Raw genomic sequence first — 1,153,433 nt, forward strand, 5'->3', positions numbered from 1 at the left:
CAGGTTCATAAGCACGTGCCCATGTTTCATCGACTGCAATAATGCAATTCAACATGGCTTGTCGTTCTTGCTGAAACCTCTCCAGATTGATGCGACATGTTTCGTAAGGAGTCCACTTCTGTACCTCAGTCAAGTGATGTGGCACCCACTTTGCACAAAGTGTACGCATCTGTAGGTCCTTGTGTAAAAAGTGCCGTATTGTTGCTGCTGGTATTGCTCTATGTTCTTGCAATTCCGCTAGAGTCCAGCGCCTGTCCTCATGTAAACACTGATCGATCACCATTATCCGTACATCTTTGTCCATGGACACTGGACGGCCTGGGTGAGGCAAATCGGCAGTTGATACTCTACCCCGTTTGAACGTCTCTACCCATTTCGCCACAGATCATGCACATCTAGTGTTTCCCGCAGCTCTGCATGGCATTGACAAGCATTTCTGCTGCAGAGAACTGCTATTTTAATATACGATCGTTGCTCCTGCTTGTTGACTTCCATTATGTGATGCTCTCACTCACACACTGATCTTGGGGGCATGCTTAGACCCACACTGTTATTTACAAACACCATCTAGTGGCATCATACGCAAGTACATACTGTACGTTTCCAAATGCATATCTTAGATTTTCTGTGTTGTCTCCTGTTTGCGAGAAAAAAATAGTTACTATGACTTATGACTTGACCTAGAAATCTGGTAATACATTTCAGCAAAAAAAATGAATCTGATTGTTATTGGATGATTTAAGAAGGAAGCCATCCTTTCCAGAGTCGACTCAGTTAAATGTAACTTGAAAGCTTTTCAGTCTGTTGAACATACAAGTTCAATATAAATATTACACTATAACATACTGTACCTGTAATAAAGCACACTATTAAACATGTCATTCTTTGTTTAATAGTGTGTTTTTTACAGGTATGTTATAGTGTAATATTTATACTGAACGTGTGTGTTCGACAAAGTGAAAATCTTTTAAGTTACATGTTATTGGATGAATGGGCAACAAGGAAAAAAAAGTGTTGGCAAATATCATTTTAGGTACAGTGGTTGTAGGGAAAAAGGGTCTGGGGGCAAAGATTATTCTGGGAGTATGTGTCCAGGAAAGAATTTTCTAGAGGAAAAATGACCATGAATCTGTCTCTCTTGACATTCATGGGAAAATCACTTTTGAGGATAAAACTTAGAGACCAATACTAATGCCACACATTTCCGATTTTTCTTCTGACTTCTTTGTCTTTTCTGTTATGGAATGATACTCTCCGATCTTTAATAGTCTTCTATATGACCGAGCTCGATAGCTGCAGTCGCTTAAGTGCGGCCAGTATCCAGCATTCGGGAGATAGTAGGTTCGAACCCCACTGTCGGCAGCCCTGAAAATGGTTTTCCGTAGTTTCCCATTTTCACACCAGGCAAATGCTGGGACTGTACCTTAATTAAGGCCACGGCCGCTTCCTTCCCACTCCTAGCCCTTCCCTGTCCCACCGTCGCCATAAGACCTATCTGAGTCGGTGCGACGTAAAGCAAAAAAAAAATCTTCTATATGTTCTATACAATTACCAGTGATCTTAATTTCTTTCTCAAAGCTGTTGGTCATGAGCTTAGTTTTTGTTTCATCAATCATGGGTAGTCCAACGTGCTTGCTGTACTGATTTAGATCTCCATCTTCTCAAGATATAGGGAACTTTTCGAGAAAAGGATGAACCTTAAACTGTGGGAACAATTTGGATGAAGACTGCATCTGACAGAGGAATTTGGAAGAAGCTGGAGGAGGTCTTTGCTCCAGGATGGGAATGAATGGGCTAGAATAGAACAAAACACAACAGTGTTTATTATTACAACAGCATAAGGAATGAATAGTAAGGCATCTGCAGCAAAAAGTACTTTTCATAAAAACAAGATTTTATTGCAACATGATCGTGCGTTTTCTTTTCAAGAATATGAAATTTTTCAATAAATACATCACCTTGATTTAAAAAATGTTATTTATATTTGTAAGAGCACAATATTTGTGTCCCAATAAAATCAAGTTCTGCCACAACACTGTTAACCCGACATGAATTCTTGCCCTTCTTGCACAAGATCCTCTGTCAGTCCAACGGACAATAGTCATAGCGGTAGGATGGATGACCATCATATGGTCGGAATTCCCATCGGATGAGGCACTGTTTGACCCATGAAGTTGATACCATGGGGATGTTCCACTCACGAGCACGGTCCTGGACCTCAGGCGGACAACAGATATCTGTTACTATGACTTTAACAGATTTCAATTCTTTATCTGTAAGAGAGAAAAGCAACATGAAGTTTGTAGTAACACTGGGTACTAAATATGTAATTTTTTTTGCTATTGGTCTGATGTCGCACAGATTCAGATAGGTTTTCTGGTGATGATGGGATAGGACAGGGGTAGGGTCGGGAAGGAAGCAACCATAGCCTTAATTAAGGTTTTGGCCTGGTGTTGAAATGGGAAACCATGGAAAACCATCCTCAGGGCTGCTGAAAGTGTGATTTGAACCCATTATGTAGATATCATATTTTTTTAAATATCTGTAAGTAAGGTTGATACTTCTGACACAAATAAAGAAAGAATGAATCTCCCAAATGAAAATTAACAGGTACACATTTCAAACCACATAGTCAACTCGCTTGGCATCACAATATTACTTTGGTTTCAGTTTCAATGCATGCTTACGAGGCCAGGCGGTGTCTTTGTGCTTATATTACCTATTCTTCCTGTAGAGTCTATTCTGTTTGGCAGTGGTAAGTGGCACCTTTTTGGAAACTCCACAAACTGCTCCTCCTGAAATTCTGCTTGTATAAATTTGCCATGTGCTTCAACAATGTCAAACTTTTGGCATTAATTTTTTTGAAACTTGGTCTCCTTATTATTATAGTGGTAACAGTATTATAATTCTTTAAACAGGTTATAATATATAGTACATTACATTCAGCAAAACTAACTTTTATTTCACTTAAATTGCTAATGCGTATGTTTGCTACACACTCTCGAACCAACACTCGGGAAGTGGATCGATTCCTTGTCGAGACCTTGAATATTTTTGAAAACCATTCTTATTGATGGAAGCTTAAAACTCTTGTCCTATGTATGTATATATGCAACTCAACTGTATTTATGTGGTTGAAAATGCTTAAATCTTCCCTTTTCATCATGTTCAACTTTTCAAATTAACATCCTGATTTATAAGGTGTATTTGGTGTGTCAAAAATGTTCAGTCAAAAAAAGAAAGCAACAGAAGATACAAAAAAAAAAAAAATTCCTTTATTGCACTTAAAAATAATAGCCATCTGCTACAACTCTTGTTTGGTAACGTTCTTGGGTAGTTGCCTCGTCTGCAAAAGAAGGCTATTAATAGAGATGGGAGGTACATATCGTAACATGATAATGTATCCTATTCCACCAGAGTAAGCTGTTCCAGAAATATTATGTTCCACCAGAGACCCTAATACAAAAGTAACTGCCTGAATGAAACAAAAGGAAGGGTAGGGAGTTTCTGATTGGCTAACAGATCGCTTTAAGTGCGCCTCCTGTGCTGATGCGAACAACAGTTTTGTAACAGTTTAGAGGCAGTACTGATATTCCTATCCTGTTACTTGCTGGCCAGTTACAGATATTCTTTAGTTATTCGAAACAGAAACTGTTATGCGCGGTCTTTCCACTTTGAATCTTGTGTTTCACGCTGTGTTGTGAAAAGACCCGATATAACTTATGTGGACAAAACCTCAATTACAGGGAAACAGTTTCTTACAAACGCATTGTAAGAAGGTACCAAAAAAAAAAAAAAAAACCCCAACCTGGTTCATGTAGTTCTCATTAATATACATGGTACTCACTGAAACTTCGTCATCGACTGCAACCTGCTGCAAATATAATTTTAACAGTACAAAGGAAAAGGAGTGATATAGAGAAAAAAGACGCTAGACAAGCCACTTACACAGTTGTTTACCACATGTTCCCAATTTTCTTCCTATGGCGGAAGACGAAGATTTTGGAGATTTTTACACTGGATTTCCAGAGCGAGTTGGCTACACAGTTTGGGTCATGGGAGATGGTGGGTTCCTGTCCTATCCCATCGTCATCATAATATCAAACTGTCAGTGTTACGTAAAAAAATTAAAAAATAGAGTACTTGATTAAGCTCTGCTTATGTCTTGCCTGACAGGACTGTTTCCTCATCTCATTCCCGCAGCATCTGAAGTGTATATGACGGCCCCGTTCATCAACATATTTTATAACGTCGGGACCGAGTGTGTGTTTAACTACAGATACTTGGACACCTCGGAATACACAGAACTACCTAGCAGTTATGGTGCTTTTTATAAATGAAGGTTTCGAAGTATTTGTTCTCGTAATGTATACGGGTCATTGCAAACATTTTCTAGGAATAGTCAAGAATGTGATTGATGAGCTGGCGAAAGGGACAGTGAGAGAGAAGAAAGCGAGATGAAGATATAGTATTGCTACTTATAAGTACTTAGTAAGGTGCGGTTAGGGGCTGCAAGAGACAGCAGTTATAGTGAATGTTCTTCCCAAAAGTTGACCTGCAACTTGTATTATGTTACTTTTTATATCCTAATACTCAAACCTAATACTTCAGTGTAACGGATACACAGGAACATGATACTGGAAAATAACCATTTGTCCCATTCCTAGCTATTAACAGACCAGGCAAGTTGGCCGTGCAGTTAGAGGCGTGCGGCTGTGAGCTTGCATCCGGGAGATATCCCACTGTCGGCAGCCCTAAAGATGGTTTTCTGTGGTTTCCCATTTTCACACCAAACAAATGCTGGGGCTGTACCTTAATTAAGGCCACGGCCGCTCCCTTCCAACTCCTAGGATTTTCCTATCCCATCATCGCCATAAGACCTACCTGTGTTGGTGCGACGTAAAGCCACTAGCAAAAAAAAATCTATGAAGAGTGTTTTGACCTTAGGCTATTGCCGGCTACTCTTTCTTGGTCACAGGAAAATTGGTGAAAACCATTCCATCGATTCTACACCTGTTAGGTTCTTTAGACTTTAGACTGTTGAAAGTAATTTCTAGAGGACCAGTGCTGTTCCGCAGCATTTGTTATAACATAACTCGTCTTGATATGCCTGTCGTAGTCATACTGTTTTGCCTGCCCTTTAACGTATCCACAAAGACGCACACGAGATATTGTCAGTTGGTACAGTTATTTTATTTACAAGTATTTACAAATTAACCACACACATGACCTTAATCGCTGTTGGCACAGACAAAACACTCCCATCACCAAGCCACCATTTTAAAACAACTGAATAACACATCACATAGAAGTTACAACCTTGGAACTCAGTTGGAACAGATGACTACCGACTGCCTACATCGGCATGTCAGTCTAACCACAGCATGTGTACTACTAAACAATAATTCTCTTAACAGTAACTCTCAATAACTGATTCAACAACTAACTTCACCGTCAAGATCGGCTCCTTATATATGTGCCTGGCCAGGCTTCTAGAAAGCTACATTACAAAAAACTACCTTCGTGAAAATTCTAGAGTCTAATACATAGAATATAATGTGCAGAATATTCTTAATCGTTCTTGTGCCTATACCACTCTAGAAGTTACAGTTTGTTTCACAATTATGGATTACAATTTATATGTACAGGTAAGAAGACATTATAATATTAATTTACAGGTATTTACATTAATGGAACTGATATAAATGTCTATGTACAACACGTTTCATGACATAACCTCACAAACAATACGATCATTCGACTATGTAAATAATAATAATAATACCAATACTTTCATGACATAACCTCACACACAATACGATCATTCAACTACGTACATAATAATAATACTAATACTAAATGGATGTACATTACTTCACAGCCATACACAAAAGTAATAATAATAATAATAATAATAATAATAATAATAATAATAATAATAATAACAACAACAATAATAATAATTCAAGCTCTATATCTGCATTAGCTACCCATGGGCGAGAGAATATTGTTTTCAAGTTATAACCGTTTATAGCACTTGCGTCAATATTCTCCCTATAACTTGAAACAATTTCCCCACTTTGTCACACTCTCTTGGTCCACACCGTTTAACCACACACAGACTACCTCAGTCACACAGCCCACCTGTTGGCACTGTTGAAGTCCACAGTTCGCAGCTCGGCGGTTCAATCGGGGACCACCACCTTCGCACGGTGGGTCCGCTGGGTGCGGTTGATGGTGTCTTCGTTTCTGGTGATGGTGATCCACAAGTCCTCCCGTGGCATTCGACGCTCCGCTGGCTTTCCCCTCGTTCATACCTCGGTGTTCTGTTAGGTGGCACCCTTGTTTGGTGGTTGTCGGTTCGGACCCCTTTCGTTCTCTGTCTTGTAGAGGGGGTCCCACTGGCTGTGTCATTGCCGTCTCTGCCCCCATCTCCTGGGACATCATCTGAGCCTCCCCATAGTTCTGCTCCACGCTGAACATCCTCCCTGGACAGTTCACGGTGCCGTGGAGCTTACTGTAGCTGTCAAGCGTCTTGCTCTTGGTGTCATGCCGGTACGACCCATTCACCGTCGAACACCCACGGTGTTTCATCGGCGCGCTGCGCCCCCTCCGGCAGCCACACCGCCGCGTCCGCCGAATTCTCCCACAGCTTCCTCGCAGATCGAAGAATTCAGAGATACTTCCATCTCCTGCCCATGAAGTCCAGTGATCTGGTATTCGGCTCCCTCTTCTGATGTCAATTCAGTCTTGAACTGGGCCCACCCGATTTTCTCCTCGAGTTTTCCTAATGTTCTCTTTGAGTTTTCCCAACTGTGCCCCGATGTTTTCCTCGAGCTTTCCAAACTGGACCTGGATAAAGGAGGTTAACTGTTTAAGCATCACCATGGTCCTCTGGCCGTTCTTCATTTTCAAGTCCAATAGACTGAATAGTCCTGTCACGGTCGCCAGTTAACGCACCCACAAAGATGCACACGAGATGCTGTCAGTTGTTACAATTATTTTATTTACACGTATTTACAAATTAACCACACACATAACCTTAATCGCTGTTGGCACAGACAGAATACTCCCATCACCAAGCCGCCATTTTAAAACCTGAATAACACAGCACATAGAGGTTACAACCCTGGAACACAGTTCAAGAATCAAGAATCTTTATTTGCCATTGACCATATACAATGAAATAGGCTTTGTCAACTGATAATAATTTAGTACTTAATATTACTAAGGCCAAATAAACATACACCTTTTATTAAAAGTTAATACTAACATTATGCATTTCTAAGAATTCAGAGGTATTATAAAATGGATTTTCTATTAACCAATAATACATTTTTCTTTTAAAATTACTTAAAGGAGTGGACCGTGTAGAATGTGGTAATTGATTAAATAATCTTAACCTTCTGTCGGTCGCAATATATAAAGTTTCAAGGAAGGTCGCAATGAGCCTGACAGATCTCCCCACGTATAAGTTTCGGGAAGTTCATGGGGGCAGTTATGAAGTACTCCTTATGTTATATAGGTGTGTTTGAGCCAGTTAAATGTGGTTTAGCGAAAATCTGATCCCAAAATAAGCCGCATTTTGTAATCAGCTATTTTCTTCAAACTTTTAGGTATCTTTGCAGTATTTACAATTTTAATCACAGAGAAAATCTTATGTTGGCGGAAACTATGTTCATACGTCTCAGCAATAACAACAAACATGGAAAATATCATAAACAGGGCTAAACAGGTCATATATTCTTCAGGAAGGGTTCTACAAGAACACTAAATATTTTCGACACAAAAGAAAATCCGTGTCGTTTAAGTGGGCAGTAATCAGAGAGCACTAGCATTTATGTGATACTACATATGGTCACAACACGTGAAATAAAAATGTTTTCTTCCAACTTTTCATCTAAAGTTTCATCCAAACTGTATGATTTCATGCAGTTCTCGACAAACCGCGTAAAAATATTTTGCACAGGCGCTAGTCGATCATGTTCCTTTCTTTCTTCAAGGGTTTGGCCATTGTCAAATCTTAAACAATGAATCAAGAACGTAAATCTCCTGAGGCTCATTACCAGTGCAAACTTTTCTATATCATCTCCATCAGTTCCCCAGAGATTTTCAAGGCTCTGCCTATTCCCTCTGTAAGATCCTGCCAAGTACAATAGGCCAAAGAATGCTTTTATCTCTATCTGGTCTGTAAGCTCAGCGTCCCTTTAACGAATAAAATTTTGCTTCATGTAGTCCACGTATTGATTTGTGTAAGTTACAATAGTGTCTATTATTTCCTCCGTAAATAAACACTGCCAGGAGTCAAGCGGTGATTTAGCTTGCCTTGCTAGTCCTCTAAATCCAGGTAGATATTGTACGAGAATGTGCTTCCTGGCGCGGACCCGTTGGGATGGTGGTACCGTACACCATTTTGTCTTGTCTTTCCCTTTGTAATAATTAGCACTGGCCTCTAATGCTCCTTGTTCATCAGCATAACCGTTGTCATCTTCTTGTTCTGTTTCCTGATTCGAGAAGATCATCACTGTTTGTGTCACTTTCGTCTTCAAAATTCTAATGTAACGCATCATCATCTTCATCCAGCAACAGTCGTTGGACATCCTCCACATCTTCTGCTCTGTCTAAGTTAAAACGTTCCTTCCTACTGGCCATAATGCATGGTAAATCTAAAATAAAGAGAAATTGGGACGTAACTAGTCGCAATGTGCCTGTGAGGCATTGGGCTTATCTTCATGGTTACATGGGAAATTACACCCAATTTAGGGTAAACAAATAATTTAACTACTTACAGAACACCAATTGTTTGCATCTCTTTGAAACACCAATCGCAACGGGAACAGTCGTAATGATCTACCAGAAAAGTTGGAACACTTCTGGCTTATGGAGCGAGCGAACACAGACTGCCTGTCACATGACTAACGAATGTGGCAAGGAGCGAGGCTAGTCAGAGGATGAGAATTGTAGGTCCTTGCATTGGACCGGTAGCGACCGATGACTTCAGCCTGTGCCTGTCAGACCAGTTGTGGCTGAAGGAAGGTTAAACAACTGATTTTATGTGAGTGAGCAAATTTTGACAGCCTGTGAATTGGGATGTCAATGTCTGCTTTGCCCTGAGTATCATGAAGGTGAATGTTTTCCCTAGTACTGCATTCATTTATATTGTTTTTAACATATGTCAAAGATATATAAATATACAAATTTATAATTGTCAGTATTTTAAGCTTAGTGAAGAGAGGTCGACAATGGTTAATTGCACCAGCCCTACACATTGTTCGGACAACCTTTTTCTGTGTTAGAAGAATATTATATACATAAGAAGAATGCCCCCATAATAACAATCCGTAAGTAATGTGTGACTGGAAGGGACCAAAATATGCCATCCTTAGGTAGTCACTGCTAACTAAATCCCTCAATTTCCATATCAAATAGGCCACTGGTGATAATTTTTTTACAAACATGATAATGTGTGTTTCCCAGTTCAATTTGGCATCAATATGAAATCCCAAAAGTTTGACTGACTGACTTTCAATATCTTTGGATAATCCTAGGGTAAGAAATTGAGTTTTATCCTGATTGCACAACAGCCTATTGGATGAAAACCAACGCATTGCAGTTCCAAGAGTTCCCTGTGATATCTGATTCAAACCTGAGATGCTCTGGTGTTTTGTAATTAACGTTGTATCGTCTGCATACGATATAAGAACATGACATTTGACATTTTGCGGTAAATCATCGACTGCAAGAATGAATAAAAATGGACTGAGGACAGAACCCTGTAGCACACCAGTTGTAACTTTCTTCAAAGTGGAATACCTATTTTTAATTGAGACAAACTGATATCTGTTATTTAAGTATGACTGAATTATGTTCAGTGGGGGATACTCGACACCATACATCTCAAGCTTTGCAAGTAAAATTTCATGATTAATACAATCAAAAGCTTTACTTAGATCACATAACACCAAAGAGATCGCCTGCTTGTTTTCAAAGGCTGTTAATATCTGATTAACAATTTCAAGGACAGCAGTAATAGTACATTTACCTTGTCGAAACCCAAACTGACAGTCGGATAGCAGATTGTAAGTTTCAAAACAGTTGCTAAGTTGATTGTACAAAAGCGATTCTAATATTTTAGAAACTATTGGAACAATAGAGACTGCTGCACGATAGTTCTGAAGAAATTCTTTGTCCCCACCTTTAAATACTGGAATAACTTTAGAAATTTTAAGTAGATCAGGAAAAACTCCAAACTCTACACACTTATTAAAAATAAAAGCTAGAGGTTTAAAAATCAAATGTATTATTCTTTTGATGATGTAATTAGATAACCAATAACAATCCATACTCTTAAGAGTTTGATAATTTTAAGCTAACTTTAATTAGTTCAACAGATGCGATTTCAACCCAATGGAAAGTGTTTCGGCAGGAGGGTTGATTGTGAAGAAAGTCACTCGCAGCTGTTACTGTTGCCTTAATTTGATCTCTGATTTCTTTTACACAGTTTAAGAAATAATTATTCAGTTCTTCCGGATCGTGAAATGTGTCCTGAGTTTGAGTAGGGATGTTTTCTTGTACTATAACATCCCATGCCGCCTTGCATTTGTTGGGTGCATTCTCAATATATTTTTCATAAGCTAAAGTTTTGGCATGGAAAAGTTTTCTTTTATATAACTTTTTACAATTAAGATAAGCTTTATACATGCCATTTTGCTTGGTTCCTCCTCAACAAGGGTTTTTATAAATTCTATACAGCATTCTTTCTCTATACTGAGTCAATTCATCAGTATACCAGTTCAACTTCTTGCTTTTAAGTTTAGCATTATGACTAATTATTTTTACCAGCAGTAAACATAAATGCCACAATTCAACCAATTTATTTAAAAAGTTTCCAAATACAGTTTCAATATCATTTGCTCCCATTTGAAATTCAAATACAAAGCCCCAGTTAATTTGTTATAGATTTTCAATAAATATGTTAATATAATCATCAACCTGACTTTTTACCCACATCAGAACAGGTTTGTCATTGTAAATTATGTCAGGCTGGTTAAGATATAATGATATAAGCAAGGGGTCGTGATCTGCAAAATCCCCACCAACAAGTCTAAGTTTATACAAATCTCTCGAAAAATTTACAATAATATTATCCAAGCATGCATCATTATGTATAGGTAGCTTGTTTGTGAAAGTTAAATTTAGAGTTCTTAGTAAATTCAGAAAATTTCTAGAAATCTGCCGATCTGAATATGCCATCTCCATGTTAAAATCCCCATAAACAGCAACTTTGACCTTAAAATTCAAAATTATTTCCATTACTAATTCAAAATTCTTAAGAAATACACAAGCGTTGGCATTTGGAGATCCATACAAACTAACAATTATCAAATTCTGATCAACCAGCTTCACACAACTAAATTCTCCCTTTAATTCCACACAATATTGACTTAAGAGGCGGCCGGAGTCAGGTCTAGATCCACCTTTTATTTCAAAATATTGCCACTAGTCTCGTTGCTGTTGACAGTTAACTCCACTGATAATTACATCGCGGGTGCATAGATGTCAGCAAGAAAGGCCAAGGCCGAGCGAGCGATTCCTCTCTCATCCTCCAGCATCACAGTCGTGTCGCCAGGAAGTTGTGATACAGTACTTGCACGGAGCTGATGGTGTTAACATTTGTACGGGATGCGAAACATTCCAGGAAATTACTGAGCATGGGTTAGTGCTGAGCAAAACAGTCAAAATAACGTTCCGTTTCCGACAAAAATAAATGAAATGACGTATGACTTTTAGTGCCCAGTGTGTCCGAAGGCAAGTTCGGCTTGCCAGATGCAGGTCTTTTGATTTGACGCCCGTAGGCGACCTGCGCGTCGTGATGAGGATGAAATTATGATGGAGACGACACATACACCCAGCCCCCATGCCAGAGAAATTATGGTTAAATTTTCCGACCCTGCTGGGAATTGACCCCAGGACCCCTGTAACCAAAGGCCAGCAAGCCAGACACTGTTTCCCACGTTGAAATGAAGTAGTGCATCAACCCCGTCCCCGCCTCACGTCTTTCCCTGTACCGGCCAGTCAGTGATACATAATATAATTCTATCCAATGAAAATACAAACTGATATAAAAGAAGTGAATTCATTTACGCGTTTTTAGTCACACAGTAATACTTTGGACATGCGATAAAGATTGTAACACGACCAAGAACGGAATTTTCCAACAACCCTGAGTAAAAAAATGTCTTACAAATCTATAACAGTCTTTCCCTTGGAAACAAACAGTTCTGAAATATATAAACAATGTATATTGTGTTAATATTTGGATTAGATCAAAAAAGCGTGTTTTCGGAGACGCAGGGGTGCTGGAATGTTGTCCCGCAAGAGTTCTTTAACGTCTCAACACGAGGCTGACATATTTGAGCACTTTCCAATACCGCCGCACTGAGCCAGGATCGAACCTGCCAAGGGGCAGGGGAGAAGGAGTGTAATTAGAGTAACTACTAAGCTCAAAAAATACCACTTCATTCTCGCTCTCGGTGACGTCAGGCGCTTTAGCCAATAGCAGCGTTGCTCTCCGGAATGACCTATCTGACCTGTGAGTTATTCTAGTTACGTTGGAAAATCCCATTTCCAAGACATACAAGGACGGTTTTGTATACCTACCCGTTATGAAACTCTGAAACGGTGCTGGTGAAGAACGCAACAGCTGAGGGGCACTGCAACTTCCCTCTGTAGGAGGGGGTAGTAGAATAACACTCACAGTATCTCCTCCCTGTCGTAAGAGGCAACTAAAGGGGGCCCCATAGGCTCTGAACTTGGGAATCTGGGTTGGTGATCACGGAGCTCTTAGCTGAGCCCTACCTTTATTTCCACTTACTTGTGCCGGGCTCCTCACTTTCATGTATCCTTCCTCTTCTTCAAGTGTCATCTCCTTTCTTTGCTGGTTGCTTTACGTCGCACCGACACAGATAGGTCTTATGGCGACGATGGTACACGAAAGGGCTAGATGTGGGAAGGAAGCGGCCGTGGCCTTAATTAAGGTACAGCCCCAGCATTTGCCTGGTGTGAAAATGGGAAACCACAGAAAACCATTTTCAGGGCTACCGACGGTGGGGTTCGACCCTACTATCTCCCGAATACTGGATACTGGCTGCACTTAAGCGACTGCAGCTATCGAGCTTGGTTCATCTCCTTTCAGAAGATCGGCTACCATCATAGAGATTCTTGCTTTGGATGTTGCTCAGTAGTGGAACAGTTGAACCATGTTTTCAAATTATCAATCCAAGGAATGCGCCTTCTTCCTGGTCTTCTTTTGCCTTGTATCTTCCCTTGAATAACCAACTGCAGTAGACGATATTATCTTCTCTCATCTATCCTATCCGACCACATTTGGTCAACTCTTGTTCTTTTCCGACCCCGATGGTATTACGTAAGGAGGCCTATGCAGTCTTTCATTTTCACGCCCTTCGAGGCCCTTGTCTTTCTTTGGCCGATACCATTTTTCGAAGTGTCGGATCCCTTCCATTTTTTCTCTCTGATTAGAGTTATATAGAGGATGGTTGCCTAGTTGTACTTCCTCTCAAAACAATAATCACCACCACCACCATCACTGCCCTGCAACTGAAAAACGGTTATATTCTTGTAACTGTTCCCGAAACAGTTGCGTTCTATCTGTCCCAGCTGTAATGGGTATTACAAACAGTGACACATGCACGGAGCCTCAAGGAGGGTTGTAATGCAGAAACAGGGTAGGTCCGCCTGCAAGCCTCGTATCGAGAGCAAGGGAAGCAGAGCAGCGGTGTTACCGTGAAAACTAGTAACAAACGTAGATTTAAACCCATATCCAGAGGTGATTCTAGCCCTGGCGGGGTGGGAGGGGGGCTCAGTTTTAGTGAAATAATTATTTTAAAATTCCTTGATTAATAAAGAAATTGATAATTTACAGATATAATGTATTTGAAATAAACATGTTAATGGTTGTGCTAATGTTGCCCATTGTATTTTCATAAACATGGTTACTTTTCTTTTGAATTCTGTTACCAAGACTTTCAATTCCTTACTGACCCCCCCCCCCCCCAGTTTTAAGTATCTCCCCATATTGTAATAGGGTACAACTCAAAGAGGAACAACATATATTTATAGCAATTAACTCCATTTTTATTCTTATTCTACTAAACCTTAAAATAGTTTTATAAATATATACACACAGAGAGAATACAGAAACATTAGTAGCAACTACTATTCAGTATGCGGATTCTCAACCATTACAGCATCTCTTTCTGTAATGTTACGCCATTTAGCCATTCTTTTAGTGGGATATGTTGTAGCTTATTCAAACTGACGATTCACCTCCGACCTACAATTTACCAATAAAAATAAGTTAATTGTCTTAGTATGAATAGTAAGCATCATTGCGTCACTAATATAACAAAGATAATTCAATAAAGTCGGATAACACCTACTTGAGATAAGGCAGCTGTTTTAAGTTCATTCGCAATTTCATGATGCTCTTCACCAACATATTTGTTATATTCTTCGGCGTGTTTTAAAGAATAATGTTGATGAATGTTAATTTCTTTTGCTAGTGTTTTTACGTCGCACCGACACAGATAGGTCTTATGGCAACGATGGGATAGGAAAGGCCTAGGAGTTGGAAGGAAGCAGCCGCGGCCTTAATTAAGGTACAGCCCCAGCATTTGCCTGGTATGAAAATGGGAAAACCGAGCTCGATAGCTGCATTCGCTTAAGTGCGGCCAGTAACCGGTATTCGGGAGATAGTGGGTTTGAACCCCACTATCGGCAGCCCTGAAGATGGTTTTCCGTGGTTTCTTTTTACTCCTACAAAACATATCTGCAACAGTATATCCACGGGGCACAAAACATTCTACATGATTTTCAGAAAGCCAATACTCCGATACGCAAATCACATCAACTTTCTCGGTTTGGCAAAAGTGTTCTAATTATTACAACTTAATACTAATGCATTGGATGTTCACTTACAATAAATTGAGAGATTTACTCTTGCTATCCTTCTTTTGGATGCCATTTACCTCTCAGCAACTACTTTTTGTATCACTCATTATTGGTGGACATTTCTGACCCGATGTTTCATGTACTTGTATTTTATGAATAGCAGAATAACATACCTGAGTTTGGCTACTTACTAAACTATCTTTGATAATGGTTTGATTTGGTGAACGATCTGATTCAGTCACAGATGCTAGTTTTGGTTTACATGACCTCTTAAAATTCATAACATTTTCTAGTTGACTGAGCCAGCTTGAAGAACAGCTGGCTCTTTCAACTAGTTTTCCTGGTGGGTATTATAACCTAAGGGAGTTGCATTTTTCAAAGTACATACCTTATGATTAATAAAATCGTGAACAATATTTGCAATCTTTCGTTTACCTGAATTGCTTAGATGGAGGCCATGTTTTGTATAACAGTGTCTCTCGAAACTGCTGCTTTCAATAACCTGAGTATTCCGAAAATGTTTACAAATTTTAACAATATCTGTATTGACCTTGTCCACTTCAATGTTCACACACGAGTCTCTACTCCAATCATGCCTGTAGGGCACATTCACTACAAAGACGTTAGTGTGAGTCAGCTTCCCAAGTTGTGACCTTACATTCATAGCGTCGTCATGAGCTACGTTGTTCGTCCCACCGATGATAAGCACAGCATTGCCGCTCCTGAAGTTCTTAGTTGCTTCTTCTACGTTTTCCAGGACAATGCTGACAGAAGCTCCTGGATATATTTTTCCGGTTGCTGCTATATTCTCGTCGTTTATCACTCCCGCAATTTCCCTTCCTTGGCTATCACCAAACACAGTTACAGCTATCTTTGCTGATTTAGGCCTAGCTAGGTCTTGATTCTGAAATCTAGGCCTAATGTGTAACCTCAGCACGGCAGCGGCAGCGGTTCGCGATGATTTGGTTTCCGCTATCACTTTCTTCCAGAATTAAATTATTTAGGGCAGAATACCTATTTCTGATGTTTATTTCTGGAAATTCAGTTGTAGATTTCTTCTTAGCCGGCCATCCATGAACTATATGACACCATGTGCTCTAGTTTGTTACTGTTACCGGTATATTACTCGAAGAAGGGTCAGTCCCGTATTCCAGCGATCGCAGTCTTTCTTTTAATTCTTGATTTTCTACTGTAAGAGCCGCATTGTCCTTTTGTAGAATGTTTATAATTTCTAATGCACTTTTGTAATCCTGATCGTTTATTTTCGGTGCTTCATCGTCAACGCTGTCACCAACTACAACATTCCGAACACACTGTTCACAAATACAGTCAACATTTTCATTAGTTTTTACGTCTCTAGGGCACACTTATAATGCCACAATTGATCACATGTATCACACAACATTCCATTTTTCACTAATCTTCGACATTTTCTGCACTTTTCATCAAGTTTTACGATTAATTTACTCGGAGGATAAAACACTATGTCGTCAATACCAGGCGCTATTTTGGAAAAAAAAAAAACAGATGACTAACGACTGCCTACATCGGCATGTCAGTCTAATCACAGCACGTGTTCTACTAAACAATAACTCTCTTAAAGTAACTCTCAACAACTGATTCAACAACTTTCACCGTCAAGATTGGCTCCTTATATATGTGCCTAGCCAGGCTTCTAGACAGCTACATTACAAAAAAACTACCTTCGTGAAAATTCTAGAGCGTCTAATACATAGAATATAATGTGCAGAATATTCTCAATTGTTCTCGTGCCTATACCATTCTAGAAGTTACAGTGTGTTTCACAATTATGAAATGCAATTTATATGTACAGGTAAGAAGACATTATAATATTAATTTACAGGTATTTACATTAATGGAACTGATATAAATGTCTATGTTCAACACACATTTCATGACATAACCTCACAAACAATACAATCATTTGACTACGTAAATAATAATAATAATACCAATACTTTCATGACATAACCTTACACACACAATACGATCATTCGACTACGTAAATAATAATAATAATACAAATACTTTCATGACATAACCTTACACACACAATACGATCATTCGACTACGTAAATAATAATAATAATACAAATACTTTCATGACATATCCTCACACACAATACGATCATTCAACTACGTAAATAATAATAATAATAATAATAATAATAATAATAATAATAATAATAATAATAATAATAATAATAATAATAATAATTCGAGCTTGATATCTGCATTAGTTACCCATGGGCGAGAGAATATTGTTTTCAAGTTATAAATGTTTATCGCACTTGCGTCACCTTTTCAATGGATTTATGAACATTTAATACAAAGTGCGTTATGGCATGCTGCAGTTCGTAGTCAGAATTAATCCATTCTAACTTCATCATGTCATCTGTTTGGTAAAAATCTATCCATATATTCTCTTTTTTATCCTACAGTTCTTGATGTAAAGCTTGGTAGTGTGTCGTAGAAGGCAATGGTACTTTTAATTGCAGTTCTTCTATACAGAACGGCTGTCTTGTGAGCTCATAGGTTAGTCTTGAAGGAGCGTTTTCTGCCAGGCAGAGAACTTTTTAAAGATACATTGTCTTCAGTCTTTCTAGTGTAGCTAGGTTATCCTTCGATAGGTGTTCCCAGGTAATGTCTAAGACGTATGTCTTGATGGGTTCTGTTTGTACATAGAGGTTTTTCTCTTAGCAGCATGTAAGTTATTAGGAACACTCTGATATCTACTAAATATATTAGGAAGCTGGGAAAGGTTAGAGAATCAGAGTATCTAGCAGGAATAGTATTCTTCCGTGATCAGAGGAAGTGCATACTCTCCGGCTTGACAGGTAGTAATCAAACATGGCTGCATGCAATGACATTCCTAAGAATGAAAACCACATACTGTATATTAGAATATTAATAAAAGTGTTAGTCGCTTAGCAACCTGCTAAGTACAGAATGTATTGCAAGTTAGGGTAAGCCTTAGCCTACAATTATTGGAGTGATCATTTAATGATTTGATTTTGTGATAACTCAAAGTTGGCTGAACTTTGAGACCTATTAATGTCTCATGATGCAACAGCAGGAAATTCCAGAGAGAATAAAACAAAAATGAAGCAAATTGGTCCAGTAGAACACACAAACAGATTTGTCAAAGCTGTTTTTAGTAAACTCTTTTAATACATAAAATTCAGAAAATGCCTGAAAGATAAAATATTTAACAATAGATTATTCCTGGAAAAGAAAATGTTTCAACAGACTGAAACAATAACCTAACCGTTATAGATCAATTAATTCAAAACTGAAAAGAAATGCATGCATGCGCACACACGCACACACACTCATCGATTGCCATTTGGATTCCAAATCAAACTAGTAGCACCAGGTCCCAATCTCTTGTCATAATGTTTTGCAGAAAGGATGGATCCTGGTCACACATGGTAATGAAATCTTCAGAAGTTTCCATCCCTTTTGCTTTCTGTTCGTCTGTCAGCTTGTGCAGCACTGGGCTGAGTCACTCACATGGTTAAAGCGCTGGCCTTCTGACCCCGACTTGGCAGGTTCAATTCTGGTTCAGCCCGGTGTTATTTTAAAGTGCTCAAATACATAGATTTGAGTCAGTAGATTTATTGGGACGTAAATTAACTCTTGTGGGACAAAATTCCAGCACCTAGGTGTCTCCGAAAACCATAAAAGTAGTTAGTGGGACGTAAAGCCATTAACATTAGCTTGTGCAGCATAAACCGAGAACAGATCTGCTTACCCAAAACATCATGGATGATAGTGCACACCGTGTCCTTGCTGATGCCAAATTCCTCAACCAGTATTCGTAGATTTAGATGCTTATCTCAAGCCGGCATTTGTTGCACTCGCTTGATCGAGTATGGAGTCCTGCTTGTCCATGGCCGGCTCAAGCGTGGCTCATCCTCAGTTGTTCCCTTTCCTTTGCAAAAATTTTTGAACCACCCGTAAACTTGTTTTCTGTTCACAGCTTCCCTCACATAATCTTGCACCAACATTTATAGCAGAACTTGATTTTCAAGTGTTGCGCCATTGTGCTGTGACAGTACTACCCACATTGACTATGTTTTGCTGACTGCAGTGGGTTTAACCCTGCCAGTCACTTGTACTTCATGCCAGAGAATGTCCAACGCAGCCGAAACTCACGCTTGCCAGTATCTGGGGAAACATTTGCAACGGTCGGGAGTCGCACTCCTGAATGCTCGTCAGGAGTGAGCCACCCATCCGAAGGTCAATGTAAAGGTAGTCTATTGAGAGAGAAGCTCACTTTAGACAGCAAGAATTGGAACACAAGCATGATAGACAATTTTGTTGAATGGAAATATTCTCGTGAACTCCACAAGCACAATTCGACTCCCTCTTCTTCAAAAAGAAAATTACATATAAGCCCATAAAGGATAAATAGCATATTATTCATCACAACTGTATGCACAAACATCTAAAATAACTGTGTGCATATGTAAACTAAAAAAAAAAAGTATATATCTTAGCCCTGTAAATTGCTGCTAAATAGGGGAGACTGAATTATTTTCATTCTGAGAAATAAACACTCCACTTAATATGTTATGTTGCCAATGGCCGTAGCCATGTTGAAACACCGGATCCCGTGAGATCTCCGAAGTTAAGCAACATCGGGCGTGGTCAGGAGTTGGATGGGTGCCACGCGCTATTGGTGGGGGATAAGGGAATGGAGGAGCGGAAACGAACTGGCCACCCTACCGCACATAAACTCCGGCTCAGGAACGCCCCTGCGGAGGTTCGGACCTGCCTTCGGGCAGAACAACCCTTACCTTACCTTAATATGTTGCAACCATCATTAGCAATTCAAAGAGCTATGAGAAATAAAAAATTAAATAACAAAGGAAGAGCATACAGACTCACTTGGAGCAGATATAATACAAAAAAAATCTATATTCCAAAATGCAAAATTAAGACATTATAACACTGAATCAAGCCTGAAGCACTACATGGATCTGAAACACTGATCACTGGGGGGCAGATCATTGATTAAAGATGTAGAAAAGCAAGAAAGAAAAATCTTAAGGAAATTTTTTGGACCAGTCTGTACAGCAGGAATTTGGATTTTAAGGAAATCTCATGAACTGTACCAACACTCAGAGAAAATCTCAGACAAATTTAGGAAAAGACGTTTGAAATTTTTTGGACATACTCTCAGAATGAGTAATCAGAGATTGACCGAAAAAATTCTGAATCTAGCCCTATCAATGAAAGAAAAAAAATTGGCTGTTGGAAGTTAGAAAAGAACTTCAGGAAATAGGCATCACAGATGACATTTTGTTGGACAGATCTAAAACGAGAGAATTAGTCGACAATCACCACTTTAAACATCATCCAAGCACTACCACCAACAAAACTTGGTCAAAAGATTGCAAGAAATGCCACAGTGAGAAGATGAAGAGATTTTGGGAAAGAAAAAGGCAACGACATCAGCTAAATAAGTTCAATCACATTTCTTAGTTGGGCATAATGAAGAAATAATAATAATAATAATACAATTACCTGTATAATAGGCAGACCATTAAGTACTCTTTAAGAACCCTAGCATAGTTTTTTAAAGACTAAATACGAGAAACAATGGTTCCATGGTTCAAATCCTGTTCACTCCATGCAAGATTTGTGCTGGACAAAGCAGAGGCGGGACAGATTTTTCTCCAAGTACTCCTGTTTTCCCTGTCATCTTACATTAAAGCAACACTCTCCAATTATCATTTCATTTCATCTGTCAGTCACTAATCATTGTCCCAGAGGAGTGCGACAGGCTTCGGCAGCCGGCACAATTTCTATCCTCGCCACTAGATGGGGGCTTCATTCACCCTATTCCTAACCCGGTCGAATGACTGGAAACAGGCTGTGGATTTTCAAATACAAGCAACAATAATAACAATGATAATACTAAGGAGATACTAATGATAAAACACCTGAAAAGGAAGTGCAGCATGTCAATGACCTGACCAGACTGTGGTGGTGGGGCGACTTAATGGAGGGACAGTGGACTGGCAGCCGTTAGAATTTGAGCCAATGAAAAATTAATGGTTTTTCAAATGCCTTGCATGTTTGCTGAAGCGGTAACAAAGCAGAGCTTCATTAAGATAAGTTCCAAATTTCAGATTCATAGATGTTTGGACAGAAATAAACATAAGTATTTCCAAATGTGACCTGACAGAATTTGATGATGTTCTTTTAAGAATGAAATACGTCATTCTTTGTTTAATAGTGTGTATTGTTATTCCTTCCTTCTTTCTTTATTTATTTATTATTTATTTACATAGTTTACGCCCACATTGGAGCACTTAAATCAAACCCAAATACATTTATGTTAACAAAGAATTAACTGAAGATTTAGCTTGCATCATCTTCTTCCTTTCCCAAAACCACTTCTTTCTGGCTGACCTGGCTGCCCTTTCTTCATCAGATATGACATATTGTTTGTGTTGTACTGTTTTTAATGACAATCTTATTTGTTTGTTCTTGAGAATCCTTTTTTCTTCTCTATTTTCAATTTGCTTCATTGTAATATTCAACTCTTCTAAATCATTCTGAACTTGTTAAAATCAATTATTTTTTGTTTTACTTTTCCAAAAGTAATTAAATAGTTGTTTTATTATCCTATTATCATTTAATCTAGAAAGATGACATAAAAAGGCAATTCTTCTTTTTCTCATCGTATCTATTATAGATTCACTTTCCCTATAAACCACTGCATTAGGAAATAATCTCCATTGTCCATCCACCTGATGTTTTTTATTAATGATAGTTCTGAGTATCCTTCTGTCAACCTTTTGCAGTGTATCAGTTGTTGCTTTGGTGTTCAATTTAAATAATGTTTCACAAGCATAAGTCGGTTCAGGTTTAATGACGGAACAGTAATGTTGAAGTTTAGTATTTATTGAAAGAGATTTTTTCTTGTACGTTGGCCGTAATTCCTTGTGCTTTTTTTAAGCTTAAATGTTCTGCTTTCTATTGATGATTTTTCATTGGAGTTCCAAGTTATAATTTCACCAAGATATTTAAACTTATTCACAATTTTAATTTGTTTGGTATTGGCTAAGGTAATGGTTGGTGCTGTAATAGGGAAGGTTGGCATTATTTCTGTTTTTTTCATATGAAATTTGCAATCCAACTTTTCTTGCTGTTATCAAGTTCTTCTATTTGCAATTTAGCTTCTTCCATATCATTAGCAAGTAATGCAAGATCATCAGCGAATGCTAAACAACTGAGTCTTATTTTTCTGCCAATTTTGATGTTAGGTTTGACACATCTTATTCCATTCCCGCATCATTTTTTCCAACACACAATTAAACAATAATGGTGAGAGTCCATCTCCCTGCAGAAGTCCAGTATTAATGTCAAATGGCTTTGAGAGTTCGTTTCTAAATCTGACTTCAGATTTAGTGTTCTTAAGGGTAATTCCAATAAGGCGAATAATGTGTTTTTTAACAAGTGTGTTGTAGTGTAATACTCTCATGTTCATGTGCATTAGTATGTTCTAAAGACATGATTAGCAATGGAACCATGTCGGCCCTCACATTCAAGGTCTACATCGATATTTCGGCGCACCATCACTGACTGGTAAAATGTGCCTGCAGCTCTCGGTGTCGCTATAAACAGAAGGGAATGGATCAGTGTGACTTGAGGACACGTGCAGGATGCCTCAGAGACGCACGGGAGAACCGTACCGTCAAATGAGTGAATTTGAATTTATTGGCATGAGAGAACTTGATATATCCATCCAGGAAATTGCTGCTCATGTGGGACGAAGTGTGTCGGCAGTCCAACAGGTATGTACAGAAAGGTTCACAGAAGGCTGTAGGCTGTAGAACACGATGAGATGGGACTGGTCGCACCATCCAGACACCCCCCATCCCCCGAGAAGATTGACACCTCATCCAAATGGCATTGCAGGACAGATCTGCGTCCTCCTCGGCTCTGGCGCAGCAGTGGAACAGTGTAACACATCGTACACCAGGAGTGACAGTCCATCACCGTTTATTATGGTCTGCGTTACCGGTGCATAGTCCATTTCTCCGCCTAACTTTGACTAATGTGCATAAACATGATAAACTGCAATGGTGTATGGAACGACATCACTGGGGACAGGAATGTGTGCCATCCTACTTTGTGTGCTATACATATTGACTTTACAGTTTTGGGAAACTTACCTCTTCATCTCTACTCTGCATATGTTTTCATGCTTAATCCTCCACTCCCTCCCGCCGATATTCGTCTGGTCGCCATATATGATGCTCATCTGTTTCCTGCGCTGATGACATATGTCACCAGCTCAGCTGTTTTGTCACAATACACTTTCTAGAATCATCTCTCCGCCTATATATTTTTGCCACGCTGTCTACTTCGGCAGGTGGAATCGAGAACTGGAAAGAGCACAAGACCTCATCGAGGCATGAGATTTTCTCTGCCCATCACTTCGCTGCTGCTACCTTGAGGTGAGAGATAAGGAGACCTTCCTATTTACATTTTAAAGCTAACCATTCTTTTCCTCGGGCATCTTGGCGGGAGTTGGGGGAACGGTCTACACTTTGTGGACAATCAAGATACTTATGCTAAGAACTTACCTTTATTCATGTCAAATTGCAATTATGGAATTGTATGGCCATCTACCATAAGCTCTATATATCTGACGTACACTTTGCGTTGTGTTCTTTCAGTATCCTATTTCTCCCATCCTGACCCTTTATACCATAGGTTGTACTAGCTCTGTATCTTGTATAAGATATCCTGTCATATTTCACATATTTATACATACTTGTATTATTATGGAACGTGTTACGATCACTACAGATCCTAAGCATATAATATGATCCCTGTCTGGCTTCATGGCTAAATGGTTAGCGTGCTGGCCTTTGGTCACAGGGGTCCTGGGTTCGATTCCCAGCAGGGTCGAGATTTTAAACCATAATTGGTTGATTTCGCTAGCACGGGGGCTGGATGTGTCGTCTTCATCATCATTTCATCCTCATAACGATGCGCAGGTCGCCTACGGGAGTCAAATCATAAGATCTGCATCTGGCGAATCGAACTTGTCCTCGGACACTCCCTGCACTAAAAGCTATACGCCATTTCATTTTCACTATGATCCCTTGGAACTAGTTTTCTATTAGTTTTTTCACATTTTAAGGCATACTCATGTTATTTATGGAACTTGTTACAATCATTATAAATTCTAAGTATCTGCTATGATCCCTTGGATCAAGTTCTTTTCCCTCACATATTTATGTTAAAGAATGTTCTTATAACCTATTTCTTCTAAATATGTAGCCTACATGGAATTGCTTGTAATGCTTTTTGTGTGTATCACATATTTATCCATCAGTGCACTTATCTAGCACATGTTTACCTTCAAAATCGCTGTAAGGTTTAATTATTATATTTGAAAAATCTATTATTCATCTACAAGCTCTGAATATAATAACTTTCTTCAAGTTAGTTAGTTATCTGTTAGTTAACAGCCATGTTTTGAGAACTCATGTATATCCTAAATTTACTGATGTCTATTTGTATATTCCATTCTCACTGTACAGCCTTTTAATTTACAGTCTAATCATCTTTAATTGTTATGATCTAAATTAATTTATATTTATTTGTACATTCCATTTTCTTAATCTTACCAAATATTAATTGATGTCTATTTCTATGCTCCTTTTTTATACTGTACAGTCCTTCTATTTATAAAAATAAAATAAAAATCCTGCCAAATTGTTCTTGCTAGAGTATATATTGTTATCTTTCCGCGGGTTAGAAAAAAATAAAAATACACGTTATTTATAATCCCATTGTCTTGATTTGCCCTTATTATCATCGGGCCTATTGGCCCTCTTTTTCTGACCCCCTATTATTTTCATTCCACTGCGCACTAAAATATATTTATACTGGGACTTTATTTGATAATTAGTCTCTGTTTGCATTAGCGTTACCTCTTAGGTAATTTGTAGCACAGGGTCACAAAACTTACGTAACAAATGACAGCTGAGTGTTTTTGGACGAATCCACATTCTGTTTGTTTGAAAATGATGGCCGCATTTGGGTCCGTCGCAGACAGGGTGAGAGGCATCACATTGACTGCATTCACACAAAACATATAGCACCGACTCAAGGCCGTATAGTGTGGGGTGCTATTGGGTACAACCACAAACCACAATTTGTGCATGTCCAGGGCACTGTGATCAGTCTGACTTACGTGAATGACATCCTGCGACCCGTAGCCATACCCATTCTGCATGACACCTCAGACGGCATATTTCAGCAGGACAATAAGCGATGGCAAGTTGCTGCACGAACACATGCCTTCTTGTTGTCACAGGCTGTCAGACTGTTGCTCTGGCCCGCACGTTCACCGGACTTGTCGCCAATTGAAAATGTGTGTGATATTGTAAAACGATCCAATGCCAACCACCAAAGATGAACTGTGGAACCAGCATGGATGGCTATACCCCAGGACGCCATATGCGCCCTATACGTGCCGATACCACCATGCAGGGAACAAGTTATCACTGCCAATGGAGGACCCAGTGCCTACTAGGCAACAGGACACATGCTGAACCTAGGTGACTGAAATGTTAATTGTTTCTGCAGAACATACTAATGAATATGTCTTGTGAATATGAACTTCCTATCTCTAGTCTTTCAAGGTGTTCTGTTTTTTATGAACATGTAACTGTCAACACTGAAAAGTATGGCTTCCTTCTTTAAAAAATAAATGAATAAATTTGTGCTAAGAACCCACACAAAAAGAAGTAATTTCTTTTTGAAAACATTGCTGATCAAAGCAGAAAAAATTCAGTGATTTCCTTAAAACTGGCATTTTGTGAATTAATTGTAATTTTACTGATTACTTGTTGAAAAAGTAATTTATAATTGTAATGAGTAAAATATTTCTCAAGTAACTGGAATCAAGTCGAAATACAGTATATTTTTCTTGTAATTTTCCCATTGCTGATCATTACATCATTTTGCTATTGCCAAAACAATTCTGCTACTTCTTATCAGTTCACTGAAAATTAGGTAATTAACAACTGACCAAGACTGCAATACTCTAGAGATCAGAGAAGATGTAGAAGCAGGCTCATGTGAAGAAATGAAGAGGTTAACGGATTACAGAAAAGAGTGGAGGTGAAGAACTGCTGCCAACCAATCTTCGGACTGAGAATGAAGAAGTTTAAACATAATGAATTCAATTATCATTTTTACGTTTTTGACTGCCTTTAAAAGCTAGCATACTAGTCTATGGTCCAAGAGGTCCTGGGTTTGATTCCTGGCTGGGTCAGGGATTTTAACTTTCATTGGACTAAAGAAAAAAAGAAACAAAAAAAAAATGAAAACTGAACAAACTATACAGTGAGTGCTGTTATATAACAAGCAATAAAGAAAGGTATGGTATAGGCCCTTCTCTCTCCTTTACAATAGAAATGTTAAGAAAGGGTTACTCTCATGAATGGAAGGAAAAGAAGAGAGATTGAACAAATGTTTTTTGACAATTGTATCTTAGATATGAAATTCTTCTATGTTATAGTAGCCTACTTTGATCTGTTCTCCAAAACCTCAATTAATGCTGTGCAGGGCAGAAATCTGCCACAGCTGGTAACACTGGACTCCACCACTCCCATCTATCCACCCTCAGCTCGGTAACTTTCTGTGAAGTAGAGTATTATGCTACTTGCGCATAGTTGAAGTGAGAATTTCTCCTCCTACGGTTCAGGGACCATAGGTGGACTGCATAGTCCTAGCTGCCCGAGTACAAGGAAGGCCAGAACTGAGATGCCCACTCCTATTTCATAGAAACTTGTATCCCGTTTTTCAGAAACGTGGCCACACAGCCATTGCCTATGGTTCACGATCTAGGACATGACTACAATAACCCATAGTGCAAATATTCAGCTTTGAAAAAAGACTATTTCAAATCAGTAATGAGGTATGGTCAAAGTACTGTATAAGATCAGCAATAACTACCATATTTACTCGAGTATTAGATCCCCCTTGGCTTTTTGAGACGAAGAAAATGAAGAAATCAATCTTGCATACACGACCCCCAACGTAATTCATCAGTGTGATGCGCTGCAACTCGCAGTTTACTGCTACCAGACCAGTGCTGTGCTGCTACTGTGACAGTTGCTGTACCGGTCCACTGCTACTGTGACAGTGCAGCAATGCGACTCGCAGTTTGCTATATTGGGAAGTGTTGTTACCGCTACCCGTAAACGGTCCAGTGATACAGCTGTTCGTCGTCCTGTACTGTTAGGGAGGTTGTGACAAGAACAGGAGGAAGACATACTGGCACAGTGTTCATTATTTCATGTGAGGGAAAGAAAGCTACTCAAATATATCAGCCTCAAGTCAGTAGATTTACTGGCAAGTTAAAGAACTGCAGAATAAAATTCTGGCACCTCGGGGCCTCCAAAAACCGCAAAAGTAGTTATTATAACGTAAAACAAGTGACATTATTATGTATTTATTTACTGAAGCCAATAAACGTATCTTCGAGTCTTTAAACTTCAACCTACCACCAGTGTGCCATTATCGAATCAGATAAGACGGGTGTGATCATACCATCAAAGAAGAGAGCAAATCGAGCATCCCCGGGATATGTAGGCTTACTATGCTGTTCCTCAGCTCCACCTGTGCCTTTACTAGTTTGTCATTGGACCGGCAGTCTGTCACCGCGGCCTGCGTGCTATGCTGGGCTCCATCTGTGTTTGTACCAGTTTGTCAATGGACCGGCAGCCTTGACGCAAATGTAATAGATTGATATAACTTGAAAACAATATTCTCTAACCCATGGGTAAATACTGCTAATATCAAGCTTGAATGATTATTATAACTTGTGAAGTGTGGCTGTAAAATTCAACATATCCACAAAGACACACACGAAATGCTGCCAGTTGGTACAGTTATTTATTCACATCTATTTACAAATTAAACACACACATAACATGATAGTAAAAGATCTTAGAGGTCGACACTAATTAGGAACTAATTTTTAGAGGCCCCATGAAGAAGAAGAAGAATAAGACGAAGAAGAAGAAGAAGATGACTCAATGCTGAGTCGAAACATGTCTATTTATGTGTAAAGATTCATCTTAATTAGACGTAACATATATATTTTATTGACTAGGAGGATTAAAATTAGTTTTGTACAATTTTGTGAGAAGTATGTGGTATGTTTCTGAAAGAATGATTTATTGAAGGTCCACTTCTCACTACCCAATATGCTTTTTAAAAATTTATTAATTTACATAAATCATGTTACATCATTAATATGTCTTAAGCGAGTCGTGTTTCACATATTTTTTAGGCACCTTCGGCCGCTGCTCCTAATATCTAATATCAAAGAAGCTAGGATCCTAGGCTCTGTTTATGAAAAAACTGCTTAAAATAGTTACTAGTCTTACAGTCTCATTAATGTAGTCATTCTTGTTCATGATTACTGCGGTGTAGCCTTTGTCAGCTTTTGTTACGATTACGTCATTCTGTTTTATTTTATCTTGTAACTCTTTATTTTGATTGAGATTGATGTGTGATGAATTTGAGTTTACTTCGTTCACCAAACCGGCGAGTTTCTTCTTGATTTCGAGTCATTTTGCTGTTCAGTGGGGAGCTTGGCAATATTCAACATGACTACGATGATTGTTGTTATGATGTCTTTTTCTTTGTTAGCATTGGGCCAATTAAAATTAAAGCCTTTGTTTAGTAAGTCTAATTCAGCTTCTGAAAAATGCACGTTGGAAAAGTTTACAGTATGAGGCATGTTGTTTAATGGTGGGCTGGTGTTTTTTGATTTCTGAGGTTTGGTCTTTTTCTTTTGGCAAATACAATGAGAAGAAGGCTTCCAACTAATCAATACTTATTTTATTAAATTAAAACTACAGGACCGGTTTCGAACTTTCTAGGTCATCTTCAGCTGTTCACACAATCACATATAACATACCATGCAATCATAAAACATTACTAGATCTAACAAAGAATGTCATAGGACGATAACATGTCAAATTATTCTCATGACTGGGGACAATCGTTGAATTGGAAACTTAGTATACACTGTCTTTTCATGAATAACATACAGTAAAACACATTTATAAAAGTCCAGATTGTTCACAGGCATGAGTTTTTCTGAAATAGGTGCTAGCTTTGTAAAACATGTATGGTAACACAGAAAGAGCATGTGCATTGATCACAATTTGTTAGTCTTACGGAATGTTACGCTTCTGGGTTGCACTTCCTTGCTTCCTAAACCTTCAGTTGTACACTGTGATAGAATCTTGTAGCCCAATATTGATTTGGCTCAATTTTTAAAAACTAATTAGCTTTGTCCTTGAAGCCTTGATAAATAGACATTATTATGAACACTTAATGTTAACTGTAGAGATAAAACCTGTGTTAAAATTCAATGACCTGCATTGTAGGTATAAATTACACTTTAAAACGTCAGGTTCTCAAGTATGAGTTTTGTGTCACCATATATATATATATATGTATATATAATACGAAACATAAAAAGACATGTCAATTCTGAGAAGCAATATATGGGATTGTGTAAACTCAGTTGAGACTTGAGCGGAAAATTTAGATTTCTAAAGCATGCACACATACAATCTGTGCTGTTTGTGTTGGAAGGTAAGTCGTAATGTCCTGTGTTGAATTATGCTATGTGACATTTGACTGGAGTAGAGGCTCCTTCCCTTCGCAGTTGTGCATGGATGTAATAATTATCTGTGAAAGATAAAAGTGAAAGGTGAGTAATTCTATTTTAGTAATTGGGAATGTCTATTAGTCGTGTGGAATGAATGTGTACATATGTACTTACTGCTGTTATTGATTTGATGTTGTGTGTAGCTTGAGAGCATGTTGTGCACTGCTCTGTGTTCGTCTTGGGCTAATGTTAGTTCTGTGAGGGAGAGGGGTGGAGCTGGGCATGTCTTTAAGTGGTTCTTCGATGAGTGTCAGGTTCTGTTTGTTGATTCTTTTGAAATAAGCATTTTTTTTTTAAAGAAATGATGTCTGTGTTAAAGATGATGTTTATTTTATCTGTAATTTCATTTAGATTAGAATTAGGGTTGGCATATTGATCTAAAGTAATGTAATATTCCTCTGTTATATTGAGCAAGGGGCACTTGGAGTTTATACTTAGGATCGGCATGTCATTTTCAATGTTTGTGAATTTATGTTGTTGTCTTTGATGTGTTGACCTATGGAAGAAAAGTGATTATTTATGGCATTGAAGTACTCGTTGTAGCAGGTTAAAAAATTTCTACCAGTAGTCCGATGTAGCTGGCTTCGCAGTTATTGCATTTCATATGGTACACTCCTGAATGGTTATATTTATTATTATTGTTGATCGATTTGGCATTATGTAGAATGTTGGTATTATTATGTGGAGTTTTATATGCTATTTTCAGGTTGTTTTTTCTAAAAATGTTGGTTATAGGGTACATATGTGTATTATTGAAGGTAAAGAGTAGATAGTCTTTCTTGAATTTATCTGTTCTGGTTAACTTTGATTTATGCTGATGTTTAATTTTGTGGATAATTTTGTTAATCATTTCTTTCTTATATCCATTATGTTTTGGCTATTTCATAAATTAGGTGTAGTTGTTTGTTAAATTCTTCTTTTGTTAGCAGTATGTTAAATGTTCTGTATATCATGCTGTAATATGGTGCTTTTTTGTATGCATTGGGGTGGATAGAATCTATTTTGATTGTGTTAGAGGTCTGTGTAGGCTTTCTGTATATTTTATTAGTTAGGTGACTTTCATGTCTAAGTAGTTTAAGGTACTATTGTTTTCTGTTTCTATAGTGAACATTATGTGTGGATCTATTGTATTTAGCTGGTATAGTATGTTGGTTTCATTGGTAAATTTATTGTCAATAATAACGAAAAAGTCATCCCCAAATCTGCATCAGAGAAATATATTGTCTATTTTACTGATAAATTGGTGCTCTAGAGGGTCTATGTAGATCTCAGCTAGTATGCCTGCTGCAGAGGATCCCATTGGTAAGCCTTGCTGTCGGTAAATGGTATCATAAAATTTAAAATAGTTGTTGTTGATGGCGAATCCGAGTAGTTTTATAAATTCTTCTATTTCTAAGGTGCTTAAATTACTGTGATTTTTTAAGTTGGATTCAATTATTTTTATGGTTTTCTGTGTGGGTATATTAGGATACATGTTTGTTATGTCGTATGATGCAAGGATGTGGTATTGTTCGATCTTTAACTCTTTCGTGATGTTGCAGAAATCTATTGAATGTTACCATACATGTTTTACAAAGCTAGCACCTAAATTCAGAAAAACTCACGCCTATGAACAATCCAAACTTTTATAAATGCTTTTTTATGCATGTTATTTTGAAAAGACAGTGTATACTAAGTTTCCAATTCGATGACTGCTCCCGAGAATAATTTGACATGTAATTGTCGTATGACCTTCTTTGTTAGATCTAGTAATGTTTTATGATTGCATGATATGTTATATGTGATTGAGTGACCAGCTGAAGATGACCTAGAAAGGTCGAAACCGATCCAGTAGTTTTAATTTAATAAAATAAGTACTGAATAGGTGGAAGTCATCTTCTCATTGCATTTGTGTATAATATCGATACGGAAATAAAGCTTATAGATTATGATACCGTAGCCTACAAATACCAAAACCTGAAGACCAAATTAAGGAACGTAATTAAGAGCATTACATTTCTAAGAGAATGTCTGACAAACAACTTAACACCCAAATTCCTCAGGAAATACAATAATAAACATAGAAATACTACTCAGACACTAAATACACAAAAAACAAAAAAAACAAATAAGATTTGGCTAAAAGAAATGAAATTCCTATACCAGAAAAGAGAACACCTCAATAAATAATAATATGAAGCACATTTAAAGGCATCCCATGAGCTACCATACAGCTACTGAGACTACTTTCAACAGATCTCTAAAGAAAAATGAACAAACCTAGCGATACAAAAACAAAAATACACTGAATAGGAAACTAGAAGCACTTAAACAATCACCCAAACAAAACTCTCAAATCAAAACCCTGAACATTAACGCCCCTACCCAAGCTAATGATGCAAATAAACACGTACCTCACCCACCCATGAAAAATTTAACGGATACGAATTTTGAAGAAATGGAGACTGCTAGATTGAGCAAGGGACCCAAACATAATTGGGGAAATACATCAACGTTCCAGAAAATTACAACCATTATCACGGAAACTGATAACGTCTTACAGAAAATCCCATGCGATCTACATGATGAAGTTAGATATGTAAAAAAAAAACCCAAGACATCCACAATACATTAACATCACTCACAACAATAGTCAAAACAAAAACACCATCAATGATATGCACATAAAAATACTAAAAGATAAAATTAAACAGAATAACCTACTAATAACTAAAGCTGACAAAGGTAACACTACCGTTATCATTGACAAGAATGAATATATAACAAAAACCAAACAATGCTTTCAAGATAATACCATCCATATTAAACAAAAGTGGGGTAGCAGCCTTTCGGAAGTTGCAAGGGCGGCAGTCTAGATGATTGACTGATATGGCCTTGTAATAATACTCAACATGGCTTAGCTGTGTTGATACTGCTGCACGGCTGAAAGCAATGGGAAATTACAGTCGTAACTAACTCCCGAGGACATGCAGCTCTCTCTGTATGAATGGTGTACTGATGATGGCTTCCTCCCGGGTAAAATATTCCGGAGGTAAACTAGTCCCCCATTCGGATCTCCGGGTGGGGACTACACGAGAGGGAGAGATCATCAGGAAGATGGATACTGACATTCCGTGAGTCGGAGCGTGGAATGTTAGAAGTTTGAATCGTTGTGGTAGGTTAGAAAATCTGAAAAGGGAGATGGATAGACTAAAGTTAGATGTAGTTGGTATAAGCAAAGTACGTTGGCAGGAAGAACAGGATTTTTGGTCAGTCGACTACCGAATTATCAACACAAAATCAAACAGGGGAAATGCAGGAGTTGGTTTAATAATGAATAAGAAAATAGGGCAGCAGGTAAGCTACTACGACCAGCATAGTGAAAGAATTATTGTCGTCAAGATAGACACCAAACCAATGCCCACCACAATAGTGCAGGTCTATATGCCAACTAGTTCAGCAGATGATGAAGAAATTGAAAGAATATATGAAGAGATGGAAGATTTAATACAATATGTAAAAGGTGACGAGAATCTAATTGTGATGGGAGACTGGAATGCAGTGGTAGACCAAGGAAGAGAAGGTAATACAGTAGGAGAATTCGGATTGGGACAAAGGGACGAAAGAGGAAGTTGGTTGGTTGAATTCTACACTGATCATAATTTAGTCCTTGCCAATACCTGGTTCAAAACACCACAAACGATGGCTGTATACGTGGATGAGACCTGGAGACTCTGGAAGGTATCAAAAAGACTTCATTACGATTAGACAGAGATTCAGAAACTAGGTGTTGGATTGCAAAACTTTCCCAAGAGCAGACGTGGACTCTGACCACAACCTGCTGGTCATGAATACCATCTGAAGTTGAAGAAATTGAAAAAAGGAAATAATGCAAAAAGATGGGATCTAGACAAGTTGAAAGAAAAAGAGTGTGAGAGATTGTTTCAAGGAACATGCTGCACAAGGGCTAAATGAAAAGGCTGAAGGAAACACTATAGAGGAAGAGTGGAGAGTCATGAAAAATGAAGTCAGTAGGGCTGCTGAAAAAATGTTAGGAAGGAAGAAAAGATCAACTAAGAATCAGTGGATAACTCAGGAGATACTAAACCTGATTGATGAACGACGAAAATACAAGAATGCTAGAAATGAAGAGGGCAGAAAAGAATACAGACGATTAAAAAATCAAGTGGATAGAAAGTGCAAGGTAGCTAAGGAAGAATGGCTGAAGGAGAAGTGCAAGGATGTGGAAGGCTGTATGGTCCTGGGTAAGGTAGATGCTGCATACAGGAAAATCAAGGAAACCTTTGCAGAAAGGAAATTTAGATGTATGAATATTAAGAGCTCGGATGGAAAGCCACTTCTAGGGAAAGAAGACAAAGCAGAAAGATGGCAGGAGCATATCCAACAGTTGTATCAAGGTAAATATGTAGATAATTTGGTTCTGGAACATGAAGAGACTGTTGATGCTGATGAAATGGGAGACCCAATTTTGAGGTCAGCGTTTGACAGAGCTGTGAGTGACCTCAACAGGAACAAGGCACCTGGAATTGATGACATTCCCTCTGAATTACTGACTGCCTTAGGAGAAACCAGCATGGCAAGGTTATTCCATTTCGTATGTAAGATGTATGAGACAGGAGAAGTCCCATCCGATTTTCGGCAGAATGTTGTTATACCTATTCCCAAGAAAGCCGGTGCTGACAGGTGTGAAAACTACCACACCATTAGTTTAGTATCTCATGCCTGCAAAATTTGAACACTTATTATTTACAGAAGAATGGAAAAACAAGTTGAAGCTGAGTTGGGAGAAGATCAATTTGGCTTCAGAAGATATGTAGGAACACGTGAAGCAATTCTGACTTTACATCTGATCTTAGAGGATCGAATGAAGGACAAGCCCACATACATGGCATTCGTAGATCTAGAAAAGGCATTCGATAATGTTGATTGGACCAAGCTATTTAAGATTCTGAAGGTGACTGGGATCAGATACCGAGAACGAAGAATTATCTACAATCTGTATAAAAATCAGTCTGCAGTGATAAGAATTGAAGGCTTTGAAAAAGAAGCAGCAATCCAGAAAGGAGTGAGACAAGGCTGCAGTTTGTCCCCCCTCCTTTTTAATGTTTACATAGAACAGGCAGTAAAGGAAGTCAAAGATGAATTTGGAAAGGGAATCACAATCCAAGGAGAGGAAATCAAAACCTTGAGATTTGCCGATGATATTGTTATTTTATCTGAGACTGCAGAAGATCTCGAGAAGATGCTGAATGGTATGGATGAAGTCTTGGGTAAGGAGTACAAGATGAAAATAAGTAAGACCAAAACAAAAGTAATGGAGTGCAGTCGAACGAAGGCAGGTGATGCAGGAAATATTAGATTAGGAAATGAAGTCTTAAAGGAAGTAGATGAATATTGTTACTTGGGTAGTAAAATAACTAACGATGGCAGAAGTAAGGAGGACATAAAATGCAGACTAGCACAAGCAAGGAAGAGCTTTCTTAAGAAAAGAAATTTGTTCACTTCAAACATTAATATCGGAATTAGAAAGATGTTTTTGAAGACTTTCGTGTGGAGCGTGGCATTGTATGGAAGTGAAACATGGATGATAACTAGCTCAGAAAGAAAGAGAATAGAAGCTTTTGAAATGTAGTGTTACAGAAGAATGCTGAAGGTGAGATGGATAGATTGAATCATGAATGAAGAGATACTGAATCAAATTCGTGAGAGGAGATCATTTGGCTAAATTTGATGAGAAGAAGAGATAGAATGATAGGACACATCTTAAGACACCCAGGACTTGTTCAGTTGGTTTTTGAAGGAAATGTAGGTGGTAAAAACGGTAGGGGTTACCAAGGTATGAATATGACAAGCAGATTAGATTAGATGTAGGATGCAATAGTTACTGTCACCGGTGTGTGGGACGGAGAATTGGAACTACAGTGTGTTTAAAATTTATATTTGTAAAGTTTTTGTGTACCGGTAACTGAAATATGTTTGTAAAATTTTTTTTTAAATATGGAAACATCAAGGAACATTGAACTGTATGAACATTGCAACATGCAGAAGTGTTTTGAAGTGATTTTTTTTAAAATGTAGTTTATATGTAATCTGATGTAAAATTTGTAAGGTGATTTATTTTGGAGCATCCTGTACCTGTACCACACGTGTGGTTTCCTATGATGAAATTTTGGGTGTTGTAATCATAATGTTCCAGAACTGTGCAATTGCAAACGATGTTAAAATTACCATATATGGTAACGAGATTTCCTATTGGCAAAAAGGTCCAGGAATCTAGGGTAAGTTTGATCTTATTGGTTGATTGTAATCGGGCCATTTCCGGCCTTGTGGCCGGCTTCGGAAAATGATGCGTGAGCTCGGCGTCTTTTCAATCCGACCGCCGAAGCGAGCGTTCGCGCTCGAGGGCTGCTACCCTCGGGAGCTCCTGCCTTTCCGAGGTATGTGTTATTTCAGTGTTTTTGCAATGTTTTCTGGTTTCGTTTCATTTAGTTTAATTCCTTTTGTGTTTCATTATTTCTTCGCTTAATGTCATTTTAAAGTTTAATTTGATGTGTCCGAGTTTACCCTAGGTTCCAATTGCCGTACTTTCAATTATTTCATCCATTAAATTCTTTCGCTTTAAACTGTACCTTTAATGTAGCATCACCTTCATTGTTAAATCATGTTTTATTTAAAGTTACTTAAGTATGTCTTGTTTCCGTGTCATGGAATTGTATTTGTAAAATTTTGTCATTTTTAATATAGTTGAGCTAGAGGGTGTTTCATGCAAGTCTTTTCTCCCCCATAACGTCATACGTTCCCATGGACCTCTATAAGGGCTTCCCGCAGCTTCCACATCCTGTCTTAGTTGTCATTTTTTGGCCTGTAAGTGTTCCCTGTATTTGGTTTATATGAATTTTCCACCACTGCGTCATATTTCTACCTCATTATCCATATTATTATGTATTATATTATTTCTATATTATTGTTATTTACTATTTCTATGATTATTTTTATTTATGTACGCGCTCCAAGTCGCGCGGTTACAGTTACGTAGAACTGAAAAGGTTGGCATGGAGAACTGCATAATACCAGTCTATGGACTGATGACTCCAACCACCAACATACAAAGAAATTTCAAAACATTACTAAAAACACACACTTTCTCTTAAATGAAGACGAAAACCACATAACTTATCATAACGAACCCCAAATTACCAACCGTAAAAGCTTACCAGAAAATACACGAAGAAAATGTACCAATGAGACCCATTAAAAACTACAGATAAAGCCGAACCTATAAACTTTCAAATTCTTCAAAAAGCATTACATATTTTTAGCTAAAAAAACAAAACAAAAAAACAACAGTACGAATTTCAATAGATTTCTGCAACACCATGAAAGAGTTAAAGATTGAACAATACCATATCCTTGCATCATACGACATAACAAACATGTATCCTTATATACCCACACAGAAAACCATAAAAATAATTGAATCCAACTTAAAAAATCACAGTAATTTAAGCACTTTAGAAATAGAAGAATTTATAAAACTACTCAAATTCGCCATTAAATTTTATGATACCATTTACCAACAGCAAGGCTTTCCAATGGGATCCCTTGCAACAGACATATTAGCCGAGATCTACATAGACCATCTAGAGCACCAATTTATCAGTAAAATTGACAATATATTTTTCTGGTGCAGATTTGTGGATGATGTTTTCGTTATTATTGACAATATAATTACCAATGAAACCAACATACTATACCAGCTAAATACAATAGATCCACACATGAAGTTCACTATAGAAACAGAAAACAATAGTACCTTAAACTACTTAGACATGAAAGTCACCTAACTAATAAAATATACAGAAAGCCTACACAGACCTCTAACACAATCAAAATAGATTCTATCCACCCCAATGCACACAAAAAGCACCATAGTACAGCATGATATACAGAACATTTAACGTACTGCTAACAAAAGAAGAATTAAACAAAGAACTACACCTAATTTATGAAATAGCCAAACATAATGGATATAAGAAAGAAATGATTAACAAAATTATCCACAAAATTAAACATCAGCATAAATCAAAGTTAACCAGAACAGATAAATCCAAGAAAGACTATCTACTCTTTACCTTGAATAATACACATATATACCCTTTAACCAACATTTTTAAAAAACATATCCTGAAAATAGCATATATAACTACACGTAATAATGCCAACATTCTACACAACACCAAATCTATCAACAAAAATAATAAATATATCCATTCAGGAGTGTACCGTATGAAATGCAATAACTGCAAAGCCAGCTACATCGGACATACGGGTAGAAATTTTTTAACCTGCTACAACGAGTACTTCAATGCCATAAATAATCACTTTTCTTCCATAGGTCAACACATCAAAGACAACAACATAAATTCAAAAACATTGAAAATGACATGCAGATCCTAAGTATAAACCCCAAGGGCCCCTTGCTCAATATAACAAGAGGAATTTTACATTACTTTAGATCAATATGCCAACCCTTATTCTAATCTAAATGAAATGACAGATAAAATAAACATCATTTTTAACACAGCCATCCCTTCTTTAAGAAAATGCTTATCTCAAAAGAATCAACAAACAAAACCTGACATGCGTCAAAGAACCAGTTAAAGACATGCTCAGCTTCACCCCTCCCCCCTTAACAGCTACTCCCCCTGCCCCTCCGCCCCTCCCCCTCACAGAACTAACATTAGCCCAAGACGAACACGGAGCAGTGCACAACACACTCTCAAGCTACACACAACGTCAAATCAATAACAGCAGTAAGTACTGTACCATTTCATTGCCCTGATTACTGAATACGGAAGTTTAAAGTCGTCATTCGCCGTGAATAACGCTAAAATTCTCATAGATCGAACGGCAGAAAATACAAGTTAAATGGTACGAGCAAGTGGAATCAAAGAGGCCGTGACCGAAATAAATATACTATTTTCAAATTGTTAAAAAATCAACAGGGAGAACAATCGAATACTGAAAAAAAAATAAGCCACGGCGAACTTCAAGAGAATAGTTTTGTGAAGGAAATCATCGTATTTGAAAGAAGAATATCCATATTTAATTGCTAAACTGAAAGTAATATGGAATCTGATTGCTGTATATCTCAAATATTTGGAATTTAAAGCAAGATAAATAGGAGGAAATAAAGTACAGTTGAATTAATACTGAAGTTCTACTGAAGAAGAGAGTTTCTCAGGAAACACATCTTAAGGAAACAATAATATTTAAAGTGAACAACCAAGAAATTAGACCTTCTTAAGTTACCATTATATAATAGAAACCTCTGTAGCGGTTAAACTGACGTCATATTCTACCACACAAAAATGTAGAAATAGTACAAGAAGGCTTTGTAACCAAGAAGATGATATTAACATTGTCTTTGGATATGACTTTCATGCATGTTCTTGAGATCGACATGATGGCTTGCTAAATCTAAGATGGGATTGGCGACTGGCGGACTTCAACCGATTCTACCTATGAATACGAGCCCGACTGCAGAGTCTTGTAGATGACGGAACCGAGGTCCAGAGAAGGGCGTACCCATGGAGTGATGTAGAAGAATAACGATCCCGGCTACAAACACACGCAGAACAAGATAAGTTTCATTATTTATTTTAAATTCATTTATGTTTTGCCAACTTGTAGTAAGTTGTTGGTTGATATTGTTTGTAAGGAATAGGTCATTATATCTTTGTGAAATGCCTAAAATATGTAGTTTCAACGCGAGTGAATTAGTAATGTTGCATTAAGGAAGGTTATAGATAGTCTTCTGAAAAATATATAATCATATCCAAATGTAGGAAAAGGTGCGTATGTTAATGAAGTGTTATGTTAGTAATATTTCAGTTTATTCTCAAGAAGTAAGTTTTAATGAACATGAAGTGTGATATGTGTTATAACAAATCTTACAGTAAGTTACCGAGGTCATAAATACCGACAACTTATTGCCAATTTCAAATCAATATAGGTTAAATATGGTAATGTTTTGATAAGTGAAGTGCATATTTCTAGGAATATATTAGTTGTTGATCCATGAAATATCAGTTTTAAAGAGTTGAGAAGTTAATAGAGTTATGCGTTACAATGAATTGAAAAAATAAGATTTGCATATGTGGCGATATAAATATATGGAGATATATGAGGAAAGGGAAGTGTGATTAAGAAATAATGTTGTTTTGGATAATGTAGTTGATGAACTGTGATAAATATGAAGAGGTATACAAAGAGATTTTTATGTAAAGTTAATTTATGAGAGATCAGGTGACGCAAGTATGGATCGAGGTTGTAACAGATGCTAGTAATGACACGAAATATGGAATAACCTATAATACGAGTTAATGGCAATTCGATATTGAACTTACGTGTTAATAGTAGATTATGGTCATCAAAAATAATCTCAAGTAACCTATAATTAGCTTAGATGGCAACTTCAAAGAGACTTTCACATAATATTTAAGGTTTGAAGCTAATACGAACTGAAATAGCAAACCATTGATTGGAAATAACGTTCTTGGAGTCATTATTATGTTAGCCTATAACAGTTAAAGAGTTAGGATTTTATCCATGGTATTCCTTGTCGAGATGCAATCATATGATTGATTCTTGAAAATGAAAACCTACAACCTGTTTTCCAGTCAGTGACCGGGTCAGAGATATAATGAATGAATCATATATAGGCTGTTATTACGATGGGGTCGCCACTCCCAAAGTGATATATTAATGAATGATAGAAGCTACGAAATGAGAATGGGGAGTGTTGCTGGAATTAAAGATGACAGGGAAAACCGGAGTACCCGGAGAAAAACCTGTCCCGCCTCAGCTTTGTCCAGCACAAATCTCACATGGAATGACCGGGATTTGAACCACGGTATCCAGCGGTGAGAGGCCGACATGCTGCCGTCTGAGCCACGGAGGCTCCCGTGATTGATTCTTATGAAGTGATATTACATTAATGCAACCTGTAAACAATATTACTGAAACTATTTAGGACAACCCTATCTATTTCTTGAGAAAGTATGTTGAATATGATTCTTCATGATATAAATTTTAAAAAATTATTTTGATAGCTAGCCAGTGGAAGCTACAAAAATGAAACTAGGTCTTATTCTGCGTATGTTTAAACAAGTAAATAATCGTGAACATCGGAGATGTATGAAAATTTCCACAAATCATTCTTAGTTGACCTGAAAACTTTATTTTCATATTATTGTGAGATTTCAAAACATTAAGACCGTGTTAATCGAGATATTTATTTTTCTCAACATTATGAATTCTTGATTTTTTTTTGTGCTTTAATAAGAAAACTACGACGTATGAGAAGAAGTTGAAGGTAGGTCAAGATGGTTTTCATTTAACTAATTCAAATCCATACAGACTGATTGGAGACAAATCAAGTTTTGTTTAAGAAATAAAGACCTTGGAAGAGCTGATGGTACAATATTTTTTTTTATATTAAAGGAATAAAATTAGCAAAAGCGAAAGAATGAATTCAAACCGAGACTGAAAAAGATTCAAAATAATGAAAAATATTTTAATTTTTGATTTAACTTAACCATCATATTCTTTATTATTTGAATAAATTATAGTTAGTAAGATTTTAATCCATTATTTTTATTTTCATAGATTATAACATTATTATAAGATGATCTCATGATAGATAGTAAGTTATTGAATCTGCGATTGATATTTAAGCTTGAAGGTCCGTAAAACATATGTATCGCAAATGAAAGAAAGAAAAAGGATAATTCTTAGTTGAAGCCACGTAAAATTTTTTTCTTCTTTGGTTTAACAAATTCCCCGAGATGTTCTCTGACTTTAGCTGAGGATTTTCTTGAACGTCATGAATTACGGACTTGAAAGAAACATGGGATTTAAACAGAAGAAAGAGAGGAGGCATAACGACCATGAAGGGCTCAGTACATATATACACATTCATTCCACATGACTAATAGGCATTCCCAATTACTAAAATAGAATTATTCACCTTTCACTTTTATCTTTCACAGATAATTGTTACATCCACACACAACTGCGAAGGGAACGAGTCTCTACTCCAGTCAAATGCCGCATAGCGTAATTCAACACAGGACGTTATGACTTACCTTCCAACACAAAACAGCACGGATTTTATGTGCGCACGCTTTAGAAATCTACATTTTCGGCTCAAGTCTCAACTGAGTTTACACAATCCCATATATTGCTTCTCAGAATTGACATGTCTTTTTATGTTTCGTATTATATATATATATGGTGACACAAAACTCATACTTGAGAACCTGACGTTTTAAAGTGTAATTTATACCTACAATGCAGGTCATTGAATTTTAACACAGGTTTTATCTCTACAGTTAACATTAAGTGTTCATAATAATGTCTATTTATCAAGGCTTCAAGGACAAAGCTATTTAGTTTTTAAAAATTGAGCCAAATCAATATTGGGCTACAAAATTCTATCACAGTGTATAACTGACGGTTTAGGAAACAAGGAAGTGCAACCCACAAGCCTAACATTCCATAAGACTAACAAATTGTGATCAATGCACATGCTCTTTCTGTGTTACCATACAAGTTTTACAAAGCTAGCACTTATTTCAGAAAAAACTCATGCCTATGAACAATCCAGACTTTTATAAATGTGTTTTTACGTATGTTATTCATGAAAAGACAGTGTATACTAAGTTTCCAATTCGACGATTGCCCCCAATCATGAGAATAATTTGACATGTTATCATCATCTGACATTCTTTTTTAGATCTAGTAATGTTTTATGATTACATGATATGTTATATGTGATTGTGTGACCAGCTGAAGTTGACCTAGAAAGGTCAAAACTGGTCCTGTAGTTTTAAATTAATAAAATAAGTACTGATTAGGTGGAAGTCTTCTTCTCATTGTATTTGGGTATAATATCAATACGGAAATGAAGCTTATAGATTACGATACTTTTTCTTTTGGGTTTAAGTCATTGAGGCGTGCTAGTTTACTGTCTAGAGTTTTCTGTTTGTTGCTTAAAATGGTTTCCAACTTGTTTGAGACATCCACTTGGAATGGGACTCATTGTATGGGAGCCAGCTGCTGGGAAGCATTTAAATGGGTTCTCTAAAGTTGAATGCGAAGTGCTCTTTTGTACAAAAGTTTTATTTCATTTTTTATCCAAATTTTGTCTATTCTGTTTTGGATTTTACTGTGGTTTGATGATGAGTTAAATTTCCTTTGGGTGGACTTTATGAAGTTGGGAAATAAACTGTGATTCAAGCATTCATTTAAAAAGCCTACGTCCTTTGTTATTTTCCCTATTTTGATCTTGAGATTGGGAACTTTATTAACCCAGTTAGCTGTAGTATTACAAGTTATAAATCTCATCGTTAGGTCTGTATATACCTTTCTGAAATAATTTTTTCTTGAGGGTCCACCTTTTCAATGCATTATGGTTTTTTTAAATTTACATAAATAATGTTGCATCTTTAGTATGTCTTAAGTGGGACAGGTTTTGCCTATTTTTTAGGCATCTTCAGCCGCTGTTCCTAATATCGAAGATCAAAACTGCTAGGATGCTAGGCCTTGTTGATGAAAAAAATATTTAAATTGTTGGGCTAACATGAATTGCTCTGTCTAAACAGTTTATACATGCTATATATCCTACAGAAACATCCGGCTGACATGAATTTCTCTAATAAATTATGGTTACACATACTATACATAAAACATCCGACTAACATGAATTGCTCTGTCTAAAAAGCTGTGCTTACAAATTACTATATTTATAAAAATATCCCTGACATGAGTGTTACATCTTGAAACTCAATTATGTATCAGTTCATTCCAATGTTACTTATAATGATGTTGAGCTGGCGTGGGTTGTTCACTCTATAAAGTCCAATGTGTGTGCACGCAATGGAAACTTCACTGACTTAATTGTCACTTTTTGCAATGTTTGTTTTTGAGATAAAAATTCAATTGTGGTTTAGTGGGATGTTGATGAGGTCAGTTGTGTGACTGTTTTTCTTCTTCGATGCCTTATGATGATTAAAATTAGCTGCCTGCTGTTGTGTGGGTCAGAAGAGGGGACTTCGCAAGATTGTTCTTTCAGGTGTTGTGGACCTTATTGCTCATTAAAGGGCTGAGAGTGGTGGATTGAGAGTCTGTAATGAGAAAAGTGTCTTAGTTGTGAAGTTTAAGTGAATAAAGTATAAAATGGGCATGTTAAGCGGAATCTTACTCACCCCCTCGCTTCTCTTCCAGCTGGCTTGCTCCTGTCACACTTTCTGTCCAACTGGCAGTGGCTAATGCTGTGCACCTCTTGTTGTATGTGTGTATATTGCACGGAGGGTGGTGGGTTGGGAAGGGGTGGACGGAAGGGGCATTGGTTGTTGTCGGAGAAGGGGAATTGTCTATGGGCGGAACTTTTACGTGTGGAGATTTGTTAATGTTTTGGAACATGTTTTCTTTTACTTTTGATATTTTAAATTAACATGGAACCTGGTCGTAAAGAGGATTTTTAGCCTCTGTAATGTCATGTAAATTATGGTTTCTGTTGAAAAACTGGTCTATGAAAATGTAAATGTTCTTTAAAATTCTCTTTAGTATAGTTAAATCTTGTTTTATGGTTGTGTAGGCATGTCTTGTTTCTTTCATATGGACACTCATTGCCGAGAATTTATGGTGTTCGTTTGCATTAAAGTTTGCATTTAAGTGTTTTATCATAAACAAAGCATATGATCCTAGCAATTTTGATCTTATATATTAGGAACAGCAGCTGAAGATGCATATAAAATAGGCAAAACATGTTCCGCTTAAGATATATTAATGATGTAACATTATTTATGTAAATTAATGAAAATAACCATAATGTATTGAAAAGGTAGACCCTCAAGAAACATTCTTTCAGAAAAGTATATATTGCTCAAAATGGACCCAACAATATTTATAACTTATAATATTACAGCCAACCAGGCTAATAAAGTTCTCAACAAGTTCTTCAATGTCGAGAACAAAATAGGGAAAATGACACAGGACATAGGCTTTTTAAAGGAATGCTTGAATCACAATTCAGTTTCCAACTTCATGAAGTCCACCCAAAGGAAATTTAACTCATCATCAAACCACAGTAAAACACAGAACAGAATAAACAAAATTTGGATAAAAAATGAAATAAAACTTTTGTATAAAAGGAAAGCGCACCTCAACACTCAATTTTTACAGAACTCACTTAAAATGCTTCCCAGCATTCCAAGTTCATGTCTCAAACAAGTTGGAAACCATTCTAAGCAACAAACAGAAAACTCTAGACAGCAAAATAACATCCCTCAAAGACCTAAACCCAAAAGAAAAAGACCAAACCTCAATAATCAAAAACACCAGTCCACCATTAAACAACATACCTCTTACTGTAAACTTATCCAACGTACATTTTTCAGAAGCTGAATTAAACTTACTTAACAAAGGCCTTAAATTTAATTGGCCCAATTCTCACAAAGAAAAAGACATCATAACAACAATCGCTGAAGTCGAGTCGAACATTGCCAAGCTCCCCACTACAAGATATAAGTCATTCCGTATTGACAGTTTTCACTTTTCACTTTGTAAAGCCCACTGAACAACAACATGACACGAGACACGAAATCAAGAAGGAACTCGCCAGTGGCGAACAAAATAAACACAAATTCATCACACATCAATCACAAACAAAATAAAGAGTTACAAAACAAAATCAAACAGAATGATGTAATCGTAACAAAAGCCGACAAAGGCTGTACCACAGCAATCATGAACAAGAACGACTACTGTGGAGAACGTAAGTTATACCTTCTGATAGTAACGGAAGAAAGACAGTCTTTTGTCTGTTGTTATGTAGTTTCCTTGCTTGGTAATTTTGAAGATGGTGTTGAATTGTATGAATAAAATTGTGTTAAAGTAAATTATTTGTTATTGCATAGAACATTTGGCGACCGTGACAGGACAACAGGCAATTTCAACATCAATATAAATTAGAAGAACGATGACCGAGCGACGAGTATTACGCGGGGTGTTTACTCGCGAAGTGAATAAGCTTGAAGAACTACTGAATCTTGTCGATTGTGACCACATAGAAATTCGTAGCAGGTATGCTTCACTTGTGGAAAGATACGAGAAGTTAAAACGTATTGATGATGAAGTCTACAATGAACTGCTGCAAAGAGAAAATCTAGAAGACATCGTGCTTGCAGTGAGTACGAACTGAAATTTTTTAAGGTTAGAGAGAAGGTGCAGGCCTTACAAGTTGCAGATCAAGATGTTTCGGAAGTCAATAGTAACTGTTCACGTTCTTCCAATCAGAGATTATTAAGACTGCCGAAACTAGAGCTCAAAAGGTTTGATGGGAATGTGAAAGGTTGGATTGGGTTTTGGGCGCAATTTACTAAAATACATGAAGATGGCAGTCATAAAGATGAAGACAAATTTGTTTATTTGATTCAATGTATGGAACCTGGTTCACCTGCTCAGAAACTGGTAGAAAATTTTCCTCCTTCCAAGGAAAACTATAAAAAGGTTATAGATTTGTTGAAGTCTAGGTATGGGAAGGATGAGTTACTTATTGAATACTATGTTAGGGAACTTTTATCCTTGGTGTTAAAGAAAGACAGCTTAAGATCCATAGCACAACTGTATGACAGTCTGGAAGGACAGTTGAGGGCGCTTGACTGATTAGGAGTGTCAAAGGAGAAATACGCAGCAATATTATTTCCCCTTGTGGAGAGTGCCTTACCAGAGGTTATGTTTAAAACCTGGGACAGGTACCGTGTATAGAAAGAAACGTCTACCACGGAACCTGACTGTTGCTTGACAGAACTGTTAGCCTTCTTAAAGACTGAGGTTGAAGGGGATGAACGACTTAAGCTAAGGCAAGGTTCTTTTGAAGCTAATAAGAGGGTAGATCGTGTTAAGCAAGATGATAAAATCAAGATTAAGAAGAAGGAAATGCCTTCAGCAGCTGATTTAGTTTCAGTAGAGGATGTTTCCGTTAGTAAGGGAAGTAAGAACAACAAAGAACTAGCATGCGTGTTTTGTAGCAGAACCACACATCCCTCCTAAGACTGTGCTGTAGCTATCGATTGTTCTCTAGAAGAACGTCAAGGGACGTTAAAGAAAAAGGGAGCTTGTTTTAGGTGTCTACGACAGGGACATGTCAGTGCTAAATGTAAGATGTTCGTGAAGTGTCCGTTTTGCAGAGGGAAACATTACGCTTTGATGTGTGCGAAGACAGCCTCAGATGAACCTAAAGATGATACAGTTTCAAATACAGTTAGCATGATAGCAGGTAGTAACGAAAGACAAGTGACCTATCTGCAGACTTTAGTTGCTAAGGTAGTTGTTGGTGGGTCCACTCACAGAGTGAGAGTTCTTTGCGACAGTGGATCGCAGAAAAGCTACATCAAGAAGTCTTGTGCTAAGAAATTAGAGTTGAAACAAACCAGAAAGGTAACCCTAAGTCAAGAATTATTTGGAGGTAGGAAAACAGCACCTGTTAGCTTCGAGTCCTATCAGATAACCCTGTTGGGTATGAACGAGGAAAGGAGATGTGAGGCTACTGTGTTAGGTTCTGATTGTATTTGTGGTAGTGCTCCCCTAGTTGACGCTGACTTGTTTAATTTACTGAAGGATAAGGGAGTTGAACTTACTGATGTTAGACAGTGTGATGATAACAATGCTAGTGAAATACAGGTATTGTTAGGAGCTGATGTCTGGGCTCAGATAATCACGCCAGACTTTGTGCACGTATACAAGAATCGGGTGGCTGTGAGAACTTGTTTGGGGTGGACACTTATGGGCCCTTCTGAGACCACCTCACCAACTGCCTCGTCTTACACTTTACTTACACTGACTCAATCAACAAGACTAGCGGATTTGTGGGAAATTGAAGCTATGGGTATAAAAGATCCTGGCGAGCAAATCAAAAAGGAAGAGAGGGAACAACAGGTCAAGATGTTCTTCGATAAGACTGTGAAGAGAGAAGAAGCATCTGGACGCAACATTGTTAAACTGCCTTGGATTGACGGTTGTGCTTCTCTGGAATCAAATCGTGAAGTTACTGAGAAACGATTGTTGAACACTTCAAGAAAGTTACGAGGAATGCAGAAATTTCAGGATTATGATGAAGTGCTTCAAGAATGGGAAAGTAAGGGGATCATTGAAGGCGTTGCAAACGAGGTTTCGGATGGACCTAAGCATTATCTGCCTCACCGAGCTGTGCTGAAAGACAGTGGTACTACAAAGATTAGGCCAGTGTTTGATGCTTCCAACAAGGACAGAAATGGTAATTCTTTAAATAAGTGCCTCGAACCTGGACCAAACCTCATTGACCTTGTTCCATCCGTACTCACCAATTTCCGATCCTACCCTATAGGTCTAATTGCTGATATAGAGAAGGCCTTCCTGCAGATTATAATTGATCCTGAAGATAGAGATATGCTTCGTTTTCTTTGGTGGGATAAGGGAAAGGTCGCCACTTTTAGACATTGTAGGGTGGTTTTTGGGGTCTGTTCCAGTCCCTTTTTATTGGTTTCAGTACTGAACCACCTTCTGGATGGTGTCGCAACTCATTTGAAGGAAGTAGCTAATAAATTGAAACATGCATTTTATGTGGACAACTGTCTTACTGCAGTTGTTTCAAAAGAAGAGATTGGGCCATTTATTTTAAAGGCACAAGAGTTGATGTCCTCTGCAGGTTTCAGTTTGAGGGGATGGGTGAATTCCTCAGATTGTAATGTTGGCACAACTGAAAATGTCTTATGACTTCGATGGTATTGTGACGTAGATGAACTTGGATGCAACTTCAACCCAACTACAGGTTTGGTAACCCGAAGGGTGGTACTCTCCAGTGTGCAGAAAATTTTTTATCCGGTTGGATTTTCGGCCCCAGTAACCCTTATTCCCAAACTCATTCTACAGAAGACGATGCAAAAGAAGATAGGATGGGATGAGGTTTTACCAGAAGATATTTGTGAAGAATTCCATCAGTGGAACCAGCAGCTACAATACCTGCATGACTGCCGGATACCTAGAAGGATTTTCCTGAATGACAACAGCTCATTGCATGTATTTGTTGACGCCAGCAAACGGGCGTTTGGTTGTTGTATATTTCTGAGGACAGAAGATGAAAATGAAATCAAACTGAGCCTTCTGATGGCTAAATCGAGAGTGGCACCTCTCAAGGAACTAACACTACCTTGTCTCGAACTGATGGGTGCGCTCCTTGGAGTTAGGATGTCTCGGTTGAGCCTGCGATGCCTACATAGAGATAGTATACACACAGTGTTTTGGACCGATTCAACAGTAGTCTTATCCTGGATAGAAAACAAAGGACATTGGTCTGTGTTTGTAGAGAATCGGGTAAAGGAGATTCACAAGTACAGTAAGGCTGATTCATGGAGGCACGTTCCGGGCGGTCTCAACCCAGCAGACCTGGTGTCTAGAGGATGTTCACCTGCACAACTTTGGAGATCCCGATGGTGGGAGGGCCCCTCTTGGCTTAAAAGTAAAGAGGAAGAATTGGTCTCTAATCGTCCTGAACCAGTATGGGAGGAAGTCAACAGGGAAAGAAGAAAAACAGTTGTAACTGCCAAGATCACTGTTGTGAGAATGATCTTACTGCAACTAAGCTCACGATTCTCGATACAGTAAAATCGTTAGAACTATTGCTTGGATTTTGAGATTCAGGCAGTGTAATCATAGGGATCATGTATCTAAGGAAATTGGTAGTGAAGAATTTCTCTATACTGAGAAGAAGCTGTTCTTCCTTATCCAGAGTGAGACTCTTTATGAAGAAGAAAGAAAGGAGCAATTGAAGACTCTGCAGGTGTTCACAGATAATGAAGGAATTCTTCGCATGAAATCAAGAGTTGTTGATTCTGACGACACTCTGTAACTGAAAACAGGAGTGAATTTAAGACTCGCTGTGGTAGAGCCGTTCGACCACTCAAGAAACTAGACTTATAGTGGCTCACATCTGAGTGCAGTGTAATGGTATAATTTTCAGTTGTCGATGTGTTGCAAAACTGCTTTTGCAAGGTGGGAGAATGTGGAGAACGTAAGTTATACCTTCTGATAGTAACGGAAGAAAGACAGTCTTTTGTCAGTTGTTATGTAGTTTCCTTGCTTATAGTTTTGAAGATGGTGTTGAATTGTATGAATAAAATTGTGTTAAAGTAAATTATTTGTTATTGCATAGAACAACTACATTAATCAGATAGAAGCCTTTTTCACAGACAATTCTTTTTCTTTAATCAACAAGGATCCCACAGCCTGAATCCAACAAAATCTCAAGACTTTGCTCAAAAATTCATCCTTTTTACTAAACGAACAGGAATCACAAAAATTAGTAAACATGAACCCCAGTATACCAATTGCTATAGCACTACCAAAAGTGCACAAAACGGAAATTCCCATCAGACCAATCATCAACAGTAGAAATAGTCCAACATATAAGACTTCACAGTTCACACATAGTTCTCTCAAAAAATATCATAGATTTCATAATAGTTCTGCACTGAATAATTCCATTGATTTTTGTGAGAAGTTACAAAAATTTATAGTACTACCAAACTATGTCATGCGTTCCTTTGACGTCTCTAGTACGTACTCGAACATTCCATCAAGAGAAACAGTCAACACCATCAAAGAAAACTTAAATAAACATGGCCGCCTCAGCGTAATGGAAATCGATGAATTCATCAACATAGTAAGTTTTGTCCTCGACAACAAGAAAATATATTGTCATGAAGGTTTTATCAATGGGAGATCCAGTGTCAGGAGTTTCAGCAGACATTTACCTTGACCACTTAGAACACACAAAAATCATAACAAAAATACAAGGTTTAAGTCTATGGATGCACTATGTAGATAACATGTTTGAACAATAGTAGGAACATTTTGAAATACCTCAACTCGTTATATCAAAATATAAAATTCACAGGCAACAAGAAGAAACTCTATAAATTCTATAAATAATTCTATAAATTTTTTCTATAATATAATTCTATAAATTTTTTAGATATCACTAACACACGAAACGACGACAGCTTTGAATACCATATTTATAGGAAGCCAACGTTTTCACCAAACACAACCAAGAACAACTCATTACATCCCAAAATTCAAAAATAGGCAGCCTACTACAGTCTAATACATCAAGCATTTAAAATACCCCTCAAAGCCAAACACTTCAACGAAGAATTACAGTATATACAGAACATGGCCAAGTTCAACAGGTTTAACATCCAAATGGTCAGTCAAATAATAAGAAAAATTAGAAATAGACAAATTTCAAAATTAATTCCAAAAAACCCAAAAAAGTCCAAATTCGCCACTTTTACTCACAGCAGTCCCAAAATATGTCAAATTTCCAATCTGTTTAAAAAACACAACTTCAAAATTCCTTTTAAAACACAAAATACCTACCGAGGCATGTTCCTAAATCACAACAGCATCAACTCCAACAAAGACCAATACTCAGGATCCGGGATCTATAAACTCAGCTGTGCCCAATATTTTCATTCATACATTGAGCAAACAGGAAGAAGTTTTTCAACTAGATACTTAGAACACTTTAATGCAAACAAAATACCATTCATTCTCGGCAATGAGCATCCATATGAAAGAAACAGTACATGCCTGCACAACCAATGAACAAGATTTAACCATACTGAATAGAATGAAAAAAAGTAAATTGATGAACAAGTTCAAAAACACGTTTTTAAAGACAAGTTTTTCAACAGAAACCATAATTTAAATGCCATTACAGAGGCTAAAAATCCTCTTTATGACCATATCCCATGTTAATTTAAAATATTAAGAGTAAAAGGAAACATGTTCCAAAACATTAACTAATCTCCACACGTAAAAGTTCCGCCGACAGACAGACCCGCTTCTCCAACAACAGTCAATGCCCCTTCTGCCCATCCATCCCCAACCCACACCCCACCGTGCAACACATACAGATACAACAAGAGGCACCCAGAATTAATCACTGCCAGTTGGACAGAAAGTGTCACAGGAGCAAGCCAGCCGCATGAGAAGCGAGGGGGTGAGTAAGATTCCGCTTAACATGCCCATTTTATACTTTATTCACTTAAACTTCACAACTAAGACACTTTTCTCATTACAGACTCTCAATCCACCACTCTCAGCTCTTTAATGAGCAATAAGGTCCACAACAACTGAAAGAACAATCTTGAGAAGTCCCCTCTTCTGACCCACACAACAGCAGGCAGCTAATTTTAATCATCATAAGGCATCCAAGAAGAAAAACAGTCACACAACTGACCTCATCAACATCCCACTAAACCACAATTGAATTTTTATCTCAAAAACAAACATCACAAAAAGTGACAATTCAGTGAAGTTTCCATTGGGTGCACGCACGTTGGACATTATAGAGTGAACAACCCACGCCAGCCCAATGTCATTATAAGCAACAATGGAATGAACTAATATATAATAGAGTTTTAAAGTGTAAAAATCATATCAAGGATGTTTTTATAATATGCATACTAATCTGTAAGCATAACTTTTTTGACAGAGCAATTCACGTCAGCCAGATGCTTTTATGTATAGTATGTGTAACCATAATTTATTACACAGAGCAATTCGTGTCAACAGGATGTATCTATAAGACTTATAGCATGTATTGTCCAGCTCCATGGCTAAATGGTTAGCGTGCTGGCCTTTGGTCACAGGGGTCCCGGGTTCGACTTCCGGCAGGGTCGGGAATTTTAACCATACATACATACACACATTACATACATTATCATTATAGACTGTTATGCATTTCAGAGTTCAGTCTGCAAGCCTCTGTGAATTTACTAAATGTCGCCACAATCCTCGATTTGCAACTAGTGTTGTGGCCTCATTTAGTTCTATACCTCTTATCTTTAAAACGTTAGAAACCGAGTCTAACCATCATCGTCTTGGTCTCCATCTACTTCTCTTACCCTCCATAGCAGAGTCCATTATTCTCCTAGGTAACCTATCCTCCTCCATTCGCCTCACATGACCCCACCACCGAAGCCGGTTTATGCATACAGCTTCATCCATCGAGTTCATTCCTAAATTAGCCTTTATCTCCTCATTCCAAGTACCCTCCTGCCATTGTTCCCACCTGGTTGTACCAGCAATCATTCTTGCTACTTTCATGTCTGTTACTTCTAACTTATGAATAAGATATCCTGAGTCCACCCAGCTTTCGCTCCCGTAAAGCAAAGTTGGTCTGAAAACAGACCGATGTAAAGATAGTTTCGTCTGGGAGCTGACTTCCTTCTTCCAGAATACTGCTGATCGCAACTGCGAGCTCACTGCATTAGCTTTACTACACCTTGATTCAATCTCACTTACTATATTACCATCCTGGGAGAACACACAACCTAAATACTTGAAATTATCGACCTGTTCTAGCTTTGTATCACCAATCTGACATTCAATTTTGTTGAATTTCTTACCTACGGACATCTATTTAGTCTTCGAGAGGCTAATTTTCATACCATACTCATTGCACCTATTTTCAAGTTCCAAGATATAGACTGCAGGCTTTCGGCACAGTCTGCCATTAAGACCAAGTCGTCAGCATAGGCCAAACTGCTTACTACACTTCCACCTAACTGAATCCCTCCCTGCCATTTTATACCTTTCAGCAGGTGAGCCATGTAAACTACGAACAGCAAAGGTGAAAGATTACAGCCTTGTCTAACTCCTGTAAGTACCCTGAACCAAGAACTCATTCTACCATCAATTCTCACTAAAGCCCAATTGTCAACATAAATGCCTTTGATTGATTTTTATAATCTACCTTTAATTCCATAGTCCCCCAGTATAGCGAACATCTTTTCCCTTGGTACCCTGTCATATGCTTTCTCTAGATCTACGAAACATAAAAACAACTGCCTATTCCTCTCGTAGCATTTTTCAATTACCTGGCGCATACTGAAAATCTGATCTTGACAGCCTCTCTGTGGTCTGAAACCACACTGGTTTTCATCCAACTTCCTCTCAACGACTGATCGCACCCTCCCTTCTAAGATGCCAGTGAATACTTTGCCTGGTATACTAATCAATGAGATACCTCGATAGTTGTTGCAATCCTTCCTGTTCCCTTGCTTATAGATAGGTGCAAATTACTGCTTTTGTCCAAACTGAAGGTACCTTACCAACACTCCAAGCTAATTTTACTACTCTATGAAGCCATTTAATTACTGCCTTCCCACTATACTTCACCATTTCAGGTCTAATTTCATCTATTCCTGCTGCCTTATGACAATGGAGTTTATTTACCGTACCATCCTTTCCACTTCCTCAAGCATAATTTCACCAACATCTTTTTCCTCTTCCCCATGAGCTTGGCTGTTTGTAACACCACCAGGATGATTTCCTTTTACATCGAGAAGATGTTCAAAATATTCCTCCACCTCTCCAGTGATTCCCTGGGATCTATTATGAGTTCACCTGAAGTACTCAAAACACTGTTCATTTCCTTTTTCCCTCCCTTCCTATGATTCTTTATTACTGTCCAGAAAGGTTTCCTTGCTGCTTGACCTAGCCTTTCCAGGTTATTACCAAAATTTTCCCATGACTTCTTTTTTGATTCAACAACTATTTGTTTTGCTCTATTTCTTTCATCTACGTACAAATCGCTGTCTGCCTCGACCCTTATTTGGAGCCATTTCTGATAAGCCTCCTTTTTATGTTTACAGGCTGCTCTCACTTCATCATTCCACCAAGATGTTCGCCTTTTCCCATCTTTACACACAGCTGTTCCTAGGCATTCCCTTGCTGTTTCTGCTACAGCATCCCTGTATGCCACCCATTCACTTTCTATATCCTGAACCTGCTTACTGTCCACTGTTCGAAACTTCTCACTAATCATATCCATGTACTTCTGTCTTAGCTGAATTTCCTGAATTCAAAGTCTGTTAAGATATAGTCTATTATGGATGTGGTATACCTAGCCTCCCATGTGTAGTGGTGAATAGCCTTATGCTTGAAGAATGTATTCGTAACAGCTAAACCCATACTAGCACAGAAGTCCAGCAAACGCTTCCCATTCCCATTAGCTGTCTTAGCTTCTGGAGATTTTCTGCCCTTATTCGTTTGCAGACAGATTTCACTTTCTCTACCCTAGTCCTAGAGATACTTAGTTCACTACAGATCAGATAGTGGTCTGTATCATCGAAAAATCAGCGAAAAACTCGTACATTCCTAACAGATTTCCTGAATTCAAAGTCTGTTAAGATATAGTCTATTATGGATGTGGTACACCTAGCCTCCCATGTGTAGCGGTGAATAGCCTTATGCTTGAAGAATGTATTCGTAACAGCTGAAACCATACTAGCACAGAAGTCCAGCAAACGCTTCCCATTCCCATTAGCTTCCATATCTTCCCCACATTTACCAATCACCCTTTTGTATCCTTCAGTTCTATTCCCAACTCTCGCATTGAAATCGCCCATTAGCACTATTCTATCCTTGCTGTTGACCCTGACCACGATGTCACTCAATGCTTCATAAAACTTGTCAACATCATCCTCATCTGCACCCTCACATGGTGAATACACGGACACAATTCTTGTCCTAATTCCTCCAACTGACAAATCTACCCACATCATTCGCTCATTTACGTGCCTAACAGAAACTATGTTGCGTGCAATGTTATTCCTGATAAAGAGCCCTACCCCAGACTCTGCCCTTCCCTTTCTAACACCCGTCAAGTACACTTTATAATCTCCTATCTCTTTCTCGTTATCTCCCCTTACCCGAATATCACTTACTCCTAGCACATCCAGATGCATCCTCTTAGCTGACTCAGCCAGTTCTACCTTCTTTCTTCCATAAGCCCCATTAATATTGATAGCTCCCCATTGAATTCCATTTCATTCGCCAAGTTGTTTCCAAGGAGTCCCTCGCCTGTCAAATGGGAGTGGGTCTCACTTACTCCCATAGGTCCGAGGCTTGCTTAAAATGTTCTGAGCTCGGTAAATTCATGAAGCAGGATGCTGCCCTACTTGCACATAGTCCAAGTGAGGATCTATCCTCTAACGGGTTATAGACCACCAGTGAATTGTATAGTCCTAGCCGCCTGAGCACAAGGAGGGCCATGACTCAGAATATGTCCGAGATGCCCACTCCCATTCCATAGCAACTGGTATCCCGACTCTCAGGACCACTTACTAGGCCACTCAGCCGTTGCCCATGGTTCATGAACTAGGACGTGACTACAGTAACCCACAAACATGAACCCTGGCCTGGGGGCTGGGTGTATGTGTTGTCTTCATCATCGTTTCATCCTCATCACAACACGCAGGTCGCCTACGGGCGTCAGATCAAAAGACCTGCACCGGGCGTGCCAAACCCGTCCAGGGATATCGCGGCACTAAAAGCCATATGCCATTTCATTTCATAGCATGTATAAACTTTTAGACAGAGCAATTCATGTTAGCCCAACTATTTTAAGCATTTTATCCTAAACAAAGCCTAGGATCCTAGCAATTTTGATCACGGATATTAGGAATAACGACTGAAGAAACCTAAAAAGTAGGCGAAATATGTCCCGCTTAAGACATATTTGTAACATTATTTATGTAAATTAATAAAAGGCATAACAGTCTATAATGATAATGTATGTATGTAATAAAAATAAAATCATAATGTATTGAAAAGTGGACCCTCAGGAAACCTTCTTTCAGAAAGGTATATTTTGCTCAATATGGACCTATTGATGAGATTTATAACTTGTAATATGCAGTATGTTTCAAGCCGTCATTGGAGAGATGGCGTGAAATGACATTAGTAGACGAATAAGCTTGAGCGGAGCTTTTAAAAGTAGGCAAGACCATAATATGAAGTTAAGTCGGAATTCATGATGACGATTGGAGCAAATATTCATTTATGGTATGAGGAGTAAGGCATTGGAATAAATTATCAAGGAAAATGCTCGATAAATTTTTAAGTTCTTTGATAACGTTTAAGAAAAACAACTGATAGGGAATCTGCTACCTGCGCGACAGCTCTAAATGCAGATCACTGGATCACTGATGATGGATTGATTCATTGATTGATTAATAAACAACAATACTCTCGAACATGAGGCTATTTACATGCAAAGTAGATTTGACTACAGTACACTATGACTATGAGACAACATAAGGATGGTTGTCCATGGTTGGTCAATGGTTATTCATACACTATGCTCAGTTAATTCATTTAGAAAGAGTAATACATAGACCAATAAAAATGAAGGTAATTGTAAGCAATTGCATAAATGAGAACAATTAATCTGTGTAAGATATCATATTAACCATATCTCTCCCACCAATATTTGCACAAATAGATTGTACTAAAATAATACATTACCTCTATCAGAAGAAATCTTCAAAACTTTAGCTCCAATTGCTACTAGCACTCGATCCCAAAATTCAAGGAACTGTTTGGAATCATTTACTAAACCAACTTTTATTCCATTCAGTGGTTTCTTTTTCCTAGTTTTTAAGTCAAATTCAACAAATTTCTTATCCTCTACTGACCATCCTGTAGGTAACATACTTTCATCATATCTAACCCCAATTTTTCCCTGTAATGAAAACAAATGAAAAAATTAATTCATGCCATTTAGAGGCTCTTGGTAACACAGAACTGCAAAGAATACATTGCAAAACATAGGACTAGCTGGCACTGGAAGTCCTCCAGATAAATGAAAATGCGGAAAATCCAGAAAATCAAGTAGAATGTAGTACACACACCAAAAACAACATTAATACAATCTTTTTCACAAACAGTACAAACACCTAAACTCGGTTATGCTAATTCTCTTGTATGACAACACAAACGTAAATGAATCATTATACTATTACCACTAAAATAATGGGTAAGTTTAATTTGTGTATGATTTAGGTGCAGCACAATTGCACAGATGTTTCACTAACATCAATTCTGCCGATGTTGTTTCCATATGGTGTTCTAAGTTAACCATCACTTCATCCAGTTTCATTATTTGCAGATGCAGGTCATGATAATTTTCTCAACATACCACAGCACCGCCATTAACGGTCTGCAACCAGGGATTTATACTGTGTAATTCCAATGTAGTTTTATGAAACCCTAAATATTAATTCCATCCTGAAAACATTTGCCCTGCCGGTATGCTCAGACAACACAACCAGATATATTGGTATTCACCACCTCACCATGATAGTTACATGATATTAGAATCATTCCGTATTGACGGGTTTCACTTTACAAAGGAAAATTTAAAGCATTAGATGGAGCAATAATGATTGAATTATGTTTTGTATTGCATTAGGAGGATACGTTTAATTTTTCCGTATGTGATGACCGTTTCGGTTTATGCTCATTCAGGCCCGGTGTCCAATAGATTGTCTTGCGTGCTAAAGCATTCCAGGTGTAATTGCTCAGCAGGTGTCTGTGATGAGTTTTCTGGTGCTTGAGTGTAAATGACGTCCTTCAAATGCCCCTACAAGAAGATGGCTAACGGCATCCAGTGATCTGGTGGGCTAAGAAACAGGGCCTCCTTGTCCTATCCATTTCCCTGGCAGTTCCTCGTTTAGATTGTTTCGAACAGTAAAGTCAAATGTAGTGTAGTGGGGCTCCATCCTGTCGCAACCACATCGTCAAACGATCGTGCAAGGCGCACATTCTTCAGCAGCAGTAGTTCTTGACACAGAAAGTGCAGGTAGCTTGGGCCCGTCCAATGGTCTTCAAAGAAATAAGGTCCAATCAAGCGATCCCCCAAGATTCCACACCACACATTCACTCCCCATCGTATTTGATGGACTCCTGTCGCACCCAGTGAGGATTGTCCAGACTCCAATAGTGCATGTTATTCCCATTATTGTAGATTTAAAGTTAAAAACTTCATGATTGTTCCGTATTGAATAGAGAAATAAGAAGATGTACAATATTATAGGGAAGGATCCACCTTTCAATACTCCGTAGTAAGTTGAACTAAAAAGTAGTTACAACTACTACTTTTTAGTTCAACTTACTACGGAGTAGTTACAACTACTACTTTTTAGTTCAACTTACTACGGAGTATTGAAAGGTGGATCCTTCCCTATAATATTGTACATCTTCTCATTATTGTAGAAAGAAGCGTGATTCGTCTGAGAGTAAGATGAGCAATATGAATGCTGCATCATTGTCCAGCCTGCTTCATAGCCACCAACAGAACTCCATTTGAGCTTTGAAATCCTGCCCATGGAGCTTCTGGTGTAACTCCAGATGATATGGGTGAAATTTATGTTTGTGCAGTATTCGCCAGAAGGATGGCTGGCTGGTGTTCACCTGTTGTGCAATCGACCTTGTACTGCTGTGTGGATTATTACTGTCACGACCGTGTGTCATGATGCGCCCCTTGCATATCTCAGCGCCGAGCGAACGGACTCGAGCGAGTCTCGAATGCGCGACCTCCGAGAATGAAGAGATTGGGAGTATTGGTCTAGAACTGAAGTGAATGGGGTGGCAAGAAGTTATATGGCTTTGAATACTTAAGTTCAAGTTCCTGTTCGCAGTTTAGAACCAATGCACTAAACAAGCACTGTGTCAAACAGGTCTTACATGGCACACACATGATGCTCAACTGAACAACGTTAGGAGCAGGTGGTCAAAACCTGTTGCTAAGCAGAGGCAGCATTGTGTGTCGCCAGTGTTGCCGGATCAACCGTTCTGACTTCATTCACCGAACTTTATTGTCACAGGTTGTATGATACAATATGGCTCCAAGATAATGAGAGATGCCATTTTCATCTTTGTAATACTGGTTAATTTCTGACACTGTTGGTTGTTAAGGTAATTTATAGGCTGTTTTATTTTTGTATGGCTAGCCAAGACTTGAGTGACTACTTGTTCTGTCTCTAAATGCTGCTCCTGAAGATGGTTGATAAATTGCCAAACATGATATGTGACCACAAGCCTCTGAAACTGAGAGTGAAATTCTTCAACCACATTGTTGTTGTGTTGCCTTTCATTTAGTACTAAATAATAAGACATTCCATGTCTCAGGAGGGAATCTCGGAGGAAATTCTCACCTTTGTCCTTATGTTGGACGATCAGTAACATATGTCACTTCAACATAAGATGCAAGTTGTAAGACCTTCAAGAAATCTATCATTTAACACAATCGCAGCTGATGATGACACGTGCCACAATCTGCACCAAATAATAAAGTTCATATTTCTGTCAATACCTATGTAAATAAGCAGACCGCTTATCTGTGCATTAGATTACAGGTAAATGTAAGTTATTATCTCTATAGCTGCTACCATTCGGCATACATTTCTGATGTCAAAAGAGAATAGCAAGGTTACAGAGCCCTCTCGTAGGCTCCCAAAAGCTATCACACTGCACATAGGAACACATTTTCTGGTAAATGTGTGGCTAAGGAGAATGGGCATACACTACAGAAGCGGTGCAGATAGTGTTAAGAAGGGCAGTGTAGGGCAGCATGTTTAACTGCAACGGTGTCCAGGACAGCCAGGCTTGTGTCTTGAGCAATACTTTGTGGAATTCCACAAAAGACAGAATGTAATCGACTCCAAACAGAGCCATATCTATAATTATAATTGTGTTTGTTAAAGTGCACTATTAGAGGCCACTATACTGACTAGATACGTTCTATAGAGATTGTTCACACAGCAATAACACAGATTTTACTATACAACATTTTTGTGCAAAATGTTCAAAAATGTATTTACCTGCTGTAGCAAAGTTATACTGAATATCTACAACTGAACAAAATATTCTTTCCCTCATTCCATTTCATTACCTGTCATGATGTATATGCTGCTCAAGAGAAGTATCTATATGTCCACAATTCAACACTTACATAATTTAATAATCTCTTTAGATTATTTCACATAATTGTTGGTACATGTTTCAGCTCCTTTGAGCCATCAACAGCCATTAAAACTTCATTACTGACTAAGATATAATATGGAATGAAGAATTCATACATCATCTATATTGTACATGTTAAACGCGTTAAAACTATTTTGTTCTAACTTAAAAAATTAATATCTTAAACAATTAAAATATATGAATAAGCCGAGACTAAATACAATTAAAAGCAGGTTGTACAGGCTGATGTTGCCAAATAAATTACTATTACATTTTTTGTTAAAATCCGTTGACTTCACCAACAGTTGAAATTTACAGTGCTGTGCTATATATATAAAGTTTATATGTGCTCTGTCTTTCGGTGGATGATGTGACGTAAAATAATGAACTTGAAAGTTGAATGATTATGTTTGTGCGGTAGTTTGGTACGGTATGTAAGAGAATGTTGTGGATCGGTCAAGTGGAACGTTTTATTAAATGTTGACTAGGTATGTTCTATAGCGATTGTTCACACAGCAATAATAAGGATTTTACTACACAGTATTTTTGCGAGAAATGTCGAAAAACGTATTTATCTGCTGCAGCGAAGTTACTGAATATCCAAAATTGAACAAAACATTCTCTGCCTCATTTCACTTTATTACCTGTCATATGCATTCAAACTGGCGAACGCTGTGTCAAATGGCACCAGAGGTAAAAAGCGAATTGCTAATGCTGCTGATGCACCGTGTGCCTCATGACTCCCAGGCATAGAAACATCATTGAAACATTCAAATAATCTAAAATGCATAAGAACACAGAAATAAACTCTGTTAAGCAAAAAAAGTATAATAGTGCCACAGTAATGGTTAATGGTTACTGATATCTGAGCAGCCACAAACATATTAATAAATCCCAAACTATGTGCAAATCATTTAGTGGAATGAACAGCAGTCCCATAATTTCCTGTATTCGGTTTCTTATTTCAGGGTGGTCAGTGCCCAAATAATAAGCCCTCAAACCTTTATTGACTACATTTCTCCATACAGCTTGACTGAAGTGGAAGAGGAACACTGCCTATTGCCTGAGAGGATGCCACTCAAAAATCGTTCATATTGGTGAGCTCAAAATTGTACCTTGCATAAGTAGGATTACAAGTGACATTTAGATGTACCACATAATTTTCAATCTCATTATATGTCATCCTATAAGTTTGTTCATTCTTCCAAGCTGTCAGACAAACCAACAAAGGAAATGCAAACCCATGAACATTTCCATGAACAGTAAAAAGCTGAATTGATATGAAACTATTTTGAACGTTCCATTACCGAATATTGTCACTTGCAACCAAAAGTTCTATGTTTCTATCGGTCAAAAATATCAGCACTTGTGAATTGCCATTTAAACCTGAATCAAACCACAGAAAATTTTCTCCTGTCAATGCCCTGTTATATGGTTCAACAATCACACTTTCCCTTATTGATTGTGGAAGTGGAGGGTGATATTGATTCTGCTGGTAAGAAACCAGTCTGATTACTGTATAACTTTGTGGAAGACTTACTAAAATGTTTTCATTACCAACTCTTGGTGAATAACTTTACATTCTCTTTTCAGTTTTCAACACACTAACTTCAAGTAACAAGCTTTTGTTTTGAATTGGCAATGTATTTTAGCCAGCATCTTTCTACAGTAGAACTTTGATTATCCATTCTAATGCCTGGGAAGGGGGGAACGGTTAATTAAAAAAAATCAGATAATCCATATTACTAATATTAATGCACTTTAAAGTACACAAAATACATACCATATAACCTTAAATTGCAGGGCATGAAACCCTCTTTAAAACCAAAATGTAGTCAATGCAACAACAATACATACTAAATATTCACATAAATTACCCGCAAAACATGAATTAGGGAGCAGTGATAAGGGTACAGGGATTTGGAACTCAAGAAGGGATGATGTATAATTGTTAGTGTTGAACTGTAGATGTATTGAAAAGAAAGGAATAGAATTAAGTAATTTAATAGATATATTCTTACCAGATATTCTAATAGGAATTGAATCATGACTGAGAAATGTTGTAATCGATGCAGAAATTTTCTCATGGAACTGGAGTGTGTATCGTAGAGATAGGATGGGAATGGTAAGAGGGGGTATTTATTCTGGTGAAAGAAGAATTTGTAAGCTACGAAAAAGTTAAAGATGAAAAGCTCACCTCTAAAGATAATAGGCAAGTTGATGTCTTTGGAGTGTACAGACCGGGAAAGGGTAGCACTGACGCTGATTCGGAATTATTTGATAAGATAAATCAGCTATGTGGGAAACGATATGGAAAGGAGCGTGATTATAGCGGGTGACCTTATTTTACCAAATGTCAATTGGGAGCGTAATGCTAACGACAGGAAGCATGGCCAACAAATGGGGTAAATAAGTTAATCTGGAAAGCTGATACCTTTCTATAATAATAATAATAATAATAATAATAATAATAATAATAATAATAATAATAATAATAATAATAATAATAATAATAATAATAAATTTTTGAGTCCACCTTTTCAATACATTATGTTTTTTTATTGATTTAGGTAGTAGGAACAGCAGCTGAAGATGCCTAAAATATAGGCAAAACATGTCCTGCATATGACACAACAATAACGTAAAAATATTGATGTAAATCAATAAAAAATAACGTATTGAAAAGGTAGACTCAAAAAATAAACAAACATTCTTTTAAAAGGTATACATTGCTCAATACAGACCCAACGATGAGATTTATTACTTGTAAAGGATAGCTGAATCAGAAAGTGATGGAACCACCTAGAGGAAAGAATATTCTGGTCATGGTGCTAGTAAAACCAGATGAGCACTATAGAGAAACCGAAGTAACAGATGGTATTAGTGATCATGAATCTGTTTTTGTTGTAGTTAAAAATAAATGTGATAGAAAGGAAGGTCGTAAAAGTAGGAATATTAGACAGTACCGTATGACTAATAAAACAGGCATGAGGGAGGTTTAAAAAAGTAGCTATGATTGGTGGAAAACTGTAAATAAAATGTAAACAGACTGTGGGATGGATTTAATGCAATTGTTAAGGAATGTGAAAACAGGTATGTACCTTTCAAGGTGGTAAGGAATGGTAAAGACACACTATATTATAACAGAGAAGTAAAGAGACTAAAAAGGAGGTTCAGGTTGGAAAGAAATAAGTTACAAATGGCTGTGGAAGTAAGGAGAAATTGAATCTTGCAAAAAAAAAGCAAAAAAGTCAGCTAAGGATAACATGATGGCAAGCATAATTGGCTGTCGTACAAATTTTAGTGAAAAATGGAAGGGTACGTATAGGTACTTTAAGGCAGAAACAGGTTCCAAGGACATTCCAGGAATAGTTAATGAACAAGTTGAGTGTGTATGCGAGGATCTTCAGAAGTATGTAAAGATTGTTACACCGAGCGAGTTGGTCGTGCAGTTAGGAGTGCGTGGCTGTGGCTTGCATCCAAGAGGTAGTGGGTTTGAATCCCACCGTCAGCAGCCCTGAAGATGGTTCTCCGTGGTTACACATTTTCACACCAGGCAAATGCTGGGGCTGTACCTTAATTAAGGCCAAGGCCGCTTCCATCCAACTCCTAGGACTTTCCTACCCCATCGTCGCCATAAGACCTATCTGTGTCAGTGCGACGTAAAACCACTAGCAAAAAAAAAAAAAAGATTGTTGGTTACGAAGATAATGTCCATATAGAGGAGGTGACTAATAGTGAAGGCATATTAAAATTTACCTATAATAACAACAGCATTTTCAATAAGATACAAAAGTTGAAAACTACAAAAGCAGCTGGAATTGATAAGACTTCTGGGGATATGCTAAAGACAATGGTTTGGGATACAGTGCCATACCTGTAGTACTTATTTGATTGTTGTTTGCATGTGTAATTGTACAAAATTCCAACCTCACATTAAGTCAATTTTTGTATTTAAGGCAATATTTACGCCAAGTTAGAGGTTGTGTATTTATTTTGTATTGTCAGTATCATTTATTTCATTGTAGGAATACTGTAGGTATTTATTAATGTATCATGAACATTATTTAGTCATTGTAAGAACTGTGTGTTAAACTGGTGGCATTGTGTGGCACAAAAAGTTGGGAATCTTGGTTAAGCAAGAAAACTAAATCTAGAGAAAGTTGTGTAAGAAGTTGGTTTGCTAACATGACGTGTGTCTCTCAACAGTTTTCAAGGCGTCAGTACCCCAATGTTGAGCGTCAAAACTTTGAAAACGGTGTGCCACATGTGACAGAAATGGAAGATGGTGATTATCTAGGACAGAGATAACCATGTGACTTGAAGAGTTTAATTTATGGGTGGTTTGCCGGAGGGTTGGTCTTATTGGTCTTAAGTCGTGGAAATGTTGTGATTGGCTGTTTGTCCTATTTGAAGTGTGAGATGTTTAGTTCTACTGAATGCTGCTTGTGCCTGTGTCTTTGAGATTTGTCTCGTCGATGGATGTGCGGTTGGGACATCCAAAGGCTTAGATATCATTATATGTTATACAGAAGTCTGCTATGAAGTGCTAAGCCATTATATTTAGCTGAATATAATGTGAGTATGGTTTCAATGTAAAACAGAACATGAACTTGTCAGGAAAGTTATCGACGAGTTTGGCGAGATAGTGTGGTATTTAACCTCAACTCCGAGAAGGTGTAGTAGGTTATGCGGCAGAGGTTCATGATCCTGTTATTCAGACTAGTAGGATTATATATGGTATATAAATTCTAGCTAAGAAGAAAATATTGTGTAAATATGTACAGGGGAATTCAGTGTGTGTCACGGAACCGAGAAAGTCCTAATGTTGTATTTAATTCATATCAAGGTCGTTGTACTAGCTAATTTAATTCAGTAATTATATTGTGTAAATTCAGTCCTGATCATGAGTCATAAGAGAAAACAGTATATTTCTTCATAAGAGAAAACAGTATATTTCTTACATTGTAATAAGTGTTTTCATGCATTATGGAGGTGGTATGTTATGGGTATAATGATTTGTTTCATTTTAAGTATATATTTCTTGCACTGTCGTTTTGTTGTCATATGTTGTGAAGGTATTGGTATGCTACAACAACATTGAGGTGGTTAATTTTGCAAGTATATTTATTTATAGTGGTTCATGTTGTGGGTTACTGTAGTCGTGTCCAAGTTCGTGAACCATGGACAACGGCTGAGTGGCCTAGTAAGTGGTCCTGAGAGTCGGGATACCAGTTGCATCTCGGATATATATTCTTAAGTCGTGGCCTTCCTTGTGTTCAGGCAGCTAGGACTATCAATCCACCTGTGGTCCCTAACCCGTTAGAGGAGAGATCCTCGTTTGGACTATGTGTAAGTAGGGTAGCATCCTGCTTCATGAATTTACTGAGCTCAGAATATTTTAAGCAAGCCTCGGACCTATGGGAGTAACGGAGTCCCACTCCCATTTGACAGGCGAGGCATTTCTTGGAAACAACTTTGCAAACGAAATGGATTTGATGGGAGAGCTATCAATATTAATGGGGCTTATGGAAGAAAGAAAGTAGAACTGGCTGAGTCAGCAAATAGGATGCATCTGGATGTGCTAGGAGTAAGTGATATTTGGGTAAGGGGAGATAATGAGGAAGAGATGGGAGATTATAAAGTGTACTTGACGGATGTTTAAAAAGGGAGGGGTGGGGTATGGGGTAGGACTGTTTATAAGGAATACTATTGCACGCAACATAGTTTCTGTTAGGCACGTATATGAGTGAATGATGTGGGTAGATTTGGCAGTTGGAGGAATTAGGACGAGAATTGTCTCAGTGTATTCACCATGTGAGGGTGCAGATGAGGATGAAGTTGACAAGTTTTATGAAGCATTAAGTGACATCGTAGTCAGGGTCAACAGCAAGGATAGGATAGTGCTAATGGGTGATTTCAATGCAAGAGTTGGACATACAACTGAAGGATACAACAGGGTGATTGGTAAAAGTGGAGAAGATATGAAAGCTAATGGGAATGGGAAGCGTTTGCTGGACTTCTGTGCTAGTATGGGTTTAGCTGTTACGAATACATGCTACAAGCATAAGGGTATTCACCACTACACATTGGAGGCTAGGGGTACCAGATCCATAATAGATTATATCTTAATCGACTTCGAATTCAGGAAGTCTGTTAGGAATGTACAGGTTTTTCGGGGATTTTTCGATGATACAGACCATTATTTGATCTGTAGTGAACTAAGTATCTCTAGCCCTAGGGTAGAGAAAGTGAAATCTGTCTGCAAACGAATAAGGGTAGAAAATCTCCAGGACGAGGAAATTAGACAGAAGTACATGGATATGATTAGTGAGAAGTTTCAAACAATGGACAGTAAGCAGGTTCAGGATATAGAAAGCGAATGAGTGGCATACAGGGATGCTGTAGTAGAAACAGCAAGGGAATGCCTAGGAACGACTTTGTGTAAAGACGGGAAAAAGCAAACATCTTGGTGGAATGATGAAGTGAGAGCAGCTTGTAAACGTAAAAAGAAGGCTTATCAGAAATGGCTCCAAACAAGTGCCAATGCAGACAGGGAATTGTACATAGATGAAAGAAACAGAGCGAAACGAATAGTTGTTGAATCCAAAAAGAAGTCTTGGGAAGATTTTGGTAATAACTGGAAAGGCTAGGTCAAGCAGCAGGGAAACTTCTCTGGACAGTAATAAAGAATCATAAAAGGGAAAGAAAAAGGAAATGAACAGTGTTTTGGGTAATTCAGGTGAACTCATAATAGAACCCAGGGATTAATATTTTGAAAATATTCTTAATGTAAAAGGAAATCTTCCTGTTGGAGTCGCGAACAACCAAGCTCATGGGGAGGAAGAAAATGATGTTGGTGAAATTACGCTTGAGGAAGTGGAAAGGATGGTAAATAAACTCCACTGTCATAAAGCAGCAGGAATGGATGAAATTAGACCTGAAAGGGTGAAGTACCATATAATCTCGAATACCTCCCAGCACTGAATAAGACCCACACCCTTATTTTGAAAGAACAAAATTTAAAAACAAAACCAAAAGTGCAGGCAAAATTATTTACAATCATTACTAACACACATAAAATGATTAGAAAATACAAATAAAAGTAAACAAACATTTTCAGAACGATAACCAACAAGTTCATTCATCATCATCATCAGTACCAACTTTGGAACTTTCATCACCATCACCTTCTCACAAAATGTCGTCATCGCTGCCATCCGTAGCATTAGAAATGCTACATTTCCTGAAGCTCTTCCGTATGAGGTCTCCAGGGATACGATTCCATGCCGTCAAAATCCACGAACACAGCAGCTGAACTTCCGGGCGCTGAATGCGACCAGTTGGCGCCAGTGTGTGATTATCAGCCACAACCCATTCTGTGTAGAGCTGTTTCAAGGCTGCTTTAAATAGACGGTTCACGCAGACATCCAGCGGCTGTAGCATAGATGTCATCACGCCCGGAATGACTGTTAGGTTGGTTTTCCCATCCTCGATAAGTTTCTTCACAGGATCTGTTGTGTGGCCGCGGTAACTGTCGATAACAAGCAAGCTCTTTTTTTCCAATAATGCACCAGGGTGATGTTGCCAGACACACTTTACCCAGTCTTCCACAAGTAAACTGTCCACCCAGCCGGAGTTCTGAGATTTGATCAAAAATGAAATGTATGGCTTTTCAGGCGTTTGCTCTATTAACCAGCGTTTTGTCTTAGTTCTGACACTAGACTCCTCAGAGTGGGATGTGTCAGACCCTACCCACTGACGCTGGGGTGTGTGCAGGTGAACTTATCAGAAGCCTATTTAAGAGGCACAGTCTGATAACTGCATACGGGAGATAAAACTCCACAATGGAATTCAGAATTGCTAGGCGGGCATTAATTCCATTGTGGAGTTTTATCTCCCGTATGCAGTTATCAGACTGTGCCTCTTAAATAGGCATCTGATAAGTTCACCTGCACACACCCCAGCGTCAGTGGGTAGGGTCTGACACATCCCACTCTGAGGAGTCTAGTGTCAGACCTAAGACGAAACGCTGGTTAATAGAGCAAACGCCTGAAAAGCCATACATCTCATTTTTGATCAGATTTTTGATATGCTCTATTGGTGGAAAAATATCTAATTCCGTCCATGGGAACTTAGAATTTCCATTCAGAATTGCTAGGCGGGCATTAATTCCATTGTGGAGTTTTATCTCCCGTATGCAGTTATCAGACTGTGCCTCTTAAATAGGCTTCTGATAAGTTCACCTGCACACACCCCAGCATCAGTGGGTAGGGTCTGACACATCCCACTCTGAGGAGTCTAGTGTCAGACCTAAGACGAAACGCTGGTTAATAGAGCAAACGCCTGAAAAGCCATACATCTCATTTTTGATCAGATTTTTGATATGCTCTATTGGTGGAAAAATATCTAATTCCCTCCATGGGAACTTAGAATTTCCATTCGTTCTGAGATTTGACGATAACACCAGCGGGTAGGTTTTTAGGAAGCATCTTTCGCTTGAGAACAATGTACGGTGGCAATTTGGTTCCGTCGGCGAGAATACACAGCATTACCGTTAACTGTTGTTTTTCATTATCACCTGTTCTAATGATAACATTTTTCGCACCCTTACTATTCACAGCCCTGTCCACTGGCATTTCAAAGTCAGTGTTCTCCCCAGGACCTTTTTAATGGTTGGCCCGCCCTGCCCTTTTTACAGACCGCCTGGCTAACATAACCTACATATCGACGGCTTACTTCTAAAACCTTGTATCTCACAATGCTCTTTCTACCCATTATTTCCCTTAAGACTGGTCACGCCTCCCAGCCACATATTGACATGCAGCCTGTCAGAACAATTTTCGTTGTGTTCATGTTCCTATGCTGCTGTGTAAAGGAAATTGAATCTTAAATGCATTATACTGTAGGAATGCATTAAAATACATGATGCAAACAACATCCCTACTATATGGTATGGTAAGGTTCATTTTCCTTTACACATAAGCATAGGAAATTGAACACAATGAAAATTGTTCTGATGAACTGCATATCCATACATGGCCGGGAGGCATGGCCAGCCTTAAGGAAAATAATGAGTAGGAAGAGCATCAGGACATACAAGGTTTTGGAAGTAAGCCGTCGATATATGCTAGTTACTTAGTATTAATACATATCTGAGTCATTGGGTGCTCCAAATTAAAACGCAATTACTGTAGAACTGTTTATTTAAATGATAAATCACGTAGTGTCATGCGCGAGCGATGTCTGGATTAACGTGAAATCGCGTCCGAGCACTCTATTCCACATAACGTCGCAAACCCGAATGGTAGAGATGTGCCACTCGATCGCCTGCTCGAGCAGTCTCGAGTGCTGACGTTACGAACTGGTGTGTCGAGCAAGATCGAGCACCACAGAATTCCCTCGTAACGTAGGCTTGCATGCGCTCTAAGCCGGACGTGTGTGTTGTGACTCGAGTCTCACTTCAGTCTTCACTCATTCTCTTTGATCTTCACATTCCGGCATTATGTTGTAGAGTAATTAGCGAAGATTCTACAGAAGTAAGGACGTACCACAAGTCGTAGTGGATGTAATCAGTTTATTAAACACATATATGCCCAGAATAATTTTTTGTTATGAAATCTAATTGACTGCTCGACATGGAAGATGAGTTCTGCATAGTGATAATATTTTCGTGGTTTTCCTGTCGTTATTTGATCGCTACTTCCATTTCTGGTTCTTCAGGATGTATCATTTTAATAATATATTATTTTCATTTTTATTATAGTGCTATGATACTATTTCTCCTACACAAAGACATGTTATATACAATACACCATTGGTATGACGGGACCTTCGATATTTAATTTGTATCCATTCAATTTATAATTAATTTCCTGCCGTATATGCTAATTAGGAAAAGGGAAAGGAGGGAGAATAGTAATAATAATAATAATAATAATAAGAAAATTTGAATAGAACTGAAGTCCTGAATCCGAAAGGATATAACTGAACTAACACGATTTTAAAAGTTACATCTCGCAATCCGTAGATATTGCATGTTATGAAAATTCATCACTGGACACATAGGGTTGGTATTATGTTCTTGTAATTCTAGTGAATAAGTCATCAATAGAATAATTCATTATATTTCAATATAAACTTATTTTAATACCACGAACATGCGGTATTTGACATCAAAGAGCATTGCCACGCAACTGATTTAGTACAAGGAAATCACTCATAGATGGCGGGCCATACTCCTGCTCGAGTACTGCTCGACTTACATCGAGCTGTGACGTCACCAGGAAAACTCTGTGAAACTGAGGAACGTCTTCGTACACCTAACCCATTTCTTTAAAAAAAATTACAAACCCATCCTCAGCTTGCCTTAAACCCTTCCGCTGAAAGTTTCTTTGCGATCTCTAATGCCTTTAGTGGACACATTTTGGTTGACACACCATATCCCAATTCCCACCTTCCTGTCACATATTCATAAAGTTTTTTTCAATTTCTGGAAAGTGTACACTCAGTCCACGAAAAGCTCTACTACTACCACTACATGTTAATAGCACATTTTTCTTCTTTCTCCAATCGCGAATACAAGACACGTCAATATCGTATTTGCTACTGGCGGCACGATTTTCAATAATTTTAGCTTCTCAAACTACTGTAAGTTTCTCATGCGCAGTAAAAGATCACAAACGCTTTGTGGAATTCATGTTGATACTCCGAGAACGTGCGTGAGACTGATGCCAAAGCGGAGAGAGCATTGTTACCAAGCCGCGCTGGCGGTGATGCCTGATTTACGCGCATTCGGAAAGATTAATTTCCCACAATTTTAAATAAGACCCGCACACAATTTTCGAAGCAATATTTAAAAAAAGATATAGTGTGGGTGGTACTCGAGATTATACCATATAGCGGGAAGGCAGGGATGAAATGGCTTCATAGAGTAGTAAGATTAGCACGAAGTGTTGGTAAGGTACCTTCAGATTGGACAAAAGCAGTAATTGCACATATCTATAAGCAAGGGAACAGGAAGGATTGCAACAACTATTGAGATATCTCACTGGTTAGTATACCAGGCAAAGTATTCACTGGCATCTTGGAAGGGAGCGTGCAATCAGTGGTAGAGAGGAAGTTGGATGAAAACCAGTGTGGTTTCAGTCCACAGAAGGACTGTCAGGATCAGATTTTCGGTTATTATTGTTATTATTAGCACATGGCAAGGAAATTATATACATAATGTACAATATATGAGGTGCCTAGTATCAAACATGGACAAAAGTCATTTCGTTTAACTTTTCAGTAGAGACACATTTTTGTAACTCATGTTAACCAGCCGTTACGAGAGTGAATATTTTTGTGGGCCATAAAGACAACCCTATGAACAAGAAAATCATGGTCGACACTTAAGAATTTCACTCTAAGTCAATGTAAAACACGTTCAAATATGACGATGTCCATTTCTGAAATTATGATTGTCTTTTGTCCATTTTTGATACAAACATCCACGTAATTGTCCACTTTTGAAACAAACTATCCCAATATTTGGAAAATAAGTTGCAGGATGACACGAAAGTAAAGTTCCGTTTTAAAAGAAATATAATTAAAACATGAAGGAAATAAGGTTATTCTTATACTTTAACATTTTTAACATTCATTTCAGTTCTTGCTTCAATGTATTTCTGGGCAAATAACCTCTGGTTCATCACACGGGTCTTTAAAACAATCACATTCATAATCATTAACAGCTTGTTCATTTTCACTAAAAATGTTCTTATTGATGACTTCGACATACCACTTAAGAGAGGCATTTAATTTCCAATCTTTTCCAAAGTGCTTTTCTAGTAATTTGTCAACATCTTTAAGTTTCAGAGGGTTTACGTTCACGCCAATATCAGTAGGTAAAGGATTCATTGACATTAGACTTACCTGTCCTACCTTTGTGATCTTGGGCTCAATACCTGTGTCCAAATAGTAGCCTACCTCAGCTTTAACTACAACCTTACCTCTTTTCGTGCTCCTGAGTACAATTCTTTTACACTGTGAAATCTTGAAATGAAGTTGACTAACAGATTTCAGATAAATCTGTGCTTGTTCTTTCCAATTCAGTGGTTCCAAGGTTTGTCTAATCACTTTCATTGTGCCGTACGTTTTGAAGACCTCATGATATTCAGACAAATGTTACGAATACACATAAATCAAGGAGTTTCTCCCTTACTAGTAAATTTCTATCAACACCTCTAATAAATACTGCCAACTTGGCCGTGTCCGATAAGTCGGTACTCTCACCTAATACATACTATAGGAAAAGCAGATAACTTGGTGATGACCTAGTGAGAAAAACGGCTTAAGAGAAGGAAAAATGATATCATAGTAGCAGCATGGAATATGACATTAAAGAGACCTGGCAACTTGCAGAATGGTGGGTGATGACTATGATGTTGAGGACAACCTTAGAAAGATGGAAAAAAGTCTTTATAGGAAAACCGTAAGGAAGGAGGAGGAGGAGGAGGAGGAGGAGGAGAGGAAGGCCCAGGAAGAAATGGATTGATGTTGGAAAAGGAAAGCCGAGGACTGGGACGAATGGAGGCAGGTGATTAAGGAGGCCAAGGACCAACATGGACTGTAGCACCGACCAGTAAGTAAGTAAGACCAAACCTGATAAATACATCTTCCACACATTGCAGTACATCATCACCTGTCGTGGAGTCTTTGAGAGGACATAAATCAAGGAGTTTCTCCCTTACTACTAAATTTCTATCAACACCTCTAATAAATATTGCCAACTTGGCTGTGTCCGATAAGTCGGTACTCTCACCTAATGCAATAGAAAACATTGTGAAGTTCAAAATAAGATCCATTAATTGTTCCACAATATCACCTGACAAACGTTCAATACGGCGCCAAACAGTGCGCAGCGAAAGACTCAAACTTGCGAAGAATGTGACAATTGTGGACACATCATCTGCTACGACTTACAAATTCTACTTCACAAATTCGCCATCACAAAATGGTCAGGAAGAGGCATCACATTCCAGTGTAAGAAATAATCGGATTTGTAATTTCAAAGTAAAATTTTGTTTATTAGGCTCTGTAATTAAGTTGTATCATATGTAGGTACAGCATTATACACCTCTACCTTAGTTCCTTCCTCATACAGATTACTGAGAAGAGTAAGTCGCATTTCACCCTCTACAGTTCCATACTGGTTGAAGTGATGGGTTCTCTAGTGACATTCTAAATTGTACTTTTTTATGCTTAATATTTTACCAAATACCAAACATTGTGCTTCTCCTTTGTTTTAGGTGAACAAGTAATCACACTCCCAACTGGAGTTGAACTGTAAAATAGAAAGCCACTTTACCGCATTACTTTGACTAGCCATTTTACCTACACAACACACTGTACCATACTGTGCTATTTTATTGCATACACATAATACTGTATACTCAATTCGGTACAATGCGGTAGCTATGCTTGTGCCTTGACTGTTCATGTCGCCATCTAGTCTTTACAGCACAAACTATTAGATGGAACTCAGCTGCTCCCAGCTCCTTGGCACTGCCTGCCCTCATGCAGTAGGCTTAAGGAGCCCGGTTCTCTGATTTGCCCATCTGTGGTGGAAGTGAAGAACTTTAGAATTTTCTATGTGACAATAATAGGAAACAGGAGAATATTGATGGAGAAATTAAACAATTTCAAGAGTTCATGGATAAACATGAATCTATTATGTTATTGGTTTTACGTCTCACTAACTACGTTTACGGTTTTGGGAGACTCCGAGCTGCCGGAATTTAGTCCCACACGAGTTGTTTTACGAGCCAGTAAATCTACCGTCACGAGGCTGATGTATTAGTGCACCTTCAATACCACCGGACTGAGCCAGGAACGATCCGCCAAGTTGAGGTCAGAAAGCCAGCCCTCAACCGTCTGAGCCACACAGCCTGGCAAAACATGAATCTCTTGTAGTTCAAGTTAAAAGGTAGGATAAGCAAGTAGCAGAAAATCTTCTAAGTATTAGGAGTGAAATAGTAGACAAAATTAAAGACTGAAGAGGAAATGACACATGTCTTGGAAGAAAAATATATGTAAACCAATTCAGGAAAAATCAATGAAAATACAATCACTTGAATATTCTGAAGGAATCAGAATTTCCAAAATTTAACGGTAAACAGTTTAATCCTGTGGAATTTTTGAAAACTGTATTACAGAGATTTGGCAAAAGTTTAGACAAAGGGTTCATTGAGTAGTATGTCATAATACCAATATAATGGTCCATTATTGGACATTATAAATTTTCCGGCTAACTCATTCGTTGGTTGCCTGCGTTTCGCCCTCGTGTGCTACTATTGGTATTATATTGGTATTATAAATTTACTCATTCAGGACAAATATTTTAAGTTCCCTATGAGAATCAACATCTGTATCATAGTATGTCATAGACGAAAATCTGGATGCAGCTTTTGTGGGAGAAGCTAAACAACAGATAAAGGGTTTCATCAGGAGAGTATGAGTAATTTGATGAATTTAAAGAGAAATTACCAGTAAATATTGGAGCAAACAAGTGCAAGGGAGGGAAAGAGATAATATTATGTTTGCAAAATATATCTGTGAGAAAGTGTGAGGATGACATGAGTATTTTTTAGTAGATGTTCTGGTATGCCAGAATCTTGATGGCTGTGTATCTGAGGACGATACTGTAAGATGCTTGATATGACACTTTACCAAGGAAATTAAATTAACTGTCTGTATGCAGAAAGTAATTGGTATCAAGGGTATGGAGACATTATTGGAAGGATTCAATTCTTTGTACGGGCACAGGTGAATAAGACAACAGCAGAGTAATAGTAATCACTGGGAAGGAGGTATTAGGAAGGATAATCATGCAGGCAGAAATAATGGTCAGAGACAGGGTAATCAGGAAGGGGATTTAAGAAGGAATCAAGGGAATTGCCAAAATAAGACAGGAACAACAAAAATGGAAGGCATGAAGAAGAAGAAGAAGAAGAAGAAGAAGAAGAAGAAGAAGAAGAAGAAGAAGAAGAAGAAGAAGAAGAAGAAGAGAGGCAGGAACACTGGGAATAGACATGTCAAGGAATTTAAATGGGAATCGGGCTGCCTAAAATAGAGGTCATAAAGGGAGTCCAAGTTTGAACCTCCAATTCTTGCTATCAAAGATGTTGGATATATTAATGTAAGAGAAGATTTGCTCATCATCATTATTAAGGTTCAGATGTTTTGGACCTAAAAATCGGCCCAATACGCACAGAAATATGCTCATAAAAGGAGCTAAATATGACCAAGCACATGTACTTCCAACGGATGATTTTCGCCACTTGTTCTTTTAATAAAAAGGTAAAATTCTTCTTCTTCTTCGTCTGCATTTCCCATTTCCAATCTTTTGGGTTGGGTTGTGAAACAAGGATCTCCACAGTTTTCTATCTCCCCACCACTCGCTTCCTCCAATATTTCTGCTACTTTTACTCCCCCCTCCTGTGTGCTCTTCTTCACCGTATTCATCCACCTCTTCCTGGGCCTTCCCTGTTGTCTTTCTCCTATTATATTCACCATAAATACTTGCGTTGGAATGTATAAATCAGAGATTTGGACTTTGACAGCAAGAGATGAAAGTAAAATTCAGGCTAGCAAGATGAAGGTCTTGAGGAGTATGGCACAGAAGACAAGGAGAGACAGAGTAAGAAATGTTGAGGTCAGAAAAGAAATATGGGTAGAAAACTGAGTGATAGGATGGAGAAAAATAAACTGAGATGGTCTGGATATGTTATGAGGATGTAGGAGGGAAGGATACCAAAACAAGTGTTGGAGGCTAAGATAGAGGGAAAGAATGAGGCCCAGAGCAAGAAGGTTAGACTCTGTCAAGAACAATATAAGAAAAAGAAGACTGGAATGGAATACAGTAACTGAAGAGGAGTGGCGGAAGGATCGGCAACGGTGGAGAAGTACCATCAACACCTCGACCTGGCAGGAGCTGGATAAGGGGAAATGAAAATGATTATGAAGACCAAGGATGGCTATGTCCTTCTCTTTCATGAATTCTGTCAGTTCTTCGATCTTGTCTGTCAGGGTTAGGATGTTGACTGTCCCAATTTGGATATATTGTGGTACCGGTACACTTCTCACAGCTCCTCTAGTACCTGAGGAACTGTGCATCGCCTGCAGGGAGCGCCCTAGCATTTTCCGAGGCCCCATAATATTTGCACTCATATAGGCATTTTAGAGTTGCTGCCAGCAGGTGATGAGGCCGATCCTAACATGGAGTACAGAAGCCTTCTGCAACTGCCCCTAACCTGGGGACAGACTGTGCTTGATTGGTTCCAGTATCATTTCCTATACTAAGGGGACGATCAGAGAACACATCTGCTGAAGCCGTTGATTCTCTTAGGGGGTTGAGTTATTTCTTGCCACCTGACTTTCAGTGCAGAGTCGCTGGCTGTACGTGGACGTTGCCCATTAATTTCATAGCAGTGGGCGAAACTGGCAACTGTTCTAGGTGCAGCAAGCAGGATGTGACCATATCATTTGAGATACTCTGTAGCTTTGTCAGCTGGTCGACATTCAACAGCGTATAAAACCAACAGGACGAACTACCATGAGGTACATTTTAGACTTCAGATAGTGGCATCCTTCTGTTGCAGAGTATGCCTGTGATTTTCCCTCCATTTGATCTATGCTGCTTTTAACCTACTTTTCATTTTATCACATATCCCACCATCAGTCTGCAGGCGAGATACCTGAAAGCTTACGGTTTTCGTTAAGGTCTCTCTATCAGCTTGGATGGAGGCGTTGCTTGGGATGGTTTCAAGGTATTCGGTCATCATTTGGTCAGTCGAAGACAGGTATTTCATTAATCTGAACTTGCAAGAGGCTCAATTCCCTGTAGAGCAGAAGATTCACTGTCTCTTGCATCATTAGAATCCTCTCCTAAATTACTTATAAATATGTCACACTCCAATTCTAAAACACTTCTCACAAGCGGTCTCTTTTTACTCGGACAGTAACACGACCAGTGGTGGATAATTCTTTCTGTGCAATGTAAAAACTTAAAACACACACACACCACCACCACCGGCAAACTCGGATGTTAATTTTTGCAATATCATCAATTATACGGTTGGAATATGTTTCTATAAACTTATTTAATACATTTAATGCAACAGTCTTCCTCTCCTTTTCAAAGGATTCCCTCTCTTTATGCTTTACATGTGCAGCAACCATTGCAGCAAACAGAATCAAGGTCGTGCGTTCGTGATCTCCACAGCTGCTACAGCTAGCAAATAAATAGGGGATTTTTGCAAGCAGATATTGGATGTTTATGATATTTGCTACAAGCTTAGAACAGTAGGCCTAATATATATTATTTTCACACTCGATACTTCATACTTCAAACTGTCATAAACAACTCATTACAATTGTACAAAATTTAGAAACAGACTACTTACTGGGTGTTCAAAGGAAGCACGAAGTGGCCCAAATCACGTGGTTTTGTTTACACCTACTTTATTCTCTGATTGGAGAGTGTGGTTTCTTAACTTACTTTATTGGAATAAGTTCTAAAGGCTTAAATACAAATATAAAAAGTATATAAATTAGCAAATAAAAATTATAAATAATACATGAATCAGCAAATAAAAATTATAAACAGTACATGAATTAGTGAACTGCAGGAGTCATATACAAAAAAAAAAAAAGTAAACACGTATTCTGTAATAGAAAGATGGTGCATCTTAGAATTGCGCGAAATACACAGTATAAAAATACCAGGCAAATGCCGGGGGTGTACCTTAATTAAGGCCATGGCCACTTCCTTCCACTTCCTAGGCCTTCCTATCCCATCGTCCCAAAGACCTATCTGTGTTGGTGCAAAAAGATATACTGTGAATTGATACCCCCTTACCTGTAATCTTCTTAGCGTTCATCATCACTGGCAGAATTGCAGTCCTCCTTGTCGTCACCATAATCGTTCTCCCACAACACATCATCTTCGGTTCTGTCCAGCGAATTAGAGATCTCGCATTTCTTGAAACTCTTCTCGACCAGTTGCAGAGGAATGGAATTCCAAGCATGTTTTATCCATTTGCAAATTTGCCTCATTTCTGGGCGCTTGATTTTACCAGTAGGTGTAAATTCGTGTCTTTCGTCTGCCATCCAACGTGTGTACAGTTGTTTTACTGCCACCTTAAAAAGCTGGTTAATGCACACATCAAGTAGTTGGAGAAGGGATTTTAGAACTCTTGGAATTATTAACAACTCCATTCTACCCCTTGTCAAAACGTCATGAACTTCTTGAGTAGTGTACCCGCGAGCAGTTTGGGTAGTTTGCTGCCTCTTTGTGAAAGTATATGAGATTTTCTTGTGTAAATTGATCACATATTTGTGGAATTCCAATTTTATCTTCGTAATCTGTAGGAAGACGCTATGTGATGGTAGTTTTTATTCGAAAACTATAGCCATAATGAACATAAAATTGCGAAAGCCATTAATTTATGTCTTGCAAAGCCATCCACAACTAGCTCTGAATCCTGTAAACACCTAGTTCTTCTGCAATCGTTAGGGTTTTAATTCGGCATGTTTTTCTCGCAATGACATATCTGAATTGTCTCTTTTCTTCGATAAGTGCACATAATCCTGCTTCATTCACAGGAAACTTTGCTTTCTGTCCAAGAAATGCCCAGCGATTACTACTAGTTTGCTAAAGCCATAATTTATCTTTTTGCCAGTCACGAATACAGCTCTCGTCCATGTCATATTTTCTTCCTGCTGCAAGATTTCCAATTTCTTCTGCATCTTCTATAATCTCCAGCTTTTCTCTGCCCATGAAAGACCTATAGCATGTACCTTTGGTCGCCATCTCGAACATGTGATTCACTTCAACTGACACACATAGAAGAATGACACCACGGCCCACGCCAGAGTTGCCAACTGTGTTTGGCAAAGTCCCGTTAGATGAATCTTATAAATTCGCAGAATTTCTCCAAATCCCACTAGAATTTCAAACAACTATATTTATTGGAAAAGGGGTGTGGCTGAACATACACGAACAGGTATTGGATGATATGACGACCTATATATCACAGTTTGCATTAATTTCCAAATCATACAACGTGCAGAATAGGCACATTCCACGCTGTGACATTCTAAACGATGCGGCCTGGAGGGTAAGGGCCGGCTGGCGGCATATCATACGGGAAGTGCTATCATCACCTGCTGACAGGTCACTGAGACCAGGATCATATAGTATGCTTCCGACTGAAAACCGCTGAATTGGCAACAGTAGGCCCTCACACAACTACACACATTTCCCATCATAGCAACCCCATTCAGTAAATGTACGAATATATACAAATCTATGTTACAAAAAATTTTTTTTACACTGTACAGGTTAGGTAGCTGAATGGAATACGAATAAAATATTCTATAAGTGATAGCTATTACTACGATTCTCCTCGCTAGCGGCAAACTAATGCCGTCGAAAACTAGGTGAGCCAGGAGCATGTTGCCAACTTTGATGCAAATAAAACCCGCACCCCAATTTCTTACCTTAATTCTTTTTAAAAATATGCAGGGATTATTCACGTAAATATAATATTACAATTATCACCCAACTGTGGGGCAGGTACGTTTATTATATTACAGTTGGCATTGTGTGGATCAGATGGACTTAACTGCTTCCCTCTGTGTGTGACGTCATCTTAGCTATGGTACAGCATGTATATCACAACGGCAGTAGTGTCTTAAATTCAACAACCTCACGTCAATAAAATAGGCATATAGAAGAAGAAATATTTGTTTTCAGATGCAAAGGACTAGCTGAAAATATTTGTTACTGACCTCACATTTAGTTATAACCCACTGATAATCCACAATTTTTATACCACTAGCAAGACAAAGGATGTACTTTGCAGTCTCAGTAGGTCGATCAGCAATTAGGTAACAGGATGAATAAACATCATCTGGAACATCTTTGAAGTGTTCATAAACCTTGCCTCCACCAGCTTCCAACTGAGACTTCAAGCGAGACTTAACAAATCTTCTGCTATCGCCAGCATCTGTAACAATAGAAAGTATTTAAAAATAATGAGCATACATACACCGACAATTTACTTAGGCATAAAACTCTGAACATTTCAGGGATACACGTTTAAATTTTCCAGCTAATATGTGATGGAAATGTAGAAGCATCTTCTTAATTATGCATACATATTCTGACATATGTACTGTGCCTTGCTGTCAATTAGCAGATGAAAATAATATTCCAAGAATTAGGAGGCAAGTGTAATGGTAAACAATGAACAGCTCCATGCAACAGTGATTATAAGGCAAAATGTCTAGTGGCTGACTGCCTGTGGTCGTGACCAGAAATTTATCATCATTCAAAAACATTGCAGTGTTTCAATTCATGTTTTAGAAATTGTACACTGTATTTATCTTACGAAATTGATGCCACATGAGCCATGGCAGCATAAAATTGCAAACGACTGAATGAGAAGGTCAGTAACTAAGCACCCTACTACAGAGGGATGTTTGTTGCTTGCAACTGGTTGTTTGCCAATTGACGGCACTTATGCCAGCGCGAGGTTGTTCCGTATAACTAGTTGTCGTCAATGGCGAACTAAAGTCAAATCAATCAATCAATCAATCAATCAATCAATCAATCAATCAATCAATCAATCAATCAATCAATCAATCAATCAATCAATCAATTGCTACTGATCTGCATTTAGGGCAGTCACCCAGGTGACAGATTCCCTATCTGTTGTCAAGTCAAGAAAATGGCCCCGAGGAATAAGGAATGGCAAATGAACTGTTTATCAAAGAGAGGAGTTGAACCTCACAGGTACCAGTTTTCTATTGAATATGTTTGTTGTATTTTAGCAGTGTGTTATAAATAAAATGTGCATACTGACATCCTGTGTTATACAGCTGGATAGATATCTGACTTAGTGCACTTGTTTCTGTCATGGGCATCCCATGAAAGTCAGGAAGAAATTGTTCCATTATACAGTACCCATGCACTTAATTTTGCACTCCTGTTTGAATATTCCTCCGTTCTGCTGCCTCACAATGTTCACATATCAAGTCTTCTGTATTCACTTTCGCATCAAGTAACTTTGTTAGGTCTTTCATCATCTCATCCTTTTTGTTACTTTTAACATTGTTATCCTCTTCCTTCTGCCTATTCTCATCTGATTTCATTACATCCTCCATCTCACTGTTGAAAAACATATACTAACACAGTTTGCTTTCACAAGTGATTGAGACTTTGTTCTGATGGAACTCGAGCCATCTAGACTGCAAGTGTACTGCAACTGGTTGCACAGTGTAACAGGTTACATTTAAAACAATGCCTCAGCTTAAGTGCGAGCAACAAAAGGTTCAGTGTGCAGTTTCATGGTGTTGCAACTAACTGCCGACCAAGAAATCGTAGTAATAGCTATCACTTATAGAATATTTTATTCGTATTCAATTCAGCTACCTAACCTGTACAGTGTAAAAAAATATTTTTCTAACATATGTTGGTTGTAAGTAGTAGATTACATTTCTATATAAACTGGAACAGTCCAGAAAGTTTGTGACGCAGACTTTTAGGACAGGGTGTGTTGGCCTTTGTTAGTTATACATTCTAGAAATATGTTCTGACTATTCTGGAAATGGAAGGATTGCAATCGTATGTGTTTGAGAAAGTGGTTTAAACATCACGACCGAAGAAAGAGTTGTGATTGGTGAATCTGGGCAAGCTCCTGCTTTCTGATTGGCTACTCCAAGGCCAGATTTCCCCTTTTAAAGGGAGCTAGGCAGCATTTCATGGTCTGTCTTAAGCCTGTCTGTCTTTGGTCTGCCGTCTGCCGGAGCTTTGACGTCATCCTCGCTTTCAGGATGGGCGGCCTTAGGGTAAGCACGATTGTTTTCAGTCCTGTTTTAATTTGCATTTAATTTTCGTTAAAGTATCACACAGGAGATTGCCCTAATCGCCACTCTGTCAAGCAGATGTTTTGGAAAGGTACGTTTAACTTCATTCTAAATTGTAATAGCATATTGTGTTTCCTCTTACCTTCAAGACTATATTGTACAACTTGTTTTGTTATTAGATGTACGGTATTTGCTCGACTCTTTGAACTTATAGGAAGCTCTTGTCAAGGAACATCTAATTTGAATGTCTCAAAGAACATGTAATTTGTATTTTACAAACTGTGTATCGGTATTTTCTGCATTGCTGAATTTGTTCGTAATTTACCTTGTAAAGTCCATTTTCTAAATAATATTTTTGAAATTTTTTCCGTAAACCGCAACCTAAGCATCTCCATGCCCTTGGTAGGTTCCCAGCACCGTTCCACGTTCCTTGTTTGTTATCGTCAAGTTGCCCTCACTGATATTTACTTGTGCTGTTTTCGCCGCAGTTCATTACATGGTTATGGTGTGTATAGTGTTTAAGGTACCTTGTAATTTGATTTACTTTCCTCCCTTTAACTGTGTTTGTGTAACCGCTGAAGTAACGGTTACAACTTAAACTGATACTTCTCAAAATATTTGTCAACTAGTTACAAACAACAAGTTCCCTGTGTAATATGGTAGTCTACATAAAAGAAAATTTTTCTTTATTTTAAACACAGATAAACAGATTGCTAGGCTAAAAAGTAGACATTTAGTGTACTCCCGATTATTTGGGCCAACGAAGGGGAGAGCATGCAGAAAAAAGTAAACAAACATGGATAATACAATTTCATAAAAAAATTATTGACATCAGAAAAGGGTACATACAGTATTTCAAAACTCTGCATGAAAGAGTTTATTTTGAAAAATACTGTGTAATAATCATTTGTTTGCTAGAGGAGTTCAAATTTTCCTTATGTTCCTTACAACACTATGTATTTCTCTTGCCACCAAAATGTCACTGTAATTGAAGTATTTTTATCTTTATATTCAAGCAAAGTGTCACAACATTGTTACACAGTGCTATTGCTCACAGCGTAGTCACTATTGTCTTCTTCCTCCACTCCTCCTCTTCTTCACTGACTAGGCTGGTTTTTAGCAGCCCACGCATAATTTCTTCTTTGTAATATCTGAAGCCATCTCTTTTCAGTTTCGACTCTGTTAATCTATAACTGTTGGGTTTTTCAGTCTGCTGAAACTAATTTGGAGTAATAAATCTATAAACTATCTGAAAAAGTAAACATATGATAACAGTATTACACTTGAAAGAGAAATTAAGTTTAGTAAAGTTGTTTCTTTTTCAAGTGTAATACTGTTACCATATCCTCCCTCGTCCCTGGAAAGGCAAAGTATTATAAGCGACAAAATATGAGTTTTACAGGAGATGATAAAAACTATTAGCGAGCTAAATACTTACAGTTGAAGTAGGTTTGGTTTTTTTTTTTCGATTCCAGAAATGAATTTTTCACCTTATTGTCATGTTAGGCTACGCATTTATTCAATCATAATGAAAAAGGACTTTTTAAAAGTTATGAACATTGCTTACGATTGTTTGCTGGTCGTTGTCGAGTGCATTGTTTAACAAAGTGGTCCTCTTACGATAGCTTTTGTAGCTCTTATGATATTTCGGAGGGATTGGCTTGAAGGAATGTAAGGCATGAAAATAATAAGAGATTTGCTTAAATGGTTGCATTAAGAAACTCTGATAAAAACAATAGTAAAATTGATTTACTACACTACAATAAGAGAATTAAAGTGGAAATTATCTGATTTATTTAGTCAGCACTCTGTCTTGTGTCGCCAGCTAATCTCCTTGTTGGTTATCACCCATCAGTCATCAGAAGTTTCTGCAGCAATACACTAAAAAATTTATTCACAGGATAACTACCGTCATGTCATGTGGCCTCCTTAGAGGCCTGGTGCAGGTCTTTCGAGTTGATGCCATACACTGTTAATAAACTTAACCATGATAGGTTAATATTGTGTTTGGTCCGTATTGACTGGTCTAAATGTACAATATAACTATTTATAATAGTTTATTTAAATCCGCCTTGATCAATACACTCATTAAATGAAAGAAACATTATTTATTAAATTATACATGTTTCGGGAAATCTCAACCATTCCCTTCATCAGTGATCTAACCACTGATGAAGGGAATGGTTGAGATTTCCCGAAACATGTATGGTTTAATAAATAATGTTTCTTTCATTTAATGAGTGTATTGATCAAGGCGGATTTAAATAAACTATTATAAATAGTTATATTGTACATTGATGCCATACAGGCGACGTTGATTAAAAGCCCTTCTACTATTTCTAATTTTCTTCCAGTTGAAGCCTAATTCTTTTACAATACTTCTCAAACTGATACAACCTCCTTGGAAACCAATACTCTCTCCTGACACAGGTCGTAATTTAGATACTGATGGAGTTGTTTTCTAAAGAATGTAAAATTCAAAGATAGTGCGTCGAAATCTTTAAAAATCCGTTACACGCTTTTTCCCTTTCTATGTTTTTCCTGGTGTACCAAATGACGTTTCTTCAGTCTCGTGCTGTCTCTGTTCAACTAATATTTTTTTTGCTACTAGTTGAACATCGCACTAACACATTGGTTTTTGACAACAGAGGTATGGGAAAGGGCTAGGATTGGGAAGGTAGTGGCTGTGCCTTCAATTAAGGTACAGTCCAAGCATTTGCCTGGCGTGAAAATGTGAAACAATGGAAAACTATCTTCAGGGTTACCGACGGTGGGATTCAAACCCACCACCTCCCGAATGCAAGCTCACAGCTGTGCGACTATAACCGCACAGCCAACTTGCTCGGTTAAAATTCTCTCGATTGCCTCCTGCAATACTTCTGTTGCATCTGCTATTTTTTGCTGTACTTTCAACAACTCCCTTCTATACTGTTCACGTGTTTTATTCTTTCTGTTCTCAGCTTCCATCTTCATAAAACTATGAACAGTGAACAATCCTTCACGTTTGACTTCTTGTTGTCACAAATTACAGTTTAGAATTTTCAGCGGTATAATTCACTTTGTGCACGAATGGTAGGAATATGTACTGACAATGAACCGATTTGTTTGCCTACTGACCGTACTTGCTCATTCAAGTCTGTCACAAGAAGCAGCCCCTTCCCTTCTCTTCGCGCCCCTCTTCAGCATTCCAGAACTGTCAATCAACATGCGATAGGTCTGCCAGTAGGCTTTGCCTTATATTTTAAGTGCCAAATTGATATGAGGCAGTTGAAATGTCGTGTGGCTTTTAGTGCCGGGATATCCCAGGACGGGTTTGGCTCGCCAGGTGCAGGTCTTTCTATTTGACTCCCGTAGGCGACCTGCGCGTCGTGATGAGGATGAAATGATGATGAAGACAACACCTACACCCAGCCCCCGTGTCATTGGAATTAACCAATTAAGGTTAAAATCCCCGACCCGGCCGGGAATCGAACCCGGGACCCTCTGAACCGAAGGCCAGTACGCTGACCGTTCAGCCAACGAGTCGGACATGAGGCAGTTATAAAATGTGTAATACAGCAATGACCGACAACAGTCACGAACGATGAAACTGAAGCATCTCACATTCCCTTCACAATTAAAACTTGTCGCTTACCTGTCATAGTTACAAGTAACAACTCTCATTATTGTTCTGTATTGAAGATGACTTTAGGCACATGATTTCAAGGATAATTTAATAAAAACCACCTATTCAATACTTTCCACGTTTAATGTGGTTTGAATCTACATGAATTTATGTAGACTTATTACGTCAGGTACATGTTTCACCAGTGGTGGCTCGTGCTGAATAATGTTGGTGGTTCTGCTCTGTGATGCCCAGTCCATTGCAGTAAGTGTAATAGACAAATCTAAATTCGTATTGTAAACAGGAAGTGTCAGCTGAACTCGTGTGAATACGTCCTCCAATCCCACGGAAACGCTTTTCTCCATGTCCTATCAGTGTGAAGTTCTCGAAAATATACCGAATATAAATATAAATAACTGACTTGTACAAAAAACAACAATTAAAATTTACAAAAAATAAAGCCCCCCTTCCGCTTATCGAAAAAAAAAGTTATCGACACATTCATATTTGCAAAGGTTCCAAGACCTGCATACATCTTTGGCAGCCAGCTTTCTCAATGGAGGGGGAACATCATCTGACAGTACTAGCGTTTCTGTTTTCATTTTCATGACTACCTAACTCGGAAGAATTCACTACCATTACGGAGAAACATAGTCACGATTACTTGTAAGCCTAAGAACTCTCTCATTCGCTTTGTACGAGAGAGAATGTTTTCGGTCGTTGGATAGAATTTTGCTGAAGTCCTGGTCATTTACACAAAAGATAGAAAAATATGCATACCCCAATCGTAAGGTACATTGTTTGAAGACTTAACATGGACTTAACATGATTTTGTGTTACTTAATCACAACCATCCTCTTTTATCATGCATTTATCCTGTATTTAAACTTTTTGGGCTTTCTTTCTACTGAACAGAAGCATCACAACTCTACTGTAGTATGTGAGAATGTTGACATGTAAGAATTTTAAACCATATCAATATCCACACAGTTTTAAAAGTTCAAAAGTTCTCTATTTACACTGGTGAGTACAATGGAGGGAGCTTTTCCCAAACAGCTGAGATTTCAACAGGCTCACTCGCTGCAGCGATTCTCTTACCGATGGTGGCGCTGTCACTCTATGGTCACGGGAATAGGCCAGACGTACTGCAAGGCGTGCAGTTCATACAGAAGCTTATGGGCGACTCTTAGCCACCTACCAGAAGAAAGCTGTAGTTAAGTGTGCTCTCCTAATATTCTGTCATTCACAGATCTAACCAGGGTTGCCAGATCACCAGCAGCTGTGTGGGTATCGATCTTTGGCTCGATATACACACTCAATATGAATGGTGGGATCGCTAATCGCTATATATTACATTACTGTATATCTTTCATTGTGGTGGTTCTGCAGCTCTGCATATCGTATTATGGAGCCGCGCCTGTGTTTCACCCATTATTTTGGGCATCTTCAGCCTGTAGACAACCTTTAGGTCAAGGTTTGGGACCTTTTTTTAACCAATATATACAATATATACAAACATTAATGATCTCTTAAGATAACATGCCAGGATAATAATTTAAAAAATGTGAACTAAACATACTAAACATAACTGTGGGTAACATAAGTTAATGGTGTTTTAACACATTAACATTTTTTTGTTGGTCCTATTCTATCTAATTTGAAAATATGTCCAAAACTAAAATAGATCTTCTTTCTCTATCATAAGTCTTGGGTAAAGTGGATATTACATATCAGAGTTCATTTGACCCCTATATCATATCATGTTCTTGATGTCAGGATGTGTTGTCAACAAGTGCAGATTTTTGAAATGATTGTTAATTGTAGGCTGGTTAAGATTGAAAACACAAATATTTAAATTAACTGTGTTTTAACTTGGCAGTTCTATTCTATTTAACTTAAAAATATGTTCAAAACTAAAATGGATCTTCTTCTTTACCATAAGTCTTGAGAAAGGAGGATATTGATACTGGGGCTTATTTGACCCACATATTTCATTTTCATGTTCTTGACGTTACTAATATTGAAATGTGTTGTCAAACACTAGTGGAGATTTAAAACCGATTGTTGTAAACAGACTGGTCAAAAATGTTGTTGTGAATGAAACTGTAAGAGTCTTGACTTCGGATCACATGTAACGTCAAGGAATTGTCAAGAGTACAACATTAAGCTGTTTCTTAGTTTTAGGCTGCTGCTTAATTGAGAAGGAACATCCTAGACACTTGATACAGTCTTGTATGAATATCATTCCCGTTGATGTGTTGCTTGGTCTTTGGGAAGGATTGTAAGATTATCTGTAATGAAGTAAAAAAGAAATTTTAAATTAAGAATTAAGAGCATGCATTGTGACAAAATGTATTAAACTAACACTTCATAACTGTAAAATGACTTACTTGTTCAGTTCATACTAGATGGACCTGTCTGTTCCGGCAGCGCCTGTCTTATCAACATTTCTACTCCTGGAGTTGTATTGGTGCAGTAATGGAGGGGCGGGGCATGGAGGGAGAGTGGGGTTAGGCTGGTCTATGGGCGTATGTGCTATTGCTGGAGGGGAGTTTCTAGAAGTGATATGGGGCGGGCTTAACTTTTGGCATGGTGGATGAAGCATGTGAGTGTGGAGATTTAAAAAATTGAGGGATTTTGCTTTGATTTGAATTCACGATATTACTAAGGTTAAGTTAAGAGTAAGTTCCCACCTTCCAATACTTAACAATTTCTATATAATAGACTTATTAATTACATAATATAATCCATATAACCTCTAGTACATGTTTCGTTCCGATATGGAACATCTTCAGCTAAAATTGGTAAAATGGCAAGACAATTAAAATACATTGATGTTAAGATGATACATAAGCTAAAAGATATGATAAAATGGCTCGAAAATTAAAACATATGATAAAGATGATGAGATAAAGTTCATTCCCCGATAAATCACATATAAGAAAATCCTGTATTCTTCAATTTATTTTCAAGATCGACAAAATGTACACGCCTCCAACATGAAGAACCTTATCGCTGTTTTTAATTCGCCACTTGAAAACTGACTTGTTGTGTTTTTAACCAACATGAATGAACTTTATCTCATCATCTTTATCATATGTTTTAATTTTCGAGCCATTTTATCATATCTTTTAGCTTATGTATCATCTTAACATCAATGTATTTTAATTGTCTTGCCATTTTACCAATTTTAGCTGAAGATGTTCCATATCGGAACGAAACATGTACTAGAGGTTATATGGATTATATTATGTAATTAATAAGTCTATTATATAGAAATTGTTAAGTATTGGAAGGTGGGAACTTACTCTTAACTTAACCTTAGTTGTGTTGAGCCAATACGGAATAAACATGAGATTTATAAGCTGTAATTTAGCCAACCAGGCAAAAAAACAATCAAATACCTATTTGAACTTAAAGATTAAATTGTCAAAAATTGGCAAAGACATAAATTTCCTAAAACAATGTTTACATCAAAAACTCGTTCCTAAATTTCTAAATTCAGTACAGAGAAAACCTTGTACAACAAAATGGCACAAAGCTACTCAGGAAAAAACTAACGACTTATGGCTCAAAAATGAAATTAAATTTCTATACAGAAAAAAGTCTTTTTTAAACTCTAAGTTATATAACGCTCATCTAGAAGCTTCCTCCCTTATGGCCCCTATTGAATGGGATTCCTTTTTGAAATATGGTGATACAAAAATTCAAAATATCTTGGATAAGAAACAAGAAATCTTGAACAAAAAACTTCACGGTCTTACTCTAAATCAAAAAAACATAAATCAGTCAAAAGAATCCTCCACTAACATTGAACCCAATTCAACCTTTCACCCTCCGACTAAGAATCTAACTGACGTTGTTTTCGAGGACAAAGAATTGCAGATTATCAACAAAGGACCCAAACATAATTGGTCTAATCCATACAACCAAAAGCAATACATAACAACCATTGCTGAAGTAGAACAGGTCATAGCTCAACTTCCAGTAGATCAACAACTCGAAACTAAATTCGAAGTCAAAAAGAAACTTGTAGAATTATTTAAAGATCAGAAAGTTAACACACCCCATTTACCTTCTACAGATATAAAAGGCCTAAAACAAAAAATAAAAGATAATGACCTTATAATCACAAAGGCGGATAAAGGCAATGTGTCAGTTATTATGCATAAAAAAGAATATATAGAAAAAACCGAAGCATTTTTTTCAGATAATACTTTCACAAAAATTAAAAAAGATCCGACTAACTCTGTCCAAAGAAAATTAAAACAAATACTTAAAAACATTAATTTCATCCTTAATGAGAACGAAATATCAAACCTAATTAATATGAATCCAAGACTACCAACAGCAAGGGCTTTGCCTAAGATACATAAACCTGACACACCCATTAGACCAATTATTAACTTTAGAAATAGCCCCACCTACAAAACCTCTAAATTTATCAATAGCTTCCTAAAGAAGTACTATACTTTCCAAAGCAGAACCACAATCAATAACTCAATAGAATTTTGTAAAATTATCAAGAACACAAAATTAAAATCATCTTTCACCTTGAACTCTTTCGACGTCACTAATATGTATTCTACGATCCCCACGAAAGAAACTTTAAATATAATTAAGAACAACTTAAAGACACACAGAAAACTTAGTAACCATGAAATAGAAGAATTTATGTTACTCCTAGAATTCACACTTAACAATAATTATTTTTCCTTTAATAACACAGTATACCAACAAAGTGGTCTTCCTATGGGATCTCCAGCGTCAGGTATCCTTGCTGAAATATACATGGATCACTTAGAAAAACATAAAATTTTAAATGATGAAAAAGGCATCATTATCTGGCTAAGGTTTGTCGACGACATCTTCGCAATTATAGATGAACAAATCAATAGTAGCACTAATTTATTAGACCAAATCAACAGTTTGGACCCTTTCATAAAATTTACATTAGAAACTGAGAACAATAAAAAACTAAATTTCCTTGATTTAACAATCGAAAGGAAAGAAGAAAAGTTGGCCTTTACAATCTTTAGAAAACCGACTCAAACTATAAATACCATACGAAAAGATTCATACCATCCTGAGGCACATAAAAAGAGTTCCTTTTTAAGCATGTTAAACAGAGCCTTCAACATTCCCTTATCTAAAAACGACCTCCAAAAAGAAATTAATCTCATTTATAAAATAGCGATAAGCAACGGATACACAAAACACTACATAGATAGATTAGTGAATAAAATGAAGAATAAACCTCAAACGCAGCTAGTAAAAGAACATAAAAAGAAGAACTACGCCACCTTTACTTATAATAACGGGAATATTTACCAGATTACTAACATTTTTAAGAAATTTAATTTCAATATTGCTTTCCGCACCAATAACAACAATCAACGGCTAATTTTCAATCACCAAAGCATTGCAAGTAATAACAAATATTTAAATTCCGGGATATATAGGCTTAAATGCTCAAATTGTGCCACTTCTTATATCGGACAAACAGGCCGCAATTTCTCAGTAAGATACCAAGAACATATTAATGCCGAAAAACACAGGAAGTACTCGGCCATGAGTCTTCACATGACCGAATATAAACACAATTTTACATCGATAGAAAGGGACTTAACCATTCTACAAACGCTAAACAAAGGTAAATTAATGAATATCCTTGAAAATATCTATATTGAAATTGATCAGAAGCGAAATCCCAACCAGAATGTTAACGAAATTACGGAAAACATAAATATATTATTAGAAGAGGCTACTAATTTAGACTCATCCAGAAAAACCATCAAAAAGAATCCCAACAAACAACCAACACACCTCCTTCCGAACAGCTCCACCTTACATAATTGTCCCCCTACCTTTCCGTCCGTTTCCCCTAGCCTATCACAACACCACTCCTCAGTAAGCTCCACCCTACGCAACACTTCACCCACTCTCCTCACGTCACTTACCTCTCCCTCCAATACTCCCCGCCCACCGCAAGCACCTCACACACGTACACAGGACTCAGTCAGTTAACAACACGGCGGAAGGGAGGACGTTAAATACGACAAGATTGTCTTTAAGGTAATCAACTCTATTATCCTTCTTTCTCGCGAACATACATTTTTAACAAGGTTTTCTCCTCAAAATATTTTCTATTTCACTTCTCCTTTTCTCGTTTCAGACACATTTTAATAATCCTACCAAACTCAACTTCAACTACGGTTATTTTATCAAGATTTCCCCGATAAATCACATATAAGAAAATCCTGTATTCTTCAATTTATTTTCAAGATCGACAAAATGTACACGCCTCCAACATGAAGAACCTTATCGCTGTTTTTAATTCGCCACTTGAAAACTGACTTGTTGTGTTCTTAACCAACATGAATGAACTTTATCTCATCATCTTTATCATATGTTTTAATTTTCGAGCCATTTTATCATATCTTTTAGCTTATGTATCATCTTAACATCAATGTATTTTAATTGTCTTGCCATTTTACCAATTTTAGCTGAAGATGTTCCATATCGGAACGAAACATGTACTAGAGGTTATATGGATTATATTATGTAATTAATAAGTCTATTATATAGAAATTGTTAAGTATTGGAAGGTGGGAACTTACTCTTAACTTAACCTTAGTTGTGTTGAGCCAATACGGAATAAACATGAGATTTATTCACGATATTAATAAATCTAGGTGTTAATTCGTACAAAGGATTTTAATTTTTATTGTAGGTTTGGTCCAAAAAGGTGTGTAGATTTTCCAGTTCGTTCATTAATTTGCCTTTACCTATGCTTCTAACGATGGTAAGATCTTTCTCTACGGTTGTAAAGTGATGGCCCGTTTCTCCCATGTGCTGGCTCATCGCTGAGTATTTGTTGTGTTTTTGAGCGTTATAATTTTCCAAATATCTCGTGTGAAAGCTCCATCCAGTTTGACTGATATAAGAAAAATCACATTGTGTACATGTTAGTTTATATACGCCGACCTTGAGTAATGGTTGCTATTGTAATTGACCTTGTTGTGGTCAAAAAATATGTTTTGATTGGTGTTAACTGTCCTGAAGGCTATATTAATATTGTGTTTCAGTAAAGTATTTGCGATCTGATGGACGGCTGGGTTATTGTATGTTAATGTGTCAAAACTAGAGTTTTAGGTTTTTCCGGGACGAGATTAGTAGACAATTTAATTTTGATTTTATTAATTAAACGGTTAACCAAATCTATTTTAAACCTGTTGAGTTGAGCAAGATTCCTTATGTACTTCAGTTCAATTTTTAAATTGTTGGGAGAAAGAGGAATTTTAAAGGCTCTATAAATTAAAATATAGAAAGAGGCTTTTTTTTTGGGACTTAGGGTGTAGGGATGAATTCATAATAGTTAAGGGAGAGTGTGTAGGTTTCCTGTAGATTCGAAAATCGAAGGTATTATGTCCGCGTGTAACTGTTAAATCCAAAATGTTTAATGAATTCTTGGCCTCATCCTCTTTAGTAAACTTAATATTGGGATCAATTTTGTTTAGGCACTCCAAAATCTCGTCACTATTAGTGACATTTTTGTTGAAAATTATGAAAGTATCGTCTACAAATGTGAGCCATAAACATCCGCCTTTTATTTGTGTTATAATTTTTGTGTGCACTATTGTATCCATATAAATGTCTGCTAAGATGCCAGAAAGAGGGTCGCCCATCGCTAAGCCTTTTTGCTGGTAAAACTTTCCATTGAAAGAGAAATAGTTATTGTTTAAGACAAAATTTAATATCTTCATGAATTCTTCAATTTCCATCTTACTAAGGCCGCTGTGTTTATTGATATTATCATTGATGATTCTTACAGTTTCTTTGGTAGGGATGTTTGGGTACATATTTACGACATCGCAGAAGCACATTGAGTGATTGGGTCGCAGTTTAAACTTGTTTAGAATTTTGCAAAAAGTAACTGAATTTTTCAAGGGATGTTTATTATTGAATACGTAATGTTTTTTAGGAAGCACACAAATAAACACAAATAAAAGGCATATGTTTATGGCTCACATTTGTAAACGATACTTTCGTAATTTTCAACAAAAATGTCACTAATAGTGACGAGATTTTGGAGTCCCTAAACAAAATTGATCCCAATGTTCAGTTTACTAAAGAGGATGAGGTCAAGAATTCATTAAACATTTTGGATTTAACAGTTACACGCGGACATAATACCTTCGATTTTCGAATATTCAGAAAACCTACACACTCTCCCTTAACTATTATAAATTCATCTCTGTACCCCAAGTTCCAAAAACAAGCCTCTTTTTATAATTTAATTTACAGAGCTTTTAAAATTCCTCTTTCTCCCAACAATTTAAAAATTGAACTGAAGTACATAAGGAATCTTGCTCAACTCAACGGATTTAAAATAGGTTAACCGTTTAATTAATAAAATCAAAATTAAATTGTCCACTATCTCGTCCCAGAAAAACCTTTTAAAACAAAAACTAGTTACGCCACATTTACATATAATAACCCAGCCGTCCGTCAGATCACAAATACTTTAAAGAAGAACAATATTAATTTAGCCTTCAGGACAGTTAACACCAATCAAAACATATTTTTTAACCACAACAAGGTCAATTACAATAGCAACCATTATTCAAGGTCCGGCGTATATAAACTAACATGTACACAATGTGATTTTTCTTATATCAGTCAAACTGGACGGAGCTTTCACACAAGATATTTGGAACATTATAATGCTCAAAAACGCAACAAGTACTCAGCGATGAGCCAACATACGAGAGAAACGGACCATCACTTTACATCCATAGAGAAAGATCTTACCATCATTAGAAGCACAGGTAAAGGGAAATTAATGAACGAACTGGAAAATCTACACATCTTTTTGGACCAAGCCTACAATAAAAATTAAAATCTTAATGATGTCAATGAAATTAAAATCCTTTGTACGAATTAACACCTAGATTAATTAATATCATGAATTCAAATCAAAGCAAAATCCCTCAATTTTTTAAATCTCCACACTCACATGCTTAATCCACCATGCCAAAAGTTAAGCCCGCCAATATCGTTTCTAGAAACTCCCCTCCAGCAATAGCACATATGCCCATAGACCAGCCTAACCCCATTCTTCCTCCATGCCCTGCCCCTCCATTACCGCACCAATACAACACCAGGAGTAGATATGTTGATAAGACAGGCGCTGCCGGAACAGACAAGTCATCTAGTATGAATTGAACAAGTAAGCCATTTTACAGTTATGAGGTGTTAGTTTAACCCTTTCGCACTCAGCGCGCCGATCTATCGGCGCGAGAGATTATGTTGAAAACGCTCACGGCGCCAATACATCGGCTCTGTCTTATTTACCGATTTTGGTCATTTGCGTAGCTGTTAAATCGTAACAGTTGATCGTGACGGTACATTAAAGCATTGAATTTGCGTTTAACTCAACAGATATATCCACCAGCCCTACAAGATATTTTTATTATCGACAAATGAAATCTGTTGACCGTGAATGTTTATGTTGTGGTTATTTGAAGTTGTTATTGAGTGGATCTGTTTTGATTGGCTTATGAATACAACAAGTTGATCTTGCTATGAGTTTTGTTTATAGTTTATTTCGTTTCTTTGGTATATCGTGTGTTCGATGTACTTCGTAAACTACAATTTTACTCCTGTTCATAACTCCGTTGTTGCACGTGCTTGCGTCATCTTTTTATAGTAATGGCTAGGCCATATTCAAGGCCGAATGAGGCCGATATTCTTGAATTTTCAGATGATTTAGACAGTAATAATGACCTTCTCTTACCGAAAGTGATTCCCGTTATGTGGGAAGTGACACGGTCGTAACTACTCACCGTGCATCGGACCGCGAGGCCCTGACGTCGATGACCGTTACATGTACACTGAATAACTTTGTGCAATGCTTCATAAGTGAATTGCAGCACACACATCATATTGATATCAAATTATTCAGAATTAAATGTTCTTTAATTCACATCTAAGAGTAAAGAAGGAAGACGCAACAATGTCTAATTTTTCTGTCATTGAAAACAATAATTTGTTTTTTAAATTTATTTTGGAAATTTAATAATTGTTTTGGGCTTAACCAATAACAATACGTCCAAGGTATATTCATTTCTAAAATACTCATAGTTTCCTGTATTAGTGTGATTAATTTTATTTTAATGTGTGTTCGAGCAAACACCTGCATATAGGCTGAGTGCCAAAGGGTTAATATAATTTTTCACAACGCGTGCTCTTAATTCTTAATTTAAAATTTCTTTTTTACTTCATTACAGATAATCTTAAGATCACTCCCAAAGTTCAAGCAACACATCAACGGGAATGATATTCATACAAGACTGTATCAAGTGTCTAGGATGTTCCTTCTCAATTAAGCAGCAGCCTAAAACTAAGAAACAGCTTAATGTTGTACTCTTGACAATTCCTTGACGTTACATGAGACCCGAAGTCAAGACGCTTACAGTTTCATTCACAACAACGTTCTTGACCAGTCTATTTACAACAATCGGTTTTAAATCTTCACTAGTGTTTGACAACACATTTCAATATTAGTTACGTCAAGAACATGAAAATGAAATATGTGGGTCAAATAAGCCCCAGTATCAATATCCTCCTTTCTCAAGACTTATGACAGAGAAGAAGATCCACTTTAGTTTTGAACATATTTTCAAGTTAGATAGAATAGGACCGACAAAAACTTTTTAATGTGTAAAAACACCATTAACTTATGTTACCCACAGTTATGTTTAGTTAACATTTTAAAAATTATTATCCTGTCACGTTATCTTATGAGATCATTAATGTTTGTATATATTGTATATATTGGTTAAAAAAGGTCTCAAACCTTGACCTAAAGGTTGTCTACAGGCTGAGGATGCCCAAAATAATGGGTGAAACATGTACCTGACCTAATAAGTCTACATAAATTCATGTAGATTCAAACCACATTAAACGTGGAAAGTATTGAATAGGTGGTTTTTATTAAATTATCCTTAAAATTCTATGTCATAGGAAAATGAATTTTATATTAATCCGTATTGAAGAGCAATGTACTGTAGTGTAAAACAAAAGCTAAAGGCTCACCTATTCAAGACTATTTGTTGTAACCCTAAAAGAAGTTACATATGTATGTTGAAACTAGTTTCACTCTTACTACAGACCATCATCAGTCAAGACATGAACATAGATAAAATTTATAAAGGAAGCATGAAATTCAATGCAAGAAAAATAAAGATTTGAAAAACACTCATAACCATCACATGTCCAACGCAAGCTCTCAGCCTTCCTCCAATTTGAAGAATGCACCCTACAGAAGACCAGGTGAAACACTTCAGATACCAGCACTTGAGGAATCTTCTAGAACTCAGCTGAAACAAGTGTGAACAGAATTATGTTGATGGGAAAGTTGTTCATTTGTTTCCAACATGAGAAAAAAAAGTTTTTTGCCTAAGATGGGGCTGATGAATGTCGAATGGTGGGTGATTGATGGAAGGAATAAAGGGAGTTTATATAATTCATTTAAAAAAATTGAAAATAGGAATTAATAGCTGAAATAAAGGGTCTGTTTTTTCAAATATTTATTTAAGGTTGAAATGAGGATTAAAGAAATGATCCAGGTGGATGAAACAATTCTCAAAGATATTAAGCAGAGAGCTCTTATAAATCGTTTTAAAGATTTTTAGATTGTGATCAATATTCTTGAATTTATGGTTTGAGTCCATCATGTGTTTTCCCATAGCTGAAAATGTACTTATTTACACGAACTTACATGTTCTAAGTACCTTGTGTCAAAGTTTCTACCTGTTTTGCTAATATAGGTGGACAGAGAGCTACTACATTTAAGCATATAAACACCTGATCTATATTATTATTATTATTATTAATTGAGTTTGTGTTGTAAAGAATTGATTAATTATTATAGTCCAAAAGATATTTTTATATCATGTTCAAAAACTGGTGTATCTGTGGATTATTAAAAGTGAAAGTGGAAAATAAGATTTTGTTAGTTTTTTTTCTTTAGTGAGAGTAGTGGAAAGTCAATGTCTGACTTTATTTATTATTCCTTTAATGAAATGGTTCATGGTGTGGGTTACTGTAGTAACGTCCTAAATCGTGAACCATGGGTAGCAGCTGAGTGGCCTATTAAGTGGTCCTGAGAGACGGGATACCAGTTGCTACGGAATGGGAGTGGGCTTCTCGGACATATTCTGAGACATGGCCCTCCTTGTGCTCAGGCGGCTAGGATTATACAATCCACCGGTGGTCCCTAACCCGTTGGAGGAGAGATCCTCACTTGGACTATGTGTAAGTAGGGTAGCATCTTGCTTCATGAATTTACCGAGCTCAGTACATTTTAAGAAAGCCTTGGAGTTATGGGAGTAACGGAGTCCCACTACCATTTGATAGGCGAGGGACTTCATGGAAACAACTTGGTGAACAAAATGGAATTTGATGGGGAGCTATCAGTATTAATGGGACTTATGGAAGAAAGAAAGTAGAACTGGCTGAATCAGCTACGGGGATGCATCTGGATGTGCTAGGAGTAAATGCTACTGGGGTAAGGGGAGATAACGAGGAAGAGATAGGAGATTATAAAGTGTACTTAACGGGCGTTGAAAAGGGAAGGGCAGAGTGTGGGGTAGGGCAGTTCATCAGGAACACTTGCACGTAACATAGTTTCTGTTAGGCACATAAATGAGCGAATGATGTGGGTAGATTTGTCATTTGGAGGAATTAGGACTAGAATTTGTCCGTGTATTCACCATGTGAGGGTGCAGATGAGGATGAAGTTGACAAGATTTATGAAGCATTGAGTGACATCGTAGTCAGGGTCAACAGCAAGGATAGGATAGTGCTAATGGGCAATTTCAATGCAAGTGTTGGAAATAGAACTGAAGGATATGAAAGGGTGATTGTAAATGTGGGGAAGATATGGAAGCTAATAGGAATGGGAAGCGTTTTCTGGACTTCTGTGCTAGTATGGGTTTAGCAGTTAAGAATATATTCTTCAAGCATAAGGCTATTCACCGCTACACATGGGAGGCTACGGGTACCAGATCCATAATAGACAATATCTTAACAGACTTCAAATTCAGGAAGTCTGTGGGGAATGTACGGGTTTACCGTGGATTTTTCGATTATATAGACCACTATCCAATCTGTAGTGAACTATCTATCTCTAGGCCTTGGATAGAGAAAGTGAAATCTGTCTGCAAATGAATAAGGATAGAAAATATCCAGCATGAGGAAATTAGACAGAAGTACATGGATATGATTAGTGAGAAGTTCTGAACAGTGACAATGAGAAGGTTCAGGATATAGAAAGAGATTGGGTGGCATACAGGGATGCTGTAGTAGAAACAACTGTAATAGGAACAACAGTGTGTAAAAATAGGAAAAAGTGAATATCTTGGTGGAATGATGAAGTGAGAGCAGCTTATAAACGTAAAAAGAAGGCTTATCAGAAATGGCTCCAAACCAGGGCTGATGCAGACAGGGAATTGTATGTAAATGAAAGAAACAGAGCATACCAAATAGTTGTTGAATCCAGAAGGAAGTCGTGGGAAGATTTTGGTAATAACCTGGAAAGGCTAGGTCAAGCAGCAGGGAAACCTTTCTGGACAGTAATAAAGAATCTTAGGGAAGGAAAAAGGAAGTGAACAGTGTTTTGGGTAATTCAGGTGAACTCATAATAGATCCCAGGGAATCACTGGACAGGTGGAGGGAATATTTTGAAAATCTTCTTAACATAAAAGGAAATCATTATGGTGGTGATGCGAACAACCGAGCTCATGGGGAGGAGGAAAATAATGATGGTAAAATTACGCTTGAGGAAGTGGAAAGGATAGTAAATAAACTCCATTGTCATGAAGCAGCAGAAATAGATGAAATTAGACCTGAAATGGTGTAGTATAGTGGAAAGGCAGGGATGAAATGGCTTCATAGAATACAGTGGAAGCTTGGATTGCGAGCATAATTCGTTCCGGTAACATGCTTTTAATGCAAAGCTTTCGTATATCAAAGCAAGTTTCCCCATAAGAAACAACTGAAACGCGGATGATTTGTCCACAACACAAAAATATTTATTCGCATTTCCCTAAGGACACAATTTCATCGACAATCGGCGGCTCACTGTCACCAATATTCCCCTCAAAGTCACGTCGAAGAACACAGTCAGACCACAGCTTTCCCCAAGCGGAAGTGAGAGTTCTCTTGGTGACTCCATCCCAGGCTTTATTGATGATCTTCAGGCAGTTCTTGATGGGGAAATGATTTCTCCCAAACTCTCGGAAGGTAAGGTTGGTTTCTTCAGTCACTTCGAAGCATAGCTGAAATAGTGCTTTGGTGTATAGCTTCTTGAAGTTCGAAATGACTTGCTGATCCATAGGCTGGAGTAGTGTTGGGAGGAAGGAACTTAACCTTAACGAACTTGAATTCCTCCAGTAAGTCATCCTCAAGGCCTCAAGGCCTGGAGTATGAGCAGGAGCATTGTTCATAACCAGCAAGACTTTGAGTGGCAGATTATTTTCTGAAAGTTATTTCTTCACTTCAGGACCAATGATCTCATTCATCCATTCAACAAACGAACAGGGGAGGGGAAAACGTAGGCACACGTGACGCTCGTATTACGGAACTTCACTCGTTTATCACGTTACAATTTATTTGAAATGTTTGCTCGTCTTGCAAAACACTCGTAGACCAAGTTACTCGCATTCTGAGGTTTCACTGAATATTAAAATGGAGTTTTGGTAAAGTACCTACAGATTTGACAAAAACATTATTTGCACCTATCTGTAAGCAAGGGAACAGGAAGGATTGCAACAACTATCAAAGTACCTAATTGATTAGTATACCAGGCAAAGTATTCACTGGCATCTTGGAAGGGAGGGTGCGATCAGTGGCTGAGAGGAAGTTGGATGAAAACCAGTGTGGTTTCAGACCACAGAGAGGCTGTCAGTATCAGATTTTCAGTATGCACCAAGTAACTGAAAAATGCTACGAGAGGATTAGATAGTTGTGTTTATGTTTCGTAGATCTAGATAAAGTATATGACAGGGTACCGAGGGAAAAGATATTCGCCATACTGGGGAACTATGGGATTAAGGGTAGATTATTAATATCAATCAAATGCATTTATGCTGACAATTGGGCTGCAGTGAAAATTGATGGTAGAACAAGTTCTTGGTTCAAGGTACTTACAGGGGTTAGACAAGGCTGTAATCTTTCACCTTTGTTGTTCGTAGTTTACATGAATCATCTGCTCAAAGGTATAAAGTGGCAGGGAGGGATCCAGTTAGGTGGAAATGTAGTAAGCAGTCTGGCCTATGCTGACGACTTGGTCTTAATGGCAGATTGTGCCGAAAGCCTGCAGTCTAATATCATGGAACTTGAAAATAGGTGCAATGAGTATGGTACAAAAATTAGCCTATCGAAAACTAAACTGATGTCAGTAGGTAAGAATTTCAAGAGAAATGAATGTCAGATTGGTTATATGAAGCTGGAACAAGTAGATAATTTCAAGTATTTAAGATGTGTGTATAGTGAGTGGGATTGATTTAAGGTGCAGTAAGGTTAATACGGTGAGCTCGTAGTTGTGATCAACAGTATTCTGTGAGAAGGAAGTCAGCTCACAGACAAAACTATTTTTACATCGGTCTGTTTTCAGATCAAAGTTGCTTTACGGGAGTGAAGCTGCGTGGACTCAGGATATCTTATTCAAATAACAGACAGAATGATTGCTGGTACAAACATGTGGGAAAAATGGAAGGGTATCTGGAATGAGGAGATAAAAGCTGCGTTAGGAATGAACTCGATGGATGAAGGTGTACGCATAAACCTGCTACGGTGGCAGGGGAATGGAGGAGGACAGGTTAACTAGGTGAACAATGGACTCTGTAATGGAGGGTAAGAGAAGTAGAGGAAGACGAAGACAACGATGGTTAGACTCAGTTTCTAATGATTGAAAGATAAAAGGCATAGAACTAAATGAGGCCACAGAACTAGTTGTAAAAAGAGGATTGCGGCGACGTTCAGTAAATTCACAGAGGCTTGCAGACTGAAAGCTGAAAGGCACAACCGTCTATAATGATGTATGTATGAGATGTTTATTATATCGGTTGGCCTTGGCTATGTTTCTGATGGTGTTTAATTCATGTATAAGATCTTTTTTCTGACATTGGGATATTGAATGCATGATGAACCATGCTGTAGTATGCAGCACGTTTGTGGATTTGTGGATGTAAAGGGTTTTGATGAATGGTGTTTATGGGTTGAGTAGGTTTCCTGTAAATTTTGTAGCTAAGGGAACTGTGATACAAAACTGATTTTATGTTCAGTTTTTGATTCTAGAGTGAATTTGATATATGGATCAAGTGTGTTTAAGTTTGAAAGGGTGGTGGTAGCATCGACTAAATCCTCATCCATTTATCATCTACATATGTAGCCCAAAATTTTAATATGAAACCTAACTACTCTCCATCCATTCATTTGATATCATTAACATGTAATCCCAGCATTCCCATATCTGAAGTTTGTTCCATTATACAACAGAATTTGAAAAAAAAACCAGTAAATTAAGTAAACCTCAAATTCTTGAATTTACTTCTATTTTAAAATTTGTTTTAAATAACAATTATTTTTACTTTTAACAACACTATATACCAAAAAAATGGTCTAGCGATGGGGTCACCGGCCTCAGGAACCTTAGGTGAAATCGACCTTGATAATTTAGAACATACCAGAAATTTTAACAATATTATTTTTGACAGCATTCAATTTTGGGCCTGATACATAGATAAGACTATAGTTATAAAGGATGAGAAATTAGTCGCCGCTACAACCACCCTTTCAAACTTACGCACACTTAATCCATGTATCAAATTCACTCCAGAATCAGAAACTGAATATAATATCAATTTTTTAGACTTTATCTCAGGACACCACAATTCTCTTAGCTACAAAATTTACAGAAAACCTACACAACCCATAAAAACCATTCATCAAGACTCTTTACATCCACAAGTCCACAAACGTGCTGGATATTACAGCATGGTTCATTGTGCATTCAATATCCCAATGTAAAAAAAAAAAAAAAGATATTATACATGAATTAAACACCATCAGAAATATAGCAAAGCCAACAGATATAATAAACATTTCACTGAAGGAACAATAAAAGTCAGCCATTGACTTTCCACTACTCTCACTAAATAAGAAAAAAAATATTTTCTACTTTCATTTTTAATAATCCACAGATACATCAGATTTCAAACATGATATAAAAATATATTTTAAAACAGACCATAATAATGCAACAATTCTACACAACAAAACTCAATTAATAATAATAAAATAAAATATAATAATAATAATAATAATAATAATAATAATAATAATAATAATAATAATAAATTATATAGATCAGGTGTTTATATGCTTAAATGTAGTAGCTGTCCATCTACTTATATCAGCCAAACAGGTAGAAACTTAAACACAACATACTTAGAACATGTAAATTCATGCAAATATAGTAGATTTTCAGTTATGGGAAAACATATGATGAAATCAAACCACAAATTCATGAATATTGATCTAAAAATCTTAAAAATGGTTATTAAGGGCTCTCTGCTGAATATCTTTGAGAATTTTTTCATACACCTGGATCAATTCTTGATCAATTTTTTAAATCCCTAATTCAGCCTTAATGAAATATCTGATATATTTGATCTATTAATTATTCCTATTTTCAATAAAAAGAAATTAAGTACTCTAAACCCCCTTCTTTCTCTCCAGCAATCATCCACCATTCCACCTCCCTCAGCCCCACCTTAGGAAAAAAAAAATCATGTTGGAAACAAATGAACAGTTTTCCCATCATCATTCTGTTCACGCTCATTCCAGCTGAGTTCTAGAAGATTCCTCAAGTGATGGTATTTAAAGTGCTTCTTCAATGATCCATACTGGAAACAAATGAACATCTCAACACTTTCCCATCAACATCATTCTGTTCACACTTGTTTCAGCTGAGGTGAGTTCTAGAAGATTCCTCAAGCGCTGGTATTTTAAGAGTTTCACCTGGTATTCTGTGAGTTGCATTTTTCAAATTGGAGGAAAGCTGAGAGCTTGCACAGGACATGCGACTGTGATGAGTGTTTTTCAAATCTTTTACTTTTCTTGCATTGTATTTCATGCTTGCTTCATAAATTTTATCTACACTCATGTCTTGACTGATGATGGTCTGTAGTAAGACTGAAACTAGTTTCAACATATATATGTAACTTTTTAAAGGTTACAACAAATAGTATTAAATAGGTGGAAACCTTTAGCTTTTGTTTTACACCATGATAATCTGTATGCAATTTACAAGATTCTAACAAACGCTTAAGATGTAATGACTGGTGTTTACGATAACCTGGTGTTCTGTATATTACTGATAGTTGTTGCGATAATTTCTTCTTCTTTTTTTTAACGTTGTTTTTATCCTCTAGATTCATTTGACACTTACGTTACTTTGCCAGCATGTGCAGTAGAGTCCAATTGACATATGAACATCGTAACCTCAATTTAGACAAAAATGTCGCTTATGATACTTTGCCTTTCCATGGACAATATGTTCTCTTTATCAGGTAGTTCCTAGATTTATTACTCAAAATTAGTTTTGGCAGAATGAAGAATCCAACATTTATTTATTTACAAAATAAATCACAATTTCTTCATCAGTCATGTGTTGGAAGCCAGGCTCACAACAGTATACATCCAGCCACTCCTCGATATTGTCCTAATCTATGTCTTTGAATCGTTTCATATTGGAGATTATGTCGGATATGTCTGAATTCCTCAAATCATCTTCTGTGAAGCCAAAGAAGTCATTCTCTTCTACATCCGGCAGTATTTTGCACCATGAACTCACCAATGTTTGTGATTTAACCTACTGCCAAGCATTAGATATTCCATAAATGGTATTCAACATGGTTAGTTTCTTCCAGAATACTACCACATTGTTATCCTCTTCCATTCATTTTCTCAAGAGACTTGTTCAATAACATCTTTTAAGGGACACTATTACACCCTCTCCATGGGTTGGATTACCGGCATCACATTAAGGCGGAAAAATTTGTTAAAAATAAGGCTGCCATTGGACACCAATAGTTGCTCTCATCTGGATGTAAAGGGGCATTATCAAGGACTTGTGTCTTGGAGGTGACGGACTTCAGGCACAAATTTCTTGTGAAACCAGTCCATTAAAATTTCTTGGTCCATCCATGTTTCTTTTTGCTCATAATAGTGCGCTGGAATAAACCAAGCAATTTCCATGATGGAATGGTAAAATTCACGACTGGAGATTTTATTAGCCTCAGTACTAAATGATGATTATGATGAAAATTGGGAAGCCATAATCCAATTACCCAGCTTACCCTTATCTACGACAACAAGAGAAGAAAATGGACATGTGAGAACAACCCTCAACCTCCTGTTTGTTGGTGAAAAGGTAGCTGAACAATATGTTCAATTCGTGGTGGTACAATTGAGACAGAACTGGTGTGAAAAACAGTCAATAGAACAGGGTGATGGAACTTTGCCGTGAGATGCAGGAGAAATCGGGAAGAACTCAAGACCTACTTCGACAAGTTGCTGAACAGAGATACAGAAACTGTAACACTTGACAAAGAAGAGTGAAGTTGAGACATTGAACCAGCAATGACATGGCCGGAAATTGAGATGGTGCTCAAGAGCATGAGAAAAGGAAAGGCAGTAGGTGTAAACGAACCGAGTGTGGATATGGTGCAAGCATCAGAAATTCCGACAACCCAGTCATTCTACAGACTGCTCGACACAATATGGCAAGAAAACACAATCCCAGAAGATTGGAAGGAGGGCATAATTGTACCTCTGTTCAAGAAAGGAAGCAGCTCCACCAACAACTGCAGTACGATGCTGCAGTCTTATGTTCTGAAAATATTTTAAAATATCATAGCGACAAAATCAGAAATATTGTCAAACTATTTCTAGAAGAAGAACAGTACAGTTTTAGGCCAACAAGGGCAACTACAAACCTCATCTTTGCAGTTAGCATGCTGATGGACAGATACTAGGAGAAGAATTTGGTGATCCATGAAAGAACTGCAGGTGTAAAAGAGCCTCATACAAAATGTGAAGATATTATACAGTGGGAACAGAAACTGTGTTCAAATAGGTGGTGGTTTTACCGACTGGTCTGAAACAAAGAGAGGAGTGCAATGGGGCAATTTGTTGCCATCTCTTCTATTCATCAACATGAAGGATGTCCTAATGCACTTAAAAGAAAAGGTCTTGATGACCTACAAGCCTTCATATTTGCAGATGATGTTGCCATCTGGAGTGAATCAGAAGAGAAATTACATGAGGGACTGAAAAATTGGAGCAATGAGTTTAAAAACTGTAGAATAAACATCAGCAACACAAAGACATTGGTGGTAGCCATGGAAAAGGAAGGGGACGAACTAGTTGTCATGCTCAAAGAAGCAAAGCTGGACAGTGTCTCAGATTTTAAATACTTGGGCAGCATTGTTGCATAAGAAAACCTTGCAAAACATGAGGTGAACATAGTTGGACAATATTTCTTAAAAATAAATCACAAAACTCATCCATCTATTCAATACAGTATATATGACGTTCATAATCAGTACATGTAGCGACCCTAATTTGGCCTTCCTTTGTTGAATAATTTAGACAAAGTTAAAAGCTAAAATAAACATGTTAAACATAAACAGAATTAAATATTAGTCAAGTCCAAACAGATTAGGATCCTAAAATTACATCATTTAACTATATTATTGATGATGCTTGTTGTTTTAAGGGGCCTAACATCGAAGGTCATCGGCCCAAATGGGATATTAACTTTAAATCCAGTATACAACCTTGATTATGAAACTTCAAAATGTATCAACCTTATAAAATTTTTATTAAAATACTGGATACAGCACAAAAAAATGTAACTTGATTAAAAACAGTAGTCCACAGATAATAACGTCCTTTAACATCTAACATCATTAGGGTTGAAACATGTACTGATTATAAATGTCATATATACTGTATTGAATAGGTGGATGAATTTTAGTGATTTCCGTTTAAGAAATGTTACCTACTATACTGCAAGTCAATACAGATCAAACCTTAAAGTTAATCATATGAGATGAACCACCGAATCAACAAGGCGACACAATTCCACCATCAAGTAAGATGGCTGCTGTGGGATAAACAGGTAATTCTGAAAACGATGATGATGATCTACAAGTCTTATTACTGTATACACTAATTCTTACATACAGCCTTGAAATTACCACTATGGCAAATACGGATAAGTCTAAACTCCAGGCAAGTGAAATGAAATTGCTTCACACTATGACACAGATGACCAGGAAGGACAAGATTAAGAATGAGAAGATCAGCGAAGAAGTGGAAATAGGAAATTATTTCCACAGCAAGATTCAGGAACTGAGTAGTTTGGACACATGAACAGGATGCACGCAAACAGAACTACAAGGAGGAAATTTTAAAGAGGGGTGGAAGGTAGTCTATCTGTTAGAAGACTGAGAAGAAAGCGGATTGATTTAGTGAAGAAAGATGTACTGCAGACATGACATGATTCAGTCAAGTCAGCAGAAGAAGAGTGTTAATGTAAAGTGAACTCGTGTCCTTATATTGAGGCGTTGTAGCTCATTTTAGGCACACCACCAATTAAGGTGAGCTGCATGTACCATTTTAACCACTTGCCAGCCCTCCTGCCATTCTTAAATCTCTCGCAGTATCGGGAATTGATGATGATGCTTGTTGATAGCATAACGACCTGCTGCGTCTTAACCAGAGCCCCTTTTGCCACCACTTTTCAGAGTTCCTGAAGGGCCTTCACAGCTACCGTAGCGGTCCCAGGGCCCTCGAAGTCCCCACTGTACTTCACCCCTAAAGGCAGTCCCCTACTTTGGCTGTCCAAAGTCCTTAGACCAGGGGATGGAATTAATTTATTCACACACATTTTTTTTGTTTACAATAACCTGCACTGGTCGAATGCCCTCTAACACTTCATTTATTTTCTCTGTTGCTGTTTATTCTCTTCTTGAATATCTGTACAGATTTTGGAAAAGGATCGAACACTACCCCTGGTAAACTGTTCCACCCTTCACACCCTTCCCAATGAATGAAAATTTACCCCAATCGCTTCTGCTAAAATTCCTTCTAATTTTATATTTATGGTCAGTCCTGCCGATATAATTATTTTCCAACTGATGCCTCTCACAGATATCTCCCCATTTGTATAGGCTCTATATAATCCTGTAAGTCTAGTTTTCTCCCTTCTCTTACTTAAAGTTTCCCACCCAAGTTCCTTTAACATTTCTGATACACTACTCTTTCTCCTGAAACCCCCTGTTACAAATCTTGCTGCTTTCCTCTGCTACTATCTATTTCATTAATTATGTATTCTTGGTGAGGATCCCAAACACTGTTTGCATATTCCAATAATGGACGAACCATACTTAAGTAACTTTTTTCTTTTAATTCTTTATTGCATCCTTTAAGTAGCCTCATTATGACATGTAACGATCTGTATGCTTTCCCAACAATATCATCAACATGAGCCTTCCAGTGCAAATTACTTTCAAATTACTTAGTAACAAAAATCCAAATTCATGAATATCTCTGATTATATGCGGTATGGGAACAATGTATAAGACATAAGTGATCGGAAAATTAATAACTTCTTACATAACTACTACTAAAATACGACATAACTAAAGTTATGTTAGTTATGTAGTATTTATCGATACGATCACTAATAACATAAGTAACTTATTTGAGAATTACATTTTAGGCCTTCCCCCAAACTACCATTTCATTCAGCGTGAATAAAATAATTTGTAGCCTAGATTGCAGTGGTTCATCACCCGACATTACATACCGATTTTCATTAAATTTTCTTCAGCTGTTTTATCGTGATGCGTGTACATACATACATACATACATACATACATACATACATACATACATACATACATACATACATACATACATACATACATACATACAGAAATTACGGAAAAGTAAAAAATGCATTTCCTTGTTACTGTGGACATGATAAATACAGAAATACCATTCATTTCAAATTCTGAGCAATGTACAGGCAAAAAACTTATTTTATATATAGATTACATTTCAGGCCTTCCCCTAAACTACCATTTCACTCAGTGTGAATAACATTATTGATAGCCTAGATTATAGTGACCTATTCCCTGACTTTACACACCAATTTTTGTGAAGATACGACCACTAATAAAATAAATATTTTACAATAAAATTTTAGGCCTTCCCCTAAACTACCATTTTTCTCAGCGTGTATAGCCTATATTGTAGTGACATATTTCCCATCTTTGTCTAGCGATTTTCATTAAGACATGACCACTAATAACATAAATATTTGAGAATTAAATTTCAGGCCTTCCCCTAAACAACCATTTCACTCGGCGTGATTAAAATAATTTATAGCCTAGATTGTAGTGGTTCATCACCCGACTTTACATTCCGATTTTCATTAAATTCTCTTCAGCCGTTTTCTCGTGATGCGTATACATACATGCATACATACAGACAGACAGAAATTACGGAAAAGTAAAAAATGCATTTTCTTGTTACGGTGGACATGACCGATACAGAAATACCATTCTTTTCAAATTCTGAGCAATGTACAGACAAAACTCTTATTTTATATAGGCCTATATAGATTAAATTTCAGGCCTTCCCCTAAACTACCATTTCACTCAGTGTGAATTACATTGTTGATAGCCTAGGTCAGGGATGGCGAACCTTTTCCAACAAGTGTGCCATTTTAAGTCTGGTTTATTATTCTCAACTGTTGACTGTGCCACTTGCTATTTTCCTAAGAATGGCTACAACCTACAATCCTCCGCCCCCCCCCCTCCCCCCGACCCCGACTTCCTTCCCAAATTCCCAATTAAGTTTCATAATATGTTATTTATGTAATTTATTTTCTGATTTATTTATTTATTTATTTATTAGATATATATCTTGTAAATTCATTTGGTTGCATATTCCGTGGTTGTATTTTGTAAATACTGCAAAAAATACATTTTTAAATATGTAATTTTGAGAATACATATTCTATTTGTAAATAAATAAATAATAAGCTCCCATTGTAACACACTTCGTCATTAAATATTATTACCGGGTGAGTTGGCTACGCGGTCAGGGGCGCGCTACTGAGAGCTTGCATCCGGGAGATAGTGGGTTCGAGCCCCACAATCGGCAGCCCCGAAGATGGTTTTCCGTGGTTTCCCATTATCACACCAGGTAAATGCTTGGATTGTATCTCAATTAAGACCACGGCGGTTTCCTTCCCACTCGTAAGCCTTTCCTCTCACATCGTCGTCATGGGACCTATACCTGTGTCGGTGCGACGTAAAACAAATTGTAAAATTATAAATATTATTAGATATAAATATCAAGAGTACTAATATTGCCAATGGACTTCCTTCCTCCATTACCTTCATTATCTTCACATGTTGTCGTAGTTCGCATGCTCAACAATTTAACTAATTTCTACCTCATCACATTTCCGTAAGGAAATTAAAAAATACAGCTATCCTTGTTTGTAAGGTCACATCCATGCTTTCATTAAAACATACTGCATACATCTGGGAGTTATCCAAATTAGTTTTCAGTTGCTCCGAAACTTCTTCACTCATTCTTATTATTCTATCCTTGACAGCATTCCTTTCATTCTTTTAATTATTTGCTGTTTGTTAGGGAAGTTTTCAAACAAAGTGTCGGGCATCAATAAAGGAAATTTATTTCAAGAACTCGCCGTCAGAAAGCGGTTTCAGATGCATGCTGTACTATGCAGTGAGGCAGATGGAAACAGCCGCACTGATATTATTCCTTGGCCGGAAAGATGATACAAAAGAAATACTGTAGGATGTTTTGTGTAATGTTCGATATTTTGTATCACCAACTCCCTTCTTTCTTCATTGGCCTGATATGGAACAAACATTTGAATGATCAGTCTCGAACTGGCGCTTTACATTAAATGTGAGGGATACAATTGTTTTCGAACACACGCAACACATCTTTCTATCAGTCCGAATTCCCTTGTCCACTGTTCTTGAAAAATCCTGTCACTACCTTTGTTAAGTTTCTGTTTCTATGTCCGTATACAAAACTTCCAGAAAACGACACTGTTATCTCAGTTGACGTTCCGATCTATCAGTGTACCAGTGTTGTCATATTGCACGTCCGGATGGACCTAGTATTTAGATTTTCTATATTTATTACTTAAACGTGAAACACTATAAGATGTGTATTGTTTGTGGTACAAGACATACATTAAAGTATTATTATGTTCATGTGGCGTGCCACCGAAATCGTGTTTGCGTGTCACCTAGTGACGCGTGGCATAGGTTCGCCATCCCTTTATAGTGACTTATTCCCCGACTTAGCATACCAATTTTCGTGAAGATACAACCACTAATACAATAAATATTTGAAAATTAAATTTTAGGCCTTCCCCTAAACTACCATTTTTCTCAGCGTGTATAGCCTATATTGTAGTGACTTATTTCCCATCTTTGTCTACCAATTTTCATTAAGACACGACCACTTATAACATAAATATTTGAGAATTAAATTTCAGGCCCTCCCCTAAACTACCATTTCACTCAGCATGTTTAAAATAATTTATAGCCTAGATTGTAGCGGTTCATCACCTGACTTTACATTCCGATTTTCATTAAATTCTCTTCAGCCGTTTTCTCGTGATGCGTGTACATACATACATACATACATACATACATACATACATACATACAAACAGACTGACAGAAAATACGGAAAAGTAAAAAAAAAAAAAAAGCATTTTCTTGATACGGTGGACATGACCGATACAGAAATACCATTCTTTTCAAATTCTGAGCAATGTACAGACAAAATTCTTATTTTATATATATATATATATAGATTTAAAAATCCATAATCCTCCAACAACAATCAGTGGATCCGACCCGCAATGCCCCACATTCCCAGAAACTAGCGTTGAACAATAGTATTACTAACCAAGGGGACTGCTTCTAAAGCACAATACTGAATCGATCAGGTTTGTAGTCAAAACGGTTCCAAAATCCAGGTCATCGGCCCCTCATAATGGTACTTGTCGCTAGGAAAGTAGAACCATGCTATTTGTCATGTTGCGGTACTAATCAAAAGTAGCGTAGACTCGCACATTATGGTACTATTCACAGGTAATTAAATTCGCATATGTAACACAGACCTATTATACCAGGAATGCCTACAGCCTGGCACATTGCATTTTTAATTCATAATTTATTTACGAGTTGATAGCTCTAACATTTGGAGTCAGCGTGCCGAGTGAACATTCGAGACTCAGCTGTTCACTATGGGAGTAAGAGATACAGCGCTACGTCACAGGCAGAGAACCGGCTGGGTGACTTAATTGCCACATGCTGCAGACTCACCCGTCTTGAATGTACTCGAACATTTTTTAATATCTACTAAACACTATTAACTATGAAAATATGAAGTACACCAGCGTGAAGCTCATATTTGAAAAGTAAAGTAGCCAAAATTTGAAGGAAATCCACCTACTAGTTTTTGAGATATTAAGGTGGAAAAGAAACACATTTTTTTCACTTGAAGCAGAGAGCCAGCCAGCTTTCAGTATATAAGAGCAACGGCTCGAGGAGTACAGGCAGTTGCAAACCACAACTCGACCATGTCAGATGGTACTGTCGCCGTGTCGCGTTGCGCGAAGTTGTTAGTCGAAGTTATGAGATTTCTGTCGTACTAAAAGACTTAGAAAAATTTGGCGTGTACTAAGATGATACTTATAAATTTTCTGCTGTGTTGCGGACTTGTAAAAATTCGGTGTGCATTAAGTTGAACTCTGTTATTCTTAAATACAGTGTTGTGGACTTGGAAAAAGACTGCGTGTGATGATTTGAACTCTCTTATTATCGGTGCATCTCCGAACTTGATAACATTTCTGCGTGCTTAACGTTGAACTGTGACTTCTCCTAACTTACAGTATTTTGATAATCTCATAACTTACAGTATTTTGATAATCAGGAACTCAGTAATTATTATAGCTGAATGTGAACAATTTTCTCAGATATGACTAGTGTTTGAACAGTGATAGCAAACAATTAAGTAAACCTTAAGGACATTTTATGCCATTTTTAGGAAATACTGACTTAAGTGAAGCTAAATAACATTGAAAACTTCCTTAAGATTTGTGTTGGTGTTAGCTAGAGACAGTTGAACTCATCGTGTGTGTATAGGACATGGACTGGACTTACGCTCACTATTTCCATAAACTTTGAGCTGTAAGTTTCGCTTCAAACTTGATACAACGAGTTCTGAACGTCAAGAACATTGTGTTTTAGTGTAAATATCTTGCATTATATGAACTGTGTCTTTAAAAACTCATGTTATTTAAGAAGTGTGAATATTTAAAAACTGAGGATACTTCAAGCTGTGACATGTGTTTCAAACGCTTCAGACTGTGCTTTAATTCATTTTAAAAGCCATAACTATTTCTAATAGTGAGCATTACTTTGAAGTTACATAACGGACTGTGTTTCAATGTGCACATTACAAACTGTGATTCAAAATTCATGTGATTCTAAGCGCAATTTTGAATACTATTTATTCCTGACTTGCGAAAATTCAATTAAACAGACAGTGCTATATTTTACCACTCACGACTCAGTATCAATTGAACTCTCATGTGTCCACAACATTTTACAACACCAGAAATCTTGTCTGAGTGTTAAGCCTCATATCAACTCAACACCTGACTCGACGAGGGACATAGTACGACGTTGGAGATGGTACTTGGTTCGACATGGTGCTGACAACGTTGGAGTTCCGGTTGCTGCTCGTGGAGCTGCATTGTAATGCACTAAGTGAACTAGACAATCATTGACTTACTGAAGAGGCACTTTTTCAAATCATTCTTTTAAAGTGCTACATTAACCACAAATTACAAGTGCCAACTGATGAAAATTCATTTTCGTGTGATATTAATTTAATAATTTAAACAGACTTTAGGCATGGATTTAAAAAGACTGTAGGTTTCATATGAGAGTGATTTATGAAAACAAGTGTTTATTTTTGAACATTCTAAAGACTTTTGAAACCACATTCAACTAATGAATTTCATGAAGAAATAAGTCTATTTTCAACCTTATTTATAGCAGAGAGTTTTCTGAATTTCAATTTTGGGTTGACCATTCATGAAGGAATATATTTTCAAGTCATTTCTCAGTTTTAAATGCGAGATAAGAAGGTTATTTTTGCGCCTAGATTTTTTAATAAAATTTCATTAGCAAAACATCTATTATTTCACCCTGCGAATTCCTTTCTCTGTACCGGCTCCTAAGAATCGTTCACTATCTGAGACCTTACCCATGCTCAATACAACTTTTTCTGGCACACTATGGTGTTTCGCACACTGCGGCGCTACTAATAATAATAATATTTGTTTTACGTCCCACTAACTAATCTTTTTACGGTTTTCGGAGACGCCGAGGTGCCGGAATTTAGTCCCGCAGGAGTTCTTTTACGTGCCAGTAAATCTACCGAGGCTGATGTATTTGAGCACCTTCAAATACCACCAGACTGAGCCAGGATCGAACCTGCCAAGTTGGGGTCAGAAGGCCAGCGCCTTAACCGTCCGAGCCACTCAGCCCGGCGAGGCGCTATTTACAGGTAACGCAAACCTATGGCGTACCTCACATAAGTGGACTAACCACAGGGACCCGCACTATTCCGTGGTGTTCCTACTAATCATAGGCAAGGCAGAACCATGGTGTCGCTCATCCCATGGTGTTGCTCATATAGGGGTACAAATCACAGGTACTGTAAAAGCTGACAATGCACTTTTTTGCTACTATTCACAAACCTATTTTGTACCTATCATAGTGGTACTACGCGCAAGTAAAAGCGACCCATGGTGTTCCCAGCATGATGGTACTAATTGCAAGTAGTACCAGCATGATGGTACTGATTGCAAGTAGTCTCATGGTTCTAATTTGATCATCCCTTCGTTGTCCCCTTTAGTCGCCTCTTATGACAGGCATGGGATACCGTGGGTGTATTCTTCGTCTGCGCCCCCACCCACATGGGGTTGTGTGTTTGGTCCGCAAGAGGTATTTTATTTCCCTCAAGTCCGCCGGTTAGGACCCACTTATCTGCCACCTGGGACATGCCACGTGGGAGTATCACCTCTCTCCCTGCTACGCCAGCATAGTAGGTTCGTGGCCGGGAATTGAACCCAGGCCTCCAAGGACAGTAGCTAACAGATATTAAAGTAACAAGAATGATTGATGGTACAAACAATGGCAGAAAGGTATTCAAAATGAGGAGATAAAGGTTGAGAAATATACTGGATGGATGAATCAAGTTCAGTGGTGGGGTCATGCAAGATGAATGGAGGAGGACAAGTTATGTAGAGGAAAAATGGACACGGCCATGGAGGATGTGAGAAACAGAAGGAGCTGAGAGTGTTATCAGAGGGATACTGATTAAAGGATGATAGGGGATTTAAACAAGATTATGGACTGAGTATGTGGGGAACTGGGAGTGAGATTTGTAGATCTTAATGGGTGGATAGCAGAATGAGATCTTTGCTCAAATGGCCTTTACTTGAGTAGCAATGACATTGCAAGTTAGGGGGTTTGTTCAAAAAAGTTATAAGGGAGGTACAATCAGCAATTACAGGCCAGCCGGCTCAATGCTGTAACCGAACAAAAGTACGATCCCTGATTTTAGGTTAGGAAATTTTTGTGAAATACAGTCTAATCTGTCCTAATGGACGCCTTATTCAGCGGACACCTCCCTATACGGACAATTTTCCTTGGAACCGATTTTATTTTATAAAAGACAAGTGTTAAATTGGCCCCATTTAAGTGGACACCTCAAACTCCGGACAGCGGACATCGCCATTTTTCCCGTCCACTTGACTTAAGCGGACACATTACATGTTGCAGGACAATTTATTACGCCGGACCACAAGTCATCCTTTCTTTTAAAACCATTCTTCAGACATAAGGAAATCCCTTTTGAATGTTTGTACTATTTCGAGTGCAAGGGGAGAGAAGGTACATCGGAATGCAGTTCTATCTAGTGGTGTATAGGCCTATACCGAGAATTCTAATTACCCAGAACCGAGCTCGATAGCTGCAGTCGCTTAAGTGCGGCCAGTATCCAGTATTCGGGAGATAGTAGGTTCGAATCCCACTGTCGGCAGCCCTGAAAATGGTTTTCCGTGGTTTCCCATTTTCACACCAGGCAAATGCTGGGGCTGTACCTTAATTAAGGCCACGGCCGCTTCCTTCCCACTCCTAGCCCTTTCCTGTCCCATCGTCGCCATAAGACCTATCTGTGTCGGTGCGACGTAAAAAAAAAAAAAAAAAAAAAAAAAAAAATATATATATATACCCAGAAATGCTGCCAGAGACTGTTGACTCACAAGTTACCTGGGGATTTTCTTCCCTTCCTGCAACATTCTATACATAACTAGGATTGTCACTGATATGGTCGAGCTCAGGTAGTCAACTTGAGAAGGAAAAGACAGTACAGGCGCTAATTAGTAAGACAGAAATACCGTAGCAGTTCAGTTGTCTGTTAAACATGAGTAACAAGAGATTAGTTCACAAAGCTGTAATGTTTGTAAATGATGTAAAATCACTTTATAATAACTCTCTATGAAATACTAACACAGAAATTACATAGAATAATAAAAATCAAGATAAGCATGGTTATATTTAAGGTGGATGTTCTTTGCTGTTAAAATGTTCGATTATTTTTACAAACTTGTTTTAGCGGACACCTCTCGTAACGGACATTTTTCCTCGGAACCGACGGTGTCCGCAGAAGGGAGGTTTGACTGTAATTTGTTAACCCTTGAACTGGTAGTTGCAATAGCTCTAACCGGTGGGTGTGCACCATGCATTTGCAGTAGGCCTACATGATGTATTTAACTCTGACAGATGCATTATTCACAGAATAGGCACATATAATACACCAAAACATTCAGCATGAACTGGAGTGTTTGAAACGTGGTTTGCATTTACCCTCAATGTAATATTTTTAAAGTTTTTCTGTCCCTTTAAATACCCCCTCAAAAAATCAGAAAAACTTTTTATTTACACATGAGATATAAATGACTAATCAGTTTTCTGAAATTTTTAAAAATATACATTTTGTAGAGAAATTCATTCTGATGATAAGCATGCAGATTTTAAGTGAATAGTGTTAATTCTTTAGGCATTATTCAATAAAAGGTATGGTAGTTGACAGAGCTCTAACCAGTGGATGTTCATAACCTGTCTCAGGTGGCACAACACTTATCCATTCTGCTGCAGTAGGCCTTGAATTTACAGATGCATTTAATTCCATTACAATACCTTCTTCATTTAAATCCAAAAATGTAGTCATCATGTGTGCATAACACACAGTAAACAATGAAAGCAAGTCACAAGAATATCAACACGTGTTTTAAAGCTGTACGAATTGCGACCTTCGTTTGTTTCAAAGATATCGCACGTAAATGGATCTATTTAACACCGAAACATTCCACATTCCAAGGAGAAAATATGTCTGATGAATGCTGCCATCTAACGGAAATATTCACAACTTCTTCTACCTGTATTTACTGGTAAAGTAGACCTGACGATCTATCGTCAGCTACCGGTTAGATGGTTAAATTACGATGTAAGAACATAGTATTATAAGAAGTATTTGTAGTTAGGGAATACTGAACATGTATATCATCATATTCGTATAACTAGCAGTGAAGATTATGCAACATGGGAAACAGTGACTATATCAGTAAAGATGGTTGAAGTCAATTGAAGTGTTGCAATACGTAGGTTGGAATCCCAGGGTACAGCCAGGAAGTATAGGCTGAAGATTGTTATTCATCAATATGGATGAACGCGAGAGATCGCTAATTTTTGGATCAGCTACTCGGTTACCAATCCTAAAGTTACAATTTTGAACGAGTTTGCAATGACTGAGAGACGCTTGAAGATTTTCAGTTGTAGCATTGCTACCAAGAGACTTCTGGCAGACACTACGCCACATGGAGCATGCCTACATATAGGCGATTGCGCGGGCGATGAGTTGTCTATTGTTAATTGCGTGAAGCCATTACGGAGACAGTACCATTATTCTATTATTCATTACGAAGTGAGGTAGTGTTGAAGAACCTTGATTATGGTGTCATCACTGCACCATTACGGAGCAGACTACAAAGGCATTACGGAGTCTATACAAGTGTATTACGAGGTTATTCATTTATTTATTTATTTATTTATTTATTTATTTGTGTCAGTAGCACAATATAGATTATAGATGTATATTACAAAATTAAATAAAATACATGATATTACAATATTTACATAAAATTATACAGTTACTAGCTGATGTACCCGTGCTTCGCTACGGGATTCTCAGGAAGACTGGCTTGGTGGTTTTCCTAACTGAATTCAACATGGGTCATTACAAAAACGTCAGTAGGAATGTAGCGATTGAAAGCAATGTTATCATATAAAATACTCGATCAAATGAAAAACTGCACACTTTCTCACTTTCAACGAACAGTACTACGGTGCCGATCTAAGAGTCCAAAGTTCCAGAGCTGGAATAACCAGGTCGCAGACTGCCGTGAACACTCCTCTGTCATTATTCCGTTAAATATGCACACTACTCATTCCAACATTCCAGTGTATTACGTACCAGTAATATAAGAAAATGTATGAACCAGAGGAATGGCACGCTAAAGAAGAAAGTTATCTAACTCCCCAGCTACTTCCCGCCAATATACAGGCAGGCTGTTACACTCGGTACGACCAGGCGAGTTGGCCGAGTGGTTAGAGGCGCGCAGCTGTGAGCTTGCATCCGGGAGTTAGTGGATTCAAACCGCACTGCCGACATCCCTGAAGATGGTATTCCGTGGTTTCCCATTTCACACCAGTCACACCAGACTGTACCTTAATTAAAGCCTAGGCCGCTTCCTTCACACCCCTATTCCTTTCCTATCCCATCATCGCCATAAGACCTACCTGTGTCGGTGCGACGTAAATCAAATTTAAAAAACCTCGGTACGCTGCAGTAATCCTATCTATCGGGGATGAGTGGAAACAGAAGACAAAAATCACATCACAACAAACAATGGTCAATGTAATGTTATTGTTGATAAAGTTTATGAGCTTTCTATATTGCAGGCTGTACCCGATGCATTTACTGGACGTATTACAAAATGGCGCCTACGGAAGATAGAGGCCAGCCAAGGCAAAGAAATGTGTAGTAGGATATCGATACTTATATATGTCAGAAGGCCATGACTAACTTAAAACTACCACTATAAAGGCGGTGTACAATGGTGTAGAATCGATAGAATTGTTTTAAAAAAATTAGAAGGGTCAATCGGATTATTATAAAAACTGACTTAAAAAAATTGACCTCGTAAGGATAAGACTTCCAGAACATCGCCCTAAGAAAATAAGCAAGATTTGCAGTATCTAACGTGAATTTTAAGCTCAGAGGTCGGTAATATTGAAGAAAACGAAGAGATAAACGTTGAAATACAGTAAAGAAGAAATAAAATCCAGAAATTTCGAAAAGGTCGTCAAAATACTTAGACGTAAAATCGTTCGGAAACAAGAAGTTGATTGAGACGTGAGAGCTTGGAATTGAGCTATATTAAGTGGAAATAATAGCAACGATAGCCTAAATAAAGAGGCAATCATTATAAAAATATATATATACTTCGTAGAACCATGATGAATTCACATTTTCCAGTATCGATGGATATTGTCTAATGTGTTCCTGAACAGATAATGGCTTGCTAAATCGGCATAGACCAACCTGGAGGGAGATGTCATCCTGGCAGTTGAAACCATCCGACCCGTGTGGAGGAGGTCACTCTACCCGAGATACCAGTGATGGAGAACCTGCCCAGTTCTCAATCCAAGGCCTGTGACCAGACCGAAGAGCAACTAAGGCCCGAGATATTGAATGGCGAGCTAAGTAATAGTATTAAGTAGTATAATTTCTTATGTAGAGTATTACCAGTATATGCAATAGATCTGAATAGCCTAAACGTGAGATAATTAAGTGTGCAGTGAAAACAAGAAAGTGCAGTGTGAAATATTTAAGACGATGTCTCGTGACAGATTGGTAACGTATTTACTATATCATCTTATCCAAGGAAGTAAGAATACGATTTAAAAGTGCGACATAGTGTAACATATGTTTCATAGAATCCCGGTTAGTTAGAAAGATCCATGAATGATGTAATACCAGTCAAACCCAGTTTACGTCACAGAGGGACGCATGTTAGAATTGGTTAAGTTAAATTACCATACTCTTTGCTGTGTTATTATATTGAAAAAAAAAAAATAGATACTGAATTTGGGGTTATATGTTAAATTATATGACAAAATGCGTTTTGAGGAACGAATTCTGCGCTATTGGAGTGATACGTATCGTTGTGCTTAATTAATATTGGAGGTTAAACGCGATAATTATAGATGTTAAATGAATTAAATATGGGTTGAAACGAAGGTTAGTAATGAAATAATGAAGTATATATGATACTTTAAATGTATTATTGCGCAGATTAACAGGAAGTAAAACGTGTATATATATATATCTATAATGTGCGATATAGGAGCACAAGTAAAGCGACTACGGATTATAAGTATGCCCCAGGGAGGAACCATAGCAAGGTATGGACAATAAAATTACGCATATTTTAATGAAGTGTGAAAGTGGTTTGACTATTATAACAACCGGTGATGGGTATATGAATGCATGACTGTGTCGTATTCTGAATGAATGTTAATGGCGTGGAAGATCAAACTAGGATGTAACTAGTATGGTAACGTAGTGTTGAAATATCTTAATGTAGGCACTTGCACATCCATATATATATATATTAAAAAAATGCTTATTGGCTACGTGCATATTGAACTGGAATACGTTACATAAGAAATTATATAGCTAGAGTAGGGAAATTATTTGAGATTTACGTAGGTTATCATCGATGCTTTGTTAATCTGAAATATTATTAGAGCGAATATTTAGCTAGAAGCCATACTTAAGTGGCAATTGGACCGAGAAGCTTAGTGCGTCATTCAATATTTCATTTTCTTCACTGTAGTCTGCACCAACGAACTCAGATAATTTTCAATGTAACTTAGGTCACTGATATTAGTATTCAGAACACTTTTATTCATATTCAGTTCATTTCCACGATAATTTGAACAATGTAATGATTGTATTTTTGATGAAGGTGTATAATTATCACCGTGAGTGATGGAATAATTTACTGATATACCGAATTTTGACCGTGATCAGAAGACTATGATATACTGTATACTTAAATGACTAGATGTAAATTTTAATAGGAAGATGAAACAAAGCAACAATTCATTTCAGGAATACGCGACCCAGAATGTTAAGATATGAAAACTTAGTTTAGGAATAAGTCAGCGCTGACTTAGAATATTTGATTTAGGAATTAGAATATTTATTTATTAGGTTGACAATTGGAAGATCATGAGCAATATTTGACATTAACCATTTCTTTCGCAAGTCTTGATAATTTAATAAATATGTTTCTTGATTGATTTTTTTTATAGAATGGAATGAGTTTTCATTTGTAATGGTAGTCTGTAGTTATACTTAGTGAGTAAGGTTCTCGTTAAGCAGATGTGTTTGTCGAAAGGTTGACTGAAGTTTGCGTACGCAAATCCACTACTGAGCGTTGAATTACGTAATGCTGGACCGCATATGGTGTCATTGTTTTCTCTTTGAACGCACGTTAAACCAAAACATAGAAAAATTAACCATTTTTCTGGAGGCATGAATACCCTGAGATATGTAACTGACTAGTTGGGAAAAATACTGTGGTCACCCTGACCCGTAGGGTGCAAGGCCTTCACATTACTTTTCTTTCGACTCTGTGATATTAGGGCGTCTAACAAAATTATTTATATCGTAGACTGTAGTTACTTATTCTCAGACTTTACATACCTATTTTCATTACATTCTGTTTACCCATTTTCTCGTGACTCGGCGCTGATATGACTTAGTAACAAAAATCCAAATTCATTAAATATCTCTGTGATTATATGCGGTACGGTAACAATGTATAAGACATAAGTGATCGGAAATTTAATAACTTCTTACATAACTACTACTAAATTCCTACATAACTAAAATTATGTTAGTTATGTAGTATTTATCGATACCTTCCTACCAGGTATCCCTTGGTAACCTTATTTGAGAAAAAAACAAATAACTTATTTGAGAATTACATTCCAGGCCTTCCCCTAAACTACCATTTCACTCAGCGTGAATGAAATAATTTATAGCCTAGATTGTAGTGGTTCATCGCCCGACTTTACATATAGATTTTCACTAAATTCGCTTTAGCCGTTTTCTCGTGATGCGTGTACATACACACATACACACAGACAGACAGACAGACAGACAGACAGACAGACAGACAGACAGACAGACAGACATTACGGAAAAGTAAAAATGCATTTCATTGTTACTGTGGACATGACAGATACAGAAATACCATTCTTTTCAAATTCTGAGCAATGTACAGACAAAACTCTTATTTTATACATAGATTACATTTCAGGCCTTCCCCTAAACTACCATTTCAATCAGAGTGAATAAAATTATTGATGGCCTAGATTATAGCGACTTATTCCCCGACTTTGCATACCAATTTTCGAGAAGATACGACCACTAATATAATAAATATTTGAGAATTAAATTTTAGGCCTTCCCCTAAACTACCAGTTTTCTCAGCGTGAATACAATTATTTATGGCCTAGATTATATCGACTTATTACCCTGACCTTGCATACCAATTTTCATTAAGACACGGCCACTAATAACATAAATATTTGAGAATTAAACTTCAGGCCTTCCCCTAAACTACCATTTCACTCGGCGTAAATAAAATAAAATAGATTATAGCGACTTATTCCCCGACTTTGCATACCAATTTTCGAGAAGATACGACCACTAATATAATAAATATTATATTACCCATTTTCTCGTGACTCGGCGCTGATATGACTTAGTAACAAAAATCCAAATTCATTAAATATCTCTGTGATTATATGCGGTACGGTAACAATGTATAAGACATAAGTGATCGAAAATTTCACGTGAAATTTCTCAGCGTGAATACAATTATTTATGGCCTAGATTATATCGACTTATTACCCTGACCTTGCATACCAATTTTCATTAAGACACGGCCACTAATAACATAAATATTTGAGAATTAAACTTCAGGCCTTCCCCTAAACTACCATTTCACTCGGCGTAAATAAAATAAAATAGATTATAGCGACTTATTCCCCGGCTTTGCATACCAATTTTCGAGAAGCAGTTCATCACCCGACTTTACATTCCGATTTTCATTAAATTCTCTTCAGCCGTTTTCTCGTGATGCGTGTACATACATACATACATACATACATACATCCATACATACATACATACAGACAGACAGACAGACAGACAGACAGACAGAAATTACGGAAAAGAAAAAAATGCATTTCCTTGTTACTGTGGACATGGCCGATACAGAAATACTATTCTTTTTAAATTCTGAGCAATGTACAGACAAAACTCTTATTTTATATATATAGATTTACAAAATATCGGCCCAGAATTTGGCCACTTTAAAAGCACTGATACTGGCCTGTGCTATATCAAGTTCTGTGCATTGAACAGGGCATAGAAGGCAATTAATAAGGTGCCTTGTCGTTTGTTCCATGCCGCATTCACGTAAGGTCTGATCCCCCTTCAGGAGGCCCCATTTCTTCATACTGTCCTTCAATCTTCCAACGCCTGCTCTTAGTCTGTTCAGTGCCTTCCATGTAGTCCAGGTTTCTTCATGACCAGACGGACATGAGAAAAACCTCCCAGAAGGGTTTATTTACATGAGATATTGTCATACATCTAGGTTTCCTCTTGGCAATGGACTACGAGTTTTCCTGGACGGCTGATTCTCTTACTCCAGTAGCACTATTGCAACCTCAGTATGGTATTACGAGGTTATGACAAGTCATTCCTGGTGTGCATTCTGTGGAAAATGCTAGTGTTCCTTTTTTCAGTCATACTTGGGTTTATTCCTCTCCTAGATAAAACACAGTGTGTGAGGTGGTTTAGATGTATAATCTGGAGGTAATGTGGTGTTGTGCACAGAACTGATTGTGACTAGATGAAACCATAGGCCAAGTGTTTATTACTTGTTCATTCTTTGACTAATACGACATGGTTGTCGCTATTTATTAATTCCACAGTAGCCACTTTTCATTGTGAAGGTGTATGGCTTAATTAACAGAGTATAGTGAGGTGACTAGGATTGGTTTTTTGTACAGTTACATTACGTGGTAAATTGATTCCATGGTGATGGTGCTATTTTGTTCATGTAAATAAGGTTAAGAATGGACAGTCGTCTTACCCGTATGTAAACATCAATCTGAAGTGTGGCCTTCAGAACTATGTATATTTGTACATTGTACACGTTTGTGGATGTTTATTTTTGTACAGCAAAACGAGTTGGTCTCATCACATAATGATTATCGTTGGTGTTCGTTTTGTTGTATTTTGTTTAGGGAATAAATTTTAGAAGTGAAACATATGAGGTGCCTAATATCAAACATGGACATGCGTCACCTATATCAAAATTGAGTTAAGGATTGATCCTTATAGCATTTTTAATGCTCTCTCCGAATTAGTGGTCCGTGTCTTTCATAAACAAATAATTGTACGTAATTTTTAACATAGAAATATGCAGTTTCTTTCATAATCGGACACCTCCAAACGTAGTTTATATCAAAAACGGATATGATCGTTTCAGCCAATCATATAACTACAAGTGACATCAAGCTGTCATAGCGACCAGAGAATTTTTATCGACATCTTAAGGAAAAAAGAGGAGGACTGTTTTTTAACGTCCTATGATTGCCAAAAGAACCTTGTTTTGCCAAAATTAAGTGATCAGTCGACTTATTATTCCAAACAACTCTACTGTTACAATCTGTCTGTAGTAATAGGCACATCTCAAAGCAAACTGCGCCCTGATAATATGTCTGTTTATACGTGGCTGGAGAATGAAGGAAAGAAATCCTCAAACGAAATAGCATCAGCAGTTGTCAATGAGTTACGATCTAATGATTTACAAGGCTTCACTTCAGTCAAGTTGATTGCTGATGGCTGCGCCGGCCAAAATAAAAACAGTAATATATTGGCGATGTGTGGAAAGTGGCTTACAACGTAAGCACCATCCTCTGTTGACAAATTAAAACTGGTATTTCCAGTCACTGGACACTCATATTTGCCTCCAGATAGGATTTTTGGACTCATTGAGAAAGACCTTAAGAAGATAACGACCATAGTAAGTCCTAATGATATCTTGAGGTGTTCAAAATGTACGGCACAGTGAAAGTGACTGGACAAACTTTGGAACCATTGAATTGGAAAGAACAAGCACAGATTTATCTGAAATCTGCTAGTCAACTTCATTTCAAGATTTCACACTGTAAAAGAATTGTACTCAGGAGCACGAAAAGAGGCAATGTTGTAGTTAAAGGTGAGGCAGGCTACTATTTGGAAACAGGTATTAAACGTAAGATCACGAAAGCATGACAGGTAAGTCTAATGTTAATGAATCCTTTACTTCTGATATTGGCATGAATGTAAACCCACAGAAACTTAAAGATGTTGACACATTTACTAGCAAAGTACTTCGGAAAAGATTGGACATTAATGCCTCTCTTAAGTGGTATGTCGAAGTCATCAATAAGAACATTTGTAGTGAAAATGAACAAGCAGTTAATGATTATTTATGTATGTGATTGTTTTGAAGACCCTTGTGATGAACCAGAGGTTATTTGCCCAGAAATACAGTAAAACAAGAACTGAAATGAATGTTAAAAATGTTAACAAAGTATAAGAATAGCCTTATTTCTTTCATATTTTAATTATATTTTTTTAACCTCCTCTGCGAACCATGTGACCTTGCCACGGTGGGGAGGCTTGCATGTTGCAATGATGCACATAGCCAAATCGCAGGTGCAACCATATCGGATGGGTATCTGTTGAGAAACCAGACTAACGAATGGTTCATCGAAAGGGGGGTAGCAGCCTTTCGGTAGTTACAAGGGCGGCAGTCTAGATGATTGACTGATACGGCCTTGTAATAATACTCAACATGGCTTAGCTGTGTTGATACTGCTACACGGCTGAAAGCAACGGGAAACTACAGCCGTAACTACCTCCTGAGGACATGCAGCTCTCTCTGTATGAATGATGTACTGATGATGGCTTCCTCCCAGGTAAAATATTCCGGAGGTAAACTAGTCCCCCATTCGGATCTCCGGGTGGGGACTACACGAGAGGGGGCGATCATCAGGAAGATGAATACTGACATTCTGCGAATCGGAGCGTGGAATGTTGGAAGTTTGAATCGTTGTGGTAGGTTAGAGAATCTTAAAAGGGAGATGGATAGGCTAAAGTTAGATGTAGTTGGTATAAGTGAAGTACGTTGGCAGAAAAAAGATTTTTGGTCAGGCGACTACCGAATTATCAACACAAAATCAAACAGGGGAAATGCAGGAGTTGGTTTAATAATGAATATGAAAATAGGGCAGCGGGTAAGCTACTACGACCAGCATAGCTAAAGAATTATTGTCGTCAAGATAGACACTAAACCAATGCCCGCCAAAATAGTGCAGGTCTATATGCCTACTAGTTCAGCGGATGATGAAGAAATCGATAGAACATGTGAAGAGATAGAAGATTTAATACAATATGTAACAGGTGACGAGAATCTAATTGTGATGGGAGACTGGAATGCAGTGGTAGGCCAAGGAAGAGAAGGTAGTACAGTAGGAGAATTTGGATTGGGACAAAGGAACGAAAGAGGAAGTCGGCTGGTTAAATTCTGCACTGATCATAATTTAGTCCTTGCTAATACTTGGTTCAAACACCACAAATGACGGCTGTATACGTGGACGAGACCTGGAGACACTGGAAGCTATCAAATAGACTTCATTATGATTAGGCAGAGATTCAGAAACCAGGTGTTGGATTGCAAAACTTTCCCAGGAGCAGACGTGGACTCTGACCACAACTTGTTGGTCATGAAATGCCATCTGAAGTTGAAGTAATTGAAGAAAGGAAAGAATGCAAAAAGATGGGATCTAGACAAGTTGAAAGAAAAGAGTGTGAGGGATTGTTTCAAGGAACATGTTGCACAAGGACTAAATGAAAAGGCTGAAGGAAACACTATAGAGGAAGAGTGGAGAGTCATGAAAAATGAAGTCAGTAGGGCTGCTGAAGAAATGTTAGGAAGGAAGAAAAGATCAACTAAGAATCAGCGGATAACTCAGGAGATACTAGACCTGATTGATGAACGACGAAAATACAAGAATGCTAGAAATGAAGAGGGCAGAAAAGAATACAGGCGATTAAAGAATCAAGTGGATAGAAAGTGCAAGGTAGCTAAGGAAGAATGGCTGAAGGAGAAGTGCAAGGATGTCGAAGGCTGTATGGTCCTGGGAAAGGTAGATGCTGCATACAGGAAAATCAAGGAAACCTTTCGAGAAAGGAAATGTAGGTGTATGAATATTATGAGCCCAGATGGAAAGCCACTTCTAGGGAACGAAGACAAAACAGAAAGATGGCAGGAGCATATCAAACAGTTGTATCAAGGTAAAGATGTAGATAATTTGGTTCTGGAACATGAAGAGGCTGTTGATGCTGATGAAATGGGAGACCCAATTTTGAGGTCAGAGTTTGACAGAGCTGTGAGTGACCTAAATAGGAACAAGGCACCTGGAATTGATGACATTCCCTCTGAATTACAGACTGCCTTAGGAGAAACCAGCATGGCAAGGTTATTTCATTTAGTGTGCAAGATGTATGAGACAGGAGAAGTCCCATCCGATTTTCAGAAGAATGTTGTTATACCAATTCCCAAGAAAGCCGGTGCTGACAGGTGTGAAAATTACTGCACCATTAGTTTAGTATCTCATGCCTGCAAAATTTTGACACGTATTATTTACAGAAGAATGGAAAAACAAGTTGAAGCTGAGTTGGGAGAAGATCAATTTGGCTTCAGAAGAAATGTAGGATCACGTGAAGCAATCCTGACTTTACGCCTGATCTTAGAGGATCGAATCAAGAAGGACAAGCCCACGTACATAGCATTCGTAGATCTAGAAAAGGCATTCGATAATGTTGATTGGACCAAGCTATTTATGATTCTGAAGATGATAGGGATCAGATACTGAGAACGAAGAATTATCTACAATCTGTATAAAAAAATTTATTTTTATTTGACTTCACATACCACTTAGTCGAGCAGCTCGTCTTCTTTCTCCCAATTCTTCCCAGCCCAAACTTTGCAACATTTTTGTAACGCTACTCTTTTGTCGGAAATCACCCAGAACAAATCGGGCTGCTTTTCTTTGGATTTTTTCCAGTTCTTTAATCAGGTAATCCTGGTGAGGGTACCATACACTGGAACCATACTCTAGTTGGGGTCTTCCCAGAGACTTATATGCCCTCTCCTTTACATCCTTACTACAACCCCTAAACACCCTCATAACCATGTGCAGAGATCTGAACCCTTTATTTATAATCCCATTTATGTGATTATCCCAATGAAGATCTTTCCTCATATTAACACCCAGATACTTACAATGATCCCCAACAGGAACTTTCACCCCATCAACGCAGTAATTAAAACTGACAGGACTTATCCTATTTGTGAAATTCACAACGTGACTTTTAACCCCGTTTATCAACATAGCATTGCCTGCTGTCCATCTCACAACATTACCAAGGTCACGTTGCAGTTGCTCACAATCTTGTAACTTATTTATTATTCTAATCAGAATAACATCATCTGCAAAAAGCCTTACCTGTGATTCCACTCCTTTACTCATATCATTTATATATATATAAGAAAACATAAAGTTCCAATAATACTGCCTTAAGGAATTCCCCTTTTAATTATTACAGGGTCAGATAAAGCTTCGCCTTCTCTAATTCTCTGAGATCTAGATATATAACAACCCATTCAGTCACTCTTTTGTTCAGTCCAACTGCACTCGTTTTAGCCAGTAGTCTCCCATGATCCACCCTATCAAATGCTTTAGACAGGTCAATCGCGATACAGTCCATTTGACCTCCAGAATCCAAGATATCTGCTATATCTTGCTGGAATCCTACAAGTTGAGCTTCAGTGGAATAACCTTTCCTAAAACCGAACTGCCTTCTATCGAACCAGTTATTAATTTTGCAAACATGTCTAATATAATCAGAAAGAATGCCTTCCCAAAGCTAACATACAATGCACATCAAACTTATTGGCCTGTAATTTTCAGCTTTATGTCTATCACCCTTTCCTTTATACACAGGGGCCACTATAGCAACTCTCCATTCAACTGGTATAGCTCCTTCAACCAAACAATAATCAAATAAGTACTTCAGATATAGTACTATATTCCAACCCATTGTTTTTAGTATATTCCCAGAAATCTTATCAATTCCAGCTGCTTTTCCAGTTTTCAACTTTTGTATCTTATTGTAAATGTCATTGTTATCATATGTAAATTTTAATACTTCTTCAGCATTAGTCTCCTCCTCTATCTGGACATTATCCTTGTAACCAACAATCTTTACATACTGCTGACTGAATACTTCTGCCTTTTGAAGATCCTCACATACACACTCCTCTTGTTCATTAATTATTTCTGGATTGTCCTTCTTGGAACCTGTTTCTGCCTTAAAATACCTATACATACCCTTCCATTTTTCACTAAAATTTGTATGACTGCCAATTATGCTTGCCATCATGTTATCCTTAGCTGCCTTCTTTGCTAGATTCAATTTTCTAGTAAGTTCCTTCAATTTCTCCTTACTTCCACAGCCATTTCTAACTCTATTTCTTTCCAGTCGGCACCTCCTTCTTAGTCTCTTTCTCTATTATAATAAGGTGGGTCTTTACCATTCCTTACCACCCTTAAAGGTACAAACATGTTTTCACATTCCTCAACAATTGCTTTAAACCATCCCAGAGTCTGTTTACATTTTTATTTACCATTTTCGACCTATCATAGTTACTTTTTAGAAACTGCCTCATGCCTGCTTTATCAGCCATATGGTACTGCCTAATAGTCCTACTTGACATCTGGTAAATTTAGATCTCCTGCTACAATCACATTCCTTTCCATGTCGTTACCCACATAGCTGATTATCTTATCAAATAATTCTGAATCCGGGTCAGCGGTGCCCTTTCCCAGTCTGTACACTCCAAATATATCAAGTTGCCTATTATCTTTAGCTGTTTACCCATTTTCTCGTGACTGATATGGACTTAGTAACAAAAATCCAAATTCATGAATATCTCTGTGATCATAGCCGGTACAGTAAAATTGTTGAAGACACATATGATCAGAAATTTAATTTTATTGACAGGGTCACTAATAACAAAAATATTTGAGAAATACATTTTAGGCATTTCCCTAAACTTTCATTTCATTCAGAGTAAATAAAATTATTTTTGGCCTAGATTGTAGCGACTTATTCCGCCACTTTGCACACCTATTTTCAGCAAGATAGGACCACTAATAACATAAATATGTGAGAATTAAATTTTAGGCCTTCCCCTAAACTACCACTTTTCTCAGCGTGAATCAAATTATTTATAGCCTAGATTGTAGAGACTTATTAGCCGACTTTGCAAACCGATTTTCATTAAATTCCCTTCTGCCATTTTCTTGTGATGCGTGTACATACATTCATATATACATGCAGATAGATAGACAGAAATTACGGAAAATTAAAAAAGTGTGTTTCCTTGTTACTGTGGACATGACTGATACAGAAATACCATCCTTTTTAAATTCTAAGTAATGTACAGACAAAACTCTTTTTATATATACAGATGTAAAGGAGAGGGCTGTATAAGTTTTTGGTAAGATTCCAATTAGAGCGTATGGGATCGACACTGGGATTACTTGATAATAAGGACTAGAAGATATCCAAAGGAAGAGAGCATGAGTTGTTCTGGGAGACCAGTAACAAAAGAGTAATGTTACAAAAATGTTGTAAAGTTTGGGCTGGGAAGACTTGTGAATAAGGAGATGAGATGAGATGCTCAGCGAAGTGGGATGTTCCAAGCTGTCAGTGGAGAGATGGCATGGAATGATATTAACACAAATAAGCTTGGGTGGAGAGCTTTTATAACATTAATATAAAGTTGGAATTCAAGATGACAAATTGGAGCATATGTATTTTTATATGAAAAAGAATTAAGAATTGGAGTAATTTATCAACGGAAATGTTCGTTAAATTTCCAAGTTTTGGAATCATTTAAGAAATGACTAGGTAAATGACAGGGAATCTACCACCTGGGTAACACCCCTAAAAGCAGATCAATGATGACTGATTGATTGATTGATTGATTGATTGATTGATTCCAAGGCAGTGATGGTTAGACTCAGATTTTTAATGATTTAATGGTAAGAGGTATGGAACTGAATGATGCCACAGAGCTATTTGCAAACAGGACTGTGGAGGTGCTTAGTTAATTCACAGAGGCTTGCAGACTGAATATCAATAGACATATCAGTTTATAAGAAAGATTTACAGAGTCAAATCACATTATTATGACCTCCTGCTTGTTTCCAGAGTAACCAACCTTCATAGCACGGACTGTAGCAAGATGTGCTGGCAGTGTCTCGTCAGGTGCTGATATGTCTCCACGGGTATCTGAAGCTATGCTTTCTGTGGTGCGTCCCACAAATGTTGAAGGGTGCTTGGCGGAGGAGATGGATGGCAAACGTGATGAGTGAGGTGGTTCCACAGAGGTTCAGTTGGACTGAGATCAGGGCTGTTTGGGGGCCAGTGAAAAAATTTGAAGTCTGTAGCATCCACGTGTGGACATGCCTAAGCCATGTTGCAAGGTGCATTACCATGCTGGAAGATACCATCCTCCTGAGGAAAGACAATCACATGGTGTACAGGTGGGCGTGATCGCTGAGGATCAATTCATAACCACATCTATCAAAAGTGCCTTCCACAGGGATGATGATGATGGGACCTACACAATACAACAAGAACACTCCCCAGACTGCTACACTGCCCCCACCGTCTGGTGTTTGTGCAGCAATGGTTGCAGGATTTTAGTTCACCGATGTTTCTCACTAGATACGTTGGAGTCGATCCGTTTTATGCAGCTGAAAACGTGATTCATTGGAGAAGGACACCTGTCCCAAATCCGCAGCATTCCAATCATCATACTGTCAAGCAAATTCCAGTCCACGTTCACCTCTGACATCAATGCTTACCTGCCAACTTTTGAAAAGGGCTATCAGTAAAACGCACACGCAGCAACAACAGGATACTGCACATCTTTCTTATAAACTGTTATGCCTATTGGTATTCAGTCTGCAAGCCTCTGTGAATTAACTAAGCACCTCCACAGTCCTCTGTCTGCAAATAGCTCTGTGCTTTAACATACCATCCTTGAGTGAAAACTTGTTGATGATGTAGTCACAGGCAGTACAAAATTAGTATCTCACTGATGAAAATAAAAGGGATTTATCTGTATCCTGGAGATCATTCACAATGTTCAAAGTCTGAATACCAATAACTAAGTCATCATCACTTCTTTCACTTTGAATCAAGCTGTACTCAACTTCAAGCAGTGAGGAGCTTTTGACAATTTTGGGCTTAACAAACTTGGTGAAAAACTGCTTTACGAAATCCATTAGAAGTTCTAATAAAAAGTGAACTTGTTGGGAAGAAGTCTGAAGGTCAACATTGAATTTGTCAAATACAGGAATAGTCACATGAAGGAAAGTACAAAAGGCCTTGTTCAAGTTTGAGGACAGGAACATAAACAATTTTTCCTCACGTGTTGTAGCAGAAGTCTTACTTTATAGGATGGCTTTGTCACATTTCGAAGAATATGCTATTCTTTTAGGGGCATGTGTAGCAGCAGAATCAAGACTTCTCTTCTTCTGATATTTTTCGGATCCACTTTGCTCAATTCTAGGTATTCTGAAAGATGTCAAGCTTATGGAAATATTTTGGGTACATAATATTACTTCCTCCTTGAAGAATGAAGCTGACCCCACTGGTCCAGTAGTCTATCCAAACATCTGTCTAACGATAACCACCGCCAGGCTGAGTGGCTCAGACGGTTGAAGTGCTGGCTTTCTGACCCCAACTTGGCAGGTTCGATCCTGGCTCAGTCCGGTGGTATTTGAAGGTGCTCAAATACGTCAGCCTCGTGTCGGTAGGTTTACTGGCATGTAAAAGAACTCCTGCGGGACTAAATTCCGGCACCTCGGCGTCTCAAAAAACCATAAAAGTAGTTAGCGGAACGTAAAGCAAATAACATTATTATTAAGATAACCACCTAGTACATACATGCATCAGAATTTTCTTTGCCTCTTTATTGTGCAAGTTCTGAACTTTCTGAAGGCATTCTTTTCTTTTGACACTCTTCTCTAAGAAATAGAATAAATCAACAAGGATCTCATCCACTCCAGCACCTTTTTCAGCTGCTAGATTAATCAGGTGGCAAATGCAACCTACGATGGCAATACCTGGTTGAACTTCCTTCAGAACTGCTGAAACCCCATTTTTGTGTCCTATCATAACAGGAGCATTATCGGAGCAGAAAGCCACACAGTTTTCAATTGGTATGTTATGAGAATTCAGCTGTGATAACATCAGGTTACCTATGTTTCGCCCTCTTGAGTCTCCATCTAACGCTGGTATGGATAGGACAGTGCTCACTACTTTTACATGCGGAATATCACAGAATGTAACAAAAATAGGTTACAACTTGGCATTCGTATCATTGCTTCCATCTGTTGCTAAAGAAAATGGTCCATTCTGAAGGCACTTAACAACTTCGGATGATGCATTTTTTGCAATTTTATTTGCAATGAATGTCATTTTCATGCGACCATAGCTATATTTCTTTGCAACTTCTGATGTGGGAAACGCCTTCTCAAATAAAGCACCAGCATGATCAGCCGCACTTAAGGGCGCATTGTGTTCCACCAAAAAAGGAAGTAAACAGACACTTGGCCCTAATTACATCACTGTCAATGTTTCCAGATTTGGCAAAAAAGGTGTTATTATCTTGTTATCTTCCTTTGATTTAACATAACTTATGTGTTTACCACACTTCACATGATTACCTAAATCATTTCTTCCACCATGTGCAATATTAATATCACACCCACATACCATGCAAAAGGCAAATTTTTATCCCTTTCTTGATTTATAATGCACGGAAAATCAACAGAATAGGATTCTTTAAATATCTGGAAGTAGTTTCTTGTTGGATTTATTCATGAATCCTACAATAGGAATATAGCATATGAAAATGTCTAAGAACAAATGTCTCGATATCTACTGAAACATCGAAAGGAACCTGGATCACTGAATGCCACATAAAATTATAATATAAACACTCAAGGCAGTCAAACACTTCATTAAAACACGTCGAAGCACACAAAGTCATAAACCATTGAACGAACACGACGCCAACCTCGTGAACAGAGAATATGCACATGATAAAAAGTATACACACACATGTGGAAACAAATGTAATTAGTCCAAGGAATATAGGAAACTGCGAAGCATGAAGTTATAACACAAAAACTCAAACACTTCATTAAAATATGTCATAACCTTAAAAGGCCAAAACATTCAAGGAACGCCAACTTCGTGAACAAAGAACACCACTCACGTGGTCAAAGAATATGGGTTAAATAACAACAAGCGAATGGAGTGGAACAAAGAATTTTCGGAGTAGAGCCTGTCGACACCTAAAATTCACATGGAAGAACTGTTATCCCGGCTTTAAATTCAATTCCAATGATGACACACACATCACACAATTAAAAGTACCAATATATCAAAGAATGAGTTATCGAATATCGTGGACTTGCCTTTGACCCACGGAAGTGAGGTGATTACAAGAGACTATTCTCATTTTAGATCCCGTATTGAAAATCAACTGAAAGGAGAATAATAAAATGTTGTTTTAAACCTATTCAATACTTAACTATCATAAAAAATTAGGGTTTCATCCTTATTTTATTGCCAAATTATTAAAAAAGTGGTACCTTTCGCTCATTTTCTGAGCATCTTCAGCCATATTGTCACCACACAGTTAATTAGGAACATTGATCCTAAATTTGTATACATGATTTGTCATTAGCAAATTTAAATAATACAATTTTTAAGAAACCTGATAAAATATAATTAACTTATATATTACGTCGTATGGCTGTGATACATACATACATTCATATCCCACGTCATTCCATCTTAAGAGATGGGTCGGCAAACGAGGCTTCTCCACCAGTTGCGGTCCCTGAACTTCTCTCCTTCTTCAATGCTTTCCAAAGTATGTCCTCTCTGTTGAATGTCAATCTTCACCATGTCCTTGTACCTGAGTCTTGGTCGCCCTCTTGGTCTTTTGTCTTCAAGTTTTAGATCGTACATTTTTTTTGGTAATCTGTTATCACCCATGCGTCGCATATGTCCATACCATCTCAGTCGCTGCACTGTTATTTTGTCCTGCAGTCTTACAACTTGAGCCTGCTTGCGGATTTCCTCATTACGGACTCTGTCCCTCCGTGTTTTGCCGATCATGCTATGGACAAATTTCATTTCGGCTGCCTGGATTCTACTAACATCTTTGTTTCTCATGGTCCATGTTTCGCAACCATAGGTCAGGATTGGTACGTAATAAGTTTCATATATGACTCTCTTACATTTTGTTGGTATTTTCTTGTTCCATATTATGTCTTTAACTATTTTGTAAAAGTTGCTACCTGCCTGAATTCTGTGGGAAATTTCCTTATCTATAGAACCAGTATCATAGATAACACTTCCAAGATATTTGAATTGATGGTTCATCTGTAGCTGTTTCCCCTCCATTTCAATGTGTCCCATTGGTTGCCCGTATCTCTTCATGACCATAACCTCACTTTTCTCTTGGCTGAAGATGAGTCCATATTCTTTAGCAGATTCTGCCCAGGAGTTTATTTGTCCTTAAAGATCTTCTTTAGAGTTTCCCCACAAGCATATATCATCCGCGAACAATATAACTTTCATTTTCTTACCTCCAATGGTTTGGTGAACTTTTCTCTGAATCTCGTTCATCACAGTGATGAAAAGAAGAGGAGACAGAACACCACCCTGTCTTAACCCAGATTTTATATCAAAGGTTTCAGTCATTCCTACAGGTGTTTTGACTTTACTTCGGGTATCTTCATACAAATTCTTGATCCGGTGTATCATGTCATCCTGTATTCCAATTTTCTTCAGTGCTTCCCACACCTTCTCTCTATTCACTGCATCAAATGCTTTCTTGATATCCAGAAAGGCTAACCACAAATCTTGGTTGTGTTCATAGTATTTTTCCATTAACTGACGGACTGTAAAGATTAAATCAGTTATTGATCTCCCCTTCCTGAATCCATACTGTTCTTCGAAGAGGTTCTCTTCAATAAGGGGTCTGATTTTACGCTCTACAATTCTTTCATAAAGTTTACCAACTTGAGATGTTAAAGTGATGCCTCTATAGTTGGAACATTTCTTTCTGTCTCCTTTCTTGAAGATTGGAATTATGATGCCTGTTTTCCAACCAACTGGTATGTCCCCTTCTTTCCAGATCTTACGAAAGAATCTGTAGATCCAATGTTTTCCAGAAATGCCCATTGCCTTGATCATTTCTCCATTAATTTCATCAACCCCTGCTGATTTTCCAGTTTTGATATATTTCCAGGCATATTCTACATCATTCCATGTTAATTCTAACCTGTTGTCAGAGGCAGACTTGCAGGAGGTAGTACCGGTACTGTCTTTTTGTGTAGGCTGTATGCCATATACATTTAGTAATTTATCAAAGTAAGTCCTCCAAGTCTCTTTGATCTTCTCATCTTCAGTGATCAGATTTTCATTATCATCTCTTAGGTATTTGGAGTGTTCTTTATCTCTTTTTCTATTTTTCATCATCCCATATAACATTTTCTTATTACCATTAACATCCTCTTTCAATTCGTCACTCCACTTGTTCAACCACTTCTCTCGTTCTTCTGTTGGTTGTGGCACCATACACAAGCATTAACTCGGCTCAAAGGAGATAGGGTCACCTTCCCTATTCCTCCACTTGAGTAATTCCTGTCTGGCGGGTCCACGTCGCGGGGGTGGGCACCCTACACTTCAGTAGGCCGGAGTGATAGGACGGTAGAGTTCAGTCGGGGACCCAGTCCTGTGGGGTATAACACAGAACCCATGCCCAGGGATACGGGTGAAGACCTCAACGGCAGTGAAGGCGGAAGTGAAAATCACTGGTATGGCGGATCTGGCGGAAGAGGCAATATCTGATCCCGGAGATCTGACTCAGGGCCTTCTGCCTTGCAGGTTGATAGGGGACTATTAAAGGCTAAGGGAGATAACCCCGACAGAAAAATCTTCGGAAGTGATAGGCCCAGCAAGTCAGCTTCTGAATAATTTGGAATTGCTTTCAAAACTAAACGAGGCCCCGGATGGAAATATTGTAATGGCTGTGATACAGGATATAAAAATTATGAACACTGAAATTAAAACTATTACAATATTCCCATATGTGATGTCAATTAGTTGGTCTAATTGTAACAATTTTTTTCACATTCCATTAAAACTATTAATTTTCTTAAAAGTTTGTTGTTTGAACTTAAAATGTTTTATTAAAATCTTGAAGAAACACTGTCACTTCATATAATCTTGAGAAATGAACTATATTACATTCTCAAGACAAATTATGAGATCAGATGCAATTATTATTGTGCTCATCATCCAAATATCTGAAACTGTAATGTGCTGTGGTTTATTATAGGTGACGATGTTGCACACTGTGAAATTAAAATTTGTTGGAACTTGTTAAAATCAACATTTACCGTTGTCTATTCAAGATTTGAATATCTTGTGTGAATGAGCAGGCCCTCGGTCTGATGGGGACTCTGAAGCTTTATGTTTATAGTTGAATTGTGATTTCTCACAACTATGCAATGAGCTTGTTGACATATCCCTTCGACTCATACCTACGTATCTGCGAGCGTTCTGAGCTGTCTGACGACTGCCTGTCGTACCACTGCGTAGACGTTTCATGAAACGGGTCAAAATTTCAATGTACATGCAGCATTCAACGTCGTTCCCTCAGGTAGAAATTCCTTGTGTATAATGCCTTGACTATCGAAAAAGGTGATGAGCATCGTTATGATGCACGACTTTTCGGCCCTGACCGTTTTCCGATGAGGGGATCCCGGAGAACGCCATTCCATGCTTTGCCGTTTCGTTTCAGGGTCGTACCTGAGAAACCAGGTTTCATCCTCAGTGACGATACAGTTCAAGAAATTTGGTGTCTCATCCGCCGTTTCGACAAAATCCTGTGAAGCCTCTAAACGTGCCTGCTTCTGATTGTCACTCAAGTGATGTGGCACAAGACGAGAACATATTTTCCTCTTCCCTAACTTCTGGGTAACGATTTGTCGCACAGATTCACGGTTAATCTGCAGTTCATCCGCTATCATGCGCACAGTTAATTGCCGATCGTTCGTGATTAATGTCCTCACCTTCTCAATGTTTTTGTCACTGACGGCGGTCACCGGTCTTCCGCTACGGGGGTTGGCAGAAACACTTTCCCGGCCTCCTCGAAAACGGGTGAACCACTCGTACACACACACTTCAAGGACAGTGCTTGATCTTCATAAACACGTACCAGCATCGCATGCGTTTCTTTTGGTGTCTTGCAAAGCTTAAAACAAAACTGTACATTGATCTTTTGGTCGTTCATGTTCCTGTTCGCAGTTCAGAACCAACACACTAAACACGCACTGTGTCAAACAGGTCTTACACGGCACACACACAATGCTCAACTGAACAACGTTGGTAGCAGGTGGTCAAAACCTGCTGCTACGCAGGTGCAGCGTTGCGTGTCGCTAGTGTTGCCGGATCGACCGTTCTGACTTCATTCACCGAACTTTATTGTCAGAGGTTGTATAAATGTTATACTGATTGTGACAGGCTATAACCTACATAAAAAGCTATACTAGGGTCATATTATCAAGAGATAAACCCATAAGAAGAAGTATGCATGCACTTGAACATCATAATATAGAATTATTCTGAGAGTTACATTACTTGAGATTGTTATTGGCATAGGTAAACAGAGATGACAATCAATTGCTACTCTGTAGATAACAAAGTACACGAGGTCAGACTGCACAGCATCTTCCAGGATGAGATTTCCTTGTATATATTAAATAATGTTACGTGAGATTGTATAAATACTAGTTGATTGAGTCATGTAAAACTTAACATACCTTGTTATGCAAGATGATTATTGTGATGTACATATTAAGATTAATTAAGACATCCTTTTAAATGCTAGGATAGGTTAGTTGATTTGAAGGCAAACTTGTGCCACTTATTACGAGAAACTTATCCTTTTTTCAATCAATCAATCAATCAATACTGATCTGCATTTAGGGCAGTCGCCCAGGTGGCAGATTCCCTATTTGTTGTTTTTCTAGCCTTTTCCTAAATGATTTCAAAGAAATTGGAAATTTATTGAACACCTCTCTTGGTAAGTTATTCCAATCCCTAACTCCCCTTCCTATAAATGAATATTTGCCTCAGTTTGTCCTCTTGAATTCCAACTTTATCTTCATATTGTGATCTTTCCTACTTTTATAAACGCCATTCAAACTTATTCGTCTACTAATGTCATTCCACGCCATCTCTCCGCTGACAGCCCGGAACATACCACTTATAATACCAATATAATGGTCCGTTATTGGACATTATAAATTTTCCAGCTAACTCATTCCTGGTTGCCTGCGTTTCGCCCTCGTGTGCTAAGTTAGGCTTGTCAGTTGGGACTTAGCACACCACCCAAGACGCAAGGCTAGTGCATACCGTGGAGGCCACTGCATAGGCTACTTGAAGCCACCAGCAGTGCCAATGCACTATGAGAGCTATGTCTCATTTTCAAAAATTGATGCCTGCCTGGCCATCAAATGATGTAGATGTTGATTCCCATAGGGAACCTAAAATATTTGTCCCGAATGAGTAAATTTATAATACCAATATAATGGTCCGTTATTGGACATTATAAATTTTCCAGCTAACTCATTCCTGGTTGCCTGCGTTTCGCCCTCGTGTGCTAAGTTAGGCTCGTCAGTTGGGACTTAGCACACCACCCAAGACTCAGGCAACCAGGAATGAGTTAGCTGGAAAATTTATAATGTCCAATAACGGACCATTATATTGGTATTATAAATTTACTCATTCGGGACAAATATTTTAGGTTCCCTATGGGAATCAACATCTACATCATTTGATGGCCAGGCAGGCATCAATTTTTGAAAATGAGACATAGCTCTCATAGTGCATTGGCACTGCTGGTGGCTTCAAGTAGCCTATGCAGTGGCCTCCACGGTATGCACTAGCCTTGCGTCTTGGGTGGTGTGCTAAGTCCCAACTGACGAGCCTAACTTAGCACACGAGGGCGAAACGCAGGCAACCAGGAATGAGTTAGCTGGAAAATTTATAATGTCCAATAACGGACCATTATATTGGTATTATAAATTTACTCATTCGGGACAAATATTTTAGGTTCCCTATGGGAATCAACATCTACATCAACATACCACTTAGTCGAGCAGCTCTTCTTCTTTCTCTCAATTCTTCCCAACCCAAACATTGCAACATTTTTGTAACGCTACTCTTTTGTCGGAAATCGCCCAGAACAAATCGAGCTGCTTTTCTTTGGATTTTTTCCAGTTCTTGAATCAGGTAATCCTGGTGACGGTCCCATACACTGGAACCATACTCTAGTTGGGGTCTTACCAGAGACTTATATGCCCTCTCCTTTACATCCTTACTACAACCCCTAAACACCCTCATAACCATGTGCAGAGATCTGTACCCTTTATTTACAATCCCATTTATGTGATTACCTCAATGAAGATCTTTCCTTATATTAACACCTAGATACTTACAATGATCCCCAAAAGGAACTTTCACCCCATCAACGCAGTAATTAAAACTGAGAGGACTTTTCCTACTTGTAAAACTCACAACCTGACTGTCGTGACACAGGCTTTGCCACGACGAGAAATGATGAATAATCAGATTGACTTCCTCCGAGCGGTAATGAGGGGTTGTTCAATGGGCCTGGGAGATTTGCTACGTGTGAAGAGACGAAGTCCTCTGTTTCCCAAAACCTTCCTTTAATAGTAGACTGATGAGTATGTATAATTATATACAGTATTTACAATCTCTCTTCCAACTTCAAATATCGCTAACATAGAAGACTTGGCGTGGTCGAAGTATTGAAGTGAATACTCTAAGTCCACACTTGGACCTTATTGTTATTATTATTATTATTATTATTATTATTATTATTATTATTATTATTATTATTATTATTATTATTATTATTATCATCGGAGACCTGACTGACAAGGCTTCCGCCCGCACTCCTAGTCGACTTGTTCCAAAAAAGCCTCGATCAGGGTGTGTATCCCTGTTTTATACCTTCACTAACTTTCGCCTCCCTTCGAGAAGGCCATCGAAGTTCTCATCCTATGGAGACTGTCCACAGACACACAAAAACGGAATTGCCTCCTTCCGTTCACTCTCTACCCACCTTTTCTGAAGGGTGCAGCATGTGATTCACCTACTTCGACCAAGCCTTACTTCTAATTACACAACTTGTTGCTTACAGCTTTTGGTGTGCCTTCAAACTCTTAAATCTTATATGATTCTTAATTTACTTATATCCTTCTCCCAGCATTATAATTATGATTCCTTGGCTTTACTGCCATTACATTAGCTTATAATTTCCCCATAATATTAATGTATGTCTCAGCGACACCATTCCTCCTACGTTCCCGGTCAAGGGTTCGATCCTCGGAAGAATGAGTCCTGAGCTCCAACTGGGGTTGACACGACACCTCCCCCCTTTGGGGAAAAAGGAATGCAATACCTCTGCATTCATTTTTACTCTTACATCCTGTTAGAGTCTCCATGCTCTTGTTCGTGGGTGCGCTGTGCCAAGTTATCTCTGATAATTGCTCTACCCGTAGTAGGGCGTTCATGTAACTCTAATCCCGGCAGCGATCCTGAGTGGCTGAGGGCCCTTTCAGCCAGTCGAGGATGCTGAAAATGGACAGTAATGTCCTCATCAGAGACCTTAGCTCTGTGGTCATTAGCGATCACATTTTGGAAAATACATAAGTTGGGACAGCGCTCTCTACTGTCTTCTATGCATTTACTTAAAGATCTATACCTTCTACAGCAACCACAGCAGTAACAACAACAGACTATTATAAGTACTGCAAACAAAATAATACCAGTTACAATTTGATATACACTTGTATACTGTTGGGTCATTTGCATTTTAAATTCCTTTTCTTTCTGCATTACCAGTGCTTCTACATCCTCAGTCTTATGACTGGCTAACCTTAGGTCGCTTATATGATTCAGTAAGCTTCCTACTGTAACCCTATTTAATTCTGGTACATCTTCTAATTTGATCTCACTGTCTAATTGTTCACAACAATCATATATTAACATTACTTCTGGCACTAAGTCCTTCTTTGTTGTAGTATTCACTGAACCTGCACTCTGAATTTTACTTGTGGGACTGTAAACTGTACACAAGTCTGTGAATTGTATTATTCCCACACCATTTAAACTTATATCACTGGTAATATCCTGACAAACACTGGTGACCTTTGTTTCATGAGGCGATACAAAAATATACATATTATCATCAATAGGTATCCATATGAGTTCATAAATCGACATCACACTTTTCTTGCAGTCTTCTGGAATAAAACTAACACCAGTTAACAACTTGACAATACAACTACCTTTTGACATTACATTATTAATAGGAAAATTTGCCTTGCATAATCTCTGTCCATTGTCAGTCCACTTGCATTGTTTCACTTGTTCATCACTTAATTCTACATATGTCTGTCTTTCTTGATCAATTAATACATACTGTTTTTTCATTAGATATATACACAAAATGGTTTGGATTACTCTTCATGGGAGAGGGGAAAGGTATACAATGGTACAAATTGTACTTTATTTTGTTAGTAAGAGGGGTGCGTAAAATATACACCAAAGTATCTCGAGTTATATATACACTCACTGATGATATTTTCAGAATCAAGTACCCATAAGTGACTTGCAAATCATATGGCAGATCATAACCCTTAGGGAAATCTCTTTGGGCCTTCTTATATGCCCTTACTAGATCATTGGGGCTTAACACTTGGACACTCACCGTGCCTGTCTGAGAACTTACAATACTATCTAATAAGATTTGATAATGTTCATGCAATTGCATCAGAAATCCTTGCAATTCAATTAAGTGTTTGTTGAATGATATTTGCATTTCTGATTGTCTAAAAGCCTCATTTATACCCGTTGTTTCATTCTGAATGAAACCCTTAAGTTGCTCAAAATTTTCACTTAGTTTGAGTTCGTTTGCTGTGATGTCATACAGAGTATTATTGACAGATTGCAAAGTTGACTTTACAACTAACATTTGACTATTTGCTACTTGTATCATGGACAATTGTTCCTGTTCTAGTTCCTTAATTTTGCCCTCGTAATACATTGCATCACTGTCATCGAGCGTACCAAATAACGTCTTTGCGATGGTACCAATTGCATTTATTAACCCGCGCTTGCTTCGTTTCCCGTTGCCTTCCGGTGTTTCGATCCTAGTAATTTTCCTAATTAAGTCTTTAATCTCTTGAATCCTTTGAAATTGTTGTTCTACTAACATTATCTCATGTTTGCACTTAATATGTACTTCCTTTTCTATCTGAATACAGAGGGTTTTAGTCTTCTGTAAATATCTACGGTCTATCACAAATAGATCTGCCAAACGTGTAAGGTTAATATAAGTAACCAGTTTCCATTCTACAGTGTATAATTGTACTTCTCCTTGATAATCAAAATAGATTCCAGCTGTATTCTCATACTGTTTCATCTTGAAATCCAATTGACTGGTGGGTATGGACAGCCCTAGCAACATAACTGTGACGACCAGTATTCTCCAGGTCGTGCGGTCTGTCATCCCTTCCATCTGCCTGGTTCGTTCACCTCCCTGCAAGGTAAACACGACTTTCACTTTCTTTGTCACTGTACCTTACACACTATACTGTTAGGTGTTGTGGAACCTACCCTTAACTGTTTATCTGTACCTGAATACACACTTAATGTGACTGACTGTCTTACTGTAACGTTTGTCTTCTCGTAATTATGCTCTGTATTAGTCTATTAGCATACTCGTGAGTAATATAAATAAAATTTACGAATTCCCTTTCGTAACTGATATCCCTGTGAAACTTCACCCTTGGGCAGCTCTAACAAAATTTTAGAGCCATCATTAGCCCATTCAAAAATTCTCTCCCTGTTTGACGTACCTGCGTCACTTCTCCTTATTCTTACGGACAGATGATAGACATCATTGGCAATTAAGAATTTGAATAGCGTCTGTTAAAGACTGCAGAGGATTTACCTCGAGGAATGGTTACAGAAGTTAAAGTTAAATACAGGTATGAATCTACCGAAGTGATCTTTATGGGATTGTACTCCGTACCCTTGGAGTCACATCTCACGGGACGGTTCTCAACGTGGTGAGAAAATTCCCTTCAGTGGATTCTGTTCCCACGAGAATCACACTGTTGTGGAAAATCACCGGCCTAATGGTGATATTTCCCAGGCAGAACCCGCCTCACTGAGTTCCATGCCTCACTCAGGGCGCCCGTATTCGTGCATAAAGGACTAAATACAAGGCCATTCCCTAAGTGGAACCTTTAGTCGCCTCCTACGACAGACAGGTTCGAATCGTGGTGTTATTCTGGCTGTGTAACTGTATGGGAAGAAGAGTACCAAAGTGTAGAGTGTTGTTTGCGTAAATCCCCGACACCACACGGGGTTATCTTCATGATAACGACCCTCATTTAGATATCCTATGGATTACGTAAAACATTTATCTGTGGAATTTTTCTGTACCCTGAATGAATTTCGTTTCAGTGGAATTAGGCTTGGCATCACGCTCCTTCTGATTTTAATAATTACAAGCAGATCTCATTTATTTTTACATACAACGCTACCTAATTTTACTCATTTAATTTCTAGTGACAGTAAGTGAAGGCTTTTCAGAACGTGTACATAGCAAGTGTAGATAATTTTAATCCTCATTATGAACTCGAATTCTCTCCATACTCAGTTCGAACCCTGCGGTTCCCTTTTGACGAGTCGATATCTGGACATACAGTCTCGTCACCTGTAGTCTTTCTGACGGGTACTTAGGACGTACTCACAATGGTACTCCCGTACCAAAATTCCTAGGTTCCTCTCTTACTTAGGTTGAAATTTCTAGTACTTTCCTGATTTCGACGCGACCTGACAGAGTATTTCAACTAACTCTATCAGCGGTACACGATAATCCACAATGCCGTTGGAGTGAGCGAAGTGTAACTCACTGCGACCTAAATAGGAACCATTACCTTACATTCTTCTCTAATTAATGTACATTTTTAGTCTATTCTGGTGAACTATAATTTGTTTACCACGCTTGTTTACCTGTAACGTGCAATTCACTCCCGATACCTTAGTAATCTTATAAGGACCTTGATATGGTGGAGAAAGTTTCCTTGAACGTCCCCTTCGTAGGGTATCGTTATGTAACAACACAAGATCTCCTACTTTGAATGAAACTTCATTCTTAGCCTTATCATAGTATTCCTTATCTCGTTCTTTGTTTTTAATTAACGTCTTTCTAGCTATCTCATGGCTCTCTTGCAGTTGTCTGGTTAACTGCTCCAAGACATTCTGGCATTCATTATAATTTGGTTCTGGTTTCCTTTGGAGAACACCAGGAATATTTGCCTTTCGCCCAAATATTAACTCGAACGGTGTATAACCTGTGCTAGTGTGCTTGGTCGTGTTATACACAAACATTGCCATAGGAAGGTAACTATCCCAGTCATCTTGTGAACTGCATACATAATGTCTTAAATATTCTGCCAGCACCCTATGAGAGCGTTCCAAACTACCGTTAGATTGCGATCGAAATGCCGCTGTATGGACCTTCTTGATTCGCAATATTCTACATAACTTCTTAAAAACATCTGACATAAAATTTGCACCCTGATCTGTCAGTATAATATTTGGTATACCGAATATACTAATTACTCTATTAATCAGAGTTCGTGCTATGGTTTCTGCACTTTGGTCCGGCATAGCACTCGCAATTAAATACTTAGACAGCTGGTCTTGACAGGTGAGTATGTACCTGTTTCCTGCTTCCGTTACATTTAAAGGTCCTACCACATCTAGTGCTATTTTCTCAAAGACTGCTTTCGGAGTATCTGTGATCTCCATCTTTGCCCTTACTTCAGGCCCGGTAATCTTATTCTTTTGACACGATGGGCATGAGCGTATATACCTTTCTACATCCTTTTGCATCCCTTCCCATTGATAGTGGTCTTTTATCCGGGCATACGTTCTGGATATGCCCTGATGGCCCGATACTAATGACTCATGACATTCCTTGATAATCTCTAATTTCTCTTGTTCTGTTAGCTCCGGGCTAGTATTTCTAGCCTCTCCGGTTACATCCTCCCTATCACTACCTTCTTCGCTTCCACTCTCACTCTCAGGCTCTGTCACCTCTGCCGTGGCGTCCTCGGATTCAGAGCTGAGTCTCCGTGGTTGTGCATTATTATCTGAGCTAACAGGTGCTTCTAAGTTGTCATTAGCCTTACACACTCTTCATTACTAGTCTCTTGGTTATTATTACTAGATTTAACTACTCGCACTTTTTGATCAGGCTCTTCGTTCCTAACTGGAATTCTACTTAAGGCATCTGCGTTGCAGTTACGTTTGCTTTCCTTGTACACTATCTCAAAGTCGTACTCTGCTAATTTTAATCGGAATTTAATTAATCTAGAGGATGGGTCTTGGACATTAAATACCCATTTCAAAGGCTTATGATCTGTTACTACCGTAAAATGCCTACCGAATAAATACGGCCTAAAATACTTCACACTCCAAACAATTGCTAGTAATTCTTTCTCTGTCACAGAATAATTCTTCTCAGCCTTATTTAAAGTCCTGCTAGCGTAAGCTATTGGCAAATCCTTACCTATCTGTCCTTGTGACAGCACTGCTCCTAAGGCCTCATTACTAGCGTCTGTGGTCAATATGAAAGGTTTCTCAAAGTCTGGGTACTGCAGTATTGGTTTCTCTGTTAACTTTTTCTTTAAGATCTGGAATGCCTGCTCTTGCTTATCCGTCCACTCGTACGGTACTTCCTTCTTAAGCAGCTCGTACAGTGGTTTCGCTATCTTACTATAGTTCGGAATAAACCTACGATAATAGCCTGACAAGCCTAGAAATCCTTTCAGCTGTTTCGTAGTGGTGGGCTGCGGATATTCTCTTACTGCTTGAACCTTCCGATCATCAGGTTGAACACCGTCCTTAGTAATCACGTGTCCTAAGAAAGCTACCTCCGTTCTTAAAAATTCACATTTATCTGGACCTAATTTGAGATTTACCTCTCTCAGTCTCTGAAAAACATCACGTAATCTCTGATTGTGGTCCTCTACAGAGCTAGCATACACAATCAAATCATCCATATACGCCAAACATTTAATGCCTTCTAAGCCTGCTAGTGCCGTTTTCATCAAACGCGTAAAAGTTGCTGGCGCGTCTCGAAGTCCCATGGCTAATCTCTTGTATTCATAGTGCTTTCCTAAGGCAGAAAATGCTGTCTTTTCTCTGTCCTCAGGTTTCAGCAATACCTGATGGTATCCACTGGCCAGATCCATAGTGGAAAAATACTTCGCTTTTCCTAGGGCATCTAATATTTCAGAAATTAATGGAATAGGATACGTAGTTCCTATGGTGACGTCGTTCAAAAGTCTGTAGTCCACTACGACCCTCCACTTCTGCTTACCAGAAGCATCTAATTTCTTTGGGACTAAAAGAATGGCACTAGACCATGGAGAAGTCGAAGGAGTAATAATATCATCCTGTAACATCTGATTTATCTGGCGACCTATCTCTTCCTTCTGAGCCTCAGGTAACCTATATTGCCTCACATGAATTGGAGGTTGATCTACGCGTGTGGGGATAGCATGTTGAAGTATATTCGTATGCGTTAATTTATCCCCTTCTAGGTGAAAAATATCCTGATAAGACGTGCAGATAGCGTAAATTTTCTCCCTGTCTTGGGGAGCTTAGTGATCTACTCTAAGCAGCTCCCGTATTCGCTGCGTTCGGGATTTACCTTCCTGATTATGATTATTATTATCATCCCTCTGCGCAATCGGCCTCTTGGCCTGACTATCGCCCTTTACAGCTATGGCTTCTTCAACCTTGTGTACCGCCGCTGTATTTTCGCTTTCTATATCCAATTACTTAACTACTGGGCTTTTTAATCGCCACTCCCTGTCAGTAGTGTTCAACATACTAACGAGTGTGACATAATCCTTGGCTCTCGTTAAACACTCAGCTAGGTATACACCTGGCTTTACTTCCTGCCGCTCTATCAAGCCTTCGGCTGACTGTTTGTCTACTTCTATAGCTACGATTTTCTCCACTCTTGGTTCGAGCACCACCCACATATCCTCTTTCGCCCCTAGTGGGTATCTTTTTCCTGCTATCACAGCATAGCCTTCCTTATAATTTAAGACGCTGTCTCTTAACACGTCCTTTCCAATTATACCGTCTTGTTTCAAATTAAAGTCGTTGTCCACTACATGGAAGTCTGGGCATCTACCACCAACGGGAATTCGAACTTTTCCTTTGGTTTGCTTCGAACCTTTCGTTAGGCCTCTTAACTTCAGAATTTCCTTGCGGTTAACCCAAGCACCGTAAGGAACACTACCTTCCTTAATAAGAGAGACATCATTTCCTGTGTCGATTAAAAATCTTAAGGCATGCTTACGCCCGGTTACCGTTATTAATACGGTACCCTCCTCATGCTGTCCGACCTTACTGGGACTGATGGTCTTATGGGGGATCCCAAGCGTCCCTGACTTGTCTCCCTTATCTAGTTTAAAGCCTCTCTCTCATTTTTAAACCAGCAATCTTTAGCTGAATGCGACCATCGCCTAGAAATTCTACATCGCGCCCTTTCGCGTGTTCTATCACGGGAATTATTATTATTATTACTGTTACCACTCTGAATATTCCTAGTTTGTCTTCTAGGCAAGAGCTCTGTCCTATCTTTGGGCTCGCTATCGCATCTGGTGCGACACTGCCACTGTAGGTGGCCAACCTTGCCGCAAGCATAACAACGCCTGAATTCTGGCTTCGAATTTCTACGTGGGCATTCTGCCTTTTTGTGCCCTCTTTCATTGCACTTAAAGCATTTCGGTCCCACCTTATTCGCGCTCTGTTGGTAACCAGAGGTGCGCACTATGTTCACCTCATTACCGGTCTTACCGGTCTCTTTATTTCTGTTTTGGTTAGCTAATTTCTTTCTACACTGCCGTGCCCAATGGCCTGGCTTTCCGCAATAATTACATTTTATCTCTCCTGTGGAGTTTCTTCGAGGAGTAAGGGATTCCTTTGCCTTTGAACTCTGATTCTTCTGCTTACAATCTCTAGCTATATGTCCCTCCTTATTACAATTAAAGCATATTAGCAGTACCTTGTTATAATGGGGAGATTTACTAGGTTTTTGCGCCCCTTGCGTGGCCTTGCCTTGCCACCGACCCTTCGTGTAGCTTACCGGCTGGGTGTGCGCGCCTTCTCTTCTAGAAGCCGTACTATTCCTGAGGAGTGCCTCTCTCTCCTTCTGGGAATTAATCATGGCTTCTTCTTGTCTAGCAATAGCTACAGCCACCTCAAAAGTTTGAGGGCTACGATCCTGTAGCTTACCTTGTATTCGCGCTGTATGAATCCCCTGAGTGAAAGCCGCTATCGCGATTTTCACTAGCATTCTGCGCTGCCCTGTACGATATTCTATCGGTTCATTTTCTAGGATAGCGTTTCGAAACCTCAACGCCATTTCTTCAATCCGATGGGCCCACTCGGCCACGGTCTCTTTCGGTCCCTGGCTTTTTTGGAACAATTGACACAAATACAAGTCAAAAGTGCCCTGTTTTCCATAATATTCCCAAAGAGCTTCCTTAGCTCTTTCCCAGTTGATTATGTCATCTCTAGATAAGAACTTTTCGCGAGCAGAACCCGTAATCTTTGTCAAAATATATTTAAAGAATAACGGTTGGTCCCTATCCTTAATCATACTCTGTGCGGCATCCACATTAGCAATAAACTCACGCAATTGCTCTGGTTTGGCACCACTAAATTCATGACCTATTAACCGGTATCCCTCAGTAACCGACACGTATAAATGTCCATCCTGTGCATCCCCCGCACTATCATAGTCAGAAACATTATCTGACACATCATCGGGTACATTGGAATCTGCCATATTTACAACACTTGTGGGTACTTACCACTGCCTGAATATCTGCTGTCTTCTCTCGGTGTCTCGGCGTTGAGCTCCTCCAGGTGCCTCCTGCTGCTCTCCTGTCCTGATGTCCGCTTCCTTCTGCGTCGGCTGGAACGGTAGGTCTCTCGTCTGCTGCTCTGGACCGGATCTGCGAATCTTCTTGCTTGAGCTAGCCTCTTCTGCGTGGCTCTTAAAATATCTGTCTCTTCACTGAGGCGGAATCGAACCCAGTACCCCACAGCTGCACACCAGTTTAGTTTTTCTGTCGTGACACAGGCTTTGCCACGACGAGAAATAATGAATAATCAGATTGACTTCCCCCGAGCGGTAATGAGGGGTTGTTCAATGGGCCTGGGAGATTTGCTACGTGCGAAGAGACGAAGTCCTCTGTTTCCCAAAACCTTCCTTTAATAGTAGACTGATGAGTATGTATAATTATATACAGTATTTACAATCTCTCTTCCAACTTCAAATATCGCTAACATAGAAGACTTGGCGTGGTCGAAGTATTGAAGTGAATACTCTAAGTCCACATTTGGACCTTATTATTATTATTATTATTATTATTATTATTATTATTATTATCATCATCATCGGAGACCTGACTGACAAGGCTTCCGCCCGCACTCCTAGTCGACTTGTTCCAAAAAAGCCTCGATCAGGGTGTGTATCCCTGTTTTATACCTTCACTAACTTTCGCCTCCCTTCGAGAAGGCCATCGAAGTTCTCATCCTATGGAGACTGTCCACAGACACACAAAAACGGAATTGCCTCCTTCCGTTCACTCTCTACCCACCTTTTCTGAAGACATACTACGCGCCTTTAGCAGGGTGCAGCATGTGATTCACCTACTTCGACCAAGCCTTACTTCTAATTACACAACTTGTTGCTTACAGCTTTTGGTGTGCCTTCAAACTCTTAAATCTTATATGATTCTTAATTTACTTATATCCTTCTCCCAGCATTATAATTATGATTCCTTGGCTTTACTGCCATTACATTAGCTTATAATTTCCCCATAATATTAATGTATGTCTCAGCGACACCATTCCTCCTACGTTCCCGGTCAAGGGTTCGATCCTCGGAAGAATGAGTCCTGAGCTCCAACTGGGGTTGACACGACATGACTTTTAACCCCGTTTATCAACATACCATTGCCTGCTGTCCATCTCACAACATTTTCGAGGTCACGTTGCAGTTGCTCACAATCTTGTAACTTATTTATCACTCTATAGAGAATAACATCATCCGCAAAAAGCCTTACCTCCGATTCCACTCCTTTACTCATATCATTTATATATATAAGAAAACATAAAGGTCCGATAATACTGCCTTGAGGAATTCCCCTCTTAATTATTACAGGGTCAGATAAAGCTTCACCTACTCTAATTCTCTGAGATCTATTTTCTAGAAATGTAACAACCCATTCAGTCACTCTTTTGTCTAGTCCAATTGCACTCATTTTTGCCAGTAGTCTCCCATGATCCACCCTATCAAATGCTTTCGACAGGTCAATCGCGATACAGTCCATTTGACCTCCTGAATCCAAGATATCTGCTATATCTTGCTGGAATCCTACAAGTTGAGCTTCAGTGGAATAACCTTTCCTAAAACCGAATTGCCTTCTATCGAACCAGTTATTAGTTTCACAAACATGTCTAATATAATCAGAAAGAATGCCTTCCCAAAGCTAACATACAATGCACATCAAACTTACTGGCCTGTAATTTTCAGCTTTATGTCTATCACCCTTTCCTTTATACACAGGGGCAACTTTAGCAACTCTCCATTCATCTGGTATAGCTCCTCTGACCAAACAATAATCAAATAAGTACTTCAGATATGGTACTATATCCCAACCCATTGTCTTTAGTATATCCCCAGAAATCTGATCAATTCCAGCCGCTTTTCTAGTTTTTAACTTTTGTATCTTATTGTAAATGTCATTGTTACCATATGTAAATTTTATTACTTCTTTGGCCTTAGTCTCCTCCCCTATCTCGACATTATCCTTGTAACCAACAATCTTTACATACTGCTGACTGAATACTTCTGCCTTTTGAAGATCCTCACATACACACTCCCCTTGTTCATTAATTATTCCTGGAATGTCCTTCTTGGAACCTGTTTCTGCCTTAAAATACCTATACATACCCTTCCATTTTTCACTAAAATTCGTATGACTGCCAATTATGCTTGCCATCATATTATCCTTAGCTGCCTTCTTTGCTAGATTCAATTTTCTAGTAAGTTCCTTCAATTTCTCCTTACTTCCACAGCCATTTCTAACTCTATTTCTTTCCAGTCTGCACCTCCTTCTTAGTCTCTTTATTTCTCTATTATAATAAGGTGGGTCTTTACGATTCCTTACCACCCTTAATGGTACAAACCTGTTTTCGCATTCCTCAACAATTTCTTTAAACCCATCCCAGAGTCTGTTTACATTTATAAGAACCAATAAAAATCCCAAGAAAATCAAATTCATACTAATTAATGAATAGTAAATTAACTAAGTAATAAGGAAGAATATGAATTTTGCTTCAAATAAATGATGTTACCCATGAAATAACTGAAATAACTTAGGTAATGAAGCTTGAAGCTTATATTCCCAGACTCAGATTGTAAATTCCAGTTTCAGGTACAAATGTTGTAAAAATGACAAAAGTTAGCACAATGATCAGCAAGATGAACTTTACAGACGTTACCAAGTCAATTATTTTGAACCTTAATGAAATAATTTCTCTTCTCTTCCAAGATTTTCTCCCTATGTTAATAAAAAGTAGTGGTTAAGATTAACTTGAGTCTTATTTATGACTTGATAATATAGTAGTAAGATGGACTAGATTTAAGATAAGGAATTAAGAGGTAATCAGCATTAATGTGTCGGATAGAGATGTCCATCGGGTTGACGGGCAAGTAATATTACTCCACAAATCTATGTCTTCTTTGGATTACACGTTAAAAAAAAACTAAAAACAAAGACCTTAAATGACAACCCTGAGAAGCTGGACAGGATTTCCTTCTTATGTTCACCATCCTCAATGCGGGAAGGGCGTTACAGTAAACCATCTTTCAGCCGATACTTGGTTTTGCAGAGCTTACAATACAGTATGCTTCCATCAGTAAAAAATACAATATCACCAAACTTGGCTACTATTTGTTTTAAATGAAATGACACGTGTGGTTTAATTTTAACCATTTTCAAAGTTGTACTTGAATGCTTTCAAGTACTGCACGCGAACTGTGTGAAACTGAGGCAATACTGTTCATGGAAAATCCACAATTTCCCCTTCCACCCTAAGCTTTCCAGGCCTAATGTACTCTTGTGAAATAGGGCTCCATGCTGTACTGGATTTTCACCTAATAATAATAATAATAATAATAATAATAATAATAATAATAATAATAATAATAATAATAATAATAATAACCTTTACAGCTGTAGGTGTCAGAGAAGTCTTGGCGACTCCAGGTACAATTCCAGACATTTGAGTCCCCAAATAACCTGTTCCCTGGAAAAGCGAGTGTATAAAGTCTGTATCATAAAGGAAGAATGGTGACAGCTGTCATCCATTAGTAGGTGTGAAACAATTGCTTGGCTCACCTCATTGTCGCACCGCAGACATTGTATTTCAATACAATTCTTCAAAATAATAAAAATGCTCTTAAAATTTAAAAAATGCAAAAAGTGCAAATAATACAAAATAAAAAGGATATATCTGTAATCAAGGTGCCATGAACAGAGTTTGTATATATCAGAGCATTGCACCTGACCGCTCAATAAAAAGATGATATATCATAAATATCCAGACCCTACTCATCTTTGAAAGGCCATCATGACAGATCTCCAGTGTTAAAGTGGGAAGTGTAGGACAAGAAAACAAAAGGACAAAGACAATCTCCACATACTGCTGTTTTAAATAGGGACTTCACTTCATCAATCCCAGCTTTTCTTTTTTTTTTTTGCTATGGGCTTTACGTCGCACCGACACAGATAGGTCTCATGGCGACGATGGGATAGGAAAGGCCTAGGAGTTGGAAGGAAGCGGCCGTGGCCTTAATTAAGGTACAGCCCCAGCATTTGCCTGGTGTGAAAATGGGAAACCACGGAAAACCATCTTCAAGGCTGCCGATAGTGGGATTCGAACCTACTATCTCCCGGATGCAAGCTCACAGCCGTGCGCCTCTACGCGCACGGCCAACTCGCCCGGTCCCAGCTTTTCTCAGTCCCCGACAAGCCTGCATCTGTCTCCCAGCCTCATGATATGGGCATGCTTCAACTTTTATTGAGGGGCCATACTGACAGCTCCAGCACTGATGTAGGAAGTGGAGGACAAGAAGAAAGCTCGATAACACAGGAGAAAAAGAAAACGAAAGAAGCATATTTATAGTTATTTAATTTGATTTCTACAGGAATAATTTAATTAATCATCATCTTACCTTTAATAATATTTTAAGCATCCTGAAAATTATGCAAATAAATTTGAATAAAATAATTTCCATAATATAGAGCTGCTTCCAAATAGGAATATTTCCTAATAGCAGCAAAGTGGATAAAGAATATAACAGTCACTTTCTCTCTCTTTTTCCCCTCCTCAAATTTGAAAATGAGTTACACATACCTGCAGTCTCCCAACCAGATTCCTCTGAACCCCCTGAAGGATATGGGATAGAGCCAGTACCAGCGTACGTTAACAAGAAATGCATTCCACTGAATATTTTACTGCCTTCAGGAGGAATAGGTCCCAAAGATTCAATCAAATCTGGATTTTCTGAAAGAATTTACAAATACAAACAATGTTTTAATAAAATTATATATTTTACCAAGAAAATAATAATGCTATGACTACATGACAACCTGAAATGGAAGGTGGCAAATAGCATTAAACTTGGAAAGTTATATGCGGATAGGAATATATTCTGAGGTACATAAAGACAGGTCAGAGAGAGAAGTGGGAGAAAACAGAAAGGGAAGAAAAGATGAACACAAAAATGCAAAAGGATGGGGCAATTAATCAAATGACCTATAATAAATTCCTACCTTCTGCAAAAGTTTCATTCCATACACAAGTAGATAATGTACAACACCTTCACCTTCATATACTTTTGTTCTCATTACAAAATTAGAGTAAGCAAAATGTTATACAGTTTTGAAACTCCACTCTGACCTGACACCACATAGGTGCAATGATGCTGAACTGGCAATTCATTCATCATTCATTCCGAAGTGCAATTTAGAAATGTAGTGTAGTTATTTTATTAGATAGCATATTTAGGCATTTAAGTTAAAAGCAGTTTTCAATTCTATCAGAGTACAGTAGATTGTAATGATGATGATGATGACGATAATAATAATAATAATAATAATAATAATAATAATAATAATAATAATAATAATAATAATAATAATAATAATAATAATAATAATATGTCTACATATTTAGTTTTGTACCTGGGTAGTGTAATCCTCGCGTAGTCCTGATATTTCAACATTTAACAAATGTTTTAATTTCTGTTTGCACACAGCAATAATAACAAAAACAATAATAATCTGTCTACGTATTTACATATTTAGTGTACGATAAAATAATAATAATAATAATAATAATAATAATAATAATAATAATAATAATAATAATAATAATAATAATAATAATAATAATCGTATGGCCTCAGCTACCGTGTGCAGACATTTCGATTTGACGCCATCTGGCTGTCTGCTCGTCAATTTCGACGTTCCGTTTTACTCTAGGCCCACTAGATGGCAGACCGAGTAAACCGGATCTCTCTTGGGCGTCTATGGCTGAGATTTAATGAATTTTGTCGGGTAAATACCAAATGTATCACCAGAGATCTTTTACATGCCGACATCGTACGACATGGAGTATCGAATGGACTTTTTTCCGCCCTTCAAAAATCCGACTACCTCTGCCGGGTTTGAACCCGCTATCTTGGGATCCGGAGGCCGACACTCTACCACGGAACCACAGAGGTAACTGTAGTCTCAGTTAGACTGTAATTATTATTATTATTATTATTATTATTATTATTATTATTATTATTATTATTATTATTATTATTTTAAAATGAGTACATGCCTAATTAGAATTGTGGTGTAGTTACTTTGGTGGTTAAAATATTGTTTTATTGTCATGAAATCCTTGCAGTATTCAGAATTTCTCTCCTCTGATACATATATTTCTTTAACAGCTTATGCTGTTTTATTTCTGTTGATACTTTGATATTATTTCACATTCCTGTAAAGAATATAAAAGAATCGCTGAGCGAGGTAGGTGTAGGGATTGTTGAGTGAGAGTAGGCAAGGAGAATAAGGGAAGAGATAGCGAGTTTGAGGGAGATAATTAGACTTCTAAAGGACAGGAATGAAGGCAGGTTTCCCTCAATTAACATACGGATAACATAGGTAAGCTAGAGGATGGGAAAGAAATCGGAGAAGTTCTGAAAGACAGACGAGTTAATGTTTTAAGGGGAAGAAAAATTAGGCCTAAAGCTTCTCATGAGTTCAGAAGAAATGGTATGACCCATATGACATTATAATCAAAAGGGGCATTACTATTGTTATCTTCGGACATGTTCGTTAAGCTTCGCTTCAAATTCCACTTAAATTTGGCAGATGATTGTTGTCTGAACTCCTAATTAATGATTGGGTTTACATTTTAATATAACTGTGGGCAATCACTTCGCCATTGGACTGTTAATTGTACACTATTGTCTACCAACTTGCAACTGGTTAAATTTGTTGCTCGATCTTCAACTGTTCTGCACGGCACTCCATAGTGGCCATAATTCATAAACCTGACTTCTGTTCCAGCACTCAACAAGAGCAGGTGTGATGTTGTGTCTCTTCCTGCCATTCGCTATGGCAGGCAAATTTCCAATTTCTTTGCAATCATTTAAGAAAAGGCTAGAAAAACAACAGATAGGGAATCTGCCTCCTGGGTGACTGTTCTAAATGCAGATCAGTAGTGATGGATTGATTGATTTGAAATCACCATAAGGTGATAGTGAAAAGAAGGCATAAAGGCATATAAATTGTTTTATATTTAAATTTGTTTCTTTCGTAGTGTTTTAATTTGAACTTGAGTGTAGATTTTAAATGCAACTTCATGTGTGACTCCGAGTGCCTGCTGTTGACTAAAATAGCCTTGGAAATATTTTGAGTAAAATTGTATAAGGAAGTACTTTGGAATTGTTCATCACCACTCTGGTAAGTGATAGTCTGGCTTGATATTAACTCCAACAGATATTACATACGTAAACTACGGTGTATGTTTCTGCAGCGAGTATAACGTCAACATGTCTACTGTCGTCGATGTTAATGAATATTTTTGAGAGACGTCTTGTGAACCGCAACCTGAACTGACTTCATAATGGAAAGCAATGTTGATTCACAAAATAATGTTCAGAAATAATTTTCGTGTGAATTTCTTTGAAAGGCTGATATTTAAATTAGTCACAATTAATAATAATAATAATAATAATAATAATAATAATAATAATAATAATGAAAAACAGTTTTCTCTGGGCACTCCAGCTTTCCCTGTCATCTTTCATTCCAGCAATACACTCCAATCTCATTTCATTTCATTAATCATTCATTAATCATTGCCCCAGAGGAGTGCGACAGGCCTCGGCAGCTGGCACAATTCACATCCTCGCCGCTAGAAGGGGGCTTCATTCATTCCATTCCTGACCCGGTCAAATGACTGGAAACAGGCTGTGAATTTTCATTTTCAATAAAAAACAATGTTCTGTCGAAAACTCATAAAACCTAGATGAGGTTCATGTACTTGTTCTGCAAACATTATTATGGTTGTCACCTCCCAAAACTTGCAAGGGATAAAATTAAAATCGTACTGAATCATGGTGATATAATAATGATGGTATGCCAAGCATTATAAATATTGAATTGTTTCGAGCCTACAGCATAAGTGTATTAGCTACTAAGGACACTCACACAGACTTATTTGTTGTAAAGATGAAATTTTAGGTAGATTCATTATATTTTCCTGCTCCTAAGGGCCACTGAAGTTGCTCATTTTCTTAATATTATTTGCCTTGTATTTTTATGTATCTGGCATCTTGGCCTCATATGCATTGTTACATCACTCTTGAGACCGTTGTATTGTATTATCTTGATCTTATCTATGATATTTCGTTGCATCCTTCATTATTATCTGTTGTTCTGGTAGCATCAATTGTTGATGTGGGCTTGTTATTGTTATGTAAATGTGTTTATTTGGCAAGATCAAAGGGGTAACAGATTTTTATTAGTTCTGGGTTTAAATTTGGGCACTTCAGAGTTCTTGAGGTATTGTATACTTTCTCAATTTTTTAAAATCCTTAACCAATTATTTTTTCCTTTGAATTTCCTTGCTATTAAATATCTTGGACAGTTTAAACCATTTATGGTGTTTATGTTATTTCAGGTAATTGTTCTATTTCATGTATTGCATAAGATCCACTCCTCTGTTGAGGTTCTTTGTCCTTGATTTGCCTAAATTCACATCGCTTCCCAGTCCTGTTCCTTGTGTTTTGTCAAGACCTACCCTAAGTAGCTGGTGTGAGTTCGCGTCTCTTGGCTATCTTGTGATTGGGCTGGCAATCGACACCATGTGTTTGTGGTGTGGAACCATCAATTATTTGTTGTCCTACTGTTCAACTGTTGGTACGCCTCAGTCACTGCAGGCAGAACAGTAGAGGAAATGTGAAGAACAGGGAAATGTTACAGAGAAGAGCCAAGGCAAGAGAAAAAGGAACAGTAGGAAAGGGAAACAGAGAGCAGAAGATAGGAAGGAGGAGGGGGAACAGAACTGTGAGAGGGCAGACGAAGTACGTTATGACATCAGCAAAGTTAAGGAAGACCATGAAATAAGATCTAATAAGATAGGCGAGGTTGAAGCTCTGGTCAGGGGTGTGACTATTGTGAGACATGTAGGCAAAGTGTGTGGATGAAACGGAACCACGGTAGAGTGTTATCCAGGAATTAGGTTAAGGCAGATACTGAATAAAATAGGAGGGAGGAGGGTAAGGGAAAGGTAGTAATCATAATACGTAGACTTTCACGACCACTAAATAACATTATAATATTTATTTGGGGATATTAGGTCGTGTAACATTAATTATCAGCTGACGCGTCTCGATCCTGTGACCAGGATTGTCTTCAGAGCAGTAACAAAGCATAATGACAATTGTCACTCTATAGTAACCAAACTCAAGATAGAGACACCCTGTTAGAAATATAGTTCATTCCAGGGCCTCCAGAGTCACAAAGAAAAGATGTTGATGAGTTAACTATGGAGGGTAGCCATGATCTACTCAGTATATAGCCATCAGATATGTTAAAATTATTTAGGCGTTAAGCAATTTCTATCGCCTCACGAATAATTCTAGAAATAAAATGTTTCTCTTTATAAATGACAGAAGGTGCATCAAAAATGATCTTTCAAATTTCAATCACTACTGATCTGCATTCAGGGCAGTCGTCCAGGTGGATGATTCCTAGCCTTTTCTTAAATGATTGCACCGAAATTGGAAATTCATTGAACATCTCCCTTGGTAAGTTATTCCAATCCCTAACTCCTCTTCCTATAAATGAATATTTGCCCAATTTGTACCCTGGAATTTCAACTTTATCTTCATATTGCGATCTTTCCTATGTTTGAAGACACCACTCAAACTTTTTTGTCTACTAATGTCATTCTACGCCATCTCTCCACTGACAGCTCGGAACATACCACCTAGTACAATTTACGAACTTCATCGTATAGATCCGTACTGATACAGCTAAAACTAAGAAACAATGTTAGGTTTTGGTCCACCCAATCAATACACATCACTTTACAAGTGAACTATTTAATTGAAAAACATATTAAATTATTTCAGGACATGTTTTTTGTCTCTATATGAGACTTCATCAGCCTTAAAATAATGTGGTACATTACGAAACTCAAAATCAGAAACTGAAAAAAATGTAAGGACCCAAATGCCTTTTTAAGGATTATTTGAGAAAAGCAAAAGATATAAATATACTGGGTATATACATTATTTATATAAAATGACCTCATTTCTTGCAGAAAATTATTTTGTTGTCTTTAATGTTAAGAAATGAAATATAACTTGAAATATGACAACCCTGCCATAACATCTAGTACATGCCACTTAGTCGAGCAGCTAATCTCCTTTCTCACAAGTCTTCCCAGCCCAAACTTTGCAACATTTTTGTAACGCTACTCTTTTGTCGGAAATCACCCAGAATAAATCGGGCTGCTTTTCTTTGGATTTTTTCCAGTTCTTGAATCAAGTATTCCTGGTGAGGGTCCCCACACTGGAACCATACTCTAGTTGAGGTCTTACCAGAGACTTACATGCCCTCTCCTTTACATTCTTACTACAATCCCTAAATACCCTCATAACCTTATGCAGAGATCCCTTTGTTTAAAATTATATTTATGCGATTACCCCAATGAAGATCTTTCCTTATATTAACATCTAGGTACTTATAGTCCTCTCCGTGTAAGGACGTACCCTAAGGGTGCAACCTTACCCTTTCTCCCCTGTAATATTAAGATATTGATTTATGGTTACTTTTCTTGCTGTTGGGTCTTTTTCAGTGTCGGTAACCATACAGTTTAGGGACCCTACTTGCCGATACGACGTTTTACATTTACCGTTAATCTGGCACGTTGGCAACGTTCAATCACTGCTCTAGCGTGAATTGCGTGTTGCCACCGCATCGCCGTTAAAGTCACTAGTAATACATTTGCGAGAATATTTAAAGCATATTTTCTTTTTCTGTGGGATTGTAAATCTATTTGCCTAATACCAGGTAAGTAGGATTGTGGCATGTTCGGATAATGCATTTAATAACATAGTTTGTGTGAAATGATGAAAGTGCTCAAATACGTCAGTCTCATGTCTAGATCTACCGGTACATGAAATAACTCTTGCGGGACGAAATTTTGGCAGTAGAACTTATAACATTATTATTTTCAAATCCGCAGTGAACTTGAAAGCTGACCTAAATTCCGTTCACGGAGCTTGGCACATTAGTATTCCTATATGTTTCCTGATAAGCTTGAAGATATAACCAGCCTGCAGGCTGAAAATATGCCCAATAATCTCTCTCCTTACTGGTTACCGGTGTTGAAGAAAGAAGGAAATATTCGCGCAAAAGAAAGGGAAGTCATTGGATGTCTGGAACTTTCGAATATCACACTGCAAAGACTTATTAAATAAATTGCATCGTTTAACACGCCCCTCTTTTCAAGAATATGGTTATAGTACGCCTACTGTATATCAAAATAAAGACAGATAATTTAAGTGAGAAAGTGTGTTTATTTCCTTAATTCCTCATTGAGGAGATATTCATAATTATCTTGATTTATTTCATCTTATCTTTTATCATTTACTAGGGTAGGGAAACATTCATTATCGGTGTTTACATTGAGGTTAGTTTGTTATGGTTATGTCTGATGATTTTAATATGTAACCAGGCAGGTTGGCAGCAGTGATCAGCCATTACAAAAAAGAGAAAAGAAGAGCATCGGGCGGCGATATTTACTTTCTGGGGTATTTCCTTACGTGGCAATTACTATACAACGATCCCCAAAAGGAACTTTGCCAGGCTGAGTGGCTCAGAAGGTTGAGGTGCTGGCCTTCTGACCCCAACTTGGCAGGTTTGATCCTGGCTCAGTCTGGTGGTATTTGAAGGTGCTCGAATATGTCAGCCTTGTGTCGGTAGATTTACTGGCACGCAAAAAGAACTCCTGAGGGACTAAATTCAGGCACCTCGGCATCTCCAAAAACCGTAAAGGGTAGTTAGTGGGATGTAAACCAAATGACATTATTATTATTATTATTATTATTATTAAAAGGAACTTTCACCCCATCAATGCAGTAATTAAAACTGAGAGGACTTTTCCTACTTGTGAAACTCACAACCTGAATTTTAACCCTGTTTATCATACCATTGCCTAGTGTCCATCTCACAACATTATCAAGGTCATTTTGCAGTTGCTCACAATCTTGTAACTTATTTATTACTCTGTACAGAATGACATCATCTGCAAAAAGCCTTATCTCTGATTCCACTTCTTTACACATATCATTGATATAAAGAAAACATGAAGGTAAAATAATACTGCTTTGAGGAATTCTCTTCCTATATTACAGGGACAGATAAAGCTTCACCTACTCTAATTTACCGAGTTCTATTTTCTAGTACCATAGCCACCCACCATTCAGTCACTCTTTTGTCCAGTCCAATTGCACTCATTTCTGCCAGTAGTCTCCCATGATCTACCCTAAAAAATGCCTTAGATACATCAATCGCGATACAGTCCATTTAACCTCCTGAATGCCGGATATCTGCCATATCTTGCTGGAATCCTACAAGTTGAGCATCAGTGGAATAACCTTTCCTAAACCCAAACTGCCTTCTATAACACCAGTTAACTTTGTTAGTATTAGCCACCTCCTCTACCTGGACATTATCCTTGTAACCAACAATCTTTACACACTGCTGACTTAACATTCTGCCTTTTGAAGATCCTTGCATACACACTCCCGTTGTTCATTAATGATTCCTGGAACGTATTTCTTGGAACCTGTTTCTGTCTTAAAGAACCTGTTCATACTCTTCCATTTTTCACTAAAATTTGTATGACCACCAATTATGCTTGCCATCATGTTATCCTTAACTGACTTCTTTGTTAGATTCAATTTCCTAGTAAGTTCCTTGAATTTCTCCCTACTTCCACAGCCATTTCAAACTTTCTCTCTTTCTCAGCCATGATTCAACTCCTATTATAATATCTTGTGGGTAAATTACTTAATTCGATTCCTATATTTACAATACTCCTACAGTTGAGCACTAACATTTTTATGTCATCCCTACTTGACTTCCAGTTCCCTGCTCCCTTATCAGCGCTCCCTAGGCCAGCCTGTTTCCCTGAATGTACTTCCCTATAGTCCTCCTAACAAATTTCTGAACTTATATGTACCACTGCAGTTTAAGTGAATGACATCTGAGCACAGATTCCTATCTCCTACCCACCCATTAGGATCTAGAAATCTCACTCCCAGTTTCTCATTTAAATCCTGTATCACCTTCCAGTCAGTATCCCTCCTACACAGTATTCCATTGATAATCTCTGCTTCCTTAAACTTACCTGTGCTGCATTTACCAGAACCCACACATCCCCAACTATGTTGGTACTTATACCTTGTCTTACGTTGTCAGTACCAACGTGAAACACTACCACCTACTCCTTCTCCTTCTTCTTCTCTTCTACTTTCCTCAACATCTGCCTTAACCTAATTCCTGGATAACACTCTACTTTGGTTCCCTTTCCTCCACACACTTTCGCCACATGTTTAACAATGGAATCCCCAATGACCAGACCCTCAACCCTACCCACCTTATTTGATCTCTTCCCTTCCTGGTTAGTCCTATCTTTCCTGACAGCTGCAGAAACTACTTTTTCCTCCATTTTCTCCATCCCATAACCCTGTTCCACCTGTCCTTTCCTATCCACTACTCCACATTTCCCTTTCCTACCTTTTCCCTGCCATCTTCTTCCACACTTCTCAGCACTAGTTCCCTGTTCCTCATCTTCCCTCGGTTGCTCTACCTGCAGTGACTCATAGCGATTTCTCACAGACACATGTCCTGAATTCTGATCCGGAATGGAGCCCTTAGCCTGCAATCGCCTTCTCCTTAAAACATTAAACCACCTGTCTTCTACAATTCCCCCCTTTCCTTCCCATCCCTCATTTACACCTACTTTATCCTGTACTTTGTTTGAGAGAGACTTACTTTCCTTCCTGTCCTCTGTGAGAATCCTAATTATCTCCCTCAAACTCTCCAACTCCTCCCTCATACTCCTTAATGCCTCACCACACCCACAGTTCCTACACTTGCACTCCATTGCCATTCTTTACTAAATAATAAAAAGAAAAGGAAAATAAGACATCTTATTCTCTTCAAAATAAAAATGGAAAGAAAGAAATATTGTCTAGGATAGTTCACAAAGATCACATGAAAATAAGGTAATTAATATAGGCTACTACTACACTACAATAGTACTTAGTTATAAGATTTTTTTCCTCCAACATCCTAAAAGGATGAAAATTGCTGTTAATTAATGAAAACAGAAAATAATATACAAGAATTACACAATTCTAAACTGCAGTTAAGTCTACTCTAATTCCTACAACAGAATTCTAGTAAGAGAGTCACTACAGATACCACAGATACTATACTACACAAATATTTCACAGTAATAGAATAAACACACTAATTTCTAATAAGAGACTATAATACACTACAATAATTTTTAACTATGTTCAAACTACGTTCAGATACTACAATAATTTTAAACTATGTTCAGACGCATCCTAATTAAAATAGGTTATTACTAAGCACAAATAGAAATGAAAATTCAAATTAGGCCTAACGTTAGAAATTCGCAAGAACTACTCAAGGATTACCAACACAGTTAAACGCACAGACAGATTAATATTAGTACTACTTTATCCTACTATGCTGTAACAGAAATAGGCTACTACTACACTACAATAGTACTTAGTTATAAGATTTTTTTCCTCCAACATCCTAAAAGGATGAAAATTGCTGTTAATTAATGAAAACAGAAAATAATATACAAGAATTACACAATTCTAAACTGCAGTTAAATGCTAGCGTAGCGAAAGGGTTACCATACACAAAGATGCACACAAATGTAACAGGTAAGAGAAGCATTTGAAGAATGTAATTTACAATCAAGCACCAGAAAACTCATCACAGACGCCTGCCAAGCAATTACACCTGGAATGCTTTAGCATGCAAGACAATCTATTGGACACCGGGCCTGAATGTGTATAAACCGAAACGGTCATCACACTGAGCATTTGCTGCGATAAAACATTGTCAGGGCAGTTGTGTTTCTATTATTTCCGGTCCGTATGTGTCCGGCCTGCTAACTAACTGGCCCTTCTTAGGGTCACAAACATATTCATTCACACACAATTTGCATGAAAGCAGGTACTGAACTTACAATACATGCAGTATGCATTAAACAAATATTTCAAAAATATGGAATATTCGCCCTGGACTCGAACTTCCTACATCACACGTAAGCCCTCTTGCCTTTACCAACTACACTACGGTTCCATACGGCACGCTGTGCAGCTTACAGCATGTATTAGGTTTACTGTGGTCACAATATCAATTTCGTGTTTCGGCGGTGTGTCGGGTTCATATAGAAGGCACATGCCTGCCTTCCAGTGTTTAATACGAGTATAATATAACAGTGTCATATCATGGTGACTTTACCAAGCAAAAATTAAATGTATCCTCCTAATTCAATACAAAACATAATTCCATCATTATTGTTCCATCTAATGATTTAATTTTTCCTTTGTAACGTGAAAACCGTCAATACAGAATGATTCTAATACCTTGCAACTATCATGGTGAGGTGGTAAATACCAAGATATCTGGTTGTGTTGTCTGAGCATACCGGCAGGGCAGATGTTTTCAGGATGGAATTAATATTGAGGGTTGCATAAAACTACATTGGAAGGGGCGGCTGAATTACACGGTATAAATGCCTGGTTGCAGACCGTTAATGGCGGTGCTGTGGTATGAGAAAATTATCACAACATGCATCTGCAAATAATGAAACTGGAAGTGATGGTTAACTTAGAGAACATCATATGAGACAACATCGGCAGAATTGATGTTAGTGAAACATCTGTGCAATTGTGCTGCACCTAAATGATATACTAAATAAACTTACCCATTATTTTAGTGGTATATTATAATGATTCATTTACGTTTGTGTTGTCATACAAGAGAATCAGCATAACAGAGTTTAAGTGTTTGTACTGTTTGTAAAAATGATTGTATTAACGTGTTTTTGGTGTGTGTACTATATTCTACTTGATTTTCTGGATTTTCCACATTTTCATTCATCTGGAGGACTTCCAATCCCAGCTAGTCCTATGTTTTGCAACGTATTCTTTGCAGTTCTGTGTTACCAAGAGCCTCTAAATGACAAGCCACATCAGGACATCAAGGAGAAGCAAGCTTTGGCTGAGAAGAGATCCCTTACCCGGGACAAGGTCCAAGATGTCGAAGAAACCTAGATGTTCCTACCTCGCCAACAAGTACTGCGATGTAACCACCCAGTCAGTAATACTTGTGCTTGTTGTTTTAACATCGACGGTCATCAGCCCCAGTCAGTAATAAGATTGGAGGGTTTCACGCAGGTCTCGCACCTGAGTGTGTTGGTCCCATCGAGGTGGATGAGCAGCTGGGCCATGGGGTCTATTTACTAAAGACCAACCCTCCTGTCAAGGTCCACGGAACAGAGTTGCGGCGGGTCATCCAACTGCTGCGTATACAGAGTAAGCCTGGTACTCCCACGGGTCCACCTGGAGGAGAGGCTACTAATGACACAGCACAATCTGGTCATCATGAAGAGAACGCATCGTCTATTAGAGGAAGAGGTTGGCAGTGAGGCAACAGCGACCCCCAACACGGCACGATCCGGTCAAGAGGAGGATAGCACATCCAGCAACATCCAGGAAGAGAGAAGATACAATCTACGACCAAGGCAAAGTCGATGAGTGTGATAGACTGTTGAAATTGTTTCAAGTTATAAGGGGGATATTAACGCAAGTGTAATAGATTAATATAACTTGGAAACAATATTTGTTAACACACGGGTATATAATGTAAATACCGATTATTATTATTATTATTATTATTATTATTATTATTATTATTATTATTATGACTTGTGAGGTATGGCTATGAAGTGTTTACATCCATTTCTTCTTCTACCGATTTTGGCCAGCTGTGGACCACGTAAATAACTCCTCATGATTTAAATTGTCTTTGGCGCCAGTACTCCTTCATCCTCCTGCTTGCTGTTTCTTTCCTTTCAGCCATCCATTGTTGTTTCTTCTTGGTCGCTGTTTCTGGCCCTAGGAAACCCTTAAATGTGTGTAACTTTTTTCTGAAGGTGGTTCTATTGTGGATGTCTTGATATGTGATGTTTATTTCTTGCAAATCCTTCTTCATGTTAAACCATTATTCATAAGAGCTGCCTTTCCTATTGGGCTTATTGAAGTGGTTAAAGATTTTCTTAGCAAGTCTGTCATCAGGCATTCTTGAAATATGTCCAAAAAATTTAACTCTTTGCTTTTGAATGGCATCTGAAATCCTACTGCATGTTTTATATATTTCTTTGTTACTGCGTAATCAATGTGTGTCAGTACATTTCTTTGGACTGAGGATTTTTCTTAAAATCTTTCTTTCCTTCTTCTCAATTTCTTCAGTGTCTTTCCTGGTTGTTAATCCCAGGCATTCTGAAGCATACAAGCACTCTGGTTGGATTACTGCCTGATAATGGCGTAGTTTTGTCCTAATAGAGATCGCTTTCTTGTTGTATGTGTTTTCTATATGGTGGAATGCAAGCTCCATTTTTCTGGCTCTCTCGCGGTTTGCTTCTTTATCAAGCCCATTAGGTTGTATTATCTTACCAAGGTATTTGAATTTAACAACTTTATTTATCTTATCATTGTTTGTTGCTACTATGTATCTTGGGGCTTCTTTTATGTTGGTCATGAAATGTGTCTTTTCAAATGATATCTGCAGACTGGTTTCCATTGCTACTTCTTTTAAAGTGTTAAGTTGTATTATCGTCGATTCAATATTTTCTGATAACAGTACAAGATCGTCAGCAAATGCTAAGCAGTTGATAGTGATGTTCTCTTTCTTGTATCCTATCCTTACTTGGTCTTTAATGCCTTTTTCTGTGAGTTCTTTTTCCCATTCTTTGATGACCTTATCCAGGACACAATTGAACAGCAGTGGGGACAGGCAATCTCCTTGCCTTAAGCCTCTCTTGATTTCAAAGGGTTCAGATCTCTCTCCCATAAATTTAACCTTTGAGTATTTGTTAAGGTCTCCTTTATTAGCTGTAACGTCTTGTTATCTGTACCCATTTCTCTAAGGATGTTAAACGATGTGCTCCTATACTGAATCATATGCTTTTCGAAACTCAACAAAAACTGCTACATACTTCTTGCTCCTGGCAACTCTGTCCTTCAGTATTGTTTTGAGGTTCCATATTTGTTCTACACATGATCGTCCCTTCTGAAAGCCTCCCTGGTATTCGCCGATTTTGTGTTCAACTTGTTGTTCTAATCTTGATAGCAGTGCCATAGATAGTATCTTGTATGTCTCTTGAAGGAGTGAGATGCCTCTGTAATTGGTGACATCTGTTCTGTCCTCTTTCTTATGTTGTGGGTGTATTAAGGCTAATTTCCAATCATCGGGAATCTTACAAGTGTTCCAGTTTTCTTGCATTAAGTGGCATACGTTCTTGATCATTTGGAGGCTATGTTTCCATAGTTCACTCGTTATTGAGTCTTCACCAGCTGTTTTGTTGTTCTTAAGCTTCTTGATTAGATTTCTGATTTCTGTTTCATCAGGTGGCGTTGAGTCTGGGTTCTGTTGCGTATGTTGTGGCGATCTTCTCTTCTGGCACTGGGCAGTTAAGTAGCTGTTTAAAGTATTCTGCTAACAGTTGGCAATTTTCTTCATTGTTTGTTGTGGTAGTGCCATCCTCTTTCTTGAGACACAAGCTCGGTGGTTGGTAATTAGAAAGGCTCCTCTTAAATGTCTTGTAAGTCCCTCATGTTATTGTTTTGGAAGTTTTGTTCTATTGCAGCCAGTTGTTCTTTCTCGAATTTTCTTTTTTCTCCTCTTATGATTTTTGCAGTTGATTTTCTTTGTTCTTTGAAGCTGTTGTAATCTTCCTCTTTCTTTGATGAGTACCATTTCTTCCATCTTTTGTAGTCTGAGTGATATTGCCTGTTCACATCCATCATTCCACCATAGCTGTTTTTGTGATGTCTTGAGTAATGCTGTTTCTTTGGCTGCTTCTATCATGGTCTGCTGCATTTGCTTCCATTCAGTTGTTTGAATGTTCGTCAGTTCTTGGTACTTGTTGCTGTTCTGTTTCAGCTTTAGAGTGTCGAATCTTAGTACTCTGTTGTTTGTGTGTTTCTTCTTGCTGCTGGGAATAAACTTTATCTTGATGATTTGTTAAATAGTGATCTGTTTCTATGTTGGCTCCTTTCTTAACTTTATCATTCATGATTGTTTTTTTGACTTCTATGGGAGATTGCAACGTGATCAATTTGATATTCTCCTAATAGCTTGTTTGGTGAAGCCCACGTCGTTTGTCTCCTAGGAAGCTTCCTGAAATGAGTGCACATCAGTTTCAAATTAAAGTTCCTTCAGAACTCTATAAGTCTTTGCCCATTTCTGTTGGTTCTTCTATGAGCTGGGAAATCCCCCACTATTCACTTGTAGATTTTTTCTCGTCCTACCTGCGCGGAGAAATCCCCAAGTAATATTTTCACATGATTATCAGTAATTTTTGATGTCACCAATTCTAATTCTTCCCAAAAGTCATCAACCTTTTCTGGGTTAGTTCGATTGCCGTCATTAATTGCCGCGTGAGCATTAATGTGGGTGTATATTTTCTTTGCACACTTAATGGTTAGTAGTGAGAGTCTTCCATTTGGAGACTGGAAGTCTATAATCAAATTTAGAATCTTTTTATTGATTACAAATGCTGTTCCTAAGTGTGGCATGTTCTTCATGATCCTTATGCCAACAATGCCTTTCAGGATTCTATAGTTGTTTGATTCCATTGCGATGTCATCCGTGAATCTTGTTTCTTGAAGTGCCATGATCAGAATATTTTGCTGATCCATCTGTAAGTTGTTCAAGTTTCCTGTTTTTAGGAGTGAATTTATGTTCAGCGTGTCATAAAAGTGTTGCCGTTTAGGTCTTAATTTTGGTGTATTCAGTTTGGATGCATGTGATGGCAATGGGTTTTCCTAGATGCTCCGACTCATCTATGCATGGTGGTTTGGGCTCTCCAGAATCCGATGGCCCAAGTGTACTGCTTGTAGCAGTGGTGGATTTCCTCTTGAGGCTGCCACCTGGAGTAGTTTCCGTAAGAAATGTTTCCATCATGCGAGTTAATGGGAGTTGTTGGGGGAGCCAACCGGGGTCAGCTCAAGGTACCACTAAAGTTGTAAGCCTTAGGGTTGCTCCTTTCCAGTAGATGTGTCTGGATTGTCGAGGATAGATTATTCTTCACCTTCAACACCACTGAGGTTATGTATTCTATATCTGTGAAAGCTGTTGGTCGCCTTCTTCATCTGTAACCCAGACAGGGTCCCTTACAGGGTGCTATTATCCGGAGCCAGATGAACCCTGGTTTTTATACGTGTTACTCCTCCTCCTCCTTCCTCATCACTTGCAAGATGCGTTTACATCCATTTATTAATATTATTATTATTATTCATGTATGGACGATCATATTATTTCTGAGGTTATGTCATGAAACGTGCTGTATACTCTATATATTAATATGAGTTTATTTAATATAAGAACACGTAACTAATAGTATATAATTTATTATTACCTGTGTATATGATGTATAATCCAATGTAACATTGTGCAACACACTGTGATATCCGGAATAACGTATCTTTGGCACTAGATAGTTGTAGAAACTTCTTTACATAGTAGCTAGGCTATTAGAGATCTCGAATTTACGAGAAAAACACATTATGTATATCCTTCTAAAAGTCTGGCCAGGCAATATATATATAAAGAGGCGGTCTTGTGAGTGAGAATGGAGTAGTTTTGATGAGACTTGTGTGGAAGTCGTGTTAGCGAGTGTTAGAAGTCAAGTACAGTATGTATGTTGAGTTTGTTGGGTTGGTAGTTGACATGCAATGTTGCAGTCTCTTCTTACTCTTTTGTAGTAGTGTTTTGTTTCATGATGGCAGTTCATTAGTGCGTGTGTGTAGAGGATGTAAATAGAATTTGTGTAATAATTTGTAAATAAACTAGTGTACGCAACTGACAGCATTTTGTGTGTGTCTTTGTGAAAACATCACCATGCACAAACACCAGTGGTCTGCAGTGGATATTTGTGGCTCCAAGATGAAATATATGCACACACGCATCTATTTTTATATATAGTCGGCCACTTTCAACCCTCACGTCTCCCACACCACTATAGCTATATACACACAACCACTATAGTGCATGATGGGAGACCCGAGGCTACTACCACGCACAAACACCAGTGGTCTGCAGTGGGTATTTGTGACTCCGTGGTGAAATATTCGGACACACGCGTCTATTTTTATATATACTGTAGTCGGCCACTTTCAACCCCCACGTCTCCCACACCACCTCAGCTACATACACACAACCACTATAGTGTATGATGGGAAACTAGAAGCTACTACTGCATGCAAACACCAGTGATCTGTGGTGGATAGTTGTGGGTTCAAGTTGAAATATACCAACACACACGTCTATTTTTATATATAGTCGGTCACTTTCAACCCCCATAGCTACATACACACAACCACTATAGTGCATGATGGGAGACCTGAGGCTACTACCAAGCACAAACACCAGTGGTCTGCAGTGGGTATTTGTGGCTCTGAGGCGAAATATATGGACACACACATCTATTTTTATATATAGTCGGCCACTTTCAACCCCCACATCTCCCACACCACCACACCTACATACACACAACCACTATAGTGTATGATGGGAAACTAGAAGCTACTACCGCACACAAACACCACTGGTCTATGGTGGATAGTTGTGGGTTCAAGTTGAAATATACCGACACACATGTCTATTTTTATATACAGTCGGCCAATTTCAACCCCCATATCTACCACACCACCACAGCTACTGATAAGCTATCACCACAGTGCAAGATAGGAAACTCGAGGCTACTATCGCACATAATGCCAGTGGCCTGCGGTGGATAGTTGGGGCTGCAAGGTGAAATATACGAACACACACGTCTATTTTTATGTGTAATTGGCCACTTTCAACCCCCATATCTACCACACCACCACAGCTACCTACACGCAATCACCATAATGCAAGATGGGAGACTCAAGGCTACTACCACAGATGAACACCAGTGGTCTGTGATGGGTAGTTTTTGCTGAAAGGTGAAATATACAGACACAGACGTTTATTTTTATTTATATATCTTTTCTCGCCAATTATTAGACGGAACTGTTCCATTAATTGCATTAATTTTTACATTAAGGCAGTTTCTAATGTGTATTCTACAGTATTGGAGAAGAATATGATGTTTAGAGATCATAAATAAACTTAAAGAGCCACTTTCTACCCCTAAGTGATACACAGGTATTCAATGCAATAACACCTTTTAAGTTTTATGATACTGGAGCGGAAGCTATTGATGAATTATCAGTGTGTGACACAATGCTTGTCACAAAGGAACATTTTCCTTCACTTTCTCTTTCACATTTTACAAGTTAAGACTCAGCCCAGAAGCCGTTGTAAGAGCAGAGGCGTTGGTGGATATGGACGCAGCATTCGTTATGCTGCTATGACCATCGGTGCATCATATGGAAGCATTCAGTGTGCTCTAAGGTGATTTCATGAACTCAGTACCTACCACAGATGACCTGGATAAGGCCGTCGGAGGTCTACATCTGCTAGGGACGATAGTTTTCTGGTTGTCTAAGTCTTGGGTGAATGTCAAACTACAGCCATCCAAGCCAGAAATTGACTTGAGGCAGTAAGAAATGTCACTGTGATTGCAAGAGCTGTCAGACGAAGACTCCAAGAAGCCAATCTGACCTCAAGAAGACCTGCAACTGGTCCATAGCTTATCCCCCAAGCACAGAGCATGTTAAATACAGTTTGCGCGCCAACATCGGAATTGGACAGTGAAGCAGTGGTCAGTGGTTCACAGATGAGTCATGATTATGTCTCCAGTCACCGAATGGTAGACAGTAAGTGTGGAGAAGGCATGGAGAGCGATATTCACCTTGCAACATCTCCAAGGTCACAATTTGGTGGTGGCTCCATCATGGTATGGGCCGGTATCGGCTTTGAGGGCCAGACGGAAATTCTTCTCATCGATGGAGGTGCTCTGAATACATACCGGGACATCACAGATGTGTTAACGGAGCACATAATCCCCTATGCATCCTTAGCAGGGGAAAATTTGATTCTGATGCATAATAATGCACGCTCACATGCTGCTCACTGCCTGATGGAATATCTACGCGGCCTGCATTCTACTACGTCACGATGTTCTTGCATATTCTCGGCTCCGCTTCTCTTGGGCTATAGAAGTCGCTGCTGCCCTGTTTCCAGCAGTCAGGCATTCTGTGTTTACTCGAGCGGTGGGAGCAGAAACTGTTACGCATGGCTGGTCCGTTGTGATTTTAAAATTTTTCCATCTTCTACGTGACTATGTGTTATCATCACTATGCTGGGTGAGCAGAGTTTTATTATGCTATTTTAGACACTTTGGACTATTCTTCTCTAACTTTGCCCCTCAGGCCTTAATATACAGTATATTTCAAACTACGGCCCATTCAGGGCACTTCTTACTATTTATTTGGTGAACTTCAAATCATCAAGACTTAGTTATAAATCTTGCACAAAGGACTCATAGCTTGGGCGAACGTTTCCAAATTAAATCAAGTGAAAGACTGACTGATATGGAAATTTTATAAATGACCTGTGTGCGCGTGTTAGAATATCTTTGAATTATAGCAGCCTGACTTTTACCATCTCTCACCCTTGCCATTCCTATCTTTCTTTCCTTTCTTGTCACTGTTAACATTGCTTTTCTCATTCCCTGTGTTTTCCTTTCCTGTCTCTCTAATCTTTCTTCTTTTTCATAATTTTGGTGATCCTAAATTTGTAATAGTGGCCTTCGCGTTTTATTAACTATGAATTTTGGTGTGTAACTACTGTACTTATTCTTCTAAGGTGTAAAAAATAACTATTTTGATCCCTCGTTACTGGTCGATAAATATATTCTATCTTCAAAGGAGTCTAGTCAGGATCACATAAGCATTTACTTATATGGACATGTATTTACGTAATTGTACCTAGGTCTAGTCATGGTCTAACGATCATTTTCTTTTTTAAAATTCTTCTTAGTACTGCCAAAGCAATATTGTGAAACTCTAGTCACGATCTTAATCAAAGGTTTTCCTTTAATGAGCTCCATAAAACTTTTCGAATTCTATTTTATAGTTGAAAGTAAAGCTGTCACAATAATTTAGTCTTGGTATTTGTGGAAATCTCTGATTGTAAAATACTTTCTTCTGTTGGTGTTATCAATACATTTTGTAATTTGAACTTTGTTGTTTGAGCTACCTTAGCTATCCCTACTTCCCCTCTTTCCCCGCTTGTTATGTGCTTACCACGTCATACCTTCTGGAAAATAGCCCAGCAAACCCTGCGCTAATTCTGCTGATATCTTGAGGTTTTGATTTCTGATTTATGCTTCGCTCTATTTCCCTGTATGGTTTGGCACTGGAACTTGACAATACTTTATGTTTGCCACGTAATGACTTGGCTGGTGGCCTCTATTGCACGCGTCTTTTGGCCCAGTGTTTTATTTTTTGGCTTTACGCACAGACAGATTTATACTGCAGTTAGCATTCGTACACCATTACTCATATTATTTTTCATCACCGACTATTTACTGAGTTTGTACTGTTTAACACACCTAATCTGGATCTACTAAATGTATCCCCCGTGTTAGATGACAGGCTGTGTTTATTCTGTGAACCTGGGAACTCTATTATAAGACATTTTTTATTATCCAAACCCCTGTTCTGTCGTTTGAATAAGAGAAATCAAGATGACATGTGAAATAAGTGTCAATAAATACCTAGTGGAAGAATAAAACGGGTAGTTTTGTTTCTGTCCTAACATTAGTGGTGACCCCGACGTGATCATCAGCCGATATCGGGAAGTCTAAATATCCTTGCATTATTATAATAACAAAGTGAAAGCTGCAAGATGTTAACAGCCGTGAAAAGACGCAAGGCAGTAAGAGCAATTTTTACTAAAATTTACGACAAGTTTATTGAAGAAATAGACAGCGAAAATCCCGATAGAGAAGTTGTGAAAACGAAGTTTACGACTGTTGAGAGGTTAGCAGCTGACCTACAAAACCTAGATGATAACGTCACTTCGTTGATGCTAGAGGATGAAAATGCCAACTTTGAGGCCGAGTATTTAACTGTTGAAGAATATAGGGAAAAGATGGACCATGTAAGAGTGAAGATGGAGAATTTTACTGCGGCTGATCAGGTATAATTTGTACGTGTGGTGCAATCAAATGCTTCATCACTGGCTGCAGATAGGAGAAAATTAAGACTCCCGAAAATAGAATTAAAGACATTTAGCGGCGAGATTAAGGACTTTCTAAGCTTTTGGAGCCAGTTTAAGAGAATACACGAGGACGATGAGATGGAAAACGAAGACAAGTTCCAGTATCTGATTCAAGTGACTGTCGAGGGCTCAAGAACACGAGAGATTGTGGATAGTTTCCCTGCCACAGCGGAAAACTACGAGAAAGCTATTGAAAGCCTGCGAAATAAATTTGGTAGAGAGGAACTTTTAACGGAATATTATATAAGGGAGCTGCTGTCATTAGTAATAAAGAAGGCTGCTGGTGCAGAAAACAAGAACACTCGCAACCTATCTCGGCTCTATGACAATTTAGAAGCTCACCTGCGTTTGCTGGAATCTATCTGCATTTCATTGGACAAGTATACAGCCATGCTATTTCCACTTGTACAATCCTCCATACCAGAAGATATTCTGAAGATCTGGTTACGAAATCAGCCAACAATTCGTGAGGACGATGGAAGTCAAGTCTAAGGAGATCGGTTAAAACATTTGATGTTATTTCTGAGGAAGGAAGTAGAAAATGGAGAAAGAATCTTGCTGGCAAGTGCTGGATTTAAATTAAGTGAAGCCAAGGTCCAAAGAAACAGAAGAAAAGAGAAGCCCCTTGACCAAGCCCCAGCAACTGCAATTGATCTACTCTCCTATGAACACAAGATCACTAGAGTTGTCTGTATATTTTGTGACAAGTCTCATGAAAGTAAGGAGTGCTTCAAGGCACAGAGATTATCGCCGGAGAAAAAGCGAGATATCTTGAGAAAGAAGAAAGGATGTTTCGTCTGCTTGAAGTCAGGGCATCAAGCAAGGGACTGTAAATACAAAGTAAGTTGCATTGTTTGTTGCAAGACAAATCATACAACTGTGTGCCCTCAACAGGAGACCAAGCAGAAGTGAGCACCAGAAGAGACAGCAGAGAAAGTGCTAAATGTTTCGCTCTCAAATCAGTCGAGTTCAAAAGTAGTTCTTCAGACCCTTCTATTGAACCTTGAGATCGACGGAAAATTGTGCACTGTAAGAGCATTTATTGACACTGGTTCTCAAAGATCCTATATTCTGAAGAGAACTGCGGAGGAAATGGGATGTGTAGCTGTTGACTCTGAAACAGCACTGTTTGGGGGAGGTTCGACGAAAGATATAAGACAAAAGCGCTACATTAGATTGAAGAGTTTGACAGGAGACTTTTCATGTGAGGTCCAGACGTTGGATCATCCCCTAATATGTGGTGGCATCACCCGCCCTAAAGGTGGTTCCTGGCTTAACGAACTAAAGGCAAAGGGGGTTCATCTTACTGACCTGGGAGTTGGACAGCCACCTGTTGAAATACTGTTAGGAGCGGATGCTTTAGGAAAACTGTACATTGGCACCATAAAGGAACTGCAGTGTGGTCTTACTGCCGTGGAAACGAGACTGGGATGGGTTGTGATGGGCAAGTTTATTACCAAACTGAGTCTATGACCCATGCCACTATGTTAACTACACTTCTAACCCACACCTATCGGTTAGCGGATCTTTGGAATTTGGATGTCTTGGGTATCACAGACCCCCGTGAAAGTAGAACAAAGGAAGAAGTAGAAATTGCCGTGCGAAACCATTTCAAGGAAATTGTGAAAAGAGATCCTGGGGGAAGATATGAAGTGAAGTTCCCTTGGATAAATAGCGCTGGAAGAGTTACCGGATAATCGAGGGATAGCAGAGAAGAGATTGATCTCAACGACATCAAAACAATGTGCTATTGGGAAACTTGAGCGCTATGATGAGGTTTTACAAACGAGGCAAATGGAAGGAGTAACACAAATCGTTCCAGAAGATGAAGTACAAGGACCTGGACATTATCTACCTCATCACAGGGTGTTCAAAGAGAACTCGACAACAAGTATAAGACCAGTGTTTGATGCTTCTTGTAAGGTGAAGGGAAGTCCTTCATTAAATGACTGTCTGGCTAAAGGACCGAATCTATTAGATCTAATCCTCTCAGCCCTCCTAAAGTTCCGTCGAGGGAGGATCGGCGTGATCTCTGATATTAAGAAGGCTTTTCTTCAGATATCTGTTCACAATCAGGATAGAGATTTTCTGAGGTTCCTTTGGTGGGAGAATCTTGAGAAGAAGATGAGGGTTACGAGACACTGTAGAGTGGCTTTTGGGGTCAACTGCAGCCCATTTATTCTGGGGGCTGTCATACAGCACCATTTGGATCAATGTAAACCATCTCAGAGAAAGGTGGCAGAGAAACTGAGTAATTCATTTTATGTAGACAACTGCGTCATGCCAGTTGATTCAGTAGAGGAACTAAAGACATTTGTGGAGAAAGCTACTGGGATCATGGCTGAAGGTAGATTTGAGCTTAAAAGTTGGGAGAACTCTTCCTCACTACCAAGCAAAGACGACTCAAGACCGGCACAAGTCCTCGGACTCTCGTGGGACAAGAATGAAGTTAAACTGATTTGCAATATTGACGGACTGAGTATTCGATCTAACCGGATTCAGTTCTCCCGTCACTCTCTTCCCTAAACTACTCCTGCAAAAAAGCTGGACGGCCAAGTTGAGTTTGGGGCTCCGAGCTACCAGAAGAACTGAAGTCAGAATTTCTGAAATGGGTTGAAGAACTATCTATTTTGAATGATGTACGGATACCTAGATGGACTTCACTGACAAATGCTGACTCCTGTTCCTTGCACATCTTTTGCGATGCATCAAAATTATTCTATGCAACGGCTGTATTTCTGAGATGCGAAAATACACAGCAAGTAACTGTAAGTTTGCAACAAGCAAAATCGAGGGTTGCTCCATTCAAAAGTACAACTATTCCTAGGTTGGAATTGTTGGCTTGCTTAATAGGAGTACGTCTAGCCATGCAAGTGAAAAAAGGGTTAAATATAAGTGACATGAGGGAGTATTAATGGACAGATTCGACCACTGAGTTGCATTGGATCACTAGAGAAGGTCACTGGGGAACATTTGTTGGGAACAGGGTGAAAAAAATCTGCACCAACTTCAATCCCAGGGACTGGAAACACATCCCCGGACAAGAAAACCCTGCCGATCTACCTTCAAGAGACTGTAATACAAGAAAGTTCCTAGAGTCGCGATGGTGAGAGGGTCCAAGCTGGCTCAAATTGTCTGAAGAAGAATGGCCAAAGTCCCAGTCTGTCGTAAATCAAGAGAGAAAAAGGGAAGATGTTTTATTGCTGGTTACCTCCTGTTGAAAAGAGGCATGGTACTTGAGTTATTTCTCTACATACAACAAGATCCTTTGAATGGTAGCATGGATGCAGTGATTCATTAACAACGCAAGGAAGAAGACTATTACTGGAGAGTTGTCTGCCAGAGAATTGGATGCTGCAGAAAGGAATTTAGTGAAGATCGTCCAACAAGGAAGTTTCAGATATACGAAGGAATCGCCTTTGAATAAATTTCACGTTCTAGAAGATGCAGAGGGTGTTCTCCGTTTGAAGATGCAGGTGATAAGGCGTCAAGATGAAGGTAACTTCGGATTTCCAATGCTTCTTCCAAATTATCACAAGCTGGTCGAACATATAATCGACTAATCATGCTGGATTAAATGTGTATGTTTTGATTCTCTAAGTTGTTAGAATCAAAAGGTGGGAGGATGTTAGATGACAGACTGTGTTTATTCTGTGAACCTGGGAACTCTTAAGACTTTTTAAAATCCAAACCCCTGTTCTGTTGTTTGACTAAGAGAAATCAAGATGACATGTGAAATAAGTGTCAATAAATACCTAGTGGAAGAATAAAACAGGTAGTTTTGTTTCTGTCCTAACAGCCTGTCTCACCACCACAAACCGATACGTAACACCGCTCATCCCCCAGAAAATGATCCAGGACCTTCTAGCTAGCATGCCGCAAAGGATGGAGGAAGTAGTCATTGCCAGAGGTGGTAACACCCAATAATCAGGCAAGATAAGTGTAGAGCATCATCAAGAAAACTTGCAGTGGTATGTTCATAATGTTCATAGTACCGAATCCACTATGTTTTGAGACTTTTTTTTTTTTACAATTTCTATGGACTATTTCATACATTGTGCAACTCGTGCTTTTGGCTGATGATGACCCTGATAATGGGTCGAAACTAGTACGTAATAAATGTTTCTTCTGTTAAGTAACCCACTTTACTTGAATTTGTATTGAAGAGGTGGAACTATTATAGTCTTAATTTCAATTGTAATCACAGTTCAAATAAAAAAAAAAAATCAAAATATCTTTATTTGCAAATGAGGTGTTTACCTCGGTGGCAAATGGTACACTAAAATACATTATTGTCAAGCACTAAATATTTAATTAACAAGAGAAGAAAATTTTCCTACAATAAAATATTATACAATTTACGCTAACAATTTTTTCTATTAAACACACAGCTCATCTTTAATAAATTTATATTGTTTACACAATTCTACTTATAATATCTTTTTTTTTTTTGCTAGGGGCTTTACGTCGCGCCGACACAGATAGGTCTTATGGCGGCGATGGGATAGGAAAGGCCTAGGAGTTTGAAGGAAGCTGCCGTGGCCTTAATTAAGGTACAGCCCCAGCATTTGCCTGGTGTGAAAATGGGAAACCACGGAAAACCATTTTCAGATAGTGGGATTCGAACCTACTATCTCCCGGATGCAAGCTCACAGCCGCGCGCCTCTACGCGCATGCCCAACTCATCCAGTACTTATAATATCTCCTGTACTACTTACAAATATAGTCAACTGATATACAGTATGTGGAATTACTTCAAATGATACTATACAACTGGTATAAGATTAAACCTTACATTGCTTTTTTTTTCTTTTTTTTTTTTTTTCTTTTACCCATTCTGGAATCTAAGTAGCATAACGACCTGCTGCGTCTCAACCAGAGCCCCTTTTGCCACCACTTTTCAGAGTTCCTGAAGGGCCTTCACAGCTACCGTAGCGGTCCCAGGGCCCTTGAAGTCCCCACTGTACTTCACCCCTACAGGCAGTCCCCTACTTCGGCTGTCCAAACTCCTTAGACCAGGGAATGGAATTAATTTATTCACACACATTTTTTTATTTACAATAACCTGCACTGGTCGAATGCCCTCTATCACTTCATTTATTTTCTCTGTTGCTGTTTATTCAAATTCAGTTCAACACGGACCATTCACAATGAAATTTATATCTGTTAATGTTCAGAAGTTTGGTCAATGTAATACAAGAGTAATTTAAGGTAATGACATTTTTATAAATTACAGTATCTAGGAATTTGCTAGATAAACTTCAAAAAAAGAACCTTGATAATAAGTATGAAGAGCACTAGTTCACTTCATTTTATAATAATATGTTGTATGAATGGAGAAAAAGCAAGGCCTAAGATAAAATGAAACCGAACTCGATAGCTGCAGTTGCTTAAGTGCGGCCAGTATCCGGTAATCGGGAGATAGTAGGTTCGAACCCCACTGTCCGCAGCCCTGAAGATGGTATTCCGTGGTTTCCCATTTTCACACCATGAAAATACTGGGGCTGTACCTTAATTAAGGCCATGCCCACTTCTTTCCCATTCATAGGCCTTCCGCATCCCATCTTTGTCCGCCAGAGTAGTTACAGATGCCATGTGCAAATGTTATTGTGAACTTTTTCTGATCGCCTTACAGAATAAAATGTAAATATTTTTCAGACATTTTTTTTAACTATTACTTTATATGGGAAATCACAATGAGGTTGGAAATAAAGGGTACAGATCTCTTCATATGATTATGAGGGTATTTAAGGGTTCCAGGCAAGAATGTTTTATGAAAGGGTGTAAAAGTCTCTGGTAAGACCCCAATATTATAGTATACTGCTTTTTTACCACTCCTCTCTGAATACTCTTGGCTCATGAACAACACTTCCCTCCACTCCTTTTCTCATTCGAATCGTTTGTTTTTAAAAGGGCACTTTTCCACAATTTTGTAAAATAAAGTTAATACTTTCAGTATGCATGTTGTGAAGAAAAGACAGTTCTACCTGCAACTCTTACGCGTTTGTGGATACCAGAAAAACAGCATTTATTTTTAAAAGGGCACTTCTTACACATTTGCGCCATTTTAAAAACAAACGAATGATTTCATCCACCATTGATTCGAATTAGAGGACACACATTCCTCCCATGTGATCAATATTTTGGAGTTATAAAAAGATCTTTGTGAAAAATCGACCGAGTCTACACACCAGAAGAACATGCTCGAATGATTGCAGAATCAAGTAAATCTGGTAAATTTACTGTGAAACAGATGAAGACTAAAGACATCAATGATTACAAACAATGGAGGACAAAATATTATACGAAAGATGTACTTTCTGTAGAGTCTTTGGGGAAGATAGTTTCTAAAGAACAAAAACAATCTTTTGCAATAAGCCATTTTCACACTTTGTGTACAGCCAAAAAGTAGCAGGAACCGCAATGTCGTACACGTAAATCGATGGACTTCTAAGGAACATCTTCAGACTGCTGAAAATCTGTGAAGGGGATATTGCCAGCTTCAAAAGCTTACATTCAGAGAACATCTATTAATTCAAAGAAACTGCAAGACATCATCAACGTGATGTAGTATATCACTCACGAGCATGAAGAATTTTACTGGGACATTCTGACATGCCCAACAACTGATTATGAACATGATGGACTTTGATCCTATTACGTTGCAGCTCTTAATTATTTCTGTATAGCAAAATAATTTTGTTTATTTATAAAAGGACACATGTCCACTGACTTTAACATTCCATGTTTATGTTTGTACGAATAATATTCTAACAGCACTATGTACCATACTCTTTATGGGAAAAGTAAAATATAATACAAAAAGTTATTATATGTGAAGTGCACTCAGTTTTTTTGTTTCTCCTGAAAAACTGACTCATATGGACAGGTGCCCTTTTAAAAACAAACGATTCAATTTCTGTATCCAACTTCTCTTCGGTCTACCTCATGGTCTCATTTCATCCATTGTTGATTCAAGCATTGTCTTGTAATTCTTGTTTCTTCCATTGTCTGATGTGGCACACTATTTCAGCCTGTGTTTCTCTATTCTGCAGGCGGTCCCACCATTCCAGGCCATTCCAGGGCCGTATGGTTATTAATACGAATGGTGCCTGAAGGGCAAAACAGGAATGAAAAAGTTCCAGTATGTATTTCAGAGGAAAGTTAATTTTTGCACACCCAGTCCACATGTTGACAATTTTAGATTCCAGTTAGACAGAAATATCACAGTGCGTGCGGACCAGCTGCACAAGGTCAGCGCACCCTGCACACAATTTTACAGTAGATACCAGACTGGTGAGCCAGGGCAATGCTTAATCCATTTATTGGAGAATAGAAGGGCAGACGAGGCACATCAAGAATGTTCTGTGACGTAGCGGATGATGTAGAATGGAAGAAACTGGAAGCCAGTGAGTGCACAGTATGCAATGAACTCATACACCGGATGGAGTAGATGCAGACAGCTGAGCAACAGGACGGCGTATATAGTGAAATATTTGTAACAGCAGGCACCAGATATGTTGGCAGACGAAGCAGATGAACAGGTGGAAAAGTTGATGCTAGTATTATGTTGGGAGTATGTTACACTGGTCATGCATCTAACAGAGATGGTGGAGTATTCGAAAACCCATCCTTAGGTAAAACTATGGGAGATGGATCACTTAGTGATCCACATGATAAATCATTGCCAGAATATTAAAGTTGGAAAAAAAGTATTTCAGATGAAGGCTTATTTGCTATGATGTTACGTGTGGACATGGCTGATGCAAAATAAACAGAAACAAATTTTTAATTACTGCTATAGCAAAGCTTGTAGGGTATCAGAAAACGGCTTGGTTTAGTAACACAAAACGTAGGCACCAGCCTTTTGATAAAGTAGTTTTGGTTCCATACATTTTACTGAACTTCTTGAGAGATGTTGCCATCTTATTCCTGGAAGAAAACAATTACAGCAATTCTCCAGGCATTACCACATGTCAAGCTATGAACACTGTTCGCTCTTCCAAATTAGAAGTAGAGAAATTCAGGAAAGAATTAAGAATTTAAGTTCCATCACTACTGATCTGCATTTAGGGCAGTTGCCCAGGTGGCAGATTCCTTATCTGTTGTTTTACTAGTCTTTTCTTAAAAGATTGCAAAGAAATTGGAAATTTATTGAACATCTCCCTAGGTAAGTTATTCCAATCCCTATCTCTCCTTCATATAAATTAATATTTGCCCCAATTTGTACTTTTGAATTCCAGCTTTATCTTCATATTCTGATCTTTCCTACTTTTAAAGATGCTACAAAAACTTATTTGTCTACTGATGTCCTTCCACGCCATCTCTCCACTGACAGCTCGAAACATACCACTTATGATATAGATGTTGATTCCCAAAGGGAACCTGAAATATTTGTTAACCCGGCAATGCCGTGCGGTACCATAGGGTACCAGTGCGCCTTACTTCAGATTTTCTCATGCTGATCATTACTCGCGACGTAAATATGACAACTCCGCTTTTGAATGTCAAGGTGATACTCCCTACAATGTCTGAAATCAATATAGGGTTTTATTTTGAGCGTTTGTTTGCGAGAACAACTGCTTGGAATTTGAGATCGTGTTGAGAGGAATAAAAATGACTGCCCGTCTACGGTAAGTTGCTTTATTTTATTTATAAATTTTCACAATACAATTTTTATCGCGTGGTTTATTATCTTGAAATATCAGTGCATGATTTGAAATAACAAGCAATTGGTCAGCATTTCTGTGTTAGCTGTTATGACACTATTTAATCTGTTGGTACCGTATGGTACCGTAGGCGCTTACCGTACCTCTCTGTTCCTTTTCTCCTCCATGGTTCTAAGGGCGATTTTAAAGAAACAATTCATACTGTAGTTGCCAATAATGATTTATATGTGTCATTAAATTGTATAATTGTGGATTTTACTAGAAAATGTCCACGTTATAACACACGTGGCGAGCGCGATGTATCGCATCCAATGATACGTGAACTTCATTCGAGTGGTTTAACGCTTGAAGAGGTACTACATGGTATTGAAGAAGAGGATACTGATGCTGAAGCAATATACATTGAACCGCCGGAATGTAATGTATTATCTGATGAAGATCCGGCTGAGGAAAAGGAAGGGAGTCTCGCAGATAACCTTACTGAAGGTGAACTCCGAGCACCAGCTGAAGTAGTGCTGAGCGAGTAAATTCCGCACAGGAGTAGAGACTCCATGTCCGATAATGATTAATAGCCCGCGAAAAGAGAAAATCATCACCTCGTACACCATCTGTCCGGATGGCGGATAACCTAGTTCCCACAACAATCCATTACCCTAGTGCTTAGTGCTAAATGTTCCACTTTTCGAAATATGATGCTGCCCGAAATATTTTGAGTTTAATTTTAACGATGAAATTATGAATTTCTTGTGCTCTGAAGCAAGCAAGAATGCGCTTTTTAAATACGAAGATCCTAAAGTAACCCCCGAAGAAATGAAAGTATTCATCATGACTTTACTTGTCAGTGGCTATCTGCAAGTGCCACCATCAGGACTAGGAAGGTGAAAGATATGTAACACTATATATATGGGTGGTATTTTGAAGAGAAATAAATACAGTTGTTCACGCTTCTTTTCTTTTTAGAGTATCTGACACTTTGAGATTCAATGACCTACATCACTATATCGTTCCAACAAACCAACGCCGGCGCTGCGCGGCCGCAGGATTCGAATCCCGCGGCCGCAAAGAACGCATCCACTGTAGTGTGGGCGTCTGTATAAACTACTTTTTGCCAGTCTGAACTAGTGAAAAGTGGGAATAGGTTAATAAAACCTGAAGTCTATAATAGTATCATTCCAATTTCCTAAAGATATGTCTCGTCTGAGCTAATATTATTTTTTGGAATTCCCAAAGGGATGTCACAAATGAACCTATAAACACCGTTTTTTCTTTAATTTCTTACTAAGTAATTTGTAAGCGATATTCTGTGACAATATTAAGCATAAAATTTTATGGTATTCGAAGGAGGTAACAATTTCTACGTTTCACCCAAAAGGTATGTCAAGCGCCGTGCGGTACCATAAGGTACCAGGCCCTCATTTAGAAACCAATCATCCAATTTTTAGAAAAATGACTTTTAAGTGATCTATAGGATGTGAATGCTGGGAATATTTAAAAAAAAAAAAAAAAAAAAATTGAGAACTCCGGCGTTCCCGGGTTAAGAAAGAGTAAATTTATTAGACCAATATAAATGGTCCATTATTGGACATTATACATTTTCCAGCTAACTCATTCCTGGTTGCCAGCGTTTCACCCCAGTGTACTAAGTTGGGCTCGTGCGTCTTGGTGGGTGTGCTATTTACCAACTGATGAGACCAACTTAGCTCACTGTGGCAAAACGCTGGCAACCAGGAATGAGTTAGCTGAAAAATTTATAATGCCCAATAACAGACCATTTATACTGGTATTACATACCACTTAGTTGAGCAGCTCCTCTCCTTTCTCTCAAGTCTTCCCCGCCCAAATTTTTCAACATTTTTGTAACACTACTTTTTTGATGGAAATCACCCAGAACAAATTGAGCTGCTTTACTTTGGATTTATTTCCAGTTCTTGAATCAAGTAATCCTGGTGAGGGTCCCATACGCTGGAACCATACTCTAGTTGGGGTCTTACCAGAGACTTATATGCCCTCTCCTTTACATCCTTACTACAACCCCTAAATACCCTCATAACCATGTGCAGAGATCTGTGCCCTTTATTTACAATCATACTTACGTGCTTAACCCAATAAAGATCTTTCCTAATATTAACACCTAGATACTTACAATGATCCCCAAAACTAACTTTCACCCCATCAACACAGTAATTAAAACTGAGAGGACTTTTCCTATTTGTGAAATTTACAACATGATTTTTAACCCCATTTATCATCATACCATTGCCTACTGTCCATCACACAACATTATCAATGCCATTTTGCTTACAATCTTGTAACTTATTTATTACTCTGTACAGAAATAACATCACCTGCAAAAAGCCTTATCTCTGATTCAATTTCTTTACACATATCATTGATATATATAAGAAAACATAAAGGTCCAATAATACTGCCTTGAGAAATTCCCCTCTTAATTATAACAGGGACACATAAAGCTTCACCAACTCTAAATCTCTGAGCTCTCTTTTCTAGAAATATAGCCACCCATTCAGTCATTCTTTTTTCTAATCCAACTGCATTCATTTTTCCCAGTAGTCTCCCATGATCTACCCTATCAAACACCTCAGATAGGTCAATTGCAATACAGTTAATTTGTCCTCTTGAATCCAGCATATATCTGCCATATCTTGCTGGAATCCTACAAGTTATGAAGCTGAACTCAATCAAACCAGTTATTAAATTTGCAAACATGTCTAATATAATCAAAAAGAATTCTTTCCCAAAGCTTACATGCAACGCATATCAAACTGACTGGCCTGTAATTTTCAGCTTTATGGCTATCACCCTTTCCTTTATACACAGGGGCTACTATAGCAACTCCATTAATTTGGTATAGCTCCTTCATGCAAACAATAATCAAGTAAGTACTTCAGATATGGTTCTATATTCTAACCCATTGTCTTTAGTATATCCCCAGAAATCTTATCAATTCCAGCCACTTTTCTAGTTTTCAATCTTTGTATCATACTGTAAATGTCATTGTTATCATACGTAAATTTTAATACTTCTTTGGTATTAGTCAACTTCTCTATCTGGACATTATCTTTGTAACCAACAATCTTTACATACTGCTGACTGAATACTTCTGCCTTTTGAAGATCCTCACATACACACTCCTCTTGTTCATTAATGATTCCTGGAATATCCTTCTTGGAACCTTTTCTGCCTTAAAGTACCTATACATACTCTTCCATTTTTCACTAAAATTTGTATGACCGCCAATTATGCTTGCCATCATTTTATCCTTAGCTGACTTCTTTCCTAGATCCAATTTCCTAGTAAGTTGCTTCAATTTCTCCTTACTTCCACAGCCATTTCTAACTATTTCTTTCCAAGCTGCACCTCCTCCTTAGTCTCTTTACATCTCTGTTATAATATAGTGGATCTTTACCATTCCTTACCACTTTTAAAAGTACAAAACTATTTTTTCATTTGTCAACAATTGCTTTAAACCCATCCCAGAGTATGTTTACATTTTTATTTACCAATTTTACTGATCACAGTTACTTTTTAAAAATTACCTCAAGTCTGTTTTATCAGCCATATGGTACTGTCTAATAATTCTAATTTTAATACCTTCCTTTCTCTCATGTTTATTTTAAACTACGACAAAAACAGCTTCGTGATCACTAATACCATCTATTAGGCCTACTTCGGTTTCTCTATAGAGCTCATCTGGTTTTACCAGCACCACATCCAGAATATTCTTCCCTCTACTTGGTTCCAACACTTTCTGAATCAGATGCCTTTCCCATATTAACTTATTTGCCATTTGTTTGTCATTTTTCCTGTCATTCACATTACCTTCCCAATTGACATTTGGTAAGTTGAGATCACCCGCTACAATCACGTTCTTTTCCTCATTGTTTCCTACATAGCTGATTACCTTATCAAATAATTCTGAATCAGCGTCAGCACTACCCTTTCTTGGTCTGTACATTCTAAAGGCATGAAATTGCCCATTATCTTTAGAGATGAGCCTTATACCTAGAATTTCATGTTTGTCATCTTTAACTTTTTCGTAGCTTACAAATTCTTCTTTCACCAGAATGAATACTTCCCTTCCTAACATTGCTATCCTATCTCTATAATATACACTCCAGTTGGAATAATAAGTTATTTTTTAAATAAACCACCTAATCAATTCAAAGTCTAGTCTATGGATGATTTACATAGGAAGTGGTAAAAATCATTGTTGTCCGTATTGAAGATACTGGATGTAGGATGCTAAATGGTTTATTTTGTCACCTATTCAATACATATAAATTTTACATTTAGGAATTTATTATTAATTCCGCTTGAGACATGTTTCGCCCTTCATTGAGGGCATCATCAGTCAAATTACCTCCTCAAGGCAAAAATCAGGTACCTGATTAGGTTATGATTATGATTAATTTCGGATCTCTCGACCAACCTTCGACTTTTATTCTCTCTTCTTTATTTTGAATATATACAATTTTTCGCCATCGTCTAATTGTAACCGCCGGACAGTCAACTTTATTTTTATAGCAATCTTACTACTTGTTGTATAACAGTCTGTTGTTTTATCCATTGTACTTATTATAGCAGCCTTCTAATATTAATTTTGTTAATACTTCCAGCATTGTAACTCATCACATTGTATATTTTTAAACCATCGTTGTTATTTTTAATGTTATTTTACTTCAAATCTCTTCAAGATTTTTAAAATTCATTTCATTATTACATGTTAATTAGATGATTATTTTCAATCTAAGGTTAAGACAATGGCTGATGATGCCTTCATACAAGGCGAAACATGTACCACTATTAGTTAACAGATCCATGCAAATCATCCATAGACTAGACTTTGTATTGATTAGGTGGTCTATTTAACAAATAACTTACTGTTATTATTCCAATCAAATATCATCAATACGGACCAAAAATGATATTTATTATATGTAAAACACTCCAGTTCCATGAGAAAATTTCTTTATAGTATATATCTATTAAATTACTTAATTCCATTCCTTTCTTTACAATACTTCTACAATTCCATGTCATCCCTACTTGTCTTCCAGTTCCCTGTACCCTTATCACCGCTCCCTAGACCACCCCGTTTCCCTGAATTTATCTCCCTATAACCCTTCTAAACAAATTTACTAACTTATATGGACCACTGCAGTTCAAGTGAAGGCCACCTGAGTACAGATCCCTATCTCCTACCCACCCATTAGGATCTAGAAATCTCAGTCCCAGTTTCCCACATACCCTCTTCATAATCTCATTTAAATCCCCAATCACCTTCCAGTCAGTATCCTTCCTACACAGGAATAATAAGTCGACAGGGCATGATGATATTGCTGGGGAGGTTTTTGTCTGGGAGGCAGAGCTAATCTATGCTATTTGGAAATACTATTTACTGTGTCTCTCAACAATATGCAAAATCCAGATGACTGGAAAAAAGCAGCTGTAGTCCTAATTTTTAAAGGGGGCAACAGGTTGCTAATGGACAACTATAGATACATTAATCTTACTTCCATTGTATGCAAACAAATGGAACACCTAATTTCAGAATATCTAAGGGAACATTTGGAGAAAATATTGTGGATTAATGGCTGTCAACATGGTCTTAGAAAAGGTTCCTCCTGCAAGAGCCAGATGTTGTTGCTCTTTCAAGATAGCGAGTCATTAGACAACGGCGTGCAAGTTGAGGCTACTGTAATTGATTTTGCTAACGCAAATGATGTAGTACCATAAGACATTCTGCTCTGAAAATTGATGGAAATAAACATTGATAAAAGGGTAGTGCTGTGAATCTGGAAATTTTCGACAGATCACATGCAGAGGGTAAGAGTGAGAAGTAAATACTTCGACGAAGTTACTATAATGTTTGGAGTAGTACAGGGTAGTGTTATAGGGCCGATTTACAGCGTTATCAACGATCTGCCGAACAAAATCTGAAGTGAATGCAGATTGTTTGAGGATGACTGCATAATATAGAGAAAAATACAGAATGCTGGCGATAATAGGTTATCACAAGCCGATCTAAATATACTCCATAAGTGGGTACTCGATAACAAAATGAAAATAAATTCTCGAAAATGCAGTCTCATAAGAATGTGAAAGAAACACAGGCAAGGGGACTTTCAATACTGTCTTGGATCGGACGCTCTGGTTGAGAGTGACTCAGGCAAGTACTTCAATACTGTCTTGGATCGGACGCTCTTGTAGAGAGTGACTCAGGCAAGTACTTAGGAATCCATGTAAAGAGAGATCTAAAATGGGACATCCACGTAGGAAGTGTAATTTCAAAAGCGTACAAGTCCTTACACTTCGTGATGAGGGTGCTGAAGGACAGCAGTTCCCAGGTGAAGGCGCAGGGCTATATATCACTCATTAGGCCAGTCCTGTAATATGCAGCAGCCGTATGGGATCCGTACCAAACAGGACTCATTAAGGAACTCGAGATGGTACAGCAAAAGGCTGCAAGATTTGTGCTGAACTATTTCAATCCTATAAGTAGTGTGACAAGTATGATGGAAAAACTTGGATGGGAGACACTGGGGACTAAAAAGAAATGAACACAGTTATGTGCCATGTATAATACCGACATGAATAAGCCAACTTGGGAAGTTGAACAGTTGACTAGAAAGCCCTGGTACATAAGTAGGGCAGATCATCCGCATAAAGTAAAAGATAGATTGCAGGAAAACAACTAGGGTAAATATTTGTTCGTAAATCAGGCAATTGATGATTGAAGTATGTTACCTATGGCTGTCTTAGGAGCCTTTTCAGAAAAATGTAAGATGCTTCAAGAATAGACTCTGGCATTCTGTAAGTTTCCATGTAATAAGTGTCATATATTAATCAAGGTTCAACCCAATGTAAATTGTAGTATTAAGGTATCTGAAATATTTTAACGTATGTATGAATTTGAACATGAACGTACTGTATTTACAGAGCTAAGATAATGGTTAGTAATTGGACCACTCAATCTACTGGATGCTGGATTTGGAATGTTAAACTAGTAGTATTTATTGTAATATTTTCTTTCCATGGAATTGCTTGTTGTACTCTTGTTGTTGTTGTAATTATATTTGTATTGAAGAGGTGGAAGAGAAATGAATTTCTTATATCATAACATTCCAACATATTCTTCAACATTTTAACTGACGCATTCGGTATTCCAAATAATTTTTAATATATTTTTGTCCTTGTCCTTTGTTCTTAATCTTAAAACTTTTCGGCTGATGATGTCTACAAGATAGATGACACATGTTCCGTTATTTTTAAATGTTATTTAAATAATTAAATTTAAAAAATTATATTGTAAAGGTGGAACATTTAACCATACCTTTTAAGCATCTAACAAACTGTATGTTTTAATGTACACTTGATCGCTGTTTATTAAGTAGTACATATGTTAGCTCCCTAAGAAAAATTTAAAACTCAACCATATTATTATTATTATTATTATTATTATTTCAGTACCAGGCATGTTAGTGAGTGCAATTCCAAACCTGGCTTCTTACTCAGTTTATTGTATTAACAAAACAAATCATCTAAAATGTCTTATAATATGTACCAGAAACTGTAAAGTTCTGACATCCAAATTCCAAAGAAGTTAACACCATAACGAAAATATATCTTGATTTGAACCTTGTATAATTTCATATCAACTATGTGGTGCATTGTATCTGCAGTCTCTGTCGAATATTAGTCTACTAATCCACCAATCCTGCTGGTGAAACAAAATAATCTGATAATGATCCCTTATTATTAACAAATACATCGCAATTGGGAAATATCCCAGTGGCAATGATCACTTACAGTAGTGCGATATTAAAGAAAAGTTAAAATATAATGATATGGTAATAATTGGGGAAGATCTAAATTTGCCTGAAGTTGAATGGAATGGAGCTGCAAGTGAAGCCCATGAACAGAAACTGGCAAATAAGTTAATTTGGGAGGGAGGATTTACACAAGTAGTACAAGAACTGACTAGTCTCAATAACTTACTAGATGTATTCTTGGTTAAACCATGGGAAATTGTTGATAAAACTGAGGTAATTGAAGGAATAGGAGACCATAAGGCTGTAATAATGGATGTAGGACTCGTACCAAAAAGGCTTAATAAGAGGGTTTCACAAGACAAGAAATTGTACAGAAAAACTAAAGTTGCTGAATTTGGGACTTACCTTAAATCACACTTCAGTTGTTGGGTAAGTGAAGGGAGTAATGTGGATACACTTTGGGCTAAATTTAAAGGAATCATTTGGGAAGGAGAGAAGAAGGGTAAAATGACCTCAGACCCTGTTTATTATACAAGGGAAGTAAGAAAATTAAAAAGAAAATGTAGAATAGTAAACAGGAAAATCAAAGAGGGTAGGGAGAGTAGAGAAACTAGAAAACAGCTAATGAGGAAACTGAATAGAGTGAAAAAGGAAGCAAAAGAGAATTATATGAATGGCATACTTCAAGAGGGTAATGACCACAAAGGGAAATGGAAAAAGCTGTATTCATATATCAGGAATCAAAAAGGAAAAGGAATCCAAATTCCTACAATGGTGGGAGAAGGGGGTGAACACTATTAACTGATACTGAAAAAGCAAACCTATTTAGTAGGGAATTCAGAGATTCAGTAGATGATTGTCAGGAGTTGGAAACCAAAACAGAAGATAGAGAGGGAGAGACACAGAGGGAAACAAGAAGCTTCTCATTCATAAATGAAGATATTTTCAGAGAAATCCAACTGCTTCAGCAAGGAAAAGCAGCAGGAAGTGATCAAATTACTGGGGAGGTATTAAAGACAATGGGGTGGTACATAGTGCCTTAGTTAAAATTTCTCTTTGACTATGTCATAAATAATAGTGTAAAACCAAAGGAATGGAAGGAATCTATAATAATACCAATTTATAAAGGAAAGAGTGATAAAAGGAAACCAGATAACTACAGACCAATCAGCCTGACCAGTATAGTTTGTAAAATACTGGAGAGTTTAATATCGAAGTACATCAGAGGGATATGTGATGATAAAAATTGGTTCATGAAGAGCCAGTATGGATTTAGAAAGAAATTTTCTTGTGAGGCACAACTGGTGGGATTTCAGCAGGATATATCAGTCAATTGGATTCAGGAGGTCAGTTAGATTGCATAGCCATAGATCTTTCCGAAGCCTTTGATAGAGTGGAACATGGAATATTATTAAATAAATCTAGAGTAAACGAACTGCAGCAGAAATACAGAGATCAGAAGCCACGAGTAAAGAAAATTGTGGCCGAAGAAAAACAGAAAGCTTGGACTGATTTCACAGATAAACTAAAGCAAGACAGCAAAGCTAATTCTAAACTACTTTACCGAACAATACGAAATATAAGAAGAGACAATGAATACATAACAGCAATAGGGGAACCAGATGGTAACATAGTCAGGGAAGAGACAAAAATAAGGAAGATCATGAAATCCTATTTTGATAATTTATACAACTGTACTGGGAAAGACTCCAATGATGTAATCATGCAGGTCAGTTTAAGCTGCAATGATGAGCCTGACCAAGAGAGTCCGCCAACATGGAAGGAAGTAGAGACTGCCCTTAATAGTATGCCCAAAGAAAGATCAACAGGATTTGATGAAGTCAGTGCAGATATGATCAAAGCAACTGGTGCAGTAGGAATACAGTGGCTTCATAGAGTAATGAATGCAATATGGAAGGATAGGAAAGTCCCAGATGATTGGAAAAAGGGAATAATAATACCTCTCTTCTAAAAAGGAAGCCAGAAGAAATGTAGCAATTATAGAGGGATCACTTTAGTCTCATGGTTTGAAAATATTTGAGAAAATACTTGAAAAAAGGCTAAGGAAAATAATAGAACCACAACCACAGGAAGAACAATATGGATTCAGAGAACACCGATCAACTACCGATCTCATATTTGCACTTAGAATACTGTTAGAAAAGCATTCGGAGAAAGGCAAAGACTTAACACTAGTGTTTTTGGATCTCGAAAAAGCATTTGATAGTGTTCCAAGGAAGACTATATGGGAATGCTTAAGAAAGAAAAATGTACTCATAGGTCTTATCCAGAAAGTTAAAATGCTTTATGAAGACTGCTGCAGTTGCGTACAGATAGGAAACGGTAATTCTGATTGGTTCCAAACCACTAAAGGAGTGCAACAAGGCAGTACCCTTTCACCCTTACTTTTTATCACTGTCATGGATGAAGTCATGAAAGAAATTAAGCAGAAGAACAATATGGACATCAATGCATTTGCATTTGCATATGATGTAGTAATTTGGGGAAATACAGAGAAGGAAGTCCAAGGGAGGCTGAACACCTGGAATGAACATTTGAAAGCACACGGATTAACAATAAATACATCAAAAACTGTTACTATGTCTGTCAACAGGCAGAGGAAGAAAGGAAAAATAATGCTGGAAGGTACACAACTGGACACAGTAGACCAATATAAATATCTTGGGTGCATCATTTCAAGTGATAACAGAATACAGCATGAGATTAACAACCGCATTCAAAAATCAGCTCAGTTTTACCATCAAGTTCGGAACCTCCTCTGGAACGAACAAGTTCCCTTAAGATCAAAGCAGATTCTATTCCAATCATACTTCACCCCCATACTAACATATGGCCTAGAAACCTGCACAACAACCCAACAAGTGGATAGCAAAACTACAAGCCGCAGAAATGAAGTTCCTACGTACTATGGTACAGAAGACAAAAAGGGACAGGAGATATTATAAGTAGAATTTTGTAAACAATATAAATTTATTAGGGATATGAGCTGTGTGTTTAATAGAAAAAATTGTTAGCGTAAATTGTATAATATTGTATTATAGGAAAATTTTCTTCTCTTGTTAATTTAATATTTAGTGCTTGACAATAATGTATTTTAGTGTACCATTTGCCACCGAGGTAGACACTTCATTTGCAAATAAAGAGATTTTGATTTGATTTGATATGAATATTGTATGTGCCCTGTTTGACTCCGTTCCACCTGCATCAGTGAGAAGTAGGACTACATTTCCTCTAAGTCCAATTTTTTTCAGCCTTTCATTTTACCTTGCTGTAAACACTTGGAAAGGTATCCTATAACCACTGGCAGAAAAGATGTCCAGCAGAATTTCACAATTTTGCACATCATCTTCCGGGGGAGGGGGAGGAACAGACAGGAAAACAGTCAATCACCAAATGAGATGTAGATTGTGATCTTGTCCACCATGGGGTTGCTTCTTTTGTGTTACATTTTGACCTACTAATGCTTTTGAATTTCCTATCAGGGGTATTGGAAACATGGGTACTGGCCCAATGTTATGTATGACTCTTTACTTTCGTATGACAACTTCTTCTTGCATGGTTTTCTGGATTTTCAATTCTATCTGTAAAGTTTCAGTAACATTTTGACTACCACTGGACCTAGCTTCCACTTTTTCATATTTTGTTGAAGCAATTTGCCCTTCATACTCAGAAGGAGGTTTCTACCAAGGTAATTTAGATTACCCTCATACTGATCTGTCATTATCATCAACCGTTTCACACCCGTCATCAGGTTTGATGTGCTGCTCCTCTCCAAATGTCAGTTCTTCCTCCAAAACTTCAGGTATTTCACTCAACATCAAACTAGTAAGGGAATAGAAATGTCTGAGACAGTAGGACCCCCTATGCATAGCATCCGATTTTGAGGACAGCTATATTTACAAGTCTCTGTCACGTCAATAATAAGACATAATTGACATCTTTGTGTCTCGGTAGATTCACAGGAGTGTCAACAATATGGTCCATACCAAAGTTTACAATTATTGGAAATATTTGTTAATTCATAAATAAAAATCTCTAATGTTGCAGAGAAATCTGTACTATCTTGCCGCCATGCTCGTAATAAGTGAGATTCAACAATGAATGATAAGGATAAAGAATGATTTCTTCTTGTTTCTTGTTAGCTACAGCCTTTCTAAAGCATAAGAAAGTATCACGGACTTAAAACCATGCATAAATATCGCACAATTTTATTTTTAACGATGTCTGATTTTTGGACACTATGCACTAATGGGTTAACCTAGTTAAAACAACCTAAACAACCTTTTAAGTAAACTTGAAATATAATTTTTACATGTTTTGAAGTTTGTTCTTAATAATAATAATTTTACATTTAAGAACACAATTTTCTGCAGAAAGGACGCCTATGGGATCCCCTATTTCTGGAATTTTGGCAGAAATTTATATAGACAATCTGGAAAAACCAAGATACACAATAATTTACGAGGTATATTCCATTGGTCAAGATATGTAGATATTTTCACCATTATTTATCAACGTATCGCTGACAGTACAACTCTCCTCAATAAGCTAAATACTTGTGACCCCTACATGAAATTCACAGTTGAATGTGTAACAGATAGATACTTAAGTTTTCTAGATCTTAAAAAATTAGGAGAAGCGACAACCATCTGAAATTTGAAATTTTCAGGAAATCCACCCAGACAGCCAACATGTTCAGACAAGATTCACTGCACCCTGGCTCCCACAAAAAGGCCTCTTTTTATAGCATGATATATAGAGCCTTGAACATCCCCATGTCCAGGAAAGCTTATAACAAAGAAATTAACACCATCCACACTTTGGCACACCTTAATGGGTTCATCAGTAATTTTGTTGACAGAATTCTCAATAAGATAAGAAATAAACCCACCACCACACTTAAAAAACAAAAGAAAGAGAATACTGATTTTGTCACCTTTACTTTCAACAGCAATAACTTATACCAAATCTCAAACGTTAAAAAAAAAAAAAAAAAAAAAAAAAAAAAAAAAAAAAAAAAAAAAAAAAAATCTCAATGTTGCCTTTAGAAACAACAACAACACTACTTCTAAACTTTTCTATAACACAAACACACTTAACAAATCCGACAAACATTTGCAATCGGGGGTCTACAAATTAACGTGTAAACAGTGCAACACCAGCTACATTGGACAAAATGAGAGAAACATTCATATCCGCTACAAAGAACATGTTAATCCAGCTAAATACAAAAGATTTTCCTCTATGAGTGAACACATAATGATCACAATCATTCATTCTCCACCATAGATAAAGATAGAAATATCCTACAAATAACCAAAAAGGGAACTTTATTAAACATTTTAGAGAACATTTATATAAACTTTGATCAGAAATCAAATCCCATCTATAATCTTAATGAAATCCAAGAAAAAAATGAACATCCTGGTTGACACAATAATCTAGAAAGATTTTATGCAAAGCTCAATTAAATCTGTCACAACACACATTACTGGTCTGTCCTCCCATACTTCCACTCATTCTCCCTCCCCTCACCCGCCGTCTCTCCTGCCCTACGCAACATCGGAACGGTTGCCAGTCAGTATGGATATCAACAATGACCCAACCTGATCTACACAAGCAAAGGGCTGGAGGAAAGAGGATGTGAGTAATATTTTGCGACTCCTCGTATTATCTTTAACCTCTACTTCATTTTTTGTTCTCATACTCAGCTTTTTATTTCCACTTTCAGATCCTGGCTATACTTGTGTTCTCGGTGATACAATACAATGGATGTTTTTAAAAACTTCATTCCATTTTCTGGAAATACGACAGATTAGAACAACATCTAACTGTCTTCACTATTCATTAAGTATTTCCTCCAGCCAACTAATATTGTACTAAATAGGCTGGACCCACACTCACAACTTATTTTATCCCACGTTTGAATCCAGTTACATTTTTAACAGTTTCCATTGTACTTGTTGAATATATTAATATTGAAGCTATGTACATTTTAACATAAACTCTCATTGCATTTGTTGGACTGTATTTTATCTTGGGTTTTTATGTATCACTGTTTTTGTTGTATGTCTTTCTTCATTGTTATTTTGCTGATGATGACCTCTAAGCCAGGTCGAAACATGTCCAAGTTATTTTAATCAACTATGTAACCTTTAAAACAGACCATTTAATAAATGGCAGAAGTGTATTGAATAGGTTGACCCAATATAATCGAATTCTTTTAGAATTTCATCTTAGACTTTGGAAGATATTGTGAGATGAACAGTCAGAGAAGTGAAAAACTTACTGCACTACGGAAAAGGGAGCACCACATTTCTTCTCCTGGCTGAAATTAAATTCCTGAATTTCCATAAGGTAAGTCCTTTCCTCATCATGATGGACAAATGCTATAAAGATGAACTGTAATATCATCTCAGTATGCAGTATCCCTGGCTGAGTCAAGACGTCTGTTGCTATCATTACAACAAAAATTCACATTCTTGGCTTCTGTCGTAAAGGGGAATTTCTTAGGAATCATAGGCTTCAAAGGGTGAGAAGTACTATTGCTGTGTTTCTGAAGAAATGTGGATTTGAAGTGTATGAAGAAGTAGTCCATTTATCGTATGAATGCTCAACTACACATGTTAATACAATACATACTGACAGAAAGTGGAACAATAGTGCAATAATCGACACAACAATACAATTTCATAGAGACAGCTTGCAAGATAAAGAGGATGACAATGAAAAGGAAAGACGCTATGAACCTTGCTTCAAATATCTTGAAGAGAAATACAAAGTGAAGAGATGGAAAGTCAAAGGACGGTTGTTTTGGTGCTAGCAGAATCTCATAGTAACCCTTGACTGAGGCCAGCTATACTTTGAGGACTTTCTCTCTATTTTATTTTTAATACTCTTCTTTTCCATTTTTTAAAATTATAGTGACAGATATCTTTATTCTGCTATAAATACATTGTTTCCTTAATTGAGGACAGTTTCTCCCCTTCTTAGATACTACTTACAAAAACACAAACAGCATTTAAAGGAATTTATACACTATAATATTCATTATAACACAGACCAATATAGTTTTTATTTCAACCTGTTAATTACAGATGTATAACACTTAAGTAAAATGGAATGATACACTGAATGTGACAAAACATTCACCGAAAGTGAAAGTAATACACAAACTTATTAGAATAGTTTAATAAAAACAAGCGAGTTAACATACAAAAATTCTAGTGCCACAACAAATATACTGTATCAGACTTTACAAAACCAGAAGTTACATGCAATGAAGTGGTTCATGGCAGGATAATACAGTATGTAGCATCCATGAAAAGAAACAGAAATGGAAGATCAGAATTTCTAATTACATAATAAGTTAAACCTACAAATCTCAGAAGAAGTAAAGGTAAAGAAAAGTAAATGTATTGTAATGTAGTTAGAACTAGACACATCTGCAGTGAACTAAAAAGGGGAGAAATAGGACAGTGGAATGTACCTGAAGTTGTTGGAATTAATTATTTCAGCAATGCTGAATGAGGGTAAAATACATAGTACAGTAGTGTGCAAATTAATCCAGACACAGTCATTTGTAAGACTATTTATAGCTAATGTTGGCAGAATTGTGCATTTCCACTAAATATTGTTCCTGCCTTCATGCCATTTGCATTGTAAGTGTATGGCAGCATTGTTGTAACATTACTGAACATTTATGATGTTCTTCATAATGCAGCAATTAGTTGAATGTCCCTGGGTAAGGTCATTTATACAGTTCCGAAGTGTGTTGTGTTACTGTACTGCAAATAGATAATGGATACCAACCTATGGAAACATTAAAAAATTGTGACATTAGCTGAGCATACCTCTATGACACAAAAACAAATTGTGTCACAATGTAGTATTGGTGTGGCTATGGTAAATTCAATTTTGGAATGATACCAATAAATCAGATACTTTTTATTGTTGAAGGAAGGAAACTGTGATCGGAGACACAAGACTACACCAAAAGAAGACTGCTTACTCATTAGGAAGTGAAAAATAAACCCTAGGTTCTCAGCTGTTGACCTAAACCAAGACTGAAGACAGAGTGCACAAACCAGTAAAGAAGCAGTTTCTGATGGACGCTATGTGCAAATAGCGTTTGATATGGGTTAAACTACATAAAAGATTGGAATGTCAAAGATTGGAAGAAAGTCATATTTTCAGATGAAAGCCATTTCAAAGTTTGTGGTCAGCGTATTCATTACATGCGTAAAGGAACATCAGAAAAAATTTTACTCACCCACATTCAGTAAGCACATAAATGTTCTCCAAAAGTGATGTTCTGGGGATATTTTACCTGCTGTACAATAGGCAGAACCTTTAGTCTCTACTGAGGGTATGATGAATAGTGACAAGTACATAGAAATACTCTGAAGGAGGGTAGTGCCTGAGTTACAAAAACTCTCTCCAGCCGGTAGAAGTGTTCTTCAACAAGATCTTGCATCATGCCATACATCCAAAATCATCAACAAATTTTTTGAAGACAAAAACAAACTGCTTCCCTGACCAGCAACTCATCCGATATCAATCCATCAAAAATTTATGGGCCATTTGTAAGAAGAGAATCGCAAAACTGGATGGATCAGTGAAAATGAGCATGATATGTTTGCTTATTAAGGTCTGGTTTCATCATGAAGAGATCAAGACTAAGCACAAAAATTGGTGTAATCCATGCCAACATGTGTCAGCATCATTTTGAAGAACAATGGAGGGCACATAAAGTATTAAGGTATGACTTCTGTAATTGCAGAATTTATTTTCAGTATCTTTTACACTCTTGTTATGAGAATAGATTTTCTGTAACTTGGTTGCATTAATTTGCATGGTACTGTATATGTAGAGTAATTGCAATAATGAAATGAAATGGCGTATGGCTTTTAGTGCCGGGAGTGTCCGAGGACATGTTTGGCTTGCCAGGAGCAGATCTTTTGATTTGACGCTCGTAGGCGACCTGCGCGCCATGATGAGGATGAAATGATGATGAAGACGACACATACACCCAGCCTCTGTGCCAGCGAAATTAACCGATGATGGTTAAAATTCCCGACCCCGCCGGGAATCAAACCCGGGGCCTCTGTGAACAAAGGCCAGCATGCTAACCATTGAGCCATGGAGCCGAAAATGTATGAAAACAGGTAGAATGCACTAAATAAAAAAACCCTGAAGATCTATGTAACAGTAGAATCTAAATGCCAAAATTGAAACCTGAAACTACAAATTAAGATATCTGAAAATTATTTAACTTCTAAACAGGCTGTTGACTAGACAGTGAGATATAATGCAATTTCTGCCACATTAAACTCTGCAGCATATCTTTATATACAAACATGTATGACAATCTGACCTAGTTAATCCACTAACATTGACAAATTTCCAGGATTACTCAACAACATATCCTTCCAATTTAATATTTGGACTAATAATCTTTTTATTTTGCTCCTTAGAGCAAGTCATCACCATCACCATCACCATCAACTCAATTTATTTAATATTTTTAGTCTGCACTGACATTCCAATAGATAATATTTTAAACATATCACTTTACAACAGCATTTTAAATAATACAAATACCTGTCCTTTTAATGATGGGATCATTTTCAGGTACAGTTACAGTTTGTGCAGAAGTGAATACCTTATGATAGTCACAAATATGATAAAATACTGCCTCATGAGAATAAGCATTAAAAGAAGTTCATGAAATGATCACATTAGAGCAAATCAAAAATACAATGCAAGTAGCAGTATCATCCCACATTTCATTCCACTGATCATTATGATCTGCAATGAGCTAGTTTAAAATATTTTATGTTGAAGTATGTATGTTTCCTAGCACCGTCTTCCAAATGTTTGATTATTTTACACTCGGCACTTCTGCTGCCAGTTATCTACATAGTTCTAATTGTACCTTTTTTAAGAACTGTCTACCTCACCTGTCAGAAATTTGCAAATTCTCTCAAGTAAAGTTTAAAAATGCCAGTATGTTTTAACTGTCTTACCTGTAGCACATTTTCCCCACACCATCTATTAAGTATTAACAAATACAACAATAATAATGAAATTGTATCTCTAGGCTCTCTGTATAATACCAGGCTACTTTGGAATTACCATTTTCTTGTAACTACAAGCACAAACTGGCATGAGACAAAGCTGTATTCCTTCCCGGATCCTTTTCAACATATATACCAAGCAAATATTGAGAAAAGACTCTGAGAATTGAGAGAGTAAATTCAGTGGTGGGAATCAGCAATTTGAGATACATTGATGATACACTCATCCTAGGAGTTAGTTCACAGGAACTGCAGACCATAATGAAGTTGCTGACTCTGGTAAGCAGAGAATACAGGGTCAGAATTAATAGAGCAGAAACAAAGGTAATGATCATTGAAAGACAGACAATCAGCCGAACATGGAGAAGGCAACAGGCTTTCAGGCAGTCAATAAATTCATTTACAATAAAACCTTGTTAGTGCGTTCCTCATTAACACGTTTTCCCACTTGGCACATTGTAAATTCGAAGTTTCGATTCTCATCGTATTAAACGTATATAAAAATAACTCGCTTATTTATCACTAATTTTTGCTATTATTGCTTAGTATGATCACATCTTTCCTAGCCCCAAAAATGTTGTCATCCCTTGTGAAAGGAACATGGTTTCCAACTCAGGTAAGAGCCCTCGCCACAGTTGCGTGATAACGTGAAAAGGCATTGAATTCTTGAACTTCACAGGATAAGTTGCATCTTAAGGGAGCTAGGCAACAGCATCAGGAATGTTCAGTTTTGCTTGTGGGTTAGCAGCGAGATTGCTGAAGAACACAGCGAGTCTGTTTGGGCTTGTATTTTTCATTCCGTTCAGAAGTTAGAAATTTATTTTGTGTTGAGGGTTATACTAGAGGTAGCGAATATTTGTCGCATGATAGCCTACTTCTGGATTAGGAACATAATCGTGTGAAGCTGACTAGCGTGTTGCAAATTTGTTTTATTATAGCCTAGAAATTCGTTACTAATGAAGACAAAATTAAAATCTGTCAGAAAGTGGACTGGCATCTGTATCCTTAAGCGTGCAGAGGTGGCACGAATGTTGAAACTCACACCTTCAAGTTTCGACTCAAGCACTCGAGTATGTTGAAGTTTTGTACGGTTTAAAATGGCAGCACACATTCTCTTTGGTTGCACACGGTCGAGTGTAACCTCCAATTCATTGTGTAGGAGTGTGGTGAAAAAAGGATGTTTAAAAAACCACTGGTCTGAAATAAAAGGCTTCTTCTAACATTTATTTTAAGAAAGAGTTAGATCTGCAAATGTTTTCATATTTATAGTCTGGTGTTTTTCACACCTTTTCATACTCTTCATATCTTTAGAAATGATACAGTTTTCACTGTACCCGCTGATAGACAACATAAAATTCCCTCATGTCGGAAAAAAATTGTATCTAGTGTTTCCTTATCCCTGTTGGATAGTTTTTATTCATGTATTCACTAGCATGTTTTCTCGCTTAACACGTTCTTTTCCCTCATCCCCTGCAGGAATATCTTAGCAAGGTTTTACTGTACTTAGACTCCTTACCATTCAGCTCAGGGGAATACTCTAATGAAATCAGGACAACCATGGCTCATTTAGCCACCATGAAGCTCAGCCTTATCTGGAAGGATAGAACCAGCACAAAGAACGCCAAGCTCCGCCTGACCAATAAAGCTTTGAAATGAGGGTATAATGGCTCGTTCTGAAGACCTCCTGGAACTGAAAACTGCACCAATATCTCCATGCTGGATGAACTTGACATAAGAATGAGACTTCTGAAGTGGATACATCAGGCATACCTCAGATACTTTGGCCACATCACCAAAAGAACAGGCAGCATGGAGAAGCTAACTGTAGAGGGAAAAGTAAATGACATGGCACCCACAGGAAGATTTCCCAACCAGGTGGATGGACCAACTGCGGTCCCGCTGGGGCAATCTCTCCATGAGGCACAAGCACAAACAGGCTCACTGTGTTATTCAGCAATCGCTGCTGACCTGCAAGCAAAACTGAACTTTCCTGATGCTAATGCCTAACTCCCTTAAGATGCAACTTATCCTGTGAAGTTCAAGAATTCAATGCCTTTTACCGTTAACACGCAACTGTGGCAAGGGATCTTACTAATGAGTAATAATGACAGATGTTTCATTACAGGCTTGTGTCAATGTCATACACTTGTCAATGTCATATGTTAGGTACACATATTATGCGACCCTCTTAGACTGATTCTAATGGTTCAGTCAGCTTCCACTTCGATTGCTAACACTGTGCCGCGCCCGAGGAGCCATCTGGTGACGAATGAACTACCATTTCTACTTCTATTATAATGTTTAAATTTCAAAAGCTCATTGTTTAAGAAGCCTTTCTCGTGGACAGTCAAGATTTTCTTCTGATGCGCAGAGCACAGTTTTCTGCAAAATGTAAAGAATTTCACCTTATTTTCTTGACACGGCATAAGCTCAAAAGCCCATACAGTTTTCTGTCTTTCAAAGCAGCCCTCAATGTTAATACTACTCTGTGCCCAATGTTCCTTTAATTTTGAAATGTTTCCTGGCATGCATCTTCTGAGATAGCACAGCGACCACATGCTGTATTTTCCTTAATTTTCTCTACAGTTTGAAAACTTCATCCATTCATGATCAGTTTCAACTTGACAGATAGTGGTAAGTTAAAAGGGTAAGACAAGTAGAGTATGATGAATGTTATATAATTTTGCTAGGTAACTTCAGACAGGGTGTACAAGGTGGTATGTTGTTATATTGCAACATCTGTTATGGTTTCTTAAAACTCAGTTACCTCCCACTGCACAGCATCTTTCAAACACCTAAGAACTTGTAAGCAGACCCCTTTGTTTATTCTCCTGGTTTGGGGACTGGGTGTCAGTGACCTCCCCATCCCTGCAACTCGTAAAATACGCAAAACTCAATCCCCACCACAATAATGCACAGTTTCCCACATACGACAGATGCTACCCATCCTCACTGCAGGGTTTGCCCAAGGGCAAGAAGTAACTAACACTTTACCAAAGATGGTGCACACAAATAAATATAGCAAACCACTGATCATCATGGCCAACGGACTTGTATCCGAGTGCCCAAACATTAGAACACACACATATTTTCTTTTCAGTTAAAATTAGGAATATTCCTTCCTACAGCAAGTGACAATGGACTGAAACATTTCCAGAATTTCAATAATAATAATAATAATAATAATAATAATAATAATAATAATAATAATAATTTGCTTTACGTCCCACTAACTACTTTTTAAGGTCTTCGGAGACGCCGAGGTGCCGGAATTTAGTCCCACAGTTCTTTTACGTGCCAGTAAATCTACCGACACTGGGCTGTTGTATGTGAGCACCTTAGAATACCACTGGACTGAGCCAGGATCGAATCTGCCAAGTTTGGCTTAGAAGGCCAGCGCCTTAACCGTCTGAGCCACTCAGCCCCCCAGAATTTCACAGATTCCTGAGTCTTGGCAGTGCCCAGTCTGACTGCCCTATAATTGTCCAGCTAGTAATTCAAGATCTTTTGAACAAAGGTGTTTTTGTACTTTGGAAGAAAATAAACAATTGTTTAACAAGGTATATAACTTCTTTCACTTTAGTGTGGAGTTGATCAGAGAAATCAAGGTTATTCAAGAATACAGTAAAAAGGCTGGCTGTGTGGAACTGAACTGATAGCTCTCCAGTCTTCATTAGCATTAAATTATTTTTTCAAAACAGAGAAATCCATAGCCTTTTGGCTAGCAGAATATACCATCAGGTTCTAAATACTGGGGGAATATATCTCTTAATAGTTTGGCTAGGTTCGGGACAATCTAGTTGTGTGGAAAAGCTTTTTCACCAATGAAATACCACAAGAACAAACAACAATCTTGACTGATACACATTTCCAGGACTGTTTACATGTATTCACAAGTAACTTCTTCCTGGACATCTGATACTTTGAGTAACATTCAGTCTCATTAACCTGGTGTTATAAAAATTTATTAATGAAATATTTCCTTAACTTTGTATAGTTAGTATTGGCTGTAGATGGTGCTACCTACCCTACGTAAAAAAATAAAAAAAGTTGAGAACCCCTTATCTAAACATTTTTTTTCTTTCTCTATTTGCTTTACGTCAGGGGCTGCCTGGCTGAGGCGGTAAAGGCGTGATCGGTTCGCCTGGAAGGACGTGGGTTCCTACATCCCCGTCAGGAAGAAGTAAAATTTAAGAAACGAGATTTCCACTTCCAGAGGTGCATATGGCCCTGAGGTTCACTCAGCCTACACCAAAAATGAGCACTAGGTTAATTCCTGGGGGCAAAGGCAGTCGGGCGTAGAGCTAACCAGTCTACCCCATCACGTGCCGAGTTCAACAATGGTGGAAGCCTTTACCTTCCACTCCTCCAAGGGCCTTCATGGCCTGGACGGAGGTGGCTTTGCTTTGCTATTTGCTTTACGTCGCACCGACACAGATATGTCTTATGGCGACGATGAGATGGGAAAGGCCTAGGAACGGGAAGGAAGCGCCCGTGGCCTTAATTAAGGTACAGCCCCAGCCAGCACTTGCCTGGTGTGAAAATGGGAAACCACAGAAAATAATCTTCAGGGCTGCCGACAGTGGGGTTCCAATCCACTACCTCCCGATTACTGGATACTGGCACTTAAGCGACTGCAGCTATCGAGCTCGGTCTAAACAATATTATGATGCAAGTTTATGTGTATATAAATTCAAAACAATTTTTCATATGGATTATAGGTTACCGGGTAGGTTAAACTTATAACTTGATTCTTTTTTTCATGTGTTCCAAGTTGTTCAGAAAACTTCTAGTTATGCTTGGGCTGACTAAAGAGAACTTTGGAGCAATGATGTACCAATATTATCTGTGTAGTAATTCTAGGTCTTTTTGGATATCTTGTGGAAATACACCATAATGATAAAACTTCTAGGTATGTTGATGTCGATTCAAAAGAATGCTAGAATATGGACTTACAAAGACAACTGGATATCAATTGTAGAACTCTCCAGGTATCCTGTGCTAATACGGTGTTGTAAGAAACCAGAATTATCTGGAAAAGTATATAAAGAATGGTGATCACTTCAAGGAATTAAGTTTTGAGGTTGCTATGTTTCTTGTGAGTTAAAGAGTTGGAGGATGGATATCCAATTGTATTTCCTCTTAAGGCAATAATCACCACCTGTTACAGAGTTGAATTGCATTGGGCGCGGAAAGTTTAGTATCAATACCGTTCAGCAGATCAGTTGTGAATTACTGTGTTCATGGGGTGTACCAATAAGGTACTGCCCAACTAACAGGACACATTCCTCACATGTAGACGAAGAATATTTTGTATGGTCATAGGTATGGAAACACTTTATTTCCATGTTAAAACTCATTTACTACAACTCTACATAGTACATTAATCAAGTGAAACACACAGGAACAGCATGCATCAGCATATCATATGAAACTCTTTCTGAAATGAAATGTTCAAAATGCCTTCCGTTAGTATTGATACATGCATCAACCCACTGTCGCACTGAAACCCGGATGTGTTGATGAAAGGTATTACTCATACGACTGGTCATGCTGCAATAGCACTTTCTGCCCCTGTGTGGAAAGCAATGGTAAACTGCCTCACTCCTCATGCTGCCCAGTACACCTTATTTTGGCATCGCCATTGGTTTTTGTGGTTTCCCTGTAACAGCATAACCTTTGGTGATGCTATTCGAGGATCCAATCAGCCTTCAGGCTGATGACCTAACAGGCGGAAGTATAGCTTAAATGATATTCGCCAGGTCAATACATATCCATCAGACTGCCACAACATGTAACATGATTTGTCAATCCACACGATGCTCTTCCCTTATTTTACGAGTCCAGAGGCAACGTGTTTTGCACTACTATAATCGGCAGCGAGCGTTCAGTTAAGTGATCCTTGGTTAATATCTCAGAGCTTGGATACAGAATCCAAAGGCAAATACCTCCTAATGAAAGGTATAAGTACTGGCATAACTTCCAAATATCAATCGAAATCTGTGGCCATGGTTTCTAATGAAGGTTGCTAGTCTGAATTCACCATAAGTCAAAGGCATTGAAGGTCTCTATCTTAACTGTTTTGTTTTCACTGGTAAGATGATTTTTATAACTCAATGGCATTTCCATTTCACCATTCACTGTTGAACATGGTATTCAAAGTTGTCAGAAATCTCTTGGGTGGAATGACTGAATCAGTGGGAAATTATAATAATGCTCCTTTCAGCCTCACCGAATTCTCATCATACGTCTATTTTGACTATTGTAACTAATGAACATTTCTACTGAGTGCTTCTGGCCCTATGTACTGTAGGTTCCTGAGATGCTTGAATGATGTATTATAACCGTTCAATGGCATATGGATCAGTTGTAGAGCCATTGAAGGTTATGTTAAAGAAGAGATCAAAGGAAATTACTCGGAAAAATACGTCCAGCAGCTACAGGTCCGGTTATCATATGTCTAATTGTGTCTGATAGCCAGAATAACTCGCTCATTTAAATAAGAAATTGGATGATTGCAAAATGAGGACAGAGATTCATAAGCTCAGAACCCCGTGGTCATTGGATACTTACAGTCAAGAAATGTCATTTAATGTATAGGCAAAGCCAGTAAGTGAAGTTCACATTTCTGGTGGCAGGAAAAAGCAAGTCTAGCATGTGACATTTAGGTCCAGCAATAACATATGCGGCGGAGGCCATAATTTAATGTTGCAAGTTCAATGATCAAGAAGGTGTTGAGGAGATAATCGATTGTATACATCATGAAGATACAAGTAAATGGTGAAGTGTTCCTTTGCATAACTCCCTAATTAGAAGAGCTGAAATTATCACAGAGTTTATTCCTCAAATGTCAAAAACATATGGAAAGGAAATTATAAACTAACGAACTTGGCAGAAAATATGAAATGCGAACCAATATTGTTAATGTAATAATTTTAATGGAATTTTGTTTCATGAACAATATATATTGTAAGAAATTGAGATTGAAGGTTGATGTAAGAGCTAACTAACACGCATTAAGAAGGAGCTATATGGAAGTACAGAGTTTGAAAATACATTGAAAGACATATTAGGAGGATCTAATATTGTATAAAATAACAAGGTTAAATATTTGTTGTTTGAACAAGGCGAGTGCTTTGGGTTAATACTGAAATATTGTATGACACACACATATCATTGTACTAATTCTGCCCATACAAGTTTCAGGTCCAATTGCTCACAATGATTGAAGATTGTCTGTGCAATGTAATGATGAGAGCCAACATGCGGGCGTGAATGGGATTAGTGTCCTGACAGGCCCGGAATGATGCTAAAGTGAATGCCAGATTGAGATTGATGAAATGGAGAGATGAGAGCAGTGTTACGTAACCATCAACGATAAGTACCCAAGATATTATCTTTCCTTATTCTATCATTAGAGCGCATAGTAGTAGAGTAGATTTATTTCATTTTGTCATGAGGTGACATTAATTGAGCTTGAGTGACCTAATATGATCGTCGCAAGCGCTCAGTGATATTCGTAATTGCAGCTAAGTTTAATGTGGAGATCATCATCATCATCATCCTACACCATCTCCAGTTTCCCGGGTGTGGTATAATGTGGAGATATTGAAGTCATTTGTCCCGTGCAATGTTTAATTTGTAGAACACGCACTTCGTTGTAAATTACCCCCGGATTTCTCTATAACTATCGTGAATATAAAGAGGTGTTTTCAAGCCTGTGAAATGAAATTTCTTACAACTGCCCTTCAAAAGACCCAACTTGATCATGTGAAAAATGATGAGATCTGATCTAACCTAGGTCTAAATGAATCGATGGAGGAAAGACTTAGGTCATCTAGACTTAAATGGTTTGGGCATGTTAAACGAATGAATAGCACAAGGTTACCATGTGCTTATTTGGAAAAGAGAATAACAGGTAGAAGACCAGCTGGAAGACCAAGAAGAAGAAGATGGATGGATCAACTGAGGGAAGATGTGGAGAGAAGAGGATTGAAGTGGGAATCTGTCTTGGATAACAAAATGTTTTTGAATAGGCAACTTTGGAAGACGCTCGTTTTCAAACACCCTACCCGGCTCGTTGGAAGGGCAAACCGCAAACCGATGATGATGATGATTAGTACTGCGTAGTTAATTTTTTAAAATTTACAGTAGAAGTCCGCTGTAGCGAGTACGGTATACAACGAGAACTCCGTTATAGCGACGACTTTTTCTGTCGCGCATTCGTTATTACGAGCGATTAAGCGCGCGCGATTTTTCCGTTACCGATATTTATTCACCCCAGCGATGATATAGCATGCGATCGATTACCTTCGGAATCGTTTCCTCGCTATGTGCACTAGCGATTTCTCTCGTCGACATTCGAAGGCGATGTCGGAGTCGATTAGTAATATCCGTCGACAGCTGTTCCGTAAAGAAAATTCGAAATGAAAGAGAACATATTTTCGTAATAAATGCGCAAATAACGTGTCCGATAACGGTTGTTAACTCGTTAAAAATGAAGGCTGACTAAACGACCGTTTAATTTTGATGCTAAATACTGCAATTAAGTAAGAATGGGATACACCTCGAGATATGGCAGAGTGCTTAATTAATTTCATAGGTTAGTTTGTATTTTGTCGCGTCTGGTTAAATTACGGAAAGGCTATTATGAAAATATATAACGAGACAGGTATAATTTCTCTACCGGCGCTTGAAGTGTGTTTTCATCATACGTATAGTACGGTAAAGTGAGGATACGTGACGCTGTTTGAATAAGAAAACTGAAACGTTAGCAAAAAAATGCGATCGATCATCTTCGGTACGGTATAGTTTTCTCACTTTGTGCATTTGCGAGCTCTCTCGTTGACATTCAAAGGCGACGGAGTTGATTAGTAATACCCATCGACTGCTGTTCTCTAAAGAAAATTCGAAATGAAAGAGTATAACACGTTTTCATAGTAAATGCGTAAATTACGTGGCCGATAGCAGTTGTTAACTCGTAAAAATAAAGACTGAAGTAAACGATATCTTAATTTTAGTGTTATATACGGAAATTACGTGAGAATGTCATACATCTCAAGATATGGCAGAGTACATCACTGATTTCAGAGGATATTTCATATCTTCTCGCGTCTAGTTACGGCTATTTACATGTAAATTTTACGCGAGGAGGTTATTTCTCTACATGCGTTTCAAATATGTTTTCATGATAGGCTACATATACGGTTAGGTTAGGTGACGCTGTTTGAAGAAGAAAGCTGAGGTGTTTGCCACAGAAATCTCTGGAGTGATACCGTATTTCTCCGAATCCAAGACTTTTTCTTCCTCAGAATCTCATGCGAAAACTCAAGGGTTGTTGCATTCGCGGCCTAACAGTAAGTTAATGGATACCTCTGGCAACTACCGCGGTAACCACGCTGCTTCTTTTCACAAAGAACTCATTGTCAATAAACGACCGCCTCTTTACTACACATCGCTACCGGTTGTACAGTGTACAGTGCCTGTTTTTCTCAAACCTGCAGAATGGCATCAAAACATGCTACCCTTCGAATTCTTAGAAAAACCATGTCTACTCAGTGGCAGTCATAACGCGTCTATTGTACTTGACGGTTAGTAAAATTAAGGTTTATAGACAGCAGGAATATTTTCGTGATGGATAGTCGTATTGTAAAGATACGTGGAAAAGGTATTGCCGGCAAATTTTCAACGGGTTCTAGTCGATATTATGATGCCAAATTTAAGTTAATGTTTATTAAACACTCGGAAATGAAGAAAAATTGTGCAGCCGCAAGAAAATACGGCATAGGCCTAACTAAAGCCAATATTTGGAGTTAGCGTGAAGACAAAGAGCTAAAAAAATGCGTACTGTACAAAAATGCAATCAGTAGTCCGCAACAAGGACGCTTTAAAGAAGTCGATGACGAAATTGTGAGGTATGTGCACGAAAAACGCAAGGGCGGTTGGCCATACCGTGGTGCAATAAACTCGTTCGTTGACTTTCAACGTTCGCGATTAGGCCTATACATCGCTAGCCGTTGAATGTGGCCGCACCCGACAAGCGAGACGTGCGTGTAGCGGTAGCCGGTTATATCTGACGCTGCGTAAAAGTAAGTTTTATAGACAGCAAGAATAATTTCCCGATGGGTCGTTGTATTGTAGAGACGCATGGAATAGGTATTGCCGGAAAATTTTCAACGAGTTCTCTTCGATATTATGATGCCAATGTTAAGTTAATGGTCTTTTAACCCGCGGAAATAAAGAATAATTGTGCAGCCGCAATAAAAAAAAAAAAAAAAATACGGCGTGACGCAAGTCAATGTTCGCCGTCTAAAAATGCATAGGCCTGTATGATTTTACTAACTTCTTTCTGAGCCTGATTTAATTTTTTTAAGGAAAAAGTGGGGTTCATCTTGGATTCGGAGAAATACGGAACTATATTTTTTTCAGAATGAAATTAAACATACACTTTCACGCAGTAGCGAATTACGAAAAATAACAAACAAGTAAGCCGTATTGTGGATATCATCTGCGGAAACGCAATTTTGAACAAACGGATTGCCGTTTCATACTGATTTTGAAGTGCATGAAGGGTTTTCCAACTTTTATACAAAAATCGGATATAACGACAATCCGCTATAGCGAGTAAATTTTTCGCTGTCGTGAATTCTCGCTATAGCGGACTTCTACTGTATTTATTTATTTATTTCTTTATTTATTTATTTATTTCTTTGGGAAACCAAAACAGCGAGAAGCCGAATTAAAGATCTTCTTATGTGATAATCTTCGTATACGCGTATGTTGTGCAGTTGCAAGTGTTTCACAAGGTTCTGACATGTTTTGTGATGATGAAAATGGTTCTTTGGATAAGAAGCTTGTGAATTTCTTTGGGATAGGTAATTATGAATAAGCATAGTGCGCTTGAAGGTATTGTGAAGTATAAATGATAGGATCGTCGATAAGATGTTCGTATCATAAAATGAAGTGTTATGGTGAATGATTTGTTGAGAATAGGTATTACGAAAGAGTACTAAATAGTCTTCGAGATTTTCAAAGAATCTTGGATTGATTAATTGATTTAAGTGTTCATCATGCAAAGTTAAGAGAATCCAAAGATAGACAAGCAATAAGGTTGACATTAATGTTTTCATGTAGCATTTCCGAAGGTTATAAGTGTCTTGTGATCGTCAAGATATTAATTTGTGACGTGACACAATGCGGATACTGAATATTTGAACAGATAATCACTGATAGGAGGTCTTCGACGTTAAATAACACTGACATTGATGTAGTGGAACATCATATTTAAGCAAGTTGCTATCACCTGGCGTAGTGCATTAGTTGGATTCATTTGAGTAGCTGCTTTGTAGTATGGATCTTTGTAGCAATGGCAGACCTTCAATTTTCAGGAGGATAGTTCCAGCGAGACCAGATGCTGTTAAATCATTTCCAGATCTCTTTGTTTATTATGATGGTATTAGCTAGATATTGTGCATTTCAGGTGGCGGATATGAGTTTCTGGGAGATGCTGTTCCTATTCGACTGAATTATTGTTAAATCCAGTTGCAATGTTTTTGAATGATATATGATCACTTATTTAAGGACGGCTACGTTGGTTACAGGTTATTATTGGGGAACTCAAGTTGATAGGTAATTAGGTAATTTATGAGAAAAACGATAAGAATGATAGAATGTAGAAAGATGAAATCTTGAATCAGTGAGCGATAAAAATAAGTGAGATATTTAAAAATTTTCATTTATTCTATAACTGGCAGACAATTAATGATAATGGAATAATTTTAACTGTGACACTAAGCCTTCAGCAAGTTCCATGTTTGATTTTATCATGATATTGAATTTAAATTAATTTTTACTGGTGTGATTAGTTGTAAATGTATCAGCCAACAAAGAATTTAATCTCGATTTATTTTCCATATATTTTCAATCACGTTATGATGTAATATTGTCGTCATTAATTCTATTTACTATGATTTAATTAAATTGGGAAAATCCTTCCAAAAACTAACATTCTTGATTTCTTCTTATATTTCATTAGGAAATATTTTTAGCCTTACATAATTAATTGAACAATTCCGTGCTATGACAATAAGAGCCTAGCATTAAATAGAATCTAACCGATGAGCGTTGAATGTCCATGCCATGAGTAGAGACTCATGTATCTCCGTTGACTCCAGCCGAGGCGTATTCACAAGATCTAAGAACCCTCAACAGAAACGAACCACGGACGGTTAGAGTGTGGGAATAGTCTCCTTTCCTTTCAAGGGATCATTATTGGCAATGCAGTGTATTTTGGGTCTTCTAAGATAATGGTTATATTTCTGCTTATATCTGTACGTAGCCTAATTAATTAGTCATATTCTACGATTCTTAAATGTTTTATGTTAAACTAATAATATAATTTTTATAAGAATTTAAAAATGAATTCTTATGGCTATAGCTGTGCAAAGGTCTTCTGTGGTATGCATATTTACTTATTCACTCACTCATTCTTCATTCATTCGTTCATTCATTAGCCAGTAGCATCAGGTAGCAGTAATTATTTGCTGAATGTAGATGTCTTGGATTTCCAAATGAGCATAAACTTGCCGCGAGTAGTAAGTCTCTACATAAGGATAGTTTGAAATGTCTTTACACTACTACAAAGTAAACAATAATAAATTCCTAAGGCTATTAATAATGTTATTGGCTTTATGTCCCAATAACTACTATTTTGGTTTCGGAGACGCCGAGGTGCCAGAATTTTATTCTACAGGAGTTCTTTTACGTGCCAGTAAATCTACCAACACGAGATTGATGTATTTGAGCACCTTCAAGTACCACTGGACTGAGCCAGGATCGAACCTCCCAAGTTGGGGTCAGAAGCAGTATTGCCAACTCAGCGGATTTTCCCCTAAATTTCGTGGATATTTCCATTTAACGGACAGCGGATTTTTGACTGATTTTCAAACTTATATTAACGATTTTCAGCGGTAACAATATCACCTTTCATCGCCAGGAGAAAACAATATAGAACTTACTGGGTACGTTATAATAGTCTACTTAATCCCATTGTATTGAACTTAGGGAGCATACTACACCACTTGTTTTCTAGTCCAGCTCTGGCCTACTGTTCTGTGGGCCTACAGCCTCAAGTCAGAATTTGTTGCAATCGTTAACTGTACTCTCGATGAACCGGGTAGTGTCATGTTTGATATTGTGTTTCTTTTGACATCAGGTTCTTTTTGGTATATCAATATGTTGAAAGAAAAGGTTTAAAAGTACAGTCAGATATTTTGTAAAGAGTGGTCAAATAATTAAACTTTAAAAGACTAGTTGGTTGAGCTTCCCAGTGATCCCAAACACGGATGGTGCATCTATTGTCAGTGCAATATAAATGCGAAATTGTTAAGACATTATTCCTTTCCGCACTTATCAAAAACTATGAAAACACCGAGCTTGATAGCTGCAGTCGCTTAAGTGCGGCCAGTATCCAGTAATCGGGAGATAGTGGGTTCGAGCCCCACTGTCGGCAGCCCTGAAGATGGTTTTCTGTGGTTTCCCATTTTCATACCAGGCAAATGCTGGGGCTGTACCTTAATTAAGGCCACGGCCGCTTCCTTCCAATTATTAGGCCTTTCCCATCCCATCATCGCCGTAAGACATATCTGTCGGTGCGACGTAAAGCGCAAAAGACAAAAAAACAAAAAAAACCCCAATGAAAACAGTAATAAAAGTGAAAATAACTATCAAAATAGATTTGATCATTTCCGTATGCGCTTTGCTACTGTGAACTGCCAATATATTTTGAAAAAGAACAGTACCACGTGCCTTCATATGAAACCACAGGATCTCAACCCAGCACATCTGCTTCTGAGCATATAATGCGGGGAGGAGAATTTGTGGTCTCCTCTTTTGAAACTGGTGAGTGTTGAGTTAATCTCCTCTATTAAAACAGCTGGTATATGCCCCCTTGCTTCAGTTCAAAATTTAGCAGAGAAAAGATTTATGGATTGACAACACTGGTCAGAAGGCCTCAACCGCCTGAGCAGCTCAACCCGGCATAAGGCTATTACTGGATTGCCAAGTGCAACCCGCTTATGAGAATGAGGTGGGATGAAAACTGTATGTTAGTGCAGAGAAAAGAAGTGTAGTGTGTGTGGTGCGAGAGTTACAACAATATTAGGGACAAGAACAAGTACCTGTAGGCATTAACCATGTATGGTTAAAATTCCATGACATGGATGAGAAATGAATAACAAACCTCACAGTTTGATGATTAGAGGTCTGACTACTCAGCCGATAAATCAGTGAAACAGTATACTGTAGTGTCATCATAGAACGGCAAAAGGCTCGGTTATAATTTATTTTAGACTGCAGATCTAGTGAGATCTCAATGTGCACAAGGCAGATTGTGTAAAATTAAGGAATTAAATCAAGTATTTACGGAATGGATTTATAATAGTGATGGAATTATACTGTAAATTGTGAGGAGGTACAAGCTCAAAAGCAGCTTAAAATTGCAACAACATGCTAAGTATTAAAGAAATAGAATTACAGTAGAGTCTCGATTATCCTACCTAAACGGGACCTGGAGTACATCGATCACCGAAAATGTCAGATAATACAGAATAACTTTGAAAATGAACTGAAACAAACAGCAAGGCTATATTCTAGTACTAAAACAATGACATGTTTTACAGTACTCTATTTATTGAAATATCAATTCAATTTTACAGTACATGCAGTATTGAACGAAAACATTCCAAATGTCTTACGAAAAGAAACTTGTCAACAATGTCTGCATGCCTGCTGATCCACGTTTTCTTGGTACGAGATCGCGCCATCGACGAAAGATCAACACCTCCGTTGCACTTGCTTCCGGCTGTTGCTCAACGTAGGTTAATGCCATTTCCAATGCACTTAATCCGTCACTGGAAGTCATTGTTTTCTCCTTTTGTTCTGCAATTCCTCCTTCTTCTTTATCATCCTCATTTTCATTAGCATTCACAAAATCAATAATATCAGAGTCAGTTAGTTCAAACAGCTGATCTTGTGCACACCACTTACATCTTCAGTTGTAGCATCCTCACAGCCAGGAATGCAATTCAGTTAGGGCACAATATTTTCCATGTCTTCTTGTACCACCTCCTCTCAATGCTCAACATCATTCAACAATATGTTCCAAGACTTTCTATTGTCGTTGTTTCAACTTCTTCCCAAGACTGCGCTACCCAGTCTGCCACGTCTTTCATGTTGATTCGTTTTAACTTTTCTATCATGTCATTGCCATTGTCCATTTCCTCTATCAGGGATGAAAGGAGTGTCCGCCAGTGGCGAAACTACTTGGAGTCATTTGAGGCAATGCCTACCCTAAGAAATACGATTAAACATAAATATCGTAACAAATTTATCTGCTGTTGTTATTGTGTTAAATCAACAATAATCTCCCTTTGATATGTGCTACATGATGTTAACAGATGATGTGCTTCGCTGATCGCACCGCTAGATGGCGACAGCAGACTACTTGTTCTTACAGGGAGGCAGTCTCTAACTTGTCTCACGCACGACTTTTTGTTTTTTCCCCCTTCAGTCAGCTTGTAGACTGGCGCGGGGTGGTGGAGGAAGGATAGGTTTACCGCCCGCACCCCTATCTCCGCAAGGTCAAGACCCCAGAGAGGCAAGCCTTCTGTGCTATTTGAGAGCGTAGTAACTCCCAGCGCGAAGGTTACAATGAAGTACCGGTACCCTATTGTTAAGTGTGGGAATAATGTGTGAAGTAGGCCCCTTCGAGAACTTAACGAGTCTTTTGAACTCTTGAAAACATAAGCCGCTCTCATCTTGGACTTACGAAGAGAAGTGTGAAGCCAAAAACAAAAGATGTGTGCCTAATTTGGATATTAAGCATTCTGAAGGTAAAGTAGCGAGAAAATTTCAATTTTCTTGGTATACACGATATTCGTGGTAAACAGCCTGTTCCGAAAGCAAGAAGCTTTTTTGTTATGCGTGTGTTTTGTTCGGTGGTGAAAAGAAATGGACTTCAAATGGGGTAATTGTTACAAAGAACTTTCTTAGAAAAGCAGAGAAGCATCAAAATTCAAATAAACATATTCAGAATGAAGAGAGATTCCGTTTACTGGGGCGCGGGAGGATAGAACATTCTTTATCTGAAGGTGCAAGATTTCAAGCCATTAAACATAACGAAGCCGTGAAACAAAATAGGCTTGATGTTGAGAGACTTGTTGACATTGTGTGTTTTCTTGGGAAACAGGAGCTTGGATTTCGACGTCATTTTGAAGGGGAAGACTCGACCAACAGGGGCAATTACCTAGAGTTGTTAGATCTTCTTTCAAAACAGGAACAGTACATTCAAGATCATCTCCAGTCCACATCGGGCTTTAAAGGCACATCAAGGGAAATTCAGAAAGAATTGAGACTGTAACTGCCATAATTTAGGAGACAATCAAAGCACAGTTAGATTCTTGTGATTTCATTGGTATTCAGGGAGATGAGACCTTAGATGTATCAAACTGATCTCAAATTAGTGTAATATTCCGGTTCTGCTCAAAACAGGGTCCCACAGAAAGATTTATTGGCTTTTACGATGTTTTCATTGATAAGACTGCATCAGGCTTATCAGAATTGTCGATATTCTGAGAAAGTGGGGAGTGATTGATAAAGTCGTGTGTCAAACATATGACGGGTGCTCCACAATGGCAGGAAGGCATTGTGGTGATCAGCATTACGTTAAGCAAGTTTGCCCAAGGGCAATATTTCTACACTGTTATGCCCACAAGTTAAACCTCGTTTTTCTCCATTGCTCCAAAACAATAAAATCAGTCAGGCTCTTCATTCATAATCTGACAGCGTTTCATTCATTTTTTAGTAGATCCTCAAAAAGAGCTCATCTTCCGGAATCCAAAGGATTCAGACTTCCACAAGCATGCGCTACCCGTTGGAGCTTTCATTCGAGAGCAGTACACACAATATTTTCACACTATGATGATCTAAGGCAGGTTTTTGAAGACATTGCAGAGAATGACGAGGGTTGGGACAGTGAGTCGTACAATTCAGCTGTTGGGTTGCTTGCCATACTCAAGAAGGCCCAATTCATTTATTTGCTCTGTCTCTACAGATAAATTTTTATTGATACAGACCATCTCTTTGCTCTACTGCAACATAAAAGCACTTCTGATGTAATTCTGTGCAATACTGAAATTAGAAAAACCACTGGTATCCTCAAGGACATGCGATCAGAAAATACAGTATCCTCTTGCGTTGTAACATGTCGCAAAATAAATAACGAGATAAACGTAGATGACAGGACATTCCAAATGCTCAAAATGTTAACATATGAAGTTCTTGACACATTAATTACGCAAATGGAAATATGGTTTGGCGATTTTGAAAGCATCCATTTTGTTGAGTTGTTTGATCCAACTTAGCTGCCTCTGTGGATCCGTGGTAGAGTGTCGGCCTCCGAATCCCAAGATAGCGGGTTCAAACCCGGCAGAGGTAGTCGGATTTTTGAAGGATGGAAAAAAGTCCATTCGACACTCCATGTCGTATGATGTCGGCATGTAAATACATTTGGTATTTACCCGAAAAAATTAATTAAATCTTAGCCATAGACGCCCAAGAGAGATCCGGTTTACTCTGTCTGCCATCTAGCGGACCTAGAGTAAAATGGAACGTTGAAATTGACGAGCAGACAGCCAGATGGCATCAAATTGAAATGTCTGCACACGGTAGCTGAGGCCATACGATTATTATTATTATTATTATTATTATTATTATTATTATCATTATTATTATTATTATTATTATTATCCAACTCAGTTCATAGTTTACAAAGACAGCTTCCCTGCTATTAAACTGAACAGTCTTATGAACATTTACCCCTTTTTTAATAGGGAAAGATTGGGAAATGAATGAATTAACATTTATTCTGATATAGAAAAACATTTGTCCCCTCAAAAACTTTTACATTATATTGTCCTCAATGACCTCGAACAAGTGTATGAGGAAGTGTCAAAATTGATTTGTTTAATATTAACATTTCCTGTGACCACGGCTTCCTCTGAAAGGAGTATGAGCACTCTAAAGAGGTTAAAAACATGCTTGCATAATTCAATGAACAGTGAAAGACTCAGCAGTCTTAGTACCATTTCTACCGAGAAAATGCTTGTGAAGGAATTGATGAGTGATCAAGTACTGAAGGACCGTGTGATTGACCATTTTGCAACCAAGAAAACTCAACGTTTGGAAGTACTCTACAAAAAACTTTCAGGTAAGTTTTCCTGCCTACCCATTAATTAAGTAATAGCTTTGCCACTGGTTTCCGCCGATATTTCCTCTTCAATGCTTCCAGCACACCTTGGTCCATTGGCTGGCATAATGACGTCACGTTAGGAGGGAGGAACATGACTTTGATGTCACCACTTCTAAGTTGCTCTTCATTTGGGTGTGATGGAGCGTTGTCTAGTAGAAGAAGAGCTTTACTAGGGAGTTTGTTTGAAGCTAGAAATGTTTCTACATCTGGAACAAACTGTGTGAAAAACCAGTCTTTAAAGACGTCAGCAGGCATCCAGGCAGCCTTCTGATTCGTTTAATGGACTGGAAGAACATTAACAAATGTTTTTAAATTCCCTAGGCTTCTTTGCTTTACTGATCATAAGCCATTTTGCTTGTAAGTTCCCAGACACATTACTACAGGCAAGAACAGCAACTCATTCCTTATTATGCTCATAGCCAGGTGCAGACGTCTCAGCTTGGGCTGCAAGAGTTTTTGATGGCAGCATCTTGAAATTTAGCCCAGTCTCATCACAATTGAAGATCTGATCACTGGTTAATCCTTCAGCAAGAATTATTTCCTGAAATTCCTTTTTAAATTTCACAATCTCATCAGATTTAGCTGACGGTTTTTCTCCACAGATATTAAGCTGCCTAATGCTATACCGTTTTTTTCATCGATCACGCCACCCAGCACTGGCAGTAAAATTAGGGTCCCCTTCATTAAACTACTCCTGGAAATACACAGCATTTTCTTGCAGCATGGGGCAGATATTGGCAGGCCCTTTTCCCAGTGTTGAGTTAACCAAAGAAATAGTGCTTCACTTACTTTTTCATACTCACATTTTTTCATTGTTTTTCTAGTTTTCAGTGCATCACTTGTTGCTCTGGTAGAGGACCACTTTTCAATTTCTTCCCTCTTTTCTTCCAGCCTCCCACTCTAACACGTCCAACACCATAATCTAAAGTCACTTTTTGAAGAGGATCCCCTTTGTCCAGTCTCTTTAATGCACTCAACTTGTCTTCCATAGAAACAATCACTTTCTTCTGTTTACTCGCCATACTCACAAAGGATTTGAAAACTATAACATCCGCACCCAAACCAATACTACAATGAATAATGACTGAAGACTCACTGCTCCTGTCCTTGAGAAAAAAAAAACGGTCCTACCACCAGCGGTCAGGCCAGTGCTTGTCCCACGGTCGCACCCTCCACACTGGGTGTCCCTGTCTCCACCAAAAGTTCAAATTAAGTCTACCAGTGTCGGATAACACGGAATGTCGGATGAGCGAGACTCTACTGTATCAGTATCAGTTTTTGAGTGAGCCTCTTCAACTAGAGGTTCATCTGAAACTACTTTTGAACTTTTTTGTGGAATGTTGTGTGTGAGGAAAGGAAGATTAAGGACGTCACAAACACCCAGTCCCCAGGCCAGAGATATTAATCATTACAATTAAAAAACCCTGACCCGGCTGGGAATCAAACCCGGGGCTGCCGGGTGACAGGCGGACACGATGCCACCTACATCGCGGGGCCAGACTACAAAGATGGTTACTTCAAATACTGCCTTAACCGGGCAAGTTGACCGTGCAGTTCAAGTTGCGCAGCTGTGAGCTTGCATCCGGGAGATAGTGGGTTCAAACCCCAACTAAAGTCGTTAATAATAAATTTGGCTTACAAAAGATGAGAACACCGATGTAGGCGAAACATACGTAGCTGACATACTTGGCATTCTAAAAAAGACCAGCCTCGTGAAACGTTTGTTGCAATATGTGTAGGTAAAAAGCTTTTCTAGCCATATCATGTTCTGAGGAGAACCATTCTATTTCTTGTAACTGCCCCCACTCTGTATGTGACTAACATACCCAAAGGATTTTCATTACTTTACAAAATGAAGCATATTATGTACTGTATCTTGTGCATATTTTGCACAGAATGGCTGAAGAGAATCAGAATATTACCATGACACAAACATGTTAACTTTTAATGGGAAGAAAATGTTCCTGAAATTTCCACTTTGAAGGCAAACTGAATGAAAATGATTCCACTCTAGCGCCTTTATCACAACCTATCTCTCTATGCTGCTCTATATTGCTGCAGCAATTATAATTCCCTGGAGAAGACAATCCAAGAATCTGATCCTTCTGATTCAATCATCTACCAGAACTATTCAACTGCTTATGTTACCATGAAAACCTGAAATCAGTGAAAAGCTTATTTGAAAAGTTGAAACTAGTTTTAATGAAGTCTACTTGTGAATAGTAGTATTAACTAATCAATGAATATCTGGTCAGGAAAAATCCTGTTACAGTAATGGAGTACACTGTACACACAATGATTCAACATCGACTGTCAGGTAGCATGAACTATCCTGATACCCTGGAGGAAGAATTGACTCTGAAATCCACAATTGATAGCCAACAGCTTGAAGATGGAAAAAGTTGAAGACTCAATACAAGAGAGATGAAGGAGCTCCAAAGGAGTAGCTACCAAGAGCGTTTGTTCTCATGTTAGAATAATAATGTTATTGTCTTAATGCCCCACTAACTTTTTTTTTACGGTTATCGGAGGCACCAAGGTGCTGCAATCTTGTCCTGCAGGAGTTCTTTTACGTGCCAGTAAATCTATTGACACGAGGCTGTCGTATTTGAGCACCTTCAAATACCACCTGACTGAGCCAGGATCGAACCTGCCAAATTGAGGTCAGAAGGCCAGCGCCTCAACCGTTGGAACCATTCAGCCCGGCTCTCATGTTAGAGATGGCTGAGTTATTGGCTAGGGTTTCTCTGCCTGGTGAAGGATATACAATTATTTATGGGGCTGATGACCTTAGATGTTAGGCCCCTTCAATAACAAGCATCATCATCATCATCATCATCATCATCATCATCATCAAAATTAGTTATACAGGCCAAAGTGATGGAGAAAACAGAGTGGCCATAGCTATTCAACAAGAGCATCTTATAAACATTGTGGAAGTAAAACAAATATATGACATCCTCATATACATCAAGGTCTTGATACATAGGGTGCTACGTAACAACCTGTTGCCATAAGCTCCACCAACAAGTTGTTGCGAGGCAGAGAGATATTTTCTGGACAATTCTTGAAGTAATATTGCAAGAAATACCCACAAAAGAAACTAAAAATCCTTATTTGTTATTTTTTTTTCGGTAGTGGTTTAACGTTGCACTAACACATCAAAGGTTTCTGGCAATCTAAGGATTGGAAAGTGATAGGATTTGGATGGTAGAGGCTGTGGCATTTGCCTGGTGTGAAAATGGGAAATCACAGAAAACTATATTCAGGGCTGCCGATGGTGAGATTCAAACCCACCTTGACGATTACCTACACAGCCACAGTGAACAACAAATATCCTATATAACACAGTTCACAGAGGAAATATTAAATACAGTAGTTCCCACGGCAATGGCTTTCAGTCTTGCCACTGTAAATTCATTCTTTAAGCCTCTGATAACACAAGGAACACGGAACTGCGCCTCACTGTGCCAGGGCAGAGGTAGACCCAAAATCAGGTGGATGAATGTAGTTGCCACCATGTGGCAATGCAAACTCTCCGAGGATGATGTCGACAGGGCAAAGGTGAGGAGGAGGATCAGTAAAGTTGATCCCACCACCGTGTGGGATAAAAGCTAGGAAGAGAGACAGGTAACTATTCCATTTACAAGAAATCACTGACTGAATTATTACAGATTCAATTACTTAAATATTTTACTAGTCTATATCTGAACTTTTTTGGAAGAACAATTTGCTCAGTTAACAATGCAACTGGCATGCGCTGTTGCTTGAACTCTTTATTTCTAATTATTCCATCAGAAATAAAAGTTGCAAAAGTTTTACTGTCGGTAAGTGTGTACACATTCCAAAAATAGAAACTGATGCAGAGGAATGAACCTGCTGAGAAATTTTTTGATGTCAATGAAGCAGCCTGGGCAGTAAAGCATGGAGATTGAGATTGACAAAAAAAGGAAATATGGCAGTTAAAAAGGAAATGGAAAATATTTTGTTTCCAAACCCATTCTTACCATAGGAATGTCTACACTATAAATTGAGGATAATTATGTCCACCTTTTCAATACAAAAACAATGTGACGTCATTAACACATCACATATTTATTACCTTTCAAACATTGGGACCGGTTTCGGCATTATTTGTATGCCATCATCAGCCATAGGAAACTTTGTGACAAGGCCTAAGTACAATATTAACATAACTTGCAACATACATTTATATATATAAAAATTGAACATATTCTTACATGACTATTAAAATTTGGTGTACACCATAAAACCTTAGATTAAAATGGGTAGCATATTTTATGCGACATATTATGACTTTATACAATTATTTGACTAAAGTTAAAGCTTTTTGTCAGTTTTTATAAATATTACAAAATGTTAATTGAGCATCCAGATAACAATTTTCAATCTTTAAAAACTTTTATAACTACTAGGCGTTAAAGATAATAGTGCATTTGTTTGGTCAATAATACTAAATTGACATGCATTAAAATGAAATCGCCTACTGTCAGATTGGAAAACAGTGACCTATTTGTACTAGGTATGGGGATAAGTTACATTATAAGTCTTTAGTAATTCTATATCTTGCGTTAATATAGTTTGGTTATTTAATAACAAGTCGAATAAAATGATAAATTTGGCTGATATTTTAAACTTTAAAACATTAATTGTCCATTATAGAGGTCCCTTTTTCAGTGAAGATGTATAGTGAGCAAAACAGTTCCTCTTAGAATTGATTACAGGTTCACTCTGTTTCAGGTGGATTTTGGATTGAATAAATTTCTTATTTCGTATTATAATATCGTTGAGCAATGTTCGTATATGTAATATTCCGTCTTTTATGCTAATATTCTTAAAATGTAGATCGACTTGATAGAAGTGGACTGGTGAACTGAAATTTCTTGGACCATTACATTCAAGGTCTTTGAGGTTCTAGAAATATCTCGATCCAAGACGGACCTAAGAAGAGAGATATATATACTATGTATTAGCGTAAGAATAACTAAGTTTAATAGGCATTATTTTCGTTTAAGTAGAAACTCACCCTAAGCACTATGTTGTCGAGAATGAAGCTGGTGAGGAACTGTCAGAAAGGCAGAAAGCAGACTACGAGTATTAGAAGAGGGGAGGAGCATGTTATGTAGGGGAAGGGGGATCGCGGTAATGCGAGGTTATTGGTCGGGAGGGCGTGGATTACGGAGGGGATGGTAGATGAGCATATTGCGCACCATTTTGTATACTGGTTGATTTATTGGTCTTTTTAGATTGTTGATCACTGAAATGAGCGTAGCAAACAATATCGTGGGTTTTTCGGATACCTCATTCAGATTATAATTCGGGTTAAAATACTGATCTAATGATATGAAACATTGTTCCGTTATGTCAAGTACGGGCCCTTTTGCCATTATTTCTACGACGTCAATATCATGGTTGATGTCATGAAAACTATGTTTATAGTCATTTATGTGTTGTCCTATAGCTGAAAATCTCCTGTATTTAATGGCGTTGACGTGCTCATTGTACCTAACCTTAAAGGATCTCCCTGTTTGTCCAATGTATGTACTATTACAGCTGTTACAGTGAAATCTGTATACGCCCGATTTATCATATGGGTTTGGTGCGTTGACTAGTTTAGCGTTATGAAATATGTCAAGATTTCTGTTGTTGGTTTTAAAAGAGATGTTGATCTTTTTCTTCAAAGTTTTTGTGGTTCTATAGACATTAGGATTAAATGTGAATGTTGAGTAGACTTTTGGTCTAGTTATTTCTTTTTGTAGGTTTGATTTCGGTCTGTGCTTGAACTTATAAATTATTCGTTCTATGAAACTACGATTATAGCTGTTATGGGCTGCAATGCTACGTATTGTTTTTAGTTCTCTATTTAAGTCTGATTTTGACATGGGAATGCTAAAAGTCCGCTGTATCATACTATTATAGGTTGCTCGCTTTTGGCTGGGTGGGTGTATGGGGTCCTTATGAATGGTTGTAGCGGTGTGTGTTTCTTTTCTATAGATCTTATATTTAAAGGAATGCGGGAGCCGAGTGATTGTTAAATCTAAGAAGTTAAGGGCTCTGTTGTCCTCGGATTCTATTGTAAACTTAATATCTGGATCAATATTATTAAGGTGTGCCAGGGTGGTAGGTGCGTCTGAAATGTGCTGGTCCATAACTATAAACGTATCATCAACAAATCTGGCCCACAAGAGAATGTTATTAAATTTCTAATCATCTTCTATTCTAGTATGTTCAAGGAAATCTAGATATATATCAGCCAAAATGCCAGACGCTGGTGACCCCATGGCCAGTCCATCTTGTTTGTATATCACTTTGTCGAATGTAAAGTAATTGCTATTAACCAACAGTTTAAGGATGGTCATAAAATCTGCTATTGGAATGTCTATCACCATAATGCAACAGTTAGTGCTATTCACTGCCTTCCTCGGATGCCTGGGTTCCATTCCTGGTACTGCCAAAAATTTATTTTGCTAGTGGCTTTACGTCACACCGAAACAAACAGGTTTTATGGTGACGATGGGATAGGAAAGGGCTAGGATTGGGAAAGAAGCGGCCGTGGCCTTAATGAAGGTACAGCTCCAGGTACAGCCTGGTGTGAAAATGGGAAACCACCGAAAACCATCTTCAGGGCTGCCGACAGTGGGATTTGAACCAACTATCTCCCGGATGCAAGCTCACAGTTGCGCGCCTCTAACCGCACAGTCAACTCGCCTAGTCACTAGAAATTTAAGAACTGCACGAGGGCTGGTAGGCCTACACGATTAAAATCTGTTCATATAGCTCGCCTCTTCAGTATGAACAAGTGATGTCAGGTAAAACTAAACAGACACAAACTGGCTGTGGGTTTAAATTCATAATGGTGTGTTGGTATCATGATCACCTAATCAAGTTCGTCCCAGTAAGCGCACTGTACACCAAAAAGCTGAGGGAAAAGGTCACCAAACGCGGACATATTTTAAACATTTAAAGCCCCTTGTATCTCTGATAAAGGCACTGTGTTTGTCAGCAAAAGGAGCTATGTACGATCTGGCCTAGGTTCAAGCTAATCAATGGAAAACCAAGGCACAATCAGATCAGATCCGCTAAGTGAGTCAATCAAGATATCGAAAACATGCCCATTTCATTGGGGCATGATAGTGATGCAATGAACAGGTCAGACAGCTTCAGATTTGTTCGCTTGATGAAAATCAAGCTCTTCATTCAGGAATACACCAGTTGTCAATCCAAACCATGTTCACTACTGAGCCAAGAGCAGGGCTCTTGGAATTCAGCATTATGATCACAGTCTTGAAAACACAGCAGATAAGGATGAACTCCAGAGAATCATTGAGGAGGTGAGTACAAAATGGAATGAAGCTGAGACTGGTGAAGAGGACAATAATGCTGGTCCCAATGAGATTCACATAACATCAGCCAGGAAAGAAGTTCACAAAAATTTGTCCAAATTGACCCGAGAAAATGCAATGAATCTTAGATGCTATGAATTCCCCTGCTGAAGTGGGAGATGTCATAATTCCAATCCTAGATATGGACAAAGCTATAGCAACAGCAAAGCAATTTTCATAATGAAACTGGAGCATTACTGAACAAAGATGAAAACCTGCACAAGCTTGAAACTTAGTTTGCAAGAGTTGATAAATTACTGCAGGTAAGTTTTGTATCTTTTAACCACTCAAGCTGGTTCAACGTGTACGCGTATGGACCTACAAAACATAAGCCAGGAGCAGTTTGACGTATACCTGTACGGACTAGGCTAGCAATGTTTTAGATGTACATCTGGGTGCCATCTGTTGGTTGTCAACATGAACTTTTAGCATGGTTCGCAGCACAGGATATCATTCTATACAGAGGAGTATCTTCTACCATAATGCGGCATTGTCTATATTTATCTAATGCAGTTCTCGAACGCATATTACATGAAAGTAGTGATGAGAATAATGAAAGTGTTAGAGATGATTATGCACATCAGGAAATTACGTGTGATGTACATTATGATAGTTATATAAGTGAATGCTCACCCGAGTGGTTATGGACACCAGTTGATTCAAATTTTTTTCCAACAAGAAGGTTGCAAGTGATAAAAATCATTGCTATCCGTATTGAAGATACTGAATGTAGGAATTTATTATTGATTCCTAATTTATAATATTTATAGGTATTGAATAGGTGGAAAAAACTAACCTTTTAGCATCCTACAAACAAGAAGGTTATTAAGCATTTCTTTTAACTTTGCATGCCACCTTTTTGTATGCATTTACAACATCTGCAAGATTGAACTGCGCATCCACTTACTTCGAACAAAATCAGACAAGTCGTTTAGAGGTTATAGCAATGTTTGTGACAACATGTAAAACTGTGATATTTTTCTCAAATTTATTACTGCTGTAGGATAAAACTTGGCCAACTTTTAATACTGGCTTGAAGGGTAAGAGTCTGTACCTGTTACTATCTAGAGTGTGCAAACAAATAGAAGAATTATTTTGTAGATAGGAATTAAGAGATTTATCAGCAGAAGTTCCTATCATGAGAAGAAGCATGTGTGGACATTTCTTTGAGGATGGCAGCTAGGCAAGTGGCAAGGATTCATACCTTATATCTGCAAGAAAGCATGCACTTTTAAAAATTGTTTATGCAAAATGGAAGGAGTTCTCAGCAACTCTAAATGCCATGCCAGTTTGTTTTGTAGTAACATGTAACAAGAAGTATGTGTTAACAATTTTGCACATTTCTGTAACTGTGTTTTACTTTTACCCTTACATTTATTTGACATCACAATTAAGAAGATACTTCAGTGATTAAGTATTTTAAAGTTATCAGAATTTCAATGATATTTTAGTTAATACAAGTTTCAATTAATCGTACTAAGTTTTAAATTCAGAACTTTCAGTGAAAATAAGAACTATCCACCAAACATGGTGAATTTCAGTATTAACTACTTCATACAAGTATTGATGGATGGGTTTTGTTAAAACGAGTTTTAACTATGAAAATAATGATTTTACCAATTTTGAGTTTTCATTGCAATATACAATATACTGTATTGATCCGTATATAAGATGGACTTCCATATAAGATGAAATATCAGCAATGTGGAGATGTGGTATCAAGAAAAAACTTATGAGAGAGTGCCAAGCCAAGAAGTGTGGAAAAGCCTTTGAGAAAGAGGAGTAGCAGAGAAGTATGTCCGGGTAATTCAGAAACTGTGCAGAGGTGTGAAAGCGAACATTAGAAATAGCTTGGGAGAAACAAAGAATTTTGAAGTGATAGTGGGCTGCCATTGGTCGTGGCATCATGCACAACCATTCACCCCGCTCAAGGGAGATAAGGGATCACCTTCCCTATCCTTCACTTGAGTAATTCTTATCTGGCGCATCCACGTTGCCGGGGTAGGTATCCTCCACATCAGTAGGCCGGTGTGATGGAGAGCTAAGTTCAGGCAGGGACCCAGTCTTACGGAGTATGATGTGGAACCAATGCCGAGGGTTACGGGTGAAGACCTTAACAGCATCTTAGGCAGAGAAGGAGGTCTTCGGAATGGTGAAGATGGTGGATGAGGCAACCCATCCTCTCTGGGGAAAATTAGAAGAGGAAATTACTGCCTTGTGGAGAAGAGGGATCTTGAAAGGCTAAGGGAGTAAACCCCGAAAGAGAATCTTCAGATGCGTTAGGCTTAGCAGGTCAGCAGATGAGTACATTTGTACTTGCTTTCAACTAGAATACAAGCCTCGGATGGAAGTTTAAAAATGGAAGTGGAATTGACAAGTCTCTGGCTACAGTTGCACAGTATGATGGTAATTATAATGTTCGTGCAAGTATTAGATCAGAGAACGAAACTCGATTTGGAACTATAAATATTTTAACAATGAATGGGAAGGAAAATGAATTGATTGACCTAATGGAGAGACAAAAACTCAACATCCTGGGATTAAGTAAAGAAAAAATGGAAAGAGAAAGGAATGAAGACACTAAGAAAGCGGCACACCTTGTACTGGATGGGTAACAGTAAAGAGAAAAGAAATGGAGTGGGATTTATAGTGAATATGAATGTTGAACCAATACCTGAAGTTGAGTATGTAAATGAAATAATTATAATAATGCATATACATGTAAACAAGGAAGTACTGAACATAGCACATGTTTATGCTCCACAGACGGGATGCAGCATGGAAGAAAAAGAAGATTTCCTCAATGAATTGGAAACACGTACTGTTGGAGATGGGATCATGATAATGGGAGATCTGAATGCCCATGTGGGAACTGATAGAATGGGATATGAGAATATTCTGGGTCCACATGGGTATAGCGATAGAAATGAAGATGGAGAGAAACTGTTGGACTATTGTATCAGAAATAACCTGATAATAAAAAACACATGGTTAATGAAGAGAAATAGGCATAAGATCAGCTGATATAGTTGGGATGGACAGTATGGAACACTCATCAATTTTATAATAACAGACCGAGAATGCGGAAGATACGTCAGGAATACGAAGATAATCCTCAGTGAAAGTATGGAAGGTGATCATAGATTATTAACTGTGGAATTAAAACAAGTAAAAATCCATAAAATTGTATTGAAGAAGAAACCAAAGATCAGGATTTGGGAATTGGAGGAAGAGGATAAAAGAATGGCATTCCAAGATTAGATAAAAAGGAAGTTGCCTAACACAAAAATACGAAGTGGAGAAGAAGAGTAGAACAATTTAAGAGACACATTTGTGGGAGCAGCAACTCAGGTATGCGAGAAAACAAACGCATAGGTTAAGGGAAAGGAGAAATGGTAGTGGACAGACAAAATTAAAAAACAAATAAAAGAAAGGAACGAGGTGAAAAAAGAAATGGATAAGGAAAAGCAAAAAACATATCAAAGGTATGAGAATAAGATGGAAAGGTTATATGTGGAATATAAAAGATTGAGACGAAGAAAAGGAGAATTGTAGGGGAGAGTTTATGAACAAAATTGAGCAAGATAGTCGAGGAAAGCAGAAACTATTATACAGAGTAATAAAATCGAAAATAATAAATAATGAAAAAATCAAGGCATTAGAGAGAGAAGATGGATCCATAGTACATGACGAAAAGGGTCTTCAGAAGTTGATGGCAAAATATTTCGAAAAACTTTATAATGAGGATGACTGCTCGGAGGAAGGAGATAAGAAAATGGAAATAATAGATGGAGAAAAAGAAGAGAACCCGATAACATAGTTTGAACCTGCAGAGCAGTGAAAGCATTTACCAAAGGTAAAGCAAATGGAAAAGACGAATTTAATGCTGATATGATTAAGGCAGCAGGAAGCAGTGGACTACAGTTGGCTATACTGAGCCCTCAATGCCGTATGTAAAGATGAAAGGATACCTGAAGATTGGCAACAAGGAAGCAAGAAGAGGAAATAGGAAGAAATGTGAAAATGATGGAGGTAGAACCCTATTATCATATGGGCTAAAAATAATGGAGAAAGTCACAGACAAAAGACTGGGGGATATAATAGAAACACAGAGGAAGAACAATATGGCTTTACACCAAATAGATCAATAATAGACTTGATATTTACAGTGCGAAGGATACTGGAAAAACATCTGGAAAGGAACAAGGAAATCATCTTCGTATTTTTGGATTTGGAAAAAGCTTATGATACAGATCAGAGGAAACATGTACGAGAATGCTTACGGAAAAGAAATGTACCAAAATCACTGATTAACAAGATAAACATGTTGTATCATGAGAGTAAAAGCAGTGTACAAGTGGGGAGTGGTGACTCTGAAACATTTTATAAAAAGAAAAGGTCTCAAGCAAGGAAGTGCACTGTCGTCATTATTATTTATTATACTGATGGATGAAATTATAAAACGTGTAAAACAGAGTATCAGTAGTGATGAAGTGAATGCTTTGGTATTTGCAGATGATGTGGAGATTTGGGGAAAGGGAGAAAAGGAAATACAAAGGAGACTGGACATTTGGAATGATAATTAGTCAAAAGATAACTGTAGTCATGCAATGTGGAAAAAAAAAGAAAGAGAGAAGCCAAGTGAATTAGATGGAGAATGGTTAGAGAATGTAGAAAAGTCTACATATCTCGGTAGCATTATTAATGGAAGTAATGAAATCAACCCTGAAATTAATAACAGACTAAGTAAAGGTACCACATTTTATCAAGTCAGAGAGCTTTTATGGGATGACAAAGTACCCAAGAGAACAAACTTAACATCATATAAACAGTATTTCATACCAACTGTAACATACGGATTAGAAACGCTGGTAACTAATAAGAGACAAGATAGTAAGATCCAAACAGTAGAAATGAAATTTTTAAGAACATCGGTTCAAAAGGCAAGAAGAGATAGAATCCAAAATATTAAAATCAGAGAAGAGCTAAATGTAGAACCGTTAGTAAAGAATATACGGAAAGCAAGACTGAGATGGTTCGGACATGTAAAAAGAATGGGAAAGGAACAGGTAGCAAGAAGGGAATTGGAAGGAGAAGTTAAGGGAAAGAGACCAGTTGGAAGACCAAGAAGGTGGATGAATCAGATTTGGAAGGATATTAGAGAAGCTGGATTGGATGTGGCGGAAGTAATGGAGCAGGAAAAGTGGAAGGACAGAAAGGAGTGGAGGAAGCTTGTTAACCACACCCGAGCAACTGGAGTGGGACACTAATGATGATGATGATGATGATGATGATGATGAGTGAGTCTGTTTGTCTGGCTGGTCCAGTTGGCTATGTTAACAGAGTAAACTGTACATCCAGCGATTCTGCGCCGAGTGTTGGGCGGCGAGAAATAACTTGACCCCCTAAGAGGATCAACAGCTTCGGCGAATGAATTCTCTTAAGGTGCGTTTTCCAAGGTGCGACTGTAGCCGCCACGGCGGCCAGAGCCGCAATGACTGGGGTCACCATATACAGTACGTTGGTGACAGCAGCCACAAGCAACGGGCACGTGGGGCGTTTTCTTAGACATGATTCCAGCCGCCAGGCATTCCGTCAAAAATGGACGAGAGCACGGGCGATTTTGTTAATGGCAGGGCTTTCCTTGCCATTTTAATGGAAGTAGGAGAAGAAGAAATATTGTTAATATGGTATCTCGGCCCGAAAAGAAGGAAAGTCAACAGTATATTTGCATCGCACTATGAGGAAGGATGCTATAACATTTTAATTAACAGGCATCTCTTAAGTGATGAGACAAAGTTCAGGAAGTATTTCAGACTGAGTATTAGTTAATTATATTCTCAAACTTATAAAAAGTGAAATTTTGAAACCCCGTGCAATTGGTACAAGAAGCCCATCAGCCCAGCTGATAAACTTGCAGTCACTCTCAGGTAAGGACATTTTAATCTTATTTTAACAGTGTTTAGCTCAGCTGAATAAATGTTTTTACAGTAAGACATAACTATCAGTAAATCTATGGTCATAATAGACTTCAAGTTTTTTTAATTTTTTTTATTGCTAGTGGCTTTATGTCGCACCGACACAGATAGGTCTTATGGCGACGATGGCATAAGAAAGACCAAGGAGTTAGAAGTAAGCGGTTGTGGCCTCATCAAAGTACAGCCCAGCATTTGCCTGGTGTAAAAATGGAAAACCACGGAAAACTATCTTCAGGACTGCCGATAGTGGGATTCGATCCCACTATCTCGCGGATGCAAGCTCACAGCTGCGCACCTCTAGCAGCACAGTCAACTTGCCCGGTAAACTTCAAGTTTAACAAACCCGCAACTTAATTGAGTGACACAACATTTATTGCACCAATATATTAATTATTTACATACTTAGACATGCAATTCCATCGGTGTAATTTCGTGGAAGCGGATATAATTTAATTTATGTAGTTGCAAAACTGTCTAGCATACTACTACTCAATCTATGGAATGAAGGAATCAATAAAAACACATAAAAATGATAACGCAGAGTGGGATTTACATTTTATTTAAAAGTACATATTACACTTTATATTTATTCCTATAAATTATGACCCAGTAATCTTGACAAGATATCATGACTGTTTACATCTGTGCACGGCTCGGCTTTTATCGGCCCTTGATTGACAGAGGAGAATGCTTGCGGAGGAGATGTTGAGCAATAGTCACTTGCTTCTATCGCAGCGACTGCGGCCACCAGCACTGCTCACTGCACCAGTGTGGCGGCTCAAGCCGCAATCGCCACAAGTCGCAGACAAAATTCAAACTGCGCATGCGCGGAGATGGAGACTGCTGTCCCCGTGCGGCTACAATCGCACCTTGGAAAACGCACCTTTAGGTGGGGTGATGGTCCCCGAAGTGTAGGAAATGACACTGGAACCCATCAAGCAGCGTCTGTCACCAGGTTAGGGGTGATGCAGAAGGTGTCTGTACTCCATATTAGTAGCAGCCTCATTACATGCTGGCAGCAGCTCTAAAATGGCTTTGGGAGTGGCGAACCCATCGTAATAACAGCTCAAAAATGAGTGCAAATATGGTGCATCATCAGAAAATGCTAGGGTGCCTGTCTTCTGCAAGCGACGTGCAGTTCTTCAGGTACTCATCTCATTATATCCGAATTGGGACAGTCAACATCCTAACCCTGACAGACAAGACCAAAGAGCTGATAAGAGTTCATGAAAGAGAAAGACATAGCCATCCTTGGTCCTAGTGAAACAAAATGGACAGGAAGGGGAGAAGGAAAACTGAAGGAAGGGCATAGGCTGTCTTACTATGGAGGACAGGATGCAGTAAACAGAGTAGGAATAATCATTAAAAAGGATGTCATGGAATGTGTGGATGAGGGGAAGAAGATCAATGACAGAATGATCTTAGCAAGGATACAGTTTAAGACAGGAACACAAGATCTGTTCTAAGTATATGCTCCAAAAACTGGAAATAATGAAGAGAATACAAAACAATTCCTTGAAGAAGTGGATAAATGCACAGAAAACAAGGAAGTAATTATAATGGGAGATCTGAATGCACAAGAGGGAAGAGAAGAGATTCTGGGGACATATGGATATGGCAACAAGAATCAAGAAGGGGATATGTTAATGGACTTCTGCCAGAGGAACCAACTAATAATAGGAAACATACGGTTGAGGAAGAAAGATAGCCAGGACGCAGAAGAAAGAAAACGTTGCTTGATTACATATTAGTGCAAAAAGGACACTGGAAAGAACTTATGGATGTTACAGCTATGCTCGAGTACGGTACCAAGGAGCCCATAATCGGACTTGCAGTACTTTTTCATGGCATCTATATATGCTGAGACAATGGTATTAAAATAGTTATTTTAAATGGAACTACACTGTTTTCTACATATAACCTTAAACATAAAAATATAGCAAAATTCAGCACTGTGATTATTTTGGAAATCAGACAACTACAGTACTTCTCGAGAAAAAGAATTGTATTCAAACATGCTTCATTTGTCAGCTGCAGACTGCCCTGTTCGATTCGTGCTTCATATGAAACCTGAGCTACCTGCTGATATACAGAGTTGCTTCTCCTCCTCCTGACAGGTAGGTATTCTCTCTACCATGTTCATAAATACACTGTGATAAAATGTATGATTTAACGCCTTTAATATCGCCGTGGGTAACAGGAAAAGGAAAAGCAGATATGTAACGGGTTTCCTATCGGACTTTCCGTAGTCAACCCTTGTTCTTTTCTACCCCGACAGTATTAGGTTTGCGAAGCCTAGGAAGTCTTTCATTTCCACAGCCTTCATGGCCGTTCTCTTTCTTTCATTCATTCTTCGAAGAATCAAACCACTTCTTTTACCCTCTTCTTGTTAGTGTTAAGAAGGGGTGATTGCTAAGTTACACTAGTTGTACTCAAATAATACTCACTTCCACTACCTCCATTACTTTAAAACATTCAAACTAGCCCTTCTTTTCTTTTTTCTCCCCCTTCCTTCCTTCCTTCCTTCTTGTTTATTTATGTTTCTCCTTCTTTCTCTGCCACTTTCCCCACAACATGGTGGAGATGTGTTCTGATCCATCTCATGCATGCCGATTTGGCCTAGTTTTATGGGGAGATATTCTTCCTGACATATATCATGTATGGTTTTCTTTTTTCCTACTGTTAGCATGAACTCAGGTGGGTTTTCGGTGATGATGGGCCGGGAAAGGACTAGGACAGAAAGGCAGCGGTCATGGCCTTAATTCAAGTGAAAATGGTCGACGATGGAGAACCATCTTTAGGACTGCTGATAGTGGGGTTCAAACCTACCATTTCCCGAACACAGGCTAACAGCTAAGCAGCCCACAACGTGCAGTTAGCTTGTTCGGTCCTGTGCGGTTTAATACCACATCAGGATAATAATGTAGTCTCACAGAATCCGACGCATATCCGTTTTCCATTTACCTGTTACCTAAAGTGATATTAAAGGTGTTAAATCACACATTTTAGCATAGTGTATTTACGAGTACAGTGGAGAGAATACCTATCTGTCAGAAGAAGGTGAAGCAACTCTCTATGTCAGCTCATGTTTCATACATAGCGTAAATCAAACAGGGCAGTCAGTCCTGAGCTATCGAACGAAGCACATTTGAATACATTGCATTTTCTTGAAAAGTACCTGTCCGATTTTCAAAATAATCATAGTGCTGAATTTGCAATGTTTGTAGTTTTAAGGCTATGTGTAGAAAACAGTGTAGTTCCAATTAATAAAATAAAGTACCATCACTGAAATTGAAAATAGAATGTCAATATCTTTAACTGTTCATGAGTTATTTGTGGTGGACAACTTAGCTGAATAACCCTGTATATTCTATCAAACATTTCTTCTCTCTCCTCCTTCTCTTTCATGTTTTCTGATCCCTTTGATAGTTAAGACTAAACTGTGAATGAGACTGTCATACAGAACATAAGTATTGCTCTAGTTACTAAGAAAATGTTATTCCTAAAATAGTTATAAATGAAAATCTTTCTCTAGCTGCAAGTGGATTAGTTTTGTATTGATTCACAGGAACACCACAGTTACTAGAGACTGAACACTTGTTGGGACCACAGTAATCTTAAGAAGTCCATCCATATAAGAGGCTTAAAACACTGGGATATAATAGCATATACTTTTCAGTCAAATTAAAGTGTCATACTTTCTACACAGCTTTCTACACAGCCAAAGTTCAACACTGTCAAAAAGTAATTTATATTTCCAACCCTACAAGAACGGATCACATGACTTCCCAGATAACCAAGCTGTATCACACTAAATGAAGTAATAGGCATACAATGGTAAATGAAATTAAATTCATGCTGCACTGTTACTCTCAGCACAATCTCCATCAAGATAATATGCATGTTCCTTGTAGTGTTGTTCTCAATACTCGGGGGAAGATCGATCGTGTTCGCTTTCTTCTCCTGAAATGTTCAAGGAATACAGTTTTAGGAACACGCCAAACCTCATTATGAGAACAGATAGTATGATAAGGATAATATTTAAACAAGTGTCTATAACTGAAATCAGCTATCTGAATGTCACAATGCCAATGATCCTGGAAGATGGCAAGAGCCATCTGGCCATCATATTCTAGCCAATCAAGAGTACAGTTTAATACGGAATTCTCATTCTGAGAAGAAACACGCATATTACTCGATACTGAGATTCCACTAGTAGACTATTCCAGCATCATAGGCTTAACAAGTTCTAAACTTAAAGTTCCTTTGTGATGCCTAGGATTTGTTATAAGCTTAAGTCATTATTCGACATTTAATAACCATATAAATATTATGAATATATGAGGAAATGCACTTTTGAATGAAATTGCAGCATTTCTAACACATACGAGTTCAATAGTACCTTTGTGGGCAGCTTTATTCAGATTTAAATTTAATAAAATTCCTTTTGTATAGATACAGTTTCACTGAAATGCTTAACATTTTCAAATATAAATTTTTAACCTGAGAAAGTTCTCCTTGCTGTTCACCTGGGTCATTTGTAAATACTCAAATTTTTCAGGATTGAGCACATCACAGTTATTCAATATTCTCCTCAGAGTACCCCATACCGAGTCCAATGAAAAGTCTGTGCGATCACTGTCAGCTGAGAATCAGACCAGCAAATTCTAATGTCCAAATTTATAGTGTAAAGACAACAGGTTTTATTGTTCCTAATATGCACTAGGTCATACATATTATTTCTACACATATTTTCCCCCTGAATTTTCTACATTGCTGTGATAAGAAGTACTATAAATCAGTACTCTCTTCTTGATACTGAATAGTTGTGTGAACTGACAAAGAAAGAGAAACAACAAAAAGACACAAAATATTTTCGAAGTTTCCAATTCTAGAATTACTCGGCATACTTCTTGACCAAATGGTTCATAAGACAAGGATGAAGGAGTTTTTAAGTAGTAACTGTGATTATTGGAAAGTGGTAAATAAAGATATAAAAGGTCTGTGAGGAAGGTTTAAGGCAATTGTTGAAGAGTATCAAAGCAGATATGTACTTTTAAAGGTGGTATGAAATGGCTAAGATTGCTGTATTATAAGAGAGAAATAAGAAGATTAAGGAGAAGTACAGGTTAGAAAGAGGTGCAGTAATGATTATGAAAGCAAGGAGAGATTGAAGGAACACACTAGGAAATTAAATTTAGGAAGGGAAAAAAAAAGTCAACTATTGATAACATGATGACCGACATAATTGGCAGTCATTCTAATTTAGTGAAAAATAAAAGTTATGTATAGATTCTTTAAGGCAGAAACAAGTTTCATGAGGGACATTCCAAGGATCATTAATAAACAGGAGGAGCGTATATGTGAGGCAGAAGTATTCCTTACTTAGAAGTATTCAGTCAGCAGTATGTATGTAAAGATAGTTGGATAAAGGGTAATGTCCAGACAGAGGAGGTTACAAATACTGACAAAGTATTGAAATTTGCCCATGATAATGAAGATATTTACAAAAAGATACAAACGTTGAAAACTAGAAAATGAGCTGTGATTTGATGAGATTTCTGGGGATATACTAAAGGCAATGGGTTGGGATATAGTGCTGTATCTGAAATATTTATCTGATTACTATTTGCATGAAGGAGCTATACCAAATGAAAGAAGAGTTATAATAGAAGCCCTATGTACAAAGGAAAGGGTGATAAACATAACCCCTAAATGCAGACCAATGATGATTGATTGGTTCAGAACTGATATGGAAATCTGCCACCAGGCTGACAGCCCTAAATGCACATCATGGTGAGTGATTGAGTAATACACAACTGATCAATGAGAAACATGGATGAGCTATGGATTGCTTCCACTTCATTATTTATTAACGTGGAAACTTGAAGGAGGAGAAGGAGATCTTGCTCACATACAGACAGTGATCAAAGTGGCCAAGTAAAATGGAAGTCCATCTAAACATTAGTATTTTCTAGTCTTATGCGGTGGAATAAGTGTGGTATTCAATAAAATAAATTTTTGTCTATACACAGGGTCTTAGCGTAACCAATTATTTTCTTGTAAATATTAAGTTTTCATGATCATACTATACTTAAAAATAAACTTTCAGCTTATTAGATAACTGAAGTAGGGCTAGTTGCTAAATCATCGCTCTGAGTAAGACGCACAGCACAGAGTGCTCCTGAATGTGCGCTATTTAGTCAGAAATACTGTGAATCTGTATGATGTTTTGTGATGATTAGGTGAAGTAAATGCCAACTTTCCATGATATGATACACAACTTACTGATTACGGCTGGTGTAATGTGGCAGTGTTTGAAACCTAAGCCAGTGCTGGAGTAGTGGCACCACGAAAGGTAAACAAGACAATGATTCTGCATAGCAGAACAAGAGTTAACGGCTTGGTGAATATATTTATTTAAATATTTTCTGATAATTTCATGTGGCAGCATTTCATTTAGTGGTTATCTTCTATTATGAAATGGACAGGATTTTCAGTGTCTCAAACACTATGGAGTTTCTAACCTCGTCTGAAGAACAAGTTGCAAATCAACCATCTAAACAGCAAAACCCATGTGGACTAGAGGTCCAGTAATTCGATGTAAGCATTGCTGCATGTCATTCAAACACGAGATGCTGAAATGCAATTTCTTAACCCATGATGGAATAGGGCCATACAGATATACAGGTAAACATACTGGTTGTTTAAGAGTCCGAAGCACTAAGGAGTTTCTTACCTGACCAAGAACGAATCACAAACCAACTAGTCGAACGGCAAAACCTAGAAAGACCAAAGGTCCGGCGCATTCAGGTGATGGTTGCTGCAAGACACTCAAACAAGAAGTAAGCCAAAATGCTGCTGCTAACTCATACTCGAGAATGCCTGCACCGTTATACAGTACAGAATTGGCTCTGCTTGGCTCTTGGCGAAGGGATCCGGCATACACCATGATCGTATTCTGTACAACTGAACGATTGAACATGGTTACTAGAACTTCACACGACCTAGAAGATATTGGTAGTATTCTTTCATACCTGTTGCCAAAAATCAGTGGAAGTAATTCAATAATCCAGTTCAAGCAAATACTTCAGTCACTATGTGGAATGGACCAGATAATAGAGATCAAGGAGGAACTGGCCCAGGTTGAAGGAACAGCAAGCATATCATTTGAAACTTATGAATTTGTATCAGAAAGGACATATTTGAAAGAAGAAATCAAATTAAGAGTTGGCGGAGCCAGGGTAAACATAGCATTCTGCAGATGTTCAGGATGAAATAATCATACAAGAATATACAGTCAATCAATTGGTCCATATTTCTAAGATGAAAACAACTCCTTGCAGGATCATATCGAGATGAGGCCCAGTAGCATCAATGGGACAGGCTTTGTTGGAGCAGCGAACACACCAAGGGATCTTTATCGTTCGGTGTAGTCTCAGAAACGCAGGTCAGCCATTCAGGACTTTGTGTTGAAGTGGGACAACATACCAGCTCCCACGTAGCGGATACCAGGAGTCATTGCGGCGGAGCATTCTGCGTCTGACAGTCCTGTATGTGCATCCAAGGAATAAGGTAGGAAGAATGTTGCAGTACTGACTAAACGTTAACTGCTTTTGAATGGTTGTTGATGTAAAGAATTAATTGGTAGAAGTCATCTTGAGCACCATTTGCTGACCCAAGAAGTTTTAAGGCTGTCCTGCTTGCTATACAAGATCCTCTTGAAATAATAATCTTAAATCACATATGTTAGCTCTCTCTAAAGAGAGGGAACACAAGTGTAATAAGATGTTTAATTATGAGTCTGAACTCGAAAGACCTGTTAACCCACACTGGTGAAATACCATACTACTGCAATCATTGCAATCTCAATAAACCATGTGACCCAAGAATTTATCACAATTCATTAGCTTACATATTAACATAATAAAGAATGTCTGATGATAAATAGAATGTTATGATACGTCAGTTTATAGTGTTGATTACTATTATCACCTTACAGAATTGTGCCAATTTTGATTATTCTGACGTCATTGCTTTGTGATGTATATCCAACCCTTATGTGAATTCACTTCGTTTCCTCTTGCTTGCAATTGTTTTATCACTATTTGAAGAGGTTAGTATTTGTGTTACACTGACAAACTTAATTGTATTCTATGGTGATATGTGCAAATTGCCCCACTAGTGATCATAACAGCAAAAATTAATGTACTGTGTATGAACTTACAACGAATACCACAGTGAAATCTTCTCTGAAGTTGTGTCTTACAGCACACCAGTTTACTCACTCTGATAAAACCTTGCACCGTGAAGATTTATGCAACAAGACATTTTCAGCAAAGGAAAAACATGTGTCAACTGACAGTGCTAATATTTAATACCCTCAACCATGCTCTCAAGGTATAACAATGAATGACAACACTGACTGCACAAGGCAATCTCCTTTAACCAAGTCCAGCAAGGTCCCATGTCCGTATTGTGACAGATCCTTTGTCAGTATTCGTAGGATATCCATTCATATTAGTAGATCCTACCCTGATATTCACCAAAACATCCTCGCAAATTTTGTGCAGACCATGAATCACGAACGAGGTGAATACTAATGCTACTGACTTGACAGTCGACGTACAAAGTTCCATAGCATCCAAATGCGATGATCTCTCAAAATATAAAGGTGATCTTCTCAAGTTGAAGATTAAATTTGCCACTGATCTCGATACCACTTAATTCGATCAAGGTGTAAACGATGTTCTGATAATTTAATTAACCCACGCATTAAATGGTCTTCACGGTCCTAAGTATCCAGCTATTGAATCCTACAAATCAAGGCGAAATGGAAGAAATGTAAATGTTCAGCATAAATATGCAACCAGTTCTAACCAAGAAAGAGCAATAAAGAGAGACCGAGGAAAATACAAATACTAACTTACACAATATCAATATTACGATCAATGGCGCAAAGTAATCAAGTCAGTAACTGTGGCAGATAAACCAACACGTAAAATAAGTGAAAACCTAGTGTACAACACTTACTCTTCGTGTTTCTCAAACGTAATTAGCAGCTTACGACAGGAATATACCTGCAATTTGATGGCAGCAGAAAGGCTTGAATTAGATGAGTTGTTCCAAACGAAGGTTACTAAACATGAGGTCACATCAGTAGCAGCTGCATAGCTACACCGCCTCAGGCCCCGATCATGTCTTGATGAGGACCATTCAAGATGAGACTGTATTAGAGGTAATTGCTCTCGTTGCATCAAAAACACTTGAAACAGGGAATATACCCCAGAGTTTCCAAACAGCCAGAGCTGTGCTTATTCACAAAAAAGGAGTTACTGATGATATTGGAAACTGGCGCAGGGATCACTATCGGCTCTATTGTGCTGAGAATTATCAAGCGACTGCTGGACAGGTGCCTCAGGGATACGTGTCATTCAATGAATATCACGTGGTTTTACCAGTTCAACAGGAAACCTTATCAACATGTCCATTCTCCATTCGATTCTAGCTGTTACAAAAGAGAAGGAGACTAATGCTACGACTGTGTTCTTGGATATAAGAAAAGCATTCCACATCATAGGGCATGCACATCTTCGAAAGACACTACAAATCCTGCCCATTCCAAGCAAGTTAGCTGATTTAATATCAAACCTTCAGGAACATAACAACATAACTTCACTAAGACTGAGGTGAATCACAAAACAATCAAACAAATTGAACTGAAATGAGGTGTGATGCAAGGTTCTCCGCTTTCACCTATATTTTACAATCCTGCTACTTATCATACACTAAACGAACTGCGAATATACTAAAAACAATGGGTTGGGATATAGTACCATATTTGAAGTACTTATTTGATTATTGCCTGCATGAAGGAGCTATAACAAATGAATGGAGAGTTGTTATAGTAGCGCCAGTGTATAAAGGAAACGGTGATAGACATAAAGCTGAAAATTGCAAGAGAGTCAGTTTGACATGCATTGCATGTAAGCTTTGGGAAGGCATTCTTTCTTATTATATCAGACATGTTTGTGAAATTAATAACTGGTTAAATAGAAGGCAGTTTGGCTTTAGGAAAGGTTATTCCACTGAAGCTCAACTTGTAGGATTCCAGCAAGATATAGCAGATATCCTGGATTCAGGAGGTCAAATGGACTGTATTACGATTATCCCATCTAAGGCATTTGATAGGGTAGATCATGGGAAACTACTGGCAAAAATGAGTGCAATTGGACTTGACAAAAGAGTGACGGTGGCTATGTGTCTAGAAAACAGAACTCAGAGAATTAGAGTAGGCAAAACTTATCCGTCCCTGTAATAATTAAGAGGGGAATTCCTCAAGGCAGTATTATTGGACATTATATGTTTTCTTATATATATATATATATATATATATATATATCTTTTTTTTTTGCTATTTGTTTTACGTTGCACCAACACAGATAGGTCTTATGGCGACGAAGGGATAGGAAAGGCCTAGGAGTGGGAAGGAAGCAGCCATGGCCTTAATTAAGGTATAGCCCCAGCATTTGCCTGGTAAAATGAAAAGGTGTATGGCTTTTAGCGCTGGGAATGTCCGAAGACAAGTTCAGCTCGCCAGATGCAAGTCCTTTGACATGACGTCCGCAGGCGACATGCGCATCGTGATGAGGATGAAATGACGATGAAGACGACACATACACCCAGGCCCCGTGTCACCAAAATTAACAAATTATGGTTTAATTACCCGACCCCGCCGGGAATCACACCCGGGACTCCTGTGGCCAAAGGAGAGCACGCTAACCATTTAGCCATGGAGGAAAATGGGAAACCATGGAAAACCATTTTCAGGGCTGCCGACATTGGGGCTTGATCAAAGATATGTGAAAAGAAGTGGAATCAGAGATAAGGCTTCTTGCAGATGATGTTATTCTGTACAGAGTAATAAATAAGTTACAAGATTGTGAGCAACTGCAAAATGACCTCGATAATGTTGTTAGATGGACAATAGGCAATGGTATGATGATAAACGGGGTTAAAAGTCAGTTTGTGAGTTTCTCAAATAGGAAAAGTCCTCTCAGTTTCATATAAGGAAATATCTTCACTGGGGTAATCGCAGTAAAATAAAGGGTACATATCTCTGCACATGGTTATGAGGGTATTTTAGGGTTGTAGTGGGGATGTAAAGGAGAGGGCACGTAAGTCTCTGGTAAGACCCCAACCAGAGTATAGTTCCAGTGTATGGGACCTTCACCAGGATTACTTGATTCAAGAACTGGAAAAAATCCCAAGAAAAGCAGCTCGATTTTTTCTGGGTGATTTCCAACAAAAGAGTATCATTACAAAAAAGTTGCATAGTTTGAATGTCCTTGTCTAAAAATGTATATAAATTAGGACTGTTTGTAAGGCTTTATTATAAGAATATTTTAACTACTGTGATCCCTCTCGCTCATTTTATCTTTCAGGTTTGAGATTATGTCTGAAGATGCCCTGAAAAAAAAGAGAAAAACATGTCCCTATAATTTACTCCATAAGTTTTAATTAATTAAAATTACTCTTTGTGTATTGAATAGGTAGAATTTAATAAACATTAATATTTCTTTGACTTTAAGTGGTATATTCCACGCTGTCAGTGGAGAGATGGCGTGGAATGACATCAGTAGATGAATAAGTTTGAGTGGCATCTTTAAAAGTAGGAAAGATCAGAATATGAAAATAAAGTTGGAATTCAAGAGGACAAATTGGGGAAAATATTTGTTTATAGGAAGGGGAGTTAGGGATTGGAATAACTTACCAAGGGAGGTGTTCAATAAACTTCCAATTTCTTTGCAATCATTTAAGAAAAGGCTAGGAAAACAACATATAGGGAATCTGCCACCTGGGCAACTGCCCTAAATGCAGATCCGTAGTTATTGAAAGAACAATATTTTCATATCTCCAACATATCCTGCCTTTGTTACCTTTAGAATTTCATCCATAATTATTATTAACATAAGTGGAGACAATACACTTCCCAGTCTTAGTCCAATTTAATTTCTAAACCAATCTGCCACTGGAGTCTGGAAACAACTGAAACAATTCTTATACATTGCTTTCATTAGTCCTCTTGATTGCCTTCCATATCCTTTTCTTTACAGGGTTTCTCACACCTTTTCTCTATTAACACTATCATATGCCTTCACTAGATCAAGAAATGCCATTACCAGGTCTTCTCCATATTCCTACTCTTTTTCCATCAGTAATCTCATGGTTACGGCCTATCGCTGACCTGCCCTGTCAGAATCCATACTGCACTACTTCTAAATTTCTACTGTACTTGTGGCTACTTGTGACAACAGTGTAGTTCCTCGATAACTGTCACATACCATCCAGTCACCTTTCTTAAATAATGTACCTTACACCTTTACACCAATCATCAGGTACTTGCTTTTTTTCCAGTGGCCTATATAACCAATGTAGACCAGTATGTCCTGCTGCCTTTATCATTTCCATACATATTTCATCCATCCCTGCTGCTTTTCCTGTTTTCGTTTGTTTAACAGCCATTTCCACTTTTGCCATTGCAATATTACTCTCTATTTTTGGATCATCCTCATTTACCACTGCATTCTCTTCTGCATCATTTCTCACATTCAGGGGTTAATCTAAATAATCTTCCCACCTAATCTTTATCTCTTCTGGGTCTGTTATTACATTTCCACTCTCATCCTTTGCTTGTTTTTATCAATCCATAAAAGATCCTTTTCCCACCATTTACATCCTTTTCCAACTAGTGTGCAAATCTCACCTAACATTTTTCTTCTTTTCCTCATTTACCACTTTCTTACACTTACTTTTGATATCCTACTTCTTACGTTCCTATCTCTATTCAACTCTTGCCATGCTTTCTTCTTTTGTTTAACAATCTACTTCACCTTTTCATTCCACCGAGGTGTCTCCTTTCCCTTCACTCTTGCCAAAGTTCTGCCACAGCTTACAGATGTGTTTTTAAATTTGGTCCATTCTTCTTCTACACTTTCTATTTCTGATATAGGGATGTGCTGTTTTAATTCCTGGTGAAATTTCTCCTGAGTTCTTTTGTCTTTTAATTTCAATATTTTTATTTTCATTTGTCTTATTTCTTTTACTCGCACAATTTTATCTATTTTCAATTTTGCCACCACTACTCTGTGATCTTCATTACACCTCACCTAGTAGCGCTGTTACATCCATAACAGATCGAGATCTATTTTCTCCACCAAAAATAACCAATAACTTGTTTTGTCCTTTCACCCCAGCCATATCTGGTGATCTTCCTACTATTCTTCTTTCTAAACCAAGTAATACCCCACAATCATTCCATTTCTCTCACAAAAATCAATCAACTTATCTCCCTCACTATTTCTTTCTCCATATCCAAATGGACCTATCACTTCTTCTTTACCAATTCTGTCATTTCCAACCTGACTATCACTTCCACATCGGTGATTACTTCCTTGAGTGTCTCCAACAATTCTTCTATATTTTCCCCACTGTTTCCAGTTTGGGGTACATAAACTTGGATGAAATCCTTCACTCCTTCCGTCCTCAGTCATACTCTGATTATTCTATCACTAACGTATTCTACCCTATCCACATTTTCATCCAGGATTTTGTCAACAATCACTCCTACTTTATTATTTGCCTCACCTCCTCCACTCCAGTATGGCGTGTACCCTCTACTCATCCTCTTCACTTCCTTTCCCCTCCACTCGACCTCACTCAGTCCCATCATTGGAAGATTCTCCCTCTCCATAAAATCAATGAACTCTTCTGAATTTCCTGTCAGGGTAATAATATTTATTATTCCCACCATCATAATATTAAATGCCGGTTGCCCCTTATCAGAGCTCCCCCAGCACAAGAACTACGTCTCTCTTTTTGCAGGGTATGCCCTAACCTTTTCCGAGGCTGATAATTACCACCACTCATTTTAGGTCATTGTTACGATGGGGTCGCAACTCCCAAAGGCATTTTAAAGCTTCTGCCAGCAATTACTCAGGCCGCACCTTATATGGGGAACAGACATCCTAGCAGCCGCCCCTAACATGGGAAACAAACGCTGCTGATTAATAGTATTCCCCGAGTACTGGGCTGCCTCTTCTGCAATCTCCACCATTCCAAAGTCCATCTTCTCCGCTGTAGATTTTGTTGAGTTCTTTGTTAGTAACCCTGAGCTGGGATCCTGACCAGATGCTACACATCAGGTCAGTGTGTTCTGGGGCTCACATAGCCAGGGCTGCCTCCGAAGAGGGTCCCTACCTGAAGTATCATTTCAAAAGATAACACAATAAACCAAGAAATAATAGGACTCAGAAATCTTCTCAATTTTGTTTTCAAGTGAGAAATCTGCTGTGGGATGATAAAATACCCCAGAAAGCAAAACTGATCATGATTCGTAACAACGTCATTCCAATTCTTTCCTATGGACTCGAAATATGCACCCTATATAACAAGGCTAAAAGTAAAATTCACTCAACAGAAATGAAATCCATCAGAACAATGAGCCAAAAGGCCAGGAAAGAAAATTAAGCAAACAGGAAGGAGGCTGGTATCAAAGTACCTGTTACTAAGCATTTAGGAAAATGCAGGCTACAATAGTTTGGACATGTTATGAGGATGGACAGAATGAGAACAGCAAGGAATTACTTTGACAGAGAAGTGAAAGAGAAGAGGCCAGTAGGGAGGCCACGGAATCAATGGATTGACACAGTGAAATGGGAGGTCAGCAAGAGGAATTTCAAGTGGGAAGGTATAGAGGAACAGAAACTATACTTCGACAGGATGAAGTGGCGAGTGCTTATACACCATTGGGGCAAATATTAATTTATAGGAAGGGGAGTTAGGGATTGGAATAACTTACCAAGGGAGATGTTCAATAAATTTCCAATTACTTTTAAATCATTTAAGAAAAGGCTAGGAAAACAACACAAAGGGAATCTCCTACCTGGGCGACTGCCTTAAATGCAGATCAGTATTGATTGATTGATTGATTGATTGACTGACACCTGGGAAACTGGAGCTGGAAAATGATGATGATTATTATCATTATTATTATTATTATTATTATTATTATTATTCTCTGAATCATTTAAACTTAAAACTACTGGGAAATACCATGCACAGTTTATAACTGTAACATTTTAGACTTCATGAGAAAATCATCCTCTCTCTGTCAGAGGTTCTGTATCCTGCATCTCTTTCATGGAGTTGATTTATAATGATTCAGAGCCCTGCCTTCCCAATCTCCAGGATATTTTGACTTGCCACTGAGTACCTTCAAATGTGAATAGTCCAAATGGGATTAAGACCAGGGAAATTCACCATAATTACATCATCCTCATGTCTTTGGAACCATCAAAGAGCAAAAAGGTTGATCTTTAGTCAATGAAGTCTACTAACCCCAGTGTGGGAACTGCCCAAACTTCTATACCCCTGTCCTCATAGACGAGTAACATTGTGGAGCTCATCCAAATAACACAAAGACTGCTTCAACATTACCATGCACACCAACAAAAGTTTGCTATGACAAGAATTTCATGTAACCTGTCTCACAAAGATTATTTTTCTGCACTGCTAGATTCACAGATATAGTAACAATTGTTTCTGAAGTTCACGGCAGCCCCATTTCTGAATATTTAATAGCTATTTTGCTATTTGTTTTAAATCGCACCGGTAAAGACTGGTCTTGTGATGCTGGTAGGATGAGATAAGGTCAGGATTAGGAAGGAAGCGACTGTGGATTTAAGTAAGGGTTAGCCCCAGCATTTTCCTGGTGTTAAAATTGGAAACTATGAAAAAATATCTTCTAGGCAGCTGATGGTGCGATATGAACAGTCTATCTCTCAAACGCAAACTAACAGCTACATGATCCAAATCGCATAGTCAACTTGCTCAGTACACATTTAATAGTTTCATCTTGGCCATATTCCCTTCTACCTTTCCTTCTGCTGGTAGCTTCCCTCTTCACAATGCCAGTCAATCTACTATTTTACCTTGAAGAAGACCCTATTTCACCCCGGACTGGTGACTATGACATTTTTATTAAAACAAATCTTATTCCTGAAATGTATAATGTTTAACAGAACATAACTCAACCTATCCTCAAGTTCTAAGTTTTTAAATTTCTTTTTATAGAATTGAGTAAGATAAGAATTCATGCTAAGATTTCCCCTTACCTTCAAAACTCTTCAATTATATAATTGATCAATATTCAACAGTCCCTTAATTGAACAGTCCATTACAGCTTTGGACTGCTAGATGTTTGCTGCCCAGCTAGAAGGCCTGCAGATAATGGAGTGCCATGTGGTCAGCATGATGACATCCTAAGCCATATTCACTGGCTTTCTTGACCGGGTTCACAGACTCTCATATCGTTCAGCTCCTCAGTTCTCATAAGGCTGAGTGACCTTGTTCCAGCCCTCAGTCCAGAATTAAAATACCTGGACTGACTGGGAATCGATGATGATGATGATGATAATGATGATGCTTGTTGTGATCCGCCCCGAGTGGGAATCAAGCCTGGGGCCTTGAGGTAAGAGACAGGCATGCTATTTCTACACCACTGGGCTAACTTGAATAGACATAATATGTGATAGAATAAATTTTTTAACAATGCTCCATCATTAAATTTAACCTCAATTGCTGTTTTGTGTAAAAAAAGTTAATTAATTAAATGAACCTTGCCCATGAAAGTATCTTTGGCATTAATGGCTTTCAATTATTATAATTTCCTGAAACATTCTTAATCTAATGCAGAGAACTTATTCCCTTGGTTTATTAGACTCTTCAAAGTAAATTGAATCACCATCAAACCACCATTAATGATGTATATAAAATCTTAAAATCCTTACTACTAGCTCTCTTATCTTGCCCTGAGAAATTCTGAAACTGAATATCAGTTTATACAATGATCAGGGAGGCGGCTTTCTCTTAATATATTTCCCCTTTATGAGGATAATTTTTCTTCCTCTCACCTCATAAAGGTGCCAATGTATTTGTCATGAGTATATCTTTTTTAGGTCTTCCATCAGCAATAGATAAAGTTCTTTTTAGTTCTAATATTTCAGTACTACTGTAAGTCATAGCTCTACCCTGATCTCCTTAGGCTGCATCCTACCTCAAGCACTCAACATAGTACATTATTTCCAATTTAAAAATGCATTATTACGAGGGTTGCGGCACAAGTGATGGCAACTATTTTATTCCTCACACTTGCATAGTGCTACCATACAATGGCCACATGTCCTGGAAAGCTTGACACTCATAGTTAATGGACACAGCATGAGATGGCAATGCATTGGAGAGGTACCACACATGGGGCAATGAAACTGCAGTAGTGAATCAGGTTCTGTGCAGAATGGATGAAAAACATCAAACTGGCCGTTTGCTAGGGTTGGAATGCCTAAGATTGTCATAGAGAGCTTGAACCAAACTGTTGTGAGATGGGCAGCAGCATTTCAGCACGGATGTGAAACAAGCAGCGATGTGCAACGGTCCAGAAGATCTGTTAGTGTTCGGACTGATGAGTCACATGCATAGACATGGACAGAAGGTGAAGAACATTACCTGAGTTACAAGCTGAAACATGCACTGAAAAACGAACCATCCCCAGAAATTTATGGGAAGATCTTTAACTGCGTAAATTGCACCACAGGCAATTGATATTAACGGTTTTCAATTATTATAATTTCCTGAAACATTCTTAATCTGATGCAGAGAACGTATTCCCTTGGTTTATTACACTCTTCAGAGTAAATCGTATCACCATCATACCACCATTAATGTTGTATACAAAGTCTTAAAATCATCAATGATGTGCAATAGTGGATATGGTATGCCATATGATCTGAATACATGGTAGGCTACTGGCAAGAAAGGCAAGCAAATGCTGGAGAGCATAGTGACTGTGAATTAATTTCGAGCCAGAGTGTATGAAACAGGGATCAAATATCAGTTTGCAGAATGGCGGCATGCATGATCATCATGAAGACAGAAGTTCCGGCAAAACGCTTAGCCCATGATGATCATTGTGGCTTACGACTTCAGAGGCATGACTGTGTGTCATTTCGTTCCACATGGTGCAACAGTGACAGTAATGTACTACAGAACCTTCGTAAAGTGACAGTTACACTGTGCTGTTTGGGACAAATAACAGGATTTTCTGAATAATGGCATCCTTCTCCGTGACAACACCAGACTACATGCAGCGGAGGCTGAATGGAGGCAACTTCAGCACTGGGGGTGGGAAGTACTGTAACACCTGCCAGACTAACTGGACCTGCCTCCATGCGATTTTGACCTTGTTCCCAAAGTGAAAGAACCATTGCATGGGAGATGATTTGGGAAAGAGATAACATTGCCAGTGCTGTGAAACATGAGACTGCAAAATTCACACATGGTGAGGCGACTGGTATCCGATGTCTCCCACATCAATAGCAATGTGCTGTGGACAATCTGGGGAACTACTTTCTGGGTTTACCAAATAGGTTACTTTACTGTACTCTCTGAGAAAAAAATATTATGCAGCACAAGAATTTCATGGTTGAAAGTTTCCTTACTTTATATCCTACACTTGGTAAATCTACTCTGCATTATTCATACATTCCACAGCACCTTATGTTTCACACTCCCATCTATGTATTTCCCTTTGCCTGGTAGAAAAGAAGAAGTTGCTATGACTTATGCCCCAACCCTTGTAAATGTGTATAAACCTATTTCAGTACCAGCGAAGGTTATAGTTTAACACTCAAACCGCGGCTGGGTCATTTGTGACCCAGTTGTTAATTCTTTCTTTTCTATCTTCTGCAAAATATATTTGTAGCAGGTGTGCAGCCAAGGAATATTATGTATTCTCAACGTGTGTTGTGTGAAGTGTCATTCCTACAAAGAAACTATATGCAGTATAACATACATCGTCTGTACTGATGTCAGATGTTTGGTCTCTAAAAATTGAAGAGATGGAAACCTTCCTTGCTATACTGTACATTCACGACGTCACTGGAGCAACAGATTAGAACTGGACTCGTGGGCAGCGAAGTGGGGCAATCCTATTGTCTACATGTTCCTTATTTGGATGCTTAACATTCTATATCAAAATACACTTTGTGTATTAAATTTCAAATGAAATATCCAGCACAGATACCAGTATATTCCTTGGTTGTACACTTGCTACAAATATTTTTTTTGCAGAAGATATGGGAGAAAGAATAAACAGCTGGGTCTCAAATGACCCAGCTGTGGTTCTAGTGTTAAGGGTAATGACTGGAAGGCTCAATGGTACAAGTAATACTGTAATGTATCATCCACCATGTGGCTTTCAGGCTAGTAGGATGATATACCATACATACTCTATTATATAATTCAACAATATTCTACATAGTAAAACCTCATTCATGGATTTGTAGTACCAACTTATTCCTGGCCGTTAACCAAATGTTTTGGCTCAGCCCTTGTTGTGGATTTAGCCATATTTTATGGCCAGATGATTTGTAGAACCATCGTAATTTTCATATTTGACTACAGAACCTTAATATCCTCAATCATCAACATCCAACAAAATTTCTACAAATGAAAATGAAATGAATCTCACCTGTTTTATTGTTAGACTGGTTAGACGAAGCAAATCTCTTAGTTGTACTTCTTCCTTTGCCTTTAACCCTGCCAGGACCCTTACCACGGTTATTCAGTAAATATGTACAATCAGGTGAGGAATATACTTCTGGCTCCACTCCCCCAACTTCCTCAAAGGCAGATGCAGATTCTTTATCTGTGATATCACTTACTGAAGAAGATCTGGAAAAAATCATGTATGCAGGACAGTTTATTAGATCATTTACTAAAAAAGACATGTGAACAGAATTGATCAAAACAGAATAACTACAGAATGGCTTCAGGAAAGATCTGAAAGGCACGAGACCTAGAGATGACCAAAAAATAGATAAATCACTCAAAATAAAACAGGACCTGGAAGGAACAGAAGTCAAATGGTGCAAAATCCAAGGGAAATAAATGTACGAGAATTTGAATTTTAATAGTGGCAACTATTTAATTACAACGGATACAAAAGAGATACATGTTACCAAGTTTTCGTGTGCTTCAAAGTACTATTCTACCCTTCCTACCCTTTGATAGTGATCAACTGTCAATACGAACCATAATGAAATTCACATCTTATGATCCTTCAAAGTAGTTACAAGCAGTAATGTGATGTGGAAGTCGTAGGATGCCTTTAACAGCGCCTGTTGTGTTGATAGTTTGAATGGAGCTTCATGGAGACCCATAATGATGCCATTCATTTGATTGGCGTTTCAGTTGTGGCTCGTACGATTTGGCTCGCGTCTCATGAAGTGTAATGATAGAGCATAAGAAAGCCTCTCCTTCGTGCTCATACTGCACCAAGTGGTTACGAGCAGCATTGTATCGTAACCATTTCTGCATTTCTGTCAAATAATGCGGAACCCACTGTGAAGCAATTTTTCTCATGCCCAGGCGTTGCGTCAAAACGTGAACTTTTTTTTTTTTTTTGCTATTTGCTTTATGTCGCACCGACACAGACATGTCTTATGGCATGCATGGGATAGGGAAGGCCTAGGAATGGGAAGGAAGTGGCCGTGGCCTTAATTAAGGCACAGCCCCAGCATTTGCCTGGTGTGAAAATGGGAAACCACGGAAAACCATCTTCAGGGCTGCCGACAGTGGGATTCGAACTCACTATCTCCCGATTACTGGATACTGGCCCCACTTAAGCGACTGCAGCTATCGAGCTCGGTAGAACGTGAAGCACATTCATATGCACTAATCCGGAGTCCAGGACCAGCTCATGAACTGTATGGCGTCGATCAGCGTCAAATAACGTGGCAAGAACATGCACTTCTTCAATGACACTAGGACAACCTGGTCAACGCATGTCTTATTACAAGTTATAAATCTCATCATTGGGTCCGTATTGAGCAGCGTGTATCTTTCTAACAAAAAAAAAAAAAAGTTTTTTTGTGAGTCCACCTTTTCAATACATTATGTTTTTTTATTGGTTTACATGATTTTTTTACATTATTGTTATGTCTTAAGCGGGACATGTTTCGCTTAGTTTTTAGGCATCTTCAGTCGCTGTTCCTACTACTTAAGGTCAAAATAGCTCCGATCCTGAGTTTTTGTTTAATAATAAAATACTTAAAATGGTAAAGCTGACATGAACCGTTTTGACTAAAATATATTTTTATGTGTATTATATATTCTGTAGGAACATCCAGCTGATGTGTCTGTAAAATCCAATATGCATGTTCTCACTGGAATCTTCATGGACTTGCGTGTCACCTCACAAATAAAATTGGGTTACGTTTTTGTAAGATATTGTATGATCCGTTGTCACAGTGTTGCTTTATGGTGATTAAAATTATGAAAAATCTTGCTGCCTGTTGCTGTGTGGGTTTGAAGAGGGGTCTTCTCAAAGTCGTTGGGACATTGTTATGTTTGGTGCTTTTTTTTTTATTTTTTTAAGGGTTGATATTAGTAGATTGAGAGTCCTCTTGCCTCTCTTGCGGCTGGCTTGCACTTGTGACACCTTCTGTCCGACCGGCTATGGCTAATTCCGTGCGCCTCGTGTTGTATCTGTGTGTGTTACGTGGAGGGGTATGTGTTGGGGAAGGGTGGGTGGATGAGGTGTTGGCTTTTCTTGGAGGAGGGGGTTTATCTGTGGGCGGAGCTTTTACATACAGAAATTTATTGATGTTTTTAAACATGTTTTCTTTTATTTTTAATATTTTAAATATTTGTGGGATTTGATCGTATAAAGGATTTTTATTTTCTATAATGTCATTTAAATTAAGGTTTCTGTCGAAAAACTGGTCTATGAAATTGTAGATATTTTTGTATTCGTTCATTAATTTGCCTTTTTTATTCTCATTAGTATAGATAAATCTTGTTCTATGGTCGTGTAGCCATGTCCAGTTTCTTTCATATGTATGCTCATTGCTGAGAATTTATGATGTTTGTTTGTATTACAGTGTTCTATGTATCTCATTGATAAACTTCGTCCTGTTTGCCTTATGTATGAGACGAAACATGGGTACAGGAGAGTTTGTAAATCCCGGATCCTGAATATTGGTCTTTGTTGGAGTTGACGCTATTGTAATTTAGGAACATGCTTTGGTTGGTGTTTTGTGTTCTGAACAATATTTTGAAGTCATGTTTCTTGAATGGGTTAGAAATTTGATATATGATCGGATTACTGGAAGTAAATGTGACAAATTTAGACTTATTTTGTTTTTCCGCAATTTTGAAATTTGTCTATTTCTAATTTTTCTTATTATTTGATTTACCATTTCTATGTTAAGCCCATTCAACTTGGCTATGTTCCTTATATAAATATTTTTTTACATTGTTTTTCATCATACTGGAGGACTATGGAATTAAAGGTAGATTATTAAAATCAATCAAAGGCATTTATGTTGACAATTGGGCTTCAGTGATAATTGATGGTAGAATTAGTTCTTGGTTCAGGGTACTTACAGGGGTTAGACAAGGCTGTAATCTTTCACCTTTGCTGTTCGTAGTTTACATGGATCATCTGCTGAAAGGTATAAAATGGCAGGGAGGGATTCAGTTAGGTGGAAATGTAGTAAGCAGTCTGGCCTATGCTGACGACTTGATCTTAATGGCAGATTGTGCCGAAAGCCTGCAGTCTAATATCATGGAACTTGAAAATAGGTGCAATGAGTATGGTATGAAAATTAGCCTCTCGAAGACTAAATTGATGTCAGTAGGTAAGAAATTTAACAGAAATGAATGTCAGCTTGGTGATACAAAGCTAGAACAGGTGGATAATTTCAAGTATTTAGATTGTGTGTTCTCCCAGGATGGTAATATAGTAAGTGAGATTGAATCAAGGTGTCGTAAAGCTAATGCAGTGAGTTTGCAGTTGCGATCAACAGTATTCTGTAAGAAGGAAGTCAGCTCCCAGATGAAACTATCTTTACATCGGTCTGTTTTCAGACCAACTTTGCTTTACGGGAGCGAAAGCTGGGTGGACTCAGGATATCTTATTCATAAGTTAGAAGTAACAGACATGAACGTAGCAAGAATGATTGCTGGTACAAAAGGGTGGGAACAATGGCAGGAGAGTACCCGGAATGAGGAGATAAAGGCTAATTTAGGAATGAACTCGATGGATGAAGCTGTACGCATAAACCGGCTTTGGTGGTGGGGTCATGTGAGGTGAATGGAGGAGGATAGGTTACCTAAGGAGAATAATGGACTCTGTTATGGAGGGTAAGAGAAGTAGAGGTACACCAAGGCGACGATGGTTAGACTCAGTTTTTAACAATTTAAAGATAAGAGGTATAGAACTAAATGAGGCCACAGCGCTAGTAGCAAATCGAGGATTGTGGCGACGTTTAGTAAATTCACAGAGGCTTGCAGACTGAACGCTGAAAGGCATAACAGTCTATAATGATAATGTGTGTGTGTATGTATGTATGTATGTATGTATGTATGTATGTATGTATGTATTATGTATGTATGTATGTATGTATGTTTCATCATATCATTATTTCCCCTTATCCAGCTCCTGCCGGGTTGAGTTATTTATGGCATCTCTCTATCTTCCTCTTTCCTTCCAACATTCCTCTTCCACAATCTTGTCCCAGTCTAAATTTTGTCTTCTTATGCCGCTCTTCACTGATTCAATCCACCTTGTTCTAGGTTTTCCGCTTGCTCTCCTGCCCTTCCACTTTGCCTCCAGCATCTGTCTTGGAATTCTATTCTCCCCCATCCTCTTGACATGTCCAAACCACCTTAGTTTATTCTTTTCAACTCTCTCATTTAGCTCTCCTATCCCAACTTCCTTCCTAACATCTTCATTTTTCACTCTGTCTTTCCCTGTCTTTCCTATCATACTTCTTAGGAATTTCATCTCACTGGCTTGAATTCTACTCTCTTGCCTGCTAGTCAAAGTCCAAGTCTCAGCTGCGTAAGTCAGTATGGATACATAGTGCATTTTGTACATTATCTCTTTACTTTTCCTTGGTACTTCTTTGCTCCAAACAAATTCTCTTACACTTTGGTAGAACGCATTACTCTGCTAATTTCCATGTCGAGCCTAGCATTTTGCATTAATTCACTTCCTACGCATTTAAAGCTGTCAACAATTTCCAGACTCTGACTTCCAATTTTCACAGAGCCCTTTCCTTGCCTTTCCCTCTTGACATAGTCTTGCTTTTCTCTGTACTGATATTCATGCCATACTTCTCAATTTTTTCGTTCAGTACATCTGGTTGCTGTTGCACTTCTTTGCAGTCTTTTTCCCAGATCACATCATCTGCAAATAGCAGTATCTTCATCTCTTTATCGTCATAGGCTTGCTTTGTTTCCTTTACAATTTCGTCCATGACCATAATGAATGAAAGAGGCGACAGCACACTCCCCTGTTTTAGTTCAGTCTTATTCCTAAACCATTCTGTCTTTCCAACTGGGGTCAGTGCTCTGCTAACACAGTTGTTGTTGTACACTGCTTGCACCATTTCTAACATTTCTCTTTTTTAACCATGGTTTCCCAAACCTTCTCTCTGGGGACACTGTCATATGCCTTTTCTATACCTATGAAAGTCATGACCAGATCCTTTCCATATTCCCAGTTCTTTCCCATCAGCTGTCTCATGCTAAAGATTGGGTCCACTGTAGATCTTCCACTCCTAAAGCCATATTGTTCCTATTGTAACCAATCTTTCTTCTCATTCTTCTTTCTAAAGTCCTTTCCAGTATTTTAGCTACCTGCGATGTGTAATTACTCTATAGTTACCACAAACTTTCTTGTCCCCTTTCTTTGGTATTATTATATTATTATCCCTTTTTTTCCAGTCTTCTGGTACACATTTGTGTTTCAACATACACTTTAGTAGTCGGTACAGCCATTGCATAATAATAGGTCCAGCAGCCTTCTTCATTTCCAGACTGATTAATCCATCCCATCTTCATCTTTTGTACTGCTAACTCCACCTCCCACATTGTTATATGCTCTTCTGTTGTCGAGTCCTCACACTGCATTGCTTCTATCTCCCCTGTACAGTTGTTCACATTCAACAGCTTATCAAAATACTCCTTCTATCTTTTTATCTCTTCTGGGTGTGTTAACAGTTCCCCATCTTCCTTTTTCACTAGCTTTGCGGTAACTCTATCTGTCCTCTTACTTCTTATAAGTCCATGCAGCATCCTTTTACTGCCACTTACATCCGCTTCCTTTTTTGTGTAAATTCTTCCCAACTCTTCTTCTTTTCTACTCCTACCACAGTCTTACATCTCCATTTGTTGTTGAGATACTTCCTTTTGCTTTCTTCTGTTTGATCTTGGTTCCATTCTTGCCAGGCTGTCTTCTTTTCTTTCACCACTTTCCTCAGTTCCTCATTCCACCATGGTGTCTCCTTTTCTTTCACTCTTGTAGATGTCCTGCCAGAAGCACACTCCGCTGCACTAAAATTGGCCCACTCCTCTTCTATGTTTTCCACTTCAGTAACTGGAATTCGTTGCTTCAATCTCTCCTGAAAATCTTCCTGTACATTTTTGTCTTTCAATTTCCATACTTTTATTTTGCTTTCTCTTATCTTTTAGTTTTTCCATTCTTCCCAACCATAATTTTGCCACCACAACTCTAAGGTAACCATCAAATGCTTCTCCTGGTAAAGCTCTCACATCCATCAACTTCCTGTGATTTGTCCTTTCCACCAAAAACTAGTCAATTACTGATTTTGTTCTTCTGTCACCCCACCCATATTTCATAATTTTCCTGCTGTTTTTCTTTCGAAACAATGTATTCCCCAATATACGTAAATCCATAAGTCCACTAGTCCCTCTCCTTCCCGATTCTTTTTTCCCATATTCATATGGTCCAATGACTTCTTTTTTCCTTGTCTCTTGTTTCCGACCTACACATTCAGATCTCCCATAACAACCACTTCCACACTTGAAATTTTTCTTTCTACTTTCCCCAAGAATCCTTCAATATCTTCTTTTCTGTTTTCCATCTGTGGTGCATACACTTGTATGAAATCCATCACTTCATGCTTCATCTTTAGTATAATCTTCATTATTCTGTCATTCGCACATTCTACCACTTCAACATACTCCTCCATTTGCTTCGAAATGATTAGTCCCACTCCGTTTATTGTCTCTTGGCCACCACTCCAGTATAATGTGTATCCTTTCCTCAATTTCTTCCTTCCGTTACCTATCCATTTCACTTCACTCAGCCCCATCATTTCCACCTTCTCCTTCTCCACAAAATCTACTACTACCTCCGCCTTTCTTGTCTGGGTCATAAGATTTACTCAAGGTAACTAGGCTACTAGGTGGGCTACTCTGGCGGTTGAAGCTTCCATTGGCTGGAGGGCTATGACGCGAGTAAGATACACAGTCGCAGCAAGCCTGTCAGTTCTTGCACCTGTGAAACTCGTACCCAATCTTTCATAAAATAATAGTCTGGTTTAATCAGATTCGATAAGTAACCGTACTTTCAATAGATTTAAAAACGTGAAAATGCGTTAAGTTCCGTCACATGCTGAACAGGTAGAACATCAACTATGAAATGCATGACATATAATACGGTAAGAAACAAAATATTGCCATGCAACTCAAAATAATTAATTTATTTCCTGATGAAGTAAATATTTAGATCAAATGGCATAGGAAAATATACATCATATTGACATCTTTATGGAATTATATTAAAGTATTAATACGTACGTGTAAGGAGACTTAATTAGCTGATGAACCAGCCCGAAGCTTAGCCTTCTTATTAGCATATTTTCTCAGTGCTAGCTCCTTACTCTTTGCATTTAAATGCCGTATCTTAATAAATGTCTTGGTCCTTACGTAGAGTCAAATTATTTTGTCATGGAATACTGGAAATTTTGACTTAATAATAGAAATAAGAGCTTTCATTACATTTTTGCATCTGGATGCAGTCTTACCGTGAAACACACCAAATGTAATTTCGAACTGGGCTATGTTTTTTAACCACTTATGACTGGGATGGGTGAGGCACCCTTTTGAAATAACCGAGATCCAGTAACAGGTCTCTTTTCACATGACATTTTTGTCTCTTCGTATTTACTGTATATTGGATTTTATAGTGGTTCACTACGTGAACAGTGTTCGTGTTGTCAGTATCTGAAGCAGAACCACTGTACTGATTAAAATGCAGTCAACATATTATGGAAACGTGTGTGGTGCTATAAATTGTCGGCATGTAAAAGAACTTCTGTGGGACAAAATTACGGCACCTCAAGTCTCAGAAAACCATAAATGTTGTTAGTGAGACGTAACACAAATAACATTATTGTTATTTTGCATATAAAAAGACAATAACGACAACCACCATAGCCCGTTAGTTTGCTACTGTGATGGCATAACAATACTTCCTCGTCAGCAATGCTTGATTGTTGATACACTTTGTAATAAACTCTTGAATATCTCCATTATTGCAGCTCGTATGGTAAAAAGGTGTCAAATATAAATGACTGAATGAAAATATTATTTTCTATAATTGAGTCGTATGCGCGAACAAACGTCTATGTTACATTCCCTATATATTGAGAAAAACGGCAGTAAAGATAATTGTTGATCGTGGGACATGGCTACGCGAGAGAATGTAACATAGACTTTTGTTCCATAAACCAACAGGTTAGAAGTGCACGCGCTCACTCATTCGTACATAATATATGCATGCAGAGGAGAATAGTGTTATTTTAAAGTTTTAGTCTAATTATAATGATTTGGTGCATACGTCTTTCCACTCACTAGGGTCACGTTTCCTTTTCCTGCATCTGTTTTTCGTCAACTTGTGTATACTGCTTGGCTACAACAGTACATTACGACCACTACTATCGTCTGATTGCATGATTATGGTTTTGACGAGTAACTAAATAAACTCAGTAATATAAGAATTAACAAACCAGAACAATCTCCGGACTAGAATATGTTCATTATATAGCATTCAATTCGTGACATTGTCGAGCGCTCGCGCGGGGAAACGATGTAACATAGACTTTTGTTCCATTATTTTTCAACTGCATTTCTCTTCACAATTTCTGGAATACTATAGCCATCTGTTGAGATATGCTCAAACTACCTACAAATACATATCCAGGACACATCATAGATGTTTGTTCCGTGAATATCTCAAATGCCACAAAAATGTAACATAAGACGTTTGTTCGCGCATACGACTCAATTATTGTTATGTGCTAATAGCTGGGATGAGTAGCAGTTCAGATGGTAGAGTGCTGGCCTTTTTAGCCCAACTTGGCAGGTTCGATCCTGTCTCAGTCCTGTGGTGAAGGTGCTCAAATTCATGGTTAGTGGAATGTAAATCCAATAACATTAACATTATCATGTGCTAATAACTTATATTTCAGAATATATTTCAAGGTTCATGAAATAATACAGTATCTGTAATCCGACATACAGTAAATACTTAGAAAGAGACAAAAATGTCGGCCGGTCGGTCACTTGCTTTCTTGGCTTACGCTGCGTGAAACATCAACGATAGACCCCAAGTGTACGCGTACGAATTGTAGAGCATAGAAACCTCTACAAAAAAAAGTCTGCGATGGAATATACCTATTTCCAACCGGTTGCCCTCTAGAAGTGATTTTATGCTATAGTCAGCAGTAAAAAAATATAACTCCTTAACTTTAAATATTTTGATATTATCCTTGAATTCCTCATCAAAATAAATTGTTTGACATCCTCCAGTATTGTATAAGGATTACAATAACCTTATCAGGACATTATTTGCATAAATGGTTCAGACGTTATGACCATTTTAGACTGTAGTGGTAATACGTGTCAGCGGGACGGGCGAGTGCTGTCCTCATATCACATGACATCACGCAGAAGGCAGCCAGGGAGAGAAACAAGTGAGCGTGATGCGGGAAGACACCCTCCTGAGATTTACTATTGCTATCTTAATGTTGGTTACTGATCACTCATTTCTCACAGTTCCCCCAGTACCTCGAGAACTGCATGTCGCTTTAACAGGAGGATGCCCTAACCTTTTCCAAGGTTGATTTCGTATTACCATACCATATATAGGCTATTATTATGATGGAGTCACCATTCCCAAAGGCATTTTATACCTACTGCCAGGTGTTATTCCAGGCCGCTCCACTGGAGTACAGACGCCTTCTGCAGCACTCCTCTGGAGTACAGACGCTACAAGTTTCCCTCTTCAGGCACTGATGCTGTACCGAAGTCCACCTTCTCCGCCACTAATGCTGTTGGGGTCTTCACCCATACCCTGGGCTAGGGCCTTCCATATTTATGACCTCTCGAGAGAGGGTGTCCCAGTATTTTAAAGCCCCCCGGGAACTGGGCTGCCTGTTGGTCCGTGGGTTGTATTGGGTATTTCAACCAGCCCTACTGATTGTACGATCCCCATATCCGCCACCTGGGGACGCGCCCTCTAGGGGTTAACAAACTCCCCTGAGGGTTTACGCCCCCATTAGAGCACTTTAATCAGTCATATACATTAAAGTCTAATAGTATTAAACAGTCAGCTGTTCAGCTTCTTATATGTATATACATGTATATTGTAATTCTTTGTTGAGGTCTTTAGGTGTGAGGGGTATTTTAAATGCTCAATGTATTAAACAATGGTATGCTGCCTGTTTTTGAGTGTTGGGATATAATGAGTTGTTCTTGATTGTGTTTGGTGAAAAGGTTGGCTTACTGTAAATGTGGTATTCGAAGCTATTGTCTTTTTGTGTGATGGTAATGTCTAAAAAAGTTATAGACTTATTGATTTCATCTTCTGCTGTGAATTTTATGTTTTGATCTAATGAGCTGAGGTATTGCAAAGTATTTTTACTGTTACTGAAATGTTGGTCTATGATGATGAACGTGTGGTCGACATAGCGCATCCATAGAACTTTTTAGTGTAGAATTATAAAGGAATCTATAGTGTTTTTAAGAAAACTATGTATGAACTGTGAAGTTTTATATCCTGGACTATTTTTACTGTTGATGATTGGTCTAATGGGAATTTATGTTTTGTGTATTTTTAGGTAGTGCTCTGGCTGTTGAGGCGCTGCTTGGTTGAGGCGGTAAAGGCGTGCTCGGTTCGCCCGGAAGGATGTGGGTTCGAATCCCCGTCAGGAAGTCGTAAAATTTAAGAAATTAGATTTCCACTTCCGAAGGTGCATATGGCCCTGAGGTTCACTCAGCCTACACCATAAATGAGTACCAGGTTAATCCCTGGGGCAAAGGTGGCCGGGCGTAGAGCTAACCACTCTACCCCATCAAGTGCCGAGGTTACGGATAGTGGAAGCCTTTACCTTCCACCCCTCCAAGGGCCTTCGTGACCTGTATGGAGATGACTTTGCTTTTTGCTTTTGCTCTGGCTGTTGGTATATTGGGGTTCATGTTTATTAATTTTTGTAATTCCTGTTCATTTAGTAAAAAGGATGAATTTTTGAGCAAAGTTTCGAGATTGTGTTGGTTTTGGGCTGTGGGATTCTTGTTTATTAAAGAAAAAGAATTATCTGTGAAAAAGGCTTCAGTCTTATTAATGTATCATTCTTGTTCATTATTACTGTGGTGCAGCCTTTATCTGCCTTAGTGACGATTACATATTCTGTTTTGTTTTGTTTTATTTTGTTTGTGATTGATGTGTGTTGAACTTATGTTTATTTCATTCGCTCATTCGCCAAACTGGTGAGTTTCTTCTTGATTTTGTATCTTGTGTCACTTTGTTGTTCAATGGGAGACTTGGCAATATTAGACTCGACTTTGGTGATTGTCGTTATGATGTCTTTTTCTTTGTGGGCATTAGGCCAATTGAATTTGAGGCCTTTGTTAAGTAACTTTGCTTCATTTTCTGAAAAATGTACGTTGGACAGGTTTACGGTAAGAGGAGTGTTGTTTAATGTTGGGTTAATGTTTTTGATTTCTGCAGTTTAGTCTTTTTCTTTTGGGTTTGAGCCATTAAGGCATGTGAGTTTGCTGTCTAGAGTTTTTTGTTTGTTGCTTAGAATAGTTTTCAATTTGTTTGAGACATGCATCTGAAATTTATTTATATCGTGTCAGAAGCATACATAAGTTTAAAATTAAATATAAAGAAAAAACATAAAACAATATAAATACTTCAATGACGAAGAGCCACGTTAAACTATGTGAGCCCAAAATCTTGCAACATCAAGTGCATTTGGCTTTGCTTTAACCAGGTCTTCTCTTGTGCAGCTAAATGGGCATGAACTACATTGCAGCAAATGGGCTGTGGTCTGCTCTTCTCCACATACACACAAGGTACTGTCCATTTTGAAACCCTATTTCTTCTGGTTGGCCCTACACCGCGTAACACCAGAGCACAGTCTATTCAGTGCTCTCCACCCAATCTGTGACATGGCCAGGAGGGAGTTTCTCTTTTGGGGTCATCCATTGACTGATACTCGTATGTTGACTCCTGATGCGCCATTCTTGAATTCTTGCTTGCTAGAGGGCTGATTCTCTCACACCAGAAGCAGAACTAATCAATCTTAAAATGCATCTGAAATGAGCCCCATCCTATTGGAGCCAGCTGCTGGGAAAAGTTTAAATGCGTTCTGTAAAGTTGCATGTAGGGTGTGTTTTCTTTTTGTATAAAAGTTTTAATTCAATTTTTATCTGTGTTTTGTTTATTCTGTTCTGGGTTTTACTTTGGTTTGATGATGAATTAAATTTCCTTTGGGTGGATTTTTAGAAGGTGGGAACTAAATTGTGATTCAAGCATTCCTTTATTATTTTTCCTATTTTGATCTTGAGATTAAGGACATTTAAACACAATTCACTAGCCATAACAATTCACATCAGCGGGATGTTTCTACAGAATATATAATACACATGAATTTTTTTTTTTAAGTCAAAACAATTCATGTCAATTTAACCATTTTAGGTATTTTATTATTAAACAAAAACCCACGATCCTGGCTAATTTGATCTTAGGAAGTAGGAACAGCGGCTGAAGATGCCTAGAAATAGGTGGAACATGTTCCGCTTGAGACATAACAATAATGTGAAAATATTTATTTAAATCAATAAAAAAACATAATGTATTAAAAAGGTGGACTCAAAAAATAAATAAATTAGAAAGACAAGGCATGCCTGTCACATTTTGGCATCCCTTGCTGAAGGCTTTTACCACTGTGCTGCTGTTCTGTAAAGCAATGCAGACTCCCCACAAGCCTCTTGAAGACCATGATGACACTGTCATGCAGTATGATCTCTGGCAGATTCAATCTTTATCCAAATCCATTATTTCTGTTTCAAAAATTTTGTGATAACACTACCTTAGACTGCCAGTTAACACGAGGCTCTGTTCCTCCCACCAGTTTTCATGCGTGTAATATGGGAAGGGAGAGACTAAGTGCTCTGAGGTAAGGTAGGTGTGTAAAACTAACGTGTACAATCAGCGACATTATTAGGTACTATTGCATGGCGTCTCTACAGCAGTATTGCCACTATTAAAGTTTCAACCATCATACCTAGAACAACAGAAATGGAAAGTATCTTCTATGTCTGAATACTGACCCATATCAGTATGTAAAAACATTTGTGTTTCTCTACACTAAATGCTTTACTCTTTAAAGGAATTGTTCACACTGGATTTCAATTGTGCATAATAGGAAGAAATACTCAACTGAACCCTGAGGGATGCATCTGGCAGGTATGTTGTCAACTACCAACAAAGATTGAATCAAAACTTGGAGATTCTAGACAATTCCCTGTCACCTTCTTGAGAAGAGACTGCAAGCGAATGAGAACTTGCACAAAGACTACATCAACTTCTTGCATAAATACCAAGCACTAGGACACGTGAAAGTTCAGGATGAAGTTAAAAATGATAAAACAAGATATCATATGCCTCACCACCCAACCCAGTCTTTAAGATAACAGCTCCACCACGTAAACAAAAGTTGTACATGATACTTTGCCACGGACTAAATGACATAATAATGGTAGGCCCCATTATAAGGATCTCTGCCCTGGAGACCTTGTATTCATCAAAGACGATAATCTATCGCTGTTGCATTGGAGAAGAGTATTATTTATTAATTTGTATCAGGGGGCCGATGACCTAGATGTTAAGCCCCTTTAAACAACAAGCATCAATCAATCAATTAATTCGAGTCAGTAGCACAATATAGATTACAGATGCATTTGGAAAAGAGTCGTTAATACGGTGTATCCTGGTGATGGTGGTCTTGTCCGAGAGTGAGTGAGTGAGTGAGTGAGTGAGTAAATAAGTAGTAGGTAAGTAATAAATAAATAAATAAATAAATAAATAAATAAATAAATAAATAAATAAATAAATAAATAAATAAATAAATAAATAAATAAATAAATAAATAAATGTCGTTACTATTTTCTTGGATTGCTGGTCAGTTTACTCCAATACTTCACACTTTCTGTTCACGCAATTCTGGTGTTGTAGGCAATATATTAGGCCCACATGATGATCCTCCGAAAATAGATTTCTTTCTGTGTTGGTTCAATTCTGCACTAGTATAGGTTATTGTGGAGGCCAGAGGTGCCAACTTTGAAGTGGATTATCAGTAATTGCCCTCCGCCCCCAAGAAAAATTTCGAGTCAAGTCCAAAGCATACGCCTTCCTTCTTGATAATGACACACCCCTTTTGCCCTTCCCTCTAGCAATCTATCGAAAAGTATATCATATTACACAATAACATTTGCACACAACCTGTTGGTTCTGTGATAAAACATTCCTCGTAGCTTGTTTCTCACGCAGCAGCTGCTTTTCAGTGTAGTTTTTCTTGAAGCATTCTTCCAACTGTGATGACATTTTCGTTTTCTGAACCATAAGCGATACAGTGCAGTGCAGATCTTTCTGTTAACTATCAGGTACACTTAATACAGCAAATACAACATTACTGAAGGATTTGTAGTGGAGAAGAGCATCTCCTGAGCTCCTTCATTCACAATTAATTTTACCACGCTTATGGGTAGCAAAAGGAAGTCACGATCGAATAAGTATTGTTGCCAACTCACAAGCATTGAAATAAAGTCGATTTAGGAGAAAGGCTCGAAAGGACTCAACATTTTTCCTTTTCTTTTGTTTCGGTCAAAAAATTTTTTTCGTGATAATGTCAGCTTTTCCGTAATTATTTCCCCTTTGACCGTAACTCCGTAATCGTGAGGTGAAATCCGTAATAATTACGGACGATCCGTAATAGTTGGCACCTCTGGGAGGCTAACAATGAATATTACAAGGTGGTGTTAAAAATGTTACCCAATTTCTACAAATAGTAGATTTCAGAAGTAGAGTGATATGAATGTGAACAGAAATGTGTGTGTTTTCTTCATTTACAATGCTCACTAGAAGCTGAGAAAACATGTGTGTTGACCATTTTTTCCTTTGTAAAGCATGTAGGGTTGTGTGTTATACCCTTTTTTTTAAACAATACCACAATAACATCCATTTTTAGACTCTGAACTTCATCATTGTAAATTTATGCTTAATTTCAATTTATCTTAAAATGTCAATTAACTAACTAGTAAAGCTATTTTTCAATAACCACATAATCTTTGAAGTAAATCCCGCACAGAGGGAGTAGGGTTCATTTGTCTCTTGCTGAAGATTGGGTCCACTGTAGATCTTCTACTTCTAAAGCCATACTGTTCCTCCTGTAATTTTCCCTGAACCTTTCTTCTCATTCTCCTCTCGAATATCCTTTCCCGTATCTTCGCCAGTTTTGATAAGAATGTGATTCATCTATAGTTACCACACACTTTTTTGTCAGGTTCTTAAAGGCTCATATTATTATTCCCTTTCCCCTGTCTTCTGGCACATGTTTCTACTCCCATATGCATTTTACCAATCTGTACACCCATTGTAGTCCAACAGGCCCAGCAGCCTTTATCATTTACACACTAATTTCATCCATATTTGGGTGCCTTACCCATTTGCATTTTATGGACTGCTAATTCTGCCTCTAACATAGTTACGTCATCATGTACTGGTGAGTCATCACACTATTACTACTGCCTCCTCTGCACAATTTCTCACATTCAACAGTTTATCCTTCCACCTTCTCTCTATTTCTTCTGGATGTGTTATTAACTCTTCACCTTCCTCTTTCATTAGATATGTAATGTCCCCTTCAAATTTGGCCTACAATAAGTATTTAATGTGTCTGCGAGTGTAAGATTATTATTCCATTAGCACGGGCGATATTCTTCAGCCCTCTGTTACAGAGATGGTCTCACTTGTACAGAACCGGTCTTGTTGGTGAGGGGAGCGATGTATTGATTTTTTTATTGAGCTGTCAGCTGTCCCCACGTGACCTACTGAGAAGAACCAAGGTCGCCTCGATATGAATCACGCATGTCAAGTCTCAGACGTAAGTACTTTCGAGAATTGAAACGCTAGATATCGGCCAATTATGGACAATTATAGTGACACACCCCTCGTGCTGCATATGCTTAAATACCCCAGTTTCCAGAAGAAATGCTCTCTTCTGTTGTGTACTTCGATGTGCTCTTTTGCTGTGAACTATTTTGCTGTATACTCCGATGCTGTTCTTACATTCACGACGCAGATGCTTCTTGGATTAATTATTCGGCAGTACAATCAGTCACCCTTCATTAATATTTGGATCAACGAGTCTGGCAGATTTTCTTATAGAAAGTTACGTATTTTTCATCTTTAAATTCATCGCGTGTGTGTACGGAACACCTCCTAAAATTGTTTGTCAGTTTCAGCTTCTACTGTACGAGAAGAGGAAAGAGAATCGCCACGCGTTGGATCGAGTATTTCAAGATGTTGCTACACTATGAAGAGGAAGCCTACCACAACTCTACTTTGAATATCACGGCTACAATGGTGTCCTAAAATGTAGGCGATCTCTGACATCGGGAGATAGCGACCAAGGGCAGACAACCTACCACATGTTCCAGATCATCGGCAGTGATCCAGTTTCATCATTCATTTAAGTACTCTTTTCTGTTTATCTGTTCATCTTTGTAGAAATAATGCTTACTTATTCATTAGTGGTAATATTTCTTCTAGTCTTGCAGTAGTTTTGAATATTTTCATCCTTCTTTCACATGGGATATGGTAGTATTGTCATTTGTGTGTGAGTGATTATTGGTCTCTATTAGACCGTGTGTGTGTCTTCTACGATTATTCTAGCTGTCCCATTTAATAGTCTAGTGTGATTTAAAAATCATTGTCCTCACTGATAATTAATAATTCAATTTTGGAAAATATATATTTTTTGGAAGTCATGTGGGACAGATTTACGGCATGTTGTGTTACTGTTTGCAAGTAATCAGCTTCATTTTCCGTATTAAATTCTAATCTCAGAGAGTTACAATAATTGAAAATCTTCCACCTGTTCGATACTTTTTATTTGCTTTTTAGTAAATTATTAATTACAAACAGTACATGTTTCGTTCTCACTTGAGAACATCTTCAGCTGTTGTTAAGCTTAGGTGAATCGCTAAGTTTCTGAATACATTATTTTCAAGTACATTGTTCCTCTTAAAGGCTATTTGAATATAAATTAAATTAAAATGATGTTAAAACAATGTGAGGGTTAATGGGTTGTTCAAAGGGAGTGAAAGGAGTGAAAGAAATGAACATTCAGCAATAATTAGAACAGTGTCAAGAAGCCAAACACTTAAAAAAAAAAACCCTTTTAACTGGAACACAAATAGATATTTTTAATGTAACAGAGTTGAAACTTTTAACAACTATTCCAATGAATAGATACAGTTTTTAAGCAGGCTAACTATGTATTCATCCTGTCTCATTTCATCAATCCATTAACCCTCACATTGTTTTAACATCATTTTAATTTAATTTATATTCAAATAGTCTTTAAGAGGAACAATGTACTTGAAAATAATGTATTCAGAAACTTAGCGATTCACCTAAGCTTAACAACAGCTGAAGATGTTCTCAAGTGTGAACGAAACATGTACTGTTTATAATGAATAATTTGTGAAAAAGCAAATGCGTGTTAGTGTCATCTGGCACATTGTTGAATCCTAGTTCTGCACGAATTTGAGATCTAGCACATATAATAATAATAATAATAATAATAATAATAATAATAATAATAATAATAATAATAATAATAATAATAAATTTTCACCTTGGGTTAAATAAATGAATAAGGGTCATGAGTTTAAATAATGCTTGATCTTGTGTGTAAGATGTTAATGTGTGCTCAATTAGGATGAATATGAGCCTGGAATATGGCAGAATCTAGACGGATCATTTATTGTATTTTATTGACTTGAGAATGGATTATTTACTGTGTGTTATTGACTTGTGAATCCATTTATTGAGTCTTATTTGAAGAATACGTGTTGTTGGACGTAATTTCTTCAAGTGGAGCACGTGTTAATTGATTGACGTGGAGTTGAGTAATAATAAGGTCGTGACTCATGAACCATGAAAGCGAATGCTAATATTTGACCTGTACTATGTGCGTTTCTGTAGTCGACAATTTCTTCAGATATCAACGCCGATGTTATCATGACCAACGTTGTAAATTTCATCTTCTTTAACTAAGTGATCATCCAGACTTCATCACACTCCTGAGGGACGTAAATCAAATTTTCTTTACCCGATACCGTCATAGAGAAATTTGAAATATCTAGGATAAAAATCAAATATAATATTCAAAGGCTAGAATTCGTTGTAAATAATGTAAATAATTCTCGTGTGCCTTAGTGTGGATGCTGTGTGTGTGTGACTGATAATTATTTCAGTGAATTGTGATATTTTCTTTGACTACGGTCTGACCCGGCCACGTGTTTGTTATGTTGAGTCCTGGTTATCAGCATCGTTGTTTGAGTTGATCTAACTTTTTGAGAGTTAAACCTTTAGTGAATTTTATTTTGAATTTAAGTAAAGAAAGGTTCATACTATCATACAGTAATGAATAAGAAAGAATTATTTCGGTGGACGAGGTTCACCATTTCTTTTTGTAAAGCCTACGATGTTAAAAATTTCCTTAGAAATGTCAGATACTAAAGATTGACATCACGTTTGTCTGATGAAATATTAGAGAAAGTTTCAGAGTAATAATTATTGTACGAACACGATTTTGTGGAATGAAGTCCGATGGAGACATTTTTTAGTAATATTTTGGTAAGATTTTGGTTTAATTATTTATTCAATTTAATTGAGGTAACATTTAATTCAGTACATTAAAGAAGGAAAGTTATTCTGAGACACTAAATGTAGACATAGATAAATCTGATGTTTCGATGTCCAAGATAAATATGAATTAGACAGTTTTTCACTTTCTTTCAACTTGTAAATTATATCAACATTATTGAGGGGAGATAATCCCATGAAAAATTTTATTTTTGTTTGTTGTTTCGTTGAGCCAGAAGTAGGCTAATATCCATCTGTATATTTACAGAGTTAATGTCATCGAGGATATTGGAGAGATTATGTGCAGTGTTAAATGAACTGGCAGAGAAGAGAAAATAATTAACCATCAAGATTTGTTAATTTAATTTGTTATTGTTGAGTGTTAGTTTGTAATAAATGTCAAAAACCTGTTGTTTGATATTTTTGTATTATTGTTGCTAGTCCTTGTCTCTTTCCCTGCCTTCAAAAATAAGCAAAGCCAGACAACGAATGGTCCACCCTTGGGACTCTCGTTCTCCGGCTGAGCAAGCCCGGTAAGAAGGGGGCAGTATAAACTGTTTCTTTCCTATTCACATAATTCTACACAGCATTCTTTTACTGCTAATTCCATCCGTTTCCATCTTTTGTGTAAATTCTTCTAAACTTTTCTTCTCTTACTAATTTCTTGTTGTTGTTGTTTGAGTCATCAGTCCATAGGCTGGTTTGATGCAGCTGTAAATGCCACCCTATTCTGAGCTAACTTTTCATTTTTATGTAACTGCTGCTTTCTACAGAACAGAAGTTTTTTGTTGAATTCCAAGGCCAGAGGAGTAGATGGAGGAACTTGAAGAATGGCCTTCCACAAGGGAGTGTGCTAGCATCTATACTTTTCAACATCTACACCAATGATCAGCCTCACCCACAAGGGACAAAGAGCTTTATTTATGCAGACGATCTCGCTCTGGCAGCTCAAGAGGAAACGTTTGAATTAGCTGAAGAGAAGCTCTCCCATGCTCTACAAATTCTAAGTGGTTATTACCAAGAGAACCAACTAAAGCCAAACCCATCAAAAACACAAGTCTGTGCCTTCCACTTAAAAAATCGACAGACAGTGAGAAAATTGCAAGTGATTTGGGAAGGTAAAATATTAGAATACTGCTTCACTCCCAAATACCTGGGAGTAACTCTTGACCGAGCACTAACCTATAGAACATACTGTCTGAACACCAAAAGGAAGGTATTTGCACGGAACAACATTATCTGGTTCAACCTGGGGGACGCATCCTCTCCTTTTAAGAACATCAGCAATAGCCCTCTGTTATTCAGCAGCAGAATACGCCTGCCCTGTCTGGTGTAGATCTAGTCATGCTAATCAACTGGATGTCGCCTTAAATGAAACCTCCAAACTCATTACAGGATGTTTGAGATCTACACCACTCGATAAAGTTTATTGTTTAGCAGGTATCCCACCTCCAGATATTCATCGTGAGTGTGCATCCAGACTGGAGAAATCTAAAGCACTGAACCTGACGACCCATACTTTATATGGGTACCATTCAGCAACCCGAAGGCTCAAATCAAGGAAAAGCTTTCTCCATACAACTGAAAGCCTCACTGAATCACCATCGAACTTCAGAGTGAATTCATGGCGTTCCAGATCCAGCCACCTTGCAGGATGGATGATGCCTTACGAAAGACTTCCTCCAGGCCACGAGGAAAACTGGTCAACATGGAAGACGCTCAACAGGTTGCGTTCAGGAGAAAGTGGGGTTTTGTCTGTGACTCCACTCTATGTGAATGTGGTGAAGAACAGACAATGAGCCATTTTTTTGTTTATAACTTGTGTCCAAATACTTGCTCTCTCCAGAATATGATCGACGCTACCAAGAAAGCATGTAAATTAGCCGCTTATTGCTCACAGCACATATAATTAAATTTGCATTTATGTAGAGCTTAAATCACATTGTTACCTGCCATCATCAGAAATGATTAATGATTATAGTACCAGATTTGTTATTGTTCTGTATAATTGTAAGTATAATGTATGTTTCTGACACGATTAAATAAAATCTTACATTTACCCTAATCTGCTTGTCATATTTATACCTTGGTCTACCCCTACTGTTCCTATCTCCTATACTTCTCTCAAAAACCAACTGAACACGTCCTGGGTGTCTTAAGATTGTCCTATCATTTTATCTCTTCTTCTCGTCAAATTTACCCAATCTAAGAATCACAGAATTACCGTATTTACTCATGTATTAGACCCCCATATTTACAGCAAAAAAATAAAAAAGGGGAGTCCAATATGCGATAACCTCAAATTTTGTGCAGTTAACATATGACTTATAGGCTATAAAGAGCTATAAATTGTACATGTAAATATTCTACACTGTTCTTTAACAAACCTATGAATGTATTTGAGTTATACTGGCTATTTTCGTTGAAGGGCAGTATTTCTAAATGTAAAAAGTTAATAAATGGTCAACACAACTTTTAGGCCTATATATAGAGTAAATATAATCCGTTTTAGTTACTAATATCACATTTGTTTAATCTCATTAATTCCTCTGATGAAGTCGACATAGGAAGGGCATACGGTCGTAACAACTAGCTAGAAAGATTTGTCTCACTTCATATTAGACCCCGTAGAAAAAAGGGATAAGAGTATCCTATTATCGTATTATGCAATATTCATACAAAATAACTCAATGGCCAGTCATTTTGTCTCTGTCAGTTGAGCAGTAAGCCCACCACACAGTAAACCTGATCACTGCTTTTATTTTAATTGCCTTGCGCCGCTAACTTCCCTGGTACCGGCGTGTCGTCATTCCAAGTGACGTCATCTTCACTGCCATCTCGTCAGCCATGCACTGCAATCGAGATTGAGAGCATTCGAGGACCCTTCTTTTTGAACCTTTGGAAAATAGTTTTGTTCCTGCCTAAAGAGTCCAAACTGTGTGAAGCTATTCCCTAAGGGTTTCTGGAAATGGTCTCTGATATACCCAGCTGGTGTATGCAAAGCAGAAGCCACTCCTTGTGAATAAAGCCGTGCTGCTGAAAGCATGTCAAACCACCATCTGATAACTAGCGTGTGTTAAGAGTTGTATTTCCGAATGTAATACATAGCGACTGGAAGCATTCTTTTGATAACTGCAGCTGTTGAAAGCCAGACCTCTATTTTTAAGTATATTGTTTATGCTTGTTCTCTACATTTATCACATCAGGATTTACCTAAACAGCTGTAAATGAGATAAGAGAGACCGCATTATTTTGGTTAGGTATGGTATCGCCCGGATTGTGTCAAAAGTACCATGACAGAAAGAATAAAAATAAATAACCAGAAAGTTTGCTGCATTTATGGATATGTACAGGTGTGGCAGTAATACATTTTATTACCATAATATTTAATTTTGTATGTTTGTTGTCTTCCAATTTTTTATTAACGCATACCCTAGTATGTTTTTTGGCATCTCCGAAAATCATTGAAAGTAAGTGGGGACATAAAAAAATCAATATTATTATTATTATTTAAACATACGTTGGCGAGTAAAACAATTGTGATTGGATTGTTTTTACCGTATTTTAGACCTACTTCTCTCCCAAAAAACCCTATATTGGCCCGAGTTACAAGATATTAAACAATCACTTTGTTAATAATCTCCCCTGCCTATATTAATAAGCCTAGCAACAACCGTGAATATTTCTTAACTAAAGTAAACTTGCTTCCTCATCCCAAGGTGGTGCAGCTCTTTTTTTAGACAGGCCCCCAGTGGAAGGGAGTTTAATGTACCACTTTTACCGCAAATAAACCTTCCTGCCATTCGTAAATCTCTGGCAATATGGTACCAGGAATTGAACTCGGGCTCCTGAGAACAGCAGCTAATTGTGCTAACCATTATGCTGGCGGACATTCTTAACTACAAAACACAGACATATTTATATGATTGATGTGTGCTTGCAATGTACGGGTCGGACACGAAACTATTCGCCTATTTGTGCAACGTCGTCAGAGCTGCAGTAGGCCTACGCTACAGAGGCGGATATTTCTCAACTACAAAACACAGATGTACCACATGGCTTTGATGCGTGTTTTCACTGCGTGAGTCGTACGGACGAAACTATTCACAAATTTGTGTGTCATCAGAGCTGCATAAGGCTTGTAGCCGCTTCAAAGCGGAATCGTCGTCGTTCTTTGACAAATTACGTTGGGGGGGGGGGGTCTTGTATGCAAGATTTATTTTTTCATTTTTATCTTCTCAAAAAGTCAAGGGGGGTTCTAATAACGAGGCGGTCTAATACATGAGTAACTACGGTATTTAGCCACCTAATCGATACCTTTACGAGATGTTGTGGTGATTTGTTACTTTGAGTTTCATACATGATATATAATCATCACCGTTGATGGAAAACTGGACGTTTCAAAAGCAATAGTAATGCTATGCCACCGATCCCTCTGACAAAGATAAGCACAACAACATCTCATGGAAGCAAAAATTTGAAACGAGCAGTGACAGGAAGCTACACTGGGAGGGAGAGGAATAGGTCCGTGGTAGGTACACAAAAAGGAAAAGTGATGCCATTTGATAACGGGGATTAACAACTGAATTAGATAAGTATAAATAAATTTGCGCAGTTGCACACATATAAAAGATCTGCTATATCACAGATATAGACGAAGTCCATTACTTTTCCTACTTTTCCTTTTTCTTTAAGAGAACAAGAGTTACAACATACACCTTGAAGGTGGAACTATAACAGAAAGGACAGTATTTATTTATTCGTGTCAGAGGTACCAATATATACAAGAAAGAGATACTGAATATATGTACTGAATATGAAAAATGTACATGAACAATATTAATTGTATATAGTTATGAACGAAGCACTTGACAAATTTGCATATTAAGTATAACAAATGGAAAAACATACATAAAAATCAAAAAGGAGAAAGCAAGTATTATATGAAAATATCTACACTATGTTGTTGTTTGAGTCATCAGTCCATAGACTGGTTTGATGCAGCTCTCCATGCCACCCTATCCTGTGCTAACCTTTTCATTTCTACGTAACTATTGCATCCTACGTCTGTTCTAATCTGCTTGTCATATTCATACCTTGGCCTACCCCTACCGTTCTTACCCCCTACACTTCCTTCAAAAACCAACTGAACAAGTCCTGGGTGTCTTAAGATGTGTCCTATCATTCTAACTCTTCTTCTCGTCAAATTTAGCCAAATAGATCTCCTCTCACCAATTCGATTCAGTATCTCTTCATTCGTGATTCGATCTATCCATCTCACCTTCAGTATTCTTCTGTAACACCACATTTCAAAAGCTTCTATTCTCTTTCTTTCTGAGCCAGTTATTGTCCATGTTTCACTTCCATACAATGCCACGCTCCACACGAACGTCTTCAAAAACATCTTTTTAATTCCGATATCAATATTTGAAGTGAGCAAATTTCTTTTCTTAAGAAAGCTCTTCCTTGCTTGTGCTAGTCTGCATTTTATGTCCTCCTTACTTCTGCCATCGTTAGTTATTTTACTACCCAAGTAACAATATTCATCTACTTCCTTTAAGACTTCATTTCCTAATCTAATTCTTCCCGCATCACCTGCCTTCGTTCGACTGCACTCCATTACTTTTGTTTTGGACTTATTTATTTTCATCTTGTACTCCTTACCCAAGACTTCATCCATACCATTCAGCAACTTCTCGAGATCTTCTGCAGTCTCAGATAAAATAACAATATCATCGGCAAATCTCAAGGTTTTGATTTCTTCTCCTTGGACTGTGATTCCCTTTCCAAATTTCTCTTTGATTTCCCTTACTGCCTGTTCTATGTAAACATTGAAAAGGAGAGGGGACAAACTGCAGCCTTGCCTCACTCCTTTCTGGATTGCCGCTTCTTTTTCAAAGCCCTCGATTCTTATCACTGCAGACTGATTTTTATACAGATTGTAGATAATTCTTCGTTCTCGGTATCTGATCCCCATCATCTTCAGAATCATAAATAGCTTGGTCCAATCAACATTATCGAATTCCTTTTCTAGATCTACGAATGCCATGTACGTGGGCTTGTCCTTCTTGATTCGATCCTCTAAGATCAGACGTAAAGTCAGGATTGCTTCACGTGTTCCTACATTTCTTCTGAAGCCAAATTGATCTTCTTCCAACTCAGCTTCAACTTGTTTTTCCATTCTTCTGTAAATAATACGTGTTAAAATTTTGCAGGCATGAGATACTAAACTAATGGTGCGGTAGTTTTCACACCTGTCAGCACCGGCTTTCTTGGGAATAGGTATAACAACATTCTTCTGAAAATTGGATGGGACTTCTCCTGTCTCATACATCTTGCACACTAAATAAAATAACCTTGCCATGCTGGTTTCTCCTAAGGTAGTCAGTAATTCAGAGGGAATGTCATCAATTCCAGGTGCCTTGTTCCTATTTAGGTCACTCACAGCTCTGTCAAACTCTGACCTCAAAATTGGGTCTCCCATTTCATCAGCATCAACAGCCTCTTCATGTTCCAGAACCAAATTATCTACATCTTTACCTTGATACAACTGTTGGATATGCTCCTGCCATCTTTCTGCTTTGTCTTCTTTCCCTAGAAGTGGCTTTCCATCTGAGCTCTTAATATTCATACACCTAGATTTCCTTTCTTCAAAGGTTTCCTTGATTTTCCTGTATGCAGCATCTACCTTTCCCAGGACCATACAGCCTTCGACATCCTTGCACTTCTCCTTCAGCCATTCTTCCTTAGCTATCTTGCACTTTCTATCCACTTGATTCTTTAATCGCCTGTATTCTTTTCTGCCCTCTTCATTTCTAGCATTCTTGTATTTTCGTCGTTCATCAATCAGGTCTAGTATCTCCTGAGTTATCCACTGATTCTTAGTTGATCTTTTCTTCCTTCCGAACATTTCTTCAGCAGCCCTACTGACTTCATTTTTCATGACTCTCCATTCTTCCTCTATAGTCTTTCCTTCAGCCTTTTCATTTAGTCCTTGTGCAACATGTTCCCTGAAACAATCCCTCACACTCTTTTCTTTCAACTTGTCTAGACCCCACCTTTTTGCATTCTTTCCGTTCTTCAATTTCTTCAACTTCAGATGGCATTTCATGACCAACAAGTTGTGGTCAGAGTCCACGTCTGCTCCTGGGAAAGTTTTGCAATCCAACACCTGGTTTCTGAATCTCTGCCTAATCATAATGAAGTCTATTTGATACCTTCCAGTGTCTCCAGGTCTCGTCCACGTATACAGCCGTCGTTTGTGGTGATTGAACCAAGTATTGGCAAGGACTAAATTATGATCAGTGCAGAATTCAACCAGCCGACTTCCTCTTTCGTTCCTTTGTCCCAATCCAAATTCTCCTACTGTACTACCTTCTCTTCCTTGGCCTACCACTGCATTCCAGTCTCCCATCACAATTAAGATTCTCGTCACCTTTTACATACTGTATTAAATCTTCTATCTCCTCATATATTCTTTCGATTTCTTCATCATCCGCTGAACTAGTAGGCATATAGACCTGCACTATTGTGGTGGGCATTGGTTTGGTGTCTATCTTGACGACAATAATTCTTTCACTATGCTGGTCGTAGTAGCTTACCCGCTGTCCTATTTTCTTATTCATTATTAAACCAACTCCTACATTTCCCCTGTTTGATTTTGTGTTGATAATTCGGTAGTCGCCTGACCAAAAATCTTGTTCTTCCTGCCAACGTACTTTACTTATGCCAACTACATCTAACTTTAGCCTATCCATCTCCCTTTTCAGATTCTCTAACCTACCACAACGATTCAAACTTGTAACATTCCATGCTCCGACTCGCAGAATGTCAGTATCCATCTTCCTGATGATCGCCCCCTCTCGTGTAGTCCCCACCCGGAGATCCGAATTGGGGACTAGTTTACCTCCGGAATATTTTACCTGGGAGGAAGCCATCATCAGTACATCATTCATACAGAGAGAGCTGCATGTCCTCGGGAGTTAGTTACGGCTGTAGTTTCCCGTTGCTTTCAGCCGTGTAGCAGTATCGACACAGCTAAGCCATGTTGAGTATTATTACAAGGCCGTATCAGTCAATCATCTAGACTGCCGCCCTTGCAACTACCGAAAGGCTGCTACCCCCCTTTCGATGAACCATTCGTTAGTCTGGTCTCTCAACAGATACCCATCCGATATAGTTGCACCTGCGGCTCGGCTATCTGCATCATTGGAACACGCAAGCCTCCCCACCACGGCAAGGTCACATGGTTCGCAGAGGAGGATCTACACTATATATACATTATTTACACAAGTTGTGACGAGTATTTGGCTACATTGATGGCATTGTTTCCAGCCAGTGCCAATTCCTACCCTGTACATGAATCTGGCCGTAGACAACAGTGCAAGAGACACCTAGAGTCCTCATCATGCAAGATGCCCCATTTCATAAAATTGCCCTTAGATCTTGCAACGCCGGTCCACAGTCTGTTTAAGGACTTCCATATACACCATCCTTCTTCGTAAACGGGTGGCAACTTTTCTTCAACTTCAACACATTCCGGATGATCTGGGTACCTTTGTTTCCACAGCTGGCCTTCCTTGGGTCAGGATCAAGTGGAACAGAAGACTGTAGAAAACTCTTCCTGGACTTCAGTCGAGCTGGTGGTCGCTGATGTTCATGAAGGGGATGGGCTGAGATGCTGCAAACCTTTTCTCTTTCGATATTAGCGGACACCTCACGCCTGATATCAGGTGGGGCTATACCTGCAAGTGAATACAACTTCTGTGTGGGTGTTGGTTTTAAACAGCCTGTCATTAGCCTACAGGTTTCATTCAAGGCAATGTCGACTTTCTTGGCGTGAGCTGATTTGTACCACATGGGACTAGCATATTCAGCAGCAGAGTAGCAGAGTGCTAGGGCAGTTGTTCTAGCTGTCTGGGGATGGGCGCCCCATCCAGAACCAGTTACCTTATGCAATAAGTAGTTTCGTGATGAAATTTTTGCCTTGAGTTTGGTGCAGTATGCGGTGAGGGTCAGCGTACGATCCAGTGTAACACCAAGGTAAACTGGAATATTGCTGTGTTCCAGCTCCATTCCTTTCCGATTCACACGCAGCTTCTGCAGGGCTTCTTTGTTCTTTAAATGAAAGGTGCACACATTCGTTTTCGATGGGTTTGGCTTGAGGTGATTTTCCTCATAATAATCTGAGAGCATCTTCAAAGCAGCAGTAAGATTTTGTTCCACTTGCTCAAAGTTTTTACTCTGAGTTGCCAGGGCCAGGTCATCTGTGTACAGGAAGCTCCTTGTATGAGGTGGAAAAGGTTGGTCATTGGTGTATATGTTATATAGCACTGGTGCTAGGACACTGCCTTGTGGGAGACCGTTCTTCTGTATTCTCCATCTACTCCGCTGCCCTTGGAATTTGACAAAGAAACGTCGGTTCTGCAACAGCATGGCAATAATCGCTGTGAGCCTGAAATCCATAGTAAGATGGTAAAACTTCCTTAGAACTATCTGGTGTTGTACAGTATCATATGCAGTTAATATTGACAGTAATGTGTGGGCGAACTTTTTTTAGTCTCGCAGTCGGATTCAAACTTTTACTCTCCTCTGTTATTCCCAGCTGTCACTTTTATCCTTTACCCAACCCCCCCCCCCCCTTCTCTTTGATGTTTTTAGCTCAGTTATTAGGCTTTTATAAAACACCCTGGAGGTGATGTATTTTATACGTGTCCAATTATAATACTGTTACTGCAAACAAAAGCAACTCCAGTAATATCACCATGCTGAAATCCATCTTGTATGTGCTGTGTCAGATTAAGGATCTGTGTACAGCAGTTCTTTCCTGGTCTAAATCCAGTCTGCTCTGGGATTAGAAGAGGTTCAACCACTGGTGTTATACGGTTCAAAAGCATTCTTTCAAAAATTTTATATAGATGGCACAGGAGTGATATTGGTCTGAAATTCTTTGGGTCCGTAAGCTGCTTACCAGGTTTCAGGATTGCAACCACCTTAGTCTTCCTCCAGATTTTAGGGATTTGACATCGTTCCAAACAATTATTAAAAAGCTGTAGGATCCATTGTTTGGCAGCATTCCCAAAGTGTTGTACACCAGAAGTACCAAGAAAGGACAATGAAAGAACAACTAGCCAAGATAACAATATTCAAAATTGTGCATATATTATTGCGTCTATTATATATATTTTTGGAACGCAGGGAAAGTTTTCAAGAACGACACTACAGTAACAGTATTATAATTGAACACGTATAAAATACATCACCTCCAGGGTGTTTTATAAAAGCCTAATAACTGAGCTAAAAACATCAAAGAGAAAGGGGGGGGGGGAAGGGGTTGGGTAAAGGATAAAAGTGACAGCTGAGAATAACAGAGGAGAGTAAAAGTTTGAATCCGACTGCGAGACTAAAAAAAGTTCGCCCACCCATTACTGTCAATATTAACTGCATTGAACAATTATATCCATTCAGTCCACATTAAAACTTTTCAAAACACAAGTTGTGAAAATATAAGTAAGCTGAAAAACGTAAATAAGAAATTCCAATAATGGAAAAACTGTTAATGCACAGATCAAGACCTCAAAAACTTGAGACTATGAACAGCATGCCTGAAGAGCAAATTTAGAGTTCCAGAGAATTGCATTCAGTTGTTTAGCTCACCCAGATCCCATGTAGACAATATTAGAGTTCCAGTTGCACGGAAAAGATCTCGCATCGTACGGACAAGCCGCACAAGGTCAATAGGCCCTCCACACACACACACACTGTATAAAAGTCAATGCCAGGCTTTTAAGTAAGGGCCGTTTGAAAATAACTACACAATGAAAGACAATTTTCAAACACCACATTTATTTGCAGATTCTACACACTTTACTCCATTTTTCAACATTGCCACCAAGCATGTTTAAACACTTATCATACCTTACAACTAAGTTTTGAATACCCAATCTCTTCATAGAAGTTTGCCGATTGTTCTGATAACCACTAGTTCACGGCTGTTTTCACTTTGTTGCCATCATTGTGGTGGTTGCCGCTGAGGTGATGTAACAGATGGTATTCACTCGGCTGAAGGGTGGGTGGCCTAAAACTTCCTAGCCAAAAGTATCCAATAAACCTCGAGTCTGAGCTGCAGTGTGAGGCCTTGCATGATCATGGAGGAGGACAATTCCCTTTGCAGCATGCCACGTCCTTTGTATTGTATCGCTCTTTGTAGCTTTCTCAAGGTTTGGCAGTAGGCTTCCACATCGATGGTGGTTCCTTGTTGCATGAAGTCCAAAAACACGGACGCCATGATCTTGCACTGGGACAGAGTCTGTTTGGTCTTCACCATTACAGGTGTCTCCATTCCATGCTCTGTTGCTTTTATTCGGGCGTGATATGTGAAACCCATGTTTCGTCTCCCGTTATGATCTGACTCAACATGCCATCACCTTCTTTGGCATAACGAGTCAAAAACGTCATCGAACACTCAAATCTTTTGTTTTTTTGGTCCTCTGCTAGGAGTTTAGGGACCCAACAATAGCACAGTTTCCTAGAGTTTAGGTTTTCAGAAACAATTTTGTAAAGCACTGTCCTAGACACGTCAAGAAAGGCGTTTGAGAGAGCTGTTATTGTGAAATGTCTGTCCTCACAAATCTTCACTTCAACTGAAAGCACCAAATCGTCTGTGATCAGAGATGGGCGACCGGAGCGGGCCTCATCATGGATGTTGTCAATGCCTTCTTAGAAGTCTCGTACCCACTTACGCACTTTGCTTTCACTTATAGCATTAGCACCGTGCACTTTGCGAATCTGTCGGTGAATGTCTGCAGCAGACAGGTTCCTTGCCGACATAAACCATATCACTGACCGAACCTCGCACGGGGCAGGCGAGTCGATATTCTTGAACATTTGAGCAAACGCAGAACAGAACTGTACAGGTTAGCAACAGAGCACTGTTGTTCCCAAAGCATGCTGGCACACGACGCGTGCAAACTACTAGTGCCTACAACATAACGGCCCTTACTTAAAATACAGCCTTGTATTTAGCCAAATCAATCTCCCATCATCAATTTGATTCAGTATCTCTTCGTAATTTGATCTATCAATCTCACCTTCGGTATTCTTCTGTAACACCACATTTGAAAAGCTTTTATTCTCTTTCTTTCTGAACTAGATTTTTATTTTTTTTACAAAGGGATTCCTTGCTATTGCTAGTCAGCATTTTATGTGCTGCTTACTTCATCCACTTCATTTCCTAATCTAATATTACATGCATCACCTGACTTCGTTCAACTGCACTCCATTATTTTTATTTTCGGCTTGTTTATTTTTATCTTGTCTCCTTACCCAAGTCACCGTCCATACCATTAAGCAATTTCTCCACATCTCTGTGGTCTCAGATAAAATAAAAATACCATCAGCAAATCTCAGGGTTTTGATTTTCTCTCCTTGGATTGTGATTCCCTTTCCAAATTCCTCTTTGCTTTCCTTTACTGCCTGCTCTACATATGCATTGAAAAGGACTGGGGACAAACTGCAGCCTAGCCTCACTACTTTCTGGATTACAGCTTCTTTTTTCAAAACTCTCGGTTATTATCACTGTAGACTGATTTTTTTAAAGATTGTAGATAATTCTTCATTCTTGGGATCTGATCCTGATCACCTTCAGAATCTCAAATAGCTTAGTCCAATCAACATTATCGAATGTCTTTCGTAAATCTACAAATGCCATATACGTGGGCTTGCCCTTAATTATATCCTGCAAGATCAGACGTAAAGTCAGGATTGCTTCATGTGTGCTTACATATCTTCTGTAGCCAAATTAACCTTCTCTCAACTCAGATTCAACATGTCTTTCCATTATTCTGTAAATAATACGTGTTACCATTTTGCAGGTGAGATATACTAAATTAACAGTGCAGTAGTTTTCACACGTGTCAACACTGACTATATTGGGAATAGGTATTAAAACATTCTGCCAGAAATTGGATAGCACTTCTCCTGTCTCATACATTTCACACACTAAATGGAATAACATCGCCATGCTAGTTTCTCCTAAAGCAGTCAGTAATTCAGAAGGAATGTTATTAATTCCAGGTGCCTTGTTCCTATTTAGGTCTCTTATAGCTCTGTCGAATTCTGAGCTCAAAATTGGGTTTAACTTCTAAGATTCCATGCTCAGATTCGCAGAATGTCAGTAGCCATCTTCCTGATGATTGTCCCCAGTTGTGTAGTCAGTCCCCATCCGGAGATCCGATGGAAGGGGGCTCTTTTACTTCCGGAATATTTCACTTGGGAGGAAGCCACCATCAGTACATCATTCATAAAGAGAGAGCTGCATTTCCTCGGGTGTTAGTTACGTCTGTAGTTTCCTGTTGCTTACAGCTGTGTAGACGTATCAACACAACTAAGCCATGTTGAGTATTATAACAAGGTCATATCAGTCAATCATCTAGACTGCCACCCTTGCAACTTCCAAAAGACTGCTACCCTCCCTTTTGATGAGCCATTCATTAATCTGATCTCTTGATAAAAACCCATCTGATATGGCTGCACCTGCGTCTTGGTCATCTGCTTCATTGGGACGTGCAGCCTGCCCACCGCGGCAAGGACACAGGGTTCACACATTCTTGCATTTCCTTCTATTATCATGATACTTCCTTTTGCTTTCTTCTTTCCTTATCTCTATTCCATTCTTGCTATGCTTTCATCTCTTCTTTCACTGCTTTTTTCACCTTGCTCATATCCTTAAAGTACCCTATACGTGACCCCAGGGTGGTGCTAAGCGAGCAATAGTGATCGGGCAGCCAGACTTATCGTCTTAGTAAGTTCACCTGGCAACAATACACATGGAACCAAACTTACATCTAAATAGCTCTTTTCAGAGCCACAAGACAAGAGATGTTGAACCTAGCTTTCAAATATGCCAGCTCAACATAGAAGGATCAAGCAGATCAAAATGTGAGATAGTGTAAGATCCTGAAAGAAAAGAATACTGACATTTCTGTTATCCAAGAAACTTATATTGACAGTACAGATGGCCTTAGATCAAAAGGCAGAATACCAGGATATGAAGTACTCTGGGCTACATACTATCATACATATGGCCGCATAACTTATGTTCATAGCAACATAAGTGACAGCATTGAGAACAACATCCAGATCATCACCATAAGTCTGAAGAGATTACAGTCGTGAATGTATACAAACCACCAGTAGTCCAATGGCCACATGAAGTCTTGCCTCTACTCCCTCACCCAGTTATCTATGTGGGTGATTTCAACAGCCATCACATAATGTGAAAATATAGCACTAGTGATCAGAATGGAAATATATTTCCAGAATGGCTGAGGAGAACAACTTGAGCCTAATTTTTTTATGCAAAAGACAAGGATACGTTCAGATCTGCAGCAAGGAATAAAGAATACAACCCAGACCTATGTTTTCAACACAAAATCCTCGAAACCAACATATCTGGAATAGTCCTAGCAGACTTCCCATGCAGCCAACACCATCCATTCCTATATGAAATCGGGATTCAGATCCCGGTGATTCAATCCATCCCTAGGCCAAGAGGGAACTTTTAGAAGGCAAACTGGGGAATGTTCTCTCCGGATCTACATAAAGTAATTAAGATGGAACCCAGCAACACCTGAAAATTATAACAGATTTGTTGGTGCTGCAATCTCAACTGCTAAAAAGTGTATATAAAATGGATACTGCAAAAAATATATTCCGTGATTAAGAAATCAAGCCAACAGTCTTGGAGCTCACTGAAGAAATTGGGAAGATGCAGCCCACCAATAGGAAAATATCAGTCAATATCATCAGATCAAGTAGCCAGTAGGATTGTCTCACTTTCAAGAGCCCCACTAGACAAAAGTCATACAAAAAAGGTAAAGAAAGGACTTAGTAATATACATCACATAATACCTTATGACACAGAATTCTTTCAAGAGTTCACAATGGAGGAACTAGAAACGGCTCTCAGTGACTTGACGGCAGGAAAGGCACCTGGTTTTGATGGGATAAACCCTGAATTATTAATACAATGTGGAAAGAAGACTAGGCCATGGCTGATCAAGTCTGACACATACATTATAACATCAGGATGCCTGCCGAATGCTTTCAAAATTACCAAAGGAATTGCCATCCAAAAACAGAACAAACCTCTGGATAGTGTAGAATGTTATCGTCCAATAGCGCTACTTAGTTGCTGCTATAAAATTCTAAAAAAAGACTTCTTACGAATAGGATAGGCCCAAGGATCCTGAAAAACATCCCAGTGGAACAAGCTGGTTTCAGACCTAACAGGAGCTGTTCAAATCTAACTACACACATCAAAGCAGGGTTTCAAAAACGAGTAAAGACATCTGTATTTTTCGTCGATCTGACTGCTGCCTACAACACGGTATGGAAAGAAAAGTTTCTATGTAAAATTTTCAGAGTCATCCCCTACTGAGACTGATCAATAACAAGCTCTCAGACAGGTACTATTAGAGTAATCCAGGGTAATCTCGTAAGCAAACAAAAACAAAACCAAACCCCCTGGCACTATTGAAGGGCCTTGGCTTACCAAGCGACTGCTGCTCAGCCTGAAGGCCTACAGATTACAAGGTGTCATGTGGTCAGCACAACGAATCCTAGCGGCCATAATTCTTGGCCTTCTAGATCGGGGCCGCTATCTCATCGTCAGATAGCTTCTCAATTCTAATCACGCAGATAGAGTGGACCTCAAACCAGCCCTCAGGTCCAGGTAAAAATCCCTGACCTGGCTGGGAATTAATACCCGGGGCCTCTGGGTAAGAGACAGGCACGCTAACCCTACAGCACGGGGCTGGCCGTAAGCAAACAATGAAATCTATATAATGGCCTATCTCACGGGTCAGTACTAATCTCCTGCACATTTCAACCTTTATAATTTGGCCTTACCTGAAACCCGTGCAAAGAAGTTCAGTTATGATGATGACTTAACCTTGGCTTTCCAAAAAAGGAGTTCAAAATTGCTGAGAACACTCTAACTGATGACTTTCAGAAACTACTAAATATTTCACCCAATGAAGACTCATACCAAAGCTTTCCAAAAACAGAGCTCAGCTGCTTTCACTTAAAAACACCAGAGTAGCAGATTATGAACTGAAAGTTCACATGAACATTGCAATGCTTCCCTACCAGAGTCCCCCAAAATATCTTGAAGTTACTCCGGATAGGACATTATCTTTCAAGACATATCTTGAAATTACGTCTCAAGAAGTAAGCATTCAAAATAACCTCATTCATAAACTCTGCACCACCAACTGGGAAGCAACAGCAAATACACTTCGAACTTCCATGATCAGCTTAGTGTTCTCTGCGGCTGAATATTCTGCTCAGTTGTGGATGAATAGCCGTCACATACAGAAGAATGACACTCAGCTCAATATAGTAAGGAAAGCCATCTCTGGATGCATAAGAACTATTCCACTATATTCGTTCCCAATCAATCAATCAATCAATCAATCAATCAATCAATCAATCAATCAATCAATCAATCAATCAATCAATCAATCAATCAATCAATCAATCAATCAATCAATGTTGATCTGCATTTAGGGCAGTCGCCTAGGTGGCAGATTCCCTATCAGTTGTTTTTCTAACCTTTTCTTAAATGATTTCAAAGAAACTGCAAATGAACATCTCCCTTGGTAAGTTATTCCAATCTCTAAATCCCCTTCCTACAAATGAATATTTGCCCCAATTTGTTCTCTTGAATTCCAACTTTATCTTCATAAAATGACCTTTCCTACTTTTAAAGACACCACTAAAACTTATTCGCCTACTGATGTCATTCCACACCATCTCTCCAGTTAGCAGGAAAATTTTATAATGTCCAATAACAGACCAACTATACTGGTACATACCACTTAGTCGAGCAGCTCATCTCCTTTGTCCCAAGTCTCCCTAGTCAAAACTGTGCAACATTTTTGTAACGCTACGCTTTTGTTGGAAATTACCCAGAGCAAATAGAGCTGCTTTTCTTTGGATTTTCCCCAGTTCAAGTAATCCTGGAGAGGGTCTCATACACTGGAACCATACTCTAGTTGGGGTCTTACCAGAGACTTTCATGCCCTCTCGTTTACATCCTTACTACAACCCCTAAACACCCACATAACCACATGCAGAGATCTGTACACTTTATTTACAATCATATTTATGTGATTACCCCAATGAAGATCTTTCCTTATTTTAATACCCAGATACTTACAATGATCCCCAAAAGGAACTTTCAACCCATCAATGCAGTAATTAAAACTGAGAGGACTTTTCCTATTTGTGAAACTCACAACCTTTTTAACCCCGTTTATCATCATTTTGCAGTTGCTCACAATCTTGTAAATTATTTATAACTCTGTACAGAATCCCCATCGTCGGCTGTAACTTGATCCGAGTATATATAACTTCTTCCTGCATACATTGACCAGTTCAACTCAGTTTATGGATGTGTTTACGATGACTAAACAGACCAATCCTGGCATAAAACATACGCCCAAACAGATCACACTGAATGGATGGAGGAGGGTGGGGTTGTAACAGACGGAGTTTTCTTGCTCGTTGCTTGGCCTCTTGATGCGTACGGCATTCTCTTTCACACAAGCTGATTGCGGTGGATGTAGTGTTCCACCACAGTGAGCGGTCAACGGGACATTCTTCCCACATCTGTATATCTATACCAGTTGTCTTCATGGTGCGTTTCATCTGGTCCTTAAAACGCTTAAGAGGGGCTCCATGAGGTCTACTGCTGGAGCAAAGTTCACCATAAAGAATTTGGCGGGGGAGCCTTGGTATCACCCATGCGGTGAACATGGCCTAACTATCTCAGTTGATGAGCGATGATTGTTGCCTCAATGCTATTTAGCTGTGTTTTGTCGAGAACTGCCATGTTGGTCACATAGTCCTCCATTTTAATATTGCAGATGAATCTCATTTTCTGTTGGTCGAAGCGCTCAAGTTTTTTGATTCACGGCGATAGTGTGTCCAAGTTTCACAGCCATAGAGCAGCGTGGAAATGACAACAGCTTTGTACACTATGAGTTTGGTATGAAGTTTTAGAGTGCAGTTTTAAAATAACATCATCTGTAAAAAGGCTTATCTCTGATTCCACTTTGTTACAATATCATTGATATATATAAGAAAACAAAAAGGTCCAATAATACTGCCTCGAGGAATTCCCCTCTTAATTATTACAGGGACAGATAAAGATTCGCCTACTCTAATTCTCTGAGTTCTATTTTCTAGAAATATACCCACCCATTCAGTCACTCTTTTGTCTAGTCCAATTGCACTCATTTTTGCCAGTAGTTTCCCATGATCTGCCCTATCAAATGCCTTAGATAGGTCAATTATGATAACAGTCCATTTGACCTCCTGAAACCAGGGTGTCTGCTATATCTTGCTGGGATCCTACAAGTTGAGCTTCAGTGGAATAACCTTTCCTAAACCCGAACTGTCTTCTATCAAACCAGTTATTCATTTTGCACACATGTCTAATATAATCAGAAAGAATGCTTTCTGAAAGCTTACATGCGATGCACTGACTGGCCTGTAATTTTTAGCTTTATGTCTATCACACTTTTCTTTATACACTGGGGTTACTATAGCAACTCTCCATTCATTTGGTATAGCTCCTCCATGAAAACAATAATCAAATAAATACTCCAGATATGGTACTATATCCCAACCCATTGTCTTTAGTATATCCCCTGCAACCTTATCAATTCCAGCTGCTTTTCTAGTTTTCACCTTTTGTATCTTACTGTAAATGTCATTGTTATCACAGGTAAATTTTAATACTTCTTTAGTATATGTCACCTCCTCTATCTGGACATTATCCTTGTAATGAACAATCTTTACATACGGCTGACTGAATACTTCTGCTTTTTGAAGATCCTCGCATACACACTCCCCTTGTTCATTCATGATTCCTGGAATGTCCTTCTTGGAACCTGTTTCTGCTTTAAAGTACCTATACATACACTTCCATTTTTCACTAAAAATTTGTATGACCGCCCATTATGCTTGCCATCATGTTATCCTTTGTTGACTTTTTTGCTAGATTCAATTTCTTAGTAAGTTCCTTCAATTTCTCCTTTTTCCACAGCCATTTCTAACTATTTCTTTCTGACCTGCACCCCCTTCTCTCTTTACTGCTCTGTTATAATATAGTGGATCTTTACCATTCCTAACCAACTTTAAAGGTGTAAATCTACTTTTACATTACTCAACAATTGCTTTAAACCTATCCCAGAGTCTGTTTACATTTTTATTTACTGTTTTTCACCAATCATAGTTACTTTTTAAAAACTGTCTCATGCCTGTTTTATCAGCCATGTGGTACTGCCTAATAGTCCTAATTTTAATACCTTGCTTTCACATTTATTTTTAACTATGACAAATACAGCTTCGTGATCACTAATGCCATCTATTACTTTGGTTTCTCTATAGAGCTCATCTGGTTTTACCAGCACCAATCCAGAATATTCTTCCCTCTAGTTGGTTCTATCACTTTCTGAATCAGCTGCCCTTCCCGCATTAACTTATTTGCTACTTGTTTCATGCTTCCTGTTGTTCGCATTATCTTCCCAATTTACACTTGGTAAATTGAGATCACCTGCAACTATTCACGTTCCTTTCAATATCGTTTCCCATGTAGCTGACTATCTTATCGAATAATTCTGAATCAGCGTAAGTGCTACCCTTGCCCGGTCTGTACACTACAAAGACATCACGTTGCCTTTTATCTTTAGAGATGAACCTTACACCTAGAATTTCATGTTTGTCAGCTTACAAATTCTTCTTTCACCTGAATGAATACTCCCCCTCCTACCATTCCTATCCTATCTCTTAAGATACACACTCCAGTTCCATGAGAATATTTCTGCATCCATTGTATCATTTCTCAGCCATGATTCAACTCCTATTAAGAAGCCTATTTCATTGTATATGGTCATTGGCAAATAAGGATTCTTGATTTTTGATCTGGTAAGTAGATATCTATTAAATTACTTAATTCTATTCCTTTCTTTACTATACATCTACAGTTGAGCATTAACATTTTTATGTCATCCCTACTTGACGTCCAGTTTCCTGTACCCTTATCACCGCTCCCTAGGTCACTCCGTTTCACTGAATGTACCACCGCCCTATAACCCTTCTAAACAAATTTCCTAACTTAAATGTACCACTGCAGTTTAAGTGAAAGCCATCTGAGCTCAGCCATATAGGCCCCTCTGCATTAAAAAGACAAGATGCACTACTAAAGGAATATTTGAAAATAATGACCAATACCAAACTTCCGATTCATATGACAATAAACCGGCTGGATTCCAGAAATCCACCTCTACGACTAGCCCAAATGCTTGTTCATGGTAACTTGAACATTTATGCTAAACGGTATGATTTCTGGACTGAGAGTGCTCCATCTGAAGCACGTGCGTTACCTTCTCGACCCTATACAGAAATCCAAGGGCTTTGAAATTCCAAGACAAACGTGGAAAAGTCTCAATTACATCTGAACAGGATATGGAGACCGTGCGTACATACTACAGAAGTGGGGTAAGCAATCAAGTCCAAACTGTGATTGTGAAGCACCGTATCAAACTATCCGCCACACTATCGATGAGTGCAATTTGAAAGCCTACACGGGTGATCCAAGAGACTTTTGCAGGTTACACCGTCAAGCCTAGAGTGGACAGCTGGACTGGACGTTAGGCTCTAACATGATTTAGTTTTGTGTCATTCCCTTGTGTCATAATTTCTATTATTAGTTAATATTTGTATGTATTATTTATTATTATAATAAATCATTTTTATTTACAATAGCTTGTATGAATAGTTATTTTTCTTTGTTATGTAATGCCATATGCTAAATAAATACTACTACTACTACTACTACTTTCACCTCATTCCACCACAGTGTCTCCTTTTCTTTCACTCTTGTCATTGTTCTACCACAGGCACTCTCTGCTTCACTTACAAATGCCATTTTGAAATTGGACCATTCATCTTTCACAATCTTAATACAACCCCTAAAAACCCTCATAACCATGTGAAGAGATTTGCAACCTTTATTTACATTACCGTTTATGTGATTACCCCATTGAAGATCTTTCCTTATATTAGCACCTAAGTTCTTATAGTAATCCTTTTGAGGTACTTTCACCACATCATGCAGTAATTAAAACCGATAGGAGTTCTCATCTTTGTGAAACTGACAATGTGACACTTCAACCCGTTTATATCAAACCATTACCTTTTGTCCATCTCACAACATCGTCAACGCCTGCCTGCAGTTGCCCATAATATTGTAACTACTTATTACTCAATAGAGTATACAATCATATGCAAAAAGCCTTATCTCTGATTCCAGTTCTTTACTCATATCATTTATATATACACCGGCAGAAAAAATAATAATAATCCAAACACCATGAAATAAGGAATGTAGAATATGGAAATTCTGGCAATTTACTTGTCGAGGTAACATATTTAACTTATTAAAAGTACAAGACTAAAGGTTAATATCCATGCAAGAAAAGCCAATGCAAATGTACCATGCTGGTCCATTAATAACTGGTGTAATCGCCTGACTGTTGAATGCAGGCATGCAAACGTGTATGCATTGTGTTGTACAAGTGTCGGATGTCAGCTTGTGTGATGAGAGTTCCATGCCTGTTTCACTTGGTCGGTCAATACAGGGACGGTTGTGGATGATGCTGGAGTTGTCTTCCAATGATGTCCCATATGTGCTTGATTGGGGACAGATTGGGTATCGAGCAGGCCAAGGCAACATGTTGACACTCTGTAGAGCATGTTGGATTACAACAAAAGCATGAGGGCATGCATTATCCTGTTGAAAAACACCCCCGGGAATGCTGTTCATGAATGGCAACACAACAGGTCAAATCACCAGACAGACATACACATCTGCAGTCAGGGTGCTTGGGATAACCAGGAGAGTGCTCCTGCTGTCCTTGGAAATTGCTCCCCAGACCAGAACTCCCGGTGTAGGTCCAGTGTGTAGACGCCGCAGACAGGTGGAATGCAGGCACTCACCTGTTCTCTTTCTAAACAACACACGGCCATCACTGGCACCAAGGCAGAACCGACTGGAAAACACAACGGACCTCTATTCCATCCTCCATAAAGCTCTTGCTTGACACCACTGAAGTCGTAGGCGGCGGTGGTTTGGGTTAAGTGGAATGCACGCCGCAGGGCGTCTGGCTCGGAGCTGTCCTTCAAGTAACCGAATTTCGAACAGTTCGTTACATCACTGTGGTGCCAACTGCCGCTCGAATTGCTGCTGCAGACGCAGTCCACTACACCCCAGCCATACGCCGAATACGGCAGTCCTCCCTCTCGCTGGTGCCATGGGGATGTCTGGAGCCTGGTCTTCAAGGGAGCGTACCTCCTCGTGACTACTGCTGCTAGTATGCATGCACAGTGGAGGCATTCCTACCAAGTCATTCTGCAATAGCAAAGAAGGAAAATCCACCTTCAAGTAACCCTATTATACAGCCTCGTTCAACCACAGTGAGCTGTTGATACTGGCCTCTTAGCAGTCATAAAGTCATTCTTGACCCACTCACAATCACTCCATCCAATCTCAAAGGTAACTAACGCTCTCGCACAGTAAAGCCCATATTTAAAGCAAACTTGATGTGTTACGTCATGGGGCCGCTACCAGCGCCATGCTAATGCGATGTGCAGGAAATTTGAATCAACATCAATTTTCAGATGTATAAACACGCCTACCCACATTCGTTAATCTAGCCCAACCCATTCTTGGTGTTTGGATATTGTTTTCTGCCAGTGTATAATGAATAATAAAGGTCCTATAATACTGCCAGAAGGAATTGCCCTCATAATAATTACAGGATCAGATAATGCTTCACCTACTATAATTCTCAGAGTACTATTTTCTAAAAATATAGCCACCCATTCAGTTTCTCCTTGTGTAGTCGAATGGCACTCATTTTTGTCAGTAGTCTCCCAACATCTACCTATTAAACGCCTTAGGTAGGCTGTCAATCATGATACAGCCATCACCTTCAAATATACTCCCAAAACTGAAATATCTGCTATATCTTGCTGGAATCCTTCAAGTTGAGCTTCAGTGTACTGTATAACTTTTCTTAAACCCAAACTGCCTTCTAATCAAACCAGTTAGTAATATTGCAAATGTCTAATATAATCAGAAAGAATGCTTGCCCAAAGCTGACAAGCAACATGAACTGACTGGCCTGTAATTATCGGCTTTATGTTTGTTGCCACTTTCTTTATATACAGAGGTTATTATGAAATGAAATGGTGTATGGCTTTTAGTGCCAGGAGTGTCCGAAGACAGGTTCGGCTCGCCAGGTACAGGTCTTTCGGTTTGACGCACGTAGGCGACCTGCGTGTCGTGATGAGGATGAAATTACGATGAAGACGACACATACACCCAGTCCCCGTGCCAGAGAAATTAACCAATGATGGTAAAAATTCCCGAACATGCCAGGAATTGAATCCGGGGCCCCTGTGACCAAAGGCCAGCACGCTAACAACTTAGCCATGGAGCCGGACGTAGAGGCTACTATAGCAACTCTCCATTGATTTAGTGTAATTCCTTCATGCAAATTGTAATCAAAAAAGTATTTCAGATATGGTATGTTTGAGGATCCGGTCTAGAAAGCCAAGAATAACAGTCAAGAGGGTTTGTTGTGCCAACTACATGTCACCTCATAATCTGCAAGCTTAGGGGATGAGCAGCGGTCGCTTGGTAAGCTGAGGCCCTTCAGGGCTGTTGTTTGGTTTGGTATTATGTTTGAGAATACAAACAAAAAATACATGAGACAGAACATGCTGCTAAAATATCAGAATAACTAAATTCAGCACAAAGACAATTGAATGGATGCATGCCAAAGCAGCTAAATAATCAAATTTGTGAAAATTGAGTTAGATGCTGCCACCTACTGTTAATGATAGAAACTACATTTACTGAGGTGGGCTACTATCAGGGAATTTCCTATACAAAAATACAAGGTTTCGAAGATCTTGAGATAACTAAATCATACCGACAGAATTGCAAATTCAGGCTACTGGATTGTTACTAATAGTTTGCATATGATGGCGCCACAGTACCGGTAGGGTAGCAAACACAATGGAATTTGGTTGTCTGTGATACATGTCCATTTTGGTACTATGTTAATTCAAAATGGAATCAAAATTGCAGATATTATTTTCATTTTATGCACTGTCTTAGAAGAGTATTCAAAGCAATAAATTAATGTAAGTTTTATACGGACATGTATTGTTCCTTATTGGGCATATTGTTTAAACTAAGTAAAGATGGCTTTTGCTTCTGAAAGTGATGATAATTTAACCCATTCCAGTCTGGGCCTTAATATCCCTAACAAACGTTCTGGACTGGGCATTTTTAAGGATTTTTGAAACATTATATCTCTGTACCTGTAGGAGATATTTGAATTATTCTTTTTTTCTTTGTGCCTGTTTGAGCATCCAATTTTGGAAAACGCTGTTTGTATCATGTCAACTATCACTTGAGATTTTAAAATTGTTTATATATTACACCATGTTTTGCGAATGGAGGAAAGGTCTGACAGATAAATAAGCAAGTACAGTTTACTGAAATACTGTTATATTTACCCTATTTTGCTAATATGAAATGTGCATTGCAACTACAAAACAACAAAAATAATGGTACGATATAAAAATAATAATTTTTCAATAGTAATAGCAATAATTACAATAATGAAAATGGGAGCTCTTATGAAATTTTATTTTAATTGATAAAGTTTGTCAAAAGTTACCCAAATGTAAAATTATTGTTCCATTTACCACAAAAGACTTCTGAGAAAGAGAAAATACAGTCTTCTAAACAGACAACTTCACTAATATGTACACAATCTTACGTATTCACGCAAATATGAAATACGCGGAAACATGCGCTAGGCCGTAAAACGAACTCTAATCATAATGAATTGTAAGAAGTTGTTTCGAATTTATATGTCAATAATATGTTCATTTCCGCGTAAACTTATAATATATCATAAAATATCGAAAATATCACTTTCGTCAAGCACATGTTTGCCGCGAGAAGCCATGTCTTAGAGCATATTGAGTGACAACATCTACTGATGCATGCTGATCGAAAATATCATAACTTCTCTGACTTAGACATATAATACTGCCATCTGCTTAAATACTTTCGTAACTAATACATGAAGAAACACGATGTAACTACCAGAATGCGTGCATAGGTCGTTCTCAATTTTTAGTGAACTGTCAAACCAAAACAGGCTATGCCCGCAGCGCGGCCTGAACGTAATTTTGGCCGCTGCAAGCATAGCTCACAGTTAGACCGGAAAGAGTTAAATGAACATAATAAGAGTACTATCATTGGAAGTTACAGAAAACGTAAAATGAATGTCAAAAACTGGGAAAGAGAAAAGCAGAAAAGGAAAAGGGTTAGTGGTGATTCTTACATTACGTACAGAGATGACCAGAGGGAAAAGAAAAACTTGGATGGAGAATGTAAATGTGTACAAAATTTAATACTATCACTGAATAATGATAAGGCATTTTGTGTTTTCATGTTCTAGCCAAGTATTTTGTGTTCCATTCACTTCCGTGGCTGAGCATGTTTACTTATGCTCCACGAGAGAACTGAGTAGCTGCAACGTTTGGAGATCTGAGGTTTGAATTCCGGTGCTGACAGCGGCTATCCTGAGTGTGGTTTTACCCTGGGGTTTTCTGCATTTCAGTAATACGCATGCAGGGATGGTACCTTATTTCAAGTCCCTCTGGCACCTACCCCACGACAACAACCAGCTATCATTTGAGGAACCTTTCTTCAATGAGCTGGATTATGATTAAGCAGCTGCATCTGAACATAATTTGTCCCACCGCTGTTGTGATTATCAATAAAACGTTTAAAGTTGTATGCCAATGTTAAAAATAAAGCTACTTCTTTCAGTTGAAAACAAAAAATATGATAATTTTATCCTCAAGAAAATGATGGTTAGCCCATTACTGCATGCATCCATTTAATTGCTTAATGAAAACTTAATTAACTGAAATTTGTTTTTTGTTTTTGCTAGTTGCTTTACGTCGCACCAATACAGATAGGTCTTATGGTGACGATGGGACAGAAAAGGCCTAGGAATGGGAAGGAAGCGGCCATAGCCTTAATTAAGGTACAGCCCCAGCATTTGCCTGGTGTGAAAATGGGAAACCACGGAAAACCATCTTCAGGGCTGCCGACAGTGGGGTTCGAACCCATTATCTCCCGGATGTGAGCTCACAGCTGCGCGCTCCTAACCGCATAGCCAACTCGCCTGGTAAACTGAAAATTAAAATACAGGAAAGTACTCTTCAGGACAAATTAAAGAAGATTCAAGAACACTCCACTTCTCAGAAAGGATGAAGTAGTTCACTATCTTACCGTGATATGTCATGACCTGGATCAGCCCTGCTCGGTCGTTTTGGAGCAACTTTTGAGATACCTGAAACTCCCGGTCCTTCTACTGTCCGGACAATGGTACGATTGGAACGGCTACGTTTTCCTTCCACAATATTATCTGCCGAAAGGAACAGAGTTAATAATTAATAGAATGCAATTCGTAACCTTGTCGAAACAAACAAAAAACAAAAGAAAACCACTATTCATACTGAGCCTAAAACGATTTATGACTGATCACTCACTCACTCATTCATCAATCAATACTTGATATGTATGTCACAATTAATTTTTGAATGTATGTTACAATTCTTTTGGGATCATCCTGATCTAATAGTTTGAGCAGCAAACTGCTATGAAGGCTACTATCCTAGAGGTCCTTAGTTCAAACTCTGAATTTACGATTCATTTCAGTATTCAGAACAAAATTCTCCCAGCTTCACAAGGATGTCTGAAGAGTCTTATTTGTAATAGTAGAAATACTGGTCTTCAAAACACAATCAATAGTAGAATCCATTGTACAGACCATGATACATCCACAACAGTCTTCAGTCTATAAATACAAGAACCGTAACATCTATAGTGTTTAGTCAAACTGTATCTGAAGGGCTATAGCCTCCAATGAGACAGTGTTAAAATTAGGCTTCAGAATTAACGACCAAAAGACACAGTACGTGATAACAAACATGAATACTGACGTGAATGAGAACCGGTCACCTCTAATGATTGGTAAACGTACTTTTGAACGAGCTGAACTTTTCAAGTTCCTAGGAGTTATAATTAGTGAACAGAATCACAGAGAAGTGGAAATCAAAGTTAAAATAATCCCTGCCCAGGGATTGGCACCCCTGCCTATGTAGTCCCAGAGCACACTGACCCGGTGTGTAACATCTGGTAAAGGGTCCCAGCTCAGGGTAATGAGTGAAGACCTCAATGGCAGCAAAGGCGGAGAATATGATCTGGTATGGTGGAGCTGGCGGAGGAGGCAACCCGTTTCTGTGGGGGTAGTACAAACGGAACCCACTGCCTTGTGGGATGAGAGGGGTTCCTCAAAGGCTAACGCAGTAAACCCCGAAAGAAAATCCTCACTAACGTAAGGCCTAACAAGCCAGTAAAAGACCTTACTTGTAGTTGCTTTCAAAACACGTAAGAGCTTCGGAATGCATTTATCAACTAAATTAAGACACAAGCATGAGCAGATTCATGTCAGGGATGATGGTTTATAGCCTGAAGATAGACAGGGTCTTGCAAAAATGCAAAAATCCCGGAGGAGACCAACACGGATTGGGACTATCAACTTACTCAGCCTAACAGGAAAATGTGAAGAACTAGTTGAACTCATGGAAAGGAGGAAATTAATAATACTGGGGCTGAGTGAAACCAAATGGAGAGGGAAAGGAATAAAGAAATTAAGAAAACAGTATAAACTGTATTGCCATGGAAATGACAGAGAGATGAGGAATGGTGTTGATTTCATCTTGAGTAAAGATCTAGGAGGAGTAGCTGACATTTAGTATGTTAGTGAGAGAATAATAAAGATGACTGTGAATTTAGGGAAAGAAAAACTAACTTTGGTACAGGTGTATGCACCTTAAACTGGATGTTGTCAAGAGGATAAGAACCAAGGACTTTTGAATGCTTAAGAACTTGCGCAGCGCCTCCCAGTTAGAGAACCAGCTAACCCGGACACCAAAGACATCCCTCCTCCCACCTATGAAGAAGTAAGAGAGACCATTCAACTTCTCAAGAACAACAAAGCTCCTGGAGAAGACGGAATAGTGGCAGAAATGTTGAAACAAGCTGGTGAGCAAACATTCAGGCACAGACACAAAGTAATCCTGGACATATGGGCTAAGGAAAGGCTCCCAGATTACTGGACATCAGCCGTTATCCACCCAATCCACTAGAAGGGAAGCAAAACAGATCCCAGCAACTATAGAGGAATATCACTCCTTTCAATATCGTATAGTCTTTTCCAAGATTCTGGAATGGCACATAACAAGGCAACTGGATAACGAATTAGGAGAATATCAAGCAGGGTTCAGAACTGCAAGGTCTTGTGCTGAACAGATACAAAATCTGAAGACCATCCTTCAATATAGCAAGAAAAGATGCCAACAGTGGGTAGCTATCTTTGTCAACTTTCAGAAGGCACATGACTCCGTGGATAGGATCACACTCTTCAACACCTTAAGAGAACTGGGACTAAACGAAAAAATTAATAGGTTGGTGCAAGCCACCCTGCACAACACCACTTCCAAAGTTAAGTTTCAAGGTCAATTATCAGAGAGCTTCACAATCAAAACAGGGGTGAGGCAAGGAGATGGTATCTAATGCATATTATTTAACTGTGTCCTGGAAAAGATCATAAGAGAATGGACCAGGTCATTACCTGAGAACACCGGATTGGGACGGGGTTTAAATCAGACAACCTAAGGATTCCATGCCTGGCCTTTGCTGATGACCTTACTTTATTAGCAAATGACATGCATGAGGCCACTATGCAGCTTCAAACACTGCACTCTTTAGCAGCTTAAGCGGGCCTTATGATCAACATTGAAAAGACCGAGTTTATCACCAAAATCAAAGATGCCCCTACAACAATGGGAGTCAGTGATACAAAGCATATCAAGAGAGCTAAAAATGTGAAGTACCTCGGAGAGTGGATATTGGAGGACCTAAGTGAAACGATGGCTCTTGAACAAAGGAAAATCAAATTAGACAAGGCCTACCATGCCTGCAGAAAACTGTATGCCTCAAAGCATTTATCAAAGAATGTAAAACTGAGACACTATAATGCAGTAGTCAGACCATCAGTCCTCTACGCAGCAGAATGCCTATCCCTAACTAAAAAGACCCCACTGAGAGCCCTGGAAGTGCAAGAGTGGAAATTCCTGAGAAGAATAATAGGGCCAAGGATCCTACCAGATGGAAGGCGATGGTACAAACCCAACAATGAGCTCTACCAGCATCAAGAAAACCTCACAGATGCCATCAGCAGAAAACGTCTGACTTTCTATGGACACCTATACAGAATGGATCCTAATAGATTATCCTATAAGATCTTCAAGGTTGCTAACAAAGGCAAAGCTACTGGATTCCCCTGGACCAAACAAGTGGACAAAGATCTTGCAGAGCTTAATATTAATCAAGCCGCCATTACTGACAGGAATGCATACCGTTTAATGGTCAAAACTAAACCTTTCCTAACATCCCTTACATCAGCTAGCCACAAAAGAGCCGGGAATTGGTCAGAGGAGCGCAGGAAAGAATTTGGCAATAAAATGAAGGAATACTGGGCCAACAGGAAGGCTCAAGAGGCCACTAAGAACACAATCCAGTACACTAAAAGGGACAGACGACAAAAACACAGCTAGAACACAAGCACTCTGGTCGACAGATGGCCTAAATGCAAAAAAAGAGAGAGAGAGAGAGAGAGTAATCATTATAGGAGATCTGAATGCACAGATTGGGACAGATGGAACAGGATATGAGAATGTAATGGGACCTCACGGGTATGGTGGTGAAAAATAGTTGGTTCAAGAAGAGACAGAGCCATAAGGTAACATGGTACAGTTGGGATGGACTACAAAAGACTGTAAGTGATTATGTCATCTCAGATGAAGAAAGGAGCAGAATGGTAACAGATGTCAGAGTAATACTCAGCGAGAGTCCAGACAGTGACATCCATCTATTAGTAGTGGACCTGAAAAACTTCTATGTGCCAAAAGTACACAACAGGAAAATGCTAAAAATTAAAGTATGGGAACTCCAGAAAACAGATAAGAGAACTGAGTATCAGAACCAGATAAAAACCCTGTTACCAAGAGATGAAAGGAAAAATGGAGAGGCAGAGGGACACATTGGTTAAGGAAGCAACTGAAGTTTATGGAAAGACAAGCATGAAAACAAGGGAGAAGGAAACACCTTGGTTGAATGAAAAAGTGAGAGCAGCAATCAGGGAAAGAAATCTCTTGCGGAAAGAAAGGGATCGGGAGAAAAATAAACTGGATCTTACTAGAGACGAGGCAAAGATCAGAAACCTCAAACAATTATACCGAAACAAGAAACTCACGTTAAAAGAACAGTTACGGAAGAAAAGACCAAGGCATGGAATATATTCACTCGGAAACTGGAGGAAGACAGCAGAGGCAATAAGAAAATACTGTATACTGTTATCAGAGGCAAAAGGAAACCAATGAATATCATTAAGGCACTTGAAGATGAAAATGGAAATCTGGCTAGGACAGAAAGTGACATGAGAGAAGTCCTGAAGAACCATTTTGACCTCCTACTGAATAGACCAGTTCAAGAACAAAATACAGAACTGGAAATCCAAGCCTAAAATAAAGAACCACCCATCACCTGGACAGAAACCGAGACAGCCTTAAAATCAATGCCTGAAGGAAAATCTTCAGGTGCAGATGAAGTGAATGCGGACATGATAAAGGCAGCAGGAATCCAGGGTATAAAATGGTTGCACAGAGTACTAAATGCCATACGGACAGACAACAAACTACCTGCAGATTGGAACAAGGGCGTTACAATTCCCCTGTTTAAGAAAGACAGCAGACGGAAACCCACCAACTATAGAGGAATAACACTGCTGTCTCATGGGCTAAAAATTCTAGAGAAGATATAGAAAGGACATTGAGAACCATCATTGAATCACAGTTAGAGGAGGAGCAATATGGATTCAGAAGTAAAAATCAACAATGGACCTAATTTTTAGCACCCGCATGCTGATGGACAAGTATTGAGAGAAAGGCAAGAACCTGGACATTGTATATACTAGTTGTGTACAAATCGGGGAAGGCCGACCATCATGGTTTGAGACCAAGAGTGGAATTCAGCAAGGAAGTGCACTGTCGTCACTATTGTTCATCACTGTTATGGACAATATAATGAACAGCGTCAAGAAAAAGTAAGGTGAACTGAATGCAGTGGCTTTTGCTGATGATATCATGATATGATTTGGGGTGAAACAGAAGAGGAAGTACAGACCAGACTCAACATATGCAAATCCCAGTTCCAGGAAGATAACCTCATTATCAGCGAGACCAAGACAGTGGTGATGGCAGTCAACAGAGAAGGGCGTCCAGCAAGTGTAAAACTACGAGACCACCAGCTAGATTACGTGGATAGTTTTCCTTACCTTGGAAGTAATAATTTGGTCGGAAAAGAAATTACAAACAGAGTGCAAAAGGGATCAGAATTCTACCAACAAGTAAGAACACTTTTATGGGATGACATGATTCCAAAACCAGCCAAATTGATGATGTTTAACAGCTATTTCATACAAATATTGACCTATGGTATTGAAGTGTGCACCCTCACAAAAAAAAAGATTCATCAAGAATGCAAGCATCAGAGATGAAATTTCTTAGATCCACCATTCAGAAGACCAAGATGGACAAGTTAAGAAACGAGGAGGTGAGAAAAGAAGCTGGAATAAAGACATCCCTATTAGACTGAATCGGCACATCCAGACTACGGTGGAATGGGCATGTGATGAGTATGGAGCCTACAAGAACAGCCAGAATAAATTTGGAAAGACAGGTGGAAGGGAAAATACCTGCAGGAAGACCTAAAAACCGATGGTTGGACATGATCAAGGTTGATCTAATTACCAGAGGATGGACAGTGAATGATGTTCTCCATGAAAAGTTGTATATGGACAGGAAGAAGTGGAAGAGACTCATTAACAGTACCTGGGAAACTGGAACTGTACAATGATGATGAAGGTGGTGATCATTTTTATTTATTTATTTATTTATTGATTATGGCTTCTTTCATGTGACGAAGTTAGGGCACCCGGCCCTCTCTTACACTCGACCACAATACAACAAATATTATTTAGGCTGCCTATTACTAATTATACTACTTATACTATTTCCTAATTAAGCTTCAGTTACACACCCACACAATATGCAGCTTATTAGTTTATTAGCTCGTTAATTCAGTCCTCTTTTCTCTCTCACATAGACACTTGCACACACACACACACTTTACATCCTTATCAACCACCCTTACATTTACATTATATAAAATTAACAGAACCATTTTTAATTTTTCAATTACCAATCACACGCACCTATACATGTTACAATTGGTTACTCTCAACAGGAAGTCTCAGCAAGTTATTTTAAATTTGAGGAAAGAGTCAATGCCCCTGACATTTACTGGCAGGGAATTCCAAAGCCTGGAACCTGTTACAATAAAAGAATTATTATACACAGAAGTGTGGTGAAGAGGAATAGCTACAGTGGAGCCTGAGCGAGTGTAACGGTTATGGAAGGAAGAGAGGAAGTGAAGTTTAGATGAAATATACTATGCAGAAGTTTGTGTATTAAGACAAGTATATGATATTCACGTCTCTTATCAGGTTTTAACCAGTTCAGTGCTCGATAGTAAGGAGTAATAAGCACATCATACCTTAGGTTAAAAATGAATCTAAGGCAACAATTCATAATATGCTGCAGTTTCTTACTTTGTTCTTTAGTAGCGTCTACCAAGATTACATCACAGTAGTCAAGGATAGGAGGAATTAGGGTCTGTGTTAGTCTTTGCCGCATATTTAGCGGTATGATGTATTTATATTTAATTTCAGTGGGTGTAGAGTAGCAAACACCTACTGACCTACGTTTTTGATATGTTCTGTCCAGTCGTAGTCATAGTCACCCCAAGATTTCTTGCTGTTTTACTGAACGGGATTGTGCTATTATTTATTTGTAGAGGAGGAATACTCGAATCGTTAATCTTGTGTAGGAGCTTCTGGGAACCAATAATGATAGCTTGCGATTTTGATGGATTTATGAGAAGTCTGTTTGCAAGAGCATATTCACCGAGTTGTTTCATGACATCATTTATACATTTTACTGCCTTCGGTAATTCGGTTAAACTGCAATGGTAATATCATGATGATGAATACAGAATGCTAACAAGGTGTACTACTCTCTACAGCTTCTATTGGGATCAACATTTTTGATGAGAAATACAAAACTGAAAATATACAATACCATACTTGCCAACATTCAAAAAGAGAAATCCAGAAGATCCTAGAGTGGAAAAATTTCAACAACATGTGCATGCGATGCAAATTCTTGAGACAAAGTGAAAAAGGACGGCAAGGGAAGGGATTACAAACAATACCAATGCAAGTCAAATACATGTTATGATCACCCCTGAAATTAAATACTTACACAAAGTTACATGCTGATGAATGCTCATCTGTTTTCACTTAACACAAGGAACAGTTGACACAGTACACAAACAGTGCTTCTTTGCACTTTAAACTTGAGGATCACAATATGAATGTCACCATCAAAATTAAACTAAACATGTACACTAATTTACAAAATTCTGTAAAGTTCACAGTATGCAGGCTGTTATCCACCACAGGTTGAAGAGGAAAGATGGAGGCGAGTTGCTTTCTTTGCTTTCTTCAGAAATTCTGGAGGAAAACTACTCGAGTAACATGGACCGGTATTTCTGGTTTTCAAAACAGAAATAGAATCCAGAATTTCATTTGATATTGAGGACCTAAACTGATTTTTTTTTTTTCCACCAAGCTGAACACACGTTCTCACTCAGCATTGTGTGGTAGAGTCAGAAGAGAAAGCATTAGCCTCGATATCCTATCCGTAGCTAAAAAAAAATGGTTCACGTAGCATGTAACTAACGAGTTCACTTCTTGTATCCGTAGCCATTTCTTTCAAGATGTGCATGGTTTTCGTACGACCACAGCCATATTATTTTTTTTGCAATTCCTGAACCTGGAAACATTTTCCTAAACAGAGCACCAGCACGATCGGCAGCAGCTAATGGGATATTATGTTCAGTTAAAAGTGAAGTGAACAAGCATTCAGCTCTTACTATAGAAAGGTTGGCTCCAGAAGAGGTAAAACACAAATTAATTTTCTGACTGCCATCCTTAAATTTTGTATTGGAGATGTGTTTAACAGATTTAATGTGATTTACTAATTCTGTTCTACCTCCATGAGAAACGTTTATATCACACAAGTACATGGAACAGAATACGAATGTTTTGCCTTTCTGTGATCATATAAAACAAGGAAATATAGCAGAATATGCCTCTCTAAAAGACTGATAATATTGTTTCTTAGTTGAACTCATTACGAACTAAAAATACTAAATCACTTACAAATTTGTCACACAAACAAAGCATTTCAGCTGCTACAAAGCATGACTGTTCTCCAATTTCTTTTCTTTAAAATCACAGCCTGCTACTGTTCACTGATTTCTTTTCCTCAAAATCTCAGGCTGCTACTTGTTTGGGAACATCTCAGTGAATGAAGTAGCAGTTAAGGTTGAACAAGTGACAAAAGCACACTGATAATTGATGTGATTATCGATACATTTATTGGTCGAATTTCAAACACTGCATCTCGTACTACCAGCTACTATCGAAAGTCAAACAAATCCGATTTGATTGCAGAAAGCGAAAACAAGCGCGGATATTCAAAATCTGTACAATAACCTTCTTCATCCGTACAACCGCAAAACACACTCAAAATCCGTACATTTTACAGAAAAGCCGGAATACTTGGCAGGTATGCAATACTGTCATCAGGCCAGTTCTAACTTATGGTTTAGAATCATGGAGTTTAACAAAAAAAAGAAGAAGAACATCAGTTGCAGGTTTTCGAAAATAAAGTTTACAGGAAACGTTTTGGACCATACTTTGATTCTATATCTCAAACCTGGAATAAGAGATCAAATAAAGAAATACACCCACTATCACAGCAAGCATCAATAATCAACATCATCAGTTCCAGAAGACTTCAATGGGCTGGTCATCTTCTAAGGATGGAAAATGATAGGATGTTCTTACGAATCTTTAGAGAAGAAATAGCAGGACAAAGACCAGTGGGAAGATCACGTAGTTCCTGGAAAAACAAAATCTTCAAGCTGTGTAATGTCTGAATGTGAACAACTGGCAAGAACTTGCCCAAAACAGAATTCAGTGGAGGCAATTTGTGAGATTGGTGCGAGATCTTCATATTCCATAGAAGCCTGCTGAGTGAGTGATGCTATTTATTGATGGATGTAATTTGTGTGTGTGTTTGTGTTGGGGGGGATTCTTGGCACAGACCAGAGCAAAATGTAGCTTTTGCCTATCTCATTGATGGTGTGGCGGTATGGAAGCTGCTGAGGCATGGGTAATTTGGACCATGACTAGTGTGTCTGAATGTTATGCGAAGTGCTACTCAAAGACGGGTCATGCCGCAATAGCAACTCCTAGACCAGTGAAGAAAGCCATAGCAAACTACCTCACTCTTCATCTTATCTAGTACGCCTCAATTTGACATTGCTATTGGTGCAATGCTTGTGCTTTCCATATAACATTTGGTGTTGCTATTTGAGGATACAATCAGCCTTTGGGCTGATGATCTAACAGATATATTAATTACATAGGTCTTTAGACTATCATTGTGGATGTTTCATTTTTATTAAATTTAAGCAGAATTAATAAATAAATCAAAAGCTTTGATCCCTTTAAAAATGACATGAGGAAGAAACACAAAATTTCAAGTATTGATTGGCAGTTTTTGTTGTACTGATTAATCACAATCATTCTACAATTACATTTAGAGAAACTAACCCACACTAACAGATGTAGATTTCGGGGTGGATGGAGTTTGTTTGGGTGCTACATCTTCTTGAAGTATGCGAGCCTGGTCTTCTGTCATGAACAGCTTTGAAGGAGGCACATACACAATCTCACCTCCTTCCATCTCAATACCATAGTGTACTTCTTTGTTTTTCCTGCATCAGAAATAACAAATATATGCAAGGCTGACAATAATTTTTAGCATATTTGAGAACAATGAAATGGTTGCATACTGGATGATGGGGCACAAAAATGCAAAATAACAATGCTAAAGAACAAAATATTTATTTTTTAAAGAAATCAAAATGCAATCTAATGATATTTTCAAGACAAAATTGAATGTTCTAGGGATATCATACTATGTGATATTACTAGTAAATATCTATGTTTTGCTGATTTTACTGGTAACAATATAATGGAAAAACATAAGCAGCATCCAGTTTCTGAGTATGACAGCTATGGAGATGGTAGTAGTATTGAATCATTCACATTACTTGTACAACAACCCATAGTTTGAAACTCACTGTAACAGATTATAATGACATCTGGTATTCAGAATACTGTGATAAATGCAAAGAAATTCTTAAGATCCTAGAACAGTGGTTCTCAAAGGGTGAGCTGCGAGATTTCCAAGGTGAGCTGCTAAACATCAAAAGTTTTTTTTTCTTCTTCACGTATGGGAAACTTAGAACTATGCAGAACAAAAATTTTCAAGCCTTTCTTTTAGCCCAATATTCCTACATATTGAGCCCTTATTAATGTGTTCATTTTATTAATCCGTCATCTATTCAAACGTAAAAAGAAGATTCTATTTTATTAAGTACTAGTAACTGGCAGGGAACATCTACATTCAGCATCACATGTCGCAATTTCTGCAGGGAGCTTAGAGCTCGGGTTTGTTTGCTCACCAGCTAAGTTTAGGAGGAGGAATTTCGACATGAGACACACAAAGCAGAACAAGGTAACAATACAACTCCAACGGCCAGACCAACGGGAAACATTTCAGAGGACCGGCGAGAGGCTAGAGGAGCTGGAGATATACGTTTGACAGCTTATAAATCTCATATTTTGTCCTGTACTGGCTCAACACAACTAAGGTTAAGTTATAAGGAGATTCCCACCTTCCAATACTTGTCGATTTCTTACAATGGATTTATTATTTACATGATAATCCAGTTTAATCTCTAGGTGTACACTAAATAGGACATGTTTCGTTCCGATTATGGAACATCTTAGCTACAAGATTTGACAAAATGGCAAGATAATTAAAAAACATGTGATAGAAGAAATGTAGGAACACGTGAAACAATCCTGACTTTACGTCTGATCTTAGAGGATCGAATCAAGAAGGACAAGCCCACGTAGATGGCATTCGTAGATCTAGAAAAGGCATTCGATAATGTTGATTGGACCAGGCTATTTATGATTCTGAAGATGATAGGGATCAGATACCGAGAACGAAGAATTATCTACAACCTGTATAAAAATCAGTCTGCAGTGATAAGAATCGAGGGCTTTGAAAAAGAAGCAGCAATCCAGAAAGGAGTGAGGCAAGGCTGCAGTTTGTCCCCCTCCCTTTTGAATGTTTACATAGAACAGGCAGTAAAGGAAATCAAAGAGAAATTTGGAAAGGGAATCACAGTCCAAGGAGAGGAAATCAAAACCTTGAGATTTGCCGATGATATTGTTATTTTATCTGAGACTGCAGAAGATCTCGAGAAGTTGCTGAATGGTATGGATGAAGTCTTAGGTAAGGAGTACAAGATGAAAATAAATAAGTCCAAAACAAAAGTAATGGAGTGCAGTCGAACGAAGGTAGGTGATGTAGGGAATATTAGATTAGGAAACGAAGTCTTAAAGGAAGTAGATGAATATTGTTACTTGGGTAGTAAAATAACCAACGATGGCAGAAGTAAGGAGGACATAAAATGCAGACTAGCACAAGCAAGGAAGAGCTTTCTTAAGAAAAGAAATTTGCTCACTTCAAACATTGATATCGGAATTAGAAAGATGTTTTTGAAGACTTCCGTGTGGAGCGTGGCATTGTATGGAAGTGAAACATGGACGATAACTAGCTCAGAAAGAAAGAGAATAGAAGCTTTTGAAATGTGGTGTTACAGAAGAATGCTGAAGGTGAGATGGATAGATCGAATCACGAATTAAGAGATACTGAATCGAATTGGTGAGAGGAGATCGATTTGGCTAAATTTGACGAGAAGAGATAGAATGATAGGACACATCTTAAGACACCCAGGACTTGTTCAGTTGGTTTTTGAAGGAAGTGTAGGTGGCAAGAACGGTAGGGGTAGACCAAGGTATGAATATGACAAACAGATTAGAGCAGATGTAGGATGCAATAGCTACGTAGAAATGAAAAGGCTAGCACAGGATAGGGTGGGATGGAGAGCTGCATCAAACCAGTCTATGGACTGATGACTCAAACAACAGTTATGGGGATAAAATAAAATATTCATTCGTGTTGGGTTAAAATTTCCAACAAGTCAGTGTCCAAGTGATGAAGAAAAATCGGCGTAAGGGGTATTCTTTATGTTGGAGACGTGTATGCTTGTTAATCTTGAAGATAAACTTAGAGATAGAAAAGATTTTCTTAAAGTATAGTTATCGGGGGAACTCTTGAGAAATAACCGTAGTTGAAGTTGAGGGAGATATCTCCACATTTACTTATTTTCTTCTTGTTTCAGGCTCATTTTAACAGTCTAACTGCAACTCAACTTCAGTTATTTCTCAAGAGCTCCCCCGATAACTATACTTTAAGAAAATCTTTTATATCTCTAATTTTATCTTCAAGATTAACAAGCATACATGTCTCCAACATAAAGAAGACCCCTTACGCCGATTCTACTTCATCACTTAGACACTGACTTGTTGGAAATTTTAACCCAACATGAATGAACATTTTATTTTATCACCATAACTATCACATGTGTTTTAATTGTCTTGCCATTTTGTCAAATCTTCTAGCTGAAGATGTTCCATAATCGGAACGAAACATGTCTTATTTAGTAATCACCTAGAGATTAAGCTGGATTATATCATGTAAATAATAAATCCATTATAAGAAATTGACAAGTATCGGAAGGTGGGAATCCCCTTATAACTTAACCTTAGATATACGTTTGAAGTAAGCATCACGAGCGCGATGTGCTGGACCAATGATATGATAGCGTCACCGTCATTTTGGCTAGGCATTGATCTATGCGAGTGATTGTCCCGATCGAGGGAAACAACAGCGTCTTACAGGACGAATTGATAAAAGCGATGAGCGTGTGGGCTAGCTACCCTATTATTCAGCGAGATTCTGTGCAGGTAACATCGAGAGAAGTGTTATTTACGCAAGTGCGGGTCAGGACTTGTTCTTGATCGTGTGGGGATTTGAACTTTGGTTTAAGATGCTAAGTCTGCATTTCAATTATTCAAGATATTAAACTTTTGAGAATGACTTTTATTTTTCGATTTCCGCAGGGAAGAACAGTTTCCAGATAAGTCATTCAATGTTTAGTAGCTTGCCGGTATAAATAGATTTTATGAGGACATCAAACTCAGTAATTTCTAGTCCAGCATTTAAATGGGAAATATTTGACCTAGTTACGGGATTAGATAAGAAGTTGTTCCGCGACTGAATGGGAACTGGTTTCATGGTTAGTGGTAATTACCGCGGCTGTAGTATTCTAGTAACTGGTGGGTTAATCTTGACCCAGTTTCCTACACCGTGAATGAGGGGATGTTTTAGATGACATCCAGAAGAAGCAGCAGCGACAGAGACTACAAGATCACAGTTCTATGCCAGGATGGAGACCCAAGGGCTGATCCAAGCCTTTTCTGGGGGCATCATCTTCACTATGGCTGGCTAAAACAATGGGGGCCGGCTGTTCCGAACGCAGGCAGCGATAAGTCAACGAAATAGACGAGTTCAGAATTTTCAATGTAATTATGTGAGTGTGAAAGTGTTTTAATGTTGCAAAAGGGGATAGGTCAGTTTTGATATTTAATTTAAGTAAATTTTGCTTGTGTTTGGAAGAACTATGTCCTATTTAAAGTATTGTTAGGAAGCTTCTTAATGTAAATATAACTGTAACAAAATGTGGACCATTTGCATAAGGTCATAGTTTGCTTTCTTTTTATGCAGATTTTTAGCTGAGTGGTTAGCATCATTTCTTTTACGAGTCAGTTTCTTATTTTAGCCCCATTTAATTGGTTTTGTTTTGATGTTTGAGATGCAGTGTATGTCTCGGGGCTTAAATGTAAATACGGATTCAAATTAAAGTCAGGAAGGACTAGATTGAAGTATTATTAATGGGAACTCAAAGTGTACGGAAACATGCCGTCACGTTTTCTGGGATTTATTACATGATGTGTGAATGAGAATCTGTGAGATGGTGGAGTTTAGATCCACAAAGTTTGATAGCATCATCTTCAAGACTATTCTGAATATCAAGATGAGTGTAAATTAGTAACTGATTCACAAGTTCCTCAAACCTAATTTCGTATTTCAAGTTTTGAATATTTAGAGAAAAAAATTCTTTAAACTTTTATTATTATTATTATTAATGCAAGTTTCTTGAGTTGTAAGACCGAGATATTTCAGTAACTTTCAGATGTTCGGACATGATCAATTGTCTATATGGCATTTTCTTAGTTTCAAGTTATGGTATTATTACAGAGTTGGTCATTTTATCATTCAAGTTTAGCTTTACGAGCGTGAGTGCTTTGATTTGTGACCAGCGCGGTCGTGTTTCTTTTCATGCAAGTGAATGTTAGACGATGTCTTTTATATTTTTTTCAGTTTTCGGCAACTTTAGGACGTGATATTTTGTGTTGATGAATTTGTGTGATGTAATTTATTTCAAGAATCCACGTTGATTTGCGCTTCGTTACGAAGTCCACCAGTTGATTGTTTTTGTGTCATGTGATTTATTTCAGAACTTACATTGAATAGAATGTGCTGCTGTGAAAGGCTTGCATTTTTTTCTTGACTGTATGTCTTCCCTCGGGTAGACTGTTGAGCAGCGTGTGCAAAGGGTTGGACCCTGCGTTTTAATGTTTGCTGCTTTATTCTGGGAGACTGAATCTCCGCTTTTGTGTCATTCCGCCGTGTGTTGGCGAGGGTGATATGTTTGTCTACCGAGGAGAGTTTATTTGAGCGGTCTATACTTCATGATTTTATTGACTTTTTGTCCATGTCACTATGTTTGTTGCAGTAGACGAGATTCTTATATCGTGACATTTAGTTTGGATTTTCTTTTGTGATATAACCGCGCTGAGGAATATTTTTGAGTCATGTAATTTAATTCAGGAACCAATGTTGAATTATGTGTTGAAAGTTAAAGCCTACTCTCTTATTTTTATGAATTTGTGTGATGTAATTTATTTCAAGAATCCACGTTGATTTGCGCTTCATTACGAAGTTCACCAGTTGATTGTTTTTGTGTCATATGATTTATTTCAGAACCTACGTTGAATAGGATGTGCTACTTAAGGTGTAAAATTATGATTCCTTATATTTTCTATTGAGACTTTGAGTTAATGAGAGTTGCGTCAATGCAGCATGCTTTCTTGGTGAGCCCTGGAAAATATCACATGTTTTTTGTCTTGTATATTTGCCTTTTATGTGATTTTATTGCGTGTGGATCCGATCCACTACATTTTGTTGTGATCATGAAATTGCTCATGATTCAGGGTGCATACATTTGTGCGTAGGATGTTTTACCACTCAGCGTGTTATATATTGTACAGTTAGATTAGTTTCTGTCTCCCCTTTGCGCATTAAATCACATCTTTCCTTAAGGTTAGGGACCCTCACAGCAATATCAAATGTGCAGGAAAGGGAACATACTCATCTACAGTTGAAAGTGTTAACAAATATAAAGCCAGGTGCGAAGTACGAGCACGCAAGCCAATGTATTAAAATTAATGAAGCTTCAAGATTTGATTTGATATGTTAAGTATGTGTTATGGTGATTTTACTAAATTAGGTGTTTTCCCACCCAGCATACTGGAAAATGTCACAAGGAACCTTATTATGCATGTTTCCGTCTCCTTGAACAATCAGCGGGTTTTAAATAAATTAATTCCATTACTTTGTGTTTTCGCAATAGTACGGTTGAACGCCGTTAGAGCAGATCTCTTCTTTCTGGGGACTGTATGTTGGAGCCACTTAGCTGAGTAGATGGAACTGATACCGTCGTTTGTCAACTTATGGATGGTTCTACAATGACGAGTGTGGCAGTTGTTTTCGTTGGTTTGTTGGTCGTAAAAAGGAAGCTCCTCCCTGGCTGTGCTGGTGAACTCTACATAGGAATCAATTAAAGGAAAAAGAAATGGTGCTGTGGATCGACCCGGGTTAAATCAACCGTTATGGCGAACAAGCTTTAAATTTTATTTAATTAAAAGGTTTCCTGCAAAATATTAAGTACGTTACCAGTCCTTCCTTCTCTCAAGCTGAAATGATGTGATGAATTAACCGTAAAGTCGAACTGTGGACAACCTAAAGTCGAACTGTGGAAGAGTTCTTCTGAATATGGGCGTCTAAATTATGTTTTAGTTGTGCTGAATTACTTTGGTGATAATGAAATTATGTTTGGAGAGTAATGATATTGTGTTCCGGGTCACCATTATCTAGTAGATTTCTTATAAGTTAATTTGGGGTTTGTTTTGATGTAATTGTTCGAAAAATAAGTTTGGTCATGCGACTATTTCAAAATTGGTTAAACATTATATGTTATTTGTTAAAATTTATGTAATGTACTGGGTCGTGAGAATCTGTGTAACTCGTTAACTGTAATATAATGAAAGTCTATCCTGTTATTAAGTGATGGGTGTTTTAACCCGGCATTTTCTTAATTATGGTTGATCTATGAAACTCCGAGGTCAGGTGTAAATGAATGAGCTGAAAACTTGTTTCTTTTTACTAACTCGGCTTGTTTGAGCAGCCATGTTTCTTTTCGGGTGTCATGTGATGTGTTCCCATGGCTACTCTTCGTAAACATTTGTGGGCAAGTACTCTGTTTGTTTTGACATATGACGTGCGACTCCATTGTTTTGCTTTTAACATATGAAGTGAGAGTATTGTGAAAAGGGGAATGGTTCGCGAAGTTTATGTTTGTGGGCTTGTGAATGCCGAATGAATCTGTGTAGAGTCTATCTCTACATTTCTGATGTTTAAATATAATTTGTTCTGGAGTGTTAACCTATTAGTGATACCTTGTATTACCTGCTGATTTTGTTATTCCGAGACTTGTTCTCGTGGAGCTTAATCTTGCTGACCGTTGGGTTGGGGATGCTTTATTTCACTTCAGATAGCAATAGAGAGACTGTTTTTGGCTCCAATATTTTAATTAAGTGTGTTCTAAGGTCACAGAATTGTAAATAAAATTTTGGTTATCTTGATAATTGATACCCAAGGTAAAAATATGGTTTAGTATCATCGGTTGATGTGTGATCTATAAGTGGGGTATATGGAATAGGAATAATTTATTATTTCATTTAAACTGACCTTAAAGATTTCATTTGAGTTAATGTGAACTGATGATTAATTTATTTTCTTTTTGAACTTTAAAATTGTTTGGAAACCTCATTAATTAATTTCAACTTATTAAAGTTATTTACCTTCTCATATATAGTATTTTTTCATCATCATAAGTCGTGTAACTCATTACTGATCGTCGTGACCCCATTTGACTTCACACAATATTCTGGATTAAGCGGCGTCAACTTTGACGATGTTCAGCTTCTCTTAAAGCCTGCTGAAGAGTCAGACCGGTGGTGTGCAGAACTTGATTAATCCACCTACTCGATGTCCTTCCTCGTGGTCTTCTGCCGAAAACTTTGCCTTCCATGATACATTTCTCTAGATTTTCACTATTACGTCTTACAATATGCCTGAAGAATTGGATGATTCTCTTTATGACGCAAGAGGAGAGACGTTCAGAGATATTCAGTTCTTGAATAATAGATGCATTAGTTCTTCTTTCTGTCCAAGGTACACGGAGCATCCTTCTCCAACACCACATCTGAAAGGCGTCGATATGGTACTTATCTCTTGCCTCGAATGTCCAGGTCTTGGAATCATAAAGTAAGACAGAGAACACAAGAGAATCAACTAGTCTAATCTTTGTACTGTTCTGCTCTGCCATATTTTTGTGAGTTTGCTCATGGCAATGCACCCAAAGGTGATGCGTCTCCTAATTTCTTTTTCAGAACTTCCAGTATCACAGATGGTCTACCCAAGGTATATATAGTTATTTACCATTTCCAGTTCCCTTAATCGACCTGTCAGCTGGATCTGTGCCGCTCTGTCAATTATCATCAGTAGACCTGAATTATTTTTTTGATGGTCACCTGACCTCTTGGGTCTTGTTCGTTTCCACATATACGCGACCTATTATAAAAAAAAAAAAAAGATTTATTGTTCTTGGTTGCATACACAATAGTGTTCTGGTAGCTGGTTGCGTGGTTGTTTTTAATACGGTCTTCTGGCTACCCTGTTTTGTTATTCCTTCTTGGAACCAGCTGAAGGTTCGGTTTATCTTGATCTATATACTGACTAAAATGAGAAAGATTTCTGTGTTTGAAGTGTAAGGGGAAAGGCAAGATTATTGTGAAGTCTAGCGTATACCCTCTGTGTTTCACGTCCAAAATGTCGGCCCAGACTGTCTTACTGCCGCGCATATTAAGGAAAAATGAGCTGCTATATGAACCAGAAGTGCGCGGAGTGGCATCGTCTGGGTCTATTCCGGGTGATGTTGCATTACTTATGGATGCCCTGGATTGTCCGGTAAAGCCTAGAAATTTGAGCTGCGGACTGGGTGAGTCAGTGCAGCTTGTTAATGATGCATTATCAGAAATTAGTACTGTTGCAATTCAATTCAAACCATCAAGCCTATTGTGCAGGAGTGCCCTCTACGTGCACATCCCGGCTCCTTGGATGGACTCCACTCAGCATCTTCAGAAGGAATTAGATGGATTGCAGACCTCTCTATCCATATTTAAAAAGTAGTCCTAATGCTGTAAATTGTATATATGTAACAACATAATTTAATTTTTATTGTCTTGTAAGCATCAAACACTAAATAAATAATAATAAATAAATATTGTTGTCAATGAATTAAGAGACATGGAACCTTCGGCGTATCAAGTAAAAAGATTAAAATCCAGAACTAGTCACTACATTAACAAGGTTCAGGATTTCATATCACTGTCACCTGAACCTGACTTGCTTGCACAGTGTACCTCCTTGTTAACATTGGGAATTAATCTCTCTGTTGATCTTGATATAATTATGAGTTTTAGAAATGTCAATGAACTTTCCTTAAGTGGTAGATCTGGAAAAGATGATGACAGTCAGGAATTGAATAATGCTACAGTTTTCCCTTATTTACTTCTTTATTATTTATGCTGAGCTGTATGGAATTATGAAATTGCTGATTATGATTTTGAAACCCTCCGGGTAATAGTGCGGTGCATGTGGTTTCTCTGCTTTGATGTTCTAAGGTGACCTGTAATGTTTCCTTCCTTATTTTCGGCGGATTTGGTGAGTAACTGCATGTAATCAATTATCCTTGGTTTGTGGAATTTGAAATTATTGAACAACTTGTAGTTTAGAACAGCTTGGTTGGGTCAGGGTTATAAGTGTGCTACCGTTCGCTACATGTTCTGTATTGTTTGTGTTGGTTATCAGGTTGGTATTTTAACTACCCACCTGTATAAAGTGTCTACTATTTCCGTGAGAAGTAATTTTATCTTTACTTGGCAAGCTTAAGTGATCATTTACCTTTCGTGTGAAGTTCATTTTGTTTGCTAATTGGTGAGTGATAGTCTGCGCTCTGGGAGCGTTCTATTATATTATCTGTCTTGGCCTGTGTTTTGGTTCCCAGACTTAACGTTATATTATTATTTCCTGCATGATGCTTTGGTGGTGTACATGCTAAGTGTGACTTTATCATCTTTAAATTATGTGTTTTACTGCGTTAACTATGGCGTGTAAAACTGATGAATTCTTTGACCTAACCTCTAGGCGTATCCATCTATGGCTATTTCTATGCGTAAGCGGTTCTGTACTGAAGTATATGGTGATTTTTTACCTCCTGCCATCGTTACTATCTAAAGCCTTCTACTTTCAATCAATCACTACTTATCTGTATTTAGGGCAGTCACCCAGGTGGCAGATTCCCTATCTGTTGTTTTCCTAGCCTTTTCTTAAATGATCACAAAGAAATTGGAAATTTATTGAACATTTCCCTTGGTAAGTTATTCCAATCCCTAACTCCCCTTCCTATAAACGAATATTTGCCCCAATATGTCCTCTTGAATTCCAATTTTATCTTCATATTGTGATCTTTCCTACTTTTAAAGACACCACTCAAACTTATTTGTCTACTGATGTCCTCCCACGCCATCTCTCCACAGACAGCTCGGAACACACCACTTAATCGAGCAGCTCCTCTCCTTTCTCCCAAGTCTTCCCAGCCCAACCTTTGCAACATTTTTGTAATGCTACTCTTTTGTCGGAAATCACCCAGAACAAATCGAGCTGCTTTTCTTTGGATTTTTTCCAGTTCATGAATCAAGTAATCCTGGTGAGGGTCCCATACACTGGAACCATACTCGAGTTGGGGTCTTACCAGAGACTTATGTGCACTCTCCTTTACATCCTTACTACAATCCCTTACTACAACTGTTGATGGTTTTATGTGGTTAGTCTGTGCTCATTTTACTAGTGTTGTACATGTAAATTTATTTCCTGCTTCCCATTTATGGCCTAATCGGTATTTTTGTCATGCCAGTTCTGGTTCTTCCAAATTTATTAAAACCTAACTGTTGTGAATTATTTAAACAAGTTTTGAATTAAATGTGGATCGTGATGTCTTAATACCTTTGGCCTGTAACTATTCCTGAACTGTTAAAGCATATCAGGCCTTTTGCGGTAACTTGTAAGTCAGTCACACTTTTTATTGGTGTGATATCTTGACAAGGTGTTGAACTTATATCAACCTGTAGGTGACTAATACTGGTGTTCTATAACCTATCGCTGATGATGTATTCCAATTTTCTGCTGTGCGATTGCTGATCGATGCTGATTGTGAGGCTGGTGTATGCGTACTGCATGAATGGTTTCTCATTTTAACCCTGTTAGTGTGGGTTGAATAGTTCCTAGGCAGTGGTTCGAGTTATTTCACGTATGACATCTAGTTATTGAGGAGTTATTAGTTATGGTTGAGCACTGTTAATCGGTATTAGTGTGGATGACCTGTTAGCCTTGCGCTTGGATTTTTTAATCTTTACAGGGTTTTCCTTTCTGGTTATTGTTGCATGTGTTTAACTATTTCTAATGTGTCATGTGTCCTTTTCTTAGTTTGATCTGTCAACTGGTTGTAGAGCATTCATCTGGTGAGTGGCCTGCCTTGAGTTTTACTGCTCATGAATTTTCTGCAGTGGAATAGTAACCTGTTGTATGTTTGGGTGTAAATGCTGGTTGGTGTATTGTTCCTTTCAGGTCAGATTGTTCTCTGCATAGTTGGTTTAGGGCACTGCCATAGTCATTATGTACCTGGAAATACTTCTTCTGAAAAATTCTGCTAACCTATTGTTATTTTGGTCTTGTTCAATTTGGAGTTGTAGATTACATATGATGTACACGGAGTAATGCTGCTTCTGCTCGTTGATGTTTGGTTATAGGTGGAATGGTGAAAGGATTCACGACCTGAGGAGTGTACCTCCTTTTAGCCTTAATGGTATGCTTTCTGATCCTCTGTTTACATTTATGTGTGTTGCGGTACCGTGGGGTTGGTTTCGGGAATTATTTTGGGGTGGCATAATAGTATCGTCATGAGGTGACTGGTTCCTCTGGAGCCATTATGGTGGTTGTTGTTGGGATTATGTTAGGGTGGGCACACAATGATTTGTTGGCATGTTGTCGAGGATTATGTTGTATCCTTTAACCTTCGTGGGCTAACACATGTACACTGGTGGTCATTTGTGTGGGGTCGTATTGTTGTTTGTGTAGTGTGGTTTATGTTAGTGGGGTAATGTTGGCACTAAAGGGAAGTTGTACACCGCCTTTGATATGTTTCCTTGGTGTCGTAGTGGAGGGGTGGTTTTGGTTCTACTCTTTATGTTCAGTGGCATAACCTGTTATTTAGATGTCATCTTCGATTTAATTTGTGGTGCTGTAATGTTCATTTTGAATTAACCTACCTGTCTATGGTATTTTATCAGTGGAACTTGATAACGGTTAATGTCGTTGTTATAATAACTTACCGTTCTGAGATGTGGCTAAATAAGTATGGGATTATTTTGCTCTTCTCGGTTGTTACTGAAGTCATCGACCCTCTATTTCGTTAAAGGGCCTTGTAGTAGTGTCTTCTCTTTTTCATAGTTGCACTAAGTGTTGTATAACAATCAGGCTCATGATCTACCATTTATATTTTATTTACCTTGTTTCCTATGTATTGGGAGGGGTACGTTTTTGCTGTGAGGCTACAGTGTGAGTCTGTGGACATCACTTATTATTAGACAGAGTTTGCCGAGATCCTTTCGGGATAACCGGTAGTGAATCGTGCTAGGCCTTTGCTCCTTTACTTTCCCTGTTGGTCACTTAATTGGGGTGCATTTCATAACCTATCATTTAATTGGGTAGTGCATTGTGGATGCATATGTTGGATGATTCTGTGAAGTTAGGGGAATCAGGTGATTTCCGATTTGTTTACCCTCCAGAATTTCCTTCTTGTCATTTTCTGTCCCATTACTCCTATGGTGTTAGTGAAGGTGTTGCTATGAAATTATTAGTCTCCATTGTGATATTATTCCTGACCTGGTATTGTTGATAGTTCGGTTGTTGATGACAAACTTAAATGCGTACCCACGATCTGATTGAATTTATCTAATTTTATCTATAATTTATTCAGGTTAACTTCATTGACCCTCCCCTGCGAACCGTGTGACCTTGCCGCGGTGGGGAGGCATGCGTGTCCTAATGAAGCACATAGCCGAGTCGCAGGTGCAACCATATCGGATGGGTATCTGTTGAGAGACCAGACTAAGGAATGGTTCATTGAAAGTGGGGTAGCAACCTTTCGGAAGTTGCAAGTGTGGCAGTCTGGATGATTGACTGATATGGCCTTGTAAAAATACTCAACATGGCTTAGCTGTGTTGATACTGCTACACGGCTGAAAGCAACGGGAAACTACAGCCGTAACTAACTCCCGAAGAGATGCAGCTCTCTCTGTAGGAATGATGTATTGATGATGGCTTACTCCCGGGTAAAATATTTCAGAGGTAAACTAATCCCCCATTCAGATCTCCGGGTGGGAACTACGCAAGAGGGAGCGATCATCAAGAAGATGGGTACTCACATTCTGCGAGTTAGAGAGTGGAATGTTAGAAGTTTGAATCGTTGTGGTAGATTAGAGAATGTGAAAAGGGAGATGGATAGACTAAAGTTAGATGTAGTTGGTATAAGTGAAGCACGTTGGCAGGAAGAACAGCATTTCTGGTCAGGCGACTACCGAATTTTCAACAGAAAATCAAACAAAGGAAATGCAGGAGTTGGTTTAATAATGAATAAGAAAATAGAGCTGCGAGTAAGCTACTATGACCAGCATAGTGAAAGAATTATTGTCGTCAAGACAGACACCAAACCAATGCCCACCAAAATAGTGCAGGTCTATATGCCTACTAGCTCAGCGGATGATGAAGAAATCGAAAGAACATATGGAGAGATAGAAGAATGTATACAATATGTAAAAGGTGACGAGAATCTGATTGTGATGGGAGACTGGAATGCAGTCGTAGGCCAAGGAAGAGAAGGTAATACAGTAGGAGAATTCAGATTGGAACAAAGGAATGAAAGAGGAAGTTGGCTGGTTGAATTCTGCACTGATCATAATTAGTCCTTGCCAATACTTGGTTCAAACACCACAAACAACGGCTTTATACATGGATGAGACCTGGAGACAATGGAAGGTATCAAATAGATTTCATTATGATTAGGCAGAAATTCAGAAACCAGGTGTTGGATTGCAAAACTTTCCCAGGAGCAGACGTGGACTCTGACCACAACGTGTTGGTCCTGAAATGCCATCTGAAGCTGAAGAAATTAAAGAAAGGACAGAATGCAAAAAGATGGGATCTAGACAAGTTGAAAGAAAATAGTGTGAGGGATTGTTTCAAGGAACATGTTGCAAAAGGACTAAATGAAAAGGCTGGAGGAAACACAATAGAGGAAGAGTGGATAGTCATGGAAAATGAAGTCAGCAGGGCTGCTGAAGAAATGTTAGGAAGGAAGAAAAGATCAACTAAGAATCAGTGGATAACTCAGGAAATACTAGATCTGATTGATGAACGACGAAAATACAAGAATGCTAGAAATGAAGAGGGCAGAAAGGAATACAGGCGATTAAAGAACGAAGTGGATAGAAAGTGAAAGGTAGCTCAGGAAGACTGGCCGAAGGAGAAGTGCAAGGATGTCGAAGATTGTATGGTCCTAGGAAAGGTAGCTGCTGCATACAGGAAAATCAAGGAAACCTTTGGAGAAAGGAAATCTACGTGTATGAATATTAAGAGCTCAGATGGAAAGCCACTTCTAGGGAAAGAAGACAAAGCAGAAAGATGGCAGGAACGTATCTAACAGTTGTATCAAGGTGAAGATGTAGATAATTTGGTTCTGGAACAAAAAGAGGCTGTTGATGCTGATGAAATGGGAGACCCATTTTTGAGGTCAGAGTTTGACAGGGCCGTGAGCGACCTAAATAGGAACAAGGCACCAGGAATTGATTGTATTCCCTCTGAATTACTGACTGCCTTAGAAGAAACCAGCATGGCAAGGTTGTTCCATTTAGTGTGCAAGATGTATGAGACAGGAGAAGTCTCATCCGATTTTCGGCAGAATGTTGTTATACCTATTCCTAAGAAAGCCGGTTCTGACAGGTGTGAAAACTATCGCACCATTAGTTTAGTATCTCATGCCTGCAAAATTTTAACATGTATTGTTTACAGAAGAATGGAAAAACAAGTTGAAGTTGAGTTGGGAGATCAATTTGGCTTCAGAAGAAATGTAGGAACACATGAAGCAATCCTGACTTTACGTCTGATCTTAGAGGATCGAATCAAGAAGGATAAGCCAACGTAAATGGCATTCGTAGATATAGAAAAGGCATTCGATAACGTTGATTGGACCAAGCTATTTAAGATTCATAAGGTGATTGGCATCAGATACCGAGAACGAAGAAATATCTACAATCTGTACAAAAATCAGTCTGCAGTGATAAGAATCGAGGGCTTTGAAAAAGAAGCAGCAATCCAGAAAGGAGTGAGGCAAGGCTGCAGTTTGTCCCCTCTCCTTTTCAATGTTTACATAGAGCAGGCAGTAAAGGAAATCAAAGAGGAATTCGGAAAGGGAATCACAATCCAAGGAGAGGAAATCAAAACCTTGAGATTTGCCGATGATATTGTTATTTTATCTGAGACTGCAGAAGATCTCGACAAGCTGTTGAATGGTATGGACGAAGTCTTGGGTAAGGAGTACAAGATGAAAATAAATAAGTCTAAAACAAAAGTAATGGAGTGCAGTCAAATGAAGGCAGGAAATATTAAATTAGGAAATGAAGTCTTAAAGGAAGTAGATGAATATTGTTACCTGGGTAGTAAAATAACTAACAATGGCAGAAGTACGGAGGACATAAAATGCAGATTAGCACAAGCAAGTAATAGCTTTCGTAAGAAAAGAAATTTGCTGACTTCAAACATTGATATAGGAATTAGAAAGATATTTTTGAAAACTTTCTTGTGGAGCATGGAAGTGAAACATGGACGATAACTAGCTCAGAAAGAAAGAGAATAGAAGCTTTTGAAATGTGGTGTTACAGAAGAATGCTGAAGGTGAGATGGATAAATCGAATCACAAATGAAGAGATACTAAATCGAATTGAGGAGAGGAGATTGATTTGGCTAAATTTGATGAGAAGAGATAGAATGATAGGACATATCTTAGGACACCCAGGACTTGTTCAGTTGATTTTTGAAGGAAGTGTAGGTGGTAAGAACGGTAGGGGTAGACCAAGGTATGAATATGACAAGCAGATTAGAGCAGATGTAGGATGCAGTAGTTACGTAGAAATGAAAAGTTTAGCACATGGTAGGGTGGCATGGAGGGCTGCATCAAACTAGTCTATGGACTGATGACTCAAACAACAACAACTTCATGGACACAGCAATAAATTGCGAATTTATACCAGTCACAAATTAAGAACGTGTCAGTTTTAACCATACCTTCATGTGCCGTCCTGACAATGTCCAACAGCATTTCAGCATGATTTTAACAAGCACTAAGGAACATTCCATTTTATTTACGTTGGTCAATGTAGAAACACCATCTAGCAGTTCTGCGTCAGCTGGTGGTTGTTTACAGTGGCATCCAGTGGCTTGCATACTGCTAACACCACTCATGTAGATTTGGTGATTGATGATCTGACTACAGAATCAACACTTACCAGTTCCCGTTTTGCAATTGAAATTGTAATGATTAGCAGTGATGGAACTAACAATTCTATGAATATCAATACAAGAAATAGTCTGGATGATGAGCATCCTCCAGATGCTGAGAATTTAGAGTCTAATTTATTTTTCAGATTTTACACTTACTTCATCCCAGATTGTTTGTTTGTACATTAGTTTTCATGTCAATTGTGTGTTTTTACATTTGTTTAGTTATTAGATGTATTACATTAAGGCTGAAGATGGCCAGCCAAGGCTGAAACTAGTCCCTAGTTTTGTAATATAATTAAACAATACTGCATATTATATGTAGTACTGAAAAGGATGGACAATTATGACATTAATTTAATAATAATTATTGACATCTTTGTTAGGTAGTTAAAAAATGTCCGCCTCCGTAGCATAGGCGGACTGCAGCTCAGATGACGTCGCGCAAATCTATATATATAAAATAAGTTTTGTCTGTACATTGCTCAGAATATGGAAAGAATGGTATTTCTGTATCGGTCATGTCCACAGTAACAAGGAAATGCACTTTTTACTTTTCCGTAATTTCTGTCTGTCTGTATGTATCTACACGCATCACGAGAAAACGGCTGAAGCAAATTTAATTAAAATTGGTATGTAAAGTTGGGTGATGAACCGCTACAATCTAGGCTATAAATTATTTTAGTCACGCTGAGTGAAATGGTAGTTTAGGGGAAGACCTGAAATTTAATTCTCAAATATTTATGTTATTAGTGGTCATGTCTTAATGAAAATCGGTATGCGAAGTCGCGGTAATAAGTCGATATAATCTAGGCTATCAATAACTGTATGCACGTAGAGTGAAATGGTAGTTTAGGGGAATGCCTAAAATTTAATTCTCAAATATTTGTGTTTTTAGTCGTCGTATCTAATGGAAATCGGTATACAAAGACGGGGAATATGTCGCTACAATCTAGGCTATAAATAATTGTATTAACGGGGAAAAAATAGTAGTTTAGGGAAGGCCTAAAATTTAATTCTCAAATATTTATGTTATTAGTGGTCGTATCTTAATGAACATTGATGTGCAAAGTCGGGAAATAAGTCGCTATAATCTAGGCCATCAATAATTTTATTCATGCTGAGTGAAATGGTAGTTTAGGAGAAGGCTTAAAATGTAATTCTCAAATATTTGTTATTAGTGGTCGTATTGCTAAATACTACATAACTAACATAACTTTAGTTATGTAGTAAGTTAGAAGTAGTAACGTAGTAAGTTGTTAAATTTCCGATCAATTATGTCTTATACATTGTTACCGCACCGCCTATAATCACAGAGATATTCATGAATTTGGATTTTTGTTACTAAGTCCATATCAGCGCTGAGTCATGAGAAAATGGGTAAACAGAATTTAATGACAATCGGTGTGTAAAGTCTGAGAATAAGGAAGTACAGTCTACGATATAAATAATTTTATAAGACGTCCCAATATTACAAAGCCGAAAGAAAACTAATGTGAAGGCCTACAGTATAGAAAGCTCATAAAATTAATCAACAATAACATTACACTGACTATTGCTTGTTGTGATGTGCTTTATGTCTTCTGTTTCCACTCATCTCCGATAGATAGGATTACTGCTGCGTACCGAGTATTTTTTAAAATTTGCTTTACGTCGCACCGACACAGGTAGGTTCTATGGCGACGATGAAATAGGAAAGGTCTAGGGATGTGTAGGAAGGGGCCTTTGCCTTAATTAATGTACAGCCCCAGCACTTACCTTGTGTGAAAATGGGAAACCACTGAATACCAACTTCAGGGCTGCCGGCAGTGGGGTTCGAATCCACTCTCTCCCGGATGCAAGCTCACAGCTGCGTGGCTCTAACCACATGGCCAACACGCCCGGTCGTACCGAGTGTAACAGCCTGCCTGAATATTGGCAGGAAGTAGCTGGGGAGTTACATAACTTTCTTCTTTAGCATGCCATTCCTCTGGCTCATAAATTTTCTGATACTACCGGTACGTAACACACTGGTTCATCATAGCATTCGAGCTATTCAGTCCCTACTCTGAGGCACTGATTGGAATGGGCAGTGCGCATATTTAACAGAATAATGGCAGAGGAGTGTTCACGGCAGTCTGCTACCTGGTCATTCCAGCTCTGGAACTTTAGACTGTTAGATTGGCACCGTATTACTGTTTGTTGAAAACGAGAAAGTGTGCGGTTTTTCATTTGATCAAGTATTTTATAACATCGCTTTCAATCGCTACATTCTTACTGACTTTTTGTAATTACCTATGTTGAATTCAGTTAGGAAAACCACTAAGTCAGTCTTTCTGAGAATCCCGTAGCGAAACACAGGTACATCAGCTAGTCTATATATATAAAATAAGAGTTTTGTCTGTACATTGCTCAGAATTTGAAAAGAATGGTATTTCTGTATCGGTCATGTCCACGGTAACAAGGAAATGCAACTCTTACTTTTCCGTAATTTCTGTCTGTCTGTATGTATGTACACGCATCACTAGGAAACGGCTGAAGAGCATTTAATAAAAATGGGTATGCAAAGTCGGGAAATAAGTCCCTACAATCTAGGCTGTAAATAATCTTATTCACGCTGATTGAAATGGTAGTTTAGGGGAAGGCCTAAAATTTAATTCTCAAATATTTGTGTTATTAGTGGTGATATCTTAATGAAAATTGGTATGCGAAGTCGAGAAATAAGTCACTACAATCTAGGCTATAAATAATTTTATTCACGCTGAGTAAAATGGTAGTTTAAGGGAAGGCCAAAAATGTTATTCTTAAATATTCACGTTATTAGTGGTCCTATCTCATTGAAAATTTGTATGCAAATTCGGAGAATGAGCCACTAAAATCTACGCTATACATCATTTTATTCACGCTGAGTGAAATGGTACTTTGGGGGAAGGCCTACAATTTAATTCTCAAATATTTATATTATTAGTGGTCGTATCGATAAATACTACATAACGAAAGTCATTTAGAATTAGATTTCCGACCGTTTATGACTTATTCATTTTTACCGTACCGGCTATGATAACACAGATATTCATGAATTTGTATTTTTGTTGCTAAGTCCATATCAATGCCGAGCCACGAGAAAATGGGTTAACAGAATTTAATGAAAATCGGTATATAGAGACGGCAAATAAGAAACTAGAATCTAAGATACAAACAATTTTATTCAAACTGGATTAAATTGTAGTTTAGGGGAAGGCCCCTAAAATTTAATTTTTAAATACCTTTGTTATTGGTCCTATTGAAAAGTACCGTACTACATAACAAATGTTAGAGAGAATAAATTTTCTGACCATGTATATTTTATTCAGTTTTACCGTACCAACTATGATAAGAGTGGTATTTCAGAGTCGGAAGAAAACTAAATGTGAAGCCTACAATACTGAAAGCACATAACATTGATGAACAATAACATTACATTGACCACTGTTAGTGGCGGTGTTCTTTATGTCTTATGCTGCTTCTCAACTCTGATAGATCGGATTACTACTGCGTACCGAGTATAATAGCCTGACTGATTACTGGCGGAAAATAGCTGGGGAGTTACAAAACTTTCTTCTTTAGCATGCCATTCCTCTGGTTCATACATTTTCTGATACAGCTGGTACGTAACACAGCAGTTCATCATAGTATTACAGCTGTTCGATCCCCACTCTGACGCGCTGTTTTGAATGAGCAGTGTGCATACTTAAGGCAGAGGCTCACTTAGTAGTAGTAGTAGTAGTAGTAGTAGTAGTAGTAGTAGTAGTAGTAGTAGTAGTAGTAGTAGTAGGCCTATAATCTGGTCTAGAATAACAATTTAGGGCTATTCCAAATTATAGCACCACAATTCACTAAATGACTCAAAATTCAACCCTGAAAAGAGCCATTTCTTAAGCTTCTTCCTCCTCACTTTTATTAAATTCTACATTAATTTTATTCCAAATTAGCAGTGAAGAGGGTGTTTCTCCTCTGGCTTGGAGAAATTTGCCTCCAAGTCAGATAGATTTTTCTGCCACCAGTGTATTGAATTGATATTTACCGACTCATCGTGTACTCCTAGGAAATAGATTAGTAAAAGGGCATGATTTTTGCCCTAGGAGTCTCCACTATTCGACCTCCTCCCCGCCGAAAAAAACATAGAGAGTGTTCACGGATCACGGCTGTCTGTGGCTTGGTCATCCCAGCTCTGAAACTTTGGACTGTAATATTCGGAGCTTAGACCTGTTCATTAAAAGTGAGAAAATGTGTGGTTTGTGATTTGATCGAGTATTTCATATGAAAGAATTGCTTTTAATTGCGCCATTCCTACTGACGTCACTGTAATGTTTGTTCATTTCAGTTGGGAAAATCAGTAAGACAATCTTTTTGAGGATATAAAAGGACAGGTGGAGAGTGAGTGTCTACCATTAAAATGAAAGCTTCCCAACCTTATTGTGACTGATGGTATGCAAGCAGGTCTACCATTACGGTGAAAATTCCCTAACTCAGTCTTCATATAAAAGATGTTTGGTGACATCGCCATCGCGTTTCTAGGGTAACGTTAAGAGCTTTGCAATTTAATACAATCTTGCTCACAATGTGTACACTATCTAATTATTATTCTGTATACAATGTAGAATTCCGTAGTGAAGCACGGGTACATCAGCTAGTAGGTGAATAGTTTTGTGTCTGACCTGCGCACTGCAAGCATGCATCAGTCATGCTACATATCTGTGTCCAGTCCCAAGTCCACAATGGGAAAGGAGGAGGGTTGGCTGGCTTGGCAACAGGCTGTAAAAACTGCTAACGCCGAGTGTCGAGCAGCAGTAAATAACTCGACACCCAACAGGACCAACGGCTTTGGGCGGATGAGCCCCTTTGGGTGGGGTGATGCGAAAAAAAATGAAGGTACTTGCACAACCTGCCCCAGGACTGACTCTTCCCGAGTTCAGTATCTCCATCTTAAACACAACACTGGAGCAGGTTGATCACTTTTCATATCTTGGTAGCATCTTGTCTAAACAGTGTACCTGCAAACAATATGTTGACAAAAGAATCGGGACAGCTCATGCAGCATTCGGGCGGTTAATGCACAGAGTCTTCATGAATAACGACCTAAAACTGCAACCAAACTCATGATGTACAAAGCTGTTGTCATTTCCATGCTATTGTATGGCTGTGAACTTGGACACTCTATCACCATGAAATGAAAAGACTTGAGCGCTTCCAGCAACATGGCAGTACTCGACAATGTGCAGCTAAATAGAATTGAGCCAACAATCATCGCACTTCAACTGAGATGGTTAGGCCAGGTTCACCACATGAGTGATAGCAGGTTTCCCCAGCAAATTCTTTACGGCTCTATCTACTTCTATCTACCATCTACTTCTCAGCTCAGCGCGCTCGGATGCACTTGACTATAGCCTCTGCTCAGATATGAGTTCAAATCTACGTGGCACTAAATTAAGGGAACTGGCCCGGTTGCAATCAGCAGTTATATTTTAAATGACTTGCACGTGTTAATTACGCAGTTCGTGTACATGTTAGATATTATTTATAAATGCATACCATCACTAGCTCTTGTGAGCTAAATCACAGCGATTCTACTTCAGGTTTAACAAAACAAAACTTCACAAATAAATTGTCTTGTTGGCTTGCGAACCACGACATGTCACAGTTGGTGTTCAAAGGCAAGAGACCGGGCGAGTTGGCCGTGCGTGTAGAGGCGCGCGGCTCTGAGCTTGCATCCGGGAGATAGTGGGTTCGAATCCCACTATCGGCAGCCCTGAAGATGGTTTTCCGTGGTTTCCCATTTTCACACCAGGCAAATGCTGGGGCTGTACCTTAATTAAGGCCATGGCCGCTTCCTTCCAACTCCTAGGCCTTTCCTATCGCATCGTCGCCATAAGACCTATCTGTGTCGGTGCGACGTAATGCCCCTAGCAAAAAAAAAAAAAAAGAGGCAAGAGAGCCCTTCCCTTCACAGCACAGATTTTATAGTCTCTGAAGGTCACCAGCTCCAAGGGAAACCACCAGCAAACGCACCCTTTTTCTTTGCAAGAGCTAACTAGATGGTAACGGCTGCTCTTGTTAATACGCATATATCTCAGTTTAACACAAGTAGATAGTTTTATCGGCTGCTGCTACTACTCTATAATTGCAATCTTAATTGTGTTGTCAGATCTTTGGAATTTAACTCAGTGTCGGATTAATTGATTAAAATTCAGGTCATTCCTGCCCTGGAAAAGAGAAGTTTGTCAACCTGTGACAAATGTTCCGTACATCCCCTTGGTTAAATCTCGCCTCCTCCAGAGTTTGCTGTGCGCTTGAGTACGCCGCTATTGGGGTCCACGTGATTGAAATGATGGCTTGCGGTTCAAGTCCACAAGAGGAATTCGTTCCTACCGGAGCGCTACCGGGTTCTCACAACCTATGGCACGGCCATCCAGGGTTCCTTCCTTCATTCCCTGCGACTATATTGAGCATTTAAATAAAATTATGCCACAGTGTTATAATAAATAAATTGAAGCATATTATGACAGGGTTCAATGCTGCTGATCTAACAGTCCAAAGTTCCAGAGCTGAAATGACGAGGCCGTAGACAGCTGCGAGGTGTGAATAGTGTAGAGTCCCAGGGCAAAAATTATGCCCTTTTGCTCATCTGTTTAATAGGAGTACCCAGTGAGTCGAAAAATCTCAATTTACTACATTGGCAGGGGAAGGGGGGGACACGATGACGACTATCTGACTAGGAGGCCAATGCCAATTTATCCTGCCAGCCAGAGGAGAGAACCCCCCCCCCCCTTCTTTGCTGCTAATTTAGAATGAAATCAATGTAGAATTTAATAAAAGTGAAAAGCAAGCCGCTTTTCTAAGAAACAGCTCTTTTCAGGGCCAAATTTTGAGTTATTTAGTGAACTGTGGAGCTATAATTTGGAATAGGCCAAAATTGTAATTCTAGACCAGGTCATAAGTGAGCCTCTGCCATTTTTCCATTATTTATTTATTTATTTATTTATTTATTTATTTGGGAAACCAAAACAGCGAGAAGCCGAATTACAGAGTTCCGCAATGAAATACATATTTACAATAGAGTAGCACAAGGCAAGCATAAAGAAAAGTGGAAGAATAATGACGAAAAAACATCTAACGATAAAAATAGAGGAAAAAAATTAAAAACTAACAAAATTAGAGACACAACATATAAAAACAAAAAATAAAGGCTAAAGAAACAACGAGAAAAATTGCTGAACGTAAAACGAAGAGAAGAACTTATAGCTAGGCACAGTAAGATAAATACAGATATAACACTTAAGTAATTCTATAGTACAGTAAAAAATAAATAAATATTATATTATGTACAAAAGAGAGGACAGCAATGAGAAGAGAAAAAAGGAATATGAACAAAATGAACTAGGTTAAGTTAAGGAAGAATCGATTAAAGGAGGCATACGAAGAAAAAACGTCCAAGTTCCTGTCAGAAGATAAAGAGTTAAGGAGGGTTGGTACGCGGATAAATAAACTTCTTTGAACGAGAGAGAGGCGGGAATACGGAATATGAAGGGGCGGAGTAATCCTGGTTTTGCGAGTTGGAACATGTAAGGAAAAGAAGGATGCAGGTTCAGGAGAACGAAATAAACCGTTAACTGCGTTATATAGGAATCTAAGGTCGGCTACATTCCTGCGACTAGATAACGGGTGAAGGTTTAACTTGTCTAGTATCTGATTACTGCTCAAGTTTCGACAATCAGATACTCTGGCTCTAACAATGGCACAGAAGAATGACTGCACGCGGTCAATATGATTCAGATTAGTGGGTGAAGAGGTAGACCAAATGGGAGACGCGAATTCAATAATCGGTAGGATGCAAGATACATAGTAGGCTCGGAGGGCGCGGATATTGGTGATGTCAGAAAATCTATACAACAAACCGAGAAGTGACATTGCTCGCGCGGTTATCTTTTGTATATGGGGGACAAATAACAATTTACTGTCAAACATCACTCCTAAGTCATTTTGTTCTGTTAGAGTTGGGAACGGGTTACCGAGGAGGGAGTATTTACTGAGAATAGGGGATTTACGAAGCGTGATCGAAATAGAGGAACACTTGGCAGGATTAGGCTTAAGACGCCATGTGGAGCACCATTCAGAGAGTGAATTAAGCCCACTCTGTAAGGAGTTTACATCAGATAAAGAATCGATTTGTTTGAATATTTTACAGTCATCTGCAAATAGTAGAATTTCACAAGAAACGGAGGATATAGAATTAATGAGATCGTCAATAAATAAGACAAAAAGAAGCGGACCTAGGACACTGCCCTGTGGGACGCCAGAATGTACCATAACAAGAGTCGAACTGAACCCATCAAGAACCACACGCTGAGTTCTGGTATTGAGGAAGCTCTGCAGGAGAGTTAGCAAGCGACCATGGATATTAAAACGTTCTGAGAGTTTATAGGAAAGAAGTGCGTGGTCTACGGTATCAAAAGCCTTAGCAATATCAACGTTGCACACGTCCAGTTGAGAACCGGCGTTAAGAGCAGATGTTGCACGATGGAGAAGAACAGCCAGATTAGTTAGGCAGGAGCTACCAGGAAGAAAACCATGCTGCTGGGACGATATATAAGGAAGTGTGAAAGAAAGAAGGCGCTGGTGGATAATCTTTTCACAGATGAGTGACAGAGTGGGTAATATAGAAATCGGACGATATTAAGGGTGCACAATGATCATTCCAATCAGCGCATCAACAGTAGCTGGAATGCTATGATGAACCGATGTGTTATGTACCAGTAGTATCAGAAAATGTATGAAACGAAGGAATGGCATGCTAAAGAAGAAAGTTAACAACTCCCAACAATTTTCCGCCAATATTCAGGCAGGCTGTTATACTCGATATGCAGCAGTAATCCCATCTATCAGAGATGAGCGGCAGCATAAGAGGCAAAGAATATCACAACAAACAATGGTCAATGTAATGTTATTGCTGATCAATTTTATGAACTTTCATGTTGTGGGCCTTCACATTTAGTTTTCTTCTCGCTCTGAAATACCACTCTTATCAAAGTCGTGGTATGGTAAAACTGAATAAAACATAAATGATCGGAAATTGTATTCTCTATAACTTTTGTTATGTACTACTTTTTGGTAGGGCCAATAACAGAGATATTCAAATATTAAATTTTAGGCGCCTTTCCTAAACTACTATTTCATCCAGGGTGAATCAAATTGTTCACAGATTAAACTATCTATATATAAAACAGTAATGTGTATGTTTCAAAAAACTCAAGCTCTTAAATCAGAAGGAGTTAAAAGATGCAGTGTGCACCAAAATCTTCCAAATCGTCTGAATAGTACAAGAACAATCTTGCATTTCTTGAAAAGCCAACAAAAATGTATTTATTTACGTAATTCATCTAATTATAAATAATCTATATACATAAAACGCTAATGGGTATGTTTCACAAAACTCAAGCTCTTAATCCAGAAGGACTTAAAAGGTGTGGTTTGTACCAAAATTTTCCAAATCATCTGAATAATACAGGAAAAATACTGCATTTCTTGAAATTCCAATGGAAACATATATTTTTTATGTAATTCATTCTATACTAATATAATAGAGTGTGCGAATTTTGTGAGTTTGTGTATATCTGGAGGATAATCTCAAACAACCGGAGTGATTCAAACAATTATTTAACTAACGTAAATATACACTACCCCTGAGGGACATGGGCTGTATTTTATTTTCAAAACAATTTCAGGGGGCAGGGGGGGAAGATATAAAAATACTAGGCTAATATAGGCGAAATATCAATTTTGTCATACAAGGACGAGATAAAGCTCATTTTAAGCCCCTTGACGGAAAGAACAAAACTCGGTAAGCCCTACGGGCCCAAATACCATGCTTTAAGGCCCTAAAACCAACCATTATGGAGATATTGGCACCGCACTACCCCTGCTCTAGGAATCAGATAAAGAAATGGACTGTCGTAACCATGGCAGCATCAGCTACAAGATTCTACAGCAGCGAGATCATGCATGTACCTTTGGGCATAGCTGCCAACTGAAATTGGTACACATATAACTTACGATCTGGAAAAAAATATACTGTTGTGTAAGATGCTCATAGGACACCTTTGGGTGGGGATGGATAGGGGGCGAAGTATAAAGAAATAGAAAACGACCTATATTAATGCAGAATCCATAGTTTATGGGGTCGCTGAGATGAATAGTTACACTCCAGATATAATTTAAGTCCATGATCAGCCCCATTGTCATGGCGGTGGGAAGGGGGGAAAGGAATATGTCCAAAATGATCGAGATTACGGATGAAAGTATGTACTGTATATGTACTGTATGTTACAGCATAGCTCTTAACCAAGCTTGGTACACATATGACTTACTATCTGAAACAAAAAAAATACTGTGGGGGCAAGAAACCCCTAGCACCCAGATGTTAATGTCGAATCCATAGTTTTCAAGGTGACCGAGAGGAACTGTGACAATCTGGATGCCGTGTAAGTCATAGTTCAGCCCCAGTCAGAATGTCCAATATGACCAAGATTATGGATGTATGCATGTATGCTCAAGCATACGTTTTTCATCAAGTCGTAGCAGTTGTACAATCGAGCTTGGCATAGTCTATCGTGATGTGTTCAGTGAAATCAGCAGTATGGTAACGTAGTTAGTGCATCAAAACTTAGCCAGATAGGTTAAGAGGGGAGAAAGTGGGGAGGGGGACATGATAATCCGTGGTTCGCCTTATTTTCCGACCTGTGATTGTGCACAAATATTTGACCGATGCTTGGTTTGGTGCGGTTTGATGTTCTTATGGAAATAATGACTCACATTTGTTTCTAAGGCATGTAATACACCCGGGTAGTTACAGTTAAATGGTACTTGATACCAATGACACTACATCAAACAATGTATGCAAAAAAGCCTAATAAATCAGAAATAAATGCGCCCTTCATATGGATGTGGGGAGAAAGTGGGGGCTCGGACTGGGGAAGCGGATTTCCACATGCGAGAGTTCTCGCATGGGTACGCTAGTAGTTTCTCATTCCCCAACTCAAAATTTCAATTTTCATTAAATTCTGTTTAGTAGACGAATAAGTTTGGATGGTGTCTTTAAAAGTAGGAAAGATCACAATATGAAGATAAAGTTGGAATTCAAGAGGACAAATTGGGGCAAATATTCGTTTATAGGAAGGGGAGTTAGGGATTGGAATAACTTACCAAGGGAGATGTTCAATAAATTTCCAATTTCTTTGCAATCATTTAAGAAATGGCTAGGAAAACAACAGATAGGGAATCTGCCACCTGGGCGACTGCCCTAAATGCAGATCAGTAGTGATTGCTGTTTATCCATTTTTTCGTGGCTCGGCGTTGATATGGACTTGGCAGCAAAAATACAAATTCATCAATATTTGTTATCATAGCTGGTACGGTAAAAATGTATAAGACATAAATGAAAGGAAATTTAATTCTATATAACTTTAATTATGTAGGATTTATCGATAAGACCACTAATAACGTAAATATTTGAGAATTAAATTTTAGGTCTTCCCCTAAACTCCCATTTCACTTTGCGTGAAAATGATTTATAGCCTAGATTGTAGTGGCTCATTCCCCGAATTTACATACCGATTATTATTAAATTCTCTTCAGCTGTTTTCTTGTGATGCGCGTACATACATACAGGTGGACAGACAGAAATTACGGAAAAGTAAAAAGTGCATTTCCTTGTTACGGTGGATGTGACCAATACAGAAATACCATTCCTTTTAAATTCTGAGTGATGTACAGAGAAAACTCTGTACCAGGAAATGATCAGGGATCGGGGCATGAGAATCTACTATTAAGGGTGGACAATTCTTATGGAGTAGGTACAGCGAAGCATATGCAGAGTGAAATAATAGTTGTGCTTAAAATTCAATTTATTCATTACCATGATTTGATGTGTAATGCTTCCTATTATTACTGTTCGAAATATTTGTATCATAGATAAATGATTAAAGTAAAATATTTCATGAGATGATTGTCTTTTGTCTCGATGTTTGAAAACAATTCATCATCAATTAATCAAAACAAATGTCTTTCGTTAAATAATTGAAAATTCAAAATATCAGAGTTATTTCCTACAGTCTTTCTAAATAACTTTCTCATGAATATTATTTTCACTTCAAAATAAATATTTCTTCACTTCCAAAGGTCATGAAAATTTTTGCTACTGTCTTTCTAAGTATTAAAAATTGAACACTTTGAAAATAATGCAAAATCAATCTGGCTTATGAAGTTCCTTCCAACAGTCTTTCTAAGAATTGAAATTTAACACTCTGAAAATAATGCAAAATCAATCTGATTTCCAATGAGCATTGTATTAACTGTCTGTAGAACTGCAAACAAAATCAATGATTTGATCATTCTTCCACTTAAAAGAAAGTTAGTCTGGTGGAATTTTACGCACTTGTTCTGAAAATAGTTTTAAATGCACATCATATCACCAGTATTCACTGGAACTCAGGACTGGAATGTAGACAGATGCTCGTAGGTGAACAACAAGTTGATACCATATGTAGCCGATGTCGTGAAGTCGTCCCCATGGCACCACGTTCCACTTCCCACGTTGAAACCACGTTCCATATCCCTTGTAGACATACCCGACGGCAACTCGAGATAGCAGCAGGTAGATATGATCATTAAAAAAATAGGCACTCGTCAGGATTTCACGTGTTACTGTGTGGTATAGCGAACACGCGAAAGTTCAACTGACTAGAATTGCTTAGTAGTATCCTAATAATACCAATATAAAAGGTCCGTTATTGGACATTATAAATTTTCCAGCTAGCTCATTCTTGGTTGCCAGCGTTTCGCCCTCGTGTGCTAGGGTGGGCTCATCAGTTGGTACCTAGCACACCTACCAATACGCTGGCTAGTGCATACCGTGGAGGCCACTGCGTAGGCTAACTGGAGCCACCGGCGGTGCCAATGCACTAAGAGACTTTGTCTCATCACTAAAAATTGATGCCTGCTTGGCCATCAGATGATATAGATGTTGATTCCCATAGGGAATCTGAAATATTTGTCCTGAATGAGCAAATTTATAATACCAATATAAATGGTCCGTTATTGGACATTATAAATTTTCCAGCTAGCTCATTCTTGGTTGCCAGCGTTTCGCCCTCGTGTGCTAGGGTGGGCTCATCAGTTGGTACCTAGCACACCTACCAATACGCTGGCTAGTGCATACCGTGGAGGCCACTGCGTAGGCTAACTGGAGCCACCGGCGGTGCCAATGCACTAAGAGACTTTGTCTCATCACTAAAAATTGATGCCTGCTTGGCCATCAGATGATATAGATGTTGATTCCCATAGGGAATCTGAAATATTTGTCCTAAATGAGCAAATTTATAATACCAATATAAATGGTCCGTTATTGGACATTATAAATTTTCCAGCTAGCTCATTCTTGGTTGCCAGCGTTTCGCCCTCGTGTGCTAGGGTGGGCTCATCAGTTGGTACCTAGCACACCTACCAATACGCCTCCACGGTATGCACTAGCCAGCGTATTGGTAGGTGTGCTAGGTACCAACTGATGAGCCCACCCTAGCACACGAGGGCGAAACGCTGGCAACCAAGAATGAGCTAGCTGGAAAATTTATAATGTCCAATAACGGACCATTTATATTGGTATTATAAATTTGCTCATTCAGGACAAATATTTCAGATTCCCTATGGGAATCAACATCTATATCATCTGATGGCCAAGCAGGCATCAATTTTTAGTGATGAGACAAAGTCTCTTAGTGCATTGGCACCCTACGCAGTGGCCTCCACGGTATGCACTAGCCAGCGTATTGGTAGGTGTGCTAGGTACCAACTGATGAGCCCACCCTAGCACACGAGGGCGAAACGCTGGCAACCAAGAATGAGCTAGCTGGAAAATTTATAATGTCCAATAACGGACCATTTATACTGGTATTATAAATTTGCTCATTCAGGACAAATATTTCAGATTCCCTATGGGAATCAACATCTGTATCATCTGATGGCCAAGCAGGCATCAATTTTTAGTGATGAGACAAAGTCTCTTAGTGCATAGGCACCGCCGGTGGCTCCAGTTAGCCTACGCAGTGGCCTCCACGGTATGCACTAGCCAGCGTATTGCTAGGTGTGCTAGGTACCAACTGATGAGCCCACCCTAGCACACGAGGGCGAAACGCTGGCAACCAAGAATGAGCTAGCTGGAAAATTTATAATGTCCAATAACGGACCATTTATATTGGTATTATAAATTTGCTCATTCAGGACAAATATTTCAGATTCCCTATGGGAATCAACATCTATATCATAGTAGTATCCTATTCAGAATAGCTTGTATTTGCATATCATATGAGGGCATGGTATTTCGTTATGTGCATTTGTTCACTGTTCTTAATACTGGCAGCAAAATTACAAAAGCTCATTTAACACGTTGAGTGCCATGCGACCTTATATGGGTACATGAGAGTAGTCAAGTTTTTGAACTTCATGTCCCCATAGGGGGTCGTACGTTCATTCTAAATCTAGAACAATGTGAACCCATTTGGGTGCGCAGTAAGTACGTGTTTCGAAGATGTACAAAGTCTCTTCCTGCCATCTGCTGGTCGTCTATTTAAGTACGTGCATAGTCCACCTTCCATTCCTCAATTCCTGCTTTGGCACGACCCAATATGGATACAAAAAGAGTGCTTTGTAGGGTTACAAAGTGATTGTCTATCTCGCGCATGAATTTTTTATGTAAGTGTGCAGTGCTCCGGAGTTTCCTTTTCTTTTTTTAAGTCGTTATGAGTAAATCGAGCAGTAAAAGAATGCAGATAGTCTGGACGATATATCAACAAATCGAACAATGATGATATAGACGAAGTATATAGTTACAGTAATTTTGAACCCAGTACAGAGCGAATAATGGTCTCACACGTTCATCCACATTGATGAATTACAGTCTTCGACTTACACAACTTCACTGTACTCCGGGTTTCCAAGCCAGCTGTTGCAACAATTATGACCGTATTCAACGATATATTCGCTGGTTTCCCATGTTGCACAATCATCGCTGCTAGGTTCTTTTACTAAAATAAAAAGTTATACAAACAAAATTATATAAGGTACTTATTCAGTATTCCGTAACTACTAATTTTTCTTATAATATTGTTCTGTTACATCCTAATTTACCAAACACGATTGTCACTACATTATGTAACTACATTTTATACAAAAATTTCCTAACCTAAAATCGGAAGATCGTCATTTACGAACATTTCCTGACCTAAAATCGGGGATTGTACATTTTTACGGCTCCAGTATGAACAACCTAACATATCTCTCAAAATCAACAGTATATAACGCGTCCCTGCAAAGGAAAATGTAAGTATGACCGACGTTGGGACAGTAACTACTGTATAAGTACGACCCCATATGGGGTCGCAATATTTTACCTAATACACATAATAAGTTAACCTAATATATCATAAATACACCCTAATTTCAGCGATCATTTGCTTGGTTAAGCCTGTGAACGTTTTGGCACCAGGCAGTAACTTGATGTTATTAGCTTGTGGCACTATTAAATTTGGTCTGGCACTCAACGTGTTAACTGGAACCAATGTTCATATGGAAAACACAGTTTTAACATAATTACATGTATTACACACGATATAATTATTAAATTAATGTTGTAATGGTCTACCTTTCAATACTATAATATGCAATATTCTAAATTACATTAATTAGGGACTAGTTTCAGCCGGGACTGGCCATCTTCAGCCTTAGTGTAAAACATCTAATAACTAAACAAATGTACATGCATGCAATTGACATAAAACAAATATATACAAATTGACATTAAAAACTGGGATGAAATTATGAGTAAATTTGAAAATAACTAGGTTCTAAGTTCTTACATCTTGAGTATGCTCACCATAGAGACTTTTCATGTATTAATATTCACAGAACTGTTAGTTTCAATACTGCTAATCATTACTAATTCAACTGTAAACGGGAACTGGTAAATGTTGTCCCTTAGTTCATCACCAAATCTATTTGAGTGGTGTTAACCGTATGCAAGTCATTGGACGCTGCTGTAAATAACCACCAGCTGACGGAGAACTGCTAGATGTTGTTTCAACATCAATCAAAATAATAAAATGAGATGCTCTCGTGGTGCCTCTTAAATCTTGCTGAAATGTTGTTGGACATTGTCATGAAGGCACATGAAGATGTGGTTAAAACAGATACAACGTGTCTGGTTTAAAATTTGCAATTAATTGTGGTGCCCATTAAGTTACCCTGAATAAATTAGATAAAATAAAATTAATGAATTGAATGAGAGAGTGTGTTAGATAGCATAGGTTATATGAGACTTACATCTCAATACAGCATGTGGTGTGTGGCCTATTGTTGTGTGTGCTTCAGACTACCTGTTGTGAGATTCAAATGAAAAGGAAGGGCAGGCAAGGAGGAAGAGGTGGGGCAAGGGAGAGGGGTGGTGCAAGGTGTGAGATCGTGGAGGAGAGAGGAAGGGTAGGTTGTGAAGGAGAGGGAGGTGGGGAAGGGGGGAAATTAAGGCGGGGCTGAAGGATGTGTGAAAAAGGATGGCTGCTGAGGAAAGGTGCTGTGAATATTATGATAAACTGAATTATGACTTGTTGGTTTGACATTTTTGAAAATGGGAATTAGAAGTGCAGATATGCTGAAAGCAGCGGGAATTCCAGGAATCCAATGGCTCTACAGACTGATCAGCAAGGTATGGGAGGAAAATACTATTCCTGAGGACTGGAAGATGGGCATCATTGTACCTCTGTTCAAGAAAGGAAGCCGACGAAAATGTACTAATTACCGTGGTATCACACTACTGTCTCATGTTCTGAAAATATTGGAAAAAATAATAGGGAACAGAATCAGAGATATTGTTGAACCAATTTTGGAAGAAGAACAGTATGGTTTCAGACCAGGAAGGTCAACTACAGACCTTATATTTGCAATTAGGATGCTAATGGAAAAATACTGGGAGAAGAACAAGCCTTTATTTCTAATACTTTTGGACATTGAGAAAGCATATGACAGTGTACCAAGGGAAAGCATTTGGCAATGCATGAAATAACTTCAAGTGCAAGACAGCCTCATAGACAAATTGAAAATGTTGTATAGTGGGAACAGAAGCTGTATTCAAGTAGGATGTGGTTTGTCGGACTGGTTTGAAACAAAGAGAGGAGTGCAGCAGGGCAGCTCATTGTCACCACTTCTATTTATTATTGTAATGGATGTAGTAATGAAATCTATTAAAAGGAAAGAACATGGAGATATCAAACCCTTCACATTTGCAGATGATGTTGCGATCTGGAGTGACTCAGAAGAGGAACTGGGAGAGAGAATGCAAAGCTGGAATGAGGAGTTTAAGAAATATGGTTTAAACATCAGCAAGACCAAAACGGTGGTGATGAAGGTGTATGGGGAAGGAGCAGAACCAATAGTCATGTTAAATGAAGCTCAACTGGACAGCGTTCCGGTTTTCAAATACACCTTCCGAAACCGAAAAAATGTCCGTTATGAAGGGGTGTCCGCCCGCGAGAGGTTATGAAACCGGTACCATTAAACATAAGTTGGAACACAATAACGCATGTATTGTATGTGTTAACAATTCTCGCAAATGTACCTTTAATTGTATACTGTATACAGTATTGTACAATATACTGCACTGTACTCACATGAGAAAGTTGTAGATGGGCTGCTGCAGCTGCGATGCACTGTATTAAAGACAAAAAAACACTTCTATGGAAACCTCTATTGAGCACACTGTACACTATTACCGTTCACCATGTTAAAATCAAGAAGAACGTATAAGTTTTTGAAACTTCAAATCAGTATGTAGATGTAGCAATCTCTAGCACAGTACAGTAAAACATTAGCACTTGAAAAAATCCTCAATGTTCGTTTGTTTTGTCCTTTTCAGTTTAGCAATGATGTTTTCACTATGTTCAATTAAATCCTGGGTCAAATTTACACCTTTTTCATCGTTTTGTTTATAATAAAATTCTTTCAGTCGCTTAACAATGCCGAGAGCCACACTGTACGAGGTTATTGGCAGCACATTCATTTCCGTATTTTCTTCAAAGTCGTCATTAGCATCACCTTCACTCCCGCTTTCATCAGAATCTTCATTTTTGTCCTTCTGCCCTTGGATTGACTGAAGAATCGTTTTCGTGTCTCCATTCTCACACTCTGTTGGAATATCTGAATCAATTTCGATATAGGTGTTCACTTGTACACTGTAACCTGCTGCATTAATCAACTCTTGTGTTGTTTCCATGCTGTCAGGAAGGCTATCCGATTCTATTTCGGGATGTCCAGCACTAGTGGGAAACCCAGCTTTCAGAAAGCAGTTACGAATTGTTGAGGCCGTGACGTTTTTTCATGCATTGGTTATCCATGAAATTGCTTGGAGAACATTCAGCCCCTTTGTCGGTGTTTGAAGGGTTACTTCATTCCCGTTAAGTTCTGATACTATGTGCTTCATCACTAACTGTCTGTACATAACCTTGAAGTTCTGGATCACTCCTTGGTCAAGCGGCTGAGAAACTGATGTTACATTTGGTGGGAGAAAGACGATCTTCACATTTTGCAACTTAATTGTATCCGGATGCGATGCTGCATTATCGAGGAATAATAACACTTTTCGCTGCTGGCGTATCATTTTTCTGTCCAGTTGTCCTAGCCACTCTGTCATTATTTCTCTGGTCATCCATGCTTTCCTATTCGCTTTCCATTCAATGCCAAACTTCGTAACGTCCATATTTTTAAAACACCTTGGTTTTGCAGCTTTTCCTATCACAAGGGGCTCCTCCCGTTCTCCACTCATACTTGCACATAACAAGACAGTAAGACGTTCTTTCGCAACTTTTCCACCAGTACAACGATTTCCTTTGAAACACAAAGTTTTGTCGGGTAAAGCACGGAAAAATAATCCAGTTTCATCGGCATTCAAAATATTTTCCGGAGCATACCCGTCTATGATTGAAGGTATTTTTTCTTGTCAGTTGTCAACAATCTCCATATTAACACTGGATGATTCTCCGCAAATCACTCTGAAGTTGATACCATGTCGCTTTCTGAATCTTTCCAGCCAGCCATTCAAGGCTTGAAATCTCCAATACCTAATTCTGTTGCGAATTCTAATGCTTTTGCCTGTATCATTAGTCCTGACACAGGGACATCCTGACTTCTTATTTTAGCAAACCACTCTAGCGTTGCCTTGTCAATGAGAGCTCCACTACCACTTTGAAACAGTTTAATGCGCTGTTCGTTGCCATTTAAATGCCATTCTTTCACTAGTTCCTCTTGCTTTTTCACAATTTCAGCTGCCTGTGTCTTTCCAATCTTAAACACTTTGGACAGTTTATGCACACCACACTTCTCACGTTTATGATAGTCTATTATGCCTACCTTTACTTTTAAAGTTAAAAACTTCCTCAGAGCCATGTTTACACACACTTACTAACGTAAAATTGAACACATCAAAAGCCCACGAGTCGATGAAAAGTAACCTGACAGTGAAGGTACGAATTCCAGCGCTGTCGAGCATGTCAGATCACACAACTTCCGGGAGTGATAGCATAGCTTACTGTTGCCTTCCAAGGATGTGTACAGCCAGGATCAAAAGTTACGGTGTTTGTGATTCTTGGAAGTACCGGCTGTGCAAAAAGTAAGCGAATACATAATGTACAGGACACAAATACAGAATTTTTGAAAAAGAAAGTGTCCATTAGGAGAGGTTTAATTGGAGTTTCTCGTGGCTATGGTGTGTCCGTGTCCGTAATAAAGGGTGTCCGTATAAGAGGGGTAAATTACTCATACACAACATGGCATTTAATTACGCACCTAAACAATCGTCCACAAATGAGGGGTGTCCGCCGGTGAGAGGTGTCCGTTAAGACAGGTTTTACTGTACTTTGGTAGCGTTATATCAAATGACAACCTAGCAAAACATGAGGTGCACAATCGAATCAATAAGGCAACACAATTTTACCACCAGGTAAGACACCTGCTGTGGGATGAGCAAATACCCATGAAAACAAAAATGACATTGTACAAGTCCTATTATACACCAATTCTTACATACAGTCTCGAAACCACAACACTGACGAACAGAGATAATTCCAAACTTCAGGCAGCTGAAATGAAATTCCTACACACTATCATCCAGAAAACCAGGAAAGACAAGATTAGGAATGAGAAAATTAGAGAAGAAGTAGGAATAGATGATTCTCTCCTCAATAAGATTCAGATATCAAGACTGAAGTGGTTTGGTCACATGAAGAGGATGCCAGTAAACAGAACTGCAAGGAAGGAATTTGACAGAAAGGTAGAAGGAAGACGACCCATGGGAAGGCCATGAAGGAAATGGATAGATTTAATTAAGAGCGATGTACTGCTGAGAGGTCATGATTGGGACAAGTTGGTGGAGGAAGAATACTACAAGGACAGGATGAGATGGAGGAGGCTCATATACTACACCCAGGAAACTGGAGATGGTTTAGGATGATGATGATGATGATGATGATGATGAAGGTCAAAAAGGACATTTGGCATTTCTGAAATTTCATTAAGATTATGATTTGGGTTGAAATATTGATGTAAATGTACGAAGCAGCTTTCATAATCTTAAGGAGGGGTCCTTTGTTGATGATTTTGAGAATTTCTAAATCTTGTTTAATGTCAAGAAGAATTATAATTGTTGCAAATGATCCTGTATACTCCTGATTTTGAATAACTATTGAACTTGTTTATGGAAGTGGCATTATGTAAGACTTGTGCATTCCTATTGTTTGTTTTGAAAACTACTTTTACATAGTGCTTTTTAAAGATGTTGGTGACTTGGTAGATTTGTTCGTTGAAGGTAAAGATAGAAAGGGCTGTGTTGTTTTTCTTATATTTTTTCAAGGTGGTAGAAGAGCAGTATTTATATTTCCTGATTATTTCTTCTATAAAGAAACTGTTGTATCCATTAGATTTAGCTGTATTATGAATAGTGTTCAACTCATTTTTGAGGTATCTTTTAGACATTGGAACACTGAAGGCTCGGTATACCATGCTGTTGTATGCTGCTCGTTTGTGAATTTGGGGGTGTAAAGAATCTTGACGGATTGTAGTGACCGTTTGCGTGGGTTTTCTGAAAATCTTTTATCGTAAGTAGCTTGGGTGCCTGATAATAGTTAGGTCTAAAAAATTTAATTCTGTTCAATTTAAGATTCAAGTGTGAATTTTAAGTGTGGGTCAATGTTATTCAGATTAATGAGGGTGGTAGCTGCATTTGTAATGTTCTCATCCATAATTACTATGGTGTCACCTACAAATCTTTCCCAGAAAAGGATGTTGTTGAAGTTATTATTATTATCATCAATTTTGGTGTGTGCCAAAATATCCAAGTAAATCTCAGCAAAGATACCCAAGGCCAGCGATCCCATAGCCAATCCTTCTTGTCGATAAATAACATTATCAAAAGTGAAATAGTTGTTGCTTATAACTAATTTAAGCATAGACATGAAATCCTGTATTTCTAGTATACTTAGGCCACTGTATTTGCTTAAATGGTTTTGAATGATGGGGTATATTTCGAGATTGGTATGCTAGGATATATGTTTACAATACCAAATGAGTGAAGAGTATGATTGGATTGAAAGTTAAAAATTTTAATTTATCTATCAGTTCTTTAGTGTTTTTGACGGATTTGTTCGACAAGAAATGATAGTTTCTTCTTAAAAATCTTTGAATGAATTGTGATGCTTTGTATAATGGACTCGGTCTATAGTTAATGATCAGGCGAATGGGGGCACCGGTTTTGTGTATTTTGGGGAGGGCTTTGGTGGTGGGTAAACCTGGGTTCATATTAATTACTTAGTTTTTTCTTGATCTGTTAAAAGATATGAAGTATTCTTGAGGGTCTCCTTAAGTTGATAATGGATTCTTGTGGTAGGGTCTTTCATTATTGTAGAGAATGAGCTATCTTTAAAAAATTGATTTGTTTTGCTTACATATTCGTTCTTGTCCATAATGACGGTAGTGTTGTTTTTATCTGCTTTTGTAATTATGAGATTATTATCATTGATTTTCTTTTTTAGAGCACGTATTTGCTTTTGTGTGAGAATAGAATCATGGTAGCTATTGTCGTCATGAGTAAGGGGTGAATTACGAGAGTTAATATTGTTTGCTGGGTTGAGAATGGAGTTTAATTTTCTTCTTACTTCAAATCTTACTTCATCTTGTTTATCTGCTGGCAATTTGCTAATGGCTAATTCTGCTTCTACTGTTGAAGTGATTACACACAAAGAAAAAGATTTATTCACTATAGAAAAGTGTTCTAAACCTTGAAGGTTTATATGTTCCAATGCTTAAAATGTTTTGGAGCGTCTAATGCGACACTGTCTTATTCACTCGTGATGAGTGTTTTAATCTTATTTAAAGTTAAATAAACTTTAAATTGAATACCTGTCTTTAAGCACTTTTATGGAGTTATTTGTTTTAATAGACGGAATATTTATGTAGCTCAGTAGAAAATTGAGTTAATGTGCACACGCTTCACGAATGTTTGAAAAGTTTCTAAGTCCAAGAAGTAACACTTTAAAATAAATCTGTTGATGATAATTACAGTAGAGTTCCCGCTTACAAACTTCCTCGCGATGACTAAGTTCGAGCCTCAGCGGAGACACTCACGCACAACAGCATGTTCTCCCTTATGCTGCGAGTCGTGAACTGCCTTTACTTGGCAAACTCTTGTCCTTTTATATGATTCTGCCAGATCTGACTCAACCTCCTCGTGGCAGAATTGATTTCCTTTAAGGTCGAATTACTTGCAAATCCCTAAGCCGCTTTATTTGAAATTTGAATATGTTGGCCTTCAAATGAAGTGCTACAATATGACACATGACGTAGTCACCTTGCTTGCTGAACGCAAGTCCTGGCTTTGACGCGGCAATGCTTCGCACTGAATTAAATTATGTTCCAGACCGCCGATGGTTCCTGGAACAATATAGATAAGGCTCTGGCTTTCAACAGCCACAGTTATCTAAACAATGCTCCCAGTCGGTACGTATTACATTCGGAAATACAACTTGTAATGTATTCTAGTTATCAGCTGGAGGTTTTGGCAAGATTTCTACAGCACGGCTTTATTCGGAAGGAGTGGCTTCTGCTACATGTATGCCAACTGGGAATATCAGAGACTCTCTCCAGAAACCATTTGGGAATCTTCTTCTTAATTCTCAGTCCTAAGATTGGTTGGCAGCAATTAGTCTTCTCCACTCTTCTCTGTAATCCGCTAATCTCTTCATTTCCACATGAGCCTGTTCCTACGTCATCTCTGATCTGTCTTGCATATTGCAGTCTAGGTCTTCCTCTTCCTCTTTTACCTTGAATCTTTCCTTCTATGACATTAACTATGAATCCATTGTGCCTATAGAGATGGCCAATTAACTGGTCTCTTCTTTTTCTTATTGTTGCTAAAAAGGTTCTTTTTTCACTTATTCGTCGAAGAACTTCTTCATTGGTGAGTTTTTCTGTCCATGAGATCTTTTCCATCCTCCTCCAGCACATCTCAAATGCTTCCAAACGTTTATGTGCACTAATAGTCCACGTTTCTGAACCATACAAGGCCACACTCCAGACATAGCACTTAATAAAACTCTTCTTGGTCTCCACATTTAAATTCCTTGATGTAAGTAGTATCCTTTTCTTGTAAAAAGCAATTTTTGCTTGGGAAATTCTGCTCTTTATGTCGACTGAACTTTTTCCATCTGGAGTGATTTTACTTCCTAAGTAGGTAAATGCATTTACTTGCCTTAGTGGTATATCACTAATTCTGATGTCGACTGCAATATGTTGGTGGTTGCATACCATAATTTCGGTCTTTTTTGTATTAATTTTCATGTTATACTTATCTCTCAATATCGTATTCATTCTTATTAATGCACTTTGTAGTTTCTCTTCGTTCTCCTCTATGACAGCTATGTCATCAGCAAATCGTATCATTTTGATTTCGACTCCATTTATCTTTATCCCTTCCATTTCCTCTTTGCATTCTTCAATTCCTTTCTCAATATACAGGTTGAACAGCACTGGTGACAAATTACACCCCTGTCATACTCCTTTCTTTATATAAGCTTCCTGTACTTCACCATTTATGTTTATGATGCCTCTTTGGTTGTTATAGAGTTCGTATACTATTCGTCTATCTCTAAATCTAAACCAACACTAGTCATAATCTTCATTAACATATTCCAGTTCACATTATCAAAAGCTTTTTCTAAATCCACGAATGCAATAAACAAAGGTTTCCTTACGTCTAGCATTTTTGTCTATAACCTGTCGTAGTGTTAGAATAGCTTCTCATGTGCCTCTATTCCGCCTAAATCCAAACTGATCTTCAGCCAAGTGTGGTTCAATTTTACTGCTTATTCGGTTATATATTATTCTTGTCAATATTTTTGACATGTGCGACAAAAGACTCAAGGTGCGATGTTCTTCACATTTTAGAGTTCCAGGTTTCTTTGGTATAGGGATAATGAGAGACTTTTTAAAATCTTCTGGAATTTCTCCGGTTTCATATATTTCCGTGATCAGTTTAAAAATATAGCCGTGTGTTTCATCATCTAGTCTCTGTATCATTTCTCCAGTTATTTCATCGCATCCTGGCGCTTTATTAGGTTTCAATTCTTTCACAGCCTTGAGGTATTCTTCTTTTGTTAAAGAAGGTCCCATTTGGTCACTTGTTATGTTGTCTTCATTTTCAAGTTCATTTATGTCAGTAGGATCTTCATATAATATTTCTACCGGGCGAGTTGGCCATGCGTGTAGAGGCGCGCGGCTGTGAGCTTGCATCCGGGAGATAGTAGGTTCGAATCCCACTATCGGCAGCATTGAAAATGGTTTTCCGTGGTTTCCCATTTTCACACCAGGCAAATGCTGGGGCTGTACCTTAATTAAGGCCACGGCCGCTTCCTTCCATCTCCTAGGCCTTTCCCATCCCATCGTCGCCAAAAGACCTATCTGTGTCGGTGCGACGTAAAGCCCCTAGCAAAAAAAAAAAAAATATATATAATATTTCTATGTATCGCCTCCATCTTTCTCCCTCTTCTTTGCTCTCAGACAACAGTTTCCCATTTTCACCTAATATGCTGTTACTACGGTCATTGACTGTCCTGAATTGTTTCTTAATCAATTCATAAGCAGTTTCCATGTTTCCTTTCTCCATTCTTTCTTCTATTTCTTTGCATTGTCTCATTATATATTCTTCCTTAGCCTTCTTTGCTTCTCTGTTGACTAGGTTTCGGAGTCTTTTATAGTTTGCGATTCCTTCTTCACTCTTTGAGTTTTTAAATTTCCTCCTTTCCTCTATGAGTTCAAGCACATAATCTGTAACCCATGGTTCTCGTGCTTGTTTCGTCGTTTTCCCTATTGCCTGATGTGCAGCTTCTATGATAGAGTGTTTAAGGCCCGTCCATTTCTCATTTATTGTGCCATTGGGTATTTCTGCGACGTTCTGTTTTACCAGTGTTTGGTAGTTTTCCTTGATTCTGTCCTGTTTTAGTTCCCTCACATTATATCTGCAATATTTTTTCGCGTCTTTTCTCTTCTTTCTTAGTCTTAAATCAGATTTTAACAATACTAGGTTGTGGTCACTCGCTGCATCGGCCCCTGGATAGCTTTTGCATTGTTTGACTTGGTTACGGTATCTCTCCTTTACCATAATATAATCTATTTGGTATCTCGCTTTATCTCCAGGTGCAGTCCAGGTGTACCTTCTTCTCTTGTGCTGTTTGAACAAGGTGTTTGTAATTATTAGTCCTTTTGCTTTACAAAAGTCTATTAGTTGTTGTCCTCTGTCATTTCTTATTCCGAGACCATACTGACCTACAGCCTTCCCATCTTTTCCTTCACCAACAGAGGCGTTCCAGTCTCCAAGAAGAATGAGGTTCTCGTTGTCCTTAATTGTATCAATCAACTCCTCTAACTGATCATATACCTTCATCTGTATGATTCGTTGTTGGCATGTACACCTGTATTATAATCATGTCAACTGGTTCATTTTCTATTCCCACCATAATTATTCTATCACTGTATTGTACATAGCTCTGAACTCGTACACCTACGTTTTTACTTAATACTATTCCTACACCTGCATGGCTTCCTTTGGCTCCAGAGTATATAATTCTAAAGTTATCACTCCAAAAGTCCCCCTTCTCAGGCCACTTTATTTCACTCAGTCCTAATATGTCTATGTCATGTTTAGCCATCTCTTTTTTTAAGTTCTCTAGCTTACCACAGATGTTGAGAGATCATACATTCCAAGTTCCTAAAATAATATTTCTTGTGTTTCTTCCACGCTTTGTCCCTGGCCCCAACCAGAAATCCGAATTGGGGACTATTTTACCTCCGGAATTACATTTAGTTCCAAAGCCCACCATCATTGCTGCATAGCAAGGGATATCCAGTGGATCTTTAATGGAGTGGTTTCCCTCTGGCCTTCTCCATCCTATGCCATTGACCCTATTGGTTCATCCGCCTTTAGGAGCAGTTTCCCACTCCAAGGGCAAGAGAGTGCCCTACCCTATACCCGCTCATCCGCCCTCCTAGGAGGCCGTTGGCACTTAGTAAAGGCCCTCTTATCCCGGGGGGTATTCGGTCCATATCTTTTATCCAAGAATAATACCAACTTGGCTAGTTCTTCCGCCCTCCAAGCCGTTGGGAGATCTCCTCTTCCGCCTTAGAGACCGTTGACCATTTTCTTTTTAGCCTCATTTGGTCCGCGGGTGCTTATTTGACCATGCTTTATTCGCACCTGTCCTGCATATCTACAGGACGTTCCCTATCAGTGATTGGGACGCGCCGTGTCGGGGTTGAGTGTCTCACGCAGGGTTATGCCTTTTCAGGTGGGGGGCTTCATAGAAGGACTTGCTACATTCGGTGCAGCGATGCGGCCTTTCCCCGGAATGAGTTAACATATGTATTCTGAGCTTGCAACGTCCTGAAAAGGTTTTACTGCATACTGTACAGGAGTGCGGTATGCAACCCGAGTGAGTGAGTTTGCGTGCCGTTGGGTTACCTTTGCGAGAAAAGCTACTACCGCATCTGTTACATTGGTATGGTCTTTCGCCAGAATGAGTTAACATGTGTATTTTTCGTTTAGCATACACAGAAAAGGTTTTGCCGCATTCGTTACAAGAATATGGCCTTTCGCCTGAGTGCTTTAGGAGGTGTGTTTTCAGTTGAACCCTTTGAGAGAAGGGTTTAGAACATTTCGTACACCGGCGCGATTTTTCTTGAGAATGTGTATACATACGTGTTTTTAGGGTACTTCTTCGGGAGAAAGTCTTGCTACACACTGTGCAGCAATGTACCCGAGTGCATTTTGTGCAATTCTGCATCCTCTCGTCAGTTTGTAGTATTTCTTCAGAAGTTCCTTTGTTTTGCATGGCAACATTTTCGAATCTCAGCTAGATGATGTTCTTTTGGTCCACGATCAGGTTCAACTTTTACCTTGGCCAGTTTTTGAATACTTGTGTCAAATGAGGGTGATTCTCCAGGTCCAGGCTCACATTTGATGAAGTGCAGCTGCTCCATAATCGGTAGCCACTTGCAGTATTCCCATTTCGACAGCAACCCACATTTTCTTTGCTATATTGCACTTACAGTACAAAGTCAAAATTTCATATGTTGGTCATTTCCATGTCCTAGATTTTAAATCATATAGGATTTTAAACATTCTGATTCTATGGGTTGCAGATGAATTTTAGATCTTGGAAGTCGCGGACTTGAGTGCCGTTCAAGTACGTTCGCTCATTCCTTCTGGCTTAGATGTCAAATACTGCCACATTACACCGGTCGTAATCAGTAAGTTACATATCATCTAACAGAAAGTTTGAATGACTTGCAACAACCGTTGCAGTAACGTACCAGACCTTTGGGCCACATGGGTTTCGTTGTTCAGGTGGTTGATTTTCAATCCGTTCTTCAGACAAGACGAGAGACTCCACGGTGCTTGCAGCCCTGAATAATGTCCTGTCCATTCCACAATACAAGAATATCCACTAAAAAGAAAATAATAATGCTGCTACACGAATATATCACAGAATAATTAACTAAATATATTTGTCAACACACTAACTCTTGTTCTACTAAGCATTTGGGAATAGATTCTCACTTTTTGGGCTCTATAGTTGGGAATAAACTTCTTTTAATAGGTTCAACAAAGATGGGACCTCGAATGCTCTCGATTGCAGTACATGGCTGATGAGATGGCAGTGAAGATGGCATCATTTGGAATGATGACACACCGGTAGCAGGGAAGTTGGCGGCACAAGACGATAATTCAAATGAAAGCAGTGATTAGGTTTACTGAGGTTTACTGTGTAGTAGGCCTACTGCTCAACTGACAGAGATAAATGACTGGCCATCAAATTATTTTGTAACAATTTTGCATAATATGATAATACGATACCCCTATCCCTTTCCTCTACGGGTCGAGTATGAAGTGAGACGAATCTACGTAGCGAGTTTTTATGACCGTATGCCCTTCCTGATGTCAACATCATCAGAGGAATTACAGAAATAAAACTAATGATGTGATGTGAGTAACTAAAACTGGCTATAATTATTTCATGTGTAGGTCTAAAAGTCAAGTTCAGAATTTATTGTCCGTGTTTACATTTAGATATACTACCTTCAAACAAAAATGGTGAGTATAACTCAAATACATTTGTTATAGAATAGTGTAGAATGTTAACATGTATAATTTATAGCTCTTTATAGCTTAGAAGTCGTGTGTTCACTTCACAAAAATTGAGGTTATCACATATTGGACCCCCCTTACATTTTTTGGCTATGAGAAAAAAAAAAAAAAAGGCAGCGGGGATTTAATACGTGAGTAAATATGGTAACTCATGAATGAATCAACAGTTAATCATTACACGACTTTCTATCTACTGCAGAGAGATGGTTGTATACACCCACAGTGTTTAAATGTTTTCTGATATTAACATTCCGAGTATTGAGTACTTATAATAAGATGTATGTCTTGCTCGTAATATTACGGGTGCGGCACGGCAGCGGTAATTCTCTGTGCTCGCAATATGGTGAATGCAGCAATGTAAAGGTTAACCATAATATAAAAATATGATCATGATATATTACAAACAAAAAAACTAAACCTAACTAGGGTAATAATCTTAAATTAGAAATGCAACTTAATTCATTTCTGTACGTACATCTATATAATTTAACTTAAAATCTTAAGAATAAATATAACCATTTACTCAGACAATCATACATCATTCCCTCGGGCAGTTTTATAGTTTAGGAAATAATTTTGGAAGTAGGTTTTTCAAATTTGTAGATGTTCTACTAATCATTCGAACAGAGTTCCAGAGTCTGGCACCTGATACTTGGAACGAACGGTTGAAAATAGTAGTTCTGTTGTTGGGAACAGCAATGGTATGGGAGCTGGAATGCATATTACGATTGGGAAAGGAGGAAAGTGAGTTAAACAAAGAAGGTAGTTGGGTTGTGGTTCATTAAACAGTCTATAAACTAGAGCAGCTGTGTGTAGCTTACGTAGTTTGTCAAATTTTAATCATAGTTAAAAATTTCACTGTGATCTGTATTGACAATCATCAGTTACAAAATAATTTGTTAATTAAGGTCAACCAAATCATGTAATTTAATGAGAACATGAATCTTATTCATGAATTTAATGCTTTTTGTAACTTACTAGTCTGTTCAATAGTCACATCACAATAATTAAATAATGGGAGTATGAGAGTCTGAACTGATCTCATTTTTAAATGTAGTGGGAGATAGGATTGTTGATATTTGAAAGTATGAAGAGAAGCATGTACTCTCCTGAATACACTCATTGTGTATTCATTCTAATTTAGATTTTCAGTCATAGAGATACCATGTCTTTTTACTGTGTTTGAGAAAAATATTGACACTACTTACCTCTAAGCTGGGGATATTGTGCTTCTGAGTTGCGTATGTTGCTTATGAGGCTAGTTTATCCAAGGATTATTGCTTGCGTTTTATTTGGATTACATGTAAAAAACTTTAACAGGTTCATTTGAGATAAAAACCTATATTGACTATAAAATCAAGCAGCAAATATTTAAGAATAACTTAAATATTATATTTAAGCTGTCTGCCTATTCAATACATATATAATTTATTAAATCTAGTACATGTTTCTTTCCCTAAACGACATCATCAGCTAGAATAACTCACATATCAGATACAAAAATTACATTACTAGATTGGTAATACAAATTAAAAACACTTTTATACACAAGGATATTTAAAATAAATTATTAGCAAACTTTGTTAAAGTTTCAAGTCATATAGGCCTAGTCAATAAAATTGGTGTGAATCGTTCATTAAAATTCTTGATAACAAAGTTTGTGGAAATTAACAGTTGTGTATAGAAGTGTTTTTAAATTTGCCTTACCAATCTAGTACGCCCTTCCCGCATCCAGATCAGTATATGTAAAAAGAATCCCTTCTCAGGGTATTTGAATGTATAAGATGTTTTTCGTGCGGTCAAAGAAAAGTTGATACGCCGAGTCTTATTATCTAAGTACCCGAGGATTCAATGGACGTCTCCATCCGACGCATTAATGAATCAACATGATCATCCAACAACTTATTACCTTAATTCTAAGATACCTTAAACTATAGCAGAAATCTATTAAATAAGTCCTTTAGTAATTTTTAACTACCATTATTTATTAAGTAAAATGTATATGAATCTTGGGAGAGAACAATGTAACAATATAATTAAAATCTGGAATTGATTGATTTCTGTATCTCTGGATTGATAAATTCATTTTAATAATGATCACATTTGGTCTGTATGCTTAACTTCATCACTATTGAAATTGGTTAAAATCTTATTTACAACCTTCCTTAAATGACATTCTAAATAATTATAATCTCCGTATGGGAAATCTGGTTGCATTGAAATCACATTTCTTTCAATTAACACTTGTTGTCATTTCTAATACTCTAACTTGTTTATACAACAGCTCAATAACATTCATTTTTGATAGCTTTACCTCTGAATAAAACTTCCGAATTCTAGCCTGACTAATGCATTATCTCATGAATTCTTTTATAGTTTTCTTAAGCCTTCGGAACTCCGACAAGTTTCTTGTTTGCCTCAGCCATAAATTAGCTGTCAATAACTAAACACTATCTTACTATTCAAGACTAGGCTTCAAATTCACATTCCTATCCAAGTTAATGTAATCATGGAATCGAGAATGTTACATACAACCTTAACTAGGTCTAAATAAGACTATAAGATCTCAAATATATCTCTTTCAGTTAGGAAAAACTTATTTGCAAAGACATAAAACAATATTAACAGATATACGTTCTCACATTCAACAGTAATGATCCTCTCATATTACTCAAATTAAGCCAAAATCAACTTAAATGAATGCAGTTATCTATATATAAGAAGTTCTACTTTCATGTCCAAGTATAACCAATATTTATCCATACGTAAGTGGTTTGAAAAGTTCTCGGAATGTACTAGAATTAAGTATCTTACCTCGGTGGAACTGCTTTTATTTTTCAACATAGTCTCCCTGTAGACTAATGCATTTGGTCCAGTGATGTTCCAATGCCTTGATCCCATCTCAAAAATGAGATTCCTTCAGGCCTGCAAAATACCTCTCCAATTCGGCTGTCAGCTCTTCCCTTGTAGAAAATATCCGTCCACCGAGGAAAATTTTCAGCTTGGGGAATAGATGAAAGTCTGATGGTGCCAAATCAGGTGAATAAGGTGGATGTGGCAACAATTCGTACCCCAGTTCATGAAGTTTTGCCATGGTAATAACACTTGTGCGGGGGAGCGTTGTCCTGATGAAAGATTATCTTTTTTCTTGCCAAACCAGGCCTTGTTTCGCATATCCTTTCCTGTAGTTGGTCTAGGAGGTTTGCATAGTATTGCCCCATAATTGTTTGGCCAATAGGAAGATAATCTATCAGCAGAATGCCTTTTGCATCCCAGAAAACTGAGGCCATGACCTTTCCGGCCGAACGTACTGCCTCTGCTTTTCTTTGATGGTGGTGAATCAGCATGTTTCCAGTGCTTTGACTGCTGTTTTGTCTCTGGGATATAGTAGTGGATCCAAGTTTCATCTGTAGTCACAAACTGGCGCAGAAAATCTTGTTGGTTGCACTGAAAACGGGCCAGACTTTGCTCGGACATTTCCAATCTGGTGCGTTTATTATCCAATGTCAAGAGCCGCGGCACCCATCTTGCGGTTAATTTTTTCATACGCAATTCTTCGGTTAAAATATAATATACCCACTCAGAAGACATCCCTACAGCTTCAGCAATCTCCCGCACTTTCAGTCGACGATCCTCCATGACCATTTTATGCACTTTTGCAATAAATTCTGGGGTCGTAACACTTTTTGGCCGTCCACTACGAGGATCATCATCCAAGCTCTCCCGACCAAATTTAAACTCGCTGGTCCACTTGGCAACAGTTGAAAATAAAGGAGCAGAGTCCCCCAGTGTGTTCTGAAAGTCGGCATGAACTTCCTTTGCTTTCATACCTTTCTTTACAAAGTATTTAATCACTGCTCGAATCTCAGTTTTTTCCATTGTCACAAATCACTACGCGGGAACAACAACAAAGAGTCGTTACTACCACACTCCTACAGCCAGAGCACTGACGCGCCACGTGTTCACTCACAAAGGATGAGTGATTATTACGTGGGAACCTCGTTGCTCTAGCACTGACATCTATCCGAGAACTTCTCAAACCGTCCTCGTAGTAGGGATATTATTTGGTGATTACGACCTATTATTCTATCTTATATGAGGTTAGGGTATGTTGCAATTATAGTAGTACGTGACCTCTTGATTACATAGCATGTTACTCGATTAATAACACATGTGATCCTTGCTTGCGTCGATATTTATCTTCGTTGCATTAATTATTCCCTTTCTTCTTTCAATCTTGACGTAGAATATACTCTTATTTGAACAGTTCAAACGAGAGAGAATTACTTTCTTGGTCAGTTCCTTGTTTTAATGGCTCATCCCAGCCCAGACAGCATACTTTGATTAACCATTTACCAAAAGCTGAAGGGCAAATTCGTCTGCTTTTAAATGTGCATGTGTACTGATTTGGAAAGGGTCAATCTTGAATGACAATACTGCTAATGATCCAACAAAGGAAAAAAAAAAAATTGTTTTTACTAACATTATTGTGTAAGTTCAAAGCCCAGAACTACAAAAGCAATGGATTAATTGGTACACTAGACAAATTATGACCGGGCGAGTTGGCCGTGGGCGGAGAGGCGCGCGGCTGTGAGCTTGCATCCGGGAGATAGTAGGTTCTAATCCCACTATCGGCAGCCCTGAAAATGGTTTTCCGTGGTTTCCCATTTTCACACCAGGCAAATGCTGGGGCTGTACCTTAATTAAGGCCATGGCAGCTTCTTTCCAACTCCTAGGCCTTTCCTATCCCATCGTCGCCATAAGACCTATCTGTGTCGGTGCGACGTAAAGTCCCTAGCAAAAAAAAAAAAAAAAAAAAAAAAAAAAAAAAAAAAAAAAAAAAAAAAAAAAAAAAATATGTAGAGTTGCTCACAAATAAATTGCTAACTTTATGATAAATGCTATACTGTGCTTCAAAACATTTCAAGAATATTTAACTTAAAAAAGGAAGAAAAACTATAGGCCCTCAGTATCAGGAGGGAACCATAATGGATCTACATGACGAGCTGACATTACTGTAACTGACTGGGTGAAAGGTACGGTATGGTGATTGATCGCACTATAAGATTAGAGGAAAATGAACAGCAGCCTCGATTAGTGTATGAGGAAAAAGCCATATTTGAACCATGCACTGTTGTTCTTCGAAAGAAGTATGAGATTACAAAATGAGAAGTCATTGATTGGGCTTATCACTGGTGCTAGACGAATTCATAAGGAGACAAGAATGAACAAACCCAGACACCATTATCCAGACCCTAGTGGAATCTGCGTTGAAAAATTAATTGATGATTGTTAGACACCATTTGTACTCCCTGACTTGAAATTTTGGATTTTCTTTTAATCTGAAAGTGAAAATCTTCCTGATGGTTGGCAATTGTAACCTTGAGATTTAATTCAGATAAAAGAAATATTGTTTATATAAACTGATTACGAGGCTGATCTTGATCATATAGTACTAAAAAATTGAAGTTAATATACCTTCAATTTGCCGAATGAAAGTGAAAGACGTATCTCTTGAGACAAGAATGTAAAACATGACAATGACAATTCTGATATCAACCCAGACATGCTGACAAAGAGATTCTATTCTGATACTGTACGAATGAGATGCATAGCAATAGGCAAGTGTGTTAAGTATTCATAACCTGTTAAAATTCTGAGAAATACCCATCTGGACTTCAGGATTTAAAAATTAGGATGCACATTATACTCAAACTTGAGTAATATATCACCAGATGTTTAAAAACCAAGCCATCAACAAAATGTCTAAAAAATAAAACACAGAATATGTTTAAAAGGTCCTTATATATTTTTTTAACAATCTGTTTTATGTTGCACCGACACACATAGATTTTATGGCGATGATGGAATAGGAAAGGGCTAGGAATGGAAAGGAAGTGTCTGTGGCTTCAATTAAGGTACCGGTACAGCCTCAGCATTTGCGTAGTATGAAAAAGGGAAACCATGGAAAACAATCTTCAGGACTGGCGACAGCGGAGTTCGAACACACTATCTTCTGAATACAAGCTGATAGCTATGTGAACCAAACCACACAGCTACTGCTCGGTTTAAAAAAAAAAAAAAAAAAGAAGGTATGTACTGAGAAATTATATTAAGATCACCTTAACAGATTGTTTGATTAGTTATTATTTATTACTCTCTAATACGTACTATGATAAATGCAGTAATTAGATTTAAAATACTTACATTTTAAATTTTTTGATGATACCTTCATCGAACTCATCTTCCACGGGCGCAAATACAATCTGGCCTTTAGTCAAGATGTTCACTGGAATAATAAATTCTTCCTTCAGCGTTTTCACATTCCCATCATCGAACTCAACTATCCAACGGTCATCCTTCACATTTTCTTTGATTTTGGCTGAATAGTAACGTTTGTCTGTCCAACGAGCAAATGCTGGAGCACCTGAAAATTATTTTAGCATAAGAACTCATATCATCTCTAAATTCAGCAAGTGACCATGCATATACATACATGATCCAGGAGTTATTCTCGAGTAAGTAAACTGTGAATCCATCAATCGTGAGTGAAAGTAATCAGACAGTTCAGAATCCAAACTTATCAGAAGTGAGTCTGTTACATGGCTATGCGAAGTTCAACAAAGCTTCCTAGTCATGAACTGTTCTGGAAGGATATTGTGCTGTATCCAGTTCCATGGCTAAATGATCAGCGTGCTGGCCGTTGGTCACAAGGGTCCCGGGTCTGATTCCCGGCACGGTCGGGAATTTTAGACATAATTGGTTAATTCCGCTGGCACGGGGGCTGGGTGTATGTGTAGTCTTCATCACCATTTCATCCTCATCACGATGCGCAGGTCGCCTACAGATGTCAAGTAAAAATGACCTGCATCTGGCAAACTGAAATTGTCCTCAGACACTCCCGGCACTAACAGCCATAAGCCATTTCATTTCACAGTGTTGTGAGAAGCCATGTGGAGAAGAAGAGTTTGAAGCACTGGGGTTCATGGGTGTGTTCAAGTGTGTGTTATTATCATGAGTAAAAATTTAATGTAATGATTTAATGTAAAAACTGTGTCAAGTGGAAAACTCAAATAACTGTACATACATATTAGACTCACTGGCTTTTTGAGGGAAAAGAAAACATGCTTGCATATAAGATCCCCCCAACATAATCTGTCAGAGGAGAGCAAATATTACACTTTGAAGCGGGCATAGATCGTACTGCAGCTCTGATGATATCACACAAATTAGTGAATAGTTTAGTCCGTCCAATCTGCGCAATGAAAACATGCATCAGAGTTGTGTGGTATGTCTGTGTTTTATAGTTAAGAAATATGATATAGATGTTGATTCCCATAGGGAATCTGAAATATTTGTTCCGAATAAGTAAATTTATAATACCAATATAAATGGTCCATTATTGGATATTATAAATTTTCCAGCTAACTCATTCCTGGCTGCCAGCGTTTCGCCCCCATGTGCTAGGCTGAGTTTGCTTCATGCAGCCAACGTTAGCGGACACCTCACACTAGTCCCAAGGATTTCAAACTCCAATTGTGCCATAATCTGCTTCATTTATCTACGGATTGCTAGAACTCTCCCTATCTTCAAGATTGTAGTTACTCTTTAACGAGTCTACCATTGGTGTTCTTCGTTGCATACGATTTTAATTTGACTGCTAGTGCAGGAATGTGGACTAGTTCAACTTTTATTTCCTTCTGGCATTGTGATTGTCTCTCCTACAGAATTCGCAACTACCGGAGATCATGTTATATCAACTTTAGTTACGTCGTCATGTGCCTTTTGACTGGTTCAATTTGACTCATACAACTCAATGAACTCTATTTCAACTTTTGTTTTTGCACAATTGAAAGAACTCCATCGTCAATAATTAATCCATGCTTCACGCATTGACGTATATTTTAATGTCCACAATATCTATTTTTTACTTTAACAACCCCTTAAGACACCTCATGATTATTTTATAATTCAATGAGTGTATTGTATTGTATTGTATTGAGTAGGTGGTTGTTAATAAATGGATTTTATAATTTTAATATATTATCCTCAATAGGGTTCTATTATGAGATTAATTACATGTAACTGGAGGGTGTATCGTAGAGATAGGATAGGAATGGTAGGAAGGGGAGTATTCATTTTGTTGAAAGAATAATTTGTAAGCTACAAAAAAGTTAAAGATTACAAACACGAAATTCTAGGGCTAAGGCTCATCTCTAAAGATAATAGGCAACTTGATGTCTATGGAGTGTACAGACCAGGAAAGGGTAGCGCAGAGGCTGATTCAGAATTATTTGGTAAGATAATCAGCTATGTGGGAAACAATAAGGAAAGGAACGTGATTGTAGCCGGTGATCTCAATTTACCAAATGTCAATTGGGAAGGTAATGCGAATGACAGGAAGCATGACCAACAAATGGCAAAATAAGTTAATATGGGAAGAGCACCTGATTCAGAAAGTGATGGAACCGACTAAGGGAAGAATGTTCTAGATGTGGTGCTGGTAAAACCAGATGAGCGCTATAGAGAAACCGAAGTAAGATGGTATTAGTGATCATGAAGCTGTTTTTGTGGTAATTAATTTAAATGTGAAAGAAAGGAATTTACTAAAATTAGGACTATTAGGCAGTACCATATGGCTGATAAAACAGGCCTGAGGGAGTTTTTAATAAGTAACTATGATTAGTGGAAAACGGTAAATATGTAAACAGACTCTGGAATGGGTTTAAAGCAATTGTTGAGGAATGTGAAAATAGGTTTGTACCTTTAAAGGTGGTAAGGAATGGTAAAGATCTACTATATTATAACAGAGAAGTAAAGAGACTAAGGAGGAGGAGCAGGTAGGAAAGAAAGAGAGTTAGAAATGGTTGTGGAAGTTAGGAGAAATTGAAGGAACTTACTAGGAAATTGAATCTAGCAAAGAAGTCAGCTAAAGATAACATGATGGCAAGCATAATTGGCGGCAATACAAATTTTAGTGAAAACTGGTAGAGTATGTATAGGTACTTCAAGGCAGAAACAGGTTCCCAGAATGACATTCAAAGAATAATTAATGAACAAGGGGAGTGTGTATGCAAGGATCTTCAAAAGGCAGAAGTATTCAGTCAGCAGTATGTACAGACTGTTGGTTACAAGAATAATATCCAGATAGAGGAAGTGACTAATACTAAAGAGGTATTAAAATTTACCTATGACAACAATGACATTGAGAGTACAAAAGTTGAAAACCAGAAAAAAGCAGCTGGAGATGATAAGGTTTCGGGGGATATACTAAAAGACAATGGGTTGGGATATAGTACCATATCTAAAGTACTTGTTTGATTATTGTTTGCATGAAGGAACTTTACCAAATGAATGGAGAGTTGCTACAGTAGCCCCTGTATATAAAGAAAAGAGTGAGACATAAAGCTGAAAATTACAGGCCAGTCAGTTTGACATGCATTGCATGTAAGTTTTGGGAAAGCATTCCTTCTGATTATATAAGACATGTTTGCAAAATTAATAACTGGTTTGATAGAAGGCAGTTTGAGTTTAGGAAAGCTTATTCCACTGAAGCCCAACTTGTAGGACTCCAGCAAGATATAGCAGATATCCTGGATTCAGGAGGTCAATTGGACTGTATCGCGATTGACCTGTCTAAGGCATTTGATAGGGTAGATCATGGGAGACTACGGGCAAAAATGAGTGCAAGTGGACTTGACAAAAGAGTGACTGAATGGGTGGTTCTGTTTCTAGAGAATAGAACTCAGAAAATTAGAGTAGGTGAAGCTTTATCTGTCCCTGTAATAATTAAGAGGGGTATTCTTCAAGGCAATATTATTGGACCTTTATGTTTTCTTATATATATCAATGATATGTGTAAAGAAGTGGAATCAGATATTATGCTTTTTGCAGATGATGTTATTCTGACAGAGTAATACATAAGTTACAAGATTGTGAGCAACTGCAAAATGACCTCGATAATGTTGTGAGATGGGGAGTAGGCAATGGTATGATGATAAACGGGGATAAAAGACAGGTTGTAAGTTTCACAAATAGGAAAAGTCCTCTCAGTTTTAATTACTGCGTTGATGGGCTGAAGTTCCCTTTGGGGACACTTGTAAATACCTAGGTATTAATATAAGGAAAGATCTTCATTGGGGTAATCACATAAATATGATTGTAAATAAAAGGTACAGATCTCTGCACATGGTTATGAGGGTATTTAGGGGTTGTAGTAAGGATGTAAAGGAGAGAGCATATTTGTCTCTGGTGAGACCCGAACTAGAGTATGGTTCCAGTGTATGGGACCCTCACCAGGATTACTTGATTCAGGAACCGGAAAAAATCCAAAGAAAAGCAGCTCGATTTGTTCTGGGTGATTTCTGACAAAAGAGTATCGTTACCGAAATGTTGCAAAGCATGGGCTGGGAAGACTTGGGAGAAAGGAGACGAGCTGCTCCACTATGTGGTATGTTACAAGTTATAAACAAGGTGTCACAAGAGCAAGCCAGCTGCAAGAGAGGCACGGGACTCTCAACCTACCAACATCAAATCTTAAAAGACGCAACAAGACCACAATAAATGTCACTTTGACCTTGAGAAGTCCCCACTTCAAACCCACACAGTGACAGGCAGCAAGATTTTACATAATTTTAATCACCACAAAGCAACATTCAGACAACGGATCATACAATATCTTACGAAAACGCTACCGAATTTGATTCCCAAGGTGATACCCAGGGCCATGAAGAGTCCAACAAGAGCATGCACATTGGATATTAGAGATTAAATAACCGAAACCAACTGATGCCATCACAAGTTTTTAAATGTATATCATTTATGTTTTTATCAAATGTATAATAATTGTGAACTCACCCCTTTATTAGACAGAGCAATTGTATGCAAGCTAATTGTTTTTTGTATGGTACATGTTAACACAATTCACTAGTCGTAACAATTCACATCAACCAGATGTTTCTACAGAATAGTCCGACTCGTTGGCTGAACGGTCAGCGTACTGGCCTTCGGTTCAGAGGGTCCCGGGTTCGATTCCCGGCGGGGTCGGGGATTTTAACCTTAACTGGTTAATTCCAATGGCACGGGGGCTGGGTGTATGTGTTGTCTTCATCATCATTTCATCCTCATCATGACGCGCAGGTCGCCTACGGGCGTCTAATAGAAAGACCTGCACCTGGCGAGCCGAACCCATCCTGGGATATCCCGGCACTAAAAGCCATACGACATTTCATTTCTACAGAATATATAATACATACAAAAATATTTTTTAGTTAAAACAGTTCATGTCAGCTTAACCATTTTACAGTACAGTACATTGTATTTTATTATTAAGCAAAACCCAGGATCCTGGCTATTTTGATCTTAGGTAGTAGGAACAGCGACTGAAGATGCCTAAAAAATTGGCAAAACATATCCTGCGTAAGACAAAACAATATTGTAAAAATATTTACATAATGTATTGAAAAAGTGGACTCTCCAAAAAAAAGCATTCTTTTAGAAAGGTAAGTGGTATGTTCCGAGCTGTTATTGGAGAGATGGCTTGGAATTACATTAGTAGATGAATAAGTTTGAGTGGTGTCTTTGAAAGTAGGAAAGATCACAATATGAAGATAGGAATTCAAGAGGACAAACTGGCACAAATACAGTAGAATCTCACTGCATCGTGCCCAGAAATGTTGTTTCCCCGTATCCATCATTCAATTTATTCGTCCCCAAAAATGTTCCACATACACAGGTTAATTTTCCCATGCATCTATCGTTCCTCGAACTATCGTTTTATCGCATCAACCGTAAAAAAATGTATCGTCCTCGGCCACTATTTTGCTGCATGGATCGATCGAACATAAGAAGAATATATGCAAAAGTTTTTTAAAAAATTAAAGAGACAGCTGAATACTCTAGCATATAATAGCGGCAACCTGTTATGCGAGAATGTACAAGCGATTACGAGTTGCTAGTCTTGAGCAAGGATCTCGTAGGCTGGAGTGCTGTGTGCAGGTTATTCACGTGCAACCTCACTACGAGCCTCCTGGTGCCAACGCTTCTCCTCGACCTACTAACTGGCCCCTAGAAGTATTCTTATTTACAAGAATTAAAATGGAGGCAATGTAAAACTCAAATTTGCCACCATTTTCTGTGTTGCTATTGGCTGGCTAGGGCCACCAGCTTCGTCTAAAATGAGAAGATTGCACAGTTTAAAATATTCACGATGTGCGCTGGGTACGTTTTAATTAGTCACAGGGTTATTAATCGCGTCGTACCTCGTGATGTGTGTGGGATGCTACAGGCCTGTTGACCACTTTGTTGCCCCCTGCCCAGTTGTCTTGTTACAAGCTGGACCTAACGAAGCCAGACCAATAATCTTTTCACTAGCCTGGTCTTGAAACTAATTCCTAAGTTGACAGAACTGCTTAGCCAGCTGTGACATCGGAGGCGCGCCATGTTGAATTTCTAACCTCTGTGTCATCGTCCGAGCCCGAGTTACGCCATATGGGATCTCTACCCTATCGTTCACAAAGGGTCTACAGAATCTTTACCAAAATACAAGTTATCGCCGTAATATCAACGTATATAATTAATTTGCAATAAGAGAACTGAACTTGAAGATTTTCCAATTACTACAAAATGTAAGGAAAAGTGAAACGAAACAGCATAAAAGTCGTGGTTTTTATTTTCATTGTGTATATCATGTTTGCAATGGTTTGATACCATTATGTATAGTATGAGCATGTCCAGCTCCATGCATAAATGGTTAGCACGTGTTCACCTTGAGGTCAAGAAGTCACGATCGGGTCGGGAATTTTAACTTTCGTTGGTTAATTTGACAGTTCGGGGGCTGTGTGCGCGCGCCGACTTACGCATTGCGATTCATCTCAGGTAGTGGAGCATTTTCGTAAGCACGTAGATCGCCTATCACGCGACAACTCGAAAGATCTGCAACTGGCTTTGGAGGCCACACACCATTATTATTATTAGTATTATATTATCACATTTACATGAGAAAAATGCCCAAATACAGTACCCATATTTTATTATTTTGCTTTTGCCCTATGTTATATGTCACCCGCATTTATTGTTTTCCTGCATCCATTGTCATTTACCCCCTCCCCCTTGAAAAATGATGCATCAAGGTTTTACTGTATTCATTTGTAGGAAGGCGAGTTAGGGATTAGAATAACTTGCCAAGGGAGATGTTCAATGAATTTCCAATTTCTTTGCAATCATTTTAAAAAATTTAAGAAAAGGAGAGAGAGGGAATCAGCCACCTAGGTGACTGCCCTAAATGCAAATCAGTAGTGACTAAAGTGGATACACTTTGGGCTAAATTTAAAGGAATCATTTGGGAAGGAGAGAAGAGATTTGTACCTCTTAAGAAGTGTAAAATGACCTCAGACCCTGTTTATTATACAAGGGAAATAAGAAAATTAAAAAGAAAATGTAGAATAGTAAACAGGAAAATCAAGGACGGTAGGGAGAGTAGAGAAACTAGAAAACAGCTAATGAGGGAATTGAATAGAGTGAAAAAGGAAGCAAAAGAGAATTAATTGAATGGCATACTTCAAGACGGTAATGACCACAAAGGGAAATGGAAAAAGCTGTATTCATATATCAGGAATCAAAAAGGAAAAGGAATCCAAATTCCTACAATGGTGGGAGAAGGGAGTGAACACTATTTAACAGATACTGAAAAAGCAAACCTATTTAGTAGGGAATTCAGTGATTCAGTAGATGATTGTCAGGAGTTGGAAACTGAAACAGAAGTTAGAGAGGGAGAGACACAGAGGAAAACAAGAAGCTTCTCATTCACGAATGAAGATATTTTCAGAGAAATCCAACTACTTCAGCAAGGAAAAGCAGCAGGAAGTGATCAAATTACTGGGGAGGTGTTAAAGACAATGGGGTGGTACATAGTGCCTTATTTAAAATTTCTCTTTGACTATGTCATAAATAATAGTGTAATACCAAAGGAATGGATGAATCTATAATAATACCAATTTATAAAGGAAAGGGTGATAAAAGGAAACCAGAGAACTACAGACCAATCAGCCTGACCAGTATAGTTTGTAAAATACTGGAGAGTGTAATATCAAAGTACATCAGAGGAATATGTGATGATAAAAATTGGTTCATGAGGAGCCAGTATGGATTTAGAAAGAAATTTTCTTGTGAAGCACAATGGTGGGATTTCAGCAGGACATATCAGATCAATTGGATACGGGAGGCCAGTTAGATTGCATAACCATAGATCTTTCCAAAGCCTTTGATAGAGTGGAACATGGAATATTATTAAAGAAATTGGAGGGAACAGGATTGGACATAAGGGTTACACGTTGGATAAAAACATTTCTAATTCAAGGGTTCAGAAAGTCAAAGTAGGAAATAATGTATCGCAGGAAGAGAAAGTTTGTAAGGGAATTGCACAGGGTAGTATAATCGGTCCGTTACTTTTCTTAATATACGTAAATGATTTAGGAAATAATATAACGTCAAAAATAAGATTGTATGCAGATGACATAATTGTTTATGGGGAAATAAATAACACTGAAGATTGTTCAGAATTACAAAGGGACCTTGAGAGTATCCAACAATGGGTTGAAGAGAACAATATGAAGGTTAATGGAGGCAAATCAACTGTTACAACATTTACAAACAGGAGCTTTAAAACTGAATTTGAATATACTTTAAATGGGGTAGTTATCCCAAAAGATGGCAAGTGCAAATACTTAGGTGTGAGATTTGAAAGTAATTTGCAGGTGGAAGGGTCATGTTTATGACATTGTTGGAAAAGCATACAGATCGTTACATTAAGAATTTCATTCTTCAGGTTCCGTACTGAATCAAGATTCACAATAGAGAAATGGGAAAGTTAATATCCACCTTTTCAATACAATATATTACGTGAAGGTTTACATTTAAGACATCACGTTTATTTGCATTTGGTACCGGTTTCGACAATGTTTGATGTCATCATCAGCCAGGACAACTATACAAAGATATATTACATTAATCGTGACTTCTACAGTAATATTACATTAATAGTATTGAATATAAACATGAATATAATTAAAAAGTTTATACATATATAAGCTGACAGTCAGTGCGATTAAAGATTGTTTTTTATAAGGTGTACACCTTAGTATTTTAGTTAAAAAAGGAGAAAGTAATGAAAGTGAAGTATAATAATCAGCTTTTAGTGACATATTTGTCTGTTGAACAGTAGGGTTATATTTATGAAGGCTTTGTAGCCATGTTTGACATTATAAAAGAAGTAAACACATGCTTAGTTATGATGTTTCTACATAAAAGTATGTACAGTAAAATCTAGAAAGTATTCGAATGTGGCTTGAGCTTGGACTTAATAGATTGGATGTCACAGCATGTTGGTGTTGACATATAAGGATGTCTGTTGGTAGATTCTATGTATAAGTTAGTCCATTGGTTCCTCTCTGACACATCTAATACTGGCTTGGCATCCGAGGTTCCGGCTTGGTTCAAGATCTTTCTCGAACAACCTATGTACTCACAACTCAAAGCACAAGAATCTCTTCAATACCATCACAACAGAACTGCACTTAATCCAAAATGCTCTATCCACTAACTGATATAAGCATACAAAATTAGAGTACAAAAAACTTATACATAGAATCTACCAACGGACATCCTTATATGTCAACACCAACGTGCTGTGACATCCAATCTATTAAGTCCAAGCTCAAGCCACATTCGAATACTTTCTAGATTTTACTGTACATACTTTTATGTAGAAACATCATAACTAAGCATGTGTTTACTTCTTTTATAATGTCAAACATGGCTACAAAGCCTTCATAAATATAACCCTACTGTTCAACAGACAAATATGTCACTAAAAGCTGATTATTACACTTCACTTTCATTACTTTCTCCTTTTTTAACTAAAATACTAAGGTGTACACCTTATAAAAAACAATCTTTAATCGCACTGACTGTCAGCTTATATATGTATAAACTTTTTAATTATATTCATGTTTATATTCAATACTATTAATGTAATATTACTGTAGAAGTCACGATTAATGTAATATATCTTTGTATAGTTGTCCTGGCTGATGATGACATCAAACATTGTCGAAACCGGTACCAAATGCAAATAAACGTGATGTCTTAAATGTAAAACTTCACGTAATATATTGTATTGAAAAGGTGGATATTAACTTTCCCATTTCTCTATTGTGATCGTTACATGTCATAATGAGGCTACTTAAAGGATGCAACAAAGAATTAAAAGAGAAAAGTTACTTAAGTATGGTTCGTCCATTATTGGAATATGCAAACAGTGTTTGGGTACCTAATAAAAGAAATAGATAGTGTGCAGAGGAAAGCAGCAAGATTTGTAACAGGGGATTTCAGGAGAAAGAGTAGTGTATCAAAAATGTTAAAGGAACTTGGGTGGGAAACTTTAAGTAAGAGAAGGGAGAAAACTAGACTTATAGGATTATATATAGCCTATACAGGAGAAGCAGCATGGGGAGATATCCGTTAGAGGCTTCAGTTGGAAAATAATTATATCGGCAGGACTGACCACAAATATAAAATTAGAAGGAATTTTAGCAGAAGCGATTGGGGTAAATTTTCATTCATTGGGAAGGGTGAGAAGGAGTGGAACAGTTTACCAGGAGTAGTGTTTGATCCCTTTCCAAAATCTGTACAGATATTCAAGAAGAGAATAAACAGCAACAGAGAAAATAAATGAAATATTAGAGGGCATTCGACCAGTGCAGTTAATGTAAATAAAAAATGTGTGTGAATAAATTCATTCCATCCCCTGGTCTAAGGAGTTTGGACAGCCAAAGTAGGGGGACTGCCTGTAGGAGTGAAGTACAGTGGGGACTTCGAGGGCCCTGGGACCGCTACGGTAGCTGTGAAGGCCCTTCAGGAACTCTGAAAAGTGGTGGCAAAAGAGGCTCTGGTTAAGACGCAGCAGGTCGTTATGTTACTTAGGTTGCAGAATGGTAAAAAAAAAAAAGTAAATAAATGCAATGTACATTTTAATCTTATACCAGATGTATAGTATCATTGGAAGTAATTCCACATACTGTATATCAGTTGACTATATTTGTGAGATATTATAAGTAGAATTTTGTAAACAATATAAATTTATTAAGGATGAACTGTGTGTTTAATAGAAAAAATTGTTAGCGTAAATTGTATAATATTGTATTATAGGAAAATTTTCTTCATGTTAATTTAATAGTGCTTGACAATAATGTATTTTAGTGTACCATTTGCCACCGAGGTAGACACCTCATTTGCAAATAAAGAGATTTTGATTTGATTTTGATTTGAAGTAAGAAGAGCTGCACAACCTTGGGAGGAGGACACAAGTTTCCTTTAATTAAGAAATATTTGCAGTTGTTGCTACTAATATAGTGGGAGAGATCATTAAGAAAGTGATTGTATAATATATCCCTTAACTCGGGCCAATACAGGTAGTTTTTGGTGAAACAGGTTGAAAGGTGTTAAAAACAAACCAATCATTAAGACTGATTTAATCGTCAATGTACCTAACCCCTCAAGCCGGGAATAAAATTCTCTCACCAGAGCCTACTGGCGGTAATTTAAATGGTCAAGCAGCAGCTATGTTTCAGTACTTCAGGTCAACATTTATACCTCAACAACGTTGGTATATAAATAACCCAAATTTTGAGGAGATACATGACACAATAGACACATTGTTACAAAAATGTAAAAAAAGAATTTTAACTCACCTAAAAGTTGGCTTCAGTGTGACAAACTTTGAAACACCCACCTACACAGAGCCCAATGCCACATTCCTTTCACCAGAATGGTGCTTCCTTCCGTCTCCCAGATTTTTGCATACACACCACACACCTTTTGTAAAGTTTAGCTTTCATCTCTGTGGGAGGGAGCCTTTCAATGAAATGCCAAGCAGCAAGTCTCTGGGGAGGAGGTGTTTTGGAACGTCTATCAGGTTTACGGAAATTTGAAGTCTTTCCATAGATTTCAATGAGTTCCTGCACTAACTGAAATCTGTAATTGAGGTGACTGATCTTTTACACATTCTGGGATGCATTGTAGATGATAAGGGAATTGTAAATTGCTGTGTTCAATGATCGTCTGAAATGATTTGTGTACCATATTATACAACGCTTTCTCTCTATGAGGTAGGGCTGCAGTGTCTGATCTCTGAGGTCAACGCCCTCGATAAACTTACTATGTTCTGTGATGCCAGTGGGTTTCTCTATTTCCTTGCCCCGTTTCTTTGAGGTTTTCGTCAAGGCATCGTGAAATGTGGAAATGAAAGAAATCTGTTTCTTGTCAAGCCATTTCAGAACCATGACACCCTGTGAATGATATGCTACAAGTTCACCTTTGTTTAATTTGTGTTCTGTTATTTCCTTTGGAACGTCTTTCCTGTTGAGCCTAAGGGTACCACAACTACATTGACACTATTCCTCTTCAATATAAGACACAAATCTGGAGAATTATAGTAATTGTCCATCCAGAGAGTGTGTCCAATCCCAAAGAGAGGTTCTAGCGTTTTTACTACTAGTTTTGTTGTCTTCTGTGTTTGAGTGGACACTAAATCAGTTTGTATATCTGTTGCAAAACCTGTGTATATAATACACAAGTACCCTGTGGACGACTTACAGATATCATAGGACTTGATATCAAATTTGGCAGTCTTTAGAGGGATGTATGTTTTCATCCCAAGTCTGCCCTTCCATAAAATCAGTGATTCATCTAAGCAAATATTTTCATTCATTTTATAGAGTGAAGAGTATTTTTCGTTTAGATGTGTGATGATAGAAATTACCTTAAACAACTTTTTGTTGCCTTCATAGTTTTCAAGTTGTGATTTATCAACAAAATGTAAAAATCTAGTTACTAGTTCAAACCTGTCCAATGTCATTACATTGTAGAATATAGACGTGTCAAGAATAGAATTTTTACTAAAATATGATTTTAGGGAAGGCTTCTGAATAATTCCCATGAGCATCTGTAATCCAAAATAAACACACAGTTCATCAATGTTCACGTTTTTCCAGTCACGAACTCTGGCCCGCGGTGTCAGGTCATCATTCCTGGAATTCAAAAAGTCATTGGAATAGCGATTTGTCTCATCCGTAAGTGTACGCAATATCTCATTATCGAAAAATAGTTTAAATGCTTCTGAAATGCACTGTACCTAGTTAACTCCACATGTTCCAGTAAATGGAACTTTTTGTGGGGTGTATGAATCATCCACTTTGTCCCATTCCCACCCCTCCGTCGCCAGAAACCTTTGATGTGTTAGCGCGACGTTAAACAAATATTACATAAAATAAATTTCATTGTAAAGTCCGTATTGTCGTACGTATACTTTAAGGTTAAGTCAATATTCCACCTTCACAACACCAAAAGTTTATTGTCTAATTATTTAAATAATATTATTTAAAATATGACGGGACATGATTCGTCTAACTTGTAGACATCATCAGCCGTAAAATATTCAAGAAAAAGCACAAAAAAAGATGAGGACAGAATAACACATTCAAATAAATTGGGTTGTCGAATACGTCAATTAAAATTGTGAGGTTGTTCTACTGTATCATCTCATGTGTATAATTTTCAGTTTGTTCATCAACAACTTTTGAATGTTTATGCTCGGAACAATCTAGAACAACCTCACTATTTTAATTGACATATTCGCCAACCCAATTTATTTCAATGTGTTATTCTGTCCTTGTCTTTTTTTGTGCCTTTTCTTGAATATTTTACGGCTGATGATGTCTACAAGTTAGACGAAACATGTCCTGTCATATTTTAATATTATTTAAATAGACAATAAACTTTTGGTATTGTAAAGGTGGAATATTGACTTAATCTTAAAGTTAAACAAATAGTAAAAAAAATTATATATATCACTATCATCCGGTTCATCTAAATATTCTAAAATTTGTCCAGATGTGAGATTATACGATGCTCTCGGACCTGCCATGCTTTCACTTGAAACAACGGCAGTTGGCAACATGAAGTCAAGGTGTATTTTATCACAAAGTTACAGTTCCAAGCCAAAGGAAACACACATGGGGGGAGAACCGAGTCTCAAGGTTAGGTTTCATATGTCGCGTAGTACAGAGAAAGGTCAAGAGATGGCAGAGCTAGAATGTTTTGGAACAAGTGATGCGCTCAGCGTGAATGTCACGTGCATCCGCCGATAGATACGACTACCACGCGTGACATTCACGTGCTCCCCACTTGAGAGGCTAATAACAAGAATAATAATAGTTTTACGTCCTACTAACTTCTTTTACGGTTTTCAGAGATGTCAAATTATACTATGCATTAATAAAAGCATGAAGACAACTAACATATGAAATTAAACATTATAATAAAACACATTACCTCCATACCTTTAGATATCCAATTATGTGAGCTTTCTTTCCTTTTTGCATCGTGGAACTTCAGACGCTATCCGGGCACTTTGAGATAGCATACCTAACTTAAACAGTGTGGTCTCTTTATCTCAATACAGCTGTTTAAGCAAATCCTGGTGTGATAAATATAGAGAACAAGGAAGAGATACACTTAATAGATGCGGTTACCCAAAGAATTCTTCCAGTAATTATGTATTATATTTGGAAGTACAACTCGTAATACATGCTAGCAATCAGCTGGTGGGTTGGCATGCTTTCTACAGCACAGCTTTATTCAGGAGGGGTGGCTTCTGCTACACATACATCAACTGGCAAAATACAAAGATCACCTCTAGAAACCATTTGCGAAGAGATTCCTACCGTTTGGATTCTGTACTGGTAAAGAAACTTTTTTTAAAGTTTCAAAAAGACTGGGATCTTGAATGCTCTTGACGACAGTAAAGTTGACATCTTTTGGGTTGACAACAAAGCTGGCAGCAGGGAAGTTGGCAGCACAAAACGACAATGTTCAAATGAAAGCAATGATTAGGCTTACTGTATGACAGGCCTACTACTCAACTGACAGAGACAAATGACTGGCCTTTAAGTTCTATTTCCTCCTTTTGTATTAATATTGTGTGTTACAATAAATAAAACTGTACGTCCAAACCTTTTCACTTTTCTCTCTACAGGGTCGAGTATGAAATGAGACTAATCTTTGTAAAGAGTTTTTATGACCGGATGCTCTTCCTGACGTTAACTTCATCAGAGGAGTTAATGAGATGAAATGGATGATGTGATATAAGAGTAAATACAACTGTATCACATTATATGTAGGCCTAAAAGTCAAGTGTTCACCATCTAGTTTTCTTTATTTTTTAAAATTTAGAAATACTGCCTTCCAACAAAGGTAACCAGCAAGACTCAGAATGCAATCCTAAATTTCTTAAAGAACAATGTAGAATACATACATGTACAATTTATAGTTCTTTGTGCCCAGAAGTCTTTGCAAAAAATGGGAGGGTATCGCATATTGCCCGCCCTCAATTACTTTTTGTGTCTATAAAAGTGGGGGAAAAAGGAGGTCTAATATGTGGGGAGATATGGCAGTAGTTCAATAAGGTCAGTGAGTGGATAGTAGGCCTACAAAACACTACCTTTTATGTGTAGTCAAAAGTTTTAAGGATCCCAAAAACCTGCCACAACTGGTGTCACAAGCTAGATTTAATCACTAGTGTGTTCAGTATGAGAAATTTCTGGAATAACTGACGAGATAGTGTCTGGTTTCCAGTCAATTTTACAAATCTCTATGAACTTAAGGAAGTTGAAGTTCATATCGCACAGTTGTCAACCGCTGCAAAATTGATATTTACTACACTCACTGCTTTGGAAGTTTTACACATCCTCGACTTTCATCCAAAATTCAATCAATTTAATTATCATACAAAAATTTCCACACGAGTTAGGCAACAAAATATAAGTAATTAGAACGACAATTATTGTCGCCACTTTATAACCTGTGCCAAAGTCGCTGCTTGTACCAACCTCAATTTTCATTCCTTATCATCATGCAAAATATTTTTATCCGAATTAGAAGATGGCATGCACATTAGGCCTAGGACTAGTGGCATCACTTTTGACTTAATCACTGTTTGCATGTAATACAACCTCAATTTGCATCCACATTTCTTCAAAACATTTAAGAAAATTAAAGGATCCATTGGGGAAGGGGAAACATTTGATAATTCATACTGTCAATGAGAAAGTTTACATGGAGGGAGGTTTGAGATGTTTTGAATCTAACTCCACGAAAGATGTATCGCAAGGAAATGAATGGAGATGCATTCGAAGAATGCTTTGTGAGTATTCTATCTCATTTTGAAGCCAATATGCCTTCATTTCAAAATGAGGAGTCAAACCAGTTGTGGAGAAAGAGGAAATACAATTAAGTATTTGAACGGGAATGGAATCCCCTATGAGCCAAACAGTGCAATTTTTGAGTTTTCTTTAATGCCATCCTACAGTGTATTAAGGATTCATGCGGCACGTATCGGGTAGATGATATTGCACTGAAATCGTGAAGGCAAGTTTTCTGATCACTCCCATACCATTGTTCTTTGAATCCCATTCAAAGTTTGTGGAAGCCATGTAAAAGGGCCATGTGGCGTGTGACAACAAAACTTTCACCCTTACAGACGTAAGGAAACTGTTGCTGAAAGGTTCAACTAGAGACTCTTCAACGTTGGGAAATGTGCCGTCGTCGGCTGTAACTCGATCCGAGTATAAATAACTTCTTCCTGCATACATTGACCAGTTCAACTTAGTGTATGGATGTGTTTGCAATGACTAAATAGACCAATCCTGGCATAAAACTTACGCTCACACAAATCACACTGAACGGATGGAGGAAGGTGAGTTTTTGACAGAGTTTTCTTTCTTGTAGCTTGGCCTCTTGATGTCTGCAGCATTCTCTTTCAAACAAGTTGACAGCGGTGGATGTAGTGTTACGCCACAGTTAACGGTCCACAGCATATTCTTCCCATGTCTGTATATCTATACAAGTTGTCTTCATGATGTGTTTCAGCTGGTCCTTAAAACGCTTAAGAGGGGTTCCATGAGGTCTACTGCCAGAGCAAAGTTCACCATAAACAATTTGGCAGGGAAACCTGGTATCACCCATGCGGTGAACATGGCCTAACTATCTCGGTTGATGAGCGATGATTGTTGCCTCAATGCTATTTAGCTGCACTTTGTCGAGAACTGCCATGTTGGTCACACAGTCCTCCCACTTAATATTCAAGACGAATCTCATTTTCTGTTGATGGAAGCGCTCAAGTTTTTTGATATCATAGCGATAGAGTGTCCAAGTTTCACAGCCACACAGCAGCATGGAAATGACAACAGCTTTGTACACCATGAGTTTGGTATGCAGTTTTAGGTCGTTTATTCATGAAAACTATGTGCATTAACCATCTGAATGCTGCATGAGCGGCCCCAATTCTTTCATCAGTATCTTGTTCACAGGTACACCATTTGGACAAGATGCTTCAAAGATATGAAAATTGATCAACATGTTCCAGTGCTGTGTCTAAGACGGAGTTAATCCTGGGGCAGGTTGTGCAAGTACCTTAGTTTTTTTTCGCATTAATGGCAAGACCAAAGTGATCACATGCAGTTTTAAAGCAGTTGACGGACTGTTGTAGTTCTGCAGGTGTTAGAGCAGGAGATGCGGTGTCATAAGCATACTGCAGTTCTGTCGCCCAGGTAATCGGAGTATGTCTTTGTGGGCAAAGCCTTGTCAGATTGAAAAGGCCTCCATCAAAACAAAATTTAATCTCTATGCCTAAGTTGTTTGCAGATGATTCATGCAGCATGGCAGCCATGTACAGTGCAAAGAGTGTGGGAGCAAGCACACTGCCTTGTTTCAATCCATGAGTGATTGGGAACAAATCTCATAGTGAGTTACCATAAAGAACCTGTCCAGACATGCCATCATAAAGAGCTTGAACTATCCACATAGGACATCCAAAATGTCTCAATACTTTCCACATAGCAGATCTTGGTACTGAATCAAAGGCTTTTTCCAGATCATAGAAAACTAAATACAGAGGCTGCTCATGCTCTTTGCATTTTTCCTGAAGTTGTCTAGCAGAGAAGATCATATCTGTTGTGCCTATAAACATCATGTTATTTCTGTATTGTCCCCTAATATGTTTTTTTTGTATTGTATTGTATAGGTGGGAACTTTGTGACTCTTTTACAAGGGAAATGTGTGTAACAAACATCATCCAGACAGAAGATAAAAGAATGTGGGACATATATTGGCTAGTAGAGGATGCCACTAAATGGAATGTAATAAACACAAATGATTCCAACAGTGATTATGGCGCTATGGAGGGGATTGAGTAATCCATCTTTCTTCCAGCGAATGAAGTGGGAGAAAATCTTCGGAATCACATTCAATATTTTCTTGATTCATTCTATTTCTGGGGATTGTTTAAATGCTGTATTCTTTTTTATAACATGTCAGTAAAGGGTAATTCAAACAATCTATCGATCTTATGTTTCTTGACTGATGTTTTTATGCAAGTAGTACTGCAACGTGCAAGTGGCCGGAGTTGCTACTGTTGACTCCCAGGTTATTTAAGATGGAACATAGAGCTGGTCAAGATCAAGAATGGTGAGCTCTGCTTGTACATCTAATACTGAAAGCGGAAGGACATCACAAAGGACTGCGTTTCATTACCTCATATAGACACGTTATCCGGAGAACAATAATTGATCTCAAGCTTGGACCTAAAATTGGGATATTGGCAGGTAGCACTGTACCCAGAGGTCAAGGAGAAGTAGTGTTCTTTACCGGCCAAGGGATGTGGCAGTTTACCATAATGCCATTTGGACTGTGTAACGCACCTGCAACTTTTGAGAGACTGATGAAAGCCACGTTGATAGAGCTCACACACAAAGCCTCCCTGATCTATCTGGATGACATCATCGTGGTAAAACACACACTCCACGATCACCTGAGAAACATCCAGAAACTCTCTAGACCTCCAGAGACTACATGGTGATAATCTGAAAATGAATCCTGGGAAGTGCCAACTATTCCAACAGAAGTATCTAGGTCACATTGTGTCACCAGAGAGAGCAGCCACTGACCAAGGAGACACAATCCCATTACAGCCTAGCCTGTGTTGAAAGACAAGCGGCAGTTGAGGAGTTTTCTTGGCCTGTGTACCTATACAGGAGGTTCCCTGCCAACTTTGTCAACACCTTGAAGACAACCACACAGCTCACAAAGGAGAACAGGCCCTTTCCATAGTCACTGGGCCGCATTCCATTCAAACAAGGAGACCCTGTACTCAGAACTTATTTGAGGTAATCCCAAGCCTGAAGAGAAGTTCATCACTCACACCAACACCAGCAATATAGGAACTTGTGGAATGGTGTCACCAATCAAGGACAGACAGGAAAAAGTGATATTGTACTACAGCAAGACTTCACATCCAAGGCTGAAAGAAATTACTGCATGACTCACTGGGAACTACTGACCTTTGTATAAAGATGCTGGAGCACCTCTACAAATACCTGTTCACTCAGCACGTTAATCTGAGCACTGACCATTTTTCCCTATGGCTCCTGAACATTTAACATCTGGAGAGGAAGACAGCTCGGTTTGTGTAATGCCTACAGAAATAGGACTTCACTGCCGAACACTGCCCAGGAGACCATGCCCTGACAACTGCACCCACTGTCAAAAAGTTGAGAGGTGGGCAGGTACAATGGTCTTCTGAGCAGCCAGGTGCAGCAGCCAAAAGCTGGGACTGGAGGAAGCAGCTTGCAGATGAGGACATTGGATAAATCCTCCGAGAAGTGGAATCGGGACAGAGAGCAGCATGGAAGGACATCATCCAGAGTAGCCCAACGTACAGGGCATACTGGGCTCACTGCTGTTGACATGTACATGAGAGTCAGGCAATGACAGGAAGAAGGCCGCCCAACTGGTAATTCCCAGGAACAAAGGAATGGAAGTTGTGCCTGAGCTACATGGAGGCACTACTGCAGATCATCTTAACACATGGGTGAAGGGCTCCAAGAAATCTCATAGTACGCTTGCCAGCGATAGGTAGGACAGGCCCTGAGAAATCTTGGTTTTATTCACGACATAGTTTTCGGTCTCCCTGTGACATCTCTTGATCATATATTGAACTATTTCGGACTTGCACATAGAGTAGAATAAATCATAGATGTACACCTGCCACTTTTCTTTTATTGACGGCCTTCTTTTATTCTTTGATTTAGTTTTGAAACATTGACTTTCTTTCTGCCAGTTCAGTCAATGATAAGATGGAGTGCTCGCGTAATACAGTGTATACAGAACTGTATGCTGATGATCGTTCAAATGGATATAGTAATTGTGAATTAGTGGGAAACTGAACGTGAGAGTGAGTGGAAGTGATATTTAAGCCTCTACACGCCATAAATTACATAGTGTGCTAATTTATTCAAGTGACTCTGATGACAACGATGTAAACATTGATGGTGTATTAGGAACTGATGCTGAAGATGGTTTTATAAAGACAGATCCTTTAACTTTAAACATAAAATCTTGGCTAGTTTAATATTTATGTACATTTTTATATTCATGTGCACTCTAGTATGATCAGTAGAAAAATGTCCGGTTCACAGGGTATGTGACAAGCTCAAGCATCCGGTCAGCAATGTGTTACGGTCAATAAGACCTTTGATTGCGTCCAGCAACACTACTAATGGCAACAGCTGAGGACAGACATTGAAAGATGGTGCCAGACATGTCATATCCATGCAGCGAGTAGTGGCCCTCATAGCCAGAGCCTGGAAGGAAACTATGTTTGCCATGTCACTTAATGTTTGGGAAACCCTGGAGCAAGAACAACCAGCAACAGAGTAAGCATGGGAACTAGTGAAGCATTTCAACGACATCCACAAATGTGCCTGATGCCACCAGAAGGTAGTTAGCATTGAGAGCTCAATGTTTTTCACTGGTTGTTTGTGATACTGATTTGTTCAACCGGCTGCACCAACTCCACGGGTACAAAAGTTCTGGAAAAATCAATGATTTTGGGGTTGTCATCAAACATTACTTGGTTCCCAGAGTCTTGTGGAGAAAAGTCATCTTTCCACCACAAAAATAGCGGTGAAATAGCTTTTCAACTCCTCGTATTTTTCTTCTTTTGTTTAGAAGGAGGCTCTCTTTCTTTCTCACATACAATCTCTGTATCACTCTTACTTTCAAAATTGCTTAACAATTCATTAAAATCATCACCTTCATCATCACTTTCCGCTATTGTTAATAACTGAAAGATTCTTTGATTTGAAATACCATCGCTGTGAGAGCAACTAGCTTGTTGTTCTGGCATGTTTGTTTACATCACAGATGAACTCCACAGATGTCTACAAAAAACTCTAAGTTACTTCCTAAAGCTGTAAGTCATGGTCAATTAGTTCTACATAATGCCTAACAGATGGCAGAACATGCCAGAGATCGAATCAGGACTCAAGAGTGATAATACCAATATAAATGGTCTGTTATTGGACGTTATAAATTTTCCAGCTAACTCATTTCTGGTTGCCAGCGTTTTGCCCCGGTGTGCTAAGTTGGGCTCATCAGTTGGTAAACAGCACACCCACCAAGATGCATGGCTAGTGCATACCGTGGAGGTCACTGCGTAGAATATTTGGAGCCTCCGGCAGTGCCAATGTACTATGAGAGACTTTTTCTCATTACCAAAAAATGGATGACTGCCTGGCCATCAGATTCCCTATGGGAACCAACATCTAATCACTCAAGAGTGAATCGGGAAACTAAGTGCTGGACCAGCCGTGTCAGACCGTCTATAGGTGGGTGTAGCACTCATCGGGTTCACATCGAAGGAGCTAGCAGATAAAAAAGTTATTACCTAATGAAAATACTGACAAACTATGAGGTGGGTGTAGTATTGCAAGCCTCTGTGAATTTCCTAAACACTGCCATAATCCTCTATTTGCAACTAGCTCTGTGACCTTGTTTAGTTCTATACCACTTATCTTTAAATCATTAAAAACTGAGTCATAAATTCTAATTGGTAAAATGAAAATTATCTTCAATGTGAATCCATTTCTCAGTGGCTTTCCACAATTTATTCATTACCTGTTTCCTACATGAATGAAGAAACTAAGCAATTTATATTAAAACCCATGCAAATTGAGACCATGCAAACAGATGACTACTATCAACTCACCTGCCACTAATTTAGTCTTGCAACTTTCAATGCTCCAATCCAGGGTGACTTCACTTTCGGAACTTGACCCTGAGACCACAGAATCATCAGTGTCATTCTTTCCTCTCCTTGATATCAATGGTTGTTGTGTAGCAGGTTCAATTTCATCTGATTTCTTACTTCGTTTTGGTGTGTCAGATGAAACTGGTTTGGTATCCCCAGAACCAGATTTCTTAGCAGTGGAGTTTCCCTTCTTTGAAGCACGGCCTCTTTTCTGAGGAGTGCTTTTGTCATTACTTTCATTAGCCTTATCTTTGGAAGCTTGCTTGCCTCCAATATCATCTTTAATTTGTTTAGCAACTCGAGACCCACTGCTCCTAGGAGCATTTCGGGCCGCTCTTGCAGGTTTCAAATGAGATTTCTTTGTACTCTTCGGTGTAATATCTAAGGCCATTTTTTTTTCTTTTGATTTTTTTTCCTCACTAGACGATATATTTTTATTTTCTTCCATAACTTGATCTTCACTTTTCTCTACCACAGTTCTACTTCTAGATTTATATGCAAAAGACTTCTCCTTTTCTACTTGGTTGAACCCATTCCTAGGACTGATATCTGACAGTTCATGACCAGGTTTTCCTCTTATTTCTCCATCATTAACACATTGCTGAAGATGTCTTTCAATCCTCTCCTCAAGATCACGTTCCTTTAAGCGACCAGGAAAAGCGCAGGGCAATTTGCCAAGTGAACTTTCCAAGGACAATGATTTATCTTTCAAGCTTCGAACTGGTGGTTTTAAAAACTGTACACTTTCCAAAGATGACCTTGTTCGAGACACTGAAACAGAGAGAAAATAACATAAAACACACATGCGAATATAACAACTACTACTAACTACACAAGTAATTTTAATGTAATGAAGTCCACCTTTTCAATACATACACAACTGTTGCACGTAAGTTATACTACAACATTTTTATTATTAAGAAAGTACCGGTTGTGACATGTTTTCAATGTCATCATCAGTCTTTCGTAAAACCAAGCAAGAGAATAAATTCATATATAGCAACAATATACACTCCTTAGGTAAAATTTGTATAACGACACACATTTAAAATAGTTTATATAAAATATATGAGGATTGCTATGCGTTGGCGGCGTAATAGTCTTATGTTGTCTTGGTGTGAAAATGGGAAACCACGGAAAACCATCTTCAGGGCTGCCAACAGTGGGGTTCGAACCTACTATCTCCCAAATACTGGATACCGGCCGCACTTGAGCGACTGCAGCTATCGACCTCGGTGTACACGAGTTGAGGCACTTTCTATAAAGTTGGGCTTTGGTATGATAAAGCTTAATGAACATATACGTGCGTAGCATACATACATACATACATATCCCACGTCGTTCCATCTTAAGCGATGGGTCGGTAAACGGCTTCTCCACCAGTTGCGGTCCCTGAACTTCTCTCCTTCAATGCTTTCCAAAGTATGTCCTCTCTGTTGAATGTCAATCTTCACCATGTCCTTGTACCCGAGTCTTGGTCGCCCTCTTGGTCTTTTGTCTTCAAGTTTTAGATCGTTCATTGTTTTTGGTAATCTGTTATCACCCATGCGTCGCATATATACATACCATCTCAGTCGATGCACTGTTATTTTGTCCTGCAGTCTTACAACTTGAGCCTGCTTGCGGATTTCCTCATTACGGACTCTGTCCCTCCGTGTTTTGCCGATCATGCTACGGACAAATTTCATTTCTGCTGCCTGAATTCTACTAACATCTTTGTTTCTCATGGTCCATGTTTCGCAACCATAGGTTAAGATTGGTACGTAATAAGTCACATTTTCTTTCATAAAGTTTACCAACCTGAGTTAAAGTGATGCCTCTATAGTTGGAACATTTCTTTCTGTCTCCTTTCTTGAAGATTGGAATTATGATGCCTGTTTTCCAATCGACTGGTATGTCCCCCCTCTTTCCAGATCTTACGAAAGAGTCTGTAGATCCAATGTTTTCCAGAAATGCCCATTGCCTTGATCATTTCTCCATTAATTTCATCAGCCCCTGCTGATTTTCCAGTTTTGATGTATTTCCAGGCATATTCTACATCATTCCATAATTCTAACCTGTTGTCAGAGGCCGACTTGCAGGAGGTAGTACCGGTACTGTCTTTTTGTGTAGGCTGTATGCCATTCACATTTAGTAATTTATCAAAGTAAGTCCTCCAAGTCTCTTTGATCTTCTCATCTTCAGTGATCAGATTTTCATTATCATCTCTTAGGTATTTGGAGTGTTCTTTATCTCTTTTTCTATTTTTCATCATCCCATATTACATTTTATTACCATTAACATCCTCTTTCAATTCATTACTCCACTTGTTCAACCACTTCTCTCGTTCTTCTGTAACAACTTTGTTTGCTTGTTTTTTTTTTGCAACCCTGTATAGTTCCTTATTATGATCAGTCCGGTTCTTGAAATATTTTCTGAACATGTTGTTCTTGTTCAGGACAGCAGTTCTTGTTCTGTCATTCTACTATGGAATTTCCTTCCATCTTCTTGTGCCACTGGTTCGTCCACAAACCTTCTCAGTCATCATTACTAGATTTTCTTTCAGATCCTTCCATTCCTCCTCAACTGTTCTTTCATCTGTCTTTGGTATCACTGTTTTGATGTTTTCTTGGAACTCTATTATTCTATCATTGTCCTTCAGCTTCCAGGTCTTGAGTTTCTTTACCTGTGTGGTTCTTACTTTTTTTAAACTTGTTAAACTTTAAGTATTCAATGAGGAGTCTATGATCACTTTCCAGGGAGACACTAGGAATCACTTTTACATCTAATGGTCTATTTTGTAGTTGGTTCTCAATCAAAAAGTAATCTATAAGAGATTCACTTTTTCCACCCCTTCCATATCTTGTGACCTTATGGCTTTTTTGTTTTTGATACCATGAGTTCCCTATTATAAGGTTGTTCCTGAGGCAGAGGTCAAGTAGTCTAGTTCCTTTTGGGTTTCGTGGACCCCATCCATGTGCTCCTAGAATACTTTCATATCCATCTATCACAGTTCCTACTTGAGCATTCATATCCCCCTATGATAATTGTTCCATCTCCTCTTATTCTTTCCTCTATGTCTTCTTCAAAATGTTCTTTTTCTTCATCTTCACAACCAGTCTGTGGTGCATAGCACTGAATGATGTTGATGTTCTGGGAAGAATCCAATTTCAGCATTATGTGAAGAATCCGATCAGAAACATATTTTACTTCTACTACATGATCTTTCATTTGATGGTCCATAACAACACCAACTCCATTTTTTGCTTGATCCCCTCTAACCAAAATAGATGGTATCCCTCTCTGAGTTCCTTTGATCCTTTTCCCTTCCACTTGGTTTCACTGAGTCCCAGTATGTTTATGTTCCTTGTTTTCATTAAGTCTACACATTCCTCTATTTTGCCAGTTAGTGTCAGAATGCTTAGCGTGGCAATTTTGATTTCAGCCTCATATCGAGTTTTGTGTGTTCTCCTCTTTGGTTGTGATGCAGCATCGGGTATTGAACCGTCATTAATATCATTACCAATGAGGGAACTAGAGTCATTATTCTGGTGATTACAATATTTCCATCCGAGGCCTCGTTTAGTTTTGAAAGCAATTCCAAATTATTCAGAAGCTGACTTGCTGGGCCTATCACTTCCGAAGACTTTTCTGTCGGGGTTATCTCCCTTAGCCTTTAATAGTCCCCTATCAACCTGCAAGGCAGAAGGCCCTGAGTCAGATCTCAGGGATCAGATATTGCTTCTTCCACAAGATACGCCATACCAGTGATTTTTACTTCCACCTTCACTGCCGTTGAGGTCTTCACCTGTATCCCTGGGCATGGATTCTGTGTTATACCCCACAGGACTGGGTGCCCAACTGAACTCGGCCATCCTATCACTCCGCCTACTGAAGTGTAGGGTGCCCACCCCCGCGACGTGGACGCGCCAGAAAGGAATTACTCAAGTGGAGGAAAAGGGAAGGTGACCCTATCTCTCTCGAGCCGAGTTAATGGTTGTGTATGGTGCCACAACCAAAGGCACATACGTAGCAATCCTCATATATTTTATATAAACTATTTTAAATGTGTATCATTATACAATTTTTACCTAGTGAGTGTATATTTTTGCTGTATGTGAATTTATTCTCTTGTTTGATTTTATGAAAGGCTGATGATGACATTGAAAACATGTCGAAACCGGTACCTTCATAATAATAAAAATGTTGTAGTAGCCTATAACTTATGTGCAACAGTTTTGTATGTATTGAAAAGGTGGACTTCCTTACATTAAAATTACTTGTGTCATTCTCAATTCAATATGAAACAACCATAAAGTTTTAAACTTTAGATACTACTAACTATACTGGGCATACCAGGTCAGGATTTATACATAAAAGATGACTTGAGAAAATACAATAAAATAAGGATAACAGTGAATTTAAATAGGAAATGTTTAAACTGATAAAGTTAAATTAGGGTACTATACATTGAAATGTCCTTTTAATGAAGTATTAACAAATGGATATGTGCAATAACAATTCATTGCTTCTGCTCTGAAGGAGGTATATATCAATGCCATCACTATGATTTTCCATTGAACTGTTCTTGGGAAAATTAGATGTTCAGTTGCAGAATGTACACTGCCGGCCAAAAGTTTCCAGACAAGCATTGAACTGTTAAAGAATGAACTGAGATTAAAAGAAAACAACATACCTATGGAAGAAATTGACAAATATATATTCTAAAACTAATATTTTACAATAAAACTACGTTTTTACATTACGTCTGAACAAGAAATAGACCTTATGTACACATTTATTCCTACAGATCACCAGAACACATCATACTCTCTTCTCATCAAAGAAACCCCCCTTCGCTGAATGTACACTTTTAACTTTTCTCGCCATTCTCAGAACAAGTTTTTTCTAACAGTGATGCAGGTATACTTTGCCAGGCATTCTGCAAGATGTCCCACAGCTGTTCTGATGAAAGAGGACACCCTTTTCGGACTTGCCAATCCAACTCCTCCCACAGCAGCTCAACTGGATTTAAGTCCGGGGATTGACAGGTGGACCATCCCATTAAAATCAATTCACCAAAGTTTTATTTGTTTTGCAGATATTTCATGCAATAGTGAGATGTGTGTCTGGGGTCATTGTTTTGTTAGAGGATGAATCCACGATGCTGTCCAGATGGAAGAGCATAACGGGATAGGATGGAATGGTAGCCGTTTTTGTCCAGTGTTCCTTGAATTTGGTGCAGTCTACCAACTCAACTGAATGTGAAAAAACCCCAAACCATCACAGAGCCCCCTCCATGTTTCACTGTAGGTGTTTCACAATAGGATGCATTTTTTCCGATGCTGAACATTGAACATAAACTCGTCGCCGTTGCCCGAAAACTTCAAAACTTGGTTACAGTAATATATTCTGTCATTAAACAATCATTTAACATATTCGTGCGGGAATATATGTTTTGTGTGGAAACTTTTGGTCGGTAGTGTATATAACAATGAAGCTTTAGTCGGTACCTAGAGTTTTAACATATTCACTCACGTAGACGCCTTAAGGCGTTTAAGAGCTACCAATGTGCGGGACCATATCCGAGTTAAGGTGTTTAAGGTCGCACAACATACACGTCGTATGAAGTCGTAATTCATGTTGAAAACCATAGATAGCATATGAATAAACAGTCCTTCACCCTGACTACCTGAACAGATGGTACATTCCAATGCTTCCTTTCTTTTTTCTTTGAGTAATAATCACAGACCTAAGCCAGACGTAATATTCTTGAAAGGGTGCGTAGTGAAGTGAGTTATGTTGCGCGATAAGGTGAGTTACAAATGCAGAATTCAAAGTGAGGAAATTGAAAACATCCTACTGAATGATGATTCTGCTGATGAACTCATCGCCGACATCAGTGACAGCGATAGCAAATCCGATGATGATATACCACACTCCGAGCAAAGTGAAATTTAGCGCATTCAAATAGCCGATACGCATTCACCTTATTGCCCGCCTGCAATCAAATTCTCTGGTCGGTTAAGATTAAATGTTGACATTGAAAACAGCAACAAAATTACGTCTTTCGTCAATTTATTTGTAAATGATGATTTCCTTGAATATATATGCCATCAGGCAAACCTTTACACGGAACAAGTTAATAGTGCAGCACCGCGCCCATTCACTAAATATTCTACTTTTCAGACGTGGAAACCGGTCAATGTAATTGAGATGAAAATGTTTTTAGGACTAATGTTTGTAAAGGGAATAATTCAAAAACCAGATCTGAAAATCCGCTGGACCGAGGACACTATTTTCGGCTTGCTGATGTTTAAACTGTATATAGGATAATATCTTTTGTTTATTTCCACCTATTCAATACATTATATTTTGTAATGTATTGTATTACATGTAATGTATTACATTTTGTAATGTATTGAATAGGTGGAAATAAACAAAAGATATTATCCTATATACAGTTTATGAAACTTTCAATACGGACGAAAAATGATTTTCATCACTTGCTGATGTTTGTCGAAAGCCATTGCACGAACCCGGTTCGAAAACATAATGCCGTTCTTATACTTAGGCGACAGCAGTCATTACGAGGGGAATCCTGATAGGCTATACAAAATTAGGCCAATTCTCGAAAGGCTCAGCGACCAGTTTCCAGTTGTGTACATATTGGATCGGAACATCGCCCTTGATGAAGGAATGTTAGCTTGGAGGGGCCGCTTGCATTTCCAAGTTTAAAATCAAGGAAAAATTATCAAGTATAGTATTTTGGTTAGGATGGTGTGTGAATTTCCCATAGGGTACAATTGTAAGTTGAAAATCAATGAAGCAAGTGGCATGAACATCCGAAACGCTATATTTGACTTACTAGACCCTTACCTTGGCCAGGGGTATACAGTGTTTCACGACAGTGTACGCTTAGCCAAGGAACTGCGTGAAAGAGAAACGGCTGTATGTAGGACAATAAGGAAGAATAGGGGACTTTCTAATGAATTCAGTGAAAGGCAGAAGAAGTTGAAAACAGGGGAAATGACTTTCGGTAGGGACAACGAGGTACTACTGTGTTCATGGAAGGACTAAGAAGTAATTACCATGGTTTCAACTACACATTCTGCAGAAATGGCTGAAGTTCCAAAGAAATTTGGGAAAATAAATATGAAACCTGTAAGCATCATTGATTATAAGCAATTTATACACGGAGTGGATACAGCCGACCAGTATTTGGCAATGTATCCATTCATGCAATAAAACAGTGAAAAAAATAAATAAATCCACAGTTTTCTACATTTTGCAGTGTACATTTTTTAATGCATTCAGACTTTTCCAAAAATCCAATAACTCAACAATAACTTTCCTGACATTCAGGCATACAATATGTGGAAACTTCTTACAAGACAGTGAACATGAAGAACCATCAAAAGCCGCGAAGATTTCTGTGCCGCCGGTCCCATCTTATTCTCCAGTAAGCTCATCAGCATCTATGTATAGTCTACCAGTACAGCCCCCTAAGCGAACTCTGGCTAATGATCCACCATTTCGACTTGATGAGAAAATAAAAAGCATGTACTTCATAAATTCCCAGCCATGAAATCAGACAATTTCAGAACTAGATGGTACAGAATGTGCACAAAAAGCAACATCCAGAGTAAAACCAGGAGGTTCTATGGAAAGTGTGGTGTGCTTCTCCATCCAGGAGAATGTCAAACCTGGTACCAAAGCCTCAAGTACTACTACAATAATATTTAATGTAAAATAGTGCACTATAGAGTTTAAAGGATTTAAAAAAGGCTGGGCTGTAGGTTTAAATCACCCGCTGCAGACTGGTAGTGAAAGTGTTAAAGTCGTCTATCTCTCTCTCTCTCTCTCTCTCTCTCTCTCTCTATCGTTCTCCTCAACCTGATGGTTGGGGGGTAGCATGACTGTCCTCATCCAACGACCTTCTATCCTGAGCCAGCTGCTTGCTTAGTTGATATGGACGTCGCCCTTTAATGCTATTGAGGAACCCTGCTCTTGGTCGTCTTCTAGTCTTTCCTTCCATTTTCCCTTCAAGCAGTGTGGTGCACCATGATGAATGCCGGAGTAAATGACCTATTCAACTACATCTGCTTTTTGCGATCATTTTTTCTAGACTGATGCTTTCTTCAGCTCTCTTGAGAACTTCATTTGTTATGTGAGTCCAGGGTATTCGCAACATTCGATGCCAGCACCACATTTCAAATGCATCTATTCTTTTCTTATCAGCCTTTAATAGAGTCCAGATTTCAGAGCCATAAGTCGCAATGTTCCAAATGAAGCACTTAATGAAATGCTTTCTTACTGGTAAGGATATTGCCTTGGAGGTCAAAAGACTTCTTTTTATTTATTGAAAGCTTCTTTAGCCTGGGCTATTCAAGAATAGGCGTCCTTTCCACACCTCCCATCAGATGCAATGATGCTTCCCAAATAACTGAACTGATTTCCTTGAGCCAATTTTTCTCCTTCCAACCAAACATAAACATCCTGTTTACCATCCGGAGTACATTTCATTATCTTGGTTTTTGTTTTGTGAACATTCATGTTACATTTTAATATTAGCAGATCATTCAATTTCTTTAGTGAGGTCTCTATCTCTCTCTCAGTTTCAGCTATGAGGGCAATATCATCTGCAAAACGTATTGTTTGGTATAGTTGGCCATTTATTTTTATTCCATGGGTGGAAGGTGGCTGAAAACTCTTTCAATGCTTCTAAATACACATTGAATAATAGATATGACAAACCACATCCTTGCCTTACTCCTTTTCTTATTTTCGCACTGATTTGCTCCTTTTCTATAGGTGCTGTCTGGTTCTTGTACAGCTGATAAGATGATTTTCCGATCTTTGTAGTCCACTTTCAGACTTCTAAGGGCTTTAAACATATTATTCCAGTTAACATTATCAAACACTTTCTCTCTATCAATGAAAGCAATTAGGATGTTCTTATTGATTCTTAGGGTTTGTTCAATAATTGTTCTAAGGCTCAGAATTGCTTCTCTTGTTCTTCTGTTTCTTCTGAACCCGAATGGATCCTCTGAGAGATTTTCTTCTATTCTTCTCTCCATGCGATGGTAAACAATTCTTGTAATAATTTTGGAGGCATGTGTTACCAGGCTTAATGTTCTATAATCTTGACATCTCTTTGCATTACTTTTTGGGATAGGTATCAACACAGTTTTCTCAAAATCTTCCGGTATTCCTCCGCTAGTATAAACATCATTTAGTAGTTGATATAAAGAAGTTTTTGCCTTATCCCCCAGAGCTTGTAGTATTTCACCTGGAATTGAGTCTACTCCAGGAGCTTTCCTTTGTTTTACCTCATTCAAAGCTTTATCAAATTCTCTCTAAGTATACATGGTCCCAGATCATCTTGTTCTATCTCATTTCATTTTCTATTACACAGTCATCTATTTGTTCTTCATACAGGCCTTCTACATATTCTTTCTGAAATGAATGTGAACTGAGCTATCCGACATCTTGTATTATAATAATGTACCCATTTTATAGAGCTGCCAACCTACAAGACAAAGTCTACCACAGGGATTAAATTTACCTATCATACCGCCCCACCAAAAGGCATAGGTCTTTTGCAGAAAAATAAAAAAATAAAACAGATGCACACAAAAATGCACCAGTAAAAAATAGGGGAACACAATTTTTTATAACAATACGTTGATAACATTCAAGCAAATTGTAGTTTGATGGTCATTCCCAGTTTGTTTCTGGTAATACACACATTTGTTGATAGGACGCATCATGGCACCAGAAGTGGTGTTGACAGCAGCTACTCTGGCAAGACCGTCATCTCCGAGATGGACCTTTTCCACCAATCCTCTTCTTCATTGAAGAGAAGGCAGGTTGTCATCCTTGATGAACACAAGATCGCCAGGACTTAGGTTGAGGTAATCCTTATACCATATATTCCAGAAGTCTTGAGTCATTCTTTGTACGTGTCTCCATTTAGACAGACTACTGATGGGGCAAGGTTTGGAATCATGGTTGGGAAGTGTTGTGCGTTGCTCACCGATAATGAAGTGTGATGGAGTGAGATAGGATGAATCTGTCGGATCATCGCTAAATCTGGATGGAGGGCGACTGTTCAGGCAAGCTTCGATCTGTGAAGATAAGGTAGTTAATTCTTCAAAGGTCAGTGTTGTTCCCATTGTTCTTCGAAGATGAAATTTAAATGCTTTTACCACGGATTCCCAAGCACCTCCAAAATGAGGTGCAGACGGAGGGATAAGTGCCAGGTAATGCCTATTCCTTCTGCGATCTTCACAATTTATTTCTCTTGCTTCCCACCTTGTAAGAACTTCTGAAGTTCCTTCAATTCCCTCGATGCACCAATGAAATTGGTGCCATTGTCGCCGTAGATATTGGTAGGACAACCTCGACGTGAGGTGAAACGTAGTGCTACCATGAATGCACTTGTTGTAAGATCAGAGATGATTTTGACGTGCACAGCTCTGATCGAAAGACATGTGAAGATTCCAGCATAAGCCTTTCCTGTTGTCTTACTTCATCGTGTGCCTATCTGTGTTAGGAATGGGCCAGTGTAGTCTACTCCAACGTTCATAAAGGCTCTAGCAGGAGTAACCCTAAATCTTGGCAGGTTTGTCATTTTCTGTTGAGCTGCTGATTTTCTCAGTCTGAAGCATGTGTAGCATGAATGAATGCATTTCTTAACGATTTGGCGAATCCTCGGTATCCAATATCTCTATATCCAATATCTCTGTTGCAGCGATGAAATGAGTAGTTGAGGTCCTGCGTGTAGTAATCTTACATGTTCACTCAGGCAGACAAGTTTGGTGAGGTGATGTTCAGGAGAAAATATAAGTTGATGCTTGGCTTCGTATGGAATTGGTGCGTTTTGTAGTCTTCCTCCGACTTGAAGAAAACCATTTTGGTCCAGAATTGGGCTCAGACTCTTCAGTGGACTATTTGCATCAACTGCCTTACCTTGTTTGAAGCAGAGTATCTTTGATAAGAGACCGATTGTACGATTTTGATACAGACACTGAAGGCATTATTTACCTCTTGTGGTTTCAGTGGTGATGTATCGCGCTCACTGCGAGTCTTCTTGCAATTGGAAGAGAATCTGAGACACTGACGAACTGTTCTGAGTAATCTGTTTAAGGATGAGAAGCGATTCAGGAATGTATCACCATGTTTTATGACAATAAGTGATGTTATAATTCTTTGGTCAGGGATCTTCGAAGTGTCGCATCCTGATTGTGATGGCCATGATGCAGGGTCTAGATGCAGCCACTGGGGCCTTCCCACCATAGTGTACTGTCTTGAAGAAGCAATGGCTGTACTCTTCATGATGCAAGATCTGCAGGATTGTCCTGTGATCCAACATGACGCCAACGGGAGGCTGGTACAGTGTCTTGAATTTCTGGCACCCTGTTTGCCATGAATGTTTTCCATTTTGCGCATAACCAAGCCAATACATTTGCTGAATCAGTCCAAAATAGCACACCATGGGGGGTAGTGCATAGAGTTTCAAGCGTTTTCTTGATGAGGCGAACCAAAATTAAGGCACCACATAATTCGAGACGGGGGATTGAAATCTGTTTTAGAGGTGCAACCCTTTATTTTGCACAAAGAAGTCTCATGAAAACCTCGGCTTTGTGGATGACAGATCTTATGTACACAGCAGCCCCATAAGCAGTCTGAGAAGCATCGCAGAAGCCATGTATCTCGACATTCTTCACTATCCCTTCACTGCGGACCAGTCTTGGAATTTTGAAATAATTAAGTAGTGATATTTGTTGATATAGGTCAATCCAGGTATTGAGCAAATTCCCGAGTAGTTGATCATCTCATCCTGAACCTTCTTGCCACAGGAGTTGCAGGAAGACTTTGAAGAAAACAACCACGGGAGTTATCAGCCCTAGTGGGTCGAAAATTGATGATATTATTACAGCACCATACGTTTTGAGCACTTGGATTCCCTTGAGCTTGAATGATGTGGCTTCAGGCTACAGTTGATTTGAAATTGGTCCGTTGAAGTGTGCCAAGTTAAACCCAACGTTTTTACTATGCTGCTCTCACTGTCACTCATAAGTTCTCTGGGACTGATTCAAGGAGTTCTGGGCTATTTGTGCACCACTTTCTCAACAGAAATCCTCCAAGATGAAGAAGGTCCTGAAGTTCGATTCGCAGCAGAGCTTCATCCAAAGTCTCTGTTCCACATAAAAATCATGGCAGAAGACTGAAGCCGCTCAAGAGAATCTGGTTGCTTAATCTGTAGCCAGCTGTACCAGGCATTTTGTAGCTAAGTAAGCAGCTGATGATGTGCCATATGTGACGGTAGTGAGGGCGTAGGATTTTAGTTTGTTTTGGAGGCTTTCTCGCCATAATATGCATTGCAGGGGTTGATGTTTTGGGTGCACTCTTACTTGCCTGTACATTTTTTCTACATCAGCTGTAAAGGCTATTCTATGCATACAAAACCTCATGACCAATGAGCATAAGTCGTCTTGTACTGTCGGTCCTACCATTAAAATGTCATTTAATGCCACGCCATTGTCGGTTCTTGTAGAGACATCAAAAACCTCCCTTGTCTTAGTAGTACTGCTCGAATGCTTGTGAACCGCATGATGAGGAATGTAATATTCTGGTTGTCTCTAGTGTGGAATTTGGTTGAAGTTCGACCATGTGTTCAAGTGCTTCATATTCCCTCAAGAATTCAACATAATCTTGACGAAGGTTGCTCTGCACTTGCAATTTTCTCTCCAAGAAATGAAAACGTTGTCTTGCAATCTCCTTTGAGCTTCCTAGGTTAATTTCCTTTCTCATATGTAGTTCTACTACGTATCTTCCACTCTCATCTCTTAAGGTGGTATCGATGAAATTTTTCTCACATTCCGCATGCTCTGGTGAACAAACTTCATGACTTATTTCCTCTATGGACCAGAATCGTTGTATTTGATTCTGAAGACTGAGGTCAGACCTAATGAAGAATGAATTAGCCTTACCTATTGTCTTCTCCTTTATTCATTTGCTGTGGATACTACCCACTTAGAATCCATCCTAGCTGAGTGTTCTGAAGTGTGGAATATCCTGTGCGAAATTTCCTCCCCTCCTTCATGAGATGCAAAAAGAATTGAGCTCCGATTAGTAAGTGAGAACTCTGAGGAAGGTGGAAATCTGGATCAGCGAGGATGACATCCTCTGGGATATTCCAAACCTTGAGGTTGATGTTTGATGCAGGGATATTGCCAGTTATCCTAGATAGTACTATACATTCCATATTGAACTGAAAGTCACTGATCGTCGAGTGCACTTCTACGTTTACTGATGAATCAACTTCTGATGTCAGTTCACTGAATGCTTTCAGGGATATAACGATCGTTCTTTTCTTCTTAAGTTTAAGTTGTTGTACTGCCTGCTCGGATATGAAGTTGCTTTGGGAGCCACTGTCTAATACGGCTTGCATGCGATGATATCTTCCATCTGAGTCCTTGATTTTAACTGTGACTGTGCTTAGAAGAACCTCAGTGTTTGGAGTACTTCTGAGAGAGTGATACGACGATTGGAGTGTGCCGTTACCCTGTGGGTTTTGTGCCATAGTGTTGTTTGTGTTAGTTGCTTCCTCATTCTGATCGTTTTGATGTAGCAATGTGTGGTGTTATTTCTTGCATACCTTACATGCAGTACTGGATCTACATGCCTTCCAAGTGTGTGATGGACTAAGGCAGCTACAGCAGTGCTTACTATCCTTGATCAATTTGAACCTTTCATAAGAACTCAAATTGAGGAAATCAGGACATTTGTGCAGTCTGTGTTCTTCTGAGCAGATGTAACATCTCTCTGCTGTCGAAATGTATGACTGTTGTTGTGTTATCAAGAGTGGCACTGATTTGGGGTAATGGTTAATACTGACTGCAGGTGGTTGGGTAGAAGAGCAGAGTTGTAGTGTCTGACAGTGTCTCTCCAAGAAGCTAATGAGCTCCTCAAATTTAACTGCATCGGACCGAAATTGCTCGTTTTCAAATTCTAACCTTAGTTTTTTGTCTAGTCGAGAGAGTAGATCATTAAGAAGTAAATCTAGGATACTTGGTTGAGCATTTAGGGCATTAAGAGCATCTATACTGCCCTTGAATGTACTGATCAGTTTGCGTATTTCACTCCCCGTTGAACCTATTTTATGTAAAGTTTCTGTAATTTGCCTAATGTGTTCAGCTGCAATTAATTTGAGTGAATGATAACGATTAACCAGAATGTTGTAGGCTACTTGAAAGTTGGCGTCAGAAATGCTGGTCTTTCTTATGCTGTCCTTGGCTTCGCCTTTCACAGAGGAGAGCAAGTAGTGGAATTTCTGTATGTTTAATAGGTCATTATTGTTAACCACCAGGCCTTCAAACGTGTCTTCGAAATGCAGCCAGGTAATTAGAGTCCCACTAAAGGTAGGGAGATTTATTTTTGGTAACTTGATATTTCTAGGCATGCCATGTCATGACTGAGAGAGTACTTTAACATTAAATGACATGTTTTGTAGATTGGTGGCCTTCCTTAATGTAGCCTCCAGCAAGTCGATTGTGTCTTTGAATATTCTTCTCGGTAGATTGTGTTAGATTCCTCATTTTCTTCATCATATGACTCTAGTTGGCTTTGAATTTGCTTGAATTCTTTGTTGGTGGAGAGCAATCTATTTAATTTAACCTGAATGAGGTTGATATCGGCAGAATTTATTTCCGACTCAATGAAGTGTTGAATGCGAGTTACACAAGGCTTCAAGGTTGCTCACCTTTTGGTTAATGTTCGTTTGTTAGACTCTTCCATTTTTATAGAATATCGTGGTGCTATAAAATGAGTAAGATTTGGATAAGTTATTACAGTGTAGTTAACAAGAATAATAATAATTCATCTTCTCTTTTTTTTTGCTATTGGCTTTATGTCGCGCCGACACAGATAGGTCTTATGGCGACGATGGGATAGGAAAGGCATAGGAGTTGGAAGGAAGCGGCAATGGCCATAATTAAGGTACAGCCCCAGCATTTGCTTGGTGTGAAAATGGGAAACCACGGAAAACCATCTTCAGAGCTGCCGACAGTGGGATTCGAACCCACTATCTCCCGGATGCAAGCTCACAGCCACGCACCTCTAACCGCACAGCCAACTTGCCCGGTAATAATTATTTTGAGGTAACACGTAACTTTCTGGATGAACGGATGAGTAAGTGCGAACTAATTACAAGATTTTATATAAGTTCGCGAATTTGGCAATAGATGGATCTAGCCAGGCTAGTTGAAGCAGTGGACGGTTGTGGACCTTCGTCGTAAGTTGATTAGAAGTTTGACTTTGAGCGAAAGGTAACGCTAGTTGTACCATAACCTAGCTGCGAGTTGCTTGAGAAGTTGTGACTTTGGGCGAAGGGTTGTGCTAAGTTAACTTTGATCAAGCAACTATTATTCGTTTAAATTCGATCAGAATCATGAAATTTTATACTTAAGTGAGTGTAATCCAATAGTTGCATTAATTACCTTACAAAGGACGATGGATTGGCTGCCAACCTCCAAGACAAAGTCTACTATAGGGATTAAATTTACCTGACACTTTTCATATTATAGCTATCTTATTCAGCTCTATTATCACATCTTGTTGCTTCCTTTTATTGTACTGAAGGGCTTTATCTTTCTTTGGAACTGCCTCCAAACATCTGAAAAAGCTTTTTCGGTATTACTTTTGGGTATATTTTCATCTATCTGTTTACACTGTGCTTTGATCCACTCTTCCATTGCTTTTTTACTTTCTTGATGGATTTTATTTATTATTTTCTTGTATTCTTCATGATTTTCTTTCCTTTTGGCCATCTGGTGCACGTTCATTAGTTCCAAAATATGGGGTGTAACCCATGGCTTATAAATTTTCCTCTCTTCTTTTCCAAAACAATCTTCTGCTGCATCAATTATTTGTTTCTTGATTTCTTCTCATTTTTCTTGAGCACTTGATATCATCATGCTTTCTATTCTTGGGATATCACAAGGATTTAATGTGGTGGTTTCCCATTGCCTTCCACATCCTATGCCATTGACCTACAATCAGGTTCATCCACCTTAAGAAGTAATTCCTTACTCCAAGGACATCAGGGTGCCCTGCCCTCTTTCCGCTCATCCGCCCTCAAAGAGACTGTTGGCACTTGGTAGAGATGAACCCCTTATACCGGTGGTTACTCGGTGTCATACTCTATTAATCCCAAGTATTGGGCTGCCACTTCCGCCATCTATACCGTATCACTATAATTATATATACATAAAATAAAGTTTTGTCAATCAATACATTGTTCAGAATTTTTAAAAAGAATGGTATTTCTATATTGTATGTACCTGCAGTAAGAAGGAAATGCAATTTTTAAATTTCAGCCATGTCTGTCTGTCTATTTGTATGTTTGAACAATTGTACATGCAGCATAAGAGAACGGATGAAGACAATTGCATGGAAACATTGTTCATGTTAACTGGCAATAGTGGTGGTTTTTGTTGTGACTGTCTAAGGAGAAAAACTGCATGGTCATCAGCCCATATCGATAAGGGAAAATGTGATGATTATCAAAATAAGAAAAAACACAGTGAAGGAACTACCACTTGAAGATTGAGACACGAGGGAGTCATGAAAGGTGGAAGAACGACTCCATTTACACTAGATGTCCTGATATCAGTCAGAAGAAAACTAAATGTGAAGGTCTACAACATCAAAAGCCCATAAAATTGATCAACAGAAATATTACACTGGCTACTTTTTGTTGTGATGTGCTTTGTCCCTTCTACTTCTACTAATCTTCGATAGATAGGATTACTGCTGCACCTCAAATAGGACAGCTTGACTGAATATTGGCAGGAAGTAGCTGGGGAGATAGATAACTCTCTTTTTAGTATGCCATTCCTCTAGTTCTGATAACTACTGGTACAAGGCACACTGGTTCAGCTATTCGATCCCTGCTCTGAGGCGCTGACAGGAATGAGGAGTGAGCACACTTAACGGAAAACGACAAAGCAGAATTCACCACCGTCTGTGGCTGGGTCATTCCAGCACTGGAACTTGACACTGTCAGAATGCCAGAATAGTATGGGTTGTATGACCAGCCATGAATAGCTCATATGGATTTTTGAACAATGTAACTTCCACATATTTGTTATCGGTTTGCACCAGGGAAATTCATATTTATTCTTGTAAATTGGTAATGCAGAGCAGACACCAATACATTTTGAAATGCCGCTGGACTATAGGTCCACTAATGAAGATTATGATGAGATATACTGCTTCATTATTTTATAATTTACTGTACTGTAATACTTACAGGTTTCAATATAAATATTTAAGTTAACAGAGCTATACAAAAAGCTTGTAAAAAGTTCCCCTCCTAAAATTAAGGTAGTTTGCATTTTGAGCATCAAGGAGCCCATACAGATATACTAGATGTATAAGATATGGTAACTATGTATTATCATGCAGGAGCGCACCAAGATATTTAATTCCTCATTTACCAACCAACCAAAGTAGGGAAGATGGAGCAGTTTGTCAAGACTTTGGACAGAAGTAGAGGCCTTTAATAACAGCACTTAAGTGTTGTCCACAGTAAACTTACAAGAGGTGTTTTCGACAATCAGCAGATCTGATGGCTTTATCAGAATGTTGTACTTTAAAAAAATCTTGACTGATTTTATGCTTCAAACACAGAATTCCTTTGAAGATGTCATATATTTCTGAGTAATATTAAAGATCATTTATACGAGAATAATAAAAAAGCTTTGCTTATAAAATGCTTACACCATTCTCAATTTATTTCCCAGAAAGCTTACTTATGGTAACAGAGAAACAGGAAGGAAGATTCAGTCAACATATCAAGAAGGGAAATGAGAGAATAAGGTCAATGATATTTCTCCATGACGATGACTGACTACCGATTTTAATTAATTAGATTAATATTTGTACACTTGGTTATCTCCTTTCCGGCACATGATATTCATTTAAAAAAAAAGAAAACACAGAAAGGTCAGAAAACCTCAAATTGAATAACATAATAAATTGAAAATAGTTCTGAAATACCTCCAGAATAACTAGTGACTGATGTTCCACCAGATGAAGAGGTACTTGTAGATATACGATGACGAGAATGCAATGGAAAAAGACCACCGCTGTCAAGAAAAGAAACAGAAAATTATGCGTTGCATTCAACAAAACTCCCTTCAAGAATGTACAACGATAACAATTCAAAAGCAAGCAAGTCCTACCTGGTTACACTAGAAGGAGATGAACTTTTTGAGACATCAGCTAAAGCTCCTGGGGATATGTCAGGTACTCCTTGAGTGGAACTAGGAACTAAATCATCAGTAATATCCCACTGCAATGAAACAGGTGTCCATTTAGAATGAAAGCACTCAACAGATGTTCAAATAAAATATATTCAGAATTTATTTTGAATTAGTAGTTCCAGTCTATACATTAGAGACAGCAACACCGAACATTATAGTCTATATTCACAAAAGTTTTGAAAATACACACAAAATATAATTCATATTTTCCTCAAAATGAAAAGATCCAATTTTCTTTGTTTAACAAAAATTGAAGCAAAACAGGTCTTACTGTGTATGCTGGTCTTCTCAGAATCTCTCTCTCTCTTTTTCTCCCTCTTTTAATATATATGTTACTTGATACATACTCAGAAACTTAAGCAATCACACTAAAACCAGCGGTGAAAGCAACCAACGTCTTAAGCAGTAGAAACAAAGAAATTTGAACTCTGAACCATTCACCTAAACACTTCAATACTAATCATTTACACAAATCAAGAAACAGCATACTGCTTGTAGGCTCTGTGTAACCTCAGCCCTGTAACACTATTAAATGCAAAACTACTGAATCTTGGGAATATGAAGGCCATCCGGAAAGTGGTATCCGTTTGCGCAATGAAGACATAGGAGTAAACATTAACAAATATACACATTTTTATTGGAAAGAGCACTACTTTACACTACTTCTCCACATAATCTCCAAGCAAATTTAGGCATTTGTCATAACGTGGGACGAGTTTTTGTATTCTACCGCCATAATCCTCCGCTGCCAGCATATTGAGATACATAGTCACGGGTCGTTTAAGTTCTTCATCACTGTCAAATCTTTTTCCCGCCAGAAAGTCTTTAAGCTTCGTAAAGAGATGAAAATCCGAAGGGGCCAAGTCCGGGCTGTACGGTGGATGGTCGAAGGTTTCCCACTTGAATTGCTGCAGTAAAAGTTGTTGTGTTATTGCAGCTGCATGAGGCCTGGCATTGTCATGAAGGAGAATGACGCCTGTAGACAACAGACCTCGCCATCGATTTTGTATTGCCCACTGTAATTTCTTTAATGTTTCACAATACGCATTAGCATTAATTTTTTTTTTTGCTAGTTGCTTTACGTCGCACTGACACAGATAGGTCTTATTGCGACAATGGGACAGGAAAAGGCTAGGAGTGGGAAGGAAGCGGCCGTGGCCTTAATTAAGGTACAGCCCCAGCATTTGCCTGGTGTGAAAATGGGAAACCACGGAAAACCATCTTCAGGGCTGCCGACAGTGGGGTTTGAACCTACTATCTCCCGAATACTGGATACTGGCCTCACTTAAGCGATTGCAGCTATCGAGCTCGGTTTAGCATTAATTGAGTCTCCATGGGCCATAAAATAAAGTCCGGGCTGTACACCTCGGCAATCCCAGAAAACAGTTGCCATGAGTTTCCTGGTGGACAGAACTGTCTTGAACTTTTTTGGCTTGGTTGGTGAATGAGCATGATGCCACTCAATTGACTGTCGTTTACTCTCAGGTGATGCATAACAAACCCATGTTTCGTCCCCAGTAATGATGCGAGTCAGGAAAGAGTCTCCTTCATCGGAATAACATCCCAGAAACGTCATTGCTGCAGCCATATGCTTGGTTTTGTGCTCCTCTGTAAGCATGCGCGGGACCCACCTTGCACAGATTTTTGAATAATGCAGATGGTCTTTGACAATTTCATGAACAATTGTTCGAGACACGTTAGGAAAATGTTCACAGAGTTCATCAATTGTGACGCGCCGATCGTTCCTCACGCATTTGTCTACTGCGCTCAGCAGTTGGTCTGTAATGACAGATGGTCTCCCTCAACGCTCCCTGTTGTGTGTATTCCCCCTCCCCAGGTTGAAGTTGCGACACCAGCACCGAACAGACGACTCGTCCATCATATTGTCTCCATACACGTCTGTTAATTGGCGATGAATATCACAAGGTCGAACGTTTCGTGCATTAAGAAATTTATTCACGGCCCTCACTTCACAAACGGCAGGGTTCTCAATTTGTTTAAACATTTTAAACAAAGACACAACACAGGCAATGCTAGTGTCACGCAACCTCGCACAGAGCAGGCAGACAAGCCAGTGACGAGGTCTGACCTTGCCCAGCGGTTACCCGAGACGTCAGCGCTTCATGTGGCGCTAACGGGTACTACTTTGCGGATGGCCCTCGTGTATTCAACCGATTCACTATGTTGTCATGTATAGGAACAAATAATAATTACTAATTTTTGCAATAATGTTATCTTTTGATTAGAGAGATTTATTATCCAACATAAAACACTGTATGCCCCATTCTTTCCTTGGATCTGTCTTTGTGAGGTAGAGTTATTTTTGTTAGAAATTTCTTTTACAAGAGCATGCAATTTCTTTTTAATTTCATATTTTACAACATTCTGTTCGTCTGTTGGAATTTGTTTATATATGTTTGCTTCAGCTTCGGCTATTGTGGTGATTATATCTTCTGCTTTGTGTGGGTTGGGCCAATTATGTTTTAGGCCTTGGTTGAACAACTGTGTTTCCTTGTCTGAGAAAGTGATGTCTGATAGACTGATTGTAGTACAAAAATTGTTCCAAGGGGAGGGGGATATTTTCATACTATTGTTCCGATTTAGCGATTTTGCTTTTTCTTCTTTTAAATATGTTAATTTATGATTTAGACTTTGTCTTTTTGTTCAATATAATGTGTATTTTATATGAAATGTATTGTTGATAAGAATTCCATTCTAGAGGTATAACGACTGCGTGATAATAAAATGTTTGCGATAAAGTTGTGTATTTTTTTTTTTTTTTTTTTGCTAGTTGCTTTACGTCGCACCGACACAGATAGGTCTTATGGCGACGATGGGACAGGAAAGGGCTAGGAGTGGGAAGGAAGTGGCCGTGGCCTTAATTAAGGTACAGCCCCAGCATTTGTCTGGTGTGAAAATGGGAAACCACGGAAAACCATTTTCAGGGCTGCCAACAGTGGGGTTCGAACCTACTCTCTCCTGAATACTGGATACTGGCCGCACTTAAGCGACTGCAGCTATCGAGCTCGGTAGTTGTGTATTCAAAAAAGATTTCTTTTTATACATTAGTTTTATTTCATTTTTGAGAAAAATGTTGTTGATTTTATTTTGAATGTCTTTAGATTTATGTTTCGGAATGTTTTACCTTTGAGTTGATTTTAAAAACTTCGGCACTAAATTGGATCTTACACATTCTTTTAGGAACTGAAAATCCTTTGAGATCATGCTAATTTTAGTTTTAAGGTTTTGATACTTGTTTTTATTAGCCTGGTTGGCTTTATTATTACAAGTGATAAAAATCATTTTTGTCCATATTGAAAGTTTCATAAAGTATTTAGGAAAATATTTAATATTTATTTCCACCTATTCAATACAATACAAGATGTTGGCATTTAAGTTAAAACATTTTTCAAATGTGAGACATGTTTCGCCTCTTGTTGTGAGGCATCTTCAGTCACTTAATCAAAACCTTATTATTTTTTTCAGACAACATTTCCAAACATTTTACAGTTATTATAAAAATGTTCATGAAATAACTAAAAATCTTATATAATGATAAAATCATGTGTAGTTCACTTGATGAATAGGACGTCATTAGATGGTACAGTAGTACACATGATGGCTTGAAGCCTTAGTCAATATTGGATTTTAAATACATAGTGGAAGGCATATAAAATCATTTCATTGAAAATATACAATACATTATCATATTAAAATAGTAGATTCTTAGATGATATACTTAAAAATGGAGGTATCATATAATTATAAGTGACAGTTGATGGCTTAAAGCCATAGTCGGAGTTTGAAGTATAAGTAAAATAACATGGTAATATATAATACATGGATATGAAAAAGATACATGGATGAAAATAAAATGTAAAGGAAAAACATTCCAAATGCTGGGCAATTGTTATTGACGTTAACGTATATTTGCCCGTAATGTTTAATGGTCAACAGTTCATAGGTTATTTATAGATTGATTCAGCGAGATTGTGTTGACACGAAGTTTATAGTTGGCTTAAATTTATTTTAAGTCATCTGAGTAAGTTTGTAGAGATGATGATGAGCTATTATTCTCTACGTTGGTATGATTTTGACACGAAGGTTGAATGGCTGTTGTTTTCTTATCTGATTGACAATATATTTTCAAAACGTTGATATTGGAAATTTTATATTATTGAAGAATGTTGTGGAAGTTTGATGGGGCTGTTGAAATAATGTTGTGATTGGTTGTTTCTGAAATGAAGAAAAAACTGTATTAATTTTGATGAGAATGAAAGAAAAAACTTGGGGAGGTTTTGTCAAAGTGTTGAAGGAGAGACGATGTTGGTGCTTACCTATGGCGTTGTTGGCCCGTGTGACTTGTTGTGTGAATCGTTGTCATGACACTAGTGGTCGCTAACGTTTTTACTCCTTGTATTGTACGCATGTCGTCTGTGCAGAGGGGGATGGGTTGGAGGGGGCGTGACTGTAGGCTTGTGTTTGGCGCACGGAAGGGAGTTGTGGATAGTGGGGGAAGCGGAGGGGCGTGAAGCATTTATTTGCTTGAGATTGTCGTGGAGGTGAGTTACATAAGTTGGGAGGGGAAGGGGAGTGTGATGTGTTTGTTGGCGTGGAAGGAGTGTTTATTGATACTGTATGTATTGAAAATATTGAAGAAATTTTTGTCCTGAAGGTTTACTTTATTAAATAATGTTACTATTTGGTCATATAAAGGGCTTCTATTGTCTATTGGATCATTTAAATTCTTATTAGCATTGAATTTTTGGTCCAAAAATATATATAAATTCTCAAATTCGGTCATGAGTGTACCTTTTTTTAATCTTTTAAAAATTTGAAGGTCCTGTTCAATTGTGGTAAAATTGCGGCCAGTTTCTTTCATGGGATTGCTCATTGCTGAGTGTTTATTGTGTTTCTGAGAATTGAAATGCTCGGAGTACCTAGTTATGAAGCTTCTTCCTGTTTGTCCGATGTATGAGCTGAGGCACTCATTACATTTCAATATATAGATACCGGAGCCTGAGTATTTATTATTTTCAGAATTTATTGTATTGTGCTTAAAGAACATTTTTTGGTTTGAATTTTGAGTTTTGAAAGTTATTTTAATTTCTTGATTTTTTAAGGTATTGGTTATTTGATATATGATTGGGTTGATGTATGTAAAGGTTGCGTACGTAGATTTTTCATTTTTTATTGGGGATAAATTTGTGGATAGTTTCAATTTAACCTTACTTACTTACTTACTTACTTAATTACTTTGTCTATGATGGAGGGGTTATATCCATTGAAAGAGGCTATTTCTTTTATTGTATTTTTTCTTTCTTTAAATTGATGATTGAAAGGGGAATAACATCATAGTAACTAAAGCCAACAAAGGCAATACTATAGTCTTCATGAAAAAACAAGATTACATCCGTAAAACAGAGAAGTTCTTCTCTTTTTTTTTTTTGCTAGGGGCTTTACGTCGCACCGACACAGATAGGTCTTATGGCGACGATGGGATAGGAAAGGCCTAGGAATTGGAAGGAAGCAGCCGTGGCCTTAATTAAGGTACAGCCCCAGCATTTGCCTGGTGTGAAAATGGGAAACCACGGAAAACCATCTTCAGGGCTGCCGATAGTGGGATTCGAACCTACTATCTCCCGGATGCAAGCTCACAGCCGCGCGCCTCTACGCGCACGGCCAACTCACTCGGTAAGTTCTTCTCTAATGAAACTTACACGATAATCCCAAAGGATGCCACTACAAAAACTCAACGTAACCTAAAAACACTTTTAAAAAACTCTCCATTTTTATTTAATGAACATGAATACCGAAGCCTCATTAATATGAACCCCAAACTACCCACCGTCAGATCATTACCGAAGGTACATAAAAAGGACATTCCCATTCGACCGATCATAAACAGCCAAAATTGCCCGACATATAAAACTCCACAATTCCTCCAAAAATTTCTCAAAAAAACATTTTAAATTCCATAACAAACACCCTAAAACTTCAATAGAATTATGTGAAACCCTTAAAAAATTCAACTTAAATGCCAACATCTTGTATTGTATTGAATAGGTGGAAATAAATATTAAATATTTTCCTATATACTTTTAAGTGGTATGTTCCGAGCTGTCAGCGGAGAGATGGTGTGGAATGACATTAGTAGATGAATAAGTTCGAGTGGCGTTTATAAAAGTAGGAAAGATCACAATATGAAGATAAAGTTGGAATTCAAGAGGACAAACTGGGGCAAATATTCATTTATAGGAAGGGGAGTTAGGGATTGGAATAACTTACCAAGGGAGACGTTCAATAAATTTCCAATTTCTTTGAAATCGTTTAGGAAAAGGCTAGGTAAACAACAGATAGGGAATCTGCCACCTGGGCGACTGTCCTAAATGCAGATCAGTATTGATTGATTGATTGATTGATTGATTGATTTTGTTATGTAGTACTTTTCCATAGGACAAATAACAGGTATTTAATTTTAGGCGCCTCCCCGTGAACTACCATTTCATCCAGGGTGAATAAAATTGTTTATAGCTTAGATTATAATTTCTTCTTCCGCAACTCTATATACCGATTTTCATTAAATTCTGCTCACCCATATTGTCGTGGCTCGGCGTTGAAATGGACTTAGCAACAAAAATCGAAATTCATTAATATCTGTGTTATCATAGCCAGTACAGTAAAAATGTATAAGATATAAATGATCGGAAATTTAATTCTATGTAACTTTTGTTATATAATATTTATCAATAAGACCACTAATAATATAAATATTTGAGAATTGAATTTTAGGCCTTCCCCTAAACTACCATTTCACTCAGCGTGAATAAAATGATTTATAGCCTAGATTGTAGAGGTTCATCCTCCAACTTAGCATACTGATTTTCATGAAATTCTCTTCAGCCTTTTTCTCGTGATACGTGTACACATACATACATACATACATACATACATACATACATACATACATACATACATACATACATACATACATACATACATACATACGTACATACATACATACAGACAAATTATGGAAAAGTAAAAAGTGCATTTACTCGTTACTGTGGACATGACCAATACAGAAATACCATTCTTTTCAAATTCTGAGCAATGTACAGAGAAAACTCTTATTTTATATATATAGATGTTACACAAAAGTCGAACCACATATAGAGTTTTTCTGTAAATATGACAGTCACAATTAGAACGACAATTAATTTACTCAAGATAGAATCTTGAAAGTCCTGAGTTCTACTTAGAGTAGGAAGATTCTCAATTTAAATAAAAGGTCTTGTCACAGTCAATGACCGTTCACGGTTTGTTTTCCAAGAATAATTTTAATGTCTATAAAGAAACTGTATACATGTTTCATTTCTGCTTCTGATCAATTGTGACAAGACCCATTTTTAATTTTCCGTCATTTCTGTCTGTCTGTCTGTCTGTCTGTCTGTCTGTCTGTCTGTATGTATGTGTACACGTATCACGAGAAAAAGGCTGAAGAGAATTTCATGAAAATAGGTATGCTAAGTCGGAGGATGAGCCTCTACAATCTAGGCTATAAATCATTCTATTCACGCTGAGTGAAATGGTAGTTTAGGGGAATATCTAAAATTCAATTTTCAAATATTTATATTATTAGTGGTCTTATCGATAAACATTACGTTAATGGTTATGAATTTCATGTTTTTGGTCCGTATTGAACTGAGAATAATATATAAGTAATAATAATAACAACGTAAACGTTTCCACCTTTTCAATACTAAAATATATTCACAAAATTATAAATTACACGGTACTAGTTTCGACGGCTGATGATGACCCCTAGATGGGTCGAAACTAGTACCGTGTAATTTATAATTTTGTGAATATATTTTAGTATTGTAAAGGTGGAAATGTTTACATTGTTATTATTATTACTTATATATTAAACATTACGTAACAAAGGTTACATAGAATTAAATTTCCAATCATTTATATCTTATACATTTTTACTGTACTGGCTATGATAACACAGATATTAATGAATTTCGATTTTTGTTGCTAAGTCCATTTCAACGCCGAGCCACGACAATATGGGTGAGCAGAATTTAATGAAAATCGGTATATAGAGTTGGGGAAGAAGAAACTATAATCTAAGCTATAAACAATTTTATTCATCCTGGATGAAATGGTAGTTCACGGGTAGGTGCCTAAAATTAAATACCTGTTATTTGTCCTATGGAAAAGTACTACATAACAAAATCAATCAATCAATCAATCAATCAATCAATCAATCAATCAATCAATCAATCAATCAATCAATCAATCAATCAATACTGATCTGCATTTAGGGCAGTCGCCCAGGTGGCAGATTCCCTATCTGTTGTTTACCTAGCCTTTTCCTAAACGATTTCAAAGAAATTGGAAATTTATTGAACGTCTCCCTTGGTAAGTTATTCCAATCCCTAACTCCCCTTCCTATAAATGAATATTTGTCCCAGTTTGTCCTCTTGAATTCCAACTTTATCTTCATACTGTGATCTTTCCTACTTTTATAAACGCCACTCAAATTTATTCATCTACTAATATCATTCCACTCGGCTCTCTTCTCTCCGCTGACAGCCTATTCTCATATTTGGCTGAAGGCGATGCTCACCAGCGTCAAAATTAGTTCCAAGTAAATGTTGTAACTTATTTGGTTTAATATTAGTATTGAAAAGGTGGATTTTTAATTTTACGTATCTATTAATGTGTGGGTATTCCAGGGATATTTTTCAATGATACAGACCATTATCTGATCTGCAGTGAACTAAGTGTCTCTAGACCTCGGACAGAGGAAGTGAAAACTGTCTGCAGACAAACAAGGGGAGAAAATCTCCAGGATGAGGAAATTAGACAGAAATACATGAATAAGATTAGTGACAAGTATTGCACCAGGAACCATGTATGGCCTGGAACATAATTTTATTTAATGGAAGTCAGCGCAACGGGACGACACTAGCATGCGAAGTAGCGCAATGGAATGGCTTGGGCATGCATACAGCAAGCAAGCTACGTCACGCAGGAGGGTGATGCAATTATCAGGTGAACACAACCTGATGTGGTCGAACATACTAGAAGAATTTTTACTAACTTTGGAACCCACCGAGATATCAATTAATGAGATACGCCATCATATAGCCCATTATTTAAAGGCAAACATGCTGCAATTTCATTAATATCGACCTAAGGACTTAAAGAGTAATTCAGGTGTAAAGAAACGTGATTTTTCCACGAAGAGAGGAAGCTGACCTCAACAGATTGGTAAAAAAGAACAGGGTTCTTCTAGGACAAGTCAGTTCAATTCTCAACTTGCTGCCGTCGTGTAGTCATGCTGTCTCACGTGAACGGGTCTGCAAGGTTTGAACTCAAGAAATCACATCGTACAAACTGTACGGTAAAGTTTTCAACAAGACTTATAAAACAATAACTCGTGTTGGAACTTAGAAACTATATGAGTGATATGATACTAACTTAATAATTTCAAAGTGTTCTCAAAGACTTATGATATTTAATCACTTTACAGACTTAGTATTTTCAACTGGAAATCGAACAAATTTAATTGATTTAAACTTGTATTCATATACGAATGAGACCCAACTATAAAAATTCATGGGAAATAAGCGTGTGAATATTAAGATGATTTTCAAGTGAAATAATTAAACATTAATCTGTCAAACAAATCTATTTCATAATATTACCCTAAATATGTGTGTAATAACTATTGGTTGAAGTTTTAATAAGGCTAAACCTTCATCACAAGTGAACAGTATTTGACATTGTATGACACTGCCATCATTAGAACTTGTAAATATCCACAAATTAAGTATTTCGTTATGACGAATAAGACTTTGATTTTCGTGTATAAGTATGTTAAAACTGTGCTTCAACATGAACAGTGAATCCAATCTAATGAGCAATAACAATTTTCTACCAGTGATTTAAACATTAGAGGAAATGCACCTAGTAAAATACAGTGCCAATTTTACAATTTACAAGCACAGGACACTCACAAGTTAATCTTGTCAGCTGAACTTTCTCGAGTTTATAAAGTTTCTAAGTGACACTTGAAAGCCTGACCGAGTGCCTATTTTGTCATATCAAACTGCTATCATTTCGACGTGGGAGTTGGAATGTGGTGAATTCATGGAATTTAAACGTGGTTACTATGCGGGAGATGGAACGGGATTTGACGCCGGATTTGGAACGTGGTTACTATGCGGGAACCAAACATGGTACCATGGGGATGGCATCACAGCACCAGCTGCTGTTTGCTGAACCGCATTTCTCTACATTTCCAGTCCTGATATCCAGATAATTCAGATGATATGATTGCCTCTCTAAACAAACTTGAGATTTAAAACTAACTTTATTAAGTTGAACTTTAGAATCAGAGATTTCATTCATAACTTAACAAACTATTTTGCTCACTAGAAATCACATTAAATTTTATAGGTGTTGAATGACAATTCTAAAGAAAACTATAGCACAGAACTTTAGAAGAAGATAAAATTTACAACATTTTGAAGTTTTAAAATATTAAAGACTAGGGAAATTCATTTTTTAAGTGAAAAGGTGTTTCGAATTTCATTTTTTATCATTTAAACAAATACTTGAAAAGCTTTATGAAATTTATCAGGAAAGAACTTATTGATTTTCAATGGAACATAATAATTTCATGTTAAAATATAGACAATCATAAAGATTGATTAGCCAGGCGACATTTACTTGTTCAGAAAATATTTTAATTTTATTTAATGCTAAGAGTCAGAAATAATAGGGAAGTTATTCATCAAATTCTCAAGCTGAATAAATTAAGTTTTAAAATCTATCCATTATTCTGCTCTGCATCTACCTCTCTCTGTACCTGCCCCGTAAGGGCTGTACACCCCTTTGCAAGATCCTCATGCCCACATCCTTAACTTTTCCCGGTACAGTACCAAACAATAGATAGTGAGCAGGTTCACTAGAAAGAATGAGAATGGATAGCCTACCGGGATGCCTTATTACAAACAGCACGGCAATGCCTAGGTAAAAGTGGGTATAAATGGAAGTGAAGCTTCCACAACGTGTAGAATTATTTAGTTCTTTTTCCAGGTTGAACTGCGTTGTTTTCTGCACATTATGTACAGTTTGCCGACGTTTCGAATACATCGCAGTATTCTTTGTCAACGTGACTGAAATACCCCTACTCAATCCGAGGTAATCAGTCTCCCAGGTAACAATCGGACTATGAATACTGCAATGTATTCAAAAGATTGGGAAATTGTACGGGAAGTACAGAAAACATAGTTAAACCCGGAAAAAGAACTAAATAACTGGGTATAAAGATGAGAAAGTGAACACATTGGTAGAATGATGAAATGAGGGCAGCTTGTCAAGGTAAAAGGAAGGTGGATCCGAAATGGCTACAAGCAATGACTGATGCAGACAGAGAATTACACACAGATGAAAGAAACAAAGCAAATAACTGTTAAATCAGGAAGTCATGTGATGATTTCTGTAATAATCTAGAAAAGCTAGGACAAGTGGCAGGGCAACATTTTTGGAAGGTAATAAAAAGACGGAAAAAAGGAAATGAATTATGTTTTCGGTAGATCAGGGGAACTCACAGTAGATCGCAGAGAATCACTGGACAGGTAAAAGGAATATTTTGAAAATCTTCAGCGTAAAAGGAAATATTTCTGCTAACGTCATGAACAATCGAGCTAATGGGGAGGAGGACAGTGATATTAGTGAAATTACGCTTGAGGAAGTGGAAAGGATGGTTAATAAACTCCCCTGTCATAAAGCAGCACCATTAGTTTGGTATTCAGTCCTCAATAGATCATTACTATAAGGATGTGAAACCTGAACAATGTACTGCCATAACATCAAGACACTTGTATATTTTCTTCAGTAGAAACTTTGTTCAGTCTAAAATATCAAATGGGAGAGCCATGTACTCCTATCTTGCAGTTCTTGAGAAAGCAAGCATGAAAAATGTAGAAACTTCTGTCGCTGCTTGTCTAAGTGGTATGTTCCGAGCTGTCAGCGGAGAGATGGCGTGGAATGACATTAGTAGACGAATAGGTTTGAATGGCGTCTATAAAAGTAGGAAAGATCACAATATGAAGATAAAGTTGGAATTCAAGAGGACAAACTGGGGCAAATATTCATTTATAGGGAGGGGAGTTAGGGATTGGAATAACTTACCAAGGGAGATGTTCAATAAATTTCCAATTTCTTTGAAATCATTTCGGAAAAGGCTAGGAAAGCAACAGATAGGGAATCTGCCACCTGGGCGACTGCCCTAAATGCAGATCAGTATTGATTGATTGATTGATTGACATTGACAACTGGCTTCAATGGACTGGGAATGTGTGCCATATGAGTGACAGCAGGCTTCCTCATAATTCCATTATGGTGAACTTTCCTCAGGCATAAGATCCTGTGGTGCCCCTTTGAAGCATTACCAAGACCAGCTTAAACAAAACATGAAGGTCACAAACATCAACTTTCAAACCTCGGACAAACTTGCTAAGGACCACTTGTTTTGATGCCAAACCACCTCTATTGCTGTTAGACTGTTCGAGCCAGAGTGTCACAAGTATGGAGAGGTTAAATGACAGTTAAGCATTCTCCATCAGATGAAGCTTCATTCTCCACTATCCATCGAGTGCAAACTGTATGGACAAACGTACGTAGGTGGTTTGAAAAGTTCTCAGAATGTACTAGAATTAAGTATCTTACCTCGGTGGAACTGCTTTTATTTTTCAACATAGTCTCCCTGTAGACTAATGCATTTGGTCCAGTGATGTTCCAATGCCTTGATCCCATCTCGAAAATGAGATTCCTCCAGGCCTGCGAAATACCTCTCCAACTTGGCTGTCAGTTCTTCCCTTCTAGAAAATCTCCATCCACCAAGGAAAATTTTCAGCTTGGGGAATAGATGAAAGTCTGATGGTGCCAAATCAGGTGAATAAGGTGGATGTGGCAACAATTCGTACCCCAGTTCATGAAGTTTTGCCATGGCAATAACACTTGTGTGCGGCGGAGCGTTGTCCTGATGAAAGATTACCTTTTTCCTTGCCAAACCAGGCCTTGTTTCGCGTATATTTTCCTGTAGTTGATCTAGGAGGTTTGCATAGTACTGCCCCGTAATTGTTTGGCCAGTAGGAAGATAACCTACCAGCAGAATGCCTTTTGCATCCCAGAAAACTGAGGCCATGACCTTTCCGGCCAAACGCACTGCCTTTGCTTTCATGGTGGTGGTGAATCGGCATGTTTCCACTGCTTTGACTGCTGTTTTGTCTCTGGGGTATAGTAGTGGACCCAAGTTCCATCTGTAGTCACAAAAAATCTTGTTGGGGTCACTGAAAACGGGCCCGACTTTGTTCGGACATTTCCAATCTGGTGCGTTTATTGTCCAATGTCAAGAGCCGCGGCACCCATCTTGCAGATAATTTTTTCATACCCAATTCTTAGGTTAAAATATAATATACCCATTCAGAAGACATCCCTACAGCTTCAGCAATCTCCCGCACTTTCAGTCGACGATCCTCCATGACCATTTTATGCACTTTTGCGATAAATTCTGGGGTCGTAACACTTTTTGGTCGTCCACCACGCGGATCATCATCCAAGCTCTCCCGACCAAATTTAAACTCGCTGGTCCACTTGGCAACAGTTGAAAATGAAGGAACAGAGTCCCCCAATGTGTTCTGAAAGTTGGCATGAATTTCCTTTGCTTTCATACCTTCCTTTACAAAGTATTTAATCACTGCTCAAATCTTAGTTTTTTCCATAGTCACAAACCACTACGCGGGAACAACAACATAGAGTCATCACTACCACACTCGTGCAGCTAGAGCACTGACACGCCACATGTTCACTCACAAAGGATGTGTGATTATTGTGCGGAACCTTGTTGCTCTAGCACTGACATCTAGCGGTGAATCCGAGAACTTTTCAAACCGTCCTCGCACAAGCTCAAACAGCACTGAGTGCTACTGGATTGTAAGCAGAAGAATTTGTAAACTTGGAAACGAGTAACAGCCGATGATGACATAAAGCAACAGGGATAGATGAAATGGTGAGGCACGAAATGGCTTCACAGACAGATTAGCATAGAATGTTAGTCAGGTACCTTCTAATTGGATTAAAGCAGTGATTGTATCTATCTATAAGCAAGGGAACAGCTTTCAAGGTATTTCATTAATACATCAGGCAAAGGGTTCACTGGAATTTTAGAAGGGAGGATGCGATCAGTAGTTGAGAATAAGTTGAACAAAAATCAGTGCGGTTTCAGACCACAGAGGGGCTGTCAAAATCAGGTATGCACCAGGTAATTGACAAACGCTATGAGAGGAATAGACAGTATTATTTTTCATAGATCTAGAGAAGGTGTATAACAGAGTACCAAGGGAAAAGATGTTCACTCTACTGATTAAGGGTAGATTATTAAAAGCAATGAAGGGCACTTGTGTTGACAATAGGGCTGCAGTGAGTATTGATGGCAGCATGAGTTTTTGGTTCAAGGAACTTGCAGGGTTAGACAAGGCTGTAATCTTTCACCTAGGGATTCAATTTGCAGGAAATGTAGTAAGCAGTTTGACCTATGCAAACAACTTGGTTTTAATAGCATACTGTGCTGAAAGACTGCAATCGAGTACCTTGGAACTTGAAAATAGGTGCAAGACTTTCCAAGACTAAAGTGATGTCAGTAAGGAAGAAACCTAACAGAACTGAATGTCAGGTTATGGACACAAAACTGGAACAGGTAGATCATTTCAAGTATTTAGGATGTATATTTATTGATGATGATGTTTGTTGCTTAAAGGGGCCTAACATCGAGGTCATCAACCCCTAATGGTACGAAACGAGACAAAGTGAGATGCCAATTAAAAGTCCAAAATCCTCCACTGACGAGAATTCAAAGCGTGACGACGAAGAATGAATGGATGGATTGACATGAAGTTAAAACGATCAGTGGATCCGACCCACAGTGCCTCACATGCACAGAAGCTGGCACAAAACAACAGTGGTACGGACCGAGGGACTGCTTCTATAGCACGATGCTGAATCGATTAGAATATGCTCGTTCTCGAAACAGGTCCAAAATCCAGGTCATCGGCCCTCATAATGGTATTTATCGCTAGAAAAGTAGAACCATGGTATTTCCCATGTTGCGGCGCTAATCAAGAGTAGCATAGACTCGCGGTATTCCATACATTATGGTACGATTCACAGGTAATGAAATTCGCACATGTATTACAGACCTGATGTGTTTAGCACATTATGGCGCCCTTGACAGGCAGCGCAAACCTATGGTGTTCATCACCTAAGTGTACTAACCACAGGGACTGGTACTATCCCGTGGTGTTCCTCATATAGGGGATACTAATCATAGGCAAGCCAGAACCATGGGTTCCTTTATCCCAGGGTGTCGCTCATATAGTGCTACTAATCACAGGTACTGTAAAAGCCGTCGTGCCCACGTTTGCTACTAATCACAAACCTATTTGGTACCCAACATGGTGGTACTACGTGCAAGTAAATGCAACACATGGTATTCCCCACGTGGTGGTACTAATCACAAATAGTTTCATGGTTCTAATTTGATCATCCCTTGCTCGCCCCTTTTAGTCACCTCTTATGACAGGCAGAGGATACCATGGGTGTATTCTTCGCCTGCATCCCTCACCCACAGGGGGTAGATAAAGATAACAAAGAAGAAAAAAAAGTAACGGACAAAGAAAGGCAAGGGCCACAAAGGGCGTGAAAATGAAAGACTCCCTAGGCCTCGAATACATGCATCGATACTACACTAGGAGCAAGCTTAGCCGTTTAGACACAACCGGAACAATAGATCCCAGCTAACGTCGACAAGACAATTACAGACAACTCATATTCCTCCCAGATTGAATATGCACCAATGGGAAGTTTATCTACAAGAATGACGGAATATTTTTATTCCGATAAACAATGATTGAAATCAACAATATGTATCCTACTTACACGCTTCAACCTTAGAACATAAGTCATGCTTCTTTCTAAAGGAATATTCAAACTGTTTCAAACCCTAACATGAACGACTTTAACCAAGGTTCCGGTATTGTTAAAATTTCTTACAACTCAGGCGACCATATCTGCTGATGAAACCCCAACTCACGCAGTGATAAATTCTAGTCAATACATTTTGAGAAACCCCTATTCACGCTTGACCAATCCAATCCACAATTGGAATTCTAGTCATTATAAAATAAGTTAATACAAATTTCAATGTTCATAATACGAACAGAATTCAGAATAAGGTCAACGAGATTTGGATAAGAAATGTAATTAAATCATCGTACAAAAGAAAGCCCTCTTAAATTTACAATTATATAAATTTCATTTATTTTTGGCCCAAATGTTGTCTTCGTTTGAATGGATTTCATTTCCAACTACATGTGGACTATAAATTGAATATTAACAATTTCATCCATGATTCCGGTGTTGTAAAAATTCTTATGACTCAGGCGACTATAACAGCTGAAGAAACCCCAACTCACGCTGTGATAAATTCTAGTCAACACTATTGACAAGCCCCAATTCAAGTTGTGAACAATCCAATCTGCATTTGGAGGTCTGGTCATTGTAAAAAAAAAAAATTCATTGTTCATAAAGTCTTGCAAGGTTAATGCACTTATTGTACATACTGTACATATTGTAAACTGTGTAAATAGCATAAAACAATTGTATTTAGTATTAAGTTAGTTTACTATAAGTTCCAATGTTTATATTCTTGACCTTAGGATTATTATAGGCTGAAGATGCCCATAACTAGGGCAAAACATGTCCCTAACTGGTGTGTTTCATTCATGTAGAATTTAACCACTAAAAATATATATTTGTATTGAAAAGGTGGACACAATAATTTTAAACTTGAAAGAGTTTACTTACTCTAATACTGTCAAGTTCGGAAAAGAACAAGAGTCGACCATGGGAGGTCGGACAGGATAGACGAAACTGAGGAGCCTGGCACAAGTAGTTGAAGGAATACCAAGACTCAGCTAAGGGCCCCGTGGTCGCCAACTCAGAGTCCCAAGTTGAGAGCCTCTTGGGACCCTTTTAGTCACCTCTTACGACAGGCAGGGGATACCATAGGTGTATTCTTCATCTGCGCTCTCACCCAGAGGGGTAGGATGTATATTCGCCCAGGATGGTAGTTTAGCAAGTGAGACAATCAAGGTGCAGCACAACAAATACAGTGAGCTTGCAACTGTGATCAACAAAATTCTATAAGGAAGAAGTGTGCTCCTGGACAAAACTGTCTTTACAACAGTCTGTTTTCAGTCCAACTTTGCTGCACAGGAGTGAAAGCTGAGTGGACTAAGGATATCTTATTCATAAGTTAGAACTTCCTTTCTTCTCCTTTCAAATTTGCTTTACGCTGCACTGAAACAGACAGGTTTTATGGCGACGATTGGAGAGGAAAGGCTTAAGAGTGGGAAGAACTCAATGTTGTGAGATAGACAGTAGGCAATGGTATGATGACAAACGGGGTTAAAATTCAGGTTGTGAGTTTCACAAGTAGGAAAGTCCTCTCAGTTTTAATTACTGCATTGATGGGGTAAAAGTTCCCTTTCGGGATCATTGTAAATACCTAGGTATTAATATCAGGAAAGATCTTCATTGGGGTAATCACATCAATGTGATTGTAAATAAATGGTACAGATCTCTGCACATGGTTATGAGGGTATTTAGGGGTTGTGGTATGGATGTAAAGGAGAGGGCAATTAAGTCTCTGGTAAGACCTCAACCAGAGTATGGTTTCAGTGTACGGGACCCTCACCAGGATTACTTGATTCAAGAACTGGAAAGAATCCAAAGAAAAGCAGCTTGTTTTGTTCTGGGTGATTTCTGACAAAAGTGTAGCGTTACAAAAATGTTGCAAAGTTTGGGTTGGGAAGAACTGAGAGAAAGAAGAAGAGCTGCTCGACTAAGTGGTATGTAAGTGGTATGTTCCGAGCTGTCAGCGGAGAGATGGCGTGGAATGACATTAGTAGATGAATAAGTTTGAGTGGTGTCTTTAAAAGTAGGAAAGATCACAATATGAAGATCAAGTTGGAATTCAAGAGGACAAATTGGGGCAAATATTCATTTATAGGAAGGGGAGTTAGGGATTGGAGTAACTTATCAAGGGAGATGTTCAATAAATTTCCAATTTCTTTGCAATCATTTAAGAAAAGGCTAGGAAAACAACAGATAGAGAATCTGTCACCTGGGCGACTGCCCTAAATGCAGATCAGTAGTGATTAATGATTGAAAGCAGCCATGGTCTTACTTAAGGTACAGCATTTGCCTGGTGTAAAAATGGGAAACCACAGAAAACCATCTTCACGGCTGCCGACAGTGGGGTTCGAACCCACTATCTCCTGGATGCAAGCTCACAACTGCGCGGCCCTAACCGCACGGCCAACTCACACGGTATAGAAGTAACAGATACTAAAATACCAAGAATGATGGCTGGTACAAACAGGTGGGAACAATAACAGGAGGATACATTTAAAGAGAGTTAAAGACCGAGTTAGGAATGAAACTGTCCGCATAAACCAAATTCGGTGGCTGGAGTCATGAGGCGAATGGAGGAGGATAGGTTAACTTGGAGAATAATGGATTCTGTCATAGGGAATAAGAGAAGTAGAGAGAGTATGACGACGATGGTTAGACTCAGTTTATAATGATTTAAAGATAAGAGGTATGGAACTAAATGACACAACAATGCTAGTAACAAATAGAGGGTTGTGGAAGCATTTAATTAATCCACACAGGCTTCTAGACTGAATGCTGAAAGGCATAAGCCTAAGATGTATGTGCACTACCTGAACAAAAGTATCTGGACTCCTATCTGAAATTGAACATAACACTATGAGCCAGACGAGTCAACATAGCGTCCCTATCCTGTGCCGGCGTGATTTAAACTCTCAGAAAAAAAAAATCACAGTTTTGTCGCTTTTTGCAATATAAATAAACAAATTTTTTTTTTACATATTCTAGAAGAAGTGGACTATCTGTAAATATTGTTGGTTACAAGGATAGGTGATGTAACACTAAAGAAGTATTAAAATTTACCTATGATAACAATGACGTTTACAGTAAGATACAAAAGTTGAAAACTAGTAAAGCAGCTGGAATTGATATACTAAAGGCAATGGGTTGGGATATAGTACCATATCTGAAATATTTTATTACTGTTTGGTTGAAGGAGCTATACCAAATGAATGGAGAGTAGCTATAGTAGCCCCTGTGTATAAAGGAAAGGGTGATAGACATAAAGCTGAAAATTACAGGACAGTCAATTTGACATGCATTGTATGTAAGCTTTGGGAAAGCATTCTTTCTGATTATATTAGACATGTCTGCGAAATTAATAACTGGTTTGACAGAAGGCAGTTTCCGTTTAGGAAAGGTTATTCGACTGAAGCTCAGCTTGTAGGATTACAGCAAGATATAGCAGATATCCTGGATTCAGGAGGCCAAATGGACTGTATTGCGATTGACCTATCTAAGGCATTTGATAGGGTAGATCATGGAAGACTACTGGCAAAAATGAGTGCAATTGGACTAGAAAAAAATGTGACTGAAGGGGTGGCTATATTTCTAGAAAACAGAACTCAGAGAATTAGAGTAGGTGAAGCTTTATCTGACCCTGTAATAATTAAGAGGGGAATTCCTCAAGGCAGTATTATTGGACCTTTATGTTTTCTTATATATATCAATGATATGTGTAAAGAAGTGGAATCAGAGATAAGGCTGTTTGCAGATGATGTTATTCTGTACAGAGTAATAAATAAGTTACAAGATTGTGAGCGACTGCAGGGTGACCTCGATAGTGTTGGGAGAAGGACGGTGGGCAATGGTATGATGATAAACGGGGTTAAAAGTCAGGTTGTGAATTTCACAAATAGGAAAAGTCCTCTCAGTTTCAATTACTGCGTTGATGGGGTGAAAGTTCCTTTTGGGGATCATTGTAAGTACTTAGGTGTTAATATAAGAAAAGACCTTCATTGGGGTAATCACATAAATATGATTGTTAATAAAGGGTACAGATCTCTGCACATGATTATGAGGGTATTTAGGGGTTGTAGTAAGGATGTTAAGGAGAGTGCATATAAGTCTCTGGTAAGACCCCAACTAGAGTATGGTTCCAGTGTATGGGACCCTCACCAGGATTGATTCAAGAACTGGAAAAAATCCAAAGAAAAGCAGCTCGATTTGTTCTGGGTGATTTCCGACAACAGAGTAGCATTACAAAAATGTTGCAAAATTTGGGCTGGGAAGATTTGGGAGAAAGAAGACGAGCTGCTCGATTAAATGGTATGTTCCGAGCTGTCAGAGGAGAGATGGCGTGGGAGGACATCAGTAGACGAATAAGATTGAGTGGTGTCTTTAAAAGTAGGAAAGATCACAATATGAAGATTAAGTTGGAATTCAAGAGAACAAATTGGGGCAAATATTTGTTTATAGGAAGGCGAGTTAGGGATTGGAATAACTTACCAAGGGAAATGTACAATAATTTTCCAATTTCTTTGCGATCATTTAAGAAAATGCTAGGAAAACAACAGATAGGGAATCTGCCACCTGGACGACTGCCCTAAATGCAGATCAGTAGTGACTGATTGAATGATTCAAAAATGCTTACCTTCAGCATTGGAAAGAAAATCAGGCTACAATATTGGTACACTGTGTTATTTTTTGTTCACGCAGGTAAATTTCTAATTCACTCAGAAGAGTGAACAATAGAATACCACATTGTTATTCCCAATACCTAGCCTTGGTATGGTAAGACTCAAAACATTCTTCAATGCAAAGGCCTACATCACATTTACGGCAATATACGGTTGTCATTTTCTTCACAGCAAGGCCGATGTTGTGTTTGGACTTCTTGTTAGTAAACCTTGCACGCACGCTGCACGTGTCCTTCCTTCTTCGCGCCTAATACAGGTATTCTGTATGCAAAATGATCTCTACCTACTAGTCTTCCCACAGACGATGCCCTTGATTCTTCAGTAATTTCAGAACACTACTTACTAAATCATCTGCCAAAAGTTCACAAAATTTCGATAGGGGAAGATTTTGTGAACAAGCCTTACAGTACAGTATATAGGCATTCACTATGGCAAAATCAAACAGATGGAAGAGTAATTGTTTCCACCACTTGATCGACTTCCTTGTGAATGCATAATACGCCAGCAATCGAACAGACTTATCAACATCAATACTGAATTTGTTGTAGTCCACTACTGCTGATGGTTTGGATTTCTCGTGGCTTCCTCCTGCTTCAAGTACTCATTCACGTCATCATCATCATGTGTAGTGCTCAGCATATACACGTCTCGAATATCTAGTCGTCATGTTAGTGCTAAGTGTTCTTTCTGCAACGAAATTTTTTCACCCTTTCTCTCTCTCTTTTTTTTTTTTTTTTTTTTTTTTGCAAACTCCAACTTTGATATAGATGTTGATTCCCATAGGGAACATGAAATATTTGTCCTGAATGAGTAAATTTATAATACCAATATAATGATCCATTATTGGACATTATAAATTTTCCAGCTAACTCATTCTTGGTTGCCTGCGTTTCACCCTCGTGTGCTAAGTTGGGCTCATCAGTTGGTACTTAGCACGCCTTCTCTCTGGCTAGGAGATTTGGCGGGTTTGGAGGTTTTGTAGGAGTTGGATGATGCCACTGCATAGGCTACTTAAAGCCACCAGCAGTGCCAACGCACTATGAGAGACTATGTCTCACTTCCAATAATTGATGCCTGCCTGGTCATCAGATGATATAGATGTTGATTTCCATAGGGAACATGAAATATTTGTCCTGAATGCACTAGCCTTGCGTCTTGGTAGGTGTGCTAAGTACCAACTGATGAGCCCAACTTAGCACACGAGGGCGAAACACAGGCAACCAAGAATGAGTTAGCTGGAAAACTTATAATGTCCAATAATGGACCATTATATTGGTATTATTAACTCCAACTTTGGCATTTTTTCTGATTTGGCATCACAGTGCCCACTGGTTTATTCTGACAGTTCCATGGATGATCATAAATGGTGGAGCTTGAAAACCATCTGTCCATATACACTGTGTCCCCGATTTTTTACTGGTTCACACAGTCTGTCCACAACATTGAAGAATGAATTGTAATCCTCCACTGTGACATGGGCCCCAGAATACACTTCCATGTTGAACACTCAACCACTTCTCACTTCACACAGTTGAAAAATCTTGATTCCATACTTGTGTGGCTTTCCTCTCATGTACACACGAAAAAATATACGACCCCAAAATGGGCATACTGCTTTGATAATTGTCAATAATTCATCAGGTGAGTAACAATACAGAAAACTTGTTTTCAGGCAGTCTAGTATTGGTCGGATTTTCTACCGCGACTTCCCCTCCTCCTACCTAGTATACCCCGCCTTCTCTGGCGGTCTGGTGCCTGTCACTAAGCTTGTCAGTTCCTCCCTAACTTCTCTACCTTCAACTTGGCGCTCTAGGTTAGTTTCTATTTACAAAATTTCCTCCCTGTCTTTTGCTTCTTCTATCATGCTAACACAAGTCTTAATTTCTTCTTTTAGGTTCCGTTTCCAGAACTTTATAAGATACACTTGAAATACCACTTCCTTCAAGAACCTCGTCTGTTCCTTATATTAACTTACATTCATCAATGTGTTATATATTTATGTACATGAAAACTAAGCATACAATGGACTTACTTATTTTACTCATTGAATGTTTATTCATATAACAACCTGACACACACTCTCTCTCTCTCTCTCTCTCTCTCTCTCTTATCAATATAAGATATATTGTATTTAAACTTTATAACTTATCAAGTCCAAGTTGAATGCTCTGAACAATTAATTAGCGAATATTTTATGAGGAACTTCTTGTACATAAAAACTGGTTGTTGTAATTAGCCCATCGACCTTTCTACAATGATTATAATACATTTTAAAAATGAATCGAGCTGTCAATAACACAAACCATATCCTGTATATATTATAATGACTGTAAAGCAATTAACGACCTATATTGTTACTACATAGTTAAAAATCATTCTAGTTTTGGTATTTTTAAACTGTTTAAATATTTGGTGTACACTTCTCTATGCAAATTCTCTTACAAAATATCTTGTAACAAATGCAAATGTTTTAGTTCGCATACGAACATTTTATTATTATTATTATTATTATTATTATTATTATTATTTGTATATATCATTTTTAAGAACCCATGTTTGTTTTTTTTGTTTTTTTTTTAGCTATTTGCTTTACGTCGCACCGACACAGATAGGTCTTATGGCGACGATGGGATAGGAAAGGCCTAGGAACTGGAAGGAAGCGGCCATGGCCTTAATTAAGGTACAGCCCCGGCATTTGCCTGGTGTGAAAATGGGAAACCACGGAAAACCATCTTCAGGGCTGCCGACAGTGAGGCTCGAACCCACTATCTCCCGATTACTGGAGAACCATATTAATGTAGCTTTTTAATGTCTTTGTTATACTTTCCTACGCTGATGATGACATACCTTATTGCCAAAACCGGTCCCACAAATGTGAATAAATAAAGATATGTGATGATTTAATAATTATCTCGATTTTTAATATTGAATAGGTTAAGTTGAAAGAGTCAGTTACTTCCCAGACAATCTCAGCTGTCTCAACGAAAAAGTTTAAAGCAAAAGTACATGATCTCAAACTGAAACTTAAATGAAACAAAGAAGAATAACTCTAAATCTACAAATGAATTTGCAAAACATCAAACAACGTCACAATAAAGAAATCTACACAAATTCATTTCAAATAGTTAATGCAAATCTTAAAATTGAACATTCAAAGGAATTACCTGGGCATAGCCAGGTACTACAGCTAGTAGTTATTAAGTTTGAAACAGGTAGTAGTAAATGTTTCGTTTACAAAAGAAAAAGCATAGTTTTATTCTTGTCTGTGTTGTCTGAAACAAATAATTGCACGACGTCACTATGGATGTCTGACTCTTGTCCCATTTCTCTATGAGGTTGGGTATGAAGTGAGATGAACCTTCATAGCAAGTTTTTAACGAATGAATGCCCTTCCTGACGTCAACCTCGACAGAGAAATTAATGATATGATATTTAACAGTAGAAAGAGAAAGGGTGAAGCACAGTACCACAGCCTGCTGCTGTTGAATAGCACCAATGGGTGTGATCAACAAGAATAATTAAAGAACCACCTAACTGATACTTTATTTTTCGCGTTGGGCAAAATTAAATAAACATTATCACTCACAGAACATGTTTCGATCACTTAGTGGTCATCATCAGCTGTATAAGGAAACTTAGATGAAAAAATATTGGACAATAAGCACAAGCGTTAATCTTTAGGTTATGGAAAAAATATTTGCTGTGTTGATTGTTTGACTGGTAAAAGTTCTTTGGTATCTTCTTAGTTAAAAATGGCGGTCATCTGGTTAGGGCAGCTTGCCTCACGTTATATATCATATCTTGGAAAGATGTTTAATCTGCGCTGCCTTGGGGATCTGTCTTTGTGCACAACCTAGTGTAGTAGCGATGTGACATGGTTTGATTGTTCGTGCAATCCATAGGAGAAAAGGGAAGTGGAGTTGTGCCATCATCTAGTATGTCACGTGAGAGAGGAGGGAGTCTTAGCTGTGCTTCCGCAACGTCGTGCTTGATTATTTCACTTGTTCGTCTTACTTGTCTTCTTTCAATCCATTCCCTATATTTACTGATGTGCTCGTATAAGAGGTTTTTTTGCTCATTCATTTCATTAAGATTCCGTTCCCCGTTCTCTAATTTATCAAGAAGAATGTAGGTGTTCTCTAGGTTGTTCATTAGCGTTCCTTTATTGATCTTACTTACGATTTGAAGGTCCTGTTTGATATTAATGAATTTGTGGTTCGCTTCTTTCATATGAGCTCCCATAGAAGAAAATCTTCTGTACTTCTCTGCATTGATGTGTTCCTGTTATCTAATTATGAAGTTCCTTCCTGATTGTCCCACATATGTTTTTTTTACACTGAGTACATGTCAACTTATAAATGCCAGATTCTTGGAATTCGTCATCTTGAAGTATATTGGCTCTATTGTGATTAAAGAATCTATGTTTCGTATTGTTTTTGGTTGAAAAAGCTACTTTGGTGTTGTATTTCTTAAACAAATTCGTGATTTCATAAATCCTCGGGTTATTAAAGGTGAATTTGACGTACCTCTTAGTCTTTTCTGTTTGCTGCTTAAGTTTAATTTGTTGTTGATATTTGTATTTAGAGATGATTTTGTTGATGAATTTCAGACTGAAACCATTATGCAGGGCTTGTTGACGAATGAAAGAATTCCTTCTTCCTGTCAGTTTCTGTTAGCGGTATTTCAAAGACCCTGTTGACGAAACTATAGTAAGCAGAGTTCTTTTGTTAAATGGGATGTAAAGAATCGCTTTTTATTGTGGTCAGTGAAAAAGTAGGTTTTCTGTAAATTTTAAACTGGAAATTGTTATTTTTCCGAATTGTTTGAATATCTAGAAAATTGAGTATACCATCTTATTCTTATTCTGCTTCAGCTGTAAATTTTATGTTAGGGTCTAAACCATTTAAAATATTTAGACTGTTATTGAGTTCTCCATTTATTATGGCATAGGTATTATCAACATATTGTAGCCATAGATCCAGTCCTTCAATGTGGTCTACTATCTGAGTGTGTTTCAAATAATCGAGGTATATGTTAGGTAAAATTCCAAAAGCCGGTGTTCCCATCGGTAATCCGTCCTGGTGATATATTATTAAAAGAAAAGAAAAATTATGATTCAATACGTAATCCAGGATAGTTAAAATGTTTTCTATTTCGGGTTTACTGATATGTTTGTGATCCAATAAATTCATTTTTATAATCTTAATAGTGTCTTTTATAGGAATGTTCGTGTACATATCCTTAATGTCGAAGGAACTTGTTACGTGAGAAGAAATTAATTTGAAATCTTTAACAGCATTGCAAAACTCCTTAGAGTTTTTTTACTGAGGTTTTGGCATAAAAAACGTAGTTTTGGGTCAATAACTTATGAATAAATAGGGAGATTTTGTATGTGGGACTTTTCTGAAAATTAATTACAGGTCTCATAGGTACGTCCTTTTTATGTAATTTAGGCATAGCTCTTCCTTTAGGAAGTCCTGGATTCATATTAATGAGTTTTTGAATTTCATCGTCGTTAAAAAGGAAGGAGCTTTGCTTCAGTATCCCTTTCATAATTAGATATCAGGAACATGTCAATGCAGAGAAGTACAGAAGATTCTCTGCTATGGGAGCTCATATGAAAGAAGCGAACCACAAATTCATTAATATCAAACAGGATCTTCAAATCATAAGTAAGATCAATAAAGGAACACTAATAAACAACCTAGAAAACATCTACATTCTCCTTGATAAATTAGAGAACAGGGAACGGAATCTTAACGAAATGAATGAGCAAAAAATCCTCTTATACGAGCACATCAGTAAATATATGGAATGGATTGAAAGAAGACAAGTAAGACGAACAAGTGAAATAATCAAGCACAACATCGCAGAAGCACAGCTAAGTCTCCCTCCTCCCTCACGTGACGTACTAGATGACGACACAACTCCACTTCCCTTTTCTCCTATGGATTGCACGAACAATCAAACCGTGTCACATCGCTACTACACTAGGTTGTGCACAAAGACAGATCCCCAAGGCAGCGCAGATTAAACATCTTTCCAAGATATGATATATAACGTGAGGCAAGCTGCCCTAACCAGATGACCGCCATTTTTAACTAAGAAGATACCAAAGAACTTTTACCAGTCAAACAATCAACACAGCAAATATTTTTTCCATAACCTAAAGATTAACGCTTGTGCTTATTGTCCAATATTTTTTCATCTAAGTTTCCTTATACAGCTGTTGATGACCACTAAGTGGTCGAAACATGTTCTGTGAGTGATGATGTTTATTTAATTTTGCCCAACGCAAAAAATGAAGTATCGATTAGGGGGTTCTTTAATTATTCTGGTTGATTATACTCATCGATACGGTCATGAAGTGGACTACTTGCAATACCAATGGGTGTGCTCAACGTTTAACATCCCCATCCAATGGATAAATTGCCAACAATAGCATAATATGTCCTCGCTCCACATGAACACTGTGGAGAGATTTGGAACTAAATCCAGGCATCTGGCACGCAGTCTAGTGATTAAAAATTGTATACCACCACCTCTCCTATCCCGCTGGCCAAAATTCTGATGGGGAAAAACTTTTTCGACCAATGGGACTCGAACCGGCTAACCATGGTGTCATACCCTATTGACTTGACACAGTAATGATCATGGCCACCAGACGGACTGTTGCATGACAAGTCACTAATTTCATAATAAACAAATACAATGGAACAGTCTCTTCAATACAATCCCAGATTCAACCCAATAAGCTCAGACACACGGAAGGTGCTACAACAAAAGCTGGCGATATTGTTAGATGCTATTAGTGAAGGGTCCTTGTATAATGTACCTAGCAATTGGATCATTTCTTCCAATTGGACTAGTTTAAATGTATTGACTTTCCTTGCACAATTTCTAATTGAGACTTGTTTTACATTTTCCTTATATAGCACTGTTTCAACTGCTTCCAGATTTTCTTTGACTGACCTTTGAACTGAAGACAGTTTTCTTGAAGCAGGGAATGTTCCAAATGATGGAGCATTCCACTTTTCTGAATATATGAAAGCACATAAAAACAATGACTTGGATGATTTTATTGCTGTTCAGTGCTCCCATGCTTGCATTTGGTGTTGTGTACCACCTGCTCACAGCCCAGAATAAAAAAAAATCCTTAACTGAAATACCCAGATCACACAGGAAGAAAAAAACGTAGCAGAGATTTAAGTGCAGTGGAAACAAATTAGTGAAAATGCTTCTTGTTGGACTCGACCAGAGCGAAAAAGAATAACAGTCCAGAGTTGGACTAATTACCTAATCAGAGAAGTTATCACTAAAAAAAAAAAAAAAAAAACACCACGTTTTACTAAATAAAAGAAAGAATGAAAAGAGAACAAGGATTTATTAAAAACATAAGGAATAGGAAAAGGCAGGTAACTCAAAAACAAAGGAAAGATATAGAACAAGTGAACAAGATACTAACTCATATGTCCACAAATCAAGAGTAGAATGGAGTAAGGTTGGCTGAGTATTCAACTTCATACAATCATGCCTTTTATTTGACGTTTATATGCCATCTCGCTGGAGACTACTATCACTAATAAGTGAAATACTACAGATTCATCACAGGGAAAGACACTGTCTCAAGAGAATGTTGAAATAATTAATTATGAATGGGCCTTCACACATCAACACCTATGCCCCTAACAATTGTAACAATTATCTTTTCTTGAATAGAAAAGAGAATAAAAATCATATGAAATGGAAAAAGATGATGACATAAGAAGAATCAGTCCCGACTGAGGAAAGGGAGTGCAGCACGAGCCCTATTACAAAATGGAGAACAGTCATATGGTTTAAAAAAACCAGGGGGGAAAAACATAAGCTTTAAAAAAAAAAATCATTGCATGAATAGTCCACAAGCCTGTCACCGAGGGAGACCAGCAGGGAAACTGTTTTCTACACAGATCAACAATCTGCTTAACATACAGTATTTTATCAGCAAAATAGGAGTTCTTTCACTATCTTACTTCAAGAATATTCTCTAAAGAATCATTTTGAGATTAGTCCCCCTGCCCCCCTGGTTTTCTACTCTTAGTAACTTTACAGCATCACTCCTAGGAACATTCTGGTGTATTCATTTAAAATAGTTCCAATTTTATAACCATAGCTTGTAAGGACTATCTTCAGTACTAAAAACCGGTTATGTTATTACAGACTATTTTACAAAAATCAGCCACAATAACATGTTCCATATAGCTTTGTAAACTATTGTAAACTATAAAATTGTATTAATTTCATTGCTCATCATGGGCCCTTTTGACTGTTTACTATCACGACTTTACTTCCAAAGATTTTAATGAAAACTACTATATCAACATTACAAAATACTGTATTTGTGGTTGGACTGAGCATCGAACTGTGTTACATGATTTTAACGTGATGTACGTCTCTTGTGTTTTGGAATGATATTTATCCATTAAGTAGCTGAAGATGTTCCAAAAGAAGGGACGAAACGAAGATGTCCCCAAACGAAGGGACGAAACATGTTCCACTATAGTCCAATTGTATTATAATAGGTAAATACACATTTTAAAGTATTGAAAAGGTGGAATTTCTCTCAAATATAAAAATATATATATATATTTTTAATGGCAACAATGGGATAGGAGAGGGCTAAGAGTGGGAAACCACAGAAAACCATCTTCAAGGCTGCCAACATTGGGGCTCAAAAACCCACTATCTCCCACAGGTGCGTGCCCCTACCCACATGACCAACTCGTTCAGTAGCATAGTTACTGATAACGAATGTAAGGAAATAGGACAAAACGGAACCTGCAGATAAAATACAAGCAAAGGTAACAAATACTGTATAATCTTAAGTAAAACAGGAATTTGAATAGAGGAAAGCTCTCTTTATGGTTAGTGGTGGTATACAGGCTGTTTGTCAGATTCACTCACAAAATGTAAATCGGAGACCACATTCAGAACATAACTGTGCCAGTATTTCAACACATTGTGTGTGTTACTAGACTCCGACATAAATACAAATATCCAGAAACAATGAACCCACCAGCTCCAACCCATACATACACTGTCAATCACTGTCCAACACACCAGTGTAACAGTATTCAACACACTATTACACATAACTTCGAAGTACATTAACCTTGCTCCTAGGAACAGATTCAAGGACCATTACCCAGAATTATCAAAGAGGCAATAATGTAAAGAAAAGGGCTTATGGACTGGGTTCAAATAGCATTCACGACATAAGGAAAATAAATTCCATCTCCACAAGGCACATGTTCCTAATAATCACACAACAGTATGTGACTAAGCAAACAGTCTGTGTACCATCTACTACACCAAGAGACAGTTTAAGGCAAGAACAAACACAAGTGAATGGAATGAGAAATGTAAAATAAAGACACAATGTCATAAAGCAAAGGCCAGGCATGTAAAAGATTTTAAAAAAAACCAGAAAGGATTCAAAGACAAATAAATTAGTAGTATCTATGGTAGCCGATGAAGAGGACAGAATCGGGTGTCCCTAGCGAAAAGAGGAGATACTACGAAGGTAATGCCAGAAATAAGGTCTCCTATTTTGTTATAAATACATAGACCTGTTTATTTCTACAATGGTTTATATCTTTTACAGCTTGAACATTTAGCTATTTTTCTACATAATCACCATTTCGGTAGATTAACTTTTGTAGACGCTTTGACAGTTTCTGTATGCCCATGTCACACCAGCTCGCCGCCATGCTGTTCAGGAAGTTGTGAGCGGCGCTTCCGGAAACCTCAGGAACCAAAGTGCAAAGATCATCCGGGGTGATCCGCCGATCTTCATGCATGATTTGCTTAACCTTCACGACTGTCTCGACGGAAATTGATGGTCTCCCGCTCCTTTATTCGTCGTGAATTTTGGTCCGACCGGCTGCAAATTCTCTACACCACTTACGAACATTTTTGACATCAGTGTATGACTCACCATACACTTAAGTCAATTGGCGATGGATTTCAATAGGTTCAGTACCTTTTGTGTTAAAAAACCGAATAACTGCGCGCACTTCGCACTTGGTGGAAACATCCAATGGGAGCTCCATTCTCAATGGCTGCCAAGCCAAGAGTGAAACTTGAGTCTAGGGAATGTCGAACGAGCAGCCATCATCGGCTTTGCTCGTGACTGCTCGAGAAACCTCGGCGTTTAGTACCGCCTACCTAGCTATTGCGCGCCACGTGTGGGGCAAGGAGAAGAAGAAGCTCTGTTTTGTTTGTTGTTGGTTGCAGCTTTTCGCGAAGCCAGTATTTCTTTTAAATCGTGCTGCTGTGTTCAGTTTCTTTTAAATCGTGCTGCTGTGTTCAGACTGTGTTAATAGACTTCTGCAGTATTTGGAGGTCCACTTCATGAAACAGTGAATTAGTTACGTGCATTAAGTGGTTTATTGCGCATTGTAGTGAACTTTTTGTGCTTGCACAATGGACAATTTCGTATGTAGCGAGTGTAATCAATTTTTCAATTACAGGAAAAATTTAAATCATCACGTAAGAACAAAGCACACTAACAAAAACCCTAAATTTTCGTGTGATTTGTGTAGTTTTACCTCTCACACAAAATACAATTTAGAACGACATAAAAATTCACAACATAAGACTGCGAAGTGTGAACAACCTCAAGTAAAATGTCCGCTTTGTGTAGAAGAATGTGCTACAAAATCCAAAATGGTGGCACATTTTATTAATTTTCATGAGATTCGTATCGCAAAGGAAAGTTTAAAATTTGCGAATGAAGAGGATTTCCTTAAGTGGAAACGTGAAAAAGAAAGTGAGCAAGTGTGTGAATTTGTTGTATGTCGCTCCAAGTACGAATGTAAAGATGGTTCTTCTAAAATGAAATACAGGTGTCACAGGGATGGGACCTTTAACTCAAGGGGTAATCATGAGCGTCACCAGAAAGTACTTGGAAGCAACAAGATAAGTGGTCATTGTCCAGCAAATATTGATGTTACTTTTCAGTCTGGAGAAGTGCATGTTTCATTTTGTGCAACACATGTAGGCCACCAAGAAGAGTTAGGTCGCATGAGGTTATCGCTGTCGGAAAGAAATGACTTAGCGAGGAAGATTGCGATGAAAATTCCTTTCGATAGAATCCTTGATGAGGTTAGAGATTCTATTGGTGAAACTGACATTGAACGCATTCATTTTCTGACCAGAAAAGATCTATTTAACATTGAGCAAGAGTACAATTTAAAATCTGAAGCTGTGCGGCATGAGAATGATTGTACGAGTGTCGAAGCATGGATTCGTGAAATGGACGAACGTGGAGGAATAGTACGCTTTTACAAGGGTCAAGACATGTCTTCTATGCTGTACCCTCAATTAAAACCAGAGGACTTCGTTCTAATTATAATGAATGAGGCGCAGCAAGAAATGTTACTACGATACGGCGACAAGTTCATTTGTATTGACAGCACACATGGTTTAAATAAGTACGGATTTGAACTAACTACCCTCCTAGTCGTAGATGACAAGTTCCAAGGATTTCCGTGTGTGTTCATGCTATCAAATAGGACGGATGCATTTGTGATGGAAGTGTTTTACAGAGTTATTAAAGAGGCTCTGCAAGTGACACTACAGCCAAAAGTGTTCATGTCAGACATGGCAGAAACATTTTACAGTGCCTGGCTATGCGTAATGATGCCTGCCAAATTCCGCCTGTTCTGTTCGTGGCATGTTGACCGTGCTTGGAGGAAAAACCTTTCTAAAGTTAAAGGCCGAGAGAAACAGGTGGAGGTGTACAAGGAGCTCAGAGTATTGTTGGAGGAAAGAGACGAGGCTGCTTTTTCGAGAATGCTCTATCAAGAAATAAATAAATTAAAAAGTGACCCTGACACAAGAGATTTTGGTATTTATTTCGAGGCCAATTATGAACACTCTGCAAGTAGCTGGGCTTATTGTAAACGTCTCAATGCCGGCCTTAACACTAACATGCATCTAGAGCGCATGCATGGAGTAATTAAACACATATACATGGAGGGTAAGAAGCCTAAGAGACTGGACATCGCAATCCATATCCTCATGCGATTTGTGAGAGATAAACTTTATGACCGCCTTATTTACATGAATAAAGGCAAACTTACAAATAAACTCTCACAAATAAGACTAAGGCATGCCAATTCATTATCGTTACAACCAGGAGAAATTATTTGCGGTGAGGATGTATGGACTGTTCCATCCACGAAGAAAAGTGAACTGTACGAGGTCAGAAGAACGGGTGAAATGAATTGCGGCTGTGACCTGAAGTGTACAGAGTGCAATACCTGCATTCATTCGTACGTTTGTACATGCCACGACTCTTCAATTAAATTTAATATGTGCAAACATATACACCTAGTGGCTAAATATATTGGTGGTGCTAATGAACACATTTTAGAATCAGATACAAATTTAGTCATTCAGGAAGCACCTTCAAATGAAGAAAAGGACATTATCCTGAAGGAACTGCGTAATCCCATGAAAAGAAGGCTAAGTGAGGACATAGAAGAGTGCAAGGCCAAGCTCCGAAAAAAGTTTGAAAGTATTCTCGCAACAATAGAATCACGAGAACATGTAGATATAATTGAGAAACAGCTCCAACCAATAATCCCAACTATACAAGCCCATAGCACAAAAGCAATGATCAGCACAGCACCTTCAACTTCAAAGGGGATAAAGTTTGAAACACAGCGACGATTATTTTCCACAAAAAAGCCCCATAAGAAAACTTCTTCGTCCTTGTCAAGGCCTACCGAGAGTGAACAGCAGGCAATTGCTGCAAATTTGTTACTCCAGTAAGAAAAATGTGTTATAGGCCCTCCGTCAGTAGAATAAACTCTTTCTTCTGCTTTCCTCGAGGCAAACCAGTGTAAGTAAATTCCAATATTGTGAAATATTAGTGGCGGTGCAGAGATTGTACTCATAGGTTTGACTTTAATTTGGCTTTTTTTATGTTTTAGGTGTGATCAATGGAAGGGACCTACCTACATACATACAATATATGTTGAGATCACTTCCAATCCACAGATTTTAGGAATCCTCGGCACTTTAGTCAGGGGTAAGTCATGAATCAATCACTCAGTCTCTTAATCTGCATTTAGGGCAGTCGGCCAGGTGGAACATTCCCTATTGGTTTTTTTTTCCTAGCCTTTTCTTAAATGATTGCAAAGAAATTGGAAATTTCTTGAACATCTCCCTTGGTAAGTTATTCCAGTCACTAACTCCCCTTCCTATAAATGAATATTTGCCCCAATTTGACCTCTTGAATTCCAGCTTTATCTTCATATTGTGATCTTTCCTACTTTTAAAGACACCAGTCAAACTTATTCGTCTACTAATGTCATGCCATGCCATCTCTCCACTGATGATGATGATGATGATGATGATGCTTGTTGTTTTAAGGGGCCTAACATCGAAGGTCATCGGCCCCTAATGGTACGAAATGAAAGAACAAAAATTAAAAAGGCATCCACTGACCAAAAAAAAAAAAAAAAATGTCATGAAGAATGAATGGATGGACAGGAACCCAACAAAACACAAAACAAACAAACAAATACAAAAACCAGTGGATCGGATTCAATAGAGAACGAAAAAAAAATTATTACCAACCAAGGAACCACTTATAAAGCACAATGATGCTTGGTGTCTAAAGGGGGTGCAAAATCCACGTCTAAGGCCCCACAGAATGGTACATGTCGCGAGTAAAATAGAACCATGGTATGTGTCATGTTGGGGTATTAATCAGAAGTAGCGAAGACTCACGGTGTTCCACAAAAGATGGTACTACTCACAAGTACTGTACTTCGTACAAGTAACGCAGACCTATGGTGTTTCGCACACAATGGCGCCACTTACTGCCAACGCAAACCGATGAGTTTCCTCACCTAGGGTACTAGTCACGGGTGCCGGTCCCAAGGGCCCCGGGGTGTTCCGCACATAGTGAGTACTAATCACAGGCAACGCAGACCCACGGTGTCGCTCATATAGTGGTACAACTCACAGGCTACGCCCAGACCCGTGGTGTTGCCCACATGGGTACAACGCACGGGTACTGGAATCCACCAGACCAGGCTTTTTACTGCAACGAATCACAAACATATTTCGTACCATGTTAGTGATACTACTCGCAAGTACATGCAACCCATGGTGTTCCCCGCATGATGGTACGAATCAAGAGTAGTTTCATGGTTCTAATTCATTCATCCCTTGGTCGCCCCTTTTAGTCGCCTCGCACGACAGGCAGGGGATACCGTGGGTGTATTATTCGTCAGCCTCCCCCACCCACAGGGGGTGTGTGTTTGGTCCGCGAGAGGTATTTTATTTCCCTCAAGTCCGCCGGCAAGCCGGTTAGGACCCCCCTATCCGCCACCTGGGACGCGCCACGTGGGAGTATCACCTCTCCTCCTGCTACGCCTGCGTAGCAGGTTCGTGGTCTCTCCACTGACAGCTCGGAACATAACTGAGATTCAGTATGGACCCAACATGATTTTTATCACTTGTAACATACCACTTAGTCGAGCAGCTCGTCTCCTTTCTCTGAAATTTTCCCAGCCCAAACTTTGCATTATTTTTGTAACGCTACTCTTTTGTTGGAAATCACCCAGAACAAATCGAGCTGCTTTTCTTTGGATTTTTTCCGGTTCTTGAGAATCAAGTTATACGCTGGATCCATACTCTAGTTTAGGTCTTACCAGAGACTTATATGCCCTCTCCTTTACATCCTTACTACAACCGCTAAATACCCTCATAACCATGTGCAGAGATCTGTACCCTTTAGTTACAATCATATTTATGTGTTTATCTCAATGAAGATCTTTCCTTATATTAACACCTAGATACTTACAATGATCCCCAAAAGGATCTTTCACCCTATCAACGCAGTAATTAAAGCTGAGAGGACTTTTCCTATTTGTGAAACTGACAGCCTGACTTTTAACCCCGTTTATCATCGTACCATTGCCTACTGTCCATCTTACAACATTATCGAGGTCATTTTGCAGTTGCTCACAATCTTGTAACTTATTGATTACTCTGTACAGAATAACATCATCAGCAAACAGCCTTATCTTTGATTCCACTTCTTTACACATATCATTTATATATATAAGAAAATATAAAGGTCCAATAATACTGCCCTGAGGAATTCCCCTCTTGATTTTTACAGGGTCAGAAAAAGCTTTGCCTACTCTAATTCTCTGAGTTCTATTTTCTAGAAATATAGCCATCCATTCTTGTTTTCTTCATGGGGCCTCTAAATATTAGTTCCTAATTAGTGTCGACCTCTAAGATCTTTTTTGCTACCATGTTTTTCCTTCATTCCCACCTAGATATACCTGCTCCCTTCACAAAGCAGCAGGTTGTTCTTATTGGGTCTTCTTGGATTTGTCCTCTCACTTCACCTGGTAGTCCTAGAGTAGAGAGTCTGATTCTACCCAACGCCTCACATTCGAAAAGTATGTGTTCAGCTGATTCCTCTGCTTCATTGTATTTCCTACATATGTTGTCTCTTATTACTCCAATTCTATGTAGGTTGTTTTTTTTTTTTTTTTTTCAGATGGCAGTATCCTGTCAACAGGTCTACTACCCATCTTATATTTCCTCTGTTGAGTTTCAACAACTCTTTAGTATGCTTCTTGTTTAATCCTTTTTCAGTTCCTTTGCAAGCCTGCATCCTGGAGTAATTTTCCAGTTCTCCATTTGTCTCTTTTGTACCCATTTTCCTATGTAGTGTCGGGCTTGTCCATAGGAAATCCCGCATACAGGTTCCGGGCCTACAAAATGTGTTTCTGCCACTTTCCTGGCCAGTTTATCTGCCTTTTCATTTCCTTCTATACATTTATGCCTGGTACTCATGTTATTTTGACAATGTTGTACTTTGAGAGCTTCAGAAGAAATGAGTGGCAATACCAGACAATTCTGGATATTATCCGGACTGCCTCTAGTGCCTTAATGGCCGCTTGGCTGTCCGTTAAAATGAAAATGTTCTTATTCCTATAGTTCATTTTCAGATGTTCTTCAAGACATGTGATTTATATGGGTTGATTTCAGAATCTTCTGGAGCCTTGCTGTTTCATTGTGTGCTTCCACTTTCTCACAGAACGGTCTCCAAGATTTTCTTTTTACTTTCCATATCTCTAGGTTATACTCAGTGAGTTTCCTATGATATACGTCCCACATACCATTTCTAGATGATATTCTATACAACATCCTAACCTCTTTTTTCATTTTGGCTAGTTTGTTGTTCCACCACCTTACTTTTTGGTGTGTTTCTTTTCTTTGAGAGGACAGTTGTCATGGAATGAGTCTATTATGGCCTCTTCTAATACTTTCAGTGCCCATCCAATTCTTTCTGTCCTCTCACATTAGTTTGAATTTCTTGTACAGCCTTCCCTAGAACTTCTCTGTATCTATCCCAGTTAGTTCTTTTTTTACTCTGTACATGTCAATCCCACATAGTCTCGCATCTATTGCAAATTGGATGTGCTGGTGGTCTGCCAATCATGGTTTCTCCAGTACCTTCCAGTCTTTAATAAAGTTTGCAATATGCGTAGTGCTGAGTGTAATGTCTATTACCTCCCGACGATTTTTATTTATAAACGTAGGCTTGTTTCTTGGTTTTAGTGTCGTCAAGAGTTCCAATAATAAACTCTAGTAAAGACTCACCTCTTGCATTGCTGCCCCATGCCGTGTGATGTGAATTTGCATCTGCTCGAAGGACTTAGTGTTCGCCTTTCCTCTTTGCGTTGCAAATTAGGTTCTCAACTTCTTCTGGTGGGGACAGATTAGTTGAGTCATATGGGAGGTATGCAGAGCCTATGGTTATATCTCTGGGAGCTTCCCAATTTCCAAGTTTTATCTTTTATCTTGGCTGCAAATAACTCCTTGGAACAATGTTCCTGCATCAGAAGGCATTGTAGTCTTCTGCTCACAAGTAAACATGTTCTAGGCATATTCGATGTAGTATCGTACATTAACTTACCTCCAGATTCCGTGAGTCTTGCTATTCTGCCTTAACTACCCGTTGCTTGTGTATAAAAGCCACATCGATAGCCTCGGACTTGAACTTCCTGACGAAATTGGCAACAGCTGACTTTTTATGTTGTAGGTTGGCCTGTAGAACATTCAGTACCATCCTTGCCAACGCTAGGTTTTGTTTTTCCCTTGATTACTTGAAAGTTGATCTGCCCAAGTCCAAGCTTGGCCTTAAGGCCTCTCTTCTTGAGCTCTTCAAAAGCTCTTTCATTAAGGGCCAGTAGTTGTTGCATTCAGCACTCTCCACTCTTTCGTCGGAAATTTGGTGTCATGCTCATGTATCCTGAAAGGCACATCATCAACCTTCATCTTGTCTTATGGAGGAGGAAACTTGGCGATGACCTTTGTAGTATTCAGCACCTTCTTGACTTCTGCTACCTCCAAATTCTCCCCTTTCCAAGGGTAGCAATTGGCCACTGTCTGTTCCAGCCAGCTTTTAGTTTCTGGATTTACACAGATCAGTACCACTGCTCCACTTTCCAGCCTCGGAGATTCGAAGAAGCCTGAAAGGCATCCATCTGACAGCGGTTTCATTTGCGCTATCAGAGCAAATGTAAGTTCCTTCACGTCATCCTCCTTCAGTTTCCCATCTGGAGAGGTTTAAGGTATTATTGCTACCTTGATTGAAGTTAGTCTTTCCGAAAAGGACATGACCGTCTCTTCTTTCTGGTTTTTGGCGGGCGGTTTTGTAGCCGAACTTGATGGCCTCAGCCTTTTGGGCATTGTCGGAGGGATAGCCTCTCGCCGATCCCTGTTCCTTGGCTTCTTCTCCGTCCAAGTTCCAGTCGCTATTTTGGCCTCCTTCCTCGCTCCCTTCCTTTCCTTGTAATATGCACTGTTGCGAGGTGGTCTGTCGATATGAAATCTGTTGATTTTTGAGGCAGAAATCTTCAGTTCTGTTTCTATGGACGTTCTGCTTCGCTTGTAGTAGCAGTCTGCTCTACTGGAGCTTCTGTTGCCATTTCTTGTTTTGAGTCAGCGACAGCCTGTCCAATTGGGACTTCTGTCTCCATTTCTTCATCTTGGGCTTGCTCCTGGATATGCTCTATTGGAGCTTCCATGGCTTCCCTTGATATCGAAATTTTTGAAATTGGCTCTTTTTAAGCAAACATATTTCAATCAATCATAGGTTTTTTGGCCCTTCTAGGGTCCTGAGCGTCGTTCTTACCATCCGTGGTGAGCCATACAGCCATACATTGTCCTCCCACAACTTAGGCTCTCCGTAGCAGAGACCACGCCCCTCAGTCGTCCATCCAGCGGTCCGCTCCTGGCCCGAACCTAGCCAGGTTTGTTCCCCCTTCAGTAGGCCTACTCACGTGGTCTCCACTTGGCATTATCATGACTGAGTTCGGGCCAGGCTACGTAGAGCAAAGTGATGTGTTGGTTCCAGCGCCCCGCAGTGAGCCTTCACCTCAGTCACCAGCCCCTCTTCACCTGAACCCAGGTGGAGGAACCAAGGATGCCTCTCTAGCATGTGTGGGCGAGGCCTCCACTCCAAGCCTTGACTTGGGCTTGTAACAAAAGCCACCCATTCAGTCACTCTTTTTTTCTAGTCCAATTGCACTCATTTTTTCCAGTAGTCTCCCATGATCTACCCTATCAAATGCTTTACATAGGTCAATCGCAATAAGGTCCATTTGACCTCCTGAATCCAGGATATCTGCTATATCTTGTTGGAATCCTACAAGTTGAGCTTCAGTAGAATAACATTTCCTATACTCAAACTGCCTTCTATGAAACCAGTTATTAATTTTGCAAACATGTCTAATATAATCAGAAAGAATGCTTTCCCAAAGCGTACATGCAATGCATGTCAAACTGACTGGCCTGTAATTTTATGCTTTATGAAGTTAAATAGTTCTTGTGTATTAAACTTAACTTCCCTTTATTGCTTGAAATAGAGAAAATGAATATTACATACATACATAGCTACAGGCAGTTAAGCCCTTCAGCGTTCAGTCTGCAAGCCTCTGTGAGTTAAATAATAATAATAATAATAATAACTTAGTATTTTATTGCAGTCAATGGTCATAAGATTAAATTACAGTTCATAAATCCTTTAAGTTACACTAGAAAAACATGAGCATAATTTGAACATGAATATTTTGCAAATTACAGCACAGTATCTTGCAATTTATTATTATTATTATATAATAAAGGCACCAAACAACATTTCACTACTCACAACGGGGAGTAAATATTAGTTGCAGCAGAAACATGTCAGCAATTATTTTCTCTGAGGACAGATAAGTGTGCGATACCTATGACAAGCTCCACCGCATGGAGCACAGATACACTGAGGACTTGGCCCGTGGTAACTGAACGCTGAAAACTGCCTTCACTCTGTCATTCCGACAATATTTTGCTTTTCACTACCTTTAGAGAGGGTTGTTCCTAGGCATTTCCTTCCTGCTTTTACTGCTGCATCACTGTATGCCACCCATTCTTTCTCTATTGTATGCCTGTATCCTGGACTCCGTTACTTCCATAGGTCCGAGGCTTACTTGAAATGTTCCAAGGTAGGTCGATTCTGTGAAGCAGGATGCTACCTTACTTATAGTCCTAGTGACGACCTCTCCCCTGACGGGTCCTAGCCACCTGAGCACAAAGCAGGCCATGACTTGGAATATGTTAGGGTATCTCGAGTCTGAGGACCATGTTATAGGCAACTCAGCCGTTGCCTGTGGTTCTCGAACTAGGCGGTGACTGCAGTAACCCACACCATGGACCACAAGAAATAATAATATAATAATAATACATCTTGGGCTGTTACACAACTACTATGAAATTGATTGGTATTTCATAACAGTTCATCATATTCTTGTAATTTATATGCTGTATTATTATAGCCTACCAGTTTTGCATTTCATAGTACTATAGCATGGACTTATTCAAAAAGCAATGTGTATAATTAATATGAATATTAACTTTGTTTCAATAAACTTTTTTTAGGCTAAAACCCAATTCTGTGCCAACACAGAATCTTCCCAGCAGCAGCATGAAGGGCGCTTTGGGATCAAGAAAAAGAGGGAGTCCACACAAGAGGGAGAGAGAAGTAGAAGAAGAAGAAAAAATGGAACATCTCCACCAGTACTGCTCAGGTGCAGCCAACAATTGTACTGAAGTAGGGCCTATAACACATTTTTCTTAGTGGAGTAACAAATTTGCAGCAATTGCCTGTAGGCCAGTAGGCCTTGACAAGGAAGAAGAAGTTTTCTTATGGGACTTTTTTTGTGGAAAATAATCGTCACTGTGTTTCACACTTTATCCCCCTTGAAGTAGAAGGTGGTGTGCTGATCATCGCTTTTGTGCTATGGGCATGTATAGTTGGGATTATTGGTTGGAGCTGTTTCTCAATTATATCTACATGTTTTGGTGATTTTATTGTTGCGAGAATGCTTTCAAATTTTTCTCGAAGCTTGGCCTTGTGCTCTTCTATGTCCTCACTTAGCCTTCTTTTCATGGGATTATGCAATTCCTTCAGAATAATGTCCTTTTCTTCGTTTGAAGGTGCTTCCTGAATGACTAAATTTGTATCTGATTCTAAATAGTGTTCATTAGCACCACCAATATATTTAGCCGCTAGGTGTATATGTTTGCACATATTAAATTTAATGGAAGAGTCGTGGCATGTACAAACGTACGAATGAATGCAGGTATTGCACTCTGTACACTTCAGGTCACAGCCGCAATTCATTTCACCCGTTCTTCTGACCTCGTACAGTTCACTTTTCTTCGTGGATGGAACGGTCCATACATCCTCACCGCAAATAATTTCTCCTGGTTGTAACGATAATGAATTGGCATGCCTTAGTCTTATTTGTGAGAGTTTATTTGTGTTTGCCTTTATTCATGTAAATAAGGCGGTCATAAAGTTTATCTCTCACAAATCGCATGAGGATATGGATTGCGATGTCCAGTCTCTTAGGCTTCTTACCCTCCATGTATATGTGTTTAATTACTCCATGCATGCGCTCTAGATGCATGTTAGTGTTGAGGCCGGCATTGAGACGTTTACAATAAGCCCAGCTACTTGCAGAGTGTTCATAATTGGCCTCAAAATAAATACCAAAATCTCACTTTTTAATTTATTTATTTCTTGATAGAGCATTCTCGAAAAAGCAGCCTCGTCTCTTTCCTCCAACAATACTCTGAGCTCCTTGTACACCTCCACCTGTTTCTCTCGGCCTTTAACTTTAGAAAGGTTTTTCCTCCAAGCACGGTCAACATGCCACGAACAGAACAGGCGGAATTTGGCAGGCATCATTACGCATAGCCAGGCACTGTAAAATGTTTCTGCCATGTCTGACATGAACACTTTTGGCTGTAGTGTCACTTGCAGAGCCTCTTTAATAACTCTGTAAAACACTTCCATCACAAATGCATCCGTCCTATTTGATAGCATGAACGCGCATGGAAATCCTTGGAACTTGCCATCTACGACTAGGAGGGTAGTTAGTTCAAATTCGTACTTATTTAAACCATGTGTGCTGTCAATACAAGTGAACTTGTCGCCGTATCGTAGTAACATTTCTTGCTGCGCCTCATTCATTATAATTAGAACGAAGTCCTCTGGTTTTAATTGAGGGTACAGCATAGAAGACATGTCTTGACCCTTGTAAAAGCGTACTATTCCTCCACGTTCGTCCATTTCACGAATCCATGCTTCGACACTCGTACAATCATTCTCATGCCGCACAGCTTCAGATTTTAAATTGTACTCTTGCTCAATGTTAAATAGATCTCTTCTGGTCAGAAAATGAATGCGTTCAATGTCAGTTTCACCAATAGAATCTCTATCCTCATCAAGGATTCTATCGAAAGGAATTTTCATCGCAATCTTCCTCGCTAAGTCATTTCTTTCCGACAGCGATAATCTCATGCGACCTAACTCTTCTTGGTGGCCTACATGAGTTGCACAAAATGAAACATGCACTTCTCCAGACTGAAAAGTAACATCAATATTTGCTGGACAATGACCACTTATCTTGTTGCTTCCAAGTACTTTCTGGTGACGCTCATGATTACCCCTTGAGTTAAAGGTCCCATCCCTGTGGCACCTGTATTTCATTTTAGAGGAACCATCTTTACATTCGTACTTGGAGCGACATACAACAAATTCACACACTTGCTAATTTTCTTTTTCACGTTTCCACTTAAGGAAATCCTCTTCATTCGCAAATTTTAAACTTTCCTTTGCGATACGAATCTCATGAAAATTAATAAAATGTGCCACCATATCGGATTATGTAGCACATTCTTCTACACAAAGCGGACATTTTACTTGAGGTTGTTCACACTTCGCAGTCTATGTTGTGAATTTTTATGTCGTTCTAAATTGTATTTTGTGTGAGAGGTAAAACTACACAAATCGCACGAAAATTTAGGATTTTTGTTAGTGTGCTTTGTTCTTACGTGATGATTTAAAGTTTTCCTATAATTGAAAAATTTATTACACTCACTACATACGAAATTGTCCATTGTGCAAGCATAAAAAGTTCACTGCAATGTGCAATAAAGGAGTTAATTCACATAACTAATTCGCTATTTCATGAAGTGGACCCCCAAAACACTGCAGAAGTCTATTAAAGCCGATTATGGCTGCTCCTAGACACAAGTCCGGTATGTTTATTTTGATGATGAGGATGATGCTTGTTGTTTAAAGAGGCGTCACATCGAAAGTCATTGGCCCTGTTTATATTGTGTATTTTAAGGAGTGCTCTTGCAGTTGGTATTTTGGGGTTCATGTTAATCAATTGCAGTGTCTGCTGTTCATTTAACAAGAACTGAGGATTTTTGAGTATTTATTTGAGATTCTTTTGGATGGTATTAGTGCGGTCTTTCTTGGCAATATTGAATTTATCATCTCTGAAAAAATGCTGTCTTCAGTTTTACCCACAATTACTGTACAGTAGTATTGCCTTTATGTAAGTTGTCCTTGATTTTTTGTTTTAGGTGGTTAAATTGTTTGTTAGTTACTGATTAGTTATAAATTTCCTGTTTTTTGTGAAAATGAAGAAATTTATGTTTATATATTATTTGATGAAAAATTTAAAATAAAATATATAAAACAAAAAATATTCTTCTTCTTCTCCTCTTACTGCTTTTCCCATATATGTGGATTCGGGGATGTGACATGTCTCGCTTCATGGCGCCAACTCTGTGGAGGGATGTAATCACCAGCCCTCAGATTTTAGGGAAAGACGTATTTTGTTCTTGAAGAAATGACTAAAAATGAAGTTGTATATACACGTTTCATGTATTTATTAAGTTAGAAACTGTACTCCTATTGTGCTTAAAAATGTCTGAATTGACGTTAAAACCTATATAATTCTTATTTTTATCCCTAAATCGGTTAAAAATGCCTTTCAGTATATTTCGAGAAAATAAAATATTTGCTGGCTTATGTTCAGTCTTTATGAAAATTTTAAAATCGGGAAGCTATAAACCACTCTCTCCGAAATGCCTTAAGAACCTCCTGCAGTGAACACTCCCGTTAGTTTGTCACAAGGCAGAAGATGACACAGTATCCGTTGACTTCTGGGGAAAAGAACTGCATTTCATTCTGTGAGAATATTTTGGTGTTTCCGTTTGTTCAGTGTATGAATTATGCTGAAAGTGTCAGGTTACAACTCGTCTTTAATTAAAAAGTGGTTACAGGAGTTGCTCCTGTGACGTTTGCAGCAAAGAGGTGAATAAAGTTGTTTATTTCCCCGTAACGAGTTATTAACTGCAGTTAAGAATTGTTTAATTCTTGTGCGTTATTCTGTTTGCAGTAATAACCAGCAATTTTCATCCTGTTAGGGTGTTGTAGGAATTTAAAAAATCACACAAATAAGTAGTATAGTAGTAGCCTATATTAATTAACTTATTAACGGGCGAGTTGGCCATGCGGTTAGGAGCGCGCAGCTGTGAGCTCGCATCCGGGAGATAGTGGGTTTGAACCCCACTGTCAGCAGCCGTGAAGATGGTTTTCCGTAGTTTCCCATTTTCACATCAGTCAATCGGCAGCTCCGCCAACTCGGCACTTTGAATGAACCAGCTCAAAGGTGGTGTTAATGCAGACATAATGAAGCTGAGGAGAGTCTGATGTCCTTATATACCTACGCGGGGTATTAATACTCTTTAAATTATGCAAGAAAGCTTTCTAGAAGTGACCTTTTAACTCTGCCCAATTTCCCCTACCTTATAGTACAACTGAAATCCGTCTGCGAGCAAGGCTAACGTTAGCGCAGCCCGTCGCCAGCCGGGCCAACGTCAGCGGTGCCCGCAGTAGCGAGCCCGGCCCCCGTCGCCAACAGTGCCAATTTAATATATATAAAACAATTGTTGAGGAATGTAAAAATAGGTTTGTACCTTTAAAGGTAGTAAGGAATGGTAAAGATCCACTATATTATCCACTGGCTGGCTCGACTGCTGGTACGGATCTCCCAAACATACGCTCTCCAGATAGTCGCATGCAGTGTTGTGTTTTGTTATAGTTGGAGACCTTTGTCTATCCTGATTGTTTTTAAATATTTGATTCTCAACAAACAAGTTCATCTATTTCTTCGGTTGAGTGGTTTATTTTGTGTGTGCTTCCATGTACAGTATACTCATTTCAAGACTCATGCCGCCTATTAGACGCGGGCGGAGCAACTTTGGTCGAAGAACTCCACATACTACAAGCCAAGCTAATTTTCAGTTTAATCGAACTGCACAACAACGTGAAGAGTGAAATGAAACTGAAAGGATTGGGATATTACAAACCCGTGCAGCGCGTCGTTCAGCTAATAATCTTGCAACTTTGAATCGAGCTGCTTTCAGTTACGATGTTTCGATTGAGTACAGTGCCTACCAGTGCGTTGCTATTGTATCTATGAACTCAGTGTGCCAATATTGTAAGGCAATGAAATACAAAAATGAAGCCGCTGGATTGTGTTGCGCAAATGGCAAAATGAAATTAGTGCCATTGATTCCACCACCAGATCCATTGTACTCATTAGTTTCACGAACAAGAACAGATTCCATATATTTCCTTACAAATATCCAAAAAATATAGACCTGCTGAACAGTTCACATCTATGTTAGTCTATCAGGGTAATTTCTAGGTAGTGATATGCTGTGACCTATTTCAGCATTTCCTTATTCACAATCAAGATATTCATATTGCAGGTAATGAAAATACATTTTTCCAGTAGTTTGTTATTAACTTTTGGTAGCAGTAGAAAATTAACTCATTCGATGTTGATAACGTAATCATTTGCATTATTCTGATTTTTGCGTGCAGTACAGACTGAATTCGAGTTCCTTCCATTGTAATTTATTTTTGACAGAACAACATTTGTCAGGTCAGCTAGTTAAAAATAAATGTGTAAGAAAGGAAGATATAAAAATTAGGACTATTAAGCAGTACCATATGGCTGATAAAACAGGCATGAGGGAGTTTTTAATAAGTAACTATGATTGGTGGGAAACGGTAAATAAAAATGTAAACAGACTCTGGGATGGGTTTAAAGCAATTGTTGAGGAATGTGAAAATAGGTTTGTACCTTTAAAAGTGGTAAGGAATGGTAAAGATCCACTATATTACGGTATAACAAAGAAGTAAAGAGACTAGGAAGGAGATGCAAGTTGGAAAGAGATTGAGTTAGAAATGGCTCTGGAAGTAAGGAGAAATTGAAGGAACTTACTAGGAAATTGAATCTAGCAAAGAAGTCAGCATAATTGACAGCCATACAATTTTAGTGAAGAATGGAAGAGTATGTATAGGTACTTTAAGGCAGAAACAGGTTCAAGGAATCATTAATGAACAAGGAGAGTGTGTATGCGAGGATCTTCAAAAGGCAGAAGTATTCTGTCAGCAGTATGTAAAGATTGTTGGTTCCAAGGATAATGTGCAGACAGAGGAGGTAAGTGATACTAAAGAAGTGTTAAAATTTACCTAGGACAAGAATGACATTTACAGTAAGATACAAAAGTTGAAAACTAGAAAAGCAGCTAGAATTCATAAGGTTTCAGGGGATATGCTAAAGACAATGGGTTGGATATAGTACCATGTCTGAAGTACTTATTTGATTATTGTTTGCATTTAGGAGCTATACCAAATGAATGGAGAGTCGCTATAGTAGCCCCTGTGTATAAAGGAAAGGGTGATAGACATAAAGCTAAAAATTACAGTCCATTCAGTTTGACATGCATTGCATGTAAACGTTGGGAAAGCAATGTTTCTAATTATAAAAGACATGTTTGAAAAATTAATAACTGGTTTGATAGAAGGCAGTTTGGGTTTAGGAAAGGTTGTTCCACTGAAGCTCAGCTTGTAGGATTCCAGCAAAATATAGCAGATATCCTGGATTCAGGAGGCCAGTTGGACTGTATCACGATTGACCTATGGTGGGCATTTGATAGGGTGGATCATGGGAGACTACTGGCAAAAATGAGTGCAAGTGGACTTGAGAAAAGAGTGACTGAATGGGTGGCTCTGTTTCTAGAAAATAGGACTCAGAGAATTACAGTAGACGGAGCTTTATCTGTCTCTGTAATAATTAAGAGGGGAATTCCTCAAGGCAGTATTATTAGACTTTTACGGTTTCTTATATGATATGTGTAAAGAAGTGGAATCAAAGATGAGGCTTTTTGCAGGTGATGTTATTCTGTACAGAGTAATAAATAAGTTACAAGATTGTGGACAACTGCAAAATGACCTCGATAATGTTGTGAGATGGACAGTAGGCAATGGTATGATGATAAACGGGGTTAAAAGCCAGGTTGTGACTTTCAAAAATAGGAAAAGTCCTCATTTTCAATTACTGGGTTGTTGGGATGAAAGTTCCCATTGGGGATCATTGTAAATACCTAGGTCTTAAATTAAGGAAAGATCTTCATTAGGGTAATCACATAAATATGATTGTAACTAAAGGGTACCCATCTCTCCACTTGGTTATGAAGGTATTTAAGGGTTGTTGTAAGGATGTAAAAGGAGAGGGCATATAAGTCTCTGTTTTTTTAATTTCGTGTTTGCTATTTCTAGCCGAGTGCAGCCCATGAAAGGCAGACCCTCCGATGTGCGTGGGCGGCATCTGCCATGTGTAGGTGACTGCGTGTTGTTATGGCGGAGGATAGTGTTATGTGTGATTTGCAGGGATGTTGGGGACAGCAAAAACACCCAGTCCCTGGGCCATTGAAATTAACCAGTGAATGTTAAAATCCCCAGCCCGGCCGGGAATCGAACCCAGGGCCCTCTGAACCGAAGGCCATTACGCTGACCATTCAGCCCACGAAGTCTCTGTTAAGGCTGCAACTAGAGTATGGTTCCAGTGTATGGGACTCTCGACAGGATTACTTGATTCAAGAACTGGCAAGAATCCAAAGAAAAACAGCTCGATCTGTTCTGGGCAATTTCCAACAAAAGAGTAGCGTTGCAAGAATGTTGCAAAATTTGAGCTGGGAAGACTTGGGAGAAAGGAGACGGACGAGCTGCTCGACTAAATGGTATGTCCCGAGCTGTCAGGGGAGAGATGGCGTGGGAGGACATCAATAGACGAATAAGTTTGAGTGGTGTCTTGTCTTTAAAAGTAGGGAAGATCACAATATGAAGATAAAGTTGGAATTCAAGAGGACAAATTGGGGCAAAAATTTGTTTATAGGAAGGGGAGTTAGGGATTGGAATAACTTACCAAGGGAGATGTTCAATAAATTTCCAATTTCTTTGCAATCCTTTAAGAAAAGGCTAGGAATTCAACAGGTAGGGAATCTGCCACCTGGATGACTGCTCTAAATGCAGATCAGTAGTGATTATCAATTTAGCAAAATAAGTATGGTATTTTAATTAACTTAATGCCTATCAAAATACGTACAATTGAAGCTGCCTAAAAGTATTTTAGAAACTACTTGACAGTCTTTTAGGCAGCTAAAATGACCTTTTAACACCTAAATATCCGAAGTCTAGTAATCACTATTGCAGTTTCTGTGGTGGTTGGGAGTGCAGTGTGTGTTGTCTGAATTTAAAAAGCTACCTTCTGTTTTCCTTGACCGGATCAAGGATGAAATGAATTAAGCACATTTAGGCTATTAGTACGATGGGATCGCCACTCCCAAGGTGATTTATTAATGACTTATAGATACTATGAAATGAGAATGGAGAGTGTTGCTGGAATGAAAGATGACAGGAAAAAAGCGTAAGTACCCGGAGAAAAACCTGTCCTGCCTCTGCTTTGTCCAGCACAAATCCCTCATGGGGTGACCGGGATTTGAACCACGTTTTCCAGCGGTGAGAGGCCGACGGGCTGCCGTCTGTGACAGGGAGGCTCAGTGCGTTGTCGGAATATTAAGAGAAAAGTGGTGGAACAAACACTAACACCCAGTCTATGAGCCAGAAGTAATTAGGCGTGATTAAAATCTTCGATCCGGATGGAAAACAAATCCGGGACCTTCTGAAATGACGGTCACAGCCAAGGATTCGAACAAAGTGAAATCCTTATTGAGTTTTATTAGTATTACTATCAGTATTAACATTCAACTATTGTAATAGAAAGAAGCAAAAATCATTATTTACTTTATCAATTTTAAACACGTACCGGTAACGTTCCTTGTTCAATCTTGCCGCCTGATTATTTTTTAGGGACTTGAAAACGCTTTAAAAATATAGTTAAGTACCGTACTTAAAACTCTAGGCTTTAAAGTTATACAAACATGTACGGCGTCTGGAGGGACAGATTTTATTTGTACTATTGCTCAAGAATGAAAGAAATTCATACTTTAAAACGTGGGAGCGGCTCCACGCGCTCGACAATGCCTGACAGCAAAACAAAGCTTCTTCTTCTTCTCCTGCTCCACACGTGGCGCGAAATCGCCATGATAGGTAGGAGGTGCTAAACGCCGAGGTTTCTCGAGCAGTCACGAGCAAAGCCGATGATGGCTGCTCGTTCGACATTCCCTAGACTCAAGTAAGAGTGAATGCCTCAGTGTGGCATGCGCATGTTTATATGCGAGCACAGGAAACACTCTTCACAATATTGTGATGAACAGCCATAGGAACAGAGTTCTGTATTTATAAAAAAAAATGGGAGACCTTATTTTTGGGATTACCCTCGTAGAACAAGTACATTACTCACTCTAGATAAACATTAAAAACCTTACTTTGTGAATGAGATCCAATAAAACAAACACACTTGAAACGGGTGGAAACCTTATGGTAACATAGGAAAGCAATCTGATGGCCCCCCAACTAATTTTTCTGCATAAGATATGGAACAGTTCCAGACAAAGAACAATAAATGCCCATCAAAAGATAGGAAAAACATTTGTGGCACAAGATGTTATGTCGGTGCAATCAAGTAACACAAGGTCAAAGTAAGAAATGATACAAACAAGGGAACTCTTATTATGGAACGAGTTTAGAACAAGTAAAAGAAATCCCAGCCCAAGTCTTAAGAAACAGACACAGGTCTGTCTCAGTTGGCAGCATTGGAGGGTGTTGACCTTGAGTGATGCCATGCGCATCATGTGCCTGAAGATGTTCAGTTAGAGGGAGACAGTCAAACTGAAAGAATGTATTAATGTACCCAGCATGAATCTTAAGTTAAAGTAGTATACATTGATTAGATTTTGCGTTCTCCTCGATAAAACTCCATCCACACATTGGAAGTGTTGCTGCAAGCCTTTAAAGACTAAGCCATGGGAAAACACAGGTCTTTGAGAGGCATAAACAATTTTGGAAGGGTAAAACTAACCTTGAAGGCGCTGCACACCCCGGACAGACCCCAATTTTGGACACCAGCATCAGATACACACCCCGAACAGGCCTCAATTTTGGACACCAGCATCAATGTCAACATAATTGATGTCATTTCGTAAAAAGATCTTTATGAACAATTGCGCAGGTTTCATTAATTTTGAATATCTCCTATGGATCAAATGAAGATACCATACACAATGTTCTTGGCTATCGGAAGGTTGCAGCGAAGCATGTCAATAGTGGAAGTGGAGGCTTCAGCAACAACCAGATTTTTTGGTCAAATTCATCATATGCAACGAAACTCAGTCCCATAATTATGACCCAGAGACAAAACAGGAAAGTGTCCAATGGAAAAATCCTTGAAGTCAAAGACCCAAGAAGATCATGAAGCAAGTCCAGGAAAGGTCATGCACCTCATCTCTTTTTATCACCAAGGCACCATATATGGTCACGTGGCGATGAAACAAAGCAATGTCACAGCTGATTTTTTCATTGTGAAGTACAGAAGGGGCCACCCAAAAGGAAAATTCCTGCTAAACGAACCAATCTTGCTCAAAGAGGATGGATCCTTCAGCACCTGCTCTTCATGCCATAATGACAATGTTAAACTCTTTATGACCGGGCGAGTTGGCCGTGCGCGTAGAGGCGCGCGGCTGTGAGCTTGCATCCGGGAGATAGTAGGTTCGAATCCCACTATCGGCAGCCCTGAAAATGGTTTTCCGTGGTTTCCCATTTTCACACCAGGCAAATGCTGGGGCTGTACCTTAATTAAGGCCACGGCCGCTTCCTTCCAACTCCTAGGCCTTTCCTATCCCATCGTCGCCATAAGACCTATCTGTGTCGGTGCGACGTAAAGCCCCTAGCAAAAAAAAAAACTCTTTATGGTGATCGCCCATTCCAACAGAGGAAATCAAGAATCTTACATTTCAAGATCATACAGAATTTACACAATCCATGAAAAGGGCATTCCTCTGAGAGAGAGAGAGAGAGAGAGAGAGAGAGAGAGAGAAAGAGAGTGTGTGTGTGCGCGTGCGCACGCGCTTTATCCACACACCTGAGCAAATTGCTTCAGCCTCACACAGGATAGTCATAAACTAAATATCCTCTATATTCTGTACACTATAATCTCTCAATTCCATGGTCTTCTATTGAATTTTGATCTGGAATCCTTGTTTATTACATTGCGTATTGACTTGGTTATCTTTCTTTTTTAACAACTGTCCCCTGAAGACACTGTCAAGTTATCACTGCATGGTTTCTCCATATGCCTTGTGAGATGGACAATAAAAGATGTCCAAAGATAAAGTATTTGTCATCTGAAAGTTCAGACCATATTGGAAAATTGATGTCATGAACAAAGTGAAACAACACTGCAAAATTGAATTAGTAACACCAACACCTTCTTGACCATCAAACAGGAGAATCCATGACCAGTTTCAGGCAAATAGACCAGTGGAAAATGTACGAAAGGAAAGATAGCATTAATCAGCAATGAGTTATGTTGAGACAGTAATGCACGCACTAATACAATTTGAAAACAAACCCGACTGTGATAAGTAGGGCCCATAATTATAGGCACTAAAAACCTCAAAATATGCATGCAAATATGCACTAAAAAAGTTAGAATATATGCACAGAAAATAAGGAAATATGCTCTTAAAAACATAAAATTTTATTCACTTACCTATTTATAGGTATCATTTATTGCAAAAAGAAGTATCACAATAGGTAATTAGTAGTCTTTCAATGTTTTCTGGAGACAAACTATGTTTATTGTCCATCACAATGAGTTTATAGGCTCAGAATGATCGTTCTACATCAACTGACGTGGATGGACAGCACTTATAAATGGGCAACGTTTCGGAGCATACATCTAGCAAGGATACCCTAGTTCCACTCAAGTATTGACTAATTAACTTAATCTTCTTCAGTCCTGGGTTCGAATTCGACACCTTTTCTAACTTGCATTTAATCTTCTCTCCAATTTCGCCTGGAGTGGAATTCAGTGAAGATGCAGCTTTCTCAACGAGATCAAGTGATTCATGGAGGGGAGTATCAGAAGATTCTAAGCTCTCAATGGCTTTTGGAGGTTTAGAAAAATGTGCATGAATGAAATTCACATCTTGATAAACAGTAGCAGTTTCAAACACAACTTTTGCATCACAGACACACGCAATAAGCTCATCTTCAAGTTTTGTAACGACTTCTTTCACTTCATTAAAATTTTCCTGCTAAAATGATACTGCAGATAACCATGTACCCCACCCATTCAGGACAGGTTCAGGTGGCAAAGGAACTTCAGGTAGACAATCTTTGCAGAACTGGACACGAGCTGGTGCTTTCAGAAACAGTTTCTTCCTGCATCTAATTAAATTGTTAACAGTTGGAAACTGACCCAATCAATAAATGAAAAAAGGTTCCACCTAATCGATACTTCTCTTTTTTATTTAGCCTTGGGCTATTTATAAAAACATTAATAATCACAGAACATGTTTTGACTGTTTAGCAATCATCATCAGCCGCTAAGCAATCGAAACGTGTTCTGTGATTATTAATGTTTTTATAAATAGCCCAAGGCTAAATAAAAAAGAGAAAGTATCGATTAGGTGGAACCTTTTTTCATTTATTGATTGGATTACTTTATTGATACGGACATGAAGTGGATAGCCTGTAAGTTGGAAACTGTGCGCGCAGATAGTACACGCATATGGCACAAGACATAGGAACGATTTAGATTTACTACATGTTAGGCTGAGGAAAGCACAAGAAAACTATGGGTATAATGGCATTAAATTATTCAACAAACTACCAGCCCATGTAAAAGATATGCCCCTATGTAACTTCAAAAGAACCCTTAAAAATTGGTTGACGTCCAATACCTTCTACTCAGTATCCGAATTTGAAGGAAAAATAACACTGTTTCAAGGTGGGTAATAAAGGCCAATGCCATCCTAACACGTTGGTAAATTAGTAATTACTTATCACTCTTTTGGACGAATAGTGTTATGTTTATTTTAACTCTTGTGTATATAATTGTATTTATTTACTGTGCTTAATGAGATACTTGTAATATTTTGTAACTATGCACCTATGACTTTGTCCGTTGCAACTGCCAGTTGCCTAACGACAATACAGTAAAATTCTATTCTATTCTGCAATGCGGTGTAATCCGTGCGCTAAACAGGTAACGTGTATGAGTTTTGGATAAAATACTTGGAGGGCCTTTGCTGCTTTCAACATACACAAAGCTGCAACTGTAGCAGTACAAGCACTTTATAACAATTATTCTCAATTTCAGATGGCCACAGTAGTCGCAGAGAATCATTTACAAATCTTGCTATTGTGCTATGGTTGGTTTTCTCTAGTACTTTACAAGCAAGAAGATGTGGCTTACCGGGTTTGTCTGGATGTAATTTACCAACCACAAAATTTGCTATGTGCCACATGAATCCGCTGTCTCATCCACCGATATCCAGACACAGTTCCTTTCTCTAGTACTTTACAAGCAAGAAGATGCGACTTACCGGATTTCTCTGGATGCAATTTACCAACCACGAAATTTGCTATGTAACAGCCACATGAATCCGCTGTCTCATCCACCGATATCCAGACACAGTTCCTTCCGATGTCAGAACGGATCAATTCCAGGGTAGATTCATACAGCGGAGGTAGGTATTTTTTCCTAAGAGTTGATTCATCCGGTTTTTTTAATTTACACAGTATTCCTCGAGAAATGATCGCAGAACTGGATTGTTTAATTTATTTCATGGAATGTTGCTGCATACGAAAGGCCTACAAAGATCATTTGAAAATGTATTAGGAATACAGGACTTGGGCTTTACCTGTGTAAGAAGTAGTTTTTGTGGTTTACTGTTGTTCTTCTCCCTTGCTTTAATATGTGCAGTTGTTTTTGAATGCTGTTCAAGCTGAAATTTCTTTTCACATTTCACTTCCTTTGAGCAAACTTGACAGTACACGATGACACCATCTGTTGAATAGTCCCTATTACCTGACACCCACTGATTTAGTAAATCTCTTCTGCTGCTTTTTTTTCTTTAGGCATTTTTAGAAACTAATACTTTTAAGAATGAGATGCAGGGCATTAAAATGGAACATAACTAGTGAACTGAAGATACTTCTGTCCTGACCAAGTGCCCAACCGCCTGAGATTATTAACTGCTGTGGTAGAGAAAGGAATTCAGGGAAGTCCAGCCTGCCCACCCACACCTAAGCTATCCGTTGCCATTGTCAGTTGTGAAAGTAACGTGCCGTTACACAGAGAGTCGAAAATACCAACTAGTGAGGGATGCATATAAAATAGGCAACTAGCTAGGGATGTACAGAACAGATAGTAGTAACCGTCCTTAAATTCAGACATTATGTACCGGAATATGCTGTTGCATCTAGAATATGCACTAACCCTCAAAATATGTCAAAATACGCAACTGCATACATGCATATGCATTTAAAAACATCCAGGCCCTAAAGCTTTGATTCTTCCTCCAGGATATTAGGCCATATTGACACAAATATATTGATGTTTCAAGACAAAATGACATGGCGTAGTGGGTGCTTGGACTTTTATAGCAGCAAGAAGACTAGGTGGGGGCATCAGTATCAGGTTGTCCCTCTCTCAGATTGGTGCTGCCAGTAGTTGGGAAGTAAATGAGTAAGAGTAACCAAATAACTTGTAATGGATACATTTTTACTAATATTTACTTGCAACTGTTACATATTACAAAACGTCATTTTTACTCGTAACTAATTCTTGAACAAATAGTTACAGTCTAGTAACTGATATAAATTGCATGGAAGCAGAAACAGGAAAAAATTAAGTGATAATTAAGATAACTTTTTTCAGTTCTGCTACAGCAGAAGCAGTAACTTCAAACATGCTGGAAGAGTTTTAAGAGCCTTTTCTAATATGTAACCCAACTAACAAGTATAATCTCTCCAGTACTTTCAATGACATCAAGCTTACCCTACAATGTCCATCAATGCTGGAGATGTTCCTAAAATTAAGTAAAGGTATTCCTTCAAGTGTCCTGTACAGAGTCTTTGCAGCACATTCAAAGATGTACTTTCCGCCAAAAGGTCGAGGTTTAGTGAATCAATTAATTTTTGAAATAAAGGGCTACAAGTCACTAACTAAAATATTATGTGCCAAAATCATCTTGAAAGTTCCAAGGTAGGTATTATGTCCAGTCTCACACAGTTATGATGCCACTTACTGCCTCCATGCAAAAAAAAAAGACGACATTCTGTGAAGTAATCATACATTTACTGATTACTTGTAGAAAGGTCAGGTCAGGTCAGGTCAGGTACATCCTGCTACCATATGCAACAGTAGACAATACTACCTGCGACTGTCTGGCCAAGGGTTGGGCAGCTGTTACCAAACATGACAAACTAAGGGAGAACCAACGGCTATGGGCAGAGGAGTTCACCCTTAGGGGGCTTGTTGAAGCCATTGTGTAGGAAATGACACAAATTCAACTGGAAGCTGCTGTCTTGCAGATGTGGCAGGGGACTCCTAAAGGCTAAGGGAGATAACCCTGACAGAAAATCTTCTCTTAACGTTAGGCCTAGCAAGTCAGTTGGAGAGTAACGGCAATCACTTTCAACACTTATAAGAGCCTCAGATGCAAACAAAGAACTCGGAGTAGACAACAGCACCCGCAGACCCATGCCAGGTATGATGACTTACAGCCTGATGACAGCCGAAGCGTGATTGTGCAACAACCCCGGAGAAGACAACACACTCAAATAGAAATAGGCAATGCACTGAGTTTGACTGGGAAATGTGAAGAGTTAGTGCACATCATGGAGAGAAGAAAAATATCAATCCTAGGACTGAGTGAAACTAAATAGAAAGGTAAAGGGAAGAAAGAGTTGAGGAAAAACTATACCCTCTACTGGAATGGTAACAACAGAGAGATGAAAAACGGAGTAGGATTGGTATTGTCTAAAGAGTTAGATGGTATTACAGAGATTCAGAACATCAATGAGAGGATTATAAAGGCAACAGTTCACCTAGGGAAAGAGAACCTGACACTGGTGTAAGTGTATGACCCTCAGATGGGTTGCAGTCAAGATGAAAAGAACAAGTTTCTCGAAGACCTAGAAGAGACCATCAGTGAAGAGAGGGCAATCATCATCGGACACCTCAACGCACAGCTGTGGACAAACAGGAAAGGCTATGAGAAGGTGATGGCACCTCCTGGATATGGGAGAAGGAATTCAGAAGGGGAACATCTCCTAGACTTTTGCATAAGAAACTGTTTGGTAGTAAAAAACAGTTGGTTCAACAAAAGAGTCAGTCACAAGATTACCCATTACAGCTGGGATGCAAAGAGCAAGATGGTTATTGACTATGTCATTACAGATAAAAGGTGATTCCAAGTGGGAACCTCAATAGTGACCACTGGTTATTAGTAGCAGATCTGAAAGACATTAATGTACTAAGATAACAAGCAGGAAATTACCTAAGATTAAGGTGTGGGAACCGCAACAGATTGGAAAAAGGACCGACTAGCAGGACCGTATAAGAGGACAACTGTCTACAGAAGCAGTGGAGAGTGATGAGGTAGAGGGACAAGATTTTAAAACCCTTGATAAAAAAAGCAATAGAGGTTTGCGGGAAGAAAAGTTTGAGTGTAATGGAAAAAGAGACACCCTGTTGGAATGAAAGAGTAAGATCCTCAATAAAGGAAAGGAACATAGCACAAAAAGAACGAGATAGAGAGAAATCCAAGTCAGAACAGGTAAGGGCCGAAACCTCAAACAAGTTTGCCGGGACAAGATTTTGAAAGTTAAAAAAGTAGTAGAAGAAGAAAAGATAAAATGCTGGGAGAAATTTACTCAAAAACTGAAGGAAGACAGCAGAGGCAATGTGAAACTATTGTTCAGAGTGATCAAAAACAAAAGGAATTCAGTTGAAACTATCAAAGCAATTGAAGACCCCAATGGAAACCTGGCTAGGAAAGGAGGACAAATCACAGGTTCTGAGAAACCTATTGAACAGGACAGAAGCAGATCAGAAAACAAAAGAACCAGCTGTTGAAACCTGCACAGAGGAACCTCTCGTTACATGGGCAGAAACAGAAGCAACCCTTAAGAAGATGCTGCAAGGGAAATCCTCAGGAATCAATGAAGTCAGCATGGACATGATTAAAGCAGCAGGAGTTCAGAGTTTACAGTGGCTGCACAGAGTGCTCAATAGTGTTTGGAAAGATGGCAAGATACCTGCTGATGGAGCAAGGGTGTCATTATCCCCCTGTTTAAGAAAGGAAATCGCCGAAAATGTTCCAACTATCGGGGAATAACACTCCTTTCTCATGGGCTTAAGATTATTGAGAAAATCTTAGACAGCAGGTTGCGAGTCATCTTAGAGCCACAGTTTGAAGAGGAACAGTATGGCTTCAGGCCTAACAGGTTCACAACAGACCTAATCTTCAGTGTCCGTATGTTAATGGAAAAGTATTGGGAAAAAGGCAAAGATCTGTTTATGGTTTCCCTTGACACTGAGAAGGCATATGACAGCACTGCTAGAGATAAGATATGGGAATGCCTGAGAAAAAGGAATGTGCCAGAGGGACTGGTGAGGAAAGTTCAGATGCTGTATGAGAACTGTACCAGCTGTGTGTGATCGGGTGACTGACATTCATCCTGGTTCAAGACCGAAAGTGGAGTCCAGCAAGGCAGTGCACTATCCCCATTATTGTTTAACACCACCATGGATGACATAATGAAGAACTTCAACAAGAAAACCTCTGGTGAACTAAATGCAATGGACTTCGCTGATGATGTCATGATCTGGAGAGAAAGTGAGGAAGAAGTACAGTTGAGACTCAATGAATGGAAGGTTAAGTTCCAGGAGTTCAATCTCAAGATAAGAAAATTCAAAACAGTAGTGATAGCAATAAACAGAGAGGGATGACCATAGAACATCGCGCTAGGAAACCATCCACTAGAAAGTGTGGAAAGCTTCACATACCTCGGCAGTGTAATATCTTGAGATACACTAGCCACAAAGGTGGTGGTACACAGAGTGCAGAGGAGCTCTCACTTTTCCCAACAAGTACGAACGCTCTTCTGGGATCCCAAAGGACCAACAAAATCAAAGCTGGTGATATTCAATCAGTACTTCATACCACTCACTAAGGCAGACTCGTCAAGGTTGCAGGCATCTGAGATGAAGTTCCTTAGGTCCACAATTCAAAACACCAAACTGGACAAGTTAAGGAATGATGTGGTTCGGGCATGTAATGAGGATGGAGCCAAAAAGAGCAGTATATGTTAACTTGGAGAGACATGTGGCAGGGAAACGTGTGATTGAAAGACCAAGAACCCACTGGATGGACATCATAAAGGTGGACATTGCAGAGCGGGGAAGGACACTGGAGGATGTCATTAACAACAAAATGTATCTCAATAAGACAGAATGGAAAGAGGCTCGCCAACAGTACCCGGGAAACTGGAACTGTAAAATTATGATTATGATTATTGTTGCAAAGGTAATCTGTAATTGTCATTCAATTAAATATTTCTCAAGTCACTGTACTTCAGCCCATTTACTTTTTTCCTTGTACTTTTCCCATAACTGGTTGCTACGACCTGTGCAGTGTGACCAATGGTGTGTGTCAAATTGGAAGGTATTTCTGTTGTGGTCATTTTCTATGAAGTGAGAACATTTTGGTCTAGCACAAGTCACATTTGACACTGTGAATATTTCTACGGAGCACAGAGCATTGAGTGGTTAGGATATTGTGACAACAGCGGCCGCTTGGTAGGACAATTCTGAGTTGCCTCTCAAGACCAAAACTTTCTTATTGACACAGACTATAATGCAGTAATTCTTCTAATGTATAATTCTGGGTATTGGTCACTAAACTCTGTTAATATGTAGCCTTTATTATTTCCTGTAGAAACAGTTGTCATATCTCATTATCTCAATAGCTTCTTGATAGGGACTGACATATAATATTATCTGGCAACAGCCAGAATAGTGGTTTCATCAAATTTAACTTAATGATTTTTCAGGGCATTCAGTGTCATTGCTGCCTCATCCGAACCCATACCAACCTTGTTGGAAGACTGTGATTTTAGGGATATTTATTTTCTGGACAATGAGGGTGCCTCTGTAGCAAACAGATTGGCAATAGGCCATACGCGAAAATTCATTATTCTATATAGCAGATGAGGCTTTCACGGCCGGCGTTACACATCACGTAAGCGTTTTCCGGGCTTGTAGGCCGTAGTCCAGGAGTGATTGAATGTCTGGACGTTTCACCGAAGACTGTGTTCGGCATTGTCAAGGGTTCTGACTGACTTTGATAGCAGCGAATCTCTCAGCGGAATGAAGTGCTGTTGTAATTCCACCTCATTATACAGTATAGTGCAGGATACGGTATGCTGCTCGCTTATTCGTCCGCCATGGTGGGGGGGGGGGGCGCTGATTGGCTGTTCTTCGGCCAATGGTTGAAGCGTTAGGGAGCCCGGTGTACATCAACCTGCCTTGGCGGAGACAGGCAACTGATCACCTGTTGCTTTTTTTTTTTTGGCCTGCCGCGGCTATCGTGTCCTCCAGGATTTAAAGCTTTCAGGACTGGATACCAGGCTTCGTTTACCCATTCAGATTCCTCCTTACGGTTGAAGCTGTTGGTGTGCTTCAGGATTACATACAATACAACAACACGGAAGTACTGTCAACTACTGTGTCTTATCATGCCCGGCTACAGAGGGAAGCCATTGAAATCCTGAAGCACACCAACAGCAACCGTAAGGAGGAATCTGAACGGGTAAACAAAGCCTGGTTTCCGCCCTGAAAGCTTTAAATCCTGGAGGAAGCGATAGCCGCGACAGACCAAAAAAGGCAATGGGTGATCAGTTGCCTGTCTCCGCCAAGACAGGTCAATGTACACTGGGATCCGTAACGCTTCAACCTTTGCCAAAGAACAGCCAATCAGTGATCGACTCCCCACCAGGGCGGAATAATAAGCGAGCAGCGTACCGTATCCTGCATTGTATAATGAGGTGGAATTACAACAACACTTCATTCCACTGAGAGATTCACTGCTATCGAAGTCAGTCGGAACCCTTGACAATGCCAAACACAGTCTTCAGTGAAACGTTGGGACATTGTCACTCCTGGACCACGGCCTACAAGCCCAGAAAACGCTGACGCGATGTTTATTATTCTAGTTTCAGATATAATTTGAATAATAACTGTAAAGAGGTCGACTTAAGGTTACTCTCCAAAAATGAAAGTTCACTGTTCTATTACAGTGATCAAATGAAATACATTACCTTAGATACCAGACTACAAAGTTATGATAGGTTTAATACAAATTTTTATTAATAATTTACATGTATTGTGTCTTAAATTTAACACAAATGTGGGTTGAATTACATATGACCTCACTGGAGTTTTGATAGACATTGCATGGGACTTAGTTGGTAATTATTACAGCACAAAATATCATTTACAGTTAAAAATGTCAAGAAGCAGAAACAGGGCTAAATGCCTACTGAAACACTGGAATACCAGGCCTAAAACCAAAAACCTTAAATACTTGGCAAATTTTGCTGCATAAAAATTTAAGAAAAAAATGTGGCAGTAACTATATCTATTCTGCCAGTGATGAACAGCTTTGCTTTGTGGCAAGATCAATTGGTTTTAACAAACATTATTCTGAATATATTCTACTAATAATATTATTGGTTTTACGTCTTGCTAATTATTTTTATGGTTTTTGGAGATGCCAAGGTGCTGGAATATTGTTCTGCAGAATTTCTAATAATACATGCCAGTATGTAATCCCGTTACTCAGTGTTGCCAGCCAGAGGAGCTGATCTTCTGTTAATCCTATGAGTTTTAAATACTTTCTACCAGAAGTTGCTTTTCGCTCAATTGGAAAATAAAAACTCAAGCACACATACATGAAACACAAAAATTATATGCCTGGTACCTTGTACTATCATTTTCTTGTATAGCCCATACAAATGATTTAAGAACAACGTATTTAAACAATGTTAATGAAAAGAATAACATATTGATACATACCTGAGCAACTTCCCACGATAAAATTTCCTGATTTTGACTATTAAATTTCACTTTAACTCGGCATTCCAAATGGATCTTCTTCTCTAACTCAACCGACTGCCCAATGATATCAGCAGAATGCTCCTATGGAAGAAACAAAATATTATTATTATTATTATTATTATTATTATTATTATTATTCACAGAAAATAAATGCAAAGTGAAAGCAACAATAATAAATTTCCTAATTCTCTGGGAACGTCAGAGCACCCAGGATCAATTTAGATTGCTTTAATTTGTGTTTTTTTTTTGGGGGGGGGCCTGTACTACAACTGTTAGATAAACAGCCAGATATGTAGTCTGCAGTTTTGCAAACTAGAAGTTAAAGATTTTCCTGCGTACTACCAACGGATTTTAACGACAGTATTGCTATGCGGAAGTTGTAGTGACATTTTTATTGCATTGGTAATAAGTTTAGTGAAAATATAGGGAAATTTTGCATGGTGGTACACGTGTTCCCTGGTGTTTTTGTTTGTTTAGCGCTACTCCTTTTGAAATTTTATTACTAGAGCCCAATATCAGATACTTATTAAGCTATAATGTGGAAGTTCAGGTAAAAAACAGAATTAGGACTGAAATCTACACATACAAAGGAATGTTTAAATTAATTAACTATGTAACTAAACTCAGAAACAAAACGACTGAAAATGTAACCTGGACGCAAATGTTAAGATTCAGGTTATGTATCTTATCAAATAATTCCTACCACACGGTATAATTTTGTTTTTTATCTAATATTATTTACGAGAATGCACATTACGACTAAATAAAAGTTCATATTCGTAATTGATGTCACTGTGTGCGGCATAGGATTATTAATGTTGTTATTAATTCAATTTATTATTGCTAATTTAATAAGTAGTTAGTTTCTTTTCTTCCCAGATAATGTTAGAATAGTAAATGGCAAACATTTATCTCACTTTAGTAGCATGTTTTTATCACGTCAAAGAAATATAACCTCCTTAACGTCGTCATTCAACGGACGAATCACCATGAACAACGTCTTACACCTTTTACTCCATATGTGTGTCACGGATAGATTTGGAATAGAACCCAAGCTTTTGACACGCACTCTAATGATAAGGACAAGTGTTCTATTACCTCTAGTACCCTACTGACTAACATTTAGAAGGGGAAAAAATAAAATAAAAAAATGTTGGACTATTGGGACTCGAACCCATAGACAACTGCATGGCAGCATCAAACTATGTTGCCGTAATGACTATGGCTACCTGGGAAGCTTGCCGCTTAGTTGCTTGCATGCAACTCATATAGTCAGTAGCAACAACTCGCTAGCTTGGGAAATCCTTAAAAATTCTGTGATAGCTGGACAGGAAACTTGATATATTTTATAAATGTATACATAGATTACATTATACAAACTTATTTTTTGTACAGCATCATGTAGATGTCGAGTCAATTTGAGGTATAGCCATCTTGATTCTTACAGTAGCGTCCCCGATAGGAGGAAAATCCCAGATGAGACCATTAACTGTCTCTCCAACTTCAGCATAGCTTAACTCGAGAATATTCTCCAAGACTGCACATAAATGGAAGTCGTAGGAGGCGTTTTCAACCGAACTTCCAGATAAATGTGCAAACTGCCACATAAATTTAAACCGCACTTTTACCTGGCTGTCGCAGCACAGGCCCTAAATGTTGTACTGGCTAAAGCAGGTCTTATGGTGACAATGGGATAGGAGAGAACTAGATATAGGAAGAAAGTGACTATGGCCTTAATTAACCCTCTCAGTGCCGGGCGTATTTTTTTTAGGTACAAGCCAAGAGTGCCATCCATTTTTTGTCCAATTTGTAACTCTCTAGAAAAAAATTCATCACTCTCTCAATTTACACCCATTCTCAGTGAAACTTCTTTCTATTATATAAAAGGAATGCTCCTTTGAATTAATGGCACTTTATACCTAAAATCACTTATAGTTAAAATAAATCATGAATTTAAAAATGTTAAATACAATTAATGAAAATCTACATTTTAAGGCTAATATGTAGTTCTAAAAATCAGTATGACACACTAACTGATGGTATTTTCTTGCAGCAGAGACTCTTGATTGTCGTTTTGGATAAAATTATGTTATTTGGAGTGATAATATGTCTTAAAATTCAAAATATATGCTACAGGTTCAGCAACGTGAGGAGGGGCATATTTCGGTCCGGGTAACTCGAGGAAAGGGTGAGGTGGTTGGTATGGTAAATCACCATCACGGGTAACTTCACTGAATAATGGCAATGTATGATATTGTTAATCCCAATATTACCGTGGAAATCTTTGTTACTTTCCGAATGATCCCTAACCTCGGCAATTAGCGGTGTTCCACTTACAAAATTGTGTTCAGAATCACTCTCACAGACTATAACCTCACTAGAAGTGTTTTCAACACTAATTCACTTTCTGACTCGACATAATCATAGTCATTCACTAAACTATGTATGTATTCAGCTAGACCATAATTGTTTGTAACTACATCGTCCCATAAGTCTGCCATCATTGTTGACATGTGCACAAGATGTGCGGACATGGCCTTCACATTTTTTAATGTTCATCACATGAAAACAAATAATTTTATGCGGCTCCTAGTGGTAAATTTGGAGACTACACACCTTCCTTGATATACTGATATGTGCTACCAGCTAATGGTAAAGGAAGAACTACGACAGTTTCTACATGAGCCTGCACGAGGGATGAAATATCATTCCTGGTACTATCGGCGATTTCACGGAGGAATGAAAAATAATCCCCAGGCGCTCAAAGAGTTAAGATACAGCCCCAGCATTTTCCTGGTGCGAAAATGGAAAACCACAGAAAACCATTTTCATGGATGCTGACAATGAAGCTCAAACCTACTATCTTCTGAATGCAAGCTTACAGCTACAATCCTCAAACCATGCAGCCAACTCGCTCGATGATTTCTGTCTTGGCTATGGTTCTAAAGATTAGATGTCCACCTTGCTACAATGCCTTGGCCCTAGTGAAAAACCTACATGAAATAACTCTTGGATTCAAATCCAAGACACTAGGCTTAGGAGTCATGTTACTAGAACAATGCATCAATATGCCCCCAGTTCTGTCGCAAATAAAATATCCATGTTTTAATGAAACTTTCACTCTCCCTCTAAGTACAGTAAATACACTATTTGTCAATAGTGTCTAACGGAAGCTGCCATAGTGTCAGTACGCCATTGATCTATCTTTCGGTGCTATTAAAATCTCTACCCTTCTATGAAGACTTTTCACTTAACTTCTAGTACATGTCTGCAGGTATTTCGTCCATTCCTTCTGCAACATGGCACACAGTTCTGTAGTCATATTGGGGTGGTCTGGTCCGGTCTGGCCTGGCCTGGCCTGGCCTGGCTGTATTTCATCCCAGAAATACTCAACTGGGTTTACATCAGGGCTTTGGGCTGGCCATTCTATTTCATTCAGACCATTTCCACAAACCATTCAGTTATGGCCTTCACTTTGCCAATGCAATCTGGTAAATAATACTTGCCTGTCATTTGCTAGGTCCATACATATCCGTTGGATTGCCCCAACATGTAGAGTAATTTGTCAGTCCATATGATGCTCTTCCATTGTTCTAGAATCAGCAGGTGACTTGTTTTGGATTTCTGTAATTGGCAATGAGTATTCAGTTTAGCATTCCTTGGTTTATGTGTCATAGTTAGTCTAAGAAATTGAAGTGCAAACACCACCAGGCATGTGGTACAAGTATTGGAATAACTTCCAGATACTAATGGAAACTCTGCAGCCACAGTTTCTAACGAACCTTGCCAGTTTGACTTTGCCACACTCTGAAGGCATTGCGGGGACCTTATCTGTTAACTGTTTTGGTTTCCCTAATTAAGGTGGGGTTTTTATGAGGTTTGTCCGGAAAATACGTATAAATCCGTCGGGGTGACGTATCACGTATCGTGGAGGCGCCGCCAGGTGGCACTACTGTTGTCGCCAATCTTCTCAACGCTCAGTTCGAGTCGGAGAGCTCTGCGTGTCAGTAGCAGTGTGCGGCTGCTTGTTGAAAGTTACCCGTTTTCACCTGCCGTCGGTATGGAGCTCTCTCTGATTGAGGAACAGCGCATCAACATCAAGTCTCAGAGCTCGTGTGGCCCGAGTTCGACCGGATTTGGCACAAGGGGGCAGGTGGATCCTTCATCACGACAATGCGCCCGCTCACACGTCGCTCGTTGTGCGTGAGTTTTTGGCCCGAAGCTCAATCACCGTGACAGATCACCCGCCTTATTCACCCGATTTAGCTCTTTGTGACTTCTTCCTGTTCCCGAAATGCAAAATGGTGCTTCGGGGGCGGCACTTGGGTGATGTGGAAGCCATCAAGGGAGAAACGACACGGCAACTGAACAGCATCACAAATGAAGACTTTCAACAATGTTATCAACAGTGGAAACGGCGTTGGCAGAAGTGCATCTTGTCTCAGGGAGAGTACTTTGAAGGAGACCATATTGTAATACCTGAATAATTGTCAAATAAAGTTATTATTAAACTTTTATACGTATTTTCCGGACAAACCTCGTATAACTCCTGGCCGTTTCCATTTCACCACTACATCACTCACTGTTGAACACGGTATCTGGAACTTGCCAGAATTATCACAAACGGAACGTCCAAATTGGCGGGCAATGATAATCATACCCCTTTCAACCTCAATGAGCTCTGTTAGTATGTCCATTTTAACTGCCGTAACTAATAGGCCTGAACATTTCTAATGAACGATCATGGCCTGATAAAGGCTCACGATAGGTTTGAGTGACGTATAGTATCGGTCAACTTTTTTTTCAGGGAGTGCCCTGTTATTAAAGGGAACTCAGTGTAACTTTCATCTTCAAACATTCCTACTAATATAATACATGTGAAAAGGTGTTTTGACGTTTGTGGAACTACCACGTCTGAATGACCTGCTGGATCTGGATTAAATTTTATACATAATTAAAATATGATCTGGAATAACATACAGGCTACTTACTTTCAATATCAGTGGGTGTGTGTAGGGGAGGGGGTTGCTCTCTGTACAGTTTAAGAGCTTTGAAAACAATGCTTTTTATATTTGTTGGTTATCAAGTCTTATTCCTATTAATAGCATACTAGATATGTTAAATATCAATTATTCAAGCAGAGAAGAATTAAAATCATTATCGATTAGAGCATCCAATTCATAATTGCACAATAAAGTATAAATTATGTGAAGAAATGGAAAATAACAATTCCTCTGTTCAAGATGGCACCAGCTAACAACATAGAGCTACAGTCTTTCTGTGCCCTATATGCAGGACCAATGATATACATCGCAGAATTCAATTCCCTATAAAAATACACAGCATTAGGAATATGCATCATGGCAAGCTGGCCCAACCAATGATTTAGCCTTCTGCTAACTAATTTCATTTCTCAGTAAATGTAGGTAAATAAAAACCCTGAAAACTGCAGAGAATAATATTAAGAACGGTTAAAAAATATTTTGGAGTTCTATAAAAAGTAAACAAAATAATATCTACTTCCAACTATGTATAAGACATGCTGAAAACACTATGGCAACTGCGTAAGAAATAGCCAATGGGTTTGTATGTTACTTTCAAACCTGTTATGTGGCTCTGTCTTTTCCATATAGAGTTTCTGAGTCAGTATCAGCAACTATTGCTCATAGTTACAGATAAGCCCTATAAGAGAAACAGAGTACAAAAAGGCAATAGCAAAACTTAGTAAATAGGTTGAATTTGATAACATACCTCTTTACATTACCAAAGGATGTGCCAGAAGTGTTGATGGTTTCATTAAGTGCCAAACATAATTTAGTTTTGAAGACTTAAATATTGCCTGAAATTCGGAAAATAAGTAAAATAACTCCAATTGTCAAATATGGAGACGGCATGAGTTCCAGTAAAACTCTTTGAGAAAGTACTCTTATTACAATAGTTAATCCTATCAAACCTTTTATACCAAAATTTCAGCATACTGTAGGTCCATAAGATCGAAATAACACCGCTGTAAGTCCCAAATAAATAGCAGCCAAAATAGCTGCCACTTCCTGTACTTCCCAAGTCCGTACACATACAACACTGTTTAAGAAAACTAAAAGTACTTAAAGGAAATGTCAAAACTGAGATCGAGTACTCCAAACTATTGAGGCTGAAGAAGTAATAGCCCTAAAGGAAATGAAAGCTAGGAAAGTTAAAGGATTCGACAGCATCCCTGCATAATTCCTCTATCGCTGTGGCAAGTTGAGTGTCTCGATAAATTCTGATATCCTCAAATCTAGTAACATTCCACTTCAATTGAAACCAGCAAAAATCACAGTCCTCCTCAGTACTGTAGTCCCAAAATTCTAACAGGGTATTCTCTAAAATTAGTAGGCTACAGCTAGTTACAATAAACTTCCTTCAATTTGGCATAAATCAGACATTTATAAGACATTTTATAACGACAAAGAAGAAATCCATATTTAAATGCACTACTCTGAAAATCTTTATTTTCTTACACAGTAGTTTTATACTGGATCTACTTCCAGCTATTTATTAATAAGCAATCCAAGGTGTCTCTCTTGATTTGTTATAACGTTTTTCACAGGAACAAACTCTTGAACTGATGTATGTTGCAGTACAGTGGTTTTGCAGCCACATCTTAAATTGGTCAATTGGTGAGGCAATTGAATGTATTAACGTAAGGCTGGAGACGTAAACAACGAATAGTATGACCTTAAATAAGTGATTGCTGATAATGTTGTTCATCGAGCTGAACCTTCGGAGTTCACGGCTGCAAGCGTAGCTGGAGGAATAAACTCACCGACAGAATGGCGAAATTAAAAAGACAAGAAACCAAAGTAGAAAGTATACCCTCGACTACGGCCCTGGCCCTCCTTAAACCAACTGCTGATCCACAAAGTTATCACGCTGTTGCTTTACTCAGTATGATCTACAAGCTTCTAGAGTGGAAGAGAAGTAGCTTCAGAAACGTTGGAAACACATCTGTAGAGCAGAGAGGATTCCATCCCAATCACAGCTGCACAGATCAAATACTATGACAAACAATTTTCACCGAAGCCAGTTTCCAGAAGCAACAGGTGACATCAGTAGTATTCACTGAACTAACAGCAGCTTACAATACTGTGTGGAGTGTAATATTGAAACTTCTCTGAGTCAGCCCAGACAAATTACAGTTGAGGAGTTTTGATTATAATAGCAGGAACCTTCCCTACTGCCAGTCAAAACTGAGTTGTGCTATTAACATTATAATGATTGTAAAAATTAGGGGAAATGGGAGAGGGAGAGGTAAGACAGGCCCCTTTTCTTATCGACAGTCACACCGAGTTGGTGAGTTTCCACTATAATAGCAAGGCCACTATCCCTTTAGATGGGTAAATTTGTTTATAATGGCGGGCACACTTGCCTACTCCCAAACACAATCTTCAATCAAGTCCAACGGCGATGGGGCAAGGATGGTGGAGGCAGGTTTTGGGTAAACTAAGAGCCTCTAGTCCGGACCTGCACGTTGGCGGTAGATGTTTAATGACCAGATCAAAAATTAGATGTATGGCTTTTCAGGCGTTTGCTCTATTAACCAGCATTTCGTCTTAGGTCTGACACTAGACTCGTCAGAGTGGGATGTGTCAGACCCTACCCACTGATGCTGGGGTGTATGCAGGTAAATTTGTCAGAAGCCTATTTATGAGGCACAGTCTGACAACTGCATACGGGAGATAAAACTCCACAATGGAATTAATGCCTGCCTAGCAATTTCCAGATGTTTAATGGTCGTCTTCATGAGACCCGGTGGCTACTCAAGAATTTGGTCCTGCTCCTGTGTCTGGGCAGGCCTATTTAGAACCACTGCTGCCCATCCCAAATGGGGAAGGCCCTAGAAAATGTGTGCTAAACTTCGGAAGTCAATCTTTCGTCTGGCTGGGCAGCCGCACCTAGCGGGTAACTCCACATGCGGTCAAAATATTGCAGATGAGCGTGAAATTATAACTGGATCCTGGAATGTCAGAACATTGCTTGATAATGAGAACAGTGACAGACCAGAGAGAAGAACAGCTCTCATCACCCATGAGCTTGCTAGACTAAACATAGACGTTGCTGCATTGAGTGAAACTAGACTATCAGATGAAGGGAAGATCGCTAAGTCTGGATCAGGTTATACCATCTTTTGGAAAGGGAAGGAGGATGGAGAGAACCGTATTTATGGGGTTGGATTCGCAGTTAAGACAAAACTGGTAAATGGATCATCAGCTCAGACCCATTGCATTCAGTGAAAGGCTCATGTCAATCTGTATACCACTCTCCGGAGATAGGTTCATTACACTCATCTCTGCATATGACCTCACCCTGAAAGTTGATGAAGAAACTAAGAACCATTTCTACCACCAGCTGAACTCCATCATCACCAAGAGAGCACCGTCACACAAACTGCTACTGCTTGGAGACTTCATTGCCAGAGTGGAAAGGCATAACCGGTTGTGGGGAAGAGTAATGGGTAAACATGGTACTGGTAATTCCAATGCCCATTGTCTGCTACTTCTCGGCCTGTGTGCAGAAGATAAAGATGTTGATTCCCTTAGGGAACCTGAAATATTTGTTCCGATCCCACCTTAACACACCGGAGCAAAACGCTGGCAACCAAGAACGAGTTAGCTGGAAAATTTATAATGTCTGTGTGCAGAACATGAGCTGTTCATCACTAACACTCTGTTTTGCCTACCTAACCATTACAAGACCACATGGATGCACCCACCATCTAAGCTCTGGCACATCCTTGACTATGTCATCACCAGACAGTGTGACAAGAAAGATGTTCTCATCACTATGACTGCAAGGAGTACTGATGATTGTTGGACAGATCACAAACTTCTGATCTGTCAACTCAGAATATCCTTCCATCGGAAACCAACTGTGCATCACCCAAGCAAGCCCGGCACAACTTTGCCACTTTCAAACTCTTAGATAAATCCACATCGTCAGACTTCCAAAATACAATCATGAACCAATCGGCAAGAAGTCCAGTATGCACAAATGACATGGAGCAAGCAAGGACGACAATCCTATGGACTATCAATGAGTCAGCTGAGGAAATCATCGACTACGAGAAGAGAAAGAGGCAAGATTGGTTAGAGGACAACAATGAAGAAATTCTGAGCCTCATTAGTGCCAAACGGCAAGCCCACCTATCCCTTCAAGATCCATCATCCAGTGTGAAGAAAGCTGTGTTTCAAGATGTGAAACAGAAATGTCAGGCTCAAATAAGAGAAATGAAGAACAGCTAGTGGCAGGAGAAGACTGGAGAACTCCAAAGATTATCTAATGCCAGGGACCTGCGGAACTTTTATGCAGGAATAAAAGAGATCTATGGTCCATCTTGCTCTTCAATTGGAACTCTGAAAACAGTTGATGGTGCTAACACCCTTACCAATGGTAGACATATCCTGGAGCACTGGGAGGAACACTCCTCCACTCTTTTAAACCGAAAGCTCCACTGCTGCGGATGACTTTCTATGGGATGTGTCACAACTTCCCCCTCAACCATGGATGGCGATGCCACCAACTTATCAGGAATTCTGTGTGGCATATGATAGGCTGAAACCTAGGGAAGCATCTGGACCAGAAAACATCCTTTTGGAACTAATTCAAGGTGGAGGCTTACCACTAAAAACAAGGCTCTTCACCCTCATCCTCTCAATTTGAGAAAAACAAAAAGTAACTGACAATCTCAAAAATGCCAATATCATCACTATTTTCAAGAAAGGTGATCGTAGTATATGTGACAACTATCGTGGCATATCTCTGTTATCCATTGTGGGTAAACTTCTCACAAGGATCTTGCTTAGCCGCCTGCACGTAGTCTCAGAGAGGACTCTACCAGAGTCTCAGTGTGGTTTCTGAGCCTCAAGAGGTACTGTTGACATGATCTTTTGTTCAAGACAATTGCAAGAGAAATGCGGAGAACAACAGAAGCCTTTCTATTTTCTGTTTTATGACCTAGAAAAGGCCTTCGATAGTGTTCCAAGACTCACTATGTGGGCAGTTCTGAGACTCTTTGGCTGTCCTGAGCATCTTGTGGGCCTGGTGCAAGCACTTCATGATGATATGACTGGACAGATTCCCCATCAAACCAAATTCTCCGAACCATTCCCAATAATAATAATAATAATAATAATAATAATAATAATAATAATAATAATAATAATAATAATAATAATAATAATAATAATAATAATAATAATGGCGTGTGGCCTCCGGAGGGGCCTGGTGCAGGTCTTTTAATTTGATGCCCTTAGACAACCTGCGCATCGTGATGAGGATGAAATGATGAAGACGACATACACACCCAGTCCCTGTGTCAAGGGAGTTAACCAATTATGATTAAAATTCCCGAACCTGCCGGGAATCGAACTCGGAAACCCTGCGACCAAAGGTCAGCATGCTAACCATTTAGCCATGGAGCCGGACACCATTCGCAATCATACATGGTTTAAAGCAGGGTTGCGTAGTTGCTCCAACTTTGTTTGCCTTTTATCTGGTGGCCATGCTTTATGAAACAACAGACAACACTGGTGTTGAGATTAAACTCCGCTTTGATGGCGGCCTCTTCAACTTGGCCAGACTTAACTTACGAAGACATACCAGTGTTACTAGAGTAACTGAAATGCAGTATGCTGATGATACCGCATCACCGGCTCTTACACCTGAGGAACTGCAACAGTCAGTCAACAGTTTCAAGAATGCATATGACCTTTTTGGCCTCACCATTAACGCCAAAGTACTTGCTCAGCCTGCACCAGGGACTAACATCCCAGAATTTAACATTACTATCTCAAACACCAAACTAGAACAAGTAGATCACTTCACTTACCTTGGGGGTACCTTGTCAAAGAGCTTTACTTCAGAAGAGGATGTGGAAAACAGGCTTCGTACTGCCCATGTGGCCTTTGGCCGACTATCACACAGAGTCTTCAGGAATAAATGGTATACCAGGCTGTAGTCATCTCTACACTTCTCTACGATTGTGAAATGTGGACGTTATACCACCATGACATCAAAAAGCTGGAGCACTTTCAACAGCAAAAACTACGCTCCATCATGAACATCAAGTTGGAAAATTACGTCGCTAATGTTGAAGCTCTCAAGAAAGCATGTGCTAAAAGTGTAGAAGCATTAGTCACTGGCCATCATCTTAGATGGGCAGGAAAGGTGCGCAGTATGAATGACACCAGATTACCGCACCAGATCCTCTATGGTGAACTTGGCTCCAGTTCACGACCATGGGGTGCCCCACTGAGACGTTTCAAAGACCACCTGAAAAAAAACCCTTAAATATGGCAGAAATAAACCCACAATCCTGGGAAACACTTGCCAAGGACTGTTTACTTTGGTGGCAAAGTGTCTGTGCCTCAGTTCAACATTTCGAACGAAAATGCCGCAGACATGAAGATATTAAGCGACAGGAACGCAGTCTTCGCCAAACCCAGCCAAGATCTCCACCGTCTCTCAGCTGCACAATGTACGGAGAAATTTTCTACGCAAGAATTTGCCTGTACAGTCACCAGAAGTTTAAACAAAAACTGCTGTGAATTGAAGTGAGCTATTAGCCAGGAAATCTGTAAACTCGGAAACGAGTAACTGCCGCCGCCGCCGCCGACATTTCTATAGTCAGCCTGTTATTTTATAATTAGGATATGTCTAAGTAAAATAACTGTAGTGAAATAATTGTGTACTATACATTATTTCCTTCCTCTGACATATATACTGTATTATATACTTCTACTCATAGAATAGGGGCTGCCTGGCCGAGGCAGTAACGGGGTGCTTGGCTCGTCTGGAAGGACGTGGGTACGATTCCCCATCAGGAAGTCATAAAATTTAAGAAACGAGATTTCCACTTCTGGAGGCGCACATGACCCTGAGGTTCACTCAGCCTACACCAAAAATGAGTACCAGGTTAATTCCTGGGGGCAAAAGGCGGCCTGTGTAGAGCTAACCACTCTACCCCATCAAGTGCCGAAGTTACAGATAGTGGAAGCCTTTACCTTCCACTCCTCCAAGGGCCTTCATGGCCTGTAACGGAGATGACTTTGCTTTCCTACTTGCTTGACTATTCATAGAATATGCTATTTATTTCTATTGATATTTCCTTATTATTTAAAATGTCTTGAAGATAACAGAATGGCTGAAGGAGGCAGGTGCAAGCAGGAATTAAGGAAGATGAGGGAACAGATAGCAAGTTTGAGGGAGATAATTAGGTTTGTAATGGAGGAAAGCAAGAGGGAGGGACGGAGAGTAAGAGGGAGAGAGGGTGGGAGGGAGGAAGGAAGGTAGGAAGGAAGGAAGGAAGGAAGGGGAGAAGTGAAAGAATAGTGGAAGGCGAAGGAAAATCAGGGCAAAGGTTTATCCTAAGCGAGTGAGCCCAGGAGAAGTATCAGTATGAACCAGTGCAGTTTGAACAACAGAGGGAAGATGGACATCAGGGAAGTGGTCGGAGGAGGTACACGACAAGGGGAAAGAGAATGGTAAAAGTAAACTTGTGTCCTCATTCTGAGGTGGTGCAGCACTTTACAGGGACACCCCACCAATAGAGGTGAGCTGCATGTACTATTTCAACCAAATACAAGCCCTCCTGCCAATCTTAAATTGTATATGTACACAATACCAGGAATCGAACCTGGACTCCCGAGGACGGCAGCTAACAACTCTAACCGTTATGCTATGGAGGTGAACAAGGGAATAGAAGGAAAGGTAAACTTAGAGTAGAGGATAGGTAAAAGGAGATGGAATAGGGTAGTGAGAGAAAAGAGTAGGTTCAGCAGGCATTGGGGACGTTAAAGGAGACCAGGAGAGGAGGGGATCTAATGAGGTGGGTGGGGATGAGGTTCTGGCTGTGGGTGACTCAACTGTCAGGCACGTGGGGAAGTGTATGGAGGAAAGGGAACCACAGCAGAGTGTTATCCAGGAATTATATTAAGGCAATGAGGAAAATAAGGAAAGAATGAAGGTAAGGAGAAGGTGGTAAATTTCCATGTTGGTACCAACAACGTAAGGCAAGCAGTAACAGGTACTAATATAGTTGGGGATGTTTGGTATCAGGTTATGGCAGCACAGGAAATGTAAGAAAGCAGAGCAGTATCAGTGTAATACTGACTGCAGGATGATGATGGGGGATTTAAATGACACTATGAAGTGGGTATGTGGGAAATTGGAATTAAGATATGTAGATCCTAATGGGTGGGGACGAGGTAGGGATCTATGTTCACACGACCTTCACTTAAACTGCAATGAAACATATACGAGGACAGTTTGAAAAGTTCTAGAGCAACGAGGTTCCCGTGCAATAATCACACGTGGCGCGTCAGTGCTCTAGCTGCAGGAGTGTGGTAGTGACGACTCTTTGTTGTTGTTCCCGCGTAGTGATTTGTGACAATGGAAAAAAATGAGATTCGAGCAGTGATTAAATACTTTGTAAAGAAAGGTATGAAAGCAAAGGAAATTCATGCCGACTTTCAGAACACACTGGGGGACTCTGCTCCTTCATTTTCAACTGTTGCCAAGTGGACCAGCGAGTTTAAATTTGGTCGGGAGAGCTTGGATGATGATCTGCATAGTGGACGGCCAAAAAGTGTTACGACCCCAGAATTTATCGTAAAAGTGCATAAAATGGCCATGGAGGATCGTTGACTGAAAGTGCGGGAGATTGCAAGCTGTAGGGATGTCTTCTGAACGGGTATATTATATTTTAACCGAAGAATTGAAAAATGAAAAAGTTATCCGCAAGATGGGTGCCGCGGCTCTTGACTTAGACAATAAACGCACCAGATTGGAAATGTCCCAACAAAGTCTGGCCCATTTTCAGTGCAACCAACAAGATTTTTTGCACCGGTTTGTGATTATGATGAAACTTGGGTCCACTACTATACCCCAGAGACAAAACAGCAGTCAAAGCAGTGGAAACATGCTGATTCACCACCACCAAAGAAAGCAAAGGCAGTGCGTTTGGCCAGAAATGTCATGGCCTCAGTTTTCTGGGATCCAAAAGGCATTCTGCTAATAGATTATCTTCCTACTGGCCAAACAATTACGGGGCAATACTATGCAAACCTCCTAGACCAACTACAAGAAAAGATACGCGAAACAAGGTCTGGTTTGGCAAGGAAAAAGATCATCTTTCATCAGGAAAATGCTCCGCCGCACACAAGTGTTATTGCCATGGCAAAACTTCATGAACTGGGGTACGAATTGTTGCCACATCCACCTTATTCACCTGATTTAGCACCATCAGACTTTCATCTATTCTCCAAGCTGAAAATTTTCCTCAGTGGACGGAGATTTTCTACAAGGGAAGAACTGACAGCCGAATTGGAGAGGTATTTTGCAAGCCTGGAGGAATCTCATTTTCGAGATGGGATCAAGGCATTGGAACATCACTGGACCAAATGCATTAGTCTACAGGGAGACTATGTTGAAAAATAAAAGCAGTTCCACCGAGATAAGATACTTAATTCTAGTACATTCCGAGAACTTTTCAAACCACCTACATAAGTTAGTGGGTTTGTTAAAAAGGGTTAGAGGGTGGTACATTTAGGGAAACAGGGTGGACTAGGAGTGGTGATGACAATGTGAGAAGCAAGAAGTAAGGATGACAAAAAATTGTTAGTGTAGAAGTACTGTAAAGAAAGAAACAGAATTAATTAAATTAGGGCTGGTACTACCAATCATGGCTAAAGTAGCGCATGACTTGCGCTCCGCACAAAAGGATATTTTCGTTCGACCACACCTGCATAGCAATATTGGCAGCAAGAATCACAGTTAATCGGCGCATAATTTATTGGCCAATTTGAAAGTCCGATGAGACTTTACCTGCAGGTCAAATTTTATAGCTCACCATTATTAGCTGTATTTTTAGTGACATACAGCTTAAATTATCTTAGTATGTTGATAAAAACATAGTACTGTATCAGTGATTGTATTGAAATACAGGATTTTAATCATGAATGCTTCCTTGAGCTGCAACTGTCACACCACCCTCTCACATCTGCAGTGTCAGGGACAGATAATATGTGTCAAGCTTTTGCAAAGAAACTCTACAAAGGCACAAAATCAAAACCAATTTGGAAATCATCTCACATTGGAATTCATTTTAAAATTTAAAATTTTCAAACACCAGGTATAACTTCTTGTATGTACCAACACCACCTCAAGCATTCCCGAAGTGCAACAGCTAAGTCGCTCACTTCATAATATGAGGTATTTAGGTTCGAGTCCTCATTGTACCAGATATTTTTTACTTTCATAATTAGCTGTTATATTCATCTGCATGCTTTATTTTCATATATTATTTCATTTAAATGCTGCCCGGCTCCATGGCTAAATGGTTAGCGTGCTGACCTTTGGTCACAGGGGTCCCGGGTTCGATTCCCAACAGGGTCAGGAATTTTAAACATCATTGGTTAATTTCCCTGGCATGGGGGTTGGGTGTATGTGTTGTCTTCATCACGATGCACAGGTCACCTACGGGTGTCAAAAAGACCTGCACCTGGAGAGCCGAACCCATCCTGGGATCTCCCGGCACTAAAAGCCATACGCCATTTCATTTCATTCAAATGCTAAATCACATTATTATATCTATTAAGAAAATTCCTTCCTTATATACATGCTATTGACAGAAAATGATTTTTTAATTTTCATCATCACTGATCTGCATTTGGACTGTCAACCAGGTGACAGATACCCTACACATTGTTAACTCGTCTTTTCTTAAATGATTTTGAAAAACTTGGAAACCTATTGAACATTTCCCTGGATAAATTGAGGCGCTCAGGGCTAGATAATGGTAAGCCACATTGAGGAAATTTTACAGGAGAGCCATATGAAGGTTCAAAACATTCCATAAATCAGGTGATGGACATAAGAGATATGTTTATTGAGTGATAAGGTACTATATACATTGAGGTATTATTGTAACATGAAATAGAACCTTTTTAACTAATGTACATAGTATAAAAAACAATAATACACATAATTTTGTGGCTTGTCATTGTCTATCACCAAAGTTTCAGTGCCAACATTTGGCTTCACTGATCACCAATTACTTCACTCTCACCGTCATCTAAGAAACTGCCATCAATTAATTCAGGCTCCTCAACCTGCTCTGTGGTTTTGTACTGAGTCAGAGATAAATAATATCCATGATGCACTGCAGGTATGTAGGGAAGCTGGTCCATGACGTCAGACAGTTTCTTACGCTGTATAGGAATGAGTCTACGATTTTTTGGTGTTAGGGTCGCAATCCACGATGTCTGTGTAGGACAGCCATGCTTCTTGAGATTAATTTCACTGAAGTCTCCGTGAACAGTGTACTCTTCAGCCTTAAAAATAAAAAAATGTCCATCTTACGTGTTTATGAAATATATCGTATTGCTAATTTAATATTAATTCGATATTCTGTGCTGGCTCTCCTAAATAATAATATTAATTATTATTATTATTTAATTAAAGTAATTATTTTTCTAATATTTTTAATTCTGGTTAATAGCTATGTTTAAGTGCATACCCGATTACACCGGCATTTACGTTTAGCCCTTTTACTCAACTCCGTTGTTTACTGCCACCATCGATGCCTTCCATTCTTAGCAGGTGAGATGGGCTCCTCTCTAACATGGGGAGCTAAGTCTTCATCCTTGCAGAAGAAAAAAGAATAAAAAATGAATAGCATGAACCTATGAAACTGCACTGAACAATACAGCAATTCAACAACTGTATAATGGCAAGCCACAATGACCCTATCGCAGTCACTTAGTGATGCCCATCTTAGTCCAACAGTCGTTTATGGTTACTTGGCTCCTTATAAATATCTTAGAAGTAGTCCCATACTTCATACTTCCATTAAATATTAGCGTTATCTTACAGTACTACATGTACTGCATTGTCATGATAAGCCACATTGTCATATGCTATAATATGGCATGCCACATAATAACATGTTGTTGATGCTTACCTCTGATGATGATGAGATATCACATGGATTTGGCTGATAATCCACACCTACAACACTGTCATCGCACGAGGATTCACTCTCAAGACAATTGGCTTCCGTCTCGGTTCCAAAATGCATTTTTCATCGAAACAACAGCTCACACTGTTTCCTCTGCAAGACGCCATCTTGCTGCGGCTTACCATACTAAAGCACAAAATTGACGTGCTGTGTCTTGGTGCAATACATAACAGTGCGTGTGCTGCCATCTCTTGGTTTCTTCAGATAGCACTCTGCCAGTGGCTTGCCATCCTCTAACAGTTCCGAAATGCATACAAATCTAAATATTGCTCAATGTGTGGCTTACCATTATCTAGCCCCGAGGGATCGTGCAGGCACCCACTTAACTCGCAGAAGCCTGCACATAGAATGCTCACAGGCGGTAAGTCCTAAGGAAGATGTATGTATACGGAAGCACAGAAAAGACACTGAGGTAAGAACAAAAATAACTTTGAATTTAAATAAATCGATATTTTAAACCCAAATACATATTGATTTTGAACCCACGTTGATTAACCTCACAAAGGCTTTACTTAATCAATATCCGTAACTTTAGAGATTCCCTTTCCTAGGCTTGTTGGCAATAATCAGCACATGAAAGCACAAGAAAATGAGACTCCCGAAATGAGCTTCATATATCTGATGACAGATAGAACTTCAGTTGAAAGGGAGAAATCGTTGAAAATCAGTCTAGCCAACCTCGCATATTGGTGTCTAATTCTGGGTTGCTTCGTAGTGCTTATGTGGAATTGGTAGCATGCAAGCCAAAGTACCAGGTGATTAACAGATAGCTGAACCAGCCCTTAAAAGATACATAGACATAACCAAACATTGTAATCAGAATTTAATCATGGTTAAGAAGCGATATTACGGATGGAGAAATTTTCTGATCGAACTGGAATGTTTATCGCAGAAACAGAATAGGAAAGAGAGGATGGGGAGTAATCATGGTGTTAAGAATTTGTAAGCTACGAAAAAGTTAAAAATGAGAAATATGAAATTCTAGATCTGAGACATCTCTAAAGATAAAATGGAACTTGTTCTGTATGGGGTGTACAGCTCTGGTAAGGCTGTGTTGATGCTGATGCAGAATTATTTGAATAAAATAGTCAACTATGTTTGGGAACCCAGAAAGGAACATTATTGTAGCCGGTGATCTCAATTGACCAATAATGTTAACTGGGAAGAAAATGTGAATGACAGAAGGAATGACCAACAAATGGTGAATAAGCTAACATGGGAAGGACAGCTGATTACAAGTTGTCCATTTCATGACTGTATCGATGTTTAATCAAGGAGTGAGTATAAGTAACCACCTAATCGATACTTTATTAATGCCTCAGGCAAAATTGAATAAAATTAAAACTTACAGGACATGTTTCGACCACTTAGTGGTCCTCTTCAGCTGTTTTTCTTTTCAGTTCTTTATTTATACAGCTGAAGAGGACCACTAAGTGGTCGAAACATGTCCTGTAAATTTTAATTTTATTCAATTTTGCCTGAGGCATTAATAAAGTATCGATTAGGTGGTTACTTATACTCACTCCTTGAAGGACAGCTGAATCAAAAAGTGGTTTACCAACGAGAGGAAAATATATTCTAGATGTCGTGCTGATAAAGCCAGATGAGGTCTAGAAATACTGAAGTGATAGATGGTGTAAGTGACCTTAAAGCTGCTTTTGTCATAGTTAAAAGTAAATGTAATAGAAGCTAGTAAAAGTAAGACTATTAGGCAAAACCATACAGCTGATAAGAGAGAATGGCAAAATTTTAAAAAAGCAATTATGACTGGTGGAAAATGTCAAATAAACATGTAAACAGTCTATGGGATGGGTCTGAAGCATTGTTTAGGAGTGTGAAAACAGATATGTACATTTTAAGGGTGGTTAGAAATGGTAAAGACCCATTATACTGTATTTTGGAAATAAAGGGATTAAGGAGGAGAAGGAGGAGGTTAGAAAGAAAGTGTCTCCTTGTGGGGACAAGGAGAGCTTGAAGGGAATTGAATTTAGCAAAAAAAACTCAGCTAAGGATAACATGATGGCAAATGTAATTGGCAGCCACGTGAATTGTAGGAAAAAATGGAAGGATGTGTATGGGTACTTTAAGACAGAAACAGGGTTCCAGAAAGGGCTTTCCAGCAATCAACAAGGCAATATATATGTGAGGACGTACAGCAGGCATAAGTATTCAGTAAAGGTATGTAACAAATAAAACACCATCTGTTTTATTACTCTAATTATTTCAGGATGACCCAATGAATGCACGCGCAGAGCGAGAGCGAGAGAGAGAGAGGAGGGGGGGGAGGGGGGCAGCAGCTGTCTAAGCCCAACTACTCACTGGACACACTGACACAAGAACCATTCCTCATTCAGACCTCGGTGGGACAATGACGGCAGCTAACACCTTGTCGCCCCAGCCCAGACACTGAACCACAACACTGATTCCACCTCTGAGTCCAGCAAGGACTCCATCAGGGAAACCCGCAGTGACTCCACCAATGACTGCCTGCCTGCGGCTAGCCTCTTTTTAAAGCTTAGATGATGCACATCAGAAGATTTGCGATGTGGTTAGAGACGGAACATTCTCGTTGCATTCCGACAAACTCAAGGACAGACCAACCGAAGATAACAATATACGGAAAGGTGCTCCCCCCCCCCCAGGCTGGCTGGAAATTCCCTGGTTGTGTGACTCACTATCCCCTTCCAAGAATTCCTGAAAGAGGCTAAAACAGTGCAGGCTCATAACATGCAGTTGGATATAAGGATAATGTTCAGAAAGAGGAGACGACTAATGCTGACGAATCACTGAAATTCATCTATGATAATAAGGACATTTACAAAAAGATACAAAAGTTGAAATCTAGAAAAGCAGCTGGGAATTACAAGATTTCTGGAGATAGTGGGTTGGGATATAGTGCCATATCTGAAATAGTTATTTGATTACTGTTTACATATCTCAATAGCAGCATCACTGTTCAAGGGAACGTGTGAAAAACATAAAGCGGATAATTACAGCCCAGTCAGCTTGACAAGTGTTGTTTGTAAGCTCTGGGAAAGTATTCTCGGCTATTTCTGTCAACCTACTGATCTTATTGATTGCTGAATCAATGTCATTAACAAAAATGACCACGTCATCCACAAAGGCCCAGCAATCAATGAGTTTGAGTTTGGGACCAAGTCTGAAATATGTTCATTTTTTTAATCTTGGCTCAACATTTTCTTTCACCCTCAAATGACCTTTTCAAGAACACAGTTGAAGAGAAAAATGGGGATAGTCCATCATCATGCCTGAGATGTATGCTAATCATAAACGGTTCCAAGATCTCACCTATGAATTTCAGTTTTGGCACTGTGTTTGTGAGCATTTGTTTGATTAGGTTTTTGGATGTGTCATCCAACCCAAACTCTTCCAGAATATTGTCAATAGAGTAGTAAGCCTTCTAGAAATCAACAACATGATCAAATAATTATACCCCCACCGTCTTGTATCTGATGACATTCTTCAGGTTGAAAAACTGTGCAGGACAGGAACAGCCTTTACTGAAGACAGCCTGGTATTCTCTGGTGTTCTCCGATCTGTCTATCCAATATTCGACTCTGCTTGGAGTGCTTTGGAGAAAATCTTGTATACAACAGCCATTATTAAAATGCCCCTATAATTACTGACATCTTTCTTATGCAGAGGATAGATTCGTACCGAATTATCCTGCCAGTTCTCCAGATCTCCTCCAAGACATTGACTAGTTTGTCCAGAGTTTCATTTGCCAGTTTAAGTAGTTCTGCTGCTTTATTATTCCTCAGGCTGAATACAATCTCTCTAATTTCTATTTAACTGGATGGGCTTGCGTTGGGTGGTCCATGGATCAGCTGACAACTGGGTAATCTTTCTTTTGGTTCGTCACAGCTGAGTAACTTCTCTAAGTACTGAGGCATAATAGTGCAGTTTACCTGGTTGGGCAGACCCAGCTTTCCATTTTCTCTCTAAAGCACAGACTAGGAGCTTGGTATCCTTTCGGATTAGACTTGAGTGTTTGATAGAAAATCCCTGAAGTTGTTCTTTTGGAAATCCTGATCAATTTGTTCTAACTGTTATTTCTCGTATGACCACTATGTATCTGTATGACCACTCTGTATCCTGGAACACTCTGGTTGCATCTTTTCTAGCTTCATGGAACACATCAAAATCTTCAGATCTATAGGTCGACTTCCATTTCTTCCAGGCATTTGTTCTATGGGCAAGCGTTGCATCGCAGGCTTCATTTCATGAAGAAGAAGAAGAAAGTTAGGGGCAGCTTCACAAACTACTCTTGCTTTTGCCAGCAGATGAGCCAGTCATGTCTTGGGGCTGACGATGGATAACATCAGTACAGCTCAATGACTAGACACTTCTTGGCGCAGAAGGTAACCGGAAACCACTGTGCAAATTTTCCCCAGGATAACCTTCATGGCTGAGAAACCAAAGACAGTGCTGGTCAGGGGATGTGAAGAATCTCCTGACAAGCTCTAATGGTATGCACATGGAATGAACAAAGTATATATGAGGCAGGAAAGGTGCACATACCACTATACTGTAAAGGAGATGAGAAGATAGAATGTCAACATCATGGGTATCAGAGAAATGAGAAGCAGAGGGTCAGGGGAGTGTTGTGTAGAAGACTGTGAAGTCTATTACAATAGTAACGATGATAGAAAACCATAAAGATGTTGGTATTATTGTGGACAAGAAAAAGCAGTCTGCTGACATCAGTTGCAATCCTTATTCTGACATTATTACCATGTTCAAATTGAGAGGTCATTCCCTCAACATTAACATTCTTCAAGCGTGTGCTCCAACAAATGAAGAGAGGAATGAGAAAGTAGAGGCCTTCATGTCCAAATTATGAAATGACCATCATTTTAGGCGACTTCAATGCAAAAGTTGGAAGCAATTCGGAAGGGTATATTGTTGGACAATGAGGAGTCGGGCAAAGAAATGAGAGGGGAGATAGTTTGGTTCAGTTCTGCAGAGAAGAGTATCCTTGTATTACAAACACTTGGTTTAAGCTTCTTGGTAGGGGACTTAACATCTGGAAAGCACAGCAGTCTTGATAACATACTAATGAACCAAATAGACTACAGTCCTAATTAAAAGCAGATACAAAAACTGTGTGGTTTCAGTTAAAACCTCTCCAGGAGCTGAGATTCCATTTGATCACAACCCACTCACCTGCCAAATCCATGCCAAACTCAGAACATTTCCGCTATAATAATAATAATAATAATAATAATAATAATAATAATAATAATAATGATAATAATGTATGGCCTCAGGAGAGGCCTGGTGCGGGTCTTTTTCTCGTAGACGGCCTATTAAGCGACCTGCATGTCTGTGAAGATGAGGGCCCTACCTAGGATGATTTCTAATGCTGAATACGCCACACACACCCAGCCCTGAGGCATTGGAATTAACCAATTAAGGTTAAGATCCCCAACCCGGTCGGGAATCGAACCCGGGACCCTCTAGACCAAAGGCCAGCACGCTAACCAGTTAGCCATGGAGCCGGACAAGAATATTTCCACTAAAACCATTTTGGAGGAATGACTTTACAACTCTTCGAGAGGAAAAGACCAATGTCCAAGTAGAAGATGGATTCAACCAGGAACTGTAAATAATCCAACCTGATGAAATGTAAATTAAGGACTTTTGGGATGAATTCAAAGGAGTAATGATCAACATAAGCAATCATTACCTTAAAAGCGAGGGACATTAAAGATGAGGAAACCCTGGATAACGGAAATAATTCTAGGTATGATGGAAAAGTGATGATCTGTTAAAGGAAGGGATAATACTACTACCTATTGGATGATCCATGAACAGATCATAAAGAAGATAAGAGCAAAGGAAACCTGGATGTGTGACAAACCAAAGAAAACTTATCAACAACATACATTATGACGATGACACAGTGTGGATCTGGTTTAATCTAGTTTAATTCTGATGCTTTCAATGTACATAAAAAGATGGTTAAAAAGTTACAGGTAGTCAAAAACAGAAAACATTTGGAGCCATAATCAATGATGAAGGTGAATTAACCATAGAAACTGAAGACAAACTGAAAGTATGACAAAAATATGTCCAAGAACTTTTCAAAGACAACCAAAGCATTAAACAAACAAATGCAGAAAGTTGATGGAACAGAGATTACAGCAGAGGAGGTGAAACATGTTATTATGCTAGCAAAAAATGGTAAGGTTGTAAGGCTGCTGGTCTTGATGAAATACCAGCAGAAATGATGAAAAGTATGGACAAAAATGTATTTTCCAACAATGCAGAGACGTCAGTCACAATACGTATACCTGTTTTGTGCACTGCGCAAAAAAACTGATTGTAGTCGGCATATTCAAATGTACAAAGTGCTAAAAAAACTGCAACAGACGAGAAAGAGATCATTATTATTACCAATCTTTACAGGGACCAGAAGACTGCTTTAAAAATGGACAGTCAAATGTCAATGCCCATGAAAATAGTGCAAGGTAAGAGGCAGGGATGTGTGTTACCCTCATTTGTCTTCAACATCCACTCAAACCAAATACTCACAGAATGACATGAGGGGCTCTAGCAATGTTTTAAGGTCAATGGCAAACTTACCAACAACATACATTATGACGATGACACAGTGTTGATTGCAGATAGAATTAAGGAACTTCATGAACTAGTGACTCAAGTCAATCAAGTAATCAAGGATTAGTACTTACGGTGAAGAACAAACTCAGAAAGGTACTGAGTGCAAATGATGGTACGCATCAATGTGCAGAATTAGTCCCAATTTAGAGGGTAGTGGATCTGGTTTAGACAAAGATGACCCGCAGGTAAGCAGCAGTAAACTGACTATATTTAAATATGCTCCTGTGACATCATGTAACTTACAAAGGAGCTTCTCCCAGTACAAGGAAATTCTGAGCAACCTTCAAAGGAGATTTCTTATCTACAGCCTGAGAATGCACATGGTTGTGATGTGCAATGCCAGCAGAGAAGAAGATTAAGAGGTACATACGACAATGAACCAGATGTTGAGGCACTCGCAGGCAGATGGCTGCACCATCCCAAGTTGTGTTTCATCACTTTGTTTCCACCACTGCACGTGTTTTCAAGTCCGCTTGCGCTAGGAATATAATCCTTTTGTGTATGCATGAGTATTGCTTTCCAAAGGTGAGTAAAAATACTCAGAAATGTACTATTGATTGTTTTATGCAATACTATGAAAATATGAATCTTAAATAACTTGGGATGGTACTATAAATTGTTAACATATCTGGCATGGAGAAAGAAAGATACACTTAACCTATGAGTCTTGGTAGGTTATGGTAACAAAAAAAGCCATTTAGTTTACGCCAAAATTGGAAGTTATATTATTGTTAATTTACAAAATATGATTTAAGTGGTCTAGAAAGATTTCATACTACACAGATGTTGCTTGCAGTTTGATTTTAAGTCTTGTTCTTTCTAGGTAATATATAAATTATAAATGATAAGCCTATGTCACTCTAAAATGTTGCGGATTGTTAGAAATTACAAATGATTTCGTTATCTCACAACAGGTTTCTACTGGCCGAGTTTCTGGACCCAGATGCGATTGAGGAGCACTTATTGGAAGATTCTCTACCCCTAGATTCTGATGCCCGTTTTTCGAGTAGCGATGATGAGGATGAATACAAAGTCATACAAAGAAGCATTCGTGAACACACATTTCTAGACAGTGATGATGTGCCATGGCTACAAAATGTCCTGAAATCTTTTTTTTTTTTTTTGCTAGGGGGCTTTACGTCGCACCGACACAGATAGGTCTTATGGCGACGATGGGATAGGAAAGGCTTAGGAGTTGGAAGGAAGCGGCCGTGGCCTTAATTAAGGTACAGCCCCAGCATTTGCCTGGTGTGAAAATGGGAAACCACGGAAAACCATTTTCAGGGCTGCCGATAGTGGGATTCGAACCTACTATCTCCCGGATGCAAGCTCACAGCCGCGCGCCTCTACGCGCACGGCCAACTCGCCTGGTATCCTGAAATCTAAGCAAAAGTCTCCATTTCTTGATAACGGAACCTGTAACTCTGAATCTGGAACTAGTAACTTATCACCAGCACCTAGACACTGGTAGTGCTATAACAAACGCTCAAGGTAACAGGGCCAATCCATTACCTACAGCCGATAAAGTAAAGATCCAAATTATGGTTCCCTGGGAAGGACAATGATTATACCAATCAAGTCCTGCAGTTCCTTGATAGCTACAGTATATAAATTAATGAAAATGATCCATATGCTTTTTTCGTACACTTGTTTCCAGAGAAATTGTTTGGTGAGATAGTTTATGAGACTAACTGTTATGCTTTTCAGAATGGGGGAAAATCTCTTTCAGGATTACTGCAAATGAACTAAAAACCTTGCTGGGAATTAATATTATACTGACTTACATTCAATTTCTTCAGACAAGAATGTATTGGTCATCAGTGAATGGTCTTCGATTGGACCTACCTGCAGATACTGTAGCAAGTCAGTCAATAGATTTGAGGAAATAGAGCATTACATTCTCTTTGTGAACAAGGATGAAAAAGGTGATCAAATGTCTGATAAATTCTGGAAAGTAAGTCCAATTGTTTCTACCTTGCACTGGACTTCCCATGAAGCTGTTAATCCTGATGCTTGCTGTTGAAAGGGGCCTAACATCTAGGTCATCAGCCCTGGATGAAATGTTGGTACCCCTCAAAGGGAGGAGCAAAAGGGGGGAAAAAAAAAGTGGGGCTTCAAAATTTGGGTGAGAGCTAGCGTGGATGGTTATGTGCATTGTTTTGAACTTTATGAAGGAGCCAAGCAACAGGATAGGAGCACATTAAGACCAACTGATGACACTGATTTTAGGCTCTGCCATAAAATTGAAAGGAAAAAATCACAAATTATTCATGGACAATTTATTTAGATCCATGCCTATGCTGGAGCACTTGCAATTGCAAAGTATTTTTGTTGTACGAACTGTGCTTTTGAACAGAATTTCCAACATACAGACAAAACTTGTGGATGCGAAGCAGTTTCCACGAGGATCAGGCTCAATTGCAACATCCTGTGACAATATGACTGTAGTACACTGGAAGGACATGAGGGAGGTGCACTTACTCTCTCAACATATGCCGGTGCACAACCAGAGGGTGATGTGGAAAGATGGGACAGGAAGGAGAAATGAACTGCATCTATTACAAGACATTCTTCTGTTGAAGAGTACAATAAAATCATGGCCGGTGGAGATTTCTAGACAAAATGATTGCCCATTATCCCCATAGATTTAAAAACAAAAAGTGGTATCTAAGACTGTTTCTTTTCATCTCTTAAATATGGCAATTGTGAATGCATGGCTGTGTTACAGGTAAAAAGGTGAAAAAAAAAAACCCTCTGCTTACATTCACGGCTGCAGCTGCTTCTCATAGGGACCACTCCTCAAAGCAGAAAAGGAGGCTGTCCATCAACTGAGGGGGGGAGATGAATCAGTTGCCAAAAAGAGGAAACCAGAAAAAAGAGCTAACGGAAGGTGTGGTATGTTGGTAAGGGATATTATCCAAATAAAGTAACAGCAAAACAAACAGCAAGATGTCACAATCAATTTTGCAAGAAATGTACAAGATGCATCTGTAAGAAATGTGAGGAATCAGTGTGTGCAGACTATATGGAAAGTTTTCATTCTCTCTGAACTCTGTCTTTTGAGTGAACAATGGGGATTGGAACAAGCTGATTATATTCTTGTTCGACTTTGCCATGATACTGAAAAGAAAAATTTGAAATTACCCATGAACAGCTTTATTTTTAGCTAAATTTTGTAGTATATCTTTGTGAATTTTACATAACTTATTGAGAATTCCTAGTGTGATGTTGAGATAGTTTAAGTGCATTAAGTGAATACTTCACATAATAAATAACATGTCTATTAAATGTCTTTAAAATTCAATGATGTCATAAATGATATCTGCACTACATCGTCTAAGATACTGGTAACCAGGGCATGATGGCGTCAAATGATGCCAGAATCTGTAGGTCCTAATGTGGGTCCTTGGAGCAAAAACTTTCATATTTTGTAGTTTTGGACAGCTCTCAGAGCAAGATTTAATTTTTTAATGTTTTAATTTTTGTTGAACAGAAGTTGATTCATGCAAGAAGAGGTATCTTCAAGGGAGATTTTTTACTACAGCCTGAGAATGCATATGGTCATGATGCGAAATGCTGGCAAAGAAGAAAATTAAGAGGTACGTATGATAATGAACTCAATAAACTTACGCCGACAGATACCACAGAGCATGCTAATACTTCAGGTTTTGGTTTATAATGTTGGTAATACTCTAATATTCATGTCATATTTTATTGTTTCTTAGGTCATATTTTATCATTTATAGGCCATATTTAGCTAGTTTTTAGGGCATATTTGCTTGCATATTTTGTACTACTTTAAGTCATAAATTTCTGAACCCTGATAAGTGTAACTGGTATCACTGCCAGTAGTCAATTATTGTTCTATGCAGTATTACATACGGTAAATTCGAAAACTTGTTCTGCTAATTCTTTTGAATAGTATATTGCCCAAGGTTAAAATGTGTGCTATTTAGACAGAGTTATCAGAGGTTTAATTAAATATTTCTATGGTTACCCAAAACAAAAAAGCTGGGAAACTCTCCTCTGAAACAATATTAAATATACACACATACTACACCTCAAATAAAAACAACAAAAATAGAGACATCTCAAATCATTCATTCTTTACAATAACATCCTTTCTAACTGCAATGTACATAGGCCTAATGGGCACAAGACATCACATGTTCCTCTCCCAAGTTCAATAATCGATAATCCAATCAACATAGATACATTAACAACTACAAGAAAGCGACTGAAATCTCAGCAACAATCATGGTGCATGGCAGACTATTGTCTTCAGAGCTTTTCCAACATCACAGATGCTCAAAAAGGTAAATGGAAAAGAAAAATTCTTCTCTGTCACACAATGAAATCGCTCAAAACCCGTGTGTACAGCCAGCTGGGTTCCACCTTCCCAGATATCTGTGCAGAATTCTCAATTGACTGATTAATGCAGGAGTGGTGCTACATTCACCAAATTGAGATGGCAGACTTCACTATACTGGGACTGTGGTGACAAGTTCAACATATTGCCTTTGATGAGCTTTTCAGGGAGCTGTAACAGATCTTCATCTCACACCCAATGAAGCTGTCAAGTGGATTTACAAGGTGTATTTGGATTTGCAACTGTTATTTGGATCTTGTGATCTCACAGTACCTCTCCTCTATAACTTGTATATAACCTTTGTATTATCATATGATGAACGAATGAATGAATGGTTGTTCCAAAGAGGTGAAATTGTTAAGAACTAGTATTAGGTTTAACATGTAATATGGTCCATCCAATCAACACTTCACTTTACAATGTTAAAATATGTTATACACTCTTTGGTACATGTTTCGTCTTAATTAAAACTTCTTCAGCCACAGCCCCTCATATCTAATTAAAATAACATAATTATTACTGTCTAATAATTTAAAATGGATGAACCCATGTCCTTTCTAAATGTTTGAAAACACACTAAACAATACACACTGTTCTTCCATAAAATTGTCCATCACTCTCTTACAGAAATTCTTCTACATGTTAAACTTTGATTCTAAATAATATTTCTTGAGATTAGACATACGGTAGCTTCAGTGTACTGTCTAAGGTAGAATTTGAACTTAGGCCTCGAAAATAGAATAATGGGACCTTATCGTTAACTGAAGAATACTGAAGTTTTCAATCTAGTGAAAAAATTTCTTTAAAAGACAAGGTTCTCAAAATTGGTGTACCTCCCTACAGCCAGTATTTTAATTAGATATGAGACGCTATGGCTGAAGAAGTCTTAAATAAGACAAAACATGAACCAAAGAGTGTATAACATATTTTAACATTGAACATTTAATATCGTAAAGTGAAGTGTATTAATTGGGTGGACCATCAAACCTAAAACTAGTTTTTAATTAAGCTGTTATCAATACGGACCTATATGATGAAGTTTGTAAATTGCAACAGGTGAAATTGTTCCAATAACATAATATATCTACCATTACAAAGCAGTAGTGATACATGTATAATTCTTAGTAATATTTATCATTACTATTAGATAAACATTAACACTAAAGATATTAAATAAATAACATAAAGTAGTATCATTTCACTTGCCTGCTTACTTATGGTACACTTTTCCTTTGTGGGGGGACTGACTTCTTTTAAACATTCCATTTCAATGCTGCTAATACTTGCATTCACTGATAGGCGGGCGGAACCTTCATATGGAGTCGACATTCTTTTATCCTAAAGAAAAACTTATGATACTTTATATGACATTAAAGAAGTATATAAATACACTGATGAGCAATTGAATTAGCTGCCATTTCGGCAAAATGATGCTGAGGTCTGCCCAGAGAATGTAACAGCATGGCACGGAACGTGACTACAATATTGTCAGAACTTGTACTGGCCATGTGAGTAATAGCTGAGGACAAGATGGGTCGGACAAGGCATCTCAGCACATTTGATTGCAGCCAGATTTTCAGAGCCAAAAGGATGGGGCATTGAATCTCTGAAGTTGTGCAGACACAGGGCTCCCATGTCAGATGTTGCAAGAGTGTACTGTGAGGTGGATTCGAGCAAAACCACCACTGCCAGGGTCAACTGCCATAGTGTACAATGTGTTAATGACAGAGGTGACCATTGCTAGCTTGGAAGGTAAGAACAGATACTAGGGCTGCAGCATATCTGATCACTAGCAAATCCAATGCTGGAAAACAACAAAGTGTAAGCAACCATAAAATCCAGAACCATCTCTTCACAATAAGGTACAGAAGTCACCGTCCTGCTAGTGTACATCTGTTCACTGCTCGTCACAAGGCATGAACAATGACATGGGAAAAGGACACTCGAAGCATGGTAAAACAAGAAGACACCGTCCCGCTAATGTATACCTGCTCACCGTACGTCACAAGGCACGAACAATGACACGGGAAAAGGACACTCGTACGCGTGGTAGAAGGTCCTCTGGGCAGTTGAGTTTGTGAAGGTCGATGACAGGGTACGAATGTATCATGAAGCACATGAGGTAAAGGACTCATTTTGCCAGTAGCATAGAGATCAGGCCAGTGGTGGTGGTATCCTCATATGGATGGGGACTGCTCACATGGGATGAAAGGAGACCCCTGGTACACCTGCCAACATCACTCACAACAATACAGGAACTGTACTATATCATGTTGACCCATTCATTCATCTCCAGTACCCTGAAGGAGACCTGTACCTACAGCAAGAAAATGCACTGACCTATCACTCCCAAATTTTGGCCAGTTCATTCTAAACACAGCAAAAAATGTTCTGCATATTGCAGGCCAAGGCTGGCTAAGAATCATAGTGGTCTCAAACCCATTATTAGTTCTTGCGTGCATATATATCTGCTGTGTACATTAGTCTGTTTTAATGAGGATAGCATAAGATGGTTTTGCGACAGGCTACCAGGGGCGCTGTATGCTTGAGGACCTAGGACAGGTTTTCATTTCCCTTCCCAAAGTGGAGGGGCAAGTCAACAAGAAGGTAACGCCTTCTCTCTGGCCACGATATGCCTGAGTGCACTGGCAACTGGGTAAAGCCTGCATGTAGTGTGCTCAGTGTGTATCAGAATATCGAGGACAACAGTAACTGAGCATGATCGGATTCATATAGTGACACTGATGCAGCAGGGGATGCGGCTGATTGATGTTGCTGCTATCGTTCACGTGAATCAAAGTGACGTTTCCCAGACAAGCAATTAGTACAGAGTAACTCATTCTGTCAAATACCGATGCCAGACGGGTAGGCCAAGAGGAACACCATAACAAGATCAGTATGTACACTTAACGGCTCGGAGATATCCCTATCGTCAAGCTAGTCAACTGAGGCAAAACCTTCGAACAACAACAGGTACCAATGTATATCGACCCAGACTATCCATAATCGTCTCCAGTGGGTTACACTAGTTATACTCCAGTCGGCCAATTCAAGCGCCTCCGTTTACTCAATGTCACTGAAACATCAAACTGCGATGGGCAAGACAGCAGCAGCCAAGGACCAGGGAGCAATGGGACCAAACATGGTTTACAGATGAGACCCCTGTCTGTTTACAGTCCGACGACAAATCTGTGCGAGTGTGGAGATGACCCAGTGAATGTATGCATGACCAATACATCAGAGACCAATACCAACAGGGAGGAGCTGGTGCAATGTCTTGGTGTGGCATCATGTATGGTCGCCATACCCCTCTTGTGTACATCAGAGGGCATATGACAGGCATACGTTATAGGGATACTATCCTACCACCTGTAGTGAAAGGCTATGCTGACAATTTAGACCCAAATTCCACACTCGTGGACGATAACACTCGTCAATGTCTTTCTTCAGGAGAATATATTCACAGAATGGACTGGCCTGCCTATTCTCCTAATTTTAACTATATAGAGCAGGAATGAGTATTGCTTAAAAGAGCCCTCAACCTTCAGTGACTATTCCAGCCCTCATTGAAGCAGCGATTGTTGAGTGGGACAACCTTCTCAGTCTAACCTAGTCAGCGATTGGGAGCAGTCATGCTAAGTTGAGTGTGCAGGTAGAGCGGGAGTGGAGTGTGAGCGGTGAGTGGAAAAAGTAAGACGGGAGGGAAGAGGAAGATGATTGGTGTGGATCAATATCGGGTGGTTATTGGAAGATGGCAGGGGAGATGGAAGAAAGGAAACAGCCAGGAATGGAGGTAAAGTGGAAACAAGAATGATGGGTGAGAAGATACTGGTGGCAGCGGTAATTATGGTACTGCTAGATATAGGGGGTGTGGAAGTAAACCCTGGCCCGACTTCCATTGGCAACATGAGCTGGGAAGACGTGGAGGTCATAAGAAGAGTGGTTAAAGTTGTGGAAGAAGTATGCCCATTTAAGCAGATTAAAAATATGATGAAGGAACAAGTGAAAGGATTTGAAAATATGAGGCGTTGGATACAGGGAAAAACAGACGAAACAATGAACAAAGTGGAAATCAACGAGAGAGAAATTATATCACTCAAGGTGAAAATAAGGGAAATGGAGGAAGAGGTGATGAAGCTGAAGGCAGAAATAGAAGACAGTAGCCAAGAACGTAGGGAAGAAATGCTTATTTATATATGGAGTGCCGGAAGAAGAAGGAGAGGACAAAGTGTTGACAAACTACAAAGTTGTGGATGTCATCCAAAAAAAGATGAAAATTAACTTTAGTGAAGTTGATATTGACGATGTGGAAAGGATGGTAAAGCACGGGGTAATAGGCCGATAAAAGTGAAGTTGTTTTCCATCCTGATGGTGGAAATAGTGATAAGAGTCGCGGATAATATACGGAGTACAAAAATTTGGATTAAAAGAGACATGGGAAGAGAAGGGATTAAGAATATAAACACTGTGAAGAAACATTTGGCCAGGGCTAGACTGCAAGGGTTAAGAGCCTACATTAAGGGTCATCAATTAGTGGTAACTAATGGACCAGATTTTGGACAGTGATGAAATTACAGGAAATGGAAGAGAATATGAAGAACCAAGTGGTAATGGGGAAGAGGGTGGAAGAAAGACAAGTTAGAGACAGTAAAGTTGGTGAAGACGGGTATGGGGATAAAGAAAAAACCAAGGAAAGTAGGGCCCTGGAACAGAGCTTGCAGCAAGAAGAAATTAGCAGGGCAGAGGAGGACAAGCATGCTATATTCAAATTGATCATAGAAGGAGCCAGAGAAGCAGCAATTGAGATGAGAAGGGAGTCCAGGGCAATAGTTAAGGAGCTGAGGACGGAGGCCAGTGTGAGAGAAGAAAGGAAGATACAGGGAGTGAATGTGGGGGGGGAGAAGCACAAGAGGTGACAAATGCACATAAACGAAGTGAAAATATGGCTTGGAGGGAGGAAGCAGAAGCAAGAGATGCCTTGGCGAAAGGGAGAAGCTTGAGCCTAAAAGAGATATAGGGTAAGAAGAGTAAATTGGACAAAGGCATAGTGACAAGAAGTAAAAAAAAACAAACAGCAGCAGTAAGTAAATTGTTTAAGCTCATGAGAATAGTGGAGTGTGTGTGTTATTTGTAACTGAGAAAAGAGTGATTAAGTAGTTAAATTAGTAGGCAGTGAAGTGTGTATATTAATTACTGTCATTAGATGGTATTGCAAGGCTGTAATTAAGATGAGGCAGGTATTTGGTTAGTAAGTAAGGAAGAGAGTGATTGTAAAAAATGGGTAGTTGATAAGGGTAAAAGCTAATGGTAAAATGTTTTTTTTTTGCTAGTGGCTTTACGTCGCACCGACACAGATAGGTCTTATGGCGACGATGGGACAGGAAAGGCCTAGGAATTGGAAGGAAGCGGCCGTGGCCTTAATTAAGGTACAGCCCCAGCATTTGCCTGGTGTGAAAATGGGAAACCACGGAAAACCATAATGGTAAAATGTGATGGCATAATTTAATATAGTGAGATGGTAAAATGTAGTGGCATAAATTAATATGGTGAGAGGCTTGTGTCGCTATAGTTGAGATATTTTGGCTGGTGAATACAAGTGGTTACAGGATGATTGTGATTTAAAGTTGCAATGGCATGTGTGGTGACTTTGTAAATAATCACGAGGTTTCGTGATTAAGTTAATGTGTGGAGATGGATGGTATATGAGCTTATGGTCTAAGTTAATTGTTAGTGAATAAGGTAGTAGAGTGGATGTAAAAATTGTGATGAGTTAAGGCTGGAAGATGAATAGGGAGATAGTGATGTTTGATTGGTAATATATGGAATCAAGTAAGGTGGTTTCAATTAATGTGGAGAGTTGTCTGAAATTTTAAGAGAAAATACGTGTAGCGAGATAATAGAGTTTAACAGTGGACAATAGCAATGAAACGTAAGGAGAATAATTGCACACCGGCATGACAGTGGATGTAACACAAAAGCTGGGTTTGCAACTTAAGTAGAGCAATAGAGAGGTCAGTGTTCAGGAAGGATTGCGCTGAGTTGCGAACCCAGCCAGAAGTGATATGCAGTTTGTTTAAATTATTTATTATTTTAGTTTCTTATTATCATACTGCCATACTGCCTTCTGCCATGGCCAACAGACCACCAATAAGGGTTGATCTTGGGCCAGGCAAGTGTTTATACTGCCTCATTACCATTTTATTATTATTATTATTATTATTATTATTATTATTATTATTATTATTATTATTATTATTATTTATGGTTTTATTCATGTGTCTGCCTATCTGGTGGCATTCTTTTCCTTTTCTTTTTGTGAGCTGGTTTAGGTCAGACTTGTTATTTTTTCTCTCCATTCACGGATCATATACATATAATGTAGATCTGGAGAAAGAATAAAGAATCAATAATTAGGGGACAACCTTCTCAAGATGTATTGAATGGTTTGGTGAGAAGCATGCCAAACCGCACTAACAAGTGTATTGGGGCCCATGGAGGTCATATCAGGTATTGATCAACTCATGGCAAAGTTTTGGAGTCAGCATGAGATTAAGATTATTTTCATGTTTTTCTGTCAACATGCAGAAACACATCCAGTTTAATTGCACGTTATTACAGATAGCCAATTAAAATATTAATGTGTAGTTTTCCAACCACTGTATTGATTTACAAGTAATTCCATCCTCACTTTCAACCCAACTGTGCTCCATAGCAATATGCAAAACTTTCTCAATGTATGTATGAAAACTCCACAGACAGGAAGCTTAACTAGCTACCGGGGTCATCCAGCCTCAATCCTATTGTACACAACTGAGATGCTGCCAAGAGGAATGTGCGGCACCCTGGACTCTCTTCTCTCCAATGTCTGTGCATCATGCGAGTCTGTGCAGTTGTCATGGACCAGCATGTATCCCCAAAGCTCCTGGGGTATTGTAGAGTAAGTCACGTTGCATCGCAGCCATTATCTGGTCAAAAGTGAGTGCTACATGCTACTATCCAGGTACACTTAATTCAATTGCTCATAAGTGTATGTGCTCTAACCTTATACTGTACAGCAGTGGTTCCCAAACTTTTGACACTTATCGCTCCTTTTCCCTGACAACCATATACTGACAGTGCCATCATGGCAGTTATGATACTATGATTCTCATTTTTATTTCTGGGTAGATTATTACTTTAGGTAGAAAACTGAAATTCAGTAAAAATGAAGATAAAAAGGTGCTTTAATATAGCAAATGCATAGCTTTCTTATGTTTATACATTACTATGCAAATTGGTCTTTGTTTCCACAGGTCTTCACAGACAGACTATCATTTCACCTAAGTAGAAAATACATAATGTCTTTACACATTCATATTGGTCCATATTGACTATATAATTTGAGAATATATATACAGTATATACATCAACAACTTAAACAATACACAATATTATAATCTAAAAAGATTATTTATCAAACAAAAGTGGACATGCTTTAACTCTTGGAGCCATCATCAGGACACAAACAATTAAATAAGATTTATAGCACATGAACGCAATTGAAAGAAAGATCATAAATGTAGTATTGATAACTGAGACAATGTCTGATAAATAACTGTAAATAAATGCTTGATAAGTAATCTTTTTAAATTATGACATTGTGTATTGATTAAGTGGTTGATCTATTTTTTTTTTCTATCTCAAGTTATATAATGTCTGTCATAAAAATTCAAAGAAGAACAAAGAACAAAGAAGAGTTCTCTATTCTTTACTGCAAACCCATGATATATTTGTATTTAATTTCAGTGTTGCAACAAGACTATTTGCCCTAGCTTTTGTATAGTGCAATATGTATATCTTTTTCGATGTTGAGTTCAGCTTTATGCTTTGACATTATTACAGTTATTGCAGGAAAACCACAATCACAAAGATAAGAGATAGCAAATGGACTCAAAGCACAGAATACTTTCTTGCTGTTGATTACCGGATATTCATCTTCAATATTACACCCGGAATCTAGCAATGGCTATGACGGAAACTCTGCTTTCAATATTTACATACCTGCCAACTTTTAGAAAGAAAAAAAAATAGGAAGATTTTTTACTTCTTGAATTTCATCACATACAGTATATTCCACCACGGTCTAGGTGAAAAAATGTTGGGATAAAAGGCATACATATATACACTTACAATGGGAATTGACTATTACATTTAAAATCTTAAACTAAGAAAAAACAAAAATGGTTACAAGAAAATGTATCTAATCATTCTCATTTATGAAACTTACATATGAATAATAATATCTGTCACACTGACACACACAACAAAATGCATAATAATTATCTTTATCTATCGGTAAAATAAATGGAAATGTATAGGTATCTCTGAACACTTGTTATATTTTTTGGCCATACCGAGAAGAGAAAATACCAGAACTGTCACCGACACAACCCTCTTAAATACATTCAACTCATTAAGCTTATGCACTTAAATTCGCAAAACTACCGCATACAAAACAATTCAATACGTCGCATATATTATAACATACGACTTTGACGCAAGAAAAAACACATGGCCTACAACTCCGACGAAACTACGCACCGAACCGATGTTAACAGCGCGCAAACAACACTATAACCAACTCATTCTTTCGTCCCCATTAACTGAGTTGCTAGCACGTGCTCTCAAATAACTTGAAATGTTCACAAATTCAATACGTGGAAGGTCAGGAAATGCTAAATGCAAAAGTGAAAGCAATCCGTTGCCAATGAGATTAAGCAGTGGAATAACAAAGCAACCTTGATCAAATTCATGGAATCATTCACAAATAGTGCATTCTCATTCATCATGAAAATCATACCGCTGAGGTCACCAGTTTCAAAACAGAGTTTTTTCTTCTTTACGTAGGCACTGACACAGATACATCTTATGGCAACGATGGGTTAGGAAAGGGCTAGGAATTGGAGGAAAACAAATGTGGCCTTAATTAAGATACAGCCCCAGAATTTGCCTGGTGAGCTTCAACGGAATGCAACACATCGGTTCAACAGGCAAACAACGAAAGTATGATTTGAGGTCACGAACAAACACAGTGAATGAAAGACAACACGATTTCAAAGTTGTCATCTCAATGCCGAATGCATGAGTCTCTCTGACATATAAACCATTCTTGTTACAAATACTCTGATTCTTTGCTACTTTTCTTGGCACATATTTACACACAGTGCCTTAAAAGTGCCCTAATCAATGTAAAAGAGTAATAAAATAATACTGAAAGTTCAATGATCTCCTAATGTCATAAATTGAAACGATTCATATTACTTTGTCATATGACCTCAATTCAATAACATAATTCCTTCAAATTTATACATAACCGTAAAGTGATCCCTCTGAATTTGTACCTCAAGTTCAATGGTTGCAATTAGCAAAATAGAAGCAATCGCATAGCCAGATACAAGGCACGCTAACAAGAATAATTAAGTCAATTACAGCAGACATGTCAAAATCAGTGGCAGGGATTAGAATTAGAAAGTGTGAGGAGTTATGAATGCATCTTGGTGGGTGTGGTGTTTACCAACTGATGAGCCCAACAGCAAACTGGGGCAAAACACTGGCAATCAGGAATGAGTTAGCTGGAAAATTTATAATGTCCAATAACGGACCAACTATACTGGTATTATGAATTTACTCATTTAGGTCCCCTATGGGAATCAACATCTATAATCATCAAAGGGTGATTACTGTCGGATCTTTTAATATGAACACTCAAATTTAGGCTTTAACTGCAGATGAACCAATAGGTCTATTGCAAAATGAGTTGTACCAATATGTTCCTTGTTAAATTTAACATTAGGCTATATAAACCAATTTGTTTTGGAAGTTCAATAATTACTTTTTATTTGTGGTTGTAGTAAAATTTGTCTGGGTTTTTTTACTTCCTTTCTAGGAAGTGCTCACTTAAATTATTTTATTCCAACTGGCTTTATGCGCACCGACACAGATAGGTCTTATGGTGACGAAGGGGCAGGAAAGGGCTAGGTTTGGGAAGGAAGTGGCTGTGGCTTTTATTAAGGTATAGCCCGAGCATTTGCCTGATGTGAAAAATGAAAAATCATGGAAAACCATCTTCAGGGCTGCCGGCAGTGGGGTTTGAACCCACTATCTCCTGAATGAAGCTCACAGCTGTGCGCCTCTAACTGCATGGCCAACTCACTCGGTCTTAAAAATATATCCATGGAAAACTACTTGTAAATAAACTTGCAGTCAATCCATGTCATCTCTCTATCTCACTTTGTTAAAACTTCACTGGCTCTGCACAACGTTATGATTCCTAATTTCATTTTCAGATCTGAACACTTTCCTTTAGACAACATTCTTACATCCTCAATGGAAGTTTCAGACAGCTGAATCAACAACAAGAATTTCAATCACCCCGACCTATCGTTAGTCATAATGCTTCCAGTCAAATAAACATGAGTAAGATGATACACCACATTCACTATTGCACACAAAAGAGTAAGAGTTCCACAGTCATGAAAACCATTTTAGTGAGTGTGTTATAGTAACATTATTCGTCTTAAGCATATATATTTAGCGTTATCAATTTGACTGTGCATACATCTGCTGTCGTTATAGTATTAGGCTTGCTATATCCCATACTTGTTTTATTATGGTTCTATTGCATATAATAATAAAACAATATCATTGTGACACCAACACTTACTTATGGATTCAAGACTTGGAAATCTTACAGAAGGACTTACTTAAGGATCTATATTTTGGAAGAGGCCATTACCATGAGCATTGAGGCAATGATCATCAAACATCAACTTCGATGGACTGGCCATGTCGCCCATATGCCTTCTAAAGTGATGTAAATATGAACAATGCAATCAGAAAGGACAGCAAATTATATACGAAGATATTTTACACTCTACTATGAAGACGTGCTTAAATGATATTGGCAACCGTGAGGATGTAGCATATGATCAGCTGATGTGGCAACATATTGTCAACGAGGGTCACACATGTTTTGGACAACAGTAATGAAAGTACAATCCCGATAGAGGAAAACAGAGAAGAAATGAAAACCAGCAACTAACACAACAATGAGCTTTCACAGATTTGATGTGTCCAGTATTGCAGCAGAGTTTGTATACATTCAGAAGTTACTCAATAAAAGAAACAAAAAAGAAAACGGCAAATTTTCCTAATAAACTGAAGATAAAGGAGAACTCAGATATATTTATAATTCCTACCATTATTTCACTAGGCAAAGCCACTTGTCTTTTGTGCAGAGTTCATGAACAAGGAGAGAAGACCATAGGGACTCCTATTACAATATTGATATCTTTCTGGGTTAACTGTTGTATGGTGTTATTCACTATTAATCCGCTACTTTGCACTGTACCCTTATTATGGTTACTCTTGTGAATAAGAGTGGGTTTTTTAATAATATACTATGGGTGATGGTTTGGTGCACCCTGTCAATATATTACCAGTTTCTAATTTTGTAAAATTACACAAAATTATTATATGAACCTAATCAATACGGACCAACTAAGGCACAGAAAATGGTCAATTTTTTGAATCTGAATAAGAGTGTAACAAGCAATTTCTTACTTTTTAAAAAAAAATTCTAATAAAAAGGCCCAAGTCACTGCAATGAAGAGTCTGTAGGCTGCTTGGGTAGACATAAATATCAGTTCTTTAAGGAATTTGGGGTAGAGTAGCTCTTACTTATCAGGAAAAAGTCTGGGCTTTGTTGACCCTGTAGCCTTCTGAATAATAATGATGATTCTTCACTTTTGAGACATTTTAATAGATACGTCTTATTTTACATCACATAGTGCCTTCCTCACATGCTGTTTTTTTTTTTTTTTTTTCCATAGGCTCTGGGAAGCATGTAGAACAACGTGTTGCCCTAACGAATTACGGAGATTAATGTCCACATGTAAATTCTCATCTTAATCCTAGCCAAATGTGACAATTTCAACATTGTAAGTTACAGAAATATGTGTTTTGTTTAATCATCAAACATTTTTTAACCCGGAATGTTCCAATAACATTCCCTTTATCACCAAATGGTTCAATTAGTTATATTTACATTACTTTAGTATTTAGACATCCCGAAGAAAGAGAAAATGAATACCTTTATCACAGATATACTACAAATATTCACACAGTATTTAATTCTTAAATAAGAAACATGCAATCCTGAAATATGTATCATACCTTAGCTATTTGCTGAAAATGTGCAACATCCTCAGGAGTACCATGTTCTCTCGATTTCTTAACTACAACTGGTCCTGCATGATCTTCACCTTCACTATCACTACCAATTCGAATAACATCACTACTCTTAGACGAGTCCCTCTTCCTCTTACCAGCTGTGCCTTTATCACCCACAGATGATGGCAAACAATTACTGTCACTTGCTATTGATACGACATGCTCTTTCTGTCTACCAAAAGAAGGAACTGAATCACAATGCGAGGAAACTTCCTGTTTGTCTAAAGTGGTATTGCTAATGGATCTACCATCATGAATGACTGCTATATCATTCGAAGTAGGACTAAGTCCTTCAGACAAAGTATGTTCACTACTCGTAATACCCACAGAATCACATTTATTTTCCACTTGTTTAGTTTGTTCAAGAGACAAAATCTGTAGATCATTATCTTCATCCTCTACTGTAAGTACCTCTGTACAAGTTTGTGGTCCATTTTCAACACATGCCCTATCACTAGAATTTGAACTCTTTTCATGGTTTCTGCTGCAAGACATGGAATTATGAGAATTCCATGTACTTTCATCACTTCCACTTATTTCTGATGATGTCTTTGCAGGACATGAAGGAGTAGTGTCACCTTTTTTCTTCAAATTAGATTCTTTCTGAGAAGTTTGCATAGATAAATGTAAATGAAAATTCTTCTCTTCTTCGTCCTCACATTTACGATCTTCTACAATCGAAGATAGGCCTCTGAGACACTTTATTTGCCCATCATCTCGAAGTGGAGATATTTGAGTATCAACATCTAGAGACTCTTGGGAACAGCTAACTGTAGGACTCATGAACACTATTTCTAAACTTTCTCTTGCTTGTTTTCTAGAATAATCCTTTTTACTTAATTTATTCATGTTGGTTAACTCTACAATTTCAGGTTCAGTGGTTTTAGTCACATTAACAGAGTCCCCAGAATGTAATTCATTTTCTGACTTTTCATTTCTCTCCATTCCTGTAACATGTTGTTCTGGGTAAATGGATTTATTTGTACTCTCTGCAGGTTTAACTTCTTCCACTGATGAATTTTCTCCAGGATTTATTTCTGATTCTTGTTTTGATGAGGTAACTTCATTACTAGAAGGCTCACAAACTGTTTCTGCTTGTTTATGAGTGTCCTCAGAAAGAGATTTTCCGGAAGTTACATTTTCTTCTTCTATTCGTGGTAATTTCTTATTCACTTCATCCACAGTCTCCAGCTTTCTCTTCCTCGACAATGGACTGCAGCCATCATCTTGCTGGTCTGGCTTACTTGATTCAGCTTCAGCATGATGTGAATTGCTGAAACAATAATTAAAAACAACCATATTCACCAATTCTCAAATACTCCAGGAATATCTAACATAAGAGAGATTACTGCTAGTCTTAGGGTTGATAAAGTAACAAGAAGGCTGAAGTCCGATAATCACAATGGTATATGTATACCTTAATACCTGCAGGTCCTAGATATGGAAAGACATAAAGTGGAGGTTCTTTAGGCTGATTAAGGAAATGGGTTCCAACCTTGCAGGATCATGTAAGGGATGGGAACTTAGGCAGTATTCAAGGGATTAACATCCTGCAGTATTTTGAGAAAAAAAAAAGTTGAGTTCAAAGATTGCAAAATACTGCCGCCTACTCTTATAATAAACAAGTGGTGCTCGGGGTGATGTACAGAAGCTGATCAACACAGAAAAAAAAAAAGAAAGAAAAGAAAAAAAGACTACAAGATGAACTGGCAATCAAAAAACACCATCAAAATTTGAAAGCCAGACCTTCAGCTACAAAACGTTTAACAGTCTAGAAGTACTGTGTCTGCCTCACCCCAGGTTTGATTCCCAGCTAGGTCAGGGATTTTACCTGGACCTGAAGGTTAGTTCGAGGTTCACTCAGCTTTCATCACCTAGCCATTCACAAACCTTCAGGCTGAAAACAGTTGCTTGGTAACCAACATCTATCAGGCCTGTAGCACCATAGGGTTTGTTTGTTTTTATTATACAATACCAAAGAGCTACACAGAGTAATTTATTAACAATCTGTAAAAGAATGACAATTTCCAAAGAAATAATGGAATAAATTCTTGGTATAAATCTGATGAAGTCTCTTTGCAGGTTTCATTAGAGATGAAACAAATGCAAAGTACAATATTCTTCTTCTTCTTCTTCTTCTTCTATCAATTTTCACACACCTGTGGGGTTGCGGGTGTGAACTGAATCTCAAATGTGGACTTGCCCCTCTTTTACAGACAGATGCCCTTCCTGACACCAACCCTTTATGTTTTTTAAATATTTTTTTATTTGCTAGTTGCTTTACGTCGCACCGACACAGGCAGGTCTTATAGTGACGATGGGATAGGAAAGGCCTAGGAGTGGGAAGGAAGTGGCTGTGGCCTAATTACGGTACAGCCCCAGCATTTGCCTGGTGTGAATATGGGAAACCACAGAAAACCATCTTCAGGGCTGTCGACAGTGGGATTCGAACCAACTATCTACCGGATGCAAGCTCACAGCCGCATGCCCCTGACTGCATGGCCAACTCGCCCGGTCAACCCTTTATGGAAGGATGTAATCACTACTGTGTGTTTCTGTGGTGGTTGGTAGTGTAGTGTGTTGTATGAACATGAAGAGGAAAGTGTTGGAACAAACACAATCACCCAGTCCCCGAGCCAGAAGAATTATTTTACAAGAAAATAAATGTATTGATTAGGTGGAATTTTTCTTTCCTTTTATGACGAATTAATCAGGTGCAATTAAAATCCCCAACCCGGCCGGGAATCAAAGCTAGGACCTCTGAACAGAAGGCCTCGATGCTGACCATTCAGCCAATGAGTTGTACCAAACCACAGTAATATTAATAAAACCATAAATTATCTTAATACTCAAGTGGCAGTACTAGTGCAAATATGCTACCAATTCAACAAGTTTTCTCTTTGTTCTAACAATGAATTTTTCGTGTTGTTGCCCTGAGTATTCCTTATAGGTAATTCGACATTTGCTTCAGTTAAATTTTAAAACTCACTGAGAGCACCAGCTTGTACTGAAAGTGACAAAATAGACCTTGCATCAAAGTGGATTCTAGTTTCCTATTTAAAGTGGATTACGAGTATTATCATTGAGGAAATGTTTTTAGTTTCATATTTTACTTTAATGACTTTCAGGTTACTGAGAAATTATATCTGAGAAGATGAATTCACATGCTCAAGAAGCACATTATATGAGAGAGTGCAATGTAAGGTTTTTTCAGGCAAATTTGAATATATATTATTACAATAGTGTTTGTAACAGTCAATTATTGATAATTTTAAAGTGGAAGTAATAATATTCTGCACTGTCAATGGTTTAATGTTTAATGAGGGCTTCTGTTCAAGTTAATGTTGGCCCTGCGGTTTAGGGGTTGAGTGCCTGCCTCTTACCTGCAGGCCCCAGGTTCTTTTCCTGGCCAGGCCAGGGATTTTTAACTGGATCTAAGGGCTGGTCCGAGGTCCACTCAGTCTACGTGATTACAACTGAGGAGCTATCTGACTGTGAGATGGCAGCCCCGGTCTAGAAAACCAAGAATAACGGCTGAGAAGATTTGTTGTGCTGACCACGATACCTCATAATCTGCAGGCCTTCGGGCTGAGCAGCAGTCGCTTGGTAGGTCCAGGCCCTTTGGGGTTGTTGTGCCATGTTTTTTTTTATTCAAGTTCGTTGTTGAGCAAGTACAGTTAATAACAAATTAACTGGCAGTGTTCCTAAACCAAACCTGAAATTCGATAGAGTTGTACAGTAAAATGAAAAACCTGTAAGTATGTTGAAATACACGCATTTGAAAAAAAAAAAAAAAAATTAAACTTTTCACTTGGTCTCTAGAATTTTGTATTTAAACACTATTAAAAAATCATGGCTAATGTGAATTTGTTTTGGTTAAATGGAAGTTTTTATATAAATATTCTTAAATAAAATTTACTGCACTCTAAATGTTGTTCACAGCTGCATTAATGTTCTGTTTTGAGAAACAGGCGATGTGATGTTGGAACATGGCTAGTGTCCTCTCCTCTGCTCCCCCTACAGCTTTGCTTTGTGTGAACTCATCAGAAGTCACACTGCTTCAGTCAAGGCTGTCACTTGACCGGACAACTGCATAGTTGCCAAAGTAATTTCCTTATTGTTACTTGAAACTACACAGTGTTGTTTTGTCACTTTAATTTGTTTGTTCTTGTGTGACCGAGCTTAATAGCTGCAGTTGCTTAAGTGCAGCCAGTATCCAGTAATTGGGAGATAGTGGGTTCGAGCCCCACTGTCGGCAGCCCTGAAGATGGTTTTTCGTGGTTTCCCCATTTTCACACCAGGCAAAGGCTGGGGCTGTACCTTATTTAATGTTATTTGCTTTTACGTCTCACTAACTACTCTTACGGTTTTCGGAGACGCCGAGGTGCCGGAATTTAGTCCCGCAGGAGTTCTTTTACGTGCCAGTAAATCTACCGACACGAGGCTGACGTATTTGAGCACCTTCAAATACCACTGGACTGAGCCAGGATCAAACCCACCAAGTTGGGGTCAGAAGGCCAGCGCCTCAACCGTCTGAGCCACTCAGCCCGGTTGTACCTTATTTAAGGCCACGGCCACTTCCTTCCACTTCCCAGGCCTTTCCTATCCCATCGTCGCCGTAAGACCTATCTGTGTTTGTGCGACGTAAAGCAAATAACAAAAGTTCTTGTGTGCATCATTATACCACTGTCCAAGTCATGCACTTGTAGTCATCAAAATTAGCCAATATGATAGCAGTGATAAAGTAGAAAAGGGAATTAGGAAGAAATATGAAATCACTAAGGATTCTGGAATTCCTGCAAATACTCTGTCAACTATTTTAAAGAAAACATATTGAACAGTTAAATTAGGAAAGACAGGAAAAATCAAGACGACTGGAAAACCTAGATTTAGACAAGTGTGTACTGAAGTGGTTCAAACAACTGTGAAACAAGAATGTTCCAGTGAATGGCACTCTTCTAAAGGCAAAGGCTGAAGAACTGACTCTGGATTGTAAAGGAAAAAAAAATTTCAAAGCCAGCTCAGGGTGGCTGGATGGATTCAAAGAGACGAGGAAGACTTCTGTCAAAGCTGTGTGTGGTGAAAGTGGTGCTGTTGATAAGCTCGCAGCAGAAGACTGGGAAAAAACATAGTACAGTAGCATGTCACTGAATACAGTAAATCAATTTGTAAAGTAAATTTTGTAAAGAATATATTTCATCGTAAAGTTAAGTGCTATTTTTGCTATACTCTATTATGAAGTATACTTAATTTGATCTTTTAGATTTTTTGGATAATTCAAATTAATGGTCCCTTCAGCTTTGAATTATCAAAGTTCCACTGAATAAAAAGGAAACATCAAAATATTATATCACACCAAGCATTTATTGCAGGTTAACAAACACTTGCAGGGATGCATTTAGTATGGCATTGGACCACCTGTAACATGGAGACAGGTGGGACATAGAGGCATACAGACATCGGATGTTATCTGAAGGAAGATCCTGGCACAGCTGGTGGAACCAACCTTGAAATCTGCCACAGTTACTGTCCAATCTGGTTCCAAACATTCTTGATGGGCTAGAGGTCTGTAGACCTTGCTGGCCAGGGAAGAAAGTTAATATCATTAAGGCAGGCCAGTGTTGCCGGGCATTATCTTACTGGCAAATGAGGTTGCCGAACAAGGAAGAAAAAATCACATACAATCGCAGAATTCCCTGGATGTATCGCCACAAATAGAGTTCCTTCAATCACCACCAGTGGGAAGTGGGAATCGTAGGAAATGTTGCCACATCCCATGACATCTCTTGTTCGGGTGGTGTGACACTCTACAATGAAGTGTGGATCACTGCACTGGCCAGGATATTTCCAGATTAGAATTCTGCATCATCCGTATCCAGACAAAACCATGACTCTTCACTGAACAGCACAAGTCATTAATCCACAAGCTGCCTGCTGTCCATACCTAACAGAAGTTTAAATGTGCTCTCGGCAATGTTCGTAAGTGACACTGCCCGGCAGATCCTGCTCTGATAACTACCTATACATGGTACCAGTGGACACATGCATATCCTGAGCTGACATGGCATGCTTCTCCTTGGAGCATACCAAGGACCATACAGTGATAAAGATGTAGATTCCCATAGGGAACCTGAAATATTTGTTCCGAATGAGTGAATTTTAATACCAATATAGTTGGTCCGTTATTGGACATTATAAATTTTCCAGCTAACTCATTCCTGATTGCCAGTGTTTTGCCCCAGTGTGCTGTTGGGCTCATCAGTTGGAAACAGCACACCCACCAAGACGCATGGCTAGTGCATGCTACGCAGTGGCCTCCACGGTATGCACTAGCCATGCGTCTTGGTGGGTGAGCTGTTCACCAACTGATGAGCCCAACAGCACACTGGGGCAAAACACTGGCAATCAGAAATGAGTTAGCTGGAAAATTTATAATGTCCAATAACGGACCAACCATACAGTGTCTATAGCCTGTCAAACGATGAAACTATACTCCCTGCTGTCCTGAGATTTTTTTTTTTTTTTTTTGTGGCTTCCCTTTTGCACTTCCAAGCAAATGTTGGGACAGTTCCTATTCATAAAACCACAGCCAATTCCTTCCACTTCCTTACCCAGATTCATTCACCATCATTCCTTTCATATTTATAATCTTCTCAAAGGTTTGCATCAGGAAGGGCATCCAGCCATAAAAATATGGTATAAAATACAATCTCACCTCATCCCCGGCCCTGTATTGGGCTGCGGGGCTAAGGGGACTATTTGCATTCCATTAACAGTATCAGTAAATATGAATCTGTAGAAGTGCTGCTTCCTTAACAAAAAAAAAAAAAAAAAAAAAAGACCCAGCCCAGAGGGCTCGCCTGGTCATCAAAACTCGGCATTGAAAAGGCTAAAAGTGTGCCCTGCATACCAACAAAAAGGGCCCAAAAAACTTCCTCTTGGCAGCACCGCAGGCAGTTGATTACATTAAGAACAGAAGCTTAAAACTGTAATCAAATTAAATTTGCCGTACACACGATTTGTTTATGATGCACATTTTTTCTTTGCAAATGAAATTTTCCGAATAATTTTGACCTGTTGTCAATGGGATTACATTTTTTTATACTTGCAGCCAAAATACCATCAAATGAGATTACTGGCAGCAGAAGAGACAATGTACCCCTCAACAAACAACAATAGTCTGTCAGTATAATATTATTGTTGAGCTTCAGGAACTTATAACACTGAAATCCATCACATTGTTTACTTTTTAGGCTTGATGATATTAGAGCCTAGACTTCCAACCCCTTCTTTTATGATTCCTCTTTCTCTCAATCTTTAAGAGACTATCCTTTCACAATTTTCTTCTAATTTAGATAGTCTCCTCCATTATCTTCCATATCAGCAGCAGCTAATGACCACACAGTTTTGCAGCTTATTAAAACCACCACCAACACCACCATTCTTAGCAAGCATGGTGGCCATAATTGCTAAGGTATTAAGTTTATTCTGACACCATGGTTAGCTAGTTCAAAACCTGCTGGTTGAAAAAATTTCACCATTAGAATGTTGCCTGCAGGGTAGGAGAGGTGGTGATATACAGTTTCTGATCACCAGATTGTGTGCCAAAAGCCTGGATTCAATTCCAAACCTCTCCTGCAGTGTTCATATGGAATGAGGGCATATGAAGTTTTCATGGTAATTCATCCGTCGGATGGGGACATTAAGCCTTGAGCAGAACCCTTGGTACTATTCGACAGGAGTAAGCTATGTGCCAGCACTGAATTGAGTGAGTCTTTGGTGGTGGTTAGAAATAAACTGCCAGGACTTAATGACATTCCTGTGTCTTTTTGTTCTTCTCAGCCCTCGCATGGCCAATTAGCAAGGGTTAAAGCACAATTACAATATCTGGATCGAGTTCGGGATTTGTTGTCTCTTAATTTGCCAGCAGATGAGCAGCAGGAGTGTGAATCCTTATTAGTACAATTTTCAAGGATATCTGACTAAATCGTAGGCTTGCTTGAAGGGAATGAGTTGCCCAATTCAAGTTCTGAGGTTCAAGTGCCTACCTCTTCTGAATCGTGTGAAAGTAAAAGTGTTAACGCTGGTTCCACATCTGTCGCTTCTCGAGCGTGTACTGTGGTCACTAGTGCTAGTGTTATTCAGGAGTCTGATGTGGGTAATGCTCCCCTAGGATCTTCTGCTCTGTTTTCAAGCACTATGGCACCTGTAAGTAATTCATGTAATGGATCTTCTACTTATGTTGGTATCTCTACTAATTTTCCTGTGGCACCTGGTAATTCTACTGTTGGCTCAGTGTCAGCCTTCTGTTGCTACACAACCTGGTTCTTATGCAATGGTGCAAAACCATCCCCCTGTCCTAGTGCCACCTGTATCAAGTGCTCTTTTAGGTTTATAACCCCTACACAAGTGATTAATGCGCCGATGGTCTCTCAAATTTGTGAGAATGTTTCGCAGGTAAGAATATCTGTGCCTGTCACATTGCAGTCTAACGGTAGTCCTAATCTCACTTTCAGTACCCCATCCTTTTCACAAGGGAACTAGAATCAAAGTTACTATATTAAATAACACTAGTATGTTTTTTACTGTTCACCCATCTATTCAATACAATACAATCTTAAAAATTAGGACTTTGTCCTTACCAAATTAACATAAAATTAATACATTGGATGGTACACGTTTTGCCTATCAATAGCCATCAGCCATATTTTTTTTCTTTACCTTAGGAACAGATCAGGTACCTGATTAGATGTGACTTATGAATACTGTTAAAAACTATGTCTTGTAAAATGGATTAGAGATTGTTAAATAACTATTACAATATAAAATGTAGTATATTATTACTTAGTAATATTTGTGTTAATATTTGAATCTAAAAACACGACAATTATTTGAGGATTACGACATAGGTGGTTGATTCTTGATATTACCAAGCTCGATAGCTGCAGTCGCTTAATTAAGGCCACAGCCGCTTCCTTCCCATTCCCAGGCCTTTCCTGTCCCATCGTCGCCATAAGACCTATCTGTGTCGGTGCGACGTAAAGCAAGTAGAAGAAAAAAAAAACTTGATATTAAAAGATATTACAATAAAGATAAAAATCAGAAAGCACATTCCATTTAATTGTCAAATGGCGTGTTGTTAAAACTCGAGGAAAGTTGAGCACTGCTAATGGTCGTTAGTTCTTGAAGTTGATAAGTATTGATTTTCATTTATATGCTTATACATTTAGAAGAATTTTCATATGGCGTGGTTCTTTTTGAGATAATATTAGTTGGAATGCTGGTGCCGTAGGCTATTCTGAAGTTTGTGTAGACGTCATCAGGCCATCTTCTTTGATGTGGTAATTGTGGGAAGCGTTCATGATAGGTGTGGTTCTTTATTGTTGGACGTGTTGCGGTGAGTGTACTAGTTGAAAGGGAACTTTGTTGTAGTAAAAGTTGTTGTCAATCGGTGGGTAGCCAAGTGTGTGATGAAATTCTGTAATTAAAGAGTTATTTTGAAAATTTAATGGAAGACCATAACTGGAATTAAGGGGCTGAATAGTGGAAGTTGGAGATGGTCACTCTGAATGGTTCAATACAACCAAAGGAGTACAACAGGGAAGTGCCTTGTCACCACTTCTATTCATAGCAGTTATGGATACCATTTTAAAGGAACTAAAAGGAAAAGGTAATAAAGATCTTCAGGCTCTGGTGTTTGCAGACGATGTGGCAATATGGGATGAAACAGAGGAGGGAGTGCAAAATAATCTGAATGCATGGTGTAAGAAGTTTGATGACTATGGAATGAAATTGAACCCATCAAAAACAGTAGCATTAAAAATCAGCAGACATTATACAGAATGCAACATAAAAATACAGGACCACCAAGTTGAAGTAGTACACCAATTCAGTTATTTAGGAAGCGTAATCGCTAGTAATAACAGAGCTGAGAGAGAAATAACAAACAGAGTAACCAAAGGCTCTAACTTTTACAGCATCGTTAGACACCTACTATGGGATCAGAAAGTCCCACAAAGAACAAAAATGACCCTGTACAAGTCATATTTCATTCCTATCCTTACATATTCTCTGGAAACCTGCACACTAACATCAAAGGATTATAGTAGGATTCAAGCCTGTGAAATGAAATTTCTTAGAACTGCCCTCCAAAAGACCCGACTTGATCATGTGAAAAATGATGAGATCCGATCTAATCTAGGTCTAAATGAATCAATGGAGGAAAGACTTAGGTCATCTAGACTTAAATGGTTTGGGCATGTTAAACGAATGAATAGCACAAGGTTACCATGTGCTTATTTGGAAAAGAGAATAACAGGTAGAAGACCAGCTGGAAGACCAAGAAGAAGATGGATGGACCAACTGAGGGAAGACGTGGAGAGAAGAGGATGGAATTGGGAATCTGTCTTGGACAACGAAATGTTTCTGAATAGGCAACTTTGGAAGACGCTCGTTTTCAAACACCCTACCCGGCTCGCTGGAAGGGCAAACCGATGATGATGATGAATAGTGGAAGTTAAATGAAAAGTGTTGACAGTTACCCCTTCGACCACTGAGATGTTAACTTATGTTGAGAGCTTTAGACCAACTGGCAGTTGATTGTAAGATTGTATTGTATTGAATAGGTGGGTAAACAATAAAATCATACTACTGTTATTTAATAAATACTTTTAATACAGTCCCAAAAATTAATTTTATCACATGTAATATCAAGGTTACTATGTCGCTGTATCTCCTCAGGACCACTCTAATCCTTCCCAGGTACCTCCTACACCTGCTTTCTCCCAGATTTTCTACAACTTACCTCACCCGCTGATTACTGTATTTAAGGGAGTCTCTAAATTTACTGTTAACTCTATTGATGAGGTTATTTCTTTCCTTCGATTTTTAATAAAGTTTAAGGATCAAGCTATTGTGTACAATCTCAGCAATGATCACGTGTTTCAAATCTTATATCCACATGTATCTGCAACTCTTTCTGAGCATATCATTAGAGCCATTTCTGAAAGATGGACGGTAGACAGTTGCATGCACATGTACTTGAATTTTTCATTCCTTCCTATGCCTTGTCTTAATTAGTGCAGAAGCACTATTTCAGAGTGCAGCAATTGAACTAATCGTTGTCTGAGTTTTTTCAGGATATTGAGCTCTATGCTACAATTTTTATGCTCAACTATTCTGAGTCTCAAATGGCTGCCAGCATTGTTGAAGGTCTAGCCCAATAACGGACTATTTATATTGGTATCATAAATTTACTCATTTGGGATAAATATTTCAGGATCCCTATGGGAATCAGTATCTATATCATCTGATGGCCAGGCGGGTATCAATTTTTGGTAATGACACAAAGTCTCTCATAGTGCATTGGCACTGCCAGTGGCTCCAAGTAGCCTACGCAGTGGCCTCCAGGTATGCATTAGCCATGCGTCTTGGTGGGTGTCCTATTTACCAACTGATGAGCCCTATTTAGCACACTGGGGTGAAACACTGGCAACCAGGAATGAGTTAGCTGGAAAATTTATAATGTTCAATAATGGACCAACTATATTGGTATTATAAATTTACTCATTCGGGACCAATATTTCAGGTTCCCTATGGGAATCAATATCTATATCATATTTCTTAACTATAAAACACAGACATAACACACAACTCTGATGCACGTTTTCATTGCGCAGATTGGACGGACTAAACTATTCACTAATTTGTGTGATATCATCAGAGCTGCAGTACGATCTATGCCCGCTTCAAAGTGTAATCTTTGCTCTCCTCTGACAAATTATGTTGGGGGGATCTTATATGCAAGCATGTTTTCTTTTCCCTCAAAAAGCCAGTGAGTCTAATACACTAGGAAATAGAGTATGTACAGTTATTAAAAGTTCATTCCACATTTGAGTTTTCCACTTGACACAGTTTTTACATTAAGTCATTACATTAAATTTTTACTCATGATAACAACACACACTTGAACACACCCATGAATCCCAGTGCTTCAAACTCTTCTTCTCCACACGGCTTCTCACAACACTGTGAAATGAAATGGCTTATGGCTGTTAGTGCCGGAAGTGTCCGAGGACAATTTCGGTTTGCCAGATGCAGGTCATTTTTACTTGATATTCTAGTCCACCAGGATGACTTTGCCTCCAGTATTCCTCTGTCTGCTGCGTGTTGGTTTATGTTGCAGTGGCTGCGATAACCGTTTCCACCTGACGGAAACCTGACATGCCTAGTCAACGGTCACACTGTATGACTAGGACGCTACCATATGGCACCGCAATCCAGTGGCCAAATGTTCAGGTGGCGGCAGTCATGCTAGGCTGCGCCTTTCTTCTCTGCCTGTTACCCGTTGGTTCAAGATACAGATGGGCTGTGCTGCAACTTGCCTGGTGGCCATTGTTTGGACTGAACTTGTATGGAGGCTGTGGGCAAACGGCCGTGTCGGCAGCCACATCATCAGCAATAACCAGTGGTTGAGCTGGGTGACTTCGATCCTGTGACTAGAGTGAAAACTGACGCAAGATCAACTTATTACAAACCTTGTCATGAAGGAGGTAGTAGATACCTTCTTACAGAAAATGAATTGGCTCTGGGTTATTAACAGGTTGTGGAAGCAATGTGCAATACAAACTTTTTGGTGGACATAGTTAAAATGGTTGAATCAATTTTGGAATATTGTAAATACATTTTTGAAACGCTATATGCTTATCACTTTTTTGAAAACAAAAATATCTAGGTTCTGTCGATATGTAAACTTTGGAATACCTCAAGTTGCTGAAGAGACCTTTGGCTAACCCAGGAAGGAGGACCTCTGAAGTGTGTCTGCTCGCTAGACTGACGAGAAGTGATAAAGACCACAAAATCTTGCTTCACTCTCTTAAGAAGGCCAAGGCTGGCCCCGGTTCGATCACCAGGTAACCAATCAGGCCACAGAAGCTACCTCTCACCACCCAGATACACCAATCCAAACCCCTGTTATTTTCTCCAACGTAAATGTTTATCGAGAATTTTCCATCTTACAAAACTCGTATACAACTAGTAGAATATGCTTCTAATGTTTATCGAGAACCTTCCATCTTACGAAACTATGAACATGCTTTTAGAATCGACAAGGGCAGACACCCCCTGTTCTGAAAGTCCAAGTCACTTCGTTTTCACAACGTTCCAGAATATCATCAAATAATAATGATAACCCTTTACATTTTAGCCATATACAACAGGATCAATTATGCTTTCCTCTATTGTATGTTAATCTCCTTTCAATACGGATCAAAGATGAAGTTTTTAATTTTTTAATTTTAAATTTTAGCCATAGTTAAAAGTCCAAATGCCACACATTTTTCTCTTTTCTCTCTCTCTCTACAAAATAGTCCAAACCTCAACACACTTTTCTCTTTTCTTTCTCTACAAAACCAGTCACAATAAGCATTGAAGAACTACAGGGGGATTACTCTGATATCCCGTATTGCTAAGATAACGGAGAGGATACTGGAAAGTAGAATAAGGTTGATGGTTGAAAATCAGATACAGAAAAATCAGTTTGGTTTCAGAAGTGGAAGGTCAACAACAGAGACCATTTTCATTATGAGACAACTAATGGAAAAGCAACGGGAGTATGGGAATGATTTGGTGAGTATGGGAATGATTTGGTGATGAGATTCATTGACATTGAAAAAATATATGACAGTGTCCCCAACGACTAAAGTTTGGGACAGTCTGGTGCAAAAAGGAACTGGAAAGGAATGAATAAAAATGGCCATGGCAATGTACAAGGAATGTTGTAGTTGTGTGCACACACAAGTTGGCAGGACAAGTTGGTTCAAAATCACTAGTGGGCTGAGACAGGGATGTGTTCTTTCACCAATGCTCTTTACAATAGTAATGGATGACATGAAAACAGCAAAAGCAGCATATGAAGGAAGAGAAATGAACATCGTGTTATTTGCAGATGATATTGTGACTTGGGGAGAAAATTACATGAAGGTTCAAGAACAGTTGGATGTGGCAATGGGAAGATCGAAGAATGTGAATTGAAAATAAGTGTAGAAAAAAGTAAAACTCTTGTTATGACTAGAGGGGAGAAGGAAGGGAAGGTCAGATTAGACTTGCAGACAAGCCCCAGGAAGTAGTGGAGACATTCAAATACCTGGTGAATGAATTAATGGAGAATGATGAAATTAGTAAGAGGATTCAAACTGGAAGCCGTTTCTATCATAGTGTAAGAAACATGTTATGGGACAAAGATGTGCCAATCGAAGCAAAGGAAACTATGTACCCATAACAACTTACGAAGCAGAAACTTGGACAATGACGAAGACGGATGAAAGTCGAATACAGGCAGCCAAAATGAAGTTCTTGAGGAGTATGATACAGAAAAGTAAGACAAAATAATGAGAACATCTGGGAAGAAATTGGTGTGGGAAAAATGAAAGATAGAATAGAGAAGAGCTGATTAAGATGGTTTAGGCACATAAAGCGAATGAGTGATGAAAGAATGCCAAAAAGTAATCGAAATACAAATGCAAGGAAGCAGAGGCCACGGAAAACCACGATTGAGATGGAAGGACACAATCCAATGCAGTATTATAGAAAGAAACCTGGACTGGGACACAGTATTGGAGGAGGAGTGGTGGAAAGACCGAAGAAAGTGGAAAGGAACCATATTTGCCACTACCCGGCTACAATGGGATAATGGGAAATGATGATGATGATGATGAGTAAGGATATAAAGGAAAGGGCATATGATTCTCTGGTAAGACCCCCAAATAGAGTATGGTTCCAGTGTATGGGATTACTTGATTCGACAACTGAAAAAATTCCATAGAAAAGCAGCTCGATTTGTTCTCAGTGATTTCCGACAAAAGAGTAGCGTTATGAAAATAATGCAAAGTTTTGGCTGGGAAGACATGGGAGAAAGGAGATGAGCTGTTCAACTACGTGGTATGTAATACCAATATAAATGGTGCATTATTGGACATTATAAATTTTCCAGCCAACTCATTCCTGGTTGCCAGCTAGTGCATACCATGGAGGCCACTGCGTAGGCTACTTGGAATGCAATTGTTTCTTCTACATTTAGAGGGTATCAAAGTAGGAAGTGGTTACACGGCACATTATAACCAACAAGAAACATTTGGAGTTTTACTTTCGTTGTGTTTTTCAGGACTCTGTACTTGGGAGTATGGTTTGGCAACCATGGGGCCCTTAGCTGAGTCCTGGTATTGCTTCCACTTACTTGTGCCGGGCTCCTCACTTTCATCTACCCTATCCGACTTCCCTTTGTTAATCCTTGCTCTTTTCTGACCCCAACGGTATTAGAGCACTGAAGGCCTAGGGAGTCTCATTTTCATGCCCTTTGCGGCCCTTGTCTTCCTTTGGCCGATACTTTCATTTTTCAGTGTCGGATCTCTTCCATATTTTCTCTCTGATTAGTGTTATATACAGGACTAGCTGCTGTACCCGTGCTTCACTATGGAAATCTACTATTACAAGATATTAGAATCATTCCGTATTGACGGTTTTCACTTTACAATGGCGAAAAATAAGAGCATCCTCCTATTCAATACATCATATATTCCGTCATTAGACGGAGCAAACAAATTCAAACATGTTTCGGCTCGCTTGAGCCATCTTCAGTGAAAAAATTAGGGGGGTTGGAATAATTTACATAATATAAGTTGAAAAATGCTAAAGAACATAATGAAAGAGCAAATGAAAAAACAAACAAAAGAGAGCCTAGATGGAAACAAAATTAGCACAAATATACAATATTTACATCAATATGCAGAGCAAAAAACAACTTGTTGCGACAAAATTCAGTGAAACAGGTGTTAATTTAAAATAATAATTGAAACTAAAAACTGCGTTAACCTAAGAAACAAGGGAATGAGAAAACAAATGATGCAGATGGAAATGAATAATAGTAGCATATGGTGAGGTTGTGGACCTCATAGTTTACAAATTATTGGTTTAGTAAAAATGACAAAACAATTTGAAATTGCTGTCAAAAAAACCCATCACATCAAATTGGTCAGGAGGAGAGCGGGAGCAAACATTTTTGAGAAACCAAGCCTGATATAACCTGCAGGCGAAAAGCCTGTGACATCCTAACAAACACAGCCGAACCAACAATAGACTTGATCACGCGAACGAGACCGTTACTTTGAGAAGGCCAGGCCATTAGAGAGGACAACCACCTACTGCACACCATTAGAACTTAATTGACGGTTTCCACTAGATTACTTACAGTTTACTATGCATCTGTCTTCTACCTAACACAGCTTCTCAATTTTTATACGCGGCCCTTCCGACCCCTTTATAATAAGGCAAGACACCAGCCAACATTATGAAACAATAATGAAGAAAGGGACCGCTAGATTGAGAAGATATTGAGAATGCTGCTATTTCTAAAGCCTTAAATTTCATTGGTGTTTTTTCTCCTTGTCACAGGCTTTTCGCCTGCAGGTTATATCAGGCTTGGTTTCTCAAAAATGTTTGCTCCCGCTCTCCTCCTGACCAATTTGATGTGATGGGTTTCTACTAGGATGATTTTGACAGCAATTTCAAACTGTTTTGTCATTTTTACTAAACCAATAATTTGTAAACTATGAGGTCCACAACCTCACCATGTGCTACTATTATTCATTTCCATCTGCATCATTTGTTTTCTCATTCCCTTGTTCCTTAGGTTAACGCAGTTTTTAGTTTCAATTATTATTTTAAATTAACACCTGTTTCACTGAATTTTGTCGCAACAAGTTGTTTTTTGCTCTGCATATTGATGTAAATATTGTATATTTGTGCTAATTTTGTTTCCATCTAGGCTCTCTTTTGTTTGTTTTTTCATTTGCTCTTTCATTATGTTTTTTTAGCATTTTTTTCAACTTATATTATGTAAATTATTCCAACCCCCCCCTAATTTTTTCACTGAAGATGGCTCAAGCGAGCCGAAACATGTTTGAATTTGTTTGCTCCGTCTAATGACGGAATATATGATGTATTGAATAGGAGGATACTCTCATTTTTTGCCATTGTAAAGTAAAAATGGAAATCTACATTGTAGATTGTGGGCAAAATTGTATTATATTGCATAGCTTTTAACGTTACCCTAGAAAAGCGACGGGGAAGTTACCAAACGTCTTTTCTCATATGAAGACTGGGTTCGGGAAATTTCATTGTAATGGTACGCCCGCTTGCCTACCATCAGTCACAATCAGGTTGGGGAGTTTTCATTGTAATGGCAGACACACACTTTACACCTGCTTTTTTACATCCTCAGAAGGACTGTCAGTGGTTTTCCCAAGTGAAATGAACATAGGTCATTACAATGATGTCAGTAAGAATGGCACGATTAAAAGCAATATGAAATACTCAATCATATGACAAACCATGCATTTTCTCCCCTTTAACGAACAGTGCTACGCTGCCGATCTAAAACCCCAAGATCCAGAGCTGGAATGACCAAGCAGCAGACAGCCGTGATCCGTGAACACTCTTCCATCTTTCTTCGGTGGGGGGTGGAGGGGTCGAATAGTGGAGAGTCACAGGGCAAAAACTATGCCCTTTTACTAATCTGTTTCCTAGGAGTACTCAATGAGTCATAAAATCTCATTTGTTTACAATGGCGGCGGAAACATCTGATTTGGAGGCAAATTTTTCTTCCAAGCCAGGGGAGAAAACCCCTCTTCACTGCTAATTTGGAATAAAATGAATGTAGAATTTATAATAAGAGGAAGATGCTTTTCTTAAGAAACGGCTCTTTTCAGGGTTGAATTTTGAATTATTTAATGAATTGTGGAGCTATAACTTGGAATAGGCCTACATTGTAATTCTAGACCAGGTGATACTACTATTACTAAGTGAGCCTCTGCCAAATGTGCACACTGCTCATTCAAAACAGCGCGTCAGAGTAGGGATCGAATAGCTGGAATATTATGATGAACCAGTGTGTTATGTACCAGCAGTATCAGACAATGTATGAACCAGAGGAATGGCGTGCTAAAGAAAAAAGTTTTCTAACTCCCCAGCTATTTCCCGCCAATTTTCAATCAGGCTGTTATACTTGGTATGCAACAGTAATCCCATCTATCGGAGTTGAGGGTACCATACGAGGCAAAGAACATCACAACAAACAATGATCAATATATTGTTATTGTTGATCAATGTTATGCGCTTTCGACATTGTAGGCCTTCACATTTAGATTTCTTCTGACTCTGAAATTCTACTCTTATCATAGTTGGTACGGTAAAACTGAATAAAACATAAATGATCGGAAATTGTATTCTCTATAAATTTTGTTATGTAGTACTTTTCTGCAGGACCAATAACACAGGTATTTAAAAATTCAATTTTAGGCACCTACCCCTAAACTACCATTTCATCCAGGGTGAGTAAAATTGCTTATAGCTTAGACTACAGCTTCTTCTTCTTCCCTGACTCTGTATACCGATTTTTATTAAATTCGGTTCACCCATTTTCTTGAGGCTCGGCATTAATGTGGACTTAGCAACAAAAATTGAAATTCATGAGTATATGTGTTATCATAGCCAGTACGGTAAAAATGTATAAGACATAAGTGATCGGAAATTTAATTCTATATAATTCAGTTATGTAGTATTTATCGATAGGGCCCCTAATAATATAAATATTTGAGAATTGAATTTTAGGCCTTCCCCTAAACTACCATTTCAATCAGCATGAATAAAATTAATTATAGCCTAGATTGTAGTGGCTAATCCCCCAACTTTACATACTGATTTTCATGAAGTTCTCTTCAGCCGTTTTGTTGATGCGTGTACAGACAGACAGACAGACAGACAGACAGACAGACAGACAGACAGACAGACAGACAGACAGACATTACGGAAAAGTAAAAAGTGCATTTTCTTGTTACTGTGGACATGACCAGTACAGAAATACCATTCTTTTCAAATTCTGAGCAATGTACAGACAAAACTCTTATTTTATATATACAGATGGTTGCCTAGTTGCACTTCCTCTTAAAACAACAATCACCACTACCACCACCACCACTTTCTCAGAAGTCTTTCAATGTACGATAGATTTTGAAGAACACATCCACATATACGGCAACTTTACATTCGTTGCACTCAATGCAAAATTTCTTCCAGATTCCATGACTGAAATGAACTTTGCACCTCGCTGATGGGGCTGGTTTACTAGCTGTAGCAGTAATCTTCTGAGGGAAATATTCCCAGTAGCCTCCCTGGAGCCTCAGTAGTGTGGTTCCATGAGATGGACATTCTTCTGTAGCATATTCAGGGAGGAGTACCTCTTCCAGTATTTGCTACATTGATTCTGAATGATGAACAGCCTTTTCTCTGTTCATGAGGAACTGACATGCAACTTGATATTCGGCAGAATTATCACCAAGATGCCTCCTAGTTAGTGCATTTAGTTCCCCAACAACTGTACTCATGCAATCCCCACGTGTTCAAATCCCTTGCCATGTTGGGGGTATAACCGAAGATATATATATCTTTGCTCTTACTTTCAGGAATACATTCTGATTTGTTATTAGAACTAACACTAGGTATTATCAGGCACTTGTGAGTCATTATCACAGTCACTATTACAAAGAATCTAACAAATTATTTCCTCCTCTTAGTGATGTTTACAAGACATATATATCATAATGTTGCTTATCCATGAATAAGATGTTGATTTCGTATCACCAAAAAAGACTTCTGCCAGTGATTTTTACTCAAAATGAATTCCAAGAATTATTACGTGGATGAACGATTCAACTACTTCATTCCGAACTTCATATTTGGATATTGTTCATCGAGGAAAGTGGTTAAATATGCATCTATTTGTATTCAGTTTTCAGAAATGTTTGAAAAAGAAATCGAAATTGTAAATCTATCTTATATCAGTCACATTTTAATAGGTAACTGAGGTGATTTGGAACTGTGGTATGTGTAGGGTTGCCATAAGGTTCAGGATTAAATTCAGGACACCAACATCGACAAGTTCCAAACATAGGCGCCGACCCCACGGGAGCACTTGCCCCCATGCACACAGTGGTACGGGAATGCAATTATGTTTTTGCTCCCGTAAAAATGTGATATACTCATCTTTGCCCCCGTGCTCAAGATCAAAAGTTGGCGCCTACGGTTCCAAGGAGTGTATTTGGGTAATTCCATGTGAACTGTCCCATCCATTACCAAAAGACACTTGTTATATGATGGTAATGTTAAAAATCGAATAGAGAAAGCATAAAAAATCATATTTTAAGTAAAATACCTACTTTACAGACCACTCCAAAATCATATAATATTCAATTTTATTTGCAAAGATGTTTAAGTAACAGATAAGACATTCCCTTTCAAAAGCATTGGAGCAAAATTTTAAATAATTTGTTCTATTTTTAAAATTCAGAACATTTAGGGATTATTAAAAATTCAATCAGGACGTCAGGACACATGCTCAAATTTAGGACAATCCAGCTTTTTCAGGACGTATGGCAACCCTACGTATGTGGGCCTATGAGTTTTTTTTTTTTCTATTTGCTTTACGTCGCACTGACACAGATAGGACTTATTGCGACGATGGGATAGGAAGGGCCTAGGAGTGGGAAGGAAGCGGCCGTGGCCTTGATGAAGGTACAGCCCCAGCATTTGCCTGGTGTGAAAATGGGAAACCATGGAAAGCCATCTTCGGGACTGCTGACAGTGGGGCTCGAACCCACTATCTCCCGAATACTGGATACTAGCCGCACTTAAGCAACTGCAGCTATTGAGCTTGGTGGCCTATGAGTGTAAAGGTTACTCTATATCATAATCATCTTCCTTCCAAGTATTGGGCCATGTGTCCTGTTACGGTCTTGCATTTTTCTTTTTGTAAGACTTGAAAGCAATCAAATGTCCTTCCGACGGGTTGCTAGCCTATAAATCATTTTTTTAAATTGGGATTCTTGCTTGTGTTTGATATTCTCTTCTGGTTTACTTTTGGGGCATCTTTCTTCTTATTGTTATTATGATGTATTTTATTCTACCTAATTTATGCCTATGCTTGTAAAGTGAACTCTATTTGTGTTATTATTTAATCGTGGGTTTTGCGTGTCTTTGGTACTTTCTGGTAATGGGATCATTCTTTTTTTTCTTCTTCTGGTGTTGCGTGTTTTAATTCTACCTCATAAGTCCATCATGTCACTTCCAAGGGCACCTTACATTAAATTCATTAAATTCAATAACTAAGATTTTGTCCTCTGTTATATAAAATGATAATGTACAAAAAAATTTAAACCATACCATCTATTATTATTATTATTATTATTATTATTATTATTATTATTATTATTATTATTATTATTACCACCTCGGTATTCAGAGAGTTGAAATTTGATTCTCCTAATTCTTAATTTTTATTTTCTTTGCCACTCACCATTCTGATTCACATCAGTGTTTTGATTTCTTCCTTTCCATTATTTCCAGTGTAGATTTTTTTTTTTAGTACGCTTATTAGTAGTAGCTTGGCTTGATCAACTTCATTCCCTTTCTTGTAATTTTCTTCTGCAGTTTTGGTGGAAAACTAAAATTTTCTTTAATGTTATGTGATTATATATTGGACAATGGAGCATTCACAGCAGTCAGGAGGCGACACCAAGTAGTCATTCCCCCAACTACTCTGGCAGGAACACAACAGAGCCGATACCTAGCGGCCTCCGGGCCAACTCTTTCAACATAGACTGTAAGATGTTATGACACGATACTCAACGACCCGCGATAACAAGCGAGTTGGAAATAGAAGTTGAAGGTAAACTGGAAGAAAAAATTTCCCAAAAACTAATACAAAAAATGGAAGCCATGATAGAACATCTCACCAACAATCTAAGAAATTTAATAGATGAGAAAATCAGAACCCAAATTACACACTTAGCTGGGTCCGTGAACACAGCAAAAACAACAACTGAGAATGTACCAAGCGGCACTAAACCAAAAGAAATAACGTGAAAATCTCCCAACCTGCTAACTACACAAAGAGCCTTAATTAACGACAAGAGAGACAAAGAGATTTCAGTAAACAACGACAAAAAGGAAGTAGACTTTGATGAAACAACCAAACATGGACCGCAAGAAGGAAGCGCCGAGGGAATCAACAGAAGATGACCCCAAGAGTAGTGGGCACGCAGCAACAACCCCAACAAGAAACGGACGCAACAGACGGCCCACTTCAGGCAGCCGTACGCAAAGCGTGGCTCTATATAGGACGCCGCCACTGTAACTTCACTCCGGAGAAACTTATCCGACACCTCCGGAAACTAAAAGTGACGGAAATAATAGAATGTGAGGAAATAAAATCCAAAGGAACTCTAAAAACCTACAAAGTAGGCATACCATTAAACGAGCTGCACAAAATCACAGATCCAGAAGAATGGCCTGAAGGGGCCATAATTAGAAGGTACAGGTTTTTTCGTCCCCAAAGCAGAGGTACCGAACTCGAAGCTTAACCTACTACTCTGGAACGTTGAAGGACTTAAAAGCGCCTTAGAATTAACTGAAGGCAAGCTCCTAAGGAGCCATGACATACTCATCCTGACAGAGACTTTCGCGACAGACAATGTAGAAATCCCCAGTTTCTACTCAAAACATATTCCTGCAAAAAAAGGACCGAGAGGAAGACCTACAAAAGGTATATCCTGCTTCTACAAACCAACGATAGGAAGAACATGTTGCATCTGTGAATAAGAAGACACCGTAATAATGGAGTCCGAGAGAGTGACTTTCGTAAGCCTATACATCGAACCACTGACCCTGATTGAAGACATCATAGCAATCGTGATGACTGCTCTAGGAAATATATCATAGAAAGAAAAGAAAGATCCACCTGATCAATACTTATTTATTAAATTTCTTAATAACAGAACCGGTTTCGACCCCTCACAAAGTCATCTTCGGCTGTCTTGTACATTTACATTAGATTACATATTCTTAAGTGTTGTGCCTTGCCAATTGAAAAGATTGTTTTTGACAATCATTAAGTAGTCATGTTTCAGAGTGGTTAGTCCAATGTTTATATACTTAAGTCTGTTTGAAAACTTAATACACGTATTAAAAAGATAACTATTTAAACAGATTAAAAAGATCACAATACATGATAAAAAATATTTCTATGTACATATATTCTATTACCGTCCAAGTTTTACGGGTAAAACATGTTCTTAAAACAAATTTGTCATCTTTCGTTATTATGATTCGTCTGATGTAAACAGATAATGTGCTCAAGTTCAGCTTTGTTATACTCTTGTAATGTATTGCATCTAGGCTTTATACTTTGTCAGATGAAAGAAAGTGTGTCAGAAGCTGAACTGACATTTTTAGTGAAAAGTATTACGCTCATAATAATGGTGTGTCAGGTAACCCAAAAATTATGTTAAATGACCTATTAAGCTTACGTTACATAAAGTACACCAAATACAACCCAGGTAAAAGTACACTTTAAGATGCAAATGTCTAGTATAAAGTAAAGGGTATAAATATACAAGCAAGTTTATGCTGAGTTCGTATGGGGCACTTGTATCATTATGTAAACATGCTGAGTTCGTATGGAGCTCTTTGCATCATTACATTATATTCACAAATTTCAACTACTATATAACTTGCAAATTTTCTAATATTGTTAAATGTGTACAGGTTTGAAGATGAGTGTGTGCTGCTGGAGTTGCTGATAATCTTGAAACCGTTAAATGCAGATTACACTGACGTGTAAAAACAGTTGTTGTTGGTGGCTCTTTTCGGTCTATGACAATTGATAATTATCTGTAAAGAGTAAATGGAATAAATTTAGAAGTTTAAAGTGTTCGGAATGTGTCTACTGTGTGTGCATACGTAAAGGTTACTTGCTGTTGTTAAGTGGTTGAGAAGCGTACAGCTTGGCTGTCTGGCGTGTTTTGTAGCGTGTACTTCTAGTGTTAATATCTGCTGCTGTGAGGGGAATGGAGGGGTGGGTAGGGGGAGCTGTCTTGTGTGTACGGGCGGGGTTAGGTTTGTCCGTCACCTGCGCTGTGGTTTGCGTGTGACGTTGTTTGTTGATTGTTCTAAGATAGTAATTTTTTTACAATACGGATAATTTTGTTAAATAAGATATTGGTTTTTTTGGTTATTTTGTTAATACTGAAATTGGGGTTGGTATACTGATCTATTGTTATGTATAGTTCTTCTGTAATATTGAGTAAGGGTCCTTTGGGGTTTGTATTTAATATTTTCATATCGTTATCTATGTTCGTAAAATTATGTTTGTACTCGACCATATGTTGACCTATCGCCGAAAAATGATTGTGCTTTACAGCATTAATGTGTTCATTATATCTGACAACAAAATTTCTACCGGTACGTCCTATGTAACTTGTTAAGCAATTAATGCAGCTGATTCGGTAAACTCCAGAGCGAAGGTATTTATTGTTATCTATATATATAAAATAAGAGTTTTGTCTGTACATTGCTCAGAATTTGAAAATAATGGTATTTCTGTATCGGTCATGTCCATAGCAAGAAGAAAATGCACTTTTTACTTTTCCGTAATTTCTGTCTGTCTGTCTGTCTGTCTGTCTGTCTGTCTGTCTGTATGTATGTACACGCATCACGAGAAAACGGTTGAAGAGATTTTAATGAAAATCGGTATGTGAAGTCGGGGGATGAGCCTCTACCATCTAGGCTATAAATCATTTTGCTCACGCTGAGTGAAATGGTAGTTTAGGGGAAGGCCTAAAATTGAATTCTCAACTATTTATGTTATTAGTGGTCTAATGAAAATCGGTATGTGAAGTCGGGGGATGAGCCTCTACAATCTAGGCTATAAATCATTTTACTCACGCTGAGTGAATGGTAGTTTAGGGGAAGGCCTAAAATTGAATTCTCAACTTTTTATGTTATTAGTGGTCTTATTTTAAAGAAAATGGTATGCAAAGTTGGGGAATAAGTTGCTACAATCTAGCTATCAATAATTGTATTCACGCTGACAAAAATGGTAGTTTAGGGGAAGGCCTAAAATTTAATTCTCAAATGTTGTTGTTATTAGTAGTCCTATCTTGATGAAAATCGGTATGCAAAGTCAGGAAATAAGTCGCTATAGTCAAGGCTGTAAATTATTTTATTCACGCTGAGTGAAATGGTAGTTTAGGGGAAGGCCTAAAATGTAATTCTGAAATATTTCTTATTAGAGGTGTAATCGATGAATGCTACATAACTAAGGTTATATAGTATCAAATTTCCTCTTATTCATGTCTTATACATTGTTACCGTACTGGCTATGATCACAAAGATATTCATGAATTTGGATTTTTGTTACTAAGTCCATATCAGCGCCGAGTAACGAGAAAATGGGTAAACAGCATTTAATGAAAATCGGTATGTAAAGTCGGAGAATAAGAAACTACAATTTATGGTTTACAAATCACAGAGTCGAAAGAAAACTAAATGTGAAGGCCTACAATATAGAAAGCTCATAACATTGATCAACAATAACATTACATTGACCATTGTTTGCCGTGATGTGCTTTGTGTCTTCTGTTGCCCCTCATCTCCGGTAGATAGGATTACTGCTGCGTACAGAGTATTTTTATTTGATTTACGTTACGCCGACATAGATAGGTTTTATGGCGACGATGGGATAGGAAAGGGCTAGGAGTGTCTTAGGCCTTAATTAAGGTACAGGCCCAGCATTTGACTGGTGTGAAAGTGGGAAACTACGGAATACCATCTTCAGCGCTGCCGACAATGGGGTTCGAATCCACTATCTCTCGGATGCAAGCTCACAGCTGCGCACCGCTAACCATACGGCCAACTCGCCCAGTCGTACAGAGTGTAACAGCATGTCTGAATATTGATGGGAAGTAGCTGGGGAGTTAGATAACTTTCTTCTTTAGCATGTCATTCCCCTGGTTTATAAATTTTCTGATACAACTGGTACGTAACACAGTGGATCATCATAGCATTCGGGCTATTCAATCCCTACTGTGAGGCACTGATTGGAATGAACAGTGTGCATATTTAGCGGAATAATGGCTGATGAGTGTTCACGGCAATCTGCGGCCTGGTCATCCCAGCTCTGGAACTTTGGACTATTAGATTGGCACAGCAATCTAACCGCAGCTCTGTTCGTTAAAAGTGATAAAACGTGCGGCTTTCCATTTGATCGAGTATTTTATATGATAGCATTCATACTACATTCATACTACATTCATACTTACGTTTTTGTAATGACCTATGTTGATTTCAGATTAGGAAAACCACAGAGTCAGTCTTTCTGAGAATCCCGTAGCGAAGCACAGGTACATCAGCTAGTTATTAATAATCTTGGTGTTATGTATAATGCTACTACTATTATGCATGGTCTTGAAGGCTATTTCGAGATTGTGCTTTTTGAAAATGTTAGTTAATAGATATATGTGTGTGTTATTGAAGGTGAAAGTGGCATAGTCCTTCTTAGTTTTGGGTCGAGACTTGATCTTTTGAATGATTGAATTAACTATTTCTTTCTTGTATCCTTGTTATTTCTTGAATCAGATGTATCTCTTCGTTAAAGTCGGTTTTTGATAGTGGTATGCTGAAGGCCCTGTAAATCATACTGTGATATGCTGCTTTTTTATGGGAGTTGGGGTGAATGGAATCTGTTTTTATTGTGTTTATTGTATGAGTGGGCTTGCGATAAATTTTGAAGGTCAAATGATTTTCATGTCTAATAATAGTCAGATCGAGATAATTTAATTTGCAGTTACCCTCATATTATTTTGTAAACTGTATATGTGGGTCTATGGTATTTATTCTGTCCAAAAGGGTATTGTCATTAGTTAATCTGTTGTCGATGATGACGAATTTTTATTAATAATCTTGACCATGATGGTCGGGATTGGATCCATATTGACTTAGTAACAGTAAATATGTTGGAAGATGGTCCCCCTAGTCAATACTATTTATTTATTTACCTTTCACCTTAACATCTAGTACATGTTTCGAGAATATTATGCATTCTTTTCCTCAGCTAGTGGATTAAAATTCAGTATACAATAAGACCTGACTAAAATAGAGGGGGCCCCCATTAAAAATTACAATGAGTATTACAATGTAACACTTAAAAATTTTGGACAGTTCAAACATAGAATTAAAATCCCATTTTGTCAAGTACAAATAAAAGACACAATATAGTAATGTCTAATTAAATACATCATCATCATCATCATCATCATTTCCCTTTATCCAGGTGTAGCCGGGTAAATACAACGTCTGAATTTTAATCCACTAGCTCAGGAAGAGAATGCATAATATTCTCGAAACATGTACTAGATGTTAAGGTGAAAGGTAAATAAATAAATAGTATTGACTAGGCGGACCATCTTCCAACGTATTTACTGATGACAAAAAAGTCATCAACAAATCTGAACCAAAAAAATATTCCACCTATTTTGCTGAATGAGGTGTGTTCGAGGTGGTCTATGTATATTTCGGCTAGTATACCGGAGGTGGGGGACCCCATCGGTAAGCCTAGTTGTTGATAAATTGTATCATAGAACCTAAAAAAGTTGTTCTTAACGGCGAATTCAAGTATTATGAACTCCTCAATCTCTAAGTTACTTAATTTACTGTGAGTTTTGAGATTGGATAAGATTTATATCTATGGTTTTTTCAGTGGAAATATTCGGATACATATTAGTTTGTCGTATGATGCTAAGGAATGGTATTGTTCTAACTGTAGCTCCTTTGTTTTATTACAGAAATCTGCTGAATTGCGTACAGTATACGGAACATAATGAAATTAATTAATCAAGATGCTCTAGGAAAGACGGCCACAGGAAAAAGTATTATTATAGCAGGCGACCTAAACTGTAGACTAGATAAGTATGACTGCAGAAGTAGGGAACTACTACAGATGATGACTGAAGAGGGATTTACACTGGTTAGTAAGAGAGAAGACAACACATACTTCGCACATAATGGTAGCAGTACCATAGACATAATCCTGTACAAAGGCAACGATCTAGAAGTAACGGACCATAAGGTGTTATATTCTGACACGGTGACACCAATAAAGAAACACTGTCCAGTGACAACTACTTTCAAATTGAAAGAGTCTACAGGCACACGACAGGAAACGAACCACATGAAAAGAACCTCCAGAAAGATAGACGAGAATAAAATACGTGAAAATGGAGACAAGCTTACCATCTTTGAAAAAAAGATTCAGGAAAAGGACCTAGATGCTGCTGCAACAGTGCTAGAAGACATAATCAAAGCCGCAACCTCCACAATAAACGAGAGAAAGGCAAAGAAATGGTTCGATCAACAATGCTACACAGAGAGAAAGAGAGTCATATCAGCCCTTCACGTGGCCAAACGCACACAAAATCAGGACGACCTGATCACATATAGCAGACTCAGAAAAGAATATAAAAACCTTCTAAAGAAGAAACGAGACGATTTCACAGAACTAGAGGCTAGAAGAATGGTGGAAGAAGCAAAAGAAAACCCCTACATTGCTCTAAAGCCATGACAGTCACAGACAATGGCGAAAATAGAGATCCCAATCTGGGAGGCTCACTTCACGAACATCCTAAACCAACGAAGGGTCAACGAAGCTCATGAAATAACAAGACAATACGATGACATCAGAAGATTCACAACAGAGGAAATTAGAAACACTATATCAACATTGAAAAACAAGAAGGCAGCAGGCCCGGATGGGATATTTAACGAGCACATCAAAGCAGCCTCGAAAGTTTTTTTTTTTTGCTAGGGGCTTTACGTCGCACCGACACAGATAGGTCTTATGGCGATGATGGGATAGGAAAGGCCTAGGAGTTGGAAGGAAGCGGCCGTGGCCTTAATTAAGGTACAGCCCCAGCATTTGCCTGGTGTGAAAATGGGAAACCACGGAAAACCATTTTCAGGGCTGCCGATAGTGGGATTCGAACCTACTATCTCCCGGATGCAAGCTCACAGCCGTGCGCCTCTACGCGCACGGCCAACTCGCCCGGTCTCGAAAGTTTTAATCCCAGCAATGTCTGTATACAGGACAAATACCGGTGAGCTGGAGAACCTTGAAAATTAGGATGCTGTACAAGGGAAAAGGAGAGCCATTTGACCCAAACTCGTACCGGGGAATCGCGCTAGAGAGCAACTTTCTCAAAATTCTGACGAATCTAGTGAAGATGAGACTAATGGAAGACATCGACAACAAGATCCCAGAGGAACAATTTGGATTCAGGAAAAGCCGAAGCACCCTACATGCCTTCAAAAACCTCATAAATGACAGAGGAGGAAATAAGATTCCCAAAAGGAAAATTCCACGTAGTATTCGTCGATTTTACAAAAGCGTTTGACAATCTCAACAGGACCTTAACATGCACCAAACTAGAACAGATGGGACCGAGCTCGATAGCTGAAGTCGCTTAAGTGCGGCCAGTATCCAGTATTCGGGAGATAGTAGGTTCGAACCCCACTGTCGGCAGCCCTGAAAATGGTTTTCTGTGGTTTCCCATTTTCACACCAGGCAAATGCTGGGGCTGTACCATATTTAAGGCCACGGCCGCTTCCTTCCCACTCCTAGCCCTTTCCCGTCCCATCGTCGCCATAAGACCTATCTGTGTCGGTGCGACGTAAAGCAACTAGAAAAAAAAAAAAAAAAAAAAAAAAAAAAGAAAGAAAAGAAAAAAAAAAAAAAAAAAAAAAGAACAGATGGTGGAACAAAACAAGGAATTAAGCGTCTTGATACACAACATCCTGAGTAAAACCACCATCATAATTTCAGACAATGTAACAATCTCGCAAGAAATTATACAGACAAATGGAGTGTTACAAGGAGACCCCCTTAGTCCCCTTCTGTTGAACGTAGCCACACATGACGGGGTCCAAGGAATAAGAACTTCCGCTCCGTCCCTCAAGATTTATATATACACAGACGACATGGTGATGGGTTCTCACGATACTAATGAACTCCAGAAAAGAATATATGCTCTAGGAACATGGGCTGAATACAGCAGACTGCAAATAAACGCAGAAAAGACTGTACACATGGTCTTCAGGAAAGGAGGACACCTATCCGCAAGGGACAAAATTTACCTCAATCATGAACCTCTACAAACTACGAACAGCTTCAAATATCTGGGCGTAACGGTCCAGACAACACCACACTCATTCAGAATTCACACTACACAACGATCAGCTGCCGCAACCAAAGCAATCTACGACATCATGTCATTAAGCAAACTTTCCCTAGATACAGCTTTAGCCCTCTATGAAGCCAAAATCGTTCCTATTCTAACACACATAGAGATAACATGGGAAAAGCTAAGCTATAAAGACCTAATATGAATGGAAGAAGTGAAAGCCAGATTCTTGAAAGCAGACCTTGGAATTTCAAAGTACACCAAGTCAAGGCTAGCGTACGAACTCACGAGAAAAACATTTCTAATAGAGGACCTGAGATGGAAATTCAATCTGCCCTCTACAGACAACTGGAAGAAACTGTAATTAGAGAGGGAGAAGAAAAGGAAGGAGATATGGCCAGAGTTCTAGTCTTCAGAGGCCATGATGAACAGAGCATAGACAGGCACAAACCAGGAGCTGAGACATTTTGTAAATTCCATGGCAGTCCATGGCTACCATCACATAATCTGTAGGTCGAAGACATACCATGACCCGGAATCAATGTGCATATGAGAACTCTGTGGTAAACATTGTAACCGATATCACGTACTGACGTGTAAAAATCGTGTGAAATCAATCATAGACCTCCGTATTGATTAATGTATCCTAATATTGCACAACTTGTGTGCAATAAAGTTTATATATATTTAATCATTTAATCTGAAGGCTTATTTAGATAGAGATTATTTTCAACTTCCAATAAAGTATCTATCTGAAGTGCATATTTAATTTGAACTTGTTACTATGATTATAATTTAACCATTTTAATGTAAAGGTTAATTAGGTTGAAACAAATTTAAACTTTCATTTTAAGTTCACTATATAATATACATTTTCAATTGGATCCAATTAACTTAATTGTAACTATCAAAAGGAACTATATTAAATATCTTTTTATTGGCCAGTATTTGAGATTTATATGAGAATTGTTTTCTGTTATCCATCATTTTTTTTAAATCTTTGCTTAACACTATGATTACTTGAAACACCTCCCAGTTTCATTCATTGTAAGTTAAATTTTTACTACTTATTAAATATTTTCTTTCCGCCTTACAAAGGTCTTGTCTTATTTGGTATACTGAGTATCACTAGTAACTTTTCAAGTGTCTATTTTCATTTGAGTCCAGGCCTTTTTACCTCTAATTTAATTAGTGCTTTCACATTTAGTTTATTTAATTTACTGCGGCCAAGGTATGTTGTTCCTTGTTCTTGTATTTGTTCATTCGTGCCATGTTTGTTTTAGGGCGTTACTTGTGCCGGTTGTGAGTTGTGCTTGCATCGAGCGTGGTTACTTTGGCATAAGTTGTTGTTGTTGTTGTTGTTGTTGATGTAATTTGTGCTGAAGAACTTGACAAGTTGCTTGAGTGAATGTTGCTAGTAAAACGTAAAAATTGGAAGACCAAGTGTAGAGTCTAAAAAATAAATTGTTGTTTGTGACATATCCATGATGGAGTCTTGCCCCTTGCCAGTTCCTTGCATGCAGAGAAAGCTGGAGTTAATTTATGAAGTGCAGATTCGCAGTAGGAAGTCATCCGGAACTACTTTCTTACTTTCTGAAATTGCTGATCTTTCTATTTCTATTTCTGAAATGTCAGAAGCAGAGATTGGTGAGACTGTTTTACTTATTAGTGATGCTTTAGATGAAATTAATGAATTATGTGAGGCTTTTAAAAGCTCTCAACCTTCTGAATATCAAGTACAGAGACAAATCGCTCATGAACACATTACATGAATCATCTCTAGGATCTGTTTACAATATAAATGGATTGGTCTACCTTGAATAAATGTACTGTTCTACTAACTAAGGCTGTCACTATTTCAGCGGATATGGATGTCATCATCCAAACTCTTAAATTGAGGATAGTAATGATTCCAATACTTCATCTAATCCTGAATTGAACCAACCTATTTTCCATTCTCCCTTGGGTAATCAGTCCCTAGCGCCTCTCCATGGTCAACCTGTATTCCTGGTAGATAATACTGGGATGCTACGTTGCGATAACGCAAACCCTGTTAATGAGTTGCTTAAAGGGGTTAATAAGTTGTCAATGGATTCCATTGATAATACAGTTTCCTTTTTAAAGTTATTAGTGGAAGCGAAAGAAACTGCAAATTGCTTTAACTTGAACACTTCTACTATTTTCGGAACCTTGTTTTCACATAGCGTTGTATTCTCAAGGCTGAGATTTTGGAGGCTTGTTCTGGTGAAATTTCATTGGATCAGTTTCATGAGGGTATCTTAAGAAAGTATTCCTTTTAGAGCACCTACAGATTTAACAGCGAAACATTGCTTTTGAGTTCAATTGTATTCTGAAAGTCTCTTTAACTATGTCAGAGATCTTTTTATTGCAATGTATTTATAGACTATCTATTGATGAGGCAAATAAGGATGACAGCATAATGAGTGGAATATCGCCTGAGAACCACTCGTACTTATCTTTCCGAAAATGTCCTGAAACCTTTCATGATTTGAAAATTGCATATACTAAACCTGAAGAGGATAAACATAGTGATAGTTTTAGGCCAGTTAATGAACCCCACCAAGAGATCCTTCTTCTGGAAATCCCTCTAGTTTGAATGCTTATAATCTTAGAGCTATTTCAAAAAAATGTTTTGCTTGTGGGTAAAAGGATCACTTAAGAAACAAATGTCTGTTGGTGAAGGAAAGAAGTTGTTCTACTGGTAACAATCCTAACCCCCAATTTTGGTCTGGTATTTACCCTGTTCCTAATTACCCTCCTCCCTCAACTAGCTTCAATCAGAGCAACACTAATCAACGCATCTAACTAGTAGGATCTACTGGTGATGGAGACCAGTGTGCGAATAATTTGGTTAAATGTGACGATAATAACTATTTCAATGAAGACAATATAGTTTGTCCTGCTGACTGTAAGGGTATTTTGGGGATTGTGCATACCAAAGTTCTCATTATTCCTGTAGAAATCAATAATGAACCCGCATTTGCGCTGGTGGATTCTGGCAGTGTTATCTCTACTATTAGTTGGTCTTGGTTTTCTAAATATAAATCTATTTGTAAATTTCCTGAGATTGTACCTGTGCCAACTGTATTTCATGCTGCTAACGGCTCTACCTTGAATGTTAAGGGTTCTTTTAAAGTTAATATTTGTATCAATCGTTTCACCTGGAAGTTTAATTTTATTGTAGCAAAAGGCTTATCTAATATCATTCTTGGTTATGACTTCGCTGTTCATGTAGGGTTAATCCTTGATGTTCATAACCATTGCCTGTCCTTTAAATTTTGCCCTAACTATACTCTCCCTCTGGTTAGATATCTTCCTTGTTCTGCTAAACACCTTTGTGCTATTGATGCTCATGACCAAGCTGCTGAGGAAAAGAGTGACCTGAATCATTTGACAACCGAACAAGCTCAACAAATACATCTACTATGCAATGAATTCCCTGAAGTATTTACTGATAAACTGGAGGTAACTAATGCGCTTGAATATAAAATTGATGTGACAGTATTCCTGTTTGTTCCCCTCCATATGTCTTTCTCCTCCATGTATGAAGGTTCTAGGGGAAATTATAGATAAGATGCTTGATGGAGTAATCAGGCCTTCAACTTCTGTGTATGCATCCCCCATCTTCCTGGTTCCCTAGCCTCAAGGCTTTTGGCCCGTTGTTGATTACAGGGATCTCAATAAGATTATCCTACAATCTATCCCCTTACCTGATTTGCATACTTGCTTCTCATTTTTCTATAGTGCTAAGTACTATTTGGTGTTTTATCTCAATCAAGCATATCACCAAATTCCTCTGGCTGGAGGGAGTCAACATTTAACTGCCTTTACCACCGACTGGAACTTGTATGAGTATGAAGGAATTCCATTCGGTCTTAGCAGGGGGGCAGCAGTACTCACCAGACTACTAGATTCCATACTATCTGATATTATATTTAGGTTTGTGTACAACTACAGTAGAACCTCGATAATTCGAAATCGGTTAATTCAAAATCCCGCCTAATCCGAAGAAGCTCTCATTCCCGGAAACATGAGATACAGTTTAGCATGTTATTTCAATTATTTAATTCGAAATACGGATAATTCACAACTTGAAGTACAACGTCGGCCCCATTACCGAAATTCAGACTTTTAATTCGAAACTGCCTTTACATTTTAAAACAATAGTATGTTAAAGAGTAATTTTAACTCGAAATTTATCCGCTCTGCTTCATAATAGAACGCGCGTTCCGGAACGTGCAGGGGTAACTTTCCGCACTTACACTCACTTCGGTGGGTCTACAGTGCGCTTCATGATTGCAAAGTTGAATGAAATCGGAATTCTTTTGTATTCAACCTTTTAAGGAATGCCGTAATATCACGCAACAGGCAGCGTGCAGGAAAACAGAATCCACAAACGCCGGTGATGCCAACAGTTGACGAAAAAAACATGGCTCATACAATAAATTCGTACACACCGAACAATATTGTCATTGCCGGTAAAACTGCATTGCTTTATTTTAATGCGAGCCCAAACGGGCTTATGGTTTTAAAGGAGAAATTGCCAGCCAGGAAATCGTACAAGGGTGAGGGATGGGGTCATAGTAGTGCGTTGTAATGCACATGGGCACGAGATGCTTTATCGCCTCGTCATAGGCAAGTTTGATAAGCTACAATTTTTTAAGGGCATCGGGCACTTTCCATCCCAATACAAAGCATCTAAAAATGCAAACAGTACAGAAATCCAAAAAGATAATGCATTTGCACAGGGAAACCGGCATAATTTATTCTCGTCTTTAAATTGTGCCGATTTTATTTCTTTCGTTGCGTGAGGTTATGTTTTCAGTTATTTATCCAAGTGCATTATTTGAACATTGTAAATGCACCTTGTTGGATACATTTCGGAAATAGTTTTTTTCCAATGCATTTGAAAGGTTTAAACCGTGAATCGAGGTGATTGCATGTATTAATGGGTCTTAGAATACATTGTGAAGCAGAAAGTGTTTACATTTCTGAAGTACGAGAGAAGTGCCATAGCGGGAAATCGTACAAGGATAGAGTTGTAGGAAAGTTCGATTTTAAGGGCATCGGGTACTTTCTGTGTAAATACAAGACATCTAAAATGCATACAGTATAGTAATCCAATTAATAAAGCACTTGCACATGGGAGCCAGCACAGATTTCTCCTCGTCTCTGAATCATGCTTTTTTCTTTCTTTCTTTCTTTCGTTGCGTGAGGTTATGTTTACCAGTGAGAAATCCAAGTGCATTATTTGAATACTGTAAATGCACCTTTTTGGATACATTTTGTAAATAGTTCTTTTTCATGGCATTTGAAAGGTATAAACTGTGAATCAAGGTTAACTGCATGCAGTAACGGGCCTTAGAATATTTAGTAACACAGTAAGGGTTGGTACTTCTCAACTGCGAATTGGCGGTTAATTTGAAATCGCGTCATTCGAAGTCCGATTTTTGAGTCCCAACAACTTCGAATTAACGAGGTTTTACTGTATATTGATAATGTCGTGGTGTATTGTGAAACCTTCAAAGAACATCATTCTCATATTAGGGAATTTGTTCGTCGCTTTAAGCAAGCTGGTCTTACTATTAAACTTTCTAAGGTTTCACTTGCACAACCACAAATGTCTTTCCTAGATCACATCGTATCACCCAATGGTGTAGCTGTGGACCAGAGTAGAACCCAAGTCATCTATGATTTTGCTCCACACAAGGATCAGAAGAGAACAGCTCGCTTTGTTGGTATGGCAAATTATTTTTGCACATTTATTCCTAATTTTGCCCAAATTGCTGCCCCTCTTAATGCCCTTCCGCGTAAGGATGTTAAAGTTGTTTGGAAGGAACCTCAGCAAATTCCTTTCCATAAACTTAAAACTGCTCTGGCAAATGCGCATGTTCTGGCGATCCCATACTTCTCAAAACCTTTTATTATCCAAACGGATGCTTTTGGTTCTGCCGTTACAGGTGTTCTCCTCCAAGCAGATGAGTTAGGTAGGCAACCCATCGCTTATGCCACATGTACCTCTAATTCTGATGAGATGAAATATTCCATCTAAGAGCTGGAATGCTAAGCGGTTATTTTTGCTGTTGAGAAGTTTTGCACGTATGTCGAGCACTCCAAATTTCTTCTTGAAACTGACAACATGGCTCTTAGTTGGGTATTGAATAGACCTAAACGTATGGGTAGATTAACCCGTTGGGCAATCCATATCTCTGCTTTCAATTTTGAAGCTCGTCACATTTGTGGTACTGGAAAACGTTGTAGCTCATGGATTGAGCAGTATGTTCGGAGATAAATTACCTGACCATTCTGACTTTGATGCTAGTAACCTTCCTACATGCCATTTCAATTATATTAATGCTATCATGTCCGGCTCCATGGCTAAATGGTTAGCGTGCTGGTCTTTGGACACAGGGGTCCCAGGTTCGATTCCCGGCAGGGTCGGGAATTTTAACCATAATTGGTTAATTCCCCTGGCAGGGGGACTGGGGCATGTGTCGTCTTCATCATCATTTCATCCTCATCATGACACGCAGATCGCCTACATACATATCCCACGTCGTTCCACCTTAAGCGATGGGTCGGCAAACGAGGCTTCTCCACCAGTTGCGGTCCCTGAACTTCTCTCCTTCTTCAATGCTTTCCAAAGTATGTCCTCTCTGTTGAATGTCAATCTTCACCATGTCCTTGTACCTGAGTCTTGGTCGCCCTCTTGCTCTTTTGTCTTCAAGTTTTAGATCGTACATTTTTTTTGGTAATCTGTTATCACCCATGCGTCGCATATGTCCATACCATCTCAGTCGATGCACTGTTATTTTGTCCTGCAGTCTTACAACTTGAGCCTGCTTGCGGATTTCCTCATTACGGACTCTGTCCCTCCGTGTTTTGCCGATCATGCTACGGACAAATTTCATTTCTGCTGCCTGGATTCTACTAACATCTTTGTTTCTCATGGTCCATGTTTCGCAACCATAGGTCAGGATTGGTATGTAATAAGTTTCATATATGACTCTCTTACATTTTGTTGGTATTTTCTTGTTCCATATTATGTCTTTAACTATTTTGTAAAAGTTGCTACCTGCCTGAATTCTGTGGGAAATTTCCTTATCTATATAACAAGTATCAGAGATAACACTTCCAAGATATTTGAATTGATGGTTCATCTGTAGCTGTTTCCCCTCCATTTCAATGTGTCCCATTGGTTGCCCGTATCTCTTCATGACCATAACCTCACTTTTCTCCTGGCTGAAAATGAGTCCATATTCTTTAGCAGATTCTGCCCAGGAGTTTATTTGTCCTTGAAGATCATCTTTAGAGTCTCCCCACAAGCATATATCATCCGCGAACAATATAACTTTCATTTTCTTACCTCCAATGGTTTGGTGAACTTTTCTCTGGATCTCGTTCATCACAGTGATGAAAAGAAGAGGAGACAGAACACCACCCTGTCTTAACCCAGATTTTATATCAAAGGTTTCAGTCATTCTTACAGGTGTTTTGACTTTACCTCGGGTATCTTCATACAAATTCTTGATCCGGTGTATCATGTCGTCCTGTATTCCAATTTTCTTCAGTGCTTCCCACACCGTCTCTCTATTCACTGCATCAAATGCTTTCTTGATATCCAGAAAGGCTAACCACAAATCTCGGTTGTGTTCATAGTATTTTTCTATTAACTGACGGACTGTAAAGATTAAATCAGTTGTTGATCTCTCCTTCCTGAATACATACTGCTCTTCGAAGAGGTTCTCTTCAATAAGGGGTCTGATTTTACGCTCTATAACTCCTTCATAAAGTTTACCAACTTGAGATGTTAAAGTGATGCCTCTATAGTTGGAACATTTCTTTCTGTCTTCTTTCTTGAAGATTGGAATTGTGATGCCTGTTTTCCAATCGACTGGTATGTCCTCTTCTTTCCAGATCTTACGAAAGAGTCTGTAGATCCAATGTTTTCCAGAAATGCCCATTGCCTCGATCATTTCTCCATTAATTTCATCAGCCCCTGCTGATTTTCCAGTTTTGATGTATTTCCAGGCATATTCTACATCATTCCATGTTAATTCTAACCTGTTGTCAGAGGCCGACCTGCAGGAGGTAGTACCGGTACTGTCTTTTTGTGTAGGCTGCATGCAATTCACATTTAGTAATTCATCAAAGTAAGTCCTCCAAGTCTCTTTGATCTTCTCATCTTCAGTGATCAGATTTTCATTATCATCTCTTAGGTATGCTTAAAGTAAATACAATATTTTAATATTCCACCTTCTCAATACTAAAAAATCATTTGATGTTTTTACAAAAACATTACAATGTCGTTAAAAGGTACTAGTTTCGGTCCACTGTGGACCATCATCAGCCTAGCCAAATTACAACAGTAAAAGACATAGTGATAAAAATAGTATGGAGAAATGAGAGAGGATCTAGAAGGATGGGATGGTGGTGGAATGACAGATAAAAGTGAAAAAAACCGTATTTGCGAATAATGATAAAAGTAACAGAAGTGTTCACAATGACAAGTAAAATCTTGTGAAGTCACGTAAAAACTCTTGATGAGATAGTCTTTGGTTGGCAGTTGCTCCTCTGTTGCATGATTGACATATATAACTACGTATATGCTTCTAGAAAGTTGTAGATGTAAGTTCCACTTTTGCGTAGAGGGAAGAATTGTCCGATGAGACTAGCACCAGATTAAAATTGACAAAGTTGAACCTGTTCTATGGTGGAATTAAAGGCTTTCTGTGTTGAACAGAAGTAGTCTCAGTTCAATCGGGACCCCAATGAACCTGGGGAAAGAAGATAGTATTAACGCGGGTAATCGGATAGAGAACACGCGAGGCACCGGAAAATATAAACGATGACTCACCTTGCGCTGCATGGAACAAACTTCATTGAATGCAGCTTATGGAGTGAGCGTGGCGCGGAGTAGATCAGCAGGAAAGGGGTAGGTGAATACGGAGGGGAGGAATGACGTAAGTGGTGGAGGGTGGGAGGGATGGGAAAGGTTCTAGGCGGGGTGGACGGGAGAGGAAGTGAAGGTGTTTGTACTGTCGGGGGACCCTCAATTGACTTAAAGAAAGAATTTTGAACGACCGATTTGTTTTTTCTGTAATAAGTAATGAAAAGGTCAAATAAAATATTGGGTTTCTCAGTTATTTCGTTAAGGTTATAGTTGGCATTAAAGTATTGATCTAAATGAATGTAAAAGTTCTCTATTATATTGAGTAGAGGTCCTTTCTTAGCTATTTTGAGAATGTCCATGTCTGTTTCAATATTCGTGAATTTGTGGTTATAGTCGACCATATGTTGGCCGATAGCTGAAAATTTGTTGTATCTGACTGCATTGAAATGTTCTAAATATCTAATGTTGAAGCTCCGGCCGGTTTGCCCCACATAAGAAATATTAGAGCATGTATTACATTTAATCCTGTAGACGCCTGATTTTGTGTACCTATTTATTTTATTAATATGTGATGTGCTATGTAAGATTTGTGTGTTGTTGTTGTTGGTTTTAAATGCTATTTTCATACCTTTTTTCTTTAAAACATTGGTGATCTTGTGAATTCCATTGACGTAAGTGAAGATGGAAAAAGAGTCATGTTTAGGTGGTTCTTTTTTAAGTGTGGTCTTGGGGCGAAATTTATGTTTGTTAATGATGTTTTCTATGAAATGGCTATTGAAGCCATTGAATCTGGCGATGTAGCGGATAGTATTCAATTCGGTATGAAGATATTTTTTATTCATAGGAACGTTGAATGCTCTATGTACAAGACTGTTATATGTTGCTTTTTTGTGGGGGAGGGGGTGAGCTGAATCTTGTCAGATTGTGACGGCCCACACAAAAAGTCCAAAGACTCCTTAAACAAACCTTAAAAAACTCCACCTTCCTTCTCACTGAACATGAAAAAAGCCAGCTTATAAGTATGAACCCTGGGCTTCCTACGGCTAGAGCTCTTCCAAAAATTCATAAGGCAGGTGCTCCCATTCGTCCAATCATCAATTTTAGACCGAGCCCTTTATATAAGACCATACATTTTATTCAAAATTTCCTAAGCAAAAAATTACCGTTTTTCATCCAATAAATCGGTTAGAAATACCTTTGAATTAATAGACAAACTTAATAAATTTAACATGCAACCTCATTACTCACTTCACTCCTTTGATATCGTAAACATGTACCCAAGCATTCCAATTTCTAAATTAATTCCCATCATCAAAAGTAACTTATACAAAAAAAAAGTCATTTGAGTAAATTGGAAATTCAAGATTTCATTACATTGTTGAAATTAGTCGTAAATAAGAACTTTTTTACGTTTAATGGTACCATCTATCAACAAAACGGTCTGGCAATGGGTTCACCTGCATCAGGCATTCTCGCAGAAATCTATCTGGACTGTCTCGAGAATACTAAAATTGACAATAAATTCGACAATATTCTCCTTTGGGCTAGGTACGTCGACGATGTCCTAGTAGTTATCAACGAGACCTTGGAAGATGCTCACACCCCACTCCAAACACTTAATAACATCGATCCGCATATTAAATTCACATTGGAGTCAGAAGTAGATCAAAAAATCAATTTTCTGGATATTACGATCACTAGACAACAGGAATCTTTAACCTACAAGATCTACAGAAAGCCCACCCAATCGGCCGTCACAATCCGACAAGATTCAGCTCACTCCCTCCCCCACAAAAAAGCAACATATAACAGTCTTGTACATAGAGCATTCAACGTTCCTATGAATAAAAAATATCTTCATACCGAATTGAATACTATCCGCTACATCGCCAGATTCAATGGCTTCAATAGCCATTTCATAGAAAACATCATTAACAAACATAAATTTCGCCCCAAGACCACACTTAAAAAAGAACCACCTAAACATGACTCTTTTTCCATCTTCACTTACGTTAATGGAATTCACAAGATCACCAATGTTTTAAAGAAAAAAGGTATGAAAATAGCATTTAAAACCAACAATAACAACACACAAATCTTACATAGCACATCACATATTAATAAAATAAATAGGTACACAAAATCAGGCGTCTACAGGATTAAATGTAATACATGCTCTAATATTTCTTATGTGGGGCAAACCGGCCGGAGCTTCAACATTAGATATTTAGAACATTTCAATGCAGTCAGATACAACAAATTTTCAGCTATCGGCCAACATATGGTCGACTATAACCACAAATTCACGAATATTGAAACAGACATGGACATTCTCAAAATAGCTAAGAAAGGACCTCTACTCAATATAATAGAGAACTTTTACATTCATTTAGATCAATACTTTAATGCCAACTATAACCTTAACGAAATAACTGAGAAACCCAATATTTTATTTGACCTTTTCATTACTTATTACAGAAAAAACAAATCGGTCGTTCAAAATTCTTTCTTTAAGTCAATTGAGGGTCCCCCGACAGTACAAACACCTTCACTTCCTCTCCCGTCCACCCCGCCTTGAACCTTTCCCATCCCTCCCACCCTCCACCACTTACGTCATTCCTCCCCTCGGTATTCACCTACCCCTTTCCTGCTGATCTACTCCACGCCACACTCACTCCGTAAGTTGCATTCAATCAAGTTTGTTCCATGCAGTGCAAGGTGAGTCATCGTTTATATTTTCCGGTGCCTCGCGTGTTCTCTATCCGATTACCCGCGTTAATACTATCTTCTTTCCCCAGGTTCATTGGGGTCCCGATTGAACTGAGACTACTTCTGTTCAACACAGAAAGCCTTTAATTCCACCATAGAACAGGTTCAACTTTGTCAATTTTAATCTGGTGCTAGTCTCATCGGACAATTCTTCCCTCTACGCAAAAGTGGAACTTACATCTACAACTTTCTAGAAGCATATACGTAGTTATATATGTCAATCGTGCAACAGAGGAGCAACTGCCAACCAAAGACTATCTCATCAAGAGTTTTTACGTGACTTCACAAGATTTTACTTGTCATTGTGAACACTTCTGTTACTTTTATCATTATTCGCAAATACGGTTTTTTTCACTTTTATCTGTCATTCCACCACCATCCCATCCTTCTAGATCCTCTCTCATTTCTCCATACTATTTTTATCACTATGTCTTTTACTGTTGTAATTTGGCTAGGCTGATGATGGTCCACAGTGGACCAAAACTAGTACCTTTTAACGTCATTGTAATGTTTTTGTAAAAACATCAAATGATTTTTTAGTATTGAGAAGATGGAATATTAAAATTTTGTATTTACTTTAAGCATAGTCTCAACTCAATACGGAACCTAACAATGAAGTTTATCTCTTAGGTAGTTGGAGTGTTCTTTATCTCTTTTTCTATTTTTCATCATCCCATATAACATTTTCTTATTACCATTAACATCCTCTTTCAATTCATCACTCCACTTGTTCAACCATTTCTCTCATTCTTCTGTAACAACTTTGTTAGCTTGTTTTTTAGCAACTTTGTATAGTTCCGTATTATGATCGGTCCGGTTCTTGAAATATTTTCTGAACTTGTTTTTCTTGTTCAGGACAGCAGTTCTTGTTCTGTCATTCCACCATGGAGTTTCCTTCCATCTTCTTGTGCCACTGGTTCGTCCACAACCTTCTCAGTTATCATTACTAGATTTTCTTTCAGATCCTTCCATTCCTCCTCAACTGTTCTTTCACCTTTGGTATCACTGATTTGATGTTTTCTTGGAACTCTATTATTCTATCATTGTCCTTCAGCTTCCAGGTCTTGAGTTGCTTTACCTGTGTGGCTCTTACTTCTTTTAACTTGTTAAACTTTAAGTATCCAATGAGGAGTCTATGATCACTTTCCAAGGAGACACTAGAAATCACTTTTACATCTAACAGTCTATTTTGTAGTTGTTTCTCGATCAAAAAGTAATCTATAAGAGATTTACTTTTTCCATCCCATCCATATCTTGTGACCTTATGGCTTTTTTGTTTTTGATACCATGAGTTGCCTATTATAAGGTTGTTTCTCAGGCAGAGGTCAAGTAATCTAATTCCTTCTGGGTTTCGTGGACCCCATCCATGTGCTCCTAGAATACTTTCATATCCATCTCTCACAGTTCCTACTTGAGCATTCATAACCCCTATGATAATTGTTCCATCTCCTCTTATTCTTTCCTCTATGTCAAATCAAAAGACCTGCACCTGGCGAGCCGAAGTCCTTGGACACATCCCGGCACTAAAAGCCACACGCCATTTCAATGCTATCTTAACCAACTCCCAGTTGCTCTTCCATGACATTTCTAAATTGCAATCTAATGATTCTGAAATTAATGTTATTGCTAAACAACTAGAGGGTGTAAATGTTGTTAAACCGTATAAGCTCATTAATAATGTTCTGTGTTGCAAAGCTAGGAATTACAAAAATGGCGAGAAAATGAAGCAATCTGGAAAAAGAATGTGAGGAAAAGGTTAAGGAACTCTGGACAAGGATATACCTCTGTTAGTGGAAGAATTGTGCATGAAAAAGAATTTCGATATCATCAATGTAAAAGTCTATATAAAGGCTAGCAAACTTTCCAATAGAGCAACGTTACAAAATTCATCAGCAGTATTTTAGGTGATTGGAATCAGCAAACTTTGTACATACAAGGAAAAGTAAGAGTTGTGAGTATTGCGAGCAAATGACGGCATTCAAGGCATTGCTTTTTCACTGATGCTAATGGTGTGGAGAAGGTGGTCTGCAAGGGTGTTTTTAAAGTGACTTTACACATATCAGATTCAAGGATTGCTAGAGTGCTAGGAGAGACAACACCACAAGACCGACGAGGTAAGCATGAACCTCACAACAAAACAACATGCGACTCTGTTAATAATATCAAGAATTTCATTTTTAAAAATCCCGCCTATGAATCACACTACAGCAGACATAAAAATCCCAACCAGCAATATTTGTCTCCTAATTTAAATGTTAAAATAATGTATGATTTGTATAAAATTCATTGTTATGAACAAGATCCTCAGGTTATCCCAGCAAGTTTATACATTTTCCCTTCCATCTTCAACAACAAATTCAATTTGCATTTTCATCCCCCATTAAAAGATACCTGTAAAAATTGTGACCTATTGAACAATCAAATTAAGACTGCTGACAATGAAGAAAACAAAAGGCATTTATCACATCATCAAAGGCAGAAGAAGCTCGCCAGTCCATGAATAAAGATACTTTGAATGAAAGTGCACGTCATAGCATTTGATTTAATGAAGATATTGCCCCCTCCAGTACATACAGATGGAACTTGCTATTACAAGAGACAGTTATGGACTTATTTATGGGGTATTCATGACATGGGGACTGATGAAGTACATACCTACATCTGGAATGAGAGCATCGCCTCACGTGGTCCACAAGAGCTTTCATTGTGCTTATTATATTATGTCACAAAACTTTGTGACAACAGGTCACTTAATTATGTGTAGTGACCAGTGTGGTGGGCAGAACAAGAATTCTAAACTGGTTTCTGTCTTAGATTTTATTGTAAATAATCCTAATAACAGTGTGAAGGAAATAGATCATAAATGTTTAATGTCTGGCCATTCCTACCTACCGTGTGATCAAGACTTTGGATTAATTGACAAACATAAGAAATTTCACAGCCACATTTACACACCTTCAGATTGGATTTCTGTAGTAAAGTCAGCTTTCAAAAAGAAACCGTTATTGTGTATGGAATAAAGGGCAAAGACTTTACAGACAACAAATGATTTAGAAAGAACAGTAACTAATAGAAAGGAAACCCTTGATGGTGAAAGGTGAAATGATTTGACATTTTGCACATCAATATAAAAGAAGGAGAAGGACTTAAAATTAAATTCAAGTACAGCCACCAAGAAAGCAAACTCTTCAAAACAGCTGACTTACAGAAAGAAGCGGTGTTCTCTTCCTCTACCAACAGAATTAGCAACTTTATATCCTGGTGGTACACCAAGTGAGGCAAAAAAAAAAAAAAAAAAAAAAAAAAAAAAAAAAAAAAAAAAAAAAAAACCTCAATGACTTGATGCCTTTCATTCCACCAGCATCACAGCAATTTTATCAAACATTGCATTCAACTATGGATGCTAAAGATGGAGGACTTTATACTAGTGATGAGGATGACTGATTTGATATTTCTCTTTATTAAGTGTTAATACCAAAATGTTCTAATCTGTATTGTGTTTTTTCAAAATAATTGTTGTTATCATGGTTTTTAAACTGGCTGTGACTTATTTACCCACTGAGATGATCATTTAAATCTCAAGCAATCGTGCCATAGTAGCTTAAGTACAAATAGTCTCATTTTCTAAAACTGTGTTAGGGCTGATGTGTGAACACTTGTCATAACTATGCACTCAATCATATTCTTACAATAAACTATAGATTTTGAAGGTTTGTGTTAAAACATTAGAATAGAGGCAAAGTTTATCATCTTTACAGAAAGGTGATTGAAAGCCAATGTAATTTAAGTACCAAAGAAAGTGACTTCAAGGGACAGTTATAGGCAACTTTTCAAAATCCAAAGAGGCTCAAGTACCATTTTAAATAAAAATTACTAAATAATTCTAATGTTCAAAACAGTGTTCCCAAAGTTCTTTAAAATCAGTCCAGACACATAATACAATGTGTATAGCCTCTTTGGCAAAATAACTACAAGATATTTCATAATGTCAAACACTTGGAAGCCACTTTTCTCAGAATCAATTATTTGGCACTTGAGCCTCTATGGTTCTGTGCGCCTCATTAATGCCTATGCTTGTAAAGTAAATTCTACTTGTATTATTATTTTAATTGTGAGTTTTGCCTGTGTTTGGTACTTTCTCGTAATGGGATCTTTCTTCTTTTTCTTCTTCTGGTGTTGAGTGTTTAAATTCTACCTCACAAGTCCATCATGTTGCTTCCAAGGGCACCTTACATTAAATTCAATAACTAAGATTTGTTTCCTGTTATATAAAAGGATAATGTACAAAAAAATTTAAATCATACCATCTAATGTAATTTTTCTTATTATAATTATCATCACTGTGGTATGTAGAAAATTGAAATTTGATTCTCCTAATTCATAATTTTTCTTTTCTTTACCACTCACCATTCTGATTCACATCAGAGTTTTGATTTCTTACTTTCCGTTATTTCTAGTGTAGATTTTTTTTTTTTAGTACGCTTATTAGTGGTAGCTTGGGTTGGTCAACTTCATTCCCTTTCTTGTAATTTTCTTCTGCAGTTTTGGTGGAAAACTAAAATTTCCTTTAATGATATGTGATTATATTGGGGAATGTTTTACTATGATTTTATATTTAATCATTTAATTTGAAGGCTTATTTAGATTGAGATTATTTTCAACTTCCATTAAAGTCTCTATTTGAAGTGCATATTTAATTTGAACTTGTTACTATGATTATAATTTAACCATTTTAATGTGAAGGTTAATTAGGTTGAAACAAATCTCAACTTTCATTTTAAGTTCACTATATTATATACATTTTCAATTGGATCCAATTAACTTAATTGTAACTATCAAAAGGAACTATGTTAAATATCTTATTGGCCAGTATTTGAGATTTATATGAGAATTGTTTTCTGTTATCCATCATTTTTTTAAATCGTTGCTTAACACTATGATTATTTGAAACACCTCCCAGTTTCATTAATTGTACGTTAAATTTTTACCACTCATTAGATATTTTCTTTCCGCCTTACAAAGGTCCTGTCTTATCATTTGGTATACTGAGTATCACTAGTAACTTTTCAAGGGTCTATTTACATTTGGGTGCAGGCCTTTTTACCACTAATTAATTTAGTGGGTGCTTCCACATTTTGTTTATTTAATTTACTGCGGCCAAGGTAAGTTGTACTTGTTCTTGTATTTACTCATTTGTGCAGTGTTTGTTTTTGGGTGTTGCTTGTGCCAGTTCATTAACAATACAAAAACAAACAGGGGAAATGCAGGAGTTGATTTAGTAATAAGAAAATAGGGCAGTGGGAAAGCTACTACGGAAAGCACAATGAAAGGATTATTGTTGTCAAGATAAATACGAAGCCACTGCCCATCACAATAGTGCACATCTATATGCCTACTAGTTCAGTGGATGATGAAAAAATTGAAAGAATATATTAAGAGATAGAAGACTTAATACAATATGTAAAAGGTGATGAGAATCTAATTATGATGGTTGTGATGGGAGACTGGAATGCAGTGGTAGGCCAAGGAAGAGAAGGTCATGCAGTAGGAGAATTCAGATTGAGACAAAGCACAGAAAGAGGAAGTCGGCTGCTTGAATACTGCACTGATCATAATTTTGTCCTTGCTACCGCTTGGTTCAAACACCACAAATAACGGCTGTATACATGGACGAGACCTGTAGACACTGGAGGTATCAATAGACTCCATTAGGATTCAGCAGAGATTCAGAAACCAGGTGTTGGATTGCAAGACCCTCCCAGGAACAAACATGGACTCTGACCACAACTCGTGAGTCATGAAATGCTATACGAAGTTGAAGAAACTGAAGAAATGAAGGAATAAAAAGAGGTGGGATCTAGGTAAATTGAGAGAAAAGAGTGTCAGGGATTGTTTCTAGGAGCAAGTTGCATAAGGGCTAAATGAAAAGGCTGAAGGAAACACAGTACAGAAAGAATGAACAATCGTGAATAATGATATCAGTAAGGCTGCTGAAGAAAGGTTAGGAAGAAATGAAAGAACACCTAAGAATCAATGGATAACTCAGGAGATAGTAGACCTGATTGATAAACAAAGAAAGTACAAGAATACAGAAAAAAATGAGGAGGGCAGAAAAGAATACAAGAATGAAGTAGATAGAAAAAGCAGGACAGTTAAAGGATGGCTGAAAGATAAGGCCAGGAATGTTAAAGATCTTATGGTCCAATGAAAGGTAGGTGCTGCATAGAAAATCAAGGAAACATTTGGGGAAAGGAAAAAGTAGGTGTATGAATATTAAGAGCTCAGAGGGAAAACCACATCAAGGGAAAGAAGACAAGACAGAAAGAAGGCAGGAACAGATCCAACAGTTCTTTCAAGGTTAAGAAGTGAATGATAGGATTAAGAAGAAGCTGTTGATGCTGATGAAATGGGAGACCCAGTTTACAGGTCAGAATTTGGCAGAGCTTTGAGAGATGTAAGTAGAAACAAGAGACTGGAATTGATGACACCCTCAGAATTACTGACAGCCTTAGAAGAAAGCAGCATGGTGAGGTTACTCCATTTAGTGTAGATGTATGGTACAGAAAAAGTGCCATCCAATTTTCGGAAGAAAATTGCTATACCTATCCCCAAGAAAGCCGCTACTGACAAGTTTGAAAACTATCGCACCATTAGTTTACCTCACGCTTGCAAAATTTTAACACATATTACAGAAGAATGGAAAGACAAGTTGAAACTGAGTTGGGAGAAGATCAATTTGGCTTCAGAAGAAATTCAGGAAGACGTGAAGCAATCCTGACTTTACATCTGATTTTAGAGGATAGAAATAAGGACAAGCCCACATCTATGGCGTTCATAGATTTAAGAAAAGGCATTCAATAATGTTGATTGGACCAAGCTATTTAAGAATCTGAAGGTAATCGGGATCAGATATCAAGAAAGAAGAATTATCAACAGTCTGTACAAGAATCAGTTTGAAGTGAAAAGAATTGAGGGCTCCGAAAAAGAAGCAGCAAACCAGAAGGGAGTGAGGCAAGGCTGCAGTTTGTCCTCCCTCCCTTTCAATATTTAAATAGAACAGGCAGTAAAGGAAATAAAAGTGGAATTTGGAAAGGGAATCACAATCCAAAGAGAGGAAATCGCACGGAACGCCTTTCTTAAGAAAATAAATTTGCTCACTTCCAACAATGATATAGGAATTAGAAAGATATTTTTGAAGACTTTTGTCTAGAGCATGGTGTTGTATGGAAGAGAAGCATGGACAATAACTTCCTCAGAAAGAAAGAAAATAGAAGCTTTTAAAATGTGGTGTTACAGAAAAATGCTGAAGGTGAGATGGATGGATCGAATCATGAAGAGATACTTCATCGAATCAAATCATATACAGTAAGCACGCAAGTGGCCAACTGGATACAATAAGAGAACATTCCAATACAACTTACTTCCAGTTTCCAAAATATCACAATTTATGTAAACAAAATCAAAGGGATGTTTGCACCATTTTACTTCATGACATCGAACAACTGAACCTTCAAATCAAATCTGATGTCGACAAGCACTCAATTATAGTGATAAGAAGATTTTAACTCATTTTACCAAGTTTACATCATTCAAAACATGCAAAAAACACGTAGCTGTTTTAATATAGAACTGTATAATTAATAAATTGTTTGTAAATAGAGCATCAAAGCCATACCAATGACACTTCAAGCTATCATACTAGAGATCACGATCAATATACGTGTTAATTGATAGAATAGATCTAATGTATTTCGAGAGCAGTGCAAATGAACTTTTAGACAAAATTTTAGAACTTTATAACTCTAATTTGATGCAAGTTTTATTATTACAAACTGTATTAAGTTATAGGTACAAACTTAGAACTAAGTAGTGTTCTTAATATTATTGTGTATATTGTTTTATCAAACAAGGTTCTTCAGCAGCTCTAGATAGCCTCTAACAGAGACCAAGACCAGTGCTGCTACATGTATTTGTATTGTAAATACATCAGACATAAATCAAGTATTGATTAGGTGGGAGATCCAAGTTCATAACTGTGACTGTTGGAACTATCAATACGGGCTAATGAAGCTAATAAACTATGATAACATGATCACTACAATCTTCGTGAAACCACTTATGCACTCAGGTGGCTGTTCTACTATGTTACAGATCAACGCAACTCTGATGGCATTCAAGTGCCCAAGATTACATCTCAATTCAACTATCATTCTGGATGCTTGATGTTTTATTATCAGTGAGGGTAACTAATCAGAAAAAGATCATAGAAACACAGAAGAAGAAGTGGAAGAAGAATAATAATGAAATTCTGATTAGCAGAAAAACAAGGTTATCTAGGCAAGGTTTTCATAAAATGCTTAGAGAGAACTCCCTGTAGTACTTTTTAATGAATTAATTACAACCAATGGTTTGGACATGTTAAGTGGATGGAAGGATGCCGAAGTGGATGATGCATCATGGGAGGGCAAGAGGAAGACCCAGACTAAGGTACTGTAGTTGAAAATGATCAAGAATATTATTAGGAGAAACCTGGATTGGAACAATGTTAAGGAGGAACAGTGGTGGTTGGACAGAAGACAGAATGGTACCACAAACATCCCTACCTGGAGGGAACTGGACGAGGGAAATGGATGATGATGATGATGATTAATATTATTATTACAATCACCAAAGAATAATTAATTAGCATGTCAAATAAATAAATAAATAAATAAATAAATAAATAAATATAGCTGTATTAACAAACTAGTCAGACTAAATTGCAGTGAAATACCTCTCAAGTGACTGGGATGAAGGAATGAAGTCGTTGCAATCCATGGAACCAACTACATCTTGGGTGTCTTGAATTGTGGTAGGCTCATCAGGGGGTTGACTTGCAAACATGTCATCAGGCGACCTTGGTTCTCCTGAGGCAATCAAATATTTACAATTCAGTTAAAGATAAGATTATCAATATTTTAGAAATGTAAACATTAACATGGGAAAAATGAAAATGAACCTGGTAGTTCTTTCCTTGAGAGAAAGACAAAAAAAAAAAATGAAAAATATATAGAACTAATAGGTAAGACATATAATAATAAATATACAAAATCATCTCCAGTTCTTGAAATTCCAGTTAACAATAATATATTGTGTTAATGGTTTTACATCCCTCTAATTGTTCTAGGGTTTCACAAGACACCAGGCTGTCAGAAAGTTAGTTTGTTTGTTTTTCAGATCGCAATAAATCTAAAGTCACGAGGCTTGCATTTCAGGAGCTTCAAATACCATTAAAATGAGTTGGGAATGAATCCAACAACTTGGGCCAATAAAGCCAGCATTCTACCATCTGAGACACTTAGCACAGCTGCCCAACAGTGAGCCACAACCTGTCATTTCCCCGCTTTTGACCCACGTAAACCCTGCTCTGAACATCCAAATTTATCAGTTCCTTGTGCCATTCTACTTTTTCTTTTTAAAGACGCAATTGAAGAGGAGTGGGGAAGTGCATCACCTTGTCTGATCCATTTTAATCTCGAAGGTTTCAGACATTTCACCTCTGAACTTAACCATGGAACGTGTGCCAGCCAGCATTTGTAGACTGAATATTTGTGTTTTATTGTCTAGTCCTAGTTCCTTGAGAATTTTATTCAGTGTTTGTCAGTCCACAGTTTCTCAGACTTTCTTAAAATCAACAAAGGTGACTACTACTACAGGATGCCCGTTAGTAACCTAAAATCTGTTTCCCCTGTATTCCCTTTTTCCCTGCATTAAATTTAGTGGGTCATGTTATACAACAGTAATGCTAGAGTATGTTTATCACACTCTAGAATCATCATTGTGAAACATATTTTACACAAACATTTACAATGGCATAAAGAATTTCAAATAAATGTATCATCATAAGTCTAACACGCTACATCTTATCATGAAGTGTCAATCTGTGAAGTTCGTTATCTGTAAAATCCCATTATAAACAGCCACTACAAGACACACTACAACCAATGAAAATTAACTACATTTGGTGAGTGAGCATGCCAGTTTTCTTTTTCTTTTTTTTTTTGCTAGTTGTTTTACGTCGCACCGACACAGATAGGTCTTACGGCGACGATGGGACAGGAAAGGGCTAGGAGTGAGAAGGAAGCGGCCGTGGCCTTAATTAAGGTACAGCCCCAGCATTTGCCTGGTGTGAAAATGGGAAACCACGGAAAACCATTTTCAGGGCTGCCGACAGTGGGGTTCGAACCTACTATCTCCCGAATACTGGATACTGGCCGCACTTAAACGACTGCAGCTATCGAGCTCGGTGCCAGTTTTTAAACATGCTTGCAACAGAAACATATGGGTTAGTATTCAGAAACTCAGGAACAAGATCCCAGTGTCTGTAACAAAACAAAGTGCTGTTTGAATATGTTTGCTGGTCAACTAGTATGCATAGAAACAAGCACTAAAGCACCAATGACACAATCTTTCTTTGTAGAATTTTTTGTGATAATGTTAATTTTCTGCAATATTTCTCCTTAATAGTGAGGTGAAATGAGTAATAATTATGGGCAATCCTTAATAGTTACCACACCTCTACGTTATGTAAATTACATGGGTAATTTAAAAAAAAACCTACGGATTTTAAAAAGAATATTCAGAAGATAAGAGTTATTGTAATTTTAATTTATAATATTATAATTTAAATTTTGGTTTAATGAGAACAAGGCAATTACATAATAATGAGGGAATGTTATTACTACAAACATTTAATCTCGCTATCAGAATGAAGATCAGGAATTACGTTATCCTTAAGAGTGAATTGTAAACTACACCCCATTCTAACTAATGCAATGCTGTACTAGATATGTTATCAATTTCATTACCATATTGATAGTTCAACAGTTCACAATTGCAGGTTTGGGCTTCTCCACCTAATCAATACTTGTATAGCGTTAATTATATGCATTTACATTTAAAAGTACCAAAGGCAGATCAGAAAGTAACGCACAATAAATTTTTCTCCCCTGGTATTGCAGCTGGAATGTCAAAATTTCATGATGATATAGTTTGAAGTATTTTGATTTCATGTGGAGCTCTAGCGAGAGAAGCCTGAATTACAAAACAAACATGGCACACATGTTAGTGTCATCCACGTGTGAAGAGCAGCGAAGTGTATTTGGATATCTGTGGGCTTAAGGGCATACACCGAGTGAAATTCACAGGGACATGCAGGGCGTGTATGGGGACGACTGGACCGTAGCAATGTCTCCAGGAGGTATGCATTCTTCCAATAGGGCCGTGTGAACCTTAGTGATTTGCCACACACTGGGCAGCAGGTAACAGCTTCAACTCCACAGAATGTCCGCGCCATTGAGGCAGCAATTTTGAATGCCTGGCATATGCACCTGCGAACATTGTCGCAGACATCCAGCATTTCCTATTGTACGACACTGTTTATGACAAGCTGAAATTCCGAAAAGTTAGCGCTCGCTGGGTATCTAAGAACCTGACAGACAACCACAAGGGCCAGCAAATGATGACAAGCATGGATCACTTACCATGTTACGCTGCAGAAGGGCATGACTTTCTGAAAGGAATCATCACTGGTGATGAGTCGTGGGTGTATAAATACATGCCCAAAACCAAGCAGGCCTCTACTGAGTGGAAAGGAAACATGCTGGTTTCCCAGTACGAAAAAAATTCAAAGTGACTCAATCTGCTAGGAAAGTGTTTGGGACAGTGTTCTGGGACATGTTTGGAGTGTTATTGGTGGACTTGGCTGAACAAGGGACCACTGTGAATGCTGCAGCCTTCATTAAAACTTTGGTTAAGTTGAGTCATGCCCTTCGTAACAAATGTCGCAGCATTAATGCTGACGGTGTCAAACTTCATGACAATGCCCGTCCCCATGTTGGTGCTCCTGTTTGTGAGAAACTCACCAAATTTGGGTGGGAGATGCTCCAGCATCCACCATACAGTCGGACTTTCATCTGTTTGGTTGCATGAAGAAATTCCTGGCCAGCTAACACTTTGCGACGGACGCGGAAGTGAAATCAGCAGTCCGCAGATGGCTATATTCCAACCAAACTGACTTCTATGAAAAGGGCATATTGAAACTGGAACCATGATGGGAGAAATGTGTTGAGAAACTTGGTGACTATGTAGAAAAGTAGGTCAAGGATGTAAATTCGCTTGCAATTTTTTTTTGTTTTGGTACATACTGAACTGTTTGGAAAATAATTATTGTGCATTGCTTTTCGATCTGCCCTCGTACATTATGAGTGCGGGACTACTTTCAATCCTCTGTTGGGATAATCTTCAGCTGATAAATGTATCCCTCCTCCCTCACATGATATTTTAGATGACGACAAAACACTACTTCCCTTCTCTCCAGAGCTTTGCATGAACTGTCAGACTGCGTCACATCGTTACTTCACCAGGTCGCGCTCAAAAACAAACCCTCTAGACAGCGCAGAATAAACATCTTTTCCAAACAAGAACGAGAGGCAAGAAGTCCTGTTCTGATGACCTCCATTTTTTAACAAAGAAGTCTCCAAAGAACTTTTATTATTTGTGCTTATTGTCCTAATGTTTTTCCTCCTCAATTCTTTCTTTATACAGCTGAAGAGGACCACTAAGTGGTCGAAACATGTCCTGTACATGCTAATTTATATTCGATTTTGTCTGAGGCAATAATAAAGTATCGATTAGGTGGTTATTTTACTAACTTCTCGACAGATAGGTCTTGCGGCAACGGTGGGATAGGAAAGGTCTAGTAGTGGGAAGGAAGCGGCCGTGGCCTTACAGTACAGCTCCAGCATTTGCCTGGTGTGAAAATGGGAAACCCCGGAAAAACCATCTTCAGGGCTGCCGACAGTGGCATTTGAACCCACTCCTGAATACTGGATACTGGCCGCACTTAAGCGACTGTGGCTATCGAGCTCGGTGTCTCCCAATACACATAGTACAGGTAATGTCTTGGATTGGAGCCTATCAGATCATGTTGCAATATATGCTGATTTGATTTAGAATAACTTAATAATAACCAGCATGATGGAAATCAAATAAAATTTGAACTTGCTCAGTTTTCTTTTAATAATATCCAATTACAATATTTTTTCAATATCCAATTACACTTAGCAAATAACTTTATCTGAACTTACACGCTCAGCTGGGCGATAATCTATCGGAGTTATAAAAAATTGGAATTCTAATTTGCATAGTGATTTGATTATGTGTATTCTAAGTTCAAATGTAACGTCTGTGACTATTTCATCATCATCATCATCATCATCATGACTTTTGGAATAAACTAGATTTGTATTTTACTTCTCTGTTTATTTTACTTTTCTCTGTCTTCAATGAATCCATACCCTTATCTGTAACTTATCTGTATACCCAATACATCCTGAGAGTAAGGAGTTCTCCTGTGGGTTCAATACACTACTCGTAATATTCAAATAATTCAATCTCAATATATATTCAACATAACTGGAAACTAACAGCTGCTGAATAAGAAGTTAAATAGGAAGGCTGCCGTTACACACCAGCACTTACTGGAAAACTAAAACTTCACACATGTCGTATTTTCAAAGTTTGTTTATTTTTTGCACAGGCCTCACACAGTAGCTGCTGCAAAGGCTGTTGTTTGCATGTGCCCACTACAGAATTCACTAGCAAACACACCAAGTGTAATTCTGGTTTAAGCATCTTTATCTGATCCTCCTCCTTTAGATATAATGCCACCTAGATATGGGACAAGATTAGTTTTTAGTATTATTATTCAATACAATTTCTTTTTGCTTTAAGTTTATTTATATGTGGCTGGACTGCAGCAGCCATTTTTATCTCATTTCAGTAATTTTGTGATTATATCTGAGAATTTACCAGCCATCAGACACACATCATCGGCCTATTCTACACTCTCTAGTCTCTCAGTTAATACCCACTTTATGCCAGATTCTGATTTGATCAACCTATCTTTTTGCAACTCGACCTTCTGACCTTTTGTCATGCACTTTTCCTTGGAAAATTAGTTCTTTCCAAGTTGTCATCCTTTCTCCTCATAATGTGACCAAAGAATTGCAGGATTCTTGGTACACAACTTAGTAAAGACTATCTTGTTTTTCTCTCCTTAAATGTGGCATATGTCCAGCATGGAACTCTTCGATAAACCCGCTTTGGTCTGTGTTAAAAACGCACTTTGGAGAGTGAGTGTTTATTATTTCAGATACCTCTCCTAGTTGCGTTTGAAGCAAGGTCAAGCTGATCGGCTGCGTAACTTTCGGTTACAAATTTTGTAACTCTCCGGGAAACAATATTGAAATTCTTTTTAAATAGCTATACAATTCAGACTGAGATTTCTGCCAATGGAGCACTGTCACCTAAACTGTCAGTTGTGTTAAAAGAAAAGGACGGTGAATTTGGCCCTATTGATAAAAAAAGTTTGTTTACAGCAGATAATTTGTTTTGACCATCTGGGAAGTTAACTAAAAAGTTACTTCAAAAGTGGTTACTAGATGTTTATTCTCAAAATGTACCAGACGACAGTGTTTTAGTCTTGGAGACGTGGACAGCACAAAGTGAAGCAATATATTAGTGTCAAAACCTGCCAATAAAACTATTATTGTTAAAACTATTCCCCAGGGAACTACTGGAATCATTCAGCTGTTAGATGCGTTTGTTTTCTGGATATGGAAACAAGTTGTTCATTTTTTTATGACATGACTATATTATGCAATTTTGATATTAACATACATTTGCAAAACAATATCTTAAAACATCGTCATAGTCAATTTCTGAAATTTGTAAATAATCTGACTGTAAATTAGTTTTTAAAATTAATTGTTGTCTGTGCCATTAAAATAAAAAACAGACAAAATAATATTGTCAATCAATCAATCAATCAATCAATACTGATCTGAATTTAGGGCAGTCGCCCAGGTGGCAGATTCCCTATCTGTTGTTTTCCTAGCCTTTTCTTAAATGATTGCAAAGAAATTGGAAATTTATTGAACATCTCCCTTGGTAAGTTATTCCAATCCCTAACTCACCTTCCTATAAACGAATATTTGCCCCAATTTGTCCTCGTGAATTCCAACATTATCTTCAAATTGTGATCCCTCCTACTTTTAAAGAAACCATCCAAACTTATTTGTCTACTGATGTCCTCCCACGCCATCTCTCCACTGACAGCTCGGAACATACCATTTAATCAACCAGCTCACCTCCTTTCTCCCAAATCTTCCCACCCCAAACTTTAAAACATTTTTGTAATGCTACTCTTTTGTTGGAAATAACCCAGAACAAATCGGGCTGCTTTTCTTTGGATTTATTCCAGTTATTGAATCAGGTAATCCTGGTGAGGGTCCCATACACTGGAACCATAACTAGTTGGGGTCTTACCAGAGACTTGTACTCTTTATTTACAATCCCATTTATGTGATTACCCCAATGAAGATCCTTCCTGATATCGACACCTAGATACTTACAATGATCCCCAAAAGGAACTTTCACCCCATTGACGCAATAATTAAAACTCAGAGGACTATTACTATTTGAGAAACTCACAACCTGACTTTTAACCCCGTTTATCAACATACCATTGCCTGCTGTCCATATCACAACATTATCGAGGTCACGTTGCAATTGCTCACAATCTTGTAACTTATTTATTACTCTATACAGAATAACATCATCTGCAAAAAGCCTTACTTCTGATTCCACTCCTTTACTCGCATCATTTATATATATAAGAAAACATAAAGGTTCAATAATACTGCCTTGAGAAATTCACCTCTTAATTATTACATACATACATACATACATACATACATACATACATACATACATACATACATACATACATTATCATTATAGACTGTTATGCCTTCCAGCGTTCAGTCTGCAAGCCTCTGTGAATTTACTAAACGTCGTCAAAATCCTCGATTTGCAACTAGTGTTGTGGCCTCATTTAGTTCTATACCTTTTATCCTTAAATTGTTAGAAACCGAGTCTAACCATTGTCATCTTGGTCTCCCTCTACTTCTCTTAGACTCCATAGCAGAGTCCTTTATTCTCCTAGGAAACCTATACTCCTCCATTCCCCTCACATGACCCCACCACCGAAACAGATTTATGCGTACAGCTTCATCCATCGAGTTCATTCCTAAATTAGCCTTTATATCCTCATTCCGAGTACCTTCCTGCCATTGTTCCCACCTGTTTGTACCAGCAATCATTCTTGCTACTTTCATGTCTGTTACTTCTAACTTATGAATAAGATATCCTGAGTCCACCCAGCTTTCGCTCCCGTAAAGCAAAGTTGGTCTGAAAACACACCGATGTAAAGATAGTTTCATCTGGGAGCTGACTTCTTTCTTACAGAATACTGCTGATTGCAACTGAGAGCTCACTGCATTAGCTTTACTACACCTTGATTCCATCTCACTTACTATATTACCATCTTGGGAGAACACACAATCCAAATACTTGAAATTATCGACCTGTTCTAGCTTTGTATCACCAATCTGACATTCAATTCTGTTGAATTTCTTACCTACTGACATCAATTTAGTCTTCGAGAGGCCAATTTTCATACTATACTCTTTGCACCTATTTTCAAGTTCCAAGATATTAGACTGCAGGCTTTCGGAGCAGTCTGTCATTAAGACCAAGTCGTCAGCATAGGCCAAACTGCTTACTACATTTCCACCTAACTGAATCCCTCCCTGGCATTTTATACCTTTCAGCAAATGATCCATGTAAACTACGAAAAGCAAAGGTGAATGATTACAGCCTTGTCTAATCCCTGTAAGTACCCTGAATGAAGAACTCATTCTACCATCAATTCTCACCGAAGCCCAATTGTCAACATAAATGCCTTTGATTGATTTCAATAATCTACCTTTAATTCCATAGTACCCCAGTATAGTGAACATCTTTTCCCTCGGTACGCTGTCATATACGAAACATCAACACAACTGCCTATTCCTCTCGTAGCATTTTTCAATTACCTGGCGCATACTGAAAATCTGATCCTGACAGCCTCTCTGTGGTTTGAAACCACACTGACTTTCATCCAACTTCCTCTCAACAACTGATCGCACCCTCTCTTCCAAGATGCCAGTGAATACTTTGCCTGGTATACTAATCAATGAGATACCTCGATAGCTGTTGCAATCCTTCCTTTTCCCTTGCTTATAGATAGGTGAAATTACTGCTTTTGTCCAATCTGAAGGTACCTTACCAACACTCCACGCTAATTTTACTACTCTATGAAGCCATTTCATCCCTGCCTTCCCACTATACTTCACCATTTCAGGTCTAATTTCATCTATTCCTGCTGCCTTATGACAACGGAGTTTATTTACCATCCTTTCCACTTCCTCAAGCATAATTTCACCAACATCATTTTCTTCCTCCCCATGAGCTTGGCTGTTTGCAACACCACCAGGATGATTTCCTTTTACATTGAGAAGATGTTCAAAATATTCCCTCCACCTCTCCAGTGATTCCCTGGGATCTATTATGAGTTCACCTGAATTACTCAAAACACTGTTCATTTCCTTTTTCCCTCCCTTCCTAAGATCTTTATTACTGTCGAGAAAGGTTTCCCTGATGCTTGACCTAGCCTTTCCAGGTTATTACCAAAGTCGTACGATGACTTCTTTTTGGATTCAACAACTATTTGTTTCGCTCTGTTTCTTTCATGTACATACAAATCCCTGTCTGCCTTGGCCCTTGTTTGGAGCCATTTCTGATAAGCCTTCTGTTTACGTTTACAGGCTGCTCTCACTTCATCATTCCACTAAGATGTTCGCCTTTTCCCATCTTTACACACAGTTGTTCCTAGGCATTCCCTTGCTGTTTCTACTACAGCATCTCTGTACGCCACCCACTCAATTTCTATATCCTGAACCAGCTTACTATCTACTGTTCGAAACTTCTCACTAATCATATCCATGTACTTCTGTCTAATTTCCTCATCCTGGAGATTTTCTACCCTTACTCGTTTGCACACAGATTTCACTTTCTCTACCCTAGGCCAAGATATACTTATTGTTAGTTCACTACAGATCAGATAGTGGTCTGTATCATCGAAAAATCCCCGAAAAACTTATACATTCCTAACAGATTTCCTGAATTCAAAGTCTATTAAGATATAGTCTATTATGGATCTGGTACCCCTAGCCTCCCATGTATAGCAGTGAATAGCTTTATGCTTGAAGAATGTATTTCTAACAGCTAAACCCATACTAGCACAGAAGTCCAGCAAACGCTTCCCATTCCCATTAACTTTCATATCTTTCCCACATTTACCAATCACCCTTTCGTATCCTTCAGTTCTATTCCCAACTCTCGCATTGAAATCGCCCATTAGCACTATTCTATCCTTGCTGTTGACCCTGACCATGATGTCACTCAACTTCATCCTCATCTGCACCCTCACATGGTGCATACACGGACACAATTCCTGTCCTAATGCCTCCAACTAACAAATCTACCCACATCATTCGCTCATTTACGTGCTTAACAGAAAGTATGTTGCCTGCAATGGTATTCCTGATAAAGAGCCCTACCCCAGACTCTGCCCTTCCCTTTCTAACACCCGTCAAGTACATTTTATAATCTCCTATCTCTTCCTCGTTATCTCCCCTTACCCGAATATCCCTTACTCCTAGCACACCCAGATGCATCCTCTTTGCTGACTCAGCCAGTTCTACCTTGTTTCTTCCATAAGCCCCATTAATATTGATAGCTCCCCATCGAATTCTACTTCGTTCACCAAGTTGTTTCCAAGGAGTCCTTCGCCTGGCAAATGGGAGTGGGACTCCATTACTCCCATAGGTCCGAGGCTTGCTTAAAATGTTCTGAGCTTGGTCGATTCATGAAGCAGGATGCTACCCTACTTGCACATAGTCCAAGGGAGGATCTCTCCTCTAACAGGTTATGGACCACTGGTGAATTGTATAGTCCTAGCCGCCTGATCACAAGGAGGGCCATGACTCAGAATATGTCCAAGATGCCCACTCCCATTCCATAGTAACTGGTATCCCGACTCTCAGGACCACTTACTAGGCCACACACATTCAGTCACTCTTTTGTCTAGTCCAATTGCACTCATTTTTGCCAGTAGTCTCCCATGATCCACCCTAACAAATGCTTTAGACAGGTTACAAGATATTAGAATCATTCCGTATTGACGGTTTTCACTTTACAATGGCGAAAAATGAGGGTATCCTCCTATTCAATACATCATATATTCCGTCATTAGACGGAGCAAACAAATTTAGACATGTTTCGGCTCGCTTGAGCCATCTTCAGTGAAAAAAATTAGGGGGTTGGAATAATGTACATAATACAAGTTGAATAAATGCTAAAAAACATAATGAAAGAGTAAACAAAAAAACAAAAGAGAGCTTAGACGGAAAACAAAATTAGCATTTTTCGCCATTGTAAAGTTAGACAGGTTAATCGCGATACAGACCATTTGACCTCCTGCTCCAAGATATCTGCTATACCTTGCTGGAATCCATCAAGTTGAGCTTCAGTGGAATAACCTTTCCTAAAACCAAACTGGCTTCGATCGAACCAGGTATTAATTTTGCAAACGTCTAATGTAATCAGAAAGAATGCCTTCCCAAAGCTTACATAGAATGCACGTCAAACTTACTGGCCTGTAATTTTCAGCTTTTTGTCTACGACCCTTTCCTTTATACACAGGGGCTACTATAGCAACTCTCCATTCATTTGGTATAGCTCCTTCATGCAAACAATAATCAAATAAGTACTTCAGATATGGTATGAATTCCAGCTGCTTTTTTTTAGTTTTCAAATTTTGCAGCTTACTGTGAATGTTACCTGTTGTCATAGGTAAATTTTAATACTTCTTTAGCATTATTCACCCCCTCTATCTGGACATTATCATTGTAACCAACAATCTTTACATACTGGTGAATGAATACTTCTGCCTTTTGAAGATCCTCGCACACACACTCCCCTTGTTCATTAATGATTCCTGGAATATCCTTTTTTGAACCTGTTTCTGTCTTAAAGTACCTATATATACTCTTCCATTTTTCACTAAAACTTGTTGTTGTGTGAGTCATCGGTCCATAGACTGGTTTGATGCAGCACTCCAAGCCACCCTATCCTGTGCTAACCTTTTCATTTCTATGTAACTACTGCATCCTACATCTGCTCTAATCTGCTGGTCATATTCATACCTTGGTCTACCCCTACCGTTCTCACCACTGACACTTCCTTTCACAAACCAACTGAACAAGTCCTGGGTGTCTTAGGATGTGTCCAATCATTCTATCTCTTCTTCTCGTCAAATTTAGCCAAATCGATCTCCTCTCACCAATTTGATTCAGTATATCTTCATTCGCGATTTGATCTATGCATCTCACCTTCAGCATTCTTCTGTAACACCACATTTCAAAAGCTTCTATTCTCTTTCTTTCTGAGCTAGTTATCGCCCATGTTTCACTTCCATGCAATGCCACGCTCCACACGAAAATCTTCAAAAACATCTTTCTAATTCCTATATCAATGTTTGAAGTGAGCAAATTTCTTTTATTACAAAAGCTCTTCTTTTGCTTATGTTAGTCTGCATTTTATGTCCTCCTTACTTCTGCCATCGTTAGTTATTTTACTACCCAAGTAACAATATTCATCTACTTCCTTTAAGACTTCAATTCCTAAGCTAATATTTCCTGCATCACCCGCCTTCATTCGACTGCAATACATTACTTTTGTTTTGGTCTTATTTATTTTCATCTTGTACTCCTTACCTGAGACTTTGTCCATACCATTCAACAGCTTCTCGAGATCTTATGCAGTCTCAGATAAAATAACAATATCATCGGCAAATCTCAAGGTTTTGTATTCCTCTCCTTGGATTGGGATTCCCTTTCCAAATTTCTCTTTGATTTCCTTTACTGCCTGTCCTATGTAAACATTTGAAAAGGAGGGGGGACAAACTGCAGCCTTGCCTCACTCCTTTCTGGATTGCTGCTCCTTTTTCAAAGCCCTCGATTCTTATCACTGCAGACTTTTCTAGATCTACAAATGCCATGTACGTGGGCTTGTCCTTCTTGATTCGATCATCAAAGATCAGACGTAAAGTCAGGATTGTTTCACGTGTTCCTACATCTCTTCTGAAGCCAAAATGATCTTCTCCCAACTCAGCTTCAACTTGTTTTTCCATTCTTCTGTAAATAATACGTGTTAAAATTTTGCAGGCATGAGATACTAAACTAATGGTGCAATAGTAGTCACACTTGTCAGCACCGGCTTTCTTGGGAATAGGTATAACAACACTCTGCCAAAAATCGCATGGCACTTCTCCTGTCTCATACATCTTACACACTAAATGGAATAACCTTGCTATGCTGGTTTCTCTTAAGGCAGTCAGTAACTCAGAGGGAATGTCATCAATTCCAGGTGCCTTGTTCCTATTTAGATCGCTCACAGCTCTGTCAAACTCTGACCTCAAAATTGGGTCTCCCATTTCATCAGCATCAACAGCCTCTTCTTATTCCAGAACCAAATTATCTACACCTTGATACAACTGTGGATATGTTCTTGCCATCTTTCTGCTTTGTCTTCTTTTTCTAGAAGTGGCTTTCCATCTGAGCTCTTAATATTCATACACCTAGATATCCTTTCTCCAAAGGTTTCCTTGACTTTCCAGTATGCAGCATCTCCCTTTCCCAGAACCATACAACCTTCGACATACTTGCACGTCTCCTTCAGCCGTTCTTTCTTAGCTACCTTGCACTTTCTATCCACTTCATTCTTTAATCGCCTGTATTCTTTTCTGACCTCTTCATTTGTAGCATTCTTGTATTTTCGTCGTTCATCAATCAGGTTTGGTATCTCCTGAGTTATCCACTGATTCTTAGTTGATCTTCCTTCCTAACATTTCTTCAGCAGCCCTACTGACTTTATTTTTCATGACTATCCACTCTTCCTCTATTGTGTTTCCTTCAGCCTTTTCATTTAGTCCTTGTGCAACACGTTCCTTGAAACAATCCCTCACACTTTTTTCTTTCAACTTGTCTAGATCCCATCTCCTTACATTCCTTTCTTCGATTACTTCAACTTCAGATGGCATTTCATGACCAACAAGTTGTAGTCAGAGTCCACGTCTGCTCCTGGGAAAGTTTTGCAATCCAACACCTGGTTTCTGAATCTCTGCCTAATCATAATGAAGTCTATTTGATATCTTCCACTGTTTACAAGTCTCGTATACATATACAGCCATCGTTTGGGGTGTTTAAACCATGTATTGGCATGCATTCCAGTCTCCCATCACAATTAGATTCTCATCACCTTTTACATATTGTATTGAATCTTCTATCTCTTCATATATTCTTTCGATTTCCTCGTCATCCGTTGAACTAGTAGGCATATAGACCTGGACTATTGTGGTGGACATTAGTTTGGTGTCTATCTTGACGACAATAATTCTTTCACTATGCTGGTCGCAGTAGCTTACCCGCTGTCCATTTTCTTATTCATTATTAAACCAACTCCTGCATTTCCCCTATTTGATTTTGTGTTGATAATTCTGTAGTCGCCTGACCAAATTCCTGGTCATCCTGCCAACGTACTTCACTTATACCAACTACATCTAACTTTAGTCTATCCATCTCCCTTTTCAGATTCTCCCTACCACAACGATTCAAACTTCTAACATTCCATGCTCCAACTCGCAGAATGTCAGTATCCATCTTCCTGATGATCGCCCCCTCTCGTGTAGTCCCCACCCGGAGATCCAAATGGGGGACTAGTTTACCTCTGAAATATTTTACCCGGGAGGAAGCCATCATCAGTTCATCATTCATACGGAGAGATAGGCATGTCCTCGGGCGTTAGTTACGGCTGTAGTTTCCCGTTGCTTTAAGCCGTGTAGCAGTATCAACACAGCTAAGCCATGCTGAGTATTATTACAAGGCCATATCAGTCAATCATCTAGACTGCCACCCTTGAAACTTCCGAAATGCTGCTACCCCCCTTTCCATGAACCATTCGTTAGCCTGGTCTCTCAACGGACATCCACCCGATATGGTTGCAACTGCGGATTGGCTAATTGCTTCATTGGGGCATGCAAGCCTCCCCATCACGGCAAGGTGACATGGTTTGCAGAAGAGGCTCCCTTGGTAAAGTATTACAATTCCTCTTTTCCTACAAACAAATATTTGCCCAAATTTCATCTCAAACTTTTTCTTCATATCCTGACCAATCCAACTTAAAACTCCATTTAAGCTCATTTGTCTACTAATGTCATTCCACACCATCTCTTCGCCTACAGCTCAGAGCATACCACTTAGTCAAGCAGATTGTCTCATAACTCCCAAGTCTTCCCAGCCCAAAGTCAGCAACATTTTCATACCATAACTCTTATCAGAAATCACCCAGAACAAATCATTCTGCTTACCTTTGGATCTTTCCCAGTTCTCGAATCAAGTAATTTTGGTGACAGACCCATGCATTCTAAATAGGGTCTTACCCAGTGACTTCTTATATACCCTCTCCTGTACATCATTACTAGGAAGCGGATTTTTATGTGCTAAAAATGGGAAAAATATTTATTTTTTATGTGTTGAAAAACTTTAAACTATGTGATAAAAAATTGAAATTATTTTCCTTTCAATATCACATTACTACTCGCGCTCAAGACGTAAATAAGTATAATGTTTTGTATTAGAATATGGTGCTACCATTCGTGGTCCTTAAGGCAAAATGGTGTCTTTGTATGGAAATGTGCTGTATGGTATATTAATTTTTGATATGCCAGAGTAGATATTATGAATGGTTATTTTTTTAAAGGTAATGTTTTGTTTAAATATGTCAAAAGCAACCTATCATCTTTGAAAAAATAGTACCAGTTCGTACTCATCCATCACACGCTGGAATATTAGTTGCTAGAAGTAGTCTCAGAATTGCAGTGAACAACAAAGGTCATCTCCAAATTGTCCATCACAAATGCATGCTGATTATCTCTAAAGAACGCCTTATACTGCAAAAACGATCGCTCCACATCACAGGAAGTCAGATGAGCATAGTTAAAGAGAGGAATGTCACCAACGATAACGCCATCAATTTCGCCAACATGAGCACCCTCTAATACACTAGAAATTTGGCACATTGTTTGAAATCTTCTGTTTTTCCTGAACAAATTTTAATAATTGACCTTTAACAGTCCCTGTACCTGTGAAGCCGGGAGTGAATCTAATTTATTTTCAACAGCACGCACTTCCTTCACTGTTTCGGACAACAGGTTAGTGGATTTTTCAAGTATGTCTATAGTTTTACACAAGAAGCTTAGATTGGCAGATATAAACGCCAAATTATTTTTCAAAGAGCTGTCTTTTAGTATCTCTTGAAGAATCTCAATTGACGACGCTTCGTTTTTATCTAGCACGTTCACAACGGATGCAAAACTTTCAAAATTGTCTGCGTAGTATACCACAGCGCTAAGCCAGGTACCCCACCGCGTAACAATAGGCAGAAGAGGAAGCGCAAGATCCGGGTTTTTCTCTTTAAAGAGATTGATTCTTGAGGGTGCTTTTACGAAGACATTTTTGCCATTAGACACTAATTTATCCACTTGAGGATACTGAGTCTGCACAGTTTCACATAACCTGTGTAGAGCATGAACAACGCAAGTTACGTGTATCATTTTCAGAAAGCTCACAGAAAGGCCTTCGGCTCCCTTTTTCATGTAAGCTGCACTGTCAGTAAGGAAAAGCAATACATGGTCGTATTTTATATCTTTTGGCCATAGTAAGTGCATGGCTTCATTGAATAACCTAGCTATAGTGACATGGTTTGCAGCAAGCATTTCTTTACACGCTAGCAAATAAGAATGTTCGCAAGCAGTTTTGTAATTCTTCAACACACCAACTACAACATTTCCTACTTTTCTGCCACTTGAATCAGTGGTTTCGTCAATGCTCACCCACAGTTTTTTGCTATCACATACTGCCCGAATTCTCTGTAAAGTTTCTTCGTAACATTTTTGGAGATAGTTTTGCCTTAATGTGGATTCGTCTGGAGGCTTGAAATTAATGTACCTTATTAGGAAATTTCTCATTCCCGGATTATTTATTTTACCAAGAGGAATGTCGGCACAAACAAATGCTCTGCACACATCCAAATAATACTGGGAATATTTAGATGGGCCTGCATTTAAAGTAGCTGGTTCAGCTATTAGTAATTGTCGCGAACGCACACGTGAAGCAGCCGCAGTATGCTTATTTCCAGACAAATGCTGGATTACTTGAGAACGTTGATCTGCACGTACTGTTTTACCACACGGTTGGCAAAATAATACTTTTAAATCAGTAGTGAAAATGCTTTTAAATTCCATTACATATTGTTGGAAGACGCTACCTTGTACTCGACTTCTCTTTTGGCATTATTTTGCAGGTTACAACACACGCATTTACGGTGAATCACTGTTTCAATAAAAAGAATAGCAGCGGACACTGAAGGAAATATTTCTTATAAATCCATACAAAATCACACGACCACGGGAATGATATATGGACCCGAACAGCTAACCTTACTCTTAGGAGTGATGAAATTCCACTACCTAATGGTGGGGCAATATTCTTCCGAGTCTCCCATGTCGTAACGGAATTACATCACCTTATCTCTCCGTGATTGCTTTTCGCTGATATTCTATAAACAAAACCCAAGAGGCCAGACTCAAAGAGTTGGAATGACATCATGCAAGGAAACATCTTGTGCAGCAAGTCAAATTGCTGTCTAAATGTAATGACGTAGCTAGTGACCAGCAAGTTTTAGAACTTATGGAGGGAAGTCCATAAATAGCCGAAACATTCAGATACATTATGTTAAATACACTGTTAAAAACAATACCGTAATCGTAAAATGAAAATATGAGCATTGTTTTATAACACAGAAGCATTTTAAATTTTATTGATCAACAAATATTGCCAATTTACGTGCTTATTATAGATTTTCTTAAAATATGCATTTACATAAAAAAATGTGAACATATGTGTTTTTATGTGAAATAAGATTCAGTTTTTACACTTGGGGATGCACAATAGGAATAATGAACTTCGTAACTTGCGTTAAAACTTACGCAAAAAATATGTAATTACATAAAAATCCGTTCCCTAATCATTACTACAATCCCTAAGTACCCTCATAACCACATGAAGAGGTCTGTAACCCTTATTTACAATCCCATTTATGTGATTACCCGAATTAAGATCTCCTTATATTAACACCTAGGTAATTCTGGTGGTCCCAATGAGGTACTTTCACTCCACCAACAAAGTAATAAAAAAATGAAAGGAATTTTACTTAAAATTTGACTTTTTGCCCTGTTTACCACCATACCATTATCTGCTCACCATCTCACAAATATTTCGAGGTCTTTTGGCCTTCATTCACAATCCTATAACTTATTTAAAACTCTATAAAGTATAACATCATCTGCAAATAGCCTTATCAGTGATTCCAATTTAATAATAATAATGTTATTTGCTTTACGTCCCACTAATTTCTCTTTTACGGTTTTCGGAGACGCTGAGGTGCCGGAATTTAGTCCCGCAGGAGCTCTTTTACATGCCAGTAAATCTACTGACATGAGGCTGACGTATTTGTGCACCTTCAAATACCACCGGACTGAGCCAGGATTGAACCTGCCAAGTTGGGGTCAGAAGGCCAGCGCCTTAACCGTCTGAGCCACTCAGTCCAGCAAGATTCCAATTCCTTACTCACATAATGTATATATATATGTAAGAAAACAAAGCTTCCTTGCAGAACTCCCCCTCAACCCTACTCCAACCACTCATAATCATTACAAAGTCAGATAATGCTTCACCTACTCCAATTCTCTGAATTCTGTTTACTACAAATTTAGGCATCCATTCCTTCAAATTTTAGTCTAGTCCAATAGCCCTCATTTTTGTCAGTAGTCTCCCTTGATCTACCCTGTCAAAAGCCTTAGATGTACCTCCAGAATCTAAAATCTCTGTATAAAATAAGAGCTGTCTGTACATTGCTCAGAATTTTAAAAAATGGTATTTTTGTGTCAGATGTGTCCACAGTAACAAGTAAATGAACTTTTTAATTTTCCGTCATTTTTGTCTGTCTGTCTGTGTGTACGTACACGCATCACGAGAAACTGGCTGAAGAGAATTTCATGAAAATCGGTACGTAACGTCGGGGAATGATCCACTGCAATCTAAGCTATAAATAAGTTTATTCACCCTGAATGAAATGGTAGTTGAGGGGAAGATGCCTAAAATATAATTTTGAAATACTTATGTCATTGGTCCTATAAAAAAAAAAAAAAAAAAATAGCAAAAGTTATAGAGAGTACATTTCTGATCATTTATGTTTTATTCAGTTTAACTGTACCAACTACGATAAGAGTGATATTTCAGTGGCAGAGGAAAACTACATGTGAAGGCTTACAATATCGAAAGCTCATATAATTGATCGAAAATAACATTACATTGACCATTGTTCGTTGTGATGTTCTTTGTTTCTTCTGCTGCCACTGATCTCTGATAGATGGGGTTACTGCTGCATAACGAGTACAACAGCCTGCCTGAATATTGGCGCGAAATATCTGGGGAAATAGATAACTTTCTTCTTTAGCACGCCATTCCGCTGGTTCATACATTTTCTGATATTGCTGGTACAAAACACACGGGTCTATCACTGTATTCCAGCTATTTGATCCCTACTCTGAGACACTGATTGGAATGAGCAGTGTTTACACTTTAACAGCTATCTGCGGCCTGGTCATTTCAGCTCTGGAACTTTGACTGTTAGATTGGCAGCATAGTACTGTTTGTTAAAAGTGAGGAAATATGTGGTTTTTCATTTGATCGAGTATTTCACATGATAGCATTTTTTAAAATTCCTACCGACATCATTGTACTGACCTGTGCTGACTTAAATTGAGAAAACCACTAAGACAGACTTTTTGAAGATGTCAAAATGTAGGTGCAGAGTGAGTGTCTGCCATTATAATGACAACTCTCTAACTTGATTGTAACTTAAGGTAGGCAAGAAGGCCTACCTTTCTTCTTCTTAATCTATTTAACATCCAGGGTTGGTTTTTCCCTCAGACTCAGAGAGGGATCCCACCTCTACCGTCTCAAGGGCAGAGCCTTGGAGCGTGAGACTATGGGTCGGGGAATACATCTGGGGAGGAGGACAAGTACCTCACCCAGGCGGCCTCACATGCTATCCTGTACAGGGGCCTTGTGGGGGGACAGGAAGATTGGAAGGAATAGACAAGGAAGAAGGAAGGAAGCGGCCGTGGCCTTAAGTTAGGTACCATCCTGGCATTTGCCTGCAAAAGAACTATGGAAAAACCACTTCCAGGATGGCTGAGGTGGGAATCAAACCCACCTCTACTCAATTGACCTCCCGAGGCTGAGTGGATCCCGTTCCCGCCCCAGTACCACTTTTCAATTTTGTGGCTGAGCTTGGAATCGAACCCGGGCCTCTAGGGGTGGCAACCAATCACACTAACCACTACACCACAGAGGCGGACCAGGCCTACCTTTACAATTAAAATTCCCTAACATAGCATTCACATGAAAATAGATGTATGGTGGTCGCGTTTCTGGGATAACGTTGAGAGATAAGCAATGTAATACAATATTGATCGCAACATGTACACTACCTAAAATAGAATTCTATATACAATGAAGAATTCCATAGCAAAGCACAGGTACATAAGCTATATCTTGCTGGAATACTGCAAAATGAGTTGCACTAAAATATCCTTTCCTAAACCTCAACAGCCTTCTATCAAACTACTGTATTTCACCTAATCCAAGATGATCCAGAATGCAAGAGGTCCCCCAATTTTTCCTTCAAAAAAGTTAAATAGGTTTAAAAAGTGCTTTGTGAAATCTTATGAATCCCTTTGTTTTACAGTACGCATTGTTATATTACCTTTGTCTTCACGCTAACGCCAAACATTCACTTTATTTATGCCATATTTTCTTGCGGTTGCACAATTATTTTTTATTTCCGCAAATTTAAATTAGAATAATATTGAAGAGAACCTGTTGGAAATTTGCCGCCAATACCCGTTCCATGCGTCTCTACAAAACGATGATCCATCAGGAAAATATTCCTGCTGTCAATAAAACTGTTACTTTTAGTAAGTGTCAGATAAAACCAGCTGCTGTTAGACGCACGTCTCACTTGCCAACTTCGGGACGACTTCAGCGGCTAACGATGTATAATGAAGACGTGGATGTTGAAGGTCAATGAGTTTATTGCGCCATGGTATGGCCATTCCGCCCTTGCATTTTTCCCCCCATATACCCCACAATTTCATCTTCGACATTTTTAAAGCGTCCTTGTTGCGCGCCACTGAATGCATTTTTTGCAGGGTATGAATTTTTGAGCTGTCTTCACACTAACGCGGAACACTGGTTTTAGTTATGCCGTAGTTTCTTGCAGCTGGACAATTATTCTTCATTTACGTTAGTTCAATAACCATTAACTTAAAATTGGCATCATAATATCGATGAGAATTTGTAGAAAAGTTGCTGGCAATACCTGTTCCACGTGTCTTTACAATACGACGATCTATCACAAAAACATTCCTGCTGACTATAGAACTATTGATTTTACTAAGCATTTGGTAGGACTACAGTAGACACGTTATAACTCTACCAATAAGTAGGCGTGGCCTTTCTAAGAATTCAAAGGCTTGCATGTTTTGATGCCATTCTGTAGATTTGAGAAACGTTTTTGTGGTGGCTAACAGAATGCCATTCTCTCCTCACGATTTCCTGACAACCAGTGTTGTTCAAAGGCACTGCACACCTGGTTGCCATGGCCAGTGATGTAAAATAAAGACGCCTACTAAATATGACGATTTAAAAAATCCCCTGCCGATAGAAAAATACATATTTTCAAAAATGACTGAGCGATTTGACCGTGCGGTTAGTATCGGGTAGCTATGCGCTTGCATTCGGGGGGAAGGTGGGTTCGAATCCCACCGTCGGCAGCCGTTAAGATGGTTTTGTGTAGTTTCCCCATTTTCACACCAGGAAATGCTGGGACTGTACCTTAATTAAGGCCATGGCTGCTACCTTCCTAATCCCTGACCTTTCCCATCCTGCGTTGCCGGAAACCTTTGATGTATTGGAGTGACTAGCATTTTTTTCTAAGAAAGGAGTCCATAGTCTGAAAACCAGATGGCAGCAGCGAGCAGTGAATGCAGTTGTTGCTGTCTTACCAGTACATACTACACAGATGCAGTACGAGCGGTGACTCTAATGTGCCGAGAATCGGATCACTGTATCGATTCAGTAACGTGAACGGAATCAAATGAATCGAATGTCCCATCACTACAGTCAGCTTGACATGTGCTGCATGTAAGCTTAGAGAAAGCATTCTTTCTGATTATGTTAAGACACTTTTGCAAAATTGCTAATACCGTTATTTCTCTGAATCAAAGATGATATTTTTCTTCTCAGAATCTCATGTGAAATATCAAGGGTCATCTTGCATTCGCATCCTAATAGTAATTAACACTACTGGCAATACAGACTAACTCTCATGTCAGATCCATATTGACGGTGAACTTCTTACAAATTGTACAAAAGGATAGGGTTGAAATATGTCTGTGTAAAATATCTTATTTGGATGTAAATATTGTAGTACTGAGTAGGAGGATAATCAACACAATTTTGTGCAATTTGTAAGAAACACTACTGGCAGCGCACGCGCACAAAACTCTTAGACCATCAATGTCTGCGTCTTTAATTTACATCATTGGCTGTGGCAACCGGTTGTGCAGTGCCTTTGAACAACACTGGTTGTCAGGAAATTGTGAAGTGAGAATGGCATTCCTTCTGCCCTTGTTTTTCATAGACAATTGTTTTCGTCATGTCAATTTTCCATAATGAATTCCCCTTTCACCGTAATGTCGTAATCGCAAGGTGAAGTCCGTAATAATAACGGACAGTCCATAATCGTTGACACCTATGCACAGGGTATTGTATAGCAGTTGAAGCTTTCGCGGCTGGTGTTATGAACAACATCTGTACAGAGGGGTCGAGAAAAAATGTAGGCAAACTTTGATAACATCTTTGGAACAAAATGACATGGTTGCAATTCTTGAATGATAGCATAGTCCATTGTTTTCTCAACAGATGATGATCTCATAAATGGTGCAACAATCTTGGTGCACATTTTCCAGCAGGTGACAGTGCACCAATGGATGAAGTAAGATTTTCGTTTGAGCAATGCAAGGCCGTATTCAAGTGATACTGGAAGTACGAAAACATGATGGAGGTACAACGGCAATGGTGTAATGTGTACGGAACTCAGCCAGCAACATGTACAACAATTTATTGTATTCGAGATAAATATGAAGCCAACGGTACTGTTCCGGATGTGCATAAAACAAGGTCTGGCAGACCAAAAACATGAACAAGTCCAGCTTTCAGTGCTGCTGTGTTGCAACATTTTATTAGGTCACCTCAGAAACCTGTGAATCAGGTAGAACGTGAAAGAGGGGTAAGCTGATTAACCGCACGACAAATTCTGAAGGTGCAAAGTAGAACGTATACAATCCAAGATCGCTGCATGCTATGAACGAGGACAACCCGGATCAAAGAATGGAGTACTATGAGTGCTTTGAAGGCATGCTTCGTGAGGATGAATGGTTTGCAGGGATGGTTATGTGGTCTGACAAGGCGCAATTCAAACTGAACAGTACTGTAAACCACCACTACTGCATGTAATGGGCTCCTGAAAATCCTGACGTTCACATGGACAAACATGTTAATCTACCCAGTGTTAATGTATGGTGTGGTCTGTCATTGTGCGGTTTGATTGGCCCATTCTTCTTTGAAGGTACTGGCTGATTCCAGAGAATAGTCCATCCAAGTAGGAAAAAGTCAAGTTTAAAGTAAAACTCAACAATATTGTTTTTATGATAGTAAAACATAAATAAATTTTATTAATTTTATGATATGTATTCACTTACTGATGTCTTTCAGTTTTTAACTGTGTGGTAACCACCATCCAAGGGTATTCTTCAAGGGCCATGAACTACAATATTGTGCCAATCCCAGTTACTTAGGAGTAACATTGGACAGGTCTCTTACGTACAAAAATCATCTGCAGAAAACCGCCAACAAACTAAAAAGTCGTAATAACATTCTCCAACGATTGGCTGGAACTTCCTGGGGAGAGGATGGAAACACATAAGGGACAACATCTCTGGCCTTAGTCTATTCTGCAGCAGAATACTGCTCTGGTGTTTGGCTTAACAGTACTCACACACAGCTAGTAGATTCACAACTTCGCCAAACCATGCGAATCATAACTGGTACACTTCGTGCTACACCGACCCAATGGTTACCGGTTCTCAGCAATATACTACCTCCACATATCAGGAGACAGAAGGCCCTTTTTCAGCTATGGACCAGAATGCTAAAGAATGAACGTCTACCTGTTCATGAGGATATCAGACAGAAATGCACACGCCTGAAGTCTCGCCAGCCTGCTTGGAAGACAGCCGTGAAGATAACATCTAGTGAATTCAACCCCACCTCTAAATGGTTAACAGAGTGGTCTTTATCCCCAGCTCGGGCAATAGTGGATATTAATAACCCATCCACAAAGCTGGCAGGCTTTGATCTGCCACGTTGCACCTGGAGTAGACTAAACCACATGAGATGTGGAGTAGGTAGAACAGCATCTACTTTACACACCTGGGGCTGGTCAGTTTCTCCATACTGTGATTGTGGGGAGGTTCGACAAACAATGAAACATGTAGTGCAGGAATGTCCACTCCGTGCTTTCACTGGCACCATGGAAGACCTCAACACAGCAACACCCGAAGCAGTGAAGTGGGTGGCGGGTTTGGACATTCACATTTAGTGACATGTACATCACTCGCACTCAGTGTGTATATATGAACTGTCAGAGTTGATAGGTGGATAGCGATGTAAATATATTGTGTTTTCTTCTTGTACTTTCAAACTTTGTAAATTGCTTTCTTTGACTGTATAGATATGATAATTTGTATTTACTTTGTACTCATCTTTCACTGGTTGTGTAAATAGTTTATGGGTTGTCATTATTCATCATACGCCAAATAAATAAATAACTGTGTGGTTAATTGAACCTTTATGTAGAGGCTAAATTCATATGATATTTCTCCTAATTTTTAGGAATTCCTGTTTATTATGATGAAAAGTTATGAAAATAATTATAGTAAATGTTAATTTTAATGCTCTTTCTCTTCACAGTAAAGTACTTATTTAGGTTATTAACAGTTTATATAAGTGTAATAAAGAGACAAATTTATTGCTGCAGGGCGTATAAACATGCGACGAAAGAAAGGTTTAAAAGTTTGTGTAGACGAAAAGTGCATGGCTCAATTTGAATAAAAGTATGCAAAGCCAATACCATACACCCTTTCAAGCTGCTATATCATTCGTTTAAAATTTTAAATGGATTCATATGAAGCTGATAGAACAATATGTCATGTGTTTACAGCATTCCTGGGAGCAGGTGACCGGGAAGTTCCCGGCTGCCGCAACATGCTGCCCACAGGATTTAGTTTCTGCGTCACACTCCCTATAAAAGGATGTATTTTAGAATAGAAATCGGTGTTTGCACTGAGGTGATATTTAATTATTCCCCTTACTCACACGGAACGTTGTAAACAGTATCGCGAGAAGAAAAAGAATGATGAGGATTTTAAAAGGAAGGAAAAGTAAGCTCACGCAAGGAGAAGAAGGAAGATGACACCTGCCCAGTTATGTGTATGCCGCCAACAGGTACAAGAATCAGTGAAGAAACACAGAGCTCAGAAAAAACTTCAGGGCTTATCAACAGTTACTTCCTGTGCTGTAAGTCCAACAACACAACCATCAACATTGATTGCAGAGCCGAGTACACCAACATCTGCTTATAAATGCAAAGAAACATTGTGGAAAGCTGTAAAGCGTTCGGAGCAGGCTTCACCAGTGAGTCCGTGGAAGAAACAGGAAGTTGTTTCTGCGCTGAGTGTAAAATTTGGTGTAAGTTCATGTACCTCCGGCAAGGGCAGGAAGTCTTCACTTCCAAATCAAGAAGTTCTTAAATTTCTCAATCCGGATGATACAAGTTGGCCATCTCCTCGAGCAAGAAATGTTATCTCCATAAAGGACAGTTCTGGACAAAATTTAAAAAAAAAAAAGATTCATGTGCATCACAATGCAAGACGCAGTTATGAAGTTTTCAAACAAGAATACCCATATCACGCAATTGATCAGTCTTCTTTTTGTGGACTTCGACCAAAGTACATTTCTGTGCTTTACCAGGAACATATGATATTCAATATGTGGAGCTATTCAAAACTATATAGTTCAGGCAAGAAAATATTATTATTCTGAAACTACTACCACACACTCTCTACATCCAGACTACAAGATCGAAGCAGGTGACAAAAATCCACCCCGTAATACGGCTTTTGAAGTGGGTGACTTCGCACTTGGAAAATACAGCGAAAGAAACATAAAAAAAAACCATAACTGAAAGTAATGGTGATATTTATTTTGTAACCAATTTTCCCAAGTGCAACAATGAAGCTAAACTGTTCTGTGAACCACCGACAAAAGATGGTGCTTTTTAAATGCAAGTGAAATCGAAATAAAATTACCGGTGACTCGTTTTACTCTGGGAAATGGACTTTGATGAGTATATACCAGAAGCAGAATGAACAAAAAAGTTTTTTTTTTTTTCATTTTATTAATTTTTTTTTCTGACCAAGCTTTCATTCAAACTGCAGGCTACTTGAGCGTTGAATGTTCAGTTATTTTTAAATATTTTAGTTCATTTTACATTCCCTGTTAGTAGTGTTAAATAAATATGCAACAATTCATAAAACACTTTATTAAGTAGTCCACATGTCAGTACCAGTATCTGTCCTTATATACCTTACTATTATTATTAGGAGGAATGATGCTTGTAGTTCTGTGACCGATAATCTCACTATCATAAGCTACGGGACTTCATTACGTGAAATCCGAACCACCGGACATGACTTTCACCTCGAAAGTCACACGTGCATTAATCGGGACTCGAACCCAGTCCGTCTTGATGGTTCCAACCAGCCTGACCACTGCGCCATCACGCCCCTTCTTTATTATTACTTACTGCGATATTAAATATACATGTTATCATTCAGTGATCGTATGTGATGCGGAGTTTAAGATTTATTAGCCCCTCATGCCATATCACCATAGCACTGATTCGCGTGTGTAATCCTGTCAACTAAACAACGACAATCGCCTTTAACTAATTTACGCAGACATTACGCAATTTACACATTTGGCTTTTTCCCGCAAAATGTACCGTTGTCCTTCTTGTAAACAATGTCTTAACATTTACCAATAAAAGTTACCACAATTTGCAGAATTTAGAAAAAAAATGTAAAGGTATGTGAAGTTAAAAGTCCATCCCATGTAAACACCGATCGCTACATTAAAATTTTTATAAAATCGCATACATCGGGTTTACAACAGTAAAATTTGTGGAGGTTGTTAAGCATCATCTAGACGTTATTATGCATAAATCTCAACTTGTTTAGATGATAAGTTTCATATATATGTTAAAAAGAAATGTACAAATGTAAAAATGTGACGCCTGGAATTGGCCTAGTACCATAAATGGTGAGGTGTATCTTCATATACTGCAAACATCAATTTTACCTGCCATCCAAGAGGTGTTTGGAAATGAAAGATTTTACCTACAACAATATGATGCTCCGCCTCATTATCACAGAGATATCAGAACCTACTTGGATGAAAATCTACCAGGATGATGGATGTCGAAGAGGAGCTGTTGAGTACCCACCATGGTCTCCAGACTTTACACCTCTTGACTACTACTTATGATAGACCTTGAAAAATAGCGTTTATCGACAGAAGCCAGTTACATTGAATGAGCTATGAGAAACCATCGACGCGTCCTGTGTGTTTATCACACCGGCAACACTGACAGCCGTAGTTTGGTCGGCAGTTCAGTGGTATCGACGTTGTTTGGCTGCCAATGGGGGTCAATTTGAACTAATAAAACAACCTTCCCCCGTGCAAGAATAGTAACGGTATGTCATTCTGTACCATTAATATTGACTATCAAAGAATGTCTACATTTTTCTGTACCCCTGTAGTTTCTGGGCTTGTAGGCCGTGGTATAAGAGCATACAATGGTCCTGATGTTTCACCGAAAACTGCGTTCGGCATCTGAAGTGTTCAAACTAACTTTGATGGCTACCAGAGCTCTCAGTGGAATGGAGAGATGTCACAATTCCAGCTCAATATATAGATCAGGCTGTGGACCGCCATGGTGGGATGAGGAATAAGAAGAAGACGACGACCTTGTGTCTCTTGAAAACAGATATTTAGCTTGTTAACTACTCTGTCACATACTGTTAAAACCACATCAATTGTATAGCTGTTTGTACAGCTAGGTTGCAACATAAACATTGTACTTCTCTCTCCTCCGTGAGATAGTGTTGACAATGAAGGCATTTAATAATGAAATTGACTTTGGTCACTGTTCCAAACATGTCCTTCATCCACAATCCCATCTGTTATAAATTTGTCCATTTTCTCCTCAAACTCTTGTACTTTCCGACATATACTATAATCTTTTTCTATGCCCTTACTGTGAAGTAAAAATTGTTATTGGTTTTTACATCTCACTAACTACATTTATGTTTTCTCGGAGATGCTGAGATGCCTGAATTTAGTCCTGCAGGAGTTCTTTTACATACCAGTAAATCTACCAACACAAGGCTGGCATTTTGAGCACCTTCAAATGCCACCAGACTGAGCCAGACAGAAGAACAGTGTCTCGACTGTTAAGCCACATAGCCTGGCCTTACTGTGAAAATGTAGCAATATGCCTAGATAAAATGCCATTGGACATCTGTTTTTCTTATTTGAAGATCAATGATATGAGTAATGAACTGGAATCACAGATAAGGATATTTGCAGATGATGTTATAATGTAAAGAGTAATAAATAAGTTACAGGATTGTGAGCGATTGCAAAAAGACCTCAACTATATCTTGCGATGGATACCAGACATTGGTATGATGGTGAACAGGGTGAAAAGCCAGGTTGTAAGTTTCACCACGAGGAAAAGTACAAAAGGGTACCCAAAAATAACCGGAATAACATTACTGTGAGCGAAGCTTGTGTAGTATGCATTTCTGCCGCTAGGAGTGTATAGCGCAACTCATTGCCAGTTCAGTGCCGCCTGTGTTGTCGACCTGGCAGAGACTGATTTTGATAGCGCTGTCTTGTTCTTGTTCCTTTCTCATGATGGCAAATTTAAGTGAACAATGTGGAGCTGTGAAATTTTGTTTTCTACTTGGTAAAAATGCTGCTGAAAATGTTTTAATGTTGAAAACAGCTTACAACGATGACGCTATGGGAAAAACTCAACTATACGAGTGGTTTGCTCAGTTTAAAAATGGCGACATGTCGACTGATGACAAACCTCGTTCTGGACATCTATCAACTGCCCGAATCAACGAAAATGTTGAAAAAATTTGAGAGCTTGCGCTCACAGACTGTCGACAGACAGCTGATCAACTGTCAGAGATTAGTGGGTTATCTTGGAGCTTGGTTCAGCGAATTTTAATGGAGGATTTGGGAATGAAAAGGGTTGCTGCCAAGTTTGTTCCTCAGGTTCTGATTGACAGATTCACCACTAAGTATTTATTTATTTTCCACCTAGTCGATACAATGATTGCCTAAGGCAATTTAATGGTTAAAAGTGGTACATGTTTCGTATATTATCAACATCTTCAGCCACATAACACTGTTTAGATGAAAAATACATAAATTGACAAAGTAATGCTTTGGAGGAAGTGTACTTAAAATTAACATAAGATTGACAACATTAAAAAAAAAAAATCTCTTACAACCTCTTACAACCTGGCTTTTCACCCTGTTCACCATCATACCAATGTCTGGTATCCATCGCAAGATATTATTGTTTGTTTTCATGTTGTCAATCTTATGTTAATTTTAAGGACACTTCCTCCAAAGCATTACTTTGTCAATTTATGTATTTTTCATCTAAACAGTGTTATGTGGCTGAAGATGTTGATAATATACGAAACATATACCACTTTTAACCATTAAATTGCCTTAGACAATCATTGTATCAACTAGGTGGAAAATAAATAAATAGTTGTGAATCTATTGAAGTGCGATACGGACCATGAAGCTAATTTTATGCAATTCTGACTGACAATCAAAAAGAACGCAGAATTGAAACATGTCATGTTTTGAGACAACAGCTTGAAACAGATCCAGATTTTCTGTCAAAGGTCATTACTGGTGATGAGTCATAGTGCTATGGTTACGACCCAGAAACAAGGTAACAATCAAGCCAATGAAGGATGTCATTGTCACCCCTTCAAAAAAAAATGTCAAGTCAAATCAAACATCAAAACAATGCTGATTTGCTTTTTTGATGCCAAGGGCGTAGTTCATTCAGAGTTTGTTCCCCCAGATCAGACCGTCAATCAGACCTTTTATTTGGAAGTTTTAAGAAGATTGTGCAACAGTGTTCGTAAAAAAAGACCCAATTCGTGGCAGACAGGAGACCGATTCCTCCATCACGACAATGCACCTGCGCAAACAGCCGTCTAGGTTAGACAGTTTTTGGCTAAAAATGGCATGGTTCCGCTGCCCCACACACCTTACTCGCCTGACTGGCTCCGTGCGACTTTTTCTTATTTCTACACATGAAAAGGGTCATGAAAGGACACGGATTTGGCAATATTAAAGAGGTCAACGAAAAAACGAGGGAGATGCTGTCAGCAATTTCTAAAGATGACGACAAAAAATATTTCGAACAGTGGAAGCACCGGTGGGACAAATGTATTAGTTGTAACGGAGAGTATTTTGAAGGGAGATAAGGTTGTTTTGTAAAATAAAAACTGAAAATATATAGCTTTTAAAAATAATTCCAGTTTATTTTGGGTACCCCCTCATATCTCTATTTTAATTACAGCTTGCATCCGGGAGATTGTGGGTTCGAATCCCACTGTCAGGAGCCCTGAAGATGGTTTTCCGTGATTTCCCATTTTCACACCAGGCAAATGCTGGGGCTGTACCTTAATTAAGGCCACGGCCACTTCCTTCCAAATCCTAAGCCTTTCCTATCCCATTGTCACCATAAGACCTGTCTGTGTCGGTGCGAAGTAAAGCCACAAGCAAAAACAAAAATTAAATACCGTAAAACTTTTTATTTAAATGATAAATCATCATTGGTGTCCGCATAATTGCATTTAGATTAGTGTGGAATCACACGTGAGCACTAGATTCCATATGACGTCACAAACCCTGTTATATTACAAACCCGTATGGTATTCCACAGCAACCGAGTGGTAAGCAATGGCAGTAGAACACTAGAAGTTCAAAATATTATTATGTCTTGTTCGTGATAATAATAATATAATTCAATTTTGCAGTTAATGTTTACCTGTCTGATATTATTGTTAATGGCCAACGGGGAATAAAATTAAATTTTACCACATTCGCTTTTTACATAGTATTTCCCATCCAGCTACTCATTCCAGCTACCTAGTCGATGAAATTTTCTGGAGAGAACACTGGGGTAATCACATAAATGGGATTGTAAATAAAGGTAACAGTTCTCTTCACATGGTTATGAGGGTATTCAGGGGTTGTAGTATGGACGTAAAGGAAAGGGCATGTAGGTGACTGGTAACACCGCAATTAGAGTTTATGGGACCATCACCAGGATTACCTGATTTAAGAACTAGAAAAGATACAAAGGATAGCAGCACAATTTGTTCTCTGTGATGTCCGACAAATTACTAGTGTAACAAATTCCAACTTGTACGTTTGAGAAATTCCACTTTTCCATCACTTTAAAATCTAACAATTTTTCTTAGATTAAAATAAATTAATGTTCTTTTAATCTAATATAAATCATGATTTTAAGAGGTGGAAAGGTAGAACATCTCAAAAGTAGAAGTTGGAATTTGTTAAATATAATAATTCCGCCACAGACCAAGATGAAATTCATTACTTGTAAAATTACTAGTGTTACGAAAATGTTACAATAAGCTTGAGTGAAGTTATTTTCTTTTCTTGCAAGTGGTTTAACATCATGCTAACACAAGGTTATGGCTATGGGAGGATGGAAAAGGACTAAGATTAGGACGGAAGTGGCCATGGCCTTAAGGTACAGCCCCAGCATCTGCCTCGTGTGAAAATAGGAAACCACAGGAAATCATTTTCAGAGCTGCCAATGATAGGATTCGAAACACCATCTCCAGAATGCAAGCTCACAGCTATGCGACCATAACTTCACGGCCAACTCTCTTGGTGATTGGAGTTTTTAAAAGTCTGAAAAATCATAACACGAAGATAAATTTGGGATTTAAAAGGACAAACTGTGGCAAATACTCCTTTACAGGAAGAGGAATGAGGGATTGGAATTATTTACAAAGCAAGATGTTTGATAAATTTCCAAGTTCATAATCATCATCATTATAATGTAACCCTTCCAGCATGGCAGGTTGGGTGGTGTTGAACGAGCTCTCGACAGCACTGTCTCTCAATGTAGGTCTCTCTCACTCTCCAGTCCCCTCCTCTACGCTCTACGTCTATCTTCAGTTGGTCCAGCCATTGTTTCCTCGGTCATCCAACAGTCTCCTTCCACTGACTGTCTGTCCCATGTATGCCTGTGGTATATGAATGCCAGGCAGTCTCTTTACATGCCTGAATCATTCAAGTCTTGCAGACCTTAGTCTTTCTTCCAGAGGGTGTTCTAACTTCTTAGAAATAATTCCAGAAAAGACTAGGTAAACAACTGATAGGGTATCTGTCACCTGGATGAGAACCCTAAATGCAGTCAGTGGTAACTGATTGACTGAGCAGTTTGTCAATAAAGGTAACTGAATCTCTGAAATTGTCCGGACAAACCATATTAGACACTTCCAGTACCCACATTTCCAAATGCCCATAGTGAACTGTAGATTCGATACACCCCTGATTTATCAAACTGCAACAAAGTTTGTAACTGTGACAGTCTGTTACCTTTGAAGTGAGCTCCTTGTCATTTGCTAGTCACATTATTTAACATTAACTTGCAACTTGATTATTATCTAATGTTATAGGAGTTGAAGCCATGATAGTAGTAATGTAGTATTCTCCATAAATGTTCTCCAGTATGCTGTCATCAACATCTTCTAATACACTGGGCCTCAACTTTCTTGAAGGAGATAGTTCATACTCACATTGACTTGATGGTTCCTGTTGCTCTGGAGATGCAAGTTTCGCACTAATTGAACCACCACCTTCAGCTACAGGTTCTTCCTCTCCTTCAAAATCAGTATATGTATCCAACATACTGTCATGTATTTTTGTGTCATCCCCATTATATTTCTCCATTATTATGACATATAACATTCGCGAACTCCATATCAACTCCAATTAGATCTCTACTTTCAGTACGTTGCAACCTTGTCTCTACTATTTTAACAGCATCCATGCAATTGATTCCCCTTGCAATGCCAATGTACACAGTTTACACTGTAACCCATACCTGAACACTCCAAGAGACACACTCATACTGCAGCTATACTTGTCTGTGCAGAAACAACATGCTACCATTTTATAGTGCCAGCAGGCAACTGCTTAATTTGCATGGAAAGTTACACACCGCTGTTTTTGTGAAGAACTACCTATATTCTAAGCATGTTTTCATATGATTCAAAGCATTTAAGGCCAAGGGTGTCCCCTGTTAACCCCTTAACTGGGGAATGGTTTCATAACATCAACCAGCCAGTGGGTAATTATTCAGCGCAACACGCACTTTTGGAATGGGTACAGTAGCGTGCGGTAAATGTAAATACAAAAAACAAACCCCATGGCACTACAGCCCTTGAAGGGCCTTGGCCTACCAAGTGACCGCTGCTCAGCCCGAAGGCCTGCAGATTACGACGTGTCGTGTGGTCAGCACGACGAATCCTCTCGGCCGTTATTCTTGGCTTTCGAGACCGGGGCCATAATCTCACCATCAGATAGCTCCTCAATTCTAATCACGTAGGCTGAGTGTCCTCCTCTGCGAACCATGTGACCTTGCCGCGGTGGGGAGGCTTGCGTGTCCCAATGATGCAGATAGCAGAGCCGCAGGTGCAACCATATCGGATGGGTATCTGTTGAGAGACCAGACTAACGAATGGTTCATCGAAAGGGGGGTAGCAGCATTTCAGTAGTTGCAAGGGCGGCAGTCTAGATGATTGACTGATACGGCCTTGTAATAATACTCAACATGGATTAGCTGTGTTGATACTGCTACACGGCTGAAAGCAACGGGGAAACTACAGCCGTAACTACCTCCCGAGGACATGCAGCTCTCTCTGTATGAATGATGTACTGATAATGGCTTCCTCCCGGGTAAAATATTCCGGAGGTACACTAGTCCCCCATTCGAATCTCCGGGTGGGGACTACACGAGAGGGGGCGATCATCAGGAAGATGGATACTGACATTCCGCGAGTCGGAGCGTGGAATGTTAGAAGTTTGAATCGTTGTGGTAGGTTAGAGAATCTGAAAAGGGTGATGGATAGGCTAAAGTTAGATGTAGTTGGTATAAGTGAAGTACGTTGGCAGGAAGAACAGGATTTTTGGTCAGGCGACTACCGAATTATCAACACGAAATCAAACAGGGGAAATGCAGGAGTTGGTTTAATAATGAATAAGAAAATAGGGCAGCAGATAAGCTAATACGACCAGCATAGAGAAAGAATTATTGTCGTCAAGATAGACACCAAACCAATGCCCACCACAATAGTGCAGGTCTATATGCCTACTAGTTCAGCAGATGATGAAGAAATTGAAAGAATATATGAGGAGATAGAAGATTTAATACAATATGTAAAAGGTGACGAGAATCTAATTGTGATGGGAGACTGGAATGCAGTGGTAGGCCAAGGAGGAGAAGGTAGTACAGTAGGAGAATTTGGATTGGGACAAAGGAACGAAAGAGGAAGTCGGCTGGTTGAATTCTGCACTGATCATAATTTATTCCTTGCCAATACTTGGTTCAAACACCACAAACGACGGCTGTATACGTGGACGAGACCTGGAGACACTGGAAGGTATCAAATAGACTTCATTATGATTAGGCAGAGATTCAGAAACCAGGTGTTGGATTGCAAAACTTTCCCAGGAGCAGACATGGACTCTGACCACAACTTGTTGGTCATGAAATGCCATCTGAAGTTGAAGAACTTGAAGAAAGGAAAGAATGCAAAAAGATGGGATCTAGACAAGTTGAAAGAAAAGAGTGTGAGGGATTGTTTCAAGGAACATGTTGCACAAGGACTAAATGAAAAGGCTGAAGGAAGCACAATAGAGGAAGAGTGGAGAGTCATGAAAAATGAAGTCAGTAGGGCTGCTGAAGAAATGTTAGGAAGGAAGAAAAGATCAACTAAGAATCAGTGGATAACTCAGGAGGTACTAGACCTGATTGATGAACGACGAAAATACAAGAATGCTAGAAATGAAGAAGACAGGAAAGAATACAGGCGATTAAAGAATGAAGTGGATAGAAAGTGCAAGATAGCTAAGGAAGAATGGCTGAAGGAGAAGTGCAAGGATGTCGAAGGCTGTATGGTCCTGGGAATGGTAGATGCTGCATACAGGAAATATCAAGGAAACCTTTGGAGAAAGGAAATCTAGCTGCATGAATATTAAGAGCTCAGATGGAAAGCCACTTCTAGGGAAAGAAGACAAAGCAGAAAGATGGCAGGAGCATATCCAACAGTTGTATCAAGGTAACGATGTAGATAATTTGGTTCTGGAACATGAAGAGGTTGTTGATGCTGATGAAATGGGAGACCCAATTTTGAGGTCAGAGTTTGACAGAGCTGTGAGTGACCTAAATAGGAACAAGGCACCTGGAATTGATGATATTCCCTCTGAATTACTGACTGCCTTAGGAGAAACCAGCATAGTAAGGTTATTTCATTTAGTGTGCAGGATGTATGAGACAGGAGAAGTCCCATCCGATTTTCGGCAGAATGTTGTTATACCTATTCCCAAGAAAGCCGGTGCTGACAGGTGTGAAAACTACTGCACCATTAGTTTAGTATCTCATGCCTGCAAAATTTTAACACGTATTATTTACAGGAGAATGGAAAAACAAGTTGAAGCTGAGTTGGGAGAAGATCAATTTGGCTTCAGAAGAAATGTAGGAACACGTGAAGCAATCCTGACTTTACGTCTGATCTTAGAGGATCGAATCAAGAAGGACAAGCCCACGTACATGGCATTCGTAGATCTAGAAAAGGCATTCGATAATGTTGATTGGAACAAGCTATTTATGATTCTGAAGATGATAGGGATCAGATACCGAGAACGAAGAATTATCTACAACCTGTATAAAAATCAGTCTGCAGTGATAAGAATCGAGGGCTTTGAAAAGAAGCAGCAATCCAGAAAGGAGTGAGGCAAGGCTGCAATTTGTCCCCTCTCCTTTTCAATGTTTACATAGAACAGGCAGTAAAGGAAATCAAAGAGAAATTTGGAAAGGGAATCACAGTCCAAGGGGAGGAAATCAAAACCTTGAGATTTGCCGATGATATTGTTATTTTATCTGAGACTGCAAAAGATCTCGAGAAGTTGCTGAATAGTATGGATGAAGTCTTGGGTAAGGACTACAAGATGAAAATAAATAAGTCCAAAACAAAAGTAATGGAGTACAGTCGAACGAAGGCAGGTGATGTAGGAAATATTAGATTAGGAAATGAAGTCTTAAAGGAAGTAGATGAATATTGTTACTTGGGTAGTAAAATAACTAACGATGGCAGAAGTAAGGAGGACATAAAATGCAGACTAGCACAAGCAAGGAAGAGCTTTCTTAAGAAAAGAAATTTGCTCACTTCAAACATTGATATCGGAATTAGAAAGATGTTTTTGAAGACTTTCGTGTGGAGCGTGGCATTGTATGGAAGTGAAACATGGACGATAAGTAGCTCAGAAAGAAAGAGAATAGAAGCTTTTGAAATGTGGTGTTACAGAAGAATGCTGAAGGTGAGATGGATAGATCGAATCACGAATGAAGAGATACTGAATCGAATTGGTGAGAGGAGATCGATTTGGCTAAATTTGACGAGAAGAAGAGATAGAATGATAGGACACATCTTAAGACACCCAGGACTTGTTCAGTTGGTTTTTGAAGGACGTGTAGGTGGTAAGAACGGTAGGGGTAGACCAAGGTATGAATATGACCAGCAGATTAGAGCAGATGTAGGATGCAATAGTTACGTAGAAATGAAAAGGTTAGCACAGGATAGGGTGGCATGGAGAGCTGCATCAAACCAGTCTATGGACTGATGACTCAAACAACAACAGGCTGAGTGGACCTCGAACCAGTCCTCAGGTCCAGGTAAAAATCCCTGACCTGGCCGGAAATCGAACCCGGGGCTTCCGGGTAAGAGACAGGCACACTACCCCTACACCACAGGCCGGCATAGATGTAAATACTCAACAGAAAAATATATTTTACTTTTTTTTTTTTTTAATTATGAGTAATATAGTAGAAATTCAATAGCATTATGTTATTACAGTTTTTCTTGTAAACCCATAAATATATACATATATACACAGTGTGTTCATACAAAAGTGAATTTAAAAAGTGTTCCTTTCATTATTATGATGACATTTTTTAAGTTTTCAGATATGCATCAATAGGTTCTACATACTTTCTGGTTCATAGGTCATTCAGAAATTGCGCAGTGTAGTAAATAGGAAGCAAGGACAAGCACAAAGTGCCACGTCACATTCCTTACAGTAGTAGACAGTTTCCCGTCGCCTCTGGTTTCACAGGCACACAACACAACGTTTTCTTGAGTGATTCCTACATCCCGCCAGCGGATTCTCAGATAATTCAACGTCTTTTCTAACCAAGCCATTATCACGTCACACGGAACAGTTTACCATCATATACAGGCCAATTTACAAAAAATTATCAGAACATGGACAGTAGAGTTCGCAGAACAACTGTATCGTAGTAACAACGACGACGACGACAACTCGCAAATTTAGTTATTTCAATGTACATATACACAAATAAATTATTTATGAATAATTTGCGCGGTCCGTACAAGGCAACACGAGACAGCTATTGGACTGCCGCCTAGGCGCGAACTACCCAACTGGCGTGAGACCAGATAGAAATGAATAGGACAGCAATAATCACATATAATATGAATAGAATTTGTTTTAAATTACGATAGTAGATGGCAGAAGTGATTAAGAATTGTCAGACGCCTATAGGAAGCTAACCCTACGTAAGAACACATTTAGAAGTATAAGAACGCCTAAAGGCATCAAACCCAATACTCATGCGACAGCTGTTGACGCCTTTAGGCATCAAACCCAGTTAAGGGGTTAATATACTACCATCCTGGAAATACTCGATATGATCCACCTGTTCCAATTTTGTATTTCCTACCTGACATTCAGTCTTCTCAGGTTTCTACTCAATTGACTGACTGCATCTCTTTTCAAACTCCAACATACTGCAGGTCTTCAGCACAGTCTGCCATTAAGATGAAGTTGTCAAAGCATTGGCCAAACTGTTTACTACATTTCAACCTTAATGAATTCATCCCTGGCATTTAAGAAATTTCAGTAATTGATCCATGTATACTCTGAAAAATAAAGGTGGTAGATCACAAGCTTGTCTAACTCCCGAAATTAATCTGAACCAAGAATTCATTCTGCTATCAATTTCACTGTGGTCCAATTGTCAACATGTGTGTTTTAATTGCCTGTATTAACGTACCACTAATCCCACAATCCCTCAGTATGGTTAAGAAATTCTTCCTTGTTTCTCTGTCACTAGATCTTACAACACATAAGGATAAATATTACTTTTCACATACTGACAATTTGACCTCTCTGTGGTCTGAAATTGCATTGGATTTTATCGCATTTACTCTCCCCTGCTGATCTCACACCATTTTCTAAAATGCACAGGAACATCTTGACTGGAATAGTAATCAAGAAATACCTCAATAGTTGCTGCAATCCTTCCCTATTTCTAGCCATATTACATGCATAAGGAAGCTTTCCCAGTAATCCGACCAATAATTTCTAATAATAATGTTACTCGTTTTACATTTCTTTTACAATGTCTACGCTTTTCAGAGACGCTGAAATGTCAGAATTACGTTCTGCAGGAGTTCTTTAACATGCCAGTAAATCTACTGACTGGAGGCTGAATTATTTGAGTACCTTCAAATACCACCGGACTTAGCCAGGATAAGACCCACCAACTTGAGCTCAGATGGCTAGTGCTTTACCGTCTGAGCCACCCAGCCCAGCACCAAAAATTTATATTTCCTAAATATCTGCTTATAGATCCTGGAGCAGAAATCAAAACTATTTGGCACAGTGTTTTAACAGTAATTAGTATGGTCCAAAATGGAATGATTGTCCTTCCTAGTCCTTAGTGCCTTTAAACCTTAGCCTAATTAGTCGCGACCCGGAATTTTGTTCTGCATTAAATTCTGTTACTTAATATTCACCTTACCTTCAATTGAAATAATTGAATATCTTGTCCGGCTGATTTTTATTGTTTAATTTTGTACTACAATTCAAATTTTCATTCGTTTCTCAACCATTCGGTACCAGTGGGAACTTTATTTCGAGAGTGTATTTTTGCGGAGAGGAATTCTGCGTGCGACTAAATAAAGTAGCCGTTTCAATGGCATAATCTCCAGATGTATTGAGACTTTGAACAACCAGTGTTGTTTCCTGCTCTCCAATCATGTTACATTTCGTAAGATGTGCACTTTGGAAGATCCAGAAGCAGAAGAAGAAAAAAGAAAACTGACGCAGGGGTATTTAAGCTATACGCCTGAGGTGCAAAGACTTCTTTTTGTTATTTTTATATATGCTTGTTATTATTCTATACTTTCCAGAATATCTTTCAGATAATCCTTACCTAGCCTTACATAATACGTTCAACTTTATGATTGATATTGGGGTTTAGGTGTGTAAGATTTAGTCCTACATGTTTGATATTATGTGACACACTGCCCCACCAATAAGACCACAAAGACATGTTATAGCTCAAATAATAATTACCTAGTACAATTGTATTATTTAAATTAATATTTTATTAATATGTTCAAATTCTTAATCTATAACCTTTTTAAATATGTTATAAATACATGATCCATATAACTATATGTTAACCAATTGTTAAATGAAATCTAAATAATATTCATTACATTATGTCAGCAGTTTTGCCAGTTAATTATTATGCAGAACAAAAGTCCATGTGCGACTAAATATGCAACTCCAAGCGCGCAAGTAATGCAGGGTTAAACTTGAGTGAAACCTATCACAGAAGTCAAACGGATAGTACGCAAAACTTTTCTTGAGCCCTGAGCTCCACAGTGCTGAATGGAAACTAGGGCTCAAGAAAAGAATCGCGTACAATACATGTCCTTTCCATCATTAAATTCATTCATTCATTCATTCATTCATTCATTCACCTTCACCCACCATTACATTACTATGCACCAGTCACATTAGACAGATTTTCAACACAGAAGTTGGGAGTAAAAAAAATTCATGCCCAACACTACCCTTTAAAAATTAAAAATACACACCATATCGCTAATGCAGTAGGCCCTACTTGTTTATGTGTATCTTTCTTCCTTTTCTCCATTAAATGCAACTCACGCATCATCATCATCATCATCAGTTTACACTTCCACTTTCCCAAGTACTGTTAATAACTGTCTTCCATTCTCCTCTATTCATAAATGTCTTGTCCTTCATGACATTATTCAGTGTCCTTCCTCTGGCTGCATTATCAGTCTTGACCATATCCATCCAACAAGTTCTAGGTCTTCCAATCAGGCATTTTCCTTCTACCTCTCTTTCTAAGTGCACTCGTTCTGCTTTCATAGGCTCCATCCTCACCAAATGTCTGAACCACCCTAGTCTGGATGTGCCAACTCTATCTTGTTCTCTCTTTCTAATATTTATGCTCGTGACAGCATCGTGGTCTCATACATGATGTGACAATTTGTTCTGGATATGATCCCCTGCCTCCATTGTTGATTTTCTGCCTCTCATACATATGATCTTACTTACAGGCATCTGGGTGATCAACCCATCTGCTTGGTCTCTTCCTCTTGGCCTCATGACTGCTCCCTGAACAACAGCTTTATTTAGTTGTCCCGCTGTCATCTCGTGATGTGGCCCAAGAACTGCAATATCTTCTGGTAGCAGAGTAAAGAAAGAGGTCTTCTCATGACCAGCTCTTTCCCGATTGGTACATTCATTCTTTGTGTCCATGGTATTCTTAGCATTCTTTGCCAGCACTATATTTTGAAGGCATCGATATGCTGATGCACTCTAGCTTTGACAGTCCAAGTTTCACATCCATACAAGATAGAAAACACAAGAGTCTGCACGAAGTAGATTTTAGTATTTCTAGATATTCCACTGTCAAGCCAGATAATTTTCACATATAATATACAAAGTTTATTTCACATACTCAATACTGTACAGTAATTGTAATGTTTATAAATACATTACAATATATTATCAAGGTACTAGTTTCGACCCTATATGGGTCATCATCAGCCTAACTAAGACACACTTATGGATTTGCCGAAGTCCTAAGACAGAATTACACTGTGGAAATAAAATTTAAAAGAATGAACTGTGTATGTGATGCGATAATGTACATATAAAATGGTGGATTGATGAACTGTTATAGATAAAATAATGTTGTACTTATCAGTGACAATTAAATTTTGTTTTTAGCATTTATGTCAATTACAGTTAGACTGTAAGAATAGTTATCATACAATTATTACAATAATGATTAAAATATGCTCTTGTTAGTGAATACTCTAAAATTGCACTTTAAAAACGTAATACGCCAGTTGAATGCAAAGTCCAGATGCTTCTATTGAGTTCTAGAATTCCGAGTGTATCTTCAGGTGGAGAACTGAAAGTTGAACGTTAGTTGCACTCCACCGGTCAGGTTGTTCACATTGCGCGCAAGGTTCTATTGGTTCCAACTTGGATTGGGAATATTCCTCATACTACAGCAAGAATTCATTATATTATAAGAATGTCGCATGGTTTTATCTACATTTAATTTCTGTATCAGAAATATTGGACCTCAAGCAAGACAGATACCCTCTGCGCCAATGTTCAACTTTCAATTCTCCACCTGAAGATACACTCGGAATTCTAGAACTCAATACAAGCATCTGGACTTTGCATTCAACCGGCATATTACGTTTTTAAAGTGCAATTTTAGAGTATTTACTAACAAGGGCATATTTTAATCATTATTGTAATAATTGTATGATAACTATTCTTACAGTCTAACTGTAACTGACATAAATCCTTTAAAAAAAATAATTACTTGTCACTGATAAGTACAACATTATTTTACCTATAACAGTTCATCAATCCACCATTTTATATGTACATTATCGCATCATATACACAGTTCATTCTTTTAAATCTTATTTCCATAGTGTAATTCTGTCTTAGGACTTTGGCAAATCCATAAATGTATCTTAGTTACGCTGATGATGACCCATGTAGGGTCAAAGCTAATACCTTCATAATATATTGTAATGTATTTATAAACATTGCAATTACTCTACAGTATTGAGTAGGTGGAATAAACTTTGTATATTATATGTAATCTTAATTCTATACGGAACCAATAATGACGTTTATAACCTTGAAAGATAATTTTCAGTTTTTCCAGTGCGCAGTATCCGAGGGCTGTTATTCTTTTAATTTCCTGCTCACAGCCACCCTAAATAACTTCATGCCATGTCAACTATAGTCAGCTTGGTTTTGTTAAGGTTAATACCCAAAGCAGGAGTCTATCATGTGGAGATGTCTTAATCCTAGCTTCTTGCCTTGCTTCTTTATTTCTTAACTTCAAGATCGGTATGAAATGAAGTAGCTGTTGAACATTCCCAATTTTGCTTTCTTTGAAATCTTAGCATCTAACTGAAGGGTTGTTGGTAAAAGATGAAGTTCTTTTGCATCCTGTTGCGATCACTCTTGAGGCTAAGTTATCTCTGGAGACTACTGCTATTAAGGATAAAAATATTAGAATATCAAAAGGAAAAATAACTACTCAATGATAACACCTACCTGGCAAGCATTAAATTTCAGAGGATGCATATCTAAAAGAATCCCCCCACCATAACTTGACCCCGTGATATGAGTTTTAAACTGTGATACAAAGTGACAGCATGAACCTTCATCTTTCATGCTTCTCTTCTCTAAAGTGAAGAGAGATTTAAATTCACTCATGTCACCAACATATTCACCTAGAATTCTGATTAGAATATCAGTTCTTGCTCACCAATCTCTGCTATGTCTACAGTTGTTGCCTCGCTGAGACCTAAGAGACAAAAATAACATAGTGTGTTAGACTGGCCCCAATATATGGAAGATATCATGATAGAATGTCCTCATCATTTAAACACCAGGTACAGATTAAAAAATAAAATGAGTCAGAATGGAAAAGGCAATCAGAAAAGCGTTTTTTAATTAATTATGGAGATGTCTAGATAGCTGTTTTCACGTTCTACATTAATAGACGTGATATCTTTTGGGTTTATGCCAAATAAATGAGAAACTGCAAGGAAACTTTATGACCAATGCATCATTAGAACAAATGTGGTCAATCAAGTTTCTATTCCGAGGATGCAGAGCAAAGTCTTAATGAAACAAAGTTTACCTGAAGTTTCTTTCACATGGCAAAAACCCAAAAGATATCATCTAATAATGGAGATATTTATTGCAAATTTACAAACTGATTAACAATCATAAGGTGAAACGTGTGCCAAAATGATAAACTATCTTCGAGATCTAACCTAATTTTAAAATAGATCTATAAGAAATGTTTTACTAAGTTTTTAGTAAACCTTTACCTACTGTTAAATATGAAAATGATTACATGAATATTCATCATAGTGTCCACAGAAATGTTCTCTCAAGATTCCCTAACTTTCCCTGACCTACAAAGAAAAATTTCCCTGACTCACGAAAACTGAGTGACAAGTTAATTCGTCAAACAACATGTTTTACAGGGAACAAAAAAGGAAATTCCAGCCTCCTCCATCCCCATAGCTGGCCTAATTCTCTCTCCACTTCCTCTTTTCAGTTATTTATGGAAAAACAACTACATTGATGGCACTTTACATATAAACAAATATTTTAAGGGTAACATGCACTTTTTCATATCATTTGCAATGAACGAAGTACAACTAACTAATAGAGAAATTCAAATATAAATTATTTTACCACAGAATCTAATACTATTTCATGTGGATTTAAAGCACTCTTGAGATCAAAAGCAATTAACTTGTGTTTGTAATGTAGATGAATATAACAAATTCCAATTAGTCTATGTCTATATACAAAGCAGTTTTCAAATTTGAAGATCACTCAGAAAAGACAGGAATGAAGGAAGAAAAGTTTGCACTTATCAAAAAGATTATTGTTTCGTTTTAGCACATCGAGCAAGGCTATCTTTAAAAAGATTGTACAGAGACCTAAAAAAAATGTCAAAAGTCCCTGTCAATTTTGGAAATCCCAGTTTTCATGGCTCCATTCACTGTCCGCAAACTGCATATGCCTGTATTAAGAAGAGATGTGCCCTTGGGGTTTAGCACATGCAAATGATTTTCAAGTTTTTAAATAAAACTGAGATTAACATTCGGCCTATCCATTGAGACTTGCAAAATATTTCCTAAAGATAAGGAGAGCACATGTATAAATCCATTTATTAAGTGATCCGCAGTTGCCCTGCCTAAAAATACACTGTTCCAATACCTTGTTGCAACTTAAGATTTACGTCCCAAAACCTTACACACAAGTCCATTTGTCCTCTCTGGACAAATTTGTTTAGTGATTCATCAAAACAATGTAGTCAGAGCACTGCCTTGAGTCATTTAGCAAACTTTCAGTAATATATGGGGCTAATGCATGATTTATAACATAGGAAGCCTTAGTCTTGCCCATCGTAAAGTTTTGATCAATGTTACTGTTTGGGAACATTGTTTTATGTGGAGGTTTCATCACAAGAGTTGAGAGACATCTTTCCAGTGACAAATTGGAGAGCCCATACGGCTTCAGTCGATGTAACATCTCCACATTCACACTGAAAGTCTTTAAACTCATCTGACTTGTTCCTGGCACCGCTAATTCCTTTGTAGCTGTGGATGTAGTGCTAATTCTTGGCTGCGTACCTTTTACGTGGTGATGGAGTAGAAATATTATTTGCAAAGAAAGAAATTATTGGCTGGGAAGACTTAGCTTTCATGTATTTTGTATTGAATAGGACCTTTAGCATGGGTAACATATTACTAAACTTGAACGCTGCAGTCGCTTAAGTGCGGCCAGCATCCAGTATTCGGGAGATAGTAGGTTCGAACCCCACTGTCGGCAGCCCTGAAAATGGTTTTCCATGGTTTCCCATTTTCACACCAGGCAAATGCTGGGGCTGTACCTTAATTAAGGCCACGGCCGCTTCCTTCCCACTCCTAGCCCTTTCCTGTCCCATCGTCGCCGTAAGACCTATCTGTGTCGGTGCGACATAAAACAACTAGCAAAAAAAAAAAAAAAATTTGAACGATTTACTACACACTTTGCAGTATGCTGAAGTTGCATCATTTACCGATATGTCCAACCAACTACTCAGTTCGAGAAACACTTTACTGTCTAGCCAGAATTTATTAAATGTACATTGCTTGTTAGCCATTGTCATGAGTTTCAAGAATGACATAAAAATGGTTGAAAGAAATGACAAAAGGGCACAACAAAAACTGTAGAATTGTTGTGCCCTTCTTGTGAAAAGATACGTAAAAAAGAAATGTTACAATAGCCTGGGTTACAGCAGACTAGAGCATAAAAATATCCCCTCAAATCCATCATTTAGGGAAGATTTCCCTGACTTTCCAGGGTTTTGTCTATTTCCCTGACTTTCCCTGACTTTCCAGAATGTGGACACACTGTTCATGTTTCTTCCTATACAGCAGAGTCTTGAGCCACATCTTAGTTTTAAAATGTCATAGAAGTCTTTACTTTCTAGAGCAAAGGATTATGGATATCAATTTCTACTACTTCAATATTCTGAAAGTTTCTTGCTGAAAAAGTGAGCCATGGATCGAAACAATGAGCAAACCAAAACTGAATGAACTGCATACAGTTTCTAAACATCTCTGATTGTGTGAGCAGAATGGAGGAGGGAGAGGGGGGGGAATTCCACTTCTGTTGCACCAGAAATGCCTTCCAATTCACTAGCTGTTGATATGTTTCAGTTCAAGGAGCATATTCATTCAAGGCACTCAAACATAAATTATCAGTGTGTATGGAAGCAGTTTAAAGTAAATTAATACTATTTAATTCCATCAGATATACAATATAGCATTTCTTCTCACAGAAGGTCCATTTAACACCAGCTTAAGTTGGCAGGCCAAAGTCAAGCAAATGTTTTACAATGTTGGGATACATCAAGCACCATAAGAATATTTCCTTAAGAAAATCTTTCAACAAAAATTAATGACAAGGTAGTGGCAGATATCCACTGGGCTGGCATTAAACTGAAAGATAGTACAGTAATACACAATTTTAGTCTTGACATAATGATGACTGGCTTTCCTACAAAATACATATATACTAGCATATCATCTGAGTCAGAACCTGATCTATTGTCAGTCAATGATCTATTGTCAGTCAAGATAACACTAAAACCATGCCTGTAAATGAAACGAATAAATAACTACGAGTTGTCAAAATTGTAAAGTACTTTTTGAAAACATGCTGTATATTTAATAACAATTTCTGAAAAAAGAAAAGAAAAAAAAGAATGTTATGGCTAAGTGTTTATATAAATTTTAAAAATGAGTAACTTATTAACATATCAAAAGAACTGATAAAATTTAAGGTTCTTGTTTAATTCACTTTCACACAAAGCAAATGACGAGATCAGAAGTGTTCTTGCCAAACACCTGCCGTTGCACAGGTGTTCATGCCCCTATGTTTTGCCTGACAGGAGGACCATTTCCTTATCTCTCATTCTAGCAGCATATGAACAGTATGTGGCACTCATTCATCAACGTATTTTATGTCAGGTTTCACTGTCTGTTTAACTACAGATCCTTGAACATCTAGGAATAACCTGTCGTTGCACATATAAATCAACGTTTCAAAGTATTAGTTCCGAGAATGTAAATTTCTTCGGAAGTTAGGAATGTGAGTGACAAACTGGTGAAAAGGACAATGGGAGGGAAGAAAGTGAGATGAGGATATAGCAGTGCTATTTATGTACTTACAGGGGTGCAGTTAGGGGCTGCAAGAGGCAGCACGTATAGCCCATTGTTGTTTGAATCATCAGTCCATGGACAACAACAAAGTGGGACCATTAACTACACCAGTTAGTTCACAAATTAAGTAGCGACTAGGACAACATAAACCAAATATCACAAATTTTAAAAAAATACACTTGCTGCCAAAAAAAAAAAAAAAAAAAAAAAAGGTAAAGCACCTATCAGGAAGGGTGGAAATGAAACAAAACTGTACCACGTTGAAAGGTTGTGTGGCTGTAATGCAATGGTTACAGTATCAAGTTAAAATGACAACAGAGTTGCTAGCATGAGCATGTTGTTGTTTGAGTCATCAGTCCAGCGACTGGTTTGATACAGCTCTCCATGCCAAACCTATCCTGTGCCAACCTTTTCATTTCTACTTAACTACTACATCCTACATCTGCTCTAATCTGCTTGTCATATACCTCTACTATTCTTATCACCTATACTTCCCTCAAAAATCAACTTTACAAGTCCTGGGTGTCTTAAATGTGCCCTATCATTCTATCTCTTCTTCTGGTCAAATTTAGCTAAATCGATCTCCTCTCACCAATTCAAATAAGTATCTCGTCATTCGGGATTCTATCTACCCATATCACCTTCAGCATTCTTCTGTAAAACCACATTTCAAAAGTTTCTATTCTCTTCCATTCTGAGCTAGTTATCGTCCATGTTCCACTTCCATACAATGCCACAATCCAGACAAAAGTCTTCAAAAACATCTAATTCCTATATCAATGTTTGAGGTGAATAAATTTATTTTCCTAAGAAAGCCCTTCCTTGTTTGTGCTAGTTTGCATTTTATGTCCTCCTTACTTCTACCACCATTAGTTATTTTACTACCCACGTAACAATATTCATCTACTTCCTTAAGACTTCATTTCCTAATCTAGTATTTCCTCCATCATTTGACTTTGTTCAAGCGCACTCCATTACTTTTGTTTTGGACTTATTTATTTTCATCTTGTATACCTCCTCAAAGACTCTGTCCATACCATTAAGAAATTTCTCCAGATCACTTTCTTTTTTGCTAGTTACTTTACGTCGCACCGACACAGATAGGTCTTATGGCGACGATGGGATAGGAAAGGCCTAGGAGTTGGAAGGAAGCAGCCGTGGCCTTAATTAAGGTTCAGCCCCAGCATTTGCCTGGTGTGAAAATGGGAAACCACGGAAAACCATCTTCAGGGCTGCCAACAGTGGGATTCGAACCCACGATCTCCCGGATGCAAGCTCACAGCCGCACACCTCTATGCACACAGCCAACTCGCCTGGTTCCAGATCATTTGCAGTCAGATAAAAGAACAGTATCATTGGCAAATCCCAGGGTTTTGACTTCCTCTACTTGGATTTTGATTCCTTTTCCAAATTCCTCTTTTATTTCCTTTATCGCCTGTTCTTTGTGAACACTAAAAAGGAGAGGGGACAAACTGCAGCCTTGCCTCACTCCTTTCTGGATTGCTGCCTATTTCAAAGCCCTCGATTCTTATCAATGCAGACTAATTTTTGTATAGATTGGAGATAATTCTCCTTTTTCAGTATCTGATCCCAATCACCTTCAGAATCTCAAAGAGCTTGGTCCAATCAACATTATCGAATGCCTTTTCTAGGTCTACGAAAGCCATGGACGTGGGCTTGTCTTCCTCTATTCGCTCCTCTAACATCAGACGAAAAGTCAGGATTGCTTCACGTGTTCCCAAATTTCTTCTGAAGCCAAACTGATCTTCTTCTAATTCAGTTTCAACTTGTCTTTCCATTCTTCTGTAAATAATACATGTTAAAATTTTGCAGGCATGAGATATTAAACTAATAATGCAGTAGTTTTGGCTTTCTTGGGAATAGGTATAACAACATTCTTCTGAAAATCGGATGGCACTTCTCTTGTACCATACATCTTACACACTAAACGGAATAACCTCTCCATGCTGGTTTCTCCCAAGGCAGTCAGTAATTCTGAGGATACGTCATCAATTCCTGGTGCCTTGTTCTTACTTAGGTCTCTCAAAGCTCTGTTGAATTTTGACCTTAAATTGGGTCTCCCATGTCATCAGCATCAACAGTCTCTTCTTGTTCCAGAACGCTATCATCTACTTCTTAACCTTGATACAACTGCTGAATATGTTCCTGCCATCTTTCTGACTTGTCTTCTTTCCTAGTAATAGTTTTCCATCTGAGCTTTAAATATTCATACAACTAGTTTTCCTTTCTCAAAGGTTTCCTTGATTTTACAATATGCAGCAGCTGCCTTTCCTAGGATTATACAACCTTCAACATCCTTGCATTTCTTTTTCAGTCATTCTTCCTTAGCTGTCCTGGACTTTCTATCTATTTCATTCTTTATTTGCCGGTATTCTTTTCTGCCCTCCTCATTTTTTGTATTCTTGTACTTCCGTCGTTCGTCAATCAGGTCTAGTATCTCTTGAGTTATCCACTGTTTCTTAGTTGATCTTTCCTTTCTTCCGAACTTTTCTTCAGCAGCCTTACTGATCTCATTCTTCATGACTGTCCATTCTTCCTCTGCTGAGCTGTGTTTCCTTCAGCCTTTTCATTTAGTCCTTGTGTTACATGTTCCTTGAAACAATCCCTCACACTCTTCTCTTTCAACTTGTCTAGATCCCTACCTCCTTGCATTCCTTCCTTTCTTGAATTTCTTTAATTTCACATGGCATTTTATGACGAACAGGTTGTGGTCAGAGTCCACATCTGCTCCTGGTTTTATAATGAATAAGAAAATAGAGCAGCAGGTAAGCTACTACAACCAGCATAGTGCAAAGACATTGGAGTCTTGCAATCGAACACATGGTTTCTGAATCTCTCCTTAATCATAATGAAGTCTATTTGACACTTTCAAGTGTCTCCAGGTCTCATCCATGTATACAGCTATCGTTTGTGGTGTTTGAACCAATTGTTAGCAAGGACTAAATTATAATCGGTGTAGAATTCAACCAGCCGGCTTCCTCTTTCATTCCTTTGTCCCAATCCAAATTCTCCTACTATGTTACCTTCTCTTTCTTGGCCTACCAATGCATTCCAGTCTCCCATCACAATTAGATTTTTGTCACCTTTTACATATTGTATTAAATCTTCTACTTTCGTATGTTCTTTTGATTTCTTCATCATCCGCTGAACTAGTAGGCATATAGACCTGCACTATTGTGGTGGGCATTGGCTTGGTGTCTTATCTTCACAACAATAATCCTTGCACTATGCTGGTTGTAGTAGCTTACCTGCTGCTCTATTTTCTTATTCATTATAAAACCAAATCCTGCATTTCCCCTGTTTGATTTTGTATTTACATTCAAAATTGTTAGGTATGGGGATCCACCTATTCAATACAAGAAATAGTGATAATTACAAAGTCATCACATATTCATTTTTATTTTGGTCTGGTTTTGGCAATAGGGTATGCCATCATCAGCTTAGGAAGTAAGACAAAGACATTGGACATAGAGAACATTACATTTCTTAAAATTATTAACAATACCTTTTTAAATGTACGTGCTTCAACTGAATTATACATATGTACAAGGGTTTTTATCATTAAAATTGAATATACAAAGATGTACACCTAATATTTGTACAATTAAAATTACACAAGTGGAATGAGCTTTTTTCACATTGTAAGAACAATATGGATCGTAGCTACTATGTAGTCAATGGTATATATGAAACTGAGTTTCTTACTTCAGTAATAACATTAGCAGTCATTATAGATAGGCTGATGGACTAGTTACAACCACCAGTTTGCTTAAATTTCCTCATAGATGTTCTATAAATATTCAACTTGGATATAGCAATGTGTGAAGTTTAAATAAATGTCTTATACAGTTAAAATATAGTAAGGCTTCTGTGTCAAAGGTTATTATATCCACAAGGGTTCAGTAAACAAAAAGGGTAAGTCCATTGTATAGCTTGGTCTGCATGTCCACAGGTGTTAACTACTTTCCAGCTCTTGTGGTATATGTAAAATTTGGTTTATCTATGTGAACATCTTGATGTCAATTTTTAAACATTTGTAATCAATATAGATATGCTGATGAGCTAATTACTACAGTCTCTTATTCAAGTGAAAAAAGTTCCTCATACATGTGTACTAATTAAAATTTCTGAGGCATTCAACTTGGACTTAACATTGTGTCATTCTTAAACAATCGCTTACATGAAACCCACCTCGAGACCACTAAACTGTTATCAGACACGCAATGGAACATATTTCAGGATAAAGTTTATAATAGGTTAAGCACCGTACTCTCTCAAAAACAGCTTATTTTAGATAATAAATTCCAAGTTATTATCAATAAATCTATGGTAGACAATAGACCATCCAGAAATTCACTTACCAATAATACATCTAGTCAAACATTTAACCTAATTTCACCCACCATTCATTAATCTTTCTAACACTAACTTCGACAATGAGGAAACTGCTATACTGTCAAAAGGCCCTAAACATAATTGGCCCAATTATAACACATCAAACATTGGTTAACAGTTAGTAACAGAAACAGAAGCAATTATCAATAAAATGCCTCAAGATACACATGATGAACTTAAAAGATTCTTCAACTTGAGAATAAGATTGAAAATACTAAAACTATAGTTACCAAGGCAGATGAAGGCAACACTACTGTTATTATGGAACAAACTGAATTCGTCACCAAAACAAAAAATTCTTTGCAGATAGCGCTTTCACAGTCATCGAAAAAGATCCCACCCAATCCATCCAAAAACAACTTAAACACACGCTTAAAAACACATCCTTCTTGTTAACTGATAGAGAAAAAACAAACTCATCAACATGAACCCAGAACTACCCACCGTCAAAGCACAACCCTAACTTCATAAAACCAGAGTTCCTATACAGCCCATTGTAAATTTTAGACCTAGTCCCTTATACAAAACAGCTCAATTCATTCAATACTTTCTTAAAAAAATACTTCACTTTTCAATCAAACAAATCCATCAAGAACACATTTGATCTAATTAAACAATTAAAAAAGTTTAAACTTCAACTATACCATTCAATTCATTCTTTTGACATTACTAATATGTATACAAGTATTAAACCAGAGAAAGTTCTACCTATCATCCTAAAAAACTTACGAATGCACAGCCAACTTAGTCAATTAGAAATAGATGACTTCATGTCCATCCTGAAGCTCTTAATTAATAGTAATTATTTCACATTCGACAAGTTAATCTACAAAAAAGATGGGTTCACCAGCATCTGGCATCCTAGCCGAAATATATTTAGATTTCTTAGAAAATACAAAAATAGAACAAGACGGTAAATTTGATAATATACATTTTTGGTCCAAATATGTGGAGGATATATTTGTTATCATGGACCAATGCACCACTGACACATCCACTACTTCAGCACATCTCAATAACACTGACACAGATATTAAATTTAGGCCTACAATAGAATCAGAAGTTACTAACGCCATAAACATTTTAGACCTAACTATCAATAAATTCTACTTTTCTTTCAAATACAAGATTTACAGAAAGCCTACACATACTGCCGCAACTATTAGACAGGATTCAGTACACCCTGCCAATCACAAGCGTGCTACCTACAACAGTCTAGTACACCGCGCTTTTAATATACCTACTGCATGTACAAATCAGACTTAAACAAAGAGTTGAATACTATATGCAATATTGCACTCCACAATGACTACAACCATAACTTCATAAAATGCATAATAAATAAATTCAGGCACCGACCGCAATCCACTTTAAAGAAACAGATAAATCCAAAACCTTCTCATCGTTCACCTTTAATCGACATACTGCATAATTCTAACTCGATGGTCTAACCCTCTCGACAAGTCAGGTGTATATAAATTCCACTGTAACAACTGTGCCAGCACCTATATTGGACAGACAGGTAGATCCTTCACGATCAGATATACCGAACACGTAAACGCAATTATATATAGAAGATTTTCTGCAGTAGAGCAACACGCAAATGACTATAAACATCAATTCCAAGGTATCAATAACAATATAGATATTATCGAAATAATCAATAAGGGCCTAATACTTGATCTAACTGAACAATGTTTCATCCTTCTCGATCAATACTATAATCCAAACCTCAATCTCAATGACATACCTGAAAAACCCACAATTCCGTTTGACACACTTATCTCAATAATTAATAATCTGAAATTACCAAAAAAAATCAATCGATTCACAAAATAATCCATAACATGCTTGCTTATTACCCCCACCATAGTCCCCGCCCTCCCGATCTATAGTAGTCTCCATGTAAGGACGTACCCTAAGGGTGCAACCTTACCCTTTCTCCCCTGTAATATTAAGGTATTGATTTATAGTTACTTTTCTTGCTATTGGGTTTATTTCAGTGTCGGTAACCATATAGTTTAGGGACCCTACTTGCCGATACGTCGTCTTACATTTACCATTAATCTGGCACGCTGGCAATGTTCAATCACTGTTCTAGCATGAATTGCGTGTTGCCACTGCACTGCTGTTAAAATCACTAGTGATACATTTGCGAGAATATTTAAAGCATATTTTCTTTTTCTGTGGGATTGTAAATCTATTTGGCTAATACCAGGTAAGTAGAATTGTGGCATGTTCGGATAATGCATTTAATAATATAGTTTGTGTGAAATGATGAGCACATCATTTTATTAATTACGTTCCTATTTCGTCCCATACTTATACGAACAGAATTCGATTGGGATGTCTAACAAGGAAAAAAAAATCTGCAAGAACTCCTCCGAAAAGAAAGCAAGGTTACGTCCTTTACAAACATCAGGTCAAGAAATGCTTGTACATTGCTATGAGCAATTGAAACACGAAGACGACAAAGACGGTATCAGTCGTAGTGATATGAAGCTAATGGCAAGAGTTTCATTATTAACTGGGGTAAGTGTTCGTTTTTATCTTGTTTCTATGATAAGTTTCTGACATAATGACAATCAGTTGAAATGGAGCAGTATTTCATTCTGAACCTAACCTAACCTAATCATGTAGGCCTATACCATGTCTTGTGTCGACTTCAATACGGTTTGTAGACTTAACCTTCGTGTATTCCTGTTGACTTACGGTATATGTGTATGTAATATATTTCAGTGTGTGTATTCTTATAGTGTAGTTTCGGTTTAGTTCAAAAAGTAATAGGAAATTTCAAGAAGGGAATTGAATTTTCTACACCAGGTAAACACCGGAAGCGTGAACATCCAGTAACCGGCATAGACAGTTTTTCTAAGGAAGCAACAGCAAGGTTTATTTATGATAAATTACATAAAGGTAAGGTAACTTCACAAGGAATCTATTGCAACATTATTTATAGAAACTGGCACGCAGGTGAGATAACCTGCCAGAAATGTTTTGTGCATGTATTGACATACAGCTCTTTTGAGCCCCTTGTAACTCTCTTTTTTCTTCCCACAGGAGAAGTTGTAACTGTAAGAAAGGTTTTCGACCACATGAAAGCAAATTATGACACTTATTTGTACTTATTTGTACAAGGGCTCAGAAACATCATTAAGAAGAATTTTGAAGGCCATGGGATTTGTGTGGAGTAAAGGGGATCCCTGAGCCTCCGTGGCTCAGATGGCAGCGCGTCGGCCTCTCACCGCTGGATACCGTGGTTCAAATCCCGGCAACTCCATGTGAGATTTGTGCTGGACAAAGCGGAGGCGGGACAGGTTTTTCTCCGGGTACTCCGGTTTTCCCTGTCATCTTTCATTCCAGCAACACTCTCCATTATCATTTCATAGCATTTATCACTCATTAATAAATCACCTTGGGAGTGACGACCCCATTGTAATAACAGCCTATATATGCTTCATTCGTCCCATCCCTGACCCGGTCACTGACTGGAAAACAGGTTGTAGGTTTTCAAAGGGGATCCCTATGCATATGTTAGAGAAAATGAAGACATTTGTTTTAAGAGATCCTGTTTTCTGAGGGAATACATGCATAATAAGGGCAGTGAGAAACCAAAACCTGTTGTTTTCTTGGATGAGACTTGGATTTTTATGAATGGTGAATATATATGTTATATATTATATTTTATATGAAAATCTTAGAATAAAATATCTTCATCAGGTGTCTTTGGTTTCAAATGTGCATTTCTCTTTCAGGGTCACCCACATACTCCTGGAATAAACCACACAAATCTGGACATGATGTTCAAGGAGTAATTCATCGACCTGTGTCTGAGGTAGGAAGACTGGTTATTGTTCATGCTGGAACGAAAGATGGCTTTGTACCTGGTATGTTCTTACTTTATTTTACTTCATTTTATTATCCGTTTCAGACCGTGTACGCACAATTGTGCGGGTTCGTATTTTATTTATGTCTGAGCTTATTTGACGTTTTCTTGGCGCTAGACCAGACTGCTGTGCTTGTGCGGGACACGTAGCATGTACTTCAGCTGTTTTTATTTAGTATTTGACCACCAGGGGGAAGGAAGAAGAGTTTAAAAATACTTCATTAGCAATATGGCAGGAAGCAGTAATGCCTAAAGTAAGTATTTATTTATTGCATTCATATTAATCTAGAAGCTTTACTGAATATCAGAATATAATCTATGAAGTGTGTAGACTGTGTAGCAATCGTAAATTGTGAACTTTCAACATCGTACGTAATACCATGAGGTTTTGAATGTTGATACGCACATATGTGCGGGCTAGGTTTCCTTACAGCCAATGCATGCAGGAGTGCTGGGTGCTCTTGCAATAAAGACTGAGAAAGAAATCTCGTACTCTACATGAGAAATGTAATGTATAAGATTTTAACTGTTTAAAATCGTTCCACACTGTAAAATAGAACATTTGATTATGTACATGTGCATATTCACATGTACTGAGTTGAATTTTTTTAATTTTTTATTTTTTGCAAGTAGTGAATTAAGTCCTGACACGCACAATTGTGTGGGCTCTGTTTTTCAGCCGATAGTTCTTATTTTGTAAAATAAACTGTAAAAACATGTATTTGAGAGCATTTTAGTAAGTTTTTGTCGTTTTGACACCTCCAGATTTCTTTCAGGTCTGACGACAAGCTGCTGCTGCCAGAAGGGCAGTAATAGCAAAATTCCTCCTCAATGTAGAAAATGTAACTTTTACTTGTGTTTGAACGAAGATTTAATTATTTTAAATTATTCCCCACTGTAAAATAGAACATTTGATCATGTACATATGTACATTCACATGCTTTGAGGTAATTTTTCTTTTGTGTAAGTAGTGAAGTAAGTCCGGACACGCACAATTGTGCGGGTGCTTTTTTTCAGATGTTAATTTTTATTTTGTAGAATAAACTAAAAATATATGTATTTAAGAACATTTTAGTCAGTTTTTGACGTACAAACAAAAATTCACACCGCCAGTTTTCTTTCAGGTCTGAAAGGGTTATAGTGAGGTGATCTCTCTTTACATAGTTATGAGAGTATTTAGGGTTTGTAGTATGGATGTAAAAGGGGAGGGCACATAAGTCTCTGATAAGACCCCAACTTGAGTACAGTTCCCGTGTATGAGACCCTCACTAGGATTACTTGATTTGAGAACTGGTAAAGTTCAAAAGAAAGAAGCACGATTTGTTGTGGGTGATTTCTGACAAAAGAGTAGCGATGATATAGATGTTGATTCCCATAGGGAATCTGAAATATTTGTTCCGAATGAGTAATTTATAATAGCAATATAAATGGTCCGTTATTGGACATTATAAATTTTCCAGCTAACTCATTCCTGGTTGCCAGCGTTTCGCCCTCGTGTGCTAGGCTGGGCTCATCAGTTGGTACCTAGCACATCTACCAAGACGCTGGCTAGTGCATACCGTGGAGGCCACTGCGTAGGCTAATTGTAGCCACCGGCAGTGCCAATGCACTATAAGACACTTTGTCCCATTATCAAAAATTGATGCCTGCCTGGCCATCAGATGATATAGATGTTGATTCCCATAGGAAATCTGAAATATTTGTTCCGAATGAGTAATTTATAATAATAGCAATATAAATGGTCCGTTATTGGACATTATAAATTTTCCAGCTAACTCATTCCTGGTTGCCAGCGTTTCGCCCTCGTGTGCTAGGCTGGGCTCATCAGTTGGTACCTAGCACATCTACCAAGACGCTGGCTAGTGCATACCGTGGAGGCCACTGCGTAGGCTAATTGTAGCCACCGGCAGTGCCAATGCACTATAAGACACTTTGTCCCATTATCAAAAATTGATGCCTGCCTGGCCATCAGATGATATAGATGTTGATTCCCATAGGGAATCTGAAATATTTGTTCCGAATGAGTAATTTATAATACCAATATAAATGGTCCGTTATTGGACATTATAAATTTTCCAGCTAACTCATTCCTGGTTGCCAGCGTTTCGCCCTCGTGTGCTAGGCTGGGCTCATCAGTTGGTACCTAGCACATCTACCAAGACGCTGGCTAGTGCATACCGTGGAGGCCACTGCGTAGGCTAATTGTAGCCACCGGCAGTGCCAATGCACTATAAGACACTTTGTCCCATTATCAAAAATTGATGCCTGCCTGGCCATCAGATGATATAGATGTTGATTCCCATAGGAAATCTGAAATATTTGTTCCGAATGAGTAATTTATAATAATACCAATATAAATGGTCCGTTATTGGACATTATAAATTTTCCAGCTAACTCATTCCTGGTTGCCAGCGTTTCGCCCTCGTGTGCCAGGCTGGGCTCATCAGTTGGTACCTAGTACATCTACCAAGACGCTGGCTAGTGCATACCGTGAAGGCCACTGTGTAGGCTAATTGTAGCCACCGGCAGTGCCAATGCACTATAAGACACTTTGTCCCATTATCAAAAATTGATGCCTGCCTGGCCATCAGATGATATAGATGTTGATTCCCATAGGGAATCTGAAATATTTGTTCCGAATGAGTAATTTATAATACAAAATATTTCAGATTCCCTATGGGAATCAACATCTATATCATCTGATGGCCAGGCAGGCATCAATTTTTGATAATGGGACAAAGTGTCTTATAGTGCATTGGCACTGCCGGTGGCTACAATTAGCCTACGCAGTGGCCTCCACGGTATGCACTAGCCAGCATCTTGGTAGATGTGCTAGGTACCAACTGATGAGCCCAGCCTAGCACACGAGGGCGAAACGCTGGCAACCAGGAATGAGTTAGCTGGAAAATTTATAATGTCCAATAACGGACCATTTATATTGGTATTAAAAGAGTAGCGTTACAAAAATTTTGTCAAGTTCGGGCCGGGAAGACTTGGGTGAAAGGAGACGAGTTGCTGGACTAAGTGGTATGTTCTGAGCTGTCGGTGGAGAGGTGGTGTGGAATGACATTGGTAGACAAATACGTTTCAGTGGTATTTTAAAAGTAGGTAAGATCACAGTACAATGATAAAGTTGAGGATGAAAAGTGGGGCAAATATTTGTTTCTTCTTTTTAAGAAGGGAGTTAGGGATTGGAGTAATTTACCAAGGGAGATGTTCAATAAATTTCCAAATTCTTTGCAATTATTGAAGAAAAGACTAGGCCTATCCCTGAAACTACATCTTCCACCTGGGCGACTGTCCTCAATGCAGATCAGTGGTGACTGATTGATTGAAATTGACTGGCACGAGATCGGAAGTGGCATTATAACTTACCGCTCATTGGGTTCTGTACGTGGTTTTTGATTTTGACTTCTGCATTGTTAAGGGATCTCTTGGTTATTAAAAAGACTTGCAGGTATTCACTTTAGGCCAATGATTAACCTTAGAGAGGTACTTCAATCAAAACTTCCCCAGTGTATTTTCATATATTACTAGATATTTGTATTGTAGGCCTATTTATTATGTTTATTCTGCATTTAACAATCTCCACCTGAATCAGTGCTTAATACCTGACTGTTAGAGAGGTACTTCAATCAAAACTTCCCCAGTGTATTTTCATATAATATTACTAGATATTTGTATTGTAGGCCTATTTATTATGTTTATTCTGCATTTAACAATCTCCACCTGAATCAGTGCTTGATACCTGACTGTTGAACACCTTCCAAGCTTCTTATTTCTTACTGCCTGATATAGGTTCGGTGTTCACAGCAATTACATTTGTTCTAAGGATTGAAATGGGTGTTTACACTTATATCTTTAATGCAAGTGATCGTGGACTTCTAATCCAGATATAGGCCTACTAATGGCAATATATTCATGAGAGTTGTTAGGATAAAGTACTGTAAGTAGTAATTCATTGACTTCATCATCAGGTGACTTTGCTACATAGTAGTTGGTTTCACTTAAAATCAGACAACTTTTTGTATCATTCAATAGAAATCACATTTTTTATCAATTAATAGGCCTATCCTTGAAGAGGGGTGATCTCATATTTTTAGGGAATACCTTTTTTTTAGAAGAAATAACTTCATACTAAATATTAAAATTCTTACAGGTGCTGATTTGATATTTGCTACAAACTTGAAGAGAATTCAAGATCATCATGGTGCTATGAACAGTGAGAAATTTCAGATGTGGGCGGAAATGCAATTAATCGTAGGATTAAGAAATATAGAACCCTATGTTATTGTAATGGATAATGCACCATATCACTGTAAGCATGTTGAGCATCAACCAACAACAAAATGGAGGAAGGATCAATTAGTGGTAAATATACTTCATTGAATATTTCCTTCTACTGAATGATATTTAATGATGTTACAGAAATTAATTTTTATTTTTCCTTTAATTTACAGTCATGGTTAAGGCAGAATGGAGTTTCTCCACCAGAAAATGCTACAAAAGATGAACTGCAAAGGTTGTGTAATATGAATTGAAGTCACTTAAAGAGGTACAGAAGCACCTAAACATAAGTTTAGATAATGTTGTTTACACTCATGTAGTTGACTTTCATGTATGCATAATAATATTTCTCTGTTTCTTTAAAACCAGGTACACTGTTGACGAGATGCTGCATATTGAAGGCCATACTGTCCTATGACTTCCTCCATACCACTCATTTTTCAATGCCATCGAATTTGTATGGTCTGTGGCAAAACAGTATTATAACAAAACAGTGGCTTCAAGACCTGGTTACTGATTGGACAGAGCTACAGCTGTGTGGAAAGAATCTCTTGATCAGGTAGGCCAAGTGAAAATGTTATTTATTGGATATAGGCAAGTGGAGTTTATAATATACTTGTCAGGTTGTGATACTTCAATATATCCTATAGGTGACAGCAGAGATGTGCAGAAATGAAGTGAAACACACTGAGAAGAAGATTGTCGAGTTCTACAATAATGAGGTGAGAGGTCTTCCTGAAGTGGAGGAACCAGTCATTCATCATGGAAGCAGTGAATCAGAGGAGGAAGTGGAAGATGAAGAAGAAGAAGAAGAAGAAGAAGAAGAAGAAGAAAGAAGAGGAGAAGCCGAGGCGTTAGCTGTACCATTGTAAGAGCCATTCCATGAGATTAAGAATGTTATAACTTGCTGGGAAATAATACATTTCTGATTGCCCTGTCCTTTCAGATATAACAAAGTTACATTTGAAAATGTGGGAATTGTGTATCTACGAGTTACAGGGCGGTATAGATGTGTAGGTGCGGATCAGTGTCCAATCGGAGTGAAATTATCTAGAACTGCTGTAGCGCAATGTGAGGAGGAGCGGGCGAGGGGGAGGGAGAGAGAGAGAGGGAGACAGCACTGTAACACCAATACACCATGTAAACATTGTACGCCTGTTAAAATACGTATGCAGTTCTTTTAAATCATAACGCAGTAATCACCAAACTTGGAATTAATTTATACTTCTTTTGTCTTACATTTATTTACACCATATATATTTGCACCTTACGTGAATTTAACTTACCGGTTATAAATTCCTGGCGACGGGTCTACTTAAACCACCAGTCTCTTAAGTCCATAGTCTTTTTAGCATTGTCACTCAGCTAAAATATCACTTGAGAGGTAATTGTAAAAACTCTTATATATAGGCTGTACAGATTAGTGACGGGATATTCGATTCATTTTAATGAATCGATTCATTTTATTCCGTTCACGTTACTGAATCGATACAGTGAGCTGATTCCCAGCTCATTAGAGTCATCGATCCTATTGTATCTGTGTAGTGTGAACTGATAAGACAGCAGCAAGAACATTCAATGCTTGCTGCTGCCATCTGGTCATTATTCTATGAACTGCTCTCCCATGCGCCATCTAACTTTCAGATTCAGTACTACACTTGCTTATTATATTACAGCACAAAACTTAGTTAATAATAATAATAATAATAATTACTGACATAACTCAAATTTTATACACTATCTAATGGTTTTCCACAGTTCTCTGAAAGTCACAACTCACATATACTGTATATATAGAGAGAGAATTACATATAAAAATACCTATGTCCACAATAAGTAGCCCACATATTAAATATAAATCAAATAATTTGCTTTACGTCACCACCAACACAGATAGGTCTTATTGCGACAAAGAGAATAGAAGAGATAGGAAAGGGCTAGAAGTGGGAAGGAAGCGACCGTGGTCTTAATTAAGGTACAGCACAAGCATGTGTCTGGTGTGAAAATGGGAAACCACGGAAAAACATTTTCAGGGCTGCCGACAGAGGGGTTCGAATCTACTATCTCCTGAATACTGGATACCGGCCGCACTTAAGCGACTGCAGCTATCGAGCTCGGTTCATCTCCTTTCAGAAGATCGGCTACTATCATAGAGATTCTTGCTTTGGATGTTGCTCAGTAGTGGAACAGTTGAACCAAGTTTTCAAATTATCAATCCAAGGAATGCGCCTTCTTCCTGGTCTTCTTTCGCCTTGTATCTTCCCTTGAATAACCAGCTGCAGTAGACGATATTCTCTTCTCTCATCTATCCTATCCGACCACATTTGGTCAACTCTTGTTCTTTTCTGACCCCAGTGGTATTACGTAAGGAGGCCTATGAAGTCTTTCATTTTCACGCCCTTCGTGGCCCTTTTCTTTCCTTGGCTGATACCTTCATTTTTCTGAATTGTCGGATCCCTTCCATTTTTTCTCTCTGATTAAAGTTATATAGAGGATGGTTGCCTAGTTGTACTTCCTCTTAAAACAATAATCACCACCACCACCACCGCACTGCAGCTGAAAAACGGTTATATTCTTGTAACTGTTGTATTCAACAACGGTTGTGTTCCCGAAATGGTTGCGTTCTATCTGTCCCAGCTGTAATGGGTATTACAAACAGTGACACATGCACGAAGCCTCAAGGAGGGTTGTAATGCAGAAACAGGGGAGGTCCGCCTGCAAGCCTCGTATCGAGAGCAAGGGAAGCAGTGCAGTGGTGAGTTACCGTGCACACTAGTAACAGACGTAGATTTAAACCCATATTCAGTTTTAGTGAAATAATTATTTTAAAATTCCTTGATTAATAAAGAAATTGATAATTTACAGATATAATGTATTTGAAATAAACATGTTAATGGTTGTGCTAATGTTGCCCATTTTATTTTCATAACATGGTTACTTTTCATAGTACCACGGTATAATAAAACACGACAAAATATAACGTGCTATTGAAAGGTCATACCACAACTAGCGAGTAACAAAGTATTGTCAGCGTGTCCACTGCCGCTTGTTATGAAGCAAGGGTGAGGAAACGACTGATAGCAGCTGAAGATTTCACTCACCACATCCCTGCATGGGTAGGAGCTAATCTGTCATCATCCCTCTTTAAGGACAAGACTTTGTGACGCTGCGGCATCTGACGGAAACTGGCTGAACTACCAGCACTAGAATTCGGCCAACACTCTTAAGTCAAATTAGCAGAGCTTTATTAAAATCACGATTAATAAAGAATCCCTCATTTTAAAGTATGTTAAAGTAGCCCATTAGAGAAAAATATAAACTTCCCTACGGTATAGTTTGCTTCTAATTTGAACACCATCTTGACTTAAAACAAGTGGGTTTTTTTTCCGTCGCACCGACACACATAGGTCTTATGGCGACGATGGGACAGGGAAGGGCTAGGAGTGGGAAGGAAGCGGCTATGGCCTTAATTGAGGTACAGCCCCACCATTTGCCTGGTGTGAAAATGGGAAACCACGGAAAAACCATCTTCAGGGCTGCCGACAGTGGGGTACGAACCTACTATCTCTGGAATACTGGATACGGGCCGCACTTTAGCGACTGTAGCTATTGAGCTCGCTAAAAACAAGTTTAGGAAAACTGCGGTTCAGAGCTCAATTTCATATGGAGATTTGTTATTTTAGCTACCATTTTATAACTATATTTGCATTTATTTTTGAAATGCTTTTACACTAATGAAAAGTGTATCACAGACTACCGTGCGCTATAAAATCAAAATAATTTTACCTTGTTCCGTTTCCTTATAAAAACTTTTGACCCATGTTACAACAACTACTGAGATGGTGGCTGGCCGTTCCAGCTCTGGCCATCTCTTAACCTGTTCCCTGTTATGGACAACAAATCACCATTGAGCAGAAAATGCCCACAGCATTTTATAGACAAAGATTTATCAGATATTATTTCGATCAAACCTGCCTTGTATTTTACTGAATGTTTTGCAAAAATATTTTTCTTGAAATACTAATAAAATGTATTTGTATCTTACCCTGACTTGTTGAGTTTAATATGGTAAACCTCAAAACAGGTTGAAACACAAGGTTACATTTCTGCAGGAAGCACACATTGTTCCTACTTCTTTCTAAGTAACTTTTTTTTGACACAACATACATTGCCAGCCAGCATATTTTTTCTTGTCCGTGGATGGAATCTTTGAGTCCTTGAGATGAAATCTGTCTCTTTCAGAATAGAGACTTCCATTTCTCCCCTCAGTAACTTTTTGGCATTCCAGTTTTCAGTAAACCAACTCTGTTAGTTTGAACAGTTCCAATTGCATTAGTTCCTTTATTATGGAGTATTAGTGGTAAAAAACTATAAAAGTCATCATCAGATATGTTTACCCATTTGTGAATCCCACTTTTTGGAGTTAATTTTTCCTTTGAGATTAGATTTTCCCATGCTTTTTCTTGATATACTGTACATTTGCATCTGAAATTGTCAAATTGATTGGTTCATCATTAAAGGAATGTTTAAAAATTTCAGTAGGCATACTGCCAACTGTTAGTCCTGTGTGTGTTCGAACACCCACCATTCCATCAGTGCAATTATAAGGTTTTATGTTTGGGCCATTATTGTCTGCTCTCCACATATCTGACTTCTCCCTTGACCCTATAGGAACAAATTCATCTCCTTTGCTTTTGCCACTTGAACCATCAGCTTCTCCAGTATTGTTTTCTATACCACTGTCACCAAAGCTGAAATTAGTATCACTGTCATTGTCCAGTACAGCTTCAACAAGGTCCGTTGTCATTTCTGTGCCACTAACACTCAAAACATCATGAACCGCTTGATACACCTCTACTTGTTAAAGCCTTGGTTATGAGTGATCTGACCTAACTATTCAGAGCATATTACTTGTGTAATTTCATGTGCTATTTATAGGTGTGTATCTTTAATGCTACATCAGACTGGCACCGGCTGCTTTTGTAATTTGTACTGAGATGCTAGCCAGCACATCTAATATTGAGCCTGAGGAAATTTTATTGCTGGCATTGAACTCTATATAACTAATGGGTTTCTTTCATAAGCAAGTGGATATGGCTGGGTTCATAGATTGTACAGTAGAAATACACATTTTTAACTACTGTTGGCATTTTCTTACAAAAGAAAATAAAAAAGATCTGATATGAAACAATAAATGTAATACCTTAAATATCAATATAAGAAGTCTGTAAATGCAAATTATAACCTTTATTCTGTGTTCTGTATTGACTTTGACATAAAATTATTTTATTCCTTACGGAATATGATACTTGGAGTTCCACCTATTCAGTGCTTTGTATTAATGTTACATAGCTTTATATATATATATATTTCACAGGACATGTTTCATCCCAATTAGGCCATCTTCAGCTGAAAATTAAAATCTGCAAAGATATTTACAATTTTGTCATTAAAACTGTTATGTTAAAAACTAATTGAAATAACATGTTCAGCCCAATGGTGAACAACCATTGAGCTCCCAAAATTCTGGTGCGTGCCACCGGTGGCATATAATGTGGTTCAAGATACATGTTTCTTTATATTTCAGCCAGCATTCTGTGCAAGGAAATAGAGTAATGCTTCGGCTTTATTAGGGTTGTATACATTATGTACCAACGGTGGTACAAATTATAAGAAAAATTGGTACAAAAAGTTTGTTAATAACTGTCATTCACCACCTCCTTTAACTATGAAAACATAACATTTTATGGATTTAAATGTGTTATAAGATTACAAAATTGCACATAGTAACAATAAGGTTGATTGATTAAATTCCGATGAAAATTAACTTTCATAGAGTTTTACAAAATATAAAATGCGAGGAAAATAGAAGAGAGGGAGGAGGGGAAGGAGAAGGTGGAAGTGTTTCACGTTGGTACCAACAACGTAAAGCAAGCTGATATAAGTACCAACATAGTTGGGGATGTGTGGGATTTGGTAAATGCAGCACGGTTAAAATATAAGGAAGCAGAGATTGTTATCAGTGAATACTGTGTAGGAGGGATACTGACTGGAGGGTGATGGGGATTTAAATGAGACTACGGAGTGGGTATGTGGGAAACTGGGAGTGAAATTTCTAGATCCTAATGGGTGGGTAGGAGATAGGGATCTGTGCTCAGATGGCCTTCACTTAAACCGCAGTGGTACGTATTAGTTAGGAAATTTGTTTGGAAGGGTGATAGGGAGGTACATTCAGGGAAACGGGGCTGTCTAGGCAGCGATGATAAAGATACAGAGATCTGGAAGTCAAGTAGGGATGACATAAAAATGTTAGTGTTGAACTGTAGAAGTATTGTAAAGAAAGGAATAGAATTAAGTAATTTAATAGATATATATTTACCAGATATTGTAATAGGAGTTGAATCATGGCTGAGAAATGATATAATGGATGCAGAAATTTTCTCACGGAACTGGAGAGTGTATCACAGAGATAGGATAGGAATGGTTAAAATCGCAGTATCAAGCTGCATGTCAAAAGTTGACACGATTATACTTTCCGGAGCATTGAGTCAATGCGCCCAAAAAACTTGTTGGGGGTAGAGCAATAAGCAGCACGCTCCGGAAAGTATAATCGTGTGAACTTTTAACATGCAGCTTGATACTGCGATTTTAGCCAAGGACATTCTAATAATTTTTAGTTCGGACAGACACCTACATTGATATCCTCTTTTTATAACTTGTAAGAGCAATCAGGATCCTGATTTTCTACCATACAGGTTTGAGTTTGAGGCTGATGATGCCCTTAATATGGGCAAAACATGTCCCTTAACATTTTATAATAATATTTAATTTCTAAAAAAGATCTCTTTGTATTGAATAGGTGGATATTAAAAAAATAATAACACTTGTAACATACTTTGTATTTACGTACATTTCAATACGGACCTAACATGAGAATTACAATGTGTAAGTGGTATGTTCCGAGGTGTCAGCGGAGAGATGGCATGGAATGACATTAGTAGACGAATAAGTTCGAGTAACGTCTTTAAAAGTAGGAAAGATCACAATATGAATATAAAGTTGGAATTCAAGAGGACAAATTGGGGCGAATATTCATTTATAAGAAGGGGAGTTAGGGATTGGAATAACTTACCAAGGGAGATGTTCAATAAATTTCCAATTTCTTTGATATTATTTAAGAAAAGGCTACGAAAACATACGGAATCTGCCACCTGGGTGACTGCCCTAAATGCAGATCAGTATTGATTGATTTAAGAAAAGGAAGCAGTTTGCAAATCAAAGTCTGGTAAACTGTTATGAACGTAAGAAGACTATCACGCTTAATTGAAACCCTTAACTCTCTATAAACAATACACAAGGAATTAATGAATTAGCGATTCTTATTAAAACAGTCTAAGCACATTGTTGGTGTACCAATGCATGTGTTACAGTACGTGGAGTTTTGTCAATTTCCGTGCATTTGCGGCACCTCTTTCTTGTTTCATTTTTTATAGCAGGAAGTGCACCTTTATCTAGCTTCCCTAACATTTCCTCTTCTCTCGATGAGCTGGCAGTTTTGCTTACATGGGCACTGCCTTCAAGCTTCTGGTGTTTGAGGATTGTCGGTGTCCATGTTTGATACGGATTGTAACAGTTGAGCAATGATTTTTTTCTCCGAAGTGGAGCATGTCACAATTTTTATTCTGTCCTCCAAACTGTTTATCTACAACCAATACATTTACAACACGGGTTCCTAGGAGAAGCTCTACAGTGAAAAAATCTGGTCAGAATAATTAACACCTTTGTTTGCACCGCTGTAGGCCATTACAGAATTAGGTTTCATGACAGGATCACCCTTTTCAGTATGCTTTCCAGAATTTACCAGATGTTGACTATCCTCTGGGTGTTTTGAAATCATTAATGTGACTCTCTTATCCACCCACTTGATTACCTTGTGGTAGTTGTTTTACTAGTGTTATCTTTACATTCAGACCGCAGTCTCACAAAGAAAGGTTTCATTTTTGAGTTAAATCTCAACCAGTTTTACAGTATTCTAAAAATTGTCTGCGTAAAATGTACGGCCTTCATTCATATAGCTCTCCATCGAATCCATAACAACTTTTCTCAGCATGACCTTCGTTTGCAGTCACATCTTGTCTTGCTAGTATATACTTTTACTTTGAAGTATATCCATTAGTGGAGTATACCTTGTTAACTTTTACTCCATATTTGTGGGATTTTCCAGGGAGATATTGCGTAAATAGCAGTCGTTCCCTCCATGGCACCATTGACTCATAGATAACTAGTGTCTCACCAGGCACAAGAATACTTTTGAACTATTGTTATGTGTAGGCTTTCCAAGATTTTGAGGTAAGTTCCCTTATTGACTGTTTGAAGTATTGTCATATCCTGGTTCATAGTAGAATATTTATGGTTGTCGATTTTAAATTCTGTTTTTTTTTTTAGAATATTGTTAATTTGGTAAATGTTACTACTGCTGTTTTAAGTGAAGGTGGCATAAACTTTCTTCTTTTATGTTTTTTCTTTACAGTGGTGAAGTGTTTTTCATGTTATTAACCTTATAACAAACACTAATTTGATAGTACATAAACACAAACCCTCATAAAATGTACGACTATTTATTTCCATGGGGAATAAAATGTAATTGCACAACAAAATAAATAATATAATAAGCATGTATTAACATGTATGTTATTTTACAGAGTGTTAGCTCCTAGTTTTTCAAGTCTCTTGATGTCTCATTTACAGCAGTTAGTGCAAAGATTTACTCTATGTTTCTTGCAATACGCGCAGTATGTTGTCATTCGCCTTTTCTGAGCAGGACAGATGTGATGGACATTTCTTTTGCCAGTAGTAACCAATCCTTTGCGCTGGGTAGATGAACTATATCATGAACTGTATCATTACTCATAGATGTGTTTGTAAGCTCAGTGTTTCTAGTCTCTTTGCCATCCATGACTTGGTGAGTTCACTTAAGACGTATGAGAAAGTCTTCCCGACAGCTTGTGGCCTCCTTGACGCTCATTATTGTGACAATAGATAACCCATGAATTCACACGTGCTATTGAGCATTCCATAAAAAACACACAGTGGACACCGCCTGGTTTTTCGGCTACAACAATAGCAATTGCACATTTGATCGTGAGCATCCACTCCATACTTAGTTGCTTTGTAATTCTCTACAGTGTGTGGTTTATGATTAGTGTCACTAATAGTAGGCTGGTCATGAGCAGTTGACAATAAAACAACTGACTTATTTGGTTTTGCTTTGAATGAAACCAGAGTTTATTCACCGTGAATGCAAAACATAGATGTGCCAACATTTCTGTTTCTTGTCGACAGTAGTTCTGGTGGTATATCATGTTTATTGGTGCGAATAGTACCAATTAATGTCAGTTTGTCTTTTGAAACATCATCTGAAAACTTTACTGAGGTAAACCAGTTGTCTACTGTGACAGTTTTATTTGATCATTGTAGAGTTTTGGTCAGTTCCTTGACACAGAATTCCCCGAGAGTCATTCCATCTGTCTTTATACATTTGCCTAGGTAAGGCACAGCATCTATCACATACTTGGTCTTTGTGTCACAGGCCATTACTATTTTGATGCTGTATTTGTTGGGCTTACTCGGTTTGTACATGCGGAAGGGGCATATTCCATGAAAACCCAACAGTTGCTCATCCACTGTTTCAAATGGGCCTGCTTTATAGCACGTTCTGCAGTTTTGAACAGACTGTTCCCAAATTTCATGTATTGGTGCAAAATAATCAGTTTCCCTCCTTACCTGACAAGTTTCCTTGTCATCAAACCGCAAGCATGATGCTAGGAATTCAAACCTCTCTGAACTCATGGTGGCTTTGTACCTAGTTCCACACAAATCTGTATTGAACATTTCTCGGACTGACAGGTGATTATTTTTCAAAGCTGCAATTAGTACAAAGATTCCAAGGAGTGTCTTTACTTCTTCCATGCAGGTGTGGTTTAGTGTGTGTGTTGCTGAATTGTATCTAATCTCTTTCTATTTATTTCTTAATTTGTATGGACCACTATAGTGTTTATGATACCATCTGTGAAGAACAAAGAAAATGAGTCCTGAGGAGTTGTTGCTTCCTTAGCATTTCCAATAAGGGTCTGAACAAAGTATTATGTTTCTGCTTGGGTGCGACTTCGTGACCGACCGGCAGGTTTTGCAGACCAGCGGTGATTATTACTTCCTCTTAGAATCTTTCTAGGGGCAATCACGATATTTACATTTCTCGGTGGGGAGTAAACGTCTCGGTTGTCTTCACTTTCAGATGTTGAACTCGTGGACTTCTCAGCCTCGTTGCACAATGACAGGGGAGTCATCACGACAGCTTGGAACTGTTTCGGTATTCCATGCTGGCATATTTTCTTCTTCTGTATCCGTCAGCATTATGTCATCAGTCTGTACATTATCAACCTCTTCATCAGAACTAGAATCATTGCACGAACTACACTCGTCTTTTTCAAAAATAAATGACATAACTTTTTCTTCAAAATTCGGGTCATCTCCTCGTAGAATACTCAGCTGCAATAACAATAACAACATGCATTTACTTACCAGCATGTATATGATAAGTTCTGTGGTTTAAAATACTTATTTCATTCAGAATAGTGCTGTAATTTAACTTTGTTACAGAAGTTACCTTGCCAAGTTTAGCATACATAATCACAAATTGTTGTAAATGCAATGGTATTTACTTTGAAATCAACACACTCACTCTAACAATGCATGCAGACTGACAAAGCTTGTGGTATTGTATATTGTATGAAGCTACTGAGCAGGACAGCAATGTGGCGCGAAAAGCCTAGCAGATAGAGCTGTGTTGCAAAGTATGTGTCGTAAAAATGACTAGGTTTGTGTTCTAGGGTTAATGATTTTGTTGACAAATTCTATATTGTAAACACTGTTTACAGCAATGGTGTGTATGATATAGATTTCTTTCTTATAGTATCTTTTCATAGGTGATTATGTTAATTGATCTGTTGATCATGCTATATAGTTTCCTTTTTGTGAGCTCCTGGATGTACTGAATTTTTTGCATGGGGTTTGTGTATACGTTATCTTTACATGTGGGACAGTTGGTTAATTTCCCGTATCCTGTTCCTGCGTATCCATTACAGTGTAGTATTAGGTTTGAGCAGTAGGATATGAAAGTAACATAAAACAAGTTTCAGGTCAGATTTTGGGAGGAATAGGCTATACCTGGGAACCATGTGACCTTGCCACGGTGGCGAGGCTTGCGTGTCCCAGTGAAGCAGGTAGCGAAGCTATAGGTGCAACCATATCGGATGGGTATCTGTCGAGAGACCAAACTAATGAATGGTTCATCGAAAGGGGGATAGCACCCTTTCGAAAGTTGCAAGGGCGGCAGTCTATATGATTGACTAATATTGTCTTGTAATATTACTTAAAATGGCTTAGCAATCTTGACACTGCTACACAATTGAAAGCAACAGGAAACTACAGCCGTAACTAACTAGGACATGCAGCTCTCTCTGTATGAATGATATGCTAATGATTGCTTCCTCCTGGGTAAAGTATTCCAGAGATAAAGTATTCCCCCATTCGGATGTCCAATGGGGACTACATGAGAAGGGGGGCAATTATCAGGAAGATGGATACTGACATTCTGCGAGTCGGAGCATGGAATGTTACAAGTTTGAATCGTTGTGGTAGGTAAGAGAATCTGAAAAGAGAGATGGATAGACTAAACTTAGATGTAGTTGGTATAAGTGAAGAACGTTAGCAGGAAGAGCAGGATTTTTGGTCAGGCGACTACAGAATTATCAACACAAAATCATCTATTGTCAAAAATTTCATTTTTAGGTTCGTATGGAATCAAGATTTACACTCGAAATTGTTAGGTATGGGGATCCACCTATTCAATACAAGAAACAGTGATAATTACAAAGTCATCACATATTCATTTTTATTTGGGACCTGTTTTGGCAATAGGGCATGCCATCATCGGCCTAGGAAGTGAGACAAAGACACTGGATATAGAGTACATTACATTTCTTAAAATTATTAACAATACTTTTTTTAAATGTACCTGCTTGAACTGAATTACTTTACATATGTACAAGGGTTTTTATCATTAAAATTGAATACACAAAGCCGTATACCAAAATATTTGTACAATTAAAATCACAAAAGTGGAATGAACTGTAAGAACAATATGGATCGTAGCTACTATGTAGTCATAATGGTATATATGAAATTGAGTTTCTTACTTCAGTAATAACATTAGCATTCATTATAGATAGGCTGATGGACTAGTTACAACCAGTTGTTTACTTAAAAGTTCCTCCTTCCCACTCCTAGCCCTTTCCTGTCCCATTGTCGCCATAAGACCTATCTGTGTCACTGTGACATAAAGCAAGTAGCAAAAAAAAAAAAAAAAAAGAGAGAGAGAGAGAGATGACACTTGAAGAAGTAGGATAGATGAAAGTGAGGAGCCCGGCACAAGTAAGTGGAAATAAAGCTAGGACTCAGCTAAGGGCTCCGGGGTCTCCAACCCAGATTCCCAAGTTCAGAGCCCATGGGGCCCCCTTTAGTCGCCTCTTACGACAGGCAGGGGATACTGTGGGTGTTATTCTACTACCCCAATCTACAGAGGGAAGTTGCAGTGCCCCTCAGCTGTTGTGTTCTTCACCAGCACCGTTTTAGAGTTTGTCATTTACAATCCTTGTATTTCTTGGAAATGGGGTTTTCCAACGTAACTAGAATAACTCACAGGTCAGATAGGTCATTCCGGAGAAAATAGCTGCTACTGGCTAAAGTGCCTGAGGGCGAGAATGAAGTGGTATTTTTTGGAGCTTAGTAGTTACTCTAATTACACTCCACTCAAGTCATGAAATACAGAACTAATGGATCTTTAGATGCTGTAACATTTATTATTTAACCCTTTCAGACTGAAAAAAAACTGGAAGTGTGAATTTTTGTTTGTATGTCAAAAACTGACTAAAATGCTCCTCAATACATATATTGATAGTTTATTTTACAAAATAAAAACTAACATCCAAAAAAAAAAGGACCCACACAATTGTGCATATCAAAATTCAAAATCTCGTATCACATACGATGATGTATCTTCAAAAAACCAATGTACACGCTTCAGTGAATTTATTCCGGTATTCAGTAAAGCTTCTAAATTAATATAAATGCAATAAATAAATACTTACTTTTGGCACTACTGCTTCTAGCCATCTCGCCGATCAACTGTGCTTTTTAAACTCTTCTTCCTTCGCCCTGACGGTCAAGCGCATACTAAAAACAATCGAAATACACGCCACGTGTCCCGCACAATCACTGCAGTCCGGTCTAGCGCCAAAAAATCAACAAATACAGTCAGGGATAAATAAAAAACAAACCCGCACAATCGTGCGTACACGATCTGAAAGGGTTAAAACTTAAACGAAAACATACGACTTCAAATCCGTCTTTGTAAAGACTAAGAGACTCTCACAATGGCTTGGATGGAATGCAGGCCTTCTGCCCCTTGGCAGGTTCGATCCTGGCTCAGTACGGTGGTATTGGAAGGTGCTCAAATATGTCAGCCTCGTGTCGACGCGTTAAAGAACTCTTGCGGGACAACATTCCGGCACCCTGCGTCTCCGAAAACACGTTATTTGATCGAATCCAAATTTTAACACAATATACAATGGGGTGTTTTATACATTGTTTATATATTTCAGAACTGTTTGCTTCCAAGGGGGAAAAAAAAAAAAAAAACTGTTATAAATTTGTAAGGCCTTTTTTTTTTACTCAGGGTTGTTGGAAAATTCCGTTCTTGGTCACGTTACAATCTTTATCGCATGTCCAAAGTTTCACTTTGTGACTAAAAAATGCGTAAATGAATTCACTTCTTTTATATCCGTTTGTATTTTCATTGGATAAAATTACAGTAGAAGTCCGATAGTCCAGCACGTTCAGGACTGGCCCGGTACCAGATTACCGAAAATGCTGGACTATCAGGCGGTACCTCTTACTACGATATAGGCGTACAGTGAAAACCGCTGTAACACAGCGTTTTGCAGTGAAATATTTGTTTTTTTATGTCGTAAATTTTTGACGAGCCAATATTAAATTAATTCAACAAAATATTTCTGTTCTCATCTTTCTCCAGGCGTTTGATGATTTCCAGTTTCTTTTTGATGGTCAGAGTTACATGCTTACGTTTCTCTTCTGATTTGAAACTTGAAGGAGGTTTCGGTTTCGAGAACATTGTCACTGCTTAAATCAATCAATAAATACTGATCAATAAATACTGATCTGCATTTAGGGCAGTCGCCCAGGTGGCATATTCCCTATCTGTTGTTTTCCTAGCCCTTTCCTAAATGATTTCAAAGAAATTGGAAATTTATTGAACGTCTCCCTTGGTAAGTTATTCCAATCCCTAACTCCCCTTCCTATAAATGAATATTTGCCTCAGTTTGTCCTCTTGAATTCCAACTTTATCTTCATATTGTGATCTTGCCTACTTTTATAAACGCCACTCAAACTTATTCTCTCCACTGACAGCTCAGAACATACCACTTATGTAGCATGCTAAATGGTTTATTTTGTCACCTATTCAATACAAATACATTTTTACATTTAGGAATTTATTATTAATTCCACTTGAGACATGTTTCGCCCTTCATTGAGGGCATCAGTCAAATCACCTCCTCAAGGCAAAAATCAGGTACCTGATTAGTATTTAACATGCACACATTAATATACATTACAATGGGAAAAATTTTTAATTTTATTTTTATCACTTGCACATACCACTTAGTCGACCAGCTCTTCTTCTTTCTCTCAATTCTTCCCAACCCAAACTTTGCAACATTTTTGTAACTCTACCCTTTTGTCGGAAATCACCCAGAACAAATCGAGCTGCTTTTCTTTGGATTTTTTCCAGTTCTTGAATCAGGTAATCCTGGTGAGGGTCCCATACACTGGAACCATACTCTAGTTGGGGTCTTACCAGAGACATATGCCCTCTCCTTTACACCCTTACTACAACCCCTAGACACCCTCATAACCATGTGCAGAGATCTGTACCCTTTATTTACAATCCCATTTATGTGATTACCCCAATGAAGATCTTTCCTTATATTAACACCTAGATACTTACAATACTTACAATGATCCCCAAAAGGAACTTTCACCCCATCAACACAGTAATTAAAACTGAGAGGACTTTTCCTATTTGTGAATCTCACTACCTGACTTTTAACCCCGTTTATCAACATACCATTGCCTGCTGTCCATCGCACAACATTTTTGAGGTCACGTTGCAGTTGCTCACAATCTTGTAACTTATTTATCACTCCATAGAGAATAACATCATCCGCAAAAAGCCTTACCTCCGATTCCACTCCTTTACTCATATCATTTATATATATAAGAAAACATATACCAAGAAAACTTCCACAGGGCACTTTGATATGCATGTTCACTACAATACTGCACTACTGTAATGCGGATCCTAGATCGCAAGAAAAAAGTACTGTAGCGAATAGTGCTCACAATCAAAGCAATGAACTGAACCTGTGTGTGGCGACAACCAACAATGGCGTTTGTGTCTAAAACAGCAGACCCATAGAGGACACTTCCATGTGGTTTCGAACCGCACTGTGCACTTTAACTGTCACAAATGTAAAAAAAATAACATTAAAAATCCTGTATTGGCGCCGGACCATCGGGCATTCCGTACTGTTGGATGCCGGACTAATGGAATTCTACTGTATATTATGTATCACTGACTGGCCGGTACAGGGAAAGACGTGAGGCAGGGACGGGGTTGATGCACTACTTCATTTCAACATCGGAAACAGTGTCCGGCGTGCTGACCTTTGGTCACAGGGGTCCCGGGTTTGATTCCCGGCAGGGTCGGGAATTTTAACCATAATTGGTTAATTTCTCTGGCATGGGCGCTGGGTGTATGTGTCATCTCCATCATCATTTCATCCTCATCACAACGCACAGGTCGCCTACGGGAGTCAAATAAAAAGACCATCTGACGAACCGAACTTGCCTTCGGACACTCCTGGCACTAAAAGCCATACGCCATTTCATTTATTTTTGTCGGAAACAGTAGGCCTACGTTATTTTGACTGTTTTGCTCAGCACTAACCCATGCTCAATAATTTCCTGGAATGTTTCGCATTCCGTACAAATGTCAACACCATCAGCTCCGTGCAAGTACTGTATCACAACTTCCTGGTGACACGACTATGTGATGCTGGAGAATGAGAGGGGAATCGCTCGCTCGGCCTTGGCCTTTCTCACTGACATCTATGCACCCGCAATGTAACTAGCAGTGGAGTTAGCTGTCGACAGCAACGAGACTAGTGGTGATATTTAGAAATAAAATGTGGATCTAGACCTGACTCCGGCCGCCTCTTAAGGTGATTCTTTGTCTTGTAGATGGCACATGCATCATTTTTTTTTGTAAGGTGTCTAAGATTGATTCTCTTCTTATTTCTTTTTAATTTTATTTTATATTTTCTTGCTTCTGGTGTTGTATTCTTTGAAAATTATGATCTCAGTTAACAGTGGGCAGTGTTTCTTTAGTAGTATTATTGTGTGGGTGTAGCTTGTTTCATGTTCATGTGAATTTGTGGTCTTCTAGTGAATACAAGGTCAATGTTTGCGCTACTACCATTGTAGGCAAAGCAGCTTTTAGTCTTTGGGGTCATTTATGATGGTTTCTCTCATACGACTGAGTATTTCACCGCGTTTTACAGTCCTTAAGATCAATCCTGCAATTAAAGACTCCTGCCACAAATGCACTTTTTTGTGGATTAATATGTCTAAGGTTGTAATACTGAGAGAAGCATTCTGACATTTCTTACAGGGAGGTCCAGTTACTACCTGCCTGAGTGGGAATAACAGAGTAGAGGGTATGGTTGTCATGGAAACGTGGGCGGGTCCACTGCGGTTGCCATGGAGATAAGCCTGCTGGCCGGCTTGTGACACTTGGAATTGCCAAACCACTCACTTCTGAGCTGTGTACAACAGAACAGAGCGGTCTGAACGAACAAACAAGTGAGTCGGAAGCGAGAGGAAAGAGAACAGAATGCAGAAAGGTGGCAACACCGTGCAATGCCACGAACAATGCTCCTCCCTCCACCTCTATCTGTCAGAATGCTTCTTTCAATATTAAGGGTGTAAGAGTGTTCATGACTCCATCTATGACTTCTTCAATTTGTGCCTACATGTGTATGTACATCTCCGCCAAGCTTAAGTTTTCTGTATTTATGACAATCCCGTTGTCTTCTCTGTATATTTATTTTACATTTTTTACCTGTGGCTTTAGAGAGCATGAGACCCTTCCCACTGCTTTTTCCTGCCTGTCCTCTAATTGTCACTGAGTACTCTGAATAAAATCCCAGTAAACCGATATGCTCTGTGAGGAAAGTTTTGGTGAGTATGTCTTGTTTTTCTAATGTCTTGTTAGGTATTGATTTAAACCAATATCATACTCCTTCAACATTCCAAAACAGCAATTTAACTTTCAAGCAGTCTTCCTCTTGAACTCTTCCTACTATTATACCTTTTGGTCCTGCTTCCGACTTAGAGGCTTTTCTAAGTCTAAGAAGGGGATCCCAACTTAGAATACTTTAAGATAGCCTCTTGTATCCAATTCTCCACATTCGACTGTGTTTGTAATGCCTTGTTTCTGAAGATGTTATGTGGTGGATTAATGTAGTCTTCCTATAGACAGGGTGTAAAAAAAAAAACCACATTTTTTTATTTAAATTGGATTTATTTTATTACATTTTCTTGAGATCTCCAACACTGCAAAGCAGACACACTTTGTACTACTTCATCGGTGAACATCGTTGGAATGAAGGGATGAGATTTTGCTTGATATTTCACAAATATTGATAGGAAGTTCTCGCATATTTTTCCTGGGCAAACTGAAATGCACATTGATGCTCAGATGGATGTAAAACAATCTGAGTTTTTTAATACTCAATGAACAATGAAAGCCAAAAGATGTGGCGTAGTCAATGCCTGATAAAAATTTTCGAACATCACAGTTTTTGTGTCATCAATTCCAGATTTCCTTAACATGTGTAATTCTTCCAAGTAGTATTTTAGTTTATTTCTTTCCCCACACTTTCACTGCTTGTCCAAAGGTACAGCTGGGTTACATCAGGAGCCAGTGCTTTCGCTTTAACACATTTAAAACATCTTCAGAATTTCACTTTATTTGAAGGTTTCCAATGTTTATCTTAATGGAATCTTAATTTTGTCTCTATTCTCTTCATAAATCTTCAAAACTAGTGGCCAGTTTTAAATGTAAGATTGAAGGCAGTCAGACAACAGATTCCATCGATTTTCCTGAAATAGGATTAATGATTGTCCTCCTTCACTCCTAAATTTTGCATTGGCAACATGATTATTCCAGAAATTTCACAATTTCTACTACATGTTCCTTTATGTTTGAGGTGTCCTTGGTAAGATCCTGGGAGAGAAGATTCAAAATATGAGCATAGCAGCCATATGAGCACTCCTCATTTTCACTATAATGCTTACATTGTCTGTAATGAAGCATCTCATATCATACAGGATGCGGCAGAAATAGCTGAGGAATTTCAAATGTAAATAACTCGACAACACAACAAACCATTCACAAACGTATTGAGCAGTTTAAAAGGAGTAGTGTTTGCCATTTACGTCACATTCACATACACACTAGGTTTTGAAAATAATGTCATTCAAATGCCGACCATCCTTTTCAATACATCTCTGAAGCCTCTCCCTGAAGTTCTGCACGACTTGCTTGGACATGTCTTGTGGTATTGCCTTGATTTCTTCATGGATGGCAGCTTTCAGGTCGTGTAGTGTTTGCGGATTATGTTGAAAGACGTAATCCTTCAGGTATTCTCAGGGAAAGAAATTGCAAGGGGCAAGATTAGGGGAACGGTTTGGCCACAGAACATCACCATATAAGGAGATCAGATGTCCTGGAAACATTTCTCTGAGGAGGCCCCTCGATACCCTGGCTGTGTATGCAGTGCACCATCATCTTGGAACCACACAGCAGAATTCTGTAAGTCATTGAGTGTAGGCTGCAGGAAGTTGCGTAACAGCTGTAAGTAACGAAATCAGATGTTACTGCCACAGTTCTGTCCTCCTCTTCAAAAAATTAAGTGCCTACAATTCCGAAATCAGCGACAGTGCACCAAACAGTAACCCATTTGCTGTCGAGAGCTCGCTCATGGATCTGCCGAGGATTGGTAGCAGACCAGTACCAAAAATTTTGTTTATTAATGTAGCCTGACAAATGAAAGTGCACTTCATCACTTGCCAGGACAATGGTGTCAGCTGCCACAGCTTCCAGGATAGTCTCACAACACGCTCTGTGATTGGCCCAATCACATTCAATGAGTTTCTGAGCACCCACCGTTTTGTATGGATGGAACATCATCTCTGTATGTAAAATCCTCCTTAAGGTGTGATCCGAGAGTCTCGGTTGGCCATTTCTGTTCTGTACTTAACATCTCTTCTACACGTACTAAATGTACATAACATGGCCTAATACTGTTAAGTTGAAAGTCTGTTTCGATGACAATGTGGTCATGAAAATTCAATATTCATTTCTTGTAAACTTGCACCAGCTTCATTCAAACTTTGAGGAACTTTGATTAACCTGAAAATATTTTCTGAATAACTTGAACAAGCGCCATACTGCTAGAACAGTGTTGTCAAACAATTCTGCGAACAGATCATATCTTAACACTAATACTAGGACTGTTAAGTACCATGTATAAGCATAAAGGTGATTAAAGCCGTGTCAGTCCATACAAATGAACTCTCTCAATTAAAACAAGCAGTATTCATGAAACTGGTAAACTCTTATGTCTCGTGGGCGTTTTCTTACTTGTTCCCCTGTCGGGCGCGTCCCGGGTGGTGGATAGAGGGGCCTTCCGGATTTGTCTGGAGGGTCTGAGGCAAATAAAATACCCTTTCGCGGACCAAAAACAGGTATTCCCAGAAAAAGTGGGGCTGGTGATTGAGGTGGAGGCTCACTGCGGGGTGCTGGAACCAACACATCACTTTGCTCTACGTAGCCTGGACAAGCCGCAGGTTCGGAAAGGGGTGATCCCAACCTAGGGGGAAGGTCATGGCTATGAACTCAGTCATAATAATGCCAAGTGGAGACCACGTCAGTAGGTCTACTGAAGGGGAAACAAATCTGGCTAAGTTCGGGCCAGGGGCAGGCCGCTGGATGGACGACTGAGGGGTGTGGTCTCTACTACGGAGAGCCTGAGTTGCTGGAGGACAATGTCTGGCTGTATGCCTCACCACGGATGGTGAGGACCCTAGAAACGGCAAAAACCCTATGATTGATTGAAATAGGGATCCTTATAAAGAACCAATTTCAAAAACTTCGACATCAAGGGAAGCCATGGAAGCTCCAGTAGAGCAGACCGGCAGCAAGCCCAAGATGAAAAAATGGAGACAGAAGCCCCAATTGGACAGGCTGTCGCCGACTCAAAACAAGAAATGGCAACAGAAGCTCCAGTAGAGCAGACTGCTACCACAAGCAAACCAGGAACGACTGTAGAGACAGAATTGAAGATTTCTGCATCGAAAATCAACAAATTTCATATCGACAGACCACCTCACAACAGTGCATACTACAAGGAAAGGAAGAGAGCGAGGAAGGAAGCCAATATAGCGGTTGGAACTTGGACGGAGAAGAAGCCAAGGAACAGCGATCGGCGAGAGGCTAACCCTCCAACAACGCCCACAAGGCCAAGGTCGGGGGATAGTACACCATCAAGTTTGGTTACAAAACCGCCTGTCAAGAAACAGAAAGAAGAGACGGTCGTGTCCTTTTCGGAAAGACTAACTTCAATCAAATAATACCTAAAACCTTTCCAGACGGGAAACTGAAGGAGGAAGACGTGAAGGAACTTTCATCTGCTCTGATATCGCCAATGAAACCGCTGTCGGACGGATGCTTTCCAGGCTTCCTCAAGTCTCCAAGGCTGGAAAGTGGAGCAGTGGTACTGATCTGTGCAAATCCAGAAACTAAAAGCTGGCTGGAACAGACAGTGGCCAATTGCAACCCTTGGAAAGGGGAGAATATGGGGATGGCAGAAGCCAAGAAGGTGCTGAATACTACAATGGTCATCACCAAGTTTCCTCCTCCATTTGACAAGATGAAGGTTGATGATGTATTTGTCAGGATACATCAGCATGACACGAGAGTGCTGAATGCAACAACTACTTATGACACAGGAAGGACAATTGTTTTGGCCCTTAAAGAAACATAATTTGACGAGCTCAAGAAGAGAGGCCTTAAGGCCAAGCATGGACTTGGGCAGATCAAATTTCAAGTAATTAAGGGAAAAACAAAACCTAGCATTGGCAAGGATGGTACTGAAAGTTCTACAGGCGAACCTACAACATAAAAAACCAGTTGTGGCCAATTTTGTTAGGAAGTTCAAGTCCGAGGCTATCGATGTGGCTCTTATACAAGAGCCATGGGTAGTTAAGGGGAGAGTAGCAGGACTGGCGGAATCTGGAGGTAAGCTAATGTATGATACTACATTGAATATGCCTAGAACATGTTTACTTGTAAACAGAAAACTAAAATGCCTTCCGTTGCAGGAACATTGTTCAAAGGACTTAGAGACGGCCAAGATAAAACTTGAAAACTGGGAAGGTTGCAAGTGATAAAAATCATTGTTATCCGTATTGAAGATACTGAATGTAGGATGCTAAAAGGTTTGTTTTGTCACCTATTCAATACATATAAATTTTACAATTTAGGAATTTATTATTGATTCCACTTGAGACATGTTTTGCCCTTCATTGAGGGCATCATCAGTCAAATTATCTCCTCAAGGTAAAAATCAGGTACCTGGTTAGTAGTTGACATGCACAAATTAATACATATTATTAATACACATTACAAAAATTAAGTATGAGAAACAGTTGTACAATAGTGATGGTTGAACATATAGGTTTATAGAATAAGAAGTCAGCACCAATGCGTAAAAATTAAAATAGTAGAGTTCGGCAGTGGTGCTCTGGAGAACAGTTGACGCAATCATAGGAAAATATAAAGTTTTAAAAATATTTACATTATAACAATCAAGGGAGAAAGGGTGTAGTGCTCGGCGTCAATTCTGTAACCAAAAATTAATGTCAGTGGTTGGTAACTATACAGTAATTACATTGCCCAATTGAACAGTTGAGAATAAGGTTTTTAAAAATATTTACATTATAACAATCAGGGGAGAAAGGGTGTAGTGCTCGGCGTCAATGTTTGTAACCAAAAATTAATGTCAATGGTTGGTAACTATACAGTATTTACATTGTCCAAGTGAACAGTTGAGAATTTTACAATTTATATACATATTTACACAAAAGCAGCTTGGTGAGCAAGGATATAAAAAATCTAGTACCAAGTGCGTCCTGTTGTTTTAAAGGTTGGAAGAAGAATGTAGCATTGACATTTCAGAATAAGCAGAGTGGTTTATCTTAGTTAAAATCACCGGGGGTAGGGAAATGTTCATAGCCAAATGAGGTTTTATAGGACTCAAGCTGAAAGCTGTCTGGTTGCAGCACCAAGATCGGTATGGAAACTGGTCAGTGTGGATGGAGACTCATGGGTATTCCGTGCGTTTGAATGGCAACAATGATGACAGTTATTTGTAGGTAATTGCTTATAGGGAATATGTTGCGGGTTGAAACTTTTGCTTATTCTTTAGTTGACATCTGTAGCTTCGAATGTTATGTGAAGACATCGGTGTGAGATGCCGGTGAGACTAAATTGATATTATTCCGTGGAAAAAGTATGACGGACCTCGGGATGAAGTTATTGTTTTTTGTTGCTGGTCTGGTGAAATAGAATAGAGTTGCTTGTGTTGTGAACTGCGGTGGAGAGATTAGAATGTATACGATAACCCCTCCCGCCGCCATTGCCAACCACATGTGCGTATTACCCACTGAGCCTCCTTCATAGTGCACCAATATGCACCAACAATTACGTCTCAGTGACACATCAGATAACTTCCACTTCATACAATAAAACTTTCAACAACACGCCAGAACCCAGCGCACATCGGCACGAAATTGGCGTGCCACTACGGCTCCTCTTCGCAGTCAGAATGAGAAGGTGCCTCATCCCAGCTACAACGCTCTGACTCTGCAGTTACCGTATACATTCTAATCTCTCCACCACAGTTCACAACACAAGCAACTCTATTCTATTTCACCAGACCAGCAACAAAAAACAATAACTTCATCCCGAGGTCCGTCATACTTTTTCCACGGAATAATATCAATTTAGTCCAACCGGCATCTCACACTGATGTCTTCACATAACATTTGAAGCTACAGATGTCAACTAAAGAATAAGCGAAAGTTTCAACCCGCAACATATTCCCTATAAGCAATTACCTACAAATAACTGTCATCATTGTTGCCATTCAAACGCACGGAAGACCCATGAGTCTCCATCCACACTGACCAGTTTCCGTACCGATCTCGGTGCTGCAACCAGACAGCTTTCAGCTTGAGTCCTATAAAACCTCATTTGGCTATGAACATTTCCCTACCCCCGGTGATTTTAACTAAGATAAACCACTCTGCTTATTCTGAAATGTCAATGCTACATTCTTCTTCCAACCTTTAAAACAACAGGACGCACTTGGTACTAGATTTTTTATATCCTTGCTCACCAAGCTGCTTTTGTGTAAATATGTATATAAATTGTAAAATTCTCAACTGTTCACTTGGACAATGTAAATACTGTATAGTTACCAACCACTGACATTAATTTTTGGTTACAAACATTGACGCCAAGCACTACACCCTTTCTCCCCTGATTGTTATAATGTAAATATTTTTAAAAACCTTATTCTCAACTGTTCAATTGGACAATGTAATTACTGTATAGTTACCAACCACTGACATTAATTTTTGGTTACAGACATTGACGCCGAGCACTACACCCTTTCTCCCTTGATTGTTATAATGTAAATATTTTTAAAACTTTATATTGTCCTATGATTGCATCAACTGTTCTCCAGAGCACCACTGCCGAACTCTACTATTTTAATTTTTACGCATTGGTGCTGACTTCTTATTCTATAAACCTATATGTTCAACCATCACTATTGTACAACTGTTTCTCATACTTAATTTTTGTAATGTGTATTAATAATATGTATTAATTTGTGCATGTCAACTACTAACCAGGTACCTGATTTTTACCTTGAGGAGATAATTTGACTGATGATGCCCTCAATGAAGGGCGAAACATGTCTCAAGTGGAATCAATAATAAATTCCTAAATTGTAAAATTTATATGTATTGAATAGGTGACAAAACAAACCTTTTAGCAACTGGGAAGGTCCCAGAGAAATACCAAAAGGCTTTGCATACCTCCCATATGACGCAACTAATCTGCCCCCATCAGAAGAAGTTGAGAACCTAATTTGCAACACAAAGAGGAAAGGCGAACACCTAGTCCTTGGAGCAGATGCAAATTCACACCACACGGCATGGGGCAGCATGAACTGTAATGCAAGAAGTGAGTCTTTACTAGAGTTTATTATTGGAACCGAGCTGACGATACTAAACCTAGGAAACAAGCCTACATTTATAAATAAAAATCTTAGGGAGGTAAGAAACATTACACTAAGCACTACGCATATTGCAAACTTTATTAAACTGGAAGGTGCTGGAGGAACCATCATTGGCAGACCACCAGCACATCCAATTTGCAATAGACGTGAGACTATGTGGGACTGAGATGTACAAAAACCCAAAAAGAACTACCTGGGATAGATATAGAGAAGTTCTAAGGAAGGCTGTACAAAAAATTCCAACTAACGTGAGAGGACAGAAAGAATTGGATGAGGCAGTTGAACTATTAGCAGTGGCCATTTATAGACTCGTTCCATAACAACTGTCCTCTCAAAGAAAAGAAAAACACCAAAAAAGTAAGGTGGTGGAACAAGCTAGCCAAAATGAATTAAGAGGTTAAGATGTTGTATAGAATATCACCTAGAAATGGTATGTGGGATGTATATCATAGGAAACTCACCAAGTATAACCTAGAGATATAGAAAGCAAAAAGAAAAACTTTGAGACTGTTCTGTGAGAAAGTGGAATCATACAGAAAAAGAAAGGCTCCAGAAGGTTCTTAAAGCAACCCATATAAATCAGGTGGGGACACTGGAGAAACCAGGTGGGTCGTTTACTCGGGCAAGGAAGAACACGCTGGAGATGCTAATGGCATGTCACTTTCTTGAGGCTGAGGAGATGACAAAAGAAGAAACGGTTGGAACGGAGACCGGAGCTCGAAGAGCAGACTGGAACTGTGCGAACAGAATAACAAAACACAACCATGTAAAATGGCCAATCGACACATTTCACCCTAAAAAGGCTCCGGGGCCACATGAGATACTTTCGATACTCCTACAGGAAGAATGGGAGATACTCGTCAATGCCCTGACGGACCTCTTCAAAGCTAGTTTAGCTTTAGGGTACGTGCCGAAATCATGGTCTGAAGCTAAAACAGGATTCATACCTAAGCCTGGAAGGGGAAACTATGCCCAAGTCAAAGCATACAGACCATTATGTTTAACCTCCTTCATGCTGAAAGCAATGGAGAAAATTTTGGATAAATGTATCAGAAGAACGGTGCAAATGAACTCAACGTTACATGAAAATCAGCTCGCATATAGACCTGGCAGATCCACTGAAGTAGCACTCCAACAGTTGGTTTGTAAACTAGAGGAAATTCTAGAATATAAAGAAATTGCACTGGCAGCATTTCTAGATATAGAAGGAACCTTCAGCAATACAACCTATGACTCTATGATTAAAGCATTTGAAAAGAGCAAGGTGAGTAAAACATCCGTCAAATGGATTAAATCCACGTTAGACGGAAGGAAGATAAAAGCAACCCTGTTTGAAGAAATGCTGACGGTTAGGGCCACCTGAGGCTGCACTTAGGGAGGAGTTCTTTTGCCTCTGCTGTGGAACCTCATGATAAACAAAATAATAACTATGCTCAACGAACAGTTTCTATACACAAGGATACTCAGATGACCTAGTGATTGTGGTATGAGGTAAGGTGATGAGTGTTATCCAGGACCTCATGCAAAGATCACTCAATCTTGTGGAGAACTGGTGTCGGGAAGAACAACTATCAGTCAACCCGAACAAGATAACTCCGGTCCCTTTTACAAGAAGGAGAAAATTAGAGGGAAAGAGATCACTGAAGCTCTTTGGGCAAGAGATATATATATATATATGGAAAAACAGGCACTGCACCTAGGTGTAGTGTTAGATAAAAATCTAACCCAGAATCCACATACAGAAAGGAACATAACCCAGGCCAAGAACTTCCTTTGTGCATGCAAAAGAGCTGTTGGGAAGACATAGGGCATAAGACCATCAATGGTAATGTGGATATACACAATGATCATTAGACAGTTAATGGCCTATGCTGCAATCATTTGGTGGCAGAAAGTAAGTCAAGGAAAAGTCGGCAGTAGATTGTATAGCCTTCAGAGAATGGCATGCATAGCCATAACTGGGGCTATGAGAATTAAGCCAACAGAAGCCTTGAATACTTTACTAGACCTCCTATCATTATGCAATTTCATAAAAGGACAGGCTAGAATGAGTTCATGTAGCTTGGCACAATCAGAGTGCTGGAATGCACAAAGACCCAATCTAGGATACTATAAAATTAACAGAGTAATAACAGAGGAAGTTTTACACATGCCTTCTGATTATATGATACCAAAGTACAACTTTGAAAAACCGTCTGAGACCCAGATAATAAAAAAAGAAGATTGGGATATCAACAAATGGAATACCGAAAAAGAAGATATAGTGTGGTGGACTGATGGCTCAGAGACTGTGGATGGGACAGGAGGAGGGATCAACGGGGGAAGACCTGAGAGATCAATCCAGATGAGCCTGGGCAGACACACTAGTCTTTAAAGCTGAAATGATAGCTATCACATGTCTTGAAGAAAATCTGAAAATGAACTACAGGAATAAGAACATTTTCATTTTTATGGACAGCCAAGCAGCCATTAAGGCACTAGAGGCAGTCTGGATAATATCCAGAGTTGTCTGGTATTGTCACTCACTTCTCGTGAAGCTCTCAAAGTATAACATTGTCAAAATAATATGGGTATCAGGGCATGCAGGTATAGAAGGAAATTAAAAGGCAGATAAACTGGCCAGGAAAGGGGCAGAAATACATTTTGTAGGCCCAGAACCTGTATGTGGGATTTCCTATGGACAAGCCCAATACTACATGGGAAAATGGGTACAAAAGAAACAAATGGAAAACTGGAAAAATACTCCAGGATGCAGACTTGCAAAGGAACTGATAAAAGGACCAAACGAGAAGCATACTAAAGAACTGTTGAAACTCAGGAGAGAAAATATAAGAAGGATAGTAGGACTGTTGACAGGACACTGCCATTTGAAAAACACCTACATAGAATTGGAGTAATAAGAGACAATATATGTAGGAAATGCAATGAAGCAGAGGAATCAGCTGAACACATACTTTTCAAATGTGAGGCGCTGGGTAGAATAAGACTCTCCACTCTAGGACTACCAGGTGAAGAGAGAGAACAAAATCGAACACAACCCAATAAGACCAACCTGCAGCTTTGTGAAGCGAGCAGGTATATCTAGGTGGGAATAAAGGAAAAACATGCTAGCAACAGATCTTAGAGGTTTACGCTAATTAGGAAATTATATTTAGAGGCCCCACGAAGAAGAAGAAGAAGAAGAAGAAGAAGAAGAAGAAGAAGAAGAAGAAGAAACTCTTATGTCGTATAATTCAATTGGCAAATAATATTCTGTTCAAGAACTTTTCAAACTTTATCTTATTTTCAAAGGTGGCAGCAAAACACCAAAAGCTTATTTTGTTGGAGTTCGTTCTTTCCCTTTGAGCAAGTATTCATTACAATCAGCTATTAGACTGAACAGTGACAAAATAGTAATAAGTGCTGACAGTGCTAATAATGTAAAGTATATGTGATAATTCTGGTTTGGGGGACTCTACAAATGATGGACACTTGTAATAAGTTACTTAACGAGTGAAGTAATCCCGCTACAAGGGCTTCCAGGCCATCCAATGAAGGACTGTGGTATTGTAACCGTTCACGACATCGCCATATGTATATAGACATCCTGCATAGAGAATATGCCGTTTTCCGTGCAGTTCTACGTTAAATAACTGCCAAACGACGATATTCTTGACGGTTCCGGGACTCAAGTTACTCGTCGTAGAGTCGCGCGCCCCTCCTCTCGTTGCACGCAATTGGGAACAAGAGAGAGTACACAAGCGCTTGTATGTGAATTTCGCTCCTTCTCAGAGTGAGAGAGCTGGAACAAGAAAAGTGTCACATGACTGAGAAGTGAGGTCATGAAGTAGCCTGAAAGAAGTCGTTTCAACATATGAGACAATATCACCCCATGTATTCCCCTAAATATCTGGTGGTACCAATGCGTAGCTTTCAGCTGTTTCGATGATATTAACTATAATAATTCAGAAATATTTGATGGATTTTTGAGTTACGACTTTGATGAATGAGGAGATTTTATGCGGATTTATCATGCCAAGAACCATTCTACATAATAAGAATAACAGGAAATACGCAGATAGTTGATGGCATGAGGAGATTGAAACCAGATGTTCGACTCTGACAGGACCAGGAAAACTCAGAAATCCCAGGAGCCAAGCTCCACCCACTGAGAACTGATACCGACGCTTTGATGATTGCAGACAAACCCGTGAGGGACTCGTAACAGAAGTTAATCAGTGGAAAGAAGGGTGTATAGGCTTCAATTTGATATCAAATTCAACTTTTAAGTCTACCTTTCAGCGGAACGTTGTTGGACAAGGGGGCGTGGCTTAACTCCCTCTCCAAGAAATAAGGCTTCTCACTATAAAGGCTGGTGACGAGAAGGCAGCTTAGGCAGTATATCCAGTGCTTTCAGTCTAATCAGTAGACCCATTCTTTATTTAATATTCTGTGTCGATATTCAGTGCTTACATACCGTGAAGGTTCGTAGTGAACAATATTGTGTAATGGTAAATGACAACACATAGTGAGTGACAGTGCGCTGCGTACCAAGTATTTGTTACGTCTTTAATTCAGTTTGCTATGATCTGTATGTGATAAAATTTTACTTTATTGTGTCAGAGCGGCGCGGGATTGTAAAAAAAGGTGGTCGATTGAAGTGAATTATTACGTGTGAAGTTACGAAATTGATCTGAGTGAGTATAGTGGATTGTGCCTAATTATATGAGTTATGTAAATGATCGTAAAAATGAGGTTAAATGAAGGAAGTGATCCAATAGAAGGATAGTTCGATAGCAGTGCTATAGTGAGGCTTGAACCTATAATAACAGTGAGCGGCTTATCAGCTGCCATTTCAGTAGATCGGGCAGCGCCCTCCATATTCTCTCAAACTCAGTGACTTGTGTATCATATCAATGATTAGTGAAATGTAGTGGGTCGACTAATGACCAGTAAAAAAATATTAATATCTAACATACATATCCTGTGACGGTAACCAGCTAGTGTGTGGTGCTCCGAAATTGAAGTACTTGTGGCGAACTGAGATACGCTAATGAAAGTATCAATATCGGCCGACAGGACAATACCGATATAGGGCTAGGGTGCTTGAGTTTATGGGTATTCCTAGTCATAACAGAGTTATAATGCATGACACAATTAATGCATTTATGACAAATTAGTTCTCCCTCATTTGCATATCTGACCTCCGAGAGCGTAGGGTTTAAAGAGAGCCTGTGAGCAGTTCGCCATGCAGTTACTCCAGCGCAGCAGAGATATTCGAGAACTTCCGACGCTAGACAAGGATCCAACCAACATGCAGGTCAATCGACAGAGGACGACTCTGCGGGCCATCACAAGTGGAGACATCCTAATGGCAGCTTAAATCCATGGCTGTACTTCCTGAGGACAGCTGATCGCAGATATCCGAGTGTTGAGTACATGTTTAAACTTATGGGATGGGCATGACAGTTAATGTCACATTAATGTAAATAAGTAGCATGCATGTAAATACTTTGAATTTTATTTGATCATAACGGTGTTTCAGAGGGACTGTACTTATTTGTCTTTTTTTTTTTTTTTTCTCTCTCTTCGTGGTGTTGAACCACTTATTTTATTCACTATGGGGGTGATATTGCATGGTAGTTATAAGACCCTAGTATAACTTACAGGTGAAGTGACGTAACGTAAAGGGATAAATTTTCATAGTATGATCCAGTCGTTCTAAAGCTACAATTAAATGCTATGATTCATCATAAGAGTTTCCGAATATTCATTCTTGATTGCACGTCACATAATGATAGAAATTCCTCCTGTACAGACTTCAAGACTGCAAACTTCAAGACAACACAAGGTCAACTGTGGGGGTGTAAGTGAATTATCTAGATCGCGATTAACCGTGAATTTTTTTTTAATCTGATGGTTAGGATCTTCTATTTAAATATGCATGTTCTCAGGACATGAGAGATGAGAAGACGGAACTTGATTTGTAGGCTCGTATTCTGAGAGTACAGTGGTGTTTAAATATATGAGTTCCCCTGTTGAATATATATGTATGGCGATGTAGAATGCCGCCTCGTGAATAAGATAATTGAGGCCAAATGTAGGCTGGTACATGATGTTGCGTTGAGAGCGTTAATGATCTGAAGAAAGAGAATGTTTTTGCGATGATATGAATATTTAAGAATAGCAGGTAAAGTCTGGGGCTTTGCTCTGCAAGGAAGAAAAAAAAAAACAAGCGCGCAGCCTTGACCGAGTCGCCTGACAGTTTTATGAGGGAAATGGGGAGGCTAGACCTCAAGCGAAGTCTGTTCACCACTTTGTGAAAAGAGATACATTTGGTTCGCTCTTTTCTTCCTCTAGTATAACAGAGAAATGCATAAATTATAAAAACAACACCGTCGTATGGGTTCCAGATCTTATGGATGAATGAAATCCTCCCATCTTTCTATTATTTTGTTTTTATTAAAGTAAAAACCGCTATAGGATTTTCAGGTTGTTACAGCCTCACACGTCGAAGTCCCTGGGTTCAAGTCCCAGATTCTGGCGAGGATTGTTGCCCACCATTGGCAAATGAGATGGATCGTGCCAGATACTGTTCTTCTCATGGAGATGAAGTGCAGGGTGTTAAGTTACTTCCTCCAGTGAATGTTTGGTATATGTCATGATGTAATATATTGGTTATTGTTTGCTATGTTTATCGTTTATAGGGACACCATTGAATTGAAATGTCGCATGTTATGATATTAGTGCATAGGTAATCCAAAATACAGCAGGTGTTATGAAGAAGTTAATACTCCGTACGATAAATTAGACGAGGTCATTAACGTAGACAATGTGACATAACTTTCATGTGTTTAAAATGCGTTCAAGGAATTTTGTACTAACCCTCAGCTAACATGATCTCATGGCACCGTGATATATAAATTGAATGATAAATCCATGAAATAATTCATGCCATAAAGGAGATATGCCTTTGTGAAAGATATGTGTAAAGTGTTTTAATATGATACATGATAAGGTCTTCTGTGTCTCAAACCTAATTTATGAATTAATGTTGTTGCATATGTAAATATTATGGCATATCTTTATGTAGCTATTATACAAGTGTTTCCTTAGTTAATTAAAAATGTGTTTGCAAAAATGGATGATCTTCCTTCTCATTTAGTAGTATGTTTGTATTCCTCTGATATTTGAGACTCCTCCCCCTACTTAGAATTAAATAGTTTAAGCCCCTTTCCGGACATACCACATACCCATAAAGCTCTTGAGCCAGCTGAGTAAAAACTCAAGTAGGGGTGATGGACTTCAACTCCAGTGTCTGTTCGAGAGTCTCATCAAAGAAATCCTTTCAGCCACTTCATAAGCCAATTAAGATAAATTATTATGCACTGGAACCCTGGACAGGTGCAGTATATCCATGGGATCATGGTGCCATAGTTGAGCAGCCTTCGAGGGAACGTAGTGCCATAGTTGTGAACAACTGACGTGGGATCATAGTTCTATGGGGAGGACGACACCTGGAGACTCGGCTCAAAGGAGAGGACAACACCCAGGGCCGGTTTCATCGAACTCCGTTAAGGATTAAAGTCGCGTTAAACTGCTTTAACGGGATAATTACTGTAACATAATGGCTGTTTCATCAACCTTCATTAATGTTAATGCGTCGTCAAATTCTCTGTTATTTCATGTAGCACTCTCGTCCCATTAAGCTGCTTAACAACATGTTAAAATGAAAATGGCTGGAACATTTTGTGTTTGGTGCTCTATAGATTACCTTCAAAATGTTGAGAGATAGGAAGTTTCATGGAGAAGAAATGACACACTTGAACTAATAGAAGTGAGTTTCTGGAGCAATATAGGTTATCTAAACCTGTCACGAGGGCATAACGTGAAGAGATAGAAGAGAGGGTAAGATACTGCAGGCCTACAGGACGAAATTCACCCATTTTCAATGCTGCAATTGCTGAATACACTGAGAAATTATGCAACGGGGTCATTCAGATCGTTACAAGAGTTATCAGTATTGTAAATAAAAGAGAGATAGGTAGGCCTACTTAAAATAGTATTCCATTAACTTACTCATATGTAAGAAATATTGAGTTGAAATATAAATTCAAAGGAAGGGAGAGCATAAGCAAATGCAGCCTATATCATGTATAACCTGGTAGGCCTAATTTCCAATATGATTTTGCTACTGAAGTCATTAGTAATGTGTCCAGTTAATAAAATTCAGCTTAAAAACCTCTGAATGGTAAAACAAAAGAGATATCTCACACAATAACAAGAATGCTTTAAAACCAAAGCAATATTTAATAGAAGAGAGATACGTATTATACTGATATTCCATGAACTTATCCTACACCATGTAGAACCTGGCAGGCCTAATTTCTAATATGATTGTGCTACTGTAGTTATTAACCCTAGAATCATAAACTTTCGTCTCCCAGACTACGCACCTCTGTAGTTTCCGCGGGAATTTCCACACGATAATGAACTGTGCCTTCCCCCTCCATCTATTCTTCCCCAGCTATCAACAATCAGTGCTGACGTTGGTTTCAAGCATAAAGGTCCAATTGTTTGTTCGCTGCGATATGACCGTCGTCTGAGAGACGAAAGTTTATGATTTGTGAAAGTGTTCGTGATTTGTACATAGCTGTAAATAGTGTGAATATATGGTTTATTACAGTAATGTTTTTTGTTCGTAATATGTAAGCTTAATAGGATACTGAAATGGAAAATCTAGCGCACGATGATGAATTGATAGCGGCAGTTCTTTCTGAATTAGACAGAGAACCGCTCTCTTCAGGAGACATTAGTGGTAATGAAAGTGATGTAAGTGAAGTTGAAGATGTTGCAGAAGAAGCATTGCATTTGTCAGACAGTGATGCCGACCCTACCTCACTGCTCAACAGCTCAGGAGATGAAATCGACCAATCGGCAAGTGAAGAACTTCGAACTTCATCTCAGGGCATACATCAGGCAAGTAATAGTAATAGACATTCGGAATCTGACAGTGATAACGATAATGATAGAAACAGCAGTAGCCACCCAAATATAATTTTTCCAAGGAAAACGATTCTGAGAGGACGAGACGGTCATAAGTGGTCTGCAAAAGAAGCCACAAAGGGCTGGAAGCCGAGCACCAGTTCGAAATATTATTTATACGAGACAAAGGCTAGTAAATGATGGAGCAAAAGTGGAAAGTCCAATAGATGCTTTCACTTTATTTTTTTCTGATGATATGCTAAACCAAATAGTTACTCACACTAATACTGAAATCACTGATAAAAATAAAAAATACTGAAATATAACCTCAACCAATTGCACAACTAATTTAGTAGAAATTAAATCTCTCATGGGTCTGTTAGTACTGTCAGCTGCTCAGAAAAGTAACCATGTGAACTCTAAAGAATTATTTGACTCTAGTTTCAGTGGATCACGCTATGTATCTTGCATGTCAAAAGACCGTTTTGACTTTCTTATAAACAGTCTTAGATTTGACAACAAGACAACCAGACCTTTGCGTCGTGAACATGATAAGTTTGCACCTATACGTGAGCTTTGGGATCAGTTTGTTTCAGCCTGCACTCGTAACTATATTCCAGGAGGTTTCTTGACAGTCGATGAACAGCTGATCACATTTCGAGGCCGCTGTCAATTTCGCATGTATATGCCCAAAAAGCCCAATAAATATGGGATAAAATACATTTTGTTATGTGATGTTAAAACGAAGTACATGCTCAATGCGATCCCATATCTTGGTAAAGGTACTAATCCAACAAACCTCCCTTTGGCCATGTATTTTGTGAATGAAATACAATACATGGATCAAACAGAAATATTACGACCGACAATTGGTTCACGTCAGTTCGTCTGGCTGATTCTCTGCATTGCGACCATAACCTGATGATCATTGGAACAATGAGAAAAAACAAGCCACAGATACCGTCAGAGATGAAAACAGTCAAAGGAAGAAAGCTTGGGTCCTCCATGTTTTGTTATAATGGTATAAAAACAATGGTATCCTATAAAGGAAAACCAAACAAGAATGTAATCCTCCTTTCTACATGCCATGAAGTAGGAACAATAGCAGCCAGTGGGAAACCAGAAATGGCGGAAGACTACAATGGGACTAAAGGTGCCGTGGATACTTTTGATGAAATGTCAACACTGATGTCCTCTTCAAGAAAAACGAGAAGATGGCCAATGTGTATCATTTATAGTATGATTAATATCACCTGTCAATGGATACATTATTTATGTGCATAAGATGGTTCAAAAAGGCCAAAAGCCACTTTCCAGGCGAGAGTTTGCAAAGGATATATCCGAAATGCTAATGGCTCCAAAGCTGCATGAGAGAATTCAGACACCAACTTTAAGGCGCAGCCTGAAGAGGACCATCGCTGAAATTCTTGGAAAAGATGGCATTCCAGAAGAGCCTCAATCAGGTACTGGTGAAGGAAGAAAAATTTGTGCGTTTTGTCCATCAAAGAAAAAAAGAATGACCCGATTCTTTTGTAAGACATGCCGAAGGTACATTTGTCTTGAACATCAGGGAAAACAGTGCATTGAATGTGCCTATTGAGGAAAAACTGACCAAAGTGTATTGTCATCACTAAGTGTGGTAGTTTTAAGTATAATATTCTGTATTTTGTATAAAATGTTGGGTTTTTAATGTTATTAAAGTGCTTTTCTTTTTGGTAGTCTGACAGACAAAAGTTTATGATTCGTGTTACACTGGAAGGACTTTATGATTCTAGGGTTAATGGTGCATCCAGTTAATAACATTCAGCTTAGAAACCTATATTGGTATTATAAAATTATACTCATTTGATTTACTCATTTGGAACAAATATTTCAAGTTCCCTATGGGAATCAACATCTATATCATCTGATGGCCAGGCAGGTATCAATTGTAAAAAAGAGACAAAGTCTCTAATAGAGCATTGGCACTGCCGATGGCTCCAAGTAGCCTACACAGTGGCGTCCATGATATGCACTAGGCATGTGTCTTGGTAAGTGTGCTATTTACCAACTGATGAGCCCAACGTAGCACACTGGGACAAAACACTGGCAACCAGGAATGAGTTAGCTGGAAAATTTATGATGTCCAGTAACGGACCAACTAAATTGGTATTATAAATTTACTCATTCAGAACAAATATTTCATGTTTCCTATGGGAATCAAAATCTATATCATGTGATAAATATTATATTTTGTATTGAAATATAAATTGAAAGGGAGGGGGGGTCGTAATCAAATGTGGCCTACACCATGTATATATTGAAATATAAATTGAAAGGGAGGGGGATCGTAATCAAATGTGGCCTACACCATGTATAACCTGATAGGCCTTACTTCTAATATGACTTTGTAACTGTAGTTATTAATGATCTGTCCAGTTAATAAAATTCTGATATTGTGACATTCTGCATCACAAGTTGTCATTATGAAGAGGCTCCACTTCCGTTGCCGACTGATGCAATAATCTTCAATGTCTCAATGTCATCTGTTTAAATGCTGGAATAAATATACCACCTCTGGTCTTGGACCGCTCCAACTCGTTCTTCTAATCATCTTCTTTTATTTTTTGCCCGACTTTCTTACATTGTCACACAGGTATTTCAAATGGAACCTCTTATTCCGTGCAAAAAGAGTATAGGAGAAAGGTGACAAATTAATAACATTATGCCCAGCACCGTTCAGAAGAGCGAAATAACGTTAATGCTACACATTGCTAACGTGACCGTTAACGTTAACACCACGTCAGTTAACGAGCTTGTTATAGTGTTCTGTGAAACACGATTTCTATAACACCACATTCAAATCTTAACAAGGTGTTAACTAACACTCCATTATCACATTTTTAACAGTGGTTGATGAAAATGGCCCCCAGAATTGTACCAAAGGTGATATGAACATTTTTATTACAAGCAAACACAGATACAACACTAGGAGAAAGCAGCATTGAGCGAAGTAGGAGACTTGGTGTGAGTCATCCGTGAGGAGTGTCAGGTGATTTGGACGTAACCAAACCACAAGAGACGCTTTCCATCTCGAACACAATTAGGCCTAGTACATTTCATCTGGCAAAAACTTCCCCCTTCCATGATATCAAGGCTGAATGTTATGAGAACTTGCACAGCTACAAACTACTGTTTTCATTATTTATCAAGAAAAAAAAGTTTAAAATCCCTTTATTTTAGGATAGTTTTTACTTTTCATGAACACATCTTTTACATCAAGAGGTATCAAACAGTGACAATGAAGAGAAAATCATTGACTCTCTAGATATTTAAACCGTTTAATAGCCAAGGACGAGTTGTTTTTAATATTGTGTTTTACATATGTTACATGTGTTTTGTGTATATTGTAACTATCATTCAAGATCACGGCTGAAGATGTTTCCCATGGAAAACGAAACACGTACCAACAAAAACATTTTTTAAATAAATTAATGTTGCTGTAATCTAAGAAAATCGTAAGATTTAAAGTGGTGGAAAGGTGGAACTTCCCAAATGCACAAGTTGGAATTTGTTTTATATATTGGAATAAAATCAGTTCAGAAAGAATTCTAACTTTTTGTAGTTAGGACTCTCTGTGTATCTTTCTCCAGTAAACACCGTACATGCCCTGTATTAACTTTCATGGTCTCCATAAATTCTCATCAGCTTCGGGCAAATTTCCTGGAACAATACATACATACATACATACATACATACATACATACATACAGTACATCATTGTAGACTATTATGCCTTTCAACATTCAGCCTGCCAGCCTCTGTGGATTTATAAAACATTGCCACAATCCATTATTTTTCCACTTGTTTGTACCAGCGATCATTCTCGCTACTTTCATGTCTGTTACTTCTGGTTTATGAATAACTTTCAATCCTGTAAAACAAAGTTGGTCTGAAAACAGCCCAGTGTACAGATAGCTTTGTCCAGGAGCTAGCTTCTTTCTTACACGATACTGTTGATTGCAACTGCAAGCTCACTGCATTAGCTTTGCTGTACCTTGATTCAAACTCACTATACTGCCAAACTTGGAGAATAAACATCCTAAATACTTGAAATGATTTAACTGTTCCAGAAGTTGTTTTATGTCCCGGTGGAATTACAGCCTAGAGGGTTATACAGTCACATTTTATTTTGGCTACCAGTTAATATCCTGAATAACCATCACATGCTGCAGAAACTGCAACAAGATGGGCTGGAAGAAACACAACAAAGTGCTGGTAAGTTATCACATATGTGGAGCCAAGCTGACTGCAGTGCTTCCTTCAGCTGCTAGTGGGTGTGTTGTGTTATATCCGTAGAGCAAATACGACAACTGAGGTCGTCCCATAGTTGTTCAACTACAGTAGGTTCCAGTCCAAGGAGTGGTGGAGTCAGGGAAATACTTGGGAGTCTTGGTTGTGTTCTTCCAGTTGTAGTTGAGCATTCCTAGAAGTGAATGATCACACTACCTTGCAGGAAGATCCCACCTGCCACAGGAAAATCAGTCAGTATGTAAGGGTGGATGTGATCTACAAGGATGAATTCATAACCAAATCAATCTGCAGTGCCTTCTACATAGATCAGTGGTGCCACGATATCACAAAAGCTTTCTCCTCCAGACCAAACACTGCCATCATTGGCCGTTTCCTTCCAGCAATAGTTGCAGGGTGTTTGTTCCCCGCCTACTACCAGTTAATATCCAATTGCCCCAAAATGAAAATGTTCATCCATTCAATAAAGCACAAACATGCAACTCTACAGAGAAATAAAGCGTTCACCAATCAGCAGAGGTTCAATTTCCAATAATCCTCCGCAAACTGAAGCTTTTGCCGACGTACTAATGTTAACACAGATGCAGTGACAATCAAGAGCCCCGAATGCAGCAGGGTTCAATGAAATGCATTTTTAGATAAATGTGTGGTAGACCCCTGGTTCATTTTGACAGATGCTTTGCTGTAGTATGTCGGCTGGTCCACGTGCACCTTTGTACCAAATATTCACCTCAACAGCATGTGGTGCTCTGTAGTCTTTACATCCGTTATTCTCAATGCTGCCATTTGTCCAGTCACAATACACTTCCACCCAAATTCAGAACCGTCTTCATCGATTACACAAAAGCCTTTAATTTGTTGAATAGGACAAAACTCGTAGCAAAAATGGAATCCATGACAAACGGAGGAAATGAAGTTACAACAGCCATAAGAAATATACTGACCTACAACAGAATACAAATAAAGGACGGAATAACAACTTCAAGAGAGATCCTGCAGACAAATGGGGTTCTACAGGGGAATCCCATCAGCCCCACCCTATTCAACATCGCCACCGCAGATATCGTGAAGATCTTAGAAAAATCGAATTCATTATCTTTATATATGTATGCACACAACATGGTCATTGGTTCCTCAGACAGACTTGAATTACAAGAAGCACTAAATGACTTACATAACTGGGCAGAAGAAAATGACTTCAGTATAAATAGTAACAAAACAAAATACATGGTGTTCCAGAAAGGTGGAAGATTAGCAACAGAGGATAAAATGACTTTAGGAGGGAAAGAACTGCAGACAGTAAACTACTATAAATATCTAGGAATCACCCTACAAACAATACGCAATTCATTTAGGATACACGTAAAGGAAAGAATAACAGCTGGTATAAGAGGAATATATGACATAAAGAACATAACCAGTCTATCCCTCCAGACGGCTATGATCTTATTTAATGCCAAAATATCGCCAATGCTGACCTACGGATTAGAATTGATATGGGAAAACCTATCTTTTTCAGACCTAAACTCAATGGAGAAAGTAAAAGCCTGATATCTGAAAAGAGCACTTGGAGTGGCAAGAACAACACCTTCCAGGCTTGTTTACGAATTGGCAAGAGAAACCTTCTACACTGAGGACTTGCGTTACAAACTATCCCTGCCATCTACTGAGCAAGCGACAAAACTGATCCAGACAAGAGAGAAGAAGCGCGAAGAAATCCCTCTGGATTTCTATAGCACAGATGCATTGATCGACAGGAGATGGGTAAAAGAAAATCAAGAACTTAGAAATGTAATTACAAGATTGGCAGTTCATGGTTTTCACCATAAAATTTGTAAAAACAAAAAGTTTCATGAACCAAACAATGAATGTGTATGTGCATTGTGTAATAACCACTGTGACAGATACCATATAACCATGTGTCCTAAACGAGAAAGATCGATCGTGGACTATAGCAAAGAGTAACTAAATAGGTGCGAATTTTCCTTTTAACTTCATCTATGTACATTAGTATGCAATAATAATAATAAGAATACACTTCCACCCAGTAATCTGGCTGGGAAAAAAATATTACTGGAACTCACCTTATGAACTCAACAATCACGAAATGGACTCATATTGGGTTTCAAGAATGCAGACTTCAAGTTTCCGACATGCTTTTTCATCAGCTTAACGTCTCCCTCCTTTTGCAAACAGGACTTCACATATGACTGTGGGTTAAACATATGTGGATTGCTTGAAGATAAGTCTAGTTGATCTTTCTATCAACAGCCTACTTCTCTTTTCAGTGTGAATCTCCTCCATTGTGCTATCTGTTGTTAAAATGGGAAATGTCTGAACAGTCTTCCTAGGTCCCCATATACTTCCTGAAAGCGTTTACATACCTCCCTTTTTTTTATGCGAAAAAATCCAAGAGATGATAATAATAATAATATATTTATTATCGTTCCGGCCGTCTATGGGCCACGTTTTACAGTCTTTACGTTATTTTTCACCAGTCCTGACTTCACATTCTGCCAGTACTTCTTCATCCTTGCACTGACTTCTTTCTTCTGTTCTTCTGTGTAGGTTCTCTTCTTCTTCTTCTTCTTCTTCTTCACAAGTTCTTCCCCAGTCTCCTGGAAACCCTTGAACTCCTTCACTTTTTGTCTAAATTTGTTTCTGTCCAGTACGTCCTCTTTTTCTACTCCTACCCTGGCCAGGTCGGTCCTTACTTCCGAAAACATTTTGGTTCCGTCTTCCTTAGGCTGAAGAAGCTGAAAATCCTTTTTGTCAGTCGGTTGGTGTCCATTCTCTGTAGATGTCCATAAAATTGAAGCCTTCGCTTTTTCATCAATACGACGAATTCCTCTGTCTTCTGGTATAGTTCTTTCTTGGGTCTAAGTCTCCTCTCCCCACCTTTCATTTTCAGGCCCAAGATATTCCGGAGCATTTTCCTCTCTTTCTTTCTGATGTTCTCTAGATCTCCCTTTCCAATCATATCCAATGTTTCTGCTGCGTATAAGCATTCAGGTCTGATGACTGTGTCCAGATGTCTTAATTTGGCTCCATATGACAAAGCTTTCTTGTGGTAGGTGTCTCTAGTGAGCTGATATGCTGTTTCCATTTTTCTCGCTCGTTCTATCAGAGCTAGCTTCTCTGATCCATTCTCTTGAACTATTTCTCCAAGATACTTGAAGCTCTTTACTCTTTTGACTTTCCCCTCTTTCAACTTTAACATTTGGGGAGCCTCTTTGATGTTGGTCATAAATTCAATCTTACTGTATGATATTTGCAGTCCAGTCATTTCTGCTATGCTATGGAGTTGTTCCACTCTTTTCTTTGCTATTTCTATGTCACTGGCAAAGACTGCGATATCATCAGCATATGCCAGGCAGTCTATCCGTATAGCACCTGCTCCTCTTCCAATACGGAATGCTTCTTTGTCTGGGATTCCTTCTTTCCACTTCATAATAATAATAATAATAATAATAATAATAATAATAATAATAATAATAATAATAATAATAATAATAATAATAATAACAACAACATACATACATACATACATACATTATCATTATAGACTGTTATGCCTTTCAGCGTTCAGTCTGCAAGCCTCTGTGAATTTACTAAACGTCGCCACAATCCTCGATTTGCAACTAGTGTTGTGGCCTCATTTAGTTCTATACCTCGTATCTTTAAATCGTTAGAAACCGAGTCTAACCATCGTCGTCTTGGTCTCCCTCTACTTCTCTTACTCTCCATAACAGAGTCCATTATTCTCCTAGGTAACCTATCCTCCTCCATTCGCCTCACATGACCCAACCACCGAAGCCGGTTTATGCGTACAGCTTCATCCATCAAGTTCATTCCTAAATTAGAATTTATCTCCTCATTCCGAGTACCCTCCTGCCATTGTTCCCACCTGTTAGTACCAGCAATCATTTTTGCTACTTTCATATCTGTTACTTCTAACTTATGAATATGATATCCTGAGTCCACCCAGCTTTCGCTCCCGTAAAGCAAAGTTGGTCTGAAAACAGACCGATGAAAAGACAGTTTCGTCTGGGAGCTGACTTCCACAGAATACTGTTGATTGCAAATGCGAGGTCACTGCATTAGCTTTACAATACCTTGATTCAATCTCACTTACTATATTACCATCATGGGAGAACACGCAACCTAAATACTTGAAATTATCGACCTGTTCTAGCTTTGTATCACCAATCTGACATTCAATTCTGTTGAATTTCTTACCTACTGACATCAATTTAGTCTTCGAGAGGCTAATTTTCATACCATACTCATTGCACCTATTTTCAAGTTCCACGATATTAGACTGTAGGCTTTCGGCACAATCTGCCATTAAGACCAAGTCGTCAGCATAGGCCAGACTGCTTACTACATTTCCACCTAACTGAATCCCTCCCTGTCATTTTATACATTTCAGCAGATGATCCATGTAAACTACAAACAGCAAAGGTGAAAGATTACAGCCTTGTCTAACCCCTGTAAGTACCCAGAACCAAGAACTCATTCTACCATCAATTCTCACTGAAGCCCAATTGTCAACATAAATGCCTTCGATTGCTTTTAATAATCTGCCTTTAATTCCATAGTCCCCCAGTATGGCGAACATCTTTTCCCTCGGTACCCTGTCATTTGCTTTGTCTACATCTACGAAACAAACACAACTGCCTATTCCTCTCGTAGCATTTTTCAATTACCTGGTGCATACTAAAAATATGATCCTGACAGCCTCTCTGTGGTCTGAAACTACACTGGTTTTCATCCAGCTTCCTCTCAACGACTGATCGCACCCTCCCTTCCAAGATGCCAGTGAATACTTTGCCTGTTATACTAATCAGTGAGATACCTTGATAGTTGTTGCAATCCTTCCTGTTCCCTTGCTTATAGATAGGTGCGATTACTGCTTTTGCCCAATCTGAAGGTACCTTACCAACACTCCACGCTAATTTTACTACTCTATGAAGCCATTTCATCCCTGCCTTCCCACTATACTTCACCATTTCAGGTCTAATTTCATCTATTCCTGCTGCCTTATGACAATGGAGTTTATTTACCATCCTTTCCACTTCCTCAAGCATAATTTCACCAACATAATTTTCTTTCTCCCCATGAGCTTGGCTGTTTGCAACAGCACCAGGATGATTTCCTTTTACATTGAGAAGATGTTCAAAATATTCCCTCCACCTCTCCAGGGATTCCCTGGGATCTATTATGAGTTCACCTGAATTACTCAAAACACTGTTCATTTCCTTTTTCCCTCCCTTCCTAAGATTCTTTATTACTGTCCAGAAAGGTTTCCCTGCTGCTTGACCTAGCCTTTCCAGGTTGTTACCAAAATCTTCCCATGACTTCTTTTTGGATTCAACAACTATTTGTTTCACTCTGTTTCTTTCATCTACATACAACTCCCTGTCTGCCTCGGCCCTTGTTTGGAGCCATTTCTGATAAGCCTTCTTTTTACGTTTACAAGCTGCTCTCACTTCATCATTCCACCAAGATGTTCGCCTTTTCCCATCTTTACACACAGTTGTTCCTAGGCATTCCCTTGCTGTTTCTACTACAGCATCCCTGTATGCCACCCATTCACTTTCTATATCCTGAACCTGCTTACTGTCTACTGTTCGAAACTTCTCACTAATCATATCCATGTACTTCCGTCTAATTTCCTCGCCCTGGAGATTTTCTACCCTTATTTGTTTGCAGACAGATTTCACTTCCTCTACCTTAGGCCTAGAGATACTTAGTTCATCACAGATCAGATAGTGGTCTGTATCATCGAAAAATCTGCGGAAAACTCGTACATTCCTAACAGATTTCCTGAATTCGAAGTCTGTTAAGATATAGTCTATTATGGATCTGGTACCCCTAGCCTCCCATGTGTAGCAGTGAATAGCCTTATGCTTGAAGAATGTATTCGTAACAGCTAAACCCATACTCCAGCAAACGCTTCCCATTCCCATTAGCTTCCATATCTTCCCCACATTTAACAATCACCCTTTCGTATCCTTCAGTTCTATTTCCAACTCTCGCATTGAAATCGCCCATTAGCACTATTCTATCCTTGCTGTTGACCCTGACCACGATGTCACTCAATGCTTCATAAAACTTGTCAACTTCATCCTCATCTGCACCCTCACACGGTGAATACACGGACACAATTCTAGTCCTAATTCCTCCAACTGACAAATCTACCCACATCATTCACTCATTTACGTGCCTAACAGAAACTATGTTCAGTGCAATGGTATTCCTGATAAAGAGCCCTACCCCAGACTCTGCCCTTCCCTTTCTAACACCCGTCAAGTACTGTTTATAATCTCCTATCTCTTCCTCGTTATCTCCCCTTACCCGAATATCACTTACTCCTAGCACATCCAGATGCATCCTCTTTGCTGACTCAGCCAGTTCTACTTTCTTTCTTCCATAAGCCCCATTAATATTGATAGCTCCCCATCGAATTCCATTTCGTTCGCCAAGTTGTTTCCAAGGAGTCCCTCGCCTGTCAAATGGGAGTGGGACTCCATTACTCCCATAGGTCCAAGGCTTGCTTAAAATGTTCTGAGCTCGGTCGATTCATGAAGCAGGATCCTACCCTACTTGCACATAGTCCAAGTGAGGATCTCTCCTCTAACGGGTTATGGACCACCGGTGGATTGTATAGTCCTAGCCGCCTGAGCACAAGGAGGGCCACGCTCAGAATATGTCCGAGATGCCCACTCCCATTCCATAGCAACTGGTATCCCGACTCTCAGGGCCACTTACTAGGCCACTCAGTCGTTGCCCATGGTTCACGAACTAGGACGTGACTACAGTAACCCACAAACATGAACCAATAATAATAATAATAATAATAATAATAATAATAATAATAATAATAATAATAATAATAATAATAATAATAATAACAACAACAACAACAACAACAACAATCTGAGCACACATACACAAAAATTCCCAGATCTATGTTCCAGTCAAACTAAACCATTGCTTCCTCCAGGGCAGTAAGAGGACACTTTACAAAGTGCACTTTGAGTAATACTGCTACCCTTGGACTAGAAGTCTTAATAATCATACCCTTCTCTAACTCGGATTAATTCTCCTTTTACCCATGAAAGCCAGTGATACATCTGCAAAGGCCTAACGTATACCTTGTATACCCACCATGCTAGCCGACAACACAGGATCATCAATCATTCACCAATGATCTGCACTTAGTGCTGTAGCGCAAGTGGCAGATTCCCTATCAACCGTTTACCTTTGAATAACTGATGACTTTTGTCATTATGTCATTTTTCTTCTGAATTGAACTGGTACAATGATGCTGTGAACACATTTTCCGCAACCCTGATATTTAAGTTATTTACAAGTACATGTCAAATATACGAGATGGTCTCACAATTCAACTTAACTATGAATGTATTGTTTATATTGCTTCACAGGAATTGTAATCAGTCTGAACTTACATAACTTACATAATTTATATTCCCAAAGACATGACAGAAATGTAAGTCACTAACCTAAAATTTTATTCAGCAAAAATAATGGTCGAATTAAAATAAATTGCATTTTACCTGAGCTGCGTGGATCATCAGCTTGGGGTCCCTGATCTTCTTCACCATCGGACTCGCTAATTACTTGAACATCCTTATCTTCAATAATAACAGATGAACTGCAAAGACGAGGAGTACTAACATGAGACTATTGAGTACAAATGCATCTTTAAGGATACTTGCAAATGAACACCTATCTCTATACACTAAACAGAACTGATTTGTTAAACAATGAATTAATAGATAACGTCTTTATTCATAGTGTACCCTGGTAGGGGTGTAAGCTGCATCATTCAATCATTTATTAAGGAAAATGTTACAGATATGATAAAAGTACAAAATATTACACCATTGTACAGGCCAGTCCATAAGGACATGTACAGATAACAAAGGATTTCCACCTTATTAATGCTGTTGATTGTAAGAATTAGCTTACAGTACCGGTATCGACCCTAATTGGTCATCATCAGCTGAACATAAATACCTTTACATATATATCAAACAATAATTGACATTACCATGTCTAAAGGAAGATGCCATAAGGAAACACCATATCTGATTGTGTCCAAATTCGGCATGTTTAGTGTGAGTTGGTTATGTGTTGTAATTTGACTTTCAAGTACATGGGTATAAAACTATCTTCTTCAGGACTACAAATTTGACTGTAAAATCTATCCTAAGCTTAAATCTAAGTTATATGTACAAATGCAATAAACACATTAAAATACACAGAACAAATTAAAATACATTAAAATAATACCCATGTACCTGAAAATCAAATTATAACACATAACCAACTCACACTCAACATGCCCAATTTGGACACAATCAGATATGGTGTTTCCTTACGGCATCTTCCTTTAGACAGGGTAATGTCAATTATTGCTTGATATATATGTAAAGGTATTTATGTTCAGCTGATGATGACCAATTAGGGTCGATACCGGTACTGTAAGCTAAGTCTTAAAATAAACAGTATTGCTAAGGTGGAAATCCTTTCATATCTGTACATGTGTAATCTGTCAATATGGAAATGAAACTCATAAATCAAGAAACAGTCCATAAGGAGTTGTGAAATCCTACATATTTCTGTCTCCAGTGGGATTAAAGGATGGTCACGACATACAACAGGTCAGAAATATTCTACGGGCACCGTAGTACACAGAATTTCTAGGAAATGACATCAGGGAAAAACCGTCGACTCCGGCGTTTTTCTAATGCTGCAGTTGGCGAAACGAGATACTAGGGCAAGATATGAATTCCTGCTTAGCTATGGGCCAATGACAAAATTCACCTAGGAAACCTTTACAGAGTCAATCATACCAACGTTATGTTGTGGGAGGCACTACACGGATAAATTTTGCAAATAACATTAGTAAGTAAAAACTGAATACAGATTCATGGCCGAGTGCATCAATCTCGATTAACGAGCTGCTAATCATAGATTACTTAATGTCTGTTTACATTTTAACCTCCGTTTAAGAAGATTGCGGTGCACCAACCGTAATCATTGATTACTTAGTACTGTTTAGTTAGCGTGAGATTTAATCAGTGATCATACAAAAACACGATACTGAACGCGCTCACGGGTATTTCGTTCGGCAGTTGTCTTGGTGGGAAAAACGAATACACGCGTATCAAAAGTACACATATTATAAGCAAACGGTTCCAAATGGAAGAAAATAAAAGGAAGAGATGTGCAAATTATACCGATTTTGAGACCGACATCTTGACTGAATTAGTTGTCAAATATAAGGATGTTGTTGAAAACAAGAAGACGGACGGAGTTACTGTAAAGAAGAAGCTGGAGACCTGGAAAATAATTGAAAATGAATTCAATACAATTCCCGGTGAGCATATTTATTTGTCTTATTAATAAAAAGTGTATAACTTTTATACACCATTTATGTGCAATTTGTTACTAATAAAACGTATATCAGTGTGTACATCTGTTATAGTTATTCACTGATTGCTTAAACAGAACACAGGACCCCTGTATAAGCGTTCTGTAGGAACGAGTGATTAGTGTATTCTTTTGGTGGTATTTATAGTCTGCAGTAATATAATTGTGGTAAAATATCCAACTTATCCAATAGAGAAGCACACAGTGAAAGAATGGAAAATAACATTGATGATCTCCACAATATTTTAAATGTAGAAGTAAAAGTACACTTGGAGGTTATAAAGACTGGAAATGATCGTAAAACAAAACATTTTAAGACACGGAAGTGATCCATTTCTCCTGGTTACCATGGAAGTAGGAAGTCTTGTGAAAAATATAGCAAATTCTGTGTTGTTTTCCTTTTAATGGTAAACCAGCCTAAATATATTTGAAGTGTCATGTGATTGTGTAGTCAGCTAAATAATGATGAAGTTTCGAGGCCAGTTTATGTATCCACCAAGGTAATTTCCATGCAGCAAGTGTGAAGGTAAATGTTGTGATGTGCTAAAATCCCAGGCTAAAGCAAGTCTGCATCAGAGACACATGTAGCTATCTGCATGATAGATCCCTGAGGGCATTAATGCAATGTGAGTAACCCATGTTTACTATATTTCACAGCTGTAAGTGCACACTTTTTAAAATTGTCTGTGTTCATTATCACTTTGATATCTGTGCCAAGTCAAGGCCATTGGGTTTTCATTTTAGTTAGAACATGTGGGCAGTACGATTTGTATATGGATTTCAGTATGTGTTTTTGCATGTTTCTACCTTTTGGAATGGTCAGTTTGGGTGTCTGAGCGTAGGCTAGGTATTGAGTGGTCAACTGGTTGAGTCAGAGTGAAGATAGATAGGACAGAGTATTAGCTGTGCTGTTGTTTAAAGTGTCTTAAATTTAATATCTAATTCAATAATTTACGACCAAGATTTGTACGTTCTAAACCTGTTTTCAGCTATGTCATGTTCATTAAGTACTTTTCAGGTTAGGCTTCTGTTTTCTTCTTGCCACGATGTTGCAGTGTGATCACTCGGGAGGTTATTATAGTGTTAATTCAGTGTAGAACCTTGTTGTAGGTTGTAGCAGGAGGCTAGTGCTTATCCCAGCATTCTTCGATACAATACATGCCTTTATGATGTTTCAAATGATATCTTTGATGAAATATATGTTATACAGGCCAAGAGATAAGTGGTTGTAATATCTTCGATGAAATATATGTTATACCGGCCAGTAGGTAAGTGACAGAATGTAGATAAGTGGTAGGCCAGTAAATAAGTTGAACAGGAAGTCTTTGAGTAAATATGTGCCCTGATATGTAGATACGAGTTGTGTATAATTGTTCGGAAATAGAAGGACATGTTTTATTAAGAAGGATGTGTTGAAATCAATCCTACATATATATCCCCTTAAGTACTACATGTGATGACCAGAGTGTCCCTTCAAGAGTTAATTTCCCTAGTAGTGTGTTCAAGTATCATCTTTCTCATATACAAGGCAAATATGTTGTGTTTCATGAAGTAAGTTTAACCAGAGTCATCTATGTTAACATATGGTCAAGATGATGATGATGAGTGACTCATATTTGTAACCCTTTTTAATGAGTAAATTAGCCTGCAGCTAGAGTAGAAACCTTGTTAGCATGTTTAGAGACCATTCTGTTAAATTTCATATGGTATTCAGTAAGCATTTTTGCCTGGTGCAGTGCTTCATGTTAGTGATGTCTGGACAGTGTCTTTTAAGTGAAATTTGGAATTCTTCTAAGAAATTTTGACCTATCACCAGCAGGAAGGCCTTTTTCAGCTGCTATTAGAGCTCACTTTTGCTCAGTGAGATGCTCAGGGCCTCAACCATGCTAGATCTTGGTTCAGTGAAGTGTTTTTATTAATGCCAGGCTCAACCATATGTTCATGTATGAATTGCATTTACTTACATTTGTGAATGTGAATAGGTAATGTTAGACAATCCAAGAGCATTTCTTTTTTTCTTTTCCTTGATGGCAGCATATGTGTGCCTGTGTGAATGGTGTTTTTCCACATTGTTGTCATGTCCTAGTGTGGAACGTAGAGTGTGTTGCCTGTACTCGAGTGGCGGTTAGGTCAGCTGCTCCAACGTATTTTGCCTATGTTAATACTAGTTCATATTCATTCTAACCATAATTCCTAAACCTAATAATAAAAGTGACATAAATAATAGTGGGCCAGTATGTTAATATTTGATAATTAAATAATAATATTTAATAATTTGGGCATGGATGTTGGATATTTTTTGTGGTGGTTAATCAGTTTAGTTTGAAGTGATAGTGAGTCAAGAATGCCTAGGCAAACTGCTTAGTGCTTACCATTACCTTCTCATAGTTTTGTTGCTGTTGGTTTTCTGATAATAGTGATCTACGTGTAATAGTCTTCAGTTATGTCTGCTTTAGTAAATTATTTTATTATAGTGAAGCATAGTAGTGCCATGTGCTTCAGGTGCTCCCACAGTTGTGACATAAACTTGTGTTTGTGTTCATGCCAAATTCTAGGATCAAGTCAAGCTTGGAAGTTGTAGAAATTTTTATTATAATGTTTTTAGTTACTGTATCTTAACAAGTTAGGAAGTGCTATAGTCAGTGCTATATTGGGGCAAATATTTGTTTGTAAGAAGGGGAGTTAGGGATTGGAATAACTTACCAAGGTAGATGTTCCATAAATTTCCAATTTCTTTGAAATCATTTAAGAAAAGGCTAGGAAAACAATAGCTAAGGAATCTGCCACCTGGGGAACTGCCCTAAATGCAGATCAGTACTGGTACTGATTGATTGATTGATTGATTGTCAGTTTTTAATCTTTGTTGTGTTTTAATAGGCCATAAGCCATGATCAAGTTGCAATCTTTGCTTTTACTGAGGAAGTTGATCTTGTGGATTTTTGAGTGATTAACATATTTTTAACTTGCAATATAGCACTTATTCACATTCCAGGCTTGACAAAGTTACCAAAAGTAGACATGTTAACATGAAGGGAGTGGAGGAGGTTAACACTGAATACTGTGCTGGTGATGATAACAGTTTTCACATGATGGTTTTATTATTACATTGCAATGTAATTTCAAGTAGATGCACAGCTGCCCAGTGGTCACTAATAGGCCTATTTTGATTTTCTCTGTGTGTGTGTGGAATTAACTTGCAGGCATTAAACATAACGTTCATGTACATTCTCTTTTAATTCAATTATATTTTTTTCTTTCATTACACAAGCAAGCTGCAGAAATGTTGTCAGATATAAATCAAATTGCCAGTCAACTTTCACCTCTTATGTTGCCACTGGCTTTGGGATTCTCAGTTTATTTGTGCTACCACACAGCTTCTCGAAATGTTTTTCTCCTAGATAACCAGTAAGAGCGATCATAAAATCAGCGTACATGATGAAGTGCATCAGTGAACTGCAGGAAGAGATTCCTACTGCTTGCAGTTAGTGTATACATGCAGTATAGTAACACTATGCCTATACCATGATTATTAGTATCAAAAATCTGCATCGCTTATACAGGGTTTATTCAGTGTGTAACTATACAAATGTTAAACAACTGTAAAAGACGTTTTATTAGTAGGACTGTTAGTATATATTACCATTAATTAAAAAATCAATCTATTGTAGTATTTTTTATTATTCTGATTTACGTTTTCATTATTTTGTTACAAGGTGTTCGTTCTCGAGACTTCAAACATTTAAAAGTCTGCTATGAAAATCTGAAAAGAAAGGCAAGGAAGATATGTGCAGATGAGAAAGTTAATAGGAATAAAACTGGTGGTGGTTATTTTAAGCCTCCCAATTCCAAAGGTGCCGAAAACATCATGGCTCTAATTGGGCCTACAATAACACCTCTAGAAAATCCACATGACTCTGATGCACTATACCAAGGAGATGTAACTGAAGGTAATTCTCACTATGTATATGTGATGCAATAATTAATTTATCACCTGAATAATAACACATTTAGGTATCTTGATGATGAATATACAGTCCTGTTCACTTTTCAGGTTTCAAATTCTATTATTAGCAGTCTGTCACTAGAAATGCCACTTCATTATAATTGTTTCAGAAATAAACTTCCCACTCGAAGAGGTAATTCATGTAGGCCCAGATGTAACATATCAAACAGTGGACACAATAGGCCTACAGACTTCACCCGCAAATGACCCACAGTCAGGATCATCTGGAACATCATTTTCAACTCCAGACCCAACCATGAAAACTCCTAGCTTTCCGAAGAAGAAAGTAGGTCTGTCTCCGAGGAATAAAATTATAGATTCCTGTGAAAAGAGAATTCTTTTGTTAGAACAGCAATTAGAGTTTATGAAAAAAGAACATGAAAAAGAAATTGAAATAAAAAATTTAACAATAGCAGTATTAAAAGAAAAACTAAAATATTGGCAAAATATGAATAGTAAAAGTGAATAACTTAATTGCAAGTTATGTCTGTTTGCTTATACAAGATTATTGAAATTATGTGTAACAATAAAATTATGAGAATCTTTATGTATAACAGTGTAATTTACTCACCTGAAATAGTCATTTATTAGCACCTGGCGAACAGCTCTCCCAGCGTTATCATCATTTCTGTACATATGATGTATTGCATCAATTGGTGCATCATTTTCAACATCAGGACCTCTGTTTTGTTGTAACTCTTCTAACACATGTCTTATTGCCAGATCATCTGGAGGATTGTCTTCTCTTGATGATACAGCAATATTGTGTAACACTGCAGTAGCAAGAATGATGTTTAAGGCTTTGTGAACTTCACATCTTAAACCAATTGAGAGGGCAGGAAATCTACGTTTCCATACTCCATACTGACGTTCTACCGTGTTCCTGGTTGTTATGTGTGCCCTGTTATAATTCTGCTCTTCTCTACTTGTGGGATTGAGTAATGGTGTTAACAGGTAAGGTTTGCAAGCATAACCACTATCACCTAATAAATAGCCATTTGCTATTTCTCTTCTTTCGAACTGCGCTCTCTTGCTGCAGTTCTGAAAAATAGTGCTATCGTGCACAGACCCGGGCCATCTGGCTACAATATCCCTTATTAGCAAATTGCTGTCACATATAGTCTGCACATTTATCGAAAAATAACCTTTTCTGTTCCTAAATATCTCTGCATTATTGCCAACAGGAGATTGAATACGGGCATGAGTGCAATCGATTGTTCCAATCACTCCAGGAAATCTGGCTATGTTAAAAAACCCTTCCATGACCTCTCTTTTTTCACTATCTGTTCTTGGAAAAAATATATATCTGTTGCTGAGAGAGGCTATAATGTCACTTACGTCATGAATAATCCTCGCTGCAGTTGTCCTGTGTATTCCGGCAGTATCTCCTATTACAATATTAAAAGCACCCGTAGCAAAATATCTCAAAGCAGTCAGTAGCCTATTTACTGGAGAAACAGGATTATTTCTTCGCGTTGGAAAATCCAGCTGATCACGAATTTGTTGTAGCAAAAATAACACAGTTCGTTTCGAAAGACGGAACCTTTCCATGAATTTTTTCTCACCGAGTTCTTCAAAAGGGTTACCCCTCTCAACTATCACCATATCGTCGCCCTGATTATCATTATTTTCGAGATATTGAAGATACAGCAACTCGTCTTCAAAACCGTCTACAAACCTTGCCGCCATTTTGAAGTTTCGTTGCTAATCAATGATTAGCATTCTTAAACGCCCGAATTTCACCGATTAACTTTAAATCAGTGATTAAGGCCATAATCGGGATTGATGCACTACAAGCGACCTTAAACAGTGATTAAAGGCTATTTTAAACACTGATTACAGTAATCAAGGTTGATGCACTCGGCCATCAGAATGTTAATAATAATGATGTTATTTGCTTTATGTCCCACTAACTACTTTTATATGGTTTTCGGAGACGCCGAGGTGCCGGAATTTAGTTCCGCAGGAGTTCTTTTACATGCCAGTAAATCTACTGACACGAGGCTGATGTATTTGAGCACCTTCAAATACCACCAGACTGAGCCAAGATCGAACCTGCCAAGTTGGGGTCAGAAGGCCACTGCCTCTCAGCCACTCAGCATGGCAGATTCAGAAGGAAGAAGAATTTAGAAGTATGATCCAATATTGAAAGTTGGTAATTTATGTAAATTTAAAGCGATTATTCTTGAAAATCAGCTACGCTATTGTCTGATTGGCTGAAAACGAGGGACACAAAAAATGGCACGAGATAGCCCGCCAAGAAGACAGGAGCTAAATTTATAATTATAATATTAACCTGATACGGATCTGAGTTCAAATTTCGCACAGAGGCAAGAAATGATTAATCACACATGTGGACAATGAATTGAAACCCAGGCAGATCTGCGTGTAGCCGAACGGGAAAATTGGAGTTTCACACTCTAACGTGACCTTCCATGAACTTGGAAAAGGGATGAGACTAAGAAAGATAGAAGTGCATGCAGCACACAACGAGCCACTCTGGAAAATTTATTCGGCCCGTCACTACGCTCATTAGCATAGTGATCCAGTACGTGAAACGCCCCACTGTGAAAAGTTTATTCGGGCCGTCACCACACGTAACAGTACGGATAGATAAGTACGCGTTACGGACTTGGAAATTTCACCAGTATCATAAATTCGGATACCGGAGATAGTGTTACCAGTAGTTGCCTACAGACAAATAACTAGACATTTATAAATGCCTACCGACCAATAACTAGAAATTTATAAACATTTACAGAAGTGGTAGGATCTATATAAGAAAATTTTAGGAACAGTGCAAATTTCTCGAAAACAGTCGCGGTTCTTGACATAATCAGACACCTGTAGACATTCAGATTTGGGATGATACCTAATCAGTCTTGCGGACATTAGCCTACAAGGACCCAAACATTTACAGGAGTGCCAGGTTCGAAGAATGAGTGCGTGCCAGGCCGTCGAAGGTGATACCGCTGTGTCACAAGTTCCTTAGTGCCGTGAAGGAATGAAGAATGAATGTGTGAATTAGGTGGCACAGATAAAAAGTCCAGAAGTGTAAATTTTTCTTTAAATATTAGTGTGTAAAAATTTCCAAATACTAATTTCTAAAATTTAAAAATGTGTACATTTGAAAAGTGCATTGGATTAGCATTATATGCTGGCATGAAAACCAGTAAAATGACTTTTTAAACTGGACGGGCCTTGTGTTCCTCATCCAGTTTACAGACTACAGGCAGAGAAGAGTACAATAATAATTTAAGTATGTAGATTTGTTAAAGTTAACGAGGGAATTATATTCTTTAATTATGTAACTTAAATGTTAAGCGGGCTGCTTCCCAGCTCACTGAATTCAGATATAGGTAAATAAAGGGACAAATTAATCAAGCACCCTTTATATTTCTTGTCTTTGATGAGAGTCACTTAGGGTTTTGTTTTGTTTTGTATTCAGTGCTTGATTTTGTTCATTTATTGTTGTGAAGGAGCATGATTCAATTCAGATTATGTGAGATTCATGCTAGGATTGCTCTGAATGGGTTTGACTTGTGTCAGGTTCTCTTGGTTCTTTTATATATATATATTAAGACATGTTACATGATAATCCAGAGGCATAGGGTTGCCAGTGAATTTGAATGTCCAGTTGTTATTGTACATATCTGTGATTATGTGTGCCGCAAAGTTTCACCAGTGGTCGTCAGTTATAGTAATCGTTCAAAGTCTCGAGGTGAGAAGTGGAGACAGGTTATATCTAAAATAAGTGTGTAATAATAATATCTTATGAAAAAGGCACAGGCCTGATTTCTAAGAATGATTTAAAGTAAATTATCCAGTAAGATGTGGCACGTATAAGTCATCATCATCATCATCATCATTTCCCTTTATCCAGCTGTAGCCGGGTAGGGGCAAATATGGTTGCTCTCCACTTTCTTCGGTCTTTCCACCACTCCTCCTCCAACACTGTGTCCCAGTCCAGGTTTCTTTCTATAATGCTGCGTTGGATGGTATCCTTCCATCTCAATCGTGGTCATCCATGGCCTCTCCTTCCTTGGATTTGCATTTCCATCACCTTTTTTGGCATTCTTTCGTCGCTCATTCGCTTTATGTGCCCAAACCATCTTAGTCGGCTCTTCTCTATTCTATCATTCATTTTTTCCACTCCAATTTCTTCCCGGATTTTCTCATTCCTTATTTTGTCTCTTCTACTCTTCTGTATCATACTCCTCAAGAATTTCATTTCGGCTGCCTGTATTCGACTCTCATCCTTCTTTGTCATTGTCCAAGTTTCTGCTACGTAAGTTGTTATGGGTACGTAATACATCTTGTACATAGTATCCTTTGCTTCCATTGGCACATCTTTGTCCCATAACATGTTTCCTACACTATGATAGAAACAACTTCCAGCTTGAATCCTTTTACTAATCTCAGCATCCAGTCAAGCATTCTCCATTAATTCACTCCCCAGGTATTTAAACGTTTCCACTACTTCCAGGGGCTTGTCAGCAAGTCTAATCTGACCTTTCCCTTCTTTCTCCCCTCTAGTCATAACAAGAGTTTTACTCTTTTCTACACTTATTTTCAATCCACATTCTTCAATCTTCCCATTCACCATGGGACAAAAATCCGGCATGATAGAAAATTGAGTCATACTGATGTTGTTGAAGAAACAGATGAATTCCGAGGCCTAAGTCGATGTTATACGCAGATCCCGGTGTTATGAGTAGGAAAGAAGTCTCGCACTGAGAATTAATGAATCTATATATATAAAATAAGAGTTTTGTCTGTACATTGCTCAGAATTTGAAAAGAATGGTATTTCTGCATCGGTCAAGTCAACAGTAACAAGAAAATGCACTTTTTACTTTTCCGTAATTTCTGTCTGTCTGTCTTTCTGTCTGTACACGCATCACTAGAAAACGGCTAAAGAGAATTTAATGAAAATCAGTATGCAAAGTCGGGGAATAAGTCGCTACAATCTAGGCCATAAATAATTTAATTCACGCTGATTGAAATGGTAGTTTAGGGGAAGGCCTAAAATTTAATTTTCAAATATTTATATTATTATTAGTCCTATCTTGATAAAAACTGGTATACAAAGTCGGGAAATAAGTCACTATAATCTAGGCTATAAATAATTTTATTCACGCTGAGTGAAATGGTAGTTTAGGGGAAGGCCGAAAATTTAATTCTTAAATATTTGCATTATTAGTGGTCCTATCTCATTGAAAATTGGTATACGAAGTCGGAGAATGAGCCACTACAACGTAGGCTATAAATCATTTAATTGCACTGAGTGAAATGGTAGTTTAGTGGGAGGCCTAAAATTTAATTCTCAAATATTTATATTATTAGCGGTCGTATCGATAAATAATACTTAATACATAACCAAAGTTATATAAAATTAAATTTCCGACCATTTATGACTTATACATTTTTACCGTACTGGCTATGATAACACAGATATTCATGAATTTGTATTTTTGTTGCTAAGTCCATATCATTGCCGAGCCACGAGAAAATAGGTAAACAGAATTTGATGAATATCGGTATATAGAGCCAGGGAATAAGAAACTACAGTCTAAACTATAAACAATCGTATTCACGTCACCCTAGATGAAATTGTAGTTTAGGGGAAGGCACCTAAAATGTAATTTTTAAATACCTATGTCATTGAGAGGGGGGGGGTTATTGTTTTAAGAGAAAGTACAACTAGGCAACCATCCTCTATATAACACTAATCAGAGAGAAAAAATGGAAGGGGTCCGACACTTCGAAAAATGAAGGTATCAGCCAAAGGAAGACAAGGACCACGAAGGACGTGAAAATGAAAGACTCCCTAGGCCTTCATACGTAATACCGTCGGGGTCGGAAAAAAACAAGAGTTGACCAAGGAGGGTCGGATAGGACAGATGAAAGTGAGGAGCCTGGCACAAGTAGGTGGAAGCAATGCCAGGACTCAGCTAAGAGCCCCGTGGTCGCCAACCCACGCTCCAAACTTCAGAGCCCCTGGGCCCCTTTTAGTCACCTCTTACGACAGGCAGGTGATACCGTGGGTGTTATTCTACCGCCCCCACCCACATGGGGATACCTATGTCATTGGTCCTATCGAATAGTACTCCATAACAAAAGTTATAGAGAATACGATTTCCGGTCATTTATGTTTTATTCAGTTTTAAAGTACCAACTATGATAAGAGTGGTATTTCAGGGTCGGAATAAAACTAAATGTGAAGGCCTACAATATCGAAAGCGCATAACATTATCAACAATAACATTACACTGACCATTATTTGTTGTGATGTTCTTTGTCTCTTACGCTGCCTCTCAATTCTGATAGATGGGATTACTGCTGCGTACCGAATATAATAGCCTGACTGAATATTGGCGGGAAATAGCCAGGGAGTTAAAAAACTTTATTCTTTAGCATGCCATTCCTCTGGTTCATACATTTTCTGATACAGCTGGTACGTAACACACAGTGGTACATCATAGTATTCTAGCTATTCGATCGCTACTCTGACGCTCTGTTTTGAATGAGCACTGGGCATACTTAAGGCAGATGCTCACTTAGTAGAGTAGTAGTAGTAGTAGTAGTAGTAGTAATATGGCATGGTCTAGAATAGCAATTAGGGCTATTCTAAATTATAGCAGCACAATCCACTAAATAACTCAAAATTCAACCCTGAAAATAGCCTTCTTTTTTTTTTAAGAAAAGCTTCTTCCTCTTCATTTTCATTAAATTCTATCATTTTATTCCAAATTCGCAGTGATGAGGCAGTTTCTCCTCTGGCTTGGAGGAAAAATTTGCCTCCAAGTCAGATAGATTTTTCCGCCGCTAGTGTATTGAATTGATACTTTCTGACTCATCAGTAATCCTAGGAAACAGATTAGTAAAAGGGCATAGTTTTTGCCCTGGGAGTCGCCACTATTCGACCCTCTCCCCACCGAAAAAGGACGAAGAGTGTTCAAGGCCCACGGCAGTCTGCGCCTTGGTCATTCCAGCTCTGGAACTTTGCACTGTTAGATCGGCAGCGCAGTCCTGTTCGTTAAAAGTGAGAAAATGTATGGTTTTCCATTTGATCGAGTATTTCATATGAAAGCATTGCTTTTTATCGCGCCATTCCTACTGACGTCATTGTAATGTATGTTCATTCCAGTTGGGAAAACCACTAAGACAGTCTTTCTGAAGATGTAAAAAGGCAGGTGGAGAGTGAGTGCCTACCAATATAATGAAAGCTCCCCAACCTGACTGTGACTGATGGTATGCAAGCGGGTCTACCATTACAGTGAAAATTCCCTAACTCAGTCTTCATATGAGAAAAGATGTTTGGTGACTTCCCCGTCACGTTTCTATGGTAATGCTCAGAGCTATGCAATTTCATACAATCTTGCTCACAACGGGTACACTACCTAACCTAGAATTCTGTATACAATATAGAATTCCATAGCGAAGCACAGGTACATCAGCTAATAAAATAATATGAAGAGTTGCAGAGAAAGAAATGGACTTCAAATGAGTTCAGCATTCACAGGGACTGGATGGAGATTCCCCAGCCGCGAGGTGCCATGGGATTTGAGATTTGTCTTGAAAGGACATGGTGTCACCATAAATTAATTACAGTACGAATGAAGAAAGGTTGAGGTTCTATTACCGTTACTGTGTCCCAACCGATGAGAATTCGGAAGTTGGTTGTTCATCTGGGATTTAACTTGTGTGACTAAATTCTAAAGATTAGAAATTTAATAATAATAATAATAATAATAATAATAATAATAATAATAATAATAATAATAATAATAATAATAATAATAATAATAATAATAGTACTGGTAGGTACACCTCTACGCCACACGTTCAAAATGAGTGCCTAAAAGAACTCCTCTATCTATCAAATGTGAAACCAATAACACAAGAAGTTAGAACATTACTCTGAAGATGTCACCACTAAAATATGATATAAATCTTGCCAAAATTAATGGATACAAGATCGAAATGGTAAACCGCCTAATACAGAAGATTAAAAACAAGTTGTCCACAAACATTATACCAGACAAACCTAACAGAAATAAATATGCCATTTTTACATATAGTACCTAACTATTCACCAAATTACTAATACCTTCAACAAATATAACATAAACATAGCCTTCAGAACAACCAACACAACACAAAACATATTTTTCAATTATAATAAAATAAATAATAATAATAATAATAATAATAATAATAATAATAATAATAATAATAATAATAATAATAATAATAATAATAATAATAACAGTAAATATTCAGGCTCAGGAGTGTACAGGTTAACTTGTTCACAGTGTGGATTTTCATACGTTTCATACGTTGGTCAGACTGGACGTTTCTTTATAAGATACATGGAACATTTCAATGCTGATAAACACAACAAATATTCCGCTATGAGTACGCATATGAAGGAAACAGGTCATCATTTTACTTCAATAGATAAGGATCTTACAATAATCAGGATTACTAATAAGGGTAAACTGCTAAATGAATTAGAGAATATTTATATTTTTCTAGACAAAACATTTAATAAAGATTGCAACCTTAATGACGACACGGGTTAAGAGTTCTTTATATACATTAACGCCCAAGTTATTAGAAACAGTCATTCCAAAGCAAAATAAAATCCCACGAACACTTAAAATTGTCAATTCAACAACCCCACTTATCCCCCTAACTACTAAGCCTACAATTGCCCCTCCAAATAGTCCCCCTCTGACACCGACACGTAATACTCCGCCCAGTTCTACCCTCTCTTAACTCGCCCCCCTCCCTCCGTCACATTCATACAACACGCGAAGTAGGAACTCCAGTCAGACTAACGCTGCTAACAAAACAAGATAGACACCCACACGGCATTTGAGTAAGTACCCAATTTTTCCATAATCCACAATACTGTACAATCACACATGTTTTAAACACACACATCAAATACATCCTTTTATTCTTTTGCAGTTTAACAACACTCGAGATTCCTACAACATCTGGAAGACCACACCTATATGTGGAAACCAACATTACTTTCAAACACAGATAAATCTACAACTTATACGCCATTTCAACGATTACACCAGAGTGTATCTTATATCAATTCAACTCAAAGAAGATACACCATCTGCTACTTCTTAACCTAATTTTAACAGTTGGAACGCATAATTTAAAACAAAATTCATCCTCTGATCTACTTAGCAGTGACTGCGGCATATATTACTGACTTTCACTAAGAAGAGGATCCGTTTCAGTTTCAGATACATGCCGATTTTTAAAACTTCCCATCTGTGCCATTTCACTGTTACTTAAAGATACAACCGGAACAAAAATGTAGTCTAAATTGTCAAAAATGACGATATTTAAACGTCAGACACTACCACAAGCCGAGATGGTAATATTTTCGTCAAGCGCTCAGTAAAAGAACGAAACATAGAAGGCGGTGAAAAAAGAACGAAGTGAGAAGATTGTTACGAGCTATTATTAAGAAAAAAATTGTGAAAATTTTTTTTATTCATTCGCTTAACTTGCTTATGAGAGGAACGACATAGTCGGTTACCAGAAGGAGGATATCGGCGTATCGGAATTTCATTCTGAAGACAGGAGGAAGACTTTATTTACGGTTATACTCTACAATATTAGTGGGATACATTACTTCGCTCTGCGAAATTAAATTACTTTTAAAATACAGAAGATTCCACGGTGATACGTCATACCTCATTCCTTAGACGACGTGTTAGCCGATACTCCTAATTTTAAATGGCTAAAGGACTGGATTTTCGGCAAGAACATTGAGAAAGAATATATGTAAAGCGCAATTTTCGCATTTTGAGTGGAATAATTAATTTCACCTATCACAGACTGTTAATTATTTCTAAAATCAACTCTTCCAAGAAAGACGTTTATTCATCATAGGCAAATAGTAACAGTACATAGCCATAAGATGATGACGTTGACTGAAATGATGTATTATTCTGTTCCAATTGCTCAAGCCATTACCATGATGCTCTAAGAAGACGGAAGGCGAGATTACCCAGATGAACGCACCGTAGGATGACGTTGCCAGCCCCAGGATGACCAGTAACCAGATGAGACGAACCCGAACGTTCCCAAACACCTAAGGGAGATGAATGGAGCTATGTCCACATGTCCAAACGCCCGGACAAGAGTTGACTACAGGAATTGCTGAACAAAGATAAGTCCACTTTGAGTTAAATGTACAAGTAAGAAATGCTATTCTTGTCAATGCAAGTGCGATAATTAAATACGAGTAGTTGGTTACCAAAGTTAGGTTAAAGGATATTAGGTATTCTTCAAACCTTAAACGTCCAATCCACATGTAGGGAACAGTCATCCAGTGATAAGAAAGCCTTCGTTCGTAACGCTGTCAATATAATGCGAGAGGAGGCTAGTTTTTATTGTATTGGTGAGTTTCATACGACGTTGAAATAGAAGTTAGGCATGTGTGAGAACTTATGAGATTGAAGAATTGTAGGAAGGAGATCGTAAGTATGAAATGCTTACTATATGTATAAATGTGGTTATATCCTTTGGAATTATGAAAGGATTAAAGCTATGACAGGGTAGATAAGTTCACGAACCATGATAAAAGTAAGAGATACGTCGAATTAGAATATGATAAGACATATATGGTGAAGTGAAATCTGATATTTATTTGAAATGTGAAATGATGATTATTTAATGTGAGTAATGATATGAGACATGGTAATTAATACTGGTGGTAGTTGTTATTCTTCGCGAGAATATAGTCATGTTTATGTTGTTGTGGACATAATGTTCCAAGTTACATATTTTGAAGTGATTAGTGAACTTATTCTGTTTTCTGAGTAAGTCAAGAGTAGGATAGAATGTGTTTGCAATGCCGTCCGTATGTTGACATTTATGTGTAAAATCACCAAATGATTTATAATGAGGATGATGAATTTAAACTAGCTAACACCCTTGTATATCTTCTAAGATTCTTCTCATGTGCTAGGCAGACTTTGAAGTTAATTCTAAGGCATTACCTAGTATCGCTGGTGACTTGACTGCACAAATAAGAGTTACTAATTCGAGGTAGAGTCTTTGCACAAGGTAGACCACATAGTTATCGTATATTTTGATGGAAGTATGATTATATACACTTGGTAATATAGTGTAATAGCATGGATACGCACTTGAATTTTATGAATAATCAAGTTAAAAGAGTAATTTATCTAATTTTCTAAATGTGATGTTTGATCATCCTTTTGAGAGTATACATTAATTTAAAGGGGACTTGTCAATGTTTATGCAACAGAATGCATCAAGAAACATGAGCATTACTTGCAATACATCTGTCAAATATTATAAATACTATGAGGATATTTTCCAGGTTAATTTGATTGTGTATCTAGACACAAAGAATTAGAAGCAAGAGAAGTTATTGCATTTCCGTAAATCAACGTAAATAAGATGAGAGAAAACAGAACATTTGAATTTAAATTTGTGAGATTTGATATAGAAAGATGTGATTCCAATTTTGTTAAGAGGTTTACTGCCAAATACGAACCAGCGTCCTATGTTTTCTAAAACCACCCTCAATCTACGACACTGTACATATTATGTTGTGATGTAAATATTATTTTTCTTCATTAGATGTATCTAATATCTTACTTAGTCCATATTTTAATCATCTAATATTTTAACTATCTAATGTTTTACTTATCCAATATTTTATCATTTAGTACTTTAATCATCTGATATGTTAATTACTTAATACTGTCATTACCCAATATTTCTTTATCAGATACCGTCATTTAATTTTAGTTTCTTTCCTTTTCAAATAGCGACTTTCTAGACAAGTAGTTCTTTGATTGAGATCTTCTAAGATCATGATTATTTATTTTTCAAGCAACCTAACTGGACATGTCGTTTCTTTCAAGAACCTTAACTTAATATTATCAGAAATGAACTTTTAGATAAGGGCACAGTCCATCACTCATTACTTTTATTCCCAAAGGAGAAATTATGATATTCTTTCTACGGAATGAACTGAGTTTGTAATAAATGTAGTATGTTAAAATATCAACCGTTCTTTTAATGGCTTTGTAGAGTAGTTACTTAGTTGTAAGTACCTATATTTTTGGCGATCTGGTAAACCATAGGGAATGCTAGCTAATGTGCGAGTAGGCGACGTCCTTCTACGTGAGTTAGAGATTTCCCCGAGCATAATTCGGTATTCTTTCTTCTCAACCGGAACTCATAGCCCGTAGATGACACATAGTGGCAAATTTTATTATTATAATTTGAGCTAGTCTGGATCTTGTGCGTCCTTACCTGGACGCGGGAACGGCGCATATCATTACAAATAATTTTTAGACAATACTGTAAAATATACTACAATAATTTCAACATGTGTTTGTACTTCCCATGTCAAATCTCAGGGAGTAAAGAATACAGGGAGATGCCTTGGAGCTCTGAGAGTGAAGCCCGTTGATAGTGGTCTACATAGGGGGCGTGGTCGTAAATAGGCACGCGAACGCATGCTCTTTTCTGATAGTCAAATCTATCACAGCTCATTGAAGTGAATACGGTGTGCGCAAATTGTAATTGCGGGAATTTTCAGATGCAAACATTGTACGACACGCTAAAATGTAAAAGAGATACTAATATTTAGTTGTAGCTCTTACAATGTCATGTTGTGCATACGGTTGCAAGAATCGGAAATCCAAAAATATTCCTGGAATAACATCTCACAGATAGGATTCTAAGTATGGCTTGTAATATGTAGTAGGCCTACAGTACATTATATTACCTCCATTGTATTTTGGAGTCTCAGAAGCACCGTCCACTTTTTGTAAGAATTTTTAGGTTAGACTTGTTGTTTATCGTCAATTTTTCCCGAGGTTTCCTGTTCATGAAGAAAGGAGAGCAGAGTGGATTAAGGCCATTAGAAGGGAAAAATTGGATACCTTCTCCTTACACCAGAATATGTTCAGCACATTTCAAACCGGAATTATTTGATCGGTCCATGAAGAAAGTTGTTCTGAAGGAGAATGCATTACCTACTATTTTTTAAGCATTGCCTTCTTACCTACATGAATGGAGGAGCAGAAAGGAACTGGCCACCCTACCGTACATAAACTCCGGCTCAGGCAAACCTCTGTGGAGGCTCGGAACTGCCTTTGGGCAGAATACACCCTTTTCTTACCTACATAATTAGAGTATTCGAGGCCTACAGAGTTTTTCATTTTCACGCCCTTTGTGGCTCGTCTTCCTTTGGCCGATACCTTCATTTTTCGAATTTTCGGATCCCTTCCATTTTTCCTCCTAATTAGTGTTAATTGAGGATAATTGCCCAGTTGTACTTTCTGTACAGTAGAATAAGACCCACGGTTCTTCCTGCCTGTCGTAAAAATCCCTGGGGAGGTGGGTGCAGTAGGACAACACCCACGGTATACACTGCTTTTCGTAAGAGGCGACTTAAAGGGGCCCCAGGAGCTCTCAGTTTGGGAGCATGGTTTGGCAACCACAGGGTCCTTAGCTGAGTCCTGGCATACCTTCCACTTAATTTTGCCAGGCTAATTTTAATCTATCATGTCCGACCTCCGATGATCAACTCTTGCTCATTTCCGACCCTGAGGCTGTACGGGGATTCGAGGGCTAGGGAGTCTTTCATTTTCTCGTTCATGGCCCTTGTCTTTCTTTGACCGATATCATTTCTCTCTTATTAGTATTAATAGAGGATGGTTGCCTAGTTCTACTCCCTCTTAAAACAATAATCACCACCACGTGTCATAAAAGGCGGTTAAGAGCCTAAGGGGCTCTTAACTTCAGAGTGTGGGTTGGCGTCCAAGGGGCCCTTAGCTGAGTCCTGCATTGTTTCCTCTTGTGTCAGAGGATGGTTCACCTGATGGTTTTACTTTCTATTAAAACAATAATCACCACCACCACTCCAAAATATGTAGTAAGCAATGTTGTTAAGCCCAGTTTGGTGATTTATTGCACATTCCCCTAAAGCAGGGATGGCGAACCTATGCCACGCGTGTCACTAGGTGACACGCGGACACGATTTTGGTGACACGCGGACACGATTTCGGTGACACGCCAAATGAACATAATAATATTTTATATATACGTCTCGTAATACAGACAGTGCATATCTTACAGCGTTTCACGTGTAAGAAATAAATATCGAAAATCTAAATACTAGTTCCATTCGGACGTGCAATATGGCAACACTGCTACACTGATAGGTACGAAAGTCAAGTGAGATAATGTCGTTTTCTGGTGGTTTTGTATACGGACATCGCAAATATGTTTTCGGTGCCGAAAAAAAACAGAAACTTAACAAAGGTGGTGACCGTATTTTTCAAGAACTCTGGCCAAGGGAATTCGGACTGTTAAAAAGATGTGTTGCCTGTGTTCGAAAACAGTTGTATCCCCACATTTAATGTAAAGCGCAATTTTGAGACTGGTCATTCAAATGTTTGTTCCATTTCAAATGAAGAAAGAAGAGAGTTTGTTTCACAAAATATCCAACATTACACAAACAAACTAGTTCTTTTGTATCATCTTTCCGGCCAAGGAATAATATCAGTGCGGCTGTTTCTATCTGTCTCACTGCATAGTACAGCATGCATGGGAAACAGATTTCTGACGGTGAGTTGTTGAAAGAAAGTTTCTTATTGACGTCCAACACATTATTTGAAAACTTCCCTAACAAACAACTAATAATTAACAAGATTAAAGAAATGCCAGCCAGCTGAACTGTTGTCAAGGATAGAATAATAAAAATGAGTGAAGAAGTTTCGGAGCAGTTGAAAGCTAATTTGGATAACTCCCACATATATGCAGGATTGTTTGATGGAAGCATGAATGTGACCTTACAAACAAGGATAGCTGTTTTTTTAAATAAGATTTCCTTATAGAATTGTGATGAGGGAGAAATTAGTTTAATTGTTGAGCGTACAAACTACAACATGGGAAGATAATGAAGCTAATGGGGGAAATGAAGTCCATTCACAATATTAGTACTATAGATTTTTATATCTATTTTTTTACAATTTGTTTTACGTCGCACTGACACAGATAGGACTTGTGGCGACGATGGGATAGGCTTACGAGTGGGTAGGAAACCGCCGCGGCCCCGCGGAACATGCAATCAAATATATTTAAAAGATATATTGCACCCGTTATGCAAATATGTATAATAAATAAATAAATGACTCAATAAATGAATAAATAACGTATTATGAAACATAATCGGGAAATTGAAAGGAAGTTGCGAGGAGGGGGGGAGGTTGTAGACATCCCGTAATGGAAATGGAAAACAACAAGTGGCACAGTCAACAGATGAGAATAATAAACCAGAGTTAAAATGGCACACTAGTTGGAAAAGGTTCGCCATCCCTGCCCTAAAGCATTCAGATTGCGGTATGCCATAATTAATAGCCTACTCCTTATCTTTACTGATATCTGGTGAAGATTTGCATCTATTTTTTAAATATACTCGGTTTATAGTACCGATAGTCAATTGGCGAGAGGGTAGATTTAAGACTGCGGGTCATGAGAAACGCTTCCTTTGAGCTGAGTTTAAAAGCATTTAGAGGTCTGTTTGGCAGAAAACTTTGTTACAATTAATCGCCGTGTTATTTTGAAAATGATTGTACATCATTGAGCGATTCAAAGTTCCCTTACTCCCGAGAAAATGTCTTAGTTTGTATATATCCACAACGTAAGAATTGCCATGTTTTGGTAACCATGGGGGGGCGTGGCCGTTGGCTTGAACCGATAGCCACAGCACTCTGTATTCTTTACTCCCTGGTCAAATCTTAACTACTGTTTCAAAGAAAAAATGTTTTTAATATCGCAACATACCTCATCTCAATTATTCATAAACAATAGTGTAATCATTCTTAATAAAACTGTTTAAGATTAGCTAATGTGCTGATGATGCCCAATAAGAAGGGCGAAACATGTCCACAATTTTTCAATCTTTTATGATTATTTAACCACAAAACGTGGTACTGTAGGTATTGAATAGGTGAATAATAAATGTATACTTTGTAAATTGAACTTTCACCACCCGCAAATGCTATGCTTGTGGGTCGACAGATCATCTGCGTAACAAGTGCCCTTTGATTAAATCCAGTGGGACAAAGAATGGAGCAGGTTCATCACAAGGATGTTTCAAGTGTGGCTCTTTTAATCACCTCGCCAAGAATTGACATAAAGCCAATAGCACCCCCTCCTGTTCAACTTCTGGTGCAACCTCCACCAACTTGAATAATCGAAAGTGACTAGTGGCATCGGCTGAGTCGACAAATTCATCTTCCCAAGGTTCAGCCCCGAACCACCGAAAGCTCGGAACAGAGTAGAAGTTCTTCTAACCCCACATTTGAATGCCCTAAAGATTACCTTAGGATTGTAGTGGAGACCCCCGCACTTGTACCTTTTCTGAAAGTGGAATTGAATAGCGAGCCTGTTACCACTCTATTAGACTCTAGGAGTGTTTGTTCTATTATTTCGGCTAACTGGTATTCTTAATTAAAGACTGTTTGTAAATTTTCTGATTATTGTTCTTCTTCAGTTCAATGCGTTTCGGCTAACTCCTCTCCCTTAGAAATTCTAGGGTTTATCTTTGCCAAAATTCGGATCTCTAAATTCACCTGGAAAGTTAAATTGTTTGTGGCTAAGCGCTTGACTTGCCCCATAATATTAGGAGCAGACTTCATGTCTTCCACTGGTCTAGTGCTCGACATTCAGAGCAAGTTGTGCACTTTTAAATTTGCTAGTAACTGTAAAATTCCCTTGCTTAAGTGTAATTCCGCATCATGTTCATCTGTTTCGCCTACCCAGGATGAGATGTTGTTAGATCTTAGACATCTACCTGAGGAGCAGGCAGATAGTATTCGTAAGTTGTATCAGTCATTTCTGGATGTATTTTCCACTACTCCAATACTCTTGGTGTCACTGGCCTCACTGAATACAAGATCAAGGTTACGGATTTGATCCCGGTTAGATTTCCACCTTATAGGCTATCTCCTCCTAAAATGAAGGCTCTCAAAGAGATCAGGTGGTATTATTCGGCCTTCTAAGTTGGCGTAATCATCGCCCATTTTTCTGGTACTGAAACCCCAAGGCGGCTTCAGGCCTGTTACTGACCATAGGGCATTAAATCGGAAGATGGTGTTACAATCTGTGCCTCTTCCTGACCTTCACTCTTGTCTTTCATGGTTTCGGAAAGCTAAGTTCTTCACCATCTTAGACCTTAATCAGGCGTATAATCAGATCCCTCTAACTGAAGAATCAAAACATCTAACAGCTTTTGCCACGGATTGGAACTTGTATGAGTACAACCGCGTGCCTTTCGGGCTCCCCACTGGGGAAGCCGTGCTCACGAGACTGCTAGATAGGATCTTCTCCGACATCAAATTCAAATACTTGTACCATTATCTTCATGATGATGTGTATTTTCTGAGACCTTTGAAGAACATCTAGATCATCTAAAAGAGGTCCTTAATCGCCTTCGTAAGGCAGGGTTAACTGTGAAGTTATCTAAGGTAGCATTTGCTAAGCCTTCCATGTCATTCCTAGGGCACATTGTGTCGTCCGATGGTGTTTCTATTGATCATTCTAGAACACAGGCCATCCGTGATTTCAAACCTCCTAAATGACATCAAAGGTATTGCCAAATTCATAGGTATGGTGCATTTCTTCAGGAAATTTATTCCTAACTTCGCTAACAGAGCGGCGCCCTTGAACTTACTTCGTAGGAAAGGCGTCAAATTTGAGTGGGGGCCATCTCAACAAGCCGCTTTTGAAGATCTGAAATTAGCACTTCGTAATGCCCCGGTCCTTGCGATGCCTGATTTCTCTAAGAAATTCATCATTCAAACCGACGCCTCGTCGTCGGCGGTGGCTGCTGTGCTTCTTCAAGAAACTGAACTCGGAAGACGACCCATCGCCTATGCATCTAGGACACTATCAGCTCAAGAAGCCAAGTATTCCATTTATGAACTTGAGGGTTTTGCAGTCTTATTTGCATTAGAGAAGTTCCACCTCTATCTGGAACATGTCAAGTTCGACCTGGAAACAGATAACCAAGCCTTAAGTTGGGTCTTAGCTAGGCCGCGGTGTAGTGGTCGTATAGCCCGATGGGCCATCAGGATTTCTGCCTTCCAGTTTGATGTTAGGCATATCAGAGGATCTGAAAATGTTGTGGCGGATTGACTAAGCCACATGTTTGCTCATGATGTGGAGACCGCCGAACAGGATGATAGTTCTTCTTTCCCCACGCCCATACCTTCGGGCATTAATGCCATTCTAACTGATGCCCCCATGTTGTTTAGGGATATTGAAAAATATCAACGTGAAGATCCTGTGCTGGCCCCTATTATGGAAACCCTTTCTTCTGGGGAACATGTTGTCCCTTATGTATTGAGGAACGAGGTTTTGTGTTGCCCGTCGAGGCATGATCAAAGATGAAAGTTGTGGTTCCAGCTGTCCTTGTACCTATGATCTTCAAGTACTACCATGAGACCACATTAGGGGGGCATTTAGGCATCTTCAAAACTCGAGAAAAGATCCGAGAGATGTTTATTTGGAAAGGTATGGACGGCGAAATTCGAGAATTGGTAAAAGCTTGTAAATCTTGCTTGTTTAGTAAGCCCATCTTGTCTACTAAGCTAGGTCTACTATCTTCTCATCAAGCATCACGCCCCATGGAACGCCTCTATATAGACGTCAGACCCTTCCCCCAATCAAAGGGGAACACCAACAAATTCATTTTAGTGTGTGTAGATGGTTTCACTAGGTTTTCCTGGTTATTTCCGAATAAGCTGGCAATCGCTCAGTCCACTATTTCTTGTTTGAATACCATATTTGCTTCTTTTGGTCCTTGTCAATATATAGTTTCTGATAATGCTAAAGCTTTTACCTCCAACCTCTTCTGTAAATTCTGTTTTGATCTGTCTATATCACATGTAACTACATCGGCGTATTATCCTCAACCATCTCTGGCTGAGTGGGTCAATCGAAATCTTAGATCAGCTCTCATCGCATTTCATTATGAAGATCATTCCGGGTGGGATACGTCCCTGCATTGGTTGGCCTTTGCTTTGAATTCGGCAGTTCATGAATCCCATTAGTTCACTCCTTCCTCTCTGATGTTTAAATCAGTGCCTAACACGCCGCTCTCTAACCTTTGGTCACTTAATGATATCTTACCAGAGACAATAGATCCCGATAATATTAGAGATCTATGGAAGAAGGCTAAGGCCAATCTTAAGGTGTCACATGAAAAGGTTAGGGAAAGATATGATCGTGGACGGAGGCCCACCAATTTGAAAGTAGGAGATCAAGTCATGGTTAGAAACTTTGTTCCCGCGGGCAAGCTTGCCCCCAGATTTCATGGGCCATGCATCATATTGGATTTCCTGACTCCCGTTACATTATTAGTGAGCAATCCAGTCACGGAGGGGATCTTTAAAGTCCATCTCTCTCAGATTAAACCTGTATAATTGTTTTTTTTTTATTCATAGCCGCTAATATTTAGCAGGTGTCTGAAGGTTATATTTTTTAAAAATAATCTCTCGAGGCCTTCTGCCCCGATTATCGTATTGTACCGTTTTCATCGTCCTGATAACGGAATAAAGGTTGTCATACGACATTAAAAGTTTGCCATGCACGGTAATGAGATCGCGAAGATTACGTAATTGGGCCATACATCTGAAAAGAACGCATATATTAAGTGAAATAGCTCGTGATTTCAGAATATATATATATAATATGACGTATAAAATCAAGGAGGCCATGCACGTGACGGCAAAGATGTTTATTTGGCGAAATAAATATGCCTAAATCACAGAGTGAGATGGAAAGTTATAAAGGATCCATGCGGCCGTGACAAAAATAATAGAAGGTTTTTAAAATTGTTAAAAAAGAAGAAGTAGGTGAACAATAAAAAAACGGTTACGCAAAACTACGTAAATTTATCCACGAGAAAAAAATAATCCTCAATAAAGAAGAAGGAAGATATTGCAGTTATTACGGGCTGAAGAACCTGCACAGCGAAGAAATATTTGAATTACACCTATATCTGAATAAATATCGTGACGGAAAATCAGAGCAAGTTGAAAAATATCCGGACAGTAGTCGGAGTATAGACCGAAGGCCGTTACAAATGAATCAAGTCGAGTTTAACGCATTATAGGTTGATTAGCTGGACAAAAGAAATTTTTAGAAAGCTAACTTGATCATTTTTACCTGTTAAACTGTCGCAAGGAGTTAATATTGAATTACTGTCTTAATAACCTGAATCAGAGATATAAACTAGATTCTCATTCTCAAGAGTATGGACGTGAAATTAATTGCCATTTTGGAAATGTTTCTTTCACATATGACTGACGGCTACAACATGAGAGGCTAAATCGGAGGTGGAGCCGACTTTCCGACGTAGACCGCCCAGCTGTTTCTACTATCCCAGGTCCCAAAACCACAACATGATGGTGACGTAACGGATGTTGGAGACGATCTACGCAGTCCCAAGATGACAACATCGAAGCCAAAGCCAGTCATCTAACGTCAGCGATCGCAAGCTAATTCCCAAAGAATTACTTTATTATCTTGAAATTAATGTGCAGTAGAAGTAGTATTCATATATTTATAGTGAACATTGGTATGTTGTTTTTACGTAGTTCTTCGCGATAAAATCTCAGTCGTTGCCATCTTTGCAATGAGATTGTCCTTGTTGATTTATTATTATGGGAGTAGGTATTTCTTCCAGAGTTTACAATCAATGTCATAATATAGGAATGTTTGTAATTGAACAAGGAGAGATTTAGAGTGTGATTTTCAATCATTAAGGAAGTGAGACAACGTATACAAAGAGACGTATCCCTAATTTAATATTTTTAAAGAAGATAGTTGATTTCTGAGTAACTAATATCTGATTGCTGTTACGACGCGATGACATGTGAGTAAACATTAACTTGTTTAGTTTATATATGTGTTTCATTTTCAGGTTAACGTGTTTAAGTGTATTATATATGAAATCTAACCCAAAAGTGTACCGTTGCAGTACATTAATGATATGTTAAGATGATTTGCAGTCTTGTTGGAAATGATAAATGGTTACGTAGGGAAGTTACGATTTGAGTGGCATGTTGATGTGGATTTACGAATAATTATTCGCTGAGATATGTTTGTGGGAATGAATAATGATATATTATGGTAATTAATATTGATAAATGGAGAGATAGATATGCTTATGGATATTATGGTAATTAATATTGATAAATGGAGAGATAGATATGCTTATGGATAATTTTGGCGGTAAATACGGCGTATTACTGGCCAATGGTGATGTTTGACATACGGTATGCGGCAAGACATTAATATGGTAATGCGAGATATATTGGGTTAGTGGTACACGAATACAATGAAATACATCGTAGATTTCGTATAAGGGTTACCGTATACTGTCTTCAGATTAAATATCCAAATAAGAAATAAAAGAAGGGAAACTTGTTGTCTTCATAGAGAATATATCAACGTTGTACTGAATATTATTTGAAGTTTGGTGTCGAGAATGTATTTAATTCATAGAACAATTTCATAATTTAAATCTCTACCACAATTAAATAAAATAGGTTACCAAATGCATTCCTATGGAATTTTTGATATCTGATTGGATATTGGTGAAACCATAAATCATGTTAGGTATAATTTCTATTTGAACTACGATTAATAATTATTCTTTACACGATACCTACATTTAATTTTAAGATGTTATTTAAATATTTTAACCAAATGACATGGTCAAGGTGACCAATATTTCTCATTTAATGAACTATATATATTTGAAATAGCTAGTTTGAGCTGGTATATATTTGGGACTTACTTGCGATTGCTAACGTTATAACATCGGAAGATACGTGTGCTATTGACAGGATATCAATTTGATAATGATGAAAATAAGCATTTTTTTTAAAGAAAGAAACAAGAACTGATGGACTCAGATTATACATATTTATTATGAAGATTACTAAGGCTTAGGGACTTAGATTTATTTTTAACCCAAAAATGTTATACTACGTTTTCAATAGAAAGAATATGTACTTTTGATTTATGTAATTAAGAGAATTAATCTTTTATTTTTGTGATGCGCATAATTGATGCAAGAAGAATAGTTGAATCGGATCGAAGATAGATTAAATTTAATTTATTTTTTTTAGAGAGGAGGAAGATAATTGATGTTGATAAATATTATCAGATTTTCTTTTATGATTCTAGAATCATGAAATAAATTATAGATTATCCAATTTAGATGTTATTATTTTAGGAGATAGGCTAATGTCATTAGGATATAAATGATTTTGAATTAATTCATTTAAAATTTTTTTTTTCTTTTCTTTTCTTCAAACGAATGGACTTGGAAAACTTGACATTGATTCTGGAGGACGAATGGTATCGATGGTTATTTGTTGAGAAGGAAACGTGGTGTCTCAGTTGATCTCACATAAAAATAGTACGGTTTACAGATGCAATTTAATTATCCCTGAGAGGTGTCGCGTGGCAATTTAAGGATTATCATATCAATAAATGTAATAAGAAAAATGAAGATCACGATATCGCTTAAATTCTATGATGCGGTAACTGTTTATACAATGAACATTAGAAGCGAGCATAGCTACCGACACATAGCATCATTTTTATTAAATGCACTGATCCGTTTAATGATCTTTAGAAGTGATTGATGGTTGAGGGGAAAATAGCCGGAGCAAATGATAGGTCGCCCAATATGGTGCAAGAAAGAAACCCCCTCAGGATGGTGCAGTATTATATTTTGTATATCATCTGTATGTACGATCTTCCCCTCTGGTTTTCCTGCGGTCAATTCCTCTGTGGCCATTACCAAGCCCCCGTCTCCTGCATATCCACACTATTGGCATAAAAAGCCTTCCACACCGAAAGCCCCTCAGCATCACCAATAAAGATCGTACCCGCTAATCTCTAGTCTCCAACAACACTCTTCTGTCGCCGAGATCTTACTGTTTCAGTGCCCCCGCCGTCGTTTGCCGCCGTACTGCAACAAAAGTGGGGTACGGGCCCACTACACTCTCGTGAAGACTCTTTGGGGATGGCGCGCCGGAGTCCATCTGCCGGCAAAGGCTGAAGTACGGTGCCCTACCGCCAACTCATCAGTATCTGCCCATACGCTTCTAATCTGCGGCGACCATAACCATGACTGCCCCTCTCATAGTAGCGGGAGAGGTGTATCTGAGCATACTTGAGGGGTCCGGGCAACCTCGACTGGATATCGGCAGCGGCGGCAGGACTTGCCGTCAAAAATATTCACATGTATTTAATCTTCTATGACTACAACGACACTCTCAAGCCGGAGTTAAACTGGTTTCTACCTATCAACTTCAAAAAAAACTTAGAAAATTTTCTTCAACTGGAAGTAATTTTTTCAAAATTCTTCTGTGTCACCCCTAGGAAGGACATTTGAGGGGGGAGGTCTGTACCGGGAGGTACACCACTACGCCGCGCGTTCAAAATGAGCGCCTAAAAGAACTCCTCTATCTATCAAATGTGAAACCAATAATACAACAAGTTAGAACTTTACTCTGAAGTTGTCACCACTAAAATATGATATAATTTTGTTATTGTGAAGTTTCCTGAATTGACTGTATTTCTACTTGTTTTGTTTGTCATTCATCAAGGAGTTTGGACATTCTCTCATACATGACACTACCAAAGAACGATGATCATGCACCCTGGTGCGAAGTGAAAGAACCCTTGATTTAAAGAAGTTTTGTATTCATAAGTTTCTTTTTCTAATAGATGTTCATTTATTTTTGGGTTGGCAATATTTCCTTTTTTATTTATTTTATTTATTTCCATCAGTTTTGAATCTAGCCAATCCCTAATTTCTGTAATTAATTTTCTACCAATCACAGTCTACTTCTTCTTCCCCTTCTTCGATTTTCAGTGTAACTTTTAAATTCACGAATAAAAGTGAGAGGGTGTGGCTAGTTTAATCTTGAATGATCTCGAACTTTCCCCGAGGGTTTATAAACTGTGAATTTTTACGTATCTTGGTCAAATGATCGTCAGATCAAAAATTAGATGTTGGCTTTTCAGGCGTTTGCTCTATTAACCAGCATTTCGTCTTAGGTCTGACACTAGACTCGTCAGAGTGGGATATGTCAGACCCTACCCACATAAGTTGTTAGACAGTTGTTGCAATTCATCCGACAGACTCCTGACTGAAGATATTTATTGTTATTGACTGATTTGGTATTATATATGATATGTCTATTATTATGTGTAGTTCTAAAAACTATTCTAATATTATGTTTCTTAAGGATATTAGTGAATATATGCCCGTATTATTAAAAGTGAAAGTTGCGTAATCTTTTTAAGGTTGTTCTGGTTTCGTCAGTGTAGTTTTGGGTCGTGATCTGAACTTACGAATGATGGAATTAATCATTTCTTTTTTATAACCATTTTCTTTTTGCTATTTCATGAATTAATTGTAATTCATTGTTGAGATCTGTTTTTGACAAAGGTATACTAAATGCTCTATGAATCATGCTTTGGTATGTGGGACGTACTGGCAGAAATTTCATGATTAGATATAATGAGCACGTCAGTGCCATCAAGCATAATCATTTTTCTACAATAGGACAGCACATGCACGAGTATAGGCACAAATTTACGGATATAGGTAATGATTTGAAAATATTAAGTACACAACCCAAAGGTCCTTTACTTAATATAAATGAAGAACTGTACATAACATTTGATCAGTATACCAATCCCAACTACAACATTAATGAAATATCTGAAAAAAAAAAAACAATATTTTGTTCAATAAGATTATCCCTATCTTAAAGAATAACTATGTCAGACTAGTCAACAAACAACGTCATACACAGGCTACAGCGCAGACAGCGAACTTGCCTGACTCCGCCCACACACACGCTGAACCTTCCCCCACTCGTCCCTCCGCCCCCCTCACAACAGACAACACCAGAACCATTAGGACGAGATACAATGCGCGACAGACAGCCAAGCAACTCACCTTACAACCACCCACAGCAGTAAGTAGATTATTTCAGAACTTGCATTATATTACGTACAGTTTCATTTCAACTAGAATTTTTAATTCAATTCATTCATTCCGATTTACAGATTTTGCCAACTTCATAAAAATGGGAAATGAACCACCAACATTTACGACATTCATAGTGAGAAAATTCCAGAACAACAGCCACATCAGACAGGCCAGAATATGTTCAAGTCAATTAAAAAGTGGTTGAGTCATACACAAAGTGTATAAGCATTGCATATTAAAGCTTGCAATTTTGAATTTGCATCGATCCATTTTATAAAATAAGAAGGTGCTGTCACTTACTATTTGGACTCAAAAGAAATTCACATATAACATATCTTACAGTGTGTCATATATCTAATGTTTTGTGTAAAAGGCAAATTGTGCAGTATTTTAATGCAACAACATAATATAATGCAAGAACTAAGGCCAACAGCTATTTTAGATTTTCAGTGTCACAAAGTACATCAATCACATTTCATAATATTTTAATGCGAATATGTAAAATTTTATTGAAGTCAACACGCAATTTAGTTTACTAGTACATTATCATACCTCAATATTTTAATGTGAACATGTAATATAATATTTTATTGAAATCAACACGCAACTCTAGTTAATTAGTATATTTTACTGTTAGCTCATTGCTATAACATTCACGAATATAAACAAAGCTCCCCTCAAATATGACTATACATTTGTAAAATGGGGCTCATTTCAACTGAATAGGCAACACGCCTATCGTAAACATTTACACTCAATAAGCTTAAAGACGAATTAATTCCGCTACTATTGCATGTGTATATTAAGATATAGGCTAAGCTTGTTTTGTCACAATTTCATTTATGATGTAATGTTTTTAAAAGAAATTTAGCAAGAGTATACAAAATTTTAAAATATACTGTTAAACAATAGAGTATGTCATGAAGATTTTTATGAGGCAAAAGGTGAAAATGCAAATAAGATTCTAATGTAGCTGAGGATGACATCAGGAGGTCGAAACCGGTCCTAGACATGTGATAAATTGCATTACATGTAAATAAAAAGTATTGATCAGGTGGAACTTTCTTTTCCTTTTATGACAATTGGCAACTATCAATACGGAAAAATGAAATTTATAAATCAAGGTGTTAGAGTCTGACGTTTTTTCCTAACTCTCACTTTTATTAGTTCTTCATATAAGATGTTATTCTTTTCAGAAAGCTCATTGATATTACTTGTTGAATTGTTCCTTTGGTCCAGATAAATGTAAATTTCTTCATATATGTTCAATAAATGGCCTTTATTTGCTGTTTTCAGGAAAAGAATAACATCTTATATGAAGAACTAATAAAAACGAGAGTTAGGAAAAAAACGTCAGACTCTGACACATCACACGCTCTGCGACACTCAGGTTATTCACCCTAGGACACGCCCTCCCACTTCCCCTCCACACGCCTCGCTCAGCATAGAAACTACCAGTACTTGTTTTTGATCAGATACACACTTACCTCAGTAGAAGCGAGTCCTTCTCCGCACATCGGGGCCAATAGTAAGGAGTAAGTAATATGATTATATTATATTTTATTATTTCATCTTCCATCTCTCGTTACTATCACTTAGTTTTTTTATTTTAATTTCAGACAAAATAATATTCATTACTACAAAGAGCTTTACCACTACGGCCCCGAGTTGACTAAAAATTCTGAAGCATTCAATGTATATACTATTTAAGAAATGCATATCAAAGATCTAACAATCTTTCATCAAGAAATATTTTAAATCAAGAATGCTATTCACAACAGTGATCACTTACGATTTTATAAAGCACAACTGTTATTTCCAAGAACATTATCAAGAGTTTAATGGACAATTCAACTGTTTTTATCTATCATATGACTTATAATTTTTACAAAATTTGCTAAGATTGTATTTTTAAATGTCATACCATACATCAATGTTTTTTTAATGTGTCTTTCCAATTTTAATAATATCTATTTTGTATTCTGATATATTAATTTTAATTTATTATAGCTGATGATGTCCCTTAGGGGACGAAACATGTACTAAATATATTCAATTATAAATTGTATTGAATAGGCGGACCTCTTGTTTATGATATTTATCTTCAATATTCACTATTTGATAAGTAATGTGCTCATGCCCACCTTTCCAACAGATAAATGGTCTCGACCATATTGGTCATGGTATTATTGTAAGGGTCGCCGTTTTAACCCTCGGCGATCATGGGTTCAACCACCCAAGTGGATGGGTGGTCAACAAATTGTAAAATCTGTGTGTGTTTATTTTTCAATTTTTTTTTTGTCAAATTGATTGGCAAAGAAGGTAAACAATGTTGTTTTTTTTTTTGGTTTTTTTTTCCAGAGGTAATATTGAATAAAATGCTCCTCAAGCACGTGCAAAGGAAACAGTTCCAGGTTCTTGTTCTGTAGACACTTCCTAGTCAACCCTTGGTGACCGATTATATATCTGCCCCCTTTTCCTCAGACAAAGCTCCTGTTCTCCCTTTTGATTTGTTTTAGTTTATTTATGTTGTTTTTATCATTGCGCCTTAATGTTAATAATTTGCAAGCCCCGTTCATCCCTGTAGTACTGATTTCATTGCGCAAATAGTTTTATTGTAGATTCCGAAACTCTGTATTTATGTTTGTTTGCGCCATATTTCGAACTGTACCACCCCTGAGATTAAATGCTGGTTGGGACTCAGGCTTGAGCAGGTGCAGTAGCAAGGTAAGGACTCAAGGCCCTCTCGTACACTTAACCATAACATTAAAATTATACAATTTCATAATAATAAAAATGACAACAAACCATGAGAAAATTATATAATATAGTACCGGTAGTACTAACACCAAAAAATGGAGACAATGATATTAGAAATAATTATACTCAAAGAATACAAGAAGATAATATAAATTATAACAAGAATTACAAAAATAACAATAGTAATAATGAGAAGAAATTGCAGTATAAACTTATAACTAGCAAATAGAAATCTAATTTTTACAAAACTATGCTCATTCACACTTCACTCATCATCAGGTCAGCTGGAAGCACTCAGCAAGTGATTTTGGCAATAAAAATTGTCCTATGAGAATGGAAATCTGTAATGCTGGCAGGTGGTGGTGATGATGCTTGTTGTTTAAAGGGGCCTAACACATCTAGGTCATCGGCCCCTAATGGTACGACACGAGATGAAATTTAATGACAATTAAAATTTCAAAATTCATCCACTGATCAGAATTCAAAACATGATGATGATGAATGAATAAATGAGTTACTATGAATTTAAAGCAATCACCAGATCCAACTTGCAATACTGAAAGTTAAAATAATTCCAAAATATATCAACTGACTACAATTTTTTTTAAACTGCGATTAACAATGATTATGACCTGCAATGCCCTTCCCAAAAATTAACTTAAAGCAATGGTATAAAGTGAACAAGGGATTGCTTCCAAAGCAAAATCCTAAATCGAAGATCCTTGTTGTCTACAGGAGTTTGAAATCCAGGTCACTGGCCCCTCATAATGGTACTTATCGCTACTAAAGTAGAACCATGGTGTTCCTCATGTAGCAGTATCACAAGTAACTTAGACACGTGGTCAAAAATATGGCTTGTGATTGAGATAGGTAAATAAAATTCTCATGGTGTTCCTCACATAGTGGTATTAATCACAGGTAATACAGACCTATGGTGTTCCTCCCATAGTGATATTATTACTAAACACAGAAGCAGCCCAGAACCATGATGTTCCTCACATAGTGGTAGTAATCATAGGCAACATACGCCCACGATGTCGTTCATATAGTGGTACCAATCACAGGCAATGCCCAGACCCATGGTGTTACATAATGGTACTAAACACAGGTAACGCAGACCAATGGTGTTCCTCACATAGCGGTACTAACCACAAACAATGCCCAGACCTATGGTGTGCCTCGTACTAATCACAGGCAATGTACAACCATGGTGTTCTGCATATAGTGGTACTAATCACTGGTTCTGTAAATTCATAGTGATCCACCCATGAAATCAATCAGAGACCCATGGTGTTCCTCACATAGCGGTACTGAACGCAAGTAAAATCAACGCATGGTGTTTCTCGCATGATGGTACTAATACAGGTAATCTCATGGTTCCAAATCCATCATCCCTTGGTCACCCCCTTTAGTTGCCTCTTACGACAGGCAGGGGATACTTTGGATGTATTCTTTATCTGCATCCTCCACCTACAAGGGGTAATGCTGACAGGGAGGGCATCGAATGTAAAATAATAAGAGAAGAGGAAAAAGAACGTTCAAAATCACAGCACAATTTAACTATAGGAGGGAGAATTAAGGAAGACTAGCAAATGTACCCATGCTTCGCTATGGTATTCTACATTGTGTATGGATATCGAAGTAAATTACTGTACATGAATTGAATAAGATTCTTTAAATTTCATGTCTCTTAGAGTTATCTGAGAAACAGCATGAGGTCCCCATTCGTTGTTTCCAATGTTAAGTGTGAATTGCGGAGCTGTCATGATAACGGAGGCTCACTTGCCTACTGCCATTCACAATGGAGTTGGGAAATTTACATTATAATGTCAGGCCCCATTACCTAATGCGGGGTCATAATCGATTTGGAAAGTTTTTGTTACAATCGCAGGCCCCCTTTCCTACTTCCAGACAGATTACAGTTGAGGAGTTTTTATTATAATGACAGGCACCTTCCCTACTTGCTAATCAAAACTGAGTTGTGCTGTTATTGTAATGACAGGCCCCTTTTCCTAATGCCAGCCAGCTTACTGACAGTCACACCAAGTCGATGAGTTTCCATTAAAACAGCAAGCCACTATGCCTAATGCCAGTCACATTTTAGAAGGGTGCATTTATTCATAATCCTTGCCCACAGCCAAACACAATCGGGTAGGGGAGATATGAACAAAATTGCATGCTCCCTGGTCCTTCTGCAAGTGAAATCGAGAAGGGAATTCGTCTTTAGAATGGTGGGCCCTCGTTACTAATGCCACTTACACAGGAGTTGGAAAAGGACTCCATGCCTACTGCCAGTCAAAGTCAATGTGGGGAGTACTGATTACAATAGCAATCACACCCTTCCTTGATCGCTACAAATCAACATTAATTAATTAATTTATTTATATATACATACATTATCATTATAGACTGTTATGCCTTTCAGCGTTCAGTCTGCAAGCCTCTGTGAATTTACTAAACGTCACCACAATCCTCGATTTGCAACTAGTGTTGTGGCCTCATTTAGTTCTATACCTCTTATCTTTAAATCATTAGAAACCGAGTCTAACCATCGTCGTCTTGGTCTCCCTCTACTTCACTTACCCTCCATAAAAGAGTCCATTATTCTCCTAGGTAACCTATTCTCCTCCATTCGCCTCACATGACCCCACCACCGAAGCCGGTTTACGCGTACAGCTTCATCCATCAAGTTCATTCCTAAATTAGCCTTTATCTCCTCATTCTGAGTACCCTCCTACCATTGTTCCCACCTGTTTGTACCAGCAATCATTCTTGCTACTTTCATGTCTGTTACTTCTAACTTATGAATAAGATATCCTGAGTCCACCCAGCTTTCGCTCCCGTAAAGCAAAGTAGGTCTGAAAACAGACCGATGTAAAGATAGTTTCGTCTGGGAGCTGACTTCTTTCTTCCAGAATACTGCTGATCGCAACTGCGAGCTCACTGCATTAGCTTTATTACACCTTGATTCAATCTCACTGACTATATTACCATCCTGGGAGAACACACAACCTAAATACTTGAAATTATCGACCTGTTCTAGCTTTGTATCACCAATCTGACATTCGATTCTGTTGAATTTCTTACCTACTGACATCAATTTAGTCTTCGAGAGGCTAATTTTCATACCATACTCATTGCACCTATTTTCAAGTTCCAAGATATTAGACTGCAGGCTTTCGGCACAGTCTGCCATTAAGACCAAGTCGTCAGCATAGGCCAAACTGCTTACTACATTTCCACCTAACTGAATCCCTCCCTGCCTTGTTATACCTTTCAGCAAACGATCCAAGTAAACTACGAACAGCAAAGAAGTACCCTGAACCAAGAACTCATTCTACCATCAATTCTCACTGAAGCCCAATTGTCAACATAAACGCCTTTGATTGATTTTAATAATCTAACTTTAATTCCATAGTCCCCCAGTATGGCGAACATCTTTTCCCTCGGTACCCTGTCATATGCTTTCTCTAGATCTATGAAACAAACACAACTGCCTATTCCTCTCGTAGCATTTTTCAATTACCTGGCGCATACTGAAAATCTGATCCTGACAGCCTCTCTGTGGTCTGATGAAACCACACTGGGTTTCATCCAACTTCCTCTCAACGACTGATCGCACCCTCCCTTCCAAAATGCCAGTGAATACTTTGCCTGGTATACTAATCAATGAGATACCTCGATAGTTGTTACAATCCTTCCTGTTCCCTTGCTTATAGATAGGTGCAATTACTGCTTTTGTCCAATCTGAAGGTACCTTACCAACACTCCACGCTAATTTTATTACTCTATGAAGCCATTTCATCCCTGCCTTCCCACTATACTTCACCATTTCAGGTCTAATTTCATCTATTCCTGCTGCCTTATGACAATGGAGTTTATTTACTATCCTTTCCACTTCCTCAAGCATAATTTCACCAACATCATTTTCTTCCTCCCCATGAGCTTGGCTGTTTGCAACACCACCAGGATGATTTCCTTTTACATTGAGAAGATGTTCAAAATATTCCCTCCACCTCTCCAGCGATTCCCTGGGATCTATTATGAGTTCACCGGAATTACTCAAAACACTGTTCATTTCCTTTTTCCCTCCCTTCCTAAAATTCTTTATTACTGTCCAGAAAGGTTTCCCTGCTGCTTGACCTAGCCTTTCCAGGTTATTACCACAATCTTCCCATGACTTCTTTTTGGATTTAACAACTATTTGTTTCGCTCTGTTTCTTTCATCTACGTACCAATCCCTGTCTGCCTCGGCCCTTGTTTGGAGCCATATCTGATAAGCCTTCTTTTTATGTTTACAGGCTGCTCTTGCTTCATCATTCCACCAAGATGTTCACCTTTTCCCATCTTTACACACAGTTGTTCCTAGGCATTTCCTTGCTGTCTCTACTACAGCATCCCTGTATGCCACCCATTCACTTTCTATATCCTGAACCTGCTTACTGTCTACTGTTCGAAACTTCTCACTAATCATATCCATGTACTTCCGTCTAATTTCCTCGTCCTGGAGATTTTCTACCCTCATTCGTTTGCAGACAGATTTCACTTTCTCTACCCTAGGCCTAGAGATACTTAGTTCACTACAGATCAGATAGTGGTCTGTATCATTGAAAAATCCGCGAAAAACTCGTACATTCCTAACAGATTTCCTGAATTCAAAGTCTGTTAAGATATAGTCTATTATGAATCTGGTACCCCTAGCCTCCCATGTGTAGCGGTGAATAGCCTTATGCTTGAAGAATGTATTCGTAACAGCTAAACCCATACTCCAGCAAACGCTTCCCATTCCCATTAGCTTCCATATCTTCCCCACATTTACCAATCACCCTTTCGTATCCTTCAGTTCTATTCCCAACTCTCGCATTGAAATCGCCCATTAGCACTATTCTATCCTTGCTGTTTACCCTGACCACGATGTCACTCAATGCATCATAAAACTTGTCAACTTCATCCTCATCTGCACCCTCGCATGGTGAATACACGGACACAATTCTTGTCCTAATTCCTCCCACTGACAAATCTACCCACATCATTCGCTCATTTACGTGCCTAACAGAAACTATGTTGCGTGCAATGGTATTTCTGATAAAGAGCCCTACCCCAGACTCTGCCCTTCCCTTTCTAACACCCGTCAAGTACACTTTATAATCTCCCACCTCTTCCTCATTATGTCCCCTTACCCGAATATCACTTACTCCTAGCACATCCAGAAGCATCCTCTTTGCTGACTCAGCCAGTTCTACCTTCTTTCTTCCATAAGCCCCATTAATATTGATAGCTCCCCATCGAATTCCATTTCGTTCGCCAAGTTGTTTCCAAGGAGTCCCTCGCCTGTCAAATGGGAGTGGGACTCCATTACTCCCATAGGTCCGAGGCTTGCTTAAAGTGTTCTGAGCTCAGTAAATTCATGAAGCAGGATGCTGCCCTACTTGCACATAGTCCAAGCGAGGATCTCTCCTCTAACGGGTTATGGACCACCGGTGAATTTTATAGTCCTAGCCGCCTGAGCACAAGGAGGGCCACGACTCAGAATATGTCCGAGATGCCCACTCCCATTCCATAGCAACTGGTATCCCGACTCTCAGGACCACTTACTAGGCCACTCAGCCGTTGCCCATGGTTCACGAACTAGGACGTGACTACAGTAACCCACAAATATGATCAAAGATATTTATTGGAAAATATGTTCCAATTCCTACAACAAAATATCGAAAAATTGTGTTGATCATATAAAAAAATTTGCTATACAAATGAGTAATGTTTTTTTTCAACCAGTTATACCCATCATGATTTTCTTGATGTAAAACAATAAAGCATGTTGAAAGCAAGTTCATATTCCGCTTTAACGAAATCCTCAAGTCCTTTCTACTACCATTTGTGATTTCAGAGTGTTTTCTACATAAATTAAACAGAGTAAATTCTATAATATCTTTTTGTGAAATTCTCAAAAATATTTTTAGTCATAAATATATATAAAACACTTAAAATTAAATTCGATCTTCCGGTAGAAAGTTTAAGTATTGTCCTATTTTACGTAACTTATTGTACACTTTACATGAATATTGTGAATTAAGAGTTTATTGTATGCCTTCACTACAAATAAAACACTGAACTGAAATTCTAAAGTTCCAACAAGTGAGAGCATACGATATTACGAGAGCGAACGAGATAACACACTGTCTTCCAAAAGTCTGTCTGCATTTTTTATGAAAGTAAATTATTGCATTAAGTTGTAAAATGTCAATTTTCAAAGTTTATAATCTGCTAATAATTGTTCATCAAAATATTATGTTAGTGAGCTTTAGAAATGAGTTAATGTTCTTTGTCAGCAATGACACTGTCTATAAGAGTTCTATTGAGAGTCAGAATTATGTTTCTGAATGAAATGACACATCACCTGTAATATGTTTTCTTGTTGAGCTCGAACTGTTGAATACTGCTCCGTAAGCAACAATCTGGAACTCAGCTAACAGCAAGCACCGCGATGTTCCATAGTACCGCGTTCCAGGAAACGCCCCTCGTAGTACCAAGCCCACGTTCCGCGTTGATTTGCATCAATCTACGCCACCTTCATCGATCTGAGCCGCTCTCCGTTGATCTGCGTCGTCTTGAGTCAGGATTTCTCATATTAATAAAAGAGTGGCTTGCACACAAGAAAGTCCATCTGACTAGGCAACTGTTAGCGTGTCCTATGTTGAAACGAGCACAATTTGATTTGCGGTATTAGAACCGATTAAAACGGCTTCAGAAATAATCACCATTCACTAGATGAGAAATTTGTCGAAGCACTGTTTCTTTTCTTTTTTTTACCAGTCCCAGTTTGCACGTAAGATGAAATAATTGGAAAATGAAAAACACATTTCTATGCATAGTTCATCTTTACACTCACTGCACACCATTCGTATTATTAGAAATGACTCTCATTCGAAGCACAGTTTATCGTGAGTCATTTTCACAGTAAAAGAAATAGCTCTCTCTCGTAAAATAGCGTAATGTTCCTTCTCACTGTCACAGTTCCTCAAATATTCATGTACGAATCCTATAATTCACAATGTCACTGAATTACGAAGTATGCGTATGTATTACAGCGTATTTACAGTTCATTAGACAGTCTATTCACACGAATTGGTTTCAAATGGTACAGTCTGTTACGAAAATTAGTAAACAGTCTTTATGCACAAGTTAAAGTGGTTTTAGACTTTGATAATATTCAAAACATTTAACGTGTTGCAAACCTACACTTACGAAATCCAAAGTTGAAACAGTTCATGGCCATTAAAATTTGAAGTAGTCATGCTAGCTTCAAGTTTGTTAAAGTAATTCACACGGAAATCAAGATATTTTATAAGTTCAAATACTGGCGAAATATTACAAGTCCTATAACTTCAATGTTATAAACGCATTAATTTCCAAAGTTCAAATTGTAAGTCCAACAATTTCTCAAGAAAATTCATAGGTTACTAATTGGTGTTCAAATAAACTAAGTGTCAACTTGCTGTCGAAAATAATACAAGTATCACGACGTTCCCGTAGAATGAACACTAAGTTGGACTTCACTTGTCGTGAGCAGCATGACTGACAAGCCAGCTGTAAGCGAAGAATTGGTACTGCCTTGCTCTGGCCGGAGCCTCAGCTTTTATTCCGCAAGGCCAAGGTTACTCGCTATGTCACGAGAAAATGTGGTTTCTTTTTCGCTTGATATCTCTTGAATGCCTTGGTGGAATTTGCTGAGATTGACATATGTTTGCCTTTAGAACACTAGTTACACGATGAGGTATGTCACATTTCTGTATCTTCATCAGTTAAAAAGTTAGTAAATTTTTGTTCTCGTACATTCGAATGAAAGGCACACGACATGTGGCATTGACGTCACCCGCAGGTTCATCGCTCGTGACACGTCCTGCTTGCCACGAGGAACTTCGTATTGAGCTCATGTACAATGGCGGGCACATGAACACATATTACTGCCGTCCTCTTCCAAATATTCCAGTAACTTTTAGAATAATGTACCTAGCTAAAACAGTTCCTGGTACAATATAGGTACCAGATGAATTTTGTACGAGCTAATCTTGGAAATTAACAGAAATGTTTCATTCCACAGTATTTGACATACAGCGTGATAGAATGTGGAAGCTTTCCGTATTCTGTTTCTAATCTATTGATGTATGGTAATGGCTGAGGACAGAACACTACCGCAGTACTGGAAGTTGTCTACAATATCTCCCCATCTCCAATTCTTAGATGAACAGTTGAAGAGTTTCTACTCATCACCAAGCCAAATGTTTTGGTTTTGCTGATTTTATGACCTAAGGTTCTAAAAGCTTAATGCCAAAGATCTATGTAGCTTGAACTTCCACTCCGTCTCACCCCATACCATTACATCAGCAAAAACGAGGCATTAGTTGTTTGGATCCTTTTTTTAATAACTGCTTTTAAAACTTAAACCATTATGATTATGAAGAGTGGTGGTGAAAGACAACTTCCTTGCTGTACTCCACTCTTCATTTCGAACCAACCCGACCTTCCATCCTGGAACTGGACACAACTCTTTGTTTCATCATATAATCCTTTCACTCGTGGTATGATGTCATTGGGCACTTTCTTTATGTCTCAAACATTCCCTTATATGCCTGCATGGTACATAGTCATACGCTTTCTCGATGTCCAGAAAAGCAGTTATTAGTGTTTTACCTTTCTCCCAATACTCCTCATAGAGCATTCTGGTGGCAAAAATGAGGTTGATAGTTAATCTATGAGGTCTGAATCCATGTTGTTCCACCTCAACTGAAAGTTCAACATATTTTCAAATCCTGCTCTTGTTGCGAGCTGTTTGTGCTTACCTTACGTAATAAAATTTTCCCCTTCGAATTGGTGCTCTTTTCTCCGTCTGCTGTTACGAACTGTCGGCTTCCCGGCTGCTTGTACTACTGCTGTCACTGCTCGCCTGCATGGCGCATCCACTCTGACGTCACGCCTATAGTATGTTCTCGATCTACCCCGCTGGCATATATATATGGCCTTCTGTCGTTCATTCGGCAGGTCAGTTGTGGTATAACCTTGTTAAAGACAGTGGGAGCTGGAACTCTGTACACGGCTGGACCGTGTCCATTTTACTTGTAAACTTCGTGCTGGACTTCTGTCAAGGGTGAGCAGACACTGTTTCTTTCTATCATTTAACGTGCCCTACCTTGCTATACTTGGGCTTTGCCGTAGTAACGAAAATTGAACTTTGCTCCCTTCAGGACACATCTGAGTATTCGTGCAGCGCGAATGTTCTGCCTTTTGGACATTTATATTCCTAAAATGTGGTGTAAATGGTGTACTGGACAGCTGATCTAAAATTCTAGTCCATACACATTCCTACCTTCTGAGATGAACATTTGCATCGCGTCTGTTAGTGCTGGGGACTTGGCGGCTTGATCCTTATCCTATCCCATTCCTCCGTTTCTTATTTCCTTCTTTTCTTTTCTTATCCCATCTATCTGTTAACTTTGCGTAAAAATGGTGCTTGCTCAAAAGATGTGGTCTGCTAATTTAATTTGTATGTTCATCGGTTAGCTTCAATTTTATTATCGCTTCTGCGCATGCATGTGTGTTTTAATCCCTTCTGGGATCACTTGTTAGAATTCCTATTTTTTTTCTATTCTACCAAAAGGATCACTCCCTGGATTGGAGATTGGTTTATTTCTATTCTGAATCTCTAGAACTGTTTGGCATGATGTTACATTTTTTTGATGTCCTATTGTAAACATTGTATCAATTTGTGAGCTTATCTAGCAAGTGTATGACACTACCAACTTTGTATTCTACTGGCACGAGCCTGAAACTTTATTTGATGTACCTCCCTTCTAGCGTATTGTGTAATATAATGCAAAGAAACTGATTTCAGAATCTATGGGTTCCCCCTCCCCCCCCCCCCCTTTTCTCTTTCCCCTAATTGAAGTGTCTGAACATATGTCCAAAGATTGTAGTGATTGGTGCTTAGGAATTCGATTATGACGATGTAATCAAATTTTGTATCACCTACGTGTTTTAAAATCAAACTTAATGCTTTTATTACGCCATATGTTGGTTCATACTATTTGTTCTGATGTAAAAATAATCTGTTACCCCTTTGAGATTGGTATAATATATTTGTTATTTTCAAACTTGTTTTCCAAAATTCTCTTTCACGAGTTCCTTTCCCCTATTACTTCTGTTTTCACGTGTACCTACCACGGCAATTCTCTTGGGTAGCGGCCCTTTAACTTCTTTATGCACATGTATGGAGCTCTGAATTGCACTGTTTACGGTAATGTTGACACGATGTATTGAACTGTTATATTCTCATGTTGCACGCTTCTCGGCACTCTGCGCGCTTGTGTACAGTCAGTTCTGAGTACTTTGATATCTTGTTGTCTAGTATCCCGATCAAGGGCACTCTCCTAAAAACAAATCTCAATTTACAACGCTATTTCTAGCAAGTTGATAGTAAGCAAAGACACTATCAAGTACAAAGAGCGTTACACTCTCAAGGATGGATTCGTAGATTTTGAGGCCATGTGACAGTAGAGTTACACCTCTGTAGTTGGTACATTTCTTCCTATCACCTTTCTTCAACAATGGTATGATGACTCCCTGCTTCCAGTCATTGGGTATTATATTCCCTTTCCCAAATTTTGTTCAGTTGTCCACCGTTGTCCAACCTCTTCGAGATCATCTCAACAGTAAATTCATCTGTTCCAGTTGATTCTTATTTCTCAATTTAGATACTGCTGTTTCCACTTCAAACCATGTCAAACTGTTAGTATCGTGTTGCCAAAATCAAAAGGTTCACCATCTAAGGGAGTGACATTTCCATCACAGTTCAGTAAAGTTTCAAAGTGCCTTTGGAACTCTTGTAATATTTTGGTCATCTTTAGTCACCTCACCATTAAGAAGTTCTAAAGATTGAATAGATTCAGTTCCAGTTCTTCTACTCTTCATGATTCTGTGTACCAGTTTCTTATTCCCATCCAGTGTTATTCTGGTAACCAGATATCCTTGTTAACACTGAAACTTTCACGGCCTGTACTTGTAGACATGATATGGGCTTTTGGGCTTGTGCAGTATCGAGAAAACAAGGCAAAACTCTTTACGTTTCACACAGAACTTTGCTCCGCATCTTCAGAAGAAAATCTTGACTGTTTCCGACGAAGTCTTCTACTATAATGATGGTTTGAATTTAGGAATATTTTACCGTTGCAAAAAAACGTGTTTGGCACCGTCACTAAAATTGCTCATAGTTCAGGTAAAAGCAAGGACAAATTGTCTTCACTATTACACCCTGGGGTGTACAAAATCCCTGTACTTGTGGCAAAGTATACATTGGCCCAACATGCCGGTCCATTGAGACTCGCATTAAGGAACACCAAAGGAATATCCTTCTCAACCAGCCAGTCGAGCCAGCAATGGCTGAGCACGCCCTATCATTGGGTCATAATGTCGTGTTCCAAGATGTTCGAGCTCTTACCCACACTAAACACTACAGGTCTAGGATTATACGGGATATACATAAAAATCCTAACAATTTCAACAGGGACACTGGCTATAAATTAAGTAATACGTGGTTGCCAGCCATTACGGATTTATGTAAGTAGTTCTCTTCCCTGTCTTTCTATATTGTTATTTCATTTAGTTTTTTCCAAATTCATATGTTCACCATCACCAGTTGGTTCATTTCAAGCTGTGTGTTATGTGTTGTCATACTGGAGCTTTATGTTGTCGTCAGCTGCTGCTTGGAGCGCTGTGCCAGCATACAGCAAGCCACCTGGTGACGAACGAGCGTACCACTACAATTCTCCAATGGTAAAATGTTCTTAAATTCAAACCATCATTATTGTAGAAGACTTCCTCGAGAACAGTCGAGATTTTCTTCTGAAGACGCGGAGCAAAGTTCTCTGTGAAACGTAAAGAGTTTCATCTTGTTTCCTTGACAAGGCATAAGCCCAAAAGCCCTTATCATATCTACAGATTTTCCTTGCATTTCTGCTTTTCATCTACAACTAACTGTTTGCGAGTAACTTTTTTTCTCTCTGTAAACTGACAGCTAGCTCCTCCTCTATTACAGTATGTTCTCCCCATATTCTTGCTTGATACGGGGCTCTTCTTGCACAGTTTCTGTCATTGATTGCCCTTTTAATATCATAATTCCACCAGGCAGTTTATTTAGGTTTTAGTATTTGGCTCTGTCGTCCACATATTTTTCCCACTATACCTACCACAACCTTCTTTAGAGTTTTCCATTCTTCATCTACCAATTTCAGTTCTTCTCTCGGCAACAATTTGCGGACACCTTCCCCGAATTCTTCCTTTACACTAGGCTTGGTAAGATGCCAATTTTTTATTTTTGGGACTGTTTTGTTACAGACTCTGGGAGGTCTATCCTCTGCAATAAGTGCAACCAGCAGTCCATGGTCTCCACCAAGGTCTTCACCTGTAATAACACTGACATCACTCACGTTCTTCTATACATTTTTATCTATCAGAGTATAATCTATTACTGTAATCATTTTATCATCCCAGATATATCGTGTGATTTTATGAGGGTCCGTTTTCTTGAAACAAGTTTTACTATCAGGTTTTTTCTCATGCATAGATCTAGCACATATATTCCTTCTTCATTTCTATTTCCCATTCCATGAGGGCCCAGTGTGGATTCATATCCCGTTCGTTGTGAGCCAACTTGTTAGTTAAAATCACCCATTACAATGTATTAGTCTACTTACATTCGTTGTTTGCCGTGGCATCTAATCTGCTAGCCCCTGTATCTTACCTCCGAACAGGTGTACTGTCAAGCACAAACCTTGTCAGCAACCTTGGCCGTTGATGATGTCACTCAGAACTTCCCTCGTCCTTCGAGAACTATGTGCCGTGTGTATCTCCCTACTTTCTCCGCCCTCTGACTACTTATAAGCTTGCAATATGCTCATATTTAGGGAGTTTGCCAATCGCATGCGTGCTGAGGTTGAGGGGGTGCCACCCTGTTATATATTTTGGAGCTGGACTCAAAAATTGTTTCACCAGCTGCCATAATGAGGTAAGAGGAAAGAAATGAACTTTCATTCTCAGTACATGAATCACTTCTCAGGCATATCATCATTCCACCAGGCAGTTTCTTTAGGTTTTCGTACTTGGCTCTGTCGACCACATATTTTTCCTGCTGTACCTACCACAACTTTCTTTAGTGTCTCCCAATCTTCACCTACCCATTTCAGTTCTTCTCTCGGTAACAATTTGCGGACACCTTCCCTGAATTCTTCCTTTACACTAGGCTCGGTAAGTCACCAAGTTTTTATTTTTGGGACTCTTTTGCTAGACTCTGGGAGGTCTTTCCTCTCCAATTTTCTCACTGAAACAGCACTTTCATGAAAGGAACAAGTAATACATAGCCTTGGCAATTTGTCCCCACTAAGTTCTATATTAGTTCCATTATGATCGGTGAACTATTTGATCAGGAAACCCCTTGGTACATTTTCTGCCTGAAAGAGTTTTTGTACCTCAACTTCTCGTGGACTATATTTGAGTTAGTTTCTTCATATTTTGATTCTAATAACTACAACTTTCTTCCCTTTGAATTTTGTCTATAATGTACTTGAAGTCTATACATTTTACTAGGATACTATCCCCTCATTTCCTCCCCTTCTTTCCAGTTTATGTTTGAGCGTGCTGTTGCCTTATCCTGGTCTTCCCATAATACACATATTTATTACTATTGTACTGGTCGGAGGGAAAAAGGATTTGGGAAACATTGAATTTTATGTTTCTATTTGTTCAATATTATAGGATTCCACTCGTCATTTATTCTCCTTGGGGGATTTAGTCAGAAATTGTTCTTCTTGCCCATAGGGCTCGTAATCATGAGAAAATGTAATTACTTTGGTATTTCACTATGGTGAATGTTGTACCTATTTCAAATCTTTACTATTTTATGAATTGTGGACCGAGTCCACTTGGTCAAATTGTTGATTTTGCATCATGGTTTGTAAACCCAACTGTTATTATGATTATGTTTAATGAATGATGACATTTAAAATGATATATCTTGAAGTCCTACTTTCTATATCTTACTTCATGTTTATGCTCACCTTCCATTTTGCAATGAAAATGAACAACTTGTTTCTAGTCATTCGACCGGGTTAGGAATGGAATGAATGAAGCCCCCATCTAGCGGCAAGGATAGGAATTGTATTTCAAGTTATGTAGATCCACGGTGCACTCTATTACCAACCCACTGCTCACTGCGAGTTTGTTTAAGACCTGGTTTTTGATCCGACGTTGCAATACATCATCTCTCTTTGAGATTGGAAATTTGGCAAGGAATTTGAATCTATGTTTAAACCTAGGGCATCATCCATTCAGTAGCGGGATATTCATTATTGTGAATGATTTTTAAGTTATGCTCAACTACCAAGACTGAAACACCTGACACTGCCTTATGGAGCATTTATAAAGTCACACAGTTATAGTAATTAATATAAATACTCTATTATTCTCCACACAAAAATAAATTAATGCTACTTTAATACAGTGATGTTAAACCAATTTATGTTCTTCCAAGTTATTGAGGAAGTTAGCCTTTTCCTCTTTTGAGCATCCTACCTGTGGGCCATGACTTGGATCATATTGTATTTTTTCCCTCCTAAGTTCACAGAATACTTAATTATCTTTCCACTAACAAACTCGATTTGACTACAAGCATCTATGTCTTTATGTATTCAAAATCCCACTCCGTTCTTAGACTTTTACTTCATTTCCAGACTGGCAGAAACTATAGTCCAAATTGATATTTATTTTCACAGTTTCCTTCTACTTTGTTTCACTCAACCCCATGATCAGAAGTTTCCTCCTTTCCATGAGGTCAACCAGCTCTTCAGTATTGTTTGTCAACGTCAGGATATTTAATGTTCCCACCCTGATATTTTGTCTTCATTTGGTTGGGTTAACTGGTGTAACATCAGGCTGTATGCCATCATTCGCACCAAACTGATGTCGCTGTAGTGAATTTCTACATCTGAGGCTCATATTATTCTTGAAAGCAACTTCCTCAATAATCTCTATGTTGACCTGCTGAGCATAACACACAGGGAGATTTTCTTTCAGGTTTTTTTCCCTTAGCCTTTGATGTCCAGTCACCTCAACCTACTAGGCATCAGCTTGGACTCAAATTAATCCATGAAAACAGGACTACCTTTTTCACCATCTCCACCGCAGTGAAGTGCACCTTCTTCACTGTAGATGTTGGTGAGGTTTTCACTCATAACCCTGAGCTGGGACCCTTACCACATGCTACACACTGGGTCAGTGTGCTCTGCGACTCACATAGGCAAGGACACCACTCCCCAGGTAGGACTGTCTCCGAATAGGGTCCGTACCTGCTACCATGTAGCCTACTGTATACTGTACATTAATACCTTTCTTTTTTTTAAGAAATGCAAAAACTATGGTATGTATATGTCTTATTTTAGGTTGCCCAAGATTTGTTGACCAATGCGGTGAGTCAATGCCAGCTGACATCCTCATAATGAAAATAAACAAACAAAAAAATCACTGATTTTTTTAAATTCTGAGTAATTCATGTGGACAAATTATATTCAAATTAAATTCATTATATAATCAATGTACTATAATCCTAAGAATGTAATATTAACTTTAATAAAGAACGTAGGTGTAGCCTACAAAGAGTGTTTTAAATGTATTTGACCTTCAAAACATTTCAGAATTACTGTAATCTGTACAAGTTGCTTCACGTCGCACCAACACACATAGATCTTATGACAACGATGGGATAGAAAAGGGCTAGGATTGGGAAGGAAGTGATCATGGCCTTAATTAAGGAGCAGCCCCAGCATTTGACTGGTGTGAAAATGGGAAACAGAAAACCTGTGGTATTTTCTTGTCTCTTAACAAAGATGACACTGCAGTGAATGTAAATGTGTGCACTGCAAGTTTTATCCTAAAGGAAGTTAGTCTGAAACTAGTGATGTAGGTAAACTCAAAACAAGATACAGTAAGTGTCAGTCAGCTATTCAGCTTTGAGGCCCAGACTTCAATTTTCATCAGTCAGCTATTCAGCTTTGAGGCCCAGACTTCAATTTTCATCACAATACCACAAACACATTTACACAAGCAACACTGGTCATCACATACACAGTACAGTGCATTTGTCCATGCAATATACAGGCTGCAGAAAAAGTTTGTTTTGTAAATTAAAGGAGTGTTAGCCGGTATACGTACAAGTATTGTGAACATAGGAATCCTAGGTCTGCGGTGACTAGTTTTGGCTGACAGCCTCACAGACACTCAAGCATTTAACAAGCCATGATTTTTACTGAGGCGCTGTCTGCATGACCTTCCTTCTGTCTTTCTCATGTCATTCCATCACTACTCCTGCAGATCATGTCTGAAAAGTACCGAGAATTATCCAAAAAATATGTGAATCATTGGTGTGTTGATGTGAATACTGCCACCAAGTTGGAGGAAGACATTTCAAATATCTGCTCTGAGGTACTGTACGATTGTGTTTTCATTGTGTGCAACTAAAATCTAAATCAAATGCACGCACTACTCTGGGTGGTGGAGTAATGCTAGCAGTGAACAGTGTGTTACTGTGTAAACGAAGGACAGATCTCAAACGGAACTGTGAGTTAGTGTGGGTGGAGCTACTCTTTCCTCAACACCCTGTACTTGTGGGATGTTACTACAGGCCACCAAACAGCCCATTCTGTGACCTTGAACAGAGCCTGAACTTAGACAATGCTCTTCCTCATGGTGAAATTATTTTAATGGGCAACTTTTAACTTGTCTATAAAGTGGTCTTCTCCACCTACCGGACTGTCAGCTAACAACTGTGACACATACTTACTTTATAGACAGTTTTATTAATGGCCTCGGACTGAAACAGATAATATGTACCCAACCCGTGGACCCAACATCCTGGACCTCATGCTCTCCTCATTAGAACTTAAAACAATAACTCCAGGCAGAAACCTTTTCCTCTGCGACCGCCAGTCCCCTGATGCTACATTCCTCCTACCCTACCCCTGCTCAAAGCCCCATAGCAGGACATTTGGCGCCATGACGACTGGCCTGCAATTTGTCATGCCCTGGAATGCTTTCTCTGGAGCCTTCTCAAAATAGCTGGCATCGAATCAGCTCTTGACCTGCTGTACGACTGGCTGCAAGCTGCAATCAAAGACTTCATACCTACACAACGGACTACTACCAGCAAATATCAACACTGGATATCACAAGAGATCAGACTGATATTAAATAATGAGAAGAGAGCTTGGCGCCTGTGGAAACACTTTCTTAACCCACACAATGACAATACCTTTGTTAAAATCCACCGCCACGCAAGGTTTATGGTCAGAAGAGACTACAAGACACACGTAGACAGAGTCACTGAAAACGTCCGCAGCAATCCCAAGCGCTACTGAAGTCTCATCAACACACGGAGAAGGACGAAGCGGATTCCTGTCAGTGTGAACCACAACGATGCAACAGCAGACTGCGCCAATCGCAACGAACTGTTCAACAGGTATTTCTTCTCCAACTTCTCCCCTCCCTCACAAAAGCAACCATTCCCTCTTGTAGGTACAGTTTAAAACAGAACCATATCACGCATAACTACCACACCAAGTGAAGTTCATAACCTTCTTCAAACTCTTCGTACCAACAAAGCCACCGGTCCCAACACTATAAGTCCTCTTTTTCTAAAAAGTACTGCCAGCATCCTTTGTGTCCTCTCTAAATTATTTAACAGATGTTTTGTTGTGGGCTATTTTCCTATAACCTGGAAGCAGGCAAATATTGTCCCACTTCTCAAATCAGGCAACAAATTTAATGTTTCATCTTACTGACCAATTTCTATTCTCCCCACACTATCCTTTATCTTTGAAAAAATTATACACCAGCGTCTCCTCGCATTCACCTCGCCCTATATCCCAACCAATCAGAATGGTTTTCTACCAGGTGGCTCTTGTCTAACAAACCTGGCCACTCTGCATAGTTTTGCATCACATGCCATTGCAGCTAAATAACAGCTGGATATCTGCTATGCAGACATTTCAAAAGCTTTCGATTCTGTAGACCATACTCTGCTGCTCCATAAATTTTCCAAACAATTTAATATACATGGCAGTCTTCTTACCCTTCTTTCTGGCTTCCTACATAACCGCAGGCAGAGAGTGGTAATATCAGGCACTTCATCCTCATGGTTACCAGTCATATCTGGTGTCCCACAAGGCAGTGCTCTTGGCGCCTTGCTGTTTTCCTTCTTTATGGACGATCAGCCATCCAAACTCAACGAAACAGCAAATACCCTCCACTATTAACCAGTCAGATAGAGCAGTGTCCTGCTTTGCTGCAATTGTTAGGAACAAAAATCTGAAACTCCAAAATCTGTCTACGCAGCAGGTATTAAGGGCAATAAATGTTACACCGCTGCACATCAAGCGACAGGTAGCTGACCTGAGTTTCCTCCACAGGATCTTAAATGGGCATTACCACTCAGAACATCTTGTCTCACTCTTCTCTCTCCGTGTTCCTTCCTGTTCCACCAGAACCAAAGACTTCTCCACATTCCCCACACTCAGCACTCAATACTTCAACGATCTTTCCTAATCTGCCTCCCAACTCTCTTTAACAATATTAATAGAAGAAAAGAGTTTGATATAGCATCAAGTAAAAGTATGAGGACGGTTTGAAAAGTTCTCGGAATCACCGCTAGATGTCAGTGTTAGAGCAACGAGGTTCCCGCGCAATAATCACACATCCTTTGAGAGTTAACACGTGGCGCATCAGTGCTCTAGCTGCAGGAGTGTGGTAGTGACGACTCTTTGTTGTTGTTCCCGTGTAGTGATTTGTGACAATGGAAAAATCTGAGATTCGAGCAGTGATTAAATACATGTAAAGAAAGGTATGAAAGCAAAGGAAATTCATGCAGACTTTCAGAACACACTGGGGGTCTCTGCTCCTTCATTTTCAACTGTTGCCAAGTGGACCAGCGAGTTTAAATTTGGTCGGGAGAGCTTGGATGATGATCCGCGTAGTGGACGGCCAAAACGTGTTAAGACCCCAGAATTTATCGCAAAAGTGCATAGTCATGGAGGATCATCGACTGAAAGTGCGGGAGATTGCTGAAGCTGTAGGGATGTCTTCTGAATGGGTACATTATATTTTAACCGAAGAATTGGGTATGAAAAAATTATGCGCAAGATGGGTGCCACGGCTCTTGACATTGGACAATAAACACACCAGATTGGAAATGTCCGAACAAAGTCTGGCCCGTTTTCAGTGCAACCAACAAGATTTTTTGTGCCGGTTTGTGACTACAGATGGAACTTGGTCCACTACTATACCCCAGAGACAAAACAGCAGTCAAAGCAGTGGAAACATGCTGATTCACCACCACCAAAGAAAGCAAAGGCAGTGCGTTTGGCCGGAAAGGTCATGGCCTCAGTTTTCTGGGATGCAAAAGGCATTCTGCTGATAGATTATCTTCCTACTGGCCAAACAATTACGGGGCAATACTATGCAAACCTCCTAGACCAACTACAGGAAAAGATACGCAAAACAAGGCCTGGTTTGACAAGGAAAAAGGTCATCTTTCATCAGGACAACGCTCCGCCACACACAAGTATTATTGCCATGGCAAAACTTCATGAACTGGGGTACGAATTGCTGCCACATCCACCTTATTCACCTGATTTGGCACCATCAGACTTTCATCTATTCCCCAAGCTGAAAATTTTCCTTGGTGGATGGAGATTTTCTACAAGGGAAGAAGTGACAGCCGAATTGGAGAGGTATTTCGCAGGCCTCGAGGAATCTCATTTTCGAGATGGGATCAAGGCATAGGAACATCGCTGGACCAAATGCATTCGTCTACAGGGAGACTATGTTGAAAAATAAAAGCAGTTCCACCGAGGTAAGATACTTAATTCTAGTACATTCAGAGAACTTTTCAAACCACCTACGTATATTCCAGAGGGGTGTAAACAGGATAAGTTGATGTGAAGTGGTTATACCGCCAGTTTGACCCACGACGACTTGGCTATGAACATGGACATTCTCATGGTTTTCGATTTGTACGGTTGTTATTAGTAGGCTGTGTACCTGATCATGTTATCTTTTGTTATGTTTGTTATATTTTATCCTGAAAGTTTACACTTGTTAATTAGTCTGTTGATAGTACAAGTGAAATTTGCTCAGTGTAGCTGTATCTTGCGCTTCGTGAATAAATAAAGAAATACAGAAATCTATATATACAGTATAAAATAACTTGTACTCACCGACTGATTGAATGATTCATCATCGCCGAGCATAAAGAAATCAAATTTTGGGCATAGATTCATATTAAGATGTAGGTGCTCACTAAGAGAGGATTTTTGGATATTCCTTCGCTAAGGGGGTGAAAAGGGAGTTGAAATTTTAAAATGAGTGTATCTATATCTCAAACCGTTAAAAGTTTACAGATGTAAAAATTGGTATTTACAATCTTCTTTAAAAATAAGGGAATACGTATTTTTTGTTTTCAGAAAATCCCAATAGGAGGGGTGAAAAACGTGAAAAAGGGGTTGAATACCTTTAATCAGGATACCGGTACTTATATCTCAGAAAATGAAGATATTACTGACCTGAAAATTGGTACATTTGATCTCTTTTAAAAATGAAGAAACACAGTATTTTTTGTTTTGGGGAAATCCAATTAATGGGAAGGTGAAAAGGGGGGTGAATTTTTAAAATGAATGCATCTATATCTCAAAACTTTTAAAGTTTATAGATGTAAAAATTGGTATTTAGAATCTTCATTAAAATTAAAGAAACACGCATTTTTTTGTTTTCGAAAAATCCCTATGGGAAGTGTGGAAAAGGGTGAAAAATGGGTTGAATGCCTTTAATGAGGCTACTTATATTTCAGAACCTGAAGATATTACAGACCTGAAAATTGGTATTTGGGATATACTTTAAAAATAAAGAAGCAGGTATTTTTTCGGTTTTGGAAAATCCAAAAGGGGGGTGAATTTTTAAAATGAGTGTGTCTACATCACAAAACTTTAAAAGTTTACAGATGTAAAAATTGGTATTTAGAATCTCCTTTAAAAATAAAGGAACACGTATTTTTTGTTTTCTGTAAATCCCAATAGGAGGAGTGTAAAAGGGTTGAATGCCTTTAATAAGGATACATATATCTCAGAAACTGAAGATATTACAGAACTGAAAATTTGTATATGGGATCTTCTTTAAAAATAAAGAAAAACATATTTTTTTGTTCTTGGAAAATCCAATTAATGGCGGTTAAACGGGAGTGACAAATTGGGGTGAATTTTTCGAAAGACTATATCTACAGAATATCTGAGAAACGTAAAATGTTACAGATGTAAAAAGAGGGTATTTGGAATTTCCTGTAAATGTCAAGAAACATTTTCTGGAAACTCCCCTTAAGGGGAAATAAAAAGGGGTGAAATTTTAAAATGAGAATTTCTACAGTATATATCAAAAAACTTAACATGTTACAGAAGTGAAAAATGGTATTTTTTATCTCTATTAAAAATAAAGAAATGTGTATTTTTAGTTTTCGGAAATACCACTTGGGTGGATGGGGGGGGGGGGGTAAAAATGACTGAAAATGGTGTTGATTTCTTTTAATTAGGCTACTGATATCTCAAAAATGAAGATGTTACAGACATGAAATTTGATATTTGGAATCTGCTTTAAAAGTAAAGAAACACGTGTTTCTGGAAAATCCAATAAAGGGGGGAGGGGGGTGAAAGAATTGAAAAATTAATTGAATTAATTGTATGAGAATACTTTCATCTAATAAAAATTAAGTTGTTACAGACGTGAAAATTGGTATTTGGATTTCCTTTAAAAACAAAGAAAAACACGTTTTTTTGGGGGGGGACCATCTTGCAGGGCGGGAGTGAAAAGGAGTTGAATTCCTTTCACGAGGACACATAAATCAAAAACTGAAGAAGTTAGAGTCATGATAATTGGTATTTAGAAGATCCTTTACTATTAAAGAAACAAGTAATTTTTTGCCGGAAAATTCACTTGGGGCGGGGGGGAGAGGAGTGTGAAAGGAAGTGAAAAAAAGTTAATTATTTTTATGGGGATACTTATATCTCCAAACTGAAGGTAATAGACATGAAAATTTGTGTTTGGAATCTCCTTTAAACATAAAGAAACATGCCTTCTTTTAATTTATTTGGGGGGATGGGGGTAAATAAACTTAATGGCGGTGGGGTGTAAAGGGAGGTGAGACCAATTGATTTTACTGTTCATAATGTACTTATGAGGAGCCTCCGTTGCTCAGGCGGCAGCGCGCCGGCCTCTCACAGCTGGGTTCCGTAGTTCAAATCCCGGTCACTCATGTGACATTCGTGCTGGACAAAACGGAGGCGGGACAGGTTTTTCTCCGGATACTCCGGTTTTCCCTGTCATCATTCATCCCAGCAACACTGTCCAATATTTCATTTCATTTGTCATTCATCGATCATTGTCCCAGAGGAGTGCTTCGGCAGCCGGTAAAATTCCTATTGTTGCCTCTAGATGGGGCTTTATTCATTCCATTCCGGAACCTGTCGAACGATTGGAAACAGGCTGTAGATTTTCAATGTACTTATTCTGATCATAAACCGATCATTTTTAATCTTTCCTGGGTTCGATTTCAACAGCCATCTTTTCCTTCGGAGAACGTTCTTAGATTACAGTAGACTCTCCTGGCATATAAATAAAAATTTAAACACATTTGAAATAAACAATAGGAATGAGATTGACCATCAAATTGTTCACCTCTATAATAAGGTCAATAATGCACGGAAGTATGTCATTCGTATCGCCAGAAATTCCGCACACTTGCCTACGCGCAATAATGATGCTGGTCACATTGTCAAGGATGACAATGGCAGCAGATGTAATTTACCGACAAGTAGCGCTCTTGCATCTTGCTGTGTGGTCCAGAAAATCTAATAATAATAATAATAATAATAATAATAATAATAATAATAATAATAATGTTCTGGACCGTCGTCAAATTGTGCAGACCACGCTGGAAACGGGTCCTAGCCTGGTAATGACTATGAATACAGTCCGGCCGCGGGTTCAGTACCGCCAAGGCACCCAAGACGACACCACGCCGGATCTCCTTCAGGATTTGATCCATACTAAAAATGCTTATAGGAAAAGATGGCAAAGTTTTAGGGACCCAACTGACCACGTGGAATACCTGGACCTAGCCCGGGAAGTACGAAATCGATTGCTGGAAAGAAAGATAGAAAAATGTGAGGAACTCTGCCGTAATCTCTCAGAAAACAAGTCGGATCGCGAATTTTGGCAGATTCTCTCAGAAAACGAGTCAGATTGCGAATTTCGGAGGATTATATATAAAATGTTAAGCATTCAATTATAAATTTCAGTATAATACCGTAGCGAAGCACGGGTATCTTGCTAGTAAATGAATAAAGAAATAAATGAAGTAGTGTTCCTAAACTAATCACCGAAAACCTTGTATTTGTACCGTCTAACCGTCCTTCAATTTATGAAACATTTTCTGCACCCTGTACTGTATAACCAAAATATGGCTTGAAACAACTAAAATGACCAAAATATCACCCAAAAAAAAAAAAAAACCAGTAAAATATGCATTTATATGCCCTGTAAAATAAGATTTCAATTTGCTCAGACATGTCCAATTCATGCTTAATTCCAACAATCAACCAAAATGGAAGAGAGGAAAAAATACGACATTTTCTGAACATCCAAACCCTATTCATAATAAACAGTGGCATGCCTTAACAACTCATCAATCTGAATCTTATGATAAAAATCATGCCTATTTCAAACAATTCTTCCTTTATTTGGTTTAATATTACTCATGTTTCATAATAATTTCATGGGTTTTTTTTTTAACCATAAGTCACGATCAACCCGAGGTGATTTCTATGCCCATTCCATAGTCTCCACCCTAGCAAGGAGTTAACATTTTCCTCCCAGACTTACAGGAGTATGAGCACCGTTTGTATCTGATCTCTACATTTTGCTCTAAAAAAATGATTACTAAATTAAAATGTGTGAAAGATTTGAGAAGTATTTCACTGTTCAAATTGTCAACGGACTGCTGTATGTAAAATTCTGCTTGTGTTCCAGAACTTGAAAACTTAACTCCAGTTTATCTCTTATTGTCAATGCCTAGTAAACACATTTTCCTCCTAAATTAAAACTAATCGTATTAAAATAATTAAAAGTATTTCACCATTTAAGTCGTCAATAGACTATGTACACCTCGGCTTGTATTCCAGCAATTACAGATTACCCTCCAATTCATCCTTTCCTTCAGAATTCAAAGCTGATTGAGGCTTTAACATCAATACTCACAGTCTGTGCAAAAACATTCTTTAGATGGTTACTCTTAACTTCATTAAACTACAAAATAGATCCCACAACCAAGCATCACCATTATGAAGGCAGTACTTACCTTTCATTGCTGCAAAATGTTTCATCGGAAGTATTATTGGCATCATTATTATCTTCAGCTAATGTTTCATTATTTTGAGGAGACACTTTCTGTTTATCCAAACTTTCCGAGTTTTCCAAAGTTTTATCTGATTTCTTTTCATCACTGGATTCAGCCGTCACATTCTTGGGCACCACTTCCTGCGTCATTTCACTTCCAGCTTCATTGTCACCATTAGAGTTTCCAGAGCTTGAAGAAACAGTTTCTCCCAGATCCTTTTTGTCATCTACAGAAGATGAATCATGATTAGACTGGTTTCTATCAATTGATGACATAGATGGTTCTTTCACAGCTTCTGATTCCATCACTGAAATGGAGAAATTGATAATGTATTACTTAACAGTAAAACAATTAGGGCTACTATACACTTAAAACACAGCTTTTTTTTTTGTTTCTTTCTTTCCACAGATGGTAGTCGATCTGACAAGGAGAATGACCAAGAATAAACCTGAGCTTGACCACTTCTGTTATCTTACCTGCTTGTTTGTTTTTAGAAGGCTGTATGTGATAAACTCTTAACGGGAAATGGTTACCAGTAATTATAACAAAGGTAAAGCTGCAGTCTTAACCAGCCATAAATCGAACAACACAAGACCCTGAACTGATTCCTTATTTCTTAAACTACACTGTTGCATGATATAGATGTTGATTCCCATAGGGAATCTGAAATATTTGTCCCGAATGAGTAAATGTCCAATAACAGACCATTTATAATTGTATTATATAATTGTACACTGTTGCAGATTTAATCACTATAATAGCATGTGGCCTCGGGAAAGGCCAGGTGCAGGTCTTTCAAGTTGACACCACATAGGTGACCTGTGTTGTCTGTGAGGACAAGGCCCTACCTGAGATGAATTCTAATGCTGAAGACAGCACAGACGCCTAGCATCTGAGCCATAGGTTTTAACTAATGATAGTTAAAATCCCCAAGCTGGCCAGGAGTCGCACCCAGACCCCTGGACCAAAGGCCAGCATGCTAACAATTTAACCATGGATCAACAGTTACAATAACATACAGTAGAACATTGCTTAACTGAAACCCAGCTTAACTGAAATGCTCTGGCAAAATTGTAAATTAATTTTTTGTTTTTACCCTCTCATTCTTAGCCATCGATATTAGTAATTCTTTTGCTATATGTGCTGAGAGCTACTATGCAAACCCTATTTTTATATTATGTCTAATGCCAGAATGCATGTGTATCATAAAAGAAAACAGTTTCTTACCCTCTAGTTCATTCCATGATACATTTTTTCTTGAAAAAGGAGGAATTATTATTACTGTATTATTTGGCATGAAAATTATGTAGACTGTGGTTAACGTTGCTTCAGTTGCAAGAGTGTCATCTTGTTTACTGCTCGGACTATACTGAAGCTTCTGTTAGGAAACCAGGTAAGTCCAGCGACCCTTCTCCATATTTTTCTTTCACCCAAGGTCATTCCACTGGCCTTACAGTTCTGTTCTGTAGTTCCAATGCTTTTCTTACCCCCATTGCAACATGAACTACCTGCCCATAACGGTATTGTATCTTATCTTATTCTTATCCTACCAATGCTGTCCCAGGCATTTGGACTGGTTCTTTTGAAATACAGTAGCAAGGTACAGTACACAGTAATCAGTTGTGTTAAAAGTATAGTGGCAAGTGCGTGCTTATTGAATGATATCAACTAAACGAAAACGCATTGTTTTGTAAGCACTGAAAAAAAAAAAAAAAAAATCGAAGCAGTGAGACAAGTAGAAAATGGTGCGATATTGCTAAATGTTGCTGCAGATTATGAAATTGGTGTGTCAACTGTGGCAGATTGGGTAAAGACAAAATCTAAATTAATTGAGCATTCCTCTAAGATACAAAACTATGAAAGAAAGTGGGTATGAAAAGGTAAATAAAGTGGTATTTCTTTGGTTTACACAACAACATGAAAAAGGAATACTGTTATCCGTTCCTATAATTCAAGAGAAGGCTAAATTATTGGCTACAAAGTTAGGGGATGATGGAAAGGACTTCAAGGTTAGTTTAGGATGGCTAGATAGATTTAAAAATAAATATGGCCTACGTCAGTTACATATAAGTTGTGAGAAGCTTTCCGCGGACCCACTTGCTGTTGATGTTTTTTACAACAAAATTTGAAGAGATCAGTGAAGGATTGACAAAAGATCATGTATATAATGCAGACAAATCAGGGTTAAATTTTAAAATGTTGCCTAAAACATCCTTAGCATCAATAAAAGAAAAATCTGCACCAGGTCACAAAAAGAATAAGGAGAGGATTACGGTTTTAGCATGTGCTAATGCTTCAGGCAATCATAGGCTGCCACTAATGTGCATAGGAAAATCTAAAAACCCTTGAGCTCTTAAAAATATTGCCAACACTGCCTTACCAGTTTATTATAGAGCTTTAAAAAGGGCCTGGATGTCATTGCAACTTTTCGAAGAATGGTTCTTTCGAAAGTTTGTACCAAGCGTTGAATATTTTTTGAAGTCCAAGGGATTGCCCAGAAAAGCAATTCTGTTGATTGACAATGCCCCAACACACCCAAGAAGTTGGAAAGTGGTGATACTGTTGTTCGGTTTCTGCCCCCTAATATGATTGTAACGTTCCAGACGTCACAGTGTAATTATGTTAATTTTATTATGTGTAATTAATTCAGGAATTTAACGTCATGATATTTATCTTGGTATGTAATTTTATTATAATTCATGTTTGATCATTTGCTCACTATCATTTCATTACTTTGTAACTACGACTTGTAAACGAGGGCTGAATATCCTAATATTAACTTAGATTCTTGCGACATTCGTTTAAATTTAACTTGCAGTAGATTTTCCTCTATCTTGCCACATCACCGAGGAAGAAGGAAGGACAAATTTAGACATCAAATTCTGGGAAAAGCGAGCACGTGTTCAAGCGTTGTAACGACAGCTATTGTATTTCGACCAGAATAATTCAAACTGATCACCGCCTATATTTTCAAAGGAGCGCCGTGTTGCCATGGATACTGAGTGAAAGGGCTAATAGAAGAACAGTTGATATCTTGGTTGGGACCCATCAACTTTAATATCTGGAGTGGGGAGAGACGTGTCAACTGATTGGACCACGTGTAGCGACCTGTAATTAGAGCTAGAAAAGGTTATAAAAGGGCGTGTTGGAGCTCTTGGTATCTTCTTCTGGATTCTTGATTCTTCTATCTTGTATTTCGCTTTAGGTCTGATAACTTGTCTTATGGGTGTTGTACCATAGTGGACTAGTGTGATAGTTTATCACTTCTACATTCATTACTTCGTTACCACGACGTGGTACTTAGGAATTTCTGAATGATGGGCGTATAGCCACTCTCATCAGGAAGTACGAACAGCTCTGTATTAGACCAGTTTATACCAGTCTAAGACAATAGGTAGTATTAAACTAGACAGAAATGAAACTTCAGTGCACATTTTCAGTAAAGTTGGAAGGATTATTAATTGAGTATCCTCTCCACATAACCCAAGGAGGTTTTTCTAACTATGACTTAGGGCTCATCTCCAATATATGGGATAGAGCATAACAGGGAGTGATAGTTTCAAAGCCATCATCCAATTAGTGGTTGATGCAATTTGCAAGGCAGGAATGGTACTTAGCTGCAGATGAAGATATCTCAAAGACGACCGGTGATGTTCCAGCTACAAGGATGGAAGCTTTCCAAGGACCAGTAGAACAAGACTACATGGTGAGCAAGCGAGTTAAAAATATTGCAAGTTTTCGCAAAGTAGAGTCATTCAACTTTTTGTTAAATTCATTTCCTATTTTAAATTCAGTTTGCGTTAAACCGTCGTCATTTATATTCAATATAATAAATAGTATTTTCCTAGTTCACTTTAATCAATCTGCCTTAATTAGCCTTTTGATTTCTAATTCTCCTGCTTAATGATTAGTGCACTATCACCCCATCCCTGAGATAAGAGTCCATCCAAGCTTGATTATAAATTTTTATCTTTAAGTCATCAACTTAAAGATTGGCGCCCTTAGCTTGCATGGTTGCATTTCTCGTTCAATGATTGTTCACCAAGAGGGGAAGTCACATGACGAGCTTAGTTCAACCCATGCACTAGTGTGTTCTGGAAGCATACAGCGCCATTATCGTGCGTTTCTGCTATGGTCTATTCTGAGTGATTGTGAATTATCTGGTAAAAGTTTTACGGATTCGTTGAAGTCTATGAACATGAAATGTGATTTATTGGTGTGCCCATTCCTGGGAAAAGATTACATCAGTGACTCTTTGTAATTCCTGGAACAAACTGTATGAAGGGATTTGTTTGGAAGATGAGGAAAATGATGACAACCTGCAAGAGATGATGAAACAAATTCCAGGATGTGAGAATGTTAACCAGTATGAGGTGAACGAGTGGTTACAATCAGATGATGCTGAACTTGATCTAATACACCAAGAAATAGTAGATTCCGTGTTACTGCCAAGGGTTGAATCAGATGACTCCGACCTTGACAATAGCAGTTCTGAGAATAGAGTTAGAGCACATGATGGATTTAATGCATTTGAGGTAAGATTGATTTCAAATTTTTATTAAAATACTGTACCACATGCTTTAATTACAGTTCTGTAATAAATTTACTGTATACAGTATTCAGTTTAGTAGCAACAAAAAAAAATTGTTTCATTATTTCAGACTGCTTTGCGCTTTGTTGAACAAAGCAATAAATCTACATCAGATGATGTATTGTTGATTAAACGGTGGTGCGACATAGCTGCACGACAGCGCCGCACCAAGAAAATTCAGAAGAAAATCACTGATTTTATACAAGGAGTGACATTATGTAAACATTTCAATTTTAATATCCCGTATGCACCTTTGCTCAACATTTAACTTCAGAAAATATTTACCATGTGTCATCTGGAAAAACATGTCAACCAAAGTGGCTCCACCCCCTTTATTTCAGATAAACGGGGATCTACTCTACTATGCTTGTTCTGACACCTAACAGTGTCAATGGCTGCTATGGCAAATAATACACACCTTCCAATGTAACCAATCCCATGTAGTTTCAGTAATTGTTGGTTGTTTTAAAAGCTCTGTAAAGTAAATTTACTGGAATATTAGTTTGTGTTATATCTATTATTATTATTATCATCATTATTATTATTATTACAATTATCGACCAACCCTCTGGTGCTGTACATAAAATTCTTCTTTTTTTTAAAAAAAACTGAGAAGTTATTCACGCAAGGTTAGGGAGACGACCTGAAGAACTGTATGTCATTTACCTCTCATCAAGGGATTTCTTTCCTCTTTCGGTATTACAGATACAGTCAAGGTGTTAGATAAGCAGAAGACCTTCTCGTGGAATTATCCTACTGGTATTGTGTAGATGTTACCTTATCATTAAGCAACGAGGCTTCTATTTTCAAGAATTCAAAAGAGGTTTTAGAAATTAGAAGTCACGTTCCTTAGATCAAGTTATCTCTTCAATTCAGATATCAGGAAAAAAGAGATCTAATAGAGTAAGACTGTGCCAGATTATCCATAAAAACAAGAACGTGCAGCTTAACAATATATTGGATCACTGAAGGACAATGCAACCTGGTCAAATTTTTATCTGTCATTCCAGTACCATTATCTACCCAAACTTGAAAACAGCCCACCATTTGTCTGGAGGTAGATGAATAATAAAAGCTCTATATAATAACTAGCAGAAACCAGGTAGGTGCTCAAACATGTGGTAATGCAGTGCTCCTCCATCTCCATTCAGTGCCACGTGTGTGTAGCAAGACATCAAAATAAATGTTTTGACTGAACTACAGGATGAGTTACAGTGGTCTAGAATTCAAAAGATAATGGGTATGAAATAAATGACTAGCCCATTTGCAAAACTAGCTACGTGCATGATAAGCAATTTGTGAGAAATCAGCAAAAATGAATGAAACAAAACAGAAATGTGGCAGAAGGCTGAACATTTATATAAACTAGGTAAGCATCATTGTAATATCTGTACCAAGGTTTCAAAATATCTGATGAGTGGAAAACAAGTTATCAATATATTTTATTTGCATATATCAGATTTTACAACTGTGTTGTTCACATAGCAGGTTTTGCAACTCCAGTGGCAGCTATACTGACTGTGCCTTAGTTTGCAAAACCAGCTACAATTGTAGTGGTGGAGTTTGATCACACACTGTACAGTTTATTTCTTTATTTTTTACAATTTGTTTTTACGTCACACCAACACATGTAGATCTTATGGCGACGATGGAATAGGAAAGGGCTAGGAGTGGGAAGGAAGCAGCTGTCGCCTTAATTAAGGTAAAGCCCCAGCATTTGCCTGGAATCACACATTCTCAATGGATGGGATTATGTACTGAGTACTGTACAATATATAATGCATACACACGTAATGGAAAGACATATTGGGTGATATGAATAAACTGGAGACGTATCTCTTGTCTCATAAATATTGAGACATGTCTCAAATGTATATGAATAAAAATGCGATGTCTCAGCAGAGACCTTTGCTCCTTGAGACACAGCTCGTTAGCGGATTCTCCCAGAGACACATCTCCACATGTATATGAATAAACTGGAGTTTAGTCTTTCTGAATGGAGACTGGTCTCAGAATTTCTTGAGACAGCCCAGAAGGTGACTCAAGCCGATAGAATCAGGCTGAAAACGTGATGGCAGAGGTTATGATGGTTTTACAATGGAGAAGAAAAATTTATAAAGCACGAAGAAATTCTCTCGAACATGATTATAAAGATCTCTACCATTACCGGAAAGAAAATATGGAATGGTTAGCACATTTTCTGGAGCCAATACACGAGATATTCATATAACAATAATTATAAAGATGATAACGATGATAGTCATTTGCGATAGGATTTACATGCATCATAAAGTCTAAGATGTTCAAAATCAAACCAGAAATATGCAAAACCGTGCAACATACAATTCTGATAATTTTCTTAGTAATTATTAAATTAATTTAATTATTCTTAATCTATTCTACATTTGTGATTTTTTCTGTACGTTAACATTTTTTCTATTCACAAAATATGACTAATATTTTAAAAATGAAATTACTTCACAATCACGGAAAAGGCCGAAACAAAACATAGCTATGTTTAAGATATGACCTACAATTATTCAAGGCTTTCATTATTCACTTTGTCCTGCTCCTTAGCTGAATGGTCAGCATGGTACTTTTCGGTTCAGGGGGCCCCCGGGTTCGATTCGCTGTCGGGTCAGAGATTTTAACCTTAAATCCTCAACATTCCTGCAACTCACACACAACACTATCCTCCACTACAATAACACAGCAGATGACACCCATCCTCGTCGGAGGGTCTACCTTACAAGGGCTGTACCAGGCTAGAAATAGCCACACAAAATTATTAATAATAATAATAATAATAATAATAATAATAATAATAATAATAATAATAATAATAATAATAATTTTGATATCTGGAAGGATATTTTTTCAAGTCTGAAAATTATCGCTCTCTATCACATCTTGGCCAAATGGTATTGAACGAATGTGCGAGTATCTTTGGTCCTGGTGTAAGCTATCCCATTTATGTTTAAGTGCCATAAAATTCCCTGCCCATGCCTTTTCCGACTGCACTGTTTCTAAGTTTATTTAAAAGTTTCAACCGGCGGCTCGAGCCCTTGAAAAAATATGCTGTAACTGGTTTCACAACATTTAACAGATTCCGCATAATGACGTTATTCGGCCAATGATTTGCTGCCTCTATGAGTGCTGCTCTTTCTCAACCATCGCACCAAAATCTCACTCGCGCCGAATACTACGAGGGAAGCATTTGGTTTGGATCAGAGATTTCGATGAAACTTCCATGAATTGTCAATCTACCTAAAATTTACTGCTGTTATTCACTTTGTCATAAAATCAACGACATTGTTATGATTAATTGCTAAAGAACAGCTGGATGGTTTGCAGCTGTATGCACTGTAGAAATGCAATGATAGTTCTATTTTAAAGTTACATTAAACAGTGCGCTATAGAGTGAAAATTAGATTTTGACAGCATGAACAGAATGTCTTGCTCGTCAAACCCATTTTACTAACATGCACAGTATATGAATATTTCAAAATATTAGGCTTTTAATACTTCTTTGTCCTTCACAATTGAAGCTAAAATATGTAATATGCCCGTCATTTGTATATAAACTTACATGCTCTAAATAGCCTTAAACTTTCGGATTCTTGTTGAGAGTGATTCATTTTGTCACACTGCGGGTAACCTATATAACAACGTCAATCATGCAGTGATGTTCTGATGTCTTAATTGATCATCCTACCATGTTTTATTGAAATCGCTGCCATCTACACACCACGTTCCATGTACAACTGGAGCAAAAATTTACTGTTAATAAATGCCGGTAAGAAAATGTTCTTTCACGGCAGAACGGTTATCACCATTGAGTTCCGGATGTCTATAGCTCAGTATGTTACTAAGTTTCATTGCAATTTGTCCGGTCCAAATCAAACAACTCCCTTGTTAGTTATATTCGTTTATGAATATGGATAGCATTTTGTATTATTTCTATGTTTTGAAAATTTGAAATTTAGACAGTTTATGCAACAGTATATAGGTATTGGTTGTATATTATATACCAGGTGAGTTGGCCGTGTGGTTAGGAGCGCGCGGCTGTGGGCTTACATCCGGGAGGTAGTGGGTTCAAGCCCCACTGTGGAGAACCCTGAATATCGTTTTCCGTGGTTTCCCATTTTCACACCAGGCAAATGCTGGGACTGTATCTTAAGGCCACGGTTGCTTCCATCTCACTCCTAAACCTGTCCCATCGTCGCCATAAGACCTATCTATGTCGGTAAGACATAAAACAAATTGTAGAAAAACTACATTATATGCAGAAACACCCCTAGCTATGCACAGGTATGATCAATAAACTCCTCATATTCATGAAGAATGAAGTACAAAGCATGTTTAAAAAGTGTTTGAATGACTTTCAATGACCGCAGAAAATTATGCATTTGTATGTGGATCCTAAATGCTATACATGACGTGTTCTGTCTCGCAAGTGACTTCCATATCAATCCTCCTTCGAGACTTGTCTCCAAGTTACATCTCATTTTTATTCATATCACCCATTGAGTAGTGGAGGATATTACAACATAAAAGACATACAAATTTTAGATTTTAGCTCTCTGATAAACACAATGTAACTTCTTACACAATATCTTGAAGGAAACTTACAAGAAAAGAAACCTTAAATCAGTCGTTCCCAAGCTGGGGTAGAAAGAATTGAAATAAGAACTAGTGATTACTGAATATTGATAGGTGGAATAGGCTCCCAAGCGAAACATAACTGAAGAAGAAAAGTCTGTCAAGAACTATTCTAAATGAAAAAATATCGGTGGGTGTTCCATTTCGCTTGTACTTGTTTGTTCTGCTCTTTTCTCCCTTTCATGTAAAATATTCTCCATTTGCAGTTGCAAAATCTGTTTTTGCACTGAAATGAGTTCTTCTGGTTTTTTGAGAACACACTGTCGCTTTTCAATCTTTTTTGCTTTTAAATCTAACACTTTCATCTGTTCCAACAAAACCACTCTTCGTAGCTCTCTGATTGTTAATTCACTCATCAGCTGACAGATACCAGAACCAGTGTGCGAGACTCGTCTCAAGCGGAAGGAGACAAGTCTCGTTAGCGAGAAACAAACTTTATTCATATACATGACGAGTTCTGTTTCGCAAGTGACTTCCATCTCAATCCTCCTTCGAGACTTGTCTCCGAGTTACATATCATTTTTATTCATATCACTCACTGAGTAGTGGAGGATATTACAACATAAAAGACATACAAATTTTAGAATAGTTCTGTGTGTGTTAATATACTACCAAAGTACAACTAAATAAGGGATTTAGGCTGTGTCTTTTCATCAACTTTCATTAGTTAAAAGTCAAAAGTGTCATCACTATGATCATCATATCTGCATCTTCTACCAGAATGTAAAATCATTCCAATAAAATACTGACAAACATACCTTGAAACTTTAGCTACATTTCTTTTCCATGGCTCAGGACATCTCTTTCTTTTCTCCGATCTTCATGTTTTAGTCTCTGCAACAAATTCTGTGTCACTACCACTATCGGTATTTTCTCCTTGACATATTATCTTCATCCATTTTAAACAAATATCACTAAAAACGTCCGTAGGAACGAGATGTTGGCTTGTAGGCTGCATTCACAACAATGAAATCAGCGAAATTGGTGAGCAAGCGAAACAATTGCAAGCAGAATTTCACAGCTGAATCTCTACACTATGCAGTACAGCTAACCTAACTATCTACAACAGAAATGAGTGTTTTCTCATTATTTTCTTTGACAAAGAGAAGTGCAATGCTGTTCTTATGGAAAAGAAAATGGCAGGGTTTGCAACACTACCCGAAGGACAGCCATACAACCATGTTAGCTAACAGACATATAGCAGGTTTTGTAAACGTAAACACTAGCCTGCGAATTTAGCAGGATTTGCATCCGTACATGCCATGCATATAGCAGGTTTAATGCAACAGTTTGCCGTTTTTTATGTTAAATTTAAACCTATTATAGCTTGTTTAGGAACATGAAATATAGCTAAATTGGAATCCAGTACCATAAAGCAACATAGCATATCATTATCTCATTTTCGTAATTTTATGCACAGAGCTGGTTTTGCAAATGGGCTACTCAAATATTCTTAGTAAATAAACTGCAAGGTATTATACAACTAGGAATAGGAAGCAAAAGTTTTTTTTTTTTTTTTTTTAAGATTCTATAATGAGGATTCACACACACACACACACACACTCACACTCTCTCTCTCTCTCTCTCTCTCTCTCTCTGCCCTATATGAGTTATGCATTCCAGCCACATCAAAAGAGTGAATGGTTATTCGGGATGAAGTAAGAAAATAAATAAAGTCTACAACCAGTGGAGGTAAATAGAGGCAATCTGGGCATCATGTTAACGGTGATGAGCAACACTACCCTATAATGTACATCATTATAGAAATAATTTCATGCCAAAAACTGGGGATAGTAGCATTACAGGTAAGCTGTTTCATCACAATCATCATGAATCAATACTGTAATACAGCACATATTAACAATACCTACGTAAATGATGTCACAGTTCCCAAAAGTGAGAGAGACTTCCCCCTTTGCAGCTGAAAACATTCTTAATACAAGCAAATCCACAATACAAAATTCTTAACTAAGTCTGAATATTTGTTTATAACCAGGTAGCAGGTAGGGACCCTCTTCGGAGGCAGCCCTACCCAGGAAGTGGTGGCAATGCTTACGCGAGTCCCAGATCACGACGACCCAGTGTGTAGTATCTGGTATGGGTCCCAGCTCAGGGTTACGAGTGAAGACCTCAACGGCATCTACGGCGGAGAAGGTGGACTTCGGTATGGTGGAGATGATGGAACCGGCAAACCCGTACCGTCTGTACTCCAGAGGAGCGGCTACGAAAGGCGTCTGTCTTCGAGTCAGGGGCGGCCCAATTTTGAACCTGGCAGAAGGTATAAAATGACTTTGGGTGTGGCGAACCCATCGTAACAATAGCCTATATTATTAATAATCTTGACCATGATGGTCGGGATTGGATCCGTATTGACTTAGTAACAGTAAATATGTTGGAAGATAGTCCGCCTAGTCAATACTATTCATTTATTTACCTTTCACCTTAACATCTAGTACACGTTTCGAGAATATTATGCATTCTCTTCCTCAGCTAGTAGATTAAAATTCAGTATACAATAAGACCTGACTAAAATACGGGGGCCCCCATTAAAATTCAAAACAATGAGTATGACAATGTGACACTTATAAATTTTGGATAGTACAAACATAGAATTAAAATCCCGTTTTGTCAAGTACAAATTAAAGAACACAACATAGTAATGTCTAATTAAATACAACGTCTTGTGATGATATTAATTCACAGTGTCCTTGAAGTTGCCTTGCGTAGTTCAAAAATGTTGAGTTAAGAATGAATGAAATTGCATTAAAACTTGACGTCCTGCCGATATCCACCGTTAATGGGTGTTTAAATTAAAATATTGGACACAGCGTCGTATAATGATGTGAATTTACGGTGTCCTAGGAATTATAATACTATCTTGCGTAGTTCAATTGGATTTGTACAAAAATAAATGAAGTTGCGTTAAAACTTGGAGTCCTTTCATTACCTTCGGTTGATAGATGTATTATGCAGCCAGGTTGAAAATAGGTTAAAATGGTCTATAAAAAGGAAATGAAATAAAAATTAACAAAAGGCTCCGTACTTGACAAAATGGGATTTTAATTCTATGTTTGTACTATCCAAAATTTTTAAGTGTCACATTGTCATACTCATTGTTTTGAATTTTAATGGGGGCCCCCGTATTTTAGTCAGGTCTTATTGTATACTGAATTTTAATCTACTAGCTGAGGATGAGAATGCATAATATTCTCGAAGCATGTACTAGATGTTAAGGTGAAAGGTAAATAAATGAATAGTATTGACTAGGCGGACTATCTTCCAACATATTTACTGTTACTAAGTCAATACGGATCCAATCCCGACCATCATGGTCAAGATTATTAATAATGATTATGCCAGCCAGGCTAGAAAAATGATAAACAAATTAAGAACACCAAGGTTAAAATTCTTAGTATTTCAAAAGACCTGAACTTTCTTAAGAAATGTATTAAAAGTGACGTTATACCTAAACATTTGAATTCCGTACAAAAGAGAGGTAGATTGCTGCGTCATGAAATGAGAACACAGCGGAAAGTAAATCACTTGTGGATTAAAGATGAAATCAGGTTCTTACACCTTAAAAAAACGAAGCTGAACAACATGCTTTATGAATTACACCTACTCATCACTAGTCAAATTCGACTCTGGAATGGGAGGAGGCGCAATTTAACATTGACCTCTCATTATTTACAATATTAAAGAAAAAACAAGATATTTTAGATAGAAAATACCAGAGGCTCATTGAAGACAAATGCATCACCAAAGATGAAATACGAAACAACAACACATACACGACAACACACACATTTTATCCGCCACTCAAAAACCTGACCAACGTTGATTTCAACGATGACGAAGTCGAAATCTTAAGTAAGGGTCCCAAACATAACTGGCCACACACGAGTAAGACTGTCCAAAATAGAGAACTAGTGAAACTGATAGCGGAATCTGAAGTAGCAATTGCAGAGGTACCCATAGACGAACAAGAGAACATGAGGTTCGAGGCTAAAAATAAAATTTGTAAAATAATGGAACATGAAACCATCGCAGATACCCACACTAATAACAATCTCCGAAAGATTAATAAGAAGATTAAAGATAATAACATAATTGTGACGAAAGCTGACAAGGGTAACACTATAGTTTTAATGAATAAAGATGATTACATCAGTAAAACGAATGATTTCCTGAAGGGAGACAACTTTCGTCAGATAAAGAAGGACCCCACTAACAACATGCAAAAGACTTTCAAACAAATTTTAGCTAACACTAATTTTTTGATGAATTCGAATGAAACAAAACGCTTGGTAAATATGAACCCAGGATTACCAAAATTGAGGGCTATGCCTAAGGTACACAAAGAAGGCATACCTATTAGACCGATTGTAAACTTCAGAAACAGTCCTACATATAAAACGGCCAAATTTGTACACACGTTTTTAAAGAAACATTACAGATTTAATGTAGATACAAGTCTCCGCAATACCATAGATTTTTGTGATAGGACAAAAAATTTAATTTTATCGCAATATAATACTATCTATAGCTTTGATGTGAAAGATATGTACTCGAATATTCTGATCATGGAGACTATCAACATTGTTAAGAACAACTTAAACACACATAGTTCGTTGAGTAAAGTAGAAATTGATGAATTCATCAACTTATTAAAGTTTATATTAGAAAACAACTTTTTTTACTTTCAACAACAATGTGTACAAACAAGTTAATGGGTTGGCCATGGGATCACCAGCGTCTGGTATCCTTGCAGATATATTTATGGACCATATGGAATCTAATAAAATAATCAGTAAAATAAAAGGATTAGACTTATGGTTAAGGTTTGTTGATGACGCGTTCGCTATCATTAACGAACAAGAACTCAAGCCAAACGAACTGTTAGACCAATTAAACAACCTTGATAAACATATAATGTTTACAATCGAGTCGGAAGATAATAAAAGTCTAAACTACTTAGACATAACATTAACTAGAGACAATAAAAACCTGATTTACCAAGTATTTAGAAAACCTACACACACAGATGTTGTTATTAGGAAAGACTCGAACCACCCAGGAGAACATAAGAAAGCAGCATTTTACAGCTTCATCAATAGAGCAGTAAGAATACCATTAAACAGAAATGATTTTAATAAAGAGATAAACATTATACAAGATATTGCCAAAAGAAACGGTTACCCCAAAAGCTATGTCAATAGGATAAAGAGTAAGGTCGTGAATAGAAATAACACCCTACTTGTAAATAAGGAAGAAAAAAAGAAATTCGCTACATTCACTTACATTAATAAACAATCATACAGTTTGGCTAAACTATTTAGAAAACATAATATCCATGTATCCTTTAGGACAGACAATAATAATTTATTGTTCAATTCGAATAGCGTAAACACCAACAGTAGGTTCAGTAAATCAGGAGTATACAAACTGCCGTGCCAAGATTGCGGAAAAAAATATGTCGGACAGTCAGGTAGAAGTGTGGTGGTATGGTATAAAGAACATGTCAATGCACGAAAACATTCTAGATACTCTGCAATGTGTGAACACATGCATGAAAGCAACCATCATTTCACAAATATTGAACGTGATATGACTTTATTACATTCATTAAGCAAAGGCAAACAAATGAATGCCCTAGAGAAATTAGAAATATACAAATTGCAAAAATTTGATAATGAGAACAGCCTAAATGAACACATTGCAGAAGACAATCAGTTGTTTAAATTGGTAACCCAATACCCTAGTAAGAGGCCAAATGATGTCAAGCGTGTAAGGGGGGAAGTATGACTGTAGTATCAGGGGCGGTTCCTTCCATCCATCACGCAACCCAATGTAATTCCGTAACCAGTTGCCATACAACAACAGGTGCCTCAACATCTATCTAACACATGCATGCCACACGTAATATTTACATCATCACACTGGTAAGGTTTAATATTTTTACCCCGTTGTATTCTCATTTGTTCATGTCGGAGCCTTTTGTTAATTTTTATTTCATTTCCTTTTTATAGACCATTTTAACCTATTTTCAACCTGGCTGCATAATACATCTATCAACCGAAGATAATGAAAGGACTCCAAGTTTTAACGCAACTTCATTTATTCTTGTACAAATCCAATTGAACTACGCAAGATAGTATTATAATTCCTAGGACACCGTAAATTCACATCATTATACGACGCTGTGTCCAATATTTTAATTTAAATAGACATTTTAACACCCATTAACGGTGGATATCGGCAGGACTTCAAGTTTTAATGCAATTTCATTCATTCTTAACTCAACGTTTTTGAACTACGCAAGGCAGCTTCAAGGACACTGTGAATTCATATCATCACAAGACGTTGTATTTAATTAGACATTACTATATTGTGTTCTTTAATTTGTACTTGACAAAATGGGATTTAAATTCTATGTTTGTACTATCCAAAATTTATAAGTGTCACATTGTCATACTCATTGTTTTGAATTTTAATGGGGGCCCCCATATTTTAGTCAGGTCTTATTGTATACTGAATTTTAATCTACTAGCTGAGGAAGAGAATGCATAATATTCTCGAAACATGTACCAGATGTTAAGGTGAAAGGTAAATAAATGAATAGTATTGACTAGCCTATATGGATAAAGCAGATATGGTGCCTCGGAAAAGGTTAGAGCGTCCCCTGCTAAAAGTGACGCGCAGCTCTTCGGGTGCTGGGGGAACTGTGAAAGACTGAAGAAAGTGGAGAGGAACCATATTTGCCCCTACCCGGCTACAGCTGGATAAAGGGAAATGATGATGATGATGATGATGATGATGGTGATGTGATCTGTTTATAAATTAAATTTTCTGGGCTTATAAGTCGTGGTCCAGTTGAGTTCGTAGCTGCTAGTGCTTCACCAAACATTATCCTAGGGACAGCAAAATTCCCCCATTGCGTAGAGAACATCTCACTACCACGGAATAAAGTAGGACTGCGCAGACACACCTTCCGTCCACTACTGAGCTTCAGAGAGAACCAACTTTTGAAAATGCTGAATGCAGTATCTGATGAAACTCGGTAACCAAAAACATATTTGAATCATGGCCTACCAAGTTCAGAAAATTTCTTCTATCATTGTTACACCAGTCAAAGCTCCCATGTTAGAATTTTACGTTTTTTAGCTTAAGGTTGGTCAGCTGTAGTGTATAACAGCTGTTAGTGAATCGCACATTAAATATTACAAATACTTATGAAGTTTTTAGAGGTTCCACATATTCAATACAAAACAATGTTGCCTGGATATATTACAACATATTAACTTTATTTAGCAGTAGTAGTTTCGGCATTCCTTTAGCACCATCATCAGCTGCAAGATGCGTCAACCACTCTTGATAATCTTAATAAGATAGACAGACACACATATAAAGTTCACTCTGGAATCCGAAAGGGGAAAAATCAATTAATTTCTTGGACCTGAAGATTAATAGGCACACTATCTCATTTTCATTCAAGAAAGCCTACACAGACAGCCGTCACGATAAGGCAAGATTTGACGCACCCACAATCCCATAAATACGCAACTTACAATAGTCTGGTGGATCGTGCCTGCAAGGTACCTTTGTCCAAGTGTAATGTAAACAAAGAACTGAATATCGTCCAGTTAACGGCCAAGGATAATGGCTTTAAAAAGGACTATAAAACATATAATTAATAAGTAGTGTCGCCCTCGCACCACTTTGATTAAAGATAAACCAAAACAAAAAGCTTTTTCGATACTTACATTTAATAAGGATGTTTATAATAAGGTCACGAATATTTTTAAGAAACGGAACATTAAGATCTCATTCAGAACGGATAACAGAAGCACAGAAGTATTACATAACACAACAGTAATTAATAGAAGCAATTCCTACTCCAAGTCAGGAGTGTATAAGTTTCGATGAAATGACTGACTGTGGGTATGTTGGGCAAACAGGGCGCAGTTTCAGGGTTAGATATATTGAACATCGTAATACTGTGAAATATAATAGATTCTCAGCTGCAGGCCAACATGTCCATGATCTTAAACACAAGTTCAAGGATATAGAGCAAGACCTTGAGATTCTGGAGAAGCTAAACAAGGGGCCTTTGCTTGTCGTTACAGAGGCGTGCTTCATACATTTAGATCAATATTTTAATGCTAATCTTAATTAAAATGAAATTTCTGAAAAGCCTAGAGATCTATTCAATTTCTTGATTGCACTCTTTACAAATATAAGATTTCCAAGAAATATTACTGTTCTTCATGCTTTACGTAATAGTTTTTCATATTATTCTTTTCGTCTGCAATGTCTCCCAGACCCTTCCTTCACTATCACTCCATAGGTGATTCTCCCTACTAACCCCTAATGCCCCTTCTCAACGCCCCTCTACTTTATGTACAACACAAGCAAGCCACCACTCATTGTCCTACAGCCACCACATTAGGTCTACTGCTGTTTGAGGCGAGTCCTACAAATAGGATTATATCTTGCCTTCCTTCGTTAATTTTGGTTTTTTTTAAAATCATTTTCAGGTTTCCGATATTGAACTGAGAAACACAGTCTGTGTTAACATTCTGCTACAGGAATCAAATTTTTAGAAGATGGCATATTTTAGTACATAAAATTATACATGAACACAAGCTCAATGAGATTTCAGTGCAATTTAGTTTTATTAATGTAATATAAGTTCAAATTAAACAATTTAGTGTTTTAACACCAACAAAGTTGAATGTATACAGTTTTAAGTCAGTCAGTATATTCGACCTTGAAGGACAGTGCTATTTGAACTGACACACAAGGTGTTAAAAAATAAAAGGAATAATTTAAGCAATACCAAGTAAACAAGAAGCAAGATCGAACTCTGTACCCCGACATGAAAAAACTTTGAACGCACACAAACCTTACTTCTTTTTCTTCAAATTGTTTTTAATTGTGACATTTGACCCACAAGTTTATGAACTTGTAGAAATATGAGACAATAACTTTGTATTTTATCTAAATATATATTTTAATATAAGTTCTATAGGAGTTAGTTGTAAAAAAACGTTGATGTATATTTTATATTAATTGCCAGTTTTTCATAACTTTCTTGCAGCTTGCCAGTTTTTCATAACTTTCTTGCAGCTGATGATGGTGCTAAAGAAACACCGAAACTAGTACTGCTAAATAAAGTTAATATGTTGTAATACATTCAGGCAACATTGTTTTGTATTGAATAGGTGGAACTTCTAAAAACTTTATAAGTATTTGCGATCTAGGTTCAATACGGATATAATAAAAGATGAAATTTCTTATGCTAAACATTAAATATTAATGAGAGAAGAAATACATTTATAAACACCTAACATATTAAAAAGAAGTTTACTACACTTTTATAACTTGGCAACCACTTGACATAGGATTGCATTTCAAGGCCAAAGTTCTCTGCAATAAAATGCTCTCCCTGACTAAATTGAATAATAAAAGTGATATTAACCTATTGATCATCAGCTTTACAAAATACGAATGGCAAAGATGAGAAGTTTATATGCACTGAAATATCTTCTTTCCTATCTAACTGCACATGTTGTAATTTCAAAATAGTATTCCAACTTTATACCTCTATATTTACACAGTATTCTGTGTTAATGGTAACAAGGTTGTAGTAGTGCATGCACCATCCATCCCTGGCTGATGCTTTTGTGTCCCATGCTTCCTCAACATTTTAATCTTAATTCTAAACTTCATTTTTTCAACAGATTGAACTTCTTGATATCCAATATGTAATATTCTGTGTCAATACTGGTGGACTGTTCGACATTCAACTAACTGATTAATGTACTTTGTTGTAATAGCCTACCTGTGTTAACACAGAAACAGGCCACTATTTATGGGATAATTATCACAAAGTAGAATCGAAACTAGTTCAAATCTATTAAATGTTGAAACATTCTTGGGCACGATGATGAGAAAAATACAGAGAATACCAGAGACCTGGAAAAGATCCACATTAAAAGTTCTTTACAAAGGCAAAAGGGACACTGTCAAAATGGAATCATACCTAGGCATAGCCTTAGAAAGAAAAAAAGAAGAAAAAAAAAGAAGGAAAAAACCAGTCTTTAAAATATTCACATCTATCCTAACAAAGAAACTAACAGATATAGTAGACCACAAATTACCTGAGGAACAATTCGGTTTTTGCAAGAGATTAACATTACATGCAGTAAAAAATCTAATCAAAGATCCCATGGAAGCAGAAAGAGAAAAAGGAGAGAAGATATTTGCAGTGTTTGCAGATTACAATAAGGCTTTAGACCTACTGGATAGGGGCATTATTGTGAGAAAACTAGAGAGACTTATTGGACAAGATCACCCAATCGCCTTAATAATCCAGAACATCCTAGCAGACAACTATGTCACCGTGAATGACAACATAACATCAAAAGAGATAGCCCAGTGGAACGGAGTCCTTCAGGGTGCAATATGGGACATGTAAGAGAGGTCAAATAGAATAACGAAAATGTCAATGTTTATTTTTTTATGATGCTTGGTGTTTTAAGGGGCCTAACATCGAAGGTCATCGGCCCAGTTTATTTTTTTAAGTAGATAATATGGTAATCACATGCAAACAACAAGAAAATCTACAAGCATAACACTGAACTCACTAGGAGTAACCTTTACAGCTGTTACAAATTATGAGTGTATATGGAATCAAACTTGTTTTAATAGTCAGCAATTCATGAAACAGCAATCCATATGACGCAGTAATCAATAAAGATTCATTGATAGGATATCCAAAGAGAAAAGGGCTGGGACCAATGAGAGGTCAGTGGAAGGAATAAGAATAATAAAGTTTAATCAAAACTATGTATTCTTTCCACTTGAAAGATAACCTAAATTACAACTTAGCATTCCGTAACATGATACATTTATGAAACAATCATTCCGAATAACGTATTTACAAAAAATCCCTAGACCATTTACAAAATGTTGCATTAAATGAAGCAATTCAAAAGGACATAGCAAACTGCAAGTCTCGGCATAACAAAATAAATGAACATAGTTTCCAAAAATGAACCAAAAGAGAAGGAAGGCAGTAGGAAAGGGGAGAGTACGGGATCACAACAGTGGGAGTCGCCTAAACACTTTTAAGTTGCAGAGTAGAAAATCAGTTCATATTAAAGGTTGTTATGTGCAGGCCTCGTCTTCAATCATCCAAAAACTCTTGAGTCTATAGATTAATTGGAGGTCATATCTTGTTGGAAAGAAACACTCATGTAAAACTAAAAACCGGCCATAGAAACGAAAGTAAGTTGAAGGCGCTGGCTGCCAAAATCCATTAGATAAACGATGATAATAATAATAATAATAATAATAATAATAATAATAATAATAATAATAATAATAATAATAATAAAGCACTCTGTTGCTCACCCAATGCAATAGGAAAATAAACGGAGTTTCCCAGCAGAATACGGGGAACCCGTTGGACGACCCTCCAACCTCACTTGGTATCAGCGCTGGACTGAAGACCGAGCGATTGGGGGATGGATTTATACCACCACAGAAAGTTTGAGAAGAAAGCACACATGACATTGAGAAACATCAGACAGTGACGCAGTGGGTAATGTAATCCAGTTGTTGTAGGTTAGTATGCAGTGAGCAGTTCAGCAGGACGGGAGCAGGGCGAGACGGCGGCGATGTACAAGGCCGGTTACATGAGTGTTGATGGCAGTGAGTAGAGCAAGACAAGTAGAGTTCGTGATAACGGCAGCCATAATTAGGTGAGTGGTCGTTACACAGCTCATATAAATGAAAGACGTACACAGGCACTACTAGCTATGAATGACGTAAAGAACTTGTCACGATTGTCTTAAAAATGAAGCTCTTTAAACTTAAAATCACGCCAATCAACACTTATGGCCTAGCACTAACATGGGATCATTTAACTGACCGAAAAGTGAAAGAGATCTTCTTAAAAACTTAGTGTGTCTGAAGGATCACCCCCTCCAGATATGTTAATAAAATGGCAAGAGAGTTCTTCTTCTTGGAAGACCTGTGATATGACCAGTAACAACAGCATGGAATCAAGTGATTCAAAGAAGAAAAGAAAAAGCAGCCGAAATAAAGAAAGACTTTTACGCAACAGATGCCTTCATACAAAGCCAGATCAAATATACATGGGAATTTCAATGTACTGCTGCTTTTGGTAATAATTCTGAGGTGGGGCTTTCCCAGGATATTGGTGGGGGTGTCTGGAGAAGGGGTCTGTGTGCGTGAACGACGGTGGAGAGCTGGGCTGCTTCAGCACGCCATGAGTGAGCAATGGGTGCTCACATCTGTTGCGCAACATATCATTATCAAATTTCTCGCAAAAGAGGGCACCAAACCTTCCGACATTTTGAGATGGCTCTGCACACAGTTTGGGAAAGAAACAATTTTGCAGACTTCTTCGCAGACTCGAGATGAGTGGGCTAAAAAATTTTTTGGCAGGAAGAGAAGCTGTGGAAATTGAACCTCATGAAAGGTGACCACATACAAGCATCACTGCAAACAACATTGCTACCATTCGTGAAATTACTGGTGAAAATCGGCGAATAAAAATTTCGCAAATTAATTTAGCTATAGGAATAAGTTACAGAAGTGGTTTCAAACCATCATCCGAGATGAACTCAATTTCAGAAAATTGTCTGCCAAGTGGGCTCCACGTCTCCTCAACCAGGAACAACAAACTTTACGCCAGGAAGTTTGTCAGAGAATGCTGCGTCGCTATGAGGAGAAAGGAGAGGATTTCGTGCACCTGTGATGAAGCTTGGGTGCATCATTACACCCCAGAATCAAAGCAAGCAAGCATGGAGTGGCGGCGAAGAGACTAAGCAGGTCCGGTCAAGGCCAAAACGTGCCCATCTGCTGGAAAGGTGCTTGCAACCGTTTTCTGGGACTCTGTGGGTGTTTTGTTGATGGATTTTCTTCATGAACAAAGCACAATTAATGCAGCCTATTACTGTCACCTTTTGGATGAAGCAAAAGCTGCGTATCGCAGCAAACAATGCCGGCAACCGATTCGAAACATCATTCTTCTCCGTGACAATGCCAGGCCACATACTGCCGCTTTAACGTGGGAAAAACTGGAGGAAATTCAGTGGACACCTCTGGAACAACCTCCATACAGTCCAGATTTATTGCCCTGCAACTACCATTTGTTTGGACCACTCAAGCAAGACCTAGGAGAACAGCGGTTCGATGATGATGCAAGTGTAGAAGAGTTCGTGTGCAACTGGCTCCACAAACATCCCTCTTCTTTCTATCAGGTAGGCATCAAAACTTATCAATCGGATGGAGGAAATGTGTATCGAAGGCAGGACACTATGTAGAAAAGCAATCTCTATATGTGTAATTTTTTTGGTTGATGCAATAAATTTTATTTTAAAAATCCTGTTTATATTTGATCCACCCTTGTATATATATAGAAAGTGGATGGGAGTAAATTATGAACTACAGCATGTGGTGACCAGGTTCGGCACACATGGGTTTCACCATAGGATATGCACTCTTCAAATTGTTCCGTGAACCTACAAAAAAACTTATGTGTGAACTATACGGCAGAGTGTGTGGAAAATACCACATTCAATGGTGCAAAGAAAAGACCAAATCTCAGACTACAGCAAAGAAACAGACTGCAGTGTAAGCAATTACTATATGCACATTTGTGTGCTATTAATTTATTAATGTAAACATGCTGAAGCCCCAGTTAATGATTGGTTCATTCCAAATACTGAAACATTCCACTGCTGTGACCAGAAGTTTGGGAATAGTTCTCCTCACTGTCAACACGAACCCCATGACCTCAATGTCTTCTATCTTGCACTAGTCCATCTAATATTAGATGGTAGGCACACATTTCCCTTTCTTCTCTTCATCCACTTCGCAGGAGCATAAGAACTCAAGTCTAGTTCCTTTCACATTTGCTCTGATGTAAGGATCACAATATTTTGATCACACACATCACTTGTCATGGGTGCCATCCTTGGATCTGCCAGAAACAGCTCAAGTGGGTCATCTTTATAGCAAATTTCCATTCAGTACACATAAGCCTGCCTTCTCTTATCCATCAATTAGCTAGAGTGAATTCTTGATAGCAGCTAATTCCTTTTTAGGAGTTCAATACCATTTGATCAAGTAAAATTAGTGCTGTGTGTTTAAGTTCCCTGCTGATAGTCTTCATGATGACAGATTGTTTCAGAAATATTAAATACCAAGAGTCAATGATGTAACTCTGAGCACCTGATATTAACACTGCATTATGCAACCAAACAATCTATCAGACAAAACATGGCCAGAAAATAAGTAACCCATTTATGCCCTAATAATAAAGATCTCCACATAAATATGTTCAGTATGGACTGCTGCCTCGTAGAAATATGAATGAAAACTGTTACATCCATTCAGGTCCTGTATAAACACATGGTTCGACAAATTTGATCATTTTCGGTCCTTAGTTGGTCCATATTGACTAAGTTCATATAAATATATACTAGCCTACGGGTAATGGTTTGGTCCACCCTGTCGATATATTATCAAATTCCTAATTTTGTACAATTATTTCACTCGTACATGTTTCGGGAGCCCTAACTCCCTTCATCAGCGATTTCTACCTCATAAAGCAAGTTTACCCATATCTTATGCATTTCAATCTTAAGTAGTCTAATAATTCAATGGTATATCTGTTCATTCTAGGAAGTGTTCTAACAACAAGGCAAAGTTTTGAACTTTCATAGCATATCAGTTGACTTTTTAATATGCTTCAAATGGGCTACAACAATAAACATAAACAGGACACACAGTAGCAAGGAACATTCTATCTTTGTTTGATTTTTCCAAGGAAACCAGCTGACATTTTAATAAGTGTTATATAACATAAGAATATCCAGACGAGTTTTTAAAAAGTTTTATTAAAGTGTTCTATTACATTACCAACATTATCAAGAAATGTTTATTATGTGTGTAAGTGTTAAAGAAAAAGGTTATACATTGATGATGTTTTATGTATAGCTGAATGATGCTAAATCTTAAGATATGGGGAATCTTGCTTTATGAGGTAGAAATAGCTGACGAAAGGAGTTAGGGCTCCTGAAACATGTACGAGTGAAATAATTGTACAAAATTAAGAATTTGATAATATATATTGACAGGACGAACCAAACCATCACCCATAGTACATTTATATCAACACGAGTCATTCTCGACCTGTTAAGCAATTACTCTGGAATAGGATGGCGCAAATAATCAGAATTTTGACCAGGCAACAATTATTTTTCACTGCTGAAAAATGAACATCTCCACAGTAATAGTAGTTACAAGAATATTTTGTTCGCAGAATACATATTAAGATCACATAACCAACACTAGAGTTCAAGATTGATTCATGGTAAGTTGCAAAACAAGTGTCGTGAAGAGAAACAATACACCTAGCATATGCCTTCAGCTTTTTATTACCACAAATTTTGAACGAGCCGAAACATGTTTGAATTTCTTTACTCCGTCTAATGATGGAATATATGATGTATTAAATTAGGAGGATACCCTCATTTTTTAACCTGTGTAAAGTGAAAACCGTCAATACGGAATGATTCTAATATCTTGTAATAAGAGGTCAGGTAGTTCTTGAGGTAGTGTAAGGTATAAATTTAAATGTTATAATGATCTGAACCGTAAGTGATATTATAATACCCAGTTCAATGCGGGAAAGGAAAAGAGAGAAACAAAGATACTAACAAAAGATAAAATAGGTGTGGAACAGAATATAAATAATGACTAAAGCAGGTAAAAGAATGTTTTTTTAATGCATTATATATAGCGAGTGGTTGAATTAGTTAGATGATTAATAGAGTGGGAAGTGGAATGAAGAAAGAAGAAAGGAAAGGATGGGGTAGCAAAATAAAGGAGGAGTAGTAGTTTAAGAACTTTCAATACACTGTACTACTGCTAAAAGTGTTATAATACTTTATGAACTACAACTAGTGGAAAATTTATACATCACCTATTATTTTCCTGTGCATTTTTTAAAATTTTATGTGATTGGCTGATGATGACCCGGAACAGTGGTCGAAACCGGTACCGCTTATAATAAACTAGTAATGTAACAATTACACTTCTAATTCTACATGTATTGAAAAGGTTGAACCATTATATAACTTCTTTCAATTTAATTGGTAGCTTTATGGTAGAATTGTAGGCCACCTAGAGACATTCCGTAGCTGCAGCTAAGAATCCAGCTGTTACTCATGCATAAATCGAACATATTCTTTCACATTTCTCTAAAGATTAAAAAACATGGTTGAGGGAGGCAAGTGTAAGGACTGTGGGTGTGAGTGGTGAATTAAAGAGGATGAGGGAAGAGATGGCGAGTTTGAGGGAGATAATTAGGCTTGTAACAGGAGACAGGAATGAGGATAGGTCTCCCTCCCTCAATCAATGTACAAGATACAGTAAGTAGGCAGAAGGAAGAGGAATGAAGGGGAGAAGTTGTGTGGAAGACAGATGGGCTAATATTTTAAGGGGAAGGAAAATTAGGGCTACCGGTTTTCCTCAGGAAGTGGGCCCAGGAGAGGTATTGGTGAGGAATCGGAATGAATCACTGCAGGTAGATCAGCAGATGGAAGATGGAAATCAGGAAAGTATTACAGAGGTGCAAGGCAAGAGGAAATGTAGAGCAGAGGATGGGAAGAGGGAGGTGGAAGAGGGTAGTGAGATGGAGAGAAGGGAGGAGGAAGTTAAGTTCTGTAGATGTCAGGGAAGTTAAGGGAGACGAGGAGAGGAGGGGACCTAATAAGGAGGGTGGGATTGAGGCTCTCGTCATGGGTGATTCAATTGTTAGGCAAGTGGGAAAAGAATGTGTGGAGGAAAGGGAACCATGATAGTGGGTTATCCAGGAATTATGTTAAGCAGATGTTGAGGAAAATAGAAGGGAAGGAGGAAGGTAAGGAGATGATAATTTTCCACGCTGGTAGCAAAACCGTACGGCAAACAGGAATAGGTACTAACATAGTTGGAGATATGCTGGACCTGGTTATGGAGCCCAGAAACATGTTTGAGGAGGCAGAGACTGTTATCAATGGGATACTGAATAGGAGGATACTAACTGGAGATTGACTGGGGACTTATATGAGACTGTGGAATCAGTACCGGTATTATTTTCATTTAGGGCCATTAGAAACCAAGTCAAGTAACTATAATGTACCAAGAACACGCGGTACATGCCATATTTTTTAAGAAGAATCTTATTTAATTATCATGTGCGCCAGATACTGCAAACTTGATGTGTCTACATTTAGCAGAGCGAGCCTGCATGGAGCGCAGACAGCTGCAAGTGACATACGTGCAGAAGCGAGATATGCAACATGGACTAGTGTTCCAGAATAAACGCCACACCTTCCAGAAACTTCAATTCAGAAATATTCAACAACCTTTGTAATAATGGTCATATCAATTCGAGAGATAAGATATCTTGTCAGGAATTATGTGAACGTCTACCATAGCAAGTTTCAAGCAAATCCACCGGGAGATTTTTGCATTATTCCACTTCTTCAGAATCTCAACATCTGGTGACATATTAGCTCCAATCATATATAAGACGAGCCAGCTAAGCAGTAGTTACCAGTACCAGACCAGTCACAGCTGGGAGTTGTGTCAGACTCACCATGCTAAGTCGTAATTCTGTTCGTTGGAACATAGTACCGTTCAAAGTCTGCGAGTGAAATGAACTTAGGTTCTCTGAGTAAATAAGACTTAGAATTTGTGTGCAAGTAAAAACTTCGATATCTGTCCAAGTCTTTTTCAACGAATTGTGGAACTTAGCTTTTTCACCATCAAGTATTATAAATGTGCTTATAGACTTTGATATTTGTCCAGTCTTTAAAATGTTTCAATGAATTGTGGAACTTAGATTTTTTCACCATCAAGTGTTATAAATGTGCTAAGGGACTAATATTTGTCAAGTCTTTAAGATTTTTCAACAGATTGTGGAACTTAGATTCCCCACTATCAAGTGCTGTGAATGTGCTAATTATTTCAAAGTGACACACTGTAACATTATGTCAGTAACTGTAGAATTTTCTTAGAATGTCTCTAGTTCGAAACTCAGTTCAATTTATTTCATTTGTTATGCAAAGGTGACCTTGAAAGTGCTTAAACTGCTTCGCTATATAAGTGTTTGCCTGTTGCACAATTCAATACTCGAGTGCTTCGATACAAGTGACTGATTCTATGTTGAAGTGAACAGTAATCAACTCAAACTGGACTGAATTTATAACTGTACATAATCGCTGCCTATGATCGCTCATTTATTGCGACGGGAAGTAGATTATGGAACTCTATTCCAAATAACATCTGAAGTAGTAACTCCCTAGAGTCTTCCTACAGAAGGTATCTCTTAGATGCATAAGCCCACAGTGTGAATCTTGATGAGTGAATGGTGGTGTATGGATGTGTGTATAATTCAGTTAATTTTTCTTTAAATTAATTTAGACTTATTTATCATTAAATTTCATTTAATAGTTTGACAAATGATATGTTCATATTGTGACCTTTCACGCATTTCTAAATTCTAGGTTCTTGTTGAAAAAGCTATGCCTCGACTGGTGTCATGCAGAGATGCAAAAGATTTCACTCAAGTGACGTGAAAGTTCGAGTTGGGTCACAAATAAAATTGAAATAATAAATAAAGAGGTTCAACCTATTCAATACAAAAGAATAAGAAATGCAGTGATTACATTCTTATTTAACAATGAGTAGAATTGGTACCGGTTTCGACCCTAGACTAGGTCATCATCAGCCGATTAAAACATGAAAAACAATGCATAGGAAAAAGAAGAAGAAAATAAAAGATCAAGTTCAGTCCGGATCAGTAGAAGAGGTGATATAAAAATGACGGGGGTAAACACTGTGAAATTTGGAAGAAGTAAAATGTAAGTCACTTAAAAGAAACAGTGCGTAATTTTCTGAATGGCAGTATGGCACATGCAGTGTTAGGCAAAGTCTTATAATGTTGATGAAAAGCGGAGAACGGTCAAATGAGCTAGCTTGTATACACTGTCAGGCACAAAGTCATAACACAATCGAACACATATGTAGATCCATAATCGTGCTGAAGCTGAAAATGAGTAGATCAACTGAAGTAACTTGCCAGCTCCCGGTGAACAGCGCGATATATTCAATATCAGGCACTGTGGTTTCAAACGCCAACGTAAAATGAAGAATAGCTTAATGATCCAGTATTTGTTTCGGTTGCGGGAATGTAAGTATATATAGATACATGTAATATAATTCAATATAATTGAATAAGTAATTGTGATCCTGTAGAATTTCTGGAACAGTTGACGTGAAAAAAAAATTGCGAAGAGAAAAAATATAGTAAAAAGCACAATACCAGAAACAAATGAAAACATATATGCACAGTGCGCTATTTTTTTAAATGTAAAAAGTTCAGGTCATGATTGAAGTAGTTGAAGTCGGCGCAAGTCAAGAGTTAAATTTGAATGAGAAGAACCGAAATGAAGGCGTTTTTTTTTTTTAAGGTTAAAAGAAAAAATAAGAGAAATTAATAGAGGAAGAGGAATAGTGGAATAAGAGAAGAATAAAAGAGATTGAAGATAAACAGTGTTGAGGAAGGATAAGATAGGGAGATGAAGGAGGGGTAGTTTAGGGTGGGTTAGGAGGGTGGGTTATTGGAGGTAGAAAATGTGGGTAGGAACTTTGTAAGGCATGGGAAATACAACTGGGGTTTTGAAATTTAGAATTTTTGAGAAGAATAATTAGGAAGTCAAAAAGGATGTTGGGTTTTTCAGAAATGTCGTTTAAATTGAAATTAGGGTTGAAGTATTGGTCAAGGTGAATGAAACAATTTTCAGTAGTGTTTAAGATTAACTGTTAATGATTTTAAGTATTTTCATGTCTTTTTCAATGTTGGTGAAATTATGCTTGGAGTCTTGCACGTGTTGTCCTATGGCGGAGAATCTGTTGTATTTAATGGCGTTGATATGTTCGGAGTATCTGATATTGAAGTTGCGGCCAGTTTGTCCGATATAGGAGGAGCTGCAGTTGTTGCATTTGAATCTGTATACTCCAGATTTAGAAAAAGCATTAGATTTATTTAGAGATTTATGAGTTGTGTAAAATATCAAGATTTCTATTGTTAGTTCTAAAAGAAATTTCATGTTGTGTTTTTTAAAAACAGTAGTTATTTTATAAGCATCTTGAGTGAAAGTGAAAGTGGAAAATGCAGTTGGTTTTGTTATGTCTTTAGATAACGTGGTTTTAGGACGGTGTTTGAATTTGTTGATGATATGGTTTGAGTTGTTAAAGCCATTGAATTTAGCGAGGTTACGGATGGTGTTTAATTCATTATTTAAATCTTTTTTAGACATAGGGGTATTGAAGGCATGAAAAATTAAGCTGTTGTAAGTAGCGCATTTATGTGCTTGAAGATGCGAAGAATCTTGTCGTATTGTGGTTGCTGTTTGGGTTAGTTTTATGAATATTTTGTAAGATAAAGAAGACGGATGTCTAGTGATAGTTAAGACTAGAAAATGAAGAGTTTGGTTGTGTTCTGATTCGAGGGTGAATTTAATGTTAGAGTCTATGTTGTTGAGATGAAGAAGTGTAGAGGCTGCGTTGGTCGATTCTTCATTTAATATTATTAAGGTGTCATCTACAAATCTGGCACAAAAGAGTATGTTAGAGAAATTATTATTATTATTATTATTATTATTATTATTATTAATTTTTGTGTTTTCTAAGAAGTCAAGGTAAATTTCAGCAAGAATGCCTGAAGCTGGTGAGCCCATAGCCAAGCCATCTTGTTGATAAATGGTGTTATCAAAGGTAAAATAATTATTGTTGAGAACCAATTTTAAAATAGTCATGAAGTCTTGAATTTCAAGTTTACTCAGGTTACTGAATTTGTTTAGGTTGTTGTTTATTATGGGAAATAATTTGGAAATCTGAATACTAGGGTACATGTTTACAATGTCAAAAGAATGAAGAGAAAAATTTGGTTGGATATCAAAGTTCTTTAATTTGTTGATTAGTTCAGAAGTGTTTTTGATAGATTTGTTGGATAAAAATCAATAGTTTTTTAGTAAAAATGTTTGGATGAATTTAGAAGTATTGTATAGGGGACTGGGTCTGTAATTGATTATTGGACGGATGGGAATGTTAGTTTCGTGAATTTTTGGGAGGGCTTTGGCAGTGGGTAGGCCTGGGTTCATGTTTATTTAGTTTTTTCTTGATCTGTGAGGAGAAAGGAAGTGTTTTTTAAAGTTTGTTTGAGTAGGCGTTGGATTTTCGTGGTTGGGTCTTTTTTTACTATAGAAAAAGAAGAGTCACTGAAAAAAAATTTAGTTTTATCTAAGTAGTCAGTTTTTTCCATTATGACAGTAGTGTTGCCTTTATCAGATTTGGTGATGATGAGATTATTGTCATTGATTTTCTTTTTAAGATCTAAAATAAGTTTATTATCATTAATTGAATTATTAATATTATTATTATTAATTTTATTATAATTGTTAAGAGAAGTGTTTCTGTTATTGTTAATGAAGATTTTTTTCGAGTTTTCTTTTTACTTCATATCTGATTTCATCTTGTTCATCTGTTGGCATTTTGTTAATGGCTATTTCAGATTCAATAATTAAATTGGTGGCTACATTGAAAGTGTTCAGGTTGGGCCAATTGTGTTTTGGGCCCTTCGAAAGAATCACTCAGAGTTGTTTTAGATAAATTTACAATGGGAGGATGGAATTGTTCAATGGTTTTGGAGGGTGTGTTAATGTTCTTAATCTGAAATTTATGTAAAGAAGAGTTGTTCTTAAGAATGTTGAGATTTTTCTCCAGGGTTTGTTGCTTCATTGACAATTCATGAAATAATTTATTATCTACATGAGTTAGGAAGAGGTTCCATTGTGCACTCGAGAGAAGATTAGCAATTTCTAGATGTGTTTCATATAATCTGTTGTTTAAAACTATTTTTTTCTTGTATAAGAAACAAATTTTGTTTTTTAACCAAATTTTGTTGGTTATTCTTTGGGCTTTTAATATGTGAGGAGAAGAATGGGTTTTTCTAATACAACTTTGAAGAAATTTGGGGGTAAGATAATAGGAAATGCATTGTTTTAGGAATTCGATATCTTTTCCTAATTTAGCGATCTTGATCTTAAGGCCCATGTAAGAGAAGGCTTTTTGTTTAGCGGTTAGCTTGTGCATTTAAAGATAAAAATTTCATTGTTCCGTATTGAAAAGTATCACAGTTAAAATTGAAATAATAAATAAAGAGGTTCAACCTATTCAATACAAAAGAATAAGAAATGCAGTGATTACATTCTTATTTAATAATAAGGAGAAGTGGTTCAATACGGAACAATGAAATTTTTATCTTTAAAGTGGGTCACAGAATCGCACCATTGGCTTGATTTTGATCTGATTGACGTATGAGGATGTTTGTTAATTAATATCTTGACCTAAACCATCATGATATACCTTACTCTATTAAATGAGAAATCCAAAAATATTTCTTTTCGTGGAAGGATGTTCCGTTTAATAACCAACATACTCGATATAACAACAATATTAATAAAAGAAAAGCAACACAAATGAAAGGTGTTTTTTATTTTGCAATTTGCTTTATGTCGCACCGACACAGATAGGTCTTATGGCGACAATGGGACAGGGAAGGGCTAGGCGGGGGAAGGAAGCGGCCGTGGCCTTATTTAAGGTACAGCCCCAGCATTTGCCTGGTGTGAAAATAGGAAACCACGGAAAACCATTTTCAGGGCTGCCGACAGTGGGGTTCGAACCTACTATCTCCCGAATACTGGATACTGGCCGCACTTAAGCGACTGCAGCTATCGAGCTCGGTCAAATGAAAGTAAGTAGTGACTGAACATTAAATTGATCAAAAGAAAACAATTCTAATGTCTGACTCTTGTTAATGTTCCATTTTACATCATCATGTTCTTATCATAACAGGTTGGTCACAGCATCAATAATAATCTTTAAAATTCGCAACAAATATCAAAAGGAAAACCAACCTTGCATTGCTGAAGGCTAACTTTACAAATAAGTCCATCATTCGTCACATCTATCTTCTAACTGACGGTTAAAATTATAAAATCTTGTCTGTTTGGCACACCTATTCACTGATTTCAAAATACATGTCTTAATATCCCATTATCATTTTGGATCCGTCCCTTAATTCATCGAAAATCTAGTTAAACAACTTGAACGCACCAATAACCTGTGCATATTACTATCATTCAGATTAAAAAACGACCAAAGAAGCATAGGACAACATTATGATCTTTCAAAACATTAACGTTGGGCAATAAAAATGAAATTAATCTCCTCTGAGCTCCATCAGCATCTGCACCTAAATAATAAATATCTCAAAATACAATAATCACCAACTACAATGATTCAAGATCTACGATGACTCTGCAGCCCTGGTGTCCTCCGTGAAAGAAACCTGGAAAAGCTACTTCAGCTCTAAGCGTCAATTCAATGATCTATAAGAAGAAATTTAGCTAGCAAGAAAATCAATCTACAAACTACACATCACCGAAGGTTACACATTCCATTTGTGACATGGCTCTCATCTGCATAGTGTCATTAACTAATGAATATCTTATATCATCCTCCAATATTGTGCGCAATTACCAATACTGTATCTTTAATTAAGGTATCTTTGACGATCATCCTACTACAAGTGTCTTCAACACGCCTCGAAACATCACCGCAAATATCGCTCTTTATGCCTAAGTAATCACCACTCATTACTGCAAATCAAATTCATATGCATGACGAAATCAATCTTCACTACAAGAAATATCACCGGGACTTCTAACAGCGCATTATTCCATTAAATGCTTAATCACAATGAAACATTCTTTGATGATCCATACAACATTAATCACTCACATTATTCGACGACCCTATCACAATAAACCTCTCATAATGTTATACACGTCTTGCTCAACAAATTCTCATTTCATTTAAAATATACCCAGGCACTTTATATTACGGAGACTATTCATCTTAATACAATTATCAACACAATATCATCGCGATATCACTATTACACTCGCGAATACTACGCCTAATGTAAAATATGATCGTAGATGACTCTAAATCACGCACATATATTACTTCACAATTCCTTCAAACATATATCTGAACCATAAATCAAACTGAGGTTCGTTTATAATGACACTATCTTAACACGTGTTACCCACACCTATATTTTACCTGCATAACACTTACTAGCGACCGCTTAGATTCTCATAACACAGCGTACAGTATATCATAATTTTCAGGATTATTCACATCAAAACTTACAACATTCCTACCCTTCGTAAGGTAATGATTGACGACTAAACGGTTGCATTCAAGTTGTATAACTGGGCATGTCACATTTTTGACATCATAAAATATACTACTCTACTTTAAGCGACTGCATAGCAGGATAATAAGACATTTATTTTGAGTACTTATCGGTCGTTGACTTCAGGAAGAAGACACCTCTCAATCTCCGGTTTTAATATTTTATCCGCTGGTATCCATCCCAACCCTCCTGAGATCTTTCAAGACCGCCTCATAATTTAGTTAGCCATGCTACAATTTATGAACATCTTATAAACATCTTCATTGGTACTCGATATCATGATACCTGAAACTTGTAACATGCTATTAGTATAACGCTACACACATGAATATCGTTTACAATATTTTACACAACACTTGCATTAATATTTTAGAGAGAACCAGATACGTATCTTGCCTCTTTACAAAGAATTATTCTTACTACAAATGATAATATCATAATAAAATTCAGCTTTTCATCTGATTTCCTTATGAATCGTGTGCAACCTTTCTAATGCTTTCGAATCCTTCAACAAACTGTACTCTTCTCTTTTTTTTTTTAGAAACAAAATCTAATACTAGACTGCAATAATAAACGTCGGTTTGCTTTTTAAAGACTTTTCCATGTTCCGTAGCTTCCCATATGTTTTTGACGTTAAACACCTGACTTCTTTGATACAGAGTACTCCTACACAATCATTAACATCGGCAAAGGAATTCATTTAACAATCCGTCACATGATATTTTAGTTTACCAATCGACTATTTCATCACAAGTCTCGATTCTCGAATTACATCGGACTAGATAGGCAAGGTATGACCACCATATATAGATTGAACTTGGCCCATTTGATCGAACTCATTCCCTGGCCTCCGATACATGTTTCTGTCATTGATGTTTCTCGCCATTTACATGTATTAATCTTCTGCTTGAAGAAACTGCAGTGTTTATTCAAATTCTGTATTTTGTGCTACGACATACCATCATCAATGAGATACCATGGGGTTCTGAGCTCATCATTTTGCCGGTACCTTCAATCCGTTGTCGGTTATTTATGTAGTTGAGCGAGTTATTTGAATTTCTGACGTACTTGGACGTGTAATAACTGGACGTACGATTTCATTAACTTTTATCTTACCATGAACTTCCAATGTCTTCACAGACTCTAATCCAAAATTCATTGGAAGGTTATAATATTGGTATAATTATGATGTTGCATTTACTTTGAATTTATGATATAAATTAGTTTCTTTTAAAATATTTAATATTCTCTATGGTTTTTCTGTACAATGACGTGGTTAAGTGTAAGAGAAGACCATGAGTCTTAACTTCGCCACTATTAAAGACAAATAATTTTTTTTAAAATAATAATAATTTCTAAACTTTATTATTACATAAGAGTGTTTAACAATTTATCAGTTCGTCACTAATAGCAGTGTCCAATGGATAAACTCTTGATCAGATATTTATTTTTTGTGCCAAGTGCAACATTATTTACTGTGGAAAGCAACCACGAACAGTGCACAATACATGAACAAGCTTTAGTTTCACTATTTCGAGAAGCCAATACCCATGAACTGTGATTTATTTTTCTTTCTTAATTCGATGTTACCCGCATCTTCAACTTCTTAAATGACATTTAAATTCTGCTATCTACAAGTGACAAGTAAAGTTCTGACTACTTCAAACTTCGTGTTACGACAATATAAAAGTCAATCGTTGGTGCCGAATGAATGTGTCGGGGGACTATGTAAATGTGGACACTTGTATAAGTAAATCACGAATGATTACCCCGTGGCAAGATCATCGGAGATCTTCAAAATCGTCCAGAGCTTCAGGTACGAGATACGAGTTTGACCCCATGTCGGACGGACCTGGGTGCTCCAGTTCCATTCCATGGTGACGAAAGGACCCTGCAGAACGGATTCGATTCTATGATGACAAGGAGACCTGGGAGTACGAGGTTACCTGTAGGCGATTCTGAAGACATAGGATATTTGTACCAAGGTGATATTCAATTCAACCTGCATTCAATTTGAATAAACTAAATTTTTTAAACAAATCTTGATTTACTTGTACATAGAACCTATCCTCCTGCACCAAGCCCTAGCTAACTCTCACCTGATTGCCCTGAGAAATGTCTTGTGCGCTTTTAAAATCTACAGTAGAGTCGGGCTGTATTTTACTGGTACAGTAAGGAATTTCTGGAAGCCTTTTCGCAGCCAAAAAACGTTGCATTCTTTCTCTGGCCACCTGTCTTCTCTCTTCTGTCCAGCCACTGTTCTGCTTTTGCTCATTGCGGAAGCCCTTAAAGTTGTTGATCATTGATCTGTATTTTGATCTGTTAGAGATGTCCTCCTGATTCAATACCATGCTCTTGAGGTCCTTCCTTACTTCCCTGAACAATTTATCCGAGACATTAGGTCTGTTGTCTAACACCTTAAAAATCTGCTTCATTAGTCGGGTTTGATCCATCCTGAACAGATGTCCATAGAACTTCAGTTGTTGTTTCTTTATTATTATAATCTATTAACTTCATTATCTGTATTGATGATTCTAATGATCGCAAATATAAAGATAGGAATCCATCTAATCAATATATTTATTTTTTATAAGGTACTTAAAATATCTTTATATAACAGAACCAGTTTCAACCCTATTTATAGGTCATCTTCAGCTCCTGAAGAACCTTCGTCTTAATAAAAAGAACATATAATACTAAAACATTACTTATAACAATTACGAATGGCTAATGCTAAACTACAACGATGTGTTGTGGTTATAAAATATGCATGAAAGAGTGGCTTTAAAAGTCTAAATAAAATGTTCACCAGATCCATTATGACACCGATCTTGATGTTCACGTTTTTAATTTAAAACAAGTGTGTCAACATTGTAACACTGGATTGAATGAATGAGTATATGAGTGAACATCAAGATCAGTCTCATAACAAATCTGGTGAACGTTTTAGACTTTCAAAGCTACTCTTTCAAGCATATTTTATTACCACAAAACATCATTGTAATTTAGCATTAGTGATTCGTAATTGGTATAAGTAATGTTTAATGTATACTGTATGTTTTTATTAAGACGAAGATTCTTCACCAGCTGAAGATGATCCACAAATAGGGCTGAAACCGGTACTGTTATGTGAAGATATTTCAAGTACCTTATAAGCAACAAATGTATTGATTAGGTGGAAAGTTCCTGTCTTTATATTTGCGATAGTTTCTTTATTGACTCCATCAGCTGTTCATTATCCTTGTATAGCTCCTCTCTTCCTCAGAGTCTATACTGTCCATCTGTTATCTTGGGACCCTTTATTTTGAGAAGGATCTTGCGCTCGTACTTCTCCGCTTCTCTCAGTCCTGCCTTTCCTGTCATTCTGAGGCATTCACTTCCGTACAGACACTCGGGTTCGATCACTGTGTTATAGTGCCTGAGTTTAGCTTTCCTTAAGATTACCCTTTTCCTGTACAGGACATGCGCCCTACAAAAAAGAAAAAGGCCATCTTCTCTTGCCTGCTGTTGTTAGCTTCTTTCTCACTAGTTTTCATCTGCACTATCTCACCAAGGTATCTGAAACTATCCACTTTTTCTATTTTACCGTACTCTGTTGTTAGGTGTTGAGGTGCTGTTTGGATAATGGTCATGTACTTTGTTTTCTCGAAAGAAATTTGGAGGCCAGCTTTCTCTGCCTGCTCTTTCAGCATGTTTATTTGTTCCTCAGCAGTCTCTATGTTTCTTGACAAAATTGCCAGGTCCTCAGCGAAGGCAAGGTAGTTGACTGTCACGCCATTTTTTGAGCCTCCAATGTCAACTTTGTTCAGTAACCCTTTTCTGGCTAATTCCTTTTCCCATTCTCAGATGACCTTTTCCAACATGCAATTGAAGAGAACTGGGGACAGTCCATCACCTTGTCTGAACCCCGTATTAATTAAAAACTCTTTGGATAGTTCTTCCATGAATTTTACTTTTGAATGTGTCTGTGTTAGAGTTTGCTTATTAATTTACACTCTTTTACAGTCCACCCCAAATTCTATCAAGATGTCAAACAATACTTCCCGGTCGACCGAGCCATAGGTTTTCTTAAAATCAACGAAGACAACTACCAGGTCCTTAGAGACGTAATTTTCCAATAACCTTTTCAAGCACCAAATCAGCTCAATGCAAGACCTCCCTTCCTGAATTCACCTTAATATTCGCCAAGTTGAAGATCTACTTGCTCTTCTAGCCTAGCCTGCAGTGCTTTGGAGAGTACCCTGTAAGTATGAGGTATGATAGAAATACCACAATAATTGCTGACATCAGTTCTACAAGTGCTGTTGTCCATTCACTAGGTAATATTCCAGTTTCCCAGATCTTTTCCATCTCTTGACTTAGGACATTAATGGTAATTTCTCTTCCACTTTTCAACATTTCTGCTGTGATTGAGTCTTCTCCGGCGGCTTTGTTGTTCTTCAGTTCCTTAACTACCCTCCGAAGTTCATCAGGAGTAGGAGGAGCTGAATAGTCATTTCTTTGCTCTGGAATTATTCTCGGCCATTTTTCTCTGGGTTGTTCGCAGTGTCAAAGTACTTGGCTAGGATATCACAGTTTTCTTTATTGCTAACTGCCAATTTCCAATCACCTCTCTTGAAGTTCAAACTTGGTGGTTGATAGCCATTTACATGCTACTTGAAGATCTTGTAAAAATTTCTGCTGTTTCTTTTGAATTCTGACTCTATTTCATCTGTGATTTCGACTCCTTTGGCGTTACGGAAGGTTTTTGCAGTCTGCTTCCACATTTCTTTGTACTCTGAGAGCTTATCTCCTGTTTTGTCTGCGTACCATATTTTAAAGGCCTATGCTCTTTCGTTGACTGCCTTATCACAGTCTTCAGTCCACCATGAATGCTCACACCTCCTTCATAAAGGTGCAACTTCTTTAGCAGTATGTGCCATATTTTCTCGGATATCATGCCAAGTCTCTGTTTTTCATTGCTGCAATAGTTCTTGAAAAGTAGCTTTGTTTTGATTTAGTTTATTTGTGTCAATCCTCGTAACTTTAACGTGAGGCAGTTTTTTCTTATTTAATGGAAGAAGTCTAACCTTTATGAGGGTCAAGAAGTGCTCTGAGTCAAGACTGACTCTTCTTTTTACTTCTACATTCATAATTTCTCTAATATTCTGTTACGATACTGTGACGTGGTTCAAGTGAAATTCACCGAGATATTCTCGGGGAGTGCGCCAAGTTTTCTTTTTCCTGGGATGTCTTTTGAAATGAGTTGACATAAGTTTAAGACCGAAGGCATCACAAAAGTCAATAAGTCTACCACCATTACTATTTGTTCTATTGTGGGCACGGTAGTTGCCAATGATATTCATAAGCCGTCGTTCCTTCCCAATTTCTGCGTTTATATCGTGCATTAAAATTTCAACATTGCCAGATAGGGTTTTTGGTATTTCACTTTCTAGCTGGTTCCAGACGATGTCTACTTTTTCAGGGTTTCTTCGATTGTCTTCATTTATGGGTGCGTGGGCGTTGAACAAAGTATACCTTTTGTTTCCACATATGAATGTTAGGATAGAGTGTCTGTCTGAAGGGGAGATGAAGTCTGTAATGGAGTCAATTATTTGTTTGTGAACACAAAACTGTTCCGAGCTGCTGTAGATTTTTTCCAAACTGTTTCCCAGGTTTCCCTTTGAATATTCTGTAATAATCTGAATCAAAGATATCTGAATCTGTGAATCATGTCTCTTGTAATGCAAGTATCAGAATTTTCTGTTTTTCCATCTCATCCAGAGTTTGTTTCAATTTCCCATTCTGAAGCAGAGTTTGTGTGTTGACTGTTCCAAAACAGTGATGCTTCTTAGCTCGTAAATTAGACCTGATTACATCGACTCTTGTGTCGCTTTTATTTCTACTACTTAAAGAGCTTCCAGATGGCTCTAAAATCCATCTTGCATGTTGGTACAGGCTCTCCAGAATCCGAAGGCCTGTGTGTGCCACCTAAAGTGATGGTGGATTTCTGTTGCCAGTTACCACCTGGGGTAGTTCTTTCCAAAAGTGTTTCCATCATGCATAATTGTTACTTTACAGTATGGTTAGGAGGACAGAAATCTCTGTCCAATATTAGAACTACAGTTGTAAGCCACAGAACCGGTTCTTCTGCCCGCTCTGCCATTGGGAATATATCTCTTCCGCCATCGAGGCCGTTCACCGATGTTTCCTTTTATTATCAGTTGATCCACGGGTGCTTATTTGGCTAAGCCTTATTCGCACCTATCCTGTATATCTACAGGAACGTTCCCTATTAGCCATTGGAATGCGCCGTGCCAGGGTTAAGGATCCCCACTCCAGTGTCTCACGCAGGATTCCAGCCTTTACTCAGTTCAGAGCTAAACTCCCACATAAGCTAAATGGGCATTGGGCAAGATTTAATAAATTTTATTGTGCACAATGTGCAAAATTTGCATATTACATCAAGTCAATTACACTTCACTCAAGGAGAACTTTGTTTAGAGCAAAATTGAGACAGAGAGATTCTCTTCTTGTACTTCATCACGTGATATGTATCACACTGTTCATAGAACAATACCCATACACACTCCGGGCTGGCCCAGTGGTAGGACTTCTTGGCACAGATACGGTCATGAAAGCCTTGTATTGCAAAACGTGTCATCAACTGTCTCAACTCATATTCCTCTTTCATCCAATCCTCATTTATAAGTGCATCTGTACTGTAAAAACTTTCCTCGATCAAGTCCCTTTTCTCTTGTAGTTCTTATAACAGTTTCTTGTATGCCGGAGTTCGCTGTAGAGGCATTTGCAGTCTTAAATCCTCTATCAAGGTTTCCCGGGCTAAAACATATACATACTGGGATCGGGTGAATTTCAATACCCCTAGAACCCTCGTAAGGTATCTCAGTTTCATGCTTTCCAGTTCTCGTAGCTGTTTACGTGATAGGTACTTCCATATTACTCCTAATCCGTATGTGAGCATTGGTAGCACTTTGACTTGGAAAAGTTTAATGGCCATCTCCAGTGACATTCTTTGTAGATGTTACTTATGCTTCTAAGTGCAGCAGCTAGTCTCTTCTTTATGTGTACTGAGAAGGTCGTCCCGGAGACTTGTAGTGTGATCCCTAGATATGTCAACTGGTTTTTCGGTGTTAATGTATGTCCTCCACAGACAATGTAGTCCCCTTTTGATAAGTGTCCTCCTCTCCTGAATACCATTAATTCTGTCCTTTAGATTCATCCTTAGCTCGTTGTCATCTGCCTAATGTGTGATAAGCTCAATTCCGTTTTGCAAGTCTTTTATGTTATCAGCAGCTAGTGCTATTCTGCTATTTGTTTTTTTTATGTTACACTGACACAGATAGGTTTTATGGTGACAATGGGATAGGAAAGGCCTAGGAATGGGAAGGAAGTGGCTGAGGCCTTAATTAAGGTACAGCCCCAGCATTTGCCTGATGTGAAATTGGGGAACCACAGAAAACCATCTTCAGGGCAGCCGACAGTGGGGTTCGAACCCAATATCTCCCGGATGCAAGCTCACAGCTGCGCGCCTATAACCGCACGGCCAACTCACCTGGTGCAGCTAGTGCTATATCATCCACATAGCCTATATGTATATGTTTACATTTTGTGCTCCCTCTTTGATTTTTGCAGGGAGATCCTGGGTCAGCGCAATGAACAATAAAGGGCTCAATGGGTCCCCTTGTAGCACTCTGATGGTTTGATCTATCAAGTATGATTGGGATATCCCGTCATTGATTTGCACTTGATTTGCCGCTAGTAAGTTAGCTATCAAATTCATCATATCCGAGCGTCCCATGGGGCTTTCCAGTTTCTCGATTAATTTCCTTCTATTGACAGTGTCAAAAACTTTGGTGTAATCAATGAAGATTACATACTTCTTACCGTGAGCTTGTATTCTTTCTTGTATGGAATCTGAACTGTTCATCAAGTAACAGTGGTTCTATCAGCTTACTTATTCTCTATGCTAATAATTTGGGGAGTATTTTAAATGCCACCGATTCCAGGGCTATACCTCTGTAAGATTCTGGTTTGCTCATGTCCCCTTGTTCTTTATATAGCAGCTTTATGAATGCCTTCCGCTATGCATTGGGTATGTTACTGGATTCCACGCACTTGTTTGTTAGTATTGTCTACACTGGTTCTAGATAAGGTAATGTAGCTTTTAGATGTTCTGCGCAGAGTCCATCTATTCCCGGTGCGTTGTTCACCTTGCCTGTTGAGATGGCCTTTCTTACTTCCTCGCTTATGAAGACTGCAGTTCTTTTTATCACTTTCCTCTCCTCTAACTTCGGTCTGGTTTCTTTAAGGGCTAATACACCTCTCATATGATTCTCCCAGGTTTCCATGGGTATGTCTGCAGGGAATCGCGGCTGCTTTGGTCTAAGTGCCTAATAAGGGTTCTTCTCTGCATCCTCTACCAGCTTTTCATCTTCCTTTGCCGGGCTGAGTGGCTCAGACGGTTAAGGCGCTGGCCTTCTAACCCCAACTTGGCAGGTTCGAACCTGGCTCAGTCCGGTGGTATTTGAAGGTGCTCAAATACGACAGCCTCGTGTCGGTAGATTTACAGGCACGTAAAAGAACTCCTGCGGGACTAAATTCCGGCACCTCGGCGTCTCCGAAGACCGTAAAAGTAGTTAGTGGGACGTAAAGCAAATAACGTTATTATTCATCTTCCTTTGCCCTAAATTCCCATTTTCTCAGCTTTAGTAGCGCCTTGAATTTCTTCCTTGCTTTCTGACAGCATTCCAGGTCTCTTTTGTCTTTCGTTCTTCTAGCTATATGCAATTTTTCTAGTGTAATTCGTCTTTCAAGGTAACAATTCTTGTCAAACTATTTTTGCGCTTTCCTGGTGTCTTCCCTTGCTGCATTTCCTTCTTCGATGAATTTAGTTATTCCTGCCATGGCCTCATCCAGATTTCCCTCGATATGTTTTAGTAGGCGTTCTCTCTTACCAGTGTTCTCCTGGAGCATATATGGGCCCAGCCTTCTCTGTATCCTTTGTGTTTTTATTTGTTTATTCATGTATGTGTCTTGAGTGCTGTTGTACAAAATCATTTCTATAGACACATTTAATGCATTGATTAAGTTAAACAAAACATATTGCAAGCTGGACAAGTAAAAATGAAGAAATGAGAAAAACACACAGTACAAGCAAATACTGACTAACTACTTGTACATTTCTGTTCAGTTCTTGTTTAAAACACTTGAAACAAACTTTCTGTTTTACATTTACATTTCACAATGATGTTATTCACCACATTTCAGTTCAGTCCTCATTTTCAGCAGTTCTCACACTTGAAGCTAACTGTTTTCCTTGCATGTTCTTTGCAGACCCACTTGTGGCACACTGAACAATTGAAATCAGTCTTTCTATCCCTGGTTCTCGGACAAGATGTACATCTCCCGAGTTTTCTCCCAGTTAGCTCACTTAGCTCCATCTGCTGTTGCAGTTTTACCCCAAATGTTGCAGAAGCCCTTATAATATGGCTATGGAGATTTGGACTATCAATAATGTATCGTTCAATAAGTGGCTTCGCAAGGTGTTTAGAGAGCTCAATCAAAAAATATCATCATCTGTCATTTCTTCCACTCATCCAATCAAGTTTAGCAAACGTGAATACAAAATATGCGTTCAGAGCTGCTGTATCTGCTGTATCCCGAATATTCATAAAAAGACGGAGTGGCCATCTTCGGGGTGTTCTTTAACATGTATCTTCGTACCATCTGGTCAACGGCATCTACTCCACCCTTTGTTTTGTTATAGTGAGCATTAATTTCAGAAATTGTTTTCTCGCGGTTCTCTAGCATTGTGGCATCATTGTGTTGTGTTGACAGGAGAATCACACATTTCTTTGGTTTAGGTACATACGAAACTAGTCATAGTGTCAATGAATGCAAACAGAGAAGATTTCTCTGGCATTTTCTTACTAACCAGATCCATGGGTATGTCTTTCTTGTTCTTTCTCACTGTCCCTGTTAAAGTCAGTTTATGCTGAAGAAGCTCCTGTGCCAGATCAAAGTCTGTGAAGAGATTGTCTACTATTATGCCACGCCCTGATCCGTACAGAACAAGAACAACTCTTTTTCCTTGCCCTTTCTCAGGTTGTGAACCAACTTTCCCCAGATACACTTGAAAGTTCACAGTGTAATGATACTTCACATCAGCTAACACCCACACTTTTATTCTGTATCTTTCAGGTTTTGATTTCATGTAAACTCGAAATGACACCAATTGTTCATCAACTGCGACATAGGCACCAGATGATATAGATGGTGATTCCCATAGGGAATCTGAAATATTTGTCCCGAATGAGTAAATTTATAATACCAATATAAGTGGTCCGTTATTGGACATTTTAAATTTTCCAGCTAACTCATTCATGGTTGCCAGCATTTTGCCCTCGTGTGCTAGGTTGGGCTCATCTGTTGGTACCTAGCGAGGGCGAAACGCTGGCAACCACGAATGAGTTAGCTGGAAAATTTATAATGGACAATAACGGACCACTTAAAACTCAAAACACTCCACACAGTTTTTAGTAAATTTACTACACACATCCTGTAAAGCTGCCAGTTTGTTTTCTCGCCTCCTTTCTTCTCTTGTAGATTATCATCAAAGCGAATGAGACAAGTAGAAGCTTGAACCTAGCCTTGGATTGTTGCAGCGTAAATATCCTGTCTACCGTTTTGTCTGTTATCCACATTTCACCTATATCCTTGCAATTGCACCTAAAAACTCCTGCCACAAGCAATATTCCGAAGAAAGCTTTTATTTCAACATTATCTCTAGGAACAAAGTTTCTCTTCTCGCAAGGCTGATTTTTGTTCCATTCATCGACTAACCTTTCGCGTTCTTTGTTAGTACGCAAAACTATTTCATCTACTATATCGTCTATTATTTGAAGAAAGAAATAGTTTTGTATTGACTCAATATTCTGCAATTTTCTGGTCAGACCAGGTGGAGAGTTCAATATATTAGTAGCAGGTCATCTTGAAGCACATGATGCCTTCTTTGACAATGTAAATCGACCATGAGGAAGGAATGTATCCTCATCATCACTGTTATCACTAGAATTATTATCGGTTACACTGAGGGTGTCACTTGCTTCATTTACTTCTTCAGTACAATCTTCTGAAGAAGAAGATTCATCATACTGACAAGAAGTGCTTTTATTTCATCATCAGTAAGTGTCATACAGTCCATTGTCATCAACTATACTAAAAGTTACAATTTCAGCACAGTGAATTCAAACCGATGAATCAGTACTGTCAACTTCCCTGCAGCAATATTACCATAGAGTACCAAAAAATAGTTCATGAAAAGGAATTTCATAGCGTGCCAATTGGGGTACATTTTGGACCCTAGAAGAAAAATCCTTGTCAGAATAGAATATACTACTTCGTAAGAACGAGTATATTATTACTGCATTCCACAATAATTTAAAGTCAGCTACTAAAAATACTGATGCAGAGAAATCATTCTGTTATTAAACATCTTAGAAAAATGTGACTGGGGGACAAAATGTACCCCACTTAACCCTACAAGGGAACCCTCCTGAAACCTGTTTCTGCCTTAAAATAACTATACATTTCCTGCCTTAAACTATCTATACATATCCTTCCATGGCTCCCTGCAATTTATATGGCTGCCAATTATGTTTTCCATCATGTTATCCTTAGCTGATGTTTTTTTAGCAAATTTTAATTTCATAGTAAGCTTCTTCAATCCTGCTTACTTTTTCAACCATTCCTAATTCTATTTCTGGGGCCGATGACCTTCGATGTTAGGCCCCTTAAAACAACAAGCATCATCAATTCTATTTCTTTCTAATCTGCACCCTCTTAATCCCTTTCTTTCCCTATTATAATATAATGGGTCCTTACCATTCCTTATCACTTTTAAAGTTACCGGTACGTACCTGTTTCCCCATAGGCTGTTTACATTTTCATTTACCATTTTCCATCAATCGAAATGGCTTTTTAAAAATTAGGTATCCTATGATTGCGCTACTCTCCTTCATATCAAATTTTTTTAAACTACGACAAAAACAGCTTCATGATCGCTTATACCGTCTATCATTTCAGTTTATCTACAGAGGTCATTTGGTTTTATCAGCACCACCTCTAGAACATTATTCCCTCTAGTCGATACCTTACTAGAACGTTATTCCCTCTAGTCGATACCTCCACTTTGTGATTTAGCTGTTTTTCCCATATTATCTCCCACGTGTTGCCCATGCTTTCTGTCGTTCACATTCCCTTCCTGTTTAACATTGGGTATATTGAGATATTATTAACCCACTACATTAACGCTCCTTTCTGTGTTGTTCCCCAGATAGCTGATTATGTTATCAAATAATTCCGCATCAGCAACAGTGCCAGCCTTACCAGGTCTGTACACCCTAAAATGATCCAGTTGCCCATTATCTTTAGAGATAAGTCTTACACCTAGAATTTCATGTTCCTCATCCTTAACTTTTTTGTAGCTTACAAATTCTTCTTTCACAAGTATGAATACTCCCCCTCCTGTCATTCCTAACCTGTCTTTACGATAAACACTCCAGTTCCGTGAGAAAATTCTGACCCCAACTGGGCAGGTTCGATCTTGGTTCAGTCCGGTGGTCTTTGAAGGTGCTCCAATATGTCAGCCTCATGCCGGTACATTTACTGGCACGCAAAAGAACTCATGCGGGACTAAATTCTGGCAACTCGGCTTCTCCAAAAACCGTAGAAATAGTTAGTGGGACATAAAGCAAATAACATTATCAGAAAATGTCCACGTCCATAATATCACTTATCAGCTATGATTCAAGTCCTATTACAATATCTAGTGAATATATATCTGTCAAATTACTTAATTCTATTCCTTTCTTTACAATATTTCTACAGTTTAACACTAACAATTTTATGTTATCCTTACTTCATTCTTCCTACACTGTCATTATTGCTCCCTAGTCCACCCTATTTCCCTACACCACTTCCAAACAAACTCCCTTTCAAGTGAAAGTTGTCAAGTGAAGGATTTATGTCTGCCCTACAAGGAGGTTGGCCAATAAGCTCCACCTGACCTTGCCTTGCGAACCATTCTTGAACTCCCTTTCAAATGAAAGTTGTCAACTGAAGGATTTATGTCTGCCCCACAAGGAGGTTGGCCAATAAGCTCCACCTGACCTTGCCTTGCATACCATTCTTGAACTAATCGGGATATGTGGATCGGAGCCAGATCCTGCTGAAGTTGTATAATACCAGTGGGATGAAGCACATGTTACCCAGTGGTGAGATGTAGCTCGATTCTGTGCAATGTACCTATCCTGCAAGGGGTCATCCAAATTCAACATGCAACAGATACACGGCCAGACCGCCAATGTCGACCACATATACTAGATTGCATCAGGTGCGGAAGTGGCAAAATTTGTGTATCGGCCCATCGTTCCCTGAAGAAAACGAGCTGTCGTCAGAAAAATATGATATTTGATCAATCGAGTAATAATTTATCCTCAGCAAACACAAATCTGTACACACCCTGCTCATCAGTGAGCTTTTGTTTCTTAGCCGCTTGCCAGGATTGTAACCTGCTTCGCTCAGGTGTCTCGAGGCCATGTCCAAGCTGCCGGGAAAACGTGTGGCCTGGCATTGTTGCTGCAAGGTTTCGAGTGGGCCTCAGCGATCAAGTGAATGTTCTTCCCAGTTTGAGACACGCCATGAACCTGAGCCTGCAAACTGGCTTACGTTTCCTGATCTCAAGGTCCTTGGTGTGTTGTAATTGCTGGCAGAATGACCTACCTGTGTATTATAATTACACATTTACATCAACACATCACAGTAGAAATCACCACAAAAACATGTCTCTACATAGGATTACTGTCAGGAAAGGCATCCAGCTGTAAAACTGGGCTTAGTAAAACATAATAGTGCCAACCCCAAACAGTTAAGAAATTGGCAGGAAGAAGAAGACACCTTACCCTCTGATTGAAAAAAGGAAAGTCAAATAAGGTGGTCAATACCAACTCACATGTGAGCAAAATCTCATTTCTGTGTACTTTAAAACTATGGCTGACTTAACCTAGTTTTCTGGGTTGAGTGTTTTTATCTTTTTTTTCAGTAACCATGAGAGTTCAGAACGTGAATGTCACAGAAAATATTTCACAACCATTACATATGCCCTCTATCAAACCAATTAGTAATTTTGTAAACATGTCTAATATAATCAGAAAGAATGCTTTCCCTGTGCTTACAAACAAAACGTCTCAAGCTGACTGGCCTGTAATTATCTACTTAATGTTTGTCACCCGTTCTCTTGCACACTGGGACTACTATTACAACTCTCCATTCATTCGGTATAGCTCTTTCATGCAAACAGGAATCTTCTTTTCCTTCAGCGTTTGTCCCTCCTGCTGGTGGGGTCCGCTACATGGATTTGTTGTCTCCATTTAGTTCTGTCCTGGGCCATGTCAGGGTGGAGAATGATACCTTCAGATCTTAGTGAAGGGTATGCGCCCATCGCTGTTTTGGTCGCTCTTTTGGTCTCCTACTGGCGACTTCTAACATGTAACCCATCTTTGTGATAGTGTCGACGTATGCCCATAGTAGATGTCCAAACTATTGCAGACGATTCTCGCGCATTTTTTCTTGAATCGGTGCAACGCCAAATCTCTCCCTGATGGATTCATTGGAGATGCGATCCAGTTTAATGACGCCAGCTGTCCATTTCAGCATCTTAATCTCCATGACACCCAGTCGACGCTATGTCTCAGTCGTAGTCGGCCACAGGTCGGATGACAGTACAACAGATATTTTATTTGAGATTATCTTTCATCCTCAGGTTGCAAGTGACACCGGTTGTTCTCCATTTCATCCAGGCAGCAGATATCCTTGCGCTGACCTCTTAGACAAGTCGGCCATCATCAGTGATCGTGGAACCAAGATACTTGAATCTTGTCACTTGCGGCACGTCCTCACCATCTACCTGAATGGCCTGATTGCTTGTGGATATGACGTAATATATTCAGTCTTCTTTTCATTTAAGCACAGGCTGTATTGTGCTAGCCGACTGCTCCATTCTTGGATTTGGCATTGCAGATCAACCTGAGTCTCAGAGGCCAATATTACATCGTCTGCATAGAGAAGCATCCCTGGCAAAGAATGGTGCAGGTCTGCTGTTACAGTGTGCATCTCTAGAATGAACAAGAGCGGTGACAGCACTGAACATTGGTGAACGCCGATGGTGATGGTGAAGTCACTGGATGCTCCTGCGGCAGCCTGAACATAGCTCCTAGGGTCTACATAGAGCAGCTGAACCCAGTTGACAAGGTATTCTGGTATGCCATGCTATCACAGTGCAAGCCATATGAGGTCATGCGGTACGCGATCAAAGGCCTTCACAAGGTCCAGGAAAGCCAGATGGAACAGCTTGTTCTTCTCATGATGCTTTTCAATCAAGAGCCGTGCAGCATGGATTGCATAGGTCATGCCACAATTCTTTAAAAATACAGCTTGGTTTCTGGAAAGCTCAACGAAAACAGGAATCACATAAGTATTTCAGATATGGCACTGAACTCAACCCGTTGTCTTTAATATATATCCCCAAAATTTTTATAAATTCCAGCTTATTTTGCGGGGTTTTTTTTTGTCATAGGTAAATTTCAGTAATTTGCCAGTATTAGTCGCCTCCTGTCTGGACATTATCCTCATAATCAACTACCTTTACATACTGCTGACCAAACACTTCTGCCTTCTGTAAGTCCTCACATATACCCTTGTTCATTAACCCGCGAGTGGTCGCTAGCCGAAATGTAACGTGAGTGGTCGCGCGTGAGACTTTCTCTCACGTTAAAATAAATATGACATTTTTCACAGTTTTGTGGAGCGTAAGGCTGAAATTTACTACTGAAATGAAATGCAAGTTCTGCTTATATATTTTAGATTAAAATGAAATTATTAGCTCTGAGAGAGAGAGAGAGAGAGAGAGAGAGAGAGAGGTGTCTTACGGCTTTTAGTGCCGTGAGTGTCCGAGGACAAGTTCGGCTCGCCAGATGCAGGTCTTTTGATTTGACGCCCATAGGCGACCTACGCGTCACGATGAGGATGAAATGATGATGAAGACGACACATAAACCCAGCCCGTGTCAGCGAAATTAACCAATTAAGGTTAAAATGCCCGACCCCGCCGGGAATCAAACTCGGCTCTTCTGTGACCAAAGGCCAGCACGCTAACCATTTAGCCATGGAGCCGGACATGATTAGCTGTTTATAAAAGACACAAATTACTACTTAAAATAACATATGCAATGTACATAAAAATAACTTCCGTCCTGAATTTGTAAAAAATAAAATCTCACACATGCATTATATCTAGTAGTATTTACGTACAAACCAAGGTTTCTGAACACAATAACATTTTCAAAACCAAGAAGTGCTCATAATGCAAATACTAACGCGTACAACAGTAGTAAGGTTCCCTCTCCACTTCAAAATAACACCAACGTCATTGGTCGCGCGATGAGAGAAACTCTCACACAGCGTGCACGGACACATAGGAACCTTTGTCCTGACTAGGGGAGGGGGTGCTTACCCTTCAAATGTGAATTACTCTACTCACGACAGTTACGAACTCAGCTAGAAGAGGAAATAGTCACCTCCATTTCATCAATGTGAAGTAATATCACAATAAAAACTAATGTGGCACAAAATCTCATACAGCGACCACTCGCGGGTTAATGATCCCTAGAATGTCTTTCCCGAAACCAGTTTCTGCCTTAAACCATGAGTAGATATCCTTCCATTGTTCCCTAAAACTCATATGACTGCTGATTATGTTTGCCATCATTTTATCCTTAGCTGACCCTTTCGCTAAATTCAATTTCCTAGTAAGTTCCAACAATCTCCCCTTAATCCTGTAACTGTTCCTAACTATATCTGTCTAATCTGCACCTCTTCTTAATCTCTTTATTTTTCTGTTATATTATAATGGGTCCTTAGCATTCCTTTCCACTTTTAAAGGTACCAGTACATACCTGTTTTCCTACAGGCTGCTTACATTTTTATTTACCATTTTCCATTGACCATAATTGCTTTCTAAAAATTTTCCCATACCTGTCTTATGAACCATATATGGTATTGCATGATAGTCCTACTTTTACAACATTTCTTCCTATAATTTTTTTTAAATGACAAAGAAGCTTCATGATCACTTATACCGTCTATCACTTCAGTTTCTTTATAGAGGTCATCTGGTTTTATCATCACCACCTCTAGAATATTTTTCCCTCTAGTTGTTTCCGTCACTTTCTGATTCAGCTCTTATTCCCATATGAAGTTATTCACCATCTGTTGTCCATGCTTACTGTCAATCGCATCACCTTCCTGTTTTACATTTAAAGCCTCTGCTGCTACCTTCCCAATCCTAGCCACTTCCCATTCTTGCATTGCCAAAAACCTTTGATGTGTTAGTGTGATGTTAAAACCACTAGCAAAAAAAAAAAAAAAACCACGACAAACTTTCTAGTCTGTCAAACACACAAAATTTCAATGAAAATTATAACACTACTAGCTGCTGATGTACCCGTGCTTTGCTACGGGATTCTCAGAAAGACTGACTTTGTGATTTCCCTAACTGAAGACAACATAGGTCATTAGAAAAACGTCAGTAGGAATGTAACGATTAAAAGCAATGTTATCATGTAAAATACTTGATCAAATGAACAACCGACCACGCAAGTTGGCGGTGCGGTTAGGGGTGCGCAGCTGTGAGCTTGCATCCGGTAGATAGTTTGTTCAAGTCCCACTGTCGGCAGCCCTGAAGATAGTCTTCCGTGGTTTCCCATTTTCACACCAGGCAAATGCTGGGGCTGTACCTTAATTAAGGCCACTGCCGATTCCTTCCCACTCCCAGGCCTTTCCTATCCCACTGTCGCCATAAGACCTATCCGTGTCGGTGCAACGTTAAGCAAGTTGTAAAAAAAAATGAACCACCACACATTTTCTCACTTTCAACTAACAGTACTACGGTGCCGATCTAACAGTCCAAAGTTCCAGAGCTGGAATGAGCAGGCCACAGACTGCCGTAAACACTCCTCTGCCATTATTCTGTTAAATATGCACACTGATCATTCCAATCAGTGCCTCAGAGTAGGGATTGAATAGCTCGAATGTTATGATGAACCAGTGTGTTACGTACCAGTAGTATAAGAAAATTTATGAACCAGAGGAATGGCATTCTAAAGAAGAAAGTTATCTAACTCCCCAGCTAGTTCCTGCCAACATTCAGGCAGGCTGCTACACTCGGTACCACCGGGCAAGTTGGCCGTGTGGTTAGGGGCGCGCAGCTGTAAGCTTGCATCCAGGAGATAGTGGATTCAAACCCCACTGTGGGCAGCCCTGAAGATGGTCTTCCATGGTTTCCCATTTTCACTCCAGGTAAATGCTGGGGCCGTACCTTAATTAAGGCCAAGGCCGCTTCCTTGACACTCCTAGCCCTTCCCTATCCCATCGTCACAATAAGACCCATCTGTGTCGGTGCGACTTAAAGCAAATTAAAAGCAATACTCGGTACACAGTAGTAATCCTATCTATCTGCAACAGAAGACACAAAGCACAGCACAACAATGGCCAATGTAATGTTACTGTTGATCAATTTTATGAGATTTTATGTATTGTAGGCCTTCACATTCAGTTTCCTTTTGACTCTGCGATATTAGGGCACCTTATAAAATTATTTATAGCGTAGACTGTAATTCCTCATTCTCTGAATTTACATGCCGATTTTCATTAAATTCTGTTTACCCATATTCACGTGACCCAGCGCTGATACGGGTTTATTAACAAAAATCCAAATTCATGAATATCTCTGCGATCATAGTTGGTACGGTAACAATGTATAAGACATAACTGATCGTAAATATAATACTATATAACTTTAGTTATGTAGTATTTATCGATACGACCACTAATAACAAAAATATTTGGTAATTAAATTTTAGGCCTTCCCGTAAACTACCATTTTGCTCAGCGTGAGTACAATTATTTACAGCGTAGATTGTAGCGACTTATTCCCTGACTTCGTATACCGATTTTCATTAAATTCTCTTCAGCCGTTTTCTCGTGATGCGTGTACATACATACATACATACATACATACATACATACAGACAGACAGAAAGAAATTACGGAAGAGTAAAAAAATGCATTTCCTTGTTACTATGGACATGACCAATACAGAAATACCATTCTTTTCAAATTCTGAGCAATGTACACACAAAACTCTTATTTTATATATAATGTTAGAATGCACACTATTACACCAGCCACTGGAAAGTATGGCTTCCTTCTTTAAAAAAAAAAAAAAAAAAAAAAAAAAACTGAATTTCACATACATTACACAAAGCTCCAATGGCATTAAATTTCCCTTGTTATATTCTCTATCTTCCATGGCATTTTTATAAGATTTTTTTTTTTGTTTTTTCGCAAGTTATGGCGACGACGGGACAGCAAAGGGCTGGATGTGGGAAGGAAGCGGCCGTGGCCTTATTTAACGTACAGCCCCAGCATTTGCCTGGTGTGAAAATGGGAAACCACAGAAAACCATCTTCAGGGCTGCCGACAGTGGGACTCGAACCCACTATCTTCCGAATACTGGATACTGCAAGTCATTGTAAGTTTTGACTAGGTTGACATTAAACAAATATTCTGGAAATTGTATGCATACTGGATACTGGCCGCACTTAAGTGACTGCAGCTATCGAGCTCGGTATGTTCTTTTTTATTACTATTATCATTGATAAACATAATTATAATTTACTTTGCTACCTCATTATTTCTAAACAAGACAACAACTCTATACATTGCAATATATGAATTTCATATTTGGGTTGTCGCATATTGACTGTATAGTAAAAGAAAAATAATCTAACTTAATTAGTCCACCTTAGTCAATACAAAACATGTACCTGCTATGTCATTTTTCTTAAAGTTTCTTTTAAGACACGTGTGTATTGATTAAGGTGGACTAATTATATTCCTTTAACTCCATTTCACGTTATGAAAGTTGTGACATACATCATTTAACTGGAAGTTCACATCTGTAATCCAGCTAGCCAAACTATGCCAGTCACCAGTTAAAGGTGAACTGTTTAAGCCAAAAGTAAAAGTGAAATGAAGTAGCCTGGCTGACCCTAACTTGGCAGGTTCGATCCTGGCTCAGTCCGGTGGTATTTGAAGGTCCTCAAACACATCAGCCTCGAGTCGGTAATTTATTGGCACGTAAAAGAACTCCTGCAGGACTAAATTCTTGCGCGTCAGCATCTCCGAAAACCGTGAAAGGTAGTTAGTGGGACGTAAAGCCAATAATATTACTTATTAAAAGTGAAGTAATTATAGAGAGAGAGAGAATATCATACAAGCAACCTTTCTACTGCACTTTTCACATCATTAAACATTTGCACTGTAACTCCTCAATTCTAATGTTTTGTATGCATTCTTACAATCAACAAACATTTGTCCTGTCATACAGCCTCTTTACTATACAGTGCATGGTCTACAGTCCTTTCTTACCTATCACAAGCTTTGTCTCATTTTTCCTTGACTTTCCAGTGTATATCAAAGTAATACCAGTAATCAATCTGTTCATTAACATTTGCAATAAGCTTCATCTAGCAGAATTGTAACATTTGAGCAATGTATGATGTTTATATATTCATTCCTGCCGGGAATGTTGAGGAAATATCCAATGTTTAAATTATTAAGTTAAACATGAAAAGGTATAAATTATAATCTGAACAAGCTCAGCGCAAGAGATTCTTTCAACTTTAGCACTAGCTTTATGATGATCACTAATTTTAAATACATTTTATAGAGTAAACTTATTTTTATATAATTCCAAAAAGCCTTTCCTGGGACATTACTTCCACAATTGCAACAGCCTGAATGCCTCTTCGAAGTTCCTACGTAAAATTCTCATTCGCAAGAAACCATACTCAACACATGTCCATAAGCCCTGACAGTTGTTTAATGATAAAATTTCCAAACGAATTAACCCCAAGACAAATGGCAATAGCCATATATTGGAAATGTCATTATTTTCAACGTAAAGAGCCAGCAGTTGGTCAATTAACTCTTCACACAGTCTGTTTATATATTAATTTCAGGCAGCAAACTATGTTAGATTGGAACCTTTCAAACCTCAACAAGTCGGACATATACAGTTATACACAGTGAGCAAATGCGGGCAGGGAAGTGATTTATATATCTGTACTTGTGGGACTTTTAATCACAACAAGCCAATATTTTTTTGGAAAGTTGACAAAGCTTTTTATCTGATCTGCTTATATTAATTATTTTAAAGTGTTTTTGTTTTGTAAATGTAGCATTTTCCTTAAAGGTGTTTTTTAATGTTATGTACATATTTTTAATAACTTGCCGATTTTGAATTGTACGGCTGAGGATGACCAAAAGAGAAGGTCGAAACCGGTACCAGAAACAAGAAATGTAATTTTTAGTCATTTAATGTATTGTATTGAAAGGTCGATGATTCATTCCCCTCCTATTATTTTCCTATAAAAGAAAAAATACTTTTGGGGGCGGATTGGTGGGATTATAGCAAGCGTAGAAGAAGGATCTCTCCTCTCTGGTACTCCACGTATTGTAAAACGTTCCTATTCAATCTTTACTAATGATTACCAATGCCGGCCCGCTTGCGGAAGCGCCACCCTTTAATACAGTGTCAATACGGATCGAATACGAAGTTTCTTTACATATGGATTAACCAAGTTCAGTTATCAAAAGTGAGAAAAAGACGTAAGATTTAAGAACACTTCTCACCAAATGATCTTCCACAAATAGAGGTGTCTCAACAGATCTGGATCGTGTCTTCTATCATTCTCCTCATACATTAAAGCATTGGCAATCTGACCCGTCGTACAGTTACCCGGCTAGTTAAAAATCGTTCACAGCAATATCGCATCGTATTAAACCAAAACAAACATATATTCTTATGATCGATTTCATCCAAGGTGCTAATTAGTACATGTCTACTATTTCTTTCACCTACAAATTATTTTTGCTTTTCCTAATGCAATGGAAACTTCCCGCCTACAGCACACCAATACAAGATCAGCTGGTAACAGTTCAGATCGTTAGCATATCCATGGGCAATGTTGGCAACGCCATATTTTCAAAACAATATGGCGGCATCAGAAAAATATACACAAATACACAATCACCATATAATACACACACACATGTCATTAGAATAGTCATGTGATGAGTACTTTCGAACATTTAAAGTAATAAAGCGGACTTCAATAAAAAACACTACCTCGTCAAAGAAAAGCAAACCACAACGCACTTTAACCAAACATTTTAAACTTGAGATATAAATCCGACACCCCTAGGAAATATACCACTTTACTGTATTGTCAGCAAAACAAACATCACTCAAAATTACTCAATTCGGAACATCATATGGCAGATGACACTTGCACATTTTAAAATAATAAAATCATCTGTCATAACTTACAAGTTAATTCTTTAGAACCACCTTCCCAAACTTAAAAAAAAAAAAAAAAAAAAAAAATCAAGATATTCACCTTGCCTTCACACGAAACTCGGCGCAAACCGGCTTCAGAGTTCAGGCTAATGTGCTGGGCTAGACACCGGCAGTCATCAAAGAGTAGCCTTTACACAGACAAATACGCACACAACTACCTGAATCCATTAGAATGTAATGAAACTTAAAGTCCTGTAAATTCCAAGCGTGTTTTTTTAACACAGAGAATCCTCACGTCAATCATCACCTCACGTATAACCAAGAACGTTTATTTTATTTACAACAACAGATCATTGCAAAACACTTTTGCATGTTTTCCGAAAGTGTATTACAAGCATTGCCCAAGGAATAAAGGTATCTAATCAAACAAACTAGCAAGTTATAAGTTATAACCTAAATATCTCTCGGACTAACTAAAATACAAAATACTGAAGAAGGAAAAAAAACATAATAAATAGAATCCCTTAGTTATGGTTACTGATATAAATTCTGCCTTCGGCTTTAGTAAATATATTACGGAATAATCAAATATCCCTCTAACATACGTACGTAAAGAAAGAAAAAAAAAAAGGTTGAAATTACAGGAAGAGAACAGCACAAGCCTAGAATAAATATTACAATTCACAAACGAAATAACAAAATTACCTTAAAGTTAAACAAATAAAGTGTTGTTTGAGTTATCAGTCCATAGACTGGTTTAATGTAGCTTCAATGCCATCCTATCTTGTGCTAACCTATTCATTTCTGCATAACGCCTGCATCCCACATCTGCTCTACTCTACTTGTCATATTCATACCTTGGTCTATCCCTACCGTTCTCTCCCCTTACACTTCCCTCAAAAACCAACTGCATTCGTTCTGGGAGTCTTAAAATGTGCCCTATCATTCTATCTCTTCTTCTCGTCAAATTTAGCCACAACGATCTCCTCTCACCAATCCGATTCAGTATCTCATCAACAAATAAACTATAATAATAATTTAAAAATATAAGAACGCCCATACGTGTTCTATTGTCATCTCTGTTCTTCTGTTCATATTCGACCTAAATAACAGCGAAATAAAGAGTTACAGTAGCGCAGATTGGGTATTAAAAATGGGAGGGCACAACAATTCATAGACAGCAAAAAGTACCCAGGTTCAAGGGAAATAGCGAAAAGGAGGGGGGACGCCAAAATTGAAACAGTTAGGTATAAAAATGGTATGTGTTACAATTAAATACAAGTATGAAGTGATTATACAATTGAAATGAAATGTCGTATGGCTTTTAGTGCCGAGATATCCCAAGACGGGTTCGGCTCGCCAGGTGCAGGTCTTTTGATTTGACTCCCGTAGGCGACCTGCGCGTCGTGATGAGGATGAAATGGTGATGAAGACAAAACATACACCCAGCCCCCGAGCCATTGGAATTAACCAATTAAGGTTAAAATCCCCGACCCGGCCGGGAATCGAACCCGGGACCCTCTGAACCGAAGGCCAGTACGCTGACCGTTCGGCCAACGAGTCGGACATTATACAATTAAATGTCATTTAGTATTTGAGTACATACTAACAAACTAATAGATACTAAGGTCGTAATATTGAAAGAAGCATTCTAACATTTCTTAAACGGAGATCCTTTTACAACCCGCCTGGGTGAGAATAACGAAGTCGGGGGTATGGATGCTATGGAAACATGGGCGGGTCCATTGCGGTTGCCATGGAGATAAGCCTGCTGGCCGGCTCGTGATTCTTGGAGTTGCCAAACTACTCACCTCTGAGTTGTGTACAACAAAACAAAGCAGTCTGAACGAACGAAAAAGTGAGTCGGAAGCGAGGGGAAAGAGAAACCCTTGCACGACAAATCCTCTCGGACGTTATTCTTGGCTTTCGAGACCGGGACCGCAATCTCACCGTCAGATAGCTCCTCAATTCTAATCACGTAGACTGAGTGGACCTCGTATCAGCTCTCAGGTCCAGGTAAAAATCCCTGACTCGGCCGGGAATCGAACTCGGGGCCTCCGTGTAAGAGGCAGTAACGCTACGCCTACACTACGGGTTCGGCTACGGTGAAAGAGAAAGGAATGTGGCAACACCATGCAATGCCACGAGCAATGCTCCTCCCTTCAGCTCTATCTGTCAGAATGCTTCTTTGAATATTACGGGTATATATAGAACAATTTGGGAGATTGTGGGTTCGAGACCCACTGTCTGCAGCCTGAAGATGGTTTTCCGTAGTTTCCCCTTTTCACACTAGGAAAAATGATGGGACTGTACCATAATTAAGGCCGCGGCCGCTTCCTTACGACTCCTAGCTCCCTACTGCCCCATCGTCGCTATAACACCTACCGGTATCTGTGTCGGTCCAACCTAAAACAACTTGTAAAAAAATGGATAGAACAGAAAGGATACATTGACTGAGTGAGATTGCAGACTGATCAATGCACGCGGCAAGCGGGTGACCTCGGCAAAATTATACCCTACTACCCTTCGTCCCAGAACATGCCGCACATTACTCCGCGGGTCCCCTCTACATACTTTATTTGGCGCTGTACAATTCGGTTGGTTTTATTCACCGCCGTCTCGATCCTCTTATACTGTCTGCTCTATGCCACTAGTTGTCCGGCTCCATGGCTAAATGGTTAGCGTGCTGGCCTTTGGCCACAGGGGTCCCGGGTTCGATTCCCGGCAGGGTCGGGAATTTTAACCTTAATTGGTTAATTTCCCTGGCACGGGGGCTGGGTGTATGTGTCGTCTGCATCATCATTTCATCCTCATCACGACGCGCAGGTAACCTACGGGTGTCAAATCAAAAGACCTGCATCTGGCGAGCCGAACTTGTCCTCGGACACTCCCGGCACTAAAAGCCATACGACATTTCATTTTTTGTGCCACTAGTTTAACACAGGAAGGCGCGACTACGAATATTTCTCCAAGTCGCCGTAAGAGTGCAGCAGTAGATGCACACTCTTCGCTGTCAGTGTGGGTGTAGCACTGTGTTTTTGGTGCATGAATGTGTGTGAAAACCTGAGTTATTTCGTGCAATGAGTAAACGTGTCTGGTCACTTCCGTTCGTACAAGAGATATTTTGTATAGAACTGTGAAATGAAATAATCATGTTATGCTTATAGATATTTCAAAAGTGATTTTAAGGTGTTGGTATTTGTTTCTTTCCGTTCGTGCAAGGTATAGTTTTCGTAGAACTGAAACTTCAGATCCTTTCCCCGAAATATTCAAATGTTGTGTACCATTTTGCCAATCTCGGGAAGGTGGTTCGCAGCCAGAAGTGATACGACTCCATGAAATACCGTCTAGAAGGGAATTAAGAGAAAAGCGGCTGTCGGCTTTATCTAGGCAAGGACCTAATAAAGGAAGTAATTGGATACCCTCAGAATACTCTCGCATCTGTGCCTTTACACCTTATTTCAGAAGGTGATGGAGCCTCCGCGGCTCAGGCGGCAGCGTGCCGGCCTTTCACCGCTGGGTTCTGTGGTTCAAATCCCGGGCACTCCATGTAAGATTTGTGCTGGAAAAAGCGGAGGCGAGTCAAGTTTTTCTCCGGATACTCCGCTTTTCCCTGCCATACTTCATTCCAGCAACACTCTCGAATATCATTTCATCTGTCATTCATTAATCATTGCCCCGGAGGCTTCGGCAGCCGGCACAATTCCTATTCTCGCTGCTAGATGGGTGCTTCATTCATTCCATTCCTGACCCGGTCAAATGACTGGAAACAGTCTGCGGATTTTTTCCAGAAGGTGATTAAAACCGTGGAGGACAGTGGATTCCTTGTGATAAGAATTGTGACGGACAATCCCAAAACAAACGTCTTCATGTTTAGACATTTTGTACAACCTCAGATATCCAGACGATAATATTCCAATCAAACTAGAAAGAGGAAATCAAATCCTAATTTGAGGGTACTAGGTTCATGTTATTGAAGAGAGGATAGAGTTTGACATTTGTGTCAGCAACATCTCACTGCCTAGAGCTTCGACATCCGCTAAATGGAACTGATTATGCATCAGGACAGAGGAGGAGTTCGACACCCAAAACCTTGTTTTGTTACTTTGGGGAAGCATCTGCAGGAGTTCGTTTAAGCTGCTGTGCCCTATTGTCGAAGTCCTTCAAACGTACGAGCGTAATACAAGGACTTGTGACGCCTTCCCTTTCAGAATACCGGGCAATTTCGCCGTGTGGTTAGGAGCGCGCAGCTGTGAGCTTGCATCCGGGAGATAGTGGGTTCGAACCCCACTGGCGGCAGCCCTGAAGATTCCCATTTTCACAAAAGGCAAATGCTAGGACTGTACCTTAATTAAGTCCAAGGCCGTTTCCTTCACAATTCCTAGGCCTTTCCTATCCCATCGTCGGCATAAGACGTAAAACAAATAGCAAAAGAAAACACCTTTCAAAATTTGTTTTGTTACAGTGTGAGGTCAAAGAACATCAGCAAACTGTTAGTGACATTATCATAACTAAGTTCGTAAGACCTCTTAACCAGTATTTGATATTGCGTTGGCAAGAACACAAAAAGTACAGTAGGCCTACCACTCCAAGCCTTCGTCCAGGAAAATCTTTAAATTGGGCATGAAGAGGCCAACCGCGACTTCATACAGGTGATATTGCCGATATGTAATATTACTGATGTAATTTACGAGCTTCAGTGAACATATGACCATACTGCATAGTGTTTTGTAGGCTGTCGTCATTAGAATAAGTTTAGAACATTGTGCGTCTATGTCTGCGATCTAGCGGAGAAATTTTGTCGCAGTGTAGTCGCAAAAAGGCTCGCATAGAGCAGGCAGTATAGGAGGATCGAGACGGCGGTGGTTTTATTTGAGTCATTAGTCCATTAACTGGTTTGATGCAGCCTCCATGCCACCCTAATCCTGTGCTAATTTCCCATTCCTACATAAGTGCTGCATCTTAATTCTGCTCAAATCTGCTTGTCATAATCATACCTTGGCCTACCCCCGCCGTTCTTACCTCCCACACTTCCCTCAAAAACCAACTGAACAAGTCCTGGGTGTCTTAAGATGAGTTCTATCACTCTATCTCTTCTTATGGTCAAATTTAGCCAAACCGATCTCCTCTCACCAACTCGATTCAATACCTCTTCATTCATGATTCGATCTATCCATCTCACTTCAGCATTCGTCTGTAACACTACATTTCAAAAGCTTACATTCTCTTTCATTCTGAGCTGTTTATCGTCCAAGTACCACTTCCATACACCTACCTTGTTTGTGCTAGTCTGCATTAATGCTGTGAGATGGACAGTAGGCAATGGTATAGTGATAAACGGGATTACAAGTCAGGTTGTGAGTTTCATAAATGCCGTGCGCGTAGAGGCGCGCGGCTGTGAGCTTGCATCCGGGAGATAGTAGGTTTGAATCCCACTACCGGCAGCCCTGAAGATGGTTTTCCGTGGTTTCCCATTTTCACACCAGGCAAATGCTGGGGCTGTACCTTAATTAAGGCCACGGCCGCTTCCTTCCAAATCCACAGGCCTATCCTATCCCATCGTCGACATAAGACCTATCTGTGTCGGTGCGACGTAAAGTCCCTAACAAAAAAAAAAGAAGTTTCATAAATAGGAAAATTCCTCTCAGTTTTTATTACTGCGTTGATGGGGGTGAAAGTTCCTTCTGGGGATCATTGTAAGCACTAGGTCTTAATATAATGAACGATCTTCATTGGGGTAATCACATAAATATAATTGTAAATAAAGGGTACAGGTCTTTGCACATGGTTATGAGGGTATTTAGTGGTTGTGCAGGAGTGTAAAGGAGAGGGCATACAAGTCGCTGGTAAGACCTCAACTAGAGTATGGTTCCAGCGTATGGGACTCTCACCAGGATTACTTGATTCAAGAACTGGAAAAAATCCAAAGAAATGCAGCTCGATTGGTTCTGGGTGATCTTCGAAAAAGAGTAGCGTTATGAAATGTTGGAAAGACTTGGGAGAAAGGAGACGAGCTGCTCGACTAAGTGTTACGTTCTGAGCTGTCAGTGGAGAGATGGCGTGGATTGACATCAGTAGACGAATAAGTTTGAGTAGTGTCTTTAAAAGTAGGAAAGATCACAATATGAACATAAAGTTGGAATTCAAGAGGAAAAATTGAGGCAAATACTCGTTTATATGGAGGGGAGTTAGGAATTGGAATAACTTACCAAAGGTGATGTTCTATAAATTTGCAATTTCTTTGCAATCATTTAAGAAAAATCTAGAAAAACAACTGATAGGGAATTTCCACCTGGGCGACTGCCCTAAATGCAGATCAGTAGTGATTGATTGACCTAATTTCGTTCATCTGCATTCCATTACTTTTGTATTGGACTTATTTTCACCTTGTACTTATCATCTAAGCCTCTGTCCCTGCCATTCAGTAATATCTCTAGATCTTCTGCTATCTCAGATAAAATAACAATATCATCAGCAAATCACAGGGTTTTGATATTCTCTCCTTGGGTTGTGATTCCCTTTCCGAATTCCTCTTTGATTTCCTTTACTGCATTTTCTATATAAACATTCAAAAAAGGGGGATAAATTGCAGACTTGCTTCACTCTTTTCTGGATTGCTGCTTCTTTTTCAAAGCCATCGATTCTTGTCACTGCAGACTGATTTTTATAAAGAATGTAGATAATTCTTGGATCATATTCAGTATGTCAAATACCTTGGTCCAATCAACATTATCGAATGCTTTTTCTAGATGTACGAACGCCATGTACGTCGGTTGTCTTCCTTAATTCGTTCCTCTAAGATCAGACGTAGAGTCAGGATTTCGTCACGTCTTCCGACATTTTTTCTGAAGACAAATTGATCCTCTACCAACTCAGATTCAACATGTCTCTCCATTCTTCGTTTTAAAATTATGCAGGCGTGCGATACTTAACTAACGGTACGGTAGTTTTCACACTTGTCAGCACCGACTTCCTTGAGAATAGGTTTAACAACATTCTGTCGTAAATCGGATGGCACCCCTCCTGTCTCATATATCTTACACACTATATGGAATAATCTCGCCATGCTGGCTTCTCCTAAGTCTGTCAGTAATTCAGAGGGAATGTTATCAATTCCAGGTGCCTTGTTCCTATTTAGCTCTCAAAGATCTGTCAAATTGTGATCTCAAAATTGGGTTTCCCATTTCAACAGCATCAACAGCCTCTTCCTGTTCCAGAACCCTATAATCTATGCCTTTACCTTGATTCAACTGTTGAATATGTTCCTGCCATATTTCTGCCTTGTCCTATTTCTCCTGAAGTGGTCTCCCATCCGAGGTCTTAATATTCATGCTCCTAGTTTTCCTTTCTTCAAAGGTCCTTAATGTCCCTGTATGCAGAATCTACTTTTCCCAGGATCATACAACCTTCAACATCCTTTCACTTCTCCTTCAAATATTCTTCCTTAGGGGTCCTGCACAATCTACCTGTATTTATTTTTGCCCTCTTCATTTTGTGCATGTTTGTAGTCTTGTTGTTTATCAATCGGATCAAATATCTCCTGAGATATCCATTGATCAATCAATCAATCAATCAATCAATCAATCAATCAATCAATCAATCAATCAATCAATCAATCAGTACTGATCTGCATTTAGGGCAGTCACCCAGGTGGTAGATTCCCTATCTGTTGTTTTCCTAGCCTTTTTCTAAACGATTTCAAAGAAATTGGAAATTTACTGAACATCTCCCTTGGTAAGTTATTCCAATCCCTAACTCCCCTTCCTATAAATGAATATTTGCCCCAGTTTGTCCTCTTGAATTCCAACTTTATCTTCATATTGTGATTTTTCCTACTTTTATAAACGCCACTCAAACTTATTCGTCTACTAAAGTCATTCCACGCCATCTCTCCGCTGACAGCTCGGAACATACCACTTAGTCGAGCAGCTCTCCTTCTTTATCTCAATTCTTCCCAGCCCAAACGTTGCAACATGTTTGTAACGCTACTCTTTTGTCGGAAATCACCCAGAACAAATCGAGCTGCTTTTCTTTGGATTTTTTCCAGTTCTTGAATCAGGCAATCCTGGTGAGGGCCCCATACACTGGAACCATACTCTAGTTGGGGTCTTACCAGAGAATAATATGCCCCCTCCTTTACATCCTTACTACAACCCCTAAACACCCTCATAACCATGTGCAGAGATCTGTACCCTTTATTTACAATCCCATTTATGTGATTACGCCAATGAATATCTTTTCTTACATTAACACCCAGATACTTACAATGATCCCCAAAAGGAACTTTCACCCAATCAACGCAGTAATTAAAAATGAGAGGACTTTTCCTATTTGTGAAACTCACAACCTGACTTTAACCCCGTTTATCATCAACCATTGTCCACCGTCCACCTCACAAGATTTTCGAGGTGACGTTGCAGTTGCTCACAATCTTGTAACTTATTTATTACTCTATAGATAATAATATCATCCGAAACAAGCCTTACCTCTTATTCCACTCCTTTACTCATATCATTTATATGTATAAGAAAACATAAAGGTCGGATAATACTGCCTTGAGGAATTCCCACATTAATTATTACAGGGTCAGATAAAGCTTCACTTACTCTAATTCCCTGAGATCTATTTTCTAGAAATATAGCAACCCATTCAGTCACTCTTTTGTCTAGTCCAATTGCACTCATTTTTGCCAGTAGTCTCCCATGATCCACCCTATCAAATGCTTTAGACAGGTCAATCTCGATACAATCCATTTGACCTCCTGAATCCAAGATATCTGCTATATCTTGCTGGAATCCTACAGGTTGAGCTTCAGTGGAATATACTTTCCTAAAACCGAACTACCTTCTATCGAACCAGTTAATAATTTCACAAACATGTCTAATATAATCAGAAAGAATGCCTTCCCAAAGCTTATATACAATGCATGTCAAAGTTACTGGCCTGTAATTTTCAGCTTTATGTCTATCACCCTTTCCTTTATACACCGAGGATACTATAGCAACTCTCCATTCATATGATTTAGCTCCTCCGACCAAACAATAGTCAATCTTGTAACTTATTTATTACTCTATAGAGAATAACATCATCCGCAAAAAGCCTTACCTCTGATTCCACTCCTTTACTCATATCATTTATCTCTATTTTTTAATTCTCAGCGGTAATTTCCATTCGTCCTAATATTTCTTCAGCAGCCCCACTGACCTCATTATTCACGACTGTCCATTCTTCCTCCATCATATTTCCTTCAGCGTTTCCGTTTAGTCCTTATGCAACATATTCTTGAAACAATCTCTCACTTTCATTCTTGTCAACTTGGACGCGTAGTAACATGGCGACTACTGTGTGTGAGTCTGTGATATCCGTAGTGGATAATGGTGTAAGATGCAGTGAAAAAAGTGGCAAATGCAGAAGAGTAGTTGAAATGGGATTTTCGTTGTGCAAATATTGTAAATAGGACTGATATTGAAGAAAGTGTGTGGCTGTGTCCCGAGTGTAAACAAACTGATAGTGAGGCAGAACAACAAGAAAGAGAGACTTACCAAACTATACTTGAGATTTTAGGAGTGCTACAAGAAGACTTATGTGCCCTGAAACTTGAAAATGAAAGCTTAAAGGACAGAATAAAGAAACTGGAAGGTAAAGAAGACATCGTAGAAGAAAGATCGCCGTGAACGGAAGTGACTCGTAGCCATTTTAGGCCTAATGATAAACATATGGGAGAAACTACGTACAACTTAAAACCGGGAAAAAACTCTTTGCAGTACCAAAATAGATTTCAGTCAGTGCAACAATTCCCAGAGGAAGACACATCAAGTTTTCCGAATAATTTTAAATCCAGTGGAGGTAACCTACAGAAGAAGAAAACCAACCGAAATTCAAGATCGCCAAACATTCATATCTACGCAGACAGTCAAGGGTGGGGTATGGCAGAAGACATCAAGGATGAGATGTAGAATCCAGAAACTGAGGTTTAGGACTAATAAAACCAGGTGCCAAAACTGAAGACGTCCTTTCAAGTTGTGATCCTGTGTTAGAGGAGGACAATTATGTGGTGATATTGAGTGGTATAAATGGCATTGCTGCAAATGAAGGTGAGGAACTAATTACGGCCCTCAGATGTAAGATTTCCAAATTACCTCACTCAAAAGTAATTGTAGTTAATGTGCCTCCCAGGTATGACCTTTTAGGTTAGAGGACTCGTGTGTGAACAAAGCTGTTCATGATGTAAATATAAAAATCAAGATATTATGTAAGAGTTTTAGAAATGTCTTTAGGTCTTGGTAGTCAAATGTTCATTAGGCATGAGTTGCATCTGAATGGTAATTGAAAAGCAATTCTGTTTAGACAAATTGCTACAATTATCAACAGAGATTTGCAAACTAATCAGCACTTAAGAAAATCCATACCACTAAACTGGCACATACAGGGAAACTTGCCAGAAAACACAGATCATTAAAACAAGACGTATGTACAAGGGTCTGGGTTCCAGGGAAGTTCTCAACTCATGAGTCAAATGTAACACTAGGAAATAGTATGAATATTAATACCAGACAACATCTTTCAGTGGACCAACCTATACCAGCAGTCAAGTTTTCAAGAGAGCATTATGTAAATTCATACCTTATTGTTTTTCATATCAATCATCAATCCATTAAAAATAAGCTAGATGAACTTGAAATATTCTTGAACTCATTTCCAGTTGATATTTTACGTACTAATGAACAGGTTGAGGCAGATGTTGAGGAAAGTAGAAGAGAGGGAGGAGAGGAAGGAGAAGGTGGTAGTGTTTCACGTTGGTACCAACAACGTAAGGCAAGCTGATATAAGTACCAGCATAGTTGGAGATGTGTGGGATCTGGTAAATGCAGCACGGGTGAAGTTTAAGAAAGCGGAGATTGTTATTAGTGGAATACTGTGTAGGAGGGATACTGACTGGAGGGTGATTGGGGATTTAAATGAGACTATGGAGTGGGTATGTGGGAAACTGGAAGTGAAATTTCTTGATCCTAATGGGTGGGTAGGAGATAGGCATCTGCGCTCGGATGGTCTTCATTTAAACCGCAGTGGTACGTATAAGTTAGGAAATTTGTTTGGAAGGGTAATAGGGAGGTACATTCAGGGAAACGGGATGGCCTAGGGAGCGGTGATAAGGGAACAGGGAACTGGAAATCAAATAGGGATGAGATAAAATTGTTAGTGTTGAACTGTACAAGTATTGTAAAGAAAGGAATAGAATTAAGTAATTTAATAGATATATATTGACCAGATATTGTAATAGGAGTTGAATCATGGCTGAGAAATGATATAACGGATGCAGAAATTTTCTCACGGCACTGGAGTGTGTATCGTAGAGATAGGGTAGGAATGGCGGGAGGGGGGTTGTTCATTCTGGTGAAAGAAGAATTTGTAAGCTACGAAAAAGTTAAAGATGAGACACATGAAATTCTAGGTGTAAGGCTCATTTCTAAAGATAATAGGCAACTTGATATATTTGGAGTGTACAGATCGGGAAAAGGTAGCACTGACGCGGATTCAGAATTATTTGATAGGATAGTCAGCTATGTGGGAAACGACATGGAAAGAAATGTGACTGTAGCGGGAGATCTGAATTTGCCAGATGTAAATTGGGAAGGAAATGCGAACGACAGGAAGCATGACCAACAAATGGCAAATAAGTTAATATGGGAAGGACAGCTGATTCAGAAAGTGATGGAACCAACCAGAGGGAAAAATATATACTGGATGTGGTGCTGATAAAACCAGATGAGCTCTATAGGGAAACTGAAGTAATAGATGGTATTAGTGATCATGAAGCTGTTTTTGTGGTAGTTCAAAATAAATGTGATAGAAAGGAAGGTCTTAAAAGTAGGACTGTTAGGCAGTACCATATGGCTGATAAAGTAGGCATGAGGCAGTTTCTAAAAAGTAACTATGATCGGTAGGAAACGGTAAATAAAAATGTAAACAGACTCTGGGATGGGTTTAAAGAAATTGTTGAGGAATGCGAAAACAGGTTTGTACCTTTAAGGGTAGTAAGGAATGGTAAAGTCCCACCTTATTATAATAGAGAAATAAAGAGACTAAGAAGGAGGTGCAGACTGGAAAGAAATAGGGTTAGAAATGGCTGTGGAAGTAAGGAGAAATTGAAGGAACTTACTAGAAAATTGAATCTAGCAAAGAAGGCAGCTAAGGATAACATGATGGCAAGCATAATTGGCAGTCATACAAATTTTAGTGAAAAATGGAAGGGTAGGTATAGGTATTTTAAGACAGAAACAGGTTCCAAGAAGGACATTCCAGGAATAATTAATGAACAAGGGGAGTGTGTATGTGAAGATCTTCAAAAGGCAGAAGTATTCAGTCAGCAGTATGTACAGATTGTTGGTTTCAAGGATAATGTCCAGATAGAGGAGGAGACTAAGGCCAAAGAAGTAATAAAATTTACATATGATAACAATGACATTTACAATAAGATACAAAAGTTGGAAACTAGAAAAGCGGCTGGAATTGATCAGATTTATGGGGATATACTAAATACAATGGGTTGGGATATAGTACCATATCTGAAGTACTTATTTGATTATTATTTGGTCGGAGGAGCTATACCAGATGAATGGAGAGTTGCTATAGTAGCCCCTGTGTATAAAGGAAAGGGTGATAGACATAAAGCTGAAAATTACAGGTCAGTAAATTTGACGTGCATTGTATGTAAGCTTTGGGAAGGCATTCTTTCTGATTATATTAGACATGTTTGTGAAATTAATAACTGGTTCGATAGAAGGCAATTCGGTTTTAGGAAAGGTTATTCCACTGAAGCTCAACTTGTAGGATTCCAGCAAGATATAACAGATATCTTGGATTCTGAAGGTCAAATGGACTGTATCGCAATTGACCTGTCTAAAGCATTTGATAGGGTGGATCATGGGAGACTACTGGCAAAAATGAGTGGAATTGGACGAGACAAAAGAGTGACTGAATGGGTTGCTATATTTCTAGAAAATAGATCTCAGAGAGTTAGAGTAGGTGAAGTTTTGTCTGACCCTGAAATAGTTGAGAGGGGAGTTCCTCAGGGCAGTGTTATCGGACCTTTATGTTTTCTTACATATATAAATGATATGAGTAAAGGAGTGGAATCGGAGGTAAGGCTTTTTGCGGATGATGTTATTCTGTATAGAGTGATAAATAAGTTACAAGATTGTGAGCAACTGCAACGTGATCTCGAAAATGTTGTGAGATGGACAGCAGGCAATGGTACGTTGATAAACGTGGTTAAAAGTCAGGTTGTGAGTTTCACAAATAGGAAAAGTCCTCTCAGTTTTAATTACTGCGTTGATGGGGTGAAAGTTCCTTTTGGGGATCATTGTAAGTATCTAGGTGTTAATATAAGGAAAGATCTTCATTGGGGTAATCACATAAATGGGATTGTAAATAAAGGGTACCGATCTCTGCACATGGTTATGAGGGTGTTTAGGGGTTGTAGTAAGGATGTAAAGGAGAGGGCATATAAGTCTCTGGTAAGACCCCAACTAGAGTATGGTTCCAGTGTATGGGACGCTCACCAGGATTACCTGATTCAAGAACTGGAAAAAATCCAAAGAAAAGCAGCTCGATTTGTTCTGAGTGTTTTCCGACAAAGGAGTAGCGTTACAAAAATGTTGCAATGTTTGGGTTGGGAAGAATTGAGAGAAAGAAGAAGAGCTGCTCGACTAAGTGGTATGTTCCGAGCTGTCAGCGGAGAGATGGCGTGGAATGACATTAGTAGACGAATAAGTTTGAAAGGCGTTTATAAAAGTAGGAAAGATCATAATATGAAGATAAAGTTGGAATTCAAGAGGACAAACTGGGGAAAATATTCATTTATAGGAAGGGGAGTTAGGGATTGGAATAACTTACCAAGGGAGATGTTCAATAAATTTCCAATTTCTTTGAAATCATTTCTGAAAAGGTTAGGAAAGCAACAGATAGGGAATCTGCCACCTGGGCGACTGCCCTAAATGCAGATCAGTATTGATTGATTCGCTTGTAAAGAATGAGGTTGGTTTTTATATCCCAGCCGGATATGAGGTAGTTACATATTTTTGTAGAAGTAAGACTTCAAATATATGCAATATATGGGAAAATAAACACTAATATGAAATACACTGTTTTAGATTTAGAGGAGTACTGTATAGAAAAGCTATTTGAAATGGCCGGGGTGATATTTACAAATACTAAACTGATAATTATTTCCCTGTACCGAACACCAGATTCTGATAGTCATGCCTTTCTGAACGTGTGTGATCATTTTGCAGAGTACTTAGCGAGGTATCGGAATTAAAACAATCTATTGCTTAGGTGATATTAATATTTTAGTTGAATCATCCATCAAAAAATAATTTTGTGATATTCTCAGGTTTCATGATTTCTATCTTGCCAATGATCAACCCACCAGGAAGAATTCTTGTTTGGACAACATAATAACTAATGTTCAAAACAGTGACTTCACATGTAGTGTTGCAGAGCATACATTGTCTGATCATAGTGGTCTCTGGCTAAAATTATAAACTGAATTGGAAAAGCAACATGAAAATAGGCAATTTAAACATTTCAGTGGGGCGGGAGAAAATAACATTTTAAAGCTAAGAAATGAATTAATTCACATCAATTTTGAGAACATTATACTAAACTCTAATAATGCCTCGGAAGCAACTGAAAACTTTATGCAGTTACCAGGTTATTGCGTGGAAAACTGCTGTCCTAGAACTACAAAGGTAATTAACGGATCAGGTAAACCCAAAGGGAAGCATAAAGGGAGATGGTACACTCCTCGCCTTGCAACTATCAGGAACTTAGTGATGATCTATTACAAAAAGTGATGATCTATTACAAAAAAACAAAACAAGGAAAACAAACAGATAAAGAAAATTATACCCTCATTAAAAAATCTACCGCAAGGAAATTCAACTGGCAAAACAACAAGCTAATGATTATTTTATTTATAACTCTAAAAATAAATGTAAAGCGAACTGATCCATCATAAATGATGAAATTGGGAGGGCAAAGAGGGTAATTCTGTGCCAATAGAACCGAATGTACTTAATTAATACTTTATAAACAGTGTCAAACATATTATGATAGTACATATATCACACCCTCGCGCTATATGTAGAAATGAGAGATATTATTGTCAGTATTCAATTTATTATTATTATGGTTATCTGTATTTCATTTGTATATTTATTCTTGTTTGTAAGCTGGAAGGTCTACATATGTAGCTATGAGTACGGTAATTTGTATTGTACAACGGCTGGGAAAACATTGCTATATTGGACTTGGAGAATTTGGATGAGCCATGTGTCTACTCCAGTTTTTGATGAGATGTACTTGTTGTTGTCGTCGGGAAGTTCTATGAATCATGTGAATAGCCCAGAATCACATGAGCTCGTTGATGTTGTACTCGGAAAGTTCTATGACACATGTAAAAAAATCAGAGTTTGTTTATGTCATGGGACCAAGAAGGAGTTCACGGCGCGGTCTTGACTAGAGGATACACTCATGATTGGCTGGCCAGGATCAATCCAGGCGTATCATGTGAGAGGAAGGGGAATGCTGATGTCTATAAAGGTTGATCATACGGCGGGAAAACACACACTGTACGAGAAGAAAGTAGTGCAGACACACTGTACGAGAAGGAAGCAGTGCAGACACACTGTACGGGAAGGAAGTAGTGCTAACACACATACCGGAGTGAAACTGGATATACGGTACTGGAGTGAGACTGCTCCACTATAATGGACTGGACTTCAAACGTTGGTGGAACGTAGGTTTTTATGTTTGTGAAAAGTGACTGACATACAACTATGTATTGTATAACTTTGTGGTGGCCTGGTATTACATGTTGTTGAAAGCTGGGAGGTGCTCTATCTCAGACTTTCCATAATTTATGCTCAGGAATGACAAGCGTGTGTTGCTCAAATGTACATATCTTTACGACAAGTGTTAAGTCCGTGAACACAGTATTACGAGGCACAGTATCTGTGTGATTTTATAAGTGCTGATTATGAGAATCGGCAAGACGTGTTGATACAGAGACAGTGAAGGGTTCTTATATACATATATGTACATTATTCAACGAACTAACTACAAATGGTGGCTTAGTTCTCACTTTCGTTTTCCCACTGTTTTCATTGTTCTTGTAAATATGGAGTCTTCCAGCAATCTTAAGTTTGTGTATTATAAGTGTATTTTGGTGTGTTGATGAGGTGCTCATGCGCGGATTTTATTGAGAATATAGTTAGATATTTTAGAATCAGTGGAGTTATTGATGAACCTAGGTGCAGTTCCTACCTATTTAGTCGTTTTCAGAAGGTTAGATAAGGCTTGAAGCAGATGTACCATTATGCAGCATTACGTACACGCCCTGGGATATAAAGAATTATCATGCTCTATCTAAATTCGAAGGATCCATTCTGATGAACTCTGGCGCCCATACTACAGACATTTCGATTAATGATTTTTATTAATTTATGTAATTTTATTTATTCAGTTATTTATTATTATTATTATTATTATTATTATTATTATTATTATTATTATTATTATTATTATTATTAACAGTAAAGTTACAATATGAATATCAGTAACACCTCGGGAGACAATGAAACTGCATACAACAATCTACTAAAGAATAGTGTAACTCCTGAAAATAACAGACCCCACCTTTAAATGGCAAGTTATAAACCCTAAGAAAGTCTGCAAAATGGTCTCAGAATTAAATTCTTCAAACTGTGAAGACTACTATGGCATAAGTAATTTTATTCTAAAACAAATTATTGACATAATAACAATTCCTTTAACTCGCCTCATCAAATGGAAACTGGCTGAGGGGACTTTCCCAGACTGTCTAAAAATTATAGTTACAATTCCTATGCTTAAGAATGGAGATGTTATGGATCCAGGCAGTTATCGACCCATTTCAATTGTTCCAATCATATCCAAGATAATAGAAAATTGTATAAAGGAACAGCTATCTGTATATTTTGAAAAGTATAATTTATTAAATGCTGCACACCATTAAAGCCTTAGAAGCAGTTGTGGCTGAAGTAATTCAAGGTTTTGAGTCTCACCACATTACAAGTGCTACACTGTTAGACCTCAGCAAATCTTTTGATTCAGTACCGCACAGTATATTAGTAAGTAAACTTAGCTCCTATTACGTGAAAGATTTAGAGTTATTATTAATTACATCCTACCTAAATGACAGGTATCAAATTGTACTGGTAGAAAATCAACGGTCTAGGTCTCTCAAAGTAAAAACAGGGGTGGTTCAGGGTTCAGTCATAGGAACTTTCCTCTCCCTTGTGTATATAAATGATATTGTTAGTAATTTACCCTGTAGGTCAGTGCTCTATGCAGATGATATTACTATCATAACAAGCAATAGGGACTTAAAATATGTTGAGGAGGAAATGATAGAAATGCTACACAAATCATCCTCTTGGTTGCAGGCAAATAAACTTATCCTAAATAATAACAAGACAGAAGTTATCTACTTCCATTTAATTAATTCAGGTCTGGGTGATAATGATCAAAATTCTGCCAAATTATTGGGATTGTATCTGGCTTGTAAATTAACCTGGAAAACACACACACACACACACACACACACACACACACAAAAGTTACGTACACAACTGGCTAGAGTGATATTTTTGCTTCGCAGACTCAAAGGATCAGTTAGTAGTAGTCAGATTTTGAATGCATACTATGCCTTCTTTCACTCACACTTATCATATGGTACCATGTTATGGGGTAATTCAACAGGGGCTGAAGATGGGTTCAAGTGGCAAAAAAGGCAATAAGATGTATGTAGACCTATGTTCCAAGACCTTGCAATTATGACTCTTCCCTCATTATACATTTATCATAGTATACTCAATACTAAAGAAAATCTCATCGACCTAACAACTCGCAGAAATGTACACTCATATGGCACAAGATATAGGAACGATTTAGATTTACCACATGTTAGGCTGAGGGAAACACAAGCAAACTACAGGTATAATGTCATTAAATTATTCAACAAGCTACCTGCCCATGTAAAGGATATGCCCGTATGTAATTTCAAAAGAACCCTTAAAAATTGGTTGACATCCAATAGCTTCTACTCACGAGGGAACACATACATCGGATTCGGTTGAAATTTGGTAGGAATATTCGTGGGAGACAGTAGAACGCTAAGGTGAAAACTGCATGTCCCCAGCGCAAGTTTAAACGCCAAAATATAACAAATAATTAGTCATAAAATTAGAAGTGCCGTGGGAGTATCGGGGCTTGGCGGAGAGGGAGGGAGGAGCGAAGCAGCGGACGTGAGCCAACTGGGCTGTGTCGAGCTGCGCCAGCAGCCAGGCAGCGTATAGTTAGCGCGTTCCCCTTAACTTCCCGATTAGATGTGCAAAACGTAAATATGAAAACAGCACATGAAACAAGTGTACAAAGGACGATGTTCGAACAACGATGCCAATAAGGTTTGAAGAATTCACACCCGAGTTCTTGTTACTCGTTGTAATTAGTGCAACAGTCATTGTTTACAAAAGAAGTGTACAAGGCACAGGTACCGTGTGCACCATGCACATCTTACAGCGCTGTCGCTTTCACAAGTATTACATTGATCATTCTTTGAAACAATAATCGACTGGATTAACAAATTGTGAAGGTTTCTTGTTAACATAGCCACATTTGTACCAACTGTACTGCCACATGCTACGAAAAGCGGAGAGGAGAACTGGTTATGCGTCAAAGATTGCACTTTTAAAATGTTGTTCCTTAAATGTACCTTGATGTCTAACGAGTTTAACAAAGTTAAATCGTACAAAATACGTATAAATTGCTTCCAAATGCGGAAGCCCAAAACATCTAACGGCTGGATAAGTCCAGTGGCTCCTTTCGGAATTGTTTGAACATTAATGATTTTCTTACTCCCAATTTTGGCATTTAAAATATTTTCTTCTTTCTGTCCGGTCCAGGAATCGAGATCTAAAACACTGTACTCTGGTACTAGCTCACAATAAACATCCCTTAACCATTTCTCTACAAGTTCTTTGGTCAGTTTTCTAGACTTTGAAGGCAAAGTGTACACATTTGGTGCGGTAAATAGTTTTTTCTATATTAGGACCAAATTTGCCATTTTTTCTTTCAACACCACTAGCGACTTGGGCAGGAGTTGTCCATCTGCCGAAATTATTGGCTGTATTGTGTAGCTATGAGTTAGTGAATTCATAGACTGTGCTTCCGCTAATACGACTTTTTCTCCTCGTTCATTATGGGTCCTGCCAGAATGGAACTCTTCATGAAAACCAGACTGATCAGTATTAAACACGCACTCTGGGCCGTGACACTTCTTCAACAAACAGTGTTGCGTTACAATTAGCATCTTCTTGTTGAAATTGGTACATTTTAGATACGAATTTGCAAATTTTTCTTGATCCAACTTTGAATTTCTTTTTAAAACTCATTACCCAGGAATGAGACCCTCGAAACGTGTCGTAGTTAACTAGACGAGCGTACTTCAAGGCCCATTTTTTAATATTTATATCGTGAACTATTTTGTTTCGTTGTCTACATTCTTTGACTTTTGATAAGTCTTCTTCGTAAGAAATTTATTTTTTTCTCCCATTGTGCCACCGTTTTCCAGTTGTTCCTCCCACCTGTAAAGCTCTTGCCGGAACTTTAATTTACAAAACCTGTGTTTCACTGATGTGAAGCTCCTCTGTTTCCCACCTTTGTTTTGCCATTATTCGACGACCTTCTTCTTATAAGTTATTGGAATTAGTCATCGTTCAGCCGTTGTTGTGGATGCAGGGTTAGGAGCAACATTTTTGGAGACGAGGTCAAATAACGGTGTTTCAATATTGTCTTCCTCGAAATCAAAGTCATCATCTGACATATCCAATGTGCCATCCAGTTCCACTGTCATATCGGTATCCAAAACCCTGTCGACAACTAGACCTGTAAAACGGAGGCAGAACGCAATTCCTGTGAACGCTTGTTTTTCTCGTAAAAGTAAATATATATAAATACATTGATCTACTTACGATATTATTTCAATCCCAAATTCCTTTCATCTTCAAAAAATGGGGTGTCTTTTTTGTTACATTCTGCAAAACAATTCTGAAGGCACACTACAACACTCCGCGCATTGAATGACTTCTGTAGTGGGCGTTTTTTTGTATCTAGGTGTAAAAAATCAATTAATACCATACATGGTTAAAGTAAATATACAGTCACCATTCATAAAAATGACTATAAGAACGTCAGATTTTACCTGTCATTATAAGAACGTTGTCTCATCGGACGACTAATCAATGTGCACCTCTTGATCTGCTTTGACGTTTCTAATCGGGAAGATGCGATGTATGTGCCAAGTGAGGTGTAGTAAAGAAGAGTGTCCGGGAGGGTGGGGGTGGGTGGTCATTCATTCGACTCAAGCGAGCAGCCCGACTATACGCTGCTCACGTCCGCTGCTTCGCTCCACCCTCCCTCTCCGCCACACCCAGAAACTCCCGCGGCACTTCTCATTTTACGACTATTTATTTGTTCTATGTTGGCGTTTAAACTTGCGCTGGGGACATGCAGTTTTCACCTTAGCATTCTACTGCCTCCCACGAATATTCCTACCAAATTTCAACCGAATCCGAGTAAAACACATGTATGTGTTCCCTCGCCAGTATCCGAATTTGAAGGAAAAATAACACTGTTTCAATGTGGGTAATACAGGCCAACGCCATCCGAACAGGTTGGTAAATTAGTAATTATTTATCATACTTTCGGACGAATAGTGTTATGTTTATTTTAACTCTTGTGTATATAGTTGTATTTATTTACAGTGCTCAATGAGATACTTGTAATATTTTGTAACTATGTACCTGTGTCCATTGCAACTGCCAGTTGTCTAACGACAACACAATTCTATTCTGTTATTTTCTATTTTATTCTATTCTAGATCGCATCCCCTTGCATCCCTTTCTTTCTTCAATTTCTTCAACTTCAGATGGCATTTCATGACCAACAAGTTGTGGTCAGAGTCCACGTCTGCTCCTGGGAAAGTTTTGTAATCCAACATCTGATTTCTGAATCTTTGCCTAATCATAATGAAGTCTATTTGTTACCTTCCAGTGTCTCCAGGTCTCGTCCACGTATACGTTTGTGGTGTTTGAACTAAGTATTAACCTAACCTAATCCCATGGCACTACAGCCCTTGAAGGGCCTTGACCTACCAAGGGACCGCTGCTCAGCCCGAATGCCTGCAGATTACGAGGTGTCGTATAGTTAGCAGGACGAAGCCTCTCAGCCGTATTTATGGGCTTTCTAAACCGGGGCCTCTATCTCACCGTCAAATAGCTCCTCAATTCTAACCGCGTAGGTTGAGTGGACCTCGAAAGAGCCCTCAGATCCAGGTAAAAATCCCTGACATGTCCAAGAACCGAACCCGAAACCTCCAGGTAAGAGGCAGGCACGCTACCCCTACACCACGGGGTCGGCAACAAATTATGCTAAAATTTACGACCCTGCCGGGAATCGAACCCGGGACTCCTGAGACCAAAGACGAGCACGCTAACCATTTAGCCATGGAACCGGACGTACCAAATATTAGCAAGGACTAAATTATGATCGGTGCAGAATTCAACCAGCCCCATTTCCTCTATCATTCCTCTGTCCCAATCCGAATTCTCCTACTGCATTACACTCTCTTCCTTAACGTACCACTGCATTCCAGTCTTCCATTACAGTTCGCCTAGTGCCATATGAAATACATTAGTTACATTTAAGCACCTAGCAGTCGAACAAATTATCGGACAAACATGTAACTTGAAATTCCGGTTCGGAAATATATTATTGGAATCTGTTGGCGTGGGGTGTAAGCATGTAGCTCATGCGGAGAGTGAAATAAACAGAACGCCTATAGAGAAAGCTAGCTCAGGTGCTCCTGTGCAAGATGACGGCTATAGATAGGCTCTTATGGCCCTTTCCTTCTCTGACTGGACACAGCTGCCGTCCTCCTCATGCGTATAGCAAAATGGCAAAAGGGCATGGGACACAGCTGCCCTCCTCGTCCTCGTTATTCGTATATAAAAAAGGCAAAAGGCATAGGACACAGCCGCCCTCCTCTTCCTCCTCCTCATCCATATAGCAAAAGGGCTATACATAGGCTGTTATAGATTCCTCCTCCTCCTCCTCCTGCTGCTCATCCGTATAGCAAAAGGGCAAAAGGGCTCCTCCTCTTGGCTACACATAGGCTGTTATAGCCTCCTCCTCATCCTCCCCTGACAGGACGTAAGAAGGCAAGAGGAAACATGTTGACTATTAAACAGAAAAAACTAAGTTCAATCCTGTTACAATTAGCACACACTAGAATTGACTCTAAAACAAGCTAATGTTGTATGTCTTTATCCGACATAACAAAACATGTTGACAAGTAGTGTTGAGAACAGAAAAAACTTTTAACACTACTGTGCTGTATGTTTCTATTCGACAAGACAAGTTACTATTAGCACACACTAGAACTGATTGTAGAACAAGAAGAAAACATTTTTACAGATAGTGTTTATAACAGAATTACTTATAACGCGAAACATTATGAGATTTCGAATTCTGCATTATAAGATTAATCTCTCTGTTGATACTGTTCCGGGATTATATGTGGAACGCAGAGGTGAAAGAAGGTGCTGCTTGTATTGGGTCTATCTACGATATCAAAGACTAACTTAGAACTTTAAAAATGAAGGTTATATAACTTTTCAAATCTCAAACTTAACAAACTTTTTACTTAGTGAAATAACAAGGTTACAGGTACAAATAGCAGTTTGATACAAGAAAGAAGACCCACGGGTTGGAAATTACAAGTGCTGAGCTTCCAGCTCTAAATTTACAAGTTTACAACATCGCAAATGTTGCGTTTAGTTAGACGAGGTGAGAAATCTCCCAATTCAAGAGCACTTTGCTCCAAAGGTTACAAATACGGCCTCCCAATAATGTCCCACTCAGGGGCTAAGGAGTTTTTAATTTTTTCACGCCTTTCGTAGTCCTTGTCTTTCTTTAGCTGATACCTTGCGCGATCACTCAACTCCCCAAGACCTAAGGTCGCCTTACGTCTTACACCATCTCCCTAGTACCATGCCAAGTCCTAGGAGGTTAATGCGTAGTCAGCGCAACGTTAGGCCTACACGGGTATCGACCGTGAAGTGTAGATAGGGATTTTATTCTGTATTAGGGAATTTTGATAATACGCGAAATCCTGCAGAGCAAAATTCCGGCACCATATTACTTTTATGAATTATATTGGGCATTCAGTGTGAAGATGAGTTAGGTCTTCCTGAGTGATTGTAACCAAGTCGCAAACTTGTAAAAACAATGAACTTTGTATTCCCTGTGTCAGCAAATACTTCCAAAGCTAACCAACTAGCCCGTGCAGTCTTGCTGATATGTGCATGCTAGGCTAAAAGAAAAAAAACCAATAAACTCCAGCAAAAACTCCTGCAAAGTACTTTTTCTGTTACGACTTGACTTTAGCAGCCAAAAACTGCCCCCAACGAGACCCGATCTAATATCTGTGTAGGTTAATATTATTAGCTTTATCTATTACTAAATACGTTTTAGAGTCGCCAAAGTGCCGAAAGTTAGCCCCGCAGTAGTTCAGACTCAATCTAATATAACTTGTCCTATGTGTAGCCGTCAGCTTCTACCAATCTCAGCATCAAAATACCTGGATCATGCCTCATCTCGTCTAGTTAGGTTGAGATTCAAACTTGAGACTGTGACGCCCTTGTAAGGTTAAGCCTGGCACCAAATTCGTGGGTTAACCTAGAACTCTTATCCATATTCACGTCGGTAGTTGGGTTAAGCTAGCATTCTTGGGTCAGTAATGCTAACGCCCTTAAATCTAGGGTCGAATACAGGACCTGCGAAGTCATGCTTGTGTCAAATCCGTGCCTGTAAGGTTACTCTTACACTATAATCACGTTAGCAGTTGAGTCAAGATATTTTGTCATCGAATTTTGGACTTAGGCCCATAAGCCTAGGGTCGAACCCGCGGTCTATCAGGTTAAGCCTGGAGTCGAATCCGTACCTGATAGGTTAAGCTTACACTATAATCACGTTAGCAGTTAAGTCAAGTTTTTTTTATCCTCTAGGCTAGCTTTCTCCATATAAGCCTGTGTACAGCCGCCATCTTGCGCAGGCTCTCCTAAGCCGTCTCATAAGTGCCTGTGTATAGCCGCCATCTTGTGCATTTGACGTCAGGAAGGGCGTTTGACCGTAAAACTGAGGTTAGGCTCCTCCGTGTGGTTGGGTGTACTCTCCTATGTGAATCTCCATTGCCCTACTACTCAAAATAACGTCTCGAGAATACCCATTGTCCTAGTACTCAATATAGTGTTGCGAAGGGCATCTGGCGGTAAAACTGAGGTTAGGCCCCTTCAACATAGCGGCTCTGAGGTTAGGCCTGCTCTCTTGCACGTAAATAGCAAGGTTAATCCCCTCCAAGATAGCGCCTGTGTGGTTAAACATGCAGATTAGCCAACATGGCAATGACTTTGCTAGAGGTCAGTGCGGCGGAGGCCTGTCCCGGGGGGCCTGTGGAGGCGGCGGCGGCTGAACCCGTAAAAAATGACAACTCACAATCCTGCGTGAGACACTGGGATGGGGCCCTCAACCTCGGCACGGCGCGTCCCAACGGCTAATAGGAAGTTTCCTGTGGATATACAGGACAAGTGTGAATAAGACGGAGTCAAATAAGCACTCGCGGATCAACTGAGGAAACCAGAACTGTTGTCAACGGGTTTGCTGGCAGAAGAGGACATATGTCTCAATGGCTTTGAAAGTGGAAGAACCAAAATGAAATCCACCCTGCGTCTGACTCGGATGAGCGGCAAAGTTGTCAGCGTCTGTTTACCTAGTAGATACGGCTGTATAGTTACATTCCAGGAACTGGCAATCCCTGGTCCTAATTTCCCAGTGGAAACACTGGACCAATCTTCGATTAAAAGCTATGATGATTCGTGAGAGTAAAATCAGTATTACCCCAGGTGTTAACCATTCCACCAGTCATGAGGCGGCTACTGGGTACTCGGATTCTGTCGAGCCCAGGCAATCAGGAACACAGAGAAAGTCGGAGTTCTCTGGCAAACTAACATCCAAAACCTTCACATACATTTGCATGTTCAGTGTAAGTACCTTAATCCAACCTGGTAAATTGCACAATCTTGTAAAAGGACTAGATCACCAGAAAATCCAGATACTTGCCCCGCAGGAAACGAGAATCGCTGATGAGGACACAACTGATTATGGAAACTACCGGATCCTGAATAGTAAAACGGACCGTAGAGTTGGTAAGGGAACTAGCTTACTAGGAATGGCCTTCATGGTACATAAAAGTATAGTAGACTCAATAAAAGAAGTCACTGCCATAAGCAATCGGCTCATGACAATGCGAATCCAATGTGTCTACAAGAAATATACAATGCACCCATTAACGCGGACAATAAAAAAGAACCGCAAAGAACTGATGCATTCTGGGCTAAACTTGAGAAAATCATGGCGAAGATTCCAAAAGAGGATACAAAAATTTTGCTGGGCGTCTTTAACGCACAAATTGGCAAAGAAAAAGAACACCAGAAAACTGTTGGTAAATTCCCTGCTCACAAATTCAGTAACAAAAACGGGTTGAGACTCATTGAACTGTGTCAACAAAACAATCTTAAAATCATGTCAACTTCTCTGAGAAAATCACCACGGAGAAAGAAGACCTGGAGGTCTCCCGTTCGAGGGATCGGTGAATTTCAAACCGATCACATTGCCATCTCTCGTCCCTTGCAGAGAGAGGTACACGATTTACAGGTACGCCGAGGAGGAAACGTAGATTCCGATCACTACCTAGTGAGAATCAAGGTAAAATGCACCCCGAAGTTTGACACGACACATATTGGAAACACTAAACTGCAAGAACTGTGGGAAAGGGAACATGCAGACACCTGGGAAAAATTCCGCAACAAAATTGTTCAGAAAGCTCGAGAGCAAATTCCCCTGCAAAAGAATACAAAACACCCTCGGTGGAATTCTGAATGTGAACGTGCCTTGAAGGAACGAAGTATTCCTGAAATACAACAGCAAGAAATCACCAGAAAACCAAACATATTCAATGAAACTAGGAAGCGAGTAGCCAAAATCATCAGGCAGGTCAAGAGAAAACACTTGAAGCAACAACTGGACTCGAATGAAGATAACCTTCGTAACTACAACACACGAGATTTCTACAGTGAATTCGGAGGACAAGTCCGTGGGTAATCTACCACCCACTACCCTGCTACCATAACACAACACAGTACACGACATATACTCGCAGATACTTACCTCACTTACCTCTCTTCAAAAATTGCCGTGGATGGACTGGAACGAAGTAAACAGTTCAGAGCTGGACCCGTGCGTAGACAAAAGGGGAGCGAAAGGACAGAAAGGCAGGAACCCGTAACCCCCATGAATAAAATAATGGATCAAAAGAGAATGGGGTTTATTACGAACACACACAATATTAAAATGAAGGCAAAATGGGAAGCTGCATTAAAAGTTACTTACATAACTGCAGAAAAATAGAACATCAAGTAGTATCCCGTTCAATGACATAGTAAGTTTTGTGTTACACGGCTGCAGTACGCACGGTCGCATTATTCACTTCCTTCTGGGGATGGCAACGATATATCGGTTTTTACGAAATACCGATATTTTCTTTTCGATTTATCGGTATATCGATTCCGAAATTTTGATTCAATTTATCGCATAATATATCGTTTTTTCATAAATGTATCGTTTTTCTTTAAATTATTATTTTCATAAAAACATCTGCACTAGAGAATGCCGATAGTTCTTCAAGAGATGGTGCTAGTGAAGGTGGAATTGCAACCTGGAAATATCCAATTTAATCAATACCTGAGCCTCTGATAGGCTGGACTATAATTCGAATACAAACGGTGGAATGTGTAACTCCGTTGCCTCCGCATGGCAAGTTACACAGCGCGAAATACATTCTAGTTCCAGAGTCGCCACTAGACTTCGTGTTAGCCCTCCATTGTTTAACAACACAGACGTATAAGGAAACTGTGAAGCAGAAATGTAAATTAGTGAGTTTTTAGGTGAGATAAGCCTTAAAATTAATTATATGAGGCGTTGATTTGTGTATTCAGCCTGGGGTGAGTATATGGTTTATATTTAAATGTAAGATTAAGAAAATAGAAGGCTCCGTGACTCAGGTGGCAGCGCGCCATCCTCTCACCGCTGGGTTTCGTGGTTCAATTCCCGGTCACTCCATGTGAGATTTGTACTGGACAAAGCGGAGGCAGGACAGGTTTTTCTCCGGGTACTGCGGTTTTTTCTGTCATCTTTCATTCCAGCAACACTCTCCACTATCATTTCATTTCATATATAGTCATTAATCATTGCCCCAGAGAATTGCGACAGGCTTCGGCAGGCGACACAGTTCCCATCCTCGCAACTAGATGGGGCCTTATTCGTTCCATTCCTGACCCGGTAAAATGACTAAACAGGCTGAGGATTTCCATTAAGAAAATGTTTTTTTACATATTGATAAATATACAAGAGCCGAGGGAGAGTTTATTGTAAACATTATGTTCACAGGATATTTATTGCGCGTGATAAACTATGATTTATTGCTGTGTACCATTCTGCCAAAGTAAACTTCAGAAAGGTAGTGGCATTTCTTTCCACGAGCAAATGTCGAGCAACGAGAAAAATGGGGCAAAATTATATCATGTCGGGGTGACGAGAAGAATAGCATGTGGCAACCTTCCTCGAAGTCTGTAGTATGTAGTGAACAGTTTGATAGCACATGCTTTAGCATTTCTACTAAAACTAGCCGCAATCAATGCCAACACTTTTTTCAGGGCATCCATCATATTTGCATGGCAAGACTAGGCTATGTACTACTACTAAAATGTTCTCATTCCTCACCCGATGGAGGAGGCGGGCCTCTTAGACGGTGACGCCGTCTCTCAGGCCGGAAGATTTGTCACATTGAAGGAGATGCTCGGAGAAGGTTGAGGGGGTTGGTGGCCGTGGTCTATACTAGGAATTGTTCCGGCATTATCCTTAGTGCAGGAGAATGGAAAACCACGGAAAACCATTCTCAGGACAGTCGACAGTGGGGAACAGCCGTGGCCACTTGTAGACCGAGACCCACTCTGCATTCATCGACGTAGGCTATTGAATACTGGAATGTTTTAAAATATACTATGGAGTATTTTCATTTTTGTTAGGACGTGAACTTTCCGGTTGCAATGATACTACCTGATTCGTATGACCTCATCTTGAATTACTGGGTGATACATTTATTTTTCTTCATTAAACGTCATAGAAATATCACTTTCCTACTCAAAACGCAATGTTTTATATTTGTAATGTGCTTATATGTGCAAGTTATTCTCGTAATGCCAATTGGAATCGTGCTGAGGAATGGAGGGAAAACCTGACATCCAGCGGCGCTATTTGAACTGCTGCTACTCAGTCAATTTTGTACTTGAAGAGGCCTTTACTTATCTCGTAGGCAACGATAACACCTAGGGACGTTCCGTATATACCGTACTAAAATATCGATATTTCCTTCGATATCGACATGCCGATATTATCCTATTATCGAAATAATATATCGATATATCTCGATATCATTTTTTCAAAATACAAGGATTTGAAATTATATTGAAGGTCTATAAAACGGGGACCACGACAGTTCCAAGAAAAACAAGATAATTAAGGGAATCAAATATAATGACCAAAATATTTTGTGTAAAATGGTATCAGCAGTAAAGTACAAAACATCAAAACCTAATTCAACCATAAATACTAACATCTTAAGTGTCTGAGTTAATGTTATTCATCAGAAAAAAGACCAAAGATATCTTTATTCCCAGAATGCAATGATAAAGCCCTAAATACTTGCACGCTAGATTCTACATCATATTCTTAACTATTTTCGGCCATTCCTACTAACTTACGAGGTTTATACGGACTTCATCAAGCATTATTGACACTATTTTTTCACTTTCCTTCACAGGTGTACATAGTTCTTTCAAAAAGCTAATTATTCAGGATCTATGCCTCGACTGCTGGCTCCTATTGACATAAATAAATTTTGTGGCTGAGGGTCAATGAAAATTTGTGTTTCGGAAGTATAACCCTAGCAACCGTGCAGGCTGGTGCTCATCTGAAATTAGCAGCCGTTGATGGATATATTCCATGGATAATTAAACCGCGAATTCCAGTAGCAAGATAAACTCAACCAACCAGTCGCGTGCACAGGCAGAATACCAATATTGATATATATGCATTGAGTATGGTGATCTTGTTGTTGGTCTTTCTTGGAATCTTCTCTTGGGTTATCATTAACGATATATCGATATCATTTGAATATACCGACATATTATGTGCAATAAATATCGATTATCGAAAATAAGTTTTCAATATATCGCAATATCAATATATCGGTATTTAAATTTTTTTGGCCATCCCTACCGGTATGACCACATAAATATACAACTCGTTTCAGAAAAATAATGTGACGTGGAACACGTTATCGAAGGTGTCAGAAAATGGAACCACGAAATGGATAATGCAGTCGTACTAATGCGGACCGCGCACATAACCACAGTTAGCATCCGTGCTCCAAACGAGCGTCCACTCGATGCTAGCGCGTCACAACAACAATGCCAAAGCACAGCCTCCCAAATGAGCAGAAGCAAAAGAACAAGATGTTACCACAGTTACAAAAACAAAAACTAATCGCGACAATACAACAGATAACGGCCTAGAAATATAAAAAAGCACAACCACACATGGCCCAGACCGGCCACCTAAAACGAAATATAAAAGAAAAAGAAAGAAAAATTAAAATTAAGAGATACGAAGAGTACTATAAACCATACACAGGCAGACAGCACAGGCACACACACACACACGTATGAAAAAGAAGAGAGACCCAATATAAAATAGACCCACACCAGATCGGTGTGCCAAGGCGCGACGTAGAATTTCGCACAGGATAGTGACGGATGTCATGGACACATGAGCATGGTTCAAACACCACAGATACAATCAATCAATCAATCAATCAATCAATCAATCAATCAATCAATCAATCAATCAATCAATCAATCAATCAATCAATCAATCAATCAATCAATCAATCAATCAATCAATCAATCAATCAATCAATCCTGATCTGCATATAGGGCAGTCGGCCAGGTGGCATATTCCCTCTCTGTTGTGTTCCTAGACTCTCCTTAAATGATTGCAAAGAAATTCGAAATTTATTGAACATCTCCCTAACACCCCTTCCTGTGAACGAATATTTTCCCCAATTTGTCTTCTTGAATTCCAACTTTATCTTCATATTGTGATCTTTCCTACTTTTAAAGACACCACTCATACTTATTCATCTACTAATGTCATTCCACGTTTTTGATTGTTGGATGCGCTTGAAAACGGTTGGCTGTTGAGAGAGCTCTTGCATTATTGTAGTGATAAAGTAGTGAAAACCTATTGAAATAGCTTAATTTTGTGTATATCTGATTCATTTAGTGTTGTTTATATAGTGGTGTTTAGTGCTTGTTGGTAGAAATTGGGAGTAGTAATAATTATTTAAATTTTGTAACAAGTAATTCAGTTGGTCTTCAGTAAATTAAGTTTTCTAGGTTAAGTAGGCTAGCTAGGTGCACCTTGTTTCGAATTTAGGTTTAGGTACTACTTTAGGTAACAATATTAACTTTAAAAATATTTGTAAATATCTGTAGGTTCGTTGGTTGTACTTACAAAGGCAGATTATCATAAGGAATAGTACCGTAACTTCTGCAGCAACTTCTCCGGTATTTCGTATAGATATACGTTCAAACTATCGCGAAGGTAATAATTTACTACATTGAAAACACCATACGCCTGTAAACATCCATTTAAAAAGAAGTTAAAGCGATTACACGGTAATAGTTAACAGTCGTATTGTTATTGATTATTGTCGCTCCTCATATTCAAATATTGCATTGTTGGCTACAGTCGTGAACAAAGGGTGTAGTGTAGTCAAGTAAATATAAATAAAAATCAGCTGACCTTGTATTCCATTCATTTGTACTTCTGAGTAGGTAGTTAGTATCCGTAATTTATATTTCGCTCCCTCGATCTTTCAGTATTTATGAGCGGTTAGCTAATAATGATAAAGTTCATATATCCCAGTAATTGCAGTTCAAGTCCCTGGAGAAGTAGTAGTAGTAGTAGTTTTGATAGAAATATTTGAGAAATTACTGTAGACAACCTCGTATTTTTCAGTAGGCCTAATTAAGGACACTTTTTTTTCTCCGTCCCGTGGAGTAGGGAAAATAATAGTAATCCACCAGCTGTAATAATCACATAACCACATTTCAGTAGAATTGTAGTGAAGATAAGGTATAATATATTAGATAGTATCTTGCCAGTTATATTCGTGTTTTTCTTCGTGTACGCAATCCTTTTGATACTTAAGCATTTAACCAAACGCAGTGTAGTGTAGTGTAGATACATTGTAGTATAGATACAGTACATTTAGATAGTGCCGTATCCTGCCTGCTATATTCGTGTGTTATCTTTCGTGTATATCTATTAGACCGTAATACTAATAATAATTTGTCTAAGCATTTAGCTTCGTTGGTAATCTTTGAGTACAGTAGTTCTTGCAAATTTCATTTCTGTTGTGCTTAGTAGTGACATACGGTACGGTACCGGTCCCATCGTAATCAGGATACGTCTGAAAGTAGTTTAAAAATTACTGTAGTGTACTGTACAGTAGTATACGAGTAATATCCTATTAGAATTTAGTGTGCTTATTTTATTATTGTAAAATATTTGTGTAGTACTGGTGTAGTAGAGGTGTCCGTAGAAACCCTTACTAAAATATTGGTGAAATTAGGATAGGCTTAATTGCAGTTTGGAATTGTGTAGTTCTTGTGTATTACTTTCGATATTCAGTAATTAAGAGCAGCTTTTATCCTGTTAGGGGTTGTAGGATAAAAAAATAGAGCACGACTAAGTAGTATTGTAGTGTAGTCGTATATTAATTACCTTATTGTTGTGTACTATCCCAGACAATATATCCCTCCGTTCATTTATTTTTTTGCAAATAAGTTATTTTATTTTTTAATTTAAAAATTTCCCCCCGTAAAGAATGGCTAAGGAGCGCGAGTGTACTTATTGTGGGTGTGGTGAGGCATTGAGGGGTATGAGGGAGGAGTTGGAAAGTTTGAGGGAGATAATTAGGATTCTCACAGAAGACAGGAAGGAAGATAGGACTCCCTAAAACAATGTACAGGTTACAGTAGGTGTACAAGAGGGAGGGGAAGGTAAGGGAGGAGTTGTAGAAGACAGGTGGTCTAATGTTCTAAGGAGAAGGAGATTGCAGGCCAAGGGCTCTATTCAGGATCAGAATTCAGGACAGGTGTCTGTGCGAAATCGGTACGAGTCACTCCAGGTAGAACAACAGAGGGAAGATGAGGGACAGGGAACTGTTGCTGAGATGCGTGGAAGTAGGAGGAAGGGAAAAGGTAGGAAAGGGAAATGTAGAGTAGAGGATAGGAAAAGACAGGTGGAACAGGGTCATGGGAAGGAGAAAAGGGAGGAGGAAGTAGCTTCTGCAGCTATCAGGAAAGATAGGGCTGACCAGGAGGGGAGGGGATCAAATGAGGTGGGTAGGTTTGAAGCTCTGGTCATTGGGGATTCCATCGTTAGACATGTGGGGAAAGTGTGTGGAGGAAAGGGAACCAGGGTAGAATGTTATCCAGGAATTAGGTTGAGGCAGATGTTGAGGAAAGTAGAAGAGAAGGAGGAGGGGAAGGAGAAGGTGGTAGTGTTCCACGTTGGTACCAATAACGTAAGGCAAGCTGATATAAGTACCAACATAGTTGGAGATGTGTGGGATCTGGTAAATGCAGCACGGGTGAAGTTTAAGAAAGCGGAGATTGTTATTAGTGGAATACTGTGTAGGAGGGATACTGACTGGAGGGTGATTGGGGATTTAAATGAGACTATGGAGTGGGTATGTGGGAAACTGGGAGTGAAATTTCTAGATACTAATGGGTGGGTAGGAGATAGGGATCTGCGCTCGGATGGCCTTCATTTAAACCGCAGTGGTACGTATAAGTTAGGAAATTTGTTCGGAAGGGTAATAGGGAGGTACATTCAGGGAAACGGGATGGCCTAGGGAGCGGTGATAAGGGAACAGGGAACTGGAAATCAAGTAGGGATGACATAAAATTGTTAGTGTTGAACTGTAGAAGTATTGTAAAGAAAGGAATAGAATTAAGTAATGTAATAGATATATATATATTTACCAGATATTGTAATAGGAGTTGAATCATGGCTGAGAAATGATATAATGGATGCAGAAATTTTCTCACGGCACTGGAGTGTGTATCGTAGAGATAGGATAGGAAAGGTGGGAGGGGGAGTTTTCATTCTGGTGAAAGAAGAATTTGTAAGCTACGAAAAAGTTAAAGATGAGACACATGAAATTCTAGGTGTAAGGCTCATTTCTAAAGATAATAGGCAACTTGATATATTTGGAGTGTACAGATCGGGAAAGGGTAGCACTGACGCGGATTCGGAATTATTTGATAGGATAGTCAGGTATGTGGGAAACGACATGGAAAGAAATGTGATTGTAGCGGGGGATCTGAATTTGCCAGATGTCAATTTGGAAGGAAATGCGAACGACAGGAAGCATGACCAACAAATGGCAAATAAGTTAATATGGGAAGGACAGCTGATTCAGAAAGTGATGGAACCAACCAGAGGGAAAAATATTTTGGATGTGGTGCTGATAAAACCAGATGAGCTCTATATTGAAACTGAAGTAATACATGGTATTAGTGATCATGAAGCTGTTTTTGTGGTAGTTCAAAATAAATGTGATAGAAAGGAAGGTCTTAAAAGTAGGACTGTTAGGCAGTACCATATGGCTGATAAAGCAGGTATGAGGCAGTTTCTAAAAAGTAACTATGATCGGTGGAAAACGGTAAATAAAAATGTAAACAGACTCTGGGATGGGTTTACAGAAATTGTTGAGGAATGCGAAAACAGGTTTGTACCTTTAAGGGTGGTAAGGAATGGTAAGGACCCACCTTATTATAATAGAGAAATAAAGAGACTAAGAAGGAGGTGCAGACTGGAAAGAAATAGAGTTAGAAATGGCTGTGGAAGTAAGGAGAAATTGAAGGAACTTACTAGAAAATTGAATCTAGCAAAGAAGGCAGCTAAGGATAACATGATGGCAAGCATAATTGGCAGTCATACAAATTTTAGTGAAGAATGGAAGGGTATATATAGGTATTTTAAGGCAGAAACAGGTTCCAAGAAGGACATTCCAGGAATAATTAATGAACAAGGGGAGTGTGTATGTGAGGATCTTCAAAAGGCAGAAGTATTCAGTCAGCAGTATGTAAAGATTGTTGGTTACAAGGATAATGTCGAGATAGAGGAAGAGACTAAGGCCAAAGAAGTAATAAAATTTACGTATGATAACAATGACATTTACAATAAGATACAAAAGTTGAAAACTAGAAAAGCGACTGGAATTGATCAGATTTCTGGGGATATACTAAAGACAATGGGTTGGGATATAGTACCATACCTGAAGTACTTATTTGATTATTGTTTGGCCGAAGGAGCTATACCAGATGAATGGAGAGTTGCTATAGTAGCCCCTGTGTATAAAGGAAAGGGTGATAGACATAAAGCTGAAAATTACAGGCCAGTAAGTTTGACATGCATTGTATGTACGCTTTGGGAAGGCATTCTTTCTGATTATATTAGACATGTTTGTGAAATTAATAACTGGTTCGATAGAAGGCAATTCGGTTTTAGGAAAGGTTATTCCACTGAAGCTCAACTTGTAGGATTCCAGCAAGATATAGCAGATATCTTGGATTCTGGAGGTCAAATGGACTGTATCGCGATTGACATGTTTAAAGCATTTGATAGGGTGGATCATGGGAGACTACTGGCAAAAATGAGTGCAATTGGACTAGACAAAAGAGTGACTGAATGGGTTGCTATATTTCTAGAAAATAGATCTCAGAGAGTTAGAGTAGGTGAAGCTTTGTCTGATCCTGTAATAGTTGAGAGGGGAGTTCCTCAGGGCAGTGTTATCGGACCTTTATGTTTTCTTACATATATAAATGATATGAGTAAAGGAGTGGAATCGGAGGTAAGGCTTTTTGCGGATGATGTTATTCTGTATAGAGTGATAAATAAGTTACAAAATTTGAGCAACTGCAACGTGACCTCGAAAATATCGTGAGATGGACAGCAGGCAATGGTATGTTGATAAACGGGGCTAAAAGTCAGGTTGTGAGTTTCACAAATAGGAAAAGTCCTCTCAGTTTTAATTACTGCGTTGATGGGGTGAAAGTTCCTTTTGGGGATCATTGTAAGTATCTAGGTGTTAATATAAGGAAAGATCTTCACTGGGGTAATCACATACCCTAAATGGGATTGTAAATAAAGGGTACCGATCTCTGCACATGGTTATGAGGGTGTTTAGGGGTTGTAGTAAGGATGTAAAGGAGAGTGCATATAAGTCTCTGGTAAGACCCCAACTAGAGTGTGGTTCCAGTGTATGGACCCTCACCAGGATTACCTGATTCAAGAACTGGAAAAAATCCAACGAAGAGCAGCTCGATTTGTTCTGGGTGATTTCCGACAAAAGAGTAGCGTTACAAAAATGTTGCAATGTTTGGGTTGGGAAGAATTGAGAGAAAGAAGAAGAGCTGCTCGACTAAGTGGTATGTTCTGAGCTGTCAGCGGAGAGATGGCGTGGATTGACATTAGTAGACGAATAGGTTTGAATGGCGTCTATAAAAGTAGGAAAGATCACAATATGAAGATAAAGTTGGAATTCAAGAGGACAAACTGGGGCAAATATTCATTTATAGGAAGGGGAGTTAGGGATCGGAATAACTTACCAAGGGAGATGTTCAATAAATTTCCAATTTCTTTGAAATCATTTCGGAAAAGGCTAGGAATGCAACAGATAGGGAATCTGCCACCTGGGCGACTGACCTAAATGCAGATCAGTATTGATTGATTGATTCATCTCTCCACTGACAGCCCGGAACATACCACTTTGTCGAGCAGCTCGTCTTCTTTCTCCCAGTTTCTCCCAGCCCAAACTTTGCAGCATTTTTGTAACGCTACTCTTTTGTCGGAAATCACCGGTAACAAATAGAGCTTATTTTCTTTGGATTTGTTCCAGTCCTTGAATCACGTAATCCTGATGAGGGTCCCATACCCTTTATTTACATTCATGTTTGTGTTTGAGTCATAAGTCCATAGACTGGTTTGATAAATCTCTCCATGCCACCCTATCCTGTGCTAACCTTTACATTTCTACATAATTGCTACAAGGCCACATGGTTCCCAGGGGAGGATTTACAATTATATTTATGTGATTTTCCCAATGAAGATCTTTCCTTACATTAATACCTAGTTGTCCGACACGTTGTCTGAATGGTCAGCGTACTGGCCTTCGGTTTTGAGGGTCCCGGGTTCGATTCCCGGCCAGGTCGGGGATTTTAACCTTCATTGGTTAAATCCAATGGCTCAGGGGCTGGGTGTTCGTGCTGTCCCCAACATCCCTGTAACTCACACACCACACATAACACTATCCTCCACCACAATAACAAGCAGTTACCTACAAATGGCAGATGCCGCCCACCCTCATCGGAAGGTCTGGCTTACAAGGGCTGCACCCGGCTAGAAAAAGCCACACGAAATTATTATTATTATTATACCTAGGTACTTACAATATTCCCCAAAAGGAACTTTCACCTCATCAACACAGTAATTAAAACTGATAGGACTTTTCCGATTTGTGAAACAACCCGACTTTTAATCCCCTTTATCATCATACCATTGCCTATTGTCCATCTCACAACATTATCGAGGTCATTTTGCAGTTGCTCACAATCTTGTAATTTATTACTCTATACAGAATAACATCATCCGCAAAAAGCCTTATCTCTGATTCCACTTCTTTACTCTTTTTTTGCTATTTGCTTTACGTCGCACCGACACAGATAGGTCTTATGAGGACGATGGGATAGGGAAGACTTAAGAGTGGGAAGGACGCGGCCGTGGTCTTCATTAAGGTACAGTCCCAGCATTTGTCTGGTGTGAAAATGGGAAACCACGGAAAAACGATCTTCAGGACTGCCGACAGTGGGATTCGAACCCACTATCTCTCGGATGGAAACTCACAGCCGCGTGACACTAACCACATTGCCAATTCGCTCGGTCACTTCTTTACTCATATCAATCATATATAGAAGGAAACATAAATGTCCAATAATACTGCCTTGAGGAATTACCCTCTTAATTAACACACGGACCGGTAAAGCTTCGCCTACTGTAATTCTCTGAGTTTTATTTCAAGAAACATACCACCCATTCAGTCACTCTTTTGTCAAGTCCAATTGCACTCATTTTTGCCAGTAGTCTCCCATGATCTACCCTATCAAATGCCTTAAAAAGGGTCAATCGCGATAAAATCCATATGACCTCCTGAATCCAGGATATCTGCTATATCTTGCTGGAATCCTACATGTTGAGCTTCAGTGGAGGAACCTTTCCTAAATCTGAATTGCCTTCTATCGAACTAGTTATTAATTTCGTAAGGAAATCTAATATAATCAGAAAGAATGTTTTCCTAAAGCTTACATGCAATGTATCTCAAACTGACTGGTCTGTAATTTTCAGCTTTATGTCTATCACCTTTCCTTTATACACACGAGATACTATAGTAAGCTGTCCCCTGGATGCCTCAAAATGTAAAATGATAACACTGTGGCCATATCTGTTTAATCATATGTAAGGAACTGGATACGAATTCCGTTAAACGCCGAAGTAGGCGAGGTGCACCTAGTTTTTTTCAGGAAGCAGCAAGCTGTACAAATTCAAAGCGAGTAACTGCGTACGCCTACCTCACTCCAAATTTCAAATTCAAACGATTCTAGCTTGGGGGAGATTATATTTGAACGATGGCAACCCCGCAACAGTAATTCAGGTTAACCAACTTCGTCTTCACTGGGGTGGGATCTCAGTATTTTCATAGCAAATTTTGCCACCAAGCTAGAAATCCACAGGTCCGAACTAAATAACACTTGCATATATATTTGTCATTCACTCCGGTGTGAAAACAGTGATTACTTGTGTACTCTCATAGTAATTTCATTTGAATGTAAAGTCATTGGGCCAAGCTAGAGTCCGTCAACCGACCGCCCTCAGTGTTAGGCGGGGATTCACCCCCGCCACAAAGGGACTGTGAGTTTATTTAACCACCCGTGGTGGGGGAAGCGGCCCCATTCTCCAGAAGTATTTTGTGTGAACTGCACGTTGTGCGCGAGTGGTGAAAGTTCTTTATATTGACTGAAAACGGTTACATGCTATGTGCACGTTGGTACTTAATAGATTGTTTATCTCGAGCAGTACTTTCATAGGATAATTCTTATATCCTAATTTTGATTCGAATACATTGAAATACCAAGTGCGATTTTGGTACCGCGGATATAATAACTTTATTAATCCCAGATTAATTATAGCTTGAGACCCGCGGGTGAGATAAATGTACATTTCGAACAGTGACCAGTATCTCACATCGGTACGCGATCGCGAGTTACAAATCGTGTGCGTTCCGCTTATTCTATAGCCGCTAAGAAAGACTAGTGTTGATTGGGCCTAGACCCTTGATCCAATGACACCCAAGTCGGAACTCATTACTTGTGCGTAGGTTGAGCAAATTACAGTCTAACATTAGAATCAACATTGTGTATTCGTACACGCAAAGCGATGAAGAAGTAATATTCATCCACAGAAATTCTACAGAGTTTTCCAGGGGCGTAAAGATGACATCATGGCTGTACGCGGAGTAGACGCCAGTACCAGTCAACCTCCGCTCACCCTTGTCATGGTGAGCTAAGCAGCTGTAACAATACGAACATGGGATCCGTGACGAATGTCAACTAATTGCAAAAGATAAGTACAATAATCCACTGTAAGTATGTTCCGGAAAGGCTAATACATTAGCTTCGTGAATTTTTCAATATGTTTAGTACAATTAAATGTCAGCCACTTTGGCTGAGGCTGGTGTGCATGAATTAGCCCAGGCTATTTATATATATGATAGTTAGATGGGATAGAGTGTTAGGAGTACCGTAGATGTTTGATTTGCTTGTGTAGTGTATTCTGATTTAGTTCATGTCATTCTTCCTAGAGATATTCGGGTAAAAGTCCTTATTTTCAAGCAGGCTAGACGCCTTCTGCGTTGGTAATACTTACATGAGTTTACATTAAAATTTTAGTCAGGTTTCTTTCTATGCATACGGAATGTATTATTTCAGCTACTGCGAGAGCCGCAGTGACAATGTGTCCATCGTTGGGACATAAGAGGCTCATTTAATTTAGCAAGAATATGAGTCCGGGAACTAGCGTGGGATTGAACCAAAGATACGTAAAGTGAAAGGCTTGAAATGCCAGAGGGATGATTTTGGGGCCAAGTATATGTGATTAGGCAAATATGCCGTTTTATTGATGGGAGCCATGTCTGAATATGTGTTTATTAGTCAGCTGTGGAGTTGCCAAGAATGCAATGGCTGAGCGAGGAATGTGAATTGACCTTTGTTTACCTCTTGGGAGAGGTGTATTGCGGGCGCTTCCCTGCCTAATTGTGTGATGCTCCTTAGATATTGAATGTGCCGGACTGACAGCCGAAGTGCTGCGTTCCCCTCGTGGTGTAAGAAAGTGGAAGGATGATTCCGTTATGCTTCCCACACTAGGCTCTCCCTTGACTGTCAAATTTGTTTGGTTCTTCTACAGCTGATCGACTGAAGCACGGAGATATGTGAGACCATTTGTGCCTGCTTGCAACCTGCTGAATTCGGGTTTGATCCCCGATATCTCTGTTTTATTTAAGTGTTGTATATACTGAATGTATTTTTTCCCACAGGTGTGATCTCGTTGTATGTGTTGTGTTGTGAGTGTTTCTTTGTGATTTTATGTCCAGTATTGTTTAACTTGGATTTATCAGCTCGTTAGCTGAATTTTATTGATAACCAGTTGTGCCTGGTACATGTTTGTATGAGCACGGGCTCATAGTAGATTCAGTGTTAATTTTAAGGTAGAGTAGGGAACCTCCTTATGCCAAAGTGTTTTATTTATTTGTATCCGCATTAGCCGGAACGTAAATATAGTATTATAGTTATTGTACCAATGTATTAGTATTCCCGGTTCATCTCATAAACGATTTCTTCGTCGACGCCCACGGGAAAATATGGATTTCAGTACTTATCTGACGCAATTAAACTGAATACGTAACACGGATCAACATTTCCCATGTACGTAGACGATGTTATTTGACTTGATTTTTCGGGTCGTTGCCTGCATTTGTTTAGTTTTGTTATTATTCATTGCCATGAGTTTCTTTTATGCGTATACCGCAAGTTTACGACTGTTTTGAGGTCGTGTTGTTTTATTTTAATTTCGGTATTCAAATTAGTAAGGACTTTTTTTTGTTTTTAGATAAATAAATCTATTCTACCCCTTATGTTCCCACTTTAAGATATGACTCCATTTATCCTGTCAATATACTCTTTAGTAAAAGTTTAGTTAGAATTTGATTTGCCCATTTTTGGAATGTTACTGTGCGCTTCACCAACCCCTGGAGTTAATCGGTTCGAAAGACAGAAAATGGTGCAATAGCAACTATCAATTCATTTGGTATAGTTCTTCATACAAACTATATTCAAATAAGTACTTCAGATATGGTACTATGGTTTTAGTATATCCCCGAAATGTTATCAATTCCATCTGGTTTCCTAGTTTTCGACTTTTGTATCTTATTGTAAATGTCGTCGCAATCCTAGGTACATTTTAATACTTCTTTAGCATTAGTCCCCTCCCCTATCTGGATATTATACCTGTAACCATCAATATTTACATGAGTAGGGTGCACAGATACGATTTGCTCGCTTGCCACATGCATCAGTCTGGCTATTTCATTTAGTCAATGTGTCTGTTACTTCGTTAGTGTGTAGTAGAACACTAAATAAGTAGGGTGAAGAGAAGCAAAGTGTCCATGGTTGCAACGTAAGTTTGATCTGATTAACGCAGATACAAGTGTAGGGAACGTAGGTAATGATAGAATAATTGATAATAATAACGTAGCCTCTGATCAGTGACGGCGATTAGGGGGGCGAGTGGGCCCGTAGCCCCCGTCCCGCCTCACGCACTTTGTGGAGGATTAAAATGGTATCAATTTAAGTGCCTCATTCTTTCATTCAATTTCTTTAATTATTAAGAAAAATATTTTCGAGGATATACGCATAAAATATCGTTCGTCGCGGCTAACCGATTTGTAGTGCTAGCACGAAAATGTTTTCATTCCTCTCCTGAAGAGGGAGGCGGGCCTCATAGACGGTAACGACGTCTCTCTGACCAGGAGATTTTTTACGGTGGAGATGCTCGAAGAAGGTGAGGGGGTTAGCAGTGGTTGCCTACACTAGGAACTGTCCCGGCATCCGCCTTAGTGTAGGAGAATGGAAAACCACGGAAAACCATTCTCAGGACAGCCGACGGTGGGGACCAGCCGTGAGGTCCAGCCCTGTTCTGTCTCCTGAACAGAAAGGCGTAGAGCCACGGTAGAGCCGTCGCCACCCCCTACTCTGCTTGGTTGGCCGGTGGGAATGCAGAGCTGTTGGACCACGCACCAGCCGTGGCCACTTATGGGCCGAGACACACTCTACATCTACCGATCCCGATTTGTACAGCGCCACAGCAAGCAGCCGAGACCCGCGCAGTAACGTCCAGCATGTGGTGCGACGAAGGGTAGCAGGGATATATTTTTGACAAGGTCATGGGTACGGGTATGATTCGTCCGACTCGTTGACTGAATGGTCAGCGTACTGGTCTTCGATTCAGAGGGTCCCGTGTTCGATTACCGGCTGGGTCGGGGATTTTAATCGCTTCTGATTAACTCTTCCGGCTCAGGGACTGGGTGTATGTGTCGGTCCTACACTCACCTCATCATATTCAGACAACACACTACACTACCAACCACCACAGAAACACGCAATGGTGATTACATCCCTTCATATAGGGTTGCGTCAGGAAGGGCATACGGTCGTAAAACAGGGCCAAATTAGCATGTGCTCCGCAGTTAGCACTAGTGACCCCACAGGTGTGAGAAAAGCGGTAGCAAAAGAAGAAGAAGAAGAAGAAGAAGAAGAAGATGGGCACGGGTATGATTCTCCCGTTTGCCGCGCGCATCCATCAGTCTGGCACCCTCCCCCAGTCAATGTGTCTGTTACTTCGTTAGTCAAACACTAAATGACTTTTTAATTGTATTACATGTGGAATTATGATTGTTTTGAGTAATTATTGTGTTGTAATAAACAGAGCCATCTACAGTTAAAGCCGGAGGTACGCATGGCAACGCTGTACCTATCTGTCAACCGGAGGCCAAGAGAAAAGGGGGCGTAGCCGACTTTGAATGACTTCGCCCAATTTCACTACATTAAAACCAACACGGATATTATGACAAATGCCCACTCTTCATAAAATTATGCTAAGAAATACACACATCAGTAAATGCATTCACTTAAGTTAGAAATACACATTTTACATTCATAAAAACAAAACACTTTACGAACAGTACTCATAAGCTCAATTATTGTGGAGTGTTGATAGCTTCCTCCGTTTAATGTTTTTATCCTCGCTGCTGACATAACTCTTGTTCTTCATCTACTTTCAAAAATTATTTACCACTACATTGGAAAACGTAGACAATAAACAATCTGTCAGACCCTCATCTGTTTCATTACTGTGCCGGAGACCTAAACATGAGTCACAGTTTATCTTTCTGGACATTGTTCTTACTGCATACGGTACCCAGAAATGTACAGTATATTACCCCTGACACTCAAAATGCCCACCAGAAAATTCACATGATAAAAGTGAGTCTTAACTTGTTTAGCACTTCCATATTGAGACTAATATCACTTATCTTGATGGCATCAGACAGTTCTAATTAGCTACAGCTAAACTGCACTTTTCCGTACTACCACCATTGCAAGCTTAGAACACCCTTAATCCTATTTTTCATCTCACTTTCTAGACTTGAAGTGTAGTAACATTGCAGTTACAACCACTAAGTTATCGGTACTGATTAAACCTTTTTTTCTAACAGTAAATAATGTACGTACTTTTACAGTTTTAAACGAAAATGTTTGAGTAACTCTTCTTCCTTTTAGTGTATAATTCGAATTGTTCCCTTAAAAATATAAGGCAGGACAACGAGTCTGTGCTTTCACTGCTTACCTCACGAGCCTTCAAAACTAACACCTCTAGCAGTGGCTCCTGTATAATTTAAAAATATTAATTTAGTTGAGATCACTTTGGATATTTTACCATCAGGTAAACATGTCATTCTTTTACCGACATCTCATAACTATTAACATATAGACCTACAGATACATTCATATCTTGGTGAATTTTGAGTAAATTTGGCAAATCATCCATCTTTTTGTTTTCCCTACTCTTCATTCCCAGTCTCCTACATTCAGGATACTTTCTTTTAACACTTTTCGATGCCAAATATTTTGGAAAATTTGGTAAAATAATTGGACAGGCATCAGGAAGAAGCTCATTAGGTTTAGGTGCTAGTATAGTTACGTTGCCTTTACTATCGCAAATTGTTATCCCTGTTGAAAAAACTTTCGTCTGTGAAATGTTTTATGCACACGAATGAATCCTTCCCGCGTTCTCTAATTATCCCGCTTAAAACGACAAACCTATTTTCGTTTTAATTTCTGAAGAAAACCTCAACGAGGTAACAAAACATTCTTTTTTTTATGCTATAGTTGCTATGATACAAATTCAGTCTGCGCCTTCACAAATAATAATGTTATTAATTTATGTTCCAATAACTACTATTACGGTTTTTTTGGAGACGCCGAAATGCTGGAATTTTATCCCGTAGGAGTTTTTAACGTGCCGGTAAATTACCGATACGAGGCTGGCGTATTTGAACACCGGACTGAGCAGGATCGAATCTGCCAAGCTACTCAGTCATGCTGCGTCTTCACATATTTCGATAATAGCTTCATGCTTATTCAATCACTTACCTTATTATCAACTCGAACATATCCGTAAAAAATAAAACGAAACACAAGACGAAGTTCAATACACATCAACATACACAAATAGCTCTCGCTCTTTCACCTTGGCCCCCGCTGCGCGTTGCCAAACTTACATGACTCCGGCCTGTAACTAGTCGGCTATGGTATTGAATCAGTATGTCAAAAACTATTATTACCACACTTAAGTTGATAGAATTCACCCCCGCCCCCGCGCTATATCCCGCAGATCCGGGTTCTTTTTTTTTATGTACAACTTGTTATGCTCCCCTCCACTTCTAATTCCCAATCGCTGCTACTGTCAGATACCGCGTGCAGGCGTTCTAAAGTGGTGTCTTCTAGGCTGCCTGCGCGACAATTTCGACGTTCACTTCGACTCTAACAGATGGCAGAATAAATCGAATCTCTTTCGGGCAATCTATGGCTCAATTTTAATGAATATTGTCGGGTAAACACTAAATATTTCCCCAGCAATCTTTTGCATGCTCACATTGTACAACATAGAGTATCGAATGGACTTTTGGCGACCTTCAAAATCCGACTTCCCATGCAGGGTTTCAACCCGCAACCTCGGGATCTGGAGGCCGACACTCTAGAATGGTACCTCGATATCCCGAATCATCTCGGGATCTAAACTTTATTTCGAGTTAGCGAAATTTCGAGATATAGAGAATATCGTTTTTGACCATGTATAGCACCACGATAGCACATAATTTAATCCTATGTATCTACGGGTTTATAGTGAATAGATTATTTTCAACAATATTTAAAAATATACAAATAAACTATATTTTACGGCATCACTTTAATTACAGTATAACCCTTATAGTAAATTTTAGAAGACAGGATACAGCACATATAGTAGTGAAACAGGAAACACACCTCCGTTAACAATTTTGGAAATATTCCGTTAGTCTCTTCTGTTTATTGCAATTAACCTTTCCTCCCTTCACGTGGAAACTTTTCGTCAATACCACGCGGACGAGATTCGTAAGTGGAGCTTGTCATCCGCGACTTCGGGGTTGCTTTCGTTTGTGACCGGTAATTAATTCACACCCGAGAAATAGCGAGGTTTCACCGATTTTCCGATCACTGGAAGTTTTAGTTTTTTGTGTTCCCGTCATATTAGCGCCTAGCATCACTGTAACCCTTTCTTTACTTGTTAACTCTTCCTCACAAACCACAAATGCCGTATTGCACAGTTAATGTTGCAGAAAATTCGAGTTTCAGAGTGCTTTTTTTTATTCAAGGAAGGAAATAATGTTTTCTTCCAGAAATCGAGAAATTCGTGTTCCCAAATTTCGAGTAATAGAGAAATAAAAACATGCAAAGAACAGGAAAAACGGCCGGTAAATTTGTTACTTCGAGATACAGAAAATTCTAGTAATAGAGATTCGAGATATCGAGGTTCGACTGTAATTCCTGCTGTAAAAAACCAACAGTGGGAGTCAACAGCTTGACAATAGGTGTGGGGGTCGAGAAAGCGGGTACTTACCACAAATGATGTCGAGTGTGCACAGGGTCACATACGGGAAGATGTCGAAGGCCTGTTGACCAACTTCTTGCTGCAGTCTCTCCACCAACACATCGCTCTGCTCCCGAAAGAAATCAATGAAGTCCTCGAGAATCTTGAAGTGAAAGGCCGGGGTTAAAACCTTTCACCGAGCATGCCACTTGGAGCCTGCAGTGAGCAAGAAAGTGTCATCGACCAATAAGCTCGACTGCATCAGACCTAGCTCCCAGAGTCCGGATTGCCTTCCCAGAAAAGAAATTCGCGTCCGAATGGACCCTTCGGTTACATCCGAATTGGCTCCAAAACACAGAATCAATCCCCTGTTAATAAATATTTTTTTGGACCGGGTCGGCAGCCGGCACAATTTATTCCTGTCCTCGCCGCAAGATGGGGGCTTCATTCATTCCATCCCTGACCTGGTCAGTGACTGGAAAACAGTTTGTAGGTTTTCATTCAGATGAAAAGTACATTTACACAAACGACATTTTAATATTACACAACTCTCTGGTGAAAACTCACTCCACAAGCCAAATGGTCGAGAGAGTTGCCAGGCCCCGTTCCTGCTATCTAAGATTAAGTGGTGGTGATCTGTACTCATTTGTTTATTTATTTATTTACCCCGCCTACACGTTACAACTGGCGTGAGAAATGGGATGGACAAGTGTGATAAACTAGTGGATAACCTCTTACGTTAAAATTGGTGTCAGAATCGAGTACTTGGAAGCGTATTTTGCAGTCGGTAGAAATTTCTTCGAGTGAAATGAATTCCGAACAGCTTCAGATTTTTCGAAGTTTTGTGAACTTGAAAATAAAATCTTATCTGGCTACGACGAACTCATTAGTGAACTGAGATCTGAACGGACATCTAACCCAGACCAACTGGAATCAGACTTAAGTGAACGGAAGGACGAGCAGTTAAAGGGTGAAGACGAAGAGCGCTCTCTCGAAACCGAGGTCGACAATGACGATGTGCGGGACGACAACGAACTGGACGAGAAGGGGTCTGAAGAGATGCTCGCGGTTGTGGAGTCCGGAGTTCGAGGCCCAGCGGTGGGTGCGAAAGCTTTAGCTGTGGAGACGCGAATGATTCCTGCTAGCAGCGATGGCGGCTCCACTATCGTGAAGTTGGAAACCCCACGGGACGACGGGATTACTTCCAAGGGAAAATGTCGGACCCAGTTCGAGACCGGATCGACGTCCAAGAAGAGCGCCGAACATCCGATTGCCGGACTACGTGTACAGAAGATGACAGTACAACGCAGCCCCCAGCCAAGTTCGACCTACGAGGAGGTTGTGGGAGTACTCGACGTGCGCTGCGGTGTCCAGCAACTGAGAGCTACCTACCGACTCCAGCTGCAGGAGAGAACTCAGCGCACCGATATAACACCACGGAAATTCGACGCCGAGATCGAGCAACTAGGCGACGTGATTATGGAAGAGTTATCCCGAGGTGACACCAAGCTCAAGGCGGTTGACGCCTATGATAAACTACGTGGCGCTGAGATCCATCCAGGGCGGACGATCGGTAGTAAACATAACTACGAAGAGGCACTGACGATGGCCCATGGGACAGAGGCAGCGATTGCAACGGCACGGCTGGAGGAACCCCTAGTAGGGGACGGACCACCAATGGAAGACGAACCGATGACCAACGAACAAGGATGCCGCCTGACCAGGACACTTGTTCCGGCACGGAGCATCAAATTCCGCACCCCGGAAGAAGAGGAAATTCAGCAGGGCTAAATCTGGGACGAGAAAACCAGTCTCCGGCATCACACCAGAGGACTACGAAGGACTACGAAGGCGCTCAAGCCCTGAAAGTAGACGTGGGTATGGATGAAAGGAAAACCACCGACGTTCCGGCTGCCACGCGAGGACTTGCTGATCGTTATCACCTGGAACGAGGACACCGTCGATCGGACCCAGAAGATACACCATGGGAAGGTGGCCAACCGAACAAACCGTCTTGCAGCGTATCGTGGAGCAGCTCGGGACGAGCAGCCTTAAGGAGGGGACAATGTAATAGTTATAGCGTCCACCATGCCAACTTGCTATGGGCCGGGGTCTTCACCGTATCGGGCCACCCGCTTACGCTTCGACTGCACCAATCACGAGCAAGACTTAAGCGCTGGACCGGCTCCCTCTCTCTTCTGTCCGTGGTCCCGCAGCAAAGGACTATGGAAATTACTCGAAGATTAATCTGGAGTCTTCCATCTCGGGAGGTTCCTGGATACATCTAGCATCCGGACTGCTCTAGAAGGGTCGGCGCAGCTATATAAGAGAGGAGTGATTTGCCTGGAGTGAGTGAGAGTTAGAAGTTGGTGTAGTAGTTCTGTCGTGAGCTCAGTCAGCGGTGACTGCCAGTACTGTGAAGTGTGTGGAATGCCATGATTGTCGGACTATCGTGCTACAGTGCGGGCTGACGACGAAGGAGATAACTTGTGGCCGTATGACGTGTGGCTCCGTGACACAACTGTTTACCTTGTGTGTGAATGTAAAACTGAGTAGTGTGAGAACAAGTGAGAAACGAAGGGAGAGAGAGCGAGCTGTGTAAGTGTGTGTTATGAGCAAAATTGTGTGTAGTCCTGTGTATTTTAGTGCGTAGCTAATAAATCCTAGAAATAGAACGCTACCAGGTTCTGTACTCATTTGTTTATTTACCCCACCAGCAGTATGTAAGTAGGACTGTGCCAAACCCCCTTGACCCCTGAACTACCCCTAGACATATTTGTAATCCACACAACGGCGACATTAACACTTTCGGAGGGAATAATTCGAGCCGCGGGATCTTCGATTAGGAAAGGCTGAAATACCGCCCCAACTGGAAACACCCCTTCGTAATTGGTGCACAAGGGGCAAGACTATGACTACTAGCAATAAAAGAAAAATGACTTAGAACTAGGGTTTATTAATAAAATTCAAATTAAATATTAAAACAGAAAAAAGAACTCGTGAGTGAAATCTAAAGAAGTGTAAAAATAGTAAACATGGACGTACCTTGCATTAATAAACATCTCTAAATCATAGCGTGAGCTCAAGGCTAACACTCGTTCGAATATATTATCACACATTTTAAAATGCTCAGCGCCTGTCAAGCACACCTTCATTATATCATTTGCAGTGTAATTACCGTATTCACATCTTAATAAGGTATTCACATCTAAATAAATTTATGACCCCACGTTCATTATCAACAGGTCTCCCATATTCCAAGTTTTTGCGTGCACCGTGCAATTATATTATTAGGTCGGGGCTCTCGTAAAACGAACGACCTCCCAGTTTAAACACAGAAGGTGCTGCTCTCTACTGGTCATTACAAGACATACATAAGCAAATATGCGAAAATGAGGCTGATAGAAGCCATTTGCATAAAAGTGTCAAATAAATGAACATGCAACAAGCATGGTTCCGGACTCAAACTGGCAATCTTGTGAGCCGAGCTAGGGAAAAATTTTCTTGCCATGAGTGGGCGACTACCTTTTTCCTGAATCGAACGCTTAGTCCCGCGGCGTCTTTCTCCTTTCGAGCTCTACGAGTGGGTAACAATTTTTTTCTTGCCCCGTTCTTACGGGTGACTATTTATCTAGAGCCGTGCTACAATGCCTATCTCACCTTTCGGTCCTCCTCAGCAATCAAGAAAATTCAATGTTCAAACAATATCTTAGGGAATAAGTTACATCAGCATTTTTTACCGTGAATCCGACTGGGATTACCCTCTCTACCTTTCATTATATACGAACATCGATTGGAATATTTGGTCATGAAGACTCGGTTTCAAACTCAATTAATTACCATCATCAGGTAAGATATTACCTTAAATTAATCTTATAATCTATAAATAATATAAAATCACTTAAATTCTAAATTATTAATATTTATTCAAAATTATATCATATTTTCAGATGAGCTAAATGTTTTCTAAATATTTTGTATGTACATTGGTATTTCATCCAAACAAAAAAAATCTTGAAATCGTCCTTGAAGTCCATGATCATTAATCAAAATCTACCTCATTATTGCCTATGGTCTCATCCTGCCAAATAACTCTTCTCCTAAAATTTTTCATGGATTAAGATTGTTTGATGAATTCATCCTGACTTATTATGAATTACAATCTATCTTCATATTCTCATTCTCTTATTGAAAAAAATTATAATTGTATAGTTCTTTATATTGACATTTAGAAATTAATTAGATTAATGAATTAGCTTGAAATTGTGTAAATGACACAAGAGTAAAATAAAAGTGAAACTTCTATGAATAAAGTCAAATTCTCGTGAAATATAAGATTCTACTGTTAAGCTCCAGCAGAATGTCGAGTTCTGACATACATCCAGTTTCGGTTATTGATATTTTACAAAGTTTCAAACTTAAGAATCCGAGAAATTTTTTTTCTGTATTTTTTTAACTTTTGGTAAGTAAGCTTAATTATCTGTCTGGGCTCTTCAACTAACTTTATCTTTCAGAAAACACACGCAGAATAAGAAATGTTTCATGACTGTAGCTCGTAATAGCTACCTACGTTAATATATATATAAACACACACACATATATAAATATCATTATTCATGACTAGATGTGATCAAAATATTCCTATGAAACCTGTAAAATCTTCAAGATAGACTCAACACCTTTGCATTCAAGGTTATTAATATGTCGCACCGCTTAATAAATTCAATTATATGTTTGCAATAAGTCAAGGAATACCTTAGATGACAGTTCCTAAGCCATTAATAGTGATTAGCTAACATTACGATGACACTAATTTCATACCTGCCGACACTAATCTAGTGTTTCAGCTTAAATCAACTTAAATATCAAATAGGATGTGGAAATTTTCTTTGAGGTTGCCATAATAGCCTGAGTTGTAGGTTAATTGAGATTAATTTCCGATGACCATACTTCATTAACATCCTGTAAACCCATCTTCAATTTGCCAATACGTCACATATAGATTATTCGAGGTTACGTCGCTTTAAGCATTAAATAAAACCTTAATTCTACACTACGTTACATACACTCTCATTAATTACTTATACGTGAGATTCTTTCCTCAAACGACCTTCCATTTATTATCATTCCCCAAACAAATATTCAAGGATATATATTATTTATTATTCGCACTCCTATCTCATATTTCCATCATATCCTTACATCACCGCATACATAAACTTCATTTGATCTATTCAAAGTAACGGTCGATTTGAATAATTCCATATCCCAATGAAATTACAAAATTATGGATCGATAACATCTATTTCTGACAATATGCACTTGATTTGTCAAAATATATATATAAATATAACCCATATTTACTCACGTTTGGCAATAAGTTGGTATTAATGATGATCTTGGTAACCTACGATTCGATATGCATTACCGGTATTTACTCACTCCAAGTACATTTGAACAGCTTGATTATGGCATAACTCTTTGAAAATCGACAGACAAGACGTTATTATTGTGCTTCATTGGCGAATGCGACATTTCCTACATATGGAAGTTCTTATCTGCTTTTGAAGATTACCAAACACCTTCATCTGAACAGCACTATCAGTATGTTCGCGATGAAACTATCTTTATAAGTCATCTCTCGAAGATAGATCGATCCATTCCTTACATCAACACAACCAACAAATTACTACATGATACTACACAAATATCTACTTTTGAAAAATACAGCTTTTAAACTTATCTTATTCTGCCTGTGTTTTGGGCTGGGACTGCTGTAATTTCGTCCTCTTATGTGGCGATCATCTCTGGTTTATATCTGCGGCATCTCCGAGTCTTGATCGCTGGACTTGTGTTGTCGGGCAAGGCCGGTTCGGTTTCCGTCTGTCGCCAATCCCATCTCCATTTAGCAGGCCATTACAGCGTTTTCACGTACATGCATGTAAAACATAGACAAATATAACATTAATTCCACGGTCTCCATAGTTATAAAGCCTTCTTATATTCTTTAGGTTCTTATGAGGAGAATATGATGACGCAAATTCAACTACTGCAATTTTAACGACACGAATGGTGGCTTAAATACTGTCAGGTTAATGTTTAAATGCTTCAAGATATTATTTTCATAGAAATCTACTTCAATAAACTTTCATCGATCCTCAGTTCAACCCTGCTTTCCGTTCAGTCGTCTTCGTCATTTCATGCAGTGTAATTTGCCTATGAACCCATATCTTTACGAGAAATATAGCATTTGGACTTCGTATTTTTGTTAATTCTTCCGATAATGTTAGTATCTTCTCTCTAAAATCTGCTATTTCTTTATACAGTAGCTTCTTGAAATCTTCTGTGTATATTCTTCCTTTTTACGATCTTCGAGTGTTCCTACTGTTGGTTTATAGTGAACTTTTCTTATATCACGGTTACCTGGATTCCGTTTGCCTGTATATTTTCCCGTATGTTAGCGGCCACATGGATTCCATTAGTCTGTATTTCATTACTTCGAGCTTTCTACCGCACGATTTACGGAACTTTACCGCTATTCTCGGCAAATGACGATTTCAATTCCCTGTTATTTTCTTATAAAAATTTTATATTTAGGGCAATGAAATGGTACACTTGTGAGTTACCTTCTTAATTACTCTACAAACTGTGTTTTATGGACATGAAAGAAATCACCGACAGGAAACTGATAAGAACCGGTATCACAAAAACGTACTGTTATTAATATTTGTTCAAGAGGGGAAATTGAAACACTTCTTTTAGTCACAGGATACAAATTATTACCTATAACCTCAAACAAATGCATGACAGTATCTTTACGTAGTCTGAATCTGTCTTTGAATTTGTTTTCACTATACATCGTCAGAATGTTAAGCTGCCAATGATGTAATCGTGGTTGTTCTAGAATGTTGACAAAAACCACCAACCTAACCAACAAATCCTCATTGACAAGTCAAAACCGGCTAGAGACTGCCAGGAACTGAATTCGGGCCTCTTAAAATAAAGAGTAGCAGTAGAAAAGGCATGTAACCAACACAGAACGATTCGGAGGATAATATTTATTGATATAAATTAGTAAATTGAAAAAATGAGAACATAAAAAGCAATTAGGGAAATACAAATGGAGAAAGGATACTCACATACATAATCTTTAAGGGCATTGTGAACACAGTCGAGTCATTTGAATAACAAAATACAATCTTATGAATTTGAGTATACGCGCCACAGGAGCGTAGCAAAAAGTGATTACAATAATAGGGTCTATTCAGTTCTTTCTCATCTTGACAGAAAGAACTAAGGTTTGATGCCGAGTATTTCTTTCCTCAGAACAAAACCTTAAAGATACATGAAAGAATGTTTCACATCAAAAGTATACAATCATAGCATCGGAATGGATAAGACTAGAAATTAATTAAACACTTTTTGAAAAAATATAGAAACAATCTCCAAGGAGATTGTATTCCCTCAGAAAAATAAGCCAGAAAAGTAAGCCTGGCAGAAAAGTATAAACAAGGAACGCAAAGAGAATAAGGGAGTTGCCATAGTTACGAAGGTAAATAGATATGTCTTAAATGAAATAAATGGAATTGAGAGAAAATCCCAAGAATGAGCAAATAAACAGGCAGATACAGCCGAGAACAAGTGTAAGATAAATTGAGACATAATAGGAATACAGCAAGACATGAAAAAGCATGGATCCAGCACACATACATCAACACACACACAGAGATCAAAATAAGCAAGGTTGAATAAAAGATAGTCGAGACACGTTACGGCGAGACTCGTAACAGCATGACAAAAGTATTTACAGGCTCGTGAACTTGATCCAAATGCATAGATCAGGATCCTGGGTTGCAGAAATATAGGCAAGGCTCACCCAGTCGTCAACATAGACAAATCTCAGCACACACTTTATGTACCACATACATATCTCCCAAAAAGACGAACATGAAATGCACAGCATTAGCGTTAAACCATATAGACAGAATATAAGCCTCAGTCAGACGTAGAAACCGAAGAGAATGATAAAAGTTCTCTAACAAAATCACACATATACACATCATCTACACGGATCACATGGACATAAAAGATCTGCAGCAAATTAAGTAAAATCCATCTACAGAACAAAAATCTCTCAGCATGTAATATCAGCATAACCATGGCAGGCCAAGAAAGGCAAAAGAGTTAGATACCTGAAGTCTTGAGAAATAGAATCTGTGGATTCTATTTAATCATACACATAAATTCAGAACGAAGAATCATATAGAGTAAATAAGGAATCTTTTTAAAAATCCAGTAGAAATCTATTAAAATAATCTCATATCCCAACGCCTCCGTCTTTTCAATAAAAGTCATTCTTGCCTCTCTCTCTCTCTTTCAGAGAGTAAAAGAAGCAAAGAATAGTGGGAAAGAAGTGCTTCGTCAATCTTTCATTACAAGAGATGCCATCTGTCAAACAGAGGTGAATTATATGTCAAGTTCGAGAATACTAAAGCTGTCAGATAAATCTATGGCATCGACAAAGAACACGATCTCAGAAGGTATAACATAACAGTAACTTGGTGTTGCACACAAGCTCTATAATTTCTTCATCGGCAGAAGATGAGAAAGCCACAAAAATTTTTAACACAATATTAGCTACCGATACTAAACTACTGCACACGCGCCCACCAAGTTAACAGATACATATCTCCTGTTCTGGCGATTTATCGAGTGTGTAGATGTATCTTACGTTCGTGCAGCGCCGAAACACACGTTAACCATTCTATACCGCTTTAGGTTCGATATATCACGTTCTAGAAACTGGGCATCAAACTCATGGACCTGGAACAGCCTGTAGTATGTCATATGTGTACGAAGTTTGTTTGGGAGCTATGTTGAAACTTGAATCTCACTATCTCATGCTTGGCAGAGAAAGGAATGCCCTTCAGTATGAGACATGCTAATATAGCATATTACCGGGCGAGTTGGCCGTGCGCGTAGAGGCGCGCGGCTGTGAGCTTGCATCCGGGAGATAGTAGGTTCAAATCCCACTATCGGCAGCCCTGAAAATGGTTTTCCGTGGTTTCCCATTTTCACACCAGGCAAATGCTGGGGCTGTACCTTAATTAAGGCCACGGCCGCTTCCTTCAAACTCCTAGGCCTTTTCTATCCCATCGTCGCCATAAGACCTATATGTGTCGGTGCGACGTAAAGCCCCTAGCAAAAAAAATAAATATAGCATATTCGGAAAAAGCGATGTTTCCCGTATTGCTAAGAGCTTGTATCAATTTTAGCTTGATTGACTTAACTACTTCCAAGTTTGAACTACAGAGGGCAGCACCCTCAGTTGTGAACACGGAGGGACATTCTTTACGGCAAGTCTGTTACTTTATCTCTTTGACTCGAATGTTTGTTGTGGTTATAAGAGAGGAATATAAAATGGACTCCCCGCAGATCGGAGCGACTTTTCTGAGCTACAGATGGGTATTTAGTCGATTTAAACTCAGCCTATACAGCCATCCTTCTTTTTAATTTGACGGCTGATAGTGCAGGTATGCTGATCCTTGTATTTGTATTGGTCCTACGATTATCTCGTAGTTTTCTTGTGCTTTTAATTATAGCTGAATGATATGCGTCTTTCTGCTCTGCGGCGTGAATGGACCGCGTGTTTGTTGCTGTTGTTGTGATGGTGTGATGTGGGTAACTGGGTCTCTGATCAATTCTATTTATGCGCACTGCATTCTAATGTATTTTGCCATCAAATGAAAGTATGCCCTGCGTGTCGACGCGGAGATCCATTTGCATCGTACAGAAAGCTGGTGGACTTATGCGTGACTAATGGGTCCCTATTATCCTGCTGATGAAATATTTGCGTCGTGTACGTTACTCTGACATATGTGAGACCCTTGTTTGTAACCATGAGAGTCACACTACATGAGTTTGTGACCAACTTATTGAACGGAGCTTCTCCTCGCACTGTTGGCCGTTACCGGCAATGTCTGAATGTTTGGGTGTGTGTTCGTGTGGGGAGTAAAAATATGATGTATCGGTCAGTTTAATTTTTTTGACCTTGTTTCCGTACGTTGTGTTTGTTTTTCGGTATGGTTTTAATTATTTTGCTTTGGTCTCTGTTTTGACCGTTTGCTTGCTCACAAGGCCGCCATGTTTGTTTACTTAAATTCAGGTGATTCGCATGCCTGTGTTTCTCTTTGGATTTGACTATTGTTCTTTGGTCCAGTGATGTTATCTCTCTAGGCCATCCCGATACCTGCATTCTTTTTATTATATCTGCTCTGTGTTTCTTCTCCGGGATGCTTGGAGGATCTTATCTTTCTATAGCTTTTGTTGTCGAGATGATGATGGTGTTTGATGGACGCATATGTAAAACAACGTAATTAATCTCGTGGAAAGAACGACCAAACAAATCTGTGTGGGTTGTTTTTCAGATTAGCTAATTATGTAGTGAAATTATAATTGAGTCGGTGAGCACGTCGTAAATGAAATATTAATTTTGGTGTTTTGGAAATGCTGTGCTCACGCATTTATGTTACTACTCCGACTGATCCAAATGAACACAAGTATATATCCTTTTTATTTATTTTTTCTATTGGTGGCTTCATTTTCTTTTCTTTGAAATATTATTATATTAATAAACCCTCATTTAAATTTTGTTTGAATTTCTATTGCTAGTAGTTAGCCTCATCCCTGTTATGCATTGTTAATGAGGGACGTTTCCAGTTCAGGGCTGTGTTTTTAGCTTTCCTAGTTGCGGTCCACGCCTCGAATCTCGAATTATGTAGTATATTAGCGGTAAGGGAGGGGTGTGGTCGAAATGGTAGCAGATTCATGCTCGACTAGGATATCTCCTCTGAAAAAAGCTCGGTTGAGATAGAACTGTAGATGGTGATTTACGTTTGATATATTAAGTGAAGTCCTAATTTACCCTCGATTTAGCCTTGTGAAGCCACTATATATTTTGACCATAATCTTGAGTGTTATTTACAATTTATGTGTAATATTATGACCATTTGCATGTGTGTGTCGTGTTTGTTACCGTTGAAAAACATTGTCTAGAATACGGAAAGTCAAAAACATATCAGATGTAAGGCTTTTCAGGCGTTTGCTCTATTAACCAGCGTTTTGTCTTAGGTCTGACACTAGACTCATCAGAGTGTGTGTGTCAGACCCTACCCACTGACGCTGGGGTGTATGTAGGTGAACGTTCGTTACATTATCACGTTTTCATTCCCCACCCTAAAGGGGGGTGTGGCGGGCCCCTTGGAGAGTGACGCTCTCGCTCGTGTCGGGAGATGCGAAGAGAACTGGGAGCTGTGAGAAATCAGGAAGGTGGGTAATGCGGTATGAAGAAGTTAAGGAGATGAGAATAACGGATGTGTAGGTTATTTAGTGCTTTGTGCACAGTTTACAAATACCTGTATAGGAGAAAATCCAAGGAGGGAAGGTTTAACCAAGGTTGCATGGGACAAGATGGGGTGCAAGGATGTGATAGAAGGAAGAGAAGTTAACAAGAGAAGTGAGTAGGAGACTAAGGAGGTGAGAGGTCGGCGATGGTGGCGAAAAGTAACGGAGCGGGGGTGGATAAGGTCGGAGATGTGGACTCGGTGGTTGAGGAGGAGGGGTTGGCCGGGAACGGCGACGAGGTGTGGTACATCGGGGCGAGGTTTGAGGAGGCGAGCGAGATGGTTCCACTCGATGGTGGCGGCCATAGAGGTTTATCCCTTTGTCGATGAGGCGTTGAGTGTCTTCGGAAGTTGGAAGATGGAGTCTGACTAAGAAGTTCGGACCGTCGACATTGTGGATCGAAACGCTCTTCGTACGGCAGTCCTGACTGGCGGAGTTCCTAGGCGATGACGTCAGCTGGTATAGTTGGTTACACACCGTGAAAGATGCAGCTATACAGGATATTACGATCCGAAGGCGGTGGCGTTGATGGTGGACGTAACATACTTCCAGGAGTATGTGGAGTAATAGTTCCCTCGGCAGGTGGCTGAAGAAATGTGCTTTGGGGACGTGATAGATCAGGGGCGGGAGGGAAGGGGAGAGAAGACATCATAAGGGGGAAAATGTTGGACATCGTTGTGGTGGTAATAGCAGTGTTGAGTGCGGTGTGCGCAGAGGTGGTAGTGGTGGTGGTAGTAGTAATGGTAGTAACGGGAATGGTGTAACTAGAGGTCGCGTGTGCTGGTGGTGACAGGGATGGAGGGGTTGCGATGGGCGAAGCGTCTGCAGCAGGCGCGTTGTCCATGAGTTGCGCGAAGACGTTGGAAGGAGTAGATTCCACACGGTGAAGGCGATGTTGGATGAACACACCATTATCGTGAATGTTGAAGTAGACATCTGCAGAGTCGATATGCAGAAGTACATCCGGTGATGGTGCGGGACCGTCGTAGAGTCGTGGGGCACTATGAACGCCGAGGATGTGCAGATCGGTCTGGATGGCCTCGTCGGAGATCGCAAAGTCAACATCACGGACTATACAAGTATAATACGTATACATGGCGGGAAGGCCGACTTCCAACTTGGTGTATGGCCGATATGCTTTGTTGGGTAGGCTGGGTGCGATGTTTGAGTTTCTGCGTCACCCGGCCGAATCAAAAATAGTTTGGGATGAGGTAATGGAGAAGACAGTCCACTGTAGAGACAGACGACGGAGGCGTGTTGTCGAGAAGTGATCTGTGTGTGTGCAGGTGAACTTATCGGAAGCCCTTTTAAGAGGCACAGTCTGATAACTGCATACGGGAGATAATTCCGAATGGACAATTCTAAATTCCCATGGAGGGAATTAGGTATTTTTTACGAATAGAGCATGTCAAAAATATCAAAAACCTATCAGATGTAAGGCTTTTCAGGTGTTTGCTCTATTAACCAGCGTTCCGTCTTAGGTCTGACACTAGAATCATCAGAGTGGGTGTGTCAGACCCTACCCACTGACGCTGGGGTGTGTGCAGGTGAACTTGCTTGCTTGGGAGGTTGTCATTCCCCGTCCAAAGGCGGGGCGGGCCCCCTAGATCGTGTCGCGATCTCGCGAGCCGGGAGAAGTGAAGAGAATGTCGGTGTGATAGACGAGTAAGACGGGTAATGGGGCGACGATGTGAGGAATTGGGGAGTTGTGAGACAGCATGCGTAGAAAAGGAGTGGGGTTATACAAGAGTCCCAGGGTGTAGTTGATTGGAGAGGAGTGTTGTGGCGATCTGGTTTAGCGAAGTGGTGAAAAGTCGGAGGACAGCTTGCAATTGCAGTGGGAAGAAGGAACAAATGGAGGGAGGAGGTGAGCAAACAGAATATCCATGTTGTGGAGAAGGGGCTGGTCGTGTGCGACGTCGTGTGGGTTTAGGAGATGTTCGAGGAGGGGAGCGGGAAAGTAGATGGCGATGGCTGAAGATGTAGACTACGTTGAGAAGAAGATGGCGGACGTCTGCTTCCGTAGGTAGTTGTAGCCGGACCAAGAATGTAGGGCCAGTGGGATTCCTGATTCGAAAAGCTCTGTTTGCCGGAATGCGTGCAGCATAGAGAAGATGGGTATAGCGATGTGAAAATTCATGGTGAAGTAACGGTGGGTATTCTTAGCTGGGGAGATGGAAATGATAGGAATTTTGCTTTAGGAGTGAAGTTTAAATGAATGTAGCAGGGTGGAAATCGAATGTGAGGAGTTGCAGAATTGTTGTGATATTGGTAAGGGATGTGACGATGAGTCGGATGATATCTAGCGTTGGAGGTGGTTGATGGAAGAAACTAGGTGGGGAAAGGCGTGGGCAGACTGGTGTACTAGGTTGGGAAGGAGGGGCTGGCCGGGGGTGGCAATATGGTGGGTTGAAATGTTGGCGAATAGGTTGAGGTGGGGTGAGAGAGGGCTGCAACTTTATGACGATGGCGATAGATGTATGCTCCATTGGCAATAAGTCGTTGGACATCTTCGGCAGTTGGAAGGTGTACGCGGACCATATACGTCGGGTCGGAGAAGTTCTTGATCCGAAAGACGCGACGGACTGGGACGCCTTCGGCTTGAAGTTCCTGGAGAATCGTTCGAGCTGAGAGAGCAGGATCCACTCCGCATAATACACAAGAGTACATGGTGTGACAGGTCGATGAGGACTGCGCGGATGGTGGTGCGGCGAAGTCTGCTGCGTCGGCGGCGTGCGTAGATGATTGTGACGACGGCAGTGCTGCAGCTATAGACGGAGATGTCTCAGTGGTCTGGTTCGGGTGTTGAGATCCTTCAGGGGTAGGGCAGACAGGAAGGGAGGAAGTCATGAGAGGAGAAGGATGGCATGTTATATCAGTTGTTACCGGATCAGAAGGATAGAGAGGGATGGAGGGCGTGGTGGTCGTTGTAACGGCAGTGGTGATGGTGCTGCTGGTGGTGGTGATGGGAGTTGTGTAGAAATGAGAGGAAGATGGTTGGGACGGAGGCCACTGTGGTGGTGCTTGATCGGCAAAGTACGAAGGACAAGAAGTCACTCGATGAATATGGCGGTCCAAGTAGATTCCGCTGGCGAGAAAATTCGAAACGGCGTCAGCGGAGTGCAGATGTAGCAGGACCCGACGTGTAGGAACGAAGTTTTGCAGTATCCTTGAGACGCCTCGGGCTGGGTCGTGTGCCAGTTGGAATTTGGCAAGTAAGTCCTGGTCAGAGAGGGCGGGATCGATATCATGGAGCACGCAGCTAGACATGGTGCTGGAGAGGCTGACTACCAACTAGGTGGAGGCCCAATATGCTGATTGAATCGGCGGGAATCTAAGTTATAGACGGTGAGCCACCCGCCGAGCAAAAATGATTTGAAGGTGCGATGGATTTCGGTACAATCCAAATCAGAGATGTCGATGTCTGTCCTGCAGGTGAACGTGTGCGTGCGTGCGAAATTTTTAATTCCCCACCCTGAAGGGGTGGGGCCGGCCACTTAGAGGGTTACCCCCTCTCTCTGGCCAGGAGAGGTGACGGGGATGAGGAGAAGCGTTCAACGAAGGAGCGGGGTGAAGCCGTGTTGAAATAAGGAGAAGTGGGGGGTAATGCGAACTCTGGGCTAATTAATATGAAATGCTTTATTAAGAATAACAAGACATAACTACAAATAGCAATGACAATAAGCGTAATGGTTTTAGTCTAAGTTAGAGGAAAGAGGTGAAAGGCTATGGTATGGTAAAAGGAGGAAACGTGAATCAGGGAGGTAATGATGAGGCGAAGGATGTCAAAGGACGGTGGGGGTGTGAAGACTCTAGGGATAGGTGGGGGTGGATTGGGAGAAATGAAAAACGAGGTGGGGAGGCAGGAGTGGCAGGCTGGGGATGACTACGATGTGGTGGGGGATGGGGAGAAGTACGAGGAGGTGAGCGGGAGGGTTCGATTCTATGGTGTCGGCCATGGAGGTTGATTCCGTTAGCAATAAGGCGTTCCGTGTCTTCCAGCGTAGGGAGATGAAGCTGTATTAGATAGGTTGGACCATCCTCGTTGAATATCGGGAAGACGCGTTGCACGGGAATCCCTGTCCGGCGAAAGTCCTGGGTGATGGCAGCTGGTGTTATGCTGGGGTCCACACCACAGACTACGCAGCTGTAGGTAGAAGTGCCGTTAGATGGTGGTGTGTCCAAATTATCAACCGTAGCTGGAGATGTACGTCCCTCGGTGGATGGTGGAAGTGCAGTATTCAAAGTTGGGGTAAGATGGGTGGAGGGAGGGAAAGGAAGAGATGACGTCATGAGAGAGGAGGGATGAGACATAGTCGTTGTAACTAGGGACAGGGAGGAGGTATGGCCGAAAGTGGTGATGGCAGTGGTAATGGTAGTAGTAGTAATTGTAGTTGTGCAGGACACGATTGGCGGGAGTGAAGGGTAGGGAAGTGGTGGAATCGCGGTGTGGTGAGCGGTGGTGATAAGCAAAGGCGATTCGCCATCCAGAAGCTGCGCCGAAGACTCCCCGAAGTGGGTTTTACGTGGTAGTCGAAATCACCGATACAGGCGCCATGTTGCAGAAGGGTAGAGACATCAGAAGATGTGCGGCAGTAAAGCAGGACATCGGCGGACGGTTGGTAGTTGGAGCTGTTGAGAAGCCGAAGAGCAGAAGGGAATCTGCATCGACTGAGGGCGGTGGCGATGGTGTCGTCTATCAGCTCAAAAGGGACAGAACGAGCGACGCAGGTAAGGATCATTATGGGAAGGCCAAACTCCTTCGTGGTGCCAGCCAATTTTGCTTTCTTGGGCTCGGCGAGGTGATAAGATCGAGATGAGTAGTCACCCGGGCGAGGAAAAAATAGTGCGTCGCTTCAGGAATAGCATTCTTTCTCCCTCTGGAGGTGAACTGCTGTTGCTGGAAAGTTTTCATTCCCCGCCCGAACGACGGGGCGGTCCCCCTAGATCGTGTCGCGATCTCTTGGGCCGGGAGATGTGGAGAGAACAGTGAGATGCTTCAAATGAAGAAGAAGGAAAAACGGTGTGAAAATTTGAATGAATAGCTACGGGGCAGAGGTTATAAGAGTGTGCGGTATGGTGAAATGTTTAGAGGAGGGTACCGCTCTAAATGGAAAGTGAGGAGGTGCAGGGTCACCGTGATGTTATAGAGAGAGGAAGTTAGGAATCGCAATGTAGCACTTAGTGCAATTAATACCCAATTGCTCTAAGTGACAGCACAATTTCTCGGACCATACCCTAAAGGTACAGATCCGAGTAGTGGAAACGTGCAGAGCCAAACAAAATCAAAGAGAAAAATGAACAAAACTCACCGTTTAATGAACCGGTGACACCTGAGCGGTGGATAAAATGGAGACCTGGTAATCTACAAATGTTTACCTTTTACAAATGAACACAACAACTTGGAAACAAAGAGAGATTTAATGATGAAACATAAGAGCTTACACATTAATTGAAAAATCCTCGGTGGAAATAACTCAAAAATAAAACTTAGCACTTAAACGATATTTTAGGGAGAACCTACGGTCGACCGATTTGTTAGAAATCAGTAGGATAAATAAATTAACCCATTTAGTTAAAATATTAATTAATTAAGGCCATATGCCATTTTAAAATTAGTTCTTCCACCATTTACATATAGTGTAAAACCAATACACCTCATTCCAAATTTGGTATACCCCTAAAGTTAGTTTTGATATTTTAAGAATTGAATTCACTCAATTACCTTTTCTTTTTTAAGCAGAATGTCACTTCAAATCAAATCAAATCAAAATCTCTTTATTTGCAAATGAGGCGTCTACCTCGGTGGCAAATGGTACACTAAAATACATTATTGTCAAGCACTAAATATTAAATTAACAAGAGAAGAAAATTTTTCCTATAATACAATATTATACAATTTACGCTAACAATGTTTTCTATTAAACACACAGCTCATCCTTAATAAATTTATATTGTTTACAAAATTCTAATTATAATATCTCCTGTACTACTTACAAATATAGTCAACTGATATACAGTATGTGGAATTGCTTCAAATGATACTATAAAACTGGTATAACATTGATATTTACATTGCATTTATTTATTTACTATTTTTTTACCCGTTCTGGATCCTAAGTAGCATAACGACCTGCTGCGTCTTAACCAGAGCCCCTTTTGCCACCACTTTTCAGAGTTCCTGAAGGGCCTTCACAGCTACCGTAGCGGTCCCAGGGCCCTCGAAGTCCCCACTGTACTTCACCCCTACAGGCAGTCCCCTACTTTGGCTGTCCAAACTCCTTAGACCAGGGGATGGAATTAATTTATTCACACACATTTTTTTTTACAATAACCTGCACTGGTCGAATGCCCTCTAACACTTCATTTATTTTCTCTGTTGCTGTTTATTCTCTTCTTGAATATCTGTACAGATTTTGGAAAAGGATCAAACACTACCCCTCGTAAACTGTTCCACTCCTTCACACCCTTCCCAATGAATGAAAATTTACCCCAATCGCTTCTGCTAAAATTCCTTCTAATTTTATATTTGTGGTCAGTCCTGCCGATATAATTATTTTCCAACTGAAGCCTCTCACGGATATCTCCCCATGCTTCTTCTCCTGTATAGGCTCTATATAATCCTGTAAGTCTAGTTTTCTCCCTTCTCTTACTTAAAGTTTCCCACCCAAGTTCCTTTAACATTTCTGATACACTACTCTTTCTCCTGAAATCCCCTGTTACAAATCTTGCTGCTTTCCTCTGCACACTATCTATTTCTTTTATTAGGTATTCTTGGTGAGGATCCCAAACACTGTTTGCATATTCCAATAATGGACGAACCATACTCAAGTAACTTTTTTCTTTTAATTCTTTGTTGCATCCTTTAAGTAGCCTCATTATGACATGTAATGATCTGTATGCTTTCCCAACAATGTCATCAATATGACCCTTCCAGTGCAAATTACTTTCAAATCTCACACCTAAGTATTTGCACTTGCCATCTTTTGGGATAACTACCTCATCCAAAGTATATTCAAATTCAGTTTTAAAGCTCCTGTTTGTAAAAGTTGTAACAGTTGATTTGCCTCCATTAACCTTCATATTATTTTCTTCAACCCATTGTTGGATACTTTCAAGGTCCCTTTGTAATTCTGAACAATCCTCAATGTTGTTTATTTCTCTATAAACAATTATGTCATCTGCATACAATCTTATTTTTGATGTTATATTGTTCCCTAAATCATTTGCGTATATTAAGAAAAGTAACGGACCGATTATACTACCCTGTGCAATTCCCTTCCAAACTTTCTCTTCCTGCGATACATTATTTCCTACTTTGACTTTCTGAACCCTTGAACTTGAACTTGAGGTACATCCCAAGTAGTTCCTACAAGGAAAGGAGTAACGTTACAATTGAGTGTCAAGAAAAGTTTTCTATAATAATAATAATAATAATAATAATAATAATCACAATAATAATAATAATAATAATAATAATAATAATAATAATAATAATAATAAGATCAACTTTACGGGAGGGAGACACGTGCCAGCCTGGAGAGAAAAGTGCCAAAATATAATTTAAGGGAACAGGAAGAACTACCCACAAAACCAATTTTTATAACAGGAACATCAATACATTTCCGTCCACATTCATCTACAATCAGCATTCCCCATAACAACAATAGCGTTCCCATAGCAACGAACACACGCTAGGTCAGTTCAGTGAACGGGCCAATCACAGGCCGCAAATCAACAATAGGCCGAAAACATTTTTAGAGACAAGAGAAAAACAGGGCGCTGAAATACCACGAAAATGCGACCCAAATAAATAATAAAATTAGGATAAAAATCCGCAGAAGAAGTTTGAATGAAAATAGAAAACAAACGCAAACCCCACAACCTTGTGGCAACTCGCTTGGTCACTATCTTTGCCAAAACATTGTGTTAATCACTACCAAGCGTACCTAGAAAAGGCGCCACCAAGCGTTAAATATTTAATTTTACAATTTAAGACTCAAGTCCTCAGTGAACATAACTTGTTGACACACAATTACTTCTTTTTTGGACCCAAAAAGAAAACTGTTCGAAAACCACAAGGTTAAATTACAGAATACGACGCAAAGCTTCAATATGTTCCGGAGAGCACTCCACTTTTCAAAATTTTCAGTTCACCACGCTGAATCAGGTAAAATGAGCGTATTAAAAACACTTACATGGTATCCGCTTGCTGCGGTAGAGAACTTGTTCCAACCTCAAATCCTTACATACATATAGCCGAGGGTATCCTTAAAAGCACACAGAATTTGCCAGACGAGGGAGATAATAAGAATAACATCATGAGGAAAAACCTTTAAGTTCACTACGGCGTAAGCCCAATCGAACTCACTTCAACCAGGTTCCATTTTAAAGATCAAACCCATGCCGGCAGGCAGAGAGGCACGCCATACAAGCATCCTGCTTCACGTTCAGAACAATAATGGCGATTACCCAGTAGTCTCCAGTCAGTTCACGGCAACAATGATGGCGCGCGCATGCACGCCCAGTGGAGGGGGACCACGTGCCGACGTAATTTTTACCTTCGACACTAGAATGCAGGAGAATGCAGAGAAAAAGCACCGTCTGGGCACACACAACTGATGGGTATCTTAACCTTTTAAGCCAGTCGAAGTTTCAGTTTCTTTAAAATTGAAAATTACGGTATCAGCGACCATGAATTACTAGTTGAATACGTAGCGGGGAACCACTATAAGAACATACATTTCAATAGCCATGCAGCCAGTCCAAAAAATGTTTACGGAGATGGTATACATTATTACGCCAGTAATAGTCTCCCTCCCCGAAGTTTCACACACAGAAAACATGATAACGTTCATAAGGCGGTGGTCTTGATGCAAGCTAAATTTTCGGCGAAATAGTTCGAATAAGAAATAACCACCAGTCACAATTCCCAGTTTATGCACCACCAACACGTTGAATCCAACAGTCATTAAGAATCTAAACATATATGAATTGGGTAAAGAAAACATAGAGTACACTCAGAGGACACTAGTTGTGTAGTCACCTTCAGCCATAAAGAGGTCCCATGCACCAAACTGGCGCCGCACACACGTCGCATGTAACTTGACAATGTTCCGGATCAAAGGTGACGCTCATCAAGATGACATGCTGAGTTTTAATTCCAATAAACAAGTCCCGCAAGATCATATGCATCGACTTCTCAAAAATTACGTTACCTTGTGGTACATACACACCATTAGAACAATTTCTTAAATATTCACAGGTAGAACCTTAGACCTTCTTGGTTTTAACTGCACGCGATCACCTACGTAGACTTAAACTATTACATGTTAGACAAATAAGTATAATTTATCTTACTTGCGTTAGATAACAAACGCCTTCATTTGGTTTCGACTTAATTTTTTTAAATGGCAACAACAACTTTAAAAAAGAAAGACGCCCAGGAGGAAAGAAAAGAGGAAAACAAAATTGGTGAGCTTAGAACAAGTTTTCCAAGCCCAACAGGAGATTACTTAACATTAACTTAAACTAGATTAATATGACTTAAACTACGGTTTGACACTGGATAAAACAACTAGAGAAAACGAGGAGGAACAAGATAACATTATCAAACATTAATTACTTAAAGAACCCATGACCAGGTACAAGGAAATACATTACCATAAATATATCATGCCTAAATTAAATATACGGGCAGAGATACTATGTACAACATATAAGGAGAACGATATACTTGAAAACCAAAGATAGTCATCCCATCAAATTAGTTATCTATACATATAACTAACCCTATCAGAATGCCACATATTAACGGCACCACCAACAACCGGAAAAAAGGAAGCTACCATAGGATAGACATAATACTTCAAACATACATCATACACAGAAATAAATTAAGCTTAGGAATAAGAATACTAAAAGAATACAACCGCAAGCAGGGTAAGTTTAATACGCTCAAGCATTAACTAAGCAAGAACAAGTTGTAGACATAATACCTGATTAGCAATACAAGATAACAACCCTGCAAGTAACACATCCATTAATGAAGCTAGGCCATAAATACCCTAAAAATAGCTGACCTACCCACAGATGCCGACAGGTTTCCAGATCCGAAATACAGAGAGAGCACAAATCCACATATAACAATTTCAAAATAACTAGACGTTGACCAAGGGAGAACATGTTGCGATGCAAAAAAAACATTATATAGAAATACAAGTTAATTAAAATCACAATCTCCTCCTTTTAAAAAATAGCGGAGTAAAATTACTAATCACTGAGCCAATACCTAAAATTGTTAAAACCCTCAAATACACGTCCGCAATCTAGAAATAAATGTTGCAGTTAATCAGATTTAATACTACGTGTACTCTCCATGCACAACCCGGCAAAATAAGAATAGGATCAGGCAGAGTCATACTCACGAATAAGGGAAACACCAAGATACAGCTGTAAATCTATGGGTTACTGTAAATAATTACGCAAGACAAGATGAATATAATAGCTGCAATTGGAGACTTCAAGATCTTCCAGATGGTGGGTGCGCATAGAGTAGGTCATCAGCAACGGGTTATAAGCATCACCAAGCCAAGAGTAATACTGGGCTCGAACTCCTAATAACTCAATCATTAACACCATGGTGCCACAGGACAGAAAATGACAGAAAGAAAAACAGAAGTGTCACCCAAATTTTAAATCATATTCCTCACAACTTCACCGAATTTTCAAACATATACATCAACAACAGACTACCCAATTAAATAAAAGGTTCAGTAAAACACCTCAATTAAGCAGTCAATTAGGAAAAGTTAGAGCAGAGACCTGACAGAGTTTACTACCGGTTATCCACAAGAGATCTCGGACAAATCCGGACTAGAAATAAGTGATATCCCCAGACTCACACTGTAGCGACAGAGCCACAGGTGCCTCACCAAATAACTATGGGACAAGGTAAATAAAATATAAATGCTAGCTCACGAACCAGGTCGATTGAAAACTCTCAAATAACAGAGAAGAAGGAGGAAACTCCACTAAACGGCAACTTTCATCAAATAGTGGGAGGCTGCAGTGCTACCTATGAAGCTCTAGTTAATCCTATACTCAACTGGCGCACCATAGAACGGAGAGATGACAAAACCAATAGCAATATATAGTCACACTTCAGAGAGAAAGGAGCCAATAGGCTGGCAGGTTAATCCGAAATGAACTTTATAGTAGAGGATAAATACATGACGACGTCAGATTACCGGGGTATGCAGGGAATTAAAACAAAGGAACAGAGCATGACATACAGCAATCCCAATTACATGCGAGCAGTAAAGGTTCTTCAAAAAGCGGGAGAGAGAGAGAGAGACTTTAGTTCCCAATCTACGGGACACAGGGGTAAATTAAAGGCAACACCGCCCATACCGAAGCGTCACAGCAATTAACTTATACCACATAAAAACAATACAATCATAATGGACCACAACGAACATGCGTTAGCCAAAGGAGAAGGAAACACCAACTGCCCTCAACGACATGCCGTGAAGTCATCGTGCCTCCTCACAATGTAAGCCTAAAACCAAACCACGGTACCGTTTACAAAATTACTAACTCAGGACCAAAACCAACACCTACTAGGTTCGAAAAAAGAACGTACTCCTCAGGTTGAGGACCCATAATTGCACTTTGAGCGAAATAACACTACGATAACAAGTAGACGGCGTAGGACGACGTGGAACTACAACTCAATAAGATAATATATTACACAAATAACGCACCAAATTAGAGACAGCAGCCAAGCAAGTAAGGCCAGCAGAAGAGTGCAGAATTAACAGCACATGCAACCAAGAATACAAGAAACTACCTAATTAACCACTACTACCAGGAAGGAAAACTGAGATGCAATTCGCAAAAGGTAGATGAGGCAGGATTTTACTCGCCAGAAAATCAACAGGACAAGACTGATAAGGAAAGGACTACTCAGTAAATGGGTAATTCACAACTTATTACAAAAATGACCCGAAAGTTGGCATCAGAACGATTGGAAATTAGGAAACCGTGCCACTAGAAGTAGGAGACCGAAAGCAGTGAAGACGTTTAAGTCCATGCCTTAAAGGCAAACAGCCAACCGCGACCAATTCCGATCGACAGGGTTCCTCAATAGCCCACATCCGCAAAGAAAATCAAAACTTACCAAACAGAACCTAATACCGGGTAATATCCAGTTCATAGACAACCCACCCAAACAAAAGTAATTTAAAGGTAACTCGGTTCGTTTAATGCACACCTAACAACACCGCAATCGGAATAGTCAGTAAATATGTTACCACAACAGAGTCGGATAACGAGAACTAGGCTCAAAAAATTCTCGAATAGTTAAGATAAATACAAGCTAGAACACAATGATTGTTTTCATAGCAGTTAACAACTGTGTACAGGGCATAAATGACGTACAATTTTTCCAAAATAACAAGACCAGGGCAACTACAGCACAAAAGCCAACAAATAAATTTATGATCAAAATTTTGCAATTACAATGATCAAAATACAATCAATTTATGACGGACAGAGCAGGCATGCACCAAGACCAAAGGAGCGGTGAAATATTAACAATTAAATAATTAGGCGTTAATAGCGCAAGTGAAAGTACACACACTTCCCACGAGCCACAATCACATTTTTAAAATACGATGCTAACAACAAGTACACTGTGGTAAGTTACTACACAGACATATTACGATTCACTGGAAGCAATAATGCAGAAGATTAGGCGCAGTTCTTAACATGTGGTAAATAATTCGCACCCTACTAAGCAACCTCCTTTTCGGGACAGAAGAAGTACGTAAGGTCAAGAAGCAATGCCCAAAACACCGTAAAACAAATACAGTACATAAGGGAAAAAATGTTCTAGATTAAAGTCACACCCCACTACAATAGTTACATAAAAACCTAAAGGTAACCAAACAAATTTGCTCACTGAAATGCAGTTCATATCCGCAGATCCAAATCCATGCTAACCTGTTTTTAACTGGGATAGTTGAACCCGTATAATCCTCTTGGTGATGGGGTCAATGGGGTCACTCACCATTACCGACACTAGACATAAAATCTGTAAAATAGTACATGGACATTGGTACCTAGGAGCAAGTTTAGCGGAAAATTTGTTAATGGCTTTGCTAATGGGACAGGACCTGACAAAAACTTGATCACCTACCTTCAACCTAGGTAACTTTCTACCCTTGTTTTGCTTCTCTCGTAGGATACAGACAATTTCTTATTTGCTTCGTCCCAGATTTTTTGAATATCATTGGGCTCAGACAAGTCTGGAAGAAGATCATCAATACCCTGTACGTTGGACATAGGAGAATACGGGGTATAACAGAACATAAGTGACATGGGGGTTTAACCATGAGATTCGTGCGTTGCAGAATTGAAGGTGTGGGCCAACCACTGCAGACCAGAATCCCACTTGAATTGGTTATTGTGATGATAAGCAATTAGGGCGGATTTTATGTTGCTGTTCATTCTCTCGGCGTAAGAAGGGTTGGGATAGTATGGAGTAGTGATGACATGGGAAATGCTCAACTTGAACAGGTACTTCTTAAACAAGTGGCTAGTGAATGCACTGGCATTGTCAGAAATTAAAAACTTGGGGGGAGGCAAAGGATGCAAAAGAAGAATCAAGGCAACTTATAGACGTACGAGAAGTCGTAGATCTAGTGGTAATAATCCAGGAAAACCGAGAGAACGCATAAATACCAACAAAGATATGAGTATTTCCCAGGGTAGAGCGAAGGAGCGGACCTACAAAATCGATGAATAACCGTTCCATCGGGCGAGAGGCCTGTGAAGATGATAATAAACCCATACGATTGTTCAAGATAGGTTTGCTAATAGCGCAAGTTTTACATGACTTAATCATGTTTCGAATATCACCATCCATCCTTTTCCAAATGAAGAATTGTCTAATTTGCTAATTTTCTGCCTAGTTTTAAAGGTGCCTAAATGACCACGAATTGGACAAGAGTGATAGTACTTGAAGATGACTGGCACTAGGACTTTGGGAACAACAATTTTGAAATTAGCATCACTTCGTGCCTTACAACATAGGATACCCTTCACCAGAGAATATGGTTTTACTACCGTTCCTTCACTAATTTTGTCGATGATTTCTTTCAACTCAGGATCAGCTTTTTGATGATCGCCAAACTCATCGTATAACAAAGGCAGATCTGAAAGAATGGCACCTATTCTAACAACATGGATTTCGTCAAATTCTTCGACTTCAGATTTTGCATCAATACCAAAACTCCCGTCCAACATTCTACTCAAGCTGTCAGCGATGACATTCTCCGAACCTCTGATATGCTTAACTTGAAAACTGAAAGCGGAGATCCTAAGTGCCCATCTAGTGATTCTGCTCGTTCTTTTGGGTCGGTTCAGGACCCACGAGAGAGCCTGATTATCTGTTTCTAGGTCGAAATTTGCATATTCAATGAAAGGTCTGAATTTTTCGAGTGCAAACAGCACGGCCAAACATTCCAACTCATAGATGGAGTACTTACTCTCCAGATTATTAAGGATCCTTGACACATAGGCAACGGGGCTACGTCCGACCTCATATTCCTGTAAGAGTACACCAGCAACAGCTTTTCCTGAGGTATCAGTTTGTACAATGAAGCGTTTAGTAAAGTCGGGTATGGCCAACACAGGAGCATTCGATAAGGCAAGTTTCAGGGTTTCAATGGCTTCTTGCTGGGAGGGGCCCCAGATGAACTGGACATCCTTACGCCTCACATAGTTAAGTGGTGCAGCTACCTCCGCAAAGTTTGGTATAAATTTGCGGAAAAAGTTCACCATGGCCACAAAGCGAAAACCCCTTTTACGTCCTTAGGTGGCTGGAATTCCCTGTTAGCCTTGGTTCTTGAATGATCGACCGCGACTCCGTCGGGCGACGCAACATGGCCAAGAAAGGACATACTCGGTTTGGCGAAGGTTACCTTGGACAGTTTCACATTGGGACCGGCCCTTTTTAAACGCTCCCGGACATGACCCATAGGTTCTTCAACGGTGTTCGAGAAGATCACGAGGTCATAGAGATAGTTGAAAACGAACTTGAATTTTATATCCCCAAGAATAGAATTCAGTAATCTGGTCAAAACAGCTGCTTCGCACGACAAAGCAAACGGCAAACGGAGGAACTCGTAAATATTCTAGTCCGTGATGAACGCGGTCAGGGGAATAGAAAATTTAGAGAGCGGAATCTGATAATAGGCCTGATGGAGATCTAACACTGTGAAAAATCTGGCTCCGGAAAACCACCCAAAACAAGTATGTGAATCAGGCAAGGGAATAGATTGCAAGATGATCTTGCTGTTCAGGAATCTGTAATCGATAACGGCACGATAGCCTCCACAGGATTCAGGTACGAGAAAAACCGGAGATGAGTAAGGAGAAGTGGACGGTCTGATGACCCCATCGGCAAGCATCTGGTCGATAATCCTTAGGAAGAGAAAGACGGTAAGTAGGGGGCCTAACGGGTTGGTTGTCAGATAGTTCAATCTCGTACTCCAATACATCCTTCAGACCTATGTTGCTGGTGAACACCTCAGGAAATTGATGGCACAAGTTACGCACTTGATTAGCTTGCAGATAGTCCAAATGATTAAGATCCAACTGATCTATCCCATTGTTCTCCCCTGGTAACGACCTACCTACACAAGAAACTCTGAAGGTACCAGAGGGAGCATCAACAATATCAAATTTACAAATTGGGGAAAATTTAAAGTAGAATTTTATAGCCCGAAGGTCTAAAACTAATCCGGTCTTTGTCAAGAAGTCAGTTCCCAAAATCATGGTACAAGCTAGTTTCGGAGTTACCAAGCAAAGAACTTTCCAAGTAAAATTACCAATACGCAATTTCACATCAACAGATCCTAAAATTTCCACATTATTTTTATTAGCCGTGACACGTGCAACTTTGACTTCCTGCAACTCAGGCAGTTTACAAGGGGACCTCATTTCATTATACCAACTGGCATCAATTAACGTGACGACACTAACCGAGTCAATTAAAGCAACAATCGGTTCATTATTCAGCTCAGCCTTCGCGAAAGTGCTTTTAGACTCAACCAAAGCGGAAATTTTATTACATTCCTGCGGACAAATAACTCTTTCAGAGTCTACAGAAAATTCCGGGACAAGAAATTCGCAAGTTTTTTATTAACCTTTAGTCATTGATTGCGTTTTTGGAAAGATGTTGGGCAATTATTCTTAAGATGCTGCCTCGACCCACACAAATAACAGCAAGGACCAGAACTTCGCTTAACTGATTGGCACGCATTCATTAGATGATCACGTGACCCACAACTGTAACAATTTTTAGAGTACCACTATCCCTAGGTTGAGCCAAAAGTGTGTTCACAGGAGAGGGAGGATGGCAAATAGGTCTAGCAGCATCCCCGTGCTTCACATCTTCAGCAAAGGTACAAGCGGCCTCTAATTCAAAAAATAGTCGGACTTTTCGTGAATGAGAGGTAGGACCGGTAGGCAGGGGAGATACCTTTCAAAATACGAGCCACCATTTCTTCTTCCGGCACATAAATCCGAAATACTTTGCAATAAAACCTCAAATCTAAAGTATAGCTTAAAAGATTTTCGTTGAGCAGTTGGGTCCTAAAACAATGCCAAAGAAGGGGTAAACTTCGATAATACAAGCTCACGAAATTTCGTAAACTTTAAATTTCTTGAAATAGCTTCAGAAATTTCACGTTTCAAGATTCCCAAGTCATCGATGGAATAAACACTACCAGACTCGGTCATTTCTACCAGGAACCTCAGAAACCTGGTACTTTCTTCGATTGAATTGACTGAAATTTTTTAACTCCATTGAAGAGGTCCTTTAATGAGGAGTGAGAAGGAGTAGAATTTAAACGGGCTAACAGATTCTCTAAAACTGGGGAGACTGAACAACATGCAGTTTGATAATTAGAGGAGGCATCAACAGGATTAGTAGCATTACCAGAGGGAAGAAAGGGGCAGCTTCCCCTTTCAACAACCGATAAGTTCTCCATATCCTTACTTGCTAACATTATCTCTAGTTCAGCAGAAATACTAGAAGCAGTGGTCAACAGTTTAGTGCATTCAGCAATAAAGCTGGGTTCAAGACTCATAGTAATTAAATCTTGGATGCGACGTAAGTAATGCCACACCCTAGACTTAAGTCGGTTAATCTGCCCCTTTGTGGGGGAGGTTTCAGTGCATTCTTCACGAACAATCTCTATATTAGTTAAGGCATCAGTAATAAAATTAAGTGACTCACCAAGGTTGTTCGTTTTAACAAAATCGAGATTAATAGGAACCGGATATGCGAGGTCAATAGAGCAGCACACTCCGCGACTGTGTTAGCAGGTTTGACGCCCCGTATAGTTAGTTCGTAAACTAACTCAGATTTCCTGAGTTGATGAGGATACAGAATCGCCCTCGACATCGTTGTCGTACATAAACAACAAATTTGCACATTAATCCAAGTAAAAGCGTTCCTTCCTCAGAAAGATATATTACAAGAATTAATTCTTACTCTCTTTGAATCCCTAACCAATTTAAAGTTACACTACGACCAGGTTTTTAAAGGGACAATGCAATTAACACACTGGTAGTCAGCACAGACAGAAAGATAAGTTTAAAGAAAGGGTTATTAAAGCATATAGCACGCAGTTAGCCACGAGCACTGTAAAAACAAATGAATACACCAAAGCTCGGCAACCACCTACTGTATCACTTAGCGCAATTAATACCCAATTGCTCAAAGTGACAGCCAATTTCTCGGACCATACCCTGAAGGTACAGATCCGAGTAGTGGAAACGTGCAGAACCAAACAAAATCGAAGAGAAAAATGAACAGAACTCACCGTTTAATGAACCGGTGACAACATAGGGGTGGATAAAATGGAGACCTGGAGATCTAAAAATGTTTACATTTAAAAATGAACACAACAACTTGCAAACAAAGATTTAATGATAAAACATAAGAACTTACACATTAATTGAAAAATCCTCGCTAGAAATAACTCAAATATAAAACTTAACACTTAAAAATTATTTTAGGAAAAACCAACGGTCGACCGATTTGTTAGAAATCAATAGGATAAATAAATTAACCCATTTAATTAAAAAATAATTAATTAAGGCCATATGCCATTTTAAAATTAATTCTTCCGCCATTTACATATAGTGTAAAACCAATACACCTCACTCCAAATTTGGTATACCCCTAAAATATAGTTTTGAAATTTTAAGAATTGAATTCACTTAATTGCCTTTTCTTTTTTAAGCAGAATGTCACTTGAGGTACATCCCAAGTAGTTCCTTGGCCTACAAGGAAAGAAGTAATGTTACAATTGAGTGTCAAGGAAAGTTTTCTACAATAATAATAATAATAATAATAATAATAATAATAATAATAATAATAATAATAATAATAATAATAATAATATCAACGTTACGGGAGGGAACACTTGCCAGCCGGGAGAGAAAATTGCCAAAATATAATTTAAGGGAACAGGAAGAACTACCCACAAAACCAATTTTTATAACAGGAACATCAATTCATTTCCATCCACTTTCATCAACAATCAGCATTCCCCATAACAACATAAGAGTTCCCATAGCAACGAACAAACGCTAGGTCGGTTCAGGGAACGGGCCAATCACAGGCCGCAAATCAACAATAGGCCGAAAAAATGTTTAGAGACAAGAGAAAAACAGGGCGCTGAAATACCACGAAAATACGACCCAAATAAATAATAAAATTAGGATAAAAATCCGCAGCGCAGAAGAAGTTTGAGTGAAAATAGAAAACAAACGCAAACCCCACAACCTTGTAGCAACTCGCTTGGTCAGTAACTTTGCCAAATCATTGTGTTAATCACTACCAATCGGACCAAGAAAGGGCACCACCAAACGTTAAACGTTTAATTTTACAATTTAAGACGCAAGTCCTCAGTGAAAATAACTTTTTGATACACAATTACTTCTTTTTTGGAACCAAAAAAGGAAAACTGTTCGAAAACCACAAGGTTAAATTACAGAATTTATATGACGCAAAGATTCAGTTTATTCCGGAGAGCACTCCACTTTTCAAAATGTTCAGTTCACCACGCTGAATCAGGTAAAGTGATCGTAGTAAAAACACTTACATGGTATCAGCTTGCTGCGGTAGAGAACTTGTTCCAACCTCAAATCCTTACTTACATATGGCAGAGGATATCCTTAAAAGCACACAGAATTTTCCAGACGAGGATGATAATAAAAATAACATCATGAGGGAAAACCTCGAAGTACACTAGGGCGTAAGCCCAATCGAATTCACTTCAACCAGGTTCCATTTTAAAGATCAAACCCATGCCGGCAGGCAGAGAGGCACGCCACACAAGCATCCTGCTTCACTTTCATAACAATAATGGCGATTACCCAGGATTCTCCAGTCAGTTCACGGCCACAATGATGGCGTGCGCATACACGCCCAGTGGAGGTGGTCACGTGCCGACGTAGTTCATACCTTCGACAACAGAATGCAGCAGAATACAGAGAAAAAGCACCGTCTGGGCACACACAACAGATGGGTATCTTAACCTTTTAAGCCAGTCGAAGTTTCAGTTCATTAACATTGAAAACTACGGTATCTGCGACCATGAATTACTTGTTGAATACGTAGCGGCAAATCACTATAAGAACACAAATTTCAATAGCGATGCAGACAGTCCAAAAATGTTTACGGAGAGGGTATAAATTATTACGCCGGTAGTAGCAAGATGTCGAGTGTTGGAGCTGATGGGGGGAAGAAACCGATTGGTGGGAGGGGAGGATAGACGGGTGGAGGGGGTTGATATAGGGGGGTGGTCGCGTGTGACGACGGGCATTGTTGGAGGTATGTAGAACTGGTTGGGGTGGGGAAAGAGATGGCTCAACTTTTTAGCGATGGCCAAATATGTAGACTCCATTGACTATGAGATTTTGAACATCGGCGGCAGTAGGGAGGTGGATGCGGACCATGTACGTCAGACCGGAGGTGTTCTTGATCCTGAAGACTCGGCGGACGGGTACGCCTTCTGCTCGAAGCTGGTGGAGGATGGCTTGTTCTGAGTGAACAGGATCCACTCCACGGATCACACAGGTGTACATGGTGTGGCGGGACGGTGATGACTGCGATGAGGTTGGTGCTGAAAGACGACGAAGATGATGGTGCTGTAGATGTTGCGGGAGGCATGTATGAGACATGACGTTCTTCAAGTGTTGAAGGATGAGGGAGGGAAGAAATCATTATGGATGCAGGATGACTGGTTGTAACCATAGTGGTGGGAATAGGGGAGGGGTTGAAGTTTGATGTTGTAGTGGAGATGGTGGTGGTAGTGGTAGTTATCGGCGATGTAGAAACGGCGTGTGATGTTGGCTGGCTTGACGGCGTAGATTCCACTTGGTGAGAAGGCTGCAGGTGAACTTACCAGAAGCCCTTATAAGAGGCACATTCTGATAACTGCATACGGGAGATAAATCTCCACAATGGAATTATTGCCCGCCGAGCAATTCCGAATGGAAAATTCTAAATTCCCATGGAGGGAATTGGATATTTTTCACCAATAGAGAATGTCAAAAATGTCAAAAGCATATTTGATTAAGGCTTTTCAGGCGTTTGCTATACTAACCAGCGTTTCGTCTTAGGCCTGACACTAGACTCATCAGAGTGGGTGTGTCAGACCCTACCCACTGACGCTGGGGTGTATGCAGGTGAACTTATCAGAAGCCCTTATAAGAGGCACAGTCTGATAACTCCATACGGGAGATGAATCTGCACAATGGGATTATTGCCCGCCGAGCAATTCCGAATGGAAAAATTCCATTGTGGAGATTTATCTCCCGTATGCAGTTATCAGACTGTACCTCTTATAAGAGCTTCTGATAAGTTCACTTGCATCGACGCCGAGGAATTATATTACTGTAAGGGTTTCCCAAGACGATCTGCATTCATTAATGCATTAGTCTTTGTTACATCGGTGTGGGCTCGGTGATTCCCTAATCTCCGGGCTCCCCTCTAAACATCAGAGGGGTTTTTCTCCTAGAGAATTTTCTGTCTTTTAGGACAGCCATCTTATCATAATGGATCTCATCGCCACCAGATCCATCGCCACCACCACAACCGTTACCACCTCGACAGCCACCACCACCGTTGCCGCACTGTCGTCTTCATCTGTGACACTCTTACACGGCCATGCCACGGGCCTCATGTCTTCCGAGGAGCATCCTACACCAACATCTACACATGGACGTCACCTATTAGTACAACCAGTGCCGCAACGAGAGCCATCTAAGGGAGTTAAACGACGTCTCACCGCACCAAAGGAACCAATACCACCTAAAGTCGTAGCCATCGAGCAACCGCCTCCTCCACCTTCACAGCACACTGACTCCATGGAAACAACCAACATTCCACCAATAAATACATCATCCATCACCGAATTTCCTCCCCTCTCTGGCACTCATCGTCCTATCACTAATTCCCGTCTCCTGCAAAAACGACCTCAAACTACCCATACTTTTCTCCTTCAGAACCAATCCCCTGATTTCCGTTCATCGCAGAAGATTTTACGAACACTTCTTCGCTTCAATCTTCGCCGTGAAGTCATCGCCAACATCAGGCCTACCAACCGCGGATACCTCATCAAAGTCACCGGTGAAGAAGCCGCCAGCCATCTTTCCAACTCAGTAGGTGCATATCAACTTGGCTCCACCTCACCATTTTAAATTCTTTCACAACCCAAACAAAAGACCCGTCCTCCTCCACCCCGCCACAGTCCCTTCAGCTGTGTCATCAGGGGGGTCGACCCGGATATACCAGACTCCGAGATCCTGGCAGAGCTTAACGCCGAGGGCGTTCCCGCAAGAAAAGTTTTCCGCATTAAGAACGTGTCCGGGCCGACCTTCATGGTGCGGGTGCTGGTCCCCACCACTGAAGTTCTTGATAGACTTCTTTCCACAGGTGTCTCAATATATCGCCAGCACCACCGAGTGGAGCCCTCCAAAGCCCCTCCTCCGTAACCACTACGCTGCGAACGGTGTCTACAGCACAACGTCCACAAAACATCAGACTGCAAAGCACCAACACCTATCTGCGGACACTGTTCGCAGCAACATCCTACCCCAAAATGCACCCAACACCACACAACCCCCTAATTGCAACACGTGTGGTGACTGACATCCCACCTACTCCCGTCTCTGTAAGGCCCGTCCTCCTCCCCCTGACAACCGACCCGAATTTACGCCCCCGTCAGGACCGTTGACCCACCTACAGATCTCAACCGCTCACAGTTCCCTTCTCCTACCATCGAAGATATCATTCGCTCTCCTCAACCTATTCCCATATCACCAACCATTAGTCCTCTCTCACCTTCAAGCAGCGGCCAATCAGACTTTAAACCTCCATTTTGTCATCTCCCACTCTGGCCTAAACTCCCATTTTTAATTCACCCGTTTGGAGGCCCTTGTTTGATGGGTTGTCGATCCAAACGGATGAATTCCTTCCCTCCCATCTCCATTCTCTTCATACCATCCAGTCATACTCCGCCAAGCGTCTCCACCTCCTGACTCTCATCCAACAGCACCCAGTTCACACCATCTTATTGAACGAAACCATGTTCCGTCCCAGAGCCCCACCTCATCTTCCTGGATACACCCTTCATCGAGCAGATCACCCTGAAGACCGCGGAAGAGGGGGATCGGCAATAGCTATAAAAGGTTCCCTTCCCACTCGCCTCCATGTTCCTCCCCATCCCCTTAACTTTCCAGAATTCATCGCCGCCACAATCTACTTTCGCTCCCGCATCCTACATCTCGCAACAACTTACACGCGTTCCACCCAACCCCACCCACTAGATTACGTCGCTCATCTCAGCAGAAACTTTCCACACTACATTCTTCTTGCCGACCTGAATCTCACCGACAGATCCGTTCGAGAAATGCACAGCCTCCACTCCCTCCTCAGTGACATCGATTCCTCCCTTCTCCCCTTTGCTGGCCCAACACGCCCCTCATCCCAGACCACACCTGATGCAATCATCACACATAATCCTCTCACACATATCATCACTATTACACTCTTTTCTGTTCTATTACAAATCCCCACTCATCACCCCTCCTCAAATTCATCACCTCCCCAACCACTACCCAATTTCGCTCAACTCAACCCAATTGGAATTCATATCGCTCCGCCCTCTCCAGCACGCTGCCACACTCTTCCCCACCCCTGACCGACCAGACCTCAGTTGATTCACTTCAGGATCTCCTGCAATCATCTACCTCCTCTGCTTCCAAAGCACACATCCCCACCACTTTACATTCCCCCTCCAAACCGCGCCTCCCGCCTAAATTTCTCCGTCTCCAGAAACTTTCTCAATCCTATCTCCAGGATTACACTCGCACCCGTGACACCTATTTTCTCCGCCTGCATCACCAACTAATCCGCACAGTATGTAACTACCTTATCTCTCATAAACGTCGCTCATGGACTCAAACCTGTACAACCCTTAAAAACTTACATGCTCATCCCTCCCAATACTGGCGTCGTCTTTCCAGCCTCCTCGGCCAACACAGCACCCCTACCTATCCTATCATTCGCTAAGGAAAGGCTCCAGCTAACACCACGGAGAAGTTGGTTATCTTCTCTGAACATTACGCCTGGCGCTTCAACAACCAAATCTCTCACCACTTCTGCTTTGCTGACGTACCACTCTATCATACTATTCAATCTTCTCCTGAACTCATTCCCTCTGCTACACACACACCCTCCCCTCACCCTCTCAATTCTCCCATCACCCCAACCGATATTCATATTGCTCTCTCCAAAACTCGCAACACCGCACCCGGCCCCGAAAATATTCGTTACCGCCATATACGTGAAGCCTCTCCCATCCTCTTCGCCCTTCTAGCCACCCTTTTCACTTCCGTCCTCCACACCGGTTTCTACCCAACCGCCTGGAAGGTATCCATCATGATCTTGTATCCCAAATCCGGAAAACTCCTGTCTGACCTAGAGTCTTACCGACCAATATGTCTCATTTCCGTCCTAGCCAAACTTCTAGATAAAATCCTGGTCCGCTGCCCTGTCGTCCCATCACCTTCTCCCACTTTTTAAGGAGGTTTCCGTCCCGAATTATCCTCACACGAACAACTCCTCAAGCTCATCCAAATAGCCTCCAACCACCTCAACCATGGAAAACCCTCCCTTCTCATAACTTTCGATTTCAACCAGGCTTTCGACTCTGTTTGGCACGCAGCCCTCATCTTTAAACTTCACTTTTTTGCTCTACCTGCTACCTATATTCGCCTCATCGCCTCCTATCTCTCCCACCGATCTGCCAGGATATCCTTTGATCATGAACTCTCCTCTTCATTTTCCATGTCCTATGGTGTTCCTCAAGGCTCTCCACCATCCCCAATACTCTTCATCTTGTTCGTAGCAGATATTCCTCAACCACCCGCCCCCATTCAGTGACTTCATTTCGCGGACGAAACTGCACTGCTAGCACCCCTTCCATCCGTCTCTAGCATGAAAAACCTTGTACAGCCTTACCTTGACTCCTTCCTCTCCTGGTGTGACAAGCGGCACCTCCGTATAAACCCCTCCAAAACCCAATCAATCTTAATCCGTCGTAGCCGCCGTCGCTTTTCAGTGACCCGTGACCCTGACATCCTCCGACTCACCATCCGCAACACCCCACTTACCACTCAACCCTCCCTCAAGTACCTTGGTGTAACCATAGACGAATTTCTTACTTTCCGCCCGAATTTCCGGACCCTTCAAACCCAATCGTCCCGTCGATGCCAGTTGGTTCATCGGCTTGCCGGGACCACCTAGGGCCTCAACACCAAACTTCTCCTACTCACCTTCACCGCCTTCATCCGTTCTGCCAACATCTATGGTTTCACCGCCTGGCTGGCCGTTGCAGACTCCCACCCTACCCTCCTTAAACCCTTCCTATCCATGGAACACCGCCTAGTCCGCATCGCCCTCCGCCTTCATCCACTCTTTCACACCTCCGACTTGTACAACATCTTCCCAATTCCCAAACTAGACACCTTCATCTCCATTTTCGCTACCCGCTATTTCCAACGTTCCCTAGACCGTAACAATCCTATACTCTCCCTTCTCCTGCAATCCCCTCTCAAACACCTCTCTTTATCCGCACCCCACACCATATCCTCACATTCCTACACTCGACCCATCCACCCGGACAGCGTGTGGAGACTGTTTAGGGGCAATTTCCTATTTGCGTTTTACCAAGTCCCCTCCTTTTTCAAAGTAGCCACTTAGTACCCATTCTCTCCAATCTTTTCTATACAATTCATGCTTAATATACTGATAATAAATCGATTGTTCTTTACTTTATATCTTTATATCTATCCAAGGTAGACCATATGTAAATACTTCGCTTCTGTCTCCTACTGTATAATTTATGTATCTTAACTGGGGTGTACACCTCCGATTTTTTCACTTATATTCTGTATTAGGCTCTGATAAGGAAGGCCATGTCACTATGTACATCTGTTATTTTTATAATTTTTCCCAAACATTGTAATATGTATTTAGATATTAATCAGGTTGTGTTTCTTTCTCAATTTATGTTACCCACGAAGTGTGTTGTATCCAGCTATCCATAATGCCTGTATAAAAAATAGGAGAAAAGAAAGGAAACAAGAGAAAACAAAGGAAAACGCTCACAGAATGTCCCGATGCCCTATATTACCATGCAACAAACCAAAATGGCACCAAACTAAACCAATGAATGCAATATCCGCCACCCCCCCCCCATGCCCGGCCTATAAAATAAAGTGTAATCCTACACCCACCTCCAGTCATTCTTGCACTTCAACATATCCTCAAACGAATTACTCCTTTTCTCCCCCATCTCTTTGTTCCTCCAATTCCAAACAACCCCGTCCAATCCCCTGGCCAGGGATAGGGCGACACCCTCTAGGTGGCCCGCCCCACCCCTCAGGGTGGGGAATGAAAGCGTCCGAGCGAGCGAGCGAGCGTTCACCTGCGCTGCAGCCGGCGCCGATCTACCATCAACACATCACGCCATGTAAAGCTGCGTTCTCCGCGGAGTTGATCCTGCCCTCTCAGCTCGCACAATTCTTCACCAATTTCAAGCAGAAGGCATCCCTGTCCGTCGAGTTTCCCGTATTCAGAATACATCTGGCCCGACATATATGGTCCGTGTCCAACTCCCGACGGCTCAAGGTGTACAACGGCTGATTAAATATGGCGCATACATCTACAACCACCGCTACAGAGTGGAGCCATCAATCTCTCCACCCCAACCAGTTCGACATTACCCCAGCAACACCCCTCGACGCCCCCGGCCAGCTCCATCTTTTCAACTTAGTCCACCCCTTCCCATACCTAGTTTCCTTCCCTTCACACCTTTGACGCTAGACCTTCTCCGATTCCTCACCTCTTCCCTTTGAAATCTTACCACAAACTTGCACATCTTCACCCTCCATCTCCAACCTGGAATCCTAATATAAACTCGACATCTCGTATACATCTTATACGACTTTGCACCTCTTTACAATAAAGCTTTGTATAAAATAAAATAAAAGCAAAACTTAGACATAGGCAAAATTCCTCTCTCATCTCCTACCTCTTCACATACTTTACCCGCTTCCTTCTTCCATCACATCTCCCCAACCCGCCCGCATCTCTTGGCCAGGGCGAGGGCGACACCCTTAAGGGGTGGAACAGAAAGCATTTGATAGATAGATAGGTTCACCTGCATGCACATAACGTACACGTCACGTCCACACCTCACATTTTTTCGACTCTGTCGGCCCAAGAACAATCAATTGGCAGACGCCTCGTTGGCTGTCGCCTACCCGCTCAACATGTATACCAGCCTCGTCACCGGTGTGGACACCGCTTTCTCAGAACGCTACATTCTCAACGAACTTCACCAGTCCGGCTCTCCAGTCTCCGATGTTCTCCGGCTCCATGATCGATCAACTTCTGTACCTTCCACACAGGTTTTGGCTTACCTTCGTCATCCAGATGATGCAGAGGCCCTTGAAACCACCGGTGCTACCATCAACGACCGCCTCCATGACGTGGTACCAACCCCAACGTATATATTCCAGCAAATGTACCACCATCCTTCCATCCCTCCTACAGTTATTGCCCTGCAGTCCCCACCGCAACCTACCTTCGTTTCATCCACATCCACTACTACTACAACTACTACCTTCACTACTTCGGCCCGCCCCGCTTTTCTACTTCCACTTTTAATACCACACTTAGCCACTCCTCTCCTATAATGTCCGCCCGCATCACCTCCCTCACTGTTACATCCCCTAGTTCCCAGCTACCCCCTACCATCCACACCGATGCTGCACAGCTTGAATCTCATGGGAACTCCGCCGCCGCAGCGCCAGCTACACAGCAGCTTCCGTCTCCGAGCTGTGTCATTCGAGGCATCAACCCTGACATCGCTGAACAGGACATCTTGCGCGATCTCCATATGGCAGGCGTCCCAGTCCGTCGAGTGTACCGCATATACAACACCCATGGTCCAACGTACATGGTACGCCTCCAACTGCCCTCCGAAGAAGACGTCCATCATCTGATTGCCTCTGGCGTTCGCCTCAATAGTCGGCACTATCGAGTGTAGCACTCTTGCTCCCCACCCCATCCCGTGTGCTCCCCTCCTCCTAACTCTCCACGTCGCTCCCGACCTGACCCGCCACCCACTCCACTCCCGCAAGCCGTTTACCTCCCTGCTCCACAATCCAACTTCTTCCTCCCGCCCCTTCCGATACTAGACCTCTTTCGTCTTCTCGCCAACTCTATCACCAATATTACAACCTCCCTCTACTACCTCATGTTTCAATACTACGCTTCTTCTCCGTACTAAACCATCTCTGTCTGCTCCCGGCTGCGGAGGTACATCACCTTCCATCGACATCTACGGCACCGCAAGTGAAATCAGGGACTCATGTGTTTCTATTGTAGTGTTAGTGCTCAAACTCTTTTCTCGCAATGTTGTTCCTTACTTCGTTTCTTCCCCTGTTAATTTCTGTATAGTTAAGTCTTTAATGGTGTGACTACGTTTCTACTACGTGTATTCTCTTCATTTCTATGTTCTTTTGTGACTGTAAATGTTTACGCTGGGCTCTATGCCGGTTTACATTCTTTCTTACAGGTATGCACAACGCATACTCCTGCACTTTAAAATTTTACAAATTTTTCTCTCTATTTCCATGGCCCACGAGCCGCCCGTTCGGCTGATCGCCCGCCTAACCCTCTTGGGTTAGGAGTTGAAATAACCTTTTGAAATGAAAAAATCACCTGCATACACCCCAGCGTAAGTGGGTAGGGTCTGACACACCCACTCTGATGAGTCTAGTGTCAGACCTAAGATGAAACGCTGGTTATTAGAGCAAACGCCTGAAAAGCCTTACATCTGATATGTTTTTGACATTTTTGACATGCTCTATTGGTGAAAAATATCTAATTCCCTCCATGGGAATTTAGAATTTTCCATTCGTAATTGCTCGGCGGGCAAAATTCCATTGTGGAGATTTATCTCCCGTATGCAGTTATCAGACTGTGCCTCTTATAAGGGCTTCTGTTAAGTTCACCTGCCATTCTTCGCGATCAAACGGTTTTTCTACACCCTAACTCAGGCACGCGGAGCATTCCCTGTTAAAAATGTGTTCTGACCAGGTGGACAGAAGAAATTCCGAGAGGTATCACCTCAGGGCGAGCTCATCTTCAGTCGTATTGCACTTCTCCAGACGACCGTAATACCACTCTGTGTTATGCATCGCTATCAACCTTATCGTCCAGCTACCTCTACAGCAACGACCACGACAGCCACTACCACCACCGCCACTGACTTCAATCAAACAGCTGCAACAGCTTACCACTAAGCCGTAATGTCTAGTTTTGCCGCTCCTGACTACCAGGCCAGATTTCTTCCCACGACAATAGTTTCGCTGTGGGACAACACTACAGTTTACTTGCAGTTTAATAGGTTTTCTCCACAGTCTGCTCAGGAGGAAGAACAAGCCCCACGACGCCTTGCTCTGGACCCGAACCCTGCACCATCGACAGACAATACAAGTGCGCCTCCGCAGTCCATGGACGACATCAATCAGCCCATTTTTGCCAATTCTCCACCCACCACCACTACCTCCTCTCCACTCGGACTTTCATCTGTATCCGGCACAAGACGTACCATCATTTATTCCCGTTTTCTTCAGCCTAGCCCCTCAGGAACGCATTAATTTCTACTCTCAAATCCTGCCCCCGATTTCCAGTCTCCCAACGCCATTTTCTCCACCCAGCTCAGATTTAATATGCGCCGTGAAGATATAGCGGACATCCGACTAACAACAACTGGAGTCATCATTCAAGTTAATGGGGACATCACGGCCACACATCCTACAACGGCAATAGGAGCTCACCAACTTGGATCAACTACCCCTTGTCAACTCCTCTCTCCGCAACCCATCAAAACTCCCCCGTCCCCACCACGGCACCGCCTTCTCAGCTGTGTAATACGAGGTGTTAACCCCTCTGTTACGCAAGAAACAATAATCTCCGAACTTCACGCGGAAGGCATCCCAGTCAAGAAGGCTTCAGAATCAAGAACTCCACGGGCCCCACCTATATGGTGAGAATTCTTCTGCCATCGCCCGAAGATGTCGACCGTATTTTGGCCAGCGGGGTCTCTATACATAGCCACCACCATAAAGTGGAACCATCTGGTGCCCTACCACCACAAGCCATGCGGTGTGAGCGCTGTCTCATCTACAATAATCATGCCACCATTCAGTGTAGCGCCAAGTCTCCTAAATGTGGATATTGCAATCAACATCACTTTACACTCAGGTGCCCCAACACGCACTAATCCCCGCAATGCCATACCTGTGGAGGTAATCACGCAGTGTATTCTCGCCGCTGCCGTCGCCGCCCTGCACCACCTTGAAATCAATCAGAACTGATAGCCCCTATCAGAACCATTGATCCACCTACGCCACCTAGCCGATCCCTTTTTCAAATACCTACAGTACAGGATCTAATTCGTTTTGTCACCATTTCATTACTAAATATCCATCCATACAACCGTCCCTTAGTCCTCACTCACTTACAAGCTGCAGCAAACCAAACATTCAATCTTCATTTTCTTACCACCCATTCCGGCCTAAATTCGCACTTCCACTTTACTCCGTTAGAAACACTTGTCTGAACACATCCCCAGCCCCCTCAGCTCCTGCACCCACATCATAGCATCGCATCCTCCCCGATATTTTTAATCACTGAATACGCTTACATATTGTCAAATGTCGTCTTGTAAGTGCATCAAGAATTTAATGCTACTCTTCACATATTGGCCCCTCTATCATCACAAGAGATAGTCATGGCGAAGGAATCAACGGAAAATTTCTAATCAGTACTGCGTTAAACTTTAGAACATACATGACTGTAAAATAAAACTCATTAATTTATGTTAATTTTCCAAGTACTGCCAAACTGTAGACCGTATTTTTATATCAATGTGCATGCAAAAAAATTATATATACGATGCCCTCCCCCATATACTATAATAAAGTTATCCCGCTTTCACTTCCCGGAAATTACAATACCATTCCCCCCACCTCACATATCCGTCACTCCTTCCGTACCACACCATCTCTCATAGCCAGAGAGAGGGTGTTGTCCTCTAGGTGGCCCGCCCCAGCCCTTCAGTGTGGGGAATGAAAACATTTGAAGTAAGTAAGTTCACCTGCACTCTCCCTGCGCGTGCGCGCACCTGTTATTATACACTGACTGACAGAGCAAATGCAACACCAAGAAGGAGTGGTTTGAAAGGGATGAAAGTTGGGGAAAAACAGAGACGGCACGGACGAATAATTGATGTTTATTTCAAACCGATATGCAGGTTACACAATGCGCACGGCATCGACTCAGTAGGATGTAGGACCACCGCGAGCGGCGATGCACGCAGAAACACGTCGAGGTACAGAGTCAATAAGAGCGCGGATGGTGTCCTGAGGGATGGTTCTCCATTCTCTGTCAACCATTTGCCACAGTTGGTCGTCCGTACGAGGCTGGGGCAGAGTTTGCAAACGGCGTCCAATGAGATCCCACACGTGTTCGATTGGTGAGAGATCCGGAGAGTACGCTGGCTACGGAAGCATCTGTACACCTCGTAGAGCCTGTTGGGAGATGCGAGCAGTGTGTGGGCGGGCATTATCCTGCTGAAACAGAGCATTGGCCAGCCCCTGAAGGTACGGGAGTGCCACCGGCCGCAGCACATGCTGCACGTAGCGGTGGGCATTTAACGTGCCTTGAATACGCACTAGAGGTGACGTGGAATCATACGCAATAGCGCCCCAAACCATGATGCCACGTTGTCTAGCGGTAGGGCGCTCCACAGTTACTGCCGGATTTGACCTTTCTCCACGCCGACGCCACACTCGTCTGCGGTGACTATCACTGACAGAACAGAAGCGTGACTCATCGGAGAACACGACGTTCCGCCATTCCCTCATCCAAGTCGCTCTAACCCGGCACCATGCCAGGCGTGCACGTCTATGCTGTGGAGTCAATGGTAGTCTTCTGAGCGGACACCGGGAGTGCAGGCCTCCTTCAACCAATCGACGGGAAATTGTTCTGGTCGATATTGGAACAGCCAGGGTGTCTTGCACATGCTGAAGAATGGCGGTTGACGTGGCGTGCGGGGCTGCCACCGCTTGGCGGCGGATGCGCCGATCCTCGCGTGCTGACGTCACTCGGGCTGCACCTGGACCCCTCGCACGTGCCACATGTCCCTGCGCCAACCATCTTCGCCACAGGTGCTGCACCGTGGACACATCCCTATGGGTATCGGCTGCGATTTGACGAAGCGACCAACCTGCCCTTCTCAGCCCGATCACCATACCCCTCGTAAAGTCGTCTGTCTGCTGGAAATGCCTCCGTTGACAGCGGCCTGGCATTCTTAGCTACACACGTGTCCTGTGGCACACGACAAAACGTTCTACAATGACTGTCGGCTGAGAAATCACGGTACGAAGTGGGCCATTGGCCAACGCCGTGTCCCATTTATCGTTCGCTACGTGCGCAGCACAGCGGCGCATTTCAGATCATGAGCATACCTCAGTGACGTCAGTCTACCCTGCAATTGGCATAAAGTTCTGACCACTCCTTCTTGGTGTTGCATTTGCTCTGTCAGTCAGTGTATATGTCGTTGGTAATATCGGGACGCCATCTTGTTTATACTCCACGATTTTCTGGAAGCTTCTGGGCTCTAATAGTGTCATCGAGAATCTCTTTCGTCATCATGAGTCAGCCGTCGACAACTCCACCAGGGTCTCCGGAACATTCTGAACCGAATATGAAACTGGAACCCCAGCCGATGCAAGCTCGCAGTATTCAAAATGTGGAATCGCCAACTCCAGCAGGCGACAGGAAAAAAGTCTGTGCCCCACCGGATTTTATCAGTTCTGACTCGGTCTACACTTCGCTAGTGAACTTCTGGACGTTTCTGAGGGTGCCTTGGTTACAGGCATTCAGCAGTTATTGGGCAGGAATATTGTGGCAGATTTCCATCTTCCGCCACGTGCACCACCCTCGCCGCCGCCTCCACCTAATCCTTACATGCCTCCTCATATGACAAGTTTCGCCACTGTGGCGAAAAATCCGGCCCTGGCACCGCACATCCGGCAACGAAGTGTTGCTTACCCACCACCGCTTCCACCTGCTCCTTTCTATGTATTACGGTTAATGCACATTGATCCAGCGAAGGCCAATATTCGAGCGAATTATCAGTTGCTCACCAGATTCACCCCCAACTACCAGGACTATCATATTGAAATACAGGTACTCGTGATGGTTACTTCAATATCAAAACCAGCAAGCCGTTTTATAACCACCTAGTGACGGCTATTGGGGTGGCACAGTCTGGTTCACACACTCGAGCCACTAACCTTACACAACAGCAGCCAGTACGACGCTCACCGCCACCGTCTCGCCAAACTCCTATCATGTTCGTGGTCGCCTACGGAGTGGATCGCGACTAGACGGATGATGAGGTGGCTGATCAACTACAGCTCGAGAGTCACCAAATCTTCAAAATCATCCGTATCCGCAAAAGAGGGGACCTACATCACTCATTAGGATTTTGTCTAAGGAGGTGACCACTCTGGACGTCCTTCTTCAAGATGGCGCTGTTATCTATGGTCGGCGCCACCGGGTGGAGCCATCCCGCTCGGCGCCGCCGCAGAGGATTCGTTGCGACAGGTGCCACCGGTATGATAATCTGCCCAGCACCCCATGCATTCAGCACCAGGAATGCGCCATATGCAGTCAGGACTATCCTATGTCCACTTGTTCAAATAGGGCTCAACACAAGTGTATTAATTGCTCCCTCCCTCACCCGGCTTTTTCCTATAAATGCAAGGCTAAACCTAACCCTGATCCTTCTCAACCTGAATCCGTCGTACCTGTCATTTCCCAAGACCTCCCTACCCCTATTACCAATACCGCTCTCCTGCCCCCAAGTTCTGAAAACATCATCCGCTTTGTTGCGATGGTGCTTCAGAACGTCCTTCCTTTTAACCGAACCCACGTCCTTACCCAGATCCAACTGACCGCGCGATTGGTGTTTAATACCCATCTAGATGTGGCTTATTCGGGGAATAAAATGCATTTTGCATTTTTCCCCCTGAATGCAGTTCTCTTGATTAGCTAGTGGTTATCAAGTCATATTTTGCTAATATTCGCTCAGTCTCCGCCAATCGCGCTCCATTGGACACCTCCCTCTCTCTGTACGACTCCGAGGTTTTTGTTCTAAATGAAACTTTTTGACTCCTAAACTCCATCCTCATTTCTCTCAATATAACCTTTATCGCGCTGATGACCTCGCTGCAGCTCGGAGAGGAGTTGCTATTGGGGTTAAAAACATATTAACACCAAATAGCATTTTTATCACTTTTCAAATAATTTTTCGGAATATTTAATACTTGAAACCTTTCTACCTAATAATTCATCTCTGGTCTTTGTTACTCTTTACCTAACCCCTCGCACGCCGCCCCCCCCCCTTGATTTTCTTACGTATGTTGATAATATTTTTCAAAATTATGTTTTTGTTGCTGATATTAATATCCATTCTTATACTGTAACTCGAACTACCGCTTTTCAGGATCTACTTTTTCAACTTCGGGGCGTGCAGTTCTCCATCCCTTTCCCTACCTGTCCAATTTCTAACACCACTCCCGATGCTCTTATTTTATCTCCTTCCCTGGCTCCTTCTCCTACCATCACTAAATGTTTAGAACTAGGCTCTAACCACTCTCCTGCGCTTCTAACCCTCCCTCACCTTTCCTACCATCCTCGATCCCCTAGTTCCCGACCCCTCCTACGCGAGGACATTCACAAACAAATTGGACAAATTATCGGCAAACTATAAATGATTTATTAACTGACTGTCCTCTTCCTACTTCCTTGCCTGATCTCTTTTCTCTAATCGATAGGGTAGAACAAGCTCTTATTCAGGCAGACCAACTTCACATCCCTCGTCATTCCTACCACCCTAAAAACCCCCATACCTCCTAAAGCCTTCTCTTTACTTAAACTTTCTCATGATCTGTATCATTCTTATGTTCGAACACGGGACCCCAATACCTTACGACAACATCGTCAGACACTTCGTCACGCCCGCTCTTACATTAAATCTATTAAGCACAAACATTGGACGACTGCTTGTACCGACCCCTCTAACTTACATAATTCTCGAACTTTCTGGACCACTTTCCGACGCTTGACGCATACCCGTCCTCCTCTTCCTACTTAACCGATCCGTACTTCTTCTACTCCTCTTTTGACTGATAAAGATAAATCTGATGCCTTTGCTGTTCATTACACCACCATTTTTCTCCTTCTACCAACCCTATTCATGAACATCCTGATGAACCTACCATCTATCAGTACTACCAATCTACTCTCCCTCACTTACAGCCCTCTTTTCTCCATTTTCCTACTGTAGATTACACTCATCCCCTTAATGCTCCTATTACCCCTAATGAAATTCTCGACTTTCTCCGTAATCGCCGTAACACAGCCCCTGGTAGTGATCGTATTACATATCGACATATTCGCGAAGCCCCCATGCTCTTAATTCACCTTCTTTCTAGCATCTACACCACTATGCTTTACACTGGTGTTTATCCTCGAGATTGGGGTAAAGCCACTATTTTACTTTTCCTTAAACCTAACAAACCTCCGTCAGACATTCGCTCCTACCGTCCGATTTCTCTTCTAGTAGTTCTCTCTAAATCTTTGAAGGTATTCTCACTCGCCGGATGTCCCAATATTTACACTCTTTACATCTTATTCCTTCCTCTCAAGCTGGTTTTCGCCCTCACTTCTGTACTCAGGACCATCTTTTTCATATTACTTCTTCTCTCACTACATACCTCCCAACTCATAGACCAGCTGCATTAATATGTCTGCGCGTTGATAAGGCCTTTGATAGTGTGTGGCTTCCAGGCCTCTTCTATAAACTCAGCCATTTACCGTTGCCTACCACTGTTCTTCGCCTTCTTTATAACTATCTCCATTCTCGTAGCGCTGATATAGTCATCCGTGGCACCCACTCCTTTACTTTTCCTATCACCTCGGGTCTTGCTCAAGGTTCCCCTCTTTCCCCTCATCCTCTATTGCCTGTTTATGTATGACATTCCCCACCCCTCTGTTCCCTTACGTCAATATCAATATGCAGACGACCTTGCTGTTTTAGCTCTTTGTCCCACCTTTACTTCCCTACAATCTAAGCTCCAACAATATCTGAATACTTTGGAATGTTGGCTCAATTCTTGGCATTTATCCGTTAATCCCAGTAAAACACAATTTATGTTATTCCGTTCCAAATCCCGCATCTGCCGTCCTTCTAACAAAGTCCATCTAACAATGTATAATCAACCTCTCACCGAAACTAACCAACTAACGTACTTGGGCATAACATTTCAAAATAACCTTAAATGGACTCTACATCTTTTTCAATACATCGTAAAGTTTTAGGTGGTTTCCGTGCCCTCCGCTCCCTTCCGTTCATTCCTGGGGATTAAAATCATCTCAAATCATACGTGTCTACCTTGCTTTTATCCGCCCAGTTGTCACTTATGCCTCCCTAACCTGGATTAACACCCATCCCTTAGACTACTATCATTTATTAAAATATGACCGACACGCACTTCGCATAGCCCATCGACTGACTTATGATACTCCCTCTGTCAATTTTCAACCATTGTATACTTTTCCTACTATCCTTACACATCTCCATTCTCTCCGTTTCACTTACCTTACAAACGGATATCGTTACAATAATCCACTTATTACAGAAGCACTTTCCATATCCCCCCCCCTAGCTAACGTTATTCTCCATGACACTCGAACCCCTCCTCATGCTGATCTTTTTCCCACCCCTTATTAATTTCAAACCACCCCGCTCTCAACCGCCCTATATGGTTTCATACATTTATTTTTCTCGTGTTGTCATTTCTGTATGCTCCTGGCTGCGGTGGTACATCATCTCCCACCGACATATATTTATGGCACCGCACGTGCCATCTGTGAACTGTGTGTTTTCTCCTAACCGTATACGAAACTAGGGGACTAAGTCCGCTTCGCGGACGGCAAGAACGGGGAACAATTCGAAGAATAGTTCCTAACTGCAGAGGTTGGCAGCACTGAGCAACTGCTTCAGAACATCCTTTCCAGGAAGGCCGCGAGCGAGAAAACAAACGACAGTCGTTACGCGTCTGTGTGAATAGCGGTCCACGGGCTGGACTAGCGTACAAGCAGGAGCCAGCAGCTGACGCACACGAGACGAGATAAGAGATAAGTTTCCGATATATATTAAAAATTAATAGTAGTTGTAGTAAATTAAAAGCAGTAGAGTGTTACCTATAAACGAATTATATATGCCAAATTGTGAATGTCAGTGGTAAATCTTAAGCAGTTAACCGCGAGTGTGTGCCAATTTAAGTAGCAGATATACTCAAAAATGAAATTATAGGATATTGTCAACATACGTGAAGTGTGTATATCGATTTTAAAATACCAATCTACACGGAAATGTTATTTAGCTATGAACTGGGGGAAATTGAGAGGAATAGACATGAATAGCAGAATATAACCTAGGTTTTGAGTAAACCAAATCGACAGACGTGGCCGTAATGACTTTATTATAAGAAGAGATGGATAATATTGGGAATACGCGTTTAATAAGAAGAATATATCGTCGAGGGAGTATCGAACCGTATCAGTCTGCCTAGACAGCGCCTCCTAGAGAACAAGGCCTGGCAATACGAATGAGAGTAGCTGATGACGTATGTTGAAGTTGGCCCATGCCAGTAACTCAGTTAGCTTGTTGCTGCTTGGTGTATGAGGACGCGTTTCCCTATTATGTGTGTTTTTCATCGATTATATTAATGTTAATCGAGTCTTGTGTGTTAACACTCGCTTAATATTCCTATTAGTGTAAGTTCAGTTAAAGGTGATAGTACTTATAAATTGTTAATATTGATAAATGGTGTTTAAAGTGCCGGCATGGCCACCACGTGAGGTTAGAACTGAGTTTATTTTTAATGGTGTGTTGTGAATTGCGATCACTGTTTTTCAAATTATGAATAACGATGCCTCAAAAATGCAGTGTTCCAAACTGTAAGGGCAATTATCGCACTGACCCTAAAGTGAGTGTTTTCTCGTTTCCAACTGACGACTCGGAGAGAGCTACTGTAAGTGGTTACGAGCTATTCGCCGGGATGATTTCGTTCCTTCCAAAACTGCAGAGGTAAGTCTTAGTTATTAGCGTATTATATATGATTTCAATCATTCAGTCACTTAAGTTGTGGAATGGTCCTTGAAATGGAGCCCTGTGTTGTAGGTGTGCGAGCTCCATTTCAAAACTGAGGTATGATGAGAGAAATGGGAAATTATTGACTGCACCTTTATTTCATCCAAGGCTTGTGAAAGGTTTGTGGATAGGTCTCTTATATCTTTGCTATTGATGAATGAAATAGTAGATTTTTTAGGGTGATTTATATCTTACTGATTTAAGCATTTGCTGTATTGAATTGACCAGTTATTACATTTAGTTTGGAATGTGCTGAGTATTCACATTACTTCATAGGACTACTGTTGTGGGTATAGTGATATTCTGAGAAAACTTATAGGGCCTAAATTATGAAGGTATGTACGGTATTGGCTTTCAAGTATTCCTTCTGTGCTGGACCCTTAACTGCAAGTGAGCCAGTTCTGTTTATTATATCGCATGAGGGAAAATACCACTTAGTGTGGGTTAATATTTTTAGTTCAGGCTAGACAGCAATGTTATTGTGTTTATTGCAACTATGTTAGGTTCTGTATAATTATTATAAGTTCAATGATTTTTCTCTGTCTCCTTGTGTGCTATTCATTTTATATTAAAATCAACCAGATATATCTAAGGCATGACATGGTCCTGTGAAGTAAGTGGTGCCATGAATTAATATACGAGCGCATTTATATCTAGGTGAATGCATTCTAACTTGGTCTAAACGTTTCAGGAGCTGTTCCTTCTCAGTTTCCAAACTGCCCAGAGTACTTGTCTGATTCCACATTTGCCCACCGAGAAGCTCCAGACGTTAGGCGTTGTCGAGTAGACAATGAAAGTTTGGCCAAGTCTCTTGCTCAAAGTTTAGAGACCTATGAAGCTCATGTCAGTACTGTTTCTTTCAAGAACTTCCAGGAATTTGAAGAAAAATTAAGTTCAATATCTGTAAAACAAGACTGGAACTTCTCTGAAAAGGAACAAATTTAGTAGCTCTATTTTCCATAGTAGTTTCTTTAGAAGAGAATACAGTAATAACACAAGAGCACTTTTATTTTATCATATTTATTGCCAGGTGTTACGTTTTCAGGGAGTGATATTACATTTGAGAGGGCACCTTTTATGTTAAACAGGTATTTTGTCATTTAACAAATACGGTTCATTACCTTGGTGGCACATATCCTACAAAATCATTAACCATCCTTTCCTTTTGTCTGTGGTAAGCTGAGGCTTTCTAATTTTTTTTTAGTACATTACTATTAATAATCACTGAGTTGATGAACCTCTATGAATTCCATTCAAAGGGAATATGTAAACTCTGAATTCAGGGCTAATCACTGTAAGTTCCTTCAGTAGTAAACATTCCTGTTTGAGTAATTGTGAATTCAATTATGAATTTTCTCTTCCAGCATTATAGCCTATTCACACTGTGGTTATGAATTTCCTCTTGGAGAAAGTACTCCTTCCAGCTTTTGTTATGTAATGAATCTAACATGCATCTGTGAAAAATTGGGGATTAATTACTTAATTGATCTCATGTGTGTCATATCTATATAATGCAGCTGGTTCATAAAGCGTGAAATGAGTAGTTCAGTGTGTGTTCTGCTACTTTTTTTTATTAATGTAATGGCAGGGATGCAAGTTCTTAATATGGTTTCTTAGGATTTTAACAATTACTGTTCATAGAGATTTCCTTTTATATTTCCTTATATAATGTTCACCTCATGTCCATTTCAATTTTAAGCAACCTGGTGAAGTTAAATTGGAAACAATTTCAGAAAATGTCTGGCTGAAGGTCAGTTCAAATGTAATAAGAATTGGCATGCTACTTTTCAAATTTAAGAATTTCAATTTTTTTTTCTGTTCTGGTTATTTGAATCAGGGTCCAAAATCATATAAGTACATTTATTTACACTAGGGAATGCGAATATAATTTTGATGACTTGATGAACAAACTATTGTTGGCATGTACTATAATCATTCTCTTTGCATAACAGCCAAATTGTGTGGGCTCTTCACGCCCTTAATTTATGTGAGGCTTCTATTGTAAAAAAAATGTTTACCTGTTTTCATGACCGACAACACTGAGCATTACAGCTTGCATGTTCCTGGATTGCTACTAATATACTGTAAGTAAGGTAGTTTATACGTTATTATTTTTATTTAATAGCTTTTTCTGTACTTACATGTTGTTTTTTATCTTTCATCAGCAAGTTCAGTTCTGTAAAAGCTTGATTTTTCTTTTTTTGCGTCGCACCGACAGAGAGAGGTCTTATGGCGAGTTTTGTAAAATAAACTGATCATTTTTGACTCTTAAATATACGTAAGAAAGTGTCATATAAACATATTATTAAAGTTGTTCAGTATTAAGACTCTTAAAAAATTCTTCTTTGCATTTTTAATTGTTCTTTATAATTATTACGGTATATTACTCATTTCGCTTCCGATATGCGCGTCTACGAGAAAGAATATTCGTAGAATGCACTTTAACTAACGTATTTTTCAATTTTCGTAAGGAATTAGCTTCATCTACTATCCACTCGCACTGAGCCGTGGTGGTCACGGCTGAGCCCAGTCGCGTGACGTCACGAATCGTATTGCCAGGCCTTGTTCTCTAGGAGGTGCTGGCCTAGACCACTGAAATGCATGCACCAACCGACCCTATGAGCGATATTTTCACACCATTCATAACAGGGACTGGCTGCATAAGGAATGGTATTACTAGTATCACTCATACCTCAGTCACTTTCATATTGTCAAAGCCAAGCATGAGACTGAGACAGGTCAATGAAAGTAACGAATTTGATATAGCCCATACCAGAAAACATAGTGCGCTGTAAACACTACATCTCGCCAGCAAAAGCATAGTAATGAGAGTATTGAGATGTAATGGTTGTTTCGTCGTGTGGTTAAATGAACGAAGTAGTTGTTACGGATTCATGTGATAGATATTGGTAATGCATGATATATAAAATGAAAGCTATGGGGTTAGGACATGTTGATGTGAACATAGAGTTACAGACTAGCTGATTTAATGCCGATTGGTGGTATAACGTGAAACATTATGCATACTTATTGAGTTTCAGATACATATTGGTGTAGATGTAGGGACATTAAGAATTATCGCCCTACAGAACGTGAATGTCTCCCAAATAAACTGTAGATTGAGGAATTATATTACGTCGAAGAATTGGCACAGCGGTAGATGAAATGAGAGTATACATCATTAATAGTAGCACATATATAAATGAGTGGCACAATTTCAGATTTAATATCGACAGTCTATTTTATGAAAGGCACTTATTGATTATATATATATGATTTCCAATGTCATAAACGAATTGATATAACATTGCCTAGTTAGTATTTCTAATTATAATAGTATTTTAGAGTGTGGTAACAGTTTAAAACCACAATGAGGGAACTCGTTAATTATCTCGTATCTCGTAAGGTGAATGCGAAAACCCAAATATGAAAAATCCCCAACATCCCAACAAAAATAAAGAATATGAACTTATAAAAAATAACCCCATGAACAATTATTATGCGAAATGATGGATTTAATACATTCAGTGAAGCATTAAGTGGCAAATAATGAATGTAAGAATAAAAAAGACCCAATTTCAACTATGTCGACAGAAGGAATCAATGTATATGAGATGATTAATTGACATATACCCATTTTCTCTTCCTTACAAGAGAAATTTCATTTTCTTTTATTCAAAGTTAGGATGATAATAAATTAGTGTAAGGATTATTTCTGAGTTTTCATTCTGAAATATGGGTAATGATATGTAGCTGTAAGGTAATATAACTCTCAATGGCAGGAATTACTGATGTGATATAACGAATGATGAAATGTTTTAGTAGAGTTTGTGGGTTGAATAATATTTTAATGCACATGCTCTTACTCTTTAACGTAACCTGCGATAATATTATTATATTTTAAGGGCGATGTTAATATTTTACTGTGATGAGCTGGCGGGAACATATACCAATCCCTTACTTTGACTAGGGGAAGGGTTTACTACCAAGAGCTGAATTCTGCACCTGGTTCTTGCAACAATGTGAACGTAATGTAAACTTTCCGCACAACGTGTTGGTTACAGATGAGGCATCCTTTACTGGGGAGGGTTACACTAATTTTCACAATGCCCATATATGGACAGAAGAAAAGCCTCATGCCATCCTCCAAGGTCATTTCCAGCACAGGTTTTCTATAAATCTTGGATCCGGGGTTTTGGAAGATCAGCATCTTGCACCGTTGGCACTGCCCGCTCGACTAACTGGTTCCAGTTACCTGAATTTTCAGCAGTCTTCGCTGTCAGAGCTTCCGGACGACGTTCCACTACAGGTACGTCAGCGGATGTAGTATATTCTAAACGGAGCAATTCCTCATGTCAGTATGGACATCGTCGATTTCTAGATCGCCGTTTTCAGAATGGGTGGGTTGGTCGATATGGTTCCGGCAATTGTTCATCGACGTGTCCCGATTTAAATCCACTCAGCTTTTATTTCTGTGGGCACCTTACTATTTTGGCGTAACGAGTAGAAATTGCCGATGAAGCAACTCTACAATAACGAATCTGGGATGCCACCGCAACTGTGAGAACTGACTAGGAGGTGTGAAGGCGAGTGAGAGCTTAGTGGCGTTACCACATGGAAGTTTGTCGTCGAGCTACAGGAAGTTATTTCGAGCGATTCGTATGGAGGAACAGAACAGTAACTTTGGACATTCAAGCACATGTTCGCCCGCATCTGCAGTGTAGTGGTTAGTATGATTAGCTGCCACCCTCGGAAGCCCGCGTTCCATTCCCGGCTCTGCCACGAAATTTGGAAAATGATACGAGTACTGGAACGGGGTCCACTCAGACTCGGGAGGTCAACTGAGTAGAGGGGGTTCGATTCCCACCTCAGCCATCCTCAGAGGGGTTTTCCGTGTGGTTTCCCAATTTTCTCCACGCAAATGCCGGGATGGTACCTAAATTAAGGCCACGGTCGCTTCCTTCTCACTCCTAGCACATTCATATCCCGTCGACACCATGAAACCTATCTGTGTCGCTGCGACGTAAAACAATTTATAAGTACATGTTTAAGTAATTGCGGAAATATGTCCGGAATGATAAGATTAATAATAATTCGGACTTATTGACAGTTTACTCTTTTCTTCAATGTTTTCTGACAGATTACGAGCTGCGAAGTTTGAGTATGGCGATTAACTTTTATTTTATAATAGTTGGTAGTAATAGACTAACACAGTTATAATAATAATAATGATAAGGATGATGATGATGTTTACGTCACAGTGGAGACGCGCGATATCGTAATTTTGCCCGCAGGTATTCTTTAACGTGCCTGTACATTAATCGATCAGAAGCGGACGTATTTGAGCACCTTCAAATAGCACCGGACTGAGCCACTCAGCCTGGTAACTTTTACGTTTAATAAACACTACAAAAGTGGCAGAAAGTTATAATGATTTATTTTACCAATACACATATTATTTTCGTTTGGAAGCACGAAATGAAGGTACGTTTAATTTACTTACTTTTATAACATATCCCTTATTAGTATGAAGTAACATGTGCTTTGGCAATTCAATTCCGATACTACTCATTTGGACATCCTATTCCATGCATTCTTTCCCTGACGTAAGAAACATTGTTTACGTACACGTCAACACGATTTTTCCTTCTTCCTCCTACTTTACGCAATGCAAAACTGTTATCGTACCGTATTTCACGTCTCGGAGCGCATGTCCCAAACTTACGCTCGAATAATTACCGTATAATACCGCACAATCGTATAGACCCCGCACCATCACAGATTGTCAGGCCATTTCCACACTCACTAAAGCATGGGGCTGATAACCCATACAAGGTGGGTGGGGATATAACTAGACAGCCAAGAACACACGATGCCCCAGGTCAGTAAGAGCTGAAATGCGTGCAAATCGCATAGTAAAATGCGTGTGGTTTAGTGGGAAATATGTTTTCCTTGTGGTATTTAGAGATGTCTAGCAGACTAACCGGACATCCTGTAAGTTTTGCGTTTGAGCTATGTTGTGTATTATAACAAAATGAAGGAAAGAAGTCCGGGATGCTACTGCATACGGCGAGCAGTTCTCCCCAAAATCCATGATAATTAAATCACACTGTGGGAGAACATTCAACGTAAGCAATTCGACAAAAGCACTAGACGTGTCACAGGCCGGTTCGGCTGTCTGCTGTTCGTAGCGATGGGGATGTATTTAAACGGGTTCCAGGCACCTCCATGAAACTGGACTACAAGTACGAGCTGCCTGCCTGACAGCTGTCAGAGAGGCGAATTATCGTCCGAAATAGTCGTACGCGAGTAGTAATTGTAGTATTTGAATAATGCCGGTGTGTGAAAACTAAGAATACCATGATATGCTGCTAGAGTATCGCGAGGCAGAACGGAATACGGGTCTCTCTCCACGAATCTATCGGGAACGGTTTCCCAACAGACGGGTGTCGAATCCAGTAACAATACTTGCTGTGGTGCAGCGTGTTCGCGATACAGGTTGTGTTAGATCACGCTATGAAAAGTGAGGGCCTGAACGGCCACGTGTAATCCTAGACGCGGAAGAAGACATATTGACAATGGCAAACGATGATCCTGGGAGCCGTACGCGTAGTATAACACGTGCCGTTGGTGCACCAACTTGGATCATACGTAGGACAATGCATGAAGAGCGAATTCATCCTGAACACATTCAACGGGTGCAGTGTCTTTCACCAGCTGATGACCATTTTTGTACAAGTTGATGTAAGTCGCCACGACACAGACAGGTCTTACGGCGACGACGAGAGAGGAAAGGGCTAGGATAGGGAAGGAAGCAACTGTGTCCTTAATTAAGGTACCGGTACTGCCCCAGCATTTGCCTGTGCGAAAATGGAAAACCACGAAAACCATCTTCAGGGCTGCTGACAGAGGGGTACGAACATACTATATCCCGAATATTAGATACTGGCCGAACTTTAGCGACTGCTGCTATCAAGCTCGGTGATGATTTAAGAGTGGACTTCTGCCGCTGGTTAATTGATCAAGCACACAATCCAGAATTTCTGTCAAGTGTATTAGTGACACACGAGGCAAGTTTTACACGACGCGGGGTGTTTAATATGTACATAACTCACTCATGGGCTGTTGAACATCCCCTCTCAGTATGTCAAGGCAACTTCTGGCACTGGCTCTCAACTAATATCTGGATGGATGCAGTGGAAGGTCGGTTAATTGGACCAATCATCAGTTTATTAGCGTTATTTTGCTTTACGTCCCACTAACCACTTTTACAGTCTTCTGAGAAGACGCCGAGGTGCTGAAATTTAATACCGCAGGAGTTTTTTATGTGCCAGTATATCTACGATACGAGGCTGACGTGAGCACCTTCAAATAACATCGTACCGAGCCAAGATCGAACCTGCCAAGTTGGGGGTCGGAAGGTCAGCGCCTCAGCCGTCTGAGACACTAACACCGGTACCAATCATCTTACTTGCATATATTTGATCGTTGTAGATTTCCTTATGGCGTCGATGGGACAGGAAAGGGCGAGGATCTGGAAGGAAACGACCGTGGCCTTCGTGAAGGTACAGCCCCAGTATTTTACTGTGGGAAACCACGGAGAACCATCTTTCGGGCTGCCGACAGAGGGGTTCGACCTTACTATATCCCACTCATGGGCTGTGGAACATCCCCACTCAGTAGGACAGGGCAAAGTCCAGCACCGGTTCTCAATTAACATCTGGATGGGTGTAGTAGGAGGTCGGTTACTTGGACTAATCATCATTCTATTACCTTACTCACAGATACAGCACATTACTGGGGCTTTCAGAGGACGCGTCGCTTCGACTACGCCGAACCACCTTGATTTTACACGACGGAGAAGACATTTCCATGAAGACGATGTGGAATCATAAATTGACCAGCCAGATCTCCAGACCATATTCCAGTAAACTTATAAATCTGGGGGGACATAAAAAAGAATATCGAACTGAAGTAACCCCTTCAGATGACCTCCATGAACGTATTTCTTAAGCAGCAGATGATATTCTGAACAATCCTGGTGTCTTAGCTCGAATGAATCGCAAGTGAATTCGGAGAAGTGAAGCCTGCAGAGAACCCCAGGGTGGTCACTTTGAGCAATTGCAACGAGTTTCACTTTGGTATGTCAGATGTTACACCATTTCTGTTGCAAATAGAGTTAGGAGAACAGTACAGAATTCGAATCTCGATAGTTCGATATTCTCATAAATCCGAGCAGAAAAATTGAAGTCCCGGTAACAAAAATTATAAATCGAGTGTTTCAGTGCGCGAGTGCCTTGTACGTACCGAAAGCTGCATACAATACACGGAAGACGTGCTTGATAAAACTCTAGACATTGACCTTGAACGCAGGTCGGTAGCTTCTCAGTCCTACCCTCCATGTGGTTTGGGTTCATTACATGTGTTCGAGCAGTTTATATTTTGTTTTTTATTCACTATGGGTTACAACAGAAGACACTTTGCGTTTTTAAGTTCCGATGACCTTAAAACAGCAATCACCATCAGCATTATCACATTTATAATAATTCAATAAAATGCGTGTTTTATATTTATCGCTACTGAAATACGAACTATAAGTTAACATTTAACTTAAGAAATTTGCCTAGTGTCTTTTTTAATTTACAAAAGACAATTTAAAATTTCTTTAGCGTAAGGCAATCTGCATGTTTTGTTTTCTAAACTGTTGTGTGCTGTATTGTTTAACATAAGTAAATTTTTCGTATACAGGCTTTTCTGTGTACGTTCGTAAAACTGTGTTTTTCTATTCGAGATAGTCTTGTTACCATCCACCTGGAATTACGGAGCTCCTACTGTATGTTAGTTCATTCTTTTCTACAACAGTGTGTTACTATTACGACTGTAGTTTCTATGACCATGCCACTATTATGTCTGTGTCACTAATGTGAGCCTTGTTCGGCTATGTCTTGCTTGAATTTGTGGTTCCCGTTACCTCCTCCTTCTTCCTCTTCTTTTAGTGGAGGCTTATGTTTCATTCAGGTGTATTCTACCGGCATCGCTTTAACACGCAGCAGCGTAATCTGCTGCGATTTGTTATTAGCACCAGTAAAATGTAGGTTGTAATTGTGGCGGAATCCTTAGATACGTTCGACATCTGTGAAATGAGTATAATTTAATAACTCATCTGGTACTCATGAAGGCGACCGTCGGTCTGGCGTGGGGTTAATAGCTACATACTTATTCAAAAGGTAAGTCAAAGGTCTCACCATTACAATACTAAAAGATTTTTTATTTAATTAACAATTAACAAATATGGGTACATGTTTCATCCATTTTTAGACATCAACCGAATAATTGTAAGAATAAGTACAATAGAAAAGACAAAAAATGTATAAAAATGATTCGAATTACCGAATACGCCAGTTAAAATGCATGTTAACCATTTTTTATGTTTGGAGAATGTTCTGGAACACAAATACCTGCTTCTATTAAAATGAAGATATTAAACACATGTGATAGTTCAATGAATTATGGTAATCGAGCTCTTTTGTTGGCGTGATGATGTGTTAAAATATGATTCGGATTACCGAATAGTCAATTAAAATGCATTTTAAAATGTTTGGAGAATGTTCTGGAGCACAGATGTTTGGTTCTATTAAAATGAAGATATTAAACACATGTGATAGTTCCAATAAAATATGATAATCAAGCTCTTCTTGTTTGCGTGATGATGTTGACAATTCTTAGTTATAAGGCAGGTGGAATATTTGAGTGTAATTTCATACATGGAGAAATTGTGTTGTAGTTGATTATCCCTAGAACGAAAACGGTGGTTATTAGCAACGATAAAAGTGGGCAAGGTTAAAGCATCTTATAATAACAAGTGAAATTGAAATAATATACGACACGTCTGACTACTTACGTCCTTGCCTGCCCAAGAGTGGTTAGCTCGATACATGTGTTAATGTTGACGGCTGACTAAAGATGAACTGTGGAGGCCGTGTGTGGTGACAGTTAGTTTGAAGGAAGAGTATGGGTGGGTTGATTACATGGGCGGGGAGGGAGTGTGTAAAAGTTTGTTGTGAGGCTGATCAAAGAGAAACTGTTAAGTAATACCTTAGAAAGCACATTCACAGTTTCCGAAATTTCATTTAAATTGGGAGCAGGATTGCATTTTTGGTCTATATTAATGATGATGTTTTCTATGATGTTAATTAAATTGCCTTTATTAATAAAGCAAAGAATTTTGAAGTCCTGCCCTATGGAGGTGAAGGAGTGATTGGCCTCTGTGATGTAGGTACTTATGGCGGAATATTTGTTGCGTCTGGAGGCGTTGACGTGTTCTTTATATCTAATAAAAAGGTTTCTTCCAGTTTGACCAGCGTAACTCGCTGGACATTGGTTACAAATTTAACATGTATACACCTGATTTGTGGTATTTCATTAATATAGAAGGATAACTGGGTTCAAATTCTTACAGTGTCTTAGTCTGCTCTGCTTGAAACCCATCGGCATATACTAATACACAGGTATCTTTTATTGCGTCCACAATCTCAGCCTCTCTTTATTCTTTTTTGTGATTGATTGCGATTATTCTCCGGTGTTAACTGGGTAGTAGAGATGGCTAGTATGTGTATGCTTCGAAATACAGAGCCGGGGCAATCAGCTGTCTTGATGCCTCGACGCATCAACTCAATGCTTCGAAACAGCGAAGCTTTGAAACAGTAACGGTGCTTTATTTATCCCCTCACTTCAATAGAAACACTCCGCGTGACATTGCCCCGAAAATGAGCCGACGCTCGTTAATAGATGCTTCATATTCCGAATCGCGAGTCAAATTACTAAAAGAACAATATGCTCGGTAACTTAATGTAAGGTCTTTTGTTTTACGCAAAGAAATGACATTGTTCTCAAAGCAGGGTCATACTGAACAGAAAGACGTTTCCGTTTACCAGGTGCAAAAGTTTAGAAAATTACGTTTTAAAACTTCAATTTGAAGTAGATTTTTAAACTGGATTAGGTCACGTCTGTTACTGTACTGTATAGAATCTTGAAATCGTCTTAGATTTCATTACTCAAGTTAGTTCACTTCTTAGGCTACTATTTTACTATAGGCATGCTTCTGTAACAGGATTAGATAACGCTTGTTATTGTACATAAATACCTATTTTGAACTCCTTAAATTTCATTAACAATTTTATAATTATTCATATTAGTTACATATTGAGTGTGCTTTAAACAGTAAAACTGATTACTTTTAGTATCATTGCAAGCGCCTAGTGAAGAAACAATTGCAGTTTATTACTAGATACTGGTCGCCAACTGTTATACTGTACACAATCTATTTACCACACTGTAATTCGTACACTTGCTCATTAAATATTTCAAAAACCTCATGTTTTATCGTTTTCGGAACGTCAACCAGTTTATTCAGTGAATTGAACTTATAGCTATGAAGCGTGATTCATGTTTCACCACGCCATCGCGAAACACTGCTTCTCTTCCAGTCCGAGACGGAAGTGTGCAGTGTTTCAACACAATGCTTCACCATGTCTTCTTCTTCTGAAACGTATGGGCTCTTTACGTGTCGCCCAGTCACAAAACGTGTTTTATAGCAGTACGCACATTATGACACATTTCACTCACTCGAAATACATGAAAGCACTGATATTCATACATACGGCACACCAAATAATGGGGAGTTGCTTAACCAAATTATTAGAAATACAAGTATTGCCTATACGGAAGGAATACCATCTACTTCTTGGGAAAAGTTGTGAATTCACATATTTCTCAGTCATATAACACAGTTTAAAATACCACCATCCCTAGGGACGTAATGTACTCACAGCAATAATACAGTTAACCGTACATCTTGATCCCACCCAAGAGATACGTATAAACACATCACTAATAGAAGCAGGAGCGTATGGCCTTCATGGAAACAAATGAAATATTAATGTTTACAAAACTAATTTAGAGTCATCAAGAACACGATTGATTATCTCAATCCTAAGAGGAGTGAGGTCGAATAATACACAGGAAACACTGATTGGGAAAGGAGTTTTTATGCATGCTAATGTAACGTGCTCCCCTATCTCTACAATTCTGCCTTTTTAACTGGTCTACTGCTGATTCTAACCTCGCCGTGTGCTCCGTGCGCTCGCTCATCCGGCTCTGTGCTTACTACTGCTCTTCCTCCGTCCCCTCCCCTCTGCACGCTGCTTGTGGCGTCACCATGCGCTCTGGCTCCTTCTGGACTCTTCTTTTGCGATATAGATAGCCCTGCTCTGGCCTCGATCAGCGAGTCCGACTTTGTGCAACGAACAGTGTGGAGGGAGGACTCCTTTTATTCGCATTTACGGCTGGCCCGTATGCGATGTTTACTTCGTCTACTGCTCAAGATCCGAATTCAAGGCCGCTGGCTGGGTGAGCGAGTTTTAATCTCTTTCCGCTTTTTCACATGAAACTATTTTCCTTTCCCAATATGCCCTTCTGGCTGGAAATACAACTTTATACTTGCTGTGGCTGAAAGACAAAGCTGTAGACTTTCGTGTTCTATCTCAAGATTATACTTGGATTTTCTAAATTTCATTCCCCAATTAGAAGTGAAAGAAAGTAATGTGAATGAGAAAGGATATAAATTTATGAGAACAGACGCAAGAAACTGACTGTACTATCTGTGACCTTTTTGAAACTCTCATTTATGCCTAGTTTCGGTGTGAGCTCTCTACTTTAAAAATTTAGTTGCAGGCTATACGTTTCTTTTCCCTTTGCCAGCCATTGGATACTATTTTCTCTTCCCGTTATCCGTTATTTTTCTTTGATCCTATCCTGTGGGTTTTTTTGGATATTGTACAGTGGCCTAGGTATCTTTTAAAATTCCTTTTATAGTTTGTGTGGTGATATATGTCGATAGGATACTTGTTGTTAAATTCTAGTCAATCTTATGGTGTCTAATCCCTTGTGTCAAACAACTAAATATTGATAATCCATTTGGTTTTCTGTATCAATTTATTGCCCTATTTTATGGTGATATTATTCATATTTCGATTGTTTACTGCTGAACATAGTTATTCCGTTCAAATAAAAATTCTACTTTGTTTCGTGTGACCATTTTTGTTGTCATTACAATACATGTCTATTTTGAAAATACGGTTGGTTCTGTTTCCCTGATTACTGTTTCGGCCTTTCATATACTCCTCCCTAACTTGTACTTACCACGCACACCTTTGGAATGGTCCCAACAAAAACTTTTTCGCGCACTCTGCTTATTTGCTTCCACTTTGTATTTGAAAAGTGAACTTTGGTTAATGCTGCGCACGCCTATTCTGGTCAAGGTCAGTAATCCTTTTCACTGTGTGCCGTGTCTTGCTTCGCTTGCGTTGTTTACGGTACCACGCTGGTCAGACCAGTATCAAACTATACTACTTATTTCTTATACTACGTGCTGTTTTGATGGTTCGTTGCAATGAATGTTCCACAATCTTAGTTTTATTTTCATATGTTCATCATCAATCTATTTATTCACCATCGCCGTCCTTTCCAATATAATTCCATGTGCAACTTACGTTACGAATGGTAGCAGGGTACCCTCTTTCCTTTTATTATTACATTTTTTACGTGTTTTTTCCAATATGGCATGCTTTTCAGATAATTTTCCCTTGGGTGTTGATAGTACTTCATCACCACTTCAGTATTATCATAATCTTTCTTTGCCTAACCTTCCTGTCGCTGATTTAATTTCTTTTTTTAGTCCTTCGAGTTCTTATACATATCCTTCTACTCCAAGATCTGACAATCCGTCTTCTGATCATAAATCTTCTCCATTTCTTCACCAGCACGCCATGGCTCCGAATCCTTATCCCCACTCTTCTCCATCTTTACCCCAACTTAACGCCGTTGATAGTTCACTCAATGTTCATATAGTGAAACAATCTTTATGTCAGGTTCCGCAGTTACTGGCTACTGATCCCCGTAGCCTAACTGTTTGGCTTTTCTCTGCTCGCAAATTTTTGAATCTTAATTTCGCCTCTCTTCCCCAATTGCTTGGTTTGTTGTCTGCTAAAACTACAGGATTTTTTTTCAAAATTTTGGCTGGATAACATGTCGCATTTTTCAACTTGGTATGAGTTACGTAATGCTATTCACAATTATTTTCTGCCTTATGAGATACGTTTTAAACTCAGCACTGAGTTCATTCGTCGTCACCAACTACCGGCTGAAACTGCACATGACTATTTAGATTCTATCACTACTTACAGTGATGTATTAAATATTGCTCACAATGTTATAGAGTTAATTTCCATTGTTCAGTTTTATGCTGCTCCCTCTTTCCGTCAACTTTTCAATGTATTGAATCCTCCAACCTCTATGCTTCAATTACATAATTTGGCTCAATCTCACGCTATATCTGCATTAAGTGATTCTTCTTCTTATTCTTCCGTTCTGCCACCACTTGTCGCTTCTTCTTCTTCTTCACCCACCTCCCCCCTTCGTAGTGTTCCTAATGTTCGTTCACCCATTTTTTGTTTTCGTTGTAAAGGACAGGGCCATATTTCCAAATTTTGCCCCAATCCGTCCTTGGGAAACGCTTTTCCCCCTTGTCGTTAGACAGTCGACGCATTAATGGGGAAAACCTGCCTTCCCACACTCTCCCATCACCTCGCAATACATCTGCGGTCTCACCTACTTCATTACTATCTTCTTACTCTTCTTCTAGTTGTACCTCATTTCTACCTCAGGCTTCTCACGTTCTTGTCACTGTAAATAACGTACCCTCTGTTGCTCTTTTAGATTCCGGTGCTGCATTTTTTCAATCTTTACAATTTATTTGTTCTCAGTTGCATTATTTTCCATCTACTGCTCGGTGTGTTTCCGCATGTAACCAACCTTTAAATGTCCTTGGTGCTATTTCTTTAAATATAAAGATGCAATATTTTTCTTGGCCCTTTACCTTCCTGGTTGTTGAAAATTTATCATCACCTATTATTTTAGGTTTCGATTTTTTCCCATACGGGACTTGTATTGGACTCGGTCAACTCTAAGATTTCTTTTCAATTTTCTTCTCACTCAATTCCCCTGATTCACACTTTTGATTTTCCTGTTTCTCATCAGTCTACCTCTTTACCTATTAATTCTGTTCATTCTGACCGTGTTCAGTCCTTACTTACTGAATTTTCTGATGTCATTACCCCTACTTTAGTTACCGTAAAAAATTAAACTGCTCACATTGATCTTACTGACCCAACCCCGGTTCGTTCTTCTCCTTATTTTTTGAGCCCCCCCCAGAATGAAAATTTTGAATGCATTAGTTGACCAAATGCTTAAAAATGATACAATTCTTCCTTCGTCTTCTAATTATGCCTCCCCTGCATTCACTGTAGATAAACCCGATGGATCCTCTCGTTTTATAGTAGACTATAGGAAATTAAACTCTCGTATCTTGTATGATGCCTACCCCATGCCCAAATTGCAATCTGACTTTCAACATTTTTCTAATGCTCAGGTTTTACTATTTTTGAATCGAATTACGCTTATAATCAAATTCCCCTAGATGACATTAGTTCTCGTTATACAGCTTTTATTACCCCTAATGGACTATATCAGTTCAAAAAATTCCTTTTTGGTTTGAATCTTGGGTCTCAGATTATGCAGCGTTTTGTTGATTCTTTGTTTGCAGATGTAAAATATAAATTCCTATTTCCTTTTATTGACGACATTCTTATCTATTCTCCGGATTTTGAATCCCATTTACTTCACGTCCGCGAAGTATTAACTCGACTTCGTTCTGTTGGCTTAACCGTTAACCCTTCTAAGGTACTTATGTGCTTATCGCCCAGATATCGATTACATTTTTGGGACACATTTTAAGCTCGCAGGGTGTTGCTGTCGACTTCGAAAGAGTTTCTGCCATCCATAAAATACCTCCTCCTACTAATTTAAAACAATTGCGCTCTTTCCTTGGCATGGTTGGCTTTTATGCTAAATATATTCCCAATTTTTCTCTAATTTCCGAACCCCTCAATCTCCTTAAACGGAAAGGCATTAAATTTCACTGGACCTCTCTCCAACAAACCGCCTTTGATACGTTAAACTCTAAGCTATCTCAGGCTCCCCTTTTGCAAATTCCCGATTTTGATTTAAAATTTGAACTTTCTACCGACGCTTCTGATGTTGCCGTTGGTGCTGTCCACCAACAAACTAAAAATGATCAAACTGTACCTGTTGCCTATTTTAGTCGTATTCTTTCTCCTGTTGAATGTAAATATTCGGTGTATGAAAGAGAAGCTTTACCTCTCATTCTTTCCATCGAATATTTCGCTGAGTATCTGGATCACCGTGAATTTTTAGTAAACACTGATAATCGAGCTCTTTCCTGGTTATTGAATAACGCTCCTAAAATCGGACGTACTGGTCGATGGTTGCTTCGCCTATCTCGCTTCAAATTTTCCCTCAAGTTTATATCTGGATATCATAATTCTGTCTCGGCTTTTTGATGATAATTCATCATGTTTCTCAATCAACTTCCTATTAATTCTGCCACTTCCTTTCTTCTCTTACCAATTTTCCTCTTTCTTTTTCAATCCTGTGTTGATCACCAAAAACTTGATCCCTATTGCCAGCAAATTTTTCATGATCTTTCTTCTCCTGATTATTCTGGTCCTTTCCGTCTACAAGATCAGCTTTTAATCTTCAAACATATTCCACGCGCCACCCCTCGTCTTGTTCTCCCTTCTAGTGTACGACAAATGATATTTCAGTATTTCCATGGTTCCCCTATTAGGGGTCATTTTGGTATGACTAAAAGCTATGCTCGCCTTGCTTCGCAGTTTTTTTGGCCTCAGATGAGGAAATATGTTTATTCGTGGGTGCGCTTATGTGACTTATGTCAAAAACACAAGCCCCTTAACAATCAAGCTTATGGTAACTATGCTGCTTCTCCCCCCACATACCCTGCTGAGAAATTTTATCTTGACATCGTTGGACCTCTAGTAAAATGTATATATATTTTCACCTTGCTTGATGGTTTTTCAAAATTTCTCATTCTTCGTCCCTTACGTAATATTCCTTCACAAATACTTATTAATTTATTGTCTACTCAAATTTTCCCTATCACCGGTCTTTCAAAATTTTTAGTTTTAGATAATGCTACTATTTTCACTTCTAAACTTTTCTATAATTATTGTTTTTCTCATGGTATTACGAAAGTTAACATTTCTCCCTACTACCCTCAAGCCAACATTGTTGAGCGCTACCATCGTAATTTAAAATCCCTTCTGTCTATTTTCCATTCCCATGATCACCGGACTTGGTGTGCTGAACTGCCCTATTTTTCCTTAGCATTAAACGCTACCGTCAATAATTCTACTTCTTACACTCCTGCCAAATTATTCTTAGACCGTGAACTACAGACTCCTCTTTCCTTGACTTGGAATTTGTCCTCCTTTTTGGACACACCATCTCATCTTCTCACTACTAATCATTTGCAAGATTCCCTCCAGAATCTGTTTCAGGCTAGAGATCTCCATAAAAAACGTATAATTCCCGGGTTCGCACCCCCACTTTCAAACCTTTGGACTTAGTTCTATTCAAAAACCACCCCGTTAGTTCCTCCTCTCAACACTTGTCTGCCAAGCTTTCTCCTCGTTGGCTTTGGCCTTTTCGCATTCTTTCCTTTCCGTCCCCTGTTACTGCTCTATTGCAATCTCTTGACAATTCCAATGATATCCGCAAGGCTCACTTTTCTCACTCGAAAAAGTTTTCTGCTTAATCCTTTGGCATGGCTTAGGGATTGGAAACAATGTATCTATTTTTTTTTGTCAGTATACCCTTTGTTCTTTCCTTCTCTTCTTGCGTTTGTTCACATGTGCCTCCCCCCTTTTTTCTCCTTTCTCTCAGCTTATATATCTTTTGTTTCTCTTTTTCGCACACCCATTCATGCTCCCTCCACACACTTCGTGACTTTGTCTGACTCCCCTATCAGTAATTTTCCCCTTATGGGATTATTATGGGACACCATGTTTATAATTTTTTCATTGTAAATGCTTCCATTTATTTACATTTCTCAGAAATGTTAAATCTTTATCTTTTTATCTACGACGACTCTCCCCATGTTCCTGAGTTTGGCGCCTCTCTGGAGCATCGATGGACCTTCGTCGCATCAGCATCCCATCCTTCGGATTTCTCCGCCTGCTGCGAGTATGTAACGTGCTCCCCTATCTCTACAATTCTACCTTTTCAACTGGTCTACTGCTGCTTCTAACCTCGCCGTGTGTTCCGTGCGCCCGCTCAGCCAGCTCTGTGCTTACTACTGCTCTCCCTCCGTCCCCACCCCTCTGCAAGCTGCACGACGAGGTTAGAAGCAGCAGTAGACCAGTTGAAAAGGTAGAATTGTAGAGATAGGGGAGCACGTTACACTAATCGTGCCAACAATATTCGCCGTGCGGAAGAATAATCTGGACATTGGAAGAGTAAATGGTTAATATTTCCATCTTGATCTCCATATTTTGTACAGTGGGGCAGGTTGGTAATGTGGAAGCGATATTTATATTATGGTGTAAGTGCATGGTTAAAACGTAAACGTATGGTGTTTGTAATGTGTTGATCATGTCATCGCGAAACACTCTCTCTTGCAGTCCGAGACGGAAGTGCGCCGTATGCCGACGCACTACTCCGAAGCAATTCACTGTGCCCAGTAGCGGCCATTAGGTGGGGAAGGCGAGGTGGGGGGACAGTCGCACCTCCACTTTTTTGAGAACATATTACATTTTTATTCGCATATTTGCCAGCTGAAACTAGGAATTATTAAAAAAAAGGAATTTGTTCAAGCCCTGTTGTCTTATCAGCTAATTCTTTCGTTTATTTTCTTCAATTATTAACAGAAATACGCATACAATGCCGTTTGTCCCGGCTAACCATTTTGTATAGTGCCACAACAAGTAGTAGAGAATTTGCACGTGCTGTGAGGAAGGCTAGCAGGGGTGTACACATACATATTTTTTGGCCAAGGTCATGGACACTAATGTTTGATTCACCTGCTTGCCGCGCGTTCGTCAGTCTGGCATTCTCTTCAGTGTCTGCTAGTTTCTTAGTGTGTAGTCAAATGCTAAATGATTTTCATTGTATAATCACGCCGTACTTCTATTTAAATTTAATAAATGTGTAATATTGTTACTTTGGTGAACGTTTTCTTGCTAGTGGCTTTACGTCGCACCAACACAGACAGGTTTTATGGCGGCGATAGGGTAGGAAAGGGCTAGGAGTTGCAAGCGGCCGTGGCCTTAATTAAGGTACAGCTCCAGCATTTGCCTGGTGTGAAAATGGGAAACTACTGAAAACTATCTTCAGGGCTGCCGACAGTGGGATTCGAACCAATTATCTCCCAGATGCAAGCTCACAGCTGCGCGCCCCTAACCGCACGGCTAACTCGCCCGGTGGTAAAAGATTTACTGTGTAGCATTGGATCAAATTCTCGAAAAAATCTTAAATTGGTAAACAACCTTTACCTCTCTGCCTAAATTTGCTCAGAGAGCTACAAAATGCAAAGTTTCTTTTTAGAAACTTAGCATTTTGTAGCTTGTTTCTTCAGTTTCGATGTATACAACCCCACCCCCGTCCTCTATATCCCACAAATCCGGGTATTGTTTGATGTCTGTATATTTTTTGCCCCCACACTTTTAATCCCCAATCGCCGCTACTGACTGTGCCGTACCGGTATCGAATGTTTCGAAACAGCCAGCAGTGTCACTTCGCCCATCTCTACTGGGTAGTTGGTTCGTCTCAAGCAGTGGCGTATACTGAGGGCTACCAAGGCTATCAGTGAAGCCCAAATCTCAATTGAGAATGATGCAAGTCTAAAACACATTATAATGTAAGCATCTGAAACATTGTTCCATTTAGAAAACTTGAAAGCTGTGAGAAAATATGACACACATATTTCTGAGAGCAAGGCATCGGAGACCGATATTGCAGTCCAGACTCTCGCCCCTCTCCCATCGACTCGCCACACCAGAGTCCTGCAAAGTGGCTCAGCCCATGAGCTGCTTCGGCAATAGACCGCAATTTGCTTTGGAAGGCTCGAACATACGAAGCCCGTGACGTCATCGCACGGGCCGGTCTGGGCAGCGCCAGCATGACAGCGTTATGTCATTCGTACGCGGTGAGCCAAGGACAGCGCTGTGGTAGTTCCATGGGGTGACTGCTTCAATGTGCACAGTGTACTGCGTGTCAGCGGAGTGCGTTGCATTACGGTCGAGTGGAGACGATCAAGTTTGCTGTGGTTTTCAATTTGACTTCTCCGTCTATCCTGTTGTCGGAAACGAATGTGGACTAGTTCCAAAAGAAAAGAAATCGTGGCAAAATCAAAGTGAATTAAAACAGAAGAAACAAACGAACTAAAAACCCCACAATACAAGACTTCTGAACCGGATACTAAAAAGTCGTATTTGGTTGGTATTCAAGCCTGCAGTTGACGGTGATGGGAAAGATGTTAATTTTGTGTGCTGTACGATCTGCGATGAACTTTATGTACAAACTAGCAGTTACCCGCGGCTTCTCGCGTGGATTTCGTAATTTGATAAAAGTAATCGTTCCTCGGTACTGTACAAAGACATTATCTGAAAATCCCTAAAGTATTAAACCTCACTGAAAAACTGAGTTTCATTTACCCCAGAAACTCTTTGTAAACCACGTTTGTGGTATTACCTTTTGGGGCTAAGATGACCATGCGACATAGAACTGTACACGTGAGAACGTCTTCTCTCAAGAAACGTTTCCTTATTTTTAAAGGAAATTCCAAATACATATTTCCACATCTGTAACATCTTCAGGTTTTGAGATATAAGTATCCGCATAAAAAGAATTCAACCCCTTTATCAGCCCTTCCTCCAGCCCCACCTAAACGGATTTTCCGAAAACAAAAAAAGACATGTTTCTTTATTTTTAAAGGACATTCCAAGTACCAAGTTCCATGTCTGTAACATGTAAAGTTTTTGACATACACGGTAGATATTCCGGTACTCGTTTTAAAAATTCACCTGCTTTTTCAATTATTTTCAGTCCCTTAAGTGGTTTTCCGAAAACAAAAAAATACGTGTTTATTGATAAAGTAGCTGCCAAATACCAATTATCACAACTGTAACATCTTCAGTTTTTGAGATATTTGTATCCTGATGAAAAGAATTCAACGCCTATTTCAACCCTCCCCCCAGAAGTTGATTTTACCCCCACAAATGAGTGTTTCTTATTTTTAAAGGTGATTTCAGACACCCATTTTCACGCCTGGAACATCTTTAGGTTTTTCTAGATATAAGTATCCTCATACGAATAATTCAACTAATATTTCAGTCCTTCCATCCCCCCTTAAGTGGATATACCGAAACCAGAAGAATACGCATTTCTTTCTTTTTAAAAGAGATTCTAAATACCAATTTTCACGCCTGTAACAACTACAGTTTTAGAGATAGCAGTACCCTAATAAAAATAATTCAATCCCCTTTTCAGTTGAAGGGGGTTAAGTGGTTTTCCAAACACAAAATACTACCTGCTTTTTATGTTTTTAAATATCAAAAATATCAATTTTCACATCTTTAACACGTTAAGTGTTTGAGATATACTGTAGATAATGCTCATCTTAAAAATTCACGCCAACCCACATTTCAGTCCTTTTAACACCCACCCTTAAGTGTTTTTTTTACGAAAACAAAATAATACGTGTCTCATTATTTTAAAAAGAGATTATAAATACCACTTCACGTCTGTAACATGTTACGTTTTTGAGATATATTGTAGATATGCTCAGGGATTATGTGTGAAAATTTTAGTTGGCAGCTATGCCCAAACGTACACGCATAATCTCGCTGCTGTAGAATCCTAGAGCTGACGTTGTCATGATTACGGCAGTTCATTTCTTTATCCGATTCCGAAAGCAGGGGTAGTGTGGTGCCAATATCTCCGTAACGGTCGGTTTTAGGGCCTTAAAACATTATTTTCGGTCCCGTAAGGCTTACCGAGATTTGTTCTTTGCGTCAAGGGGCTTAAAATGGGCTTCGTCTCGTCCTTGCACTACAAATTCGATATTTCGCCTATATTAGCCTATTATTTTCATATCTCCCCCGTCGCCCCCACCTCAAATTTTTTGAAAATAAAAATACAGCCCATATCCCTCAGGGACAATGTATACTTACAATATTAAAAGGATTTTTAGAATCAGTCCAGTAGTTTCTGAGATTACTCTCCAGATATACACATACTAACAAAATTCGCACTCACTGTTATATTGGTATAGATTAAAGGAGTCGGACTGATTTTGTCTTTTTATGACTAGATAAAAAACTTATGATGAACGAGGTGTGCTTGAATGACGAGCATTCTAATGTTTGCGTGTCATCCACAACCTGCCAAAGTAATGAAGTTTTCTTCGTGGACTGACGTGCATGATGCTTCTATTTCAACAGATGAGCTGGAAAGATATTTAAAGAAACATTGTGGAATAGAAGAAGATAGATATAGAGTCCTATTGGAGAACAAATGGACAAAACTGCTTTCTGCTATTGGCTTTACGTCGCACCGACACAGATAGGTCTTATGGCGACGACGGGATAGGAAATGGCTACGAGTGGGAAGGGAGCGGCTGTGGCCTTAATTAAGGTACAGCCCCAGCATTTGCCTGGTGTAAAAATAGGAAACCACGGAAAACCATTATCAGGGCTGCCGACAGTGGTATTCGAACCCACTATCTCCCGGATGCAAGCTCACAGCCGTGCGCTCCTGACCGCAGGGCCAACTCGCCCGGTAATGGACAAAACTATCCAAAATTTCACCAGATCGCTAAGAAAGTATTATGTATGCAAGCATCAAGTTCAGCTTCAGAGAGAAATTTCAGTTCAGTGGGCTTCATCCTCAACGCATGACGGTCTCTTCTACATCCAGACAATGTTGATGCTCTTCTTTTCATTCAAAGTAATTCCATTCCACCACCATTAGCAATGCCCAATAAACTACGCATGCTAAGTAAAAGCTATGTTCAGGTTTTTTTTGTTGGCATATTGCACGTCATTTCACTTTGTATTTTATTTTGAGGTAAACGCGAATGAAGTCCTATGAATATGCTTCGTGTTATTTAGATTCATTTTCGGTTAACTTGATGGCAATTGCCGACGTATATTAGTTTATAATAAAGTTTCTCTTTGTTTTCAATTATTATTATTATTATTATTACAATGCAGGGGAAAATTCTACCGTTTCATTTCAAAATGCGATTAACCTACTCTGAAATATGTTATTAGCGAACGGGAATTCGTAGAGCGAGTGATCCGAATAGTAATGTGACGTGAACATTTCGTTGTGCACGGCGCACATGTTATTGTAGAGAAGTAGTCAAGGTTATTCTACTGAGCCCGCCCAGTGCGGTGGACTGTATGAGACCAGTACTGTGGGCCAGTACGCGGCCGCGTCAGAAGAGAACGACACTGTACGGGCTGGGCTGCCTGAGCCCGTGGGTTTGAAGTGCTGCGCGGTGGGCCTGCCTGCAGGACTCGGCGCCACACGCGGCTTGCTGCTGGATATCGGATAGGAGCGGGGACCGGCGGAGGATAGGTGTGCTAAGCTTCGGTCCGTCAGATCGCCACTGCTCTCAACCATGCGTTACTCATCGTATATACTTCATCACCGCCTACTTCTGACTTAGTATTCCTCACTCCCGTTTACTTCTACATCCTTGTAGGAAGAGACTGCAGGGCTGCTGTTAGAGGAGCAATATAGTTATTTTTGTTTTTGTAGATCTGCTAAAATGAAATGCCATCTTTCAGGTTTTGTGTTTTCTTTTGTTGGCTGGAATCGAACCCGTGATCATGGGTCGGACACCACCACTGAGCTCCCGAGGAGGCTAATTAACCAGTGAGCGATGGGTACAACCGCTGTAAAATAATAATAATAATAATAATAATAATAATAATAATAATAATAATAATAATAATAATAATGGGGCATGGCATCTATATAGGCTTGGTGTTGACCTAATGGGGATAAAAAGAATAGCGAAGACGTTATAAACACCCAGTCACGAAGCCAGGGGATTGATTATGGAAACTGAACCGGGGCCGTCATACCAAAAGCAAACGTTCTTTCCATTTAGCCACAAAGCCGGACTTTCATTTGCTAAACCTTAAGGTGCGCGGACACTTGAGAGTAAATACTGGCGAGAACCTCTGGATAGCAGTTACTCGCCAATGAACACAGTGCCGAGAGCAACTAACGGAAATTCGCTCGCAACTCTACGTGAGCTAACTTGTCTGAACTTGCTCGCTAGTCGACACATGCTCCCCGGCCCTCTCGGAGATTAGCTCTCCAAATACGAACAGTGTTCGATTTGTTGGGAAGCTATCGAGAGCTTGGTTCTATTTTCAATTTCAAGATGACTAAAAATTGGTCACCGGAGGAAACAGAACTGTTAATTGAAATGTATGAAAGTCCAGAAATTTTGTGGAATATGAAATGTACCGAACACCGTGACAGAGTGAAGAAGCATACAACTTTAGAGGGAATAGGAGTGAAGTTTTCGTGTTCAGGAGCTGAAGTTGAAAGGAAATTTCACAACTTACGGAACTAGGTAAGACTGTTTAATAAAGCTGAATTAAGATTAAATTATTAGCTTACCGAGCTCGATAGCTGCAGTCGCTTAAGTGCGGCCAGTATCCAGTAATCGGGAGATAGTGGGTTCAAGCCCCACTGTTGGCAGCCCTGAAGATGGTTTTCCGTGGTTTCCCATTTTCACACCAGACAAATGCCGGGGCTGTACCTTAATTAAGGCCACGGCCGCTTCCTTCCAATTCCTAGGCCTTTCCAATCTCTTCGTCGCCGTAAGACATATCTGTGTCGGTGAGACGTAAAGCAAATAGCAAATAAAATAAAAATTATTAGCTTACATTTTATTATAATCACATCAGTTTGCATGCAAATAAATGTATTAAGTATAATGATTGTAGCCTATTTATTATAATAACATGAATATAATACATATATACAATATTTAAATTAATCAATAATGTCATGCTCTTTATTGTTCAAGATATCTCAAGAATTGAAAAAATGAAAATCAGAAAAAGCGGTAGCAGGACAGATGACAATTACCAACGTAGATTTTTCTTTTTTTTTTTTTTTAGAGAGAATAATCACAGCTGCTGCGACTTGTCAATAGTAGTGTGATGATATTGCGACTAGTCTCCACTCTCTACAGGTGCACAAGTGGACAGGGTGTGACGAGAACTCGTGACAACTATCTTGGCGAGTGACTCGCCGGGTACTCTCGATAGTTATTCGGGCCGAAATTAACTCTCAAATGGACAGCAACCTGAGAGCGAATATCGAAAGTTACTCTCCCAGTGAATCTCAGATGGAAACGCACCCTTAGGCTACCATCTCCACTGATCAGGTGTTGAGCATTGGGAGTAGCAGAGGCCGGGGCAGTAGCCTGTAAAGCAGCCTCGACAACAGAACAGGCTTCTCCGTTGGCTACTGGCTGCAGCTCAAAACGCTGAAGGGTTGACGTTCACTAAACCAACCATCGTAAAGAGCAAGTCTAGTGGTAGCCCATGTCTTAATCCCACCATACGCCACTGGTCTCAAGTCTCACCTGGCAAAGTGATTCCATCATCGAGGAAACGATTACTGTACGTAACTGTTTGAGCAAGTGATAGACGTCGGTATTCTGCGACGATGCGTTCGAACCCCACCGTCGGCAGCCCTAAATATGGTTTACTGTTATTTCCCATTTTACACCACGAAAAAGCTGGGGCTTTAGCCTGTCTTGAGGCCACGGTCGATTCGAATCGTAGCCCTTTTCTATTCCATCGTCACCGTAGGACCTGCCTGTCAGTGCGACGTAAAACAAATAGGGGAAAAATGTTTATTTAATTATTCATACAAGTTCTTTCAATTTCAATATATTTACATTTCTACGAAGTGTTGTTAACAGTTTTTTTTGTCATTCTTAGCAATTTCATAAAAGTCTCTCTGCATAACATTGAAGAAACATTTACAGAAATGAACAGCTCAGACAAGTCAACAGAAAATATTTCTCACGACTGACAATTTCACACGAGCATGGGGTGGACTCGGACTACCTCAGGTAGCTGTCCGTTATTACGTGTCTTATTCGCTAGGATGGACAACCCGAGATCTGCAAATGATACAACAAAAAACAATTGTAAACATTACCAACACACACCAGATAAAGAAACCAAGGAGTGAAGAAATCTATCCTCTTTGAAAGAAGAAAAGCTCTTGGTACTTATCAGTAGCGATCGGCAACGCTCTCGCTCGATACTGACGTCGCAGATCTCGTGACTCTCGCGAGAATCCCGAGACTGATTCTCCTGTAGCGCAAGCTGTGCGACGAACCAGTAACTAAGATTGTAAACTTGATAGTATATCATTGGCAGTTATTACGTGAAATAACGTTCTCTTACGAAAACGTGGCCAACGGCCGTAGCCGTGTTGAAACACCGGATCCCGTGAGATCTCCGAAGTTAAGCAACATTGGGCGTGGTCAGGAGTTGGATGGGTTGCCACGCGCTGTTTGGGGGGGGGTAAGGGAATGGAGGAGCGGAAAGGAACTGGCCACCCTACCGCACGTAAACTCCGGCTCAGGAACACCTCTGCGGAGGCTCGGACCTGCCTTCGGGCAGAATAACCCTTACCTTACCATGAAAACGTGTGAGCCAATACATTTTGTCAAAAGCCTGGAAAAGTACTGCATGTTTAACTATGAACCCCCTTAATACCATTAAGGGGGGATGTAACCGAGAATGCATTGCTGGATTTAAAAGTTCACTGAGTCCACAATATAAGACATAAAAAGACGAAACTTTTCATAGTTAATTATAAATGATTGGGCTATTATACAACAAACAATAACTATCTATATTATAAAAATGGCACCAGTACAGTCGGTTTAAAAAGTTTGTTACTTCCCCTTGTTTAGGTACACTTTAAAACAAAACTGCAAAATACTCTGGGTTGATTTTTTTACACTTTTATGTACATGACATTATCTCTAACTTTATGAAGAATTATGGAAATACAATCAGAAATGTATTTTTATGGTAATTTGAATTTAGGATGTTGTAAACGATAGTAAAAATATCAATGTAAATGCTTGCAGATTGAACAAATGATTAGATAGAAGCATAATTCTTCATAAATATGTGTACTGTCACTCAATAAACAGTGTCTAAAAATTTCAGTACTTTAGGTCTTGGGGTTTCAGAGAAAATTGTACCTTTGCGATGAAAATATTGAAGTCGAGAAAACAACACTTGAAAGTTGGTAATGTACTGTTACTCTCATCTGAGGTACTTTGCCTCTCAAAAGCTACCACAATGATAACCCTGGTCTTCATCTTCATCTTCTCGTGCTCTCCTTCTGGACCTTTTCTCCATTTTGCTCTGTTTTTCCAGATGAGTTTGTGATACCTCTGCCTTGTCAATCCTTCGCTGGTCAATTTCTTGGAGGGAGTGTGTAGTGAAAACACCAGGATCCATTCCAGCCCTCTTTAGGACTTCAATTCTACCCATGTTCCCTTCATTAAAATACAGAACAGCATCATACACTGCTATATTCAACATCTTCAAACCACAAAATGTTGTTTTAGGGCATCTCAACCAAACCAGATTATTAAAACTCTCATTATTGTTCTGAGTTTTGCCATGCAAACAACGTTTCAGGATTTCTGGATCAGCAAGAGACCTAAATATGGGCTTGATGGCTAGCATCACAGCCTCTGGAAGTGAATTATTGTGCCTATAGGTATGGATATCTCTGTTGTACTTGCACCACCCTTCCTTTGGACACAGATTGTGCACTGGATTTTTGTCAGTGGATATTTTGTGGAAAAAGGTAGCCCAAACAGCAGTTTTCATAGCATCAACACTGCTGTTGTTTTCTCTAATTGCCTTTCCATAATAAACCTGAAAAGAGTCTATTTCCTTCTGGGTAAGTCTCCCTCTCCCACCAAGTGGTTTCCCATCTTCTAATTTTTGGCCTTTACTTTCCTTCAGTAAACGACGCAGCCTGGATCCAACTCGTTTCTGGACATGGCCCACACATTCTAACTTGGTCACCTCACAGTCTTATGGTTTACTGTCAACTACAGATTTAAAAGATTTAGAATCACCATCACCTAGGTAGTAAGTATATCTAACACCATACATATTTTGTGAGCGACAGAACATTTTCACTACAGAAGCTGGCTCCATACCACCACTTGATCCACTGTAATTTTTGTAATAAACATGAGAGTGTTTTTCTTGCCATTCATTCTCTAATTCAGTATTTTCTAGTTTCTTCCTAACAGAACACTCATGACAATATTTAGACATTGTCTCAACATCTATAACTTTCCCTGAGTCAATGCTGATTATGGATGACACTCCATAGAGAGAAGTGTGCCCACGCTTCATCCATGAACCATCAACTGAAACACAGAGATCTGTTGGAACCTCAGTGTTCTCCTCCAACACCTGTAGTTCAATTTCTCTGTCTTTTACAATTTGTTTCACAGCCACTGCCATGCTTTCCTTGGCCACATCACTGACATCTTTCAAAATATGTTTGTTTATTTTATCAAACCTTGCAATGGGTGGTGGCATATTCATCACACCACAAAATATATTACAAGCTTCCCTACCTTTCCCTATACATCTCATACCATAAGTTAATCTGTAATTACAGTCATAAATACCAGAGGATGTCTTTGAAGATGTCTCAAATGATGACCTGTTACTGCACAATTCACAAAAAATTGTCAGTTCACAAGCTAAACCTACTCTCTTCTCTTCTACAACACTGAGACACATTGAATTCTTACAATTCACACACACACATGAAGCACTAATAGCCTGTGACAACAATTTCAGATCAATCAGTCTATATCCAGAGGTAGAAAACTGTTCACCATCAACTTGTACCTGGCCACGAAAGTCAGAGCGAAGTTTTGTAAATGAAGTTGATAGGTTATGTTCTTGTGCTGATAGTTCTGATGGCTGAATTACCTTCCTTGTATGAACATTGCCCATGAATTTCTGTTTCTTGAAACAGGATTTGACTCTTGGCATGTTTAATAATTACTTCACAATCACAAGTGCAGAAAAAAGATCACACTTCAACAAAACCTCATGTAGGCCTAAATATCAACACATCTGTAGCATGGAAAATTCCAAAACAAAACACACTGCTACCTAGTGCCAAAACTACACATCATATTCCAAAGAGAACACATCTATGGAGATGTTTCATAGAGAAAAATAATTTTATGACCAGTGAGTAGAATATAATAAATATAAGATTATTGAATGACATAAAATGGGGTGTGGCTATATGTATGCAACATCATATATAAATTATTTTTAAAAATACTTCTAGTTGAGTTATGAGCTTGAAACTTTCACACAATATATATATAAGACCATACATACGGAAAAAATATTTTTCAAAATTTCGATTTTTTGACCCCTCGTCGGGTACATCCCCCCTTAACTAAAGTGGAAACAGAATGTTAGTATCTTAAACTGTTCACGACTTATTTGGGCTGGACATCTTAGGTGAATAGCAATGCATAATTTGTGAATAACTGTAAACAGGAGGTACACCTACTCGGATGCTAGAGGCGTGTATTATTCGATCCTGAGACGGGGAAAATGTGCTTTGCTACATACGCAACCCCAATTGCACGAGTGGAACGTGTAACAGAGGTGATGGGCAACGCTCTTGAGACCGATTCTCGTGTGCTGAGAGCTGTGCGACGTCCCAGTAACTACGAGTGTAGGCTTCATAGTTATCATCAGCAATTCTCACATGGAAACGTGTGTGACGATAAATTTTGTCAAAATCCTATGAAAGCACTGCATGATGAACTATGAGCTCCTTACCATTAACGAAAGTGAATACAGAATGCCAGTATCTTAAACTGTTCACGAGTTATGTCAGGTGACTTCTCAGCTGAATAACCCGTATAATTTGGTAATAATTGTTGTTAGGATGTAATCCTACATTGATGCCTTACAATCGTTGTCGGCAGGGTAGTTTCTTGTGATTCAGACCGCGCCGGAGGTGTTCTGTGACGATTCCTCTTCATTGATATTATGCGTTTGTAAGTGTCGGATCATCCCAGAAGTATTTCTGCCGATGTATTTTATTTCTTTTGAATAAGCAACACAGTGGGCTGTGCTATGTGACATCTCTTAAAAATAACCGACATCCACGACTTACGTTGCGTTTCGGACATCGTCTCCAAGTTGTCGCGTACAATTCGACACAGTTCACATTGCACCGTCATATATCGAAGTACCGACCTAGTTATGACGCGAATACTCTATAGCAATTTAGATTGCACATTCTACTCATACGTAATGGTGGTTGCATATGCAGCAAGGCGCATCTTGCTTCGTCTAGAGTTCGAATAATGCACGCTACTATCCAGTTACGTGTACCTACAGTAGCCGTCAGGTTCTGTGCTTAAACAACTCATTCGTGTACGTACCAGGGCATACAATGCCCGAATGCGTATCCTTTATAATTGTCATACTGCGTCAAAATAGACCTTGGTATAAATGAAATGTCTTACGGCTTTTAGTGTCGGGATATCCCAGGAAGGGTTCGGCTCGCCAGGTGCAGGTCTATTTGACACCCGTAGGCGACCTGCACCTCGTGATGATGAAGACAGCATATATACCCAGCCCCCGTGCCATTGGAATTAACCAATTAAGGTTAAATCCCCGACCCGGCCGGGAATCGAACCCGGGATCCTCTGAACCGAAGGCCAGTGCGCTGACCGTTCAGCCAACGAGTCGGACTTGGTATAAATGAAAGCCCTAGTCGCTTGTTGACATGTATTAACGAAAATGAGAAGGCCCGTGGTTGGCTGTTCGCATATTAGGATCAAACAACATTCTGCTCCGATTACCTACAGGCCTACGACACGCTGCTCGTCGCACATTGAGGGGACAACGCTCTCGAGAATTCTTGCGAGAAATAATGCCTGCGCTAGTCTCGAGAAATTTTGAGACCTCCTCTCAGTATCCCATCAAATTAAATTTTGTTTGCAAAAGTTGATTCTAAAGAGCCCCTCAACGCCAAATGGAAGTGAGACACTGTGGCTTGTTTAAAATGCTCTGTTTGGTAAATTCTGTGAAGCGATGCTACCCTACTTACACATTAGTCCCAGTGGGGATCTCTCCTCTAACGGGTTAGGGACCACTGGTGGGTTGCATAGTCCTAGCCGCCTGAGCACTTACCAAGGGAGATGTTCAATAAATTACCAATTTCTTTGCAATTATTTAAGAAAAAGCTAGGAAAACAACAGATAGGGAATCTGCCACTTGGGCGAGTCCTAAATGCAGATCAGTAGTGACTGATTCATTGACAAGGAGGACTACCTTTGCACAGTAACTGGAACCCTGACTTTCACAGCCACTTACTAGACCAGTAAACCATTGCCTATTGTTTACGAACTAGGATGACAAAAAACCCTACAAATACCAGTGACCAAATAACAAGGGAAGATTTAAAAAGAGGACTAAACTATTTGTGTTTGACTGTTGCTTGGTTTGGTGTTATTTTATAGAATATCATTTTTCAATGAACTTAGCTGATCAAAGTTTTTACAGGAAATTGACAAACGTTTCTCTAAAAAAAAAAAAAAAAAACTTGAATTTGAGGTATCGAGATCTTTAACTCTTGTAATTTATGTAGGACTTTTTGTAAAATTATAAATAATAGATTACTGTGATGTTTAGCCAAATTGTTGATGGTTTTAATTCGTTCCTGGATATCCCGTATTGTACATTTCTTTACTGAGGTCCCTCCAAAATCGAGGTTCCAATATATTTAAAGTCAATGAGCTTCTTTCCATACTGTGGCAGTTGTATTTGATTGCCCAGTTCAGTGTTCTTTCGTGTTGCTATTGCCACAGCTGGTATGTGCCACTCACTGTGCTGGCATCTCTTATTTAATCTATATAAATATTCAGCAAGCATCGATAAAAGTTGACGGGTGCAATTTTCTCCACGTGGAGAAAATCACTTACACACCTTTGTTGCCTAGGCTCTTCCATGTAGGATATTATTTTGTCAGACTGTCCTTATGCAACCATCAGTCATGTGGCAGCACAATTAAATGGATATTGGTTGGGAGGTTCAGTCTTTACCAACATATTGTCAACATTTGCTTCTCACCGTGTAGATCAATGAAATAACAGGTATTATGGTATGTGACAAAACAAAAACATTGAAATCATTACTCATCTGCTGTGCAAGTTTCCCTAGCAATGAAGTATTCATTGCCTATAAATGTTTGATAGTGTGAATTCAGTGTTGTGTTGATTTTGCAATTATGGTTCTTACCTATTTAGGTCTCTCAAAGCTCTGTTAAACTATGACCTCAAAATTTTATCGCCCATTTCATCAGGATAAACAGTCTCTTCTTGTTGCCAACCTTCTTTCCCCTGATATAATTGTATAATATGTTCCTGCCACCTTCTGTCTTGTCCTCCTTCCCTAGAAGTGGTCTTCCATCTGAGCTCTTAATATTCATACACGTAGTTTTCCTTTCTCCAAAGTTTTCCTTGATTTTACTGTATGCAGCACCTACCTTTCCTACAACCATACAACCTTCAACATCCTTGCACTTCACTTTCAGCCATTCTTCCTTAGCTGCCCTGCACTTCATATCTACTTCAGAACAGTATGAGGAGCAATTTAATAACTAGGCACTAAATAACAGAACAATGTTAGCTGTTGTTGACAAATTCCACGATACGAGATCCGTTTCATGTCAACGGAAGGGTCCTTAGGGTGGTCACCACAAACGGGAATCATGAACGACTTCTTCCCAAAGCAGGAGAGTCAGTTACCCTTCTACTTTGGAGTTCACATAATTTTTTTGTGTAACTATTTCTGTACCCTTCCTGCTCCCCACATGCTTACATATGGAGCATGTTGAAAGAATGAGGTCTGAAGACACAAGACCCACCTACAAATATTCCCAAATTACACGAGAAGATAGTGTCATTTTTTCTCTCTTTAGAGCAACTTTTTTTTTGGTCAACATGTTCAATAATTTTCAGAAACATAACGAACAATGTGTGCATGTGAGGGTACACATTCTAAACATATACTGTGCCAACGCAATTATATGACATTTCAGTGTTATTTTTGCCGCATACAGTTGTTTCAAGGCATTTAATATTTTCTTCTAACTTTTATTTTTGTACATACTAGAGAGGCATTTTGCCCACACTGTAGCTGTAAAGCAGAGTTCACCAATATTTTCTGGTATTTTGGTATTTATGTTTGAGGCTAGGCCTACATATAATGTTCTGCTCTTACACCGATGAATATCATGCATTGAAGATACTCCCTATCTAAACCAAACAGAAAACTGAAGACAAAGTATGCAAAGCCTACATCAGGACTATTAAGCTTCGTTTCTAGTGTGCTGTGGTTAACATGTGAAGTAGATAATTGAGAGCTCAATGCATAAATATACATTTAGACAACAGATTTCATGAATGTCAACACCTAATAAGATAAATGCGACTATGTACTGTATGTTGTGGTTAAGTGTAGGAGAGGGCCGTCAGCCCTAACTTCACCACATACAAAGGCATAAAAATAAAATAAAGAGAAATCAATAGAAGTTGTCTATTTCCATTTACAACATTAAATTAAAATGAGGTAATTTACTTGGATTAATATTTTCAATGGTTTCTTATTCTTTGGATAGTAATTCAGATGGTGGGAGAATAAATCACAAATATTTCATGATTTGTCATTATTTTACACAAAATATACAATTATAATTCAAACGGAACATTGGAACGAAAAGGAAAGAAACAAGGCATGAAATGCCAGACATTAAAATTAGGATGCTTGTTGTTTGAAGTGGCCTAACATCTAGGTCATCGGCCCACATTAAAATTAGGAGAATGTGTTCTTTTCGCATTAATACATAAAATTAAGGAGTGTATATGTCACGGGATCTGAGTGCCATAAACTGAGATTTTTCCTCTTCGTTGCGATAGTTTCAATACACACTCTTCAAAAACTGGACTACCATTAAGAAGTACGGGAGCTGTCTTTAAGATGACATGGGAGTATCTAAGAGGCCTTGGAATATCATCTGTCTATATATATATATAAAATAAGAGTTTTGTCTGTACATTGTTCAGAATTGAAAAAAATGGTATTTCTGTATCGGTCATGTCCACAGTAACAAGGAAATGCGCGTTTTACTTTTCCGTAATTTCTGTATGTATGTATGTACACGCATCACGAGAAAACGGCTGAAGAAAATTTATCGAAAATCAGTATGTGAAGTCGGGGGATGAGCTGCTACAATCTAGGCTATAAATCATTTCATTCACTCTGAGTGAAATGGTAGTTTAGGGGAAGGCCTAAAATTAAACTCTCAAATAAGTTATTTATATTATTAGTGGTCATATCGATAAATATTGCATAACTAAAGTTATACAGAATTAAATTTCCGATCATTTATGTCATTCATTATTACCACACCGGCTGTGATAATACAGATATTCGTGAATTTGTATTTTTGTTGCTAAAGTCCATATCAACGCTGAGCTACGAGAAAATGGGTTAACAGAATTTAATAAAAATCGGTATATAGAGTCGGGGAATAAGGAACTACAGTCTAAGTTATAAACAATTTTACTCACCCTGGATGAAATTGTAGTTTAGGAGAAGACGCCTAAAATTTAATTTTTAAATACCTATTTTATTGGTCCCATCGAAAAGTACTACATAACAAAAGGTATAGATAATACAATTTCCGATCATTTCTGTTTTATTCAGTTTTACCGTACCGACTATGATAAGAGTGGTATTTCAGAGTCGGAAGAAAACTAAATGGGAAGACCTACAATATCGAAAGTGTATAACATTGATCAACAATAACATTACGCTGACCATCGTTTGTTGTGGTGTTCGTCTCTAATGCTGCTGCTCAACTCCGATAGCTGGGATTACTGCTGCGTACCAAGTATAACAGCCTGACTGAATATTGGTGGGAGTTACAAAACTTTCTTCTTTAGCACGACATTTCTCTGGTTCATACATTTTCTGATACTGATGGTACATAACACACTGGTTCATCATAGTATTCCAGCTATTCGATTCCTACACTGACACGCTGTTTTGAATGAGCAGTGTGCACACACAAGGCAGAGGCTCTCAGTAGTAGTAGTAGTAGTAGTAGTAGTAGTAGTAGTAGTAGTTGTATGCCCTGGTCTAGAATTACAATTTAGGTCTATTCCAAATTATAGCACTACAATTCATTAAATAACAAAATTCAACCCTGAAAGAGCCGTTTCTTAAGAAGAGCTTCTTCCTCCTCACATTTATTATATTCTACATTCATTTTATTCCAAATTAACAGTGAAGAGGGCATTTCTCCTCTGGCTTGGAGGAAGAGATTTTCCGACTCACCGGGTACTCCTAGGAAACAGATTAGTAAAAGGGCATAGTTACCCTGGGAATCTGAACTATTTAACCCCCCCTCCCCAAAAAAGATGAAGTACAGTATGTTCTCAGATCACGGCTGTCTGCGGACTGGTCAATCCAGCTTTGGAACTTTGGACTGTTAGATCGGCAGCGTAGTACTGTTCGTAAAATGTGTGGTTTTTAATTTGATCGAGTAGTTTATATGAAAACATTGCTTTTAATCGCGCCATTCCTACTGACGTCATTGTAATGACCTATGTTCATTTCAGTTGGGAAAAACACTAAGACAGTCTTTCTGAGGATGTAAACAGGCAGGTGGAGAGAGTGTCTGCCATTATGATGAAATTCCCCAACCTGATTGTGACTGATGGTAGGCAAGCAAGCCTACCATTACAATGAAAATTCATTAACCCAGTCTTCATATGAGAAAAGACCTATGGTGATTTCCCAGTCGCGTTTCTAGGGTAACATTAAGAGCTATACAATTTAATACAGTCTTGCTCAAAACGTGTACACTACCTAACCTAGAATTCTATATAAAATGTAGAATCCCTTAGTGTGAAGCACGGGAACATCAGCTAGTTTAAAATAACGTTATTTGCTTTATGTCCCACTAACTACTTTTATGGTTTTCGGAGACGTCAAGGTGACAGAATTTAGTCACACAGTTATTTTATGTGCCAGTAAATTTATCGACACGAGGCCGACGTATTTGAGCACCTTCAAATACCACTGGACTGAGCCAGAATCGAACTTGCCAAGCTGGGGTCAGATGGCTAGCGCCTCAACCGTTTGAGTCACTCAGCCTGGCATAACTGTTTAAATGATATTGTTATAAATATTATTAAGGATTCCTTGTGAATACTTCACTATCATCAGAGGATGAGCCAGCCTATAACAACAACTTACACCATTGCAAATTGTTTCAGGGTTATTACAGACACTTATAATACATAAGCTAATATCACTTGGAGAATAAATAAAATAGGGAGCCTGTATTAAGAGTCTAAAACTACCAAACAGATGGCATATGTTTCAATTCTGGAAGTTCTGTTGTGGCATTAGACCCGAGAACCATAGTATACGATCATGTTCTGCTCAACAAGCTTTAAACAGATAATATACACGGGCTTTGTTTAAAAACTAATTTCTAATAATACAACATTGAAGAACAAAAAAATATGACTAAGTATAGTAAAAAAGCAGAACATTCTAGCAATGCCTATTTATGGTGGTGGTGAATATTATTTTAAAAAGGAAGTACGATGTGACCTGGTGACCACGGGACTCAGTTTAGCCTAGTATTACTTCCACCTACTTGTGCCAGCCACATCATTTACATCTTTTCTATCTGACCTCTCTTGAATACTCCTCTTCTGACCCCAACGGTATTAGGCTTGCGAGGTCTAACGAGTCTTATTTTCACATCCTTCATAACCACCACCAATTTTTGCCGGTAGCTTCATTCTTTCAAGTGTCGAATCTCTTCCATTTTCTTTCTGACTGGAGTTAAGAAAGGATTGGTTACATAGCTGTACTTCCTTTTAAAACAATAAACCCCACCACTTAAGTTTTCTTACATATTTGGGACAGGCAGCAGCAAAAAATCAATTCATGTCCATTTGTTTCCCCATCACACAAAAACCACTGAATGTATTGTTAAGAAACATGCTATTAAGCTATGCTAGGCTCTACCAGGGAACATTTTGTTTACAAATTTGCATTTGAATGCTTGCTATAATGAAATAGAAAAGTTAAAAAACAAGTTTTAAAAATTCATAACCATTTGTTTTTTTAATAGGATGAAGCTTTTGGTTTCTAGAGACATAGAGAGGGTGTCCAACAGGGCACGCCTCATTAGTTGCCACAAGATCATCTCGCATCACTCAGCTCGATAAATTTCGAAGTTTTCTGAAATCATTTGAGACTAGGTAAAAAATTCATACGTAATCTGCCAACAGGGTGAGTCCTAAATGCAGGTCAATGGTGATTGATTTAGCAGCTATCTTCCCTGTATGATACATAATTAGCAATGGCTAGAACTTTTTAGTTTATCATATTTTGAAATGCAAAATGCTGATACTATTGACTTTTCATCACATCACCATTCCTTTCCATACACACCTTCATAGCCAGCTCCAACCCACCAATCTATATGCCTGAGGCCCTAATTCCAACATAACTGAGCAAACTCCAATGAAACCACAGTGCTAATCAACTTAACCTTCATAATAATAAAATTGCTTGAGAAATTAACTGAATTAGAACAAAGAATGTATGCAAAAGATAATGATTATTTGCATGCAACACAAAATAAATGAGACCTGTCCAACTCTCAACTTTAACCTACTGACCAATTAGTTCAAGGCATTAGTGATATAATCATGTTAACTTCAATAAAATCACAGTGTTCAGAAACTTAACCTTTGTATTAACATTGGATAAGAAATTAACTGAAGTAAAACAGCGTATGAAAGAGATGATGTGCTCAAACTTTGTAAAGCCACTTATCTTGAAGCTAAAGCCCTCCATAGGTTTTTAAGTACTGAAGCTAAGACAACGACATGCTTTCATCTCTGGATTCTACTGACACCAACTAATCACTTGTTTAAATTTAAACACTTGCAGTTCTCAGTAAGTGTACGCTTTACAATGATGATTATTCCAGGAGTAGAATTCTGCTCAAGCTGCTCTCGACACGGTCAGCTACATATTGTTCAAGTTGTTCAAAGTGCCTCAAACGACCAGTTTCACCGTGGTGACAACAAAATAACAATTGTGAACCAGTTCAAATATTCGGGGATTTATCTCCATACAGATTCACGATAAAGCAAGAAAGTCGGTATAGACATATGGAATAGAGCTTATTTGGGAATACTTGAAAGTGACCTAGAAATTTTCAACAGAGTGAAAGTAATGTTTCTTAAGAGAACACTTGGAGTAACTAGATTCATCTGTTCCAGACTTGTGTACGAACCAACCAAGAAGGACTACTATCTAATACAAGACATCAGAAATAGTATGATTCTGAAATCAACGACTGCTTTTCAAAATGTAGTAGACAAACGAGAACAGAAAAGACATATAGCGCGAATTTTATGTTACTGGTGTGATGCTGGGAAGGAATTGGACTTGGTCAAATTTGATTTGAGACATGTGTTTACCAGGTTTGCCTGTCATGGCTTTCATCATGTAATCTGCACCAACAAGAAATATCATAAAACTTGTGACATTGTGTATGTGAAATACGTAGCAAATGTGACACACATCACAAGCAGTTTTGCACAAATAGATTGAAGTCCGTAGGTGACTATGCTAAACAAATCTAAACACATTGTGTGTACTACTACCTATTAATTTTGTCAAACATTCTTTCTTATATGGCCATTGGCTGCATTCAATAAATTATTATATATTACTTGCCTGTGTTAGTAGCAGCTCCTCTCTTCTTTTTCTTTTTTGTATAAACCAGGATAGAACAAAAGAGTACTGTCAATCAGGAAGTTTTGAGTTAGCATAACTGTATACCTGAATACAGTTGGATCTTACAAAATGTAGCTCACCTGTGCCTTCATTATCTACTCATCAACGATGGGTATGTACAGCTAGTAAAAAATACAATGGTGACTGATCACCAGTATCACATGAATCTTTTAACTGGGATTACTTAGTTTAATTAGAGATCCTAGTTAGCACTGTTATTTCTCAGATATTTCTTTAATGTGATGTTTCTACTGTACAGAGGCTTGATTATCATAAAACTGGCTAACTGGCTAGTATTGAGGATAAAGAATGAATCTTTTTATCAAGGTACTAATAACTTAAGTGAAAAAATGTCTCTTGAATAATTCTGAATTTGGTACTTAGATCCCTTGCACACTCTCCAATTACAGCCAGTGAAAAAATTCTGAGTATGACCTGACATTTCTGATCAGGAATCGAAATAGAAAGATGGAGCAGACTGGAAGTTTATACTTCTCCATGGTCTCACACTACTCAAAACACTTGTACTTCAATAAAACTAACAATTTTACTGGTTAAAACAAGTTCACTGACCATCTTGACACAATATTAGAGCCTTCAGACCTTGTATTTTCTCAAGCACTTGAAGGATGAACACACAGGTAGCATTGAGCAGGTTAAGAGAGAAAGAGTGACTTTCAACAAGATGATTAGTACATGTAAGTTTTTCCATTGACATCAGGAGTGTAAATAGATACAGGTTGACCATAATATTAGGGGCTAAAATTTGAGAAATATCAAAACTGGTAAACTTGACGACCTGACTCAAGTCATATAATGTATATAAGAAAATATTTATGATTTTCTTTACTTGTAATCATTACCTGACTCAAGTCTCCAAATCTTTCTCCATTTACCTTAAATACACCATTTTTGCCCCTTGATCATATGAGGGGTCTAGAAGCAAAAATGGCAATCTCTACTTTTTGACAGAAATGAGTTTAAGTACGGATAGCATCTGCAAGGTAAATGCGATCTATGATGAAATTGAGTTGCGTAACTGATAAATCCTCCTTAAAAATAACGTTACCCATTATGGTTAGTTGCGAAGTCGGCAATCTCCATGTAGCATTGAGTTGCAGGAAAGGCAATCTCCATATTGTCCGATCACAAGGGAACTTGATGCCATGTGATTGTTTACAAAACCATTTGTGCTCGTGGAATATTTTGTGGTGTTTATTATTTAAAATTACTATCATTTAATAGCTTTACACAAGTTTTGGATCATACACATGTCAGAAATATGAATAAAAGTGTAGAGCCTGTTTCACCAAGAAAAGCAAGGAAGAGAAAACAAGACCCCAACTCATGGAAAAGGAATGTTGCAAAGAAACTGAGATTAGTTTCATACATTAAGAATGCAATGTTTTACTGTGTGTGGTTTGTTTTGTATTTGGTGTGAAACAGCTTTAAAATATTAGGCCAACACAAACCTATACATTCTGTGAGTAGTTCTTAAGAAGTTTGGTTTCTTTGTGTTCATAGATACTCTCCTTCACTCCTGCCACATTTTCCAAAGTGTGGGCATTGTACCAAATCCTACCGCTGCACAACACTAAAAATGGGAGAGATTGCAGACTTTCATAAGATTTATGATACACCGGACAAACATATGCAAGAAGCATTCCTGACAAGATGCTGCACGTATGTTGCTTGCAAAAGAAAGCATCCAGAAAAATGAAATGCATAATCCTAAGAGGTACACAGTGAAGTGTCATGTTAGGAATAGCCTAAAGAAACTTATACCTGTCTGTCAAACAACATTTCTGAACAAAATGCACATAACTAAACACAGATTGCAATCTAATGAACTATATGGCTACAGGGAATTTGCCTAAAGAAAGAAAGAAAGAAAGAAAGAAAGAAAGAAAGAAAGAAAGAAAGAAAGAAAGGGAGGAGATCACATCAGCTATAAGTATTTTGCTGAGAAGGAACCACTGATGAACTTTATAAAAAAAAAATCTAAATGCACTAAAGCTCATTATACAAGATTAGCAACAAGCATCAGGTGATATTTACCCTCAGACTTGACCATTCGTAAAATGGCAAGAATGTGCCCAAGACGGGAATTTAAAAGTGAAAGAAACTTTGTCTTCAATAAAAATTTCAATTTGGAGTTTGGATCCCCTCGCATTGTTTTAAGGTCAACCTGCTTGTCTCTGGATGAAAAAATATCACATGAAGTAGATCCAGTGAAGAAAAGTAACATTCTAATTGAAAAAAAGTTCATAAGCTGACAGCAAAATCCTATTATTCATTACTTTGAGAGTAGAAAAATACCACACTTACTTTAAGTTTTGACTGTCAGAAGAATCAAGTACTACCAAAGTTATCCGATCAGTCTGCATGTTTCAGCCATCAGCTGTATAACTACAACCTGTGCTTTGTACAAGGGTCATGAAGAGAGAAACACACCGAGGATAGGACTTTCATGTATACATGGACAGAGAACAAGTATCATAAGGGCTCCAATGAAACTGTCTCTGCTATTTATCACAGATTCAGCCAAACTGACATCAAAGAATACAAACACTGCAAATAATATGTGACGAGTGCAGGGGTAATAATACTGCATTATAATTACAACCTGTGCTAGATGGTTTCTAAATGCTCCCAACACACTGTCATCAATTGAGTGATTTACCTGGTAACATGGCATTCCTTTTCGCTGAGTGATCATGTTTTTGATAGAATCAAACAAGTTTTGAAGAAAAAGGAAATAATCATGAGCTCAAAAGAATACAAAGATGTCTTCAAAGAATCTGGGACTGTCATTGAAATGGGGAAGTATTTTGAAATTGCTGATTGGAAAACAGAGGCTATGATGTGTTGAAAAGTACCAGTGCTTGGTATTTCAAATGTAATGTTACCAAACATTTTGTTCTAACAAGAACAAAATTAAATCCAATGAACAATATGCTAATGCGAGGAGAGGCTCATTACTGAAGTGACATAGGGATGGTTAAAAGTGTTTGTAAAACTCTTAAAAATATAAGAATGATTAATACCACTGGAAATGAAAGAGTTGTTGAAGTGTATGGTTTCGAATTGTGAGACAACAAATTGTTGACCAAACATTATGGCAATCAGTGGAAAACTTAACAGCCTCCAGTTTGACACAAATTTGCTGGAAACAATGGGGAATGATGTGACAGAGAAGGAGGAAGGTTTTGTAGAAACAGATGACTTGATGGTTTAGATGTTTTATTTATGTGATTAAACACTGAACTCTTATTTGATCATGATTCTGTTATTTCACTTGCAATTATGGCAATCTACAATGTTAATAATGCCAGTGCCCAGAGTTTAACACATATTAGGTTATGCTGGATTTTAAAATGTTTAAGAGTAGAAGGGTTATATTCAGTAAAAAATCATGCTTATCTCCTCTAGTTACAGAGTTCTAATATATCAGTCTCTCCTGTAAAATTGGGTTGACTGGACATCACCAGTTTTGCTTTAGACCCCTCATATATTTCCCTACTTACACCACGTAAGTTTTATAATAATGCCTGGTTTCATTTCAATCCAAGACCCTCAGATTCGCAGAATACTTCTTTTTAAATTCTCAAGCTATTAAGTCTATGATATACAGTAACTTGAGAATAATACAGATGTGAATATTAGCAACATAGGTAATGAACACTACATGTGCTTACTTGAACTACACATGGTACTTCTGGCATAACATTCAAATATGACAGCATATGTGCTTTATACTCTACGTGCACAGACCAGAATTATCAACAAGATTCCCACTACAATTTCTCGCCAACAAGTCAAGATCAGGAGGTTTCCCTTCGAAGTGACTACGCACATGAAACATGAAATCTGTCTTGTTACTAAAATCTTGTCGACAAACAAGACAAAAATGTCTCTCTCCTCCATAAGGTTGGACATGAGAAGGCATGTGAGGAGCAAAGTATGCTGCACTGGGAGGACCGATGGCAGGGGGAACTACCCCACTAGAACAAGTAGATGTATTAGGATTTGTGTTCAAGTGACCAGGCACAGTAGTTTGCTGAGAATGATGCATTGTTGTCATACCCATCATCTTCTCATCAAGGTGACCTTTAGCATGAGATGACCACTCATCTCTGGTACCAAACATTCGACCACACAATTCACAGTTCCAGGTAATACTCTGAACGGGAGGGGGTTGGTGAACAGGAGGGGGCTGGTGAACAGCAGGTCCACCCACTTGAACTTCCTTTTCCTCTTCACATTTGATGGGTTTCTTCTCAGGAGGCCCGGTGTTTTTCTCTAAGGTATTCCGTTTCCCAAGTGGTGCCACATTGGATGGTGTACGATGCTTCATCTTGTTCATGTGGATGACAAGCTTATCACGGCGAGCAAATGCTTTGCTACAGACTTCGCAGACATACGGCTTTTCTCCAGTGTGAATGCGCATGTGGATAACAAGTTTGTCTTTTCTGGCAAGACCTTTACCACACACAGTACAAGCAAAACTTTTGTTAGCTGTATTATTTTGTCCATTTACCTCACTTACAATCCCATTGGGTTTACTTATCACACCCCTGCCCCTACCAATAGGTACTGTATTTACTTTCCTTTGACCAGAAAAATTTCCACTTCCAGAATTATTAGCTCCTTCTCCATATGGATGTTCCAACACAGGTATCATACCAGGTCGTGGGAGATTACCACTGTAGTCAGGTGACCTAAAAAAAGATAAAGAAAATAGATCTTAAAAATTTAACTGTTAGGCTCTTTACAGATCTGTTTCCTCAGTACCCCCTTCTTTTCTTAAGACATATGTTAGAATATACATATTATATTCACAAAACAGTGTTAAAGGAACTTGATATATCAATAAAAGCAGACTTATGGTGATAAATTCTTTAAAGGAATTACGTATCACCATGCAAATACACAAGGATAAAAATTAATTTAAATTCCAAATGAAGGTTACAAATGGAAGACATACTTGTAATCAAATGAATGTGAACAGAGTAACGTACTTGGCTTAATGAAAAAAAATGAAAACTACAGGAAGGTATTTGATTGTTCCTTTCTACTTTACCAACAATCAAATTATAACAATAATAAATGAAGGATAATATAATTTATGGAAAGCCTCCGTGGCTCAGACAGCAGCGCGTCAGCCTCTCATCCCTGGACACTGACACCGTGGTTCAAATCCCGGTCAATCCATGTGAGATCTGTGCTGGACAAAGTGGAGGCAGGACAGGTTTTTATCCGGGTACTCCGGTTTTCCCTGTCATCTTTCATTCCAGCAACACTCTCCCTTCTCATTTCATAGCATCTATCAGTCATTACTAAATCACTTTGGGAGTGGCGACCCCATCCCACTAATAGCCTATATATGATTCATTCATTACATCCCTGACTCAGTCAATGACTGGAAAATAGGTCATAGATTTTCATTTTCAATATACTTTATGCACTGGCGGTTGCTTTTATTGAGTAAACGAATATTCAGAAAATGATCTAATGTGCTAGAAGAGCTATTACACAATGCAACAAATTTTAAGGTCACAAAAACTTTTTTCGAAAATGTAAGCGTTCGTTATGTATTTTGACTTCCTGAATTAAAAAATGATATTGAAAACATTGTATCACCCACAGTTTTTGCACAAATCACATAAATTTGTAATTAATGGTAATGCAATTAAATTATATTATAATATTCTAAGCTTTATATGGTGTTTTAGTGTTCATTATAATATGCAATATAATATGCAAAAGCAGTGGTCCCGAAGGTTGGAATTAGTTCCAGGGGACAAAAATATCAAGTGTGACCCTCTAGTGGAAAGACAATACTCTTGCCACCTCTGCACCTCAAACTGTGCATAATGAAGCAGTTTGTCAAAGCAACTGTTTTAAATATCTATGTAACAAGTTCCCCAACCTGTCAGATGCCAAGTTGAAGGAGGGCATGTTCACTGGTCCCGATATTCGGAAAGTAATGCTAGATGAAGATTTCCTTCATTCAATGAATGCCATAGAGCGAGAAGCCTGGACTGCCTTAAGGGCTTAAAAGTGTGCCTTTAAGTGTGTGTTTTAAAACTTCCTGGGAAACAATCATTGCCCAGAGTATGTTGACATAGTGGAGAACATGCCGAGGAAGTTGAAAATGCTGGGATACTCAATGAGTTTGAAGTTACATTTTTTACATTCTCACCTTGACTTTTTTCCTCCAAACCTGGGTGCTGTAAGTGAGGAACAGGGTGAAAGGTTCCATCAGGATATAAAGGACATGGAACGACAATACCGGGGAACTTGGGATGTTCGGATGAAGGGCGACTACTGCTGGATGCTTCACCGTGAGCATACAGAAATGCTCCATAAGAGGAAAAGCAGCGGTCACACCATGACAACTAAGAAAGCACAGAATGAATTACGTTAGCGCATTGTTTTCTATCACATTCTCTATGCATCTTATCAATGTGTGCATATTTCAATATGTTGTTGATTTAAACTTGTATTCTAGTTCAGCATGATTTGTGTGCCATATAGATGTACTACTTCAATATGTGATATTAGCAAAGTATACATTTTGTGCCAAAACTGTGGGTGATACGATATTTTCAGTGTCATTTTCAAATTCAGGAGGCAGAAATACATAAAGTACACCTACTTTTGTGAAGAAAGTTTTTCACTGATTATTATTAAAATGGAAAACTTAATGATGAAGAAAGCATATTACAACTATGGTATTATCGAATCTTTTATAAATAAGAATACCAGACATACCCTTAAGCCTTAAATGAGCAATGTTTTTCATTAATAAAGTACAAACAAAAACCATTATATACACAAAATGATTCTTATTTGAAAAGCAATAAACAATTTAAAAGAACCTGTTCTTTTTTTTCCCCACCAATATCATCCAAGGAATTATGAAGAATTATTAATGCACATCGATGTGCACACCTTTATAAATCCAAAGAGAAATATCCAAGGCCTTGAAGACTAATGTGGCATCATGAAATTCCTTTAAATAGTTTTTGTTAGTTTCTGTTAGGTTAATAAACAGTAACCATGTTAATTATATTATTTCAGCAGTTTATGTTTCAACATATGTAAAGAAAATGAGTTCCTAAATAAATGTGGGGAAAATTTATTTTGTATGAATGACTGAATATTACCTAATTCCTTTATGCCCTTTACACCCCTAATAAACTGTTTATACATTCTGTCCTGTTTGAAACATTACTATAGAACTGATTCTAAAACACATTATTTTGAAACATAGTTCAGTCCATAATGTTACTATATAGATAGTTAATTCTTCATTTTATACTTTGTAAAAATAATTTTTTTATTTCCAAAACAAGGCTTTTCACTTCCACCAACCCAAGGCCTTGGAAGTTTTTTCCCTTGTATCTCAACAAAAGTTTGAAATAGAGACAAAACTAGTATTTTGAGATATTCCATGCTGAACTGACATAGGTACATCATACATTAGACTATCACAACCCTGAAATTCAGCAGTGTTTACTACAGGCATGCTTTCTGCTTGTATACTAGTCATGTGAACTTACCGTGAGTGCTGCATCAGATGGTGCATTTCCTCATATCATCAAACGCTACAGTCGGCTTGTGTTCAGCCTTGCAGTGACACACCACAAAGACAAACTTAAACATTTGACAGGATTCATATAGTGGCTTTACTTCCGGCAGGCTGTACACAGCAGGATGTTGTCCAACGGTTAAGTGTCACACAAAGCAGTGTATTTAAGGTGTGGAGAAAGTACAGATAGACAGGAAATGTGAACGTTAGACCTTGTTCTGGCTGTCTTTCTGTTACAACAGCCCATGATTGTTATCTCCAAGTGTCAGATCCCTGATGTCCGGGCTATTAGGAATCGGAATGACCTCTCCAGAGTAACAGAGGTTTGTATTGCAGACCAAACAGTGCTCAGAAGACTGCACAAGATGGGTTTTCAGGCTAGAAGGCCAATGAAAAGCTTTGCACTGAACCAACAGAATGGAACGTATCAAAAGGATCTGGGCTCTTGCTTATCAACACTGAATCATTGCAGAATGGGGTAATGTCAAGTTTTTTTATTATTTAGAGGCTTTACGCCGCACCGACACAGTTAGGTCTTATGGCGACGATGGGATAGGAAAGGCCTAGGTGTTGGAAGGAAGCGGCCTGGTGTGAAAATGGGAAACCACGGAAAACCATCTTCAGGGCTGCCGACAGTGGCATTCGAACCCACTATCTCCCGGATGCAAGCTCACAGCTGCACGCCCCTAACCGCATGGCCAACTCGCCCGATAATGTCAAGTTTACCGATGAAACCAGGTTTAACTAAGGTTAAGTTATGAGTAGGTTCCCACCTTCCAATACTTATCAATTTCTATATAATAGGTTTATTAATTACATAATATAAACCATTTGTGTACGGGGGTGAGGAGTAAGGAGGGAGCTGTCCCGGTATCTATAGTGCTGCCTGGTGCTGCCAACTGAAAATGAAATCTGAATTGAATCGAGAATATGATCGATCGATATTAAATTTCTAAACCGTTATCATCTTAAGCCAACAACTATGTCACATACACATTATAAAACATTTTTCGATGCGAATCTTGTTCCTAGCATGAATTCTATACTTTGGCTTTGTTGTGTAAACAACAGCACTAGTACGTAAAGTGTACGCCAGATGTCGCACAACGATGCTTAAGCGATTCATAGTTTGTGTTTCAAAGGTTGCCAGTACGAATCTCGAAGATCGCCGAGGTCGACCGATTCAGCACTAGGGTGTAAATGCACCAAGATAAAGTGTGCGGTTAATACATGTTTCGTTCCGATTATGGAACATCTTCAGCTAAAATTTGACAAAATGGCAAGACAATTAAAACACATTGATGTTATGATACAAAAGCTAAAAGATATGATAAAATGGCACGAAGATTAAAACATATAATTATGATGATGAAATAAAGTTCATGTTGGTTAAAAATTCAACAAGTCAGTGTTCAAATGAAGTAAAAACGGCGATAAGGTTCTTCTTCATGTTGGAGACGTGTACATTTTGTTAATCTTGAAGATAAATTGGAGAAATACAAGATTTTCTTAATGTATATTTATCGGGGGAACTCTTGATAAAATAACCGTAGTTGAAGTTGAGTTGTGGTTAGATTATTGAAATGAGTCTGAAACGAGAAAAGAATGAGTAAAATAGAAAATATTTTAAGGAGAAAACCTTGTTAAAAATGTATGTTCGCGAGAATGAAGGATAATGGATTTGATTACCTTATAGTCAGTCGTGTCGTATTTGACGTCCTCCCTTATGTCGTGTTGTTAACTGACTGAGTCCTGTGTACGTGTGTAAGGCACTTGCGGTGGGCGGGGAGTATTGGAAGGAGAGGTAAGTGACGTGAGGAGAGCGGGTGAAATGTTGTGTAGGGTGGAGCTAACTGAGGAGTGGCGTTGTGATAGGCTAGGGGAAACGGAAGGAAAGGTAGGGGGACAATTATGTAGGGTGGAGCTAATCGGAGGTGTGTTGGTTGTTTGTTGGGATTCTTTTTGATGGTTTTTCTAGATGAATCTAATTTGGTAGCCTCTTCTAATAATATATTTATATTTTCCGTAATTTCGTTAACATTCTGGTTGGGATTTCGTTTCTGATCAATTTCAATATAGATATTTTCAAGAATATTCGTTAATTTGCCTTTGTTTAGCGTTCGTAGAATGGTTGGGTCCCTTTCTATCGATATAAAACTGTGTTTATGTTCGGTCATGTGAAGACTCATGGCCGAGTACTTCCTATGTTTTTCGGCATTAATATGTTCTTGATATCTTACTAAGAAATTACGGCCTGTTTGTCCGATATAAGAATTGGCACAATTTGAGCATTTAAGCCTACATATCCCGGAATTTAAATATTTGTTATTACTTGCAATGCTTTGATGATTGAAAATTAAACGTTGATTGTTGTTATTGGTGCGAAAAGCAATTTAAAAATAGAATTTCTTATAAATGTTAATAATCTGGTAAATATTCCCGTTATTATAAGTAAAGGTGGCGAAGTTTTTCTTTTTATGTTCTTTTACCAGCTGCGTTTGAGGTTTATTCTTAATTTTATTCATTAATCTATCTATGTAGTGTTTTGTGTATCCATTGCTTATCGCTATTTTGTAAATGAGATTAATTTCTTTTTGGAGGTCGTTTTTGGACAAGGGAATGTTAAAGGCTCTATTTAACATGCTTAAAAAGGAACTCCTTTTATGTGCCTCAGGATGGTACGAATCTTTTCGTATGGTATTTATAGTTTGAGTCGGTTTTCTAAAGATTGTAAAGGCCAACTTTTCTTCTTTCCTTTCGATTGTTAAATCAAGGAAATTTAGTTTTTTATTGTTCTCGGTTTCTAACGTAAATTTTATGAAAGGGTCTAAACTGTTGATCTGGCCTAATAAATTAGTGCTACTATTGATTTGTTCATCTATAATTGCAAAGATGTCATCGACAAACCTTAGCCGGATAATACCTTTTTCATCATTTAAAATTTTATGTTTTTCTAAGTGATCCATGTATATTTCAGCAAGGATACCGGACGCTGGAGATCCCATAGGAAGACCACTTTGTTGATATACTGTGTTATTGAAGGAAAAGTAATTATTGTTAAGTGTAAATTCTAGGAGTAACATAAATTCTTCTATTTCATGGTTACTAAGTTTTCTGTGTGTCTTTAAGTTGTTCTTAATTATATTTAGAGTTTCTTTCGTGGGGATCATAGAATACATATTAGTGACGTCGAATGAGTTCAAGGTGAAAGATGGTTTTAATTTTGTGTTCTTGATAATTTTACAAAATTCTATTGAATTATTGATTGTGGTTCTGCTTTGGAAAGTATAGTACTTTTTTAGGAAGCTATTAATAAATTTAGAGGTTTTGTAGGTGGGGCTATTTCTAAAATTAATAATTGGTCTTATGGGTGTGTCAGGTTTATGTATCTTAGGCAAAGCTCTTGCTGTTGGTAGTCTTGGATTCATATTAATTAGGTTTGATATTTCGTTCTCATTAAGGATGAAATTAATGTTTTTAAGTATTTGTTTTAGTTTTCTTTGGACAGAGTTAGTCGGGTCTTTTTTAATTTTTGTGAAAGTATTGTCTGAAAAAAAAATGCTTCGGTTTTTTCTACATATTCTTTTTTATGCATAATAACTGACACATTACCTTTATCCGCCTTTGTGATAATAAGGTCATTATCTTTTATTTTTTGTTTTAGGCCTTTTATATCTGTAGAGGGTAAATGGGGTGTGTTAACTTTCTGATCTTTAAATAATTCTTCAAGTTTCTTTTTGACTTCGAATTTAGTTTCAAGTTGTCGATCTATTGGAAGCTGAGCTATGACTTGTTCTACTTCAGCAATGGTTGTTATGTATTGCTTTTGGTTGTATGGATTAGACCAATTATGTTTGGGTCCTTTGTTGATAATCTGCAACTCTTTGTCCTCGAAAACAACGTGTTAGATTCTTAGTTGGGGAGTGAAAGGTTGAATTGGGTTCGATGTTAATGGAGGATTCTTTTGACTGATTTATGTTTTTTTGATTTAGAGTAAGAACGTAAAGTTTTGTGTTCAAGGTTTCTTGTTTCTTATCTAAGATATTTTGAATTTTAGTATCACCATATTTCAAAAAGGAATCCAATTCAATAGGGGCCATAAGGGAGGAAGCTTCTAGATGAGCATTATATAACTTAGAGTTTAAAAAAGACTTTTTTCTGTATAGAAATTTAATTTCATTTTTGAGCCATAAGTCGTTAGTTTTTTCTTGAGTAGCTTTATGCCATTTTGTTGTACAAGGTTTTCTCTGTACTGAATTTAGAAATTTAGGAACGAGTTTTTGATGTAAACATTGTTTTAGGAAATTTATGTCTTTGCCAATTTTTGACAATTCAATCTTTAAGTTCAAATAGGCATTTGATTGTTTTTTTGCCTGGTTGGCTAAATTACAGCTTATAAATCTCATATTTATTCCGTATTGGCTCAGCACAACTAAGGTTAAGTTATGAGTAGGTTCCCACCTTAAAATATTTTCTATTTTACTCATTCTTTTCTCGTTTCAGACTCATTTCAATAATCTAACCACAACTCAACTTCAACTACGGTTATTTTATCAAGAGTTCCCCCGATAAATATACATTAAGAAAATCTTTTATTTCTCCAATTTATCTTCAAGATTAACAAAATGTACACGTCTCCAACATGAAGAAGAACCTTATCGCCGTTTTTACTTCGTCATTTGAACACTGACTTGTTGAATTTTTAACCAACATAAATGAACTTTATTTCATCATCATAATTATATGTTTTAATCTTCGTGCCATTTTATCATGTCTTTTAGCTTTTGTATCATCATAACATCAATGTGTTTTAATTGTCTTGCCATTTTGTCAAATTTTAGCTGAAGATGTTCCATAATCGGAACGAAACATGTACTAGAGATTATATGGTTTATATTATGTAATTAATAAACCTATTATATAGAAATTGATAAGTATTGGAAGGTGGGAACCTACTCATAACTTAACCTTAGTTGTGCTGAGCTGAAGATGTTCCATAATCGGAACGAAACATGTACTAGAGATTATATGGTTTATATTATGTAATTAATAAACCTATTATATAGAAATTGATAAGTATTGGAAGGTGGGAACCTACTCATAACTTAACCTTAGTTGTGCTGAGCCAATACGGAATAAATATGAGATTTATAAGCTGAGACCAGGTTTGGTTTGGAACCTGACACCCGACGTACAAGAACGTGGAGAACTTCTGGACATCATCAACATACGCATGTCCGAGAAGTCCATCCATATGCTGGTGGAAGTGTTATGCTCTGGGAAGGAATAATGCTGAGATGGCTGGCCCCTCACATTCCCATCTACGTTGCACTGAATGGCCTCCAATACATTTAAGAGGTGCTACAACCATTTGTGTGACCTTTCCAAACTGCATTCGGCGATCATTCATTCTAGCAGATGACAATGCAGAACCTCCACCTCACCATCATGAAACAGTGGAGCGGTATCTCCAAAGACACATCATCTCTCGGATGGATTGATCTGCACAGTCCCCAGACATGACTGCAATTGATCATGAATGGGACATGCTGAAAGTGGCTATTTTAGAGCATCCAAACCCACCCCACAATCTTCAGGAACTTACTGAAGCTGCAATAGAGGAGTGGAATTGTTTGCCCCAAGAAAAACTTGATGACCCTCATTTGAAGCATTTGATACAGGGTGGAAGAACTCATCCATATGCAGGGTGATCATACCCATTACTAAGGACTGCTAGCACCGTGCGATGAAGAGAGTTTTAAAGTGTTGTTGTCTGAACTTGATTTCAGAAGATGCAGTATGTTTTGCTTGTTCGGTATATTTTGTTCAAAATGTTTGATTCAGAGGGAAATATGCTTAATTTGTTAAATACACTAGTGCCCAAAAGTTAAGCATAAGTCATGAGTAAGCAGGGCAACAGGAAATAGACCGCAAATCGCACAACATATGCACCTACCAATCTTACGTGTTCACTCTGTATAGGAAAGGAGTGTTCCCTGTTTTGACTACCGGCGTAACCACAAGGTAAACACAGCCAGTGCCTGCGTCCCATATTCCTTCAGTCGTGTTTGCCCTGTTATAGTGTGTGGAGTGTAGCCTCGTGGTGAACGTGACAACATAATGGCACAACGATGCCATTTGGATTCCGTTTTGCAGGCTAGAATACTCGGCCACCTGGAAGCAGGCCAGACATAGACCGAAGTCGCCATATCCTTGAATGTGCCACAAAGTGACACTTCCAGGCTTTGGAGACGATTTCAAGGCACAGGAGATGTTAATCGTAGGTCAGTAACAGATTGACCAAGGATAACCACCCCACAGAAGGACCAATATCTGGCCTTAACCGCCGTTGAAATCGGAGTGCACCTGCAAGACAATTGTCGGCGGAGCCTGCAGCTGTTTCAGGGGTTGCCGTTTCCCAGCAAACTGTGTACCGGAGCCTCAGAACAGCAGGGCTGTTTGCCCGACATCCAGCGGTGCGCGTCCCGCTCACTCCAGCACAGAGGCGGGCCCGTTTACTGTGGAGCCGTCAACATCAAAACTGGATCACAAATGAATGGAGGCATGTGCTCTTCACAGATGAATCCTGCTTCAGTTTGCAGAACGATTTTCATTGCACAGTAATATGGAGAGAACCGGGTAGCCGATACAACCACAGGAACATCGTAGAACGGGACCAGTATGGTGGTGGTGGTGTCATGGTGTGGAGCGGCATCATGTTGAATGCCGTACGGACCTGCACATCTTCATGGGAGGTCCGAGGAACACTGTTAACGCTCGGAGATACAGGGATGAGGTACTGAGACCACATGTTAAGACTCTTCAGAGGTGCGGTTGGTCCAGACTTCCTCTTAATGGAGGATAATGCCCGACCGCACCGCGCTGCTCTGGTGGATGCATTTCTGGCTGGGGAAAACATTCATCGCATGGACTGGCCAGCGAGGTCTGCGGATCTGAATCCTATAGAACATGCCTGGGATGCATTGAGGAGCCTCCACCAAGGACCCTCCAAGACCCAATTGCCCTTTCGGAGGAATGGGATCGACTGCCACAAGAGACCATCTGACAGAGAGCATGACACGTCGCTGCGAAGCATGTGTGGCCGTTAGGGGTAACCATACACCCTATTAACAGCATATTTTGCTGTGGAAGACATTGCCAAGTTTTGTTAGTTATTGTCAAAGGTGTTCCTTAGCTATCAGAACCTTCCTGACACTGTTTTTTTGGACAAGTTGTGTGACATATGGTGTGTGATTCAGTTTCAGTTTGTTCAGCAATCTGTCTGACATTCCTATCAGGCGATATGGCCACGTTTAGTGATTATGCTTAACTTTTGGACATTAGAGTATTAACTGTAAAACTACCAACTGGTTGACTGTAAGAATCCAATAGAGTCATATCCATGTTATTCCAAATTTTTGTTGAACAGTTTATCTTTGGATTTGGAATAAATGGAGGAAAAGATGAGCCAGGAATGATGTTTCTATCTTAAAATTACACTGTGTGTATGTCCAGTCCTTGTCTTGTTTCTCTATGGGGTCAGGTATGAAGTGAGATGAATCTTTGTAATGTAATTTTAAAGCTTTTCAGGCTGTTGAACACTAATTATAACATCTACAACATTATGACATATAGGTATGTTACTCTAGTGTAAAGGTATGTTATAGTGTTATAATTAGTATTTGATATACTGAAAAGCTTTGAGTTACGTTAACTGAGTTGACATTGAATTCCCTCTATGGGAACTTAGAATTTCCATTTGGAATTGCTAGGCGGGCATTAATTCCATTGTGGAGTTTTATCTCCCGTATGCAGTTATCAGACTGTGCTTATAAATAAGCTTCTGATAAGTTCACCTGCATACACCCCAGCGTCAGTGGGTAGGGTCTGACACATCCCACTCTGAAGAGTCTAGTGTCAGACCTAAGACGAAACGCTGGTTAATAGAGCAAACGCCGGAAAAGCCATCCATCTAATTTTTTATCTGATTATTGAAAAGTATGGCCACCTCCTTAACAAAATGAATCTTTGCAGCAAGTTTTCACGACTGATGCCCTTCCTGATGTCTACCTCACCAGAGGAGTTGATGAGATTAAATGAATGACGTGATATATGACAGGAAGGGACAGAGTGAAACCTAGTGTCGGCACATAGCCTACGCATGTCGAATAACAAGAAGGGGTCTGCTCAAGGCTAAACGTCCCCATTCAACAGACGAATCACCATCAACAGTCATATGCCCTCACTCCATACGAACATAGTGGAGAGATTTGCAACTGAAATGAATCCAGGCTTTTGGCACGCAATCTAGTAATTAAGAATTGTATACCACCATCTCTCTTACCCTGCCAGCCAATATTTACAGGATGAGGAATAAGGGACTGGAATAATTTATCAAGCGAAATGTTCTATTTCGTTCTTCTGGGTTGGACTATGTTGTTGTTCTCTCTACATTCCGTACAGTTTGCCGATGTTTCAAATACATTGCAATACATTGCAGATCCACAACAAATTCAATAGCTGCCTTTGAAAGCAGGAAATCTGTCAGGAATATGTAGGTATCCACATTGTTAGAAGACAATGACATCTACCAACAAAAAACAGGAACATGAAAATGAACAATAGTATTATTTTTTTTTTTGCTAGTTGCTTTACATTGCACCGACACATATAGGTCTTATGGCGACGATGGGACAGGGAAGGGCTAGGAGTGGGAAGGAAGCGGCCGTGGCCTTAATTAAGGTACAGCCCCAGCATTTACCTGGTGTGAAAATGGGAAACCACGGAAAACCATTTTCACGGCTGCTGACAGTGGGGGAAACAAACAATAGTATAAACATAATGACAGCTGTGTTAGAATAATAATAATAATAATAATAATAATAATAATAATAATAATAATAATGGTGATACTGTGCTTCACACATGAATAATATAAATTTGTCCTGAAAAATATCTTGACAGCAAGAGGCCACATAAAACAAATGGGCTGCTGAAACCTATCAGAGAATGTGAACAGTACATAAAGACAGAAAAGAGGAATAGGCTGAGAAGAAATGGATGCAAAAGAACTGGGACTGAAGAGGAGAGGGCATATAAGTCACTAGTGAGACCCTCACCAGATTACCCAAATCAAGAACTGTAAAAGATTCAAAGGAAACCAGCAAGATTTGTTCTGGGTGATTTCTGATAAAAGAGTAGTTATGAAAATGTGCAAACTTTGGGCTGGGAAAACTTGGGAGTAAGGAGACAAGCTCCTTGACTAAGCAGTATGTCCAGAGTTATCTTGGACCATCTGATAGAGAGCATGCCACATTGCTGCGAAGCATGTATGTGTGGCTGTTAGGAGTAACCATACACCCTATTAACAACATATTTTGTTGTGGAAGACATTGCCAAGTTTTGTTAGTTGATGTCAAAGGTGTGCAATGACACTAGGAGACGAATAAGATTGAATGAATTTTTAAAAGTAGGAAAGATCATATGAAGATAAAGATGGAATTCAAGAGGACAAATACAATGACAGCTCATTGTTGGAATAATAATGATAATATTGTGCTTCATACATGAAGTTCTACGGGGCCCGGGTTCGATTCCTGGTACTGCCAGAAATTTAAGAATATCAGGAGGGCTGTTATGTGGTTGGAATGGTACATGCAGCTCACCTCCATTGGGGATGTGCCTGGAAAGAGCTGCATCACCTCAGGATGAGGACACGAGTATACTTTAAGAGGACAAATTGCAACAAATATTCATTAAACTATTTTGCTGTAGCACTAACCACAGTATTTGCTGCCATCTTCAATCATTTTTGTATAAGGTCTACTTTGTTGCTCCTAATATTTTCCTGGATAACCTTTCCCTTTAAAGAAATGTTGCTAATGTAGATTGTGAAAATCTATTTTTAAAATATATTGTTTTTATTGCAATGCTATCTGTTACATTCCATCATCCAATTCTATCTAAACTTGCTACACTGCTAATTTTGTTTCCACTGACTTACACTGAATAGAGACAACACCTATGTTACATCCATGCACTAGGAAATAACACAGAAGATTGGCTACTTTTAAAAGTTGTGAACTTCATGCTTTCAACAATTCATAGATATTCCCATTCCTGGGTCATCAGTCATACCTACTATTGTCAGCATGGGTCAGCTTATTGCTCTCCAAGAACTATTTAAAGTGAAGGTGCATAGTGTTTTTGAAATTGCTTCATCATTGTAATATAAATCACTTAACATTACCAAGATAGGAAACTTACTAAGAGCGTACAAAAATATTGGTCAACAAGGGTTTATTTTTATATCGATCTTAGCTATACAAAGGATCAAATGTGTGTGTATATATACACATCTGGTGGAGAGGACATGGAAAATAGTTTTACTACTTTATTTCTTCCACAGCATTAGAAATGTCACAGTTATGAGGGAGGGATTAAACATATCAGTTAATGTATTAAAGAAAATAATTTTTTGAAGAATATCCAAAAATTACCAATGCATTAGGCATTGGATTTAATTAGAACAGCATTTATATTTCTATGGACATTATTGGGCTTAAGTGATTTTTTTTTTGCCTCACACAGTAAAGGTTCTTGCAACTAATTGTACTTTCCTTTATTTCACACACTATTAGGAGCTGTTGATGTAAAATGGTTATTCACAGTATCCAGAGAATCATTTGCAATATTTTCCACTTTATTACCAATATTATCCCTAAATTCTGAACTCCTCTCCAAAAATCTTTTAAAAAAATATATATTCAAAGTAGTATTATACGAGGGTGAATCAAAAAGTAAGTTACACTTCCAAGTTAGGCCATTTATGAAACCACCTACCCATAGGCAACACGGCTCTGACAACATACAATGCAAGTTAACTTTTCCACATAGTTCCCACGAGACTGCAAACATTTCTTGGAACGGTCAATGAACTTTTTGATTCCACATGCATAGAAATCACCTTCAGCGCTATGTAACCACCTGTAGACAGCTGCTTTCACCTCATCGTTTCGGAATCATCATCCACCAAGATCCTTTTTCAGCTTACCGAACACCTGATAATCTCATGGCACTAAGTCTGGACTGTATGGAGGATGTTGCCATACCTCCCACTTGAATCGCTGCAGCAGTTTGGCCATGTGAGGTGTTGTGTTATTGTGCAACAACATCACACCACCGCTCAATTTTCCCCACCGCTTTTTTCAATTGCCTTGCACAACCAGTTCAACGTTTAACAACACGAAGCCGAGTTGACTGTCGTACCTTTCGGCATAAACTTCACGTGCACTACACTCTCCATGTCAAAGAACACTGTCGCCATTACCTTTCCTGCACGAAGTTAGACCTTTGCCTTCTTTCGTGGTGGTGATGATGTGTGCACCCATTCCATCGATGTTCTCTTTGTTTTGGAGTTGAAGTGATGAACCCACACTTCATCCCATGAAGATTCGCTGCAGAAACTCATTGCCCTCCACAGAATAATTGCAAAAATCCGGTGAAGATTGTAATCTACCCTTGTGAACATTGGTGAGCAGACGTGGGACCCATCCTTGACACAGTTTACGAAATCCAAGGTACTGGTGAAAAATGGAGAACTCATTGCTATATGAAATGTTCAACATGCTGGCAATTTTCTGCAGTGTTATGCGCCAATTCTCTCTAATAATCCCATCAACACGGTCAACATTTGCGATGGTACTGGACGCTGCGAGCCTGCCTTCGCAATTTTCGTCCGTGAGATCCGTGTGTCCAGCATCAAATTGCTTACACCACTTTACAATACCTGGGTGAGAAATTGCACGCTCACCATATACAGCAGTGATTTCATGATGAATATTCGTGCAATTGAGCCATTTAGCACACAGAAATCTGATCACTGCACGTACCTCCAATTTGGAGTGAACATCCAGTTGACGCGCCATTGAGCCTAGCCTGCTCTGCACACACAACACGACGGGATACCACACTAGCCTTCCTATCAGACGTGTCAGCAGTTACAGTAGCTTGATCTGCATTGGCCACAGTCACGACACACAGTGTGCTCCCGCAGCGAGCTAGTGTAACTTACTTTTTGATTCGCCCTTGTATATGTATGTCTTATTTTGGCATTTCTCAAAAGCTGACTTATTCAATTATGCAAAACATTTCCTTTTGAAGTTATCAGTTGCAAGATGTTTTGTTGAGTAAATGGGTACATCTCTCTTGTACATTGTACATTCAGAGTTTACCAACATATTGTTATTGCAGTTCGTAGAAGAGTATGTCTATGAACTAGAACAGCCACCTGTTCAATGAGATTACTTATCTTTTGATATAAGGAAGGGCTCTCAGATAATGTGCTGAAGCACCAATATCACATCACTGGCTAGATTCTCTTGATTAATATTCTTGATATTTCTGCAACTAATGTAATTTAGTTTTAACTTTGGATATATTGAGTAGGTCTGGAATATGACGTCATGTCTGGAAAGTCCAGGTGTACAATGATCATTTGTATATTGTATTACCATGGGTTGTCATAATCAGGAGTGTATAGCCATACAGTGAGTAGATTATTCAGATTTGGTAAGTAATTAGGAGAAAGTTATCAAATTACTCATTCTTTGAAAAAATACTGTTTTCTTCTATATTGCTACTTTTTATAAAACATAACTTTTATTGATAATTTACTTCTTGAAATAAAACTGTAATTCTTACATTTGATGTACATGTTATAGAAGCAGACATAGGAAGAAATTAAGTGATTAAGATAACCCTCACATACATACTACAGCAGAACCAGTAGCTTCACCAGTGCTGCATGAGGTACTTTTCTTACCTCTCCATTATTCCTAAATACATCAAATTTATCCTACAGTATACATCACTGCTGGATGTTCTTAAAATTAAACACAGGTCTTTCTTCAGATGCCCTTGCAGAGTGCCTTTTCAGCAAATGCAAAGAGATACATTGACCTAATAAACATAACGGATTTTCCGCTAAATTTGGCGGAATTAGAAGACTGTTGGTGGAGAAATATATAATTTAGCGGAAAGCGGATTTTTTGGCGTCTAGATTTATTATAGCAGAATTTAGTGTTTTATCCATTTTACTTTTTTTTAAAAAATTTGAACTCCAGTCTGTCTCCGAACTATTCCGTATTTCTTGTCAGGAGCTAGCAGTCACATGAGGAAAACATGTTATTTGGATTTGATGTTATGAGATCATGGTACCATGAATTTGTAATGCGTGGGGAAAGACTGTGTTTACTATTTGTATGGATTTCTGTTGTATTTCTATCGGCAAGTTCTTAGACAATATGTAAATAAATAAGTCATACAAGGCGGCATGTATCTTTACTTCCTTGTCATTAACACAACAGTTTTGGAGCTGAAATGCAGAAAAATTGGAAGCAGAGAAACTGCGAGTCAAATTTATTTCACATGGAATAGGACAAGGATCTTCTTCCTACACTCAGGGAAGAAGACAGCAAGAGTACAAAGGATATTATAACACAGGGCATCAAATGCAGACTGATGCTCTGTAATACGAGCACCATAATGTTGAAATATTTATTCCATAAATTGAGTATAGACTACGACAGCTGCTGTTAAATTTACTTAATATTATGTGTATACCGTATTTACTTGTGTATTAGAACCCCCTTCCCCCCCCCCCCACTTTTACAACCAAAGAAAGTAAAGGGGTCCAATATGTGATAACCTCACTTCTAGGCTATAAATTGTGCATGTAAATATTCTACGGTACACTACTCTCCAACAAACTTATGAACGTATTTGAGTTATACTGGCTATTATCATTGGAAGGCTGTATTTCTAAATGTAAAACGACAATAAATGGTGAAGACGACTTTTAGGCTTACATATAAAGTAAATATAGTCAGTTCAGTAATTCATATCACGCCATTAGTTTCATCTCATTAATTCCTCTGATGAGGTTGATGTCACGAAGGACATACGGTTTACTCAGGTTTACTGTGTGTAGGCCTACTGCTCAACTGAAGACTGCTTTCATTTGAATTATCGTCTTGTGGCAGCAACTTCCCTGTTACCGGCGTCATTCCAAATGACATCATCTTCACTGCCATCTCATCAGTCATGCACTGTAAAAGAGCATTCAAGATCCTGTCTGTTTGAAACTCGGCATGATTAACATGAACACAGGCATGTGAAATGAGAAACCACTAATAATGCAAACATTCTTATATAATAAAAATATTCACAAACAGAAATCAAAAGCAGAACAATAATGAAGCTTGTTTCTCATTTACATTTCTGAACAAGACAGATGGAAGTGAGGAGCCTGGTACAAGTAAGTGGAAGTAATGCCAGGACTTAGCTACAGGCCCTTTGGCCACCAATCCACATTCCCAAGTTAAGAGCCCCTGGGGCTCCTTTTAGTCACCTCTTACAACAGGCAGGGACACCATGGGTGTTATTCTACCGCCGCCATCCAAGGGGGTGGAGAAGTAAGAGATATGGTGTGGTGGCTAATAGGTATCTACCTACAAGAATAAGGGTCTAAGAGAGGGAAGAAATGAACAGAGCTATCAAAAATAATCACAAGGAAAAAAAGTAAACTTGCTTCATAAATACATTTTCTGAATAAATGTATTATTACTGTACAGTGTTCATTTCATGATACGAAATGTGAAAATTCTCCATTGGTAAATGTAGTTCTCTGATGGAATGCTTGCTTTCTCATCTTAATATAAAGAAACCCATCTCCATCTTCTCCAGTTTTACCACCTTAGCAGCCTCTGAAAACTACCACATTTTAAGGGGACTTAACATCTAGGAGATGATATTTTTTTTGGGAGGGAGGAGGAGGGGGGGCAAAATGACACTCAGCCCCTAACAAGAGAACTGTCCATACTGTCATATCGAAATCGACAATGAAAATTTATAGAGGATGAAGGGGTCTATAAGAAAGCAATGTACAAAAATTCAGCTGCCATTTCGATGTATAAAGTCCTGAAATTGATATGGAAATGTCTAATAGAATTGCATGCGTCAGTGTATAGCTCGGCGTGGACAGCCCTGGTGACCAGCTGGAAGCAACCAGGTTACCTTGAGCTTTCTGCGCTAACCAGTTGACACATATTCCTTTGAAAGAGCAGTTATGAATTCGGCTAATATTCTAGAGTATGCCTTATGTTATTTCCATGAAAATGGTTTCACCTCTTCACGTGAAATAACTTCGGAAGAAAGGGAGATAGGTTGACATGTGATCAAACTAATTGGAAATCATCCCATGGGTGCCAGCATCGGCTCGGAGTAGTGTCTGGAGAGAAATAGTGACAGTGAAAGTGATAGTGGAAGAGACACCTCATCTGCATTATACGAAAGGGAAGGCAGCACACCAGTGCCAGGAACAAGATGTGTTGCGGATCCGATTTTGAGCTCCGAGTCTAATTCCTGCCAATCCAGTGAAGAGAAACCGTAGTCACCTAGCAAATCTACTAGTTCAAGCTATGCTTCCAGTCCACAGAAGAAAGTGAAACAAACTTTAGATCTTGCATACAAGAGAAAAACTGTAAATTTATGGTTAAATAAGGGGGAATAAGAAGCGGCTTTCATTAACCACTGTTCGCAAAAGTTGCCGTAAGGTGACATCACTACGACAACTGTACAGGTGGAAGAACCAATTATAATCTACATCAGTAAGTCCCAACGAACACAGGAAATTGATGTATACAAAATTATTTTCTCGCTTCACAGAAGCAAGAAGACTGAAGCGGAATGTATGCGAAAGACCCGTGACTGTGGGCCTTGGAAATTTCCAGAAAGATTTCAATGCGGAGAATTAATTTCAGCGCATGTGCTAGTTGGTTGAGTCATTTTAAGAAAAAGTACAGAATAAAAAGTAGAAAAATTACAAAAGTTGTATCCCGTACATATCTGCAAGAAGAAGACTAAAAAGATAAAGTTGCAAAGAAATTTGTGGAAGCAGCTACAGAGCTATTTTTAGACTACACCTCCTCAATATACAGTACTGATCAGAGTGGTTTCGTGCACAAAATGAAAGCGAAAGAACTCTATCGTTTGTTGGTGAGGAACATAGAGAAACAGTTGTTCAATGAGTTAGTGTACTCACCCATTCGTACACAATTATGCCTACAATTAGTATGGCCGGTACTCTCTTCCCAAAATTATTCACTGTACTACAGGAGGCAACTGGAACTTTCAGCCTGAGAGTTTCCAAAGAAATGTTTCATGCCAGAAATATAACAGCCAAAAAACCAGGGAAAACTGGGGGGAGGGAATTATTGGTTTAAAGAATCCTTCTTCCCATTTGCGGAAGAGAAGTGTTTGCTACTGCTAGATTCCTGGATAGCTGTCTTGAAGACATTCCTCCAGGCAACAGTATATAAATTCTCCAGATTCCTCCCGGGACTACAGGGAAAATACAGCCCTTGGACAAGTTTTTCTTCCGGCAATGGAAGGCTTTGTATCGTTGCGTAACAGACATTGTGCCGACTTTTAAAGACTTTCAGTTTGATGTTTATCAGAAAAACAGCATACTGAAAAAGCAGTCCTTAATTCATTTTCAATTTTCTTCCCCACGGTTCAAGGACATGAATAAATATTCATGGTTCAAAACCAATTATACAATGGAGAGACCTCCCGAGTTTGAAGTGTCTGCAAAATATTGCCTTTAACAAGAAAACTGTGAAAAATATGGCCTCAAAGTGCATATTCGATGTGCATGGTGCCAAAAATATTTATTTTTATCATGGGATTAACGCACCTCACTTATGTTTCATATTCATTCCGTAACAATAAAGTGATCTTGGTGCGTGGCAGCCTGCCAGTTCATTCTCTCTTTCTCCAGCAGGACTGCAACTCCACTCCGCTGTGCGCCGCGCAAGCCAGCAAGGGTTGTCCAGTAAGCTGCGTTGTCACATGGATTTTGTATCAAGATTTTGAAACCTTCCAGTTCGAAATGGCAGCTAAATTTTTGTACATCATCTATTTATGGGTCTCCTTATGGTCTCTGCGAAATTTCATTGTCGATTTTGATATGACAGTATGGACAGTTACCATGTAAAATCATTTGGGGAGGGGGGCAGAAAATGCCTTGCCCCCACAAAGATGGTCTCGGATATTCCCAGTCGGTATAAGTGTAGTAGAAGCCACTCCTTCTGAATAAAGCCATGCTGTAGAAAGCGTGCTAAACCACCAGCTGATAACTAGCGCATGTTGAGAGTTGTACTTCCGAATGGAATATATAGTGACTGGAAGCATTCTTTGGATAACTGCGGCTGTTGAAAGCCAGACCCTTAAATTTAAGTATATTTCATGCTTGTTCTGTACATTTATCACATCAGGATTTACCTAAAAAGCTGTAAATGAGATGAGAGAGACTGCATTGTTTAAGTTAGGTATGCTATCAAGTGTCCGGATAGTGCCAGAAGTTCCACGATGGAGAGAATAAAAATACATAACAGGAAAGTTTGCCACATTTATGGATATCTAGAGGTGTGATGGTAATGCGTTTTAATATAATAATGTACAATTCCGTAGGTTTGTTGTCTCCATTTTTTTCATTAACGCATAGTAGGTTTTGTTTGGCATCTCTGAAAATCGTTAAAAGTGGAGACATAAAATCACTATTATTATTATTATTATTATTATTATTTATGGTTCATGATGTGGGTTACTGTAGTCATGTCCTAGTTCGTGAACCATGGGCAACGGCTGAGTGGCCTAGTAAGTAGTCCTAAGAGTTGGGATACCAGTTGCTACAGAATGCGAACGGGCATCTCGGACATATTCTGAGTCATAGCACTCTTTATGCTCAGGCAGCTAGGACTAAACAATCCAATGGTGGTCTCTAACCCATTACAGGAGAGATCCTTCACCTGGATAGCATTCTGCTTCATGAATTTACCGAGCGCAGAACATTTTAAGCAAGCCTTGGACCTATGGGAGTAACTGAGTCCCGCTCACATTTCACAGGCACGGGACTCCTTGGAAACAACTTGGCAAACAAAGTGGAATTCAATGGGAAGTGATCAATATTATTGGGGCTTATGGAAGAAAGTAGAACTAGCTGAGTCAGCAAAGAGAATGCATCTGGATGTGCTAGGAGTAAGTGATATTTGGGTAAGGGTCAACAGCAAGGATAGGACAGTGCTAATGGGCGGTTTCAATGCAAGAGTTGGAAATAGAACTGAAGGATACAAAAAAGGGTGATTGGTAAAGGTGGGGAAGATGTGGAAGAAATAGGAGATTATAAAGTGTACTTGACAGTTGTTAAAAAGGGAAGGGCAAAGTGTGGAGTAGGGCTGTTCATCAGGAATACTATTGCATGCAACACAGTTTCTGTTAAGCACGTAAATGAACGAAAGATGTAGGTAGATTTGGCAACTGGAGACATTAGGATGAGAATTGTCTCAGTGTATTCACCATGTGAGGGTCCAGATGAGGATGAATTTGACAAGTTTTATGAAGCACTGAATCACATCGTAGTCAGGGTCAACAGCAAGGATAGAACAGTGCTAATGGGCGGTTTCAATGCGAGAGTTGGAAATAGAACTGAAGGATACAAAAAAGGGTGATTGGTAAATGTGGGGAAGATGTGGAAGCTAATAGGAATGGGAAGCATTTACTAGACTTCTGTGCTAGTATGGGTTTACCAGGTCCATAATAGACCATATCTTAAGCGACTTCGAATTCAACAAATCTGTTAGAAAAGTATGGGTTTTTCGGGGACCTGACCTGTAGTGAACTAACTATCTCTAGGCCTAAGACAGTGAAAGTGAAATCTGATTGCAAATGAATAAGGGCAGAAAAACTCCAGGATGATGAAATTAGAAGTACATGGATATGATTAGTGAGAAGTTTTGAACATTGGACAGTAAGCAGATTCAGTTTACATAGAAAGAGAATGGGTGGCATGGAGGGATGCTGCAGTAGAAACAACAAGGGAATGTCTAGGAACAACTGTGTGTAAAGATGGGGAAAAAAGAACACTATGGTGGAATGATGAAGTGAGAGCAGCTTGTAAACGTAAAAAGAAGGCTTATCAGAAATGCCTCCAAACAAGGGCAGGTGCAGACAAGGAATTGCACGTAGATGAAACAGAGCAAAACTAATTGATGAATCCAAAAAGAAGTCGTGGGAGGATCTTGGTAATAACCTGGAAAACCTAGGTCAAGCATCAGAGAAACCTTTCTGGACAGTAACAAAGAATCATAGGAAGGGAGGGAAAAATGAAATGAACAGTGTTTTGTGTAATTCAGGTGAACTTATAACAGATCGCAGGGAAACATTGGACAGGTGGAAGGAATATTTTGAAAATCTTCTCAACGTAATAGGAAATCTTGCTGGTGGTGTCACGAACAATCGAGCTCATGGGGAGGAGAAAAATTATGTTGGTGAAATTACACTTGAGGAAATGGAAAGGATGGTAAATAAAATCCACTGTCATAAACCAGAAGGAATAGATGAAATCAGACCTCAAATGGTGAAGTGTAGTAGGAAGGCAGGTTTGAAATGGCTTTATAGAGTAGTAAGATTAGCATGGAGTGTTGGTAAGTTACCTTCAGATTGGACAAAGGCAGTAATTGCACCTATCCATAAGCAAGGGAACAGGAAGGATTGCAACAACTATTGAGGTATCTCAGTGATTAGTATACCAGGCAAAGTATTCACTGACATCTTTGAAGGGAGTGGTTGAGAGGGAGTTGGATGAAAACCAGTGTGGTTTCAGACCACAAAGGGGCTGTCAGGATTAGATTTTCAGTATGCGCCAGGTAACAGAAAAATGCTACAAGAGGATTAGACAGTTGCGTTTATGTTTCGTAGATTTTAAAGAAAGCATGACAGGGTACCGAGGGAAAAGATGTTTGCCATTCTGGGGGACTATGGAATTAAAGGTAGATTATTAAAATCAATCAAAGGCATTCAAGTTGACAATTGACTGGAGTGAGAATTGACGGCACGAGTTCTTGGTTCAGGACATTTACAGGGGTTAGACACAGCTGTAATCTTTCACCTTTATTGTTCGTCGTTTACATGGATCATCTGCTGAAAGGTATAAAGTGGCAGGGAGGGATTCAGTTAGGTGGAAATGTAGTAAGCAGGCTGGCCTATGCTGACGAGTTGGTCTTAATGGCAAATCGTGCCGAATGTCTGCAGTCCAATACCTCAGAGCTTGAAAATAGGTGCAATGAGTATGGTATGAAAATTAGCCTTTTGAAGACTAAACTGATGTCAGTAGGTAAGAAATTCAACAGAACTGAATGTCAGATTGGTGATGCAAAGCTGGAATATGTAGATAATTTCAAGTATTTGGGCTGTGTGTTCTCCGAGGATGGTAATATAGTGAGATTGTATCAAGCTGCAGTAAAGCTAATGCAGTGAGTTCGCAGTTGCGATCAACAGTATTCTAAATACAATGTATGGTACAAGTGTTACTTTTTTAATATCCACCTATTCAATACAAAGAGATCTTTTTTAGAATTAAATATTATTATAAAATGTTAAGGGACATGTTTCGCCCATATTAAAGGCATCATCAACCTCAAACCTGCATGGTGAAAAATCAGGATCCTGATTGTTCTTACAAGTCGTAAAAAGAGGATTGATGTAGGTAATTCTTTTCTCTTCAATTCCAACTGACGTGGAAAACTGCACATTGTATGCCTGTGTCTTAATGTTGGTTGTTTCAGGTTCCTCACTTTTATCTATCGTATCCAACCTCTCTCAGTCAACTTTTGTTCTTTTCAGATCCCAACAGTATTAGAGAATTTGTAGGCATCAATTTTTGGTAAAGAGACGAAGTCTCTCATAGTGCATGGCACTGCCGGTGGCTCCAAGTAACCTACGCAGTGGCCTCCACGGTATGCACTAGCCAGCGTCTTGGTAGGTGTGCTAGGTACCAACTGATGAGCCCAACCCACCACATGAGGGCAAAACGCTGGCAACCAGGAATGAGTTAGCTGGAAAGTTTATAATGTCCAATAACGGATCATTTATATTGGTATTATAAATTTACTTATTTGGGACAAATATTTCAGATTCCCTATGGGAATCAACATCTATATCAAAGGAATAGTGTAACGAAAATGTTGCAAACTTTAGGCTGGGGAGACTTAGGAATAAGGAGGAGAGATGCTCGACTATGTGGTATGTCTTTAGGCATAAATATCTCAAGGATAATGTGGTATGTTTCGAGCTGTCAGTAGAGAGATGAATAAGGTTGAGTGGAACTTTTAAAAGTTAGAATTCATTAGGACAAATTGGGAGTAAGGGGTTGGAATAAATTATCAAGGGAAATGTACAATACTTTTCCAAGGTCTTTGAAAATGTTTAAGAAAAGGCTGGATAAACAACTGACAGGGAATATGCTACCTGGGCAACAGCCCTAAATGCAGGTCATTGATGATTGACTGATTTGGTAACTCTTTTCTCTTCAATTCCAACTGATGTGGAAAACTGCACATTGTATGCCTGCGTCTTAATGTTGGTTGTTTCAGGTTTCTCACTTTCATCTATCCTATCCAATCTCTCACAGTCAACTTTTGTTCTTTTCAGATCCGAACAGTATTAGAGAATTTGGGACCTAGGGAGTCTTTCATTTTCATGCCTTTTGTGACCCATGTTTTTCTTTGACCAATGCCTTCATTTTTCGAAGTGTTGATTCCTTCCATTTTCCTGCTGATTAGTATTAACAAAGGACGGTTGCCCAGTTGTACTTCCCCTTAAAACAATAATCAATCAATACTGATCTGCATTTAGGGCAGGTGGCAGATTCCCTATCTGTTGCTTTCCTAGCCTTTTCCGAAATGATTTCAAAGAAATTGGAAATTTATTGAACATCTCCCTTGGTAAGTTATTCCAATCCCTAACTCCCCTTCCTATCAATGAATATTTGCCCCCGTTTGTCCTCTTGAATTCCAACTTTATCTTCTTATTGTGATCTTTCCTACTTTTATAGACGCCATTCAAACCTATTCGTCTACTAATGTCATTCCACGCCATCTCTCCGCTGACAGCTCGGAACATACCACTTAGTCGAGCAGCTCCTCTTCTTTCTCTCAATTCTTCCCAACCCAAACATTGCAACATTTTTGTAACGCTACTCTTTTGTCGGAAATCACCCAGAACAAATCGAGCTGCTTTTCTTTGGATTTTTTCCAGTTCTTGAATCAGGTAATCCTGGTGAGGGTCCCATACACTGGAACCATACTCTAGTTGGGGTCTTACCAGAGACTTATATGCCCTCTCCTTTACATCTTTACTACAACCCCTAAACACCCTCATAACCATGTGCAGAGATCGGTACCCTTTATTTACAATCCCATTTATGTGATTACCCCAGTGAAGATCTTTCCTTATATTAACACCTAGATACTTACAATGATCCCCAAAAGGAACTTTCACCCCATCAACGCAGTAATTAAAACTGAGAGGACTTTTCCTATTTGTGAAACTCACAACCTGACTTTTAACCCCGTTTATCAACATACCATTGCCTGCTGTCCATCTCACAATATTTTCGAGGTCACGTTGCAGTTGCTCACAATCTTGTAACTTATTTATCACTCTATAGAGAATAACATCATCCGCAAAAAGCCTTACCTCCGATTCCACTCCTTTACTCATATCATTTATATATATAAGAAAACATAAAGGTCCGATAACACTGCCCTGAGGAACTCCCCTCTCAACTATTACAGGGTCATACAAAGCTTCACCTACTCTAACTCTCTGAGATCTATTTTCTAGAAATATAGCAAGCCATTCAGTCACTCTTTTGTCTAATCCAATTGCACTCATTTTTGCCAGTAGTCTCCCATGATCCACCCTATCAAATGCTTTAGACATGTCAATCGCGATACAGTCCATTTGACCTCCAGAATCCAAGATATCTGCTATATCTTGCTGGAATCCTACAAGTTGAGCTTCAGTGGAATAACCTTTCCTAAAACCGAATTGCCTTCTATCGAACCAGTTATTAATTTCACAAACATGTCTAATATAATCAGAAAGAATGCCTTCCCAAAGCTTACATACAATGCATGTCAAACTTACTGGCCTGTAATTTTCAGCTTTATGTCTATCACCCTTTCCTTTATACACAGGGGCTACTATAGCAACTCTCCATTCATCTGGTATAGCTCCTTCGGCCAAACAATAATCAAATAAGTACTTCAGATATGGTACTATATCCCAACCCGTTGTCTTTAGTATATCCCCAGAAATCTGATCAATTCCAGCCGCTTTTCTAGTTTTCAACTTTTGTATCTTATTGTAAATGTCATTGTTATCATATGTAAATTTTATTACTTCTTTGGCCTTAGTCTCTTCCTCTATCTCGACATTATCCTTGTAACCAACAATCTTTACATCACAACTACAACTCTTAATGTTGGTACGCTTCTTCACATTCAGACCCAAAGTAATTTCTTTTATCAACAATGATATGGCATAGGCCTATGCTGTTTAAAAGGGTAAAATCAGACTAAAATATGCAATAACCAAAACAGGAAATTTGATGATCTTTTATAAAGTAAGATTATTGGTTATAGGAAGGAGATTCCCAAGACTTCTAACAGCTAATATAATCAAGCAGAAACCAAGAAATGATGGAAAAAATAAAAGAGAAGAACCTGGCACTAGTAACTGGAAAGTACGCCAGACTCAGCTGATGACCTTTTACTGTTATACACATCTCAGATGTTGTAAGACATATCATGGTACCAGTATAATGTCCATGGAATGTATGTTTACTTGGTCGTATGATTCCTGGCACACTAGAATCTACAGAAACACTGGAAGGGAGACGACTACTACTACAACCCACAATTTCTGAACTAAAGTTCTCTTTATTCTGACTTTTCAAGGCTTATTTCCTATTTTAAGATAATGACTCTCGCTACATTTGGAAAGCCTTTTAAATCTGAATTCCCAATAGGCTAATTGAATAAACGACATGACAAAATTAAATAAGGGAAGTTTAGAAGGTTTACTAGACAAACAACTGGCAACTGGAATGGGAGAAATTATACATAAATTGACACAAAAAAAAAAATTTGGCTAAACAATATTGTAAAGCTACAGAAAATCTGACATAGGGCAGGTTGAAAAGAGGGAGAGATTTCAAAACATGCAAATACGCCCAAGTAGGTTGTGGACATGCATATTTTGTTCATGCTTCATTCAAAACTGAAGATGCGAAAGAAAAAATAAATCGAAAACAACAGCTACCGAATACTCTCGTTCACAGACTTTTGTACAAAACGAGCTAAGTTACTTCAGTTAACGAACGAGCTATAGCTAAAAGCATGCCATTTCTACTCAGCACATCGAATTCAGACCTTTAAAGGCATTCAAGAATTTGACACTTACCAAGTTCCTAACGCCCTTAGAACGCGAACACCATCGTCAAACCCCATCCCATCATCTGGTATAACGAAAGTAGATTCAGGGTTAGGTTTGTTTACAAAGTGTTCGCCCGGCTGAGCGACCTGCGGCACTTTCAAGGTTGTGGGATATTGTACACCATTCTGACCTGAGTGGCAGTTCCCCACATTCTTTTCATGATCTCTGTCAGCCTTGTCATCTTCATTCTTAATATGAACGGCAGGAACTTGTGTCATATGCTGTGGCAAAGCTTCCGCATATGCCACTTTCTGGGCTTCATTCATCTTTTCTGTCTTCACCCCCACCTGGTAAACAAGTAATATAAACCCCCTTTGTTTTATTTTTCTTTAAATTTTAGTCATATGCCGCTAAGCTATAGCTATTATCTACATGCCGGTAACCCTTCAACATCAACCGTGAAAAGGCCATAATTTTTCCCTTACTTAACTCTAAAACGACACGTAAAAGTATATCAAGTATTCTACTTTCACACCGATACAAACAAAACATGAGGAAATATTTCCAACAGGAAAAATCTACTAAGCACAAATTTCAGTTTCAGTAGCGACAGACGCTTGACAGAAATCAATACTACTATCGATGATTGAATATACAGCTCACACGTGGTGGAATAGCGGTAAGCATTTAGTGAATGCAAGAACGAAATAAAATATATTCTGTGAAAACAATACAAACAGACTCTACAATGATAAATCAGACAATAATTCACAGACTGAAATTATTTTAAGAGCGCTCCTCACCTAAGCATTCGAATCGATAACTATCGAATCGGGCACTCCCGCACAATATACGGTAGATTGGCTAACTGGAGAGTGAAGAACGTTCTCACGAAGAGAGAGAGAGATTAGTACCCGGACTCGCACACCCAATCGCTCACTATAACGATGGACTGACGGATGCACGCGGTTAAATCCAACACCAATGAAACAATACAATCGAGACTCTCTGGGCTGTCATTTAATTGAATGTACACAACCGTAGCTTATACGAAATATAGGTAAACTATCTGGTACCGGTATTTTAAAAGTCATTGCAAGGAAATACTGTATACCAACGTACCCTGTGCAGCAGTTTGTGACCTAATAGGAGGGAGGTGAGCACAGCGAGACCCTGGGTTCGATTCTTGGCTGGTTGTTTGTGTTCATCTCAACACACACCTCTTCATCTACACTCAACATACCACACTTCCAACCACCACATACAGTCGGAACAGTAAATATAATCCTCCACATAGGGTTGGTGTCACAAAAGGCATCCTGCTGTAAAACTAAGCCAAATCCTAAGAAAATGAGAGAAAGGTCAAAAAGAAGAGAGGTTAAACGATAAGGATGGTTACTTTCCATTACCATACTTCTATTATCATTTGTCCAGTATTCTTAGTTTTTCACCACCTGTGTTCATCTTAAATCACAGTTGAAAAAAATTAGGGGAACATGTTTTGTAATGTCTGGTACAATGCTAAAAAGAGAAAAATGTTCCACCTTTTCAATACAATAACACTGTTGCACGAATCAATGTAGCAACATATTTAATTTATTAAGGGACCGGTTAAAAAAATGATGCAGTATAGTTCAAGATCAGCAAGAGTGCTCAAGAACCTCAACATGAACTTCTATTTTTTATTCAAGAAAAGTGTCATAAGTGTTACAATTGTGTTGACTTCTTGCCATTTTTGTGTAGGCTGATGACATGGACAGATGTCAAAACCGGTCCCTTAATAAATTAAATATGTTGCTACATTGATTCGTGCAACAGTGTTATTGTATTGAAAAGGTGGAACATTTTTCTCTCTTTAGCATTGTAACTATTAGTTCAATACGGATCAGTGATGAAGTTTTTAACTTTAAATGTCTGGTATATGAATGTTAATTTGGTAAATGAGGTTCCACGTACAGAATACCTCGAGACCTTAGCTACTCAGAGTTGTGTTCACAAAATACTACTCTCCAACTCCGAGTAAACTCAGAGTTCACTCTATCTGCTCACAAAAGTAAAGAGTTAACTCTACAAGCTGTTCAGAAAATGCATGAGTTAACTCAGAGTATACTCTCTTTACTCCGCATAAATAGATGGGTAGATTTAACTCGACGTGCGCAGTAATGCATCCATTGGTGACAGTGAAAAATATTTAAATGTGGGTATATTGACATGGCAATGAATTCAGATTATTTTGTAGTTGTTGACAAAGAAGGGCATTGTGTATTGAATAAAGGAGGAGATATTTTAGTTTAAAACAGGAAAAATAGTTACCAATTTTAATAATCGGCGGAAGTAACATGATTGAATTTTTATAAGAATACCCAAGTTGTGAATGATCAGGTGATTTATTAACCTCAACTTTCTAAGATTTCCTTTGTAAATGTATAATACATAGGCCTAACTTTTTTATTTGAGATGACCTTCTGAATGAGGCCATTTAATTATATGATCAGAAATACCACACAGTACATTTATAACTCTCACAAAACGGATCTATACGAATCAGATGCTAAGAGCCAAATTACAACCAGAAGTTGCTTTCATGGGTCTTGCAATGGTCTTCCTCGTTCCCCGATTTTGGATTTAGAAAGATTAGGGCTAATGAGTCTCAGTAGATGTTCAAATGCTGATCCCAGCAATTGGATGTGTTGTTTAAATTCAGTTTCATTGTACTGGTAGTTGTTAACAACATAATCTTCACAGCTAGTTGTCCTAAATGGCTTAACGTGCACCAGTGCGGAGCCGATGTATTGGCATTCATCATCAATGTAATCAGATTGTTGCTACGAGATAAAGCAATAACGAATACTGTTTTAAGGCACAACTTGGTGAGGAAAGTAGTAACAACTCATAGACCATGATGCTATGAAGAAATTCACCTGGAAATTAGACATTAAATTCATCACAAATGAGGTTATGGTAAAACAAATAACCTTCCTTAATTGATTAGCAATATTCTGCTACTCTATACTCACTCCAAGCGTTCACGGAATACCGTTACTCAGAGTTAACCTTACTAGTAACTCCGTGATACTCTACTCAGAGTCTATTTTGTGAACGCAGCCCTGTCAAATCAAAGTTATACTCCATCTGTAGGCGTAGCCATACATTAAACTAACAGGTGACCCCTCAAAAAAAAAAAAAGAGAGAGAGAGAATAGTGGTGCATCCGTGTCTCCTTGTGAGCTACACAGACTACTGCGGCCATTTGATCACGTTGAATGATTCATGGTGTGGATTACTGTAGTCACGTCCTAGTTCGTGAACCATGCACAACGGCTGAGTGGCCTAGTAAGTGGTCCTGAGTGTCGGGATAATAGTTGCTATGGAATGGGAGTGGGCATCTCGGATAATATATTCTGAGTCATGGCCCTCCTTGTGCTGAAGCGGCTAGGACTATAGACCATCACCCGTTACAGGAAAGATCCTCACTTGGACTACATGTAAGTAGGGTAGCATCCTGCTTCATGAATTTACTGAGCTCAGAACAATTTAAGCAAGCCTTGGACCTATGGGAGTAATGGAGTCCCACTCCCATTTGACAGGCGAGGGACTCCTTGGAAACAACTTGGCAAATAAAATAGAATTCGATGGGGAGCTATCAATATTAATGGAGCTTATGAAAGGAAGAAAGTAGAAATGACTGAGTCAGCAAAGAGGATGCATCTGGATGTGCTAGGAGTAAGTGATATTCGGGTAAGGGGAGATAACGAGGAAGAGATAGGAGATTATAAAGTGTACTCGATGGGTGTTAGAAAGGGAAGGGCAGAGTATGGGGTAGGGCTGTTTATCAGGAATACCATTGCACGCAACATAGTTTCTGTTAGGCACGTAAATGAGCGAATGATGTGGGTAGACTTGGCAATTGGAGGAATGAGGACGAGAACTGTCTCAGTGTATTCACCATGTGAGGGTGCAGATGAGAATGAAGTTGACAAGTTTTATGAAGCATTGAGTGACATCGTGGTCAGGTTCAACAGCAAGGATAGAATAGTGCTAATGGGCGATTTCAATGCGAGAGTTGAAAATAGAACTGAAGGATACAAAAGTGTGATTGGTAAATGTGGGGAAGATATGGCAGCTAATGGAAATGGGAAGCATTTGCTGGACTTCTGTGCTAGTATGGGTTTAGCAGTTACAAATACATTCTTCAAGCATAAGGCTATTCACCGCTACAAATGGGAGGGTAGGGGTACCAGATCCATAATACATTATATCTTAACCGACTTCAACTTCAGGAAATCTGTTAGGAATGTACAGGTTTTTCGATGATACAGACCACTAACTGATCTGTAGCGAACTAAGTATCTCTAGGCCTAGGGTAGAGAAAGTGAAATCTATCTGCAAACGAATAAGGATAGAAAATCTCCAGGACGAGGAAATTAGACGGAAGTACATGGATATGATTAGAGAGAAGTTTCGAACAGTAGAGAGTAAGCAGGTTCAGTATATAGAAAGAGAATGGGTGGCATACAGGCATGCTGTATTAGAAACAGTAAGGGAATGCCTAGGAACAACCTGTTTGTAAAGATGGGAAAAGGCGAACGTCTTGGTGGAATGGTGAAGTGAGAGCAGCATGTAAACGTAAAAGGAAGGCTTATCAGAATTGGCTCCAAGCGAGAGCCAAGGCAGACAGGGATTTGTACGTAGATGAAAGAAACAGAGCGAAACAAATAGTTGTTGAATGCGAAAAGAAGTCATGGGAAGATTTTGGTAATGACCTGGAAAGGGTAGGTCAAGCAGCAGAGAAATCTGTCTGGACAGTAATAAAGAATCTTAGGAAGCGATGGAAAAAAGGAAATGAACATTGTTTTGAGTAATTCAGGTGAACTCATAATAGATTCCAGGAAATCACTGGACAGATGGAGGGAATATTTTGAACATCTTCTCAACGTAAAAAGAAACCTTCCTGGTGGTGTTGCGAACAGCCAAGCTAATAGGGAGGAGGATAATGATGTTGGTGAAATTACGCTTGAGGGAGTGGAAAGGATGGTAAATAAACTCCACTGTCATAAAGCAGCAGGAATAGATGAAATTAGATCTGAAATGGTGAAGTATAGTGGGTAGGCAGGGATGAAATGGCTTCATAGAGTAGTAAGATTAGCACCGAGTATTGGTAAGGTACCTTCGAATTGGACAAAAGCAGAAATTGCACCTATCTATAAGCAAGGGAACAGGAAGGACTGCAACAACTATCGACGTATCTCATTGATTAGTATAACAGGCAAAGTATTCACTGGCATCTTGGAAGGGAGGGTGCGATCAGTAGTTGAGAGGAAGTTGGATGAAAACCAGTGTGGTTTCAGAGCACAGAGGGGCTGTCAGGAACAGATTTTCAGTATGTGCCAGGTAATTGAAATATGCTCTGAGAGGAATACGCATTAGTGTTTATGTCAGATTAAAATTAGATGTATGGCTTTTCAGGCGTTTGCTCTATTAACCAGCATTTCGTCTTAGGTCTGACACTAGACTCGTCAGAGTGGAACGTGTCAGACCCTACCCAGTGATGCTGGGGTGTATGCAGGTGAACTCATCAGAAGCCTATTTATGTGGCACAGTCTGATAACTATTTATGAGGCACAGTCTGATAACTGTGCCTCATAAATAGGCTTCTGATAAGTTCACCTGCATACACCCCAGCATCAGTGGGTAGGGTCTGACACATCCCACTCTGACGAGTCTAGTGTCAGACCTAAGACGAAATGCTGGTTAATAGAGCAAACGCCTGAAAAGCCATACATCTAATTTTGATCTGATTTTTGATATGCTCTATTGGTGGAAAAATATCTAATTCCTTCCATGGGAATTTAGAATTTCCATTTAGTGTTTATTTCGTAGATCTAGAGAAAGCATATGACAGGGTACCGAGGGAAAAGATGTTCGCCATACTGGAGGACTATGGAATTAAAGGTAGATTATTAAAATCAATCAAAGGCACTTATGTTGACAATTGGGCTTGAGTGAGAATTGATGGTAGAATGAGTTCTTGGTTCAGGGTACTTACAGGGGTTAGACAAGGCTGTAAACTTTCACCTTTGTTGTTCGTAGTTTACATGGATCATCTGATGACAGGTATAAAATGGCAGGGAGGGATTCAGTTAGGTGGAAATTTAGTAAGCAGTCTGGCCTATGCTGACGACTTGGTCTTGATGGCAGACTGTGCTGAAAGCCTTCAGTCAAATATCTTGGAACTTGAAATTAGATGCAATGTGTATGGTATGAAAATTAGCCTTTCAAAGACTAAATTGATGTCAGTAGATAAGGAAGTCAACAGAACTGAATGTCCGATTGGTGATACAAAGCTAGAACAGGTCGATAATTTCAAGTATTTAGGTTGTGTGTTCTCCCAGGATGGTAATATGGTAAGTGAGATTGAATCAAGGTCTAGTAAAGCTAATGCAGTGAGCTCGCAGTTGTAATCAGCAGTATTCTGTAAGAAGAAAGTCAGCTCCCAGACGAAACTATCTTTACATTAGTCTGTTTCTTGACCAACTTTGCTTTACGGGAGCGAAAGCTGGGTGGACTCAGGTTATCTTAGTCATAAGTTAGAAGTAACAGACATGAAAGTAGTGACAATGATTGCTGATACAAACAGGTGGGAACAATAGCAGGAGGATACTCGGAATGAGAAGATAAGGACTAGTTTAGGAATGAACTCGATGGATGAAGCTGTACGCATAAACTGGCTGCGGTGGTGGGGTCATGTGAGGCGAATGGAGAAGGATAGGTTACCTAGGAGAATAATGGACTCTGTTATGGAGGGTAAGAGAAGTAGTGGGAGACCAAGACGACGATGGTTAGACTCAGTTTCTAACAATTTAAAGATAAGAGTTATAGAACTAAATGAGGCCATAGCACTAGTTGCAAATAGAGGATTGTGGCGACGTTTAGTAAATTCACAGAGGCTTGCAGACTGAATGCTGAAAAGTACAACAGTCTATAATGTATGTATGTATGTATGTATGTATGTATGTACGTACGTACGTACGTAAACCAGCACATCCCATGAAACATCTTAACGAGGTTCAAGTCACAAGGGCTGTCACTTTGATTCAGGAAGGATGGACTTTTCAGCGTGTTGCTGTGGATCTCAACGTCTCTCCGTCAGTTATTCAACGCTTGTGGAATCGCTACAATGAGACAGGCCAGTTCACGGGGAGGGTTGGAGAAGGTCGTGAACGCGTGACAACCCCACAGGATGACCAATATCTGACCATCTGTATGTTGTGGTGTCGTTCAGCAACTGCCAGAGAACTGCAACAAGACCTCAGGAGGGTCACTGGAGTCACGGTGTCTGACCAGACAGTAAGGAACAGGTTAAGAGAAGTGTCATTACAACTCAGACATTCTGTTAGAGTGCCCCGTTTAACACAGCAACAACGCGCAGTTCGCCTTCTGTTTGCCCGTACCCACGTCAACTGGCAACTTCGCCAATGGAGACCTGTGTTGTTCATAGACGAGTTCAGATTTCCCCTGACACAGCGTGATGGACGTCAACGTGTATTGAGACGTCGTGGTGAGCAGTATGTGCCAAATGTTGACCAGGAAAGCGAACAAATTGGACAAGGTTCTGTGATGGTGTGGGGTGGCATCAGTATTGATGGCCATACAGATCTTATCGTCGTCCGTGGTAATCCTATCGCTGCGGGGCCTATCAATCAGATACTGCTACAGCATATGTTGGTTGCTGCATACAGTGTTGGCCCTGAATTCATACTCATGCATGACAATGCCAGGGCTCATGTAGCGCGCATCACCAGAGCTGTCTTGCGAGAACTGGACATTCAAGAGATGGAATGGCCAGCAGTGAGTCCCGACCTTAATCTCATCGAGCATGTGTGGGATAGGCTTGACCTAAGTGTTCGCGGGCATCCTGTTCCGTCACAGACTCTCCGAAACCTCGAACAGGCTCTCATTGAAGAATGGGATCTGATACCACAACGTGACCTCCGTAAACTTATACGGAGCATGCTACGTAGGTGCCAAGCTGTGATAAATGCTTGTGGAGGACATACACTATACTGAAGCTCTCCAACTGTGATAAAAATCCACCCTGGATGTCTGTTAGCACTTTGTTTTCGTCCCTATTTGGTCATTTCCGTTTGTGTTCTGAAAATGAACACGAATTCATCGATGTTCTTTTGTATACTTCAATGGTAAAGAATAAAGGTTTAGTTGGTAATATACCTGGGTGGTATTGTTTTATGGAACATGGCATACATTCAAAAAGATGTTCAACTAATTTTTTTGAACTGTGTATATTAAATCTACTCAGGTTCATTTTTCTCCACTATCTGTATTTATCTTTATTTTCTTGCCTCTCAACACTTTTATTGTATTATTTGGCTTTCTTCTTATCCTATATTTCCCACATCAAGTCTGGCTCCATGGCTAAATGGTTAGCGTGCTGGCCTTCGGTCACAGGGGCCCCGGGTTTGATTCCCGGTAGGGTCGGGACTTTTAACCACCATTGGTTAATTCTGCTGGCACGGGGGTCTTCATCATCATTTTATCCTCATCATAACGCGCCGGTCGCCTACAGGCGTCAAATTCAAAGACCTGGCGAGCCGAACATGTCCTCGGACACTCCCGGCACTAAAAGCTATACGCTATTTCATTTTTTCCACATCAAGACTGATGATCTGTCAAGATGGCCCTTCAATGAATGTTGATGTTGGCCTTAATGAGGAAGCTGAGAAGCAGAAACAACTTGCCGGGGGCTGAGAAGAAATGGATGTATAAGAACTGGAATTGATGAGGAAATACGATAATATATTTATTAACAATACTACTAAACAAAATAAATGTAACTTCGTATAAAGATCTATAGGGCTTGTCTTTTATATTCATTTAAGACTTTTGACTCAAAAGTTAAATTCCACTTATTAAACAGAGACAGTTAATGTTTCATCAAAACATCCATTATAGCCTTCAATTAAAAGACTAATGATTATGAAGACAGCAGTGAACGCTTTTTTTTAATTTTATTTTTTTGCTAGTGGCTTTACATCGCACCGACACAGATAGGTCTTATGGTGACGATGGGATAGGAAAGGCCTAGGAGTTGGAAGGAAGCGGCCGTGGCCTTAATTAAGGTACAGCCCCAGCATTTTGCCTAGTGTGAAAGTGGGAAACCATGGAAAACCATCTTCAGGGCTGCCGACAGTGGAATTCGAACCCACTATCTCCCGTATACAAGCTCACAGCCACGCGCCTCTAACCGCACAGCCAACTCGCCCGGTAGCAGTGTATGAAGATGTAAAGATTATCCCTGTCCTCTCTCTTGCTCCTCTTCCAATGCTGACCTGTCATTTTGTTTATCTTACTGTGTGTTCCTATCATGTTTTTGTCTCTCTCTATGTGACTTTATTTCTCACTTGTTGGTTCTGTTCCCTTAGCCATGCTTTTATTTATCTACTGACTTAAAATTCAAAGTCAAGGTTCACCTTAATTAAAGGCAGAGACAGTGAAGTGAGATAAATGAGGGTTTTATCTGTCTCTTACGACAAAATGGATCTATAGTCTTGTGTCAAATGGGAAACATTTTGGCCTTAAGAGGTTATTCAGAACTGTCCAATCAAGGTGCTATAATGCAGTTGTGTTATCCTACTAGGGTGCCACTTGTCTCGTATTTCAGCCAAAATTGGCATGTTGTGTATAATCTGCTGTACAATCTCAAAAAATAAGTTTTTAAGAAATACATGATTCAAAAAGGAGAAAACTACAGGGAAGTTAAACGTAATTTTATAATGAAGCTCTAAAATATCTCTTTCTCTGATAACAACTTTGGTAGCTTTTGCTACAAGTGTTCAGTTTCTTTTTCTTTTTTTTTTTTTGCTATTTGCTTTATGTCGCACCGACAGAGATAGGTCTTATTGCGACGATGGGATAGGAAAGGCCTAAGAAGTGGAAGGAAGCGCCCGTGGCCCTAATTAAGGTACAGCCCCGGCATTTGCCTGGTGTGAAAATGGGAAACCATGGAAAACCATCTTCAGGGCTGCTGACAGTGGGGCTCGAACCCACTATCTCCCGATTACTGAATACTGGCCGCACTTAAGCGGCTGCAGCTATCGAGTTCGGTGTGTTCAGTTTCAAGAGTAGAATTCATTTTTCTTGTCTAAAAAACCCTTTCTTCAGCTTGTCCCAGTTATTTCTAGGGTTGCTAGAGCCACCCAGGCTCGTTTTAGTCAGGAATTTAAGATCGGATACCCTTCCTGATGCCACATGATTCCCGAGATGAAAATTTCGGCCCAGGGTCGACAGGGACTCAAACCTCAGCCTTCTGGGCCGTAAGCCAACAGATAAGCCAATGAGGTAATCAAGGCCCCTTTTCATTGTGTGGACGATGCAGTCAAATATCTTCAGTTACCGAAGGAGATTGATACTGGAGAGCTTATGAAGAGTTCTGCTTTTTTTTTTGTATACATCCCATCAGACATATTGGAAAATGGAGATCAAATCAAATCAAATCAAATCAAATCAAATCAAATCAAAATCTCTTTATTTGCAAATGAGGTGTCTACCTCAGTGGCAAATGGTATACTAAAATACATTATTGTCAAGCACTAAATATTAAATTAACAAGAGAAGAAAATTTTCCTATAATACAATATTATACAATTTACGCTAACAATGTTTTCTATTAAACACACAGCTCATCCTTAATAAATTTATATTGTTTACAAAATTCTACTTATAATATCTCCTGTACTACTTACAAATATAGTCAACTGATATACAGTATGTGGAGTTACTTCAAATGATACTATACAACTGGTATAAGATTAATATTTACATTGCATTTATTTATTTACTTTTTTTTTTTTTTTTTACCCGTTCTGGATCCTAAGTAGCATAACGACCTGCTGCGTCTTAACCAGAGCCCCTTTTGCCACCACTTTTCAGAGTTCCTGAAGGGCCTTCACAGCTACCGTAGCGGTCCCAGGAGGGCCCTCGAAGTCCCCACTGTACTTCACCCCTATAGGCAGTCCCCTACTTTGGCTGCCCAAACTCCTTAGACCAGGGGATGGAATTAATTTATTCACACACATTTTTTTATTTACAATAACCTGCACTGGTCGAATGCCCTCTAACACTTCATTTATTTTCTCTGTTGCTGTTTATTCTCTTCTTGAATATCTGTACAGATTTTGGAAAAGGATCAAACACTACCCCTGGTAAACTGTTCCACTCCTTCACACCCTTCCCATTGAATGAAAATTTACCCCAATCGCTTCTGCTAAAATTCGTTCTAATTTTATATTTGTGGTCAGTCCTGCCGATATAATTATTTTCCAACTGAAGCCTCTCACGGATATCTCCCCATGCTTCTTCTCCTGTATAGGCTCTATATAATCCTATAAGTCTAGTTTTCTCCCTTCTCTTCCTTAAAGTTTCCCATCCAAGTTCCTTTAACATTTCTGATACACTACTCTTTCTCCTGAAATCCCCAGTTACAAATCTTGCTGCTTTCCTCTGCACACTATCTATTTCTTTTATTAGGTATTCTTGGTGAGGATCCCAAACACTGTTTGCATATTCCAATAATGGACGAACCATACTCAAGTAACTTTTTCTTTTAATTCTTTTTGCATCCTTTAAGTGGCCTCATTATGACATGTAACGATCTGTATGCTTTCCCAACAATGTCATCAATATGACCCTTCCAGTGCAAATTACTTTCGAATCTCACACCTAAGTATTTGCACTTGCCATCTTTTGGGATAACTACCTCATCCAAAGTATATTCAAATTCAGTTTTAAAGCTCCTGTTTGTAAAAGTTGTAACAGTTGATTTGCCTCCATTAACCTTCATATTATTTTCTTCAACCCATTGTTGGATACTTTCAAGGTCCCTTTGTAATTCTGAACAATCCTCAATGTTATTTATTTCCCTATCAACAATTATGTCATCTGCATACAATCTTATTTTTGATGTTATATTGTTCCCTAAATCATTTGCGTATATTAAGAAAAGTAACGGACCGATTATACTACCCTGTGCAATTCCCTTCCAAACTTTCTCTTCCTGAGATACATTATTTCCTACTTTGACTTTCTGAACCCTTGAATTTAGAAATGTTTTTATCCAAAGTGTAACCCTTATGTCCAATCCTATTCCCTCCAGTTTCTTTAATAATATTCCATGTTCCACTCTATTAAAGGCTTTGGAAAGATCTATGGCTATGCAATCTAACTGACCTCCTGAATCCAACTGATCTGATATGTCCTGCTGAAATTCCACCAGTTGTGCCTCACAAGAAAATTTCTTTCTAAATCCATACTGGCTCCTCATGAACCAATTTTTATCATCACATATCCCTCTGATGTATCATAGAAGAGGGTAAAAGTTTTTACAAACCATAATGAAGTGCACAAACTTGAGAAAGTTTGAAAATTGATGTATTTTTTGCTTCATGTTCCTGGTTCAAATGTATTTTTGACTTGTTTTTGTTGTGTCTTCTTACGGATACAGAACTGTCGATTTGACCTGCCTTAACGGTAGCAAAATTTGCACCTTAGCAGCTTCTTTCTGCTCTCCTGCGAAATTAGCAAAATGTCACAATAGTCCAGTATTCTCCTTGATGGCAAACAAGTACACCAATACAAGAAATATGCTCAGTGTCCATAATAAAGATGAAGATCAAACAAGAGGCAGAAAATCGAAAACAAGGACATCCAGCCATAAAAACGTGTCATATAATTTTATCTCACCTCATTCCCAACCCTGTACCAGGAAACAGGACTAAGGTGTAGATACACATGTATACAAATGATACGAGTGAAGAACTAGAATCACAAATAAGGCTTTCTGCAGATGATGTTATACTGTATAAGAGTAGAAAATCAGTTACAGGATTTTAAACTACAGCAAAAAGACCTTGACAACGTTGTGGGATGGCCAGCAGACAATGGCATGATGGTAAGTAAGATGAAAAGTCAAATTGTAAGTTTCAACAAGAGGATAAGACTTCTTGAGTTTTAATTGCTGTGCGATGAGGTGAAAGTACCCCAGGGACACTAGATATCTGGGTGTTAATATATAAGGAAAGATCCTCATTGGGTAATTGCACTAATGTATTGTCCAGAACGCATGTTCCACATGAAGTTATCTTACTAGAGACCCAACAGAGAGATAATTTTATGAATGTCAATATCTTGATGATGATAATGCTTGTTGTTTAAAGGGACCTAACATTGAGGTCACCCCCACCCACAGGGGGTTGTGTGCTTGGTCCGCGAGAGGTATTTTATTTCCCTCAAGTCTACCGGCAAGCCGGTTAGGACCCCCCTATCCGCCACCTGGCACGCGTCACGTGGGAGTATCACCTCCCCCATGCTAAGCCAGCGTAGTAGGTTCGTGGTGTCAATATCTTATTGTTACATTTTATTCAACAGTAATACCCATTTTATATCTTTCCAGTGCTGATAATGGCTCAACTGAACCAAAACATGTACACTTTTAAATATAATTTTGATCAAATAATCTATAGTAGTATAGAATAGGTGGAAATCTTATACTTTAATTTAGACACATCGATGTGGTCGAAAATAATGGTTTTGGATCTCTTCATATGGTTTAGGTTATGAGAATATTTAGGGATTGTAGTAAGGGAAACATTAAAGGTAGGAAAGATCATAATATGAAGATAAAGTTGGAATTCAAAATGATAAATTGGGGAAAATAAAAGAATTAGGAAACTGGAGTAATTCATCAAGGGAAGTTTTGATTAGTTCATAGTTATTTGAGATCAATTAAGAGAAGACTAGTTAAACAACTGACAGGGAATCTGCCACCTTGGGGGACAGTCTTAAGTCGAGATGATTGATGACGATGATAATCAGGTTCCAGATTTTGAAAACCTAAGAAATGTCAAAAAAATGATTTAAAATGAGTGAGAAAAGTACCCCAAAAGATGAAGGAATACATATATTTATCCAAAATAAAAATGTGATGATGATGATGATAATAATAATAATAATAATAATAATAATAATAATAAATACAGAATCAACTAAGAAAATAATACTTAAGTTTCTTTTTAAACTGCCTAAAATTCCGTTCTTACAAGCAAAATAATTGTATATCTGTATATCATAATTAGGATATTTTGGATACTTCTGTTTGCTGCGACCTACATGTATGGTAAATTTTTTTTATCAGCTGCTCCATTCACTTCGCATATTTCTGAGAAAGGTATCTGACCAGCTGTACAAAAAATATCCTCACTGAACTTCAATGAACAACTTTAGATGGTTTTATCTTTGGGATTCTAACAATGGAAGGGAATCAATCAAACATGAATGAATAAAACTGGCACTTTGTAATGAAACTAACAAGCATATATACATGTCAGTATTCAGACACTTCAACAACTTAATCGAAATGTGAATTTGAACCTACTACAGAAAAAATACCCCCCCACTCTCATTGCATGCCGATCCAGATTAGAAGCAATATCTCATGGTTCTCCAGTGATGTAGGTTTCCAAAGAGTAGGGATAAGGGTTGTAAAAGGTGACTTCATTTCACAGTTTTAGAAATGAGTACTGAACCTTTTGATGTTTTAGAATTCTAGTTTATTGAAAGCTCGGATGATTGTTTAGATAAGTTGACTACCCAATGTAATTGCATAGAAATTACTAAATAATAATGCAGAACAAAGAAATATGACTTACAAGGAAAAAATCTAACAAGCTGATGAAAATGACAAAATAATGAGGCAAAATTGAAAATTTTAAAATGGCAAAATGATTTTTAAAATGACAATAAATATGCAGTTCTGTTAATTAGGGGGGCATGATCAGAATTTATGTTAAATTAGCATTATGTATGATGCACCAGTTAAAATATGACACGTCATCAAAATCCAGGTGGTGCTGCTGCTGCTGATGATGATGATGCCCACCTGTCAGTATTGTTTCAGTAGCTGGAAGTCAGTGATTTTAGAGATGACTAAGTTTACAGACATGGAATTGGTTGTGATTGCTAATAATTATGGATGAACAGAAAAAGGAACTGTGTCAGGTGAAAAAAATGGAAGTGGGTACATGAGGCATGGGAGAATAAGACATATATAGAATTTGTTAACCTGTGCAGCGAACTACTGTAATTGATGATGAGCTGATTTAAAAAAAATTCAGAATGTTTGAATATTGTTTAAAATGTTGCCAATTCAGTTCTGTTGAATCACTCAATAGGTCGAAATGAAAATAACAACAAAACTTACGAATAGCTTATCTACTTTAATTTAATTTCCTATCGCATTCTTCATTTTATTTCTGAAACTGCTTTCCATGTACTTTGGTTACAATACGTCATTACATGTTATAAGCCTCATTTTAGGTCCGTATTGAAAATTCAACAGTTCAACAATAATAAAGGTGTTTTAATTCGTTCCACCTATTCAATACTTATATTTTCACTTATAGTGGTTACATAATTAGATTCATAGTTACATGGGACATGTTTCGCCTTCAATTAAGGGCATCTTCAGCCTAAACACAATCATCAAAAATACAACTAAATTAAAAGTGGAAGTTAAAAGTTTAGTCAGTTATTAAAATTTGGAACATAAAAATGTGAAAAGTGATAAAATATAAAGATGCTAATGGAAAACTGTCTTATGATTAAATTATAATTAAATTTTAAATTATAATTAAATTATTAAATTATAATTAAATTTTAAATTATAATAAGACAGTTTTCCATTAGCATCTTTATATTTTATCACTTTTCACATTTTTATGTTCCGAATTTTAATAACTGACTAAACTTTTAACTTCCACTTTTAATTTAGTTGTATTTTTGATGATTGTGTTTAGGCTGAAGATGCCCTTAATTGAGGGCAAAACATGTCCCATGTAACTAAGAATCTAATTATGTAACCACTATAAGTGAAAATATAAGTATTGAATAGGTGGAACAAATTAAAACACCTTTATTATTGTTGAACTGTACAATAAGTCATACAGAACTGGAAAATTATGAAAGAGACAAACACAGTTATTCATCATTTTTGTCCAGCTGGTGACAAGACCATTGGGCTGGATTGGTTACAAGACCATTTAAATTCGATAAACAACATGTTTGTGAAACAGTAAAAATTGTGTTTGATGAAAAACATCACAGAATAGATAATGTACGGTTACTGACACCAAAAATATGGCAGTGCACCTGACATGTTCGAATGCATTAGTCAAATTCAAAGAAATTGTATTATCCATCATTTACGAAATTGATCGGATGTGGGGCTGACATGTCATGGATATATGTAAATAGACCATAAAAGATGGTGGTAGAGGAATGGCCAATGTATTTTTAAGAAAACTGTTCTCACTAGTAGTTGCAAGGTTCTTGTGGTGAAGATTTCTGTTTACTCATGAAAACTATTGTTACTGCAGGGTACAGAAAACTAACCTTTCAAGTCCTCCATCAACAAATAAAAATAAAAACCACTTGGAAATCAAGGCTTTGCGAAGACCACTTCTGTTTCTGAACATTTCTCAGGCAGATAAATCATTTTGTAGGGTATTCAAGCCTCAAATTTATTTTTGCTACAAATATTCAGTACCTACACCATTGGCTTCCATATTTTTGGCTTAGATGGTGTGTGATTTTATCCCTATGGTCTGATTTTGTGTTTATTTTATCTCGAAACAAGTTAAAATCTATGAAGAACATTCCAGATTATATATCTTTAAAATGAATTATTTGAACCCCCATCAACAAACTTCACAAGGTGCCACTGATTTGTAATACTAAATCCATCAATGGCGAGCACTGCTGACGTACAAATATTGTTCAGTCGTAATAATAACAACAAACTAGTTGGTGACTGTGATGGTTGTTATGACTGCTTTTTAAGATTCAAAACTGCATGGTCATTATCCCTTATTGATCACAAAGATAATGAAGGAGACTATTGAAATGAGAAGAAAAACATGAAGGAATGATCACTCGAAGAGTGAGGGAAAAAGGAATCATAAAGAGGGGACTTGAATACTTTAATATCACTCAGCCAGAAGAAAACAAAATGTGATGGCCTGCAATATCCTTAACACTTTCAGCACCATGGTCGTTCTCTAGCAGAGTAATCAGTTATTCAAGTTACCTTCAACATTGTGCCAAATTATGACTTCACCTTCTTTAGTGAAATATGAGAAATATGAGTGACTCAGAAGATCCTCATTTTCCAAAAAGAAGCCTTGATTCTGTTCCTCCTCCTTATAATAGTTCCATGTTGTTGAGGTTATGTTAGTCCATCACTATAACTACTGTCGCAATCAGGGTCTGACAAGTGGACGTGCTCATTCGTATGTGCTTCATTCCAATACACACCAAGTTAAGCGCTCAGCCCCAAGTTCATCATATTGACACACATGATATAGTCTTGTTCTTTAAAGTGTGAGGCTTTTAGAGTTATAAGTACATTGGAATAGCTTAGTGTCGTCTTTTCTCTGGGGATGTGGGACCATACGACAATGGTGGTTCGTATATTGGTTGAATGTTGGCAGTACTGCATAGTTTTTATCAGCTGTTCTTGTCTGCGAGCACTGCCTTGTTTTCTTCCAGTATTTGTGTATCATTGCAGAAACATGGATTCTGATGAGATAAGAGAAGAAATCAAAAGTGTATTCAGATAGTAGTTGTAGTGAACTTAGTACTTTTAGAAATATGAGTGACTCAGAAGATCAGACAGCAGGCTACACTTGTCAGACCTTGATTTTGACAGTAGTGATAGTGATAATATTGTGATAGACTAACCTAACCTCAACGACATGGAAATATTACAAGGAGGAGGAACAGAATCAAGGCTTCTTTTTGGAAAATGAGGATGACAAAATATTGATATCAAAGTAGGTGAAGTCATAATTTGGCAGAATAATAAAGGTAACTTGAATAGATTTGAACACTCTCGTAGAGAGCTATCAAGTGTACTAGAGGCTGCTGATAATATACTAGCTACAAATTTGCCTTTTGAATTTCATTCTGTTTGTTGATAATGACATTTTAGATCTGTTGGTCAACGGAACTAAAAGGCATTACAATAATAACAGTAAGTTATTTATTAAATTGACCACCTAATCAATACAATAAGTCATTGTCTTGGATGATTTACATTGATCTATTAACTAAAAATGGTACATGTTTCGCCTAGTATGAAGGCATCATCAGCCATAGTCTTAACCTCGGAATAAAAATAAACACTTGAAATAACATATAATAAGAAATTGATTTTAAAAGTCTTGAAGAGACTTAAACTAAAATTAATATTCAAAATAACAATGTTGGTTAAAAAAAAAAAAAAAAATGTACAATGTGAAGAATCTTGGTATTAATTGTGTGAAAGGATTTATTATTATTATTATTATTATTATTTTTTTTTTTTTAGCGGAGATCGTGTATACTTACCATTTGACAAGGTGAAGGTAGTTTGTACGTTATGAATCAAGTGTATTGACAACTGTAGACTTCTTAACTATGAGTGTTGTAGCTGCAGGTTTGAGTTGGAGGAGGAGCTGTTTGCGGAGGCGTGATTATTGGCTTGTTCGTAACACTTGGAGGGGAGGTGCTATTGGTGGGAGAGAAGGAGGAGAGTATATTAATGCGCGTATTGTATCAGTGAGGAGCCACTGGAGGGAACGATATTAGAATGGGTGTGGCTATGGGTTTATTGGTTGTGTTTTAATTAGAGGTGCTAGCTGTGAGGGGAAGGGAGGGGAGTGTATTAGCTGTAGAAAAATAATAATAATAATAATAATAATAATAATAATAATAATAATAACAATAATAATAATCATAATAATAATGTTATTTGTTTCACGTCCCACTAACTACTCTTTTACAGTTTTCGGAGACGCCGAGGTGCCGGAATTTAGTCCCGCAGGAGTTCTTTTACGTGCCAGTAAATCTACCGACACGAGGCTGACGTATTTGAGCACCTTCAAATACCACCGGACTGAGCCAGGATCGAACCTGCCAAGCTGTAGAGAAGGTGGAAATGTTTATTAATTTGAGGTTGAAAATTTTTAAGAATATATTAGTGAGGGGAATTGAATTTTGTACATACATACATACTGTACATACATACATACATAATCATTATAGACTGTTATGCCTTTCAGCGTTCAGTCTGCAAGCCTCTGCAAATTTACTAAACGTCGCCACAATCCTCAATTCGCAACTAGTGTTGTAGCCTCATTTAGTTCTATACCTCTTATCTTTAAATCGTTAGAAACCTAGTCTAACCATCGTCGTCTTGGTCTCCCTCTACTTCTCTTACCCTCCATAAGAGTCCATTATTCTCCTAGGTAACCTATCCTCCTCCATTCGCCTCACATGACCCCACCACCGATGCCGGTTTATGCGCACAGCTTCATCCATCGAGTTCATTCCTAAATTAGCCTTCATCTCCCCATTCTGAGTACCCTCCTGCCATTGTTCCCACCTGTTTGTACCAGCAATCATTCTCGCTACTTTCATGTCTGTTATTTCTAACTTATGACTAAGATAAACTGAGTCCACCCAGCTTTCACTCCCGTAAAGCAAAGTTGGTCTGAAAACAGGCCGATGTAAAGATGGTTTCGTCTGGGAGCTGACTTCCTTCTTACAGAATACTGCTGATCGCAACTGCTTTACTAGACCTTGATTCAATCTCACTTACTATATTACCATCCTGGGAGAACACACAACCTAAATACTTGAAATTATCCATCTGTTCTAGCTTTGTATCACCAATCTGACATTCAATTCTGTTGAATTTCTTACCTACTGGCATCAATTTAGTCTTCGAGAGGCTAAATTTCATACCATACTCATTGCACCTATTTTCAAGTTACAAGATATTAGACTGCAGGCTTTCGGCACAGTCTGCCATTACGACCAAGTCGTCAGTATGGGCCAAACTGCTTACTACATTTCCACCCAACTGAATCCCCCCCTGCCATTTTATACCTTTCAGCAGATGATCCATGTAAACTACGAACAGCAAAGGTGAAAGATTACAGCCTTGTCTAACTCCTGTAAGTACACTGAACCAAGAACTCATTCTACCATCAATTCTCACTGAAGCCCAATTGTCAACATAAATGTCTTTGATTGATTTTAATAATCTACCTTTAATTCCATAGTCCCCCAGTATGGCCAACATCTTTTCCCTCAGTACCCTGCCATAGGCTTTCTCTAGATCTACAAAATATAAACACAACTGCCTATTCCTCTAGTAGCATTTTTCAATTACCTGGCGCATCCTGAAAATCTGATTCTGACAGCCTCTCCGTGGTCTGAAACCACACTGGTTTTCATCCAATTTCCTCTCAACGACTGATCGCACCCTCCCTTCTAAGATGCCAGTGAATACTTTGCCTGGTATACTAATCAATGATATACCTCGATAGTTGTTGCAATCCTTCCTGTTCCCTTGCTTATAGATAGGTGCAATTACTGCTTTTGTCCAATCTGAAGGTACCTTACCAACACTCCACTCTAATTTTACTACTCTATGAAGCCATTTCATCCCTGCCTTCCCACTATACTTCACCATTTCAGGTCTAATTTCATCTATTCCAGCTGCCTTATGACAATGGAGTTTATTTACTATCTTTTCCACTTCCTCAAGCATAATTTCACCAACATCCTTTTCTTCCTCCCCATGAGCTTGGCTGTTTGCAACACCACCATGATGATTTCCTTTTACATTGAGAAGATGTTCAAAATATTCCCTCCACCTCTCCAGTGATTCCCTGGGATCTATTATGAGTTCACCTGAATTACTCAAAACACTGTTCATTTCCCTTTTCCCTCCCTTCCTAAGATTCTTTATTACTGTCCAGAAAGGTTTCCCTGCTTCTTGACCTAGCCTTTCCAGGCTATTACCAAAATCTTCCCATGACTTCTTTTTGGAATCAACAACTATTTGTTTCGCTCTGTTTCTTTCATCTACGTACCAATCCCTGGCTGCCTTGGCCCTTGTTTGGAGCCATTTCTGATAAGCCTTCTTTTTACGTTTACAGGCTGCTCTCACTTCATCATTCCACCAAGATGTTCGCCTTTTCCCATCTTTACACACAGTTGTTTCTAGGCATTCCTTTGCTGTTTCTACTACAGCATCCCTGTATGCCACCCATTCACTTTCTATATCCTGAACCTGCTTACTGTCTACTGTTCGAAACTTCTCACTAATCATAACCATGTACTTCTGTCTAATTTCCTCGTCCTGAAGATTTTCTACCCTTACTCGTTTGCAGACAGATTTCACTTTCTCTACCCTAGGCCTAGAGATACCTAGTTCACTACAGATCAGATAATGGTCTGTATCATCGAAAAATCCCTGAAAAACTCGTACATTCCTAACAGATTTCCTGAATTCAAAGTCGGTTAAGATATAATGTATTATGGATCTGGTACCCCTAGCCTCCCATGTGTAGCGGTGAATAGCCTTATGCTTGAAGAATGTATTCATAACAGCTAAACCCATACTAGCACAGAAGTCCAGCAAACGCTTCTCATTCCCATTAGCTTCCATATCTTCCCCACATTTACCAATCACCCTTTCGTATCCTTCAGTTCTATTCCCAACTCTCGCATTGAAATCGCCCATTAGCACTACTCTATTCTTGCTGTTGACCCTGACCACGATGTCACTCAATACTTCATAAAACTTGTCAACTTCATCCTCATCTGCACCCTCACATGGTGAATACACGGACACAATTCTTGTCCTAATTCCTCCCACTAACAAATATACCCTCATCATTCACTCATTTATGTGCCTAACAGAAGCTATGTTGCGTGCAATGGTATTCCTGATAAAGAGCCCTACCCCAGACTCTGCCCTTCCCTTTCTAACACCCGTCAAGTACACTTTATAATCTCCTATCTCTTCCTCATTATCTCCCCTTACCCGAATATCACTTACTCCTAGCACATCCAGATGCATCCTCTTTGCTGACTCAGCCAGTTCTACCTTCTTTCTTCCATAAGCCCCATTAATACTGATAGCTCCCCATCGAATTCCATTTCGTTCGCCAAGTTGTTTCCAAGGAGTCCCTCGCCTGTCAAATGGGAGTAGGACTCCATTACTCCCATAGGTCCGAGGCTTGCTTAAAGTGTTCTGAGCTCGGTAAATTCATGAAGCAGGATGCTGCGCTACTTGCACATAGTCCAAGTGAGGATCTCTCCTCTAACGGGTTATGGACCACCGGTGAATTGTATAGTCCTAGCCGCCTGAGCACAAGGAGGGCCACGACTCAGAATATGTCCGAGATGCCCACTCCCATTCCATAACAACTGGTATCCCGACTCTCAGGACCACTTACTAGGCCACTCAGCCGTTGCCCATGGTTCACGAACTAGGACGTGACTACAGTAACCCACAAACATGAACCATAGAACCATTGAATTTTGTAATAGAATTAAAATCTGTTCATATAAGGGGCTCTTTTTATCAATAATGACATTTAGGTTCTTGTCTTTATTGAAATGTTGGTCGAGGAAAATGAATAATTTTTCGTATTCTGTCATAAGTTTACTTTTATCGACTCTTTTGAGAATATGAAGGACTTGTTCTATTGTAGTGAATTTATGTCATGTGTCCCTCATGTGGTTGGCGATTGCGGAGAATTTATTATGTCTTTGAGCACTTTAATGTTCAGTGTATCTGGTGTAGAAGCTGCGGCCAGTTTGGCCAACATAAGAAAAATTACATGTAGAGCATTTCAATCTATATATTCCTGATCCAGAGTAACTATTGTCTGCAATGTTAATGGAGTTATGATTAAAGAATAAATTTCAATCAGTGTTCTTTGTTGCGTAGGCTATTTTTACATCGTGCTTTATTAATGGATTGGTTATCGGATAAATCTTATGGTTAGTGAACGTGAATTTAGCGTATTTTGGTTTGACGGCTTTCAATGGAGTTAAATTTGTAGCTAATTTTAATTTGATTTTGTTGATGATTTTGTCAATTATATCTGTGTTAAACCCATTGAGTTTAGCTATTTCCTTAATGAACAGTAATTTTTTCTTTAAATTAGTAGAGGACATCAGAATTTTTAATGCTCTATATATTTGACTGTGATAAGTGGCTTTTTTATGTGAGTTGGGATGTAATGAATCGTTTTTTATGGTTGTTGGAGAAAAGGTGGGTTTTCTGTATATTTGGAAGTCGAACTTGTTTGATACTCGCGCGATTTTAATGTCTAGGAAATTCAAAGAGCTATTGATCTCATCTTCTTTGGTGAATTTAATGTTATTATCCAAATTGTTAAGAAATGATAGTATGTTATCGCTGTTGTTTTGTTTATCTAGGATTGCTATGGTATCATCGACATAGCGATGCCAAAGACAGAGTCCATTGATGTTATTAATCATCTTACTGTGTTCGAGATTATCCAAGTATATATCGGCTAATATACCAGATAACAGGCCTCCAATTGCCAAACCTTCCTGTTTGTAAATTTTCTTATTGAAGGTGAAGTCGTCGTTGTCTAAAACGAAACTAAGTAATCTTAACCATTCATCAATTTTGATTTTACTCAATGTGCTATGTTTCAACAGATTGCTTTTTATGATGTTAATAGTATTATTGATAGGGATGTTTGTATACATGTTGGTGATGTCGAAAGAACATAAAACGTGGTTTGGTTGCAGACTGAATTTATTTAGGGAATTGCAAAGTTCAACCGAGTTCTTTATGGGGTTGGAGTTGTGAAATTTGAAATGTTTTTTTCAGGAATTTGTGTAAAAATTGAGAAGTTTTATAAGTAGGACTGTTCTTACTATTAATTATGGGTTGAATGGGGACCTCCTTTTTATGAATTTTGGGCAATGATCTGACTGTAGGTAATTTTGGGTTCATTACAGTTAATTTCTTATAATCTTGATCATTTAAAATGAAAGTAGAATTTTTGAGAAAGTTCTTTAAGTTACGCTGTATATTGTTTGTTGGATCTTTGTTAATTAAGGTATAGGTTTTGTTTGAAAAAAGTTTCAGTTTTATTAATGTAATCCTGTTTGTTCATTATTATAGGTTTTGTGTGAAAAAAGTTTCAGTTTTATTAATGTAATCCTGTTTGTTCATTATTACTATGGTGTTGCCCTTATCTGCTTTAGTAATCACAACGTTGTTATTATGGATTTTGGATTTCAGGTTTAGAATTTGTTTCAAGACGTTGTAGTTATTGTTAGAAGTTATCTCATTAATCAATGCTGGGAGTTTCTTTTTTTTACTTCATAACGTACGTCATTTTGTTTATTGATCGGGATTTGTTTATTGAAACTGGTTTCGGTTTCAGCGATGGTAGTGATAATGTCCTCTGCTTTTTTGTGATTAGGCCAATTATGTTTGATACCTTTATCTAATAGATTCATCTCTTGGTTAGAGAATGCTATATTAGATAGGTTAATTGTGGTAGGAATGTTCGTCAAATGGGAAGGGGACACTTTGTTGTTTGTATTTTGGTCAGATGTTTTGCGTTTGTTTTCTTGTAGACAAAACAATTTATGGTTTAGGGTTTTCTGTTTCCTATCTAATATGTATGATAATTTAAGGTCAGTGTACCTTTCTTCTTATTATATGTCATTTCAAGTGCTTATTTTTATTCCGAGGTTAAGACTATGGCTGATGGTGCCTTCATACTAGGCGAAACATGTACCATTTTTAGTTAATAGATCAATGTAAATCATCCAAGACAACGACTTATTGTATTGATTAGGTGGTCAATTTAATAAATAACTTACTGTTATTAATATCCTAATCAAATATCATCAATACGGATCAAAATGATATTTATTACATGTAATACTAATAGGCATGTCGAGCAGAGTATTGCTGATGCCATATCGAAAGGAAAAAGTAGTTCTATTTTAGAAAAATTGTCATCATCATCATTTCCCTTTATCCAGCTGTAGCCGGGTAGGGGCAAATATGGTTCCTCTCCACTTTCTTCGGTCTTTCCACCACTCCTCCTCCAACACTGTGTCCCAGTCCAGGTTTCTTTCTATAATGCTGCGTTGGATGGTATCCTTTCATCTCAATCGTAGTCGTCCACGGCCTCTCCTTCCTTGGATTTGCATTTCCATCACCTTTTTTGGCATTCTTTCGTCGCTCATTCGCTATATGTGCCCAAACCATCTTAGTCGGCTCTTCTCTATTCTATCATTCATTTTTTCCACTCCAATTTCTTCCCGGATTTTCTCATTCCTTATTTTGTCTCTTCTACTCTTCTGTATCATACTCCTCAAGAACTTCATTTCGGCTGCCTGTATTCGACTCTCATCCTTTTTTGTCATTGTCCAAGTTTCTGCTCCGTAAGTTGTTATGGGTACGTAATACATCTTGTACATAGTATCCTTTGCTTCCGTTGGCACATCTTTGTCCCATAACATGTTTCTTACACTATGATAGAAACAACTTCCAGCTTGAATCCTTTTACTAATCTCAGCATCCAGTTGAGCATTCTCCATTAATTCACTCCCCAGGTATTTAAACATTTCCACTACTTCCAGGGGCTTGTCTGCAAGTCTAATCTGACCTTTCCCTTCTTTCTCCCCTCTAGTCATAACAAGAGTTTTACTCTTTTCTACACTTATTTTCAATCCACATTCTTCACTCTTCCCATTCACCACATTCAACTGTTCTTGAACCTTCCTGTCGTCTTCTCCCCAAATCACAATATCATCTGCAAATAACATCATGTTCATTTCTCTTCCTCCATATGCTGCTTTTGCTGTTCTCATGATGTCATCCATTACTATTGTAAACAGGATTGGTGATAGAACACTTCCCTGTCTCAGCCCACTAGTTATTTTGAACCAACTTGTCCTGCCAACTTGTGTTTGCATGCAACTACAACATTCCTTATACAATACCATGATCATTTTTATTAATCCCTGTCCAATTCCTTTTTGCACCAGACTGTCCCAAACTTTCATCCTGGGGACACTGTCATATGCCTTTTCAATATCAATGAATGTCATCACCATATTGTTCCCGTACTCCCAATGCTTTTCCATTAGTTGTCTCATAATGAAAATGGGCTCTATTGTTGACCTTCCACTTCTGAAACCAAACTGATTTTCCTGTATCTGATTCTCAACCCTCAACCTTATTCTACTTTCCAGTATCCTTTCTATTATCTTAGCAACATGGGATATTAGAGTAATTCCCCTGTAGTTCTTCAAAACTTTCTTATCACCTTTCTTGAAAATTGGGATGATTATTCCTTTTTGCCAATCCTCAGGGACCTCCTTATTCTCCCAGACATTCCTGAGAACCCGATATGTCCACTGCAGGCCTACAGGTCCAGCTGCCTTTATCATCTCCACTGAAATTTCATCTATTCCAGCAGTTTTTCCATTCTTAATGGATGACATGCTAACTTTGTTAGGTCTAGTGTTATGCAATGGTCTAGTTAAAAAACCTAAACTAAGGAACTACTGGTCCACAAATGCAATTTCCACATTTCCCACAATGAAATGTGCCCTACCAAATGACCTTTTGGCAAAAATAAGACCGCTGGTCAGTGCACTAAATGTTAAATTTCAAAATGCAATGAACCCTCAGGAAGAAATATATATTGATGAGTCAATGATTCCACTTCGTGGTAGAGTCCAATTCCGCCAATACGTCCCTTCGGTATGGGATAAAGTTATACAAATTAGTCTGAAAGGTGGGTACACTTGAAACCATATGCTGGAAAAGAATACATTCTATGCGGTCAGTTAGCTTTTACTAATACAGTTATGAAATTAGTGCATCCATTGATAGGAGGAGGAAATACTTTACACAATGACAATTTCTATATGAGTGATGCACTGGCCCATCAGCTAAATGAAACCTAGACACATTTAGTTGGAACACTATGTGCAAAAGAGAAAGGAATGAACTTTAAACCAGTCAGGAAAAGTACACTGCACAGACGACAGATGATTGTCAAGGAAAGCAACACTGGAGTAATAATGGGACAATGGAAAGACAAAAGGGTTGTGATGTTCTTAACAACAAAACATGTTCCTGAACTGATAGAAACTACTAACAAACAGTGTGTTCCAAGAAAACCATCCACAGTTTTGTAATACAATGCAGGAAAATCATTCACTGATGTTTCACATCAGCTAGCATCTTACGGTACATCTGTATGTCGAGGTGTAAAATGGTACAGAAAAGTTACGTTTGAGCTCTTGACGATGTAACCGTCCAGGCTTCTCCAGCCAGACTAGTTTAATATACTATCATTTTACGCGATATCACTCTATATCAAGTTTATCCGCCATCGGCAATTATTCGTAATATCATATTTATTCAACGTCATGCATTTGTAAATAAGGCTTTTGCAATCATATTATATAATTATAACATCATTTATTATGTAAATTATTATATTAGGTAGGATAGGAATTCATTATGTATTGTAAATATGGTCAATATGTTGAGACATAGTTGTTGTCATTTCATCTCATATTTGTGTATACGGAAAAGGTTATTCTTATAGCGGGGGAAAATTACATGAGTCATTGGGTTAAACTCATGAGCCAAGGTAGTAAACAGCGACCCGCGCGCGAGGCTTGCATACCAGCAGAAAGCTACATCATCACCATGCCTACTGGTCTTGTCAAGAAGAAAGAAGAGGGAGATGATAATGCGATCTACGAATCAGATGCTTCGTTATATAGAGAACTGATATTGAGCTATTATCAAGAGTGGGGAGAGCCCGGTGATATATTATGTAGCGCGGAGCATTCCTCGATTCACGGAGTCACGGATACTCACTCACATCGCAACTTCTACTGTGAACATCTACTTTGAACGACATTATTGATTTTGAGACAGTGTGTGGTCTCTCCGAGACATAGTTATTTTTGTACACTGTGTTGTCGCTTCGATACAGTACTTAGCTGCGGTTATATTATCAGATCTGCGTGAGACGAAACAAGCTTACGGCTTGTGTTATATTCAGTAAATCTTCTGGACGAAGAACTATGTTTAGTTCAAGTCCATAGAATTTGGTACAAGTCTGTACCGTATAAATAGTATAGCTCAGTTGGATTGAGATTTCTACTAACATGGAGAAATTCAAATCTCTGAATTTTCTCCTCATACGATCAACACTGATCAGTTTTTACAAGTACAGGGCCAATGTCTAATTTAAAGACTAGGCAATTAGGGAGTGCTAGTCCAGATAGCCCGTACCACATCAGAGAAGGAAGGATGTCCATGGAGCCAATTCTACATCGAGAAGAAGAGAACGAGTAACCACGGAAACCAGATAACTTCAACGGAAACTGCAATTGGTGAGCTTCAATTAGATAAAGCAAGCAATAGTAATTTGAGTAACGTAAATTCTAAATCCCTCCACGCTTTAAGGAACTCTCCGATTCATCTCATTTTTTTTGTATAATAAATTCATTTGTATTTTATATTACGTTAATTTTCTTTCTCAAACTATACTTAATGGTTAATTATTTAAAATCCTACTCCTGTGATTTAAGTATAAGTCTCTATGCTAGTAAATATAAATTTTGCTTGACAGTTTTGTTTAAAACTGTAACGCTGGCGCCCATTTGTTTCTATTTGCGTGGCAATTTGCGGGCAAGCCACATATAGTTTATTTGATATTCATATGTCCCAAGGTATTAACTTTTGTCTCCTCTAGTGAGAAGCTTAGGGTCGAACAGTTACAACGAATATAGCTGCTATTGCACACTCAGTTGACAAGTCTACTGTTTTTGCACCAAATGACATTGAATCATTCTGAGAAGAACTTGTAACTTATCTGCTCGCGGAATGTCTTCAAAACGTTGAGAAAGACCTACCTTTGAATCACACACTCAAAACCATTGAAGATAAGCCTACAGGTAGATGCACTCCTTGCTACCAACTTTTATCAACATGTGAGTGGCAGAAACTAGCTGCAAAGAGATGCTGTCAAGTAAGAACAATCTGCTTTGGTTGCCCAGAATTTAAGTACATGTGTATGGACTGCTTTTTTCAAGAAACATAGATGTGTAAAAAAAAAAAAAAAAAAAGTAGCCTAAAGTAAAATCTTGCCTACATAAAAATGTAAAATAAATTAGTCGAAGGAATCTACTGAGTATTGTATTTATTTATGCCTAATGCTGATTCCTAATGTGTCAATTTTTTAAAATAATTCTTTATGGATTTTGTCTAATGTAACTTAGCCTATTCTAACATAACCTAACCCTAATAACATAAAACAATGTCCAAATTTGTATGGAAGGATTTGAAAAAACAAAACATAAGCAAATAACATTTTCAACTTATTTTTGTTTGTGTAACCAAATAATTCAAATGGAAAGTGTGGATCACATTGATACACATGGGCTGCTATAAACACATACACAAGTGCATCTTATTGACTCATACCTTATAGAGTTGAAAATGGGAAACCAAATGCATTTGTATTAAAACACCTGACGCCACCAGAAAAACGAGTTCATGCAATAGTAAGCCTTGGGCTGTGGGTGAATTTACCAACATCCTGGTTGCGGTTAATGGTGTAACAATTTGATACACACGGGACTGAGCTCATAACTTACCATGTATCATATTGATACACATGGGGCTGGAAGTGTTAAGTTCCTAAAACTTATCAACAATATCATTAAAATGACTGACTAATGTTGTTAGTTCAAGTGTGTTTTGTATCTTCTGCGACCGAACAGAATGAGAGTACAGATGCAAAGAAACCCTACACTTCTGTGTGTGATATGTGAGGAGTATCACTGTAAAACACATCATGTCCATTCATGGACAAAACTGAGTTTGATGCAGTTTCATGTCATGTGTTGTTCTAGTGTAAATGAAGACTAAAAAGTGACTATCATTTCAAACTGTATTTTGTTCACTGAAATGACTGGAGCAAACCATGTTGATATTTTTTTACATTGGATAAAATGGAAGTTTGTTGCATTCTTACATTGGATATTCTTCAGATAAGGCACCATTTGTTTAGGACAACACTGGACAGGCTGAACTCAGTTGCAGTGATGATTAGCAGAAGTCAAACAAAATTATTATTATTTATTTTTCAGACATGGATAATGGCTGTAGTGTCAACTCTAATGGATTCGTCATGCTGACCACACAACATCCCATAATTTGTAGACCTTTGGGCTGAGCAATGGTCGTTTGGTAGGTCAATGGCCCCTTGGGGCTGACAGCGTGAGGGGGACAGGGTTCAACTTAAATGTCTTACTTCAAACTTATCGAAAATGTAGACGAGACTTGATTTTATACATTAGCAAAGAGACCAGCAGCCCTTGCATTAGCTGCATTCATGAAAAATTAAATCAGCCATCAAAAAGATACTTAGATCTCATAAGAGTTCCTCCTGTGGGTGGGGGCAGTAGAATAACACCCACGGTATCCCCTACTTGTTGTAAGAGGCAACTAAAAGGGGCCCCAGGGACTCTTAACTTGGGAGTGTGGGTTGGCAACCATGTTCATCTATCCTATTCAACCTCTCTTGGACAACTCTCGTTATTTTGGACCCCAACGGTATTAGGTTGCGAATCCTAGGGAGTCTATTTTCATGTCCTTCATGGCCCTTGTGTTTCTTTGGCTGATATCTTCATCTTTTGAAGTGTCGTAACCCTTCTATTTTTTCTCTCTGATCAGTGATGTATAGAGGATGGTTGCCTAATTGTATTTCCTCTTAAAACAATAATCACCATCACCACTCTCACAAAGAAGATAAAACCTTGTTTCTCCTAACCTTCACATTTGAAGAGATTAATATGACATTCATGTGATCAGTGTGGGGCTCTAAGATGTTTGGAGTACTTGAAAGAAGGTATAAAGTGTTTGCCTGTATAACATGATCTTAATTTAGGTGAACACTGAACACAAATTTTTTAAGCTGTAATATACAATATTTCTTCAGTTGCAATAAAGTTCCATTATTTAAGTATGGTAATTCATCATCATTGCAAAAAACTTTCTATTACCATACCTGCAGCCTGCCTGGTGGCCATGATCATTAAGGTGTAAAGTCTATATGATCTGACACTATGGTTAGCTGGTTTGAGCCCCACTGTTAAAAAAAAATTCACCATCAGAAGGTAGGCTGGCAGGGTAGGAGAGGTGATCTGGATTCAATTCGAAAACTGTCCGCAGTGTTCATATGGAGTAAGGGCATATGATGCTGTTGATGGTGACATGCCCATTGGATGGGGACATTGAGTTTTGAGCAGATCCCTTGTTGATATTCGACAGGAGTAGGCTATGTCCTGAGGTGGTGGTGGTGATTATTGTTTTAAGAGGAAGTACAACTAGGCAACCATCCTCTATATAACACTAATCAGATGGAAAATATTGAAGGGGTTCGACACTTCGAAAAATTAAGATATCGGCCAAAGGAAGACAAGGGCCACAAAGGGCGTGAAAATGAAAGACTCCCTAGCCCTCGCAAACCTAATAGCATCGGGGTCAGAAAAGAACAAGAGTTGACCAAGAAACGTAGGATAGGATAGATGAAAGTGAGGAGTCTGACACAAGTAAGTGGAAGCAATGCCAGGACTCAGCTGAGGGTCCCATGGTCGCCAACCCACGCTCCAAAGTTCAGAGCCCCTGAGGCCCCTTTTAGTCACCTCTTACCACAGGCAGGAGATACCGTGGGTGTTATTCTACCTCCCCCACCCACAGGGGGAGCTATGTCCTGACACCGAGTTTCATCAACATCATCATCATCGTCCCACATCCAGATGCACAAGTTCTTCATAGGTGTCAAATAGAAACATCTGCACCAGGCAAGTCGAACATGCTCTTGTACACTCCTGGCACTAAAAGCCATATGATAAATAATAATTAAATACCATATTTGCAGATCAAATTGTATTATGTCCAAAGTGTTTCTCCTAATTTTGTAAAATCCGATTGTGAAATGATTTATAACACCTTCAATATCACTGGACTAAGCCAGGATCGAACCTGCCAACTCATGCTCAGAAAGCCAGGGCTCTAACTAACCAAGATATTCAGCCCAGAGAGGTAGTTGCATGTTTATTGAGAGGGCCACAGACAGATTTTCAGACCTGATGTGGAAAGCGAAGGACAAGGAGAAACCCCGACACACAACACAAGACTAAGTGGAAAATTCAAAAACACTTTACACCAGAACAGATTCTATGAATTTATTCGATTTGGCGACACGCAATAATGAAAATTTTTCCATAAAATTATTTTCCTTGAAAGACTTTTTGTCGTTTTTATCATGTGATGATATAGATGTTCATTCCCATAGGGAATCTGAAATATTTGTTCCGAATGAGTAAATTTATAATACCAATATAAATGGTCCATTATTGGACATTATAAATTTTTTCTGCTGGAATTTTCCGGCTCGCCGTTTCCATCCGCCATCCCCTGCTCCCTTTACACATCTGAACACTCAGCTCCGCATCTCAGCTGTTTGCCACGTGATTCTGATGTCAATTTGACATCACCTTATGGAACAAACTTGATTATCAATATGCTCATGTCTTTTCTGACCCAGTCTGAATAAAAGAACCATCCACTCCACCTGGAATTCAGTCTGCTTTTGACTCCAGTGTGGTACAGGAACCTGCCCTCGTTGAGTGTTTTACACACTCTTGTTTATTTCCACCTGGACTTTACCAACAAGATTGTGGGTGAGCAAAGTGGCATTTTAAGTTGTTTATTTCGGGACTTAGTTCCCACAGTCCTTCAGGCTATATTCTGGAGCATTTCTTTGGCTGTGTATCAATCTCGCAGACCATGAAATATTTGCAAGTGCGCGGTGTTCATTTTCTAAATCTTGTTCTTTTTAAATATCTGAACTTTGCCAGCACCAATATGCAAGGAAATATTAAGGTCATTTATCTACGGCTGTTAACTATATCATCTGTGAACTAGTCTTCATATTTTCTACAAACATTTCTTATAAAGTGTTGCGCTGGACAATTCCTCCTGTCACACACCTGGTACCCGTCTTGTTTCCCTCCTTCAATTAGGGTTCTGTGTCCTGTTAGATTATTTCAGATCTGTGTCTCATTGCATTTATCTTCTTTGTGAGATGATTTTGTACTTTTAAAATTCAAATATCACCTTTTTTCAATGGTGTAAATGTGGCTCGAATTCCTCAATGAAAACAATTGTTGTTGTTGTTACTCCATTTCATAAAGTTGTTGATCTTTTTTTACTCACTGTTAATCTTTTCTCAAATGGTTGTAAATTCGTGCCCTCTCCCTTCTTTTGCATAATGTTGCTACTTCAAGTTTTAAAATATACGTTCTAACATAAATATTGTACTTGAGATTATTCTTTACTTATTTATTATCCTGTACCCACCACGGAGACCTCTGAAATCCCGTCACTTCCCTAATTCATGGTGTATATTATTATTAATATTTTATTACACAATCTGTCCAGCTCCATGGCTAAATAGTTAGCGTGCTGGCCATTGGTCCAGAGAGCCCCAGGTTGAATTCCTGGCCGGGTCGGGCATTTTAACCTTAATTGGTTAATTCCAATGGCTCGGGGGCTGGGTGTGTGTGGCTTATTGAGCATTAGAAATCATCCTAGGTAGGGCCCTCATCTTCACAGACATGCAGGTCGCCTAATAGGCCGTCTACGAGAAAAAGACCTGCACCAGGCCTCTCCGGAGGCCATATGCCATTATTTATTATTACATAATCTAACTGCCACCATTATAAGTGTGACTTGATAGATAGAACGAAACATATCATTATTTGTTTAATAGTAGCCTATGTATTATTATTCCTTGTATATTATAGTGTAATATTTATAATGAACTTGTGTGCTCGACACACTGAAAAGCTTTTAAGTTACAATATCTACATCCATGTCTTAAATTGAGTACATGTATAAAACATAACTTAAAAATGTAAAAAGTGTTCACAGACATGTAATGCTCAGTATGTTTACTTTTAAAAACGAAAAATGAAGGAGCCACTCTGATTAGGAAGCAGATTAAATATAGTTATTTATAGAATGTACCAAAAGGATTTGTTGACTAATCTAGCAGTATTTAAGGCCGTGATATGAATCTTACTACTACCTCTTAAAATGCACTTGTGTAATTTTCTTGAAAATGTAGCACTGGATCGTGGCAGTTTATTTTCTATCTTATGAACCACAATAGGTAAAGTCCTCTTTCCATGATGTTATAAGTGATAGAATGTTACTATGCAGTTGTTTATACAAGACAGGTAACCAAAATATTTTTAGTGCTCTTCTATGCAAGATTTCTATGTTCTCAAATAAGTCTTCTGATGCCCAGATATGTATTATATATATAGTTCATGACTTTGAATCAGGATGTGACAGAATGATTTTAATAGTCTTAGATCAAATTTGTATTTGGAGCATTCCAAAGCTGGGATATTTTTTTTATATAATTCTTGAATGTACTCTTCCCCCAAGAAAGAAGTACATCAATGATTAACCCTAAAAACTGTGTGCTTCTAATTCTAGGCACAGGATAATGAAAGAAGGTGAATGCAATATCAAGTTATCCCTTACGTGTTGGTTTATGGAATATCACAGAATTTGCCTTGTTAAGAATTATAGTCATCGACTGATCACTGATCCAGGTTTGCAGAAAACCTACGTCAGACTGCATCTGCTTTACAAGATTTTCTTTACATGTACGAGGGATGTACCATATTGATTTACACTTTATGTTCATTCAACGTAAGCCTCCGTGGCTCAGGCGGCAGTGCACCAGCCTCTCACCGCTGGGTTCCGTGGTTCAAATCCCGGTCACTCTATGTGAGATTTGTGCTGGACAAAGCGCAGGCGGGACAGGTTTTTCTCTGGGTACTCCGGTTCTCCCTGTCATAATTCCTTCCAACAACATTCTCCAATATCATTTCATCTGTCATTCATCAATCATTGTCCCAAAGGAGTGCGACAGGCTTCGGCAGCCGGCACAATTCCTATCAGCGCCACTATATGGGGGCTTTATTCATTCCATTCCCAACCCAGTCGAATGACTGGAAACAGACTGAATTTTCTTTTCTTTATGTTCATTCAATCAGAACAGTTACACCTCGGTAGATTTGTCGACTTTCTCAATTAAGGCTTCCTTCAGTCATATGCACTTGCTCCAGCGATTGCTAACTTCTCTAAACCCTCCTGGAACAACTTTTTTGAAGTACGTCGCACCCAGTCCCCGACAGCTGTTTGCAGTTATTTGTGATCAGCGAAGTGATGTCCGCACAGAGCTTTCTTCAGTAATCAGTAGGGGGAAGTAAGAAAGGAGGATATGGTAGACATGGCAACATTTGGAAGCCCACATCAACAATGGCTGTAGTCATCTCCCAACTTATGTGAGGCTGCGCATTATCGTGCTGGAGGAGCATACCTTTCCTCCATTTCCCTGGCCTATTCTTTTGAAATGCGTGGCGCAATTTCTGAAGGGTGTTCACGTTTGTCTAGCTGTTAATGGTCGTCCCTGGTTCCAGTTGGTCAAACACTATGATGCTGTCCTTATCCCAGAACAATGTAGACTTGAGTTTGCCTGCTGAGGGTACTTGGCGGAATTTCTGTGATGGGGTTCTTCCTTTATGCTTCCACTGCATTGACAAGGCTTCGGTTCACAGTAATGGAGCCACATCTTGTTGTCAGCCACAAGTTTAGACATGAAGCATTTTGGGTCTTAGTTGTAGTGTTACAGGAGATAAACGATAAACCGTAAACAAATATTTGCCCCAATTTGTCCTCTTGATAATCTTTTCCTACTTTTAAAAACTCCATTCAAACTTATTTGTCTACTAATGTCATTCCATGCCATCTCGCCAACGACAGCTCAGAATATACCGCTTAGTCGAGCAGCCTGTCCCCTTACTCCCAAATCTTCCCATCTTTGTCGGAAATCACCCACAACAAATAGTGCTGTTTTCCTTTGGATTTTTTCCACTTCTTAAATTAAGTAATCCTGATGAGGATCCCATACACTGATACATTACTCTAATTGCATCCCTATAACAACCCCTAAATACCCCCATAATCATATGAAGAGATCTGTAACCGTTATTCACAACCTAATTAATAAGATTACCCCGATGAAGATCTTCCCTTATTTTAATACCTAGGTACTTACCCGTGATCCCCATGAAGTACGTTTACCACATCAACACAGTAATTAATACTGAGAGGACTTTACCTCTTGGTGAAATTTACAACCTAACTTTTCATCCTGTTTACCATCATACCATTGCCTGCTGTCTATCTCACGACAATGTCAAGGTCTTTTTGCAGCCGATCACAATCTTGTAACTTATTTATCACTATATACAGCAGGGCGTCTCAAACGCCCAAAATCTCATGCATGCAAACTGAGGCACAGAGTTCCTGTGCACGGTGCATCAGCCCAACTCGGCTTGGACCAATGCTTCGTCTCTGGGCTACTCGACTAAGCTCGGCTCAGATTTGGAGCGCTACAGAGCAAGTGAGGAACAGGGAGACAGCTGGAGCAAGCCAGACAGGCGACAGGCATGGGGAAAGAGAGAGACAGCGCTATTGCTCCAAATTGAGGAGTGGGGGTCTTGCACTCTGGTCAACCAAGCGAAGTAATCTTTTGCACCATGCACAGCGCAATGCACTGGTGCACCCTGAGAAGCCCTGATATGCACACACAGAGATGCCAACTTTCAAGAAAGGAAATTCGTAATGCAGCCCCTAAAGCACCGGGGGGGGGGGGGGGGGGGGTCGTAGATTTTTTTTTCTTTTTTAGAGATCTTACAAAAGTTTGGAGTTCATATTAGCGCGGGATTCAGTCTTGTTCTTCCTCATCAAGCGCATCTGAAAAATTGCGGCTACACACATTACAAAACACGTGTGAATTAGATTTTGAGGAACACAGTAAACAGGGCCATTCTTTCGAGTATTCCTCCCTAAATTTTTGAACTATTTTTGGTTTATTACTAGCGTCACTAGTCACAGTAACGTAATCACACGTATTTTCCTGCACAAGAAATCGCTTCATTATTTCAAACCTTTCGCATTTCGTAACACACGATTACTATATATCGCAGAAGAGCAATATATGTAAATTTGGCAACTTAAATAGCAATAAATACTTCTTCAACAGTCACGCACACAGTATTCACAATTAAACAGAGTTTGTCACCACTTTGCCGCCAAAACAAAGACAAAAGAACTCGCATACTTGCATGGAAGTCTGATAATGTGAGCAACAAAAACAACCACTCCGCAAGATATACCAGTTCACAGGTGCCTATATTTCCGGTACTGGAAGCACACACTGCGTTCGGTGCGTGAAAACTCGAAATATTCTTAATCGAGGGACAGGAAAGGGGTATAAATGATTACTGAGGAATCCGGAAATAATATTCTGAGAATTCAAGCTGTAATGGCATTTCTTGTGTATCTTTTTCAACACTTCATACACTTAGATTTAAAAATCAACAAAAAATCGTAATTTGTGGTGTGTGATTCGTAAAGGCGTAATTACGATGGGTAATTTGTAATTATTACGACTGAATCGTAATAGTTGGCATCTCTCTATACAGTATAATATCAACTCCTAAAACTAATAATGAAATACTACAAATACAGAAATAAACAGCTGTTAATTTCATTCACAGATTTCGAAAAGGTTTAGATAGTATACACAGATCCACTCTTTTAAAAATCCTCAGATCATATGGCCTTCATCTTAAATTATTAAAAATTATTGAACTAACTTTAACCTACACAATTTCAGAGGTAACGTTCAGGGAAGAAATGTCAAATGCTTTTACCATAAATATAGGCCTCAGACAAGGTGACGGATTATCCCCACTGCTTTTCAATGTGGCTGTAGATTACATCATGAAAATTTTGCAAAAAGAAAATCCACCTAAAATCAAAATTGGAGCAAAACCCTCAATAAGGACAAATGGCTTAGGGTTTGCAAATTATTTAGCCCTTTTAGCCCTTGACACGGAAGAAGTCCGTGCTCAGATAACCAGTCTCCAGAAAATTGCATTAAAAGTAGGATTATAAATATCCTTTGAGAAAACTGAGATCTACCAATGAAACCCCTTGACATAAACAAAGTCATCATAAATGATAAAAAAAATTAACATAGTCCTACAATTTAAATACCTTGGAGAAATCATTATCCACAACTTAAGCAAGAAAGCAACATACACAAACAGAACCTGAAAAAGGCACAATTTCTAACCTGGTCATCTTACATAAAAAAATGCTTGTCAATAGACACTAAGATCCAACACTACAAAACTGCAACTTTGCCCGAAGCCACTTACACTTGCAAAACCTTGTTCCAAATTAAAAATGAAAGAAGAACTGATCAGTTCCTCATAAATGAAAGAAGAATTATCAGAACTTCCATAAATAAAAAGTACTAGGTTGAAGGCATCTGGAGAATCTTCCCCAATAAAACTGTCTATTGAGAGACTGACCCAGTTACCAGCACGATGAAGAAGAAAAGAATCTCTTATTTCTTTCACATCTTACGATTACCAGAAAACAGGATTTTACAACTAGTGATGAGACAGGAGGGCATTGCATCAAAGAAATTCAAGAGGATCTCAAAAGAATTGGACTAGAAATTACAGATGCAGAGAACAAGAATAAAATTACCACCCTTCTTAAGAATCACAAATTTTCAATTGAAATGTTGCACAAAAGGCCTGTAGAGATTTCAGGCGAATTAAGAACATTGCGATCAGAACAAATGAAGAAGTACTGGGCAGATAAGAAGAATCAAACAGTACAACCTTCAAAGGAAAAGTGTATATGGATGACTCAAGTGGTCCAATATGGTCAATAAAGTTAATAATAAATAATAATAATAATATCAACCGCAAAATCTTTAGCCACATCATTTATATATATATTCGTTTACGGCCATTAGAGACCACGTTAGATAACAATTACATGTTTCTGGAAGCCTTCCTCACAGCCCAGAACTTTAGCATCTTTTCTCTGGCAGCCTGTCTTCTTTCTTCCGTCCACCCACAATTAAGTTTTGATTCGTCATGGAATCGCTAAAATCTCAGAGAGTTACAATAATTGATACGGAAAATGAAGCTGATTACTTGCAATCCCTGAAATCTGTCGATCACTGACTTAAACTTTGTTCAGTTTGAGATGTCTTCTGAATTTAGCCATATCATTTGTATATAATAGAAAACAAAGATCTAACACTACCACCTTGAGGGAACCCCATCCCCACTCTTAATCACTACAGGAGCAGATAATGCTTCACTTCTTAATTTTGAGTTCTATTTTCTAGAAATTTAGTCACCCATTCAATCACTCTTTTGTCAAGTCCAATAGTCCTCATTTCTATCAATAGTCTCCCATGATTTACTTTATCAAAAGTCTTGCAATATGCCATTAGCAAATAAAATCCATTTGACCTGCTGAATTTTAAATATCTGCTATATCTTCCTGGTATCCTGCAAGTTGAGTATCACTGGAATGTCCTTCCTGGAACCAGTTTATGCCTTATAGTACCTAAACATACCCATCAATTTTTCACCAAAATTCATATGGCTGACAATTATACTTGCCATCATATTATCCTTAGCCGACTTTTTTTTTTTTTTGTTAAATTCAATTTCTCCTTATTCTATTTCATTCTAACCTCCAGAGATATTTCTGTTATAATATAGGGCTCTTAACATTCCTTACCCCTTTTAAAGGTTACATACTGTAGGTACTTGTTTTCACATGCCTCACCAAATGCTTTAACACTATCTCATATACTGATTATATTTTTATTTACCATTTTCACCCATCATAATTATTTTTTTAAACTTCCTCAAGCCTCTTTCATCAACTACAGGGTACAGCTTAATAGTCCCACTTTCACAACCTCCCTTTCATTCACATTTCATTTTAAGATAATACAGTGTGTGGTAAGGTCAGGATCATCCAGTACCGTATGTGACAGTAGTCGTTACTAACTACCTGCGACTGTCTGGCAAAAGATCAAGTAGCCATTACCAAACTTGACATCCAAAGGGGCGATCAACAGCAACAGGCAGAGGAGCCTTCCCTTTGGAGTTATGTGAAGCCTTCGTGTAGGAAATGACACATACATTCACTGGAAAGGAGAACATGGTCAACAGTTTAGATGGTGGTAGAGGACACCAGTCCTAACAGCAGATAAAATGGAAGAACTTTCTCCTGTCAGCATCTGTACTTCAGTGAAACAGTTTAAAAAGGTATCTGTACTGCTGAGGAGCGACCTAAAGTTACACCTGGCAGTAGGTATAAAATGTCTCTGGGAGTGGCGACTCCAATATAATAATAGCCCTTATATGAGATATAGTACTTCTGAGCTTGCCTCAGAAAAGCATTGCGCAGTTCCTTGGGCACTGGGGGGGACTGAGAAAAATGGGTGACCAGTATCCAACATCATGAAGGTGGGCATAATCAACCTAATGACCCTGACAGGAAAGGCAGAAGAAGTGGTGGATTTTATGGAGAAAGAGGGTATAGAAACGACTAGTTCATAATTTTGCAAAATGTCTTCATTAGATCATAAAAAATGCAGTCACAGAGGGTACATTCTACAAATGTCAAGCTGACTGGTTTGTTTGTTTCACTAATATGATTAGAATTTTCCCAACAGAAACTTGAATGAGACTTGGTTTCACCCTCTCCCTTCTCCCCACTATCGTGTATCACGTCATTCATTACATCTCATTAACTCCTCCGATGACGTTGACATCAAAAGGGCATCCAGTCTTAAAAACTCACTACAAAGATTCATCTCACTTCATACCCCACCCCGCAGGAAAACGGGACAAGTGTTGGACACACATTTTCATTTTTTATGTGACTTACAACAACTGATTCTGTACACAGTTGTTTTACTTGCACTTTCATTAGAATGAGAAACTTCCTTTACCTTATTTTCAGAATTTAAAATTGACACTTAAGAATGTATTTACCGGGCGAGTTGGCTGTTAGGGGCACGCGGCTGTGAGCTTGCATCCGGAAGATAGTGGGTTCGAATCCCACTGTCGGCAGTGATGAAGATGGTTTTCCGTGGTTTCCCATTTTCATACTAGGCAAGTGATCGGGCTGTACCTTAATTAAGGCCATGGCCGCTTTCTTCCAACTCCTAGGTCTTTCCTATCCCATTGTCTCCATAAGACCTATCTGTGTTGGTGGGACGTAAAGCCACTAGCAAAAAAAAAAAAAAAAAAAAAAACTGCAACCACCTATAAATTATACCATGAACCACCAATGTTACCATCCCTGATTAATTCGTTGTAGTTTACCTATGTTCAGATCTCATTCTATAACACACAACTTTTTACTGTTTCTATTCCACATAGAGTATCCCCAAGATAAGTGAGCAAGAAATCAGTATAATATTAGGATTGTAACAAGACAGGTTAATAAAATCTTTTTGAAACCCACTGATTTCAATTAATACAATGAATGGAACATCAGAGGAATTTGTTTCCAGAACTTAAACAATAGAGTAAATTAATATATTATTTTGGGTCCACCTTTTCAATACAAAATGTAAATAGTTTAAATTACATAGGGACTAGTTTCGACCTAGTAATAGGTCATCATCAGCCTGAAGTAAATTAAAGCGTAAATATCAAAGAAAAAATAAACAATGTAAACATAAGTACAGTCTTTTTAAAAGTATATACCATGTGGGATATTGAGCAGCAATATATTAAAAATAATAACTCTTCCAATTGACGAAGCACTGAGCGGAAGTCACGTCATGCACTTACGAATAAAGTTCAGTGCACCGTACAGCATTAAAAGTCCAGTGAGCACTAAAAGATGTTATAAAGAAGAATTATCAGTTGAATGCTGGCTTCTTGAGTTTGCTGTTGTAAATTCGAAGAAGTTATGTCATTTTTTAAGGTATTCATAGACGTCAAAATACATGGATGTTGGAAAGGCTCTTCAGTTTTTTGGAACTAGGTAATTGTTGCGCGTGGAGGCTTAGGAGTCCAGAGAAGCGCTATATTATGTTAAAAAATAGAGATCCATAAAAAGATCCTGTGCGTCGTATAAAAATGACAAGTTGTGAAAGTGGAAATCGAAAAAGGTTGGTTTTCAAGCGAAGATGTTGTTCATTCAGAGATCAATTGAAATTAAAGTACCGTAACATTGTCTTCTCAACATGTTTATAAACTAGAAATAATTGTCGATGCGAAGTAAGATGCTAGAAGAAAGCTCTTCTGCTTCTGGAATCTTGAAGGACGATGGATGTTTCAGCTTTCTTCTAGCATCTTTTTATGGATCTCTATTTTTTAACATAATATAGCGCTTCTCTGGACTCCTAAGCCTCCACGTGCAACAATTACCTAGTTCCAAAAAACTGAAGAGCCTTTTCAGCATCCATGTATTTTGACGTCTATGAATACCTTAAAAAAATGACGTAACTTCTTCGAATTTACAACAGCAAACTCAAGAAGCCAGCATTCAACTGATAATTCTTCTTTATAACATCTTTTAGTGCACACTGGACTTTTAATGCTGTATGGCGCACTGAACTTTATTCGTAAGTGAATGACGTGACTTCCGCTCAGTGCTTCGTCAATTGGAAGAGTTATTATTTTTAATATATTGCTGCTCAATATCCCACATGGTATGTACGTTTATAAAGACTGTACTTGTGTTTACATTGTTTATTTTTTCTTCGATATTTACGCTTTAATTTACTTCAGGCTGATGATGACCTATTACTAGGTCGAAACTAGTCCCTATGTAATTTAAACTATTTACATTTTGTATTGAAAAGGTGGACCCAAAATAATATATTAATTTACTCTATTGTAATCACAGTTCAATACGGATCTATCATTATGAAACTTATTTCTTTTAATTAAGAACTTAAACCCTGTAAACATGTTTTAACATATAACACCTTCCCTCCAATCTTCTAACATTTCTCGAACAAAAATATCATAACTGATCATATACTATGAATTAATGATAATATTTTTCTTCTTTACTAATCCAACTTTTTACAATAACATCCAGGAAATGTGTCCAATGAGCTGGATGGCTAGCTCATCCCATTTGTTTCATAGGCTTTAGGAGTTAACATGCAATATTCTTATGGCATTATCACATATAGGTGTGAGCTCTTCAAAAGAACTTAGTCAACTTCCTGTTAACCCGCGAGTGGTCGCTATATGAGATTTTCTCTCACATTATTTTGTATTGTGAGTTTACTTCTCAGCGATGCAAGGGAAGTGACTGTTCCCTCTTCTAGCTGAGTTGGTAACTGTCGTAAGGTGATTCACATTTGAAGGGTAAGCATCCCCTCCTCTAGTCGAAACAAAGATTTATATGAGTTCGTGCTCCCTGTGTGAGAGGATCTCTCATCGCGCGACCAGTGGCGTTGGTGTTATGTTGAACTCACAGGGAAAATTGCTCCTGTTGTAGGCGTTAGTATTTGACATAAGTTGTGCGCGTAACATTCTCCATTTGCAATTACTGATATACGGGTCTTCAAAAATTATTAGTCGAGGAAGAATGCTGGGAAATAAATGCTGTTACAAACTCCAGCTAACTCAAATGTTAGAGAAGACCTATTGTACTTTATTCTTGCATTGGTATTGCGACTGTTGGAAATTTCTATATTAATAACAATGTTAATGGTTTTACGTCCCAATAACTAATTTTTACAGTTTTTGCAGATGCCAAGGTGCCGAAATTTCATCCCACGAGTTCTTTTACATGCCAGTAAAGCTACGGCTGACGTATCTGAGCACCTTCGAATACTACCGGACTGAGCCAGGATCAAACCTGCTCAGAGAGCCAGTGCCTTAACCGTCTGAGCCATTCAGCTTGGCACTCTCGTGAATTTTACATACTTAGGCCCTACATGTGACTGAACTAACGACTAATTTCCGTTAAGGAGTAATTTTTCTGTAATATAAGGATAATAATTTTTTAAAATCTAAACTGTATAACGCAGTCTTTACGTCCCATTTCCGTAATTCGTTTCACTCTTACGTCCCGCAAAATTGTAGAGATATATTTATTTTAAATTAAGTTTAATATGAGAGAAACTTGCGGGTTAATATCATCAACACCAATAGCTTAGTTTTCTAAGTGACTTGATGGATATTACAGTGGAATGGTCATCTTTTCTGACAAAAACTTTCCCTTCCCTCATCCAGACATATTTATATTCTTTTCTGCACAAATCTTTTGCTCTCTTGACTAGTCCTTTGGTTCTGGACGTCAGACAATCATTTATGTACATTGGCAAGCACTGATTTGTACTGTATAGACTGAAGACTGCTTACATTTTTCTTTGCTAACATCAGTTCATTCTTCTGTTGGAAAACTTGACTACTATTGGTTGAAATAGTATTTGTTGCTGGAAGGGTCTATAAGCAATCATCTATATCCTATTACCTAATTTTTCACCCCACTGCTTCACCAACATCCCTTCCTTCACAATGTTGTACACATCATCTCCTTGAACTACTAGTGCACCATATACCTCAATTTCTTTGTAGATACTGTTTCACCTGTTTGCCACTTTCATTGATTTCTTCTTTGAATTTGTTAATGTTAATGTTTTAGATTCTTTGATCATGTGAGCACAGGTCAGCTCTCAGTTCATTGATTACCATAATACTGAAGTCTATACTGCCTTTTAATTTGGTAATAACCCTATTTACCAAGAGCCTGCCTGGTAGCCATGATCATTAAGGCGTCAAGTCCAGTATATGGTCTGACACCACGGTTAGCAAGTTCCAAGTCCTATTACCTTAAGGAATAAATTTCATAATAAATCTGTATTGTCAGCCTCCATAAGAGCAGCAGACAACTGTCCCATACGGAGCCATGCACGAGCCGGCCGGGCAAGGGAGAAAGACAAACAGGGTGGAGAAATTTTCCAAATAATATATGGATTGCAAGAATTGTCCGGCCACATAATACAATTCGACATTGAGTTATTCCACCTATAAACAAGCTCTGTTTGATCAGATATTGATCAGATATTCACGTACTCAAGGCTTCCAACATGAGAACACATTAATGTTTTTTAAGTTTAAACTTAGATTTTAGCATGCTGTGACCATCTTTTCAATTAATTTTATACATTAAAACTCAATGGGACTTTTATCATCCAATGATTGGTTTTAAGACTTACACGAACTGTGTTTTTAAAAAAATTTGTATTTAAATGTGACAAACTGAGTCACCTTGACTCTTCAACTTTTTAATATACTGAAACAGGAAAGCCCGTACTTCAGTTTTGCGGAGAGTATGGATAACGCCAAGGCGTGTACAGTTCATGCTTTAGAGAGTACGGGAGAAGGGTAGTGAAATGAGTTCATATTTAAAGTGGAACTTGCAGTTTATTAAAAAAAAAATGCATAGAAATTATATCACCTTTTACAGACGAATAGTTGGAATGTCCTTGAAGATGTGGACAAGGCGTCGTTCTGTGGCATCGGCGTCGTCCCACGTTGTCGGTGTCGACCCACGGCTGTTGTCAGCCCTTGATATTGAAGGAGACTCGAACCTGGGACGGTCGTCTGATGATGGTGCAGCATGGAATAGTTGTTGAGTTTTGTATTCCATTAAGTCCCATGAAAGGAGCAGAGAAATGTAAAACTTTCGCACAGAACGTCAATGGAATCTGATACGACAGTTCTTTACCGCACTGCACTGCAAATTAAGGCGAGACACTGATTACGGGCCGAATAGGTTCCACTATAAATGGTGTTGGGCGCACATTTGAGAAAAAAAAAGAGATGAATTCAAAGTCACAGTTCTGTGAGAATAACTAATGTTGTTCGTGCAATAGTCACTATCGAACTTGAAGTGATAAGCAATGAAAATAATCTGGAACTTTCTGAGGTATGATGGTTTACCACTTCACTCTATCTCAGTGCAAAAGAAAATAAATTAAGTCCTTCGGACACAGTCCTTGCACTGTTTGTAATGAGTACCTGCAATGTCCTAGCACACACACTCGTAGAAATAAATTAAAGTTTCTGCGAAGACAGAAGGAAACAGTTTATGACACAGTCTTGTGAAAGAGAACCAAGTTCTGTTACGACTCAGTCTTAACAAAAATCACGTAATTTCTCAGAGGTAAAATTTTCACTGAGGCACAATATTACACGCAAATTTAGACACAGTCTTGATGAGGGGGAATTAACATAGTCCCTTGAAAAGAAATAAAGGTACCGTATTCCATGAATCAGCACTGTCCTTGAAAGGGAATATCGGCACAGTTTTATGGAAGTAAATGTTAGCACAGTTCTGTGAAATGGATTGACACAGTCTTTTAAAAATGAAGGTTGGCACAGTTTTATGAAAAGAAAATGTCGACACTGTCTTTCTCATGGAGTGATCGACACAGTCTTTGAAAGAAAAGTAGGCACTGTCCTTAACGAAATAAAGTGACACTGTCCATAAAAGAATTGTTCTTTCACTAGGGCACAATTTTACGAAATAGCCTAGCACAGTCTCTTGTAGAGGAAACAACTAAAGCACAGTCTTTATACCCTAAGTCCTTTAAGCACAGCTTCAGAATATCAAGCGATTACTATACAGTCCCTTCAATTACACAATTCACAAAATGAAATGATGTTACTCGGCTCGACAGAGCGATGTTATCCTTGAATAAGCTTTCGCTTACACGCGAAGTTAGAGTCCACAGAGAAGGCTTTCAACACCAGTATTACGTACTTTCGAACCCCGGTCCTAAGCTGGACAGAGTAACAAACCGTATCACATAGCAAGGCGACTGGTTCACGATGATGTGCTCGCTCGCACACACACTGACACACTCTAGGCTGGCGACTCCTTTTATTGCCCAAGGTCGGACGGCGAGACTGAAAATGTGAGCATCTTAAAAAATTCATATCTCGGCCATCCTTCCGCCAATTTTAATGAAATTTTGGGTAGTAGCATTTGTTGTCCAGGCCTACAAGGTGACATTCTCGAAATTACAATTTAACCTTCAGTTCTTGATGAAATGCCATAGAATCCAACAGAATTTTCGGTGTGACGTCACTTGGCCTTGGCTGGCACACTGTAGCAGCGCTTGCTTGCATGCTGTCCCCCACAATGCCTGCACGCTCGGCGTTCGTTTTGAATCCATACAGCCGGGTGTTAGCGAGTTCTCTCAAGAAATACATGAACGCGAATGCTCGCAGGGCATTCCCGTTTCAATATGTCACTGGTTTTAGTACCGGTACTAAGATTATCATGCGTTTTCAGCGTAATAGCTTAGGCTGATGATGCCTCACAATAGAAGAGACAAAACATGTCCCTTTTCTTAACATAAAATAAAAGAGAATATTGTATTGTACTGTGGAGTCATTCTTACCAATTAGACCTTATTTCTTACCGAGTCCCATTGGTAGGAAAAAAAAAAATTCACCATCAGAATGTTGTTGATGGTTATGAATTTCATGTTTTTGGTCCGTATTGAACTGAGAATAATATATAAGTAATAATAATAATAACGTAAATGTTTCCACCTTTTCAATACTACAATATATTCACAAAATTACAAAATTATACGGTACTAGTTTCGACCCATCTAGGGGTCATCATCAGCCGTATTGGAGCAAAGATCATTTGTGGCGAAATCCTAAGACAATATTATTTTAAAGAATAACAAGTGAAATGAGATGTTATGGTAATAGTTAATAATACAAGGAATATACATATTAAGAGGTTTTTAACAAAGAATAAAGTATAAATGGGGTGTTGTAAAAATTATAATCATGGAAATCAGTAAGTTCATGTATTGAAATGAAATATGGCTTAGGAAGAGGGCTTAAGGTGGGGCTGAAGGGTGCGGGAGAAAGTGTAATTGTCTTGGAAAAGTACCTTTGATTAAATTTAGGCACACCCCCATTGGAGGTGAGCTGCATGTACCATTTCAACTACATACCAGCCCTCCTGCCATTCTTAAATTTCTGGCAGTACCGGGAATCGAACCTGGGCCCCCAAGGACGGCAGCTAATAACACTAACCATTACGCTAGGGAGGCGGACGTGAAGTGAGATGAATCTTTGTATCAAGTTTTACTTTTCCAAGACAATTACACTTTCTCCCGCACCCTTCAGCCCCACCTTAAGCCCTCTTCCTAAGCCATATTTCATTTCAATACATGAACTTACTGATTTCCATGATTATAATTTTTACAACACCCCATTTATACTTTATTCTTTGTTAAAAACCTCTTAATATGTATATTCCTTGTATTATTAACTATTACCATAACATCTCATTTCACTTGTTATTCTTTAAAATAATATTGTCTTAGGATTTCGCCACAAATGATCTTTGCTCCAATACGGCTGATGATGACCCCTAGATGGGTCGAAACTAGTACCGTATAATTTTGTAATTTTGTGAATATATTGTAGTATTGAAAAGGTGGAAACATTTACGTTATTATTATTATTATTACTTATATATTATCAGAATGTTGGCCAGCAGGGTAGGAGAGGTGGTGGTATATAATTATTTCTAATCACTATATTGTGTGTCAAAAGCCTGGATTCAATTCCAAACCTCTCCACAGTGTTCATATGGAATGAAGGCATATCACGCTGTTGATGGCGATTTTGTCCATCTGATGAACACGTTAAGCTTTGAGCAGACCCAGTGGTGCCATTTGACAGAAGCAAGTTATGTGCTGGCACCAGGTTTCACCCTCTCCTTTCCTACTATCATAATATATAACATCTTCAATTCATCTCACTAACTCATCTGATGAGATTGATGTCGGGTATGGCAACTGGTCGTAAAACTTGATACGAAGATTCATCTCACTTCACGTCCGCCTCCCTAGCGTAATGGTTAGTGTTATTAGCTGCCGTCCTTGGGGGCCCAGGTTCGATTCCCGGTACTGCCAGAAATTTAAGAATGGCAGGAGGGCTGGTATGTGGTTGAAATGGTACATGCAGCTCACCTCCAATGGGGGTGTACCTAAAAAGAGCTGCACCACCTCAGGATGAGGACACTAGTTTATTTTTTATTTATCTCACTTCATATCCGACCCCGCAGAGAAAAGGGACAAGGGTTAGACTAGGGAGTAAAGAATACAGGGAGCTGCCTGTTACACTACTCTCTGTGGCTATAGCTTGAAGCCAATGGCCATGCCTGCAAAACATGGCAATTCTGATGTTGTGATTATATACAAACTAAGACAATTTCTCAGGAGTAGGGAAACTTCGATTCGCACAATTATGTATAATCGTTTTCAAAATAACAGGCGATTAGGTAACAAAATTATCTGGCCAACAGATCTATTAATGATTTATTACTAAGCTCTACAGAAGAGTTTCTCATGACTCGCAGGCTTAAATACACTCTCTCACTACTTGCCTATTGGTACTATAAACTGAGTATCTTGAAAGTAGGAGATGTAAATCTTCACCAGATATCAGTAAAGACAAGGAGTAGGCTATTAATAACGGCATACCACAATCTGAATGCTTCAAGGGAATGTGCAATATATCACCAAACTGGACGTAAACATTGTTTACTACATATTGTAGAGTGGTGGTGGTGATTATTGTTTTAATTGGAAGTACAACCATCAAGTAAACCATCTTCTATTAACATTAATCAAAGGTAAAAAGTGGAAAGGAGCCTGACACAAGTGGAAGCAATGCAAGACTCAGCTAAGGGTCCCATGGTCGCCTACCCACACTCCCAAGTTAAGAGCCCATTAGGTCCCTTTTAGTCGCCTTTTACAACAGGCAGGTGATACCATGGTTGTGGTTTCTTCTACCGCCACCAGCCACAGCGGGATATATATTTCAGAGTGGTCAGTCTAACTTAAAAATTCTCACAAAATGTGGAGTCAGCAAAGAGGATGCATCTCTATGTGCTAGAAGTAAGTGATATTCGGGTAAGAAGAGGTAGGAGATTATGAAGTGTACTTGATGGTGTTAAAAAGGGAAGGACAGAGTATGGTATGCTCATCAGGAATACTACTGCATGCAATATAGTTTCTGTTTGGCATGTAATTAAGTGAATGATGTGGGTAGATTTGGCAGTTGGAGGAAATAGGATGAGAATTGTCTCAGTGCATTCACCATGTGAGGGTGCAGATGAGGATGAAGTTGACAAGTTTTATGAAGCACTGAGCCGCATCAAAATCGGGGACTGAAAACTAGCCCTCACTGATTTCATTACAGATCACAGTAGAAGCAGATTCACTGGAATCTAGAACTGCAAAAACTTTTAAATGACAAATACAGAATATTTCTAGCACAGAGGATGCTATGTTTTCCAGTACTGGTTACCATCATTCTGTTGCTTAGTGGCAATACACATATTTAACATGAAAATGAAAATCCACAGCCTGTTTCCAGTCATTTGACTGGATCAGGAATGGAATGAATGAAGCCCCCTTCTACCGGCGAGGATGGGAATTGTGCTGGCTGCCGAAGCCTGTCGCACTCCTCTGGGGCAAAGATTAACGAAATGAAATGATACTGGAGAGTGTTGCAGGAAAGAAATATGACAAGGAAAACCAGAGTACCCGGACAAGAACCTGTTCCGCATCCGCTTTGTCCAGCACAAATCTCAAATGGAGTGACCGGGATTTCAACCACAGAACCCAGTGGCGAGAGGCCGGCGCGCTGCCGCCTGAGCCATGGAGGCTCTAGTACACATATTTAACAATCCCAAACTAAATTTAAACCACTGAAACACAACACACACACGCTATTCATCACAAGCTAAATAATCAACAACCGATCATACTTGAGTTACAGATTTGATTCGAGTAATACAGTCAATTGCCAAGATTTATGACCGTGATGCCTAGGCAAAAGGGTTTGTCTGGTAAACAGGTCTAAAAAAAAAAAAAAACCACATATATATTCAATTATTAAAAAAAATAAAAAAAATGTTTTCCACGTTAAATTTCCTGAACAGCAAAAGGTATCATACATAGGAAATGAAGCCATAAGTTTTTCTATACGATCTGTCAAGTGACTTCATCTGTTTGGAGATTTTTTCTGAATTTGTACAGTTAAAATGATTCAAATTCTACACGAAACTGCAGGTATCATGGTTAAGGGATCAACATTCACGTAAAATTGTAAGTGCACTTGCTTGCTTTCAGTAATGTAAAACAAAATTCTGATATCCAAGAGCTGCGTAACTGTAACAGCCTTTGAACTTCAACAAAAAACTACATATATTCTACATTTATCAACAATTTTATATACTCAATCCTTTGAAATTATCTCCAATTAAAAAATGATGTCATCAATTTACAAAAGTTGGGCAAGATGAAAATAATAAAATTTTAGTTTCTCGGGCACACACTGCATTTATTTACAACATAATACCAAAGAACATACGTGTACGTAAAACTTACCAGAGGAAAATTGGAACAAACATCTTTTGAAGAAACATTCTTCAGCATAGTTTCTGAATTCAAACAGTTTAATCTAAATTCATAAAACATATCTAACTTATAAGCACAGCGGTGACAAATCTTTTTCGGCAGAGTATCTTCCTTCGACACCTGAAAATGAAAAAATAAATAACAAGGATTCAAGCATTCAAAAATATTTGAGTATAATACAACACATACCCAAAACCAAACCTAAATTGTTTATTATCCTAAATGAAACATAAAATTCATCACTAAAGCCTACAATATAAAAATCACTAATAAACACTTAAAAATCTAAATTTATATACTCAAAACTACTTCTCCATGAACAATAAAATCCAGAAAGTACATTAGTACTATAGTTCAGAGAAATATCAAGTTTAACTGTCCCAAAATAAGATGGCTCAATCAGTCTGATACCATTCAAGGGCAGTCTTTCTCATATTTGGGGGCATGGGAGCTAAGAGAGAATGTCATCAAAGGTGGTGCCAGTTGGCCTCTCACCAAGTTGCAGCTGAAATCCCAGCCAATGCACATAGGATTTCTGAAGTGGAAAGTTACAAGGCTATGATTCAAATTCTACATGAAACTGCAGGTATCATGGTTAAGGGATCACCAGTCACATAAAATTGTAAGTGCACTTGCTTGCTTTCAGTGACGTAAAACAAAATTCTGATATCCGAGAGTCTCGTAACTGTAACTGCCTTTGAACATGCCACTTATAAATAGTTCAAAGGTGCCTTAGCATACATGTATACTATAATTCACGTAACTGTGCTCAGTTCACCCGGAAGGACGTGGGTTTGATTCCCCGTCGGGAAGTCAAAAAATTTAAGAAACTAGATTTCCACTTCCGGAAGTGCATATGGTCCTGAGGTTCACTCGGCCTACACCAAAATTGAGTACCAGGTTAATTCCTGGGGGCAAAGGCGGCCAGACGTACATCTAACCGCTCTACCCCATCAAGTGCCAAGGTCCGGAAGTGCATATGGTCCTGAGGTTCACTCGGCCTACACCAAAAATGAGTACCAGGTTAATTCCTGGGGGCAAAGGCGGCCGGATGTAGATCTAACCACTCTACCCCATCAAGCGCCAAGGTTACGGATAGTGGAAGCCTTTACCTTCCACCCCTCCAAGGGCCTTCATGGCCTGTATGGAGATGACTTTGCTTTGCTTCTTGTGGTCCCTAAGGGAGCAATCTACCTATTTCTTTTCCCTATTACTAATGAAAGTTGAGCTGCATTCTGTGTGTAGGGGCAGGGACTGTGTGTACAAAATTCTGTGTGTAGATTGCTCCCTTAGGGGCCACAAGAAGCAAAGCAAAGTCATCTCCATACAGGCCATGAAGGCGTGGAAGGTAAAGGCTTCCACTATCCATAACCTTGGCACTTGATGGGGTAGAGTGGTTAGATCTACGCCCGCTAGGACTTTTTTTTTTGTTATTTGCTTTACGTCACACCGACACAGATAGGTCTTATAGTGACGATGGGACAGGAAAGGCCTAGGAATGGGAAGGAAGCGGCTGTGGCCTTAATCAGGGTACAGCCCCAGCATTTGCCTAGTGTGAAAATGGGGAAACCATGGAAAACCATCTTCAGGGCTGCCAACAGTGGGGTTCAAACTCACTACCTCCCGGGTGCGAGCTCACAGCTGTGCGCTCCTAATCGCATGGCCAACTCGCCCGGTGATGGGAAATCTTGCAATTATCTTTCAACCCGCATGTTGGCATTATCTGCCATGAGTTGCACGATGAAAAATCACTGCCAACTTTTATGTCATTGTATTGTGAATGTTACTAATGATGTACTTTGCAATGAAATTGATTACTATTTTCTTTAAAACTGTAAATCTGTTAGATAATATGTACAGTATAATGTAAAAAGAAACATGGCATGTTCAAATAATGTATTTAATAACCTACATGGAGTAGGATTGACAAATGACTTGTAGAAAGCAGTAGTATTGTTATTTTGTCCAGTTCATATTTAAAATGTTCAATGAGATGTCCAAGAAACAAGGAAAATCTAAGAACACCTCCAAAAATAAAAGTGAACAAACCTCATTTCAGAACTATAAGTAACATGAATGAGGGACTGAAAATTTAGGAAGATGAGTAAGCAATCCTAATTAGGTGCGCTGAACTGGTGGGCATAGTTAGATCCTATGATAAGTGATAAATTTATAACATAGTGTGAATTATCAAGTGTTATGGTTCTTTTTAGGAAATTCCACCTTTACAATACCAAACTGATTTATTCCTTATCAGGATAACATTATTGGTACATGTTTCATTCTTTTTATGTAATAGTGCTAATTAGACTAAATTTAACCAAATTTTTGCTTTCTTGATTAACCTAACAGTAGCACATTGTTCAAATGTTATTCTTGATTTCATGGTGGTAATATCTGCATTGGATGTATTATTATTGATTTATGGCACATGTGTGTATGTTATATATTTGCCTTTGTATATTATTACAGCATTCACTGAGTACAGTCAAGACTGATAATGATTTCTAAGAAAGGTGTTCGACTTGTTACAGCTGGCAACCAACATCGAAAGTGTGCACTGGAATTGACAATCTTACTAAGCAAGCCATTGCAAGGTTTATTTATAGTCAATTATATCTAGGCAACATAAGATAACTTCACTAAGAATATACTGCAAGATAATTTATCATAGATTATATTCAAGTAAGATAACCTCTCCGAAATGTTCTGCAGTAGTTCTTCACCATACGAATGAAAATTATGGTACATTCTTTCAACGTGTTATTTTCTTGGATGAGACAGATTTTTATGAGTGGTGAATCCATCTTCAACCCTCTACCCTTGAGAGAGCATGGTGGCAATCATGATTTCATAAACCTGATTTTCTTTCTCCAAGTCTGGCGGTCTTTCGGTATAAGTGTTGCCTCGTGGAAAGATTTCCCCACTAGAGGCTGCAGCTGGTTCACCCCTCTGATTGGATGTCTTTCTCATGATCCCTTGCCATTAATCTTTCCCTCCACTACAAGCTTCTCCAGTGTGCCTGTTCTTCTGGTGATGTGACCGAAGTACTGGAGGTAAGCCTGGCTGATGCATTAGTTCAGTGTTCATTCCAAGAAATTTGGAAAATGCATTGGTAAACCCATATCTTGAAGCTCTCCACTTTCCTCTGATCTGCCTGTTTGACTGTTCAGGTCTCAGTTGCATACGTGGTAATGAGGAATATAAGAGAGTAGTTGCAGTTTTGTGTTCTTAGTAACAGTACAGTCCTTCCATCATCATCATCATTACCCTTTATCCAGCTGTAGCCGGGTAGAGGCAAATATAGTATGGTTCCTCTCCACTTCGGTCTTTCCACTACTCCTCCTCCAACACTGTGTCCCAGTCCAGATTTCTTTCTCTAAAAACTGCATTGGATTGTGTCCTTCCATCTCAATCGTGGTCGTCCACGGCCTCTCCTTCCTTGCATTTCCATCACTTTTTTTGGCATTCTTTCATTACTCATTCGCTTTATGTGCCCAAACCATCTTAGTCGGTTCTTCTCTATTCTATCATTCATTTTTTTTACACTCCAATTTCGTCCTGGATTTTCTCATTCCTTATTTTGTCTCTTCTACTTTTCTGTATCATACTCCTCAAGAACTTCATTTTGGCTGCCTGTATTCGACTCTCATCCTTCTTTGTCACTGTCAAAGTTCCTGCTCCGTAAGTTGTTATGGGTACATAATACATCCTGTACAGTGTTTCCTTTGCTTCCATTGGCATAACATGTTTCTTACACTATGATAGAAACAGCTTCCAGCTTGAATCCTCTTACTAATCTCAGCATTTAGTCGAGCATTGTCCATTAATTCACTCCCCAGGTATTTGAACGTTTCTACTACTTCCAGGGGCTTGTCTGCAAGTCTAATCTGACCTTTCCCTTCTTTCTCCCCTCTAGTCATAAGAAGAGTTTTACTCTTTTCTACACTTATTTTCAATCCACATTCTTTGATCTTTGCATTGACCACAGCCAACTGTTCTTGAATCTCCATGTCATCTTTTCCCCAAATCACAATATAATCTGCAAATAACATGATGTTCCTCCATATGTTGCTTTTGCTGTTCTCATGATGTCAACCATTACTATTGTAAAGAGGACTGGTGATAGAACACTTCCCTGTCTCAGCCCACTAGTGATTTTGAACCAACTTGTGTTTGCATGCAACTACAACATTCCTTGTACAATGCCATGATCATTTTTATTAATCCCTGTCCAATTCCTTTTTGCACCATACTGTGCCAAACTTTAGTCCTGGGGACACCGTCATATGCCTTTTCAATGTCAATGAATGTCATCACCATAGCATTCCCATACTCCCATTGCTTTTCCATTAGTTGTCCCATAATAAAAATGGGCTTTATTGTTGACCGTCCACTTCTGAAACCAAACTGATTTTCCTGTATCTGATTTTCAACTCTCAACTTTATCCTACTTTCCAATATCCTCTCCGTTATCTTAGCAACATGGGATATCAGAGTAATTCCCGTGTATTTCTTCAATACTTTCTTATTGCCTCCTCATTCTCTCAGACAATCCTGAGAACTCGATATGTCCGCTGCAGGTCTACAGCTCCAGCTGCCTTTATCATCTCCAATGAAATTTTGTCTATTCCAGCAGTTTTTCCATTCTTCTTCTTTCTTACTGCCATTGCAATTTCATTCATTATAATTTCTTTATCCATTCATCAACTAATTACCTTTCCTGGTCGTCCATTGACTGACTGTCATTAGTTCTCATGTTCAGCAATTTCTGAAAATACTCTCTCCATCTATTTCTTATTTCCTCTGGCTTTTTAATATTATGCTGCCTTCATTCTTCACAAATCTGGTGTTTACTTGATCTCTCTTTTTGTTTCTTAAAATACCATACAGTAATTTCTTGCTGCCCTGCATATCATATCTCAATATTTCTGTGTGAATAATGCCCAGCTTTTCCTCTTTTCTTTCTCCACTACTTTCTTGGTCAAATTCTTTGCCTCCACATATTTTCTTCTCCTTTCTTCAGTCTTAGATGTTTTCCATGCCATTTTCTTTTCCTTCACTTTAATCTTTACCCTATCATTCCACCAGTGTGTCTCTTTGTCTTTCACATTTCCTGATGTTCTACCACATACCTTTTCTGCACATCCAATCAGTGCTTCCTTAAATCTTTTCCATTCATGTTCAACATTCCCCATCTCCGTCCTGGGTACCAAGGGTATTATTACCCTTTGAAATTCTTCTTGTATGCTTTTCTCCTTCAACTTCCATACTTTAATCCTTTCTCTCTTCTTAATGGGTTTTTTTCAACCTTTCCCACTTTCAATTTTCCTATCACAACTCTATGATCTGCACCAAAAGCTTTTTTAGGCATGGCTATAACATCTAAAAGGTTCTTCCGGTGTTCTTTCTCTATGATTATATAATCATTCATGGTCTTTGTTTATCTGCCTCCTCAACCATACCATGTAATCTTCTCACTGTTCTTCTTCCTAAACTAGGTGTTTCCAACAATAATTTGGCTCCTCATGCAAAAATCCACCAACAACTTGCCTTCTGAATTTACACTTCCATATCCAAAGGGCCCTACAACATCTTCCTTTCCTTGTCTTCCCATTCCAACTTGTGCATTTAGATCTCCCATCAATAGCACTTCCTATCCTCTATCCCTCTCTCTCCACTTCCTCTAAAAAGTCCTCTAGATGTTCATCTATGCAACCTGTTTGTGGGGCATACAAATGAAATAGATCTTTCATGCCATTTTCAAACTGGAGTCTAATCAGCATCATCCTATCGCTGACGCATTTTGTATACTTGGATTTATTTCTAAGTAAGATGGCCACTCCATTTTATGCCTCAAGTCCTCCGCTGTAATACAGCCTGTATCCTCCTTTCAGAGGATTTACACCCATACTCCTCTTCTTGGTCTCACACAGTTCAAGTATGGCTATATCTTTTTCTTTCATGAAGTCAACCAGTTCTTCTGTCTTTCTCGTCAGTGTCAGAACATTTACTGTCGCAATTTTCATGTAGTTTGGTGCTGGTTGCCCACTTCTCACAGTTCCCCCAGCACCCGAAGAGCTGTGTGTCGCTTTTAGCAGGGGATGCCCTAACCTTTTCTCAGGCACCATATCTGCTTTATCCATAGAGGCTATTGTTACGATGGGCTCGCCACACCCAAAGGCATTTAAAACCTACTGCCAGGTTCAAAATTAGGCTGCCCCTAACATGGATACAGATGCCTTTCGTAGCTGCTCCTCTGGAGTACAGACGCTACGGGTTTACCCCCTTCCACCATCTCCACCACACCGAAGTCCACCATCTCCGCCGTAGATGCCATTGAGGTCTTCACTCGTAATCCTGAGCTGGGACCCATACAGAATGTTACACGCCGGGTCAGTGTGCTCTGGGACTCACAGGCAGGGGCGCCACTCCCTGGGTAGGGCTGCCTACGAAGAGGGTCCCTACCTGCTACCTGGTCCTTCCATATCCTACTCAATTCTGTTGTTGGCTACCCTGGCCAGGGCTTTTCTTCTCTTGATTTCATTGGAACACCGGCAGTGCCAATGCACTATGAGAGACTTTGTCTCATTTTCAAAAACTGATGCCTGCCTTGCCATCAGACGATAAAGATGTAGATTCCCATAGGGAACCTGAAACATTTATTCGGAATGAGTAAATTTATAATACCAATATAGTTGGTCCGTTATTGGACATTATAAATTTTCCAGCTAACTCATTCCTGGTTGCCAGCGTTTCGCCCCAGTGTGCTAAGTTGGGCTCATCAGTTGGTAAATAGCACACCCACCAAGACACATTGCTAGTGCGTACCGTCGAGGCCACTGCGTAGCCTACTTGATGCCACTGGCAGTGCCAATGCACTATGAGAGACTTTGCCTCATTTTCAAAAAACTGATGCCTGCCTGGCCATAGGTTCCCTATGGGAATCAACATTTTTATCATCTGATGGCCAGGCAGGCATCAATTTTTGAAAAATGAGACAAAGTCTCTCACATAGTGCATTGGCACTGGCGGTGGCTTGAAGTAGACTACCCAGTGGCCTCCACGGTACGCACTAGCCATGAGTCTTCATGGGTGTGCTATTTACCAACTGATGAGCCCAATTTAGCACACTGGGGCAAAACGGTGGCAACCAGGAATGAGTTAGCTGGAAAATTTATAATGTCCAATAACGGACTAACTATATTGGTATTATAAGTTTACTCATTCGGAACAAATATTTCAGGTTCCCTATGGGAATCAACATCTTTATCATAAGTGGTATTTTCCGAGCTGTCAGTGGAGAGATGGCGTGGAATGACATCAGTAGACGAATAAATATGAGTGATGTGTTTAAAAGTAGGAAAGATCACAATATGAAGATAGAGCTGGAATTCAAGAGGACAAATTGGGGCAAATATTCGTTTATAAGAAGGGGAGTTAGGTATTGGAATAACTTACCAAGGGAGACGTTCAATAAATTTGCAATTTCTTTGCAATCATTTAAGAAAAGGCTAGGAAAACACAGATAGGATATCTGCCACCTGGGCGAATGCCCTAAATGCAGATCAGTAATGACTGATCGATTGATTGATCATCAAGAAAACTCTGCCAACCACAACAGAAATGTAAACACAGATGGTGAACCTCAAACTGCGATAGTGCCCTAGAATCCCATATTTGAGCCTGGAAGAACAGGCATATATAACGAACGCCAGAGTTTTGGAAGAACTTTTCAGAAACACAAAGATGAATATCCAAAACAGTGAAGATGAATCAAATGCTCATACCAGCTTAAAAGATTGGAGGAAACTGATAATTACTTCAAAAGTAACAACAAGCAAAATTTCTACAGGACCTTTTGGGAAGAAATAAGTAATTACAAGCCACCCAGCCTCCGTTTACTATGCCCTAACGGAACACTCGAGACCAACATAAAGGCCAACTGTGACATCCTGAAGCAGCTCTTCAAGAAGCTACACAACTGTGAACCACCTATAGAAAAACTCCAATACGACATACCCACCTCAAACTAGGACTCGGTTCACTAGGGCATGATGAGATATGAAACATCATATTACACCTCAAAAAACAACAAAGCAACAGGGGAAGAAGTGGTAATTGCTACAGTGCTCAAGACCAGAAGTGAACTCTTGGTTGACTACCTACAAGTCATCACTATGAATATATTGGAGAGTGGAAACACACCTGCAGCTTGGAAAAATTCTTTGAATCACCCACTAAATAAAAATGGCAACAAGACAGATCCAAATAATTACTGAGGCATTTCACTCCTGCCAATCACCTACAAAGGGCTCTCACATGCTCTCCTTACCAGATTAGAGCAACAGATAGAATATAAGATTGACGAATACCAGACAGGCTTCCACCCATGCTGATCATGCACAGAACAGATGTCGAACCTCAGAATGATAGTCCAGCATTGCCAGTCAAACCTCACAGTGGTCACTTTTGTAGACTTCAAAAGGGCATAGACTCGACTGACCATACCACCCTCTTTAATATTGCAACCAGGTTCCAGTGGTTACACGACACATAGTAAAAAAGGTAAAACTTAAATTACACGGCATTTTAACATATTTAGCACAAAAAATAACATGAGGTGAAATGCATCAAGTATAAACAAATGAACATCAGGTTGGGCAACATGACGACTATAAGAAAGGGTGTGGAGCGGCATGGGAACCCTACCAGGGCCATTGGGATACGCAGGTTGCGGGTTTCTAGAAAAATCAACGGTGATCTCTTGACCTGCGATATTATTTTCCAAAACAAACATTACAAAGAAAATTCTATAACAAATCCATCAATTCAAAAATCCAGGTACGATATCTCCAAACAACAAATTAGATGTAAATTGCCAAGGGCTTTTACAAATACAATAATAAGTTAATGCGCTTTCAGACCATCGCACCACAGAATGGAAACAAGGGGAAAATCAGAAATACTTAAACTTGATGCACAGGCCAATCCAACTTGCTTCCACACCAAACACACTTCTGATGCAGGGCAGAGGAAAAACTAGAGGGAAATAAAATTAATCTACGAATTACACAGTTTAAAAAACTAAAAGAAAAGGGGAAAGCCTCCAAAATCAAACAGGCAGGCCCAGCTGAAAAGCTAAGGCATCTGAATAATTGAGTGGCGAGTCTGGGCGAGTAGGGGTAAACTCCTATGTGAAAATACAAGCAAACATTAAATATAAATTAAGATGGAAATGAAACCAACTGCGCTTACACCAAGGCAGCCCATCCTGGGAGGGAGGATCGCCGACATGCATCTGATTGCTGGACTGACGAGAAACGAAAAGACCATGAAATTTTGCCTCGCTCTCTTAAGAAGGCAAAGCTGGCCCCGGTGCGATCACCGAGTAACCAATCAGACCACAGAAGCTTCCATCTCACCACCCAGATCCACCAATCAAAACCCCTTACCATGTCGCGATGCTTTCACAATATTCCAGAACATCACCTAACCTTAATCACGAACTTTCCATGTTCCAAAATTAGTAAAAACATGCTTCTAGAATCGACTGGGGCAGACACACCCTGTTCCGAAAGTCCACATCACGAAAATTTCCAGAACATTACAAAATATCACTTAACAATAATAATAATTTATAATTTAGTAGTTACATTTCCAAATTTAGATAGATAAAAGGAATACAAATAAAATATTCTACAATAATATTTTACACCACATAGTAAACGTTTCTTTGAAAGGGACATATTCTACAGGTCATATCCAAGATGATATTTTACACAACATAGTAAATGAGACATATTCCACTGGTCTCAAATATGCTATGGGAATAAGGAGTAGACAATAAAACAACTCTGTTAATCCAACAGACTTTGGGAGACACAACATCTAAAGTGAAATTCATGGGTGAAATCTGTGAATCTTTTGAAATTAGAACAGGAATAAGACAAGCTGATGTGGTGTTCCCACTCCTTTTTGCTATGGTACTAGGTAAGATTGTTAAAACATGGGAGAAAGAAAGACCAGGAATAAATGTGGGGTCAAAAGGTAAGCAGACCAACCTAAAAGTCTTGCCTTTGCTGATAATCTAACAAGAATTACCTGGACTCCTGAGGAAGCAGGAGAAACCACCAAAAAGCTTCATGAGATCGCCATCCAAACTGGTTATAATCTATCTTTGTGGTTGTGAATCAAAACTGGTCTCCAAATTTCTTATGAGAAAAACAGTACAATGTAATCTAAGAACTAAAACCTGGGATCACTTGTGACCAAGCAAGGCAACATCATACAAGTTAATCACTTAAAAGTACTTGGCTCAACTTAACTGGTAGCACTGGCAATGAAAATGGAACAGCAGATACTAAAGAAAATATTTAGACCAAAAGTTAAAGATGGTATCCTAATCCAGATATGCAAAAATCTGAAGAACTTTATTCACTGACCGAATGACTCACTTCAGTTGCATGAAAAAGACGTATGCAAACAATTCTATGTACATATAGCAAGGATGGACGATTTGCAATTGACCAAGAAAATCTTCCTCATCATCAATGGAATCCGACAAATCAAAGTAACACTGGGTAGCAGACACCAAAAGGATCTCATAGAAGTCAATATTGACCCATAAGCAATTACATGGCCCAAATATAGACAGAAAATCAACTCACACAAATTCACACTCAAGGAAACGATGGCAAGAAATTTGAAACTCAAACACACATCGACACAAGAAAGACGACAGACTCATGGGAAGAGGATGAGGAAGTTTTGGGAAGATAAGGACAAGACCGATGCTAACAAATGATTCTACATGCTCCTTACAGGACCAAAATCACAATAATAAAGCTGCCGGGGAAGCATCGGCAACAGCGAATATGTTCAGAAGTGGTGAAATCACTATCAAGACGTTCAGTCTAGAAATGGAAAATATATGGAAAACAGTGATGTGGCACCCTCCATACCAGGCTGTGCAACTGGCTGATATCCGGCAATGTGGCCCTCACGCTGCTAGGGCAAGTAAAGGTCATTTCCTTCTTGCTGTAAGTTTTTCTCTAAGACATCACTACCATCCTCACACCCGTCGCAGCTACTGTCTAAGTGCAAAATCTTTCTACCAAAACTACTCTAAGAAAAATTTCTGTGTTTACACAGACTGCCTACCAAAAACTTCAGTATGTTCGGTACTATGTAGCCTACATGTGTTAACAGCTGTTCTCTAGAACGAAATTATGTAAAAGCCATGTTCTTCCGTTAGGCATTCACCTCAAAAACTGTCTGAGAATAACTAGTGCATAAAACCTGAGTTCAAACTGGAGAAACTAACCTGTCAGAGGAGAGATCCTCACTTGGACTACGAGCAAGCAAAGTAGCACCCTGCTTCATGAATTTACCGAGCTCAGAAGATATTAAGCAAGCCTCGGACCTATGAGAGTAACGGAGTCCCATTCCCATTTGACAGGCAAAAGACTCCTTGGAAACAATTTGGCAAACAAAATAGAATTCGATGGGGAGCTATCAATATTAATGGGGCTTATGGAAGAAAGAAAGTAGAACTGGCTGAGTCAGCAAAGAGAATGCATCTCTATGTGCTAGGAGTAAGTGATATTCAGGTAAGGGGAGATAAATAAGAAGAGGTAGGAGATTATGAAGTGTACTTGACAGTGTTAAAAAGGGAAGGACAGAGTATGGGGTAGGGCTGCTCATCAGGAATACTACTGCATGCAACATAGTTCCTGTTTGGCATGTAATTAAGTGAATGTGTGGGTAGATTTGGCAGTTGGAGGAAATAGGACGAGAATTGTCTCAGTGCATTCACCATGTGAGGGTGCAGATGAGGATGAAGTTGACAAGTTTTATGAAGCATTGAGCCACATCAAAATCAGGGTCAACTGCCAGGATAGGATAGTGCTAATGGGCGATTTCAATGCGAGAGTTGGAAATAGAACTGAAGAATACGAAAATGGTATATGCGGCAAAGATATGGCAGCTAATGGTAATGGGAAGTGTTTGCTGGACTTCCGTGCTAGTATGGGATTAGCAGTTATAAATAAATTCTTCAAGTATAAGGCTATTCACTGCTACACATGGGATGCAAGGGGAACCAGATCCATTATAGACTATAACTTAACCGACTTTGAATTCAGGAAGTCTGGTACGAATATACAAGTTTTTCGGGAATTTTTCAGATACAGACCACTATCTGATCTGTAGTGAACTAAGTATCTCTAGGCCTAGGAGAAAGTGAAATCTGTCTCCAAACGAATAAGGATAGAAAATATCCAAGACAAAGAAATTAGACAGAAGTACATGGATATGATTAGTGAGAAGTATCGAACAGTGGACAATAATCAGGTTCAGGATATAGAAAGAGATTGGGTGACATACAGGGATGCTGCAGTAGAAACAGCAAGGAAATGCCTAGGAACAACTGTGTGTAAAGATGGGAAAATCAACAAATTAATTTTAAAACCACCTAATCGATAAATTAAGTGGTTGATTGTACTCATCAATACGGTCATGAAGTGGACGGCTTGCAAGATGGGAAAAAGCTAACATCTTGGTGGAATGATGAAGTGAGAGTAGCTTGTAAACGTAAAAAAAGAAAGGCTTATCAGAAATGGCTCCGAACAAGGGCCGATGCAGACAGGGAATTGTACGTAGATGATAGAAACAGAGCAAAACAAATAGTTGTTGAATCCAAAAAGAAGTCATGGGAAAATTTTGGTAATAACCTAGAAAGGCTAGGTCAAGCAGCACGGAAACCTTTCTGGACAGTAATAAAGAATCTTAGGAAGGGAGAGAAAAAGGAAATGAACAGTGTTTTGGGTAATTCAGGAGAACTCATAATACATCCCAGGGAATCACGGGACAGGTGGAGGGAATATACTGAAAATCTTCTCTCCGTAAAAGAAAACCTTCCTGGTGGTGTTGCGAACAACCAAGCTTATGGGGAGGAGGAAAACGATGTTGCTGAAATTACGCTTGAGGAAGTAGAAAGGATGGTAAATAAACTCCATTGTCATAAAGCAGCAGGAATAGATGAAATTAGACCTGAAATGGTGAAGTATATTGGGAAGGCAGGATGAAATGGCTTCATAGAGTAGTAAGATTAGCATGGAGAGTTGGTAAGGTACCTTCAGATTGGACAAAAGCAGTAATTGCACCTATTTATGAGCAAGGGAACAGGAAGGATTGCAACAATTATTGAGGTATCTCATTAATTAGTATACCAGGCAAAGTATTCACTGGCATCTTGGAAGGGAGGATGCGATCAGTCGTTGAGAGGAAGTTGGATGAAAACTAGTGTGGTTTCAGACCACAGAGGGGCTGTCAGGATCAGATTTTCAGTACGCACCAGGTAACTAAAAATGTTACAAGAGAAATAGACAGTTGTGTTTCATAGATCTAGAGAAAGCATATGACAGAGTACTGAGGGAAAAGAAGCTTACTATACTGGGGGACTATGGATTAAGGGTAGGTTATAAAAATCAATCAAAGGCATTTATGTTGACAATTGGACTGCAGTGAGAATTGATGGTAGAATGAGTTCTTGGTTCAGGGAACTTACAGGGGTTAGACAAGGCAGTAATCTTTCACCTTTGTTGTTCATAGCTTACATGGATCATCTGCAGAAAGTGGCAGGGAAGGATTCAGTTAGGGGGAAATATAGTAAGCTGTCTGGCCTATGCTGACGACTTGGTTTTAATGGCAGATTGTGCCGAAAGCCTGCAGTCTAATATCTTGGAACGTGAAGATAAGGTCAATGAGTATGGTATGAAAATGAGCCTTTTCTGACTAAACTGATGTAAGTAGGTAAGAAATTCAACAGAATTGAATGTCAGATTGGTGATACAAAGTAGAACAGGTAAATAATTTGAAGTATTTAGGTTGTGTGTTCTCCCAGGATGGTAATATAGTGAGATTGAATCAAGGAGTGGGTTTACAGCTGTGATCAACAGTGTTCTGTTAAAAGGAATTCAGCTCTTGGACAAAACTATCTTTACATCGGTCTGTTTTCAGACCAACTTTATTTGATGGGAGCAAAGCTGGGTGGACTCAGGATATCTTATTCATAAGTTAGAAGTAACCAGACATGAAAGTATCAAGAATTTTTTGCTGGTACAAACAGGTGGGAACAATGGCAGGAGAGTACTCGGAATGAGGAGATAAAGGCCAAGTTAGGAATGAACTCAATGAAGCTGTATGCATAAACCGGCTTCGGTGGTGGGGTCATGTGAGGCAAATGGAAGAGGATAGGTTACCTAGGAGAATAATGGACTCTGTTATGGAGGGTAAGAGAAGTAGAGACCAAGATGACGATGGTTAGACTCAGTTTCCGATGATGATGTTGCTTGTTGTTTAAAGGGGCCTAACATCTAGGTCATCGGCACCTAATGGTATGAAATGAGATGAAATGCAATGACAATTTAAAAGTACACTGACCAGAATTCAAAACGTGATGAAGAATGAATGGATGAATTTGAATTTAAAACAATCCGTGGATCCGACCCGCTTCCAAAGCACAATCCTAAATCGATGATGCTTGTTGTCTAAAGGGGTTCAATATCCAGGTCAACAATCCCTCCTAATGGCACTTATTGCTAGTAAAGTAGAACCATGGTATTTCTCAAGTTGCTGTACTAATCAAAGGTAGCATAAACTCACGGTGGTCCAAACATTACGGTAGGCCTACTACTCACAAGTACTTTAGGTCGTACAGGTAACGCAGACCTATGGTGTTTCTCACATAATGGTGCCATTCATAGGCAACACAAACCCATGGTGCACCTCACATAGGTGTACTAATTACAGGGACTTGTGCTATGCCATGGTGATTCTCACATAGTGGCTATAAATCACAGAAAACGCAGACCAACAGAGTCGCTCATTTAGTGGCGTTAATCACAGGCAACGCCCAGACCCGTGGTGTTTCTCACATAATGGTACAAATCATAGGGAACGTAAGCCCGTGATGTTCCGCATATAGTGGTACTAATCACAGGTACTGGAAAACCACAGTGAACCGCACTCTGCTGCTACTAATCACAAACCTATCGTGTACCTAACATAGTGGTACTACTTGCAAGTAAGAGGCGATAAATGGCTTTCCCTGCATGATGGTAACCACAGTGAACCGCACTCTGCTGCTACTAATCACAAACCTATCGTGTACCTAACATAGTGGTACTACTTGCAAGTAAGAGGCGATAAATGGCTTTCCCTGCATGATGGTACTAATCAAAGTTGTTTCATGGTTCTAATTCAATCATCTCTTGGTCGCCCCTTTTAGTCACCTCTTAAGACAGGCAGGGGATACCGTGGGTGTACTCTTCGTCTGCATCCCCCACACACAGGGGGGGACTCAGTTTCTAACGACTGAAAGGTAAGAGTTATAGAACTAAATGTGGCCACAGCCCTAGTTGCAAATAGAGGATAGCGGCGACATTTAGTAAATTCACAGAGGCTTGCAGACTGAACGCTGACAGGCATAAAGTCTATAATGATAATGCATGTATGTATGTATGTATGAAAAAAAAAAACGAGCTCGATAGCTGCAGTCGCTTAAGTGCGGCCAGCATCCAGTATTCGGGAGATAGTAGGTTCGAATCCCACTATCGGCAGCCCTGAAAATGGATTTCCGTGGTTTCCCATTTTCACACCAGACAAATGCTGGGGCTGTACCTTAATTAAGGCCATGGCCGCTTCCTTCCCATTCCTAGCCCTTTCCTGTCCCATCGTCGCTGTAAGACCTATCTGTGTCGGTGTGACGTAAAACAACTAGCAAAAAAAAAAAAAAAAAAAAAAATCAAATTAAATTCAAAAGTCTTGAACCTACTCCGAATAAATGTGACAAATAGGTTAGTATTTAAATTGTATGTTGTTTTGCATTTTTTTTTTTTACTAGCTGATGTACCCATGATTCGCTACGGAATTCTACATTGTATACAGAATTCTAGTGTACATGTTGTGAGCAACATTGTATTAAATTGCATAGCTCTTAACATTACCCTAGAAACGCGACGGGGAAGTCACCAAACATCTTTTCTCATATGAATGAATGAATGAATGAATGAATGAATACACTTCTCTCCCAGTCACGGATGACCACCAACTGGGGAGAGCGTATTTGTTTATTGTAATGTAAAACATTACATGTAGTTAAATTTGAACGTATTCCAAGCCAACAAACCAATAACCAAAAGCAAGATACAAAAAAATTCAAATATATTAAAATTCATTAACAGTTAGATAATGTTAGTATATACTGCAAACAACATATATATTATACATCCTTATAAAAACAGTGAACAGACCCCCTCATCCCCCTCAACCCAAGTCAGGGACGCTTTTCTCATATGAAGACTGAGGGAATTTTCACTGTAATGGTACACCCGCTTGCATACGATCAGTCACAATCACGTTGGGGAGTTTTCATTATAATGGTAGACACTCACTCTCCATCTGCCTTTTTACATACTCAGAAAGACTGTCTTAGTGGTTTTCCCAACTGAAATGAACACATATTACAATTACATCAGTAGGAATGGCGTGATTAAAAGCAATGCTTTCATATGAAATACTCGCTCAAATGAAACGACACACATTTTCTCACTTGTAATGAACAGGACTACACTGCTGATCTAATAGTCCAAAAAAAGTTCCAGAGCTGGAATGACCTAGCCGCAAACATCCGTGATTCGTGAACACTATCTTTTTTCGGCGGGGAGAGGGTCGAATAGTGGAGACTCCCAGGGAAAAACTATGCACTTTTACCAATCTGTTTCCTAGGAGTACCCGATGAGTCGGAAAATATCAATTCACTACACTGGCGGCGGAAAAATCTATCTGATTTGGAGGCAAATTTTTCCTCCATGCCAGAGGAGAACCCCTTCTTCACTGATAATTTGGAAAAAAAATGAATGTAGAATTTAATAAAAGTGAAGGGGAAGAAGATTTTCTTAAGAAATGGCTCTTTTCAGGGTTGAAGTTTGAGTTATTTAGTGAATTGTGGTGCTATAATTTGGAATAAGCCTAAATTGTTATTCTAGACCAGGCCATACTACTACTACTATTACTACTAAGTCAACCTCTGCCTTATGTATGCACACTGCTCATTCAAAACAGCACGCCAGAGTAGGGATCAAATAACTGGAATACTATGAAGAACCATTGTGTTATGTACCAGCTGTATCAGAAAATGTATGAACCAGAGGAATGGCATGCTAAAGAAGAAACTTTTCTAACTCCCCAGCTATTTCTCGCCAATATTCAGTCAGACTATTATACTCGGTACGCAGCAGTAATCCCATCTATCGGCGATGAGAGGCAGCATAAGAGACAAATAACATCAAAACAAACAGTGGTCAATGTAATGTTATTGTTGATCAATGTTATGCGCTTTCGATATTGTAGCCCTTCACATTTAGTTTTCTTCCTAATCTGAAATACTACTCATCATAATCGGTACGGTAAAACTGAATAAAACATAAATGATCGGAAATTGTATTTTCTGTAATTTTTGTTATGTAGTACTTTTCGACAGGACCCAAAAGATAGGTATTTAAAAATTAAATTTTATGCGCCGTCCCCTAAACTACAATTTCATCCAGGGTGAATACAATTGTTTATAGCTTAGACTGTAGTTTCTTATTCCCCAACTCTATATACCAATTTTCATTAAATTCCGTTAACCTATTTTCTCGTGGCTCGGCGTTGATATGGACTTGGCAACAAAAATACAAATTCATAAATATCTGTGTTATCATAGCCGGTACGGCAAAAATGTACAAGACATAAATGGTCGAAAATTTAATTCTATATAACTTTGATTACGTAGTATTTATCAATACAACCACTAATAATATAAATATTTGAGAATTAAATTTTAGGTCTTCCCCTAAACTACCATTTCATTCAGTGTGAATAAAAATGTTTATAGCCTAGATTATAGTGGCTCAATCTCTGACTTTGTATACCAGTTTTCAATAAGACCACTAATGACGTAAATTTTAAGAATTAAATTTTAGGCCTTCCCCTAAGCTACCATTTCACTCAGCATGAATAAAATTAATAGCCTAGATTTTAGCGACTTATTCCCCGATTGTGCATACCAATTTTCATTAAATTCTCTTTGGCCATTTTCTAGTGATGCGTGTACATACATACGTACATACATACAGAAATTACGGAAAAGTAAAAAGTGTATTTCCTTGTTACTGTGGACGTGACCGATACAGAAATACCATCCTTTTCAAATTCTGAGCAATGTACAGACAAAACTCTTATTTTATATACATAGATTTTGGGTTGTAACAGATCCATCAAACTTGTATAAATACATAGTCATCGTTTTTCATAATGTATGGTAACTTAAATACACAAGTTCAAAATATAACATACCTGTAAAAAAATACAGACTTCATGACCAAAAAATGGTGAATAAGTTAATCTGGGGAGGACAGCTGAACCAGGGAGTGGCAGAACCAACTAAAGGGAAAAGTATTTTAGAAGAGATGCTGATAAAATCAGATGAGTTCTATAAGGAAACTGATGTGAGCGATAATATAAACGACCATGAAGCTGCTTTGTCTTAGTTTAAAAAATGTGACAGAAAGGAAGGTTGTAAAAGTAGGGCTATTAGGCAATACCATATGGTTGATGAAAGAGGCATTACAATCAATAGAAAATGCTAAATAAAAATATTAACACCCTAAGGAATGGGTTTAAAGCAATTGTTGAGGAGTGTGAAAAAAGGTATCTACTTTTAAAGGTTGTAAGGACCCATGATATATTATAACAGGTAAATAAAAAGATCAAAAGGAGGTGCAGGTTAGAAAGAAATGGCATTAGGAATGGTTGTGGCAGTAAGGACAGCTTGAAGGAACGAACTACGATATTGAACAGTCAGTTTGGGTTAACATGATGGCCAACGTAATTGGCAGCCATATAAATTTTTGGGAACAATAGAAGGAAAGATAGAAACAGATTCCAGAAAGTACATTCCAACGATGATTAAGGGAGTATATATGTGAGGACTTAAAGAAGTATTCAATCAGCAGCTGGATATGACAATAATGTCTAGGTAGAGGAGGCAACTATTACTGATGAATTACTTAAATTTTAACAAACACATTTACAAGAAGGTACAAAACTGAAAGCTAGAAAAGCAGTTGGGACTGATAAGATATCTGGGGATATACTAGAGGCAATGGGTTGAGATATAGTGCCAAATCTTAAATACAGTACTTCTCCTTAAGGATCTATACCAAACGACTGAGGAGTTGCTATAGTAGCACCCATGTACAACAGAAAGGCTGATAAACATAAAGTGGATAATTACGGGCCAGTCAGCTTAACATATGTTGTTTGTAAGCTGTGGAAAAGCATTCTTTCTGGTTATATTAGACACATGTGAAAAGCTATTAACTCATTTGATAGAAGGCAGTTTTGGCTTAGGAAAGGTTATTTCAGTGAGGTGCAACCTGTAGGATTCGAGCAATACATACCAGATATTTTAGATTCAGAAGGTCAAATGGACTGTATCGCTAATAATGACCTATCTAAGGTTTTTGATAGGGTAGATCACTGGAGACCACTAACGAAAATAAGGGCTATCGGACTAGACAAAAAAGCTGTTGAATGGGTGACTACATTTCTAGAAAATTATCTTCAGAGAATTAGAGTAGGTGAAGCATTATCTGATCCTGAAATGATTAAGAGGGGAGTCCAACAGGACAGTATTATTTGACCTCTGTGTTTTCTTATATACTGTATATAAATGAAATGAGTAAAGAACTGGAATCACAGATAAAGCTTTTTGCAGATGGTGTTATACTGTACAGAGTAGTAAATAAGTCACTGGATTGTGAGAAACTACAAAAAGACCTATATAATATTGTGAGATGGACAACAGATAATGGTATGATGGTAAACAAGATGGAAAGTCAGATTGTAGGTTTCACCATGGGGAGAAAGTCCTCTCACTTTTAATTACTGTGTTGATGGGGCGATAGCACACCGTGTGGATCATTGTAAGTAACTAGGTGTTAATACACTAGAGTCCCGTTAATCCGAACCCCGTTTAATCCGAAAGTCCGGTTAATCCGAACTAAAATATTCAATTTTTTAAAAGAATCTCCTTATTGAAATGAAAGAACATATTATAGAATGAAGATTTACTTGCATTACTTGCATTTTATTAGTCATATTTTACTAGAATATCTTAATGTAAACATAATTACACATCATAAACCATCAATCATTGGTCGTTTATCTTTACAAAGTCTGTTAGTTTCTTTTGCAGTAGTGATTGGAACCTACTCGAAGATGCAGTGTTGGTGGTGGTGGTGATTATTGTTTTAAGAGGAAGTACAACTAGGCAACCATCCTCTATATAACACTAATCAGAGGGAAAAGTGGAAGGGATCTGACACTTCGAAAAACGAAGGTATCGGCCAAAGAAAGACAAGGGCCACGAAGAGCGTGAAAATGAAAGACTCCCTAGCCCTCGCAAACCTAATAGCGTCGGGGTCGGAAAAGAACAAGAGTTGACCAAGGAAGATCGAATAGGTGAAAGTGAGGAGCCTGGCACAAGTAAGTGGAAGCAATGCCAGGACTCGGCTAAGGGCCCCGTGGTCGCCAACCCACCGTCCACAGTTCAGAGCCCCTGGGACCCTTTTTAGTCGCCTCTTACGACAGGCAGGCGATACCGTGGGTGTCATTCTACCAGGGTCTCATAAACATCACAATCAGTGGGCGTAGCAGCGGAGTGTTGCTCGACGTAGCGTATGGCAATTTCTAAGGCGGCAGCAGCATCTGAATGTGACACTAGTTGTTCATTGTGGTCTTCTTCGTCATCACTCCGTTCCTCATCAACTCCAGATTCTTTCTCCCCATTGCTACAATTTCTTGGTCTGTTTGTAATTGATAACAGTCGGCTTCCATCCACTAGCTAATGTCATTTTATTTGTCGTTTTCTCCTCTATGGGTTCTTAACTACCCTACTGTAATTTTATGGAGTATTTTATTAATGTAATTGCTAAAGAATGGACATTTCAGACTACAGTATGTACGTACTATATTGTAGAAAATACTTTAATCAGACGGCTGAGGCGCTGACCTTCTCACCCCAACTTGGCAGGTTCGATCCTGGCTCAGTCCGGTGGTATTTGAAGGTGCTCAAATACATCAGCCTCGTGTAGGTAGATTTACTGGCACGTAAAAGAAATCCTGCAGGAGAAAATCCCAGCACCTAGGTGTCTAAAAAGTACTTAGCGGGACGTAAAAACAATAACATTGGAAAATATTTTCCGGTTAATCTGAAAATTTCGTAAACCGAACAGACTCCGGTCCCAATCAGTTCGGATTAACTAGACTCTACTGTATAAGGAATGATCTTAATTGGGGTAATCAATTAATGAGGTTGTAAACAAAGGTAATAGATATCTTCACATGGTTATGACAGTATTTAGGGGGTTGCAGTAAGGATGTAAAGGAGAAGGCATATATAAGTTTCTGGTAAGACCCCAACTAGAGTATAGTTCCAGTGTATGGGATAAACACCAGGATTACTTGATATGAGAAATGGAAAAGATCCAAAGGAATGCAGCACGATTTGTTCTTGGTGATTTCCAATGAAAGAGTAGTGTTACAAAAATGTTGCAATCTTTGGGCTGGGATGTCCTGGGAGTCAAGCCGCTCGATTAAGCAGTATGGTCCGAGCTGTCAGTGAAGAAATGACGTGGAATAACATAATAAGCTTGAGTGGGGTTTTTATAAGTAGGAAAGATCATATCATAAAGATAAAATTGGAATTCAAGAGGACAAATTAGGGCAAATATTGAGTTATAGGATGAGGAATAAGGGATTGGAATAATTTAATAAGGGGAATTAGGGCAAATATTGAGTTATAGGATGAGGAATAAGGGATTAGAATAATTTATCAAGGGGAATGTTTGATAAATGTCATTGCAAACATTTAACAAAAAGCTAAATAAACAACTCCTGGCCAACAGCCCTAAATACAGATCAATGATGACTGATTGATTGAAGTTTACAAGCAGTGCTCACTGCATCTTTCTACTACGGATTTCACTTTTCCCAATCTTTACACATAAGTGTTCTTTGGCATACCCTAGCCATTTCTATTAAAGAATCCATTGATGCTACGCAGTCTCCTTCTATATCCTGAACCTGCTTACTGTTTATTCTTTGGAACTTTTCACTAATCTTTTACACGTACTTCTTCCTCTGGGGATTCTCTACCATTATCCATCTGCAAACATTTAACTTTCTCTATCCTAAGCCATACGCAATGACAAAAAAGGAGAGAATATGTCAGTCTTTAATCTATACTAATATTATAAAGAGGAAAAAATTGTATATTTGTAACGGATAGACTCAAAAACTACTGTAGATTAGATAATGGTCTGTATCATCGAGAAATCCCTGGAATGCCTGTACAGTTGATGAGTACTGTATGTGTACCCGGGCCACAATATTAAACTCGGGCCAGACAATCAGACAGCAGAGATTACCAGCAAATTATCAGGAGATTCAGAGGGAAACAGGAGTCATAGATGTGATAGAACGAGTGACAATAGTCTGGTCATGTCGCAGGATGTGATAACAAATAGAAATAGTGTGCTGTACAATGGAATTCAAAGTTTATTATGGATTTAGTGCCTCTTTTTCTTCTTAAAACTTGGGCGAGACAATCAGACAGCAGAGATTACCAGCAGATTATCAGGAGATTCGGAGGGAAACAGAAGTCATAGATGTGATAGAATGAGTGACAATAGACTGGCCATGTCACAAGATGTGACAAATAGAAATAATGTGCTGTACAGTGGAATTCAAAATCTGTTATGGATTTAGTGCCCCTTTTTCTTCTTCTCTAGCCTTTCAACATATAATGCCCTGAACATAGGCCTCTTCCAACTTTTTCCATATTGTTTTCTGCTGGGCAGTTTCAATCCAGTTTCTCCCCACATGACGCTGGATATTTTCTTCCCACCTTGTTTGGGTTTGGCCAACTTTCCTTTGTGAATCGTGCAATCTCCACAGTACAGATCTGGGCCATTTTTGTCACCTCCTTACCATCAGTTCCTTACCAATTTGTCTATCTAAACAGCTCCATCATGACTCTGCAAGTCAAAACTCACTTTATTTTCTCATTTACCGATAAAATAGCTCCTACGTCCGAAAGTTTATATGCAATGACAAAAAAAGGAGAGAAAATGTCATAGTCTTTAATCTATACTAATATTATAAAGAGGAAAAATTTGTATATTTGTAACGGATAGACTCAAAAACTACTGAACCGATTTTAAAAATTACATCACCTATAGAATTCTACATTGCCAGTGAGTAACATGGGCTGAATTTTATTTCCAAAACAATTCAGGGGGGGGGGGAGAATTGGGGGGAGATATAAAAATAATAGGCTAATATAGGCGAAATCGAATTTGTCGTACAAGGACGAGACAAAGCTCATTTATTCCCCTTGACGCATGACGCAAAGAACAAAACTCGGTAAGCCCTACGGGTATAGATGTTGATTCCCATAGGGAATCTGATATTTGTTCCGAATGAGTACGGGCCCGAAAACCATGTTTTAAGGTCCTAAAACCAACCGTTATGGAGATATTGGCACCACACTACCACTGTTCTAGGAATCAGATAAAGAAATGAACTGCCGTACCCATGGCAACACCAGCTCCAGGATTCTACAGCAGCAAAATTATCTACAATATATAACAAAAACCTAACATTACAAACATGAAAATTGGTATTTGAAATTTCCTTTAAAATAAAAGAACACAAATTGTTTTGTTTTCAGAAAATCCACTTAAGGGGTTAGGGAGGGGGGTAAAAAGAAGTGAGGAAGGAGTTGAATTCTTTATATGAGGATTCATATACAGTATCACAGAAACTGAAGATGTTACACACGTTAAAATTAGTACTTGGAATCTCCCTTAAAAATAAATGAACACACTTTTATTGGAAAAATCCACTTAAGGGGGTGAAAAGAATAAAAATGCGGGTGAATTTTTAAAATGAGTATCTTCTTCTTCTACCGCTTTGCCCATACCTGTGGGGTTGCGGGTGCGAACTGTGTCGCAAATGTGGATTTGACCCTGTTTTACGGCTGGATGCCCTTCCTGATGCCAACCCTATTTGTAGGGATGTAATTACCATTGCATGTTCCTGTTGTGGTTGGTAATGTGGTGTGTTGAGTGAATATGAAGAGGAGAGTGTTGGGACAAACACAAACAACCTGTCCCCAAGCCAGATGAATTAATCACACACGATTAAAATCCCCGACCCAACCCGGAATCAAACGCGGAACCCTGTGAACCGAAGGCCTCAACGCTGACCGCTCAGTCAAGGAGTGGGGCAGTTTTTTTTAATTTTTTTTTTTGCTATTGGCTTTACGTCGTACCGACACAGATATGTCTTATGGCGACGATGGAACAGGAAAGGCCTAGGAATGGGAAGGAAGTGGCCGTGGCCTTAATTAAGGAACAGCCCCAGCATTTGCCTGGTGTGAAAATGGGAAACCACAAAAAACCATCTTCAGGGCTGCCGACAGTGGGGTTCGAACCCACTATCTCTCGAATACTGGATAATGGCCGCACTTAAGCGACTGCAGCTATCGAGCTCGGTTGGGGCAGTTTTTAAAATGAGTATATCTACAGTATATCTCATAAACTTAACATGTTACAGACATGAAAATTGGTATTTGTAGTCTCCTTTAAAAATAAAGAAACACGTACTTATTTGATATAGATGTTGCAGATGATGTTATACTGTATAGAGTAGTAAATAAGTTACTGGATTGTGAGCAACTACAAAAGGACCTATATAATATTGTGAAATGGACAACAGATAATGGTATGATGGTAAACAAGATGGAAAGTCAGGTTGTAGGTTTCACCACGAGGTCCAATAACGGATCATTTATATTGGTATTACGTACTTATTTTTCAGAAAATCAACTTAAGCTGGAGATCGAAGATAAGTGAAGAAGGAGTTGAATTCTCTTTATGAGGATACTTATATCTCAAAAACTAAGATGTTACAGGCGTGAAAATTGGAATCTCCTTTAGAAATAAAGAAACCCTTCTTTTTTTCGACTTAAAAGGACTGTTTCTCACATGTATAGTTCCATGTCACATGTTACAGAGTTAGCTCTGCCAGTAGCTTGGTCATCTTAGCCCCAAAAGGCAATGCCACAAACGTGGTTTACAAAGAGGTTCTGAGGTAAATGAAATGCAATTTTTCGGCAAGTTTTTAACCTTTAGGGATTTTCAGATAATGGCTTAGTGCAGTACCGAGGAACAATATTAATTTTTATCAACTAACGAAATCATCACAAGCAAAGCCATGGGTAACAGCTATTAATAATATTATAAAAAAGAAAAATTTGTATATTTGTTTGTAATGGATAGACTCAAAAACTACTGAACCAATTTTAAAAATTACTTCACCTACAGAAATTTACATTGACAGTGAGTAACATGGGGTGTATCTTATTTTAAAAGCAATTTTACGGCAGGGGTTACGGGTGGGAGATAGAGAATTAATAGGCTAATATAGGCGAAATATAAAATTTGTCGTACAAGGACGAGACGAAGCTCAATTTAAGCCCCTTGATGCAAAGAACAAAACTCGGTAAGCCCTACGGGTGACGAAAATCATTTTTCGTCCTACGGGCCCGAAAACCATGTTTTTAGGCCCTGAAACCAACCGTTATGGAGATATTGGCACCAAACTACCCGTTTTAGGAATCGGATAAAGAAATGAACTTCCATAACCATGGCAAAGGATTCTACAGCAGCAAAATTATCTACAATATATCACAAAAACCTAACATGTTACAAACATGAAAATTGGTATTTGGAATTTCCTTTAAAATAAAACATAAATTTTTGTTTTCAGAAAATCCATTTAAGGGGTTTGGGGGGGGGGGGGGGGATGTAAAGAAGTGAGGAAGGAGTTGAATTCTTTATGCGAGGATACATATTCAGTATTTCAGAAACTGAAGATGTTACAGACGTTAAAATTGGTATTTGGAATCTCCTTTAGAAATTTAAAAAACCTTTATTTTTGACTTAAAAGAGGACTGTTTTTCACCTGTATAGTTCCATGCCCCATGTTCCAGACTTAGCTCTTCCAGTAGCCTAGTCATCTTAGCCCCAAAAGGCAATACCATAAATGTGGTTTACAAAGAGGTTCTGGGGTAAATGAAATGCAATTTTTCGGTGAGTTTTTATACTTTAGGGATTTTCAGATAATATCTTAGTGCAGTACCGAGGAAAAATTCATTTTTATCAAATTACGAAATCCTCGCGAGCGAAGCCGTGGGTAACAGCTAGTCTATACATATAGACACTATGTAGCCATGTGCACAGTTTTTGTGAATATGTCACTGTTGAAAAAGAGTGTTTCAACCTATTCTAAATATTAGTAAAGCAGAACTTCAGTATTGTCTCTGCAGGTGGTAATATATAATTTACGATGTGTAATCTTACCAATCTCATCTCGTATGACATGTAGGAGCCAAACACCTGTCCTAAGTAACAACTTTAATTTTATGCTAAAGTATCATTCACCTACAAACGTTTTCCAAAGTAGACAGGTCAAAAAACAATGCTATTGGCTGATACAAATTCAGCATAATGTCACTCCCAGAATTCAACTCAGATAGCCTATATCTCCTTACCAACTGTGAAACAGTGAAAAGCTGTAATCAATACTTATGAGTGTAAGTTATGCACTATTATTATTAATAATTAGACCAATGGTCCGTCACAAAACAGTGAACCTGCTGAGCGGGCCCACATTTCATTCAAGGGCTCTTTGCTAATCACTGCTGATGTGTTAGACCAACATATTTGTCACTAGCCGGACGTGCACAGAAGTTGAAAACAAGCACTTAAAGAGAGTAGTTACTGGCATATTAAGGAACACCTCTAGGAATACCCCTTTTATTTATATGAGAGAACATTCTTTGTACCTGTAGTTAATAATTAATGTTGAAAATGGAAATTGTGTTTTAAAACAGGATAGACCCAAAGCCAGCTACATAGACAGGCCATAAGGCTCCCCCTCCACCTCGGGCGCTACGTCACACAAGTAGCCGGCCACTTCACTTCTCGCTAGTGACTTTTAGGGTGAGCTGAACCTCGCAGCAGTGAGGCTATCAATGGCCTTGAATGATTTAAAAGTGTGTGAACATTGTGAATTATGCCCATGTCGTGTTGTGTACCTGGTTGTAGAAGTAACTTTGGTTCAAAACCGCCCAATATTTCAGTGTTTAAATTTCCTACTGACTTGGTTTGGAAACAAAAATGGATATTAGCCATCCATCAAACCGAATTAGTCCCTTCAGCAAACTCAGTTGTGCGCATAAAACACTTCGACGAACGTTTTATAATTAGGGAGAAATCTTTTAAAAGACCTGATGTGTCTGTTTTAACTTTAAAACGTAACCATTTAAAACTCTTGAATGATGCTATTCCTACTAAGTTTGGAAACGGGCCTGCTTATCTGTCTAAAAATTCTCCAACACTGAGGGAAACTCCTATTCAAAGACAAGAAGAAATTGATAAACGGGAAGAAGAAAGAACGAAAGCAAGCTGAGAAGAAGAGATATGATCAAGAACTTCAACGACGTTATGGGTAATTTCAATATGAAATGTAAATAAGATTTTCACAAAGTTTTTGTCAATTTTGACAGCCAAAGTCTCAGTATTTTCAAAATGTATATGACTGAGGAAAATATTCCGAAAATTGATACTTCCTTAGCATTAAACGAGGCTCTTGATTTTAAAGGCATAAAGCATGAGATTTTGTTCAATGATAACCCTGAAATGCGTGCATTAAGTGACCGGGGGGGAAGATGTTAAGATGGCCAAATTTGAAAAATGTATATGTAACTTCCTGTTTAGTCCTGCTTGTGACTATAAAGTGACTGTCCATCACAACATAGAAACTGTGAACAAAATAATCTATTAAATTGAAAGTAAAAATGATGACTCTATCATTACTGATAAATTAGAATTATGCAAGGAACAGTTAAACTTAGCCTTTGTTAAGAAAGTATATTACTCCTGTATACTAATAACATGGATGGCTTCAATATTTTTCACATTCCCTGGGGCATGTAAGAAGATAAGACAGTCAACGTTCCTTACAATGCCTCACCCTGTGTATTTACAGTCTTATACTGCAAAACTAGGCACGGGAAATTCGGGTATAAAAGATTCATATTGGAATTACTTGAAAAAGAAACAAATCGTTAAATGAACATGAACGATTTTGTAAAATGTTTTTGGATGAAATCTATGTAAAACCTGAGCGTAGCTATAAAGTTAGGAGGAGTTGCGTTTGGTTAGTAAACGTGGAGAAAAAAACACATTAGCTACAAGTGTACAAAATTCTATATTGTCATCCATTCTTAGAAAAAATAAAGATGTTTCCATGTAATAACCTAACATCACATTTCTTAGAAGAACTAACTTTGTAGGTCCTTAAAGTATCAATCAATCAATCAATCAATCAATCAATCAATCAATCAATCAATCAATCAATCAATCAACCAACCAACCAAACAATCAATACTGATCTGCATTTAGGGCAGCTGCCCAGGTGGCAGATTCCCTATCTGTTGTTTTCCTAGTCTTTTCTTAAATGATTGCAAAGAAATTGGAAATTTATTGAACATCTCCCTTGGTAAGTTATTCCAATCCCTAAATCCCTTACCTATAAACGAATATTTGCCCCAATTTGTCCTCTTGAATTCCAGCTATATCTTCATATTGTGATCTTTCCTACTTTAAAAGACATCACCCAAACATATTTGTCTACTGATGTCATTCCACACCATCTCTCCACTGACAGCTCGGAACATACCGCTTATAATAACAATAAGTTAATTTATTAATTTGACCACCTAATCAATACAATAAGTCTTGTCTTTGTTGATTTACATTGACATGTTAACTAAAATGGTACATGTTTCGCCTTGAATATAGGCATCATCAGTGTTAACTTGAAATAAAATCAGGAACCTGATTTACATATAAATAAAATAAAACTAATTTTTAAAAACATCTTGGAGAGACTTGAACTAAAATTAACATACAGACTTGTACAATGTTGGTTTTAAAGATATTGCAATGAGTAAGGAGTTTACAATTGATGAAAGTATTTGCAATATTGACATGAGAAGGCTAATATTATAATTAAAATTAACAAAGCAACAGTCAGTTATAAACAAGTGGTAAGATTGCTATAAAGTTCAAGTCTCTCCAAGACTTTTTAAAAATTAGTTTTATTTATATGTAAATCAGGTGCCTGATTTTATTTCAAGGTTAAGGCAATGGCTGATGATGCCTATATACAAGGCGAAACATGTACCATTTTAGTTAACATGTCAATGTAAACCAACGAAGACAAGACTTATTGTATTGATTAGGTGGTCAAATTAATAAATTAACTTATTGTTATTATTTCAAATATCATCAATACGGATCAAAAATGATATTTATCACATGTTACATACCACTTATCGAGCAGCACATCACCTTTCTCCCAATTCTTCCCAGCCGATACTTTGCAACAATTTTTGTAACGCTACTCTTTTGTCGGAAATCCGGAAATCACCCAGAACAAATCGAGCTGCTTTTCTTTGTATCTTTTTCCAGTTCTTGAATCATGTAATCCAGGTGAGGGTCTCATACACTGGAACCATACTCTAGTAAGGTAGTATGCAAAATTTCTGATAACAGTGTTAATAGGAAATGTTTGAAAAGCTGTGCAAAAGCAATTTACAGACCACTTTCCAAAATCCATTTGACGAAACACAAAAGATTTTTGTAATGTTTTATACTGTTCATTTATTTAAAATTCTTAAGAAATAATTAGCTTACCCAAGCTGACAACTTACAAACTTCCATGTTCCCTGACTTTGCTAACCCTGAATCAGATAAAAATGTTTTGCTAGTACAGGTCACCTTAAACAGCTACACAGAGAAGAAAGAATAATGTAGTTAAGCTTACTTCTGCCCTGGACGAAGAAGTTTTGCACCCAACTTCTTTAGAGCGACAAAATGGAAACCTTTGTTCTAAGCTGTTCAATGAGAAAAATGTTGCCGCTTTAAGATACTTTTACAACATATAAAATCAAAAAATTATTTCAAAAGAACAGCTGTATTTTTAGAAATCATTCTTCAGTGGTGGATGATTGTTAATATTAAGCATGCTTTCAAAGGCAATTAATTTAATGACCATCCTTATCGTGCAATGTTTTATTTCTGCGCAAGTTTTTAACCTGGGTAATTAGGTGGGATAATCTGCCTGTTCAAGGGGAGATGGAAAACTTACCAATGGTACTCAGCCTTAGTTCACACTATAGAAACAATTTTGGAGTTAGTAAATTTCTTGAAAACAAGTTTAGGATTCAGGTATGTATTGTTAGGGAAATTTCAAACTAACGAATTAGAAGCAAGTCTTGGGCAGACAGGGAAATGAGTGATGCCTGCTACCATACTTCTGAAGCAAGTCCTTGAGTCAGAACAAAAATTAAAAGCCCTAACTGTAATAAATGCATACTCTGCTAAACCCACAGACATCCCTGTTAGTGAAATTTCATTAAGTACGTGGATTGCAAGAGCTCATACTGTAAAATCTTCAAACCTACAGAAATTTAACATTTTGAAATAGTGGAAGTTGAGTGAAATTATGTTATTGTGTCTAAAAAAAATCTGTTAGGTCTAGTTTATATTGTTGTGTTTGAAACATGCAGTGAATGTGGAAGTAGTTTTAAATTTTTTTTTCACAACTGTAATATATTGCAATACATTATTGAATAACTATAGAAAAGTTATCGCAGGCAAACTCACGGCTAAGAAGAAGAAATCCTCAAGTACTGTAAGAACACCCATATATTGCCAAAGAAAAGAAAAATTGATAAACTGAAATCTTAGTCATTGTTAGATAAGTTTTAAGCTGAAGCCCAATTTTTAAGAAAGGTTCCAGACCATTATTGTGAACCGCTATCATGTGTTTTCCTAGTAACATTAAAACTATTTTTATAACGTTCTATGGGTTTCAATCTTTTACGTGAAACTGTGTTCCGTTAAAAATGACAGATGTAAGCTTAATTTTTCATAGAAATGTCTTGAGATAATATTTTACATAAAGTGCCCCGCCAGTTTCTCCCCTACGTAAAACTTGTGTAGTACACAAGCCTAAATAAATCCACAATTGAAGGCGTATTCAATTACATCGGTAAGGTTCAAAAAGTGAACAATACCATGGTGACAGAGAGAGCAGGCCACACACTGCCATGCTGAACGTCGGCCGCTTTCGTGACGTCACGGTCCGAGCCTAGTGGCCTGTCTATCTAGTGCAGCCTTGGTAGAGCCCAGGGTAATTGTAAACAAGGGGTAAATGTAAACAAAAGCAATGAGAATTTAAGACTTTTGATAGAAAAGCTTGGATTGTGGGAATATTAGGATGCTCATGTTGGCTAACATGTCAGAGAATTTTGGTGGCAAATGTCAGCGGCTGTTTGTTTGTGTACAGCCACTTTGTGAATGAGTGTAAAAGAATTTGAGAAACAAATCTGCTTTATCTTCTTTTTGTCTTGGTAACCATTTATGACACATTAAAAACAAATAGTTTCTATGAGTTATGTACCCTAGTTATCATATGTTTCTAAGCTTTACAGATATGCCATAACCTCACTTCATACGTTATGGCTTGTTTACATTTGACCTATACTTTTTGTTGACTGGGGCAATAGTAAATATGTTTTATGGTGGCTCAAGTGATACCTTTTGTACTTTTCATTATTTAAGATGCCAAGGAACTATATTAGAACGAAATCCCCACCCAGGATTTGCAGAATGCCATTGGGGACATCGAAAACCATAACTGCAGTTATCGCGAAGCTGGAGAAAGGCAAGCTGTTCTGATATCTAGCATATATCATTGGATTAAAGGTCAGAAAGTACCAACAACCTAAACTGGAGCTAGAAGAAGCACAGTTCATTCTCCTAAGACAGAAGAAAATATTGTACAGTGATAGCTCATGCAAAAATGGGTTATCCATGTCACAAAGAGGAATTGAAGAACTTAATAGCAAATTATGTGAGAGCTAATAATATTCCTACCCCATTTAAAAATGGTATACCACGCAATGACTGATGGGTGGGGGCAGTAGAATAACACGCACGGTATCCCCTACCCGTCACAAGAGGTGACTAAAAGGGGCCCCAGGGGCTCTGAACTTGGGAGCGTGGGTTAGGAATCATGGGGCCCTTAGCTGAGTCCTGGCACTGCTTCAACTTACTTGTGCCACGCGCCTCGCTTTCATCTTTCCTATTAACCTCCCTTAGTCAACTCTTGTTCTTTTACAACTCCAACAGTATTAAGCACTCGAAGCCTATGGGACTCTTTCATTTTCACGCTCTTCGTGGCCCTTGTCTTTCTTTAGGAGATATCTTCATTTTACGAAGAAAAGATAGGGCTGATCGGGTGGGGAGGGGATCAAATGAGGTGGGTAGGGTTGAGTAAATAATCATAGGGGATTTCATTGTTAGACATGTGGGGAAAGTATGTGTAGGAAAGGGAACAAGGGTAGTGTTATTCGGCCATTAGGTTAAGGCAGATGTTGAGAAAAGCAGAAGGGAAGGAGGAGGAATAGGATAAGGTGACAGCGTCTCACATTGGTACCAACAACATACAACAAGCAAATATAAGTACCAACATAGGTGGAGATGTGTAGAATCTGGTACAGTAAATGCAGCACGGGTGAAGTTTAAGAAAGTGCAGATTGTTATTGGTGGAATACTGTATAGGAGGGATACTGACTGGAAAGTGATTGGGGATTTAAATGAGACTATGGAGTAGGTATGTGGGAAACTGGAAGTGAGATTTCTAGATCCTAATGGGTGAGTAGGAGATAGGGATCTGCGCTCAGATGGCCTTCAGTTAAACTGCAATGGTACGTATAAGTAAGGAAATTTGTTTAGAAGGGTTATAAGGAGGTATATTCAGGGAAACAGGGTAGTCTAGGAAGCGGTGATATGGGTACAGAGATCTGGAAGTCAAGCAGGGATGACATAAATGTGTTAGTGTTGAACTGTAGTTAAGTACTGTAAAGAAAGAAATAGAATTAAGTCATTTAATAGATATATATGAGGGGCGTTCAATATATAAGGCAAAACATTTTATTTCTCGGCCAACTTTGGTTTTAAAAATTTTAATTCAGTTTGGGACATCTTTGAATATTCCCGCTTCATCCTGTACCGGTAGTTTAATTAATGTGCGATAGGTGGCAGCACTATGACTAGCCTTCAAAATAGTGTCTGTAACGGAGGTGCGTACTAAACAGAGAGTAGTTATTGAGTTTCTTTTGGTGGAAAACCAGGGCATCACAGATATTCATAAGTGCTTGTAGAATGTCTACAGAGACCCGGCAGTGGATAAAAGCATGGTGAGTCATTGGACGAGGCGTGTTTTATCATTTCAACAAGGTCGAGCAAACCTGTCTGATCTCCCGTGTGCCGGCCAGCCGCACACGTCTGTGACGCCTCCAACGATGGAACATGCGGACACCCTTATTTGAGGTGATCAATGGATCACGGTCAAACACCTTGTTGCTGAACTTGACGTCTCTCTCACGCAAGTCTGTGCACCCGACAGGAGCTCACAAAACTGTTCTTCCTCATCCACCCTACAGCCCGGATCTCGCACCATCTGACTTCCATCTGTTTGGACCAAAGAAGTATACACTCCGCAGGAAGCACTACATGGATGATGGGGAAGATATTGATGCAACACAATGCTGGCTCCAATATCGACCAGCTGAGTGGTACCATGCAGGCGTACAGGCCCTCACATTACGATGGCATAAGGCTGTATCATTGAACAGAGATTATGCTGAAAAATAGGGTACTGCAGCAAAAGGATTGGGAAATAACATGTTGCATTTGAATCCTCAATAAAATCAACCACCTTTTAGAAAAAAATGTGTTGTATTATAATGAACTACCTTTGTACGTACCAGATATTGTAATAGGAGAAATTATATAATGGATGCAGAAATTTTTTCTCATGGAATTGGAGTGTTTCTCACAGAGAAAGGATAGGAATGTTAGAAGGGTGGTATTCATTCCGCCGAAAGAAGAATTTGTAAGCTACAAAATAGTTAAAGATGACAAACATGAAATTCTAGGTGTAAGGCTCATTTCTAAAGATAAGAGGCAACTTAATGTCTTTGAAGTGTACAGACCGGGTAAGGGTAGCGCTGAAACTGATTTGGAATTATTTGATAAGATAACCAACTTTGTGGGAAATGATATGGAGAGGAATGTGATTGTAGCGGGTGATCTCAATTTACCAAAAGTCAATCGGAAAGGTAATGCGAACGACAAGAAGCATGACCAAAAATGACAAATAAGTTAATATGGGAAGGACAGCTAATTCAGAAAGTGATGGAACCAACTAGAGGGAAAAATATCTGGACGTGATGCTGGTAAAACCAGACGAACTCTATAAATAAATCGAAGTAGTAGGTGGTATTAACGATCACAAAGCTGTTTTTGTTGTAGTTAAAAATAAGTAGAAAGGAGGGTCTTAACACTAGGATTATTAAGCAGTACCAGGCTGATAAAAAAGACATGAGGGAGTTATTAAAAAGGAACTATGATCAGTGGAAAACAGTAAATAAAAATGTAAATAGACTGTGGAATGGGTTTAAAGCAATTGTTGAGGTATGTGAAAACAGCTCAGTACCTTTAAAAGTGGTAGGTTATGATAAAGACACACTATATTATAACAGAGAAGTGAAGAGACTAAGAAGGAGGTGCAAGCTGGAAAGAGATGAGTTAGAAATGGCTGTGGAATTAAGGAGAAATTGAAGGAACATAACTTACTTTGAAATTGAATCTAACAAAGGAGGCAGCTAAGGATAACATGATGGCAAGCATAATCGGCAGTCATAAAAATTTCAGTGAAAAATGGAAGGGTATGTATAGGTGCTTTAAGGCAGAAACAGGTTCCAAGAAGGACATTCCAGGAATTTTTAATGAACAAGGGGAATGTGTATGCAAGGATCTTCAGAAGGCAGAAGTATTCAGTCAGCAGTACGTAAGGATTGTTCGTTACAAAGATAATGTCCAGACAGAGGAGGTGACTAACACTAAAGGAATATTAAAAAATAACGACATTTACAATAAGATACAAAAGTTGAAAACTAGAAAAGCAACTGGAATTGATAAGATTCCTGGGGATCTACTGAAGACAATGGGTTGGGTTATAGATATAGTACTATAGCTGAAGTAGTTATGTGATTATTGTTTGCATGAAGGAGCTATACCAAATGAATGGAGAGTTGCTATAGTAGCCCCTGTCTAAAAAGGAAAAGGTGATAAGACATAAATTACAGGCCAGTGAGTTTGACATGCATTGCATGTAAGCTTTGGGAAAGCATTCTTTCTGATTAAATTACATATGTTCGCAAAATTAAAAACTGGTTCTCTTTTTGTTTTTGCTAGTTGCTTTACGTCGCAACGACACAGATAGGTTTTATGGCAACGATGGGACAGGGAAGGGCTAGGAGTGGGAAGGAAGCGATCGTGGCCTTAATTAAGGTACAGCCCCAGCATTTGCCTGGTGTGAAAATGGGAAACCACGGAAAACCATTTTCAGGGCTGCCGACAGTGGGGTTCGAACCTACTATCTCCCGAATACTGGATACTGGCTGCACTTAAGCGACTGCAGCTATCGAGCTCGGTAATAACTGGTTCAATAGAAGGCAGTTTGGGTTTAGAAAAGGTTATTCCACTGAAGCTCAACTTGTAGGATTCCAGCAATATATAGCAGATATCTTGAATTCAGGAGGTCAAATTGACTGTATCGCTAATGACCTATCTAAGGCTTTTGATAGTGGCAAAAGATTTACAAAGATCGATGCCATGAACAAATATCATTTTTTTTAAAAAGCTTTTGATAGGGTAGATCACTGGAGACAACTAACAAAAATAAGAGCTGTTGGACTAGACAAAAGAGTAACTGAATGGGTGACTATATTTCTAGAAAATAGAACTCAGAGAATTAGAGTATGCAAAGTTTTATCTGACCCTGTAATAATTAAGAGGGGAATTCCTCAAGGCAATATTATTGGACCTTTATGTTTTCTTACATATATATATATACATATAAAAATGATATGGGGAAAGAACTGGAATCAGAGATAAAGGTTTTTGCGGATGATGTTATTGTGTACATAGTAATGAATAAGTTGCAAGATTGTGAGCAACTACAAAATGATCTCGATAATGTTGTAGATGGACAGTACGCAATGGTATGATGATAAACGGGGTTAAAGTCAGGTTGTGAGTTTTACAAATAGGAAAAGTTCTCTCAGTTTTAATTGCTGCGTTGATGGGGTGAAAGTTTCTTATGGGGATCATTGCAAGTACCTAAGTGTTAATATAAGGAAAAATCTTCATTGGGGTAATCATATAAATGGGATTGTAAATAAAGGGTACAGATCTCTGTACATGCTTATAAGGGTATTTAGGGGTTGTAGAAAGGATGTAAAGGAGACGGCATATAAGTCTTTGGTAAGACCCCAACCAGCGTATGGTTCCAACGTACGGAGCCCTCACCAGAATTACTTGATTCAAGAACTCGTAAAAATCCAAAGAAAAGCAGCTCGATTTGTTCTGGGTGATATCCGACAAAAGAGTAGTGTTACAAAGTTTAGGCTGGGAAGACTTGGGAGAAAGGAGACGAGCTGCTTGAATAAGTAGTATGTACTGAGCTGTCAGTGCAGAGATTGCATGGAATGACATTAGTAGACGAATAAGTTTAAGTGATGTCTTTAAAAGTAGTAAAGATCACAATATGAAGATAAAGTTGCAATTCAAAGAGATAAACTGGGGCAAATATTTGTTGATAGGAAGGGGAGTTAGGGATTGTAATAACTTACCACAGGAGATGTTCAATAAATTTCCAATTTCTTTGCACTCATTTAAGAAAAGGCTAGGAAAACAACACATAGGGAATCTGCCACCTGAGCGACTGCCCCAAATGCAGAGCAGTACTGAATTATGAGCAACTGATGAACTATTTTCTTTCTCTGATTAGTGTTGTATAGAGGATGATTGCCTCGTAGTACTTCCCCTTAAAACAATAATCACCACCATCGCGATGATTGGTACTGAGATTTCATGAATCAGAATTCACAGGTTTCCTTAGAAAGCCTGAATATCTTCAGGAACCATGAATGGTAGAAATATATCATGTTGTGTACTCTTTTTATTATGAATTAGATTCCTTACATGAAAGTATCAGTGTTAAAGGGAATCTCAGCAAGGCTGTGTTTATCTTTAATGCAGATGAATCCATTTTAGAAAGTGATCCAACAAAACTGAGGGCCACTAGGGAGAAAGGAAATCATTTGAATCGAGTGTCAGGTGATTCCGGGCAGGAAAACACCACAGTTCTGGTGTTGCAGCAGATGGCACGACTTTGCCGCCACTGATAGTTTTTATAAGGGAACAGCAGTTCAAAGACGTTGAACAGCAGAAGATGCATTTCCCAGTACCTACGTAGGGAACTTCAAGAGAGAACAAACAAACGGATGAACCTGTGTTCTTAACTGGTTTGTGAATGTATTTATTCCATGTGTTCAACAGTTATGTGAACAAAAGAACTTACCAGGCCACAAAGCATTGCTTATACCTGACGGACACGTCAGCCGCATTAGCCTTTGTGTAACTGAAGAAGTGACTTCCTCAAAAATTCATCTTACTAAATTGCCCAGTCACTTAACTGGCAACTTGCAACCCCTTCAAGTGCGTGCATTTCATTTCTACAGCTACACTGTAACAGCCGCCTCTCAAAGGATGTACGTGTAAACAGGTGGGGGTAAATGTAGTGCATTTATAAAACATTGAGTGCGCTGGTAACATCAGCATAAAGACACAGAGATGTATTACTCGCACACTTTTTAGTGATAGATGGCAAGCCTAGTGCTAAATCGGTAGACCTCAGTTATCTTCGAGATTCGTATTGACAACCTTTGAAACACAAACTATGAAACGCTTATGCATCGCTGTGCGATATCTGGCATACACTTTACGTGCCTAGTACTGTTTTTGTTTACACAGCAATGCCAAACTATAGAATTCATGCTAGGAACAAGATTCGCATCAAGAAATGTGAAATATAATATGTGTGTGACACAGTTGTTGGCTTAAGATAATAAAGGTTTAGAAAATTCATATCAATCGATCATATTATAGATTCAATTCAGATTTCATTTCCATTCAGTTGGCAGTATTAACGGAACCAAGAGAGCTCCCTCCCTCCTTACTCCTCATCCATCTATAAAAATCTATCACTAAAAAGTCTGCGAGTAATATACTCTCTGGAGAGAACAGCTGTTCTTCTCATTGGGTCTTTCAATGTAGTATTGCTGTACAGCAAATATATATCCAAATAAAATAATGTTAAGTATTGAAAAGATATATTTAGTAGTGTGTTCAGAACATAACAGTAAATGCAAACAACAAATTAAACAATGAAATAGTAAAGATGTGTACCTGGAACACTATTTATGTATAAAACAAAGGTGTAGAAATAAAAATTATTGTTTATGATTGATGCTAATTAGTACTGACGACCGTATGGAGTAAAATACATCAAGATAAGTAGAAAGTGTTTATATTTACCCCCACTCAACCCTATAATGTTAAAAATGGCTGGGAAACAGAATTTTGTCCTCGAAGGGAATTACAAGTGAACTCAATGACCACACAATCGTACAAGAAAGTGTTTTCTATAAGTTGCATGGGACGAGAGTACAACATTCATCATTTAATTATGCAGCACGGGAGTTCTGCAATGCAGCTTCATGTTTCATGAAATGCTATAGTATATATGCCAGTGTTTCTTTAACAGCGTACATTTCACGAACATATAAGAATACTCACAATTATTGGAAGACATGAGCGAATTTTGAATAGAATCTGTCGTTGCTCGCCTTCTTTATCAAATATATGCATTCGAACGCCACTTCTCAAAGTACAAAGCCGGCATACTTCAGTAACACTAAATTCTTCTGTCATATTTGCACCAAAATACAGTACCGTTAACAGTTATTTCCGACTTGAGAATATGATCCACATTAATATGTACCGTAATATATAAAAGAAAGCTTATATTACGCTATTAAGAATCTGACAAAACTCATATAAATAAATTATTCAAAATTAAGGGATAACTGCTGAATGTATACAGTACATCTTATCCTCTTCTTCTTCTTCTTCTTCTTGGGATTTTCTTGGGCGCTGCTAAAAAGCCATTACCCAGTCGCAACTGTTCTTCTTCTTCCTCTCCTTCTTGGTTAGTTGTTGGACATCGTCGTAAGACGCTACGTCCAGTCACTGGTTTGCCGGTTAATTAATGTCTGGGATAGGTGCCAACATTAGAAGAAAGTAATACACTACGAAAGAGGAGGGTTAGCTATGTAATGAAGCGAATTGCAGCAGGTAATGATGAAACTTAGGAAAATACCAATGATATATAGGCTAAACTATCAGGGCATAACACAAAAACACTGGGGCACAGGGTTCTAATTCTTCACGTCTGTGTGGTCTGTCACGACGCCTTAATACAAACGAACAAGACCGGACCACAAATAAGGGTTAGTATGTGCAAGTCCGTACCTAGAGGAAAGGAAAAGGTTACAAATGGATGTTACCTGTAACTAAAAAATTGATGATTAAGTCTACAACGTGAAAAGTCGGTGAGAACACTACACACGAAACGTTTAACGGCAGTTGGTAACCCGCATAAACAAAGCTTACCTATGAATTCGCGACGGTGATGTTCATATGTCTGACAGTGAAAAAAGATGGGAGTTACAGTACTGACTGCTCGGCCACATGGACATAAGGTACTTTCAAGAAGAGTAAGGCGATAGAGATGTGTAGGCGTACAGATATTATTTAGGCGGAGTCGGATGAGTGTAGAATGCTCCTACAATTCTATTGCAATATCCGTATGTTTTACTTGGAAGGAGTGGAGTGTCCCAATAGAAGAAGAATCTCATCCTGTAATGCCTTTATCCGATGCTTCACTTGGACATTTTGTCCCATGTGTTCTATTAACTCTTCAAACATCTTAGAGACGTTGCGACATTTGTCGGTAGAAGTAACATTTGAATTACAGTGTAAAGCCGTGACAGAGGGAGATGCTGATAGTTGTGCGTGGGAATCCGAAGGTTGCCCTTGGGGACTTGACTTCCGTGATGTAGATGCAGGCTCGTTAGGAGTAGCAGGTATCAAACGCACTACGGGAGTGCCAGAATGTTCTGGAACCGTCTTCGGATTACTTATCAAATTCACATATGATGCCCTGTCATAACCTGGTTTAGCGGGTGGGCGGGGAGGGTTACTGACCACCATAGTAAATTTACGCTTTCGAGGGAGAGTTTCTTCCGATTGGGAAGGTCTATTGGGTAAAGGAGGGAAATGTTGTGGCATCAGAAGGGGGTTGGATATGGACTGTAATGGGGCAAAATAGTTTTTCACTTCTAAATATGATTTGTTTTCAACACTCATAATGCGTTTAATTTCTTCTGTTGTTTGTGGATTTCACAATGTTCTGCTCCCGCAGGATGATTTCCGGCACAATTAGCGCATTTAACTAGTTGGTGAGTGCAATCTTCGGTAGAGTGAGTAAGGGAACATTTTCCACATCTCGGCTCCCTGGAACGACAATTAGTAGCGGTATGTCCATACCGCTGACATCGTTTGCATAATAAAGGAGAGAATATAAAGGCCTGAACCTCTAAAATGACTTTAAAAATGGACACACTTTTCGGAAGTTGTTGATTTTCGAATACAATCTTCACAGTACCTGTAGGGATATATTCAGTTTTCCCTCTTTAGATGAACGTCTATTTAGTCGTTGTACTTTCACTACAGGATATGGTGAGTCTAAATAGGTGAGAATGTCGGATTCGGAAATAGTAGTGTCGACTCCCCGTACTACCCCTACTCGATGAATATTCGAGGATGGAATAAAAGCTGTCAATTTCTTTTCTTTAAGAATGGGATGAGAAAGAAAGGCGTTTGCAGCCTTACTAGACATGAAAGTAACTTGGATCCTATTTCTTCCCTTCCTATGGATGGCCTTGACTTCACCAATTTGCCTCTCGTAGAAAATCCGACCCAGAGTCATAGGGTGAATATGTCCTATTTTATTTTGAGATTCGGTCGATTCGACAAATACTATGTAGGTGCCAAGATGAGTGTTAGAATATGTAGATACAGGAACGTGCTGGCGCTGATCCATGTCACGTATTGTATCTTGAGAACTGTCTCGTTGGGAATCAGTATTACTAGCGTCCATGTGTAAGTCCTCACTCACGGCATCATTACCAATATCAGGAGGTCTTCCTAAAGGGCCACCGCCACTATCTACAGACATAGTACTCCGAAAGGGGGTGACACTATACTAGCACCGAGACAAACACAAGAGAAAAATTACTAGGATACAAACACAAACATAAAACACTCTACTGATCTACAGACGTGAAAAAGCCGCTGCACCAGTGACCGGAGAGAGACGTGTGCACTGCACAACAGCCGAACACCGAATGAGTCGCAACACTTATTTTATCACAAATCTTCAATAGAAATATCACCGCCGTCTCGATCCTCCTATACTGCCTGCTCTGTGCAAGCCTTTTTGCGACTACGCGGCGACAAAATCTCTCCGCTAGATGGCAGCCATAGACGCACAATGTTCTAAACTTATTCTAATGACGACAGCCTACAAAACACTATGCAGTGTGGTCATATGCTCACTGAAGCTCGTAAATTACATCACTAATATTAAACATCGGCAATATTACCTGTTTGAAGTCGCAGTTGTCCTCTTCATAAACAATTTAAAGATTTTCTTGGACGAAGGCTTGGAGCGGTACCGGTACCGTACTCTTTGTGTTCTTGCCAACGCAATATCAAATAATAGAGGTCTTACGAACTTGGTTAGGATAATAGCACTAACAGTTTACTGATGTTCTTTGACCTCACACTGTAAAAAAAACACATTCTGAAAGTTTTTACTATTTGTTTTACGTCGCACCGATACAGATAGGTCTTATGGCAACGATGAGATAGTAAAGGCCTAGGAATGGGAAGGAAGCGGCCCTGGCCTTAATTAAGGTAGAGCCCAGCATTTGTCTGGTTTAAAAATGGGAAAACACGGAAGACCATCTTCAGGGCTGCCGACAGTGGGGTTAGAACCAACTATCCCCCGGATGCAAGGTCACAGCCGCGCGCTCCTAACCGCACGGCAACTCGCCCGGTATTCTGAAAGGGAAGACGTCGCAGGTCCTCGTATTACGCTCGTACGTTTGAAGGACTTCGACAATAGGGCACAGCAGCTCAAACGAACTCCTGTAGATGCTTCACCAGAGCAACAAAACAAGGTTTTGGGTATCGAACTCCTCCTCTGTCCTGATGCATAATCAGTTCCATTTAGCGGTGTCGAAGCTCAAGGCAGTGAGATGTCGCTGACATAAATGTCGCACTCCATCCTCTCTTCAACAACACAAAGCTAGTACTCGCAATAAGGATTTGATTTCCTGTGTCTAGTTTGATTGGAATATTATCGTCTGGATAGCTGAGGTTGTCCAGAATGTCTAAACATGAACACTTATTTTGTGGTTGCCCGTCACAATTCTTATCACAAGGAATCCACTATCCTCCACGGCTTTAATCACCTTCTGAAAAAATCCGCAGCCTGTTTCCAGTCATTCGACCGGGTCAAGAATGGAATGAATGAAACCCCATCTAGCAGCGAGGATAGGAATTGTGCCGGCTGCCGAAGCCTGTCGCACTCCTCCGGGGCAATAATTAATGAATGACAGATGAAATGAAATGATATTCGAGAGTGTTGCTGGAATGATATATGACAGGGAAAACCGGAGTATCCGGAGAAAAATCTGTCCCGCCTCCGCTTTGTCCAGCACAAATCTCACATGGAGTGACCGGGATTTGAAACACTGAACCCAGCGGTGAGAGGACGGCGCGCTGCCGCCTGAGCCGCGGAGGCTCCACCACCTTCCGAAATAAGGTATAAAGGCACAGGTGCGAGAGTAATTTGAGGGTATCCAATTACTTCCGTTATTAGGTCCTTGCCTAGATAAAGCCGACAGCCGCTTTTCTCTTAATTCCCTTCTAGACGGCATTTCATGGAGTCGTATCTCCTCTGGCTGCGAACCACCTTGCCGCGATTGGCAAAATGATACACAACAGTTGAATATTTTGGGGAAAGAATCTGAAGTTTCAGTTCTACGGAAAATATACCTTGCATGAACGGAAAGAAACAAGTACCAAGACCTTAAAATCACTTTTGAAATATCTATTAGCATAACATGACTAATTCATTTCACAGTTCTATACAAAATATCTCTTGTACGAAATAACTCAGGTTTTCACACACATTCATGCACCAATAACACAGTGCTACACCCACACTAACAGCGAAGATTGTGCGTCTACTGCTGCACTCTTACGGCGACTTGGAGAAATATTGGTAGTCGCGCCTCCCTGTGTTAAACTAGTGGCATAGAGCAGGCAGTATAAGAGGATCGAGACGGCGGTGAGAAATATATACTGAGATTTGCTTATGACTGATAGAGTTGATCAACACTTGTAAAAACACGCAAGAAACACTAGGGTTACAGGTCGAGAACGTGACGTCTTCATAGGTTACAGCAAAGAGATTGAGTTACAGCTATGTAGAGGAGGATGCGAGTTAAGCTCATAACACTCTCTAGTCAAAAGAAGTTAGAGTTTAATGTTACAATTATCCAAAAATTCTTGAATAGCAAGAAGAAGTAAAGGTACAGGCTGTTGAACGAGGCGAGTGACTGTTGTGGGTACTGGTACGTTTTGCGAGCGTAAAGTGTGGAAAAAACGTTTTCTATGTAGGGCGTAATGGGAACATTGAAAGAATATGTGATTAATGTCGGTCATACTATTATTACATGGGCACATGGGTGAATCCACTAACTTTAATTTGAATTTATAAGCCGGAGTCAAAGCGTGATTAAAGCGTAATCTGATAAGTGTTGTAATATGCCTGCGTGAATATTTTGTTATTGAAAACAATGGGCGACTAGCAATACTTGGTTGCAGCTGATAGTAATATTTTCCTTTGAGTTTCGCCTGATTGTGTCCAATTGTGCTGCCATTTTTGTTGAACAGCAAGTTTAATAATCGGTGTGAAATCTGTGTAGGGAAGGGCTATGGAAGCATTGATTCCGGTTCCGTATGCAACTTGTTTTTCCATTTTATCAGCCTGATCATTACCTGCGTTGTTCGAATGACCTTTTATCCATGTTAGAGTTATATCAGCACCATTTTCATCGAGTTCAAATAAAAGGCGTCGAATATTGCAAATATACCAATTTGTATAGGACTTGTGTGGCATTAAACTTTGAAGTACACTTAAGGAGTCGGTAAAAATGATCGCTTTGGAGATATGATTATTTTTTATGTATTTCAAAGCTTGTCGTATAGCGAAAGCCTCAGCAGTAAAAATTGAGGCATAGTTTGGAAGTGTGTATTGCTCGCGAACGTGTAACTTTCTTCTACTTCTTGATATGATTGTTTGGGTTTGTCTTGTCTTGTCTTGCGGATATTTATTTGGGATTCAACAAATTCTTTCCCAGTCACGAGACAATTAATATATTACACTTATATCACAAAAGCACACGGTTACATCTCTAATGCCCGATTCTAGCATGATCACACGTAGATAGATGCACTTAAAGAAGCAAAATTATATAGGGTATGACTAGGTTCATGGAAGTATTAAATTCGATACTGAGCAGAGACACAAATAAATTAGTAAGCTGGAATAGGAGTAACGTGTTACACTGTACAAGATCGGAAAGTAATAAAAACCTTGATACAGTATCTACTCACCAGGAACATATAGAAGTGCTACCTCACAAACATGTCGGAACAAAACAACTGAAAACTAGATCATAATTACAATTTTATGTGAGTGTTATCAAGGTATTCGTTTAAAATAGTAATGATCGTAGGCGAAGGTTGGTGCAACAAAACTGAAAGTCGTGTAGGGAAAGATACTTGAACTTTAAGTAATTTCTGCATTAAAATGGCCTGGTGATGTGCACATTGAGGGCAATGAAAAAACAAGTGATCACTATCGCCCTCAGATTCTCCGCAGGAACAAGTTGGTCGTTCGTAATGTGAAATCGAGTTAAATATACTGGGGTTAAGGCATGATTAAAACGTAGTCGGATGATATTGGTAATGTGACGTCGTGTATACGTACCATTTGCAAACCACGGCAGTGTGGGAATACTCGGTTGAATTTGATAGTAATGTTGGCCTTTCGTACGAGCAGATAATCGCCATTGTGTGCACGATGTGTGTTGAGCTGCAGTTTTGATATGTGGAAAAAAGTCGGGAATCGGAATTTTGATTTGTAATATATTCGCGGTATCTGCACTGGCGTCTTTCGCTGCTATATCGGCCATATCGTTGCCTACGAGCCGATTGTGCCCTTTAATCCATATTAGCGTTATAACAAAACCGGATGTTTCAAGTCGAAAGAGAAGAGACTTAACTTCGTAGACATATGTATTTGTACGAGGGGCGAGTGATTGCAGAGCTTGTAAAACACTTTGAGAATCGCTGAATATATTTATTTTTTTGGAGTGCAACTGTTGAACATATACGAGGGCTTGGTATATGGCATATAATTCTGCTGTAAAGATAGTTAAATTATTAGGTAACAGATATTTAAAGCTAATGAGTAATTGTGGATCGTAAAATGCTGCTCCGACTTCAGTATTTGATTTTGACCCATCGGTAAATAGGTGGTAATCTGGTGAGGTTATGGGACTTTTAAATTTCTTATGAGCGTATAATGTGGGATAAGGTGCAGACATTGCTTGGTTTGATGCATCAGAAGGGGCAATGATAATAGAAGGACGGAATGTTTGAATGTCATAGTGGTATGAATACGTATTAACGCGTGGTGTACGAAGTATAGTCTCAGTAAGATGGTGGATTTCAGCATAAGCCATATATATGGCGGGATACCGATGATTGGGAGGAGGACGCTGTTGATAATATTCATATAATAATTGAAATTTAGGGACAATAAGGGAGTCGTTCTACTAATATGTTTAGGTAGGAATTTTTTGGAAAGTTTTATCCTGCGACTATACAGTGGTTTTTCCGTAGTTTCTACTAATAAAGCGTTAGTTGGTGTTGTAAGGAGGGCACCCACACTGATACGTAGTGCTGAAAATTGGAGACGATCCAAAGCTAATAAACTATGTTTAGAGGTTAAATCAATAATGTGGGCGCTATAATCAAGTATGGACCGAATGGTTGCATGATATAGCTATATTGCTGACAAGGGGTCAGCACCCCATGCACGTTTCGTTACCGTTCGCAGGATGGTGATATAACGATCAGATTTCCTAATAAGATGTCGTATATGAGTTTGCCATGTGAGTTTTTGATCAATATATATTCCTAAATATAAGTGTTGTGAAACCAAGGGAATGCTATAGGTGTCAAAGTTAATAGGGCTTTTTATCAAAGGTTCGTTTATGTGTAAAGATCATCGCTGCACATTTAGGTATAGAAAGGGAAAGTCCATGGGCCGTTAGCCACTGAAAGACTAAACTTAAAACCCGAGATATTGTGGCTCTACAAAGGTCAATGTGGGAGTCAGCACAATAAATAACATAATCATCCGCGTAAGCTAGAATACGAGCGTGTGGTAGCACAAGAGATTCGAGCTCTTTCATGTAAAGGGCAAACAAAATTCCACTGAGTATCGAACCCTGTGGTAAACATTGTGATGTATAACGGCTATCAATTGTGTGTTGGGGAGATTTAATAGTTAACTGGCGGTTAGTAAATAGTTGATTTAAAATGGAAAGGAATTGGATGGGGAATCCAGCACTAAATAATTTCTCCCAGAGGATTTGCAATAACACAGCATCATAGGCACCTTTAATATCCAAAAAAATGCCACGATAGATTGTTTCCGCCATTTTGCTAATAAGATGTCGAGTAAGAAAATAATGATAGGGTCTTGTGTACTATTACCCCGTCGAAAGGCGAACTGATACTTGGGTAATAGCGAGTGATATTCCAATACCCACGCCATTCGTTTCACAAGGATTTTACAAAAGACTTTGCGTATACACGATCCCAGAACTATGCCTCGGAAATTTTCAGGTTCGGTAGGTCGTTTTGTTGGTTTCAGAAGGGGTGTGATGAAAAACTCGTTCCATGATGCTGGTACATGTAATGTCTGGAAAATACTATTATAATATTTGAGTAAATAAATTTGGACATGGGGGTAAGGCCTTGAGCATTTGATATGTAATTGCATCAGGTCCTGGTGATGAGCTATTGACGGTACATAATACAGAGTGTAATTCATTATATGTAATTGGATTCAAAAGGGAAATAAAAGAACAAGAATTATTCTGTGAGGTGGGTAGAAAGAATGGATTTACGGTAACAAGGGCAAGGGTGTTTAAAAAATCTTCTAGAACTTGTCGCGGATAAGCAGAAGAAGTTTGGTATTGGAAAGTTCTCGTGATCATACGGATCGCGTTCCAAAATTTCGTTGCTGGAAGTTGTGGAGTTAATTGAGAAATGAAAGATTGCCAAGCTTTTCGCTTTTTTGCATTACAGACGAGCTTTGTTTTCGCAATATGATTTCGCAATTGAAAATAATGCTGCTGCATCATTGATTGGCGATATTGTTTAAGTTCATATTCCTGTGGATGGGTCGTCACGTTTAATGGTCGACACGGATGAAACATGTTTAAATACTGGGTTAAATAAGGGAGTAAGAGGGAAAAGGAAATAGGGGACTTGTGTTTCTGCTGCAAGATATAATTGATGTATGATTGATAGTTAGAAACATTGAAATTTTTATAAGATCGGACGTTACTTATACAGGAGGATGTCTGAAACTGGGAATGTGGTGGGTGAATACCATATATGATGAGAATTGGGAAGTGGTCACTAGTGTGAGTATCAGATAATGTATGCCAGGTGGTGACAGGGGCCATAGTTGTGCGGCAGAAAGTAAGGTCTACTGCTCTGGGTGGAGATCCAGGCGGAGTTAAACGGGTCGGTGAGCCGTCATTTAAAAGAAACAAATTCTGATGAGTTGAAGTAGTAAGTAAATTGGAACCTTTGATTGTATCCACCATACATCCCCATTCAGTGTGGTGGCAATTAAAATCACGGAGAAGAAAAAGATGTGGAAATGTGTCAAATTGTTGAATAAAATGCATCCATTGATTCTGAGTAATGTAAATGTGGGGAGGGCAATAGATGTTTAAGAAACAAGTATTATGGTGTACTATTCCTACAGCATAAGTGTGCGGGATGATATATTGTAAATAGGAATGTGTAACTGATAAGAAAGTATGAACACATGTGGCAACTCCATCAAAGCCGTTACCATCATGTCGGAAAACTTGATAACCTCGTAATCGAAAAATGAAATGCGGTTGAAACCACGTTTCTTGTAAGCAGATAAAATGAGCTCGTGTTTCATTCAGCAATATTTGTAACTCATGTCTTTTAGAGGCGGCACTTCGACAATTCCATTGGAGTAAAGTAATCATGCTAGTATGTTCATGATAGAGTCTCGTAGTTTATATAATACATGGTGAAGTTGAGGCTCGTGACCCGTACTTTGGATTAACATTACCAGCAATTGCTGGATTTCTTGTTGAAGGCGTTCCTTGGAAGGAGGATAATGTATATCTTGAAGGGTTGCAGAGGGTTGCTGCCTAGCAGATGTGGGCGCACTTGAGGGATATGCTAGTTGCAGAGGTTGTTGCATGGCACTCGTTGACGGGATCGAATGTACTGGAACCGAAAGTTCGTTTCGCAGAATGGCCATGTATCCTTGTCGGTCGAAACCGGGTTCGGGTGTAGGAGGGGGAGATTGCATGATCACTTGGGTCAACTTACGCTTACGCGGGTTGGGAGTCTCAGGGGATGGGGGATTCGACGATAGAGGAGGTAACTGAAGTTCTTGTTGCTCGGAATGATAAATTGGAAGGGCGATTCGGGCTTTAGCTTCGGGAAAAGATATGTGTTCAGTACTCATTAATTTTTTTATGGTGACCTGATACTTATGTTCAGGACAAACTGAGGAACCTGTGACATGGTTTTTCTTACAGTACGCACATTGTGTAAATTGCTCCGTACACGCCTGGGTTTCATGTTGTTGCGCACATTTCCCACAACGAGCGTTTTTCGCTTGACATTGCCGAATTGTATGCCCATAGCGCTGGCATTTGCGACAGCGAATGGGTGAAAAGATGTAAGGTTCAACTTCCATGTACACCTTGTATAAGGCGACATGGGAGGGTAATGTTTGTGATCTGAAAACAATTTTTAATGAACCCGTAGGAAGGTATTGGGTTTCTCCATCTTGAATTGCACGGCGATTAAGTCGTTGCACGCTTTTAACTGGTGCCTCGGATTCCAGGTACTGTAATATGTCATCATTCGATAAACCTTTTTCAACTCCACGAATAATGCCTACTCTTAACACTTGTGATGATGGAATGTAACCTTTAATTTTGAGGGTTTCAAGCATAGGATTACTCAAAAATGCGTTTGCTTGTGAAGCCGTATGGATGGTAACTTGTAGTCGATTACGCCCTTTACGTTGGATCGATTTGACATTGAGTTTAGTTTCGTAAAATCGGCGACCAAGTGCCATAGGGTGTAAATTGCCGATGTTTTGCTCGTTTATGGATTCAACAAATACAAAGAAAGGTCCATGATGAAAACGATTATTATATTCCGGGGTAGAAGCCACTTGGGACGCCTCGGATGGATTGTTAGATTGTTCGGAATTAGAACGGTCTACCACTTCCGTATTACGCCTCTGTACGTCAGACTCAGTTGACTGAGAACCTTGCTGTCGTGTCGTATTACTGGATGAATTCACGCTCCACTCGTAAGGAATTCCCGGTTACCGCCGACGTTTCTCCACTGTCGGTCTCCATTGCTTGTCACTCCCGCACCACACTTGAACGAAAACACTACCGTGCACCTCTGTCTCGCACAAGTAGAGTAGTGTACCGTACCACTATCACTGCGTGACTGCGATTGTTTGGGTTTGAGTCGTACTGTTACCCAGTCACTATACGCACTTTTAACTTCCCTTAAATGGTAAATGAGACTTGATATACACACGCATCACTCACTCAGGGGTTTTAATCACACGTAGATACGTAATAATGTTGATAACATCAAGTTATCTCGCCATTGTATTTAACACCAAAAGATTGAAGATGTGCAATTCCCATGCAAGTTGCGAAAAAGCAATGGGATATCGTTTGTTTATAACCTTAATTTGATATTGTCAAGAAATTGGTTTACTAGTAAAATAATATGTGGTGAAGGTTCAAATAATAAGGATTGAATGTTTGTTGGCAGAGGTATGTTAAATTTTATTAATTGCTTAATTAAAAGACGTTGACTATACGCATATTGCGGACATTGAAAAAAATATATGATCGGTATCTCCATTTGGCTGTCCACATATACAGTTTGGAAGGTTAGAGATGTGAAATCTATATTTATAATCGGGAGTTAATGCGTGGTTAAAACGCAAGCGTATGATATTAATGATATGACGTCCAGTGTAAGATCCATTTAAATATCATGGTTTTGTAGGAATATAGGGCTGCACTTGATAGTAGTATTTTTCTTTGATACTTGACGAGTGGTGCCACATGGTTTGCCAAGATTGACGAGCTTCATATTTGAAAAGGGGAAAATAATCTGCAATCGGAACTTTGATTTGTAGGGGATCAGAATTAGAATGACTTGCTTCTTTAGGAGCTAGGTCAGCTTGATCATTACCTGGGTTATCCGTATGCCCTTTTATCCAGATTAAAGTAATACATGCTCTTGACTGCTCGAGATGATACAGCATTTGTTTGACTTCATATAATTAACCATTATAAGACTGAGGGTGTACCAATACTAGATCTTAATGCAGTATGTTGTATTATATCCAATTTTGATAGAGTAATTTTTGGTGCTAGATCAATTATATACGCACTATAATCCAAATAAGCACGTATGGTAGCTCGATACAGTAGTAATGCAGAGGATGGGTCAGCTCCCCAGTTACGCCTAGTGACGGTGTGAAGAATTTTAAGGTAAATCTCCGCTTTTCGGTGTAAAGCCTGGATATGATAATGCCAATTAAGATTGCAATCAAGACAGATACCTAAAACGGCATGCTGATTAGTAAATGAAATGTTATATCGGTCAAAACTTATTGGACTTTTATCGAAAACACGTTTAGAAGTAAAAATCATAGGTGCACACTTCGGAATCGAAAGTTGTAAACCGTGAGTAGTTAACCACTGAAAACTTTGCTCATAACCTGTGAGATCGTTTTCCGGCATTCATCAATGTTGTTATGAGAAAAATAAATCACAAAACCATCTGCAAAGGCCAAAACTCGCGCTAAAGGCGTTATTATGGATTCTAATTCTCGCATATATAATGAAAATAATACTCCACTTAATATTGAACCCGGGGTAATTCATGAGACGTCTGGCGACTAGGAAATTGGTGCTGTGCAGATTTTAGAGTGATTGTACGATTAGTAAATAATTGATGCAAAATGGAGATGAAGTTAAAGGGAAAGCCTGTCATAGATAATTTTTCCCATAATACATGTATTAAAACAGAGTCATAAGCACCTTTTATATCTAGGAATATAGCTATGGTAGATTGCTTTCTCCACCAGGCTAACAAAATATCAAGGATGAATATGGTAATTGGATCTTGCGTACTGCGCCCCTTTATAAAAGCAAATTGGTAGTTAGGGAAGAGATTATAATAATCTAACACCCATATTAATCGTCTAAGTATAATTTTACAAAATGTATTACGAATACACACACTTAAAACAATACCACGGGAATGTTCTGGAACATCAGGGAGTTTTTGAGGTTTTAATATAGGTTTTACAAATAAGTTGTTCCATTGCACGGAGATGTGAACTGAATATAGAATATCATTAAAATACCGGAGGAGGAGAAGTTGAGCCTGTGAAGGAAGTAGTCTGATCATATTATATGTTATGGCATCCGGTCCAGGCGAGGAACTATTTGTCGTTGATATCACCGTTTGAAGTTCGTGGAAAGTTATAGGTTGCATTAATATGGAGAAATAACGATGGGACTGAATGAAGAAAATCATCTAGCACGGTCCGGGAAAACGAATACTGGGACTGATGCCGAAAAGTTCGTGTTATTATACGTATTGAATTCCATAATTGAGAGGGAGGGATATGTGACGTTAATGATGATAGAAAAGTTTTCCAAGCATTGGGTTTTTAGTGTTAAAAATGAGTTTGGTTTTAGCAATGGGTTTTTTAATTGCAAATAATTATCCTGAGTCATAGATTGACGATGATGTTGGAATAATATTTTACGACGATAAATTAGTTCATAACATTCCTTATCCCACCATTTTATTGATTGAGATGGTAGAGGATTAGTTGTCTTGATCGGTTTACAGGGGTGATAAGTATTTAGGTATTGGGTCAAAAAGGTGAGGAGGGTAGGAAATGTTATGGTGTTACCGCGTTCACGCTGTAATATATGTGTGACGTATTCGCGATATGTCTGAGTATTAAAATTTTTGTAGGAGCGTATATTACTAACGTGATCCGTTTCTTGCGTTGAGTTAACAGATTTACTAGGACCATAAGTGATAAGAATAGCAAAATGATCACTAGTATGGGTATCAGCTAAGGTATGCCATAGGGTGGATGAGACCATGTGTGTACGACAAAGCGTTAAATCAACTGCACTGGGAGGGGACCCTGGGGGAGAGAGACGAGTGAGAGACTCGTCATTAATAATTGTAAAATTATGTGATTGGACATTAATAGCAAGTTAGATCCTTTTGACGTATCCGCTAAGCCTCCCCAGTCAGTATGGTGACAATTGAAGTCGCCAAAAACGAAAACATATTGGACTTGGTCAAATTGCGAGAAAAAATGCGACCATTGAACTTTTGTAATATATATGTATGGGGGACAATATAAATTGATAAAATAAAGATTATTATAAATGAGTCATATAACATAAGTTTGAGGTATTAAATTATTAATTGCTAGAGGAGTATAACTTAGTGAATTCTGAATACATATAGCTATGCCATCGTAACCATCACCATCATGTCTTAGTATTTGATAACCCGGTATCTGAAAACGAGAATGCGAAGTAAACAAAGTTTCTTGTAACATTATGAAATTAGCCTGGAATTCTTTAATTAGCAATTGTAATTCGTGCCGTTTAGGAATTGCACTCCTAACATTCCATTGAAAAAGGTTGATCATAAACAGTCAAAATATCAGTTATATGATCCCTCAATTTATAAATAACAAGGCTGAGTTGTCGCTCATTTCCCAAGATTCCAATTAACATTAAGATGATGCGCTGAATTTCTTTTTGAAGATGTTCCTTCGTTTGGGCGAATAATGGGGTCTGTGGAGCCGACATATCTCTCTGAACTCGATGTTGGGAAGAGGGAGTAGTAGGTTGCATTGGCCTATTTGCTGCTGACGTACTTGGATTAGAAGAAATGCTTTCTGATGTGCTCATTACTAATGATAGATAAATAACCTTTTCTATCATATCCTGACTCAAGTGTAGGAGGCTGAGACTACATTACTACCTGCGTGAACTTCCATTTACGTGGATTTTCTGAAGGAGGAGACCTATTTTCCTGTGATAATGGAGCAAACTGTGTAGGGTATTGATCTGGATAATAAACGGGAAGAGCTACTTTGGCTTTTGCCTCAGTAAAGGAAATGTGTTCAGTACTCATTATTTTTTCAGTTTAAATTGGTATCGTTGTTCCTGACATTCATCAGATCCTGTTAAATGAGCCCTTTTACAAATAGCACACTGGATAAATTGTTCCTTACACTAGTTGGTGGCATGCAACTGAGAGCATTTACCACATCTGTGAGCATTTACCACATCTGTGATTTTTCGCCTGACATTGTTTCTCTGTGTGTCCGTATCTCTGACATTTTCTACATCGAATAGGGGAATGTGGGTCGACATCAAAAACACTTTATATAACGCCACTTGTTGTGGTAGAGATTGTGCACGAAAAATGATCTTTACAGATCCTCTGTTTTGTCATTCTGTACAACCTTTCGATTAAGACGTTGGACTGCCTTAATAGGTAATTGAGTTTCCAAATTGTGGAGAATGTCTTAATTTGAAATAATACACCTCGTATTATACCTACATGGAGAACATTTGACGAAGGGATGTATGCCTTGATTTTTAAAGATTCCAATATTGGATTGCGTAAGAACGCATTAGCTTGAGTAGCTGAATGGAAAGTAACTTGAATCCTATTTCTGCCTTTTCTTTGAACCGATTTAACATTTAAATCTTGCTCATAAAACCGTCGTCCAAGCGCCATAGGATGTAACTGACCTATGTTCTTGTCCGCGGTCGATTCTACGAATACTATAAAAGGGCCATAATGAAATTTGTTATAATACTCACGTATAGAATTCGATGGTTGTGTCTCGTTTCGTTGCTCCTGCTGTTGCTCAGATGAACGATTCTTGTTTAAAGGAGTTTGGCCTTGTTGATCACTTGTAGTTGAGTTGGGTTGTGATAACTGCACTGAATTGGAAGATTCACTATTTATGGATTCCTCATCCATTGGTACCTCAATTTCTTTCTCCGCGATTAATTGATCGACTGTAAGTGGCATATGACCCCCACTGGAGGCAGCCTTGACGTACTATCCCCTCACTACACTCACTCGAGAACACTAATAACCAAATGCCGCACACGAGTAATTCTCAACACGAACTGTACTGCAGCACGGCAAACACACAACGTCTTCTTGATATTTGATTGGGTCGGTACTTTTTTTATGAGTTGTGGGCTTTTTCCGAGGTAATTTCACCTATTCTACAATCCTTTACTTGCTGAATAACACTAATACAAGCGAACACTTTAGTCCATAACAAGTCGTCATTTTGAAGGGACGCACACCCCTATACTGTATTCCACTAAATCCCTATCAATAAATACTCCAAAAATATGATGAGCCTCCCCAATGGAATCAGTAGTATCTGAATACGATCCACCATACACCACATAGAGACTTATAACGCAATATTTGCATCATCCAAAACGTATTTAGAACTTTGATGATCTCAGCAGAAGGATTACATAGCAAACAAGAAACACTGGTTGGAAAAAACTGCTTGAGTCGCATGAGACTATTAATAAGCTTCCTACGCGGATTGACATATAGAGGACACTGAAAAAGTAGATGATTCGCATCTCCATCACTAGCACCACACGCACAGTTTGGATCCTGCGTCAAATGGAACCGAAATTTATATTGGGGCGTAAGGGCATGATTAAAACGCAACCTAATGATGTTAGTAATATGTCTTCTGGAATATGATTCTCTCATAAACCATGGTTTTACCGGTATAGATGTTTGTAGTTGATAATAAAAGGTACCTTTGACTTGTGCAGTCTGTCGCCATTCATCTTGCCATTCATTACACGCAGAGTGTCTAATTACAGCTACATAATCGGACGAAGGAACGATATTATTAGAAATCTGAACAGGGAGGCGAGAAGCTTGTTTTGCAAGGAAATCCACTTGTTTATTACTCAAAATACCCACTTGTCCGGATAACCGACTAATGTTATATAAATAGCAGAATTATTAAACATATAGGGAAGACTTTTAACGTTATATACATATCAGTTATAAGATAGCGCATAGGTGATCAGGGACTGCAACGCGCTTACCCATCCGTATATATTGTAACTCGCTTATAGTCATGCCGCTGAACAAAGATTAAAGCTTGTTGCATAGCGAATAATTGCGCGGTGAAGATCGAACAATCACTAGGTAAACCGTGTTGTTTCTTGACCTTTATTGAAGGTATACAAAAAACGGCTCCAACTCCAGTGGTATTCTTGGCCTCGTCTGTGGATATATCTATGCTTGCAGAGATACAGGAAAGTTTCAATCTTTTAGCGGGCAAATGATCTGGCTCCTGTGCACGAATGAGAGCAGTATAGCTACTGCAGGTAGGCCGGATTATCTGTGGCCGATAATGAAGAACAGAATACGGTAAAGTATAGGGAATTATAGTTACACTTTGCAGTACTGTACCTTGGAATGATGTTAAAGTTTCGAAGGCATGATATAGAGCAGACAGTCTTCGCAAACCTTGGCGCCGTATGGAATAATACACATGGAGGAGCTGCAATTTCGAGATTAAAGGGTGCCTCGTAAGAGAAATTTTTTAAAGTAAATATTGCATAGCATGCATTTTTCTACGAACATGTAAGGGATGTTCGCAGGATTCCACCAAAAGTGCATTTGTAGCTGTTGAGTTCAGAGCTCCTATACATGTGCGCAGTGCTTGATATTGACATATATTAAGAGTATTTAAATTCGTACTCGCTGCCAAGTCAAAGATATGTGCTCCATAGTCCAAGATCGATCTTATAGTGGACTTGTACAATAATATTGCTACACACGGGTCAGCTCCCCAGTGTCTACGAGTGACAGATTTTATTATCTGTATATACTGATCACTTTTCGAGCGTAATTAGAGAAAATGCTGCTTCCATTTTAACTTATGATTTATAAATAATCTTAGATATTTATGTTGACTAACTATGGGGATTTCATAAGCATCAAAAGAAATCGGCGAGCGATCATAGGTACGATGGTGTGTAAAGATCATCGCTCGACATTTAGCGATAGAAAGATGCAGTCCATGAGCATCCAACCATGTCATGGGCTCTCTAAGCGTGTATATTATATGCTGTCTACAAAATTGTAAATTCTCGTGCGTATAATAAACCAAAAAATCATCTGCGAACGCCTGTATACGAGCATAACGGAGAATGACTGTTTCAAAATCCTTCATAAATATAGCAAAAAGAATGCCGCTCAGTATATCTCCCTGAGGCAAACCTGTACTCACCTGACGTGGCTGTATTGCATATTGCGATGTTTTAAAGTACAATGTTCGATATATAAGTAGGTGTCTAAGAATGGTAATAACCCCCACAGGTATTTTAAGAGATGCAAGTTTATCCCATAGGATATTCAGTGGTAAGGAGTGGTAGGCCCGTTGGATATCTAGCAAAACCGCAATCGTGCTTTGTTTCCTGTGACGGGCTAGTAACAATTCGACAACGAACATATTAAACGCATCATATGAACTTCGTCCCTTGAAAAAGGCATATTGATATTGCGGCGTTAGACTATAATACTCCAATGCCCATATAATCCTCCGAAGTAAAAATCTTTAAAAAGACTTTGGGGATAGAAGAATCTCACACTATACCGCGGTAATTGTTCGGTTCAGAGGTAATTGCCTATTTCTAAGAATAGGAATAAGAAAAAATGCATTCCACGTAGGTGGCGTAATAAAATTTCGAAAGATATCATTATACGTCTCTAATAATATTTTCTTAGCTCTAAGCGGTAATAATTTAAGCATCTGATACGATACATTATCAGGACCGGGAGATTAATTCGAACAAGATTGAAAAACCGCTTCTAATTCTTGGAGGTCACACGACTGTAATAACACGGAAAAGCGTGTATCGTGCGCGTCTTGTAAGTGGACATAATGAGATACTACGTAATTTGGAGTCTCACGGACAAGAAAATCTGATAACACCTGTCGTGGAATTGTCATGTAAGTGGAATGTTGCGTAACTCTTGTTATCACCCGGATAGCATTCCACAAAGTTGTGATAGAAACTTGATGAGTTAGGGAAGAGATGAACTCTCGCCAAGCTAAACGACGTCTTTTGTGCAAAACTTTTCGAGTGTGTGCTATATGATGTTTGAGCCGGAGATAATTGTGAGGTGTGGAGTGTTGCCTATATTGGTGGAACAAAAGCTTACGAGTTTGTGTCAATAAATGGCATTCCCCGCCGCACCATTTAACTTTCGGAGGGCGCCTATAAGTTGGAGAGGGGTTGCTATTATGGGATGATGCAAATTAATATCCTCTTTTAAAATCTGAAGTAACGATTGATAAGAGAAAAGGTTGTCAGGTATTCGTCGTAAACTATCCTCAAGGTATGCGGTATATAACTGCGATTTAAATCCCCGTAACGAACGGACAGCGTTATCGGCAAGTAAATACGAAGGTGAGGAACTAGGTTGGCCTAAGCCAAATGAAATAACAATGGGAAAATGATCTCTTGAGTAAGTGTCAGCCAAGGTGTGTCGTGTGGTAATAGACAAAATACTTCGCTTACATAGTGTTAGATCCCCTGCGCTGGGAGGAGCGGAGGGCGCAGTAAAACGTGTAGGGGAACCGTCGTTCAATATTGCAAGAGAATGCTTGTTAACTGCATTGAGGAAATGTTTACCTTGAGGTGTGTCCGTACTTCCTCCCCACACCGCATGGTGAATATTATAGTCACCAAAAATAAAAAGGTATGGCTCTGTAGCAAATTGCTGAAAAAATTGATCCCATTGCCTTTCGGTGATGGAAACGTCTGGTGGACATTAAATATTCACAAGCAGCATATTCCTATAACATACGTAGAAGATTCGAATTAAGTCTATATGTCAGAGAAGAGTGAACCAAAAAGGCAACTCCTCCATATCCTGGTCCTTCTTTACGAACAACATTATAATTAGGATACGCGATGCGCTGTGAAGATCCCCTTGTATTGCTAAAAATGCGGTACGGTTTCCTGAATCGGTTTAAAGAGCTCATGACGTTTATTCATGATACTCCAACAGTTCCATTGTGTGATTCTGATCATTGTACTGTATAAAATTGTAAACCTTGTCCCTTAACTGATAAATATTATGAGCTATTGTTGGGTTATCACCCAATAATTGCACCAATTGTTTGATGGATTGGTAGATTTCACTTTGAAGGTGGTCCCTTTGCCTTTGAAGAGAAGAAATCGGTTGCGTCATCGAGGCGCTACTAGTGGAGGCAGGCACGTCTATTGAAGCCTCGATCCTCTGGCTGGGTATATTAAAAAAAATTGATACTCGTGAAGTATCCATCTCCATGCTAGGTGTAGCTCGAATCAAATTGTAGTAACCGTGCCGATCATATCCCGGGGCGGGCGCAGGTCGAGGTGATTGCAAAATTACTTGCGTAAATTTCCTCTTTCGTGGATTGTCCGGTGTAGGAGGCGGCATCTCCTTAGTTAATGTGGGGTGAGGGGGGTGATGTTGGGAATTGGCAGTAGTATTGTATTCAACAGGCTGGACTTTCTTCACAGCGTCCTTGAACAGTACGTTATCAGTGCTCATGAACTTTTTAATGCGTACTTGCTGCTGGTCAGCCGGGCATTCAGGTGCCCCGGTTAAATGGGTTCCCTGGCAATGAACGTATTGAAGAAATGTTTCTGTATAGTTCGTCGTGATGTGGTGTAGAGCGCAACGCCCACACCTTGGACTTGTCGCCCTACAATGTTTATCCACATGTCCATATATTTGGCATTTTTTGCTAATGATAGGGGCAAAAACATATGGTTCAACTTCTAAATGTACCTGATACAGTGAAACATACTGAGGAAGTTTCTGTGCCCTAAAGACAACTTTAATAGATCCCGTTGGGACATACTGCTTACCCTCTTGGCCAGGGGCGTATATAAGGGGGGCCCAGGGGGCCTGTCCCCCCCCCGAAATAATGAATAAGCCTTGAAGAAGAGGACCAAAATGATGGGAATTTTCGATCGTTGTTGAGATACCGAGCCAACAGTGGAAATAATATTCTTAAAGACCAATTAACGACCAGTGGTGGGAAGACGATGTACAAGAGTTCTTTAGTTCAAAACGAACTTATTAACACATTCAGTCACTTAATGCAATCAAAAATTGTAGAAGTCTGTTTTTATTCGATTTAACAGATGAAACCACTGACATCAGCCACTGTGTACGTTATGTAGAGGACCAAACTTTCAAAATCAGAGAAGATTTTCTGACATTCGTCCCCGTGTATGACGTCACTGGAACAGGTTTGGCCAACACGATATTGGACACCTTGTCAACATTAGGGTTTGACCTAAACAAAATGAGAGGCCAAGGGTACGATGGTGCTGCCACGATGAGCGGGCAATTCAGAGGTGCACAAGCTTCCATCAGAGAAAAGCTACCGTTGGCCCTGTATACACATTGTTCTTCACACACTAAATTTATGTTTGTCAGATGCGAAAAAAATACCCCTTATAAGAAACTGTATGAGTGTCATAAAAGAAGTCTGTGGATTCTTTCATATATCAGCCAAAAGAAACGAAATATTGAAATCAATGATTTCTGAAGGTTGTCCAGAAGAAAAGAAACAGAAACTTATTTCAATGTGCGAAAGCCAATGGGTAGAAAGGCACGACTCAGTATTTTTTAAAGACTTTTTGGACCCTAACTTTCTCTCCCTTTGCAATATAGAAGAGGAATTAAGTGATTCAGCATCTAAGGCTCACACTCTAAATAGAGGTATTAGTCAATTTGCATTTCTTATTAATCTTTTTGTTTTGAGCTGGATGATATCAACCATGCATAACTTACCTGAGCAGTTTCAAAACAAAAATATAGATCTTCCACAGGCCTTGATTAACGTCATGGGTGTCTTCCACCTTCTGTCGAAGGAGAGGGCAAATGCGGATGAATCATTTAAAGCCTTGTATAATCAAGCAAAGTTATTCGCTGCCAAACTTGACATTAAAGAAGAGATTCCAAGAATTTGTTGCCTTCAAACAGCACGTAGAAACGTCCCTTACACCACAAAAGAAGAATACTATTGAGTAGCTGTTTGGGTGCCGTACCTGGACGATTTATGTAACTCACTAAAGAACGCTTTTAATCTCACAAGCAAACAGTTGCATCCTTACAAAACATCCTTCCACAATTGTGTATCATTACAGATTTCGATTCACTGGAGGCTGCTTTTAGGTTCTACGAAGAAGCTCTGTTATATAAGGAGATTGTGCAAAGTGAGTTTATGTTGTGGAAAGAAAAGTGGATTCAGGAAAATCCTTCAATTCTTCCAAAAACGGCTGTAAGTTCTCTAGAAAAATGTGACAAGACTTTCTTCCCCAACATTTATACCCTTCTCAAATTACTCGCAGTTCTTCCTGTTTCTATCGCAACCGTAGAAAGAACTTCCTTTAGCCTAAGGAGACTGAAGACTTACTTAAGGAACAGCACATCTGAATGTAGGCTTAACGGGCTTGCTTAACCCTCTATCCATAGAGACATTATAGCTAGTGACGAAGATGTTCTTGATAAGTTTGCAAGTGTACCAAGAAACCTGGACTTCGTTTTGTAACCATTGGTGTCCTGTATGTATGTATGTATGTATGTATGTATGTATATATGTATGTATGTATGTATTTATGTATGTATGTATGTATGTATGTATGTATTATGTAGGAGCCCAAATCAATGTTTCCTTTTTCCTTTCAAAAGTGTTTGAAATTGTCTGATCTCTTAAAATTACTTAACCTAGCCTTACATTAATCTTGCCCCCCCCCAAAATATATTCGATATTCGCCACTGCTCTTGGCTAACGATCCTACGATTCAGACGTTGAACTGATTTTTATTTGCCGTAGACTTTAAATGTTGTAATATAGTAGCATCAGTTACGGTTTTTTCTACTCCCCTTATAATACCCACGCGCAATACATTGGAGCTGGGAATATACCCCCTGAGTTTAAGTTCAGCTAATAGAGGATGCTTAAGGAAAGAATTCGCTTGTACGGCATATACAAATTCAAGCTGTACTCTCTTTCTGCCATTTCGTGCCACAGATTTGATCCCCGGGATTTTATGCTCATAAATTTTTACCCAAGGTCATGGGATGCATATGACCAACATTTTGGGATGCGGTAGACTCCACGAAAATAATAAATGGGCCATAATGTGTACTAGGGTAAACTTCTTGTGGCTCAGCCTTCGGAACCTGACCACCAAGGTCTTTATCCTCACACCTGTCTTGCCTTTCAGAATTATTCAAAATACACTTGAGCTAGCTTCTGTATCTTGCTCCATTTGAACTGTTTCTTCACGCTCAACTATTAACTTCGAGGTGTCAGGAGCCTCCTCACTCCCACTGTTCGCTGCCATAGCCTACTTCTTACACTCGTACTATCACACGTCAAGGACGTTCACGGCACCTCGTCACAGTGATTATCCACTCGACCACACGCTATCACTGCTGAGAGGGAACTAAGGCTTGGTATTTAACTAACACCAAGTTCCAATACTATATGAATGAAACACTTCACAACACTCAGAACCACTTATTTATTATTTATTACTAAAGACACTTTATCCCACATATTTTAAAGCTGGTAAAACTGTAAACGTCTTGGTTATTACCATGTAGGGATCGTACCTTAGTATGTGCAAGTAATTCAACTATTCAGAAAGTACATTAGGACAATGATCACGAGTAGGACTGAAAATCCACATCATGTGGTTATAAGGGGAATAGACCTAGGAGTAAGCACGAGGACACAAGGTACTATATCTTCACGCCGAAGTGGTCCATCGTGGCGTCTTGCTACTTTGACATACTGGAACGGGTCCACAATTGGGAAGGGCATATAATTTAACTCACCTACTAAAGGATCTAGTATTGAGGATGGGATAACACAAATCGGAGAGTTTTAACGTAGATATTGCTCAATGTGTATGTGAAAAGTACCAAGAACGTGTGCTATTACGAACGACGTGTTACCCTATACCTTACCTACTGAATCTGGATCTTTCTAACAAGAGAACAACGCACTATGACACATGTGATAGAGTAGACAAATGACAGTAGCAGTGCAAACAAGGGTCTCAGTACCTGTTGGAGTTGTATATTAAACAAAACCGAATCAAATTTAACTAGACATAGTCAGCAGTGTGAAGTAAGACTTTTTTTAAATGACACAATTATTAATGAAAACGCTAACCGGATGGAATTTCTTATAATATGATTTTCGTATCATCTAAACGTATGTTTACTATGTATATTACCTCCGGTGTCGGGTTGTAAACAAGACAATCAACACTTGTTGGAAGCGGTTGTCGTAAACGTATTAGACTTGTAAGTAACCGTGTTCGAGCCTGAATATATAACGGACACTGTAGAATGAGGTGATTTGCATCCGCCTCATTTGAACCACACTGACGTATCGGTTGGTTGACAATGTTGAAACGATACTTATACATGGGTGTAAGTCATGGTTGAAACGTAGCCTAATAATATTTATTATATGACGCCGTGTGTATGTTGTTCGTTGCTACCAGTGTTGGATTGGCAGAGAGGGCTGGATTCTGTTAAAGAAGTTCCCTTTTATACTTGCAGTTTCATTCCATAACTGTTGCCATGTGGCTTTTTGATGTTTCTTTAATATTGAAATTAGATCAGTTACTGGAATCATAAATTTCATTGGAGGGGTGTTCAGCAGTGATGCTTCTTTGGCAGCTCTATCCGCTTTTTCATTACCGGGAATATTTTTATGCGCCGGAATCCATATAATCGTAATCTGTATAACAGTATTATGTAGGTCATATAGTAGTTGCTTAACATTATAAACATACCAATTAAGTGTGAATTTAGAGGACTGGATCGATTGTAATGCTGATAGTGAATCTGTGAAGATATTGGCATTCGGAATTGATTCGTTTTTTATATACAGGAGTGTTTTTCTTATCGCTATAATTTCTGCAGTGAATATAGAGAAATCCGGCTGAAGTTTATATAGTTCAATGTGTTGTATACTTTCATAATAAAACGCTGCGCCTACTCCTCCGGAATTCTTAGATCCATCGGTATAGAAATTATGACCAATATTAGAGTATGATAAACGAAGTTATTTCGAGGTTGATGAAAACGTATAGGTTTTATACTGTATTAATGTAAAACTAGTAGTTGTAGCTTTTATAGTATCTGGGTAGTACTGGACTACTTCATACGATACCATATAATGGGGGAGTTTTGCGCTCCTTATGATATTGGTTTTTAATTTGGATACATGTTGGAATACGCTCATTATAGCAGGGGTTCTTTTATCTCTTATATTATAAGAATTATATCTTTCATACAGTAGTTGGAGTTTCGGTACATCGTAGTAGGTACTTGGAAGCAAGTTACTGCCGGCGAATATGGAGTGATGTTTCTCCAGTTTCCACTTGCAAAGCATTCGTCGGTGTAGATTTTAATGCACCAAAACAAATACGTAATGCTTGGTGTTGTATAGTATTTATCTTATGCAGTGTTGCGGGATTAGCAATATCAATGATATGTGCGCAATAATCTAATCTTGAACGAATTGTAGAGCAGTACACTGACTTGGCTGTTGTAGGGTCTGCCCCCCTTCCCCCATGATCGTCTTGTTATAGCTTTGAGGAGTTTTATATAATTAGCCGCCGTATTTCTGAGGTAGTGGACATGTCTAGCAAAATTTAGTTTGTTATCTAGGATGATGCCTAGATATTTATGATGTGTATTTATCGGTATCTCATAGGAAGCCACTGTTAATTGTTCAGTGTTGTAGATCCGTTTCTGCGCAAAAATGAGTGTTGAACACTAAGATGGATATAGTGATAAACCATGGGCACTTAACCAGTTCTGTACTTCAAGCATCACTTTAGTAATAGTATTACGGGCACTATCAGTATCCCTCTCTGATGTGTAAATTACTATCATAGAGTAAGATACGGGCATATTGTAGTACAAGTTGTTCTAGGTTTGAGAGATACAAGGCAAATAATATGCCACTAAAAATATCGCCCTGTAGAATTCCATGCGGAGCCTGACGTGAAATAGGTGGATAATCAGGGTGTTTTATTATAAGCTTTTTTATATGTAAGGAGGTTTCGGAGTAGTGTGATGAACGAAGTAGGAATGCCTTTGGATGATAATGAGGCCCATAACATATGCAATGAGACGGAATCAAACGCCCCCCGTATATCCAATAAGATTGCAATTGTGTGGTATTTGCGTGTTTTAGCAGGCAATATGTCAGTTAGTAGTATATTAATGGCATCTTGTGAACTGCGACCTGTAAAATATGCATATTGGTATTTGGGAACTAATTCATGGTAGTATAAGTACCGTAAAAAAGTTGTAGTATTGTTTTTAAAAATGTTTTGCATGTACAAGATGCTAATACTATTCCACGAATATTTTTGTGATCATTCAACGGTAGCCGTGGTTTGGGAATAGGTATTAAGAAAAATTTATTCCAGTCGTCTGGAGGTGTAGAGGTTTGTAGGATTTGGTTGTAGTGATTAACAAGTGCTTGTAAGGCCTGATTAGGGAGTGCTTGTATCATCGTGTAATTATGTAATCCGGACCAGGTGTGGATGTTATACATTTTTGTAACGTAGCTGTAAGTTCACGTAGGGTGATGTTCTGTAACAAAACTAAAGATGACCGTGTAGAATCGTTGCTTTTAGGGATAAGCTGTGGGACCACCGTATTCGCAGTTAATGAGTAATGGAATTGTTCCAATATATCGGGCTGAATTAAAGGTCTAGTAATTTGTGTGGAGACACGCGTCAGTGCTCTGACCGCGTTCCATAAACTTGCTACTGACATATATTTATGGAAAGAATTCATAAATGTTTGCCAACCTTTGCGTCTTTTTTGGTGGAATATGCGGCGTAGTGTAGCAGTATGGTGTTTCAGCCTAATATAATTCGCTAAGTTTAATATTTTCCGATAGATTTTTAAAAGGCGTTTCCGTTTAAGAATTAAGTGGTGGCATTCATCATCCCACCATCTGAGGCCACCAATTTTGTGGGAGTATGCGTTATGTGCTGGTTTAAATGGGTGATAACATTCCAGATATTGATATATAATTTGATAGAGAGTATTGTAATTAAACTCGTCGTCCGTATGCTTTTCAATATGTTTGAGCATAGATATATTGAACGCCTCGGAATCAAAGTTATGTAGAGAGCGTGTTGTACTCGTTACTTTATGGGACCATAGGGGTTTCACTATTGATCCAGAACTATGAGTGATAAATATTGGAAAGTGATCACTGCTATGGGTAACACTTAATGTACGCCGGGTAGTTGTGGATGCTATATTATAACTGCATAATGAAATATCCACTGCACTGGGAGGTGCTCCAGGGGGGATTAGTCTGGTCGGTGACCCATCATTGAGAATTACTAGGTTACTTTGCTGTAGTGCATTCAAGAAGTTAGTTCCCCTAGTGTATCTACTTGGGTACCCCATTGGTTATGGCGAATATTCATGTCCCCTAAAATAAGTAGCTGGCTGGTGTCGGGAATTTGCTGAAAAAATTGTTACCATTGCATATACATGTATGTTATATATCGATCAGGTGGGCAATGTATACTTATGACATGTATTTTGTTAGATATTATACCAAGTACATATGTGTTAGGTATTTGGTATTGGGGATGAAATAGCTGATATGTGAATGATTGATGTATTAGAAATGCTACTCAATCATACCCCGGGCCGTCTTTGTGTTTAATTTGGAAATGAGGTATATGAAAAACATTATCGGGTGCAAGCCAAGTTTCTTGGAGGGCTACTATAGCCGGTGTTGTTTCTTTTATCAATATTCGCAATTCATGATATTTATTCCGAATACTTCTAGCATTCCATTGAATTATCTTCATTGTCTTTATTGAATAGGAGCTGGAGGCTGTCGCAGAATTGTCCCATCATGGATAACATATTAGGTTGATCCTTAAGTAATGGTGGTAGTAGCAACGTGAGCGTATGTAGGCAGTGTAGGACTTGATACTTTTTCGTATCACGTTGAGAGGGCAAAGCAGCTGGATTTACCGCTTGCTGTGATAAGTGCTGTCTCGATGTAGATGGGATCGGCTGAGGTTTGAAGGGGGGGTTTGCTCAGCCGTCATTGATGCGTGCCGAGGAAGTTGATAGTGCTGCAGAATTTGCATGTGTCCCATAGATCATATCCGGGAGTTGGTTTGGGTGGTAAATCTTGAACAATAACATGTGTAAACTTCCGCTTACGCGGAGCTTCAACCACAGTTAGAGTCGCATGGGTATGTAGGGGGGGGGGGGAATTTTGAAGAGTATCCTGTGGAGCTATTGTCTGTGGGTATAGACGCGAAGCATCCTCAGAAAAGGATAAATTCTCTGGGCACATTTTTTTATTTCGACTTGGCGTTTGCGTACTTCACATTCAGTCGATCCCGATACATGTTGCTTATTACAATGCAAACATTGTATTACATTAGATAGACAATCAGCTGGCGCGTGATTTAATGCACAATTCCTGCATCTAATGTTGGAAGATTGACAATTTCTTAGAGTGTGGCCATATCTTTGGCATTTCGCACAAATAATTGGATAAAAATAAATGGAGTAACTTCTAACACAACTTGAAAAATAGATACAAATTTGGGAAGATGTTTCGCACAAAAGACAACTTTGACTGAGCCAGTCGGCACATATACTTCCCTTCCCTCTTCTATAGTCTTACGATTTAGCCTTTGTACAGAATGTACCTTTACACCACTTTTAATTAAGGCTAATATGTCAGCTTCTGTAAGATTTTTCTCAACGTCTCTAATAATACCAATCCGAAATAGGTTTGAATGTGGAATAAATGCAAGTAAATTGTGTGAGGCAAGAAAATTACTCTGCAAAAATGAGTTCGCATGTAAGGTAGATAGAAAAGTGATCTGAATCATGTTTCCCCCTTTTGGATGAATGGAGTGAACATGGAAATTATTTTCATGTAGAAGTCTTCCGAGTGCCATTGGGTGTAGGTTGCTAATGTTATTCGTATTTTTACCGGACACAAATACGATATATTGTCCTTGGTGATTAGTTGGGTAGTTATATGAAGCAAACTTATTGTTAGTAGTTTTAGTAGTTAAATTATGAGCATTATTAGGTGTAGGATTATTAGTCACAGATGTATCCTTAAAGTTAGTTGCTGAATTTTGATTCGTCTTCACTGTTTCTTCATGATCTAAATTTTCCTTAGCGAAGGATCAGGTTCTTCAACTCCGCCACTGTCAGTAGCCATGTAGTCCCACTTTCTGCACTCTATTACTCTTCAAGCACTAAGTATAAAAATTTACAACCGACTCGATACCACCGCACGCGCTATACAACCGCACCACTCAACAGAGTGTACGAGACTGAATGTATACAGTAAAACCCTATTATAAAACATAACAAAACAACAGAACTTATGATCAAGTTAACCAACATTACAAACAGAAATAGTTTTATTCAGAGCCATCTACAGTTAAAGCTGGAAGGTACACTTGGCAACGCTGTATCCATCTGTCAAACGGAGGCCGAGAGAAAAGGGGACGTGTCCAATTTTTAATGACTTCACCCATGTTCTCTATATTTAGACCAACACAATGATTGTGATAAATGCACATTGTTTGTAAAATGCTACTAAAAACACGCACATCAGTAAATGCATTCACTGAAGATAGAAATACGCATTTTACATGAATAAAAACAAAACACTTTCAGAACAGTAGCCAAAAGCTCTATTATTGTGGAGCGCTGACAGCTTCCTCAATGCTGACATAACTCGTGTTCTTCATCTGCTTTCAGCAGTTATTTAAAACAACATTGAAAATTGTGGACAATAAACAATCTATCGTACCATTTTTCCCACGCCCACAAAGACGGCGTTCAAACCAAAACTCTTGATTGTGATATCTTCCTAAAGCAGCTCAGGATAGAGAGAATAGAAATTCTTTATAATTTTCACAACCCAGATGTTCTTCGTATACTACTGTTCTGCAGACACACACAACACAATGTGATGGCACCACAAACCCACCTCTCTGAAGTTCTTCAAAATAGGGATCACCTGTTTCATTCCTCTGCAGGAGACCTAAACAAGTGTCACAGCTTATCCTTCTGGATATTGTCCTTAGTGTGTACCCAGAAATGTACAGCATATTACCCCTGATTTCTCAAAATGCCCACCAAAATATACACATTATATATGTGAGTCTAAATTGTTTATTATTTCCATATTGACCCCAATAACATCTGTCTTGAAGGGATCAGACATTTCTAATTGGCTACAGCCAAACCTCACTTTTTCCATACCATCACTACTACAATCGCAACCTTACAACACCCTTAATCCTAATTTCCATCTCACTTTCTAGGACTTGAAGTGCAGTCACATTGTAGTTACAACCAATGAGCTGTAAGTACTGACTAAACCTTCTTTCTAAGTTACCTCTTTGAAAGTTTGACAGTTAATAATTTGCTTTCACTGTTCCAAACGAAACTTTTTGAGTAGGGCCTGACTCTTGTTCCTTTTAGTGCAATTAATAATAATAATAATAATAATAATAATAATAATAATAATAATAATAATAATAATAATAATAATAATAATATTAATAATAATAATAATAATAATTGCTTTACGCCTCACTAACTAATTTTACGGGTTTTGGAGTCGCCAAGGTGCCGGAATTTAGCCCCTCAGGAGTTCTTTTACGTTCCAATAAATCAACCGACACGAGACTGGCGTATTTGAGCATCTTCAAATACTACTGGACTGAGCCAGGATCGAACATGCAACGTTGGAGTCAGAAGCCACTCAGCCCGGCGGTTTTAGCGCAAAGTTCGAATTGTTCCCTTAAATATATGAGGCAAGACAAGGAGTGTGCTTTCACTGCTTACCTCACGATACCGGTACTCTAAGATATTGTGAAGCATTTTAATAGATTCATTTGTACGCATTTAACACTAATACTACAAGAAGTGGTTCCTATATAATTTAATAAACATGCATTTAGTTGAGAACACTTTGATACGGTAGTTTACAGTTTGCTAAACATGTCATTTCTTTTACCAACACCTGATAACTTAACATATACAGTGACATTCATATCTTGGTGAATTTTGAGCAAATGGGTTACATTTGGCATATCCATCTTCTTGTTTACCCTATTCTACATTTCCAGGCTCCTGCATTCAGAATCCTTTCTTTTAATACTTTTCGAAGATAAATATTTTGGAAAATTTGGGAAAATAATTGGACATGCATCAGAGAGAAGCTCATTAGGTTTAGGTGGTAGTTTAGTTACGTAGACTTTACTGTCACAAATTTTATCCCCTGTTGAAAAACTTTAATGTGTGACATGTTTTATGCATACGACTGAATCCTTCCCAGGTTCCCAATTATCCCGTTTAAAATGATAAGTCCATTTTTGTTATAATTCCTATTCTGAAGGAAAACTAAACGAGTTAACAAAACACTTTTTTAATGCTACAGTTGTTACGATACATGGGGACACAACATTTTCTGGGCATCCGCAAATACACAAAATATTTTATTAATAAGCCAAATTCAGTCGGCACCATCACAAATAATAACGTTATTGATTTAACGTCCCACTAACTACTTTTACGGTTTTTGGGAGACACCGAGATGCCGGAATTTTGTCCCGGAGGAGTTCTTTAACGTACCAATAAATCTACCGGCAGCTTCAAATACCACCGGACTGAGCTGGGCTTAGAAAGCCAGCTCGGGTTAGCCGTCACATTATTTCGATAATAGGCTCTACGTATGCTTATTTTATCACTTAGCTTGTTATATATAGTTACTCGAACATATTCGTGAAAAATTAAACGAAACACGAGACGAAGTTCACTAGACATCAACATACACGGATAGATCCCGCGCTTTCACCTTGCCCATCACTGGACGTTGCCAAACTTACATGAATCCGGCTTGTAACTGTAGTCGGCTATGGTTTTTTCTTCTTCTTCTGCTCCTACTTCGCCAAAGTGTAGCAACACCGACTCCATGCCTCAGACCTTAATGCTACTCTCGATCGTTCAAAGATGGCGAATCGAGTAGCCGGAATTGTTGGAAATCTGGGATTGTTTTGGTTTGTAGTTATCGTATGTAGTCGGTGTAATTTCATGTAAGTTGACTATAAATGTTAGTTTCTTTCTAGAATAAAAGTGTGCGAGTGTATTTATATGATTCAGTGGACGCTTGGGGTCTATAATTATACACAGTAATGTGAGAATGTGTTGCTTTTGATCGTGTTGCGAACCAGTTTTGTCTAACTACGGCAGTGCCTCTCTTACAATTATTCTTAAGTATTCTACGGAATAAAACTTTTAGAGAGAAACGGATTAGGAATATACTGTACATCGTGATTATTTTGAAGTCGATTACAAAACTGTAGTGTGCATACAATATTTTGAGAATAAGTCTGAGGTTAGGAAAGACTTTTCTCTCATTCTAAACGGGGTACCTATTCGTATTCCTCCAAAATATTAATTTAGATAGAATATAATCGATATTGTGATATTCCGTCAGTGTGAATGTGCTTGAAAGTGTCGAGTGATTTAGATGTAAGTGTATTTTACAATAATCTGTGCTTGCCTGCGGAAATGTTTGGCTGGATCTTGTGGAGAATAACAAACCCTATAAGTGTGACAGATGGAGCAATCTGTATACTGTTATACAGAAGAAATATTGACTTGGAGGGATCAGCTGGGTTTGTAAGGCAGGGTTTTACACTACCAACACCTATCGGTTCATGCTGTGGTTATCTGTTGTTATCAAGCAGACTACATTGAACTGAAGCTCGTTCATGTGGTTAAATATCAATGTTTAGAGTCAATAGAGATTTTGGACTCATATTCTTTAATGGGTAAAAACCTATTACATCTTTAGTGTCTGAACGTTTCATTACTAAGGTTACCATCATTGTGTTAAGTGTTGCTATGTCATATGTTAACATTACCAGGGCTGTTCATTGGGTTAAGTAATCACTTCGGGAGTACTTGGGCTGAGTGGTTCAGACGGTTAAGGGGCTGGCCTACTGACAAGTTGGCAGGTTCGATCCTGGCTCAGTCCGGTGATATTTCAAGGTGCCCAAATACATCAGCCTCGTGTCGGTAGATTTACTGGCACGTAAATGAACTTTTTTGCTAGTGGCTTTATGTCGCACCGACACTGATAGGTCTTATGGCGACGATGGGATAGGAAAGGCCTGGGAGTGGGAAGGAAGCGGCTGTGGCCTTAATTAAGGTACAGCCCCAGCATTTGCCTGATATGAAAAATGGGAAACCACGGAAAACCATATTCAAGGCTGCCGACAGTGGAATACGAACCCACTATCTCCCGGATGCAAGCTCACAGCCTAAACGCACGGCCAACTCGCCCGGTCGTAAAAGAACTACTGCAGGACTAAATTCCGGCACTTCGGCGTCTCCTAAAACCGTAAAAAAGTAGTTAGTGGGGCGTAGAGCCAATAACATAATTTCGGGTATACTTCCCTTTAATTGGGTGCTGAATATAAGTAATGTCCACTTCAAAACTAAGGCAACAAATTAGGTTTCATACTTCTCATTAGAGCGAATAAATGGATAAATCTTGCACTTTAATTTATTTTGAAGCTTTCAGAATGATGTTATAAATATAATTTTAACAGATTTAGCATGTATTTTCTTCTATGCAGCGAAGTGAAATAAAAGATAATGCGTTATTTGGCTAAATGAAATGTGTAAATAACCAGCTTGTTACGCCTTTTTCTAGTAGAATATATGTTATTCTAGTTGATTGTGAGTGGTGAGTACTTGTTGGCGAAGCGTTTCCATACCTGACAAAGTGATTTTCCCTTTGATATTACATTTATCATGTTAAATTAAGGCCACTGTACGTGATATTTTCATGTTAGCCATTCCCATCAATCCGGCTACTTCGGCAGCCATGTTTTTTATATTACGGTCTTAGGATTGGAGTCGGTCTTGCTCAGACCATAATACTACTCTTGATCGTTCAAAGATGGCGAATCGAGTAGCCGAAATGGTTGGAAATATGGGTTTTGTTTTGGTTTGTTGTCATCGTATGTAGTCGGTGTAATTTTATTTTGTCGATAAATGTTAGTTTCTTTGTAGAATATAAGTGTGCGAGAGTATTTATATCAGTCAGTTGACACATATAATCTGTAATTATACACAGTAATGTGAGAATATGCTTGTTTTCATCGTGTTTTTACCCATAAGGAACATGAGTGCACTAGGTGGACCAGGTTTTCGTCTAACTATGGCAATGCCTCTCATACAACTATTCTTAAGTTTCCTACGGAATAGAACAATAAGAGAGAAATGGATTAGGAATATACATCATGATTATTTTGTAGCCCATGGGAAAATTGTAGCGTGCATACATCATTTTGAGAATAAGTCTGAGGTTAGGGAAGCCATTTCTCTACTTCCAAACTATTCGTGTTCCTCAAAAAATGTTAATTTAGATAGAATATAACTGATATTGTGTTATTCCGTCAGTGTCTATCTGCTTCAAAGTGTCGAGTGATTTAGATGCAAGAGTATTTTACAGTATTTTACAATAATCTGTGATTTGTCTGTGGAAATGTTTGGCTGGATCTTGGAGTATAACAAAACGTAAAAGTGTGACAGATGGAGCAATCTGTCTACTGTTACACAGAAGATATAGTGATTTGAGGGATTTGCTGGGTTTGTAACGTAGGGTTTTACACTACCAACACCTTCAGATTCATGTTGTGGTTATCTGTTATCAATCAGACAGCGCCGAACTGAAGCTCGTCCATGTGGTTAAATATCAATGTTTAGTCAATAGAGTTTTTGCACTCATGTTCTTTAATGGGTAAAAACCTATTATATATTTTGCGTCTGAACGTTTAATTACTAAGGTTACTGTCATTGTGTGAAGTGCTGTTAGGCCATATGTCAACATTATGTTAATATTACCAGGACCGTTCATTGGGTTAACATAATCATTTCTGGTGTACTTGGGCTGAGTGGCTCGGACTGTTAAGGCGCTCGCCTTCTGACCCCAAGATGGCAGATTCGATCCTGGCTCAGTCCGGTGGTATTTGAAAGTGCTCAAATACGTCAGCCTTGTGTCGGTCGATTTACTGGCACGTAAAAGAACTATTGCAGGACTATATTTCGGCACTTCGACGTCTCCGAAAACCGTAAAAATGTAGTTAGTGGAACGTAAAGCCAATAACATTATTATTTCGGGTGTACTTTCCATTCATTGGGTGCTGAATTTAAAAACTTGTCCACCACTTCAAAAGTAAGGTAACAAATTATGTTTCACAGTTCTCATGATAGCGAATAAATCGAGGAATTTTGCACCTTACTTTATTTTGAAACATTTAAAATTATGTTAGAAATATCATTTTAACAGTTTTATAATGTATTTTCATCTATCCAACGAAGTAAAATCTAAGAGAAAACGTTATTTGACGAGTTGAAATTTCTAAATAATCAGCTTTTTGGGCTCTATCTAGTAGAATATATGTTATTCTAGTTTATTATATGTGGTGCGTACCTATTTTCGAAGCGTTTTCATACGTGTAAAAGTGATTTTCCCTATGATGTTACATTTATCATGTTCAATTACCGTAAATTACCGCAGTTTATATAATATGTGCGTGATATTTTCGTGTTAGCCAATACCAGCAATCCGGCTGTTTCGGCCGCCATGTTTTTTAATATTACTGTCTGAGGATTGGAGTCGGTATTGAGCGTTGCCTACGAGATATACAAGGCCGGGACATAGCTACTAATTTGCCGCTGAAGTGACTTCCCGACCGTGTTCACGGTTTGGCCGCTAGATGTCAGGTTTCTGTTCTGCTCTTGACGGACTTTAACATTGTGATGTGCGGATTAATTGCGATGTTGTACTGATTGTTCGCATGGTCCCTGTCCGTGAGTTTTCGTGAGGTTGAAAATCATGGTGCACTGTTGTGTTCCTCTATATACTCCGTATACCGCTAAAAAGCAAGAAAATATGACGTTCCATAATTTAGTTCGGTTTAAGAGAGAAATGCAGGCAAGCTGTTTCGAGGCACGAGTATGTAGCTTGCATTTTAATACATCAGATGTCAGTGTAAGCATATCAACCAAGCGAAATCTCCCCAACGAAGTTCCATCTGTTTTAGTGTATACCCTGTTGACAGAAGAAAAGTGTCAAACGCAGGAAGGCCCCCAGCTCAACACCTACTAGATAATAAGGCCTAACAACAGCGTGGTGACGTCACGCCAAGGAGGCGATGGCAATGCAGAGAAACGCGGAACATGGTTAAACACAGACATGATTTTAATATATTTTACCAATGGAATAATTTATTTACTAACAAATCGCGTTTCAAATTTAAAGGATATTGAATTATACTGTCGTTATTACTGTATTTTAGTGACTCTTCCATTAAATATAAACAGCAAACAGTTGTAAAACACGACAGCATTTTGCAATGTTGACTTACTTAGGTCGAATTGCTAACAGCACAACAGGATGTTACAAACATATTTCAATTTAAATAGGCATTACATGATCTTAAAAGAAAACTAGCACTTATAATATAGGCCTAACATCTAAGCTGATGTAGCATAACTGGCAGTATTTGCAGTATTTCCTCCCTTGAAGTTCATGTATGGTTTAATGAGAATTTCACCTACCATCGATGTTACCAATTTCTCATTCTCTTCAAAACGTTGAACTTTATGTTTTAGGTATTCCAGAAAGTATGTAAGTTACTGTCCTAATACTGGACTACCATTCAGACTGGAGCCTTCTCTTTTAAAACTATTGACATGTGGGAACATTAAATTGCTACTATGTCTCATAAATTTTTAAAAATCGCACGGCGCGACAGCTCTGAAGGGATTGGCCTTGGCCCTGCTCAGCCCGAAGGCCTGCAGATTACGAGGTGTCTTGTGTTCGGCAGGACGAATCCTCTCAGCCGTTATTCTTGGCTTTCTAGACCTAGACCGCTATCTTACCGTCAGATATCTCGCAAATGTAATCACGCAGTCTGAGTGGACCTCGAACCAACCCTCGGATCCAGGTAAACATCCCTAACTTGGCCGGGAATCGAATCCGGGGCCTCCGGGTAAGAGGCAGTCATTATATACCTTCACCAAGAGGTTGGCCATAAATTTGTAAACATGAGGAGATTTCAGACAAAAGGTTCAACGAATAACAAGAAAAACATACACATACTCCTTTATGAACAAATAAATGTTTTACTATGACTATTAAATTAACTGTGGGGACACCATCCTCGACGTTCAATTCACTAACTAGGACTAGAATTAACTTATTTCTTGAATCTTTCTACACATTGTTACACTCATTCATTGTGATGCAGCTATGCTGTTTTGTAACTAATATATCGCATCTGTATTAGTAATTTTGTCCACATATACATTAGAAATATTTTATACTTTAATAACACCCATTTAGAATAAAGGCCATGTCCTATAAGATGATTACATATACTATGCAGTATCGACGTACAGAAAAATGACTTACGTTTCCTTCATTACAGTACAACAACCATCAGGTAACAACATGTTTTTTGTACTTTTCAGCTGTGTAAAATTGTGGATTGAAATTCTGTGTATGAGATATGTACTATCTTTAGTGGCCCTGCTTATTGCTCCTCTTTCTATTCTACATTTTTGCCTGGTTCTTCTCCTCACCTACCTGAATGTGATTATAAATATGATGGGCAGTTGGGAAAGATATAAGCCACTACAGTCTCTGACAGTCATGGTCTTGGAAGAGGAGTAGTTAAAAGTTTTCCTGAGGATCAGTACCAGTTACTTCCCATAAAATATCACCCACTTTGAAATGTCTGAGGCATACCGGTAAAATAATGTATCATCGTGAGCGAAATTCGTTCATTTACAGAGTGATTCGGCCTACACCAGCAGCTCTTATAGGTGGTATGTTTTAATGCATATAATAATAATAATAATAATAATAATAATAATAATAATAATAATAATAATAATAATAATAATAATAATAATAATAATAATAATAATAATAATAAAAATAATAATAATAATACCGTTGAAATAATGTATCCCATGATTGTGAGGAAACATAACCTTATATCATTGAAGAGTAAATATGCCTACATATCACCAGCTGTTGCGTGTAATTAAATGCGTCATAGGTCTATACTCATTATGATTGTGTGAGAATGTAACATTAATAGTTACTCACCACTCAGTTATTAGTAAATCTGTAGTCTTGTCTTGGAAATGCACGTAAACATATCTGCCGCATAACCTCGTCTTTCGCAAACTTAATGCATGCACTTCGTTATCACTGTCGGAATTCTCCTTACAGTTGAGTATGCAAAACATTAGTACTATTACGTACAACGGTATTAGCAATTGGCACCATTAAACGAGTTAAAACTCTTCTAATTTCAGCGTTACATGGCCAAACTCATTGCTGTGTTATTACTGAAAAGGTTCAAGCTTGCCTGCCGATGCTGACGTCACAAGTATATTCCCACAATAGTTGTGAGGCCTTATATATGTAGGAGGTGTTGTCCAGCTCCAAGAAATGACGTTTTGCCATCAAAATTTAGTAAAATTTCTGATTCAGATAACGATGAACATACCATATCTTTAGCATATTACTGATCTACGTCACCCACAAAAAAGGAGTACCTACAAGGCCCGTTTCTATGTCAAGGTAAGTCTACGAGTATCTGTGTTAAATATAAATATATATTGATGAGATTGCAAATGCCACAATACGGTAAGCAGTCTTTACATTGAGAAGTAGGATACGGTAATGAAATCAGAAAAAAAGATTTAAGGTATCTGAACTTGACCAAAATGTAAACCAAATTGAAATAATTATACAAATGATCATTTAAGAGCGTTATTGCTGTTAGAACAAACTGAATCTTACGGGAACAAAAAGCGAAATAAGGAGAAACTACGCTAAAAATATACATCCTCTGGCACAGGAAAGTACCTACCGGCTACAGATTTGAGATCCTTGCACTGCCTAACTATACCACATCAGAAGATGCTGAAAATTATGTAGGATTTTCTAATGGCGAAACGGTCATAACATCGCTCTCCAGACAGCGGCTTCAATACGAATGTCGCAACATCAGATGTGAGAAGGAAAAGATAGGATAGCTGGTAATTTATAAGATGGTGATTAAACCCAAAGTTATTTATTACCGCAATCTCGATCAGTTTATCGGATACACTAAGGCAGAATTAGAGAAAACGGGAAAAAGTGACAAACTCGTTAATATACTTCTCTGCTTCTTTCGTGTGTTACTTATTTCGTTTAAGTAAAGTGTAAGAAGTACGTTGTAGAAAGTAAGTAATACAACTGCTCTTGGTCTATTTATTTATCTCACGTGTTTGGCGTCTTCTGAAATTGCTAGTTTTAATGAATTTTTATAGGTTTTCGTACTGGAACGTGTTGCAATGAGCGGGCGAGACAGCTCATTAAAGACAACTCTAGCGGCGATTGTCGGAAGTATCTCGAGGACGAGTCTAGTGTGCTATATTCCCGGCCATATGTATTTCGTAGGCAACGGCCAAAATCAGTCTAAGTAGGACCGACTCCAATCCTCAACCCGTAAAATAAAAAAAACATGCCGACCGGAGTAGCAGGACTGCTGATATTGGTAACACCAATATATCACCAACATATTATAGAAATGGCGGTAAATTGACATGATAAATGTAACATCTTAGGGAAAATCACTTTTTCACGTGTGAAAAAGCTTCGCCAACGATTACGCAGCACATATAATCAACTGGAATCACATATATTCTACTGGAAAATAGAAATACAAGCTGATTATTTAGAAATTTCAGTTAGTCGAAGAAAGTTTTCTCTTAGATTTCACCTCGGTGGATAGATGAAGATACATGACAAAACTTTTAAAAATATGTATGTCATCATTTTGAATGTTTCAAAACAAATTGAGGTGCGAAATTCCTCAATTTATTTGCTCTCATGAGAACTATGAAACATAATTTGTTGTCGTAGTTTTGAAGTGGTGGACAATTTCTTATATTCAGCACCCAATGAAAGAGAAGTTCAGCTGCACCAATAATGTTATGGGATTTACGTCCCACTAACTACTTATTTACGGTTTTCGGAGACGCCGAATTGCCGGAATTTAGTCCTGCAGTAGTTCTTTTACGTGCCAGTAAATGCACCGGCACGAGGCTGACCTATTTGAGCACCTTCAAATACCACCTGACTGAGCCAGGAATTAACCTGCCACCTTGGGGTCAGAAGGCCTGCATCTTCACCGCCTGAACCACTCAGCCCAAGTTCACCCGAAATGATTGTTAACCCAATGAACGTCTCTTGTATTGCTAAAATTATGTTGACATATGGCATAGCAGCACAATGAAACGTTCACTCACTGAGTGTGGCATGCACAACATCCGTAGTAAAGTACTCTTGAAGTCAACATTCGGCGACTTCCATACGAGAGTAAATTACTTCTGAAGTATTTTAGTCCTTTCAGATACTCCGGGACTAAATTACTACAAAGTAAAATATTGAAGAGCACACTATCTTGTAGTATATTACTAAAGAAGTAAATAACGCAGGCATGTATGTTAGGATTTACATAGTGCATGGAATAATCTAGGATCAGAATTGTTGACTAATTGATACCGTATCGTATACGAGAGGAAGACGTTTCAAATGTGGTTGTGGATTAATTGGATTATATTGACGATCTCGACCAAGAAAACGGAGAGAGCGTTTAAGGAAATGTTTGGTCTTAGGAAGGAGTCCTTTACTTTCCTTCCAAATCTACTTTCAGATCATTTACAACAAAATTCAGACAGAATTTCAGCTTTATATCCCAAATTACAGTTTTTATGTGCCCTCCGAGTGTTTCGTACTGGAACATTTCAGTTAGTTGCCGATGATCTAAAAAACGTTCACCACACGACCGCTGGCCATATCATTCATTGCGTGGTTAGAGCAATAGTGGGGTTAAGAGGGAAGTACATAAATATGCCTGCAAATGATGTTGAATGTTCTGAAAACAAAAGGAAATTTTTCACGTTGGCAGGTTTTCCACACATCGTCGGTGTAACTGACTGTACGCATGTTCCCATTTTGTGTCCTCCCCGTGACAACGGCGAACTTTTCAAAAATAGGAAGAGGTATATTTTCTATAAACACACAAGATATTTGTGATGCAAGTATGAAGATCATGAATATTGTTTGCCGATGGCCTGGTTCTACGCACGATGCATGAATATGGGACAATTGTGCTGCTCTAGCGATGTTTGAGCATGGTTTATATAATGGAATATTAGTGGGAGATAAGGGTAATGCCTGTACAAAATTCCTCATGACACCACTCGTACAACTAAATACACCCGCTGAACACCGGTACAACACTGCTCATGCAAAAACCCGCAATGTTATGGAACGCACTTGTGAACCCTGGAAAAAATTCTAAATCCTTGAAAAGGAAAGGCGCTTCACGCCTACAGCATGCGGAAACGCAATAGTAGCTACGTCAGTTCTCCACAATTTCACTCTGGGTGTAGGCGATATGTATGAAGAACGGCACTTGTTCAATACAACGAAAATATTCAATTTGTGAATCACGAAGAAAATTTAGCAGGAAAATGCCATTCGGCGAACTATTATGAATAATTTCTTTTCATGAACGTGAAAACCAGTTAGTGCATTTTCCATGTTCCCTTGTAAATAAAGACAGTATTGTGAGAAAACTTTATTCTAAATTAAACTAAATAAAAGGATAACAATATTTAAACTGTAAATACACCCAATGTATATGAAATTACTGACAAAACTGGTAAACACCTTGTTCGAAACTTCAGTCCGCCGTTTCCGAAATAATTTCACACACTTCACTCGCATGATCTAAATAAGCCACAAAGTTGACCGAGTTTTCTGCGGCATTGAACATTTTTTATCCTTTAATAGTTCCAAAACGTTTATTTTCATTTTGTGTATTCCTTCTTGCATTTCTCTCTCTCTCTCTCTCTTCATTATCGACATCTTCCCTTTGTGGTCTATACCAAGGAAGTCCAGACGTATCTTATGTAGCTTTTCCTGCCGCTTATACATCTCATTGTCGTGTCTGCTAGTGCGTCTTCTAATTCCCTCAGTACTTCCAAGATCTGTAGTACAAGAAAATATTTGTCTTTACCGTAGTAGAGCCATAAGAATTTCAGCAAACTTCGTACACTTAAGAGGTTTATAAACAATTTCAACAATATTTTCTTATTGAATAAGTGTTAATTTGACACCTACCAACTATCGGACTTCCAGTAGTATCAGTGATAGAAATTTCAACGTCATGATCCACCGGACCGTCTAGACTTGAGCCTACTCCATTATCATTATACAGATCATCAGCATAAGTGTCATCAGCTCCGTGTATAGGCTCATTATTGTTGTTGTCGTCTTCCATGTGATTAGCTGATATCGTCGTCATAAACAATTAATACCATCGAACACCTGGGACATTATTTCAATATTTATTCTTGATACATCATCAACGTGCATGTGTGTGGACCACCACCAATTATAAATTTTTCCAGCGTGTCCATGGCTTCCTGATTCTTAGGCTTAGCTAAGTCCTTCCACAGAATTTTACGCTACTTCCGGGGTAATTTACTCTAAGATCGTGCACGCCACCCTAATGATATAATAGGCTTTTACCCATTAAAGAACATGAGTGTAAACATACTATCGAATCTAAACATAGATATTTGACCAGATGAACGAAATTCAGTTCGGTGTAGTCTGACATCAGATAACCACAGCAAGAATCGGAAGGTGTTGGTAGTGTAAAACCCTGCGTTACAAACCAGGCTAATCCCTCCTAGTCACTACTTCTTCTATGTAACAGTATACAGATTGCTCCATCTGTCACCCTTGTAAGTTTTGTTATACTCCAAGATCCAGCCAAATATTTCCGTAGGAAAGCATAGATTATTGTAAAATACACTTTAATCTAAATCAATCGACACTTTGAAGCACATAGACACTGACGAAATATCACATTATAAATAATGCTTTTGTTGTTTGAGTCATCAGTCCATAGACTGGTTTGATGCAGCTTTCCATGCCACCATATCCTGTGCTATATTTTCATTTCTACGTAACTACTGCATCCTACATCTGCTCTAATCTTCTTGTCATATTCATACCTTGGTCTACCCCTACCGTTCTTACCCCCTACACTTCCTTCAAAAACCAACTGAACAAGTCCTCGGTGTCTTAAGATGTGTCCTATAATTCTATCTCCTCTTCTCGTCAAATTTAGTCAAATCGATCTCCTCTCAATAATTCGATTCGGTATCTCTTCATTCGTGATTCGATCTATCCATTTCACCTTCAGAATTCTTCTGTAACATCACATTTCAAAAGCTTCTATTCTCTTTCTTTCTGAGCTAGTTATCGTCCATATTTCACTTCCATACAATGCCACACTCCACACGAAAGTCTTCAAAAACATCTTTCTAATTCCGATATCAATGTTTGAAGTGAGTAAATTTCTTTTCTTAAGAAAGCTGTTCCTTCCTTCTGCTAGTCTGCACTTTATGTCCTCCTTACTTTTGCCATCATTAGTTATTTTACTACCCAAGTAACATTATTCTATTTCGTTTAAGACTTCATTTCCTAATCTAATATTTCCTGCATCACCTGCATTCGTTCGACTGCACTCCATTACTTTTGTTTTGGACTTATTTATTTTCATCTTGTACTCCTTACCCAAGACATCATCCATACCATTCAGCAACTTCTAGAGATCTTCTGCAGTCTCAGATAAAATAACAATATCATCGGCAAATCTCAAGGTTTTGATTTCCTCTCCTTGGACTGTGATTCCCTTTCCAAATTTCTCTTTGATTTCCTTTACTGCCTGTTCTATGTAAACAGTGAAATGGAGACGGGAAAAACTGCAGCCCTGCCTCACTCCTTTCTGGATTGCTGCTTCTTTTTCAATGCCCTCGATTCTTATGACTGCAGACTGATTTTTATACAGATTGTAGATAATTCTTCGTTTTGGGTATCTGACCCCTATCATCTTCAGAATCATAAATAGCTTGGTCCAATCAACATTATCACATGCCTTTTCTTGATCTACGAATGCCATGTACGTGGGCTTGTCCTTCTTGATTCGATCCTCTAAGATCAGACGTAAAGTCAGGATTGCTTCACGTGTTCCTACATTTCTTCTGAAGCCAAATTGATCTTCTCCCAACTCAACTTCAACTTGTTTTTCCATTGTTCTGTAAATAATACGTGAGATACTAAACTAATGGTGCGGTAGTTTTCACACCTGTCAGCACCGGCTTTCTTGGGAATAGGTATAACAACATTCTTCTGATAATCGGATGGGACTTCTCCCGTCTCATACATCTTGCACACTAAATGAAATAACCTTGCCATGCTGGTTTCTCCTAAGGCAGTCAGTAATTCAGACGGAATGTCATCAATTCCAGGTGCATTGTTCTTATTTAGGTCACTCACAGCTCTGTCAAACTCTGACCTCAAAATTGGGTCTCCCATTTCATCAGCATCAACAGCCTCTTCATGTTCCAGAACCAAATTATCTACATCTTTACTTTGATACAACTGCTGGATATGCTCCTGTCATCTTCCTGCTTTGTCTTCTTTCCCTAGAAGTGGCTTTCCATCTGAGCTCTTAATATTCATACACCTAGATTCCCTTTCTCCAAAGGTTTCCTTGATTATCCTGTATGCAGCATCTGCCTTTCCCAGGACCATACAGCCCTCGACATCCTTGCACTTCTCCTTCAGCCATTCTTCCGTAGCTACCTTGCACTTTTTATCGACTTGATTCTTTAATCGCCTATATTCTTCTCTGCCCTCTTCATTTCTAGCATTCTTGTATTTTCGTCGTTCATCAATCAGCTCTAGTATCTCCTGAGTTATCCACTGATTCTTAGTTGATTTTTCTTCCTTCCTAACATTTCTTCAGCAGCCCTACTGACTTAATTTTTCATGACTCTCCACCCTTCCTATATAGTGTTTCCTTCAGCCTTCTCATTTAGTCCTTGTGCAACATGTTCCCTGAAACAATCCCTCACACTCTTTTGTTTCAACTTGTCTAGATCCCATCTTTTTGCATTCTTCCCTTTCTTCAATTTCTTCAACAGATGGCATTTCATGACCAACAAGTTGTGGTCAGAGTCCACGTCTACTCCTGGGAAAGTTTTGCAATCCAACACCTGGTTTCTGAATCTCTGCCTAATCATAATGAAGTCTATTTGATACCTTCCAGTGTCTCCAGTTCTCGTCCACGTATACAGCCGTCGTTTGTGGTGTTTGAACCAAGTATTGGCAATGACTAAATTATGATCAGTGCAGAATTCAACCAGCCGACTTCCTCTTTCGTTCCTTTGTCCCAATCGATTTCTCCCACTGTACTACCTTCTCTTCCTTGGCCTACCACTGCATTCCAGTCTCCCATCACAATTAGATTCTCGTCACCTTTTACATATTGTATTAAATCTTCTATCTCCTCATATATTCTTTCGATTTCTTCATCATCCGCTGAACTAGTAGTCATATAGACCTGCACTATTGTGGTGGGCAATGGTTTGGTGTCTATCTTGACGACAATAATTATTTCACTATGCTGATCGTAGTAGCTTACCGCCATGGGCGCCCGCAGGATCTTTTCCAGGGGGGGGGCATATTAACAATTTTCTTGAATATAAAAACCAATATAACGTCAGCAACATTAAATTGTTTACAGAAACTTCCAGTTATAACATATGCTAGATAACTGTCAGTAATTTCAGTTTATGAAATAATCTGGTATGATATTAAACAATTGAACATCAACATCTTTAGAATTCCAGGGGGGGGGGCAAGTGCCCCCCCTTGCGGGCGCCCATGCTTACCGCTGCCCTATTTTCTTATTCATTATTAAACCATCTCCTGCATTTCCTCTGTTTGATTTTGTGTTGATAATTCGGAAGTCGCCTGACCAAACATCTTGTTCTTCCTGCCAACGTACATTACTTATACCAACTACATCTAACTTTAGTCTATCCATCTCCCTTTTCAGACTCTATAACCTACCACAACAATTCAAACTTCTAACATTCAACGCTCCGACTCGCAGAATGCCAGTATCCATCTTCCTGATGATCGCCAACTCTCGTGTAGTCCCCACCCGGAGATCCGAAAAGGGGACTAGTTTACCTCCGAAATATTTTACCCGGGAGGAAGCCAACATCAGTACATCATTCATACAGAGAGAGCTGCATGTCCTCGGGAGGTATTTACGGCTGTAGTTTCCCGTTGCTTTCAGCCGTGTAGCAGTATCAACACAGCTAAGCCATGTTGAGTATTATTACAAGGCCGTATCAGTCAATCATCTAGACTGCCGCCCTTGCAACTACCGAAAGGCTGCTACCCCCCTTTCGATGAACCATTCGTTAGTCTGGTTTCTCAACAGATACCCATCCGATATGGTTGCACCTGCGGCTCGGCTATCTGCATCATTGTGACTCGCAAGTTTCCCAACCGCAGCAAGGTCACATGGTTCGCAGAGGATGTTATAAATAATACTCTATCTAAATTAATATTTTCGAGGAACACAAATAAGTTCACCGTTTAGAATTAGAGAAATATCTTCCCTAGCCTCAGACTTATTCTCAAAATGATGTATGCACACTACAGTTTTGTTATCGACATCACAATAATCACGATGTATAATCGTAAACCATTTCTCTCTTAATGTTTCTATCGTGGAAATCTTGAGAATAGTTGAACGAGAGGCATTGCGATAGTTAGACTTAAACCTGGTTCACAACACGATCAAATCAAACAGATTCTCACATTACTGCGTATAATTACAGATCATAAGTGTCCACTGACTCATATACACTGACTGACAGAGCAAATGCAACACCAAGAAGGAGTGGTCAGAACTTTATGCCAATTGCAGGGTAGACTGACGTCACTGAGGTATGCTCATGATGTGAAATGCGCCGCTGTGCTGCGCACGTAGCGAACGATAAATGGGACACGGCGTTGGCGAATGGCCCACTTCGTACCGTGATTTCTCAGCCGACAGTCATTGTAGAACATGTTGTCGTGTGCCACAGGACACGTGTATAGCTAAGAATGCCAGGCCGCCGTCAACGGAGGCATTTCCAGCAGACAGACGACTTTACGAGGGGTATTGTGATCGGGCTGAGAAGGGCAGGTTGGTCGCTTCGTCAAATCGCAGCCGATACCCATAGGGATGTGTCCACGGTGCAGCGCCTGTGGCGAAGATGGTTGGCGCAGGGACATGTGGCACGTGCGAGGGGTCCAGGCGCAGCCCGAGTGACGTCAGCACGCGAGGATCTGCGCATCCGCCGCCAAGCGGTGGCAGCCCCGCACGCCACGTCAACCGCCATTCTTGAGCATGTGCAAGACACCCTGGCTGTTCCAATATCGACCAGAACAATTTCCCGTCGATTGGTTGAAGGAGGCCTGCACTCCCGGCGTCCGCTCAGAAGACTACCATTGACTCCACAGCATAGACGTGCACGCCTGGCATGGTGCCGGGCTAGAGTGACTTGGATGAGGGAATGGCGGAACGTCGTGTTCTCCGATGAGTCACGCTTCTGTTCTGTCAGTAATAGTCACCGCAGACGAGTGTGGCGTCGGCGTGGAGAAAGGTCGAATCCGGCAGTAACTGTGGAGCACCCTACCGCTAGACAACGCGGTATCATGGTTTGGGGCGCTATTGCGTATGATTCCACGTCACTCTAGTGCGTATTCAAGGCACGTTAAATGTCCACCGCTACGTGCAGCATGTGCTGCGGCCGGTGGCACTCCCGTACCTTCAGAGGCTGGCCAATGCTCTGTTTCAGCAGGATAATGCCCGCCCACACACTGCTCGCATCTCCCAACAGGCTCTACTAGGTGTACAGATGCTTCCGTGGCCAGCGTACTCTCCGGATCTCTCACCAATCGAACACGTGTGGGATCTCATTGGACGCCGTTTGCAAACTCTGCCCCAGCCTCGTACGGACGACCAACTGTGGCAAATGGTTGACAGAGAATGGAGAACCATCCCTCAGGACACCATCCGCACTCTTATTGACTCTGTACCTCGACGTGTTTCTGCGTGCATCGCCGTTCGCGGTGGTCCTACATCCTACTGAGTCGATGCCGTGCGCATTGTGTAACCTGCATATCGGTTTGAAATAAACATCAATTATTCGTCCATGCCGTCTCTGTTCTTTCCCCAACTTTCATCCCTTTCGAACCACTCCTTCTTGGTGTTGCATTTGCTCTGTCAGTCAGTGTAAATATACTCACACACTTATACTCTTCAAACAAACTAACATATATCGTCAACTTTCATGAAATTACACCGACTACATACGATAACAACAAACCAAAATCCACATTTTCAACATTTCCAGCTACTCGATTCGCCATCATTGAATGATCGAGATTAGCATTAAGATCTGAGCAGAACGAATAGAAATGAATAGTGTGACGACTCCCTCTGAATCACATGCTAACTGACACGGTGTACATGTTCTCAGCCACCTGTAGCGCTGTAGGGTACAAGTACGCGCGCTTTCTCTCGGGGTTATGTTGAAGGGGGTAAATATTTTGTGGTCTTTCTCGGTAGTTTTATACGTTCTCCACTTTTATACATGCAAAATATCTAGTGTAAACTTTTCATGAACTGAAAAGTGAAAAATATTAGGCACTAGCTGATGTATTCGTGCTTCGCTACGGGATTCTCAGAAAGACTGACTTGGTGGTTTTCCTAACTGAATTCAACATAGGTCATTACAAAAACCTCAGTAGGAATGTAGGGATTGAAAGCAATGTTATGATATAAAATACTCGATCAAATGAAAAACCGCACACTTTCTCACTTTCAACGAACAGTACTACGGTGCCGATCTAAGAGTCCAAAGTTCCAGAGGTGGAATAACCAGGTCGCAGACCGCCGTGAACACTCCTTTGTCATTATTCCGTTAAATACGCACACTACTCATTCCAATCAGTGGCTCAGAGTAGGGATTGTATAGCTCGAATACTATGATGAACCAGTGTGTTACGTACCAGATATATCACAAAATGTATGAACCAGAGGAATGGCATGCTAAAGAAGAAAGTTATCTTACACCCCAGCTACTTCCCACCAATATACAGGCAGGCTGTTACAGTCAGTACGACCAAGCGAGTTGTCCGTGTGGTTAGGGGCGCGCAGCTGTGAGATTGCATCCGGGAGATAGTGGATTCGAACCCCACTGCCGGCAACCCTGAAGATGGTATTCGGGAGATGGTGGGTTCGAGCCCCACTGTCGGCAGCCCTGACGATGGTTCTCCGTGGTTTCCCATTTTCACACCAGGCAAATGTCGAGACTGTACCATAATTAAAGCCACGGCCGCTTCCTTCCACTTCCTAGACCTTTCCTATCCCATCGTCGCATAAGACTTACCTGTGTCGGTGCGACGTTAAGCAAAAAAGGATGGTATTCCGTGGTTTCCCATTTTCACACCACACCAGGCTGTACCTTAAAGCCAAGGTGGCTTCCTTCACACCACTATTCATTTCCTATCCCATCGTCGCCATAAGACCTATCTGTGTCGGTGCGACGTCAAGCAAATTAAAAAAACCTCGGTACGCTGCAGTAATCCTATCAATCGGGGATGAGAGGAAAGAGAAGACAAGAAGCACATCACAACACACAGTGGTCAATGTAGTGTTATTGTTGATAAAGTTTATGAGCTTTCTATATTACAGGCCTTCACATTAGTTTTCTTTCGACTCTGTGATATTAGGGTGTCTTACAAAATTATTTATATCGTAGACTGTAGTTCCTTATTCTCAGACTTTACATACCGATTTTCACTAAATTCTGCTTACCCATATTCTCGTGACTCGGCGCTGATATGGACTTAGGAACAAAAATCCAAATTCATGAATATCTCCGATTATATGCGGTACGGTAACAATGTATAAGACGTAAGTGATCGGAAATTTAATAACTTCTTACATAACTACTACTAACTTACGACGTAACTAAAGTTAGGTTTGTTATGTAGTATTTATCGATACGACCACTAATAACATAAATAACTTATTTGCGAATTACATTTTAGACCTTCCCCTAAACTACCATTCCACTCAGCGTGAATAAAATAATTTCTAGCCTAGATTGCAGTGGTTCATCAGCCGTCATTACATACCGATTTTCATTAAATTCTCTTCAGCCGTTTTATCGTGATGCGTGTACGTACATACATACAGACAGACAGACAGACAGACAGACAGACAGACAGACAGACAGACAGACAGACAGACAGACAGACAGACAGACAGACAGACAGACAGACAGACAGACAGACAGACAGACAGACAGACAGACAGACGTAAATTACGGAAAAGTAAAAAAATGCATTTCGTTGTCACTGTGGACATAGCCGACACAGAAATACCATTCTTTTCAAATTCTGAGTAATGTACAGACAAAACTCTTATATATAGATTTATCGATACGACCACTAATAACATAAATAACTTATTTGAGAATTACATTTCAGGCCTTCCCCTAAACTACCATTTCGCTCAGCGTGAATAAAATAATTTATAGCCGAGCTTGTAGTGGTTCATCACCCGACATTACATACCGATTTTCATTAAATTATCTTCAGCGGTTTTCTATTGATGCGTGTACAATTAGACAGACAGACAGACAGACAGACAGACAGACAGACAGACAGACAGACAGACAGACAGACAGACAGAGAGACAGACAGACAGACAGACAGACAGACAGACAGAAATTACGGAAAAGTAAAAAATGCAATTCTTTGTTATTGTGGACATGGCAGATACAGAAATACCATTCATTTCAAATTCTGAGCAATGTACAGGCAAAACTCTTATTTTATATATAGATTACATTTCAGGCCTTCCCCTAAACTACCATTTCACTCAGTGCGAATAACATTATTTATAGCCTAGGTTATAGCGACCTATTCCCCGACTTTGCATACCAATTTTCGTGAAGATACGACCACTAATAAAATAAATATTTGACAATTAAATTTTAGGCCTTCCCCTAAACTACCATTTTTCTCAGCGTATATAGCCTATATTGTAGCGACTTATTTTCCATCTTTGTCTAGCGATTTTCAATAAACACGACCACTAATAACATAAATATTTGAGAATTAATTTTCAGGCCTTCCCCTAAACTACCATTTCACTCAGCGTGATTAAAATAATCTATAGCCTAGATTGTAGCGGTTCATCACCCGACTTTACATTCCGATTTTCATAAAATTCTCTTCAGCCGTTTTCTCGTGATGCGTGTACATACATACATACAGACAGATAGACAGACAGACAGACAGACAGACAGAAATTACGGAAAAGTAAAAAATGCATTTTCTTAATACTGTGGACATGACCGGTACAGAAATTCCATTATTTTCAAATTCTGAGCAATGTACAGACAAAACTCTTATTTTATATATATAGATTTGAGAAGTAGGACGTATACTTTGGCATATGCTTCAATTTACTACCGCATCTGAATATATCTACATCTTTCTATGTCCCGGGTTGCAAGTCGGGTTAAATAAACATTCGAATGAGAAGCGGCATTCTTTTTCATCCCCAAAAGATCCCACTCTGTTCTCTCCCACGTCAAGATCTGCCATTAAGTGATAAAAGTCGTATCTGTGATATGCATTTTGCGGGCGAATTTATCGAAAAATGTGACAATTTCATTATTAATGGTGAAAAATTGTAAATTCCAAAGCAGAGGTGGAAACCGCATCCCACATCAGTCCCACATACTTTATCAAATCTTCCGAAATATTTAACACGAAACATCACAGTAAGAAAATCTCCATATCAATGCCAGTCTACCAAATTGCCGTACTGATGTGTAGGCCTAACTTAGTCTTAGAATTATTTGTCCGTAGTATTATTTCTTTTTAGGAATTCTAAGCCTTTCTTTTATGTTTATATTTTCTAATTTTATTGTTGATAGTGGTTAAGTGTAAGAGAGGGCCGTGAGCCCTAACTTCTCCACAAATGTAAGTCAGTATAAATAAATAAATAAATAAATAAATAAATAAATAAATAAATAAATAAATTAATTAATAGCTCTGTATGCTCTGTGTGCTCTAGTGCTGGTGATAAAATACAGGTTAATGCTGATAACCTGAGGAAATTCATCGTAGAAAAGAGAACTAAGTCTCCAGAGGAAGGTTACTTTTTAGCAGAAGATTAAAAGAAGAAAATAAAAAGAATGCTGTACTAGAAAGGCAGCTTGAAATAATTAAATCACCCAAGAAACAGGTAAATACCCCTAATGAAAGACTAAGTAGGAAACATATAATAATTGATACCATATTGAAGAAGAGCAATACCAGAAGTTTAAAAGGCATGCGTTATGATCAGGAACTTCTACTGGAAGCACTCGTATTAAAAATGAAGTCCTGAAAGGTTACAGGCATTGTAGACAGAATTGCCTTCTGCCACTGCCATCATCATCAAATCTTCGCAGACTGTTGAAATGCCTGAATTGTTCATACGGTATCAATCTTCATTGAGTCAGTACCATTTGATGATGATGATGATGATGATGATGATGATGGTGATGATGAGGATGACCACAACAGGTTAGGTATATTAATATTTGATGAGGTTAAACCAAAAGAAGAAATACAGTTCAATGGCACTTCTTCAGAAATAGACGGATAAGTGGACTTGATGATCTCACATCAGAAGATCAACAAGCAAATATTGTAAATCAGGACCTTGTGTTCATGTTTGTACCACTCTTAAAGCACCGGGTACAACCTATTGCAATATATACAAGTCGCAATTCCACATCTGGTGACATACTATCAAAAATAATAATCCAAGTCATTGTTCAACTGGAAAATGCTGGGATTCGTATTGTTGGATTTGTGTGCGATAGGAGTCAGACATACAATAAAGCTTGGCAAAATCATGATATCAGCGGTAAACTAAATAACTTAAATTTAAGCATCCCCAATTCTGTGAGCTCCTCCAGAAAGGTTTGGGCATTTTCAGATGCAGTTCATATCTTGAAATGCATTACAATATATTTTATGGACAAAGAAAATTCTACCTATAAAGGCCACAGTATCAGCTTCAACTACTACAAGCTAGTTTATGAAAATGACACCCTCCAGGATTCTGCAAGTTTGCGAGTATGTCCAAAATGTCAGAAAGTGAATGCTCGTTTGGTGTTCCACTTATTCAGTAGGGCTATGGCAAATGCAATTCATTTTTAGTGACAGTCATACCAATGGTTTTGAAGGAAGTGAAACAACAGAAATTTTAAGAAGGGACCTCAATGATATTTTTGATGCATTGAATGCCAAAACTCCTAACGAAGCATTATTTCCTGATTGTCAGAAATGTTATCGTTTGTGTGAAATGAGTGAGAACCTACAAGCACCAAGCAATACATTCGCCTCTGAGAGAACTCTTGAATCCATGCGTGTGACACTTAAAATCACAAGAGAACTTACACAGTATTTGTGGACTTGTCGTTTTTCTTATGTGCTTATAGGCAATTTCAATCAAAACGCCTTGGAAAGGCACTTTAGTATCCTACGATCCAGAAGGTGTGATGATCACCCTTCTACAGTGGACTTTGTGCATCTGCACATGTTAAAATCAGTGTATGTCGCACAAAGCAATGCTCTACCTAAAGGAGGTAATTGCCAGTCTGAAGTTGAAGTGCCCTTAACATCATTTTTCAGTCAGATTACAGCCATGGCAAAAGCTGTCGCCGAAGATAATGCCAAAATCATAAGTACAGTAGAGGAGAAAATTTACAGCAAGCTTACCTTTGATCAGCCACTCTTATCAAGTTGGGTAGGTGAGCAAATATTTCCTTTCACCAGTTCAAAAATGAATGTTATTCATCACTTCTGTGGGTATATTGTTAAACATGCAAGCAAAGTAATAGACTGTACAGCATGTATTGTGTCTCTGCATATAATACAGAGGAGGCAAAAGGCAGCCCGTTTTCAGCCTTAACAAGTCTACAGGAGTATTGTAACTCATCCATCCATCTCATTTACTCATCGAGTGAATTATTATTGATATTTTCTCATGTAGAGGAAGTTGTGGTGGGAAATATTACTGTACAAGAAGCATCATGGGGCGAAATATTTCAAGAAGGCCTGGATGGTTTGCCTTCATTTACTATTTCTCATGGACTTAGGTGCTGTACTAAACATGCTCAGGACTTGTTCCAAAATTAATATTCCATTACATACGATCCCGATTTTATTTCAGAATAAAAGAAGTAAGGAAAGAAATGCAAGCTTGAACGACTGGAAAGTATATACGGAAAATTTCCAAGCTGTCCAGTTAACTGACTGATGGGGTGAAGACATGGTAAGATTCATTAAGCTGAGCATGTTAACATATAATTTAACTTAGTTATGTAGGGATTACATATGTATGGCTTATCGGTACTTAACATCATATCGGTGACTGCAGAGTTTTAATACGTTTATATTACGTAGCATGTACACTAACAGTTGAAAATGTGTTTTTAACGTTATAATTGGTAATTGCAACTGAGTTTGATTTCGTGGTGAATTAATGAAATATGACTTAGCTCTATACACACATACCCGTTTGAGATATTCGTTAAGACACTGACGAACCAATTTCAGAAGTAATGTCATTAAATCATTACTAAATGTAAAATAATTCCTACGAATTTTTAACATTTTACTTTCAAAACAAGGAGCAATATATCTTAATTTGCACGAAACACTGATCGCAAATAAACACAGTCATCGGTCAGTAATGAGACTGCACATTCCGGAAATATAACAATAACAAACACACGATTTTAAATAATGTATTTAAACGACAAATTCCGAATTAAGTCACATCAGATCTCATTTAAAATCACATGTTCAGAGACAGCTGATCACTATTTACCTATAACAGTGCCGCGTACTTTAGGAAACTTGTGTCTCAGGATCGCGGAATATGGAGCCCTTCGGAAAATATCGGAACATTTCGGCTCTCTTCGGTTCCACGAACTATAAGTGGGAGCGGAACTAGGCTGGACTGGCTACTTGTGTCTCGGGAATTTCTGCTCGGAAACGCAGCTTGTGGAGCCACTCGGAACAACTCGGCTCTCTTCGGTTCCACTCGAACTACACTGAGTACGTTACGCAGCGCATGGAGCCACTCGGATTGTTTGGACTACCTTCGTACTCTAGGCTGCGTACGTCAATTGCGGTGGGTGTGGCGATTGCAGGCTGCTTAGCGCACCACGTTTTTAAGTATGAGATTTTAATCCCGTCTAATTATTTATTCTTAATAGTGTTATTGAAACTTCGTTTGTTGGGAAAAATACTGCTCAGCTTTTTGATGATTCTACCTCTAATCTACTTAAATCTGTTCAACCTTTGAATTTCGCGACAGTATTTTCTAAGTTTCTGTTGCATTATCTATTGTATCGTTCATGGCATGAATTATGATATCATCGGCAAATTGTATTATTTTGCCTCCATTTACAATTACATTTTCTAACTCAGCAGTAAATAAGAAATTTATAATTGGACTAAGTATTTCTCCTTGAGGTAGACCTGTATTTGTTACTCTATTTTTCTAACCAGGGATTTGTTGTATTGTGAATTTTCTTTGACTAAATTTTTATTGCATATAGAAAAGAAATTACAAATCCAATTTTTCCCAGTTTAAAGGGAAGTAGCAAAATATTTATGTTCTTATTTGTTGCTTTAATATCCAGGATTGTAAACACAACCCTCTTGTTTTCTATGCTTTTCTAGTAATGTATCTATAAGTAAGATATGAATAGCATCAAGAGTACTTTTTCATTTAAGATACGGAAATAGATATTTAGGAAGCAATTCATAAATTCTAATCTCGATGTAAGTCTATTTAGAATTACTTTTTGTCTAATTTTTCTAATACATATACTAAGAAAAATGACTCTGTAGTTATGTGAATCATTAGTCATTTGCCTGGTTTTTGTATGGTCATTTTACAAAATTAATCCATTAATACGGTATGGCCCTATTTTCAGTTATTTCATTACAGATTTTGATGTATATTTCTAGCGATTTTCAGAATGTATTGAATCAGTTTGTATGAAATATGATACTGATGTTGAAACTACGTACATATTCGATGAAATTTCTTGCATTAAATTTTGACATTTTTATTAGTACCATTTATTTTTATTTTAAATTGATTTATAGCATAATCGGGTGTTAGTTTGTGATAAAGTTTAATAATATTTCGCTATTCCATACAAATTTCTTATCTAAAGTAGTGTGATTATTGCTTTGTTTTTATTACGCTCATAATGTCTTTAGTATATGTTAGTCTGTTTAGAGTTTCCGCGAATATTCTCCACGCAATTCTACGCTTCACAAAATTTTATTGTGTATGTGCCATTATTTTCTTAAATTCTATGTATGATTTAGAATTCAAACTTGATACAAGTTTTTTACTTTAAATAAGAATTAGATTTCCACTTTGATATAAATTTCTAATGCTTTCTTGCGTAACAGCATTACTTGCTTTACTGATCCCATCACTGAAAGTTATTAATTGTTTACCTTAGATATATAGATTTTGTGTTGATATACGTTTAAAAATTCTATTGTTGTCATTAGTAGATTACATTGACAGAGACCGTTGCTATTATTTGAGGGGAGATTTCTTAATTTATTAAAAATGTATATTTGAAAACTCAGAATCATAATTTTTCAAGTTTCTTGTACAGGTTAGGTATCTGAAAGTTCCTTTAACCAGAGATCGTTGCCTATTTCAGTTAGAATGGGAAAATGTTCACTTTGATGTGTGTCATTAATCGTATTCCAGCTTAATTTGCCTAGTGTTGCTATAGTCAACTCAACAGCACTGGAATTTAAGTTAGAAATATTTAATCTGGTCGGAGATCCATCATCTAAGATGGGTTAAATTTATTAATTACATTCTCAATACTGCAGTGTTTTTAAATTAACGAAAAAAATCCCATTCCTGATAGGTACAGTAGATATGCATATAGAAAGACAGACAGAAATGATTAAGAGGTTTTGGGTTTTAATATTCATTGTGTGAAAATTAGGGATGCAATGTTTTAATATCACCTATTCGAAATTAGTTAACTTTAATTATATTTAAATACAATGCTTATTCCAGCCGTTATGCTGCCGTTTAACCGTAGTTTGTTATAGCCTTCACTCTAAAATGAAAGTGTGTCTTTAACTATATTTCACTTAACAAAACTATATGTGATTCGTTAAATTGCAAAATTTTCAACTGTTGACGATTTTTGTTTAATATATGTACTTCGATATTTCCATTGCAAAATATTCATAGTTGGACAGCTAATTTATTAAATTTGAAGCTTCTACTCGACCATTTCCTAAAATATTCGTAACACCCATGTTAATCCCTTATATTAAATTAGCACACTGTTCCATTATGTTACGGTTGTTGTTGTTTGAGTCATCAGTCCATAGACTGGTTTGATGCAGCCCTCCATGCCACCCTATCCTGTGCTAATCTTTTCATTTCTACGTAACTATTGCATCCTACATCTGCTCTAATCTGCTTGTCATATTCATACCTTGGTCTACCCCTACCGTTCTTACCACCTACACTTCCTTCAAAAACAAACTGAACAAGTCCTGGGTGTCTTAAGATGTGTCCTATCATTCTATCTCTTCTTCTCGTCAAATTTAGTCAAATCGATCTCCTCTCGCCAATTCGATACAATATCTCTTCATTCGTGATTCGATCTATCCATCTCACCTTTAGCATTCTTCTGTAACACCACATTTCAAAGGCTTCTATTCTCTTTCTTTCTGAGCTAGCTATCGTCCATGTCTCACTTCCATACAATGCCACGCTCCACACGAAAGTCTTCAAAAACATCTTTCTAATTCCGATATCAATGTTTGAAGTGAGCAAATTTCTTTTCTTAAGAAAGCTGTTCCTTCCTTCTGCTAGTCTGCACTTTATGTCCTCCTTACTTCCGCCATCGTTGGTTATTTTACTACCCAAGTAACAATATTCATCTACTTCCTTTAAGACTTCATTTCCTAATCTAATATTTCCTACATCACCTGCCTTCGTTCGACTGCACTCCATTACTTTTGTTTTGGACTTATTTATTTTCATTTTGTACTCCTTACCCAAGACTTCATCCATACCATTCAGCAACTTCTCGAGATCTTCCGCGGTCTCAGATAAAATAACAATATCATCGGCAAATCTCAAGGTTTTGATTTCCTCTCCTTGGACTGTGATTCCCTTTCCAAATTTCTCTTTGATTTCCTTTACTGCCTGTTCTATGTAAGTATTGAAAAGGAGAGGGGACAAACTGCAGCCTTGCCTCGCTCATTTCTGGATTGCTGCTTCTTTTTCAAATCCCTCGATTCTTATCACTGCGAATGATTTTTATACAGATTGTATATAATTCTTCGTTCTCGGTATCTGATCACTATCATCTTCAAAAACATAAATAGCTTGGTCCAATCAACATTATCGCATGCCTTTTCTAGATTTACGAATGACATGTACGTGGGCTTGTCCTTCTTGATTCGATCCTCTAAGATCAGACGTAAAGTCAATATTGTTTCACGTGTTCCTAAATTTCTTCTGAAGCCAAATTGATCTTCTCCCAACTCAGCTTCAACTTGTTTTTCCATTCTTCTGTAAATAATACGTGTTAAAATTTTGCAGCAGGCATGAGATACTAAACTAATGGTGCGGTAGTTTTCACACCTGTCAGCACCGGCTTTCTTGGGAATACGTATAACAACATTCTTCAGAAAATAAGATGGGACTTCTGTCTTATACATCTTGCACACTAAATGAAATAACCTTGCCATGCTGGTTTCTCCTAAGGCAGTCAGTAATTCATAGGGAATGTCATCAATTCCAGGTGCCTTGTTCAAGCTTTATTGAGATTTCAATTTAATTCTTTTCATTTTGTTGTTTATTGACAGGACTTACATTCTGCATAAGTAGGGGTTTGTAACAATACTAATTTCCATTGCTTGAAATCTGTGTTATCTTGAGGGCTTTTTAAAATATTTATGTATGCTGCCTTATCCTAATTATTTTTGTCCTTGAATTACCTTGGGAGGACTTTTGATTATGGCTGTAAATGTACGTGTTTTTATGTGGCTCACGTTTCTTATTTTAGTCGCATTAACGTTGCCTTTTAAGGGTAGGAATTTCTGAGGCATTACCATTGTATTAAATCCACTTTCTGATGATTCTTACCCTGCTACTACTTCATTTTATGACTTATTTCCCATACCGTACACATAATTCTTTTGATATCAACTTGCCGTATAAATTTGTTTTTTGCACGGAAGTGCACCTGCGAATGATTTTAGGAAAAATGAATACTGTTTGATTACAATCTGTTGTGTTATGATCAAGAGCATATTTGCCACAGCTTGGTACTATTGACCTACAATTGATTCGTAAGTGTCCATATCACTGTTATTTATGGCATCTTACCGTAGCAAAATTAAACGCCTGAACCTCTAAGTACTCCTTAAATATTGAAACATATTTCGGTAGGGTTTGGCCTTCAGAAGTTACCTCCTGTGTACTTTTTGTAAGGTACTCAATTTTCCTTTCATTGGTTTTTCGTCTGTTCGTTCTTTTTACATTTACAATTGGACAGGATGATTGAATGTACTATTTAATCTATTCTTCTGTTAGTTCTAAATTAACACCTGTTAAAATATCTATGTGTTGAATGGCAGATGGTTGTATGGAAAATTAGTTTTTTTAATTTAGAATGTTATGGCTTAAAAATCATTGGCATTTGCTCTTGAGGTGAAAATTATTTTAATTCTGTTTCTCCCTTTTCATTTCATTGCTTTATCCCAGAATGTTGTGTGAGTAGAATATTTTTCCTAAAGTCATTGGCTGTACATTAGGTACATTGTAATTTTCATTTTGGATTCTATATAGACCACATCGGGACCTAAATGTCTCTCGTTATACCGATTCTCTACAATTACTGTTTTAGGAGTTGCTCCCTGTTGATATTGAGACCGGTTAGATGGGGCAACGCTTTACTCGAAATTTATTCCCTGTAATCAGTTATCCTTTCCCATGTTACTATATTCAAAAATATTCGTACAATCCATTATGGCTAGTTCTCTTTCAAGATTCTCTCCCTTACCCTCCAGATACATCATTTTAATGTCTGGTTGCTTGGGCCACCACTATTCACCGCCATTTTACTTTTTCCCTTCCACAAGATTAGTAATAAATACAGTTAAAAAATAGCAAAAGGAACAAACATCAACTATGCCAGAAACCACTTCTCTTACACCTGGCATGTCCCAAAACTGTATACTTGAAGGAGAAACTTCTAGATCACTTGTAAATACTTCGAACTCGTCAACACGACTCTATCATGAATGGCAAAAACCAAACGAATACAGTACTTCGTACTTCCTCCTAAAAAAAAAGTCACCACCACACCACATTCACAAAGCCTCAACCACCACAGAAGGTATATAAGTCTACACAACAGAACAATCATTGCGTGGGAACCAAGGATTGGGGACTTTGAGGAATGTCGCGTGAACAGGCCTTGGAGCTTTTCTTTCCTTACAGTCCGTCTAGAAATTCTAACAGTTTACATTAAAAGACTTACTTAAAATTATTCAGCTTGTACCAGGTATTTCTGGAGTCTCTGGATCCCCCCGGCTTTGGTCAGGGACGCCACATGACTCTTGATATGGAAATCTCAACACAGGATTGACCAGGTTTGGAACCTTTGCATTCCGGTTGGAAAGCTAGCAGCTAAGCCACTGAGGTAATCACGGCCCCAAGCTTTTGAGGAAAGGCAATGCGAAATGTTTGAACTGGTAACAGAATTTAGGATTTTAAATGTTTTTCAATATACCGTATATAATCTCGTATTATGAAAATATGTTGGAAAATCATAATTTTCACATAAAAATAAGATGTCATATGTATATATCTTGTATTATTTATAAGCATAACAACATTACGGTTAAGGTAACTCAGATAAGTGAGTCGAGAGATTTATCTTGATTTTGATTTATATTTGAATAGCTTGGTGTGTGATTGGTAGTTGTGGATAACAGCTCGTAATAAAAGTATGTAGGCCTAAGTCACGAATCTTGTGTTTCTATGGTATAATTTGCTTACCCAATGAGTAGAATTGAAGATATATCAACAGGTTACGGACACAGAGCTCCAGAACGCCAGAGATTCAGAACGCCGCGGCACATTCCGGACAATATATGTTGAAATCGAGTAACGAGAATTAACGGACGACGCAAGTTGTGACATTATTGACGGGAAAATGGCGCCCTCGTAGACCGGGGAAGAAGCAGTGAATAGGAATGTGGCTAAGCTTACAGTGGAGAACTAGTTTTCGTCTGCATTGAAGGTGAAACAAGAGCTCTTGTTGAAAGATGTGTGGGAATCAGTAATAGGGTGTGAGGATACGCCAGGTTGTCAATTGCCTCAGACAAAAACGAGACGACGAGAGCGATTTTTAAAATCGCGTTAGCGGTTATTTTCAAATGTGTGGAAGAAAATTTTGAAAGTGGCATTATAGATATTGAATCAGCCATAAAGGCATGGGAGAAACTGGACGAGTGGTGTAATGACGGAGGGATAGTGAATGGTGCTCTGACCTTGAAAGAGATAACCGGGCGAGTTGGCCGTGCGGTTAGGGGCACGCAGCAGTGAGCTCGCATCCGGGAGATACTGGGTTTGAATCACACTGTCAGCAGCCCTGAAGATGGTTTTCCTGGGTTTCCCATTTTCACACCAGTTAAATGCTGGGGCTGTTCCTTACTTAAGGCTGCGGCCGCCTCCTTCGTATTCATAGGCCTTTTCTTTCTCATCGTCGCCATAAGACCTATCTGTGTCGGTGCGACGTAAAGCAAAAAAGCAAATAGCAGTTAACTCATTTTGTGAAGCCCAAGGACATGAGTGTACAAGAATACTTCGCAAGAGTAAATCAACTGTAGAGGAGAACGCGTAAAGGCGGATAAGAATTCACAGATCAACAAGTTGCCGGAATGATAATTGGAAAACTTACAGAGGAATATGCAGGTCGTAAACCTTCCTTGGAAGGTGATTTGGCGAAACTGACAATGTCGAAGGTGAAGGTGAGATTACATTACAAGTGATCAGCTTTAACAGCTTCATTTCAAGTAAAACTAATCCCGTATTGACTATAATCAATCAATGAATATTCAAGATAAACTTAAATATACTTTATATGCTTCTTTATCCCTATTAGTACGGTTGTTTAATGTATATAGAGTTTGTGGTAATTTGAATTTAAGCTTGTTAAGAAATGTAAATTTGTTTAATGTTATTTTTATTTGGTCTCAATCTTGGCCTTTTTAGTAAAAATTCCAGTAAGTTATTTCTTCTTCATTTATGATTACCAAAAGCACATGTGGAAGCTCCAGTATCTGGGTCTATATTTTGGCGGGTGCATTTTTGAAATTAGGGGGATATGGGTTGTTACGTGTTTATTCAATAATGGTTTATTTAGGATTAAAGTACAATTACGTTTAGGTTGCCATTAGTTTGGTTGGGGGCGTATTAGTTAGTTTAGTATGTTTATATTGCACCCGCCCCCTCCCTAAATGGCACCGGCATGGAATCTACAGGGTCGCACATGGGTCAAGAAGAATGAAATAGGCGCTGAACTAAAGTAAACTTAAAGGCGTATAGGGGAGGAGAAGCGGGGCATACATAACTAAAATGAGAACACATTCAAATTAAAATATATGACTCACAAACCGGTTTATTCAACCTTAATGATGATGGGAAATGGCGCATTAAATAACACTAATGAATTACATTAAAATTTATAAATGTTTGTTGTGACTTGTTATGTGAACATCTGTCGTTAGGCTTGATAGAAATGAGTACGTTTATCGCGAAGCGGTGTATCGTGACATGTAGCGAATGGTAATTTTATCATAACACTGAGGCTATATTATCACTAACACATAAAACTAACATGCACCCGACAACACGTCTGAGCAATCCCTATTCTAATGAAGACCTAGATTCCCCAATGAAATGACGTAAAAGAAAATACACCCATATGATACAACACCTGGGTTCGAACCGACCCTCGCTATTATAGACATCGCCAAGCTGATGGACAGAACCACCACTGACCTTATTTACAATCACACATGGCATAAAGAACACATAAATCATACATGATATGCAACAAATACTTAAAGGTACTTTGATCTTCCTTCTGACGCTGTAGGCCTCCTATGCCTACGTTGAACATCGAACTGACAACCTCTTGCGATGAAGGCAGGATCCTGTAATCCCTATCTATATTATACTCGAACAATTAACAATGATTCATTGGCAAACATTATCATTATCGGCCGGGTCGCTTGTCAATAACTACACTGCTCTGGCGTGTTAGGTAAATCACATAATTTTGCCGTTCAAAGAAGCCAACTTCTCTTTAACAGCAATATACCTCCTTCCTCAGCTTACGGGACACCCAAACAAAAAAAGAAACACAACTGGGGCAAGGTCAGACGGGCGCGTCCGCCACCCCAAGGGTCAACAGCCCACATAACACGCGTGACATTCCCTTTTCAAAGGAAACAGTAACACTTCACTCGGAAGTACGTCTACAATAAGCAACGGTCTCAAAGACTCGCGCAAATCACCTTGAATTCAACACATATTTACCCAACAGTATCACGTCATTTTCACAACGCCACTCCGGTATTACAATGCTAATCTTTGCCCGATCACTATTATTATTATTATTATTATTATTATTATTATTATTATTATTATTATTATTATTATTATTATTATTATTATTATTATTATTATTCCTGCCGTCCTACATGGCTTACCCGCTACATTAATTATACATGGTCATCGTGCGGAATCTATTCAGCAATTACAACACAATTAAGTGCTCGCGCGGCAATTAACATCTGATTACTGACTGCTAATTAATCGATGGCCAGCACATGGTTACTTTATCTTAGAAGTGAAGCTTCCACGGTGTGAAGAATTATTTAATTTCTTTTCCGGGTTGAACCGTGTTGTACTTGTACGCATATCACGTACAGTTTGCCGACGTTTCGAATACATTGCAGTATTCATTGTCAAGGCGACTGAAATACCCCTACTCGATCCGAGGTAATCAGTCTCCCAGGCAGAATTACACTACTAGAGTGGCCTTGATCTTGGCCTTTTACATCCTAGCCTATCTGGCTGACGTAAGCCCTGGCTGTCTCGCGAGGCTTCTGGAAAGTTTATGTCACAGCCAGGTAGTGGGGGCTTGCCCGCGCTGTTATGTAATGGGGTTGCGGCCCGTGTGTTTATGTTGTGGTCTGTATGTCTTAAACTATGAATGATGGGCATCCAAGAATTACTGATTTTGTATCCTTCTTCTAAATTTATGTTATTCGGATGTTTCTTGATTTCGATAGCCTCGCGGATTTTTCTTTCCAGATTCCAAGGGATAGCTGCTAGGATCTTGGTCTTGTCAAATGATATTCCGTGCCTAGTTTCGTAGGAATGCTTGGCTACTGCTGAAATATCTGTGTTTTGGTTCTTGGTGTGACGGATATGTTCTTTTAGGCGGGTGGAGATCAGACGTTTTGTCTCACCTACATAACAAGCTCCGCAGCTACATTCAATGTGATACACTCCAGGGGCCTGTAATTCTATTGTGTCTTTTACTGGTGGTAGATAACGGGCTAGCTTACGGTGAGGTTTATAGATAGTTTTTATGTTGTATTTGTCCAGTATCTTGCCGATCCTGTCTGTAGTGTTTTTAATGTATGGCAGTATCGCTGTTTTCTGGCGGGTCAGTTCTTCTTTCCCGTTGTTTTCTCCTGCGGCGGTCTTTTCTTTCTTCTCTTCTGATTTTTTAAGGACTCGTCGGATGTTATTGAGCGAGTAGCCATTTTTCCTAAGGGTTTCCGTGAGGTGTTCTTTTTCTTCCTCGAGGTGCTCTGCGTCAGATATCGCTATGGCCCTGTTTACTAGTGATGTTAGGACAGCCTGCTTTTGTGATGGGTGATGATGAGACGAGGCGTGTAGGTACCTGTCTGTGTGAGTGGGTTTCCTGTATACTGCGCGACTCAGCGTCCCATTGGGGTTACGTATTACTAGCACATCCAGGAACGGTAGTTTTCCGTCTACTTCTATTTCCATGGTGAACTGAATATTTACGTGTATGGAGTTGAGATGGTCGAGAAATAGCTGTAGGTTATTGCTCCCGTGAGGCCAGATTACAAAAGTGTCGTCTACAAAACGGAGAAAACATTTCGGTTTCAGGGCAGATGTAGCTAAGGCTTTCTGTTCGAAGTGTTCCATATACATGTTTGCTATTATTGGAGAGAGTGGCGACCCCATCGCGGCCCCTTCAATCTGTTCGTAGAACTCTCCGTTGAAATAGAAGTAAGTGGCGCTAAGGCATTCTTTAGCTAGTGTTGACAGGTCTTCTGGAAGTTTCTGATCTAATAGCGGAAATACTTCTGTTAGCGGCACCTTGGTGAAGAGTGACGTGACGTCAAAGCTTACTAATAGGTCCGTACTTTCAATTGACTGGTCCTTAAGGAGCTGGATGAAATGTCGTGAGTCCTTCACGTAGGTTTCAGTATTTCCTGTATGTGGCTGAAGTAGTCCAGCTAGGTAGCGGGCGATCTCGTGCGTGGGAGAGCCTATAGCGCTCACGATAGGTCGCAGAGGTATGCCTTCTTTGTGGATTTTAGGCAGGCCATACAATTTTGGAGGTATCGGGTCCGAGGATATCAGTTTCTTCTGTACTTCGGCTGGGATACTGGAATTTTTTACTAGTGTGTGGAGTTTGTTCTTAATGCGGTTGGTAGGGTTCCTAATTTTCCTGTATGTAGAATCGGTGAGTAATTGTTCTATTTTCCGAGTGTAGTCTGTGCGTGTCATTATCACCGTAGCGTTGCCTTTATCTGCGGGTAGGATAATTGTTTCCGTATCTTGACGTAGTGTTTTTAGGGCATGAATTTCTTCTTTAGTCAAATTGGATGGCGGCGGCTTTGCGGATCTCAGTAGACATGATACATCCTGTCTGATCTCCTCTGCAGATTCGGTAGGAAGGTGCCGGATTGCAATTTCTACTTTGCTAATTATTTCTTCTACCGGTATACTATTCGGAGCTACTGCGTAGTTGAGTCCTTTTCTCAAGACCGAGGTAGTGGGTTCACTGAGTGGCTTATCTGTGAGGTTTACTATTACATTCTTCTTCAGTGGAGCAGGTGGTTTCGATTTCTGTTTTTGTAAGAGGCGGTTGAATTTCTTGTTTTGCTTGGCAGTGGCTAGTTCCAGTGTACGCTGGGATTGTGTGTTGCTAATGCTGTCTAACGTGGTCCAATCATTGAGCGACAGAGTGCTGGCAAGTTGCAGGTGGAGATGAAATAATTTATTGTTGAGGTAGTCCAGAGTCTGTCTTGTGTCACTGATCCGTTCTCTGAGGAGTTTTATGCTGGTTTCGTGAAGAATACGGTCAGTCCGTCGGTTCTTGGTGTGATATTTCAGTCTCACACATGCTGGTATAATGCTGATGTCCCTGCAGCGTTTCAGAAAGGCGAGTCGAGCCAGGTAGTTACTCATTTTCTTCCGAAGGTTGTCGAACTGCCTAGTAGCTTTGAGAATATCCTCCCCGTAAAGGTTTCGTATCTTAGAAGTGAAGCTTCCACGGTGTGAAGAATTATTTAATTTCTTTTCCGGGTTGAACCGTGTTGTACTTGTACGCATATCACGTACAGTTTGCCGACGTTTCGAATACATTGCAGTATTCATTGTCAAGGCGACTGAAATACCCCTACTCGATCCGAGGTAATCAGTCTCCCAGGCAGAATTACACTACTAGAGTGGCCTTGATCTTGGCCTTTTACATCCTAGCCTATCTGGCTGACGTAAGCCCTGGCTGTCTCGCGAGGCTTCTGGAAAGTTTATGTCACAGCCAGGTAGTGGGGGCTTGCCCGCGCTGTTATGTAATGGGGTTGCGGCCCGTGTGTTTATGTTGTGGTCTGTATGTCTTAAACTATGAATGATGGGCATCCAAGAATTACTGATTTTGTATCCTTCTTCTAAATTTATGTTATTCGGATGTTTCTTGATTTCGATAGCCTCGCGGATTTTTCTTTCCAGATTCCAAGGGATAGCTGCTAGGATCTTGGTCTTGTCAAATGATATTCCGTGCCTAGTTTCGTAGGAATGCTTGGCTACTGCTGAAATATCTGTGTTTTGGTTCTTGGTGTGACGGATATGTTCTTTTAGGCGGGTGGAGATCAGACGTTTTGTCTCACCTACATAACAAGCTCCGCAGCTACATTCAATGTGATACACTCCAGGGGCCTGTAATTCTATTGTGTCTTTTACTGGTGGTAGATAACGGGCTAGCTTACGGTGAGGTTTATAGATAGTTTTTATGTTGTATTTGTCCAGTATCTTGCCGATCCTGTCTGTAGTGTTTTTAATGTATGGCAGTATCGCTGTTTTCTGGCGGGTCAGTTCTTCTTTCCCGTTGTTTTCTCCTGCGGCGGTCTTTTCTTTCTTCTCTTCTGATTTTTTAAGGACTCGTCGGATGTTATTGAGCGAGTAGCCATTTTTCCTAAGGGTTTCCGTGAGGTGTTCTTTTTCTTCCTCGAGGTGCTCTGCGTCAGATATCGCTATGGCCCTGTTTACTAGTGATGTTAGGACAGCCTGCTTTTGTGATGGGTGATGATGAGACGAGGCGTGTAGGTACCTGTCTGTGTGAGTGGGTTTCCTGTACACTGCGCGACTCAGCGTCCCATTGGGGTTACGTATTACTAGCACATCCAGGAACGGTAGTTTTCCGTCTACTTCTATTTCCATGGTGAACTGAATATTTACGTGTATGGAGTTGAGATGGTCGAGAAATAGCTGTAGGTTATTGCTCCCGTGAGGCCAGATTACAAAAGTGTCGTCTACAAAACGGAGAAAACATTTCGGTTTCAGGGCAGATGTAGCTAAGGCTTTCTGTTCGAAGTGTTCCATATACATGTTTGCTATTATTGGAGAGAGTGGCGACCCCATCGCGGCCCCTTCAATCTGTTCGTAGAACTCTCCGTTGAAATAGAAGTAAGTGGCGCTAAGGCATTCTTTAGCTAGTGTTGACAGGTCTTCTGGAAGTTTCTGATCTAATAGCGGAAATACTTCTGTTAGCGGCACCTTGCTGAAGAGTGACGTGACGTCAAAGCTTACTAATAGGTCCGTACTTTCAATTGATTGGTCCTTAAGGAGCTGGATGAAATGTCGTGAGTCCTTCACGTAGGTTTCAGTATTTCCTGTATGTGGCTGAAGTAGTCCAGCTAGGTAGCGGGCGATCTCGTGCGTGGGAGAGCCTATAGCGCTCACGATAGGTCGCAGAGGTATGCCTTCTTTGTGGATTTTAGGCAGGCCATACAATTTTGGAGGTATCGGGTCCGAGGATATCAGTTTCTTCTGTACTTCGGCTGGGATACTGGAATTTTTTACTAGTGTGTGGAGTTTGTTCTTAATGCGGTTGGTAGGGTTCCTAATTTTCCTGTATGTAGAATCGGTGAGTAATTGTTCTATTTTCCGAGTGTAGTCTGTGCGTGTCATTATCACCGTAGCGTTGCCTTTATCTGCGGGTAGGATAATTGTTTCCGTATCTTGACGTAGTGTTTTTAGGGCATGAATTTCTTCTTTAGTCAAATTGGATGGCGGCGGCTTTGCGGATCTCAGTAGACATGATACATCCTGTCTGATCTCCTCTGCAGATTCGGTAGGAAGGTGCCGGATTGCAATTTCTACTTTGCTAATTATTTCTTCTACCGGTATACTATTCGGAGCTACTGCGTAGTTGAGTCCTTTTCTCAAGACCGAGGTAGTGGGTTCACTGAGTGGCTTATCTGTGAGGTTTACTATTACATTCTTCTTCAGTGGAGCAGGTGGTTTCGATTTCTGTTTTTGTAAGAGGCGGTTGAATTTCTTGTTTTGCTTGGCAGTGGCTAGTTCCAGTGTACGCTGGGATTGTGTGTTGCTAATGCTGTCTAACGTGGTCCAATCATTGAGCGACAGAGTGCTGGCAAGTTGCAGGTGGAGATGAAATAATTTATTGTTGAGGTAGTCCAGAGTCTGTCTTGTGTCACTGATCCGTTCTCTGAGGAGTTTTATGCTGGTTTCGTGAAGAATACGGTCAGTCCGTCGGTTCTTGGTGTGATATTTCAGTCTCACACATGCTGGTATAATGCTGATGTCCCTGCAGCGTTTCAGAAAGGCGAGTCGAGCCAGGTAGTTACTCATTTTCTTCCGAAGGTTGTCGAACTGCCTAGTAGCTTTGAGAATATCCTCCCCGTAAAGGTTTCGTATCTTAGAAGTGAAGCTTCCACGGTGTGAAGAATTATTTAATTTCTTTTCCGGGTTGAACCGTGTTGTACTTGTACGCATATCACGTACAGTTTGCCGACGTTACGAATACATTGCAGTATTCAATGTCAAGGCGACTGAAATACCCCTACTCGATCCGAGGTAATCAGTCTCCCAGGCAGAATTACACTACTAGAGTGGCCTTGATCTTGGCCTATCCTACCCGCAGATAAAGGCAACGCTACGGTGATAATGACACGCACAGACTACACTCGGAAAATAGAACAATTACTCACCGATTCTACATACAGGAAAATTAGGAACCCTACCAACCGCATTAAGAACAAACTCCACACACTAGTAAAAAATTCCAGTATCCCAGCCGAAGTACAGAAGAAACTGATATCCTCGGACCCGATACCTCCAAAATTGTATGGCCTGCCTAAAATCCACAAAGAAGGCATACCTCTGCGACCTATCGTGAGCGCTATAGGCTCTCCCACGCACGAGATCGCCCGCTACCTAGCTGGACTACTTCAGCCACATACAGGAAATACTGAAACCTACGTGAAGGACTCACGACATTTCATCCAGCTCCTTAAGGACCAATCAATTGAAAGTACGGACCTATTAGTAAGCTTTGACGTCACGTCACTCTTCACCAAGGTGCCGCTAACAGAAGTATTTCCGCTATTAGATCAGAAACTTCCAGAAGACCTGTCAACACTAGCTAAAGAATGCCTTAGCGCCACTTACTTCTATTTCAACGGAGAGTTCTACGAACAGATTGAAGGGGCCGCGATGGGGTCGCCACTCTCTCCAATAATAGCAAACATGTATATGGAACACTTCGAACAGAAAGCCTTAGCTACATCTGCCCTGTAACCGAAATGTTTTCTCCGTTTTGTAGACGACACTTTTGTAATCTGGCCTCACGGGAGCAATAACCTACAGCTATTTCTCGACCATCTCAACTCCATACACGTAAATATTCAGTTCACCATGGAAATAGAAGTAGACGGAAAACTACCGTTCCTGGATGTGCTAGTAATACGTAACCCCAATGGGACGCTGAGTCGCGCAGTATACAGGAAACCCACTCACACAGACAGGTACCTACACGCCTCGTCTCATCATCACCCATCACAAAAGCAGGCTGTCCTAACATCACTAGTAAACAGGGCCATAGCGATATCTGACGCAGAGCACCTCGAGGAAGAAAAAGAACACCTCACGGAAACCCTTAGGAAAAATGGCTACTCGCTCAATAACATCCGACGAGTCCTTAAAAAATCAGAAGAGAAGAAAGAAAAGACCGCCGCAGGAGAAAACAACGGGAAAGAAGAACTGACCCGCCAGAAAACAGCGATACTGCCATACATTAAAAACACTACAGACAGGATCGGCAAGATACTGGACAAATACAACATAAAAACTATCTATAAACCTCACCGTAAGCTAGCCCGTTATCTACCACCAGTAAAAGACACAATAGAATTACAGGCCCCTGGAGTGTATCACATTGAATGTAGCTGCGGAGCTTGTTATGTAGGTGAGACAAAACGTCTGATCTCCACCCGCCTAAAAGAACATATCCGTCACACCAAGAACCAAAACACAGATATTTCAGCAGTAGCCAAGCATTCCTACGAAACTAGGCACGGAATATCATTTGACAAGACCAAGATCCTAGCAGCTATCCCTTGGAATCTGGAAAGAAAAATCCGCGAGGCTATCGAAATCAAGAAACATCCGAATAACATAAATTTAGAAGAAGGATACAAAATCAGTAATTCTTGGATGCCCATCATTCATAGTTTAAGACATACAGACCACAACATAAACACACGGGCCGCAACCCCATTACATAACAGCGCGGGCAAGCCCCCACTACCTGGCTGTGACATAAACTTTCCAGAAGCCTCGCGAGACAGCCAGGGCTTACGTCAGCCAGATAGGCTAGGATGTAAAAGGCCAAGATCAAGGCCACTCTAGTAGTGTAATTCTGCCTGGGAGACTGATTACCTCGGATCGAGTAGGGGTATTTCAGTCGCCTTGACAATGAATACTGCAATGTATTCGAAACGTCGGCAAACTGTACGTGATATGCGTACAAGTACAACACGGTTCAACCCGGAAAAGAAATTAAATAATTCTTCACACCGTGGAAGCTTCACTTCTAAGATACGAAACCTTTACGGGGAGGATATTCTCAAAGCTACTAGGCAGTTCGACAACCTTCGGAAGAAAATGAGTAACTACCTGGCTCGACTCGCCTTTCTGAAACGCTGCAGGGACATCAGCATTATACCAGCATGTGTGAGACTGAAATATCACACCAAGAACCGACGGACTGACCGTATTCTTCACGAAACCAGCATAAAACTCCTCAGAGAACGGATCAGTGACACAAGACAGACTCTGGACTACCTCAACAATAAATTATTTCATCTCCACCTGCAACTTGCCAGCACTCTGTCGCTCAATGATTGGACCACGTTAGACAGCATTAGCAACACACAATCCCAGCGTACACTGGAACTAGCCACTGCCAAGCAAAACAAGAAATTCAACCGCCTCTTACAAAAACAGAAATCGAAACCACCTGCTCCACTGAAGAAGAATGTAATAGTAAACCTCACAGATAAGCCACTCAGTGAACCCACTACCTCGGTCTTGAGAAAAGGACTCAACTACGCAGTAGCTCCGAATAGTATACCGGTAGAAGAAATTATTAGCAAAGTAGAAATTGCAATCCGGCACCTTCCTACCGAATCTGCAGAGGAGATCAGACAGGATGTATCATGTCTACTGAGATCCGCAAAGCCGCCGCCATCCAATTTGACTAAAGAAGAAATTCATGCCCTAAAAACACTACGTCAAGATACGGAAACAATTATCCTACCCGCAGATAAAGGCAACGCTACGGTGATAATGACACGCACAGACTACACTCGGAAAATAGAACAATTACTCACCGATTCTACATACAGGAAAATTAGGAACCCTACCAACCGCATTAAGAACAAACTCCACACACTAGTAAAAAATTCCAGTATCCCAGCCGAAGTACAGAAGAAACTGATATCCTCGGACCCGATACCTCCAAAATTGTATGGCCTGCCTAAAATCCACAAAGAAGGCATACCTCTGCGACCTATCGTGAGCGCTATAGGCTCTCCCACGCACGAGATCGCCCGCTACCTAGCTGGACTACTTCAGCCACATACAGGAAATACTGAAACCTACGTGAAGGACTCACGACATTTCATCCAGCTCCTTAAGGACCAATCAATTGAAAGTACGGACCTATTAGTAAGCTTTGACGTCACGTCACTCTTCACCAAGGTGCCGCTAACAGAAGTATTTCCGCTATTAGATCAGAAACTTCCAGAAGACCTGTCAACACTAGCTAAAGAATGCCTTAGCGCCACTTACTTCTATTTCAACGGAGAGTTCTACGAACAGATTGAAGGGGCCGCGATGGGGTCGCCACTCTCTCCAATAATAGCAAACATGTATATGGAACACTTCGAACAGAAAGCCTTAGCTACATCTGCCCTGAAACCGAAATGTTTTCTCCGTTTTGTAGACGACACTTTTGTAATCTGGCCTCACGGGAGCAATAACCTACAGCTATTTCTCGACCATCTCAACTCCATACACGTAAATATTCAGTTCACCATGGAAATAGAAGTAGACGGAAAACTACCGTTCCTGGATGTGCTAGTAATACGTAACCCCAATGGGACGCTGAGTCGCGCAGTATACAGGAAACCCACTCACACAGACAGGTACCTACACGCCTCGTCTCATCATCACCCATCACAAAAGCAGGCTGTCCTAACATCACTAGTAAACAGGGCCATAGCGATATCTGACGCAGAGCACCTCGAGGAAGAAAAAGAACACCTCACGGAAACCCTTAGGAAAAATGGCTACTCGCTCAATAACATCCGACGAGTCCTTAAAAAATCAGAAGAGAAGAAAGAAAAGACCGCCGCAGGAGAAAACAACGGGAAAGTAGAACTGACCCGCCAGAAAACAGCGATACTGCCATACATTAAAAACACTACAGACAGGATCGGCAAGATACTGGACAAATACAACATAAAAACTATCTATAAACCTCACCGTAAGCTAGCCCGTTATCTACCACCAGTAAAAGACACAATAGAATTACAGGCCCCTGGAGTGTATCACATTGAATGTAGCTGCGGAGCTTGTTATGTAGGTGAGACAAAACGTCTGATCTCCACCCGCCTAAAAGAACATATCCGTCACACCAAGAACCAAAACACAGATATTTCAGCAGTAGCCAAGCATTCCTACGAAACTAGGCACGGAATATCATTTGACAAGACCAAGATCCTAGCAGCTATCCCTTGGAATCTGGAAAGAAAAATCCGCGAGGCTATCGAAATCAAGAAACATCCGAATAACATAAATTTAGAAGAAGGATACAAAATCAGTAATTCTTGGATGCCCATCATTCATAGTTTAAGACATACAGACCACAACATAAACACACGGGCCGCAACCCCATTACATAACAGCGCGGGCAAGCCCCCACTACCTGGCTGTGACATAAACTTTCCAGAAGCCTCGCGAGACAGCCAGGGCTTACGTCAGCCAGATAGGCTAGGATGTAAAAGGCCAAGATCAAGGCCACTCTAGTAGTGTAATTCTGCCTGGGAGACTGATTACCTCGGATCGAGTAGGGGTATTTCAGTCGCCTTGACAATGAATACTGCAATGTATTCGAAACGTCGGCAAACTGTACGTGATATGCGTACAAGTACAACACGGTTCAACCCGGAAAAGAAATTAAATAATTCTTCACACCGTGGAAGCTTCACTTCTAAGATACGAAACCTTTACGGGGAGGATATTCTCAAAGCTACTAGGCAGTTCGACAACCTTCGGAAGAAAATGAGTAACTACCTGGCTCGACTCGCCTTTCTGAAACGCTGCAGGGACATCAACATTATACCAGCATGTGTGAGACTGAAATATCACACCAAGAACCGACGGACTGACCGTATTCTTCACGAAACCAGCATAAAACTCCTCAGAGAACGGATCAGTGACACAAGACAGACTCTGGACTACCTCAACAATAAATTATTTCATCTCCACCTGCAACTTGCCAGCACTCTGTCGCTCAATGATTGGACCACGTTAGACAGCATTAGCAACACACAATCCCAGCGTACACTGGAACTAGCCACTGCCAAGCAAAACAAGAAATTCAACCGCCTCTTACAAAAACAGAAATCGAAACCACCTGCTCCACTGAAGAAGAATGTAATAGTAAACCTCACAGATAAGCCACTCAGTGAACCCACTACCTCGGTCTTGAGAAAAGGACTCAACTACGCAGTAGCTCCGAATAGTATACCGGTAGAAGAAATAATTAGCAAAGTAGAAATTGCAATCCGGCACCTTCCTACCGAATCTGCAGAGGAGATCAGACAGGATGTATCATGTCTACTGAGATCCGCAAAGCCGCCGCCATCCAATTTGACTAAAGAAGAAATTCATGCCCTAAAAACACTACGTCAAGATACGGAAACAATTATCCTACCCGCAGATAAAGGCAACGCTACGGTGATAATGACACGCACAGACTACACTCGGAAAATAGAACAATTACTCACCGATTCTACATACAGGAAAATTAGGAACCCTACCAACCGCATTAAGAACAAACTCCACACACTAGTAAAAAATTCCAGTATCCCAGCCGAAGTACAGAAGAAACTGATATCCTCGGACCCGATACCTCCAAAATTGTATGGCCTGCCTAAAATCCACAAAGAAGGCATACCTCTGCGACCTATCGTGAGCGCTATAGGCTCTCCCACGCACGAGATCGCCCGCTACCTAGCTGGACTACTTCAGCCACATACAGGAAATACTGAAACCTACGTGAAGGACTCACGACATTTCATCCAGCTCCTTAAGGACCAATCAATTGAAAGTACGGACCTATTAGTAAGCTTTGACGTCACGTCACTCTTCACCAAGGTGCCGCTAACAGAAGTATTTCCGCTATTAGATCAGAAACTTCCAGAAGACCTGTCAACACTAGCTAAAGAATGCCTTAGCGCCACTTACTTCTATTTCAACGGAGAGTTCTACGAACAGATTGAAGGGGCCGCGATGGGGTCGCCACTCTCTCCAATAATAGCAAACATGTATATGGAACACTTCGAACAGAAAGCCTTAGCTACATCTGCCCTGAAACCGAAATGTTTTCTCCGTTTTGTAGACGACACTTTTGTAATCTGGCCTCACGGGAGCAATAACCTACAGCTATTTCTCGACCATCTCAACTCCGTACACGTAAATATTCAGTTCACCATGGAAATAGAAGTAGACGGAAAACTACCGTTCCTGGATGTGCTAGTAATACGTAACCCCAATGGGACGCTGAGTCGCGCAGTATACAGGAAACCCACTCACACAGACAGGTACCTACACGCCTCGTCTCATCATCACCCATCACAAAAGCAGGCTGTCCTAACATCACTAGTAAACAGGGCCATAGCGATATCTGACGCAGAGCACCTCGAGGAAGAAAAAGAACACCTCACGGAAACCCTTAGGAAAAATGGCTACTCGCTCAATAACATCCGACGAGTCCTTAAAAAATCAGAAGAGAAGAAAGAAAAGACCGCCGCAGGAGAAAACAACGGGAAAGAAGAACTGACCCGCCAGAAAACAGCGATACTGCCATACATTAAAAACACTACAGACAGGATCGGCAAGATACTGGACAAATACAACATAAAAACTATCTATAAACCTGAACGTAAGCTAGCCCGTTATCTACCACCAGTAAAAGACACAATAGAATTACAGGCCCCTTGAGTGTATTACATTGAATGTAGCTGCGGAGCTTGTTATGTAGGTGAGACAAAACGTCTGATCTCCACCCGCCTAAAAGAACATATCCGTCACACCAAGAACCAAAACACAGATATTTCAGCAGTAGCCAAGCATTCCTACGAAACTAGGCACGGAATATCATTTGACAAGACCAAGATCCTAGCAGCTATCCCTTGGAATCTGGAAAGAAAAATCCGCGAGGCTATCGAAATCAAGAAACATCCGAATAACATAAATTTAGAAGAAGGATACAAAATCAGTAATTCTTGGATGCCCATCATTCATAGTTTAAGACATACAGACCACAACATAAACACACGGGCCGCAACCCCATTACATAACAGCGCGGGCAAGCCCCCACTACCTGGCTGTGACATAAACTTTCCAGAAGCCTCGCGAGACAGCCAGGGCTTACGTCAGCCAGATAGGCTAGGATGTAAAAGGCCAAGATCAAGGCCACTCTAGTAGTGTAATTCTGCCTGGGAGACTGATTACCTCGGATCGAGTAGGGGTATTTCAGTCGCCTTGACAATGAATACTGCAATGTATTCGAAACGTCGGCAAACTGTACGTGATATGCGTACAAGTACAACACGGTTCAACCCGGAAAAGAAATTAAATAATTCTTCACACCGTGGAAGCTTCACTTCTAAGATACGAAACCTTTACGGGGAGGATATTCTCAAAGCTACTAGGCAGTTCGACAACCTTCGGAAGAAAATGAGTAACTACCTGGCTCGACTCGCCTTTCTGAAACGCTGCAGGGACATCAACATTATACCAGCATGTGTGAGACTGAAATATCACACCAAGAACCGACGGACTGACCGTATTCTTCACGAAACCAGCATAAAACTCCTCAGAGAACGGATCAGTGACACAAGACAGACTCTGGACTACCTCAACAATAAATTATTTCATCTCCACCTGCAACTTGCCAGCACTCTGTCGCTCAATGATTGGACCACGTTAGACAGCATTAGCAACACACAATCCCAGCGTACACTGGAACTAGCCACTGCCAAGCAAAACAAGAAATTCAACCGCCTCTTACAAAAACAGAAATCGAAACCACCTGCTCCACTGAAGAAGAATGTAATAGTAAACCTCACAGATAAGCCACTCAGTGAACCCACTACCTCGGTCTTGAGAAAAGGACTCAACTACGCAGTAGCTCCGAATAGTATACCGGTAGAAGAAATAATTAGCAAAGTAGAAATTGCAATCCGGCACCTTCCTACCGAATCTGCAGAGGAGATCAGACAGGATGTATCATGTCTACTGAGATCCGCAAAGCCGCCGCCATCCAATTTGACTAAAGAAGAAATTCATGCCCTAAAAACACTACGTCAAGATACGGAAACAATTATCCTACCCGCAGATAAAGGCAACGCTACGGTGATAATGACACGCACAGACTACACTCGGAAAATAGAACAATTACTCACCGATTCTACATACAGGAAAATTAGGAACCCTACCAACCGCATTAAGAACAAACTCCACACACTAGTAAAAAATTCCAGTATCCCAGCCGAAGTACAGAAGAAACTGATATCCTCGGACCCGATACCTCCAAAATTGTATGGCCTGCCTAAAATCCACAAAGAAGGCATACCTCTGCGACCTATCGTGAGCGCTATAGGCTCTCCCACGCACGAGATCGCCCGCTACCTAGCTGGACTACTTCAGCCACATACAGGAAATACTGAAACCTACGTGAAGGACTCACGACATTTCATCCAGCTCCTTAAGGACCAATCAATTGAAAGTACGGACCTATTAGTAAGCTTTGACGTCACGTCACTCTTCACCAAGGTGCCGCTAACAGAAGTATTTCCGCTATTAGATCAGAAACTTCCAGAAGACCTGTCAACACTAGCTAAAGAATGCCTTAGCGCCACTTACTTCTATTTCAACGGAGAGTTCTACGAACAGATTGAAGGGGCCGCGATGGGGTCGCCACTCTCTCCAATAATAGCAAACATGTATATGGAACACTTCGAACAGAAAGCCTTAGCTACATCTGCCCTGAAACCGAAATGTTTTCTCCGTTTTGTAGACGACACTTTTGTAATCTGGCCTCACGGGAGCAATAACCTACAGCTATTTCTCGACCATCTCAACTCCGTACACGTAAATATTCAGTTCACCATGGAAATAGAAGTAGACGGAAAACTACCGTTCCTGGATGTGCTAGTAATACGTAACCCCAATGGGACGCTGAGTCGCGCAGTATACAGGAAACCCACTCACACAGACAGGTACCTACACGCCTCGTCTCATCATCACCCATCACAAAAGCAGGCTGTCCTAACATCACTAGTAAACAGGGCCATAGCGATATCTGACGCAGAGCACCTCGAGGAAGAAAAAGAACACCTCACGGAAACCCTTAGGAAAAATGGCTACTCGCTCAATAACATCCGACGAGTCCTTAAAAAATCAGAAGAGAAGAAAGAAAAGACCGCCGCAGGAGAAAACAACGGGAAAGAAGAACTGACCCGCCAGAAAACAGCGATACTGCCATACATTAAAAACACTACAGACAGGATCGGCAAGATACTGGACAAATACAACATAAAAACTATCTATAAACCTGAACGTAAGCTAGCCCGTTATCTACCACCAGTAAAAGACACAATAGAATTACAGGCCCCTGGAGTGTATTACATTGAATGTAGCTGCGGAGCTTGTTATGTAGGTGAGACAAAACGTCTGATCTCCACCCGCCTAAAAGAACATATCCGTCACACCAAGAACCAAAACACAGATATTTCAGCAGTAGCCAAGCATTCCTACGAAACTAGGCACGGAATATCATTTGACAAGACCAAGATCCTAGCAGCTATCCCTTGGAATCTGGAAAGAAAAATCCGCGAGGCTATCGAAATCAAGAAACATCCGAATAACATAAATTTAGAAGAAGGATACAAAATCAGTAATTCTTGGATGCCCATCATTCATAGTTTAAGACATACAGACCACAACATAAACACACGGGCCGCAACCCCATTACATAACAGCGCGGGCAAGCCCCCACTACCTGGCTGTGACATAAACTTTCCAGAAGCCTCGCGAGACAGCCAGGGCTTACGTCAGCCAGATAGGCTAGGATGTAAAAGGCCAAGATCAAGGCCACTCTAGTAGTGTAATTCTGCCTGGGAGACTGATTACCTCGGATCGAGTAGGGGTATTTCAGTCGCCTTGACAATGAATACTGCAATGTATTCGAAACGTCGGCAAACTGTACGTGATATGCGTACAAGTACAACACGGTTCAACCCGGAAAAGAAATTAAATAATTCTTCACACCGTGGAAGCTTCACTTCTAAGATACGAAACCTTTACGGGGAGGATATTCTCAAAGCTACTAGGCAGTTCGACAACCTTCGGAAGAAAATGAGTAACTACCTGGCTCGACTCGCCTTTCTGAAACGCTGCAGGGACATCAGCATTATACCAGCATGTGTGAGACTGAAATATCACACCAAGAACCGACGGACTGACCGTATTCTTCACGAAACCAGCATAAAACTCCTCAGAGAACGGATCAGTGACACAAGACAGACTCTGGACTACCTCAACAATAAATTATTTCATCTCCACCTGCAACTTGCCAGCACTCTGTCGCTCAATGATTGGACCACGTTAGACAGCATTAGCAACACACAATCCCAGCGTACACTGGAACTAGCCACTGCCAAGCAAAACAAGAAATTCAACCGCCTCTTACAAAAACAGAAATCGAAACCACCTGCTCCACTGAAGAAGAATGTAATAGTAAACCTCACAGATAAGCCACTCAGTGAACCCACTACCTCGGTCTTGAGAAAAGGACTCAACTACGCAGTAGCTCCGAATAGTATACCGGTAGAAGAAATAATTAGCAAAGTAGAAATTGCAATCCGGCACCTTCCTACCGAATCTGCAGAGGAGATCAGACAGGATGTATCATGTCTACTGAGATCCGCAAAGCCGCCGCCATCCAATTTGACTAAAGAAGAAATTCATGCCCTAAAAACACTACGTCAAGATACGGAAACAATTATCCTACCCGCAGATAAAGGCAACGCTACGGTGATAATGACACGCACAGACTACACTCGGAAAATAGAACAATTACTCACCGATTCTACATACAGGAAAATTAGGAACCCTACCAACCGCATTAAGAACAAACTCCACACACTAGTAAAAAATTCCAGTATCCCAGCCGAAGTACAGAAGAAACTGATATCCTCGGACCCGATACCTCCAAAATTGTATGGCCTGCCTAAAATCCACAAAGAAGGCATACCTCTGCGACCTATCGTGAGCGCTATAGGCTCTCCCACGCACGAGATCGCCCGCTACCTAGCTGGACTACTTCAGCCACATACAGGAAATACTGAAACCTACGTGAAGGGCTCACGACATTTCATCCAGCTCCTTAAGGACCAATCAATTGAAAGTACGGACCTATTAGTAAGCTTTGACGTCACGTCACTCTTCACCAAGGTGCCGCTAACAGAAGTATTTCCGCTATTAGATCAGAAACTTCCAGAAGACCTGTCAACACTAGCTAAAGAATGCCTTAGCGCCACTTACTTCTATTTCAACGGAGAGTTCTACGAACAGATTGAAGGGGCCGCGATGGGGTCGCCACTCTCTCCAATAATAGCAAACATGTATATGGAACACTTCGAACAGAAAGCCTTAGCTACATCTGCCCTGAAACCGAAATGTTTTCTCCGTTTTGTAGACGACACTTTTGTAATCTGGCCTCACGGGAGCAATAACCTACAGCTATTTCTCGACCATCTCAACTCCATACACGTAAATATTCAGTTCACCATGGAAATAGAAGTAGACGGAAAACTACCGTTCCTGGATGTGCTAGTAATACGTAACCCCAATGGGACGCTGAGTCGCGCAGTATACAGGAAACCCACTCACACAGACAGGTACCTACACGCCTCGTCTCATCATCACCCATCACAAAAGCAGGCTGTCCTAACATCACTAGTAAACAGGGCCATAGCGATATCTGAGGCAGAGCACCTCGAGGAAGAAAAAGAACACCTCACGGAAACCCTTAGGAAAAATGGCTACTCGCTCAATAACATCCGACGAGTCCTTAAAAAATCAGAAGAGAAGAAAGAAAAGACCGCCGCAGGAGAAAACAACGGGAAAGAAGAACTGACCCGCCAGAAAACAGCGATACTGCCATACATTAAAAACACTACAGACAGGATCGGCAAGATACTGGACAAATACAACATAAAAACTATCTATAAACCTCACCGTAAGCTAGCCCGTTATCTACCACCAGTAAAAGACACAATAGAATTACAGGCCCCTGGAGTGTATCACATTGAATGTAGCTGCGGAGCTTGTTATGTAGGTGAGACAAAACGTCTGATCTCCACCCGCCTAAAAGAACATATCCGTCACACCAAGAACCAAAACACAGATATTTCAGCAGTAGCCAAGCATTCCTACGAAACTAGGCACGGAATATCATTTGACAAGACCAAGATCCTAGCAGCTATCCCTTGGAATCTGGAAAGAAAAATCCGCGAGGCTATCGAAATCAAGAAACATCCGAATAACATAAATTTAGAAGAAGGATACAAAATCAGTAATTCTTGGATGCCCATCATTCATAGTTTAAGACATACAGACCACAACATAAACACACGGGCCGCAACCCCATTACATAACAGCGCGGGCAAGCCCCCACTACCTGGCTGTGACATAAACTTTCCAGAAGCCTCGCGAGACAGCCAGGGCTTACGTCAGCCAGATAGGCTAGGATGTAAAAGGCCAAGATCAAGGCCACTCTAGTAGTGTAATTCTGCCTGGGAGACTGATTACCTCGGATCGAGTAGGGGTATTTCAGTCGCCTTGACAATGAATACTGCAATGTATTCGAAACGTCGGCAAACTGTACGTGATATGCGTACAAGTACAACACGGTTCAACCCGGAAAAGAAATTAAATAATTCTTCACACCGTGGAAGCTTCACTTCTAAGATACGAAACCTTTACGGGGAGGATATTCTCAAAGCTACTAGGCAGTTCGACAACCTTCGGAAGAAAATGAGTAACTACCTGGCTCGACTCGCCTTTCTGAAACGCTGCAGGGACATCAACATTATACCAGCATGTGTGAGACTGAAATATCACACCAAGAACCGACGGACTGACCGTATTCTTCACGAAACCAGCATAAAACTCCTCAGAGAACGGATCAGTGACACAAGACAGACTCTGGACTACCTCAACAATAAATTATTTCATCTCCACCTGCAACTTGCCAGCACTCTGTCGCTCAATGATTGGACCACGTTAGACAGCATTTGCAACACACAATCCCAGCGTACACTGGAACTAGCCACTGCCAAGCAAAACAAGAAATTCAACCGCCTCTTACAAAAACAGAAATCGAAACCACCTGCTCCACTGAAGAAGAATGTAATAGTAAACCTCACAGATAAGCCACTCAGTGAACCCACTACCTCGGTCTTGAGAAAAGGACTCAACTACGCAGTAGCTCCGAATAGTATACCGGTAGAAGAAATAATTAGCAAAGTAGAAATTGCAATCCGGCACCTTCCTACCGAATCTGCAGAGGAGATCAGACAGGATGTATCATGTCTACTGAGATCCGCAAAGCCGCCGCCATCCAATTTGACTAAAGAAGAAATTCATGCCCTAAAAACACTACGTCAAGATACGGAAACAATTATCCTACCCGCAGATAAAGGCAACGCTACGGTGATAATGACACGCACAGACTACACTCGGAAAATAGAACAATTACTCACCGATTCTACATACAGGAAAATTAGGAACCCTACCAACCGCATTAAGAAAAAACTCCACACACTAGTAAAAAATTCCAGTATCCCAGCCGAAGTACAGAAGAAACTGATATCCTCGGACCCGATACCTCCAAAATTGTATGGCCTGCCTAAAATCCACAAAGAAGGCATACCTCTGCGACCTATCGTGAGCGCTATAGGCTCTCCCACGCACGAGATCGCCCGCTACCTAGCTGGACTACTTCAGCCACATACAGGAAATACTGAAACCTACGTGAAGGACTCACGACATTTCATCCAGCTCCTTAAGGACCAGTCAATTGAAAGTACGGACCTATTAGTAAGCTTTGACGTCACGTCACTCTTCACCAAGGTGCCGCTAACAGAAGTATTTCCGCTATTAGATCAGAAACTTCCAGAAGACCTGTCAACACTAGCTAAAGAATGCCTTAGCGCCACTTACTTCTATTTCAACGGAGAGTTCTACGAACAGATTGAAGGGGCCGCGATGGGGTCGCCACTCTCTCCAATAATAGCAAACATGTATATGGAACACTTCGAACAGAAAGCCTTAGCTACATCTGCCCTGAAACCGAAATGTTTTCTCCGTTTTGTAGACGACACTTTTGTAATCTGGCCTCACGGGAGCAATAACCTACAGCTATTTCTCGACCATCTCAACTCCATACACGTAAATATTCAGTTCACCATGGAAATAGAAGTAGACGGAAAACTACCGTTCCTGGATGTGCTAGTAATACGTAACACCAATGGGACGCTGAGTCGCGCAGTATACAGGAAACCCACTCACACAGACAGGTACCTACACGCCTCGTCTCATCATCACCCATCACAAAAGCAGGCTGTCCTAACATCACTAGTAAACAGGGCCATAGCGATATCTGACGCAGAGCACCTCGAGGAAGAAAAAGAACACCTCACGGAAACCCTTAGGAAAAATGGCTACTCGCTCAATAACATCCGACGAGTCCTTAAAAAATCAGAAGAGAAGAAAGAAAAGACCGCCGCAGGAGAAAACAACGGGAAAGAAGAACTGACCCGCCAGAAAACAGCGATACTGCCATACATTAAAAACACTACAGACAGGATCGGCAAGATACTGGACAAATACAACATAAAAACTATCTATAAACCTCACCGTAAGCTAGCCCGTTATCTACCACCAGTAAAAGACACAATAGAATTACAGGCCCCTGGAGTGTATCACATTGAATGTAGCTGCGGAGCTTGTTATGTAGGTGAGACAAAACGGCTGATCTCCACCCGCCTAAAAGAACATATCCGTCACACCAAGAACCAAAACACAGATATTTCAGCAGTAGCCAAGCATTCCTACGAAACTAGGCACGGAATATCATTTGACAAGACCAAGATCCTAGCAGCTATCCCTTGGAATCTGGAAAGAAAAATCCGCGAGGCTATCGAAATCAAGAAACATCCGAATAACATAAATTTAGAAGAAGGATACAAAATCAGTAATTCTTGGATGCCCATCATTCATAGTTTAAGACATACAGACCACAACATAAACACACGGGCCGCAACCCCATTACATAACAGCGCGGGCAAGCCCCCACTACCTGGCTGTGACATAAACTTTCCAGAAGCCTCGCGAGACAGCCAGGGCTTACGTCAGCCAGATAGGCTAGGATGTAAAAGGCCAAGATCAAGGCCACTCTAGTAGTGTAATTCTGCCTGGGAGACTGATTACCTCGGATCGAGTAGGGGTATTTCAGTCGCCTTGACAATGAATACTGCAATGTATTCGAAACGTCGGCAAACTGTACGTGATATGCGTACAAGTACAACACGGTTCAACCCGGAAAAGAAATTAAATAATTCTTCACACCGTGGAAGCTTCACTTCTAAGATACGAAACCTTTACGGGGAGGATATTCTCAAAGCTACTAGGCAGTTCGACAACCTTCGGAAGAAAATGAGTAACTACCTGGCTCGACTCGCCTTTCTGAAACGCTGCAGGGACATCAGCATTATACCAGCATGTGTGAGACTGAAATATCACACCAAGAACCGACGGACTGACCGTATTCTTCACGAAACCAGCATAAAACTCCTCAGAGAACGGATCAGTGACACAAGACAGACTCTGGACTACCTCAACAATAAATTATTTCATCTCCACCTGCAACTTGCCAGCACTCTGTCGCTCAATGATTGGACCACTTTAGACAGCATTAGCAACACACAATCCCAGCGTACACTGGAACTAGCCACTGCCAAGCAAAACAAGAAATTCAACCGCCTCTTACAAAAACAGAAATCGAAACCACCTGCTCCACTGAAGAAGAATGTAATAGTAAACCTCACAGATAAGCCACTCAGTGAACCCACTACCTCGGTCTTGAGAAAAGGACTCAACTACGCAGTAGCTCCGAATAGTATACCGGTAGAAGAAATAATTAGCAAAGTAGAAATTGCAATCCGGCACCTTCCTACCGAATCTGCAGAGGAGATCAGACAGGATGTATCATGTCTACTGAGATCCGCAAAGCCGCCGCCATCCAATTTGACTAAAGAAGAAATTCATGCCCTAAAAACACTACGTCAAGATACGGAAACAATTATCCTACCCGCAGATAAAGGCAACGCTACGGTGATAATGACACGCACAGACTACACTCGGAAAATAGAACAATTACTCACCGATTCTACATACAGGAAAATTAGGAACCCCACCAACCGCATTAAGAACAAACTCCACACACTAGTAAAAAATTCCAGTATCCCAGCCGAAGTACAGAAGAAACTGATATCCTCGGACCCGATACCTCCAAAATTGTATGGCCTGCCTAAAATCCACAAAGAAGGCATACCTCTGCGACCTATCGTGAGCGCTATAGGCTCTCCCACGCACGAGATCGCCCGCTACCTAGCTGGACTACTTCAGCCACATACAGGAAATACTGAAACCTACGTGAAGGGCTCACGACATTTCATCCAGCTCCTTAAGGACCAATCAATTGAAAGTACGGACCTATTAGTAAGCTTTGACGTCACGTCACTCTTCACCAAGGTGCCGCTAACAGAAGTATTTCCGCTATTAGATCAGAAACTTCCAGAAGACCTGTCAACACTAGCTAAAGAATGCCTTAGCGCCACTTACTTCTATTTCAACGGAGAGTTCTACGAACAGATTGAAGGGGCCGCGATGGGGTCGCCACTCTCTCCAATAATAGCAAACATGTATATGGAACACTTCGAACAGAAAGCCTTAGCTACATCTGCCCTGAAACCGAAATGTTTTCTCCGTTTTGTAGACGACACTTTTGTAATCTGGCCTCACGGGAGCAATAACCTACAGCTATTTCTCGACCATCTCAACTCCATACACGTAAATATTCAGTTCACCATGGAAATAGAAGTAGACGGAAAACTACCGTTCCTGGATGTGCTAGTAATACGTAACCCCAATGGGACGCTGAGTCGCGCAGTATACAGGAAACCCACTCACACAGACAGGTACCTACACGCCTCGTCTCATCATCACCCATCACAAAAGCAGGCTGTCCTAACATCACTAGTAAACAGGGCCATAGCGATATCTGACGCAGAGCACCTCGAGGAAGAAAAAGAACACCTCACGGAAACCCTTAGGAAAAATGGCTACTCGCTCAATAACATCCGACGAGTCCTTAAAAAATCAGAAGAGAAGAAAGAAAAGACCGCCGCAGGAGAAAACAACGGGAAAGAAGAACTGACCCGCCAGAAAACAGCGATACTGCCATACATTAAAAACACTACAGACAGGATCGGCAAGATACTGGTCAAATACAACATAAAAACTATCTATAAACCTCACCGTAAGCTAGCCCGTTATCTACCACCAGTAAAAGACACAATAGAATTACAGGCCCCTGGAGTGTATCACATTGAATGTAGCTGCGGAGCTTGTTATGTAGGTGAGACAAAACGTCTGATCTCCACCCGCCTAAAAGAACATATCCGTCACACCAAGAACCAAAACACAGATATTTCAGCAGTAGCCAAGCATTCCTACGAAACTAGGCACGGAATATCATTTGACAAGACCAAGATCCTAGCAGCTATCCCTTGGAATCTGGAAAGAAAAATCCGCGAGGCTATCGAAATCAAGAAACATCCGAATAACATAAATTTAGAAGAAGGATACAAAATCAGTAATTCTTGGATGCCCATCATTCATAGTTTAAGACATACAGACCACAACATAAACACACGGGCAGCAACCCCATTACATAACAGCGCGGGCAAGCCCCCACTACCTGGCTGTGACATAAACTTTCCAGAAGCCTCGCGAGACAGCCAGGGCTTACGTCAGCCAGATAGGCTAGGATGTAAAAGGCCAAGATCAAGGCCACTCTAGTAGTGTAATTCTGCCTGGGAGACTGATTACCTCGGATCGAGTAGGGGTATTTCAGTCGCCTTGACATTGAATACTGCAATGTATTCGAAACGTCGGCAAACTGTACGTGATATGCGTACAAGTACAACACGGTTCAACCCGGAAAAGAAATTAAATAATTCTTCACACCGTGGAAGCTTCACTTCTAAGATACGAAACCTTTACGGGGAGGATATTCTCAAAGCTACTAGGCAGTTCGACAACCTTCGGAAGAAAATGAGTAACTACCTGGCTCGACTCGCCTTTCTGAAACGCTGCAGGGACATCAGCATTATACCAGCATGTGTGAGACTGAAATATCACACCAAGAACCGACGGACTGACCGTATTCTTCACGAAACCAGCATAAAACTCCTCAGAGAACGGATCAGTGACACAAGACAGACTCTGGACTACCTCAACAATAAATTATTTCATCTCCACCTGCAACTTGCCAGCACTCTGTCGCTCAATGATTGGACCACGTTAGACAGCATTAGCAACACACAATCCCAGCGTACACTGGAACTAGCCACTGCCAAGCAAAACAAGAAATTCAACCGCCTCTTACAAAAACAGAAATCGAAACCACCTGCTCCACTGAAGAAGAATGTAATAGTAAACCTCACAGATAAGCCACTCAGTGAACCCACTACCTCGGTCTTGAGAAAAGGACTCAACTACGCAGTAGCTCCGAATAGTATACCGGTAGAAGAAATAATTAGCAAAGTAGAAATTGCAATCCGGCACCTTCCTACCGAATCTGCAGAGGAGATCAGACAGGATGTATCATGTCTACTGAGATCCGCAAAGCCGCCGCCATCCAATTTGACTAAAGAAGAAATTCATGCCCTAAAAACACTACGTCAAGATACGGAAACAATTATCCTACCCGCAGATAAAGGCAACGCTACGGTGATAATGACACGCACAGACTACACTCGGAAAATAGAACAATTACTCACCGATTCTACATACAGGAAAATTAGGAACCCTACCAACCGCATTAAGAACAAACTCCACACACTAGTAAAAAATTCCAGTATCCCAGCCGAAGTACAGAAGAAACTGATATCCTCGGACCCGATACCTCCAAAATTGTATGGCCTGCCTAAAATCCACAAAGAAGGCATACCTCTGCGACCTATCGTGAGCGCTATAGGCTCTCCCACGCACGAGATCGCCCGCTACCTAGCTGGACTACTTCAGCCACATACAGGAAATACTGAAACCTACGTGAAGGACTCACGACATTTCATCCAGCTCCTTAAGGACCAGTCAATTGAAAGTACGGACCTATTAGTAAGCTTTGACGTCACGTCACTCTTCACCAAGGTGCCGCTAACAGAAGTATTTCCGCTATTAGATCAGAAACTTCCAGAAGACCTGTCAACACTAGCTAAAGAATGCCTTAGCGCCACTTACTTCTATTTCAACGGAGAGTTCTACGAACAGATTGAAGGGGCCGCGATGGGGTCGCCACTCTCTCCAATAATAGCAAACATGTATATGGAACACTTCGAACAGAAAGCCTTAGCTACATCTGCCCTGAAACCGAAATGGTTTCTCCGTTTTGTAGACGACACTTTTGTAATCTGGCCTCACGGGAGCAATAACCTACAGCTATTTCTCGACCATCTCAACTCCATACACGTAAATATTCAGTTCACCATGGAAATAGAAGTAGACGGAAAACTACCGTTCCTGGATGTGCTAGTAATACGTAACCCCAATGGGACGCTGAGTCGCGCAGTATACAGGAAACCCACTCACACAGACAGGTACCTACACGCCTCGTCTCATCATCACCCATCACAAAAGCAGGCTGTCCTAACATCACTAGTAAACAGGGCCATAGCGATATCTGACGCAGAGCACCTCGAGGAAGAAAAAGAACACCTCACGGAAACCCTTAGGAAAAATGGCTACTCGCTCAATAACATCCGACGAGTCCTTAAAAAATCAGAAGAGAAGAAAGAAAAGACCGCCGCAGGAGAAAACAACGGGAAAGAAGAACTGACCCGCCAGAAAACAGCGATACTGCCATACATTAAAAACACTACAGACAGGATCGGCAAGATACTGGACAAATACAACATAAAAACTATCTATAAACCTCACCGTAAGCTAGCCCGTTATCTACCACCAGTAAAAGACACAATAGAATTACAGGCCCCTGGAGTGTATCACATTGAATGTAGCTGCGGAGCTTGTTATGTAGGTGAGACAAAACGTCTGATCTCAACCCGCCTAAAAGAACATATCCGTCACACCAAGAACCAAAACACAGATATTTCAGCAGTAGCCAAGTATTCCTACGAAACTAGGCACGGAATATCATTTGACAAGACCAAGATCCTAGCAGCTATCCCTTGGAATCTGGAAAGAAAAATCCGCGAGGCTATCGAAATCAAGAAACATCCGAATAACATAAATTTAGAAGAAGGATACAAAATCAGTAATTCTTGGATGCCCATCATTCATAGTTTAAGACATACAGACCACAACATAAACACACGGGCAGCAACCCCATTACATAACAGCGCGGGCAAGCCCCCACTACCTGGCTGTGACATAAACTTTCCAGAAGCCTCGCGAGACAGCCAGGGCTTACGTCAGCCAGATAGGCTAGGATGTAAAAGGCCAAGATCAAGGCCACTCTAGTAGTGTAATTCTGCCTGGGAGACTGATTACCTCGGATCGAGTAGGGGTATTTCAGTCGCCTTGACATTGAATACTGCAATGTATTCGAAACGTCGGCAAACTGTACGTGATATGCGTACAAGTACAACACGGTTCAACCCGGAAAAGAAATTAAATAATTCTTCACACCGTGGAAGCTTCACTTCTAAGATACGAAACCTTTACGGGGAGGATATTCTCAAAGCTACTAGGCAGTTCGACAACCTTCGGAAGAAAATGAGTAACTACCTGGCTCGACTCGCCTTTCTGAAACGCTGCAGGGACATCAGCATTATACCAGCATGTGTGAGACTGAAATATCACACCAAGAACCGACGGACTGACCGTATTCTTCACGAAACCAGCATAAAACTCCTCAGAGAACGGATCAGTGACACAAGACAGACTCTGGACTACCTCAACAATAAATTATTTCATCTCCACCTGCAACTTGCCAGCACTCTGTCGCTCAATGATTGGAACACGTTAGACAGCATTAGCAACACACAATCCCAGCGTACACTGGAACTAGCCACTGCCAAGCAAAACAAGAAATTCAACCGCCTCTTACAAAAACAGAAATCGAAACCACCTGCTCCACTGAAGAAGAATGTAATAGTAAACCTCACAGATAAGCCACTCAGTGAACCCACTACCTCGGTCTTGAGAAAAGGACTCAACTACGCAGTAGCTCCGAATAGTATACCGGTAGAAGAAATAATTAGCAAAGTAGAAATTGCAATCCGGCACCTTCCTACCGAATCTGCAGAGGAGATCAGACAGGATGTATCATGTCTACTGAGATCCGCAAAGCCGCCGCCATCCAATTTGACTAAAGAAGAAATTCATGCCCTAAAAACACTACGTCAAGATACGGAAACAATTATCCTACCCGCAGATAAAGGCAACGCTACGGTGATAATGACACGCACAGACTACACTCGGAAAATAGAACAATTACTCACCGATTCTACATACAGGAAAATTAGGAACCCTACCAACCGCATTAAGAACAAACTCCACACACTAGTAAAAAATTCCAGTATCCCAGCCGAAGTACAGAAGAAACTGATATCCTCGGACCCGATACCTCCAAAATTGTATGGCCTGCCTAAAATCCACAAAGAAGGCATACCTCTGCGACCTATCGTGAGCGCTATAGGCTCTCCCACGCACGAGATCGCCCGCTACCTAGCTGGACTACTTCAGCCACATACAGGAAATACTGAAACCTACGTGAAGGACTCACGACATTTCATCCCGCTCCTTAAGGACCAGTCAATTGAAAGTACGGACCTATTAGTAAGCTTTGACGTCACGTCACTCTTCACCAAGGTGCCGCTAACAGAAGTATTTCCGCTATTAGATCAGAAACTTCCAGAAGACCTGTCAACACTAGCTAAAGAATGCCTTAGCGCCACTTACTTCTATTTCAACGGAGAGTTCTACGAACAGATTGAAGGGGCCGCGATGGGGTCGCCACTCTCTCCAATAATAGCAAACATGTATATGGAACACTTCGAACAGAAAGCCTTAGCTACATCTGCCCTGAAACCGAAATGTTTTCTCCGTTTTGTAGACGACACTTTTGTAATCTGGCCTCACGGGAGCAATAACCTACAGCTATTTCTCGACCATCTCAACTCCATACACGTAAATATTCAGTTCACCATGGAAATAGAAGTAGACGGAAAACTACCGTTCCTGGATGTGCTAGTAATACGTAACCCCAATGGGACGCTGAGTCGCGCAGTATACAGGAAACCCACTCACACAGACAGGTACCTACACGCCTCGTCTCATCATCACCCATCACAAAAGCAGGCTGTCCTAACATCACTAGTAAACAGGGCCATAGCGATATCTGACGCAGAGCACCTCGAGGAAGAAAAAGAACACCTCACGGAAACCCTTAGGAAAAATGGCTACTCGCTCAATAACATCCGACGAGTCCTTAAAAAATCAGAAGAGAAGAAAGAAAAGACCGCCGCAGGAGAAAACAACGGGAAAGAAGAACTGACCCGCCAGAAAACAGCGATACTGCCATACATTAAAAACACTACAGACAGGATCGGCAAGATACTGGACAAATACAACATAAAAACTATCTATAAACCTCACCGTAAGCTAGCCCGTTATCTACCACCAGTAAAAGACACAATAGAATTACAGGCCCCTGGAGTGTATCACATTGAATGTAGCTGCGGAGCTTGTTATGTAGGTGAGACAAAACGTCTGATCTCCACCCGCCTAAAAGAACATATCCGTCACACCAAGAACCAAAACACAGATATTTCAGCAGTAGCCAAGCATTCCTACGAAACTAGGCACGGAATATCATTTGACAAGACCAAGATCCTAGCAGCTATCCCTTGGAATCTGGAAAGAAAAATCCGCGAGGCTATCGAAATCAAGAAACATCCGAATAACATAAATTTAGAAGAAGGATACAAAATCAGTAATTCTTGGATGCCCATCATTCATAGTTTAAGACATACAGACCACAACATAAACACACGGGCCGCAACCCCATTACATAACAGCGCGGGCAAGCCCCCACTACCTGGCTGTGACATAAACTTTCCAGAAGCCTCGCGAGACAGCCAGGGCTTACGTCAGCCAGATAGGCTAGGATGTAAAAGGCCAAGATCAAGGCCACTCTAGTAGTGTAATTCTGCCTGGGAGACTGATTACCTCGGATCGAGTAGGGGTATTTCAGTCGCCTTGACAATGAATACTGCAATGTATTCGAAACGTCGGCAAACTGTACGTGATATGCGTACAAGTACAACACGGTTCAACCCGGAAAAGAAATTAAATAATTCTTCACACCGTGGAAGCTTCACTTCTAAGATACGAAACCTTTACGGGGAGGATATTCTCAAAGCTACTAGGCAGTTCGACAACCTTCGGAAGAAAATGAGTAACTACCTGGCTCGACTCGCCTTTCTGAAACGCTGCAGGGACATCAGCATTATACCAGCATGTGTGAGACTGAAATATCACACCAAGAACCGACGGACTGACCGTATTCTTCACGAAACCAGCATAAAACTCCTCAGAGAACGGATCAGTGACACAAGACAGACTCTGGACTACCTCAACAATAAATTATTTCATCTCCACCTGCAACTTGCCAGCACTCTGTCGCTCAATGATTGGACCACGTTAGACAGCATTAGCAACACACAATCCCAGCGTACACTGGAACTAGCCACTGCCAAGCAAAACAAGAAATTCAACCGCCTCTTACAAAAACAGAAATCGAAACCACCTGCTCCACTGAAGAAGAATGTAATAGTAAACCTCACAGATAAGCCACTCAGTGAACCCACTACCTCGGTCTTGAGAAAAGGACTCAACTACGCAGTAGCTCCGAATAGTATACCGGTAGAAGAAATAATTAGCAAAGTAGAAATTGCAATCCGGCACCTTCCTACCGAATCTGCAGAGGAGATCAGACAGGATGTATCATGTCTACTGAGATCCGCAAAGCCGCCGCCATCCAATTTGACTAAAGAAGAAATTCATGCCCTAAAAACACTACGTCAAGATACGGAAACAATTATCCTACCCGCAGATAAAGGCAACGCTACGGTGATAATGACACGCACAGACTACACTCGGAAAATAGAACAATTACTCACCGATTCTACATACAGGAAAATTAGGAACCCTACCAACCGCATTAAGAACAAACTCCACACACTAGTAAAAAATTCCAGTATCCCAGCCGAAGTACAGAAGAAACTGATATCCTCGGACCCGATACCTCCAAAATTGTATGGCCTGCCTAAAATCCACAAAGAAGGCATACCTCTGCGACCTATCGTGAGCGCTATAGGCTCTCCCACGCACGAGATCGCCCGCTACCTAGCTGGACTACTTCAGCCACATACAGGAAATACTGAAACCTACGTGAAGGGCTCACGACATTTCATCCAGCTCCTTAAGGACCAATCAATTGAAAGTACGGACCTATTAGTAAGCTTTGACGTCACGTCACTCTTCACCAAGGTGCCGCTAACAGAAGTATTTCCGCTATTAGATCAGAAACTTCCAGAAGACCTGTCAACACTAGCTAAAGAATGCCTTAGCGCCACTTACTTCTATTTCAACGGAGAGTTCTACGAACAGATTGAAGGGGCCGCGATGGGGTCGCCACTCTCTCCAATAATAGCAAACATGTATATGGAACACTTCGAACAGAAAGCCTTAGCTACATCTGCCCTGAAACCGAAATGTTTTCTCCGTTTTGTAGACGACACTTTTGTAATCTGGCCTCACGGGGCAATAACCTACAGCTATTTCTCGACCATCTCAACTCCATACACGTAAATATTCAGTTCACCATGGAAATAGAAGTAGACGGAAAACTACCGTTCCTGGATGTGCTAGTAATACGTAACCCCAATGGGACGCTGAGTCGCGCAGTATACAGGAAACCCACTCACACAGACAGGTACCTACACGCCTCGTCTCATCATCACCCATCACAAAAGCAGGCTGTCCTAACATCACTAGTAAACAGGGCCATAGCGATATCTGACGCAGAGCACCTCGAGGAAGAAAAAGAACACCTCACGGAAACCCTTAGGAAAAATGGCTACTCGCTCAATAACATCCGACGAGTCCTTAAAAAATCAGAAGAGAAGAAAGAAAAGACCGCCGCAGGAGAAAACAACGGGAAAGAAGAACTGACCCGCCAGAAAACAGCGATACTGCCATACATTAAAAACACTACAGACAGGATCGGCAAGATACTGGACAAATACAACATAAAAACTATCTATAAACCTCACCGTAAGCTAGCCCGTTATCTACCACCAGTAAAAGACACAATAGAATTACAGGCCCCTGGAGTGTATCACATTGAATGTAGCTGCGGAGCTTGTTATGTAGGTGAGACAAAACGTCTGATCTCCACCCGCCTAAAAGAACATATCCGTCACACCAAGAACCAAAACACAGATATTTCAGCAGTAGCCAAGCATTCCTACGAAACTAGGCACGGAATATCATTTGACAAGACCAAGATCCTAGCAGCTATCCCTTGGAATCTGGAAAGAAAAATCCGCGAGGCTATCGAAATCAAGAAACATCCGAATAACATAAATTTAGAAGAAGGATACAAAATCAGTAATTCTTGGATGCCCATCATTCATAGTTTAAGACATACAGACCACAACATAAACACACGGGCCGCAACCCCATTACATAACAGCGCGGGCAAGCCCCCACTACCTGGCTGTGACATAAACTTTCCAGAAGCCTCGCGAGACAGCCAGGGCTTACGTCAGCCAGATAGGCTAGGATGTAAAAGGCCAAGATCAAGGCCACTCTAGTAGTGTAATTCTGCCTGGGAGACTGATTACCTCGGATCGAGTAGGGGTATTTCAGTCGCCTTGACAATGAATACTGCAATGTATTCGAAACGTCGGCAAACTGTACGTGATATGCGTACAAGTACAACACGGTTCAACCCGGAAAAGAAATTAAATAATTCTTCACACCGTGGAAGCTTCACTTCTAAGATACGAAACCTTTACGGGGAGGATATTCTCAAAGCTACTAGGCAGTTCGACAACCTTCGGAAGAAAATGAGTAACTACCTGGCTCGACTCGCCTTTCTGAAACGCTGCAGGGACATCAGCATTATACCAGCATGTGTGAGACTGAAATATCACACCAAGAACCGACGGACTGACCGTATTCTTCACGAAACCAGCATAAAACTCCTCAGAGAACGGATCAGTGACACAAGACAGACTCTGGACTACCTCAACAATAAATTATTTCATCTCCACCTGCAACTTGCCAGCACTCTGTCGCTCAATGATTGGACCACGTTAGACAGCATTAGCAACACACAATCCCAGCGTACACTGGAACTAGCCACTGCCAAGCAAAACAAGAAATTCAACCGCCTCTTACAAAAACAGAAATCGAAACCACCTGCTCCACTGAAGAAGAATGTAATAGTAAACCTCACAGATAAGCCACTCAGTGAACCCACTACCTCGGTCTTGAGAAAAGGACTCAACTACGCAGTAGCTCCGAATAGTATACCGGTAGAAGAAATAATTAGCAAAGTAGAAATTGCAATCCGGCACCTTCCTACCGAATCTGCAGAGGAGATCAGACAGGATGTATCATGTCTACTGAGATCCGCAAAGCCGCCGCCATCCAATTTGACTAAAGAAGAAATTCATGCCCTAAAAACACTACGTCAAGATACGGAAACAATTATCCTACCCGCAGATAAAGGCAACGCTACGGTGATAATGACACGCACAGACTACACTCGGAAAATAGAACAATTACTCACCGATTCTACATACAGGAAAATTAGGAACCCTACCAACCGCATTAAGAACAAACTCCACACACTAGTAAAAAATTCCAGTATCCCAGCCGAAGTACAGAAGAAACTGATATCCTCGGACCCGATACCTCCAAAATTGTATGGCCTGCCTAAAATCCACAAAGAAGGCATACCTCTGCGACCTATCGTGAGCGCTATAGGCTCTCCCACGCACGAGATCGCCCGCTACCTAGCTGGACTACTTCAGCCACATACAGGAAATACTGAAACCTACGTGAAGGGCTCACGACATTTCATCCAGCTCCTTAAGGACCAATCAATTGAAAGTACGGACCTATTAGTAAGCTTTGACGTCACGTCACTCTTCACCAAGGTGCCGCTAACAGAAGTATTTCCGCTATTAGATCAGAAACTTCCAGAAGACCTGTCAACACTAGCTAAAGAATGCCTTAGCGCCACTTACTTCTATTTCAACGGAGAGTTCTACGAACAGATTGAAGGGGCCGCGATGGGGTCGCCACTCTCTCCAATAATAGCAAACATGTATATGGAACACTTCGAACAGAAAGCCTTAGCTACATCTGCCCTGAAACCGAAATGTTTTCTCCGTTTTGTAGACGACACTTTTGTAATCTGGCCTCACGGGAGCAATAACCTACAGCTATTTCTCGACCATCTCAACTCCATACACGTAAATATTCAGTTCACCATGGAAATAGAAGTAGACGGAAAACTACCGTTCCTGGATGTGCTAGTAATACGTAACCCCAATGGGACGCTGAGTCGCGCAGTATACAGGAAACCCACTCACACAGACAGGTACCTACACGCCTCGTCTCATCATCACCCATCACAAAAGCAGGCTGTCCTAACATCACTAGTAAACAGGGCCATAGCGATATCTGACCCAGAGCACCTCGAGGAAGAAAAAGAACACCTCACGGAAACCCTTAGGAAAAATGGCTACTCGCTCAATAACATCCGACGAGTCCTTAAAAAATCAGAAGAGAAGAAAGAAAAGACCGCCGCAGGAGAAAACAACGGGAAAGAAGAACTGACCCGCCAGAAAACAGCGATACTGCCATACATTAAAAACACTACAGACAGGATCGGCAAGATACTGGACAAATACAACATAAAAACTATCTATAAACCTCACCGTAAGCTAGCCCGTTATCTACCACCAGTAAAAGACACAATAGAATTACAGGCCCCTGGAGTGTATCACATTGAATGTAGCTGCGGAGCTTGTTATGTAGGTGAGACAAAACGTCTGATCTCCACCCGCCTAAAAGAACATATCCGTCACACCAAGAACCAAAACACAGATATTTCAGCAGTAGCCAAGCATTCCTACGAAACTAGGCACGGAATATCATTTGACAAGACCAAGATCCTAGCAGCTATCCCTTGGAATCTGGAAAGAAAAATCCGCGAGGCTATCGAAATCAAGAAACATCCGAATAACATAAATTTAGAAGAAGGATACAAAATCAGTAATTCTTGGATGCCCATCATTCATAGTTTAAGACATACAGACCACAACATAAACACACGGGCCGCAACCCCATTACATAACAGCGCGGGCAAGCCCCCACTACCTGGCTGTGACATAAACTTTCCAGAAGCCTCGCGAGACAGCCAGGGCTTACGTCAGCCAGATAGGCTAGGATGTAAAAGGCCAAGATCAAGGCCACTCTAGTAGTGTAATTCTGCCTGGGAGACTGATTACCTCGGATCGAGTAGGGGTATTTCAGTCGCCTTGACAATGAATACTGCAATGTATTCGAAACGTCGGCAAACTGTACGTGATATGCGTACAAGTACAACACGGTTCAACCCGGAAAAGAAATTAAATAATTCTTCACACCGTGGAAGCTTCACTTCTAAGATACGAAACCTTTACGGGGAGGATATTCTCAAAGCTACTAGGCAGTTCGACAACCTTCGGAAGAAAATGAGTAACTACCTGGCTCGACTCGCCTTTCTGAAACGCTGCAGGGACATCAACATTATACCAGCATGTGTGAGACTGAAATATCACACCAAGAACCGACGGACTGACCGTATTCTTCACGAAACCAGCATAAAACTCCTCAGAGAACGGATCAGTGACACAAGACAGACTCTGGACTACCTCAACAATAAATTATTTCATCTCCACCTGCAACTTGCCAGCACTCTGTCGCTCAATGATTGGACCACGTTAGACAGCATTAGCAACACACAATCCCAGCGTACACTGGAACTAGCCACTGCCAAGCAAAACAAGAAATTCAACCGCCTCTTACAAAAACAGAAATCGAAACCACCTGCTCCACTGAAGAAGAATGTAATAGTAAACCTCACAGATAAGCCACTCAGTGAACCCACTACCTCGGTCTTGAGAAAAGGACTCAACTACGCAGTAGCTCCGAATAGTATACCGGTAGAAGAAATAATTAGCAAAGTAGAAATTGCAATCCGGCACCTTCCTACCGAATCTGCAGAGGAGATCAGACAGGATGTATCATGTCTACTGAGATCCGCAAAGCCGCCGCCATCCAATTTGACTAAAGAAGAAATTCATGCCCTAAAAACACTACGTCAAGATACGGAAACAATTATCCTACCCGCAGATAAAGGCAACGCTACGGTGATAATGACACGCACAGACTACACTCGGAAAATAGAACAATTACTCACCGATTCTACATACAGGAAAATTAGGAACCCTACCAACCGCATTAAGAACAAACTCCACACACTAGTAAAAAATTCCAGTATCCCAGCCGAAGTACAGAAGAAACTGATATCCTCGGACCCGATACCTCCAAAATTGTATGGCCTGCCTAAAATCCACAAAGAAGGCATACCTCTGCGACCTATCGTGAGCGCTATAGGCTCTCCCACGCACGAGATCGCCCGCTACCTAGCTGGACTACTTCAGCCACATACAGGAAATACTGAAACCTACGTGAAGGACTCACGACATTTCATCCAGCTCCTTAAGGACCAATCAATTGAAAGTACGGACCTATTAGTAAGCTTTGACGTCACGTCACTCTTCACCAAGGTGCCGCTAACAGAAGTATTTCCGCTATTAGATCAGAAACTTCCAGAAGACCTGTCAACACTAGCTAAAGAATGCCTTAGCGCCACTTACTTCTATTTCAACGGAGAGTTCTACGAACAGATTGAAGGGGCCGCGATGGGGTCGCCACTCTCTCCAATAATAGCAAACATGTATATGGAACACTTCGAACAGAAAGCCTTAGCTACATCTGCCCTGAAACCGAAATGTTTTCTCCGTTTTGTAGACGACACTTTTGTAATCTGGCCTCACGGGAGCAATAACCTACAGCTATTTCTCGACCATCTCAACTCCATACACGTAAATATTCAGTTCACCATGGAAATAGAAGTAGACGGAAAACTACCGTTCCTGGATGTGCTAGTAATACGTAACCCCAATGGGACGCTGAGTCGCGCAGTATACAGGAAACCCACTCACACAGACAGGTACCTACACGCCTCGTCTCATCATCACCCATCACAAAAGCAGGCTGTCCTAACATCACTAGTAAACAGGGCCATAGCGATATCTGACGCAGAGCACCTCGAGGAAGAAAAAGAACACCTCACGGAAACCCTTAGGAAAAATGGCTACTCGCTCAATAACATCCGACGAGTCCTTAAAAAATCAGAAGAGAAGAAAGAAAAGACCGCCGCAGGAGAAAACAACGGGAAAGAAGAACTGACCCGCCAGAAAACAGCGATACTGCCATACATTAAAAACACTACAGACAGGATCGGCAAGATACTGGACAAATACAACATAAAAACTATCTATAAACCTCAACGTAAGCTAGCCCGTTATCTACCACCAGTAAAAGACACAATAGAATTACAGGCCCCTGGAGTGTATTACATTGAATGTAGCTGCGGAGCTTGTTATGTAGGTGAGACAAAACGTCTGATCTCCACCCGCCTAAAAGAACATATCCGTCACACCAAGAACCAAAACACAGATATTTCAGCAGTAGCCAAGCATTCCTACGAAACTAGGCACGGAATATCATTTGACAAGACCAAGATCCTAGCAGCTATCCCTTGGAATCTGGAAAGAAAAATCCGCGAGGCTATCGAAATCAAGAAACATCCGAATAACATAAATTTAGAAGAAGGATACAAAATCAGTAATTCTTGGATGCCCATCATTCATAGTTTAAGACATACAGACCACAACATAAACACACGGGCCGCAACCCCATTACATAACAGCGCGGGCAAGCCCCCACTACCTGGCTGTGACATAAACTTTCCAGAAGCCTCGCGAGACAGCCAGGGCTTACGTCAGCCAGATAGGCTAGGATGTAAAAGGCCAAGATCAAGGCCACTCTAGTAGTGTAATTCTGCCTGGGAGACTGATTACCTCGGATCGAGTAGGGGTATTTCAGTCGCCTTGACAATGAATACTGCAATGTATTCGAAACGTCGGCAAACTGTACGTGATATGCGTACAAGTACAACACGGTTCAACCCGGAAAAGAAATTAAATAATTCTTCACACCGTGGAAGCTTCACTTCTAAGATACGAAACCTTTACGGGGAGGATATTCTCAAAGCTACTAGGCAGTTCGACAACCTTCGGAAGAAAATGAGTAACTACCTGGCTCGACTCGCCTTTCTGAAACGCTGCAGGGACATCAGCATTATACCAGCATGTGTGAGACTGAAATATCACACCAAGAACCGACGGACTGACCGTATTCTTCACGAAACCAGCATAAAACTCCTCAGAGAACGGATCAGTGACACAAGACAGACTCTGGACTACCTCAACAATAAATTATTTCATCTCCACCTGCAACTTGCCAGCACTCTGTCGCTCAATGATTGGACCACGTTAGACAGCATTAGCAACACACAATCCCAGCGTACACTGGAACTAGCCACTGCCAAGCAAAACAAGAAATTCAACCGCCTCTTACAAAAACAGAAATCGAAACCACCTGCTCCACTGAAGAAGAATGTAATAGTAAACCTCACAGATAAGCCACTCAGTGAACCCACTACCTCGGTCTTGAGAAAAGGACTCAACTACGCAGTAGCTCCGAATAGTATACCGGTAGAAGAAATAATTAGCAAAGTAGAAATTGCAATCCGGCACCTTCCTACCGAATCTGCAGAGGAGATCAGACAGGATGTATCATGTCTACTGAGATCCGCAAAGCCGCCGCCATCCAATTTAACTAAAGAAGAAATTCATGCCCTGAAAACACTACGTCAAGATACGGAAACAATTATCCTACCCGCAGATAAAGGCAACGCTACGGTGATAATGACACGCACAGACTACACTCGGAAAATAGAACAATTACTCACCGATTCTACATACAGGAAAATTAGGAACCCTACCAACCGCATTAAGAACAAACTCCACACACTAGTAAAAAATTCCAGTATCCCAGCCGAAGTACAGAAGAAACTGATATCCTCGGACCCGATACCTCCAAAATTGTATGGCCTGCCTAAAATCCACAAAGAAGGCATACCTCTGCGACCTATCGTGAGCGCTATAGGCTCTCCCACGCACGAGATCGCCCGCTACCTAGCTGGACTACTTCAGCCACATACAGGAAATACTGAAACCTACGTGAAGGACTCACGACATTTCATCCAGCTCCTTAAGGACCAATCAATTGAAAGTACGGACCTATTAGTAAGCTTTGACGTCACGTCACTCTTCACCAAGGTGCCGCTAACAGAAGTATTTCCGCTATTAGATCAGAAACTTCCAGAAGACCTGTCAACACTAGCTAAAGAATGCCTTAGCGCCACTTACTTCTATTTCAACGGAGAGTTCTACGAACAGATTGAAGGGGCCGCGATGGGGTCGCCACTCTCTCCAATAATAGCAAACATGTATATGGAACACTTCGAACAGAAAGCCTTAGCTACATCTGCCCTGAAACCGAAATGTTTTCTCCGTTTTGTAGACGACACTTTTGTAATCTGGCCTCACGGGAGCAATAACCTACAGCTATTTCTCGACCATCTCAACTCCATACACGTAAATATTCAGTTCACCATGGAAATAGAAGTAGACGGAAAACTACCGTTCCTGGATGTGCTAGTAATACGTAACCCCAATGGGACGCTGAGTCGCGCAGTATACAGGAAACCCACTCACACAGACAGGTACCTACACGCCTCGTCTCATCATCACCCATCACAAAAGCAGGCTGTCCTAACATCACTAGTAAACAGGGCCATAGCGATATCTGACGCAGAGCACCTCGAGGAAGAAAAAGAACACCTCACGGAAACCCTTAGGAAAAATGGCTACTCGCTCAATAACATCCGACGAGTCCTTAAAAAATCAGAAGAGAAGAAAGAAAAGACCGCCGCAGGAGAAAACAACGGGAAAGAAGAACTGACCCGCCAGAAAACAGCGATACTGCCATACATTAAAAACACTACAGACAGGATCGGCAAGATACTGGACAAATACAACATAAAAACTATCTATAAACCTCAACGTAAGCTAGCCCGTTATCTACCACCAGTAAAAGACACAATAGAATTACAGGCCCCTGGAGTGTATTACATTGAATGTAGCTGCGGAGCTTGTTATGTAGGTGAGACAAAACGTCTGATCTCCACCCGCCTAAAAGAACATATCCGTCACACCAAGAACCAAAACACAGATATTTCAGCAGTAGCCAAGCATTCCTACGAAACTAGGCACGGAATATCATTTGACAAGACCAAGATCCTAGCAGCTATCCCTTGGAATCTGGAAAGAAAAATCCGCGAGGCTATCGAAATCAAGAAACATCCGAATAACATAAATTTAGAAGAAGGATACAAAATCAGTAATTCTTGGATGCCCATCATTCATAGTTTAAGACATACAGACCACAACATAAACACACGGGCCGCAACCCCATTACATAACAGCGCGGGCAAGCCCCCACTACCTGGCTGTGACATAAACTTTCCAGAAGCCTCGCGAGACAGCCAGGGCTTACGTCAGCCAGATAGGCTAGGATGTAAAAGGCCAAGATCAAGGCCACTCTAGTAGTGTAATTCTGCCTGGGAGACTGATTACCTCGGATCGAGTAGGGGTATTTCAGTCGCCTTGACAATGAATACTGCAATGTATTCGAAACGTCGGCAAACTGTACGTGATATGCGTACAAGTACAACACGGTTCAACCCGGAAAAGAAATTAAATAATTCTTCACACCGTGGAAGCTTCACTTCTAAGATACGAAACCTTTACGGGGAGGATATTCTCAAAGCTACTAGGCAGTTCGACAACCTTCGGAAGAAAATGAGTAACTACCTGGCTCGACTCGCCTTTCTGAAACGCTGCAGGGACATCAGCATTATACCAGCATGTGTGAGACTGAAATATCACACCAAGAACCGACGGACTGACCGTATTCTTCACGAAACCAGCATAAAACTCCTCAGAGAACGGATCAGTGACACAAGACAGACTCTGGACTACCTCAACAATAAATTATTTCATCTCCACCTGCAACTTGCCAGCACTCTGTCGCTCAATGATTGGACCACGTTAGACAGCATTAGCAACACACAATCCCAGCGTACACTGGAACTAGCCACTGCCAAGCAAAACAAGAAATTCAACCGCCTCTTACAAAAACAGAAATCGAAACCACCTGCTCCACTGAAGAAGAATGTAATAGTAAACCTCACAGATAAGCCACTCAGTGAACCCACTACCTCGGTCTTGAGAAAAGGACTCAACTACGCAGTAGCTCCGAATAGTATACCGGTAGAAGAAATAATTAGCAAAGTAGAAATTGCAATCCGGCACCTTCCTACCGAATCTGCAGAGGAGATCAGACAGGATGTATCATGTCTACTGAGATCCGCAAAGCCGCCGCCATCCAATTTAACTAAAGAAGAAATTCATGCCCTAAAAACACTACGTCAAGATACGGAAACAATTATCCTACCCGCAGATAAAGGCAACGCTACGGTGATAATGACACGCACAGACTACACTCGGAAAATAGAACAATTACTCACCGATTCTACATACAGGAAAATTAGGAACCCTACCAACCGCATTAAGAACAAACTCCACACACTAGTAAAAAATTCCAGTATCCCAGCCGAAGTACAGAAGAAACTGATATCCTCGGACCCGATACCTCCAAAATTGTATGGCCTGCCTAAAATCCACAAAGAAGGCATACCTCTGCGACCTATCGTGAGCGCTATAGGCTCTCCCACGCACGAGATCGCCCGCTACCTAGCTGGACTACTTCAGCCACATACAGGAAATACTGAAACCTACGTGAAGGACTCACGACATTTCATCCAGCTCCTTAAGGACCAATCAATTGAAAGTACGGACCTATTAGTAAGCTTTGACGTCACGTCACTCTTCACCAAGGTGCCGCTAACAGAAGTATTTCCGCTATTAGATCAGAAACTTCCAGAAGACCTGTCAACACTAGCTAAAGAATGCCTTAGCGCCACTTACTTCTATTTCAACGGAGAGTTCTACGAACAGATTGAAGGGGCCGCGATGGGGTCGCCACTCTCTCCAATAATAGCAAACATGTATATGGAACACTTCGAACAGAAAGCCTTAGCTACATCTGCCCTGAAACCGAAATGTTTTCTCCGTTTTGTAGACGACACTTTTGTAATCTGGCCTCACGGGAGCAATAACCTACAGCTATTTCTCGACCATCTCAACTCCATACACGTAAATATTCAGTTCACCATGGAAATAGAAGTAGACGGAAAACTACCGTTCCTGGATGTGCTAGTAATACGTAACCCCAATGGGACGCTGAGTCGCGCAGTATACAGGAAACCCACTCACACAGACAGGTACCTACACGCCTCGTCTCATCATCACCCATCACAAAAGCAGGCTGTCCTAACATCACTAGTAAACAGGGCCATACCGATATCTGACGCAGAGCACCTCGAGGAAGAAAAAGAACACCTCACGGAAACCCTTAGGAAAAATGGCTACTCGCTCAATAACATCCGACGAGTCCTTAAAAAATCAGAAGAGAAGAAAGAAAAGACCGCCGCAGGAGAAAACAACGGGAAAGAAGAACTGACCCGCCAGAAAACAGCGATACTGCCATACATTAAAAACACTACAGACAGGATCGGCAAGATACTGGACAAATACAACATAAAAACTATCTATAAACCTCACCGTAAGCTAGCCCGTTATCTACCACCAGTAAAAGACACAATAGAATTACAGGCCCCTGGAGTGTATCACATTGAATGTAGCTGCGGAGCTTGTTATGTAGGTGAGACAAAACGTCTGATCTCCACCCGCCTAAAAGAACATATCCGTCACACCAAGAACCAAAACACAGATATTTCAGCAGTAGCCAAGCATTCCTACGAAACTAGGCACGGAATATCATTTGACAAGACCAAGATCCTAGCAGCTATCCCTTGGAATCTGGAAAGAAAAATCCGCGAGGCTATCGAAATCAAGAAACATCCGAATAACATAAATTTAGAAGAAGGATACAAAATCAGTAATTCTTGGATGCCCATCATTCATAGTTTAAGACATACAGACCACAACATAAACACACGGGCCGCAACCCCATTACATAACAGCGCGGGCAAGCCCCCACTACCTGGCTGTGACATAAACTTTCCAGAAGCCTCGCGAGACAGCCGGGGCTTACGTCAGCCAGATAGGCTAGGATGTAAAAGGCCAAGATCAAGGCCACTCTAGTAGTGTAATTCTGCCTGGGAGACTGATTACCTCGGATCGAGTAGGGGTATTTCAGTCGCCTTGACAATGAATACTGCAATGTATTCGAAACGTCGGCAAACTGTACGTGATATGCGTACAAGTACAACACGGTTCAACCCGGAAAAGAAAATAAATAACATGGTTACTTTATCGTCACACGGCGGTACATTCATTAATTAATTAATATTCACACGGATTGATTATTGACGCACGCATTATGATTACTCCCCGGTAAATTTAATCACATAATCAAATTTAATCATATCACTTCCTATCTAAGTATTTCAAAGGGTGGGGTTTTTGGCTGTCAGTTCGGCCGCTGAGCCTCGTAGTTACGTGCCCTACGCACTGTAGCACTTATCGTTTTACTTGCCATGCACTTATCAAATTAATGATTACTCTAATTAAAAACTACTCTCACTGCACTCCCCTAAACTGATTACTCCTGGTCTTCTGACGCCAATAAACAAACAGAATCTCCCAAGAAAGAAATAATTGAATAAATCTCTACCCCATGCAAAGCTAAAGTATTATATTCCCTAAATTATTTACAATCAATTACTCAGAGCTGTCGTCGTTTTCCTAAACTAAAAATTAACAACTACGCGCCCATTTCAGCGCTCTATTTCAACAGGACTACATCTTTAATCTCTTATAGCGTCAGTTTACAATAAACATTTCCCATCCCCTCTATGCATGCCAGATATTAAAACTTTGTACTCTTCTCTATCACATGATGACACCTTCGTCAGCTCAGGAGGTCCATCCTGAGCTTACTCCTGGTCCATGTGCACCGCGGTGATTACTTCCATTTCCATTCCAACTTGAAGTTGAGAGTCCATGGTTCCGTGCTGGTGGAGCCACTGGCAGTTAATCCTGTACACACACAACGCCACTGTTTAATTCCACACTCTGTCTAACAGCGTTCACTGTGAACGTCCGGTCACGATCTCGAAAGCGACTACGTTGTCCGCGGTTCAGTACCGAATCTCGTCTATCTCTCGGCCACTATTCAGTCTGCTGCTACGTAAGATTATTATACTATAGTAATGATAATAATATTACTTTACACATCACGGTTTTATAAAAAGGTTAACACTGGCGTCACAGAGACCAAACTATACACTGTTTATGCGAATTCTATTATTTCACTTAAAATGGGAGTTAACTTCACTTGAACAAAGAACTAACGAGGGCTTAACCGAGCATAGCTTCGCCGCCGATGAGCCGCTAGCCCCGAATGACGCTCGTCCCTTACTGCAGTAGTTTTTACAAGGGAGCGATTCCCCTTCCACTAATTTGCGTATCGCCTATTCACGGCATACTCGAGGTATAATAGTACGGCTAATCGGTGACCAATATTTAGTTGATGCGATTGAGACATAACCATTCAATTATCCTTCGATGGATCTCCTTCAATTAATTAAAATCTGTCCGGTTTCCCCCTCCTTGCGTGGTGAACTCCCTTCTTCGAGGACGTGTCATGAGACTAACCAAATGGGCCAGTATTTTTCCACGCAGGAACCACACAGTATTCTTTCTTCTTCTGAAAGTTATCAAGAAAAGGTACATTAAACACTCTAAATAAATGTCCCAGCGACATTTATCCCTTTTAAATCGGGAGACGACTCCATAATTTGAGTTTCATTAATTTTCTGGATCGTAGGTAATTAAGTTGGCTAGTCCTAGTCCAAGATGGCTCCTATATTTCGTTTCGAAAAAGTTGGTTCCCCTCATTCTCTGACTCTTAAGGAGGGATGTCTTCTCTCGAGCGATGGCACGGGGAATCCCTATTCATGACCCCTCCCGGGTCTATGTTGGCTTGGCTTCCTCTGCGGGCCCCCGCTACAAAAAGGATAATACTGCGCAATAAGTCGCAGACAAAGAAATCTCGTGGAATAATTTTAAAAGACACAATTTATCTATCTCAATGGTATGAATATTAATTAGTTTCGGTATTACCTCTATCAATGATATGAATATTAATCAGTTTCAGCATTATTTCCCTTAAATAACATTGCGTGCGTAATTACGAAGATCAATATCAACCAAAGGTCCTTGGATCATGCCCCTGTCGGGTTCAATATCAAACGGATTTAAAGGCTTTAATTGCTTATTCTTCGGTTTCTCATAGGGATTGTCTTAGGGGGTTTAATAACACTAAGTGTTTGAGGGTTTAGAGGAAGTTATACACTTATAATTGCTCATGGACTATATTCTTCTGGTCTTTTTGCATTAGCTAATATTACGTATGGCCGTCTTGGTAGACGAAGAATGTTAGTAATTAAGGGTTTGATGAATTTTATACCTTCGATGGCTATATGGTGATTTCTTCTTAGTTCTTCTAATATAGCTGCGCCTCGTTCTTAAAACTTAATAGGTGAGATTAGTCTGTTTAATAGACTAGTTGCTTGATCATGAGTATCTATATTTATATTAATATTGTTGTCATTTTTAGAGCGGTATACACTTTATATTTATATGCTTATAGCCAACATGGTACAATATATTCTGGGATTTACTCTTGTTCAAGAGGATATAGTCGTGAATTTATTTTGCTATTTCTTCATTGATTACCATTAAATATTTTAGTATTAAAGGGAGATGTATATTATGATTGTGTTTAAATAGATTAATGTAAAAAAGTTGGTTTGTGATACCAGTGATGTAGGTAACTACTTTAAACCGTTTTATGATCATTGTCTATTTGTTTTTTAAGTTTTTATTTTTGTTTATTGTGGCGATAATTTTGGTAATTCTAGGATTTTATTTTATCATACATGATTTAGTAATTTTTATTGAGTGAGAAGTATTAAATTTGAATAGAAGTTCAATTGTTATAACCTTTCTGTTTGATTGAATATCACTTTTGTTTATAGGGTTTGTATTGTTTATTTCAGCTTTAGTAATTTTTTATAGAGATGAATATATACATGGTGATTTCACTATCAATCGATTTTATATTTTGGTATTAATATTCGTATTATCAATAATATTTTTGATTATTAGACCAAATTTAATTAGAATCTAATTAGGATGAGATGGATTAGGGCTTGTTTCTTATTGTTTAGTTATTTATTACCAAAATGTTAAATCTTATAATGCGGGGTTATTAACAGCTCTATCGAATCGAATTGGGGATGTAGCATTATTAATAGCTATTGCATGAATAATGGCATATGGGAGTTGGAATTATGTATACTACTTGGATTTCGGTAACGATTCTTTTATTATAATATTAATTAGTACTATAGTGGTATTGGCTGCTATGACTAAGAGAGCTAAAATTACTTTTTCTTCTTGATTGCCGCCAGCAATGGCTGCTCCAACACCTGTATCAGCTTTAGTACATTCGTCAATGTTAGTTACGGCAGGGGTTTACTTATTGATTCGGTTTAATAGAGCATTTGTGGACACTTGATTGTCTAAGTTTTTATTACTTATAGCTGGCCTTACTATATTTATAGCGGGGCTGGGAGCTAACTTTGAATTTGATTTTTTAAAATCATAGCCTTATCGGCTTTAAGACAATTAGGTTTGATAATAAGAATTTTAACTATAGGGTTTCCTAAATTAGCCTTCTTTCATCTTTTAACACACGCATTACTTAAGGCCCTTTTATTCATATGTGCTGGTTCATTAATTCATAATATAAAGGATTCTCAAGATACTCGGTTCATAGGAAACATTTGTAATCAAATACCACTAACGGCTGTTTGTTTCATTATTTCTAATCTTGCACTTTATGGTATACCTTTTTAGCTGGTTTTTATTCCAAGGATTTAATTTTAGAGATTGTTGGATTACCTTATTTGACTGTGTGTTATTCTTTACGATTAGTATATTATTCGATGACAGGTGAATTTAATTCTACATCATTCCATCCATTAAATGATCAGGGGTGAATTATATTAAAAAGAATACTAGTGTTGTTTATGATAGCAATTTTAGGGGGTGTATATTAAGTTGAGTTATGTTTCCATCACCCTCTATAATTTGCTTACCGGCCACTTTAAAATTATTAGCGCTGATTGTAAGAGTATTAAGGGGTTGATTTGGATACGAGGTTTCTAAGTTTTCTTTGTCTTATAATTTATTATCACTAAAGACATTTATGACATCTAATTTTTAGGATCAATATGGTTTATACCTTTCATTAGAACTTATGGGGTGAGCTATCCGCCTTTATTTTTAGGGAAGCAAGTCTTTAAAACTATAGATCAAGGTTGAAGTGAGGATTGAGGTGGTCAGATAATTTATAATCAATCTGTCCAATACTCTCGGGTAATTCAAAATTGACAGAATAATAGAATTAAAATTTATTTAATTAGTTTTGTCCTGTGGATGATTATGCTGATTATGTTGATTTTGTACTTGAATAGCTTATGTAGAGCACATCACTGAAGATGTCGGGGAAGTTTTATTTACTTTTAAGTATGTATAAATAAACTGAAATATTGTTTATACAATGAAAAAATATATTGTTTTATTTAAACTATATAAACGGAGAAATGTTAATGGAATTAAACCATTAAAATAAAAAGTTAGCAGCTTTAACTTGATCAACATATTTCATTAATTGGAAATAAATTTCAATAATATTAACACTAAATACCTCTACTTTGGTTTCAATTAAGGTAAATAAGAATGTAATCATCTAAGATCAGGTCGAAACTGATTGCAATTTATCGCTTCTTATTTAAGGTAGATTGAGAAATCAATACTTTTTGAGTGCAAATCAAATGTTATACTTAACTACAACCCTAATATGCTTATTTTAAGGCTCCTTGATTTCATTCGTGATATAATCCTTATAATAGAATTAATAAAAATATTGTACTAATAATTGATCATAATAGGATATTTGATCAACTTATAATAATATATAATTAAACACATTGTGTACAAGGTATTAATTAATTAAACGAAATTAGCATCATTTGCATAGTGTGACAAAGTCAATGTCCTGTCTTTGCACTCAATGATATGATACGTGTTGCATGGTCCTCCACATATGGTGCATTGACATATGTCGGTGGGGCTTGGTTGAACATATTCGGTGATGTAGTCCGTGGGCTGCCACTCTCGTGTATAAATGGCGCAGTTGGTAGTTGTCCCTTCTCCATTCGTTGCTTGTCATCGCTGGGGTGGTGAGGAGTCCGGGATTATGTCCCTCGCTTTCCGTCGCCTATCTTCTAGAAATCTGGTGCTTTGTGGTGTTGATATCAGATTATGAGCTTTCATCAGGTCTTCTATAAAGAAGGTTGTGTCTGCCAGGATATACGTTATTCTGTTTTGCGTGTATTTTGAGACATAGAGCATTCTTTTCAGGTAGGCTGTTTTAATTCCCTCTAATAGCTTCAGATTCGAGTATGTGTGGTGGTTCCATATACGCTGTATGCCGTATGTGGCAATGGGAGCAATCTTTATGTCGAATAGTCTCAGGGCTGTTGTGACGGATAGTAGATTCAGTTTCTTTTTCTCGAAAGTCGCCTTTATTGCTCTTACAGCTCTGTCTTCAATGTGCTTGGAAAAGGCATGTCCTGTCACTTGCAGTGTGAGTCCTAGGTACTTGTAGCTTTTGACTATTTCTAGTACTTCTTCCCCGCAAGTGAATATATCAGTGTTTGCCAAATTTCCTCCTTTTCTGAATGTCATTATTTTTGTCTTTTCTCTATTTATAACTAGGTCATTTTTGGGACCACTCTTCCAATTTGTTTATGGCTTCTTGCATGGTCTCTCTTCTTTCTGAGAGCAGGATCATGTCATCAGCGTACAACCACATCCTCACTTCTTCTGTTTGTATCCTTTGTATCACATCATGGGTAAGTACGTTAAACATAATGGGGCTTATAGGATCTCCCTGGAGTACTCCGTTTGTTTGCTGGATTCCTTTGCATTGGACTAGGACATCGTGGATTCTGATTGTATTTTCTCGGAGGATGCTTGCTATGAAGTTAAAGATCTGACATTCTTCGTCTAACACAGGCTTTAGTTTTTCCAGTATTCTATCCCTGTTTACCCCGTCAAAAGCTTGTTTGTAATCAACGAATGCTGCATATGCATGGCCTTTGGGTTTAGCCAGGGCTTGGCTTATGAATTGGTGTACGTGTCCCACCGCTTGTATAGGTGATCTCCCGGGGGTAAGGCCGTACTGTTCCCGAGGTATAACTGCCATTATGTTGTCGTCAACTTATAATAATGATAACAGGAAGAAGTAAAGCAATTTCTACGTCAAAAAAGGAAAATTGCAGCAATTAGGAAGAATCGTAAGGAGAAGGGAAGTCGAGCTGAACTTTTAGGGTCAAATCCACATTCAAAGGGGGAAGCCTTTTCTCGGTCATTAATGGTTTTTCTGGAGAGGACTGAGGCCAAAGTTATGACGATTGATGTAAGAATAATTGTGAATGATGAAACAATAAATATAATTCAGATTATTTATTTTGAATGATCAATCTTTTTGATTGGAAGTCAGATGTACTTACATACTAAATAAACAATAAATTATCTTCCCCATCAATAGATAGAAATATATAATAATAATCATACTACATCGACAAAGTGTCAATATCATGCAGCGGCTTCAAATCCAAAGTGATAATTAATTGAGAAATGACATATTAAATGTCGTAATAAGCAGATTAATAGGAATGTAGTTCCAATAATAACATGTAGACCATGGAATCCTGTTGCAACAAATAAAGTTGATACATATACAGCATCGCTAATGGTAAAAGGGGCTTCAATATATTCATAGGCTTGAAGAATAGTAAAGTAAATACCTAATAAGACTGTGAAAAATAATCTTTGTGTAGCTTGACTATAGTTTCCTTCTATTAGTCTATGGTGTGCCCAGGTAACAGTTACTCCTGAAGCAAGGAGAATGGTAGTATTACAGAAGGGGAATTTGGAGAGGATTAAAAGGTTGAATACCTAAAGGGGGTCAAAGTCTTCCTAATTCAATACTGGGTGAAAGGCTTCTATGAAAAAGCTCAGAAGAAGGAGATAAAGAAAAATACTTCAGAGATAATAAATAAAATTATACCTCATCGTAACCCCTTACTTACTGGTAGAGTATGGAGGCCTTGGGATGTTCCTTCTCGTGTAATATCACGTCATCATTGAATTATAGTTAGAGTATTTAAAGCTAAACCTATAAATAAAAGGGAATTATCATATTGATGGATTCACTTAATTATTCCTATAGTAGTTGTTATAGCTCCAATAGCACCAGTTAGAGGTCAAGGTCTTGGGTTAACTAAATGATAAGGATGATTTGAATGTGTTACCATAATTTACTTCTCTAGAATAAAGGGTGGCTAAAGTAGCAAAGACATATGATTGGATAATAGCTACGGCTGATTCTAATATTATTAAAAGTATTTGAGCAATAAGTAGAATAGAGAGTGTAGAGAGAACCAAGGAAGGTCCAGTATTCCCTAAAAGAGTTAAAAGAAGGTGACCTGCAATCATATTGGCAGCTAGACGAATGGCTAGTGTTCCTGGGCGAATGATGTTTCTAATTGTTTCAATACAAACTATAAAGGGTATAAGATCGGGGGGAGTTCCCTGAGGGATTATATGGGCAAATATATGGGTTGTATGATTAATTCATCCATATAATATGAAAAATAATCATAAAGGTAGTGCTAGTGCGAATGTTAATGCTAAATGACTAGAACTTGTGAAAATATAAGGAAATAACCCTAGAAAATTATTAAATAAAATAAGTGAGAATAATGAAATAAAGATGGAAGTTCTCCCATTATGGACTAGTTGGTCCAATTAAAGTTTTAAATTCACAATGAAGGGTATTTGTAATTGAAAACCAAGTAACCGTGAGACGTGAGGGAATTAATCAGTAAATGAAGGGTAATATTAAAAGTCCAAGGAATGTTCTTAATCAATTGAGATATAAATTAATAATACTAGATGTAGGATCAAAAATTGAGAAGAGATTATTTATCACTTTCAGTTTATGGAACTTGAAGTTAATGAGGTTTTATTTGTTGGTGAGGGGGTATTGTATAAGAAAATATAATAATTTATAATAGCTAATAAGATAAGGGTGGATGAAAATATAAAGAATAAAATTAATCAATTTATATGTATTATTTGAGGAATAAAGAAATATTAAAGTTTTTAATTATTTTAGTATGACATACTAATGTTATGAATTAACTAATTTCTTCATCAGAAGTACGTGTTAATTACTATAGAATGGTTCAAGAGACCAGTACTTACTTTCAGTCATCTGATGATGAACTTATTATGCTATTGATTCATTTAATAAATGAGTTAATATTAATTCTTTCAATTACAATGGGTATAAATCTATGGTTGGCCCCGCAGATTTTTGAACACTCAGCTTAAAATAACCCAGGTCGGTGTATAAAAAAACTTGTGTGATTTAATCGACCTGGATTAGCATAAATTTTTACTCCCAAGGCTGGGACTGTTCAAGAATGGAGGACGTCAGCGGCGGCAACTAAGGCTAGAACAGGTGTATTTATCGGAAGTACAGTTCGTTTATCTACGTCTAGTAACCGAAAACCATTTATAGGTATTTCGTTGTAGGGAAGTATATATGAGTCAAATTCATAAGGAGTAGTAAAGTCTGTGTATTCATAACTTCAATATCATTGATGGCCTACAGTTTTTACTGTAATACGGGGGCCTATTGATTCATCAACAAGATAGAGAAGTCGGAGTGATGGCAGAGCAATGAAAATATGTGTAATTGCAGGGAGAATTGTTCAGATTACTTCAATTGTTTGTCCTTCAAGTAAGTAACGATGTGTGAATTTATTAAACAATAAACTTCCTATGATATAAGCTACTAGAACAGTAATTATTAATAAAATAAAAAGTGTATGATCATGGAAGAAAATTAATTGTTCCTTTAAAGGAGAGGTACTATTTTGTAGATTTAAATTCGATGAGGTTGCCATATTCTAATAAAAGGATGAACTTTATATGTAGATCTTAAATCTACCGCACTATTCTGCCGTATTAGAAATTAATTAATATAGGTGGCTCGGAATATGAATGTTCAGCAGGAGGGTAGGATTGATACCATTCTAATGAGCTTACCATGTTTATAGGAAATAATACAGTTCGATTTGAGATTAGCCAACGGCCGTAGCCGTGTTGAAACAGCGGATCCCGTGAGATCTCCGAAGTTAAGCAACATTGGGCGTGGTCAGGAGTTGCATGGGTTGCCACGCGCTGTTGGTGGGGGTAAGGGAATGGAGGAGCGGAAAAGAACTGGCCACCCTACCGCACGTAAACTCCGGCTCAGGAACACCTCTGCGGAGATTCGGACCTGCCTTCGGGCAGAATAACCCTTACCTTACCATTTGAGATTATACTTTCTCAAATAATGAAAATAAGGAAGATAATTCCAATAAAGGAGATAGTTGACCCTAGGCTTGAAACAACATTTCAAGATGTATAACTGTCTGGATAATCAGAATATCGACGTGGTATACCAGCAAATCCTAAGAAGTGTTGGGGAAAGAATGTTAAATTTACTCCCACAAATATAGTTGTAAATTGAATTTTTAATCATTTAGGGTTTAATGTTAACCCTGTAATTAATGGATATCATTGAATGAATCCAGCTATAATTCCAAATACTGCTCCTATAGATAAAAGGTAGTGGAAATGGGCAACGACATAATATGTGTCGTGTAAAATAATGTCAATTGAGGAATTGGCTAATACAACTCCTGTTAATCCACCTATAGTGAAGAGGAAGACAAATCCCAATACTCAAAATAAAGCTGGACTATAAGTTAATTGAGTTCCGTGAAGTGTAGCTAATCAACTAAAAATCTTAATTCCTGTAGGAACGGCAATGATTATAGTGGCGAATGTAAAGTAGGCTCGTGTATCTACGTCTCTTCCTACAGTGAATATATGGTGTGCTCATACAACAAATCCGAGAAGACCAATTGCTATTATTGCATAAATTTTTCCTAAAGTACCGAAAGCTTCCTTTTTTCCTCTTTCTTGACTAATAATGTGAGAGACCATACCAAATCCTAGGAGAATTAGAATATAAACTTCAGGATGCCCAAAAAAATCAAAAGAGGTGTTGATAAAGAATCGGGTCACCCCCAACAGCAGGATCAAAAAATGAGGTATTTAATTTTCGGTCAGTGAGTAGTATAGTAATAGCACCTGCTAATACAAGTAAAGAAAGGAGGAGGAGAAGAGCAGTAATAGCTACAGCTCATACAAATAAAGGTGTTTGATCTAGTGATATTCCAGGGGCTCGTATATTAATAGTTGTGGTAATAAAATTAACGGCTCCCAGAATTGATGATACCCCCGCTAAGTGAAGAGAGAAAATTGCTAAATCAACAGAAGCACCAGCGTGAGCGATTCCTGAAGAGAGAGGGGGGTAAACTGTTCAAACAGTACCTGCACCGCTTTCCACTAGACTACTTCTAAGTAATAGGGTAAGTGAAGGGAGAAGTAATAAAAAACTTATGTTGTTTATTCGAGGGAAAGCTATATCGGGAGCTCCAAGTATTAGTGGGACTAATCAATTTCCAAAACCTCCAATTATAATAGGCATTACCATAAAGAAAATTATTACAAATGCGTGGGCAGTGAGAATTACGTTATACATTTGGTCATCACCAATCAAATAACCTGGCTGTCCCAATTCTGCACGGATTAATAAGCTGAGAGATGTACTTACCATTCCTGCTCAAGCATCAAAAATGAAGCATAATGTTCCAATATCCTTATGATTGGTTGAAAAAGTCATTGTTGCGGTAGGGTGGCTGAGATTATAGGTGGTAAACTGTAAATTTACTTAGGAGAATTTTTCTCCCCTACCAGGCTTTATAGTCAATACTGACATTAGACAGCAATTCTAAAGGAGTAGGTAAACTATTAAGGCATAAAGATTTTTGTCTTTATTTATAGGTTTGAAGGCTATTAGTTTCGTTAACTTAAAGCCTTAAAGCATAAAATAGACGACGGAGCTAAAGAGTAATCCTAATGTTGAAATTCCGGTAAAGGTTAATGGAAGAGGAAAAAAGGTACGATTGAAAGAACCAAATAAGGTTAGTTTTAATTCAGTAAAGGAGAATAGGAATGCAAGGAATGTTAATCGAAGGTAATAAAACAATGTCACAAGGGTTATGACTACTATAATGATTACGATGAATTGATAATTTAGGTCAACTAAGGTCTGAATAATTAATCATTTAGGTAGGAATCCTAGGAAGGGTGGTAATCCACCAAGAGAAAGTAGGAGGAGGAATAGACAAGATTTTGTAATTTGATTATTAGTTATTGTTAAGTAGTTTTGATTAATATGGTAAATGCGATGCACATTAAATATTAAAATGATACATGAAGTGAGAAATGAATAAATAATGAAATATAGCTCCCATAGATTTTCTCCTACTACTATGGCGGCTATTATTCAACCAATATGATTAATAGAAGAATAAGCTATTAGTTTTCGTAGAGAACTTTGGTTTAACCCTCCCAAAGACCCAATTAGCACTGAGGTAAGGATAATTATTCTAATGAAAATGTTTATTTCAATAATATATGCTAATAGTATCAGAGGGGCGATTTTTTGTCAGGTTATTAAAATAAAGCAATTTTTCATCTTAAACCTTCTATTGTTGCTGGAAACCAAAAATGGAAGGGGGCGGCCCTCATTTTAGTAACAATGCTGAACATATTAGGTTTGAAAAGATTTCGGTATTTATATAAAAGGGTTAATAGAGAATGCAAACATGAAAATAATAGAGAAAATTAGTGCAGCGGAAGTTAAAGCTTGCACTAAGAAGTATTTTAGGGGAGCTTCTGTTGATATAAGATTTTTGTATCAGTTATTAGATAGAAGGTTCATTTCTAATCATATTCATACCCCTAATCACGAAGTTGATGTAGTGGCAATAAGTGTACCTAAAATTAAATTTGTAGTAAACAAAGACTTAGCAGGAGTAGTGAAGATTAAAAAGGAGGACAATCCTATTTACGGGGTATGAAACCATTAGCTTATATATTACCTTACCTTTTCGTTGAAGTCTATAAGTGTATCTAGGTGTATGAAGCAAGAAAGTTTTTGATACTTTAGGAAATACTTTAAATCTATTAGATATAATGAAGGTAAATAATTACATGATTTACTCTATCACAGTAATCCTTTTTATCAGGCACTTCATTGTTAAAAACTTGAATGTATGAATAGTAAGGATTGGTGCAGGGTGATTGTCAGTGTTATAATGATTATTTAAAAAAGAGGAAATTTTGGAGGAAATATTTTTTTGAAAAGTGCACATTTTTTGCATTTTTGGTAATCAACGATTTTTGGAAAAATTGAGGTTGATGAAAATATAATTAAAATAGATTTAGTTGATAAAGGTTAGTAACAATTTTGAAATTATCTGAAATTTAAATTTTTTAAAATAAAGGCCTTATTTAAGATTATTTTTGAAATAGTTGATAATATTTAGCAAGAAATTTTGGTCAGTTACAATAGTTTTATATATATATTTATATAATATTAATTACATATTGAAAAGGTACCTTAATTAATAATAACTTCTTGATATACAAACCCCCGATAATGTTAATAACAAATATACTTGAGAGAGAAAAAGAGGATCTTATAGATATTTCTAGCATTGTAGGGGGTATATATCTACACATATATATTAAGCATAGATTTATATATTAATAAATATTTATATAATATATACTTTAGATATAGGTATAAATATATAATAACCTATATTCATTATCTATTTAATTTTTGGTAATAAGTTAAAGTATTTATTTTAAATATACATTTATATTAAATACACCTATTTAAGTATATATTTCAAGAAATATATATAAAAATGTACTATGATTATTATTCTAATATTATTACGTGGTTGGCGATTGGAGGGCGGCCGCTGCCGGCTATAAGTTTCTTACAAAAGTAAAATTATTAGTGTTTAGTGAAAGTGTCCCGTGTGTTACTTTATAGATAAGTGAATATTTTTCATTGTATAGGGGCGAAAAATACGATGAAAATTCAACGCCAGGAAATACTCAGAACGGGTTCATTATATTATATATTAATACTTATGTGATGTTACGTTATCATTAATGCAATTATTATTTGATCCATTGTTTAATAATGGATTTATTTTATTCTTGCTTAATTGTTTACTTTTTATGTGTTTTACATGTGAATCTTTGTGATTATAGATTTATAAGCTTAAATAGTAAGATATATTTGCAGTATTTAATATTATTTATCAAGGTGACTTGGAATTAGTAATATAATATTTAGCCGGCTAAAGTCGTGCCAGCCGCCGCGGTTATACCTAGGGTTAGAGTATACATTATTAGGGTAAGAGTTAGTAAATTTTAATAAGTATAAATGTAAATTTTTAAGGTAGAATTTTTGAACTTATGTATAGCTTAAGACTAGTATATGAAGCTTTGAAAATTGGACTATAAACTAGGATTAATATATAAATATTTATTGCAACCAATGGTCAAATAAAAGAATAGAATACATAGCACTATTCACTACAGAAACTTTTCAGAGAGTAGGCTCTCTTTGGGCACTCCAAAGCTTCGTAACGGCCACAAAGTCTATTGCACCATCGGCATACACAGTCACTATTCGGATCGTGAAAGCGGAGAGTAGCACGAGCCTTGTGGTGAAATCCGTGGACCGCTGCACGGGTCACCGCATGTCTCAGTTCAAAACAACTTTGTTGCCAGTCAGTTGTAGTCATTGCGTCGGTTGTGTAGAAGTCACTCTATATTTCGGTCTTTTTAAATTTCAAATTACGCAGGAAGTCTTGGTATTCTGTCGTCGATTGCAGGGTCATAGAAAACCGTAGGTCTTCGATGAAAAACAGTTCTCTTGTCAGTTCGTAAACAAGTCTCGAAGGCGTGTATTTGGACACACAAAGGATTCGTTTAAGGAAGGTAGCTTTAACCCTTTCTAATTCCTTTAGGTCTTTCTTTTTCAAGAAGGTCCATATTACTTCTAAACCGTAAGTTGCGATTGGAATAATATTTAGATGAAACAGTTTCATTGCTGTCTCAATTGATAATTGGTCGATGTGCTCTATATCATTTATTGCTATTATTGCTGCAAGAGATCTTTCTTTCACGTGAGCTGAGAATGTTTTGCCGTTCATTTGGAAAGTTATTCCAAGATATTTGAAAGCGTTCACAGAATTTAGCAGAGAATCTTCAAAAGAGAAAGTATCTGCAGCCGCTCGTTTTCCTCCTCTTCTAAAAAACCTCACTACAGTTTTCTCTTTGTTAACTTCCAAACCGGCCTCTTCACACCATTTTGACAGTCTATCAAGTGCTGTTTGTAGTTCTTCTCTACAAGACGCGACAATTACCATGTCGTCTGCGTATAGATAGATACTTGTCTGCTCTGTAACGATGGCTTTCGTTATGTCATATGTTGCGACATTAAAAAGTAGTGGACTCAGAGGATCTCCTTGAAGAACTCCTACAGTCTGTAGGATTGGCTTAGACTTTGTTAAGTCATCATCAATTCTTACATAATTTTCCGAGAATATATTTTTATCAATTTTATGTAACAGTTTTCACCGCAAATCTCTCTTAATTTCTGGAGGATCAATTTCCTACATGTACAATCGAATGCTTTGCGAAAGTCAACAAACACCGCATACAATTTTCCTTTCTGTACTTTAAGTGCCTCTTGAATGTCTTCCATCAAACAATGTACTGCCTTCAACGTTGAAAGACCTCTTCTGAACCCGAATTGTTCTTCCGGTAATTTGTCATCTAGTAGATCATTCAGACGGTTTGCTAGAGCCTTCGTTAATATCTTCAAAAGTGTACACTCTAAAGCAATTCCTCGGTATGCATCTGGGTTGTTCACATCTCCTTTGCCTTTATACATCACCTTTATAGGAGATTCTCTCCATTTATCTGGAATTTTCCCTTGTCTGAGACATTGATTCAAGAGTTCTGTAATTGAGTCCTTTAGTATAGCCCAGCTGTCTTTAATATGTTCGTAAAATATATTATCAGGTCCCCCTGATTTACCGTTTTTACTGTTCCGGACGATGTCCTCTAATTCATCTGTCGTAAAAAGTTTGATTGGAGCTCTGTCATTGCCGTCTTCCTCGATCAAGTCTCGCGTTTCTTTTGCTTGGAGTAGTGAGGTGAAGTGATCTTCCCAGACATCCAATGGGATCTGTCTTGTGAATTTCGGCTGCCTCTGCTTCAGAATTGAAAAAGGCTCTTCTTCTGCTTTTTTTAGTAGATTTTCCTCAGATATTTTCTGGAACTGTTTCTTTGCTTCTTTAACTACCCTTTTGTATTCTTTTCTTCTTACTGCATATTCTATGAGTCTTTCCTGAGTTTGGCTTTCCATTACTTGATGAAGGGCCCGTAACGTTTCTTTCCTTTTAATGTAGCAAGTTCGGTTAAATCAGGGCTTAGCCTTCCTTTCCTGCAAACTTCTTGGTATAACAGAATCCTTGATGATATCTTCTATAGCTCGAAGGGATCCATTCAGGTCGCCGAGATGTATTAGATACCCTATTATTTTAATTGTAAATATTATTACCTGAGTAGTAATAGTTATGTTCTTGAAACTCAAAGAATTTGGCGGTGTTTTAGTCTTTTCAGAGGAATCTGTCCTGTAATCGATAATACACGTTATAGTCGACGTGGTTTTGTTATCAGTTTGTATACCGCCGTCGTAAGATTATATTTTAAGAGTGGTGTTTTTCTATAACTCTTATTAGAGTGAATGTCAGGTCAAGGTGAAGCTTATAATCAAGTAAGAGATTGATTACAATAAAAAAATTTAAATGGATCTTGCATTGAAAGGTAGTGCATTTGAAGGTGGATTTGAAAGTAATATTGTTATATTATGATAATGTGATTTTAGCCCTAAAACATGTACGCATCGCCCGTTGCTCTCATTATAAGGTGAGATATGTCGTAACATAGTAGATGTACTGGAAAGTGTATCTAGAATGCAAAATAAAGCTTAAAGTGAAGCATTTCATTTACACTGAGAAGATGTCTGTGCGATTCGAATTATTTTGAAAATATCAATTTAAAATTAGTGAATGGGAAAGCTTGTTTAATTGAAACAACATTAATTGTATATTTTTAGTATAGGAATAGAACAAATTTATTTATTTATTTATAGTGGAGTAGTACTGTGAAAGGAAATTGAAAAAAGTTGAAAATAAATTTTTAGAAAAGTAAATTAATATTGTACCTTGTGTATCAGGGTTTATTAAAAATGGAATAGAGATTTATTTTTCCCGAATTAAAAAGAGCTAATTTGTTACGTTGGTTAATGTAGTATTATTATCAAGAATAGCAAATTTGTAATGAAATATTAGTCAGTTTTTAAGATATCTGGTTCTTCAAGAAATGAATTTAATTCAGCATTTAATAGTAGTTTTATATTGATATATTAACTGTTAATTGAATACAATATTTTAAGGGATAAGCTTTAGAATAGGATTTATAATTATTATAAGAGTTATAAAGAATTGTAGGTTTTAAATTAGCTATCAGCTGAATAATGTTATAAGTTATTTTATTGTAATATAATTTTATAGCAATATTAAGTTGAACAGTGAAGTGAGTTACATAATATAAATGTAAATGTAATAATGATAAAATTAGTATGTAAAAGTGTAAGATATTTAATAAATGTAAATTTATATGAAGGAACTAGGCAAATTTAATGTTCGCCTGTTTATCAAAAACATGTCGTCTTGAGATGTATTTAAGGACGGACCTGCCCCCTGATAGAGAATTAAAGGGCCGCGGTATTTTGACCGTGCAAAGGTAGCATAATCATTAGTCTTTTAATTGAAGGCTGGAATGAATGGTTTGACGAAACATTAACTGTCTCCGTGTAATGAACAGAATTTAACTTTTGAGTCAAAAGGCTTAAATAAATATGAAAGACGAGAAGACCCTATAGATCTTTATATGCTATTATACATATTTTGTTTCTTGGTATTATTAATATGTATTTTACCGTATTTTATTGGGGTGACACAAAGATAACTAGAAAATGAAACTCAGGAAAGTAAGGAATTTCAAGTTACCCAATTGCAACAGTCAAGTTTTAGGGAGGAAGGGGGTCTGAGATTGCTCTTGGTAAACTGTCAGAGTGTAGTAAATAAACAATTAAAATTCGGTACATTGATGGAATCTTATGAGACTGATGTGGTGATAGGAGTGGAATCGTGGTTGAGAGAAGGGGTGGGTAACAGAGAAGTATTTCCAGAAGGGTGCACAGTCTATCGTAGAGACCGAGAAGATAAAAAGGGAGGGAGGTGTTTATTCTCGTGAAGGAAACTTATTGTTCACATGAATGGTTTACCGATGAAAGGGATGAAATATTAGGGATAGAATTAATTTGTGATAATATGAAGGAGGTGGGAATTATAGGAATATACAAGCCTGGAAGAGAGGAAAGGGACATGGAAATATTTGTGAAAATAATAGATTATACTTAAAAACAATAATAATGATGTGGTAATAATTAGGGGAGAACTAAACTTGCCTGAAGTTGAATGGAATGGAGCTGCAAGTGAAGCCCATGAACAGAAACTGGAAAATAAGTTAATTTGGGAGGGAGGATTTACACAAGTAGTACAAGAACCAACTCGTCTCAATAACTTACTAGATGTATTCTTGGTTAAACCATGGGAAATTGTTTTTAAAACTGAGGTACCGGTAATTGAAGGAATAGGTGACCATAAGGCTGTAATAATGGATGTGGGACTGGTACCAAAAAGGCTTAATAAGAGGGTCACACAAGACAAGAAATTATACCGAAAAACTAAAGTTGATGAATTTGGGACTTACCTTAAATCACAATTTAGTTGTTGGATAAATGAAGGGAGTAATGTGGATACACTTTGGGCTAAATTTAAAGGAATCATTTGGGAAGGAGAGAAGAGATTTGTACCTGTTAAGAAGGGTAAAATGACCTCAGACCCTGTTTATTATACAAGGGAAATAAGAAAATTAAAAAGAAAATGTAGAATAGTAAACAGGAAAATCAAAGAAGGTAGGGAGAGTAGAGAAACTAGAAAACAGCTAATAAGGGAACTGAATAGAGTGAAAAAGGAAGCAAAAGAGAATTATATGAATGCATTCTTCAAGAGAATAATGACCACAAAAGGAAATGGAAAAAGCTGTATTCATATATCAGGAATAAAAAAGGAAAAGGAATCCAAATTCCTACAATGGTGGGACAAGGGGGTGAACACTATTTAACAGATACTGAGAAAGCAAACCTCTTTAGTAGGGAATTCAGAGATTCAGTAGATGATTGTCAGGAGTTGGAAACCAAAACAGAAGATAGAGAGGGAGAGCCACAGAGGGAAACAAGAAGCTTCTCATTCACAAATGAAGATATTTTCAGAGAAATCCAAATGCTCCAGCA

At 38.8% G+C, this 1,153,433-nt stretch overlaps 3 protein-coding genes and 1 pseudogene across 3 annotated transcripts; 2 read left to right on the forward strand and 2 right to left on the reverse strand.

Annotated features, from left to right (window-relative positions):
* Positions 1 to 1,873: 1,873 nt before the first annotated feature.
* LOC136858612 (TP53-binding protein 1) lies at positions 1,874 to 772,246 on the reverse strand. The gene is made up of 19 exons (XM_067138308.2): positions 772,235 to 772,246; positions 716,016 to 716,361; positions 657,756 to 657,853; positions 595,731 to 595,769; positions 553,069 to 553,201; positions 502,437 to 503,766; positions 491,430 to 491,561; positions 462,112 to 462,234; positions 400,461 to 400,570; positions 400,276 to 400,364; positions 382,186 to 382,998; positions 360,234 to 360,453; positions 308,719 to 308,882; positions 299,079 to 299,214; positions 254,054 to 254,256; positions 155,502 to 155,651; positions 80,483 to 80,700; positions 57,149 to 57,365; positions 1,874 to 2,273 (listed from the first exon to the last, which is right to left on the reverse strand). The coding sequence occupies exons 2-19, from the start codon at positions 716,357 to 716,359 to the stop codon at positions 2,083 to 2,085; spliced, it is 4,710 nt and encodes a 1,569-aa protein (XP_066994409.2). The 5' UTR covers positions 716,360 to 716,361; positions 772,235 to 772,246; the 3' UTR covers positions 1,874 to 2,082.
* LOC137502349 (uncharacterized) lies at positions 432,820 to 441,954 on the forward strand. Its single transcript, XM_068229358.1, has 3 exons — positions 432,820 to 434,165; positions 434,257 to 434,354; positions 441,281 to 441,954. The coding sequence occupies exon 1, from the start codon at positions 432,848 to 432,850 to the stop codon at positions 434,093 to 434,095; it is 1,248 nt and encodes a 415-aa protein (XP_068085459.1). The 5' UTR covers positions 432,820 to 432,847; the 3' UTR covers positions 434,096 to 434,165; positions 434,257 to 434,354; positions 441,281 to 441,954.
* A 137,106-nt stretch (positions 772,247 to 909,352) lies between the features above and the next one.
* On the reverse strand, positions 909,353 to 1,028,946 carry LOC136858613 (uncharacterized). The gene is made up of 5 exons (XM_067138309.2): positions 1,028,641 to 1,028,946; positions 989,627 to 989,740; positions 970,709 to 970,723; positions 938,215 to 938,534; positions 909,353 to 910,972 (listed from the first exon to the last, which is right to left on the reverse strand). The coding sequence occupies exons 1-5, from the start codon at positions 1,028,773 to 1,028,775 to the stop codon at positions 910,012 to 910,014; spliced, it is 1,545 nt and encodes a 514-aa protein (XP_066994410.2). The 5' UTR covers positions 1,028,776 to 1,028,946; the 3' UTR covers positions 909,353 to 910,011.
* A 61,816-nt stretch (positions 1,028,947 to 1,090,762) lies between these two features.
* On the forward strand, positions 1,090,763 to 1,139,377 carry LOC137498566 (NADH-ubiquinone oxidoreductase chain 5-like; annotated as a pseudogene).
* Positions 1,139,378 to 1,153,433: the final 14,056 nt, after the last annotated feature.

The sequence above is a fragment of the Anabrus simplex genome, chromosome 1 (genome assembly GCF_040414725.1).
Source record: "Anabrus simplex isolate iqAnaSimp1 chromosome 1, ASM4041472v1, whole genome shotgun sequence".
NCBI classification, from domain to species: Eukaryota; Metazoa; Arthropoda; class Insecta; order Orthoptera; family Tettigoniidae; genus Anabrus; species Anabrus simplex.

Bases quoted from the DNA above. Each gene is read 5' to 3' on its own strand.
- LOC137502349 (XM_068229358.1), top strand. From the start codon at position 432,848: ATGGAAGTGTTTTACAGAGTTATTAAAGAGGCTCTGCAAGTGACACTA.
- LOC136858612 (XM_067138308.2), bottom strand. From the start codon at position 716,359: ATGGAATCAGAAGCTGTGAAAGAACCATCTATGTCATCAATTGATAGA. The intron at 308,883-360,233 runs GTAAGTATTTTA...TTTCTGATGCAG, and splicing joins ATCATCAAAAAATTTAAAAT to GAAAAACAAAGAAGTACACT. The intron at 254,257-299,078 runs GTAAGATAGTGA...GATTTTTTCCAG, and splicing joins CCAGGTCATGACATATCACG to ATCTTCTTCAGTAAGTGATA.
- LOC136858613 (XM_067138309.2), bottom strand. From the start codon at position 1,028,775: ATGACAGAAGAATTTAGTGTTACTGAAGTATGCCGGCTTTGTACTTTG. The intron at 989,741-1,028,640 runs GTGAGTATTCTT...TTTCATTTTCAG, and splicing joins GCTCATGTCTTCCAATAATT to GTGTCGAAGGAAGATACTCT. The intron at 910,973-938,214 runs GTAAGTGTCAAA...ATCTTTTTTTAG, and splicing joins CTAAGGGCGTTAGGAACTTG to GTCACCTGACTACAGTGGTA.